Below are 1,153,433 nucleotides of genomic sequence, written 5' to 3' on the forward strand. Positions count from 1 at the left end.
ATTCACCACTGGAATGAGGACATCACAGGAGAAATTTAAAAGATTATATGTATAACACAGGCACACACACACACACAAATGATTTAATCCCAAGTATGTTGAATTAATTACATCTTGCAAGAAAATGGATGGTAGATGGGGCATGTGGCCTATCACTTATTGTATGAATAAAGGAATTGCTTATGGCTCTCTATAAACATTATGCAATGGTAACTCAGATTATAGCTGAGATGGATTGCTTTAGAAATCTAAGGAAAATATCAGAGTAACAGTCAATCCTGACAACCCCACAGCAGTACCTCTTTTCAATAGATATACAGTATCTCAAAACTTATAATATAGGTCAGATACACAAAATTAATTTTGAAGCTGTGGTGCCAAGTGACTAAAACTTGGAAACATGAGGTTTCGTCTGAATCTACATTTCACTCTGGCTTGAACAGGTACTTGGTGCTACTGAATATCAATCACATACCTCAAGTTGGACATGCAAAACAAGAGGTGAGCTGTGACAAATTTGGACTGAAATAATATTAAAAGACTTCCAGCAGCGTTGTCCTCAGTTTTCCTGCTTGTAGCAGACTGAATTCACAGAGGCAAGGATATACTTCTCCTCCTCCTCATAATCATAATATAAAGTAATGAAAGGGGAATAACTATCCATGTTATTAAATTGCTTAATTTCTTATCTGCCATAATTATGATTAGCAGCCTTCTGAAAAAAAGAGAAAATATCCTGTGTATCTATTTATTTCAGTTAAACATAAGCCCAGTTTATTTGTATTCTTCCCTATTAGTTGCAAGTCAATAAATAGAACCAAGTTTCATATGTTTTTAGTCTCACCTACTGAGAGTCTTTTTCACTGAGACTTTAAATGTGTCTGCCTGTAATCTTTGGAAATTTGCATGAATCACATTTACATGATAAGCTGTGTTCTACTGATAAGTCAACAGCCCTCCAGAATTTTCAAATCTTATCAAAGCTGCCTTAGAAGCTGAATCTCTTAACTATTAAAAAAACAAACCAAACCAAAACAAAAAAGACCCTGAAAATAAACAAAAGCCAAAACCCCAACCACAAGCAAAACACAAAGGGAAAAATATAAAAAACAACTGACTGCTAACTGAATGCTAACAAAAGCACCTTGTGCTATATATTATCCAAACTATGTCTAATGCATGCATTATATTTTAGAGTGGCTTTTCTTCCTCTTTCCTTCTTTAACATCATTATCCTGTTACGTCTCTTCATTTCACATGGTGAAAGTATCTTTACATGCTAACTACTCATTAATTACCAGGAGAAGTGTAAAAGATTGAAACTTTACAAACAGGTTTTATTTGGAGAAAGAACACTGACTCAGCACAAAATTTATTAGCATTCATTTGACAGCAGGCTACAATGTTACTTTTCAACAGGACCACAATATTACTGTTTTTCCTAGAAGCTGCTCAGCATTTACCATCAGGTAAAAATGCATTGAAGTTCAAAGCCACTACCTTGGGACATTAATCTTTGCCCTATTTCTTTTAAATGGACAGATATATGCAAATCTCTATCCATGCCTGTGCCATCAAGACACAGGAACAAATGCTGCACTCTATGAGGTGATGAAGTGGTAAAAATTGACATCCTTCCCATCCTCCGCTAAATCTGTCCTTCATTAACACTGGCTAGTGGTGCCTATAACAAATACTTGGTCAACTTGTGAGTTGCTGTCATACCAACTAATATGTGTGTTCTGTTCTCAGAAGGAGGTACATAAAAGGAGAACAGTCAAGGGAAGTGTTAGGTGGGTATGGTTTGTTCCTGCGATAGCTGTGGGTGGGCTTGCTGCCACCAAACATTAGCTGACTAAGCATTCACCATCAAGAAGCAACAAGAGTTCCCAGACAGGTAAGTGGTAAATCTCCAGATATGAAGGGGTAAAGATAGCTGTCAGAGAGATGTAAACAAATCTAATTCCAGAAATGCCTATTTATTTCCATTGGCCACTGCTGGGTATTAGATTATATACACACCTCTCAAACCACTCAAGAAAGGTGACGTGAATCCCAGCTGAGTGTGAAGGGTCATTGACACCGTTGAGTTGCCGACGTTTGAGAGACTGCTTCAGGGAAAATCATAAAGGGAAATAATAAGGGGAAAGCTGTGAAAGAACATCACTTGGTCCAATTTGAATTAAAAGAGCTATTTGTGTTGCTCGTGTTGCTCCGTAAATTAACCTTCCTTGCATAACCAGTTTCTCACTGCTGTCCTCTTTATTTTGAATGTAGGGTTTGAATTCTTAATATATATTTTAGTCTTTTTTGTGTCCTTTAAGCAACTTATTTCAGGAACTAAATGTTTGATTTGAATTTATGAGAGCAGTCTCATCTGAGAACTCATCTTATGGTAAGAATCTCTAAAATTCATAAGGCGTAAAGGATTCTGAATCAGCCTTCTGTATGGACAAGCCAGTGAAAAACAGTACCATGAAATAGATAGCCTGCCAACTTAGAGAAGTGAATTTGCTAGAAAAACTCCAAAATAAAAATTCATTGTGGTTGCTATTTTATCACTTGCAAAGTTAACCCAGTACTGTGTTGTTTAAGAATTGATCTAGCCCTCCTAAAATGTTAGATATGGCAATAATTGAACAAGAAGCCTAAATAAGAGGGACACTTTTCCCAAACAATTAACTCTCTGGGAGAAAGAACTGTCTTGGTAAAGGAAACATGCAAGAAGAAATCGGAATATTATGGGGTTTTTTTTGCTATATCCATGCAGTACGGAGTCATCGTATATGGCAGGGGTCCTCAAACTATGGCCCGCGGGCCAGATACGGCCCCCCAGGGTCCTCAATCCGGCCCCTGGTATTTACAGAACCCCCGACCCCCCACCCCCCGGGGGGGGTTGGGGGGGGGAAACCAAGCAGCTGCAGATGACTGCCTGCCACTTCATCTGCGTGCCGGCCCCCTGTTTAAAAAGTTTGAAGACCCCTGATATATGGTATAAACACTTCAGAACTTGGTTATTCTCTTCAGTGGACACAACATTCATTGGTCAGTGACGAGGTACCAGGAACTACATGACTGAAATGATCATGTTAAAAATAAGACTCCAGGAAACAGGAAGTGCAGTGATTAAGCCTTTTATTCACATTATATCAGTAATCTGATGCTCAGCAGTTATGGCAAACAGCATAATACAGGCAAGAATAAGAGTCAGAAGGAATGGAAACTCCTTTAAACTAATTTTGCTTCTAGGTAAAACCTGTTGTTGAATAACTATTTCAAGTAGGTTAATTGTATTACCCTCTGGAGGTGCTTGTCTTTCTCTGCTGAATATGGAAAAAGTTCAGACAACTAGCCTGAGTTAGCTAAATTTCAGGGAAATTAATTCCACTATGGCTGCACTGAATTTGGATCAAAATGTATTTGCTCTCAGCTATGTGTGTATTAGGAGGTAATAACTCCACTGATTTAGATGGAATCTTTGAAGAAATGCAATATAAGTAAGCCTATATTTTTTTTTTTCTAAGAAATGCTCACAGCAATGTTGTACACCTTATTAAGGGCTCATATGTAAAGGTAGAAAACTCTTACTCCCATTTTAGTACTCAACGAACTCTATGTAAGCCATATGATAAACTTCCTATACTCCTACATATTCACATACAGATAGATATAAAGATACATGTATATATAAAATGGAATGGTTTGGGGTTTGATTATTACCTAGAAAAGCCCAGAATAACTTAATAAGATGCATATACTTGTTCTTTGTGACAAATCAAATCTAATTTAGTATTTACTACATTCATTGAGCTTGGCTGATGCTTTAATTTATACCACTTCAAAATGAAATGTTTCAGTACATCCTCCACAGTTCTTTTGATTAGGTTGCAATGTTATGTTTCAGAGTATTAAATAACATTTTTATTTTCCTTTGCCAGTGCACAAATGCTTATGAACTTATTCAGTCCTGGTATCCACATTTATTCCCACAAATGACTCCAATAAATGAATAATGAAAATGTAGAAAAATAAAACCAACTGATTTTGACTTTTTTAAAGAATCATAGAAATTATTTAACTAGTTAGTTGTTTGCTATGTTATCAAATACTTTTAACTGTAGTAGTGATTTTTAAAATATGTTATCAAATATTTTTGATTGTAGAAGTGATTTTTTTTATTTTTTAATCTATCTGTGGTGTGCCTTCACCTTATGACAAATGAATTGCAGGGTATTTGAACTGTTATGTAAAAAAAAAAAAAAAAAGGAAAATAATACTAACCAAATTCAGGAGTATGCTTCATTTTGGTTTGGGCACTGACTGGAAACCAAGCCAGATGGAAGAGTAACATGTTTGCTATGTCTTGTACTTACATTCAAAAAAAGGTATTGCTAGTATCCATCATGACACTTACTAACAAGTATCTGCTAGCAAATGTAATATTAACCTTTCCCAAAGGAGTTTACTAACTTCAATTAACTTTTGTACACTTTTGTGGTCTAAGTAAGAAGTCTTTACTCTTCCTTTATTTTAATAAATATACGTATACACAAATACATATATAAATATATAAAAGTATATAGAATTAATATAGGTATAAAATATATAAATAAATAAATATATGTATTTATTCACCTAGTGAGAATTGTGATGGAGGTAAAGCAACTGATCTGTCACTGTCCCTACACCTACCTTTAAATAATCCCATAAATTACCATTTTTCCATAAAGAAAATTTTTTATAATTTTTTTATGAAGTATAAATTTTATTTTTAATCTTTTCAAATAAATCATGTCATAGTGGAAGCAACATAAGCATCTTTTAGGCTCATACTATTTTCCAGGTTAATACATTATTTAGTCATTAAAAATACGTGCAAAAAAACATCTTCATATATGAGAAATAATAATTAAAAAAAATAATTTAATGTCTCAAAACATGGTATATGCCACAGAACACTAAATCAAGATGATGTTTTCGGGAAAGGAACTCACAGATGCTACATCTATACTGCTCACTGAGTCACCTCCCAGCTCAGGGAGCAGAATAATTTATTCCACACTGTTCAGTAGTGTGTGGATCTCTAATTTACATCACCTCAATGCACTCACTTGGTTTTCTGTCTTCTTTGGGGTTAGTATGATGATTTTGTGACCCTGAGATTAAAAAAAACAACCAACAAACTAACCCCCCAAACCCACAAATATTTTATCTTGATTATTTATTGATTAAATACTAAGAATCTGAAGTAATGCAGTTCATCAGAAACATGTGTTTATATCACGAAACTGAGGATTTGTTTTGCACGCGCGTTTCAATGGCATGAGGGAACGTTGGAAGCTCAAAGCCTGCAGAAGTAGTGTTAAAAGACTATGCAGGTACAGGGAGACCAGAGTGAAAAAAATCTCTCCTGTACTATCTGTTGGGAGCAGCCACCGAATAAACAGGGCCTCAGAATAAAATCTCATGTTCCATTTGAAATCTGTTCCTTTAGAAAACAAAAGACCAAGAACAAACTGACTGCTGTGTGTGTACAGACAACCAGAAACTGAGAGACTGGGAGTAAATTAGAGAGCTAAATTGTTTGATATATGTCAACTTTTCATTGTTGTTTTTTTTTTCCTGCTTGTCCTTATCTTTTTTTACTATAGCTTTAGTACATATTATACACTAAATAAACTACTTCTAAGATTAAGGTATAAAATTCCCTAGAAGAGATTTCCAGAATTACTTGACTTTTCAATCAAATTCTACTAACCAAGCAACACCCCTGTGATATATAAAGACTAAAACATTCTCTATTCTTACACATTTTTTGTGTGCCATGACTACATCTCAATTAGCTATTGAAACTTTCATTTTTTCCTCCCAAAATGAAGGATGCAAAGGAAATAAAATGCTAGTCCACATGCAGATATCAAAATCCAGATTGATGAGGTGGAAAATAGTACTAAGAGTGAATTTGTGTGACTCTAAAATGTCAATGGCAAGTGATCAAGGTTGACAGATCTCTGTATATGTGTAAGGATTTTAAGTATTTCCAGTTATCAAAAAGTTGTATTTAGCGGTGCTTGTTATAAACAGGGGTGTTGCAGTGTGGCCATATGAACCAAAGTGACTGTGATGGGCGTCAAATTTCTTTTTGACTCGGTGTCAGTGTGTTATGTGTTTTGAATACTATTGGTCAAAGTTTTTTACAGGGAGTGGAATAAGACAGAAAGTTTCTGTATCTTAGCAGCCCAAAATATGCTTGCCTGAGTGAACCCAAGAGTCATGTGGATGTCAGGAATCTAACTAATCTTCTGGCAATACTTGACAATTACAAATACAACACATAATTAACAGAAAAAACCAAAAATACTAATGAAAATCTGTGGCAGTCTAGCCCTTGTCTAAAATGTAAGACTTGCATTATTTAATTTTTGATAGCTCTGAAACTGTTCATTTAGTGCTGAACTATCTTTCTATGCGTATGAAAAAAGAGGCTAGTAGGAGTGCTTGTGCACATGCCACAATTATGTATCATGTTATCTTTCATCATACTTTTCACATTAAAAAAAAAGTATTGAATTATCTGCATGTTTCATTTCCTTAATGGCTAACAAAAAATAATGCAATTTATTTTTATCAGTAACTTTTCACAGATAAATATATATGTCTTGTTGAGCTGATAGGGAAAAATCTTAAATCTGAAAATTCATATAAATGTATTTTGAAACTATTCAACTGACAAATTATTTTGTTGAAAAGAAGCAGTGTGAGAGAATATTGGACAAGGTGAGGAGGTATGAAATGATATAAAAGATCAAATACCACTTCTGAAGCATGGGTGGAGGAAGGAATACTCAACTGATCTGACTTTTTAGTTGTAGCCAGAGAACCTGAAGTTGTCTTTCAGCATTTATCTATCTGATGATATTCACTGTGTGAATGACTGTTGCTCTCCTTTATCACCTATTGACAGAGTTTCTTAACCTCCTGTATTTTCTGACAGCCTTTTCATGCTTCCATTTCTTGTTCTGCAGCTCAGGGAATAATTCATCCTCAGTCATCTACCTCGTCAGACTTTTTGAGGGCTTGTTTCTCTCCCATTTCCATCTCTTTGAGATGTCACTGATTAGGTTTGGGGAGATACTTCTAGAGGTAAATTCAGTTTTTTGGATACTAGTGAGGAAACAGCAGATAAGAAATTCACATTATAGCTTGCATCTGAAGTAGAACATGTATTGCAGTTTTGTAGGGCAGTTATGAAATGTGCAGATGAATGACATTTAAAAGAAAACATTGCTAAGGCCATTCTTATTATGTCATCCATAACATAGTATTTTTCCCTCTAAGAGCTAATCTTTTGGGGATTTTTATTGAAGTCACAAAAAAAACAACAAAAAAAAAACCCCAAAAAACAAAACCACCAAGCTGACAAGAACGAGATTAGAGATTTTCAAAATAAATATACTGCCTTTATTCCAACATATTAAGAAAAACAAAGGGAAATGCAAAGTCTGTAGGGTTTGGGGGTTTGTTTGGTTATTTTTTAAATATATTAAGACCTTAAAGGTTGTCTTTACAGTACAGCATAAAAAACGGGGGGGGGGGGGGGGGGGGGGAGCATTGGATCCTCCCTCTAGTTGAGCATACTGTTTATAATGGTAACCAACTATATCTGGATACATACATTGTTGAATGATGCCAGTGGCTGATAGTCTGAAATTCCTTCTTTCAATAGCAGAAGGATGCATATTGAAGTTATGCTTTACTATGTGAAGTGCTTGTAAATAGGAGATTAATCTGACAAGATTCACTCTAATAAAACAAGAAAATAGAGTGGGATGAAACATTGAATACAGTTTTATACAAGTCCTCAGGTATTAACTTATTATAAATGTTCTTTTCGTAAGGAGGAGTCTTTGATGAGTTTAGTATTACAAAAGGAGATCAAATTCCTCATTAGTCTATGCAATTTGGAAAAAAAAACCCAAAACAAAACAAAAAAACCCCACCAAAACCCCAAACCAAAACCCAAACAGGATAAATATTATGTCAACACCTATTCAAATTAATTAAAAGTTACCAAAGAAAATTAAACAGGAGAAAAAAAGCTAGGATAAGATACTGTACTTTGGAATAAGTTGCTAAAAATGTTAAAAGACAATGAGTTTCATTTTTCTGCAAGATGTTAAGAATAAATCTAGACAGCTGTTGTATGTATAAGCTTGCAAAAAAGATTTTAAAGCAATTGAGAAAGGTAAAGAGATAAACCTTCAGTGAAAACTGGAGACATGATGTGAGGTAGTACTAGCATGAAACAAAGATTGCCCACAACAACTACAATTACTAATCTGTATCTTCTGGATAGAAGATACAGTGCATTGTACTCTTAAGAGGCCAAGTTAAAACTTTCACTGCTGGCACTATAATGAATTCAATAAGATATTATAAAATTATATTCCATACAAGCACTCATTGTATGGAAGTTTTCATTTTGTTTTTAGTAAATACAAAAGCTAGGGCTAAAGAAACCAGTAACATATTCTCAGTATTATTCTTAAATGCATTTACTAAAATCCAAACTCAGTTTAAGATGTTGAAGTGATATGCACTTTCCTCTATTACTTTTAATAGCTGAACTTATTGAAATATGTGGTCTTAGGAAAATCTAAATTTTTGCATTTGATTTTTGTGAAAAATGTATACATTTAGAAACCTTTTCCTTTCTAATTGAAGCTATATTCACATTCACTTTTTGAATGAGTCTTCATTCACAGTTTCATCAGGTCTTTAACCTTATTTTCATTACATTGATAATAAAAACTCAGTCCATTGAAACTACTTTGTTATCAGCTTCTATTCATGGTATGACAAACAGATAATGAAATCAGTGAGATTCTCTTCTGATTTTTTGTATTATATAGAAAATGTGATAATTTTTGTTTAGTGACTATAGAACATATTACATTAAGCTTCATTGTGAATATGAATCTGTTTTGTATATTTAAAGTGATCTATTTGACTCTTCTTGCATCAAAGTTTAAAATGTAAAATTCAAGCATTGTTCAGCAATGGTACTATACTAAGACATCAATATGTAGTTATATTTCATCTGGAACTTAAAATGTAAATTGTAGGGGCTAGTACCTAATCAATAACTTAAAACATTTTAATTCAGTTTTAGTTTTGCATAATCATATGACTACGTGAAGAAAATAATGGGGAGACAGAACTGATAACTCTTAAAGAATTTCTGGTATTTTTCTTTCTTATTTGTCTGCAGGCAGGTAAATAATTGGAAATATTTAACTGGACTACTTAGTACTCTGTTGCATCTTTGGTTATACTGGTCAAACAGCAATTAGACTAACGAAAAGTTCTTGACTGAGCATTTGAGGTATATTCTCCATTGCCTATAACAGTGTTTTAAGTGCAGCAAAGTGTTTCCTAACTAATTCTTCATGGTTCAACACACTATAGACCTGTTGGACAGGGCCTTTCCAAGGACTTGGTGGAATGAAAGGTTAAGTTGAATCCAAAGTATCAACAATAATGTAGATGAGCCAGAGGAGAATTGTACAAGCTTCTACTGGGTCCTAAGTAGTTAGCAGATGTCCTCCCCAAAGGAGGCCCCTTGCAGTCTGCTTCCAGAGGATACACAACCAAAATCATATTAGATACATATGCCTTTCTTTCATCCTGTCTTCTCAGAGTGGCCTGAAATCTTACTAGCCATGCACAAAGGTAATGTGTAACAAAAGTACCTAGAGGGCCTTACATTCCCCAGCCTGCTCATGGGGGTCAGTATACTGTCAGATATGTTGAATCATGTGGCTGTCCTTGGAGCAGTTGTGGAGACAAATATCATGCACAAAGCAGAGAATTTTTGCAGTTGCTTCAGGAAACAATCATTCAGTGTGACTCAAAAACACAGCCATTGAGACTGGGAACAGGCTGCTACTGTGGAGGAATAAACCTCTGACAAAAGCCATCTTCCAGACAGAAAAAAAAAACCTGACTAAAATACCGATGTAAAATGTAACCCATTGCTGGGAATATGATATTTGCCTTAGAAATGGAACTGAATTGCAATTTTCTGAACATGGCCAAGTTGACCTTGACAAACAATGAGCTGTCTCATGGAGGAAGGATGCCACAGCTAGATTAAAACTGAGTAATAGGGTGTTTTTTCTCATCATCTAGTAACTTAGCAACAAACCTTCCAGGTAAAATCCCAGTTGTTTCAAGAAATAGCTTTGTATTCCTTCAAAGATTTTTTTCACCGATTACATTTCTCTGAATGATTATCTTTATAGTGTGTAATGTAGGTCAAACCTGTATCAGCAAAGCAAACCTTTGTCAGCAGATTTATAACATTTAACTGCTACTATAATGCACTGCAACGGTTATGATAGGTTTGGAGGGTATTATTTTGTGTCCTGGAGCATTAATCAAAATTACCAGTGGTATCCAAGTAACAAAGAAAATAGTAGATTGCAGTACTATTCCCAGACATGCTAAACTCCTGAAGGTGGGGTTTTGTTCCAGCCCTATCTCTTTTGTACTATAACCCCCCCAGTATTTTCTATTCTTGGATTCTGATTTTCACTTAAGCAATCACACACTGCACTTTTAATAATGAAAGTATACTTAAACTTGCAAAGTATCTGGCTTCAATGTCATATTTGTCTTCATGTAATAATTAGGTAATGAATCAACGTCCACTTTTCTCAGGTGAATCTAAAAATGTGGTGTTGTGAAGTTAAATTTTTACTTCAAACTTAGAAACTTGTTTTTATGCTCAAAATTACTCAATTTTCTATTTGAAATTATACTTTAAAATAAATTTCATTACATGTAATTCTCTAAACTATTATGTACTGAGGAAGTGTTGAAGAAATTTGTTCCACTGAAGTCCAGTTACGTCTTAAAAGTATTTGAGATAATTTTGTACTCTTTTTTTAAATTGGTTAGCAAATTAAAACCTGCTAGTTAATTTCTGATTTCATAATTTGAGAAAAGCTGTAAGAAATCCATATACTTAAAGGTACACTGATGACATTAATATATTTATCATAATTCTATGTTTTACTTTAGAAAACATTGATATTAAATGTTTTTTTTAATAAAAAAATTAAGTCAACCTAAAATGTTACTTTTCCATCTTTTCAGCAAAGCTGTAAGGAAAAGCTTTTTACTACATAAATCAGGATTTTAATTTGCTTTTTTTGGGGAGACAAAATTTTATTCATTAACTAAAAGTAGGGAACACTATTTCTTGCCCAGCAGATGGAAGAGGATCTGGAGGACTTAGTGTTCCTAATGAGGAAGCTGCTGTTAATGTACTATCTGTTATACAGAGTAGAACAGATAGTGAGATCTGTCTGTTGATAGAAGGATGTTAATGAAAAGCTAAATACTTTATTTCATTTCTTCAGTGGGTTTGTACAGTTCTAGATATACTATATGAAGTGATCTTTTAATGGAGCATTATACATAATATCTAAACCCCAAATTGTTTTACCTATGCAATTTACTTTAATACCTTCTGATCCAATTTTATCAATTATTCATCAATGGATCAAACATATTCAAGTATTTATCATTATCAATCAGTAACAGAATTCTATATTTTCTCCAGTAATTTGAATGATGTGTTGAGTGTTTTAGAAATCTTATTTCACAATTTTTTCCCTTAATGTTTTTTGGCATACCAGCAGGCTAAAAACTGAAGAACAATTCCTACAGCAGTATTGGAAGGAGTTGTATTTTTCAGACATAGTAGCTAGCTAAAAAAACAAGCAGATCCAAGAAACTAAAATATATCCACACGAAACAAGATTTTGGATGACTAAGTTTGAATTCAATATTCTGTAAAATATCAATCAGTGAATACTTTATCTGGAAGTTATCTGAATCAAAGCAGATTAGAAACTGTCCAATTGTCTAGTCTTTTGATCGGGACAATTAATTAGGTGAGGATGGTGCACAGCCTTTTACTGACAATATTTGAGATGTAACCAGTATGTTAAGAAAAATCCAAAGACTTAGCTATCCCACGTTCACCAGCATAGAGTAGCCTGTGGTGCCCATCTTTGTTTATTCAAGGATGAGAGTTTGTGAAGACTAGACGCTGGGAGAGTAACTTCTAAGTTGAGAGTATGTCTTTACCTTACTTTTGAAAAAAAAAGTGAGAGGATTAAAGAAACAACTATACTATCTCAACTATTTCTATACCATTCTCCATCAGGACTGGCATGTTAGTAGCACAGTTAGAATGCATAGAACCCCCAAAATAATCAGAAAATATATCAAACATAAGGCATGAGATACATTTTTTTTTCAAAGCAGGCTTGGAATCAGAGCCTGTAAAATGGGATGTAATTTTAATGTGGACTCCAATTTATAGCCGTTCTGTATTCATGTACAGACCCTTATATTCAAGTTCTTGATCATGAATCCACTTGTTACAATAGATTTAAAAATATTTTTGTTCATGACAAGATTTCATAAGTAAATACTAGAGTAACATTTTGAAGAGTTATTTAGGGGCTTTTATCCTAAGACCAAAGTGATTAAGGACAAAATCCACAAAGGGAGTTAGATAGAATTTGAGAGTGTTGGCTCCTTTAACAGCCATAAAATCCTAAATTTTTCAGCTGTTTAAGTTTTCACTTTAAATTTCTTAAATGGCCTGGGACAAAGCTAACTCCTGAATTCCTATGCTCCAAAAGACCTTATCTGAGGAATATATGCCATCTATGAACAACATTCTTTTGGTCATAAAAATACAGACAATTTTACTGGTTTTCTTAGTATCTTAAGGCGGTGGTGGTTGAATATTTGTGAATTAATATCTACCTAAATTAGTATTCTCATCAGAATAATAAATTCACAGAACTGCACTAATTCATCATTGGAGTGTATTTGCTTGTATTTGTTAGAGTCAAAATACTTTTTTGGAGCAAAGATTACATTATTGTTAATATAATTGAAATCTTAAAGATCTAACTGAATAATTATTAGCAGTACAAATCAAATTATTACAGAAAAAAGGAAATAAAATCAATTTATTCTTACAAAAATGTCTCATCATCTTTTTGCTTACCTCAGGGGCTACAAGGAAAGATGTAGAAGTCAGCAGTATGATGTTTACTGTCATTCATGGCTACCTTTCTCTAATGGCAGGCAGTATGGTGATGCTGCACATATGACTTACTATTAGTTCAAATACAGTTCACACAACGGAGACATATCTACTCTTTAATCTGTCATAGAATTTGCAGGTGTCTTTCAAAATTCTTCTAGTATGCATGAATTTCAATGGGCAAAAAAAACCCCAAACCAAATCACCCAAACAAAACTCAATCCCCAAAATTCTAAAGCATATATTATTTTGGTTTTAATTGATATTTAAGTGTCTGATAAGCCTTGAGAGAGTAAGTAAACATGCCTTTTAGGACATGATGGAAAAAGAAATAAAGCCAAAACAAAGTAAATATGACACTGTTATAGACCATCCATCATCACAATTTACTTAGTGATTTCTTAAAAACACAGAACTAAAAAGGACACAGTGAAGAGCTCTTGGGTACTCTAGAGCTTCACAGCTAAATACTGGACTTAAATGCTACTAGTTCTGAATTGTCCAGGTAAGCCACCCATATGAAAGACAACTCTATAAAAACCAGAAGCTTCAGTTAATGTAACATTATGACTTTTAAAGTGTAGCTTTATTCGGAATGAAAGTAACATACTTTAGAGGAAAATTAAAAAAAAACCAACAACTTAGTTTCAGGTGGATAGAAATCTTTTGCCTTAACAGGCATAGATTTCTCATTTTTAGTTAAACATTTTTCATTTTCTGAACATTTTATTTTCCAGAAAATCACTTTTTGTTTTAGGTCAATATCAGAGTAAATTGTTTTCAAAGTGAATAATCAAAATAACGTGTTTCAAAACTCTAAAACCAGTACACCTCAACCTCACGGGATCTTTCTGATGATTGCTTCCACTGAAATGCCACAGAAAGGGACCCAATTTTGTGAAGTATTTTTATCGTAGTGGAAGCCATATACACTCTGCCATGGACTAACTAAACTTTGAAAGATATGTTTTCTATTAATCTACCAGGTTGCTTTTCTATATATAATTAGATTTTATCTTTTCTCAGTTTTTCTAACTTTCAATGTTTTGTTTGTTGCTTCAGGGTTTTGGGCATCTTATGTATTCATTCTATAGCTCTCATGTTCAGAACTGAAAGAGATCATGACTCGTTTCCTAAGTGTTTCTTTTGACATCATATCTTCTACATTGTTTGGCTTTAAAGTGAGTAAGGCTGTCATATGGCTGCATGTGCAACAAAGTGTTCTTGAATAAAACCATTTATTACATCCATGAAAGAGTTGTCGGCTTTGCTATTATGCAGGATACAATTCCTGTAAGGTAGGATTAATTTTTGAAAAAGCTGTGCCTTGAATTTGCATTTTACCTCCTTGTCTTCTATAAGCAGTTGTTTGTCACTTAAACTTATCTTCCTAATATGAACAATTCAGTACTGAAGAACCTGTGGTTCTGCCGTGTTGATCATGAAAAGTATTTCTGTTTGACATATGATTCTCAAACATAGCTAGGGATAGCAGCAGTGAGAATGTAAAACTAATTTTTCAGGCATTAAGTTCAGATCTAAGAAGCAGAAAACAGAAACATTATTTTGTGAAATGAGCAAATTTGGTGTGCGAGCCATTTAGAATCAGCTGAAGTAGAACCTCAAAATATTGTTTGCAGAATCATTTAACCATTATCTTCAGATTCATACCATTTTAGATCAAGATAATAAAAATTTCCTAGCAGTACTTGCTTTATCACAAACCTTCATGCTTTCACAAGCCATTTCCTTATCTTTATGATACTTTTGATCTGGTGGTCTATAAAATTCCCAACATAAATCTGAATCTATTGCAACATCTATTTTCTGTGGAGTGATTCTGACTTACCTGCAGTTATGCATGCTTCTCCCACGTTACCTTTTTTCTGTCCTTCCACTATATATAGAGCAATGATTTCCTAGCTCTTCTGTTTCTCCATAAAAATTTAAATTAATTCTAGGATGTGTGTCATACCATTTATTAAATTACTTGATATTAGACAATGAAATTTGTCTTTTCCTTCCAAGCTTAGTGAAAATATTTCTATTTGCTTTAATTGGAAGTGGTTTGGGCTCTAAATTCTTACTAGGAAGGACTAAGTTTTCAATCAACCTAAAGATATTGACAAATCTCTCAAGAAGTTTCATTCTCACAGCAAAAATAGGCTAGATAATGTAATATCTCTTATCTAAACGTTGTTGTGAAATAAAATACATATTTAATTTAAAACCTTTTCTTTTCCTGTTGCAACTCAGTGGAGCTTATACTTTAAATTGTTTTAAGGTAGGCTTCCCAGCTTCCTATTATTTACTTCTAAGACAAACAAGAATATTTTTCTGATTTTCTGGAAATCACTGTAGAGAAAGTTGACAGATAATTTTGTCACTCTAAATGACATCAGCCTGTCAGCTGTCTCAGTGGCAAGCAAGGCTTGGCAAGCAATACATCTTGGGAGAGAAAAAAAAAAAAAAAGAGGGATAGAGAGTTTTGTTAGCAGAGCCATTTCTATCCTACTTAGTAACTTCTGCTTAAAAACCTTTCATTAACAGAAAGTACTGACTGTTTAAGCTATTGACTTTGTATGTCTGTGCCTCTGCAATCACATTACAAGATAACCAGAAAAAGTTAATACAATTTTTTTTCCGCAAATAGGACTGGATACCACTGGTAGTTGTGTTTCAGCCAAATAAAAAAAATAGATAACAATTTTAGTCTCTAATATAAATCCTATTAGCATTCAAATCAGAAAGCAAACCTACTCTCAATCCTAATATTTACAAACACCACCAACATAGTTGGCTTTTACAAATTAAAACACTGGCCACAATTAAACACATAAAAGAGATTAATCTAAGAGCAGTGTCTTATTTCAGTGAGATTTGACAAATATCCTCATTGAATTGTAAGTCGTGTTCAGAAAAAATAATGCAGATAACTTGAAAGCAAATTGGATAAAGTCTATATCATAGTAAAAATGTTGATCACTCTGTTTACAGGGTGAGAGATAATGCACTGGTGCTCTTGGAAGTATGCTATTGAAACATTCATTTATTTATGAAACTAAGCTTTGCAGACTGTTGGAAGGTTTTTATTTCTGCTTCAAGATTTTGTCCAGATGAAGAACGAACACTGAACATGTTCTCTGAGGAACTGAGTCTGAGTATTTTCACTATGAGATCTTCCTTCCTAACATAACTTACAAGACAACAAAATGGTGACAGATGCCCAAGTTATAATTTTTAAATTAAGGTACCTATATCCTACCTCATTCCTGGCTGCACTTTGTAATCCCAAAACATGCCTTAGATTCTTGTCTAACATGACAATAAAAAGTTCTCAAATTTACTCTTGGGCATAAACTTCAAAGGCCATTCAGAAAAGTGCCTAGTCAAAAGAATAAAACACTGCCAAAACAAAGGACTACTGAGTGTCCACAAGTTAAAAAGCTCTTAACATTCAATCCAAGACACTAGTTTTAGATCTTCAATATTCTAATGCCATCTTCAACCACTTCTCAGCTCATGGAAGTAATGCACATGCAGTGGAAGAGCAATCCATATTTTAAAATTTACAGGAAGTAGCTGGTAGAATGGTTGGAATTGCTTATGGTGTGAGCAAGTGAGAAACTTTAACACTAAACATTCCCATTAAAAAAAAATCTGGTTGTTAACACAACTAACAACTCTACTGCTGAGAACAGTTGATCATAGAACAGGCAAGGTGACTATTTATATTGAGAAGCTGGTTACAAGTACCTTCTAATGAATAAAATGTTAAAAATCGCAACTGGTATTTAGCTTCTGCTGGTGACTGAAGGTTGAGCTTAATCAGATGAGCGGCTCCTCCCATTGGAATAATTGTCTTCAAAGATGACTTAAACTGCTGGTTCATAAGAAGCTGTTTATCATTTTTAAAGAAAAACAGTTGTGATCAATAATTACTAAGTCAGCTGAAGCTTTTCAGGATGAGTATAACTTTTTCCCAGTTTTCCTGTATCTTCTCATTATAATAATCAGGTATAAAGAAAAGACTCTAAGAAAAACTGAAGCTGCAGATTTCTTCACAGATCTTCACATTGTGGATATATTGCAAAAAGTGGGAATTTGAGATGACGATACTAGCTACTTAGTAAGTCCTGAGAAGATGCTGTGAAGTGCAGTAGTCTTTTGTGGGTTTATTTCAACTTCTTTTACCTTATTCACTGACAACAGTATGAAAATATACATGTTGTGTGACAGGCTGACATATTTTTGACAGGATTTCTTTACCTGTGCTTTTGTGTTCCTGAGGAGCTTCATAATTGTAGGATTTGAATGTACTAGGTTACATGGCTCATGATATTTCATAGGCAGACTTTCTTCTAGGATTTTCATCCTGACTTTGCTGTGTCTATATCTGTAAGGATTCTTCTGATTTTTAACTAGCTTGATTATGAGTTGTGAAGAAAACACATAGTTCTCAAATCTTAGCCCAGCTCCTATCTTTTGCAGTGCCTTGAATTCCTTAGACAGAGGAGTCATATATAGCTGATTTCTAATCTGTCTTTCAGACTCAGATCTGAAATACCTTTCAAGGATATTGATCTCAAAGTTGATGATATTAGCTATTACTTACATTTAACAGGAAAAAAATTATCTACTTACCTAGCCTCACTGTGCTCTGAAAACAAGCAAGGAGACAGAGAAAAAAAAAAAAAAAAAAAGTACACTAATCTCCCCAAGCTCACAGTAGCCTGAAGGGGGAGCCTCTAAGAGCCTCTTCCATACAACTGGAAGAGCAAATGAATTCTCTTTAAATGCTGAAGGGGGGAGAAATAACAGCGTACCTTTTTCTGTTTGATCAGGTCATTGAACAATACTTTTGAAGGTTTAATCTTAAATCTGAATGTCATATAGTTTGATATGCAACTAAATAATTACAGGTCTGTCAGTTTCTTATTAATTGTTTTAATGTCTTCAAATATGTAAAGGTTGACAATGCAGGTCTGCTCACCAGATAACGTATCAAACAGGGAAGGAAAGGAATAAATGTGCACACACATACAGAGACTGACTTTTACATTGGCTGATTTTTACCTGGCCTAAAGATCTGTTACAATGGCTTCCCCCCCCCCCCCTCCTTTTTTAGTTTGTTTTCATTGTTTTTTATGGTATGTATCCTACCTATTATACAAGCTATTATACTGTTAGAATAAAACTCAGAGTAATATGTGATAGGTGCCAATATATACACAGGCACATATCCACAATAGTTGTTTCTGTATCTAATACTAACAGTTTCACATATCACCTGTTGTTTAAAGGATAGAGTTAGCAAAATACCTGTACAACTTAGGACTCTTTAATGGCCACCTCATACTTCTGTATCACATGTCTGTTTATTTACCTGTACCAAACTTTATAAGATTGTAGGTGTTGAAATTACTGTTTTGTGTTCTTTTTCATGCAGTATCTAAAACAAGTCTTAGACTATACTTAGTTCCTTTGATCCAAAATGCCAAATACTGATATCAAAACTGAAATAGTAAAACAAGAGTTAACTCTAATTAAGACCTGAGGGCCATAGTGCCTTATTTCTTTTTCATTACATCCTATGTTCTTTGTTAAATGCCAGAAACAAAAGTTTACCACAGGAGTAGGCTTATCACTCACTTCATCCTCAATGTAGTATTTTGCTCATACAGCACTGTTGTTCCTTTTCCCTGTTAAATCTTACTGCTTTTTAAAGCACAGAAAAAACCTCCAATGTCTCAACTTATAATTAGCAGCACACAACCGAATTAATAAGGAAAGAAAACAGTTTTCACTTAATTTTGTAGCTGATAAGAACTTTTCTTGCCCAGAACCTTGCCTTTTCATTTACAATTCTTTTATCTGTAAATTAACTCATTTAAACATTGATGGTACAAAAGCCCATCATTTACATAACAAGGAAAAGCAGGTAAATTTCAGCAGTGCCCCACCTACTGTAAGGTATTAATAATATGCTTCAGCAGTCTTAATTACTTTGGTGACCTTCTTAATTTAACAGATTTGACTTTCCCCATTTGTAATTTTGCAGTAATAATTGGATAACTAGGCAATGCATGTACCTAAACAAATTAGAGCTTTTTTAATAAAACTTGATTATTCACAGTTCATTAGACAAAAAGCTGCATATTAATACTAATTGCAATCACTACTGTAGAATGTCATTCAGAATTAAATATTATTCTCTATTTTTTATGCTCATAGAATCATTAGTTTGGGTTGGAATGAATCTTAGCTCATCTAGTTCCAACCCCCCTGCCATGGGCAGGGACACCTTCCACTAGACCAGGCTGCTCAAAGCTCCATCCAGCCTGTCCTTGAACACTTCCAGGAATGGGGCATCCACAGCTTCTCTGGGCAACCTGTTCTGGTGCTTTACCACTCTTACAGTGAAGAATTTCTTCCTTATATCTAATCTAAACCTCCCCTCTTTCAGTTTAAAGCCATTCCCCTTTATCCTATCATGACATGCCCTTGTAAAAAGTCCCTCTCCAGCTTTCTTGTAGGCCCCCTTTAGGTTAAATTTATTCAGAACAGTAAAGAGCTGTATTTAAAGTAATACCTCTGAAATATATTAAAACTGTAAAAAGAAATGTATTTATATTTATACTTTGACCTCAAATCTGCTTTCTGACCTTATTGAGAAATGCCTGTTCATTTCAGTGGTATGGATTAAGTTAAAGATTCATTTTCCTTCTAGTCATCCACACTCCTGCAGTAATTTTGACTTGAAACTGCATTACTGAAAATCATATCAAACAATATGATGTTCTTAGCTATGAATATCAAGGCCCCAAATTATATAATTAATGGATTAATGTGTCAAACACTTCTTATGAAGCTGGAATTTTTAAATGTATGCAAATAATGCAGTCCTATTCCCACTGATACCAGGTATCACTTACTTCACTGACAGGAATATAAAAATTCCTTTGGTTGGTATTGATTTTAAGAACATGTTTTCCATTAGGTATTTTGTTAAATTTACAGTTATCCTACAGGGCCAGTTTTAATGCTGATTACAGGCTTGTTGCCAAGATTTAAACTTGAGTAAGATGATACAGTTTATGCTGTGTCAAAAGTGTTAATGTTAAAATAAGAAAGGAAAAATGTAGAGAAACAGCCCTCTGACAGGAATACTCTTTTTCATCATAAATCTCAGTTTTATTCAATAAGAAGTTTTTGTGAAAGTTTTGCTCGTTGTCTGAAGATATTTTCATATTGGATATGAGCTGTGTTGTTTTATGGCTATTTTGAGCATTATTTAAACTCTTGATATCTCTAAACACAGTGTAAGTAAAAAAAATCCCAAGCATCATGCCTGGAGAATAAATAAATAAATAAGCAAGCATAGCTTACCAACTTACTCTTCAGAAATTGCTAGCATATTTTTTCCTAGCTTAACTTTTCTGTGAGTATCCATATTCATGAAGGCAAATGGTCAGTTAGCATATATGACAACCTCAGGATATTTTTATCCTAGATCCAGATCTAATTGAGGCAGCTGAAATGTGATCATATGTTGCTTATCCCTGACCTACAATTTCTGTCTGTTCTAAAAGCAAGAATTAGTTTGGTCACTCTGCTGTCAGCCCAGGGCATGTTCTGACAAGAGATTTCTAATACACTGAACAGCACTTTACATTAAGTGATACTAATTACTGGGGCTGGGTAATCAGTTTGGCCAGAAGTTGAAGCATAACTATTTGAGACTACAGACTATTTGAGAATTCCAGCTGGAACTGCTGGCATAGTTACTACTGTTTATTTTCTTATTTATTAATTCCATAAGAGTGGAAACTCTTAAAGCCCAAATCCTCTCCAATGCATGTCTATGTATTTAGTCATAAACTAAAATGCACTTTTTATTGTATTTCCAAAAAGAATGTCAGAATTTAAAAATATTTTAAGCCATAGGAAAAGGGGGGGAGGGGGGGGGAGAAGCCTCAGGAAGTTTCTGCTCCCCAAAACTTTGTCCTTACTGAAATACTGCATCACTGCATGGAAACAGAAGATATCCTTTCAGGAATGCCAAGAAGGCAAGTTCATATTTAATTTTTACCTCTATTCTAACTTAGGATTTGGCAGTTACATGTATTTGTATTGTGATTGCTTCTCCTTTGATATACCAGGAATAGTAGTACCCAGCTCCACAGGACATTATGTCAATAAATTTTTAAAGCATCCTGACTCTGAGGATAAAATAAATTATTCTTAACTAATGTTACTAGTATTGTGACATTAATATTGTTTGCCTTGGAGGAAAAAAAAAATGCTGGAAGAAAATCCAGTTTCTCTATGTTTGTTGTCCCTGAGTGACAGCAGTTTCTCCCAGAATATTTTCAGTTTTCTCCTGCTTCTATCTCATTCACATTCCACCTTCAAGTGCCAACGTATTACAAAATAAGTTTCTAAAGGATTCCCCTGAAAGAAGAGAGGATATTCATCTTTGGACGACCTATAGAAGGGGATTTTTTTAGAAATTTATGGATTTGAAGGCATTTAGAGTATGTATTATTGTCTGTACAGGGTTCAAATTCTTCTGGGGAACTTTTTACAGAAGTTGTGGGAAAAAACAGTTGGTGAAAGAGAGACCTTTGGAGCTGTTGTAACAAAAGCGTTATTTCAAAAGGCTTGTATGATATTCTGGTTTTCCTAACACAGTTGGATACTATACAGGTAAAGTAGCTGTCAGCATAGTGTAGTTTTCTCTGTGTTCAAAGTTAAGTGCTTTATGCATTTTATTTGTCTCCTTTCCCCCCTCTTCCACCGAACTTTTCTGTTGTGGTATTCTCCACCCTCCCCACCCCATGTTTCTGTTGCTCTGTGAAACTTAGATTGCTCAGTTTAATTATGCCACTGATTCCCCTTTAAGTAACCCATTACAATGCAAATTAACAGCAGACGAATTCAGAAAAATACTTTGTATGAGATTCATCTGATAAAAACAGATGATTTCAATGTCTCTGTCTGAGACTCCTTAAGCAGTCTTCACTGCTAATACACTGAAATAAGTACTTCTACAACATCATTAATTTTATCTCTAGATAACCATTTACAATTAATCAGGAGAATTTGACCCTAAAAGAAACAATTTTCAGCTCAGGAAACAGCAACAGTGAGGCCCTGAGATGCAGCTTAGCTATGTTAATACTGTAAAAGTGAAAAGCAAAAAGTCTGTGAAGGATACACTCGGCTTTTGACTGGGTAGGCAACCATCAAGCATTTCTATGTTACTAGCTATATTGTATATATTAATGTGAAATTTTGTTGAATACTTGAACATTTTTTTAAGAGAATAGCATTTTGTTATCCGAGTTCACTATGCTCACTTCTGAAAAAACTGTTCTCTTATTTTTATTTTCTTTCGTAAAAATTGCCCATTGTTCTGTAACGTAAGCAAAGACCATTCAGGATTTTTTACATATGCATTGCTCAAAAAATGTAGATTTCAGTTTCCTAAAAATTGTAATCTGATATTATTTGAGCCGGCCTACCTTAGTATAGTACTCAGCCTCCACCTGTTACTCTGGAAGGAAAATATTATTACTTTTCAATGTGTAAGTGGTTATTTTGAACAAAATTCAGCTTATCTAAAGGCAGATACCTATAACAACCTAGGTAATTCCATCTGTATTAAAGCTACCTAAAGACAGGTGACAGGACTACATCCTTCCTCAAGATGCAAAAAAAATGTCTAATATATCTATATTAGGTCATAAAGAAAAATGAAAAACCTAAATGTGAAAATATGAATTAAAAGATTCCTGATTTAATTGCTATTTCAGTGTAGAGTTTCCTGAACTTTTTAAATTACTCTAATTTCTGCTTTAAAGTTTTGCTAACATCTGAAGTTTGGTGCATAGAGAGGTCTCTTGGAAATTCTGATCAGATAAACTTATACCCACCCCGGTTCATAAAATAACTTATTTTTTCCCTTATGAGTTCAGTACAGAGATTTTTAAAACATTAATAAGTATTAAATTCACCACCAAAATACAGACACAAAATTTGAGATTTTTTTTAAATAGTGCCATATGTGAAATTGTGCCTACTTCAAATATTAATCCAATTATTATAGCATGTGTCTAGCACCACTCCTTCAAAACGAGATAAATTCAAAAGCTTACTGTTCCTTTCTGCAAGTGGAAGATAATCTAATGAACATTAGATTAAAAGCTCTTTTAGGAAGAAAGACTGTGAGCAAGGGGGGGGTGGCAGGGAGAGGATTGGTTTGTGTGCAAATACACAAAGTCATATACTTCAGTCAACACATGGTACTCTGATACTGTAATAATGCAAGACATGTACAGACCTGTATTTTCAAATCCATATCATACAGGTCCCAAACACAATGCCTACCTACCATCACATTGTATTATAATTTGAAGGCTAATCTATTAAATCACCTTTTTTTTCCCCCAGTAAAATATACGCTTCTAGATCTCCTTGACTTATTTTTTTCTGAACCATTTCTACACATCTTCAAAACTAATGATTTTGCAGCTTTCCTGACTAGCCTGATCTTCTCCTACTTTTGCAGCTAGAAAGCTCTAAGGTTTTTATTGTTTTGCTTTGTTTTACCCAGTCTGAAAGTTTTTTATACAGTGTAGCTTTTTTGTTCCTTTGGTGGTCATAAAAAAGTTTACCATTGTCTCTTCACAGTAAACTTCTACAAAGCAGACATTTTTTAACGACTTCTCTATTCTTCTCTTTCCTAGAATGGCGAAATCAAACAGAAACAGCTTGTCTATTTCAACTTTTCTATTAGCTAACTTTGTGTGGAATTTAATATCCTTAATACTTTTATTCAGAATGAGATATATTTATATGTTAATATTAAATTGAAACACAAGGGAAAAAAGATAAAAAAGGAAACACCACAACTATTAAAATACTATTTAGTTATGGTACATCTAAGTTTTTCCCGTACATGAAAAGAAATTTACAGCTGACCTAACTTCTGACAGATCTTTTACAAGTACCATGAAAACATATATTTCAGGAACTATAAAAATAATAACATTTTGTCCACAGTATAACACTTGAGATGAGTGGCAAATTGTATCACTGTAACTCAAGATGCTAAACAGACCTTTCTAACAATTACACGTCACCTTATTTCTGACAAAATCTAGTCAAGAAGTAGTAACTTATAGTTAGCTTACATAGAGAAGGCTAATTAAGGAGTTACAGCAGAACAATTTCAGTGTTATTAAACTCTGAGAAAGCATAAAGGATGGGCTGCATCTCTTCATTTAAATGCCAAGAAATAATTTTAAGTTAATTGCCTAGCTAAGAAGACAGAGTAGAAGTCAGTCTAAGAAGACAATTAAATTTTGTCTATTTTTCTAATAGATGGCAAAGGCTTTATTATTATACCTCCATTATCTCTCCATAGAGATCTCAGACTCAAATTCAATTGTTTGAATGCAGGGCATTTATGTCATTTGGGTAGTACTAGACTCCTACTTAGCTTCCAAAATATCTCTCCAAGAGGGATACCTGTCCCTTGTCAAGTAATTTACATACATCACTGTGCTTTGGGTTCTCTGCAGTATCTCAAATGCCTCTTTGGATGAGTGGATCTAATCTTTAGCTTGAAGCAGAATTGCATACTAATGACTGGACAGACTGGTGGTAAAATAGCTCTTTGTGATATGGGACACCACCTGATCTCCTTTCTTTCATTAGAATAAAGTATGAACAATCACAATCAACACATTTAAATTTATTTTCTCCCTTTTCTTTTTCAAAAGCCTAAAAAAGGTCTCTCTCTTACACATGAAAAATAAAGATGAATCATTAAATGATTTTTTTTTTAAACCAAAACATCCTTATTATTTAAAAGTCAGAATTACTCAATATAACTAAAAAAAGTCTTTTCACTTTGTGGTTCTTGCTTTTCTCTTTCTAGGAACAGAAAGAAAACCCAACACCACTGTATTTATCTTAAAATTTATTGGCAAATGTAGATTATGCATTTTATAATGTAAAAAAGAAGTCAATGATATGTTTCTGGGGGAAGTTTGACATTGAAAAGCAGAAGACTTCTGAGTGAGAAAGAAGGCTTTTGGCGTGTAACAAAGCAAAAACTTTCTTTGTACTTGACATTTCTAGGATTTTTAAGATTCATATATTTTGTATAATTAAATATATGTATTTGTATTCTAGTCAACTAATTAAAATCAAAGGCAGTTCAAAGTGAGAGTGACAAAGTAATGAATTAAATTTATCCAGTAGATTTTAGAAAATACTGTATTCCTTTGTAAGTTAAATATGATGATCACATTTTCATGTCAAAACCACATTTACATTGGACTAGTCATACAAGGAGAAAGGAATATGACCACAATAAATATGATGGCAGACCTGTCAGCATGCCTACATCTGGAAATTACAGTTCATTTCTAAGGAACAGAGTGTGTCAACAAATACACTGGCACTTGACAAATGTGCTGTGGCCTACGGATAATTAAAGGTGTTCTTACTTTCTCACCTGAAAACTTGTTTGTCTGTCTGTTTCAGGGTCCAACCAGGCAAGCTGGTAAGTGCTTTGTTCAAGGTCATGAATACCCTCAGCTTCAAAATATACTGTCAGAGAGTACTCAGTAGCTAAAGCTATACGGTTCAGATCTTACCTCCTTCATATTAAAGGTTTGGTAAAGCATTTCACTGAGGGGAGTGTTGTGGCAGATACATGGCTGTGGAACTGCTGTATACACAAATGTGTCCCTGCAAATCTTTCTTAAAGAACTGCTAAGTAAATGTCATACCTGTAGATGATGTCAGCAGCTCTGCTTATTAGAATTCCAGAAGCTTCTGTGTCCATTACAGTTAAAATAAAAAGAAAAGAAAAAAATGAAATATATATTTTATATTATATTAATATGTATTATATCAATGCCATCATTTATGGCATTGAAATGTGTGTTGTCAAGGATTTTTACTCTGACTGTTCAAGGCAGAATATACAAAATGTTCCTTGTTTAACCTCAAGTAGGAGATTAAGCTGATGTGCTTACATAACCACATTTAAAATATTTCATGCAATACTGAAAGAAGAAAAGTTATATAACTGATCTAACTTTCTTCCCATGGAAGCAGATGAGACTTTCTTTACTATTATTAAGAACAGGCTTAGACTTAAACACATATCACAGGTCAAAGATTCACCTATCCATTGAAAAAAATATAATCAAGCTACTAAAAGTATATTAACATGGGAAATAAGCATCTTAGAGGTATAGTTATCTCTGATAGGTTTATCAATGGAAAATGGAATTATTTATAAAATGTGGTTAACAGCTTATTGTTTTAACTCTGTTAACATAAGTTAATGTTTTGTTGAGCAGAGGTTACAATGTCAATTTTTACAGATTATAAGTTTGGGTTTTTTTTTAATTAGATAGTAATCAGAGAAGCTCATAATCAGTTTAGTTTCTTTGTACTTTGCTACAATGGGAGAAAAGTGAATGTAATGTAAACAAGTTCTTTACCAAAAACTCTACTTCAGCATCAACCTTAACTTGAGATCATTTACTTACATTCCTGTTTCCCAAAGGCTAAAGCTCTTAGGCTATTGATAAATTTGCCTGTGTCCTTGCCAATCTCACATTTGCATCACACTGATGCAAACCTGCCCCTTTTGCAGGCAAATCCCAGCAAAGGCACACTTTCAGCAAGGTTCTGACCTCCCTTATACTGAGGAATGTGGCTCACCAATAGCTGTTAGCAGTTGCAACTTGAGTTAAGATGGACAACAAACACTGCAATACACCCATATCGATTAGCTGTCAATGGCTCACCTCTCATGGCATCTGTTATGGGTGCAGGCTCTCCAGCTTGTCTCAGCTACAGTGGGCACCAGTTGTTGTAGTCAGAGTCCAGCTCAGTTTGTCTCACACAGGGTACCAATTGTTGCAGCACAAACAAACTAGTAGGCCACAACAAGGCTTTTACTGTCAGATTGTACTGTCTGTGCTGTTTCTCCTTCCTCCAGAGATCAGACCACACTGCTTCTATTCCATTCAACCCCTTTTCCCACAATCCTCAGTGCTATTTAACTAAGCTGGAACGAGACACAGCTGCACATCATCCATGTCAATCAACCCACTGCCTTCATTCCTAACTCTATAGTTACCATGCTAACAGGAGATCATGTAAAACAATGAAAAGAAGGAATTTTCTGAAAACAGTAAGTAATTTTGTTTATGAACATGACTAATGAGAAAAGTGACCTAGATAATCTGTCTTTATTGCCTCTCAGTGACTCAGTGTATGGACACAGGTGTCAAGGTTCTGGCAGTGGGGGTGCTGCAGGGGTGGCCTTTGTTAGAGAAGAGGACGGAGCAGCCCCATGCCGGACACAGTTCTAGCCAACATTGGCTTTACACTAGCTTCTGTGTTGTGCAGTGTAGATGAGGTTGAACATAGAAACAATCATAAAGGGCTGTAATCTGATAAAGCAGGTGACTAGTACCATTTGAAATGCTCTTTAGTATCCAAGACATCAGTGCACATCTGTCTGAAATGGTGTTAGGCTTCCAAGATTGCCAGGTGTTACTGGAGGGGCTGCTGGAAGCTGTGTGGGAAGCCACAGTGCTTAAAAAGTCCACAGGGATGCCAGTTTATGGTACTATTTATATTTCTGATTCCTTTTGCAGTATGTATATAGTCTTATAATATTTCCTTATAGATAACAAAAGTCCAGTGTTCTGAATCATAATTATTTTCAGATATATATTAATTGGCACAAACATATTAGTCTTTCTTAGAATATTCAGAACTGCTGGTTACGCCACCTACCACCAGACTACTGATTTGGTTTAAAATTTTTATTTTAACACACAAATAATATTTTCTTATGTCTTAGAATACATAGTAGGAAATAACTTGGCAGAATCTTAGATTTTGTGTGCATTTAAGCCTAGAAATTACTTAATTAGTAAAATCTTTTTTTTTTAAAAAAATATCTATTTCTCGAAGAATGACTTAGAGTTTATATTCTAAGCTAGTTATACATTATTCATCTGCACACCTTACAATATTTCTTAAGCTTCCTTTTGTTTCAGAGGTCACTTATGGGTGAATTAAATCCATTGGTTCTACAACTAATGTACATAACACATATTGCTTAATTTAAATGAGCTTTCACTTTCATAATACTAATTAGTAGAGAAGTAACTATAACTTTGAGCTATACCATAGTTACCTTAATTCTGCTGATAATTAAAAGAGCCATTAATTCAGGGATGTTACAAGTACTTTATAGCAAAAAATAAACTCCACCCATTTTTACATCCCAACACTAAACTTTGTATACTTCTTATGTGATGTTATTAAATATTATAACAATCTTTTCCGGTGGAAGTGTAACTGACTTGACCGTACACTTTGCTTAATTTAACCACCTGGAAAAGTTAGTAATACCAAATGATTTTCCTATTCACAGTGAAAACAGTGGGGCAATATGAGGTAGAGATTAGGGTCCTCAAAGAAGAATTTTAAGAACTTCATTCAAACAAGTTCCACACAGTAACAACCCCTCAGAATTGCTTACTATTAGAGAACTTCAGAACCTGAATAGTACGATTCTCATTATGTTTACTAAGTTAAAGAGAGAGATGAAAGAGCTTTAACAGGGAAACAAGCTGATGTTATTGCTTAAAACCACTTTACTAACAAACTATCACTGTTCATAACCAACTATTTTTAGCAGTCACATTTCACTGCATTACTTTCAAGATTTAACTTAAGTACTGGTTACCTAAACTATAATATATAATTATTAATATTCCTAAATACTGAGTGGAATCTATGGAGATGAGTAAAATTAGTTCTTGCCTCTACTCACTCTGAAGTCAGCCAGTGTAGAATAGAAAAGTTAACTAAAATTAGTCCAGGCCATAAATTAATGGAAACTAACCTGAATTATTTTTGCATCTGTTTTAAATGCACTTTCAGGTTATAAGTACTGAACAGTAAACATGTATATATGATAGAGTGTCCTCTAAATAAAATTCCCATCTACTCTAACTACGTTATTGAAAAAACCTTTCATCTGTTACAGTGGCTCTCACATTTTTTCTAGACTTGCTAATACACTGCAATGTAATATCATATCTCCTGCAATTTAACAGCATTGCTTCTTTAAATGCTGAGCACATAAAAGCAATGTGAGTTTTACAGTTCATAGTACACAATAATTTAAGTTTAGTGGAAAGCATAGGTAGATTTTATAAGTGCTTTTTTAACTGCAGAAAAAACCCACCATTTACAATGAAGCATTTTAAAATGGGTATTAGGCAGTGCCTAAAATCTGTCTAGCTTACAGAGCTGTAAACCGTGATCCACATGTGTCACAGAGAATTACATTTATTTCTGTATCAAGCAGTAGTTCAGCTAGTATAAGTAAGCATGTCTAAATCACAAACCTATTTTTACTGTTATCTGATCCAAAAAAAGGATATAACAATTGATAGAAGCAATGCACTGCTACATTGTAGGAAGCACATCTGAAGAAAAATGAAGTATAAAATCACTTTTTCCCTAAAATTAGGTTAAGTATGTGCTTATTAAATATGTATCAAATAATGCCTAGTGTGGCTCTTCTATGGCTCTTGTAAGTCTTTTGACAGTGCAAGAAAAAAAATAAATTATTCTATACAGATATTTTTTGGTAGGTACAGCTACCATTTTTTTTACCAGCAGAATATTTTGGAAGTCATGTAATCCTGGACTTCTCTTTAATTTTGTTTTGTTATTATTGAGACACGTGTTTTCTGTTATCCCTGCCTCAAATGATCAGGTTTTTTTATTGTTTCATATCAAAGAACTTTACAAATATCTGGTGTTTTTTGTTTGTTTTTTTTTTTTTTTTCATGTCATTACAAAAAGAACATATGGCTGGACAGAAATATTAATGGTCATCTTTGCAAGCACAGTTATTCATGCTATCTTTTTGTTGATTTCTTTTTTATTTCTTTTTAAATTTCAGATATATTACCACTGAAAATAGTGAGAAAATTAGGACCCTGTACTGCAAATAAGTCAATACCAATAACAAAAATAATATTTTGTCTTTTACATTCTAATACAAAACAGGATTCTGAAGAAAAGAGAAAGATCCATCATGCCAAAACTTCCAATAACCCAATGGTTAAGGATATACCATAGGATGAAGCATTTCCAAATTGAACTCTTAGTCAGGCAAAGCAGGGTTTTAAATTACCTGTTCAGTATTTAAAAATAATGGTATTACTAGTCTTTGAAATATTTGTTGATCTTTGTTCCTGCTTTACTTTTTTTTTTTTTTTTTTTTCCTCCTTTTTCAGCAGACCTGAAAAGAAATCCTTATGAAATGACAGATTTTCATCTTTCAGTCAGTGGTCAGGACTTTTGGCATTAATTCTTATTAAGACAAAAGTTCATACATTTTTGTCTGGCTTCTCTCTCTAATTTTAAAATGGAAATCTATAGTTTTTCTGTATGGGTATTACTTAATTTGTTGTTTTTCTCTTAATATCCAGCTGGTATTAATTCTGGACTCCAGTTTTTAACCATGGCTCTTGTTAAATTTTCACTTTTGCAGGGAGATTTGATTGCACTTCTTTGTAACTGTGTCTTTTAACTGCTTGCAATTCTTCATTTTCTATATGCAGAGCCTTCATCTTGATTTATCCTTTACTACCTGGTATCTCCCTTTGCCTTATTCTTGTTGCACATGCTTTCATGTATAAAGTTTGCACTTCATGAAAATTATATGCAAGACATCTCGCCTACCAAAGGCCTGCAGAATTTAAGTTATTTGCACACTCTCTGCATCTAATTAATGTGATTATTTCCTCTGCTGTTTAGGCCACAACCTGGGCTACCCCAACAGTCATCACTACCTTCTGTTTAACTGTATTTAAACCAAAATGGATTAGAAGAATAACTCAATCTTCTCTTCCAAACTCTCTTGTGTTCTGCTTTCCATTTAGTGAGCTATTTAGATTATGGTTATTAATTAAATGAGCAGAGTCAGAAAGCTGTATAAGGGTTTCTGGTTTTCTTCAGTCTGATTTAAAAATTATTTTGTTATTAATTCCAATATTTTGCCCCTTCATTTTTCTTTCCAAAAGACTGTATATGTTACACACAATTTCTCCCCTATGTACATATTTCTGTTCTACTTTTTCTTCTCTTGTCTCATTATCCAAAAACGTTTAGGCACAGGAAAACAAAAATACTTATTTCCCTATATTTTACAGAGCTGAAATCTTCAGAGGCCTTAAATCCCCAGATATCCTCAAATTCCTTATGGAAAAGACTTATACTGCTAGACATGTACTGCTAACAATGAATGATTTGTAAGTGAGGTTGGTTGTCCTCTCAGATGGTATAAGCTATGCCCTGGATCACAGGCCCAGTGTATGCAGGGCATGCACTAGTAGCTTTGTCTATCTCTTGTGACATACTGATACATATATGAGATCTTACATACAAATTCCTTACCTTCTTGTCTTCAGTTGGAAAAAGAAAAGCAATTTTACAGACTAAATACAGTGTTTTCCTTAGTGTCACACTGCTTATTCCAGCTTTTTTTATGTTAAAATTCTGCCTACAAAGATCTAAATCTTGCAGTTCCTGGGTTGAATTGAAAACATTCTATCAGCTATTTAAACTTACGATGAAAGAAACGTGTGAAACTAGCACCAGACTAGAAAACAGAGAAGCTGCCTGGGAGAAGAAAGATATCAAAATACAAATAAAGATTACTTTTAAGCAGATCGCCTTCTGATAGGCATTAGAAGAAATTACAAACAATGGGTTTATATGTGTATACCCAGTATGTTTTAAGTTCACAGCACTCCTTTGAAGTGTAGGAAGGAAATTAAATAGCTCTTATCAGTGAAATCTGAGCTACATTCAAGTATTGGCTACATGCTAAACTGTACAGAGAGGTTGGAAAATAACAAAGATTACAAAAGATAATTGTATGTATGAAATACTGTTATCTTTTGGGGTGGAGGGTGGGGTGGTGGAGACAGGAAAGACCCTGAATGGATAATGTGCACTGGCATACTGCAAATGAGAGGGCAGGAAGGCAGTTTATCAAGGGAGCATAAACCAAGGTGGAAAAAATAAAGGCTTTCAGTGGTAGAAGGTGGGTCATCCTGCCCCCTTAGAGCACATATGTGAATAAGTACCTATTAAATTAAAACATCTGAACCTACATGAGGATCAGGAGGTAAAAATTGGGCTTCTGAAAGAGCAACAGCATTCTGAGTGGCTTTATTTTCACACTACTGTCAATAAAAATTTAACGTTGCATGTAACATGAAAAAGAGCAAAGCTTAGATTTACAGATGGAGACCTCCTTGGATCCCATTAGGATATAAAGTCTGTTTACTAAAGAGACAGTTGTGATCATCATACAAAAGGAAGGTATAAAAGACTTAATTACAATCTTTCATCTATATGAAAGAAAAAAATCCTTGAAAGGGTAGACCTGGGTAACAAAGACAAAATGAGTAAGATCAGTATGTAACTGCTGTATGAATCTTTCTATCACCTTTTGCAAGCATAGAATAAGACACAAGGGTGATGTAAATACACATCCCACACAAAATATGAAAATCTCATTTTAACTTGTTGCTTAAGGAAGATCCACTAATGCTTTTTTATCTCATAACTCATATTGGAAAATGGAGAAATCACAACATCCTGAAGATTAGCAGTCTTCGTATGACTTTAAAAAGCTCTGAAAACCAGGCAATGGACAAAAAACAGATTTGAAATTCAGAAACACTGAAACAGCACCCACTGCCTTTTCAGAGAAACGTTTGAGGAAAATGAGAGGCTGGATCCAAATGACCTGTGAAGGCACTTTGGAAAGCATTTCAATACAGAAACCTTTGTAGAATCAAAGCTGAGAAATAGACTGGGTTATAAAAATTTTATAAAAAGATTCATTTCAAATACTGTAGGAGCAATTGCTAGCTCTAGGGAAGTAACTTTAAAAGAAAGTTAAAAGCATTAATCTATTTCTTTTTATTCTATATAAAAAACAATGCTGAAGTTATTCCATGTGGAATATGGAACGGTTTCTGTAATGGAAAAGTTTGACTAAGGTTTTATAATCCAACGAAGACTAAAAACTCCACCCACCTTCTACTGTATAGAAGTGGGAAAGAATAAATATCCATCTACTTTTTAAAAACATATAACTTAAGGAGTGACATTGACCCCACAACTTATTTAATGCCTTAATTAAGGGGGGAAATATCTTATTGAACTCCTGCTGGACACCTGGAATGTTGCTCAGCTGGGTAAATGTTCCACAGCTGCCAAAATATTTTTCTACTCTTTGGGCAATAGTCTATGAACCTTGCTTCTCTTCCTGTTTCACAAGTTTTCCGATCATACTTGAGATATTCCGCACATACAAAAGCTTGTCTGTGTGAATCTTTTTCTTTAGCTGATACTTGATAAATACTGGGGGGAAGAAAAAAGAAAAAAGGTTGTGTTACCACCCACCCCACCCTGCAAAAAGTGTCATTCTACCTGTCAGATTTACTGACAGCAGAATAAATATACATTGAAGTTTCCTGATCTTATAAGACAGTCTTTATTTAAACATAAAAATTGTGTGTGACAGTAGAGTGGAATTATAATTAAAACCCTAAAACACAGTGAAAGGTCTGCACAAGCTGTGAAAAAAAGCAAAATTCTTTCTTTGAATCCATTTGAGCTTACTACAAATCAATATAAGCCATCTTTCTCTGAACAACTTTTTTAGCACATTTGAATCAAGTTCCTCTGATTAGACAGAAATTTGCTTTCCTTAAGTCCCAGAGAAAAATTTCTATTTGTAAATCATGTCCTTTCTTAAGTTCTGGGTTTACACTTGAATGCTTATTTTAAGCTGAACTGGTCTAGGCAGTGTGACTGCCTTAGGGAAACTGGTCATGAATTCACTAACGGGCCTGAAACAGAAACTGGATAAAATGTGGTAAAGACCATGAGCCCGTGAAAGGTGTTCCTGGCTTTCAGGACAAATGGGTATTTCAGATAGATAATCATGACTGCACAATGTATGGGGAAATCAGACAGCAGACTATACCACAAGATGGACCATCAGTCAAGGCTACTAGCTCATCATCTCTACCACCAGCATGCAGGTAAATTTTTATAAACTGACCGGCAAACATCAAGTCATGCAAAGTAGCTAAGCTAGCACCTGGAAGAATACTGTGACTATGATCTTTAACCTGAATGGACTATGTCATTCAGTGTTATTGTATCTCATAAGTGATGTATATGCTATTAACTTTCTCTAGCTCAAAGTAGACAGCAAGTCCTGAGTACCACTCAGGGTAATTGTTCTATACAGTTCTGGATTCTAGACAGTTGGACTATCAACATCCAAATTTCTTCATTGTCAGAAACAGAAGGAGTACACACTGAATTACTACTGAATACTTTCAGTGGTCATGACCGAAGTAACTAGTCTGGGGCACTCATGATTTAATGTCTCCTTAAAAACATTTTTTCTAATTTAATATCCCACCATACTTTCCTTTCTGAACGAACAATGTGTACTACAGCTATTAAAAAATATTCAGTTTACTGGTTAGTTTGAGCAATAATAATAGCCTGTACTGGTCCATGGGGTTATTCCTCCCCAGGAGCAGGACCTGGCATTGCCTTTGTTGAACTTCATTAGGTTTCGATTCCTTTCAACTGAATCGATCAGCAGCTTATGTCAAAGCACACTGATTGCAGAGAGAAAAGGTACTGATAAACCACCTTGCTTAAATTAAATAGTGTTGGCATTTACAAGACAAAGCTATCAATTTAATGTATAACCAAATCAATTTACATGAGCCTTCACCACCATTTGGTCAAGCACGGGATTATAAAGCATTAGATGACAGCTATACAGGAAGTATTTCTGTCTTGTTGTTTGGCTTACTAAATGGGGAAAAAAATACAGGGGTCAGAATTCAGACATGACAGGACAGTTAATAAAACAAAAAGATACTGTTCATAAACTTAGAGGTGGAGTAATCATCCACTATGAAGATCTTTTTCTGGGGAGCCAGTGAATGCAAAAACTGGCATACATAAACTCCAGTGTACCTATTTCTAGGGGAATATATTTTCCCTTCTCATTCTTTCTTCAGTCACTGCGAGTAACTTCCAGAGGTTGCTTAACTACTGGTATAAAGCCTCAGAATGTTTGTCCTGCAGATGCATAAGCTGTGTGGAAACTTCCTTTGTATAAACGTTAGAAAATATGCAATCATAGAGATGCTCATACTGATACAACTCAGGACCTGTAAACAGCTAAGAGTAAATAGGTTCAGTCATGTTTTTCTACTTGTAAAACTGGATTCAGATCTGTCTAGGGTTACAAATCAATTTAACATAAATGAATTTCAGAGGGCATTCATTGAGAAAAACACCATGGAGAGGTGCCCAGGAGTATTTTGCATAGTTCAGCACAAAATAGATACTGATGAAGGACAAGAGACACCTGCTGGCTTTATAGATATATACATTAACCTTAATACTCTGCATAGCTGTCACAGAAATTCTAAGCTACAGAGAACACTGCCTTTCCAGACACAATTGTGACTGCCTATTTGAATAAGATATGCAAGAATTCATATCATTTATCACATAAAAATCAGAGACTATAAATTACTTTTTAATCAAATTTTTGTCTGTGAGTATTTCCTGAACAGAACAGCCAGTTACAGCTACCTTATCCAAAGCAAATGAAGGAGTTAGTTGTGTCAGTGCTTCACCCTGTGCCTCAATATGGAGTAAAGCAGAACATTTCCTTCACTAAAATCTTTTGAATGTAATTTGTAAAAAACACAATCTTCATATGTTTTGAGAAAAAACACATTTTAATTTTATATTGCATTCAGTTTAATAAGACTAATGGGGCAGTTACAGGATATCTACAGTCCCTTTTCTCAGCTTCAGAAAAAATAATACAAATGTTTCCTTCTGACCTCTAGCTGTTGGGTTGTCTCATGTTTTAAAGTATGCTGTCTCTTCTGTACCCCAGATCGCATGTAAGCAACAGCTGAGCAGATATTCATTGTAGTTTCTCAACAGTACCACTATTTAATTCATTGATTTTTATGTCTCCAGTCTCTTGAGCGCAAAAAAAGAATTACTGCTTATATAAGGATTTTTTTTTTTCTTTTTCTGTCAGGTAAAACTCAAGCAAGCATCATTTTTTCCCAGCTAGTTTCAAAATATAACATTTCTTTGCAAGCAATAATATGCCTGTTTCAGCATAGCAGCATATTTTCTACTGCAGGAAATATAAAATGCTTATAGATTGAAAATTTCTGATATTGGTGAAATCCAGCACGAATTGAATTCTTCTTTTTTCTTCGTCTTGTAAGACTTCAGCTCATTAATGAATAGGAACGAAGAACTGCAATTAAATGCAACAGCGGATCTGTGATCTCAAGTATTAATACTTGTCAGCGGTGACTACACAATGCTAAGTATTGTCATTACAACATGATTTTCTGTTGTTAGGTCACAGAATAGGCTGCAGAAAATCTTTTAAAAGTCAAATTAATAAGTCTATACAGGAGTCTAATTTCTTTATTTCTTTTTAGCTACCTAACAGCAAAATAATTTATACCATAAAATTTAAATGATGAATTTTAGAGAAAGATAAATGAAAGCACTAGACAATGGGAAGGAAATCACTGAAATAATCCCACAGTACTGCTGCAATAGCTATATAAGCTGTATTAACTCCCTTAAACAATAAGATGTAAATGACATTTGTGTTTTAATTTATCCAAATTATTAATTAAATGTTGTCTCCAGGGTCCCCAAATTCAACTCATTGTTTTAAAGTTTCCCTTGATCTATGTAAACCCCTGTTCGGACTTTCCTTAGTCCTCATCATGTTTCCCTCAAAATCTTAACCAGGTGCCCGATTTCTGAATGGAGACTCTCCAAATCAGTTATCTAGCCCATCATCAAACCCATTTACTTGCCCTACTAGACACATATTCAATGCTTCCAAATAATTTAAGTATACCCTTTCACAAGTGCCCCACTATCCCTCTCACAGGTCCTCTAGTTTATAAACCTACTTAAGGAACACAATAAAGTTCAAAGATTAAGACTTCATAGAAAAAAACATTATTTGTAATGGTCTAAAAGAAAGAAAAAACCCCCAAAACATATGTATTAATTAAAGAATATCCATATGTCATTCTCTTGCTAATCTTTTGTCAGTGTTCTTTCTGATTTTCACATGTCCTTTTCTTTTTTTGAACCCATCATAGCTTTCATCGTTATTGCAGAGTAAGGGCTACTCTAAGCAGTTCTGGTGCTTTTCCAGTATCCACTCTTTCTTATTTGACTTTTGTTGATCAGCCATAAATCCTGTCTCAAGTTTATCTTCTCCCTAGAAGGTTCTTTGACCTATCAAACCTGGTTCCCCCAGGTGGTAAAAACCTCTTTGTCTAGTTTTCACTTCTTTAATAGAAAGTCACTATTATGTAACAAACATCTACTGCAAAGGCAGGTCCCACCATCCTCTCCACTGGCCTTTTATTCTGTTCCCATGGTGTACTAGCTTGTACTAGCACAAGCAGTTATTTTTTCACCCAGCAAACTGAGTCAGCGAGCAGATCCAGCAGGTGAAAACCAAAATATACCTCTTCTTTGAAGCCAGGGCATGAACTACAGCCTTCAACAGACTCCACAAATGCTGTCAGCCTAAAACCCATAAGGGTTGAGTGAGAAAGTGTAAGAAAAATGATCCGGTTTTTTATTTGTGTGTTTGCTTGTTTCTGACTACGGGAGTTTAAATACTTGTCAAACTGTAGTTTACATATTCTGCATTATAGGTTACTGTGGAAGCTACTAAAGGAAAAAATAAATGGCATAAAGGACTGTAAAATCTAATGATCTTCAGAAACAAAAGAGGGGTTATGGAAATAAATTAGTATTCACATATAGATCTACTCTATCAGATTATTTTGTGTCTTTTTTGTGAGTGCAGAACTGTTATTTTAACAAAAAGAGAATTTCTATGGGAAAAAAAATCCCCAGTAATTTCAAAGTAATCAATTTATCTCATAAAAAAAAAATATTCTTTTTTAAATTACAGAGATTTGAGGACTTGATAAACAAATGTTTCAAGGATATTGAATTTGACTTGTGTCAACACCCTTTTTTCTTGTTTTCTGAAATAGAATAAAAAAGTGCATTAAGGTTCTAGTTAGTGTTGTGCTTCTCTGAGGTTCAGAAACACCAAAAGAAATAAGAAGACACACAGAAACACAGACTTTAAAAAAAAAAAAAAAGAAAAATCTGGAAAATCTTAGCATACTAAGAGAAGAATCATTTGGTATTTTGTTTAGCCTGCAAGACCACTGTCAGTGATCACAGAGCAGTTAATTGAATATTCACATGTATTCAGGTAGTTCATGGCAGAAGGATAAGAAAAGCAATAATTCCTCAAAATGGAAGGGACTCCCAGAGCATGTAATATACAATCAAAGTAGTGCAGATACTTATTTTACAGATATTGTTTTTGCTATTAAGCAAAGGGATAAAACAAGAAAACCACTAAAACGCGCGCACACACACACACACATATGTACGTTTGTACTACAGATTCATTCTGTTCTTCACTGAAGAAATGATAACGTTTTTTGAGGTAAAGAAATTCCAAGGTCAGGAAGAATACTTACAGAAATGACAAAACTGTGATATTTTGAAATCTCCACTTGTGGTAATACAGGTAATATAGCTATGGGTTGCTAGAAGAAAGGAATTTTTGCTCCAGGACAATACAAAATATCAGTCAACCCTTTCCTTAGTTACAGAAAATGAAACTCATTCCGATGGTCAAGTACTTCCAGCAGTGGTTCTGATAACTCTATGACTTACTAGTAAGGGCTAAACTTCTGATGTGCCTCTGGAAAAGTCTATTTCACACAGACAAATGTTAAGAATTCAGTGATTTGAAAGGAGAGGGTTTTTTTAAATGTATTTGCAAAATTCAAAGACTGGGTTGAAAATATATATGTGAATGTAAAATGTATAATTGCAACATTTTTTAATACGAGGGTAGGAGACATCTAACTTTATGAACTCAGCTAAATGCATGAGAAGATTTAGGAATCTAGAAGTTTGCATACTTTGGATTAAAATAATTTAGAAATAAATTACACTAAACAAAATAAGAACATTAAAAAGCACTCCTTATGCAAGTTATTAATTAAACAAAATAAATAAAAGTTGACAGCTATAAAGTAAATCCATATAATTCAAGAATTCCTTCAAAATGTTTTCCTAGGTAATTTTGTAAACTATTTCTAATGGCAAGGTCATTTCAGTTAGGAAAATGACTCTAAATAGTCAGAGTATAGCAATAGGTACCTGTATAAGTTAAACAATGATACTGAGAAATGACAATTAACATCCTCTACCCCATAGACAGCACTTAATTCATAATGAATACATTTTTAAATAGAAAGACAAATAATAAAATGTCAAGATGTTAGTTTATTTACTCCTTTCTACTCCTGCTGCAGTTTCTATTGTCCTTCTTCTTGACTCCACTTTCTGGCTTTGACCACTGAAGCTTACTCACTGTGCCAGTAGTACTAAATAACATCTATTAACATCAGGCAATTCAAGGACATAGACTGACTAAGGCTAACAGAAATTGACAAATGACACATCACTTTAGATAGCTTAGATAGCAGAAACTACTGCCACAAAAATAACCTTAAAGTAAAAAGCTTTTTTAATTCCTTATGCAGCAGATTTCTTTGAGATGGAGAATTAAACCATGATCAGTACATAACACTAGAGCAAGAATATTCTTACTTGAAGAGAATAATTGGCCCCTTATTCTGATTTTATGGCTCTGGTTACTGACAGGAGAGCAAGAGGTTTTTATCAAATACAAGTCCCTTAAGAGTGTGTTTCAGTTCTTCTACAATTGCTGTCATGAGTGCTAACTAATCTCAACTTGGGCTAGGCACAGCTGCAATCTGAATAGGAAAGCAAGGGCTGGGGAAAAGGTAGGTGTGCCAACACACAGCCTCAACTTTATCATAGGAAGGGAAAACACCATCTGGTTCTAGTGATGGAGCAAAAAAATGCATTTTGCTTCTTCAGCAAACCTCTCTCTGTTTCTCTTGATTTGTAATTGACCTCGGACAAGTTACTTGAATGTCTTTGCAACTCCATTTCCTTGTCAGTAGAAGAGAGATGCTAACACCTACAATATGTTCTTCTGATATTGTGAGGTTTACTTAAATACAAGTGAAGCACAAATGTATTTATCAGCAGTTATATGCCTCTCATCACCATCATGTGAGAGAGATCTGTTCAATATTGAAGTTAAATTTGAAACTTACATTACTCTGCACATGCTAAAAATACTGGCAGAGCTAAAGTGCAGGCAAGTGACAATGTATAATGTCCTTGCCACCTTGGAAGGCTGTTGTGATCGATACAGATTGAAGGTTGCATGTATTGCAAACTTGGCTGAGTTACAAGATTTATTCTACATTTACTTCTTGATAGGTGCCTGAGATGAAAAACACCACAGAAGTCCCAGGTATTGCATCAGCTACTGAGTATCTGAAACTTAGCATTTTGAAACTGAAAAATAGCTTCTGCAAAGATGTTGAGAAATTTTTTTTTTCTTTTCCATAAATTCCAAAGTCTGGCTCCTCACCTGATGTAAATGTGTTTTATTTTACTTAAACTCAATAAAGCATAAAATGTGTCAAAGTTGTCGGATGCGGACATGAGAATAAAAAAATTCCTGGTTTATTACCTTGAGATTCAAAATGCATGAATATCTGGAAAGATCTGGGTAAAGATGAAGCTTGAATGTATCTGTACTTTAAAGATCATAGGCAATTTTCAAAATCACTATTGTAAATCACTGTAAAAAGCTACAGAAAAGTTCTTTATTTTTCTGATGTTATAGTATAGTGATTTTGCAATAGTATTAGGGACAAATAAAATAATATTTCCTTTGTGAAAAGATAGAAAAGAACTGACATGTTCAGGATCAACTAACACTTGCCCACCTTTGCTTTTCGTAGATACTTTTCATAGAGATTATAAATCATAGCAGGATCCTACATTTGGCAACTAATACCTTTTGGATGCTGATCATATGTTGATTGTGCTGATCAGTGAGATAAAAATGACATACATCTGGCATCACCCCTAAATATCCTTTTGTAATCTTTAACCTTTCAGATGAAATTATACTGTTCTATTTTGGGATATACTGGGAAAAAAATGTTTAGCAAGTAATAAGGCTCAGTACAACAGGTTTTAATACTGTCTTTCAACATTGCTACTGCAACCAATGTACACAGTTGTAGAATAAGATTTTTCAGTGCTGAGGGCATGTCAGACTATCTTTGCTACTGTGGGAATGATGGTATGGGGCTTTAGTTAGCCTTCTGTTTTCTTTTTTGTCTCTTCCAGGTTTTAATCTTTGTTTAAAAACTTTCCTCAATCCTAGTATCTAAAACTAATTGGTATTGTTCTGCTACAGGGAGTACTTGCTGAAAGCTCATCAGCTTCTCTCTTCTCTGTGCAATGGGGCTAGGGGAAATTCGGCTTTTTTTACATACTTTTGTAAAAACATCAGAGCTGTTTTTACATCCTTTTACTGTTTTGTTGTTGTTGTTCTTGTAGGAACGAAGTCTCACTTTACATACAAACAAGTTTCTGTACAAAATCATCACCTTCACCTATTTCTCAATGCAGTGTCAATGCAAGATTTCCTACAGGTGGTATTGTAATTAGCAGTGAAAACTAGGGGAAAGTGCATAATGAGAACAGTCACTTAGAAAAGGAAGAAAAAAAACATGTATTCAGTACTAATAACTTGTTTCTACCCCTTCATATTTGTACATGTAATATATGCTTCTTTTATTCAACTGCCCTTTAGATCAACATGCTGCCTCTGTGAGCCAACAGTACAGACTGCATTGTGCCAGGCTTCATATTTTGCACATTGGACTTTTAAAGAAACTAAATTTTTAACTACTTTCAGTTGTTAATGCCCCTGAAAACATGGATACTTGAGACTCTATATATTTATGTCAAGATATATTGGCTGCATTCCCTTGTTTACCTTTATACCACAATAAATTAACATGCATGTGTATGAAGATCTAGCTGGTGACCTCTTCAAGTTAGTAAAGCTTGACATTTTAAGAGTGAAAAACAAATGTTTTATTTGTGCAGCGTGGAGTATTTTACCAATTATCAGATGTGAATTTGTTAAATGTTTGTTCTTTATATACTGGAGGTAGAACTCATGTTTGCTAGATGACCTATTATTCTGCTGATTCATTGGATGTGTGTTATAATTTAAAGGTCAGGGCTATCCATTAAACTTATCAACATGGTGCAAGATACTTTAAATCAAAAATATTCCTGCATGAGATTCATTAATTCTATGGCATGAATACTAAAACAGTAGTGAGAAAACTTAACCCTCCAAGCCGAAGGATTGCAGCCCATTACTCTTAGGACCACAGACCTTCAACAGAGTGGAAAGACAGGTAGTTCACAAAGAAGGTAGGTAGGTAAATTTTCAAAGAAAATTATATTTTATTTACCAGTAAACATTATTATTAGGAAAAATAATTTTAGGATTGTTCCAGGAATGTGGGGTATAATCCTTTTTTTTTATTTTTATTTTTTTTTTTATTGGGACACATAATGGATCAGAGTAACACAAATCAGACCTGATTCAGCTTTCAGTTTGATTTTGTGAGGTGATTTAACTAAGCATTTAGGCTGAACTAATGGAGCAATCATATACTGAATACCCAAAGCTAACACTAGTGAATTTATAGACAATGATGCATTGGTCGTGTTACTGTGAATATCTCAAGGATGTTATGTTTTTATTTCTTATAAACAATAAAGAACATCTAAATGATTAAACATTATGGCAAATAATATTCCAGGATATACAACAATATGAAGTAGTTATGTACTTCAACTGTACAGAAGAGTGGATATCAGTTTCATTTATACTGCTAAAATAACCTGTTGTATAATGTTGATCTTTATTATGATTTTCTTAAATATGTAAATTAATGTTAAAAGTGTGAAGGGGCTCCTATGACTTACTTTTTTTTTTCTTTCATGGAGATTTCAGAATACGTAGGCAGAGTTCCAAGCAGCATACAAGTAACAAAAACATATTGACAATCGTGAGGTTTTTGGCAACATTTATTTCTGTGTGGCCTTTAGAAAACATCTTCATCTTCCGCCTCCAGGCACACACATGTTATTTACACTAGCCCTCTTATATTTCCCTTATAGCTCCAGCGTGCGCTTATGCCAACATTACCTTCTGTCCTTGGACCTCATTCCTGTTTCATATATTTATTTTTTTTTACTTCTGATATCAACTGGTAATGGAACAGTATTTTCCTATAAAGATTACTAGGAGCATGCAGCTAATTTCAAAAGGCTTAAGACTGACTTTATGCATTACAGACTGAGAATTAGGAAGGCATCCCAAAATGGTTTTGCAAATGAGTTGCTTGGTAGTAAAGTGCAGAATATAAAGGGGCAAGAAAATCCTATCAGAAATAATTAAGTGACTAAAAAAATATTTAGGCAAGAATAGATCTTTTTTGTTATTGTTATATCTACTGTCTTATATTAATCTTATCAGCAATTACTTTTCTATAATAAGAAAATAACTTACTCAATGTAATAAATTAAACAAGAAAAATGAAAAAATCTTTCATTGACACAACTTTTGTTTTCATGGAGCATGTTTTTTTCCTATTTTGTTTGCTTATACAAAGTCTAAATTTATTTAGAGTTAATCAGAATTATTCACCCAGATAATACTGTTTAAAAATCCTACAAGAAACACAAACCTGTTCTCAAAAATAGTGTAGACAAAAAAATAATGATGAACATTTAATTACTAGTTAGTAAGATATTTTTGTAATATTTTCTTTTGAATAATTAATAAATAATGGGGTTTTTTTCAGAGGGAAAAAAAAGTATGAACTTGTAGTTCCTGTTGGATGCTGTATCAAACCTCTTAACCATGTAAATTCCCTGGTTATTCATATAGTTGATATTGTAAAATATATAAATAACTCATCTGTCATGGTGGGAAGAAATCCAAAATATGTGACTTCAGAAGGTTCTTAAGACATCTAAAAAAACTCTTATCATCCCAATTTCTAGATAACCAGCTGAAGAGTATCATGAGCAGTCTGCACTCCATGGACACATCACACTACAGCATAATATCCTTGAAAAGAAGAGATCTGGAGAAAAAAAGCCAGTAAGAATACATTTCAGAAAATAAATTTATTCAGATCTGAAATAAAAATCTTAGTTGAATTTTATTTCATGAGATTCTATACACATCTAAATCATATTATTAATTTACACGTTATTCCACTTTGACATGGTAAAACAATTTTAATATTAATATAGCTCTTATGATATTTTCAATTGCAAATCAGTAGGAGATTCAGCCTTGTAGACTTTGGACAGAAATTTTTCAAACCATAGATTTTAATTTCTCGAGGACAAGAGCTTTTCCAAATTCAGTGTGCTTTCCTTGGTTTTGGTATTTTGATCTTTGATTTACTCATTTAAGACATTCTGAGCTAGATCTGACAAAATCTAGAGGTGCCTAAGAGTGAGATTCTGAAGTTTAGGCATTGTCAGGCCCCAGTTACGAATACAGAAACTTGGTTAATGTATCTAAGCTCCCCAGACTGTGTAGTGGAAGTGCTGAGTACCTTGGAAGGGCATCTTAATATGTAGGCAGTAACTAAAGTCATGTTGATTGTGCAACAGCATAGTACTAGCCTTTAGGAAATGCTGAGGACAGGGTGCAAACTGAAATATTTTTGTCCTATTTTTGTAATGAGATTCCCATTTAGTCATAATACCTTAAAATCATGAAGATAGTTGCCTATATTTTTAAATATATAGAGAAAGAAAATTATTTTCAGATAGAGAGAAATGTATAAATGTGACTGCATAAAAGTCTAAAACACTACCCAAAATAAAAGTACAGTTTAATTTACTTCTTTAATAGGTCAGGATGCAATCCTGTGTCCCACCAGTTACAGAGGTCTGGCTATAGTGAAGCCTTGTTCCTAAAGCTTTCATATTTTCACTTACTATTTAATTTAATTTTAATAACCCAAATTTTCAGTAAATTGGTATTCAGTACAGTAAATTGCAGAATTTTTTTATTACTTTTTCTATTGAGAAATATGACAGCTTTGTGAAGGCTGTTGTGTGACAGCTTGAAAGTGATTAGACCTGAATCCCAGCACTAGCCACCCACTGATTTCTGTGAAACTAGTGGGAACTTACTCATCTTTGAGATTTCTACCTCTCTCTTAAATCTGCTTTAAATCACTCAGAGTTCAAATAATTCTTAGAAGGGAACTCAGAGGCAGAAATACATATGAAATAATCCCCTCTGACATTATTAAAAACCTAAGTGTTTAGCCTACCAGCAAGATTTGTATCCCAAATGGCACAGGAACACTACTGTGTTCAATGAAGCTTTTCCATAGTGGGCAAATTATAGCACCAAAGGGCTAGTCACACTTCCCTGTGTAAAATAGTCTTGGCTTATGTAGAGTTGAAGAATGCCCTGGAAATTGATATATGCCCTATCTCATTCTCATTTCTCTCCTAGTGAATAGTGAATGCTTGTGTTGTGGCAACGGCCTGCAACTGAGAGTTTATCTGTTTAAATCTGAGGGTTGAAATGTCAGGAATAAGACTTCCCTGAGACTGGGAGTCCAAGGTACCATCTGCCTAAGAACATGTAAGAAGGTTATGAAGGTAATGATGTTTCACCATATCTACAAGGATGTCAGTGTAGGTGCTTGGAAAGCTCTGTCTCCATGTTAGAAAGACTTGGAAAGTAGAATGTATGAGGTAGAGAAAGGAAAAGCTTACAAGAAATATGAGACATGTAACTGAGGTTTTAGTCTGGGGAGGCTGGAGAACCAAGAATCAAGGCAGAAAGCATGCCACTTGAAGGTAGGATGGTATAGGTCAGGACACATGAAAACAAAGGAATATAGATCCTCAGAAATTCAGCTACTTATGGTTTGAAAGTTCTTTCTCCTAAATTCATTCTCTAGCGCTTAATAAACTGAACTTGTGTGAGTGTTTTTTCCAGTTGCAAGGGCCTCCCTTTTTAACTTGTGGAGCTTTGTGAAGCTTGAAAGGACAAGCTTAGAACCTCACATCTCTGTCCAAATTGGTTGATATGAAATAACAGTTGTTTTTTGTTTTGGTTTTTTTTTAAATATGTTTATGATCACATAAACCATATTTCTCTGTCAAAATGGGTTGAACAAAACCCCAGAATATTTAGAGTTCCCTTCTTTGATGTTCCAGTTGTAAAGGTATTTAGCTCAACTCACTTATCAACATTCTTTCCAACCTCATAAATCTTGAATTCTTTCCTGCATAGTGACATAGCTTCAATAGGAGAAATGAAGAGTACTCCAAAAGACATGAATAACTTATAGCCTGATGCTTATGGCACTTAAAAGTAAATGATAGTCTGTAAAGAGTCAGTTCCTGTCAGTGTGTATTAGTTATGTTCTAAGAAAATCTCTCTGACTGAGTCTTTGCTATTGCCAAAGACTGCTGGGTTCAACGCCCTTTTCAGATGAAAGGAATTAAAATCTTTAACTTCTGCCATCCTAGGAATGCTTTTACCAGGAAACTACTACTCAGGCTGAATGTAAAGTAATAGATGTTTAGTTACTTATTTTTGTCAGACAAGAAATAATAAGACCAAAAAACACCCCACAGCCCAAACCCCCAAAACAACATCCTAAAACAGTGACACACACAGAGGGGACATAATGTTTCTAACCTGTTGGTTATGGAAGTCGGTGAAGAGGCATGGTCTTGAGCTAGGTTAGGCTAAGGGAAAAAAGGAGCCTAAATGTCACTCTTTCTAAATGCTCTAAGTACGATGTTTTACACAAAAGGTTGTTGAGATACCAGTCCTCAGTGAAGAAATCTGATCTCTGGATCAAGAACTGGGAAAAGGGCACGCTTGTGGCTGAGGAAGGCAATTGCAATCTCAAAGGGATAGCTTTTAGCTGCAGCTTTCTCCATTGACTAGCTTCTGACATGTTTTTCCTTAGGTTGTGGCTTTTTTAGGGAAACAAGGCTTAAAATGTCTGCCCTGTCACACTATCTTTTCTAATCTCCCCATCAGTAACTTTGAAACCCAGCAATTTCAATCAGAAGTTCCAGAGGATGAATGCCTCAAAATGAAAATGTTCCTTTTGATTTCAAGAAAAAATGACAGATTAATAAAAAATTAATTTCTTTATTAGGCTAACCAATCAGCACACAGTCAGGCTGTCAGTCACAGAAAGCAGAATTCTGAACTCACTGAGCATGTCACGTCTGTCACTAGGAAAAAGAAGGTCAGTAAGGCAGCATTTCTGTTTAAGGGCTGGAAAGAACAAGGGGAAAGGGTGGAAAAGGACAGTTCTGAAATCAAGCTGTCATGGGCAGTATATTATGTGGGAACATAAAATGCTTATGCATGAGTTAAACATTGTTGCTACAGTTATCATGGAAAAGGTTGTTTTGAAATGCCGTTTTAAGGGCAAACTTACACAGACAGAAACAGGTAAACTTTTTAAAGTTCACCCCCCAAGTTTCTCAGATGCAGCCCAGGCAGCTGTCTATCCAGACTACTAGTTCAGAATGTAAGCGGGATGTGGTGGGTTGGCCTTGACTAAAGGCCATACTCCCATGCAGCTTCTCAGTCACTCCCTTCCTCAACAGGTTAATAACTCACAATTCATAGAAACAAATAATTAGTGTTTTTACTTGAACATTCAGCAGTTTGCAAAAATATTTATAAGAATTATGTTTCATAGGTGTTCAGAGTGCAACATTGCCTTACAGAGCTGGCTTACATTTTTATTTTTTATTTTAAAAAGGATAATTGACAGAAGACACTAAAGATGATCACATTTTTGGGTGTTTAAAATGTATGGAGGTGATGCAAACCTTTGGTTAACCAGGGAAAAATTGCTGAAACCACATTTGTACTTTGGTGTGTTCATCTCTCAGAACTCATTTACTAGTTGAACAAATTAAAATGGTGCCCTCCCAAAAAAGTAGTCTTTAGAGGGACTTTTCCTCTTGATATGAATCTCTCTTTTAAAGAGCATTTTCTTCATTACTCAGAGTTTTAAATGTAGGTACCTGACTTAGTCAACAATAATGTAATTGCTTTGTCCTTATTTTTTTTGTCCATCTTTGAAAGTTTCTATTGAAGAGGCATTTTCACTTTATAGTTCAAAAGAAAACGCCACATTTTTAATTTATCTACCTTTGGAGCAATCATTTAAAAAGAAGCGATGAAATGGAGTTGTGGAACTTCTTTTAATTAAATTAAAAATCCATAGGAAATCTAGGAATACCTAAGTTGATTCTATTTCTTAATTCTGTTGCCATTTCTTTGTCTTGATGTATGGTTGCATAATTCTGGTAACAGTGATTCTTTGGTGCTTTTCCTCAGATATTCTTCTTCAGAGATAAAACAGTAGAGTAACCATAATCAATACTGTCTCTCTCTCTCTGTATTAATGCAAAATTCTTGTTAAGGTTCATTGTATGACAGTGCTTGCAACGTATCTTCCTCGGTTCACTGGGGATCTGTGAAGTGATCTGGGAGAAATAATGGTGCAGAGGTGGGTGAGAATTGGCAATTTTTCTTTTCAGGAGAATGTCATAGATTTAAAAAACTGTCTCTCAGGTCTGAAAAAGAATTCTAATGAGGAAAAAAAAGATCATCAGAACTCTGAGATGTTACGACCTACCTGCTTCAGAGCAGAAACATAAACCTTGCAGACATGCAAAGCTCAGTGATGCTTAGTGCTTCAGGCATCTTAACCATGTTTCAGAACTCTGTAATGTCTCTTTTGTTTTCTTGCAATAAGAAATGTAAACAAGTCCTAAAATATTCTGTGAGATTGATTTCAATTTTTCTACACAGCCACAGATATCAATCCCTAGCCTATGCCCTAAAACTTTAATGACTGGAATAACACTATTTGGCTTAAAATGCAGATCTTTTGGAGGCTGTTGAGTATCATTCAGATTGGTAGGAGTATTACTGCAATACTATACTAAAAGCCAAAAAACTATAGCTCTTTTGCTATTTGTTCTATGCGCATAAACCATTCCAAATTTCAGTTTAGGAACAGAAAGACAACATGAAAAAAACCTGTAGCTTTTCTGCTTTGGGATATTTTTTGAGGGACCTGACTTCTTCCCTCTTTCTCCCAGACCTCCCTGTTATATGTGCAATTAATTCAGCAACTGACATGTTAAACTGAAGTGGTTAAAAAACAAACAGGCAGTTATTAGAAAACCCTGTGCATTTAATTGTCATTTTAATATTAAATCCATTATATTAAATGATTCAGTATACATATGAAACATCTGGGTGAAAATGGAATCAGCTAAATCTATATTCATGTGTCAATACAAAGCACAGTCTGAACACTGATGCATGTGCTTCTGAATAAAGCTTACCTTGATCCTTCTTAACTTATCAAATGACTGTGTAAGGCATATAATTTTAAGTTCTGTAGTACTGAAAATTGGATTACATGGAATGAACATGAATTTACAGAAGTTAAGGATTAGCTCATGGAGATCTCCATGAATTTAAAACCATAGTGTGTTGATAATGCCTTTTGAGAAAGAAAAATGCTCTTCAGCAAGTGAGAAGGCTTTTGACACTTTTTTGCAAAGCGGGGAATAACATTTTAACTGTATTGAAAAGATTTGTGATCCTGTGGTAGGTTGACCTTGGCTGTCCACCAGAAGCCTGACGAGCCATTTTACTACTCCTCCTCAACAGAACAGAGGAAAAAATACAATGAAAAAGATTATAGGTTGAGATAAGGACAGGGAGATCACTTTGCAATTTTCATAATGGTCAAAGTAAATTTGACTCAGTTTAATTCAATTCCAGTCAATAAGAACAAATCTAAAAGCACCATGCCCCACAACTCTCTTTTTTCCAGGTTCAACTTTTCTCCTGACTCTTCAACTTTCCTCCCCTCAGTGGCTCAGGGGGATGGGGAATGGGGGTTGCTGTCAGTTTATAAGGCTTCATATCTGCTGCTTCTTCCTCCTCACGCTCTTCCCCTCTTCCACTGTGGGGTGCCTCCAATGGGATAAAGTCCTTCATGAACTGCTCCAATTTGGGTCCTTCCCACAGGGTGCAGAGCTTTAAGAACTGCACCAACATGGGTACTTTCCATGGGCTAGAGTCCTTCAGGAGTAGGCTGCTCCAGTGTGAGTTTCCTGTGGGTCACACATCCTTCCAGAAAACCTGCTTTATCATGGGCTCCTCTTGACAGGCCTCAGATCAGGCCAGGAACCTGCTCCAGATCAGACCTGAACCTCTCCATGGACTGCATCTTCCTTCAGGGCACACCCACCTGCTCCACTGCAGGGTCCTCCACAGGCTGCAGGGTGGATATCTGCTCCAAAGTGGTCCTCCACGGGCTGCAAGAGGACAATCTGTGTCACCATGGTCTTCTCCCTGAGCTGCAGAGGAATTTCTGCTCCAGTGCCTGGAGTACCTCCTCCCCCTTCTTCACTGATTTTGGTGCCTTCATAGTTTTTTTCTCTGGTATTTTCACAGTCTTCTCTCAAAGCTGCTGCATAGCATTTTTGAACCCCTCTTTTTTATATGTTATCACAGAAGTGCCACCAGCATCGCTGATAGGCTCAGATTTGGCCAGTGTTGGGCCTGTCTTGGAGCCAAGTGGAACTGGCTTTATCTGACATGGGAGCAGCTCTTAGTGTCTTCTCACAGAAGTCACCCCTGCAGCCTCCCTGATACCAGAACTTTGCCACATAAATCCAATACAGATTCTAAAGGCTTACATACTAAATAGCGTATTCTTGTGAAATACCTAAGGCCTTCAGTTATAGATGCTTAGAACAGAGTCAATCCATTGTCAAATCTGACTTATTTTCAGAGGTATGACCAACTATTTTATCTCTTATTCACATACCGGTCGAACATGATGACCTTCTGTTCTTTTGAACACTTCCATGACTTTTCAGCAATGTCTCATAAATCTAACAAATAACTTTTCTGCAAGGGGTATCATGGAAGAAATACTGTAATGGGTATGTTTTCTAAGAAAAAAGTACTGAAAACTATAGACAACATCACATATTACTTCTGACACATTACACTTTTCATTATATACTTGGTTGAACTTGGACTGTATTTGGTTTTCAAGGCCAATGTTCAGGAAAGGCAGCTGTATTTGAGGGGGAAATGATAGTATAAAAATAATTTGTTGCAAATTTTCCCTGGTTTTCAAATTCTCTTGCGGATCGCAGGAAGATGAGTATTCACTTTCAGGTCAAATAAACTATTCAGTTTGGCTCAGCTTTAGAAAAGAAATTAATTAAAGTGTTTCTCATGTAGCTGAGTGCAACAGACACAAAATGAACTTCAAGAGTCTTCTATTTCCCAGGTATCAAGGTAGGAGGATGCCAGAAGCATATAGGTTGTTTCATGTTGAAAGTGTGTCCTGGGTAATTTCTTCAGAACTCTGATGGTCCAGGGCTTTTGGGAATTCAAAAGTAAAAGCTGTACTTCCTGCTAAAAGTATTATATGCTAAAGCACTTAATTTAGAGATAAAATATTTAAAAGCTATGGAATGAAAGCAAGCAAACAAGCAAACAAAAAAAAACCCCAGGTGAACAAAGACACAGAGAGTCAAAAGCCTGAGATAACACTCTCATCTCTCCTTCTAGAAGAGGATATGTGAAAAGACAACAGTGATTCTTCATGTCGAAATTTATATTTTATTTAACTGGAACAAGATAATTAAAAAAAGTCTGAACTGCTGGATGAGAAAGATAAAAAAAGGCTGGAAAATAAATCTTTTCCCTTCCCATTGCATTTGTGTAGTTTGAAAGTATTACTTCCACCCCTTTGCATATAAATGACTTTTTTCTCTTCTGGTCTGTTTTTCTGCTACAGATTCCCTGATTACTGTCTTTCTTCACCCATCTGTCCCTACCCTCTGGTCCAAAAAGTCCTCATCAAATCATGTTCAATTGTTTCTATTGAAACAGCAGTCTCCTCATCCTTTCTTGTTTCCTGAGCATTTAACCTGCAAGTGTGCTGTAGCAAAGATTATACATAAGGACAGTTGTCCTCTCTGTTGCTCAGTAACATTCTGCATAACTGAGCACTATATACTTGGCCTATACAGCACCTATGAATAGAGTACATACTTCTACTGTTTGTCATAGATTGAGATTTATGTATTTTTATACGTCTATTTTTTTATTCATCCCTGATTATCAATTGAATTATCTAACAGCTTCAATACAAATGACAATTGTATTAAGGGATCCATTTTGTGACCTTGAAACAGAAACAATTTGAAGTTTTGCAGCATTATCAAAATAAAGTGTTCCACTTTTTACATTCTCCTTTGGGATCCTTTGTTTCATTAATATTCCCCAATAACTTATAGTGTTGTGAGTGATTTTTTTCTGGTTATCACTGATCACTGAGATGCTTTCTCTCCTGACCCCTATAATACTAGCTCTCAAATTGATTTATGAAGCTTTAGTGGATGTATACCTTGTTACCCTTTGGCCTCCTTGTGGAAACTGGTAGGAGTGCCAGGCTCTGTGTACAAATGCTGCAGTGACCTAGTTATATGGATCAGCGCAACTTTGGTAAGGCATACCTTAGGTTGTCGGGTTTTTTTAAAACTGCCTCTAACTTACAAGGTTGTACTAAAATGCAAATAAAGTGTTTATTTACAGCATCTGATAAAGACAGCATAGTTAGAGATGCTTAGAACAGACAAGTGAAGGAAAATCAATTCTTAATTTACACTAACATGAAATATAAAAGATCTGTTTGTCTGCTCAGTACCTCACATTTCAAGCTGCATTTGTCAAGGAGAATCATGTCTTTACAAATCCTCCTGGCTTTAACAGACAGTTTTGTTCTTGGAGTCCTCTCAGTATAATGTTCATTTTCAAATTTTTTTCCACCATCCTTCTATTTATCCACTGCTCCAGTCCAACCTGTAGTCTGTTCGTTATGCTATTTCCACACAACACGACAGCTGTGAAAAACAGATCCAGAAAGTCTGTATTTATTTTTTGGGAGAAAAAGAAGAAAAAAGAAAAGAAAAGAAAAAAAAAAGTAAAAGAAAAAGAGAGCTATACCATACCATTTCTGAGAGTGAGAATTCATTGGTTTTTTTCCAGAGGAAGAGAAGAAAGCATTTACCCCAAAAGGCAATCTCAAGTATAAGCCCTAGACTGGCACCAGGGCTCTGCCTCACTACCAATACTTATATGGCTTCTTGGCTGTCTATGGAAAATCCTCTTTTCACATGTTCTCTGATTTATGACTGCATGAAAGGTTCAGTAGTGAACTTAGGACCTTGGCTCACTGACATAGGCTTCTGTTTGGAAGTAAATGGATGTTGTCTATCTGAACCCCTTTGATACCGTCTCCCATAGCGTCCTCCTGGAGAAACTGGCTGCTCATGGCTTGGATGGGTGCATTGTTCGCTGGGTACAAAACCAGCTGGATGGCCGAGCCCAAAGAGTGGTGATCAATGGAGTTACACCCAGCTGGCAGCTGGTCACAAGTGCTGTTCCCCAGGGCTCAGCACTGGGGCCAGTCCTGTTTAATAACTTCATCAATGATCTGCATGAGGGGATTAAGTGCACCCTCAGTAAATCTGCAGATGACACCAAGTTGGGTGGGAGCGTTGATCTGCTTGAGGGTAGGAAGACTCCGCAGAGGGATTTGGACAGCCTGGACCAATGGGCCAAGGCCAGTTGTATGAGTTTCAATGAGGAGCAGTGCCGGGTCCTGCACTTGGGGCACAATAGCCCCACACAACACTACAGGCTCAGGGAAGAGTGGCTGGAAAGCTGTCTGGCAGAAAAGGCATTGGAAGTGTTGGCTGATGGCCAGCTGAACATGAGCCAGCAGTGTGCCCAGGTGGCCAGAATAATCAACAGCATCCTGGCTTGTATCCAAAAGAGTGTGGCCAGCAGGATTAGGGAAGTGAGACTGCACCTTGAATACTGTGTTCCATTTTGGGCCCCTCAGTTCAAGAGGGACATTGAGGTGCTGCAGCGTGTCCAGAGAAGGGCAACAAAGCTGGTGAAGAGTAGAGAAAGCAAATCTTATGAGGAGCAGCTGAGGGAACTGGGTTTGTTAACAGAGGAGACTCAGGGGGATCTTACCGCTCTCTACAAAAACCTGTTGTGGTGACCCCTTCTAGTCATAAATGTGGCAAAACTCTATTATCCTTTCCCTTTTCTGCAGAATATTTTTGTTGGGTTTTGGGTTGGTTTGGTTTGAGAGTTTTATGTTTGTTTTTGTTTGTTTGTTTGTTTTTTTAAAACAAGCTATCCAATAAACCTTTTGCCTTTTGTCTTACTGGAAAGACATAACCACTATTTTAAAAACAAAAACAAACAAGTAATAAAAAAACCAAGCACAAACAAACCACAAAAACCCAGAACTAAACCCCAAACAAGTTCATACAAAGACAAAACCAAATCATAAGCAACTAGCTGCCTGGACAAGGCAAGGCATTGCAGATTGTTTCCAATTTCTCACATTCATAGAGTAAGATCTTTGAGTAAAAGCCTTTTTCGTGTGTGTTTGCACAGTTCCTAGAACATGGGATACTGGTCTTGATAAGAATTACAAGCACTAAAAAAATAACATATTGAACTTAACAGCAGGGAAGAAGGGAAACTACAAAATACAGTTTGCATCTTTCCCTCCATACAGATTACTCAGTAATTGTTTATTTAGCAGCTGTAGTATAAATCTTAGAGGGTCAGAAGCTATTATCTTTCTGACCAGAATGAGATCAAGTCCCTTTCTAAAATACTAATAATTTAAAAAATAGGTGGATGATCAACACCTTTTAAAGCTGATACTTCTGAAAATCAGTCTATAGATTTAGATTCTGTAGGCTTTTGAAGATCTTAGTACATAAAAAATCTCATTGAACCACTAATATGAACATAGCAAATGACCACACTGACATTAGATGTTACAGGTTGTTGTAACACAGAAAATTGTCATCTCCCTAAGACGGATGGAACTGCACCAAATTTAAGCTAAAGAACTTATTCTAAATTATTTCTCAGAAGGACATAATAGGTTTATCTTTCTTTCTTTATTCTTTTATAATCAAGTGTAACAAGTCACCGACAAAGCTTGTAAACCTTGAATATCCTGAAAACCTTTGTTCATCAGTTTATATGGATCTTTTCCTGCAAAGGAGAAAAAACAAAAAAAGCTGATATGATATGGAATGTGAGGATAAAATATAAACTGGAAATCGTACTATTGAAAACAGTATTTCTAATGTATTTCCATTTCTACAAAGCTGGAGGAATACTTTTTTTTTTTTTTTTTCTTTTTTTTTAGTTATTGTCTTTCTGAAAGAAAAGAGTTATGCACAAAGAAATTCAGCAAAGGGCACTATGAGAAGTGAATGAGTATTTTGTGTTTTGGATTTTATTTCTGTAATGCAAACAAAGAGATAAGATGTTGTTACCATGCGACATGACAATTTGCTCATAGGAATAAAAACTAAGACTGGGGAGTACTATTTTGAAAGCCATCATTTTATTTAAGGACACATACTGATAAGAAATTTGGAGAAAGAAACCAAGAAAGTGTAATAAATTACTTTTTTTCTTAAAACTTGGTTATTAAAAAACAAGATGAAATTACAGTAATTGATAAAAACAATTAGATACAAATGCAACAAAAGACTTTAGAGGAAGTGTTTGATCTTTAACGTGAATCACTATGCCTAACAGTCCAATGGTGAGTTTTCCTTCTTACTTTCCTGTTTATCACTATCTTATTCCCTCCTGGTTTCAGATAGTTTACTAAATCTAAAATTTACCTAAAGAAATTCACAAGATCTTTTCTAGTGGGAAAATGTTTGAAAACATGTTAGATTGGTACCGAATATATATATATATATATATATATATATATATATTTAATATAACTAAATATAGGATTTGTAATTCCTTCATATTACTAGCTGAAACATCACTATCTTATAACTATACAGGAAATATTTTAGGTCAGGCTGACATCATTACCCATTACTGAAATTTCTAACATTTTGGTTGTTTGTACATTTGGCAGATATTAGCCATTCCAGCTGTCATTGCTCCTGCTTATTGGCTATCTTTCTGAAGGGAAATAAAATATTTGGAATAGATTTAGTTTGTGCACCAGGCTGTTGTGGAAATTTTTTTTTTGTATCATTCTGTTCATGTTTGTGTAATGCACTGTCAAAAAAAGAAATGTATCTATAATGCATCTCCTGGAAGTTCTTAATCTCTAATAATATCCTGGAAAATAAAATTATATGGGGAATATACTGGATCTGGCTGAGCCCCATAGCAGCCCTCGTAGTGCTGTGCTTTGACCTGTTAGCTAGAAAGGTGGTGATAACACACCAGTGTTTTGGCTACTGCTGAGCAGTGCTCACACCTCACACTGCATCAGGGCTGTCTCTCCAACCTTCCCTGCACCCACCACCAGTAGGGTGGGGGTGGGCAAAGTCTTGGGAGGCGACATAGCCAGGACAGCTCACCCAAAGTGACCAATGGGATATTCCATACCGTATGACATCTGCTCAGATATAAAAGCTAAGAGAAAGGAGGGGCGGGGGGGAGGCATATGTTATTTAGGACATTTGTCTTCTGGTACTGGTACAACTGGTACTGAAGCCCTGCTTCTCGGGAAGTGGCCAAACATTGCCTGCTGATGGGAAATAAATAATAACATCTTTTGTTTTCCTTCACTTTCACACACATGACTTTTGCTGTTGATTCATTAAACTCAGTTTACCTTGATCCATAAATTGGCACTCCCCCACTCCCCACCCCAGGCCCCAGTTCTGCTGAGTGACAGAGCAGCTTGGTGAACACCTGGCGTCCAGCCAAGGTTAACCCACTGCAGGTATGTATGTAGGAAATATTTGATTTAGATATATGAATGTGCCTATCTCATTTTATATACAGTGCTGGGAGAATATCCCCCACCCCCCCCACCCCCTGCCAGATGAACTGAATGTCCAGATGGTATCAGGTTTTCAGTCTCAAGGCAAAGCCTGTATAAGTAGTCTTCATGAGGAAAACTGCTGTCTATGTTGAATTCTGATGGAATTAACTTTTATGTAGTCAATACTTGTTTACTCTTATAGACAGTTAGTCCTTTGTGTAAAACCTAAGTGTAAAACCAAGGTCATGCATCAGAACTGATCTCAGTAGAAATACCCTGAGGATAAAAAAAGTAATTTCCCTTACAGTACATCTGTACTTCTTTGCCTTTTTTATCTGTGGAAGTTTCACCAGTTTTGACTGTTACTCAACAAAGTAACCCTTAAGTGAATGAATCATTTTCTTAACATTTCTTTTTCTTTCAATCACTAGTGGAATGCAAGTAGATATTTATAACAAAATTATGGTCGTCTTCTTTCTAAGTACATTAGTTCCTTTAGCACAAAAAATCATTCAAAATTGCTTTTAAATACTATAGTTATCTTGTATCACAGATTTTTGGGGTAGCTATTGATATGTTTTACCATTACACACAAAAAAAAATTGCAAGAATAGGCTATGATTCCAAAATAACATCAAGAGTAAATGACAGAATGATAAAAAGATTCTACTTTGTAATAATCAATTGAACTGATATTAAACTGTCCTGTAGGGAGTAGCAGAACATATCACATAAAACCCCTTCTTGGTTGAATTAGAAAAAAAGTTACATATCCATACTGCTAAATAAAACCAGGTCAAAAGCAAACTCCATCACTGGACTACTGATTGCCCATACAGCTTGTTAAAACATTCTCTGATACAGGTTTGACCCATAACTGTAAAACTGAAAAAAAACCCTGAATGTGGTTCAGAGGACAGCATGTACCATGGAAGGCTCTCAATAGACAGTGCAGACAAAATTGGTCTGGTTTGATTTTCCAGTCTTCCAAAATTATTTCATCACACTTTGTTTACTCAGTCATGTCTCCATGCTTTCACTCCATCCCAGACTGTATCTTTTGTGTCATGCTATGAAATAGCAGTCTACTAAGCTCCTGCACAGATCACAGGATCACAGAATGGCCAGGGCTGGAAAGGACCGAGATCATCTAGTCCAAGCCCCTGCTAAACCAGGGTCAACTACAGCAGGTAGCATAAAATTGCATCCAGGCAGGTTTTGGATGTCTCCAGAGGAGACTCCACAACCTCTCTGGGAAGCCTATTCCATGGCTTCTGTCACCCTCAAAGTAAAGAAGATTATCCTCGTATTCAGATGGAACCTCCTGTGTTTGTTTGTGCCCATCGCCCCCTGTCCTGTCAGTGGGCACTACTGAAAAGAGCCTGGCCCCACCCTCTGGACACTCACCCTTAAGATAATGTATGCATTGATAAGATCCCCTCTCAGTCTTCTCTTCTTCAGGCTAAAGAGGCCCAGCTCTCTCGGCCTTTCCTCATAAGGGAGATTCTCCAGTGACCCAAACACCTTTGTAGCCCTCTGCTGGGCCCCCTCCAGGACTTCCCTGTCTCTCTTGAACTGGGGAGCCCAGAACTGGACACAGCACTCCAGATGGGGCCTCGCCAGGGCAGAGTAGAGGGGGACAGTAACCTCCCTTAACATGCTGGCCACACTTCTCGTAATGCACCCCAAGATCCCACTGACCTTCTTGGTGACAAGGGCACACTACTGGCTCATGGTCAACTTGTTGTCCAGCTTGGCAGAGCTGCCTTCTGGCAGGTCAACTCCAGCCTGTACTGGTGCGTGGGTTTGTTTCTCCCTGGGTGCAGGACCTTACGTTTATTAGGTTACTCTCCCCCCAACTCTCTAGCTTTTCCAGGTCTTGCTGACTGGCAGCAAAGCCTTTGGGTGAATCAGCCACTCCTCCATTCTTTGAACTTAAAACTCAGACATTTTAAACTGGAAAATAATATGTGTACCTGTGCATGTACATATGTATATGTATATACAGGTAGGTTATATGTGATTCAGAAGAGACCCAGAACCAATGCTATGTCATGTGACTCTAGTCAAATGGCTTTTCTTGGCCTCAAAGCAAAAGACAAATACTGTCCCTGTTTTATTTAGCAGTATTGACAAAATTCATTGTACCTCAAGGACTATTTGCCTAAGGAGGCTCATTGAAGTCAGTGGAACTGTTTGTATACTAACTGCTTGTGTGAGCAGAGATACAGAAAATTCCCTGAACCATTTCTGGATGTAAAACTTGGGAAAGTCTATACCAGAAATAGACTAAGTTCCATTAATACATATCCCAGAATTGCCTTCTGAATCCTTTCATGTTTAAAGGATTCAAAATTATTTCACCACACTGATGAAACTTTCTATTAACAAGAGAAAAACATCATCTATTTAACCAAAGTAGACTCAGAGCTATGTTTTATTCTTTTGTTTTGAAAGAGAATTCATGTTATTCAGTTTACACACGTTTAAATGACATCAAAAGCAGGAGACAATGCCAAAACCAGTGAGCATAAGAGAGGAAGTCACTTTAAAAAAATGAAATAGCATTCCTGTTTTCAGAAGCCTGGAGGGAAACAACCTACTACAAAAATAAAGAAAAAGGCAGTGGAGGAAAGCCAGTGCCCGGGAGGAGTGTCTTGCTAATAAACATTTATTGGTTTTGTGACCAGACTGAATTCTGACTTTGAAAGGAGGGCAGCAGAGAGAGAGAGAAATTTGTTCTTGCAGAAAGGGGATTGTTTTCTTGAAATGTAATGATCTCTATTCTCATCCAGATGCTGAACTGAATTTACTGTAGACACAGCTATGTATCACATCTATCATGACCACATATATCAAAAATAAGGTGTCTGCTCCTATCTGTTTCAGACAGAAAAATAACACATATTAGATAATACATTAAACCTAACATGTACACATACATACCAGCTACCACAATATTTTATGCAGAAGTATGACAAATTAAACCAAAAACATTTTTAATGAGCAATATTCTGGTTTTTTTGATGAGCAATATTCTGGGAAATTACGCATGTCGGCCACCATAACAGGGTTTGACTCTAGGTTCCTGCTGAATCGATAAGCTGGAAGATGGATTCCACTAAAAGTAATTTTTATTGATAGCTCTACAGTTCAAGCTGGGTATCTCTGAAGAGGGACCCTGAACAAAAAAATCCCTGGGCAATTATACCATTACAATCTAAGTTCTCCACCTCTCCCATGAGGTTCAGACAAATAGTAATATTAGGGTCTGGGGTCTTCCCATTCTTCATCAGGCCCTTTCACTGTCTCTGGGTGTGCTGTTTCTTTTCTTATCCCTCAGGTTGCAGCTTCTGCTGATGCTTGTAGCTTATCTTCCAGCCTGAATTGGCTCTGGGACCTTTTACTTAACTAAGTAAAGGTTTAATATATCTAGGTGAAAGTTCACAGCTTGTGGCCTAAGGCTTCAGCAAATTGAGCTACTAATGCTATGCAAGTTATGTCAAACAAGTTCTGTATAGGTAGTATAGCAAATTGCACAACATGTCAAAAGGCTTTCTCTTTATTTATATATACAGTTTATCAATTGAAAGAAATATAAATAATACTTCATCTTACTCGGTACATGATTAACATTTTAACCAGCACCCGGCTGCAAATCATTGGACTGAGATCAGTCAGTTTGGTCATCTGAGAAAGAACTTCACTGCATTTCCAAACCATTCCTTAGCTGGATAAATGGATTTCTGCACAAAATATAAGATAGTTTGTGAATGTACAAGAAATCCTCAAAGCCCTTGAAATTATGCATGATTTATATTGCTTTTGATAATTTTTCTTCTGAAAATTTTCCACTCTGTAAAAAATACAACATTAAATGAGGCATTGCTTGATCTAAAATAATAATAAAAAATCATAGTTTACAAACCCAGCCATTTGTACTAATTAATCCACCAGGGAAAAGACCTCATCTCCTACACATAAATAACATATAATTTAATCAAAGTACAGGGCACTGGAGAGAAGGAATTGCTTGTTTCTTTGTGTTGAGCACTTAGATTATTTATTGAATCTTGATGTTTAGTTTTAAAATAGGTTATCTTATTCAAACAATTTTGTTTTGTTTTTTTTTTTCTTTTATCTGCAAAGAGATCAAAAAATATGGAATTTCAACCCACAGATAATTCCCATTAAAACCAAACAGAATCTGAAATGTAAGGGAAGCAAGAAAAATAAAAATGAATGTATAAAAGCATAATGTATGGTTAAAACAAAAAAGAGCTAGAAGATGTCAGATATTTTCCTGACACTTCGCCACTTCTTCTTGACATTAGTGGAGTACAGCAGAACATAATTTTGTTCTATGACTAGTTTAGACATGAGCATGAAGATATAGGACACATTTAAATCAATGTCATTTAAGAGAAATTATTATAATGATGTGAATTGATTAGGCAAGAACAGACAGATCAGGATCTTTCTGGCCTGCACTTTGTTTTTGATGACTTTAATAGATGTTGAATAAGAAAATTAGTGACTTTCACACAAATATTAGCTGCACACATTGCACAGCCAATTTTGGCTCCTGAGATGACCTTCTCTTATGCCACGGAGTGCTTTGAAGATTAAGTTAAGAACTTGCATTGGGTCTTAGATGTTAAAGATCATTAGACGGAAAAGAAAATTTGGATGATATGTAATGAGTTTTATTATTATATAAAAAATTGCAAAATATTCTATCAGTTGGGAACTTTTCAAAACCTAGTGTTTACCTATGTTACTAAATTTCCATCACCTTCCCTTCCCTTCCCTTCCCTTCCCTTCCCTTCCCTTCCCTTCCCTTCCCTTCCCTTCCTTTCACAGTATACATACTTTAAAGTGAAAATTCTCCTATTTCAGAAAAAGAAAAAGAAAAAAGAAAAAAGAAAAAAAAAAAAAAAAAGAGAAGCCATTGTCCAGGAGAAAGAAAAATCTCTTTTTCTATATCTCTTTCCATACAGCCCTCTAATGTTGCTTGAGGAATGTTTTTCAGCAGGAGCAGCTTCAGGACTTGTGCTTACAGTGAACTTTTTCAGTATTTGTCTAAGGTGTCTGGAGCACAGTACAGACACTTCTATATCATTTAGTTTCAAATTGTAGCACTCTAAAAAAATAAATAAGTAAAAAAATAAAGTGTAAAATATTCCACAGTTTTTGCTTGAAAGTCACTCATTGAAGCAGATAAAAAATACAGATTTTATTAAGCAATCAAAAAGTAAGTACACATTTTTACTGAGGGTATATTTATTGGATAGAGTCTGGAGGATATGTAGAATTTGTAAAAGCTATTTATACCACTGTCAATTTTTCTCAGCAATAGACCTAAGTGATTTATCACAGCTATGTCAGCATTCATCTACTTCCAGTTTTTCTAACACAGTCAGGAAAGACATAGAAGGCTGAGTGGATCTTTATAACGAAATTCAGAATACGTATATTTTGCAGCAGCAGTGATTAATGTCCTCAGATTCACATTCACAGCACCATTCTACATTTGGAAAAATTTGAAACATAGTAAAATAGGTAGGATATTTAGCAGACTTGCATTTATGAACTAATAATTTTCTAAAGACTCACAGGCCTGGCCTTTTAATCCTTTTCCTGCCTGGGAGTATGTGTCATCTTCATGTGCACTTTTCTGAATTACATTTTCCATTCTGTGAACAAAGTTAGAAGATGAAAAAAGAAAGAAAGAAAGAAAGAAAGAAAGAAAGAAAGAAAGAAAGAAAGAAAGAAAGAAAGAAAGAAAAAGATTAATTTTTTTCACACAGTACTGTCATTCTGTTATATCTGATGTTGTTTACGGGATCTCATTTGACAGCATTCAGGAATAGAACAGCCATGAAACAAAGAATCTGCCCTGAAAATAAGAAATTAAAATAATAAAACAATAATATTTATGAAGAAAAAATATCAATCTGTACCTGGAAATATTATAAGAAATTTTCAAGAACAACAAAATCTTATTAGTTGATAGTCTAGAACTTGTGACACTCTTGTAGGAAATACTATCCAGTCTCCATTCTGCCAGAATCACTTAGAGGATGCAGCTGATATCTGGCAGACCTGACTGAACCAATAGTCAGGATTAAATGTTATTTTCAAAGTGGAATACTTCCAACAAAACTCTCAGAAAAGGAGAAGTTTGGTAATGTCTTCTTCATCTTCACTGAGTTTCCTAAATATTAGGAGATTGGCTCCTCTTCAGTTGAATCTAAAGCTTGACATGTACTGGAAAAATCACCTTAATAAACATTTAAAGCAAGGGAAAATATTTAAACTTGTATAGGACCTAAACAAGCAGCCAGCCATTCATGTTTTCTGCGTTAAATGCTATACTATTATATTGGAAAAAGGAGGAGCTATAACTGCCAACAGAGCAGTTATTTATATTTAGTTTTTCTTTTCCTGATATCTTCAGTAAAAAAATGAGTAGCAAAAGAGCTATCAAAAAACAGAGAAAAAAGGAAAGAAGGGCAGATTTTTAACTGACCTTTTGGTATTTTCCAAACTGTGTTTGAAATTAATTATTTTTTGTTTAATGTTTTAATTTAAAATTTTACCTTTGTGTGTGTCTGTATGTTTAAATATGATTGAGATTCAAATCCTACAGAGTCGATACAGATGTGTTTTAAATTCATTTACTTGTCATGTTGTATTTTTAGTCCCTAAACGAATTCTGATTTTAAGGGCTGTTACTAAAAAATCAGCATTCCTGCTAGTAAGAGAACCATTCAGTTTAGATGAATATTTCTATTTCAGGTTTTCCTTATACTGTTCTAAACAGTGGCCTTGTATCTCAAGTTTGTGGCAATTATAACTCATAGGGTGCTTAAGTATTTTTTTCAGAACTGAAAATTTATTTCTTGAATTTACTTTATTCACAATGTCTTATGTAGTATAGAAATATATTATTTTTCACTTTATTGAGTAAAAGTTTACTAGCTTTACTCAATTCCATTCAAATTCAATTCCACATTTTTAATTTGTTTCCCTATACCTCAATTATATGGGAAAAAGGTTTCCATTATTCAAAATAGGAGCCTAAAACATAAAAGGAGCTTTCAATGAGTTTTAAGTGTGGTTGCAGTTAGTATCAGAAGTTCAGATGAAATCCAGCAAAATGTCTTTAAATATTGTATTGGGTTTGCCTGGCAAAGTTTTGGTAACAGGCGGGTGTTTCAGGGGCGGCTTTCTATGAGCAGCTGCTAGAAGCTCCCTCCATGTCCAACAAAGCCAGCTGCCAGCTGGTCAAGGCCGAGACCATCAGCAATGGTGGTAGTACCTCTGGGATAGGGTATTTAATAAGCGGGGTGGGTATGTGGGTGTGTAGGAACTGTGCAACAAATTGCAGTGGAAGGGAGGAGTGAGAATGTGAGAGAGCAGCAGCCCTGCAGCCCCCAGGCCAGTACAGGAGGGGCAGGGGGGCTCCAGGCCCGGAGCAGAGGTTCCCCCCAGCCCGCGGTGAAGCCCACACTGAGGCAGGCTGTGCCTCTCAGCCCGGGGAGGCCCACGGAGGAGCAGATCCCCACCAGCAGCCCCTGGAGGCCCCACGCCAGAGCAGGTGGGTGCCCGAGGGTGGCTGTGATCCCATGGGAAGCATACACTGAAGCAGGTTTGCTAGCAGAACTTGTGACCCCATGGAGGACCCAGGATGGAGCCTGCTGTTCCTGGAGGATGGCACCCCATAGAAGGGACCCACACTGGAGAAGTTCATGAAGCACTGCAGCCTGTGGGAAGGAATCACATTGGAAAAGTTCATGGAGGACTTTCACCTGTGGGAGGGACCCCACGCTGGAGCAGGGGCAGAGTGTGAGGAGCCCTTCTCCTGCAGAGGAAGGCTCAGCAGAGAAACTGCATGATGAACTGACCATAGCCCCCATTCCTCATCCACCTGTGCTGCTGGGGGGGAGGATGTAGAGAAACTGGGAGTCAAATTGAGCCCAAGAAGGGAGGGGTGGGGGGAAGGTGTTTTTAAGTTTGGCTTTTATTTCTCAATATGCTACTCTGATTTGATTGGTAATAATTTAAACTAATTTCAGCAAGGTGAGTCTATTTTGCTGAGAGATCTCCCTGGCCTTATCTTGACCCACAAGATTTTTGTTATATTTTCTCCCCCCTGTCCACTTAAAGGGGGGTGTGGGGGTGTGATAGAGCAGCTTTGGTGGGCACCTGGCATCCAGCCAAAGTTAAACCACCACAGTCCTGTGCACTGTTGTAGTAACGCTTCTGTCTTTGAAGTTAAAAGTGTACATGTGAATGGGCTCACAACTTTACGGGTATATTTTAAAATGTATCCTAAGCACATACAGACCTTTTCAAATGTGTTTTATCTGTAAGGATTTCTTCAGCTCCATAAATACCTTTAAAATCTGCCTTTAGTAGCTAAATCTTACTTGGTGTGTAGTATTTATTTACTTTTTTTATTGTAAAAAAGTACATTTAGACAGGTTTTTTTTATTTATTTTAAACTTGATGTTGTGTTTAAAAAAATATTTCATAGAAAAGAAATTTCACTTTGACACAGAATTTATTAATACACTATTTCCATTCTTTGACACTGGTTTAACTGGTGAGATTGCTTAGGTAATTGCGGTGCTTTTTTTCTCACTATTACTATTTATTTGTTTTATTTGTACAAATAAGACAGTGTTGGGTTTGTGTTTCTTTTTTTTTTTTTTTGACAGATAAAAATTGTTTTACATTTCCTATCAGAATACAGTCTGTAAGCATTATCACAAAGAACAATAATGATGCATTTCCCCATTATTTTTAATTAGAACCTATATAAGAAGAAAATATTTCCCAATTGTTCCATAATTGTAAGCTTCTTGTCAATAAATAGTCAGTTTAAGACAGGTTTTTGTCTCTTTAGTGATCACCTTGTAAGAATCTCACAGGAAACAAGACAGGACAGGGTTATAGTGGAGCTGGGTCAGTCTCTCTTACGGCTCAAGGACAGCCATACTGATGAGGAAAGAACAATCCAAGTTGGCATGAGGCCTGCATGGATAAACAAGGAGCTCCTGACAAAGCTCAGACTTAAAATGGAAGTGCACAGGAGGCAGAAGCAGCAACAGGTGACCTGGGAAAAACATAGAGACACTGCTGAAGCATGCAGGGATGCTGTTAGGAAAGTCAAAGACCACCTGGCATTCAGCTTAGCAAGGGATATGAAGAATAACAAGAAAGGTTTCTACAAGTACAGCAGCAACTGAAGAAAGATGAGAGAAAATAGGGGCCTACTACCAAACAAGGTAGGGGATGTGGTGACAAAGGACATGGAAATGGTTAAGTTACTCAATGCCTTCTTTGCATCAGTTTTTAATGGCAAAGGTATTCCAGGGCCCTGAGACCAGAGGGAAAATCACGAGTAAGAAAGACTTATGCCTGTTGGAGGAGGAGCAGGATAGAAGACATTTAAACAATCTGTATATATACAAATCCATGGACCCAGATGGGATATATCCAAAAGTGCTGAGGGAGATGGCTGATGCATTTGCAAGGCCATCCTTGATCAACTTTGAAAGATCATGGTGACTGGAGGAGGAAGGATGACTGGAAGAAAGCAAAAGTAACTTCTATCTTCAAGAAAGGCAGGAAAGATGATCCATAGAACCTTAGTCCCTGGGAAGGTCATGAAGACAATAAACCTAGAAAACATTGTGAAGCACAGAAAGGGAAAGAAGGTGATTGAAAGTAACATGTATTTGTAAAAAGGAAATTATGCTTAACCAACCTAAAAACCTACAATGAAATTATTGGTTTGGGGGATAAGGGGAAAGCAGTCAATGTTCTTTATTTCAACTTCAGTAACACTTTTGACACTGTCTGCCACAGCATAACTGCCATAACTGCCGTAACATAACTGACAAACTCATGAAGTAAGGACTAGGTATGTGACATGTGACAGAACTGGCTCAACTGCTGGACTCAGACAGTTGTGATCAGTGTCACAAAGTCTAGTTGGAGACCAGTGACCAGTAGCATACCCCAGGGATTGATAATGAGGGTAATGAGGTTTACCACCCTCATTCATAACCTGTATCATGACTCACAGTGGACCCTCAGTAACTTTGGAGATAATAGAAAACAGGGAGGAGTGGCTGATACACTTGATGGTTGTTCTGCCCTTCAGAGGGACTTTGACAGACTGGAGAAATGGGTTGAGAGGCTGAAGTTCAAATTACTTAGTTTTTGCTTGTGGTTCAGTCTTCATGTACTTTCACTGTCAAATGAAAACCTTCTCCCAAAGCAATGATCTCAAGTGATAGAAGCTTCAGACCAAGGTAAGCACACTCATAAGGAAGAGAGCATTTATGTAGTCACCCTGCCATAGCAGGAGCTGGCTTTGTGCATCATGGACAGAGAGTAGTTGAAAACACAATCACAGATCATTTGTCAACTTTTATTTAGTTTATGGGCATAGCCAGTAGAATGAAGTATATAAACACAGAGAGAATTAAGTCACTGATATGGCATGCTCTTTTAAGACTGGCTGATAGGTAGATTTGAGTCTCCTGGAACTCCTGTTTGCTGATATTATTCAATTACTAGATTTTTCGCTAGTAGAGTTTCTTACTGTTTTGCATGTTAAGGTTCAAGGCAAGGACAGGACTGAAAGCAGAGATAAACCGAAGACCCATATGAAAAGGCAGTAGGGTTAATAGATTGGATTTGCCTCTTTTCACTTCCATAATCCTCCATATCCATACACTCAAGGCATACAACACTTTTTCACACGCTAGCCAGTTCCAACACATACATGTATTTCACGCACACAGTGGCACAGTTTACAGTGGCACTATGTGGTACCCAGTAGCCATTCAGAGACAAGTGCTTTGCACTAGTATGGATATAATTACTCTTAAAGAGGGCTCGCCCTGAGCAATGTACACTGGGCAGTACCACAGGTATGGACTTCCCTCTTGGGCCAATGAGTTTATAAATCTTTGTGAAGGGGAAAAGCAATATTTTAGAACTCTGTTCTTTCTAACTCACTCAGCAAAACCATATTTATCATTAATTGGAGAAATTTCTTACATAGATTTGACAAGTGAAGCACTACTTGGGCTTCTAAAAGCTATACATTTTTCCCTATTGACATTTGGGTAGATTTAAACAAACTCAGAGGTGTATTCTTCCACACATTTAGTACAGAAGCAATATATCCTTGCACAAAGGATCAAATATGATCCACAGTTATTTAAAACTGCACTTCTCTTTCTGCACTAGTCCATTCTACATTTCTCATCTCATAGAATAAATCAAAATTTTCACTAACTACTAAATGAATCTTCACTATCTTTAAAGAGACTGACAATCAATTTGGAATTCAGAATGTGTGTTATAAGCATAGAGTGATATATATAGGTATGAAGGTGACATGTTGTGCCCTGAGGCACAAATGCCCAGTGAGTTCACTTAAAAAGGGACAGCCTATCTCTAACCTTATCTAACAGTGAACAGAGACCACTTTTCTCAGATATAATCTTTAATAATCTTCGACAATTTTTGAGAACCAGACAAGACAAGGCAACCATAACAAATATAAAAATTGTGAGAAGGTGACTTTGCAAAATGCATCAATCTTTCATGCACTAGAAACTGTAAGAAACTTGATTTTTTGTCATTCCATTTTCAGTGCTGTTTCTTTTCATACCTTTTCTTGAAAGCAAAGGACGGGATGAAGCTGAGCAGTACAACTTTTCCAAATTAAGCAAAAGAAAAAGCCCTTGTGTATTTGCAGTTGTTTTGTTATATACTTCATTTAAAATCTAAAAGTGCAAACCACTCAAATTTTGTACTTCACATCACTGTCACCTTGCATATAGATTTGTCTGTATTGATCGTCAGGGCAATCAGGATTCCTATTGAATATAATGTTCTGACTAGGTTAACAATTGACTTTGCTTTCAATAGCAGCAACATATTACCTGCATACAACATGATGTGTTACCATTTACTGCCACACCCTGTCTATTTTTGGAATTTCTTGACCATTTTTGTCAAGGGTGAAATTACTATATTAAATAAGATAGGTGAGAGTCAATCAGTCATTTACTGGTTTTTTATTCGGTGGAAGAAAATGGAGAAGGGGCTGAAGAAGTAGAAATTTTGGGATTAGCTTTGCACTAACACTGCATGTATGCTATGTACAAGCTCATCTTGTACCCCAGCAGCCCCACTTCCCCATGGATGTGTGGTATTTTAATAGAATTAATAACGTCCATTATGATATAAAAAAAATGTTTTTGGAATGTGTGAATTACAGCTAACACTACTGTGGTAGTTCCCATCAAATCATACTACGTGTATCCTAGTTTCTAGTAAGACAACCTGCTCCATTTCTTTCTACTACTGTAAGCACACTGAGTTAAATCCTTAGGTAACTAAGGATAAACTGCAGAAACACCAGAAGCAGAATCAGGAGAAAAGAAAAATGCACGTTTTTCCCTCCAGGGCTTAGTGCTTGAGGGAATATGTAGACATCTTTTGATGTGTAAAAGTTGAAGTGCTTTGTTTATCAAATATGCAAAATATACCTGTGAAACTTCCTGGCATGTGATTACTTATCTGAAGTTGTTTATCATATACATACAAAATTAAGGGCTATTAAAAATGTTTACTTAAAGATATTTAAATCTGATAGCTTCCAGTGACCTTGAGGTGCCAGGAAACATTCTCATATTGGGTAGTACAAGAGATAATATTTTAAAGAGACCAAAATTAATTTTTAAATAAAAATTAATAAAATATTGTTCAAAGATTTCTGTCATAAGTTAACCATTATGCATTGGTATATGCCTTCATTTATGACAAAATTTTACTTGGGAAGTATTTTTTTGAAAAAACACTCTTGCATAAAGAGCAGTATCAAGATACATTTGTTTATATTTTCAACTCTGCCATTATAGATACAGTGTTAATATACATTGAAAAATTTTAAATATATGTGTGAGAATATTTATATGCGTATGAATATGTGTATGTGCATGTGTATATTTGCATGTGCTTTTATGACATTTCAATATTTAAAAAATAATTATGCACATCATATATTATTATGATCATATTAGTTTCTTATGTAAATGAAAAAAAGGCAAAAATAAAAAGAAAAACAATTTTCTTGTTTCATTTTTCCTGCCTTTCTTTTATTCACTGCCACTAGTAAACATTAAAGAGGCTATGATGGGCTTGAGAGACAGAGGAAAAGAATATAAGAAAATCAAACTACAAATGCTGAACATGGGGGAAAAAAAATCTTTGCTCTTACAAAGATGTACACAAAACCAAAGGACAGGAAGTTGGGACAAAAATGAAATAGTAGTCAGGAGTGGAAGAGTAGATAAAAATTTCAGAGAAAACCTCAGGGCAGATGAGATAGGGAGTTTTGAAAGATAAAGAAAGAGCAGGGTTTGAATTTGTCTTTTGCTTAATGAATGGATTTATTCATCCATAGTCTGTTTTTGATTTTGGGGGGAGAGTATTACTTGATCGAAAACTGTATTTGAATGACATAATGTCATAACATAAATATTGGTTACCTCTGATCCTTGTAAGTAAATACAAATACCAGAAAATCCTATCATATTTCCTGTTCCTTAGCTAGAAGTTGGAAGGCATTATTGTAATACTTTTCAGATTCTCAGTAGGCCTTTTAGCTTTGGCATACGGATACATTTAAGATCATAAACAACAGCACTTCCCCACTCTGCTTAGTTCCTCTTTCTAGAAATACAAGAGACCAAATAGTGTCGTATTTGTGTGCTGTTGTGGGGTCAGATTTCTGTGACAGCTTTCTTTCAACAAGGTTTGTTACTTCATACACAATAGTTTGACTTCTGGCAGATAGTATGTTATTGCTTCTGTCTTCACTGTAGCTATATAAAATATATATCTGCATCCAAATTTAGTGTAAATTAGCACCCTCCTTGAATGGGGAATCATTTCTACTTATTGCATATCTGTCTCAAAGGAAATCACAAAATTCCTGATGAAATTCAGTGAGTTAAAATGTTACAAGGAAGGAAACCAATCTGAAAGCTACTGTTATCCTTATATTTTCCTTTCAACACAACAGAATTATTTACCAAATCATCTTCTCTTGAAGTACCAACTTATGAAAGTTATTAAGATACAAAGGCTATCCTATTTCTTTACATTCTTCAGTGAGTTCTTCTTAACATCGGTCATATGCAATTTTTGCTTGCAATTTTCTTGTCTCATAAGAAAGGCTTGATATGAAACTAAGCAACCCGAGGAAGACTATTAGCCCTTAATAATTAATCAGATTAATTTCCTAGCAAAGTTTTTGGGTTTGGTGGTTGTTTTTATCTTATTTAAACAGAAGATAAAATTAAAAGTATTTGGGGCTTTTCTTTTCTCTCTACCTTATTTAAGTCTGGTTAACAGTGATGTGATCAGTTCAGTAAATGTCTACTCTCAACTGGTTGTGAAGGTCACACAGATACTTTTGGCTGAACTCAGTTGCTCACAGCTGTAATTTTTTTTTTCAAATCTTCCATGATATCCTGGCTTAAAATCCAGGTGCCCCTCCAGAATGGTATTGATTTACAGTCCTTACGTGCTCCATCATAGCTGCTAGCCCCACAGAGTCGTCATGGCTGTCCCAGAACAAAGCCAGTGGCAGTAAGGGCATATTCATCAGCAGCAAACTCAGGCCTTTTCACTACTGTGATAACACATAGAATAGATAGTACCATTCTAATGAATTAACAACAAAAAAAGCAATGATCACCTGTGCACAGGCATTTCTTTGCCAATCCAGTAGAAACATATTGGGTCAAGGATGACAAAGGACAGTGAAATGCCTTATCCTCCATTTTGCACAATTTCCAATGCTAATGGAGAATCTGTCAGAGCCCTGAGTGTGCCAGCAGACTGATTGCCCTGACCAGGGCTTAAAGGTCTTTCTCTGTAATCCTGCTCTGCAAATGTCACCCCCTGCCAGAGTTTTGACTACCAGTGTTCAAGGTCAGCTCTGATGTAGTGCAGCTGTGTAAGCCTGGATCAGACTGGTGAGAGAATCACGACATTGTAAAAAAAGAGCAATGAGAAACAACATCTGGGATCCAGCCATGCACCCTCTGTCCATTGCCACTGGGGCTGAATTTAACTCCAAGTCCTTAGTCTTTGCCTGACCTTTGTCACCAGGAGGTTATGTCTGACTTTATGGCTTGCTGATCCTGAAGCTATATGACATTATTATGTGGTGCTCTGTCCTGGAGCAATGGTTGTTGCTGCAAGGCTTAAGGATGAAATTCTGTAATTTCCCAATGAAATTCTGTAATTTCCCAAAATGATTTTGATTTCTGGACAATGATTTCGATTGACAAAGAGTCATTATTCTAGATGTCTTTATAGGTTTTTATATTTCTTTTCTTTCTTTTATTTTTCTTTCCTTTTCTTTTTTCTCTGAAAGTTTATGCTTTTCTCCACTTGGCAAATATACACAAGCAGTGAATTTTGTACTGCTGAATAAAAAGTATGCTTTCTGGTTATAGGTCACCTTCTCACACAAAAATTAACTATTTCTGTTAATATATAATAGGAATGCAATGGTTAGTGCAGTGTCACTTTGGAAATATAAAACTATATAAAAACTAAAGTTAAACCAATCAATTATTTTCACTCTACTTATGGAGATAAATGCACTTTTCTCATCATACCATCCACTCAGCAAGAAAGTATAGATTTAGTTTATGTGTGTAAATTGTCCAAAAAATAAACCAAAAAAAATTATTCAAAATTTTATTTCTCTATCAAAGGGAACAATAATTTATACAGTGCATAATGGAATTTAAGAAGTAGTAGTAAAAGAAATTTTACAGAAAGTTCTGGCATTGAACTATTTAATCTGAGTCTTAGGGAGAGAAAAAAAGAAAAAAAAAAAAAAAAAGGGAAAAAATACCTAGATTCTGTGGTGGAATAAAAAAATTCTACTGTAACTTTCATCAGAAGCAGTCGTTGATATGCGGTGAATGTATTAATAAGCAATATAAATAAATATTTCCCAAAGTGAATAACCCAATTGTGAGGAATATCATGATTCTCCCTTTTCATTCCTTTCATGTATTATATGCTTAATAGAGGAAATAACAGTAACTTCCTATTTAAGGCTGTACTTCAACCTTCTCATAAAACAAGGTGACTCCCTACTCTACTCCCCCTTCATCAAGTTAATAGCTTGCAAACTCAATTTAGTTCAAAATTTTTATAAGCCACTGTTTTTCCGATTTTTCTATGAGTGACTATAAGAAGATGATTCTGCACCTACTAGAAATGAATACCTTGATTATAATGCTCTTAAAAAATTGTTTCTTTTTAGGAGGGGAAAAAAGGCACTTTATATCTAAGAAATATTGATTTAAAAATTCCAGATGTTTTTATGTCTTTAAATTCTGATATCGTGGAAAAGGTGTTACTACTGGAATACCTCCTAAACATAATCATTTATAAGTAGCATTATTTACAAGAAAGTGTCTGGATATTTATATGAACTAAGCCCTACATTACTGCATGCCCCACCTATAAATCTGTGAAACATCTGTGCCAAGGATTTTGCCATGCAAAAAAGACAAGAATAATAAACTTTCTGTGAAAAAAAAAAAAAAAAAAGTCTACATACAGGAGGTAAACTTCAAATATTCTGAATGGTAATTCTGGATATGTGTTTTAACCCTAATTTTTCCTAGATGGAGAAGACTAGTGATTTGCCTCATCTAAACAGAAAGCTGGAGACCCATTCCTTATTCTTAACCTTAGGGTTTTAGTGTCTGGTTTTAATTTCCAGTATCAGATTCATCTGCCCTCAAAACCTCTTAATGTTAAATATATCAAATTTTTCTTTTTTTTTTTTTTTTTTCCTTTTTTTCCTGTTTTTTCCTGTAGCCTACTTTGTTGCTTAGAAACTACTACAGTACTCTTCTGGCCACAAGAAATTCAAGTATAGAAGCTCAATTTGTCACAAAGAAGACAAGACAACTTAGCTATCAAAATCCTTGTGGTACCAGTAGGCTGAAGTCATGCAATATATTTATAAAACTCATGCCAAGAGTTAAAAAGAAAAAAAAAAAAAAACAAAAAACAACCACCAAACAAACTAAAAATCTTGCCCATGAAGCAGCATTCGGACTATAGGAAACAAAACAAACAGGAAAACAACAAAATTCAAACCACCTTTCTTTTTGTATACTCTTCCTCTCCATGTTAAATAGAAAGCCATGTTTAAGTCCTTAAGTACTGTGACATATTGACATGACATGCAAGTCTCTGTGTCAATACATTTTTCCTACAAATATTTCAATTAATACCATCTCCTTTCTTAATCATGTAATTCAGTTTCATATGACAAACATTTTGGGTAGTTCTCCACAGTATTTCATAGTAGGTGAATAATGCATTTATCACTTCAACTACATATCAGTTTTATTTTCATGATGGCTTCTACTTTACAGGGAGAAAAATAGAAATGTTAATGAATATAATGATTAAACATTTGTATGTTGTGATGTTTCTAAATTAATGAAAAAAAAAGTCAGAAAATCTTGAGGTTTATGTGTTTATTTATTGCAAAGTTAGAAAATTATGTCCCTTTACAAAGACTTTTTTCTGTTTGGTTTTTTTTTTCTTTAGTTTGACACAGGGTATGTAAATACAAAAAGAAACGTGTTCCACTAGTCACCCATGTTTTCAGTGTATTTATGAACAGAAGGACAAAGGCTAGTACTCATTCTGATAGTGAGCTTAGTGTTGAACTGTTTTTGTCAGACAGCAGAATTTTCTCAGGATAACTTGGCCTGATGAAAAACCAAAAAATTAAAACTACAACCCTGCTGTTGCATTACAATGAACATGCTCTTGAAAGAATCAGCTTTTTCAGTGAGTCTGAAAGTATAGTGTAGATACATATTCACGCATAATGTGTTACTCCTTTCATAGCAAGATTTTCGCTTGAAGTGTATTAACATAAATGTATTTACTCTTACAGAATTTTAGAGGTTTTCTTCAGTCCAGAATGTGTATCATATAAATTATAACATTACCAATTTGTTTGCATTAAAATGGAGAGTGGCTAGCCATACAACATGTTCATTCTGTTGGTTACACCGATACATTACTGCATATTACTTAATTGTTACAGTTTTTTAATATCAAGCTGTATAATATTCAGATTTCTTCATCTATAAGCAATGTGCAAGTACTTCTGGCATGCATTGTATGACCTTTAAAGACTGCAAGTGAAGAAAAAGGAACTAATATGCCCAGACCTGGATCTAAGCACTCCAGATGTGACCCCACCAGGTCAAAATAGAGGGAAAAGGGATCACCTTCCTCAAGTGCTGGCAATGGTCCTCCTCCTAATGCTGTTGGCATTCTTTGCCTCGAGGCTGTAATGCTGGCAAATAGTCAGCCTGTTGTGCACAAGGACCACCATGTCCTTCACTGCAGAGCTGCTTTCCAGCTAGTTAGCCCAAGTGTGTAGCAGTCCAGGGGTTGTTCCTCCCCAGATGCATGACTTTTTTTTTCCCCTTGTTGAACTTCATGAGGTTCCTGTCACATCATTTCTCTAAGCAATGTTGAGGTTCCTTTGAATGGCACCACAACAATCTGCTTTATCAGCCACTGCTCCCAGTAATATATCCACTGAAAATCTTTGAGGGTGTGGTGTGTCCCATTGTCAAGGTTATCAGTGAAAAGCATTGGCCCTAGAATGGACCCCTGGGGTACACCACTGATGACTTGCCTCCAGCTGGAGTCTGTGACACTGATCACAACCCTCTGGGCTCAGACACTCAGCCAGTTTTCAGTTCACTTCAATGTTCCATTGTCTAACCTATCCTTTGCCAGCTTGTCTTTGAGGGTGTTGTGGGAAAACAGTCAAAAGCCTTACTAAATCAAGGTAAACAAAACCTACTGCTCTCCTCTCATCCACCAAGGTAGTCACCTTATTGTAGAAGGTAATCAAGTTGGGAAAGCATGATTTCCTCTTCATAAATGCATGCTGACTACTTCTAATCACTTCACTGTTGTTCATGTATTTGGAAATGTTTTCCAGGTTTAGCTGCACCTTTGTTTGATTTCCTGCTTGTCACAATGGACCTCACTTAAACTTGGGAGATATCATCCTTGAACATCAATCAGCTCTCCTGGACCCCCATTTTCTCCACCACTGTATTTAATGGGATGCTTCTAGAAGACCTCTGAAGAGGTTAAAGTCTGCTTTCCTGAAATCCAGGGTTGTGGTCCTGCTTTTTGCACTGCTCCCTTCTCTCAGGATCATGAACTTCACCATCTCATGGTCACTGCAGCCAAGGCTACCCCTGGATCTCCATTCACAGGCTATTCTTCCTCATTTGTAAGTAAAAGGTCCAGCAGAGGATCTTTCCTTGTGGGCTTCTCAATCAATTTTTTTCAGGAAGTTGTCATTAATGCACTGCAGATGCAATGCATTCAGTGCAGTACATTTGTAGATTACTTATGCACTGGTACATAGTCCTTCCTGTAAATTTCAGGGGGGTGAAAATTCCCTGTGAGGTCCAGGACCTGTGAACTTGAGGCTTCTTTCTGTTGTTTAAAGAAGGGTTCATCTATGTCTTCTTCCTAATCAGGAGCTTTATTGCAGATACCTGTAGGGGAATGAAGACAGTGAGTTGATTGACAGTGATAATATGCAGTTCTGGCCTTGCTTTTACAATGTGCAGCTGTGATCCTGCAACAAAGTGGTTAAATAGCTCTGAGGAGTGTGGGAGAAAAACTCAGGTGAAGCAGAGATAAGGAGGAGTGTGGCCTGGCCTCTGGAGGATAGAGAAACAGCATGGACAGTAGAGGTTAACCAATGGTAAAGCTTTTTGCTGCTTGCTAGTTTATTCGTGTTATTTTCCTGACCACCGTAACTCAAATTGCAACAGATACCCACTAGAACAATGCCCATGTTGATTTGCCTACCAGTCTTGACCTATAAGCTCTCAGCTGACTATGAACCTGTCACAAGGCAGAGCTCCATGCCTTCCCACCGTTGTCTCACATACAGAGCAACTCCCTCACCCAACCTGACCTTCCTGAAGAGCCTGTATCCATACACTGTAATTCTCTAGTGGTCTGAAGCAGGGCCATATTTAGTTATTGTGCTTGTTCTAAATTAAAAACATTTTTTAATTTATATGACTTCAGCTTTATAACTTTTTTAAATTTATGACTGGAATCTGCTCTGGTCACAGACTGTATAAAATGCAAATTTTGTCAAAACTAACTGCAAATTGGGGGGTGGTGGTGAAGAGGGAGAGATGAGAGTAACTTAGAATACTATCACTTCTGAGGGGTATTTTTGGTTACTTGGAAATATTTCGCTGCAAAGAGTCCATTCAGTAATCTGGCTTGCCCTCAATGTCTACACAAAAGTGACAGACAAGAACTTGATACATTTGCACACCTCTTTAAAAAAAACCAGCAATATATATTCTTTGCTTCTGTTTTCTCAAAATACGTAAAAGGTGGATATTCACACTTTAGAAATGAAACACAAGAGAGGAGAAATCTTTAGTTAGGTGTCTTAGATTTCTAATTGAGTCTGTTGGAAGTATCTTTCTTTTCTGCTTGTGACTATGAACTACTTAGAACAGCAATGTAAGATCTTATTTCCTGGTGGTGGTGGTGATGATTATGATTATATAGCTTCTTATTCAACAATTAAGCATTCACAATTCTTTTGAAAGGAGGAACATTCATTCAAATTCATAGAAGTCCTGAAGAAAAGTAAAAATTTACAGAATCACCATTTAAACCCTGGGGGTGGGGGGTGGGGGTGGGGAACGGAATGGAACTAATCAGACCTACACTTTACCTAAACCAAAACCTCTATCTTTAATAATAATCATGACAATATTATTTATAATAGTCAAACAAATAATTAACTTGACTCATGGTAGTTGCATTAAATATACAGATAGATTTTTGTGCAGTCTGTTATGAATCAATACCATGCAAAATGACAAGCCTTATAAAAGTTTATATAAGCTTAGAGAAACAGTAAATATTGCAATTTTCTAATACCCTCCTGAAATTTCTACATGCTCTGAAGCTGTCAAAGAATTGAAATCTATTCTATATAAATAGCAAGTTAATAAAGCTACTGCTAAGAATATACTTTCTATAATAAAGTCTGGGTTTTTTAAACTGCTGAATTAATTTCAAATATGGCCAATTTTCTGAATGTACAGGGACACATATAATATTTGATAAGGAGAATCCAATTAAAATGAAATATCATTTTTATACTCTTTTAATCTTACCTATCTTGAACAGGTAAGTATTAACACATCCTTTCATTTATATTTCATACACTGATTTCATATGCAGTGTCTCACAATGAATAAGGGCATACTGACGGTAAGAGAGTACAGCTTTATGGCATTCTTCTCCATATTGGCAATGAACATAAAGCCTTAATTTTTTCATAGACCGAGAGAACAGATATTTGAAATATCTATTAGGGTATATTTCACAGCAGGTTCTTCTCAACAATTCAAAAGTCCATTTGCTTGTGCCTTTGTTATTAAAAATTAGTAATATTTTCCTATTACTCCCTCTAATGCAAATGTTTAGTGTAGATTAAGTAACCTCTCAGAATTTAAAGGAAATATGACTAGTGTTACTAGATTTATACTGGTAAAGGTTATTGCTTTTTGGTTTGGGTTTTTTTTTTTTTTTTGTTACAATTTTGATTGTTATTTTTCTTTTGGGCCAAGTACATCTAGAATAAATAGTTAGAATATTCATTAGTTGATTTCAGTGAGACTTTTTTTTATTTATTTAACTTTATTGTATTATTGTTTATCAGGGCAAAAAACACTGAAGTAAAAATAAGAGAACTGACATCCTTTGGGACTTACTTGTATTATTTTCTCTATCTCCAGTTTAGAAATAAGAAACTATCATAGAATTTTAGAAAGGCTGGAATCATAAATAATTAAGAAATAGAAGCCAAATTTCTTTTTCCTTTGTTCTTCACTGCTACAGTTTGCAACTCTGTGGTACAATTAGATAAAATAGAGGACCAGAGAAGTTAGAAAACTAAAAGCACAATTTTCTAATATTATACTCATAGGCACACTGTAGCAGCACTCTCCAAACTCTCAAGCTACAGCAAGGTCTTTTACCATCTCATACCAACACACTCTTCATGCCAGTCCCTCTGCTACCTTCTCCTCATCTTGCTTCTTCCTCAGCTACTCTCTCTTCATTGGCTCCCAACCACTTAACAGAACCAGCCACAGCTGCACCTTAGCTACATTGGCCAACCCACCACCCCTGAAGCCAACCCACAGCTGTATACTATCAATGCTAATTAACCCAGCTTCATTCCTCTACAGCACACCAGATAGGTTTGCTAATTACAAAATTTAATTATAGTATCAATCTTTCATTTTATTCCTTGAGATTTAAGTGACAGTATTACATAAGCTCGTCCATCATGTCATTCTGGCTCATACTCCTTGACTTTTGTATATGAGATGAAGCTTCAATTAAAAAATAAAATTAAAAAAATCTTTGACTAGATTTATTTTATTCACAACCGAAGAGTGTCCCCTATGGAGAGTCCGCTAAGTCACGACAATCACACCAATATGGCTACATGCCGTGCTCACTTTATTAAACAAACAGGTCATATTTATAACTTAAACCGACCGCTCACCTGACTTTACACACAGGTGATTGGATAAAAGTCTTTGGGCCACGTGGGGGTCCGTGTCGCTGACTGGTGGGCATGCTGCAGGCGCCTGACCAGAGTGTGCTGATGAGAGTGTGCTGATTTTGCGGTTCCCAGGGCTTGCTCTGCACCTGGCTTCTTGTTTGTGCATAGCTTGTTTTCCTTCTCCCACTGCTTGTTCCCAAGACTATTTAAAACTGATCTGCAGCTTCAACTAACAGGCCTGGGTTGTCCAACCCAGACAATGGTAACATATGTCCTCGGTCCTTTAAAAATCCCTCTATACACAACTAGAAAATCTGTGAGAAAACTACCTGCTGAGCAAATTCCAACTAGGACAGAGACAAACATCAAGGAGAAGTACAAGATAAGCAAGAAAACTCTAATGATGTGCATTATTGATATGGGGAATCACTTATACAAGACAAAATTTGCCCTGTAGCAATAATGACTGAAAAAGGTTATTTAAGTATCTGCAGAATCTCCAGAAAATACATTAATTACATTAATTCTTAAATATTTAGTTAACATCACCTTATCATTTAAAGCACCACTAGAAAACATTTGTTTTAATTTTTGGCCTGAAACATAATTTATAAGTACTCAAAGGAATAGCTGAAGAACACACAGTAGTTGCTACATAGAAGTCAAAACTGGGTAAGACTGTCCAGGCCCGGAATGGTCGGGTCTGGGGAGATTCTTTGTGATTCCCAGAGTAAGATTAAGACACAAACTAGGTCAGATGCCATAAAGAAAAGAAATTTAATGTACTCGCACAGAGGCAGGAAATGGAGAGAAAGAGAGGAAAAATCAAGAGAGGTGCAATAGCTACCACCGCACAGAGCTGGGGGTCCCATCAGCCCAGATTGACTTCACATTAGGTGGGGAATTCCACTCGGTGCTGTTCTTTTATAGATGTTCGAGAGTTGTTCACCCAAAAGTCTCTGCTCCTTCCAAGAACTGTTTTGCATAGCCTCACCCCTCACTTGGCAGTGGTGCAAGCACCCATACTGTCTTACAGAGAATTTTTCATCCTCTGGGGTCTGGGCATACTTGCTGGGGTGAGGGTACAAAACAGGAGATGTGTGGTTTTCATGGTCGAACAGATGCAACGGTGTTTGGGTAAATGTCCGTGGTCCGCCGAAGCCAGATATAGACAAGTTCTCTACAGGGCCTCTGTGTTGTTTTGCGGTCAGCCAGCAATATTGAGACAGATAGCACAGTTCTGATAATGTCCTTCACAAAGACAAATCCCAAAAGCCTTAGAGTATTTGCTATAAAATCATTATTGTCTAAACACTGAAACTTTAATTCTACTTTGACTCATTCCCAGGCCTATAGAATTTTGCTTTGATAGTGGTGAAAGTAAATAGTTTGAACTTTATCCTTCAGTCTAGTGAGTTAGTGAAGACAGGTTGTAGGAAAATCATTCCTGGAGATATTAAAAAAAAAAAAAAAAAAAAAAAAAAAAAAGACCCTAAGCATCTTGATCAAATCTAAACGTTGATAATGCTTTCAGTGGAGAGTTGGAGCAGATGACTTTCTGAGATTCCATCCAACATAAAATATTAGATGAGTCTATGATAACTGACCCAATTATTATATATAGGTATAATTTAATAAACATGTAAAGAATATGTTTAAAAGATTAAGAATCTTCAAATATGTTACATACTGTCATACGCTGTCATTATGCTTTAACTGATTTTAGGGCTCTATTCAGTATGTCATTTATGACAGTGGAAAGACTTTCAACATTTATTCACAGCTTTGAATACAGAAACGTATTTATACCGTAGACATAACGACAAACAGAATAGCACAGTACTGCACAAAGCAGCAATACTAGCTCAGGTCCTAGATACTAGCTTATGATGTAGTATGCTCAGAAAAACTGATCTGTACTACTTTGATGTATCTATCCTGAAAAACAGAGGTAATACAATGGGACTATATGAAATATGGAATGGTGTACTAAGAGAAGGTCAAGAAAACAGGATGCTCATATGGACTTCTGGCTTCAGACATTGATGTGAACAATAAATTCTCATTTACTAGTGTTTAATGTTCATAATGGTTTTTAAGACACAATGCCTGCTCAGATAAGCTTATTGGTTTCTTTTATATTTAATATGTCTTCTTAGAAATATTCCAGAAATTCAAATATAATATTTCTTCTAGATTTGTTTTATTTCTGAGAAAACCAGATTGGAAAACAATTACGAGAAATTATAAAGTACTTTTGGTCTTGTATTTACACCAAATGCCATTTTCATTACATTTTAAAATATATGTAGAAATATGGTTTTTACTTTGACTTGGAATCCCCATACTGACTTTAGTATCCATTTTATAATAGTAGTTATTTTATAATAGGGGTTTATCCTCTCAATTTACTCTTATGTTTGACCAGCTGTGACCAAAAAACCTGTGTTAATAAAAAAAATCTCACCTGAAAATAGCTAATGACTATCAAACTTTTAATTCACCACCTGTTGCACAAACCAAAATAAAATACTTAGACACTTAACAACACAACAACATTTTTGAGTGCTGTTCTGATATTTTCTAGGATGTCTCACTTCAGAGATTTCTTAATTTTCTTCTATTTAAAAAATTTTCCTGTTGGACTGTATGTGTAAAAATGCAGTGTAATAAATCAGAAACAAACAAAGAAATAAGCCAACATCACAACATAGGAGATACATTCCCCTATAAATTTTTCTAAAGTTATGAAATGGGAATATAAAACATCTCAGATAATTAAAATACATATCTCAGTAGGAACCCCCAGGAGCACTTCTATTTTCAAATACTTAGTTTTAAATGAAAATTTTATTTATATCATTTGGAACTGGCTCTAAAAGTTTATAATATATGCCTCTCAAAATTCTATGAAGCAACTGCTGGTGGTTCTGGTAACTGGTTAGAATGTCAATCTGGATACTTTTCAAAATGATGGGTAAGTACATGGTACCAGATAGGATGTTTAATACAATAAGTAAAAGATGATTCTAAAGAGTTTTTAGTGAAGTATGATGGTATCAATGACAGGTATGTATGCATTCCTAATTAAATAATGCGTTGTGTGATTTATTTCACTTATATGAAATATGGATCACCTTACATGGTCTTCAGTCTTCAGTTTCTGTTGATTTTATGTTTGTGCAATCTTTTTTGTTTTCCTCAAAATAGAAATAAAAAATGAGAATGTAAGTAAGCAATGAAATGGCAAAAAAAGTCACATTCTTTCCCAATCTACACTTGTGGATCTGAAGGCATTTTTGTGATTTCCATTTCCATTTGTCTCATTTTTTATTAATTCTGAAAACAATTGCTTTTGTATTTGTTGCACGCTGTCAGAATTGCAGTCTAATTTATTTAACACCATCCCCACTTATGGTTCACTTACGGAATTGAGGGACAGGGAAAACAAAACATATTAGTGCTGTCACATGGCAAAACACAAGAATAATGCAAAATATAAAGATAATGTCATTTAAATGCAATTTTTTTGAAAGGAAAGGAGGTGACTGATGGCAGTTTTAAACTCTAAAAGTCAGGTAAATAGTTGGGATTTTACTAGCAGTTCTAAAATTAATTAGCATACAAGTATCAGTATTTCCTTATGTGTAACGTGATATAGATAGATCCATACATTTTATAAGTTACAAGAAATAACTCAGTCTTCTTTACACTTGGTCCTAGGCTGTCTGAGCATTTAACATAATGCAACTTTCTGATTAAATACACTAACTAAAAATTATTAAATTATTAATAGTCAACATGTATTTGATAGAGATGTTTTCCATATGAGATGATTAGTGTCTTAATTTTTTAATATATTAAAATGGATTTAAGATGCTCAGCATCTAAAAAGAATAACTCCTTTGGAAGTGTGTATATATATTAATGAGTTTATGAATTACCGTCTATGTACATTAAAACTACTAAAAATAACAGATAATTTACAGAACAGAAATATTCTTTTGAACAGCTTTCCTTCTGTACAGCACTGCTGATTAATGCTGTCATTTGCGTCTGGATCTGAGCTTTCCATTATGGTATGCATTCTTGTTCTGAATCAGAGATTGTTTCTGGGTTGTTTTTTTTATTATCCTTTAGCGTTTAGTTTTCATTTTTCAGATTTAAAATAAAAACCAAAAAGAGGCCAAAAAACACCGAACCAAAAATGTTTTAAAGAAGTTTTAAGGTAGCATTACATATTAATTTGTTATAGTTTAACAATAGCTATAATATATGAGGTAAAGAACATTAGGATGTCCATATACTGGGTCAGACCAAAGATGGTTCTTCTTCAGTATCTTGCTTGCAAAGGCAGCTGTGTACAAAGGCATGGAGAACAGTAAGTAAAAAGCATTTCCACAAGATACATGTCCTTATATCCTTTCAGCCTTCAGCTATAAATGAAGACTTAGGGGAGATGAACCCAAGTGGATTTTCAGTATTCGTGATATTCTTTATCACAGCTTTACACAGGAAAAATACCTTCTGTGAACTACCACCTTCTGTTTTGAAGCTGACTCCTACTAGCTTTATTTGTCGCTTTTTAGTTCCAACATTGGAAGACAGAGTGAAAGGTCCATCCCTGCTATCTTCTACACAGCACTCATGAAAAAATATTCCATACTTGCCCAAGCCATCTCTTTTCAGGAATGAAGACCCCTTGCTTATGTAGTCATTCCTTTCACAGAAACAATTCAATACAGCAAGAGAGGTGATTCCTGACCACCACCACCACCTCTTGCTGTCACAACACTGAGGGACTGACAGCTGTGGGGGGTTGCAATGGACTCCTAGGACACGTATGAAGTGAGAGAGCTGCAAGCAAGTGGCCAGAGATAGTCATCAGTGAATGCCCTCAGGGTTCTGACACTTCCAAAATGTTTATTACACAATGGCCTTAGTAATAGAAATCTTTACAAATATGAAACATTTTTGGAGTCCACATGGAGACAGAGGAGTCAGAAAGAGAGAGAATGTCATGAAATGCATAATGTACAACAGCCTGAATCCCGTGACTTGGGACCCTTCTCATATAGTGAATGCCACTGAAATACTGATTAGCAATTAGCCAAGACTTTAAAGAGCATAGCCATTAAATTGTTAATTCCTGACATCATATATTCATGACTTTTTACTGCACATTTTTAGAGTTCGACAAAGTTATTGTTTAATAATGATAATTACACTGCCACTGACTGTAATGTAGCTAGAAGCTAAAATAAACAGTCTTTTCAGAGACTTAAAAAGATATAATGAGTGATTTTAATTAAATACTCCTACAGTTTTCTCAGTTCTACTGTAAATGCTTTCTGGGTTTGTTAGAACACCCATAACTTGTTTTTGGTTTTCTGGTTTGTTTTTTTTTGTTTCTATTTAACAAGTTTTCCTTTGTGCTATTCACCTTTCTCTAATTTGCTCAAGTTAAGGTCGACTATGTTGACCTGCATGTCTTTTATCTGAGACTTCTCAAAAAGGATGAAAGAATCATTTAATTTGTAACCTTCTGTTTTACAGTACAAATACCGTATTTTTTAACCAAATATAGCAAAACAAAACACTCTGAATTTCACAGCAATTCAAAAGACTTTAGGTTTACTTTGTTCTGACTGGTCTATTCTAGCTCAAAGATAAACTCTAGAGAAAAGGGGAATTTTTCTTCTTAAAGACAACTGATCATCTTCAGATTTCTGTATGTGCATGTGTGTGTTTGGGAAGAGATGTCTGAAGTGCCACAGAGAGAAAACTGGAAATGAGATTGCCATGCAGCTTTGAAGACCCTCAAAGGAGCAGGAGTCTGCAATTAGAGAGCAAACCAAAGACAAACCTCAAAGGTAACAAAAGAAACTTTCCTACAAACCCAGAAAGGGAATTCTGTGAAGTTTATTCAGCCCAACGAGCTACAAGTAATCGTTAGACTAGAAGCAACAGATGAAAAAAATTTCGAAGTCATTGCAGTGGCACAGTGGGAAAAGGGAAGTTTCATATCTAATGACTTCAGTCAAGGAGTTAGCTCTATTTTTCTCATTCTTATTTTATATCATCTCTGTTCTGATAAAATGTTAACTGTGGAGACTGAAAGTATTTAGAGCCTTTTGCTGTTCTCAGTTCAAGAAAACAGGGGGGAGGAGTGAGAGGGAGGGAGGGAAAGAGGTTATGGAAAGTATTTTACGAATATAAATAAGATAAAGCTAGCTTGAATTCTCCGCAGTGTGTTATTCTCGTTAGTGACATAGTCTATAGCTACTTTTGAAATCAATGTGGATGAAAAACAGTTGATGTACAGAGCAAAATAATTATTACAGAGGATGTAATCACCACACTGTATATATCCCGAGGTGTTTTATTTCAGATTAGCTTCAGTTTGGTCCTGTGGACTGAAAGCTCATTTGCAGCTGAAGTGCATTCAGTGCACTCCTGCAACACATCTTTCGCTTTGTTTTTTCCTGAAAGAGATCCAGTTCCTATGCAAAGCCAATGTTTCACAATGAACTGAAATAGTTTTATTAGGAACCAACAATAAGGAGATTGCTTCAAAAGCTTCCTCCTGAACTAGACTAGAATTTCAATTCAGAAATTCTCATAGTGGATGGTGCCTGTTCAGGATTTGAGCTTTAATTTGCTTTTTTTACTGAGATACAATTCAGAAGGCTCTGTGAGTAATGTCCCCATGAGCCAGTTTGATCATCAGCTGAGAATCCATTTTATTATTTGCATGCTATGTAAAGTGTTTTGGGACTGACACACGAAGAGCGTTATTAAGGTCTAAGAATTTTTGTGACAGCATATCTCTGCAAATGTATTATGCAGTATTTATATATTTCTGCTAATGCTGTTATTAGTCCTACAGATTTCCCATTGTTGGCTTAGAATTTTAATATTTATTCGTTATATAATATTTTCAGGTATATAATTACATCTGATAATCTGCATTCCTTTGGTCTGGCTGGGATGGAGTTAGTTTTCTTCACAGCAACCTGTTGTGTTGTATTTTAGATTTGTACACCAAAACAGTGTTGGTAATACAAGTGTTTTAGCTATTTCTGAGCAGTGCTTACATAGCACCAAGGTCATCTTTCTTTCTCACTCTGCCCCAGCACCAGCAAGTAGAATAGAGATGGACAAAAAGTTGGGAAGGGGCATGGCCAGGAAAGCTGACCTGAACTAATCAAAGGGATATTCCACAGCGTATGACATCATCCTCAGCAATAAAACTGGGGAAGATTTTTTCCAAAGGACTCATTGCACAAAGACTGCCTGGACATTGGTCTGTTCGTAGGAGGTGGTGAGTGATTACCTTTGCATCACTTGCTTTTCGTTTGTGTGGGGGTTTGGGGTGTTGTGTGTGGGTTATTTGTTTGGGGTTGTTTTTTTTTTTTTTTTCTTTTCTTATTTTTTTTTTTCTTCAATTATTAAACTGAGTTCATTCTGACTTACAGGTTTGTGTTACTTTGGCTCTTCTGATTCTCTCTTTTGTCCCACTGCAGGGAGTTGCCAGCTGGGGTCAGCCTACTGCACTTCAAACCCCCCAGTTTAAAAATAAGTCCTAGCACAGCAACACAGGAGAAAGCAAATTCATGAAATGTTATTGAGATAAAAGAAACAAAGCTATAGCTAACATTAGCAGCAGTTGGAAAAGAAGCAAGTGAAGACGAACTCTACTAGGGGAAGGAGTTCTTATGATCTTTTCATATTAACACCATAGGAATATACCTGGGATGCTGAGTCACAGGGGTTTTATTTTATTAATGTATGACTTGTCATTTATATGCCTGAAAAGACATCAAATGCAAAACTGACATTTATTTTGGAATTTAGGCCCTGGGTATTATCCATCTACAGCATAAAATGCAGAAACTATTAGAGGCTGATCCAAAAGTTTGCTGATGAGAAAGTTATTCAGGACTGAGAGAGCAGTGAGCTCACACTGGATTCTCCACCCTGGGCCCCTAAAGGAGGTAAGGCAACTAGGGGAATTTTTACCAAGAACCAAGATTAAACAATCATTGCAATTCACATAGAGATAGATGTTTTAGAACAAAGAAAATGGCATGAGCATATTTTCTAATCGTTGTGGTTTAACGCCAGCCAGCAACTAAGTGCAGCATAGCTGCTCACTCATGCTCCCCACCCTCCCTGCCTTGGGATGGAGAAGAAAAGGAGAATCAGAGAGAAGTAAAGCCCATAAGTTGAGACAAGAACAGTTTAATAATTGAAATTATAATACTACTAATAATAGCAAGAACAATAATAATGATAACAACAACAATAATAATGAAGTAATTAAAAGGGAGATGACAAAGACAGAGAGAAACAAAACCCTCTAAAAAGGACAAGTGATGCAGAATACAATTGGTCACCACCTGCTGACCAATGCCCAGCCAGTCCCTGAGCAGTGATTGGCCCCTCCTAGACCCCAGTTTATACACTGCGCCTCACGTTCTATGGTATGGAATACCCCTTTGGCAAGTTCATGACAGGTGTCCTGGCTCTGCTCCCTCCCGGCTTCTTGTGCACCTGCTCACTGGCAGAGCTAGGGGAACTTGAGAAGTCCTTGACTTAGAGTAAGCACCGCGCAGCAACAACTAAAACATCAGCGTGTTATCAACATTGTTCTTATATTAAACTCAAAAACACAGCACTCTACCAATTACTAGGAAGAAAATTAACTCTATCCCAGTTGAATCCATGACGCTAATGTAGACAATAAAAAATTATTAAGTTCCAGGTTTAGAAATTTCATTTCATTTAATCAATTTATTAATTGCTGCCTATAATACAGAAATAATTATGCTTTACTTCATTGTAAAGAAATTATCCTTGTCATTCTTGGAAATGGGAACAGACACTGTAGTTCTTTGCTACTGCAGACTTGCATATAATTCCCGCTCCCCCCCCCTGCCTCCCCCCCCCCCCCAATTAAAAGGGAACATTACAAATCTTTAAATCATCAATGATTATCAGATTTGCATAGTCTGCCAGGAGTCCTCTTGTCTGCAGAGCAGCCCATCTTGAGGGGTTGTCAGTGAATAGGCCCCAAAAGCCCAAAAAGCTCTAAGAAACTTGATTTCTATAGAAGCTGCTGTTAGGGTAGAAGAGAAATGATAGATAATCTTTCACTGATTTAGAATTTCAGTAAACACTAACGTCAGCATGATTTCCTATTTGTTGTGGTTGCTGAAATTCAATTCATGCTTACTACATCACCTTATCTGTAAGCGTTCAGCTTATTAGGAATGTAGATTTCAACACATTAAATTATGTGTCTAATTTTGAAAATGAATAGCAATGATCTGTAGACTAATGACATATGGTAATTTGGGGTTTATATAATTTAAGAAAGTTGTTCCGAAACCATGTTATAAGTAATTAAGAAAATTAGAATAACTATGTGGACATTGTTCAGCATTTCCTGGACTGGATTAGATTTCATCAAATGAAATGTTAATATTGAAAACAAAGGATAAGTAATGATTCATATGTTTATGTAAGGTTTAAACAGCAGATGGTATTTTCAGAGAAATACTGAAAATTGAACTGCCTGGTTTCTCACAGGATATAATGGTTTGATTTGCATAAGTTAAATGAAAAATTCTCATTAAAGAGAGAGTTTAAAACAGAATTAGAGATAGCATCAACTTCTGATTTCAGCATGAACAAACATTTAAAAAAACTCAACTATTTCAGAGATTTTCTTTTCTACTGCTTATAAAATAGACCTTATGTTGTCAAACGTCATATATTCTTCCAAAATAAACTGCTGTAGAGATAAACTACATTTTTTCAGGCAAACTGTTCATTGTTGTTTGTTTGTTTGTTTGTTTCCCCCCCCACAAATTAATACTCCAGAGTGAAAAAATGCAAAATTTGAATTATTTTTTTCTTCACCATGAAGGTAGAAGATTGACGTTTAACAATGACAAGTGCAAAGTTCTACACCTGGGACAAAGTAAGCCAAAGAACGCAAAGAACCAAATACTAGCTAGGTTCTGTGTGGCTGTGGAGTAGACTTGCTGAAAGGGACCTGGAGATCCTGGTGGGTAACATGTTAAACATAAGCTAGCAGTGTGCCACTGCAGCGACAAAGACAAATTGAATCCTGGGCTGTATCTGCAGGGACATTTCTAGCAGAGATAGAGTCATGATTATGCCGCTCTACTCAATGCCTGTCAGGCCACACGTGGAATACTATGTGCAGTTCTGGTCTCCACAATACAAAAAAGATGCAGACAGACTACAGAGGGTCCAAACAAAGGCCATGAAAATCATCAAAGAGCTGTAGAACCTACTGTGTGAGGAAGGACTGAAGGAGCTGGGTCTTTTCTCCCTGCAGAAGGTTCAGGGAGGGGCTCATCACAGTATTCCAGTACTTAAAGGGTGATTACAAAGGGGATGGAGGCTCTGTCTTCACAATTTGCTACATGGCTTAGTTGTTCTTCCTAGTGTATAGCTGGCAAAGTCTTATGTCCAAACTGATGTCTTCCTCCACAATCAGATTTATTTTTCTTTTTATATATAGCTACTTCAACTTAATCAAATTTCAAACATGCAATATCAGACATCATCTTCCTGTTCTTCCACTTTTCTGAACAAATTTCCCTTGTGCTTATCCTTGTTATTGAAATCTTATCTTAAATTCAGAATGATTTTTAGTCTTTGCAATGAAATATACATGTTGATAGTTTATATATAAAATGACCAAGTCTTGAACTCTATGACACTAGATAAGATGGAAATCAATCCGATGAAATAAAGCACTGATTTCTAAATGGAGTGTGTTGAACATAATTTTTTTTCTATGTTAAATTTTCTCAAATGTTTGTGAAATTTATATATTTTCTCTTAATTCAAATCTTCACAGACTTTTCAGTGTGATAAAAGTCTAGTCTCAGATGAACTTGTAAAGAACTTTAAATCTTTTTCTTATACCAAATAACAGTGAGGATTTGTGTGAGGGTCCTTCCACATCTTCAGGACTTTGTAGCATCCTAATCTATGGTGTTCGAGAACTTAAAACTACTTTTTCATTATAAACTTTCAAATTAATCTTGTGTCTTCAAAAATAAGCTAAATTAAGAAGGATTAGAAGGTACTACATTGAGAAAATCAGGCAAATCTGAGCTAAGAATGATACTTCAGAAAATCCTGTTAATGACTATTAACTGTGTTTTTAAACTTTCTGTAGGAATATATTTTCCAGCATACTTAATTAGCCTCAGCACTCTTACTTCATTATTTTTTGTAGTTTCCCTCCACTCAAAAATGAATCTGTATTCATACTATTCCTTCTTCTAAGCTTTTGTAAACCTCGACTTCATGCCCCCTGATCCTTTTTTACTCTGTGGAAATGAATTGCTTTCCCTTGGTATGCATATCAGCTCATCAATTGAAGTCTGATGTCACTTTTTCAATCTTTTATTTCTGGACTTTATACTTCAAAAACCCAAAATATTTCTAATAAACTGAAATGAGTAGTTCTGATGAGGAACCAGACTATCAACTAAAACACACATTCTGTTCTCAGGGAAATGAGCGTGAATTTTGTAATTGTTTTCAGTGGCAGCAGAATTCTACCCCTGTTTTCTTTAGAAAATTATATTCATACATACATAAAAAGTTGTTAAACATATATTTATTAAATTTTCTGTTGATTCATCGTAGCTGTTGTTTTTCAGCATGAGTATTCTATATGACTTATCATAGGGAATGGTGCAAAAATGGAGGCAACATTCACTAAACAGTAGATAGGCATCTTACATGCATATGAATAATGAAAGTAGATAGTTTTGTTGGTAAAAGCAACATCTTTTCATGAATGCCTCTTTCCATCCCAACCAGACTCTGTACATCCAGCTGGAACATCAACCTGCTAAAAGTAATTTTCTGCTGAACTGGGAATGTCTCTTGCTTTCTTTTCTTGAAGAGAGGTAATGGAAGTTTTAAACCTTTCCAGTCTTTAAATGTATGCCTTTAGGGGACTGTAATTAAAGGGACTTGAACATTGTAACTATATGGAAAGTAAACACACAGTGTAGCATAGTTAAGTAAAAAGTTTGAATAGACATCAACATTTTGCTCACTTTTCAGTGCAGGTTCTTTCCTCCAATCAGCTAACTTCCAGTGACTTCCTGGGTTGACAAATCCTTCCAAACTCTTCCTGGATCTCTGTAGGAATTGGCTGTGAGTCTGTTGCAACCTGGGCCTATATCCATTCATCTGCCACTCTGCTCCTGCTATGAGCATCTCCTTTCTATGTCACTGAGTACTTCTTCACTCTGCAATTCAAAAACTTCTTTATGCATACCATTGAAGGTATAATACTCTTTCCTCTGTGGAGGTATGCTTTTCATCTGATGTGTATTACCTAAGACAAGGTGACCCGCTACTGCCCAGGTTCACCCCTGGAATAAACAGGTTTTAATAGATTTACCATCCATCACACTGTATCAACTCTTGTTCTCAGAAGAGGGCATTAAGCTACACTGAGCTGTGGTGCAATTACAATCTAATGAAACGGCTAATTTGCTTTGCATTCTTGGAACAATTCATTTATAGCTAGTTCAGTCTGCAGTGTAGACATGTGCAAGGAACACAAACACTTCTAGGAAGTCCACTTGGAAGCTTTATAGGATCCAAAAGGATAACAATTTGTCCCACTTTTAAATTCAAGCTCCACAGAATAATAAAGAAGGAAAACTAAAATATGTTAGCAAAACTTCACTATGAACAGAGTTCTTCCTTTAGGCATGATAGAGCTTTTACATCCTGTCATGGTTTAACCCCAGCCAGGACCCAAGCACTACGCGGCTGCTCACTCGCTCCCCCCTCACCCAGAGGGATGGGAAAGGATTGTAAAACTCTAGGGTTGAGGTAAGAACAATTTAATAGGTAAAGAAAAAGCTGCACACGTAAGCAAAGCAAAACAAAGAAATAATTCACTACTGCCCACCAACAGCCAGGTACTCAGCCATCCCCAGGAAAGCAGGGCTCCATCAAACAACGGTTACTTGAGAAGAAAAATGTTATAATGCCAAATGTCCCCCACCTTCCTCCTTCTTCCCCCAGTTTATATACTCAGCATGACATCATATGGTATGGAATGTCCCTTTGGCTAGTTCAGGTCACCTGTCCTGGCTGTGTCCCCTCCCAATTTCCCATGCCCCCCCCCTCCCCCCCCCCCCCCCCCCCCCCCCCCCCCCCCCCAAGCCCTCTTGCGGCCAGGGCCTGAAAAACTGAAAAGTCCCTGACTTAGTATAAACATCACCCAGCAACAACTAAAACCATCAGTGTGCTGTCAGCATTGTCCTCACACCAGAGCCAAAACACAGCACTGTACTAACGACTAGGAAGAAAACTAACTCTATCCCAGCTGAAACCAGAAAAAATCCCCATGCCTCAGTATACAATGTACATCTTAAGGTCTATTCAATAGCCCTATGGAATAGTACTAATTTTGTCTGTCTTCTTTCACGTGATTCATCCGGTATTCTAAGAAAATGAGACTTAAACTATCACACTAAACTTCTCTTTCTGCCTTTGCTAATAAGCCTTGATTTATTTATTTAATTTTTTTTACAGATGAAATAATTATTTTACACTTCTTAGATATATACTATATTTTCTACAATTTTACTGAAAATCTGCTTCCAGGTAGGAGTGCAAGAGACAGTGTCCCTATCTGCCTTTGCATAAGGGAAGGTTCCACAGTAATACACTTTAAGCATCAGAAAATCTAATCATGAAATGCAACAGTCTTAATTTATTCAGAAAGAGTATTCACATTTCACTATTTTAGTGTATCACAGAACTACTTGCAAACCATGGAATGAAAATATTAAAAGTATAAGTAAACACAAATTAAATTATACTTGATTTTCATATGTGAACCACAGGTTGATATTTTCCTACATTGCAGAAACCCTAGTTACTCTGTATAAGGCCCAGGTTAGTAGTAATGGGGTTGCATCAAATGAGTACCACCTTACAGGGACAGATTTAAGTAGAACAGTTTACTTTGGATTGGTCTTTCTAAGTTATTACACTAGGTGAATGTCCCATTTAAGATATAAAAACACCTTTCAAAGGAAAAAGCAGTTTGACAGAATGACATACAGTTTAAAGTGAAGCAATTAAGAATTTTATTTCTGAAATTCTTCATTAGCATTTTTGTAGCACTTAAGTGGTAAAAATATTATTTTTTTTTCAAGAAATATTCTCATATACCCATCTGTTAAACTCACAGATATAGTACTGGTGAGCAGATAGCTGAGAGTAACCGAGTGTTCATTAGCTGTAGTAATACATTCAGATAGTTGCTCATGTTTCTCATTTATTCTTGTATATAATTGAAGTAAACATTTGTTAAAGAATTCCAAGAAAATGTCTGCAAGAGAATGGCACAAGTATTTGATCTGTATGTATGCCTATGAGAAAAAAAAAAATGCAGTCAGCTTAAAAGGTGGATATCTTGCTTCCATAATCTTGGAAACATATGCTGATAAAAACCACAGACCTAAAGAAAATATTGACCACGACCGTATCACCGTTAGCTCTTTCTCTTACTAAAGTCGATAACAAAATGTTTCTCACTTTACTGAAGAAGTGAAAGATACACATAGATCCTGTGTTGTGACTATCTTACTAAGAGGACTGTTGACATATTTAATAAACAGAGGTGAAACTTTATTAAGAAATCTCATTGTCTAAATTTCACATTAATGAAGATTTCTTTTCTAGTGGGAATATTGCTATGGCATTCACTCCAGGTATTCCATAATCACGGAAACAATTCAGACAGACTTGTAGATATTCCACGGGTCTTTTTTTGTCTTGGGCTAAGCTGCACTGGTTGGAAACTGGGCTGGAGACAGATACTCCCATATAGTCCTGCTTTCTGTTTTCCGTTTTATCACCTTTCTTGATCATCACTGTCAGCACATTATTGTCCTTCCAAAAAAATCTGTGAGGCCCCAATTTGCTTCTTCCCTTTAGCTCCAGTTCACTGTCTCACACCCCTATTTGTAGTTGTAGTATGGTTGTGTTTAAAACGCTTAGTAATCTTTTATTGGTGCTTCCCTCTTTACTAGACATATTGCCATTTGTACAGTTCCAGCCTCCTCCTACACTAACTTTTCTTGTGTCAACAGGTCATTGTCGGTTGCCTGCACAAATTCTCTTATCAGTATTTTGTCAATAAGAGATATAATTTAGCAGTATTTTAAACTGAATTTTTAATGATAAACCTGCAATAGAAGAAACTTCTGAAAATTATGGGGGCTTTCTTAAATAAATGTGTTTATTTTATTTACAGTCTAAGTCCAGACAAAGAAAAGTAAAAACCTAGATATAGGTTTTTAGAAACCGAGGGGCCGGATGGGAACCAACAACAAAACCCAAACCAAACTCTTAGAAACTGCTACCTCTGATCAAGTGTAAAATTCTGGTTTTCTTCTCTCATTCTATATTTTCATCAAATTCACTCATCTCTTTTTATACACAATGAAAAAATTAAAGCTTATAGCTATCAGTACCTAAAAGTAGGGTTTTTTTTCAAAGCATTTATTAAAAAAACTATGTCAAAATTATGTCAACCAACATATCCATTAAAAAGTAATAAGCTGATTAAGATCCACTGGAAATTACTTTTTGCTGACTTTGTTCCAAAATTATGCATTAACAACTGCAGGTGTTTTGCTTAAAATACTTGAACAGCAAAATTTCTTCAGTTAAAACAAAATTTTAAAATAAACTTAATACTACATTGTAATAAAGTTAGGAAACGTGGGAGGCTTAGCTTTGCATGGTCAAAATCTACCTCAAAATCTTTAAGCAAATGCCATACTTAAGCATGAAATCTCAACTATAGCACCCTATCTGACTGCAAGCATCCTATCACTCAGCACTTCACCTGATTCAAGCAGTTCTGAAATATATATGTTTTATTTCTAGTTTGCATGGAAATACTCAATATTTGGAATTTCAGAGCTGGTTAACTGCTTGCCAAGAATATGTCAACTCTAATACCTTGCAGATACTGTGGATGTTGTTATTGCCATGTTATTGCTCAGTCTATGGTATCAGGTCTTTTAAAATATGTCCTTAGCTTGACAAAAACCTTGCAGATGAGTATCTATCTTATAAACTTTTTCTGCAAGGATTAATTAAAAAACCATATTTTTTTTATTCCTCTAGGTAATATCACAGTTATTGTGGTTTAACCCCCAGCCAGCAACTAAGTACCATGCAGTTGTTCGCTCACTCACCACCCCCCCAACAGTGGGATGGGGAGGAGACTCAGGATAAAGGTAATACTCATGGACAGAGGTAAGAACAATTTAACAACTAAAAAATAAAAGAAATAGTAACAACAATAGCAACAGTTGTAATGAAAAGGAAAGAGGAGAAAGGAATAAAACCCAAAGGGAAAAAAATCCCAAGTGATGCACAATACGATTGCTCACCACCCACTGTTCAATGTCCAGCCAGCCTCTGAGCAACTATTGGCAGGCCCCAGCCAATTCTCCAGGGTTTATATACTGAGCATGACATCCTATAGTATGGAATATCCCTTTGGCTAGTTCAGGTCAGCCATCCTGACCCTACTCTCTTCCACCTTCTTTTGCTCCACCTTGTTGGCAGAACATGGGAAACTCGAAAAGTTCTTGATTTAGAGTAAGCACTACTTTGCAAAAACTAAACCATCAGTGTGTTATCAACATTATGCTCATACTAAGTCCAAACCACAGCATTGTACCAGCTACTAAGAAGGAAATTAACTTTATCCCAGCCAAAACCAGGACAACAGTCTCCTTGATAAGTCAATATGCATCTAGAAAGAAGTCTACTTGACAACAACCTCACTGTACGGTTTGTATGCTAAAGATGAAAATGCAGTGGTTGGGTTTGGGATTTTTGTAGTTACTTAATTCTTATTTGCTTTTTCATAATGTTCCAAAGCATAAACTGGAAAATTATCATCTTAGTAACAGTGGCATGTCTTGAGCTGACTTACAACCAGGAACACAAATCTCCAGAGAGAACAGGGATGATTTTGTAAGTCAGTTTTATATAGAATACATCTGCCATCTCTTTTCCCTAAAAACAAAGGGCTGGATTGTGGGAACACATGAATAAGGTGAAATACTGTCTGTTTTAGTCCTTCATTCATTCTCCAGAATTTACAGCTTAACTCAGCCTATCGGTTAACAGTTCAGGTTTCTTATCTGGATTAGTTTGTATTGTGAAAGGTGTCTGAGACTTCTGGATTGGACTGTATAGTCTCCAGAGGTTCCTTCCAACCTCAGTTATTCTGTGATTCTGTGCTGCATTACGAGCTTGTATATCAGAACACTGGTATATTTTGTTACAACAATGAGCATATTTTTCTATTTATATCTGATAGAAAGACTGTATTCCTTTAGAGACCATCTACAGAACCATAAGTTCAGGGATATATTTTCAGCCTAGAAGTTATAGAAAGAAAAAATCATACCTGATTGTAAGGTAATGGAACGTTTTTCTGTGATGCTTAGCTAGTATCAGCCATAACAGAACCAGTATACTAGACCAGCTGGGCCAATTCTGTAATCCAGTCTGCCAGTCCCCACACTACCAAGAGAACCATCTTCTGCAGTTTCAGCTCAGATTTAGTGTGAAGTTTCTATTATCTATTAATTATATTTATGAGGTTTGGTGTTGGTTCCCCCCCCCCTTTCTTAAAACCATATGTGCATTTTGAAATTTCTGTTTCTTTTTTTTCTTCCTTTTTTATTTTATTTTATTCAAGTTTTTGTGCTGTCTTTCAGTTACTGTGATTTTTGTCTGTAAATTCAGCCTATAGGCTGAAAAGTAGGAACTTATCATTATAAGTAAAACTTACATAACCTCAAGTATCACTCCCAGGGATTCTGCAGGATTTTCCCATGAAACAGCCCTACAGAAGGAGTTAAAGTACTGACCTGCCCTGTTCTTGTGTTAGAATTAATTTCTTTTTTTGAATAGTTTGAGTAACTAATGCTGATGACCTGCCTGAGTACTTGCACCCAACCAAATAAAGACATTAAGTTTTTACTTCATTTTAAAGTCCTTCTAGGAAAACAATCTCTTTTAAGGAACATTGCTCAAAATATCAAAAGTCTTAACAAATTAGATACAATTAAGACCAAGTATCAGTAATATAGAAAATAATACAAAAGCATTGAAGTAGCAAAACCAGTAACAGTGGCTGATATTTGGAAAGGTGGATGTCACAAAGCAGAACTGTGAAATTAGTTAATGTTATAGTCAGTACATTCCTGCTTCCCTTAAGTAATTCTGTCAAGTAGTTATAAAGTTGTAGTTGTAGATCTGTAGGGCAATCTTGCAGTAGTAACCATGGGCAATTTATTAGAAAATGATGCTTCTTGTAATTCCTTCTTTGCATACTACAGAGCTCAGTCACGGGGAGAGCATAAGCAGAATTATTCTGTGGCAGCTATTAAATGAACTTATCTATCCTGAAAAAAACCTCTTGAAGCATCACTGCTGTGGAAGAACCACCTGGCTCAACAAGAATAAAGATTAGCTTAAGTTTTGGTCAAATGTGTTGTGATAGATAGCAGGGGTAATGACACTGACAGTTACAAATGTCTGACATTTTGCATTACAATTTTATTATTTCCAGCAGACTCTTTTATTTTCTTTTTTTTTTTTTCTTTTTTTTTTTGTTCCCCTTTCTTCCTTGCCTGGTCTATGAGTGTTCCACTCTGGATATTTTCACAGGTCTGAGTTGTCTGGGAGACTTTCATCTGAAACCATTCTGTTGTTTCCCCAGTGGCATTAAAGGAATACTTATCATTCCTTTTCTTTTCTTTTCCTTTCTTTTTTTTTTTTTTTTTTTAATAGTTTTATTACATATTTTAAAGAGATTCTCTGCTCCAGGAGCACACAAATGACATTTGGCTGATAATCTGCTAATATATCAAGGAAACATTTTTGATATTTCATTAAAAAAAAAGAAATATATATATCCCTTATTCAGGTAAGCTTGAGCTTCTAATTCACACTTGTTCACTAGAGATTAATTACAGTTTGGCATCACATTATCTGAAAATTTATTCTTCACTGTTCATATTCAGCCAAGGCCATATGGGCTGAGTATAATTTTTTTCTTGTATTTGTTACTCCATGATGAAGATGTACAAGATTTCTAGACCATCCAAGCAACTGGGTATATCCTAACTTGTATTTTTGATTTATAGAACAAATTCTTTTAATGTAGCATGACTGTCCATTTTCTTTTTCTGTGGAGTTCTGTAATTTATGGTTCTAAAGCAAGCTGTCTGAAGGAAATCCCTGCAATACTGGTAACTGAAGTGAAAGTGCACCTACTTTGCATTTTCCTGATGTGAAATGCATCTGTACCATGTAGATGGCTGGGAAAAAGCATCTAAAACAATGAGATAGATGAGGTACAGTCAAGTTCTGTGTGTGAAGTACCATTTACACCATTTCATGACTACAAACTGTTTTCTAGTTTGGCAACGGTTGGGGTGAACAGAGATCTATGCTGCTATGTTATTAAATCACTTTTACAATTGTCCCCTCACATGTTATCAGTGTATCTTATTCAGGCCTGATTGAGTGTTAAGTTTCTTTACAGAAAAAATAGGAATGAAATGGAAAACACGGACAGATACACAAATTGCAATCAAATAGCAATACCGCTAACTAATGTGCCACTGTTACAGTATGATAATCCAGATGTTCATCCTCAAAAGCTAAAAATAACCTGGTTATTAATGTGTCATTGCTCTTTCCTTAACACAACACTATTTTTCCTTGTAATAAATTGATCTTAAAAAAATTACAATCATACTGCATCAAAAAAATTGCTTGCAAACCTCATCTATTACTTGTCAGTTAAGAGTATTAGAATAGATAATGTAATCTTTAATAATGTAATTTTAATTTTAGAAGTCTATTTGCAATATGTATATCATTATTACTTCACAATCTTAAAATTAAAATGTATTTTATGTTATCTTTAACTAATTTACATTTAAAATTAGATAACATGCTATGCATAGTTAATAGAGGAACAAAATTAAACTCTATATGCTCAATGTCTTCTTAATCATTCTAATCTAAACATATTCAAGAGATATAATTACATGCAATTATAAAATAATTAAATAGCTATTTTATTAGATATTGATTAAAAGAGAAGCCTATATATGGTTTATGCACAAACACAGAATATGTCTATTCCTAAGCGACAATTTTCAAGCTTACTGCTCTTTGAAATAAGTTATTAAGAGAGATTACCTTAGTAGAAAAATATCTGTTCAGCCTACTATTAAAAATAAATAATCTAGAAACAATGCAAAAGAATATTGGGGATTCTAAATTTAAATGTTCTTTTAAAAAATTGCTATTTTAAACAATGGAAAGATAGCTAGAGGAAGTATACACAAAATTATCATTTAAGATTGCTATAAAGAATAAAAATAAATAGGAGCATGTAGTTCTCCCATTCAAAAAACACTATTTATTTTTAACAAAAACATTTCACAGCTGTACTGTACTTTGATGTAGTAGAAGATGGGGGTGGGGGGTGGGGGGGTGAGGGGTATCTCTAGAATATTAATATGATTCATACAAATATAGTACATTCTAAGGATTAGACTCACATATAATCCTATTGAAATGAATGCCATTTCACTAGAAATTACTCTGACCATCCAGAATTTGCAGATATTTACAAGATATCTGGTGATTTTCTTTCATCAAATCTTAAACAATAAATTTGCAATGTTTACAGTATAAAGAGGATACACTTTATCAGCATTTGCTATTTGAAGGAAAAGACTCTATAGTCTCAATACATTTCTAAACAACCAACTCTGGTTGTTACAATGCCCATCTTAGGAATCTGAGCCCTTCCTGGTGGTCACTGCTAGTAGATTCTGCTCTTCAACAGAACCCATTTACCCTCACACTCATTTCAGACAATGCTGCAATCCAGTTCTTTCTCCTCTCATTTTCAGATCTTCCACTGGCATAGCTCAGAGGTCACCTAGGTCACAACAAGGAGCATTTTGTTCTGACAAAGGTACCAACAATGGCTTATATCTAAGACATAGATGTCTACAAAAGAGACTTTCCATTCCAGTTTTCAGTACCAGAAGTGTAACAGCAACATCCTGGTGCATAAATCATACGCTGCACACAGGCAGTGCCAACAGAACACCTCTCTGTCTAAGCAATATTCAGTTGTGCTTTATTAAGAAAGGGAAACTTTTTGCTTTCCTGTTGTTGGGGTTTTATGTGGGTTTGGGTTTTTTTGGTTTTTTGTGTGTGTGTGTGTATGTTTTTTTTTTTTCTACAGGAACAACAGAGTAATTGGAAAAAGGAAGGACAATCTATATGAGCTGGAGAATGAGATCTGAAGATTCAAGCTTATTGCTTGTTACACCTGCTGTCAGCAAGGAGGGAATAGGACTCTGCTGCCATTGAAAGAGGACCCTACCTCCTTTTTCACGGGTGGATACTTTTTTATACATTGTCACTTTTTGCCTGGTGGCAGCAGGAATTGATGAGGAAAACTTACAATGAAGTTAAGGTGCTCCTGCAATAGCAGTGAGGAAGCAGCAAACTTAATATGTAAGGATTGTCTAATAATTACATACAGACCCTCCTGAAGACTTGGGAGGGAAAATGTCATTTCAGTGGCATAATTAAGTTTTCTTATGAAACAAAAAGAGATGTAACACAGAGACTTCTGTAATGACAACTAAAAAGAGTGACATTTTCTATGTGTTTTTTTTTCCAACAGCTTCAGAAAAGATTATTTAAAGGATGAATAAAGAGATTTTGATTTTCCCAAGACTGGAAAAAGTGACTGTTAAATACTATGGCATGTGGAAATACTATGTCCTCGGACAAAAGCCAATCAAGAGCAATCAATCCTTTCAACTCTGTGTAATAAAGTGTTGAGAAGATGAAACTTTGCCACCGAAATGTGACATTGTTTTCCATTAAATAATGAAGTAGTTATTGCCACAGTAAACCAATGTCAAACACCAGTAAGGATAATCCTTCATCCATCATTATCTAACATTAGTGCATTTTACTGTAGTACTTGAAACACTGGACAACAGTATACATAAACCATATCAATTGGACTATTACAACAGATTTACATTGGCAATGAAAAAAAAATAATTACTTGGCTTACATACTTGCGTGCCTTTTATTCTTTCATTAGTAATTAAATTGTTACCAGAATACCTCCCTTTTATTGTTTTAAGTCTGCTCTGAAAAGCAGGTAGAAATTGTGGATTATATAGTTTCCTTTCCACACTGAGGTATATGAAGGAATTAAAAAAAAAAACAACAAACCCCCCCCCCCACAAAAAAAAACCCAAAAAACCAAAAAAACTTGAAAAGCTCTGAAAAAAGAGCTTTTACAGAAATTCCATCTTCCCCTTACAATCTCTACTGCTGCACAGCTGTTAATGAAGTCACCTCACAACACAGTGTTCATTGCCATTGGCTCTATTTGCATGCCTTTTTATTTATTTCTTTATACAGTGGCTCTGAAAACTTGAGTCAATGTGCAAGCTAAAATAAAGGATTTCTCTTGTCTACCTTAAAACAACCTAGAGGATAAATACATCCCAGCTAATTGCTCTGTACTCTTTATAGCCTGTAAAGAGAAATAGCTGCTTTCAAGGCTTGATTCACCTGACCTTTTTGTGTTTGCTTCAGAATGAGATGGATTGTCTCTGGCAGACACCTGTTCTCTTCGTTGGTTATGAAGGGTGTTAAAATTATCTCAGATGTAGGCATCAACAGTGTGAATGTCAAAATTTGGTCAGACTATGTACCTGTCACTGTGGCACAGGTATTCACTGCCATTGTCTCCATTTGCATGCTTTTTTGTTTATTTCTTTATATAGTGCCTTTGAAAACTTGAGTGAATGGGATAAGCTTACTTGTCTCTCTTACTCTCCCATGAGCCTCTTCCCCTAAAATATGGTGCCTATTGGTGTCTTAAATATTCACCACAGTTACAGAATTTGAATCAGAAGTCTCCTAAATCTCCAAGTAAAAATACGGCAATGGGAACCTGAGGCAGAGACTAAACCTAAATCGACACTCACTTTTTCCTTTTATAGTCAATTTTGATCAGAAATCAAATCTAAGAGATTTCATATGGAAAGAAAAGGTTTATAAAATTATGATTGTAAAATACAGATCCAGAGGAGAAAGTTATCTCAGCTAATATAATAAATTCCTGGTAGAGAGGAAGACATCTTATTTAGCATTTGTGATGTTTGTTATTATGGAGGAAATTGACAACCTAACATTTTCTGAAGAAGTTAATGCTTCTATCTTTTATTAATATATGCTGTAGTTTCTAGGACAATACTGGCTGAAAATGGGCCTATGGCTATGTAAAGACAGATTGTTAACAACACTATGAAATAATCTGAGAGAAAACCTAGCAACTAAAAATTCAATGCTAAGGACGTTTACTATTAAGAATTTGAGTGAGAGATTTTTGGCAGCATTTCATTAGTGAATGAAACATTTAATGAAAAGAAAATGCAAAAAATAAGAACTGTGCTTGTCCTTTAGTGATAGAAATCAGAGAATAACTTTAAGAGGCAATGGTCACTTAAGAAGGAAATGAAATGGAAAGCACTGTGACTATATATACATCTTTCTTGCTAAATCTCTCTTTTTAGATATCATTTTATGACCAAACCAAATGACATTTTAAGTACGTATCTCTAATATGATTCTCTGTGATAAACGGCTGAAAGTGACAAAGAACTATGGTTTATTCCACTTGTTACACACTACATAACAGGGGATGAAAATACACCGTGGCTGTCATTAAATGGTAACATAAGATCTCTTAAGAAACAGGATTTGGTTTAGATTTTATTTTTATATTTATTGGCTAAAGCGTTATTGGTAGCCTACTTAAAAAAAAAAGAAAAAAAAAAAGGCAAAATAAACAGGATGTCTATTTGTTACTGACAGGCTCTTGTTAATCCATTGCTCCCCCCAGCAGATAATTAAAGGATTTTAGATGTGTTGCTGGTGAATTCAATTTGACACATTAAAGTTTATAATCCCTGTGACCTCAATTATTGAGTATGAATGATGGCAAACACTACTAATCCAAATGCCTGATGTCTTAGTTTCTTTATAAAATCCAATACTTAGTTAACTAGCTGTGAATGAAGGTTATCTGAATCACAAAATACCCCAACCTTGATCTCTGAAAAAGGAAAAAAAATAAAAGGTAATTGTCATGCCAGTGAAGGTCACTGCTTTAACAATGAACATTGCCTATGCTCTGTGCTCTGAAATATACAAAAAAGAAGGTGCGAAAGGTTTTGTCCTTAATCTTTATGTAAAAAAAGTGGATATTGAGAAAATATTTTCATTTTAGAGAAATACTGATTCCTTATATTTTCTGTTCTGAAATCTTTAGGAAGCCTATGCCAAATATTTCCATGTTACAGTAAAAGAATCTTTGATAACTTTCAAGAAACCTGTAATGAAGCAGGACTTGCTGGTCAAAACTGAGGGTCATATTCTAAGGTAGTAAAAGTTCTATATTCCAGTAAAAATAAAGTTCCAATATATTTCAAAATACTTTCCTGAACTTGGTATTTTCGGAGTTGAGAGTTATTATTGAGAGTTATTCGGAGTTGGGAGTATATATACAGAAAAGGTCCAGGTTGCGTGAATACCTGCATTAATTTATGCTTTAAGTGAGAAGAATTAAATTTGCTAGGAAATCTTTGTTTCTTCTAGATCATGAAGGGAAACATACCCCACTGAGTTCAGTGAATACCACACGGTATATGGCATATATTATATTAATTAATTATTAATTGCATTACTTCTTCCAGAACACAAATTGTAATTACTGATGTTAAAGCCAGGGAGGGAATATGCTGCAACACTTTTTGTGGCTTGTTGTATTCCCAGCTTTTATGCATTTAATCAGGGGGAGCTGCTGAATCACTCTCAACCCTGCTGCCATTTGCCACGTCATTAGTGAGATTCAGGCATTTCTGAACATATTTGCATCTCTTATTGTACTGCATTGCAATAGCTATCCTATAATCTGCGCTCTTCATGTAGGCCTTCTTTGCACACACTGTGCTTCCAGCTTGTTTGCCTCAACCTACAGGTATACCAGCACATCTTTATAAAAGGCTATTCATCATGTGAATCCTTAACTATCATTTTGCCTCTCTGACATCATGATGCGAGTTAACACTGTGACTGAAGCCATCTATCTCCTTCTGCTGTGGCTCAGGTGACCCTTCCTCGTAATGAGGACCCAAAGAGATTTAAAGTAGGCTATGCATTCCAAGGATTAGTGTTCATCATCAATCACCTGCAAAATGGGCCTTAAAGGAAAGGGTGGGTGTCATAATTCCTGCTCTAGGGACAGTAAGATCACCAAGCCCCATGTGAGAATATGCCTGAGAAATTGATCGTCCACATGTTGAAGTAACGTATCTCAAAGGCAAGTGGAGATTTTCTGGGTTTGAATAGATGGGGAAGGGAGATATTTTTGTCTTTCTGAATCCAGCAGAAAGCCCTAGGACAAAGATGATAAATAATGTGGACCATGACAAAAAATCTTACAATCTTTGGCTGTCTCTGCCTCTGGAACAGAGGCCAGGATGTCTTAATAGATTGACTGTACAGCCGCTATCACAAATACAGCACAGCACAGGGCTAAAGGCTCTGTTGTGGTCTTTTGCAAAGGTCAGCAAGACATTGGCCTTATAAATAAAAGATTAGTAGAGTATACACATATATAGCATTGCATCAGTAGTACAACACGTATTACTGATTCCTTGAGCAGACATCTTTGCCATTTATTTTTTTTTATTTTAAGCAGTGTTACTCTTTCCCAAAATCAGCCTTGTTATAAAAGCAAAGACTCTGGGACATATCGTGGCAAATGAAGACTTGATCATCAAAAGCTTTCATGTCACCTTTCTCACCTCTGAGGAACTGCCTGTTAACATCCAGTTATAACAAGATGCTATAGTTTTTCATGTGACATGAGATTATAGTAAGTATTAATTGGGACAAAGCTGTCCCTCTGGAACATGAGCTTGACATGATATATGAGGGCAATTCTTGATGCATTGTAGGATACCTTCAAGTACTGCAATTGCAGAAAGTAATGTCGTTTTTATGCATATTATGCAAGCCCTGACACAGGCTACTTTTTGGTCTTTGTCAAGGAACCAGCCATCTACTGGTCTGCAGAATAATGCTATCTGCATACTTACTAATAAGTATTGAAGCCTGAATACAGGATGGAAGCAAAGAACATGGATGCAATGAATGAGTAACTTGGCAATCTCCAGACAAAAATATTTTTACCAGAATATGCCTATAAATTTATGTTAGTAAAACATTTTCCTCTCTTCTTAGGCAAAATGTTTTTCACTCATAGTACACTACATAAAGGAAAATATGCTTTCAGAAAGGCTCTTAATGGCTATTTATGTGAAACTGTTGTTGCTGTTTGAAATAAATTATGCAAAAAATGACATCCAAATGATCATCTCATCACACATTCTAAGTTGCTATGCTTTGAAGTAAGACAGGAGGTTTCTTTGTGTCTAATAGGTAACCACATTTATGCTTTTATATATGTTTCTATTGATGCTGATAACTGCACTGATACACAGAGACTGAAACCATGTTCTAACAAATTTGGTGAAGACAGCTATTTTCTTGACTTCTTTCATCATCATTCAGCTACTGCAGTCAACACAGGTAAACGATTATAAAACAACATGATAGAAATTAATGTCCACATGAACGTCATTGTGAGTAGAAATCCGTATTTCACCACACTGCTTGAGTATTGCTATGCAGCACTGAGAAGTATGGTTGTCTATTTAACTGAACTACTAAACTGCCAGCAAGGAAGAAGCAAGAACAGCTGAAACAGAATTCTAGTTAATTAAAAATCCCTTTAAATCAATGAGAAATTTTTGAAGTTAATTCAGTGATACCTGAAGGAGACCTAAATACCATGTCGGCTTCAACTTACTAAACAAGTAATAGTAATAACAATACTGTCACTTCAGCAAAGTACATCTGTGATTATACTTATTTTTTGTATTAAGTGAAATTCTAAGTTACATTATGAAACATTGTTTTCTATGTTGCTTGAAGCATACATTGAAAAAAATAAGAATTTTTGCTTAGATATTATTAGTCCTTGTTAAAGAATCATTGAAGATATAAATATTATTATTGTTGATGTTATTATTATACTTCCATGAATTCATGATGTATGCCACTTTTATTTTACATTTTATACATCCTACTTTTTAAATACTTTTAGAATCAGATTCCCTAAGCAGCCAAAAAATATTTTTTTATCTCCCTGCACCACTATGTAGCATGTTAATCAAATGACAGAAAAAGTCAACACCACAGGCACTTTGGACTGCAGTATATAGGGAAAAGATGATATTAAATTTTCTATGTAGGTAAGGGTTTTGTTAACAAGATGGCAAGGGTGTTTGTCAGCTGATATAGGTCACCCCTACACCGTAAAGCTGTCCATTGACCTTGAAAGGCTACTGAAGATGGCACTGAGCTGTAGGTCTGTGCTCCTTATACTTAATACATTACATGTAAATAACATGTTTGTCCAAGACAAATTTCAATAAAGCATTTATATTTGATAATATTTTTAGAATATTTGCATGGGGTTTTATACATGTTTTTAGGTAGTATGAAACTAAATACTTCAAAAAAAACAATATCAAATGAGATATTATTTACAACTGTTCACTAACATATGTATCATTACATAAAATGAAAATTAGAACAGAATTTGAACACAAAAATTGTATGTAATAGTACAACATGTCTAAATAGAAGTATTACATCTTTACATAAAGACATAACATGGAAAGAAATAAACCTTGCAAAATGTTAGGAGAAAAGTATTCAAATTATCCAGAAATATTACTTAAAGATAATTTTCAGGTAGACATGAAAAAACAGCTTGTAAGAAGTAAACTATGTTTCTGTACTTTTATTTCCTTTTGTTTGAGCAGCTGCACACCACAAACAAGAAAGGTATATGGATTTTTCTTTTTAATATAACTATGGCTTTTAAAACAATATTGAAGTTTGTAAATATGGTTTACTAATATTTGCATTCTATAATTGTCTCTACAAAGGACTGGAAAGGTGGAAATAAACTAATTAATTTTGCCTTATGCAAAGAGCAGCAGAATTTTAACTATCTTCTTTTCCCACTGTTCAGCATCTGATATGCAATCTTTGATCACACTTCCAATCCCCCCTCAAGAAAATCTCTCATGAGAAATGAAAAAAAAAACAAACCAAAACCCACCACTATATTTATACAGTAGGGATTTCTGAAAGTATTATGTGTAGTGCAAGATTCTGCACGCATACCATAATGGATTGTTAAGCAGGGTTTGATTTCATCATATGTCTATGTTGGGTTTAGAAGAGCAGTTATAAAGTTATTTTGGTGTTATTTAACACAAATTGCATTGATTTGGGGAAACTGAAAGTTAGGTCTTTCATTTGGTACTACACAGAATCTGCTTGTGTGCAAAATGCATATTTATGTGTTTAAATGGATGTATTGCAAATGACTAAAAAATTAGTTAATTATACAAAAAGTTGTGTGATTCATTTACCATTGACATCTCTCAAAATCATCATAAGTTCAAAATAGACTGCCTATAGTTGAGTAGGAAAAATCTGTGCAAAGATTGGTTTCACAGCAGAATCCATATTGATTTATGAAGACATTAATTTGACATTTAGGCCTGAAATTTGACTATTAATAATTCTTGACATTCAAAAGAATTCTTCTCTATTAAAGCAAACCTTATGACTTTTAAAAAAATATTCCTTCGTACATGTGTGCATTTCTCTATAAGAGTAATGCGGTTTTAACAGTTTTTTAAACAAAAGAGCTTGAAATTAGTTTGGAAAAGACTTTTCCTTCCTGGTTTTTGTTTGGGTTTTGGGGTTTTTTTTGTTTGTTTGTTTTGTTGTGTTTTTTTAATATATGGAATTTTATTAAAAAAAAATCCTAATGGCAAAGTCATCATTTCACTGAAACATTACATAAGTGATGTTTATTATATTGTCCAGTTATTATTACAATACCAGTTTAGTTTACAAAGTCATTGAAAAAGAGTTGCCATATATTTTGCCTACCATAACTGAGCAATTTATTTGAGTAAGAATCAAAATGTACTAATCTTCAAAACGACATTGCATATTGTCCATCTTTTAGTTGGTGTCATATGCAAAATTACATATTTTCTTGGAAACAGCTTTAAAAGTCTTTTAATTTATAGCAGGGGTCCTCAAACTTTTTAAACAGGGGGCCAGCACATGGATGAAGTGGCAGGCAGTCATCTGCGGCTGCTTGGTTTCCCCCCCAACCCCCAGGAGGGGGTGGGGGGGTTCTGTAACTGCCGGATTGAGGACCCTGTGGGGCCGTATCTGGCTGCGGGCCGTAGTTTGAGGACCCCTGATTTATAGGGTACTTAATTCTTCATTAAGGGCAAAGAAAAGTTCATTTCAGCTTAAAACTTGATCACAGAAAATAATAAGGAATCACATAATTGAGCAATAGGATGATAAAGGTAACTGGTCTATACAAAACACTTTGGGCTATTTTTATTAGCCAAGGAACAAATAGAATCACTTAGTAGTTTAACAGCACATATATTTTCTACAGGTGTCTTTGGGAAAAAAAAAAATGTTACATCCTCTTTAGTACTTTTATATAGCATGATTTTCTAAAAGCCCTAAAGGTGTTTCATTCTAACCTAATGTATCTTATAATATCCCACTGAGACAGGTAAAGAAGGAATAGATTCTATGGTTATGTCACAGACTGGAATAAAATAAAAAAAGACAGTAAAAACCAACAACAACAGATAAAGATCACACAGGAAAATGAACTGCTCTAACTTGAGAAAAAGAGTGAGAACACTACAGTAAGCAATGCTTGCTGGCAGCTGAGGCCCAAAATAACATTCAGAGCACCCATCAGAAAGAAGGTTGGAATAGTGAATGACAAGACAGGTAAGAGTTAAATGAAAAAGGGAAAAAAAGCATGAATAAGTGCAGGAATACTGGTATACAATGTTGGTGACAAAAATCGTATTAAATCTGAAGAGGATTTCTTTTCTGCTTTGAAGATTGGACATTGAACATTGGGATCTCAAGAAGATACTATGTAGTATGTATAAACTAAATAATTTTTAAAATATGGATTTTAAATGCTGGGTAAAAAATAGTGGATTATGAATAAAACTTTGTTTTAATACCAAAAAAGAAGATAGAAAATTCTCAGCATTTAGCAGTTCTCCCAGCATCTATAGAGAATTTTGAAAATTTGTGTTCTACTTATCTTTGAGAATTAGAGACATAGGCAAACAAATCTTAGCATAAGAAATACTGAAGGATCTCTGACAGTGTAATTTTTATTTATTGGAGATTCTGCTAGAGAACAAACTCTGAGAAAAAATAAGAAGACTGATTTTAGAATTGGTTTATATGCACACACAGAGAGTGCAGGAGCAGAAAAAGCCAATGACAGAAAATTAGCAAAAGAGCACAGAACTATACTGCTTAATGGTAAAATAACAGGGAAAACAAAACCTTATTTCTAATTGGGAAAGTTGTGAAGCCTCCAGCATTCTGTAATATTTCAGTTCCAGATTTGTCAGTTACAGAAGGGTTGGATGACATCTGTCATAAAAGCTGAATTTCTAATTTAGTTTAATAGAAAAATAAGTTGCAAGAGTGTCATCTTCTGCTCTTCAAGTACTGTGTCACGAGTAGAGTTGACATGAGTTTTTCAAATATAGGACTAACCAGACTTCTTGTGAGCATCTCTTTTGCGCAGCAGTAGAGGATGGGGTTTTGAATATATTTGAAACCTTATGCTAGAAATTTTTAATGACAATTCTGATTACTTAAACAGAAACAGCAATACTGGGGGGAAACAGCCCACATTATCTTTTCTTCCATTTTACCAGTCAGGGGGAAGGGTGCAGTCAGAAATAGATATATAATGCAAATCAACTTGTGGCTTTGTGGCTGGTGACATTGTGAGGGGCTTGGCTTTTATGACAATGGGACAGTCTTCAATGACTATAACCTGGTAAAGAGTGATGGGATCCACCTATCTAGGAAACGCAAGGGAATCTTTGGCAACAGGCTGGCCAACTTGGTGAGGCAGGCTTTAAACTGAAAGGCTTGGGAGGCAGGGTCCAATGTGGCAATACCATTGCAACCAACTTGTGAATAAGCCAGGCTAACCTGAGCAGTGACAAATGCTCCTTAGATGCCTTCCAAGATGACTCATACAATCCTTTAGGTTGGAAAAGACATTTAAGATCATTGAGTATAAACATAAACCAAGCACGGCCAAGTCCACCACTAAACCATGTCCCTAAGTCTCACATTTAAATGTCTTTTAAATACCTCCAAGCATGGGGATTCAATCACTTCCCTGGGCAGCCTGTCCCAATGCTTGACAACCCTGTCAGTGAAGAAGTTTTTTCCTAATGTGCAATCTAAACCTCCCCTGGCACAACTTGAAGCCATTTCCTCTTTTCATATCACTCGTTACTTGGAAGAAGAGACCTACCCCCACCTGCCTACAATCTCCTTTCAGGTGGTTATAGAAAGGAGTCTCCCCTGAGTCTCCTTTTCTCCAGGCTGAAAAAAACCCACTTGCCTCAGCTGCCCCTCATAAGTCTGTTTTCTAGACCCTTCAATGCTGAAAGTATTGCTACTTCATCTGTATGTACCATTTGAAATGCTTATGAACGTAAGACAGTATTTTGACCCCTTGGATTTTTCCCCCTGGCCTAACCAGACAGTGCAGAAGCATAAGAAAACACAGCAAAGAGAGGCAGTCAGCTGGTACAGTGGGTTTGACTTTGCTTGCTTGCTGTTTGATAATCTGATTCTGAATTTTTTCCACCCAAAATCTCATGGAAGCTACCTTACCCCCAAGGGAAATATTTGCTTTGCTGGATTTTTCACTTTCTCACTTCCTTTGCTTCCAACTATACCTGTATAACTAAGGGAATAATAGTTGGATATACCCCAGATCTGGAAAGAAAAGAATATCTGCCAACCCCCCAAAAAGCAATTTACTTCCTTTCTTTCCCTTCCCTTCTTTTCAGTACTGGAAATACTGGAAGTAGAGCCACTAGCTGTAGCCAAGGACTCATTCAAGGGAGTTTAATTGCAAGCCTCTGGTGTCATTTCCCCTAAAGATAAATAATAAAACATTTGGTTCAGTTGCTTATACTTTTATCTTTTCCTGTACTAGAAATAAGTGAGCTGTTTACAGAATAGTGAAGTAGCTTTATCATCTTTTTCCAATACACAGTGACTGTGGAATCCCTACCAAATGCCCCTGGGCCAAGATCAGAGGGATTGTCTCCAAGGGGTATCTTACAACCCGTATCTGCTTTCAACCTCCAAACCAAGATGATAAGGCCAATGAAGCAATACTTGGGTCACTTAAGCAAGCTTCAGGTCAACAGAACCTAGTTCTTATAGGTGACTTCAACTACATAGGTATTTGTTGAAAGAACAATACAGCAGCTCACGTCATCCATCAAGTTCCTGAAACACATAGAGAACTGCTTCCTCATACAAATGTTAGATGTGCCAGCCAGGAAGGAGGCACTGCTGGACTTGTCACTCACAAACCAAGAAAACCTGCTTTGTAACATCTCAATGATAGCCTTGGCTGCAGTGATCACAATATTGTGCAGTTTGGGATGCTGCTGAGCATGCTGAAGCTTAGTACTAAGACAAAGGTTTTAGATTTTAGAAGAGCAAACTTCAGCTTGCTCAGAGCTCAGTTGGGAGGGATTCTGTGGGAAGTTTCCATGGAGGAAAAAGAACTAGAGAGTGCTGGGAGTTTTTCAAGAACACTGTCCTGGAAGCACAAAAACAGTTCACCCCCTTATAAGGTAAGGGAAGTAGGAGGAGCAAGAGACTTGGCTTAACTGCAGGCTTCTGAAGCTGCTCAAAACTGAAAAAGAAGTGCACCAGAGATGGAAAAGCAGATGAATATCCATTGGGAACTACAAAGGCATTGCCAGGGCATGCAGAGATGTAGTTAGAAAAGCAAAAGCTCATCTCAAATTGAAATTGGCCAGACATATCAAAAAGTATAAGAAAGTGTTCTTCAGGTACATAAGCAAGCGGAATCAGAAAGAAAATATTGGCCCACTGTTAAACAGGAGAGGTGAATTAGTCAACAACAATGACAAAAAGGTCAAGGTTCTCAACACTTTCTACACCTCTGCCTTTACCAGCACTGTTGGGCCCCAGGCCTTGGGAACAAAAACCCAGGTTGATGCGAACACAGACACACTGTCAGTGAAGGAAGAGTTGGTAAGTGGACTATTACAGGAGTCTGACCCCTATAGAATGATAGGCCCTGACAATATCCACCCGAGAGGCTTAAGAGAGCTGGCTGATGTCATTGAAAAGCCAATCTCCATAATCTCTGAGAAATTGTGGAGATTAGGGACATCCTAGAAGACTGGATGGAGGCTAAAGTCACCCACATCTACAAGAAGGGCTTAAAGGAGGATCCAGAAAGTTATAGGACCATCTGTCTTATTTCAGTCCCTGGGACTAAAAAAAAATTATTGTTTTTATGCATCTAGCCTCTCTGATACAGTAAAAGCACATAGATATTCTGTAGATCATATTTATCATCCTGCATCATGTCTGCAAACATTGTGTGCACAAGTGTGTCACTAGAAGATAATAAATGGGCATCTGAATCAAATCTAGTCAATACAGTAAGTAAAGACCAAAAAGCTATTAATCTCCTTCTGAAGGGAACTCATGTTTAGTTACTGATTATATTTGCAATTCACTTCTATTGGTCAAATCAGGTACCCACACAAGTGTCATTTGAGATGTCTTAGCATACCAAAGTGACCCAAACAGGATTGGTGGAGTAAACACAGGACCTGTGGAGAATGTGTGGTTTCTAGAACCTGAGCAGGAGATCGCAGGACATCTGAAGTACCAGCAGACAAATTAATCTAGGTTGGACACCTGCATTAAGTCATACAAATCCATTAAGTGTAATTACCCACTAATTCAGATGGGAGCACTTATACTTTAGACATCTGAATATAGGCAAGATTAATCTTTACCAAGACGATCAGGCATTTTCTCAAAAGTTTCATGGTTGTGAACATCAACTAGAGCTTTATTTACAGATGTGTACACTGCTACATGGGATAATCAAAGAAATGCATATAGTACACAAATACTTTAATTATGCGTGAAGACCTAAGCCGAGACAAATCCTTACTTTTTTTTTTGTATATTATTAACTCTCACTTTTCTGAAGTCTTAACATAACCTGATGTAAGATCAACTAGGAACCTGATGATATAAACCAACAAAGAAAAGAAGATATCTGAACCTGGCAGATAAGGGCAAGTGCATGCCATGAACTGTTAAATGAAGCTTTTTCTTGGATTTGCTCAACTTACATCTACTAAATATTGGGACAGACCAGATGCAGTTGGTAAGTGAGAACTGAAGAAATCAGAGAGTCTCAGATATTTTTATTTTCTTCCCCTGGAACTGTGAAGATATTAGAGGGACAAGGTACGAACACACAAGCATCTTCCCTCTAATTCCTCTATCTCCTAAAAAATCAGCTAGATTTTTGATGTTACTATTATAAAAATGTCTTCCTAAGAGAGGAAAAAAAAGGTATATTTAGTTATGTTACACAACAAATAGAAACCATTATATATTGGTGAAAATAAAACAAGGCAAAGCAAAACAATATGATTGTTATTGATTGAACAATGCATACAATTTTTTTTAAGTAGGAAAACCCCATTTTTATTATATTTCATTGTTTACCTGAATGGAGTATACTCACCACAGCACAACAACAAGGATGTAGCTTTCAGAGAGCAGGATGGATCTCAATACATAGATAATTTGCTTTGAGGATTTTCCTTCAAATTTACCCTACTGTTTGTTAGCTTTCATGACTATTATGTGTGGAGTTGGAATAGACGATAATATGTCCCCTTCAGGAGAAGATGAAAATGAAGAATGTTTGATCAATGGCATACCTTTAAGCTTAAATATTTGCTCATTTCTTCACATCTGACTTTTAAGGCTTCTGGGAATCTCAGTATGGTTCTTCAGAAACAACATATAAATCCACAGAGAAAATTCAGAAACTTGCATTTCTAGGAAACATTTCTTCTTTAGAAAATGTTAATGTTTGCTTAACCTCTTCAAGTATAGAGATGTAAACCCTCTTTGGCCTAAGGTATAGACCTACTGATCTAATTGAGCTAATGATGTGGTTCAAACACCAGATTTTTGCATTTCAATTTATTTGAGTTCTCTAAGTTAATGGTTGACAATGATGTAGGTGGAATTATGTCATTTTTCTGGTAGTAATGTTGAGCCTCACAAGGGATAAAAGTTTTGCAAATGACAGAAGATTTATATCTTTCCTAACTTAAAAGATAAAAAAAAAACCAAAAAAACCCCCTACCAAACAAACAAACAAAAAAAACCCCAAAAAACAAACCACTGTGAGTGATACCTTGGCTCTGTAAGGCATTTGTGCGAGCTTTGTGGTAATTTTAAAGGACCCAGATTTTCACCCTAAATCTATACCCAAAGACAACTAGTGGTTCACTGCTGAGGAAGGCAGGAAAGTTTACTATCAAGCAAGTTGCTGTTTCAGATCTTTCCCTTTTTTAAATTTATGCAATCTTGTAAAAATTTGTTGGTATAAACTGTAGAAGATCTGCACTGCTGTTTGTACAAAAATAACCAGGAATCAACTTACATTTATCACCCTTACAAAAATATCACATATTATTATTATGGAAATGTTATTTCTTTTTTTTCCATAATAATTTGTTAACACTTAATTGGAAAGACTCCAGTTCATGTAAAATGTCCATGCCAGAAGCTATAAAAGATTTTTATGGTCACAAGATACATGTATTACTCATTATTATTTTCACTGTATTATTATAACAATACAACAATAATAATGAAGATTTGTAATCGTGTTTTTAAGTTTTCATGATGCCTGCCACCATCAAGTGAACTTCAAAATGTATGTACATATTTGTTTGTTTTCTTACAGATGGTTTGGAAGGGATAGAAACTAATACATTATCGGTCAAACAGCACTGCAGAGATCACAAGTTTGATCACTCTGTGCCTTCCTCCCAGATTATGGGTGAAGTCATGGAACAGGTTGTCTGGAACGCATAATGAAGACACCCTGCTCTGTGCTTTTCTCAAGACATATGTACAGTACTTTTACTCGGATGTGTCTTTGCACAAGAGTGATAAAGCATATGGATGAAATGCATTTGGCTCAAATTTAAGTGAGACAAATGAAATGGCAGTGGCAGCATTTGAAAAATATACTGATAAAATGGTGGGAACATTTAATTATTCTATTGACATTATGTATCTTAACATCCTCGCCTCAACATCTGTTAGAGCCATTGCTGGTTTTGGACTGTTCTTTAAGAAAGAAAAAACATGATGCCTTTTCTGTCCATTCCAACAGAAAGCCTGACTGTTCCAAACAGATGACAGCATAATCACTGAGCTTTCATCACCTTTTAGCTTGAACCTCCACCAAGGGATAAATATAAACTAAAATCTAAATATGTACTTAGTTTCTACAACAAAATAAACTGGTAAAAGAAGGACACTGCAACAATCTTTCTGCAGTTTGCTATACAAAGCCTTACCACTGACTCATGACAGCCTGTGGACTAGTATCTAATTGGCTTACTTGCTTCCCTCTTCATGACCCATAGAAGAAAATCAATCAATACCAGACTGAAAAGCTTATGGAGCCTAACCAGTAGAGATGAACAACCAATGTAACTGTTTGTATGGATTTGTTCTCTATAGTTACATAGAGAAAATAAATACATATCTTGTTCGAATACATTTAGAATTATCTGTAGCACTGACATATTTCACTTACCATGAAATTTTATGACATAAAGAAAGGTAAAACATGAGTACTTCATGAAACATAATTTATAATGGCTTTTCATGAAGCTTAAAATATTTCCTTCCACCTGCAAAATTATACACAAATGACATTTTACTGTCTCTAAATATGTAGCTTTCAAATATTTTAATTGAGTGCATCAGAAAACAAGCTTAGGGAAATTAGTTAAGCATTGGAGTGGGGATGTATGCTTATGAGATAACAGAATCTCAAGCTCTTTCACTGTTCTGAAAATTTGGAACAAAATACTGTGAACATAATTGTCAACGTTCTGTGAAATAATCACAGAATCATGTAGTTTGGAAGAGATATCTAGAGATCATTTTGTCCACCTTCCTTCAAACTCTTCCTTGTGGTTGGAGAGTTAGATTAAATTCCTTAGGACTTTTCTCTGCTCAAGTTTTGAAAGTTTCCTGGGATGGAGATTCCATAACCTTCATAGGAAAACAGTTGCAGTTTGTCTCATGCTACTTTTTTTTTTTTTTTTTTTTATAGATATGTTTGGAAGTTCCTATGCTGTAGCTTTTGTCCATTGCCTCTTGACTTTCTAATGTGAACCTCTGTAAAGCCTGGCTTCATCTTCTCTACAACCATCCCTAAGTGTCTGAAGAAAGCAATAAGATCTTCTCCCTAGCCTTTTCCTCTTCAGCATAAGCAATCACAGTTCTCTCAATCTCTTCTCTCCATTTCCTTAGTCGTCTTGGTCAGCCTCAGCTGAACTTGCTTCAGTTCATTAATGTCTGTCTTGTACTGAAGATTTCTACACTAGGCAAAATACTCTAGACATAGTTTTATGAGTGCCAAATAGAAGGGAAGAACCTTTTCCTTTTATCTGCTAGCTGTAATCTATCTAACACAGTCCGATAGACAGTTGGCCTTTTTTTGATGCAAGATCATCTTGCTGACTCAAGTTCAGCATGTTGTCTATTAAGTCCCCAGATCCTTTTCTGGAAAGCTGCTTTATATTTAGTTGTCTTCCAGCTTATAGTATTGCACGGGGTTACTGTGTTTCAGAGGTAGAACTTTGTATTTTCCTTTACTGAACTGCTTGACATCCTTGTTGGCCCATTCCTCCAGTACATAGAGGTTTTTCTGAACAGGAGACCTGTCTTTGAGTGTATCAGTGCTTCCTGTGGTGTTCTCTGCAAACTTGATGAAACTGTACTCTATCCCCACATGCAGGTTATTATTAAAAACATATAACAGTCTTCAGTATTGACCTTTGAGGGATGCCACTAGTAATGGGCTGCCAGCTGGACTTCTTAACCACTGATTACTTCCCTTTGAGCCTAACAGTCCAGCCAGCTTTCCATCCACATTACTGGCTACTTGAGTCCATATCTCTGATTTTGCTATGCTATGAGGGAACTGTGTTAAAAAACTGTAACTTCTAAAGTTAAGGTACAGAGCAGCCACTGTTCTTGCCCTGTCCACACGGGCAGTCATCGCATTGCAGAAGGCAATCAGCTTAACAGGGTATGATTTACCATTTGTAAACCCAAGCTGACTGTTTCAAATCACCTTTTGATCCTTCACACACTTGGAAATGGCTTCATGACCTTACATGACCTTATCAGGATATTAAGCTGACTGATCTGTAGTTCCCTAGACCCTCCTTCTTGTCCCACTTCAGGAATTCCTTAAATCACCATGACTTGTCAAAGATGACAGAAGGTGTCTTACACTGTCATCAGCCAGCTCCCTCAGCAGCTTTAGAAACACTCATTTGGTTCCACGGACACCTGTATGTCCAATTAGCTGAAGATGTTCCAAATTTAATCTTCCTGTGCTGTGGTAATGACTTGTTCCTATAAAATCTGCTTAAAGGCCTGGTGGCTTGGGATGCCTAAGGACAGATGTTATCCATGAAAACTGAGACAAGAAAGACATTGGAATATCTTAACTTTTCTCACATCCTTTTTTTCAATAGATACTCTAACCCACTGAGAAACAGATCACATTGTCTTCACTCTTCCTTGGCTGACAATGGATTTCCAGAACCTCTTTTTATTGCACTTATTCACAGTCCTTCCTACTTTCAGTTCTAGCTGAGCTTCACTTCCTGAACTCCAGCCTTGCCTGCTCTGGCACTGTGTATATCTTCCTCCCAAGCAGACCTTCCTTGTTTCCACCTTCATTATTGTTTATTTTTTCTTTTGATGTGTTCCTCTATTCTGGTATACCATGGGGCTTTGATGTGAATTCACAGCTCAGTTTGACTCCACATGCAGTCCAAAATAGTCATGTTCCTTTTTATCTCATTGCAAGATACCCCTTCCAGATAAAGATGCTAACAGTACTTTCACAAGAAAACCAGAGCTTGCAAGAGCTTGCGAACCACAGTCTTAATGCAGATAAACAAACACACTGTGATTAGTGTAAATCCAGTCTGGGCAGTGAGGTGGGGTTAACACAGTTGACACCTGTAGGAAGAGACCAGGGGTTGCCCTGTGCCACACAGCCGGTTCATCCAGCTTCCACAGACTTACTGCAGGATATAGTGGTGTTGGTGGCACCTCTGTGAAAACATATTTAAGGTGGTTAAATACCAAAAGAAAAAAGAACAACAAGGTCATAGCGGTAGGAAGTGCTGCATGGTGGAGATGGTAACACCCCTGAAGGTACCGCAGCCAGTGGATAACCCACATTGCCACATGCAAAGCCCTGAAGGTATTTTCCTTAAGTGTTTAAATATTTGTCTTTGTTTCTCAATATCCAAATCAGTAATTAAATGTTTATGATAACTGGCAATGAACTAAGTTAAATTTTCCAGGTCCAGTCAGTAACTGGTGAGTGACTTCCCTGACAAGGGAATTTTTATATTTTTGTTCTTATTTTCTCCCTTGTCTCACTGGCAGGGGGGCAGTGAGTGAGTGGTAATGTATGTGCTTGGCTGCTAGCTGTGGCAAACCCACATCACAGACAAAAAAGCAACTGCTGCTTAAGCTTTAGCATATATAGAAGTCCCTGGATATCCTCCTCTACACTATGAAAGTTTATAGAGTGTTTGTAGCCGAATTTCTTATTAGGTGTGAGTAAGAGAGAGAAAGAGGACTGTGGGGGTGTGGGGGTGCCTGTGTGTCTGTGTCTATGTGTCTGTGTGTCTGTGTGTGTGACACAACACAGCTTTCCAGACCTTAGGTAACACACACTGTAAATCTTTGAAAATACTCTTGTGGTTGTTTTCATTAATATATAGATAGATGGGAAGGCAGCTCTCACCTACCTAAAAATCAGAACATTTGGTGATTATATTAAAAAAAAAAAATGACACAAAGGTCCAATGTTCTTTTTTTTCATAAAAGGAGGTTCAAAGCTGTTCCTACTATTTCCAGGAAACTTCTCCTGCTTATCACCTCCTTTAGTAATAGTTGTCTCGGGCATCTAACTCTTCACATGGTGCCAGTTTTCAGATGTCTAAACTGCATCCTATGCATCTTGGTTTCTGTTCTGGGAGATAAGCTCCTTGAGATCAAATGTGCTTCACAAATGTCTGTCTTTTAGGACATGTAACCCAAAGCCTGCATCTATATAACAGTTTGAGCGTAGTTTCAAGCCAGTTATCCATTACAAACCTGATTCATGTTCATCTTATGAGGAAGTTCTCTTGTTGCTCAGTGCCTTAAATGCATTAACCTTTGTTTTAACAAGGGCCTTCCATTTTTAGTTCTGTAAAAATAAAAATTTATTCACTTAAGCCTGTCTTAGCATTCTCAGTGCAATAGGTTGCCTTAGGAATTGTTATTAGATAAACTCATGCTCTATTAGTGTGGACCCTGATTTGCACTTAATTGAACTGGTAGTCCAAATCCTATCTATTCATTAGGTAATATGAACATGTGGACCACAGGATTTTATCTTGAGGGGGCCCAGTATTGCTTACCTCGAGAATAAGAACTCCATGTTCTATAGACCTGCTACATGAGACTAAAAATATTTGTAGAATAATGTAAATTACATTTTAACTGATGCACTAAATGATTTAGTTAGTTATTTTGAATCTATACATTCAGGCCAGAATGTCAGAAAACCTATTTAACTTAGTCTTCTTTCCTTGGTACATCTTCTATTCAGTACAGATTCCAGGAACAAGCCAGTCATTTGCCATCAGAAAGCGAGAAAAAGCTGTGAGAGTGGATGTGACTGTGGAGTCAAACAGAGGCCTGTTGCTCTCTTAAAAATACAAGTGCACTCAGCTGGATTTAATTTATATTAGCTTGTTTTAACCTGAAACATTAAAACACTGATATAAATAGCTGGGAAATAACATGCTTCTGCACTCAGTGCCCCAGAGAAAATAGTATTGCCATCACTAGGAATAAGCTTTAAGCCCTTATGCTAATACTGCTATAGCCCATTCTGACCTCTTAGGCTTGTTAACAATTGTTATGAAACTTGCTGTGTGAAGCAGAGCTTAGCTGAGTGTACAGAAACCCAAACATTTTATAGAAGGAAATCCTGAATTGGGAGTGGAGGGGCTATGGGAAAAAGGCACCCTTTTTTATTCTCTCAGTCCTTATTGAAGAGCTCTTCAGTCTGTTTACCTGATTTTTGTATCTAAGATGATTAAGGACAATAGCCACCTATGCTAAATCACAGCATCAGCCATAATTAGATATGAATGCTTATACAGGTACATGTGAGTGTTACTTTCAACTCATTCGGAATCTGATTGCTGAAGACTAACTTCTTTCTATGTGCAGTGATAATGATCAATAAGCTTAAGAACTAATCATTAGTAAAGTATGTTGTTACTGACTGCCCTTGTTGAAAAGTTGAGCTTTAAGTTTAACTAGCCTGATTTGTCTTCTGAACACTCCCATTGTGATCATCTGACACCCTTACATACACACACACACTCAACACAATGATCTTCCTCAGCTGTTTTACTTCTTTTTTCCTCACTGTCTCATGTTTACTAGGAAAACCATGGCAGCTCAAAGCTGTATTTCTTTGAAACATTATTTTGAGTTCTGTGTTGTATCAGAAGAATTTAGTATTAAAAAATCCAATTTACATTGCTTTCTAAGTCAATATTTTCCTTGGCCTATTTATTGTTCTTTATATTGATGATGAATGGAATTCAGATAAAAAGAGTATTCCTTTGTTCCATAATCTGTATTACCTAGTAAAGAATAACTCTCAATATTTTTTTTCCCCAGAAAAAGATAATAAACTACTGCTTTGTTAAAGAAAAGGCTTCGGCCAGCAGAATTTCTCTGAAGGATCATCATACGTAAACAGGATAAACTGTTTGAAATATGCTTTACTTGCTATATTACTTTCATATGGTATCTGCATTAACCAAGGCAACTTGGAAAGCAAGAAAACAATTTGTTGTAGATAGCTCTCTCATGCTTGGAGATTTCCGTATTAAACCTAAATTATTCAGTATGCCTTTGTTCACCCCTCCTTGCCAGACTGTTTCTTTAATATACAAGTTTGGTGGTTTTACACAGAACGGTGAAACAAATTGCTGGTGCTTTTGGTTTTTTTGGGGGGTTGGTGGTTTTTTTTTTTATTTGTTTTCTGCTTTCTGCTTGTTGGTACACTTACAAATTAGCCTTTTTATTTTTTTTTTCTCCTTAAAATAAAATTAGCTTCTAATGTTATTTATCACTGTGGCACATAATTTTAATAATGTCTGTAATGATCCATAGGAGATATTTATTTACCTTGAAATTTCATTTTCATGAGAAGTATATTTACTATGCACAAACAAAATAAACTATTCCCTAACGCAATGAGTGACATCAAACTCCATATAAATCAAATCACTTCAAAAGTGAGATAATTGAAAAGTCTTAAATTAATATGAATAAGGAGCTGTAGGTCTGAAATTCAGAGGAAGAAAAAGCTTGACCAACACAGTTTTTGCATATGCAGACTCTAGATTAAATTCTATTTTCAGTTACATGCCATTGAGGGGAAATTTTTCATTTGGGGAAAAAAATATAAAAAATCTTAAAAACATCCTCAAAACCACGATAGAAATTATGTTTATATTCTTATGGGAAACCTTCATTTTCTGAATCAGTTGTTTTTCATAGCATAAGATGAAAGATGCATTTCCATGCTATAGCTTGTTTTCTGGAATAATTTATGGAACATACTATCAACGTCACCCTTTCATGTGTGCTAGACGTGAAATCTCCTTTATTACCTGGGACCTTATATTCTATCAGACTTCACATTGATCCCGATTTACTGCTTAATGAATGCAATTTTACAGAAAATACTGACTTAACTATAAGGAAGGAATGAAGAAAGTTACATTTTTCTAGAAATTAAACAGGAGACTGAAAAGTGATAGGTCATAAGGGTAATAGGAAAATAAATGTAATTTTAATTTTGTTTAAAGTATGTTTCCAAACATTATTTTGCTTAATACATAATGCATGACTTCTTGCAATTTGATTATGTTTTGGATTAATTAGCACAGTCAAAGATACTTAGTCCTGATGCCATGATCTAAATTGAAGGGGAAGTATAATGCCTAAACCACAGGCAGATGGGATTGTATAGAGTCCCAGCAATACAAGTAACGTAGTGTTACTTTACTCCTGATTTTAGATCCTCAAACCACTTTCTGACCTTGACAACAAGAAATCTGAAAAAATTCCAGACTTTCTTAAATGCCTACAGTTCTGTTCTTGGGTTTTTTAGTGCTACCCGAAGTAGTACAGCATCAAACCATAGAAATCTATTCTGTACCAAAGATCCAGTGGTATTTACAAAAATAGTCCTGTTTCACAGGGATGATGCATTCAACACATGTCGAGGTCAAAGAAAACATCTGAGAGAAACATCTTCATTTTCAGAAACTTTTACCAAGTCACAATGCAGGACACCTAGTTTAGTCCCAAATGTACTCCTGACATCACAGAAGATGAATTTACATTTTTAAGACTTTCACTTAATCCACACAGCTTCAGGAATTCTGTTGGGTTTGGGTTTGGGGGTTTTTTGGGTGTGGCGATGGGTTTCTTTTTAGTCAATGTAGAAGTACTGTTACCTCCATAAGAGGATTTTTATGAATGATCTCCACTGATTATGAATAAGATTTCTTTTCTTTTCAAGTACCACTGTTGCTGTGCTTACGGAATTCAGATCTTCCTTAGTGGAAAAGTGCTTTAGCTCACAATCTGTATTATAGCTAAGAGGTTTTTCAATCTCCAGTTCAGATGGCATTCAATTTTGCATAAAATAATAGTGTAAACATAACTGGGTCAAAAGGCAAAATATAATGAATGGATGAAAGTCCGTCAGGTGGTATGGTGACAGTGATTTCAGTTCTTTTATGATGTTTTTATTTTTATATTTTATTTTATATTCCATATATTAGAAATTGCCTTCAACCTCCTTGTTGATAGGATTGGTGTAGGTTTATAGCATTATTTAAGTTGGGGTTTTTTTAAATTGATAATTACATTTAAATTTTTGAACAAGAAGACAATATCTACATGATAAGGAAAGTAATCTTATTTCTGGAAGAGCCAAATGTGATATCACCATCTTTTTTTTGTATTCATTTCACATCATTGTAAAATGTGCAGAATTTGAAATTTAACAGTTAGTTTCCAGGAACGGACCACACTAGTAGTTTCTTCTTGTCTTACAGTAAGGGAGGGGGAGGGGGAAGAAAAGAAAGAAGTAAATTTTAAAAAGGCATTTTAATATTATTTAATTTGAATTTGAATAATCTGAAAATTTGAAATTTGAATTTAATATATTTGATATTAATACATTAATTAATACTAAATATTAATATTTAATTTTAATTAAGATGTTAAATAATATTTAATAAATTTGAATTTAATAAGCCCCAAAATTACTCCTGCTTGCAAAAATTAGATTTTAACACACTTGGTATCAGCTCAAAAATCCAAACTAATGTATCACTGACATTTTCTGGACAGCTCTGAAAATTACTGGAAAATAAAATAGTAAGAGACATGGGTTAGGAATCCTGATCCCTCTGTAAAACATTCCCATGCTCAAGCAGATCAACACTACCCCCTCTCCTTGGTGTCATCTGCAAACTTACTGAGGATGCACTCAATACCCTCATCAAGATTGTTGATAAAGGTATTAGCACCAATGCTGAAGCCTGGGGAACACCACTTGTGACAAGCAACTGGTTGGATTTAACTCCATTCACCACTACTCTTTGGGCTCAGCCATTCAGAGAGCTTTTTACCCAGTGTAATGTATACCTATCCAAGCTGAAAACAGCCAGTTTCTCCTTGAGGATGCTGCAAGAGACTGTATGAAAGGCTTTAGTAAGGTACAGGTAGAAAATATCCACAGCCTTTCCCTCATCCACTAGGTGGTTCATCTTGTCATAGAAGGAGATCAGGTTGGCCACGCATGACCTGCCTTTCAGAAACCCCTGCTGGCTGGGCCTGATCCCCAGGTTGTCCTGCACGTGCCATGTGATGGCACTCAGGATGATCTGCTCCATAGCCTTCCTCAGCACTCAGTAAGGTCAGGCTGACAGATCTGTAGTTTCCTGAATCCTCCTTCCAACCCTTCTTGTAGATGGGTGTCACACTGGACAACCTCCAGTCAACTGGGACTTCCCCAGTTAGGCAGCACTGTTGATAAATGATGAAGAGTGGCTTTGCAAGCTCCTACACCAACTCCCTCAGTACCCTCAAATGGATCCCATCCAGCCCCATAGACTTGTGCACATCTAAGTGGAGCAGCAGATCATTAACTCTTTCCTCCTGGACTGTGGGGACTCTATTCTGCTCTTCCTCATTCCTGTCTTCCAGCTCAGGGGGCTGAGCACCTGCTAAGGGAAGCTGGTCTTGCTATTGAAGACTGAGGCAAAGAAAACATTAAATATCTCAGCCTTTTGCTCATCCTTTGTGGCAACGTCCCCTGCTGCATGCAATAAAGGTTGAAGATTATCCTTGGCCCTCCTTTTGTTACTAAAGTATTTGTAAAAACTTTACTATGTTTTTATTTTTTTAATTTTTTTTTATCTTTTATGCCAGTGGCCAACCTGAGTTCTAGGTGGGTTTCAACCTTCTGATCTTCTTCCTGCATAACGTTGTGACATCATTGTAGTCCTTCTATGTTGCCTGCCCTTTCTTTAAAGTTGGTAAACTCTCCTTTTTTTCCCTGAGCTTCAGCCAAAGCTTTCTGTTCAGCCAGGCCAGTCTTCTTCCTCACTGTCTTGTCTGTCAGCACATGGGGTCAGCCTGCTCCTGCACCTTTAGGACTACCTTCTTAAAGAATATCCAGCCTTCCTGGACACCATGGCCCTTCAGGACTGCCTCCCAAGGGACTCTGTCGACTAGGCTCCTAAACTGGTTGAAGTCAGCTCTCTGGAGTATAGGGTAGCAGTTCTGCTGACCCCTTCCTTACTTCTCTGAGAACCAAAACTGAATTTAAGCAGAAAGAAGGAACTTCATGCAAGAAGAGCGAGTAAAAACCCCCAAGTTTTCAATAATATTTATTCCGATTAAGACTGAAGTTATTGTTTTTCCTTTGCAAGTCTCCTTATTAACAAGGTGCAACAGAAGGGCTTAAGTGAATATTTTCAGCAATATGACCACTGTTTTGGATATGTAAATCAAATTAAGCTCGATGACATACAACAGCAAAACTAAATGTCTTTGATGAAGAACCAAAAGTAAGATTAAAAAACAAAAACAAAGGCTTGAGAAACAGGAGCAAAGACATTTTGGACAAGGCTCTAGAAACAGTAAATGTTTTTAAGTGTTTCTGAAACCCTATGGATTTATTCGAAACTTTAAAATGACTTGTCAAATTTATTGTTAAATACTACCTCCCTAGTTAAACTGAATTAGTATCTTTCTTTGCTTCCCTGCTTTTTTTCTCCTACACTGACAGAAATCTAATGTAAAACTCTTACTGATTTTGGAGCTAACATAATTTAGTCAGTTTCTTATGATCCTGAGAATAGATCCCAGAAAACTGAACTATTCCTTCTCAAAAATCAGTTTGGAAAAATGTAGATTTCACCTCTGGACAGAGAAAGGTTAAGACTTAAAAGTTATAGTTTCTAATGTTCATTGTATGTGTATTTAATGGCACTATTGTTTGAATGGAAACAGATTTATTTTGGTAACAGTAATGATTAGGCTTCAGTCACAGTGCACGGGGAATTACTGTCATCTCTGGTTATGATGATCAGAATTTCACAGATGTTCTGAATATAACCCTGATTCATAGTCTGCACAATCATTTTTTAAGATCTCTCTAAAATTTAAATAATCTGGCCTTTATTCTTTTCCCCTCTTTTTGTTTCTCATCTAAAAATGAATGCCTGTTTACATACAAAGGTATCTCTTCTTTCTCTGTGTGCACATAACTCCTAGTGACATTAAGATGAGTTAAGCACAGATGTTGAAAAAATAACATATCTCTTAGAATTGTGAAGATTTGCATTGCTGCCTCCAAGTCTGCTTTTCCATTTCCTTTAATAACTCCCTATCAATTGCACTAACCAATAGAAGTCAAATCTTTATAGACCTTGTATTTTCAGTAGATATTCCTTACAGCATAACAGTCCTTTGTGTATAATAATGTAGAGATGTTCTCATTTTCTTTTTTAGGAAAGGCTTGTGTGTTTTTTACAACATAGCAATTTTATTTGATATAATACAGTTTAGTGCTCCTGCAACCTGATGAAGCCCAGTCTACTTTTCATATACATCATGAAAGTTTGATGGAATGTTTCTTTTCTTAACAGTTTGCACACTTTATTTTCTCACTAAGCCTTTTTACTAGTGGTAATTGCTCTGAATGTCTATATGTAGCCTTAGTCCTTCTTTCTTTATATTGCAGTACTCAAAAGAAAGCTGATGGTAAACTAATTAAGACATGTTCTCAAAGCATAAATCTGAGCCTCGCTCTTTGCTCTTGTGTGAAGGATGGGCTTTATTGCTTAAGTTATAAAATTAATGTGTTGGTCATTTGATAGGAGAATAAGACAAAAATTGTTATATTAATCTTATCACTCTTCAATGTCAAGAGAAGTAGATATGTCTTCTCTATGCTACCTTCCCCATGCTATCCATAAATGTCAGAAAAGGCAAGGCAGACTTGAAAATTCAAATTCAAGACTTTTCTTTTTAGTTTCTTCCCCCTCCACCAACCCCCACCCCTCCACTCCCACACCCCCCCCACCCCAAAGAGCACACAATCAATAAATACAAGGTAAAACCTTGGGGATAGAAAGAGTTACAACATCCAAGAATATCACTTGCTAATGAGCTTGTATATGTGGTCATTTAGAGAACTGAACTCCTTTATTTATGTCACGTGAGCTATTTCCCTCTGTGCTTCTCTGCATGAGTAAAGAACAGCTGTTGATGTCCTACTGTTCTACTGCATATGCAGACAGAAAATGGCAGGCAGATGAAGTGTTGTTGGGTGTTTTTTAATTTTCCCAATGTACTAGAATGGATTCATGCAGAACTCACTGTGAACAGTGTTAATTGGAAAGAGAAGTAATTTCTTCCTAGGTCGACAAGGAACTGAGAATGGAATTCCACTATAAGCAATATACTAACTCATATACTAAATTTGTATTTTGTTCCCAGAATATTCCAGTCCATGTAATTTAAACCTTTCATTGGTTTTGTTGTTTATGAAAAAACACCTGAGTGTGAAATGCAGCAATTTTTCAGGATGCTAAGGTATTCCATTTCTGTTTCTATTCATCTGCATGAGAAATGGTTGAGACAGAAGTGTCTGGGTTTCTTTTTGTCTTGCTTTGTTTTCTTTTCATTCTAAGATGATACACAGATTCATGTTGTTGAAAAGCGTATTTTTTCTGGGTATTCAACAGCTTAGTCCTGGAAGGTGAATGTTAGAGGCTCAGTCTTTCTGAAGCCAAATAGCTTTTGCAACATACACTTAAACTGTTACAAGACATTTATCACTTCCATGATATTCTGGTTATTTTCATGCATACAGCACATTTGTTGAGCTTCCTTTAGAGAACTTAAATGGAGCTCAAATGCCTGTCTACCTATTCCATGTTTGTAGACTATTTGGCAGGAAAGAGGCACTCTTCCCTTTGAGCAGATATTTTTGAGAATATATAGGCAGCGAAAGTCAAGAGCCAAGAAACTTTTAGAATAAACATGACCTTAAATAAGCTTAAACACTTCTGGAGAGACAGGCTGGATTTATTCCCTTACAATATATGAGACACAAGTGGTATTTTATGTGACTGGAACTGTGAAAAGAGATAAAGACCATCTAGTCAAAGAACAGGTGATATCCATAATTTATTCCAGTATTTTCTTTCTTTTCTTTGTTTGGATCTTAAGGAGAATCACATATACCTCAGCTATCTGAGGATGCACACAGGATGTATACCTGTATCTGGTAGAAGCTGAAACAAAGTCAATAAGTCTTTGAAATAAAGTAAAAAAAATAAAAAATCTTTCTTTGTTTTATCATAGATATTGTTTGTTTTAGTGGTGCTAGATCCTGAACAACTTAGCAGTAAATACAAGTTGTTTTCTGCTTTTCTGTTTTTCCTAAAATAAGGTGATAGACAAGGTCGAAGAAATAGGCAACTTCATGACCATTTGTTAGATGCTTAGAAAATTGCCTTCCCACTTCAGTTACTCCATATTGACATGGATGGCAGAAGTATTTTCATTATACTCCTGGTGTTCTAGTTGCTGACCACTATGCTGAATACCGTGAGTTTATCTCTGTCAATGAATATAGCTAAGGAGTACAAAATAAAATTGAGAAGCTCTGAATTGTATACAGAAATTGTGGCAAAACAGTTAAGCATGAATTTCTTTTAGTGTGACAAATAAGTCAATATGATGAAAAATGTCACTGATATATTTCCTTGTCTTTCATATATAGGCATAACAAGCAAAAACAGGGGAAAAAAACACCAAAAAAAACCCTTCATACCCAAAACAAAACAAAAACTTTCAAGCATTTCTATTTCTTCATCTTACTGAATCAAACACAAGGCTGTTAGTATTCCTTTACATGTTTAATTAATGAAGCAGTAAATCCTGCTGATGGGAGTATATGTTAATGAAGTATAATCCCAGTATATACATAATCTCTGGTACAGCTCACACAAACCAAATTGGACAATGTAGGCAGTTCCTGATGCAATGCAAGGCTTTCTAGAAACTGTGTAAGCTACATTTCTTCTACAGTTACAGTGACAATTGTCTTTAATGTCCTTTTTTGTCTGCTTCATTGACGGTAGTAGCTCATGAGAAATTCAACTAGAATCCAAAATAGAAAATAAAATTAAAATAAATAAATAAATAAACCCCACTGAAAGGCTTCAGTAAGAAGTTAGAATTTCACTAAAATATTTATATTGAGTGGTAACTCATGCTGCTTTGAATGGCATGACAAACCAAAGTTACTTATTTATGATGTGATAAAATAGAGGAGATATGTATTCCATTTTAGAGTGAAATATTAGTTATTATTTAAATGTATTTATTACTCATACTGTTATCTCCCAATGAAGTTTTTTTAATAATGGATATTTATAAATTTTTCACCTACTATATACTTTCTCAAAGATTACTTCAGAGATTACCAGGTAAACACCTCACCCAAGAACAACACAGGACATTTTACAGTGGATTTCTGTAATTAGTTTAAAACCAAATTTAAAGTTCTAGAGGGTGTTGTCTTCATCCTTCAGTGATTGAGACTTCAGTTAATTCTAGGTGTAAGTAACTCTAAGTACAATAAATGTCTTTCTCGATGATAATTGTGACCTGCGTGATATTCTTCTGTCCTCAACCCCTTAATAAAGTTTAATTCTAATTTGTGTCCGAATGGTGGTTTTGAGGGAATATTTTTTTTTAAAACAGAGATTAAAAACCATTCATTAAAAAAACTCAAACCCTTATTGGCCTCAATTCTTATGTTAATTTCTGTCCAAGTGCTACAGTATTTTGGAAATACAGGTCACTTCTCCAAAGCCCAGTCCCTATTATCACTTTTCATTCTGATCTTGTCAAACAGAAACATTATCTCGAAAGCATAGACACCTGCATGACTTATTAAGAAACCAAAACCAAGATCTGCATCCTTCATAATATCTCTGATTAACATCTAGAGTAGAAATTTAGGCTTCTACTAACAAAGAAAATTAAGTGTGGCAATGCTCAGGTCTGCTTTCAGAAATGCACTTGCATTCTTCATTAGCGTGACTGATGAAATAAATACACACTGCCTTCAGAACAGTGCCCCAAACCATGTTATATCTTACCTCAGAAAAGCTGTAATGTCAGGATAAAAATCGTTGTTTTTCTTGATGATATCCTTTGCCATCAAGAAGCTTTTAGGCTTTTTGGCATGTAGCCTGAAGCAGAAACTGAAACATTACTCCAAGTGCAGGCTCTTATTCTTTCTTCTGGAAAATGGAAGAAGTAAGTTTAAGCTCTACTAGGAGGAAGGAGGTACAGAAAATGGAAGTTAAATTCATCTACCTAACTTTAGACATCTGTGACACAGTCATCTACTATTAACCTACTCATGCTCCTCTTAACAATTGATGTGGTTTTATACATGTGGTCAAATAGTCCGATTTCAGATCTCACACTTCTAATTGCTAGGCTATCATCTAAAAGGTGATGATCTCTTCCTTTTTTTCTTTCAGTTCTGGTTTTGAAAGAAAACATCTGTGCAAGATTCAGTGTGTACTAGGACTTGCTTAAGGCCAACTACTAAACATGGCTATGTTTGCGTGTAATACTCTGAAGACAAAAAAAGGGAATTTTTGCCTCATTGTGGATTAGAGACGGATTCAGCTCAAGCCTCTACACACTTTAGTGTAGATACATGTGAGCTAGTTGTTTAAATTTCCATTAGATAAGTGGATATCTGATCAGCATATTGGTGGAGAGTAGACATCTTTTCAGCTGGTCAGTTTAATGAAGGTATCAACATCAGGGAAGATGAACAATGGTCTAGACTTTATTAGCTATTTTGACTAGATCTCAACTGTCTAGACTGGGAACTAATCTTGTCACTTGTAGACCCAGATAAGTAAATAACTAAATTTAAATGTCTACAATATGAAGCTGCACACCATCCTTGTCATCTAAAGTCCATGAGAGAAAAGTCTCAGAACAGTGTTCTGCATCATCTTAGATGTTGTAGCACACTTGAGACATCCACATGGCTGTGGCAGATACAGTACAGGGCCTGTGAGAAAAATACAGCTTTCTGGGCCAGAAATCTGGAGGGATACTCTAAAGAATTTCAAATTGCGCTAGATATCTGTGTTCAGATGGTTGTACTCTGGACATACATCTCTCTCTCACCGCAAGAGAGAAAGACTAGACTGAATGCCTGCTAAAATTATGTAATCTGAATAGAACATTTTAATTTTTTTTTTTCATGGTTGTGTCACATTAAGGAGCAAAAGAAACCTTTAACAATCTGGATGCAGATATATATGACAAAGTAGAGTTCACAGACTCTCACAATTTTGGGTGCTATGTTTCTTTCACTTTATTGCTTGTATTGGCCAACACATTAAAACTGATATGAAACAATTAATATGAATGACTGTCTGCATCCCTTTGAAGTAAACAAACACTATACAGATCAATGCATTGATCCTATTTCAGTTAACAGTACCCTGATGGCCCAACGGACAGAAAGATGCCAAAATCCTCAAATTCAAATACAGTATTCTTTTAGAGCTCCTGGAAGTGGATAGTTGGATGAACTCAAATAACAGCAAGCCAACAAAAACTGGAAAGGTCTATCATAGCTACTTTGAAAGGAAGAAAAGTATTCTAAGGATTGGTGTGTCCCCATTAATGTCTCTGCTTCGTGCAGGAAACAGCAAATATTGTTGAAAGTATGACAGCATGAAAACAATACACATTTTTAGCTGTCTTGGGTATTGAAATTGAAATAAAGGAGACTAAGTTCTTTACTTCAGCTACTTTACTTAGTAAGGTACAAACTTGTATTTCCTTGGGAAGTTAATTCTGAAATAATGTATACATTTGTCTGTTATATTTTTGTTTAAAATCAGTCCAATTGAGTTTTATGACATCATCTTTTGCTCAGCTTCTTGAGTATCACAAGCTGTAAGTACCAGTGAAAAGCAAAGTCATAGCAGAATTCTAGAAGATATATTTTAATCTAAACTTTTTATCAAAAAAGTATCTGACTACATACCAGTTTACTACAAGTTTGACCTCAAATAAAAAAATGTCATGTGAGACTATTTTATACAAGCTGTTCTTTTTCACTAATTTAAGCAGAAGAGAAAAACTGTTGTTTCGACCTTCTGCTCCATTATGCACACAACACACAATAACAGTGTAAATACTTTAAACAGCTGTACATGGATAATATATCAGCATTAAACTTCTTGGGCACTGTAATACTATACACACCTACATGCTGAGTCTTAATCTTTCTTGCTGACTTTTTCCTTTACTGTATCTTGCCAACATAAGTTTATCTATTAAGTTAAGGTTGTTTTCAGGCAAGTGGGAGATGTAAAACATTCAAAGGATTAAAAATATTAGCAGGCTAGAGAATTTTACCTAGGCCTTTCTCTGTGTAAAGAAAGTAGAAAATAAAATTGGATAACTCTAGCAGTACTACCAATTTATTATGAAGTATTCAAGTAGCTGTGTTTACATTACATGTAAACAAGAGCCATACATAAGAAAAAAGATTCTAAAGATTAAATCACGTATTCACCTGCTTGCAATAGTTTTTTTTTTTCCAAAGATGACAAGGTACCTTGCAATCATAAAGACAGAGAATAAAAGCATGAATCATCATCTCTTCTTTTAGATTACTGCATACTGACTACTACAACTGAAACTGGAAAATAGCAGTGTTACACTATGCTCTCGGAATGGCCCTTGATTAAAACTTTCATACGTAGTGTCCCTAACAGTTTATGCCTCAGATTGCCTACATCTCTACTGAGACAAGTATCAGGGTAGAGCTCACTTAAATGTTATGCATATACACACAAACACACACACATATATACACATACACATATATATATATACACATACATATATGTACATGTGTACATGCATATATATATAAAAATACACATAGATAGGTTGATTAGGTAGGTAGGTAGGTAGGTAGATAGGTAGGTAGATAGACAGACAGACAGACAGATATCCTGGGGAAAACAGAAGGATGCAGATCAGATATGACAATAGTGGTTCCCCTGCTATACAACTGTCCAGAGATTAAGCCTTTGTAAAAAAAAATATTAACAAAATAATAAAAAAAAATTGGAAATCTAGGTTTTAAGCCTGTTCCAGCCTAACAAGTTTGAATCCATGATTTCCACATGACAGGACATCATTAGGGGGCAAAGAATGCAAGAAGCATAAAGCCAAAAGAAGAACAAGTTAAAGGAAGCATGGCTTTGGTCTAGTAGTTGTGTCTGTTTCAGCAAGGTTTTTTAATTCTTAAAGAAGCACACATTGCCATACCGTTTCTAGTGAAATGGAACTGGGCACACCTTGGATGTATTTAGTTAGCCCTCTTTTAGTTTCAAAATTAAACATGGCTCTATGTGCATGCATGTGTGTGTGCTTGATGATCACGTAAGTATATATATAAATATTAGAATCCAAAACCTGAACTGTGTTCTGGGGCATATTTATTGATGTGGCTCTACTTCTATTGCCTATTATTGGAAACTATAAAGGTTGGTTGTATTTTTTACTGCCATTTGTCCTTGACATCTTTAACCCTGATGGGTAAGACTCATTTTACCTCTGACTCTTAAGGTATATTTACTGTTCTGCTCTTCCTGAAGTAGCGCTGGATGTCTTGTGTATGCTGGTTTTTTGCTTTCCACGTGCTTGATCTGATAGATCCTGAATTGTTAAGCAGAGAGGCAGAGAGAGAGAGGGAGAGAAAATGTTTTTCACAGGAACTCACATGCAAGGATGCAGTTTCTGAAGGTTGTTGTTGGTGGTAGTCAATTGCTTCTGGTTTTCTGTTAAGCAGCCTTTTAACAGTATGATAAGATGCTGTTCCAAATGTGACATGATGTATGTTATTTAAACTTTGATCACCAGTACCTTCTCCAAAAGGATACAAAAAGTACTTAAATATATTAAGAAATTCTCTGTGTTCTACAGTCAGAAAAATACTGATTCACCCAGGACTTTTACCCACCCTCATTTGGTGAAGTATCTCTGACTTCTTTTTATTGGTTGTTTTTCTGTTTGTTTGTGGGTTTTGTTTTTTTGTTCTTCTTTTTTTTTGTTTGTTTTTGTTTTCAATGAGGTCTATTTTACAAAACAGCATGAGACAAACCCATTCTCTGTTACACAGGAAATAACAGTCACAATCCTTCCCACTGCCAGGAAAGCACTGGCATTTTGGGATTAAAGAGACACACCTCTTGCTCACTGACTGATTTCATAAATCTGTATACTATTCCTTTGCAGTAGCCTAGATTTCTCAGAAGGTTTGAAAATAAACCTAATTTAGAAGGTGTGGGTTAAAGCAGACTTCTTACAAGTAGGATTTGTAATTTGTCAAACTGAAGAATTGTTTATATGTGTGCATTTCCTTTCTTAAGGAATTGTTCCATCCACTAAAAACATTATATAAAATCAGGAATAATTTCCTACTACATTAGTATGATCTGGCCAGGTTTAATGTGTAGGTTTATTCAGAGAAGAGCTTATAATGAAAGTCATAAAATCCTGAGAGGAAAAAAACTCTGTGCCAAAGCGTTTGCAGACAAATGGAAAAAAGAGGTGTCCCCCAAATGTTTTCTCATGAATGCCAGAATGCCTATATTGATTGAAATGACTAAAGAGATTGCTTCAATAAAGTTGAGCACCAAGAAAAAACTTCGAGAACTTTTTGACTTTTTTGTGAATGATGATGAAGTGATAGGACCATGGCTGCCTCCTCCAGCCTCCATGACCCAGGACTCCGCTGCCTGTCCACTGGAGCTCATCCTGGTGCCCATTATCCTGAGGTCTCTGCCCAGGTTGAGGGAAGTGGCTTCCCATTTGCAGGTTCAACAAGTAGCAAAGCTGAGCATGTATCCCAGAAACAGACACAGCCCCCCAGAGGACACTGACTCAGCCACAACTCTGGCTACACAGAGGGCCACAGACAAGATGCTGCTGCCTTCAACAGCATCCACATACAGGACTCACATTTAATAAGATTTAATATGAAGATAGGACTGACTGCAGTGATCAAGCATAGGGCTCAGCCAGACAAGTGTACTGACTGGTCCCATTTTATATGTGACCAGCCCCTTTTTTATGACTTTCTACCCCCTACCCCTTGTTCCTCTCTGCTTCCCCTCTCCCTGCATGTCCCTGCATGGGTCTGTACAGCTCTGTCAGTTACTGCCCCTCTCCTAGTCCATGTCTCCCCTAGTTTATAGTCTTAGCAGTTAAAAATTCCAGGTTAATCTTCCTGGAAGTGGTGCCTGTGCTTTCTGGATAACCCATTAATAAGTGTGACTGGCGAGGTTTGTGTCTTGATGTTGTCTCCATGAGTGTTTTGTCAGGTCTGTGCTTCTGTATATTTTTTTCTGCTTTCCCCCTTTTCCCTATTTTCCCAGTTGACAAGATCCTCAATTGGGTAACTTTGTTGGAATAAACATTTTCACGCTCCCGTGTGCCCTCATCAGTTACTGTGACTGACCAGGTTTGGTTCTCATCATCGCTGACCTTAGAATTTGTTGGTCAGATTTGTGTCCCTATATGTTCTTGTTCTGTTCATGGCTTCCTCCTTTTCTTATTAACCCCTGCTGCACTGAAAAAGGCTCTTGACCAGATACCCTGAAAGGAGCAGACACTCTCCTTCCTCATACCCTAACAAGTTCCATGAAATGTGGGGAGCTAGGACCCAACTTGGATTTAGGAATTTTTCTAGGTAACTTAAAGTAAGATGCAAAACACTCAACCAGATCCCACTTTGTGGTTATAGCTTGAATCTGATTGTATTTCAGTGTTTTAGAACTGACATATAGCTTTGTTCCTCTGAGACAATACTTTGCATTTATAGAATGCCTTTCATCCAAAGATCTCAAAGGATGTTACTAGCAACAGTAAAGCTTGAACTATTCAGTAACATCCTCTTTTCATTTTGGATGTTGTTTTCTCACTCTTATGTCTCACGCAGGCTATTAAATTTATGTATGTGGTCTTATTTTCCTTTATAAGCTGCATGGATCTCATCTACCTAACAGTTTATTTCTCTTCTCAGCATTAACTTTTCAGTACTAATTTTAATTACATGCACACAAATGTATATCTAAAATACAATCTAAAATACTACCTCGCTCTATTGGTCTCTTTCCATCTTAAATCCATAATCTCAACTGGATAATAATAATAATAAAGAAATGCACCACCACCACCCACCACCTCCCAGCCCCGGATACTATAGGAAATAAAAGAGTAAAGACTGCCAGTATGCTTATATTCTATTAAGACCGAGGAAAGGCAAAGGTAATCAGACTGCTAACTACAGTCTAGCCAGGGGTAATTATCCCCATTTCATCAGGTACATTTAAAAAAAAACAAAACACCTGTTTCATATTCCTCTGAAGCAGCTTTGCACATGTCACAGCACAAATTACTGAAGTCTAAATTTCAGCTTAAGGCTCCATGTGTCATTTGATAGAATACACTTGCTAACTCTAGCCAAAAGGCAGGCTTCCATCAGGGACCCTGGAACTCTGAATTTACATAAGAATGGGAAGTTAATTGCGCTACAGATATTCTGGCTTCCCCAAGGAATTCATTAAGCATCCTGAACTTGCTGACAATATAACTTAACTGTCATTTCTAGGAAATCAGTGAAATTCAACATCAGAAACAACACAAACAGAAGCAAAATACATTGTTTAATATTAATTTGATTCAAACCTTTCTGGACTGTGTCTGGAATACCTACTACATTCATTTCTGGAGTTATTTTCTAAATATAAGTAGTTACTTAGAGTAACTATTTCCTCCCTTTTCAGTTAAGGATCTCAAGCTGGTTCTGTTACTCGATAAGAGGATTTCCACTTACGTTTACCTCTGAGGGATTAATAAAAAGAAAGGTGGGGTGACATTTTGTTCTCATGTAAACATCTTTGTGAGTATGCAAGTACTCAGAGAATTTATTAAACAGTGAAAAAATATTTTAGTCTTAAAAAACTATATTATTTAATAAAAACATAACAGTAAAAATGCTTTTACAAATAACATGCAATCTCCAACAGCAGGTTGTAGCAGTTCTGTATCAAAGGTGTCTGAATGTGAAAACACTGCTTTCATAAACTAACCTTCAGGGCTGTGGTTAATTCAAATAACTAGAAGAGATTTCAGTGTAAGAACTTTTTTTTTTTTTTTTCTCACAAAGAACTTTTTTTTTCCCTTACAAAACCTACCTTTTTTCTTTGTCAATTTGTATCAGACAGAAGCAATTATTATTTTATTTTTTTTAATTGGGGTGAAGGAGTCTTCTTATAAGTTACAGGTATTTTAATTAATTCAAGAAACACTATATTTTCAGAGTTTTTAAGGTTTTGGTTTTTTTTCTGAATAATGGAGAAGTTTTGAAAGCATGTTATTAATGGTCTGTTCTGACAGAGATATATGAAGAAGAGAGTTGCTAAATTATCACATCATGTGAATTGTGGGATTGCAAGGATGGAAATCAAACCATTGTACATTGTTTGCCAGTGTAGATAAATCGAGCTATTCAGCTAGCTCAGTACTAGCACATGCAAAAAGAGCATATCGGAGAAACCTCCAGTTCTGGACTTGATTACATTTAAGCTGGGGATGTCATGGGGAGTTATTAAATTCTATACTTCTTATTTAAAAAAACAAACAAACAAAAAAAAACCCCAACCCCCCCCAAAACCAACAACCAAACCAAACAAAAAAACAAAAACAAAAACAAAAACAAAAACAAAAACAAAAACACAAACAAAACACACTCAGGTTCTTAAAAATAAGAACATTAAAAACCCTAAGCTCCTAGACTATAACATAATTTTCATCTCGTCCAAATAAGTTTTAATCAAATTTATAATAAAATTGACACAAAGGATAAATTTAATATTAGGAGAACAAAAAACAACCTTTCCAAGCTTTTCTCTAAATTTTGAACATGTAAACACATTTTGTTTAAGCCAATGGGCTTAACTACATCATTAATCCTTCAACATAGAGATCATAACTTACATTGTAATGTGAAATGCTAACTAAATGGCAGTAGAACTTTTGGAAGTTTGTTTCATTTGCTTTTGTGGAAACAGTTAATATTTATATCTAATCTCAGTTATTTCTATCATGTAATAGACTGAAGTACTTCCTATGCTTGTTTAGTCTGAAATGGGTTTAGCAGTACAAGCCAGACCCCAGTGGATCTATGTTAGCAGCCTGTGTGTCCAGTCAAGTACAATCCAATGCAAGTCCTTTCTTTTCTCAGAACAAGCAGTATATTCTTAGCAAATAAATGCCAGGATGATATGTCATGAATGCATTTGCATTATTTCCTAGTTAAATTCAAAGTAGATATACTTTGCAACATCACATTTATCACATCCTAGACCAGTTCACGTAAGTCATTAACAAACTTTTTTTCTCATTGTGCTTATTTATATACACACTATATCAAAAACATTTATATTTGCGTACATCTAAGAGTCTTTACATCTTGTCATTTAGCTTTATTTTATATGTGCTCATTCACTGATGAAAGTTTCTAATCAGCTAAAGTCTTTCCTATGCAAAACTATGAAGACAACAGTAGCAATTTCTTACTGTTTTTCCATACAGTAAGAATTGACTTTTTAAACAACAGATGAGACAACAGCTTAAAATTATGTATTTCTTATGCTCATTTTTTGCAGAGACTTTATGTCTTAATTTCGCTTTTATCAGCAGAATTACAGTATTGTAACTGTCATTATAAAGAAGGTTTAGACAGTCATGATGATAAACTGACTGAATATTAATGACCCTATAATTTTGCACAAAAAAATACTTTTTGATGCAAATCATTGGATTTATTGCCATTTTAACTGTAGACATATATGCACAAAGGTGTGTATGTGTGTACATAGTAAGGATGAAAATAATGTATTGATTTGCTTATTGCCCAGAGTTTCCAACTGTATTGTAAACTTATATATCTTATAAACCACTGCAGTTTCACACAGCAGTATGTAAACAAATAGTTCAATATAACAGTAATATTTATTGTAATACTACATTTCTGAACAAACAAGAGCTTTTTGGGGAAAATCGTAAGATACTGATAAATCAAGTGTACCATGTATATTTTAATTTTCCAAATACATTCACAGCTTATATCTATAAACCTAAACAGAGGCATCTGCAGTAGAAAAAGTGTTATCTTTAATTTAGGGAGCAAGGGATATGGATCGAAGGGTAGTAAAAGGACAATATTAAATACCAGTCTGGAAAGGTCAGCAAGGAAATAAACAGCACAGTAGTAATAAACAACACAGGCAGAATTAGACTGCCTGCAATGCCAATTGACTAGGACAAACAATATTAAGTGGCAGAACAGATGGAAGTCTTATGAGTCCTTTTCAGCAAAGTTTAAAGCCTAAAAAATCAGATGGGTTACCACAGTGTTTGACATCAGTGAACACCTCTGAGTTAACAGATATTTTATAAATCTGTTGAAAGGAAGATAATCAATGGGTTACAGTATTGCCAGGCTGTCAACTTTATACAAGTGATGCAATAGGCATTACAGGTTAGGGAGTGGTACTCTGTGTGAAGGATTATAAAAAGTGGAACAGCACAAAAATATTACACAAAAAGGGAAGCTCTTCAGAATCTTTGGAGATGACATTAATAAATAAAGTGCAGTATTAGGACTGAGCTATCAACACCCTAAGCGGGGAGATTATTATGCTCAGGAAATATTAAGTGATATCAAAGAAGCTGCAAAATTAGGATGGGCAAAAACAGTACTTCTAGCTAGCCACACGTAGGCTGGGTTAATGCTTTGCCAGCATGAGACACAGAAGGAAAACTTTTGGAGGAAACAAATGGCTGCTGTCTAGAACTAGTAGTATAAGGACTACTCCTTAGAACCATTCTGATCCAGTTTTGGATTACAACATTTAGCAAGATTCAGTCCAAAAGTAGAATATTACTTTTCAGTGGAATATTAGCGTAACAACAAACACAATAACATTAACTTTAAAATTGTGGTAGGAGAAAGTAGGCAAAATAAATTGAGAAAGTAGTTTATATTTAGTTTCAAAAAAGGGAACTACATGAAAATTAGGAAGAAAAAATAAACAACAAAGAAATCACAAAGAGCTCAAAGGACCAGTCTAAATAACAAGTAGTCTACAAGGAGCAAGCAGGCTGTTTTTGTGGAACGAGGTAAAAGTATGTACTGCAGCTCAAGAGGAAAGTGGAATCTCCCACTCCCCCCACCAAAGCAATCACCTAAATCAAAGCCCTCAAAGTAGCAGAGGAAGGTGTGCCCCAGCACTTCCTACACAGTGCATGTCCTGGCACTTTGACGAATTATCTGTGGGGAGATGTGGATTGATGTGAAAGGTGTGAAGCTGATGAGAGATGAAGAGCATTATCCTTCCTGTACCTGCTGGTATCTCAGAAATCGCATAGATACCCAGTGTAGCTGCAAAACAAAAAAAAAAAAATCAGGATTTTTTTCTGTAGCTAACCAAGCCTTTCAAGTGTCCAAAGGCTGTCAGGCTTTTGAGGAGTGGGCAAAGGCATTATCAAATGGACAAGTCTAGTGGGTGGTTAATGATGTGCAGAGTGCCATTGTCAGCTGGGAGTAGGACATAAATACTTCAGTCTAAAAACCATGAGTGCATCAAGGAGGCATCACTAGTTACTAATTTCCAGCTTACCCATGTGTCCCCTGTATTTTGGGGATGCTACCACAACCATCCCCCCACTCTTTCCAATGCCTCTAAAAAAGACTTGGAAAGGTGAGGTGGTAACCAGAAAGCAACAGATGCTACAACATCTGCATGAGAGAAAAAAAAAAAAAAAAGCTGCAGATAGAGGGGACAACACTGATATGAGCCTGCTGATTGAGGCTGCAATTTTGTGGATGCACATGTTGAGGCCCATGCTCTTAGAACAAAAGGGAAGCAAATGACTTGTCTAGGGCCTGGTACTAATGGCCAGGGTTTGGGTGTGGTTGGTTTTTTTTTTTTTTTTTTTTAAGATGACTTCTGCTCTTAGTGTTTCTGTGATGTGAGGAACTGGTGGTGAGTTGCCAGGTCATGACAGTGGAGTCTTCTCTTGTACCACTTACAATGAGGGAGAGACTAGCAGAGGCACAAGGGTCAAATACTTTCTTTCATTAGACTACTTCTCAATTCTACATGCATAAGGTTGTAGCAATAGGTTTCCATAAGCAGAAGGCACTTTTTTTGTCTTTTTTTTCCTCTCTTCCCCAGGCCCCCCTCCCCTCCCCATAATGCTGCAGACTCTAGGAAAGGTTCAACTCCTGGAGGGAGAAGCTGGCTAGGAACAAAGTGGGAGGGAAAGCATTCCTATGGTCTGAGTCATTCTGCTCTTGTATTCTTAGGTCATACTTGAAAGAAAAGGAGTAAAAAGAGCTGTCACTGAAAAATCAGAGAGAAGGACTTGGGGTGCTAGTTGAGAATGAAGTTATTGAAACCACCAAATAGAAAACAGTTGAGAGAGATTTTTTCTAAACCCAGAACTATGAGCATTAATTGAAGTGAGGCTATGTATACTGCAAGATACTGCTAGTATTCATTTATATAGAAGGAATTACTGGAAACATCTTGCTACTTGAAAAAAATAATAAGGCAGAAAATATAGTATGAGAACAAGGTAAGCTCAAAATAAAGAACTACTCCTTAAAGCAGTAGTGGAAGTTACTGAAAACTTCCTGAACTTCCTTTAAGAAGGTATGGAAAGCCACAAAACTGCCTATTTAATTCCTCTTTCTACTTCTATTTAGTGTATATATATGTATAACTTAGATACAGACATAGTCTATCCTTCCTTAGGTAGAAGTTAAACACTTTGTTGTCTTCCAACATCTTCAGACTGCTACACAGCAAAATCTAATCACTAGGCACTAATCCAGACACTTTAAAATAGAAACCTTAAAATATTGAAGCACTTTTCTGTTAGGGTCTGCAGTGGGTCTGCAGATGAGTTAATTGATTTCAAAGACTTAGTCATGTACCTTTAAGACAGCCACAAATTGTCAGGTATGTAAACAGGATGTGAAGAATCGGAACTTAGAACTGCAGCATACGGGCACCTACAGCAACAGCAAATAGCAAGCAAGAAGAAGGACACAAAAACCTATCAGGGTCTAACACCTGCACTGTCTAAGATATATGAATAGTTTGTATAAACAATAAAGGCCATTTTGTCCGAACCCAGCCATGCAGACATAGTGGTTTTCAGTCTGCCTCAACCTGTGTCACCACACTTTTCCATATCATGACATAAAATTAAGATATATTTCTGTGAGTATGAAATTATGAAGTTTAATCAGTTTCATGTTTTATGCATTATATACTTATTTATGAAAACTGTGCAAAGGAAGCAAGCAGAATTTCTTACAAATTAAGCAAAACCCCATATTTTGATTCAATTAATGTGTTTTTAAAATGTCCCCATTTTTTGAAATAACCATTCAATCAAATTTTAAAAAGCATCATTGACAACCCCGAAAACTGAACTTTTCTTTAGTCAAAAAATGACTAAAGAAAATGACTAATTATCATTGCTGTTCTACAAGTAGACATACTGTTTTGATGACAGATCATTCATATTTAATTGGAAAGAATAGTTCTAAGGAATTTTCAAAGACCCTACACTTATTTTTTTTATTTGCCTCATGAAATAGTTCTTTTTGTAAGAACATTGCTATAAACCTGTGAAAATTCCATGTATACAATTTGCAACCTTACTTTATAATTACGTATTCATTTACATTTGTACTGATGTTGCATTGAAAGTTCTCCATGCGTGTACACAACTACATAATTACACAGCTTTATCTGAAAGTAATAATAAAATTATATGCACCATGCATTTCTTTTGTGCACACAGGGTGACTTGCACTGAGCTATTGCTAAAATGGGTTTTAAAAAAAGTCACAAATTTATACTCTGCATCACCCCCCTGGTGCCACCTTTCCCAAAGGTGTTGAAAAATGGTGAAGAAGATAAAGAAGTATTAAACAGTAGTCATTGTAAGTGATTTTTGTATTTCTATGACTCTATCTTTCCTGGATTCATGTCTTCTACCATATCATACATCTGTTATTTTTTGTGGTTAGATTAATTCATTGATTTTTTTCATATTAGTTTTTGCATGTTGTGCAACAGTTTGATCTCTGAAGAGCTCTAATTTTTTCATTTGTATTCCTCATATGTTTCTAATGTCAAATCCATTTCACCTCTATAGTGATATCTTGAAGGAGTGATCACATTCTTGTAATGTCTCCTTCTTTACATCAGTCAGCATAAGTACAATCTGACAACTAATGTTTGGATTAAACTCTAAAATCTGAAATGAAATAAAATCCTTATTTTGTATTTGTAAATCTTGCTTAATAAAGTTCCTAATATTTTTTAGGAATAGAAAAAGTATTTCTCATTATACAAATAAGTAAGCATAAATATGTGAAAAGGCTCCCAATTTAGGTACACCTTAAAAGAGAGCTGTTGTAAATCTGTCCCCCAAATTTATTTTCTTGCATTTATTTTACACTAAAAAAGACATCAGTAGCTCTCAATCCCTAAACCTATGTTTGATTTATACACAAAAATAATATGGTAGAATATGGTAATTCTGTAAATAAGGAGCACTCAAATCTTCTGACAAAGAAATATTAAATTAATGGCCAAACATAAATCTCCTCCTTGCTTAATGTCCTTACAAAGTAGATCTTTCTGTCTTGTTCAACTTTCCTGACCAGAAACTTTCCTATTTCAAACAAAGTCTGCAAAATCCTGGGTGCATCTGTACTGATAAATAGAAAAAAATCAGAGAGCGAGTTTAGGCACTGAACATCTTACATTACATGCTACTGAATTGTTAAGTCGTGTCCTAGTTCTGATATGAATTGCTACAACTATTTTTTTGCCCAACAATTCTATAAAAAGTCTTTAAGGTTTAAAGGTCCTGATTTTATTTTTTTTTTTCTAGATACCAGAGAAAGGCCAAATGAGAAAGTTACTGGGAGAAATCTGATATTCAGTGATAGAGTGTGAATGAAATATGTTTTCAAACTATGCTACCCTTAATTAAAGACCAAAATAAATGTATTATAAATTATTTAAAAAAAAACACTGGAGAAAAAATAAAGTCAATTGACAAGTAGAAGAGAAATGTGATCTTCCAATCAACACTAATTTATAATTGAGAAGTAATTAATACACAGTACTATGAGCATCTGTGTAAACAATGTTGATTACTCATCCCGTTAAAATGAATACAAATTTGTTTTACATCATACTGTGTGGCTGTACTGGAAAAAAACTGAAGAAGGAGCCCAAAAAAATTTCATTAGAAAATTCTAGTCACTCTGCAATGAAGAATCTTTTAATAAGATGCCAAATATACAGGAAATCAGGTAACAGAAAAATTAAATGCCACTTCAAGTTTGAGATGCACTTTTAACTAAATGAACAAGTAATGATGAAGCATGTATAGAAATGCTGTGCTGAAACAGAGAACTTAATGTAAATTACAGAACTATTTTATTATGATGATTTTTTTCAAGTAGATAGGTGGGGCAAGGATTTAAATGATTACTCCTGAGATTAAACATAGGTCCTAGTTTGGAATAAAGACAGTCATGTTAGTGATAACACAACCATGGATGTTACAGAAAAAGTTGACATATTAAAGAAAAAAAAAGGAGCATGAAAGAGAACATTTCCTATTTTTTTTTAAATTGGATTTGAAATTACACTTTGTTACATAAGATTTTTTAACAAACTTGAAATGTCAAACTACACAGAGACAAAAAGGTGTGACAAAATAAAACTTTCTTGTTTTATTCCCTTAGCTATTTATTGGTCCTATTTTTGTCACGAAGTAACTGCAGTATTAGTTTTGCTTATATTGCAGAGAAAACAATGTCTTCTATTTTGACTTCAGCTAGTAAGCATACTGTGCATGTTATCAATCATTGAAAAAAGAGCTCTATTTTTAATTCTAACATAAATATATTAGTCTTTTCAGTTCATTATTATTTGACAGTGGGTGTATATGTTTGCCTGTATTTCTGTAATACACTCCTCTTTTAGGTTGTGTCTAAGAATCAGTAAAAACTAAAATTATGGACAGACCAAAAAGAGTTAGGAACCTAAGTGCTGATATTTACATTTTACATGCAAGTACTGAAGATAGTTTCTTCAACACTGGCTGGATCTGGAGGCACTTTTTGTATCTACTTATTAGCATGTAGGCCTTTAGTCTCTGTATACATTGCTGAAGGAAAACAAAGAAGAACTTTAGCAGTGGACCCAAATGATTGTTAGCTTGTGCCTCTGGTCTGCTCTGAGTCCTTTCAGATTGCTCCATCTCTCTCTCAAAAGTGAATTCCAGACCCAGTTCTTAAGATAGTTTATTACATTTGCAGTTCCAGAAAGTGGTAGACATAATACTGTGCTAACTACTTCTAGCAGCCTGTAAACTACTGAATCCATATCTTCCCTCTGAAACATCTCATCTGCCCCGAGACCATTCTCCAAGTTATTCTGCAAACATATTCAATGTCATACTGTAAAATATCACTCATACTGTCTCCCATGGCATCTTATAGGCAAACAAATTAAATATGAGCTAGATAAATGGACAGTGAGGTAGAACGAAACCTCTCTGAGCTGCCAGGCTCAGAATCTTATGTCCAGCAGCCCAAAATCCAGTTGAAATCCAGTCACTATTTGTGTGCCCCAGGACTCAGCATGGTGGCAATACTGTTTAATGTCTTGATTAAAAATCTGAATGATGGGACCAAGTGCACCCTCAGAAAATTTGGAGATGATTCAAAAGTGGAAAGAGTGGCTGTTGTACTGAGAGAATTGTGAATTTCTGAGCCTGGAGAAAAGAAGGCTCAGGGGGCATTTTGTCATTGTTTAGAAATATTAAATTGGAAACTGTGAAGAACAGGGATCTGGGCTTTTCTCAGTGGTGTCTTGTAAGAGGACAAGAGACAACTGAGAACATGCTAAAACACAGGAAGTTCTGATTGAACTTGAGAAAACACTTTTTCACTGTAAGGATGGTTGAATGCAAGTTGACCCAAGAGGTTGTGTAGGCTCTATCTTTGGAGAAACTGAACACCTCACTGGGTGTGGTCCTGAGTAACTTGCTGTAGCTGACCCTTCTTGATCAGGATCTCCAGAGATCACTTCCACCCTCCATTCTTCTATGATCTTGTCTGCAACTTCCAAAAAATGTGAATAACGTAGCCAGAGATTAAGCTAAGGGAAGACTCTTCTGCCCCTCCCTATGTTGTTGTTGCCTTTGGGCTACTCTAGTGAAAAACATGTAAGAATTTTACTTTTGGAGGGAAAAAGCAGCAAAAGGAACATGACTTTCTTTAGGAGTATAAACATGGTCCAATTCACAGCACTGCTTATGCATCATATTCAATGATTATAAATAGAAATTACCACTCTTTCCCTCTTTCATTCCTTGACTGCACAGTATAATTTCTTTTCATGTTCTGCTCTCCCATTTCAGCAGGTCTTGAATTATTTTCTATGCAATGACATGTTTCCAACAGTATGGAAAAGGAGCAATAGATCTCATACGTCACCTTCCTATGATGCTAATGAAAATGTATACAAAACTGCATTGACACCTCCTTCTCAAGAGATGCTATAATCTTAGTCTTCAACCTGGAACTGGGGACTTAAAGTCCTGACACCCTACTTTCCTATCTATTTTTTAGTCACAGTGTAATAAGTGAAATGGAACCAGACACTTATCTCCCAAATGTAGTTATGAAAGAAATTAACCATTATTTATGCTATATGTATATTTGACTGGTATGTTCTGTAAGATTCGACTCTCCATTTGACATTAATATATGAACATGTAGTTTATAAAACTATATGGTCTTAGTTGTGATATAAGGTACTTCGTCATTCAGGAGATATATTCACTAAAATACTTTAAATTTTTACTTCTTTAAAATTTTCTGTAAAACAAATGTTTAAGTAGATAATGAAATTTCTGAGTTCTTTAAAGATCAGTGAGCATTTTAATGAGTCAACATCACAGATTCATGTACATATTCTCTTTAAGCTACATTGATGAAAACATGTACTTTAAGAAAAGTGTGATTTCTCTTCCTTTGTATTTATTTTCTCCAGCATAAGACTAAATTCTCTTACTGTAGTCTGCATCATTTGAGGATTCATACGAATCTGATGGAAAAGTATGATCATTAAATGTTCTATAAACTGAAAGAAATAATGAGTAAAAGTAAATTAAAATAATGCAGCAGCTATATTGCAAAATTATACTTTTAATGTTTTGGGTGTTGGTGTTTGGGGTTTTTTTGCATTTTGAGATATATATTCCCATAGAAATATGGAAAAAATAACAGATACAAAATAGGGGAATGTCCATGGAAGACAGTTTACTAACAATGCAATGTAAATTATTTGGGTGAAAAAATGCTTCAATGTGAAAATAAACTTTAGGAGTTTTCTCCTGCACTGATTCATGCTGTGCCGCTCCATACAAAATAAATAATGTTAACTATGCCACTTAAATTTTTCAAATATCTGCTGGGAATTAGGAATGGTCAGTTTATCATACATATGAATGTTTTCATATTAGGTAATACTTGCTTTCATCAGACATTTATTTAAATAACTGTCTTTCTTTCCCTTTTTACAGTCAGTGGCTTCAGAAAGAACAAATACCGGATTTATTTGACCAGGCTAATAAGATAAATCGTTCTGAATGCACATATTTCAATAAATTAAAACCATTAAATTTATCAAAACCATCTAAGAGGCGAAATCACCTCAAAAGAAACTTTTATATATTTAATTCCTTTATTTTTACTTGGCAAAAAGTTTAGGGATCTTGTTTCCTGGGTATTTTCTGAGGAAAGAGGTTTAATTTTGATTGTACAATGATGGTTCAAACCAATAAAGAAAAATAGAAGAAAAGGCCTGAGTTAACTGAGCTACAGCATCTGCCTAGTTGCATATTTGTGACTTTCTGAAGGCCTGGGTTGCAAACAGACTTTAAGAAAAACCACTAAATAATGTAAAATACTGAGAAGATTGAGCTCCACCTTTGTCTTCACATAATTTATTCCTTCCACTATGTTTGAACCTTTTCAGGGCATCCGTGTTTTCTGTCTGCATTAATTCATCTTACAGGCTTCACAGAAGAGCCAAGGAGTTCAAACAAGGTGGTACTGAATCAAATCATGCTGGTTTTATCATTGCTTCCTCCCTTGGATTTTGGTTGGAAGAGTCCTACCAGATGTAGGCTTCTGTTTCTAGATGATTATTTCAGCCTAAATGCATTGCACATTTAATATATTTGAGACTGCTAATAAAAAATACCAGCACTACAGTCCTGTCTCAACCAGCTCATTTCACTTATGTTACTACACTCTATTGAATGAGGCACACACACACAGAGGAGAAAAAAAAAAAAAAAAAGATTCCAAAACACTGCCTTAGAATCAAGTTACACTCCTTTCCCTACTTGTATGTTCAAAATTTTGTTAAGGGCAAAAATACAACACAACTCATGGATCTAATAATTTATTGATAATCCATTTAAAGCAAAACCTACTGCTCATTCAGTTAAAATAAAAGTTATACATCACAAATACATAATACCCCATTTAAAATAAATATTAATAAAAAAGAAGGGGGAATTAATAATGCGATTGTAATATACAGGCTGTGCTATCTTAATGTTGCTTCGCTTTTCATTTTTTTTTAGTCCTCCCAGTTGCTGAATTTTCCCTGAGCATTCTTTCTTAGGCAAAGGAGAGGAGAAAAGCCTTCATGGCTGGATGTTAACATCCCCAAACTCCTGGCAAGGCAACATCAATGTGAATGGTATCAGTGCGTTCCTCTTCTGAATTTCTTCAGTTTTGAGTTCATGTAGGGTTATTATTTCTCCATTGCTTGTCACTTTGTCAGCTTCTTTCTTATTGCTCAGTGGTTTTATGTTACGTTACAGGGGGTTTTTTGCTTACTCATGCTCGTTTCCTGGACTTAATAAGCCTAAGATTTACTGCCTGTGGTATGGATAAGCATTAGATCACACAATTAAGAAAAGAAATACTCAGCAAGTTCAAAAAAAGTTCCAGTAAATTCAAAGCTTAACAGTAACAAACCAGGTTTGTGGTTAAGCTATAACCACTTAAAAAATTGGTTTTATTGTTAGACTTTTTACAACAAACTGCAAGCAAGACTATATTTATTGTACTACAAAACTACAAATGAATTGATGAAATTTTATTATATTAGAGAAATAGAGAAGCACAGGTGTAAAATAAATTCCTTCAGTGATGAGTTGGCTCAGAATGTGAGAGATTTATATCCATCAAGCTGAAAAATCGATGAAATTAAATACAGCTCATATTCACTTGTTTTTTTGGGTTTTGGTTTCGGTGAATGAATTTGGCTTTATGACGGTTGTGTTGGATTGTGCTGACACACACTGTAATTAATCAATGGCTCGTTGTCATACCATAATATTCCTTAGTGTTTCTGGTTCACATGAAGGAAATGGATAATGATGATCTACTTTATTAGAGCACCCAGTCTTTGCCAAATGAGTTTCCACACTTAAAAGCGTATTAGATAATGCTTTCTGTCATACCAGCACTCTGAGGAGTTTAAGAAGGGATTAAGGAGCGTGGAGGAAGGCAAATATGACTGTGACTTTGTCCTTAAAAAGCAACAATTTTCAGTGCTGTTCACTGCCTGACTTCAAGCAAGGTTTTTCCATAGCAGGTATAGTTTATGCATGAATTATATGTTGTTAGTATAATACTAATTTCATATTGTACATCTCTTCTATAACTTAGTTGAAGCTGAGTACATAAAGGCTAAAGGCTGCTGTGTTCTGTGGCTTTTAGAATGGCCAGACCACCACCATTCAGGAAATGAAACCTAAAAATATCTACAGTCATCAGATTATGGATTCGAAAATATGTATGGAATAAATATTTTTGCCTTACCTTTTGTCTATTTAGACTGGAATTCCAGCAAACCAATTTTGGTTTTTCCAGCTTGTTCCATTGTTCCTTATATCAAATCATGTTAGCAGACATGGTCATAAGTAATTAATCATTAGTCTTCATAATCCATATGTGAATCTCTGTCTTTAAAAAAAATCTTCCTTCCTCCCTCCCCCCGCCCCCCAAATCAGAGCCTTTGCATATGTATATAAAACTTTTCATATAGTGTGTTGAGTTATATTTATAGTTTATGGAGTAGTCTAATGTATAAGACTGTACACATTTATGAATCATCACAGGAATAAGATTCTGGAATAGTGGAAAATGAGAACTAGGTTTTAATACAGATTTGGATACCTCTATGGCATTGAACATATGATGCTAATTAGGCAGCATGCAATTGGTGCATCTGTCCCAAAGTGTGGAGTAAACTTATTTTCCTCTGGAAGGCAGGCAGTGAGTGTACTGCTTTGCATCTAAAATGGTCCTCATGTTTATGAACATAATTTATTCATTTTGTGTAAACAAGTTTTTCACTCAGTGTCTCAGCTCTGGACTCATAACTGAATTTCACTGTACCTAGAAAGACAGTCTGAGAATTATATAGTTTATTTTAAACATTATTTAGGGAAAATATAGCTACATTCATCTTAAACAAATGCAAAAGAAAGCAGCAGTAAATCACACAGGTCTTTATAATCGGTTTGATTGAAACACTATAAAGCATGTAATCATGGTATGTATTTCTAATGATCAAGCTTTTACATTATGCTTATCAAAAGGTTTTGATACCGTCATCCATTAAGAATTCATGAATAATTTATTTTCTAATAACATAGATACATTCCCAAAGTATTTCACAAACATGAATATAAAAGAGTTTTAAATATCACCTTCATCTCTGTATTCTGCAAATGAATAGCACTAGTTGAAACTGTCATGTCACAAGTCGGTTTTACTATTTTTCCCCAAATTCTTATGTGTGAATAATAATTTATGAACAAGCCAGTACAAAGGGAATGTATGTTTTACTATGTTTGAATCAAGTTATAAGGTAGTGCCAGCACTTTCCTGGCTTGCTGAACATCCTCTGAGACGTGAAGTTATGGGAATTATGTAAAGTATATGTACATATGGTTTTCAACTCCCACTATTTGTGAAGGATGACTATGTTTACTAGTGAGCACTGCAAACTCTTCACAACTGGAAATACCAGCACCGAATAACATTCCTTTACCATTAGTGTTAATTCAAACCTGAAGGATAAGGAGTAGAACTCAGTTTTTGATGGTTGCTGAGCTCTGGGGTAATTTATATGGACTCCCCTAGGAGGATGCTCTCCCTGGGGGTGGATGCAGAACAAGACAAGAGTTTATGGGTATAGATTAAGAGGCAGGATAACATGGATGATACTGTTGTGGATGTTTTGCTTTGCCTGTGTGTGCAGCTTTTACTTTTTTTTAACCTATTACACTGTTCTTATCTCAACCCAGCATTTTACATTCCTTTCCATTTCCTCTTATCACCTCTTTGAGTTACGGGGGAGTGAGGTTGTGGCTGTGCTGTACTTGGTTGCCAACCAGGGTTAAACCACAACAGATGCACCTGTGGAAAACTGCATTGATGAGACCCACCATGGCCACAGCAGGTGTGTTATCTCAGCATTGCTGTGGCAGGAAAATCATGCCATCACCACTGTGAATGACTATTGCCACAGAAGAGATTTAAGGCAGTAACACCACTGCCACTGCAGAGATTTATTTATACATTGTTAATGGAAGAAACTGACTGACGCCATGGAGCACCGGAGAAGGCTGATCCTGCAAAACTTAACCAAATCCCTGTGCATGTGCCAGAAATGGGGTCAGGGGGGTCAAGGTGCCTGAAGGGCCCTGAGAAATTTTGGGCACGTACACCATTGTCGGGTGGGGGGTGTGGTTAAGCAGAACAGCTTGTAACAACTCTATAAAAAACAGAACCAACTAACATGGGATGGAATGTTCCCCCACTGGACTTGGAAACGAATCGGACTGTTGGGAAGCCGCAGCTCTGGGGTGGTAGCTATTGCTCTGAACTCTTTCTTTCTCTACTTCTTTCTTTCCTTCCTTTCTCTCTTTATCTCTCGCTCTCTCTCCCTTTGCATTCACAAATTTATTGTTGGGTAAATAAGGTTCCTTGGCTCTTGACTCTGTTTTGAGTCTTAATTCTGTTCCCAAGAATACAAACAGAACCACGCTCCGGTCTCAGGCCAGCATGTGACAGCACCCCTGAGTGCTGAGGGAGCTGACAGTTGTTATTGCTAAGCCAATCTCCATCATCTTTGAAAGGTCATGGGTGAAAGGAGAGGTATTTGAGGACTGGAGAAAAGCCAATGTCCCTCCAGGCTTCAAAAAGGGCAGGAAGGTGGACCTAAGAAACTACAGGGCAGTCAGCCTCACCTCCATCCCTGGAAAGGTAATGGAACAGCTGATCCTGGAGGTCACGTCGGAGCTTGTGGAGGAAAAGAAGGTCATCACGAGCAGTCAGTATGGATTGACCAAGGGGAAATCACACCCTACCAACCTGACAGCCTTCTATGATGGATTGACTGGCTGAGTAGATGAGGGGAGAACAGTGGATGTTGTCTACCTTGACCTCAGCAAGGCTTTTGACACTGTCTCCCGTAACATGCTCATAAATTAGCTCAGGCAGTGTGGGTTAGATGAGTGGACAGTGAGGTGGATTGAGAACTGGCTGAATGGCAGAGCTCAGAGGGTTGTTGTCAATGGTGTAGAATCTAGCTGGAGGCCTGTAGCTAGCAGTGTTCCCGAGGGATCAGTACTGGGTCCCATCTTATTCAGCTTATTCATCAGTGACCTGCATGAAGGGACAGGCTAGGACTTGACCTGCTGGAAGGCGGTTCTGCAGAGAAGGATGTGGGAGTTCTGCTGGACAGCAAGTTCACCATGAGCCAGTAGTGTGCCCTTGTCACCAAGAAGTCCGGTGGGATCCTGGGGTAAATTGGAAGGAGTGTGGTCAGCAGGTCGAGGGAGGTTATCCTTCCCCTTTTACTCTGCCCTGGTGAGGCCCTATCTGGAGTGCTGTGTCCAGTTGTGGGCTCCCCAGTTCAAGAGAGACAGGGAACTACTGGACAGGGTCCTGCAGAGGGATACAAAGATGATTAGGGCACTGGAGCATCTCCCTTATGAGGAAAGGCCAAGACAGCTGGGCCTGCTTAGCCTGGAGAAGAGAAGACTGAGTGGATCTTATCAATATATGCAAGTATCTTCAGGGCGAGTGTCAAGAAGATGGGACCAGAGTGCTTTGAGTAGTGCCTAGCAATAGGACAAGGGGCAATGGGCACAAACTGAAACACAGGAGGTTCCATCTGAATATGAGGAGAAATTTTTTTACTTTGAGGGTGAGAGAGCACTGGAACAGGCTGCCCAGAGAGGTTTTGGCATATCCTTCTCTGGAGACATTCAAAGCCTGCTTGGACATGATTTTGTGCAACCTGGTTTAGCAGGGGCTTAGACTAGGTGATCTCCAGAGGTCCCTTCCATCCCTGACCATTCTGTGATTCTGTGATTCCGTGACTGTGCACCACAAAGGAATGCTCATCTTCAAGTAAAGGTCTATAATAACTCTTAGAGACTTCATACTCTTCATTTTCTAGGATTAGAAATGTTTTTTACTTACTGACTATTGATACTCATTTTTTTTTTCCAACTGGAGGTAAAAGGATATGTATACATAAATACACATGTGAACACACACACATCTAACTTCCTGCTGGAGAAAGCACTGTATCAATTTGTATAATTGAAAGAGGATTGACTGAGGATTTGACAGAGTAGAAGTCTTAAGTCAGACTGTGGGATCAACAGTTCCCTCTATCATTACATAAGGAGATACCACAAAGAAAAAAGGACAGAACCAATATCAAGAGGGGTATTCAGTGTATGACAAAGTAAGGGTGTGTGTGTGTGTGTATGTGGAGTATGGGAAGGAGAAGGGGGGGAGAGAGAGGGAGAGGGACAGAGAAGAAAAAGCTGGCCTTATGTCTTTTGGAGAGACTGTGATCAGAGAGGTACTTTTCAGACAAATGTCCAGATTTGTCTATGTTTGTCCTAATCAAATTGCTTTTAAGACCCTCCTATGATAAAATCATACAGCAAAATCTAGAAAGTCTTTGCAGATCTCAGAAGTGCTTTATTAATGTATACATAATGGGGTCTTAGCTACTGGGAACTGTTGATAACTTTATGTTAATTTGCAATATGTTCCTCAATTTTTTTTTTCATTGTTAGTGGCTGTTAAAATAAAAATTAACATATAGTTTTGAAAGTTAAGCATAAAACTATGTGTTTCCTAATAGTTTATATAAGCTGCTTTTTTTTGTTTTTTTTTTTAAAGAAAATATGACTACTAGCCATAATTTCTGTGTATAAGTTTTCTGCATATTTACTTTGTATTAGTTTCACTTTTTATTGGATAGGCTTGATTTTAAGCACTCAGTTCTTATTCTGCTTTTTCTCAGAATGAATGTACCATAATATTTTTAAGACAGCCACCTCATTTGCTTACCTATGCTGATTTTGAAAATTATCTATACTTAGAGTAGACTGCACTACATCAGAAGTTATGTCCTAAGGCTAATGTTATGACCATATATTTTTGCATTTGAGAGAACTGAACAACTCACACAATACCTGTCAAGAATGTAGAGTAAAACTAACGCTTCGTAGATCAGACACAACTAAATTCATGGGCTTCTTACTATAATTTAAAATTGTGTAATGGAAGCTAAATTCACTTCATTCTTCCTCAGTCCTACAAGCCACACATTTTTTCTGCAACAGACACCCTTACTGATTCAAACTCCTGAATTTATACACAGACTTCAGTATAGGCACGCATTAAAGCCAATGTGAAGAAACATGCAAGCAAGTTTTTTAAATTGCAGAAAAAGTCAAGATGGAATTTGGACAAAAAAACCCCCAGTGACTTTAAAGTAGTTATGAATAGGCATAAATTGTGATTGGTATTATTCAGTGGATTTTTTTTTTTTTTAGTGGAATATTGAGATTACTGGTGAAAATTCCAAAGTAGGAAAATGACATAATGGGAAAATATAGGTGGTTGTGGAAAAAACCTGGGTGGAGTTTTCTATGCATATCAAAATATAAAATTTTTAAACTAATTGTGTTCCTACAATGTAAATAGCTACATCTGAGATTTTTAGTTTCTATGCACATAATGTCTCTAAAGTTCCATTATTCTCAGTTCAGTCAATGAGTTCAGTATTTACAGGTATCTAATGCATTTAATATCCTATCACATTTGCTCCTACTGCTCTAGAGTGTTTTTCCTGGCCTGCTACTATGATTCCAAAGGGACAAAAGTATACAATCTGTGTCATAACTGCCAGTCTTGTAGCATTTTTCTCAGATAATTTAGTACACCAATATTTAACCAACTAATCTTGGTTTAAGGGTCTGAAAATTTTAAAAACAAATATCTAATAAGTTTAGATATTCCCATAGGACCCAAGCAACTATAGGCCTGTTGGCTTCACCTTGATCCCTGTAAAGGTGGTGGAGCAGCTAATCCTGGAAATTATTTCCCAGCACATGAATGACAAGAAAGTCATCAGAACCAGTCAGCATAACTTCACTGGGGGAAATCATGCTTGACTAACTGGATAAACTTCTGTGATGAAATGATGGGCCTGGTAGATGAGGAGAGAGCAGTGGATACTCTCTACATGGATTTCAGGAAGTGCTTTGGCACTGTCTTCAATTAGATTTTCATAGGCAGACCGCTGATGTATGGACTGGATAAGTAGGCAGTAAGGTGGATTAAAAACTGGCAGAATGACCAGGTGGTGACCAGCAGCATGAAGTCTAGTTGGAGGCCAGCACAGTACAACTAGTACTGTACCCCAGAGATCAGTACTGGGTCAGTCCTATTTAACATCTTCATTAAGGATCTGGATGATGGAACAGAGTGTACCATTAACAAGTCTGCTGATCACACAAAACCAGGATTGGCTGATAAGCCAGAGAGGATCATGCTGCCATGCAGAGGGGCCTCAACAGGTTAGAGTAGTACGCTGATGGGAATCACATGAAGTTCAACAAGGGGAAGCCAAAAGTCCTGCACATGGGAAGGAACAATTCCAGGGACCAGTATATGCTGGGGGCCAGCCAGCTGGAAAGCAGCTTGGTACAAAAGGACCTAGGGGTCTTGTTGGAAACAAAGTTGAATGTGAGCTAGCAAAATGCCTTTGCTGCAAAGAAAGCTAATGGTCTGCTGGGCTGCATTAGACAAAGTATTGCCAGCAGGCTGAGGGAAGTGATTTTTCCCCTCAGTCCTGGTGAGGCCACATCTGGAGTGCTGTGTCCAGTTCTTTAATCCCCAGTATAATAGAGACATGGACATACTGGATGAAGTCCAGCAAAGGGCCATGAAGATGATGAAGGGACTGGAGCATCTCTCTTAGGAGGAAAAGCTGGAAGCATTTGGCTGAGAGAAGAGAAAGCTCAGGGGGGAATCTTATTAATACGTATAAATACCTGCAGGGAGAGTGCAAAGAGGATGAAGCCAGGCTATTTTCAGTGATGTCTAGTGACAGGACAAGAGGCAATGAGCACAAACTGGAACAGAGGAGGTTCTCCATGAACATCAGGAAACAGTCTTTCACTGTCGCATTTTAACTCAAGCCAGTAACTAAGTACCATTCTGCCACTTGCTCATTCCCCTCCCCCTGTCAGCAGGGTAGGGAGGAAAATTGGGGAAAAATGCAAAACTCAAGGGCTGAGATAAGAGCAATTTAATAATTGAAATAAAATAAAATAATAATAATAGCAAAAATAACAACAATTGTAATGAAAAGGAGAGAAGAAAAAATCCAAAGGGAAGGGGAAAAAACCTCACCCAACCAATAAAAAAAAAAAACCAAAACCAAAACCAAAAAAAAACCAACCCAAAAAACAAACAAGTGGTGCACAACACAATTGCTCACTACCTGCTGATGGATGCCCAGCCAGTCCTTGTGATCTGTGCCTCCCGGCCAGCTTCCCCCAGTTTATATACTCAGTATGATAGTGTATGGTATGGAATTTCCCTTTAGCTAGTTGTGGTCCACTGTCATGGCTCTGCTCCTTCCCAGTTGCTTGTGGCCCTCCAGCCTTCTTTCTGGGAGGGCCTGAGAAAGTGAAAATTCCTTGACCTAGTATAAACATTACCCAGCAACAACTGAAAACATTAATATGTTGTCAACATTATTCCCACACCAAATCCAAAACACAGCACTGCAGCAACTACTAAGAAGAAAACTCAATCCCAGCTCAAACAAGGACACACTATGGCAGTGACTGAGTACTAGCACAGGTTACTCAGGGAAGTTGTGGATCTCCATCCCTTGAGATATTCAAAAGCTGTCTGGACACAGTCCTGGGCAACCAGCTCTAGGGGTTCTTGCTTGAGGAGGGGAATTGGACAAGATGGCCCTTCCAGCCTCAACAATTCTGTGATTCTATGAATAGATTACTGTAAGTAAATGACAGTTGGTCATTATTTGTATTTTCTAGTTACACTTTTTGACTTAGAACCTCATATCCTTAAATTCTTTCCTAGATATCTAAATCCTTTACTCAGTTTAACCAATCTCAGGTTACCATTTATTTTGACATAATTTTCTCAATTTTCTTTTTATTTTCCATGGCTGCAAGGGACCACAGAGACTAAGATACTCTGTAATCATAGATAACTATGTAACAAATGCTACTTTCCATTCTACAAGAATAGTGATTGTTGCCTCCTGGCCCCCTTTTTGCTTAGCAGAACACAAGTAAGAAAAAATAATGAGATGAGACCAAACAGTTCAAAATATTTTTTTAAAACAAAAACACCCTAAAAAATGTGATGTGCTGTTGTAATACTGCAAAAAGGATAAGGTTTTAGACAGTGGTCTTTAGCTCTGTATAATAGCTGGGAATTTTTATGGTGAACATGTTTGGATGGATTAGGAAGTGAGCTATGTGTTGTGGTATGGAGAAAGTGGGGGAGAAAAGTCCTACAAACTCATAACTGTCTTATCATACCATGGAAAGATGCATGTATATATAGAATTTTTTTTTTAAAATGTTAAAATATTTATTCTTTACAGGGTCACAATGGAGTTGCAAGTCTATGTGATCTTGAAGAGGCTGGCATTCCTGAGGGAGAAAATAACTTGGTTATATTTATTAAAATGAAGGAATTTAACTTAACTAAATGAAATTTAGGTCTTGCATCTTAGCATGTTATCCTGTTGTTATTCGCATCAACATTTGCTTTCTTTCATGAATACCAAAATGCCAGTTTGAGTAAAGGCATCCATCTTGGCATCTAGGGCCTCTTACTATTTTTCATAAAATTCTGCTTTATGTCTTGTCTGTTCTGTGAGGGTTCATTATCATTATTTGTTTTCACTTTTTTACATAGACATATTTTCTAAACCCTGCCCCCACCACCATCACCACCTTTTTTTGTTTGTTTGTTTGTTTGTTTTTTTCTTTTAGACCTATGCAATAAACATCTAATTCAGCCTTTACATTTCAGGACTGGCAACATCCTAGTTAATTTGACATGCTTAATGCCACAATATCCTTGCTTCTTTTCACAACATAAATTCTAATGTCCTGAGATTTCTAAAGGCTTTTTCAATATACTGTATCACATGCATATGTCAGGCTCCAGCAGCTGTTTTTACCCATAAAATATAATGAAGATGATAACAGGAGCAAATAAATTTAATTTCAACCTAGTTCATAGTGTCAGTAACAGCTTATTTTGATGGTTGGCCTGCTTTCTTTACAGTATCAGACATTTTACATTTTCCAAACAGAAGGATTTTTAGAAGAATAGTAATAAAAAAATGTTATTGAAGACAGAGATGGTTTGGAAATTGTTTTTTAAATCATAATTAATTTGTGGTTAATACTTCAGCAGTACAATGACTGAACAATGATTTATTGCACTCAGGTATACTTTTCAGTACTATTTTGGGGCAGGACCTAGTGGCATTCTTACCACTTATTTGACAGCTTTTCCAATGAAAAGCAGGAGAGTAGTTGCTTGGGTAACACTGCCTTTAGTCACCTTTAAATTGCTTTTAAATTTGTCCACAAAAATATGTTCAGAAATACTTGCGGTGTCTTGGTTTCAGCTGGGATAGAGTTAATTTTCTTCTAAGTAGCTGGTACAGTGCTGTGGTTTGCATTTAGTATGAGAATAATGTTAATACCACACTGGTGTTTCAGTTGTTGCTGAGCAGTGCTTACCATAAGTCAAGGAATTTTCAGGTTCCCATGCACTACCAGTGAGTGGGGGCACAATAAGCTGGGAGGGAGCAGGGCAAGGACAGCTGATTTGAGTTAGCTAAAGGGATATTCCACACCATTCAGCATCTTGCTAGATATATAATGCTGAATATATAAACTGGAGGCAGTTGGCTGGGAAGCGCTGATCATTTCTTGGGGTCTGGCTGGGCATCAGTCAGTGGTTGGTGAGCAATTGTATTGCAAATCACTTGTGGTTGTTTTTTTTTCCCCCTGGATTTTATTCCTCTCTCTCCTCCTCTTCATTACAATTATTATTGTCATTGTTGTTATAATTATTTTTATTTATTTATTTCAATTATTAAACTGTGTAACTCAACCCACAAATTTTACCTTTTTCTGATTGTCCTCCCCATCCCACTTTGGGGGTAGGGGAGGGGAAGTGAGCAAGCAGCTGTGTACTTAGCTGCTGGGTAGGGTTGAACAGTGACAGGTGTCTTTACCCTGGCTGGATGCCAGGTGCCCACAAAAGCTGCTCTATTACTCCCCCTCCTCAACTGGACCGAGGAGAGAAAATATAATGGAAAGCTGAGGGGTTCAGATAAGGACAGGGAGAGATCATTCAGCAGTTACCATCATGAGAAAAACAGACTCGAGTTGGGAAAATTAATTTATTACCAATAAAATCAGAGTGAGATAATAAATAAAACCTAAATCTTAAATCACCTTCCCCCAACCGCTCCCTTCTTCCCAGTCTTAACTTTACTCCCAACTTTCTCTACCTCCTCCCCTTCCAGCAGCACAGATGGACAGGGAATGGGGGCTGAGGTCAGTTCATCACACATTGTGTCTGCTGCTCCTTCCTCCTCAGGGAGAGGACTTCTCACACTCCTCCACTGCTCCAGCATGGGCTGCCTTCCATGGGACACAGTCCTCCATGAACTTTTCCAGTGTGACTCCTTCCCCATGGGCTGCAGCGTTTCATGCACCGGTTCAGCGTGAGTCCCTTGACAGGGTGCAGCCCTTCAGGCACAGACTGCTTTAGTGTGGGTGCCCTGTGAGGTCACCAGCCCCACTTACAACCCTGCTCCAGCCTGGGCTTCTCTCTTCATGGGGCCACAGGTCCTGCCAGGGGCCTGCTCCAGTGTGTGTTTCCCATGGGGTCACAGCCTCTTTTGAGCACATCCACACACTCTGGCATGGGGTACAGGTTGGGATCTGCTCCATCATGGACCTCCCCTCTCTCTCAGGCAATTGCTGCTGCACAGGTTTTTTGCCTCCTTCTTAAATATGTTATCTCAGAGGCAGTACCACCACTGCAGATGGACTCAGCCTTGGCCAGCCCCAGGTCTGTCCTGGAGCCGGCTGGCATTGGTTCTACCATGGGGCAGGCTTCTAGCAGCTTCTCACAGAAACCACTCTGTAGCCCCCCCTGCTATCAAAAATTTGCCACACAAACCCAATACAGTACTACACCCTATGTATATGGAGTGATTACAGTCTCTGTGAAGCTCTGGATATGGAGAAAACCCTTCAGACTTATACAAAGTTCTGATGCCTGACTGTCTTCCTTTAATTTTCCCTGTAATCAGCAGAATATTTCTCACTTCTAAGCTCAAGTATACTAGCACTAGAGTTCCTGTTTCTATGCTTCTATACAGTATATTTTATATGCTGTATAAAGAGAAACAAATTTATTCGGAAATGGAGAATCTTAAAGTGTGGGAAGTTCCATAATATTCATGTGAATGTAAGACCTCTTTTGCAAGATAAAAAAAAGAAATACAGTTTCTTACACTTCCCAAAGATACAATTAAATATAATTTAAGTAAATTAAGAACATGATGAATTAAGAACATAAATTAAGAACTATGAGTCTATGGAAATAGGTAGGAAAAAATGTTTATGACTTCAATAGAGCTGTGATGTGCCCTTTTTTATAGAAATTTCAGTGTCATATAGACAAGACTGTGCACACTATAAAGGTAGATAAAAATACTATAATTTTATACATTATATTTTCATCTGTAAAGTACTATTAAAGTAATATAGAAAGTGTGATTATATGCAAGAATCATTCCATGTTGTGCTGATAGAGTAAAAAACTATTTAGCTTGTGGAACCTTACCACCACCTATTAATTCACTGGAATTTATTCTAGTGTACATGTCACACACCTGTACAATTCTTGAGGAAAAAGATAGGAATAATTTTCACAGCCTCACATTTTCTTTAAAATAGTGGACTCCCATAAGCTTTAGCTGAGGTGATCTAAATCTGTCTTTAAGGTGGAAGAAAGAGATGACAAAGGAAATCTGATTTCTTAGGAACATTTGTGTTGAAAGCAGTCTTAACAAGTGCAGATCAAATACCCTAGTGCCAGGTCATCCCAGGCAAATTCCTGAATAAGGATCTTTGGTCATATAGGAGAGGAAAACCTCTCCCCATTCCTAGAAGGAGCTAGATTAGATAAACTGTCACACTGTTCTAATATTACAGTTTCTTCCACAAGGAAGACACAAAGTGGGAGGATACACAATCATGGATTCTCAAGAAATGGTTAAACAGGTTTTATTTACGCATGCAGCTTTATTATATTTGTTTGCTTATTTGTTCATTTTTGTCTAGCAAATACAAGTCTATTTATTACACAGTATGTAAGGCCAGGACTTTAGAATAGCAGTTTTAATTTATATTTTTGTTGTTTTTGTTGTGTAATAATTTGAAAGCATATTGGTTCTCATGATTCATTCAAAATGAAAAAAAATAATATTAAAAAAAAAAAAGTGTTTGTCTCAGGGACAGAAATAGGTCTCCTAAATATTAGATGAACTTCTATTACTATACTTCTGACCTTACTGAATAGCTTTTGCTTGATGGAAGTCAGCCTGCTGGGAGTCTATCCACCCATTGCATGCATTTGCTGATAAGCTTTTGAATTCTTACTAGGTATTTCCTTAGTCAGAAGGTTTACATTTCTCAATTCTTAACAATCTTAAACCTCAAGAGCAGTCTTATGTAGAGGAATGAAGCTGGGTTAATTAGCACTGATAACATACAGCTGTGGGTTAGCTTCAGGGGCAGTGTGTTGGCCGATGTAGATAAGGTGCAGCTGTGGCTGGTTCTGTTAAGTGGTTGAGAATCAATGAAGAGAGAGCAGCCAAGGAAGAAGCAGAGAGAAGAGGAAAAGAGAGCATGCCTTGGATGAGGTGAGAAGAGAAGGCAGCAGAGGGACTGTATGAAGAGTATGCTGGTATGAGGTGGTAAAAGACTTTTTTGCAGCATGATAATTTGGTGAGGTGCTGGGATAGTCTTATGGCTCTCCTGAGCCTTCTACTGCTCAGACATTTTCCTCAAAGATTCTGGTTCTAGTTAAAGCCTTTGTGTGCAGTTAATAGACAGTGATAGCAGGTTTGTAAAAGCATTTCTTAATCTCTGGTGCTTTCACCTTGTATGATGCTGGAGAGTTACAGGTCCAAGAAAAAAATTAAAATCATTAATGGAGCTGATACTGCTCTTCAGAATGTTGATCTGTTTTTCCTCCATGTCATAGCAATCCATCCCTTGTTTAGAAAGCAATATCCCTAAACGTTTTCACTGGGGAAATCAAAGTCTTCGTTCTAACCCTTGACTTTTATACAGAATATCATTCAAAGTCAACAGCCCAGTCAAAAACCCAGATTCAGGAGCATGAGTCATTCATCATTAATGACTCTTGATTGTTCCATCACCTTTTCTCAGTCCTTTTATTTGGTGCCAAATGTGTACTGCGAAATTGTTCTACCAAAGCCCAAAGGTAATTTTAGCATGAAGCTGAAATAGCAAATGAAGGTCGCAAGAGAACATACAGATTCTGAAATAATATAGAATTCACAATCTGACAAATAATATTCCCAAACTCTTAATCTTTTCATCTTTTTTAGCTATATTTTCCTTTAATTCCCTATTTAAGTTCAAATCCTTTTTTCATGTTTTCACTGAACAGAAATTGTATTTCATAGTACTAAAATCTGAATCGAACTTCTGAATGAGTAAATCTAGTATTTTGAAGGTATAAAAATTAACCTCTAATTGACCTGTATAACTTTAGTATTATGGGTAAACAAAGTAGGAAATTCAGGTAAGACAATTCAATGTTAACAGTGTGAACCACTTTTATTGAAATCTGATTTCAGAAGGAACAAGGTCTATTTCACTTAGTTTTAAATGGAGCAGTAAAATTATGTATAAATTTACAGAATTGATCCTCTTGCAGAGCTTTGTCGTGTAGGTGCATTTAAGCAGAGTCAAGATTTCTTCTAGGGTGGAAAACATTGTTGAGTAATTATTTTAACAGGCATAAATATAATAAAAACATAATACAGTTAGCCCTTCTCTACATAGATTTTTTTTTTTCCACCTTTTTTTTTAGTATCACAGTAACATGCTGTTACGGTCTACATGGAGAACTGTACCTCCGTTGCCTGAAAACTTGTCAACTAAAGCATATATTCATACTCCATACATCTATAAGTATCATATTTTAGCTAAAAGATTATCTGACATTGCAAATTAAAAAAAAATACATAGTCTGTATTTCCTTTTCCTAGACACCTTTGGTATTTTTCAACACCAATGTAAAATTGATGTCAAGATCTAAATAAACAGGATCATGGTTGCCTCTCACATCTACTTTCTACCAATGAACAGCATTGCATGGTATTTCTGACTATACATATCACTGTATGATGTATTAGATCCTTAAAAGTATTGTTGGCAGCATAAATTTGAATGGCTAGTTGGACTTTTTTTGTTTCTTGGGCTTTGCCAGCCAGAGGGCTGGAGGGCCATGGGAAATTGAGAGGGGACACAGCCAGGACAGCTGACCTGAACCAGCCAAAGAGGTATTCCATATGACGGGGAGTCATGCTTGGTATATAAACTTGGAGGACTTAGCTGGGGGAGGGGGATCATTGCTCGGGGACTGGCTGGGCATTGGTCAATGGGTGGTGAGCAGTTTTACTGTGCATCACTTTTTTCCTTTCTCCCTTTTCCTTTGCATTTTATCCTTTCCTCCACCCTTCCATTATAACTGTTGTTATTATTTATATTATTATTGTTATTGTTTTTATTGTTGTTCTTGCCTTTTTATTCTGTTTAAATTATTAAATTGTTCTTATCTCAAACTTTGAGGTTTATATTCTTTTTCAATTCTCCTCCCCACCCCTCCAGGTGATGGGAAACAGAGCAAGCGGATGCACGGTGCTTGGCTGCCAGCTGGAGTTAAACCACAATAGTCTTCTGTTTAAAAATAAATAAATAAAAAAAGCAACTGTACTGTACTTAATATTCAGCTTTCCAGCTGTAGTTTTTTTCAAAAAAACAAAGTTTTTGTATTTGGGGACAACATTATAATTAGTTCATTAACTGTATACGAGCAATATTACCTCATTAGCATAGTTTCAACATAGACCATTTTTAGGGGTGTATATAAATAAAAATTTCTGTGGATTTTTTAATAAAAGCTTTGCTAAACTGGCAGGAATCATTTGGAATAAATAAACTTAATGATAATTAATGGTTCTGGCTAACGTGAATTACAGTAGGGGGAAAATTGACACTGTCTTTTTCCTTCTGGATCTTAAATACCAGTTGTTTTCTCTTTATACCATAGTTACACATAAACTAATGACACTAGCCACTGCTTTCAAAACACTTAGGCTTTTTTTACTTTTTTCTTAGTTGACATATGGTGGCCGATTATTGCTTTTGAATAGATAATTCTCAAACAACTTGTATCACTTTTAATATCTATGCTTTACCAATCACCTGAAAGAGCTTTTCAAGCTCACTACAAATTCTGTTTCTTTGCCAGGACAGAAGAATCGTGTGGCATATAGAAGACTGAAAAGTTCTATAAGTGAATTAAACTCTTACCAATACAAATTTTGCTGGGCCGTGCTAACAAAATCTGTAAGTATGCCAATTACTTGATTAAATAACCAAGCCTGAAATAATTCAATTTAGATGCATGAAAAATTTTTAGTTATGTGAGGGTTTTGACACTCTTATGGGGAACACTTTGTAACTTATTATCACAACAGCCAAAGAGAATGACAAATTACATAAAGTTCCCAGAAAGGATTATAAATAAGAACAAATTTTCTACAAAGAAAATATCCTGGTTATCCTCTTCCTTCTGATATACATAATTATCATGCATGCTGTTCAGAGGGAGATGCTGGTCATAGCCCACTGCTGTCCAGGAGAGCTCAGGGTCTCACTTCGGGATCACTGTTTAAAAGGCTATGAAATTATTTCCTTTAGTCATCAGAACATTTCCATTTTAATTGCAACCTGGGTTAGTAATTTGGTCAAAAATTCTAGGAACAATATATCATTCCACTCAGTTACCACTTCGTTTATGATCCATCAGGAACATTCCAGAGTCATCAGGGAGTAATTGATTGTTTTCATTCTTCTTCCCTACTTTGACCAACCAATGGCAGTTCCAGTACAGGCAGTACCATTCTCTGCCTTGGCTGAGAAAGAGTTACCGGCACAATGAAGGGGTGCTTTACCACTCAGCTCATTACTCAAGGTGCCAAGGCCTAGCTGACAGTTCCCAGTGCTCCTATTTGTTCTCTGCCTTAGCCGAATAAGAGTTATTGGTACAGTCAAGGGGTGCTTAACAGTGCAACTCGCTACACAAGGCACCGAGGCCTTGCCGGCAGCTCCCAAGGTCATAGAACAACCCAGAGAAAGGGGAGAAGTGCACCATCACATCTCTGGATGGTATCACTTCCTTCCAGCATATCAACCACACCAAACAGCTTCATGTCATCAGCAAACTGGCTGAGGGTGCGCTCAGTCCCATTGTCTACATCACCAACAAAGACATTAAATAGTGCCAGACCCAGTACAGACCCTGTGAAGTACGTTATTGGGACTGCGCTATCTGTCTCAATAGTGCTGGCTGACCACAAAACACCAGAGACCCTGTGAAAAACTTGTCTACATCTTGCTTTGGCGGACCACGGATGTTTTCCCAGACATTGCTGCATCTGTTCGACCATGAAAACCACACATCTCCTGTTTTGTACCCTCACCCCAGCAAGTATGCCCAGACCCCAGAGGATGAAAAGTTCTCTGAAAAGACAGTATGGGTGCTTGCACCACTGCCGAGTGAGCGGTGAGACTATGCAAAACAGTTCTCGGAAGGAGCACAGACTTTTGGGTGAACTGCTCTCGAACATCTATAAAAGTACTGTGACAACCAGCACCGAGTGGAATTCCGCGCCTGATGTGAAGTCGATCCGGGCTGATGGGACCCCCAGCTCTGTGCGGTGGTAGCTATTGCACCTCTCTGTATTTTTCCTCTCTTTCTCTACATTTCCTGCCTCTATGCGAGTACCATTAAACTTCTTTTCTTTACGGCATCTGACCTCGTTTGTGTCTTAATCTCACTCTGGGAATCACAAAGAATCTCCCCAGACCCAACCATTCCAGGCCTGGATAGACCCTTAAAGAGTGCCACTCATCACTGGTCTCCACTTGGTCCTTGCGTTATTGACTTCAACTTTTGTAGTGCAATCTCCCAGGCAATTTCTTATCCACTCAGTGGTCCTTCCATCAAATCCATGTCTCTCTATAGATCAGTTTTCTAATCAACCATGTAGAATAAGCACATTAAGGATTGTAGATGGACTCATTGATCCTATGTGAATTTCTGTCTCTCCATAGACTACAAAAAATGCTCAGGGTAATTCTGGCAGCTAGACAGGATAAATCTAGATCCAAATGCTGGATTTCAAAATGCAAATAAGTGGACACTCTCTCCATGCAGAATAAATGGGAAATCAGTTTTCAAAATTCTGCTTTCAATTCTGAATGCTTAACACTTATTAGGAATCTGACTCTGTAGTCCTGCAATGAGGGTGTTCAGTGGGAAAATGTATTCACATGGATTCTTCTCCATTATTTCTGTTTATTTTCCAGGATTTGTCTGGAGCCCTGGAAACTTCCGTGTTTTGAACCTCCATTGACAAAAGAAATTCATTATGTCTTTAATAAAAACTGTAAAAAAGTTGGAAACAAACCCCATTTTCATTTTTCCTAATGCCTCCCAAGACCTCTCAGTAATCAGTGTATTGTGGCACATCCTAAGACAGAAGTTTCATGATTCTCTGTCCAATCAATCAGGAACTAGTGTCTGTGTTCCAATTTGCCTCAGTTCAAGGTTCTGAGTGAGGTAAAAGCCTACACTACTCCACAGAGAAGGCTTCCTGATAGAAGTGTATACATTTAGGGAAACCAGGTTTCACTTTGGAATACTTTAAAGGATTTCAATTATGGACACTAAAGGACTGGGACTGTTTCTGCCATAAGGCAGAAAGTGAAGTGTGTAAACAAGACAGAAGCTCATCTTCGGAGACTTAATGCTGTGGACTCCACACAGCTGTGAAATGAAATTACGGTAACATTGTAATACTTGAGACTGTTCTTTTAATATCTGCCTAAAGCCCAAATCCCACTGCGTTTTCATGAGAAGACTTAGAATCTTGAATACTTAAGATGGTTTTGCTTAATGCTTTATATAGAATAAAATCCAGAGAAGTATGTATATACAATTACCATTTGATACTTGAAAACCCACTGATATGCATGTCAAAGATAGATTCAAAAATTTTAATCTATGATATTAACGTATCCTAAGGAAAGTCATGATGTTCTGATTAGAGACTGAAATATTATCAACTCAGAAGCAAAGAAATGAGACTTACACTTTCATAGTGTGAAAAATGGACATAGATGTTGTCCACATTTTTATATTTACCAAATCATTGCTCATTTTATTACTTAGTAGCCTCAGACATTTTGGCAGCGACCATGCCTATACATACATAAATATTCATGAATTAATTGACATTCTAGACTGCAATGAAAAAGTTCACAAAGGAGTAGCCTTGTCATAGTATTTTATCGTCATTATCAAAATCACTAGCTATTGTGTTAAGAAAAAAAAAATCAAATGAGGAAGCTTCTTTTTGTGACGATGAAAAATCCCAATACCATCAAGCATTTTTGAACTCTTTTGAAATATGAAAATTATTGAAAAAATATTTTTATTATGAAGATACTTTTTCAAGAGAATTACTCTGAAGCTTTGACAGTTACTTCAAAACATTTTTTCAAAGACAGGAGTTAACTTTTAATCTTTGGTGAAAAACTAAGTTCTTTAAAGCTTCTTTTTAGTGGCAAAAAAGACATTTTTAGCAAACAAAAATAATCTCTCCATGTGTCCTGTCATATGAAGACATGAAGAAAAATTATATAGAATATAGGAAATCACCCATTTCTTCCTTTGCCTGTATTCTTAGTGCTTTGTCTTCTTGATTTTGGATATTCCTCTGTGACATTGTCTTAGAAATGTACACTGGCATTTATAATAGGTCTGAATTGGTGGCTTGACTTGTAACAGCATCATGACACACAAACCAAAAGAAAATCAGTAAGTGCGCCTATCTTAAATTTTAAATTATTTCCATGGAATGATCAAACAAAATGTGTGATCAAAAACTTGATGTGTGTCTGCAGAAATATATGTCATTAAAATCACAAAATTGCTTCATTACAGTCAGGATTTTTACATTACTGGTTGGAAATGATTTGATACAAAAATACATTTGAAACCACTTAACATTGATTATTAAATTAATAATTATTATAAGAGAAGGAAATTCAGATCAAGGCTTATGGGGAAAAATATATTTCTTTTTGTCTACCTCAGGTAAGTACTAGACATGAATTTCTCTGTTGCTGTAAGCAAAATGAGGTCTAATCAATATTGATTTTATCTATCAGTATCTACGTATTAATTTTATTTTACATGTTTGTGATTCATTATTACTAGACACAGTTTTTTCCAACAAATAAGGCAGTAGACTGTCAGGGATCCATCTCAAGTCAGATCTCTGCAGCGGCGATATCATCTCAACCAGGCATTTTATGTGCCTTTTTTTTTCATAAGAGAAAACACGCTATGGGTTCAATTCATCTGATGGGACATCTACTTTGTAATGAGTGTTCCTTTCTGCGAACAATAACAGGAGTCCAAAAGACGGCTCTGAATATGTAGATATTCTGTGGACATCCTCAATCCAGTGAGATCAAAATTTGGCTTCTGATCTGTTGTTTGACATCCCATAAAACATGCCTTCACTCTGTAATTCAATTCCCTCTCCTGCCCAGTTTTCCTGGCAATTTGCTTAGATTAAAAGCTAGTGGCCATGATTTTTTTTTTTTTTTACAGTATGTCTTTGAATACTGCTTAATGGAAATAGGCTTAATCTAGATTACTTTTTAAGGTGCCACTGAAATATATTTTTTTCTATCTCTGAATATGGATCCTAAAAACTATTTATTTTGGAACAACTCTGTTTTTTGTGTAATATTGTTTTGCTTCATGATATTGGAGGAGCTAATATTTCTTGCCTAACCTTTTTTAGAACAGTGTATACTGTAATTGTCAAGATTCCACTTCCTGTTTCCTACTGAGAGAAATTCACAATACAAATAAAATTGGGTGTTCGGGGTTTTTGGCTGGGTGGATGGGTTTTTGTTTTTCAGAAGTGCTAGCTGCAACACAGTGGTTCTCTGACCCATTCAAATTAGAGTTTCAATTTATGATGTAGCTGTAAGTCAATAACATTTTAACTTTGTGTTTGTAAGTAATGAAATAAGAGAGGGAAGAAGTGGTAAGATGACCTCTTTCTGAAATACTTTTCTAAATAAAGCAGCCATGCCATTCTGAAATCAATTACTGAATTGAAATAATATTCACATATATATCTAGTTTGCTTAAAATTACCAATATGTGTGTTCAGTCACCCACACATTTATGCATACGCATTTTTAATATGTGTTATTCTACCTAACAAGCATCACACATACTAGCAGATTCACTTATTTCGTTTATTTTACCTATTTATATTCTGATTTTTTTAAAAGAAAGTTCTAGCCTCCACATTTGCACACAATAACTATAATGAATAAAAATTATATTTCTCCTATCTTCTTTTCTTTCCAGGATACTAACTCATAACATACAAGGAGTTAAAGAGTAACAAAAAAGTATATTGATCAGAAATACTGTTATAGAGTATCTGCCTGTTTCCTCTAAACAGTCCTTCTTCTACCTGTCAGTTGCTTTTTACTTATGATTATTCAGGTTTAATTTATTTATTTTCCTTCTATCTAGTAGTATTCTATGTAAGATCAGGCAGGAAAGTTGCAGTTTAGAAACAAGCAAAGCGTACACAACAAATAAAAATAGCCTGTGTGAACCCTGTGTGCAGAAACATGAGCTGGCAGGGAAGAAGACCAGACTGGCTGAACAGAGACTTTTGGATGAAACTCAGGGAAAAAAAAGGAGAGTTTGTGACCTTTGCAAGAAGGAGCAGGCAAGCCAGGACTACAAGGCTGTCATGAGGTCATGCAGGGAGAAAATGAGAAGGACCAAAGCCCAACTAGAACTTAATCTGGCTACTGCCATAACAGACAAAAAATGTTTCTATAAATACTTTAGCAACAAAAAGAGGTCTAAGGAGAATCTCAGTCCTTTATTTGATACAGGGGGAAATATATTGACAAAGAATGAGGAAAAGGCTCAGGTACTTAATGCTTTCTTTGTCTCAGTCTTTAATAGTAAGACAAGCTTCCCTCCAGGTACTCAGCACCCAGAGCTGGAAGACAGATGGAGAACAGAATGAAGACACCATAAATCAAGGGGAAATGTTAAGTGACCTGCTACATCACTTATATGTGCACAAGTCTATGAGACCAGATGGGATCCACCCAGGGGTACTGAGGTAGCTGGTGGAACTGCTCACCAAGCCACTTTCCATCACTGATCAGCAATCCTGGCCAACCAGGGAGGTCCTTTTTGACTGGAAGTTAGTAAATGTGATGCCTATCTACAACAAGGGCAGGAAGGAGGACCTGGGGAACTCTAGGCCTGTCCAGCCTTACCTCAGTGCTGCAGAAGGCTATGGAAGAGATCATATTGAGTGCCATCACATGGCACGTGCAGCACAACCAGGTGGTCAGGCTCAGTCAGCACGGGTTTATGAAGGGCAGGTCCTGCTTGACAAACCTGATCTCCTTCAATGATAAGGTGACCTGCTTAGTGAATGAGGAAAGGCTGTGGAAGTTGTATACCTGGACTTTAGGAAAGCCTTTGACACTGCCTCCCATCACGTTCTCCTGGAGAAACTGGCTGCTTATGGCTTGCATGGGTATAACTTTACACTGGGTAAAAAATTGTCTGGATGGCTCATCCCAAAGAGTGGTGGTGAATGGCTGACAACCAGTCCCAAGTGGTGTTCATGTTCCCCAGGGCTCAGTATAGAGGCCAGTCCTGTTTAATATCTTTATGAGCAATCTCAATGAGGGAATCAAGTGCAGCCTCAGTATGTGTGCAGAGAATACCAAGTTGGGTGGGAGTGTTGATTTGTTTGAGGGTAGGAAGGCTCTGCAGAGGGACTTGGACAGGCTGGACTGATGGGCAGAGGCCAATTGTATGAGGTTCAACAAGGAGAAGTACTGGATCCTGTACGTGGGTCACAACAACCCCATATAACACTACAGGCTGCAGGAAGAATGGCAGCAAAGCTGCCTGGTGGAGAAGGACCTGGAGCTATCAGTCAATGGCCAGCTGAACATGAGCCTGCAGTGTGCCCAGGTGACCAAGGGCCAATAACATCTTGGGTTGTATTGGAAGTAGTGTTGCCAGCAGGACTAGAGAGATGATTGTTGCCATATACCTGGTACTGATGAGGCCACATCTTGAATACTGTGTTCAGTTTTGGGCCCCTCACTATAAGAAAGACATTGAGGTGCTGGAGTGTGTGCAAAGGAGCAACAAAGCTGGTGAAGGGTCTACAGCATAAGTCTTGTGAAGGGCGGCTGACGGAACTGGGGTTCTTTAGCATGGAGAGGAAGAGGCTCAAGGGTGACCTTTTTGCTCTCTACAACTACTTCAAAGGAGGTTGTACTGAGGTGGATATCAGTCTTTTTTCCCAGGTAACAAGCAATTGGACAAAAGGAAGTGGCCTCAAGTTGTGCCAGTGGAGGTGTGGCTTGGATATTAGGAAAGAAATTTTCACCGCAAGTGTTGTCAAGCATTGGAACAGGCTGCCCAGGGAACAGGTAAAGTTCCCATCCTTTGAGGTATTTAAGAGACATGGGGATGTGGTGCTTAGGGACATGGTTCAGTGGTGGACTTGGCAGTGTTAGATTTATGGTTGGACTCGATGAACTGAAAGGTCTTTTTCAACCTGAGTGATTCAATGATTCTAACCCTAGAGGAAGTGAAGGAACAGTTAAAAAAAAAATAAAAAAAGATCCACATGTTGGTTCGTTGTTTCATCACACTGATCTTCTCCCTGTTTTGTTTGGTTTTTTGTTGTTTGATTTTTGGGGTATTTTACCATGGTTTTATCAGAATAACAATGTAGGGCAATTTCAAAATATACCTAATTTTATGTATGCCAATGTATTACTTCCTTTTAATACCTTTGTTACATTGATGATGAATAAATGCATTTAAAAATATAGTTTTTACTGAAAAATTGATTTCATTTTTATTAAAAAATAACAACAGACCTTCAATGATTGGCTGTACATGTTCTTTGAAAATATCCATCACATCTTGAATACTCATCAGCATTTTATGAACAACTTGATCCAGATGACTTAAAATGAAAAAGATAGTCTCTATTTCTCCCTCTTTTTTACCTTTAAAAATTGTGATGGAGAATGATATACAAAAATATTAAATATTCAATGCTCATTATTCACAATACATTGAAAATTAGAATCCATAAATCTCTAGCACACAGCTGTTGTAAGTGTTTAAAAATACAAACCTGAAATGAAATGTGTGTCAGGTTAATGATCGGTCTGAAGCAGAATAATCTGAAAAATACTCTCTGTGATTTTCACCCTGACAGTTTACCATGATTTATACTAAATATGTTAGGTCTTATTTCCATGAATTTGAACAGAGATAAATAGTATGTCCTTGTGCTCTCCTTCAACACATGGAACATTGTTGGACCCAAAAAACTTGAAATCAATCATAAAATGAATCTCCATTAACAGACTTACCCTCAACATATTCAATTCTTGTTCCTCTCAGGTGCAGTTTACAGATTTCTTAATTCAGCCACTATTTTATTGAAAAAGGTCTTACTTCAGAACACCATCCCTATTCTGCAAAGAATCTAAATAGATTCTTAACATAAATCATGTGGCTAGTTGCCACTGACTTCTGTGGAACTTAAATATGTTTTTACATTGAAGCTGTTGGATAAGTGCTTCAGTGAATCAAGAATGATTGAATCATTTGTTGAAGTAAGATCCTTAAATAATATTTTGATAGCTTGCAAAACACTCTTGGTTTGTACTGTTCTTTATGTTTGTTCTACTGTTTATATTACTACTGCTATTGCCAAACACATCTATGAAAGAAGGAGTAGTTCAATAGCCAGCATTGTCACCTTTCTGTTCAAGATGCCCCTTAAGAACTTTACCAGGCTCACAGTTTAAATATTTAGAAGGATTTATTGATATATTTCCTGGCTGTAGAGCACTGAAGTTCAGGGTCCAGTCTTCCTCCTTACAATTCCAGACAACAAAAATATTTACCCATTGTGTATGTAACTGCAATCAGTGCTAGCACTGTTGAGGGATATAAAAAAGTGTTGGTTTGGGACTCATTTTTCCTTCAGTTAAATATAAAGTGTGGAGCACAGCTGGACAAAACAGCCTTTTAGTTTTTGGAAATTTCTGTGTTAGCACATATATTTGTTTTCAAATATGATACCTGCTTCCCCCTTCCCCTTCATACTTTTCCCGTTGTCGCAAGAGAGAGAAAAAAATCTAATTAGAGTCTACATGCTGAAATCTTCTCATCTTGAAATTGAGCATATTTGTGAATACAGCATTTGAGAAGCTATCTATTAGATCATAGTTAGATTGTTGTACTCTAACCTTTACACGTAGAGAAAAAAAACTTTTCATTATTGAATTTCTGAATCATTAACACTGCTTCCTAGTCCAAAAGAAATGGCAGAACAAATGTGCCAAGACTAAGACCTAGTTCACAACCCATTTCACACTAAAGCTACAGAGAACTGGTTCACACCTCCAGTATGCTTCACCCTGTAATGATTGTGCTTTTCCTGCGCATGTGATTTTTGGATGTTCCCCCTGCCACACACACCTCTCTTAGGCCAGGTGTCTGCATGTTATCCCGCCATAGTGATTTATGCCTTCATCATGTACAGGTCAAAGCACTATGTGTGAATGCTACACCTCATAGCATGCTTCAGCCTCCACAAATGCCAACATTTGCACTTGAGCAATCTTCCACAGAACCTCAAGATTCACTATTTATGGCATGAAATTAAAGTCCTCATCATTATCTACAAATTTATGAAAGGGTTTCCTTCTCCTACATCCTCGTTACATTCCCACCTACCAGCTTATTCAAAATGCAGTAAGAGAGTTATATTCTGAAAAAAAACCTTTAAAAATTAGATGCTTTTGATTAAAAGCAGAACTAAAAATTAAATATCACAAAATTACTAATTTTAATTTCAATTTTCCCCTTCCCTTCCTATTTTAATTAAAAAAACCCAATTTCATGTGTAATCTAATCTGAAATATTTTGTTTAATCTAAAATATATATATCTCTTAAATCTTTTTTTTAGCATTCAGGCATTTTAGTTGCTGAAGATGTGCCTCAAGAAGCTTCACAATACAAAACACATCAGAATAAATATCTTTTCAAAAATTACAAACTTTTCAACTTTCTAAACATTATTTTTGCTATTTGTTCTTTCTGCCAGTTCTACTTAAATGAATAAATATTTTTGTATATCTTTGAGGCTGTTTTGGCATGAGTTTCATCACAGACAAAACAATATCTCATGAAAAAATCTGTTTCATCATTCCTTTTGGTAACACATAAAAGATTAAAAATATAGGAGAGAAAACATTTATTTTAAGTATATACGTTTACATTAAAATCACACTGAAATAATTTCATTTCTTATGAGACACTTTATCAGTGTCTCATATACATCTTTTTCCTTCATATAGTACAAGCCCTGGAATTAAATTTCTCATCAGCTCAGTGCCACAATATTAACGTCTCCTTTATGTTCACCTTTCATCATGAATCTAGCTGGCACAGTAAGGCTGTGAATTTCAAGGAGATTACTTGTCTGTTTTTGCCAGCTGGGAGAGCACTTCGCTACAGTTCTGTGTATATTCAAATACTCTAATACATGCCATCTATTTTCTTGAGTATTATGGTGTGTCATTGATTCAAGCCAGCTCCATCAGCTACAATATCTTGGTATTTCAAAAGAACCCCCCAAGTCCCGTAATCCATCTGGCCAGTCCTGCACTGCTGTGCCAAAGGGAAAAAATCGTTCCTCAACAATGCAGAGACTAAGCTAAGCCCCAAAGCTTCAAACATGATTGCTTGTAATTTAGTATGTATGGCTATTGTTAGTCATAAAACTAGGTAGCTTGTTTTTCAGATTCTGTCACCATTTTTCAGTGTGTGCCTTAGTGAACTTACTACATGCTTGTGAATAAACATTTCCATTGCTACCTTCAAAATATACATATTATTGATTTATTTTGAGTGTTTTTGCTGCCTTTTTCCTTATATTTATTTTCCCCTTTGTGAGAAATTGCTTTTATGAACTACTGGCAAAGCATGTCTTCTGAAAATGTCTACATAAAACTGGAGTTTAATTAATTATGAACTGTTATGTTAGCATGACTTTTACACTATTGTATTTTTTCAGTATTTTAAAAAAAAAAAAAGGTCTTTTCACACAGTTGCTAACATGCTGTGTAGCTACTTTCCATCATGTGTCAGTATGCATTTCTACATTTGTGCAAGCCTGTGAGAACAGGCTGAAGTCTGTTTTTCATGTATATTACCTGAATTTATGGTAAGCAGTTATGAAAGCTCCTTATCAATAATAGCATTGCTGCCCTACAGTTTTAGCATTTAGCATCTTTAGAGAGCATATATGAATGGCAATAATGTATGCTATAGTAGTCTTTATCTGGTGGGGAAGTGGTCAAAGTGTATATACTTGGGCACATGATAACATACCAAGGAACATTTTTGCATCTACAAATGCATCATTTTTTTCCTACGTATATGTAAAAGAACATTCATTCAGGCAGAAATCAAATTCCTGCTTTTTTGCAGGTTATAATATAAAAATAAAAGCTAAAATGATCTCAAAAGGACAGTGTGCCTGGTAGGAGGAAGCACACTTTTAAATCCTTTGCTCCTAGGTACACATACTATAACTTCCCATCCAACAAAAAATATCTAATGGAAAGCAAACAGTGTAAGTGAATAGTGACTAACAGCATAAAAATTGTCTTTTCAGAATAGCAATATCCAACTTCTATTATCAGGAAAATCTCATAACTTTTGCAGTCTATAGAAAGCCTATAAAACATCACTGTGTATTCATGCAGCCAACACTGCAATCCATCAAACAATTAATGGCTTTGTTGGTGTGATTTGGTTCACTGAATATGCTGCAACTGCAACCCTTACATGAATGTGACTTGCCTGGAAAATCAACAACAACAACAACCAAACAAAAAAACCCCAAAACCACCAAACAACAACAAGAACAACAAGAACAACAAGAACAACCCCACTCCCCAAAAAAACCCCACAAAATACAAAACCCCACAAAACTGTGTCTGAGCAAACAGATTATTTTTAACCAAGGATTTTATTTTTAGTTTCAAAAGCTATAGTTTTGAAGAAGTCAAAAATTCGTATCTCCTCTTATCCTCTAAATAAACTGCAAGCATCTCAAGAAGAGATTAGTAAATATCACTAACTGGATAGAAATCACTGAAATGTAAATTCTGAGTCCATTCAAGCACCACAGATTGAAGAGGTAAATCTTGGTTTTGCTTCTGCAAGCACTGTTTACAGAGCATTTACTGATTTCCAGTGTTTAATGGCATTTGCTTTGATTGTGTGATTTATTACCATGATCAGTGAATAAGAATTTTAAAATTTCATGCAGTAAACATCTATTATAAAAAAAAAAATAATTACATTTAATCATGTTCTTGCTTGATGGGGCTAAGATGTTATAGTAAAGATTAAATGGAAATATTGAGCTGGAGACAAAAAATTCAGGAAGGAGTCTAAATAACATTTTTATTGTATAACCTTCTAATTATATAATTTGAAAATTCTGGATCTTCCTGTAATTTAGCCTTGGTGAATTCTTTAAATGTTGTTGTATATAAAAAGTAATTACTAGATTTATCAGAAGGGTATGTGGAATGGAGATCACAGACAACTCACTGAAATGCAGAAGTGTGTAATATTTAAAAACCAGTCTCAATGTCATTTAAGTACTCTCTTTGTAAAGAGAGAAAAAAAGGATCCTTTTTATTATTTTATGCGATTCATTTATAATAAGACAATGACAAGGTGAAAAGACATAATTTTAAAGATAATAAAGGTATCAACCTGTTCCTAGTTTAGAATGTAGACCATTACCTAAAGACACAAATAAACGTAGTACATGTATTTGTATGTGATAGTGTTATTCAATGCATTAAATTTTATTTAAGATACAGTTTGGCAGAAAACTATTTCTGCTCTGATAGTTTTTCATAATATCTTTCCTCTCTGTTGTCATTTTATAAGCTAAACATGCCAAGTTTACTGGAGCTTATTTAATTTTAAAATTCTTCCTGTTTCTGCAATATTAGATCTAAAGGATTTGCAAAAAAATTGAAATGGTTGAAGAGTTTCAATCAGTCTATTTTCTTCTTGTGGTCTCACAAATATTTCTTGCATGCACAGGACTGAATCCGTACAGATTTTTTTTATGGTTCACATCACTTCTGGACATTGCATTTCATTTAATTGTGTACTTCACCTATATACATGCCAGGCAGAACTGCATTCCTTTCACATACTTCCAGTGATAAATATGCTCTCATTTCACTTTCCAATAACAACTGTAGAAATGAAAGAGACAACATAGGTTCATGGTTCTACTTTACATTTCTGCACAAATTCTCCTGTCCTTTGAAGAACAAGAGAGTGAATATACAGGTTTTGTCACTCTTGTTTCAAGTACACTGATGCAAATATTCAAAGAGGATGTGACAGCATAGAAATGAATGTATTGTTTTTTATGAAGAGGTTGTTTTGGGACAGGGAGAGGATTTATATAATAGTTAAATTTTCAACTTCCTGAGGAGCATTGAAATTGGCCAAAGGACCATTAGAAAGACTGGAAGGGTGAGTATAGTACCATAGAAGATTATTAGATCCTATTAAGATTTTTTAACATAACAATTTCAACTGTATTATTCATGAGGATTTTATGTATTAATTAAATAAATTGGACTATTAGGCTATTAGAACATTAATTTGATTAAAAATAGATGTTTGCTTTCCTGTTTATGGTGCATTTCCTTTGGACAGTAACAAGGTTCTGAGTGCAAGCATTGTAATAGTACAGGGACTTGCCTGCTTAATAGTAATAAACCAATTTGAATTGCAAATAGAAAAGATACGCCCATGAACAGCACACAAACCTCTAAAATATAAACTTAATAAATTAATATTTTAAGTAATTATATATTCTAGATACAATTAATTACATCAGAACATGATAAAGGATTATAATTTAAAAAGTTAAGGTAGTTTTATTACTGTGGACTTCTGTATACTCTCCTTTGCATTGGTTTAAGTCAGGACTATTGGCAATGAAGTCAATGTAATGGGAGTGTAACTAGACCAGATTATACACATTATTTAATTATTACTTTAAAAATGGATTCATTATTTTTAATCCTTTTTCAGTACATCTTTTGAAAATTATGTAGCATATCATTCTTTTGAACATTAGCACATGTTTTAAAACTAGTTTGCTGTAGAGGGTATAAACACAGCTAAGCATCTGCCCCGCTTTAGAACGCCCTGCACATTAATCTTTCTTGTTTATAACTACCATTCCCTTGTTTAACAAAGGTTATACAGCTTCAGTAAAAGGTATGTAAATATTTTTTAAAACCTTGCCTTTAGCTTAAGTCATTAATGGTGTTTTAGAAGTCAGAAGATGTGAGCTTAAACTCCACACCAAAGTGGGTAGACGGACTAAAGGTCTCATCTCCTGGGAATGTTTCAGGTGTTAAAATACATAGAAATTTGTTAATTATTTCCACACTTATTGTTCATCTGTGTTTTAATAAGAAAAGATGAGCCTTAGTCTGTTCTTTTGAAAAACAATTGCAGACACCTACTAAGAAGAGGATTCAGATCCTAAGCACTTGGACAGCACTTGTCTTTAGCTGTAACTAAAATGACTAAGGACCATAGAGGTGTGTAACTTCTGACACATCTCTATTCTCAGTGTTTCCTGTAAGATAAATACAGACAGATCCTGCAGGAGGTTGTGCTGGATTTTTTTGGAGGACTGATGGATAATATTTTTTAAAGTACTCATCTTTCTCCAAATTATATATGGGGAAAACATTTCCAGGTTCAGGATGCTGCTCTGGGAGCAAGAAGCTAAAGATCACCTACAGTTGGACAAAAGTATTTCTCATGAGTTATTCTCGTTCGCTTTCCTGCATGTGCAAGATATTTTTTTTTTATTGGATCAGCAACCAAATGAGTGTTAATAGCATCATACCGTACAATTTCTAAATTTTGACACATTAATGAATTTGATATGACAGCAAACTATTGTCTTGAAAATGTGCTTTTACATTTAGTTTAGGGATGTTTGAATGTTAAATTACAGAAATTTATACTAATACTAAAGTAAATATTATTTTCTGTTCTTATTCTTCATACAATTATAGACAACAAAGAAACTCAGAATACTGCTTTTTGCACCTGCTTATGGATAAAAGCCATTAATTAAGATATATTATATATATGTATTTCTTCATTTCCTCCTTATGCAAATTCTGTAATTACTGCATTGCATTCTTGCTTTCGTTAGACTGAAATATTGCATCTTTCATTGATTATATGGCGTGCAATATTCAGAAATTAATAGTTTTACTTTTCTAAGGGAGAAGTCAAATTCTGTATACTGTTTCTACGTAGATGAATAGATTTTCTTTACGGACAGTAAAGCAATCCTTAAACAGCTTTATTTCTTATCAGAAATTGATTATCTAAAGATTAATCTTTTTTTTTTTTTATCCTGAGGTTCTGTGAGCACAGCAATTACATGGAGGACAATCTAGTGATTAAAAAATGAAGAAAAAACATATTAATAATATATTTTAGACTTCACACACTAAAAGGAAATCTGTTTAATTGCCAAAATTGAGCCAGTATGAATGCTTTAGTACTCCATATTGGTGAATGATAAAACTACCCTTTGGACTTAATAAAACCTATTTCGAGACAAATGTTAGCAATTGAAAGGTCAATCTACATGACTCACTGAAGTCACATACTTACGTAAATGGCTGGGATGTTGCAAAAAAGATAATGAAAATGTAAGAAAAGTACTGATAATTATTTTTATGTATTTTATTAATCTAAAATAGCTTTAATTTCATCATATTCTTATCTGTTCAATTTATATTTGTCTTCTTGAAGTCATTTTCGTTTGTTTTGTCCATAGTTTGGAAAGATGCATGTAAATTTCTCCATGTATATTTTAGCGTTCACATTTATTCTTGATCATTTATGGTAATGAACATTTATCTATAGCTCATTAACACATGAGAAATGTATTCACATAGAGTATTTGCATCCAGATTTCTCTGCCTGGGAAGTGAGGATGGAAAGAAGGACCTTTGATGGTGAGTAACCAAAAGCTGACATTAATAAAATAAAGTAATTTGTGGGTTTGTCCCTGGAACATAAAGGTTTAGAAATTGAGGTATAGACTTCTGTGGATTTTTTGAAAATCCTATATGTAGGATCAGGGGAAGCTGAAAAAGAAAAAAAAAAAAAGAAAGAAGAGGGGAAAAGTAGAACACAAGATTATTGAATCGACTAATAAAGTGTCCATCCCAGACATCGAATTAGGAAGGGCAAACTTTGGCTGATGATGAAGCTGATGAGACATGTCTGGTACAACAGGGTGTTTAAAAAAATTGTCAGTAACATAAAGTAGAGCAAGAGTAACATTGAAATGCTGCTGAATGACACTGATAAGCTAGTGACAAGAAAACCAGAAAATATAAGCTATGTAATATATTCTTCACATGAACTTTTGCTGACAAGGTCTACTCTAAAATTTCCTAGGTCTGGAAATTTGGAGGAGAGTCACAGCCGAGAGTAGAATATAATCAAATCAGTGAGTACTTAGGTACTACACAAGTCAATGCAACCAGACGAGTTCCTCCCAAATGTGCTGACTGAGCTGGCAGATATCACTGTAAGGACTTTTGTTTTGTTTGAAAAGTTGGTGGTTGGGGATGTCCTTAATGGCTGGAAAAGGACAAACACCACTCCCAATTTCAAGAGAAAGGATCCACAGAATTGTAGGTCAGAACCTACAGCTTCATTCCTTGTCTTTGGGAACATTAGAAAGTCATACACAAGAAGGGTCCAAAAGAGAACCCAAAAAACTACAGACACATTAGCCTTACTTCAATCACTAGTAAAGTAATGGAACTAAATCCTGTTAGAACTATTACAAGCCAAATGAAACCAGTGATTGGGAAAAGCCTGCACAGTTTTACCATAGGCAAATAATACCTGACTAACCTGATCACCTTCTACAACAAAGTAATGGGTTTTTTTGTCCGCGTGGGGAGAGCTGTGAATGTTGTTTACCTGGACTTCAGAAAAGCGTTCAACACCATTTTCCACAGCTTGCTTCCTTCTAGACAAACTCACAAGATGTAAATTGGATAGGTGATCTGTGAGAAGGGTGGAGAACTGGCTAGCAGGTCACACTCAGAGGGTGGTAATCAATGGGTTTTACTCAGACTGGCAGTCCGTGACAAGTGGGGTCCCCTGGGAATTGATACTGGGCCCCATGCTGTTCAACATCTTCATAAATGATCTGGGTGATGGTATTGAAGACACCCTTACCAAGTTTGCTGATGACAGAAGACTGGGTGGTGAAATGGTTGTGTCAGAAGGGACAGGTATCTTACAGAGAGTCCTGGCTAAGCTGGAAGAGTAAGCTAATAAGAACAGTATAGAATTTTAAAAAGTCAAGTGAAAGATCTGCCCCATGATGACATAACCTAAGAGCTCAATACAGGCTGGGATCTGTGTGGCTGGGGAGCGGCGCTGCTAAAAGGGACCTGGGATTCCTGGTAGACAAGCTGAAGATGAGTCAGCAGTGCACCGCCATAGCAAGAAATGCAAATCAGATCCTGGGCTGCATCCACAGGGGCATTAATAGCAGAGGGAGAGACAACACCCCAGTCTAGTCAGTGCTTGTCGGGCCACAGCTTGAGTACTGGGTGCAGTTCTTGTCCCCACAATTCAACAAAGATGTACATACTGCAGAGGGTCTAAGGGAGGGCCACAAAGATGATTAAAGGGCTGGAGAGCCTGCCCTGTGAGTAGACTGAAGGAGCTAGATCTTTTCTACCTGGAGAAAAGGCTTAGAAGCTTAGAAGGGATCTCCTCTGTATTCCAGTACTTAAAGGGTGTCCACAGAGGGGATGGAGGCTTTTTCTTTACAAGGAGCCACGTGGAGAAGACAAGGAGCAATGGATATGAGTTGTACCAGGGGAGATTACATATCAACATAAGAAATTTTTTTATAGTGACAATAATCAATCATTGGAACAACCTCCTCAGGGATGTGGTAGAGTCCCCATTGGTGTAGGTTTTCAAGATTTTCAAGATGTGATTGAGCAGAGTGCTAGGTAATCTCATGTAGGCCTCTTCCCTATGAAAGATTGCACCAGATGATCTTTTAAGGTCCTTTCCAGTCTGGGTCGTTCTATGATTACGGAGCAACACTTCATGGAAGCCATTACAAGGCACAGGAAAAAATTGAAAAGGTGATTGGCTATGGTCAGGAGCATTGCCAAGGGCAACTCATGGTGATGATATGCTGTGAGGAAATAACTGGCCTTCTGGGCAAGGAGACAAAATTGGAACTCATTTACTTCGACTTGGAACTCATTTACCTTGACCTTGGCAAGGCCTTTGTTACAGTCTGCCACCATTGTTCTTATAGCCAAAGTGGTGGAGTACGGACCTGAAAGCTAAAAATTGGAGTATGCTCTTCTTGATCTGAAAGGACAATATTTAATTATTCCAAGTATATTTGGCAGCTGATTATAAAGGATCATTACTGGAGTCAATATTATTTGACATCTTCATTAGAGACCTGGATGATGGGGTACAATGAGCCGAGGCTGAGAGAACTTGGACTCTGGTCATCTGGAGATGAGAAGGATCAGTGAGAATTTTATCAATGTGTTTAAGCATTTGATGAGAGGGAATAAAATATTTTTTAAAAAGAGCTGACTCTTCTCAGTAGTGCTGACTACTGGGGCAAGAGGAAACAGTCACATAACACATGAAATCCCATCTGAACATGAGAAAACACTTCTTTACTGTGAGGGTGGTCAAACAGTGAAATAGGTTGCACAGAGAGCTTGTAGAATCTGTATCTCTGGAGATATTCAAAACACAACTGAGCATAGTCCTGGGCAACCTGTTCTATCTGACCCTGCTTCAGCAGGGGTGTTAGACTGCATGATCTCCTTGCCAGTGTTTGCTGTTGCTGATAAGTGCTTGCACAGGATCAAGCTGTTCTCTTTTTCCCATTCTCTGCAGCACAGTGAGTAGGCTGGGGATAGGCAAAAAGGTGGGAAGGGTACTGCTGCGTCAGCTGGCCTAAATTTATCAAAGGAATATTCCATACCATATGATGTTGTGCTCAGCAATAGAAGTTCAAGGAAAGGAGAAGGAAACAGACATCGATGCTTATGGTCTTTGTCTTCCCAAGAAACTTACACATGTTGATGCTTTCCAAGAAATTGTTAAATATCTGCCTGTCAATGGGAAGCAGTGAATATTTTTTATTATTGTTATTTCTTTGTGCATACAGCATTTGCTTTACCTATTAAACTGCTGTTATAGTAACACAGAATCACAGAAATCTTTATGTTGGAAAAGGCCTTTAAGATGATCAAGTGCAACCATTAACCTAGCACTCCAGGTACACCACTAAACCATGCCCCTAATTGCCACATCTACACACCTTTTAAATACCTCCAGGGGTGGTGACTGCACCACTTCCCTGGGCAGCTTGTTCCAATGCTTGTCAACACCTTAGTTGATTTATAAGTCTTTTCATCTTCCTTCAGTTTTCTGCCTTTCCTACAGCAGAGAGGAATAAGCGAGCAGCTGTATGGCCATGGCTGTTGGCTAGGGTTAACCCAATGCCCAGTTTTTTGACCCAGTGTGGGACTTAATGGGCTCCAAATAATGATAGCCTTTTTTGAAGCATGCTAGACTGAATTTATAGTTACAGTTTCTCAGTTTTTAATTGGCAGTGTCCTGGGTTAGTCACAGGGCTTGCCTGCTTTGCTGTATATTGTAGTCCAGGGCGGTTTAGTGGCTGCTTTCCGTTGTACAAACATAAGTGTACTACTGCCATTTGAATTGTTCTATTATATTCTAGGTGGCCTCTAGCTGCCAGCTCAGGCAGATGAAGGTTTCCTCTAATTTCTATATCTAATTTGTCAGACTCCACATATGTTTCAGATATCATATGGTATCTCAAATGGCATAAGACAGCTTCATGTGGACAGATGAAGGCATAAAGCCTGAGTTGAATTTGTATTTATTACATATTTTATTAAAATTGCCAATATTATAATCTTTCTCATGAAACTAATATTAAAATATCACAAGTCATGGTTTTGTATTTCAGTTAAATATTATGTCCTGGATTCACTTCATCTAACTTCTGCTAGCTAAAAATTAAGTGTGCAGGGTAAACCAGTCATGTAAGCGTTCTTTATGATCCATGAAAAGAAACAGGTTTTTCCAGAGGCAGTTCATCTCCTTTAAGATTGATATCATACACATAAGTGAATTGCCTTGTGGAGGAGACTATTTCTGTCCATGAATGATAAAAGAAGTCTAGCAGACTACTTGCATTGGAGATCTTGTTTCTACATGCAAGAAGACAGGAAAGACGAATCACCACACATCTTGCACTTACCCACTTAACCTTTCTTTCCTTTAATTTGACATTGGTAACGTGGGCATGTTGTGATTGAGCTGTCTATCACAAATAGGTTATTTGAAACTTGCATCAAGTAAAACTATGAATTTCTCTAAAGTTAGGAAAACCTTCTTTAAAACATTTGAAGAATTAATTTAACTTTAAAAAGCAACCTAACAACAACAACCCACCTCCACCCCCACCCCCACTAGTATTGTCCAGAGGGGACAGTTTATTTTGTATCATTAAGTTTTGCAGTTACCAGTGGACCACAGAAAGAATACTCAGCTCTCAGCAATAATATTGTGCAGGATAAAATATGGAGCCATTGCCCCATCTACCACTGATATTTCTTAATCTCACAGTCATAATATCACTGCGAATTATTTGCATAAAAGTTACCAAACTTTAACAGACTGACAGCTACTTCAATAAAACATTCTTCCCCATTTTTTAAAATCTATGATAATTTATTATTTAAATGATCTGTTTTATAATTTATTTATGTACTTCATCAAAACTTTAGGTTTTGGATTTAATGTTGCTATTGCATACATACCAAAGAGGTATTTTTGCTGTTGTTTAATATTATAGGTCATTTTATGATTACAGTTACATACATACACACAACTCAAAAAAATACAATTGGGATTATTTCTAATACTGTGATTTAATTGGAAGAAGAATTTGACCTTTTATCTGTTTAATCCATTGTACCTCTTTGTAGGGAGAGGGAAGTTACACTGACTAGAATAGTTTGGACTTGCTGTGGTTAATAACACTTTCTGATTTGCTCAATTTCTTTTATTTTTAATTCTGTCAATAGTTTAACTGAAGCAATCCACTTTGCTGCAACTTTATTTCTTGCAGTTCTTTAAGAAGCCTGTTCTCTCTAGTGATTTCATATGCTTTCCAGCAGAATAAAATTGTTAACAGTTTAAAGTGATGCAAACTCCAGCAATCAGAAAAATAAGTTGGATGATATGGGTGCCATTATGTAGAGTTAGAAGGATGATGGTAATGAATCAATTTGATAAATTGTGATTAGCCTTTAAAAAGACAAGGTAAAAAATCCAAATTGGTTAGGGAACGTTCATAGTACCAAATAATATGACATTGAGGCTGGCCCAGTACACCATTCTATGGACCTGATCTTACAGACAGAGTATCATGAGGAAAAAAAACATAGTTAAAATCATAGATTAAAATGAAACCTCAAAACCAACCAACTAAACAAAAAAAAAAAAAAAAACAAAAAACCAACCCATAACTAAAAATAATGCACTGGTGAGAGTGGAGAACAGTAGCATACATCATCTTTTACCTTAAAGTGTTTCTGTATACCCAAGACACAAATCAGTCCAGGAAAATTCAAACTTGATTGAAGATGGCTAAGTCTGTGGCTAGGGCTTTAGCTTACAGTGGTAAGAAGGCTATAAAATCTGAGGGAGCCAGAATGTTGTAGTCAAGTAAATGTCACTGACTAGATGGAAAATGGAATATCCTCCAGTACACCTGAGTATGAGATATGAAGGGACAATTTTGTTAACCAAAGGGAAAACCATGAAACTCCTAAGGGTCCAGGACTTTACAGAAGTCAATTGACAATATTTCCTGGCTTAAAGAAGATGATCTATTTTTATCCTCTTTTCTGGTCTAGGCTTTTCATTCTTCTGACATCTCCCATTCCCTTCAAGTCTTCCTTGCCTCCATTTCACTTTGAAGGAAGTTAAAGAATAATTCTTCACTATCTTTTCTGCTTTTTTGTTGGTTTGTTTTGTTTTACATTAGAAGATGTTAATATAAAGCTAAAATCATTTATAACCACTAAAAACTGTAAGGTATAAGAAGCTTCTTTCTCAAGACTATCCATTGTGACTGCTACAGTTTTTGACAGCAATGGGGCTTGGAAAAAAATTCAAGAGCTCTTCCTTAAAAATACATAAGACAAGATTATTCTACATGTCTGTCCAGAAAACTGTGAAATTAGCTAAATTAAGCTACCCAAATACACAATTAATATAAGGAAATAAATATACAAGGAAAGAAAATCATGATAGGCTTGATTTAGCTATCTAAACATAAGAACATAAGAAATTAGTGCTATTTATATGTCACAGGTATTCTGTCCTGTTGAGGCGCAGGAGTGAGAGAGCAGCTGGGTGGGTGGCTGGAAGTCAGCCGGGGACACCTTATGACACAGGGATGTAACATATTCTACTCTACCAGTAACCTGGCAAAATAAATATAAATCTGCTGAGACCTTTTAAGATACGAGTATAGATATTTTACATTAAAGATTATTATAATATCAAGAATTTTCAAAGACAGAAGAGAAAACCTTTTACAATAACAGTGATGCATAGATCTATAAACAAGAATCACCACCTTTTGAATCTCAGATCTTGGTTTTAGCTGTTATATTATTGTTACAACTGTATTATGCATTGAGTTTTTCAACATTATTGTAATGATATTAAAGAAGTGACAAAGTTAGCATGATCTGACTTTGCTTTTCTGTTATGTCCCACAAAGATAAATCATTCTTTTTCTCCGTAAACATGTGGCACATTCACATCTTGATATAGAATTTACCGCAGAAATGGTCACTGATATCAGAACTTGCTGCCTGCAGCTTAACCAGTCAACAACCACATTTGTTTTATTTTATTATTTATTAATTAATGTAGTTTCCTAAATACTAAAAAAAGTATTCAAGTATTTTTTATTTACTGAAATATGTTTTCTGGAGTATTCAGAATCATATTGTGATTCTCATAGAATGGCTAAAATTAAATGAAACTTCAATTTTTGTAATGGAATGACCAAATATAGCATTTACCAACCATATAAGCCTCCAATATCTTGTTGCATCATTACTTCAGAATGTATTCATAGATGAAGAGACAAAGAGAGGAGCTTAAACTGATTCAAAACTGTATTGTTTTCCCCAAGTAATTTATATTCATCAGAGCCATTTATTTAAACAGTAAAGAAACTAATGAAGCACTGGTGACTGAACACCTATTGGTATGTTTCTTATTATTTTTCTCCTTAAATCTTAATGAGGTGTAATTACAGTTTCTTGTATTTTGTCTGGAACATGCATTATTCTAACAGAGTAGTGACAAGTAGCTGTGTCTGACTTCACGAGCAGCAAACTTACTGCAAGTATGTAAATGAGGAACAACAAAGAAGAGCCTGGAGATATTAACATCTGTGTGAACGAAACAACCATTTCACAACTCAGTGGACCTTAAACAAAGCAGACATAGAAATCTGTTCGGTACATGGGGTGGATTTTTAAATATGTTCAATTACTACTTGTCGCACAGCTGTCACTAGAGCACAGCTTCAGTCACACCAGGGATTCTGCTTTGACATTGCCAGCATATAAAAATGGTGTTCATGATAAATAGTTTTACAGCATAATAAAATAAGTATTTTTCAGCCGTATCTATGAGTTAGAGGCCCACTAATACTTCCATATCTCTGGCAATTTAGATGAGTAGAGATGGAAAGGTATCTGTTAGGAGCAAAATATCTATTTTACCAATCAACCTAGTAACTACCTGGCTAACTGTCTCATTTCTATGTAATATTTAAGAAAATATATTGCTTTTGAGGAGAATATAAATTTTGAGTGAAAGATAATTAATCTCTTGATGAGAGAAGGAGGGAGAAAGCACTCGACTCTCTGGAAAAGTAGATTTCTGTAGTCAAATTTTTCCAGAGTGAAGCAGAATAGTATAAAAACTGGTTTGTGTCTTAGAATATTTTCCTTTAAAGTAAGTAGAAACACATTATATGTTGGTTCAAGGAGGAGCTTGAAGATTAAGTTAAATAATTTTTTCAAATCTTTATAACCTTTACATAGTACACAGCTGAATGATTAATTTAACTACTATTATCTGAAATCCTTATTTTTACTGTTACTGGTAATAATACTGGTATCCATAACAGACAGTTACATAAATCTCAACTTTATTTATGATCACCATAAATAAAATTTGTGAATATAATTTTCTAGAACATTTCCAGTGTCATGTCACTTAATTAGAATAACTGAGAGGTAAACAGTATTTTTTGGTAATACTTTGATAAAGCCTTATGCTTACAAAATTATCTCAAGTACTGTTCTTATATATTGGGCAAGCAGTTTGGACATATATTAATAAGAACTCCTGATTTAGACTAGCTAATTCCAGGCATATATTATTTATATTTTTATCTGGTTGTTTTACTCACTCTTTCGCTGACTTACTTCTAAGGATCTATTATCTTTATTCACAAAGTAATTCATTTTCTCAGCATTGCAGTGCCTGTCACTTAAACATCCAATACTAAAATAACCTTGACTAAAATGTCTAAAACCTGAATAAAATACATGGAATGAATGGGGGACCTCACACAGAATCACAAAAGCTATTACACCAAGTGTGGAGCTGCTTAAGGAAACAAGGAAATGCACACAAAAAATTTGTGGAGATGAATCTCAATACATAGCTATGGTACTATTTCTTTTTTTTTTTCACTTTGACCCAATGAAGCAACAATACTCTGCTTGAGTACCTTTTCACCTTTGAAAGAATGTTCCTGTGTATCATAGAACCACATCAAAAGATTGTGATTCACCACTCAACCAGCCAAATTCATTATGTGATGTTTGTAATCAGTCAAATGAGTCAGATGGGATAATTTCTGTTCTATTTGTGTCTAAAGCAGGAGGAAAAGAGTTGGAAGCAGTAAATAATACTAAAACATAGTAGCACAATCTTGGTTTGTGAATTAGTATGTAATTTTCAAACCTATGCACATAAACTTTAATTATAATCAGAGTTCATAAATAAATGTTTGCAAATGCAGGACTGGAATCTGTAGTTTCCTGGGAGTCACATTTGCCTTTTCAAATTTTGATCACCACCATATACATTTTTGTTCTGGGAGATCTCTAGCGATATAAGCCTGGATTCAGTTTTTTCTGTACTGAACTCTGCTTGAATCCCGCACAAAGTGGAGGAGACATGTAATAAAAGATATTCCATAAAATGGATAGCCTGCTTCTTTTCTGTAGTTCAAGCTCTCCTTTGCTTAACTTCAACTTTGAATTGCTGTAGATTCTGTTGACAATAACTGAGAAAAGTGTATCTTTATTCATTGCAACCCCTTTGCTCAGTGACTGAAAATTAGACCAATACTAGACTATGATCGAGATCGAAAGCCCTCTCATCAAAAGGAAGGTCCATTTGGATTCAGATTCATGCAATCTACATTTTTCATAAATGTAATTTAGATAAAAAAGACCCACAAACAATCCCTCCCTTCTCCAATTTTTAATAATACATGAGGTGAAATAGAAAAAAAACAAGCAAACCATAAAATCCAAATTTTTGATATGGTGTATCTTATATTTCTTGAAAAAGTGTGACGATACTGCAGATCATACAGTAATTAAAAAAAACAACTTCTTGATGCTTTCCCTTATTCTGTGGCATTTCCTAGAGCTGAAGAAGCAGACTGACACTATTATCAAAAACTATATTCAGGGATTTGAAAATAAGGCGCTAAACAAGAAAAAAATATTCCTTTTTATAAAAAAATAATTTAAATTATTACTTGATATTGCAATGGGCTATCAAGTTAGATCACATCCCAAAGAAATTTTAGTAGACCGTGTTTAGTAGTTCTGTTGCTCCATTTAGACATGCACAAGTCTATGGGGTCGGATGGCACCTCCCCAAGGGTACTGGGGGATCTGGTGAAGTGCTCGCTGAGCCACTTATCATCATTTATCAGCAATCCTCACTAATGGGAGAGGTCCTAGTTGACTGGAAGCTGGCAAATGTGACACCCATCCACAAGAAGAGCCAGAAAGAGGGTTCAGGGACATACAAGCCTGTCAGTTTGACAGGTGGTGGGGAAGGTATGGAGCAAATAACCCTAAGTGCCATCACGTGGCATGTGCAGGACAACCAAGGGATAAGGACCAGTCAGCATGGATTTCTGAAAGGCAGGCGCTGCTTAACTAAACTGATCTTCTGTTGACAAGGTTACCTGCTTAGTGGATGAAGGAAAAGCTGTGGATATTGATGATCAACTTTAGGAAAGCCTTTGGCACCATTTCCTGCAGCATTCTGGAGAAACTGGCTGCTCATGGCTTGGACGGGTGTATTCTACATTGGGTTAAAAGCTGGCTGGCTGGCCAAGCCCAAAGACTAGTAGAAAATGGAGTTAGATCCAGCTGGCAACCAATCACAGGGTTAAGTATTGGGCCCAGTCCTGTTTAATGCCTTTATCAGCAATCTGGACAAGGGGATTGAGTGAACCCTCAGTAAGTTTGCAGATGACACCAAGTTGGGTGGGAATGTTGATAGGCTCGAGGGTAGGAAGGCTCTAGAGAGGGTTCTGGACAGGCTGGATTGATGGGTCAAGGCCAGTGGTTTGAGGTTCAACAAAGAGAAGTGCTGGATCCTGCGTGTGTGTCACAACACCACCACGAAATTCTACATGTTTGGGGAATAGTGGCTGGAAAAATGCCTGGTGGAAAAGGACCTGGAGCTGTTGGTTAACATCCAGGTGATCATAAGCCAGCAGTGTGCCCAGGTGGCCAAGAAGGCCAATAGCATTCTGGCTTGTATCAGAAATAGTCTGGCCAGCAGGACTAAGGAAATTATTGTCCCCCTATACTCAGTACTGGTGAGGCCACACCTCAAATACTGTGTTCAGTTTTTGGGCCACTCACTTCAAAAGGGATGTAGAGGTGCTATTGTGTGTCCAGAGTAGGGCAACAAAGCTGGTTAAGGCTCCAGAGAACACGTCTTATGATAAGCAGCTGAGGAAACTGGGGTTGTTTAGCCTGGAGAGGAGGAGGCTCAAGGGGAACTTATTGCTCTCTACAACTACCTGAAAGGAGGTTGTAGGCAGGTGGGGGTAGATCTCTTCTCACAGATAACAAGTGACAGGACAAGAGGAAACAGCCTCAAGTTTTGCCAGGGGAGGTCAAGATTGGATATTAGGAAAAAATTATTCACTGAAAGGTTGGTCAAGCACTTGAACAAGGTACCCAGAGAGGTGGTGGAATCACCATCCTTGGAAGTATTCAGAAAATGCATACATGCGGTGCTTAGGGACGTGGTTTAGTGATGATCTTGACAATGCTAGGTAAACAGTTGGACTCAATGCTCTTAAAGGTCTTTTCCAACCTAAATCCTTCTATTATTCTATTATTCTGTGTTTTACAAAGTCTTCGATACACTGGATTTTTAAATTGCCATATTATTTATTTTTATTATGGACTGTAACAGCTCTGGGAAAATTATATGTCTTTCAAAAATGTTCTTCACTTAACTCTGAAATCCATATTTAAATCTGGGACAAGAAATAACAGAAAACTGGAAAAAGTCTGAACATGACTCTTAAGCAGTACAAATCAAGCATTAAGTGCAATATTGAATGCAAATGTAGCTTCTTGTCTTCTATAACAGTCGCTTATAAAAAGGGTCCAATAAATTCTAGTGTTGATAACCTACTCAAATATAATAACCTAGTCTCTCTTGAAAGACCTTGAAAAAGTTATATACTTCTAGATAAGACATTTTTTTTCTTTCTTTTGTTTATGAAGCAGGGTTAGATGAGTAAGACATAGTGATGAAGGTGCTGGTAGTAGAAGAGATAACACTAATCAAAGCACCTGAAAATGTGCTCACAAAATAACTTCCAATTAAGTTTGGTTATTACAACTTTTTTGTTTTTCTCTGTAATGTATTGAAACCATTCATGACTGTATTGTTAAAAAGCAATCTCAAAGTTCTCAGAACTGTCTGCATAGATTTACAATGTTGACATATTTTCTTTCATATATATTAATTTGAATCCTTCACTGGATAACTGTCTCCTCTCCTCCCCACCCCTTTCCTGTCCTCCCGCCCCTTTCCTCTCCATTGCTACTCAGAGTAATGACAAATGGAATTTGGGTAACAAACACAGACTAAAATATTCACCACTTATGACAGATTTTTTGAATGGTTAATCTTTTTGTGGCCGAGTTTGTTAGAAGGCTTACTATTTTGAGCTTCAATTTTCATATGGAGACTTTGGGGCCTATAGTAACACAAGAATAAATAAATAAATGAAATGTAATAGCCAATTCTGAACGGGAGAGATTCTAAAATTCACATATACCATTTCTTAATTGACATCCTTTTGGCTTATAGTAGACAGATATTATGATTCCAGAGATGTGAAATATTGTTTTCAGACTTCTGTGGACTGTTAAATTAATGTTTTAGTGGTAAATTTTTTGAAGTTAATCAGTTGAGTAAAACTTTGAGGAAAATATATAAGCAGTGCTGGATTTGAAGGGGTTTCTATTAATCATAGTCTGAGAGCTGAAGCTACTGCCTATGTCTGCGGTATGATACAGCTGATGAACTGACGGTTGGTGAGAACCAGGCAAAGGTGTAGTATGGTAATACTATTCAGCTAACAATGAAAGTGGTACTAAAAGAAACATAAGACCCATTAGAATTAGTCCATGAAACCTTTGTGCCTGTTGTACAGTTTCAGAAGGAAGCAGTACTTTCTTATAGAAAAATTAAAAATTCTTATAATTTTTTAGTTTTTAAGGGGCCACTCAGTAGCCATGAAAATACTTAATGTTCTCAGTATATCATACAAAAGTTACTAGCAACCTGCAGCACTCAGTATTCAGATGCAAATACATACAAATTAATTATGTAATATATATATATTAAAATATATAAAATTATTCTTTGGAAACATATTCTAGACTAATTAATTTTAGTAGATTTATGTTGTGGTTTAACCCAGGAGGCAGTTAAATGCCACAAAGCTGTTCACTCTCTCTCCTGTCCCTCCGTGGGATGTGAGACAGAATTGGGAGGGAAAAAAAAGTAAAAGTTGTGGGTTGAGTTAAAGACAGTTTAATAGGAAAGAAAAGGAAGGGATAATAATGATAATAGTAATAGTAGTAGTAGTAGTAGTAATAATAATAATAATAATAATAATAGTAATAACAGTAATGTCAACAATTCAAGAATTAGAATATACAAAACAAGTGATGCACAGCAATTACTCACCACATATTGACTTATGCCCAGCCATTTCCTGAGCAGTGGCTGCAGCCAGGTTCTCCCCTAGTTTATTTAGAGAGCATGACATCATATAGTATGGAATATCCCCTTGGCTGGTTTGGATCAGTGTCCTGGCTGTGCCTCTTCCTAGCTTTGTGTGTACCCCAGCCTACTCATCAGTGGGGTGGTGTGAGAAGTTAAAAAGTCTTTGACTAGACAGTAAGAACCTCTTGAAAGAAACAATGCCATCAGTGTGGGTTGCTTTCAAGTTCTGATAGGGGAAAAAGGTTCTCAATTGTGTGAGCAAAGGGGAAAATCTTACATTTGGCCAGGTAAGAGAACAGATTAAAGTAACCTACTGAAATAGAGCTGAGCTTTTTTGATGATGACACATCTACTTATAATTTAACAAAATTAAGGGGAAAAGAGCTTCTTTGAAGATTTTTCCAGAAGCTTCTCATTTGAAAAACTACTCAGATTTAAGTACAGAAAGATTCAAGACAGGATTGTTACTGGAATAACGCAGATAAATTAATACGATTTTTTTAAAAAGCCTGTGAATCAGCAATGCTGAGCTGTGTGCCCATAACCATCAGCAAAATCACAGCAAAATGGACACAATTTCTGTCAATTTAATTCAGAACTTAAAATTCAAATCCTGAGTGTCTTCCTGTTGAGATGATAACTTCTCTTCTTGTGTAAGTTTCTCTGACTGTCCACTCACAAAAGCCACTAAAGGGAAGAAATTCCAACACCTGGCTCATAAATGGAGATCCAATATCAAAAACCGCAGTATTTTTCCACTCTGTTTGAAAATATATGTGGCTCAAACATGCAAAAACTTATTTCACAAACATACAACAAATAATTTAAAAGCAATTAGAATGCATGGAAAACCCAAGGACAAAATGCATAATAGTTCTGAAATCTTCGTGCAATTAAATCTTAATGGCTAATTTCAGCATTGTGGCAAATACCTGATGAAAAGTAGTTACACAAAGGTCATTATTGCAGTAAAGGAAGAACTGAGATTTTTGCTACGCAAAGGCAATCTTCACCTACCAAAAATTTACTTGGTTATAGAAATGTTCTGAATTGTATTTTATTATTCCTGTTGTCCTTTATCTGTGCCCTAATTAACACAATGCTATCACTATTTCCTGGAAAGATACTTATTAAAATAAGGACAGAAAATATGTGAGCATAATTCTAGATTAGTGATTCAGACATTATGTCGGGTGGCTTTACAACTAACTAATCCACTGATACTTTCAGCATGTGATTCCAAATGTACGTTTAATAAACTCTCAACTTCTCATTATATGGAAAAGCTTGTAGGTTGTTCCTCAGATTATTTACTGGTTATTCCTCAGATTATAGTGGCTGGTCTGCAGGCCCGTTCTTTCAATGAGACCTGCTTTGATGTTCAGGGCTGTCCAAGGATACTATTCAGTTCTTGGTTCTTCATTTGCACCCTGCTGTTTTGGTGCTGGTAGTATCCTCCTTTAAGGCCAAGAAGCCTCTCATCCTTGCCTGTTACCTTCCTTTCACCTATGGCAGGGTAAGACAGGCCTAAGAAACACAATATGAACATTGTTCTTTCCTCCTTGTTTTGAAGGTGTCAAAGGGTCAGTCTGGGATGGCACACTTTCTCTGTTTGACCATATTTTACTTCAATACAATTTTTTTAAGAAAACACCTCGAGAGTACAGCTATGGAAACACAAATGTGTAGCATCATGTCAAATGTCTTTCATCACAGATGTCTCCTTATTACTCTTTCCTGCAAGCTAAGGAATGGGTATTCTGTTAGGCAGCTCAGTGAAGAGCCAGTTAAAGAGACGGTTTTGAGCTTCCTACAAATCTCTAAAGCCAAGGAATACGCAAACTCATTCCAGGAAGTAATGGATATCTGGATGGAATTTCAGAAAAATAACATAAACATTTTGGAAGCTTGGGTGTACACAATACACTGCCATCATGCTCATCACACATTTCCCATCCTTATTTTTCCTTCCTCATCTGGAATGACTGAAAATGAATTGGCTCTAGAGTACATTTTACTTTGATTTGGGTGTCCTGAAGTACCATGGAATATACCATATATATATACACCATATATTGTAAATAGAAAATTCAGAAAAAATAAAATAAAATTTAAATCATGTAAAAAAATGCTTTTAGCATTTGTCTTTAAAGAAATCTACCACCACTAGCATATTTCCATATAAATTTTTGTTTTGTAAAGTCCATTTTGTGATGGAACTTTGCTGTACCTAAGAAAAGTGCACGTGCTCTACGTAACATATGTGATAGTCTTTGATCAGGAAAGGTTTGAGCTTGATTTTATGACTACTATACATTTCTCAATAACTGCTTTTGTTAGGTTGTTTCTTGATCAGTTTGCAAGTGTTAATGGTAAATTACTGATTAATGTTTTTATTTAGTTTTATTGAATAGATTATAGTCTTTAGGAAAGTACAGTAAACAGAAGAGACTAATTTATGAACTGTGTTCTTGGAAATTTCTTTTATTAGAAGCAGGAAATTACATAGTTCAAATACATACAGAGACGTGCAAAGAAAACTTCAGATAAAGTCTGATACAAAAATACTTGCTTCTTTATTTTACATAATAACAAAAATTGTATCTTCTGGTTCCCAAAGGTTATGGATAAAAGGTTATAACATTTATTTATTTATTAATTAAATTATGTGTTGGACAATCAGGAAAGAACGGAAGAATAAAGTTATTTTTTTCATCAAATTTTACAATTTGTCAAGATGAAATTGTTCTGTATTGCATTTGTAAATACTCTCAGTTTAGTGAATCAGCATGCAACCATCATGCACAAAAGAACTGAGGACTAAAATGATTTCTAGACCAATGTTTAACATTTAAAAATGCTCCCATTTTTCCTTCTAAGCAATGTGTATATACACTAGCAGTCAATCAGATTTGGTATGTTTTATGGATGTTATCTCAGTAAGCATTCTCCTCAAAGAACTGTTCATTCACACTGTAGTCCTTGAAGAGAATTATAATTTCATTTATAAGAGCATCAGAAAAATATTTTCAGCTTCTACCTAACAATAGCCATTAATGTTTACAACTTTTTAAGGAATTAGCATCCTTCATGGCTCATTTAATCCTGTAGATTTAATTGTGTTACTATATCCATCTAGGTGGCATAGCACAAGATTTTATTCTGTTTGAATGCAGCTGTTGCACTTGACGATGCTGCTTGGCTTTTATAGATAATTAAGATCAATATTTGAGTCTATGTCACCTTCTAAAATCATACAGGATGCTTGCAAGGGCATTGAAGCAAGACAGATTGATCTACATATGTAAACATGCACACACACACACACACAAACATTCTCACAAATACATAATTTCTCTCAAAATAGAAGCAAATAATTGGAGAAATATTTCAAAACCCTAGGTTGTATCATCTCATCAGCTATTAAGAAAATCTCCTTATTGAGAATTCTGATTAAAAATTGATAATATATATAGTAGCTCTCAAAGTTAATCACAAAGTTTTAAATGACTTGGCAAATAAGCACCAGTCTCAGGGACCTGAGGGACCTAATAAACCCTGACCAGCCTCTCCTGAGGCCTCCAACTGCACATATGGGCCTAGAGGCTCCGTTTCAGCTCTATTTGACAACATCAGCTCCTTCCTGAGCTACTCTGGGGGAGTGTCAGTCTCCAGCTCAGTCACAGACATGGCCCTGTCTGGCTGTGGACCCCAAATCCTGTTGTGCCCTGAGAGTGAGCTCAGGCCTTCTTGAGGCATGAATTGAGGTCCATAGAGTTGTAATCTCTGCCCATAAGACTACAAACCCTCCCCAGGGACCAGTCTTTCCCTGGACTCTGATCTCCCCACAGTGCTGACCTCCCACTGAACTTTAGGCTCTGAAGTCAATCCCCCTTTCACAGTCACGTATCTGGGGCTTGTCAGGAATGGCTTCAAGTCTCCTGTGCCATAGTCCTTTCTGTGATTGTTACCCTTGTTCTTACTTTGCTTTCTGAAACTGTCCCTTGAAATACTCACCTTTCCTACAGCCCAGGACCCCATTTCAGCCCCCAGGACCATCAGTGATGTCCCAGCAGGGCCAGTTTCTACTGCCCACAGCCATGACCTACCCAGTCAGGGGCCCCATCAAGCCAAGACCACATGTGGACTCACAGCCCATCCTGGGGAGGTGTCCCCACGAAACTGCCCACTGCCTGGAGCTGGGGCTGCCCCTGGTGCCTGCCCCAGAATTGCCCCTTGGGGAGCTCCCATAGGACACAGCCCCTGACCCACAGGGAGAAGCCAGCCTTGTAGTGCCCTGACAGCCAAAAGATACAGGATCCATACACAGAAAGTAAAGAAAGACAGAACATGTTAATAATGTATTAATAATTGCAACTCTTAAACCTGTACATAGGTTAATCACATCCTCATATGGGGGTTAACATAAAAGATTTTGACTGCTTGTGAATCTGGACAGCACATATAATGAAATAACGAGGTGAAACAATTCCTTCTGTATTTCTGCCAGAGCTGTATTGCTTGATCAAAATACACTCTATTGTTGTATTAAATATAGATGACATAAATCTGATAATCTAATTTGATGATTTATGCAATCTGATATTCTCCTACAGGCACTTTCTTTTTTGGGGTTTATTTTTTTTTGTTGGCTTGGTTTTGGGGTGTCTGCTTGCATGTTTTATTTAGTACCATTCTTAAGGTTAAAGATAAGTTTTTAGATACACACACATTTGGAGGAAGGCAGAGCCTCTATATTGAAGTTTTTACAATTTAACAAAACTGCTGAAAACAATAAAAGAAAAATCCCCACAGTATAAACCTGAAAATGTTTAGGATTCTGTTACTCTCTGGAATATTCATGTCTGCCAGGAATAAAAATAATAATTTCCTAATTGGCACCAGATTCCTAAATCATTATTTTATTTTATTTATGTAATTCTTAGTTGAACTAGATGACTAATATTAACGACTTCCCTGGATATCCTTTCAACTTCACAGTGAATTGTAGTACATTTGCCATCTGCTCCAGTCAGGATTAAAATAACTCTTCCAGAAGCTAAAATCAAGGAAAAATATATCCTCAGTAAACCTTATTTTAAATAAGAATATCTGCAGATTTGAGGTGAGTAGGGATAATTTTAGGACACACAAATACCATAGGAATGGTAACGCAGAACTAAATTATTGACAAAATTGCCACAAGTCTCCCCAGAGAAAGAGTCGTATGTCACACTCAGTATATTTAAAATATAGTAAAGTTTGATATTGTTTCTTCAGCATGAAGGATTCTTGTCCACCTGTGTTTATAGTGTGTGAAATTAAGAAATCACTGGCATGCGCATCAAGAGCCTTAAGTTAATCATTTACTTGATTATGTTGAATTTTACAACGTACAATTTTTTAAATGGCAGTTCCAAAATAAACTTTTATAATCTAAAAGTTATTTGGGTAGCTATGGCTCTTAGCTATTGCTAGTATCCTACCTTAGCAGTGTACTTTAAAGAAAAAAAAAACAACTCAGAATAAGAATTTTCCAACAGTATTACTGACAAGTCAGGCTGAAATAATCATTAAAAGCAGTGACAAATCCTCAATAAAACTTACCTAATTCTCAAGAACCTTCAGAACTCTTGAATGTGATAGTCATTTTTACTTCCTTTTTTGCCCTAAATACTTTCTAAATTAACTCATGTTAAAAGAAGTTTAGTGAAAGAAAGAAGTTGAGAAAGTCAGAGTAATGGAAATGTGATGTCACTAAATTAAAATTTAATATTGACCTTCCATAAAAAAATTCGAAGTCATAATTTCCCAAATATATTCCTTATCAAAACTGTCATTGAAAATAAGTAGCAAATACTTTAACTAGAGTTAATCACTGCAATAATCTTAGTTTCAAAGTCTGCAGCCTCTACATAACTGAAAAATTCCATTCTTCCACTTAAGCTTATTTAATAATTGTCTGTAGAAGAGACAATATCAAATATTCTACAGTAGAGGTTTTGAGTATGTATAACTATACATACAGTCTCAGTGGACGACAATATTTTATTTTAGTGTTGTGGCTTTCTTGGGGGTTTGTGGCTTTGGTTTTTTTTTTTTTTTGGTTTGGTTGGGGTTTTTTGTGTTTCTTTTTAAAATCATTTAATATAAATGATGATAGAACTTTGAAATTGTGACTGACTATTTGCAATCATTATTTTTGAGTCACAGGAAACCCCAAGTTAAACAAACCAATTCATTGGATTTTTTTCTGAACAAGTATCAAAAAGCAAGTATTTTTAATTAACTATGGAAATAATGTTGTTTCGAATTTTCAAAAATAAAAAATAATTAAAAAAATCCTTTCTGACCTTATGAACATATTTCCCTTAAGTATTCCCTGGCTTATTATTTTCTTCTAATTTCCCAAACAGAATATTTGGTACAAAACCATTTAAAAATAATTTTGTTAAGATTTTTATTGGGTTTTTTTAAACAACATACTTTAAAATAAATTAAACACTTTGGGTTACAATTTTAACATTTTGAAATATATGCAAGAAGTAAGCTTCAATTTTGCACATAAATCAGGTAAGTATCTTTCTATTCTCCAGAAATGAAGCAAAAAATACACAATATTAAGAATTTTAATTGAGGGAACTGGTATGTAGTTTAAGAATGTTATCTGTGTAGAAATATTAAGTATTTCATAATGATCAAGAATGAACTTTTATCCTATAGATGGTAGAAAACACAGATTTCAACTGTAAAACTTCAGAATTTCCAAGTACTTTGGTTCTGCTAAAACCATAAAAATTAAGTGTTCCTCTGCGGGTATCAGAGGAGTTTACAAAAAGGCAGACTTCATCATAAAATGGAAATAGTTGTCTTAGAGTCCTAAGTATAAGAAGATTCTCATAGGTAAAACAAAACCAAAAAAAAGACAGGAGATAATATGCCTGCTATGTTATGCCTCTAATTAGCTGATATTAAGACGCCAATATCTAGGACATGGTAATAAGATGTTAAAAACTGTGTCTGCTAGATACTGTGATATAGGAATGAATTAATACTAGAAAAAGAATTAGAAAATAACAGATTAGACTTATCAGTGTTGCCTACATTCAGTGCTGCATCTTGGTAAATTTAAATGTCTGAATAAGCCATGAAACCCAAAGATTAAGTTTTTAATTATTGTAAGAACAACTAACTGGAGTGAACATTACTCATGAAAATTAAATCACCCTGTAGTGTGAAAACAAGTATGCTGTTAGGCAGGGAAAGATTTACTGATGGGACACTCACCTATCTGTGTGTTACCCCTTCCAGCCACTTGTATTTTTCCCTCATTGCTTCAATCTAGATTAAGGAGGGTGGGAAATAATCTTGTGCCATGTACCTCACATCATTAAATTAATCTAATGCTTGTGTCTGCCCCTGTTCTGTAAACAAACACTACAGCTAGGCAGCATATTCCATTTCATAGAATTTGGTTGGCTTTTCAATTATCCCATAATGTCTATCATATGGGTTCCAAATAAGCAGTGGTTTAATCTTCATTTGTTTGTGTAAGACTCAGTAAAACATAATCCTGTTATCCTTTTATTCTAAAATATGTGTAAAAATAACTTCTATGTTAATGAAGTGTCTCAGAATTAAAAAAAAAAAATATATATATATATATGGAAGACTTAAGATGAGATTTAGATGAGGTGCTTTAGGCTTAATTTTTTGAGTTCTATTTAAAATATTATTTGCTTTTCACTTTTCAAACAAAAGGATTTTTTTAGAGGAGTAGTGACAGCTGCATACATATAATTTAAAAATCCACATCTATTGCATGTATGAATATTGATGCCAGTGTAGCATCACTGCAAAGAATTAAATGTTTTCTTATGCATTTTAAGTGGAAGAAATTTATTCCTACCTGGTCTTAGTTTTGCTTCATCCTTACATCAAAATATACAGGGCTAGCTCTTCCAGTCTTCAGAGCAGAGCTTGCTGTTTTGTTAAAAAGAAGCAGCTCTGATGCTTACAGAATTTTTTCTCTCTTTATACCTCCATTTTCTGGTGCAGCATGGACAGCAGGAACAGCAGGCAGGGTGGAATAAACAAAAATCTTATGAAGAGTTGTAGTAGGCAATATATTTTGTCTCTTGTTCTGACATTTTGGAAAGGTAGTATTCTTTAAAAAGGGTGAATAACTCTTTCTTGCACATTGTGTTAATGAGCCTCCACTTCAGCATTTAATCTCTGCTGCACCTAACAAGAACAACCTATTAGTTCATTCTGCAGTTTCTGCTGTGATCGAGTAACTGGTTATAGGCTTCTATACAGGTGTGGAGCCTTACAGCTAGAACATCTTTATTTGCTGTTGAACTGTAGGGATGACTGAATGTTATCACTGGACTTTGTGCTATAATGTAAAAGATAAGACACTTATTTTTTCCGTGCATCACTCAACAATGTTCCTGGCAGATGATACTGTTTAGCCTGTGGTTTGACATAGATTAAACTGGTAGCTACTTCTTGCCTAAAATTGGTGATGTAAGTTGTTTGCAGCACTGTCTTTCTATTACCAGAACCTTCTCGTAAAGTAGCAGAGAGTTTTCACAGATGAAAAATTGTTCTCATATTCCTCATAGTCTTTTAATTTGATTTTCTTTTATTTAAAAAAGCATACAACATTGTACGTTGCTAACACAAAATAATCTTGAGTATCTGTGGAGAGAGTGTGAGACAGCAAAAACAGAAATGCTACGTGGACAAAGTCTAATTTATATGCATCTTCAGTCACAGACACACTGCAAGCTGATTGCTATATCTGACAGTTAAATCACACGTAGCTCTTTATTATCCATTCATGCTCTGTGCAACTCCTGTTGCATCTCCCATGAATGTTAGCAGCTTACCTGAAAGGAGTTGCAAGCACAGCTGGCAGATCACCAGCCTGCACTCTATTCTCAGCTCCCATAGTAATCAAGAAAACCTCAGGTGGTACCACATATGCTCTTTTGTTAACAGAATGAGGAAAAGTAGGGAGAAAAGACAGATGTAAGAGGTGGATTGGAAAAAGAAAAAGTCTACACACATTCTCTTTTTCATATGTACACATACTTACATCAGAAAGTAAGACAGTAGGAGACATAATAGGAAGAGGAAAAAAGGGAGAACAAAACAAAAAACCAAGACACAACAAAGATGGGTATAGAAAATATGGATAAAAGTGAGACAGCTTGAATTCATTAAATGGACCTATCAAAAATTATGTGCTGGAATTATTTTATGAGATGTTTCAGGACCAGCATTTGTAATTACAGTCTTTGATATTGCTGGTTTATAACCTTCACCTTACAGGGTTAAAGTCAGGCCTTTTAGAGGTAGCTACCTTGACTTCTTCAGCTGGCTAGATTGCTGACAATGCAGAGTGCTTCTGGTGTTTTGCTGAGAGAGCATGATGTGAGGTCATTCATTCAGCAGCTCTGACATAGTCAGTTGGAGAGAAGATACATATTTCAGTTTGCTGCCATAGGTCTTCTACTCACTGGAAAGCTCACCAGAATCAGGCTTTTAGGTTTGCCCTACATCTTACTGAGAAAAGGACTCCTAAATGCATTAATAGACAATTTCTAGGTGATTGGTTGCAATACAAATACGCAGAATTCCATATTCTCAAACTGGGGTGTGTGGGTGGGGGGTGTGAAGGAAAGAGGAAATTTATTGTTAAATTATCATTAAATACTTTTGAAAAGCTACGTTAATGATGGCAAGTCCTGGCTTTTCATTACAGGTAAAAGCCTATATAGCTTTGATTATCTTAAGTTCTAAAGTTCATATTTTAGCACACTTTCTAATGTAAAGTTGTAGATCTCTGCTGAGATTATGAATACTTTTTTTTTTTTTAATTTTTATTACTCGTAGTTAATTGTGAAGTGAAATTATAAGGTGAAAGCATTCATAAGGTTACTATTTTCCAGAGAATATTTTTGTATTCATTAGAAATGAAGTACTTAACACCTTTGTAGTTTTCTGGACTAATTTAAAAACAAACATCCTTTAGTCATTGGTCAGCACTTTCTACCTGTCTGAAATAGTTCAGTGGATTGTTTTCTTCAAAATCACTGTTTTTGTTTGTATACTTTTTTGGAGCATATGTAATATTGCAAAGCCACATAAAATTCCTAGTTCAGCATTTCTAATTCACCATATCGGGGAATAAACCATTCTTTATATCACAAGTAGAAAATTTAGATGTCTAACCTGAACTAGATGTCAAGTTAAAGTCACATAAGATCTAGAAACATCTGGAAGATAACAAACAGTTGTTTATGTCATTTGAAGGTAAACATCTGAAAACAAAACCAAAGCAAAAAAAACCCCAAAACAACTCAAAAGCTTGTCACCTTGATTTTCCTTTCCTTCACTGTTTATAGACAGAACATAGGGTAAATCACTGCAAGTTAGAGTTTCATAACTTTAAGTTCCTATGGTAAAGTGAAAAAATCCCAATCTAAACTTCAGTTTCTTGCTTTCTGTATAGGGTATTCTGGGTTCTTATGAAGGAATCAAACAACTACCAAACAAAATGAACCCCTAGACTACTAGTGGAAAGGTGGGAAGAGTTTTACATTAGTCACTGACATCGCATCCTCAGTGCTGTACCTCATAAAGCTAATGGCTTTATTACATTGAAAATTGGGACCCAGTCAAAATGGAAAACTCAGTAATTAAAAGAAAACATAATTTCATAAGTGTTTCACAGTGGAAAGAACTCTAAATCATTTTTTTGCCTTGTAAGGGGGCTGAAAGCTGCCTTATTGATAATCTGTTTTATCCATACGATCTGTGGTATCAGTAGAGCAGCCTGAGGCTTTTGCATGTTTTCCAGCACTCTGGTGTAAAATAAGAAACAGAAGAGATAAAAATAGCTGGAATATTCTGAATTTGAGAATATATTTTGTTCATTTATGCCAACATTTGCGTTGTGACAGAATTATTTATGGATAAATAGTAATTACAGTACTGGGCAAGACATATAAACCACATAGTCAATATTTTATCTACAACAGCCAATAGCAAATGTTTTAGAAAAAATTAGAACACTGCAGTGGAAAGATATGGGACAATCTGAATCCCATATTAGTTTTCAACATGATTTCTAGTTGGAATAAAATATTTTAATCTCTGAAGTATGAAAATTAATAATCTTCCACATTTTAATTATTAATTAAAACTGTGAATATTCTTGCATATAAATTTTCTGTGATGTTGGTCAGAAGAAAATTATATCTTAAGCTCAAAATCATTCTCAAATATTCTCAGGTTCATTTAATTTCCTTGTTGATCTTTGCCAGAGTAAGGCATATCCAAATTACTTGTTTCTTAAACAACACAGAAGAAAATTTTAAGGTAAACCACATTAAAATATAAACATAAACCAAGCTCATCTCAGAAGCTTTTGAGGAGAATCTTAATTTTCACCCCTGTTTTCAAGTTTACTTTCTTTGAATTGACTTCCTGTGGCAATTAATTTTATACTTAAACACTGTATGAGATATAAACATTTTTATCTGTTTAACTTTTCAGATTTAAATTTTACTTTTTTTTAGTTCAGCTTTCAGGTAGGTAGAAAAAAATACTCTGATTTATCTTGTCCATTCAGCTTAATTATTATTTATTTTTCTAATCTTACCTCTGTCCTATTGTTCTAAGACATATTTTAAGGATAAAAAACCCAGTCCTTCAATGTTTCTTTGGAAAGATTCCTCCGCTCTTTGGTTATGTCATTATCCTATTTTTTGAATGTATTTTAATTCTGAATTGTCTAGTAAATCACGGCCTTTTTAAAACACATAGCCAAATTTAAATAAACTCACCATAATATTCTTCGCGTGATTCATTTCTCCATCCCCTATACATTCCAGTGTCCCATAAGAGATATTTCAGCATATTTATACAAAAAACAGTAATTTCTCCTGTGCTGTCAGCATTAACTCTGAGCTGATTTTCATGACTAGTGCTGTTAATTGAAATTCTTGTAGGCTATATCAGTAATTTCAACTCTCATCCAGTGTGCTTTTCCTCATTTTTATTGATGCTAAAATTCACTAGTCATCCTTTTATCCATTTAACTGTTGCCTTAAATATATCAACTTTTTAACAGCTCTAACTGGTCCTAAGTAACTAAATTTTGTGTCTTCTGTAAAGCCTGCTGAGTAGTCTTCTTTCAAACTCTTAAAAAATATATTATCAAAAAAGGCATAACATTGAATCTCCATATTACTTGCTTTTAACTTTTTATAGTGGTGGAAATGTATGGTTCACATTCCATCTCCATTTTTTAAAATTAGAGCATCTTACTCCATAACAGTCTTGCTGCTGCCTGTGGCTTTACTTTCACTGTAAATAGCAAGACTTCCAAACTGGTAAGAATAACTTAAGCTGTAGCATTTGTTATGCTTTGTTCATTTATATTATCTCATAATATGTTACAACATACTAGTAAATAAGTTTACTGAAACTCATTGAGTTTTACAAATGCAATATGTTAACAAAGTACAAGATTCACTATATGAACTAACCATGATTTTATGAAAAATATAGTGTGTAGAATATCAGTGTTCTACTACACTAGTGAAATTGTATGTTTTCTATTTCTGCATAAAAGCCATTAGGAACTTCAAAGTGGTAAATCAACCGAGAAAGAAACCATAAGAAAATAGAAAACTCCTATAAAACTCTAAGTAGATTACCTAGTTAACAAGCCTCTTCTGTACTGACATACTGTTAAGGGATTGTTATGGTTTTTTGGTTTTGGTTTTGGTTTGTTTGTTTGTTTGTTTGTTTTTTTAATAGGCTTACTGGTTATGACAAAAATGTTAAGAAATTTTAATACAGCTATTTGTTTTCACAGCATCTCCATACTTTGAGCACTCACCACATTGGCAGGAAATTACTGAAAAGTATATACTAGTTAATTGCAAGGCAATAGGAGTCTCACTGGATTAGCTAAGCAGGATGGATTTTAAAAGCTGTATCTTACAAATACAATGACTGGGGATATTTTAATACTAACATTTGCTGACTCTGATAATGTGATGTACTGTAAGTCAGTTGCATCATCAGTCTTTAGCAATGTGTTGTAATTACTAACTCTATTTTAAACCACATTCTGACCTGTCTAATGTGTGAGGACCTTCATTATGTGATGCCCTCAAGAACACCCATGGACTATTAGAAGATTATGGCTTGAGGGTAGATATTTTCTGTTCAAATGAAAATGTGTTGGGATATTTTGCACAGATGCAGTCTTGTACATGTGAAGATCACAAATTGTGTTGTGAATTTTCATTAGGTATGCACCTTAATATTTCTTCTAGGTGGAGAGAGCAATTAACTTTAAAAGATCGATATAGTACATTCATATTACACTGAGTATTACTCTAAATAATTTTTATTTTCTTTTGGTACTTCTCTAAGCACTTTAAGTTTTTTTAGGATTTTATTTGTATGTTAAAAAAAAAAGTGTGAATGCATTTAAAAACAAAAGTTAACCTAGAAGAAATGACAAAATGTAATACTGATTTTTTTAAAAAACCCCACAATATAATATACAAAAGGAAATACAGTATCTTTGCTGTTCTGCATCCAAGAGGTAAATACAGTAAAGTGTCAAAAGTTGGTCATATATTTTTCATAAACTGCACATAATGAGAAATTAAAACAATGTTAGAAACATGGAGTCTGCCGGTAAAGTTTCTATATAGATAGAAAAATCTGTCCAAAATTACATATACCTATTAGTACCTTATCAAAAACATTTTCGAAAACTAAAAACAGTTTGTTGAAAACTGAAAAACTTTCTTATGACTTACAAAAATCATAGGAATACCAGTAATTTTTTATTGTTATTGAATATTTATATAGAGTTGAAACTAACTGGATTGGAAAGGATGTTTTACTGTTTGTAGGCATTTAGGCACTGAAATAAAAATACTTTGTTTAGCAATATTTTTTTTCAAAGCAGTTCCAGTCCATCAGTTTTGTTAATATTTTTGCAGTCCACTTTTCCAGACAGAGCACTTGATTTCTGAGCTTCCTTCTGAAATCCTTGACAAGCAGCTGACCCTTTGGTAGTTGTACCATTGTGCTGTACTGAATTGCCTGATAAAGAGTGAAAGGGACTGAAGACTTGATTGTATGACAAATGACTATATAATGTTAAAGCTGTCAAGAAGCTGAAGATTAAGTCAATCTCTCTAGATATATATGCTATAATAGGTGAAGATGCAGGAAATATCTTCATATCTATATATATAGATACACTAGTGATAATACACACACACACACACTAGAAGCTTCACCATATACTTCTGATTCTTAAAGAAAAGTGAAAAAATTACGTAAAGCAAATACATAACCTATGGAACTGATAAATAAACATGAAATATGAACCAGATAAACAAACTACCCCAAGCTTTCTGTGAAAAGTTCACCTTGACAAAAACAGAATCCTCATCTCATTTTTGATGTCTTGGTATAGAATTTATAGGACTTACAAATAAATAGAATAAATCTCTATATAAGTAAAATTAATAACATCAATATTGATTCAGTTTTCACCATCTTTACTTTTGTAATATTTTGTCACTATGTATTTTTAATTTACATTTTTGCTCATTTTATTGTATAGCAGAATATGTTATAATACCAAGATCTTTTAGTGAAAATTAAACAATGAATGACAAAAATTAAAAACAAAGGAGATAAATTAAAATATTAAAAACCTCTGACCTTTGAATGGTGCAATATGATCATGATGAATGGTTGTCAATGCCATCCATGGGCCTATAATACATATCCATTACAATGTAAGAATATATTTGTAGGAGGTAGTATGTTTCTGAAGTGTTTGTTCTTTTATGAAGAAAAGGGATTTCTCTCCCCACCCCCAAATGGTATTCTATTGCACATTGTTGTAAAATAGAAACAATCCATTATTCTATCTATTTATAAGGAAATTGTTTTCTAAAAAACTTACATTCATTTCTTTTCACAATGTTCAAAAAGCTTGATGTTCATATTGCTAAGTAAGAGGATCATCCCTTGCACGATTCCTTGCACTTTGAGAAAGTATTGTTTTCTTTTCATGGTGCTTAAGATTTAGCACCTTTTAAAGCAGATTCTTTTGGGAGACAGAACTAGTTGAAACGTTCTCAAAAAGGGCCATCAAAAGATTTTAAGTGAAACAGAATACATCAACAAGCATACTCCCTGCCCCTTCTGTGTTTTAACCTGGTCGATATAGTCATGTTTAGTTATTTTTTTTTATTTTTGTTAGCATGCTGCTTTTACATTGGTAGGTTTACAAACTTCCTCCATAGCACACTGGTCACAAATTCCTGATTCATGTTACGCTTCAATGACTGAGTTCACAACCTGAGATGGGTGAGACATTAAAAGTGGCATTTGCATTAGTTTTAGAAGTTTGAAAGTTGTTTATTCAGTGCAAACTACTTGTTTTCAGGATGGTCAGGGTCATTCTTTTGAGCTGTATGTTATTACTGTCCCATCAGTTTTATAATCCTATATACCTCCACACTGATATACTTGTTATTCAGAAATTTGAATGCTAATCTCAGTTCATAACACACAACTTCATGCTTGACTAGCAGATACTGATAGGAGAGGTCGATAATGTATCTTCCTGATAACCCAGACAATGTATTAAGGCATGTATTGCCATAAAAGTTCCTTGGGAAAACCCCACATCTTCTGATTAAAACTGAATTTGAGTGGTTCCTCTTACACAGACGTCAAAAAAGTTACATATTAGGAAGTTTAATCATGACTTATGATATTTTTATAATATAATAATATAATTTTATCATAATTTAATTATGATATTTAATTAACCTGGATCATTAAATGTATGTTCCCATTCCATTCCTGCAATTAGGCAGTCATACTAACTTTTAATAAATAAGTTTCTTGAAGAAAATTGTAAAGATTTTGCCCTATAACAACCAATATTTTTATTACATTTTACTTAGTTAAAAACAAAACCAAAACCCAAACAAATAACACACCCCACCCCCCCCACACCCCCCCAAAACTTAAAGAATAAGGGAATGAGCAACCAGATCCCAAATGCTAGAATCTAATTGGTAAGTAACTTTTTGAACTCATGTTCTTCTTGCGAGATGCTAAGTATCTATAATTGTTTTCCTGAGTAGAAAGTTATCTGACTAAGATCTTGAGAGAAATAAACCATGGCTCAGTCAATAATGCAATTAATGACCTTTTTCATTTAGCCTTTCATATTTTAGTTTCTTCATAGGAGCTAAAAGGAATACTAATTTATCTTCTGAGTACACAATGAGTTTGTTTCTTCTACTCACTGTAAAGTTGGGAGATGTGATAGAGTTTTATATGGCTCTCAAATTTTTCGTTAGTACTAGTCTGTTGATTTGCATTTTGGTGAACTGTCTGTACTTCAGAAAGAACACTGATTTTAGTTATCAATAACTTATAAGTAGAACAAGGGTAACTGAAATGATACAATATCACTGGCGCAAAATTCCATCAAGCCTACCTGTAAACATTGTCAATGAATCGTCGTTCTATTTTGTGAATAGTGATTGACTGATCTTCTTTTTTTTTTTTTTTTTAAGGTTTTCATATCTTGCTCTCTAGCAGTAGGGGCAATTAAAATAGAAATTGGTTAGTAGAAAACAAAAATATTACAGTGTAAACAAATGTTTGTCAACAAAACATGTCAGTACTAAAACTCACTTGTAGTGGAACATCTTGAAAAATGCCTGTATAAACACATTTTGAAGCATGTCATGGAGTTACATACATCATTATATACAATATATAAAATAGGTTGTCAGCTGGATAACCTGGAGAATCCTCCAGTGGAGGAGTTCTCGTTGAAAATTTCCTGATTACAACTGCTAGGCTACAACAGGAGCAAAGAGCCTATGGTAGATGATGTTTGCATTGTATCTGGGGCTGATGGTCTTTGAAAGAAAAGTAGGATGTACTATAATTGAATAAATGCTGTGTGGACAGGTATTTTTTTCATTCACTAGAGAGTTGTGGCATTTTTCAGCTCGAGCATACTAGATCATAGGTCCAAGGAATAACAGGAGTAACAGAGCCAATGTCCATCTGAAGTTTTACCCTTTCCTTCTGCTTTACCAACAAGAACTGTAAGAGAACAGATATTGCTGCTATTCAGGAAATTTGCAAACCAGAGGATAGTAAGGACGATTTCTTAGAAACCTGTAGAGTGCGGATTTATATATATTCTGTTCCATACATGTAAGCAATAATATTTTAATCATGTACTCTGTATATTATTCCACTCAAGCAGCATTTATGTATATTAAGTATATGTCACAGCTGCAAAATCATAACTGTCATGCAATGTATTATGGCTGTGGATGTGTATGCCACTAATCAGTCATCATAAAGATGAAAAATATCAGTACTGAAGTCTCATTTCCACTACTTGAATAGTTCCATCTTGAACAGTTTGATGGTTGACACTCTGCAATGTCCTAGTATCTAGTGGTTCCTGTCAAGTAGCAGAATTTCAGTGTTCTAAAAGCAGAATATAAATGTAAGAAGATAAAGTTCATATTAAAGGAATAATAAAATTTCTGTTGAACTGAATCAAATTGATATTATGTAAATACATATTTATATGTATACTTGTGTATAGGTATACTTGTAGCACCTAAAGTAAATCAGTCGGTGAAAACTCATTATTTAATAGTTACTATTAACGTAATCTATATCTTTCTTAAAAATGAACTTTTTTGTTGTTATTTTGAGGGTTTTTTTATATGTGGTATAGAAAAAGATACATAAGGCAGAGCAGAGGTAACAAAAAGCAGTGTTCTCCCATACCTTCTACGCAGGTGTAAAAACTGCATTCTATTTGCAACATTATGCAATGACCACAATAATTATCTGCCTTTGTTTGATGTTTGTGCAAGCAATTCCATGATCATAGATGAAAATCAGAAATTGGACCAAAAAGAACAAGGAAGGTACAAAGACAAATTTTCACTGTCTTGTAAAATAGTTGAGTGATGGAGAATAAAATAGTGCTAAAGGAATATGAAAAATATGGTTTTTTGTTGTTTGGTTTTTGGTTTGTTTTTTTTTTAATGTAACATTGGTACAGCTTAAAAGGGTCCTGTGGTACTGATCGTCTCTTATTTAATAATCCAGTACAGGCATATATTTTTAAACTGTTTCCATATCATAACACAATAGTATCAGTATCAATTCCTTGTTAAAAAATCAGGATCCCAACATTAAATTAACTTTACTTCTTTAAGAAATGCATATAAAAGTACAGAAAAGATACAGACAACATTTAAAATTCCATTAGGACCATTTATCCTAATTTCCCCAAACACCTATTATAAAAGGTGGCAAAGTCTATAGCCTACATGCCACATGCAGTGTTTCTAATAGAAAGACTAGAAAACAACAAAATGAATGTGAAGTTTTGAAGGTTATCCCAGCCAGTTCCAAGTTTGGAAATTACAGTGGCAGATGCTTTGCCTATAATCTCTGGCACCACTGAAACAGTTTTACTACTCATTTTACTTCATTGAATAGCTCTTTCACCCAATATGATACATGACATTTTTCCTATTTAAATATAAATTTAAAATGTACAAGCTGGAAACCATATATTTTATTCAAGAATTATTTAAATATCAAGAAGTTATTTAGGCACCTGTGTTTTCTGTGTGTTTCCTCTGAATAGCTCCCTATTCCAGTAATTGCAAATAATTAGACTGATTCCTCTGAGAATACCCTCACTGTTGTGCTATGCCCTTTACTTTGGTTATGTCTATTTCTTAGGGGATATTCCATTTAGAAAGAAAAGAACCTTTAATTTGTATCATTTCCAGTGAGTAAGAAAACCTCTATAGGAATTTTATCTAGCACAGAGGAAGCAGAGATAATAAAAATAATTGATTAATTCCAGTGATACATTTCAAGGGAATATGGATGCTGCTTGCATTTAAATAATTATGTGGTCTACTAAGAACAGCTTCAAAAAATGAAACATTCAGAATATGTTTTAAACCGTGTTTTAAACATGGTGAAGTTACTAGAGATACAATAACATTTATATTATACATACGTGCAATATATCATTAAATACATTTATAAACAGCAGTGTACATTATTTACACATAACATGTGTATGCCTCTAAATGCATGTATACCATAAGAATAAATATACAATATATATTATATATCTGTATCATTATGTATAGCTACAAAATAGCATATTTGTGTTCTCATATGAGAATGTATATGTTTTTTAATGGTTAGTGCTATTAAATGGGAATTATCTGTCACTGTGTAGGAATATATTTTTATGTCATCCACGGGGATAACATGTGTTTTCTTTTTGCTTTTTATTAATAGCTATAAAATTTAATGTTGACAAATATAGCCCGAAAGTTTGCAAATATTCATAAACACAACAAATTCCAAGTTTGAAAATGGGAACTATAAAATAAAAAATTGCTCTCTCCTTGCGGATTTAGCCTGTAAACACTAATACAGCAGTTAAAAATCATCTATTAGAGGAAAAAAAAAATAAAGTAAACATTATTACTTGCTCCTACTAAGTAAGGAATGAAGTTTGCAGTTTGTAAGGCCTAGGTAATGATCATGATGATAGTTTTCACACAGTACATTATAAGACTTAAATAAGGGGAAAACATTTGCATTCCACAATAAGTAAATGAATAGAATTTTTCTTTTCTTTTCTTTTTTTTTTTGTATTTTAATTATACCTGTTAAAAACTGTACAGAAGAGAATAAACACAAATAATCATAGGTTTGGAAAATAAATTGTTTTCTTCACAACTGACCAGAGGGTTTAGCCTTTTAATCAGATTGGACCCAATTGCTGGTTTTGAAGATAAGTGCAAACATGCTGATCTATATCTAGATGTGCTCTGTCACTACTGTTACGTGCGCCATGCTCCCTTTAGCAATGATTCTTTTACTGCCACCAAAGTAAAACCAAATCTTTTATATTTACTTTTTTGTGGGGACTACTGTTTGGAGAAGAATTGAGTGGGACTGGATTCATAAAAGCAATATTCTTTTTTTCTTTTTTTTTTTTTTTCTTGTCCTTTCTTTGGCACATATCAGGATAGTCCTTTTTTTTTTTTTTTTTTTTTCATGGGGGAGTTATGATGTATCATGGGATTATTGAAATATCTTTTTTGTATACTAGTTATAATTTTGGATACTTTTGTACACTGAATTTGTTAGTTTAGTAATACAAGCTGTAAGGGTTTTGTAGAAATTAGCTGACAGATGATAGAACAGACAAATATGAAAAGGCATTAAGGTGTTCAAAGATTTAATGCTTCCAACTAAGACAGCCTGGAGGATTGCATCTTTCCCAGTATTTTAGCAATGCTGCTTGCTCCCAGGAAGGCTTATTTCAATTCAATTCAATTCAAAAAACAGCAGTTATCTCTTCATCTGTTCAAAGAGCTTCTTCCCAGAATGATGACTTTCTCAATGCGAAAATTCCTTTGAGGAATTTTGGGTGGATGCATTCTCTCTACAACTGAGTTTATTGTCTTTTATGTTCATAGTAGTGTGTAACATCATAGTAGAATAGGATGTGAATCCCTATTGTGCATAATTCCTACATTATAATTTCAGTAGACACATTATGTTTGGCATTTGAATGATGGTTATTGCTAGACTGTAGAAAAACTGAAATGGAAGAGTAATAGAAGCAGCCTTTTGGGAAACTATATTATTCAGTCGCATTTGACTTACAACTTTTTTGACATTCTCTAATTCTTCAGCCTACTCTAGTCTTTTCAGTTTGTATTTTGTTTCTTTGCCAGTGTTGTGGTTTAACCCCAGGCAGCAACCAAGCACCACACAGTTGCTCGCTCAGTTCCCTGACAGTGTGATGGGGGAGCGAATCAGAAGAGTAAAAGTGAGAAAACTCGTGGGTTGAGACAAAGAGTTTAATAGGCAAAGCAAAAGCCATGCACGCAAGCAAAGCAATACGAGAAATTCATTCACCACTGCCCATGGGCAGGCAGGTGTTCAGCCATTCCCAGGAAAGCCGGGCTCCAGTATGCATAACGGCTACTTGGGATGAAAAATATAACTCTGAATGACCCCTGTAGTCTTCTTCATCTTCTTCTTCTCCCAGGCACAGTAACAGTAAAAGATCATAAATCATAGGAAAAATATTTCACTGATGTCGCATGTTGGTCTGAGACTGGAGAGTGGTTCTGTTTGTATTCTTGGGAACAGAATTAAGACTCAAAACAGAGTCAAGAGCCAAGGAACTTTATTTGCCCAACAATAAATCTGTGAATGCAAAGGGAGAGAGAGCGCAAGAGATAAAGAGAGAAAGGAAGGAAAGAAAGAAGTAGAGAAAGAAAGAGTTCAGAGCAATAGCTACCACCCCAGAGCTGCAGCGTCCTGACAGTCCGATTCATTTCCAAGTCCGGTGGGGGAACGTTCCGTCCCATGTTAGTTGGTTCTGTTTTTTATAGAGTTGTTACAAGCTGTTCTGCTTAACCACACCCCCCACCCGACAATGGTGTACGTGCCCAACATTCCTCAGGGGCCTCCAGGCACCTTGACCCCCCTGACCCCATGTCTGGCACATGCACAGGGGTTTGGTTAAGTTTTACAGGGTCAGCCTCCCCTGTTGCTCCATGGCATCAGTCGGTTTCCTCCTTTTAGTAAGGTATATTCTCTGCGGTGGCAGTGGTGTTATCTTCCTGCCTTAATTCTCTTCTGTGGCAGTGGTGCTGTCCTCCTGCCTTAACAATGTACAGATAGGTCATTCACTGTGGTGATGACATGAGTTTCCTGCCATAGCAATGTTGAGACAACACACCTGCTGTGGCGATGGTGGGCCTCACCAGTGCAGTCTTTCACAGCATGACATCATACTGTATGGACACCACACTTGGTCAGGTGTGTCCCTTCCCACCTTCTTGTGCCCCCCCAGCCTCCTCGCTAGTGGGATGGTAGGAGGAGCAGTAAAGGCCTTTGCTCTGAGTAAGCCCTGCTTACACAAAACCATCTTTGTATTATCAACACTGTTTTCAGTACTAATCCAAAACATAGCCTCATACTAACTATTAAGAAGAAAATTAACTCTATCTTAGCCAAAACCAGCACACACAGAAAGAAAAGCAATCTCCAGCTTTTCTTTATTCAGGCTTATAAATACATGAGAATTTTTTTATTATTATTATTTTCTATATGAATGATTGTTTCTTCCTCTCTGTCAGAAAATTATCTTTTTCTTGAAGTTCTACTTCTAGGTCATTTTGTTAGAATATTTTTTCCTTCTTTTTCCTAATGAAAACCTTCTAATTGTCATTTTCATTGTTAAAATGTAAGAGAAATATTATAGTCTTGAAAACTTGAAAATCACAGTGTCAATAATAAACTCAGTGTCATAAAAACAGTATCATAAACATTTTACAGATTCTTTAGGCATGTTCATGTTCCATGCTGAAGCCAAGCAAGGCCAGTCTTCAGTTCTAGCCAGACATTGTAATGGAAACTTTACTCAAAGAGCTCAAGAGTCTGAGGAGTTAAAAAAAAAAATCTACAAAAGTGTCCAAAAGGTATTAGATCAGAAAAAATAGTTATGTATTTAGGGTTTTTTTGTTTACATACAAACTTTCATATGCATAAAAGTGGGGACTATAGGGAAAAGTGTGTATTCAGAATGGATATTGGGGTAATGGCTCAGCTCTTCCTGTCCTTTCGGGGGCTGCGGATTCAAACTTTTTGAAGCACACCTAAATCTCACTTCTCCATTTGACTATCTAAATTCTGGATCATCAGGAAACTGTAGAAAGTTCACAGTGCTACCTTATTGTCTACCTGTGGTTTTAAGAGGAAAATTATTTTAATATCTAAGGATTTAAATTAGTGTCAGTCTCTCAAATGCATTTCACAAAAATGTAATGTCCTATGCAAGAGGTTAATTTTAAATACACTTTTTTGAGGCTGAGCTGAGTGATAGTACCAGCTGGTTTAGCGTGCTGTCTGCTGCAGATCCCAACACAGGATCTTGCCTGGCATTGTAAATTCATTTCCTGCAACTTTGTGCACAATTAGAAAGACTGACACATTGCTTACAACTCTTGTTCCTCTATTTTATCTTAGAGGAGAGCTGGTCCTTTGAGCTGCTAATATTGATTTAATTGCAAATCTTATCTATTGCTAATACTGTTCTATCCACATTCTCTGACACTGACCAGTCATACACAACTAATGATGTGCTGATGGATGCTTGTTTAATGCTTCCTATGTCTAGTGTTGTCCCTTGCTTCTGTTCATCCTTAAGAAATAACCCTATTATTCCAAAGTGTTTACTTGCTTTCGTTTCAGTTTGTTGAGTGGTTGGGAAGAGAACATTCTCATTTTGGTCCCACTCCCTTAACCTTACCAATATTCTGGTGTCTCAGGGTTGTTATGTGCTATACACTGAAGACCATTGAATCTTCCTGAAACACATAGATTACTACGGTATGGTACGCAGTGCCTACATTTCCCCTCAGTTCATCCTGTTGTTGTCCAGACCTGTATGCCTTCTGCAAACAGGCGAGTAGAAAGTGGTGGAACTAGGTGAAAAAAATGAGCAGGAGGGTCCTTGGATTTTCATGTCAGCTTTGAGTCTACTTGTTACCACTCCTAAAATATAAAGCAGCTTAAAAGATAACATGGGCCAAATCCATACTGCTGTTCCTTTCAGTGGGGCATAAGCTTCCAAATACTTCTGTGGACCTGAGCTTTAGATCTGACATTTGTAGGAAATTATTTTATTACATTGTCCTTATTGTGGTTTTTAACAATAAGGGCCTGTTCATGGTGCAGTCTGTAGCACAAAACTGTGCCGTATTCTGACTTAGTAAAATCTCATTCATTCACAAACCAGGAATAGCTAGTAAACAGCTTTACTCCTCAAAAACAAATAACTAAGCCTTTGAAATGTGCTTTTATTTTGATGCTAATGCTTTTAGTGATGATAAAAAGTAAAAGACCATTTCCACAGGATATTAGGGTATTAGAACATTTGACTGATGTTACTTTTCACCTTAATTAGAATAAGGACTTGAAATTCATCCTCCTATGTCCTACGGGAAAAAACCCAACAAAATAACAAGAAAAAGGTAGTGATCGATTTCTTTTGATTTATTCATTGATTTGTTAATAAAGTGAAATAGTTCCAACAGGAGATACTAAGGAAGTACCACATTTTGGTTTTGAGTGAATAAACTTCTATAACAATTTTTTTCTGTCATTTCTCATTATAGGTCCATGAACTTTCACTGTAAGCTACCATGTGCTATGATAAAAAAATGGAATTATTGTTTCAAAACAAGAGAAAAACATTATACCAGTAGATTTTTTTAAAGTTACTGGATTGACATTTAATAAAAATTCATAGAAATTATTATGTGGTTCAACTATGTCGTTATGTAAATATTGGATTGCTTCACTTTCTAATTTGGAGTTTTTCTTAATCTGTATTAGAAGGTACATTCATTAACTACACAAAAATATTTACTTTTTGAGTAATATCAAGACAAACAAAATTTTGGTAATGTTATTTAGTGTAAATTTTTCCTTTTTACTACTTTTGGCTATGTGAAAAAACATGTTAAAATAGTTTACAGCTGGGAAGAGTAAAGTGTAAATTGTCATTTGCTATTTTATTAATAATGGATGGGCATTCTAAGTATTCCCCAAACCCATTAGACCTTTTGATCATCATCACCACTGTTTGCCATCTGCTTTGTCACATTTGTAGTCCAAACTTTTGGGCTTTGGGTGTATTATTATCAAACAGATGGGCATCAAATGGTGTCATTGTGTTCTGATTGGTTAGCAGTTTCAGAGGCTATGCTAATATCTTATGGCAGTGATAGTCTCAAATACTGAAAAGTCTCTGTAAAGGCACGTAGAATGTGAGAGCATCTGCTTCATTAAAGTTATCAGGTCAAAGACTATTTCAGTTCAAAGGCAATAAAAAGTGACAGGGAAAAAGATAAATAGAACACAGAGGCACAAACCTGATAAAGGAGACAATAACAGGGACTAAAACTTTTCAGCCACTAATTGATGGGCCATTAAGAAAACACATGCACAACTCTGGAGGGAGCCAAACTTGGTTTTATGCTAAGACTGGGGGAAAAAAAAGATGAATTTGAGCATTATGAATATTTGAGGGGAACCTGTGGGACTGTGCAGAATACACTAAAAAATGCATATGGGAAGGGTCAAAGGTGGGAAACAGTGGGGGTGGGAAGAGAAAAAGGAGATGGGAAATAGAGAGGAGGAAGGATAAAGAGGGGTCTGGCTTGTTGCATGTCACCAGTCTGCTGGTCAGTACACTTCCCTGACTGAACCCTGAACCTGATCACCACAGTCTGTCCTTACACTTTATTAATTCTTTTCCTAACTGTCTTTCTAATTTCACTTTCTCTGTCTAATTTCACCATGTGGAAGTGCTGAAAGATCTAGGTGTCAGCAACTGGAGAAACCAAGGTAAATGAAAAAAAAAAAGAGCCAGCAGCTGGAGTGAGACCTCTGGCCAGAGGGACTGTGAGTCTGTGCTGCCTGCTACTGGAGGGACTGGGGTGCAAGGCAGGTCTGAGTACGCACACCTGGAGAAGGGGCCATGTGTTACAGGGCTTATAGTGGTGTGTCAGCAGCTTTAAGGGCCAGTGATCAGAGGGACCTCAGTGTGCCTATATTTACTTCTACCATATTATTATTAAATCTCATAAAGATTTACTGCTGATCAGCATAATATCTGGAATCTAATTCTGAATTGTGCCAACTGGACTTCCAGCTTAGTTCAATGCACCAAATGAAATCAGTTTCTGTGATCTCTACATTTTAAGCCACAGTAGCTAAGTAATTTTAGTAAGATGTTTTGTTTGGGTTTGTTGTTTGTTTTTGTTTGTAGTTGGTTTTTTTTGTTACTTATAGGTAAATAAAACCTTAAATTCACATTTAAAACACAATTTAATTAAATTACCATTAAGAGCATCTATATAATATGATATTAAGATGTCAGAGAATTTTCAAAATATGACACATTTTAAATTAAATCTTGTTGTTTATTGTCTATATTATTCTCTCCTAAGGAATATCACTTCAGGGTTTATTTTGTATAAAATATGCAATTCAAACATGATATTGCTCACAGCTGTGACAGCCGTCCTCTATCATGACTATTTTGAAATGAGAGAAGTGGCAATCTTCCTGGAGAAGAAGATGTAGCAATTTCCCTTGAAGGGAAGAATTTCAGGAAAGTATAGTGTCTGAGAACCAATTTTTTTGCACAGTGGGGTTGCTATCAGCAGTCACAATCTTTTTATAAGAGTGCAGAAGACAGCAGAGGCAGCTAAGACACAATGTCTTTGTTGCAATAGTTAGCTCAACAGGAGTGGAGAGAGGTCCATAAAGTGTTCAAGATTGTGTGGAGCTGTGCAAAGTTCATGTCAAAGTGACTCAAAGCATAGTCTCCGCACAGAAACCTACCTTAATATATCAGAGGACTTGACCTTGATAGAGCTCTGGAGGAAGGATGTCATTGCAGATCTTGGGCTTCTGGAGTTGAGCAGCCTTACATGGGGGGAGGTGTGCACTGGTCAAGGTACTGAATTGCCATGTGAAGTAACTGGAAGAGAAGGTGAGCAGATCATCCACCAACAGGGAGGACAAACTAAAAATTGATAGGGTCTTCACAGAGAGTCTGCAGGGGCAGAAGCCTGAGTCCTGTGGTGTAAAGAAGGAGGGATGGACAAAGAATATGACCAAAGATAGCAGTGGATGCAGACTCCCAAAGTGGGGGTACCTGTAAAATTGTGACTTCTAGCAGCAGAATGAAGGATCCTTCTCCACTTGTAGCTCTATTGCTTTAAGACTGGTATAGTGGAGTGGAAATTGGTGATGGCAAACAGGACCTGTTATGGAAGACATCAGAGTCAGAAAAGACTCAACTAAGTGCATAAAGAGAAAAAGCCAAGTGAAAGTCACTGGAGGCTCCATCCTCAGGGAATGAAGCAAACCATCCACCAACCTGCCTTTATTTTCAGAGATCTAATGCTTGTGAGGAGCTCAGACCTAAGACATTGCAAAAAGACTCATGATCCATCTGGCTTTTGGAGCATTACCACTTGCTGCTTACCCATGATGTGCACCAATTACACTGTCAGGACAGACATGGAGTGTATCAAGAGTGACTTCAAAGCTTTTGGGATAAGAGTGAAGAGTGTGGGGGTTCTGGTGATACACCTCCTTAATCATGCTATGACAGGGGAAAGGAGGAGCTAACGTGTCCGGTGGATTAACGCTTGGTGCACAGGTCATGGCTTAAACTGGGCTTTGGTTGTTTTGATATGGGACTCTGAGGAACAAGAATTGCTGGGAAGTAAGTTGCACTTACTGGAGGAATGGCTTTCATAACCTAAGAGCAGTGAAGATGTGGTAGGCCATGAGGAAGTGCCAGGGAACACTGTGATGTGGAAGGTCCTCACATTGCCCTTGTGAAATCAGCACTATGGGCAGTCCAGTTCAAGTCTGTGTGTCTGCATGCAGCATAGGAAACAAACTGTGAATTAGAAATCCATGTACAGTTGCAGAACTCTGACCTCTGACACTAGAGAGACATGGTGGACTTCCTTGCATGTCTGTTGCATGGCAATGGGTTAATATAGTCTCATTAGGAAAGACCAGGTCGGGAAACTCAGCAGAAAGAGGTGCATTCAATGTAAAGCAGTGGTTGGAATGCAAACAGCTTTGCGCTGGTATAGGTGGCAAGACACTCAAGACCCTGGTTGTAAGGATCCTAGGATTAGACAAACAAAGGCGATTAAGCAGTGAACATCTATTAACAACTGCTTGATATAGGATGCAATTAACTATATGTGACTCTTGATTTATAGAAAGCAGATACCTCCTGAGCTAGTCAATATAGTTTACAGTTTTCAGATTTCCGTGTTTCTGTCTGTATTAATACCTGGTTAGACCTAAATCTAACAAGTCACACACTGCCTATTACAACGGTGACTTTTCTTTAATGTTGCTTATTTGAAAGCTGTCTGGCCAGGTTATTATTATGTTGACAGAGACATGATCAAGGCCTGATTCACCCCCTCAAAGGGCTTACTTGTAAATTAGGTTGGGTAGATGGGCTATGCTCCTCTCCATGTACAACCATAGTCTAAATTATTATTTAGCTATACACATGTGTATTGTAGATACTTCCACTATAATGAGATGCATCTCACCTACACTGTCCCCGTAAATTCATGAGCAGCAGGACACACACAAAATGTATGGATACAATAGTCAGTCCAGTGAAGTCTACTACAAGTAAAATATGAAAATAAAAGAAAAATAAAGCATTGTTCTTCTACAGAGTAAAAGAGCTTGAGGTTGCCAGACAAATAAAAAGGCATGTTACCAAGTTATGACCTGTTCAGCATCCAATTATTAAAATCTCCTTTGTATATAAAAATTATTAAGAGAAAACAATCCCATGTATGAATGGCACTTTGTTTTGTTTTCATTTTCTTGTGATAGGAGCACAAAAAGCAGAAGAAAAAACCTCAGACACTTGTATGTGAAAACAGTTCTGTTATACATACTACTCCGAAATATAACAGCACCATTATTTAGAATATGTATATATTTTCAAGGAAACAGATCTCATAAAAAACACCTGAAAATACAAGTATCAGTCCATGCAATGGAGAGGACTATCAGCAATTCAGTCTGAAACTTTGTCACTAACCCTGATTATCTGGGAGATAAAAAGCTAGGTGAGATATTTTTTTCTTTCTGAAAGGTCTTAATTTTCCGGGGTACTTAGCATTTATCTGAGCAGATAATGAGGTAGCAGCATAACCAAGAAAATGAAATGAAATGCTTATTGACAAGAAACAAAGAATAAATCTGGTTTTCAAATTAAGAGCTAATACCTCCTTTGCTTTTCCTCGCCAAGAAAAAATGTTAAAATCTAAGACTTAAACCATAATTTAAAAACTTAAGCTAAAATGTGTTTAAACTCCTCTACAATCACTTCTGTGATTTTAGTGAAAAAAAAAAAAAAAAAAAAAAAAAGGAATCAAATAAGCTTTATCTCAGGATTTAAATAAAACTTTAATATTTTTATGTTTTTAATCAGTTTTTCCTGACATTTCAGAAAAGTATTTGATAATCCTTAGTAACAGGTTGTATTACATATGAAAAATACTCTTTAAGATATCTAGTTAGCCATTGTTTTGAGAAAAAGGTAAATGTCCAAATTTGTTAGATTTTTTTTTTAAAATAGTTTTCTGCATTTAGTCATAATTCATCTGCCCCTGAAGAAAAACATTGATTCTGAACATTTAAACAGCAGAAGCCATTCAAAACAAGTAAGTTCTCATCACTAGTATCTTATTAGGACATTAAAGCAACAGCAGCAGGGAGAGATGCCCCTAGAGCACATACCAATTCAGTACACTCAAAGGTATCCACCCACCTCCATTTCACTTCTTCATTGTAGCTGTCACTATGTCACCGCCCTTTTTTGAAAACATCTCAAAGCTGTACTCTAGTTCAAAACTAGTTTGGGGGGTGGGGGGGTGGGGGGTGGGATGGGAATGAAGTACTCTGTAAAGACAGAAAAAAAGAAGTATCTTTCAAGCTGCACTGGAGGTAGAAGCAGAACTTCCTATGCCTCCAGGTCATTATCAGAACATCTGCCACCTCAGCCCTATAGAGCAGCGGGGAAGTACTTTGTATCTGAAACAGTGTGGCCAGCAGGGCCAGGGCAGTGATTGCCCCCCTGGACTCAGCACTGGTGAGGCCACATCTCGAATACTGTGTTCAGGTTTGGGCCACTCACTGCAAGAAAGACATTGAGGTGCTGGAGTGTGTCCAGAGAAGGGCAGCGAAGCTGGTGAAGGGTCTGGAGAGCAAGTCTTAGAAGGAGCAGCTGAGGGAACTGTTTTTTTTTAGCCTGGAGAGGAAAAAACCTCAGGAGGAATCTTATTATTCTCTACAGCTACCTGAAAGGAGGCTGTAGGTCTCTTCTCCCTATAATAAACAATGACAGGACAGGACAGGACAAGAGGAAACAACCTCAAGTTTTGCCAGGGGAGGTTAGATTAGATATTAGGAAAAATTTCTTCACTGAAAGGTTGGTCAAGCACTGGAACAAGGTGCCCAGGGAGGTGGTGGAATTGTCATCACTGGAAGTTTTTGAAAAACGCGTACATGCAGTTAGGGACATGGTTTAGTGATGGTCTTGGCAGTCCTGGGTTAAAGGTTGAAATTAATGATCTTAAGGTCTTTTCCAACCTAAATGATTCTATGATTTTATGATTCTATGATTTCATGATTCTATGATTCTATGAAGTATGGTCAGCTGTGGAGTCAGTACAACAGACAGAGTACTCCTGGCCTGCAGCAAGCTAGGAACATGGGAGAGGAGGCAAAAAGATGGAGATGGAAAGAAGTTGGGGTTACTGGATTTGAATGAATGTTCCAGTTAGTCCTAGCCATTGCAAGCCTTCTTTTTTTTTTTTCTTTTTTTTTTTTTTTCCTTCTTTGCAGTGGTACTTTTTATGCAAATTTTTATGGAGTTCTATGAATGTATTTTCTAGTTTTACTCAATTTTATGAGCATTTGGAAGCAATGAAGTCAAAAGTAATCCAATGAATTGAAACATACTGATCATTTTAGAGAATATTCATTGAGATATATGTATATATGATTATATGTAGCACTCATTTTTGTGCTGACACCTGTTTCAGTTAAATGAAACACTGTTAGCAATATCTGCTTGAAAATAGAGCAGGTATTCAGTCTTCTCTTCTTTAAAATAATAATCTGTAACAGAGAGCCTGCAATACATTTTTTTATTATTAGTTTTTCCTACTCATTTATCTTGAACAATAATGATACATTTGGTGCTTTCATGATCACTGGTATTACTTCTGCTCTGAACTCTTCAAAATACTTTGCATAAGAGCCAGCAATGATCGGGAAGCCATCTTTGACAAACAAATTTGGAGAAAGTGTTTACTATAGTCCTTGAAAGCAGGATGAATAATTAATATATTTCTGCTTTGGACTATTGTAAAAGATATCAGCATTTAAGACCTGTGTCTATTGTTTGGAGAGTAATCTTTTAGGAACTTTTATTTTTTTTGTTGTTGTTGTTTTGGTTTTTTGTTTTTTTTTTTTTTTAATGAATATTACTCCTCTGTACTCCTCTCCTTTGGGTTTCACTTTTTTTAGTTTTATTTTATTAATCTGATTTTGATTATGTATTTACATGCTTTTATAAAGTGCTTGCAATTATATACCTATATAAGCACTGTGTTAAGGAAAAGGACCGAGTTCTGCCCAAAGGAATGAGTCATTTTTCTCCCTTGAATTATGCAGGCCAGACTGTTTTATATTGCAGGAAATATTCAGAGACCCCCTTTGATTCTTTTCCTCTCTAACAGGGAAAACATGATCCTTATGATTAATTAGCCTATTGTGTCAGAATCTTTCTTTACAACAGTGAAACAGACTGAGTGTAGTTGAAATAGCACTGCCACAGTATTTTCTTACTGCCAAATCTCATAAAAAGCTGCTTTAGGACTGCCTGAATTTCTAGAGATATTTCAAATGGAACAATTCAAACTTGTATTTTTTTTGTTTGTTTTGTTGGTTGTTTTATTCTAAATCTGTTCCTACCCAACTAGGCATTTAATTAATTTTAAGAATTTTGCTGAAAAAATATATTTATTTCCATATTTTCCAAGGTTTCATGGAATAAAATAAAAATCTAGTTTGATTTTTCTATACCACTGTTCATAAAATTTCACCCAAAATAAGTATTTAGATGAGTCTTTCAGTTATGAGGGGAGTGAACTTTGTGCCACAGGGAGTATGTGAAACCAAAATACCTTTATCTTGGTTTCAGTATTGCATACTAATACAAAGACAAGAAATTCTGATTTTGTAAAACATACATGTATTATGAAACCAATTCCCATGTTACCCTGTCAGTTAAATGATACTTCCATATGGAAAAGGATAGACACTTTTCTCCAAGTCCCTTTTGAATTGTACCTGAAGAAAAAGTACTTTCCCAACCCAAAACATATGTATGAGCTGGCACTTGAGCTGGTGGGCAAGACAGAGTAGCCAGTTGTCAGAGAGGATTCTGTGTACTGCTAAGGAAAAAGATCTGCTCCTCTCATGTGTCACATTATATAACCTACGTTTGATGCTCATAGGAAGAGCTGAAAAAGGTGAAAACTTACTGTGTCAGTCTTTACCTCTGAAGGGAGAAGACAGGATGTGAGAAAATCATCCTGAAACATATAACTTGAAATTTGCTTGTGGTCATTCCCTCGCATAGGTCTCCAAATATTAAGGACATTAATTACTACTTTGATCTGTTCAAAGGTAAATAAGAAAGATGTGAACAACTGCCTTATACCATCACCAATTTGGATGGTAGAAAGTACCATCCTGAACACTCAACCCTGATGCTTCCATTTCAATTTCATACCATGCATAATGTTTGTCTCAAAGACTTGATTAAACCATTATACTTTTAAAGACAGCTAAACCAATTTTAAAGACTGCAAGCTTTTTTAGTCCATTCCCTCCTGTAGAAGGTTTTCAATGTATAATTACCATCACAGCTAAGAAAATGTAGTGTAATTCAAGACTGCCTTTTTCTGATTCCAGCTTCCAGTCATTGATTCGTCTACTTCTGCTTATATCAGCAATGCTCTACTATGCTGGTATCACATGACTTTTCTATATCTGTCTATGAAGAGTAAGCAATGCTTAATGTGCTCTTTGGTAAAATGAGTATTTTAACTATTTAGGCTCCAATTGTACAGAATATTTCCTGGCTTTGAATGATTTGTTTAACTAATGCCTTAGACCATAAAATGCTCTCTGCCATATCCATGCTGTTGTTGTTATTAGCCTTTACATGGGATATAAATATTAAAAAATTAAAGGGGCAGCATTGATCCATAGGGGAATTCTATGTGTGAAAGCATTTCATTGACAAGAGGCATTCATCCTGCCTATTTTGAACTGGCTAGTCAGAAGTAACCTGCATAGACCTAACAGGAATCTTCCTGTCCCTCCTAGGATATGCTGTAATGCTAACACAGAAACTTTTGATGTATGATAGAAATGTTTAGTTTCTAGTCAACAAGAGATAATTAGCTTTTACTATTACTAATCAATCCTTTATTTGATTAAGTAATTTTAATAACCTCTGTCTCATACTTGGTCATATAACATTAAATAAAGAAAAAAAAAGAAGAAAAAAAAAAGAAAATTGTATTTAATGTATTATTTAATACTTGTTTTCCCTCCTTTGCTGTTTAGTGACTTTTTAGTTCATTACATATATTCATTGATGCTTAGGAAATATTGAGACGTCTCAAAAGGAAATTGAGGAAATGGATATGTATTCTGAACTGCTGTCACTGATACTCAATGGCTTTCTTATCGCACTGACACCTTTATTCCCTGATGGAGTGATGTGTTCAGAGGGTGAGGTGAAATTTCTGCTATTACTGCATAATAAAAGTATGAGATACAGAAAGGGCTGGTTAAAAAGTGTTTGTTCTTTCCTGTCCAAGTTTTATTTCAAGTCATAAGCTTACAAGAGGTTACATATCTATCAAAAATTAGTTTCCTTAATTTCAATCTACAGTTAAAATAGGAGGGAAAGTTCAAGGTTTTGTCATTTCAAGAATAGAAAAAAAAATATAATCATATTTAGAACTATCAATGGTCAATCCAATTTTACACAATTGCAACTTCCTGTAGAAAGTTCAAAGGAGTCAGTCTTTTTCTTCTTTCTGAAGTCTGAAGACCTTTTTCCCAAGGCAATACTATTTTTCTCTCATGATTCACATAACAAAAAGCATTTTTTCTGTCCTTTTAGGTATTATGACACTTACAATTTATCTAAGACAGACTTTAAAGAGATTTATTTCTGAATTAAGAGTTCTACCTCTGAGTTATAATAAAAACTGCAAAGGTATGAAAATGAAAATTAATTTCACCTATAAACAGGACCATATTAAGGATAGCCTGAATAGTCTGGTTAGTAATACTTCAGCAGGGGTGTCAATCCACCCATACAGAAGACAGGATCACATACTGTGCTGTACATCCTAGCTCAAACACTGTAGTTTGACAAGATGTTACATATCTTCATTACATAATGACTTGAGAACATGAAGTATCTTCTGAAAGGGGTTCAAACATCCCATTGACTCTCACAGTAACCTGTCCAGGAAACACAAGGTTACTCATTTATTTCCAAAAGTATTGGAAGATTGTCTTGTTTCTGCCCCCAACACCCCACTCCCACCCCCAAATATGGAGTCTTACCTATTAAAGTCTACCTTTAGGTCACTAACCAAACCAGCACATGACACTGAAACCTTTTCAGAAGGGATTGTTGACAGAATATATTCTATTTACATTTGTCTTATTACTTACTTAGTGACTACAGGAGAACTTGATTAATATTAAAGAAGTTGGAAATTGGTCCTTCCCTTATGATCAACTGAATATTCTAAGAAATAAAGTTACCATGTAGTAAGAGGTATTAGGCAGAGAAAAGAGTCTTCTGTCTCTCTAATTAAGGCATATAGGTCAAGCAGAGATGCTTCTGAGAAGAGCAGAAAGCTGACAGTCAGGGCTTTGGGACACAGCAATCAAACTTCATAGGTAGCTTGAGGGAGGACCATGTACATAAGCAAGGGAAAAGTGGTTTGTAACTCTTGTTTCTGATACAATTTATTGTTAATTTTGAGGCTTCTCTTCACAAAGAATTAACTACTTGAGTTAATATGTCAGTAAAAGTCGGACTCCTATATATTTATCTATTTAACTTTTGTAATGCTTACTTCAAGGAAATATTTTGCACAGATTCAAAGAGTGGGATTATTTGGTGTTCTGTCATAGAAAGTGATAATAGTTCTTCTATTACAAGTAATAAGTTCCCTATTCCACACCAACAAAATGTAACTTTATTATCATTATTATTTGGTTTTGTTGTGTTACTCTAGGCCTTTTCATGGTCATACCTTTTTCAGTAAAATACTTTTTGTTTTCTTTTCTAATCCTTATTTTATATTTCTCAGATATATGGGGAATAATGTTGCCTGAAAGCACAGCCTATTTGCCTAATAAGAGTGATTTGTCCTAAGGACTATCGAACAGGGGTATTGTGCGAGACCTAGCACTCAGAATGGTAGAATAGTTGAGCTATTATTTGCTAGTCTTAGGATTAAAATAAATTCATAGGTAAATATAAGAACATTTAATCATTCAATTAAATTACCATTTCATGCCAACTTATTATTATACTTTGCTGGGAATTTAACTGCAAATAAGAATAAGATTCATCTTAGCTAAATGCATTAACAAGACATCTTAATGTATAAAATTACTGTTTCAACTGTCAAACAATCTGCTGTAGCATGTTTTTGAATACATGTTGCCTCTAAGTATGCATAGCCTTGTACTTTAAATGAAGCTGTTACAATATTGGAGCCTCTGGACAATCTCTTTTTCTCTTTCTTTTTTTAACTTTAAAAATGGGTTAATTTAGAACAAGAGACAGTTTTAATTTTTTTTTTTTTTCTATTCAAGGCCACATACAGTGGAACAGATCTTCTTTGGTATAAATTAGCACAGCTTCTTGAAAAGACATGCTTTTGATAATGTGTCGTAGGAAATAATTTCTATTATGCACATTACTTAAAAGAATTTTTCAGTGTAGAGTTTAAAGCATACTTCAAAAAGATGTATTTGTAAGATCTGCATAGGGATGCTTTTGAGGACATTGCTTATGCTCATTACAAATGTGTCTTTGTGATTAAATATCTTTGAGGTGTTTTATTGGCAATATAAAAATATATTGATCAAAAGATTTGAGCCATAGGTTAAGCTGGAGCTGGTTAGATGCATTTGCATGTATGGTTAGTGTCCGTGGACAATTTTAATGTTATTCCTAAAAAGATAAAACCACAACCAGTAAAATATTGAGCATATGCATAATGAAAGTTATGCATAATGAAAGGAAAAGCTGAATTATATAGTAAATATTGTCATTATTCCTCTGCATTGTGTATAGCTACTGATATGAAAAGAATAAATGAACTTGAATACTATATAAGCTGCAGTTTATAGGAACATGGAGGTAAAGTACATATGGTTTCAACCTTAACTTCAGTTTTACTACTTTAATGGATTTAAGCCTGACCATTAATGCACTTTTTGTAATTTAATTTCTTCCACAATCATACTTAATTGCTTACCATGTCATATTATGTTCAATAAAGCAAAGCAATGAAGCAAAAAAATAGCAGGGCCTCTTACAAAGGCTAAAATGAAACTCTTATTAAGACAAGAGTGAATGATGCCTTGGTGCTAATTACAATGGTATAGCCAGAGCCTATAAACAGTGAGAAACCTCATTAAGCTCTATTAAAATGTGCACTTAGAATTTATCTGGTCAGATAGATGAATAAAAATGTGTAGTTATATTAGCCTCTACTATCAACCTCTGCTTCTCAGCAGGGAGTATTCTCAAAGAATTTGGTTAGGGAATAATGCACAAGGAATGAAGGCTCCTTTTCAAGTACAAAGAGTAATAGACATTTTATATACAGAACACAAGAGAAATAAAATGTGTTTTGATGTTCATATAGCTTTACATAAAAAATGTTAGCAAAAATATTTGCAATTAAAATAAATAAATAAATAAAAAGGAAATATTTAGTGGCATTTTAATAGTATTCCAGAAGAAATCAGGGACTTTGTTTGTTCTTTAGTCAAGTTCTTTCTGTATCCTCACCTCTAAGAATAAATTTCTAGTACTCACATTGCTCTGTCAGTCACTGTAAACTATATCCATGGATGAAAATCATTACAACACTGTTAATTAATATCATTATTATTATTTTATTTAGTAACAGGGTGGCTCAGTTTCCCTGGGTAAATTAGACGTATGCTAGAACTATTGTGACTGCTTTTATTAACAATATATTACTGTGCATTAAACAGCTATTTCTTCATTTACTAAATGTGATGGGATACTGAGAAAACAGGCCAAGAGTCAGAGGAAATGGATCTGTCCTCTGATAAAAGTAAATGAGAACACTGATTGCAATAAAATAGGGGTAGTAAATCACGTACATATATTCTCATCCTGTCAAGTCATAAGCATATATTTAATTTTCAAATAATTCCACTGATTTTTAGCAAATTTAGATTACAACCTCTTTTGCACACCTTCTTCGCTCTCCTAAGAGTAGGCAAAGCAGCTGGCTTCACTTTGTGGAACTCACTCTGTTTTGTTGACAACAGCAGTTAACTTCCTTGTCTTCAAGACAACTCCCCCAAATCTTCTAACAATGTCGTAAAGAGCAGAAAAGGCCAGTCATGCTCTGAGCTCCAGTAGTCATTTTGCAGGGACTGGCTTCCCACTAGTCCCTAGAAGCTGAATGTTCTCATTTGTTCAAAGGTGCATTAAAGGTTTTGATATCTGGATCAGTCTGGATATACCTGTTGGGACATACCTTCATCTTCAGCTGATCTCTCTGCTTTACATTTATTTCTGTTTAAACTACAGTTGTGAACTTATGAGGGCTGGAGTGAACCTGGTTAGGGTGCAGATATGACATGAGCTTGAATATGGGAATTAGCCAAGTAGCCAAAAAATTTAATGGCAGTTCTTTTTGTGTCAATACTGTTAAATAATGCTGAGTTGTGTAAAAGGACATTGATGTATTTCATCTTTACATTCACTTCAACCTGATCTAAACAGTTTTTTAAGCATAAATAAAGCAATATGTATTTTTATATTATTTTATTTTTTTAAATCTTTGCCTCTGACTAAGCATCTTACTCTTCTGAGCAAGTAAGGAATGACTAGCACAAGAAACTTCAAGCTCAATGTTAATTCACAGGAGATCACAGTGTGAGTACAAGGTATAGCTTTGCTATATTAACATTAAACATCTCTTGAATCAAGAATGACATTCCTAGTATTTTACACCTTGGTTTATGCAGTCCTGTTGTACACTCTGGGAAATAAACATAATGTGTAAAGGATAAGATTTAACAGGTGGTTTTTTTCCTTTCTTTTTAATGGTTTTATGATAGATATCTAATTTTTTTTACCATCCCAAAGTATTCAGGGCCAATAATTTTAATAAGGACAAAATGGTTATATTTAGTACTCAGCTAGTCTGCCTGAAACCGAGTAACTTTCAGAAGTGTAAAAGTATGTAAATATATATCAATATTTATATACAAATATATTTAAAAATACATACATGCATATTTTAAAATTCTCATGTGCATATTTTTGAAGAACAAAAAAAATTAGGCTGTGGTTTACTCAGTTTCTGGATCACCACTAAACATGTCTAGGAACTCAGAAGGCAGTCTGAGGATGTATTACAAGAAAACTGCCTAAGGAACTTCCAGATCAAAAAAGGTGATGCACATCAATGATTACTTTTTTCCATAATGGTGCTGCCGCTGGATCACTGCCACATATACATTTCAAAGGAAGGACAAAACAAGGTGCAGGGAAGTACAAGATCAAGGGAAGGAAGATTGCAAGATCAAAGGCAATGATCAGGGCAATGGTGGACTTTGGTGTTGTGTTGAGGAAACTGGACTTTCTTTTTAGATCTGAATCTACCTAGTCTTCCTGTTATTTGGAAGAAAAAGAATCTCCGTGATTCCATCTGATTCATTACATTTTCTGCATCTCATGACACACTTACTACTTTTTGTTTTCTCAATACAACCTTACCAAGTATAACTAAACCCTCTTTATTTGTATGTGAGTATAACATTTGTTTGCCAACCTGTTTTCCCACAGTTATAATTTTTAACATGTATAAAGATATGTATTAAGAGCTGGATTTTTTATCCCATTCAGGGCATTGTTTCACAATAAAAATAGGTAGAATTTGATGTGTTTTTTCTTCATGCAAAGTCTGTGTTTGTTTAGAAGTAAGCAACAGTACTCCTGTAGTTTTATAGAAGCAGTTTTCTTTTTTATTTTGGTTTATTTTGGTTTATTCTGGCTTTTTTTTCCCCACAGAAACAGCCTTTAGACCACAGTTTGCAATCAGTGAATATTTATATTAGCAGCAATTATACCCAACTAATTATCACAGAGGAAAAGGTTAGAATCAAGTTTCTTCATTGGGCACCTGCTGTGTAGATAATTAAGTATCTCTATGGTTTCTTTCGTTACTGCATTCAATAATAGCTAAATACCAAGGAATCTAGCCATAATTAGATATGATTTGATAAGATACAGGGGGGAAGAAAAGATGGAGACAAACAAAAATTTCACAAGGGGGCACTAATGCCCAGATTTTCTGTCTCAAACTCCTATTGTCTAGGGGAGAACTGTAAAGAAAGCCAAATAGTAATAACTTCAGGTAGGAGCAGCTTAAAACAACACATTAAAAAGAGCATTCTGCAAAGGTACCTCATGTTACACTGGATTTCTTTTCTGTCATGTCTGACACTGACCCTGTGCCGTGTCTCTTCCTGACAATCAACCCTGTGGCAGCGTCTGTATCGTTGCCCACACTCTTGTGCTGTCCCCAAAACAACTTTTACTTTATGTCTGCATTTAGATTGTTTCTGATTCAGCTTCCCGCCTTCCCTGCAGAACTGAACTGAGATGACATTTGCCGTAAAAATGTCATTTACTGTGACTGTATATTATAGAATTTCCCCCATCCCACAGTCATCTACTATGAATTGATTTTAAGCTCTGTGGAAAGGCATCTATCTGCTATTTTGTACTTAAATGGAAAGATCCAGTCTACTTAATGTTGACACCAGATAGTGCCTGTAGCTCAATTCAGTCGTCCAAACATAGGCCAAATAGGTGATTTGAGATGTCCAATCGTGTACCCCACAATCCCCAGCTCCTGATCTCATAGGGCATGGATTTTGAATATCAGACTCATGCCAAATAACACTGTATACTTATGTACAAGCACATGAATTGAATTTCTAAGGTGATGGAGATATAAAGTTCTGCTTGAACCAAACATGCATAGATATATGCTGTAATTTGTCTTGCCCTAGGGTGTCTAAGGAGCATTGAAGGTCAGGTGAAGCATCCAGAGTTCTCTCAGATTGCACTACTTCCCTGCTTGCAGGAGATTAGTTTATGTTGTCAGTCAACACAGTCAGCAGAACATGAAGATCTGTTCTGATTACCCTAAATTAAACACCTATCCAGCTACTCAGAGGCAGGTCTTACTAAGTGTCATAGGCTTCCTGTGTGGTAAATCACAGAATCACAGAATGGTCAGTCTGGAAGGGACCTCTAGAGATCATCTGCTCAAACACCCTTGTAAAGCAGGGTCACCTAGAGTGGGTTGCACAGAGTCACATCCAGGAAGGTTTTGAATGTCTCCAGAGAAGGAGACTCCACAATTTCTCTGGGCAGCCTGTTCCAGGGCTCTCTCACCCTCAAAGAAGTTCTTTCTGATATTCAGAAGGAACTTCCTGTGTTTCAGTTTGTGCCCATTGCCCCTTGTCCTGTGGCTGGGCACTACTGAAAAGAGCCCAACCCCATCCTCTTGACACCCTTCCTTAAGGTATTTGTATACATTGATAAGACCCCTTCTCGGTCTTCTCTTCTCCAGGCTGGACAGGCCCAGCTCTCAGCTTTTCCTCATAAGGGAGATGCTCCAGTGCCCTAATCATCTTTGTAGCCGTCCGCTGCACTCTTTCCAGTAATTCCCTGTCTCTCTTGAACTGGGGAGCCCAGAACTGGACACAACATTCCAGATGCAGTCTTACTAAGGCAGCATAGAGCAGGAGGATCACCTCCCTCAACCTGCTGGCCACACTCCTCCTAATGCACCCCAGGATCCCACTGATCTTCTTGGTGACAAGGGCGCACTGCCAGCTCATGGTCAGCTTGCTGTTCAACAGAACTCCCAGGTCCTTCTCCACAGATCTGCCTTCGGACAGGTCAGCCCCAGCCTGTACTGGTGCGTGGGGTTGTTGCTCCCTAGGTGCAGGACCTTACACTTGCCTTTGTTGAACTTCATAAGGTTCCCTTCTGCCCACCTCTCTAGCCTGTCCAGGTCTCACTAAATGGCAGTGCAGCTTTCTGGGGTATCAGCAACTCTTCCCCTGTTTCTATCATTAGCAAACTTGCTGAGGGTGCACTCTGTCCCTTCATCCAGGTCACTGATGAATAAGCTGAATAAGATGGGACCCAGTACTGATCCCTGGGTAACACCACTAGCTACAGGCCTCCAGCTATACTCTGTGCCATTGATCACAACCCTCTAAGCTCCACCATTCAGACAGTTCTCAATCCACCTCCCTGTCCACTCATCTAACACACGTTTCCTGAGCTTAGTATGAGGGTGTTGCAGGACACAGTGTCAAAAGCCTTGCTGAGGTCAAAGTAGACAACATCCAATGCTCTCCTCTCATTTACCTAGCCAGTCATTCCATCACAGAAGGCTATTAGGTTGGTCAGGCATAATTTCCCCTTGGTGAATGCATGTTGACAAATCCTGATGACCTTCTTTTCCTCCACATGCTTTGACATGACCTTCTGGATGAGCTGTTCTATGACCTTTCTAGGGATGGAGGTGAGACTGACCAGCCTGTAGTTTCCTGGGTCCTCCTTGCCCTTTTTGAAGACTGGAGTGACGCTGGCTTTCCTCCTGTCTTTAGGCACCTCTCCTGTTCTGAATAACCTTTCAAAGATGATGGAGATTTGCTTGACAATAACATTCGCCAGTACTCAGGGTGCATTCCATTGGGGCCCACGGTTTTGTATCAGGTTTGCTTAAGTGATCTCTAACGTGGTCTTCCTTGACAAAGTGAAAGTCTTCCTTTCTGCACACTTCCACTCTTGCCTCCAGGCTCTGGGAAACCTGGGGGTTGGCCTTGGCAGTAAAGACTGAAGCAAAGAAGGCATTCAGTAACTCCACCTTCTCTGTGTCCTTCATCACCAGGCTACCCACCTCATTCAGCACTGTCATCCTTTTCCTGCTGATGTACTTGAAGAAGCCCTTCTTGTTGTTCTTGACATCCCTCACCAGATTTAATTTCAAATGGACCTTTGCTTTCCTCGTCACATCTCTCCATGTTTTGACAATGTTCCTATATTTGTTCCAAATCTCCTGTCCCTTTTTCCACATTCCGTAAACTTCCTTCTTCTGCTTGAAGATTGCCAGAAGCTCCTTGCTCATCCATAAAGGCCTCCTGCCCCCTTTACTTTGTTTCTTGCTCAAGGGGATGCACCTATCTTGAGCTTGGAGGAAGTGATGCTTGAATATTAGCCAGCTCTTTTGGACCCTACCACCTTCCTGAGCCCTCACCCATGAGTTTTCTCCAAGTAGCTCCTCAAAGAGGCCAGAGTCAGCTCTTCTTAAGTCCGTTTGCAATCCTACTTGTTGTCCTGCTTTCTCCATGTTGGATCCTGAATTCCACCATCTCATGGTCACTGCAGCCAAGGCTGCCCCCAGCCTTCACAACCCCAACCAGTCCTTCTTTGTTTGAGAATACAAGGTCCAGGAGTGCACCTCACTTTGTTGGCTCCTCCACCACCTGTGTCAAAAAGTTATCCTCAGTGATCTGTAGGAACCTCCTGGACTCTCTGTGTCTAGCTGTGTCGTCTTCCCAGCAGATATCAGGTTGGTTAAAGTCCCCCATGAGAACCAGGGACTGTGATTATAAGGCTATCTCCAGCTGTCTGTAGAAGGCCTCATTAACTTCCTCTTCCTGATAAGGTGACCTGCAGTAAACACCCACAACAGTGTCCTCCACTTTTTCCTCCCCCTTGATCTTTACCTATAAGCTCTTGTCTTGTTCTGCATCCACCCCCAGGGAGATCTCAATACATTCCAGTTGCTCCTTCACATAAAGAGCAACTCCATCACCTCTCATTGCTGTCTTGTCATTCCTAAGAAGTACATAGCCATCCATAATAGCATTCCAGTCATGCAAGATATTCCATATCTCTGTAATTGCAGTGGAGATAGGCAGTAGTTTTTTAGTATTTCTACAAAGTGAATCTTCATGCATAAACTCAGGCCTGAAAGCTAGAGACCTTTTTCTGATAGTTTCCAGAGACACCTACATATTTCCTTTTATGGTGCAATGAAAAGCGATGTTTAGGATGGCTTACTTGTACACACCTAAAAATTAGGTTCCGTATAAGTTTCTGAAGTATGTGCATTGGACCTTATATAGAGTAGCCAAAGCAATGTAAAATCATTGTAAGTTGGGCTTTTAGTATCCAGCATTAATATATATGATTAATAATAATGTCACCAAAATCACTACAAGAAATAGGAAGCTTTTGCAGGTAACTCATGTTACCCAGTAACTTCAGAGTGGATTCTGGTTATTTTACTTCTTTACATTACTATAACTATTCGCTTTAAAAATTCATAGAATCATAGGATTGTTTATGTTCGAAAAGACTGGTAAGACCATCAAGTCCAATCATAAACCTAGCACTGCCAAGTCCACCACTGAGCCATGTCCCTAAGCACCACATCTACATATCTTTTAAATACTTCCAGGGATGTTGACACTCTTTCAGTGAAGACATTTTTCCTAATATCCAATCTAAACTCCCTTGGCACTTGAGGCCATTTTCTCTTGTTCTACTGCTTGTTATTTGGGAGAAGAGACCAACACCCACCTGCCTACAACCTTCTTTCAGGTAGATGTAGACAGTGATAAGGTCTCCCCTGAGGCTTCTGTTCTCTAGACTAGACAACCCCAGTTCCCTTAGCTGCCCCTCATAAGACTTCTCTAGACCCTTCACCAGTTCTGTTGCTCTACGGACACACTCCATCACCTCTGTGCTTTCCTGTAGTGAGACAGTCAAAACTGAACACAGTATTCAAGGTGCAGCCTCACCAGTTCCAACTGAGTCCAAACTGAATGAAGATCTTAGGAAAAACCTCCAAGCTCCAAGAGATAAAATAATGTAGAATTAATTATTTGCACTCCTACAAATATGTAATATCATTCATACGTTCAGTTATGCAATTAAAAAGAACCTCTTGTCTGATATTTTTTGCTATCAGTCCATCTTAATGATTTAAAATTAATAAGGAGTGACCTTTGAAATTTCCCGCTCTTAGATGAAGATAGCTTTCCACAATGTTTAAAAAACCCACCAAAATACCAACCCAACATAATCTCATTAGATTTGCAGTCAAAAGCACTTCCTTAAAAAGATTAAATATAGCCAGAAGCTACTGTGTGATATAAATTCCATAGAAGACAGATAAAAATTAAGGTCAAAACTTTCAAACCTTAGTTTATAATACAGACTTCTTTAAAATCAGTACTTTTACATCCAAAAAGAAATCACCTGGTTTTCAGTCATGTTCCAATAAGTTTCAAAAATCAGTGTAAAATGCAGTTACCAACTATGTTTTTGGTTACTTATTTATTCAGACTGCACCTTTTTTATATATGTAATATGAACTGGGATCAAAATATGAGACACTAGTTTAATATTTTATCATCCGTATTTAATAGTCAGCACCTATATTACTTGTTATAACTGTACTTGTTTTAGTTTGGTAATCAATGTTGTATCTTAGGATCTCAAATATGTTCCCATTTTCATTCCTGCTATTCACAAAGTATTACATAAATTTTGCAGGTAAGAACTCCTTGTAATTGGCCAAATCTTCCCTCTCCCTAAAATGCTAGCTGGTCTGGAATCATGCAGAGACACCTGAATTTCTTCAGAATTAAATAAGTCTGTCCATGAAAGCTATATGGACATGTCATTATCATCTTGCATGCAGTGAAGTGGTCTAAAGTCAATTTCTCTGAAAAAGTTCCCTGATGAAGCAACTTTGCTATTTTCATGTCCTAGATTAATATCTCTTTGCATTTAACAGCTAGTTTGGAGTAAATTCAACTGCTTCTATAGAGTCCTTAGGCATCTAAATTGGAGCTTAGCAGGTGATAATGTACAAGATGTCATAATTCTCAATCTGACACTTCAGTTCTGCAAGTGACTTAAACTGTGACTAGTTTTTCACGGATTTTTTTTGTTCATTCTCAGAAACACCAGTTCTGAGAGCAACAAAGATATAGCTACTAGATCAAATTACATATGATTCAGAGGAGATGATATTCTGCTTTTTCCACAAGAGATACCCAGCCTGATTAATGCTCTAGATCACACATAATGACTGACATCCACTACTATTTTAAGCACTCTCATGTACAGCACTCCCAGGAGAGTCAGGCTTTGCCCAGGAAAAGGCAAGAATGAGAGGCACATTGTACAACTGAAAGACTTGAGTGATTACCACCATGAAATAAATCATAAAATGGTTAGACAGGTACAAATAATTATTATTTCAAGACGAATACAGCTATTCCATAAGAATTTTAGTTGTCATTATTATTTAGTTTTCTAAAACATATTGTCAGGAACATGGGATAAAAAGTTGCTACAAACTCAGTGGAGCTTTTACTTACTCTGTTCTTCAGGCATTTTAAGCTGAATCCTAATTTTGTCCTTACTTTTTCTTGTTCGAACAGACTATGTTCACACAAACCTTTTATTTCCCTATGAGTCTCTAATTTGTTCTGTATGTTGTGTTTTTTTCTTAGAAATCAGAGGATATAGATAACTTGGTAACATCTTTATTCTTTGAACAATATCTTCTGTGAGACATTGATGTATGAAACAGTGAAGGGAATTTTAAAGGACAAAGACATAGTTTTTCCCTGATAAATTCAGTTGACTGATGTTATCAACAGATGTGATATAGCTCCCATCAAAAGATCACCAAAAGTCTTTCAAATTGAAAAGGTATTATTCTACTACATGTTTGAAGTCATTATCAGTTCCTACAAGAACAAGATTGTTTCCACTTCAAAATAAAGCTAAAAGGATGAAAGTTCAAACCTCATGTTTCAATTAATAGAGACAAATATGTTTACTGGGGAAAAATATAACCAATCTGCTGCTGAGCAATGAAAACCAAGACAAAATAATGCAAATTTGCTGTAGAACAGCTGTTGTAGGACACCTATATCTGTAATACTTCTTGGTTACCTACATCAAGATCAGAAAGTGGTTTATTACTAAAACAAAGTAGCAAAATGTGTGGAATTACATCACTTTTCCCTGGAGTTCTGGAAATGTCTTTGTCAATATGCCAGTGAAATAGAAATGGGACTTTTAGCTTCTGTTTGTTTATTTTTATTATGCAAAACATATTTTATCATGTTACTAAACACATGTAAAATTTTCCATACAGTACACTTAAATCACTCCCCATATTATACTTTATTGTTCTATTAAATGTACTAACAAACTTTTAAAAAAACCACCTTTGACGGATTTTTGCAGACAGCCTTTGCCATACTAGTGGATAATTATGGGCCTTGTTTACCAGTAATTCTAGTTATTTTTTCTGATCCATAACTGAGTTTCTTTGTATTCCTACATAGGAGAAAGGATTTCAGCTCAGATATCCTTTTTCTTCCTTTTGAGGACTGAGTAGCTACAATGTCTTGAGAAGCAAAAATTTAACAGCGTAAAAGATTAAGGACGATATAATTTGATCAGCAAAGACTGGACAAGCTTAAATTCTATCCTGGAGCAACAAAAAATAGGGTCTTTCATAAATTTCAGATGAAGGAACCTCTTGATGGCTTCCTGACCTGCAGTAGTAATCCCTATAGTGGCTCTGGGAAAAGAATGTTCTGAATCTGCCAAGTCACTTGCAAAAAATAATATCTAAAAGTAGATTTGGAATTTTATTATTGCCAGGAAAACTTTGTACAAATAAGCAGAAGCACAAGCAAATGTGCTTTTGTTATTTGGTATATGTAGTCACATTATGGGTAAGTGATACATTGCATGAGATCAAGCAAATAAAAGGGATTTAGCACAGAGTACAGATAAAACTGCAGAATACTATAATCCTAGTGGGAGTGTTACCAAAGAAAAACATCTAGATTTCTTTGTTTGTTTTCAACTGAGAATATTTACAGTTTTGTGTTCCATACCAGATCAGTACATACAAATGTTACAATGAAGCCTAGAATCCCTGTGCCCTCAATCTGAATAAGACTAATACCAGCTCTAAATCAGCAGACACTTAACAGAATTGTGCCAAATACCACATGGCCTGACTTTCATTTTCTACCATTTAAAATATAATATAATTTTGAAATTAACTTTTTAAATCTTCATATGTTCACATTTTCTTTCCTGATTTTCACAGTATAAAATCTCTATGTGTGTGATCCATTCTGTTCAATATTTCAGAATTCCTTTAACATCAACATACTCCTTTTAAATTAATTCCTGTGCTTCTAAGTAACTTACTGAAAATATTTTTTCTAAACTTCCATATAAATAGTGGAGAGATGCAGCGCACCTAAAATCTGAAGTTCTCCCTAGACATTGCCAATATTTCTCTCTCAATAATATGATGAATCATGGGTAGTTATACTCTTAACTTAGGTGATTCATTAAAGTGCCTTAAAATGGGTGGGCTCAATGTGGATTTAACAGCGTTACTGAAAATAAGACTTTTATGTAATAATGAAACATTTGTTCCATATTTTCCATGGAGAAAGATGGAGCTCAAGATCATGAACCATCTGAGGGATGATATCTGCCCTTTTATCAAAGTCTTGAAATAAACAGAAATATATATAGGCAAAAATATGTTTGTGGCATAACCATAAAAAAGTCTGCTTTTTATAGCAGATTTAATAATATTTTAGTGAAACTTTGTTTTATAAAGTTATGGATTTAGCCTGTAATCCTGAAAGGATAAAAATTAAGGCATTTAGAATTACTTCTGGAACTACAGGCTATCTACACCACATGTGTAAAAACAGCTGTTCTTCAGAGCAGTACTGATAGAAACAGATAGCATTTAGAAACTACTGGGTTTTTGAGATCATAAATCATAGGAAAAATATTTCACTGATGTCGCATGTTGGTCTGAGACCGGAGCGTGGTTCTGTTTGTATTCTCGGGAACAGAATTAAGACTCAAAACGGAGTTAAGAGCCAAGGAACTTTATTTGCCCAACAATAAATCTGTGAATGCAAAGGGAGAGAGGGCGAGAGATAAAGAGAGAGAAAGGAAGGAAAGAAAGAAGGAAAGAAAGGAAAGAGTTCAGAGCAATAGCTACCACCCCGGAGCTGCGACAGTCTGATTTGTTTCCAAGTCCGGTGGGGGAACGTTCCGTCCCATGTTAGTTGGTTCTGTTTTTTATAGAGTTGTTACAAGCTGTTCTGATTAACCACACCCCCCACCTGACAATGGTGTACGTGCCCAACATTCCTCAGGGGCCTCCAGGCACCTTGACCCCCCTGACCCCATGTCTGGCACATGCACAGGGGTTTGGTTAAGTTTTGCAGGATCAGCCTCTCCCATTGCTCCATGGAGTCAGTCAGTTTCCTCTTTATACAATGTATAGATAAACCTATGCAGTGGCAGTGGTGTTATCTTCCTGCCTTACATCTCTTCTGTGGCAGTGGTGCTGTCCTCCTGCCTTAACAATGTACAGATCATTCACTGTGGTGATGGCATGAGTTTCCTGCCATAGCAATGTTGAGACAACACATCTGCTGTGGCTGTGGTGGGTCTCACCGGTGCAATCTCTTACAAATGAACAACAGAAAAAGCAGCAATTCTGAATTGACTTAAACATTTGGGCAAAAGAGAGTGTAAAGAAAGCAGAAGTAGACACCAAACTGATGATAGACTTGACATTTCTATAAGAATGCAACAAAGACCTTTCACTAATAGAAGAAAGGAAGCTAAAGGAAAGTAAAAATCAAGTATTCCTGCAAAAGGGAAAAAGAGGGAGCCTGCTACATGTGTACATTCCACAGTATTTAGGGTATTTGGAAAACAAACAATGCTTTACAGGCTATAGTTGTGTACCAGAAGACCAGGAATGGTAGGTCCCCCCAATATGAATCACTGAGAAACACGAGGTCCCAGAGACTAAAATGAAGATTTTGGATTTGCCAAAAAAGGCACCTTTACCACTTGCTACATATCATAATGATGAAGTTTTCTAAAACAGTTCTCACAACTTAAATCACTGAAAAAAAGACAGCATGTAAGGACTGATTATAGACAATGGGCCTTATTTGTTAAATGGGGCTTGAATTGTTAAATGTGCAGTTTCAGGCTCTCCTGAGACTTGAGACTGCTGCTGTATCTCCTGTCTAGTGGGGCTGACCAGCTACTCCACTGTGGCCTGTTCAGGCTGGTAAGTGATCCTCAGAATTTCCAAATAATATTTTGGGTATGCAATCACATTGCCTGACATTGTAAGTTGGCCAGCAGCCAAGCACTCATACAGGCACTTGCTCAGTCCTCAACCATGCAGGACAGGGGAGAGAATAGGAAGAGAGAAAGCAAGAAAACTCATGGGTCAATATAAATACAGTATAGTAAGAGAAGGAAAACAAAGAAAAACAATTGATACAATCACTCACCACTTCCCACAAGCAGATCAATGCCCAGCCTGTGTCAGAGAAATGGCCACCTTGAAAGCCAAATTACATCCACCACCTTCTTCCTCTAGCCCAGCTTTTATTGCTAACCCAGTTTTTATTGCATAATGTAATATGAGATGGAATATCCCCTTGGCCAATTGAGGTCATCTGTCTCAGTTGTGTCCTTTCTTAACTTCTTGCCCAGTTCCAGCCTACTGGCTTCTCACGGGAGTGGAGGCAGAGCCTTGATGTTGTGCAGACACTGTTCAGCAGTGGCCAAAACATTGTTGTGTTATCAACACTGTTTTAGTCACAAATTCAAAACAGCACCGTGTGGGCTGCTATGAAGGAAGTTAACTCCATCCCAGCAGAGCCCAGTACACTTGATCAACATTTGAAACAGAAGATTGGAAAGTAGTGCAATGCACTTACAAGTACCACAAATTACCACTGAAGAATCAGGGAGTAATTGGTTACCTATGGAGAACCACAGGAGATGTTCTGGTCATATCTTATTTTGGCATGCCTTTTGATGAATTTTGACATCTCCATCTCTTAATGACTTTAAAAAATCAGGCCTTAAGGTTACATATTTCAGTCATGTCAGATCTCGTTCACATAAATTACTGTAAAGCTAAGCAGGGTCAATCAGTATACCATTCAAGATCATATATGTGGAGGTTTGTTTCCTTGTTCTGTGAATATCTAAGCATATTGTATTTTAAATTGTAGAGTCAGTCAGTCTCACCTTGTGTCTCTTTATAAATGTTTATGAAGTTTAGAAAGTAAAAACAAACAGAAATAAAACTTTGGTACTGTGGGTCTTCTCCTATCCAAGTGCTCAAGGTAGACTCAGTTTCTGTCATGTCTCCCTTCTGTTCTTATATCTGCAGTGTTTCACCTGGGGGCACAGCCTAAAGGTGATGGGAGAGAAATCCTGATCAACTAACAAGAAACAACATTCCCCACATATCATAAAAGATTTTATTTCATACTTAGGACACCAAATTTGTTGTCCATTTTTGTCTATTTTTAATCACATTTTATGCACCTAACTCCCACACATATGGGATTTAAGTGTAATCAGAATCACAGTTTCTAACTGTGTCTGATTTCAGTTTATGAATTCAGGAGGGATTAGTTAAAGTAGAGCTGAAAAACTTATGCTGATAAAAATTTGCAGGTGAAACTTTTTATAAAATACTTATGGAAGCATATATGAGACCAGGCATGACATATAAACTCTACTACTGGAACTATGATCTTAGCGACACTGCTTTTATTCTTGCTGCCCCAAACAAAACAGTTTTAAACAAGAACGTCACTCTTCATCATTTCTTTCCTCACCAAAACACTGAATAAAAATAAATATATTTTATATCCTTTTTTTTTTCCAAATTTCTAAAACTATCCTTGCCAGGTGCCACCTTTTGGCTCTTAAATACTACATGTCTTATCTGACTGCTTTTTCATTTCACTTTGTCATTCTTTGCCATTTCAAACACTTTACTGTTCCTTTTATTCTGAAAATTTATTTATCTGACCTAGCCACCTTGAAGAGTAGAAAAGGCCTTAAAATATGCATTCTGAACATGTGTTTCATATGAATGGATTAAGGCAACTATGTTGGAGTGAGATGTTTTCTATTGATACCCCCACGTCCTACTACAGAAAGGTTTACTTTTCTCTATTACCAGAGAAAGAGGATAAAGTGACTGGCTCAGAGGCAGTCTAACACTCAGAGGCTTAGAAGCAGACATATGGTTAGCATAGTAATAGAATAGGCTCTTCAGTTCTTATCTAGTTAGACAGTTTGTGTATGTTTTCTTTTCTCACTGAAGCTTATTTCCCTAACCTGAAACGCAGGCCAATCACTCAAGTTGGCCCACAGTTCAACATGAAGTCAGGTCCAAAGGGTGGAGTTCTTTAAGCAAGTGTTGCACATCTATCTCTTCAGATAGACATGGGTACACTGTAATAAATTCTTAGTGTATTATCAGCGCATTTATTTGACATTAAACATTTAATATCTAGGTAAGGGCTAGCTAGCTCCAAACAGCTAATTTAAAGTTCTAAGAACTTTTGAAAATCTAGTTGCTTCTGTTAGGTCCTTAACATGGCAGTTGATGTTTTCTGCAAATTTGAATGCTGCAGCCTCAAAACACAATTTCTAAAAGATGTATCACTTTATGGTTTAAACAGCCTTCATAAAATACAGGACAGAATCAACTTCTATGTAACAATAAATAGAAAATTAAGAAAAATGATCCTTACTATTTTGGCTAGCTTTTATAGCCTGGTGTATTATGGAGTTATTTGCAAAGAAGGGTAAATAGTAACTGCAATATTATGTAATGCTTGTAAATTAACTGTTACAGTAATTGCTCTGATCTTCTGTTTTTAACTGCCTTTAAGTGCCATATAACTTTTTACAGTTCATGTGAAATATTAAATGTTTAAAATTTCCTGAGACATGAAATAATAAATAAGAATAAAACTAAAATAGAAACAAAATGTTTCTAAATATTGTTTAGAGATTTAGGAGCATGTCTATTATGCACTTTGTGTATAATTATTACCAGAGAAGAGAGAAGGAGGAAATACAGAAACGAGGGGAAGGAGGAAATAGAGAAAAATACAAGAAAAGACTATTATGTAATTAATTTGAGAATCTTAACTCAAAACTATACATAGTTCCCCTGCATATTTCTTTAGTCACATAGAAGAGATTGTTAAATGCCATTGCTACAGAAATTTAAACAGAAAGCTCAATGATACAAAGATTATCTTTGTGACTGGTAGACCTGGAAGAGTTGTGCTCTCCTGTCAGTATGTCACAGCAAACTGCTATGTATGCCCTCTGCCAGTGTAAAATGTGACATGCCACTACCTGACTTGCCCTGGGAAAAACAAGCAACTTTTATTATCTCACTAAAAAAATAATATTTGTATCTGTGCTCTTAGTAGTACCACTACAACTCTTCAGTGGATAAGCTTTCACAGAATCACAGAATCATCAGGGCTAGAAAGGACCTCTGGAGGTCATCTGTTCCAACCCCTTATAAAGCAGGTTCACCTAAAGCAGATTCCACAGAGCCCCATCCGGGCAGGTTTTGAATGTCTCCAGAGAAGCAGACTCCACAGCCTCTCTGGGCAGCCTATTCCAGAACTCTCTCACCCTCAAGGTAAAGAAGTTTTCCCTCAAACTCAGATGGAACTTCCTGTGCTTCAGTTTGTGTCCATTGCCCCTTTGTCCTGTAACTAGGCACTACTCAAAGATGCCTGGCCCCATCATTCTGACAGTTGCCTTTAAGATATTTGTGGACATTCATAAGACCCCCTCTCAGTATTCTCTTCTCCAGACTAAACAGGCCCAGCTCTCTTGGCCTTTCCTCATAAGGGAGATGCTCCAGTGTGCTCTACTTAAATGTAGAATGAGGCCCTGAATGATAACACAAACAATTCAACAGCCCTTATAAGCATTTTATGCTTTCAAATAATTCTTAAATACACATGATATATGCACAACTACCATAGAATCTTAAAAACTAAGACCCATAACTACCCATCGCTTTCTTTTTGGTTGAAGGGCGGCTCAAGTGCCATGTAATTTTCATTTGGCTGCTAAGAAAAGGTAATAAACCCTCTTCTTTCTTCCTCTATGACCTTTTTGCTTCTTTAACAGCAAAGCACAATAAAAGCCTGTTGATGTTTTTTCTTTCCCATTCTGTACCAAATGTACAGGAAGATGGGATTCTGGTTACTTTTAGCCTTTTTAATCAAAATAGAAGTTTCTTTATGATTATCCTTGATTTTCTGTGTAGCTGACACTGAACCACATTGCTTCTCCGTAAGACTTCTGGACAAATTATCCTAAATTTATTCCCATTAATCTGAACACCCAGTCTGTTTTTCTCCTCCTCCTCCCCCCACTTCTTTTCTTCTGCATGAACACAGATCTGAACACATAACACTATTGACAACCAATCAACAGATGGGAGCATCCCTCATTGTCTCCCAGACTTTTGTAATATACTGCCATGTGGTACAATGATTTATATCTGCAAACCCTTTCTGCAATTAAGGTTCTAAAATGACTAAACAAAATAGAAGTGCTTTATTTTATATAGTGGATCGTTAGCTACAACACTCATAAAAGAAGAATGCAAACCTATACCCTTCTAGAGAGTTCCCAAACCACTAGAATAGCAGTCAGGTGAAACAGGACAAACTCAAATTTTCTCTTAAATCTGACCAAATCTGTAGAGAGGAAAGAATAAAAGCCTCTCAGGTTAGAAAGGGAGGAAACAGGATAGAGTATGTCTCAGTTATGAACTCTCTGGAAGCAGAAAATAATCTTAAATCTTCTTCCCAGCTCCCTGTACTGTGTGATCAATGACTCTTCAGTGCCAAAATAGTTAAATTAGTCCTTAAAAGACTCCTTTAGAGAAGTCAGATTTTAAAATTATCTCTTGACATTTTCTATTAGCTAATTTCTGGTGGCTCTTTGCTCAGTGTGCTGATCCTGTTTCCTTATGCTGATTGTTCAGAATCCTGTTCTGGTACTTCTTATTGTCTTCATGCACTGTACATGAATATTAGTGTTTCACTTAAGGTTTTGGATTCTATTCTGGAAGGGTAGGATTTGTTTGATTAAAAATACATTTGCAGAAATCTGTGTTTGACCTTAGGGTCTCTGCAGAAAGACATATACTTCCAGAATTAGTTGCAGGGGTTGGCATGTACCTACATGAACTTCATGTTGTCACATTTGTCAGCCTGTCAAGGCCACTCTGCATGAAAGCCTTGGCCTCCAGCATACTGACCACTCCCCACACTTTGGTGTCATTCAGAAATTTGCTGAGAGTGCACTCTATCCTATCATCCAGGTAATTAATGAAGACTTTAAACACTATTGGGTCCACTGTTAATCCCTGAGGGATGCTGCTAGTTGTTTGCCAGCAAGACTTTGCACCGCTAATCATAAGACACAATACTGGGGATAATAGAGTGCTAAAGTCAGTATCAATTTAGTATCTTCATTAATGACTTTGACTGTAGGCTAATGAGAACTTTTGGGAAGTTTGCAGATGATACTAAACTGGGAGGTGTGTCTGATACATCAGATGTTTGTGCCACCACTAGGAAAGACCTGAACAGGCTGGAGAACTGGGCAGAGAGGAATCTCATTAAGTTTGACCAGATGAAATGCAAAATTCTGCATACAGGGAGGAACAATCCCAGGCACCAGCACACACTGGAGACCAATAATCTGGAGAGCAGTTTTGCAGAAAAGGCCCTGGGGATCCTAGTGGACAAGTTGAAGATGAATCAGCAATTCACAGGAAAGAAGGCTAGAGCTATCCTGGGCAACACTAGGAAAAGTGTTGCCACTGGCTTGAGAGAGGTGATTCTTCCCCTCCAATCAGCACTGATGAGGCCAAATCTCGAGTGCTGTGTCCAGTCCAGGGCTGCTCAGTAGAAGATATGTGCTTACTGGAGTAAGGCCAGAGCAGAGTTGAAGAGACTGAAATGTGAGGAAAGGCTTAGAGAGCTGGGATAGTTTAGCTTGGGAAAGAGAAGACTCAGGGGACTCTGATGGACATGCATAAATACCTGATGGGAGGGTGTAAAGCAGATAGAGCCAGAGCTTTCTCAGTAGCAACCAGTGATAGGACAAGAGCCAATGGACACAAACTGAAACACTGGAAATTTCATTTGAATGTAAAAAAATAATTTCTTTTTACTGTGGGGCTGGTAAATGCTGGCACAGTTTGCTTACAGAGGTTGTGGAGTCCCCATCTGTGGACTTAATAAAAACCTGGCTGGACATGGCCCTCGGCAACCTGCCCTAAGTGAGCCTGCTTGAGCAGGTGGGTTGAACAAGGTGATCTCAAGAGCCCTCTTCCAAAATACAAGATTCTGTGGTTCCTTGAGCCAAGCATCCCTGTCAATTTTACACATACCCTATCACTAAACCAGCCCACTTCTTACCAATATGATAATAATGCAAGTGAAAATTAACATGTTTAATAATTGTATGAAAATAGAGTGATAAGCTATGTACATTTTGTAGAAGACAAATAAATTTCATTTTGCATCAACAACATTTCACAGGCAAACACGTTTAAATTTTGTTAGACTTTGAAGTTGTGTCTTGTAGATAATGTCTAGACAAATCTCAGGCATCAAACTCAAACTATAATTATGTTATATGAGGGAAAAAGTAGCATATCAGTATTTTGGTTATGCTATTACTAGTGTTTCTAAGATCACAATGTTAACACAATACATGGACAAAGACAGAAGACAGCAAAAGTGTCCAAGAATAAACAAGCAATAGCCACTGATGTCTATGTTCACTAACTTTAACTCTGAAATATTTCTTAATATGTTAAACAAAGCATCCTTTAAAAACAAATTCCCAATTCTCCTTGCTACAGAAAGAATCATGCACTTAAGAAAACTTTTCTACACATATTTTGTATATTGACATACACAGAAGATGTAAACATAATTGGGAAAAAAAAAATTAGTATTCACTAACAGCTACCGGCTCTTCATAATCTAGCTAATGACTGACATTAGGAATGTGAGTTTGAAAACATTTTTATAAAACATATACCACAGTGCAACAACAATAAAATCTATAAATTCTTTAATTATTTCAAGTGCATTGAAATGATTGATCATAAACTTTCATTCTTTTGTTTAATTCAAACCTCATTAAAAGCATATACCTGTGAGTTTCAATATAATGTATCTTATCACCAAGTGTAGTCATGGAATTTTTATATATTTAATCCTACAACCATGTAGCAGAGAAGATGAGATTACTCGGATATATTCTTCCACTTCAGTAAAAATTACATGAATATTACATTTATACTTACAACCATCCTGTAGAAATAATGAGATTACAGCTACTGTACTTCCTCTAAGAATAATAAGGAAAAAAATGTAGTACTCTACATGATTATATTTCTTAAGTCACTATAAAAGACAAAGGAGATCATGCTTTTTTGTAAAAACAAAAGTGCAAAAGTGTCATTGAATTAGCTCTTACAAGGTATTATCAACACATATAAGTAGGACAGTGAAATTCCTTTTTATTTTTACTAGCCAAATTAGAAAATACATAATAGGGGAAAAAAAGACACTTTAATTATATCGAAAGAAAAAGAACATAAGGAGATAAATTGAGTGTGCTTTTATTTACTAAGATAGGTCTGATTTTCCTTTCTGGTTTTTTTGTTTGGTTGTTTTTTTATTCCAAAAATTAGCTAACCTGTTCCACTTAGAAGGAATTGGCTCTGGTACAGTTTTATTATATTTTTTTATGCAGTACTATCTATTATAAAGAATATTCAAAATCCCATTTACTTGAATGCAGCAGAAATATGCTTCAGAAAAATGCTTCAGAAAGGGAATTCCTTTCCTACAATGCTTTTTGCAGCAATTAGTCAGTCCAGAATCCAGCCTACCCAAACTACTCTCAGGACCGAGCAATACGTATGAATTCAGGTTGTTTGATGATTCTTGATGCCACCCTATGACAAGTTCTGCTTCTTTAAGCTGTGTTTCCCTTTAGATACAGAAACACAGAAATGTGTTTCAGGGTACGTTTCAGCTGTATTTTTTCCTGTTAGGAAGAGAACTATCAATTTTGTAAAATAACAATTCCTTTATCAAAACAAATAAGTAGCAACCAGCTGTATGGGCTGCATGGTTATATTGGACTTAAGCATCCTGAAATGTCCAACGAATACAAATATAAAATAACTTCTAAAAGTCAGTGTAGATTTCACGTTGGTAATGATTAACTGGAAGTCTTTAACACTATCTGAATTAAGTCTTTCATCATTCCTCTAAGTTATAATTACATCACATTAAGTTCATTTTAAAAACATACAAAGTCTTGGTGGAGACTGATCACAATATTTCAGGAAATTAAATTACTCAAGGAAAACAAATCATACATTTGTTCAATGAGATAGTTCTGCTATGCATACAGTTACCAGGTTTAAATCACAGATATGTTATTTCAAGATGGATATCAAGTTTCTATTTTAGAAGAAAAGGTAAGATTGCAATATAGATGTACTTTTTCAGGTTTATTCCATTAAATCATCCCTTTTCCTTGCTACCTACTTTCACTTTGAATTAGAAAGATAGGCAGACACTTAAACAACTAGCTCTTATAATACATCATCTATGTACTGACTAGGAAAAAAATCTTCAGTTCATGATGGATGCCAGTATAGTATAGGTGTACATTGACAATATATTACAAACTTGCTGTTGGGGGATGTTGTTTGTTTGGTTTTGTTTTTTTCCTAAAAAAGTGTGAATGCTTCCATTTCATGTCATCATTTTCTAAAAAAAAATAAAATAATAAAACCTTGAAGAAGCAGATTTGGAAAAAAGAAATCTATAACCACAATGGTTCCAACTACATTTTTTTTTCCTTATTTACTTTGGGGTTTAGTTATGGCAATGTATAATTTTTCTTTCCTGTTACTCTGTTGTTTCCCACATGAATAGCAACAATGTTTAGCACTACTGTAAATGTTTTAATACTTTTAGACATTTTAGGACCAGAAAGAATTGTTATAAAGTAACTACTAGTGCAACACTAATTGTATCATAAAATACAGTCTTGAGAAAGATAATGAAACCTTCATCTGAAAACTGCTGAGTAGAAAGTCTCTTGTTTATATGTAACATGCAAAAAAATAAACAAACAAAAAAAATAATTGAAAATGACAGAACAGCCTAATCTAAGGGAATTCCAAACTAAAGATTATATTCACATTAGCTTAAAATATCTGAAAATTAGATGTCTAAATCTGAGCTCCTCTGTTTGTTTCCCTTTTTAAATCGATGCAGAGAAATAGATGCTTTCATACCACAATACATGTAGTGTAAAGCAGACACTTGTTTTAAGATCATTATCAATTTCTCAACATGGATCCTTCTTTTTGTCCATTGACTATAAAACAAGGAGCAATATTTAGCATTGAGTTAGACGCCTTGGTTTTTAAAACCTAACCTAAGACAGTGGAATTATGTGACTCATACTCCTGTCCTACTTTGAACCCAAAGAATTAGTAATGTTTTTGTTTGAAGCAGAGCTCATTGGAATTTTGGGAAGCTGTAGGGTTTTTCAAAATTTTTTTGTTTGGCAAACCAACTCTGTTACTTCTATGAAATCATATTCACCCTGTTTTATTTATGTATGCATTTTGTATGTTAAACTAACTGAATGCAACCTTCATAACAAATGAAATCTAGAAGGTTTTATTTCAAAATGCCACTTCATAGATTGATTAGAGTTCCAGGGGATGTTCTTGACTCCTTTACAGTGTTTCAAAGATGTGAGTGTATGTGTGTAAGTGCATGCATGAAGTAATAAGTATGTGACTTCCCTGTGTAACTTCTGAGCACGCATTCAGTTATAGCACAATTTGACACAAGTGCAGATATATCAAGGACCTTAGATTTCTTCAACCCCATGAGATACACAGTATTTTAGTGAGCAACCTTCTATGAAAGCCTTTTGTGGATGGAAGAGGATGAGGCATAAAGCTAGTGAGTATTTTTATAGTCCTGGCAAGTAATAGGCAGAAACTGGGTTGAAACCGAATGTATTCTGAAATTTAATTAAAATATTTCTCATCATGTCTTAGATGATCAGACACCTCTGTCTCTGCTTTACTGTTATTTAAAAGGCAGACACACCTAGAGGAAAGCCAAAGAAGGAGACAAATAAAACTACTCTCCCCTCAAATCAGGCATGGTTGCTCTGCTCCCAGATTATTTGTCTCTACTCCTCCCTTTTACATTAATGTCAATCAGAAGAACACACACTGTGCTCCTAACACTGTCCTGTGTGTCTATCCCATCTTTCCCCACCCCTGCTTTAGAAGGAATGGCAAAGCTATGCACATATTGCATATGTGCAATAAATGTGTATACATTGCACATACATAGTCCCATAATAAATATATATAGCACACATACATTCAGTTTTCAGTTAGGAAATTAGAAATCACCGTGATGAAAATGATTGACAGACAAAGCCAGTTTTAAACTTCAGGATGCTGATTTATCGGGTTGCTATTCATTAGCAATAAATATTGCTGATCTTAGTTCTTACTTATTACCAATTGTCATTACTACATATATAAGAGAGTCCTTAACACTTAGAACTTAAATCAGCAACATGAAGCTGATATGGTCTAGTTAGATTTGACAGTTACAGACCTTAATTGTCTTAGTCCCTGAGGTCAGGTGGCCACACCTGACAACTCTTCAACAAGAGAAGCTGGAACCAAAGTGGTATCTTCATTCTTTCCATTCTTGCCCCTCCCTTCATTAATGTTTTGTGGTCTCCAGCTCTCTCCAACAGAAAAGGGGTGATTTTATCTGCTAAGGACAATGATGATCTTCTAGGACCTGGGCTTGATATTGTTTTGCTAAATACCGTTCCTCCTTACCCTACATTCTTTGCTCCTCTCTCACAGATTTTACTACTTGCATGTATTTTTCTGATTTTCCACTACCTGTGGACCTGTGCTGCAAGTCTCCTCTGCAGTAGTGTTTTCCAGATTGCTGATATTACATATCTTACAAAATGCTACAGATTGTGTAACAAAATGAGTAATGTATTGTTTTAGTTTACTTTTACTTCTACCTTACATATAAACAACAGGCCACAGTTTTGGCTACAACTTAGAATATGATCATCTGTTCTGTAACCTGTTCTACCTCTGGTGCACTGTTTCTGGCACTCCTAGCTGCACTGTGCCTGGTTTCAGTGGGAGATAGGAAGGACATATTTTTAATGTCTGGTGATTTGGTTACTGTGGTAATCTACTGGGGTGTGAAGAATGCAACTGCAGAAATTTAAATCCAGGTCTCCTGATCTCTTAGAAAATGTTCTGCTTGAAAATTTATTCAAAAGCCTTTGTTTTTAAGTGAAGTAACTGAAATAACACAGCACAGACTTAAAATATGATAAGTACAGCTTATTTCTAAGCACACTGAATACATTAGGTCTCTTGCATTGGGTTTGTATTTTATCTAGACATTTGCAACTGTAAATACATGCATGCTCATGATCTTCAGGTTTAGGGTCTAAAGTATTTTCAAGTGACTAAACAAGTTTGACAGCATTTTTGTATATCACTTTCCAGAAACTAAGCATAAATTCTATTTAAGTACTGCTTTCATCTATGATTTGTTTTGTTGTGTTTGGAAACAAGCTCTGATTTTGAAAGAATCCTTGCTGGTTTAAGCCTGACTGATTCTGAGCGTAACATTTTGTACATTGTTTCATATAGTACTGAATGGAGAAATATTGGATGCTGAAAAATAGCATGTATGCACACATACATACATATTTATCATCCTGCAGAATGTTGACATTAATATAGGATGGCTGACAATACCATCTTATACATTAATTATACATGGAGTACTTTCTCTTGGGATATCAAATCACATTCATTCATAAAAACGTTCAGGGAGATTATGTGATAGCAGCATTACACATGGCAGAACTGTATCTTCTAGCAAATGTATTTAACAACTCTCATCAGTCAGTTCTTTTCACTGTTGTCAATACAGTAGCGTGTAGCTTTAGATCAGAGTGTAAGTATTTGGGTTTAATGGTAGACTACAGGGATTAATTAAAGTAGAATTAAGAGAAAAATTATTAAAAAAAAAACCCAAAAAACTACACAACCAACATGCTTTGACAATCCTGTAAATAATATTAAATACTGGTCTGTAATTATTAAACAGAAAAAAATGACAGTTATATTTGTCAAAGATTAACCCATATTAAAGTGTTTATTTTCTCTGTGTGTTATATGTAAGTATGCTTGGCTCAGTCATGACTATCTTTTCTATTTTTCTTCATAAAGTAATAACACTGCTAACTCATTCCAAGAATTTCCTTCTTTTCTTCCTCAAAGTTTATTTATTTATGAGGAAATAACTGCACTACTACACCCAAGAAATTCCTCATTATCCAGTCCTAAGACTAATTTTGTTCATCCAATTAATGGAGCCAAAGAGGGTGTTTAGGCTAGTGGTATTCTGTGGATTTCTTAACTAAAGCATAGACTAGACAGTTTGCTTAAGACTAACTAAACTAAATCTTGTATTCAGAAAAAATAATCCAAATTAACATGTCTAAATTTAAAATTACTTAATTAGACTCTTTAAAAACATTACAGACTTTTTAAAAAATATACTAAATGCTAGAGACTGTACGTTGACTACAGGTGCATACCTAGATGACTAGTGTGAATTAGATGCCTGATTTTAAGAAAATTATTTTAAAGTTGATTAATGTTAGATGGACAACACACATGCCTTTATGGTATGTCTATTTAAGCAAGCTGGTCTTTAATAAATATATGTGTGCACTTCATGAAACGTCCCTGAAAACTGGTTTACTCACGTCCAGTAAAAATTAATAGCTAGCTTTGAAATAAAATGCCTATTAATATAACTCTCTAAATATAATATTTCTAAAGTTTCTCTAGTCATTTTCCATACAGTTATTTTCTGGTTAGCTCAATTCTTGCTGAAAAACTAGGTTTCTTTACATAGAGATTGACAATCAGATTCATTGATACATGTTAAAATAGGATATCAGAAGCCAGAGTTATTGCTGAGAACAATGAACTGAAACCAAGTCAAGAAGAAGCAATCAGTAAGCTTGAAAGAGATTTTTCTAATTACTTGGCACTGGAATTTAGTTCTTACATAAACATAGAAAATATTACATGAACTTTATGAGATACATTCATAAAAGAAGATTTGTACACCTTCTGCAGTTTTTTTTTAAAAAAGTAAAATAATTGAACCAAGCTATGGGCAATTCCTTATAAATGACTGTTGATATACAGGAAAGCCTCAGGTATGGGAAAGATAAGATATTTAAAGATAAGAAAGATAAGAAGACAGATATTTCCGCCCCCCCCCCCCCAAAAAAAAAAAAAAGAGATGTCTGAGAATTGCAAAATATATACAGCCTTTGCTTAGTGAGCTGCAAAGATCACTTGGCAATCATTTTCCAACTCATTTCATATGACACTGATAACATTTTCTATCAGTTATAAACAGTTATTTAACATGTTTTCAGTACGAGATATATTATGAAACTATGAAAATTATTCCACATTAGCATAAAAATTTTGCTTGTGTAAATACCATTTTTTTCATCACTTAAATAATGATGGAGTGTTGAGGATACTGGCAAATCTTTATTAATTATATTTTATTTGCAAACACTGTAAAACTATAATGAAAAATAAGTTTTTTGTTTTCATAGAAACATGAAATGATCCCTCAGACAAGGATTATTAAACTGTTTTCTTTCAAGTGTTTTTCATCTGACTGGTATAAACTGGTTGCTGAAGGAGTGCACAAAGGTGGGGTTTTTTGTGATTGGAAACCCTCATTACCACCAATAATAGCACTAATATAAGAAACACATTGCCACTTATATAAATGAAAAATAAGAAAGACTTTCTTTCTGGAAAAAGATAGAAGTTTGTAGCAGGCCTGATCCATGGGGATAAAGAAATCCAACTCCATTCCCAGCCTCTTGTGCATGAATGACTCAGGTTATTTTAATTATTATTTTCCCTAGAAACAGACTTCTGTCTCTTCCTAGTGGATGGAAAGGACTACTAGTGTTCCCAAGAGAAGGATGGGTGTATACGTTAATGCCAAAATATTATGAAAATCCAAGTCAGGATCAGGTTCAAATTGTTCATCATAGACCTCATGAAATGTCGGAGTGAAAGAAAAAGTCCTGTGAATCAACTGTGTTTACATTTCTTCTCTCTTCTAAAATTATGTCTGAACATAATCTAGTATATGGTGCCCTCGATAAAAAAAAAAAAAAAAAAAGTATATCAAAAGACACATGTTCAATGACTCATGTTGTTGTTCAGTTAGTAAATTCATTTCAGATTCCAAAATTTTTGCCACTTTTTCTGACATTTGAAGTAATTCCTAAGTTTTTAAGGTATAAATCCAAGAGAATATTTTAGATATTATTAAAAAAAACACCAGAATCTTCTAATCTTTCTCCTTGTTTGCAGTGAGTCACAGCATAATAGAGAATACAATTTTAAGATTAATTAAGCATCACTAGTTATGGAATAAGAGACATTGTAAGTAATTTTCATTTAAATAATGAAATATATTTTCAAATATAAAATGCAATGGCAGTTACAGTTTATTGCTCTTCCATGATTTGGCAGAGTTGAAACGTTCAAGAATTTTTAATTCCTAGAATTATTAAAATAACTGAAATTAGATGGGGAAAAATCATCAGTATGTTGAAAGCAGAAAATGGGACTGAATCATCAAGCCACGCTGGGCCACCATAGCAGCTTTCAAAAGGATTTGACCCTCAATTTTCTATCCAGCTCAGAATAAAGAAGTTAATTTAAAATGTCAAAAGAATGACATGTAGAAGCAGCTGTAGACAGCCATACTTAGTTAGTAATAAAGCAGAACGTTACAACTTGGCAGAGTGAAATTAAGACTTTAATTGAAGACTCTGAGTCAGGATAGATAGGATTTTATTCCAGGGATAAAGAAAATCACATAATCAAAGACTCTTGGGGACACATTTGGGGGACAGGGTCTTGGTGAGACACATGGGGAGTAGCTCTGAGTGATACTGTTGGAGATGCACAGATGGAGAGACTTTGAAGACAGGAGACTCCAGGGGTGGTGGGAGAGGATCAGAGGCAGAGCTGAAAGGGCTCAGAAGAGGGCTTCTAAGTGACATTCAGAGGAAGCACTGGCCCAGGACAAGGACAGTGCACCACACAACTGTGACCACTGAGCTGAGCTGCATGACCTTCCTCTTGGAGAGAGCCATCATCCCTCAAGGGACAAGAAATTTATGTAATCAGTAAAAATATGCATATGTCTGTGACTAGAGAATTTTCATATTTCAGTCCATTTAGTCTCTGCACTATCAGTTTCATCTTAACTGTGACACAGCAGTATCCAGATTTTTTCCTAACAATTTTGATGATTGCATAAGTAAACAATCCTCCCCCACTCCCTTCCTGTGAGCAGCTGAAAAATTTAGACTAAGCCACCAGTGTTTTCATAAGAAAAGAGAAGCAGCAGCATAGTCTTTATATAAACAGCTGAGATTATAGCAAACTAATTTGTGCCCAGGTGTCCAAGAAGGCCAAAAGCATCCTGGTTTGTATCCAAAATAGTGTGACCAGAAGGAGAAGGGAAATGGTTGTTCCCCTGTACTTGGCACTGATGAGGCCACACCTTGGATATTGTGTTCAGTTTTTGGCCATTCACTTCAAAAGGGATGTAGAAGTGCTGGAGCGTGTCCAGAGAAGGGCAACAAAGCTGTTGAAGGGTCTGGAGCACAAGTCTGATGACAAGCATCTGTGGAAAGTGGGGTTGTTTAGCCTGGAGAGGAGGATGCTCAGGGGGGCCTTATTGCGCTCTACAACTACCTGAAAGGAGGTTCTAGGCAGGTGGGGGTTGTTCTCTTCCCCCAGATGAACAGTTACAGGACAAGAGGAAACAGCCTCAAGTTTTGCCAGGAGCGGTCTAGATTGGATATTAGGAAAAATTTCTTCACTGAAAGGGTGGTCAAGTACTGGAACAAGGTACCCAGGGAGGTGGTGGAATCACCATCACTGGAAGTTTTCAAAAAACATGTAGATACGGTGCTTAGGGACATGGTTTAGTGATGGACTTGGCAGTCCTAGGTTAACAGTTGGAATTAATGACCTTAAAGTTCTTTTCTAACCTTAATGAACTATGAATCTATGAACCCAAAAATGAAGTAGTTGCTACATCTCAGGTGCAATCAGTCCTTCCCTGAGCGGCCTGCTTTTGCTTCCCAGTGATTTAAATCCCATTTCACTTCTAAATCAAGGACTTTTCAGTTTCTCAGGCCTTGCAAGTGAGAAGGCTGGAGGGGCACAGGAAATTGGGAGGGGATGATGTTAGGACAGCTGACTAAAACTGACCAGAGGGGTATTTCACACCATAGAACATAATGCTGAGTATATAAGCTTGGGAAAGAAGAAGGAAGGGGGAGATGCTTGGAGTTATGGCATTTGTCATCCCAAGTAACCATTGCATGTGACGGGACCCTGCTTTCCTGGAGATGGCTGAACACCTGCCTGTCAATGGAAATTGGTGAATAAATTTCTTCTTTTGCTTTGCTTGCATGCACAGCTTTTGCTTTACCTATTAAACTGTCTTTATCTCAACCTACAAGTTTTCTCACTTTTACTTTTCCAATTCTCTACCCTATCCCAATGCAGGGGGAGTGAGCGAGCAGCTGCGTGGTACTTAGTTGTTGGCTGGGGTTAAACCAAGGGATTACGTTCTCTTTTATTTTCGTTATTCATGCTAACAGTTGTTCAACAAAAATGTTAAGGTCCTTATCAAAATAATTCTTTGTTCATGAAATAGCATACTCATTTTCACTAAATTTAGATGAAACATTCAGTATCATTTAATATGCTGTTGGAAAATGTTAGGTTTTAATAATAATCCAAAAGAAATCAACAAAATTTCAGAGTAGAAGTTTCAAGATTATAAAAGGATGAAAGACTGAATATTGAATTCAATTGCTTAATCAAAACACGTTCAGATTATCCTTGAATTCAATAACCTCCAAAGTAAGTCTTTTTAGTATTATTATTACTGATATTGCATATAGACTTTCCAGGTTCCTAAAGTCCTTCTCCTCCTTTGTGTATTCATTTACAAACTATCTCAACAAGTCACAGTACCTTTCAATATTCTTGAAACCAGACTCTACCTAAAAATAGTTTCCTAACTTTCCCCTGACCCACCCCCTTTGGTTTAATGAAAGCAATAAGCTGACAATTGTTTTTCTACACGCCTTAAGTATTAGTGGAAGAAAACCACAACAGCTCTAAAGTACTGCCAAATATAGCCATAGGAATTTACACTATTTATTTCACTGATAATCTTATAAATTACTCTTAATGAGAAATTTCACTTTTGCAAACTAATGAAAAGAATACTGATTATGTATGCTTCCATATTTAGTGAAAATTAATAGTGGTATTTTGTTGTGATTATTTTTTCTTATATGTTATTGAAGGTACAATCAAATACTGAATGTATTAGTCACTTTCTTTTCAAGCACACATGAAAAAATGCACATGTACACACATGCACAGAGGAAAAATTATACTTTCATTCTTGAGAGATAACAATTATATCAGGTCGAATAAATGCATCTTCTGAAAGTAAATGCCTGCATTCTCTATGTAGTCAATGAAAATGAGTACTTCTGGAGATCTTCAGAGTTAAAACACTTAAAATTAATGTCTCATTTTAAGCATTATTAAAAAGTAAAAACAGTAGAGGTGAAAGCTGTATCAACAAACCTAAAGCATCTGAAAGACAGCTAGCTCTAAAACATAGATGTCTAAATCTGTGCTCTCAAATATCACCATGGAATTGTTTTATAGTCATCTCCAGAGGCTACTTCATCTGATCTATTTAGGGTACTCATTTGAACCGAGATGAATTGCCACCCTGAGACATTTTTTCTTTTTGTTGGCTGGGGAAGGTTCTAATGTGACATTCCAGAGATTAAATGAATCTCACCCAAGATGCCAACTATTTAAGAGGAAGTCAGATACTGAAGTTGGTCAGAATAGACCTCCTTTTTATGGATAGGTATTATAGCTATCATAAAGCTACATGGTATCGTTAAGTCCCTTTTGATCTACATAAGCCATAGCTGAGAGTGAGGAAGGTGCACCAACATTAAATTTGATGACTACAGAATAAGCAAGGCCCCAAGCAAGCAAACAAGGCTTTATAGAAATAATCTGAATTGTTTATTCAAAACTCAATTTGGTGTTTTGAGAGAGGGGGAGAGAAAGTAATTAAGCATTTTTAAGACCCTATTTAACTACTGCTAAATACATATAAAATGAACCAAACAAGCAATTGACCAAGTAAAAAATGTCCTGAGTACAAAGGCAGAAGAATATTCGTATAGAATTTAGGTTCATCTATATATCAACATAGCACAAATAGTAAAGATATTATTATAATGTACTAGATCATAAATAATTCTGCTTTTTCAAATCTCATACAATTGTAACACTCTTTTTCTTCAGTCTCGTTACCCTTTCTTCCATCTTTAAAATGGAATGAAGGCACTGACTTTCTCCCCAGAACTCTGAGTTATAAAAATTGAGAACCATCAAGAGTACATATTTTTAAAAGTTCGGGTTTATTTTTAATACTCTTGTTAGAATTTCATTAATTTGAAGACAATTAGGAAGTTAAGGCTTGTAATTTTCTCCTTTACTCAATCCATTTAGGCAATTACAGGCTTCCAGGATGTGTAACCAGTCTTTCCACAGATCATTGATTTATTTTCTTTTATTCCAACAAGTCATGTTTGAATCCTTTTAAGGCAAAAGATCAGTCCAGATGCCTTTGACTGTGCAAGAGTGCTATGAACAGTAGGAGTTGGGTCAGGAGTTTATAGATCATTGGGATAGCTGCTTTTCAGAGATGTGGGTGAATGAAAAAGACTAAATCAAGGATACTGCTCATGAGAGGAGATCAAACAGTATGCAGCGGTAGTCATAAGACTGTCACTGTCACAAGAGTAGCAACTGTCACACTGTTGCTATTCTCTTAATTTCTGTCCAGTTCAATGGCCTTTATATAATCCTGTGAAATATACACAGTACCACATAATATTCCAGAGACAGGTACTACATAATTGACCCTGAATCCTGGTCACTGGTTTTGGTCAACATACACAAGTAATACAAGTAATAGAGTATTAGCATAGGCATTTTTTTTCTTTTTCACATACTATGCATTTCTGAAAGCATGAACTATTTGCCCACAGTAATTTGATTTTTTCAATAAAAATGCACAGCCTGTACATGCTAATTATCTTCACTTATTTTACATCAACTTCTTGCTTCTTAAGAAACCATATTGAGTTTTTTAATAAGGCATTAACACTGGTGATCAGCAGAAGTCTTTTCTCCTGCTGGTAGAAATCTATGTACATTTACTTTATTCAGTAATATAAAGCAGCTGAGATTGGTACTATAATTATTCATGGTTGATGTTTCTGTTACTGGACTGAATGAGTCTAACTTTCAATACAAAGTAACAACAAACAATGGAAGCTGGATTTTTCACTTAAGAGAAAGAAGGGGGAGGAAGAAAAGATAGCCCCTTAGGAAACCTCCAACATATTTTATTAATTCAATGGATATCCAAGTGGTGCCTAAGATTCCGTGAATAATTAATAAGAGGAATCAGCAGTAACTGATTTAAGTATTCCAAACGACTATCAGAATATGATTTAATTTCAGTCTTTAAGGTTACATGACTGACAATAATCAATGTTATCTGCTCAGTGCCAGTGCTTAGTCTATGACAGATTAAAGGTTGATTTAGCACATTTTTTTCAAGAAACTTTTCAATAAACAGTAATTAAAAGGTGACAAATATTGGAGATTTATTGAATGTTTTATGCTAAAAAAAACCCACTAAGAATCTGATGTTTCATCCAATGAACAAATTAATAAAACTTTTATGGATTATAATATTCATTGCTATGCACTATGGGTATGACAAAGAAATATCTGAAGTCACTCTTTAGATGTATTAAAGCACAGCTGCTTGTCCATTAGAAGATACTGTTTGAAAATGTTTTGAGAACAACTCTAATATTATTGTATGCCACTCAACTTATGTGACTCATAAAGATACAGTAATTAGACACAGTTTACATGAATAAAACACAAGTTGAATGGTCTTTTACCTCACTTTTTACATGTAAGACATTAACAGGACTAAATCAACAAATACTGTCATGTTTTCTCTCTTCTCTCTTCTATATTTTGCTATCAGTTACAGTTATATTAACAATGGGTCATACAGAGATCATCATTGATAAGCCAATTGTTTATATATTGGAAATAACATAAAAATCTACCTTGATGGATTTAAGTGTACACTTAAACTAATGTTGCATGTTAAATTACCTCCTTAATGTCCACAGAAGCTTCACTAGAAGGCAAGACAAATAATTATGCAAGAAGGCAATATCTAAAATTGCAAACATTGTAAAATAAACTCCTCTTCCTCCATTTTTGTAGCTGAAAGCAGAACAACTCAGAAATAGATTTCATTGCTACTGAAGAGCTAGAAAATTGTAATACTATCTCTGTTTAGCTACCTGTGTTCGTTATTACCAGCATAGGTAAAACTCTGGAAAGCCTTGAAACATCCTTACAATTACAAAGATATTGCCTTAGATGGTAGGAAACCCAAATTCAGATCTTATTCTGAAGTGACTTGCTCTACATTTCTCACAGGACAAAACAGTTCTCTGCCTTGAACACTATTCTTCTTGCATAGTGTTGAAACGGATTCTTCTTGAACCTATTTCTTCTTCTGAAACTGTTCTGTGAATCAAAAACAAACAGCCTGGGTTTGGCAAGGACAAGAATCAAAGGAGACCATAACTCTCCAGAGCACAGTTTGAACATTTAGCAGGTCCTTGCTTCAAGAATTATATATATATATATATAAATTGTTCTTGCTAAATATTAGATGCCAGAAGCCAAAACATTGAGTATTGTTTCTTTCTATTATGTTGTGTGTTTATAGCCTTGAGTTTTCTCCCTTTTTGTGGTAATCCAAAACAGTTTGCCTCACAAGGGGCACCGACTGTTGCAACACAAGCAAGCTGTCAGGCTGAAACAAGGCTTTTACCATCAGTCAGTTTCTACTGTCTGTGCTGTTTCACCTTCCTCCAGAGGTCAGACCACCCTGCTCCTCCTCTACCCAACCTCTTCTCCTACACTCCTCAGGGCTATTTATCCACTTAGCAGAAACAAGCTACAGCTGCACATCATCCATGTCAATCAACCCACTGCCTTTGAGGCAAGGCCACAGCTGCATGTTATCAATGTTAATCAACCCACTGCCTTCATTCCTCTACACCCTTTAGAATAAAGCGTTAAAGTGTTGGTTTTGATGCAAGCAGTACTTCATCACTGGAAGACACCTGAAGTTTACCGTAATCCTGCAACAATTAGTTAATGACTCCAAATAGATTCAGAGTCCTTCCTCATAAAAACATCAGACAGGAGTCAGAAACCTTAGTATATGAGTTATATCTCAGAAAAAAAACTTTAAGAAAACCTTTTCTGTTCCACAAACTGCATGAAAATGGGGTCATAGTCACTGCTGCAAACTGAATCATCAATTTTGAAAACAAGATTAATAGAGAATAATTATGTTTTGTTATACAGAAACTTTGAAAAGAAGATAAATAAAATAGAATAGTTTTATATAAATGCAAATATGTATAATAAAATGGATTGATGGATGGGCGCATAGATAAGTAGATAGGGAGATATAAAAAAAAACGCACATCCCTTCTGTTTACCATTTCTACCACTCCTCTTTGGCAGAAATGTTTTGTCTGTAACATATTTGGCATTCACTAACTCAGCTTTTGGTTTTAATGACCAGTGAATAGTCATTGTCAAGGTATTTTCTGCAGTTGTATCTTTATCGATTGATGTCTCAGTCAGTTGTTTGACCAGGTATCGTAGCTGCAGTTTCTAAACACTGTCTTTGATGTTGAATACGAATTACTTGCATGGATGTGAACTTTACTAATAGCTACTTGGAAATCAGTTGGTAGTAAGCAGAAGAAAAGGAATGAGTGCAGAGCTGTTTTATGACAATACATTAATTATTTCATTTTCCTCCTTAGAATGGATTTCTTTTTGTTCTTGGTTTTTGTTTTTCTTTGTTTGTGGATTTCTAAATTATTTTTCTTTAGAATAATTTTGTGGCTTAATTGTGATTGCAATGAATCCTTTTGCTGCGGTTCCTTTAGCTGAAATTTATTCACATAAAGGGAATCATTTGGCTTAGTTATCTTGTGAGACTAGGAAAGTATATATAACTTAGTAATTACTCTCACAAGCATGCCTAGTATAAAGTGCTGAAGGGGAAGCACAAACAAAATAATTGGCAATTTGAACTACTTTGTGTTCTCGTTTGCACTACAGATTAAAAGAGTGAATGACAATGGCAAACTCAAATTAAGAGCTATAGCACTATGAATAACTAGATTGGTAGTTTCATTTATTCACATGACAGACCCAAGTGAGTGTGCAAAAGTAATTCTACTGGAGGATGCCTTTTCCTCCTATTTGCAATGAATGCAGTTTCTCTCACATTTAATACTACAGCAAGAGGAATCAATGATTATATGGATTACCAGTACCATAAAACACCAAATGTGGACTTCTCTGCAGGGGAGTAACAGATTTTTTAATCTGCCACAAATGTATCTGATAAAACTGAGTGATCATTAAGACAAACAATCACATTCATCTGCATGTGAAAAAAAACCACTGCCAAAACTATTTGCAATTTTACCAGAATATCTGGACTAAAATGTCTTTCTAGTTAGGGATATCCAGCAATTCAGGAACTATAAATATATATTTAAACAAATAAATATTTCAAGGCTATGATCAATTCTGCTCTGTGCATAATATTAAATTTTTAAGAAAGCTAAAAGGGTCTAAATTTCATTATTTCCAGGACAATTTGGAAAGTTCTGATTTTGTATTCACAAATTAAATATCTTTGTGATGTTACTTTTTTCTGGGAGGAAAATGCCATAAGCTGCTGACAAGCAAACCTGGCAACATTCATTTTACAGAGTTGTTCCTTTACTTGCAGATTGTAACTGTTTTGATCTATTTTGGGAACATCTCTTTCATTGGGGTACCTTTACAAAGTTAAAGGCTATTTAGAAAATTTTTTCCCTGTCTCTTGAAAAGCAGTGTAGTACTGAACACATGTATAGAACAATCCTAAGTGGGGAGGGGGAAAAAAACCCAGACCAATAAGTAAAAAATGACAGGCACAAAACCAAATCATATGCAATGAGATTAAAACTGGTGTTTGGGGGTTTTTTTGTTCTTGTTTTTGTTTTTTAAAATAGATCAGCTGATGACATTTTGTATATTCAAGTGTTTTCTTCTAAATGCTCTCTTCCTTTGAGAAAGTATTATTTGAATTTTGAAACATAGTGCTGATTGTAGTGTCCCTTTATATAAATACCTGCACTGTGTAGTAGTAATATGACACCTGCTAAAATAAGTCATGCTTCAGCCTATAGAGAATAATCTTTTACACTGTTGGTAAAAATCACTTTAACGATAATAATAATAATCCTTAAAAAGCTGATTATCTTTGATTGAGACTTATACAGTAGCAGTATCTTTATACTAGATACTTTATATTAGATAATGATACTATTAGGTAATGTTGACACTTTTCTAAATTAAATATCATTACCACATCAGTAGCTTCTTGAATTAGTGTAAAATTTACTTGCTTACCAAAAGAAAAAGATAATTTTTAGGAAAAATGCATGAAAAATTATAATAGAACAAAAAGGACAAGAATGGCTGTTGCTGTTTAATAGTCATAAGCGACTTAAAAATCACATGAAGATTTAATATCATACTACCAAATTGGTAAAGGATATAATGTAATTAGAAAGTATGAATTTATATGCATCCATTGAAAAAACTGAGGGGCTGTATACACTTATATCCTGGTTAGAAACCTAGTTTAGCAATGAAAACTAATTTGAATTTTTACTGATCCAAGTTGCTAATACAAGGTTTATTCTACTACAAAAAGTAGGTACATGTGTTTGAACAAGGTAGGCGGTGGAAATGGACTAGAGAGCTGCAGGAAGGAATAATCAGTTCTACCATGTCAATGTAAGTCTGAATGTAAACACATGCTCACATTCATACAAATCTATATGTATGTTCATGTACGGGCTACTGATTTTGTATATGTATGAAATCATGTTCAAACCTGGATGCATTAAAAATATCAGATCATTTCAGACACTGCCTGAACTTCAAGTTCAGTAAAACAGCAGAACAAAATAGAAAAAGAGCTTTTTTCATCTTTTTTTTTATTTAAACTTATCTCTCTGTGAAGAGATATAAGCAATAGTTAAGTGATTAGACCAAATAGATGATCCTTTCATTGAATCCAGATGATCACCTTCAGCCAATGTTATACACTGTTATCATATCTGCAAATTTCATGCACCTTTTGATGTGTTTTACCTCTCTGAGGAAACTAAATGTGACAAAAAGCTGAACAGGTTAGTCAAACAGTACCACTTGTTTATATCTGTGTAGCTATCCAAGATATAAAAGAGTAATTTAACCTTTTTGAGATCCCTCAAAAACCCCAACATTGACATAACTTTGGGACATTAATTGGAGTATTTGATTGTGAATTCTACTGTGGGATTTATTCTGCTTAACTTAGGTTTCTAGTTTGCACCTTGGTTTCAAATGTACAATGAACACTTACTAATAAATTAAATACCTAATTTTGTCATAGGTTTTTTAGAGATAGATGAATTAGAAGCCCCAACAGGGAGACACTATCCACCTGTGTTAGGGACCAAATACAGTATTTATGTGTCCATGACTGAATGTCAAATCACTGGATACTGAACTTTGACACCTAACAAGAAAGGCTGAGTCACAAAGAGTTTCCAATAAAAGCTTATTAAACACAGCTCCTTTTTTAAAACCAAATGTTTACTCAAGCTACTGGAGTTTCTTTGGTTTAGCCCCATAAGTAAACAGAATAATAACAAATGACGGCGATGAATTTAAGTCAAGTTCATACTAAATTATCTTCTAGTTCAAATTGGTTCACAGGTTCTTATTTAAAGAATATCTGTAACAGACTACTTATGGTTTGGTTCTAGAAAAATAAACTTTCTGGGAAGTAGGAGTTGTCATGAAACCGTAAGTCAAGGTGCCACTATGCAACAGTGCATGCAGTATGGAACCTGGTCATGGCCAAATGCAGCAAGAAGTGAACCATGGTGAGTTCTGCCCATCATTTTGTGTGACCACTTCCATTGGGAACAGCAGCAGCAGGATGGTGCATAGGTAAACCCAGCTGAACTCATGTACGGAAAAAGAGTCTTCCCCAAAAGCTTCTCATAATTCCAGACAGGAAATAGAGGGTATCCCGTGCAGTATTTCTCCACTGTGTTGTGAAAAGTTTATCCCACTCCTCCCAGCTTTCCTCTGATGTTCTTAGGCAGGTTTCTTTTGATATGTACATCTGCAGATCTCAAAACAGACTGAAAACAGTTCCCTATAGTTATCTCCAGGTAATACCCAGTTTTACTGGGAATCTTTACCTGAACTTGGAGACTATACAGGGTTGGGTTTGGTTTTGTATTTATTTTTGTTTCCTGACAGAGTTCAAACACTGTGACTTACAGCTTGATCCCATCCAAAAGCTGTGAACACAGAACTTCTGCCAAACTCAATGTGATCAAAAAGAGGGGACCCTCAACATCTGGCAGATCCATAGCTATCTGAAACCTACACTATATACAAGTTTAAAAATCAACACAGGTACACCAAGGAAAAAGTACAACAGGTCCTGACTTTTCCTGCCTGCAGTTATTGACTGGGGCACACAGCAAGCACTGGAAACCTGCCTGACAATAGGCACTGAAAGGAGTACACAGCAAGCTACACATTTTGCCACATACTACTGACCTGAGATAATTGTTATACTGGTTTGAGAATATGGGGTCTGAGGTTTCAAAAAATAAATCTAAAATTACCTGCAGTGCTGACCAACCTTTCTCTTCAGGAAAAGAAGTGTAAAGGCGAGAGAGAGAGAGAGAGAAAATAACAGAAGCAGAATGAGTTCAATAAAGAAGCCAGAGAGCAGGCAAAGTCAAACAGCTGGGCACAACAGGGAGAGCACTAGTTAATGAAAGAGTCTAATGTCTGTGGAATTAATGTGCTGTGTACAGAGATGTAAGCCATGAGAGTATTGTATTTGGGGGAGGAGTAATGCAAAAGCTTTCCTTTGAATAGATAGAAAGCGGCCATGCAGCTGATAGAAATATTTCTTTCTGATATATTATGCTCTTTCACAAAGAAAATTGCTTTTTTGAATAGAAGCCATGTGTTGTCCTTTTCCATCATGGTCCATGTAAAATATTAACTCCACAACAACAAATAATTTTTTTCTACTGTATTACTTTCACTGTATGTAAAAATAATTGTTTCGTATTACTTTCACTGTATGTAAAAATAATTGTTTCCCTTTTATGGTTAGAAGAATAAAGAGGCTTTCCAAGAATTAGAGAGCTATGATACCACTTGCAAAAGAAAAAGGCTTTTTTTTTTTTTTTTAAAATGAGAGCAAGTACAATTCATCATGACTTTAAAATACTATCAATAGCCAAATCCCTGAGAAGATACTTGTATGACATATAAATAAGTAAGTACACTTAGTATTACGTATTAAAAAAAACCCTGAAACAAACTTTCTGGGCTTCAATCTCAAAATGTAAGAATGTATAATCTGTGCCCAAGACAAAAAATAATCATATTTAAAAGTGGCATTTTTTTCCTAAAAATTAGCTGGAATTCTACTGAAGTTAGTGGAGCTATGTCTTTTCACATTTGGTCTGCTGAATATGTGTATTTTCCAGAATGCCCATTTATATCACACTATAAATATGTCTATAAAGTATTGTAATAAAATTGGATTAAATATTCTCCACTGTACATCTTCTCAAATGTATAAAAAATTCTTATGACCTAAGTATCATCTGTGGTTTTTTACTCATCTCCAAATATATTTAGCCTATTTCCTAAATCACTTAAGCCACTACTTTCATTCTCTAGGAATTTATTTATGTTCATTCAACTACCAGATTTGTTCCTTTACAAAATATTTAAGAACATTGATTGTGTTTTATTTAGAGATGTTATTATGAACTGTCATCTGCTTACTAATTGTGATGCTAACTTATCCTCTATATCATCCTTTGCTGGATTTATTGATTATTCTATCGATCTTTCTATTCATTGTGTGCTTGCTCTTTTGGACTTCTAACAGAATGTGCATTTTATTCTTTTTTTCCATAGGTTTGCTTTAGACACAAGCAGTAAAAGCTGGCAATGTGCTTATTGTAAAGTCACCTCTAAAGTCACAAAATTTTATTCTGTGAAAATTAATTGACCCCAATAAAGATTGTTTTATCTTTACAACCTAAAAGACAAAATTAAATCTGAAGGAGAGAAAGTGTGTCATTGTTACTGGCAGAGAAAGATATAAGCAGAATGATGCAAGAATTATACGGAAAATATTTAAAACAACAGCATCTAAGACTGAGTCTGGGGTCTCATCAGATAAAAGTTAAAACTATGAAAAATTAAGATCATCTGAGTTTAAAATGTCAGGTACAACATATGTTTTAATACAGTCTTCTGATTGTAGTCAAAACACAGTGACTGACTAGTGTAGTAGAACTGTACCAGGCACTAGAGATGTTAAATGTTATACTGTAAGATAAAATACATGGGAAAAGAACACAGAAATAAAGTATGTAGTCAATGACTCTGCAGAGTAACAACTACTGCATATTTTCAAAATCCCACTGACTTCACGTGTGCAGGAATATCAAGGACTGTGGACCTAAACAAATACTTTGTAAAACATTTCCCCTTCTCTTCTCAGATACGATCTTATGAATAATAATATTTGAAATTATTAATGTTTAAACCCCGATGTGATATGAAGAATAACTCCTTTAAAAATATATTAATTTTTGTTTTAAGTACACATAAAATGTTTTTAATTATATCTAAAGCTGATCAAAGCATGTGGTAAACTTTATGCAGCCTTCTATCCCCCTACTCCACTTCAAAGCTTCCAAACCAAACGTAAAATTTCTGCTGTCTTTTTTCTAAACACTTTACTATGCTTTGGGTGTCTATGTAAGCTCACTTATTTTCAGTTAAGAAAAGCATCAAACAGAACTGCCTAGCATATAACCTCATTAAGCCTGAATAATTTTTATATGAAGTCTTAAATCCCCTAAGTATTTCAGAAATCAGCCAGAATAAAAACAAGTGATATGACAAGAAGAGGAAAAGGATTTTCTAATAAGTGCACTTTGCATAACTTTGCATCTGGAGATATACTTAATACATGGTTATGAGAGCAAATATAAAGATGTAATTATTATATATGACTAATTTGATAGCTTTAGGAACTCAGACTTACCATTTGAACCAAAATATTAGTTTCCTCTCAAGGAACTTATTATTTCCAGAAGGATGAATTATTTTTAAGAAACAGTATATTTAAAACTCAAAATTCCTAGTAATTAAGTAATAAAAGCAAATTTTGGAATTTATATTTGAGTGTCCAAATCTTCTTGTGTTTTCATGAAAGAACAGCAAATTCCAGAGGCTCAGAAATTCATTGGGAGAATAAAATCCAATAGAATGTGCTTTCAATATTCAGCAATAATTTCCAATGGAATGTTCCAAACATTCAATTATCAGCAAAATATTACTGGAAAACAAAAATTGTATGCAACTGTAGTGCAGTTCCATTCATAAAAGAAATCTCTAAATAACTGCGTGTAATTCAAAAGGATTAATATTGATCAATTTCACATTCAAAAAGAAAAGAAAGGAGCATACTTTTAGTAGCTTTCCTCTTTTTACTATATCAGTTAGTCCTACTAATAACATGGAAGAGTTAATTTTTCCCTTGGAGAAAAAAACAATCGATTTCATATATGTATATAATGGTTCATAGAAAACTTAGTGTGATCTCCTAAATACTACATACTGCTAGCAGGTTGGTTTGTTTATTTCTTTATAAGACCAGAGATTTTATGTATCATCATCAATATACTGGTTGATATTGTTACTCTCAAAATCTGAAAATCTGGTTATAGGCAAAAGGAAACCTGTTATTCAAACATATAAAAGTATTTTTAATCCAATCACTATTTTAATGCTATAGAATTCTTAATTGTCTAATTAATACAGAAAAGCCCCTTTAAAAAAAAGGGTAACAATTACTGTCAGAATTTTCCCGGTATTCTCCCCTTTTTTCAGAAAATATCTTTATTTTTTCACAACCCCTCTGGGTTCTAAGGTCAGCAGTTTCAGTCTTCCTCAAGAGGTGAGGTGGAGGCAGGAAGTATTTAGAACAACTCACCAGCACCACTGTTTCTTTGCTGGGAGGGTTTTGATGCACATGATACTAGTGGCTTCTGCCCCAGTCTTAAAGCCTGCTTGCTTGTCTTTTTATACGATTCCTATTACAGTTATCTTCTTTCCTATGGGCTCCCATCTAAAGCTCCACAGTAGTCTTCTTCAGACTCAGCTTGGGCTATTTACACACTGTAATTAATAGGGATAGCATATGATATATCATATACACTATGACATGTATACTATCGTATCATATACAGTACATGGGAAATGTTTAAAGCTGGAAGAAGCTCAGCCAAGGACAAGCTCTGACCAATCCTGAGACCCTGCAGTGTCAGTCAGTATAATATCTATGGCCTCCTACTAGTAATAGTAAAGTTAATATTTACTGGGCTAGAGTGTGTTTCTCATATTTACCTTCTGTAAATACAGGCATAACTTAATATTTTATAGAAAGCTCATTGATGTGGAAAAAACAAGGACTCCTAGTAAAAGAGAAGATTTTGAGACAGAGCCCCCCACCCTGTTTTCTCATCTATATAACTCGGTAGTTTTGGGGTAGGTGTTTTTGTTTCTGTTTTTGTTAGTTCCCTACCAAAATTTGTCTTCTTACACTATTACTAATTTTTATAGAAGTCTTCCTTCCTGTTTCTTTTACACAACAAAATGCTGATTTGCATCTCTTCTGATCTTTAGTATTTGTTCTGATGATGTTTATGTGTTTTATTTGGAACTGATTTCTGCACTCCCCTACCTCCCAGATCAGCTCCAGTCTTACCGTAGACTCAAATTTCCATCAAAATACTCCATCCAGCCACTCTCCCATTTACCCTGCTCAACAGGATAGCAGCAGAAAATAAAGCGAAAATGCTCACAGGTGGAGGTGATAAAAAATGAGAGAACATTTACCTATTACTATCATAGGCAAAACAGAACTTTAATTTAATGTATTGCCAATTAGCATAAATACTTAGTGATTTGAGTATTGGAAAACAAAGAAGACAAACATTGAAACACCTTTCCCTCCACTCTCCTAGGCTTAGCTTCAATCCCATGCTCACCTTCACTACAAGCAGCTCTACTCCTCTTTGATACTGCCACAGGCTGCACTCAACCTCTTCAGTGAGGCAACCAGCAACACAATGCGTTGGGGTCAGGACATAGTGGTTTGTCTCCACTTCCTTTTCCTTCTCATACTTTTCCTATATCCCAGTTTAGGTCCCCCATGGGCTGCAGTAATTTTGGAGGTGTACCTTCTCAATCAGGTGCTTGTCCATAGGTCACAGTCTCTTTATGGGAGTGTTTGTTCTGCCATGGAATACCCCTTATTCCTCTGACCTTCTTCTATCCCCTATTTTTCCCTCCTCTCTCACTCTAGCATATTCTGCCCAAGGCACCACCACCTTGGCTGCGAGGCTCAGCTGTGACCTACGGTGGGTGGGCTGGAGCCGGCTGGAACCGGCTGTGCCTGGCCTGGGGCAGCCCTGACCACCTCACAGAGCCCCCACAGCCCCCACTGCAGGCACCCCAGCACCCGCACCCATACATTGACCTCTTCCAGTCATGCAGGACCTCCATCAGATTTCAAAGATGGTAGAAAATAATGTTCTATCTTTTTTTCCCTTTCTTTTGGATACTTTTTGTTTTCATTTTCTAAACATCAAAATAGTGTTGCTGCTTCATCTTCATTGTTAATGTCAAATAAATTTTCTTCAATTTGGAAGTAAAGACTGAAGTTAAATGACAAGACAAAGGAAACAGAAGCTCAAAAGAAAAAAATCTGCAAGAAAGCAGCATTTCAGAAAAATTCCAAATAGCCAAAGTATTCTAGAAGTGTTGATCAATTAACTTTTTGTTTCCTTTAGTTTTTACAGTTTTAACTTGCCACAAATTACATTGTAAGTATATTCCAGAGTATTTTGTCCCCTCAGATCTCTTTATATACACCAGAATAAGTTGTCTGCAGTGGCAAGAAATATGAGTGTGAGTTAATCCTGAATTCTCAAAATTTTCTTATATATTCAGAAAATAATTGGAGTTTACTTATTTGAATTGGTGTGAAACTAGATATTGTTTAGTAATTATTTCAGATTTCAAGGAACCAACATAAAACTTGCAAATTAAACATTTCCCCCCTTTGCCTATATGAAGAAATGATAAAAACATACAGCTGAAGTGCTTCAAGGGTCCAGTGATATACGTGTATTTAACCTCTATTAGTTTTCTGAAGTTGTTACATATGCATTAAAAGAAACTAATCAAGAAAAACTTTCATCACTTGCACTCCAGAGATTTCCCTTGGGCAGTATTAAAAGATGCATACATTAATGTATTTGATGGGAAAAAATGGGTTTACTGCTCCCATTTTTTATTTTAAATTTTTTTTTGTACTTTGCATGGCTTTCAAAATGTACACTGAAATATGTTTTTCTTGTTAGCTATACAGTGATTTGCAGCTGAAGTTATGATTTTAGTGGCAGAAATCAATATCACTCTTACCAATTGATACTAGAAATATTACATTAAATGATGAATATCTAAGGTTTTCATGGAAGTTCCTCTTTTTGCCCCTCCCAATTAAAGCATGTATCATTCATCTATACATTTTCACATACATTTCCGTAGCTGGCTTTGTGCTAAATGTTGCCTTAGCATCTTCTCTCATTCTTTATTGCTTTGGATTTACATAATAGTCTTATATTTCAAAGATATTTGAAGGAAAATTCTTCTGTGTCATGAAAAGAACTTTCCGTCAGGGATAAGAGGGTAGTTGAAATGAAAAAAAGTCAATCCAATGCATGTAATTGAATTCCTAATTGCATTCAGACCTGACTTGATTTACCCTAACACCAGGAATTTGTTTTCAGCTATTTTTGACTCTAAGTTTGTGTTATTCACAATAAATAAATAAATAAATACATAATTAAATATATGCATTATGGTGGGTTGACCCTGGCTGAATGACAGATGCCCACCAAAGCCATTCTATGACTCCCCTCCTCAACCATACAGGGGAGAGAAAATACAATCAAAGGCTTATGGCTCGAGATAAGGACAGGGAGACATCACTCAGTAATTACCATCACAGGCAAAACAGACAACTTGGGAAAATTAGTTTAATTTATTACCATTCAAATCAGAGTAGGATAATGATAAATAAATCCAAAACCTGAAAACACCTTTACCCCCACCTGTCACTTCTTCCTGGGCTTATCTTCACTTCTAATTTCTCTACTTGCTCCCCTGAGCAGCACAGAGGGATGGGGAATGGAGGCTTTGGTGAGTTCATCACATGGTTTCTCTGTTGCTCCTTCCTTCTCACACTTTAACCCTGCTCTAATGTGGGGTCCCACCCATGGGAGATAGTCCTCCATGAACTTCCCTAACATGAGTCCTTCCCATGGGTGCAATTCTTCACAAACTGCTCCAGTGTGGGTCCCTTCCATGGGGTGCAGCCATTCAGCAACAGACTGCTCCAGCCTGGGTCCCCTGTGGGGCCACAAGTCCTGCCAGCAAACCTGCTCCAGCTTGGGGTCTTCTCTCCATGAGTCCACAGGTCCTGCCATTAAACCTGCCCCAGCACAGGCTTCCCATGGGGTCACAGCCTCCTTTGGGCATCCGCCTGCTCTGGCGTGGGGCTCTCCACAGGCTGCAGGTCGGGATCTGCTCTACCATTAACCTCTTTGGGCTGCAGGGGGACAGCCTGCCTCACCCTGGGCTTCACCATGGGCTGCAGGGGAATCTCTGCTCATTGCCTGGAGTACCTCCTGCCCCTCCTCCTGCACTAACTTGGGTGTCTGCAGGCTGTTTGTCTCACATATTCTCACTCCTCTATTCTGCTGCAATTGTTGCACAGAATCTGCACCACCCGCCCCCCGTTCTTAAATACACTATCCCAAAGGTGCTACCACTGTCACTGATGAGCTCGGCCTTGGCCAGTGGTGGGTTTGTCTTGCAGCCACTTGGCATTGGCTCCATCAAACATAAGAAAAACTTCTAGCAGCTTCTCACAGAAGCCACCCCTGTAGCCTTTCTGCTACCAAAACCTTGCCATGCAAACCCACTATAACAAATATATAAAAATATAAATTACAGTATAAAGGAAACAATTGAACACTTGTTTACCCTTCACTAACTGCATTTAGAATTATTTGGACACCTTATTTTTGGAGGATGGATTCAAGCTTATACAACACTACAATAGTAATGTGTGCAAAAAGCTTTTACCTCATGATTTTTAAGTAACATAATTTTACTGACATGTAAGTCGATGCTGAGAATATGAGATTTGTTCAAGTAATTTATGTAACAAAAAGTGGGTTTAATAAGTAAATAACACTTTAAAAGCTTCACCAAAGTAAGAAAAATGTAGAATTCAGTTGTATGTAGATACTTGTATGTACTTTTAAAGTTCTTCTTTGCTACATTTATTTATACTATTTTGAATATTTAAGGTAAAACTTACCTTATTTGAAACTTGCATTTTATGTTATTTTTGATCAGCTGAAGATTTTTCTTTCCCACCCCCCAATAAAAATAAAATTAAAAAATATATAATTTCCTCATTACTTCTTCAAACTTTAATGTGTATGCTTGATTCTGGGTCATTTCTCTATAAATCATATGGAAAGCTAACTTTCTGTCTTGAGAAACCAGAAACATCAATGTAAATGTCATCGAACATTACCATGAATTGTTTAAATTAATATTGAGGAATAATAGATTGTAAAAAATATATAGCTAGGGCTAATATTCATATTAAGACATGTCAAAAGAATAGTTGAGAATAAGCTAGAAGTAAGCCATGTATATACACAAAGAAGTTTGCTGTAGTTTTTACCTATTCCTATTGTTACAAAAGGGAGAGTCCTAGAATGGTTACTGAACACACGATTATATAGAAGCGAGCAAATGTTATTAACACTGGTGTAATAAAAAAACGCAATAAATCTTGATGAAATTTATTTCTGGTTATTTGTTAGCTATCAACTTGATAAAACATTTCTGAAATTGGTTGGATCTAGGTCTGTTTTGAAACCCTTATTATTATCTATGTCTGTCATTTGAATTATGATAGTTCCTGAGATGTCTGAAACTCATTGAATAAGTAGTTCGCAAAAAAAAAAAAAGGTATTAATCCTTTTTCAAGTACGCTGATACAGTATTTTGTGCATATTTAGCAAAATAACAGTAAAAAACAGTACTCAATTTTACAAGATTTATTCAATAAAAATGTGTATGGTGATTTTAGACGTATTAGCATTCAGACATTAGCAATATTGCATTAAAACAAAGGATAACAATTAAAATAATAATTTATTTGGTTCCAATAATGTTTATATTACATGCAAAGTGATAAACAAGATGTAAATCAGATGTATGAGTTATTCCTGCCCCAGCAAGCATGTGCATATGCACAGATGCACATATGTACAGTTCCTGTGCACAAGTTTATAAACAATCTATCTTTACGTCTTTCATCAGAGAAATTCGTGCAACTTTTGTTCACTCATTACCATGTTCTATCTGCTTCATTCCTTCATCTTCTTAATATCTTACTACTGTTTATGTTTTTATTATTGTTTCTGTATGTCACATTGGATCTAATAATTTCTTTTCTCCTTTGTTTCTCCTTTAAACATTCCCCTAAGGAACTCAACCATGACAAATACTGTGATTCTCCAAAACTTAATATCACAGGCAATCAGTGTAACAGAATTTGTTAAACTAAATGTATCAAGACCATCTGGCAAATCTCAAAGTAACACCACTTCATATTTATTAAATAATATTATAACCTCTGATTTCATTTTTCACAGCGTCTGCTCAATACACTATCTCCAATTTTCCCTTGTTTCGTCAGGAAAAATAAAACAAAAGAAAAGAAAAACATATCAGAAAAACACATCTCTGACACCTTTTTTTTTAAAGAAAATGAATGATCTTTCTATTCTATCTGGTATTATGCTGTTTGAGAATTTCTGTCCTTCTTCACATGGATATATCAGCCATTACTATCACCACAACAAATTGTCTGTTTTTTCAGCCTAAAGATATGAACTGAAGTGATTAACTAAATATTCCTTAGAAAGAATGGGCTTCAGGTACTACTCTTACAATTTGTACTGTATACTAAATATGCATGGTTTTGCTTATTTTTATTCATGTTAATTCAAATCAGATTGCAGAAATATTGTCAGGCAAAGGTCTAAAGAAGGAAAAATAAATAAATAAATAGATAAATCTGAAGTTGGTTGTATGCCAGAAATCTTCACTGGCATTTCCTTTAAAGTTTTACAAGTGAGACATAGATTAATGTGGGGTGATACCCAGGCTGAGAACAGAGCAAATGTAGATAACTGGTATCTACCTCCAGGCAAGCAAGGCCTGACTCCACCTGCCTATGCAAAAGCAGGTCCACCTGGAGAACCCTAGGGCATCAAATACATGTGCAGGACTGGTGCAGAGACATGGGACATGCAATAGGATGGTACTCCTTGGAGCAGCAACCAGGAGGGTCTCAGGATTTTCAAAGACATTAGATGACTTTGTCTGGGTTTCCAGATAACATATATTAATGGGATCTATTCAGATGTCTCAAAAACAAACATGTGGTCAGCTCAAGATGTTCCTTTAGGATTCTCCTGTTTAATCAGAAAATAAAATGTGTAAAAGAGTTTAACAGTACAAGAGTAGACATCTTCTGAAATAAAATAAAAAATAAAACAAAATAAAGAAAAAATCTCAGATCTTAGAAGTGGCTCTAGGCCTCTTCAATTTAATTTATTGTTAAAGAATAAAACACTTTGGTGAAATAAATAATTTAATCAGAGGTTTCCCTTTGAATGACATAAATGTTCTCGAAGTGTCTGCTTTTCTTTGATTTCTATATCATAGAATCATAGAACAGCCTAGATTGGAAGAAACCTCAGAAGATCATCTGGTCCAACATTTTGTAGGAAATGGAGTCTACATGAAATTACCTTGCACCCTGACCAATCACATCTTGAAAACCTCCATTGAAGGGGACTCTACCACATCCCTGGGGAGGCTGTTCAAGTGAGGATTGTTTTCACTGTAAAAAAATTCTTTCTTACATCACTGTGAAACCTCTTCCAGTGCACCCATTGTCCCTTGTCTTCTCTATGTGGCTTTGTGAAGAGAGATCCTCCATCCTTTTTGTAGCCATCCTTTAAGAATTGGTGCACCCTGAGCTTTCTCTTCTACAGGGAGTAAAGCAGCAGCTCCTCAGTCTTCCCTCACAGCAGGTTCTCCGGCCCTTTGATCATTTCCATGGCCCTCCCTTAGACTCTCCGCAGTTTTTCTGCATCTTTCTTGAATTGTAGGGACCAGAACTGCACACAGTACTCAACGAGCGTCCTGACAAGCACTGACTAGAGTGGGGTGATCATATCTCAGTCTTTGCTAGTAATGGCCCAAGGGATGCAGCCCAGAATCCAATTTTCCTTCGTTGCTACAGCAGTGCACTGCTAATTCATGTTCAGCTTGTCCGCCAGGAACCCCTGGTCCCCCTCAGGAAGACTGCTCCACAGCTACACAGATTGCAGTCTGTACTGGGCTCTTTATTTATGTCATCCTAGGTGTAGAACTTTACACTTAGTCAGTCTCCTACCCATATTGCAGGTCACCCATCCAATTTGTATCTTTCCAGTTTTTCCAGAAGAAGGTTGTGGGAAGAACTGTTGAAGGTTTTGCTGAAGTCCAGGTAAACAACATCCACTGTTCTCCCCATGCGGACAGAAAGCATTACTTTGTTGTAGGAGGCAATCAGGTTAGTCAGGCATGATTTGCCTATGGTAAATCTGTGCTGACTTTTCCCAATCACCTGCTTCATATGATTTGTAGTAGTTTCTAGAAGGACTCATTCCATTACTTTCCCATGGAATGCAGTAAAACCAGTAGACCTGTGGTTTCCTGGGTCTTCCTTTGGGCCCTTTTTGTAGATGACATTTGCCCTCTTCCAGTCATTAGGGATGTCCCCTGACCTCCAGCACTTTTCAGATATTATAGGTACTGGCCTTGCAACAATGTCAATCTCTCCTCTTAAGAGAAGAATCCACCCTAGGGTGGATTCTGTAGGGACCCATAGATTTATGTGGGGCAAGGTCTTGCAAGAGAACACAGACCAGCCCTTCCCCTGCTACTGGTGTGTCAACATAGTCATTATAATAGCTATTTACTTTGTAAGTAAGTCATACTTACTTTGACTTCAGCAAAACATTCAACACTGCTTCCCACAACCTTCTTCTGGATAAACTAGAAAGGTACAGATTGGATGGGTGACCTGCAATATGGGTAGGAAATCCTGTGATCAAGTATTTCAATGTAGACAGTGTCTGGATGGTTAGTTCCAACATAGCCAACCACACTGTTGATGTCCTAAGTTATGTAATATGAGTTTACAATCAATAACTATTGTAATCACAGTGTCAGTGGTACATCGTCACTTTATATGTCACATGCATTTTGTTGTTTGATATGCTAGCCTGTTATGTCAAGATTTTGAAACCTGCCATGTTACTATTACTGCTAATAAAGTTGCCTGCATGTTAACAAGAGTGGGGCTCTCTCCTTTCTACCACTAAAATATTTTCAAGCTTTTATTTGCAGTGAAATTTTATACAATATTGTGCTAATACAATTAATAATTAATATAATATCTATATATCCTTTCATGAGTTTATGGCAATAAATCAGGAGGTAGAGCTGGATGGAAAGGCACTCCAATTGTGACTTTATTACATTCTCTTAATTCTATTAACAAATGGTTTATATCTGTATTTATACAATACAGTATCAGGTGGGAATAGATACAGAAACTAAGACAGGGCTTTAACTTTTTCTTTATTTTGTTACTCTTAACAACATTTTTTTAGTACCCATAAACAGGACAGAAATAACTAGAAATATGCTAGGTGTTTCCCTGGTTTTACTGGTCCGAGTGTAGGTGAAGGGAAGGAAGTAATTTAAGGAAGTGGCTAATCACTGTGTCAGCTGTATATTTTGATAAATAAAATGTAAAGGAAAAAGGAAAGGGGTTAAAATATTAAATTTAGAAATCTGAACATTTATAGAAGTTTTTGAGTCTCAAAGAACTGATTTGGGACACATCTAACTGCATGTCTGAACATGGAGCTCAGAAAAAAGAATGATTATGAAATTTGCCTTGTGCTTAGGATCTTTAATTGTTTAAGTATTCCAGAATTTTGAGTTTGAATAAGTTATGCTTTACTCTGAAATTACTCTGTTTATCTCTGACATGGCCCACAAAGATGTTTAATATGGAGCACAAAATGCAGCATTGTAAGGCATTCTGCAAATACACAAGCTACCTAAAAGTATAAAGCAAAGTCACAGTCTTTCAAAACCTCATCTGCAATAGTATAATTGCATGATTACACCTCTGAACTTCTCATTTCATCTTACTTTAACCTGTTAATAAAAAATGTTTTATAACAGAAATGAGTGATAATACCCCTGTATTTTGTAAGGTTATTTGAATTTCAATAATAGTCTATTTGTCAAGGTTCATAATGTATTTTCAATTTACTATAGTTTGACCTTGGCAATAAAAGTTTCATTCTGGCAGGTGAAATTGTAAGGAATGTAACTTGTTGCCTTACAGAACAAATCAGAAATATGAATTCTTTTTCCCTTTTGAATAAAAATGCCAAATGAAAGATAGAAATGTATTATAAGCTTATTTAAAATGTTTCTTAAAAATAAAATAACACCACCTTATAACAAGAACTGAAAATTTACTTAATCCCTTATCAAAATGATCATGGGTTTTCCTGACAAAATTGCATTTCTGATACCATTACAAGTCTCAGTTATACACTTGTAAACTGTAATTATGTAACTACAGCATAGTTATATTAACTAAATACTAGTTCTGGGGCTGTGCAGCATAAAATTGCCAAATCTGGGTGGTAAATTCAGTGGACATGGGGAGAGAAAACTTTGGAATATGTTTTACCTTTCAATTCAGACCAGGCCAGGCTGGGTTTCACCAACAAGTGAATAACATATGTAAGTATGTTACAAAGCTAAGGAAATAATCGTTCTAATGGGAGGCATAACTCCAACAGAGGGGGTGGGAGGTGGGGGTGGGGGGTGGGTAGCAGGTACTTAAAGTAGTAAGTGCAAGTTTATGACTCATGTCTTACATCATCTCCCAGTGTTTTGAAGCCAGTCACAACAGGGGAAAAATGCATGAAGTATTTTTGTGTATAAAAAGAAGTGTGAAAATACATTCTATATGCCTTTTTTGAAAAGACTGATATTATTCTGATATTAATTCTGCACAGAATTAAACTAAACAGAACTTGTTAGGTTGAAATTAACAAGAAATGAAACAATTACTAAGATAAGAAAGGATAACTCATTAAAAGTCTTTGATAGAACCATAGAAAACCTGTTAATTGGAATATACCCTGTCTGTTTTCATCTGAAAAACAGATTTATTTTTCTCAGGACTAAACCTAGTATCAAAGGCAACTGCAAAACATTTACATTTCTGAATTTAGAAAGGTGAAGTACAGAAACTTGTCAGAATAGTATATATATACATGTGAATTCATTAAACTGTGTGTGTGTGACAGAGAAAAAATGGAGTCAATGAGATGCTGTTAGAGCAAAAGAGTGTGGGTTTGTTGTTTTTTTTTACAGACAGAAATGTGATTAACTGAGATGAGAAAAAATGTAAAAAACAAGTATCCAGAGGCTATGTGCATGAGTGAATTTATTTTTTTTATCATGTCACTCAATATTTTTTTTTTTTCATTTCAGTTGTTGCTATTTATGTGGAAGTGAAGAAACTGTTCTTTTACTGTTTGGAGCCTTTTTGTCAGCCACTGGCACTGCACCCTTGAGTGAAAAGGCTTACATATGTTGAAGCCAGTTGGGCTTGTTATTATAACATAGGTGAATAGAGAATAAGAAGGGAATGAAGAATGATTTTATTTTATTTCAGGATGACTACATCATATGATTTTATACCAGAGAGGTGAAGTATTGTCTGATGAAGGAAGAATGTTTGAGATTAACTTATAGGAAACTTCTGAAAAGATGATGACAATCACCAATAGCAAAAGAGATTCAAAGCAAGCTACATCTAAAAAGCAAACATGCAATAAAAGAAATGTTTTAGCAAAGATGTGAGCTTCTTCTGCATAATAATATGTCAGTTTTGTTTAACAGACCACTCTCATTATCTTTTCTGGAAGAGAGGCTAATATTTAAAATATATTTATAGATAAATACAAATATGAGTTTCATCTTTAACTAATAGTTAAGAAAGAATTACCATATTTTTTAAAAGTGTTGGAAAAGGTCCTTCTTAGGCCTTCTGTTCCTTCTGGCTTTCATCCTGATGATGTATTGTACCAATGCATTACTAGGACAAAAGTGATCAGAGCTCTTACGGACTATACATTAATGGCAGACATCTTCATAGCACTTTTGCTGTAATCATGCACCATAATAGTATTTCAGTACATCAGATGGGGGGAAAAAACCCTAACAAACCAACACCCAACCCTCCCCTGCTAAAAAATACAACCAACCAACAAAAAAAACCCAGGGCCATACTGGAAAAAAAAATTATATACCTGACAGATCAGCAGAGGAATGAAGATTTTGTAATACACTTTGTAAAAACCGGAAGTATTAATTGTACAGGTGAACCTCAACTTTTAAATAGTCTACATATTCTGGGAGTTAAATTTAAAATAATCAAGCAGAAAACAAAGTTGTTTTGTTTGTCTAAGGTCAAAACCCTAAAGCTTCAAGTAGCAAGTATGTATTAAAACCCTCACAAAAATTTTTCAAAATCAGACTACTATCCCATTATTTCAGTAAATAAGATTGGACAGATCACAGTAAAGAATTCAACAGTGTTTTCAAGATCACATGCTCATTCATGCAGAAAAAGGTAAACTTGTTGATAACGAACAGTATTTCACTGAGACAGTAGGTCAACATACCTCATATTAGGAAAACACATTTCTTTTCTCAGTTCCAGTACAAATTTCTGGTGTGATACCAAACAAGCGTCTTTTAGCAGACTACATACACTGTGTTCTTATTTTCTGAGTTCTCACTTTAACCAAAACTCTGAATATGTAGTTAAAGAGCTATCTGTGCAATACTGAGTCTAAAAGAAAGGCTATAGCACTGAGAGTACAAGGGTCTACTGGATGTTTCCCTAAAAATTAACAAGATTGAAAGTGGCACTTTGGCTTTCTGTCTCAAGTATGTGTCTTCTGCACAGAGGAATAATTTGCAGATATTCAACTAATGTGGAGTAATAATTCACTAATTAGGAGTTATCTTCTCTTGTTCTTCACAAGCAATTCAAAGCTTGAGAAGCCAGAATTGTTTGTTTCAAGAGTCTTCCATGTTCCACTCCCTATCTAGGAAATTTCAGGTAATTTCCATGTATACTTTAGGTTTCTTTTAAGGTCAGAAAATATTAGCAAACCTGTGAAGAAAAGCTTCCATCGACACATTTGGCCTTTTTCCATTTTAAGTGTTTTCCAACGTATTAAAATAATGTCTGATACGACAAGATAAGCATTTAAAAAATGCAAAACAAAAAAAACAGTCTGGAAGTATATCATTACAGACTGCACAATTAAACAAATGTACTAAAAAGACTTTACTATGGTTATGTGTCTGATATAGTAAGCTGCTTTTGCTCACTTTTTGTTCAGTTTTGGTGGAGGAGTGGTTTGCAAGAAAGGTTGCGGCACTACAATACTGAAAAATATGATAGAATCCAAGTATTAAACCTATTCAGAGCACAGGGCTGCACCAAAATATTTCCTGATGTCACTTCTAGTCTAATTTTTCCTCCGATTCTATTTTTATGCAATATATCCAAAGACTGTTATGTTTGTTTTAAACCAGGTATTTTTATATTATTTTATATTATCTTCTGTATCTTATGGCTTACCTTAGAGTTACAAATTTAAAGTATGCTTTCCACTTCCCAGTTATTAAAGGACATGAGTTGCCCCCTAAGTAGGCATTTAGGGAAATTCAGCACATGGTCCTGAAAGCCACTTTGATAATATTATTTACAATTAACTGACAGAACTGACAGCTAGGACCATCTGTCCGCTGTGCTTTTTTATCTGTTAAGATCTGTAAACTAGTGACAGGCTTTGAGTATGTATGTTGCAAAACTGCATATTACATCATCAGTCTTGCAAGAAGGCCAACGTTCTTCCATAATAGAAGTAATGTTTAAAAGTCCATGAGATTCAGATGAGCATTGCACCTTATTCACAAGGTAGTCAATTTAATCAGAAGAAAAAAAGTCAGGCACCTAAAAGAATTTTCAGTGCAGTCACTCACAGGTAGGAAACTGAAGGTTATTCTTAGAATGAGGGGTTTTGTGATACAGAAATAAATCTTAATTAAAGAGAGTCCAGGACTTCATTCCTATTCCCATACCAAATGTTAAGCCAGTGGCTACCTTCAATCTGTGTGAAATAAGAGATTGCAGGTGAACACTGGTCACCATAGCATAGACACAAGATAACTTGTCAGTTAATTATTTACATTTAACAAAGCATTTCACTGGGGATTATTTTAATTAATATTTTAATATACCTGATTGCCAGTCCACCCTATCTTTTTATTAAACTCTATTCCTAACTCTTTTCTGTTTGACCTTAGTTTCTGTTCTGTTGGTGTGGTGGTACAGTAAGTGATTTACTATTAAACTTCAAGCACGACTAACAGGTGAGGAGATGGAGAACAGCATCTGGAAAAACATAGCCTCTAAGCTAGAGACCAGATGAAATGTCCAAGTTCTGGGCACGTATACTGCATGGTCTTAAAGTCAGTGTTTGAAGGACCAGAAAGTGTAGCTGGATATGTGACTTAGTAAGTGGTAGTATGCATAAGTTCCTATAAGCAACCTTTATTAGTGGCTAGTCCTGAGGAGGAATAGGATCAGTCCATTTCTGTTGCTTATGTTTATTTGAGTGTTGTTTGTGTAAATGTGGGTGCCTGTAAATGTGCTGTTTACTTGTGTTCAGCTGTTTGTGTCCCTCTGTCTTTGTATTGAGTGTGCGTGCTTGGGGGAGACTTTTGGGAGGGTATGCTCAGCCTTACTGCTGGCAGGACACATCTATGAGAACAGCAGCAGTCTCTCCTCCAGTCAGCTAGGAAGGGAGGTGTCTCCTGAGTCTTCAAGTCAAGACAAAGTTTTGCTTTCCTTTTATATATACTAAGTCTTTTACACAAAAAAAAAACCCAAACCCAAAGAAACCAACAGACAAACAAAACCAAACAAAAACCACCAAAACAAAACAAACAGAAAAAAACAAAAAACAACCCTACAAAAACAAACCAGAAAGAAAAGAAGAGTGGCTGTTTTGTGAAAGAAATTAGATTTCATAGCTGAAAAGAATGGTATAAGGTATCAATTACCAGCACTCAATAAAAAAAAAAACAACCCTACCCTGTCAGTATGTTGTTTTTTAAGGATCTGTTTGAGGTAATAGGCTCATATACTATGTGACTTTGGGCACAACCTCCTTAGGTTCAAAATCGTAAAACCTGACTTATGTGCAGAAATTACAGCAATGGAATTAATAATAAAGTAACTGAATCCACCCAGCAACTGAATTGACTTTTAGATGTCCCTATGCTTCTCTTTCAAGTATACAGCCAGGTTTCTGATATTGGTGTATCCTTTGGGTGTTAAGCCTTAAAGGACACAAATTTCACCCTGCAATCTGAAAAGACAAAGCCATAAAATGCAAGGTTGCATTAGCTGCCATTTTGGCGTGAAAGTTCATGTCTATATGACAAAAAATGGCAACAGGAAATTGAACGGTACATTTTTTAATATACCTTTGCTAACAGTTCTTTGATTTTATTTGTCCACCTGTTATGAACTGATAGCAATAATTATGACTTATCCTTATGTTTTACTATGCTTATGAAGACCTTCCACTGTATAAATCTATAGTTCTGTAATATAAATTTTTATATATCCAAATAGGAAGGAACAGTCTTCAAAAATCCAGACAGGCAAATAAAAAAAGATGCAATTGGGTAAAGAATAAAAGTATTCTTACCAAATCCTTCCATTTTGGTATATACAAACAAGAAAAACAGTCCACTACTGAATGTATAGCTTAAAGAACAAGAAACTTCAGGATCTGTGGCTTCAAAATGAATAGACCAGAGGAAAACATAGGTCAAGATTATAAATAAAATTTTAAAAAAGCAGTTGTGAAGGACACTCTTCTGTTCATCAAAAAATGCCTATCCTTAAACTGAAATAAAAATTATCTGCATACTTTCTCATTTTTTATGGGGGAAAAAATAATCAGGATTTTATAAAAAAATATTAATAATATACTTTGGGGAAGACCACATTTTCTTTGTATGTTTTAATTAAAAAAATACTATCAAACCAGAAAAGAAATATAAATCTCGATCCAGAAATATTTCAGATGTTTATAGTATGATAAATACTATATTTATATCAGGCCTTTTCCTGATATCCACATGAAGAAATATAGAAATTATAACTAATTACTTAATTAAAAGGATTTTTTTAACTTATATATGAACTATCACTAACTAAAATTAGGTTTCTAGTTAAAATAATCAGCAGAGCTTCCCCTATAACCACAGAGAGATGACCTGCTAGAGGGTTAGCCTGCATATGCATCTTAAATTCTTTAACTTAGGATGGCATTCATATTCCTCTGGAAATACCTAGAGGGAGTTTACATAATAGGTTTAGACATAAAGTATATTCTAACTCTGAACAAAAGCGGGTCAAGGAGTGCATAGTGACCATGTCTTTTTCGCATTGTTTCTCTTAGATTATTATCTCTTATTAGATATTATCTCTTATTATCTTAGATAAGATGATATTATCTTAGATATTATCTCTTAGATAATTTCCTGACTCTCTTTTTGATTACCTCATTTAGCTAACTTCGTGAAAATCTGACACAAAGAATACTGGCTTTGAGCATCATTAATATTGAACAACTGACATTCAGCTTTAGGTCTAGGGATTAGCTGGTCCTTTTTTTATTTGGTGGTATAGATATAGCCTTACAGGCCTAATTTTCTGGCAGCTAAAATTAAGTGGGGCAAATTAGAAGAGATATAAAACTATTATTTAATCATATCTAACTAACCTTTTTGAAATGTGGGCCATAAGGTTGGTGGCTAAAACTGTGTAAAGCTTTAAGACTCTTTCTTGTGTGGTCCCCTTGACCTACCTTATATTGTAGTCTTGGGAAGGAAAAATGTGAAGATGAAACAAGAACTTCTAAACAAAGAATATCTAGGTAGTCTTTTGAAAGATCATGGGGAGCCTATTAACTTCATAGTTTTCCTGTTTCTCTCATGCATTAATATGTGTTTTGTTCGAGTTTCTGAATTTTAAAAAACAAAACCAAACACACACACACACACATCCCCGAAACTACAGACCGTAAACAACTTTTATTCCTGATTTTGTATTAAACATACATTATCTGAGTGGGGAGGGAGGAAAGGAAAAGTAGTGACCTGCTAGAAAATATATTAAAAAAAAAGGGGGGGGGAAGGAAATGAAAGGAAAAGTTTCATCTTTCTTAGGCATACTCAGAGAATAGGTAAGACTTAGAAAGAAATATGTTTTTTATATGTGTGCATATGAATATGTATATGACTGTGAATGAGAGAGAAATTGTCTTTAGAAAAATAATGTTTGGACATGAATTTTGTATATTGAAATATTGTAAACACTGGTATTAATGAAGATCTGGAACTAATGTAGGAGAAAAGTGTGATTCTTCCTGAAGTCAAAGGACAGTTGAGATTAGAGGAAGTGATGTAAGGAAATCAACAGTAATCAGAATTGCAGGTAGGTAACAAGCTTACTCAAATTTATGAGTAACTTTAACCTAAATATTTCAAATATCAGACAAGTTGGTTACTCCAATATTGAAACAAGCAAAAATGTAGCTGTATCAATTCCTCATTGTAGAAATGAAGTATAGGTCGCATTCTCAGATTGCATGGCAGTGCACAGATCATTTGAATTCAGAGTATTACTCTGATTTACACCAATGGATATTTGGACCATACAGCATCCTTTTTTCTTCAAGATATATTTCATTGTCATTTAGCAGTAGCTAAAACATGTATACCTTAAAGGGCATTAAAAAATATGCATTACTATACATCTGGAATATTCTCACTGAAGGATGTGAACTGAAATGTCTGGATCATTGATTTAAAATTATATTTTGCTCTTTGAACAAATAAAATGTGAAGGACCTTGCATATTCTTTGGATCTGAAAGAAACATTAAGTTCAGTGACTCTTGCATGCAATTCAGGAAGTGTCTATTTCTAAATAATAGTTAAACAATACAAAGAACTTCAAAAATATAATGGGTAGATAAACCTATTCATATGTGAATAGCACATTATCATCAACTGAATAACAGAATGGAATATCATTTATCATTGTCAGTCACTGCAACTCATGCACAGTATAAAAGACTGTTGATTACTGAATAATGTTGAATACTTAAAAAAACCCCACAAAACAAAACACAAAAAAAACCCCTTTGCCAGCTTATTTTATTTTTCCCATTGAAGCAATAGTAATAATGTAATACCTCATTCCTTTGCATATATTTTGTATAATTTCTTCATTACTTTTAATTGCCAAAGCAAAAATAACAATTAAAAGTGTGCAGAAAATCAGTAGAAATTTCAGTCTAATTTTTGTTTATCATTAAATGTCTTTTGTGTGGAAAAAATAGGCCTTTGTCCTGGTTTTGGCTGGGATCAAGTTTATTAGTAGTTAGTGCAGTACTGTGTTTTGGCTCTGATGTGAGAACAATGTTGATAGGACACTGATGTTTTTAGTTGTTGCTGGGTGATGTTTATACTAAGTCAAGGACTTCTTTGGTTTCTTGGGCCCTGCCAGTAAGAGGGCTGGAGGGGCACAAGAAACTGGGAGGGGACACAGCCGGCGCAGCTGACCTGAACCAGCCAAAGAGGTATTCTATACCATGGGGCGTCATGCTTGGTATATAAACTTGAAGGACCTGGGCATTGTTGCTCGAGGACTAACTGGGCATCGGGCAGCGGGTGGTGAGCAGTTGTACTGTGCATCACTTGTTTCCTTTCTCCCCTTTCCTTTGGATTTTATCTTTTCCCCACTTTCTATTATAACTGTTGTTATTATTATTGTTATTGTTGTTGTTCTTACCTTTTTATTCTGTCTAAATTATTTATTTGTTCTTATCTCAACCCTCAAGTTTTACATTCCTTTCTGATTTACCTTCCCACCCCTCTGGGGTGGGTAGTGAGCAAGTGGCTACGTGGTGCTTGATTGCCAGACAGTGTCAAACCACGCCAGCCTTAACTTCCTAGGAAGCAAATTTATTTTCATGATAATACTTAAAGAACAGAAATATTAAAGAACTCTTTCTTTAGGTGTTCCTTAGACACAAAAAAACAACAAAAAAGTTATGTTCTTTTATGTTAGGAATAAAGTTTTGCTTAGCACGAGATGAATTTATGCGTGATTGTAGTAATAGGTTATGTTAGCTGGTTTGATGCTCATATTGTTATTATAAATTTAAATTTTTAAAGCTTACAGATCATCTACACTGCCTCCAATCTGAAATGCTTTGAAGATCTACCAGAAAGGGATTCTTCATTAGGTTATAGATATAACTCACTTCAGAATTTTTAAGCTGGAAAAGCAAGGGAGGCAAAGGTTGACATAGGAAGCTATAATCAATGAGAACCTTTGTGTCCAATTCCAGTACCTTATTTTGGTGTGCTTTCTCTATGTTTCTGGAGTTTCACTAAATTGCAGGAGAATATGGCAATTAAGTCCTAAAATATTTATTGAAATCCCCAGGAAAAATGAGCAAGGTAGGTACCTTTGAAATAACTGGGATCTACTCCATCCTAAGCAGGCTTTTAGAGTTATCTATTAACTGGAAAAATTCAGTGCCTGGGAAGAGGACACAGAAGCACTCTCTTAGTCTTGCTGAAGTAGAGCTGTCATGCCACCAGGAATGTGGTTCAACAGGAAAATACAAGAGAGACAGCTTGCCTCTGGGATTGTGCAAGCCTGGGTTTACAACACTTTTTCATGAGGGCATGTGAGACTTCCAGTGCAAACAGAAATAAACTGCCAAAGAGCAAGACTCTGAGTCCCCAAACACTTTCATCACCTGAGTAGCTTGAACGTTTGGTACAACTGGGCTTTCTCGTATCTGCTCCTTCTGTTTGAAAAATCCTGGCATTCTTGGCTGTGGGTTAGTCCAGTTTCAGAAGAAGGGATGAAGAGTACTATCTCAGTCACTCCATGGACTGGAATGTTAAGTACTACAGACTCAGATGCATCCAAGACCCAGAGTCTGCTCTTATAGGAGGTGTATACCAAAGCATTTAGGTGGGAAGGAGCAGTACAAACTACTGTAGCTGTAGACATGCAGTGACTAAGTCTTAAGACTTCTATTCTTGAGATGGGCAGCTGTAGCAGGTCTAGAAGAATGTATGGGTATCCCAACATAGTTGCACACTACAGCCCAGAGTTAGGCAGGATTTAATCAGATGAGTTAAATGAGCAAGACTGAAGGAGCAACTTCTTAGTAAATGGACAGGGAAGATATTGTAGCCCTTGCTTTCTCTCCAGGGAAAACTAACCATCCAGTTAAATGATCCTTAAGACCTCAGCAATGCAGAAAAAAATGGTCAAAAAGATTAAATGTAATTATGGGAGCAGAAGGACCAGGGAATAGCCAATTTCCTAGCTTTGTCAAGCCTGCTCTGTAACCCAAATGATAATCCACCTAGTCATTTTAATTCACATCCTGTATGAGGCTTTTAGACAGTAATCACCAGAGATGGTACTTCTGTGCTGTTTTCTGATTGCATGCAGTGCAATTGGTAATGAATTACCAGAGTAATTAAGGTTGCCAAAGAAAAAGGAGCATTTTTGTTGTACTGTCTAATTTTATTTGTTCAAATAGCTCTAAAGACTATGCAAAAAATGTGTTCGATGACTGCCCTTAATTCATCTGACAAACTGTCCAATAAGGCTTCAGCATGAAGCAAAAAGGGATAGCCACATTTTCTAGAAAACCAGAAATTCAATCTCGAGGTCTATGTCTGAGTTTAACAGTGTTAAATAGATATTGAGAGACAATTTGTGTATTGAATCAAAGATGTTTTTCACACATGACAAAGTTCAGTTCTGGGTGCATAAACTTTCTATGGATACTGTGAAGAAATAGTGAAATTAAAGATTTAACAAATGGTAATTGTGGACAGTGTCTTGCAATCTTCTTGGATTTTTATTTTAGTAATTTGCCATGTCTCTTTTGGTTTAATTGGGGTTAATGTCCCTAATCTTTTCAGATTTCTGCTGGGTGAAAGAAAAATTGCCAGAAAAATGGTATGAAAAACACAAAGGGCTGGAAATAGGCAGGACTCTTCCTGAATACACAAAAACAGTGACTGATGGGAAGGGGAGGGGAGGGGAGGGAAGGGGGAAGGGAGAAGGGGGAAGGGGGAAGGGGGAAGGGGGAAGGGGGAAGGGGGAAGGGGGAAGGGAAAATGGAAAAGCAGGGGATGAGCCTTGTAGGTAGCAGAGAAAACTTCCCCTGTTTGGGAAGGGATGCAAAAGCATAAAGACATCAGGTGAGGGCTAACAAGGAAAACTGAAAGAAAATTTGCACTTTTGTTACAACTTTCTTGTTGATGAGCTCCCAAGCCTGATCACCTTGACCATGAGGTTAAGAACCCAGAAGAAACGTAGCTGTCGGAGCTAACTGTACAGCTTCAGCTCTATGGCAAAGTATACTCAATTATACTCACATCATATAGAAAACAATTGTTAAAAAGTGAGAGTTTCATATATATATAACAATGATTACTGATAATTTGTAAGAACTGACCATTTGTAAGAATTTTTTGCTAATGAAAGTATTTAGTAAACTTTGGTTTTAAGGTGTAAAACTGAGCAAATTTGTCAGTCTTCTAAACACTCCATCAAGCAATCCCTAATTCCCTGGTATAAGTACACATGTATTCTTTTTTAACATAGGAGACAAAGATAAACATCTCAGGACTTCAGTCATTCACTTCTGTATAGAATCCTCTGTCCTCTGTTTCAGTGTCCTTAACTTTGTTCTTTAATATCTAGTCACAATTATTTTCTTGAAGTCCATGTCCAACTTTTAGACAAGTAAAACTGAGAGAAATCCCATCTAAAGTCAGATATCTGGAGAAAGACAAAGGTGGTGATCAGAAGAAAGAGATTTTGGAGAGAAATAAAGTTAGAAAAGAAATAAGGAATGCACATAAAAGAGTAAAAAAGGGATAGGTAAAAGAAGGGGCGGGGGAAGGAGAAAAAAGAGCTAAGAGACGATCTGTTATTGATCCAGCTGAAGTGGAACAAACTCAGGAATGAGAAAAAACATAATATAATGGTATTTATTATAGAAATGGTATGAACTACATTCATACGCCAGCCCACTAGATTGAAGGTCTATTAACAATATTATACAGCTAATTGTTCATAAATGGATGGTATATCTCTTCTACCTTCCATTAGATACTGCATTTTGTAGATCAAATGCCTCTAAGAATACTCTGTAAACGTACTTTTTTTCCCCAGAAAGTCAAGATTGGTAAGAACACAGTCTCAGAGAAACTGTATCTGGGCAAACAAAACAAATACTTTCCTCCTGAGTTACTGGGTTTAGTTCTGACAATAATAGAATAGAGGTTACATTTTTCAAGGCCTGATCACCCATATATGTCCCATGATAGTACAGGTATACTAAAAAATAACTGTTTTATTTTTAAATAAATAAAAAATTTAAAAAGAAAATTAACATAATTTTAATATACAATGATATCTTTATACATAATTAATAAAGATAAAGAATAAAGTCAATATGGTGTAGAAAAATTGCTAAAGTTATAACATTAAGGAAACTTTAGGGTAAAACTGCAACTGCTATTACCAGGCCGCAATGTGATTGATATGTATGGAATCTACTCCCTAGTAGTTCCCCAGGCAGCACAACCTACAACCTTAGGACATGCTAAAGGAACTGAACAGAGGGTGGAGCGGAGTGATGACCCCTCAGCCCGGCCCTGTTGTACTCCCTGCAGGAAGGGGAACTTGGTGGTACCATGCATTGATAAACTGCGTAGTAGCTGTCTGGCAAAGAAGATAAGTAAATGTCGGCTGTTGAGCCAGCAACTGTGGCAAAATTACTTTCCTCAGACAAACTTTGCTCATTATAATCTCATTGTAATAGCAAAGCACACCTCCGTCTCAAAGATACCTGCCTCCAAGGTACAACCACCCCTCACTGAGCATGCATTTTATGTTTTTATTGACTGTACCTTTAAAGGTGAAGTGAAAGAATTTTAGCACCTACCAGTAAAAAACTGTATGTATGACTAGTGTCACTCCAGCTCCATCTAGAAGTAAAGATACAATATAAAAGTAAGTTAGAAAGGGGAGAAGTAAAGATATAATATAAAAGTAAGTTAGAAAGGGGACAAGTTAGGAAAGACTCCATTGTAACTGTTGGGATTGTTTGATGGGCTGGACCTGTCTTCTCCCCCATAGGGATGCCTATTGGGTAAGAACTATTCCATATTCTATGCACGCTTAATGATTTAACTCCAGCTGGCTTTTGTTAGTGATTAGATTTTGTGTGTATACTATTTCATGCTTGTTTTGCAGTCAGCGTACTATCAATGGTAAAACTGAATCTTAATCTGTCACAAACTTGTATAATAAAAATATCTTAGTGGAGGTTTGTTGCGTGCGAGTTTCTGGAAACTTGAATAATTGATTTGAGTATCTGTCACCATGAATCCCTGAACAGGACAGGCAAATCACCCTCTGATGCAGTGTGCTGTCCAGTAGAGTATCTGCAGTGAGCTCTAACAAGCTGGTCGGGAGCAAGGGTCTCATCTTTCCTGGGACATTGACAGACTAGCTGAACATAAAGGGTTGGGGGAAAAACCTCCCCCTTAACGTGACAAATAGTTAAAAAAATGTGGCCTTTGTATTTGAACAAATGTATCTTTTTCCCTTTATATATTAATTACTATGTTAAATATATTTTTCTATTTAAAGTCATGAAACGGCTTCACAGATATGTTTCAAATAGAATACAGCAATTAGCCTATAGTTCAAAAAGAGAAAACAGACCAAAACTTGTCTGTTTCTTCCTATACTAGATTTATCCTTGACATGGATGAGAATATGAACAGATAGACCATGTGAAAGATGGCATACTCTGCTATTGTTTGAAAGGCAAAAAACACTTCTGTAGAAGGTTATTATCAGGGAATTAGTAGGATTTACAGAAAGGATCTTTTCTGATGTCTTGATGTTGTTTTTCAGTTGTGTGCATGTTTATTACTAGGGCTAACAGTATTAAAAGCTATAGAATTACAAGACTTTGAGTAGTCTTCTTTTTTCTCCTTCCTTTTATTTTAACATGGAATGTTCATAATATTTGTTTTCTTAGGACTTCTTTATTAACAATGAACAATGAACTAAAAGCTTACATCAGCTCATTACAAAGCTGTATACAGTATGTTAAATAAGGCTAAATAGCCTCTGTTATCCTGGATAGAAATGTATCAGCAGTCATACCATCATACTTGGAAGTACAGTTTAATTTACTTCCTAATAAAAAGCATTCTGCAAATAGCTTGGTATTATATGCACCACAATTGTGAAGATCAAATTGCTAATCCTAACATTTCTAAATGTCATCTGACTTATTTTCCAAGACTTTCAGACCTATTTTTGTATCACCATCTTTGCTCATGTCTTATTTAGAATGCATATCAATAACTATATATATAAGTTATTCTAATGGTACTGTGGTTTGGAGTGTTTTTGTTTTGTGTTTTTCTTGTATAAAATAATGGCTTATACTCAGGCTATAATCTCAGCTTTAATAGAAAGTTAAAGAAGTAGCCTCTCTGAATATTGTGAAAGCTCCTACTAAGAAAATCCAAACCTTAAATTACAGAAGAAAGAATCCATACTAATAACATGCATATATAGCATATTTTCATAAAGAAAATAAATAACACTGAATAGGAAATAGAAGTATGAGAAAGTAATTTCTGGTTTACAGTGGAGTTTATGATAATTGTCTTACATCATCAACTGCTAAAAGTCAATATATGTTTTACCATCTATTTTCAGATTATTTTATTTTCAAGCAGGTATTAGCCATCATATACAATAGATGGGCATAAGCTGTGTAGACATGACATTGCTATGTAAGAAATTTCATATGTGAAAACTGAAACATGATGAATTTTGTCAGTACCTTCTGCTGGAAAGAGGTAGCTCAGAACAGAAGATCTACAAAATTAAGTCAGTGGGGACTTTCCCATGAATTTCAGCTAGAGCTGAAAAGACAATTCAAAGTAGGCATATTCATTATCTGGACCACCACGTAACCACTAAGACAGCAACATCAGAACATTACAAATTATAAAAAGAAGGTACTATCTTACCAGAGTTGAGGATCAAGCATAAGTTGCCAAGTAAAATTCCTCTCAGGATCCACAGAAAATATTTTTTTTTCAGTACGTTCTAATGATTACCTGCTTTCTTGATGCTTCCCTGGGAAGCTTCCTTCTTAGTGTAAAAATCCCTGTTGTTTCTATTATTCTCTACCCATTCCATCCTGAAGTATTCTTCCAAAGGCAGGATCTCAGTTTTTCCCAAGGTCTCCCTCTTCCATGGTAGTTCAGACAAGCCCCCAGAGCAGTCTCCTCTGCTGCACAGACATACTCATTAAAATAAAGATAACACAGAGTAATAAGGGATCATGACAGATTTGTCAAACTAGTCAATTTTAATTCTAACTCAATTTTTCTATGTTATAGGTAGAATTAGATTATATCAGTTTATTAATATATATTCAGTCATTAGATTTTAAAACATATTTATAGATACCATCCATGACTTTCTACTGAAATAGAGATTTACACATTTATACAATTCTTTAAAGCTCATGAAGAGTCTGATAAAAGAAAATTTCTTAAATTTATTAACTACTCAATCTACATTGAAATACCTTTATGCCAAAAAACGTTCGATAAAATATTTGTTCTTACATTTCTAATCAACTTTATTCTTTCCCATACTAGTACTGCTTAAGTTTTGTAACTAGCATTATTGTAAAACAGAAGCTATATGTACTTTAATAGCAAATATGTTGCTTGTTACTTATTGTTAGAATGTATCATTCAGAAGGTATTTAAAGATGCAAATTATTGTAGCAAAACATCATGGGGCCATAAAGATTTATAAGGTGTTAAATGATCTTCAGGGCAGAAGCAAATAACATGTAACACCTGGCATAGACAGTATGTTTAACGATAATACAAATCCTTTATGGTACATTAACACCTTCAGAAATGAATAATGTCCTAAAATCAATTTCACAAAAAGTTACAGATGAGGGTCAACATGTAATGTAATTGTGCTGAACAAAATCAGCAAATAGAATTTATCTAAATCCTTTATGCAAGTTCTTTTACCATTAATATTTCCCAATAAACATAATTTAAGGTGTGTTTGTGATGGATGATATTTATTTCCTTGAGGATCTGAACTATTTTGCTATTTATCAGAATTAGAGTTATTATGCATCCTATTCCTCATTATGTGCCTAATTAATTTGCTGTATTTAAAATTAATCTTACTTTGTTCAGATTAGGCAAGCCAAAACCTTTTAATTTGATTGTGCTCAAAAGATTAATTTTCTTTGCTACTGTAAGGACTATTAATTTATTCATATTACCTGAATCAATCAGAAAATCACCTTTTTCCCACACTCATTTATTGCAAAGCTAGAGGGCTCCTCTAAGCATTTGTTTTCATGTAAATTTAAAGTATTTAATTGGCAGTAATGTTGCTAGATTGAACTAAACATAGTGAAATTTGCAACACATATAGGATTATATAGTTGCTTCCGAATGAAAATAAGGCAGCAAAAGGTCCTGCTGAAACTCATACCTTTAGTAAAACTCACTAAGAACATTTTTTTCAATTTTGAAAGAGACCTAAGGGCTTGTGAAAACCGATCATATCTTTTGCATTTAGAATAATTAATTCCATGACTTATTTTTCAGTCTGTATCAAGAAAAGAAACATTGAAATTTATATTACAGTAATGAACAAACAAATAAATACTTGGGTGGATGGTCTACCTATTCTCTGCATTCAAAAATCTAAATTATTTTGATAAGAGATGATCTTTGATAAAGACAAATATTCACTTCAGCTGTGTTATCTGAAAAAGTTACATTGTAGATTTAGCTGTACATATCTGAAATATATCTATATTATGAAATATAAAATTTTGTTTTCTACTGAAGATTTTTTTATTCATTAGAAAATACTGTGATTTTATAAATTTTCTTATGTTTGAACTTTTCATTTATCAGACTTTATTAAGATTTTTATCTCTGATTTCTTGGAATTATTAAAGCACATATATAAGTCATTGTGTTTAAGATTGCACACTGTTAAAACTCAAAGTTCTAATACGTAGTGAAAATACGTATCAATTGTATCAATTATTTACCCCTTTTTTCCCACACTGTAGGATGTAGTTTGTTTCACATGAAAAATGTATTTATGAACAAAACCAACGTAACTGTCTTCAGACTATGGACTTATATTAAATCAATGTTCACTATTTTCACTAAGAAATATGATGGCTAAGGTGTTGCATTTATCAAAGGCTCAGAATGAGATTTATCTTGGCAAACATTAACTGTCTTTAAATTTGGCATATAGTCTAAGACAAGCTATGGTGATTAATTTAATTTCAGAGGCAATGAAAAGAGACTGAAGATATATACCCATAAGATAGATGGAAAAATAGATATTTTCAGGTGTTCTCTTTCCATAGATCACAGGGCATAGATGACTTGATAAGAGCTTAACTTATAGGAAGATGAAGAGAAGCAAGATGAATTCTGTCTTTGACAAATGAATGGAAAAAGAAATAATTCACCTAAAAGTGTAACTGCACTACAATATAGGTCAAAAAAGGAAGGATCCACTTATGACACTAATGAGGTCTTATAAATTCTTGATGTTCTCAAGAAATGTCTGGTGAAAGATGAGGGAAGACAGCATGCAAGTCCAGGATCTTGCCATTGTCTTCACTTTTCTGCAAGCTAAAGTGCCACTTACAGATTTTTCTATGACCTTTTAATGTTAAGGAAAAAAACTATTTTATTTCCAATATGCATTAAAACTCACAAAAATATTATTTTTTTTGTGAAATAACCCTAATTTCCATAGTTGTAAACATAGATCCTAATCTGAATGAAACAAGATTTTTTTGTCAATTTCATCAACATGTTTGTATAATAAATTCAAAATATTACAAAAGGTTAAAGTGCTTCCCTCTGAATCTTTCAGTCTGGACTTACTTGTAATTTTTTAAATATTCTTCAGATTTATTATGCATTAAAGTCATTGAAAAATAAGAAATAAACATTTCATTTGATAACAAATTTTCACTCCATTTTCAAAGACCTGAAAACCCCTTATTTTTGTTGTTTACTTTATAGGGAAGTATATGTTCCATTAAAGTATTATGTTTTGTTTAAATCTTTTTACTAATATTTCACTTTTTATCTAAAAAGACAATCTTAATCACGTAAACTTATTTATAAAAGAAGTATCAAAAGCTGCACAATAAGGGTCTAATGCTGCAGAACTCTTATTATACAGGGGTCAAAACAACCTCAAACAAAGCCAACACCCTAAACCTGTGGAGAGGATGCGTGACCCTCCAGCAAAGTGGCTGAACCACTGATCCAAGAGAAGAGTCCCAGCCCCTAGCATAACACTTGTTAAAGTAAAGATGCTAAAGATCCCTAAAGTAAGAAAACTGAGATGGGTTAGATCAAGAAATAGAGATCTCCAAGATACTGGATAGCAGATAAAAAGGCACGGCAGCTCCTCCACCTCAAAGCTCACATCTTAAAAATAAGGTATTTTCTCTTAAGGCAGACAACTATCTTTTATAGGCAATGAGCTTCTGAAGAGCTGTATAAATTATTCTTTAAGGATATGAGATTCACAGGATTGCATGTCTCAGGTTACATCTATCCCAGTAAATTCAAAAGGCGATTCATGGGCTTGAATGCCGGTACACGCTTCCTTCTTCTGTTCTGCTTCCTGCATGCTCCTCAACCTGTTTTGTCCCATGCAGGCCAGCACACTCCCAGAGAGGTCCAGACATGGTTTGAGGGATAACAAACTTGCTGTAAACAACCTGTTCAAAGCCACCCTGCTCTGAGATGGAAGGAAAACTAGCCATATACATGTGAATCACCATTTCATATACCGGTGGGAATAGAAAATAAGTCCTGGCCTCTTACAGCACACAAACGCAGCCTAAAAGAAAAAGACCTAGTTCTTGGATCCTATGCTAGGGATAAACATAAATATTTGCTGTTGTGTAGAAACACATCTTTAAACATGTACAGAACTTTAAGGTCAAAAGCTGATTGATTGCACAGTCAAACATCCCCATGATTAAGCAGCACTGAACATGAGTTTTTAAGAATATAATTTTAAGTTCAGGTTTTGTAATTTCTTTGTGTAATTTTGCTTTAGGAAACTTTCTAGACCTTTTTTTTTTTTTTTTTTTTTTTTCCTGTATAATAACCAGCTTCAACTTATTTTGCCCTTGCACTGTCTAAAATTCTGGATATTATACTTCTCTGGGATTTATGTATCAGTTATTAGACATTTCCCCATCAACATAGCAGATGTTCAGAATGAGACATAACAACACTTGACTAAAAGCATCAGTCATCTGGCAGCATAGGGAAACCAGGCACAGTTAGGTAGCAGTGAAATTTATTTAACAAGTAGAGATAAGGAGCCCGTAAAACCTTCTCAGTCCTGTGTGCTGTTGCAGAATGTATGTTTACAGGAGCCAGTTCTGTTAAATATATGTCTGTGTTTACACATGTTTCTATAATGAAATTGGCATAAATGAATTCCTAGATTTGAAAAGTTTTTTTATACAGACACCTCTAGGAGATGCTGCTAAAGCATTCCTTGTAAAACACAAATTTGAAATCTGATGACAAAACCCAGCTTTCAAGGTCCTTATATAAATTGCCACACAGTATCAATTCTTTGTTCAATCAGGCACAATTTTTCAGTATGATACTCTGCAGTCTTTAATTCCTGACAAAAAACCCCAAACATATGCCTTCATAAATCATTGCTGATCTTTTTCTTTCTAAAGCTGCATATGCCTCCTGCAGCCCTCTGCTCCGCTACATAAACAATTCATAGAAACAGCATGAACTGGTTGCATATGTGATTTCTTAATGTACAAAACTATTTGTTTGGTTGGCTTAATGGCACTAATATGCTTAAAAGATTCCAATGGATTTTAATTATTTAGTCCTGGTGTTGCATATAGGAACACTATGATACAATGAAATAAAATTAAGAGGGTTTGGTGTTTTGGGTTTTTTTTGGGTTTTACTTTACTACAGCTATTAATTACTATATATGGAAAGTACAATCTATGGATATGTCTTTTGATGTAAGCTTCTTTTGATATGTTCAATTTCACCCCCACACAATGAGTTAATTAAATGTATTTTCTCAAGACATAGGCACATTCTGAAATGTTTTCTATTGTAACTGGAAATATATGCATGCAAGATTGGCTGTTAGTAACCTGATATCACAAAAAAAAAAAATATATAAAACAAGGCTATTAGTAAGCTCAGCTTGATATAAAACTGTAAAAAAAACAGAGGGTTTGGATGCAGCAGATTTTTGAGACCTGAATTTAGATTTTTGCTGAACATGGGTGCATATATTCAAAATTACAAACCTGATAGTCCTCTGTCAACTACTACCTGACAATGAAGCATAGAAAAAAAGTTCACTTGAGTGACACTTTGACTAGAAGTTTCCTTAGTTTCTTCAAGATGTGCTTCTGCATATAACAGAGCTTCTCTGAAGAGCACAGTAGTTCTGTGAATAAGCTGACATGTTGAAGTTTACAGAAGTTGTATGTGACATTTCATAAATGACTTTTAAATATATATGTGTGTGTATAAAGATTAGTTGTTCTATTCTAATTATTAAATAAATCACTAGTTAGAAGATTCAACAAAATGGTGGAAATAATGGTTTCTGTGTTTTCTTCTCTTTGAAGAGAGTCTGCAACTGCCATGAAAATACATGATAAAATAAGATATTTGAGGTAACTATTAGTTCTACTGCTACTGCACAAGGTCCAGCACAATAAAGAATTCATAAAGAAAGGAAAAAGCAAGAAGAAATATAGGGATTCTGGGTTCTGGGCTCCCCAGTTTGAGACAGGGGACTACTGGAGAGAATCCAGCAGAGGGCTACGAAGATGATTAGGGCACTGAAGCATCTCCCATATGAGGAAAAGCTGAGAGAGCTGGGTCTGCCCAACCTGGAGAAGAGAAGACTGAAAGGGGAACTTACCAGTGCATACAAATATCTTAAAGGTGACTCTCAGGAGGGTGGGGACAGGCTCTTTTCAGTAGAGCCCAGTGACAGGACAAGGGGCAACGGGCACAAACCAAAACACAAGAAGTTCCATGTGAATGTGAGGAAGAACTTATTTTTGAGGGTGGTAGAGCCCTGGCACAGGCTGCCTAGAGAAATTGAGGAGTCTCCTCTGGAGACATTCAAACCCCACCTGGATGTGACTGTGCAAACCTGCTCTAAGTGAATCTGCTTTAGCAGGGGGTTGGAGTAGATGATCTCCAGAGGACCTTTCCAACACTGACTATTCAGTGATTCTGTGAGTTGTTAACATGATGTGGAAGAAAGAACATGGGCTTTACAGGCAGATTCTGGTGGTAAAAACACAAAAGCTGTCCCATGAGTTGGCACTAGTTTTAGACTTCCCTGAGTTTGTAAAGTCTATTACTACTAAAGCTACAAACATGTGCTCCTTTTTATGTTTTCTTTGTATGACCCAATGATTCTTGAGTTATGTTCTGCAAAGTGGAACCATTTATTAAACTTAGTACCTTACACAATGGTTAGAGCACTTAAGTGGAAACTGAAAAGTTTTTTTAATCTACTCATGCACGGAAAGGAACTGGAAGTCTATCTCACTCTTCCTAATTCTTTAACATACTGGCAGTTGTTGAAAAAGCAGGCAGATTCACAACTGGTTTTGGAACAATGAACGTAGATACCTGACCTTACTTGGGAACTCTGGACTGTAAAAGGACCTTTTTGTATCTCCTAAGCAAGACATTGAAAAGGAAGACTTAAGCTTTGTATCTTCACCTAACATACTGTGAGGGTTAAATCTAAGCATATTCTTGCTCAGTGTACTCAACAATTTGGCCCACAGTCAGTACATTTACTTTACCTCTTTTGACCCACATTCACTGTTAATGAGTATTTGATATGACAGAGCTATATTTTAAGTTATAGTCCATATCAGACTGAGTGAAGTGGAATTATATCTGCTGCATGTCAAGAGGGCTCATCAGTATATACATTTATCAGGTATAGTGATAAAGATGCAACTTACAATTTTGCAGCAGCAGTAAAATCCCCTGGATAATGACAAATGTAATGACATGGATGCTGAGTTAGGTGGTTGCATCTGTGAAGAAAGTGATAGCTTTATGAAGAAAGTGATATAAAAATGTACACATCACAGTGATTGCATCTCCGTGAGCAATTTTTTGACACTGCCATCAGAATGTGGTATAGAAAAATATACCCTTGTATAAGATCATAAAATTAAAAGCTATTTATGCTGACCATTTATGATTGTATGTTACCTTACCTTCCATGGAAGATGCAGAACAAAATATGTTTGTTTGTTTTTTTAAATCTAATATACATAATCTAGAACTAAAGGTAAAACATTTAAAGTTTTTGAAAATGTAAGTACATTTTTACGTGGAGTCATGAGACATTTTGAAAAGTGAATTAATTTTAATAGACATAACCACTCCAAAGAACAAAAATAAAAAACACTCAGATATAAAAATTTTCAGCTTTGCATGTAAATCAAAACTTCAGTTTTTCACAAAACTTACATTAGCAATTTTCCGTATCTGAGGCAGTGTTTGGGACAAATTCTAGAAACATTTGCATAAGAAACTCAAAACTTACTTAAATCATATAAATTATGATGTATAATGTGTCATGATTATTGTATTCCTCTGAATAAACATGCCAAAGCTATCTTACATGACAAAAAGCGTAATTTGCACTATCTTCTAAAATGGCAATATTTTCCCGATTTGAGTCCAAAGAAATTTTATTTCGTTATGCTTCATATTTTGCATGAATACTGTATACTCATTTGAGAACTTTTAGATTACATTTACGAGGAAATTTAAGAGGAAGTTTCTTCTTGCAATGATTAGACTTCCCCCCCCCCCCCAAAAAAAAAAAAAAACAAAACCCAAACCCAAACCCAAAAGACAAACAAAAAAAATTATACAGACTGAAAGACTGCAGTGCTCAATTTTCCTGGTTGAAAGCCATTTAGGTATTTAGGTTTTAAGGATAATCCACAAAAGACAAACCATTTTAATGACAAAAAGCAGGATTAAAATTTCTATGATTTGGTTGAAATAACTTTCTAGCTGCAGTAATAAGACTCACAACATTTTTCCCTGTAAAATTTCACCTTTTATCATTTTTGTTAAGTTAGAAAACTGCTTTTTTAATGGCAATATGATATACTGCCCAAACTTGATATCTAGGGTTTTAGAAACCTTTTGCAAGTCCCAGGTGCAACTCCTACTGTGTGGTTAAAAATAGGGGTACCGTAGGGCACATAGTTTTGAGGAAGTATTTTCATGAGTACTTTTTATTGACCTAGGTTCCATCTTAACACCTGCTGATTTCTCTGAGGGACAGTTAAACTGGTAACTTAACTGCAAACACTTTTTGTTATTATTATTAGGACAGAAACTCTACATATTATTTTATGCAATATCTGCTTTAGAAAATCAGTCTGGATAATTTAAAGTGAAACAACTGTCTACTCAATAGCCATAGACTTAGGGGATGACAAGTTTTGCAATATTAAGATAAGATGTTTTAGCCAAAAGGATTTCAGGTTGTGCCTGTTCACCACAGTAAATGAATGGGTTGTTGGCAAATTGTCACTAAAGAGTTTGAGAAGCTAGCTGTCAGATAATTAGAACAGGATTATAGAAACCGAACCAGGTATATGAAATGTCCATGGTTGCATTCATGGACTTCTTGATTGCTTTGGTCTCTCCTATTTCTAATATATTTTTGTAAACAGTTTTTAGTGAACAAGTTTGATCTTTGGATTTATTTTTTTTTTTTTTAGGGGAGGGGCTCTTTTGCATGAGAAATGAGAATGTTCTCCTTTACTTTTTACTTTGTAAGCATATTGGAAACTGATCTATTTAGTTATGCTTACTGCCAGATCATTCACATGCCTTGAAACAACAGAGTATCATGCTAATAATGCATCATTTTGAAGACTCAGACTGAGAAGTTTGTTAATAACCTGGATGTGACCAGAGATAATTTCACATTACAGATTAACTTAGAATACTTCTGTTTCTGTTTCTGTTCAAAAGCATACTCCAAAGATTTATAGGATAAATTATTACAGGAAAACTGTTAAAATCTTCCACGCAGCTGAAAGATAATTTTAAGTGCTCATTTCTGGAGTAGAGGTTAAACAGCTCTGAGCATTTTAAATGGGAGTAGATGTCTTTCTATGAGCAACTGCATTGAGTACCAAATGCTTTGTAGTTGTTCTAGGTTTTTTCTGCTAATTTACTACCATGACAAGTGAAAGGAACTCTAAAAAGGTGTCTTAAGTTTACACTGGAAGCAGAAATGCAAAAGAGAAGGATGAATATGTTCATACTTTGGGTAAACAAAGCTGAAGAGTAAAAGCGTAGTACAATGAGGCAGATAGACTTAGAACCTTGTTCAGAAGTTTCTGTGATAAGTAATCACACGTAAAGGACAGAAAGCTAGTAGAAATAATGTCACAGGGAAAACGGAACAGGCAAACAATAAGAAGTCCTAATAAGTGTAAAATGGTGAAAAGTGTACTGTAGCAAGGACATGACTTCCTGATTTTTAAAATCTATTTTCTCAGGTGTAGTAATGACAAAAAATGTCACAGAAAATTTAAAGGATCCAATCAAATGCCAAGTGAAGAACTTATTGAACACATGAGGAAAAAAGATGAAGCAAACATGAAGTTGCAGTTGTTTCTGCTGTACAGTATAGAAAGGGCTCAAAAGATCTGTGGATTTGCTATGAAAAAACTTCCTGAAAGGAGGGAAGAGAAAAAAAGGATAAAAATGTGCAGGCATATTGCAGAGTATAAGAGATTGCCTTGTATGATGGACAGTTCTAAAACCTACTTTTGTGGCTACTGAGCAGGACTGAACACTGATGTGTGCTTAGAGGGAAGCTGAAAGGGAGAAAAAAAATCTTTTATTTTCTTCAGTGCTAAAAATACTCAAACCCTCCATATAGTAAAATTAAAGCAAAACATATGTAGCCTGGATTAGAAACCAGCAAACAAAAAAAGCAACCAAACCAAAAAATACCTAGAAAACAAAGTAAGACAAAGTGTGACCATAAAGCATACTATTTGCCACAATTAATTCCTTAAAAATCCTCTTTGGTAAGCAAATTCCCTGGAATCAGAGCTCATGGTTTCAAATAATTGTGTGTAAGTTATTATGGGGCATCTTATGTTTTCATTAGAAAATATCTCTACCTCTGGTGGATAAAAAAAATCTTTACTTACCAATCCTTATACCTCAGTACAAAATTTGTTACTTGTTTTGCCTAAATTTAATGATGCATTTGAATTTTCTGGCCAATTAATCATGCTCTGTGACAGAGACTGACAGAAAAAGAACTAGAAGCATATATTGATGACTATTGCATATTAAAAATATTAACCCTTATATATTCCATTGTTGAGTTCCTACAAGTCAGGTGAAACATTTTCTGAAGGATATTTTATGAATCACAGTGACATCTTAATACTCTGAAGAAATAAAAATGCAGAAAAAAAGTTTTCTGTTGAAGAGATTTTGTTTGTATTTTTAAAGTTTTCTTAGAAGTAAAAATATATTTTTTTCTTCCTCGTGAAATAAATATTTTCCAGTTCCTGTTCCAGAAAGAATAATCTTCTTTCTAATCTTCTTCAGAAACCTCAAGGACTTTTCAGGCACTTGGGAAACTAAATTTATACCTAATTAGGCTATTAAACAACCACATTAATCTTACTGCTGCTATAAAAAATGGTCAAGCTGCTAAAGGTATCAGATACTGCAATGATACCACACTTGCATATTAAACAAACACCTTCCTACACCACCACCCCCCCCAATAAAGTATTTAATTCTGTCTCAAAATACTCAATATAGTGTTGGATTCATAAAAAATACATTCTTTACTACTATCTTTTCAGCTTTTGAAAGTCGAAAAGATGATAGATACACTAGCATGGAAAAGAACAAAGACCTTGTGCAAAGTCATCTACAGAGTAGTAAGGCTATTAAAAGAAATGCAATAGCAAAAGACTGAATTTGGCATCTTTAAACTTGTTATTTGTATTACTTTTAAAGGAAAATTGTGACATTAAAAATACAACATGATTTCTGAACACTTGTGTTGGTGATATGATCATCTGGTCAGAGGAAAACAGTAACACAATGATATGCAAGTTTATATAGGAGGAGTATTTAGAATTTCTTCAAAATTAACCCATATACATTTTTTTTCCATAAATAAATGGGAGATGAGGGACAGTGAAACACAGTGTCCATTCAAGTATCAACCACAATGTTCAAGGCAATGGTGTTAACTTCCCACTCATCTTCCTACTTGGCACTGTAAAAGAAGTATTTCCCCACACATGTCTTCAGGGAGAAAGTTCCTGTGCTGTCACCCGGACAAGGAAGAGTATTGGCAGTGAATGTGATCCCAGTAGTGAGGCCCACCGTCACAGTTCCTACTGTGGAAGCAGACTTAGTGTGACACTTTGAATCACTTCAATGTGCTGATTCAGCATTTCTGAGATAAGTAATTTAAAAGAATAAATTTAGCATAGCATCCGGTTTAGGTCTAAAACAAGGGACATCCTTCACAAGGAAGCATATTTAAAAAGAAGGTTTTAAATAATCAAACTTATGTGCATGCCCACAAACCCTGGTGTAAAAATAAGAAATAATTAATTCACACTCGCCATGACTTCACTTTAAGTATTAGTAGATTAGAGAAAATTGCTGTGTGAATAAGCAGCTTCCATAGAGTATCTTCATAGCTGAATTTAAGTTATTTGCTGTACAATTCAGGGACATGATATGAAGCAGGGAGGAGAACAGGCCTAAACTGTTGGTTTGTCAAAATAACTTCCCTAAATGGAAAAAGAAAAAAAAAAAAAAAAAAGGCTCTTGTTAAACTGCAGGTATTATGTATATTTACATCAATATTTGGGTGAAGCCTTGCCCAAGATGTGGCTTGGTTTAGCCTCTCTCCAGAAGTCCACAGAAGATTTTGAATGAGTGATTTTACCCACTACACAGCATATCCAATTAGTATTAAATCCAAAAACTTACTCCAGCTGAACAGCAGAAGAATTTTCTCTTTTGAACATTCTGCCCATCTTACTAAACACTGAAGAACATCACAAGAAGGAAATGTGCACCAGAAGACAAAAACCCACTAGCTATTATCAATTTTAAAAAGCCCTAAAAATGTCCTGAAAAGCAAAGGCAAAGTTTACACACTCCTACTTCACCTCTTTTTCATCATATGCTGAAGGAAAAAAAGAAGAAAAAAGTCAGATTATGAATGCATATTGTTTACAACAAAGAGTCCAAAAAACAACTTTTTAAAGAAGCTTCGTCTTCCTTCTACCATGGCTTAATATTTTCCTTTTTACAGAAAATTAGGGACTTTGGATATTTTGAAAGTAAGAATTACAGATGTGAGAATCTAAGGCTATGCTACTAGTTTAAGTGTAGTCTGATTTCAAATATTCAGTTATACTATAACTCATTATGACCGATAAGTCAATGAACGCAGCTAATTGGGATGCAATTGATTGTTCTTTCCCAAAACATAGAAAACAAACAGTTTTCAGTCCAAGTTCAACCCATAGCTCTTAGAATTCCTCTTTTCTTGTGCTGATACCCACAGAAGCAGAAGCTAATATGTAGACATTTCTAATCTAACTTTTTCACAAGTATATTACATCTCACTGTGATATTCTTCAATGAAAACTATCCAGATGATGGACAGTTTCCATCTTTATACTTTACCAGTACACATGCAGCTATGCCATCTTCTCCAACAAAACTGCAAGCTTACCCTCAACCATACTGAAATAACACGATACAGAGTTGATGTAGTCACAGAAGTCTTGGCATAACATATTATTGGAGTCTTTTCTTGAAGCAGTAACCACTAATAAATGCAGTAGTGTGCTTCAATATATTCCTGATAAAAAAATGAGGCATAAGTTAACTATTTTTCCCCACTCTGATGCAGAATGCAGTTTTACTTGTGCCAGACAGGGAAAGTTAAGGCTTTACAATTTCCATTTCTGATTAAGACAAAGTGTGTAGACATGATATTTCAACACTATTTCCTCTTTTTCTCTAAGGTAATCATAATAAATTTGTAAAAGAATCGGTAGAAAAACATGTTGGACAACTGCATGTTTAATATCCAGCTTTGACCAAAAACCTTACACTTGCAAACCTTTGTACTTCACACTTACAAACAAGGAAGGACTGGCTCATCAGTGATGTGAATGTCAATGTTTTCCTTGGCTTCAGCAACCATGAGTTCTGGACCCTATGAGGCCAAAGCAGGGTAAACAGCATCATCATAGCCCTGAACTTCAGAAGAGCAGACTCCTTCTTCCGGGGTCTTCTTGAAAGACTCCCATGGGATAAGGCCCTGGAAAATAGAGGGGCCTAAGAAAGCCCATTGATATTCAAGGACCACATCCTCCAAGCTCAATAGTCCATCCCAATGGGCAGGAAATTGGACAAAAAGCCAGGAGTCCTGCATGATGAACAAGGAGATCCTGGAAAAAATCAAACATAAAAATTAATTGTGCAGAAGGTAGAAGCAGGGTCAAGTAACCTGGGAGGAATATAGAGGCACTGTCAGAGCATGCTTTTTTAACCAGAGACCTGGTTTAGAATGCCAAAGCCCACTTGCAATTGAATCTGGCCAGGGATGTCAAAAGCAACGAGAAGTGCTTCTGTGAGTACATAGGTGATACAAGAAAGACCCTAGGGGAATTGTGGGCCTGCTTCTAAATGAGGAATGTGGCACAGGGCATGGAAAAGGCTGAGGTACTGATTGCTGCCTTTGCCTCAGTATTTGCTAGCAAGACCAGTATTCAGGAATCCCAGGTACCTGACACCAAAGGGAAAAGCTGGAAGGCATACCTGTGGTGGAAAAGGATCAGGTTAGACAATATTTATGCAAAGTGGATATGCAGTTCATAGTCCCTAAGAAGATGCACCTACGAGCACAGATAGGCTGATGTCATTGTGAGGCTGCTCTTGATAACCTTTGAATGATTACGGCAATTAGGATAAATGCCTGAAGACAGAAGAAAAGCAAATGCCACTGTTACTCTCAAAAAGGACAAGGAGGACACAAGGAACTGCAGGCTCATCAGCCTCACCTCAATCTCTAGGAAGGTGATTGAACAACTAATCCTGGAAAACATTTCCATATAGAAGAAGGACAAGACAGGAATCAGGAGTAGTCAGCACGAATTCACCAAAGGGAAGTCACGCCTGAGCAACATGAGCAACTTCTGAGATGAAGACTGACTGGGTACCTGAGGGGAAAGCTGTGGATATTGTCTACTTTGGCATCACTAAAGCTTTTGACACTGTCACCTATAAGATTCTCATAGACAGGCTGTTGTTGTATGGGATGCATGAGTGATGAGCTGGATTGAAAACTGACTGAATGGCCAGGCCCAGAGGGTGGTGATCAGGGGCACAAAGTCTAGTTGGAGGCCAGACTAGCGGTGTACCTCAGGGGCTAATACTGGGTCCAATCCTGTTCAACACGTTTCTTAATGATCTGGATGATGGGGCAGAATTCATCCTTTGCAAGTTTGCTGATGAGAGAACTGGGAGGAGTGGCTGATATGCCAGAGGGTCATGCTGCTCTCCAGAGCAACCTCAGGAGGCTGGAGAAATGGCCGGACAGGAACCTTATGAAATTCAACAAGACAAAGTGTGAAGTCCTGTACCTGGGGAGGAACACCCACATACATGCACCAGTACATGCTTGGGGCCAACCAGCTGGAAAGCAGCTTGGCAGAAAAGGACCTGGATTTCCTCATGGACACCAAGTTGAGCGTGAGGCACCAACGCACGCTTGCCACAAAGAAGGCTAATGGTATCCTGGGCTGCACTAGACAAAGCAGGTCGCTGAAGGCACACCTGGAGTATTGTGAGTATTGTGTCCAGTTCTTGGCTCCCTAGTACAAGAGAGAGACAGCCATACTGGAGAGTCTGGCTAAAGGCCATGAAGCTGAGGAAAGGACTGGAGCATCTGTCCTATGAGGAAAGGCTGAGATAACAGGGACTGTTCAACCTAGAAAAGAGAAGATTCATTTAGGTGAATTTGTAAAACAAATTTAAATCAGATAACCAATGTACTTTAAAGTTTCTTTACCACTACTCACACAGCTACAGATATGGTCAGAAATTAATGCTAAGAGTTCTGCTGCAGTTTCAATTTTTTTCGCTCTTGCTCTCCCTGGTGGATCTGCATAACATAGCAACACTAATGCTTTCATAAATCTAGATTTTATTCTAAGGAAAGGTTAATTAGCACATTTTCTTCACCTCTAGTAAAAGCCTATATTTATGGCAGTGATTTTTTTAAGTTAAAAAAAAAAATCAGTTACTATGAATCTCCCTTGCTAAAAGAACTTAGACTTAAAACTTATAACTTGCAGCTTAACTGATACATATGAAGTAATAGTTACCTATATTTACTGAAGTAATTTGGTAAATTAAGCAGTCAGTCTGAAAACAATTGTTATAAAAGTAATTTTTTTTTCCTCCTTAACTAAGTACTGAAAAAAAGAAAAAAAATATCAGAGAAGAAATTAGATTTTTAAGTGTTTTTCTCTGAGTGACTAAAGCATTAGTTTTAGCACCAGGGAACCTATGAGCTTTTCTCCAATGCTCTGGGAAGAGAGGAAATGCCTTTTCTAGGGCTTGTCATCCAGGGCTTTGAATTTGTGTCTTTACCTAGAAAACAGCTGACACAAATTTTGATTCTGACTCTGAGGTCTCAGATATCTCAATAACTCTTTTTTTTTTTTTTTTTTTTTTACATATAGCTGGTACACAGGAGCAACAGATTTTAAACTGGGAGAACCCCTGGTAGAATACTTTTTTATCACTGTAGTATTTATGTTCCATTAGTTCATTTGTACGTTCATAAAACTCTTTCACCATGCCAAGCCTGGAACACAGATTCTGTTTTCCAATAACAGTATTTTTTTCCTGTTTTCCTAACAATGGCAATGCTGAATTCCTGTTTTACTATGAGGAAAGACACTATTGATTTCACAGAGAACTGGCCTATCATACCTTTACGCAGAGAAGCATGACCTTCTATTATTTACTAGTTTGCTTAGCTAATCTGCTTAGATAATCATGGAAGACATGCTTATCTGGAAAACAGGAATCCTGACAACAAATGGTTAGGTTGGGCAGCAAGCTCTTCCAGATGAAGGTGTAGGCTCCAATGAAAAAGCAGGCTCTGAAAAAGTACTTTACAAATTTGTATAGCTTGAGAGCAAGGGGGAAGCATCGCAGCAGATATAATTTGGTAAATCCCCTCTCACCTCTTTCTACGATATACCCATATGCAATACTTACTCAAACCATCCTGTGAGAAGAAAATTTACACTTTCTCTAGTTAGCTTGTATCAGTGAGAAAGAAAAAACAGACACACACACCCCTCTTTTTTGTATCTATAATCTATATTTAATCTATCCCTATCTCTACCTCTATCTCGATCTCTTTCTTGATCTCGATCTACATCTACATCTATATCCACATCTACATATATATATATATATCTCATCTATCTATATTTATATCATCTATATCTGTATCTATATCAAAATGTCTTTTTCAATTTGTCCACCACCAAAAGATCTTTGGCTGCTGTTTGACAAATTATACATACAAAGGCCAAAAGCTCTTGCTGGTTGTCTCCTACCTACATGAAACATTAGAGACAGAAAGATCAACTAAACTGCACGCTATCTGGTCTCTTCCCCATTCTGTATTTTTATTAGTTGGCCTTCATATAGGGCAGAACATGGATGTAACAATATGAGGTGAACATCTTTTCACCAATCATTGAAGATCTGTTCTGAAACAATACCTCAGCAAATTTTCCAGTTTTCTACTAATCCAGTCTTCTATTCCTTAACTGACATAGTATAAGAAAACAATCCCATTATGTGATTATTCCCTTTGTTCTTTTCCTACAAAGCATTTTCACTTGTAGCATCCTTGTTTAGTATGCAGGACAGACTCTTTAGAGAATCATCCAATCATGTTGACCTTCATGGTCAACAGTAGGGGATAAACTGCTCTGTCACCTATTTTCTTTTCAAGTGCTGGAGACACTTCTAAAGGAATGTCATAGTAGAAATATATAATGAACACAAAATCAAATTCAACTTGTGAGGGTTTTAAAGAAAGATTGACTGGAAAGTGGAAACTACAATGAAAACCTTTGTTAGGTAGGATAGAAGTCTTTTAAATGTATTTTTTCCATTAAGAAATTTGCATAAGACTGGTTTGGGGGTTTTAATGTAATATAGGTAAACTAGCAGATACTGGAAAAAATGCATTTCTCCATCACTGGGAATGAGAAGATTACATTTTAAATTTATTTTTCTAATATAAAGTTGAAAATGCATTGTTTCTCCTGCTCCTTTTGCTGTTACCAACAAACTAGATTAAGTAAACTGATTGTTCTAAGGAGAAGTAAAATGTTTCCAAAATTGAGTCCAAACAGTTTGTAATGACAGATTAGTTGCTTCTTGTAATTTCTCTACATCAACTTGACCTTTCAGGGTCCATCTTTCCACCATTTTCAGGGATAAAATATTTCTTACATCCTCTTCAACAATTTCTTTTTATTTTTTTTTTTCTGTTTTATGATTTCCTCCTTATATATTTGAATTTATCACTCCTTTCTCATAGTGAATATAGCTTCAATGAGGATTTTAGAAAGTCCATTGCTTGCATCTTGTACTGAAGAAATAAAATATTATTCTTAACTATACTGACTCCTTAAAGGCATAGGAAATAGATATGAAAGAAGATAGACTCTTTCTTTATTCTCTGATTATTTTATAATATATATATAAATTTGACCTATTGCATTGGCATTATTAATTCAGTTCCCTTCAGAGAAAATGTATTTCTGGCTTTAAAGTTTTCATACATATTACATTTTAAATGCAATCTAGTAGCAATTCATAATTTCTTGTTAAAAAAAGCAACTCAACCTTGTATTGGGCAACACATTAATACTTTGAAGGAACTTCTTAAGAAAATCCTTAGAATAATTAAATTGTCAACAGCTAATAGCATCAAAACCAGTTTTTGCTGTACACTATAATTGCCTCAGCAGGAAAAAAAGTATCAATATTGCTTTCTGAAGTTCAATGCAGTTTCCATTCAGTGCACTCTTACTTTGATTTCCTAATATATTACTTTGAAACCTATGAGCTGAGACACTCATTACTTTTGACTACAAATGGCTGGAAAATTGATGGGAAAGCTGACTTAGACAGCACACTCAATAAAAAGCCCCCTTTTAGATGTTTTGATGACAGAACCTTAGTGACAAAGAATCCATGTGTCTTTCTCATATAATATAAAAAACAGAATTCTGTTTTGCAGTTTTTACTTCCCAAGGAGATAGAGGTAGATCTAAAGATTATAGTCATACCTCCAACATAACCATATTCACTTTAAAAACATCTGTAGTATACATAGAAGTATATATCAGACTATTTAAAAACTTAACACAAAGGTGCTTTTTTATGTTGGAAATAGTGTTAAAAACCCCAGAAGTATTAGATATGAGAAACTAAGGAGATAAAAATTCAGAGGCACTTTCTAAATCTAAACCATGAGTACACCAAAGAACAGCAAGAGAATCAATGTAATAAACAAATATTATATATATATTCCATTTATTTATCTTCAATCAGCTAAAGCAATTAAGATGTTAATAGGGAAAGGGATGTCTGAATTTACTGTAGAAGCCGATTTGCAAAACTAATTAAAAAATGCTTTTATCTAGCTTGTTTGTAGAGAATCTCTTTCTCTGAAGAAATATTGATTCTATCTCTGAGTTCATCCTGTGAATAATCACACTTTTCTCCATTCAGAAAATTGTGAAATTCTTAAACCCTCAGCAAGTTTGGCAATGACACCAAGCTCTGTGGTGCAGTTGACATGCTGGACGGAAGGAATGCCATCCAGAGGGACCTTGACAGGTTTGAGAGGTGGGCCCATGTGAACCTCATGAAGTTCAACAAGGCCAAGTGCAAGGTCCTGCAGCTGGGTTGGGGCCATCCTAAGCACAAATGCAGGCTGAGCGAAGAACAGATTGAAAGCGCCCCTGAGGAGAACTTGCTGGTGTTGGTTGACAAGAAGCACAACATGTCCCAGCAATGTGTACTTGCAGCCTAGAAAGCCAACTGAATCTTGGGCTGCATCAAAAGAAGTTTGACCAGCAGGTCAAGGGAGGTGATTCTGCCTCTCTGCTCTTGTGAGACCCCACCTGGAACACTGTGTTCTGGGCCCCTAAACATAGGACATGAACCTGTTGGAACAAATCCAGAGGAGGTCCACAAAGATGATCAGAGGGCTGGAGCACCTGTCCTGTGAAGGCAGGCTGAGAAAGATGGGGCCTTTGGATCTGAAGAAGAGAAGGCTCTGAGCAGCCTTCCAGTAGCTCAAGAGGGCCTACAAGAAAGTTGGAGAGGGACTTTTTACAAGGCCGTGTAGTAATAGGACAAAAGCTAATGACTAAACTGAAAGAGGGTAGATTTAGATTAGATATTAGGAAGAAATTCATCACTGTGAGGGTGCTGACCCACTAGCACAGGTTTCCTACATAAGCTGTGGATGCCCCATCCCTAGAAGTGCTCAAGGCCAAGTTGGATGGGACTTTGAGGAGCCTGGTCTAGTGGAAGGTGTCCCTGCCTATGGCGGGGGGGGTGGAACTAGATTAATCCCTTCCAAGCCAAACTGTTCTATGATTCTGTGATTTTTAAGTACAGAACTGAATGAGCATATTCATAAACAATATTTCAGAAAAGAAAGGCCTTATTGCCTAGAGTATTTCCATTGTGCATCACAACTAGAATACTGTGCATATAGAAGAGAAATAGCATATTCAGTTCATAGATGAAGAACATAATCTTTACTCTTTCCATGCATTGGAAGAGTAGACTAAAAGGTTTACTACCTCTATGAGGAAAAGGAAATTGCAGGAGTATTCATGAATTTTCATCATTCAAAACATCCTCTGAAAAATGAGGTATTTCATCCTTATTGTTCACTTCTTGACAGATTCCTACTGAAGGTAGAATACTGATGCAGGAAGATAAAATTTGTATTTATATGGTCCAATAAAAAATTACAGAATCTTTGTTTAGGAAGAATTGTACATTGTGTTACTCTGATTTTCACTTTATTATAACCTATTAGGATAATTCTCTGGTAGTATATCTTATGTTCCATACCTTGCAGTGAGGAGGAAGAGTTTATTTAAAAAAAAAAAAAAAAAAAAAGAAAATAAGAAAACAAAAAGAAAATGAAAAGATAAAAAGATAAAAGCATTATGTGAAAGCTGAATACTGATTAGCAAATATTTAAAGTTTGGTTTACTTCTCAAATGACAGGCACTGGAAGGCACATTCAGATGCTTTCCTAGAACCTGTTCTTGCAAAAATTATTTTTTCCTGCTGAAGGAATCAAGACCCTGTGTCATATTTATATTGTTGAGTATGACTTTCTTCGTGTATAATCTTGCTGGTTTAGAGTACTTTGTCCTATCTGTACTACTTATGATTATAGTGTCATAATGCATATGATAGAAAAACATATCCTGATAAAAAATTAATATATACATTACTTCATAATTTTGAGTAACCCTAGTCTTTATACTTCACCTGTATATGGATACAAAGTTGGTAGACACCTAGGGTTAGGTTTTGGAATCTGAGGCTAAATTCCATTTTCAGTTAAATATAAAGTCTCAACTTCATTAGTGAAGAATGTCTAAGTAACTAGATTTTGCTCTAAATATTAGTGAGTTTCTCTCTGGAAGACTCTGAGAGCTACTCGCCTCTTTCTATTGGCTACACCATGGATTTACCAAATCTAAACCTTTTTTAAGGGATGATAAAGCTACAGTTCTGAATTTTTCATTCAGTCAATCAGACTTGTTAATCCAATTTACTCTTTCATTCCAACAAATAAACAATCAGCTGTACAAAAATATGAGTTATAGTGATACACAATTGTGATTTATAGACAAAGGCATTACTTGTAAATACCAGGTATAACTGAGTTCAAAGGCTTTTGTCATATATTAGCAAAACAAAGAATATCTACTAGGATTGAGTTCTGTAATTTTATTTTTTTTTGGGGGGGGGGATAACAATGTTTTAGTTTTATTTTTTAAGAGTAATATTAACTTTACATCAGTTTTCTGGGTTTTCAGGTTTTCTGAAACCTTATGATGTGCATCACCAACCCACAAAACATAGCCTCTGGACTACTGAAATATATTGGTTTATTATATATGAAACCAGTAAAATCACTTTTTAATTGCTGCATCTATTGCAAAAAAAAAATGTATCGTAGAAATATTTTATTATTTCTCTTCCATCTTCTGTCCATTAAGTGATTATTTTTTTTAATATGTTATAAACAATCACACTTCAGTATTGTGAAGGATCATTACAAATATATGCATGGTGGTGCAGTTGTATCCAAATATTAATCTGTTAACAAAAGATAATACAGTTCTTCAAATCCAGCCAACTGTGTTGTGCTTCAACCCCAGCTGGAAATTAAGCACCACACAGCTGCTCGTTCACTCCTGCCTCACCCAGAGGGATGGGGAAGAGAATCAGAAAGGAATGTAAAACTCAAGGGTTGAGATAAGAACAATTTAATAATTAAAAATAAAATAAAAATAAAAGAACAATAATAACAATAACAACAATGACAGTTATAATGAGAAGGAGGGAGAGAGGGAGAAGAATGAAATCCAAAGGGAAGGAGGGAAAGAAAACAAGTGATGCACAGTACAACTGCTCACCACCCACTGACCGATGCCCAGCCAGTCCCTGAACAGTGATCAGCAGTCCTGGCCAACCCCTCCCAGTTTATATACTCAGCATGACGCCCCATGGTATGGAATACCTCTTTGCCTAGTTCAGGTCACCTGTCCTGGCTGTGTCCCCTCCCAATTTCCCGTTGCCCTCCAGCCCTCTCGCTGGCAAGACCTGAGAAAGTGAAAAGTCCTTGACTTAGCATAAACATGACCCAGCAATAGCTAAAAATATCGGTGTGTTACCAACATTATACTCACACCAAAGCCCAAACACAGCACTGCACCAGCTACTTAAAAGAAAATTGAGTCTATCCCAGTTGAAACAGACACTGTCCTATGATCCAATTTATCTTTCAGTCCCAGGGCTAAAAATTGCTGTAAACTACCTAGCCTTCCTTTAATTTTGCTGTTCATATTCTACTTTATTTCTCGTATTCCTCTTTTCTAAGCTTTTTTTCCTCACGAACAGTAGCCATTTTGACAAAAATCGACAAAAAAGAACAGAAAGGCAACTGTTCTGTTATATAGAAACAGATCGTAAGAAAAATATTTCTGGATACATACATAAAATACAGATAAGAGGGAAAAATATTTTCAGTATGACATAGCCATAACTCAGAAAAGGATGACCAGAGACATTGTGGAGTTCATCTTTGGTGATACTTGAAACCAAATCAGACACAGCCCTGAGCAATATGGTTTAGCTGACCCTGATATGAGCAGGGGTTGGACAAGCCCTGGGTCCAGATGTCCCTCCCAAACAAAATTATCCTATGACTATATCCCTGGAAGTCTTTGCTTCAGTGTCAAGGCTGCTTTGCAACCCTGTGGTAACTCAAAATATCTTAATGGGGAATGTAGCTTTACAGTGAATCTGTAGAGATATTGGAAAATGGTAGTGAAAACAGTGTTCAGATTAGCACTAATTTGAAGCCATAGTAAACAATAGTAGCCATTCAACTAGGTTTAAAAGTTTTTAGACTCTTTAAGTAACTAAGACCATAAAGTAAAGGCAGTTCAGTGTAAAAATACATATATAATTAGTTTGGCCAGTTACTAATACTGGGCAATTTTTGTTCAATGAAACAGTCATTGAATACAGTGATCTGAAAAAAGGTTTTATGATGGTATTCTGAAAAGAAAAACTAACAAACAAACAAACATTCTGCAAGTGACAGTGTTGGAAATATACTGTGTTTACAATCGCCCTTTTTTATTAAAAGAGGAATACTGACTTTACCCTGTAAACTTTCAGCAATGCAGACTTGGTGTCTTAATGTCAATATGCCAAATTAAAAATTAATATTAATGCCATTACTTGTATGCAGTATCTCATTATCTCATAATCACTCATTGGCTTTTCTTTACCACACCATGATTAGATAGAAAAGTGTTATGAACAGAAATTACAGTAAACAAGATACCTGGTATAGATATTGATTGTTTTCCCCAGAGACTCTAAGCCAGAAACCCAGTCTTCTTACAGAGCTGTACAAATTAGTTCATACTCTCTACACTCCATATTGCACACCAAATTGTGTGCACGCATACGTATGTGTTTTTATATATACAGATACACATGCAATTTTTCTTTGTCATTGATTACCATGCCCTAGAAAAGTCATTTTCTAGGACTGTTGTTCATTGCAAAAGAACAGGAGGCCTCAGCATCAATGTTAGAATCCAGTACTCTCTAATCAGGTTCTTTTAGATGATTCACACACAGAGGGCGTGCTGCTTAATATCATTTTTATTTATTTTAAAGATAGTCGATGTTACATTGGATTTCTGATTTAGGAGAGTGATACAAAGTATACTGCATGCCACAATCAAATATATGGTACACTTAGCAAAAACACAGCAACTGCAGTACACAGTTCAATGAGATTCCCATTACTGGTCTCCATGATAGGCTCACTGTCATGATGCTGGGCATCCTCAGTTACTGGGAAGCAATACATGGGTTGAAACCAGCTAAAGCCCATTGCTTTTCTTGAAATTTTTTTGCTAGTTGTGCAGGTTTTATACTGTATGTTGGGCTGAGCCATGTATATACACTTGCCCTATGTTGGGCTGGCTAACTCAGGGAGACATTCACACTCTTTTAATGAACTCAGGGAGAAATATCTACACCAGCAGTTGATACACTCCACTGTTGATAGCTTCTTATCGAAAACAAAGGCCACCCTCAGCCTGTTGTCATGCTGACACACACTGTAGCTGTTGAACATAGAATGGTGTCACTGATTTCAACAACAATATATCTGCCTTTCTGAGATTAAAGCTACCTAAAACTTCATAAGCTAATGTAGGCAATTAATGTATCATACAAGAGGTTTTCCAAGAAGAAGGCTGGGCTGACAACTTGAAAAATTTTCAAGAGGAAGGAACTATTATCCTCTAATTGAAAACAGAGTGTAGCTTTATTCTACCTTGATGTCTTCAGAATCCACAGGCACATATTGTCAGAAAACTTCTTGTTTCTATGGACAGCTTAGCTACTGAAAAAAAAAAGGGGGGGAAAAAAAAAAAAAGATGACAGTTGCAAACGAACAGAAAAATGACCAAGCTATGCAGCATGTCAGCCCAGAGGCCCATCAGTCCAGCACTCTGTCTTCAACAGTAGCTAAATGGAGATTACTGTGAAGCAGCATAGTAATAGCTCCCACATGCAGTGATATTTTCTCAGACTATTTTGCCAGCCTCCAGCAATCTGCAGATTCCTGAGCCTGAAGTTATATTTTTATTTTTTAATAGCCATCAAGGGAATTATTTCCCCCATAAATTTTTAACAACCACAGTGCCTTGTGACAAGGAGATCCGCACCTTAATTATACACAGTGAGAAGCCACTCAGGGGCAGTTGGACTGATTTTTGCTATTTAATTGTCAATAGTCTGTGCTAGTATGTATTACTTTTCCTAATCTGGACTTCTATTCTGCAGATTCTTAATTCATTTTTTCAGTATCATTATTTTTAGCTGTCTTTCATTCTTCTTGTAAGAAAAAGGTTTGGATAATGACTAACTACTTTTGTGCAGATGGTATAACTGATATAAGGTGATGGATTTTCAGAAGAGCTGGTTTAATTTAGTTAGCTTAACCACAAGGAAGTGATTCTTAAATCCAAATGAATATTTTTGGTCAAACTACATGAGATGGAAGCTTATTTTAAACTATTCAATGAAAAATGAAAATAAAATAAAAAATGCTTTCTACAACACACTTCTTATTTTCTGTATAGCTCATGCTGTCAGCAATGTTCAAATAAGAATAAAAGATTCTCTTCAGCTTGTAATGGAGCTGTTTGTCATTTCTTTTTTCTGCACTATTTTCAACATAACTTTCAAGTGTACAAGTAGCTACCACAAGGTTAATCATTATATTGGGCTCAGGCAGCTTGTTTGATGTTACACTTTTTCATAAGCTACCTATATGATTTAGAAGTTTAATTCCCACTTACATCAAATGAAACAGTCCTGTGAAAGGAGACGACAAGATGGTTGTCATGCCCACAAAAAAGAGTCATTATTCAGAATTCTACCTTTCACAGTTACAATTCTTTTTCTGGGTATATGAAGCATTTTTTCTTACAGGCAATTACTATTTAATTATTTATATAAAATAGAAAATCTCTAGAAGGAGAAATTAAGATAGATGTAGCCCATAGCCCATAGCTGTAACCTGGTGAGCTTGGCAATACCTGAGTTACATGAAGGTTAAATTCTACTTTGATTACTGAGACAAAGTTTGAACCTGAGGCTATCGCTATGACCTGCTATGCCATATTTTATACTGCTAAATAAAACAAAGGCAGGGTGTAGTCTTTGGCTCCAGACTTAAGTGGCATTGCTAAATTCAAGCTGAGGCTAGGTAGAACTCATTCCTGTTATAGCCAGTTGGATACATCTATAATATATTGGTGTTAGTCCAAGTATCATCTCAGTTCATACAATATACACACCCTGCCTCCTAATGCTCTACCCCTTGACCGACATCGCTGTCACAGACAGATTGCCAGCACCCTGCCTTCTGACACTCTGACCCTTACTGGTATCAGCAGCATGGGCAGGATGCCATCCACAGTATCCATGTACAAAAAGGTGTGTTTCTTTCAAATCACACTGATAAAGTCAAGGGGGAATGTGACGCTTACCTGAATTCAAAAGGCATTTGCATATTTGGCTGTTGCTGCCAGATTACCAGGATGCCAAGTGTCCCCGGCACTCTGCCAGAGCCATAGCATCACTTATGAATCTGTATTTACTACTGGTGATGGGTAAGTTGTATGGGCATGTTGTTGCTCATCCTTCTTATTGACTCAATAAAGCTTTGTTTTATAACATGTTGTCAGACTCCATTACTCTTCAGACCACAGGTACCCAGTCATAACAGTTATTTTTAAAGTTTTGAGGTCAAAATGTTCAATATTAAGATTCAGTTGTGTGCGTTCAGCAGTGCTTCTAAAGAAGTGTTTATATGTTGTGTACCTTAAGGTATGACTTCAGAGCATGTGAGAGTACTTCAGAGCATGTGCAAGTATGTGGAAGTGCAAAACATTCTGGCAATAATGTTAGAGGACCATTTGGAGATGAAGGGGACAGTCCTGTTGCAGTGGCATCCTGTTGCCTTTTGGGAACTGTAACTGAAGGATACTGTGCTCCAAGCTATGCACAGTCATTATCTTGGAAAGACTTGACTGAAATTACCTGAAACATTTGTGTGGAAGGTCTGCATCCAGTGCCTGACTTCATTCACTGGTGCTCTTTATCCTAAGAGTATATTTCGATGGTACCACCAAGACCACCGAATGGTTTAGTATTATCAAAAGAAGCAGTCTTTTCTCAGCGCCTGTCTTCATTACTCACCTACTGTCAGTGCAGGCTCTTTTTCTAGCCCACCCGTATACCTTACAAATCTGTACCTAAACCAGCTTAATTTGCATCCACTTCAGACCTTAGGCTAGCTTCTTTAGCTGTTTTACTTAGCTGCCAAAGGAACACCCAACAGTTTTGGTTCGGTACAGTAGCTTTTCTTTGCTTTCTGTCTTCCCACCACCACCACCCCTATCCCCCACCACCCCACACCCCCTCTTCCAGATTGGTCATGTTGATTAAGCAGAGAGACAGCATTACAAAAAGGGTTTCTTTGGAAGAAAACAAGTAGCTTGCTAAGGTGCCCAGAAAAGTTAAAATTACTCTGCATATTGCTTGTCCTCTGAATTTTAAGAATAGAATATAACTGTGGAAAAGATAAATAACTTGACTTACATCCCAGCTTCAGTTCATTGATTTCCTTTTTAATCTAAAAATTAACCTCCAAAGATACAGCACTGTGCTATGGCTTAGGAGAAAGTAACCTATTGTAGGGATGTGGATGTCAACACAGGGAAAGCAGCAAAAATGGTTTAAGTCATTAGGAGTAAATACTGGAAGTATGCATATGAGTGAGAAATGAAAGGCATTTACTATTAACAAAAAAAAATTAAAAACTAACAAATATTTATGAATTTATTAAGAGTTTATGTAAGTCCTGTCTAGCTCAGAATGAAATAACAGTTAACACATGGTTAACATTCTTTGACTATAGAGAGAATTTCATTATAACTTTAGGACTGTAAGCAAAAATACAGGATAAGAAATTCTATAGTAGATAAAATAAAATGAAACAAGATTACATTTCTGCAATTTTTCAATAATTTAAATGACATATATTGTTATTTTATACCTATAGTAATATATTTCCATAAAATATATTGTAGTTTTAAAAATTTCTTTAATGTCTCCTTAAGATTAATTTAATTTTACTTCTCAGAAATTTTACATGAGAAGAGAACACAATACTAATATTTTTAGCAAAGCATTAAGCATTTCACCAACTGAGGAGTAAAGATTATGAAGTATTTGTTATAATTGAGTAGTTATTAAGCATTCCAAACACCATTAATATTTCTAACACATAAACCAAACTCTACTGATGTTAATTACTTGAATCATCTCATTCTCTTCTGTGGGACTGGCATAAATGAGTTAGACAATTAAGGTGGTTCCTCTTTTCACAGATAAGTCTGTATCAACATACTGATTAGTAGTGATGGGTGGATTGAAATGAAATCTCATTACTTTTCCAAATTGCATCACTTTATTTTCCTGAAGACAGAGGTCAAATATATTATTTTCACAGTATACCAAATATAATTTTCTGTTTGTATCAACTTTTAGAAATTCTGGTTTGCTGGGAGGGGTCTTTTTCTCGATTTCTTTTTTCTTTCCTCAAAAAAGCAAAAAAAAAAAAAAAAAAAAAAAAGCAAAAAGCTCAAAAGCTCTGTAATGAACTTTTCTAGGTGGACTTCAGAATCCTTAATTTATTGTGCAATACCCTGAACAACTTATAACAGATTAAAAGAAAAGTATTGCCCTACACGGCCACAGTCGGGGGTGGGGGTGGGCGGTGGGGAAACAAACATAAAAGGTAGAGCTATTGGTGAAATGACTGAAGATTATTCAACCCATCAAAGTCCTTTTTAGCATTGCATGTCTCCAGGATGCCATCTAATTGTTGCAACTGTTCCAATGCTTTTGACCTAATGATTATACTTCATAGGCTATTCCATATGTTTACGAGTCTCTGCACAATCCATTTTTTCTTGACATCTGTTCTTTTTTTTATTCCTTCCCCCCCTCCCCCAGATCTGACCCATTATTTTTTTCACTATGCAGCACTGAATACATAACTTGTCTTTAAAGTCCAAGTAGCTTTTTAAATAAATTTACATTTGAAATACATTATCATTCCACCTTTACTGAGTTATAAAACTTGTTAGGTTTTCTTTTTCTTTCTTTTCTTTTCTTTTCTTTTCTTTTCTTTTCTTTTCTTTTCTTTTCTTTTCTTTTCTTTTCTTTTCTTTTCTTTTCTTTTCTTTTCTTTTCTTTTCTTTTCTTTTCTTTTCTTTTCTTTTCTTTTCTTTTCTTTTTCTTTTCTTTTTCCTTTATCTTCCTTGCTATCTATATTTTAAACCTTTCATTTCTTGGTCATTGTTCACAGTTGTACCTCCAGGGTATTTTCACATATAAGGTAAACAAGCTCAGTGCTTTAATGCCTTCTCTTCTACTTTAATGTTCTTATTGCTCAGTATTATACTCTTTATCCAATCTTTAATCTTTATCAAAATCATACTGGCTTAGTCACATTTATTTCATTCAGATTTCATTGATTCTTTTGTCTTATTTCAGGTAATTCCAGAAAACATAGGACATGCTTCTTTTTCTTTTGAAATTTAAAAGGCTGTGGAAAACTTCTGTTGCTGAAATTATCACTTCATTTCAGAAGAAACAACAGCTACTCATTTAACAGTGTGGATATTTAAGTTCTCTTGCTTCTTGCAGCTAATATCGCAACATAAATGCAACCTTTGAATTATAGTATATTTTTAATGTGTTTGAGAAAAGTCCCTTTGAGGTCTGATGAAAAGAGTACAGGGAGAACTTTGTATAATATTTCTTATACAGATTTCTCTTTTAATAATTGGTTCTTGTTCATAAAATGGATTCTCCTTGTTGCCATAGTTAATGCAGGTTTTGCTGTTAATCGGGTATCAGCCTTGCTGGAATTTGAAATAAGTTTTTACAGGCATTGCTTTCTGCAATGTTATTGTATTGTAATTTAACAAAGAATTGCTGTCCAGAATGTGGATCTGTCTCCGTCTTGGTACTATCCTGAAAATAAGAAACAAAATATAAGAAAGTGACAATTCTTAATTCTCTTATTTTTTGCAACTTAAATGTATCTATACATAAATCTGTTATGTGTTTCATCTGTTATTCTTATTAAATTAGTCACTACTAATGAGTATTTGAGCATCCAAACTGAAATATTTCTACTTGCTAAATATCTCATGAACTTAAGTGAGACTAAGGGGACTTGCTGTTAGGAAAAAAAAAATTGAAAGCATGATGACAAAGAACAGTGGAATGAAGATTAAACAAATGCAATAGATTGAACATAAAAGTGTCTTTTATTCAATAAATTTTGAAGCTCTTAGTACACAGACCTAGTATAGTCATATAAAGAGTATAAAGTAACTGATAACACATTTTGTCTCCTTCCCAAAATGTGTATCTTTTATGAATTAGTTTTGACCTACATTCTGTAATACCATCATCTTCTGGCATTTGGAGAACAATTTTGCCTTTTGTCAAATAACTGAAGTATACAGCAAAGAGTTTACTGAATAAGAGTGTTTACTGAAGATATTTGGGTTTAAACTATTACCCTTTAAGTATGAAAACACTAAAGAGCCAGTTCTGATGTTTGTAGTTGAATTTCAGAAGCAAATCCTTTGGCATTTACATGTGAAGAATTAGCTATTACTCTTCCCAGAGTCTGGCCCAAAGTGCTGCAGCACAGCAGAGGGGTTCTAACACAAACCTCAACGGCAGATACTTCAGTAGCTCTTTCTGGTTCTTCCACGCTAAGATATTTGGGGATCTTTCCTAAGACATTATAACTTGATAAAACAAAGCTGCTCAAATGAAATTTTCCTTTGAAATGTCCCAAAAGCACATCAGTGAGAAATGCGTCTTTGGTTCAAATTAAATGGGAAAAAAAATATAATAAATATGTATTATATTCATTTCAGCATACCACTGTTTTCATAGAATCACAGAATCCATTTTGAAATTTTGTTTTCTTTATGATCTAAAATCCCAGACTAGAAGATAAAAAGGAATATGGTGTTAACATTTTGTAGAACTCTCAAGCACTGAATATTCTATATGTGCACGGTGCTTCAGTGATCCTTTCAAGCATCTGGAAACCATTGAAGTGTACTAAGAATCCACTTGTTTATTGATGTTCTTGCTAACACATATCCACTTCACGTTGTTCATTTCACTCAATGTGAATGTAATTGTTTCATGGGTAAGAACTAAAATAATGTACATCAGTTATGCAACCTGTTAATGTAGTGGTAATTTTGTATTTTATATACCCTTAGTAAAGTACATTGACAGACAAGGTGTTCATCATTTCATAAACTAACCAGGTGTCACAGAGTGTTCCCAGGCTCTGTTACTGACTGTTTAGCTAACTTGGGGGAACAATCCCAGGCACAGCCTGGCTTGGACCGGCTGGCACTGTGCTCATCGACACAGGCGAGAGTCCAGTGCCCATGGGGTGGTTGTTGGTATACTTGTTTGGAGAGCAACAGAGTTCAGTAGTATGGGCACAATCCTTTTTGTGGCAGCTGGTTTTGCTGTCAGAAAATGATCCTCAATGTGTTTCATTTATTAGCCCTGACAAGCATGATTAAGAGCCAAACAGTAGATACTTTTTATTCCTTGAAATGGGCTTTATAGTTGAATTTTGTGGAAAAGAACCTTTTAAAATTACTGGCAGGCAATAAGGCACACCGCAATTTCATCTAAATTTAGATATCTACTAGCTGACATCTAAGTTATCCTAAGCTCTTATTACAGCCAAAGGAGAGGAATAAATATCTCCACATCTAATTTACGGTAGATGTCTGTCTTTTAACAAATTGAATTTTTTTCTAGAGATGTTTATTTCCTTTTCATTGACTAAAAAGTGATCCTTGCTCAGATTCTGAAGGCTAACTTTTAGATATCTAAATATAGGTCCTGAATTAATTCTGACCTGAATTAGCTGTTAGTTTTTTGATGGTAAATTACTAGGAAGTGATTTCTCAAATGTGTCACAACAGCATATAATTTCTGCTATGATTTCTGTAGCAGAAAGTTTGAAATTGAGTTGACATAGCAAAAATTTTAAAAAAGTGCTCAACCCAGCAGTATACTTCTATCAAGGTTTGTACTGTACCTTTTGTTCTGCTTTGGTTAGCATAACTCCTTGAATCAGGGACTTTAAATAACTCAATGGACATATATATTAAATATTTATTATAAATTTTATCATAAGAAATAATATTCTTATTTTGTTTTTTTATATATAAAATAAAAATATTGATAGAATGACGAAAGCAGATATTTGTGGTAAAACTTTAAATGTTTTTGTATATCAAATGATGATTTTGTGCTTTTGTACTTATCCAAACTTATCCAAAAAGTAGGACTAAAATACCACTATCATTATGGTTTGCATTATTTCTCTGTAAGTACTAGGTTCAGCTCTTTCTGTTGTCAAAAACTTCATCTTCTTATGCCTGTGAAAATCTCAAAGCAACTTCATCATATCAACCTTTTGACTGAAAAAGCCATCTTTAAATTAATCTAATGATCAAGTAAAAAGGTGTACTGCTGGCTTTTACTGTGATTTTTAAAGGAAAATAAGCAGCAGTGGAAAAATAAAAGAAACTGGACAAGACAAACCATATGTTTTCACTTTAACAGATAACCACAGTGACCAAAGTTAGCCTAAGCTATATTGGCCTTTTCAGTATTTAATTAAGGAGAAGATGTTCTTACATTTGAGCTGAACCTCCATTTTCAGACATTTAAATAATAAAGAAGTATTTCTTATAACTTCTGTTGTAAGCTCATGTTTTCATAGGGTCACATCTTCTTGTTTTCTCACTTGAACACTCATGGTCTAAATGAAATATTTTTGTAAATGTATGTTTAAATTTATTTTTCTACTTTTAATTGTTTTGGGACTAATTACATTAGCCCACTTTGGAGTTACTGAATAGTGGAAAATAACATACTTCACCATTTTAGAAGTTTTAACAGTTGTAAACTGTTAAAGCTGTTGTCCTGGTTTCAGCTGGGATAGAGTTAATTTTCATCTCAGTAGCTGGTACAGTGCTGTTGTTTGGATTTGGTGTGCAAACAGTGTTGACAGCACACTGATGGATTTGGTTGCTGCTGGGTCATGTTTATACTAAGTCAAGGACTTTTCAGTTTCTCAGGCCCTGACAGCAAGAGGGCTGGAGGGGCACAGGAAATTGGGAGGGGACACAGCCAGGACAGGTGACTTAAACTGGTCAAAGGGATATTACATATATACATATGACATCATTCTGAGTATATAAAGTGGGGGAAGAAGAAGGAAGGGGGGGACATCTGGCATTATGGCATTTGTCCTCCTGAGTAGCCATTACGCATGGTGGAGCCCTGCTTTCCCAGGGATGGCCGAACACCTGCCTGCCCATGGGAAGTGGTGAATGATATTCCTTGTTTTGCCTTGCCTGTGTGTGCAGCTTTTGCTTTACCTATTAAATTGTTCTTATCTCAGCCCTCGAGTTTTACATTCCTTTCCAATTCTCCTCCCCATCCCTCTGGGTGAAGAGGGAGTGAGTGAGTGGCTATGTGGTGCTTGGTTGCCATCCAGGGTTAAATCATGACAGCTGTAAAACCTAGAAACCGAAGTAAGTTGCAAAAAAAGGTATCCAAAATCAAAAATGTTGTAAACAGCCCTAAAAGTTCTAAACTACATGTCAGACTAATACCATCAAATTTATATCAATAAATAAATTTTCTGAGTAATTGCTTGCTACATTGTGGGACAAAAACATTTCCAAGTTTAAGAAGTCTTCAAAACTGTCTGAAATTAAGCCATAAAGTCTTAATGGTCACGTTTTTCATTATAGAACGATAGACTGAGACCCTTTTCTTCTGTGCCGAAAGATACATGTCCCTGCTTTGTTAATCAGGGAGAGACAGATGCAAGAATTTAACTTGGAAAACTAAAATCAGGAAACAGTAATTGTCCAAATCTTCAAATTAAAACCTTTTTTTAGAATTCAGAATTTGACTTTTATTCATGGCCAAGATGAGCTGTCTTGATGGTGCTCACCATGCTAGCAGAAATATTTCTGAGAGTGGTCTGAGCTGCGGAGAAGATACCCAGTTTTTTAATGGAGAATTCAGGAAGGCCCAGAAAAAAACACACTTTACACTCCACCCAAGGACTCTATAGGCCCTGGACCCATGTTCAGAGGTATAAGGCTATTCTTTACCTCTCTTAATTTGAGATTATCTTTTTAAATTCTTTATTTTTTTAAAAAAAAATTCTATTTTCTGCACAGGATTGACTCTAATATAATCCCAGTTATTGGATCTCTTTCTGTTAAAACTGCTTGCTTGCCTACCTTGCTTGCCTTGCCTGCCTTGCAAATACATAAAGGTAGATAGGAGTAAATTAAACCTTAACATAGAACTGAATCAGAAAGTTTATGCTCTACGTACATTTGATACAGCTGACAGAATTGCTGTCTGTGTTAGCAGCTTGATGCTTGCAGAACTGACTCACCTGGAAATTGTTAATGCCACTAGAAGTATTATCAGTCCCTAACCTTATATGCTACATATTAAAAAAAATACCATTTCACTCTTCCTCGGTTTTCTGAATAATAATAATGAAAAAATTTATATTAATATTATTAATAGTAATATCAATAATGCAAAATTGCGGAAACTTTTATGAAGGAGGATGCTCTGTAGGCATTCTATTCAGGCTCCAAACTGATGAGAGTTCTCAATTACTTTTCATAATCAGGCAGATGCACAGACACATGGACATATATCCACAGACAAATTCTGGGGCTTTACATTACATATAGAAATGTATATTAGAGTTTGCTAAAGATTTAAAAGAAACAGAAAACCTTACAGTGCTTGCTAAAGCACTTCTTTCTAATAGGATTAATGAGTACTGGACTTCATCAATTTTATGTATTTCTTTTGAATTAAGTGCTCTCCTTATGTGATTTGCAATGTGAAGCTAATATGGGGTCAGGCTCACTGTAATCCTTAAGCTAGAACATCTTCTCTTTGTATTTCTGAGATTTTAGATCCATGTGAATCGTACCTACCTTTCTTTCACTCTCTTTTTTTTTTTTTTTCCCCCTTTTTTCTTTTCTTTTTTTGGAGAGAGATAAAGAAATGTTTAATGCTATCATCAACATTCATAATTATAATTAAACACAGTGTTGTATGAGCTACTGTAAAGACACTGCCAAGCATTAACTAGACTGGCAAAGGTCAATAATATTTCAGATGTACCAACATAAAATTAAAGAATTATACTTCAGGATCCAAACTGACAAATTCTATTACAAGTTTAAAACTCAGTTTTGAGCCAGCTGATAACATTTTAACTAAGTGCATCTGGCTTTGGGTTTTCATCAGCATAAGTGAGAATGAATTCCAACCAGTACCTTTGCTGATTATGGTTTATTGTAAATTAGTTCTGTTGGAAATATGATAACATTCTGGATGAATCTGAAGGTTGTTATGCTCTTGCTGATGATAGTGTGAGCAGAGGTACTTTTGATTACTGATGGATGACAAGGAGTTAAAAAAGACTGAAACAAATGTCTTCCCAAAAGAAGAGCTGTGGATAAAGCTCCTTCCCCATGTGTAGTGCAGAAGTCATGTAGCTATACACACACAGAGTATTTTGCCTGCTATTGATGAGACAAGAGCACAAAAAGCATGACAAATCTTCGAAGTTGTTACAATTTTCATAAATGAAAAGCAACATGGTGAAATATGCTAATCTTAGAGAAGCTGAATTATTTTTGTTCCTATAAACCACATCTATTATTGTGGGCAGGATATTGTATGGAAATTATCGCATAACTGTTCACTGTAACAGCAGTAGTTTGCATTTACATTATTATAAGTATGAACCGGCAAGCATCTAAAACGACAAATCTTCACTCTTTAAGAAGGGTAAGAAGAAAATCTTGGGGAACTAGAGGCCCATCAGTCTGCCGAATCCCTCTATAAGCCAGTAAGAAAGGTGATTAGGAACACCTGATAAAAAAGTAACAAGGCCAAATCACGCCTGGATGATTTGATAGCCTTCTAGGAAGAGAAAATCAGCTCTGTTGACTATTTAATATCATTAAACACCTAGAAGATGGGACAAAGAATCTTAACAAATCCACAGACAATAACCAACTGTAGGCAGAAACTGATATGATGGGGAGAGCTGCTACTCAGAGGAACCTTAACAGGCTGGAGGAATTTCATTAAATCCAACAAAGACAAATTTGAAGTTTTGCACTTAGGCAGAATAACTCCAGTGCAACCATGCAGACTAGGCTTCTGCTGATTAGAAAGCAGGCTGCCGGAAAAGGCATAGGGATGTGCAGGACAAGAAGCTAAACATGAGTCATCAATTAGTCCTTGCAGCAAAGCAAGCAAGCCAGTCACCTGCTGGACTGTATAAGCAAGACAAACCAACTGCCACTGGTTGGCACCTAAAGTACTGACCCCTGAGCTCTTGAGTATGCAGTACAAGGAAGACTGAGTCAAGTAGAGGGCTAGCAAGGATGGTTGGGGTGTTGGATCACTTGATGAGTCACTGAGGGGAAAAGCAATACTGGTGAGTTCAATTTATCAAGCAGGGAAAGCAAAGAACAGGCTGTCAGGGAAAAGCTTCTGTAACTCACGCACACACATTAATGGAGACCCGCTATAGTTACTGATCCAGTTACATAGCACTATGTGGTTTAGACATCTGCCTGAGTATTCCTCCAGCCTCTACTGCTGTAGTTCTTTACAGGTAGATACTGTAACAGTATGTGAAGGCAGACTGTCTGCTTCTCTAAGGTTATCTGGTCAAGGGCCTTTTCAATTAAAATAAATAAATAACTAAATAACTAAATAAATAAACAAATAAATAAATAGATAAATGGGTAAATAAATAAATAAATAAATAAACAAACAAATAAATAAATAAAAGAGGAGTCCATAAACAAAGCAAGAGCGTACAGGGACACAAACCTGAGGGGAAAATGATCAGTGAGGCAGAGGAAAAGGGAGCACGGAGGAACAATGTGAGGAAATGGACAGAAAAGATATAAAAGGGGCCAGTCAAGTGTAATATGGGGCTGGTCAGTACACTTGTCTGACTGAGCCCTGCACCTGACCATCTTGGGTCTGGGCAGGGATATCAGACAGACAGAGGGGTCTGTGCTAGCATTCAGGGGGACCCACAAGTATGGGATGACTGTGGGATGAGTATGTGAGTGCTGAATGTGCGCATCAAGAACTCAGCTACACAAGATGGTGAGCTTAGGTTCCGTGGGGTGGATAAGGGGCGCTGGGATACAGGCAAGGGGCAGGGTAGGCAGAAGGGCTGTGCCAGTGTTTGGGGGATCTGCAAGTGTGTGTGGGCTTGTGAACTTGGAGAGTGTGATGTCTGTACTGCACTGGTGACCTTCTGCCTCTGCCAGCCCCAGAGAAGGGGGGGGAGGGGAGGGGTGTGTGTGTGTGTCTTTCTGTGTGCATGCGTGCATGTGTGTCCCTCGGACACTGGAATGGGCTCCAGCAGCTGAGCAGCATGGTTTTGAGCAGGGTCAGTTGGAGGAGGGGGCCATCTGTAAATTTCCTTGAGTTGCCTGTGCCGGCCACTAATCGGATCAGTCCATGGTGATATCACAGTCCACCCTTCCCACAGTTTCAGGTATTGTTCTCCTGTCACTTATTGATCCACAGTCTGTACCAAGGCTCATAACATCTTTCCTTTGTTTCCATTGTCCTGTTTCCTACAGCTCACTACACCATGTGAAAAGAAGATGAGAAAACTGGATTTAGGCTTAGTAGGACCTAACTAAAGAGAGATTTCACTGCTATCTTCAAGTACCTAACAGTAAGTTATACAGAAGATGGAGCCAGACTCTTCTCAGAGGTGTATAGGGGTAGAATGAGAGGAAATGGACACAGGTTGCAACAAGGAAAAATCAGATTAACTACAGAGATTTTTATTTCTTTTTTCGCCATTGTAGCACTGGGACTGGTTGCCCAGAAATGCTATGATTCTTCACCCTTGAGGACAGTAAAAATTCAACTAAAATATACATTTCAAATATAAGAAATGAGGGAAAAAAATATTTTTTTTAAAAAAATCATAAAGTACTTAATCAGAGGGAAAAATTCTACTGTGAGATAGATCCCTGAAGGGTCTACAGTAGCAATTACATACAAATATCTATCTACAAATACAGAAAACAGATACATAAAAATTGTTTTTTCAGTCCACTTACAAGTTTTAGGAAAGGAACGTAAATGTTCTTCAGTTGCACAATCATAATATACAGTCACTGAAATATTAAATAAAAATATTCAGTGCTGATTTAAAAAATTGCTGCAAAGTCTGACTTAATTTCTGCTAGCCCTCATCATATAATTACACTCAACAAAGACCCAATGAGCTTTTATAAGAAACAAGACAATGTGAAAGAGTATCTGGGTCACACAAAAAAGCAGGTGGAAAGACTGAAAATTATTTCCCTGTCTGCTTATGCGCTTAATACTTTCTAGTGACTAAGCAAACAACATAGGGGAGTTAGGGCAATCACATGACTCTCAATTTCTGAGTTGTTTTTAAAACTCCTTTAAATCTAAGCCTTCTGATTGCCTTTTACCTTGACCATTTAGACAGGAATGCCTAGAGTCACAACGTAAAGATTTTTTTTCCCCCAGGTAATGTTAGCTAGTCCTTGTTTCATCTTATCTTAGATCAATTACTGTGCAGTGTAACAATGGGATGTGATGACTTTGTATTTTAAGAAGCTGCACAAAAAAAAAAAAAAAAAAATCCTTTATCTCTCTAATACCTTCTTCTACAAAGCAAGAACATAAACCAACTTGTTAGAATAGGGGTATCTTGTGTAATGTTAACTCCTCAGAGAGTTTCACTGTTGGATGCCTGGCATACACATTTGTTCTTTAATGTTCTCTCTTTCCTCTCACTGACAGTCAATTTTATAATTTCTTGGAACATAGGGGCATCTGATCTAGACACCTGTATTAAATACAAAAGAGAAATCAAATGCAAACTCTGAGATATATAATAGACATTGTATCAATAATAACAATTTAAAAAGTAAATCCTTTAATAATCTGACATGCAATCACATAAAATACCTGTAAATAATAAAAAAATAAAACAAATATAGAAATTATCGTAAGAATTACTTGTACTATAATCACAGATGCAAAACTAAAAGGCTTTAAAACGGTTTATGTAACCTATCTTCCTGCCCCAAAACTAGCTCAGCTACATCTGTTTCATTTTTGCAAAAGCTTTTTAGGTTATTCTTAAGGACCTCCTGCAACAGAGATGTCAGGGTTGAACTGCTGTCTAAGGAGACGTAAATTAGGGGTGGCAGCAAGGCAGGCAGGGCAATGATTCCCTGTAACAAAAGTGCAGACTCCTCCAAAAAAAAGCAGTGTAGGCCCAATGATAATAACCAGGTTTAGCCAACAGACTGCCATGCAATCTGTTATGAAAAAGCAGATTGGAGCTTGAACCAGGAAAACAAGACAAGTTCAAGGTCAGAAAGGTACAAGAGTAGGCATAGCTTACCTAGTATGCAGCTTAGGTAAGGAGCAGCCCAGGCAGGTTACATTAATGTTCATAACACTATGAACCTTTCTCTCATATCTGTCCTGAGCTTTGCTTGCTTGCAATTTAGGCCTATTTATTTCCTGTTTTATTGTAAATATAGGAAGTCAATTATTGCCTTCTATTTTTAAAAACAGGTGTTTTTTACATATTTGAATATAAGCATATCACATTAGTATAAACTGCCTTGAAGCTGATATCATATTGACCTGATCTCTAATAATTCTGGTTTTTCCCATATGGACTTTCCTGAATTAGCCCCTATCTTCCCAGACATACAGTGACCAAATCTAGTTCATCTGGTGTCTAATGAATGCAGAGAAGAGCAGAAAAAATTATTTTGCCCATCTTACGGACTACACTTTTTTCAGACAGAAAAAAATATTTTTTCTTTTTTCCACAACAGTATGATATTGACTTGTGCTAATATTTGTAAAAAACTTTTAGATCCATTTCAGAAAAACTAAGGCCTAGACACATGAAACTACTACTTAGCAGGAAATATCAAACAAAACAGAAAGGAAAAACACAAGGAAAAGCCCAACAAAACAATAAACCAAAGAAAATTCTTCTGGATCTATTTATGTCACATTTTTTAATTATGTAAGTATCTTCAAGGCAACCATTTTAGCTTGTTTCATTGTAAAGAAATCTAGTTTTGTTTTCTTGAGGCTGCCTGTACTCCAATATCCTTAACTCTGCCGAAGAAGCCTCTCTTTATGGCCAATTTTGGTTCTGAAATATTTTAAATAAAACTTAGGACAGGTTGTTTCTGAAAAAAAAAAAAAAAAAACACAACCAAAAACCACAAAAGTTTTCTCTTTGCTTTTAAACCCTTGAAGGTAAACACTAAGAACAATCCCCCTAAACTAACTCATAATGCCAACTACAGCAGTGGGAACTAATTTTTCTAATCAACTTTCCTATGTTAAGATGTATAGAAATACCACCACCTAGCTACAGACCACAAGCCTTACTGCTTCAGCTGTATCACTTTGTAACTCATAAATTAGGTATCAAGGTACAGCACATACCAGACTTTGGACTTTGAAGGACAGGGACAATAGCAGGAATAACCAGAGCAAGGAGAAGGGCAAACCCTTTCAAATCTCAGGCAAACATTGTTGGTAAAAAGACATCAATCTGTTGTTCTGTTGATTTGCTTTAAGCCTCAGTTTGACATTTGTGCCTCTTAGATAACTAGTTTTTGAGATCCTTCTGCCTAGAACACTCTCTTCTGGAGAGCAGTCCTGAGGGAAAATTGCACACACCCTTAGCAGACTATCACCTTCTAAGGACCTTCCTCACCTCAACAGATCAAGCAACTTAACAGCCTGAGATCCAAGTTCCACCTATGGCAGTACTGAGTGTTTAAGGGATGAGAGTAAGGAACAGGGTGAAGTAAGTATACAGTAAATATGATTTTTGCCATCAATAATAAAGGACCACAAATTTTGTACTTACAAGGCAGTGCTGGGCCTAAGGGCTTGTCAGGGTTTGCCTTGGCCTGACCTGGTTTTAGTCATTCCCTTGTGGTCAAGTGACTATTGCCCCTACCATGTTATAGCTGAAGCTCTGTGACTAATGCATACAGTAAGGGCATAAGAAACCCAGTGATAGTGTCACTGCATAAAAACGGCTGGTGGAGGCTACAGTGCAGCTTTCAGACTTTAAGTGAACACCAAATTCCCCCTGAACACCAAACTCCTCCTGCAGAGAACTTGGGATGTTGACAGCTCACTGTGACACCCTACCATATCCCTACTTTAGAAAGACATGATCAACCTTTGGCCCTAAAGGAACACGACCAAGTGAGAATAACATCAAAAAAAGGGTGTAGATATTAGCCACTTTTCAAGCATAACAATTTTTTGGAATTATTAATAAGCATTTCCTTTATTAATTTTTACTTAAAGAGCTAGTATTACCACAGTGGGACTGAAAAATAAAAGCAGAATTCTAATTAGATTATTAAGAATTAGACTAACAACAAATTCCTACCTAAATTCCAGTGTTTGACCACCATGACAGAAAGTATTTTCTTATATCGAAAGAAAATTTCCCATATTTCAGTCTGCACCCATTGTCTCTTGTCCTGTTACCACTAAGAGCCTGGTTCTGTTTTTACACCTTCCCTTCAGGTATTTATATTTCTTTTCCTCAGACTCAATGGTCCCACCTCTCTCAGCCTCTCCTTCTATGAAAGATGTTTCACATCCTAAATCATCTTCAGGGCCTTTTTGTGGACTTGGTCCAGTATCTGCACATCTCCTTTGTACTGAGGAGCTCAGTCTTAGACCCAGCACTCAAGATGAGTCTCACCAGTGCCAACCACCTTCTTGCCCTTAACATCTGTGGAAATGGTTTCCAGAACTATTTGCTCCATTACCTTCCCAGGGACTGAAGTGAGGCTGATCATCATGTGGTTCTAGTAGTTAGTTTTTGCTGGTTTTCTCTTATGTGTCCTCTGTGACTCCAAAAGAAGCTCTAAACAATTTGACATACATACCTTTTTTTACATTTAAAAAGTACATAAGTACAGCTTAATATGTAGAAAACATGTTCTTTACTAAAGTTCTATTTGTTAGAGTTACAGTCTGCACCTTGTATCATGCCTGGAATCCTTTAAAAATGCTAACAAACTTACTGTTTTCTTCTACTTAGACAACTGAAGTGACAATTTTCATATTAATTAGTACATCAACAGTTTCAAATGTAAAATCTTTAACTTGCAATGGGACCCCCATTTTTTTAATTCTTTTTGCACCTTGGTCATTGTGCTGGTTTTGGCTGAGATAGAGTTAATTTTCTTCAGAGTAGCTACTATGGGGCTATGCTTTGGATTTGTGATAAAAGGTGTTGATAACACAGGGATGTTTTCATTATTGTTGACCAGTGCTCACACAGAGCCAAGGCCTTTTCTGCTCCTCACCCCACCCCACCAGCAAGTAGGCTGGGGGTGCACAAGAAGTTGGGAGGGGACACAGCTGGGACAGCTGACCAAAGGGATATCCCACACCATATGATGTCATGCTCAGCATATAAAACTAGGGGAAGAAGAAGGCAGGGACACACACGTTTGGAGTGATGGCATTTATCTTCCCAAGTGACCATTATGTGTGATGGAGCCCTGCTTTCCTGGAGATGGATGAACACCTGTCTGCTGATGGGAAGTTGTGAGAAACTGTGCCAGTCAGACCCACCATCACCACAGCAGGTGTGCTGTTCTCAACATTGCTATGGCAGGAAACTCATACATTATTAAGGCAAGAAGGTATCACCACTGCCACTGCAGAGATTTATCTATACCTTGTTTAAGGAGGAAACCGACTGATGCCATGGAGCAACAGGGGAGGCTGATCCTGCAAAACTTTACCAAACCCCTGTGCATGTGCCCAGACTTGGGGTCAGGGGGGTCAAGGTGCCTGGAGGCCCCTGAGGAATGTTGGGCACGTACACCATTGTCGGGTGGGGGGTGTGGTTAAGCAGAACAGCTTGTAACAACTGTAAAAACAGAACCCACTAACATGGGATGGAACGTTCCCCCACCAGACTTGGAAATGAATTGGACTGTCAGGACGCTGCAGCTCCGGGGTGGTAGCTATTGCTCTGAACTCTTTCCTTTCTTTCCTTCTTCCTTTCCTTCCTTTCTCTCTTTATCTCTTGCGCTCTCTCTCCCTTTGCATTCGCAGATTTATTGTTGGGCAAATAAAGTTCCTTGGCTCTTGACTCCGTTTTGAGTCTTAATTCTGTTCCTGAGAATACAAACAGAACCACGCTCCGGTCTCAGACCAACATGCGACATCAGTGGTGAATGAATTCCTTGTTTTGCTTTGCCACATGTGTGGCTTTTGCTTTACCTGTCAAACTGTCTTTATCTCAACCCAGAAGATTTCTCATTTTTATTCTTCTGATTCTTTCCCCCGTCCCACTGGCTAGGAGCGAGTGAGCGGCTTCATGGTGCTTAATTTCTGGCTGGGTTTAAAACGCAACAGTTCTTTGTGGTACCCAGTGTGGGGCCTGAAGGTTTTAAGATAATGACAGATGTGACTGGCACGTGCTAGATTGAATTTATAGTTGTTACTGCTGTTTAGCTATTAACTGACAGGCTCTTGTGCTTGCCATGGGGCTTTTTTGCCTTACTGTATATTAGTCTAATACTTGTTAGCAGCTGCTTTTTGCTTTCACTGCTTGCTGTAGTGTTGCACTGCTTAGCATCTTACTCTGGGGTGCTTGGGAACATTTTGATAATAGCAATAGTGATGTGCCTGGGCTGGCAGATGGCCAGCACATCGCTGCTGTTTCTGTGCCGCTGCACCAGACAGGCTGGAACTCCAGTGTGAATTGAAGTCAAAGGGACTGTGACATATGGATGAGTCCATGTGGGAGCAGGACCCACCAAAGCGTCTGTGGCTGTGAATAAGGCCATGTCAGAACATGTACAACTTTAAGAGTCTGTGGCTATGGTTATGTCTGTGCCACAGCAGGTGTGCATCTGAAGGGGTTGTGGCCCAAGGTTAAGTCCATACTGGAGAAGGTACACCTTAAAGTATCTGTGTCTGTGCGTAAGTCCATGTTGCAGCAGGTACACCTTGAAGCATCAGTGGCTGTGCATGAGGTCATGTTGAAGCACCTCAAATCATCTAGCCATGGATAAGCCCATGACAGAGCAAGTTCACCCCTGAAGGGACTGTGGCCCATGGATAAGGCCATGCTGGAACAGGTGCACCTCATAGCGACTGTGGGTGTCAATAAGTCTATGCTGCAGCAGGTATACCACTGAAGAGACTGTGGTTCTGAGATAAGGCTCCACTTGGAGCAGGTACACCCCTAAGGGACTGCAGTCTCTGGATAAGTCCAAGCCAGAACAGGGGCAACAGGAGGAGTGCATCGCAATGTTAAACCCCATGGTCTGGTCTAAAGGGACCAGGGGTGGAGACTGTAATGGATATACCTTTAAATTGTTGTAGCCCATTATTTGAGTTGCACGTGATAGGAATTGCTACAGCAGGAATCACCTGAACTAATGGAGGTGAAGCCTTACAAGAACCAGTGCAAATGCAGCAGTGGCCCAACCTGAGCTGGCTTTGGTGCCCAGTAACTCCACACAAGACACCATCTCTCCTATCCTGAGTGACCACCATAACAGATGGAAGACAAAGTCATGGACTAAATGATCTCAGTGGACATTTTGTGAACACTATATAGGGGAGGCCCATAGACTAGGGGAATTATATCTGTGTGTCATATCAAAGAATTGGGGTGGGGGTTGTGCGGGGTGTAATGGCAATGTATTGGATACTGTGGGACCTAAGCATGATGTAAATAGTATGGAATAAGGTGTGGAGAATGATGACAGTCATTTTTACACAGTATGGAACCTTCAAGACTTTTCTTCCTTCTCATACAAATCATCAGTAGTTTTGAAAAGATACTTTTCAAAATCTTTTAACACCTGCTTTACTGAGGTACATATATGAAGTGTAAAAGAGATAACAGTGCATACACTGCTGAAGATACACTTTTACAGTGCTAGAGTTCATGGTCTCTTCATTTGAATGTACCTTTTGCTTTTTGAAACATCTTTTTTTAGATAGCCATTTTTCTATGATAATTAATCTTTGATACTTTTTCTTGATCTGCTTTATTGTGTTTTTTTTTTTATCTACTTCAGGTTCTTTTTTGATTGACATAAACCCCCATATTATTCTGAATAAATATTTTTCAAAAGATTTTTTTTCCTAAGGAATCTATTTTAAAAAATAGCCTTGAAAAGCCTTCAGCCACATGCAAAAATTTTACCCTTTTACCCACTTTTTCTCATTTACTTTTAAAATAACTGCACCATTTTTCTGTAGCTTTCTCTATTGACCTTATATTCCAGTGCTGAGGGTGTCACATGTACCCTTTTTCTCCTCTGAGAATTTTACTTCTGAGTAAACCACAGTATTTCTGTGATTAGGTATTTTGTTGTTTTGGTTTTGGTTTGGGATTGGGGGTTTTTTGTGTTTTGTTTTGTGTGGGGTTTTTTTGTTTGTTTGTTTGTTTGGGGTTTTTTTTTATGGTACTGTATCTTATTCCTGTGCACAGCTATAAAATAAAAAAAATTCTACTCTTGTGATACTCTGATTAATTTTTCCAAGAAGCAGTTATTGATGACATCTAATTTATTGTTTGCATCTTGCATTAACATTTACCCACATTACATGAAGTAATTGAAATGTCCTTTATAACTTCTCATCTCCATTAGACACAGATGGATAATGCCATTTCAGATGCCCTAAGGCAATGGAAGCTTTCACACAGAGCTGAGAGGTGTGACACAGGACTTAAGGGTGATCTCAGCTTCTACACAGCAACTTGCTATCACACAAAGCACCCTAAGGAAATGGCACTAGACACCTTTATGTTAACAACTGCACCATGCCCTCTGTTTCTTTATATATAACACTATTCTCCTGAAGCTAGGTAAGTCTGTTAGAAAACATACTTTGAGTTCCTGCATTAGAACAGCGAGACATACATGTCTTGTACACTCCCAAAGTGAGAATCTGCTCGTAAAAGGCCACTCAAAATCTGCTCTCACTGGAAAGGCATCACATATGAGATCCAATCATTATTTTTTACTTTAAGAACTTAATGCTTTAAGCAAATCCAAAAATATCTTAGAATTCACAGTTCTATTAAAATCTATATGAAGTCCATGGCAGTGTTGACCCACATTTGCAGCAATTAAGAAAATAATACAATTAACATCAATTTCAATTAATTTTACCCTGGTTTCCTACACATAACACAAGTCCAATTATTTTAGGATTCTTTGAAGTAGGAGGAAGCACATAATCCAAGAGGGAAAAATACACAATACAGTTGCCACATGCAGAAACAGTCAATTTGCATGGTTATACAGCAAAGCTTATGGCAAAAGCTAAGATATTAAACCCACTTTCATTAGATTTCTAAATTAACTTTTATCTTTAAAGGTCTGCTTTCATCCTTTGGGATACCTGGGGGAAAAAAAGGCAGCTACCGTACATCAAAATTATGTTTATTTGTAAACTACCTTGTAATTATATCTGGGAAAACTAAAAACAAACAAATATTCTCCATGTCTTTAAAAAAATCTTGAAATTGTATTCTGTAAGGTAAATTCACGTTAGGATGTAATTAAGTCAAAGAGGTAGCAACAGTAATGGAAAATGCACTCCAGATATGATATAGCAGCAATGTAACTATGGAAGTATATAACAACTGTGTTAACAAGCTTCAGCATGTAGGCTGCAAAGTGTACCAAAATGTGCTTTTAAATACGCTCAAGGCAGGAATGCAAGACAGTTTTTGAGGCCAGAGGGAATTACATACATGAAAAGATAAGAGTTGATCATCCTGCACTGTTAAACATAAATAAAATTGCTCACTGATTATTGAGGGAGAGGAGAGGAGAAGAGAGGAGAGGAGAGGAGAGGACAGGACAGGACAGGACAGGACAGGACAGGACAGGACAGAAGGATGCAAGTACATCTGTCCTGATGCAAGTAAAATATCCGCCTAGAATCTCCAAGATGAGGCAGCCCAGGAATAATGACTGTCCCTGCCTAGTTCTTGTTACATTGTGAGTGGATTTTGCCCACTAAAAGAAAGGGGCTCCTGTGCCAGGCTCTTTTTCCCTTCTTGAGACAGGAAGTCAGGAAGATCATCACCACCGTTACCATTTCAGCACCACAGTCCCAATATCATCCTTGCTGTTGCTGAACCTGTCACTGCTGCTGAACCTGCTACTGCTGCTGGCACAGAAACTACTGAGCTCTTGCTCTCACTCCTGGTAAAGCTACTGATACTCCAGCACCCAGACTACTACACACCAAGCAACATAAGTCCAGTTTTTGGTACCATAGCCAGAAACCTTGTTTCAATGTGATTTAAACTTGGTGCTGAAGACAGATCTCTTGTAATCCCTGCATTTTCTACCCACACATAAAGATATATTTTGAGGAGTGGGGCAGAGCAAACTTGCCCATGTTCCCATTGCCTTGTGAAACCATAGTTTTCCTCCTCCTCTTTCCTGCCCTTCCAACCTTCTGCTTATTAGATAAGGACAGATTAATAATGTGTGTTCCCTCCTCACAGCTATTGGTTTTTCTTTTTCTTACTTCTGCCTCTTTATTTGTCTTTTGGGGCGTAAAGGTTAGAGGAAAAGAGTGCATGAAACCTCCAGCTCATGGCAGCATCTGCAGCTATCGCCTTCTTTCATCTGTGAACCCTTCTCTCCTGCCTCTGGTTCTTGGGTATGAATCTTTTCAGCTCTTTGCATGCTCCAGTGGCTGCAGACCCTCCTGCCAAAACCACCATGTCTTCACTCATAACATCTCTGTGTGAAGACACCTTGAATAATGTCAATAGCAGAACTGACTGGCATATATGTTTTAATTTAAGTTGAAAGTGGTTATGAACCTTAGTATTAATTTACTGCACCTTCAGCTTTTTCTAATAAATGTCTTTGCTGCTTAGCTATTTACACTCAATTTTAACCTTTTCTAAGGCTTTCCTAACATATGGTATGTACCAGCACATCACTTCCACTATGGTGTCTTTCAGTAGTGTCCATGGCATTTGTAAGGATCAATCAACAACAAAATTGTTCCTTTGTGCTTTTTAGTGCCTTTAAAGTTCCTTCGTTTTTAGATAAAGAAGTTTTTGAAAGTTAACAAAAATGGGCTGAATATTTCAGCTTTTTTTACTGCTGTGAGAATGCTAAATGATTTTGTACATTTTGATCAGTGCTACAAAATGGTGGTTCCATTTAATGACTTTAAACTATGCCTCCTGACTACTACTGAATATCAAATCAGACATTACATTTACTTTGAAAGGCTTATTCACTGGCTGCTTCATAAATGAATCACTGACACCATGTAAGATTTTGTCTTTTGTTCACATCCTGGTGTGACATTCACACCATCAACATGGGAGTAATAGACATGGATTTTATGCACTCTCCTTCCTTTGATTTTGTTTATAGAGTATTACATTAATTGCTGTTATACTGGTGAGGTAGTCTGGGATATAAATCAAATTATGTATTCTTCTTGTCCATGCCTGGGCTCTCAATCCTAAAACATTTTTTCTACTCATCAAAGTACTTTAAAGTAGAAAAGGGTGAGAAATTTTCGTGACTTAACATATATAATTGGTATATATGTGCACAACGCAAACAAAAATGGTAGTAAATAAAAGAAATAGTAAACATACTCTAACTTACTAATGTCTTTCATCTAACCATCAGACTTCCAATGTTTTTCTGGATTCTCAGAAAATCAAAATCTGTTTTTTTCTTCCTTATCTAAAACTTAAAAATACTGCAGAAATTAAAAAAATCCCCATACTTTATCCCCAATAAGATAATTTCATAACTGATTAAATAAATGAAAAATAAACTTATTTGTATAAAATTTAAAAACATTATTATGTTTATAAAATATTAATATTTTAGAATATATTTAGATTATAATTAAAAACTAAATCATTTTTTGCCCCTTCTGTTTCAAATTAAAGTTTTTCTAAAGTTAGTACATTATTTATTTTTGTTGGTGTAGCAAAAGAGAGACTTTAAGTGTATAAAAGAGAAAGCAAAATGGAAAGGAGGTATCTTAATACCTTCCTATTATAAGCTAAAAAACCTCCACATGTCATTTAAAAGGGAGAAACTCACATTGTAGAAGTTTCATATACAAAACTGTTTCCTTAAGTAGTTACATCTTTAATTTCAAAATGTTCTGAAGTAATGTAAAACTTCTTTGGTTTCTCTTTAAAACTTGGAACAGAAAGAAACTCAGAATCTTGAAATACAAATCTCTCTGCAGTTCAGTAGTTAGGAAATCTTTAGTCAAAAACCAGAATTTAAAAGAGGTAAAGCGAAAGTACATCCATTCTTCAGAAACCTGCAGGAAAAAGATATGTGAAAGTTCCAAGTATTTACTTCTATTATTTTTAATTTCTGGAGGATTTTTTTTTTCTTTTTAATTTTTTTTATTATTATTATTTTTCCCCCTTTTTCCTTGTTTGTTTTTTTTTTTTTCTTTTCCTAAATCACTGATCCTCGAAGTGAAAAGAACTATCAGTTTTTTCCAAAAATACCTTTGGTTTCAGAAAGTTTGATCTGCATACTGTTTTACACACCATCTCACTTAGGTAAAAATTTAGCATTGTTTGACATCTCCTGTTGCTTATTATTTCTACTGGAGAAATACAAAGTTTCTCAGTCATTCAACACAAAATTGGTAGCAGTGGCCCCACAGTCCTATAAACTGCATGCCAGTCAGCAAAACGTAGGAAGATGAAACACATATGGAGAGGAGGGTAAAAGAAAATGAAATTACCATGGTGCTAGCAGTCACAAATTCTAAATTTGGCAGGACCATATGGGAGCTGAATCTCCAGCATGCATCCATCACTGGTCTCTGTGTTCCTGGAAATCTTTCAGACTTAGACATTCAATTGAAGCTTCCTGCTTCCATGAGTTTGGAGGCAAAAGAAACTGCATGGAACAATATTTCAAACCTTTGAGATCTGGCTAGAGTATACATACATACATACATACATACATACATACATATATATATATATATAAAAAAAAACAGTTGCTTTGAATAAAAGAAGAGAAGGTACCATGAAAAAGCTTGTCATAGGCATGTAACAGTGGGGTGTCCACAAGAAGAAAAACACTTTATTTAATGACATATACTGTAAAATCCGTGTACTAAGCAGAATGGGTCTAGCAGGTGGATAGCAGTTTCTAGTCTAAGGTCTCCTCTACAACAGACACGCTTCTGACTGGCACCAGTCTTGCCCCTCTGGTCTACTTGGATCATGATTCCAGAGGAATGCAACATGTGCTCTGACTGCAGCCTGTCTGGGCTCCCAGCTCCCATGTGTCGCAGCTCCAGCCCTTGCTCAGCCCTCTACAGTGTCACACATACAGAAGCATGGGTACTCACCCTAAGGAATAGCACCTAATGGGCTATCACTTTCACTATTTATTACTTTCTAGATTTTTTAGCATAAACTGCTAAATTAGGAATGTTGTCTCAGGCCTGGTTTCTTTGACTTTCTCTGCATCTAAGACCAATAAGCATTTGTCACCAGGGTTTTTGTCACCTTCTGCTCTCCAGCCTCAAAATCGTTACAAAATTGTGCAGCTAGCAATAACTAGATAACAAGGTTCATATTTATTTTTTGTTCCTCTACCTCATTGGATTAGTTTGGCTTGTTATAGCTGGACAGATTTAGTCAAGATCTCACTTGCCTTATCTTTCAGGTTGGCTTTAGGCTGAGAAAAAATTTAATAAATTACTGAAATTCTATGGAACTGAAAAGTAAAAGTTACCAATTTCTGTTGTCCGTTTCTGGCATATGAGTATTCCCCTGTGGTCCCATCTTGTATTGACAATTTACTGATCACGACCAGAGGCAATGTCTGTGTCAGCAGTTAAACATAGGTTTCTGACTTAAAACAAACAAGCATCTTAGAAAAATGTGTTTCTGTTTTAAGATTTTATCCACATATCATCAGTGTGTACAATGCAGAATTATTAGAACAAAGCAATCATCCTTAGAAAGCACATAGTACTCACAGAGAAAAGCAATCAAAATCCCAAATATACAATAAATACTTTCTGCCTGTCCAGAAAAGAAGTCTAAGTGTCAATGCAAGCAACTCAAGTGTTTGCTAAAATAAAATCTGGGTACTAGATCTTCAAGAACATACATATACCTTCCTTCCATCATGGAAGCTACAGCTTTGATAATAAGGGGCCATACTAGTCTTTTTTAATGGAATTGTATTTTAAAACTGGTAGCTGTTCTTACACCATGATTCATTAGCTAAACAGTAAAATTTAAAAGTACTAGAAAACCAGTATTCAAAACCATCAGACTTTCACAGTACCCTCCTACAACGCATTGACCCATGTCTTTGGAATTTGGCAAAAGTTTTAATGCATGTTACTGTTATCTGTAATGCTCCAGGAACTGCCTGGAAATGAGAGGCAACATCTTGGGGACAGCAATAATAAATAAACTCATTATGTCGATTCCAGTGTGATGACATTTTCAACAAAAAACAGGGTTTTATTTTCTTGTTTGTTTGTTTTACTGAGATAAACTTGTTTACCCATAGCCTTTTAAAATACCAAACATTCATTACATAGCCTTTTAAAATACCAAACATTCATTCATAAAATACAATCAGTCATTAAATAACTAACATTAAAATGATTGAGATTATTTATAAAACAATATTGTTAGTTTCCTATATATAATATTTTCTTTTGAGTTGCAGCATATCTTTAGTACAAAAAGTGTTTAACATATTGTTCCACTTAAAAATTAACAAAAACCATGAGAACACTATATGTTGCCTTCACCAGTATTAAACTTATTCTCTGAATTTTACATATTCTTTATAGTCAGTTTATACTGAAGCTGAGACCGTCAAATAAACCTCTGAAAAATGCAGACTGGCAAAACCAGAACATTTTTGACAGTTTCTTCTTCCTTATCTGCTGCCCTGTAAACAACTCTTTAAATATTGGTGAAACATTGGTGAATTAAAATACATTTCTGCCTAGTTCTTAATTTTTCCTATTCTGTTTCTTATCTCTTCTTATTCATCCTGTCAGTCTTTTTTCACACTACAAGTATATCGCTAAAAGCGTAATCCTCTTTATAAAATCACCCCTCTTAACAATTTATTTTCATACTGAAAATATCTTTTATCGGCAAAATATACATTCAGACATATATTTTATATACTTTTTCCAAAAAGACATAGTTTTCCAGGAGGAATAAATGACTTAAGGCTATCAACTATAAGGGGGGAAAATTCAAGACTGCAATCATGCAAACAGGTAAAGTGATTTTTCTTCAGTTCATCAGTAGATGGGAAATAGTAGTAAAATTAGGAACATCCTAGACTTGCTCAAGTGAAAACTTTTTTTCTTACCAAATTTGGTAGGGTCTGAATTCCAACTTTGGAACTACAACCCAGGAAATAATCTTCACAATACTCTGCTTGTATTATTGCATGTACTTCTGTACAGGACTGTCTAATATATCTTGATGAAAAAACTCCTTGTATAATCACATTTAGGCAAGTAAGCATACTTAATATTTTTGAATGCTTTCTAACTTAAAATTGTTTCCAGAACTTTATTCCTTTATAAGTGCTTGAGAAGTGAAATCCAAAACACACTCGCTTGTTTTCAAATAACACAGAATGAGAATTCCTTTGACCACATACAGATGTCTACATTTTAGCTAGTCTCCATTTTTATATTGTTCTTTTTATAAGCAATGAAGAGAAATATGGTCTACTACATCGAGGTTAGTCTGACCAGATAGAGGCATCTACCTCAGATGAGATGACCCATGGTCTAGACATGCCAGTTTATGACCATTACCTAAAAAGAGAAGTAGGGTAACTAGCACAGATACAAGTGTTCATGTTAAAGGATTTTCATAGAGTACATCTTCAGTGTGAAGGAAATGTAGGAAATTTTAGGGGTAGTTTTATGTATCTGAAAATAGACTATAGCAACCAGGAAAAAAATAAAGAACTGTTACTCAAACTTAATAGTCAAAATCACTGTTTAAGGAAAAACTAAGGACAGATTCAGAGAAGATGCATCAGCTTTTATTAAAATATTTTTTTAAGAGGACAATAGCAAAAGCTAACAACTTAAACTTTTCCCTATTCTTCTTTTCTGAAGCTTCTATTAGAGAGCTTCTGTGACATCTGGGAAGGAAGCAGAGAGACATTATTTTCCATTATAAAAAGCCCGCAACACAAATCAATACCATGTTAATGGTGGGGGATAAAGACTGCAGATATCTCACACATTTCTTCTACAGTCTCAATTCACAGTTCTAGGGGGAAAGGGAAAACTTCTCTGTAAGGAAGCTTCTGGACATCTCACAGATTAAAGCAAAGTAAAATAATTCACTTAGGGATATACTTTCATATAATAACCTGTGATGCTATGTAAGTTAGGAAAAACACTCTTCTGTCTCAAAAATCTGTTCTTCAGGTATGATTTCATTAGTAAATAGTATTGTTAGAAAGCTTTAAGTGCTGTAAGTACTGTTGGAAAAAGTCTGGTTGGAAAATCTATCTACATAAAAAAAAAAAGTTTCAGTAACATCGGAACTAACAGGAAAATGTTGGTTTCAGTCCTGGTTTTTTCCTTACTTTTTTTTTTTTTTTCTAATCTCTGAACTCCATAAAAATATGAAAACTGAGTTTTATAATTGTCAGAAAAGAAAATTTATTTTTTCTTAAACAAATAGTCATGGGATACTTTTCACAAATAGTTTTAAAATTCATTTTCCAAGACGGAAAAAAATTAAAATAAATCTTCATCAATATAAAATAATAACCCCCCAAAAAAAATTAAAAAATATTTATTTGGTTCGTTTTTTATCTTTATGATATCATCATATTTTGAACATTTTTATGATTCCTTTTTTCACTCTGATTCAGGATCACTAAATAAAACATTTAGAATTCTCAGAAAATGTGTGAGAAAAAATTATTTTACATCAATCACTGAAAATTACTTGTTTTGGCTTACTATCTAAATTGAAATATACATTCAAAAGTGGGACATATTTAAAGCAGTTAATAATTAAAAAACAAAACAAAACAAAACAAAACAAAATAAAAACCCCACAAAACAACAAAGTAGATTTTTAAGCTTTTAAAATTTTTTGAAGTCCAAACAGTAGTTTATTCTGACATAAAATCCTTATTATACATGGTAATAAAACATGTTTAAAATACCTTTTCCCTGAAAGAAAAAAAATAAATAAAAGTATAAAATATTGTTTACCAATTCCATCAAATAATCCTTCTTTATTTCCTTCCATTTGTGGGAGAAAAAAAAAAAAAAAAAGTGAAAAGATGGGGGGTGGGGGTAGGGGGTGGGTGGGAAGAAACAGAAAAATTCCTCAAACCAAACAGGCCTTCTGAATTATTTTACTTTTTAAAATGAAACCATAAAACTAAACCCAAGAAATTTTATGCGTGTGAAAATTCCATGTGAAAATATCACAGGATAAATATAGATGATCTAAATTCAGTTTAAGCATACTTTAGGCATGTATGTTGTCAAAACCAAGATGAACATTTACATGCCATCTAATCCTCCTGGTACATCCAACATAGACATGTAAATATATGTAGCATGTATCCAATTTAAATATTCTGCATAATTCTAATAATCTAGTGGTTAGGGTTCATATCTAGTAGATGATATACCTGAGTCCTAGCCTGACAAAATGTGGACTTTGGAAGCCAGGAGAATTAATTCAGCACAGGCTGATATAACAGGTTAAGAACTAGCTGTGAGTGAATGCAGTGGAAGGATATTTATCTTTTTTTTTTGAAAGCAAGTCACTGTTCAAGCACAAATGTGAGGCCCCAGTTGTGAAAAGGAGTGGGACGACAGCAAGAAGGTTAATAGTCTTTTAAGACAACAGCAATAAGGTTAATAGTCTTTTGAAAGCATGTATTTCTCACAGTTGATTGTGAAAGCCTAGACTGCTATCTTAGGTTAGACAATTAATTATGTTCGGAGAACTTCGTGTGATGCTATGTTTCATTTGTATTCTTCGTAAGAAGGATTTCACTTATAACTACTGTAATAAATGTCTGTGTCAGGAGACCATCTACCACTGACTGCTTCCTGTCTCATCTGCTTTCCATAATAGATGGTTTTGGTAGTGTATTTGTTTTGGCTGGGAGTTAATTATCTTCACAGCAGCCCATAAGACGCTCTGTTTTGGATTTGTGACTGCAACAGTCTTCTTAACACAGCAATGTTTTAGTTGTTGTTGAGCAGTGCTTAACAAGTGCATTCATGAGATGCTACTCAAATTTCTAAAAAAGGAATTGTTTACAGTTCTAAACAGCTGGCAAAAATTAGAAAGATTACCAGATCTTTTAATTAAAAGAGTATCCAGATAGATTATCCTACATTACAAGGTTCTTATTAAATAACTAACCATAGTTAATTTGGTGAGCCAGATCTCTCAGGTCTTAAATGGAATTCAGAGTGTTTTTTATGTAAGCACAATGCTTGATGTGGTTTAGCAGTCTGATGTATCATTTAACTTTTTAAATAAGGGCATCTACATGTCTGTGTGATGAGACACTACATGCAAACTCCCATTAATTCACTTACATTTTTCTAACTTAAGTCTCCTTCCTTCTGTCTTGAGTTTGGCCTTTAAAGACATTGTTCTCTCCTAACTATGTCACTGTATGTTCACTAAAAGTCTTAAGTTTCTACATAGTTATAAAAGTTGATATTGTAAGATAGCATTCCATGTACTAAGATAAATAAATAAATAAATAAGCCCACTAAAAATGCCCAACCAAAACAAATGCAAAACAAAAAAAAGCAAACCCTCATAAAAATTCTTATTAAAATTCAGCAGCAAAAAAATTTAAGGTCTTCAGCAGGTACCGTTAAAGTTAATGCCATTTAACATACTCTCAATAACCAACTTTCCCATCATGGATGCAGTTGCAAATATAACATACACTAAATAAAAGTTTTTACAGTTTAATTCATTACTTCTGTGCAAACAATGTATATCTAAAAGACAAAGTCCTCCTTTGAAATGCACTCTTTTCGAAGAAAAAAACTAAAATTTAATATCTTATGAAGAAATACATCTTTAAATTACTTCTGTTCTTTCTCTTGAACTATAATTACTAAAGGATTGCCATGAAAAGAGCTAAAGGCTATAATTAATATTATTCTCTTTTTCTTGGATGAAACATTTAAATACAGTGCATTATTTCATTGATCTCCCTGCAGACAGTCATGCCAATCCTTTTTTTAGAAACATGTTTCCTACCCAATTTCTCCTCCTTATAACTTTGAACAGCATGTTCTTTTGCAGTTCCCAAATGTTCAGAAATACTTTCAGAATAACAATGAAATGGAAGACATGAAGATTGCAATCATTTTAACATTTTTGTCTGCATTTTTCACAGTTAATGATTAATAATTATTTTCTGATTCTTCTTGCACTGATTTAATGCATCAAAATTGGCCTGCAGAGGGTTCCAGTGATTTTGTCTACAACAGCTTCAGTTCTCTAAGGATGTGGAGCCAAATTAACTAGTCAACCCGCATCTCAAAGTACCTTTTTTTTTTTCTCTTTTGCAAAGTTAAACTGAAGAAAGAAGTAAAACATTCTTAAAGAATAATAAAGAGTTAGAATGTTTTCAAATCAGTTTTGCTTAACCATACAGCCTTCCTCTTTGTTGTAGGGTCACGATTAAAGAGCTGTTCAGTATGGTGAAGTGTTTGTTTTCTAACTTTAAAGGAATTATTGGGTCATCTTTCTGAATAAATTTGCTGTTTAAGACTTTGTCTTAAACAGAATGATAAAACTCATGAAATGTAAGTAGTATCTGAGAGTCACCACTGAAGACTGAACCAGTTTCTATAGCAGCAACCTTTCCTTTTTCTTGTGACAGCCCTCCAATATAGTGGTTGTGAGAATACCTGCTTACTTAATTGGAAATAATTTTAATAAATTAATATTTTCTCTTGTTCATCTATTTCAAAATAAACATTTCTTTCTCTATAGTTTATTCACTGATCTGCAATATCTATAATAGCTTAATATATTGTATAGGGTTTTTTTGTGTGTGTATATACATGTATCATAGATATTCCTGAGCTTATCCAAAACTCTGAAAAATGAGAACAAAACTATTGCTAAGTATAAAAGGAATAGGTATGCCAAGGTGACATCAATAACTAAATCACTTATTTATCTTCATCTAAATTTTGTGAAAGCACAACAGAAATTAGTACTTCAGAATTGTTTAATGTGTAATAGTTTAATGGATGATCCACCTGGAAAGAGAGTATGTATGTGTGCATGTGTTTACATATATAAATATATGTATGCATACATATAAGTATTTATATTTCAAAGCAACTCTGTCATCTATTACTTAAACAGAAGGGCCCAGTATTCTTTTCTGGAAGTTTAAAAACTACTGCTTCTTTTAATCTTGTCTTTACAGAAGCATCAGGGCCCAAAATTTGTTAATCCATTAAATTTCAGTTATGAGTATAGAGAGTTTAAATGGTCTAGTACAATGCATTTCACAAAATTGATTTTTTCTTGAGAGTTACTTTGGACATGATTTCACTTTTTTTTTTTTTCTTGCTACTGCAATGTACAGAATGCACAGAAACAAAGTGGAAGAGCACTGCATTAAAAAAACAAACAAACAAACAAACAAAAACAAACAAAAAAACCCCAAATAACAAAGTAAGGAAAAAGAAAGAGAAGACCAAAAAAAAAAACCAAACAAACCAAAACCAAGAGAAAACAAACCGAACATCAGAACAAGAATGTGCCCTATGGGCTTTACCCTGATCTCAGATAGACAAGCATGCATTGCTGAGCATTTTGTTAAAACATCTACTACAGTCATACACACTGAAAATCTAACATTGAAAGTAAGCGCTAGATATGCTGTCCTAGTTTTCAGATTTTCTTAATGGTATAAATTGCATTTTCGATATCTTATATACCTGAATAAAATACCATATATTGCAAATACAGTTAATAATAGCCTGGAAAACAACAAGGCCGTTTTAGGAAGCCGAGAGTTCTTTTGACATTAATTGCTATGTTCTTGAAAGGTCTCTCCCACTATCTTCTGTTATGAACTCCTAAAAATGAAAATGTTAAAGTCTTGTACAACCTTAACAAGACTGTATAAAAACACAGTCATCTTAGAATTAGTAGTGCATGACTGTCATGACATTACATTATTTTGTTCTACTTTTCCATTCAAGAAGACTTTACACTACAATTTTTCCTTTAATGCTTTATTAACATCCCTGTAAAATTAAACAAACTAAAAATAAAATTGTCATTAAAACCTAGGACAAATTTGATATTTTCAGGCAACAGGCCCTTGTGCAAGAACAACTGTCAACCTCTATGATTAGTTTAGTGTAAATATTTTCTTAGACAATCAAAATAGACAACTTCATTAAAGTTCAATTTCTTCTTCAGTTTGCTATTATACATTTCTAGATTAATATTCTTAAAGCGTTGGTTGAAATTCCTCATTGATATGCCTAGACACTCTGACCTTGGGATGTTAATCTGAACACAAACATTTATCTCTGCCTTGTCACTGTTTTAGCTTGTGTCTTATCATTAAATCCCTTAGATGGGTGGGTATCTATCACTTTGCTGCCATTGGACTGAGTTGATTTATAGATGACATCTAGAAGCAATAGTTATTTTGAACAGTTTAATGCTTCATAAAGTAGAGCAAGAAATTTCATAGTACTCCTGTGCTCTGGTAACTACAACTATTCACTATTTCTCTGTATAGTTTATCATACTGTGGAATAATACTCACACTGTCTTCTTTTTCCATTGCTTAAGGCTTGTATTAGCCACTAAGATGCCATGTGATAGTTATATACCTGAAAGAGAAAAGAATCTAAGTAAAATGCAAGGGTTCCTTGACAATGTTGCAAGTAAATTTTATTCATGTTGCTATACTTTGGGATCTGTGAATTTTTAGCACTGTTTTGTAACATCCTACCCAGCAAAGTGGAGAGATGTAAGCCTTTTCAATTTTCACAAAAATAGTAACTAATATCATAACAGAATAGATATAAAATTGTATTTGAATATGAAGGACAGTGAATTTATTTCTATACATATATGATTAATTAGAGAGATTCAAAGGCAAGTCATATTAATTAATAATGTACTGTAAAAAAGACTTCTTTATCTTCTAAAGAAAAAAGAAAGGAAAAGAGACATTTTCTTGAAGGAAACAACATTGTTAAAGCTGCCTTTTCCATTAGTTAAATAGTTCAAGAGAAACAGTGAACAGTTCTGACTTTTTTGGTTTTATTTAGGTATATGATTTACTCACCAGTTATGATTAATCTTTTCTATATTTAATTTCAGTGTTTGAAAGTCCAGCCTGTGAAGTGAAAAGAACGAAGGTCTGATACATTATATAATAAAGGTGCTGTTGCGATAAAGAAAATAATAAACTACATTGTTTGCTTATGGTGTGTGTGTGTTTATTATTATTTAATTTTATAATGGAGATTTCTAATATAAAGAGGGTTTTGTTGGTGCTGGATTTCTTTCTCCAGAGGATTTAAAAAGTGCTAGAATTTGTAAATTTCGATAGAATGGGAATTGGAGAAGAAATTTGTGTTAAATTCTAAAGAACATAAATACTACTGTCTGCATAAGGTACAAGGTTAGCAGGATAATTCAGGTTGGAATGGACTTCAGGGTTTCTTTAGTCCAACCTCCTGGACAAAGTAGAGTCAGCTGTGAGGTCAAACCAGGTTGCTTAAGATTATAAATAGTATGCTCTTGAAAAGCTCCCAGACTGAAGACTGCATAACCTATCTAGGCCATTTTTTGTTTGCATTTAATTCTACATACTTTGGTTGGTCACAGTTATTAAATGTGCACTATGAACTAAGCTACTTAAAGTTGATGAGAAGCAAGAAGAGAATTTTACAGTGGTATTATTTCCACTAAACTTTATGGGTATATTTTGATCTTTTCGTTATCATTACAACTGGTATGTCGAAATATCAAGATCCGATAGAGAGTTTCTGGGAGCTTCTAATGCTCATGAAAGAGTCATTTAAAGGAAATAAGGAAAGATGATGCATATTAATTTCCTTGTTTTATGGTTTGTTTACTTTTCTGTAGAGTAAAGCTGACATAGGCAAATGTCTCCCTTACATTCTGTTCCAGATTTCCCAAAGGCCTGGTATTTCTAAGGATTAACAATTTCAATATTTTTTCCCAAAAGACAATTAAAAAAACCCCTTTTCTGAAGAAAACCATTGTTTTGAAGAAGAAAAAAAAAAAAGTAGAGGAAACTTACTCTTGGAATATAATAGTAACTTCGCAATATTTTTTTCTTATTCATATTCTTATAGACAGCTATAATTTTTTCGTAGTACTTCTGTTTGTTCTTTCTTTTTTTTTTTTTTTTTTTTTTTTGTATTTTTATGTAGAGGAGTTTTTTTCCCCCAGTACTTAAATAGTGTATATTATGAAAAATCTAAGAGAGTAAGTAATCTCTTTTTCTTTTAAATCTGTGTTTCTCTTTAAACTTTACTCATAGAAATATACAAATTGGAAGGGACCTTTGCAAGTCACCAGGCCCAACTTTCTGCTCAAAGTGCATTCACTAAGAATAGGCTGCTCAGCCCCTAGTCTGCTTGAGTTTTGAAAATCTCCAAAAATGGAGAGTCCGTAGTGTCTCTAAGCAACCTGTTTTAGTGTTTGCTCTCCCTCGTGGTCAACTTTTTTTTCATGTTGAGTCAGAATTTCCACTGTTCCAAGCTAGATCTGTTTTTTCTTGTTCTTTCCCTGTGCACCAGTAGGAAGCATCTGGTTCCATCATCATCATACTTTCCAGATAGTAGCAAGATCCTTCTTTGTGCTCATGAATAAATTCAGTTTTCTCAGCTTTTCCTCACATGCCTTGTGCTACAGCCTTGTTTTTCTAGTACTGAGGACCACAGAACTGGACATGATGCTCATATGTGATCTCAAAATTGCCTAATAGCAGAGAAAAATCACTTCCCTCAGCCTGTTAGCTATAGCTAAGACTTTGGACGACCTTCACTGCAAACTGCTGACTCTTGTTCACAAAAGGGCTTTCTGGTTAGTCAGCTTGAATCCTAACTGCTGTCTGGGTTTTTTTCATTCCAGCTGCAAGACTTTACATTTGCCTTTCTTAAACTTCATGACATTCCAGTCAGCCTTTTCCTCCATCTTCTCAGGGTCCCTCTAAAAAGCAACCTTGTCCAGCATATTGACCATTTCCTCCTATTTGGTATTGACTGCAAAACTGCTGAGAGGACACTCTATGCCATCACCCAGGTTGCTAATAAAGAAATTAGGTGGTGTTGGCTGAGTATTGATCTCTGAGACATGCCGCCAATAATAAGGAACCAGCTGGATTTTCTACACTTGATGACAATTTTTTAACTTGGATAGACCATTCAATTTTCACCAACCTTATTGTCTATTTCTCCACCCTATCATCATTTTGACTCCAGGGGTACTATGGAAGAGTATGTAAAAGGTCTTGCTAAAGTCAAGATAAATAACTTCTACATTGTCCTTTTGTCTGAGCTAGTTATTTCATTGAAGAAGGCTATCTGGTTTGTTAAGGATGATTTCCCCTGGGAAATCCACTCTGACCAATCATGTTCTTTTCTTCTCAAGAAATTAATTCCAGGATTTGGTCCACAATCTTCTTGGGATCTGAGATTAAAATGGTCACCACAGTTTTCCAGAACCTCTTTTTTTTCCAGTCTTGAAGATTAATGTGATTTTTCCTGTGACTTTTTAAATATCAAAGTAAAAAGCCTTGTAATGCATTGGCCATATCTCCCAGCACCCTTGGGTACATCCTGCCTCTCTCCAGGGACCTGTATTTGTCCTACTGCTTTGAACATTACTTAGCTGTATTTTTCTTGATTGTAGGTAATGCTTTATTCCATTTATTTGGAAGGAAATAGCTCTGGAAATAAGAAGACAGAGGCAAGAATTGACCAGTGGAAATAAGGAGAGGGGGTAACCAATAAAAACAAGAAAACACCACTAAGTATGTTTGCCTTTTCTATGTCCTTTGTCATGAGGCACCCTGTTCTACTGATTAGTGGGCCCAAAGTTTTCTTTGATTTTTTTTCTGGAGGGTTTTGGTTTTTTTTTCATCTGACAAAGTTATAGAAGCCCCTTCCTTGTTTCCTTATGTATTTATTTCTAGCTTCAAGTCCAAGTGAGATTTGACTTCCTAATTCCATCCTTGCATTCCCAAGTATTATCTCTGTAGTCCTCCTGGGTAGCTCATTCTCACTTTGATTCCCTGTATACTTCCTTTTTCTGTGTACTTATCTGTTTCTCCATACCAGTCTTCTGCTGCTCTGGCTAGCCTGAACATTACAAAGAAATGCTTGTGCTTTGAAGAAATTGTTTTTTCAAGATGAACCAGTTCTGCTTGGACCTTTTGCCTTTCAGGGAAGACTTCCAAGGGATTCTGCCAAGGAGATTCTTGAAGTAGGCCAAATTTTCCTTCCTTAAACTCCAGAGTTCATGATTCTGCTGTTTGCCTTGATAATTTTTCGAAAGATTTTAAAATTCACTATATCAAGCTTGCTTCACATCCTCAATGAAGTTTTCCTTGTTTGCAATAGTCATGACAAGCAGAACATCTCCCTTGTCTGCTCATTTATGTCATTAAGCTATGCCAGGACAGCCCCATCTCCTCATCTTCCCAAGCCGTCTTTCTAAGAAGCATGTAACCATCCATTACAGCATCTAGTCCCACCACATATCTACAGTCCTAATGAGATCGTAGCTCTTCAGCTGTCTATGGACTTCTAATTCCTCCTTTGCTGCTTCTGCTGTTTGAATACAAGCAGAATGTATGGATCCAATTACTATATAACAGAAGGAAATGCTCTAAGTTATGAAGCACATTATGCCCTTATTCCCACAAAGATAAACTCTTTGAAATGTTATGCTTTCCCCATGGTCAGGCATCAGCTATTGCATCAGAAATTACTTTCAGCTAAATGTAACAGATATTTTGTGCCTGCACATAAACTTTTATTTTTACCTATTCCTCTGCCTTTGTATATTTGGTTCAGAAAAATATTAGATTAGGCACTACAACTTTAGGTCTGCAGAACCTGAAGCCCAAGTTGTACATTGATGTTAAATTTGACAAATGCAGATTATTCTCAGGAGAAAGACACCCATGCTGAGCTTATAATATTTTTAAATTATTGTTTCTAAAGCATGTTATTGTAACATTTTGTGGAAAAAGGTACCTATGATGTTCATTTTTCAGTTAATAGGTGCTGGAATAAGGAATTTAAATGCATAGTATAGTGACTGGTGCCTCACTGAATAATTTTCCTAACTTTTATAATATCATGTATTATAACCTTGGTCATGTCAGAGATTTCATTTCTCATTAACATTTTGATTTTAAATTTTAGTACTATTTTGGTAAATGTTTTTATTAACACTATGGAAAGTTTGTGCTTTTTTCCTCAAAAAACATTGATATTTAGAATTTTCTTTTCTGGTTGACAGTAAAAGTGTAAAATAATAATAAAAAACACTCTGAACTTTTCAATACTTTCAGCTAAGCTATAAGAACACTAAATTGTGCTTGGTCTTTGGGGCATGTGATGAGAACAACTGATGACCTTGATTTATATGTTCCTGAAACAGCCCTTTTCGCTTTAATATTTCCATCCATCTTAAGGATGACAAGTTTGTCCATGAACAAGGTCAGTGACATTTGAATAGGCAAAATAGGTTAAGGAATTGCTGTCGAGGCAACATTACTGATAAAACATGTCAGTATGCTCCAAGCTGATGCCGAATATCTGGGGAGACAATTGTAAACTCTCTCAGTGAGGTATGGCTCTAGCAGATCAGGGTGTTCTATCCTTATACTGTGTCATTTTTTGTTCTACTATGGAATTGCTTATACTGTCTAAAACTTTCGTCAAAAGCTATACAAAGCTTGCAGGGTTGGGATTGTGGTGGTTTTTTTGTTTGTTTGTTTGTTTCTTTTTTATTATTATTATTACTATTATTATCCATTTGTATATTTTCTAGATAACAGGTTGGCAGCAAAGTTAACAAGCTTCCTCTTTACTTCCTTCTCTTTTATCACTTTCTCTTTCTTCACTGAGTGAAACTGGATAAAGCAAACAATTTTTTTTCCTTTGACAAAAGTACACTCAAATCTGGACAAAAAGATTACCAAAAAAGTGGATATATTTTTTCCAGTTGTAGCCAATACTGGGGTGGAGCTCAGCAACGTTATTTCTGTAGTAAGTGAAGCTGGGCAGAATGGTTTTCTTTAATGCATACAGATTAATGGAATACAAGGGAAGTGGTTGTATAAGGCTTTTCCATTGCTAACTTGTCAGGAACTATACAAAGGTAACTTTATTGGCAGTGTGTTTTATTGCTTCTTCCTTGTGTGAGAATGAGCACAGTCTGACTTCACAGCAAAATGTGGAGTGATGGAGACGTCAGGCCATTGCTAGGATCTTACTGCCAGCAAGGCTGGAAACACTAAGACAGCTTTTGAGGCAGCTGTAGTAAAACTGCATCCTGGCCGAAAGCTGTATCAGCAACAAATGACTACATTTTTGCTGTCTGGAGGGATTTCCATAGCCCTGTATACTTTGAGATCAGTTCACAAAAGACTGTAATTCACCTAGTCTTAAAGGAATCAAATTCTTATGGCCCGGGCAAGTACACTATTCATTTTAATGCAGTGCAGGCTGGAAGACACCTGCCTCCTTTCTGGCACTGTGTAGTAACAAATACAGTTTCATACAACCAGAAGAAGACAGATCATGAAGACAAGGAACAATTTTGTATCAAACATATTAGAGCACTGAGCTGTGAGGGATGGATTTGACTTCTAGTCCAAATAATAATATAGTTTCTATAATTTACAATAAACCAGTCAGGATAGGAATGCATCCAAGTACCAAGTGTCCCAGCTAATCATCCTAACCACTACACTGTATGATCTTTCAAAAGAGAGAGAAGGAGCATTTCATTTGTTGTTTTTCTCCTCACACATTGTTCCCATTTATCGTTCAGAGACCACATCGCCTAAGTGATTCTACCTCAAGAACCACATGTCTGAAGGTTGCAGCTTTCTACTGAACACATTCTGAGCGTTTACTGAGCTTCCAGATGTTGTGTCATGCAGGATTTGGCTCTCAATGTCTAAATGGAACCCATCTGGTTTTACCAGACCATATTTGAAGCCGGCCTGAGGGCCGCTTCACCATTAGCCTTGGAGCACCCAATAGCCTCTGGCAGAACCTTCCCCTGAGTGACTCCTGACCCCTCAGGCACAGGGGTAGGTGGGTACAGCATACCTGCTTCTGATTGGCTCAGAGTCGCTTGTTGTTGCTGTTGACATGGTAACCACACTGCCCATGAAAGGCAACTGTAGGGCAGCCATCTGCAGGGAAGCAATATCTGGTCAGGCCCAACCCTCTGCCAAGTTGCCACTCCATTTCCATATAGTTATTGATACTGTTAAATCAACACCATTTTCATTGGGGGGTGGGGGGGTGGGGGGGGTGGGGGGTGGGGTGGGAGGTTGTTGTTTTGGAAGTATTTGACTGCCCTTATTGCAAAGCACTATTCTATAAAAATAAATACCAACTGATCCTTTGTCTGCATCACCATGGACTCTTCCTGCTAACTGGTATAATATTACACTTACTTATTTCTTGTAATTGTTGACCTGCCGCAGAATGTCCACCACCGCTCATATCAGTGTCTGACTGCAGGCATTACCAGGAATCCCAACTGAGAGCTTCTTCCAGACAAAAATTTATATGTAAATGCTGTCTTTAATATGTCTATGCTTCCTGCAGCCCAAGACAGATACACTAGAGGCAGACTTCATCTAGTCACCCAAAAGTAAAGGCATGCATTCAGAAACATGTAATACAGATTAGTTGGAGACAAAAAAGATGGACAGCTTCAGAGCTCCTTCTTTATCTTGATAAGGGATGACAGACTCTGTGACTGCATTTATCCTTCTTTATCCATTACAGAGACAGTTCAGATAATTAAATTATCCTAAAGCTAGCCATAAGAGAGAGTAAAGTCAGATGAAATTAATCCCAGTATCATTTTCTGAAAGACTAGGTAAGAATCAAGGAAAAGAACAGGTGACTGCAGAGAAAAATCCCACTTTATACAAACACCACATCTCTATTAACTTGTCTAGCAGGCAGACGAAGCTGTTAAAGTAAACTGCTAATTTTTTTTTTCTTTTTCTTGAAGAGGCATTAAGATATTAAAGAAGTAAAAAAGGTAGCTGCTGATTTATGGCAACACAAGAATTAATAAATGCATTTTTGCTTATAATCACAGAATAAACATGAGAAAACCCAGAAAGCCTGGAGGGATAAAATTTCAAAGAAGGCTCATAAGAAATGTAAGTACTTAAATCATGGTGAAAAAAATCAGTTAGAGATGGCCACCTGACTCATTTTAATTTCTTCAGTGGTATGACAACAATGGATTTTACTTTCACAAACTACCATATGGAGCAAAACACATCCTTTTTTGGGCATGGAAGAACTCATCCCTCTTCAATGCAAAATGTAGTAAAATCTTTAATCTTTTTTTTGAGTTCCCAAACTGCTAGTAACTAATATAGCTGACACCTATGCACATATTTTCATTGTCTTCTGAGATTCCTTAAATGTGAAACAGCTTGCAGAAGTAGGCCTTTTGTTTTTAATTTAGTTCTGTCAGCATTTCAAGTTTTTAAATATCGTGATACAGAATATTGCCTGAAATGATTAATCTGGGCACAATGTTATTCTGCATCAGCATTTAACCTTTGTTCTGCTAAAAATCCCCACTCTAGTACTTAAGAGATGATAACAATCAAATATTGAGATAGATAGATAGATAGATAGATAGATAGATAGATAGATAGATAGATAGATAGATAGATAGATAAAGGAAATGTTAGAGATTATAATTAACAAGTGCTGTGGAACAACTAGATGAATGGGTGAATATGCCTGAAAATATACTTTCTAAAAGAAAAAAGTGCTGAAAATAAACATAATATTTTCTTCATTTAAATTCTTTCTTAGCATAAAAATGTCACTTGTAATTTTAACATGTCTCTGGCCTGTTATGTATATCTGACTTGATGAAAATATTAGTCTTTCCTGGCCCTAGTGATTTACTGGAAGATTAAGTTCTCCCCAGAACTATTCCAATCTTTTGGAAGAAAGTGATGAGAAGGCAAGACTTCAGGAAACAAAGGAGCAATTTGTTTCACTTTAGACTGGCTCTAGTCTCTTCCTATAAACTAAACACCTATTAGCAATTAAAGTGTATTAGGTACACTCTTGAAGAACATTTCCAGCCATGGTTCTTCCAAAAATAATTACATTATTATTCTCAAAATTGAAATAGAGCATGATAATTTTATAATCTAATACTTTCTGACCAAGTTCTTCTAGAATTCCACATGTGAAGGATGTGATGCTTAATATCAAATTTACTTATTTGAAGATATTGGATGTTACGTGGGATTTTTGATTTGGCAGAGTGACACAAAATGTACCGACAGCACAATACAGATGTAAGTTAGACTTAGCAAAATATAGCAATTGCAATACACAGTTCAGTCACATTACCAATGTGATTAAGCCATCTATGTTTATTCACATCCTACATTATTCCCCAAGCTTCATGGGCAAATCACCCTTGCCCATCTCCACTGAGCTTTCATCCATAGTTGGGGTTTATTGGTCAGTCACAGATAACAACTGATCATCTGGGAGACTAACTTTTGAAACTCTCATCTGATCAGAAGAGAAACTTAGATATAGTTGTACTCAAAACTTAAATGCTCAGTCTTTAAAGAGCTAAAAATTAGTTTCATATCCATGTAATAAATGGACAAAACAATACATTCAGAAAGAAACATGCTCATTTCTCAATGTAACCTAAAGATGCTAAAATCTAATACGCACATATTCATTTCACACAACGATTTTAGAGGACCCCAACTGTGTGAATCGGTGCTGAGTCTACCTAGTTTTCAGATTTTACTCTTAAATTCAGTACTTCTGGTCTGATTAAATTCTATCCTTTTGCTCCAGCAAATTTCTGATCTGTATTTTAACTGCATTTCATGAGTTGTGAGTACAAATTATTTCTTTACTATTTTTCAAAAGCTCCTTGCTTGTCCATAAAACAAACGGACTCATAATTAATACCTGCTGTTTGTGGAAATATCAACTTCCTATCACTACGTAGACACATTTCTAATTTGTGTATATTTTATATACTCTTGCTTTACCAGAGAGATATTTCCTTTTAGTTGTTTATATGTCACTGCTTATTTGAAAGCGCAAACAGATTTGTAAACAGGTTTGTTAGCACTGACTCACAGAGCTTTGCAGATGCATTTGTCACAACTGTGGGACAGATAAACCAGGGTCATTACCCAAGCAAATGGAACATGACAGGACTTACACAGAATTCTTTTTATGTACACACAAAGCAACTGGATATGTGTTTTACACACAGGAAATACTTGTTCACATGTCTAGTCTATTGGTTTCATTTGAGATAAAGAAAAAAATTCTTTTGATATCTCATAAACTGATTTTCCCCTCTGAAACAGGTGCTGTGAACTACCTTTTGAGAAATTAGTGTGTAAAGTTGAAAGAAAGCTCAACTGAAGTAGTTTAGAGACAGTAATTACCTCCAGATTATTGTAATTGTAGTTCTTACTACACACCACGAAGCAGAAAATAAGAGTCTTTGACTTATAGAATACTTGGAAGATATTGTAAAGATTCCCCACAGTGAGCCTGTGTGTGTCACCTCATTGAAAAAAAAATCAGTAAACAGATAATAGCAATCATCTAAGCTTGCTTTAGGAAGTAATGGTAATTTCAAAAGGTTATTTTTATGGATAAATGCACATATAGGCATACCTATAATTGGTATTTTATCTATATTCTATTTAACTATATTATCTATATAGTTAAAACTCTTTATAGGTTCACAATGCCTACATATTCTTAGATGAAAAAATCTACCTAAGGAGTTGAACCACTTTAGTACCTTGTACATCCCATATTTCAATGGCAATTTGCAGTCAGAGTACAAGTTCAGCATAGTCAGAAAGAATGGGAGTTAAACACACCAAGTGAATCAAGATAAGAATATGAACAACCTTAACTAATTTTGTCTAGGTTTGCAGATAAAACTCAGATCAGATCAATGTAAAAGTCCAAGAATATTTTAGTGAAGTCCTTCTTTTCCTCCAATCAGCAGTAATTTTCCTCTATTCTAGTTGTCCTTTCCTTCTCCTGTCCCCACTATCACTCATTACAAGAATTTGACCCTAAAGTACAACACTCCTCGCAAACAGTGAAGTAAGAAATAATGTACAATAAGCTTGGCCTATTATATTATATTTAGGGGTTATATTTGTAAATTAAAATATATTTCCTACTCAAAATGTTGTGAAGGTTTTATTTCAGTTACTGTAATGAGAAAGCTAATGCAAGGCAAGAGTATATGCAGTGTAGCAGCAGCTGCTGTTTACTGCTCATCATGAAGACCTTCTTCTGTTCTTGATTCTTCCACCTTGTTAAATTTAATTGCTTTGCTAATTTTTTAGGTAAAGGAAGGATGCTATTCATAGTAACTCTTCAAAGCAACCAATTTCAGTAAATTAACTATCTAATAATCACTGAACAGCAGATACTTAGAGAAACAAGTTCTGCACAATTTATATAAACATGAAAATAAGCTACATTTATTATACATTAATTATCAAACCAAGTACAACACTGTGCAGATCACACTTTGCAGATGTATAAATTCAGAAATTTGATAACAGAACAGTACATTTCTGTACTTTTTCACACAGAAAGCTTCAGTATTTGTTTTCATTGGATGAAAAGTCAAAATATCAACTTTCAGGTTTTGGCTTTTTTTTTCAAGAGGATCTGACAATAACATCATTTTGAAAACAGTCAGTTGTACAGCATTAGCCACCTTCTTTCTGAACAGCTGTGATTATAATGCATCATGCTTACCTAACTTGAAAGATGCATATAAGAAATTTATAATGGAACATGTATCCTGGCTAGTAAGACTATCTAGGAGAATAGGTACAATAAATACCCAAATGTATGTCTTCCAGCTGACATTGTATTGGTATCGGTATTAAACTGACACAAAATTCAAAATCTGCATTTATTGTGACTACCCAATGTCCTGTTTGGAAAAAAAAAAAATAATACAACATGAAGACAAATACAAGAAGGGCAGGAAGGAGGATGTGGGAAACTACAGGCCAGTCAACCTGACTTCAGGGCTGAGAAAGTTTATGGAACAGATCATCCTGAGTGCAGTCACTGAGCATGTCCAGGACAACTGGGGAATGAGGCCCAGCAAGCAGGGGTTTATGAAAGGCAGGTCCTGCTTAATTAACCTGATGTCCTTCCATGACGAGGTGACCTGTGTAGCAGTTGAGGGAAAGGCTGTAGATGTTGTCTACCTGGGCCTTAATAAAGCCTTTGACACTGTCTCCCACAGCATCCTCATGGAGAAACTGGCTGCTCATGGCTTGGATGGGTGTACTTTATGCTGAGTTAAAAGGTGGCTGGATGGCTCAGCCCAAAGAGTGGTGGTGAACAGTTACATCCAATCAGTGGCCCATTAACAAGTGGTGTTCCCCAGGGCCCAGTACTGAGGCCAGTTCTCTTTAATATCTTTATCAGCGACCTGGACAAGGGGATTGAGTACACCCTCAATAAGCCTGCAGGCGACACCAAGGTGAGGGGGATTGTTGATCTGCTTGATGGTAGGAAGGCTCTGCAGAGGGACCTGGACAGGCTGGACTGATGGGCCAAGGCCAATTGTATGAGGTTCAACAAGGAGAAATGCTGGGTCCTGCACCCGGGTCACAGCAACCCCACACAACTCTACAGGCTTGGGTAAGAGTGACTGAAAAGCTGCCTGGCAGAGAAGGACCTGGGGGTGCTGGCTGATGGCCAGCTGAACATGAGCTAAACATGTGCCCAGGTGGCCAAAAAGGCCAATAGCTTCCTGTCTTGTATGTGAAATAGTGTGGCCAGCAGGACAAGGGAAGTAATCGCCCCCCTGCACTGAGCACTGCTGAGGCCACACCTTGAATACTGTGTTTAGGTTTGGGCCCTCGTTACAAGAAAGGGATTGAAAAGCTGGAGTATGTCCAAAGAAGTGCAAAAAAGAAGGTGAATGGTCTAGAGAACAAGTCCTTGGAGGAATGGCTGAAAGAACTGGGTTTGTTTAACCTAAACAAAAATAGGCTTAGGAAGGACCTTATTGTTCTCCACAACTACCTGAAAAGAGGTGGTACACAGGTAGGAGTGGCTCTTTTCTCTCAGTTAACAAGTAGGAAATAGCTTCAAGTTATGCCAGGGGAGGTTCAGATCCGGTATTAGAAAAAAATTTGTCACTGAAAGGGTGGTCAAGCATTGGAACAGGCTGCCCAAGGAGGTACTAGAATTGCCATACCTGGAGGTGTTTAAAAAATATGTAGATGTGGTGCTTAGAGGCATGGTTTAGTGATGGACTTGGCACTTTTGGATTGACGTTTGGACTTGATGGACTTAAAAGTTCTTTTCCAACCTAAATGATTCTATGATTCTACAATTTTGTTAACAAGCTGTCAGTTTCACCTCACTACAAAAGATTTATTATTTGGAGCTGTATTTTCTGTTTAGAAAAAAAAAAATTGCCATCAGATACTTCTTAATCAGTTCTGATCATGAGCAAATGTATTGGGTTTGCATGGCAAGGTTTTGGTAGCAGAGGAGCTACAGGGGTGGCTTCTCTGAGAAGCTGCTAAAAACTTCCACTATGTCCAATATAGCTGATGCCAGCCGGCTGGGAGGCAGACCCACTGCTGGCCAAGGCTGAGCTAATCAGCAATGCTGACAGCACCTCTGTAATAACATATTTAAGAAGGGGGGGGGGAAACTGCTGCACAACAACAAACAAGAGTGATAATATGTAAGAGAAACATCCCTGTGGACACCCAATTCAGTGCAGAAAGAGGGGCAGGAGGTGCTACAGGTGCTGGAGCAGAGATTTCCTGGCAGCCCAGAGTGAAGACCATGCAGCCTATGGAGGTCTAGAGTGGAGCTGATATCCATCCTGCAGCCCATGAAGAACCTCACACCAGAGCAGGTGGGTGCTCCCAGAGGAGTCTGTGGCACCTTGGAGAGAATGCCATGTTGGACCAGGCTCCTGGCAGGACCTGTGACCCCATGGAGAGGAGCCTATGTTGGAACAGTCTTCTGGCAGGACTCTGACCCCATGGGGAACCCACGCTGGAGCATTATGTTCCTGAAAAACTGCACCCCATGGAATGGGGTTTATGGAATATTCCAAAAATGGAATATTGGAGAAGTTTGTGGAGGTCTGTCTCCCATTAGAGGGACCCTATACTGGAGCATGGGGAGAGCCTGAGGAGGAAGGAGTGGAAGAGACAGAGTGTGATAAGCTGACTGCAACTTGCATTTCCTATCCGCCTGTGCCATTTGTGTGGAGGAGGCAGAGAAACTGGGGGTCAAGTTGACTCCAGGAAGAAGGGAGGGGTAAGGGGAAGGTGTTTTAAGATTTATTTCTTCTTATCCTACTTTGATTTGATTGTTAATAAATTAAATTAATTTCCCCAAAGTCAAGTCTGTTTTGCCCATGATGGCAACTGCTGAGCGATCTCCCTCTGCCCTTGTCTCAACCCATGAGCGTTTTGTTAGATTTTCTCTCCCCTGCCCAGTTGAAGAGGGGGAGCAATAGAGCATCTTGGTGGGCACCTGGTAGTCTGCCAAGGGTAATGCACTAAAGCAAATTATTTTCTTAATCAGTTTAAGCAGTATCTGAGAAAGATTTTACACTGAGTTTATTAAAAGCAGCAAGATTTTAAGTGTATGATTGTCAAGCTCTTGACACTGTCCTAAATTGTTCTGATGGCCAGTGACTGTTTTTATAGATTTCAAATAAATAAGTCTAAGGTTTCTACTGGGCATCTTTCAAATAGGATAAACCAATCTATAATAGGCAGATAAAACCAGATAAGTGATTTAGGAGGAATCACCATACAACATCATCATCTCTCTCCCTCCTCCCCTGCCCCCCTGCCCCCATCTGCTATCCTATAGAGATTATAAAATATGTCAATATACAATATACATACTTATAAAACCCACCAAAAATATTTAATAGTTATAAAATAGTTGTGGCTACAGAAAAAGCAAGTTCAGCAGAAATAAATTAAATTTAAAAGTAATCATAAATTGTCTAGCATATGTAGTAAAATTTGAAGCTATTTGCTGGCTGCACACCTCATATCCTAAATGTTCTTGACCTGTGAGAGAACTTACATAAAGGGTTGTTCCTAAGATGTCCAGACTTCAGCTTAGTGTATTCTCTTTAGTGTCTTTGTTTCCAAAACCAGCACCCACAACTGACTTTTTTCCTTTGTTTGTTAAAATGAAAGGCCGTGTATTTATCTTAATAGAAGTTTTTGCTTGGGGTTATGAAAGTGATCATGTTCAATTTAAGATGTTTCTCTGTACTTAGAAGCACTGCCTTTACAATAATTTTTAAATTATCCATGGGAATAGAGATAGAAATACAGCAGATCTTTTCTGACATAATGAAAACATTACTGAGGTTTCAGCCTAACTTTCCTGATTCATTCAAAGTTCAGTCTACATGTGTATATTTAACTCTGCAGCTACAAAAGCTTAACAATGCAGCTGCAGCTGGTTCAGAGGAAAATTTATTAACATTTTAAATGTTATATTTTCAAATTAAAAAAATGGAAATTTAGATTTTTATTGTTATTCTTACTATATAAAAACATTATATAATAATCAATCCTTGCTTTATCTGTGCTGCAGGAATCTGTCATACTCGCACAGAAATCAATTCCAAAATACTGGTGACTTTGAGGGGATAATACTGTGTCCCAGCTAAGTAAGCAAGCTCAAATGACTCCTTGGGTAGGTCAAGGAAAATGAAACAAAACAAAACAAAACAAAGCTGTTCTCTAAATCCTTCTGCAAAATTATGTGCTGATTTAAACAAATGACCACACCATTATCAGTTTTGTAGCTGTTATTCATTATGTTAAGATGATGTAATATGTAACATACTGAGATGCTAATAAGGTGCACATTGAGTGGAAATTGTATTAATAGGTTTAGATTCTGTATGTATAAGAAAATACTTAAGTGATATAAGGATCAAATTCTAGTTATTTCAGAACAGAAATCTTAGAAATTTTCAGAAGTGCTACCACTGCAATTACTTCCCCTCCACATCTTTCTCCATAAGAGGACAAAACAACCAAGCAGTCTCCTCTATTGAATATAACCAGTCATACCTTTATTGAATTAATTAGATGTTTATGAACAGCAGTTCTTTAGGGAAGAGTATGTTAATTTTGAGATGACAGTTATTTACCTTTGTTCAGTGTTTATGTACTTGGCGGGTGATAACAAATACTCCATTCAGCATTATCTCGTCAGCTCAGCTTGCTGGAGAGTGTTTTTATAAGGTAAACTAACAATGAAACAGAGCTTAAACTAAGAATTCTAGCTGAAATGAAATGAAACTCAATATTCACAGCTTCTATTCCACAGTTGAGATTTTGCACTCGTAATACAATTAAACCGAGGTAGGGAAAGTATATGCTGTAGAATACTAAATTTTCTCACTGAGTTGTGTTTAAAACTGAGAAAGCAAACCAACAGTGAAACTGAGCTGACACTAAATATTATCTGTATTTTAAATATAAATGTTTTCAAAGATCTTGCTTCTGGCACTGCAGATAATATTGAACTTGCATACCACAAGCTTTCTTAACATGCTAATAAGAAAGAAAAATGTAAAACATGGTTGTGCTATGAATCTCCTTTTATCTTGACTTCAAAACCATACATTCCCATAGGAGGGAGGCCTTTGATGCAGACTAGTACTTACTAGTTTGTACATAGTATCTGACAATTAACTTTGAGTATGATGGAATTATTTGGCCAATATTATACATTATATGGCAAATTTTCCATATGAAAATTTTTCAAATTCCAGGATAGGATTTAAGAGAATTATTTATGTTTTGCACTGAGACAAATGATGTGTGATAATCTGAGCTGCTGCCTTCAAGCCCAGAACAAATGAAACAGGCACAGAAGTCTATGGCTCAATTTATGCGTTGGCCTTTAGGGACAAGAATTGCATAACTAAAATATATTTTTGAATGTGTTTAGACATTAATGTTTACATGTATACCTAAAAGGGTATCACCACTTCAGGGTGATCTAAAGTCTCAGTATTTATCTGATGTTTATACTTATGCAATGGCCAACTCCATACTTAATCCACTGAAAAGTCTTGACAGGCAAACTCACATTTAATACATTCAGTGAGTGTTGAATTTAACACAAAACATAACACAACGGGAAGTAATGTGATTATTCTAAAATATGTTTTGAGATTTAAAGGCTGAAAATGTTGACAGAAGAAACAAAAATATTGATACAGTGGCATACATGTCCAGTACATGCACACAAAGCCACTTTTTACTACTTTTGCCTTACTACAGATTTATGTTCAGAGAATTACTATGGAGCTTATCACTGATATGATGTAGTTCCTTTATTTTATTTTTCCTTACGATCTTGATGAACAGCAGGTCTACCTCTAAAAATGCAAATAGGAAGATTTATGAAGTCAGTACGTTTTTTGTATACATATAATACTGCACATCTCCTGTTTGGTGCATCACATTCATAAATTAGGATATAAAGGACTGAAAGGTGAACTCCTTCTACATCTTGTTTTGCTAACATGTAATTGAAGATTTCACATAGAAGCTACTGAAGGCAACTTTTCTCACACTAATTTTGTTACTTTGTAGACTAAATATTTGTAACAGAATATGAAGATTAGGTCTCACAAATTGTATTAAATCTAGAAAAATATGTGTGCCCCAGTCCCTAAGCACCATTCTGATCTTTGTCTTTGTAGATGGAGATACTGCAGCATATACTGCAGCACATTTTCTTCAGACATAGAGAGAACAGACCAAACTATGTCTTTTTTCCAAACTTTGGAAATTAAAACAGAAAAACAGAAATCAGGAAGATTAGGATCAGTCATTAAATTATAGATACTGCAGATTAGTTTGTACAACCAGTATTAGTGTGTGCGTGAGGATATATTTAAGAAACAAGAAAAATATTTTCTTCTTCTGTAAAAATCTCCTTTTACTGGACACTTTTAAAAAACTTTTTATACTTTTAACTCTATTTGTGTTTTCCAGTGTTATGAGTAGAGGAATGTAGTGCTGAACTCCAAATAGTACTGATCTGCAAATAAATTCATGTTTTATAGAACACAATTGCTTATACAAAAAAATACTGGGTCAGTCCCACATGTCATAGCTTCATTTTCACTCCAGTGAAATTTAATTCACAAAGTTATCAAAAATCTTCACGCGTTTTTCCTCTCTTCTCTAGCCAAACCCATGCCAGTCCAGACTCTGACTACTATACCTACTACTTGCAAGAGTTTTCCAATGGTAGATTTTTCTTTCAAATGGCATCAATAAGACTCTTACATTCTTACTTAGAGTGTTTTGACAGTACTATAAAAAACATTCAATCATCAAATGTCAGTCAAAATTCCAAGTAGTTTTCTTTACCTTTGATGCCAAGCATCCATGAATTTTGTTGTCTTCTAATTAAGGCTCCCTCTTGTGTGCATCCATTTAAGACTTTATGGGGCATCAGAGAGGTCAAACAAACAAACAAACAAGAAGCAGAAATGCTAACATTCTAAGACAACCTAATAAAAGTATTGGAGGGTTTGAGTCTCATCTGCCCTGTAGGAGAAGAGAAAAGCCAGCCTTGAACAGTCTCAAAGTCTAATGTACATGAGCTGTCAGTTTCTGTTTCAGAAATACACTTCATGCTCAACAGAAACCCTGCTTTAAAAACTAAAGCTTCTGTTCCACAAAGCAAGGACAACTGTATTAAGGAAACTCATATCAAGAGTTGAGCTTGGTGTGAAACATCAGTGGACCAGAGATGCAGAATTGATGATTACGGAGCAAGACTCAGTTCAGCCTGACCAGTAACAGTGTTAAAGGAAGCTTTACAGATAAATTCAGCTGATTGATTAATGAATATTTTGAACATATTGCAAAGAAAGTCTTAGTCACCTGAAACAGTAGACTTCTTTTTGAGAACATGACTGAAAATGTAGTTTTCTTTGGTGGAAGGATGGTAAAAATACATAATTATATGCATTTATCCTACTACTGTCTTCACACTGGGGAACATGGGAGAACATAGGCAGAAGATTGTGTTAAGGAGACTAATCTAACTTGTAATATTTTCCATATCATGATTCCAAATTTATTTTGTTCATATTTCTATTGCATAAACACAAAGAAGTATGAGGAAAAGATTTAGAATCATATATGCAGATGAGGTAGATGTTCCTTCTCTCCTGCCCAATAAAACAGGTTTTGACTATATATTGTAAACACTTGCCAAATGTTGAAGATATAGAACTAAACAAAACAAAAACTTTGAAAAGGTACATATAATTTTTAATTTAATTTCTTACATGGAGGATTAGAATTAAATATGAGAAATAATTCTAATTATTTTCAAAGATATTTTGAAAAATTAATTGGAATCCTTTTGCTGCTATTGACTTACCATTTGTATTTGAAAAAGAAAGGGGAAAAAATGAGCTATATTTCTCCAAAGGATTATGATGAAATCCCTTTTACCATAAATGTAGTAGAAGGTTGCTGCTAGTTGGAAGGAAACTCAATGACACAAGAATTTGTTTTCAAACATATGGATAGACAAAATGTCTTCCTTAGGATAAACTTTGCTATGTTTCTTTGCTGTATTATTGAACTGAAACAAGTAACATAATTAGCTAGTTTATTCACCTCTGAGACTGCTAACTAGTAATCATTTTAAAAAAACTTGCATTTCTGTCTGTGCTGCAGCTTGAATCACAAATTAACAAATCTTCCTCCAGATCTCCCACAAAGCTTTCAAAAGTAATTGATGTATTACTGAAAAGAATAGTGCAACCTTGGACTCTCCGAACAGCTGTCTGCAATATGCATCTTTGTATAGGAAGTGGAGTTAATGGCCAGGATAGAGAAGCAGTCTTTATCATTATTCATGATGGAAATTTAAATAGAAAATCCTTGACACTTTACTTCAGGTCACAGTACTGTCTCAATATCTAGCCGAAGGTAAGGAGGGACATCAGCAGATTTGCATAGAAATGTGATTGTGGTAAAGCAGCTGAAAAACTATCAACATTGCAGAAGTTCATTGTACTAGTGTCAGAATCTCATGTCTCTCCAGGACAGGAAGGAACAGAAATATATCAGAGCTGTTCTATTTATCAGATAAACAAATATAATTTTTTTAATAAAAGATGTGAAGAAAATAACTTTTGGTAAAAGACAGCACTCTTGCATTTTTAAAAGATCAAATAATTTCATTATTTTAGTTTTCAAGTCACTGGATAAAGCACCAGAAAAACATTAATACAGAAAATAAACAAACAAACAAAAAAAAATTCCAGCATTTCAGACCACAAGACTTCAGGAACATAATCCAAGAACAAAATATGTATGATATTAACTTTTTATTTTATACTCAATTGCAAACCAAAAAGTTGCATTCAGATCAGAATCTAAACACAAGACCATTTTATCTCTTTACAGTATATACGTATTTATTAAAAATTAATTTGTATCCATTCATAAGAATATCAACATATATTACCAACTATTGGTATGTGGAAAAGGGCTTCATATTATTCATAAAGTGTGTGTATAGATCAGGGATCCACAAACTATGGCCCGTGGGCTGGATATGGCCCCCCAGGGTCCTCAATCCGGCCCCTGGTATTTACAGAACACCCCCACTCCTCGCCGGGGGTTGGGGGGGGAAACCAAGCAGCCGCAGATGACTGCCTGCCACTTCATCCGTGCGCTGGCCCCCTGTTTAAAAAGTTTGAGGACCCCTGCTATAGATAGATAATAGATAGATAGACAGATAGATAGATAGATATCTTTATTAGAAGCAAGTAGGGGAGAATTTAATCTTAAAACTTTCCATAACACGGATAAATTGCCTACTACCCTCTTTAACAAAGGTGACAGAAGAGCTTATGCTAAGCAACTGATTGCTGACAGTGTCATCCCCTCATTAGCACTAACAAGTAGAAATAATTGATAAAAAAATACCTGAGATCCATATCTATGACTGAGTGAACAGCAGATCTACCAGCAGACCTGTAGAACTAATTTTTTCAGTGTTGTAATAAGTGATGCATGCAATACTAAATTATTCAACATATTCATAATCTGTTAACATAAGAAACACTAGATATGCCTTAGGTTTCCTTTAATTTTGTTAACAGATGCTAAAATCAGCAATAAATTCTAGTTTTTTATTATATTTTAATTAAGCTTATTTTGTCAGTATACTAATTTCAAATTTGACCTTTGGTATCCATCCACTTTGGAATGTGTCTGTGGCATTTTCTTTCATGAGATTTCAAAACCACAATTTTAAATTGTCTTCTATACAATATTTAAAAAGTTGAGTTCTAATTATAGCTAAGTAAATTCAAATGAGTGAAGTTTTGTTTAAAATTGTGTCTTTTTTAATGATAAACTCTTGTAGAACACAATGACAGTATTTTAAGAAACTGTTCATATTTTCATTGCATGCTTTATATGTGTGTATTTAGGGAAAAATCTTGACTAGATTAATTTCATTTTTCATTAAGCATATTTAGGTTTTTTACTTGTTCTGCAAAATACTCATTATTCAGCTTCCACTAAAGAAAAATCTAAACAATTCTCCAACATGCAAAGACTTCAGGAACTTTATAAAAAATGAATAAAATAGTAGAAATATTGAGTGATTTCAACTGGAACAAAAGTTTCAATCAATGCATGAAAAGGAAAGGGGAGGAGAGGAAAATAATAAGAATGGAAGAATGGGAATAGGTTATTTTTTCCTTCAAAAGATTTTAATCTTATTCTGTGAAAGCTATTCCTAAAGGAATCTTCCTGTAGACTTCAATAAAAATTGCACTGAGCAGTCAATCAGTGAGAGCTGAATATCAGAAGTATTTTTATTAAAAAAAAAATATTTTTTTTTTAGTCCTTTGCTTCTTTTTAAAGTCAGCTAAATAATTCTAAGGAGTAATTCAGTACAGTGATTTAAGATACAAGGCTTAGTGTGGGATTCCCTTCATGAATCTCCCATTGCACTTGTTTATTGCCTTATTACTTAGCTGAAATACATTAAAAAAGTGTCTCATAATCTCTCATGAACTGAAAGCATCTTTCATTATTCATGTAAGCCAGGAACTAAACATATTTGGTACCTGTTGGTACCTCTGTGTTCCATCTTGTTTCACATATACTCTGACAGAAAATAGCTAGCCATCTTTTAAATCAGGTCTTTTTTCCTTCCCTAATGTGAGACTAAATACACAGAGGTCCTGTAAATATAAATTATTGAGCTACATGTTACAAATAAATAAAAGATTAATTTCCATATCTTTAGGTTCTTACATAGTGAACAGCACTGTTCATAAGAATAGAGTAATATCAATAGATTTCACGGTGGAGGAGCATTTAAAAGAAAGACCTGAATCATGAGGAAATAGAAGTACACTTTGATGGAGAAAGTGAAATACTGGAAAAACCTGGAAGGCTGTAAAGAATGTAAATTACATAAAATGTGAAAGAACACAAAGAAAGTGGTTATGCACACAATGAACACAGAAAATCTAAATAAAACATCACTATAAACATCTTGGATTTCATATTCAACTAAAAAGGGTATAAATGAGCTAGAAGAAATGCATTGCAGATGCAATTTCTAGCCTCTGTTTCTACAAATAATTTTCTGCATTCCTGAGACAAACTACTGTTGTGTTACTAAGCTCCATCAACAAGTGTCTTAAGATTCAAACAGATGTTCCTGTTTTTCAGGCCCATTGGTGCCAATACTCAGTATAAGTTTGCCCAGAGGAGTAAGGGAGTAATAGCGTATATCTGTAACAGTAACTTGCTGAGAAATGGTCCATCTATGCCAGAGATTTGCTTCAGAGAACACAGACTTTTATTCAGATCTTTTTTTCCCCACAGTGCTCATCACAGATAACCCAAATACTTATGAATCACTCAAGGGTATAAATGGGATAAAATGAGCAATAGACTGGTTTGCATTGTATCTAATTTCCCAGAGACATAAAGCAAATCTAAAAAAGTTTATATGCATACATTTTTTATTACAAACTTTTACAGCTTAAACTTATTGCACTGCAAGCAAATCGAGGATCACTTACTTCCCTGAGCCACCATAATCAAGGAATAAAAACCTATTTATTGCTTTTGCCACACACATTAAAACAATACAAAAAAAGGATATTTATTCCAGAGATAAAAAGTATTTTTAATGGCTCTACTTTGTTAAAACTACTCAGTTCAGAAAAAAAATGTTAACTTGATTTTCGAAAGTAAATAGATGGAGAAGAGACTCAACACATCAGTTACTCACTTGCAAAGTTCAAAGACATATGCAAGCTTAGGAAGAATGACTGTGAAAAAATAAACAAGATCTATGCTAGAATTCATAAGAATAAAATATTTGTGTTTGCAACCCATGGAATCTGGAGGACACGGATTTTCTTCTGAATGTTCTTTTACTTATGAACTATGATTTAGTTTTGACCTGTAACAGCATTAAGTCTACATAGTTTTGGAGGCTTTTTTGGGTGGGAGGGAGGAAATTTGATTTTGTAAATTTCACTAGCAAAAACCTGGGCCATTTCAATGTTTTAAACAAAATAACACACATCTCCTCCATGTCCTTTAGAATTACTATGTAAGCCGTGTTCATGGATAATACACTTCTGCCGTTTCTGAGATAAAATACTTCATATAACTCATGGATAGCAAACTCATTGCGTTCCAGATGTTGTACATCTCCTGTACATATGCTACTTACAACACTTGTGCATAAACAGTAAACATAATGCATCAACATTTGCATCTTATTTACTGGAAATATATAGGGCATCTTCACAGCAAGTACCTCTGCATGAGACTCTTTCCATACGCTCAGTGGAGTTGACCTTTCTATGTCCAGGATTTCTGGATGTTTAGAAACTCTAAATATCCTCTGAACAGACTGGCAGATGTTCAAAAATTCAAGGTTACAGGATACCTTGAATTCAACCTACATGCAAATTCCAAGTGGCTGGTGAGAGCTTTAGAGAAATCTGAATGTACTCATGACATTGAATTTATGAAAATGCTTGATTTCTGAAACTTTTTATTAGCTCAAGTTTTAAGGATTTATTTTTTTAAAAAGAATAACTACCCTGTATGCAAAAAGGTGAGATGGAATTTTGATTGATAATTATATACAGGGTCATGACCAGACACTTTATTTTCTAAGAAGCATCCTACCTATTCACTTCTTAAAAAATGCTTACTCTTTAATAATACATCTCTGGAAATTTTTTATATGGTAGGCAAATCTCTAGTTCAGAGTTCAAATAAGATTGCATGTGTGGCCAAAAATATGGAACACCTTCCCGAATTTGTTAGAAAGGTCATCAATTTTATTTTCCTGTCCAAATGGCCACTGCTACTTAAAAGCAACCCTTGGTTTCTTTCAAGGGCAACTAGTATGATGGACATCTGTTATAATCTGAATAATTTCTCAGAAAATCAAAATAGGTAGAAATTTACTTTTGTTTTTGTAAAACATTAAAATATTCTAGGGGTTTTGTCCTTTTCTTCACAAATTAAAAAACAAAAAAGGAACAGAGCCTCTAGAAATTAAGGGACTGAGAAGGTCCCTTTTTGTATGTTATTTTTTCAGAAAACTCAAATACTGCAAGTTTGGTTTGATGTAAATAAGTATCTGGTAAAATTCCCAAATAATCAAGGTTCTAGGTCGTATATTTTAAGATTTTAAGCTGTTCCTCAATATTTTCTAACACCGATTATGAAACTAGCTCAGACAGCAGGCATTAAGGGGCAGGAAGAGTCACTTTTCTTCACTATTACTTCTGCATTTAACTATAAACGTGTCTTCCTGGCAATCTTTTGAAAGTGGAAGAAACCATATGCAGACAGACCCTTAAAAGGATTATCCACAATTTAAAGAACAAATTCAGCTGATATGTAGTATCTATTCACAAGTCATTTAAGTTTTCATTGGTCCTAGACTTCAGAGTGGAGAGGATTGGACAACAGAGTTATGAGCTAGCTTTGTAACTAGTTGTGCTACCTAACTGACACAAATGACACACGATGAGTATGTTCCTTAATTATTTCTTCACATCCATACAGTCCCAGATAAACTGCAGGTCTCTGATCTTCAGTGGTAGCCCTATATTTTTAGAAGGCTGAAGCTCATACAGAAGATGTATATTTTCTTTGACCTGGAGACCATTACACAAAGGTGCAAGCAACCTTAAAGGCACTTTTTGGAGTCTAAGTGCCAAATAGTACTAAGCAATAGATGAATTAAACTTTAATTCTTAAGGAGAGGCCTAATACCTGAAAAAAGTACAAGGTTACTAAGAAGAAAGTGGTGTAACTACTGTATGAGCAATTAACACTAACATTTACATTGAAGAATATATCACATTAATATTAAATGTGGAAAAGAAAAGTTACTTCATACAGTTCCCTTAGGACAATGTAGATGATCCATTTAATATAGATGTTGTGGAACCTCTAACAATTGCATGCTGTTTGCAGTAGCAAATCAATGTATCAGGTAGGTACGTGGAAATGCTACTTTATGTGACTCACAGAAGGTATAATATAAGATGATTCCATTAAGGAAGGTAGAAAAAAAGTTACACTTTGAAAGGTAAGAGAAGTTATAGAAAGATGCATTTTCATCACTATAGTTTCACTTTAAGTTGAAGTGTTGTACAAAGTTAATTCAGAGGGTTTCTTTGTTCCTTGATTAGCTTTTTGCTTTGCATAAATCAAAAAAATAAATTAATTAGTCCAAAACCTATTTTTACTTAAACTAACATTTTCCTTTTATAGGTCTTTCTCACAGAAGATTAGATAGCACTAGCTCCTGAATAGTCTATAGTGGCTTCACTCCTTACCAGGTAGGAGGTTCCTGCACTGAACTTTTTTCATCTTGAATGATTCCATGTTCTCTGTTCCCCAGAACAGTGCACTAACTCTTGAGCTTATTCTAAGGTAGACATGATTCTTTGTTTCTACTGAAGCTTGGGTACAAAGATTGCAACGAGAAATCTTGATTTTACAAGACAGGATAAAGTACAGGTAGAAAAAAAGACAGTGCTAAATTATTAGTTAAAGCAATTAATTGGTTTGGAGAAATGTTAAAGTATATCTTTGTTCTCCAGAACATGTGAGAAGTTTATATTAGATTGTCATAGGATTTGAAAGAAAACAAACACATAATGCTTGAGAGTCAACGTTACAAATAATAAACATAAAATGTCTTTTTTTTTTTTTGGTTTCCTTCCTTACGCATTTCCTATTTACCAAGCTTAGAAGTATTTTCATTACTTGTGCTGGTTGCTGTGAATACAATTTTTAGCTGTCTAATACTACTCTTTCAATGAAAAAGAATTTAACTTACTGACTTAACATTATGAAAGTAATTTCTGGAGCTGCCATCTTTCATTTAGCCATGATGTAACTGAACCTTATTAAAAATTGCAACTCTTTTTTAATATAGTCTCCATTCTTCTTGATTTTTTGGGAAGATAAAGTTATGTAAAGCACAATTCTTTCCAATGCTGTCTAGTCATTACTGATTATACTACTAGCAGATAGTAATAAGAGATTACTGCTGATTAATGTTAATTAATATTTCCAGGTTTTGGCATTTTCTATTAAATTTTACTGTACAGAGTGTACAGAAATGTGAAGAAACCTGATAAAAAGATACAGAAGAAAATACCAACTAGAAGAGGAAGTTATTTGTCTTCATCTGTAAGTATTTTCTACGAGAGACAATAAATGCAAATTGTTAAACATCCTCTCAAGATATTACATTCTGTTTAAAACAACAGTGCATTTGGAAATTAGGTTTTGTGAGATGTACACACTTCTACACTAAAATTAAAGAGATGAAGGATGGCTCCAACTTTGTTCCTTCTAAAAGGAACTTCGGACATCTCTGACTGTTGCTTAGCACTCTGCTTTGATGACAAATACAAAAAAGGCCATTTAAACATAACTAAGAATATTTTCCTTGTAGGGGTGGGCAAAGACTGGAACAGGTTGACCAGAGTAGTTATGGGATCTTCATCTTTGATGCTATCAAGAACCTGACTTAACATGGCCCTGAGCAACCTACTGTAGTTGACCCAACTTTGGGTTAACGGAGGATGGACTAGATGATCTCCAAAGGTGCCTTTCAATGTCAGCCATGCTGTGGTTCTAAACACCACCTTCCCTGGGATACATATATTATAAAATTATCTACCATATGACTCATGGGGAAAAAAAAAAAAATCCTTAGAAAATTTTTCCTGGTCTAACAAAAGAAGTAATTAACAATATTTAAAAATACAATTGTTTAATAAAGAAAAAAAAAAAAAACCCAAGTCCTAAACTATGTACTTTTTCAGTCTCTTTTTTTGCACCATCATATTTAAGTTCTTTAATATGACATATGTCCTAGCTGAACTCATGGCTATCTGATGGCCCTCCAAAGCACCAAGTCCTCCCACACCCATTCATACTGTGCAGACTGTGAAGAGTGAATCTTATTTCATTTTTATTAATTGAACCATATTATATGAACCAAGAATACAAAAGACCTTTATTATCCTAACAATGGTCTTTGTGCTGGTTGTAAAACTTATCTCATAGGTACCCTTAGCATGTTATAGATTTAATCACAGATGGATACGCTGTGAAAAGTATAGATAGGCATTTGGTAGCAAGGCAGCAGAGTATTTGCAGTATCAGATATAAATTTAACCTACCAAATTACAATACTTCCTGTCCAGGTCACATTTGTTCTGGCATCTTCTACCATGCACAGAGACTCTGCAGGCAGAATATGTTTAGTTTAAGATTAAGCAGTTACTTTTAATTTAAGTAGACTAATAAATATGTAATAGAAAACTATGACTGGTATGCTGCTAGGCTAAGCATGTTCACTGTTCCCCATAAGATGCCTGACAAGTCTTTTCTGGACAGGTAGTTAATAGGCAAGGAGCAGCCTGCCTTCTGTTTTTTGGAACTGATTGGTACTTGGTGGTGCTGAGCTGTTGCCTTCCAGTTCCCTGCTTTATTCCTAGGGCTTCATAACTTTTCAATTCCGTTTTCTATCCATTTCTAAATAACAAATTATCTCACTGTTTCTGGGTAACAAATCATGAAGATTTCTATGGTATGGCCCATACAAGCATATCTTTAAGGAAATGGGCCAACCTTCCTGTAGCCCAAGATAAATTTTCCCCATCTGTTTGAAAATGTCAAAAATTTTCTAGCTGAAATGTGTGGCACTAACGCTTCCCTCTCTGACGTTCCTTTTGTTGAGTATCATGCTTCCTTTTGATGGTCCTGAATTTTCTAAATATGACTGTATTGAGGCATGTTTATACTACACAAAGAAAATGAATGTTGAAAGGGGGCTAATGTAAGATATTTATATAAGTAACTATTTTTCTTATTCTCATAATTTTCTTACGTTTTTGTACTTCATAGCTAATGAGCACTATACCCCACCCCCACCCCCTTCCTTTTTTTTTCTTAATGAAAACAATCTGTTTGCCTTATTGTGCTACAAATTAACTTGTAAGTCTGAAGTGAGGCTCCATGCTACTCAGGGAAGTTGCCCTGGCTTGACATAAGCAAGAAAGAAGAGTAGAATCTGATCCCCCACATGCAAATGTTTCAGAACATGTAATTATACTCCAGTTTGGAAGGTGGTGAGACAGACAGACAAAACCTAGAATTTTTACTTCTCAGCTAGCTGAACGTTTCAAACATTTCAATTTTAAAAAACACTAGTGTTGGCATATCAAATACTAGTATTGACCAACTGATATTAATCAAAACTGCTATTGGCCTAGATCTGCAAACTCATTGAAGATGTGGAACAGAGAAATTCCAAAAACTGAAGATACTGAATCAACCGCCACAGCAGACCACTGCCTTCCACCAGACACGGTATCTCTGGATCTTGCTGACAGACCAGGAAAAATCTGAATAGATCCCCACTTAATAGTTTTGAGGGTAATTTCCTTTATAAAATCACAGTATTGCCATGTACTGGGCATTTGAATTCACCAAGCATCAGTACCACTGATTTACAATTATATAAATACATAAAGACAATAATAAGAAAAGTGCTGATCAGGCAAAAAGCTGTTAAAATAACAGAGAAATGTTTCAGTAAGTAGGTGTTGCTGTATATAGTATTTATACCAGTGAAAATACTGAAAATACTGTATATGCCCTGTCCACTCTTCAGCTTCGTCTTCCTCTTTTCTATATATATATTTTTTTTAATCTCCTCCTGTAGGAAATATATTAACAAATCCCCCACTGGACCCAAAACTGAGGAGGAAAAAACTCCCACCAAAATCTCACATTCTTCCTATCAAAGAAGCCACAGTGCTCTGTGACCCTTCTCCCATTCTTCCTCAAAGAGACTAGAGTGGTACACCAGTACTGGCTATTAACATGTAAGTCTAAAGGAAATACAATACTAAAAGAAGTGGAAGGGCATGAATGCCATATTAAAACATGTCCTACTACTGTCAGTATGAACCATTTCTTTGAGTAAGCAATCCCTATGTTTTAATCTAAGCTTTCTGTATCACTTGGTGTGGCAAGTTGCTTGTTAGCCTACCCACCATCTGTGATTAAATTACTTGCAGAGAATCTTTTGTCTTTGTGTAAGGCAGGTTGGAGCAGTATCTACAGTCTTGGAAACTCCAAGGACAGCAAGAAACAAAGCAGGTTTTTTAACACAGATGAGATCCATCAGACAGGAACATTAGGGATTCTGCATAAAATCTATTTTAAACGGTAAGTGTGTGACCTGGCTGATGTGAAGAAAGCATTGGAGTGCCTAACAACAAGAAAGAAATATTATTGTTCTTTGCCTGCATCTTTATTCTCTGAAGCCTATCCTGGCTGTTACAAGTTGGGCCTATGCTGGGAGAGAAAAGTAATCACTCCACGTCCAATGCAATGAGTAAATTCTCAGGGGAGCTAAGGAACATATGTGAAAGCAATTGCTGTGACTCCTTTTGAAAGGTTACAGAATGCACTCCCCTAACACCCTGTCACTGTCAGTTCTGCTGACTAACAGAAACAAGTGTGGGACTCAGCTGCTCCCTTTCATACCCACCCCTCACTCTTCACCTTATGCTTTCCACCATTTCTAAGCACACCAAAGATTTGAAGTTTGTGACAGTACTTCGCTTGAGGCAATTGCTCCTAGTAGGCTCTCTTCTGTACTTACCACTTGGTAGGACTAAATATGTAATATCTTTACCCCATGCAAAAAATATTTCCTAGACATAATCTGACCAAAACAAAAATTTCTCAATTAGGTGCACATGTAAAAATATTAGTTATGTTGAAAGAAGCATCAGTTTAACAACACAAAAGACATTTTTTTGCTCTGTGACTGGAACTGTTGAGCAAGGAGCCAGTTGTTTGTCTTCATCTGCTTTCTCAAAATACAGTTAGAAGACAAAATTCCATGATGTTTGTTATTCTAGAAAAAAACCAAACAAACTTCAAACCATTAAATTAATGACTGATTTTTTGTGCTATTTTGACTCAATAGTCTGAAAACCTGTGAAAAATCACTTGTATTAGTGCAATTAGACACATGGCAAAACCTGAGGAATGTCTAATGTTTTAAACAAATCCAGAGAAATGCTAATTGGTCAGCTTTTTTTACTTAATTCTTGAAAAACTGAACTTTATGCTGGTTAACAACAGCAGAAGATGTGTTTTTGACAAGAACTATATTCTCCTAGAAGATTGACTGAGAATAGAATTTAAAAAGGGGACTGAAAAAGTAATTTTGGAGGTAAAAAAAAAATCTTAAAATTATTCAGTTTAAAAGTTCTGGTCATTTCTGAATTTAATACTTATTTTCTTCCTAAGTCTGATTAAAAAGAAACTCTGTTTTCCTAGTTTTCTGTGTGACCTACTTTATAGCATAGGGACTTACAAGCTGCAATAGCAGGGACGATGTGGACTACAAGGGGAAAAATATTTGACCTGTTACTAATTTAAATATTTCAATGTTTTAATTCTGAAATAGAATATGAAAATAAAGATATGTTTGGGTTTAATAATAATAATAATAATAATAATGTCTCTGAATAACCCAATTACAACATAGGAAGTCTGTGTCATGGTTTAACCCCAGCTGGTAATTAAGTACCACACAGCCGCTCGCTTACTTTGCCTCCCCCAGAGGGATGGGGACAATCAGAAAGGAATGTAAAACTCAAGGGCTGAGATAAGAACAATTTAATAATTGAAAATAAAATAAAAATGAAAGAACAGTAACAGTTATAATAAAAAAAGAGGGAGAGGGGGGAGGAATAAGATCCAAAGGGGAGGGGGAAAAGAAAACAAGTGATACACAGTACAGCTGCTCACCCCCCACTGACCAATGCCCAGCCAGTCCCGGAGGTGGCAGCTCCAGCCAACCCTCCTTCTCCAGTTTGTATACTAAGCATAATATCCCATGGTATGGAATTAATCTCTGGCTAGTTCAGGCCAGCTGACCTGGCTGTGTCCCCTCCCAATTTCTTGTGGCCCTCCAGCTTTCTTGCTGGCAGGGCCTGAGAAAATGAGAAGTCCTTGACTTAATATAAACATGACCCACCAACAACTAAAACCATCCATGTGCTGTCAACATTGTTCTCACACCAAATCCAAAACACAGCACTGCACCAGCTACTAAGAAGAAAATTAACTCTATTCCAGCTGAAAGCAGGACAGCTTGTTAAATTAAAATAGAAAGAGAGTGTTATGCAAGGCATTTTGAGCAGTCCCAGATTTCAAAGCAGTATTCACTATTAAATCAGTGAATAATACTCTGAATCTGGCCATCATTCTGGCATCTCAGCTTGGATCACCAAAACCAGAGCTTCAGAAGTCACAATTCATGGCTGAAAAGAAATATAAGGCAGATGGATAAGGAAAATATAAAGATAATTCTAGTGTCCTCACTCACTGTTTTAAACAAGGCTTATTTAGGATCGGTTTATCGGTTTTTTTATTTACACTACTTAACCTTGTATTCTTCTTTCATATTCATCAAACATATAATTTTAGGCACATCATTGTGGTATGATGTTCTTTTCACAAATATCATGACATTTGTCCTCCAGGCTGATTTCTACTCTCTTCCCTCATTAGTATTCCTGCTTGGTGACTGTCCATGCTTTCTCCTTACTCCTATGCCAATTCACGACACCTGGCCACAGTAACCTTTCAAGCAGTTTAGGACATAGATTTCCCTAGGTTTAGGATCATTTCAATATGCAGTTAAAGCTATGTATGTTTGGACAGATGCCCAGATTTCATGAGGCTCCGTTCTCATTTATAATTTTAAAAATATGAACTTATTTCATCAAATAAGACAATATTTAGTCAGATTTGACTCTTCAAGAGATGTTCGCACAATTATGCAGGCAGAGACACACAGCCAGAGATACAAGAGATGCCGGGGCAGGAGGGTCACCAGAGAAGAAGAAACACTGAAGAAAATCAGTGGCCCAGAGCAGGGTAGGAACAAAAGCAGCCACCCCAAGCAGGGACAGGGAGGAGGCTGAGGAGGTGCTATGACTGCAAAGGGTCTGCAGCTGATGGAGGAAACAACACCAGAGCAACAGAATAGATCCCACAGTGCACTGACGTCTAACTCCTGCACTGCCTGTCGCACTACCAAAGGGACTAGGTAAAACGTGTGGCTGGGGAACTGGAAACCAGGAAGTGTGGAGTAAAGATGTTTTTTCTAGGTGTTTGTTCATTTGTTTCTTTGTTATTTTACAATACCAGAATCAGTAACCAAAAGTTTGCTAATTGGCAATTAATTAAATTGATTGAAGTTCCCTGACTTGAAATGGTTTTTTTTTGCTCAGGACAGGCCTCCAGACTGTGTAAAACTTTAGAAACTGATGTAATGCTTTCCTTTCTGAAATTTTTTTTTAGGAATTATTATTATATCTTCTTTATTACTAACTATACAAATAATATATTGATGAATTCTGAAGAAATGGTTAAAATTCATTAAAGTAAGATCACTAGATCATTATTTAGAACATTTATGTAATTGATATAAATGGAACCACCAATAAAAATCCGTAATTAAACATTATTTTCATTTTTTATCAAATTACATTTTAAATGTATAACACCCTCTCTGTCTTTGTCTCATCTCCTGGGTAACATTTATTTCTGCATGTTATAAATCTCCTCTTTTGATGTGGAAATATTTTTTAGTATGTAAAAATAAATCAGTTGATGAAATAACAATACTTTAAAAGATAGACATTTTCAAAGATATTAAAATGTTCTATTGGTTGGTTTTTCCACAAATATACTTTGTATTAACACAATAGACTCCCTAAACTTTTTGGCCAGTGACTTCAAAAGTAAGTAGGCTTCTTTTTACTCTAACTTGTATTTATCCTGTGTTTACTCTAATCCCCTGTATTTATCCTGTAAACACATGCCTTCAGACAACTCTTCTGCAATGAGGTTTTTTTAAAATGTGTTTGACCTGTTTATTCCTGTATCTGGTTACCTTTGGACTTCTTCTTATAATATGACCTTATGTCTGTATTTTCTGGGTATGTAAGTCTCTTTCTGTACCACTATTTTAGTCTCCACTGGCTAATCCAAAATTCTAACCCTAAGAAGTATTTTTATATGTGTTTTCTGAGACAAAAGCAAAAACTAGAAACAGATTATAAAAATAATTTCTGCTCTGAAAGACATTGATAAATAACCAATGCTTCATGTGAATAAGCCCTATGAGAAATGTTTTCAGGAGGGGTCAAAGAAACTCTTGACTAAAGTCAAAAAGCAGAATGATGTCTGGGAAATGCCCTTTAAGGTCAGTGGAACTACAGCCTAGATAGCCAAGAGCATATTTCAACCTCAGATTTACTATGTTTTGCTGTAGTTCTCCCTGCAGTTAGCTTTCTATTAGGTGTCTGGAGTTGATTTATATACAGACTGTTGTTGTAGAGTTTTCCAACAAAATATTGTATATTTCTGTTCTTAAGAGTGAATAGAGGTGAACATCTGTGCCCTACACAAATTATAACATTATGAAAGTAACTTTCAAAGGTGCCAAACCAGACATGGTAGCTGCAACATCTTGCTTACCTGTAATAATGGAAGCCACAAGGACTGAAAACTGGTGATCAATGTGATCATTTAAGTGCAGAAATTTACAAACAACAAACAAACATTTTTTTTTAAAGGAAATATGGCAAACCCTGAACCACAGGGCATTTTCAGATAGTGCTGCAGGTGTTCAGGTGTGAGGGAGAATCAAAACTATATAATTCAGTCACAAAACTTCTACCCCTGTCTCCAAATACCATATCACAGATGTTTCCAGTATGTCCTATGCCTCAAAATCAAACCCTCTTTAGTATCTCCAAAGCTATTGGTCCTTTATTCCTTCACTAATTGTTGTTGTTATTAATTTTATCTATAGTCATTATTGTTATAATTATTTTCTATGATTATTCTACAAAAATATTAATTGGATTTCATCTGAATTTACTAATAACTTTGGCTATTACAAAACAGTGTTTTGTGAAATAAGCCTTTCTCTTTTTTATTCAGGAAAAAAGCAAAACTAAAATTGGACCATTCTTCAGTATGATACAGAATATAACCTCTCCCTTGCATGCTCAGTCAGCCCATGAATAATCACCTATTTGAGGGTGTTACTTCTTAATTATTAGGTTGTGTGTGTATGTGTGTGTGCACACCCGCTTCTTTGATTATCCAATATGAAAAACCTTCTCCAGAAGAAAAAAAAACAATAGTACATTTTGTCTTGTTCATTGATTTGGGGTTTTCTTCTGGCATATCAGTTATTTAATACCAGTGCTTCACAAATTCAAATACTGTCTGTTTCACAGAAAAAAAACAACCCTGAAACAGATACAGATCTCCTATGCGAGTCCACATTTATTTAAGACAAGGGTATGGGTTACCTATCTTTTACCAAGGCTAACTAATGATTCTCTGTAAAACAGCAGGGTTTAATTCTTAGTCAGTGAACAGGTCGTGTAATATTTGCATCTACAAGACATGTCTTAAAATATATCTTTCAGAACAGTATTTTATATAGTACTGTTCAGAGGGTGAGACAGTGGAAAAAAAATCAAGCCCAACATTTTAGCCTGGAAAACTCTTGAAATATTGCTTCATAAAATTGCAGGCTTCTTTAACTGTTACTCCACTGAGAAATTCATAAAGTTAGAAGGATATATTCCAAAGTCTTTGATAGAACTGCACTGTCTTGATGGTTATTGGAGTTTTTCCAAATCCATCTGTAACCTAGGGTAGCAAGATTCAAACCTGTAGCAAAATAAGTTAGTTTGTTGAAACCTCTCAGTAAAACATCTCATTGTAGCCGGATATGAGGTCTTTTCTTACATTTACCATATTAAGGTTTGTTGTTTTTTCACACTCTGCTGTGCTTTACTTGGAAAGTTTCTTACTACTGAAGATAGAAAAGAAAATGCCAGCTACATAAGTATTAACTATATTTGCTGTATCCTCAAAGAAAAAAAATGACACAAAATATATTCCAAATGGAGCTACAATATGTGCGTGTTGCAGGGGGTGGCGGTGGGGAGTGAGGTGGAATATTTAGACAAGAATAAGCAGAAGCTGAGAAAGAAGGAGTTAAACTTCTGTGAATATAAGGCCATCACTGTGATGTAAGCAAATGCAAAACCTTTCTTTTTGCTACATATCAAAGACTAAACACTGTAGCATGGAAATGATTGAGCAAACAATGCCATTTCTCTCAAAGCTCTTAAATAAAATATTGTTACATAAGTAGCAAAGAAAATGAATCTTGAATTTTCCTAGAAATTAATGTTACATTATCCGTGGGACACAGTAGAGCTCTCTTTATGGCACAGCGTGATCCAACAGCAAATTGTTCTTCCTGTGCCTGGGTTCTGAAATTGTCTTCAAAGGAAAACTGAGATCCAAGTAAGGAAATTTCTACCAGCTGTCCTAAAATTTAATTCTGCAGACTGTATAAGCACTTGGAATAGAGATGCACAGTTTGGTCCCAAAGCTAAGAGAAGATCAAATGAGTGGTGTGTGGGGCTAGGCTGTATGTGCTGCAAAGAACAGAGGAGACTTACAAGCCTGACACAGGCTCTATGAGGAAGGGCAGAACAGGAAGATGAATAGGGGAAGTTGCCCTTTATGTGAGACAGCAGATGGAGTAGATGGAGCTGAGTGCATGGAGTTCTGCTTGGGGATGGATGAAGAGCTATATGAAAGTTTATGGATTAGAATTAAAGAGCAAAGCAAATGTGACATTACAGTAGGTGTCTGCTATAAGTCACCTGACCAGGAAGAATAAGATCAGTCCCTCTACAGACAGATAGGGGCAACCTCACGTTCACTGGTCCTGATCTTCATCAGAGACTTCAAACACCTTGACGTCTGCAAGAGGGACAATGCATCAGGACATAAGCAATCCAGGAGGTTCCTGGAGTACATTGATGATAACTTCCTCCTCCAAGTGACAGAGAAGCCAATGATGTTACACTGAACCTCATACTCACCAAGGAGAAGCTCACTGGGAATATGAAGATCAAAGGTGGCCTTGGTTGCAGTGATTATGAAATGGTGGAGTCCAGGATCTTGAGGGCAGGGAGAATAGTGGAGAACAATCTCACAACCCTGGACTTCATCAGAGCAGACTTTGTCCTCTTCAAAAATCTTCTTGGAAAAGCCCCATGGAATAAGGCTCTGAAGGAAAGAGAGGCCCAAGAAATCTGATTGATATTCAAGGATCACCTCCTTCAGGCAAAAGGGAGTTCCAATTTAATGAATATGGTTAGGCAAAAATACCAGGAACCCTGTGTGGATGAACAAAGAGCTCCTAACCAAACTCAAACAAAAAAAGGAAGCATGGAGGGTGGAAGCAAGGATGGATAACCTAAGAGGAATACAGAAACATTGACTGAACATCCAGGGATGAAGTTAGGAAAGTTACACCCAAATGGAAATTATTCTGACCAGGGATGTCAAAGACACCAAGAGGAGCCTAGGTGACAAAAGGAAGACTATGGGAAATGTGACCCCATTGCTTACTGCGATGGGGAACCTGGTTACAGAGGACATGGAAAAGACTGAATACTGAATGCTGCCTTTGCCTCAGTCTTTATTAGCAAGACCAGCCTTCAAGAAGACTAGGTCCTGGAAACCAAGGGGAAAGGCTGGAGCAAGGAAAATGTACCCTTGGTGGAAGAGGACCGAGTCAGGGAATACATAAGCTAACTGGGCATCCGTAAATCTATGGGCTCTGATGGGATGAACTCAAGAGTGCTGAGGGAGCTGGCATATGTCATTGCAAGGCCACTCTCAATAATCTTTGATCTATCAGGGCAACTAGGAGAAGTTTCTGAAGACTGGAGGAAAGCAAATGTCACCTCTAACTTGAAGAAGGGCAAAAAGGAGGTTGGAGGGAACTACAGACTGGTCAGCCTCACCTCGAACCCCAAGAAAGTGATGTAGCAGCTAATCCTGACAAGTATTTCCAGGCACATTAAGAAGAAGAAAATAATCAGGAGAGATATCATGGCTTCAGCAAGGAGAAGTCATGATTGACCAACTAGATAACTTTGTTATTAAATGACTGGCTTGGTTTGTAAATGAAGGAAGAGTAGTGAACATTGTCTGTCTGGACTTCAGTAAGGTCTTTGAAACTGTTTCTCATAAGATACTTATGCAGAAGTGTTGATGTACGACCTGGATGAGCAGACAGCGAGGTAGGTTGAAAAGTGGCTGAATGACCAGGCTGAGAGAAAAGTGATCAGCAGCATGAGGTCTAGCTGGAGGCCAGTACCTAAGAGTGTACCCCAGGTTTTCCCCAAAATCCTGTGCCTTGAGGGAAACAACTCCAGGCACCAATATATGACGGGGGGCCATCCAACTGGAAACCAGCTTGGCAGAAAAGGACCTGGGTGTCCTGGTGGACAGGAATTTGAGCATGCGCCAGTCATGTGCCCTTGCTGTAAAAAAGGCTAAAGGTGTCCTGGTCTTCATTAGACAGACCAGCAGGTTGAGGGAGATGTTCCTCCTCCTTTTTTCAGTGCTGACCAGGCCACACCTGGAGTAGTGAGTCCAGTTCTGGGTTTCACAGTCCAGGAGAGACATGGTTATACTGGAGAAAGTCCAGCAAAGGGCCACAAAGATGAGGAAGGGACTAGACCATCTCTCCTATGAGGAAAGTCTGGGAGAGCTGGGACCATTCAGCCTGGAGAAAAGAAGGCTCAAGGGGTATCTTACAAGTGTATGTGAATATTTGAAGTGAGGGTGCAAAGAAGATGGAGCCAGACTTTTTTCAGCGGTTTGCAGTGACAGGACAAGAGACAATGGACACAAACTGATAGGAGGCTCCATCTGAACATCAAGAAACACCTTTTTACTGTGAAGGTGACTGAACACTGGCACAGGTTGCCCAGGGAGGTTGTGGATTCTCCATCCTTGAGAGATATTCAAAAGCCATCTGGACATGGTCCTGGGCAACCAGTCATAGATGGTCTTGCCTGAGCAAGGGAGTTGGACAACATGACTTCCAAAGCTCCCTTACAACCTCATCCATTCTGTCATTCTCTGATATGATGGATGTTTAGGATAGGCAGTGAAAGGAAAAGAAGTAATGTGGAAGCTGAAAGACAGTAGAACATTGCTAAAGCTTTGCTGCATCACACTCCAGTTTCCTAAAATCCAGCACGTCACATGCTTAATGGTTGTTTAAAACAGTGTAAACACCAGTAAATCATAAGTAAGCTCCTCTTTTTTTGGGGGTGGTGTGTTTTAACGTTAGACTTCCCCTTCTATTTTCCTCACTTCTCATTTGCATTTCCATTTTAATAAAGCATGTGAAATTTTTTCCAAAACTTCCCATAGTATTAAAACTAGATAATGGTCGGACTAGAATTACAAAGTTATGGAAGAAAAAAACAAACTCAAAATAAAACTGCTTTTCTGAATATCGAGTGAAATGTTAGAAACATTTGAAGTTTGCTATCTTCTGCTGAGCATCCCAAGGCCACGTGCTAACACCATGATTTTACAGACTTTGCTGCATCCCTAGAACTATCTGAAGGCAAGTCTTCTGGGCAAATAAGATACACTAAATTGTGGGCTAAACAGACATGAGTGAATTAAACAAATGCAGAGTACGTGACAGCGTACCAGCTCACCTTTAGACATCAAACAATTGCCCAAATTGTTTATTCCTAAAACCAGCTCTACCTTCATGCCTCACACCAACTGTAGAAAGAATTGGGAATATGTCTTTTATCTTCATCAGTCACCATTACCTAAATCATATAAATAAGATATTATACACTGTTTTAAAATTATTGAGACTTATTCTTATCTCATACCTGTCAGCTATTAAAGAAGAAAGTTAACTCTATCCTGGCTGAAACCAGGACAATATCATTATTGGATTCAGTGCTGAACTCAACACTTTGCAAAGATTGACCAGTAAAGTTTGACCTGGATTGCAAATATACTTTTTTTTTTTTTTTTCTTGTAGGGCCGGTTAGCTTTTCTTCTATCATCTCTGACAACTGATCATTTTTTTTTCCATAAATGTGAAAGCCTTTTGTAGCTCTTGAGACAGTTTTACTGTCTCAGTGGACCCTGCCGTTGCAGTCTTTCCTCAGAGTTTTCCAAACTTTCTCTTTTTTTTTTTTTTTCTTTTTTTGGCTACTGAATATTCTGCAATTTTACTGTCTTTTTAGCAGTTTAAAATGTGATGTGCAAAATGAAAACTATTTCACTGATACATTTATTTATACATGCATAAACATATAAACATTAAATAATAATCACTTAATCTATGATTTAGACTTAAACCAACATTAAATTTCAGTAAGAAACAACTTTAAATGAGTCAGTATTATTAGCTCCATTGAATTCCACATAGTGCTAGAAATGATAGAAATTTCAGATTTGTTCTTTAGATACAGATACTAATATAAACTCACCTGTTGTATGTGTGTTTCTACTGGTGATGATTTGAGAGTGTGAACAGATTTAACATATGGCTATGCTTAAAATCATCAGTCTTCTGCTTCATATTTCCTGTGGATCATTTCTCTGCTGTTAAAATTTTTTAGTGCTTCTGACATCTAATGACTACATTGCTTGAGTGGATGGAAAGTGATATAACATCAAAATGTATATCCATAGACAAAACTTTGCAATTCTAGCAGGAGTATTTCCACACAAATAAAATTCTAGTAAATATACCTACAGTATTTATACATTAAAAAATTCTGCTGAAGATAAACAGTTCACATGGGTATCTATAGATTGGATAAATGGCATCATCTTTGTATAAAATTAATTTTTAAATAAGATATTCAATTCAGCTGTTCTATGACTGTCCTACTGCTGTTGTGAGTGAGCATCAAGTGGCTCAGCATCTCCATGTCATGATCCTGTGCTAAGGCAAAATGGCTAGTCTAGAAAGAGGCTGTGATTTTAGTTTTCTGGTCAAATTCACAATTAATAACTTCTGTTTACAATTTGAGAATCACGTAAAACACAGGATTATTTCAAATAACACTATATAAAATGGTAGTGATGATGGGGAAAAAAGCTACACTTGAAGGGATTGCTAATCACTGAAATAATGCTATGGAGCATAGCAAAGGATATCTGCACACACATCGATAACATAGTTAAAAGTCTTCTGTCTTTTACTGTTTTGCTTAACATGACACATCACATATGTAAGTTAATTGAAAACTCATTATACTTTTTTTTTGTGTATTGTCAAATATTTGCCTCTGTGGATAATAACAATAGCATCTCTCCAGGTGATCTGATAGCTGTCTTCATTAAGATAGCACTAACTGGTAATCAAAGCTTTAGCTTCATGAAGATTTCTGACCTCATTCTTCAAGAGAAACTTTTGATTAGCTTCCAAGATTCCTTGGACTTTCCCTGGGAATTATGTCAGAGTTTTTATTGTAATCATGAATAACGTATCTAATATCTTCCACAACAAATAACCAATAGCGGTTTTACATAGGAATACAGGTATCTAAATGGATTGATGAGGTCTTGTATTGATCCCAAAAGATTTTGTTTCTTCAGCAAAATTGTCTTACTGATTTTATGCACTACGCTGTGCATGACCAGTAATTACCTGCAGTCACTAATTTTAGCACTTTGAGTTAGAAAATGTGTTTTTTTAAAAAAAAATATATTTCTACACTGCATTATGCTATGGAACTGTATTATGCTGTATTTTACCAAGGCCATGAGATACTATTGTGAAACTGATGTATGCATAAGGACTCAGAAATGTCCTCTCAGGTGGTGGCAGATAATACTATGACCTGAGAGAAGCATGTACAGAATTATATGAAAGATAGGGTCATAACTTTATTTATTTACACCTGAAGGTAGCATATACCCAGGCAGAAACTCAGTTAAGATAAAGCAAAGCAACAGAGCTCTGGAAAAATACTCTGAAATGAAAATTCTATATCATAGAGGTTTTTTTCTTTCTGTCAGCTACTGATCTTGGTTTACTGAAGTGCTATTTTAATTAAATTGAGTAAGCAGTCATCTCAAAGAAATTGAGAATGAGTCATCTCACTAAATGAGACAATTGTACCTGAGCTATTCAGTATAGGCTTCTTCTTTAATCAGTGATAAGGTAAAAACTGAAATAAAACCAAAAAATATACCAAAATGCCCAAATTTTCCAAAACAACCTGCCTTTATTTTGGTCTATTTTACTCATTTATATTAATGAGGTATTCCCTTTTTTTCTCTCTGTTATATCCATTGCAGAAACAGGGTGCAGTCAGAACAAAAGCAACACTAAGATATACCTCAAGGCTGAACTCAGGAATAGTTTTAATCTGATAAATACAGTCAATCCCAAATATTCTTTTTAGCATACAGTGTGATCAATTAAAATTTTCAGTAACTTTCAATAATTTTAGGGAGAAAGTATCTTACAAACATTTTGCTTTTAACTTGCATGAATATTTGTGCCATCATATTTCATGTAAGTAGATATGTGTATATTTTTAATATATACACACATAAATTTAGTTTCTAAGGAAGAAATAATAAAATATATTACAAGTCAATACAGCTGCTCATATTTCCAAATACTCTGAATTACACATTTAATAGTATGTATTAATTTTTACAGGGCAAGAATATTCTAGCAGACATTTATTTTTATGTTACTGTTAATATTCTACTTTGCAAGTATGAAGTAACATATATTTGCATCATATAAATATAATAAAAACAGTTTCCTAAACTTAAAATATTAATAAATACTTAAAATACATATTTCAATGTAATTACAATATAATAATTGGATTAAAATGCAAGATACATTTTTTTGTCTGCCACCTCACAGCCACAGGTAGAATATGTTTCACTTTTCCTACATTTTGTTAATTGTTCATTTGCTATCCCTCAAAGTTAAATTAACGTCAGTTTATGCAAAATGCAAATGTATTTTAGAAAATGTGATCTTCATCTCAATATCTTGATATTTGCCACAGTCAGTATCAGTTTTAAAAGTATAAATTTTGAACAGAAATTATGTCGTAACTTCTGCAGTAAGTTAACTTCTGCAGAGCTTCAGTATATATCATCTCTTAGACATGTTACCAAATAGGAAACTATATGTCCTAAGAAAAAATCAAACCTGTTAACTACCCATAAGCAACACACTACAAAGCCTTTACATTAGAGAACATAATTCAATTTTTGTGGAATTATATTTAAAGTAGTTTCTATTTGCATATGTTAAATCCTTGCCCAATCTACTGTAATTGTCAAATAAGATGAGAAGACCCACAATAATGAGTAGTCTTAATTAACTAGTAAAGAGGCACGCCTCACTTCACTTTCCTTACACCATTATCGATGTCACTATCAGCTCTCTACACATTGGGACTATTATTGCAGCTGTCATAGAATTAAATGAAATCTATCCAGCAACATCTGCCTCCTCAGAAGAAAATATGAATAATTTTACCAGCTTTCCCCATCTCTGCCTGCTGTATTCTAATTATGATGTAATGGAGGACATCAGCATGCTGTGGACTTGGTGATTAACCCAGGGCAGCTGAGAAATAGGCCTAGTGAGATGAGCAAGGCACATAGATCAGCTCAATCAATTATCTTTTTTCTCAAGGCTCTCAAATACAGCTGTGACCTTCTGATGGGAAACAGTAAGTTACACTTGAACTCATTTAGGAGGTCAGATATTTCATAATATATTACTGGAATTAATCCTTGTTTTTCAGTTCAGTTCTATTAAAAAGGAGTATTCTATATGTATATACAAGAGTGTGTATATATACACACACAGAGACATATGCACATTTTGCAAGCCTTTGTTTTTCTAATACAGGTTTAAGTCCTGACTTAGTTTGTTCACTTTTTAATTTAATCAATTATCATATACAGCCTTTCCTCTCTTGTTTTGTTTCTACTCTGATTAAGCACCTGCCTGCAGGCATTGAAGTAAGATGGAAAATATGTCAGTATAGTGACAACTTTCAAGCATTATTTTCAGTCTGAACACATAAGTTGGGCACATCAACAAAATCTTAGTTTTAAAGTATACTTACTTGTACCATCTTGTGTTCTGGTGACTGTGGAGTTCATGTAACTCAGATTGCAGACACATCCAGTTCCTTGCCCAAAATGTTAATTCAAGCAGTTATTACTATAGACCAATTGGACTAGTAATCCTAGATTTATTCTGGTAGCCTACACTAAATGAAAGCAATGCAGTGAGTCGGACTCTCATCCACATTGTCCTCTTTGGCATCATTTGCAGACACTTTGTGCTATCAAAAACAGTTGTAACAAGATGGGGAATCTACATACTAACATAGTTTCCTATACTGCTTATTTTAAAGACAAAGAACCATTGATCACAATAAAGACAAAGAAAAAAGAAGGAGACTGAATCAAAGACATTTAAATTAATCATTTTAAAGGAAGGTGGATTATTTTCACAAGGGAAGTAAAAAAAAGGTGATCTTCAGTGATTCATTGGTGGGAAAAAAATACTCAAATGTTCCTGTTATAAGCAGGGGTCTTTCCAAGATACAATTGAACCTTTAACTCTAATTATTAGAGGGGAATAAATGTCATAGGATTTAGCAATTTTCTAGTGCCAGATGCTGCCACAACCAGTTTTGTCCATTTAAATATTAAATTACAACTTCAAGTCTTTGTAAATGCAATGATTGAATTTGCTTTTATTTATTTATTTATTTAAATAGATGATTTAAAAGAGGTTTTTTGTCACTCATACAGAAAGGTACCCTTTACTGGAACCAATTTTTTTTCCACGGTGTTTAGTGGGCACAATAAATATGTTCAGCATTAAAGCAACACTTTTTTATTTGCTCCCGTTTGTCATGAAGTATATACTGCTATGTCTGTTACATACAGCCTAGATTCAGAATTCAGAGTTAAAAAATATAATTCGGTAAACCCACCAAGTACTGTTATAGAGTTACCCAACAACAACATGCTAAGGACAAGTACATATTCTTAAATTCTGTCTTCCTCAAGAATGTAGAGGATACTTAAGTTCAGGCTGCATTTCCATCCCAGCCTTTTTCCCTGTGTGCTTCCTTAGCTACGAGTACAAGTGAAAAACTAAGAAAAATAGACTCAGACTTAAAAATTGATCACTATTATTCACAAAGGATTTTAACAATAAGAGCCCTTTCAAATCTCAATGGATTTGGTGAAAAATTCATTTTCACTTTCAAGTAATCAAGCTACCTCAGAAATCTAGGCAGACCATAGATAACGTCCTTTTACCCTGCCACCTCTTGACTACAATGAAGTTTGATAATTCTAAAGGTCTGAGAGAGAGCAGTTATTTAATAACTCAGATAAATTACTATTGTGTTACAATACTGGCTACAAATATCCATTTGCATCTAATTCACTTAGGCTGAAGTCAGAATAAGAGTAACCTAAGAAAAGCTATTGGATCTATTGTTATAGACAAAGAATAAGACCTGAATTTTTCCCTGCTGACACTACTTAAAACATTGGGAAATGGAATTTCTGAAGGCATATATAAAGTTTTATTATACAGATCCACAGGTGGATCCACACGTGGTTTTTTTTTTTAGTGTTGGTTTGTTTTTTTTTTTTTCCCCTTGAAAACAAGTTAGTATCTGAAATCAGGAATATTAATCTCCTTTGGACTCCATTTTATGACATTTTCACCAAATTGAGTCACAAATCTGAAGTACAGTTATGTTTCACCTGAGAAACTTTGCTAATGTATTCCTATTTTCTTACTTATTAAAAGAGGATACCAACACACCTTATTGTTCTTATTGCTAAGTCAACATTTGTTGAATAAAAAGGACCTAATAACTGTCTGAAAGAATGAATGCAGATGTATGTGTGAAATTCTTTTCTAGAAAATTTTAGCTTCTGGAACATTCCACTTATGATAATATAAGTCTGGAGTGGGAGGGTAACACTCCTTTAATGGATTGACTCAGAAGATAGTTTGAAAATTAAATCTAAAAGTAATTAATAGGCAAAAATATAATTTGACTATACCCAGAAATTGCATCTGAAAAAAATCTGATTTGTTAATATAGGAATTATGAGCATACACTCCAAATAGCACTATATTTTAATTTCAAATTTTCAAAGAGGAGTTGAATTTTTTGTGGCTTACATGTTCTGCTCTGTTAATTTAATTAATATAATAGAGGATGAATCAACTAATAATAATCTGGTGTTTCAGTTAAAGTGAAAAACATGGCATGAGTTTTGCCACAAAGAGACCCTCTGGGAAAAGAAAAACTTTTTTTTTTTTTTTTTTCTCAGTTCTTCCTAGCTATGCAAGGAAAATATAGTCTCACAAAAATCAATATGAAATCTTAGGTGGGAAAGGCACAGCTCTTGTATTTATATCTGATCAAGAATATAGTTTTCTGTCTTGTGATCACAAGTTTTTTCTGTCTCATTTCTTAGTGAAAAGCTCTGCTGTTTACTTCCCACATATACCAAGTGTTATGTCCCCCTAGGCTATAATATTAAACATCCTGACACACACTTGTTTCAGTTCCCTTGATGGTGCTTTAACTGAAATGGGTTTATTTGGTTTCCTCCAAGCTTCAGTAACAATGTCTTTGAGCTTTTTTCACATGTGGTATAATTAACATCTAAATTTTTTTTTACAGAACAAGTAGGAGGCCAAAAGTGGATGTTTTTTATCAAAAATAATAAAACATTGATTAAGATTTAATGAAACAGTAACACCAGGGTCAATACATCCCTTATTAAATGAACTTTGCTATTTATTCTGCTGAAAAAACTGCTATTTTAATAAAGCAGTGATCTTTTCAGGAATGACACAAATCCTTTAAAAAACTAACACAGTGTATTTGTTTTATTTTATATATATATATTCTGTAGCTTATCACCTTATTCAATAAAATAAATGTGAGTTGAATCCACCAAGAACAAAAGTTTGGGGCCGGGGGGGAGGGGCGGCGCGGGGAGGGGGGGAAGAAGCTTTTAGTTGAAAGGTACAGAAAAATATGTAATGGAAAGTTGTAGTTCTATTAACGTAAGAAAAGGATGATACATCTCTCCTATTCCGCCAACTGCTTCTTATAACATACAACATCATAAGAGACAAAAGGAGAAGATATATCCCACAAGGAGTGATGTGAGGCTGATGTTACTTAGCCAGCCTAGGTGGTATTTTCTAACTCTGGTCATCAGTGTCCCTGGCTGCCAAGAGAGATCACCTGGAGTCAGGCGAATTGTCCATATTTGCATAATATTGCAGCTATCATCCAGCACTCATAGAGGTTGGTTAAAACTATTTTGCCAACTGAAGCTGGTCCTTTGGCTGAGATCTGGACACATATTCCTACTGCAGTCTTCTCCCATTCTCAGTGTCTATTTCCTCAGCCTCCCATAAATTCAGTTACACAGTATCTTTGCAGCAGCTTTACAGTCCTCAGGAGTAAGTTACAGAAAAGATGTATATTATCAATAAATATGTAAAACTCTTCATAGTTTCCAGAGATCTCAATGTTGGAATCTTTCTGGGTTAAGTTTGATACAAACAGTGGTAAATAATTTCTCATTAAGTTTAAACAGTTGACCGCTTTTGTATTATAACAGGTTTATCTAAGACCAGATTTGCAAATTATGGAGTTGCAAACATTTCCACTGCTTCTACAGCAGCAACCATAACAGATGGTTCCTACTTATTTGAAGTTTATGCACTGCATGTTATGTCCCTTTAAAAAGGTACTGACTGCAGGAGAAAGTCAGGTTTCTTTTTAATCTGTGTGATCTGCTGCAGTAGTAGTAGTAGCATTTTCTGGAAGGAGGCAGTGGTTGAGAAAAATAGTATGCTGAAAGAGAGATAATGCTGGAGGACAGGGTAGTGGAAACCAGAAAAGAGAAAGGAAGAAAGGAATTTTAGCATGTATTGAAAGTGATGGACTTCTAAGAAAAGCAGAAACACAGACAGATCTCCAGTGTAACTTGAAGACTTAGATTTGTTATAAGCTCTTTTATGTCTGTTCTGTTCTTATGCTGAATTCTCTCTGTTATCTTGGTTTGTGTTTTAAATAAAGAAATAGCTGTAGATTTGGTTGGTTGGTTGGTTGGTTGATGGGGTGATTTTTTGTGTGTATGTGAGGTAAAGTCTATAAGGAAAAGGCACAGGAAGGTCCACTTAACAATCTGGACAACTCAGAGTTAATCTAATAATGAAACTATTATCATTTACTCCCTCATAATTCATTGGTATACATGATACTTCCAGACTACAGAAATTTTTGAGGCAGTTGTAACCTTGCAAAAAAGATGCTGAACAAATATGCAAGAAGAAATGAACATATGAGGAAAAGATGTGTTGTCATACCATTTCCAGCAGTAAGCAGTCAGGTGTTGGTAAAACTCAGCTGTTAACGTATAGCTGTAAAAATCTTTGGAACAGATGAGTTAGAATAGTCCTCATTCAGCTGTCACTATTTGCTAAAACACTCCTTCTCTACATCCGATCTACTTCAGTACAGGAATGTACTGCACTATTTACAAACCAAGATCTTTGGTGATTTCCTCAACTCACTTTAGGGAGTTGAGTCCTCTAAAATATAGCTGCAAGTAACTGGTGTTATTATTCTGCTGTGTGCATAGATATGCACTTGGGCATTATCATTCCAGGTTACCATCCCAGAGCACTCTTGTAGATAGACATCACTTCCTCACAATTCTATCTTTTTGTTCCATTAAAAGAGGCCTGCTATGTTATATATCTATATCTATATCTATATATACATATATACATATATATATATCTTGGTGCCTGTGCCTTGGCCTGCTGAAATAGAAGGATAAACAATAAAGGTTTTCACTGGGCATTACAGCAAAACAGCAGTCTTTCAAAAAGGAGTCTTAACTCCAGTGTTAGTCCCATTATTTTAGGGTTTTAATAACTTACTTTGTCTAATTTTCCAGAGAAATAAATGTTACTTCTCAAAAAGAAAAAAAAAACAACCTGATTTCCCCCATGCTTTTTTCTAAGTCATCTACACATTCACTGCTTATTTTCCTCATATTCTGCTGCTTCTGTCACTCATTTATCACTTCTCTGCTACCTCTTTAAAAATCATTGTCTGCTGCTCTTGGTTTACATCTTTAATACAGATTTGTGGGTTTTTAATGCAACTGCTTTCTTCAAGGATATGAATATTCATATACAGCTCTTAAATCTCAAGGAGATAAATGCAGCTTAGTAAAAATCAAATTTTGACCTTGCTCTAACCTCATCTATATGTTGGAGATATCTCTGAATAATTTAACCTGACATCCCTGGATTAGTTGGGGAATTCTGTTATGATATAAAAGCTCCAGCTGAGATCACTATGTGATGCTATCATACAATTTGTGGTCTGCTTCTGATTTGTGTATGTTTTATTACTAAGAAACGCTATTGTTTAGTACTGAAAAATCAGGACTGAAAAAGGATAAACTGGACTAGTGTTTGGTCAACTAGTAATGCAGTTGCTACAAATGTCACAGACAAAATGTTTGATTTGTATTTCACTGTTAAGAACATTTGGAACTAATAATTGTAATATCTAATTATCTTACTTGAGTATTGAGTTATTGAGTGTTGTAAAATCATCACAGAACTAAAACACGACCAAGCTGCATGGGAAGATGTGTAACAGAAGATAGCAACTGCTTGCAGTTTAAGTCCTTAAGCTTCCCAATATATAATGAATGTGTTCTTAGTAAAAATTAGTACCTGAAGTACCTGTAGTTGGTTCTTTAAACAGAAGTAAAACACTGTAATTGAGCATGGAAGGCCACAGCAAGATTATAGACCAATGTAAAACGAAGATAACAGTGATAAAATGAATCAGATATTACGATAATTTAAGAAGGATGTGAAGGTCCTTGGATGTGTCCAGAGGAGGGAAACAAAGCCGATGAAAGGTCTGGAAGGCATGTCCTGTGAGGAGCGGCTAAGGACTTTTGGCTTGTGTGGTTTGGAGAACAGGAGGCTGAGGGGCAACCTCATTGCTCTCTACAGCTTCCTGAGGAGGCGAAGTATGGAGGGAGGTGTTGACCTCTTCTCCCTGGGATCCAGTGATAGGATGAGTGGGAATGGTTCCAAGCTGCACCAAGGGAAGTTTAAACTGGACATTAGGAAACATTCCTTTACCAAGAGGGTAGTCAAACTGTGGAACAGGCTTCCTGGAGAGGTGGTCGATGCCCCAAGCCTGTCAGTGCTTAACAGGCATTTAAAAATGCTCTTAACAAGGTACTGGTCAGCCCTGAATAGGTCAGGTGGTTGCACTGGATGTTCATTCTAGGTCCCTTCCAACAGAAACTTTATATTCCGATCTATTACTCTGGTCTGTTCTGTTGTTCTGTTCTATGAAAAAGCTTGTGCCATAGTTCTGGTTTGCTGGTTTGTTGGGGTTTTTTTGAGTTTCTTTTTGTGTTCAGTATGTTTGGGGTTTTTTGTTTGGTTTGGTCTTGGGTTTTTGGGGGCTTGGTGTTTCTTGGTTTTGGGGTTGGTTTTTGGTTTTTTTTTTTCGTTTTTTTTTTTTTAGAGAGGGGAGACCGCTTGGGGACCCGCCAGGGGCTGCTCGGGGGACGCATCGGGGTGCTTGGGGACCCGTTGGGGGGCTTGCGGACACGTTGGGGGGCTTGGGGACACGTCAGGGGGCTTGAGGACATGTCGGGGTAAGAGGGTAATGCAGGATGCAGGTTTTAGAACCTGTTAAATAAAACTTAGAATCATAGAATCGTTCAGGTTGGAAAAGACCTTTAAGATCACTAATTCCAACCGTTAACCCAAGACTGCCAAGACTATCACTAAACCATGTCCCTAAGTGCCACATCTACATACTTTTTAACACCTGCAGGGATGGTTACTCCATCACCTACCTGGGAAGCCTGTTCCAGTGCTTGACTACCCTTTCACTGAGGAAATTTTTCTTCATATCCAATCTAAACCTCCCCTAATGTAACTTGAGGCAGTTTCCTGTTGTCCTGTCACTAGTTATCTGGGAGAAGAGACCTACCCCCACCTGCCTACAACCTCCTTTCAGGTCGTTGTAAAGAGCAATAAGCCCTCCCCTGAGTTTCATCATCTCCAGACTAAACAACCCCAGTTCCATCAGCTGCTCCTCATAAGACCTGTTCAAAACTTGTTCTCTGGACCCTTCACCAGCTTCATTGCCCTTCACTGGACAATGCTCCAGTACCTATACATCCCTTTCGAAGTGAGGTGCCCAAAACTGAACACAGTACTCAAGGTGCAGCCTTAACAGTGCTGGCCACACTGTTTCAGATACAAGCCAGGAGATGCTGTTGGCCTTCTTGGCCACCTGGGCACACTGCTGGCTCATGTTCAGCTGGCCATCAACCAACACCCCTGACACCTTTTCTGCCAGGCAGATTTCCAGCCACTCTTCCCCAAGCCTGTAGCGTTGCATGAGGTTGTTGTGACCCAAGTGCAGCACGCAGCACTTCTTGTTGAACCTCATAAAATTGGCCCTGGCCCATCAGTCCTTGTTAAGGAAAAAGGGGAATGAATTTTAAATAGTCATAATTAGTGAACTTTAGTTCACAAATAGCAAGAAATGGGGCTGTGAAAGTTTATGAAAAAATACATGACACATGAAATATCTTTTGTGTTTTGGGAGTTGTGGTTTAATACTAGCCAGCAACTAAGCATCACACAGCTGCTTTCTTACTTCCACCCGGAGTGGTGGTGAGCAGTGGGGTGAGAATGGAGGAGATAATCAGAAAAGTAAAAGTGAGAAAACTCATGGGTTGAGTTTAAGTTTAATAGGTAAAGCAAAAGCTGTGCATGTAAGCGAAGCAAAATAAGGAATTAATTCACCACTTTCCATCAGCTGGCAGGTGTTCAGTCATCTCCAGGAAAGCAGGGCTCCATCACATGTAATGGCTACCTGGGAAGACAAATGCCATCACTCCAAATGTCGTCCCCCCCCTCCTTCTTCCCTTAGCTGAGCATGATATCATATGGTATGGAATATCCCTTTGGTCATCTGGGGGCAACTGTCATGGCTGTGTCTCATCCTAACTTATTGTGCACCCCTGGCCTGCTCACTGGTGGGGTGGGGTGAGGAGTAGAAAAGTCCTTGACTTAGTGTAACTTAGTGTGTGCTTAGCAACAAATAAAACATCAGTGTGTTGTCAGCATTATTCTCATCCTAGATCCAAACCACAGCACTATACCAGCTACTAATAAGAAAATTAAATCCCAGGTGAAACCAGGACATGGAAAAAAATTATAAGCAGAGCTGTCTTCAGTGTTATATTCTGAAAAGTGGATATTCAGAAGAATGTTTATATACATTACAAAGGACCATGCTGAAATAATATAGACTCAAATGGGAAAGAAAATTTCACTGTAAGAAAATAATTACATCTTGGAAATGTTAAGAAATGGGAAAAAAGCAAAATTTGAATGATTTTTTTTTTCTTTTGAGGCATATTTTCTTTTTCCTTTCATTCTTCCAAGATAATCTGGATGTGGAAGTAATTTGTTTTGCTTTGTAAAGGTATAAGGATATCTGATCTCTTAAACAAACTAGATTTTAAATCAAGGCAGATTTTCAGTAAAATATCTTCATCATTTTTTTTATGTCCAATTTGTGTTAGGTGAATTTTTATTCTGAGAGAAAGTTGCTCCAATAAATTAAGACAGATGGAGACAATAAACCTAACATGCATTCATAGAAGAAAAAGTATGTTGTTTTCATTCATGATATTTTGTATTGTAAAAAGTTTTATTCAATTCCCTTATCTGAAGCCTATGTCAGTAATTACAATATCTTCAATATGACATAACAGTTTTAGGACATTTTAGAATTAACTTTTTGATTATATTTACGGACTTTAAGATGTTCTCTAAACTTGATTCTCCTAAATAGAGTCTTCATATAAATTCACAGTTTCCAGTTCAAGACATTGAAAAGCTTGAGCTGAAATAGAATATATGTTTAAACATCAATGGGAAAAAATAGTTATATTATAAGCAATAATTAAATTTACAGGGAAGAGAAATATTCAGTTTCTTAATTTTCTTCTTAGTTTGTTTTTTAGGCTACTAATATTTCTAAGCTTTTCAACAAAAGCTTTTACAACCAAAACTAAAAGTTGACATTTCATTTACATTTCTTAGCAACAAGCTGCAGTTCTATTTGTTTTTAAAACAGGTGAAAACAATTCTTAAGTATAAAATTTTTCCTGACATATTGATTACACCAACCCAAAAGCTAGGTCCAGTCCCCAAAATAAATAGGCTAATATTAAGTCACTTACAATTCCGCACAATTTTAACTGTAATCAGGTTTGGTTTACCACCTGAAACAATCAATAAATGCAAAGAATTTTATAAAGTATTTCTTGAAAATAGACTGAAAAATAGATTATTACATTTCTGAATTTTTGGGGGGATATGTTTGTACATAGCAAGTTTGAGACATCTGGAGAATGTTTCTATTTATTTGTCAACAAAATCACTAAGTTTAGGGCTACATGTACCATTTTTCAGGCTGAATTTTACTTTCTAGAGGGAATTTTCTTCATGTTAATTTTCATTCAGACACCATTTCCAAAATAATGTTGGAAAGACTGAAAATATATTTTAGTACCAAATGAAAAGGAAACAATTTTTTAAAGTCAGCTGCAAACTGCTCAGTAACAGAATTTCTGGTTTACATTACAGTCCTTGCCGACCTGAAGTTCAGTATTCTGAAACATGCCAGGTCCCTAGTAATTAAGGCAACTCACAGTAAACCAAAACTTAACACAGGTAAGTGCTTGCCACTGGAAATCAGCTGACAGCAAGTCAGAATTTTTTTCTGTGCAAAGTGACTAAGTTCAGCCAACAGCTGCTTGGCTCTACTAAATACAAAGAACTACAAAGAAAAAGATGGCAAAAAAAGGGGAGGGGGAAGCCTTGTGAAGGAAACCTTGATGTGGGTTAAATTAGTAATTACCAATATGTGTATTTGGAGAAAGGCTTGTTTAAGGATTTTGCTTGACTGATGTTCTTAACTAAATCTCTAATCTGTGCTCTCTCTTTTTAATTATTTTTTATGTAGGTATGTAAGCATGCTTTATGTTGGTTAAATGATACAATGATATTACAGTTTGATGCATTCCAACCAAACATTAAAGTGCGTCATGCTTCATAAACACAAGACTGTATTGTAAATGATAGAGGCAAGTAACTGCAGTGGAATCTACTAGACTTGTATAATTAATTGCTATATCAATCATCAGAAATCAGAGTTACTTTATTAATTTGTCTCAAAGTGAGACAAGGTTTTCAACTATGCCACCTTCCACAGTTCCTACAAACTGGTAGCTGAATACTGAGTTTATTTATAAGTCTGGAAAGCCAGGACCCTGGAGTGCATTGTGTGGTGCAGGTAAATTTTAAAGCAGACTTTGAGAATTACAACTCTACTGAAAGTCTTTGTATTTTTCGTTTATTTATGTACTTGATCTTTTAACAACATTTTTTTAAATTGTATCTCTATGGCTTTACAATACTTTGAACTAGTAAGTGTAATACATACACATAATAGTAGTTTCTGTATTTGTGTAAATGCACTGATTTCTTTCATAATTATACATTACCTTGAACTGTGTAACACCTCTGTCTACTTGATCCTTCACTGATTCATGCAAGAATCTGTAAAGTGCAGAATCTGTTCTGAAATAGTGAGCTAATCTGTAGCCCTGGAGATCTGGTTTATTTGTTTCACTGTCTTATGGGGAGGACATAGCATGATTCAAAAATCTTGCTGTTAATAAAATATGAAATGGCATTTTGACTTAATATATTAATATATATTCTTACTTTACTTGAATTATTTCAATGGATAATGGGGTTTTGCTTATTTTTCATACAACATCATTCACATCTTCTAACTCAATTTACTTTCTCTGCTTTGAATTTCCATGTGATGGAGCTTTTAATGCTCTTCAGTAGACTTGACTATTTTTCCAACCTCCTTGAATAAGACATTTTTAAAACATGTTCCCAGATGCACATAGGTGAAGTTGATGAATGGTAGTACTCCATTCCACGATACAAAAATAGAGGCACCACAAAAAGTTCAGTAATTGCCAATCTTTCCTAGCAGTGGAATGCCACATACAATCATCTCATTCTGAAACTATTTTTCTCCATAGAAAATGCAACATGCTTTCTGGACTATAAAAAAATCAATAAAATAAACTTAATAAAATGTTGGTTTCCCTATGCAAAGCACTCTGCTTTATTTCCATGCCAATGACTGAGCATTGTTAAATGAAACTGTAAACAAAGTGTGTCAGGGGAAGTTCTCAGGGACATTGCTGCTCATTTACAGCCAAGCTCAAACAGCAAGTATTCAGCACCTTTCTCATTCCAATGAGAATTAACTCTAAAGCACATTTTTTCATGGTACTACGTTGCTGAAATATTTGTGACATAAAACTTCTACCAGCTAACCTGCCTGAGTCTTTTCAGTCACACAAATAACAGGCACGAGGCAATACTTATCGTTAAATGAAATTGCAAGTCTGTTATTGAACTGGCTTTCCAAAGATTCCTCTTTTAAGTTGTCCAGCATAAAGAGCAAACTAACCAAAGCAAATAACTTCTCTTATCAATCAGTTAATGATGACATATGAAGTGTATCTTAATTGAAAAACTCTAGATTGACAAAACATTATTAAAATTAAGCTATCTGTGAACATTGCATATTCAGTAATTTCTAAATTATAGTGTCTTAAAAAAAAGTTTTTATCTAGTATGCTATTGATTTACGGCATGTGAAACTCATAAGCAAGTTTCTTTACAAAAGCCTTTGACACCATTTCCCACAACATTGTCCTGTAGAAACTGGTTGTTCATGGCTTCTATGGGTGTACTCTGCTCTGGTTAAAAAAACTGGCAGGATGTCCAAGCCCAAGGAGTGGTGGTGAATGGAGTTAAATCCAGTTGGTGGCCAGTCACAAGTGGTGTTCTCCAGGGCTCAGTACTGGGGCCAGTTCTGTTTAATATCTTTACCAAAGATCTGGATGGGAGAATTGAGTGCATCTTCAGTAAGTTTGCAGATGATGTTAAGGTGGGGCAGGAGTGTTGATCTGCTTGAGGGTACGAAAGCTCTGCAGAGGCATCTGGATAGGCTGGATAGATGGGTCAAGGCCAGTTGTATGAGGTTCAACAAAGTCCTTGTTGGTCCTACACTTGCCTCACAAGAACCCCACACAACACTACAGTCTTGGGGAAGAGTGGCTGGAAAGCTGCCTGGCAGAAAAGGACCTGGGAGTGCTGGTTCACAGCCAGCTGAACATGAGCCAGCAGTGTGCCCAGGTGGCCAAAAAGGTCAACAGCATCCTGGCTTGTATCAGAAATAGTGTGGCCAGCAGACTAGGGAAATGGTTGTCCCCCTGGACTGAGCATTAGTGAGGTCACATCTCAAATACTGTGTTTAGTTTTGGGCCCTTACATCAACACACATATATGTATACATCCATTGCAATTGCACTACTTAGCTATGTCTGTCCAGATGAAATTTATTTCCCATATATCATACTACAGTGTTTTAGTGCTAATTTCTTCTTCCATAACCACTTTTACTAATTCTAAATAACAGTCCTTCACTGGAGGTGTAGATCTGAGCCATAATATCGTAGGTGTCTATTCTTAATTTTCCCAGTTCTTTTTTTTAAAAAACTTAATCACAACAGAATTGCAACTTAACTTTAATATTTTTAACAATTTCTTATATAAGATCACTGCTGTGTATCTTTAAAATCTATATCACACATAAAAGCCAATTCATTAATTAATTATTATCAATTAAAATTTATGTAATTCATTACTTTATCTAAAAATATTGTATAAACAAGGTTACAATTCAATTTTTAATCAGAAACCTTATTTAAAAATCCTTTTAGTTCTAGTGTCTTTACTTTATAATAATACGCAAATGCTCAAGCATCAATTTGTTTCTCAGATTTTGTATGACCCCAGAATGCCTCCTCTGTGAGGGAGTACAAATGCATTGTCAATGCCACATACACTGCAATTTGTCATAGAATTCATCTTACTCCTGTATATTTCAGGGATAATGAAAAGCACAAAAGTTATTAATGAAAAAACATGCACATTGTGTTCTTTAGGTGATATTTCATATCATAAGCATTTCAATAATTTCCAACATTTTTTTTATAAAGGCCCAATACTTCTTTTGCTGTGATCAATGAAAAAGTAACTATTCATTTCAATAAAAGCATAATTAACCTAATATTTGTATGACCAGAAGAGAAAATGTTTCTGTATCAGCAGTTAGGACATTATATTGTCCAATATTTCTAAAGTCAGCAATATTTTTGCAAAACAATTTAGAATTGTCCTGTACTATTCTCAATCTCATATTATACAGCATGTGAGATTGTCATCATCTTCAAATACTGTTCAAATTTGAGAAAAAGATAAAATAAAGCTTCAGGTTTCGTTAAAAAAAAAGTAAAATTAGACATTTATCAAAAACTGAAACTCATTCATAGAACATTGCATAAAATTGACCTGATTCATAAATGACTAAATACTGGAAGTGTGAATACAAACAGTCTGATTTTCATTACTACAAAAATAGTTACTAATTTTACATGTAAGCATTTTGCTTTGTTGAATGCTTTGCCATATGTGTCACAGGTAACCAATTTCTTTATATGTTAATAATTTCAAGAACTATGAAGGCATTATAGGTCCCAGTGATTGACATATTACATTAATGTTGTTTTCTCACTAAAAAATACGAGATAATAGAAACAATATGATTGAAAACATTTTTTTGAAGTCTCACATTATTTTATATTTCATGAAGGAATATGCTTATATATACTTGGAAAAACAGACTTCTACAAATAAAACATGATTCAGGCTTTAAAAGTGTTGGAAGGTAACATCACAATTACTCTGTAATTCTTGGCATTAAATTCTTCAAACCCATGGGGATCATTATGGTTACAATAACTCTAGGATGTGCTTTGTTAAGTAGGAAGCTTAATTAGCTCTGAGCAAGGAAGAACCTGGAGGGATATGGAGATGAAAACATATGAGGGATACTTCTTGAAAATACTTTCTTACAGCTCTCCTTCAGACATAGAAGGAAATGATTCCTTATTCATGCTCTTGTCTCAATAAAATATGTGACTCTAAAGCCACTGTTTCCTTCTTTATACTCTATTTCTGATGATAGTGTAAATGCATAGGGGTTTTTTTTTTGAGGATATTTGTAACTCAGAGATCATATCTCAAGTTGGAAGCCACCCATAAGGATTGAGTCCAACTCCCTGCTCCTTGCAGGACTGTCTTACGCTAAACCATATGACTGAGGTATCATCCAGATGCTCCTTGAACTCTGACAGGCCTAGTGCTGCGACCACTTCCCTATGGAGCCTGTTTCAGTAACTTTAGTTGATTAATAAACCACATATGTCCTGACAGAACAGTTTTAAGTCCAGATAACTTATCTCCTGCTTCCTTAAATGTAAGCTCTCCTTCCAGGAACTGCATTTTTCTTGTTATACTTTTGTCTTTCAAACCTAATAAACAAATGAACAAACCTCTTGGCTATGTCTACAGTTACAATGAAGTCACATCTTAATGTTCCCTTAAGTTATCTCCACATATAAAGCTGTCTAGGTGCTCCATTGTAAAGACTATATTCAAGGATTTTAATTGTTCTTGCATTTTCTTTCTGAACTTTTCTGTTTTCCAGTGTCCGAAAGCACTTTTGAGGAAAAAAGTCTCATTCCTGAATTATGACCTGTATTTTGACTCTCATACATTGAAAGTGTTATTGTATATTTGGTGCTGTGTAATCAGAAACAGTGAGGATGATAAGCCCAAACCAATGAATAGTTTGAGAAAAGTTTTTAACATTTCTTAACAACTTCCAGTAGCCTTAATTCAGAATAAAAGGGGATTCAGGGTGTTGAACATTTTAAAAAATCTAGCTCCTTTCCTGTTAAATATTAAGTGCTTACAGGATATCAATAGTCTTACAGCTACATCAAATGTAAAAGCTACTGTAAGAACTGTTTCTTCATGTACTCTTACAAATCTTTCAGGAATTTAAGAGATTTCCCTGACTTATGCTGCTTTAAGTCTCTGGATAAAGTATCAAATAAAATAGGAAGATACAGTTTATGAAAGATTGAGGAGGGTTATAAAGTTTGATTTACTGTAAATAATTCATGATGCCCCTTTGCAGCACTGTGAAATCCTTTTTCACAGTTCAGTTTTTTGTTAAAAATACGCATGCTATGAATACAGAACAGGATTATTTTACACAGACAGCAATTTTGCTCACTAATTGTACATGTGTACCAGAATTATGTGTATATTAGAGATGTAGCAAACATTCTACTAGAATGTGTTGAAATGAAATAACAACAAAGTTGGGATGAAACTGAAAATAATGTCATATTAAATTCTGTGAAAGCCTGTAACCATTAATCAGTTGCAGAGTTTCTTAGTTCTGTAAAATTCTCAACTATTTTTTTACATTATATGCATTTGCAAGACTTCTAACTTTGTAAACTTGATTTTGGACTATCTAAGATACTACAATCTTTGCATATTTTTTTCCAAAAAAGGACTATAAAAATAAATTTAAATAAAAGTCTAAAGTATGTACTTGGTGTTCTAGACACTGTTTAACTACTGAAATCAGAAAAGTATTGTAAAAATTCAGAAATAATGTCCCGCTTTTGGAGATACCTACCATATTTTTCCACTTTGTGCCACATTTTACAAGTTAACACTTACGGACTCTTATTTGTGACCCACTTGCAGTATTTCCAAAAGAAAAAAAAAGAGAAAAGGTTATCTTTCTTCCCTTCATTTATCCACTAAAATTAGATAAAACCAGGAATTAAAAGTCAAAGCATATGAACAACAATGTTAAAAAACCCCAGCAACATAAAGACACATTAGAATACTAGAAATTGGAAATTCTGGACGAACCACAAAAAAAATGACTGCCAGCTCCACTGCCTTCTGTGGCCTTCATGTCTGATGCTATTTATGCCTCACAGGAGTGTAATGAATGTGCAAGAATCACACAGGGGAACATATGAACCATAAAAATGGAGTAGAGGAGATTAGTGAATGTGAGATAAGATTAAAGCAGTAGGGAAAGAAAAGCACTAGACGTGAAAAAGAGGTTTTAAATCCCTTAGGGGAAGTATATGAAAATGCAGATGTGAAAAATCTACTGCAGCATCAAAATATATACTCTATACATATAAAAATATGTACATATATGCACAATATGTATAGTAACAGTATGGACTGTAGTATCAAAAAAAGAAAATCCGTACTAAAATTCTGTTGTCGGTGCTTGACGTAAGCTCTGTGTGAATCTCATTTTCCCCTTTCCTTAATCTTCTGGAAGCTGATGGAAGTGAAGAGTGATTTTTTGTTCTTAGAACACAGATACTCTTGGGAAATTTCTTAGTAATACAAAATATTGCCATGCTCCAAGCAGAAATTTTCAATATAGTATTTAAAATGCTTATTCAAACAATACTGATGTTCACTAAAGCTGCCAGCTGAACCAGCACTGGAAGAAGTATCTAAAACAGTATTAGTACTGATGGAGAAATATTACCATGCATACACCGTAGACCCTTAATGACATATATGCTTGCCAGAAATTTAGATTTTTCAGACAGAACAGAGCTTCACATATAAAAATCTATCAGGAGTGTAATATAGATTTTCAGTTCTTGTACAAGGATTTGTAGCTGGAAAACAATGAATAGTCTCATTTAGATTCAAAAGTATATATACTTTTTCCACTTAGACATATTTTGCCTCAGTAATGCCTGCATTATTTGAAAGGAAGCACTATATATCACAAGGAATCACACTTCAAATTTGCAAGGAAAAAAATATCTCTAAACAAGGATAAATTTTGAAGCTGAAACAATTTCCAGATGAATTCACACCATCTTTCAAAATTCCATTCAATTCTTGAGATAATCAAAGAAGATATTGCTTTACTTAACTGTTATAAATTAATATAACAGAAGAAAAAACTGTTTACCCAGATTTCCAGTACTGTGAAGTGACTAGGGGTTACTGTATGTGTCCTTCAGCTAGTCTCTATCTGTTGATACTGCATCTTCACAATAAGTAACTGCCAAATCTGTCAAAGAACATATGTCTAACTTGATATTCACTGAACTAATATACAAGACTATCAGACAGGGAAATGAAAATAGTTGAAAGAAATTCACCTGTTTACTTCACAGAGGCTTATAAGATAATATTTGAGTGAACCTAGAGAGGAGTATACTGTGGTTGGTAGATGGGTTTGTGGGTTTTTTTGTTTGTTTGTTTGTTTGTTTTTTTAAAGATAATGTGAATAGAAGCACAGAAAGCATGAGAATGTCTTTCAAATAACATTGAAACAGAAGATTACACAATAATCTTCTATATATATTTCTAAATAATAATGTATCTGAGGTTTCATGAATCAGTAGACTTTTTAAAATTTTTAAATTCGCTTTTCCTGTTCATTATTTTCTGATGTATGGATGTGGTTATTGTGAAGGAAAGCAATGACAAAGTTACTAACACATTATCACATTCATTTATCATTTTTAATGTTAAAGAATTGTCAACTGACACATGAAAGAAAATAGAGAAGAGTTAATACATTTATCTTCTATCTAAATATATCTTCAAGTGCATGAATACACCACATGCATCTACATGTAGATTTACCTCTAGAACCTACATAACTCCTGGTGACGTCTACAAAATCCTCTTCCCTTTTGGTCCTCTTCCTTCCCTCATCAGAACCAAGAAAGCTAAGAACTCTTACATCAGTTGCTAAATCTCAGACTAAGTTAAGGTAATAAAAGACAAAAATACATGGTCAAATTTGAATATGACTATGATCACAAGCAGGTGAAAAATGGTATGCAGCTCAAGTCTTTGCTGCTTTATAATAATTAGAAATGCCATTCAATGCATGAAAAATATTAGAAAGCTGCATTTATATTTAATGTTTGCTAATTTAGGCAGATGTTCTGAATCATCCTCTAGAGGATCATATCATACTGGTATCTAAGTTGGGTGCCTGCTGTTCAGTTATGATTTTTTTTTAAAGTCTCAGATATGTGCCAACAGTAGGAAAGCAGTTGATAGGAATGAAAAATTAGGACACTGACCTGCTAAATTTTTACAGTGCTTCCTTCACTTTAGAAGTCCCTAGACTCAGCTGTGCTGGAGGCAATCTTTCTCAGAGCAGTGGTACACAATCTGGTAAAGGTATTGTGATAAAATCCAGCATACACCTGCAGCACTGAAGCCATAATGTGGAGGCTATCACCACTTGCCATTTGCTCAAGAAAAAGGGAAACCTGACTATCTCAGTCAGAATAAGTCTTTCCACGAGGGAATACCATAGCATCTGCTTTACATAAATACAAACTTGCATGCATAGGTATATATGCTAAGGAAGATGTTTTCTGTTTCCTGACCATGACAGTAACCCTTTCTTTCTGCAAGACCTGCTGTAAACCCACTGTCCCTGAGGCTCAGTGGCCTGAGCACTGACGGTCCAAGGACCACTTTATCTGTAGTTCAGCAGCATAACATTTGATCCAACATCTGAGAAAATTGTAAAGCTCTGGGGGAAAACTGTGAGAAAGAGAGCAGAAGGATAGGAAAGGTCACATTATGGATATGGGTAGGAATGTTGAGAGAGGGACTGTCATTAGCTCAGGGGTTCAGGACAGAGAAGCACCCATGTGGAAAAACACATAATCCTAAAGGAAAAATGAAAGAGAACAGGGGTTCTAGTTGGGGTCTAGCTGGGTGTTTGCTGGGTTTCCAGGCCTGAGTCTTCAGTGTCACCACTCATACCTCTGCAGGAGAGGATGGCACCTCAACAGCAGTGAGGATCATTTCAGAGAGCTGTTGCAGCTTCCCTCCCAGTTGATGCTTGCCTGGCCAATAAATGGTCTTTGGGTACCTTATCAGGGGAGGCAAATACATGAATGTTCAGCCTAACAGTCTATTAAATCCTACCTATCTTTTGTGTGTGATAGACAGCTAATAACTGGTTTATATTCTTAAGCTCTGTATGTTCTGCTAGCAGGATCTCTTTGCACCTGGCTAATTATGCCCTGACAAACTGAGCCAGAAGAGGGGAGGTAACATTTCAATGTAGCAAAAATGTAAGATTTAGGGGACTGAAGAAGAATATGAAAAAGACTGTAGTTTCTGGTGACATGGGGTTTTTTTACCTTTGTTTTAGCCATTCTTCTTTAATGTCAGAAGAAAGGGGGAAAAAAACCTAAAGAAACAAACAGAGAAGATGTTGGAATATAGAGTTGTACATAGTATTCTTTCCAGGGCAGTGGTCTAAGCCAGCACCTTCTTTTCCCTTTCCCCCATTTATTTTAGAGTTCTTTTCTCACTAGAAACGTTTGTACATTCTAAAACCCCAAAATATGGAAGTCTAGCACAGAAGCCCTATATAATGCACAAAAAAGTTTCTGCTGCAAGAACAGAATAATCTGAGCTTTACATATCTGATCATAATTCCATACTCTTCAAGTGCTGTACATTGAAGTACAGGTACAATGGATACCTATTTCTAGACCTCACAGAGAATTCAGGTTTATGTAAGCATTAATCTTTTTCTTTTCTTTTATAAAAAAGAAGGCTGTATGAAGGTCAAATTATTCCCCCCGCAGTATTTCTGACTTGCTTTCAAAGATCATGCATTTTTGGTGCAAAAATGTCACATACAGTACAGTAAAAAAATATTATGAAATTACGCTATTTCAGCTTCAACTAGACAGCTGAATGCAGAGTATTATTCAAAAGTGCCATACAAAATGCATTTGAAATAAAATGCACTTTCTGGAAGGAAAATATGTTTTTATTGTCAAATTCAATCCTTGTCCTTGAAACTTATTAAGTTTTGTTGTTTCTGAGTGTAAAGCTTCAGATACTAGGTACAACTAACCCTCAGTCACTTAGTTTGAAAAGCCTAGTTTTATATTTGTCATCAGAAAGCCAAGCTAAAAATAAAAAATGTAAAAGTTTTGTGAAGTCTCACCAAGCCTGAAAACTGATGAAAACATCCCAGAGCCATCAAAATCATAACATAGCTAATTAAAGAATCATTAAACCTTGACTCCTTCACATAAAATTGGAAATAAAAAGAAATAAAAATTCCAATTTAAGCTTCTGTAAAATCACAATGATTTTTTTTTTTAAATTACAATAATGGTGATTTAAAGTTTATTTTGTTTCTATTTTTATTTGCTAAATTGAAGAATTTTTTTTAAAGATAATAAACTGGCTGTTAATGTAACAAAATTAGATCAGATGTGAGTCGTTACATTTTTATGGTGTCTCTGATTCATAGAAAAACTGATATTTATCTTTCTGTAAAAACATTTCTCTCTCATTCATATTTCATTCTGATTCTTTAATAAGGCAGCATTTAATTTTTCTTATTTTATATAATTTTTAGTAATAAGCAATCAATTACGATTTAGGGATTTTAAGTTTAAATACTCAGGATCAAGTTTGTATTTTTCTTCACCTTCCAAGCAAAATTAGGCAGTTTTGATTAATTTGATTAAACATTCATTAAAAGCCAGGTATACGGGACGAAATAACATCATGCACCAGTACAAGCTGGAGGAAAAAATAACTGGGAAGGAGCTCTGAAGAGAAGTACCAGGGAGTCCTAGAGGAACACAAGCTGACCACATACCAGAAATATGCCCCTGTAGCACAGAGGTCCACCTGCCTACTGGGCTTCATCAGGAGGGGTGTTTCAGAGGTGATCTTTCACTTGTGCTTAGCACTGGTGAGGTCACACCTGGAGAACTGTGCCCAGAGCTGGGCTTCTCAGTCCAAGAGAGGCATGCACGTACCAGAGACGGTCCCAAGTAGGGCTGCAGGGACAATTCAGGCACTGGAGCATCTGACACACAGAAAGAGGCTCAGAGAGCGGGGACTCTCAGCTGGAGAGTCAGCTCCAGGAGTTCATCCCAGGAGAGAGAAGGCTCAGGGGGATCTTATGAATGTGTGTAAAAGCCTGATGGGAGGGAATGAAGAAGATGGAGCCAGACACTTCTCAGTGGTGCCCGCTGACAGGACATGAGGCAGTGGGCACAGATTAAACCACACAAAATTCCACTTAAACACAAGAAAACATTTTCTTTTCTTCCATTTTTACTTTTACTGTGAAGGTGATCAAACACTGGCACAGGCTGCACAGAGAGGCTGTGGAGTCTCCAGCCTTGGACATATGGCAAACCTGACTGGACATGGTTGTGGGAAACCTCCTTTAGCTGACCCTGCTTTGTACAGGAGCAGGTTGGACTAGGCAAATGCCAGAGGTCCCTTCCACCCTCAGTGATTTTGCACTGGTCTGTGATTTTGTCCCATTTGAATGAATGCTGATATTGAGAGAAATCAGATACCAAAAAACCCACAAAACTTGTTACGTAAGGAACAATCAGTCATATAAAGTTGAATACATTTTTTCCTACTGATTTTTTTAAAGTCTGTGATTTTATATAGCTTTTCCTCCCACTTTCATAATCCTTACTATAGACTATTGTGTACTGTGTTTTCCCTTTAAACGCTGTAAGTAATGGTGTTGTTTCTTACTGCATTACAGGAAGAATGAAATGTGTGCTGGTACATACCACACATTTGACTATAAATGCCTACCTTCCTTATATGAATGTGAAAATCTTGACTTGCAAGATCAAAGTATCCTTGTAAAATGTCACTGGATAATTTTCTAGAATATCAATGCATCCATGGTATATTCTTCTATCAGTCCATTCGTCTAATCATTAAAGAAAGAGATGCTGAATTCTCATTTTGCCTAGAAGAAAAGAAGACAATTCTCCACCCAGAAGAAATACGGTATCCATCAATCTTGTAGAAATTTTCACAGACCCATTAAATATAACATATGGAAGACAAACTCTCAAAGCACGTGTTCTCAGATTGTGAGTCTTGCCGTGGTTATAGTTTGGATTTTGAAGACTAAGCAAGTGAAAAAATGATTCTTCAAATAAGCTTGTTCTTCAATCAGTTTTTCAGTATTCAAGGCCCTGCAGCTCATTTGCACTGCAAATTCATATTTACATATGCACAGTATATATGATTCACTGAATGTTTAGGTATAAACTACAGCATAGGCATATCACTATATCAATGTGAGAGCTGATATCTCCCTCTGAACTGCAATTCAGAACTTGCTGATGAGCTAGTAACATAATACCAAAGCAGTAGATTCAAGTAAGAAATACGTTGAAGACCACTCTAAGACAGATGGATGACCTTTTGCTTAAAGCAACACCCATTTTTTCCTGTTTCAAAAGTCTGAACAACTATGTCTTTGCTTCTTTACATCAGCTAAATAGCTGTTTGTGCTCAAATATTGTAGCAATCTATGAGTAAGACTTATTTCCCCCAAAGACTACACAAGGTAATATTGCTTATATTTTTCTCTAAGGTGATATAAAGAGCATAGTTTTTGCTACCCAATCTATTCAGTAAGGCAAGATGAAATCTCAAATATGCCTATGTTGAATTATGCAGCATATATTCTCCCTACTCTCCCATTCCCCTTTAATTCCAGTAGAATCATTTATTCATCATGTTATCTTTAGGTCCAACACACTTTCCCATTTGGAGCACAAAGCACTCTTTGGAGTAAAGAAACAGTATCATATTAAATCTCCCCCCAACAGGGCATATTCATTCATTCTGTTCATGTAGTTGCTTTCTCATCCATTAACAGGAGATACGGTACCTGTCTCTAAGACTATAGGATGACCACAGTCTATTGCATCCAGAGATGAATGATGAAAGAAACACACACAACACTTTTCATCAGTGATAAGGGGTTTGGGATTAAAGGGGATTTTTAGTTACTTGTAGATTAAGACACCAATGACGTAATTCTGGGAGAAGAAAAAAAAAAAAAAAAAGCCAAGCCAACAACCAAACCAAACTGAAAGAACAAAATTCAAGTTGAAAAAACAAGCTTAAAATGAAAGTTATAATAAATAGGGTGAAATGGAAGAAGTTACCAACATTAGTTAACACCTGCAATGTAGCTTCCTTCATTCTAGAAAGATTGTATTATGTAGTGAGGGTGAACCACCGAAAGCAGGGCAATCTGTCTACCAGAATTTATCTCAGAAGGGAATTACAGAAATAGCTGACTGCTCTGGAAAAACGAACAAACAAAGCCCCTCTCTTATGTGTTTTAAAAAATACTTAGTCTACTAAGATATTTAGGAGCAGATAAAATAAAGGTTACAAGAGGTAATGCAAATAAACAATGAATTTTTGTGAAAAATTATAATAGAATATTTACATAGGAAAACCCTGAAAGTTTCTTTGGAAGAATCAGTGATATATTCTGTTACCTAGAAATCATTGAAGACCTGAGTCTTTAAATAAAGGGGGGAAAATGCATATCTACCTATATCTCTCTCTGTGTGTTCCAATATATATGTGTGTTTAGGTACTTCAAATCATATTTCTATGACAGTACCATCACCTTCTCCACTTGTTAGAATGTTGATCTTTCTAGGATGTTCAAATGTGGTAGCACTGAACAAAAGTCAAGGAGTGATGCAGGAATGTCATGGATTATGTTCTTTCCCAGCATTAGAAGAGAAGTGGTAAATAGACTGAAAGTTCCATGAGACTGTTAATTGTGTTTTTCAGCAACTAAGACCTCAGTGACTTTCAGGCTTCCTTTAAAAACAATGGAAAGGTGAGAAATATGCCTCACAGCCTGATGTCAACTTGAACACAGAATAAATGAACTATTTCCTTTTTCCTCTCCCTTTGATTCTCACCTCTAGGCTAGATCAGCTGCAGATAAGTGCTTCAGTGCAGGTAATCTCTTAATTGCTGTAATTAAGCTAAGTCAAAAATGTTAACAGCCTAATAAATTCTTGTTAGTTTTAAATATAGAAAGGACAGGTCCTCAATGCCTGTTAGTTCTTGAACAAATACAAAGTTCTACTTTGGTGATCAAGGTTTATTTCTAAAGCAGAAATATCTATTGTCTATACCTGATTTAAAATGCGCAGAAACAGAATCATGGAAACATTGGAGCCTTTGGCATTTGCCTAGTCCAACCTGCTCCTGCACAAAGCAGGGTCAGCTAAAGGAGGTTTCCCACAACCATGTCCAGTCAGGTTTGCAATATGTCCAAGGTTGGAGACTCCACAGCCTCTCTGTGCAGCCTGTGCCAGTGTTTGATCACCTTCACAGTAAAAGTAAAAATGGAAGAAAAGAAAATGTTTTCTTGTGTTTAAGTGGAATTTTGTGTGGTTTAATCTGTGCCCACTGCCTCATGTCCTGTCAGCGGGCACCACTGAGAAGTGTCTGGCTCCATCTTCTTCATTCCCTCCCATCAGGCTTTTACACACATTCATAAGATCCCCCTGAGCCTTCTCTCTCCTGGGATGAACTCCTGGAGCTGACTCTCCAGCTGAGAGTCCCCGCTCTCTGAGCCTCTTTCTGTGTGTCAGATGCTCCAGTGCCTGAATTGTCCCTGCAGCCCTACTTGGGACCGTCTCTGGTACGTGCATGCCTCTCTTGGACTGAGAAGCCCAGCTCTGGGCACAGTTCTCCAGGTGTGACCTCACCAGTGCTAAGCACAAGTGAAAGATCACCTCTGAAACACCCCTCCTGATGAAGCCCAGTAGGCAGGTGGACTTCTGTGCCACACAGCCTAAAAAAACATAATAATGAAGCTCAGGAAATTAGCATGTAACTTCATATTTCAATATATGTGACATATAGGGTCATCGGTATGTTTCATTTCTCTCTTCATATCTTTCCTAGTATTACCTAACCAATTACATATTTGAATTCATTAAGATCTCAGGGGAGATATGTCTTTCATTGTAACTGATTTTGTCAGGTTGGTGGGTTATGGTGTTTTTTGGTGTGGTTTGTTTTTTTTTTTTCCTTCTTTAATATTTGATTTCTAGGTAAAAGGATTTAAGTTCCATTTAGAGACATTAGGTTGGTGATTATAGAATTAACATAAAATGTCATGGAAAAGTGTGGTTTCCATCCAAACAGACACTTTATAGATACAGGAGAGTCAAAACCAATGAATTATTCATTTAAGGTTGTTAGAAAGTTGCTCTTTATCTACAGAGCATTTGTGTGTTTGCTTATAACTATTTAAATTAATTTCTAAATATTTTCTCGGGCTTAAATCAATGCCAAATTTGGAATTGCTATTGACTTCAAAAGTACCAAATTCAGATCCAAACTGTGTAAGAATAAGTGGTACATTTCAGACTAGAAGTTCTTCTGAAAATTGACAATATTAAGAAAACCTATCGACAGATAACTTGTAAGTCATTGAAGTAGTTCAAAGCGTAAACCAAAAATTTTACTTCCAGCTTCTGTATTATTCTCAGCTGTAGGTATCCTTCACAGAGTTAGGTCTGCCATCACCCTTTTTGCACTATGAGTGCAAAGAATAAATCAAGAGTTGCAGAGAGAAATCAGGGAAAAGCTTTCTGTTGATGTTTCATATATAAGTATAAGAGCTCTTGTGAAGCCAGGCAACACAGTGTGCATCTAACAAAAAGTTAAGGACCACAGGCTGGTCATTCTTTACTTCTAGTACATCATCTCTAAACTATATGCATTAGGCAAAATTACAGTATATAAATAAAACTGTCCATGACAACACAGCAGTGCATTAATCTTATAGTAAACATTTGTTGATATAAACTAATATGCCAACTTGCAAAAACTGACATCACCATAGTCATCCCATTAGAGTATTTTCACTGGCCAAGTTTAAGTTACTTAAGCATAGAGTACATGCTTGCCAAAAAGGTCTTTAAGTAGTACTTTTCAAGTACTACATCAACTAGCAGAATGGCAGCCACCATATAAAAGCTAGAATGGAGAAAGCGGGGGGAAAAAAAAAAAAGTAAAAAAGGCATTGGATTTCTGAGGTATGGGTTAGAATATTTCCTAAATCAGATTCTGACAATAATCTAGTACAACATGTAAGCTACTGAAAAAAACAGTGATGGATTAGTAAAGAGCAATATTAATGTGTATTCCGAACTGGATATTTCTTCAGTTTTCCGTTCCTGTCCATTTGCTTGTTCTCACAGTATGAACTCCAACATTGGTAAAGTGGTAATATTGAAAATAATGTATGATCACATGGAACATTAAAGCTTTTCACTTGGGAAACATGCTTAAAACATCACAATATGAATAGAAGTCTTGGCAAGAAAGAAAATGTACTTTGGTTTTTGTCCTATCCTTAGCTGGTAAAAAATAACTATCCCTGTTTAAGTCTATGAAGATACCTGTTTTACACCAAGTTAACTCCCTGTATGTATCTAGAGTGTTTGAAATACCTTACAGACTAGTACAATTATACTAGCAAATTTTATAATTTAATACTGATGTATGTCTCCTTTCCTGAGAAGTTTGAAAGTCAGTAACAATAAAAACATAATGCTATCGTACCATATGAAGTGAGAAGATGGAATCATACAAAGCACAAGAACCTCTGGGGCACAATGAGGATGTGTCTTAAGGTACTAAAATTGGATCTGTTTTAAGGTACTAAGATCTTAAATGCTACAAAAAATCACTGCAATGCTTAATAGATACACTCCCGAAATGGAGCACTCATTTTGGCAGAAAAAGCGTGTAGTTCTAATGTATCTTACACATTGACAAGATTCTAGAACAATTCACATATTCACTTTTGGCATGGGTTCTTATTTTACACTGCTGTTTTATAGTAGTAAAGGCTCTTTAAGGAGCTCATACTAAAGAAAAATGAAGGAAGGTCTCATAACTGTAATACATGAGCCCTTTTGCCTCTTCCTGACTCCATGGGGCACTCATGAACTAAATAAAGAAACCACATCTTATTCAGTTTTTTTCTGCATCCTTTCTAAAACCTCGAGAAGTTGCTTTCTCTTCTTAATCTTTTTCAGGGTTTTCACAGAACATGCAAACTGTCTTCAGCTCTTTTACAAGCTTTAGCAGACTGTCATCTGGTGCTGCAGAAGGCTGGCAATACACAGAGTGCTTTATAAAAAATAAAAGAAACAAGGAATCTGCCCTGTGCAGTTAATAGCTTAAAGGTGCATTCAAAAAAACCTTGTTGTAAAGGTGTTAGGGAACAAACATAAACTATTACCTACCCTTTAAATATTATTCTTTCTCCTCAGAACTCCAGAGTAAACAAGGAATATTTTATCCATCTTTCCTTTAGCATGCATCATTGTTTACTAAGATACAAACAAGGTTGAACAGAATCCTTTATTTTATTGCTAGGTAGGAAATGATCATATGCCAGAGTTTTGTGTTTGCAATACTTAATTATCACAGTATTTTGCCCTTCTGTAAAGACACTGACAACACCAGGAAAGTGATATATTTATAGGAGACAGGAGATCTAGGTGGAAGTTGCAGAAAGGGAAGAATTTCAGAGAGAATTAAAGGCCCTGTAATGCCAGAGAAAGATGAAGGAAAAGGTCAAGGAACTGAATAAGAAAATCTAATAACAATAGAGATAAAGGGGGGAAAAAACCTCCCATAACTGCTAACCATTTTCAGTGAAATAAATGTGAGAAGGATCAAGAAGCTTAGTTACGTGTAATTCACTGACACTCTTGGCTGGGTTTTCTTCTATTATACAGGTAGGCCAAACTGGAAACATGCATGTACAGTCTGTAATCCCATTTACTATTTAATATTCTAATTTCTAAATCTCTAATATGACATTACTAAAAAATATATATATATATATATTTTTTTTTTTAAAAAAAAGCACCAAACGATTTAAGGAGAAAGGTTGACAGGTCAGCCACTAGTCAGGAGAGAAAGAAGTGTTCCTATTTTGAAGTGATACTTCAATTCAGTCTAAAAAGGGGGTAATCTGGTTAGGTTAAAGCAATCCAAATGAACAGAGGGATGCAGAACAAATTATGCTGGTGAAATGGTTTTAAAATAATGGTTTTTGCTGGGCAAGGAGAATCCTTTAACACCTGATTCAAATGCAGATGAACTGAATACAGGAACTGCTACAGCAGTCTGTTGATATCATCCTGCTACAGAAATAAACTTTCAGGAAAAGAGTAAATGCATTCTTAAAACCAAAAGGAACAAATACATTACATTATATATTTTTAACTTGAATACATCATGAAGCTAATAGTTTTGCATGCTTATGTCTTTTCAGAAGTAAATGTTTCTTTCTGTAGGATATGTAAAGAAATAAAACCACCACATCAACAGCAATTTTTAACATGCTTTTCTACACTTAAATGTTATATATATTGGACGTGAACGTACTTCTACCCTGTTTTGTCTCCAAAGTATCTCCTGAAAAATCAATCAATATTGACTTTTATTTTGAGTTATTACAGTTTGGAAATCTGTAATGTTTGGGCTTTTTCTGTTTGTTCATTTGTTTTGCTTGGTTTTAGTTTCACTTTCATTGCTATGAAGGTACAACATTTATAATATGTTTTAAATATCTTCTTTTCTGTCATTTAGAATTGCAAGCAACAAAGGTAGTGCTACACCAAGTACCAATTACTGTGCTTCAGATACCCTTCCCTAACTTGGTAAGTGCCAGTTCTGGACTGTTTCCAAACTTTTATCCTGAAGAAATTGATATATTTCTGTGTAACAGAAAAAAGAGAAATGACAAGGTTTTTCAGTTCCATCTAGTGGTAAGAAGAGGCATATGTTTCAAGGCACCAAACAGACAAAAATGGTGACAATAGAAAGGTTAACAAAAGTAGTATTAACCAAAGGCTGTAAAACTTAAAAGTTAGAAATAAAAAGTTAAATTAATAAATAAGTCCACTCCTTCTTTTCTTTCTATTAATTTACATATGAGAGGAAATAGGTTCTGAAGTCTAAGACTATCTTACAGGTATGAAATAGCAGACCTTTTTAAAAGCTTGGGAAGCAGCTGTATTGTCTGTTACAGTCATGCAGTATGTTTGTTCAAAATTTGTTTTCTGATAGTAAGCAAACAAATTAAAAAAATGAATCTTTTCTGTCTTCACTGGCCTTCAATCATAGTGATGCTTTTATTAGTTTATTTTGTAATTCCATGCAATTTCACTGCAGAACATACAAACTGCTCATAATTACAAAAGCATATTAAGCTGCACAGTTTCACATTGTACTTTATAAACAATTGTCTAGCATTTTCAGTGAAAATTTTTTTCTGTTTTCTGCAACATATAAGTGGGAAGAAGTTTTTATTTTAACTATAAACACATCATATTTTTATTAGTATTCATTTGGTTTACCCTCTGAAATTAAAAGAAAACAGATAAAGAAAAATGTTGCCCATTATGTTTGCTTCACGGCTAAGGACAATGAAGGGAGCATGTGACAGCCTAAATCATGAGAACAAGCACAGAGATAAAGTGATCATATACTGCCAGAGTAAATTTAAAGCTGAGACTGCCGGGGACAAAACCACAATATCCTTCAAGAACAATGAACAACAAACTATCCCTTGCCTGGGTGATCTGAAACATCCACAGATTCATCGGTTTTCTGTCTTCCTTCTCAACTAACTTCCCAAATTCGAAAAAAAAAATACCATTAACAAAATCATGATATTAAGTAGCTTTACAGATATGAGTTTTACAAATAAAGTGTGTACATATGCTTTGTTTCTGCAGTGGTACAGACTGGGGGAAGGAGGATGATGATAACAACAAAACCCACCAAAAAAGTCAGGAAATATAATACAGAATAAAATAGATTAGTTGTAGTCTTTTACTACGAGTTGAGACCCTGTTTTCAAAAGCTGTCTTCACTTAAAAATTCCCTTTTTTTTACTAAGTATCACTGTAGACATGAGCTCTTTCAAAGACATAGAGTCACTTGTAGAAGCAGACCATTTCTGAAAAAAAAAAAAAGACAAAAAAAAAAAAAAAAAAAAAAAAAGACATGTACATACTGGAAAGAGCCCAGCAAAGGGCCACAAAGATGATTAATGGTCTGGAGCATCTCTTCTATGAGGAAAGACTGAGGGAGTTGGGGCTGTTCAGCCTAGAAGACAGAAGGCTTAGGGGGATTTTTTTAATATGTTTAAATTCCTGAGGGGAAAGTGTGAAAAGGACAAAGCCAGGCTCTCCTCAGTGGTGCCCTGTGACAAGACAAAAGATACAGAAGGCTCCATCTGAACAACAGGAAACAGATTTTTTACTGTGAGGGTAACTAAACACTGGCTCAGGCTGACCAGGGAGGTTGTGGATTCTCCATCCTTGGAAATATTCAAAAGCCACTTGGACATGATACTGGGTAACAAGCTATATGTGGCCCTGCTTGAGCAAGAAGGTTGGATCAGGTGATGACTTCCAATCATCCTGTGATTCTGTGAAAATGGGCATCCAATCTTTGTCTTATTTAAAAACTTCACCTGCAAAAAATATTTGAGGTAGAAAAGTGGTTGAGAATAAAACTGTTATTAACATCATTGCTTCATTTCTATTTCCCATTTTCTAGACTCATGTTCTCTGAAACATGAATTCCAGAATACAGCACCTAGAAACAATGATATACAGTCATAATGTCAGAAGAGTTTTTATTCAGGAACTTTCAACAATATCTGTGCAGAATTATTATTTTTTGAGAAATCATGAAGAATGTTCAGAAGCAGTGCATAAATAACAGTAAATAAAATGGTGAGGAATAGTGTATCTGCATTTTACATGTCACTTCATGTGAGATTCCGGAAGCAGAAGACTATGAAATATGTGCAGTAGTAAAAAAGAAACCAGTGTAATGCATGCAATATTTCACTCCACTTAAGAAATGAAAAGCAGAATTCTGCACCAGCTGTCATTTTTAAGTTAATTTTGAGTGCATCTCAAATATTTTATGCTGTAGTTGTAATATTCTATGCTGGTTACTACTGCAGTATATAAGTATACCATTGGAAAAATGAATCAAAACAGTATACTATAATTATTTCAGCTGAATGTGTTTCTGTATTTTGCAAGACTGCTGAACCTCCATATTCCCATTCTCAGAAGCTTTTTACTTTCCCTTGATGTTTATTTAGCATTTGCTAATTGTACTCTAAAATACTTTTTTTCTTTTTTTTTCTTTTGTTTTCTTTTTCTTTTCATTTAAGACAATTAAACAGATCACCTTATTTTCTTTTAGAATTTTCAGAACCTGGAGTGTCTTGGCATGTTCAAAATTATCTGTAATCAGTTTGACTTTTACGGAAAAAAGGTAAAACTCTAGAAAAATATCAGAAAGGTCCTTCAAGTTCTTGCAATATATGAATAGTCACACACTAATAGTTAATCTCATAACCAAATGCTAAAGTGGCAATTATTGAAGTACCTGAAATTTGTACAGTCATCCAGTCCATCTCCCTGTTACTAAATCAGTAATATGATTGAATATGGCAGAACTGAACCTCAGATTAGTTTAATATATCCCATTCAGTATTCAGTTTCTTTGTCTACCTGGTATTAGCAAGTAATGGATGTTTATTTGAAAACATCCCACTGGGTAATAGACCTTATTGCAACAGATTTCCTTAAAATTGTTCTATTCCCCCCTCCCCCCTTTTCTTAATTCCACTCTATTTCTTTAATATGTACTCTTTTCTGCTATGGAATATTGTGCTTAATTATTCTGTGTTAATGGTATAAAAATATCTAAATATTGTAATTATGTTTTAGGAAGCAATTGTATACATATTTAGTTTTGTTCTGGTTATTTAATCTTTCAGGAATCAATCCATCTATCCTTCTGAAAACTTCTTCATTATTCTATGAATCCTTTCCAATTTGCCTTAATCTTCTTCTGACAGTAAGAGATTCAGAAATTCATAGAATAACCCTAAATTATTTGCTGAGTGGCAGTTTGATTTACTACCTCATGGTTTCCAGTAGTTGAGGACATGGCACATTTTGTCTCAGGTCTGTAGATACAAGCCCTCCAGAGCTACCTGACTGTATCTAGATAAATGGGCTCAAACAGTTATGCATTTGTTCTATGTTTTAATCTGACTTGGTTATAGCAAACACCAGAAAGGACACGATGCTGCCATGTTAGGGCTGTCCATGCCTGTGCTAATAAATCCTCTGAAATTGTTTCCTAGACACTGGAACAATTGTGTTATGATCTTTCAGCAATTTTGGAGAAACATTAAGATTCATAATTGCAAATGTTTGAAAGTCAACATCAAACTCAACATCTGAGTGATCCGTTCTGTTACCCTTTCTCAAGTTGCAAAAGTATTTGTGAAATACTGGTGTTCTGTCAGTAAGTTGAGTAAAAGATGCACTGAAAATGTTTGTGTATGTGTATGTGTATGTGTATGTGTATGTGTTTAGGTACGTGTATACATACTTGCATGGTTTTTATGTGTACTTAAGGATTCCAAGTAGCGTTAAGGGAATGAATGAAAGGATAGATCTGGCACAGTTCAGAAACTATGTTCCTGAATACATCCATTGAACAGACCTGGACATACAATGCTGCTGTTGGCTCTATAGTATCAGAGTTAACCTGTGCTGTTAAGGCTTTCTCAAGCTGCTTAGATATTTCCATCTTTCTTTACAACTTCTGACTTTAGCTTCTAAGATATTGGTGGCATTCAAAAATGTTATGATAGCTGTCAGCATACCTTTGGACATCCCTGTTTTAAAAACTTAATTTTCTTCAAAACTTTCTGGCCACATATGAAAGAGAGAATCAAGGATTCTTACTGTAGCATTTAAACAAATGCTTTGTTAAATTTTAAATAGATTTTTTTTTTGTTCTCTCTTAATCATCTGGTTTAAAAGTTGAAATGCTTGAAAAGGGTATTAATTCACAATTCATAAACTTCAAAGTATCCTCCAAAAGCCAGATTTTCAAACATAGTTAAGTCCCATTTTTTTCACCTACATCAAGTGTTGTTCAGCTTTTCAGAGTTCGGTGATCTGAAGCAGTTGATTTCATTGTGGCACAGGCATGCTAAACACTGAGATACTTGGTTATTCATATAACTGCTTTGATAGGGTCATAGTCTGTTAAATGTCCAGACACTGTAAATAGTGAGCTCCTTCAGAATTCTGGTCCATTATTCTTTTCAGATAGATTGATTTTTATATGCTAATCTTTCCCAAGTGCTGCCTATGCTCATATCTCCAGTCTTCATTGTAATAAATCTTCATGGTATTCCTAACCATATCAACATTTCTCTTCTAGTTTTCCTGCTGAAGACAGATTATTTAAAGGAAAGAAGAAAGGATCAGCATCCAGGCCATTTTTTATTCAGCATTAATTTCAGCTCCTTTATTTATTAACTGACCTATTTTCTTTCTGTTACTTCTTTTCTCTCTGAGATATGTCTTTGTTCTTGTTGTCATATTATCTAACATGCGTTTATGCTTTCTTTTCTTTGAATTAAAAAGGACAAAAATTCTTCTTGAAAGTCATTGTTTTCCTCTATATTGCTGCATGTATTTTACTTCAAGTGTTAGACACTATTTTTTATGACATCCTGCTTATTTTTCTAGGGAGTTAGTATATATAAGAATTCCCTAGTTCTGCATCGTTTATTACTTACTTCTAATTAGAGTTTAATGGCTCCATGAAGGCTTCTTTGTTACTTGAAGCATAACGATAACTTGTAGATTTGGTGTTTTTGGGGCTGGGTGTAGGGTGTGTGTGGATATCTGAGAAAAATGCAGATTATTCTAATACTCTGTTTAGTAGTTAAAATGCCTGAAACACCCTAAAACTTGTCTATTGGTCTCTGCAGACTGAATGAAGCAGACTCAACAATTCACTACACATAAGAAAAAAAAATCAAGACTCTAATCTTTTTCAGTGGTAAGTAATGTAATCACAAAATAGATTTATTTTTTACTTTCCCTATCACTAGACCACTTCCCAAATCAGAATACAGAGCATCTAACAAAGAACTGTATAGGAGAGAACTGGTGACCTTGAATCTAATGTACTCCAGCCACTAAGGACAAACAAATCTTTCTGAATGGGAATTCTTGATTATTCCAATGGCAGATCTGACAGAAGGTTATAAAATTTCTATAGGTATTCAAGAAAGCAGACATCCAGTGCATAATAGCTGAGATTCTCAGAATCACTTTGTCCTGGAACAGTGTATTTTATATTTAGTTTATATGGAAGGCAATTTCAAAAGGCTCAGACACAAAATTCTATGACTTTTTCTTATTTTGAGCTGAGAAACTGCATGGTTAAAGTTGAGCAGAGTAAGGACAAGAAAATACTCTCACCGAGTCTCATGAATACCCCATACACCAGTAGATAAGAGATGTGGGAAAGCTTAATAGCAGATGACCAATGCAATGACAGTGTGAGCAGAAGAGCTTTGGAATTGCTATTACTTCAGTGTGCTCAGATAAGGCTTCTAAAGAAACCAATGAGGCAGACAACAAATGCTGAATGCCTGATCAGTCCCTTCCTCCTCTGTTAGTCTCCTGTATCACCCAGATGTGAGAATTAGACCCTGTTTACTCCCCAGTATGAAACCAGTCTGCACACAGGTAGCCTCAGGCTTTTTCTGACTATTTAGAGACCAAGGAAAGAGTGTGCTTTGTGAAAACAAGGACCACAGGCAAGATCTGCAAGGAATAACATCATATCTTTTTCAAAACTAAATTTCTGTTCATGCAGAGACAATCACTTACTAATATCTTCTGTAGTTAACCACTTCTAAAGGGATGCAACAGAGCCACAAAATAGTGGCCGTGGGGAAATTATATACAGCACCTTCTCCCATATCTGCCATAGCTATAGTTTTCTTCCAGTACTCTCTGGCAAACCTTATTCTTGCAGTACAGCACACTGATGATTTTACAACCCCTTCCTTGCAAGAGTGGCTTTAATTGTAAGCAAATGCATATGCCTGCATTTAAAATGATACTTGTGTATATGAAGTTTGCTATGAAGTTTGTACTAGCAGGTTTACTTTTGTTTTAATTCAGCAGTTCTTATTGTAAGCTTATTAAAAATGCTTGATGAAATAGACTATTATTATCTAGTAAGTTGTGGGGGTTTTAAAAAAAGTAACAGATTTTGTTATAGGTAGGCTATTAGCATGGAAACATAATGACTTCAATACACAAAATGAACAACATACAGCAGCAAAAACCTAATTTATATGAATTATTGAATACCATCTTACAACATTCTTTGAAAAAAATTCGTGAAGAAACAGAAGGAAAGTAAACTACAAAAGTGACAGATCAATGAAAATGGAGCCAAAATATGAGATTTTCCTCCCTTTGGAACACCGTCCCTTGGAAAATGCATACCTGGTGTTTTTACCTATTTGCATTATCTGCTGTTGTTTCAGAGTATTTATTTTCAGAATATTCAGGTTTCTCTTATACTTGGTTTGTTTTATTTTCCAGCATATTTCATAAAGGTAGACTACAAGAAAACTGGAAAGGGACTTTTTACAAGGGCATGCACTGGCAGGACAAGAGGTAATGGCTTCACACTGAAAGAGGCTAGATTTAGATTAGATACAAGGAAAAAATTCTTTACTGGAACAGGCTGACCAGAAAAGTTGTGGATGCCCCATCCCTGTAAGGGTTCAAGGAAAGGTTGGATGGGGTTTTGCGCAGCCTGGTGTAGTGGAAGGGGTCCCTGCCCATGGTAGGGGAGGCTGGAACTACATGACCTTTGAAGTCCCTTCCAACCCAAACCATGCTATGATTCTATAACAGTTTTGAAACTTTGCCTTTTTCTGATTACTTTGGAATATGTTTTCCACAAAATAAAAGCAAAAGGAAAAGAAAGCAATAAAACTGTATTCAGAGATACTTTTGTATTGCTTTAATTTAAGGACCAGTGCATTACTTCAAATATCAATGTCTTTCTAATACCATATAAGCACTGGAATTTTGTTATTTAGATGTATATCTTCCTAGTAAAATACTAGTATATGATATCTAAAACCCCACTAAAATCTGTAAAAAATGCATCCACAGATGAATGAAGCCACAGTCCACTGATGTCAGGGCTGCACAGCCACCAGACCTCCACTGCTTCTTTGATGTAGGCATGCATTATTCACTACAGTGTATTAATAAGGTTGGTTTAAACTTCTACTGCACAGTTTTCTACCCTTCCTTCATTTCTGTCTCTAAATATTTCTGTATTTTAATACTGACTACAGACACCAGTTTCAGAATATTATAAGATTGATTTCCTCGTAAGTTGATCACATAGAGGAACTATAGAACATTTATGAAGAATTATATAGCGTACCAAAGATATTTAATTCAAAATAAGTACTGTTGCACTATACTTTTAGTAGCCTTCTTTCCATTAAGATAAGTAATCAATAGAGAGGATACCCATTTTTGCAGAATAATAAAAATCAATTAATTCACTTGCAATTTTATTGTTACAGTATGCTTGGAGTTAATTTAAGAATCACTACTTTATTTACCTAAGACTCTTAGAGTTTAATCTTACTAAGATACTTGAAAAATAATAAAAATATTTATGTATATGTTAACAAATAATGGCTGTTTGTAGTGATTTGACCAAATGCTTTACATTTCCTTTCCATGCCCTTCTATATGTCCAAGATGGAGGGGGTTATCTCTCAAAGCTTTAGGATCTACAACATGCTCCATTGCAGTACTTGAAGAGAAGTAAACGTTACCTGGGAGCAGTCGACTTGGATGGCTACTTCTGGGTGTAATAAATCACATATTAAAAGTATCCATTTCTCTCCAGCAATTTTCCATATAGATACACAGAGTTAATAAAAATAAATTCCATTGAAGAGGCTGTTTAATTGTTTGCTTTTGTCAGAAAGCCTACAGATCACTGAAATCCTTATGACGAGGAATATGTTCATAGTCTTATAAATGTTATGTCCATCCTAAATCAAATGCTAATAACAAGAGCTTTTTTTCCAGATTAATTCTTGCAGTTTGTAGTTACAGCTTTTCACAGCATGTGGTCAACTCTTACCAAGTTTGTGGCAGTTTGAGTTACAGACTGTGCCCAAATTCTGCAGGGCTCTGTGCATGCACAGAGTGATGCCAACATAATACTTTTTGTCTAAAGAATCAGTGTTTGGACTAATGCTGCAGTGTCCCATATTGTTTGGTATAGAAAAGAGAATTGTGTAGACATTAATGAACAGAATGACAGAAAACAGTAGAAGAAATGGAAAGAATTTTTAAAACTAATGCCTTTTACTTTTAGAATGTCAATTATTTCAGTGGAATTCGTTATTAACAGCTCAAACATCTTTCTTTGTCCCTTTCTCTTCAACAGTAGATTTTGAATTTTACCAAAGCTTGTTTTAACAAGACATTAAACACTCCTTCTCTTCCTTTAATGTCTGTCTTTAATGGGAATTTTTAAAAGCACTGTGCATTTTAGGAGCAGTCATCTTCCATGACTTCTACGCTGTAGTAACATGGATAATTTTCTCTGGTATTTATATGCTTCCAAATCACACAGCTGCCTTCAAAAATCCTTTGCCAGTTAAATCACAGCACACCATTTCAATCAGTTTCCTAAAGCACAGATGTGAAAAGTCTAGTGCAAGAAGGGATTAGTACCATATGGTTACAGACACATGTAAACATATTTTTTCATTTAAGATCTCCACAGAATTTTTCCTATCCTAATGGCTGAAAAATTGAGGTAGACTCTTTTATTAGTGCTAAAATAAAGACAGTTGGGAGAGATCCTAGTTCTGCAACTGTCAGGAACTCCTGGCTTGTGGTGAATACAGAATTTGTGAGGTCTGGGAACCCTTGCTGATAATTCATTGATGAAGCCGATCCCTCTGCTTGTGAAGCTTTTTCTATGTCTAATTTGATTAGGGAGTGAGAACCCAAGAACTGAAAATCACTGATTGGTGCAGTTTCTGTCAGGTTTTACAAGGATGTGAAGGACGGAGGGAAGCAGTGTACATAAGTGCAATCTCTTGGCCTTCAGACGTAACCTAAGCAAATAAGAAGTCCCAACTTTTGGGAACCCTTCTCAAGACTGGAACTGAGGATTTAACCTGAGTCCTGTCAGGCTCTTCTTCTTTCATTATGAGTTTTTATCCTTACTTTCTGAACTAGAAAAGAAAATCATTGTTCTATGTATTGCTTGAGTAGATGATGGTAGACTATTAAATTGTAATAATATGAAGAAGAGTAGTAGGGAAAGTGAATGAAGAACAGTATTTCTTTTTTTCTTTTATTTTCTCATGCAGTGGCAATAACAGCAGCTTGACTCCCCTCAACTCCCCCCCTCCCGGAGATATGCTTGTGACTACTAAATTGAGATTAATAAAGGGACAGCAGGAATAAAATAAAAAGAGTTTGATCAAGGACAGGAAAAAGTAGAAAGGATTCACAAAGAGATGACAGCTTAAATTAAGAACAACCTTGGAGAAGCAGTATTCAAGGACTATGAAGCTATTTTGAAGACAGGGTTAACAAAGTTAGCTTTGGCTGTGAAACAGATGTTTATCAAAATATTCTGCTTCCTTGATATGAAAGGAAATTATGGAGTGGTGGGGTTTTCTCCTCCTTTTATTTTTTGCAAGCGGACCTTTTGATTGCTCTTAAGACCTAAGATTCCATTTCAAGTTTCTGCTTCATTCCAGGAAAAAACTGTTCATTGTTCATGCCCACAGAAATTACTTCCTGGTGCTAGTTCAATATATAGGTTTTTATATAAGTTTTTCACTCAATAAGTGCAGGAGCAATATATAGCAACATAGCAAAACCACGAACCATGAAACCTTAGTATGTTTGAAGTATTGTGACTGCCTGGAAAAGATAGCAAGACCATGATGCCTCTTGTATCTGGCTTCGAGACAGTTAAATCACCAGGTAATATCAAACTGATCTGAGCATTAGTAGACATATTGTGGACATAAAGCAAGAATGGGAGACATGAGGAAAAAATGAGAAATGAGAAAGTTCTTCAGCAAACAGAATCCTTTCATGGTCAAATAACACAGGTCAAAAATAAAACAGTACTTCCTTGAAGAAGAGAGGGATACAAGGGCATTGTAAAAATGGTTGTTGGTGTTTTGGGTTTTTTTGGTTGGTTGGGGTTTTTTTTGTGTGTGTTTTTGGTTGGTTTTTTTTTTTTTTTTTTTTTTATGTAAGGGATATAATTTAATTTATAATTTCCAAAAAGCTAGTTTGTTAGTTGTCCTACACTTGTTCTATCCCTACAGTTATCTATGGATTGCATGGTTTCTGTCTTCCCTTACCCCAGATTCTTGTCCAACATGCAATGTGTCAAAACCTACCTCAATATCTTTTCAAATTCTAATGGCCTATATTCATTATGGGGCCCTTAAGTGTGCTAGTATTTCTATTTTTTTATTGTTTCAGAGTTAGCTTCACTAAGGTAATAGGTATAATTAGTTTTACTGGAGAAGTAAAGGCATATAATTACTTTGGTGGAGATATTGAAGCTGCTGCAGAAAATAAATGGTCAGTTATTAGTCTTAAAATCAGAAAAGGAGCCTATGCTGACAACATTCCCACGAGTATAAAGCTCATTCGGATCAAGATAAAGAATACCATTCTGCTTTGCTGCTGTAAGGAAGAAACTTCAAGGTATAAGGCTACACACAGTGAAAAGGCCTTTTCCTGATACCTGTAGAATTCTCCAAAATATGAAAAGTAAATTGGAATATTAATGTAATCTCTCCAAATTTGTTACCATTACTTCACATAAACTGAGTTCCTCCTTGTTAGATTCAATAGTGTACACTGGATAACTATAGAGCTTTTTTTTGATCATAATATCTCTTCCCCATGGTTCCATTTTTTTTCTATTTTACTTTTCGATGTATTTTTTCCTCTTCACATCAAGATATGCAAGCATTTGATTGTATATTAACCTGTCTTTTATTCCTCTTTGAGTGACGCTTTCCTGAAATGTGACAACTTACATTTATATGAAATAAAAACTAAATGTCCACATGCAAGATAGAATGGAGTTAGTGAACCTAATTTGAGTAAAATATGAACAACTGCTCCAGTTAGACATGTTCCTCCTTTCTTCCCTTCAGCAGCATCTATTTTTACCTTAATTCCAGTAATTTAGTAACACTATTTTCCTTCTGCTTTCTTCCAGCTTTAAGGAGGGTGGTGGACAGATAAAAAGTTTCAGAAGAAAAGGAGCACAAAACATTCTTCTCAGACATTTTCCACATGTAGCTGAACCAGCACTGGGAATTAATTTCTGTGGGCATGAACAGTTTTTTTCCTGGAATGAAGCAGAAACTTGAAATGGAATCTTAGGTCTTAAGAGCAATCAAAAGGTCTGGTGGCAATTTCAGTGTATTCTAGAAATAAGTTCTGACAGTGGGCTCAGACAAAATTCTGTCCTTCCTGGTAGAGCAGGCTGAGTAAGCCCATTTGCTGGGTAATCTGCAAAACAAATATCATCTTTCTGGTTTGGCTGGTCTCTCTTAAATCCTATCAATTTATGTATGTGGCTATTTGGATGGTATGTACCACTACTGTCTGTCTCTTGCTTTGAATTATAGCACAGTAAAAGTCATGTATGTTAAGGCATTCCCTCAATGGTCCTTCTCGTTGGCAGATCAATTGGATATGCATATTAGTTGCATTTTATATATGACATTTCAGACTGAAATTAGAAGCTTTAAAACTGGAGATTCAGTCCTGGAAATTAAAAAGAAATTAATCTTACAATCTAGAAAGAATAACAATAAAGTTTGTGAGGTTATTTTGGTTGAGGTTTGTGGGGGGGTGTTTGGTGATATGGTCTATTTTATTACCAGCAAAATGAACAAAATGAATGTCCAGAGCTTCCTGCAAAGAAAAAATATAGCAAAGTCAGTTGATTTCAATAGTATTATGCCAGAGATTAAGTTAACTCTCAGACAAAGTAATTTTTTTCCCTGTGCTGACCACAATAACAATGTTAGCACAAAATAAAATAAAATTGATGAAAAAGATAGCATGTACTTGATGTTGATGGAATGCATGTTTGTGCCTAATACACTAGAGAAACTCTCCAATAACGGTTCACCCAAGTGAAAATATTGCCCCATTTTGCTCTCAAGGTCAATGTCAATTGAGGTTATTGACTATATAAATGCTAAATACAAAAGTTTGAGTCATCCAAGGCTACTCTAACTTGTACACTATACTTTTCAAGGTTCCTGGGTTACATTTACAGTTTGCATTACTGCCTCACTTGTGCTATTTCTTTTTGTCCTTCTCCACCTGCCCCAGTCTTTCCAGCATATAATTCCCAAATGTTAAAGAATGGGTGCCACAATTACATAAGGATGAACATCACATTCAAAAACCAGTTTTTAGGTTGTCTGCTAAAAAGCTTGTCCACACACACAAGGGAGCCTAGAAGAACAGAGGCAGGAGGGACAGCTGCTGGGCTACACCTGGACCCACCAAGGGAGTCATCAGCCCCTCATAAGCCATCTACACAAGTTCACAGGAGCACAATGGCAAGTGTGAACTCAAGTTAAAGATTCAGAGGAAGGGACACTCTGTCCAGGCCACTCCCAGGGCCATCCCAGAAGAAACTCAGGTTCATGGTCCAGACATGACACCTATCCCATGAGTCAAAGGAATGTCTTTTGATTATTTTACAGAATGGGGTGAGTCACTACCTTGGGAATTTGCAACACGTTATGGGATGCAAGGGAAGAGCATTTGGGGTTACAGACGACAATTACAGAATGTTTAGAGGAGGAACCAAAGGCAGAGAAAGGGTAGAAGGATAGATCTATGTGATTTGGAGAGGAACAAGCATGAGAAAATAGAAGGGTAGCAGGGTAAAAAAGGACATTTGCATGTAAGTTGTTTGCTGGTCTGTACAGTTTTCAGCCATGTCCTGAACCTGATCAACACAGTCTCTCTTATTTTCTTGTTAAACTCCCTTCTAACTCTTTCCTTGGTAAGAAGATCTCTTTTCTGTGTGCACATGTGTATATGGGGCAACTGGAGCCAGACCCGGGGTCAGAGGGTCATGTGTCTATGGCACCAACAACTGGGGTAAGTGTGGGTGTGCATGTGTGACTGTTAGTGAAAATCAAGACAGATGAGCCACCAGAGTAGGTGAAGTGACCTGGGAGCCGGAGAAAATGTGTGTCTCTAAGGGTGAGACAGCAGAAGCTGGCAATCAGAGGGACCAGAGGAATCTCAGAGAGCTGTTGAAGGCATCATGGGGTCTGGGATTTGATTAGGATATCTGCTTGTGTGCGCGCGTGTGTGTGTGTGCGTGCACGCACATATGCACACAATGGTCTGTACCAGCAACTAGAGTGGGACTGCAGCCTTAGGGGCTTACATGTCCAGGTGCTAGAGCTGGAGAGACTGGGATCAAAGGGCAGACTGGGTGAGCTCAGCTGCTGGAGGGTTCTGCCAAGTACATATGGATGTGTATACATAGATACATACATATAGATGTGTATACATGCACACAGACATATAGCCAGAGATGGGAACAGGATGATGGTTTTGGTGCAATTTATTTCTAAGTGATGAATGTTTCCATCTCTGTTGATAGGTGTGGCCAGCTGTGTGTATAATGTGGTGTACATCTGCGCTCTGTATGCATGTCCCTACTGGGAATACATGCCCAGCCTCACTACTGGGTGGACTTGGAGGCATGGGGCTGCTCCAGTAGCCCTGCCTCTATCAGGCTACCAGATTAAAAAACTCCCTGACATAAATTATTCTCTGCATTCATGTAACCTGTAGGATGATATAATTTACAATTATCTTATGTCCAAGGCTAATATTAGCTCAATTGGATGGATATAGCCAATTTTGAAGCCACCCAGGAAAAAAAAAACAAAACAAAACAAAACCAAAAAAACCCAATAAACACCACATTCTTTCAACTGTCATTGTGGTCTGTATACAGAACCTTTTTGGTGATTGAAGGGAATTGAGTGAGTTACATTTCATACTGAAAGGAATCAATTTTTCAGTGGCTTCAGCCCCCAGCTATTTGTGAAAATTCAGCATAATTCCCAATTTTCTGAAATATATGGGATTATTCACTGAATAAAGAACAGATTACTGTGATTAAAGTTGACAGAATTAGGCCCTAATTGATTTGGCTGAGATCATAGGAGGAGTCAATCAGTATCAGAACAAAAAGAAGACTGTGATTCTCACTATGATTTTTATTGTAATATTTAATTGTGCCAAACTAGTTGCCTCTTATTTCAATTAAAATTAGTCACCTCTCCTTCTTATTTCTTGGTCTGTTGGATTCAAAGCTCTTGTACAGACTACATAGTACAATGAACCAAAATCCACAAATGCAGCCAAAAGGTGTACTGTGTGATTCAAAATATAAACCTGTAATTCTGAAACAGAGTAGCTACTGTTACTTCCCAGTAAAGGTCCCAGTTCTAGCAAAAGATGTCCATACTGGCTGTGTTGGTACAAACACCTCTTGCACAGTTATCTCAGGTCTGTGGCCATTAATTGCATTAGAAGACTGTTTGTAGTCACCATTAAGACTAACTCAGAACACAACATTCTGTAGCAGGAGTGTGAAATTGCATTTCAATGAAGAATGGCAAACAGTTTATTGGTTTTAAATGAGAAAACAAGAAGATTCTTTATAAAGGTGAATTCCCCCAAATTACTGAAGTAAATATATTTAATTACTGTATTATTATAATATTCTCTATCAAAAGTACTTTTTTAAAAATATATTTGAATGTAATCAGCCTGAACGTCTTTCATCCGTTCAAACCCAGTGACTAATCAAGTATGCCTTGCTTACATTTTGCAGTCACAACAGTGTGGTAGCAGTAAGATGTTACACAAAGTAACATAGAGTTTAGCTTGGATTAATCATCTAAGTGTCTACCCTGATTCTTGGGGAGATTTTGCAGCCTAAAGCAAATGTTGTGGCTGTGGGTGTCATATCAGTTAATTTACAAAGCATTATTCTGCAGAATTAATGTTGTGCTTTCAATGTCTATGATGTAGACATACATTGAGATTATTAGTAAAACAAAGCAAATGACTGCAATATAAATTAAACATGGAGGTAAGCAATGTCTGAAAAACTATGGTAAAAGGAAACGAAAAGAAAAAAATGAACATTCTGTGTTTCCTACAAATGTTTTTCCAAATGTGTATTGCTATTGCAATTTCACCAAACAGAATAAGCAGGGAACACTCTTTTCCCCCTTCCCCGAGGCTCCTATACTGATCTTTGGCCATGTGTAATAGCAGTGGCTATTATGGCAACACTGTTTCATGTACCTGGCCTCTTCCAGCAATGTTGCTGTTGGATCTCACAGAGACTGAAACCTTCAGATCTCCTATATGGGAAGTGATGGTAGATTCACCAGTGCAGGTATGGCCCTTAGGACCAGCTAGACAATATTTCACTTTCTAGCCACACTAGTTTGGTGTCTTGTGTCAGTTATAGATAATAGCGGAATTTTTTTGTCATTTGTGTGATAGATAATCAAAATAGAAAGGAACTTCCTGCAAAAACACCTCTTGAAATATTTTACAATCTATGTCTGCTTTTGTTTTAATTTGTGAATCTGTCTATAGTCTGAGAAAATGAATTATCTTAGTATATCTCTACACAGCTATTTGTTGCATCATTTAATTACTGAATCTATGCAACTCTTCTGTTGTAGAAATCCTTAGACTTCCTCAGACAAAGGTTGTCACTCAGAGATAGTTGTACCATCCTAAATAAGAGAGGGTTTTTGTTTCATTTGCACAGACACTGTATGTGGAAGCTTGCACAAAATGTTGCCTTCTTAAAGCACCTATTTATATAATTTAGTCTAGTTTATTAAAATGAATAATTCTCCAAGGACCTATAGTTATGCTGGAAAATTTGATTTGCAAAGTTTAATCAGACTTCCTGGCTCTGTTCTTAACATATAAATCTGTAGCATGTAGTTGTCAGTCTTAGTGACTGGAAAAAAACCCACCAGCATTCAGATATTCAAGAAATAGCATTTCATTTTCAGTTACTTTCTGCTTAAAAAAAATCAGGGAAAAAAAGGACTTTTAAAATCAAACTGTGTATAAAGCACATATGTAATAGCCTCTAAGCATAACAACAGTGTAATTCAGGGTCTGATCCAGTGAGCCCTACTCAGCCATATATAAACAATAAGAGTTTCAGTTCAAGGGCAGCACGAAGCAGTTCTTAAAATACTTTACTAATTTCACTTATTTCCTACAATTCTGTAAAAACTGGCTATTTGGAAAAAGTTAACTGACTCTGTCTGGCTTTAATGAGATTTACTAAAAAGGTGAAAGAATGAAATACAGCACTCACATATGTGAAAATATATTTTTTCATTGCTCCTGAAATTGCTCCTACTGCACTAAGCTCATTAAAGTCACTTGCTTGAATGCTGGCTATTAGAATTATCAGACCAGAGAATTAATAGGTCTAACACATCTGTTTGGTGAGGTTCACACATCTCCCTTCCTGAAGGTTATCGAGCAGGCACAGTGTATTTCTTTTTGGATAGCTGTGGTGCTAGCATGTACACTATTGCGGAAGTGCAAAGAAAGTGCTGTGTTAGTGCAGTCTGCTTAGTGCAAAGAAAGTAATTAAGGACAACCTGTATAGAGGTAACCCTTGGTAAAATTCTTGTGGAGACGCATACCATGGTCCCCAATAGAAAAAAACACTTCTAGATCAGGGTCTTAAGTAAAATTCAGTAAGTGATGAAATGGATTTAATGGTTTAGATCACAGACAGACACATCACATAGACAAGTGTGTGCTACATCCTCCTTCAAAAGTTAAGCTGATTATTTCATTTTAGACCTCGATAAGGAGATTGAATGAGCAGGTGAACTTCACGTGGCATTAAGATGATAAAAAAATCGAATGTCTATTCTATAGCTTCAGTGCTGTGAGTCTCTCCTTCACCCTGGTAGATAATATTAATTTCTGTTTCTCTACCTACAAAGCATATGAGCCTTGACATGCAGTTTTAGAGTGAATTTAGTTATCCAGCAGCCTTAGAAATTCAGAAAACACTTATGCAACCAGAGAAGTATAGCAATGTTATATCTTAGTATGATCTGAAAAGGTAGTTTCCACAGACTCATATTTTTTATTGAGTTTCAGCCTTCTGGGTGCCAAACAGGCAGAGCCAGCACTGGGTGTCAGTGGTATGTTCAAGCTTATAGGCATTTCAGGTGCACTGTATTTGTCTGATATCACCCTGACAGGCTTACCGCATCTGCAAGAGGCTGATCTTTTCTGGAGCATTCACAGCTACTTTTAACATATCAAATATTTAAAATGCTAAAGAAAATTATTAATAATTTTACTACTAAAAAAGATGTAGCACTCAATCTATTTGTAGCATGAAAGAACAAAATAAGGATAAAAAGGAAAAAGTGGAAAATAATGCAAGGTGAAAATATTAAATTTCTGTTTCATTTTTCTAATGCCCTCAGCTCAGACATCTTTATCTCCTGTGGAAGCATGATCAAGGTAAGAGGAAGTGTGGTAGGGGAAAAGGGAGTTAGCAGCAAACTACTAAAGGTGGCATGATCAGGGTCCCTAGTCTGTATTTATTTATTTAATCTTCCTCTTCCAGACACTCTGCCCCAGAAACCTCAGAAGGATAAATTTTCTTATTGCCTGAGAAGGAAAATACAGCCAAAAACCAAAAAGCCACCAGATATTCCATTTGTGTTGATCTTTTTAAGGAACAATTCCTACTTACTGTGTTTTAAGCACCAACTCTGAAGCTCTGGGACTAATTAGACAGTCCATATGCTCTGATTATAATAAACATGCACAACTTCTGTAAAGAGCAAGGTCACAGTGATTACCTATGTGAAGTCTCATCCAGGAAGCCCATTGTCTAGAGAAATTCTCTGCTGCAAATGAATGATTTTCTCCTTTCCTCCCCCCCCCTAAAAATTCAACTTGAAGAGCAATTTAAATATTCCATGGAATGGTACTTATTAAGTCATAAATTTTCAATCATCATTCAAGAACTTTTTAAAAAGAGAAATTCGTTCCGCATTGTCAGAGAATAACTACTTTTAAAAATAAACCCAAAGAATACTGTATAAATGAATATTTTTAATTTTTATATATATATATATATATATATTTTGTCTTCAGATGTATTCCAAAGGTTAAAAAGTAATTAAAATTGTAAAATAAGCAGACTGGCTGCTCATTTCATTTATTTTATCTTTCCCTTTCTTTCTTTAAGTATTTTCTCTAAATTGTATTTTCCAGATGTTGCTGTATTTAATTTTTACTTTTTCTTTCTCTAATATTTTCATTGTAAATACCCCTTAAAGTACTTCTCAAATACCTGCCAAATGTCACTATTTCTCTACATTGACAGAATGATGTTAATTAGCTTTCTTCTTTAAATGGTTTCAAAATCCAGCTTCCTTAATTAAGAATGTGTTTTAAAGAAAGCAGAGATTACAGAGAGGATGTTCCCATTTTCTGCATGTGTTTTTATAGACCATGGTGCTAATGTTTCTTAAAAGAAATGTATATTACTGCAAATAGAAGATTTTTCTGATACTTACATATGGTATTAAAAGGTGTTGGTCCTCATTAAATAGTGTGGGACTATTTCTTCAGTAGTAATAGGTGAATCTTTTCTTTCTTAAAAATATGACATTAGGTGACATAGCATCAATTTACAGATACATTTACACAAATGAGAGGTGGACATCAATGTGTAGAAAGGGGGACATACAAAAGTATAGCAAAGATTATAAGTTCTTCTAAATTTGTAAATGAAAGACATGAGACAGGTAAAACAGAGAATTCAGATAAGCTAAAAAAAGTGTCATTGTTTAAAAAACAAGTGATGAGCTACAGAGGTAAGCATTCTGCTGCAGTGCTGAACATAACCAGAATCTTGAGTTTGAATTGTGCCTGATTGTTGTCTTGCATCCAATTTTCCTGCAATAACACCAAAGATAATGCAAAGCTGTCCCTAACTGTTGTGTATGTTGGAAACAGAAAGTGTGAAGTTGTCATATATTGAAAAGAATTCAAAATGTTTGAAACTGGAAGAGAGGATAACTGTAGTAAGTGATCAGCCACTCAGGTGTGAGAACAACTGTAGTTTCAGTCTGTGTTTTCTCGTTTATTTCAGTATGGTTGTGTTGATGACTAATCTAAATAAATAAATAAAATGAAATGTGATCAAGGACCCAAATCATGGATCACTTCTTTTCTTTTCAAAGCCTTAACTAAATGCCACAACATTTGCATGAAATTATGTGCTGAGCCTTTTAATTTTCCTTCTCAATTCTTTGATCTTCTTTTAGGGTGCTTTCAGCCATTTCCAAAGAGCTGTAGTTTGCTCACTACATTACTTCCCCCCCCCCCCCCCTCCAAATTCCTCTAACTTTGCAGTACTCCATTGATATTTTTTTTCCTTATAATTGTTCTATATATTAACAAGATTTAACAACATGAAAAATATATCTTCATAGAATAAAGACATATCTTTGGTAGTTATCGTACTGTAGGAGTGAAAAAAAGAAGTTACTCAGATAATGTCAATTAAGTACTCATAATGTGATGATACAGGTGACTGTGATTTTGCCTAGACAGAAGATCTCTGCTGAAGCCAGCCTTCAAACAATTATATTGGTAAAAGAAATAGGTAAAAACTGATGAAGTCATTAAATTTTCAAAAGTTACAAATTATCCTGTAAAGCTTCAGTGACTGCAAATTAGCCTTTGCTATAGCCCTCTGCTAACAATCTATAGATCATTTTATTATTCATGAATTTTAGTAATTTCAGGACACCACAGGTCATCTTATGCTCATTTATTTGCTAAACACCTTGTGCTGGTATGCCTGTGCTGAAAAATTGCTACTATTTACTTCCCACGAAACACACAAGCAACAAAGTAGTGGATTTGGCCCCAGACATCCACTATGCCAGGCAGCATATATATCTTGCTGTCAGGGAAATAAATGAGCCCTTAAATTGGCTGCAAAGCTTTAAGAACTGAAATTTATATGTCTAGTTATCAAACAGAAAGTTCAGAACACCTGCCAATATGAAGCATAATTGTGACAAACTGTTACATTTTACCTTTAACTTTTAAGCGTTAACACCACAACTTCATTACAAGAATCCCATCCTTCCTACCCCTCCTTTTTCCCTTCCTCCAGATCAGCTCCTCTCCAGAAAAACAGTCAGTACATCTATTTGCAAAAACTTAGCAACCATTGTTACACTGGGTCATCTGTCAGCAAATTAAAAAAAATACCAAAGATTTTAAAACTGCTAGAATTCCTTATGAGAATAACCACAAATTTTTAGATTAACACAAAAGGCTAGTTTTTAGACATTTGGTGTTTATAACCTGCTTGGAAGGCTTTCCACAGAATACCTACAACCATGAAAAAAAGCCCCAAACTTCTGGGTTCTTTGTTTTGTTTTGCTGTACCTTCAAAAAATCTAATTACCTCTATCTCCTTTCATTGACCAATTTCACCATCCTTCCTTCCGGGTCCCAGAGCACTTCTAACTGCAATGCAACTTTTGCTGCCACAAATGCAGCAATTACTAAATTCTTTATCCTTTATGTAAATGTTCCATAAAGAGGAAAACAAAACAAAAAATCCACTCTTCTCTGAACCCCCTTTTAACTGTATACTATGTGAACTCTAACTATTTTCCCTTTTGTGTGTGTGTATATCTCTGTGTTACCAACCACTAACTTTTTCACTGCATGTGAAAAAAACCCCAATATTTAAAGAGAAGATTTTCTTTTTTTCCTTCTGAGCTATCAAGGAAGAGAATATCTAGGCTGAATTTCCATTCTACATTTAAAAAAAAAGAATCAATAGAGAGAGCTTAAAAATTATTAAAGCCCTTGATGAGCTGCAACTTTCTGGTCCATAAAGTGAATATGACCAATCTGAGAAATAAATTAAATGTGTGACACTGAACTCCCTTTATTATTTTGACCATACTATTTATCTTTTTCCAGCTCACGGACACTATCTATTCAGGAAATTTGGTTGTGGATAAAGTAGTCCATTACAGTATTTTGTCACATTAACCAGGGTTTAAGTCAATGCCTTGGTCAAAACATACCTGTTTTTCTGACCTCTCGGGACCTGAATGTGTCGCAAGCATGCGCGTGTGTCTGTGTCTGTGTCTCTGTGTCTGTGTCTGTGTCTGTGTCTGCATGCCTCTGTGTGTGTCTGAGATGCATGCCCAGCTTCACTGCTGGTTGAACCTACAAAGGGAGCAGCAGCTGTCATGTCCCTCAGCCTGGGCAGAGACCCCAGGTCCACAAGCACCCAGGCCTGGAGCTGCTGGAGGTGGTGGCGGCTTGCTTTTGTATTACTGTGTTATCTCATTACTTCCCAAAACTAACAAATCTTTTTTCTCCTTCTGTTTTTCAAAGTTACAGAGTTACTATGCTTATGGAGACATGGACCACAGTGATTAAGAGCACTGTTTTCAGTGACTAGTCCTTGTAGGTTTCTCCACTTAAAGGGGGGAGAAAAAAAAAAAAAAAAAAAAAAAAAAGAAAAACGTCAAGTCCAAGTTAAATCAATTTCAGTGGCTTTGAATCTTGTCATGATGTTATAGATCCTGAAGCTAAAGCCCCTCTAGGACTGATAAGGCCCTTAATGCTCTGTAAATAAGGAATTAAAAAAAAAACAACACCCTTTGACATTTTTTAAAATTTAGCTTGTGACATGTTTAATATCACACGGCAGATGTAACATGCCACAGAGGCCACAGCTCACCAGCTAAGGTGAGCTAACTAAGCAGAACCACAAGGGGAGATTATACTCATAGCAAGGTTTCTTGTAAACGAGCTGAAGGGCATTAGCTGTGGATGACCTAAACAAACGTATGCCATAGTTTAACCACCACTTTAAACTGGAAAAAAAAAAAAGAAAAAAAAAAAAAGGATTTGACCACTCCTAATATGTCTTAACAAACCAGTCCTTGGATGTGGGAAAAATCATTCACTTTGTGTTTTGTTTTCACTGACTACAAGTACCTTGTGTATTAAGTTAACTCCCAGGAGAGAACATTCACCCAGTTGTCTCCGTTTTGTCACCCAGGGTTTGGCTACATGTTACAGGGTATCAGGACAACATTACGCTATGGTAGTTTCATTGGCTGTGAATACCTGGGTGTGGTGGTTCCCATTTCCAGGCTGCTTTTGTCACAGGATGGGCACAGGAATGTCCATTGCAGACCTTTTGCATGTGTGTACATTTTCATTGTTTGTCCTGCCTAATTTGTAGACATTATAGGGAGGATATAGCTAATGATACATACCCAGATACCCCATTTGGCTCAGTTTTTCTCAATCCAAAGCTGACATTTAGTCTTTGCAGTTTATAAAGAGAATAAAAGATGATTAGTTTAGGAGTAGATATTCACTTTGGAGGTATCTAAGAATAGGTGAGATAAGTTGAAACAAATAAGTTACATTTTTTATTTACCAGTAACATCAGGGCAAAATATGTCCACAATTTTCTGAGAGAATTTAAATTTATTTCTTTAGCTTTACAATTGTTTTCACATAAGAAAACAAACAAGCAGAAGAGCATATCTGTGTCAGCATTTGTTAAAAAAAACCCCAATAATATCAGGATATCTTAGATGTATGTAGTGAATAGGTCCTTCAAAGCTATTTTGTATTTTAATTAACTGAATATTTATGTAACATTTAAAAAAGCCCTTTTTTGATACAACAATAAACTAAGTACTTTTTATAGGTAGAATTCTTAAAAACAATTTTTACATTAGCAGCCTCAACACTACTTTCACTTGGCAAATTTACTTATTGATCTTTTCACATTTGTATATAATATAGAACACTCTGCTTTTCAGTGTCTTAAGACAGCAAATGCTTAAGTGGCAAAGACGTAATGTGGGAATAAATAGAGATTTAGCCTAACAGGCAGTGTTATGCATTATTCTGCTTGTAATGTGTTTTCCCCAGATGTCTGTAGCAGGGTTGGTTTTTTGGGGGGGAGTCAGGGGGTTAGGGGGAAGCTGGGTAGAGGGTCAATATATAACATGGATAGCTATGTATATAAAAGCTACACCAAACCCAAATTCTGCCTGTTTCAGGTTGGCGATTATTTTACGTAGAAATAGTCACATAGAAAGCCATATCTTCACTGTGACCAGATATTTGGTTTATGACAGCATAACTTAAAGTAGGCCTTGAGAAGTAGCAACAGTATATAGATCCACATGTATTCTTATATTTTAAATAAAATTGCTTTTGGAATTTCACAGTCCTATACAATTCAAAAGTGGTAAATAAAGAGAATTATAGTGTGATATTTTTAGCTTATGAACTTTTTCAGGCATTCTAGTACTGTGCTCAATAATTCACCTGACTAAGTTTGAGTTCTGGAAAGTTTTTGGACCAGTCTCATTTGACCTAATATCTACTAGAAAATTTGCTAGGCAATGTTAGTGGTTATATGCAAGGAACTCATCAAGTCATAATATGAAAAAAATAGAGAGGACCAGCTAGGTCTTCAGGTCAAATTTCAAACGGTAGTCCATATGTGAAAAACATGATGTAATGAAATGCCAAAAGCCAAGCACAGGAAGAGCCGCAGCTGTAGTATAATAGATCAAGAGCACTGAAAGGATCAAGTACCAGAGAGTTTATTTGTTAATCAAATTAACTAAAACTCCTAAAGGATCCTGAGAAGAATGGGAAGTTCATGGAGCCTGGTAACCTGACTTATAATCAGTCTTAGTTGTTGTCTCAAAAGCTTTCTGCCACGTTAGGAGTGGAATGGTTAATAGTGCACAGCAGACAAAGAAACGATTATTTGTAACCAGGAGAATCAATGCACATTGTTATGGTTATCCTGGTTCATCATGGTAGAGGTATGATAGAATATATCTTGGGGGAGATACTCCTACCTATAGATGTGACTAATCTTTAATGCTTTTGAGGAAAATACACCACCACCATTTACATTCAGAAATTCAATTCTGCATTAAAGGGGAAAACCCCCACAATCTTCCCTGCAGCACAGAATTAATATAGTTTAGTGTCAACAGTCTCTCCCAGAATGTTCTTGTATGCACCAGAGAACCTGTCTTGTTCTGCTTAGCCAAAATAAAAGGGAGACTCAATGAACTCCCTGTAAATTCTCAGGTAAATATACAAGAGGGAAAAAATCTAAGTTAAATGAATATCTGCACGAGCTCACATAGGTATATATTGGCCAAGAATAAATTTAGATACAAAATCAGAACCATGTTCTTAAGGATATTTAGAGCAAACACTTTGAAGAATCTTCCAAATGATGTAGTACAAAAAAGGGAAACCAAATGATTTAAGCATTTCAGTGGGAACGTGTGAGTAAATAAGAGAGTATCTAGAAATGGAAAATTGAAAAAAAATAAGAGATTTATTCCTATCCTTATCTTTTCTATCCCTGTGAATTATTATTTTTGTTTTCAAATGGCTGTTGGCTTTTCCAATATGCAAATAAGAACACACTTGAGCAAACAAATATCAAACTGTATCTAGTCATGGGCAATTTCTTTCTGAAGCTAGCACCTTAGCCAGGAGATTTGGTTTCTTCTGATTTTTCTGGCTCTAATACTGTGATCGTTAATGAGCAACTTAGGTAGTTCCATAACTTGGTATAACTGTTTCCTGCAAATGTACTCTGGCTTTTTGATAAGTGTTTCACCTGATAATGTGATAAAATGGCAGGAAAATAGTATTCCATATATATTTTTTTTCCTCAGTGCCTATGCTGTTTGCCTTCATCTTTATAATACAACTGTCTCCACTCCCTGTCTTCAACTGGACCATCTGTTTGATTTGTCTCTTTGGGATTTTTTGTTTGTTTTCTTTTTGTGGGTTTGGGGGGGGGTGTTGTTTTTTGTTTTTGGGGGGGGGTGTTGGTTTTTGTTTTTGTTTTTGTTTTTGTTTTTGTTTTTGTTTGTTTTTGTTTTTATTTAACTGCTGCACTACAGCTTTTAGCTATTGCACTTTTACAGATGAACATGTTTAGAGTTTTTTCCTAAGGGATGAAATTACCCCTAAATAACATTTGATCTTGACCTATGCTATTTTCTTAACCAAGAGATGTTGCTAAGGCACTTTGTACAAGTATGAAAAAATTACACTGAAATATTACTTCATCAGGGAAAACATAATTAAAATGTGTATCCAATATAATTAAAATGGGAATTTAACAATGTTTCATTAGTGATGGTCTCCATGACTCACAGGTAGCCCACATTTTAAAGAATTCAATCTCATTTATCTCTGTTTAATTACATGCTATAAAATACATCAAAATGTTATTAATTCCACACACATTATTCATGTTTACTCCATATTCACAACTCTTTACATCAGCAGAGGTTGTTTATTACAATGTTTGCTGACACTGTGAAGCAAACTCCTTCTGAATGTGGTTGATGAATACCTTCATCAGTAATAGTTTTGACCTAGTATATACCTATATATGTAAAACTATATATCTTCCATCACTTTCCCTGGACTTATTTTTTGGTTTGCTTCTTAGAAAGCACAGTTAACATGACAAAGAAGAATCTTAATAAGAAAACTCTTATGACTTCCTCATAAAAGAGGTAACTGAGTGATATTAATGTTATACATTAATTAATCTTTTAGTAAGTCCTTCCACCCTATATTCCTGCTTCTCTTTCCTCTTTGAGTTCAAACTTTATTTTCACAGATTGTAATGTCACTTTTTTATTCAGGAAAATTACTTCTATGGCTAAATTATGAACAGTTTATTATCTATCTCTTTACACCAATTTTTCCCATTTGTAGATGACTAAACGGACACCCTTTCTTCTTGTCTTGTAACTGTGTGAAGAACTCTATGTCTTTTTGTTTTAAGTTTAAATGCAACTAACTTGTGAGTTGAAACATACATGTTCTAGGTCACGTTTTTTAGTAGAAAGAATGGGAAATCATTTAAATCCTTCCTAAAGTTCATTGTTATTCAGGCATTACTGGAGAATTTCCAATACACTCTGTTCTCAGAAGCATCTGGAAAGTTAGATGTCATGAAATTTTGCCTAACACCTTAAAGGTTCATTCTATAGTGAATTTAGCGAGAAATTGTTTTATAATAAACTGACAAGTTTCAAAAGGAATTGAACATCTGAGTCCTAGACTTTTCCCAGGTTTCCAAGGATAATCACCATAACCTCTAAATTCTAAGAGTACCCGAAGCACCAGGGTGAAAACAGTTTTCACACTTCCAAACTGTACCACTTAAAGCCAAGACTGTAATAGAAGGTAAGATAGATCAAACATTCATCTGGAAAGGGGTGTTCCTGAGAATTTCTGACCTAATTTCTATATTTTATCTGATGCAATGTAAAATAAAATGGCATGACTTACTTAAAGCAAATTTAGTCTTGAGTTTCACAGCTGATTACCACAAACTACTTATTACCATCCATGAAGTTATTTATAAGATATGTAGATGTGGCACTTAGGGATGTGGTTAAGTGTTGGACTTGGAAGTGCTAGGTTAACAGTTGGACTTGATGATCTTAAAGGTCTTTTCCAACCTAAATGATTCTAAAATTCTATTATTAGGTATTTCAGTTCTGAGATTAGGTGGTTAATTTGGTCAAAGGTGGTTTTAGTCTAACATCTAAAGAGATTCCAACTAGATAATCTTTAAGGTCCTCTTCAACCCAAACTGTTCTATGATTCCATGTCTAGTTTTTCTCAGCTATCACAATGTCTGAAAAACTGGTCTGAAATGATCTAAGTGGTCTCCAAAGTTAAAAATAAAAATAATAATAATTAAAAAAAAAATAATTTGAAATAATGCTGTCTGGAACCAACAGAGACAAAGCCCAAACTATCAGATCATCATATCACAGTGAGTGTCTCAAACTTGTCTAATGCAAAACAAAGAAATTAGAAACCTCTTCAACACATACCACAGAGAGCAAAACTATGATCAAATAAACATTTTACCAATAAATACTTCCTAAGGTTATATTTTGCTTCTTAAATTTATCAGATTAACACATGACTAAAAATTTCTTAGAGCAATGCTAGGATGGTTAGATGATCACTTTGGTGAAAATATTTGGCACACAAATATCCTCTTATCTCAATTATTCACTCTGATTAGAAGAAGTTTTTCAGTGGGGCAAAAAGGACAGGAAAATTTGTGTCTAATAAATTGGGATGAATTAAGGTTTTTTGGATCACTAAGTGACCATGATTTTTAGTGTGAATTAATAAATACATGTATAATCAAATGCATGCCTATCTGTTAGATTGAATGGTAGAAGGGTATTTGTATGTGTCTTCATATGTTGCATTTAATTTATTCTTGTCATGTTGTCTGACTATATTAGTAAACAATTCTTATTTAGTACAAATTTTTGTAAACATTTTTTAAATATAGTTTTTTTAAAAAAATTGTTCCCTGGTTACATAATATTCAAGTAGAGAAAGATAAGAATGGTTCTTACAAAAGTATAATCTTTTTGTCCTAGTGAGACTGATGTAGATGAAATCTGCTATGTCAGCACATCTAGTTAGTATATGAATAATTATTTTTTGTTGGTGTTGTTTATTTCATGCTCTGTTAACAAAAAGCAGAAGCATAAGAAATGAACATTCCTGCTGTGTCAGAGAAGCAAATTTTAATTGTGAATGCATTAAGGGCTTCAAACTTTAAGTGAAACAAGAGTTATGCCACTTAATTCCAAAAGAAGCATTTCATCATTTTGGCTTTGGTTGTACATGGTACTGATGATGGCTAGTTCTGAAAAAAAAAAAACCAAAAACAAACAACCACACTTTCACTAAATATTATACACAAATGCTTTCTAATATATATGCCTTGGTAATGTACACATTAGTAATAACCATACATACATAGGTTCACATAAAACATAAAGTATATGCTCCAAGTACAATAATTTGTCAGTAAAATAAAATGGATTAATATCATGAAGTTTTTGAACAATAGAAGATGATTATCTATGGTATGTATTATTCATTCCATGACATAAGTTCAGAAATAATGTGAAGATTTTTATCGTTTTCCCTGCATAAATAGCTGTAATATGAGAGTGGATAATCTGGTATACACAAAGCCTAACTGGAGACCTGACATGGGCCCAGAGGGTGGTGATCAGTGGCACAAAGTCTAGTTGGAGGCCACGCTAACAGTGTATCTCAGGGGTTAATAATGGGTCCAATCCTGTTCAACATTTGTTAATGATCTGGATGATGGTGCAGAGTTCACCCCCTGCAAGTTTGCAGATGACACAGAATTGTGAGGGGTGGCTTATATGCCAGAGAGTCATGCCACCACTCAGAGCAACCTCAGGAGGCTGGAGAAATTGGCTGACAGGAACCTCATGAAGTTCAACAAAGGGAAGTGCTAAGTCCTGCACAGGGGGAGGAACAACCCCATGAATCAGTATAAACTGAGGCCACCCAGCTGGAAAACAGCTTGGCAGAAAGGGACCTGGATTTCCTGCTGGACCAACTTAAACATGAGTTAGCAATGTGCCCTTGCTGCAAAGAAAGCTAACAGTGCTGCATTATAAGTATCGCTGCCAGCAGATAAAGGGAAGTGATCCTTCCCTTCTACCCAGCACCAGTGAGACCACATCTGGAGTGCTGTGTCCAACTCTGTGCTCCTCACCACAAGAGAGACATGGTCATATAGGAACAGAGTCCAACAAAGGGCCATCAAGATAATTAAGAGACTAGAGAATGTCTGCTATGAAGAAAGGTTGAGAGAGCTGGGACTGTTCAGCCTGGAGAAGAGAAAGGTCACAATGTGTCTTCTCAATGTACATAAATACTTGAAGGGAAAGTGCTAAGAGGACAGAACCAGGCTCTTACCAGTGGTGCCCAGTAAGAGCACCAGACGTAATTAAGTACTCTCATAGTCTCTGTAAAACTTCTGTCTGCTCTCCCACTGTCTACTGATCCCTTTATACTCGGACATTCAGAGAATCATACCAGATGATAAATGAAAGTAAACATTAATACTGGAGGTCATCATTGCTCTCATTCACAAGTGCTATCTTATTGATCTCAAAGTGATCGACATAGATCATTTGGAACTAAGGAATCTGACTAAACTTCAGAAGTAATTATTTGATCAAAAGTATTTGAAAGTAAGACTATTAATGTAAAATCTATTTTAAAAAATCATTTTTATATCAGCAAGGTGCAAATTCATAGCAAGCAAAAGAGCAATGGAGGCAATTTTAAAGACATTTCCATTGTAGAACTGAAATTACTGGATTGAACCCGCTAAAATTAGTGCAAATTTACAATAGTGTTGCATGAGAAATTTATCCCAGGCAGCTTGCAAAGTGAAAGCTTGCAAACCAAAGGTAAAAAGTTTTACTAAAACCTCCCAGATTAATAAGTGCATGGCGGGGGGGAATGTAACGCTTGCCAAATTTAATAACAGGAAATGAACAGCTATAGCTTTTGATCTTCTAGCAGAAAAGGCAGCCCTTAAAAGCACTTGCATGCCTTCTTTTGTAATTTTCTTTCAGTCTCTATCTATAAGCTACTGCAGGGAGGAAAACCACTTAAAATTCCTTTTTAAAGAATCAGTAACTTGTCCACTTCTTTCCTTTTTCAGGTTGTTCTAACATTTGAGGAAAAATAATTTTTGAGGAGCAACTGGAAAGATGCCTCTGTCTTTCTGATGTGCAAGCCACAGCTCATACAGTAGGGAAACACCGTGTCAAAATGAACCTTGTCCAAATAGTAGCTCATCTTGATCTTACATGAGAAACAGTTTAAAAACATTTTCCTAGAGCTCTGGAAGTTATACTTCCTCAATAGTATAGAAATCCATGCATTGACTACAACTTGCAGTCATAAAGTAAGGGACTGGCAGGCTCCAAAGGATAGTGAAGCCTTGTGTGTAGAAGCAGACTGCACACTGCACTTCTGGCCTTTTATTTTTTTTTTATTTTTCTATTTTATTTTTTTTTTTAAGGTGACAAGTTCACAGAACTGTGACACTTCACAGTGGGGCTGCTACAAAACTTCTATTGAGTTACCCTTTTGTCACTGAAAGAAGTGTTCCTATCCATTCTCCATGGATTCCAGAATTAAGTTCTACTGAATTTACAATTGTTTTCCTCTGTTTGTTTTGTTTCATCTTGATCTGGTTCAAGCAATGCTTCTTTAAGGGAATGTCACCGGGGAAGAACAACTCTTTTCTTAAGCCACAGCAGTTGTGGTGCAAATTTAGTATCTAAGTTGTATAGTAATGACAACTGATCTCACTGTAGCATGAAAATGCAGTAGTAGTATGTATGTTTGCAGGTCAAATGTAAAAGTTAAAAGATAATCCAGATATCTGCATATTGTCAAATTATCAATGACAATAATTCAGTTTCCAGACTGAATGTATTTCTGAATCCTCTTCAGCCAAAAGATGGACTTTTTCTTATTATTTTTTTTTAAACAAAATTCCTGTTGGATCAAAGGGAAGTTAGGCAAGCTGTTTATCAAAAGAGAATGAAATCCTTATAGAAAAAGTAAAACAAACCATCCTATGAGTAGACAAACTGCTGGAGTTGAATTTTCTGTGAATCTTTTCTTTGTGTCCCAGTTTTTAAACAGCTACGCTGAGGCAGCATGACATCTGGTTGACTTTTTGGTTGCATATAGCTGGAGGATATCAATGGTTCTGTGGAAAATAGTAGGGGTTGGTTGGTTGGTTAGTGGTTTGGTGGGTTTTGTGAGGTTTTTAAATTTTTTATTATGGTTTTTTATTATGTTTTATTATGTTTGTTTAATTTTAGTGTAATTTCTACATGTGTTCATGTATCTAATTTTTTTTTTACTTCATTCAGATAATTTTACATCCTCATTAGACTTCACAGATTTTCATGAGAGATCTGAAATAGCAGAAGAAGCATTTGGATGATGTAAAGGAGCATGAACTCTAACACATTCCTAATACTCTAAAAATGATGTTTAAAGCAGGGATCATATTCTTCATAAAGAAAATATACATTTTCCTTCTTGTATTCTCAAGTAGTGAAAATTTTCCATCTGTTACTTTATGGTATATTTGCTATCATATTAATGTATAATATTACTAAAGTTGAAATAAATAGCAGTTATGCTCAAAATCGTATTGACGAGAAAAGACAAAACATATTTTATATACAAAGCCAAGAATTTACTGTTGTTATAATTGGAACCTTAAACAAGATGTAATGGGATTCAAAACCAAGAACTGTTTCAATTATTGCACAAAAAGAAAGAATACTTCTATATTAAATATGTATAACTAATACTTAATAATACAGTTAAAATTGTTATACACACAGTTTCTACATTTTTAACCTGATGGTATACACATCCTTCCACTGGTCCTTGGAACTCTAACTTCTGTGGTTTTATTCTCGTGATGGTGGGCTGAGGGTGTATTGTGAGCTGTTAGGATGTGGAGTTTTTTGCCAGGGAGAAATATGATGGTCATGTTGATGGTTTCTTCTTCCTCAGTCTAGGCTTCACCTGGGGTTGGCTTTTTTTGTGTACTTTCTAACATGCTTCAACACCTTGCTATTTTTTTCATTGGTCTGTAATTTCATGTTAAATTTGTATTTCCTATGTATGGTATCCCTTAATGCATGTTATATACTACTTTGCTGTCCTTATTTCCCTTAAGACTAATTTTATTCAGCTCCAGGTCCGCATTTTCTTAATAGAGCACTGGTGAGTTGTTATCTCATGTCTCCACGCCTGTACTCCTCTGGGCCTCATCCTGTGTCTCCACTCCTCAAAGTCTCTGCTCTCACACCACTACTCTACATCACTGTTACAGTCATAAACATTTCCCTCTGCACAAAATAACTGTTTCTTGCTGCTATCCATGTAAAACTATGGCTTCACCATCAAACAGAAGTAAAGCAAATGAGCCAGTGCTGGTTTTCAGAAAGCCAGGCAGTGCAGGCCTGACAGGCCTCCGTCCCGGGGCCTTGCAAACCCCATACAGAGCCTATGGCTAGTGGGGTGGGTTGACCTCAGCCTGCAGCCAAGTACCTGCTCAGCTACTCAGTCACATATTCCCCCAGGAGAACAGTGGAGAGAATCAGAAGGGCATAAGAGAGAAAACTCATGGGCTGAAATAAAGGAAATTTAATAAGTGTGCAGGCAATAAAGCAAAACAAGGAGTTCATTCACTGCTTGCCGTTGGCCAGCAGGTGTTCAGCCATCTCCAGGAAAGCTGGGCTCCGTCACACATATCAGTTACCTAGGAAAACGAGTGTCCTAACTCTGAATGTCCCCCCTTCCTCCTCCTTTCCCTGAGGTTTTCTTGCTGACCATGAGATTGTATGGTATGGGATATCCCTTTGGTCAGTTGGGGTCAGCTGTCCCAGCTGTGCCCCCTCCCAACACCTTGTGCCCCCCCCCCCCCGGCTGCTCACTGGCATGGCGGGGAGAGAAGCAGAAAAGGCCTTGGCTTTGTGTCAGCCCTGCCCAGCAACAGTTAAAACATTGCTGTGTTACCAACACTGTTTCCATCAGAAATCCCAAACAGAGCACCAACCTAAATACTATGAAGAAAATTAACTCTGTCCCAGACAGACCCAGTATGGCTAGGGACTACTAATGGCAATACTGCAATACAGGGTTACAATAGCAATTAAAGTACTTTTGCTATTTGATACAAATCTCCCATGATATCAAAGATAAAACCTTTTCATCAGATTTAGATATTTTAACTGTTGATGTTTGCATATGAATGAGTCACCCTATATAAATACATACTATGCAAAAAATGACTAAATAAAAGTTGGAACTGTGAAGGCAAAATTCAACTTATCTTGAAGGAGATGTTTAATATAGATTAGATGAATCCTGTCCTAAACCAGGCTATTTCTTCCCATTGATTATGGAAAGATGATGGCTTGTTCACCTGTAGTAGACAGATGATAGGTGAGACAAATCATAAAGCAGCCGCCTTTCTGTGTGTTTGTGCACTTAACCTAAACAGTTTAGGAATGTTAATTAGTTCCCAAGTCTAGCATACACCAGTTCCACCGCTGTAGTGTAGCTTTTGAGAGACAAAACCTGGTTCACCACCTAACAGGTAACCAAAGGACATCTCACCTGGATCAAGTTAATCTTTGCCTTTTCTCCTTTCCTCTCCATACACAACAAATTGATGTACAGCCTGAATAAATCAATCAATAAATAAAACAACTTAGCAAACCTGAGTTTAGACACATGTAACACCAATAGGTGCATGCAACAGAGATGAGTGAATATTCACATATGCCACATAATAAAATGCAAAATCCCCCATTGTTCTTGATGCAGTTCTTCACATCTTTGAAAGACTGAAATTAATAACCCCATCTTTGTTTTCATACTCGTGTCATAATTAACACTTTCTAGAATTAAAAAGATTTTTTAATTACAGGTTTTTTTATTATGTAAGTACTTAGATTCAACTGCAACTATTCTTTAAAGTTTAAATTAGTTTTTATTGCTATTTCTATATAACTGATCATGACTAATGAAGTCTGATTCATAAAAGCTATATGACATTGTATTTAACTCACTTCTTATCCTTCCCTGTGTTTACTAGTATTAAAAAAAAAAAAAAAATACAGAAAATCATTAAGCAGGGACGGGGTGAGTAATTTTATTTTATTGCAGAACTTCACTTGGCAAAAACAAAATAATGAGCTTATTTTGATTTGCTTTTTTATTTTTCTAAGAATAAGTAGTATTCAGGGAGAAATTAATAGCTGGTATTATATTTTAAATAACATTTAAATGAATAGTACATTCAAGATGAAATAACAGATACCCTGATTTTTCTTGTGCAAAAGAACAAGAAGAGAAAAAGCTGCTTTCTGGTATATATCATCAGACATTGCTGTAGATTTTGGTTCTTGGAGGCACGTGTACTCCCTTTCATGGCACAAGTACATTGAAATCTGAATTTGGCAACTTAAGTTAATGACAAACTTGCTTCTATGACTTTTAAAATGCTGACTGAAAAAAATTAGCTCAAAGAGGGTTATTTATTAACCTTTTTACCATTATTAGGACTGTAAAGTCTGAAAAATAAATAATTTTTAACAGTTTTCTAACATGGAGATAAACCAAACAAAATGTCAAAGATTTGTAAAGATATTTTTATGATGTCAGCCCTCAGTATTATGTTTGCTTAGGTGATTTGATGTCAATCTGGGATTCTGGCTCAAGATAGAATACAGTTTTTTATGAAAAGTGCAGATATTTCCTACATCCCTTGAATAATTTTGTCATAGGATGTGAGACTCTGAAATGTCTACAAAGATGGTCTAATTACGTCAGAATTCTGACTTAATATTGCAAATATTTTTTCCAAAAGTTTCGGGCAATGTTTTCACGTTCTACATGTTTAATCCTGAAATTGACTTTTCTTTCCCACTTTCTTAATTCACAGTGACAAAGATAAGTCAGCTTTCCCCAATACTGCCTAATTATTAAAGTTTCAATTATTACTAGTCATCATAAACTACTGTGGTCTTGTTAAGATAAACCCCCTCTCTTATATAGTTTATTTATTTCCCTCTTTATAATATGCTGTGTAATATCTTTTTATTTTGTCCTTTTTTTTTTTTATGTGCGCTTGAAACTTTTTACTTTGTCCAGAAATAAAAATTCTGAGGTGGTTAGAAACCACAGGCTTCAGAAAATATGACAATTATTTTGTAATGTATTCAACAAGTTATCAGTCCCAATTGCCCTCTGTAAGGTTTGGACTGTACCTCACGGCAAATACTATTGGCTATTTATTTCTAGTAAAGCCCATGCTACTCAGAAATTGTGTTTGCCTTTGTAAAATACTCCCAGAGAGTTTCTTTCTCACAGATTATTAGGTTACATATTAAATAAATAAACAATAATAAAGGAGACAGAAAACCCTGACTTGTATTGTTCATTGTAGCTGATGTAATACACATGACTGTAAGATTAGAGGCTTTTCTACATAGATCTGAAGAAGTGTCATCAATCCATTAAGTCAGGCAGTCTCAGAGTTGCACAAATGGCAGGAAAAAGAATGAGGTGCCTGTGGTATGCATTAGTAATCTTCAGTGTTTCTTTACTTCTTTTTTTTCCTTAAAAATTCCTAAACTTACAAAAAATTACTTTCACAACAAAACATTAAAGTGACAGTGTTTCCTTCTGTTAAATATATGTTACTGTCTATTTTTGTCTGAGAATTAAAATACCAGTATTGCAAGCAATAAGGTTCTGGTTAAAAAAAATAAATAACTGCTAGACTACTACAGCCACTGCTCATCAGTTGCAAAACTGAGTGGCAATAAATAGAAATACAAGGAATATTTTATTACTTTTCTAACAACATTATACTCTTTTCTGAGATTGTTATGGGTTTTCTGTAGGAAATGTTACTCACACATAGGAGCATATCATTGAGTTAATTTACTGAAGACAAAGCCTAAGAATAAAGAGAAAGAAAAGTATATTTGACAACCTTAGCACTGTTGACAAATCATACATTAATTCCATAGTTTTCTTTCTTAACTCTAAATGATTCTTTACTAAGCTGAAAGAAAGGGTAAAGATGAAGCTAACAACCTCATTTTGTAAACAGCATTCCCAGCTTTTACTCTGCCAATCTTCTGACTCACAGCAATGCCAGCTGAAGCAGAAAGCAGATGTGAAGCTGCAAGGGTTAAATAGTAAGAGTAGCTCTTGGGCAGCAGCTGTTAGCAATAAAAGAGGAGTAGATGGGCTTGATTGGTGGTTAGTCTCAAATGCTTCTGTGTTAACTGGATGTTCTCTCTGTTAGCTCAGGAATGATGATAGGTATCTATGCTGAACCTGGGATAGGAATCATGATACTTTAGCTTCTTTTGTGCGTAATTGCTAGTACTGAGAAGGGGATGAGAAGAGCTGGTGGCTCATGATGATCCAGCTCTGGAAAGAATTTCCTAGGTAAGGGCTGTCTAGAACCTTCTTTTGGATCTTAGAAGCAGCTATGTGCTATTCCCCATACTCAGCTCAGGTTTAACAGAAAACTTCTATTTTTTGCTGATATTGCTGGAAACTGAGCTTTTTAAGAGCCCCTTTTTGCTAACATATCTGAAAAGACTTTATAAAAGTGACTGTATGATTTTTTTCATATAAATATGGAGTTTGCACATAGGAAAAAGGAGGGGGTGAGAGAGAGGAAAAGAAGAAGATGGAAACCAAACAGGTCCAAGTCCAGCACCAGGGACCTTGACTCCACTTACCACAGAACTTAAGGGTAGGTGTTATCCTTACTTATACGAAAAAGAGACTGCCCATTATCCCTCTTTCTCTCTCACACACTCTTTCTTTCCTCTCTCTGAACACTCTAAAAGGTTTCTGTCTTTAGTCAGTTATTTCTGGTGTAAGTTTCTTTAATTTGTAATTGCATGATCTCCCAGTTTTGGGGGACCTGTTTGTCAGAAGAATCCCTGGGAATGTCACTCCTATCTGACAAAGCTGAGAGTTGCTGCACTAACAAAGGACTGACTAAAAGTGTGATTCTTTTTTCATAGCACAAATCTTCTTTTACCAGCAAGTATTTTCAAGCAACCCTGTAACAAAAATATGTATGCTTGTAGAGTCGTGTTAATGTATTTTATTTTCTGACAAATTAGACTCTGAATTTATGAATATCATGATGCCTCTGTGTGATTTTGGATCTTAGCCTGCACACTTGCCACCCTAAACCTTAGAGATCTCAAATGCGCAAGCACCCTTTGAACCAATTTCCACAAACTGGTTTCATTTCTACACTCTCCCTTTGTGTACATATGGCTCCAAGCCACATACAAAAGACATGCATAATTTTAACATTTAATAGCATGCATAAAATTAACTATCCTATATTTTTAACAGAAAAGCTCAACAAAATCTCGGACAAAAATAAACCTCTGCCTCTGTTTTCATGAGACTCCTTCAAAAGCATCCTTCTTTTAATTGGTAGTATGAATGATAGGTGCTGACTAAAGAATATGTGAAGTGTAGGAAGAAATACACTATGACAAGCATTCTTTGCACCCTTCATTGCTGCATTCTCATTATGAGCTTTAGTTAAATCCATGTACCAGCTAAAGGCAGCTAGTCAAGAGACTTGTGAAAGGCCCTTAATTCTGGAACTCAGCAAGAACAGTGTGTGTGTATGTTATTAGGACAAGGGAGTTTTATCAGTAATTGCTCTTCTTTGTGAAGTACTGAGTAATTGCTGCAGAAACAATCTCAGAGGCCAGCCCTGGCTCACGCAGTCACCTTTTAGAGGAATTCTGTTATTATTTTTACATGTTCATATTGCCAATTCTAAAGGAGCTTGATATTTTTTTTTAAGGAGAATTATTTTAAAAAGAAATGTTTCTGCATAGTAAAGCTCAGTGTAAGAGTGTTCAGGCAATTGTTACAAAGACCTTCAACAGCAAAAATATTTGTATGCTAATGGTCTTGTGTATTTGAAAGAGTGTATCCAGCTAGCACTGGCAGTTACCTAAGCCTACTGAAAGTGAATTATTTCCACCTGTCACTGAACTTCTGTGTGCCCAGCTGCTCTGGGCAGCTCAGCCCCACCCTGTCTTTGGCTTACTGGGACTTCCAAAAAAAGAATGTAGTTAGACTAAAACAGTTCTCATAATGATATAATGATTGTGCATAAAGCTTTGTTCACCTTAATTGCATCCTGATCAAAAATCTTAAAGGAAAGAAGGATCATTAGATCATTTTGACAATTACTTTAAGATGTATGCTACATAAAGTTTATGTCCTGTCTCCAGTACTGCAGTGGAATATATCTTTTTTTAAAAAAAATTCATCAGTACCATAATGCACACATGATAGAGGCACAATTTTACAATAAAATGATCACTGAAAAAAAAACCAAACAAACAACAACAACAAAAAAAAACTTTACAATTGAGTAAAACCTTACAACTGGGTATCTTCAGGTACTTTCCTAATACAGTTTTCTATACTATACTGCTGAAGTACAAAGTATGAGTAGAATTAGGGAACAGAAAATTCAGAAAAATCCAAACTGAGATAATTTCATTTGCAAATCTCTTTCCACTACAGCCTTTCCAAATTCCTCTTGTTTTATTTTTCTTTGTTCATTATAATAATGAATATAAAAAGTAGTAGAGGTTGAGGTTGTTTGCAACAGAAAGGAAAAGCACAAAACACTGAAAACAGAGCAAAGCAATTCAGGACAAAAGTTTAGTGTTACTGGCTGCATCATTAGAATTGCAAAGTAATTTTGTACAATCTGCTGAGCATGCCCTGTTTTGTAAGGCATCAAATATTACCTTGGATATAAAGTCCATCCCCTTTGGCAATTTCCAGCTGCTTCCATTTTTAATTGTTATAGTCAGCTGTACAGAGGTGTTGTGACATTTAACAAAACCTGTTTGTTTGCCTTCTGCAATGTGTGGCTGTAATGAAGTAAGATAATACACCAACAGGTCCTGATTGCCCTGACCGTGCTTACCTGGCACCCTCACCAGTGGGTCCAGGAGTGACATTCAAGCTCCTCAGACCATGGTCCTAGCTAGGCCTCAGTCATGTTGTAGATGAGCCTGTATCCAACCCCGCTAAGTAGATAAAAATTTTCTTAAGTTGTCCTGTGTATGCATGTGTGGACAGCTAGTTAGGAAGTAAAAATTGTCTCTTTTTAGCAATGTTTGCTTTATGCAGTTTGTTTTTAATTTAAGATGCTTCCTTTCGTAAAACAAAAAAAATAAACCAGCAATGATAAAATGCATGCAAATATTAACTCCAGTATTCTTCAAATTTGTTGTCGTTTTACTTCATGTGCATAAAAATGTTTTTGTTGTACTATAAGTTTAATTCCTCTTCAAACCAATAAATTAGTATAGGTCTTAAACAACCACAGACTGAATTTCCATTTTTTTTTTTTTTTTTGGTAAACTGCTGTGGTTCTTTTTTTTAGCAGAAAATCCAGGTATTGAATTAATAGCTCCTCACATAGGTAAAACTATTACAAATCCTTAGGACTACAGTAGAACAAAGTTTTTAGATTCCATAGCTTGAAAACTGGGAAAGATTCAAGCAATATGAGAGCCAAAAGACAAATAAATCTGTTTCTCTAGGCTGGTACATGAGATATTTAACAGGTGTGTGGGATGTAACTCTTTAAGAAAGCATATCATCAAAAATTAAATTATTAAGGGCTTATGTGTGAGAAAAAGTGCACGGGCAGTTGTTGCTAACAGGTTTCATTAGCTATGAATAGTAAGCAGACACAGATACATAGATATTTGTACCATTTTCAGTATCAGTGCTCAGTGGTTTTAGATAACATCTTAAGTATTAAATGTGTTGGTTTTTCCTTTTATTCAAGTAACAGCAATGTTTTCCCGGTGCCTGTAGAATCATAGAATCACAGAATGCTTTGGGTTGAAAGGGACCTTTAAAGATCACCTACTCCAGCCCCCTTGATGTGGGCAGAAAATCTTGCACGTAATCAGGTTGCCCAAAGCCCCATCCAACCTGGCCTTGAACACTTCCAGAGATGGGACATCCACAGCTTCTCTGGGAAACCTGTTTCAGCATCTTATGACTCTTATTATATTTTTTTGTCCTTATTTCCAGTCTAAATCTACCTTCTTTCAATATTTTAAAACTGTTGTCCTTTGTCCTGTCACTACAGGCCCTGGCAAAACGTATCCCTCTCCATCTTTCTTGTAAGTCCCCTTTAAGTATTGAAAGGCTGCAGTAAGGTCTCCCTGGAGCCTTCTCTTCTCCAGGCTGAACAACCCCAGCTTTCTCAGCCTTTATTCATGTGAGAGGTGTTCCAGGCCTCTGACCATTTTTGTGGCCCTGCTCTGGACTTGCTTCAACAGGTCCATGTCTTCCTTGTGCTGGGGACCTCAGAACTGGACATAGTACTCCAGGCAGCGTCTCACAAGAGCAGAAGGGAAGAATCACCTCCTTTGAGTTGAATCACTTCTTATGACTGACCTGCTGGCCGCAAGTTCATTTCATGCAACCCAGGATATGATTGGCTTTCTGGGCTGTGAGAACACATTGCTGGTTCATATACAGTTTTTAGTCTACCGGTATCTCCAAGTCCTTCTGCACAGAGCTGCTCTCAGTTCGTTCATCCCCCAGTCTGTGCTGATACTGGGGGTTGCCCTGACCCAGGTGCAGATTCTTGCATTTGGCCTTCTTGAACTTTATGAAATTCACAAGGGCCCACTCCTAAAGCCTACAAAGGTCGCTCTGCATTGTATCTTTTCCCCCAAGCATATCAACTGCCCTGCTCAGCTTGATGTCATCTGATTAGAACAAATCACGTTTAACTATACAATATACAAAAAAATTATACTGGCAGTTTCTCTTGCTTGTACATAACTAACCTTTATTTGAAATAGCCTGCCTTGAAACAACTTTCTCTTTCTTCTTTATATGGGCTACAAATAGCTTGTACAAATGACCAGTAACTTCCCTCTACATTTTAGATACTAGAATTGAAGATTTTTCAGGCATAGGAAGAATATGAAATACTGGCTCTGAACTGTCACAGCATGACAGAAATGAAGATATTTAATTCAAATTTGTGTTAACTTACTCGGCACTTAACTATCATATGTAATTTGTTGTCTCACAGAATTTTTATGTATATGCTTAAGATTGGAATTTTACCTCAGAATCAAATAAATGTAGAAAACAGGTTCTATAAACTCCCATCATAATTCCTTAAGCCTTAATTTTAAGTATCCTTTTTTGACAAATAAAGCTTCATAGACAAGTGATGCAAACTTAAAATTCTTAAATATTCTTGGCTGAGTTACCTTTTAAGTCAGATGCTTCCTATGTATTGAAAAAAGGATAACAAAAACCTGTGGCTTTAATATAGAATTTAAGTGATCAATTTCTAATCTAAGTGATTGTGTAATAAATTTCAATAAATAATCAAATTAATCTTTATTTTCAGTAATTAATAACAAATTCTCAAACTTTTTGCATAATCTGAAGACTGTTCTCTTAAATATGAGCCTTAAAGGAAAAAGAAATATATCTAAATAAGCTTCACAGGACAGAGCCTAGTCAGTGTCATGGAAAACAAAAAATAAAATTGTAAATGAATGTGTAACAGCAAAATATAATTCCTTATATAGAGATTAGTCTGTAAATCAACTGGAATTTTTTACTAGTGAGGACTGTTTTGTTGTGTTTTTTTTTAATTATTATTTTTATACAAACAAGACTATAATATCAGAAACAGTCACAAAGATCCAATGTCTTGCCTAGACTCTTTACAAACAGTCAGTATGAATACTAGTTAAATCAACCAAGGCCTGTGCTCATATATATATATAAATCATCTACACCATCCTTGAGTTCAGTAATAATCATAACAAGGAAATATTGATAATTTGTTGATTTATTTTTGGGAACCAAGCCTACATTAAATTTTAGGGCTTTATTTGATTATTTTTCTTGGTACTTATACAAAATACATTAACAATATATTTGGGGGGGGAGGTGTTGAGTGTTTTGGTGTTGGGGAGTAGCGTTTATATTTTTCTTGATGATATAGTGTAATGTACTATGATATCAGCACAATGGCAAACACCCAGAACATTGTGACTTTGAATTAAAATAAAACTAAATTTTATCCTTTTAATTTTTAAATTTTAATGGCACCAACATTTACACTCAGAATTTCCTGAACTTATTTTTATAGCTGGCTCTCCTTATTTCCAGCATGTGAAACTAACATTTCATAGGTATGTTCCAAAGCTCAGTTTAAAACAAAACTAAAAACTAATACAGCACTTTAGATTTGGAATATTTGGCCAAATAGCCAAAGTAATGTATTGCAAAAATGCATGGTGTCTGAAAGATAAGCTAATTAATGCTTTCATTTCTATTTAAGCTAACAGAAGCAACTGATCTTGGTAGAGATGAATGATTTTTACAAGTTTAAGAATACTCTTGTTACCTCCCTTACTTGCATAATGTTTCACCTAATTTTAAGACAGATGTATAAAATCTTCTAAAATTACTTTGGTTATATGCCTTTTTTTGTTGTTGTTGACACAAAGTGAGTTGGTTGAACGATGCATTTGATATAACTGAAGTCAATGATGTAAAAAGGAAACAGGTAAACCTCAATAATCTTTCAAAAGACTAAGACTTATTAACAACAAAACAAATAAAAAACCCCCCACATAAAATAGTGAAACATATGACCACAAAGTGGACTGAAACCTCTGCATGATACATTGCAAGGGCTAAATTAACTGTATTCCAAAGGGATACAGGCTTAGAAAACCATATTAGAAACTAATACAAATTAAGGATATTCTGATACATCCATCAGGAAGTTAAACAAAAGGAACTGAAATACTGAAAAACAATCCTTTCTACTGACACACACACAAAATAGTAACAAAATAATATTACAAATAAAATGTGTTTGTAATATTTTTAAAAGTATTTTTTTTAATGGATGTAAATATTGACTACATATGTCACAAAGTTACTTGTTACTATTTCTTGCCACTGACAGTGGGTAGAGAGCTCAATTGTATGGAAACAGTACCAGTAGTACTGAAGAACTTTTAATAGACAAGGTAATATTTACAATACAAAGGCCTTGCTTCTCTCAGGAAAAATTTCCTTGAAAAGTCAAGTCAGTGTTAAAAGGAATTGGAGCTAATGATACAGATCACAGCAGGCAGACCTTTTTCAATAAGTAGTTAAATTGCAATATTTCATGGATTAGAATAATGTCGAACCTGAATTAATAGAAAGCAAGTTAATTTCTCCTGACTTCTGATAGAGGTTCCTGGAAGCTCCTGCAAGCCACAGTTCTAAAACCCCATACCAGAAAGGGCGGACAACAGCATTTAACTTAGAGACTCATTTAATGGTCAATATAAATATGTTTAGTCTACTGTAACTAGAACAATTCTGAGTTCAAGCATGCTGTTTGGGGACCTAGCTGGGTACAAGACCTTATCTTCTGCTTCTCTTGTTTGTGAGAAAAAGGGAATTCAGATGGTTGTTTTTTAAAGTTTGATGTGGATTTCTGCACAGCCAAGCAATCTCAGCAGTTAGCCCTGCAGGATCCCATGTAACTAAGAAACATCCCAGAAGGTAAACAAAGAAGCAGCCTATAAAAAGACTTCAATAGTAAAAAGTCAACATGGGAATATCTTAATTAATGTGTTATTTGCTTCTTATTTACTATGGAAGAAATTGGAATTTCAGGTTGCTACAAAATAAGTTCTTATTGAAAACAATGCAGAATGCATCAATTTTAGCTTTGTTCCAGTATATAGAATAACCTTTTAATATTTATTCAGTAAGGTTCCATTGCTTCAGGTGATACTGTAAAAGAGAAATCAATAGGTCTTCACACAGATTTAGCTGTTTATTTACCTACCTAATTTAAATCTAACCAATTGCCTTCCCCCAAAGAATGTAGCATAAATAAGACTTCAGCATGACCTTTCCATATGACCATCAGAGAAATTTTTACTTATGAAAAAATTAGGAGATAAAAATGAAAACTTCTACTATTAAGTTATATTTTTTTAAGTATTTGTTAGATATGATTTTTTTTCAGTGTTATTTTATATTAAACACTCAATAAAAGTAGGGTAGATGTATTTGTTTAAACAATTATATTTTATAGTTACAAATTTAATTAGGCAGGACTATTTGCACAGCAGTTCATTTACATAATGTAATTTATTTTATACCAGTTCACATTCCCTTGGTATAAAACAGAACAGAAAATTCTTATTTTTATTAGGGTATTTTTGATCAGTTAATCAAGACAATGTTCCAGTTACAAGAAAACAAATAAATGCCCATGCAGAACTAATTTTCCAGTGTAATGTATATTATTTTTAAAGTTGAATATATTCAATGGGATTATCTTTGTCTCCAACAACAGCAGTAATAATCATAACATTTATGCCACTATGCCTGCATGTTCTGTTTACAGTCACAACCTTCATTGAAAGTCTTCTATGTAATGTATGTCCATCATTAATAGCAGCAGTGACTTCTTTCAACATCATTCCTTTTGCAAAACACATGAATTAGATACCACACCTCTGCTATATAGATATAGTTCAATAACTCTAAGAATCACAGAATGGTTGAGGTTGGAAAGGACTTCTAGAAGTCATCTTGTACAATACCTTAGCTCAAATAGGGTCACCTAGAGCTGGTTTCCCAGGATCTTGTCCAGACAGCTTTTTAATATCTCCAAGGATGAAGAATTCACAATCTGGCAACCTGTACCAGTGTTCAGTCACCCTTAGAGTAAAAAAGTGTTTCCTGATTTTTCAGGCAGAGCCTCCTGTGTATCATTTTGTGCCTGTTGCCTCTTGTCCTGTCCCAGAGCACCACTGAAAAAGAGTCTGACTCTATTTACAACCTCCCATCAGATATTTATATATTTGGATGACATCCCCTTAAGCATTCTCTTCTCCAGGTTGAACAGCCCCAACTGTCTCAGCCTTTCCTCAGATGTGAGATGCTCTAGTTCCTTCACCATCTTAGCGGCCCTTTGCTGCACTCTGTGCAGTAGCTTTATCTTTCTCTTGTACTGGGAAAGTCAGTGAAAGAAACAAATTTGAGATTTGTCCTAACACTTATCTAGAATAAGTGAAAGAATTTGTTAAAGGAAGAAACAATCTCATTGGCTTAAGTAAAGTCTAAACAAGATGGCAGATAAAAGCTGAATTTTGGTGTACTTCAGGGATAGAGATTAATCTCCTAAATCTACAAGCAATGTCTGAGGAAGCCTTGCCAGTAGTCAGACACTTCTGCAGCACAGTAATGAAGCAAGACCATGACGTAACACTTCATGCTCTGTTGGGATTTCTATCTTGATGGAAGTCCACGGACCATGTTTCCATCATTGTTACTACTTTATGGTGTGATGCAGGTAGTTAGTGAGGTATACTTCCATAGAAATGTTAGTGGGGTTATTCTGTCTTCAGCAACTTTCTTACTTAACCTAAGTATACCATAATTATTTGTTAGGAATTTTAAAAGCTATGTTTCTGACTGGGTGGGGAGGGGATCACACGACTTGCCCAAGAGTGATTTACTTTGAGAGGACATTTAAATAACTGGCATTTCATATATCAAATGCCTTAATTTTGTAAATTGTAGTAACCAGAAAAAAAATAACCTTTATTTTAAATCTCTGATCTTACTGTTCTTTATTATGTGATAGAAGCCTTCTCTTTGATTAGAACACCAAAGGGATGGGTTTATCAGCAGTACAGTTCATTTTTGTTATGTATACCTGATAGCAAATTTCCAGACTCCCAAAATAGATATAATTATTTTTCTGTTGTTTTTTGTTAGATCATTTTTTTTTGTTTTCCCAGACTGCTCCAACCATGGTAAGCTCTAGCTACTGGTTGAAGTCCTTAAGGAAATTTAACATCTTATGAATGCAAGAAACACAAATACAGTGGTGGAATTATGTAGCTGTATTTCTTAACTTTTAAACTGTGAATATTCAAGAATTTTATATGGACATTAAGATAGGAAGTAGAATGTTTTTACATTTCTTCCTCTTGATCTCATAAGATTGCTTTTATCAAGATTGCATTTTATCAAGTTTAGGCAAGCTAATGTTCTCTGCTACTTTGCAGGAAGAAGCTCCATGCTTCTGTTTCTTCTTACCCTTCTGCATTTATGGGTATCTTGTTTCCCTCCTCCTTTGCTAGAGCTGACATTTTCTTGACCACATAGTGAGTTGATTCAGCTCACTAGGTTATCAGAAAATTATTTTCTCTTTCACTTGTTGAATTAGCTTTCTGACAAATCAGTAAACTAGTGTGTGGTCAGGCACAAAGAAGGACAGAGGAGACCCAAGTACCAGCGCTGGGGAAAGAGCATGGTATCCCTTTTTTTGGAGCACTAAGTCATTCTCTCAACTCAGCCTGTCTCATGTAAGTCCATTCTGGGTCCCACCATCTGGTCTTCCCCTTAACAAAAAAGACCATCTCTAAAATCTGTCTCATTAGTGTGGTCTGGGGACCTGCTTCTTTAACTTCTCTTTGGAAAGAGTAATTCATTGTTCTTATTTTGAATTTGCTGTTTTGTTGATGAATATTTTCAGTGAGCTCTGAGTGGTCTGTCATTACTAGCACTTCTCTCAGATGCCACATACACTGGCATAAACTCATCCTGTTGAAAGCAAACTACTGAATTAGGATTCGACCACTTTTTTCCAGGATAATTTGTTAGTCTTTAGCCAACAGGAAGCTCAGCATAAAAGGTGAAGCTCACCAAGACAGTTATAATAAGAAGTATTTATGAAATATGAAGAACTCAGTTTGGACTAAATTTCTACCTAACTTTATATAAAGCTTCAATCAGCTACCCTTTATGAGAAGGAATAGAGACATTTTCTTCTAATACTATTAGAACTCCTCTTCTGGCTATATGCTAATGTCATCCCATTTATTCCTTACATTTATCTTCGGGTCTTAGCCCTTTCAACCTTCCATCTATATCAGATGAATGCAATAAATAATGACAAATGTCTGAACCACTGCTTAACATTACATCCCTGCACTTATTTGGCCTCCAGAATGGTGTACATAAGGTAAAGATGATTTCATTTACTATGTTTATTACATTGAAAAGAGTCTTTCTGAAACACATAAGCATCCTGAAAATAACAAACAGCAATATTGCAATTATCGAGGAGAGATGACTGACGGACACTTGTAAAAGCTTTAAAAACAATTAGGGATGGAGAGGGCATGACTGTCAGGCTCAAATACCAATCTTGTGCACCGCGAAGCCACATAATCATCCCTTATCCTACTCTAGGTGAGTACATCAGAAAGCAGAAGGATAAATTCAGGCATAACTGGTTATAATGTCTTTTCCCTCCCTCATTCAGTGTCTTAGATGTTATTCAGTTGCTCCCTTCTCTCAACATTTTAGTGTTCCTTTAATACTGGCGGCTAAAACAGGAGTGAAAAATATTCATGTTGACATTTGTATAATGAACAATTATGAAGAAAGTGATAGACAAGCTATCATCTTACTTGCTTAGATTCCTGGGTTTTAACACTTAACGTATTGCTATTTAGTATTTGCCCACATTAATTTTTTGCTGGGATATTAATTTTTCTCTTTGCACTAGGAAGACTTTTACATCTATTTATTGCAGAATAATTGTTTTCAGAATTACTATGGATTAAGAGTGCCCACTAGTGTCAGTTTCCGTATCTTAAATGAGTATGAAAAAATATTGGATTGGTATGGAAAACATTAAAAAGAACAACAGCAGGAAGATTATTAAAGTTTGAGCAAAATACGGTTTTAAATTAAAGCCACTGGTCTTCCCTTACAGAGCAAATGTTAATCTATGGAAGAAAAGTATGTGCTCTGAATAATGAGTAAGTCTGTAAAAAAATGTTCTTTGCTTAATAATTGCTTTCACACCTTTTGGGATCTGAAGATAAATTAAGTTGTGATTTAAGGCTGATACTTTGCCCCTTCTGGCATCCAAAACATCAGATCTAGTTTAGATGCATAACAAAAAATCTCAGAATAACTTCAATGGAATATTTTCATATGTACATTAGTTGGCATAATGAGTTTTGGAATGCAAAGAAATCAGTCATGCAATTCTCTTTATCCTCATTTCCATTTTGTTAACAATAAATAAAGGACATTGGTGGATACAATGTACTACTCTAATTTGAAAAGCATCATTTAGTACTTGTGCTACAAAAAGGTAACATTTATATAATTTGTGATGTATGAAGTTAGCCTCTAAAGGAGTGAGGAACAATGAACTACTAGGGAATGAAGTTAAATAATCATTCCACAGCAACAAATAAAAATTACTTTTTTTTTTTTTAGAAACGACAAATATTTTCTGTTGAATGTGCTTGTCTGAACATATCACTAGACATTAAAGTTTTTGCTCTCCCAACTGCAGATTTAAAAAGTAAGGAAATTTCTGCCGTGCTGGATGACATGTGTATGCTACTCTCAAGTATATCAACTGGAGTGATACTGGAATATTTAAGTTAGGAATTGGCCCTACACTGTAGAATTTACCTGACCTGGTTATGCACATTAGGAAAAAGTACATGTTTAAAAGAAATTCACTTTGATGGGCATAGGACTAGGCATGACTAACTTAACCATTTAGAAATGGAGCACTATATCATATTGTTCTGGACAAGTATTGTAGAATTCTTACAACAACAAAAAAAAGGACCCAATATTTCTGACATTGATGAGATGTAACAAGGCAGCCAATAGGAACTCCACTGCTGTTACAAAATGAATGTTATCATTCTCCAGAAAAGGAGGAAAACAGCAACTATGACTGGCAGATAGCAAATATTTCATAATAATTTAACAAATGCCTGGTAAGGATCAGGCAATGGTCCCCTTTAGATTTTTTTTTTATTATTATTTTTAATTTTTAAAAATCTCATCCCTAGAATGAACCAGATTATTTGTATATGGATAGGAATAACTGACTCGAAACTGTGTATTTTCTATTTGAAAGTACCTTTTTTCTTCTTTTTGTCATTGACTTAGATCTGATGAACCCAGCTTATTCTTAAATGCATTTCATTTGTCTTGGAATTTGTCCTCAGATGCTTGTTCATTTGGTCTTCATTCTAGATATTGTCAACAAGACATCATGAAGAGATACACCCTTTGCACCATGTACTTTTAAAAGCAGCAAGAATCTCTAGTAAGATGAGTGAAGCTCACAAAAGAAGGAAATGCATGTGCATCTTGCATAGTAAACATAAATCAGACCATTTACCAGTAGTGATGCAATAGTCATGGTATGAGTACTGTGTTCACAGAATACTTTGTTTTCCTATTATCATCCTTTTAAAAGATAAATCAGTTTTGGTAGCTAGATTTAAAGACAGTGACTTTTACAACTAATACGTTAGACAAAGTAAAACCTTTCCAAGATTTAAGTGAAGATTTTGTTCTGTTGATGTGTGTGTGGTATTACTTAATAGAAATCATATATTGCATACAGCAAGTTTATTTTCTTCAAGATGTGGTTGAAAGAAAAATAGTTCAATAGGAATGGAAGGAAACTAGTTAAGGACTTATTTTAGGATTCAACCCAGCTCTATAATCTCTGCCTGGACAATTGTACTTCTAGAAACTTCTCAAAGTCCACTTTACAGATCTCTGAACAAGAAATAGAGGGCAAAGGGGAATAGTGCATTACAGCTACTATGGATGGCAGAGCATTATAAATGGTAGAAGAAGGTCAAGCTATATTAGCCTGTAGAGAGGCACAACAGGAGTGGGTCTATAGAGTGAAAATGGTGATGTTTTGGGCCTGCAACCTATGTAATTATTTTTTAGGGATTTACTTTGGACAAGTTCTATTCTGAACTCATTAATTCAGCATCACCTATTTTGCTGAAAAAAAAAAAAAAACAACCCCCATCACCTGAGAATCTTATAAAGGTAAGTAGCAAGTTGCGGGAAACATATTGTTGTGACCTTACTTTAAAACATATCAGATCACCTTAAACTGTCCCAGAGCATGAGTAATTTACAGAGATTACAGAGGTATGCCTCAGTTTGTTTAACTGGCCAGGTGAAGTAATTGGACAAAAGCAGATACTGCAAAATTATGAAATTACCATTTAACTGTATACTTCCTGTACATATCTCAGCCCTAAATGAACATGTGATGTTTGTCATCTGTTTTCTTCCTGAGATTACAATTATTTCCTTCAATTATTTTTTTTAAGATAAGAATATGCATACAGTCAAAATATTTATAAAAGCAGACAAGTAAATGCAAACAGCATGACGAGTGAATATAAAATCTAGGATAAACTCCACACATTTTGAACTGTACTTCAACTAGTTGTGCCTTTTTTTTTTCTTTCCCTAATCCTTCTCTGAAATATTTCAAGTGAATCCTCCTGCTTTCTTTCAAATCTGGCATCCTTCTTATCGTCTCCAAATAACTGATCCATTCCACAAGTGTTTGATGGTATGTCTGTGCACAAATACTTCACTCCTCCCCTACCACAGGCACAGGTCCTCCACAACCTGCACATATTCCATGCACCATGCTTTCTTATTTTCTTGTAGTAAGCTGCTCAGAAACTGTCTTCAATAGCTGAACTTAGCACAGCAGATGTCATCGGTCTGCATCCGAGTTTTCTCAGTTCAGTGATAGAATTACAGCCCAAATGCCAGGTATGGCAGCTGTTGATCCTTTGATAAATTGCAGGTCTGATGGGACCACAGCCCATTGCAGGGTTAATAAAAAAAAAAAAAAAAACAACCTTTTGCACTTAGAGAAGAATTAAGAAGTAAAGCACTTCTACCTGTGGCAACTTGTGGTTCCCAGATGTAAGAGCTCAAGGCTAAAAACAGTCAGAAGGAACTGCTCCATCCAATGCATCACATCTGTACCAGGTATCTTTCTGGTCCACCTCTTTGCAGGACACACTTTCCCAATCTAATGACCTCCAAATATTTTTTGGCAGAAAGGTTCACTAGAAAGTGTCAGAATATTCATCACATCCACAGAAATAATATAACCCATAGTTAGTTCCACCTAGCTAAGAACTGGATTATAGAATCATAGTAAAAGACAGGTGATCCTTTAGGTCCTGTTTCACACTTACTTGGAAGGATGAGAAATGTACCTCTTCCTTCATCAGCACATGCTGTCCTAATTCCCTTACACCAATTCTCTCTTCATTCAGGCTGGACTCCACATTCTGTCATTCAGCTTTAGTATGAGACATGTTTGTATACAGTGCTCAAAATTTGATATTTCACTTCAGATTCCTATAAGAAGTCAAAATACAATTATATGAATGGCTTACATTGTATGAATATGGTATTTTGACTCTTAAATAGCATGCCAAACTAGTCTAGATAATATCTGTTGACAGAAAAAAAATAAATTTTCTTTCCTTATATAACCTAAAAAATATTTTGCCTTCATGTTATTATTGATGCCATCCTTTTAAAAAATTCAGTATTCTGTGCTGATTCAAGGTAACTGAAACATTTGGTAATTGTTTATGTCCTATATGGATGGATGTGGTGAATGCAGCCAACACAATCTAAAGGAGGAGATGTCTGAAGCCTATGGAAGCACGGTAGACAGGTGTCTTTATTTTACTATATCAGAACAACAGGACAACACCCTACTTTCAGACAGTCTTAAGTTCATTTAGATATCAGATAGCCCAGACAGAAAGTTTTATTTCAGGAGGAAAACAAAAAACCAAAACCTACTGCATTTTAAGCACTTAAAATCTTGAAATTTTTCATTTTCAGTGAATACAATGTAGACTTGGACAAAATCCAGAGTATCAAGAAATCTGGGGGTTTGTGCTTCAAAATGCTGACTTTTACCATGCTTTCCAGTACAAGGTCTGTATGTATAAATGGTATTTGTTTCCACAGATAAACTGTTTCTTGTGTAGCTGGTGATATAATTTGTAACCAAACAAAAATATACGTATATTTTAACATACATCTGGGAAAGACTGCTGAGTTGATGCCTGTACTTTAATATTAGTTTTGTTATTAAAAACATATCTGGAAAAAAAATAGTTTTATAAATTTTTACTCAGGATAAATTACAATCATCTTTTGAGAAGAATTTGGCTCTAATCTATTCCTTTCTGGTTTATAGCAAATCTGTTATTCTGAATAGAATTTATGCTATCATCTTAAATAATAATTAATCTATTTACTATTTGAATGGTCAAATTATTGCAGAAGTGCTTGATGCAGTGAATATAAATATTTTAAAAAGACCCAGGCTCATTTTCCCTCCAGGGATAATGGAGTACTGCTGAAGATCATACTGTATACAAATATTTATAATGATTCTGCATCAAGTTGGAGGAATTTATTCCTTAATGATACCTTTTTTTAGTAGGTATGACAGCTTGATATCAGAATAACATGCAAGATTTAATTTTGAAATTTTATCATTCTGAACTGTGAAATAAAAATCTTAATTAGTGCATTAAATAAAGGCAGTGTCAGCTGGTCACAGGCCTTGGCAAATGTGGAGAACTGTGGGACTCGTTAAAAACAATATTCAGTTTGAGGAGACAGCTTCTTAAGAATAACCTGCATGAAATGTGTAGCATTGAATTGGCACAGACTGTTGTTTGAGGTTCTTTGTCACATGACCACCTTTAAAAAAGAAATATTTCTCTCATGGAGCTCTTTAGTTACTGAAAAGTCACTGAAAAAAATTTGGACATTAAGCTGGGATATATCTGACTAAATGTAAGTATGCACACTTCCAAAGCTAGTTTCCTTGATTCCTTCTTTATATTTTTAGGAAATAAATGCATATTTAGAACATATTTCATCTAGTTTATGCTGGAAACTTACTTCACAATAATAGGAATTTCACTGTGAAAGTACTTCTAAAGGAAGAAAAGGGTAACTAGTTCTACTATGACTAGAAAATAAACAACTTCATCTGGCCAGATAAACCCTATCCAAACACAGTCAGTCAGGGTATATTTTTAAAGGGGTTAAGCAACTGAGTTGCAAATGAGCTCTTCAGAAATTCCCACTATTTTTTTATATTACTTGAACCTCATGCTAGCAAATTTTAGATACTCAAAGAAGCAACTACATTACTCACCTTGTAACTTTTAGGTGTTTTCTGTGTTCAGTGGAGAGGTCTTAAGAGGTTTCTATTTATTTCAATTTTCTAATGTAGAGAGAACACAAAATGAAAAGATGCCTAATTTTTGTATCACATTTAAATGCCTACAGTTAATTGCATTGAACAAAGGCTCAAATTTATTCAGGTTTAGGTTAAAATGCAGGAGATAAGACTGATTTTAGCTAGGAAACAGATGATAGATAGATGGACATGTACCCCTGGAGTTCAGGTAAATTTATATATTCTTTTTGTAACTATCAGAGAGAAATAGTCATCAACAGAGTACAATTCCAGTCTGCTTTAGGCAGAAATGAATGACGTCTGAAATGTATCTATTTTTGTCCATGATCACATCTTAACACATCAACACTCCAAACTATGGATAACAATAATACTCTTATCTATCTTATGCAACAAGATGATACTTTACTAATCAAAGGGGAAAAAAATCTACTAGGATATCATATATGCATTCAAACAAAACCAAATACAGTAAAAATTTTCTATATGTGGACTTCAGAAAGTTTTCAATAAGCCTATTGGTAAGATGTATGTGGCTTCTTGCTTTGGAGAAGCTACTAGTGTTGACATGCCATTCTCTCCAAGAACATTCTATAGGACTGCTTAATTTTTTAATATGGATGTAGATCCTGCTTCCCAGGCATTCCCTCCAGCACTGACAGGAATTGCCTAATGTAAGGTTGTCTTTAAGGTACAGCTATACTGTTCTTATTCACTCATGGGTCCTGTCTTTTGGTTGCATAAGTATTAGTTGGCTCTGGACTGTGTTTGGGAGTTACTCAACTGTTCCCTGCATGTGTTTTGGGTAATAGTTGTCACTCCAGTGACAGCACCTATTAAGCAGTATGAAAAACACTGCAATTAGTCTGGCATTCCAGATTACTCGGTGCTCAAGCAATATTGAAACATTCTTGGTATGTTCAGATATGTTTTATGACACAATGTATTTTCCTGTTTCTTGTTTTCCTACAAGCACCATGAAGCTTGCAATGACTTTCCCTCATTCTGAACACTTGGAAGAAAACCATACCACATAAGTAAGAATTGTTTTAATTTAAGCATGGAAAATATATGGGGTATCTCAAGTAGTAGCATGCAGTCGGTCTGACCTAGAGAGGCTGTGAGCAGTGTAGACTTACACCATTTGGGTACAATGCAAATGTACAGCATGCAGTCAGTCTGACCTAGAGGGGCTGTGTGAGCAGGATAGACTTACACCATTTGGGTACAATGCAAATGTACCCTCAGAAATGCAGCCATAGATCCTTACTCTTAAAATATTAATAGCTTAAAAATTAATAATAGTTTTTATAGTAGCACAGCTCATAACCTAAGTAGGGTTCTTAAAGACTGTTTATGAAACTCCAGATCTTAACATATTTTTCCTATTTGTAAATGCAAAAGTTTTGAGCTTGAAACATAAGTCCATGTTTGTTTTGTTTTGTTTTCTACTATAGCAGATTGTGCTACCCTTAGGAATTGTCTTTCACCTTTCCAAAGATTTTATTATATTTAGTACAGCTCTATGATGTATCTTCCTTATTATATTAATTCCTACAAGGAGTACTTTTGTACCCTGCAGTTTTGTTTAGTTGATCTGTATCAGACTCGTTTCAGTAGATCAAAAGATTATAAACTGCTAACTCCTGAGCTGATTGAAACAGAGCAGCATCATAAATCCTTGTGATAGGATTTCTTGTATCAAAATTAGGTCGGCTTTATTACTTAAAGGATGTTTCTTTTTCAATGAAATTGTTTCAACAAAAAAGCAAGCTAGTTTACACAGTCTAGTGTAATCCTTATTTCCTTCATCAAGCCTTGGTACTGGATATGTTCATGGTATTTTATCAGAATGTATTAGGTGTATGTGACATACTTTTTCAGAAACTATCCTCTAGGCAAATGCATTAATACTAATTTAAATCATAACACAGAGATTATACATGTAACATTAAACAGAGGCTTACAGGTATTTCTTTCAGAAAAAAGGCCGGGCTAAAGTTCTGGAAGTTATTTTTCTGGCAGGAAAAAAAAAAAAAAAAAAAAACAAACTACCAAAACCAAAACCCGAACAAGAAAATAATAAATATTAGTTAAATGTCTCTGTGTCAAAAATTATAGAACTGAACTTATAAGCATTTCCAGATAGGGTTTCTTTGTGCCTCAATATTTACATTCATTTTAATACTATTTATAAACTACTCAATCTCACAACAGAGAATTTGGTATAAGTAGGTTCTACCAATCTTTTGTCTCCAGCTTGGGACCACTTGTCCCTCACCCCTGCAGTGCTCGTGCAAATGTATGTGTATCCATATCTACAAGTGATTAGGAAAATCTTTCCCATTATATGTAGTCTGAAAACCCACAACTATTTATAACGCGTCCTTCAGTGTATTTATCTATTTTTTTTTGTATCATTAAATTTCATTCTATTTACAAATCCCAACTGAGACTTTCTATAAATCATTATCTAACAAGACTAAGTTCTAGTTATTTCACCATTATCTAGATTTCCCTCTTTTTTTATATATAGCAGAACATTTGATAATCAAAAATATATATGTCTCACTATACTTCCAAAGACTGTTTATTCTTTCTCCTGCAAGCAAGGTGTTTCTTCTTTAATCTCCGTGAGAACTTTTTCTAGGAACTACCTACATATGAGCCAGTGTTAGCTAATGCTTTTAATAGAGAAATGAGCACATCTGACACTACCTACTTCTAATCATATGGTAGATTTTTCCTCAGTATGAAGTTAGGGGAGACAAGTTTGACCTCAGGTACATCAGCATTTCCTGTTTCTGAATTGTTCTGAAATGTATACATAGTTTAAAAGACTGTACCTCAAACCGTCTTTTAAAATTTGGTACACTAAACAATTCCTCCTTCAAACAAAACTTTTCAGAATTCCTTTGTTATAACAGAAAAAGTTCTATTAACGGGAGTACTAGCAGCACCATTAAATAGGCTTTGCTTCTTTACGGGGACTCTAAGTTAATTGCCACAAAGTGCAGCACAACCCAACTTTTAAAACAGTTGAAATTGAGTTTACGGTTAAAACTTTACTGTTACATTTTAACTACAGTACTGGTACCCTCAGCACGAGATGATCATCACAGCATTACGATGTTTTTAATCTAAAAATCTTCAGGAGTGAAGCACTTTCCACACGTGAAAATATATTTTTTTCCATCTTATATTTCTTCAATTTATAATTATTCATAGTCCAAATACCTTTCAAGAGTCTGGTTCTAATAACCAGATCCAACTAAATGAAATAAAACAGCAATGGTCATCACAGATGAAAAAATACAGAATCACAAAATGTTTTGGGTTGGGAAGGGACCTTAAAGTTCATCTAGTTCCAACCCCCCTGCCGTGGGCAGGGACACCTTCCACTAGAACAGGCTGCTCAAGCCCCATCCAGCCTGGCCTTGAAACGCTTCCAGGGATGCGGCATCCACAGCTCCTCTGGGCAACCTGTGCCAGTACCTCACCCACCCTCATAGTGAAGAATTTTTCCTTATATCTAATCTATATCTATCCTCTTTCAGTTTAAAGCCAGTACCCCCTTGCCCTGTCACTAGGCTCCCTGATGAGGACTGCCTCCCCACCTTTCCTGTGGACCCCCCTGAGGTACTGGCAGGCTGCTACAAAGGTCTCCCCAGAGCCTTTCTTTTTCTCCAGGCTGAACAACCTCAACTCTCTCAGGCTGTCTTCATAGGAGAGATGCTCCAGCCCTCTGATCATCTTTGTGGCCCTCCTCAAAATAATTATAACTAATTATTAGCTGTGATTCTTTTCAGTAGTCAATTTGAATTGTAGCAGTCACAGACATACAAAACTGTTGAGTTTGGAAGGGATTTCTGGGCACCATTTTATTCAACACCACCGCTCAAGCAGGGCCACCTACAGCCAGTTTCCCAGGACCACATCCAGACAACTTTTAAATATCCCCACAGAACAGAACTCCACAACTCTTCTGGGCAACTTGTGCTAGTGCTCAGTCACCCTCACAGTGAAGAAATGTTTCCTAATGTTCATGTGTGTGGTCGTGTAACCTAGGAGGCAGCTAAACACCACACAGCTGTTCGCTTGCTCCCCCCCCAAGTGGGATGGGGGAAAGAATCGGAAAAAACTCATCCGTTGAGATATAGACAGTTTAACAGGACAGAAAAGGAAGGAAAAATAATAATAATGATAAAAGAATATACTAAATGACTACATTGCACAATACAAGTGCTCACCACCCACTGATATGCCCAGGTAGTCCCCGAGCAGAGGGGCCACCACTCCCTGGCCATCTCCCCCTAGTTTTATTGTTCAGCATGACATCATATGGTATGGAATATTCCTTTGGCCAGTTTGTGTGAGCTGTCCTGGCTGTGTGCTTTCCCAGCTTCTTGTGCACACACCCAGCCTCCTTACTAACAGGGCAATATGAGATGCTGGGATGTCCTTGATTTAGTGTAAGCACTGGCCAGCAACAGTTAAAAAAGTCAGTGTCTTATCAACGTTATTCTTATCCTAAATCCAAAACACAGCACCATGCCACCTACCAGGAAGAGTATTAACCCTACCCCCAGCCAAAACCAGCACAATGTAGAAACCTCCTGTGTTTCAGTTTGTGCCCAATGCCTCTGGTCCTGTCACTGAGCACCACTGAAAAGAGCCCTGGTTCTATCCTCTTTACACCCTCCCCTCAGGTGTTCATAGACATTACCATAGAATCATAAAATTATTTTGCTTTGAAAATATTCTGAATATCATTGAGTCCTATGTTGATTTTGTCTCGGAGTTAATTGTCTTTATAGTAGTGTAGTATGGGGCTATGTTTTGGATTTCGTCTGGAAATAGTGTTGATAACACAGACATTTTCATTATGGCTGAGCAGAGCTGACACAGAACCAAGGCCTTTTCTGCTCCTCACCCCACCCCACCACTGAGCAAGCTGGGGGTGCAAAAAGCGCTGGGAGGGGGACACAGCCAGGACAGCTGACCCCCAACTGACCAAAGGGATATTCCATACCATATTACCATATGACATCATGCTCTGCCTATAAAGCTGGGGGAAGAAGAAGGAGGTGAGGGGACATTCAGAGTGATGGCAGATGGAGCCCTGCTTTCCTGGGGTTGGCTGAACAACTGCCTGCTTTTTTTTTTTTTTTTTTTTTTTTTTTTTTTGCTTTCTTTTGCTTGTGCATGCAGCTTTTGCTTTACCTGTGAAACTCTTTATCTCAACCCAGAAGATTTCTCACTTTTACTCTTCTGATTCTCTCCTCCATCCAACAGAAGGGGGAGTGCACAAGTGGCTGTGTGACGCTTAGTTGCCAGCTGGTGTTAAACCATGACAATTCCAAACATAAACCTACACCCGCCAAGTTCACTGTTAAACCATGCCCCTAAGTGCCACATCTACACATATTTTCAATATCTCCAGGGATAGTGATTCTACCATCTCCCTGGGCAGCCTGTTCCAATGATTGACAACCCTTTTGGTTGAAGAAATGTTTTCTAATATCCAATCTAAACCTCCCCCTGATGAAACCTGAGACCGTTTCCTCTTGTCCTGTCACTTGTCACTTGGGAGAAAACAGCAACATCTGCATCACTACAACCTCCTTCCATATAGTTGTAGAGAGTGATAAGGTCTCCCTTGAGCCTCCTTTTCTCCAGGATAAATGAGGCCCTGTTTCCATCAGCTGCTGCTCATAGGACTTGCTCTCTAGAGCCTTCACCAGCTGCTTTGCTCTTCTTTGGACACATTCCAGCACCTTAACGTCTTTCTTGTAGTGAGGTGTCCAAAACTGAACACAGCTTTCAAGGTGTGGCCTCACCAGTGTAAAGGGATAATCACTTCCCTAGTCTACTTGCCATACTACTTCTGATGTAAGCCAGGATACTATTGGCCTTCCGGCCGTTTTCCAAGCTAAACAGTCCCAACTCTCTCAACCTTTCCTCATAGGAGAGAAGTCCCTTCATCATCTTTGGTAGCTGCTTGCTGGACTCTGCAATATGACTATGCCTCTTGTACTGAGGAGCCAGAAACTGACAATGAGTACAGACACATAGTTCAAATCAGCCATTCTACTTAACTGCTAGTTCATCCCATGGGCCTGTTTCAGAGGACTCCAGCTAGATCTCTTGAAAGCAATGCAGCATAGAAGGAGCTAGCTCCAAGCATCCAGAGCCACTGTGAACTGAGGCCAGATATCATTCCTTGCTTTTTTTCTGTTTAACATATTGATATAACCATAAAGATTAGTTCATGAGATCACAGTGGCTGTAATTATTTACAGAATGATCCTGGTATCCAGATTCAAGTCTTTGATGTTTGGTTAAGCATACTGAAGCATTTTTAAAGGCAGATTTTAATATATAGATGATCTGGATACAGAGAGTAAGTGCACCCTCAGTAAGTTTGCAGAAAACACCAAGTTGGGGCAGGAGTATTGATCTGCTTGAGGGTAGGAAGGCTCTACAGAGAAATCTGGACAGCTAGATTGATGGACCAAGGGCCAGTTGTATGAGGTTCAACAAGGAGAAATGCCAGGTCCTGCACTTGGCTCACAAGAACCCCCACACAACGCTACAGGATTGGGGAAGAGTGGCTGGAAAGCTGCCTGGCAGAAAATGGACCTGGGGGTGTTGGCTGATGACCGGTTGGACATAAGCCAGCAGTGTGCCCAGGTGGCCAAGGTCAATAGCGTTCTGTCTTTTATCAGAAACAGTGTGGCCAGCAGACAAAGGAAGTGATTGTCCTGCTGTACTCAGCAGTGGTGAGGCTGCACCTTGAATACTGTGTTTAGCTTTGGGCCCCTCACTATGAGAAGGATGCAGATGTCCAGAGAAGGTGCTACAAAGCTGGTGAAGGGTCTGGAGAACAAGTCTTATGAGGAGCAGCTGAGGGAACTGGGGTTGTTTAGCCTGGAGAAAAGGAGACTCAGTGGGGACTTCGCTGCTCTCTACAACTACCTCAAAGGAGATTGTAGGCAGTGGGGGTAAGTCTCTTCTCCCAGATAACAAAGAAGAGAACAAGAGGAAACAGCCTCAAGTTATGCCAGGGGAGGTTCAGATTGTATATTAGGAAAAATTTCTTCACTGAAAGCATGGTCAAGCATTGGAACAGGCTGCCTGGAAAAGGTGGTGTTTAGGGACATGGTTTAGTGGTGGACTTGGCAGTCCTGGGTTAATGGTTGGAGTTGATAATCTGAAAGGTCTTTTCCAACATAAATGATTCTATGATTCTATGTTAAGACTGTAGTTACTTACCCATTCTATTGCCAGAGAGTGTAACATCATAAAATGCATAATCAAGGTTTTACCACTTTAGGAAGAATTATAGCACCTAGCTAAAGATGTGTTTGGAGGAGGATTGCAGCCAAAGACATAGGGTTTTGAACTGAAACAGGTGACATTTTGGCAGAAATTCTCTTCTCCTTTCTCTTTGATCCTGATTTTCTGAATAAGAGGGCAGGCATGAAATGGAAACATAGCTTGGATAACTTTGTGAGGTGGATCTATTTGTACCTTCCCCCCCCCCCCCCCATTAAACACTTTTTTTGTAATGAATAATTTTAGTTGGATACCACAGACTACCTAGCCATTAGCAATACAGCCCATTAAGAGCACTCCAAAAAGTACCTTCTGTTTAGGTTTGATCCAAAATAAATCCTCTTTATGTTCTGTAAGATTGATTTATGATGTTGACCAGATACAGCAACTTGAAATATGGGAAGATTTGCTTCAAAGGGCAGCCTATGATCTGAATTAAAAAGTGAATAAACACGCACTACAAAAGCATAAGACAGGCATTTGACCTCCTAATGCCAGGTTTTACCTGAGCACAAACTAGTACAATGACAAAAATCAGACCCATGTAATAAGGCAATATAAGGATATAAAGAGTTTATTAATAAATCTCTGCTCTGCCTACTGTGTCCTGCCATGTTGAATGTTTTCTTCCGGTCTTGCTCTAAAACAGCTTTTATTTGCTTTCTGGTTTTTGAATATACTTTGCACTACAACCAAGGTTATTTTCAGGGACTTTCTGTATTTTCTGTATTTGTATGTCCTTGGTAGTTAAACTGTTATGAATTCCTGCCGTGTCTTTCTTTACCATCCTGAAAATACTTCTTTACTTCCAGTGAAGGCATAATATTCTGTTCTTTGCAGGCACTTCTACCTGACCTGGAAAGCAATAGGAAAAGACAAATGGGACACCTTTCTCTCTGCTGTCCATCTATATCCTTTAAAAAGAACAGAACACATTTATTGTGAACAAATAATTAAAACAAATGTCATGTATTATAGCATTCAAAGAAAAAAAATATCACAAACTCCTAGAACAAGATAAATCTGTTCATCCTGTTCAAAACATTGATGGCTTCCATTACAAGCATTTATTGATAGAACAACTTTTAAAACACAGCTACTGACAGATATACTTGCATTTGCATTGAAGCCTCTGTAAAAAAATAATGTTTTGGCTTTTGTTTGTTTGTTTGTTCTTTTTCATGGTTCATCTATTTTCCTTTTTTTAATTCCCCTTTTTTGTCACATGATGTTCTTAATAGGTTCTCTAGGCTCCTGTTACTGTCAGGATATCTGTCACCTGCTACAGTGAGGATCAGGCTCTGTGCAGAGATTCATTTTCAGTGGATACAGGGACAGGTTTCTTGGCAGTAATGGTAGGAGGCATCTAAAATAAGAAGTGTCATCATGCTATAAAAAATACGCTCCAGGTAAGACATCATTTATTCTGTCTTAGGCTTCAGTCTGAGAAAGCCAGACTTCTGTATTCACCCTTCCATTCTTTTGTTGTCTGTCTCTTTCTGTCTCTTTTTTCTTTCTTTCCTTTTCTCTCTCTTTTTCTCTCTCTCCCCCCTTCTTCCCTTCCTTCCTCCCTCCCCTCTCTTCCTCTCTCTTCCTTTCTTTCTTCCTCTTCCTCCCTCTTCCTCTCTTCTCCTTCCATTCTCTCTCTCATATCTATCAGTTTCATTCTTTTACGAAACAGGTTTGTTCTTTTTCCACACACTGTATAATTCTGGAATAGTTTTAGAAACTGGCTTTCCCCGGAATAAAAAGTAAATGATACAAGGAGACATTGTTGCCCCAGCAGACCAGAAATTAACACAAATGGATACAAATTGGTATCACAACAATTCCCCGAATGTTCATCTTTCCCTATTCTTTTCTGCTATCCCCAAAACTCAGCTTTCTGTTAACACAGAGTGCAAATCAATAGTTAGTTTAAAGAAGACTCAAAAAGCATATCCAAAAATGTCTAAAATAACTGTCAGTACATATAAATTACAAAAGATCTATAGACTTCACAGTTCTTTGAAAAACAGTTTAGTATAATGATAAATACCTCTGTCTAGCCTCCATCACCAATGGATATTCCATTTTCACCTTATGCCAGGAATCTAAGCTTCAAGCAGACATTCTAATGAGAAAGCATGCTGTGACAATCTGCTGGGTAAGCTACTATACACAAAGCAATTTCATTATTTTTAATATATGTGGTCTGCCTATGAATACTTGATGTTCCCTTTTACTCCTATCTCATCAAATTCATGTAAAGATCCGTGAATAGGCAACTATGAAAAAAACACCAGAGTGACATAAACTCCTTCTTAGCTTTGCATTTATAAGCCATTTTTGTTAGTGTAATTGAATTTGCTGATAAGCACCTGGGACTTGTTTTGTGTTGTTGTCCTTAGATTAGTAATGCTTTCTCCTAACCTAACGTGCAACAGCAATTTTCATCTGTTCACTATTCCTTAGGTAACAAAATTATTTTCTACATAAGATACCTTTCCTGTGGAGTTCATGTAGTCATGATGTTTCAAAACATCAAGGATCAAGATCTGAAAGGAGAAATAAAATTACTTTTCCTAGCCACTCTTCCATTCTGCATGATATACTTCAATACCAGTAGTTTGTCATGAACAAGAATGTATTATAATTCAGTAGCAGTATAACATCATAACTTTAAGGTAATAAATTATTATTTGAATGCCTGCTTTAATCTAACAAATTAATTTTTATATGGCTGCCTTGGCATATCTAGAACAAATAGGGCAGAAAAGATATTGAAGGGAGGATATCCTACAGCATCAGAATTGAAGCTTGTTACTCGCAGCCATGCAGAGTAGATCATCTTTTGTACTTTCATGCAGATTATTCCAGACAACTATATTCTACAGTCAGCACAAGTCAAAATGGACCCTACCCTCTTTCCCACTGAGACTATAATAACTACCATTAGTAACTCTATCGTGACAAATATTTTTGCTGCAAATATTATTCTGATCACAAGAGCAATTTCAAACACCTCAAGAACAGAAATGTGTGCTTGCTAAACATTGCAATAATTCACCTAAAGGACTATTTGACCAAAAGTGTGTTACCATCAAGCTGCCTTTGTACATCTCCATAACTCAAAATATTTACCTAATTGAATTTATGTCTGACTGGAAGACAACAAGTATCACAATAATTATAAATATTACCTTTAATTTTAAAAGACTGTATAGTGCTATTCGGAAACAGCTATCAGAATATGCACTTAAAATCACTTGAAAACATGTCTGGATTTCTAAGTTTTGTTGCAGAACAGTTTACCTAAACCTTTGATTAAAACCAAAATCAAGAGAAGTCTTCACTTATTTCTTAACCGCTATTTTTTTTTTCAAATCTGTAGCACTGTTTCAAGATAATTGTATACAGTTCTTTGTTCCAAATTAATTATTACTATTAACGAAAAGCACTAGAAAAGCAAATCTCATAATGGCCATGCATGCTGTTTGCCTTATTAAAAATATGTCTGAAAGGAATATATCAAATATAGTTGATTCAGGGGCCATAATCTTGTTTCCGCTGCAATTTTCCCCAGATAAATTTCCTGACTTAGAATATTTAATTCCTCTTCAATACCAGTTCCTCCTGTTTCTTTTTCTCCCTCTTTTCTTAAGATAAATTTGTTCTGAATGCTAACATCAGGTGAAGGTTATTACAGCAGAATGGCACTCCCAAGAAATTAAGTAAGTTTTTGGAGGAAACTGGCAACTGCAAGATTCAGAATAAACAAAAGGTGATATTTGTTTGTACAATACAAAGTATTACTTTATTAATATCCTAGCCATAGGGTATTGTGAAGACTAAAATTCCACATGGACTTTTAAAAGGGTCTGGGAAATTAGTAGAAATTCACTGGGACTATTAAATATTAAGGTTCTTTTAATTTAGGAAGTCCGTAAATTGAAAATTGTTGAGAGTGGGGAAAAAATCTAGGGGTGCATTGTTCTGTGTTTTCTATGTCATTATACTCCTCTTTAGTCAACCGATGATCTAGAGGGACCTTTGGGCTGGAAATAGCAGATTGTTATTAATTTCTGTGTAATAGGAGATTATTTCCAGAACTTTCAATTTCCTTACTGAAACTATGATTTTTAATGTTCAAGTTTTTCATTTTGATTTTTATTCTTATAAGATAAACAATTTTTCTCTATCTGTGATCTAAGTTTTTGCAATAAAAAGCCTTCCAAGTGGAAGCAAAATGGCAGACAAGCAGAACAGAGTGCTTATCATAGGTATGATGTATTTTATGTCAGGAAACCCTGGTTAATTAAGACGCAAAGTGACCTGTGATCCAGAGAAAAAGGTTTTGAGACTTTCATATGTCTTCACTAGCCTATTAATTTACCAATAAAGCCCTACCACTACCCAGTGTCATCATAGCTTTCATCTGAACCACAAACTTGGATTTCTCCAAGGAAAGCAGGGACGTTGGTAATGGAGGATTCTTCTGTGTGCCTAGAACTGACTGAAGTACACAGCTGCTACTCACCAGGCTATGTATCTAGTCCCGGGTATTCACAAGTGCACTGTGTCACCATAAATTCTAAACATAAATTTACCTCCTGATAATTTCTGTACAAGCATGAGTAATTGAGCATACAAAGCATTCCCTGTGCAATGGATGCAGGTAAAACAGAGGAAATCCAAGATAAATCCAGAGTTCTATGATTTAATTTGCATATAATAAAACCTGGTAACATCTGCACCACAACTGGATTTTACTGCATTGTCTATAATTACAGCACCGCAATTGCAGGGAAAGTCAATATAAAAATATATCGCACCTCATTATGATCTTCAAACCAAATTGTGTGGTGTGTATTTATGTGAATACATACATGCACATTTGCATTTATATTTATATATAAACACACACACAATATTTAAATGGAAGCATTCAGCATTTTTTAAACAAGTATATAAACTATTTCTTTGTAATTTACATTGGAAATAAGGGTAACCATAATTAACAAATAACAGTAAGCACACTTACCCATTCTTCTGCTATTAGAACCACAGAAAATATCATCTAAAATACTGACTGCATTTAATAAATAGAAGTTGCAAGGACAGATAAAAAAATGGGGGGGGGGGGGGGGGGGTGTTGGTTATGTTTTTGTGTTGTTTGTTTTTTTTTCCCCAAGACAATTATGATTTTGAATCCAGAGACAAAACAGAAGTATTTAGATTCATTATGTACGTATTTTGTATTTGTAGAAGCTCATTGCCTACCATAACCATTCTCAGCTACCTGTTTCTGTGGTTAAAATGCCACAACAGAAGGAAGCTCACACATTTAAAAAAGAAGAAAAAGAAGTTTATTGCTGTGCATTTATGCATCTATGTATTTTTCCATTTAATTTCTCCTGATGAAATAATTTACTTTGCCAAAAGGTTAAAAGTAAAACTAATGTTATTTACATGAAATGGTGAACTCAGAGTAGGAGTGGAAGTAAAATACTCATGATCCTAAGTGAAGTGGGCTACCACATGACTCTGTACTTGTACTTCGTCTGTTTAACAGTATTATCAAAGACCTGCAGGAGGCAAGACACTGACATCAAATTTGCAGGTGACACCAAGCTGCAGCTTATAAGTCAATACACTTGCTACACAGAAGATTCTAAAAAGGCTGGAAAAGTTAATCAACAAGAATCTTGTTAAAAAAAAAGAAAAAAATATAAAGTCCAGCACCTGGGAAGTGTGCTATGATAGAATGAAAAAAGTTTATTTCAATATTTTGAAGATTTAATGAATTTCCTGCCCGACAAGGCTAAAGATTTATAATTCAACAAACTCATAAATACTGATGTCTGTGTGATTGTGGGTAAGTGTTTTAATGAGGGAAAAAGATGTTAGCAGTAAACTAATTAATTTACAAATATGTTGATCTAAATATAGTCCACTAGCTACCAGAAGTAGCTATTATTTTTTGTGAGAGAAAATGACAGTATTTCCTCTACATCAATATTACAGAACACCTTAATGATTTATTGAATTATGTGTATTTTCCTTCAGATGGGAAAAAAAAAAAATGTATATGGAATAAAACCAAATCCTGATTTTTATTTTTTTTAATTTTTTAATCTGATTCAGAAGCATTCATTTTTTTAATGTGATATAATCTTTAATCACAAGAAATCCATAATAAAGCAGACTTTAAAATTATGTTTCTGAGGTCTAAGAAGAGTATTCTAATTACTGTTCCACCCCATCTTTATAAGTCTTCATTTACTCTCCCAAAGTTTGTCAGGATAAAACAGAACTTTGTATTCCAGACAGCTACCTACCAAAATGGGTGATAAGCTACAATTTAAGTGTCCTCTAGGAAATGTATGTTTCTTTTCCTAGCTGAAACAGGTAATAGACTGTGGTTCCTGAAATCAACTTGAACAGGTCAGCATACTCTATGACAATATTGTAACTCTGCAATACCACAAAACTTTTCCATTTTTTTGAGAAGATAATTCTAATATTGAGAACAAGGTCACTGATAAAATATCCATTAGTATATAGACTTCATAAGTTAGACTTCAAAATACTATAAAATCACCTGCCTTCAAAACCCTCATATTACTAAACATTGCAGAATCACGATGCTGTCTCAACATGTATATAAATTTAATGCCTTAAATATTTAGTCTTAACTTAATTAAGTTTATCTGTAAAATGGTACCTTTATCAGGAATCCTACCTTTAAATAGCTGAACTGTATCCTAAAAAGTTAGCAATGACAATCCACTACCACTGTGCTTTCTATTATCTTTGGTGAATTAATCTTTACCAAATGAGTGATAGTGGTTGTTTTATGTCTAAATCTTTGTTAATATGTGTGAACATTAAGATGGATTAGAAGAATGCAGTAATTATTTGGTTTGCCTACACCAAGTTTTATGTTAATTCCAAACATGATCCTGTCACATAATGCCAGAATTTAATTTCAAGAAAGGATTATGCATAGATAGCTGTAATGTTAAACAAAAAAAAAACAAAACAAAAACAACAACAACAAACAAACAAAAAAACCCCCAGACACACATGCCCAAATTTTTCTATGAGAGAAATATTACATTGTGAAATAATTTCTACTAACACTGCACAGGGTGTCCTCTAAGATATAAGATTTAGATACACTGTATTTAAATACAATTCAAACACGTCTATAAGTAACTGAAGTAATTTCTATTTTATGAATTACAACAAACTAATAATCTTAGAGCTGGGGTGTAAATTATGAGAATAATGTGAGGAGAAAACATGAGGAGTATAATAAGGAACACGTTGACGTGGCAAGTATGCTATTTGCTTAGTGAGATATGAGTCCTGTTTTACCTAAAATATACTTTTGTAGCATGGGTCAAAATGACTTTCATCACCAAGCGTATAGCAAGAAATAGCAGGTAATGCAACAAACTCTGAGGTAGGATTTTAAAGGGGTTGCTGTGTAGTTTTTGCGTATCTCTTCTTATCAGTTTCCAACTGCACACATGTACCACTCCATATATGAACCCTGTTAAAAGTTTCATTTTCACATCTCACTTCTTTAACGTTACCTTTCACCTTTAAGTCCGCAGGAACAGACCTTTCTGCTTTGGTGTTGCAAAAACAATGCTAGAAAGCAAATTATTCTTCAAGCTCACTGACCTCTCCCAAATCTCACTAAATTTCTTCTGAAAACATTTGTGAGCCTCAACCCTTTGGGGGCAAATGACTAAAACTATATGGGTTGTCCTTTTAATTACTTTGTTTCATTTTTTGGCTTTTATTTGAGAGAAGTAGATTCTCTCTAAGCAATCCTGAAAACTGTAATCCTTAAATTTATCTTTAGTTCTCAAATGTAGGGTTTTTTAACACAGATTGTTTTCAGTGCTTCAACTCTAGTAATATTTGAATTGTTTTAACACTGATTTATTTGCTAAAAATCTCTGACTACAAAATAATTTTTACGTCTTTTTCCTTGCCTTCTCTATTTTATTCTATTTTGAATATTTATATTTTTTTTATGTCAAGTACTCAGAAAATCATAGATGAAAGGGGACTTAACTATTAAGATTGGTAATGGAGGTTTTGACAGTATTTATGATTAAAGTATACAAAGGAATGTTCTAACATAAATATTTAAAGATGGTCAGCAAATCATAGAATCATCATAGAATCATAGAACAGTTTGGGTTGGAAGTGACCTTTAAAGGTCATCTGGTCCAACCCCCCAGCAATGAGCAGGGACATCTTCAACTACATCAGGTTGGCAGAGCCTAGGCACTGTCCAACCTGATCTTGAACATTTCCAGGGATGGGGCACCTACCACCTCTTTGGGCAACCTGTTTCCAGTGTTTCACTACCCTCACTGTTATAAATTAGTTCTTTATATCTAGTCTGAAACTACCCTCTTTTAGTTTCAAACCATTACCCCCTTGTCCTATCACAGCAAGACCTGCTAAAAAGTCTGTCCCCATCTTTCTTATTTTTTTCAATAAATTTAAGTATTGAAAAGGCCTTACTTAATAAGGTGTCCCCAGAGCCTTCTCTTCCCCAGTCTGCACAACCCCAACTCTAAGGTGTTCCATCCCCTCTGATCACCTTTAGAAACCGAATAAAAATGTAATTCTGGAAACATTTTTAAGCATAAAATCACCATGTTTTCTCACTTATTTCTCATTTCTCTTTTAACACAAGAAACAGAGGCAAGGTCCAATGCCCAACATTATAATTCAAATAGAAAATGTGTAGACAGTGGAAAATTCAGTCAGAAGTCAGTTGAACTCCAGGAGTCAGGGGAAAATGAGTGCATCTTTTCACTTGTTGATTTTATGTGTAGAAATTTTTAATATGAAATCTCAGTTGTATCTTTATCAAAGAAAGGTACATGGTGGACAGGACTTTCAGCTTTGACCTTTTTTATTACAGGTTGGGTGGAAGCTTTACCACACACTCACACAGGTAGAAGATGAGACTACAAGCAAGACAATTACTGGAGGAACTGTAACATCAGTTGTACAGGTGGGGTTTTGTTTGTTTATTTTTTTTTCCTGCCCCACCCCCACCCCCCCTATCCTGCTTCTTGATAGTTTTCAGAATTATTTTTCTGTCATTTACAGCCATGAGACTGAAAGAGGGGAGTGTTGGAAAATAATATTTGCAGTGTAATCACTCCCCCTAAACTTTTCATTTTCAAGTGCTTTTCATTTTTTTTTTTTTAATTAAATACTGTGTGGAAGATCAGCTTTGAAGCTGGACGTCTTTAATGCTCTGGAAGCTCAGATTTCATAAATTGAGCATAAAACTTTCCCCAGTCTTGAAAGATGATGTGACACAGACATTAACTGAGGTGAGCAACCCAAACATGGTAAAATGTGCCACTTTGCAGACTCCAAAGTACATCAGATTTGGATAGCAGGAAATCCTAGCTAGGTTTCAAGTGCAGAGTGTCTCTACTTGTACCTTTCCTTCCAAATGAAATTTGGGCAGGCTGGATATATTCAGGTTCCAAAAAGATCCAGTGATATCTAATGCCGTTGCTTCTCTGGTTTAGGTTTCTGCAATAGTTCTCAATATAAATGTGCGTGTGTATGGATAGATTGCCTGCAAGGACTCCTGCTGCAGGAATATCTGTCTTCCAGGCTGATAGAAAATGGTGATATTCACTGATGGTAGTCACATTAAGCATCACTAAATAATTAAACACTAATTGAATGTCCTTGTGCGTGTGACTACGATTAGGACTTTGTGTGCTGCTTTTCTCCTTGACAAATAATATAATCAATTAAAAGTGTAGTTTTGAAGCGAACTATTCAAAAACTACTAAACTGCAATTATTCATGTGGTTAAATAGAACTGAGAAAACAACTTCTGTGCTTGTGTTTTTCAAAAAATGGATCATTAAATATATTTCAGATATAATCCTTTGGATATATTACAGAGATATAGTGTATTAAAAGCAACTACTGATTAGTATTTCAAATTTTAATTCATAAACCAAGGGTTACAGTATTTTGGTGATGAGGTGGGCCCAGTTTCCACCCTGTGGTCAAAACCAGAAGACTGGAGATTTATAAGGAGACTTTTTTATTTGACATTACAGCAGAGTGCTGTAATCGTTACACGTAGGATAATGCTTTCTTAATAATTTTACTCCTAAACATGGGTATTAATGTACATAAAATGGAAAAAAATATTACTGTGATTCATATCTAATATTTTATGATGTTCTTTTTCCTCACAGTTTAAAGAAGAGGACAAAAGCAGCAATAATTTTGGAGAACATAAAACTTTTTTTTTTTTCCCCCATTTCAGCTGGCTAAATCAAACATTACTATTTTTTTTCGCTAGCTTTAATTTATGGGAAGGCATTGGAAGCATTTGTGTGTGGGCAAAAAGATTGCCAACACTTTGCTTAAGAGTAACATACATTTTAGACTGACTTTCTTAAATATTCTGCTGAAGTAAATGTCAATGCAGTATGCATATGAAAGAAAGAATATTCATGCTCACTGATATATTCACTGTGTTATTTGCCTAAGGTACTTAAGTGATTCTTAGCCTCACTATCTAATATGCAAGTGAATAATTCTCTAGTATTTCAATTTTATGAGCTCAGCTAGTCAACAAAAGTGAAAATAAAGAAAAAATAATAAAGGAAAAATGGCATTTGGGATATTTTATTTTTAAATTCTTGTCCTATAACAACTGGCACTGTGACCTCATACCTGTCATGTTTGTGTTGCCTCTGGCCTCAAAGACTTCTCTGAATCTGACAGACTTGCAGACATTATTTATGTTTTCCCCTCAGTGTAATTGTGCTCAACAATATATCTTCATGTTCAAACCTAGTTTGCTGTGTATTGGTTCCTCAGGAAAAAAAATATCTTCTCCTTAGAGAGGTTCTTGTTTGTTATGCAGACTTTTATCGACCATATATGAAAGATCATGTTTCTAATGTTTGATGCTCAGATTCCGTGGTATTGAAAAACTATTTTCTTTTCTTTAGCTAGCATTATTTGTTAATTGCATTTAGGGGGTTGAGGATATTCTAAAATATTTATTATCTCTTCTTAAGTGACTTTAAAAACGTAATAGCCATTTAGCCATTAGTTTCTTTTATGAGGTTTACTGAAAAACAGTTTCAGGTTTAACTAATCTCCAGTTTGCGAAAAATAAGTCTTCTCACAAGCTTAGTAAGCTTAGGAATTTTGTACATGTAAAATTTATGTTTCTGCCAAACTGGCATATGTATTTTACTGTTTTTCATTGCATTTCTCTGTCTCATGTATGCCATTACTGAAAAGTAGTGTTTAAGATATACTGTCACTTCACCGAGTTATAACTCATCCTAGTGACTTACAATATGTCAAGATAAGAATAAAGCTTTAGTAGAGAGGGAAGAGGCTGGGAATAGGCAAACCAAGTGCAGAATAGTTCAGTGTAATTTATGTAAATACACAACATATAAAATAAACAGGAAATTGCTGATTCTTCAAATGTAATTGTAATAATTTTATTGTTGTTTCTAATTGTCAATTATGTCTAAATATTTTCATTAACATTCCCTTTTGAATTTACATTAGTATATATGTTATGGCACCCTGCTGACTAAATGACTGCATTTTACATAGCTGCATTTTACACTGTTACAAAAAGAGAAATTTATTATTAGAAATTATCTCTGTCTATTAGAGAGAATTAAGACCAGATGTCTTGTATTAGTAACTTCTGTTGGCTGCCTTGAACAATGCTACTACCTCAGCTATTCAGAAATAATAATTCACTGTTTTACTGTTTTTGGCTGAGACAGAAATTTTTTTTTTCTTCATAGTAGCTAGTCTGATGCTATGTACGGTCGAATGAAACCCTGACCACCCTTACCTTCTGCATGCTTGCTCAGTCTGCAGAATGTGTTTGGAGTGTTTGATTGTTTGTAGGAAATCCAAACAGTCTAGGTATGAAGAGAAGGTACAGCAGCTGCTGTTGGTGGCATCAGGACTTGACCTTGTAAACTCCAAAACACATTGCCATGGAGACTTTTAGTGCTTGAAAGCCAATAAAATCTTATCAGAAATAAAATTCAGGGTTTTTCGAAAGTATCAATGCCAGGATGTCTGCTGCTTGATCTGCTGAACTGTGTTCAGTGCTCCAAATAGCTTGCTGTTATATAGATACTTTTTGTTGATATTTAGGATTCACAGATATGAAGAACTCCTTTTCTTTTGGTAAAAATAGTCACTGGAAAAGCAGAACTAATAATCAAATAATCTCTACATTTTGACTACTGGGGCTGCTATATTTGTTGGGGACATGTGTTCTTTACAGTATATTTGGTACATATCTATTATATGTTTAAACAATATTTGATGTTAGAAGGAATTTCTCTAGCATTGTTGTATTCTCCAGATTGTGCAAACTGCATGTAGCTGTACCAGTGTTCAGAGTAGCAGGCCTTTTAGACAGTTTACCTGAACGTCTTGGAGGAAGAACTGTGCATTAAAACAAAACCAGTCAAAAACTATAAGAACTACTGGGCTTTGAGAAGATGGGAGATAGTCAGTAAACTTCCTGTTTAACTATAAAATTCTGTCATTTCTTGGCAGTTTTCTGGCTTTAATGGGAACTCATTTCATTCCTCCTACAGGGCACACCTGAGAACGTTTTAATATACTTCAAGTAGTTCAACAGCATGAAGTTTGGGATTTTGTTTTTGCCCACTATTTCTCAAAGTTAAAGCACTTTTTGCTCAACACCACAATGGTCGATCTCCACCAACTTCTATATTTACTGTATCTCCATTTTTTTTTTTTTTTTTTTTTTTTTTTTTTTCAGTTCAGAAGAAACTCTTCCAGGTCTGCATGACAAAACTCTCTGATCTGAACAGAAATTACTGGTGTCCATGGAGGATAGCCACTGCAGGTATGTCCTTCTGTCTGAATGTACATCAAAAATAGTACCTTTCTTCTCTGCCCCCCCCTCCTATTTCTACCTAAATTACAATTTTCAAAGTAACTTAATGTATTTCCAAAAAAAGTGAGGGTTTTTTTTCCCCGCTGATGTTCATCACATTAATATTTCAGACTGTCAGTCTGACAAATTCAGAAATAACTGGAATGCTAAAGGAACAAGGGGAATTATTCTGTATGCTTTCAAAATGCAAGAGCACTGTGAAGTCCTTTATATGAAAAAGGCAGATCAATCTTACTTTATCTTATCTAACAGCAGCAACAGTAAATTACAAAGCATGTGGCAATGACATAAATTAACAATTTGCAAAAATTTAGCACTACAACAACTGTGTCAATCACATTAAAATCTTTAAAGTAATAAGAACAATTTTAGGAAGACTTCTTCCGTAATTATGATTTACAACTTAAATTTGTTCTTCCAGTCAAAAGATGTATTTATTTGGCTTCAGTTTAAGTCTTATGCTACATGAATATTAATGATATTGATGTATAAAAATAAAGGAAAGCTTAATAAATCAGATCATTAGGTCATGCAGTCATTTATCTTGCTTATGACAACAACAAATACTTGATTTCTTTTTAAAAGACAAAATGTATAACTATAAGAAAAAAGTATACTAGTCTCAGCAGGTGATCAAAACCACAATTTTTGAAATTAAAAGCAAGAAAAGATATAGAAACATAGAATCATTTGGGTTGGAAAGGATGTTTAAAAATCACCTAGGCCCTGTCCCCTGCCATGTTTGAGGACGCCTTTCACTAGATCAGATTACTCAAAGTCCCATCCAACCTAGCCTTGAACACTTCCAATGAGGCACCCACAACTCCTCTGGGAAACCTGTTCCAGTGCCTCACTACCCTCACAGTAAAGATCTGTCCTCTCTGAATGGTGTAAAATCAGTGTCCCTGGTCCTACCACTATAAACCCTGGTAAATGTCTCTCTTTGTCTTTCTTATAAGCCTCCTTTTATCTTTGTCTTTCTTACAAGCCTCCTTAATGTCATGGTTTAACCTTGGTTGGCAACCAAGTACCACACAGCCACTCACTCACTTCCCCTCACCCAGAAGGATGGGGAGGAGAATCAGAAAGGAATGTAAAACTCAAAGGTTGAGATAAGAACAATTTAATAGGTAAAGCAAAAGCCGTGCATGCAAGCAAAGCAAAGCAAGGAATTCATTCACCACTTCCCATGGGCAGGCAGGTGTTCAGCCATCCCCAGGAAAGCAGGGCTTCATCACGCATAACAGTTTCTCAGGAAGACAAACGCCTTAATGCCAAATGTCCCCCAGCTTCCCTCTTCTTCCCCCAGTTCATATACTCAGCATGACACCATATGGTATGGAATATCCCTTTGGCTAGTTGGGGTGAACTGTCCTGGCTGTGTCCCCTCCCAATTTCCAGTGCCCCTCCAGCCGTCTTGCTGGCAGGGCCCAAGAAACCAAAAAGTCTTTGATTTACTATACACATGACCCAGCAACAGCCAAAACCATCAGTGTGCTGTCAACATTGTTCTCACACCAAATCCAAAACACAGCACTGTACCAGGTACTAAGAAGAAAATTAACTCTGTCCCAGCTGAAAGCAGGACAATTGGTTATTTTGACATTCCCTCAATATCTTATCACAGAACTCCTGGAAGAGTTTACCATGGACCAGCATAATTTCTTAGCATCACCCTTAATGCTGAATCTGTATTATTAAAAGCATAACAGCACAGTAAGGGATGGCTTCTACTAAATTTAAATATAGCCACAAATTTGTAGTTTACAGCCATAATCCTTCCCTCATAAGCACTTTTCAGAGTAACATAAGTAACCACTTTTCAAAGTTCAGTGGTCAGAATGGTTACATTAGGATCCAGAGAAAGGGACTTAAAATGTGCCCTGCAGAGAATGAACTCCGGTTTGATCTCCTGTTTCTCAAGAATTATCATCTCCATGCACAGTTGATGAGAAAGAGAACAACGAAGTTTGTGTGTCATTTTGTCCTAAGGAAAGTATGCAATATGAATACAACAAAGTAGTGAATTGCATTCATCACATGGGATATGCTAAACTGAAATTATTCTCAAATCTCTGGTGCTTCTGATATGACCAGAAACAATTGGGTTCAGGAAGTAAATTTTATAAGTTCATATTTTAAAAATTAATTTCTCATAACATATGTATTTTAGAGTGAAAGTATATTCTTACACAGATGATGTGAAATGTTCACAACAAATACAGGAGAGTCTGAAAAATACATTTTTATACTTAAAGCTTTACTTTGGATACTTTGGTTAGACTGATGCCCTAAAATACTTAGCCAACTTTGGGATTACTTTGCATTGCCAGGTAGAGTTGACTGAGAAGGAAGATGTAATATGCTCTCCTGAGTAGAGGAGTGTTATACAAACACACACATGCACAAAAACACACACAAAGTTTGGAACCTGCCCCTCAAATCCTTAACAGCTTTTGTGATTTTACTATCATTAATTTTTATTCACTGATAATAGCCATAAATTTAATGTAGATAGATGTCTATATTTAGATGCATGCAATCCAACTCTTGAAATGGGATTTTCCTCACTTAACCTGTAATGTGTGCATCAAAATGAAATTAATTATGCCACCGGCAATCTAGACAGTTTAGATTGCTATCCTGCTGCCTATGTTATAACTATACCACTTATAAGCTTATTGAATCAGAGTAACTCTTTTCTTTTATATTTGTACAACAGTAAGCACATACAAGTCCTGAGGGTACAGACATAATCATAGCATAAATGACACAAAGAATGCTTTTTCCAGAAATTATTTTTAATATATAATTTTGAAGCAATTCCTTTTTTATAAGCATCTGTGTAGGTGTGGGGGAAAAGTGTGGCAGAGAAGGAGGCTGGAGGAACTTTTTGCCAGTCATGTTAACTCCCAGTTCAAAAATAAATAATTCCAAGTTAGTTGCTGTCAAACATTTTATTAAAAGATAAGAACATAAATATTTCTATTATATGTAAAAGGGTTTGTACATAGTTGTGGTTTTTTTATTAAAAAAAACCCTGTTCTATCAATAATTATATTAATGGAAATATTTGGAAGTTAACTGAAATTATATTCATGAAGGTCCAAGTAGTAATAAATTATTTCAATTCATCACTTCAAATAAAATGTTAGTTTGAAGCTGGCATGTCATGCATTCTTTCAAGCCTGCTATTGACAATTCTAAACATAAAATCACATATGCACAGCTTAGAAGGAAACTATAATATTTTTCAAAATCATGTGACAACCTAGGAAAAATACAGTTGACATTAATCATTAATAAAGGTGTTTAGTAATGTGATCTTTAGTTATATTTTCAACTCACAAGATACATAGTTTCATATTTAGTGAAAAAACATTGCATAGTGTCCATCAGTATGTTAGCCATCTAATATTTAGGTACTCAGTTTTATCTAGACCATTAAGACCTTTTTTATAGTGAATTGAGAGCTATAGGCACCTCTAGAAGGTGTTTCATTTTACTGATTTTATGAAGTATAGGATTGTCCTCTTTCATAGGTGAAAAAAACTGGCTTGAGTTGTGAATGCTAACAGGCTACAAATAATTGGGAGGGATAGATGGTTGAATGTCCAGAATTGAGTTTCTGAAATCTCAAGCAGAAGACTCCTACTTGCTAGCCACAGTGGGTAAAGCTTGGTTGTAAATTTTGCAACAATTGGATTAAGCAATACTGGCACATCCCGAATAAAGAAGGAGACACAGGTCAGAAGCAGCAAATGATAGGTTGATTATGTATTGTGCTTCTGCACATGCATTGTTTAGATTGGGGAAGCCAGGGGTCACAACCCACAAGGAAGAGCTGATGCCAAAAGGTAGGGTTTCTGTAGAGAAGAAATTGTATTAGAGAAAAGAAAGGAGCCTGGAAAGTAAACAATTCTGGCTGAAGGAAAGGTCTGGGAAGTGGGGGAAAATTCCAGAGATCAGAGAACTAAGTGGAGGCAAACCCCTGGGAAATGCCCAAAGAGGGATCTTTGCTGGTGATGCCCAAGAGTGGTAACTATGAGCAGCAGCACAGCATGAACTGATACAGCTTTCTGCCCAGGCTTACCCCACCAGTACAGATCTTTGTGCTGGGAAACATAGTGCTGTGGGTTAGTAAGTGAGCAAGTGTATGAGCAAGCTCATGAGCTAATCAAGCAGTCCAAATATTCCAGTCTCATTGGCTGTAATCCAGATCCACTGTCTGGATCCAACATCCAGATACCCGTTATCAAGATCCACTAGGGTTTGTAATTTACTCAGTTTTGGCTATTAATGGTGCTTGTAGGGTGCTCACCTGTGTCACACACTCCTGTGATTAGCATCTCCAGCAACACAACATGCAAGAGGTATGACCTCTACAGGAGCTTTGACTTCCACCCCTGCAGCTTTTCTGTTACAAGCACAGCAAGGACCCTGCTGGTTATACAGACTCCATCCACACAGCACCACGGGCTGTCATTTATTGTGCCTTGCTTGTGACGCCCTCTTGAAGTAAATGCCTTCTTAATTTGTTTCACAAAGCTATCCACAACAGGTAAAAATCTGAGTAATAAGGGTTAATTTAGAGTATGCCATTGGTCAGATTATTTTTCTCCTTGTATTTATTACACTGCATTTATTAACATTGATTAACATTCAGTTTTATCTGTGATTTGATTACCTTCTTTTGTGTAGTAGTTAAACAACTCTTTACAGTTTGTTTTACCTTTCATTGCTGGAATAGTCATGCCTCATTAACAGACTTTGTTCACCATGTTTTCCAGATCATTGGTTAGCATAGGTCACAACATTGAACCCTCAAGGAATCTCCTATTATTTTTCCTTCACTGTGAAAACTGATAATCTGTTCCTATCCATCTTGTATATTTAATACAAGTGGTTATCATTAAGTATGAAGAAATCTTTGCTCTTACAACAGCTTGGTTTGGGTAAGGGACTCTAAGAAGGTCTGTCAAAAACTTTTTTGAAATATAAGCACATTTACATAGTGAACTACTCTTGTTTATATGCTTATAAATTCCTTCAAAGAACTCTAATATCTAAGACATTTCTTTCTGCAAGCCTTGTTGACTCTTCACATTATATCTACCACCATCTCCACTAATTCTGTTCTCTACTATAACATTTTCAAAGTAGAGAAACAAAAATTGCTTGCTCACAATTCTCCATATTTTCCTAGATTCCTTTTTAGGTTATCATTTTAGTTGACTTTTAAGAAGTTGGCTGTTGCCTTTTGTAACTTCCCCATTCCTACTGAAGAGTTTCCTAGTTAAGTTGCTTCGGAATTCATAGGTGTTTAATACCTGTTTCTCCCAAACTGCTAACAAATGTTAATAAACTTGCTAAACAAGAGAGCATGAGTACTATTCATCCAGTTATCTATTTGAAATACCTTCTGCTAGTATTCTTCTGTAAATCAGTTCTTCTAATTCTTCTCTCTGATGTGTGAATTTTCTTTTTCATTATTCCAAAGTGACAGTGATACAAACAATTTTTATTTTAATGAAATGTTACTGAATCATCTAATTGTCTTTCAGCCTTACTATGAGATTCTTGCTTCTGTTGTGATTGAAACAATTTTATTTAGCAATATTTTATTCTCATATAAGTTCCCTCTCAAAATCTTTTTCTGGCATGTCTCATATCAGGGAATTGTTTTAATTTATTCAGTCCTGGGCTCCTTTTGTAAGATTCAAAGGACAGAAAATGACCCTATAAAGTAATTTCAAAATTATCAGAAATAAGACAGCAACCAGTCAATCGTTAACACACTTCCAGGGACTCTAAATTTCTTCTTTGATACTTTCTATGTAATCACTGTTAAGACTCAGTTTTACTTAGTTTAACATTTGATGCTATTAAAGAGGCATAGGGAAATGCATTAGCAAAGTGAATTTTTGATACGTACGGGAAGAGAACATAATAGAAATACTTGAAGGAAAAATAACCATTTCTAAAGAGAAGGAGACCTGGTTATTTTATGATTAAATTTTATGCTTTGACACTTTTCAATTCTTTGAAAGCTAGTGATAATAAGGAAAATTACTTCTTAGTCTGAGCAGCAGCTTAAATGAAACCAATAAAACCTAAACACTGCAACTTTTGTACGTTAGTTAAATGTATTTTATCTCTTAGAGCTAAAGTGGATAATGAAATTTGTTACTTAAGGGATGATCAGTGAAAGTGGAAATTTTGATAATTTTATGTTGCATATCTAGGGTGTCAGAATTACATATGATTAAAATGTTGCTGCCATGGCTAAGAGGGAGTCCTGTGGGTTATGAATTAATACTGTCTAAGGGAACAAAAATGGAGTTAATAACTATTCCTTTTTCTCTTCAGTTAGAGATAAAAGTGAATTTCTTTTTCTGTCCCTAAGTGTCTCAAGACACATTTTAAGTTATCTAAGAAATATAGATAATTCCTTAACTTTGTAGTCTGTTTAGATAAGCAACAATAGTTGCTGTTAGACAATAAAGAAAGATGCTGATGGAGGCCTTAGGGTTAGACACTGATGACTGCAGAGGCCTTATTTTTCAAGGGGTGTAAGGTTCAAAGGATGTTTTAAGCAGATATATACAAAAACTTGACTAACAGGAATAGAATAACTTTTGGTATCATTTGGCTGAAGAAAGGTGGTAGATCTTAAAGTCAGAAGAAAACTATAAAGGAACACCAGGCACCAAATACAGTGTGAACTGAATTAAGAGAAGTTGAACATTTGTCTACAATGTAGAACATGGACTTTAGACTGTGCCTGCAGTTTTCTAAATCTACATAAAAATGTGTCTTTCCTAAAGGGCTCTGAACTTAATGGACTGAGTAAAAAAAGTGCAGGTAATATAAAAAGTGAAAAGTAACTTCTGCTCTCTTAAACATGGAATATAGAGACAGAATGAAGAACAGAAAAAAGTGGTCCTCAGGCTTGGTTCAGCAAGATGATTAGTGAAATGCACTGCCTTTAAAACTATTGGTCCTGAAATTAGAGTCCTAAATCTTTATTTGCCTACCTAGGTAAGAGTATCTGGAGCCTTTAAATAGATCAACTTTAGTTAATATTCTAGAATGGCTTTGGATACTGAATATTAGATATTTCAATGTATTTTAGAAACTTTTTATTTCTAGATTAAGTCTGTGTCTTGGTAGATTGCAGTGTCTCCAGTACCCAGATAAGTATTTATTATAGTGATGTTTTTGACAACTCCAATTTAGGCACTGGAAAGTAATCTGAAAATATTAATTTTAATTAATTAAAAGAGAAGCAAAAAATGGAAAAACCTCAGATGATCTGTCATTTGGATGGCACCCAGAGTAAAAATCCTAGAAATATATATTTCTCAGGAATTTTTGAATCTGAGGGGGAAACAACCAACAAACGGAAAAAAAAATAAATTCTGCTATTGAAACCAAGAGAAAACTTAAGGAATACACTTTCAATGTTGTCTTTAATTATTAAAAATGGTACATAATGAAAGAAATATAATGTTATTTGTAATACTGATATGCAGAATTGGTTAGAAACTGAAATTTCAGACTTGAAATTATTAGTCATTTACCATGAATTGCTAAAAGCACCAATGATAGCTTGCCACTTTATACTGATTTTCAGTTCATTTTTCCCAAGTTCTTTGTTATGGAGCATAATATCAGTTTGATGCAGGTTTCAGTGTCTGGCATATGCTAAATGTGACATGGCAGCTTAAACTCATTTTAAAAAAAGATTGGTAATGAACACTACAATCAACATGGTACCGCATATTTACACTGATGGTAAATGCAATATTAATTTGAGCTCTGTGTACTATTCCATTCTCTAAAATCAACCACATAACTTTATGTTGACTGCTATTTTGAACAGTGTTGCAAAAGGTGCCTGCAGGGATGGGTGAACTGGTGATTGTAACAGGCATATAGTTTTTCTTTTTGTGCTACACATACAAGAGATAACTGAAGATTCAATCTTCTCTTTCCCATCTCATTATGAGGAGGGGAAAAGGTGATGTGTGTGTTTCTGGCCTTTGGACTCTTTTTCTCTGCCTCAAACACTTGAGACCAGATATCTGCCTACAGCCATAAAAGCTATTAAAAAATTACAAAAGCTCACATCAGCAAGAGCGTTTTGCAGTTCATCCAGGGTTTGCAGCTTGAGAATTGGAAATATCTTGGGTCTGCTGGTGAGAAGTGCCTTTGGGAAGACATTCTAAAAATTGTACAAGGAGTGTAGCCTGACATGCAGGCAAGGAAATAAAAGCTTACGATAAGAATTCTTAGGTATATTTTAGTATTTTTGAGAAGTGACCTAAGCATTTAGATGCGTGAACTCTAAGTGCCGAAACCACTTTTCAAAGCACACAAACTCCTAACCCACTTAGAATGCCTCTGCGTCAGCATTTTAGTTCAAATCAGAAGTGCACTTTGAAGTAAATCTCCCAGTTGCCAACACCTTCCCACCTCCTCCTGCCCCTTACTACCCTCCATGTTGCAGAGCACAAACTCACCCACTCAGGACCCTAAGGACCTACCCAGGCTTGCCTTGGCCTGAGCTGGATGTATATTTTTTCAGCAGTCCTAGAGCTCAAGTGACTGGTGCCTGCCCTGCCATAGCTGAAGCCCTGGGAATACCACACATGGCAAAGCTCTTATACTCCTCAGCTGTCACTGAGTAACAATCACCCTTCACATTAGGCTTTGTGCAATTTTCCAGCTTAAGCTGGGACCCAGTGAGAAGAAAGCAGACAGTGATGAAAAAAACACATAAAAATAGCCTGAAGTGGCCCCAGGTCTATGAGGTAGGGAACTCCACTCCTAGCCATGGTGTCATGATGCAATTCATTCACTGTAAACCTTCCCTCTCATTATTGAAGAAAACTGCATCCATCAAGCTTAGGACCCAGGGGAATACTGAAAGCATGAGCATTGCACCACAGCAAAGAGGTAAGTAACAGGAAGGGTGGTTATGCATAACAATTTGAACTGTATTGTTATTACTGGGTTGTGGGTTTTTTTTTTAATTATCTAGATCATGTGGACTACTAGGCAGTTAAAACATTAACTAGACAAGCAACGCATTTCTGTTGTTATATACAGAGTGTAGCCCCTTTTGACCATAGCAAGATTTTTAGTGAAACAGTGCCTGTGGAGAAACAGATTTCAGGGTCTCAACACTAATGTTTTGCCCATAAAGTCCTTGTTCCTTGTTATCATAAATTTGCCGTTCAAATCTGATCCTTAATATCTCTTTGGCACCAGAATAAGTCCAAAGACAGCTTTGACTTTCTTTATAAAAAAAAGTAATATCAAAAATATCTTCAATCAACTGTTATGAGGCTGCATGGTAGCAAGTTCATCCTATACTTCTTAAAGAGGATTTATCTGAAAGGGAAAATTCCTATTAAAATAAGCTTATTGGCAGATCATTGCCTAGCAAAATTCTTCAAATCACCTATTCCACAAAAGGTCATGTTTTAGTTTCTAATCTATCTAGAATACCTGTCCTTAAAATTTTCCCCACAGTCTATTCTGCAAGGCCATTCCAGTGGCCTCTTCTCAGACTCCTGTCAACACTGACTATCTGGTATTTAGTACAAGAGGTCTGTGTATTTTTTTAAAAAAAAACCTGCTATGTTAACCAGCTCTAAGCAAGAGCTCTAAGTTGGCAGTTTTTCAAGGCCTGGGTGATTTTTTGTCTACCTTTTGGCAGAAGTTCACTTCCCAAATACTGTGGGTTTAGGTGTTTAACAGGTTTGCCAGTAACCAAGCAGAAGTTTGCTTAAGTTGTATTTAGATATGAATGGCTTTTGTTTGTGGGGATTTTTTCTGTTTGGTTGGTTGGTTTTTAGTCCCTTATGCAACAAAATATTTAAATAAAAACTTAGAAAGTAAAGAAGTAATTAGAAGTGTCGTATTTCATGGCATCAAGCAAAATATGTCATTTTTTGCTTAGTCAAATTTCTCTAAAAATTCTTTAAGGGTTATTAATTCCTGTTGCCTGAGTGAATGGCAAGAGGAGCTGCAAGTTTATTTGAATGCCCATCACAGTTCCAATGAGTGACACATTCTGTAAGCCCCTATTTAACTAAGGTTAACTTAGTTCAAGGGTTTTTGTTTGGGTTTTTTTGGCTGGTATTTGGGTTTTGGTGGGGGTTTTTTAGGGTCTATTGATACACCGGGTTAATTCCAGCAAGCTGGTTTAGGTAAGGTTTTATTTACACAGGTTGAAACCTATTTCACAGTCTAAAACATATACACACGCAAAGCTACCACAGGGACATATTGTGCATTTACAAATAGAAAAGGAATTGTCAGATTCACAGCATTTCAACACTAACTTGGCAGATTTTCTGCTTATTCCTGGCAGTGCTGAATGTATTCCAGTTCATATTTTTTTCCTGTGTGTCCTGGGCCCAAAGCCAATACATACACTCACATATGGGGAATTCTTGGTACAACCAGGTGTTTAGGGATGAATCCTTCTAGTGTTGGCATCTGGGCCTGGGTCTGCTCCCTTGGCACATTCTTCTCTCTGGCTCCTGGATTGGTTCTGCTCCTGACTGCTGCAACATCTGTTCAGCTGTCTGCAGCTTGGTAAAGTGTTGTGTTTCTTTATATTTCTGCGTGTCAGATTTCTTTGATACTCTCAGAAGCATGTACAAGTTAAATTTTATTCCATTGTGCTAGTTAATAGGGCAAAATATGGATTTTTTGATGGATATATGGATATATGATTTTACATGATCCATAAGGAAGACACAAAGCCCTCATATACAGAGGGATCTTCGTGTCTCTGTTCATTGTGAAACTGTAGAAATTTGTTTATGCATTTATATTTTCTTACATATTTTACATGGGGTTTGGGGATTTTGGGTTTTATTGGTTTTGGGGTTTTGTGTGTGTGTGTTTGTTTTGTTTTTTTTTAAATAATAAGTAATCATATCACATTCGCTTTAAAGGAAAGCACTCACTACTTAGGCTGCCTCTATAAAATCGATTCCTTTAAAAGAGGACTCCCTGTGATCAGCAGTTCATTATTTACATAATTTTTCTATAAACAAAATTGAATTATACTTAATGTTGTATTATTTGCTGAAGCACATTAATAGTGGAATAGTTCTAACAGTTAAAAAAAAAAAAGTAAAAAAGACTTGGGGTGACAGAAGGATGTGATGATGCATTCAACAGTTTCAAGTATTCTGCTGCTAAACCTAGCTGTGATTAATAGCATGTGATCCCTTCCTGTGGCCATCAAAAGGCTTAGAATATGTGTGAGATTTTATAGGCTTGAAGTACATGAACAAGTTCATATATATTGTTGCATATGAAGTAATATTAAAGGTTGTCAGTGAGAAAATGAGCTGGATCCTGACTTCTTTTGGCCACTTCTTTCAAATGTCTTGTATTTGTATTTTTCTGACTGAAATCCCTTCCATTGCAGCATCTCTTGCTCCCCACCTCACTCCACATAAAAGCCACAAGACTTCTCTTGCAGAGCATCTTCGCTTTGGAATCTGTGATCACTTGAAAGATTCAGTGACTCAGACCAGCTTCTTCAAAGCAAATATTGCTTAACTACACACAAGAACAGAACAATCAGGAAGAGAAAGGTTAAAACAATTCTTAGTAGAGCTCAGTAATTCCTTTAAGAGTTAGGTAGGTTTAATTTATGTCAAGTGTTTGAACTCCTCTGAGAAAGTTAGTGCTTTCTTCTCATTGCTTACTCAGTTACTGAAATAACATGCTTTGTTTCATTTTGTTTGATAAAGGAGCTTCTTTTGTGTTTATTTACTGTTTATTACTGTTTATTTATGGTTACATTTTTTCCTTTTATTAGAAAATATTTCTTTCAAAATCAGTTTTGAATGTATTGCCTCTCTACTTTACTGCTTACATGATATTTTGAGACAGTTAGAAGCCAGACTGGTTACCCTTAAAACAAAGAACCATTTCCCAAGAAGTCCTTTCAGATTTGAGCATAAATTGGTTGAGTAGAAATACTGGCCGTGTTTAACCTAAGCTGAGTAACCTGGGCAATGACATGGGAAAAAAAATAAAAAACAATCACCCTGAACTATTGAAGTATACATTTTAAGAACAAGACAATCTTACAGTTTAAGAATGAGGTAAACTGGCAACTGGACTGAAGAACAGGCTCCCCTTTTAGAAAGAGAAAAATGAAGATAAAAGTGGAAGCATAACTTGGAATAGACTAGCAAAAGAAATCTTCAGAGGTTAACACTGTAGGCAGTCTGCCATAGACTCTTAAGATTATATTCATATATAGTTGCTGATCTCTTCCCAGAGTAATAAATATACAATGACTAATAATTCTGGGAATCTTTAGCAGAAGGAAGATATTGTTAGTAATGCTTTAGACTAGATATCCCTGGATATAACAGCTGCCAGATTTACCTACCTGATAGTAAAAAAGCCAATGGAAAAAAACTGCATTATACATGGCATTGATAAGCAATGAAGATCTTATGGTGAACTAGTCACAAAAAATAACTGTCAAATTGATGCTGATATGATCCTCTTGAACTAAATGTAAGGATTCTGATTTCCAAAGGAACACTTTTGAACTATTATGCTTTATTTGAACACTGCCATGTAGTCAACTTCTTTATGCAGTCTAACATGGTAATGGATTCAAAGCATAGTAAAAATCAAACTTAAATTCTCACAATAGCCATTTAAAAAATACTTTGATTGAAAAATTAATCACCTATGTTATCACCCATATGTCCATGTATAACCCCAACCTTAGTGTTATATATAGATAGTAATAGCTATTTCATCTATGTGAGCATGCAGCACAATTTGTCTGAACAACTCTGATTCCTAGCTGAATCCCACCCCAGAACAGAAAGCTAATAAAAGGTTTAGCTCATCCTAAGTAAGCCATATTATGAAGGTTTAACTGATAATTGTTACAAAGAAGACCTGTACATCCCAGTTGCATTTCACATTCAACATGCAGAGAATGTGGTAGCCAAGCTATTTATTTTTATTCTACTTACTCTATCATTATTTTACATTACATTAGCTGCACACCATCCACTCTGCACACGTAATAAGGTATGGGTCCTCCAGACCCCTGCATCATTAACTACATACCAAAAAGTCATTATTATCTGCTTGCTGTTCAGCAGACTTTGTGAAATGAATTGGTGGTCTCAGGCAAATATCCACAGCTCAACGAGTTCGTGATGCAGTTAGTATTACTGTACTCCATTACTGAAAGAGTAAGCAAATAGTGCATAGAGTGGCACATCGCCCACTGAATTATACTGTGTCTATTAAAGGTGGCCACTGCAGCTAAACTTTAAAATAAACCACGAAAACTTAAAAAAGCCAAATGAGGCAATATGGTTTGTTTGCAGGAATCTGTATTTAAAAACTGGGATTTTCTGTGCCCATAACTATCAATCAGTTACCATAGGCTATAGACACATGTACATTAGAGAAGAATTACACTAGGTGATTACATAGGTAAGATGTATGTTTTAATTCTAAGAGTTGTAACAGTGAAGAATGCCAAAACTCAAAAATAGTCCTGGAACATTATTAGTAATAATTCACTCACAGATCCATTTTCCATGGTCCTTTTTCCAATTTCTATAAAAAACGTAAATGTATATAATGTATAAGTGAACCTGTAGGCATTACTGGGAATACATATGTATTTGCTGGAGAGCTACATGATCTTTTATCTGGGACAGAAAGAAAAGATTTTGTTCCTACAAAAAATATAGACTGTGATCCTAACGGTAAAGAAATATGAAGTACACTTAAGTGTATATTCCAGTGAAGGAAATCTCTGTGTTAAATTTGAGTTAGATTAGGAAGTCTTTGCACATGTTGGTGAACTCTGTTTCAGAGTAATATTTTGAGTATTAGTAGGACTGTTCACATTGAAAAAATCATTACTCATAAAAATCTGGGTAAAAAGTAAAATAAGTCATACATTTAAGAACAGAATTAAAATAAAACCCTATAGATTGGTCTCTATATTTTATGCTTATTTTTGCAATTGATAGAAATTCAACATGAAACACAAAAGTAAAAAAAACATTCAAACAAAAGTATACAGAAAATATTCAAAAAGAGTGTCAAAATTCCAAAGAACAGTTAGCATTTAATAAGTTATGCTGTTACTTAAGTGTTATGTGGCCATTCATGTGACAGTATCATCAGAGATTATGCCATAACATTATATAGATGTCACATTGGCACATGATCATAGTCTAATGTGACATGATGCTAGCAGTAAAGAATTAGACAGCTTTTAAAAAGTAATATATTCCCGGTCTCCTGTGCCTACAAATTTCATCTAACTTTACAATTGGCAATGTCGGATATACTAGGAAAGCTGTGAAGGTATCAGACATGAGTAAGCTAATTCTTTATTTCTTTATTTATTTCCTGATTCTTGATGCTATTACTGAAACAGGAAATAAGGTATCTCTAGGCAGAGCAGTGTGACAAGCTTATCTGCTTGGCAGATAAGTGTGTCCTAGAGGGTGCAGTAAACAAAGGTCACTTATTTAAGAAACGTATCTTTTCTCATGTAAATAATATTAGCAATGGTTGGTTTTGCTGCTGAATATTTGGTACAAGTTCTTTAAAGATCATAGGATTCCAGTACATTCCCCAGATTCCCAATTGTTCTTTTACAGACCATGACATTGGCATCCATAAGGCTCTGGACGAGAAAAGGACTGAAATACCATGATTTATACTGTAGAGAAAATGCACCTTTTGCTCTTTCTATTATGCTTCTGTAAAGTACCAAGCTTTACTTTTCACTGCATCATTGCAGCTAATTGTAGCTTCAACTTCCAGTTCACATTATTTTGAAGTGGGTTCAAGGAAGCACCTCTTGTAGACCTGCAGACTGTGATAGAAATGTGAGCTTTTTTCTTAGGTAACGGTAAGATGAGAATCTCGGCATGTGAAGGAAAGGAAAAAAAAAAATTTGCACTACTTGTATATTTGTTTCTTGAGTGCAGATAACTCATGATACAAAAAGAAATAAAATACAAAGAACTACAAAGAAGACATTAAATGCAACATCAGAGAATGAAATTGTTTCTACTTGAAAAGAAGTACCTATGATGAATGTGGCAATTACTGTGAACAGACAAGGCAACAAATGAAGGACTTAGAGAATGGTGCAGATAGACATTCATGACAGATGTTATGAGGATGCCAATGGACAAATTGCCAGACAAGTAAGTCAGAGAAGACACTGACAAATATACTGCAAGGGATAACTTTTCAAAGAAGGTCAGGAAAGGAAAAAAAAAAAAAAAAAAAAGCTTATATAATGTAAATCTGTAACAAATTTATGCTTTGTGTCTTAAAAAATTACAAGACAGTATACAGAATGATAAAGTTACCACATCAAATAAAAAATTTATACCCTGAAGGTGTTTCTTTGTCCCAGATAATTGCCACCTTTGGTAAACTGTACTATACAAAATGACTTCAGCTTTACAGATGTGCTAGAGGAATCAAGACCTCACGTATACATGACAGGACATGGGGAGAGGTATGTTTCTCAGAATGGGACTCAAAGTATCAGGTTTGAAGCAACCTAAAACAACCACCAAATATTGGACAGATGGTTTGGCATAAAGAACAGCATAGGAAAATATGTTTGTCCATTTCATGTAAATCAAAAAAATGCAAGGATCTGTGCTAAGGTTTTCAGAATTAAAATTTCTTGGAGAAATGAATGCAAGTTATATCTCTCCATTCTCCAGTCTCCCTCTCGTGCTCTGCAAACGTGCTTATCAGCTGTCATATGTCAAGTATGTCATATGTCACACATATGCATATATAGAAATACACGGAGTCGCACCTACATATAGAAATCTATGCCAGTCACCTGGGTGAAAAGGAGTCCTGTGTTCAGGACTTCAGTTTAACTTGGTTTAGATGAGGTATCTGAACCACCATCATGTTCCAAGGAGAAGTTCTAAGCTGAGGGACATTGGATCATACGGGGGAAGATTAAGTCCCTTTAAAGAAAAAAGTCTCCTTCCTAGATATGACAAAGAAGTAATGATCAATGTGTGAACAGGAGACTGCCATGTTATGTTGTACCATACCATAATAACCTAGGTAGTTTTCATTTATTCCTTTGTAGATATATATTAAAAATAAAATAAAATCAGCATATTGAAAAATCTTTTTTACATCCTCTAATAATGCACTTATAAGAGGTGATTTCAGTAAAGAAGACAAGGACAAATATTTAATATTAATAAGCACAAAATATTTTTAGTATGAGTATATGTAGTAACTGATTAATTTTATATAAATATTCTACATTTTTTGCTTCTTGCATTGGCAAGCAAGTTGATTGTAATGCATGCCCAATAATTTAGTTACTTTTTGTTTTGGTTTGGTTTTACTTCCTGTGAGTTAAGCTATAGTGACCAAAATAAGAGACAAGTTGTTGCATTATATAGATGACTTCTAAGATTTGATTAGGTGTTTCTGTCGTACCTGGAAAAAATATGAATTTCAGGAAAGTAAATCAATAAAATTAGTTGTAGATGTTTAATTATTCACTAGCATGTTAGCAATTAAAGAGTTTGGGTTTAATTTTAGAAAGAAATACACGTTTCATGATATTGATCTTCCACCACTAAATAGAATCAGATTATATCACCTATGTTCCCTTCCGCAGAATTTAAGACAAAAAATGCGTTGCTAGTAATACATATGAGGTTTATTAACACTCAGATTATAACATGCCCACCTGGGAAAGAAAGAGTAAGTTTTAAAATTTGGTGTTTAAATCATACCTTCTCAAGGCCCTTGGTACAGCCTTGCACTCTCCAGTGGTTTTGGCTGCCTGCATCAGACTACTGTAAGAAAGACCTCTGAGAAGTGGGGTCCTCCACCTCACCTTCACTTGGAAACTGTATTTACATTCCAGCCCTGGCCCTTGGTCTCTGCCTGTGTGCCTGTGCAATCCTGGCCAGGCATTTCACTTATTCAGATCCTGACTCTGACCCACCCTTATGCAGGTGTCCATTGTTGCAGCTCTGTGACACTCTTTAGTGAAGTCCCTTTTACTTCCTACAGCTAAACAGATGGAAAAAAAGGAAAACTGTGTAATGAAATGAACATGCTCAGACCACGTAGTCCAAAGTCTAGTGGTTGGTTGTCTGTCATGTGAACAAAACTTAACTTGGCCTTTCTAAGGATGAGGGATGAGAGAGTGAGAGAGATGAGACAAGATTTTTTCCCACCCTTATGCATTTCTCCTATATGAATATATACATATATTAATTTCCTACATGAGAACTCTGGTTAACAAAAGCCCCTCACCTCATGAAAATAATTTCATTAATATTTCTTATGCATTTGCACACTATAGAATTAAAGACTGAAATGTATTGAGAAAGAAATTGTAATACTGATACTTACTAGCTTGTCATTGCTTTACCGTGCAATATTCACACTTTGCCATTTTAGTTTTCAGTTCAGTTCTCATTCTGTATGAGTTGTGTGTCTTAATATCTTTATATATCTACATCTGCATTGATGTTCTGTAAGTCTACAGCATGAGAAGAATCCCACAAAATCACAAAGAAGTAAACAGAATACAGAAAGGGGCAGGGGGGCAAGAGGTAAAGCTAGAATCTTAGTGTTTTTTCTTCAGTGCCTATTGACAGGCTTCAGCCATTCCCACAAAAGCAGACTAAAGAATTCTCTCTCTTTCTCTCAATATACAGTCTCCAAAAAAAAGGGGAACATGTATTTTTGCATATAAGCAGTAAACCAGAATAAATAATGCTTTACATGAGAAGTAATCTGCTGCTCCTGTGTAGCACACGACTCCTTTTGATTCTTAAAGGTATTACATGAAAAGGACTGTTCCTACAAATCTTTTACTAGGTCAGAAATAGTAAACCCTTGTCTTTTTATTATTATAGAATCACAGACTCATAGATTCATAGAATATCTCAATTTGGAAGGGACCCATAAGGATCATTGAGTCCAAATCCCTAGTCCTCACGGGACTACCTAAAATTAAATCATATGACCAAGAGTGGTGTCTTCAGTATTTTTGTATCAAGTCAATCTGTCCAAGGATAATACTTTTTCTCTATATCATTTTATGTTTGTCAAAGCATAATCTGTGCTAAAATAAAACTGAGAAATCTGAATGAGTAGTTTGTATTTCTGTACCATTAGCTAGTTCGGCAGATCAGTTCTGAATTAATAAGTGGACCAGCAGCAGCATTGACTAGCTGCTGGTTAATATAAAGAGCAAATACGACAAAATGACTTCCAAAATACACGCAAAAACAGATTATTATTAAGCAACTGCATTCAGGTAAAGAATTTTCATGATGCAGCTACCACAAGAACAGACCTGGCAGTGAAAATCATCAAAGGTGGGGGGTTTTTTAAGGTGCAGAGAAAGTCAGCAAAAGGCTCTCAGATAATATTGCTATATAACAGAGGGCAAAACAAAGTTCTTTTTTGAGCAAAGTGATCATGCAGGCATTAAAAACAAATATTTAGTTAGTAGATAAAATGTCAGTCTGAACAGAGAAGACAGGGAAAATACATTTCCCAGCTAAAACAAGCATAAAAGAAACAATTAGAAAATGTCATCATCGTCCTGTGCCTAGACAAAGTAAACGTGGAAAGATTTTTAATTATAGTCTTGATAAGTCAGTGAAATGAATGTGATTATAATGAAACTATACCTGTCAGTATAATATTTAGCAATTTTCAGTGAGACTTTCAGAGTAAATATCAAAGCAGGACAAGAAATCAAGGAACAGTGTCTTAATTCCTGAAAAAGAAATGTTAACGTACCAGTATTTCTTTGAATGCTATCAATCTTGTTTAACACAGCTGCATTTTTTTTAACAGAACTACAACCCAACAGTCTGATTTTTATATCTTTGAATTTGGAATATTTGCCAGCAGCAGTCATTCAGGAGCCAGATGATTCTTTTAAATCTGGGCTGCCTCTTTTCTCCTCCTATATCTTGATCACAACATCCCTAAATTTATGGAAAGTTCATATATTTCTAAAGGTATGACATAATATTTAACTGTAGTCACTTTGACCATTGGTAGGTATTAAAATCAAAGAATTCATGTGTTTGTTCAAAACAGAAAATTGTTCTCTTCTGACTAATCAACACTGTTCATTCTTTTAATTATTCTTCACAAGCTATTTTTAGAAATGAAAGCTAGTGATACACTTCAGAGAAATTTAAAATAATACATTTCAATATATCTTTCAAGAATGACTCCTACTGATACAATGATATCACAGGATTTTTTAAGATTGGAAGACCTTTGCTATTAACCTATTAATTATGGTAATGATGGTAAAGATCAGGTCTTTAGACAGGTTATGGTAATATTTCTCTAAATCACTGTTTATTTCTTGTTTGATTGGTTGGGGGTTCTTTTGAACTATAAAGTTAAAGCTTTTGAAAGCTTAACTTTAAAATGCTGGTTTGCGTATGCTGACAGTGCTGATTCTGTTAAAAATCGTCTCTTCATCTGGCCCTTGGAAATGTTACTGATTTTTTTCTTAATTTCAAGTCATTAAATTGCCCAAAGCTGTTCTTTTCATTTTTATTTTTTTCCATCCTGCTGGGTCTCATTACAGCCTGCAACTAGCAAGTACTCTTGATACTCACAATGACCCACAAACCTAACAACCTTTAATTAAGTGATTATATCTATATAGTACCTGTTACAGTTTCTAGGTATCTAAACAGATTAGTGCCCTCTAAGAAGTAGTTTGTAAAGAAAGTTTGAGAAATATTTGTATAATCGGAATTTACAGGTGGTGATGTCAAACTGTTAGAGCAGCTGATCCAAAGCTCAATTAATAGTTTACAAGAAGCATCCTGCTCCCTTATTTTTAATCTCTGCTACAACAATACACAGGCATCTTCCCACATGACTCTGACTGCAGAGATAAAAGATTATTTTGGGTACATTTGAGACAATTCAAGAGCACCAGTTCAGAACATGTTTTAGGCATATACTTTATTGAGTAGTAAAGTAGTATTTAATTTAAAATTGATTTGATATTCTGGTCTGGATCTATCTCCCCTAGCTCTAGGCACCAGTAGCTGCCACCTCCTTGTACAGCTAGTAAAATTGAGAGAGGTAGGGCTATGGGATAAGTCCTGTCCTCTGTAAGTGCAGTCTGAAATTAGTAACAGTCTCTGGTCCCAGGGGACCAGGGCAATGTTAGCAGGTGGGGTGGCAGAATAGCAATGGATCTGCTGAGTAAAACAGTTCACTCTGAGTACCAGATGCCCACAGGACATATATTTCAGTCATCTGACCAGAGAACTGCCTGAGCTGAGGCCAGTGGACTGTATGCCCATCAGCAGATGGAGCACCATAGTTGTGTCTTGACAGAGCAGCCTCCCCTTTAATTTTAGACATCAGGAATTTCAGCTACTGTGAAACCACTCAGTAAAGTCACTGAGAGCTCAGTGTGTGGAGGTGACTGGGAGACTTGCTTCAGAAGTGCATCCTGATCCAAACTAGAACACTAATATGTTGTTAGGATCCTTGAAGTGACAACAGGTACCTAATAAATTCAGCTGCAAATCATTTTCTTTTTCTAGTTTTGCTTTGCAGAGGTGGAAAGAAAGAAAGGAAGACAAAGCTTTAAAAGTATCTCACGTGAAGGGGAAGCTCTTACAGTTGTGGAGTGCTACCAATATCCACTAACTTCCAGAATAGATATTAGATTAAAACTGCAGTTAAATTTCCCTGAGCAAGCAATAGTAAAAAGTTTTCATCTTTCAGTTTTATCTCCAGATTTATGAATCACAAACGTTAATTAAAAAGAACTGAGATCTTTTCACTTTACCCTGCTATGATTTGTTTTAGTTACAAAGTGATCAAGATTCCAGTAGATAGAAGAACACATTCTTTTATGCTTCAAAGATGACAATTTTGGCAGACGCAATGAAGGAGATTTGACTTTCATAATGGGTGTACAAAAATTATTTAGACTGACAAGAGCAGAATGATAAAGCCTTTACAGTATAAATTAGCTGTATTTTGTTTTGAAATGTCTAAGCATTTATATGCAGTCTAAATTAAATACTAGTTTGTATTTAATGCAGTAAAATACTACTTTATTAAAACCTGCAAGCATAAAAAGCAAAATCTTCTAAAGAATTAGGTTTTACTACATAGCTCTGAAAAGTAAAACAGTTTCTTTTGCAACTAAAAGAGAAGACAGTCTGAAGGGTACTCCCTTCGCACTGGTACTGGCATAACAAGGCCTCTGAGGGTGCAGCTCTTTGCAATCACTATTTTATTAAACGTCAGAAAGTGTAATGTTGAAAGTGCACATTGAAGACTCATGTAATATAGCTTACCTTACACACATAACCTTCACAAAAACATCTCCCAAATCTGCTTGCTGAAAGATTTATGGCATCATGCAAGTTTTACACCAGTGAGTGTACTAATGGCTTTGCCTGATGGATCCCACAGGAGTCGTGCTGTCTGGAAAATGCTGAAGTATAGAGCAGCACTTAAGCATCACAACTATAGGCTAGTTGGTAGAAAAAGTTCTAGGGCATAGAAGATAAAATATTAAAATATATGGAAGTCTTAAGTCTAAAAGTTTCAAAACCTTTTACATTTTGTGGTATTTAACAAGCATTAAATGTTGCATATTAGGGGTCTTAGGGGTGATACACATTTTACTTGTAATTCAGTTACATACATTGCCAGTTACAAAATTATATATGCTTCTTGGCAAAGTAAATCATACATCTAAGAGAATAAAACTTAATTACTAGAAAGCAATTTGGAATGAAATTATTTCTGAAGAACCTAAAAGAATCAGGGACTCAAATCTTCACTGATGTTCAACAGCAGTAGGGTGTCTTCTTTTAGAGGCTTATAAAATTCCCAGCTATAATTATCAGTTTCATTGCTAAGAGATATCAAAAAGATGTTGTTTTAATTTAATTTGGGTAAAATGAAAGTAAAAAAAAAAAGAGGAGAAGCAAATAAAACACAATGATGTTGAGGCTTGCTGGAGATGTAGAAGTTCTTATAACTATAAAAAGGAAATTCTTTTGTGATCCTGAATCAGGAATAGCTAAATACCATTATGTCAAACAAAGAATATAAAAAATATAAATCTAAACACATGTTATTACCATAAAGATAAATAACATCCACAATACTATCTGAAAGAAAACAACAAAAAAAATATTATTTAAAAATTCTTTGACTTAAAATTAAGAAAATAGTCTTTGGTTTAAACTTGGTATTGCAAGTTGGACAAAGGCCTTAACATTAACACCTTTCACTTTAAAATACAGTTGCATTGGTGGTTTCTCAAATTCTAGACTTTTTAGTTGTTTAAAATATTAACTCTTAAAAGACTCTCGATTTTCCTTTATTTTGGCGGGCGAGGTGTGGGGGGTAGGGATAAATCCAAAATAATAAATGCATAGTCTATGTAACTAATTACCAAGATACAAACTGAGGTCTGTGCTAGAAAAATTAAAGTGAGATACAAGATCTACAAAAGACTTTTAGGGACCTAAACTGTATGTTTTGTTGAAAAATGCAGTAACACCTGCTCCTGTGACCCAAACATAAATATAGCCTAGAATTTATTTGTAGGTGCCTAACCCTAGACTTCTGCACATGCATATTTATATAATTCAATTGCTGTCAGGAAGCTTCTGTCTGGCTGCTCACCATAGGAGAAGGGTGGGACCATGAGCATATCCTGGTGCCTATCCTATGCTCCAGGTGAGTGGCCTGACTAGCTGATAGCAAATTTATTGAGACCTTTTTCATCTGTTGTATGGTACCTAGAGTAGTGAATGTTGACCTGCATGTTGAACCTCTTTTAAGAGTGAAAACATTCTAGAACAGACTTTCAAGAGTGTTTCAAAATTGTTTCAAAAACATAGTAAGGAACAAAACAAGCAAGAGTAATAAGGGACAGCATAATTCCACAAGACAGCTTAATAACATAGAAAATTGCTTTGAGTTTCATTATTGTAGACCCAAGTTAATTTTCTTTAAATAAAATATAGTTTGGTTTACAGTTTAAAAAAACCAAGTCTTTCTTGGACTGAGCTTAAATTTAGAGGTCTTAAAACACAAAGATACCAAGCCTAGAAGGTTAACTGTCTGGACAAATTACTTTGCATCTCAAAGTAACTACAGTGTTTTTCAACCTGGCAGCACTTTAAATGGTTAGTTCCTATGCCGATAGACTAAAACCATGATTTAGTATACTTCAAATTACTGTGGTATATTGATAAGGTTACTATGATAATACAAGTCAGTCTTGAAAAATCCCACTAGCCCAATTCAGGTTTAGTAGAAGGCTTTATGGGTTTTATACTTACATGGCTATGCAAATACTCATGGCTATGTCATGCAAGAATACCTTCTGGTACTACCTTTGGGTGAATCTGAAGGGAGAGTGCCATTATTCCGAATCTGCTGCATACATTTTATGTGTTAGAAGAACAGCAATCACTAGCTCCTACCAGTTGCTCATCCTCCCTGCTGCTGCAACTCTCTTGCCTGCTTCCAGGACCAAAATACTTCTCTCGAACTATTACAACATTATTTTTTTCCTTGTTTCATGTATTTCTTTTTTAAAGATAGATAAAAGAAATGCTAGGGTAGGGGAATAGTGGAAGAGTTTAATTTCCAATCTGTCTAAATTTAAGAAACAAATATCTTTTTTAGCAAGTCTGTTACCTTGGGATTTCAGCACTGTTTCCATGTTCAAGAGCTTTGGGTAATAATCAGTTAAGGATGCAAAATTATGAGTCCAGCAATAGCTTTGATGTTCACCTTGGAATAATCTTGATGTGAGTGTATTACAGTGCTCTGGCAATTAAATGCATGAGGCATTTCTGAGTACTGCTAGCTTGAAGGATTTTAGCCTTTTTCCATTAGAAGAATGAACTAGAGCTCCTATCACACTGTATATAGCTGTGAATATTGAAAATATATTTGAAAATATATTTAATAAAAATCTAATATTTCCAGTCTCTGAGCTAAACTTCATGTTGTCACTCTGATAATGAGATTGCAGACAAAGTGAAAAACCTCCTCTTCCCCAGCAGTGGAAGTAGGGAAATATTATCTCTTTAATGTTAACGATTAAATGTTAAATGTTTTAAATTTAACTTGCAAAAATATTTTTAAAGTATGAAGATAATGTAACTATTTGTGGGTTAGGTCCTGAATTTTTTGATAAAATATTTTTTATATTCATAGAAACACACACGATATATATGTGTGTGTGCGCATACATGTAGGATGAATCCAAAAGCTGTGATCATACACAATAATAAAAAATGAATTGGCAGTATATATAAAAGAATGTAAATTTAAAAAAAATAGGCCTAAACTTAGATCTGTTTTGTATATTTTTTTTCTCAGCCACTAATTCTCATGATAAAAATGTAGTAGAGAAGTATGATATTTTATTTAGATTATAGACTTTCTTCAGTTTCTTTTGAACCTATATAGATTTTCGTGTCCAGACCCACCACTCACTTGATCAGATCATACTGCACCTAATTCATACAGACCATGGACAAAGAACAGATTATCATAGCCTTCCCTAAGACTAAGTGCCCCAAAAACAGTAAGACTAAATCTTGTTTAGTTGGTTGAATAGGGCCTAATTTTGTAGCTTTTCAATGTAGCAACCAAGATTGGAAACACTAGTATGAGGGAAGAGGAATGGTCTGTGAGAGAAATGGTCAAGCTGGAACAGCAGGGGAATAATTTAGAAGTGGAGGTGCACCAGCAATATCCAGTTCCTCTTGCTCCATGCCACTGTGAATTTCAAGGTAATACTATGGCCAGCTTGAATATTTGTGTGTACTGGGTGTAGGTGTCCAGGTGTTGGCAGCGTAAGGCTGCAGTGGTGGCCTCTGTGAGCTTGGCTGGGGGTGTGTAGAAGAGTCGGGAATGAAAAGGTGAATTTGAATCTCAGAAAGGAGGGAGGAAAAACATTGTTTTAATATTTCTATCCTGGGCTACATAAAAAAAAAAAAAAGCATAACCAGCAGGTTGAGCAAGGTTATTCTCCCTCTCTACTCCACTCTCTTGAGACCCCACCTGGGGTATGGCATTCAGATTTGGGGCCCCCAACATATGAAGGACATGGACCTGTTAGAGTGAGTCCAGAGGAGGGCCATGAAGACAATCAGAGGGCTGGAGTGTCTCTTCTATGAAGACAGGCTGAGAGAGTTGAGTTTGTTCAGCCTGGAGAAGAGAAGGCTCTGGGGAGACCTTGTAAAAGCCTGCCAGTACCTCAGAGGGGCCCACAGGAAAGATGGGAAGGGACTTTTTAGCAGAACATGTAGTGATAGGACAAGGAGTTATGGCTTTAAACTGAAAGAGGGCAGATTTAGATTAGATATAAGGGAAAAAATCTTCACTGTGAGGGTGATGAGGCACTGGAACAGTTTGCCTACAGAAGCTGGGATTAACCTGTTCCTGGCAGCGTTCAAGGCCAGGCTGGATGGGGCTTTGAGCAGCCTGGGCTAGTGGAAGGTGTCCCTGCCCATGACAGATGGTTTGGAACTAGATGAACTTTAAGGTCGCTTCCAACTCAGACCATTCTATGATTCTATGATTGTCTTTTCATTTTTTTACTATCCAAATCTACTCAATCACCAGTAAATGGAATTAGCTTTTCCCAAAGTCAAGTCTGTTTTATTCACAGCAGTGATTGGTGAGTTATCTGTCTTTATCTTGATCCATAATCTTTCTAAGCCTATTTTCTCCCCTTGTCTGCTGAGGAGTGATCACTTGGGTAGATGTTTGGCTGTTAGCCAAGGCTAACTAAGAACACTGAAAAAATGGTGAGTTTCTGCTAAATGGTCAGAAAAAGGAAAGTGGAAAAGCTTTGTCTGAGCAGAGCTGGGAGTGTGGAAAATGGAATGACAATGCCATATATGTAGCACTGGCTGATGAAGCATGTTATGTTTAGTGAGTATCATCTTGTGTTTGAATGTACTGGGCTATTAGCACTTTTTGGTCATCTGCAAGTTGTTAAGCAATATCAGCAACAGGCAAGATTTAATAGGCAATAGAATTCCCTTATCAATAGCAAGTCATGAAAGTCATAAATGTAAGTATTGATACAAGCATCATTATCTATGCAGATGTATCATTTATCTCCACTAATCAGTTTGGGAGAGAAGCAAGGTATTGCCTTGTGTGCAGCCATATGCACTGTAAGGAACTGGGGAAGGATCTGACTAGTTCACAGTATCATTAGGGTTATGTACTTCACCTTTCTGCGGTCTACCATTGAATGAAAGAGATTAGTAGCACGGTTTTTGAGAACAAGTATTCTGCTAGAAGAGGTGCAGCTGAACATACTCAGCTATGCTGTTCTGGTGATTATATTTTGCAGTATTGAGACTTGAGATTGTCTAATCAGAGAAAGGGAAGTATCAAACAACTTAGAAGATCCACATCCCGGGGTGCATGAAACACAGTATAACCAGACAGGCACAAGAGGAGATTATCCCTCTGTATTTAGCGTTAGTGCCACCTCACCTTGAGTACTATGTGCAGTTCTGGGTCTAGCAATTTAAGAAGGACGTGATTGAAGGTACTTGAATGCATCCAGAAGAGGGCAACAAAACTGGTGAAAGGGATGGAAGAAATGTCCTGTGAGGAGTATCTGGGGACTTTGGGTTTGTCTAGTTTGGAGAAAAGGAGGCTGACCTCATTGCTTTCTACAGCTTCCTGAGGAGGTGAAATGGAGAGGGAGGTGCTGAGCCCTCCTCCCTGATTTCCAGTGACAAGATGTGTAGGGATGGTTCAAAGCTGCATCAGGGGAGATTCAGACTAGATATTAGGAAGGTTTTCTCTATCAAGAGGGTGGTCAAACACTTGAGCAGGCCTCCTAAAGAGGTGGTCAATGCCCCAGGCCTGTGTCAGTATTCAAGAGGCATTTGGACGATGCCCGTAATAACATGCTTTAAGTCTTGGTCAGCCCTGAATTGGTCAGGCAGTTGTACTAGATGATCACTCTAGGTCCCTTCCAATTGGGATTATTCTATTCTTTTCTGTTCTATTCCATTCCACTCTATAGTATTCAGGAGACATCCTGCTCACTGCTGCTTAGCTCTAGCAAAATAGATCATAGTATCATGTTCCAGATTTTTATATGAACTGAGGATTAAAAATTATCGATGTATATATAGCTATATAACTATACATCTATATATCAATGTGCAAACAGATAGACAGATATACAGATGAACATTTATCCAATGTATTCAGTAAGTATGTGACTTGGTTTAGTTTATAATGAAACTGTACAAAAATAGAAGTTCTCATCTTTGTTTTAGTCCTGACATTCCGTTTCACATTATTGAACATGTCTATGGTTATTTACTTTATCATCCTCCACAAATGTCATATCAAAGGCAATTACTGTTCTTCTTAAAGCAATTGCACAATGTTCATTGGGAAAAAGATTTTCATTGAATCAGTCCTTTATATTTGTGTTACTGTTATAACACAAGTTCATGGCCTCATTGGCCACTTTCTGATAATCAATTTTCTCTGTTACTTCTACTTTCTCTTTGTCTTTAGTATGATTTTCTTTCTCTCCCTAAAATTAAATAAACAAGATAATGTTTGTTTGCTTTTCATCTCCAGAACCAGACAAGGTGCATCTAGGCTTTTTTAAGCCTTTAAAATAAGAAAGGTAAATGCATTGATGTGATTTTCTTATTTAGGTAGTTCTATCCCAAAGAACATCTCAGAACAGATATTCTATGACCATTTTTTGTCCTCCTGCTGTTCTCAGTGCTGTTGGTTGTGATTGTAACATTTTGCCAACAAAACCGGTTGAAGAAAGAATTTGGGATTAAGCCTCTGATGGCTGTTAGAAGGTTATTTGTAACTTTAGAAAATGTCATGACACTCTGATTATATACATTTGGTTCTCTAATAGACCAAATTAGCATTGTAATTTTAGTCTTCCACATATACTACTGTCTGAACTGAGGGTGTATTTTGTTTGTTTTGAAAGAGAGGAACAACGTTTATTTTAACATGACAGTTGTCTTTTTCTGTCAAGCTTTCGTTCTTGTGTCAGAGACTAACATGCTTATTTCAGTTATATACTGGAAAATGCCTAGCGTCATTTGTGAAGGCTCTGGAAGATCCACATAAATGCAAATATATGCAGACACATATACATATGCATCTATGCATATATATATACATGTATGAATACATATGCTCATATATACATTTGCATATACATATATACACATGCATACATATGTTGCCTATGAGCAACCCATGACTATCTGCAAAGGGATGTGAAGCCAAATAGGTTTTCCTTAAGAAACATCTAATGCCACTCAGCTTCACTGTGTATACAATGAATGGAGACTTTGGATACACTATTCATTTGGGGTAATATTAATCTATCATGCTTTGGCCATATGTAGACTACATACATACATCACTGTGGGATGCCTCTAGGCAATACAGACGCTCCAGCACAGTTCTCATTGAGGCCATCTTTCAATAATTCTCATTACTGTGGCTAAATAAATGTATCTGAATGTTTTGTATGTGATGTCTCCTTCTTTTCGTATTCCCATTATGAAAGACAATTCATATAAGCTGAACACAAGCACTGGCTAGAGATTTAGTAAGAGAAAGACATGGGTAATATCCCTAAATATTTATCCTGGTATATGAGCACTTTGATGCTCTGAAGTCCTTTTCTGAAAACTTATAGACAGCAGAGCAGAAGCATTTCAGATTGCTCGAACTCATACTGTTTTTCTGTTTATTCATTTTAATTTATAGATTTCAGTTTTTCTGTCCCTGTACTAACACACTGATGATATTGTGTTCACAACAGATGCAGATTTCAGCACGAAAACTCACATGATGTGGATATACAGAAAAATATACATGATTCCTGATAAATACTGCAGTGATAGTGGTTACATTTATGGAGTTTTGATTACATCTGCAACATCTAATCGTAATTTAGATTAGGACATGCCAAATTTTTATGGTTTCAAACAATATTATTGTTTAAAGTCAACAGGTTTAAAGAATTAAATTTATGTATTACAGAGATACTTAATGAGCAATATTTCAAAACAATGGTGGATCAAGCAAACTCTAAAAGGCAGTTTCTCTCCTCACATGTACTCTCAGGGAAAGCTACATTTTCTAAATACTGCTAGAAGTACCAACATCAATGAAGCAACAGAAGACCTCTGGAAAGATGAAGAAACTTAAGTCCCAGGAATCATTATAACCATATGGGCAGGGAGTGCTCCTTTTTAAAAAATTAAGCATACCCCAACAAACATGAAGTTATTTCAAATTGTGACGTAGTATGATACAGTTATTTGTTTGTAGAATAACAAAGCTTGTATTGGCAGAGACAAAAGAATAGGGCTCAAGTACAAAGTCATATTGAGGATGGTTGTTGAACTGTTTGCAATTTAACGTGTTGTAATTACACGTGATTTTTCTTGTTTATTGCTATTCTTTTTGGTTCATTAAAAAAGGAAAACTAATGTTTATTTGAGTCAGATATGAATCCCACAGGAGGAATCCACATTTATCCTCCAATAACATCATTCAGTACGCATGAGAATGTAAAAAGAGAAGCACTTCATAAAAAATAAAATAAAATATAATAAAATAGAAGAAAATAAAATAATATAAAATAAAATTTAAAAAACTGAGTAGTCAGAAGAGCTGTAGCACCTTGGGGAGGCAAACTGCCTGTTCACCCCAAAATGACATCATTAAAAGTACAAAAGGCTGATACAGAATCCATAGTGTGGAAATATTAAAAGTATCTCTGAAGTTTCACAAATAGTTGAAAAAGTGACATATTTAAAGTTAGATTATAGATATAGAAAAAAACAGCTCTAGGAAATGCTATTGCATTTATGAATTCAACAGACCAATTATCAAAACAACAGTATACACCAATTAAAAACGATTTCTGGTTATATTATACATACATGATGTTCTTCATTGATTGGAGACATAAATACAGCTTTTACCTTTGGGCTTCCACACCAGCAAAATAAAAGCCCTTGTCTCCCACTCACAAATCTTCAAACACAAATACCTTTGATAAATATCTCAATAGACTTATGAGTGTTGAAAACAGCACTGCAGCTGTCCAGAGTTTCTAAATGTGAGCATTAACCATATAGTACCTAGATTAAATTTACAACCATTTGAGTCCACTGATCAAGTCCAGTTAAAAATCTTTTCATTTTTTAAGTTATTCAGTGAGCTTTCTGGTCCTAGATATTTCAGATACTTACATGAAAAATTCATGTGCTTCTGTGTATGTACGAGGTGGAGAGCCAAAACTTGATGTGCTCAATATATTGTGTGGTGTACACAGTTATACAGGAAAATAGTTTTATTTGCTGATTCAGAAAAAGCTCAGGCAACATATTATTCCTGCTTCACTCATGTAGAAGCAGTGAAGGAGATGGTTAATCCTGGTTTGGATGTGGTTTTCATGTTGTTAATAATAGAGACATTACATAAACTTGCTGCTTTCACTATTTCTTGCATTCAGATCCAAAAAACACAATGGGCATTTAAGTGCTTATGTTCCTTATATAGCCACGAAAGACAGGTAAAATCCTTAAGGTTTTCAAGAGGAGATTCTATTTTCCTAATTGAGTGAGACTCTTTGGGGGACTTCAGAATCCCTTACTGATCCCCACTGACCATATAATGAATAAGCACTTTACCTGAGGCGCCTCATATAAAATCTAGGCACAGGTTCTTGCCTGAACAGACATTTCAGTAAGTACTTCCATCAGTGTAGGGTACCAAAATATGAAATTCCCATCTAAAGCAAGTGACTTGAGTTGCCGATAGTGCATGCATGTTATTAAATGGTCTATTGTTCAGAGGGCTTGCACAGGAAGTGGGAGATCAAGATTTTAGACCTTTTTCAGGATAGGGGTGAGACAGCAGAGTTCACACACCCTGAGAAAATGACTCTCAGTTTTGGATTCCTTTCTGGGATTAGATTGCTTCATACGTAATATCTTGAGCTGCTGTCCAGGTCATGAGAACACAATGGCATATTAAACTGACTTAAATATAAACTTCTACACTTTGTGTCCCAGTTTATTACATCTAATATTTCCTCTCATTTCCTCAGTCTATTACATGCTCAGTCCAATAACTCTTCCTGTTCAGGTACATATACATTCCAAGGGCTTAAGCCGCTCCTAACCCTCACAAAAAATATGTACCATTTACTTTCTAGAAACCAGGAAAGTGTAACAAGGAAAGAAGCACTTAGTTATTTTCATTTTCCCTGTGCTCTTTCCCTAAGTGAATGCTAACAGTCACTCTCAGGGATAAGAAACAAAGTTAGGAGGAAATCTGGTCTCAACTACTGTGGTTTTTCCTATGTTTTCAAGGAAAGGATAATTTTTCAGGAAGCATATTAAGTCCTGAGAGACCAGAACATGCAAGGTGGCAAATAACAAAAGAATCAAAGCATTTATATTGTAATTTCTTTCTAGTAACCTTTAAGTACTGCAAAGATTCAGGCTATCCTTCTTTTCCATTTATTTCCACCGAGGCATTATTGCTTCTGCTTTCATCTTTTTCATGCACAAACACTTCATGTTCAATTTAAATCTGTAGTTAATGTGTTCATACTCTTTATTCTACTGAAACCTGTTTTCTTAAACCTGCCAACAGAAGCATAATTCTCTTGAGAATTTTCTTCTCCTTTTTCATAAAAGAACAGAATAGAATGCATCTGGATATCACTGCTTTCAAGAGATCTTGTATAAATCCACTACCAAAAATGTGAAGTAAATCTACATTTTCAACTTTCTGAAGTGCACATATGCAGTGGTAACCATTTAAAAAGAAGGATTTTGAAAATATATACAAAGTGTTTCTTTCCAGGGTCTGTGAATTGCTGGAAAATACTGTTATTCTAGTATAGGTATTTTGATGGGAACACATGCAAATTCTAATTACTATAGTAAAGTTATTCCATAGTACTTGCCTTATTATACCACCTCATTTCAAAAACTACGTGAAGTAATTCCCTTCTCTCACAGGTTTCCCTGTATGAGTTGGTAGAGGGCATCTCCTTGTATTAATTATACCAATTTTTTTCCCATCCCTTTTGCTTTACCAGGATGAGGAGGTAATGACAGCATGTTTAGGCCCTGACTTTTAAGCTGAAGAGATCTTGACAAAAACCTGTGTGAGTTAGTTTAGTGTTGGTTATCATTCTACAATAGTAAGACAACACTGAACTAGGGGACAGAAGCATACTTATGGATCATTTACTGCAAAACAACTTCATATCTTATGGTAGACATAATTGTGTGGTTATGTTTTATTACCGTATAAGGAGTAGTACTGAAGAATCCTCACAAAATTTTCAGCAGAATGTGAAGAAGTAGAGATGAAAAGATAGTCCAGATAAGTGGACTGAAATTTTCACTTGCACTTTCACTGGAATGGAGATTTTGAAATGACATGATCAATTAACTTAATGAAGACAAAACAAACACATAAACAAAAATCCCTTAAAGAAAACCTATTAGCCCCCATCCCTACCTGTCCCCACCATGTATAATTCAGACTGCTTATTTTTGACATCCAAGTTTTACCAACCATTTGCTTTTTGCATATTATTTCTCTGTTGTACCTATAAAAGACTAAAAGGATGGAACTGTTCACAGTATTAATTTAGATGTCATTTTCTGACCACCAGTGACCTGTCCACAAAGTGAAATTGGAACAATTAGCATGTATTCATAGTACAGAAAAGATTAGTCAAATTCAATAAATTAAGTTCTCTCTCTCTTTCTCTTTACAGTTGAACTAGTATGTCTTAACTAGGTATTAGTGACCAGTGGAGTTTTAAGCAGTTCCAAAATAAAAACCCAGAGTTTTACAAGTTTTTTTCCAAAACTATATGATTTATGATAATATAATAAAAAGCACATTGTAAGTTCTGTATATCTAGTCTACTTGCCTCCATTGAGCAAGCTTTAAACTGGTCTTGAAACAGGGCTTTAAACTGAAAGACTTGAGCGAAGAGGTCCAGTGTGGCAATGCTCACGCCATCACATCCAACTGGGGAACAAGCCAGCCCAACCACAGAAGAGATATATTTTCCTTGTCTGACTCCCAAGATGAATACCAGAAGGCCAGCCACCTCAAGGATGTGTGTGGCTATGGTGGATCCTCTTGCACTCCTGGGAAACCTGCAGGCTTGATTACCTTTCTGAAATGCCTGTACACCAACATCTGCAGAATGGAGCATAAACAGGAAGAATTAGAAGTTTGTGTACAGTCACAGGTCCATGACTTCACTGCAATTACAGAGACATGGTGGGATAGCTCGCATGACTGGAATGCTGTCATGGGTGGCTATATACTTTTAGGAAAGACAGGCCAACAAGGTGATGAGGTAGAGTTGCTCTTTATGTAAGGAAGCAACAGGAATGTATCGAGCTCTCCCTTAGCGTGGATGCAGAATGAGTCAAGAGCTTATGGATAAAGATCAAGGGGCAGGTCAACATCAGGGACACTGCTGTGGGTGTTTATTACATGCCACTTGATCAGGAAGAGGAAGTCAATGAGGCCTTCTCCAGACAACTGGAGATAACCTCACAATCATAGGCCCTGGATCTCATAGGGGGCTTCAGCCACCCTCATATCTGCTGGGAAGACAACACAGCTAGGCTCATGCCATCCAAGAGTTTCCTGCAGGGCAGTGATGATAATTTTTTGACACAGGTGGAAGAGGAGCTGAGGCAAGGTTTGCTCTTAGACCTTATATTCACAAAGAAGGACTGATTAGGAACATGAAAGATGGGGGCAGCCTTGGCTGCAGTGACCATGAGATGGTGGAGTTCAGGATCCTGCATGGAGGAAGCAAGGCATTAAGTAGGTTTGCAACCCTGGACTTCAGAAGAGCCAACGCTGGCCTCTTCAAGGACCTATGTGGAGGAATCCCATGGGTCAGGTCTCTAGAAGGTAGGGGAGTCAAGAGAGCTGGCTAATATTCAAGCATCATTTCCTCCAAGCTCAATAGGTTCTTCCCCATGAGTAAAAAATCAAACAAATGGGGTAGCAGACCTGCATGGATGGCCAAGAAGCTTCTGGTAAAACTTCAACAAAAGAAGGAAGTTTACAGTATGTAGGCAAAGGGACAGCACAATTGGGCGAAATACAGGGATGTTGTTAGAACATGAAAGGATGTGATGAAGAAGGCAAAGGTCTGTGTGGAATTAAATCTGGTGAGGGATGTCAAGGACAACAAGAAGAGCTTCTTCAAGTACATCAGTAACAAGGGATGACTAGGGAAAACATGCATCCGTTGCTGGATGAGGTGGGTGCCCTGGTGATGAAGGACACAGAGAAGGTGGAGTTACTGAATGCCTTCTTTGCTACAGCCTTTACTGCCAAGGCCAGCCACCAGGTTTCCCAGAGCCTGGAGGCAAGAGAGGAAGTGTGCAGAAAGAAAGACTTTCACTTAGTCAAGGAAGACCACGTTAGAGATCACTTAAGCAAACCTGATACAAAACCGTGGGCCCCAATGGAATGCACCCTGAGTACTGGCGAATGTTATTGTCAAGCAAATCTCCATCATCTTTGAAAGGTTATTCAGAACAGGAGAGGTGCCTAAGGACAGGAGGAAAGCCAGCGTCACTCCAGTCTTCAAAAAGGGCAAGGAGGACCCAGGAAACTACAGGCTGGTCAGTCTCACCTCCATCCCTAGAAAGGTCATAGAACAGCTCATCTAGAAGGTCATCTTGAAGCATATGGAGGAAAAGAAGGTCATCAAGATTTGTAAACATGCATTCACCAAGAGGAAATCACACTCTACCAACCTGATAGCCTTCTATGATGGAATGACTGGCTGAGTAGATGAGGGGAGAACAGTGGATGTTTTCTACTTTGACCTCAGCAAGACTTTTGACACTGTCTCCCATAACAGCCTCATAAATTAGCTCAGGAAGTGTGTGTTAGATGAGTGGACAGTGAGGTGGACTGTGAACTGGCTGCACTGTGGAGCTCAGGGTTGTGACAAATGGCACAGAATATAGCTGGAGGTCTGTAGCTAGTGGTGTTACCCAGGGATCAGTACTGGGTCCCATCTTATTCATCTTATTCATCAGTGACCTGGATGAAGGGACAGAGTGCACCCTCGTCAAGTTTGCTGATGATAGTAACTGGGGAGAGTGGCTGATTCATCAGAAGGCTGTGCTGGTGTTCAGTGAGACCTGGACAGGCTAGAGAGGTCGGCAGAGGGGGACCTGATGAAGTTCAACAAAGGCAAGTGTAAGGTCCTGCACCTGGGGTGGAACAACCTGATGCACCAGTACAGGCTGGGGCTGATTTACTGAAAGGCAGGTCTGTGGAGAAGGACATGGGAATTCTGTTGGACAGCAAGTTGACCATGAGCCAGCAGTGTGTCCTTGTGGCCAAGGACAATGGAATCCTAAGGTGCATTAGGAGAAGTGTGGCCAGCAGGTGGAGGGATGTTATCTTTCCCTTCTACTGCTCTGGTCAGGCCTCATCTGAAGTACTGTGCTTAGTTCTGGTCTCCCCAGTTCAAGAGAGACAAGGAACTACTGAAGTGAGCACAGCCAAGGGCTACAAAGATGATTAGTGAATGGGAGCATCTCCCTTATGAGGTAAGGCCGAGAAAGCTGGGCCTGTTTAGCCTGGAGAAGACTGATTGGGGATCTTATCAATGTATACAGATATCTTAAGGGCGAGTGTCAAGAGGATGGGGCCAGGCTCTTTTCAGTAGTGCCCAGTGACAAGACAAGTGGCAAGGACTACAAACTGAAACACAAGAAGTTCCATGTGAATATGAGGAAGAACTTTACTTTGAGGGTGACAGAGCACTGGAACAGGCTGCCCAGAGAGGTTGTGAGTCTCCTCTGGAGACATTTAAAACATGAACACAATTCTGTGCAATCTGCTCCAGGTCAACCTGCTTTGGCAGGGGGCTGGACTAGATGATTTCCAGAGGTCCCTTCCAACTCTAACCATTCTGTGATTCTGTGATTGCAGGGTAGATAAAGTTTTCTGCAGAATTTGAAAACTCATTCTGCCATAAGTTTTAATCAAAATTTATTATGTTCTTTGTTGTTGTTCTTATTCTCAGGTAGTCTATACAATAGAGAGAAACAGCTAATTCTTACTTTTCTCAAACTTAGACTTAAAGCAAAACCTCTTCTGTTATCTGGAGTCACCTGATTCTCTAGAGTCAGCTGATACATAAGTTTGACTGTTCTGAATTGCATGTATTCAAGTGCATATATTAGCTACAGTTTACAGTTAAGAACACTGCACGGGAGGGCAGAGCAGGGCAGACAAGGGTAGCGAAGAGAAGGAAGAGGGAAATTTTGTGGGGTGGGAGGAGAGGAAGGAGACCTTCTTGAAGTATGTGTTCAACTTGAACAACATAGTCAATGTTCATGAACAACAAAATGGTAATAAATTATTATGTCAGAAAAGGAACATGAAGGGATTTAATTTAAGAATATGTTTACCACAAATTTAAATATTGGATACTTGTAAAATATTTCTCAATAACATGCAGAATTTTATATCATCTTTATTAACAGATATATGACAACATGTTATTGTAATAATGATGCCTCTTCATTTTTATTTTTTTCCTCCTTCCTTCCATTGTGGTGTTGGACTCATTTGAGAAAGTGATGGAGCTAAAACCTTTATGTGATGACAGAATCAATAAATACTCTGTTTTTCAGCATTCATTCTTTCATCAAACTTGACAAAAAAAATGCTGCGTAAATTATCTCTTGCTTTTCTTATGAGAGGAATCTTAAGGATAAAAATTCTAATAATTATATAGAATGAATATAATGACTTTAAATTCAGTTGACTGAAAAACACCCATATGACAACTAGAAGGGAGTACTGTCCTTTTCCAATACTACTTATTCACATTATGCATTCAAATATACTAAGCAGCCATGTGTTTTGAGGGAAAGAAATCTTTTTTTTTTTCATATAAAAGTCCTTCAGCATAATGTCAGAAGTACACAAGTGAGATAACATAAATATTTAAGGTCCATTGTATCAGTGAGTTGTGCCCTCTGGATATGCACATTCAGTTATAGCCTCAGGTCACACAGACAATTAATTTGGTGGTTTCATCTTGACTGAGAGTGAATACTGGATTTAACTAAAGAAAAAACACACAGTTTGCCAGAAATAGAGATTATCAAGTGAGATTAAGGTAGGGGTTTTATTCTGTAAAATACACTTCACAGTGTCACTTCAGGCACCTCATACTAGAACTTCACTTTTTTTCAGGAGCTCCTATATCCAAAGGGAAAAAAAGAAAGTGATAATGTGTATATAAAAATACTTCTTAGAGATTCAAAAAGTTTAAGACCTGCAAGGATCATTATTATTATTATTACTAACCACTGTAATAACTCTGAATAGTAAACCCTTTCTGATTAATTATTCTAAAGTAATTGCACAATTTTGAGAAATATTTTCATATAATTTAGTTATATCTAAAAAAGCAGATGGAGACCATCATTTAAAAGTAAAATGGATTTTCATAGGCAAGTAATGAGAAAAAAATGTGTTATTTAGTGGGTTTTTAAAAAATCCATTGTCTTACAATTACTGATAACGGAAATATAAATTGCATATGAAAGATATCAGGAAGAAGAAAATACTGATTGTAGATGTATTGGTATATAATAATAGTATCTTTCACCAACTGTATTATTTAATTTAGAAATAGTAAAATTTCTGCAAAAAGCAAGCTTTTCTTAATATTTTATTGCTAAGTATTTTCTCTCTTTAACTGTCTTTAACTATATATAATTACTGGCTCTCCTGATCTTTAATTTAAGGTACTTTTTTTTTTTTTTTCTTTTTTTCTGCTATGACACTTTGTTCTGTTTCATATATTTCACACATTTATGAAACACTACATTCTGATCAGGTAATCAAGAACCAATTACTGAAAGTTTGTGTGTTGATACTGTTTCTTTTGGTTTCTCTGTGTTTATCCTTATGTTAGTGCAAAATAGCTGGGATATGAGAGTGGTGTTAGGCAATAAGTCTGTGTCTGACTTCTTTCAGTGCCATATGACAAAAGCTGTAATATTTTCATTTTCACTGCTGGTCTTATGCAGTTGCAAGGATTTCAAATATGGACAACAAACCTGTAGGCTATGGCTTGCACTGAAAACGTCATGCAGAGGTTGCTATAGAAGCACCTAAAATTCAGTGTAAAACTAGATATAAATTAATCTTGCATAAGATAAAAACAACAACAATATTCTCTATTTCCCCCCCCCCCCCCTACAATATTGGTTTAAGAAATCACTCTGTCTCATGTCAATATGAAAGGCGTTTATTTTTTTGGTGGCTTTTTTTTGTGCGTTGTTAGTTTTCCTTGTTTGCTACTTTTCTTGCTGTTGCCTTTGCATCTAGCTACATCATTATTTGGATTTATAAAAGAAGTATTTTACTAGCATGAAAAATACCAGTCACAGGAACTTACAGGCTTTAACACCAGATGATCCTATATTCAGTGTCATCATAAATATCTTTCAACAAAGCTGGGACAAAATTGACTATAAGAATAAAGGTAGGAAAGAATTGTGAAAGCAAGTTGTCTTTGCAGCTTAATCTCTACAATCAGGTTTAACATCTTAAAAATTACCCTGTCTACTCATCACAGTCTATCTTAATCTGTCACTTGATCAGTAACATGAAGACACTAACTACTATGGTACAGTACCATGCAGACTGAGACACAGACAGCAACCGCAAAAATTTAATAATTACAATTTAATTGCCTTTATTTGAACATCTGCTTTACAAAGAAAAGGTGAACTTGGAGATCTTGTTTTATAAAATATCTGAACAAGAAATTACTGACTTAATTACAAATATATTTCAAAAATTGTATTAATATAGTCCTACAAAATGACATATGGATGAACAATGCCCTGTCAATGGTGGACTTTTTAAACAGTTTATTTCTTTTCCAACTCTGCTCCCTCTTAGACTAAAATGGCATTAATGAAATTTGTTAATTCTTTAATTTCAGATGCAGAACAACCATCTATTTTCCAATCATTGTTTGAAGGTAAATATTTTTGTGCTTCCTTTGCTGGAAAGTAATAACGCTATTGTATCTAGTTAGTTAATTGAACTATGAAGAACTAAAAAATCAATTTCAATTAATCATTTACATTAGGAGTGATGCTTACTTCATTTTTGTTAAATATAAGTGTTGCTGTACTATTTCATCTTCACTATGTAAGGACAGAGCTGTAAAGTTTTCTGGGTACATCCTGACAACTATTGAAGCCTTATTTTTTTCTTTTACTTATCTATCTTTGCCTAACCCCTCCCCCCCCCCCCCGCAAGTTGTTCTTCTTTTTCTAGAAGTAGAAATGTTCCACAACTCCCTCTATAAAAAATGTTTCCAGGATTTGACAGTCACTTGAATTAATGGAGATTACAGTTTATAGAAGTGAGAGATTTACTTATGAAAGCCACCAGTGAAGTTTAAACTTAGAAATTAAATATTTCTTAGTGTCATAATTAAAGGAAGTATAATACTGGCTTAATAAATATATAGAAATATATGCTTATGTGTAAACATTCCATACCTAAAAAAATCACAAACCAACCCCAAAACATTGTTGGGATTGCAAACTCCGGGAGTCAAAACTGAGCAGGTCTATGCAGGCAATTTTCTTGTTGATGAGCTTTGTGGTAAACTAGTTCAGATCCCTCCATAAGCATTTTACACACCAGTATTTTTTCTTACAAAGGCAATATAATAGGCCTGTTTAAAGCATCTCAGCCCAAGCAAACACAAGATAATCTTTGCCATTATTTTTTTATGAATCCAAGATATTATACTACGCATGGAACTACACAAATGAAGTCAATAAGCACAACTTGATCAGTAACATGATCTTCCCTATTTAAAAACTAGCCAATGCCTTATATAAACTGGTGCAAAAACATTCTGAGATAATAAATGTTCTGTAATAAAGAACACTTAGAAATGTGTAATGTCTGGGATTGTCAATAAAGAAAGTATTGTATTATAATAAAACAAACCTAAGTGTTCTGCCTGTGGAAATTAATCCTATGGAAGGAGGATTTGGGGTTGGGTTTTTTAACAGATTAGAAACAACTGGTTCTTCTTTCTAAGCCAATCTATCACATTTAGAAATTCTGAATCCCTTGTTAGTTTTCAACCACTGGTCATTCTAGCACATAATTTAGGGAAACCTTGGGATTAAAAAAGAATTAGAATTAAATAAGGCAATTTATTTCTTTCTGTAAGTCTTGGGCTGCTGTCTTAGCTATTGCAATACTTCCAATGGAAGCCCTCTTTCTGACTTGTGCAGCTTAAGTTTAAATAATAGAGTATAACTACTTCTGAACGGTTTGCAAAAGCTATGAAGAAGTTTTAAATAATTTAGAAGTTTGTGAATGACGGAAATAAGAATGAGAATTTCCTATTATTGAGCACTCAAGGGGCAAGAATTGCAATAGGATAAGTGTATATTTCTCTGCTAGCTTTCATAAACATATGGTTATTTTTGGATGATCTGATCCAAATGACTTACCTACTGTCCTGCTTTTGGCTGGGATGGAGTTAACTTTCTTCTTAGTAACTAGTACAGTGTTGTGCTTTGGCTTTGATGTGAGAACAAAGTTGATAACACATTGATGTTTTTAGTTGTTGCTGGGTAATCTTTATACTAAGTCAAGGACTTTTCAGTTTCTTGGGCCCTGCCAATGAGAGGGATATAGGGGCACAAGAGACTGGGAGGGGACACAGCCAGGTCAGCTGACCTGAACCAAAAAAAAGAGGTATTCCATACTATGGGATATCATGCTTGGCATACAAACTTGTGCGGTTAGCTGGGGTGGGGGGGATCATTGCTCGGGGACCGGCTGGGCATCAGTCAGTGGGTGATGAGCAGTTGTACTGTGCATCACTTGTTTTCCTTTCTCCCTTTTCCTTCGGATTTTCTCCTTTTCCTCACCTTTCCATAATAAGTTATTATTATTATTGTTATTGTTGTTGTTCTTACCTTTCTATTCGGTTTAAATTATTAAATTGTTCTTATCTCAATCCTTGAGTTTTACATTCCTTTCTGATTCTCCTCTCCACCCCTCTGGGGAGGGAAGGGGGGGGAGGGGGTTGGGAGCGTGTGGGAAGTAAGCAAGCAGCTGCATGGTGCTTGGTTTCTGGCCAGGGTTAAACCACGACACCTACATGTACTGATAGACTAGCAAAGTACTACCTAGAAATATGTAGAATTGTTGTAAAGCCTGTTCAGTGATCACTTTATATCTAAATTTTCCAAATGTAATAATGAATTCTTGTACTGATGAATTCATATTAAAATAATAGCATCATAAAAATAACAATTATTCCATTTCATCCAGAATTGCTATCTGGGTATAAAATTTCTACTAAAGCTTAGTTTTTTTTTCATGCATCTTTCCTAAAAAACTTAAGAAGAAAATATTGGGAGTTGGGTCCATGCTTAATGTTAAGCACTAGCAGAGAACATCTGGGGAGAAAAAAAATAATCTTAACATACCAAAAGAAACATCAGAGGGAACAATTCCTTCTATCTTCCAGCTATTTCATGTTTAAAAAAATAGATAAGCATAAGCTGTTCAAGAGAGTTATTTACTGTACTGACTCTTGGGTGGAAGGATGTGTGAAAAACAGCATTATACTCTGAGAGCCGATACCTTTAACTCTTCAAAAATTTTGCCTGAAAATGATTGAGTCTTGCCCTAGCTCACCTGTAGATTAGTCGTACCTCAAGGCTGTTATACAAGGCAAATGAATTGGCTACTTCTTACATGCTATGCCGTCTCAGTGACCTCTTTTCCTCCCGTACTTGAACCATTTTTATTTCTTCTCAGCCTGTGTGAAAGTTCTTATAATTTTGTCACATATTCTTATTTTTTTGTTTTATCTTACTTCATCTCACCATATTTTTTATGCTATTCTTCTTCATGATTCTATGATATTTTTTGCACTTTGCTCTACAGTCATTGCAACTCTCCCTTTTTCTTGACATTTAATGCATTGCAATTGTCTCTTTCTCTTTACTACTTCTGGCATTTCCTTCCGTATTCACACAGTATGCTGTTTGTTAGTTTGCTCATTTTTTTCTTGCTCACAACATATTTATAGAAAAAGGACACATATAACCCTCACCATAATACTAATTTTCTTTTGAACACTTTACATTTCCCCTGTGTCCTCTCTCTCTCTCTTTTCTCTCTTTAATTTGGTTCAATCCCAATCAATACTGTTCTCTGCTTCTTTTTTCTCCAAAATATTTTCTGCTACCTTATTAGACTTTTCTTACTGATATTTTCTGACAGAGTTTTCATAATCAGACCACAAAATATGCCTGGAAAGGGATGTGAATGGATACAGATAACTGTGCACATAAAATAAATGGTTATTTACATAGCTAGGTAATTTTAAGTAAATAATCACCAGTCTGTACATAGAAGTGCCTAATAAGTTGTGAAAGCTGCACTTTATGTATCATCATTATTTTTCCTGTGTCTACAAACACATTTTTTGTGGCCAATTTAAATCACACAATTCTGAAAATAAAATACCACATGCCTAACATATTCTAAGAAAGTCTAGTTGATATTTCATATAGAAGTAAACCAGTAACAACTAAAATGATTTGTTGCCTTTATTTTTCATCAGAGGAGCTGCAATTTTTCTTTTCTTTATCTAAGAATTATCCTCTCTCTCATGCTGATGGGTTTTGTTACTGTATAATTATACAGACTTGAATACTTTCTCAGTTCCAGGTCTCGGCTTTCAGACAATTCATGGAGTTCAACAACAGAGGCCCAAGCAGAGGCTAACGGACTTCATGCCTTCTGCCCATAGACACTCACTGCATTTATTTCTACTAACCTGGAGTACACTGCCACAATTCATTCACTGAAACTCTTTTTTCATCACTCCCCCCCTCTGCCATGCAGTGTTTTGACCTTTCTTAAACTTTTTTTCCCCGAGGCAGAACCCTGGTGGCTGGGGGTCCCAGCCCTGCCCTGTGGGGGTCTGTTGGAGCCAGCTGGAACCAGCTGTGCCCGGCCCGGGGCAGACCCGGCCACCTCACAGAGGTTCCACAGCCCCTGCTGTCGGTGCTCTGGCACCTACATGCCCACACAGCTGTTTTTTGTCTTCTCACCTGTGAAAAAAAACTTGGGTACTTGGGTACATACAGATCTGTAACAGGCCAGATTAATTCTTCCTGGAGTTTTTAATAAAAAATCTTCAGGGATCAAAAGACAAAAGGTAATACTTGCCATATGAAGTACCAAGGCACCTGAGATTACGTATTTTCTAGAAGGGAAACTTGCCAGTATTTTCATATTCCATATTAATAGTGAATAAACCAGGAAAAAATGGTTTAAATTACAGTTTAAAATAATTGTGTGGGATATTAGAAAAACTACAGCAAAATCACAAAGAAATCCCCACAACTTTTAGTAACAAAAGAATATTGGAAAGAATAGATTGCCTGGAGAACCTGTGGGATTTCTGTCACTCAAGGTCCTCAAGAACCGATTTGACACATATCTGTCAAGCAAGACATAAGCATAAATTATCCTGCCTTAAGGCAGAGGGATGGACTAGATGACCTCTTGAGATCCCTTATAGCGTTCTCATTCTGTAACTAAATTCCCAGAGGTGTGCCCACACTGTCCTAACACACTTGGATTTTACTGAGTCCAGTTAAAAACAGTAATGTAGGTGGAAATTTTTGCATAACCATAGACTAATGCTAAGAATGCTAATTAAATAAATTTGATAGGGCACAGGCTCTAAGTTAAACTGTACAAGTGTATATCACATAGTTTTGCTGAAGCTTAGGTATCTTATAAACAAACACATACATGAATTTGACCAAAATGAGAACAGACATGAAAGCATTTATTTCATCTAATGATTATGGCATTCAGGTGGGACTGAAAAATACTGAAGCTGTGCTTCCTGATTTCTTTTGAAGCCCCCTCCATTGTTCCCGGTGACTTCCAAATGCAAATATATGGAGGTCATATCTACAATAGTGAGGGGTGTGAAGGAGCATTCCAAGTATCTGCTTGTCTGTGCAGTCAAATTATTTAGGATGGCCCTAGGACAGTACCTGACTGAGCAAAATAGCATCCTCCCAAACAAATCCTCAGTAAGGTTGTAGCTTGGGACCAGTCCCAAAACTGAATCTGAACATTATCCAGTCTATAAGATCCAATCATTGATCCATTGTTTCAGCACTAAAACCTCTTGTTTCTCCCATCAATTATATAGCGCTAATTTTATAATGAAATTAAAGCTCAATCCAAAGTAGGACTTGGACAGAAATAGCAGCACAAAAAAGCTCACACAGTATTACCTTCAGAGATGCCTAATGATAGACAATTCCTCCGTTATTAAAATATAAAGCTCTTTACTGTTTGTGTTTATGTTCTGCTTTTGCTAAAACTGTCCTATATAAACAGTAGAGTGCCCAAGTCCTATTTAATCCACAATAGGATCTGGAAACCGGGGAAAAAAAGTGCCTGTGTCCACAGAGGAGCTAGTGTAGGTATGTTCTGAAGTTGCTCTCTGAATCTTGTTATGGGCAAAAGTGAACCTATCAGATACATGGAAACAAGAACTCCTTGTTCATCCAATTAATATTTTAACAGTGCAATAGTGTAACATTATCTAATTGATATGGAAAAGCTCCACTAATAATATGATTACAGCTACTATGTAAAACATCTAGTATCACCCCCTTTGCTATGGTGTTACTCTCACATTCCTCTGAATCCCAAACTTAACACAACTGGTTTTCCTTGAGCATTACTGGGGGTGTAAGACTGCAACAAGTCAGCAGCATTCAGTGCTTTTTGCTAGGAGTATAATGCTCATAGTGGAGGCTTCTGCTGGTTATGCCAGCTTTTATGACACACTGTTAAATTTTCCAACACACATCTTTACATTTTCTTTTACCAGTCTGCTTCCTTCTTTCTGGTTCCCTGCTAAAGTCCAAAAGCTGCGCAGCAACCTCCCCAGTCCTAGCTGACAGAAAGGGCTACTGTTTGTTATGAAGGGACTGCCTAGGGGTGTCAGACATTTGCCATGTGTAGTTTTCCCAGGGCTTCATTTACAACAGTCAAGCAATAGACAATTGCTCACTAGGGACTTTTTACAAGCTCAAACCAGCTCAGTCCAAGGAAAAACCAAAAAAGTAAAGTGAGACCCAGCACTGTCAAGTCAGTAAAGCGTCTAGGGTATTATACTAACAGTGTCTTTATATGCCGTTTCAGGCTCACATTAAAGTTTCAGCTACTATTATCTTAAGATGCAGTATTAATAATTTTTGAGGTAATCCTTTTTGTTAGAGAACTGAGAGATCAATGACATTTTTAACAGCAAAGGAAAATAGTTTTCAAGGGTCATTATCATCAGGCTTCTCCGATTAAAAGTGTACGTCTGAGGTGCCTTCACCCTTCCTGATAAGTCTATTGCAGTGTACTGGACAGAAAAATATGCAAGATTCATGGGACCTTGAGCTGAAAAAAGAAACAAACATAGACCAAGCTTCTTAGTATTTACTGAACTTGGGTAGGAATGGGGAGGTCTGGTTTCTGTCCTTCAGTCTCAGAAATCGATTTTTTTATTCATTCATTGATTATTTAATGGAAAATGCAGAAATAGTCCAGAACACAGACCCTGCTGTATAGAAGATGAGGGCTTTACTGAACATTAGAAAATACACAAGAAATTTCTATTTCTTAAATCCCTTCATCCTGATCTCCTGTGTCAGGTATGCTCTGTATGCGTATCACATAAAAGTTAAGACTGTGTTGCTACATAAAAGGAAGTCACACAACAGTCCTTGTCCCTGAGACCAAGTTGCATAAATTGTCTTCTGTCTACACTGCTTGTGACACAGTCAAGCTCATGACTTGCCCCATCTCACCTAGAGATTAGTTGTACCTCAAGAATGTTAGACAAGGCAGATCTGTTTCAAAAAAAGCTATTGGATATAATCCAGACCAGAGATATGGAGTAAGGTAACATCTAAGCAGTGAGGCTGCTGAAGACTTCAGTGCTTGAAGAAATTTCCTGGAACTTTTTCTTTTTGTAGAACATGCATATCTTCCAGTGACAGCTTAGTTTACTAGATTTGGAATCTAGTAACTTATGCTATGGCAAAAGAAAATTTGCAGACACACAGGAAATATTTAGAAGCTATTTGACCATATTTTGTAAATATAAAGTTATACATTATTTTTTTTTTATTTAGTAGCTATTTCTAAAAATATCATATAGTCTTAAACCCTGTATTTATTAATAGAACCTTTCCACTGTGACTGCTGTAATTTTTCATGTTTCATGTACATATGTTGTACAACTGGCCTAATTATCATAAAGATGGTATTTATCATATCTCCTAACAGGTTTTGACCCAAGAGGAAAGTTTAAAGAGGAAGTCTGTTCTCTAAAAGAGTCATATGCGTATTTCTAATGTGAGAAATATGTTAAATAAATAAAACTAAATAAATAGTTTAATATGAGGCAGAATCAAACTTTTAATTCATCATCTAAAGAATGATCTTTACAACTTAAGGGTTTTTTTTTGGTGGGACCTTTTTTATGTATATAGTCACACTGGGATTGGCATAAGTATTACAGAAAGTTTAAGTTCCAATGCAAGACTTAAAAAAAGAGAATAATTTGACAAAGTTAACTATTACTATTAAAGGTATTTAAACAAAGTCCAGGCTGTAGATAATCAACATTTAATTCAAAATTATACTAAATTTATTGCAGTTTTTAATATCAGAAAGTGTTATCTCATATAGGCAAGGGATATGGTCAGTACTATATTGTCACAGATCAGATGGGATTTATTCAATAATTTTCTGAGGGCCAATATTACTTGATCTGAGTGATGATGTATAATATTGTATTACTACAAAATCTGCATTTCTTTACTTCACATAAAAATTGAGATACTGCTTTATTTCTAGTGTCAATGATTTTTTTTTTTTATTGAGATTAATCAAACATGGAACAAAATACTGCAACTGAATATCAGTTCTTGCTAAAACAATTTCAGAAAAAAAATTGGACAGGGTTTGGTTGTCTAAATAGAGGCATACAATGTCAGCTAAAGTGCCTTAGGTTATCTTCACAGGGCTTACAAACAAGGCATCACATCCACAGAAATCTTCATGTTCCTGGAAAAACAATAGGAAGTCAGGTGCGATATCCTGAGGCATCTCAGGCGGCACCACAAACCCATGTTTAGTACTTCAGCTGAGCCTGTCAGAGAGGTCTAGGGGATGGCTAATCTTATCCAGCAGCAGACATCTACATTCTGTCAGCTGAAAAGCTTCATTGATAACAGTTTAATAACCTGCTCTCTGTTTACATACATATACTTTAGATCCCTACATCTAATTATCTGCATCTAAAATGCAATCTCATTTCCATTTACCCAACCAAAGAATGACTATAAGAAAAAGGACAACAAAGCTAAAATAGCAACACTGATCAGTTGGGTACTATCCACTTTTTAAAGAACATACACACACTAACATCTCTTCTTAACCTAATTCTAGTTCCATTTCTCAGCTTGCGTGTATCTGAGCTAATATAGTTGATAGAGATAATTTTCATAGATTGTGGTATTTGATAATTGTGTTCTGGGCATCCCACTTAAATACTGACAGAAACTCAAATATTTCAGACTAGAAGTGTACATTTGTCCATTTCCTTCAATAACTGAGAGCTGCTGCAGAAGAATAAATGTTAAATCATCACAGGATGTAGGGCAGTAAAAACGACCTTTCTTATTTTTTCTTAGGAAATTTTCTGTTGGCATAAAATACATTCCTGATGATGAAACATGGTGAACTGCAGTGTAGTCAAAAGCTGGAAGAGCTGAGCTCAGTCTTTGCTTCGGTGAATGTCTATTCAAGCAGAGGGGATCTTCATCAAAAACAAAGAGCTGGGAAATATCTTCTGCTAGAAAATGCCCATGAAATTAAAGGTGTGGTGACAAATATCTTCAGATAATAAAACAAGCTGACTCCAGGAATTTCATCTCATGGTCAGTGTGCATTTCTTTTCCAAGGGTAGTTAAAAAAAAATAATCTAATAATGTTACCTCAGCCTCCACATTTTTCTCTCCTTGACTTTGCACCTCTGCCATTTCGCTCCCTTTTCCTCTTTCCCTAATAAGTCCCACCCCAGAATCAAACTATGAACAAAAAAATACTTGAAAATATTTACTAGAATTAGATAATTTCACTAAAATTAATAAAACCCACATTTCTTCTTCTTCAATTTAAGTATTTATTAAATACTAATAATATTAAATACGTACCTAATGTTTTTATGCTTACATCATAAAATATTTCAGCTGACTCTGTTATATACTTTAGCTCTTACATATTAACAAATATTTTCCAACACAGCAATCCAAATGTTCTCTGAAAATCCAAAGAGGAATTATGAATAAATATTAATAGACTCACACTTGGCTAATAGCTGAAAATACTGTTTGGAAAATACCACCTTAGGAAACAAATCATTACTGATCTTCTCTATCTTCATTTCTCTGTTACTTAACTATTGCAGTGCTTCCTTGAATTCTACCTGTTTGCATCTCTGAAAGTACTCTGTGGTTTTTTATTTGTTTTAACTTTACATTATAGAGTTTCACAAAAAAATAAAATTATTGTTTTCTTACGGTATATTACAATAAGCAGGCTTGAATTGTGTAATTTTTCAGTGACAGAAAGAACTTCCGTACAAATAATGCTGTAAATAAAAAAGCATATCAACTAAAAGCAGGAGAATGATGCCATCATTCTCCTTAAACATGTTTTTATTTAATTTATAAAGTTAGCAAGACATTCATAAAAACATTTTATTCAGGTCTGATGGGTATATCAAAAACTGCTTAAAAACTGGAAACGATATATGAGTTATAATAATCCTATGAAGTCTTAAAATTTACATTAATTATCAAAACTTACATGGCAATATGGTGGCTATTCATTTACAATCAAGACTACATGTTTATAAAAAGATTCTAGATGAAGTAGAATTATTTTTTTTTCAGAGATTCTATTTACTGGTTCACCTGTGTTATGAAAAGAATGAGAACAGCAGATTCTAACAGTCCCATCTGGCTGTAAACCTATGAACTAAACAGCAGACCACTTTTAAATTTCCTTCAAATATTATATGTATTAGTCAACTAGCAGTTACCTGCTACATACAGTATCTTACAGCATTCAAGGATATTTCATTAACTAAAGCCATAAGAATCATTCACTTGTCACTGAGCTTTACAGTACTTCCAAACTCAATGCTCAGATTCATTCTAGCTCCAGACCCTTAACTCTGACTGCAGGTTTGATAAATACTTTAAGCTGATTCACCTGCAACACGGCATCAGAAGGATCCTGTTCCTGTCTTGTGAACTCAGATCAACTCAATAACTGTCTAGAGATGCCCCACTCTCCACTCTTAGTAGCGAAAACACAGTAATTACAATCCTACTCCACACACAAGAAATATAGGAAAACATGAGAAAACTGTACACTTAAGAAATACTATTACAAATTATTTTCTACAATAGTGTGATTTAACAAACAGAAACAGTATAAAATATATAATTCATTTTATATTCTAATAAAACAATATCTCACTTCAGCCACAGTGTTGAAATAAGAGCTACTTGGATGAGGCTGCTCAGACCCATGAGGGCTGAAGATCCCACAACCTCTCTGGGCAACCTCCTCCAGTATTTGATCACTCTTACTCTAAAGAAATGTTTCTTTGTATCTAAACAGAATTTCCCATGTTTCAACTTGGTCCTATCATTGTATGCCTCCTAGAAGAGGTTGGATCCATCTTCTCTGTATTGTTTATCATGTAACTGTCAACAGCATTGAGGTCTTCCCCGAGCTTCTAATCTTCAGGCTGAACAAACCCAGACCTTTCAGCCTTTCCTCATATGCCATGTGATGCAGTCACTGTCTCCAGTCCAGCTTGGTGGCCTGTGCTGGACTACTGTGTTTCAATATCCTTCTTCTGCTGGGGAGCCCAGAACTAGACACAATACTGCACATGTGATCTCATCAGTGCTAAATAAAGGGGAAGGTTCATTATCTGCTGGCTATATTCTTCCCAATACAGCCCAGGATGCAGTTGGTCTTCTTCAGTGCTAGGGCACAATGCGGACCTGCTCAACTTATTGTCCAATGGGACCAGGTCTGTTTATACAAAGCTGCTTCTTAGACCATCAGCCCCGAGCCTGTACTGGTGCTTGTGTTTATCCCTCCCCTGCAGCAGGACTTTTCATTTGCTGTTGCTGACCTTTTTAGAGGTACTGTTAGCACATTTCTCTGGGCTGCTGAGGTTCCCCTGAAGAGTAGGCCTGCGTTCCATCATATTGACTCTTCCTTTACAAGTAGTGACATTTGTAAAATTGCTGAAAGTGCACTTCTTATCATCATCATTAAAGACACCACAAAATGTTGGTCCTAGCATTGATCCCTTATGAATGTCACTTGCTTCTGGCCACCAGCTGGACTTCCCCTCAAAGTTTGCAACTCTGAATCAGGCAGTTCAGTCAATTTTCTGCCTATTTTATTGTCCACATATCTATCCTGTATCTCACCAATTTGATGAAAAGAAGACTGCAGGAGAGTACGTCCAAGATCACTGTAAAACCAAGGCACACAACACTCACTGTCTTCTCCTTATCCACAGCACTATGGTAAATGGATGAACGGAACAGGTGGGTTGAAAATACGGAGGAACTACAGGTGGATGGCAGGGCATTTTGGTGTGGACTATTCAGGAATGGGGGGTGGGGAAAAACCAACAAAAAAACACAAACACCAAACCCAAGAAGTGATCATTTGTTCCCCAGTGACTGATTTTTTCCTTCTAGAATTAAAAAATAAGACAAAAGTGAAAGAGAAAAATGAAATAAAGAACAGATCTCAGTAATGGTTACCTTCCAACCTTAAGGCAAGCCTAATATTTTTACATAGAAATCAAAGTAATGTCAGTTTTCCCACTGTTTTCTCTATTTTGCTATAAAGACTGACACAGGAAAAAAGTTTATAAATAAGGCTTAATCATTTGCAAAGACAAATTAAGAAAAAAACATAATTAATTTTGAATTGTTGTGTGCTAGGTCAAGATTAAGTGTCAGTATATGATGTGCTTTGTGGAGTCCTTCATCAGGAAGTTATTTGATCTTAAGGAGTAACGAAAAGCCAGGCTATGCGAACAGAAAACTTACATTATTTTTTTCATATCTAAGTCAGAGCTGTTTACAGTTTATCCATTGCCAAAGTTAAAAAAAGAGGTGTTCTTTTATTAAGAACTAGATGCTTTTACAAACACTTTGTTTAAGAGTTTGAAGAGCCTTACTAAACTGAATGTTATTTTAAAAAAATCAAATTAAAAAAAAAACAACACCTTAGTTATGGAAAAAAAAAGGTGGGGTACAATTCATTTAAAGGTATATTCAGAACATAAACTCCTTTAGAGAACATTATGGCTAATACAAAATAAATAGCTGTAGAAGAAGTTGAGATTAATATATTTATCAGCAAAAGTTTAGGACATGTATAGCTATTGTAAATCATCAGATGCAAGTTTAAGAACTGAGGTAAATAGGGTTCTGATGGGGAAAAGGAGCAGATCTTTCCCATAAACATTAGAAAAAGACATTGAAAGTGCCACAGAGTCAGCATCAGAGAGCAGCTGGCAACAGCTTCATGTGTATCAGTGGTAAAGACATTAAATGTCAATAAACCCTTTCTCTCGGTCTTGCTTTACAGTCCAGGAGACTTAAAATGTCTTCCTGGGCCAAAACAGACTCTCTGTGGATCCCTTTGCTGACATTTCAGCAGCTCAGCTTTGAGTCAGCTCTCTGTTTCAGGTGAATGCTCTTTTCCTCTCAGGAGCCTCCCACTGTTTGTTTCTATTGCTCGCTCTCTGCTTGGTTGTATTCTCATTCCCTTCCTGCCCTCAGCTGTTACTCCACATTTTTTTCCCACATGGCCATGTTCAGCTGTGTTTACTAAAGGAACCAGTTTTCCTTTCTCCAGAAGGTCCCAGCAGACTGCAGCAGCTGGGGCAAGGCAGATAGGCATTCCCTGTTCTCTGCTTCCTTATCACAGTCCTTTTCAAGAAAGCCTGTAGTGAACAAATCAAGTCCTTGTACAATAAACTGAAAATTAGTCTGCCTTGTATCTGTAGTTTAATTCCCTTTAGGCAGTGAATATAAGTAGCAGAAGGACTCCTATATTATAGCTGAGTGTTCTAATCATTGTGTTATTTGATAAAGGGAGTAGACTATGATTTCATTAACAATGACTTCTTTCTGTCCCTTCTGTTGTAAAGTTCAGTATTTCAAAGGGTGGCAACTCCTTGCAACTGAAATGCCTCATTTTCAGAGTGAAGGTGGTTTCAAGCTTCTCTGTTTACTGTTTGACTAGCTGATGCAGTAAGTTTAAGACCATAAAAAAAAAAAAAAAAAAAACACCCCAAAAAAACCCAACACAACAACAACAAAAAAATCAAAAAAAACCCCAAAAAATTTAGAAATTGGAAATTCATCACATCCAGCTAATTTTAACTCCATCATAGTACCTACTGTGTAAGTTCATCTCAGTCAGAAGATTACAATAAGCCACATACACTTGACTGAAATGAATGACATGTATGTTACTGTAGAAATTTATGTAGAATAGTTCAAAAGATGAATCATATAATAGAAATAGGCAAGGTAGGCTGAGCTTATACAACAAATATCTTGTGTAGTTATTTTAGCTTTTAAGATGCAATACTGGACATAAGAGTTCATATCTTTAGTGGCGTAGTACAGATGAGCTATAAACAATGCTATATAGTGTATTACAACACAAATTTTAAATAAAACAGTTTTTATTGTTCTTTTGCATTCAAATCTCAACTGTTCATGAGTTTAACTGGTTTAATTTGACCAGTATATGCGTTAAATAGATGGTTGGGTGTGGGGTACTATGTGGGTAAGTTAAGTACTATGTGTTGTTTTAAAAAGAAAAGATTAGCTGGAGAGGAGAAAGTGTATATAAAGCCATGAGCTTAATGTGATAGTGAGTCCAGTCCAATAGGTAATACCAGGACTCAAAGTATGATGTAATTGTTAATGCGTCATGGTTTAACTCCAGATGGCACCCTCTGGACAGTCTTCCTGGACATTCAAGCACCATGCAGCTGCTTGCTCACTGCCCTGCAGAGAGATGGAGGAGAGAATTGAAAGACTAAAAGTGAGAAAGCTTATGTGTTCAGATGAAGACAGTTTAACAAGTAAAGCAAAACTGCACATGCAAGCACAACAAAACAAGGAATTCTTTCATGACTTCCCATCGGCAGGCAGGTGTTCAGCCATCTTCAGCAAAGCAGGGCTCCATCACGTGTAACGGCTACTCAGGAAGACAAATGCCATAATGCCAGATGTCCCCCCCTTCCTTCTTCCCTCAGCTTATACACTCAGCATGTTGTCATATAGTATGGAATACCCCTTTGGCTAGTTTGGGTCAGATGACCTGCTGTGTCCTCTCCCATTTTCTTGTGCCCCTCCAGCCTTCTTGCTGGCAGGGCCTGAGAAAATGAAAAGTCCTTGACTTAATATAAACATCACCCATCAACAAGTAAAACCATCAGTGTGCTATCAACATTGTTATCTCACCAAATCCAGAACACAGCACTGCACCAGCTACTGAGAAGAAAATTAACTCTAACCCAGCTGAAACTAGGACATTATGTCTATACAGTATTGAAGTATTAGTCATACTGAGTACAAAGCAAACCAGGAGGGGTGGGAAAAACATAAATCGGGGGGGGGGGGGGGGGGGGGGAAGAAAAAAACCCCTACTAACAAACTTTTATCAATCACCCTGGAAGATTTCACAGGAAAGACTGCATGAAGTTATAATACTTCAGGTCATATCCTTTCAGAGGTGACTTACCAAGGAAATATAGTAAATCAGATGAATTAAGTACAGATTAAAAGAAAGCATTGTTATTTAATCTTAGCACAGGAAAGTTATGGAGAATTTTGTGTCCTTCCTTCAGCTATTTCTTTTAGAATTGTGTGCAGTGGTGTTGTCTACTTCAGGTGATGTGAATAAATTGCTTTTATCTCTATTCTCTTGACATGACTGGAGATCAGATGGCTTTAAATATTATCTGTAAATCAAACAGTAGTTGCCTAGGCATATATGACTATAAACTGCAGGCCTGAAAAACCTGCCTTAGCTCCCATCCTGTTCTACAAGCTTTTGGTATGGTAAACATGGAAATTACATATAAAGCTCCATGAACCTGATGAAGAGGTGAACTGTATGTTACAGACATCAAGAGAATTAGGAGGATCTCCTAGTGAACTTTGTTAATGAGGACAGTTGTTTGACATACAGAAGACACTGAGGAGCTTGCATAAACCCTAAGGCAGTGTCTTCTATTAGCTTAAGCTGCAGGTTCTACAAACACATAGTCTGAGAATGTGGTCACAAGGAGCAGGCCCATCACTATCCAGCCATCAACACCCTGTAACATCCCTCTTGTATGTACATGATGAGCTGTGAAGGTACATGGAAGCCCAAGACTGGCAAATGTTAAAGCTCCTCACTCACAGAGAAAATGAAGCTGCCCTAGTCTTACTCCTGGAGAAGTAGGTTAAATCATCGCTTGTCACTTGGATCACATTGCTGATAGCACTAAGGAAGAAGCTAAACCATGGCAGACCAAGTTTTTGGATGTTTTGGGAAGCCAAGGAAGTGCATACTTTTTAGCCTCCTGGACCTGCTGATTTTGAGGCTTCTTAGGACTGTTACCTTGTGAATAAGAAGCTAGGCTGGGACTTACAAACTCTGTTCTTTGAAGCTGTATTTATACCGAAGAATTCATTTAAAATAAGAATGCAGGTACAAACAGATATGATAGGGTGAAGCCACAAGAGCCTTGCAAATATGAAAACAGGTAAATTCCAATTATTCTAATTTTAATGGTTTTGTATATTATATACAGAGGGATTTTTTCCCTTTGTTTTCGATACAGCACAATCAGAATTCTGTTGCATAAAATAATGTTTTCTAAACTAAATGCTCTATTAACTCTCCTTTAGAAAAAAATCAGTGTTGATTCCAAACACCACCTGCAGGAAGAAGATTTAATATCCATTCTAATAACACAAAAACATATATACATTCCCACTGACTTTCTGATGGTGATAGATTCATAAACACAGGGGGAACACATATGTGGATGTTCTCTCTTAATGTAATCTCAATTTGTTGGTGATGGAGAGGATGATTTGGGGATGAGCAATTGGCTTCTTCCCTTCTCCTGAGAGTAGAATGTCTGAGCTCTCCAAATATAAAAATATCTCTTTATCTGTACAGGAAATGAAAGGAAAAAATTACCATTTCTCATCCCATTAATGTTCTTTCTCTTACTCACATTCCATACTGCTGCTGGATGGCAACAGTTCAGTGACTTTCACAGAATTTTTTTCTGATATATGCCCATGTACATACATGGAAAACAGCACCAATTATATAAATACTATATATCATAGATGTAATTTCCTGAAAGACCTACATTTTATTGTGTTCTAGGTAGACTGTAAAGTAACTCAGACTGGATTTTGTATTGATAAGCCTTGCTTCTTCTTAGCTAACTTTAAATATGACTTGGAGCCCACAACAAGGTCCAATACTGCTTTAGACATTTTCTAAAAACCTAATAAGAAAAAGGATATAAACAGAAAAAAAATATTCTAAATCAATGAAGGCCAGGGTAGTAATGAAATGTGGAAGTTAATTGTTTTTTTCTGAGTTTGGGGCAGACTGGTTCAAACATGATATTTTCATTCAGCCCTACTTGGAAATACTATTTAAAAAGCGGGGTGGGGGGTGGGGCAGAGCAATATGTTTTAAATCATTTCTAGAAACCTATAAAATATTTATTTCCCAAAATTTTGCAAAACATTAGATCTCGTTTACAGCCTAGAAGGCCTTTGTTCTTTTCACAGTCTCTTCCCCTGCCCCACCCCCACTCCCATCCCCCATTTGGGTTTTTGGTTTATTTTGGAATAAATATAAATAATAATGTTTATTCTTTTCTTCAGGATGAGACCAGCAAGAATGGGCACCTCTTTTTCTTAAAAAATTCGCATTGACAAACTATTTTCAGCACTTACCCTTCTGGATATGTCTGCCACTTGGCTGTTTTTCCAAAGTACTTGGAGTAGATGTTCTTGTTTGAAGACATTGCTACATGTATTCATGTACTTGGAAAAGTTTGTAACTTCAATTGATTGGTGTCTGTCCTATAAGACTGAAAGTCATTAGACAAGGTACAGGAGAGTCTGCATGCTGAACAGGTGGTATTACCTGTGTTAAGGACAAGGCATCTTCATGTGGTCCTTGAATTTCTCTGCAATAGATGTTTGGACCCACAGTGCCATAACTTGATCTGAAGGGGGAAGAAAACAAAAGAGCTGCAAAACCCTATTATTAAACATTTTTAAAGGATGTTTCATCTGTCATGAATTAGGTAACATTCTAGCTGGCTTGGTTATTCATTAGGTGATCTGCCATACTCTGATCTGTGATATCCTTCTGAGTAATCATTACAACATTTGTGCTGTACTAGTTTTGAGTAGTAATGTTAGTAATCCGCTAGAAGTAGATTGGGTCCTATTCAGTGGATGAAATTGTGAGTCTAAAAATACAATTTTATTTATTAAATGACAAGAAAATCAGGACTTATTTTCCTATGTAATCATATAGCTTTTAAATTCAGTTTCAACACTTAAATTTTAACATCTGTGCCAATAATACTAATTTTAAACAGATGACTAATGCATCTAGTTTTATGAAGATCTGATAATTACATATTAAGACTTACTGAAAAACGAAGCTAATTTTTTATAATTATAACTCAGAAGACTGGTTGTGGGGCCTCCCTCTTGGATTCTTCACAATAGCTTAATTCCCTGGTTTCCATTTGGAAATACATACATCAATAGCTTTTTCTCTGAACTCCCTAACTCAAAATTGTATTTGCTTGGAGAATGTAAAAAACCCCCTTCTTTTCTATTAATAGGACAGTAATATAAATGACTTTTTATCCATCTTATCTAGTTAATAAATCTATCTTTTTTTAGGGGTTTTTTTGGTTGTTGGAGGTTTTTTGATCCTTTTCTCTAATTGTTTCAGAATTTTATGTAGGTTTGCCTTAGCTCATCTGTTACTGTTTCCCAGATGAAATGCTAATTAACCTTCCCCTAACAATCCCTTTAGAAAATTCCCATTGTGGGTGCTCATGGATGGTAAAGTCTGGTTTATCATTCAACTCAATATAACTTTTTAATTTCATCCTTAATTTCATCCACCACCAAGGGAGACTTCAAATTAAAATTATTAAACTGTCTGTCAATTAACAGGAATGTTTGAATAATTTGTCTTGCACCCAAACTGATAGGTACATGCTCTAGATGATTGTTCTTCATGCTAGACCAATATACTATGTCGAAACAGCTCATTTGTATGTCAACACACTTTGAAATTTTGTCCATGATGGGTACATGCCCCAATAAGCACAATGGTATCCAGCTTCCAGTTTAGCTTCAGGGACACAGACTTCCATGCTACTTGCATTAAACGATCATATCCATATAGGAAACTGGCAATTACAACTGATATAAAGTATAACTGCTAAGAAATTGTTTGTCTCAGTTGATAAATACAACTTGTCTTAGGCCTGTCCCCACTCACTGTTTGTTGAAAACATTTGGGTGACAAATTTATGGTAAGTGCTTACTGATAATACAGGGTTTGGAAGGGAATATCAAAGAGTCTGTGCTTTTTCTGTATAAAATATATAAACAAATGCCAATAGGCTTGATAATGATTTTAAAAAATCAAAACAAATAGAAGGTCAGTCACAGACATTCCACACAGGAACATTTTTCCTTTTCTACCAACCATGTGGGACAGGGACAGGTTTCTACATCATAATCTGTTTTTACTGTTACTCTTCGAAAGTTGATAATGTGGTTTCACTGTAGTGTTCCAATGTGTTTAACCTACTGTGTAAGGAAAAGTCTTTTAACTGAGTAAAACTGCAGAAATTGCAATACATCCATTGTGTAAGAGGATTTTTTAAAAAATACTGTTCAGCTGGAGGTTACTGCCTCTTAGCTGGAAGTTAATGCTTAGCAAATAATATCTGGTTGCAATTGAATTAAAAAACAATCACTCTGCATAAACTACTATGCAATCAGGCTTTAACTTGAACTTTTTTCCTTTTTTTTTTTTTTTTTTTCCCACCCACTGATGACATATTCAAAGATAAAAGTGTACCCTGTACTTTAGAAGTTGATTTGTACAACACATCCATAGACTTTGATTATACAGGTAGGTAAGCTTCTCAGTCCTCCAGAGTCTGACAGTAGAAAAATAACCAAAAAGCAATCAAACTGCTCTCTTTATGTGTGTCAGCATTCAGATTCAAATATTAAAGACAGGAAAGAGTGCACATACTCTGCATTGGTCTTGTCACAGAGAGAGACAAAGTGAAATGCCAACTTCCTGTGATACATGTGAAAAAAGGTTGGGAATTTGTTGAAAAAAGTTGCCTAAAAATATTTTTAGCAGCATAGCTGGCCTTACTAACAACCTTTGAGCAGATAAACTTTTCCTTGCTCATATGACGATGTAGTTTCCTCCATGTCACAGAGGAATTTAGGGTGAGGTAACCACAAGAACAGAACCCATGACATTAAATTTAAAATGCCATTCTCAGTCATGATGGGTGTAAGCAATTTCTCTGAAGCTTCTGTTTTAGGGCATACTTGCACATTTTGTACCTGATACTGTCATACCAATGGAGGTCTCTGCCAATGTCCTATCTGCCTAGTTCCCCTATCACAGATTGGATACCAGTTCTAACCCCTCAGTGTGCCTGAGTCCTGGCAGACACCCTGGACCCACAGGCAATGGTTCCACTTCAGGGTTGTCTTTTGCACCATATCAGGCCTCTGTGTAGAGCTATTCCTCCAAAAGGGCTTGCTGTTTTCACTATTTATTGATTTCTGACTTAGATGATTCCCCTAAGCCAGCAATGACCTTGTTCACATTACACAGGCGGGTTGCTTTGGCTCACATGCACACAGCAGCAGGTCTTGTCCCTTGAGACTCCTAGATTTCATAACCTCTCCAGCAGCTGGCCAGGACTCCCTGGTCCCTCTGATAACCAGTCCCCACCGTGGCCTCACCCTTAGAGATCCCCATCCCCAGTTCTCAGGTCACTTTACCTACTCGCTGGCTAGTCTGGCTTGCCCTTTGCTACCATTCTCATCCTCACTTGTGCACCCACTATTGCTCCAGTTGCTGACAGCATTGACACATAGCTCTGACCCCTGCTGTGACTCCAGTAGCTGGCACTTCAACCCCCATACATATACATGCACACCAGAGAGTCCCTTACCCCGGAAGTTAGAAATGGAGTTTAGTAAAAAGATAGGGACGGCCTGAGCCAATCCAGCACAGGGCATATCCAGACCAGTGTACCCACCAGCCACCTGTTTACAGGCAACTGGCCCATTTATACCCTTATTCCTCAATTTCCGCATCCTTGTTCATCTCCAAATCACCTAGATACAACCCCTTCCCTTTGATTCCTTCCCTACACATCCCCAAAAAAGCCTTGTGCAATCCCACAATGTGTCTTGTGCCCCTAGGTAGCAACACACACCCCAGGCCAAAAGTCACTGTAGTGTTTACTCATCTTGGTGGGTGTCACAACTAGCTCAACTACGGGTATGAGGATCTCCTGGGACAGCACTGGGAGCGGCCTAGACTGGGTGCCTCTTCTTCTGAGTCCATAATTTTTGTTCTCACCTGCCTTTGCGCCCCTGTGCTTCTCTGGGCTTGAGTAGGTGGGCCTTTGATAGGCTGATGGTACCTCTGATGGGGCTGGGAGTAGCTAGACAGAGTATTATTTGGGTTCCATCTCCTGCTGTTGCTTCTCTGTACTCCTCTGCGAAGTGTGGGTGTGCAGAGGAGCTTGCATCATATAACCTAACATATCTGCCCACCCAAACTGAATGTAAAGTTAACATAATTAAATGATATGTGGAATACAAGTTTATTTTATAAACATTTTGTTAATAAACAGAAAGGTAGATATCAGACAGCTGTTAGCAATATGAAGTCTGACTGACTATTCCTGTTGGTTTTGTTTTATAAGGCACTGTTTCAAAAAAATCACTAATATATATATATATATTTACAAATTATGCACATATTTATACCTCAGAAATCCCCAATTATGTTGTAACTAACTGCCTTCTAAACTCTAGGGTATGTCTCTTACTACGCAGTGTTTAAAATACAGTGGTTAGATAACTTCTCCAGGATCTGGAGGAACACAAAAAAGTAATTTAGAATGACCATATAAGCACTTAGCATGCACCTAAATTGCAGGTATTGAGAGAGACAGGCATCCCAATACAAGTGACAAAATATTCTGCTTGGACAACAGCAATAGGTGTGTTTCTGAAGTGGGTGGAGAGAGGCGGATCCCATCTACTAAATATATTAACATGAACACACACACACACTAAAGGTATTTACATGTAAACCTACACAGAGATCATTTTGTTCCAGTCCATCCATAGAATAACATTTGAGAGTGGCTAAGTAGGTCCTGCTTGTCCATCCTGTTGTGAAACAGAGACAGTCTGTTTTCCAAGGTCTCTTCTCCCTCAGATGCTCAAAGCCAAAGCTTTCACTGTGATTCCTTATGTTCTTCCGTTTTCTTTGTGAAGGAATTAATGGAGCAGAAGGCACTATCAAAGAATATTACACCTCCTTCTTAAGGCATCCTTCACAAGAAACGTAAGGTACGTCTGATATGCTCCACCAGTTCAGAGCTAAGGAACAATAAAAAAATAGAATTAAAGAAGCAGTACCTGATGCATCCATTCATTCACTTTAAAGACCATCAGCTACAAGTGTGTTGCTGACCATCTTTTCAAAAATAATCCTTTCCTTGACTGGCTTTGCCTTGGAGTTGATAGTTTCCTCAGGAAGAACCAGAGGAACTAATGAAGAATTATGATGAACTGGCAATATTCCAAGTATCTCACAAAGATTGATACAATTTTCATTGTAGGATTTTTTATCCTTTTCAGTCTTGAATACACCTAGGAGTCTTTTGGTGTGCTTTGTGTAGGACTTTTTCTTTCTCGTTGACTCCCAGTTAAAGTTTGAAAATTGTACAATTTGCCAGCCTGACTTGAAAAAAAAAAAGGGGGGGGGGGGGGGGGGTATTGTTTGATAGGGGCATTATCTGAGGGCAGTCAAAGGGTGTCAAAACTTTACTTCATACGATATTGTCAAGGTTTTGGGCACAACAGACTGGCAATAGTCACTTGATCTGAAAACAGCTTAGGCCAAAGCAAGAACAGACAAGTGCCAGACACCCTGCTGTAACAGATCAACAAAGACTGGAATCCTTTAACAGTAATGTAAAAAAAAATCAGATACACTCAAATGCACCTTTATTTTAAACTTGAATTGCCTAACTGTTCTGTAATAGCCTGAAAGGTGTTCCAGAAGGTGCTCTGTGTTGTTTTGTGTTTGTTTTTTTCCCCTCAGAGCTAAGCTATGTGCTTTTCTGATACCAGAGTGCCCCCTCTGGCCATTATCATCTGCTGTCAGGTGTTTTGATACAGAGATGCAAAGAATTGTTTCATTAATAAACTTGATAGAGTACTGAATTTGAGTATATAGGGAGAGTTTTACTGAGAAATCCTTGGAGAAACACAGCTGAGTGAACTTTTGGCAAGCCTGACTCGGTTGTTTTCTATTGCTCACCTCCAAACCAATTTTCCCAGTTGGCGAAACTGTCCATGTGTGCCAAGATCAGTCAGAAAGAAAACCAGTACATGGGCAATATGGATAATTGAGGGCCAGACATTATTATGTGCCTAAACTGGAGTAAAGCCCTGGCCTGGTGGACTCTGGAACTCAGTTTTTTTCTGTGCAAGTCCCTTAGTTACTGAGCTAGTTACTGAGGTATCAGATCCTTTGGGACATAAAAGGTTTGTAGGGTGAACATTTTTTTTGGTGGAGATTTGGAATATTTCATGGTTCTGTTTGCTTGCAAGTATTCTAGATAATGTGTGACCACATTATTAAGGACACGATAAACTTTTCAGCTGAATTTGATTGCTGATTTTCCCCACACAGGTCTTTTAGCCTAGCTTTCAGCAGCAGGGTGAACTTCAGGCAATATGCCCAATATACAGGACATTAATTATATGAACTGAAAAAGACCAAGGCATTTGCAGACCAAAAATACATTCAGAAGGAGTTATAGCTGTGAGTAATACCAATAAATTAAAGGTTTAAAATATTCTGGAACTGCTGCAGTGGTTTGCAAAACAGGATACCTAAAAGACAGGAAATTCAGAGTAAAAGCAACAGAGAAAGCAATAGCAATCAGGAAGGGGAACACAAATGGAGAATTAATACAGTGTAACATAAAATACTTTTCCACAGTAACAGCTGGTGACCAAATGAAGATGGCTGGGACTGGGAATTGTCTAACTCTGCCAAAAATAGTTATTCCTGATTTTCCCTTTCCTTCTACCCAGTACACACAGAGAATCAAATCTCCCAGATGAAATCAGTCAACCAGCTAAACAAGCCTGATCTCTTTCTCAGTACAGATCCTGCAAATGAGCAGGCAGCCTCTAACCTTCTGCTCTTCAATTACTGACCTCTTCCCCGTTTTCCCTTTTCACCCCTTTTAACAATATCCCAAGCCTCACATATAGCTTAGTTCTTGCTGTTGCTTTTGAAAACTGCTAGAAAACTCCTTTGCGTTTTTCCTCTGGGGCCTCTGGATTTACTCCTGGAGTGCAAAGAAAACATTGTTATATTGCATTCAGCAAACCAGGAGGTAAACCTGCTTTTAGCTGCAAAGAACACTAAAAAGGTTACTTGCTAAAATGTTCAGAATATTCCTTTTTTGAGTGGAAGATTCAGAGGTTAGAGTCTACCAACCTTTCTATTCCTTCTCTGAGTTCTGATACTGAAGGAAAGGACATTTTTATTTTTTTCTCAGGTGTTTTTTTATTCTAGAGTTTTCTAATTAAAAAAAATGCCAATAACAGCTCTGGTGGTAACCTTACCAGTTTTACAAATTTTTTTTGGCAGAGGAATTGGAAAAAACTCTCAAAGCTCTGCTTTTAAAACAGAGGGATTAATTGTAGTGCAGATAGAACACAGTGTAGCTTAACCTCCTTTTAGCTGTTCTAAAGAGAGTGAAAGTCCCTGTCATATGCAGAAAGAAAAGAACAACTGTATTCTTCCTCTTGATTTTTTTTCATAGAAGTAGCTGATTAGGCCCATATCCATCACTATTTTCTTTCTGTTGTGGGATTGGCATTAAGGAAAAGCAGCATCTCTTTACATTTCTACTCATTCTCCTGGACAACAAAAATGCAGAGGTGATTCCAGAGGAACTCAAGAGAAGAAGCCTTCTGCAAGCATCAGGTAGAGAAAAGGGCAGTTACATTAAATGGACCAAAAAGCACATTTATTTTATACATTTTCATTTTGTGTTTTCGAAAAAAAGTGACAAATGTGAAATAGAAAAAAAGTCCTAATTGTAATGAAGTACAAAAATCTGAACTAATAAACAGTGCCTAAACATGAGTGTGTGATTAACCTTAATGAAGGCAACAGTCTTGGAAAAGGCAAAAGTTGCTATTTAAAACAAAGAATAAGGATGAGGAGGAAGACAAAGACTGTTTTGTTCATAAACTGTGAGATAAAAGAGTTCGTACTGAAGTTTGACATTAGGTGTGGCACTGCTCCAGGTCTCCTCTGTGCTGAATGTGTGCTAATGCTAATACATTGATGAAGATCTAGGTTAGCAGAAACTTTTGGCTAAGTAGCAGTGTTTTGGTAAGAGTATATAGCAAAGTGAGGAATGGCCTGCAGGCACAGCAAGCAGGCCCACTGAGCGGTATGAAGTATGGATTGCAGGATGAAGGAGAGCAGTGTCTACCTGAGTCACATGCCACAAGATTAACTGTATTCCCAATTAGGCCTGGTTACCCAGAAAGGTTTGATATTCCTAAACTATCAGCTAGATGCTACCACCTGAGGAGGAAAACAATCTACTGACCAGGTAGTTGCATTATTAAAGGGGAATACACTGAAAATTTGTAAATTTGTAATTATTCTTCAGAAATAAAATATTGTATGTTGGTAGTAGTCCGCTTATAACTTTAGCATTATCTCATATTTTTTGTAGGGTTTTTTCTTTTGTTGTTGTTTTTTTGTGTTGTTGGGGTTTCTTTATTAATTTAATATAGTACAGTGGGAAAAGTAAAAGTAGTGTTTCCCTCACACTAGTCACTGCCTTCAGGGTTTCTATTTCTCCTGATGTCTGCAAATGCTTTTTAATTTTGTTCAATATTTAAGTCACATTGTCTTGCCTAACAGTCTAAGTAAATAGGCAATGGTTTCTATTTTCAAAATTTGATTGGATAGTATGTTCATGTGGATGGGTGTTTGCTCAAATTAAGTCTCCTGTAAATTAAATTCTGCACTCTACATTAAAAGCAGATATCCTTAAAGCAGATGTCCTCTTCTCAGAGGCAGTTATACATTAAGTGAGCAAGATGACATCCATGATCTTCTGTACATTAACCCAAGAATCCAAATTTTACTTCAATTTCCCATTGCAAAAAGAGATGTTCATTAGATTAGTTATATATTTTTGCACTCTAGTCTACTGCTCATCTTTAATTTGCAAAGCTAAGAAATCATTATGGTTAGCTTTCCTGCATGGACTATCTGTGTTCTAAGTATATGTACAATATAAATATTCAGCAGAAATTCCAAAAATCTCTTATGGCATCTCTGTAAATGCCACAACTACCAGTCAGCCTAGTGTGAAATATTTCTAAGTTTTAAATGCCATAGAGCTCTAAAGGTGATAACTTATTAATCATCACAGCACTCTGTGAAATAAAGAAACAAACTATTAAGATTCACTTTTAAATACTGAAAATGAGATGAAAGGCAGATTAAATATATGAATTAATTAATAAATTAAAAATAATAATAATAATGCCAAACAGGCAGAATTAGAACTCATTTCTGTAGCCTGCCTCCTTCAGGTTCTCTAATTTATCTAAGCTATATGTCATTTTCAGACTCCCTTATTCTCAGACATGTTTACTGATTCTATTCTCCAATTGTTTTGAATTTGCAGTCATGACAATTGTTTCTCTGTTTGCAAGTTCATAGTCTCCTGAGCGTGACCAAAACATGCAAATACACATTTTAAAATGAATGTATTAGTCTTACATTTTCTCATGTATGAACTTTCTCAATGGTTAGATTTCTCCACAATTTAAATGCATGGTTCATTGCCTTCCTCAGTTTTTAGTAATTATAAATTCTGCTGAGTATAAACTGTTGCTAAGATATGCTCACATAGCAAAAGCAGCCAAGCCTAAACATAAAAAGGTAGAAAGATGATGGATATTGTTCAGATCCTCACCAATAGCTCATCCAAAGATAACCATGTTTTTCTCTGTATTGCTAAATAACATTATTGTCATCTTTGGTTAGGTAAATTTTACAGTATAAGTGCATATATTCCAGAGAATTTATTCAAAAGAGTAAGTCTAAATGAAGGCATTGCTGTATATAAAATATACATGCTTCTTCATTGTTTAATAAATGTTCAACTTGTTATTATCACTTCAGTGGGCAGCTAAGCCTAGCCTTAAATGTCTAGGTAAATTTTGTCAGATACCACCTGTCTATTAGTTCAGCAGCTTCCTGGTTCATAGCTTGCATATTTTGCTTAGGTCTTTTTCACTAGGCTGACCTTTCCACAAGGCAGACTGGTCCACCATGTATCTTGTATCTATGAATTTGCTGGATTTGAATGTCACAGAAATGCCATATTATTTCAATAGGATTGAGTTGTCTTAATTTCACTATACTAAACAGACAGGCTCATGTCATTGTTACTGAAATAATACATATATTTATTTTGCCAGTGGATATATGGTATATACACCATAAGTTTTTCAGACATTGTTGTGGTTTTAATATTGTAATTCGTAATTTGTCTGCCAATGGGAATAACACAAATGAAAGTATTACCATGTACAAAGTGCTACAGGACTGGATTTGAAAGTAACAATGAATTTAGGTGAGAGGTTTTGTTTGTTTGCTTTTTGTTTTCACTGTCAGATGATGCAGTTAATCAGATTTTATTTTCTGTGAAAAACATTATGTCCGTAATCACCCAGTATTCTAACATTCTGCCATATGTCATGCAACAGTTATATTAATAAATTAGCATAATAATTGTATAAATTAATTTTAAGCTTCCACAAAGTTAAATAATATTTGTGTAACAGGAGAGTCTGTTCCAAGAAAGGCTCATTGCCAGAATTATAATGGGATTTAAAAGCCTAATCATGCACTGAAAACTGCTTAGTTTCTGTTAAAACGTGGCTTTTCAGTTCAAGGCAGCTGCCCACAGAAGGTTTCTGAATGTTCAAGATCAGCCTGCTACTATAGGTCCACTGATGAACACCAAGTAAAAGATTAGCTGGGATAATAAGGTAGGTGTTACTACTAGAAGGAAGAAAGGTGAATGACGTAATTTTTTAGTATGTCAGCTGACATCAAGACAAATGGGGAGGATGCATTATATGTATGTATGTCACTGAAAAAACAATCATTGGAATTCTGTGCTTTAAAGATAAAACTAGGAAGGCACTTAGAAAACAGGAAGTTTGCTTGTGTAATTTGCTTATACTGAAAACAAAAGGTAATTAGCCCATTTTTTCATTAATCCAGATGATGCCTTTTTACCTCAGTCTATTCATTAAATCCTTCAAATGTGACTTTTAATATTCCTAATTCTCATTAGAAGATCTAAAGATTGCTTAGTTGAAGATTAAAACACAATAATTTAAATAAGAGTAACAGTTTGAATAGAAATTAAGATTAGATGGAGCAAGACTTAGACCAAGATGATCAAATTGGTTTCTTCCGATTGTGTCTAAGGAGGAGATTCTGTTGTGTCTAAGGTTAAGATATGTTGAGTATTACACTCACATATTGTCATTACTATCAATGAGTGGGACTGTGTCTGTTTACACAAGTGGAATCCAAGCAACTCAGTCAGAATTCTTCTTGGATTTAAAAATGAAACCTGTGATCTGGTAATTTCTGTTTCTATTACTGCACAAAATTTCTACTATGACAGAACAATATCATGCTCAATTTACATGATTAAAGTCAATAATATGCTAGGCTAAACTGGTCTTTTCAATATTCATCTGTTTTAATGGCTAAAGCACACATGCTATGCAAGGAAATGAGAGACTACAACAACAAGTTGGGGATTAGGAGACCTGAAATAAAAGCATGCGTTTTGCTGAATACTGTGTTATTAAGCCTTAAACATTTCCCAGAGGTAATATATTGTTTTAAAAGAGCTATTAAAAGCATTTTTAAAATTCCCAGTGATAGAAATTAACTATAAAACTGTTTGCATGCACCCACTTGAACAGAAAATTGTACTGAGTTCAAAATTATTTGTCAATTTTAAAATCTGTGTACGTATCAATGATAGATAACCTATCTTATATACACGGATAAATTAAATTTATTCTGTATATCTGGAGTATGTACATAGTCTATGTATTTAATCACATTCACTTTCCCAGTTATATGCAATAAATTGCACATTTACTGTAAATACGTGATGAAATGATGATTGGCTTCTGTGCCAGTTATAATTTCCAGTTTCCAATTCCAAGCTGTTAGAGTTGTGCATTGGTGGAAAGGAGCGCTTGTGATTTTATAACACAGTTTATAAAATATGAAATTATTTTGGGCAAAACTGTTGTGTTTGGAAATGGTATTATCTTTGCCCACCTTGTAGCCTGATTTTTCTGTCTATGCGATTAGATTGTAGGTGGCCTATCACTATAGATACCATGTTTACAACCCACATGTCACTAACAGCCAGAACTAGTTCCATGACCTTTCTGACCTTCATAACAGCTGACTTCTCCTGAGACAATTGAATGTGTTTGAAATAATTTAATACAAAATCCAGTATTTCTTCCTGTCCAGAGTGGATTTTATATGTGTATGTGCAATTCTTAGCTCCTGGAGAAAAGATTCAAATACCAAGAGTTCCTACAAACTGTTGATGTGCCCAAGATTTTATTAAACTAATTACATATCTGTAAAGTTGTCACTGATATCCTTAAAATATTACGATTGCACTACTGACACTAGCTTTTGTTTTGGTAGTTAACTTCCACTAAGTACTCAGATAATTTTATAGATCTGGACTCCTGTTTCTACTCAGGTTTATTTATCCTTAGAAATAAAAAACATCAGAGGTTAATAGAAAGTTAAAAAAACCAAGGCGAATGAGCAGGGCAAGTGCTGAATTAGGCAAGTGGAAGGTAATAAGTATTTTGTGATAAAAAGCCGTTTTTGAACTGCAGTACAATAGTCTGAAAAGAAAAAATCTCAGGTAAATGTTACATAGGATCAATTTTGAGAAAGTTAGAGAAAATTGACTTTAACATTTCACATTTAACATGGTCTCATTTCACATACCAATGCAAAGTTATTTGCAAACCATGTAATTACTGCACTTGGGACCAGGATTTAAAGTATGCAGGAGCACAGCTCAAATTGATCTCACTATTGTCGTCAAACCCACAATTTCAGAAGAAAGTGATAGAAATATGAATTAGTTTTTGCAAGTCTACTTTAGGGGGAAAAAACCCCACTTGTTGAATTTCTTTAATTTTATCCGTTTACCTATGTATGGAAATACCTTTTATGCTGAACAGAGCTCATCCTCTATAAGTTTTAGCAAAGAACCATAGAACGGAATTATAGAATCATTTAGGGTGGAAAAGACCTTTGAGATCATCAAGTCCAACCATTAATCCAGGACTACCAAATTCACTACTAAATCACGTCCCTAAGCACCACGTCTACATGTATTTTAAACACTTCCAGGGATGATGATCCGACTACCTCCTGGAGCAACCTGTTCCAATGCTTGACCACCCTTTCAGTGAAGAAACTTTTCCTCATATCCAATCTAAACCTCCCCTGACATAACTTGAGGCTGTTTCCAATTGTCCTGTCACTAGTTATCTGGGAGAAGAGACCTACCCCCATCTGCCTACAACCTCCTTTCAGGTAGTTGCAGAGAGCAATATGGTCCCCTGAGCCTCCTCCTCTCCAGGCTAAACAGCTGCAGTTGCCTTAGCTGCTCCTCGTAAGACTTGTGCTTTAGGCCCTTCACCAGCTTTGTTACCCTTCTCTGGACATACTCCAGCACCTGTACATCCCTGTTGAAGTAAGGGATACATAAAGACTTCAAAAATACCTTTACTTCAAAAGACTTTGCAGATGAATGTTGAAAAAGGTTATTATCTTTCCAATAGTTATTTATCTCTGAGAGCACTAACCATGATGAGTTGTTGGGGTTGATTTCTTTCCCTTGCAGGGGTGGGAGGGGGGCTGTCGGGGTTTTGTGTGTGGTTTTGGAGGAGCAGGGAGGCAATGTGTGTTGACTGTTACCTACTTTATAGTCTTCTTTAAGCCTAGGAAGACTGCTAAATCTGTATCACTTGCAAGGTGAGCTTTCATTTTGTCTTTCTCCTTTGCCGCTTTTCAGGTATATGCTCTGGTAACTTTTTAATATTCCATTTGACTTTTCTTGGCAAGGACAAAGTTACAACTGTGTCGCAGGAAACCCTTTGGGGAAAACAAAACCAACAAATCTGATGTAATCATTTAAGTGTTCTGCCGTGCAACAAACAGCAAAGTAACCAAGGTCCTGTTTCTCATTCATATTAACACCACCTGTTATCTTACAAAATACAAATACATAATTTACTACCTAAAGCCATTTTTACTGCCAGTATGGGCAAGAACGGAATACAATGATCTCAGTGTACTCAAGTATTAAAGCTCACATTTCCTAGCTGCTAGTGAACAGTAAGAGCTCTATAAACATTAATGATGTCCAAATAGGTATAAATTACTCTGAAGCTGGTGACTGCTGCTTCAAGAAAAAAACAAATCAATCACCTATATTATGTAGGAATTTAGTAATTCAAACAATTTATATGACTCTGGAAATATCTTATTTTTCTGTCCTTCCTATAAGACAAAAGCAAGCCAAGTGGTTTCACCTTCTGCGTAGACAAGAGTGAAAATTTCTGATCTGACCTTTCCTTTTGTGAGCTGAACAAATTCTGCCTCTGTTATTTGGAATGAAATGGCATATAGTTGTCTTCTGCAGCTGATTTATGATTTTAAAGTTTGCCCACTCTACTATAAAGTGACCTATATCTATGATTGATTACTTTTGAACCAAAAGATCAACATCTTGATCACTTTCCTATGAGAAGAAGAAAAAAAAATAATAAAAAACCCCACAAAGAAACAAAACCAACCAAAAACATAGAAAAAACAAAACCAACAACTGAAAATATTTTTAAAGGTCTTCAGTGAAATCTTCCCTCTACATTAGTCACCCACTAGTTTTTAGTGTATTTATTTCTGTGACTTAAATGTAAGATTCTGAACATTTCTGAAAACTTTTCAAAGTTATGGGAACATTCTAGTCACCTAGGAAGTAGTTTGAGTATGCCTAAGAGCTAAGAATGCTGATTTAAAATAAATAAATGAATACATGAGTGACTGAATAAAGCAAAATTCCTGTAACAAATTTTCAGGACACTTACTTAAAGCTTGCTCAAGTCAATATAAAGAAGTTAGACATGCAGAAAGATAGGCCAAAATTTGCTGACTCTTAATGTTCCATTTCCAATTATATGAAAATATTACATTTTTTTTCTAAGCAAGGACAAGTACATTACCATATTAGTGATTTTCATGCAAAGAATTTAATATGCTTATTAGCCTATGATAACCGTAAAAGAGGATGGAAAAGCTTGAAAAATGTAATATTATTTGAAAATATATTTTTATAAGGAAAAGAAGATGTAATTATACAGCATTTTCTGTTTACTTTGGGAAGTGAATGGATGCAGATTAAAATACACTGTTATAATCATGCCTGTTACTTTGTCTTAATCAATAGATTCAGTATTTGTTTTAGTCTTAGTGGCATTTGAGTCCTCATACATATTCAGAGTGTTCAAATGTAGTTATAAATGACAGTTTTGTTGATTCTTTAAGCCTAAACTGTTAGATTAATAATGAGTAGCTGTTTCAGGAGCATTTGTAATTTTTTTATCACACTTCTAGTCTTGTCACAGGCAAGAACCAAGCCACTATTACATGTGCTGATTGTGAGTAAAACCATTCATAGTGAGAAAGAATGACAGCAAAAGATGTAGCCACAAAATACAGTAACAGTTCATCCAAGTGACTTTGCTTCTTCTGCTTGATGTTGAACTAGTACAAGGAGATGGAGAAAAAAAGATCATCCTGCAAACCTAAGCTGATCATAAAGAAAATGTTCATCTCTTCTGTAAGAAAGAATTCTCTGAGAGCAGAAAAGGTCTAGATTAGTATATTGAAACAAGATGGTCTGGTATTGAGCCAAATTGATCTTCCAGGTGGAGCGATGTTATTTGAAGTCTGATTCTTCATGATATTTCTTAATTAATAATGTTAATTTAATTAATCTCATTAATTACAATTAAGGCATTTTGTTGTCTTGTTTATATCTTTGAAGTCTACAAATGGCATAACAGCTGCTGTATGTTTGTTCTATAAATATCTTTATATATGCGCATCATGTATCCATATAGATATATGTAAAAATGAATTATGCATACATGTCTGCTAATATATATATATCTATTTTATCTGTATCTGCCTATCTACCTATCTCTGTGACATGGAATTATTGCACAGTAATTACACCAATGAATTTCCTTCTGTAATGTGAACCTTTAACAATGGGAGAATTTCTTCAAGGAATAAACAAAATCTTTTGGAATTTTTTAAGCTTTGTTGTAAATGACCTTTCCCAAAACAAGGTTTGGAGGGTTTTTTTCACCACAAATCAGCATTTTTTCTCACTTAAATTTCAGGCATTGAAACAAAACAAAACTAAACATATGCAAGCAAAAGCAAAAAACAAAATAAACAAACAAAAAAATCAAAGCAAAACAAAAACCCACACCCCACCTCACGCTCACCAGATTTGGAGGTATCATGCTATTTGTATTTTTTAATTATTATTTTAAAGTATTTAGTATTTCTAAACACAAGTCTTATATTATAAGACCAATTCTAATAGCACTGACATTATAACTGTAACTAATTTAATCAGTCTTTCAGCTCTCCAAGATACTGCTTCCTGGATAAATTCAAGATATAAAAATGTATTAACAGAGTTCAGAAAACATTAGTTGGTCTAATATAGCACTGCACATCCCTGTAATGAATCTAATGTTTTCAGGAAAAAAAACCAGAAATCTTGACGCTTTATCAGTAAAGACATACCTTTTTTGACAGCACATTCAATATGCTACTGGAGAAAAAAAAAAGAAAAAAGAAAAAAGAAAAAAGAAAGCATAACACCCTTATTTGTATGTATGAGTAGAATTTTATATTACAATGCTCAGAATTTATCATTGACTACTGAAGTTATAGTCTACTTTTTGTGTCAATCTATGACTGGATTTTATCATTCCAGACAACAGCTTCAAATATGTGATAAAAAATTTACAGCATTCTTCCCATCCCTAGTATGCTTTAAAGGCAGTCTGTGTTTCCTAAAATAACCTGTGAATAACAGTAGTGACAATTACTATTCTGTACATCCAGTCTCTGAACCAGGTTTAAAAGGGAAAAAAAAAAAAGTTTTATTCATTCTTTTTAAAAAAAATATTCAATATTTGCTTTGTTTCCGTTTATTAATTTTGAGTTGATGCAGAGATGGCTATACTGACAATTTAATTTTGATTCTTATTACATGGTTTAACAAACTTGATTATGTTTATTCAAGTTCCACCTATTTCAGGAAAGCTGTGCAAATTTCTACAACCAATTCTAGAACTCTTTGAAGAACTCTTTACTGACAAAGACAAGGATTTAAAAGATTCATGAACTATGATCATTAACTGGGATTATTGACATTTCAGGAGAGAGCTGGACAAACCAGAAGAAGGCTGCAAATGTTAAATTTCCAATGGTTTCTTTTTATTATTCTTATTCTAGCGACAGTAACTAGCTGAAAGCTATATACAGTCTGATTCTAGTCTGCACATGATTCTTAAAATTTATCTTCCCTGGGACTTCAGTAGGTGCCCTAGTAACAGCAATAGAATGTAAATTAAATTGTGCTTTTTCCTCAGTCTTTGGCTTTTTTCCATAGTTATTACTTCAGTGATATGGCTCCTAGCTTGCAATTCCTTCTACTTCAGAGAACAGCCCATTGGTTCCTGGAAATAAGTATATCTACTCACTTAAATAGTTATCTTTTTAAAAAACCCAACACAACTTTTCTGACCATGTAATCTGATACTGATTCAAGAAGTCATCATGTATACAGAAGATAAGACAAATTGGTAGGTTGACACTCTCATTTTTCCCACTTAGCTGTAGAGATTTTCCTGTAATGGTCTGTGAGGCTCTGCAATGCTTTGGCATTTTGAGTTCTTCTTTATAATTTTTATTTTTAACTGGAATATATATTTATATTTCCTGTGTATCTTTGATGCCAAATATACCAGAATTTACTCCAAATTACTCTGGAGGGAAAAAATCAACCAACCAACCAACCAACCCACATTAAAAAAAAAGAAAAAAAAGTGACTGCTGTTATCCTTTATTTTTGGCACTGTGGTAGGCTCCTGCTCACCTAGCTTTTGGAGTAAGATGCAGTTACTGAAATATAGGCCTCATTCATATTTGAGATTCCCTAGGCACTACTAATCTGAAATATCTGTGAGGGACTAACATGTATGACCTAGAATTGATGGGTAACTATGACTCTGGGAAGTCAGGTAGAGGCCACCTGAAATGCGCTAGATCATCTGATATAACACTAGATATCCATGTGTAAGCATTTCAATACCAAAATAGATGGCTATAAGGTAGCTGTTTACATCAGAATCCATCCATGCTTCTTTTATAAACAATGGGGGAAATGAAGCTTTTACATCAGAATGTTCCCACTTCGGATATCTAAACCTAATTCAAAATGTAATCAAAAAATCCATAGTCAAGGGTTGCTTATTTTTTGAGGCATCTAAAACTTGCTAGTTCATTTCCTCCTTAGTTTTCTGTGCAACATAGACAGAGAACTTTCCTCATGTAATAAGCTGGAGCCCAGTTCAGATGTTCACAACAGAACTTTAGAAATGATCAAGAATACCTCAGAGGTGACATATATAACTGAGGATCTGTGGAAGCCTTGTGTGGTTCTGAAGTAGCAGCTGGAGGCCAGCTAGAGTACCTCATGGCATCCCAAATTGCATTAGACATCTGTATGTGGGTGTCTGAACTGAGGTTTGAGTTGTGCAAGCTAGTCGTCTCGGGCCAGCTGTACAGTCAGTGAAAGAAATACACAGCTCTTCAGCAAAATTCATGTGATCTATTTTAGATGTCTTTAAAGTAAGATAAGTTCCACCCCTGACTAAGAGATGCTTAGTGGCATCAAAATCTTGTTGATGAAGTGCCAAGCATTAGACCAGAATAACATGTAGACAAGTGTTTTATTTTTAAGCTCATAACGATTTCAATTAAAGTTAAACAATTGCTCGAGGACATTTACTGGATCATGAATAGACCAAATGGCTTACAGTATTAAGCCTTCAACAGAAACTAAAAACAGGAGTTCATCAAAGACAGGAGAGGGGGTGGAAAAAGGAAAACAGGAAAGGACAGAAGGGCACTATTTCATTTCTTTGTCAAACCCCCCAAAAGATGTGTTCCATTTAGTGCTTTGTTAAGATTGACTTTTGGTTTCATCTAACTTAAAATTCAGACCAACCCTTTTGAGTTACTAATGCTTATAGAATCTGATCTAAACATTGAGTAAGGTGACTATACAGCTGTCAGCTAGGAGAATGTCATTTTAGGGTAGAAACACATTTCTTTTCATGCTGAGAATTTTGGAAAGGTAAAAGGTCAAGGGAATGCAATATGGTGTCATTTTGTGAGTCAGAAAATGTTATAGTCATATGAGATATTTTTTTGTTGTTGTTGTTCTACTGGAAATTTATAGAACTTAATGAAAAATATGTGTTCAGATAGAACAACGTTAAAATAACAGGAGCAATACTTTGTCTCTTCAGTTACACAGCTGAATTTACTGGGAGGTTTTTTCAGTAGGTTAATTGGTAAAACTGAGAGACATGTTCCCTAATACATAGCACAGAAGCTATTAAAGAGTAATTTATACAGTAATTATATCTCCAGCTGTGACACAAGCCTACCCTCTCCTACTTATCATACTTACTGGTATGATTGGCTAACCAAAGTAGTGTCATATACATTCCTATTACAGCTTTCTAATTTAGAGCTTCTATGTTGGCATCAGCCCATAAGAAGGAGAAATAGAAACAGCAACAGAAGCAGCCTGCAACTGTCCAAATTCCCTCTCACATCTGCTTTGGTAGTATTTTGAAACTCTGTCAAAATTAAAATGATTAAGTACCATTATAAATCTCTGTCTCTTGAGATATATGTATATACTCTTCCACTTTAGCACAATTTTGTCTGTTATAAAATACTTCTGTCATTCTTTATCATCACTATGAGAAAAATAATGATGCCATACGCACAAACTTTATAATCTTCTTTAGGGATTCTATCAAAAAGAAGTTGCTAAACTATACCTGTAATTACCTTTTACTGAAAGACTGCAAAAGATTCTTACATCTATTTATTTATTTAGACCTCATAAGTGATCCTGAAGCACTTACAACATCCTGGAAATCAAAAAAAATATCTGTAACACTTTCAAATAAAGATACTCAGTAATGGAAGGATAATAGTTTTTCTATAACTCATTTTCTTATGCTATGCAATCATAGAATGTAGGTGGAATTATTTATTACCCTTTATAGTAATGAAAACACAAAGAAAAGCAGAAAACTAAAAAAAAAACCACAACTGTTCAGAGATTATGTTCCTATAGATCTGTGGCATTTCAAAGGGGAAAAAGGCTTCTTTTTATTAAAAAGTATGCCTGTATGTTCTTAGGAGGTATTTTTTTTTTTCAGTAAAATACAACTTTTAAAAAAAGATGCTTATTTTCTCCTATTACTTCTTCCTATTCTTTGCTCTTCTTTCAAGATTTTAATGGATCCCTAAATGTCCAAACAAAGAAAAAACACTGAATAAAATTTAAAGAACAGAACATGGAGTTTTATTTAGAAAAATCCATGGAAAACTAATGAGTAAGCCATAAGGCTTGATATACAGAAAGTAGGTGCTTCAAGGATGTCATTCTGTGGCATTTATGTACCTGTGGTACAAAAATCCTGTACCTCCCACATTTAACTACAGGAATGCATACAAGTTACAAGACTCAGAAAGCTTAATGAATCAAAACACCAATGCTAAATATTTGTTCTTGTCATCAGCAATAATCTTTTGATTAAATTGATCTTTCTTTTTCACCTTTATTTCAGCTCATAGATAACCTTAGATTTTGTTTATGTTTGTTGCAAAGAATATTTGTTTGCTTTCTTTTTTCAAGGTGATTCTCCTTTTTTCTTCAAGTACATTTCAGAATAGAGGAGAAACATGGCAGTACATTTCAAATGGGGAGTGGGCTTAATTCTGATACATTCTTTCCACAGAAAAGTATTCAGCTTTCAAATCTGGCTGGTATGCCTTAGCACTGAGATTGAGAGCCCTTTCCTCAGATCTGCTTATTTAGATAATATAGGTTATGGGGAACCAAATCTGCTCTGAGAGTTTAGTTACACTTGACTTCTCTATGTATATATGTGAGGAGAGAGCAATTACCTTAAAAGCATTCTCTTTGGACTTTATTATTACACATCCTCTGCAATCTGTCTTTGAAGGAGTTACTAGTCTGATTACAGCCTTATCTTTATTAGGCATTTCTTTACAGTGCTCATTTTAGAACTATTTTGTAAAAAAAGTAATAAATAGCCTTTGTCCCCACCCCCACCCCCCCCCTTTTTTTTTTTTTTTTTTTTTTTTTTAATGTAGCGAAAATTAGTTTGGGCTAACAGCTTTCTTTTTTTCTGTAACTTGTTTGATATATTTGCTGATTCCATTGCTTATCATGTTTTAATATCCCACTGGTTTTGTTGTAGAGGGTTTATGTACAGTGTTTGAGGTACTGCTGTGATTTCTGAGTCCCTTTAAGGCTTGTAAGGAAAGGTGAACTCACCTGGCAATCGGAAACAAGCCTGGCGGCTTTGATGGACTTACTGGTCTGAATTAGGAAAACTTCCCTGCTAGGTTACTTCCGAGTGAAATTTTATTTTTCTTTTCAGGTGATGCATTTTTATGCTTAGTAATAGACACGACAACAGAACAGAAAATCCGGACCAAAGCGGCCAGCGGCTGCGGGGTTCCAGCGCCGTGCGCGCCGTGCGCGCTGTGCAGCCGCGGAGCGGGCCCGTGGCAGCCCCGGCGCGGTCCCACAGCGCCCCCTGCCGGCCGCGCCAGCGCCCCCGCCCTAGCGGCCCGCAAACAGCCGCGCCAGCGCCGCTTCCAGTTTGGGAAAAGCTCGGTGTTTGGTTTTGGAGTTTACACAGAAAGGCAGGCTAGATACTTGACCCGACATTGATGCATTTGGTAACAAATAGGAGAGGTAAACCAATTTACTAAGTAGATTAATCACGAAGGCAATGCATGCAACTCTATTCAACAAAACTTACAAAGTATGTTATGACTTTGGAAAATGACTATTCCAAATGCTTTGGGACATCAATTTTTGGTGTTCTAAACTGAGTGGTGCAGAATTATATAGCTCTCTCCAAAATACAGAAGCAAAGAAATTCTGTTCTTCTTATACCATTCTCCTTCTTATGTCTGCTTTCCAGCTCATCATCTGTTAACAAAACTAATTACTTCAATTCTAACCAGAATTTTATAAGTCAAAAGGTTTCCTTGTTCATCAACAACTATGAACATTCCCCTGAATCTATTTCTGCCTGCTACTCCAGATTTAATGTTCAGTGAAACCAAAAAGCAAGAGACAGGTGGGTTTTAATTAAATGGTTCTGGATATCTGATTTAAGGCTGTGAGGAATCTCAAGTCACTTTCTTCATGTTAAAGGAAAATCTGAGCAAAGCCCACTGCTGACCTTGAAAAAAGAAATTAAGGAGAAAATGACATCTCCACTGGCTTTTGTTAACTTCCTAGAAATTTTGAAAATTCACCCCATTTGAAGAGTTATGTACCTTTCAGGAATAAATGTTCTGTGGGAGAAAAGAGGTTGAAATGGATTAATGAATCTTAAGCTATTACTGAAAGGGCAACAAGGTGTATGGGGAAAAAAAAAAAAAGATTAAAGATATCAAATAAGGAAATTGGGAAACATTAGAATATGCTTTATGATGTGTCATGATTCTTAAGGAAATTTTATTTTAATTTTGTGGGGGTTTTCCAATTTTGCAATCTTCCTTAAAAGGACTTTTTTTCTTCCTCTCCTATCCCCTCCCCTCTCGTCCCCTCCTTGTTTTTAAATTTTCATGGACTTTTTAAAGAATTGAAATCTAAACCTATATAACTATCAAACATAAAAAGAAGGCCAAATGGAAGTGGATATAGATTCATTTTTCCTCTAGTGCAAGTCATGGAATAAATTCTCTGTATGTGTGCATTTAAGTGAAATCAAGTCTTTCATGAGTGGCTTGCCATTGCCCTTATATCTACAGAATAGCTTCAACTTATCTGCCAGTACAATGGTTATCATTTGTTGGTAAACAGAACACAGCTGACTGTGGAGGGATAAGACAGCACCTGAATGAAGATACATAACTGGAATTCAGAAATACCAGCTGAACATAACTTGAAGCCTTTCAAAAAAGGTAGGAAACAATGCATCAGGACAATTTTCTGAAAGCAGGAAAAGGTTGATACATGGTTTGCAATAAAACTGAGACTCAAGATTTTGCTCATTCCTTTTGATGCCTGTTTTTCAGAAAACATTGAGACTGATTATAAAGTGTTTTGTTTGTTTTAATACAAATTACAAGTTTTGAAAAACAAAGAACATTTTGAAAGAACTCTTCTGAGTTAGGTAATTCACGGTCATGATTTTGTTGACCTGTTACTAGAACCTCCAGGTATTTGAATTATTATTCTTTGTTTTACTTAACAGCAGAGAAAAACAAACAAAAAAAAATAGCCTTATACATTTTTTTATATTTATTTTTCTATATGAAAACCAGCTTTAGTAGCACTTGTTCATGTTTGAGATTCAGGTAGCAATTTAAAATATCCTCTTTTAAGGATTTCTATGAAGGCAACAAGCCCAGCTGTACAGACAAGGCAACTTTGGCCCCAATCTAATCACCACCTGAATAACTACCATTGCCTGGAGTAAGAAAAGCATAACTAGGATTTCTTGGTTGTAATCAACTAGCTATGTTTTTTTACCAAAGGTACAAGATACATCCTAAATAGTATAATCAAGAGCAATTAGTTAATGAGAAAGGACTTGTATCACAAGCAGTTTCATGATACTTTAAAAAAAATCCAATCACATTTCTTTGATGGCAATTAATAGTTTCCTTTTTCCTGTGAAGAAATAATAAAGTCAATTCCTAGTCTCCTTAGAGAAGATATATTAATCACTGTAATTTTCAAATATTAAGCTAAATTTTATGACTGATTTTTAGTCCCTTACAGCAGAGTATTGTCCTAGAATTCCGTGTCTAGAAAGCAATAAACATCATATGTAGGCTCACAGCTTAAGCAATGAATAATACTTGGCCTATAATCTCAGGAAGACTTTGCTTCTCATAGTTTTGTGAAGATTCAAGCATGTTTTCTGCTATCTTGCTATCTTTCACAAAATCATTAAGGACCAATTCTAAAACTTTTTCTTAAGATGAGTATACACAGTTGGATTTTGGTCAGAGAATAGATAGGGAGCCTATGCAAGGGATACAGTTTTATTGTATTTGGTGTATTACAGCTCTGCTGAGAGTTTTTTTGGCATGAGAGACATTCAGGGTGAAGGAAGGACAATCTGACTGGCAGAAACAAAGTCAATGGCCCCAAGACAAGTTTATTATCATCATGTAGAGTGTAACAGTTTCAGAGCAATAACCCACCAGGACTTCCCAGACTCTTCAGTGAACAGATCACGTAATCAGTCTGTGCCTGGGGAATAACTGATGTTCTTCCATGAGCATGTACAGACAAAAGAATGGTAATGCAAGAATGTCTCTTGGGCATCTAAAATATGTGTCTGACTTTTTGACACAATCCCTTAGTGAGCTGCAGAGGAGAAAGAATACTAACAGTTATTGGCTCTTGGCTGAGCTTTGCAAGCAGCTGCTTTGTTCTGTTCAACTGTAGCTGACTGTTTGCCAATACATGTGAAAGTATTTGTCAGCAAGAATTAAGCACAACAGTTTTCACATTCACCTTGTGATAGGGTAAACAGAGGATTTTGAGATTTTATTGACGCTGCATACAAGCTACTTCAGACTTGCAGCCACACAGCTGGTACTAACTAGGTGGCTGCTGTGTAAAAGTTTCAGTTCCTTTTTCAGATCTTAAATTGTCTGTTCTCAAGTTCTGGTTAAGGTGGTCCAATAACATCTAAAATATTTTAATTGGCCTACAGTGCCTCAAGGTTAATAACAGTATTAGCCTATTATGATGCTTTGCTTAGTACTGGCACAATATGTACAAAATTTGTACCAATAAATAGTTGGAGAAGAGGAAAAAAGGTTAGTTGCAACAAAGCTGAAAGCATATGAAAACACAATTCATGCATTAATGCCAGGTCAATCAATATGGAAGAAACTTGGATCTATACAGTTCCATTAAATCACACGAAAACTGGAGAAAAACTATTTTCCAGTAGTTAGAGAATACATCTAAGGAGTGGGACTACCAGCATGTAATCTTACTTTATGCATGTGTTTGTTTCATTTTGTACTCAATTTACTTGATTTTCTTTCTGAAAATGATTGCAACAGTTGGTAGAAAATACCTTATTGCCAGACTTTGGAAAGATGGAGAGATTGCCTGCCATCCACATATGATTCCAACTATAGATGGACTGTTTCAGTCAGAATTTATCCCTTTATTTTCTGTTATTCCAGGCCTTTGCTTGCCTAGAATAGTTACATCTCCCACACCACTGAGCCTCAGCTCCTTCCTGTAGCACAATGAAAAGGATCATCTATAGCCACTTCCACTTGTGTGAGGTACTATTGAAAATTTACCACAGGGCAAGCTCCAACACACTCATTCTATACTCACACATTGCTCAAACCCATTATCTGGAAACCCATAATGGAAATCTCAGAGAATGGAAATTTCATTTGTCTTTAAATTTTAGGGCACCTACATAAGTATCAGAAACACAGTAACTAACATTGATGTAATTTATCTAACCTTGGAACAATTACAAACTGCACAGGTGAGGTTATGTCTATCAGGAAATAATTCAGCCAAACTAAGATCGTTAAGGTGAAAGAGCTAGTGCTGAGAACTTGACTTGTACAGTGTATGTGTTTCAAGGGAGTTAATTCTAACTGGCTCCAGAATGATCTCCTGAGCTAAGCGCTAATTAGTAGCTGGCACAACTTTTTACTTTGGGAAGGAATCCAGTTCAAACACTGAAGATCACCCCACAAGGTGTACAAATGCATGGTTAGTGGGAATACTGCAAGATTTGCCTCAGAAGTACACTCCTGAGCTAAACCAAAATACTACTAAAGACTCATGCCCTATTTATCAGTTCCTACATTGTAAAGGTCAATGAGTTGTTAACTGCTGGAACTTGGTGGAAATTCTTGGACGACCTGGTTTAATTCTGACTAACATGACACTTTATTCAGTGTGACTACACAAGATGTCTAAACCAGGCACAAATCTGAATCACCTAGCCATTAAGATGAACAACTGTAGCCTCTATGTAAGCAAGGAAAATAAACATGTTTCTGAAGGTCTTTGTGGAGTTATCATGTCAACCTAGCTAGGTTCTTGACTGTTCAAGTAACTCTTGTCTCTAATTATGCTTATTTGTTCCCCAAGTCAGTCAATAGTTTTGTACTCGAGACTGTACTATGTGACAATTGTAGTATACTATATAGCAAATACATATTTTGCATAATTTAATCTTTCAGTTAAGACTGTTGCCTGCATGATCTAATTGAGAAAGCCTTTAATGTGAACTGTGAATATTTAACTCTAATACATAGTTAAATTTCTTGAATTTTGATTGGCTATATAAATAATGTGAATATGCAAGAGTGGATAACAATATATAGCATATATCAATAGGTTATGAGAAACAAGTATTGCTAAACAAGATTTCTAACATCTCAAATTTGTATATTCAACACTGACTCATCTTTAAACAAAAAAGGACAAAAGAGTCAAATTAAGATCAAAAAATGGACACTTCTCACTATTTAGTCTTTTAATACCAGTAGCTTTGTATTGTTCTACTAAAGCACATATAAGAAAAAAGCATAAAATTATATATATATATGTATGTGTGTGTATATATATATCTCATATATATCAAAATATATTAATCGCTGCTGCTTGTAAAATAAAATTCATCACACTTTTGGTAACCTGTTAGCATCGTGACCATTTCTATGTGAAGCCCTTTGTGATGACTTTAACACTACTGTACAGCTTTATGTGGGTCAGGAAATTAGTTCAGTGTGTTTATAATAAACACAGTGCTAAGTTGACAAGAATCTGAAAATATATTATTTAATTATGATAAAATCTAATTATATGCAATAAACTTATTTAAAACTAATTAATTCACATTTATTTATTACTGGATTAAGACACGGGCATTTTGAATAACTGGATTAAGTTCTAAGAAATTAATTTTCTCCTAAACTTTTGCAATTTCCTTAGAGAGATGTTTGTTGAGCTTTCTCTTTTCTTGAATACAGAAAAGTTAAGTACCTTTAAAATGACAAGAATCTTAAAAACCCTATTTTATGAATGTAGTCATAGTTTATATCATTATGAAAATGTGTATTCCACAAATATCTGATGTCTTGAAAAGAGAAATGCAACAGCATAACTAATAAAAAGAAAACATATTTGCAATTATATTTTTTTATAGTTCATTCATACTTAAAATCAATCACTAATGTATAATTTCCCTCATTTCATCATGGAAGTTCATGCAACCAATTTTGCCTCCAGAAAGAGGTGCTGAATTTGGAGGATTTTTTTGGGGGGGGTGGTTGGTTGGTTTGTTTTGTTTTTTTTGTTTAGGTTGTGTGTTTGGGGGTTTTTTTTTGCTAGATATGGCTACCACATGTATGTATTTGAGAATGCAGAAAAATACATGCCTTCAGCTGGATAATTTGTTAATTGACTGGGCACAGGTTGGACCCAGGATCAAAAAAATCTAGCAGAAATTGGCATTTATTTCATTCAAAATGGAAGTTTGTTTTACCTGTTACACTACCTTTTACTTGAAGCACATTTTCTGTTATCTCACCTGTTGTCTCTCATTTTTCTTTATATCCTTCCATTTTTAAAAAGAAAAAAATGTTATCATCTATGTGGGGGAGGACCATCCTTCCAATCCACTCTGTTTTATGCTTTGCTTTTCTGATCATTATGCATGTCAGACATTGATTTGAACATTTGGTACTTATGAAAGTACCATGTATTTCTTCTTTGCATAGTTCAGTCAGATGACCTTATCTGTAGTTTCTGCAGGCTGTTATTGCCTTATGGGTCTTTGAAAGAATTTGTATAGGGCCACATTGATGGTGGTCAGCACAGAAAAAAAATACTTTCTAAGTCACTGCAAAAACTTTATTTTTATCTAAAGTCAAAATTGGCAGAGATTCTTCCTAAATTCAGCAGCTAAAAGTCATGTAACTGCTGAGGATGAATGGCTTTTTCTTTTTTTTTTTTTTTTTTTTTTTTCCCTGTAGTCTAATTCATCCATTGCTGAGAATACAGCTGCATCAAAATGCCATTACCAAACACATACACAGTGAGTGTTCTATTTTTAGCTTCTTTCTGTCTCTCCCTTACCAAGAAGTAGATTTCTGTCTTCCAGCCTCATACTACCACTTCTTTTTCTTAAGTTGCTCTTCTAGCTCCCTATACTACTTACCTCAGCTCTTGCCTGTACAGATTATTTCTGCTATGGTTGAACATTACATTTGCACTGCCTTGATGTCATACTGAAAATGTCCTATACTAAAAGATTCTTCTGTAGCACTATTATTCGATCACTATCCCCTCTGACTGGCCTCTTTATGAAAAATTATATTCCAATATCTTTCTTTAACACTTATTTGATCTTATGTTTACACAATCTTATTTATAATATGACACCAAATTAAGGCACAGGCCTTAATATGTGCATGTACTGCACATTTTTTACACTTTTTTTTTTTTTTTTTTTTTTTTTTTTTTGTGGACAAAGGGAAAACATACCTTATATATAAAGCTAAGAATGTAGTGTTAGAACATTTGGAACCATAACAGCTGGCTTCACCAAGGGAAAATCATGCTTCACTAATCTTGTGACCTTCTATCATGGAGTGACTGCACCAGTGGACAAGCAAAGACCTATGGATGTCATCTACTTGGACTTCTGTAAGGTCTTTGACACAGTCCCACATAACATTCCAGCTGCTAAACTAGAAATATTCGAGTTTGATAGGTAGACTGTTAGATGGACAAGGAACTGGATGATATTCACTCTCAAAGAGTTGCAGTCAATGGCTCAGTATCCACGTGGAAACCAGTAATGAGTGGTGTCCCTCAGGAGTCCATGCAGGGACCAATACTATTTAATATCTTCATCAATGACAATAGAAAGTGGGATTGAGCGCACCCTCAGCAAGTCTGCAGATGATACAACAGTGAGTGAAGCAGGTGATACACTGGAGGGAAAGGATGCCATCCAGAGGGCCCTTGACAGGCTTCACGAGTGGGCCCAAGTGAAACTCATGAAGTTCAACAAGGGCAAGTGTACAATCCTACACCTGGGTCAAGGAAATTCCTAGTCTCAGTATGGACTGATGGACAAATGGATTGCAAGCAGCCCTGTGGAAAAGGACGTGGGAATATGGATAAAAAATTGCTCACAAGTCAGCAAGGTATGCTTGCAGCCCAGAAAGCCCATCATATCCTTGTCTGCATGGAAAAAAAAAAAAAAAAAAAAAAAAAAAAAAAAAGGCCATAAGTTGAGTGAGGTAATTCTCCCTTTACTCTGCTCTTGTGAGACCTCACCTAGAGCACTGCATTCAGCTCTGGGGTCCCTGGTATGACAAAGATATGGACCTCTTAGAGCATGGCCAGAGTGTCCAGAGGAGGGCCACAAAAATGATCAGAGGGATGGAATACCTCTCCTATGATGAAAGGCTGAGAGAGCTGTGGTTGCTCAGCCTGCAGACGAGAAGGTTCTAGGGAGAAGTTACTGCAGCCTTTCAATACTTAAAGGGGTCTTATAAGGCAGATGGAGAAAGACTTTTACCAGGCGTGTAGTGAGAGGACAAGCGGCAATGGTTTTAAACTGAAAGATGGTAAGTTTAGACTGGTTGTAAGGAAAAATTATTCACTTTGAGGGTGAAGCACTGGAATATGTTTCCCAGAGAAGTTGTGGATGCCCCATCATTTGAAGTGTCGTGTTGGACAAGGTCCAGTTGGACAAGACTTTCAGCAACCTGATTTAGTAGAAGATGTCCCTGCCCATAGGAGGGGGGCTGGAGTAGGTGATCTTCAAAGGTTCTCTCCAACCCAAACCATTCTATGAATCTATGAAAGAGGAAAAGAAGCAAGTGATGCAAAGACAGGCAGTCAGTCACCACCTTCCACAATCAGATCAATGCCCAGCCACTCTTGCCAATCGTTACCCTGGAAGAGAAGACACTGTGATCAGGAAGAACATTTGTTTTCCACCCCTTTTCCTGATGTTATACTCTCCCTTTATCTGCTTCAGGGGTCCTGAGATTGGTAGTTTCATTCTGGTGGTAATAGTTGAGTGTTATAGTGAGTCATTAACACTGAAGTCCTTCATTGAGTAGAGTTGCAAAATATGTTGCTACATAACAGAAGTAAAACAAGGTAACCATAGCTATCTGGCTAATTAGAAAACCCACAGTTACAGGTAAGCCAAGTAGAACTCACCTGCAGGCAGGTCAAAAATAGCCCAAACAGAGCAGGCCTGACAAGCCTCAATCAAACTTGCAAACTCAATATAAAACCTGTGGCCTGCTACTAGCGAAGACAATACTGTATTGAAAGGCAACATGGCTACACTTTATCCAGAAATATCTAAAAAAACCCAGTCCACTGATCCAAGACAATGAAAGAAAAGCGTATCTTGTGAACCCTTACAAGTGTTTACTTAAGTTTGACACCCAGCAGCGTAGCAGCTTTAGATGTGGTGTAGCTGCATGAAATAAAAGACTATAAATGTACTTCATTTCATAAAGGTGATCCACCTTCTGGAAGACATGTCCTATCAGGAGCAGTTAAGGACTTTGAGCTTGTGTAGTTTGGAGAAAAGGAAGCTGAGGGACAACCTCATTGCTCTCTACAGCTTCCTGAGGAGGCAAAGTAGGGAGGGAGGTGCTGAGCTCTCAGTAATGAGTGGGAATGGTTCAAAGCTGTGCCAGGGGAGGTTTAGACTGGACGTTAGGAAGGATTTCTTTACCAAGAGGGTGGTCAAACACTCGAACAGGCTTCCTAGAAAGGTGGTCAATGTCCCAAGCCTGTGTCAGTGTTTAAGAGGTATTTGGACACTGCCCTAATAACATGCAAATAAGTAACTTTTGGTCAACCCGGAATACGTCAGGCAGTTGAACTGGATAATCATTGTAGGTCCCTTCCAACTGAAATTATTCTATTCTATTCTATTCTATTCTATTCTATTCTGTTCTGTTCTGTTCTATTCTATTCTATTCTATTCTATTCTATTCTATTCTATTCTATTCTATTCTATTCTATTCCATGCCATGCCATGCCATGCCATGCCATGCCATGCCATGCCATGCCATGCCATGCCATTCTATGCCATTCCATTCCATGCCATTCTATGCCATACCATACTATTCTATTCTATTCCATTCACCTATTTTGATGTTTCCAAGATTCAGTAACAACTAAGCATTTGATTTCAGACTTTTAATTGTGGTTTAGATAAAATTTACACACTCAATACCCTTATTAATGTCCAAGCTTCTTCTTGGCACTAAGATTTGGTGACTTAAATTCTTTATTTGCAAAATGCGGAAAAAAGCACTCCCTTGTTTTATTAAAATAACATGAGGAAAAAGGGATCATACTGATATCTGAAAAATTATTTTAGGTAGTATTATAAAATAGTAAAAAAAAAAAAAAATCTAGCTGAATGCAAGAGACTGCTCCAGTGAGGCTCATTATTGCCACAGCAGATGTGTTGTCTCAACATTGCTATGGCAGGAAACTCATGCCATCACCACAGTGAATTATCTGTACATTGTTAAGGCAGGAGGACAGCACCACTGCCACAGAAGAGATTTAAGGCAGGAAGATAACACCACTGCCACTGCAGAGATTTATCTATACATTGTTAATGGAAGAAACCGACTCATGCCATGGAGCAACGGGGGAGGCTGATCCTGCAAAACTTAACTAAACCCCTGTGCATGTGCCCAGACTTGGGGTCAGGGGGGTCAAGGTGCCTGGAGGCCCCTGAGGAATGTTGGGCACGTACACCATTGTCAGGTGGAAGGTGTGGTTAAGCAGAACAGCTTGTAACAACTCTATAAAAAATGGAACCAAATAACATGGGACGGAACGTTCCCCCACCGGACTTGGAAATGAATCGGACTGTCAGGACGCTGCAGCTCTGGGGTGGTAGCTATTGCTCTGAACTCTTTCTTTCTTTCTCTACTTCTTTCTTTCCTTCCTTTCTCTCTTTATCTCTTGCGCTCTCTCTCCCTTTGCATTCACAGATTTATTGTTGGGCAAATAAAGTTCCTTGGCTCTTGACTCTGTTTTGAGTCTTAATTCTGTTCCCGAGAATATAAACAGAACCACGCTCCAGTCTCAGACCAGCATGCAAAAATGAATACAGAAAATTTTTAGGACTGCTTATCTTCTATCAAGTCTTCTCATCAAGTACTTCTTACTGTCTTAAGTTATTTCTAATGCCTAGAGGCCAACTGCTTAGCTTTCATAACAGCTAACAGAAATTATGTCATGCATTTTTGCAGACCAGTTTTGTAAATACACTGAATAGGATTCAAAGGCATTTAAACACAGGAGGTCCAGAGCGTTTATGAAAAAAAAAAACCAACCAAAACCCCAAAACCCCACATAAATTTAAAAAGTCACCAAATAATTTTAATAACAAATAAGTTTGCATAAGTGTTCAGAAAAATGGGACAAGACTAATGAAGAAAATGTTTCTTGTCAATTCAATAGATCAACCAGTTTTATCACTGGAATTATTGTAGATGTTACTTGGTATCTACAAACTGTTGTAGGAAGGGCTTTGATTATAAGGCAAAGGCTTTCTATTCAAGTCTATTTTGTCTTTGAATTTAACTTCTCAGCAATTGAAGCAGTGGATTTAGAATCAATATGGAGTTTTTTGGTATTATAGAATGTGGGAAAAATGAACTGCTAACTAAATGATTTTTGAAGAATATTCTTGTATTTATCTACAGACTCCTTTTCTGTCAACAAAAGCCTTGGGGAAAAAGGAGGGATCAGTCTAGAACAGTTGGTAAAGATTTTCCATAGCTTTTTTTAACATGTAAGACCCCTTCTTTAAATTTCAGCCTCATCATTCAAATTATGTGGGCACTCTCAGGCACTGCTGTGCATCTGAAAGAATATTTTTCTTGCTGAATGACATCTGGTCTCTTCAAAAGAGCAAAGTCTCAGCTGAGAGGCAATGGGTTTTGAGAGTTGTTATGAGACCAATCTACATGATAACTGTTGAGAATTCTAGGAATATCAGTTTATTTCAGATAGTAGTTCTGAAATTTCTTGGGAGGAAAACCACTACTTTATAGCACTGAAAGGAATTAACTTTACAAACAGAGTTATTGTGTTTCTTCATGTATATATTTTTTTCTGGATATTAACAAGTTCATAGTTTACTTGTGGTCCTTTTTTCAGGTTGTATGAAGAGAATCTTTTACATTCACATTAAAATGACTTCCATTCTGTCAGCTTGCAAGACATCTGGTAATTTATACCTTTGCTCTTCAAGGAACCAGCATCCAATTATTATAAATAGGAAGACTCAGCTGGGGAAAAGTAAGCACCAAGTTGTTAGATCTGAAACTGATACCCTTATTCTGCAATGGTAATTGCAGATGTCTGCTTTCATTCATTTTAATTAGAGTTCCCACAAGCAAAAAAATTCTTCCAGCTTTCTCTTATTATGGTAATGCAGTAAAGCTTTCAAGCATACATTCCAGAATTAATTTTGTCCTGTGAAAATGCAACAGGACATATGTAATTCTTCATAAACTACAGAATGATGATACATTATACATCCACTGTTTAAACATATATTCAATAAATGGAGGTAATACTGACCAAACCAACAGTAACTTATCTGTGGTTACATGCAAATGTCTGTGCGTGGCTCCATAGTGTCATCTGACATATCAAAGGTTTAGATGTGACACTGAATCTATTAGAGAGCCATGGCTTTTTGCTTTTTTTTTGTGGGAACTGAAGCCCAGGTGGGAACTTCTGCAATTTGAAATAGCACTAGGTACCAGTAATAAGTCATATTTATCAATCCCAAGGCAATGTTTCAGAAACTTTAAATTGCTCCAAATGCTACTGGAGACTTCTGTGTTAGTAACTGAATTGAGCTTGAGGTATCTAAATATGGTTATAATCAATGGAGGCTTAAGACTCAATTATGTGCTCAAAAATTATGACAATTGAAGCAATTAAGTTTTCCTGAAATGGATATGTTTGTCATATTCAGAGACTAAATTCAGTATTCAGAGTGTAAGAAAAAGGGGGAGGGCGGGGAAGTTTGTCTGCAAATATCATTGATATCCTATCTGCTCCTTCACTACAACAGATTTCACTGTTTCTGGACATTTGAAGTGTATGTGTTTGAAGCCTACTTAAAATATATGTGCACAAATAGTGTATTTAAAAGTCTAATTTCAGGCTTTCAGCATGTAGATTTAAGAATCTAAGTCGGGTGTTTGCACTGATACTTTAAGTAAAACCCATAACTTATACATATATATAGATTTTATATATATACTTTCTAATTCAAAGCAAATAGAAAGTTATCAAAATACGTATTTTACACTGCATTTCACATCTTCAACATCCATGTTTTACTTACTCATTTATTTCTTACAGACTTCTTCCAACATCTAATAGCTTTTAAAATCTTCACCTTGATAATTTTTGTTTTAAATATCTTGTAAGATACGCAATCCTTCACTTGACATTTTTACTACACACAAAAGAAAACAAACTCAGGGAGTGTGATATAAACTTCTGTAATAGTGGGCTTAGTATCTGGTATCTTCATGCTAAGCAAAATATTTCTATGTGTTCCATAGGGAATGATGGCACTTGTTTCACAGCCCAAATTATAAGCATGGAATCACATAATTGCTGAGATTAGAAGAGACCTCTGGAGGTCATCTGGTCCAACCCCCTGGCTCAAGCACAGTCACCAAGAGCTGGTTGCCTCAGACCATCTCCAGACATCTTTAGAGTATCTCCAAGGATGGAGACTCCACAACTTCTTTGGTCATTCTCACAATGATAAAACTGTTTCCTTATGTTCAGTTGGAGCCTCCTGTGTTTTGGTTTGTGCCCGTTAGTTCCCGCCCTGTCACTGGGCACCACTGACAAGATCCTCTCTCTGTCTTCTTTGCACTTTCAGGTATCGATGAGATCCTGCTGAGCCTTCTTCTCTCCTGGCTAAACATTCCCAGGTCTCTCCATCTTTCCTCATACGTGTGATGCAGGACATTGCATTTCCTTTTGCTGAACTACATGATGTTCCTGCCAGCCCATTTCTCCAGCCTGTTGAGGTCCCAGTGATGTTAGAGAAAGCAGTTTACAATCACAGTACTTTTAGTATGAAAAACCTATTCCAGGTCACATTCAGACTATAATAGTTATGCATTAAGGTGTTATAAAGATACATAAAAATGTGATTTTTTTTTTTTTGTTACAAACTTCTCTAAAACACTGCATTTGGCTTCTATATTGGTGGTTTGTTTTTTTTTTTAAAGAGGGACTTACTCTTTTCCCCTTGTAAATTATCTGATAAGTAAGGGAAAAAAATATTAAGAATTGATACAAGTTTTTTGACATCTTTTTTGCTAACATAAAAAAAAAAATGATTGTAATTTCACCACCTGTCAGTACTGTAGCTATAAACACATGTCAATAAAATCTTCATACCATGCTAAAACATTCTATATATTGTCTAGTAAATGAACTGACGCATATATACTAAATAAATAGCAAATAATACATTAAATACACGTGTAATTTTATAAATGAAAACTAGAAGTTTGGAGACCAATAAGATAAAGTTTTAGGCTCAATTAAAATGTTGAGGGAACCATTCAAAAGAATGAAGCATAAGGAGAATGCTTAATGCACAACACAAAAGACATTAACCGATGGCATCTATTATTGGCCATGTATTTACTATCTTGGATTACTTCAGGGTCAGCAAGGCACAAGTGATAAGTTGTCTGGGGCAGCTCAAAGAAAATAAATCACTAAGGCTGGGTAGGACTACTCAACAGTACAAAATGAGTCTGAGGAAAAACTTCAGAATGGAAAACAACGTTCTTGGAAAAATCATGAAGTTGTGACAGAAATTCTAAAGACTGGAATGAAAAAAAAAAAGGCTACTGTTGAATGTCTAATTGATAGATGTTTGAATTAAAATTGACATGTTTTTTTTTGTAAAAATAAATAAAATGTTTTGGAATCAAGTGAGAATAATAGAAACTGTACACAGATACAAAGCTTTCAGTGTTCATTCCTCACAATATTATCAAGCTTCTAGATGTGGGAACTGGAAGGACTTTTCTCTTGTATCAGGCTAAAGAGAACTGTTGGTATTTTCAGCTTTCCACTGGAACATGCTATGGTGCATTAACCTTGGCTAGCTGCCAGGTGCTCACCAAGTTGCTCTCTCATTCTCCTTCCTCCGCAGGCCAGGGGGAGCAAATACGATGAAGCTTTTGTGTTGAGGTAAAGACAGGGAGTTCCTTTACCAACTGGTGTCACAGGCAAAACAGACTTGACCTGGGAAAGATTAATTTCATTTACTGCCAATTAAAAATAGAACAAGACAGTGAGAAACAAAACCAGCTCACCAACTCTCCTTCTTCCCAGGCTCAGCTTCATTCCTGACTATTCTGCCTCCTCCCCCCTGCAGGAGGGTGGAGAATGGGGGTTGTGGTCAGTTCATAATGTTCTGTATCTGCTGCTGCTTCTTCATTATGATCTACTCATGCTTCAGCATGGAGTCCCTCCCATGGGATACAGTCCTTCACCAACTCCTCCAAGTCCTTCAAGAACTGCTCTAGCATGGCTCCTTTCCATAGAGTGCAGTTCTTCAGGAACAGAATGCACCAGTGTGAGTCCTCCACAGTGTCACAGACCCTGCCAGGAACCTGCTTCAGTGTGGGCTTCTCTATCCACAGGCCACAGCTCCTGCGAGGAGCCTGCTCCAGCATGGGATGTCCATGGGCTGCAGCTTCCTTCAGGGTACATCCACCTGCTCCAGCATGTGGTCCTCCACAGGCTGCAGGTTGGAGATCTGCTCTACCATGGACCTCCATAGGATGCAGGGGAACAACAAGCTTCAGTACAGTCTTCTCCATCGGCTGTAGGGGAGTCTTTGCTCCAGTGCCTGGAGCACCTCCTTCCCCTCCCTCTTCTCTGACCACAGTTATTTCTCACATATTCTGACTCCTCTTTCCTGTTGTGCAGCAGCTTTTTACACTTTCTTTAATATGTTATCACAGAGGCGCCCCCAGCGTTGCTGATGGGTTCAGCTTTGGCCAGCAGCAGGTCCATCTTGGAGCTGGCTGGAACTGGCTCTGTCCAATCTGGGGTCAACTTTTTGTGTCTTCTCACAAAAGCCACCCCTGCAGCCATGCTGCTACCAAAACCTTGCCATATAAACTGAATACAGGTATAATTATTATAAAAGTAGCACATGTATATATACACACAAACCCTTTTCTCATGTACCACAGGCTATTTTTTGTCTCTATAATTCAGATGTCAATGTGTCTTACTCCATTGATTGTCCCAGTATTTCAATGGAGTAATTCACAGTGACGATTTATCCTAAATGGTAAGTTTGTCGATCCTTAAGACAAGAGCGACATCTTCATTCTGAATTTTCCCAATAAGAGATGATGAAGGAAGATCCTTACAAACACTTTGGATCCTTACATTTAATCCTTACAAATAATGGACCCTAACAAATACATCTACAAAAATTACACACATCCACAGTTATACATATGGGTGAAGTGGTAAAACCTGGCCCTTAGTATGTAAAAAAGCCTTTTTATTTATATGATAATTTCGATGTCCTAAAAGGGAAAACTAAAAATTAGCTATCTTCAAGCACAGAACTCAGTTGATATACTTAGGTATATTGTAAGGTAACCTTATCTGGATTCAAAATGTTTACAAAGCTTCTATAAAATGTAGAGATGTAATAATGAGATTAGTAGAAACATAAGAAAAAGAAATTGAAAATCAAATAGCTTCAAAAAAAATGATGCTTATGTAATTCCACAGGAATTTTTTAACTGGAAATATTGAACAGATGTTGAACAAAAATGTACAAAAATAGAAAGTCTTAAACAGTGTCCTTGAACAAGTTTCTGTAAATATTTTGCTTAATACTTACCAGAAAAGTTGTTGGTTTGTTGGTTGTGTGGGGTTTTTTTGTTGTTGTTGTTGTTTTTTAAAAAATGTGACAAATAAATGGTACCATCAAAATATCCTACCTAGAAAGTGTAACTTAAGAAAATAGGAAGAAATGGAACACTTCTTCACTCCAGCAGTACAAATAAAACCTCTATAATTTCACTTAATTTTAGGAATTATTCTGAAGCAACTTGATCAATCATTCAAGTGCACTTCCGAGGATTTTGCTTTAGGTGTTTTGCTTTTCCTAAGAGCTTTCTGTTTTCCGAGTCCCTTTAAAAGAACTTAAATTAGATACTCCAGCTCATACTCCTTTCTGAGTTATTCATTGGCTATCACAGAATTAATGCCTGACTGCTATGCATCAAGGACAATAAGGAAATTGATTGGAAACCTAGAATTTATTTTGCTTTTAATTCACTGAATATTTCCTAAAAAGAATGAATATAGTTAACATGTTACAGAAGACCCAGTGATTCAATGTATACAATAAAAATAATAAAAGTTTTAAGAAAGACCTTGATAGTCTTTACTTGTTACTACTGGTAATTCACCACTGTTATCTCTTCGGTTCCGAATATTCAATTTTGCCTGTCAGACTTTTAGGTATTTTTGTTTGAATTATAAATGTATCATCACAATTATGTGACAAAGCAACATTTAAAATTAGTAGTACAAAGATGTTTTTATTTTCTTTATATTTTCTTTTATAACTTGACCTGGACTGTAATCATATTGCAGACATGAGGAAATCCTTTTTCCTCTCTAAATCTTCTCTAGATAAAACAAATAATTAAATATTTATGATTGAGTGGTGGAATAACTATGGCTCTTTTTACAGAGACAGCATTTCCATTGTGTTTGAGAAGCTTTGCTGTTTGGATGAAAACCTATTAATATCACTTACATTTTATTTTGAAAAGCAGACAAGTCCTTCAGTTCCATTATTTATATCATAGGAGAAAAGTAGAACTGCATGGGAAATTATTTTACTGTCCCTCAAAACTTCTTGAGATTTCAATGATGTAGGTCAACTATGCAATTATTTCCTCCTTCAAGATTTTAAACAAAGAAAAAGAATAAAGACTGAGAGGGAAGACAAAGAGGGATTCTTGAAATACCTACTCTCAAGGAAGGTGAAAAGTCTAAATTCAAATCGCTGTTTTGACCTGATTGATTTGAATCTGATCACAGCTAATATGACTACTTGTGACCTGTTTTGACAGTTTTCATTCAGCTTCTCCTCTTGAAGCTATAACAGATGTTCATTGGTTCAAGACATACTGGGTCTACAATCCGCTTACCAGGACTGTGTACATATGTATAGTACACACCTGCATATGTATACATGTAAAATATATATATGCACATATTCTTCCTCAGCATGAGAAAACCTACATTCAAATCCTTACTCCAAACCCTGCAGAAAAAGAAGCTAAATTTGCATCTCCCTCTTTCCTGCTCAACTGTGCTATTGCACAATTTACATACATTTTTGTTGCTTAAAAAGTAAAACTAGAAGAAATACAAAGAAAAGTAGGAGTTTAACACCACTACGTGAGTATAAGGGGATAAGACTTCTGTACATTTTGTCTAGGCTTCTCTCTAGATTTACAGTCAGGCTTCTCAATGAGAGGTAGCTAGAAATCTCTAAATAAGCCCACATACAATTTAACACTTTGCCAATTTATGGTGTTATTTGAACTTAAAAATTATTTGTAAGTTGCATGGATTCTTAGGTAAATATAAAGATATCTTCTCTCTTTATAGAACTCATTTACATCTAACTGGTATCTGTGTATGTATCCTCATTCAGGCTGCAAATACACGTAACTTTTTTCTGATAGTCATGGTCCTCTTTTATATCCATAGGTAACAAAGTAATCAATTAAAAAAATATTTAATTGTGAAGAGAAAAAATGCAAGTCATAAAACAAACTTTGAAAATTTATTTTGAACAGTAACTTTTCTAATCAAGATCTAATCAAGAGAGTTACCATTTGTCTGCACAGAATTTGTCACACATTAAATAAGCAGAACTGAGTCTCACCACCATTCTCATCAACCATATTGCAAACAAAGGAATAAGCTTTCTGAAGTTCTTCCGTTTAGATAAAGCATATAAATATTGAATTTGGGGTTTGTAATGAATTTGAATTTGTTTCTCAGTAATGAAATGTTACCATTTAAGCATCTAAATCAAAAACCTCTTTTTCTTAACAATCTTGAAAATTAGACTGCTCTTATGTTCAGACTTATCTAATTAGAACAGAGATTTATTCAAGATACTTGGGTGGGAATTCTCTCCCTGTTGAGGTCAGTGAAAAAATAAAACTGAACTTTACCCCACAATTTTTTTTTGTGTCTTATCGCGTGCAGTAGAAGAAGATTTTAACTTTTGTACACATTGTGCTGTTTAGTACATAAGTGAATCATTGCAGACAAGATATCTGGAGAGGAACCTATCCGACATTTTCTCTGTGGTTTTCTTTCCATTAATAGCATAAATAAAGCTCATGTGTACCAACCCTTCCTTTCATCATGTCAGAATAAATTGTTTCATCTGCACCTTATTTTCTGTGTAATGACTGATCAACTTCTGATATATTTCATTCATTCATCTCAGTCTGTGTTTAGAACTTGTCCATCAAGAGATCGTGATTTTCCCCATTGCATTCTACTCAGAATTATTCATAGGGGCAAAAAGTTGGGTGATTATTTTTGTTCTTTTGGATGGCTGTGGGCATGTTGTTGTGAAGATTTTATATTTTGCCTGGCCTCTAAGGTCATGGTTATTATTAAGCTTCAATATAAATTCTCTTATTTCTTCTGAGACTTTAAAATTCCCTCGCAAAATAGTGCTAATAATTTCTTAACACCCACTATTCTGAAAGAGTGCTGACACTCTTCATGCCATTGTTGTTCCTGGTATTATTGTTATTATTATTATTAAATCAATTCATTTATTTCTTATTTCTATTTTGAGATGACAAATAAAACCCCCACAAAGTATACATTTATCCAAGACATTTTGGATCAAAGAAATCAGTGGGTTTAGGCTTTTCTTTTTTGTGTTTAGAGCAACCTCTGAAAAAAGCCTTATATTTTGATCCATGTGCTTTGTTTAACTCTTCCAAGAGTACCACAAAGCAGCGTTTATTCCAAGTAGTAGGGCATGATATCACACAGGGGTCTCTGCAAATTTTAATTTCTGTGATTATGGTCTTATATATCTCTGCAATATTCTGGGGGCTCTACAGCCTTCCTGCTTTTTCATCCATAGTCAAGCATCAGCTACAAAGGCAGTGGTTTAGAGGGAGAAAAACAAATGGTGAAAGTTTACCTTGTATCACACTTCTTAGGAGGCTGTGTGCAGTATTAGTCAAAACTGGCTTTTGTTCAAATTGCATGTTAGGGTTTAATGAGACAGCAGTTCATTTACCTCTAATTTTAGACCTAAGAAGGGCTGAAATTTAGATTAGAACTTAAATTGAACAAGCACAGACTTCAAATGCAAAGTTCTTGCCTGGGAGGGATGTGTAATGTTAAAATACCTATAATCAGATTTGAGAACTAAAACTTAGCAAGAAGTGAGTTTTCTCACAGATGACTGCAAAGTAATCATACTTCAAAAGAGAAAATGTCAATCTGCTTGTTGCTTTTATGTATGTTTTTAATTATTAAACATTGTTTCTAAGCATTATTCAGAATCTTTAACAAAATGTAGAAGGAATAATAATGTTGAAATTTTAAGTGTGTTTAGCATAGTTAAGAACATATTGACAGCAGTTGTGCTGTATTTCTGAATATTTAAAATAAGATAGTTTCTGCATTTTATCAGTTGCAGGGTTGGTGTTTTTTTTTTTTAAAAAAATAAATTGTCTAATATTCTTGTTTACTATTTCAGGCGTCCTTTTTCACAGTTGCTTCATTTTGTAGATCCATGAATTTACAGTTAAACAGCCTTATATTTGTAAAAGCAGCACTGGTTTGGAAGAGGAAAAAAGCTCATAATGTGTGGAATGAACTTTATCTTGGAGGCTTTCTCATTTAATTGATGCGATCTGACCTTGCCATTAGTCTTGCTAGAGGCAAGCTATTTCTGTCTGCATTACTTATTATTACTTTCATGTAGAAACTCAGTACCTGCTGTTCCATATAAATGCGTGACAGAGCTAAAGAATACATCCTGGAAAGTCATTCAACTCTATCTACTCTTATAATTTCAAAGTTAATTCACGCAAGTGTATACCATAGTGCCATATATCAAAGTCGTTCTATCAACAGAAATTTGCAATACCAAACTTTTGATAGTGCTTTGAGATATTGCAGGAAATTTATATTCCCTGTTTAGTTATCAGGAGTCCAGGCATCATCACCGTAGATATAAATCAATCTTATCCTGTAGCAGTTACTTTGAGGCTATGCCTATGCTTATTATCAATTTACTGTGTTGGTTTGGTTTTTTTTTTGGTACAGAGTGAAGAAGATAATCAAATGATATATCACATAAACAATTAAAAAATATTCTTGTGTCTTTAAGCTATTGAAATGATAAAGAACCTATGCAGAATGTAACTGTCCTTGAATTATTTTATTGTTTAACATTAGACAATATGACAAATGTCAGTCTGAATTATTTAGAATAGTATCTGCAGAGCTCTGTCAGATGATTATTTATCTTTATTATTGTCTGCTAACTTGGGTAGACACAGGGCTCATAACAAATACAATGATGGTACATAGATTAAATTAACAATGTTTATATGCCTCATTGTTTTTCCCCAAAGATAAATGTAAGAGACTCAAAAAGTCCATTAATACAACTTTGTTGACTATTAAGGCAAATATCTGCCTATCCTTCTAATTTCAACCATTGATTAAAAATTTATTTTGACAAATATTATCAACTGCTGTTTTGCAGATTATTTTGAATCTCTGATGAAAATAATTTAAATGTTAAAATCTGTCAGCTTAATACAAATCATTGTTGAGTAACCTTTTTCATGTCTATAAGCATGTCACATCATGCCTATAAGCTTGATATTCATATAGATACAGAATCATTCAGTTGTTCCAGAAAGAAATCAATCTTCTTATGATTTTGCCTACTGCTTTTTCTATCAGTATCAAAGAGGGTTTAGTTTGGGTTGATTTTTGTTTGTTTTGTTTGTTGGGGTGTTTTGGTTTTGTTTTTTTTTTTTTTTTTTTTAAAGGCTTATTCGCAAAGAAATCATACCAGGAACTACTCTGGTTTACTTCAGGTGAGGAACTGTTTCAAAGAATTTAAAATTCAAATAACACATTTGGAAATTAATTCTATATTTTACTGACATATTAACTTTAAACTTTTATCACTTGACAGAAACTATCATTAAGTAAGTTAAAATACGTTTGATAAAACCACTTAAAACCCAGAAGTTATCCTGAAGTGATGTATTTAAAGAAAAGGTGGATTAGAATACCTTTCTTTTTCTTTTTCTTTTTCTTTTTCCTTTTTCTTTTTTCTTTTTTCTTTTTCTTTTTTTTCTTTTTCTTTTTCTTTTTCTTTTTTTTTCTTTTTTCTTTTTCTTTTTCTTTTTTCTTTTTTCTTTTTTCTTTTTCTTTTTCTTTTTTCTTTTTCTTTTTTCTTTTTTCTTTTTCTTTTTCTTTTTCTTTTTCTTTTTTCTTTTTTTTTCTTTTTCTTTTTTCTTTTTCTTTTTTCTTTTTCTTTTTTCTTTTTCTTTTTTCTTTTTCTTTTTCTTTTTCTTTTTCTTTTTCTTTTTCTTTTTCTTTTTCTTTTTCTTTTTCTTTTTCTTTTTCTTTTTCTTTTTCTTTTCCTTTTAATTTTATTTAATTTTATTTTTATTCTTCTTTACATTTTTATTTTTATTTCTCCTTTTATTTCTATTTTTATTTTTATTTTACTTTTATTTTTTAAATGGAACTATGAAAAGTAGGAAAATGAACTTTCATTGTGTTTGAGGGAGAACAGTGTTTTCCTAATTTCAGTAGTAAAGCAGTAAGAAATGAAAACACTGGAAGACCAAGTAATGCTTCAAGGATAACTTATTTATGCAAGTGTTTTTTCTTTATTTGTCCAATATCCATTTTGGCTCTGTGAGTGTTGACATTTGCAATCAAGACAATTTGAGAAAAGAAAGTAACATGCTTAAAGGGGTCTGTACCAAAATTTGCTTATTATTTCCCTTTTTCCCCATCCAAGTTAATTTTAAACTTAGTACCAGTTATATTGATAGTTTTCTGAGTTTACATATAGAATGAATCTTGATATTTCAATAATCTAATCAAGTCATTGAAGAAGTAATGCGGTATTATGGGACAAGTTGAAAATATCTATTGCATTCTTCAGGGTACAATTTAGGAACCAAATGAACACTTAGCTACCCTTTACTACTTGCTGTATGCAAAGTTTGGGTCAATTTCAGATCAAAGTTTCTCAAATTGTGGTCTCTGCAAAACACTTCAATAAATTTGCATTATACAGTGATATCACTCTGGGGCAAAGGAGACCCCCACAAGGTACTATGGTATGACACGGTGTTTACATCTTCTTGCGTAGGGAAAGTACAAGCTAAACTACTTTAGTAGCATGTGGTTGTGAATTCCTCCAAAGTTTTATTGCAATTAATACATCCCTGCATACCACAGAAAGGAAGTTGAAGTCACAGCACTTTTGCCCTGCAGGTAGATTTGCATGATCTGTAGGGTTTCAGCATACTAGTCAGAGCAAGGTCTTAAAAATATTAGTCAGGATGAGTTTGGTACAATGCTCCGGGTGATGCTCTGTGTTGAGAAAGGAATGTACTCTGAATAATTAGAAAAGGTTCCACTGACAATGTTAAAGGAATGTATTCTGAATAATAAGAAAAGTACTCTGAATAAGAAAAGGTTCCATTGAGGATATTAAAGTAAAGGAATGTGCCACTGACAATGTTAAAGGAATGTACTCTGAATAATTAGAAAAGATAAGGTGGGCACCTCAAGGACATAAGGAGACCATAAGTCAGGAAATTGTTGAACAAAGAAAATGGAAAGGTTTATTCCACCTAGATACCACCTATTATGAATGGAATGATTGGGTGTCAAAATCAAATGAATATGTATGTAAAGATGTTGTGTAACCTCTCACAAAAACTGTATAAAACACCTAACTTTTCACTGAAAACTTTGGAGCTAGTTTGTCTGGTGCGAATCAGCTAGCTCCCCAACGTTGCGTGAAATAAATACCTTTGCTGCTTAAAGACAAAATTAATCTCTGAGCAGTTACTCAGTGCCGTTTTGGCATCAATACATTCATCGGGATAGGAATGTGAATCATCATGTCTGTTCTTTCTAAAAAAAACCCTGATCACTAACTTGAGGAATAATTTTCACCTGCTGTCTCTCTGGCTTAATAAATACATTATGAAAAGAAAACTAGCTTACAAGAAAGACAGAGAATTTCTACCCCTCCGCCCCCCCCCAAAAAAAAATAAAATAAAAATCTCTACTTGAGGCAAATTCTTAATTATTAGCTTGTTAAATAAAAGTAGGGGAAAGTAATGAAAAAGAGCTTGACGGAAGTATTATCAACATCTCGACTATGTTTGCAGGGAATTTGGTGTTTTCTCTTAGCAGCTGGGACTAGAAATGCTCAGATTTTAAATCCTGCTAGGTTTTAACTCTGAATTAATCACTTTAGATCATGCATTACAGAAAGCAGATTGTTCTATGTCTCCTAAACTGCAGATATTTGGAGCCTCCTGTAAAGAACTTCATATAGCTTCTTCACATGTACGTACAGTATGAAGAAAGCTCTCATGAGAAGACCTTAACATTGGCATTTGGTTCCTGTCCTCCTTTGCAGATCTGGGTACCTAGATAATCTGCAACTTAAAGGTATAATTTGAAATTAATGAAAAAGGGGATGAAGATGAGAGTAAACATGAACTTTTTCATTTCCCATTATTTAAAGTATGCCTGTTCATGGTATTATACTTAGTTTTCATGTATGGAAATATGTGAAATCATCAGCTCTTATTTACATGATCTATGTTAAATACTTCACTACCAGTTTTCATAACTCTTGCATTTTTCTTAACCATAGATTTTGAAGAAATCAACATAAAACTGTATATTAAGCAATGTCTAATTCAGTACAATTGTTTTAGAAAACTCCATGTGTAAGAATGCAGGAACAAAAATTAAAAAAAGAAATGCCTTCAAAACCAACAACAATCCTTGAACAAAATAATTTCTGGGTTCCTTTAATAGCAAATTACAATTAATAGCAAATAGTAAAAATTTAATAGCAAATGACATCTAGCCCTGTTAGTTATACATGGTAGCCATCAAATCACATCAACAGTAGTCTTGTGTTCTCTGTGTCCAGTCAAATCGAATGTTGGAAGCATGAAGAAAATAAATAGAAGCCTGGTTCTTTATATATTTTTCTGGATTTGTGAAGCCTGCTATGTTAAGTATCTTTCAAGATTACTGCTTTTATGATGACTTATATGCAAGTATACTGCTCTGAATTTTAACAGTATGAGATTTATCTGGTGTGGTCATTTCTTTGCTGTGTTTAGAGTTCACTATGGAGAAACCCTTTTTTAAGGATCTGATTGTATTTACCTGGTGTGAATGATATTTTCTATGAACAATACTTCTCACTTGTTCAACAACCTAGCTTGAAACCAGGAATAATTTGTCTGCTTAGACATTCACTTAATTTAATTATAAATATACCTGATTTTCTCCCGCTGATTTCCTATCTGTATCTATACATGCGCAAGAAACAGTACTATAACGCATTGTAAGCAACTGAACATGTTTTTAAAACAGCAATGACTGCCATTAAATATTTGTATTTATAGACATTTCTTGTACAGCTGTAGTTCAAGTGATAGCTGGAATCTCTTAACTCTAGTAGAAAATAATTCTCATAGTATAATAATTTATTGTTTAAATAATCATATTTAATATCATCCATAGACATCCTTATTTGGATTCCAAACATCTCAGAGCAGTTCAAAACACTACTGAGCAGCCAGAGCCAAATGACATAGAAATCTTTGGGAGTGAGTCTAAATTTTACTTGTGCAAGACTTCTTTTATAACTGGCTTTTACAAGTTTCAGCTTCAAAATTAATCAGAAAGAGGAGGTTGAGACTTCTCTTATAACTGGCTTTTAAAGGTTTGGGCTTCAAAATTAATCAGAAAGAGGAGGTTGTTTAGCCTGGAGAGAAGGAGGCTCAGTGGGGATCTTATTGCTCTCTACAGCTACCTGAAAGGAGATTGTAGGCATGTGGGGGTCAGTCTCCCAGATAACAAGTGACAGAACAATAGGAAACAGCCTCAAGTTATGCCAGAGGAGGTTCAGATTGAATATTAGGAAAAAATTCTTCACTGAAAGGGTGGTCAAGCATTAAAACAGGATGCACAGGGAGGTGGTGGAATCACTATCCCTGGAGGTGTTAAACAAATGTGTAGATCCAGTGCTTAGGGACATGGTTTAGTGCTGGACTTGGCAGTCCTGGGTTAACAGCTGGACTTGATCTTAAAGGTCTTTTTCAACCTAAATGATTCTGATTCTGTGAAAATATACAGATTGACCTCTCGAGAAACTACTATAGGAAGTCCTGAAATTAGTCTGGGATTATTATTTTTTTTTAATTCTTAAAGATTAATAATGTATATTTTCAAATCATAAAACTGTATCAGAACATACTAATATGCAGTTATGATTAAATATATTATTGCATTCACTTCTAAAGCCTTGACATCCTATTAGACACATAAAAACTGGACCTTTATGAACAGCTTTTAGTAGAGATAAAACAACCCTTTCCCAAGTTAAAAGTTAATTAAATATATATATATTGGTTTAGATTTTTATTTTTTACTATAACTGTAGATACATAGATTTTGCACTTTTTCACTTAAGGACTTTGGCTGTGGCAGAAACAAATATAGGACTACTCCAAGAGTATGATGCTCATTTTCTAAAGAAGCTGACATGCTATACAAAAAAGCCTGTTACTATAAAATACTACTTTAGTTACTATGTTCAGCAACAAAGTTATATAAGAAAAAGTTTGGATAGTTATTTAAATTTTACCTGTTTATTCAGGCTATAAGAAATGAAATATAGTCAAAGCAACCAATTAACGAGCACTATAATGACAAATGTATTTTGTTTGGTATAATAAAGAAATTATAATTTCTTCAACCTAACAGTTATAAGTTTTGTCATAATGATAATGACTGTTTCATGAATAAATGTCTATGCAGCCTGTTGAACTTTTTGAATTATCCCATTGTGTGTTTTTAATAAAACTTTCTCACTGTTCCTAAGCATGTAGTGCTACATTATACTGTAAATAATTTAGTTGAAATTGCAATTGCGATACACTGAAGATGAGAAAATTCCTACTTCACATAAAATTTTTCATACTTGAACAAGAAAGGACAACTACCTGGTATGTGTCAAAAATGGCTCCAGTCTTTGTACAATGCTCCACAACCTAAAGCTTAAGAAGCTTTCAAAAATTCCATTGGTTTGGTGGCTTTACTTTTAACTTTTACAATGAAACTGATTTTATTTCTATTAGTGAGCCCTAACTTTTGAACATCCTTGTCCATCTCGAAATTGTGAGCCAATGTAAATGAGTTTCTCCACCAAATGTTAACTATTAACAGCATTCTTTACAGTTTTATGTCAATGCAGCTATTGAATCCAGTGCAGTAGCTACCACCACCAAGGAACCTGGCTTACATTTAAGAACCAAAGGTTCTGCATTTTGCACAGTGTGGTTATTTTGATTTATTTGGCTTTTACAAATAAACTTTGACATTAGAAGTATGATATTTTACTTCATTTATATAAACAGTCCAATAACCATAGCATCTCACATTTATTTAGATGAAATTATGTATATACATTATAATTATGATTGTTATTTCTAGTTGTAATATTTTAAACAACTAAGTTGAGGTTCATTTACTGTACAACACTGCTCAAGTATAAACATTTTTTCATCAATGTGCTTTAAACTTTATGACATTACTTTTTATTTAGCATCAGGCTTCAACCCTTTTTATCTGAAGTTCACTTCTCTTAAGGAAAAAGACCAATTTCTGTTTGCTTAGGGAATTGCTTACAGTTAAAAATTTTTGCTACACTAACAGCAAGGAAGTATTATTTTCCCTTTGATTTTAGTATAGTCTTCATATAGATTTGAGATGTGATGTTACAGAGCAGCAGAAAATGCTGAGAAGGGCTGAGGGAATGAAGCTTTCAGTAAGATCTGCTAATCTGTGAACTGACTCATTTTTGTTCATGGCAGATGCAGTGTAGTAGTAATTAGAATTGTATAAGGTCCATTCTACACCAACAAATACCACAGGAAAAGTTCTGAATCCTAGAATTGTTTGTTAAGCAGAAATATATTTGTGGTTTGGTATCCTAGACTACTGCCCTGATTGCCTTATGATAATTAGTATTGTACCTATTAACCATATTCTAAAAACAAATAAGGAAAAAATCAATATGATTAAAAGGCAAGTAAAATATATGGAAGTAATTATTGCATCTGTTGTAAATAACTTTCATGTGCTAAACAAATTATTTATTCTTATTTTTTGGTATGGTAAAGTATTTTGTTTTCTGAGGAGCAGGAAGATTATATGCTGATTATACACTACATTTAAGGGTCAATTACCTTTAAATCATTTCAGTTACACACTGTACCACAGATCTTCACTGGCTGAAAAACATAGTCCTTTGCCTTAACATAATCTCATTCTTAGATAAAGTAAATTTAAATGACATAGGGGAAAAATTAGGAACAGTTCAAGACTCTTGAATAACTCATATTTCTCTAACTGGAACATAATTTATATGATCCTGGGCTTATTTACCACAGCCCAGACACAGAAAGAAAAAGAAATCCTAGTGAAGCCTACAGAACAGCAAATGGCAATGGTCTGATCTTGGCATTATTTGCATATCTACGTCTAAATTTTATAGGCTTCAAACATCCCTAATCTGTATCAAGTTTTTGACACTTGAATAACCTTTTACTGGATTTAACCATTGTTGGGTTATTTCTAATTCATATTCACTTAAGACAGTGCTCATAATCTACTCATTAAACAATCTGTTCACCTGTTTGATTGATAAACAGGATTATTGCGTAATTATTCTAATTTGGAGAAGACGAGTGTAATCCTTTACTGAGGCTTTGTGTGTCCACCAAAACTTACACTGGAGGGAATTCCTTGAGAGACGGTTCTGGGACTGCAGAAATATTTTTTTGTTATGTGGGTTGCCATTTGCTGCCTACAACCATTTTGGTGTTCCTCACCTGATCAGTTTTCTGCCACTGCAGAACATCATGTTGGGCATCATGATATACCGGTGTCTTCTCACCTGAGGCACAGAGAACTGTCTCTTGGCTATCAATATATTTTAGACCAGTGAAATGTCTGTTATGAAGCCTAATTGACTGGGATACATATGAAATAAAATTTAACACTTTTTTAATTTGCTCTGGCCTTGAATTCCTTGGACTTTTCAATATTAGACGATTTGACTAATAGAATAAGTTAGAAAGTTATCAAACAAAGCTATGATCAGTTACAACTGTGTCCTCCAGTTCTTCTTTTAGGGGAGTGCAGAGATACCACAATATGCATATGTTTTATTTATGAGTTCTTTTAATCTAAAATGCACATGATTTGAACTTCATTTATGCCTGGTGCAGTTGGCATATATCTGGAAATATTCACACATAAGAATGGGTAATTCCACAATCAGTTAGGGAGATCAGAAAGCATAAAACATTGTGGCTTTACCAAATGTTGAAGCTTTGGATTCTCATTTACATTTCACATAAAAAACAGATTAGCACATGATAGACAGACACAGATATCATGAAAATAAACACTTAGAAAATTAGCTCTAAAAAATATATTTAATGTCATCACTTCACTGTGTAGAGTCATTGTGAGAGGATTTAGAATCTTTAATCTACTTTTCACTAAGGGAATTAGCTTAGAAAAGTAGCTCAAAGGCTTGGTGGACTGAGATTCAGACATCTGTTGAATGATCTGCATCACTGTAGCTTAGAATACATACTGTATATGCTTCATCCTACAATAAAAATAACCTCTAGCTTCAATGACTCCTTTCCTTTTTTCTTTTTAGTTTTTTTCTTTTTTTTCTTTCATGTCCAATAATGCAGAGTCAGCAGTTCAACTTTATGCAGAGCTTCATGTTTTAATGAAAGTTGCATTTGCATAAAAGAGATTTGCTTCTATATGTTAGTTCAAATTCTGGTATGAACTTTAAAGGGCTTTGATTATTTCTTTGCAATTAAAGACATTCCAGGAATCACTTTTTCACTTGGTATAAATACCATGCTGGCTTTCTTAGCTCATCATTTTGAGTCACAGCAAATGCTAGTGGTGAATGTGTTATTATAAAGGGATAATAGAAATAAAAGGCTTCAGAAGGAGGAAATTTTGTCTATGTATGTGTGTAATATTTTTATAAGAGATTAATGAAACCTGTGGCATTAGGTGATGAAAACATGGTACAATGAAAAAAGATTGAAACCCAGGTAATTCTTAGCTGTCTTGATACTCCTCCAAGTCAGGCCTGAGCTATGGCCAAAACTCCCTTTACCAGGGATTATGGAAATTGAACCTGTTTAACAGTTGGGCACATATCTATCATTACCAAGCCTTCAGAATTCTTCCCGTGAAAAGTTTTTACTGAGCAAGAGCAAGTGTATGTCAGGGAAATCTGGCTTAAGAGTTACTTCACAGCCACCTTGCAGCAATGACCCTACGCAAACTAACCAAAGCCAGAAAGAAGAATGTTCTTTATAATGCTGAGTCCAGCCAACTTTCTATTGAACAGCAGTTTAAAAAAAATATTAAATTAATGCAAATATTTACTGCTATTAAGAGAAAGTAAAAATGCAAGAATCTTTTCTTCACTAGAACTTTGAAGCTCTATGTAGTTTTAGCAATCACATTCTGATACTTGAGCATAACACTGTGTTCATTACCTTATTAGTTGTTTGGTTATTTTCCCCTAGAAACTGTTCTTCCCTCTTTATTTTCTAGACAGATTTTCTTTGACTTTGCAAATACATACCTGTATTTCTTCTGTATTTCTTTTAATAAATTTCTCTGAATGGGATATGAGACAAGTTTCAATGAAAACATAAAATCAGCAATAAAATTTAAGTACTTGTTTACCAGTGAAGAAGAAAGGTCAAACCCAAATAAGAATATAGGTTCCTAAAATGGGACCTGGGTGTAAAATTCAAAGATTTCCCAAATAAATTAAATATTCACTAATCCAAAGACATAGTAAAAGAGAGATGTCTGTAACTTATTAGCTAGAGAACAACTGAAGCTTGTTATATTATGTAAATATCATATTGTTTTTAACTGGAAGCCAGGTACTCCCCCATCTACAGTAGTATTTGAACTATGAGTACAGAAAGAACAATATCTTAGTAGGAAGACATTGTGTCTTCTTAAGAAATACCGAGCACACTTCAGATGGGAGAACCAGTGTGGTGGTACTTCAGGGGAAAATGAAATGAAAAGGAAAAGAGACTGTCAAATTTCCTATGTTTGTTTCAGAATTGTTGACTGATGAACAAAAGAGCAGGAGTAAAACATTATAATGTTTCTGTTCCTTTTGGAAAACTTCCACCTCTAACTGTGCTACTGTTTCATAATCTTGAAGCAGTGCAAAGATTTTGATTCATCTGATTCCCAAATAGCGGAATATTTCTATGGTGTGTCTCCAGATTTTTCTTCATGTACAGAAAAGACAGATCTTGTTTCAACATGTTTTATCAATAATAAAGTAGGGAATGCATGGAGTATGTATGACCTAGACGCAAAAGAGGGAAGAAAAAGCAAAAATACTACACCAGTAATAAAATGTGTTATAATGCATAAGTACTGCACATCTTTATGTAGACAAATAACAGAAGAGACTGAGGGTTTACAGAACTGGAATTTAGGTATTTGAAAAACTAAGTAAATACGTTATTTACTTCTCGTGGTCAGCTGAAAAATTAATTCTCTTTGGAACAGAAGGTGCATATAATTTTAATGAGAAGTGCTTTATAAGGGGTATTACTGTACACAAATTTGGTTTCCACATGATAAACACCCTAGTGAGATTAGCTACAAGCTGAGCAAATGAGAATTAATATTGGACACTGCTGCTGGTAACAGATTTCTACTTCTTTTCATGGATGTAATGAATTTACAAGCTTCACATTTATGTGACAAACATGCAAACACTCTCCTCTTCCCAGAAAAATCATAATCAGTACTCAAGATAAAACATTTTATGATGCTCTGATCTTGTCTGTCTTTGAAACTCTAATATTTATACAAATTGATAAACACGTAAAGTTTTCTTACAGTGCTAAACATTTTAACACAGAAAATCAAACAAATTCAAATCAATTCCAACAGTGAAAAAAACCCTACGTGGAGGGAACTCTCAAAAGAAATGCTAAAGGGTCATTTTAATAACAAGTGCAAAGCAGTAAGCAATCAGTGTGGTAATTAAAATCAATGAGTGTCCATAACCGTGCCTGAAAATGTGAAGATGGTTAAAACTAATTAAAAATGTCACAAAAGGTCTTTCTTTAGCAATTGGAGAGATGCCTTGGTGGATAGCACTTTGCAACCTACTATCAAGGGAAAAGAAGTTCAAAGGAATAAATGTCTGTTATAAAAACTGTAATTTTTATGCCCAGAGAGAATGGAAACATTAGACTGTTCAAATACAGCCTTCAGTACCTGGCATTCAAACATCATCAGTTCTTTAAGCTTCTAAACCTATTTCTGCTAAAATGAATGAGAATGTTTCTATTTGACATAGAAGGCTAGGATCAGGCTCTACTTTTCCCATTGCAGCAGCTGGTGCAATTATAAAAGCTAATTTAGATATTAGTTTGCTGGATTGAAAAGAATTGTGTTCTGGAAGGACAGAACTATTTGAGAGGCCCTTATCTGCAACCCAGACAGGTTTGCCTGAGAGATTAAAGGCTTTTGGCCTTCTGTGTTTACGCTTTCTGACATACAGCAAGGAAGAATATTATGTACTGCATGCCATGTTCATCATCACTGTAGAGAATACCTGGACATGATTACACTTAGTAAATAGTCAGAAATTTTAAGATATTTCACAGAGACCTTCTATTGCTAGATTCAATGTGAGGATAGCAGTTGGGGGGAGGGTGGGGAGGGGGAGGGGGGGGGGGAGCAGAACAACCCCAACCCCCCCAAAAAACCCTTAAGTTATGGATAACAGTAAGAAGTTACATCTGGTCAATTGAAGATTTTAACACTATTTTTAATCCCATTGATTAAGGACTAAAACTTTACTCCTGACTATACCCATTAAAGACAGGAACTATCTTGAAATTTTAGACTAATGCTTAATAGCTTTCTTTTTACTATATCTGAACTACCCACACCGAGGAAAACCAAATATGCATCTGCATTTATATTTGAACTACAAAGCACTACGAGGATGGTAAATTCAACTTCCGTTTTCTGAGAAAGTTTAAATCACATTCCTTTTGGTTTTTACCCATTCCAACAGTGTAACAAAAAAACCACATTTGTGTTCCAAGCAATCAAAATACAGAACTGCCCCTGACAAAAAATTACATCTACCTACCCCAGTCATAAGAGTAAGTTTTGTTGCTTTTTATTCTGGTTGACCTTACAGTTAACACAGCTAAAAGAGATTCACATGTTGATCCAATTCCACCTTATTCATTGTCTGAGCTTTTTACTATATTTGAGGCAATTACAGCTGTGCAAACCCAGTGATGGTATTAGGGGGCACAGGTGCAAACAAGGGACTAATTTGGCCTGCAAAACCTGTTTTATTGGTGATAATAGATGAGATAGAAAGGAGCCAACTTAATTCTCAAATCACAGGCTAAGTATGCAGGGCTGAGAAGAATATCCAAATGTTTACATAAATGGGAGAACATAGGGGGAAAACACCCTTCACAATGAACATGTATTTCCCACTAATTTCTTCCCGTTTCTCCCTTTCACAGAGTCACTTTTTAAAATAGCAATGTAATTGAAATCAAATGAAAATGTTAACATATTAACTCCACATTGGGGGAATACCAATATTATATTTGGTTCTACTGCAGAAGTAAGAAAGTAAAAGGGAGACACAATTTTGTAGAAATGCTACTGGTTATGCAATGTTTCTTATGTAATAAGAAAATAGAAGGGTAGTGAAGTGTGGTTTTATATAGTATGTCAATTCAATCATTTAAAAATAGTATTTATTGTGTAACAAGATAAAGGTAATTTAAAAAATATTAAGGAAGGACAGGCAAACAACAGCTGAAGAAGTCAGGTGAAAGAAGTAACACTGGTGATATGTGATAATTTCTTGATTATGCTGATTACTGTAATCTGTAAAGATTAGACTGGCTCTATACGTAAGACAACATTGCCTTAATGATCTCTCCAGTGTTTCCAGAGAGTTTGGCTTTTATGAATTAAAAGCTTTTTTTTTTTTTTTTTTCCTTTTTGTTCTTCTGTAAAACAGAATGTTCTTTATGTTCTGTTTTAGTACAGATATCGAAGAAACACTTGTGCTCCTTTTCTTTGTACTGCTTCTACTTACCCATATATGAGTTTAGCATGACAAATATGTCAAGACATATACTCTTTGCTGTTACAAGAGGGTCCAACTGCTCTTACTCTTTCTCTTCCAAGTAACTAACAGTAACTTCTGCATTGAATGAATGAGATAAACACTTTTGAGAATTTTTTTCCTTTTAATTATTCTTCCTTGTAGATTTAACAGATAAACAGAAAGCATCTCAGATCCTGACTTTGCTCCATTAATTACATTGATCAAATATTGTTTTAAGCAAAGTTTCCAAATCATGGTGCTGGTTGAAATAATATACTACAAGGTAGTAATTATATTTGAATTAACTGAAATTCAGTTAAAATGTTGCAAATGGGATTTGCATAGGCTAAATTCATTTGGAATCCAACATTTATCTTATCTTGGGTCATTTAATTGAGATTGCCATAAATTAAAATAATATTATAAAGAGTAAATGTTAGCAGTAACCAATTATCAGCTGTAGCCTCAAAGGAAAATACAGCACTTAATTCACCAATGTAGTTCACCAAATGTGTTTCTGGAAAGAATTACTTGTTTATTTGTCACATGCTTTCTGGCACAACTCCTATATCACATAATTTGTTTTCAAGTCACGTAAGTGTTATTAACAGGTGTGTCATAATTAAGCTAATTAAGCAATTTCTAATGTATCAGAGTAATGAAAAATGATGAAGCAATCCTTCCTTATAGTGCAGTAATATGCCTGAATAATTTTGTAAGCTGAAGTTGTATATGCTGTTCTCATATTAAAAGTATAATTTGCAGTATGTAATCATCTATATTCCACTTACTAATTCTATTAGTCTTTCTGTTTGAAGGCAGAACTGAGAAATGAAGTTCCTTATGAGCCTTTGTCTGCCAGCTTATTCTTTGGAGCTCTCAAGCTGAAGCAGACACTTAAGAAAAGACAAAGAAGAGACACAGAGCCAGCCCTTGCTTTGGAGCTCCTGTCTTGATTTATGAAATCATTACCAGGTAGTTAAAGTAATAATTAAAGTAATAAAATGGGCGGAAGTAGTTGGACATTCAGTGGGTGCGTTTTGGATGATTCATGTCCTGTTGAATCTGAGGTTACCTTGTGCTGAGGTTAAGTTGAAACTAAGGTCTAAAAAAGTAATTTTGGATATATTACCCTGATTAAACATCCGTTATACCATTAGACACAGACAGAGTGGTTTAAATTCCTGACCCAGGATATAGTGAGGTCAGTTAAATGATCATCATTCAGTTCAATGTCTACTGGTTCAGACTGTATATTGCTACATATATCTGAAATTTGAATTCTTCCTGAAAAAAATTATCTATTAGAGAAACTTGAGAATGGACTAATATAATAGTCAATTTGACAACTTGGTATGTTCCTTTACTCTTACCCCCCTTATGAGCTACTAAAGATAATTTTATTAATTTCTAGACTGTATGAATAAATACAGAATCTGCTAGGATCATAGTCTGAGATTATTTGAAAGTTTGAAGAATATAGGAATATTGTTTCTGAATTAATGTATATCTCTCTCCATATCAGTCACCAATTTTTCTAAAGAAAAACTCCAAAATAAGGGGGTGTGTGCCCTTTTATTAATTAAAAAGAGAATTTTACCAATTGCCTTACTGAAGCTGACAAAAGTTCTAATGTACTTAATCTTCTTATAAGTGTAATGATCACATTTGATCCATGGTCAGTAATAATTAACAATGCTGGTAGATTAGTCAGACAAAAGAGAATATAAAGTAAAGAACAGTCTTCCCAGCAGAATTACTCAGAGGTAGTTTGACTTATCATCTTCTTCTTGTGACTTGGAGATTTTATTTTTTCATGATCTTAGGAAATTTCTAAACACAAAGTTAATTCTAGAATTCTATTTTTAACATGTTTGAAGCTAATTGTATTGGTAGCCAAAAAAAAATTGTCCCTTTGATCCCTTATTTTCAAATATTATGTTTTTCACAAACCAAGTTACTCTGCTGTTTAAGTAGATGGAATGAACTACCATGGTAGAACTTGAAAAAAAGGTTTTTCCGTACAGCCACAGAAAATGGTTTCTGGAAAGATAAACATGATAATAAATCAAAAGTTAAACAGATGATAATGACAACAACAAATTTGAGATATAGCTTACCCTCACTCAAAATTCTAAATAAGTTTAGTAAGTTTCTATATGTATAAAATAAGAAATTAGGGAGAAAATTTTCACCTTCTATTTCAAAGAGGGGGAAAGAACATTAATACAAAAGGAGATGACTGTTGCCACTTATTTGATTCAGTTGCAAAAAGGGCATATCACATATGTAATCCAGGACAGTACACTCATTTGTTTTATCAAAAACAATGAAGAAGTGTTTTCTTCAGAATAGGCTGTGTAATTTGTATGACATGACTAAATCCTTAGTGGTGATTCCAATTTTAGCAATACATGACACTTCTGAAAGAAAACTATCACTTCCAATTTCAAAGCAGTAAAAGTTTTTGCTCTATTTTTATACTTTAACCTTTTATACTGTAATTTTTCTACTTCAAGAATATACTGTTACCTCAATTCTCAGCTGTTTAGCTTAGGAAGGGATAAGTGTGAACTACATTATAGTTAGGGGTTGTTACTAATCAAACATTTACCCCTCCTCAGGCCATCGTTTTAAACAATAAATGAAAGAGAAAAAAAAAGCAAGAAATATTTGTGAAAAGGACTTTTCCCAGTGTTTATTGGAAGAATAAAGAAGACTTGTAAAAAGGAACCAAAAAAGTAAAAGGTAAGAAAAGTTCTATAAATACATCTTGTACACAAAGCTAGCTTCATGTGGTTATTTACAATGTAAGGCAGAGACATAGAAGACTTGTCAAGAGTGTCAGATCTAGATAAATAATAAACCAAATTACATAAAGCTAACTAAAAGCTTATGAAGTTTCAGTAAGGAAAAAGATAAGATAGCTTCAAGATACTCACATGATGGCATGACAGTAGCCAGTACCTGAATTATCCTATACAGTAACAGAAATCTTTAGCTAGATTTCAGCTGCACTAAATGCAAATAATTATTTTTGTTAATTTCTTTGCTTCAAGTGTCACAGAATGGAGGATATATATCCTTTCTTTAACCTAGCAATGTTGTCAACATTATTTTTATGTAACATCTCAGATTGATGGATAAAACATTTGGGTTTCAGGTGAGCCAGGTCACAAATGATTATTTATTTTATACTTATTACTAATACATAAATATATAAATAAATTATTCCATATAGAAAACCATTGATAGAGTTGCTGGAGGTCATCTGTCTCTATGAGATGCTTTATTGCATAAGGAATATCCAAACACACCTTTTCCTTGTATTTTTTTAAGTGAAGACTCACAGAGCAGAAAACACCTGAAATTTACATCTGTCATATAGGACCTATGACTGGGTGAATCAATCATCATTGAATAACTGAATGTATCAAGCAATTCCACTGAATGTAGGATGAAGAATCCCCACTGATGTCTAAAACAACAATATGCACAAGAAAGTATTTTTTACCCATTCTTTCATTTGATTTTAATAGGTACTTTCAACTGTTATTATACATATTTTAAAAGAAAGATTAAATGCAAACACAAATATTAACATAAAAGCTGTTTGACTTTAGGATTTGTGAGTCTGTTATCACCTTATGAGAAATTGTCCATCAAAACTTACACTAAAATTCTTTATGTGCCTAGACTGAGACTTTGAAATAGAAGGTTTATAGCATATTCTTACCTGTATGTGAAACTGAGCTGTGTGAAACTGCTTTTTTGTAAAATAATTTAAAGTATATTATCATAACAAACAAAATAACTAGTATCTTCCATCAGCAAGAAGACTTTTGGAGATTTTTCTGTTGTTGTTGTTGGTAGAAGGTAATAGTCTACATTACCCTGTTCCTTCTAATGATTATAGGGTCATCCATAAACAGAAATATGTCCCTTCAAGTGACAGCTGAAGTGGAAACATTTGAATCTTATACTAGAAAGGAATACAAATGCTGAATCAAATTAACAGTTCTGTGTGCTCAATGACTGTGCCTAATCTTTTATGACAGCTGGTACCTAACAGTGAGTTATTTAACCTAGTCTCTGCTTCACTAGCTGTTCAATAAGCCTTTTCATGGAACTGAGATTTGCTGAGTAATACAGTTCTTCTGTCCTGGGTTCTTATTCTACAGTAGAATTGAGTTGAAACCATTTCCATTTCTATCAGTGCAATACAGATTTGTAAAGAAATAATTGTATTGTCGCTGAAATACTTCTAGAAGGTCACCTGTAGGTTAAAAATAAGTTTAGGCAGGCAAACCTCCTACAATGCAATCATACACATCACAAGCAAGGGGGAAAGTGAGAAAAAAAAAAAAAAAAAAAAAAAAAGGACAGAAACGGAAAAAGAAAAAACCAGCCAGCTTCATTTCTCTAAGCCACAGTGATGGGAATTGCAAAAGAGTTAGTCCTGTAGATACAAGTGCAAAGACAGACTATCCTGAGGGTTTAGAAAGGAAATGCCTAAATATGTGCTCTGGTTTCCAAAAGATTCAGCTCCTACTGAGGTTAGTAAAAGCTATGATTTTTTTCAACATTTTAAAAAACAGCCTGTTGTTTTTCCTGTTCATTTTTACTACCATGGCATCTTGTCTATTGCATTTATACCCTGTAGTATAGACAGATGAGAAAGGATAGAAATGTTTTCCCTATGTTCACATGGTAGAAGTAGTGGTAGCAACAGGAGGAGAGTTTACAGCAGCATCAAACCTACAACAGTGCTCATGAGTATATTTTAAAATGTTTTACAAAGGGACAGAATCCTCTGAGTGTCTAAATACTTTGGAAACCACAGCTTGGTTTCGTTCTGTTGGAGCAGCTGTCTGCATCTGTGATGTGCTTTGCTCTTGTTTTTTAAAACACTTAACAGTGGTGACAAGTGGCTTTCCTTCTCCCTGTTGTCTCTGCTAGAGCACAACATATTAGTAAATTTTTCTGCAGTCTTTACTTAATCACTCAAGAGAAGAATGAGAAGAAAATATTGCTCATGAATAAATGAGTGGGCTCTCTATGTCACTTTCTTTTGCCAGCTTCCTAGGGGTAAAGCTATGATACCAAGTACATTAAAATGTTAGAATACTCATTAACAGTACATATTGAAAATGTAAACCTGAAAAAACAGTAATTAATTCTAAACTAGGTAAATTGTAAGACTATGTTGGGAAAGCTGAGTTTAAAATCAGTGATGCAGATAAAAGTATGCTAGCAGCCATGGTACGTTCCAAGAAATGCAAAGAAGTCTAATCTCTTTGCAGAAGAAAGTCATTGATAGAAAAGCTAGATCCCAGAGATCTTTTACATATTGCATGAATACATTAAGGGAAGAAAGGCCTTTTTAAGGTCATGTTTATTTAGCAAATAAATAAATAAATAGATAGATAGATAGATAGATAGATAAATAAATAAATACGCTGGGAATGAAAAAGCAAGAAGACTGACTTGAAATAGAAAGAATGCACACAGCTGCCAAAACTGTTCCTTAAATTCTTGAGTGACTGCAGATATTAATCTTGAAATACAATGTTCCACTAGAGTATACTTGTTTGGGTTTTTGATCAAAGTTCATCTGTACCTGGCTGCTTAGGCTATGCTGTATTGAAAATAGCAGTGCCACAGAAAGGGCATCAGAGTATGATCCTCTATGTCTCAAATGATCACAACCAGTGTCTTGGCAGTTAGGAACTTCCAGAAGCCGGTGTTAATAAGCTCTTTGCATGTGGGTACCCCGATTTTGAGTCTAAGAAAGTATCCTATTACAGAATGCTGATATAGTTTGAAAATAACATTAGCACTGGAAAGTCTAATTTCAGGTCCGTGTTCAATATTGTACACACACCCAATCTTGTAGATGCATTCAATCACAATACTAAGGCTTATTATGATATTTATTAAGAAATTATAATAGTTTCTTAACCACTTGTGATCTGCTTCACATGTAGATTATGTTGAGTATTACCAGCCAAAAACTACTTGTATCTGATCCATGACACCTTGACCTATACTGGAAAAAGGTTAAATTATGTGCAGGTCCTCACAGGTACAGGTTCCTATAGATTAGGTGGGTTTGCAGCCACAGAAGCTGCAAATGAGACACACTAATCATAAAGATATTGGAAACTGGCCACACGTACCTTACATCCAGATTTATAGTAAGAAGTTTCAGCTGGAGAAAATTCCGATTTTTAAAGAGATCTTCAGAGCCAACTGCCATTGGCTAACCAGCCTCAGAGACCTAACAGTGAGACTGTCCTACGATGCAGTTGTTCTAAATGTTATTGGGAAAGTGTTACAAATAATTGTTAGATAATTTTTGACATTTTCAGTAAATGTTTCCATTGCTTTACTTTGGAGATCATTCCTTTACTAATTTCTACTTTTACAACAGTATTAAGGGAGTGTAAATGTAAGTTTTGCAAGCTTCATTTACACAATTATAATGTTTATAACTTCAGGTTTGCATTCTTAATAATTTTAATGTTATGTGCATAATCACAAACCTATAAAAATGGTACTTGGCAGCAACAGAAATGAGTAAAGAAATTGCATTGTTTTATATTTACTATAGTATGTAAATCAAGATCAAAGCATCTGTTTGTGGTAGGTTTAGAAATATAGATGGTTACCCTTGCTATGAACTGTCTCAGTCTGAACCATTGACAGTCTGTTAGCTTTGATGAGAATTTATTAAGAGTTTATCTGTATTGCTGTTCTGTACCAGGAGGTGCTGTTTTGCTGTGATCCTGGTAAGAAAGGCATTCAGACTCTGTAAAGTACCATGTAAAATGCTATATATTAAAGCTATCACTATAAAGAAGAAGAGGATAGCATAGATAATCTTATAACCCTTAAGACGATGGGAAAGCTGAGCTGTGCAGCGTCAGATGGGCTTCCGATGAGGGCACAGCATGCCATGCCATGTTCATGGAAAGGTTTGCCCATTTTGGTCATTTGAGTCATTATACAATTTTCTTGAAACAAAACAACTGTATTCATTATTTATTCTGTCAAACAAAAAGGATCTTTACATGTGAACTTTTAGATAAAATCAAGGTCGTGCAAATGGTGTAATTGCCAGTAGCTGGAAGCTGCCAAGTGGGAGCTGTCTCCAGGTACCTTCGTTGCTCTGAATTGGCTAAATTTCTCCTGTGGTCAAAGGATTTTTGCAAGACAACGCAGGCCTGAGGGCCAGGCTGTATGTGCAGTCTGGCACAGCATGGAATTGGCTCTGCTCAGGTCAACTGTTATATGAATCACTGACTCCTCAATGGTCTTCCAGTCTTCTGATCAGGAACAGTAGGAATGCATGTAACATTTTCAGAAGAATTGTATTGGGGTTTTATGATGAAATAAAAGATGGATTTTATTTTTTTTACTGAATGACCTTCCATTTTATGCAAAGTAAAAAGCAGTTTACACTTTAACAGTTACACTTAGTCACACTTTAACAGTAGAACTGTTACTCTAAAAATAAGCACAGGTTAAAGAAAAAAATAATAAAATCCCTCAATATCAGAAGAGAACTTATAGAATGGAAAACTACAAAGCTAGACATCAATGAAGCCAGAGACATTTCTTCAGTTTTCAGAAAAATAATAAAGAAACTATTAGTCTAACTGAAACTGCTGTTCAGGAGATCAGAGATTTCTGTGTTGGTCTCCTTTACAAAGATGAATGAAGTTAATCTGGACGTTCACCTGAAATATACTGGACATTGCAGATTACAATGCCAAGTCAGATTCCTACCAACATTTTTGTACAGGGCATTACTTCTTTTCTGTCTTCTCTCATTTTAGTTTCTACTTTTCAAGCTGAGTTTTTGAACCACTAGATGTAATTAGGAGTCTTGCTGTGACAAATGTGTGCCTCTTTCTGATTAGAAAAGCATTACTGATAAAATGAGGTTAAAATCTCTGAGGCTGTAAATATTTCATATTGTATGAGATGCGTTCTTCATTCCACCCTGACTTTTGCCTTGATGTGAAACCATGTCAAACTCCTCTACAACTTTGAGCAAAGCACTTCTGTGGTTAAATTTATGTCTGAAAGAAAACAGCAGTACATTTTAGTGTTTAAAGGTTTGAATTACCTACTAAGCAATAGAACCTATGAGCTATAAGCACTTTACCTTGGTAAGTCCATGATGATAGAGCTACTAAGTGAATCAGTCCTTAGCGAAATTCTACTACACCTCTGATTTCATAAATTACTGAATTACTAAAAAAAACTTTTTCAGGAAATTTTAATTGATGAATTATGACTTTTTCATTTGACTTTAGCTTTTATAGTCTTCTGTCTGCAATTATGGATGATTATACTCTAGCTGATTTTTTTCTATTGTTTTCTTAATTATTATATTATGTGTATACGTGTTGGATATGTAAGGGGCTACAGGTGACAGTACAGATCTTTGAAATAGATCTGGTTTTTGCATATATCACTGAAAACACAGTAGTGAATATCCATCTTGCATGTAAAACAAATAGGCCAGATAGCAACTAAGTTTCATATTTGGGCTTTTACATTTAGGATCCTTAAATTTAGGGCTCTTTCACTGAGTGCTTAAAAATTATAGACACTTTGTTACTTTGAGTATCTCTGGAAAATAGAGCCATAGCTCTCTTAAGTTTCACCTGCATTTGATTTGACCTCCTATGGATATATTAATGAAAGAAAATGTTCTAATCATAAATGCCAGTATAGTTTGACCATGAATCTGTACCGATGCAAACCTGAAAACTCAAAGTCAATGATCAGAAATAACAACAACAACAACAAAATAAAAAACAGGAATAGAACTGCTGTACAAAAAGGCGTTATTCAATACATGTATGAATAGTAAATTACAACAATCCAGTCTGAAGGCAATAACAATTTGGTTTCTTTTGCTCCTAAAATAACAAAAAAAGATGTGTTGTTAATAGATGGAGAAGATAAGATGGTGTTCTTTGGTTTGTGCTGTTTGTTTCTGAGAATCCTCAATCACCTAGACTCAGATTCCCCAGTTTCAAGCCAAAGACCCAAAGCAACAGAGAAATAATTTTCTCATTAGAACTGACATTTTTAGATAAAGAAATGCACATTCAGAAGATTTAAAAATTTCACTACAGGCTACCACTAAGATTTCTCATAAGGTATTTTAATATAAATCCATAATTAGGAGTTTATGGGACAGAGACTAAATCAGACCAACTTCTAGCCTCAAAGTTTTCTGCTAAAATAAAAACAAACAAAACCCCTGATAAAAATATTTTTGATTAAAAAAATGTTAAGCAGTGTCTTCATCTAGAAATCCATCTCAGTCTTACCTGCAATGAAGCTATTGCTGCAAAACAATTATTAATCTGGTAAACGTTCCAATAATAGATCTGTGTCATTATTTCAGTCAGTTTACTTTTAAAGAATATGCTTCTATATCTTTACCTTCATAATAATTTTCATCTGGATGTATTATAATTGAATTTTTATTCTTCAACTCAAATTTCTTTTTTATGGCATTGTAGTCATGAACACTGAAACATAAGCATCTATAAAACACCAAAATTCATACAAAGGGCTTCAATTGCAGCATTTCAAATGATACAAAAGTGCTTTTAAAAAGAAAAGCTAAAATCCTAAGAATGTAGAAAATTTGTAGAAAAAAAATGATTTTTTTTCAAATATTTTTATTCTTAAAAAATATAATTTTTTAAGCATTATTTTTTTAAGCATTCAGAAGTTGAAAATGTTAAAGATTGTTGTGGTTCAACCCCAGCTGGCAACTAAATTCAATGCAGATGCTCACTCATTCCCTGCTCCCCTGCTGCAGTAGGATGGGGAGGAGGCTTGAGAAAAACATAAAATGCATGGTTTGTGATATGAAAAATGTAATAATTGAAATAAAATTATTGATAATACTACTATAATAACAACAATTGTAATGGAAAGGAGAGAAAGGGAGACAGGAATAAAACCCAAAAGAAAACAAAAAAAATACCAAGTGATGCACAATGACATTGCTCACCACACACTGATGGATGCCCAGCCAGTCCCTGAACATCAGACAGCAGGCCCTGGCTACCCTCAGCCCCCAGTTTATACACCAAGCATGATATTATATGGTATGGAATATCCCTTTGGCTAGTTCGGGTCAGCTGTCCCGGCTCTGCTTCATCCCACCTTCTTGTGTACCTGCTCGTTGACAGAGCATGGGAAATTTGAAAAGGTTTTGATTTAGAGTAAGCACCACTTAGAAACGACTGAAACAACAGTGTGTTATCGACATTATACTCATACTAAATCTAAAACCCAGCACTGTACCAACTACTAGGAAGAAAATTAACTCTATCCCAGCTGAAATGAGGAGAAAGATTTATTTAAATAGTTCTGAATTGTTTTTTTTTCAGCTTCAGTAGTAAGCATATCACCACTAATAATATCTATATTACATATATAGATATAAAAAGATTTGCTTGTATTTATGAAATACGTCTTTCTGGGAATAATGAAAGAAAAGTAATTGTAAAATTGGGAAACTCCAGCAAACTGATACAATTATGTTCACTAAAATATTTTAAAAATATATTTTTTTACCATAGTCTATATTCAAATATTCATATTAAAATGATTTGTGGAACTATACTGATATCTAGCTTATTCTTTGCTTTTCTTGTTCTGAGTCACTAGGACTGTTTTGTCTGCAGTGAATCACAGAAAAAATATCTTTACTTCAAATTTTAGTTAAGTACATATTTAAGCCTAAGCGTGTTCCACTTGCATGTTTTCAAGATCACTATTTAAATACTTTTTTGAATTTTTTTGAACACTTGAAACTGAATTCAGATCATAGATCATATAATAACAATACATCCTGCAGTGAATTTGAAGGAGAAAATCACTTGGGTATGATTTTGTGACTATTTGTATATAAAACTTCAGGCCCATGAAAATTACTTCTGTCCATTTGGTGAATTTAGCATCTTGTCTATAGAAATAATAAAAACTAGTAAGTAGCTCATTGAGCATTTGATTATATACAAACATCAGCAAACACCTCCAGGAAGAAAAAATATTATGATACTGCCCAAGCAAGAAAGTTTGACGATATAAATAAATATTGGATAGAAAGTTCACCTTTTTTTCCTTCCTAATGTTAGAAATAATATATCAGTAGATTATGAACATACTTTCCAAAGCTTTAGATTCACTGAATGAAACTATGTAAATGTAAGAGGCATTATACTGCAAGGTAGCCCACATTTACTCAGTCAGATCATCTACTGAGTAAATGATAATAAGGAATAGAAAGGTTTTATGACACTGTTTCCATGCCTCTTAATCCAAGATAGATATACAAAAGAAGGTGTATGCATATGTGGATTTAAGGAAAATTAGACACCTTTAAGTTAGATCTTATTTAGAATGAAAGGAACTTTTTAAACTTCAACAGGGACAAATGCAAAGTCCTGCCTCAAGAAGGAAGACCTTCTTGCAGCAAAACAGTCTGGGGATGGCCTGGCTAAGGAGTAGCCCTGTGGAAAAGGGCCTGGGGCAGTGTGCCCTGGCCACAGAAAAGGTCATTAGCCTCCCAGGCTGTGTGAACAGAAGCATGGCCAGTAGATCAAGGGAATTGATCACCCACCTTTCTACACAGCACTCGCCAGACCCATTCTAGCTGCTGTACCCCATTTTGGGCTGCCCAATACAAGATGGACAGCTACAAATGAGCGAATTCAGCTGAAGCCACCAAGAAGGTCAGAGCTGGAGCATTTGCTCAGTGAGCAGAGGCTATGGGGTGTGTGTGTGTGTGTGTGTGTGTCATCCAGCCTGGAGAAAACATGCCTGAAGGAGGCCCTGCAGCATCATCCACTGCTCATGGGGATGTTTCAAGAAGACAAGAGACAGGCTTCTCACAGTAGTGCTTGGCAAGAGGATGAGCGATGACAGGTGTAAACTGAAATGCAAGCTAAACATAAAAATAAAATTTTAACTGTGAGGACAGTCAAGGAGTGGAGCCCAGAGAAGTTTTACAGTATCAGTCCTCAAAGTTTGCAAGACCTGAATGGATACAGCCCTGAGCAGCCTGGTCTGCTCTCATAACTGGTCCTGCTTTGAGCAGAATGTTGCACTAAAGAGGTCCTTCCAAAAGTTTAATTATACTATTCCAGGATGTCACGCCAAAGAACTAACCTCATTTATGTCCAGGACTAGAAAATGATAGTATATAATGTAAATAAATAATCTGTATAATTTGTTCAGTAACTAAAGAAATATATCAATTATTCATGTACAAATCAATTTTTACAGCTCTGTGCAATCTGAAGAGGTTCAGTGAATCTGTTTGCTTTGAACAAACATTGCAAAAACAGATATTTGTTCAAATTTTTGAGTACCTTCCCTTTTTTGCCTTCATAGTAAGAGGGCTTCCCACTGCTTCTTTGGCAACACTTGACAGTATGGTAGAGTGTGAAATAGACTTTCTGTTTCATGTAAAATACCCAACCAACCAAACAAACAAAAAAACCCAAACCACTGAGTTTACTCAGAGCAAAACTCTACAGAAGCCTAGCTACTGCTTTCAGAGGTGATGTAGAGCTCTTCACTAAGAAAAGTTTTTAACTAGCATAGTGATGTCAGAAAGTGAACAGTATGTATTATAGGGAATATTAATAAGAGTTAAATTCATGTCATCAAAAAAAGAATTACACCCAAAACTTTGCTTCAGGACTGTTCTGTTTGGTGCTTTGATTCAATATTGAAAGAATATGACAGAAGTTCTCCTTCTACCCTGTTGTAGGCAAAGAAGTACCTTAAATTGTGAATACTAACAGGTAGCAGATGATTACATATCTGTGGGTGACTGAACGTCCAAAACTGAATTTCTGAATTCTCAAGCAGAAACCTTGTACTTGCCAGCTGAAATGGATACAGGCTGGCTGTAATGTTGGTACCACTTGGATTAAACTGTTAACAGCATGTCCTGGAGCACCGATTAGGAATGTGATCACACATTATGCTTCTGTACCTTGGCTATTTAGACTAGAAAAACTGGGGTTTGGGGCCAAAAAAGAAAGATTCCAAAAAACCCCAAGAAATGGGCTCAGAGGGAAGATCTCAGAAATCAGAGCACTATATGGTGATGAACATCAGGGTGTGCTCAGGGACCTTGGCTAATGTGACCAGTAGCACTGAATATACCTACACAATAGCAACCTTCCTGCAGGGAAGGGAAGCTGAGACCTAGCAAACACAATGCTGTGGGCTATTGAGTGAGTATGCAAGACAAATAAGTGGGGACAAAACTCTAATCTTATTGGTTCTTAAATACACACCATTACCCAAATCTACTACGAGTCGTTAATTATTCTGTCTTGCCTGTGACACCGGCATCATGTTTTTTCGATTTGGAAGTAACTATGGGCTAAATATTTATTAAAGAAAAGTTATGGAAATATTGTTTGAAACTTCTCATGATGCTGAGTGAAAGTTATAAATTATATTAATGCACTACTTCAAAATATAGTCGTTTTAGAATCAAGAGTTTTGATTTCTGGTTGCACTCTGTGTTATTTAGAGTTAGTAGCCCTTCAAAAATTCAGGGATAAAAAATTTATTTCCACTTTTTCATTTAGTTTGCTCTGTAAATTTGATAGCTGTTTCTATGTAGAAAGTGTCACTATTTAATCTGCTTAGTCAACCTGTCAGTTTTGCTAAATGTTTCTGTAGATTTTTATATAAAAGAATGGCGGTATCTATCTATTTATCTGAAAAGCAGAAAAATGTGATTGACAGGAAGAATTCAGGACAGTTGTAATACAAGAAATATTTCATATAATTTCAAAGTAACGTTTAAACCATATTAGAAATTATCATTATTTTCTCTAAAGAGATTACTAATCTGAACTTCTTTATGCCTACATATAAATCCTAATCAAAGAAAACTGTTCTTTGTAAAATCACATTTAAACATTTTTTTAAATTATTTTGTTCTTAACAAATAATATTTTAAAAGTTTGACAGGGACTGAAGATTTAAGTTATGGAACTGTTGGCAAAATTAATTTCATGTTCCAAATAGTGGTATTAGACTACTAATGAAGTACAATTCTCTTTGCGTGATTGTCACCATTAATTTTCCTAAATATTTTAGAACTATCCTAATGGATTTAGAACTCAAACCTGAAAAGCCTTTTCAGTTTGAAACTTGGCCAACAAATTTTGTTAAGACATTGTTGTTTGTTTTTTCTTTTTTATATATATTGATTTAAATGCAATAACTTCATGCACATGTTTAATGCTGCAAGATGCTTTGGCTTTCTTGATTTTCAGTTTAAAGGGATAAATAGATAAGGTGATAGGGAATACCTATTGACTAAACTTGGGCTAGCCACCCAAATGTCAAACAGAAAATATTGTGAGTACAAATTCTGAACATCTGAGAGAAAAATATTTTCTCTAAATTATTTGGAAGGCATGCATACTTTAACTAGAAACACAAAGCTGAATCAGGACATAACTTCATTCAAAGGAATGATAGTGGGAGTTCCTTGCATTCTATTTCTTTCTTTTAGAAGACAGTTTCCAAACCATTTTGTTTAGAGGACTGTTTCAAGAAAATATCACTGAGTTTTCATGAACATGAACTACCTGTTCACACATAATTGTATCAACCTAGGTGCTCAGGAGTGTGTATGAAGGTAAACTTTCTGTAGTCAGTAAAGAACTAGAAAGATGTAAAGACCAAAAATACAATTCTATGGAGCTTCCTGAGGCCATGGTGTGATGGTAGTTGTTATTTTTCTTTCTGGAAAGCAACTGTGTTCAACACATCCAAGGATACGTTGTTTGTACAGAACTTCATAAGCATCATGATCATTACAATTCAGCTTCAAACAAACGTAGTCAATATATCAGTCATAAAGGTTTGCCTTACATCAGTAGCAAATGATATTGATGTAATTGATGAGTTCTGTGGAGACTTGAAAAGACACTCATTAAAAGAACAAGTATCATTTTTGTTAATTGTGAAAATTAAAAAAAAAACCAAACAAAACTCAAACCACTAAAAACCAATGCAAAGCAACTATGTAGCTTTGCAAAGTAACAAAGAAAACATTTACTTTAATTGTATTGCTCTAGTAATTATCATTGCCAACATAATTTTACCAAAAATCCTTGGGTTATATATATCTATATATAGATACATATACACACACATATGCTGGTTAACTTTAGGTAACAACAAAACATGATACTAGGGTAACATTGAGCATCAAATGTCCCAAAGCTTTTCTTAGTGCAGACTTTGTGGGTAAAGGTGTTCATTCTTAGTTTCTAACACAAAGTTAAATTCTAAGCAAGGATGTTGCCTCCTGGGACGTCAAGCAAGCAAACAAACAAACAAACAAACAAACAACAACAAAAAAAAAACCAAAACACAAAACACTCATGACTTTTATTCAGCAGGAAGCATTGTCTTAGGTGAAAGAGAACAATCTGAATACTTTTGGGAATGTAGTGACAGTATTAGGCTTTATTAGGCTTCAAGGTAAAACATTCACTTTGTGACTTCACCATGTTTAGCTAAGAGGTTTAAATGTCTGATGGGGGCTGGAGACCTGTATAAAAACTAGGTTAAGGTGGCAATGTGGCACATACTACTTAGTAGTTGTAGAAAGTCCCCTTGGAATGCAAAATGCCAGTGCAGAGGGAAGGACAAAGGCCTCCCTTTTCCACAGTAAGTATTTGTCTCCCTGGTCTTTACAGAAGATTCATCTTCCTTTAAGCTTTTGCAGTCTTGTACTGCTCCCACAGCAGGACTAGTCAGCTTTCACTTCCACCTCTGCTTCCCTCAACTATGTTTGAAATCCTTTCCATTGAAATAACCTTTCAACTAAGTCTACTGTCTTCTGGACAGTTGCTGAAGCAAGTTTTATATTTTAGTGAGCAGTATCACCTGCTCCTCTGCAGCTGAATTTTATGCAGAAAATGTCTTTGGCTGTTATATCTTACCCTTGATTGGTTCCTTTCTGTGATTTAGGTGTACCCTGTTGGCTGAACACATATACTGGATTATGGTCTCAATGGAATATGAACGTACTGATACTTTTTTAAATCCTAACTGATTTCAGGATAACATAGGCATCAACATGTTCAGCCCTGCTGAAATGGCAACACCTCTAAGGTAGCATTGTAAAAAAGATATAGCAACATCATACCCTGAAGCATTTAGGCCTTTGGGTGGCAGCCACTATGATTTTTGTTGTTGTTGTTGTTGTTGTTTTCCTTTGTTCACATCTTTTCTTAGTTTTGTGAACTATTTTGTTTTCTCTGTGCTCATAAATGTAAAATAAATGATACTTGTATATTTTTGAGGGATTTTTAGACCTCTCCCTAAATGACTTTTCTCTCTAGAAGATAAACGATGCAACACACAACTTTATTCCTGTGAAACAGATCTCTGGATTGCACTGCTAGGGTTATAAACTTGCAGCTACATGCTATGTTGCTCAGCTCCCAGGCTTCCTTTACAATATGTAGTGAGAAACATCCAGTTCATTGTCTTCTTTAGCCAGCATAGGTTCCAGCTCTCATTTTCCATGATGGAGGAAGAACAGGAAGACAGTATTTTCCTTTTCTGTAAAATATATTCTCAGTATAAAAATTAGGAAAAAAATCAATACTTACTAGAACTGAGATAATGTGATTTAGTAGCTAAAGTGATTCAAGCATGCACCGGGAAGAAGAGATATTAGGTTTTGATGACTATATTCAGGCTTTTGATATTAAGTAGTCATTGAATAAGATAAATATGCAATTTTTAGTGTCAAAGAAGAGAGTCTGAGGTTATCATTAAAAAGAAAAACTGTTAAGTTCTAATCCTATTCAATTTTTCTTGCTCTGTGGATTGAAGACCTTGAATTATTTTCAGTAAGTCTATAATCTGATGGATAGGGCATGCCTTTGCTTTTTTGGAGAGGGGAGGGAAGGGAAAGGAAAGGAAGATATGTATGTCCATTCCCTCAGGCAGAAGAGAGATGTCATTATGGATAAAAACGGCTTAAAATAGGTTTCTTCTGCAATCATATTTCAATAGAAGTTAATAGTATCACTGCATTGTTCCAGCATATTTTTTTTTTTGTCGGTTGGTTTGGTTTTTGGTTTTTTTTTGTCCTATTGGAGTGTTAGAATTCAAGAGTTCAATGGGATTGGTATTTCAGCAAGTCCAGGTTTGGTTTTGGGGTTTTTTTTTTTGTTTTTTTGTCTAGTGATCATCCTTCAATATGAGAAAAAAAATCGAAGACTGCCAATAAACTATGAATAATTATCTCTAGAACTTATATATAAAAAAAATCCCTTATAATTTCTGTACTGGGATTTTTCTAAAGCTAGACACAATTAACGGATTTCAAAACTGCACTTCTGGACACAAATGTCTATATTCTACCTAGGTCACTCTTTACATATTTAAATACTTTAGCTGGATCAGACCGTAAGTGGTTTGCCCAAGGATAACAGCAAGTTAGTGGCAGAGTTTGGATTACAGTTTAGAAACTGCTGATCACCTGCCTCATAATCAATCCATCAAATGAGGCTGAATAGAAAAATGCATCTCCAGCTGTTAGAGAACACATGCTGTTGTAAGAATTAAAAGGAACCAGCTGTCTATAGCCCCTGAGAAATTTGAATAGACCCACATTTTTCCACACAATCATGCTGTAATTACATGTCACCCCAGGTGTTCTCAATATGATTACTCCCTATAAAACTATAAGTGAGGCATGAGACAGCCCATACAGCTGCAGGAAAATAATGAAGCAGCAGGGTTTCTCTTTTTCTGCATGTGTTGGTTTGGTGCTGTTTATATAGCCAATCTGTTCCCTGGGACTGCTAAGAGAGCCCTTATGGTCCCAGGCATCCAGGGACCATAGTTGCTGACCTATAGTAACTAGAACATGGAATCAAGCTGCTTTTTTTGACAAAGATATCTATCATATATTTAGTCTGAATTCCATTTTGAAAGGCACAAACCCTTTAACAGAAAAATGTACCAAGATGAGGCAACTGGAAGACACAGGGTGTAACATTTTAATTCTTCCCAGTGATTTTGAAGACATAACTTTTTTCTTTACACAAAGAAGCACATACATTTTAGAAATATTATAGCCTATATTATGCCTCTACATTCACACCATTCAAACTTATTTTCAGGAGGTTTTGAGCTGTCATATTCTGCTCCCCAAACGATATCCTAAGGCCCAAATTGCCAGATATTTTGCAGTTTCCCTTTATTTTGTTTGGTGGTTGTTTTTTGAATATTTTTTGGTGGTTTTCTTTTGTTTTGGCTTGGTTTGTTTTGCTTTGTTGTTTGTTGGGTATTTTTTTTTTGTTTGGTTTGGTGTTTTTTTGGTGAGCATTCCATCCAGAAAGCAAGGATTTCATTTGAAAAAATTGAGAGGTAGGGAATAAATTAATTTGCATATTTCTAAGGAAAGACTTGTTTTCCAAATCATGCTAAATCCCATTAGGCAAGAAACAGCCATTTCCATGGTAGAAACACTGAGACAGAGGTCTTAGATACACTTCAACATAGTATCTAATTCCTCTTACTAAATTTTAATAGACATACTGAAGCACTGTTGACCTTTAGTTGAAGATGATGGTATCTGTGTTCTGCTTGTGAAATTAACCCATGATGATTGAAGACTCAGTTGGCAGTGTGCTAAAATTGGTCAGGAGTTAAAAGTCATGAAAGGTTATCATATGAGGTAACCATGCAATGCATAGTGCCTTTTGGTAGAGAAAAAAGCATGATTCATTCCCTTTCTAAAACTTTTTAAGGACACAGATGCAGACATTGTCAGATAATGCAGCATAAGCAGTTTACATGAGATGAAGGCAACAAAGTCAGCGTTTAATGATTTTCTGCAAATTTTTAACTAGTCAGCCAGTTTACTGAAGAAACTTTCAGTGTAAACTGAGGAGATGCCTTCACAACTTTCAAACTAAACATAAACAGTTCCATGCAGTCATGAGGATGCAGGATACACATAGATTTGCAAACATGTAGGTGCTTTAGTGATTGATAACTGGATTTCAAATTCTATGAAAAATTTCCACAACATACCTGATGCACCAGAAGGGTTCTAGGTCCAGTCCTACTTCCTAACCCAAATTGCTACCTCGACACACTCCCAGACCTCTTGTTTTTGTTACTGAAGATGCTAAGGCTTGTATTTATCTAAGGGTACAGTGAAGGCCAGGGACCTAAGGGGGAATCCCATGGGGTCTGGCAGGGCAGGTTCCGTCAGCCAGGGCCGATCTCACCACCCCAGCCAGCAGCAGGGCAGCCAGAGGGCATTAGGCATCTCACTAATGATGGGGACAGGCCAAGGCCAGCTGGGATGTGGGCCCATGGGGCGGCAAAGCTTGGTGAGGCCCATGGCCAGGCAGGGCAGGGCTGTGGGGAGCTGGAGATTGGCCCTGCTTCCCTGTCACGGGGGCAGGGGCTGACAGCCCCAGGAGGGCTGGCAGGGGTTCCTGGGCCATGGGCAGGGTGGGGGGAGCCCTGCAGAGGTTGAGCAGGGACAGGCAGGGCTGTTGGTGTCCTCACAGCCTTGACAATTATTGCAGACCACAGCAGCCACATTCCTTTTTGTGACTTTAATAAGTTTTGCTATAGTGATAGACAACTCTAAAATTGATGCAAGTAATAAAAATTACTATTCCTTTTAAATATAGGTTATTAAACTTCTGAAACCCTTTCCTTTGCAAATATTTTTGTTACTTTTTACATTAACATAAACTAGGTAGTGGCATCTCAGTATGAAATATTTTAAAGGCTGCTTAATTTAGCACACTGATTAAGAAGGAAGCTGAATCACTACAATAAAGAGCTTCTACTGGAAGAAATACTGTATTCCTAATTAGTTTCTGACCATATATTTGATACATCTGCTTACAAAATGAGTTACTACTTTTTATTGTGTAGACTATAAATGGTATGAATTGTATTTGATTTTGTAGTGAAAATTCTCCATAAAAAGTCTTTTGTCATTTGAAAATATCCATAACCATGGAAATCATGTTTGCTTTATGAAGTTTTATCATGGTGCTTTATCAGACACCATTCAATCTTTACTCAAATTAACATCTATGGGCCTCCCACCAATGAACATGTCCTTTATTATTTTTTTTTCTAGATTTATTCAGTACAAGACGATTTGTTTATTTCAAAGTTACTGTTTATCCAATTCTTTTTAAAGGTGAAAAATAAAAAAGATTTTTTGCAATACTTATTTTAAACCTTAGAATGATTTTTGCTAAACTAAAAGACACTGTTTATGTAAAAATGAATATATTTAGATTTCTTTGCTAAGCTTTTCATTAATACAACTTCATTTTAAAGCTTAAGTATTGTGCACTAAGTTTTACTCTTACTGTCAGTGTTAAGTATATAACTTTTTGAAACAAAAGTAGAAAACTTTCCAATTTGCTAAGTGGTTCTATTCCTGCCTGTTAAAAAATACTCTGAAAATTGGTGAACATCCTTTATGATTTAGAGCTTTTCTTGGCTGACTACCTACTGCTTAGATTTAAAAAAGGATAATGAAGGAATCTCTCATTAATATACAGAGTATGATGCTGCTAATATAGCAATCTCAGTTCATCTGTTTATATGCAAGCCTCCTGCTATGTGATGAACAATACTATTTTAGTATAACACTTCATCAAGAAATCCAGAATATCATTACCATATGCAAACAGAGAGTATATTTTACTAATATCACCTATATTAGTTTTGTACCCTTTAGCAGCAGAATGTCTGATTTCACAATTAACATTTTTACTTTACCATGCTTTCACTTCTAAATGTGTGAAATATGCATTTAATTAGACTTTAAAACATCTTAGTTTTCAATTAAATTATGGAAGTTTTTCTACTTAGTCACTTAAATCTATTTTTCATGTATTAAATAGCAATCTTTTGAATTTTATTTCATATCACTTTACTCACTCTTTCATAACTTCATGGCTGTCCAGCTATTGTGGTCCAAAAAATCTTTCTTTTTACTCTTTTTTGTTCTAAAATTATCATATTTCAGTCTCACACAGATACAAATTCATTTCATTGAAATCTAAAAAGCCAAGCATTGAATGTCTTATCTATCTGTAGGAACATACTGCAGATCTGAAAAAGAAAAAAATAAACACACTAGTATACTGACCAAGCATAAGAAGATTGTCCTTATTGAATTTTTGCTGGTTCTGTAACAGAAGTTGTTAAACTCATGTAATGAAAAACTCTGCCTTACCTGACTTGCAACTGAAGCTACATACAATATTTTATATGCAAAATTGCCAACTTATTTTTTGTGAAGGGGGATGAAACTAAGTTGACTGGACAGTGATATTTTCTCCAAGGTTTTTTAGTACTAAAAGTAATTTTGAATATAAAACAGTAAGGCTGGAATGAATTTTTCTGTTTAAAGGTTCTTTGATTCAAAGGCTGAATGTGCAATGTTATGTGAGCAAAACTCACTTAGTCTACAAAGCAACCCTTTGAGCCTTCAGTGTGATGTGTCACTCATTATTAGTTACAGAACAAAGCCAGTTGGTCTTTTGAAATATTGTTTTCTTTCCTTTCTTTCCCCAAGGTAATGGCAGGCAAAGTGTCATGTAGTTGGGGAAAGCCTGACTGCAGTAGGTATAAGAATTCAGGATGTTCATGATTGTTTGGCCTTTTTAAACCAAGGAAAGATGTATAAAGCCTTTTCTTCCAGCCTTAATCTTCACATTTTACTGGATTTACAACTGTATAGCAGCAGAAGCTGGCAAGATAACGGCCTGCAGAGCTGCTACTTATCACACATTATAGGTTCATGGGATCAAAATAAATGTAGAGAAAGACAAGAAGACATAAAATGGGGACTCATCAGTTGAGACAAGAACAGAAGAAATGGCTTATGCGTATCAATACATATGTTAATGAATATTTTTGAGCCACAAATAAGCAGCTATTTAAATAAATAATATATTTATTTTGTTTAAAAGAAATTGTGCTCCTATATTAGCATATTCCTCATACAGATAAAGAAATATTAATGCCATTGTGTAAAGAACTAATTTGAAATTTGCATATAAAAAGAAAACATCATATAGATACAAGAGACTAAGAGGGTAACAGGTGTAGAGAAAGGTTTTGAGAATAGTGGAGGGAAGGAATATTTTAAAAAATCGTATGAAGAATACATTAAAAAAACCTGTACTGACAAAACAAAACAAAACAAACAATAAGGAAATATGGGAATATTAATTTTCTCCATATATTTGGAGGGTGGGGGGTGGGGGATGTGGGGTGCAAAGCAGGTTGGGGATAAAGACTTACTTAAAGCTAATATTAATCCAGAAGGGAAAGGCATAAATTAGTTATGAAGAAGTCTGGGCCTTTAGTTTGACTGGTTTCTGACCTATATCAGCGTGGGTCCTGAAAGACCTTCCAATAGATTCCTTGTTATCATTAGTTTTAACTGATATTAACCTTAAGCTTAGTAAAATAATTATTAAAGAGTTCAGTACTAGTTACTCAACTATCAAGGCTTTCCCTCCAAATCCCAAATTTCCAAACTATTTTTAAGATGAACTGAAATACCTACTGTGAATTTTTAAATTGCAAATACAATTGCTAAGATAAATTATATACTTGTACAACAAGGAGATACTTCATTCTGCAAGTACTGTAATTCTGATTGGACCATATAGTGTTTGGTTGCAGGAATGTGCTGTGGACACCAATGCTATGGAAATGTAGATGGAAAGAAAGGACAAGACCTAATGTTATATGTTCATAAAGTAGGAGCTGCTTGAGGCAACAGCAGGTCCTGTTAAGTTTGCTGCAAAAAACGTGAGAGATTCTTGGAAACCTAAATTGGTTGCTTCTGCTATTGTCATCAAAGCAGATGTTTGGATTAAGATTACTGTAAGGGTGCAAATGGTGTTATCTCATCACTCTAATTTAGTTTCCCAGCAACAGTCAGTATAACAAGACAAACTCTCCAGAAATTTCCCTAAACTTTCCCTCAAAAGCTGTTTCCTCCTACTTCTCCCCTACTTCTTGTGTCATCAACAGCTTCCTTCCAACCTTTATTTTTCTATGACTGTCATTCAATCTAATGTTTCTATTTCTTTGGTTCAAAGACAAAGTTCTCATCAAGTAGGCCTTTAGAAATGAATCAGATTTTGCCTGAAAAACACAGGGTTACTAGTAAGATGAATGAAAAGAAACCAGAAAAAAAAGTGCCAGAACTAAACATAAATGTCCAGATGGGCTACTGTAAATGAGATGATGTAAGAACTGTGCTTTCAAAATTACAGCATACAAACTCCTTCCAGTTACCTTCTAGCAAACTCATTGTTTTGTCATGAACTCAAACATAATCATGTGGTATGATCTAAATACAATGCTCAAGAGAAATAATTAAGAGTTCAAGCAAAAATAAAGAATTTTCAAGAGATTATTTAGCTAGGATTACTAAAAAATAATGAATGCAAAATCCAAAAATGTGTATAATAACTGCAACAGTAATAGCAAGAGACCATTTTCTTGTAAAAATACTTTAATTCCTTTAATTCACAATTACAGCTTGCTTTCTTGATGACACCTCTCTTACAGTGACCTTCTTTGGGCTCCCTGTCAGCAATCGACTTTTTCTGACACATCTCTTGCCTACTGATTGTGTGAACCTTCCACTCAATTCTAAACTACATGTCCTCATAGAATGAACCAGAACCAGATTATGTAGTCTGAAAGAGATGAGTATGCAGAAGACTATGGCAGAGCTTACTTCTTGTCCAGCTCTAGTTTTCATCTGAAAAAAACAAGAAGAAAAGCCCCCAAAAGTCCATGGACTCCCAATTGGGAGCCAGAGCATGCTCCAATAAATGTCCAGTAAAGATAAAAGAGTTAGAATAAGCATCAACTGGCACTAGATCAGTCTGGGCAGTGTAAGGGAATGTGGAATGGGAAAGCATCTGGTTCATTAAGTTATCTGGTTAAAGGACTATTCAGTATAAAAGAAATAGCTAATAACGAAGTGATAAATTAAACACACAGATGCACAGATCTGAGGAGCAGGTGGTAACAGAGACTGTAACAAAGACCAGAACTGTTCACTGGCTGATTGACGAACCATTAAGAAAACACTCAGGCATAGCCTTGAAGGGAGTTGACCTGAACTTTGTAACTGATAAGAATGGGGAAAGAAGACTAGTATGAATATTATGGGACACTGGAGGGATCCCTGTGGGACTTTGCAACACTCATCATGGGCTGCCAGAAGAGGCTTGTGGAACTGTGCAAAACTGGGCTATTTAAGGGACAGCCAGAGGTATGGAAAGAGGGAATCAAGGGAGATCGGGGTGGAACAACTGTGGAAACATAGGGATGAGGAGGAATATAAGCAGCTGGTTGCATGTAAGCAGGCACCAGTCAGTGTGCTTGTATGACTGAGCTCTGCAACTGATCACTATGATCTATTCTATCTTCTCATTAAACCCTTTTTAAAATATATTTGTGTAATTTATCCCAGCTGTGAGTGCTGCAAAGTCCATGCCAGCACCCTGAGGAAACAGAGTGTATATTTTGCCCTAGCAATTTTAACCTATTGTTATGCATCATTCAGTGGCAAACTTCAAGTTGTACTAACAGACAAGTAGCAAGAAAGCCTGTTTCTAGGAAGAGTCAAGGTCTGAGTAGGTAAGGGTGCCCAGGAACCAGGCATACATATTAAGTAGGCTGAAAGCCATATGATGTCACTTGAAAGATGTGCAATTATTGGGGTGCTTGCAAGTCAGATGTGTGGGTATGTGCATATGCTTGCCAATGAACATCATGTTGAACCAGTGATTAGGAGGACAACTGTATACTGGGTTTGAGGGCTCAGGATCTGGACGAGGCTATTAGACAGGCTGTGAGCCTGTGCGGATATTTGAGGGATCCACAAGTACTGGTGTACTTGTGAATCTAGAGGGTGCAGGTGTGTGCTTTCAGTAGCAAACCTCAATCCTGATCAGGCAGAGAGGAGGATCAGGAATTTGCCATCCCTACTTAAGTTTTGCATGAGTTTTGTTAGTATTTTTGTGGGTGTTGTTAAAGGTAGCACTCTGTGGCAGTAGGTCTGGCCTGCTGTGTTAGTGTCCTCTGCTCTGTGAGAGTGTGTGTGTATGCGTGCACGCACACACACCCCCTTCTGCAATACATCCCCAGCCTCCCTAACAGACAGACCTTAAAATGGGAAAACAACAGCCATGTCCATTTGCCTGGGACAGAGACCACAAGTGTCAGGGTGCATCAGGGTGGCACATGGTGGCTTTATAACTTCCTGTCGTAGACAGAGCCTCTCAGAATCTTAAAGCTTTCACAGAGATTTTATCACTCTGCAGCCCTGCTGAATTCAACACGTTAATTTCTTCCTAAGTGTCACTAAACTCTACAGCAACTGGAAGCTGTCTTAGGAAATAACATGGAATTCTGTCTTACTTTACATGGCTATGTTAGAATAAAATAAATCATACTCTACAAGTATAAATCATACCCTACAAGTGCTTTTTTCCCACTATTAACTATGAAGGGAATCTGAAATGATTATTTCAGATGTAAACATTTCTACTTTAAATGTCTGTTTTTGATTAGATGAATCCCACTGTCACCAAATAGATTCTGCCCTTGTAGCTCTCCCAGGGTTGAATGAGGGAAGGAAAACACTCCGAAGGAAAACACTCCAAATGATGTGTTCAAAAGCCCAGTGTTACACTGCTAAACAGTGAAAACTGCTAAGCAAGCAACCATCTGAGAACTACAGGTATATTTTAAGAATTCATAGGTAATAAAGATTTTTATTTTCTAGAATAAAGCTGCATATTACATATTAACCATGGTTTTATGTGGTGTAATATTTTAATAATAGGGCTTTCCTAGTGCTTGAAATTTTCTTTCATTGGATCTGTAAGTGATATGCAAATATGCCTGTTCTCATTTTATGCACTAGCTAGAACAATACTCTTCTATTTGCTGATGTAATTCCCTGTCTCATGTATTCACATCTAGGATACTTGTCATGATGTCCAATCTAGTTGTATTTTTGACCTTTACCTGAGTCAAGACCTGCAGGACAGCAGAATCGCATGTTATCTTTGACCTACTCCTTTTACGGAACTTTATGAGATTAACGAATAGGTTTAAGTAGATATAAGGCCCCCAAGATTTCTCAGACCTGTAATGAACTGGTTAATACAGTGATCTGAAACAGCCTTTGCCAATTAAAATACTTTTTGAATTTTAAATGGGAAGAATAACTAAAAGCTAGGTTCCAGTATAAGAAAACATTTATTGCATCTCTGTCTTACCTTAACACTTACACAGGCCAAACTTACCTTAGGTTGTCATGTGTGAAGTTTGTTTTCAGCTGAGGTTTGAGTCCGTCTTTAGGAAACGTGTCCCTTTATGCTGTCAATAAAAATCTTTCTGTTTGCAACTGTGACTAGAGCTTGATCAAACCAGTTTGACAGCTCAGCAGGAGGGCAGGGATAGACTTCAAAGCATTTAGTTTTCTGCATTGTCTCAGGCATTTGCTGGAACATCTGCTGTCAACTCATTGTTTCCCTTCTGATTTTGCTGTCAGCTTCTGCTTGAGTTAGACCCTTACATTCATCAATTAAACAATACCAATAGCAAATGGATGGAACATAGAATATGTAGGAATTATAATACAGTCCCACTTACTTTAGTCTTTCTCTACTGAACTACACAGCATAAAGTTTTCATAATACATAATCTTCTAATGTTCTAGGAGTTTATCATCTGTTTTTGGTTGATGACTGCATTTTTATTATTATGTTGCATTCAAGCAAGGAAGAAAAAAGAAATAGAAGCTAAACAAAAATCGATAGTGTATAAATGAAACTGAATTCTTTATTATCGTTTCAAAACTTGTTTTGTCTTATGCTGTGATAGTAGGATCATACAAGTTCAAAAGGGTCAGGTCACGTCAATACTGGAATGAAAATCCTCCAACCTGAGGTGAAAACTGTATGAAATACATGTGAAAAGTGAATTACGAAATGAGTACCTGTGCTGAAGGGCACGTCAGCAGAATAGTGAAATAAATTAAAGGGAATACCTCCTCCTCATTGTGCACATATTTATTTTTTTTTTTAATCCAGCAGCTTACTCTATTACTTTATGAAATGTTTAATTGATGTAAAAAAAGTCCTGTAACATTTTTTTTCATTGCTGAAATGAAGTCCTGCTGTGGTGGCTTGAGGTTGTGCTTTGCTAGAGATGTTTGAAAGAAATTTCGAAGAACAACTAAATGCAATGATTCTAACCAGAGGTGATATATTGCTGAACTACACTCTCTTGAAAGTTTTTATCTGCATGGTCAAACCCACTGTAGAGTAATTTCCTCAAAGCCTCAATCTCCTTGCAAGATCATTTCAGCAGAGGAAGGAGGGGACTGAAGGAGGAAGTGCTTGCATCATTGCTAGAGCCTTCTTAAAAGATAAACATTTTGTGTAAAGGCTTTTAGTATTCTCTTTGACCATACTTGGTGGAGTCAAAAGTCTTTTATTTGGTTTTACATAATATAAGTAATATAGTTGTATTAGTAAAGGGCTTGTAAGATTTAAATATGAGGGCTTTCAGGATGATATTTTTTTTTTTATTTCCCGAATTCCCAATGTTTATGATTTTCATTAATTCACTTCTAGGTTATCATGCCATAAGCACAAAAATAAGTCTTTTTAAAAAATGAAAAAATAGAAATAGTCGGAAATAGTCTGAAAATTACATTTCAGTGGAAAAAACAGAATAATTTCTAGTAACCTTCTCTTGCATCCACAAACCTTTACCAAATGCAATCTCATTTTAGTTTTCCAAATACAGGAGCAAAATTCAGTAAATATTAAATCATGTTATATGCCTGTCATTTTCAGTTGTCTAACTTGTACCACTCTTTCAAAATTCCCCAGTAAAAAAAAAAAGATAACAGAGATTTAAATAGAATTACTTTTGACAGGCAAACTTAAACTCTTGCAAATTAATTCATTTTGCAACTTTGTGAAAAGTGTACCTTAAAGCCTAAGTAGAATTCATTCTGTAGGCAAATTATATATCCAACTAATGTAATTTTTGTTGTGCTGTTTGTATAAACTTGAGGCACAAAACCTTCATTTTATTCATAGTGTTTTAACTTCCTTTTTTTTTTTTTTCAATTCAGTTCTGTCACGGATTCAGAGACACACAAAAAAAGATCTAGGAAGATTTATTTTTACATATAAAATAATCATGGAAAGAATGGAATAGATTAGACCTATTTAAGTTAGACGACAGGAAAATTGTTCTAAACCCTATTTTAAATATTATAAATATTCATGATTAAATGATATTTTTAACTAATTCCTGTGACTGTTGTGATTTGTAATTTTTCTACTTAGAAAGAGATTTGGGAATTTTATAATACTGATGTGCTAGTTTTCTGATGTAGTTCTAAGCACTACCCTCCCTTACATGGAGGTAATCAAGACAAGTGACTGACCAAATGCTTCATCCACAGACTAGACTATGTTCTCCATTTTGGCAGTACCAATCCAATTTGTTTATAAAACTCTTTTCCACTCCTGCAGTCAAGCTACACCTAAAGAGCAGTTCAAAATCAAGTGGAAGCACTCTAGAGTATACCACTATAACTATGGCTGTAGTGTGATCCATTTTTTACCTTAGTTTCAGTGACTACTGTTCAGAGCACAATATATTTCAGTATGATGTATCTTTCAAATAGGAATGCCAGACAATTTCACCATTTTAGGTTGTAAAGTTTTATTCTGTTGTTTGGTTTATTCCCTGAAGTATACAAATAATGAAACTGGAAAACAGCTATTTATTATATGCAGAATGTGTCATTGGCCATGACCTGTGAGCAGAATTCTTGGTTGTGTCTGCTTTGCCTCTGATGTTTCTTTTCTTTAATACTGGCACTTCCAATGCTGTTCAGGTTGTTGCTTTTGATTTGAAATTGTGTGTTGTACAGCTCTGGGCATTAGTTATCTCAAACATTCTGTTTCTTCCCTCATAACAAACTTCATGAGCAAACTATTATGAACAGTTTGTACATTGAGATGTGTAAGAAAAGAACATATCAACTAATTTCATACAGTTAAACTTTATCTAATTTCAGATTGCACAAGCCAGTAGACCTGAATTAGTCATCTACTCGACATGCTACATAGGTAAGCACTTTCCAAACATCTAACTTACAAGTAGACATTTCTCTATTGATATTACTAGTTCTGTGTATATGTTTAAGCTAAAACTTTTTCTCAGTCATTTATTTATCAAAGATAGAGGATAGATTTTACTGCAACTAATATAATACAGCCTGGTTTAGTGGACTATAATTATCCCTCTTTCTTTTAAAGAAAAAAAGAAAATAAGGTCTTATGGGTATTTTTTCAATTCATACTCTAAGTTATCAAGTAATTCTATACTGATAAAAGAGTGGTATCACTTCCACATAATCCATAATCTTGGAAGGAAGAAGATATTATTTTTTTTTTAATTATTATTCACAAAATCTCAGGAAAACCTACAAAGATTCCTGAAAATTCAGTGTAATACAGTTTAAACAAAACCAAAACAATCTACTTTTATTGTTAAGTAAAAACAACAGAGCAAACTGTAAACTTGTTTGTCATCATCAAATACTTTAAAAAATAGTTTAATGGATTAAATCTAGTTATCATTTCTGATAAAACTACTCGAATAGAGACAAATATGTGAGAGAAGCACATCCTGTCATATTAGAAATGTGAATTAGAAGAATTCCTTCATTCCACTTCTGAAATTCAGGAGTTGTTAGGTACCAAGAGATAATGGCAAGACATACAAGCTTAAATTGTCTAAACTCTTGTCACAGGAAACCACTATCACGTCTGTGATCCAAACCATTTAGCAATTTCAAACAAGTCTGAATGTGTCTATCAGATATATGATCTGATTCATTGTATTATATCCCTGCTGCCAATGATTATGGCACTTTTTTATTCACATTTAGAAATACTAAAAGTTCCTGTCTTTTCAATAAATTAGATGAGTCAGTCAAAACATTGTTTTGATGTAGTGACAGTCACTACAAATTCACCATATTCCTCGTAAAATACAGGAGCATTCTAGCATTCTGAGACTGGTGTGCAAAGCAATACATTAAGGAGAAAATTCAGACCCATAGACTCCCAGAAGGTTAGAATAAATGTGTGAAGTTCTTTAGTAAAGACAGAAGTTTATGGGAAGTTTGCAGAGGAAACATTTATTTCCTGAATACTCCCGATCACTTAAGGTGGTTTAACATGGGAGATAGGTGAAGCACCAACAGTAAATCCAAATATGAATATTTCACTTGTGTATATTACTGGCCTTCAGCAGAAACAGAATTTTACATGAGCTATAAGTTTGCAGATGACACTGATTTTGGTTGTCATTAAATGGTCTAAGATCTTTAAATCAAGGGGGTTTTATTACATGCCTTAATTTAATCCTGTTGTTAATGATTTGTTGATTTGTAGCTCATTATCGAAATTGTTCAAATACTTAATACAAAATAAATAACCCTGACTCATCAATACTTAATTATTTAATTAATGAGGAAGCTGTTTCTTATTTTTAAGGCTCTTTACCATCTAAACATATTTTTTCTACAATTTGCATGAGTATTGTACTGAAAAGAATAAACAATTAATAAAATGGACTCAAAATTTTACTTACAGTTTTGTGATATTCATATTTTAATCCCCTGAACATTATAAAAATACTTTATAGAAAATGAATGATTTGGAAATCAAGGAATATACAGTGCATCAGTTCATGAACTTTAGTCATCCATGCAAAAAACCACACAAACTGGGATTGAAAGCCTGAGGGTACAAACTCTGAAGTGGATACAATGAGCTCAAATGCAGCACAACTGATTTATTGCATGCCTGAAGATGATATGTGATAATAATAAAGCTAAGCAAGCTTGATATGACAAAGTAGGAGTCTTGTATTTATTTGTACTAATCTCTCTGATGGGACATAAGAGCTGGGATTTTAAATTGACTAAGGTATATGCATAGAAACTGGATATCTATTCAGTATGTTCAGCAGCAGACAGTAGAAAGTCATGGATTAAAGCTGACAGTGTTTGAATGACATTTTTTTTTTCTCCCATACAGACAACAGTAGATGCTTATATTATGCCTTATGACAAAGACTATCGTAGAGATCTGTTTTTGAAAAAATCATGCACTAACAAAATGATCATGCGTATTAGTCAGCATGAGTGGGCAGTTTTGTCTTAATGCATGGACCAAGAGCCCCAGCTCTTGGTATTGAATGGATGTCTATCATCAGCAGGCAATAGACACTAACCAGGTTTCATCTTTGTGTACATGATGTGGAAATATTCTGTACGCATTCAGCACCACAAAAGTCTACAGACTGAGTGAACATATAAGCTCTTTGGGCTATGTCTCTACTAATGAATCAAACAGACCTGGGGAAGTTTGCCAGCATCAAAAATCAGAAAGCTCTAAGGTCATGCATTTCAGGGCACAGCATAATCTAAATACAGCAGTTATCACTGTGCTTTCAAAAATCACAGTATGGTTAAGGGTGGAAGGTTTCTCATGCATCTTGTATTACTAGATATCCCTTTAATTTTATAAGTGTTCATTGAATTTAATCACTTGTCAATAAAGTTAATCAGCTTTTAGCCTCCATTGGTTGTACTTTTGCTTTAAGTCAGTTACCTTTACACTGATGTTTAGTGCCATCTGAAATGACCCAGGGTGACTAAGACAAATGACAAAGGACTGAGAGGTATGACACGAGTCCTATAGGGGACATGTCTTCTGCCTTGCCCAATTTCTTTTGAAAATTCTTTAATGAATTTGTCTTGAAGTAAATAAGTTTAGTGGTTTAGGTGTTCATCCTAGAGCTGAACAAAGAGACTCTGGAATTATTCTTAAAGACTTGATGCTTTTGTAAGAACTTCATATGTAAAAAACCCAGAAAGTTGTCCACCTGGCAGGGTTCCTATGTCAGCTATATTTGTTCAGCTTCTTCTGTAAAATGTCACCTACCATTTTAGAGAAGGATCACTGAAAAGTTTGAATGATAGTAGTCATAAAAATCAGTTAATTTAGCCAAACTGAATAACAATTTCTCTTCAGAACAGTGAAGCTGATGAAAGGTACTTGATGATACTGCAGACAAGGGTAGTATTGGAATGTAACACATGTTAATCTTCATTTTCCCTGTTTCTATTGGTCTTGATTGGCTGGGGAAAAAAATAAAAACCATCGCTTCCCATCCACCATGGGAAGTTTTCAGTTGTGTCAGTAAGTGGAGATGACAGGAAGTGACAGAGTAGGCTTAGATCAGCTGAAGGCAACCACAGTGTAACAACCTACATGGAGGAGGTCTCTTGTAATTTGACAAAGAAATTGGAATCCTCACAGTTGGGGTATGTTTCTTTTAGAAATTAATGAATACTTAATAGGGTTCTGCCATTTATCTCAACGCACTGACCTAACTCCCTTTGCAGGATGAGCCTTTATTTTGGCAAGGAAAAGGCGGTAGGGAGCAAAGTCATGAATTCAATGTAACTCCATTTTATTCATGTTTTCTTAAGTAATTGCATTGGTTATTGCTTACACCTAAAAAAATCGATAAATGTTCACAGCTAAAACATACATTTTAAGAAATTTTATTTCCTGTGATGATAAGAGATTAAAAGCTTCTATGTATCCCCTTTACTTGTATTCTCATTTTTATTTTATGAAAAGAATAAAGATAAATTAACTGCAACAATATGTTAGAATTAAAACCATGATTCAATAAGTGGTATGTTAACAATATTCTATGTCATGATTATTTGCTTCCATCAATGTTACTACTGAAGCAATTTGTTTGTAAATGATTTTCATTTATACAAGAAAAATGTATAACATTCAACTATTTTGGAGCAATGGAAAAGAACATGCTATTATGTATTTTTTTTTTTCTATAGCAGATTATGTAAATGTTAGAAGTTGTTGAAACAACTGAAAAAATCTAGAAAACATGATGGTGTATCCAAATACTTTAAGAGGCATTATCTTTTGTGGGTCAGGTTATTCCCAACTGTACAAGCTGGAAAAAAATTGCCTATAAGATGTTGTGTATCCTTTGCTGAAATGAGCTGTCAAGCACACATCAGGGGACAGCAGATGTTAGACCGCTGTGCTTCTAATGTCAAAGAAATTCAACCTTTGCTACAGTTTGAAACCATCTGTTGACATCCAAGTAGGATACTGCATGTCAAGTGAGTTGGATTTCTGCTTTGTAGATGAAGACTTTGGCTTCTGTTCTGTCCTCACTTACTTCTTATAAATCTTGGGTTTAAGTTTAATTTTAGTAAGATCTACTACAAGTTGCCCTTTGCCATCTTAAAGTCAAGTACATCTTGTGGAGATTTCTTCAGGTGAAAGAAGGAAAATAAAACAAAACCAATCCACACACAAATGTTTAAACTGCACATATTACCTCTACTTGAAAAGAAAACCTTAAGAAATGTATAACATTGTAAAGTAAAGTCAACTATGGAAGATCCTAACTGACAAATGTTGAAACAAATTTTATTGGGGGGGAAAAATCTAAAATATGTTAGACAAATATCTATGATTTTCATTATTAACCATAATAAAAATATTTGTCATTTATATGCATAAAAGTAAAAAAAATGGAGATGGTTACATAGATTTCAGTGCTAAATTCATGTAAGTACTGCTAGGTATTAAAATACATGGAAAACATAGCAAAGTTTATAGACATAGATGTCAAGGTCATGCTGCAGCAAATATAAAATCTGATTGCTAAATTATGCATCTGGTGCCCAGAGAGTTGCATTGAAGTCTGGATTTGTCTGTAGGAGTTTCAGAAATAGCCACTGAGCTCACGTATGTTTGTATAATATTGTGCTGAGAATCCCAAAGCAGTTAAAACAGAGAGAAAAAAAAAAAAATAACATCACAACAAATCAAAATAAACAAAATTAAAAAAACCAACCAACCCAAGCCTCTCAGTAGTCCTATATTTAAAAATAATTTTAAAATACCTAAATAATACTTTAAATTGGAAAAATGTTTTAAATGCAAAAGTTTTGAACCATATATATCCGTTATAAATTCTTATTTGAAGGACAGATTTCCACAGCATTTCATTTTAAATAGTGGATCAGATGAGGTTATGGATCTATATCACAATTATTAACAAATTAAAACCAAACCAAACCAAAAAACTCTTAAGTTGTATTCCTTACCATGAAATTGCGTGATACTTGAAATATACAACGAAGAGTCCTAGTGAATATGACACAACAACCCAACCAGTAGTAACATGACTGTGTAAAATACTTTGTGTTATTAGAAATACATGAAAGCAAAGTCTGTATGGGACATTAGATGGTTCAAGAGGCAGAATGGGTGCTACTGGAGTCTGCAAAGCTGATAATAAAATTTTAAACTGAAGCCTGTTTAAGCATTTGGAAGAAACTTTGTACATCAAGGCTAGTATCTTTTTGTAGGCCTTAGGAAGGTAATTTATTTACATAGTCCTGAAGAAGATCTTGCCTTCCTGAAGTCTTAGCTAATTCTTTCTAGTCATGTTATTAGGCTATATATAAGATATTACTCTTCTGCAGACAATGTTTTACCAGTATCCTCAGATCTTGCAGCTACAAGTACTGTATATAAAAGAATGATAATTATTAAGCATGGTAAATTTATCTAGATAAATCCATTTAAGCTTCTATCAAAATTTTTTAAATGCAGTTCAGCTATTTTCAGTGAAACACCTTGCCATCTTCCAGTCCTTTATAAAGAAAAGAGAAGTGGCTCCAGTCTAGGGCAAGAAGTGCTTGATTTCTATCCTGACTCGTTAAAACTTGAAAAACATGTTTAGTTTCTGTGGCTCTTAATAATGTAGTACCAGCCAAACAAAACAGTATCTATATTAATGTGATTTTAAAGTTTAAAAGTTTTAAGTTAACAAGAGGAAAATCTTCATAGGATTCCTTATTATTATTATCTGTGCTGCAATAAAACAAATAGTTCAATATACTAATTAGTCAAATAGCATGGGATTACTACAGCTCAATAGGTACAAAGCAGTGTCACCACTGAAGTAAGATGCAGTTTTAACCTCTTAATTGGTTCTAGAAAGTGTACCAGTTTTCTGGAACACTTTGTAATGCCAAATAAGGGTACTAAATTTTCTTGTACTATGTAGATCAGGGTTTGCTTTAGTCATGGGGAAACTGAAATGTGTACTTTGCACAGAACATCAGGCAGACAGGCACACTCATTTGCCTGACAATGCCTCACAGCCCAAAGACTAAAATAGTTGTTATTGATGATGATGTCCAGGCCTAAACACTGAGAAAAGAAAGTCACAGAAATAACTCAGACATTCTATTCTTGACCCAAGAAACCTTAAAAATATACATTAAACCTGTACATTTATTTTTTAATTTCCAGTATTTTCTCCAAATGTTCAAATTACTATTGTTGCCAACCACAACTAATAATTGCATATTCATTTTTAATATCCAAAATTTGAAAAGTGAGCAAAAGGGTGTAAAACTGGATCATATTTATCCACAAGATTTGTGATGCTAACATTTGCTTTGCTGTGACTCATTATGAACTCTTTCTGCAATGAGTACTACAAAAGTCAGCAGTAGACAGGGACTTAGAGCAGAGTTTTCACATTAGAATACATACTACATAATAGCTAGTCCTCCTCTGTAATGAAATATTATCTGGCATCAAGGCATCTACAACTGAAGAAGTCATGGCTCTGTTTAGAACTGCAGTGAGGGTATTGGTGCTTTTATGGATTTCCCTTACCCTACTAACATTTGGGAAAGGCAGCCTTGAAAAATATCTGCATGATAGGCTTTGTTTCTTGAGGACATTTGAGAAGCTGCATAAACTCATTTTTGTCGATCAGACACTCATTTCATCATTGCATAGGATCAATTTTCAGGTTAGACATAGAGACTGTGCTAGTCTACTTAGGGATTTGAGAAGATTGATTCACTTCTCAAAGTGCTTTAGGCATAGTGATTTCTTTCACCCTCCCTACTCATGCTGAGTAGGTCAGGGGTTTCTAAGTTGACACAAATTAAATATATTGCACAGATTACTCTTCTGTTGGCTCTAATGTATAAGCATATATGTATGAAACAAAAGCATTTTAGAAATTACTTTCAGTTTTTAAAAATTGTGAATTGAATGCATACTACTACATATTCCTGATAGAATAATACCATAGAAATAATACCAAAAAAAAAGCATTTAAATGAAATACATATGAATGTCAAGGCAACTAAATATAATCAAATTACATAACAAAATCTTCAGAATAAAGTAACAAAAGTTAGAAATTAACTAAGATTCTACTCTTTTTTTGATGTTACCTATTTTGATGACAATATTAGTATTAACTTTCATGCTGTTTTTATTACCATATCATCTCTCGCTTCATCCAAATAAACATGCTTATTTTCACTTAAAAAATCCCAAATCGACCAACAAACCAACAAAAACCACTGCACCACCATACTGCCCTGTTTCACACTGAGTCATTCCAGAGAGATGAACAAAAGTTACCAGCCTTTTGTAAGGAACAGGAAACCTTATCAGGCAACCAGACAAGGAAACTGAGAACAAATTGCAAATAGCTTGAATACAAAGATCTGCATTCTCAGAATTGGAGTATATGAGTTCCACACTCCTGATATTCCAAGGATATCTGGTCAATGGAATGGTAGTAGCTTGCCAGTGGGTATTCCATATTACTGCTTAATTTTACATGGTTCTGTGTGTTTTTAAACATTTGTGCATATAAATTTATATATAATAATATCTATAATAGAAAATTTAATTTGTCCACCAGTGGATTGGGCTGCCTAGATTTATCATTTTAGCAGCCTTGTGAATTGCTTTGCAAGATAAACAAAATGACTCAGATATAATAAAAATCTCATAATTCAAAGTTCCACTGGAGAATAAAATGTGGTAGGACATTGATTCTAGAGATTATTAAGCCTATATATCAAAAAATGGAGGATAAAGGCACAAAAGCTATCCGTCCCTTTATTTGATAGTTTAAAGGGAGAATGGATAGATATGAGTCTTAGGCCAGAGACCAGCAGCAGAGAAAAGGGAACTGATGTCAGCACTTTCCCAGGTGGAATAGTTCTGGGCAAAATAATGAACTGGGGTTTAAAAGATAATTTTAGATCTTGTCTAAATAAGTTAAATTGATAAACCTGTAGCTTGATTCAACTAAGCTTTTACATGTGACCATCTTCCTCCTTGATCAGGATATTATTCAAGTGCCGACTTAAAAAAAAACAACACAAAATAAACTTTTATATTCTGAAGATCTCATTTTTTCTTCTTCAAGATGGTCTTATCTAGCTCTTTCAAAACAGCTACCAGGTTACCAAAAAATAAAAGTATGTTTAGGTCTGTTCATTCCTGATTCAAATTCCTGTACACTGATATTCACTTAAAAGACCAGATGAGGTGAGTATGTGCCTTTATGTAGAATAGTTCATGCATGGCCTCTTCAGAAGCGAATACACTGAGGAGATAGGGAGGTATATAGCTTCACACACTTACCATACTGTCCAATAATGTAGAGCTCCCAAAGCAAACACTAACAGTCAAGAAGACGAATTGAATTTTGAAGAAGATACTCTCTGGTGCATTTTTTAACAAAACAAAAAAACTCCAACAAACCACCACACCACCCCCACCCCCCAAAAAAAACCCCAAAAACAAAAACAAAAAAACAAAAAAGGAAAAGAAAACTTATGCATTTGCTTCCAGAGCAATTTAAATTATTCTGCTTTCAACCCACCATCAGTCTAATAAAATCTAGCAAGAAAAAAAAAAAGTAGAATATGCTTTCATTGCTGCTTGCTTTTTCAAAATTTCTCCTCTAAAAGGAGTTTTAAAATGTTTTTTCTTTCAAAAAATCTTTTCTGGTTTTTGTCTACTGGCGGCTCAGTGGTTTGTACCTACAAGTCATGTAATGATGAATACTGTCATTTATCCAGGTTTGTTAGATCAGTCACACAGATGTTTATGTGATATTAAATGAGTCCTTCCCATTTACCTGCATACATTTAGGACAACGCATATTGCTGAATGAATAAAACAGAAGGTGGAAAATCACTTTACATATTCTAAACAACTGAATGAGAAGAAACAACAAAAAAAAAGCATTTAACTGCATTGTGCTTCTAGTCATAGCTCCAGTAAGAATTTCTAAGTGTCAACAATATGTGAAAAAAGTTTCTAGCAGACAATAATAGGTAAACACTGAAAAAACATAATCTTTGTGAGACTACACTGGGCTGTTAAGCTACTTGGAACAACTAACTTGGTTTCAAAGTTAAACATATACTATTTTACCACAAAAAATGTACATGGTTTCTGGAGTTTGCACCACCTTAATCTAGAATATAATAAATAAATGCATAAATAAATGTGATTCTTTTTATTAATAAAGCAATTTTAAGGAGGTTGTTTTGCTGTAAACTTTATTCAAAAAAGTTGAACATTTTCTGAGTGATCGTTCAAGTAAATTACATTAGTATAAAACAGAAAGAAAAAAAAATCAAAATATCCATGCTTTCTTGCTGTGTTTTATCAGGATTTGAAAAAAAGTGAATTAACTGTCAAAAAGTATTATTTAAGTTGACAGCAATTTATTAGCTTTTCTGCACAAGGCAGCATACAATATTTTATCAGCTATGTTAGCTCCAGACTTATTTTTCTGTACTCCAAATTTTATTTCAATTCAGTTATTGGTTTTCTTAAATAACAGATTTCAAAGATGACAATATTATCAATAAACATACAATGCAGAAGATTTGCAATAATTTTCCCAAAAATAAATAAGAAGTTGGATGGGAAACACTTTGCTTTTATATCATGGAAGTAATTCATCCTTTGACTTTTGTTGTTGCACAGTTACTAAAAATATTTATAATTTTAGGACTGTATTATTTTGAAGAAATGGACTGAAAAACAGTTAAAGAGAAGCATCTTGTCCATGTAGTTAGTTTTCTGAAAAAAAATACAGTGCACTAATTCCTAATATTAAAGGAATAAAAAATGTTCCCTATTAAATATTAGGTTTTGTAAATAAACACCTTGGTTTCAAAATGCAGTACAAGTTTATGTGTGTGTTTGGGGATTTATAAGCACAATTTATTACAGTTTAATGCATTTTTAATATATATTTTAGTACACCATGTGGATTATATAAAATGTAAATTATCTATAAATTTTATAATTAGAAAAGTAGCTATAATCTGTTTGCAGAACAGTTCTGATTTTGATTACCTAGAATAGCTAAGTAAATATTGCACTTCTTGTCTGTTTTATTGGTTCACTAGTTTTCTTCAATGTGATGATATAGATTGAAATTAATTTCTTGAAAAATGTTTTCTTAAGAGGATTCAGCCTAGATCTTACTTGTCAATCTCAATCTTAAATGACAATACAGTTTCAGTGTGATTTTTTCTTTTTTATTAACATCTACCTGTATTACTTTATTTTTTAATACATCAGTTATCCATCTATACATTTTATTTTTTTCTTTCTTTCTATTCATTCAAGAGCAACTTTTTTTTGGAGGGGGGCACAATCTTATTCTTTTCCTTTTTGTTAAATAGAATTTTGGTAATGTTCGCCTATAAAAATGCTGGATCTTTAAGAATGTTTATAATACAACTGTTTTAAAGGGTGTAGTGTTGCATAAACAGATGTTTTATTAACATTTCATATTATATAATCAAATTTTCCTTACCTTAACACTTCTTTTTAGGCCAATAATAATTGCAACTTTAATTTTTCATTGCACTGATGTATCTTAAACTGTCTTGAAAAAAAGAATAGTTCAGAGATCTCTGAAAATAAATTAAATAAATATTTTTTTGTCCAAGATGAACTACCTTGCTAACAGTTGAAAATATGTAATATTCTCAGACAGGTTAAGGTTTGTAATTGAACATAATAAAAATCCTCAGTCAGAGCTCATCTAGAGCATTTCATTATATGTTTTCTTAATACTCTGTCTGCAACAGACAACCTCCAGTGTAGGACTACTTCAGCTAGGCTGCTTTTTACATGCTACTGTTATTTTTCTGGTCAATCTCATCCATGCCTGAATCAAAGAAACCATCCATCCCACCTTTCTGTTTCTGATGGTTGGAGTAGGTGACACTGCTTAGGCAGAGCACTTGAATTTAGCCACTTTCTTCTGTTATTCCTCTTGCTCTTCCCTTTTGCATTCACAACTGCTCTAGTATGGGTATTAGAGGGCAGATGTCTGCCTTCTGTCTGTGTAGGGACCTGTTGTCCATGAGTTTGATTAATCCCTTCCTGCACCTGATGATGTTATCTAGCACCAAAAATTCCTGTGTCAAAGAAAGTTCCGGGAGTTCACTACTACCTGCTGTATAAAAGAAGACATTTCTTCCATGTGTTACAGATTTATTTTGTCCTCCTTTCACCAAATGTCCTCAGAGGTCTAGCACTGCAAGATTTGGTGAATCATCTTTATATTCACCTTAACCTCTTCCTTCATGATTCTGTAAACTTCAGTCTTGCCTCCTCTCACTCACCTCCTTTCCAAACTGATGAATACTAGACATTTTAGTATCATTTCAGGAGTCAGAATCTCCATCTAATCTCCATCTCCACCTGATCTTTTCAGGTGGTTTGGGTTTTTGGGGTTTTTGGGGGTTTTTTTCCCCCTACTGTCTCTAGCTCTACTACATCCTGGTTGAAACCTGCAGAACTGCATATGGTGCTCAAGATGTATTCATTTGGAACATAAATTTTGATTTTTGTGTTGAAAAAGCAGAACGTTTTACCTGAGATTCAGTAAGTTCTATAAGATTTAAGACAAAACCTATCCATCATGCACACTTATTATACAATTAATACAGTAAGGGTTTAGGTTTAGTGCATAAGGATTTTTTCATGTTTCAGTTTTACTCTTTTAAAACATTGCTATAATGTATACATGTCACAGGTGATGCTCTACATTGCATTCTGATTTGAACAGATGGCTGAGATTTAAATAATAAAATACTGTATGCAATAAAAGTATTTCTGTAACAAATACCATGTCATTTCAAACACAGCACAATATATTTTCTCCCAAACTTAGAGCAAATAATCAAATATTGAATACTAATTTCAGGTGTAGTGTTTCTCGGTATTACGGACTGTGTGAGGGAAAATAACCTGTTTAGAGTGTAATTTGAACTTATCCCCTTAAAACTCTAAAGTAGTGGCTGGTTTTCTGTTAAGGAAGGAAACCTTAAATTGTGGATTCTGGGAGGCAGAAAAAAGAAGGGAAACGTTCTCATTTTTAAGGCCTTATATAAGAAATAATTGATGGAGAGGTAAGCAATACCATAGAGAATTACTAAATCCTTTTTTTCTTGTGTGGGTATTATCTCAGCTAAGTCCCTAGAAAATGTTCTTAAATGTGTTTCCTTCTGCAAAGAAATATCTCTTTTTTGTGAGTATTCAATACTTTTATTAGTAGCTCACTCAATGTTCTGAGTAACATTAATCTGCTATTGATTCATGTCCTCCCCTAGGGAAATTCATGGTGGTAAGTGGATTTGATTGAAAATATTATTTGCTGGAGGGGATTGAGAAGTATGGATAGAGAGTAGGGGAAAAAGAAGCAGAAGAAACAGTGAGATGAGAAACTGACAGAAGTCAAATGGAGAAGAGGAGAAAGGAGAGCATTTTGGGGGAATGGCAAGGAGAAAATATTGCTTATATTTATTTCTTAACTAGTAGTGTTCATCAGAAAGAATTATTTCTGTTACTGTTTTTTATAAAAATTGCATACACTTCTAGTGTACATAAGCAACTGTAATTCCATTTGGGGCTATTTGTGACATTAACAAATCATTTGAGTTGACTTCTTGAGGTTTATTATCATGTCACCAGTCTCCTCAGGGAAATTACTTATACTGTATATGCAGTTTTGCGTACATAATTCTTTATATTTATCAAATTATATAGCACTCGGTAGTACACTTCATAACTTGAAGTCATACATCAAGTACAGCAGGCACCTATACTGTTTTAAGAAAATGTGCATGGTTGCTTTATCACAGTGTTTCATATTATCATCCATTAAAGGATCTTAATATATTTGTAAGTCATTTTATGACAAAATAATGTAGGAATATTATTACATCTATGTCCTTGTTTCAGATGGGATAGAGTTAATTTTCTTCATAGTAGCTGGTACAGTGCTGTGTTTTGGATTTGGTGTGAGAACAATGATTAACATTGATAAACACGCTGATGTTTTCAGTTATTGCTGGATCGTGTTTATACTAAGCCAAGGATTTTTCAGTTTCTCAGGTCCTGCCAGTGAGAAGGAAATTGGGAGGAGACACAGCCAGAACAGGTGACCCAAGCTAGCCAAAGGGATATTCCATACCAGATGATGTCATGCTGAGTATATAAACTGGGGGAAGAAGAAGGTAGGGGAGAACATTTGGCATTATGGCATTTGTCCTCCCAAGTAACTCTTAAACGTGATGGATCCCTGCTTTGCTGGAGATTGCAGAACACCTGCCTGCTGATGTGAAGCAGTGAAAGAATTCCTTGTTTTGCTTTTCTTGTGTGTTTGGCTTTTGCTTTACCTCTTAAACCATCTTTATCTGAACCCACAACTTTTCTCACCGTTACTCTTCTGATCCTCTCCCCCACCCCACTGTGTGGGTAGTGAGTGAGCAGTTGCCTAGTGCTTGGTTGCTGGCTGGGGTTAAACCATAACAATCTAGTAATTATTTTTGTAATAGGTATTTATGGTAAAACTGTGAATGAACTTTTGTTTATATTATCATAGTGACTTTAAAAATTTGTTGATGTTTCTGAGCACCAGCTGATATCCTAGTTGGAACCATCAACAGTCTTTAATTTTTTGTATGCCATTTTAAAACTGCAGGGGAGACATAAGAAAGTTCACAGCTTTTTTTTTTTTTTTTTTTTTTTTTTTTTTTTTTTTTTTTTTTTTTTTTTTTTTTTTTTTTAATTCTTCTTCCACTCTGCCTTCCTCTCTGTTTTTTTTTTCTTTTCCCTATAAACTGGAGATCTCATAGTCTCAGTCCCGTCTGCAAAAATGCAGTCCTGGTTGGAAGCAGACTCCTGCATATCTAAAATATACTTTATTAGCAGGTTCAGACATGCTGAGTAAGGTTTTCTCACCCTAAAATAAATGTATTTACTCATGGATAGGTAATTCAACCTTTCCTTATAATCAATTGAGCGAAACAGAAAATTACTAGGTACAAGTCCTTTCATGGTGAAACAAATGTCTAAAATAGACCCTGCGACCTCAGGTATAGATCTTACACTGCTCATGATGAAAATTATGTAATGTGATAACATACATTATCCAATAAAATATAATACACAAGTGGATGCTAAATCTATATTATATAATACTATATTCTATTTGAGTAATCATTAAAAATGAATGCAAAATAGGTTCACTCATGGGAATGAGCTGACAATCTCTCCCTAGTTCTGTTGAAACATGTTTTTAACTGTCACTTAGCATCATACTAACTGACATATTTTCACGATCTTACAGAACCTACTTTTTTCTTTTTCATGGAATATTTCTTATATTTCAAAAACACTTTTTTGATGTGTAAATTGAGCAATGCTTGAGAAAGCAAGTGCATTCTTTCTGGTTTAAAATGTATGAATTTCACACTGTCATTTGTGTTACTTTCACCAAGTTACTTCTTTTTTATGTGTGAAGGACTGCAGCAACTGATCTTAACCAAAAATAATTTGGAAGAAAGGATCTGATAAACAGCACACACGAGCTTACTACACATACAAGCACCTCTGTTTAATTCAGAGAGTCCTGTTGGTGGATAGTTAGGTGTTACCCTCCCACAGCGATAAGACTAGCTTGTCAGTCTTCTTACAGGGGTGTTATCAGTGATGAGTTGCAGCAAGCACCTCCACCTCACTTCTAAAGAGTTTGAACAAGTTCAATTTAGTTATTACTGCAAAATGCAGTCAGGCAGGTCAAAAACCTACTTCTTCTATATGAGTTTTGGCAGAAGTCAAACCAAGAGTTAAATATGGAGTCACCTTGGCTTATTATAGTACACCATTAAGTGTTTTTGAACTTCATAGTTGTTAACATAATGGGAAAAGGACTATATGTCAACTCCCAGAGACATATATTTTGCAGCTACTGAAAACATGTTTCTTGGGATGTGGATGATAGCACATGCTCTTAGACAGAGAAAGATTTGAGGTCCAAGTCTTCCTGAGGTCGTATAGAGAATCACATAGATTCATCACAGAGAACAAGAGAACTGGTACAGCCTCTTCCTTATTGCTGAAAAGAAGGGATATCTGGGGCAAGCAACCTTTAGAATGTCACCTGGGTTTTGTCTGAAAGCAAACTGGATGGTTTATTCCAGAATAATTCTTGGAAATGAGCTAAACATGAAAGCTGGGGAGCAGAACTTGTGAACTGACAGGGAACCCAGTTATCTGATTGTGTAGGATCCAAGTGGGTCTCTCTTCAAAGCCTGTGTGTCCCTGCCATCTCTCTAGTGCTTTTACTCTCTCTTACCTGCCATGGAGCTATTTTCCATTGCTGCATTATCTATCCAACAAACATAGTTTTGCAGGAGTGAACAGAGGCTGAATATAAATGAAAACATTGCAAAAGAATTTGGTGTTTGTTTGTGGTTTGGTGTTTTTTTTTTTTTTTTCCAAATTACTGCCAGTGTTCATATCCATATATAATCCTTTGCTTCCATACTTACCCAGTCCTCTCGTCATCCCTTTACATGTTAATTAATGCAGTGAGTGGAATGATTCTGCTTCCTGACAACTGGTTAGAGATTTGGAAATAGAAGATACAGAAATTGGCTCACATGACTCTTCTCATGGAAAGACTGGACACAGTGGTGAATCAAAACCAGACAATGGTTGCTATGTGACTTGTAGAAACTGGACAATGCCTATTTTTTTATGTATGTATTTTAAATTAGAACTCCATACTGTCATTCCTTATTATGTATCTTAGTTCTTAATGACATAATTAAAATTACATTTGTGTAACAATTATGCCATGGCATAAAATTTAAGTAATATATGACTGTGTTCCATCCGTGTACTAATTATAGCTCAGTAATGCATTTAAACAATAATGATTCATAGAATCTTTTTAATTTTCAATACTACTAATTTATTTTAAAATTTCATTAAGTGTAGCTGTCATTGCATAGACTAAACTTATATTCTTGCAATTCATCACTCAAATGTGATACAAAAAAATCTAAAGTCAGAATTTCTTCACTAATCATTGCTACTGAAAGAAATTAAGTAACAAGTAAATTAACGAAACACAAGCCTTTTGTGAATGCTTGAGTTAAAACTATTAAAAAAAAAAAAGTTAAAGTTGAAGATAGTAAAATTAGCATTATTCTGTACTGCCAGCTACTACATTGATATTTGCAATTAATATTTGCAATTATTTTGTGTCTTCTAGCCAATTTATCAGTTGCTGAAGAATACAAGCTCTGAAATTCTTTCACATTATCCTGTTTTTTCTTCTTTCTTCTGCTTTATAAAAACGCTTCTTTTCTTTAATATTTGCATGATATTACTGAGATAATGTAATATTTCTAAGATAAATTGTAGTTGTGTATACTGTCAGAATGCAACAAGATTTTTATTATCTAATTTAGGATGTAAAAGCCTGTTTCTGTGAATAAATATATATCCCCCTCTGTGCTAGGGAGCAAGGTCACATCTACTGACAGAATAATTAACTATCACAGTAAAATCCAACAAAAAGTAAAATACCTGAACTGGAAACATAATTAACTTAAACATAATAAACTTTATCTGCAAATGTAGGCATACATTAACATTTTGAAAATTACAGAGATGATAAAAATACAGCAAATATAATTCCCAAATGCAACAAAAATCCCAGCCTTATTTGATAATTATATTTTAACTACTGGGAATAAAATCATATTCTTAGAGGAAAACTGATTTTCAGCATGTTCTAATGCATTTTAATTTTTATATTTTTTTCATTTCCAATATGGGATAGCAACAATATTTCTATACTCACTAAAATGAAATAAAGCTACAGAGCTCAGACCTTTTTAGTAGGTCGGTATCTTTCCCTTTTCTAAGGCTGTAAAGGAAGAATTAAATTATATTCTCAACATGAAATGCCACTGAGAGTAGGAGAACCAGATCTGAATTTGTTACCTATTATAAATTAAGATATATGACACCTCCAGTGACTATGCCAAACCTGAGGCTGTGTCCAAACCAAATTCCAGGGAAATAAAAAAAATAGTAATTTTTTCTTCTATGCAGTGATAATTTTACAGGAATTAAATTGAGAGTATTCAGGATAGTCTTTGCCTATGTAGGTAATTTATTACTGCTGTCAGATCATCTCATACATAGAAGGTTGAGTTTTCAGATGGGAAGGCATGGATCTCAAAAGAAGACTCAGAAAGTTGAAGATAAATCAACCAGACCACTCATCTGCATACTATTGCATACATATAATTTCCAAATTAATATTTTAAAACTACTTCCTGTTTTGAGTTTTCTATCTACCTGAAAATATATAAGTCGAAAATCTAATTTGCCAAGAATTACAATTTAATTGAAATGGCCTTCTGTGACCTTTTCTCTATTTCATAAGAATACTCATTTTTTCATGCAGATGGCAGCAATTGTTAATTATATACAGTTGTATAAAAGCAAGAATTATTTTTTTTTTTTCTTTTTTATGATTTGTTTTAGCAAAATATGAGCTTTATTTTACTAAAGAAAACATCCTTCCTAGGATCCTTCATAGATTTAACAGTGGAGGGAAGGCCTAAGAGATCAATTGTCCCTCCTCCTACCGCCCCCCCCCCCCCCCCCACAAAAAAAAAAAAAGTAGATTTCCTTTTTAAAGTGGCACTCATGGTCTTAGGTCACACTACAGTTATGCACTTGTCATTCAAAATAAAATAGTGTCCATGCCTATGACACTTTGTTAAGGAACAAAATACAAACTCTTGCCATCCCTGGACTGTTTTCATAATCATCTGATCTGGGAATCATTGCGAGAAAATGCAAACAGATTTCTTCTTTTGTCAGTTGTACTTCATGACAGCTGACTCTTGCCATACTGAACAACAGCTTCATGACCTTGGAGAGCATCCACTAGAAGTCTGAAGGTGAGAGGAACACTGTTTTCAGATGATTGTATCTCAGTTCTCATATAAGAGATGGAGATTTGTTCATTGATGGTCATCTCTGTATGTGGATCTATGTGAAGATTTCTGCATCGATAGCTTTAATGTGGTAACTATGATTCCATTTTACCTCTTTATTTTTTTGGTTTCAAGGAAAACTATGTTGAAAAGAAATGTTGCATTAATATAGAAGGATCACTTAAAAGAAAATGTAGTAATTTTACTGCATTTGCTACAGGTTTAAAATAATCCAACCTACTTTTTCCTTTTTTCCTGCAATGATGCCATTCATTATAAAAAAAAAGTAAACTATTGCTTAATCTTGCATGTGTGAGCTGCTGAAAAAGAACTGCTTCGTTGGTTTTTCTCACCTCTATTTTATGGCAGTGTGGAGTGAAAAGGTTTAGGCTACAGAATTCTTAGGAAATATTGAGTAGGCATTAGGGACCCACAATGCCAAAAGTATGCTAGCAGCCTGAACCTTCAGTCAGCTTTCTTTCAGAGGCAGGGGGACATAGCAGTCTCACAGGTAATAGGGTATTTGAGTGATGTTTGAGCATGAATGAAGAATGGGTGGATTAGAGTCTGAAAAGAATAAAAGTGCTCTGAAGAGATAAATGCTGGGTGGGAGAAACTAACAAGCCAAAAGCCTTAATCACAATGTCCTGGGCAATTCAAACAGCAGTAACTGGTGCAAGTTCCTTGCACCTTACAGAAAGGAATGTCTGTTGCAGTAGCAAAGAATTTGTAAAGGCAACAACTCATAATTTTGTTAATGCTGGGTCTGAGACAATTTTCTTTCATCTTAAGAAAAGAATGTTGTTTTTTTTAAAGACATTGGGACTTTTCCATGTTTATTACCAAACACAAAAGACACTAAGGAATGAAGGTGGGATTGTAACTTCGACTCAAAAAGATCCTGTCTGTAATTTGTCTGTCTCTAATAACTTCTAAATTTCCATGATCTTCATTTCAATGTTTTGTTTCCTGATCTGAAGTATTAAAACATATCTTACCTAACATAATTTATCACCTGACCTAACACTGTTATTATACTTGCGCATATAAACTGGGACTGCAGAGCCTCAATGAATGTTTGTGTGCTGTTATGTTCAATGAACTGACTACTTTACCATCTTGTTCTTCCTTTCCAAATATGTGTTTGCAGTTTTAGACTGAAGAAACTCCACTAGTATTATCTCCCTTTATCTTTCTTTCCCCAAATATCATAACGAGTTAGTAATCCTCTATGATATAACAGTATTTCTATCATCACACAACTGTCTTGCTTGTCTGTAACAAATGAATTTATAGTCATCATTTAATAGTCATAGCTTTCTCTGACCTTTTTTTGAGTCTCTGGGCACTGAAATTTTTTGTCTAATCAGTTGTGGTTGTAAAAAATGCTAGTGCTTACAGCGTGAACTAAGTACCTCTTTTGATACTAGAAGGTCTTTCTCACAAGGAGAGGCCTTATTGTGTCTAGTACTGAACAGTGATAGCATAAATTCTCAATATTATTGAAAGCTGCTGATAACAGAAATGTAAGTTCCTCTAAGAAACTGATTTTCTAACGCAACAAACAATGAAATCTATGCATAATACTTCATCTCTAGACCACATTGGAATAAGCTGATCAAAAGTATAAGCACTGATATTGTTCTACTTTCTGGAAAACCTCAGTAGATGAGAAGTGATCTAATACCTATACCATTAGTCTGAGCATATTTTCAAGAAAATATCAATGGTTGTTATAGATGACAATGAAATAAATAAAACCTACATTTATGCTTGTAAGTGTTTCATTTAACCTGCTACAACTGAAAGTAATATAGTAAATTATGAGAAGGATGAGACCTTATGAAAATCAGTCGAAGACAGAACTGGAAGAAACCACTGACTTTAGAGGTATTTGTGGAGGGTACTATGACAATACACAAGGTATATAGGATAATAGTTTCTGAGCTTGAGTAGTCTGAGAAATTTTCCTAAGACACTCCACTTTTAAATCCCTTGCAGTATGGTAGTACAGGATGGTATTTGTCCCTGCACGGGTTTTGTAAGAGACTGTCGGTGAGAACCACCATCGCCACAGCATATGTCTCAACATTGCTATGGCAGGAAACTCACGCCATCACCACAGCAAATGTTTATCTCTGGCAGGAAGCCAACAACCATCACCACATCACAGGTTTTGTCTCACCATTGTTAAGGCAGGAAACCCACCTACTGACACCAATGGAGCAACAGGGAGAGCTAATACTGAGAAACTTAACCAAAACCCCTGTGCAGGCACCCAGACCTGGGGTCAGGGGGATCCAGGGACCTGAAGATCTCTGAGGACCATCTGACGGTATTGGGCACACAGAACACCGCCAGGTGGAAGGTGTGCTTAAGCAGGCGGTGACAACCCTATAAAAGAATGGAACCAATCAAGGTCAGACAGAACATTCCCCCACCAGACTTGGAAACAAATTGGACTGTCGTCGGGACACCACAGCTCCAGGTTGGTAGCCATTGCTCTGAACTCCTTTCTTTCTTTCTCTCTTTCCTTCTTTCTTTCTTTCCTTTCTTTCTTTCTTTCTTTCTTTCTTTCTTTTCTTTTTCTTCTTTCTTTCTTCTTCTTTCTTTCTTTCTTTCTTCTTCTTTCTTCTCTTTCTTTTTCTTTTTTCTTTCTTCTTTCTTTCCTTCTTTCTTTCTTTCTTCTTTCTTCCTTTCTTTCTTTCTTTCCTTTCTTTCTTTCTTTCTTTCTTTCTTTCTTTCTCTTTCTTTTCTTCCTTTCTTCCTTTCTTCCTTCCTTTCTTCCTTTCTTCCTTCCTTTCTTCCTTTCTTTCTCCTTCCTTTCTTCCTTCCTTTCTTCCTTTCTTCCTTTCTTTTCTTCTTCCTTTCTTTCTTCCTTCCTTTCTTCCTTCCTTTCTTCCTTCCTTTCTTCCTTTCTTTTTCTTTCTTCCTTTCTTTCTTCCTTTCTTTCTTCCTTTCTTTCTTCCTTTCTCCTTCTTTCTTTCTTTCTTCCTTTCTTCCTTCCTTCCTTTCTTCCTTCCTTCCTTCCTTTCTTTCTTTCTTCCTTTCTTCCTTCCTTCCTTTCTTTCTTTCTTCCTTCCTTTCTTCCTTTCTTCCTTTCTTCCTTTCTTTCTCTCCTTTCTTTCTTTCTTCCTTTCTTTCTTCCTTTCTTCCTTACTTTCTTCCCTTACTTTCTCTTCTTTATCTCTCGCTCTCTCTCCTTTGCATTTGCAAATCTGTTGTCAGGCAAATAAAGTTATTTGGCTCTTGACTTTGTTTTGAGGGCTTAATTCTGTTCCCGAGAATACAGGCAGAACCCTGCTCTGGTCTTGGACCAGCATGCAACAAGGTTTTTTTCAGGTGTACGGTGAGGATTATTTCTATTTTTATTGTGTTCTACTTATATAGTTCTGGTTCTTTGTGGTTTGGGGTTGTTGTTGTTGGTTTGGTTTGGATTGGTTTTTTTGTGTTTCTTTGTAGAGAAACATTTTGTCTGTGAAATAAAAAGAGCTTGATAGTAGCATTGATGGGGAAAAGAAAGTATGGCAAATACATTTTTGTTTTATTATGATTTGGGTTTTTTAATACCTATTAGAACTGTTACAGTTTCAAATTCTAAAATATAACGCCCCACAAGTGGAAAAATAGCTTTATTAGTTTATTCTTTTTTATGAATCTAAAATATTGCAACTAGATCCTACAATTTCAGTCATTCACAATTAATAATGATGTTAAGGACACAAGTAGCAGAGTAACACATATTTATCAAAGCAATTAGCCAAGGATCTGGAATGTAAGATTTCCCTTGTTATTTACATTTAGTTATCCATGCACTAGAAACATTCTTATTTTTATAATTATTCTGCTATGTTCACTAACAAATGCCTGAGCCAGAACAATGGTATGAAAGTGGTAAACCCAGAAAAATGAAATAAACCTAAGAACAGAAATCAACTATACTCAGAAGAGAATATGGAATGTCAAATTTTAGTATGTAAAAATATATATAGAAATGGGACAGAGATACATTAAAGTACAATTTCAGGCATGTGATTAAGAAAATGAAAATTATGTTTTTCTGTTCTTGAAGACTTTAAAACAAAACTTTCTTGATTTACAATTAATTTGCATTAATGGGAGTATTGGTGGGTGAAAAACTGGACATGAGCCAGCAACATGCATTTCCAGCCCAGAAAGCCAACCATATTCTGTCTGCATCAAAAGAAGCATGGTCAGCAGTTTGAGGGAGGTGATTCTGGCCCTCTACCTGCTCTGGTGAGACATGACCTGGAGTACTGTCTCCAAGTCTGGAGTCCTCAGTGTAGCAAAGACATGGACCTCTTTGAGTGGGTTCTGAGAAGGTCCATGAAAATGATGGCTGAAGCACCTTTCCTGTGAAGATTGGCTGGGAAAATGGGTTGTTCATCCTGAAGAGAAGGTCCTGGGAAGACCTTTATAGCAGCCTTCTAGTACCTCAAGGGGGCCTACAAGAAAGCTGGAGAGGGACTTTTTACAAGAGCATATAGTCATAGGACAAGGAGTACTGGTTTTAAAGTAAAAGAGGGGAGGTTCAGACTAGATATAAGGAAGAAATCTTTTACAATGAGGGGTGCTTGGAACAGGTTGCCCAGAGAGGTGGTAGGTGCCCCATCCTTGGAAATAGTCAAGGTCAGGTTAGATGTGGCTCTGAGCAACCTAAACTTGTTGAAGATGTCCCTGCTTATTGCAGGTAGGTGGGACTAGATGACTTTTAAAAATCCCTTCCAACTCATAACATTCTATGATTCTATACATCCTCTGCATACCATCCTGATATATTAAACTAATTGTCAGCTATGTAAGACTATCAGGGTGTACAGATCATTATTTTTATGAAACCTTGGATGAGTAGTGCACTGTCAGACAGTAATAATCTCCAACATCCCCCAAATGTCCCACTGACCCTTGGAGTCTGCAATATCTGCATTTATTTTCCTTAGGACAAGGACTGAAGCTATCTCTGGGCTGAATGAAGCCTGTATGCTCATATGAGAAAAGTTACTTTCAGCATTCAGTTAAACACATAATTTTTTCCACTAATAAAGGAGGCAAGGATAATCCAGCACTTTGCATTTATTGCTGACCCTCTTTCAAATCTTTGCAGGGATCTGCTTCATAAAAGATTTCTGCTTTGTTACGGAAGATTGTTCTGGTATTAGTGTTTTAAAAGCTTTAGAGTTGCTTATTTTTGTAATATGAAACATCCTTGGCTTTTTTTCAGTAGTTGATTAAGTAGCTCAATTGACTCAGTTTCTTCTTTAAAGAATGGTTTCTCACAAAAACTCTTTTGGCGGATCTTGAACATTCCGATGTGAATTACTTTTGGTCATTGCATGTGGAATACTCATCAGCAAGTTCCCAGTTGAGTGAGAATACTATGAATGAAACACAATTTCTTTTAAATATATTTTCAAATAATAAGTCTTGCTATAAGCCTAAATCTTGCCTTATAGGCATCAAAAGATAAGGACCAACTTCTGATATCCTTTTTTTCTGTTGTGACCCATTGATTTAAGTATGATAATCAGTAGCCAACAAAGGTATAACTAGAGGATTTAGCCTGATACTACTGCAGTAACTTCTTGGAGTGAGTAATGTCCTGGTGTTAAACTGTAATGATGATCAGTGAAAATAATTGCAAGTGCTTTTAGTCTAATAAAACACATAGTCCAAAACATTAGAAAATAAAAATAACATAAACCCATTAAGCTGTTTGCATTTTAAAAGTTGTATGTTACTATCTTATGAAAATTTTGCAAATTCCTAGAAAGTCAGGTGTAACAATTACTTATTTCATCATACAGATGGTTTAGTACAGTGGGTTGACCTTGGCTGGCTGCCCAATGCCCACCCAGCTGCTCTCTCACTCCCCATCCTTAAAAGGACAGGGGGAGAAAATAGGATGAAAACATTTATAGGTAAAGAAAGAGACAGAGAGATTACTTATTAATCACTTAAAAATTAGTGTCACAAGTAAAACAGAATTGACTGAAAGAAAATTAATTTAATTTACTGCCAATTAATATAGATTGGGATACTGAGAAATCAAACCAAACCTTGACAATTCTCCTCCCCACCCCCTTTTCCCAGGATTAACTTCCCTCCTTCATTCCCAACTCTTCCACCTCCCCTATCCCCTGAGCATCAGAGTGGGGTGGGGAATGGGGGTTTGTGGTCAGTCCATAACAGCCCTTCTCTGCCTCTCCTTCCTCCTCACACTTTGTCCTCTCTAGCATGTCCTTCCCATGGGCTACAGCCATTCAAGATAAAACTTTTCCAGTGTGGGTCCTCTACGGGCTGCAGCTTCCTTCAGGGTATATCCACCTGCTCCGGTGTAGAGGTCCTACACCAGCTGCAGTGAAGTTATGTGCTCCACCATGGTCCTCCATGGGCTGCAGGGGGAAAACCTGCTTCACCATGGTGTTCTCCATGGATTTTGGGGAAATCCCTGCTTCAGCACCTGAAGCACCTCCTTCACCTCATTCTTCTTTCACCTTAGGATCTGCATGGTTGTTTCTCACACTTTTTCCCCCCTCATGCCTCATTTTTTGTGTAGCATTTTGCTCTGTCTTAAATATGCTTTCTCCAAGGCACCACCATCTTGGCTGAGGGTCCCAGCTGTGCCCTACAGTTGGTTCTTTGGAGCTAGCTGGAACCAGCTGTGTCTGGCATGGGACAGTCCCAGCAACTCCTCACAGAGGCCAGTCCTTCAGCCCCCCATTGCCAACACCTTGCCATGGACACTCAATACATATGGGCAACATAATTTTAACTATTTTTAATTAATATATATAAATATACCTTTGTAGAAAAACATATCCATTGATGGCAGTCAATGGAAGGAACAAAAGGATGCTTTTGAATTTCAAGAGATGCAAATAATGCCTAATTATGAGTAAATAAACACAAGTTATTCTGAATCCTATCACACATACAAAACTTGCTTTTGTTTTTAAAGAATAATATTTAATTTTTTCTTCATATAAAATTTCACAGCACAGTCCTGAGATTCCACAGGCAAGCCTATATCAGCATGTCAGAAACTTTGTTCAACCAACAGGAGGCCGCTTTTGCAGCTGATTTCAGCCTTACTTTTTTCTTCTGTCTTGGGTCAGGAGCCCAAGTCTGAATTGCTTTATTTTGATGGTATGTTGGATTGTCATTCTCAGAGAAAGGAAGACTACAGTTGAGATAACTCAACTCTAATGTGTAGCCATACCACCATGGCTACACAGTTTTCATATCTGGCTTGTGACTGATCAGTTTGGGATCAATCAAAAAATAAGAGGAAACATAAAAATCCTGCCTGCCAAGCCATTGCACACAATCATTGGCATATAAATACCATGAGTGTCATTACTATTACTTTAAGTGCTACCTCAATTTGTTTGTATCTTGAATGTATATAAATATGAAAATGAGCATTTTCCCTTCATACTCCCCATTTTCTTTCACCAGTATACAGTAATCACTGTATTCAATCGCAAATCACTAAATTATCTTTTGCAGTTATAGTAAATCAGGAGCACATTTATCTGAACAAATACTATTTGATCATCAGACACCTACATCCAAGCAACTCTTGGTAGGCTCCCTTTCTAGTCAATGGAGAGACTGGCATTTTAAGGAAAAGTGAATTATGCCCTAAATTTACACATCTATCAAAGGAAAAATTAATCTACATTAAAAAGGTGCCTGTTTATTTCCACTGAGTTTGAAGAGAACCTAGAGGGGATAAATCCCATGTAGGTATATAAACTGTATGATGGAAGGGAATGTTTGACAAAAAATTAGTTTTTTGGTTTAGGATGTGCAATACGTCCTTATGCACCAGCAATAACTAGAACTTAGTTCAGATTTCCAGTAATAAGTACTTGGGGTTATTTCGCATCACTGGATATCACAGAATCACAGAACGATTGAGGTGAAATGGACCTCTTGAAGCCATTTGGTCCAAAACCCCTGATCAGCCAGGGTCACCTAGAGCTGGTTGCCCAGGACCACATCCAGACAGTTTTTGAACACCTCCAAGGAGGGAGATCCCACAGGCTTCCTGAGCAACTTGTGCCAGTGCTGTCACCCTCACAGTAAAAAATGTTTCCTGATGTTCAGTTTGTGTTTCAGTTTGTGCCCATTACCTCTTGTTCTATCACTGAGCACCACTGAAAAGAGCCTGACTTCATCCTCTTTGCACCCTCCCTGCAGGTATTTATATGCATTGAGAAGATCACCCTCAAATATTCTCTTCTTCAGGCTGAAGTCCCAGCTCTCTCATCCTTTCCTCATAGGAGAGACGCTCCAGTCCCTTAGTCATCTTAGTGGCTCTTTCCTGGACTCTTTCCACTATGTCCATGTCTGTCTTGTGCTAAGGAGGCCAGAACTGGACACTGTGGCGAATGAAGAGATGAGATGCAGCTTGATGCAAGCAAATGTCAATTTATTGTACAGAAGCACGAGTTTATATACACTTTCAGAAGCTGCGCTTTTTAAACAGATTGGTTCTTGAAGCTAAGCATTGCATACTAGGCAATCCCTGATTGGTGGTTAACTACCATCAATTAACAGCAAGGTGTTACCTTTCCTTGGCGCCATCCTTGGCGCCATCCGTCTCCCGCTCCCCTGTGCTCTGTAAACATGCCTCATCATGTTAATTGTTGTCTAGACAAGCTCGAGCACATTCCCCTCAGCTAACTGATTGCCATGCATGGTCCTAGTTTCCAGACCGCTCCTGCAGGACACAGCACTCCAGGTGTGCCCTCATCAGTGCTGAGCAGAAAAGAAATATTAACGTGTTATCAATGCTCTGCCTCATGCAGCCCAGGATACCCTTAGACTTCTTTGCCACAAAGACACATCACTGACTCAGGTACATCTGGTATTTACAAGGACCCCCAGATCCTTTCCTGCCAAGCTGCTTTCTGTCTGGTTGTCTCCCAGGATATAGTGGTTCCTGGCATTATTCTTTCACAAGTGCTGGACTTTGCACTTCCCTTTGTTGAACTGACATTGCCTATATCAGCAAGATCTGCATTGAATTGGCAGATATGACAAGGGACTTATGAGAAAACTATGCCTCTGCAGAATGGCTGCTGGGTGGCAAGATGGATACTATAGGACATCTGGAATAGTAGTTGGGAACCATATGGAATGTACATACAATGGGTGCAATGGAATCAAGTCCCACATTAGTACTGGCTGCACTGGTTTTTTTTTAAGACTCCTCTCTTTCACAGACACATGTATTTGCAGGTGTTCATATTAAATACTTTAGTATCTGGACTTGAATCCCACCCCTAAAGGTAAGTAAAATGCATCCAACCATCACAGATGAGTAAGAAATCAAAATATGAAGAACTACTAATTTGTAATAAATTATGATTGGTTTAGTGAGTCAATTCATTTCTATTTCATAACATTTGTAGGCACTGCAGTAAAGTATACACACTGTATTCCTCTCTCATATAGAGTGAATACGTCATGAGGAGAAATGTAAGATTAAAGTAAGTGTTATAACTGCATTCTATGCACACAACAAAGTGTTACTTGGTGGTAGCTCAATTTAATTCAGAGAAAGAGGAAACTGGCCATTTTCTGCTAAATGCTAGTCAGAAGGGAATGTACGTGGGATTCTGTCAGAAACAAGAAAGTAATTTTTGTAATTATTCCTGGGAAATAGAAAGTAAATCCAGTGCTACAAAGGTGCTGCCCTACCTGTAACAGTTCTCCTTTCACTTGATCTCCTCCTGAGGCCAGTTACTTGGCACAATTTAAAAAAACAAAATCAAACACAGCATGTGTAAATCTGTGTATAACAGTCCAAGGGTATTTCATTCTCAAAGTTAACAAAAAAAAAGAAAACAACCCCCCCCCCCCAAAAAAAAAACAAAACCAACAAACAAACAAACAAACAAAAACCAACTAAGAGAAATCATATTATGTGTAAAGAAACAACGAGAAGAACATAATTCTTTATTCATGACTCAAAGGAATGAATGAAATAGAAAGCAAACTTAGACAAGTAAAGTCTGGACAGATAGGAAACCTTACTAAAACTATGGCTCCTGGAGTGCCAGGTTATGTGCTGGAATTGTTTGACCACACATCTTGGAGACATCTATGGGTATTGGAGAATAGGAACAATGAGATGTGAACATCATTGTGGATGAATATTTTCTCTTGTTTCCTAAAACAAATTTTATTTCTTTTTTACTAAGAGCTTGATCTGTTCAAATCAGTTCCACTTGCAACAAAAGGTATTTGAAATTCAAAGGAGTGGAACTTGGCTAGGAACATCAACAAGAGCATCTTTTCTTTTGTTTTACTCTGCTAAATCAGTTTCTATGCTCAGAAATGCTATTTGAAAGAGATGAATATACATACTAACTGGACATGAAAGACAGGTCAACACTAAAATTCTCAGCCAGAAACCACAGGACTAAATAATATCCACAGGAATAAATATTTTTCCTCAAAAAACGTGATAAAACGTGGCAAAAGTCTACAAAACATATTTAATTTCATGCATAAATGGTTGCAAAGAACTTTAGTACAGCTGAAAAAGCAAATTTATGCCATACATAAATCAACACTTACAGAACTGAGACCTAAGTGAATTTAATATATGAACAAGTAGTGTAACGATCAATAAGTGAAAACAACTGAAAAAATATTGAGTTGTCTTCTTACCCTACTTACCATCAGGAATAAGCAGTAACTTGCCACTTCAGAAATAATTTAATAGATGAATGCGACTCATGTCCAAGCTAATCAGTATCTTTAGGATAAGATACTACCACATGAGGGCATGGTTTCACATGACCATCCTCCCTCTTTACTCTTGGTTGTACAAGTAGGGAGGATGTGATTGCTGAGCCACTTCTTTTCAAAAGATTGCAGTGGGCTGCTAGTGCAGTTACGATCCAGAAATATTCAGTATAGGGCCTCAGGCAACAAGATGATGTCATGCCAGAAGGGGGACCTGCAGGGAACCATGAGCTTATAAATACCCTTCTTTGGGTGAGTGATGCTAAACAGTTGACTGACCATCACCGTCTCCAGATGGTCTGCTGCTGAGTGAGACTGTGTCTTACAGTTTATCTTTAGTGTTTTGTCTGGTCTCATCTATAACACATCATAATATTGATCCTGTCAAAACGATGATGGCAAATAACATTCACCAGGGAACATTGCATGTGATTTTGCAAAAAATTACATGCTACTCTAACTTCAAGGGAAACAATAGCAACTGCCAAAACTGAGCAGGGGAGTAAATCGCTGCTGGTGAAACCGGCAGTAAAGCTGATTTTCTCGTTTCTTAGAAACAGTGAAGCAGTTGTGTTTGCCTTTGAAATATTGATAAAAGCACTTAAAGGGCCTTTTTTTTTTCTCTCCCCTCCTCCCTAAACTGTTAAAGTTGTTCTACTAGTGGGAAAAAACAAAACAAAACAAAACAAAAACAACCCTGCAAAAAACTTGCAAGTCTCAAAAAAGAATCATTGGAGGGTAGCAGTTATCACTAAAAAGATCTTTTGCAGAAGTGCTAAAACTACATAGTACAAAAATGGAATTAAGCCTCTCTTTGTGTCTTATCAACTACTGTGCATCACCCCCGTCTGCTGTACCCTACTTTTCAGTTCTATTCTGTAGCACACATTTAGGCTGGGTTTTTTTTTTTCCATTTTCCAAGCAGAAGAGTAGACTTTGTGATATTCCCTGAGTTACTCCTCTGCACATGAGAAATTCTCAAGTTATGTTTGTTTATTGCATTTGAGATATTAAGTATGGCCCTAAAGAATTCCTGTCCCACACATCAACCTTTCCTCTCCCACACTCCAAAGATGAAAGCACTGTGTTTCCCACCTAGTCTTTTTCTACAGTCCAATGAAATTATTTGATCACTCTTTCAGTGAAGAAAATCAGCGTCTATACACATTTATAAATTCTTTCCTTTTCTGGACCATAGATTATGAGAAAACTTGAGAGTTCTATTACAGTCTAAAATACTTCTAATCTTTTGGGAAAACTATTGTGTCCTGCCTTGTAAAAGAGCTGAACCATAGGAATAACTAACACGCAGCAGAAAATGTGTTGCCACAGGGAAAAAAAATAATCAAAAGAATAAAAAAGGGGGGGAAAAAGAACAATGCTTGCCTAGGGAAACAAGAAATAGTCTCAGCTCTACGGATGATTTGACAAGAGAACAAAATGAACCCAAACTTTAGAAACTTCTCATATCACTTCACAGTCATCTGATACTTACAGAACAAGATATTTTGTACCCTTGTGTCTACTCTCCTCTTTTTTCTTTGGACTTTCTATCCTTTTTATCCTAAAAAATAACTAAATCTAATATGGTAGTATTACACTGCATGGTTTATATACAATAAGAACAGAGTCTGAAAGGCACAGACTGCCTTGTGACAGAATTCTTAGGACTTCCTACTCCCGCAGCAGATTTATCTGGTAGAAAGTTCACTGGAGTGTTCAAACAATTAAGGAATAAGGAGTTAGGTATTTAAAAGTGTTCTCCACATAAGTGGGTACTGGTTTTCCATCCTTACCTTTTGCATTTGATTATCTGATGCCAATTAAATCTGGTATAATCAAACATAACAATTACAAATAATTTTTAATTATTTTAGTTTTGGTCCCCCACAGTTTAGAAAAGGAATTAAAATAAACAAATGATGATTACAGAAAAGATTAAAAATCAGGAAAAGGGAAATTTTGCAATATATAACCTTCCAGTATAACTTACATGTGTATACCTATGCCAACCACAAACACTCATTCTTCCCAATATTTCACTGTATTCTGCACCTGTTCAATGCACTATCATGAACTGCAGAATTCACAGTTTCACACATGCAATAGTTACTGTAACATTCGCTCCATTAGTGTCTGCCAGATTTATTTTGGATTTGAAGCCTCCTATCTAAATTGATACCAACTACCCAATTGCAGTACCCTTTGCATTCCTGATGTGTCACACTGCATTACATTTTCTGTGTCACCACCCATCATGTTATATTGTGTCATGCAGAAAAGCCAATGTGAGTTGACATTACACAAGATGATGTGATCTAAAAGATTTAAAGCTATGCAACGCACTGAAGCAGAAAGGTGACACACTGCAACCAAGGTGTAAATACCCACTTTCTCCACAGCACCAGCTATCTCCTAAAAACACATATGTCTGATAATTTCTAGAGCTTCAGAGAATGAGATCTGAGCACTTTTAGTGTAATACATGAAACGCTAAACTCCAGGAATATTGCAGGTTTGACTTAGACATAAAATAGCAAGGAAAATTAAAGTTAATACTTTTAATTTAATAGGCATGGTTTCCAGTAATATAATTTGTTGTAATAGCAATTTGAGTGCTATAGAAGAATTAATTATACCTCACAACATCCAAGGAATAGAGGAATATCACTTTCTTAGTTCAATGAAAGAAAAAAAAAAAAATTGGGAGCTGAAGTGGCACTAACTAATTTTATTAATGAAATATATATGAAAACAATAGAACAGGTCCAAGAATTCCGTTTCTCAGTGGCAGGGCATATACAATCCCTGTTATTTTAAATGTCTTCTCTTGTTGTCAGAGGCAATAGATCTGACTTTAATTTTACATTAATCATCTTGCCATATGAGTTATAAGCTAACGTTCATCAAGTACAATTTTAGGTGATGAATGGAGGTGTCTGATTTCAGAGTAGTTCAAGGGTCCTGTTTTGTATAATTAGAAAGAAAAGCGTTAGGGATTTACAAAATCCAGAAGCACAATGGAGCTGAGGTTGCTGTAGCACCATGTTTCCAGGTCCAACCAGCAGTGAGGCCAAGCAAATGTTCCCAGTAGGCACAGACACACATCTGTATTTATATGTACATAAACATGGCCAGCCACACAGATCAGCACATACAGACACACTCAGCACTTGCACAAGTGTAAATAGCACCAGTGGCCTCATCCTGGTCCTCTCTGGCTGAGCAGCATGAAGATGCATTACTGGGAAACATACATATATACACACACACTTATACACATACATATACACTTACGCATGTTCACAAGTAAGGTGTGGATCTCTCCAGCAGCTGAGCTCAGTTCCTCAGTATGCTCAGTAGCTGCCTCTGGAACCCAGTCTCCCCACTTCCTGGCACCCAGACATAGAAGCCCCCGAGGCTGCAAACCCACTCCATGTGCTGGTCCAGAACCTCCCCTACACACAGTTATCTCATCCTTAGAGACTCCCAGATCCCATAGTTTCTCCAGAACCTGGCTGAGACTCCCCTCCCATAACTAGTTCCTGCCATGGCCTCACTCTTAGAAAGAGAACCACCCCACTGGCTCCCAGATCAATCTTCTTGCCAGCTATTTCAGCTTGCCCTGCAGCAGCACTCACACACTCACTAGCAGACCTATGCTCACTCCAGATTCTGATACCACCAACATACAGAACTCTGGTCTGACTCCATCCAGTGGCGCTTTGACCCCCTTACACACATAGAAGAGATAGTCCCTCACACAGGAAAATAGTTAGAAATTGAGTTTAATCAGAGTTCAGACAGAGTTGATCAGGCACAGGTCATGGCCAGACAAATGTACTGACTAGCCAATGTTGTAAGAAACAGGCTTTGTTGTCCTCTCACCCTTTTGTTTTCCCCACACTTATTCCTCCACAAATCACCAAGATCAGAGAATCACAGAATGGTTTGGGTTGAAACAGAAATTCAAAGACCATCTAGTCCAACACCCCTGCAATAGGTAGGAATATCCTCCACTAAATCAGGTTGCTCAAAGTCCTGTTCAACTTGACCTTCAAAACTTCCAGGAATGGAGCATCCATGAAATCTCTTGGAAACCTGTTCCAGTGTCTCACCACCTTCTTTCAGTTCTCTTGTCACTACAGGACCTGATAAAAGGTCTGGGGTCTCACAAGAGCAAAGAAGAGAGGGAGAATCGCCTCTCTTGACCTACTAGTCATGCTTCTTTTTATGCAGCCCAGGATATGATTTGCTTTCTGGGCTGCAAGCGCATCTTGCTGGCTCATGCCCAGATTTTCATTCACTAGTTTCCCCAGGTCCCCAGGGCTATTCTCAGGCCATTTATCCCCTAGTCCAGGGGTCCTCAAACTACGGCCTGCGGGCCAGATATGGACTTACAGGGTCCTCAATCTGGCCCCCGGTATTTACAGACACCCACCCCACCCCACCCCGCCAGAGGTTGAGGGGGTGGGGGGGGAAGCCAAGCAGCCGCAGATGACTTGCTGCCACTTCATCCGCACGCCGGCCCCCTGTTTAAAAAGTTTAAGGACCTCTGCCCTAGTCTGTACTGTTACTGACAATTATCCCAATAGAGGTGCTGAACCTTGCATTTAACCTTGCTGAGCTTCATGAGTTTCACATGGGTTCATTCCTCAAGCCTGTCAAGGTTTCTCTGGATGGCATCACTTCCCTCTAGTCTGTCACCTGTACTGCTCAGCTTGGTGTCATCCCCATAACTGCTGCAAGTGCATTCAGTCTCACCTTCTATGCTATTAGTGAAGATATTAAACAGTCTCAGTCCCTGCACAGACACCTGAGGGGCACCACTCATTATCAGTTTCCACTTGGACATTGAATCATTAACTGCAACTCTCCGGACATGGCCATCTAACCAATTCTTTATCCCTCTAAAAGTCCATCATTAAAACCTAATCTGGTGGCAAGAATTTTGTGTGGGACTGTGTCAAAGACGTTACCGAAGTCCAGGTAGATAACAACTTTATCTCTCTTCCTTTGTCCACTAATGTATTACCTCATTGTAGAAGGCCACTTGATCCAAATCTTTCCCCTGCCTTTGGTTCCTTCCCTAACATCCCATAATAGATCTTCTACAATGCCCAGATATTTTTCCCCTGCATCCTGTAAGAAGTTCCGTATCTCTAAACAGCAACCTCCTCAGTCCAAAAGGTGCTCTGGAGAGCTGCTCACAGCCACTCATGAGGTGAGTATCATACCTAGTCCGTAAGACTGAGATTCTTTGTGGACAGCCCTAGGATGGCTGGGCACAGGCTTCTTTCTAAATGGGGATACTGAGGTTAGTCCACTTACCACTCTGCCTCTGTACTCCTTTCATAGGAGGGGAGATGTGCATTTTATGGGTAGATCATGTACCTGGGCTCAGCTACACCTGTGGTGTTCCTGGTAGTGCAGTAGCCAGGTGAGGGTATTGTTGTGATCCCACCTGTCCCTGTTCCTCTGTGCTCCATTTTGTGTGATTTTTATCACATAACCTAACCAAAGGCATGATTCACATTACAAGAGTAACTAAGCTAATTGCTTAAAATAAAATACAATGAAATAAGATCTTTGAGTTTACCGTAGATTGTGCACATATCACATGGAAATTCTCATCCTCTCAACCTATTACTCTTCCAGAATGCCTTTTATGGTCAGAGTATGCCCCTTCTTCTAGTTCAGGTGATATTACTTTTGCCTTTCTGGTGGACCCATTGAAATCCAGAGCAAATATAATCTAGTGAATTCTGTCTAGCCACAGACATCTTTTCTTCAAAACCTCACTTAACGTAATGTTTCACATAACTGTTAATTTTTCATTAAGGTGCTCTTAGGCCCTTCTTCAAAATTCACCCATTCTTAATGTATTAAAATCTATTGGCTGGTGGAGGCAGTTAACTATACCATCATTGTTGGTTACTATCTAGAATTATTCACTTAAATCTTCGTCATAGTAATTTAAGCATTTGATGAGTGAGGTTGTTTGCAAATTGATAGCAATTTAAACACTTCAGCACTTTGGTATTTTATGTCTTTCTGAATTTTTATACCTCAGACACAAAGCTGGCTGTATTCTATTACTTCATAATGAATGCATCGTGATATGAATTGACTGAATGCAGGAGAATGCATTATGTAAAGGTATCCTTGGAAAGATATATCACAACTCTGTTCTGTGCTACATTTACATGAATCACACCTAGAATGAAGTTAACTAATTGCTAGTTATACTAACATACACAGGCTATGTGGTGGAACTGGAGGCAGAGAAGGAAAAATGCCAACCTCACACCAGAAATTGAGCTCTCAATGTTTAGGGCTTGATGGAGCAAATACCTCTTCAATCTGAACATCCCTTGTTATCCAGCATTGCTGCCAGACCAAGTTAAGAAATGAAATAAAGAGTGATGTAGTTTGGGCATAATCTTTATATGGCTACCAGATTGTTTGAATTTCAATATTTACACTCTTTTTTTAAAGGTACTATTGACTATAGACCAAACCTAAGGCACATAGGCTTCTGACTTGGGTTGTTCAAGAAGATGCCTGAAGTTAGGCTTGAAATACTTCTCTCATACAATTCGGTGCATGCTTGAAAAGAGCTAGAAGGCTTATAAGAGAAATCATCTATTTAACATCTTTGGCATCATTCTCTTTCTGTTCATCAGTTAGTCTTAACAGCCTGTAAGATACTGCAGTCTCTTCCTCTATCATTCCTTTGCATGTATTGTTTGGAAATATGTGTTCCTGTCTTGTCACTTTCTTGCAGTCTAGCCTGGAGGCAAAATGGAAAGGCCCAGAAAACATGATATGACCAAAAGAGCTGCATTACATCCCTATGTGAGATACTATAATATATGGCATAACAGAGCAAGGATTTACTCATAGTAGTACCCAAACACAGATTATAAGAAAATAATTCTGTAGACCAGGGATTATAGAACATACATATATATACATAATTAAATACTATTTTAAATACTGATTTTTTTTTAAAAGGCATGGCAGATAAGGATGAAGAAAGCTAAATTTTTTTAGCATAAAATGCATTTACAAGGGCAGGTAGTGACAAGACAAGGGATGTTGGTTTCAAGCTGCAATAGAGTAGATTTAGTTTAGATATTAGGAGGAATTTTTTTACTGTGAGGGTGGTGAGGCACTGGAACAGATTGACATCCAGAGAAGTTCTGGATGACCCATCGTGGGAAGTGTTCAAGAAGGGGTTGGATGGGGCTTTGAACAAGATGCTCTAGTGGAAGGTGTCCTTGCCTGTAACAGGGAGTTGGAAATAGATGGTCTTTAAGGTCCCTTCCAACCCAAACTATTCTATGATTCTATTAATTCTATGATTATACTTGTAATAATGAAGAAGCAATTAAAATACATCAGTTAGCAAACTACATTATAATTTGAGATAAGCAACTGCTTATAGAGTGGCCAATAGCACTATCAGTAATATAAAAAGATTGAAGTTAAATTAAAATAAGTATCTTTTAGCTGCTACATTTCACCTCCCAACACCATGTTCCACTTAAAGACTCCTAAGAGGAAAATGACAACAGGCTTTTGTCATTTTATGAGGGATTTAAACTGTATATTCTTAATATTATTTAAACTGATAATTAGCCATAAGCTTCAGTACCTGAAGATAGTATTCCAGTGAATAGTGTCTAGCAAATATTGACCTGCTATAATATATCATTATCAAGTGAAGACATCAGATACATTGTTGATAACAGCAGCTCTTTATGTTGACATCCAGGGGAAGAGGGGCGGGAGGGTGGGGGGTGGGGGATAGGGCGGGGGGAAGTTAATACAAACATTTGTCAGTCCACTAAGGGTTTCCCCGGGCCAAAAATGTAAATGGCAATAACTTTAGGACCAACATCATTATTCTAATGCTTGTTCTGGTACAGTAACTTTAAGAAATTGATGGATGCTTGCTTCAGTACATATTTTGTGAGGCACTTGTTATTCTGTGTATACAGATGAGAACATTGCTGATACAGTTCTCAGATATACTATGAGCTAAGCCTGAAAAGTATGTATTTGGATTTACACGATTAACCCATGAGATTGATGGTATTTTGGCTTGTTTGTTCTGGATTTACTATTTTTTGCAAAAAGGTATGGATGGCCAGCAAAGCAGAAAGCAGTTACTTGATGTTTCTTAGCTGGTCAGATGAAACTCTCTGAAAGGAAAGTGATCATGCTTTCTCTGAAACCAGCTGAGCATGCACTGCTGTAACAAGATTCTGGATTTCAGTATAAGAGGAGACAAGCAAAAGACAGAGAAGTAGACAATAGTGCCTCCGCAAAGAGTAGTCAGATAAGGAAATAAGGAACAAGGAGCAAATATGTAGCTAACACTAAATTAATGCACAGAAAGAGTTGTGAGGTTTGGTTTTGAGTTGTTTGGTTTGGTGTTTTTTTTTTTAATATATATACAACTTAAGAGAAAGGCACATATTTTGCTGCAGTCTTGCAGGCTGCTGAATTGGAAATTGATGGTAACTGTAGAAGAAGAGATCCGCCTTATTGAGACTACAGAAAATCTGTATTATTTGTGTTACATTTTTTTTTAATTGACTTTATTTCTAAATATTATTTTTCTAGCTTAGAACTTTTAAGAAAACACATTTTTGGGAGACAGTGAGTGCTAGGTTTGTTAAGTTTAGAGATGTAGGAGATTGAGGAATTACCTCATTACTGTCTACAACTTCCTCATGACAGGGAATGGAGAGAAGGTGCTGATCTCTTCTCTCTGGTGTCCAGTGACAGGGTAAGAGGAACTGTCTTAAAGCTGCATCAGGAGAAGTTCAGATTGGATATTAGGAAAAAGTTCTTTACTGAGAGGCTGGTCAAACACTGGAACAAGCTTGGAAGGGAAGTGGTTATGGTCCCAAGCTAAGCTTGCCAGTGTCCAAGTGTTTGGACAATGTTCTTAGATATATGGTTTAACTTTTAGGTTGCCCTGTGTTAAGTCAAGAGTTAGATTCATTGAACCTCATGGATCCCTTCCAACTCAGGATATTTTGCGATGTTATAATTTTTACTTTTATGAAAAGTGACAGCAGCTATACTACAATAATTTGGCCAACCTGAGGTCCTCTCACAGCTTTTTCTTAACATATATATATTTAATAATGATTTACCATCTTCATGCAGCAAGAAATGTGGCTAATTAAATATTTGTGTGGATGGTAGTTGTTAACCTGTTATTGTTATATGTCCATATCCAGGATGGTGTTAAGGGTCCAGAAAAGACAGAAATAAATCATTCTGATCATCAAATGCCAAACGAATTCACTCACTTTTTAGAGTACTTCTGATTCTCTCTCTGAATCTCAACAGGGTAGAGTATCTTTCCTGCAGCAACTCCAGGAATTAATTCTTCAAGGAATGCTACAGAAAAATGCAGATGACCACTGTAATTAATGTTCATTTCTAAATATACTGATGAAGAATTTATTGTCTGAAGCAATATTTTGTTCCTTTAACACTTTCCCCCTTATCTGTTAGTGAAACCTGTGTAAAAAGACTTCAAAAGCATAATAAATACCTTCCAATCCCTGACATACAAACCACACAGATCTGATCAAAATGTAGGTGGTTTCCATTTGCTGGCAAATAAAGACATTACACAACATATGTATATTTGACAATGGAAAACCAGTTTCTGTAGAATTCTATTATATTTTTTTTATTTTTATTTAGTTTATATTTTTAATTTAACTTAATTTAAATTAAATACTTTAATATTTTTTTTAAAAAAGTTTTATCTCATTATTTTACATTAGTAATAGAAATGCATAAGCAGATATCATTGCCAAAACTTATTTTATCTTTCACTTTTCCAATATGTATCACTGCATAAAACATTCATCATGCCATGGTAGTTAAAACTGTTTTAGTATTGCTAAATTCATCAAAAGCAAGTATTGTTTAATACTGAAATAATATGAATAAATTATTCAGTGGATTTTTCTAGTTAAGTTATAATGCATCTCAAAACCCCCAGATCCGAGTGAGTGTTGATCAAGATGATACAGGATGCTGTATAGGTGACTAGTTTCCATTCCAAAGGCTGAAGCCCAGGAAACACTGGCCTTTACACAGGGCCAACAGTCTGTCATTTATGTAGTTAAAATTTCTTGCCATCCAGTTTACTTCCACGTAAATGCTCAGTGCTTGTACTGTGGGGAATACATAAAATAAGTTGAATTTTAATAATTTACAGGGGTTCATATATATAATTCACTTCAGTATACAAGAAGTTTTGAACTGTTAGAAAAGTAGATATCAGAAGCTTGGGATTCCCTGTTCCAAATTAAATTGCACAACCAGTAAACTAGATCTAGGTTTCTACTCACCCATTGTTCACCCAAGCCTAAAATCCTCATTTCCCAATCAAGTGTACTTGTACATAGCATTTTACATTAAATTAACCTGAACCCTAGTCTTAGGAATCTAGTAAGGCAGAGATATCAAAATCATGAAAGTCTCCCTTTATCTGTATTGAAAAGGGAGAAAGAGACTTCCAGAGGATTATTTATCCCACCTTCAATATCAATCTCCACATGATGGCATTTTGGCAATGATTCTTCCCTTGTGGCAATAATGCTTCTTTCCCTGAGCTCCTAACTATTGTACCTTGATGAGAAATTAATCTGGAACCACGTGCCTTTGCTATTTTGGATGTCATCCTGGAAGCTATGGAGGGCCTGAAAGGTTTGGTGTCACTGTGTCTGAGTGCTGAGCTGAATATCTATATTCTTCAGTGTGAAAAGATACAATTTGAATATTCTTCTTAGCCTGGAATCTCCCCCACCCCCCCCCACCCCGCCCCAATACATGAAACAAACACTCTCCATGTTCAACATCTTACCATAGTGCTGTAAAAGCCTAAGATGGAGGGTTATAAAATAATTTTCTTTCTGAAATAGACTCCAGAAACAAGCAATTAATATGTTACTGTTGCAAACAGGGCTTCACATCAGGATATAATTACTAGCCTTAGGAAATGAGAAATTGTGGGCTATGACAGGCCAAGGTTTCCTTCCTGGATCAGTATGACGACGACACTTAATTTTTTAAAATGTGATCTGCACCAAGAAATTGGTAAAATCTTTCAGGTTTGTTCTTTATTACCTGTTCTGGGTCTTCCCACCCACCCCTACACAACCCACCCCAATAAAAAATTGTGAAACAACACATTTTTTTTCTAAAGAAAATGGAAAGTTATCTTTACATGGTGCAAAACTTATGCCATATTCCTTTCCAAGTAGCTTTTGAAATTTGCTTTTAGTAAAGGAAAAAAAGTGTTGTGCGCCTTTTAAAGGGACATTTTTTCTACTGAAGATTGTTTGACAAAAAAAATTCTTACCACTTTTCATTCTTATGCTGTTGATTTAATATAGATATTGTGCCTCCATTTATTTAGCAGAAAGTCAAAGAAAGGAAGTGCTACTGGAAAGTAAGTTTTTTAAAGCGAGTCAGTCCTGAGCAGTAAACAAAAAAACTAGCAAAGACTCCAAGATGTTAAACAACAGAAAAACTAAAGGGAACATGAAAGAATAAAGAACTATTGCAAGGACAATTTTTTCTCTGTATCTTGTCTTCATGATCTCATAAGGACTATTTTTGAAATATTGCATGTCATGCATCATTTAAGTAAAAGTTTGCTTAAATAGACAAGAGCTAACTCACACAGGGGGTTGATAGTAAATTTTTTTCTAAATTATTCATGTGGGAAATTTTTTAATGTGTGTCACTAATGTGAGCTGTAAGCATGTAATTGATGAAACCCTGCTTAAAGACCCTCAGGAAGGTGATTTAAAATGGCAATTTGTTAAAATAATGTCTATTAGCTCTGATTTTCCCATGCTCCTACCACTTAACGCGGCATGTTCATTTATCATTGAACTCAGATTAACTCACTCAAACTATGACCTAACCTTATCAAAGTTACTTCAAATTACCACCTGTTAAACTGACTGAGTGCTGCAGTAGAAACATCTTATTAAGTATGGGTCATTGTGATTACATTTCAAGTGTGAAATGAAGCTAGAGATGAGTTTTATAATTTCAAAATATATTTCAAGAATAGTTTTCAAGGTTTATGTATTTTCTGTGTAAAATTTGATAAAATATATATGCTATTGAAAATAATGTTTTATGTTTATATAAAAGGTTTTTTTGTCTCTTGCAAATAAGCATAGGATTTGAAGCAGACCTACTGTCTCTTCAGATATTGTCATGTAAACATCCATTGAGAGATTTTTTGCTAATTAAAAAGAAAAAAAGTGTTCAAAAAAATCTCCTAAATCATACTTTACTAGCCATTACAAAAAGTGTGCACTAATGGACCCGCAAAGAAAGGACTTTTAACCGGTATGGTTTTCTATCATATGGGAGAATTGTTTCCCATCAGAGGCTGAAATATTACCCGAAATACTGATTTATTATGGAGCTAGGGTTGATCCAAAAACTTCTTATGTAAATACAGACACCTCACACCTGGGCAGATGACTTAGATACCCCATGGCATTTGAAATGCTACTAAACATTTTGTTCAGGCAACAAAATAATTCCCTAGATTTTTTCTCCCTACAAGTCACCAGAGCATGCAAGCAAGACTAATTTAACTAGTATTGCCACCCCTGCCTTGTATCTGTCTTGGAAATGGCCACAATTCTAATTAAACCTTTTTTTTTTCTTTTTCTTTTTTTTTTTTTTTTTTTTTTTTTGTTTCTCTTACGGGCAATCATTGCAACAGAACTGTATTTTACTGCATAATCTGGATCCACCACATTATTTCTGTAATAAACATGTTCTGCCTTTTTAGGTTACCTCACATCTTGCCTAATATCAAACACAGAGAAGAAAGTAGATTATTTCCTGCTTAAGGTATAATGAAGTTTGAAAAACATAATACTCCAGCGAAAGGAAGGTAGGGAAAGTCAATCACGACTTTGTCATATAATGTTATTTAAGTGACCAGCTCATACCGTAAATGATGAAGACAAGGCTTCCATTCATGGAAGACCCACTAATAGACATCTAAAGATTCTTAACATGAAAAAGTAAAACTTAGTTGTGCCTGTAGTAGCTGCTACCAGTCATGCAGGAAAAATGTGATCAAGATCTAACAATTAAAATTCTTTATCTCAAACCCAATATAGTATCAGAAACACTGAACTAAAAAATTCATCCAGAATTTTTTTGAGTGCAAGGATAGACCCCTATAAAGAGAACAATGTCACTTTCCTGTTCTCCTAAACTTTTATTGGTTTTTTCTCTCTCTATTTCATTTTAGAAAAACATGATCAATAGAGAAAAAGAATACACAGATCATTACTTTTTTCAGTTTTAGAGGCAAATTATCAGCAGTAAAGGGAAGCTAGAACTCTTTCATTCCACTAGCTTCTGGAGCTGTAAGCCAGTATATCAGTTCAAGATAAACATAGTTTTTTTAATAACTAAGAGGTTAGGCAAAATCTGTGGAGACAGCATCCCAAGAAGTAAGGAAAGCTGCATAAGCCAAATTCTATTACTCTTACTAATAGATAGCAAGGGGAGGCAATAGCTCAGAATTCAGAAAATTAGCTTTTAAGCATATGCTTATGTCAATACAACTTATAACTGTGACGTGGGATTCTAGACAAAGAATGTGGTTTGAAAGAAAGGATGATTTGGAAAAGATTCAATTTTATCTGTAAAGTTTCCATCAAGGATTCCAGTTTCTTCATGAATATAATCATAAAGATTCACTGTCTATTTGCACACCCTGAAAGAAAGATCTTCCTGAAATTTGTCCAACATTGGACAAAACCAGAAAACATTCCCCAATTGTTCACGGCTATTTGATGCTACATTTAAATTTTGTCACATTCTTTTCCTATACTTTTTTGCTTCTGTTCTTAATACCGGGTGACAAAAACACAGATGTACCTGTCATTCTCCCTACTGTAAATTATTTGTGTTGGATTATGTATAACCCTTATGTATTTCTATAAGTTTAAAAATTCCAAATTCTATTCCTCATGCAGAGTATCTCATGCATGTGTCCTGGTTTTTGGCTGGGATAGGGTTAATTTTCTTCTTAGTAGCTCATACAATGCTGTGGTTTGGATTTAGTATAAGAATAAGGGCTAAACCACAGCAGGATGGAAAGTATTTAGAGATATTTTTTGGTCTACTCTATGTGCATATTAATGGAATATAAATGTAGTATTGTACAGGATTCTAATGTTGAAGATGGTTCTTGTGGAATATTCAGTGTAATTTAAAATTAGGAGCCTGCCTCTATTTTACTATGAAACATATTTGCCACTTACAGTCTGACATTATCTGTTCAATGCATTGATTCATCTTGACTGTGAAATACATAATTATGTAGGAGTATATAAAAATTTAAATAATGCAAAGAAACATTCTATCATGAGTAGAAGGTTCCCATCAATCCCATTACCACTCTTAGTTCCATGAAACCACTGGAGCCTTGAGAATGTAATGATTCTGACACAGCCTCATCAAGCATTGCTAGTACTAATAGGATAATAGATTCTGATGAAATTGCAGTTTTTCAGGGTCCAACACCAGTGCCATCCGGGAAAACATATTGCTGGAAGTTGCAAAGAAACAAACTAAACATTTTCAATGTAGCTTGAGCCCTGTTTGCTACTTGAAAGTATTGAACAGCATGGACAGCAAAATTAAGGGATGTTATCTTTTTTGGGTTTTTATGAGAACAAGATGTAATAGGTTTGGCTTTTTTTTTTTTCTTTCAATTTCCTCAGTTCCAGGCTAAAAGAAAGAAGGTTCTACTAAAACAGAGAAGTTGATGGATTACTCTAATAAAGTCCCACTGTCATCCCATCTTAACTGGCTGTTACACCAATTGATGACAGGTACATGTGCAAGTAGGGGTGATATCAGTGTCCTTGATACACCTCTACCTAATGTATGAGGGGAGTCTATGCAACTGCTAAATAGCTTTACTCCACCCAGCATTTAAACTACATCAGTCAGTTACAGCCGTTCAGGTCATTCTGGATTTCTTATATAACTCAGGTTAAAATGGGCTTTTCAACCTAATTATTTTAGAAATATGGTAAAATAGATGAACAAAAGCCCTTTTGTTTACTACCTTGGGGATCTGGAACATAATCTCAGCAAAACCAGACAAAGTTCTCCTTTACTGTGTTCCAAAGGTAATGAATGAACACTTTTGTTCACAGAAATTGCCCACCACACTGCAATGTTATATCAATTACATGCAGCAAATGTGTTTACTGCAATGAAGAAAAAAAGCCTTGTTGGCACTGTACAAGAAACAGCAAGCAATAATGTGGTTATAATAATATTGAACTAAAAAAATCATTGGGAAATTAATGTACTGGATTACAAAAAAACCCAAGATATCTCCAAGAAAATGACAAAGGAAATTATATATTGCTAAACATTTTGTATGCCTCCATTCTTAATGCAAAGCTTCTGTTAGCTCAATATACTCGGTGGACAAAGACTTTTAACACTGTTTTAAAACTGAAGGTGAGTCAGATACAGGAAACCTTTTTCTCAGACAAGCCTATGTTAGACCACTACTGTTAATGTGAACCTTGCTGGATTGTTTTAAATTATTGTTGATATTATATGGTATATATATGCAAAAACTCAGAGATACAATATTAAAGAAATTGCTGATTGTTTAACATAACTGGATTTAGCTACATGGTTATGATAGCAGTGTTATTTTGTTGATTACTCCTTTGTCCAAGTGTAACATAAACCTACTGTAACAGGAAACATTTTTTTTTGCTTTCAGAAGAGCTAGAGTACATTTTATTAAAGAGTAAAAAAGAACTATAATTTTCTTAATCTGTCACTTGACTGTTTATGTAATACCTACCATCCTGTTAGAGTTGGACTGTGATTCTCCAGCATCTGTTTTGGAAGAATTTCCTGATTTGAATATTCTGTAGTACTAATATATGTTTAATATAAAGTGTCTAATATAAAATCTGTGAAAAGCACTAGTTTAGGAGAAATGAATGATACATTTTTACCCTAAAATGCCTTTAACTATGGGATATTAATTCAGGAAGGCTGGTGCTCACAAACTTGAGTAGAAAATTGGAAAGAATTGGCTATGTTGACTAGTTGGATTTTTCCATCCGTTGCACCTCTAATTCTTTATTTTCAGATTTTAAAAAGTGGTTTTTTTGACTCTTTGAAATTCCATTTTTAAGAAATGTATAGGTCATCCATGAGTGCAAAATACTGAAATCTCAAGAAAGTCTTTTATAGCATGTACCTTATTTAGCATTTTCTTCTGTTTAAATTATCTCCTTATGATTTTATGACTTCTTGAAATGCTTATACAAATTAATATAAGCTTGAAATCCTGACTTGGTCGCCAGGTGTTTTCTGGATGTTTCTGAGTATTCAATTTTATATTGTTTTCTGAAGTTGATGTATAGCAACACTTTTTATCATTGCTGAAAGACACGAAAGATTTTATTTTTTTTAGTAAATTAGAAGTTGCCTCTGAGTCAACTTCTGAGTTTTACTTCCAGCTATCTGTAATTATTTCTTATCCTGCATAAGCTACTTTGTATTTTTGTACCTCTGATTGCTGACTGTTCAAAAGGAGCTGGAATACTTCATTTTTCCCATGCTTCCATGATTAATTTTCATTTGGGTTACATCTTCCTGTTAAAACCTGCCTTCTATTACATACCTTTTGTTTCATAATTAATAAAATAAGAATAATGTTAAAAATAACTATTATTAATACTATACAAAATGTGAATCTCTCTGTATATTAAATATATTGCATTCCACACAACAAAAGATAACATTTTCGATACAGCATGAACATAAAGTATGAGATTCCTCTCCAGACTGTAAAAGCTTAAATTTGAAAGTGTCTAATGTAGGTGTTGCCTTATGAAGGAGGGGTTCAATTCAGTTGCCTTAAACTGTGCTGCATACCTGAAACAGATGTATTGCTTCAAATGATTAAAGGATTTCGCTGACAATCAGCTGTGTCTCCATAAAGGCTTTTTGTAGCTCCTGTGTTGTGTCAGTTAGGCTTGTGTGTCTGACACTAATGCCACTATACAGTTAAAGCAATTGAGTCAAACCCTAACCTGGAACCTCTACGGGCTGAACTGCTAAACAGACTACACCACAATCACAAGAAGAAAGTATACTGTGGTTTCACAGTGAAGGTGAGTCTAGTAGTATCTTTTATCAAGGTTTCCCAATAATTCATGTTATTAAAACCTGCTGGTATTTTATACTTTGCTAAATTTTAATTGCTTTAGCAAACTGGAACAGCTTCAAAGGGCACCTACCCCAAGGCACTGATTTACAGTATGGAAAGAATGGATTTAAGTCCCTGAGATAATCAACCAGAAAAACAAATTCCTTCCAAGCACCAAAGATATCAAGGGAGCTTTCTAACAGCTGGATTATGAATAATTACAGATGCTGTCATAAGTTTCAGAATGGACTCAAATAAGTAATCCTTTTTGGGGTTTCAGTTGTTTGTTTTGATGGTCTTGGTTGGGTTCCCCCCTCCTCCTCCTCAAAAAAAAATATTCCTTATAGTTTATAAACATATTTTATATAATATTGGTAAACTAACATTTTTGTGCAGTTTCATGTACTTTAATTACACTGATAGCTACGGAGAGCAGAAGCTTGATAATATAGTGAAGTACCAAAAATCAGTCTGATTCTAAAATGAATTCTAGATTTAAGAACTAAGAAAGTGAAGCTTAAATAAATAAAAAATGGACATAGGTAATAAATACATTGTAAGAGCAGATGTAGAGTTACTGGTTTGCAGCTTTAGAAAGCTTCAAGAAAAATTAAAAAGATTACTGAGGTGAATTGTATAGCAGGAATACAGTCAAAACTTTAATAATGTGATGGGATTCTAGATGAGCTCCCTAGTTTAAGAGACTAGATCTTTAGGGGTATTGTTCCTGTTTCTTGGAGGTTGAATGTTGTCATTAACCTGATGGAAATCATGTTCAAAGAAGGGTTGTAGAGCTGGGCTACTAGACGTGTTGTTCCTTGTCCAAAGACCATACAAAACAGTCAGGTTTCCCCTGAAGGATGATCGGTTTGCACAAGGTATGAAGAGGTTATCAGGAATTATTTTTACATGATTTAATAATTGTTTTAAATTCTATGAATTTTGAGGAAGATGTGACTGGTAGAAAGCAAGGAAATAAAATGTTTCCAGTGTCTAGTTAGCCCTTTCCCAGTACTGACAAAGCCTTTTAAGGTTATTTAGAACTTCTATCTGAAGATAAACGCGAACGGACAGTAGAATTGGCACTACCAAGTTTGGTTTCTGCAGCTACATTTTCTTTGTATTTTCTTCTTGCTGTGATAAAAATAAATGAATTCCAAACCACCAAAAGACCAAACGAAAGCAAAAATCAGTAGAAGCAGACAGTCTGAGGTACAGATCCTTAGGCCAGAGCTATAATGACTGTCATTATCCCAATTGCTTTTCTTCTGTTAGAGTCACCTTCTGCCCTTTTATTCTGCAATGGATTTTTCTATTTTAGAGATAAAACAGAAAAGGAGAGGTACAGTCTGTGACATCAATGCACTTTACAGGAAGATATGTTCCTTATGGCTGCCTCTCTTAGATGTCCTTTCTTGCCAAACTGAAACAACTTTGCATATTTGTGAAACTTGCTAATTGTCACAGTTATTTAGCATAACAAATGGTCATTATAGATGACTGGTGTGAGTTATGTCCAAGCATCTGATACATGAATTTATAATCTCTGGAGTACTAGTTTTTGTATATCCTTGAGCAGCACCCTCAGGCTTACATTTGAAAAGATTTTTCTTTAACTACACTGGGGTTTCAAAAATGTTCAGTACACCAAACTCTGGGCATCCTATATGAAAAGGGATTGATGGAAGATGTGCAACTCATATTTTGGTCATCAGAAGTAAACGTTTAAGACAGAGGCAAAAACATGGGGGTTTTTAACACCTAGATGTTATTTTTTTAATATGTCTTACTGTTTCCTGAGTGACATATTGACACAGTGACATCAAGCACATCTAATGATATCAGCCATGAGATAGAGCAGGATTGAATGGGGTCGCTTGGTGGGAGATGCATACAACAAAACCATGAAGTGGGGAGTTCTGTTGTCTTCTCTGAGCACGGCACCCTGACCAGAGTAGAATGCCACAGCTCCTCTATTTCTTCCTTTGCTGTTTTTGTCTATTTCTTCTTTCTCTGACAGGCTCTCTGGTACAAAAATTTACAGAGCAGAAAAGATCCCTCTGCTAGTCTGCATGAGCTGTATATATGGGGAAGCGAAAGGCAGAAACCCGCTGTATGAGTCTAGCATTCAGTGCTTTGGTCTGGAAGCTCTGTTCAGTGTCTGTTTGAGTACAGGGATATTATAGCTTACTCTTTTAGCAGGCATGTGTTAAGTTTATTCATACACTGATTTGAAAATACAGAGTAAAAATCTTAGCTGGTGTAATTCATAATAACCTCAGATGACTGGTTTACAGCTGCTGAATGTAAATTTTATAGGATGCTTTCATAAGCACTGGCTTTAGAATATTTCAAAGGTAAAACAATTTCAGAATTTTAAACACCCAGGATTTAAATTCTTTATTCAGACCATTTCTCATTTTTCTGGGTAGGAAGTGGTATGACTAAGTTGTTGGGTTTTGTGGTTTGTTTTTGGGTTTGTTTTTTTTTTTTAAGTGTTTAATTGTGCAATAATACAGATTTTAAGTGCCTGAGGAAAGAAGTAAATCTTATTTCTGATCTCTTTCACATAATTAACAGTAACTAGCACACTACGTAGGTGATATCTACACTAATGACTGCTAAGAACAACTGAACATTCTCAAGACTGAATAGCATTGTGGGATTAACATTCACAGCTGCAGACATCTGATTTGGGATCATCCTGAACCAATGGTCTTCAAAATCTCAGAGGATTGTCGTTACTGTTTCTCATAATACAATGAAGTAAAAGAAAATGCATTTAAAGATTTGTAGTCTTTCTAGATAACAAAAGGCATTATGGCTCAGCAAAGGTATTAGTTAAGGAATGTCAAATCTGCAAGACTTGAAAAACTATGAGTCAAGTATTCTATCTAAAATGTCATAATATTGTGCATACTGAATAGCTAAGTGTCACTATACTTGCCTTCTAAAGACACAGCTCAAGCTGTGCTCTTCTAAACATGTGAATATTATTTCCATGGTGTATGCTCATATGGACATCAAAAAATAACACCCATAATACACTACAAGTTATTTGATATCTTACTGATTTTTCAAATACAAAAGAAAAAAATATTAAAGTATACAAGAAGAATTTGTGCATGAGAAAAAAAAATCAAATAAATGTACAGCAAGTGTATTGTCTCTTTTTAAATAATTTACCTGGGAAAGATATACATTTATATATATATATATATATATATATATATATATATATAAAAAATATTTTTTCAGAAGCAGGACTGACAGTTTTCGTAGAAGTTCTAAGAATGATAATGTATTTATAAATGCATTTAATTGCTATAGGTAACAAAGGTTGAACTCAATACTGTTACACCAATGCAGTAATCAGTTAGTGTTCTGTATTTTAGGATAAGTTGTCTTAGCCTGCTTTAGATAATGAACCTATTTATAAGTAGAAGAGAAGTCATATAGTCATAGAAATTTTGCCTGGAGATCATCCCGAGAATTTTACTATTTGTTTATAAAACACCATATCAATTACTGTTTCCTCTTGATCAGGTGAAGTGAACAAAATTCATTACATCACCAGTGTTACTCCCATCTCTCACCTTGACAGGAGGCTTTCAACAAGCATACCTCCCATTCATAGTCTCAGGGCTATGGAGCTCAGAAGCTAAACTTGTTCAAAGACTACATTTTTTCCATTTTTGCCTGACTTTGCAAAGTAATTTATGTCTATCCATGACCATTCTGTAGTCTTGCTATCCTACCAAGACTCTGTGCTTCTGATCATGCCAGTCTAGCAACAATGTACAAAATCTTGTTTGCTGTCCATGCTGTAAAAATTAGCATAGAGACACTGAAAGCCTCTGAACATCCTTTTTTTTTGGAGAAGAAATGTAAAAATATCCTCAGGTCTAAGGACAAATGTAAAAGTCTTCACTGACGCTGCCTTCTTCATGAACCTCCTCCCATAAGTACAGTTCTTCCTCTTTTACTTTAGGTCTTCAGTTTATGTCTCCTGATAAGCAGAGTTTATACCTCTTCCTGGTTTAGCAAGCCTTTTTGGAAAAGTTCTTTACTCTTTTGATGAGATGAACTTCACCTTTTCCAAGCAGCTCTTTTTCCTCAAAAGAGACATCATGTTTGAGGAAGCTGATTTTTTGCTGGTGACAACCACTGTACATACAAATGTTGAACTGCTGATTGTGTCTGCTCCTATCTGCGCCTTTCCCCTTGACTGAAAGGACTGATGAGGTGATTATTTTGGACCCTGACTCCCTCCTTTTTGTCCACAAAGTCATATAGTGAGCTTTGATTTTTTCAAGCAGATCCTGTCATAACTTGTGCCTACACAAATGAGCAACAAGAATAGTATTCAGAAAACTGAGCAAGCCTATCTGTAACATTACAGAACCATCAAAGAAAAGTAGCAAACACCACCAGATAATAGGTGTTTTTCAGATTTCCAGCACTGCAGAGAATACCCAGTGGCTGACAGTAATTTTTTCCTCTCTGTAGTGCTTTCTTTGAAGACATGAGATACCCATTGCAGCCTCTTCTAGCAGAAGCTGTAGATTTAGTGCTCAAGTTTTTTTCCTGATGAACAAGAGTTATTAACCTGAGGCTCATACATAGAATGATGTATGACCAATAACATTTACATGTTTTAATTTGAAATCTACATAACTACATTAGGGGATGAGAGAAGTGCCCAAAGTATTTATCATGTTATATCCCTATGTGTTGGAAATGCAGCTCTCCAGCCTTTAAGTTCATAAAGTAATTGATAGCAGTAATAGTCATGCACTTCATGGTGGTTATGGGTTCAAAATTAGTTGATTACAGAAGACAGAGGTGTCCCATGTATTTATATTTTCCTTCTTTTGCTTTCTTACAAATTCCTCCTTTTTTGATGTTACAGTGATAGCAGCAGGGGAGAGCAATAAGGCAGGCATGGTTCCAGAGAAGGCATCTGTTTTGCTAGAAGTACCCAATGATAAAAAATATGGTCATTCTATTTCTAACACAAAGAAGAATTTGAATTCATATTTCAGTTCCTCACTACATCACTGCTTTTGTTTGATTGCATACTTGTGTGGGAAAGTGCCATTTGGTCTTTCATGAGTCATTTTAGCCCTTCAAATGCAAATGCAGAACAAGAACCGATACACATTTAAGGAGGAACACAAAGATAGGAGGTCAATAATTTTTTATTTACAAATTAACAATGTTAATTTGTGATTAGTTTCCCAAAATATGATTATCTGTACTGTGCATTCAAATTTTACTGCATATATTTCATATGACACTAAGAGTAAAAACATCTGTCCTTAAAAACATATATGTTTGGGAGAACAGAGGGTATAGGTATACATGTGTTGTGTATGCACACCCGTACGTGCATGCAGATATGTCCACACAACAAACATGGAAAAGGGAGAGTACTACAGTCAAAAAAAAATGCAAACTAGGAGTAAACTATTGCCTAGTAATTATTATCCTTTAGTTGATAGGAGGGACTTGTCCATAGTTAATGATCACTTTATGTTCTTTATTCCCTAGAGTGACCATAATCACAAACAGAGAAAAGTTTTGTTTTGATTAAAAAATAAAACAAGATGTTAAAATGGCAGCCCTGAGTAGAAAGTCATGACCACTGGCAGTACTCTGTCACTCACCTTCCTTTAGTGAATTAATTTGGCATAAATATTAGGAATATCACCCTTCATGTCAGAACCAAACCTATTAGACTTCTATTCAGAGGACAAAAGGGAATTTCAGAGGTATCTAGAAGCTTTTATACTTTTGTAACCTTATTATTCAGCAACTGAATACTTTGGATTCTAACTCAGTGTTTAAACTGATGGACATCTGTCTAATAAATATAGATCCCAAATACAGTGTTTCAGAACAACAGATGAATCAAATAAAAAGGGAAGAAACAGGATTCTGTGATAAAGATAGTATTTCATTATGGAGAGCTGGACAACTATATAGACATAGGGTTTACATGAAGAAAGAGAGAAAACGCTGCCTTCAGATAAAAAAAAGGATTTTGTTCTTACTGTTTTTTGGTTTGTCTGTTTTATTTTCATGTTCTAGTGAGATCCACTCTTTATATTTGAACAAAACTTATGCATTCTGGAGAAAAAAAAAATAAAAGGAAGTTCAAGAGGTGAATAAATGTGAACAAAATTGCCTAACAAAAATTTATACTGGATTTTGAAACTCATGTATGGACCTCTTTCATATTTGATATTGTCCTGAATCTATTTTTAACAAAAGATAAAGTGCTTCCACTAAAATTTGAACTACAGTTCAGTTTTAATTATATTCCCAGTTTTTTCTGTTTCAATATTAAGATTTTGGATACTGAGCTGGACAAATGCTCCATTAAAAAAAAACAACTAAAATATTATCTTAGTTTAAAATGGCCTGGGATTCTTCCAGTAATTAATAGTGTAATACAATGAAATATATTTAAAACAAAACCCACGAAAACTGACCTGAGGGACATTTCACTAGCTTTCTTTCCTAAGAGAAAAATGAGGAAAAATAGTTTAAGAGCCTCCTTTAAACACACAAAAACATGGTGTTTAATCAAGATGAGAATACCATCTGGTAATCCTATTGCTGCACTGTACAATATAAAAGATCATAAATTTTAACAAACCTGGCTAGGCAGGAGAGGAAAAAAACATAGAATTTATCAGATAACTTTATCTGAAAACTTATTTATATACATTACATCTCAGTTTCTAGGCATCTGAAGATTTCTCTTGTAACCTTGTTTACTTTAAGCAGTCTACCATAGATCTGGGTGAATATTTTTTTTTCCATTTTGAGAAATAATTAAAAATCTTTTTTGACCCATTGAACCTTTAAGCTTTTGGGGTTTATTTCTGTAAAAAGAGTAGAATAGCATTGAAAACTCACAGAAACTGAATTTTAAAATATAGCTTACACTTCTTTAAACCAGTTTTATTCTTGATTTAGGCCAGTGTTCTGCACTTTTCACTTTTACTCCTACAGATTAACAGGGTACAGAGTATCCTTCATTAAACTGGATGCACAGCAAAATTTAAAATAAAACCTGTTGGCCCTGGAAGAGATGCTTATAGTCTTATGCAGTGACACTAGTCACTCTAGTTCCAGAAAAGGTTAATTTAGCACTTGATATGAAATTCAACTCCAGATTTAGGTATCAAAGTTTTCTGTCTGCAGTTGAGTTTACTATGTGTGTGCTACTTGTCTACATTTTCATTGCACTCAATGAAAAACTACATTTGCGGTCGATAGAGTTTATCTTGTTTGAAAGCAGACATACTTGATCAGAACCAAGTGTGTTAAAAAAACAAACAAACAAAAACCCCCAAAAAACCCCACAAACAAAAAAACCCCACCAACCCGTAACCCTACAACTAAGCTCTGTGATAGAATATTCTGCAGTCTTTTTCTCTCCTTTTCTTCAGAAAATGCCCAGTTTAAATTCTGAACTGTAAGCAGAATCACAGAATAGCCGAGGTTGGACAGTATCTCTGGAAATAGTGCAGTCCTGCTGAAAGTAGGTCAGCTAGCGCAGCTTGCTCAGAACATTGTTCAGTTTGGTTTTGAGTATCCCCAAGGATGAAAATTCTACAATCTCTTTGGACAATCTGTTCCAGTGTCTGACCACTCTCATTAAAAAATGTTTCTTATGATACAGTGTGGTGCGATATGACAGTACACCTTTTGGTGGGAATTAAGGCAATTATGTTCATGTAAAATGATGGATTGAATTATATTTTATATCAAATAAAAAATACAATACTATGAGAGAAAGAAAGAAGAAAAGAATGTGATAAAAGCACATGTCTAAACATAAACTCACAGATTTGAGTACAATTCATTCTGAATTTCTGTTACGTCAAATGGTATTTGCAGTCTTGGCAGTCCGATATAACATCCTGCTTAGTAGTTTCTAGTCCCTTGAACAAACTGAAGCACAATGAAGCATTAGTAGGAGCTGCATGCACACACAGGAGGCTGTGTGGTGACTAAAGAAGCACTCATCAGACAGTACATATCAGCAATGAACTCAAAACCTACAGTATGTAGTTAAATCTCCCTGGATGGTGTATGGAAGGAGCTAGGCATTTCAGAGGGGTGAGGTGATTTTATGACAGCTTTCTAGAAATAACCAACAGAAATACTGAGCACAGTGGGAAATAAAAATTCCTTCCATTCTCTGAGAACTACAACCCAAAACTGAGGCTTCAAGAAAAATTCCATTTTTTCAGAATTCACTGTGCAGAACAGAATTCACTGTGCAGAACAGAATTCTGCCAAATTGTCTGCAAGACCTGTTTGACTCACTATTGCCAAAATTATTCCAAGAAAGGAAAGGATGGCATTTTTAATACAGAACACTATGCCAGAACCGAGAATTGTAAACTAGATTTATTTAAAACTCGGGTATTTTACAAGTGCTCTGTGACCACCAGTTTATTGAGCATTCTGGGAAATCACTTATCTCCTTTCCATTTTGTTGGTGTTTCTTTCAAATAAGAAAAGATTTTGCAGGGATAAGCATGACAACAAAACTAAGTGTTCAGACTATTATTAAGTGCATTGCCGTTCCTCCAGCTATGATGGCCTATTATGAAGCAACCCTATTGTACACAGAACAATCTCAGCATCAGATCAGGCATTTAAGATCTTTGCAATTGTTATGTGTTTACTATCAATGACTACATCTGTCTTAATGATTGAATTGGATCAGGGTTCATTCTCTAGTCTTGGGGGTTGGAAATGCTTTTCCTACATAACAAACTCTCTTGCATCTCAGAGTGAAATGGTTGCATTCAAGCTGTGCTGCTGTCAACAAAGCTGCATCTTTTTGTGAGAGTATAAACTGGCCTTGGCAAAAAAGTGCCAAGCACTGAACAGCATTTTTAGCGTTAGGGAGAACTACATGCCAGGGCTGAATGCTGTACCTTTGTCTTATTTAGTTTACTATTGTAAATGTATACAGCAGGGCTTAGACAGAAGCTAGAACTCCTACTTCCCAAGCAGGATAGTTACAGGAATTTAGAGATCTTATATGAGAATATAGATTTTATAGGATGAAAAAAAGGTACTGCTTAGGGAGTAATACTAAGGTTTTTTCCAGATTTTAAATTTGAACTTTGTCCTTCAATTACATCTATCCTTTTGGAATGTCGCTTTTTTTACTCTTTGAATAGTTTTACATTTTCTTTACGTTTTCAACAGAATATAAGTCCAGGGTGCTTCAGACTTTAGAAGACCTTGACTATAATCCCTACTGGATGCAGGATTCATTGCCTTGCTCAAGGCTCTCACAGGGCTGTCGGAGATCAAATTGTTTTCTACTAATCTCTTAGGGGTGCTCAAAGGATTAATTAGTTAATGTGTTGTGAAGCACTTTGAAGATGAAAAGTGCTATATAAGTGCTAAGCATTATGCAGGAAAAGTTGGGGAAGGGAACTAGGGTTTGATAGGTAGCTGAAATACAGCTTAAAAATCCCATTTGTTATTAAGAAAAGAGCATTAGTTCTATCTGAACTATCTATGATCTCATTTTCAGAACAGTAAGAAAATCTTTAAAACATCAACCTACTCCATTTGAACTTGACAAAGGTTACATATGTTTTCCTTCTGTTCTTTCCCTTTAATTAATTGTGATGAATACTATGGAACTTGTTGTTCAAAGTGTATCAGCTGCCTAACTGTTTCCTTGTAGTAAATATTAAAAAACACACCACTGTACACTTGTATGACTTTCTGATAGCCTATTAAAATGAGAAAAGAATTGGCAATGTGCCCCTGCAATGAATGGAAAAAGCTTTGAAAGCACCACCATTGCATCTGGAGCCATTTCAGTGGTGTTTCATTTTATGCCTGAACTTTGTTGAATCAAAAGAACTTAAATCTCACTGTTGCCCCTCTACGGATTTCTACTTTTTTCAGTGGGTGGTGCCATAGTACAGAACAAGTTAGGTTTGCAGTTTAGCAGCTGGACTGTGGGTAATATTGCTTAAGAGTACAAGGAGAAGGGAGTTTAAAATTGTTCCCATTTTGTTCAAATGCTCAAGTTATCACCACATGCTCCTGTCTTGTACATGGCTGCTCTGGATCAAACCGAAGATATCCTTAGCCCCGAATTTTGACCATGATTGATAAAAGAAGTTTGGGGAAAATGTGTTGTCAACAGAATGACTAGGCCGAGTTTTCTGAATGTACTGAAGTGAGCCTAAGTTGTTTTCCTCTTCTGCTTATAATGTGATGTCACCATGGAATATGCCTTCCACTTCTACTGAGAGTAAACTGTATCCATTATTTCAGAGACATGCTGCCTCAGATTTTTCTGGAGACTAACAGGTGTAAAGTCAACCCATGTATCACAAATTATGACATAAATGCAAAAGAATCTCACCTAATGGAAGTTCCATTTACCTGGCCCCTAGGGACCACTAATTTATAAATGTTATAGTAGTGAAAACACAGAGAGCATCTGGAGATTGTAATTAAAAAAAAGGAAAAAGAAAAAAAAAAAAGAAAAAATTAAGTGTGATACATCTTTTATCCTGGTAATAGAGTAGTTCTGCAAGACAACATAATTCTATTTTTTCTATTGTCAGAAATGAATTTCAAAATAGGCATTCTTCCTTTTCTGCCTTTATTATTTCTGCAAAAGAGTGGTTTAGGTTGCTTAATAAATCAAAATCAAAGGTATTAGAAAAAATAGTTTTAATATGAATCTGTAGAAGTACAACTTAACAAAGTTTGATGTCAAGGCTCTATCACTTATTACATGGATGAAGCAGACAAAAATTGGGTTAGAGTCAAGCTAGAATGATTTACACAGAGCCCAGAGACACAAAGGGTAAGACACACCCTCCCACTGAGTCAAGAGGTTCAGAGTAGACCCCCTTGCTCCCTAATCTCCTGAAAGAGCTTGCGTGCAGCTAGGCCCAATCTTAGCCTCAGACTTTGTCAATGGTTTATATCTATTGGAAGAAATATAAAGAGTAAGGTGTTCTGGTTTCAGCTGGGATAGTTCATTTTCTTCCTAGTAGTTAGTACAGTGCTGTGTTTTGGCTATGATGGGAGAACAATGTTGATAGGACACTGATTTTTTTAATTGTTTCTGGGTCATGTTTATACTAAATCAAGGACTGTTCAGTTCCTTGGGCCCTGCCAGCCAGAGGGCTAGGGGGGGCATGGGAAACTGGAAGGGGACACAGTCAGGACAGGTGACCCAAGCTAGCCAAAGGGATATTCCATACCATATAGTGTCATGCTGAGTATATAAACTGGGGGAAGAAGAAGGAAGGGGTGGGGGTGGGGGGGGCATGGACATTTGGCATTAGGGTGTTTATCTTCCCGAGTAGCCATTACGCATGGTGGAGCCCTGCTGTCCTGGGGAAGGCCAAACACCTGCCTGCCCATGGGAAGCAGTGAATGAATTCCTTGCTTTGCTTTGCTTTGCTTGCATGTGTGGCTTTTGCTTTACCTATTAAATAGCTCTTATCCCAAACCTTGAGTTTTACATTTCTTTCTGATTCTCCTCCCTATCCTTCTGGGTGAGGGGGAGTGAGCAAGCAGCTGCGTGGTGCTGGGTTGCCAGCCAGGCTTAAACCACGACATAAGGAAATCCTCCCATTGAGTCACAAGTTTCAGAGTAGATCCCCTTGCCTTACAAGCTCCTGATAGAGCTTAGGTGTAGTTAGACCTAATCTTAGTCTCAGACTTGGACAACAGTTTATGTCTAAGTTGGATCACAAGATTTCAGCAGCACTTAATCACTGACTAATTTAACATGTACAGAGTCAATAGGATTTATTACAATCACAACAGTGACTTAATTACATATTGGAGTTTATACAATTCATACTATACTTGCTGCAAGGTATCTAAATCAATTCACACACATAAACACAGACACACAAGGATAGGTATAGCTGTTAAAAGTTCCCCTTGAGTTCAATGAAATCACTTACTTCAAATGTCTCAAAATTTCAGTGGGTAAGGGTTGAGCCTTGAGGACAGAAGGATTTTTGCTCAGGCCTCATCATCAGCTTTTGGCAACAGTCCTCTGAACTTCACAGACTTGAAAGCTCATGATCTCTGAGCAGCATCCCACATAGAGGGATATGCTGGTCACAGCATGCTGTCATCCAGGGGAGTTCAAAGAGCCTCACTTAGGACTACTGTTTGTAGGGTCTCAAGATGACTGGCTTTAGTTACTAGTAAATTTCCACCCTAGCCACATTCAAGGTTAATAATTTTTCAAAATTCCAGTAACAATGATACCATTCCACTCAGGCTATGATTCGTGTAAGGAATGTTCTGAGGCTGTCTGGGAATGACTGATTATTCCTGTTGTCATTCCCCATCTTGGCCAGGCAACCAGAGTTCCTGGTATGGTAAGTGCCGTTCCCCACTTTAGCCATACAAGAGTTCTTGGTACAGTCAAGAGATGTTTAACAGCCCAACTCATCACAAAGGCCAAGGCCTAATGGGAATTCCCGAGGTTGTAGAGCAGCCCAGAGAAAGGAAGCAAATTCATCACCACAACTGTGTCCTTTCGTACAGTTTCACTCCTTTCATTCCTTTTAAATTTAACAGACAAACCAAACCAAAATGAAAAGGCAGGAACTTTCAACATTCCTACACAACATAGACATGCACATTTATGTAGTGTGGGCTTTTTGTTGGTGGTTTTAATATGGCTAGAAGCAGGCAAAAAATCACTACACTGTCAGTATTAATAAAAATGTTTTGAATTATCACTTCCAATTTGTTCAGAAAAGACAAGAAGAATATGATCACACTACAGTCTGTCTAGGTGATAAATGCATTAAGTTTTTAATTGGGTTACTTGTAACACCACGACTAAAATCACGTTAATAAAATAATGATGCATTTGAGCTAGTGAGATGATTCTTGATGAAAAAAGAGCTGCCCCAAAAAATGTTGATCAGATGACTGTTAGCTTTACAAATACATCCTATCATATATGGTGACCACAATCTCAATTTTAGAGTAGCTTTAGATCCTCAGTAGCCTATTAAACTCTCACTACAGAGGAAAAAAAAAAAAAAAAAAGGATTATAAAAAAATAACCAAACCAGCAGTTCCTATATTATGGCATGTCCTCCTATGCATTTTTTTGTTTGGCAGTCTGGAAAGTGCTTTTGTCCTGTCAAACTGATTGATGTTTTGGAATACTTAAGTAATTATTGTCCACAGTAATTTTTTTTTGCATTTTAGCTTTGCAAAGTTTGTCACATTTTATTTCATCATTTATAATTAAGTTAATCAAAAGTGTGCCTTTGTTCTAAGCTCTGAACACAAATTCAAGGATGATCACACAAAACAAGGCAGTCACGGTGTTAAGTTTTCAACCAGCAGAATATTGTAGGATTGGAAGTAAGTTAACTTACACGATTTGTGAAAATTTGGTATGCATAGTTTTAAAAATCAAAAGATGATTATTAATGCTAGAATGGCAATGTGAGGTCAACCAAACACTTGTTTGGCCAGGTGACTTTTCTTCAGCATTGGTGAGTAGCATAGAGTATTAGAATAGGCAAGTATATATAGTGATAGTTCCCAGCAGTTTGTAGTTTAGGCACTTTTGGTACAATAGATAGCATAACCTTTTAAACATATTTTTTCCTTCCATGAATTTGCTTAGTTCATTTTTGAGCCTCCAACAGCTTTGCTATCAATAGTATCTTCTTGACACGATGTTGTGTGAAGCAGTACATCCTTCTAGCAGCTTTCCATCTCTCAGCTGTTACAATTCTACACAGCCCAAGCTTTAATAAAGAAATCTAAATAGGTAAAATGTAGAGAGGTTACCAAAAGATTACTTAACTGTGGCCTGATCTGAGCAGAATGATTCAAATGGTGTACACTAAGTTTTAGATATCACACATTTACCCTATTTGAAAACAAACAACACCACCTGACCCCCAAAAAACCAACCCACACAGTGTCAAGTCATGAGCTCAAGCACTGGCCCATAAACTGTTGTACCAGTTAACTGTTAGCCTGATCCCACATATGGTTTCTGCTCAGACTAACTGGCACTATCTATCTCTGATAATGGGGGGGAGGGGGAGGGACACGACGACGATGACGGGACATGACACAGTATATGCTGAGGACCATTCCCAAGAGTTTGGTGTGACCTGCGTGCTTCAGAGGTGAACAGAGTACATGCATCTAAATGTAAGCTAGACTGTAAAGTTTGGTGTCAGGGTCTAAGGATGTCCACAGCCAAATACAGGCACAGCCGATGAGGCCAGTCTAAGTGTGCTTCTAGGAAAAAATCCCAGACATCTAGATTATTTTTTTTAAATTAAATAGAACTGAACCAAAGAATATGGAAGGGACAGTTTGTATTTAAAATACACCTTTCTCATTATAAATTACCGAGATGCCCAGATGTTAAATGCATTTTACTTCTAAGTAAAAGCAACTATAAAACACATTTCTTCCCTTCCTTATTTTCTTGGTGTGTACGGTCAGTACAGATATTAACAGTAAGCTAAGCCTTACAGCTCACTTAGCAGTATGTCCTATTCCTATTGAACATTTTACCTTGATGTCATGACCCCTACCTACCTACCTGGCTTCCCAAATATTTCCCTGCCCAATTATGTGCCAAGATGAAGTATTTCTCAAAAAATAAGTACCATTAGCACAGTCAGATTCATTTCCTATATGGTATCATAGATATTTTGGTAAATGCTATAACATAAGATAATGTTACAGATATAATCCAAACCAATTTTATGAAAATTCCCAGGCTAAAATGTCAAGACCAAACTACATTAATTGCATAGACCTGTATGAGTACTTGTGCAGGTATGATTTGTAAGTTCTACATTCCTGCATCGTTCCACAACCGCCTATGTCATTTGAAAACAGGAATGATCTATCTGAGCAAATACTATAGATACAGTTTAGCTGAATCTTTGACCAGATGACTATTAGCTTTATAAATACATCCTATCCTATATTGGGACCACAGTCTCCATTTTAGAGTAGCTTTAGATCCTCAGTAACCTATTAAAATCCCATTACAAGGGAAAAAAAAAAAAAAAAGCTACTGAAGTTCCAAGCCCTATATTAATTATTAATTATTAAAAAAAAAACAAACCAACAACCAGAAAAACAACAAAACAAACCTGCTAAAATTTTAACCAATATTTTAGGTCATCACCTTCATAAATCTAATACAAAGTTATTTCATCTCAATCAAACAGTTTAGCTCAGGTAAAAACCTTTTTTCCCCATTTTTAAGATTAGGATTTTACTAACACATTTTAGTCTTTTAATATTGTTACAGATTCTGAAAAGATATTTGACAGAAATGATTGAACATTTCTGAGTTTATTGCAATTATTTTAGGACTCTAACTTTGAGAATGCAGTTTGCTACTGAGTTGACAGGTTTATTCCAACCCTAAGGCATTCATGATAATTAATAACTGTGTCAGATCAGTTTATCCTGAGCAGATGTGCTATGTGGGTTTTTCCTTATCTCCCCTGTTTTCTACCATGGTAAGTGACCTTTATTAAATTATGTTTCAAACCAGAAATTCATGACATTCAGATTCCATAGGGCAACACAAGAATGCCGTTATATCAGCTCACAGGAAGCTGTATTATCCTGACTGTATCTAACTAACAAGCTTGTTGGTTTGTATTTTAATGAAGATTTCAATGGAACTAGCATTAAGACAAAATCAGGAGATTTTATTTGTGTATGATTCAAGTTTATTTCTCATTTATTTCATTTTTCCTTTTAATGTGGTCAATATGTTTTTATCTGCTTGTTACATGCTCATTTCCTTCAACCTTTATAATAAAGATTTTTCAACTTTTTTTCATTTATCCTCATTTGTTGTCTGATTTAGAAAATGTTTCTTTAAGAAATACATATTTGAGATGTTATGCCTGTGGGGTTTTGTGCACAAATATAGCATTTCTTTCTCCCATCTGAAAAGTAGGAGGCATAGGCGCTGAATGTCAGCAACCTACTTATCATTCATATACGCTTCCTGAAGGTTTTTTTCTGTGGGCTTAAGATTAAATAAGGGATAATTCTTGACTGGACACACAATGGTATAAAGTTATATCTTACTATAAAAGAGTAAACTAACCCACCAAGAGTACCAAGACTATCTAATTGTAGTATCTTTACCTTGGCTAAGGGCCAAATGTATACCCAACCGCACTCTCATTCCCTCTTCTTACAAAATGGGGGGAAAAAAATAAGATGCAAAACCTTGTGGGTCAACATAAAGATACTTACCAGTTACTATCACAGGCACAACAGACTTGACTTGGGAAAATATAATTTAATTTACTTCCAAATAATTTGGACAGTGAGAAACAAACACACAAAAAAAACCCCACTAGTCTCACACTTTTTCATTTTCACTCCTGACTCTTCTACCTCTTCCCCCCTGAGCAGTACAGGAGGCTGGGGAATGGGGACTGTGGTCAGTCCATAACAGTTCCTCTCTGTCATTCCTTCCTCTTCACACTTTTCACAGCTCCTGTCTTGCCCCTCCTCCCCCAAATCATACAGTCAAATAATCAGAGAACAGTTTTGGTTGGAAGGGACCTTAAAAGATCATTAAGTACAATCCCACTACCACAGAAGGAACATCTTCCACTAGAAGAGGTTGCTTAAACCTGGGAACCCAGAAACTGGATGTAGAGAGGTCAGTTAAGATCTTATAAGAACAGAGGAGAGGAAGAGAATCACCTCCCTAGGCCTGCTGACCACAGTTCTTTTTACGCAGACTAAGATACAGTTGGTTTTCTGGGCTGTAGGCACACATTGCTGACTCATGTCCAATTCTTTATTCCCCTGTATTGCCCAAGTCCTCCCCAGGGTTGCTCTCAGTGCATTCATCCCCCAGTCTGTGCTGATACGGTGGATTTCCCTGACCCAGGTGCAGGACCTTGCACTTGGCCTTCTTCAACTTCATAAGGTTCACATAGGTCCACTCCTTAAGCCCGCCAAGGTCCCTCTGGACAGCATTCCTTCCCTCTAGGCGGTCAACTGCACCACCCAGCTTCATGTCATCTGCAGACCTGCTGAGACTACACTCAATTCCACCTTCTACTGTCATTGATGAAGATATTATATAGTATTGGATCCTGTAAGAACCCTTGAGGTGACACCACTTGTTACTGTTTTTCACTTGGACATTGAACAATTGACTACAACTCTTTGGATGTGGCCACTCAGCCAATTCCTTACCCATCTAACAGTCCATCCTTCAAAACCATATCTTTCCAATTAAGTGGCAAGAATGTTGTGTGGAACCGTGTCAAAGGCCTTACAGAAGTACAGGTAGATGACATCCATAACACTTCCTTTGCCCACTGATGCAGTTACTTCATCATAGAAAGTCAATAGATTAGTAAAGTACAATTTGCCCTTGGTGAAGTCATGCTGGTTGCCTCTGATGCCCTTTCTGTCATCCATATACTTTGACATGTCTGTTCCATGATCTTACTGGGCATGAAGGTGAGACTGACTGGTCAATAGTTCCCATGACAGATGGCATGAGAACTTTATACATTGGATGTAACTGAATCAAACTCAGTCTGGATGATTATTTAATTAGTCTTAATTAATTTCCAAGTAATGTCCAAAATTATTTCACTGTTTTACCAAATACTTGGCTTACCATTGAAACAACAAGAAAAAAAGGTAATGGACTCTTAATTGATTTTTCATCTTAAATGTTATAAAGTAAGTAAGCTGAAAAAAAGAAAAAAAAAAGTTTTTGGTGGAACTTATAAATTAAGCAACGAAAGAACTTAAATGGATTTTTTAACAATGTATTCTTACAATGTAATGATTTACTAAAGTTTTGGTTTTTCCCTCTTTTCCCCTTTCCGCATCTCCTTTTAGAGTCTTTCTAGTGTGCAGCTTTATCTATTCTTCTTCATTTAATAACTACTAAGAAAAGTAGTAATGAGAATTTTTTTTTTTTCCCAAAAGAATTAGAACTATAAGTATTAAATAATGAAGAGGAATCAAATGTCTGGAAACTCCTCTAACAAGCTTCAGCTTCCTTTTTAGTAAAAGAAATATTATTTATTTATTTATCTATTTGTTCAGCTGTCTCATTGGAGACACCACAGGGCCACATTCAACCATTCATGGTCTATTTCATTACAGTTTTTATTCCACAGTTTTCAAGGAGCTTTGATTACTTTAATTTTTTATTAACCCAAAAGTATTACAGACCAGTAGCATAAGATAAATTGCTGTATATTAGCTTTCTATCACTGTTTATCTTCACATTGCTCTAACCTTGAGATTTAAAAGCCAAAGAGATGAACTAAGCATGACTTGGGGCAGTGGGAAAAAAAAAAAAATGGACAGATTGTCAGAAAATAGATAACTTGCTAAGCTATCCATTTCACTTCATCTTCCAAATGTGTTCAATGTCACATTGCTTGAGCTCTTAAAAATCAGAAAGATAATAACCACACATACTTTACAAAGAGGAACCAAGAATGCTTTACTAATTTTGGAAGAATCCATAAGTAAACAAAAATAAAATTTGGAAAATAATTATAACTTCAAAAATCCAACATCATACAAGATAAAGAGATAACAAATGATCTCTATTTAGAAGTTTAAAAAGTTACATTGGATGGGGCTTTGATCAACCTAATCGAGTGGAAGATGTTCCTATTGATGGCAATGGGGTTGGATTAGTGGATCTTTAAAGATCTTTTGCAACTCAAAGCATTCTGTGGTTCTGTGAAATGTCTCAGTATTTATTCATTCTGATTAGCTTCCAGTGTCTGGTCCAAAGGATCTGTAGATCAGCTATGGGTTTAGTATTGTATTTGCCAGGACAGGATACATACTTTGTACATTTTACAGTATCACGGACAGGACTGCATATAAAGTCTCTGTTTATGTAACGGAATTTAGTCCTGTCTGCATACTACTTATCTACACTGAAATCTTTTAAAAAGTTACATTGTTTGTGACCTGAAGGATCTGAGCGATTTTTTCTTGAAGTTTTCAAAACTAATGGTACAGGTAGAAATACAAGAAAGCATTTTAGTGCTTTACATAGATTGGGCTGTTGCCTACAATAGGGTATTATTCTTTTCCCTTCCTTCCCAGAAGAACTGGTGTATCTTGCAGTTTCTGCATTCAATTCAGACAACAATAAAAAATTCACATTTCTTTTGAGACTTGGAAGAGATGAAATATGACTTATACTGCTCCCTGCATATCCCCCCCAGCCCGAGAGTACTGATAATGTCAGGGTCATTGGGTAATACATGGTACCAACAATATGCACTGCAGATTTAATGGTGGAGTGGAACTTTCAGTTTGGAATATATTTTAAATGCACATGATAACGAAAGTATGAACCTAAAAAAAAAATTCTCTGTACTTCATAAGATTAATCATTTTTACTACTGGGAGGGGATGACTGAGGTCATACTCGGTAGTAGCAAATTTTTTATTCACTTCCCAATGGGAAACTGGCATCTTAGTCCAATCACTTTAGGTGTATCCATGTCAACCCTATAGTTGACAACTTAACCCTGGGGAAAGTAAACCCATCACCAGCTTCTGTGTCCTGCTGTGAAAACATTGATGACTATATAATTGAGGTGACATTGTCAAAAAGCCTATGCAATTTTTTCTTAGCTAAAACTAAGACTCTGATCCATGTGGGTTTGTTTTGAGACTCTATGATAGGAGAAAAAGAAAGCTGGGGGTTTGTTCTTTCCCTGCCCTCCCCCTTCCCCCCCCTCCCCAATTTTTGTTGGGTTTTTTTTTTTTTTTTGAGACTAGAACACTATAATAGAGTAGTAAGGAATACTGAATGGACCTAATCTATAAGCAAATATTCAACTATTAAAATATAATTAATTCAAATCCCTAAATTCTTGTTTTATTAAACTTGCCTACAGCATAGAAGTAACACAAAAGCTGAAATGGATGACAGGGAGCCAGGAACTGTTACTGCAATGCTTCAGGTAGATGTTAAACGTATTGAAAGAGAAATAGCTTCTTGTGATTAGGTCAGCTGTTAAAGCCATGGGTGTTTGCTTGTTGCTGTGACTGGGGTTTATTGTTTTGTTTATTTCATGTTGAAACTCATGCATGTTTGATGACTCATTGGAGTACTGATAAATCAAATTGTGGACGTGTCCCTTGTTTTTCCTTTAAGCTGAGTAGATATGCCATATATACCTCTGTTACACTAATAATAACTTTCTAACCTCCACAGTTTCATAGTTTTGCTGTTTAGGGGGTTTTTTTTCTGTTTTCATTGTTTGAGTCAACAATAGTTGGGTGTTGGTTGGTTGTGGGGGTTTTGTGTTTGTTTGTTTTTTTAATCTGATTTTTACAGTCAGAGTTGATAATCTTTCAGTTCCTTTCTTTATATATCTCATAAATTTTTGAGAAAATCATCACAAATACAACACATATCTATCATCACTGTCCTTTCATATGGTGGGTACTAATGGCATATTTTCTCAGCTGTTTTAACTGATGGAAAGATTTTACATCTTGATCTATGGAGCCAATCTTTCCTCTCATATTTCTCATGTATTACATTAACTGACAGTTCAGAAAAGTAGAATTGACCTTGTAGATCTAAAAATAATTTCCCCTGAACAGAAAAAGAAAAAGAAGAAATCCTTTCTGAAGTCAGACTATTGGAGAAGATTTGTCCTGAGATCCAGGAAGACTGTAAGAATGAGAAAAGGACAGACTGTCTCTGGAGACAATAGTAGTATTGTATGTGCTGGCAGATTACATTCTAAGTAAAATCACAGCGATAGGGAACAATAGAAATATAGAATGAAGTATAGACCAAACATACAACAAAAGTAAGCAATTTAAAGTGCATGTTATAGCTGTTAAGTTCAATAAATTGCTAGATTTAGTAAAGAAAATAGACACCTAAGAGTTACCTGATCCTAATCAAGGTGTTCCTCATAGAGCAAAGAGAGGAGAGGATGTATAATAATGGCAAAATCTGCAGGCATACAGAAGAAAGACACCTAAAGTCAATATGTTCTTTATGTAATTTCTAAGAGCTCACAGAAAGAGCTTGAAATAGTGGTGTTTGAAAGTCACCCATTCTAAAATCATTGGTGTCTTACTTCAGAAGATTACCTTGTCTGAAAGATAGCTCAGAATTCACTGACGAGGAGAGGTGATGATGGTGAGAACATGCTCTCATGCTCTGAGGCAATGTCACTTTGAAGTAATGCTCACTGAACAGTAGTAACTCTTCTTGAACACCTTCCCTGCTCACAGCTGTTATTTTATTCATTCTCATTAGCCCAAAGACCAGAAATGTCCTTACTGAAAGGGTGTCTCAATTTATTAGCAGACAAAATCTGGAAAGGTTTCCTGACAGCAACCTCTGGTTTGTATATCCCATTAGTGTCCAGTTAGAAAAAAAAAAAAAAAAAAAAAAAAAAACAAACAAAAAACCAAACAACCAAACCTGAAATACGTAAACCATGTAAGTGGTGAAGATCTTTGAAACAAATATAGAAATGTAGTCTAGGCAGTCAGTAAATGTTAAAGTTAAAAACACTCACAACTGCATTGTTTTGGGGGTTAAAGACTGGGACAACTGGAGGAACATCTAAGAAGGTGCCAATTTAAGTGCAAAATCCCTGCTCTGGATGCATCAGAACTATTTATCAGAACCATTAGCGTTGCAGTGTTTCGTTTTCAAATTGCATTATCTTTCACCTTGTTTCAGTGTGAAAAGAGATGACTGCTGATGACAGAGGTTAGAAGATCCTATGAACTATGCACAGAGTTTTTCACACAAGCTATTTTATTCACAGTTTTAAAAAAATTACTTGTTAAGATTTACAAGTAGTGGAAATTAATACAATGCACTGTAATAATCAACAGAGTTTTACTGCTTAACATTGCAACTGACAAATAGTTTTTGATAACCACCTAAAGAAACAGTGTTGCAGTAACGATTTGGCTGTTCCTACATTTCATGTTAGCTATGGCTGTGAGTCTTCCTTTGCTGTCTCTTTAACCTCCTTATTTTCCTTTGTCAAGGAAAAAAAAAAAAACAAAATCATATTTTTTCAGTCATTATTATACATACTAAGTAAAACTATTATTCTAAAATTTATTTTATTCAGAATGTACCTTTTTATCATACATGTTTACATTACAGAAAAAGAAGTTACAGCTTATGTTCAGACTTCTCAGAAATAAAAATAAAAAGACCTCAATTAAAGAAAGAACTGCACTGTAATAATTAATTCCAAAGATTAATTTTAATAATATGTTAATTTCCATCTTTGAGCACTACTACATATGTCTTTCATAGCATATTTTCAGCTATTTTGCTGTTGACCCATGAATTTCCAATAATGTCAATAAAAAAAATAACTCTCAAGTCTTTGTAATTCAAAAAATGGATTCAAATATAACAAGTATCTAATTATCTATAGGAAACTACTTTAGCAAGGAAACAATAATAGAATTAATAGGGTTTTAGTGTATATTAGTTATTCCTAGAAATTCAGCAATTCAATATAAAGTTAAACTAATGGGGAAATTAGGGATTTTTGTATTTTTAAGGGTACAAAATGATGCATAGACATAAGTATAATAGACCAATACAATGGGTATAACTGGTGTAAAATAGTTAAAATCGGATACTGCTAAAAGGTTGCAAAGTCTGGAGGTAACAAAAGCAAAGCAGGATCTTCATTAAAGTTCTTTATGATCAATTACATTATTTTACTAACATACTTCTACTCTGTGTGTATCAGAATATATACACACAGAAGGGAGAGTGGAACTTATTTACAGAAGTATATGGTTAAATAACCACTTCCCATTTTATAGAAGAACATGAAGGTCAAAATTTCTAAAGAAACTCTATGTGAAGTATGAAATAGAACTGAAAAGTATCACTGCACAAAAATTAATCTATATCAAAACCACACTGCAAAATCCCAAGTGGTTTAAAACTGGTGAGAAAAGCATGCTGATATGTCAAAACGCAGGGCTTTGTAATTACTACAAACTTTTTCAAATACATTAACTCAATACTGGAAACAATTCAGTATTCAACTTCTTAGAATTAAGTAGAACCTAATTTTAAAAGAGTACAAAGGTTCTAATTCCATTCAGAACTATCTGATGATATATCACATCACATAGACATCTAAATATATGTAATGACCGGCCAGATCTGCAAAGAGGAACTTTTACACAGATTCTCTAGTTCCAGGCCACAGGCAATGGACTGATGTAAACCTCATGTGGGCCCATGTGAACCTCATTAAGTTCAACAAGCGAAGTGCAAGGTCCTGCACATGAGCTGGGGCAAGCCCTGCTATCAATACAGTCTGGGGAATGAATGGATTGAGAGCTTCCTTTTCAAGAAGGACTTGGAGGTATTGGTGAATGAAAAGCTGGGCACGAGCTGACAATGTATGGTTGCCTACAACCATTTCCTGGGCTGTATCAAAACAAGAGTGGCCAGCAGGTCAAGGGGAAGTGATTCTGCCCTTCTGCTCCCTGGACCTCACCTGGAGCACTGCATCCAGCTCTGGGGTCCCCAGTGCAGGAAAGACATGGACCTGTTGGAGTGGGTCCAGAGTGCCACAAAGATGATCAGAGGGCTGGAACACCTCTCCTATGAGGAAAGGCTGAGAGAACTGGGATTGTTCAGCTTAGAGAAGAAAAGGCTCTGGAGACAGCTGATTGTGGCCTTTCAATACTTGAAGCTGGCTTATAAGAAATATGGAGAAAGACTTTTACCAAAGCCTGTGGTGACAGAGCAAGAGCAATGGTTTTAAACTGGAAGAGAGTAGGTTTACACAAGGAAGAAATTTTTTATTACGAGGATGATGAGACATTAGAACTTATTATACAGACTCAATGTGAATGCCCCATCATTAGAAGTGGTCAAAGACAGTTTGGATGTGGCTTTGAGCAACCTGCCCTAGTGGAAGATGTATCTGTATATGGCAGGGGAATTGGAACTAGATGATCTTTAAAGGTCCCTTCCAATGCAAACCGTTCTATGATTATATTCTATTATTACATAATTCCATAACCTTCCCTTCTATATATATTACATTCAATATACATATATATATATATTTAGATGCTGGATTTATTGTGTATTGGATTTTAAAACTTGCCTCAGAGGCAGGGAAGGGAAGGGAAGGGGAAGAAATTGAGAGTTTATTCTAAGAAAGAAATTCTCACACTAGTAAAATGCTTAGACTGATCCGTGAAAAATGACAGTATTTTTTTACAGATTAACTAGAAATTAATTAAGAAGAGAATGCAAACAGGAACAGAAATATATCTGAGATAGTCTTACAGGGCAGATTTAAAACCAAAGTGCAGACAGCAAAATATGGGCGTCCAAACGCTGGTGTTCTCATAAAAACTAAGTGCTTGAGCTCTGAAAATATTTCTTGAAACTACTCAGTTCAGCTGCCTAACCATAGCTGTTTGCTACTATTTGAGATATTCTAGGGTATTTGAGACATCCATGTGTGCATTTCAGGGCAGGATTTGGCATATGTGATAAGAGCAATCTGCTCAGCATGCTGATAACACTAAAGATCCACAAGAGAACGTGTGAAACTTAGAAGTCTCTCACAGAGCAAGGAAGACCTTTTTTTGATCACTTTCCATTTTTCTAAATGTTTTCTGTTTGACATTTAGTTAACATTAGTCTTCATTATATCTCCAAGTGTTGACATGAAATCAAAGCTGCTGCAGTTGATGTGTCCCTTAAGAAAAAATATGACTCCATTAAATTGTTCTATTGTTCCTGAAGGTGAACATAATTTCATAAAAGCAGGGAATGAAACAACTGTTAGTTCAATTTGAGATAAGTTTGTACTTGTATCTTTTTCATGCTTATGTCATTTCACTTTAATAATGGAAATAAAACATAAACATAACGCTTGTGTTAGATATTGTCAGTTTGAAGTGCTGACATCCCATCAGAATCATTACAAAGAAAAACTTGTTTTACTTTAGGCTAATATTTGAAAGTGATCTAAGGCAAATGAGAATAGGAAGAGCATGGGACAGCATATTTTACTCCTAGTCATGGAATTTCATTGTCAGAATTAGAGTCCATCTTTTGGTTAATTCAGTATGATTTTACCACATGGGAAATGTGCTGACTTTTTCACTATATTACATAATCCTTTTCAAGTTTTTTTTTTTTTCATCTTCTATAAAGCACATATTTATTAATATTCAGACTTTTTAGTTACTCTGTAAATTTATTCTCTGTTACTGTATTTTTTAAGGTCTTAAAGAAAAGTGTCCTGAAAACATAAAGAGTCTGTGGTTAGAGAAAGGGGAAAAAAAAAAACCCAAAACAAACACAAACCCAAAAACTTTCTTCTTATCTTATGGTGTACAGCAAGTTTAAATGGCACAGAAAGAGGCTGATCTATTGATTTTTAAGAACTCACTACTCAGTGCTAACACTAACCACATTAATTAGAGTAGGAAATTATTTTTAACCAGACATTGTTTCAGGAACTCCCTCTCTTCTGACTTTGGGGAAATGAAAATGCAGAGAGACACTTTTTCACTTTTGGCTGCTCTCCCAATAAATGATTCAATAGTATCTTTGAGTCTTATATGAGCACTGAAATTCAGAAAATGTGGATTATCATTCAACTATAGATCTGAATTTTCATTTGATATCTATTAAAGCATACACAAACGTGAAAACAATGAAAATAATAAGTAACATATTTTTTAATTGCTGTTTTTCAAACTCTGCTTTAAATTTAGAAATCCTGTTGACCTATATTTGTCTTATTCCAAGAACCTTTATACTCTAATGTCACAATGTTTCTTCCAGGAACTGCATGTACAGATGCTAACAGCAATGTTCTTTAGCCACTGCTTGCAATATTGTCTGAGTGAATATTACCTGCTAAGAGCAGATAAAAATAAAATTATCAGAGTAGTGTTTTGTATTAGAACACAAGAAATTATAGACTTGTTCAGTAAGTACTTGATACATTACCCAAATTCCAGTTACTTTCTGAGTTATGTTTTCACTGCTTTTTAAAATGAGGCAGCTGATGTGATGCTGGGGATATGGAGGAGATTCAGACCCAAAAAAGAGATACCAAACAACATACATGAAAACTGTCTCAAAATACTTGCCAAGCACAGTTGTTCTTTACAATCCTGATCACAAAATACCCAGTCACTCTCCAGCTGTGGGTGACAAGATTAAACCCAGCATAAGGTAGCTTTTCTTACTTCTTATTATACATTATATTACATAGTATACTTCTGTCTTTACACTCAGATAAAAATACTAGGTCTTCAAATAGGACTGTACCTTGCTGGTTAGGCAGATAATTTTTGTGATCACTAAAGATCTTCACGCACATCAGCACTTCCAAATGGATTGGGATACATTATAATATTTCTTCTCAATGTAAAATTGGTGGGGTTGTTTTTTTCCCTACTCTTTGGACAAGGCAATGAGGCAGTTAGTGTTAAAAAATATTGTATGTGTTTAAGTGGCCTTGAAGTCATTAGTTTCTCTACATTTCACAAATGTAATTGACAGTTGTAAGGGTTCTTTTATTGTGAATTAAGAGGAACTTATTCTTATAAAACTAATATTAGACTTTGTTAAAATTATCTGTGTTTTCAAATACAGATTTAGTAAAAACTACTTCAACTTTAAATTCAGAGTATAAGCCTTGATAAATTCCATTGTTCTGACTGAAACTGAATTATTTTCATTGCCCATTTTCATATATATGTTTAATAGGGAGAAAAAAAAAAAAACCAACAAAAACTTGTTGCTTACATCCTCACATTTAAAAAATAACAATGCTATGAATTTCCACTGTTATAAAAATAGAAATGAAAGTGGGGAGTGGAGAGAAAGGAAATGACAAGTGCGATTAAGGTAATTAAAAAAAAAAAAAAGGTTTTGACTACTTGCAAATTTAGCAATTTAGTAGTCACTCAAGAATTATTTCTAGCTGTTACCTGGATAGTTACTGACATGTAATACTACACCACTAGAAAGCTTTTTGAAAATATAAATTTTTAAAGGTAGATAGAAAAAATGAAACTAATGAAAATAAAATAAAAATTGCTTTCATAAAAATATGCTTACAATTTGAAATTCAGTGGGAAGATGGACAAAGACATAGCAAAAGTTAATAAAAGTGAATTCTTTTTCTCTGGAACATTATTTGGGCTTACTTATAAAGAGATTTTAAAACTTGAAATATATTTCTCCTCTGCTCCTTCTTTTCTTAAAAAAATACCTCATGTTTTTTTCCCTCAGAAATACAGATAATTTCTACATAGGACATTTCCCTCGACTTCAGAGAAATCTGAAGATGGGACCACCTGATATCTTTTCCTCTCAGAGCTGAACATGGACTAAAACATTTATTCCTCTCCATAAAATAAATTAAATAAATAAATAAATGAATGAATGAACAAACAAATAAATAAATAAATGAACGAATTAAATAATAATAATAATAGTAATAATAATAATAATAATAGTAATAATAATAGTAATAATAATAATAATATAAAGCAAAAACCAACAAACAACCCACAGCCCCCAAAAAACTTTTGAAATGTTCTGGAGGTAGCTCTTTAAAGTCAAGAGAGCTTTTTTTTTTTTTTTTTTTTTGAGGAGTGAGGTCAAATGCAGAGATCCAAAAAGAATACTTGGGCATTCTAATGTTCAGAATTGCAAAACTTAAGAGGCACCTGGCTGCGGGCACACAATTCACCAAAACCAAGTTAGGCATGCAAGTTGTCTGGAGACAGTTAAATTCTCAGACCAGGATAGAGAACAGCTAGACTGCTAAACTATGGCTCAAATAATAATACTGTTGTTTCTTGCATAAAATCAGATCAGATATCTCTTTGGAATCATGATTAAGAGGCTGGAACTGTTTCCTGTATTTCCAAGACAGCTTCTCCCCATATTTTCTGTTTCTTAGGATACACAAGTGGGTAAGAAGAGAGGCACAAGCCAAAGCTCATTCTGCTGTCTGAGTGTTCCTGTGGTTACAGCAAAGTGTCCTGGTAGATGAGCCATTCTCCTGGCAGGTGAGATGAGATGAGCGTAAAGCCTTTCTACCTAAGATCTGTATACTACCACTGCGTAATCAGCTTAACATAAGTGGATACAGTTGGAAGATTTATTTTGATACTTGATGAGCAAACCTGCACAGAGTGTTGTTTTCTAAAATCTGACCACATAATGTGTTAGACATACAAATGTTTACCATCTGCTAAGAGGTTTCTGCCTTTTATCATATTATTTCTTTTTCCACTAATAAGAAACTGGATGACCAACTAGGAAAGTAAATACATTGCATAAACCTTCACAGTAGTCTTATGATTGTTTTTTGTAATATAACATTACTTAGATTGGAGCTCCCTTACAATATGTAAGTAGAAAAGGACAAAGTAAGGACAAGCTATGAAGCAAAAAAATAAAAAGCCATGATATGATTAAAAGTTTGATCCAAAGCACAAGAAAAAATTAGCAGTAATTTTACAGACTCTGGATCTGGCAAATTTATGTCTGAATACTTTAAGAATCAAAGTGTCCTTTGCTCAAGGACACATTTTATCTGTGACCAAGAATCAAAACACAAGTTTTCAGTGTTAGACCATAACATTAACCAAACAGTCATACATACTGTTTTCTTTACCATTTTTTTACTGGAATTCAAGGGGCTTTTAATTTTCATGAGAACCCAGCATACCTACTTTTCAATGCAGCCCTAATTCAGAAAGGTGTTATGCTACTTTATTCTTATGTCCTAACTCTGATACAGTAGTTCTATGTTCCTTATCACAAAAGTTCAGTATGTTTTTTCCTTAACATTTTTTAAGTCAAATGACATCAGCTATATTTGTAGAGGGAGGAGGATGTGAGGGAGGATTCAGACTAAAACACATTTTATTCTCCAGAAAATATATAGCAGATGTCTGACTGTGACACAGGAAAACATATAAAAGAGCACCCGTGAGCATCTCTGTTAGCATATCTGCACAGTCTGGGATTTCTTAGTATCAGATACTTGAAACGGTATTACAGAAAATAGTGAACTGGATCATAAGTAAATATACTCCGTTTTAAATATAGTTTTGTGACTTCACTGCCCTCACAGGAAAGTTCAAATCCTGGTAGATTTGCTTATAGAGAAGGATACAGAGGAAGCTCATGCCTACAGTGATGTGTGTAAAGCAAATGTCAAACCTTCCTTCACTATTTGCAAAGCAATTTGAGCAATTTCTTATGAAATAAAGCTTCCATTACTGATATAGTTGATGTCTTTTGTGCTAGTCCACAATTACTTTTGGTTTCTCATCATTATGTCATAGCTGTAGATTCTTTCAGGTTAAGACCTTGTTTTTCTCTGTGTGCTAATATTGCAAAGTGGTTTTGATATCTTTACATATTTTAATACCTGTAAGTAGGTTTCAATGAACAAATGCCCATACAATCATCAGGTTTTGAGCCTTCTATTGTGTTTACTCCATAGTTTTAAAATATTTTCAATAGTTCAACAGTGTTTTGACATGATCATGTTAACAAAAATTACATTTATTATTATTATTGTAAATAAGTATCAGAACCAAAACCAGTATGATAAATATTTCTTAGAAAAAAATATTTAATGTTTAAGACTCCTGGAAATTTCTGTATCAGGAAGTTCAGTATGATTATTTTATTGTACAATATTGCTATTAATATAAGTAATGTGATTCAAGTAATTCTATACATAAACCAGAAATGTAATCTAAAAAAGAACAAAAATAGATTACTTTCACTGAAATTCAGCTGTCTTTATTCCTCGTTTTCACACAAAATCTTGAAAAGAAATAGAAACGCTCTGTTTTCCTTTGTGGAAGGGAGAAGTGACAAGGTAAGCAGAAAATTATAATTGTGTATTAATATTAAATATCTATAATTCTGTTATTTACAGAATAATTGATTTAACGCTACATGTATCCTACTACTGTCCATTTCCTCGTCTGACAAAGAGTAATGGTTACAGAAAAGTTGTCCTTTTTCTGCAGGAAATGTTTCACACCTTCACTCCTGGTTGGTTTTGGTGGTTGTTTTTTTTCCGATTAAAATCAGTTTTGATTAACTTAGGTTATCAAAGAAGAAACTGTTAATTTTCCAGTATAACAACATGCCATATATAGGTTTCGGCATACATATATAAATAGAAAGTCTGTATTTTATTAGTAAATGTCAATACCAATAGTGAATATTTAAAGTAGCATTCCAAACATCTAAATAAGAAAGTAAAATAGACTTTTCCTTTGTTTATAAATATTTTAATTAAAACATGGAAGGAAGGAAATGTGATGATTAAGAACACAAACCAGAATTTATACATCGATGTGCTTAAAATTCCCTTACAATGCTTCTCTAGATATCGTACGTTCTCAGCAGCACTTGGTAAAGAAAAATAAAACAAAAGTATCATTTCTTTTATGTGTAACTTCATTAAAGGGTTTATCACCTCTTCTTCATTACTCTCAAGCAATTTTGGTAATGATACATGTAGTACATTCAGAATATCTATGAAAAGAAGTAACCACTATTCATTATAGGTTTATATGTTTATGAACTAAAGAATACCTGTTAGGAAGATAATTTTGTTAGAGGGGGGGAAAAATCCAAACTGAATTAATTTTATTTTCTTTTTAAATCAATTCCTTAGAATAGTAAAAAATGTTTTCATAGAATTATGTATATAGGAAGAGGACCTATGGAGGCTCCCTAGTGCAACATCTTCTCATACCAGGTCCACTTAAAGCAGTTTGCTTAGAGTTATGTCTAGCTGAGTTTTTAATATCTCCAGGGATGGAAGCTTCACAAGCTCTTTAGGCAGCCTGTTCCAGTGTTTGACCACCGTGGCCTTTTCCATACCTTTTGTCACTGTGTCCCAAGTCCTCCTGGACCAAGCTTACCTTTTCTTAACTTTCCTTTTGCAGCTGAGGCACTTACAGAAACCTATCCTGTTGACCTTCACATCCTTTCCAGTTTTCAACCCAGCAGAGCTTTGGCATTCCTGACTCTGTTCAGTAGCCAGGCCATTCTTGTCAATAAGTCCTTTTACAATTTGAACTCAGTTAAGAATTCCCTGTTCATCCAAGTTGGCCTGCCTTACTTTCTGTGCATTGTTCTTGTGCTCTGAGGAGGTCACCCATGAAGATGACCTCCTGGGCCTCTGGGACCTCCAGGACAGGCTGCCATTATATCCTTTCAAGCAGGTCCTTCAACAAAACAGAATCTGTTTTTCCAAGTACCATGGTTGTGACTCTAACGTGTCTTGCTCACTTCTGTCCACAGCCTTTGTTGACAAAGGCTGCTGTAAGACTACATATTCAGCTAGTCTGAGCATCAACAGGCCCAGCAGAAAATGCCCTCTAGTCAGCTTATGAAACAGCTGCATCAAGAAATTGACATTAATACACCCTAGAAATTTCCTGGATTGATTGCCCAGTCATGTTACTCATTCTGCAGCTGTCCAGGTGGCTGGAGTCCCCCATGAGTATCGAGTCCTGCAATTGTGAGGTTTCTTACTGTTGTATAAAGAAGCTTTCTTTTACTTCCTCTTCTTGATTAGGCATAGCAGGTACCCATCCTGGCATCACTTCTGTTTGTCTGTCTTCTGACCCTTACTTAAAAACTCTTGACTGTCTTATGTCCTGTCCCAAGAGAAAACTCCTTGCATTCTAGCCCCATTTTACATCACACACTGCCACATGCTCTTTTACCTTCGTAGCTTGTCTTTTCTAAAGACCCTCAATCCACCCATCCCAACATTCCAGCCATGCAAGCTATCCCAACATAGCTCTGCAAACGCACACTGATTTCCAGTTCCTTCTGTTTGTTTCTGATGCAATGAGTTACAGTATTGTAAATATATGCATTACTTGGCCATCACTAGGTCTGCTTCATCAGCTTGACCAGGGAAACACATATTTTCTACTCATGCCGTCTACTTTTAAATGTGAGCTTGATTTATGTTTTCCACAGAAGCCTACTTTGTCTCATTCCTCCACTTGCATACATTTTTCTTCTCCCACCATTGAACATAAAATCATATAGTGGAGTAAAATGTATCTCCATGATCATGACTACTGCATCTGCTCATTTTTTGCTCCTGGAAAATAAAGTATATTTTATCTAGGTAAAGTGGGCAAACTTCAGCTCTTACATTTTTTGGACCTAGTTCTATTACCATCTATTTATAATTAATGTCACTGATGTATGTGTTTGGTTTTAATTATATATCAATTTTATGTAGGTTTACAATGTTTGGTATTTCCATTTTAATGTATATTTGCCTTTTTCCAGCAACCTAGTTTTACAGGAAAAGGATATTATATATACTTCAACAAAAGGAAATCCAGCTTCTTAAATTAATAATAATAATAAAAAAAAAGACAAATTATAGCTATATAAAGAAACAGAACTAAAGGAACAACGGAAGACATGACACTGCAATAGACACATAATTCCACGTCTCTGACAGAAACAGTCTAAGATAAAGAAGCTTTAAGAATATCCTCAAATGAAAAAACCCCAGAGTATTTCATAACAGATTAAACAATTATTTGTCTTGGAGCTCAATCGTAAAATACTAATTGAAGAACTTAATTACAAAACTGTTTATATTACTAAGCACAAGCAACTTGAATAGGCACAATTCAGTTCTCAGCTTGCTATAAAAACCTATCAGTTAGAAAGTTCTTACCGCCTCCTGTGGTCTTCAAGCATGGGATGAAGGAGAATGAATTATTCAATGAAAACTTCAAAAGCATGTTTAACAAAACTCTCCATTGACTTTGACTTAAATTTATTATGAACTTCGTTGTATGAAGTTATTTTGTACAAATGCATTTAAAATTGTGAAAAATATAAGAACTAGCATGGCTTTTATAAAAAATAATCCTTTTTTACTAACACTCCTGTAACTGTAAGAGTAAATATAGTATTTAGCTTTTCTAACTGAAAGAAGTGGCCTTCATGCAATCCGTGAATAATTAAGGACAGAAATAATCTCCCTCACTATTTCTTTTTATTGTTGTACCTCACAGCTCTTCAGTAGTATTCACATCTTTGTTCAGCATTCTTTCAATGCCCAGAAAATGTCTATTCAAATTGAAAATGCTGTCCATTATTGTCTGTGGTTAATGTATTGAAATCGCTAGTAGTAGCTGTGGGAAATGCTTTTGTGTGCTGCTGTCAACTGTTTCTACTTTCTGTTGACAATGGTGTATGTTTTAGTTAGACATGAGGAAAAAGTTTCTGGATTTTGTCTAGAAGTAGCAGAACTCGCATTTTCCACCCTCTCTGCCAGCTCTGCTAGTCTTTAACAGTTTCACACTTACTCATTTGGGCTTTCATCTTCCACAGGCCTCTATTGCTTTTAGTGGTAATGAAAACTGTGTAATGGAAACAGAGAGAAGACTTTGAAGGTCGTTCATTCCCTTGCTGTAGCTCAGTTTAGCTAAAAAAATATATATTCTTCATCAGGGAAAATAAATTTTTGGGTTTACATTAAGAAAAGCAAAGACAAGGACAAAGTGAATGTGTACAGGCATTTTATGTGCCATAAGCAACACAGTAATATTTCAAATCCATTAGATCATGCTACTTTCTCTTAAAAGATTTTTAAAAATGTAAACATTCTGATTATCTTTTTCTAACAAGTCCTTATTCTCAGACTGTCAATTGAAGAGGTGGCCCACAGGTAGTGCTTAAGACAGCACAGTTCTGCATAAAGTGTTGGTATGTCACACGGCATGACTCCAGCATGGTGAAGACCTTGAACCAGACGGAACTCTTAAGGAAGGACACAACCATGCATGTCTCAGGCTGCAAGAAATGCTTGGTGCCTTTCCCTTAGGCTGAAGACACTGGTCGCCTGACCTATGGGAGGTACCCTGAGGTGGTGGTACTGAGCCACCAAAAGAGAGTCCAGTGGGAGGAGGGTCAGGCAACAGAGCATCAGGGAAGATGAACAGGAGATTCCCCAGTTCCTTGCAAAGACCCTGCACAAACAAGTGTGCAAACCCAGAACAGCAGGTAAGCTGTGCTTGCACAAGTGGAGACTATGAAAGTGAGGTGGCTGGAAATTTTTGTCTTTTGGAAAAAAGGGAAAACATTAATTATAAAAAGATAAAATATACTTTTAATCCAATTGCTGTTTTATCATTGTAATTGTAAAGTTGCAGTATTATCAACACTATCAATCCAGAGTAATACAAAAAAACTGTATTAATGATAGTGTTAAAATTGTTATGCAGGGGAAAGAAATAATAATAATAAAAACCCCCAAAACAAAACAAACCAAAACCCACAAACTGAAATCCCAAAGAAAAAACAACCTTCTTAGTATCTACCTTCTTTCTCCAGTGTTACATTTTACCCACCACTCTGAGTCCTAAGATTGACAGGTTCAGACTTCCTCAAGGAAGGAGGTAAGGGAGTATTGCAGCTACTCAGCAGCATCCTGAGATATTCACTAGAAGTAATCGTTCTAGAGTATGAGCTGCTTCTTCCATCCCCTCCACCTGGGGAATCTGCTGAGGTTTTCTTATTGCAGCCAAGGTCTAGGTCTGCTTGGGTTTTCTTATTACAGACTGCTTCAGTCTCAATAGTCTCCAAACAGTGTTTAGAAATCCCATAACAGCCTTCCCTCATCTCAGTGAACATTAAGAAACACTGTCTTGTATGGCAGGATCACTTTGTGGTGTCACCTTCAGCTGATACAGTATTTACAGGGTTTAACGTGCAAGAGGTCGGGCAGTGGCCATTTTAGCATTAGGGAAATCAAAACCAGCTCAGGCCAACAAAAGCCCAGACAGATCCTGAGATCCTTCACTACCAGGTGGTCAATATGAAGCCTGTGGATTGGCAATGCAAAATACCTACAGAATGTGACTTCCATCAACAGAAATAAGTCTTTTTGTCCATACGATGATATCCACTTACTAAATTGGTATAGTGGCACATAAACAGGTGAAGACAAACAAGTTATCTCAAGGATGTCACCAGAATCAAGCATCTCTGACCCACAAATCAGGACCCAGAAGAAGTGGCTACTGATCAACTTTGAAAGGTTACAGCAACTGAGGGATGTTCTTCATCACTGAAAAAAGACAAATACAACACATGTCTTTGAAAAGGAAAGAAGAATCTGGGGAACATCAAAATTTGGTGAGGTGTACCTAATTCCCCAGGAAGATCCTGGAATCCATTTTAAAGCATGTGAAAGATGAGATGTGTTTGGGAAAGCCAGCATAGATTTCTCAAGCAACAATCATGCTGACCAAGCTCTTGCTTTCTATAATGAGAAAAGTACACCAATGAATGATAGAGGAGGAGTGGATGTTATTTATCTTGACTTTAGCAAAGCCTTTTCCACTCATTCCAACAGTGTCCTTATTGCTGTGTTGGTGAAATGCAGCTTTAGCAAGGTCATACTTCTTAGCTCAAAAGATTTTGATCAGAAGTGAAAATTCAAATAGTTCAAAGATCTTCAGGATCTGATACAGAGGTGATGCTGTTTAACATCTTCTCTAATGACCTAGCTGAAAGGACATAATCCATCCTTCGAAATTTCACAGATGACACCAAAGTATATGAAGTGACAGCATCAGTGGACAAGGGAAGAACTATCCGCATTTCTGTAAGGCCATTGACGTGGTCCCACACAGTGTTTTCCGTGCTAAACTGGAGAAAGAAGGATTTAATGGATGGACTGTATAAATGGATAAGGAATTGGCTGAAAGGCTGCATCCAAAGAATTCCACTCAGTGGCTCAGTGTCCAATTGGAAACCTGTAATCAGTGGTGCCCCTCAAGGGTCCATATGAGGATGAATATGATTTAATACTTTCAGCCATATAGATAGTGGGATTGAGTGCACCTTCAGCAGGTTTACAGCTGACACCATGGTGAATGGTGCAGTTGATAGACTAGAAGGAAGGGATGACATCCAGAGGGACCTTGGCAGGCTTGAGGAGTAGGCCCATGTGAACCTCATGAAGTTCAACAAGGCCATATGATGCTATGATTCTATGAAAACAGGGAACTAGTCAGTGTTCTGGAAGACTCGGCTGCTGTTTAGAGGAACATCGACAGGCTGCAAGAGTGTGCTAGTCCTTTCTTGAGCGAATGTTGAGTTTCCACAAAGCTAAAATTAAAACAAAATAGGAAGTTGAAAGTTTTGTGTCTGTACCAGAAAAACTTCCCATGGCAGTATAGGCCAAAGACCAGCATGCGTGGAAGGAACTTTGCATAAAAAAGGCCTGATGATCCTGGCAGAAAAAAAATTGGACACAATTCAAAATTAAGCTTTTGAGGCGACGAAGACCAACCACATAGAAGGCTGTATTAGTGACAGCATAGCCATCAAGTTCAGGAATTTTTTCTTACACTCTGTCAATTGTAGTACTGCATCTGGAGTACCATATCTGGTTTAGGCTCCCCAACATAATAAAGACAAAAAGATATTGGATATTCAGTAAGAGCCACCAGAATGATTAGGGGGCTGGAGAACATGACATTCAAGAAGGAACTATGGGAGCAGGATTTCTTCAGCCTGAAGAAAAGACTAAAGACAAGCCTAATTACAGTCTTCATCCACCAAATGGGAGGTTATATACCAAACAGAGCCAGACTATTTTCACAAGTGTAAACTGAGTGGATGAGAGGAATCCAGCTGCAATTAGAGAAATTCCAATTAGATATTAAGTTTTGAGGCTTTTTTCCCCCCACTCTGAGAGGCCAAATATTGTAATTTCCATCCTTGGAGGTATTTGAAATTCAACTGGACACAACCCTGAGGTACCAATTAGATATTGAACTTTGAGGGTAGATCGGACTTCAAATCTGGTCTTTTTCTTTTTAATATATTTTTCTGTTATCATGAGTTCAAAGACAAATCCTCAGTGTAATTACATTACTTTTGCACTGGCCATGAGGACTTATCTTTTCTCTGTTATTTAAAGCAGGGGTCCTCAAACTTTTTAAACAGGGGGCCGGCGCTCGGATGAAGTGGCAGAAAGTCATCTGTGGCTGCTTGGTTTCCCCCCCACAACCCCCGGCAGGGGTGGGAAGGGGGGGCAGGGGGATTCTGTAAATACCGAGGGCCGGATTGAGGACCTTGGGGGGCTGTATCCGGCCCGCGGGCCGTAGTTTGGGGATCCCTGATTTAAAGCATCCAGTTAGGCAATCTACTACTCAAATGCTATGATTTCCTTTGTGCTTAAAAATACAGAATGTCTTACAACAGAAATATGACCATTAAAACATCACAATTGGTACATTTAAAAAACATACTTTCAGTTAGACAAATGTTTTTTAACGGTTGCTTAACATGAGTCTACATCTTTTTCAGCTGTGTTCTTTGAACACCAATTCACATGAAGTCTAATTACTTCACATGAAGTCTGTTTAAGGAAGGGCCAAACCGTGTGCAGTTCTTAAATTAGGGTTTTTTTACTCTTCACATTTCGGACAGAATGTTAATGTGTGGGGTTTTTTTTTTATTTATTTCAACAGTCACTACATTACGGCTACAGAAACTTCATCAGGGAGTATCATCAAATCAGTGGAATTCATTAGAGATTGGTCTTTTAGACATCAAGAACCTTTAACACTCATGAACCACAGTGATTACATCACAATATCATTTATAGTCAATCCCTTAGGCATTCAACTTTTCTTTATTCAATTTTGGAAGGCAGTCACCAGCAGCGAGCTAAAGTTTTATTGCCTGTATAATCAAATCAGCCTAAAACTACATACCTCTAAAAAGTATCTCTCTTGCATTCATTTTCAGCATCTCAGTTGCCCTGTTACTGTAAACACAATAAACCAATTTATATGTATATGTGTATATGAATAGGAACATTATGGTTACATTTGAATTATGTCTGCTTTAAATGCATATAACACTAAAAATGACCTAAAATTATCAAGTGTAAGTTATGAGAACTTGGGAGATGTTCATATTTAAGTAAGAAATATTAGTATGTAAGTAAGCTCCATCTGCAATTTTTCAGATAGTAATTTATCTGTGAACAAAATAAAAATGTTCAATGTTCTTCACTAGTTTTATATTTGATATCAAATCAATAGCTGAGCAAATGGATTAAATTTCAACAGGAGCCCCAAAGTAATGTTCATCCTTTAGAACGTGCTTAGTCATTAGGGTTTTATTCCACGTGTCAAAAGCTTGTCGGCTGCACAGAAATGATGCGGTCTCAAGATGCAGGCAGGTGAGATACTATAGTAGATTTCTTTTGTAGTTTCTTGGCATTACTAACATATGTGTGTAAAGAATTTGCTTTTGTCTGTGGGATTAACCAGTCAAGCAAACTTTATATTATTTAGGTTGGTTGTGTGTGTATACACAGACACAGAGACACACACATATATCTATTAAAATTAATACATGATAGGGAATGGGTATCTTCTGACAAAAAATTCAGGAGGCAGGGTAAAATGAAGTGGAAGTATAAATGAGGAATGTTGTGAATATATGCACACTGAAATGCAAAACATTCTGGAAATTTGACATTTAGGCAGAAATACTTCAATGAAGAGAAGAGAACAAATAATTTTAAAAAATAATGCATTTTTATTTTGCTTTAATAGGAGCCATGAATAAGTTGGGAAGAAAATCCATTGCTTTCTGCATCTTGATCAGAGCATTATGAGAATGGTGGAATTATGATTAGTAAACTTTGGTAGCTCATCTTGTACTCTGCAAAATTGCACTGACTGGACAGCTGATAAAACACAGTTATGGGGTCATGTCTCCTGAGTTTCATTTCTGCTTTGCCCAACAGTTCACCATGCAACACTGGAAGCAAGAAAGATACACAAGTGCATTAGACATGATGACATTCTGATGAAAAATTTCTGAGAATATTGTCCTTATACACTTAAAAAAAAATGAAGCATTGTCATAGTTACAAAAAACCTGACCTCAGTGGTCCAATCCTACTAGCAAATGGACTGATAAAGCCCACTCTTACTAGTAGAAAAACATTAAACATTCAAAATTTAAATACTTGAGTAGTCCCAGTGATTGCCTTGACACAGATGTCAGAACAAATTATTGTGAAAGTCATGATACTGGTTTCTTAAGGCTACAAATATGTTTTGTCTCTTTGTCTAAAGTTTTGGTGCTTACACCTTTACTAACTTTACTTTTGACACTGTTCTTTTCCAACAGCAGATTCATGTTTTCAGAAAACATAAAATTGTATAGCTCATTTAATGTGTGCAGGTTAGCTTTCACATTCTTCTAAGCCACTAGTTAATATGTATTCTTTTTCTCTAATCATTGCTGATATTTCTAATATCCAAAAGAAAAGATCTAAACCCCCTAAAAATGCCATTTGTACCATGAATTATTAGTGTAAATGAGTTTCTTAAATTCTTAAACTTTTAATTGTTAATTGGCTATGAAATTATACATAGCAGAGCAATCAGTACTTGTATATTTAAGTATTGGAGTCTCTAAGAAGAATTAAGGCAAAGGACAAATGTGTTGAACAGGCAAGGACAGGACTGGTTTTACTCTTCTGTGATGCATGACATAGTCTACTGACTCAGTGTTAATTTACCTTTTATAAGCATGATCTGTTTCCTACTCTTAATCTGAATTAGATAGAAATTTCTTTTTTCATAGTGAGAGAGGCCAACTGTTGGAACAGATTGATTTGAAAGGTAATGGAATTGTTATCCTTCAAGATATTTAAAACTCATGGCTATGACCCTGAGAACTTCATCAAACTGAAGCTCGTTCCAACTTTGATTTTGGCTCTGTTTTAAGCATGTATGAACTGTACCATTTCTAAAGGTCCTTTCCAACCAAAATTATTCTAAGAATCTTTGAATCAGGTAGTCTTAAGATTCTCACAACAGAACACCCTTTGTGTGAATAGGTATGACAGATATTGGCAGTTGTATTAGTTACCTTTCCACACTTTCCTATCTTGCCAGAATCTGTTTTAAAGAAACTCCATAGGAAAACATGGTTGTAGAAGACCAGAAGCTACTCTTGAAAAACAGCAAAATAAAAACAAGGATATATTTCTGAAATGCAAAGCAAGAAATTGCAGCTGGTCAAAAATGGCATTAGACTAACATTTCTGAAATAAGTGGATTATTCACTTTATGAGAATAATGCAACAGGGCTACATAATTTCTACTAAAAATCAGTAGCAAAGAATACATCATTTGTCTATAGGTAAAAGTAAAATATTTTATTAACACAGGTAGGCGATCTGAAAAATATGTTAGTTTCCCAGATGCTTTAGAAAAATTAATACTTTTAGGGGATGATGAAAGGAAAAGGAAAAAAAGAAAAGAAAGTGTTTGTGGCAAACTTAAACTTCTAATATATGAAATGTCATGATCACAATCAAAGGATTTATGAAAGAATATCTGAATTTCTGTTAATATAAAACATTAATAAAATTGTGAAGACCAAGAGGAATAAGGTAGTTTGAGTCCAAATAGATTATTTCTTAGAAATTATAATTTAAAAAAAAAAAAAGAAGAAAAGAAGAAATAATTCTTATATAAATGAAGGCTGAATCATCTGTCTACTCTCTGAAATACAACCTTGGAAGTAAAAATATTAAATCTGACACGATTTAGGAAAAGGAATAATTTTTTTGAGTGGAAAATCAGAATTAAGTTAGCTTTTTTTTTTTTTTTAATGGAGTATTTTTTCCTACCTGCAGACTTATTTCAAACTTGAGAAGATTAATGAATTAGTAACTATCTTCCTATGACAGATTAGTGATGTTGTAACACTTAACAAATCATGGCTACATTGGTTTTATATCAAAAGTACATTTGAGCTGTTAATTGTAATTTTCTTTCTTTTCAAAAATGAAGACTAAAATGAAAGAATAAAATGAAAACCAATTTACCAAATAATTTTGAAGATATATACAATAACTATTCTTGCAATTTCAGCTATGTGTTTCAAACTGGGAAACTGTGTGCATTTCAGTCATACTGCATGGAAATACACTCTTCAATGGAAGAGATGTTGCACTGCAGAATAACATCTCTTCCTCCTCCTGCTCTTTCTTCATTATGTGAGATCTCTTCTATCAGCAAATGAGAGCGCTCATCTTGCTGAATCCCAGTGGAAATATTATTTCTAACAAACACATTGAAGTGCTACTCCTAATCAAGGGTCTGACCTTTTAGGTTAACCACTGCTTTCCTCCATTACCATTTGAAACAACTTCATTGTGGGTCTGGGTTTGGTTTTGCATTGTTGTTGATTTTTTGTTGGGTTGTGGGTTTTTTTTTCAATGTGAAGTACACAAACTTCAGATGGGCTGATTCTTCCTGTTCTTTGTATCTCATACAATGCCCCTTTTGTTGACAGCTTCATTTATGAATCTGCCAGAAAGTGATGAGAATAATTGAATATATGTTAAATTCTAGCAGATCATAAAGTTTGACATTATTCTTTGACTTTGTACTTCTACCTCTGTCAAAATCCATTTTGATTTATAATTAGTTTCTGAGACTGTAGAACACGTGCTTGGGCTTAAAGCACATACCTAAACAACAGTCAAGTTTTTTTCTGTGCTTCATGATTCATACATGGAAAAAAGAAATAAGCATAATTAAGAAGTGTTTATGCTAGGCATGATCAGTGTCACTGTTAGCAACTAACACATGTCCCTTTATTTCATTTAAATGAATTATAAAACAACTACTTGTGAGAGAAAATACAAAACTGAAACCATAAGGCTGTTTTTCTTTATGTGATAATTTCCTTGACACCAAGTATACTGAGGTCAAGTAAAAGAAACTCCCTTGCAGCTAATGAGGCATTACTATGGACAAATTATTCTAAGTGAAGAAGCCTCAGCCTCAGTGTGGCCATTTGAGTATAGTCTCCATAATTTTTTAAAAATTATTATTTTTTTCATTATACTATCATTTTGCCATCAAGTCCAAAGTAAGTGATGCAGCAAATTACTGGTGAATAGGTGAAGAAATAACAATTCCTCCTCTTTCTCTGCAGTGAAATGATGTATTTAGTAAATAAAATAATTGATTGCTTGTGATTAATGGGAAATAAATCTTTGCACGTAATGCATTTTGATTATTTGGAGGCTATGCTACTTGAAGCAGCAGTTAGGTTGCTTCCTGAGAGCAGTTAGGCTCTGAGGAAGTGACTGTGTGTTCACATTGTGGAGAAGATGCATTCTCAGGTGGGCTTTGCACCCCTGGTTCCTAGGCAGACTTGACTACGAGACCAGATGGAGTTCACCACAACACATCTTTCTGTCATACAGTGAGAATTGCAAGTTTCATCCTCAACATGAGGTGCCTCAGGTCTCACTCGACAAATTTTCAGTCCAGCCCATACTAAGCATTCAAAATCAGAGAGTTTGTGACTGCTTTGCAAAGTAAAGAAAAACATGGAAATGCAGGAAAGGCCCTAGTTTCTCCGATACAGAGAGTCATTCCATGTTTTCAAAAATTAATTTAAAATTTCAGACGTTTATAGCACATTTAAAATAGAACAAAAGTTTGTTACAATTCATAGGTGATAGTGTTTATTTCGTAGTAACTAAAGACACATATTTCAAATAGTTCTGGCTATCTGGAGGTGATGGTTAGTTCTGATATTCTTCTATATGCCAAATCCTGGGACACAAGAAAATATCTTCTCTTTTCTGTTGTTACTAGGAACAAGAACCAAAGGATTTTTTTTCTAATTGTCATGAAAAGGCTTGCCCTGCTACACTTACAGTGCAGTTAGAGTTGGTTTGCTCATATTCCTAGTACTACTAGACCTTTTCTTACAGATCAAGGAATGTAAGCAGCAGCATAAGGTTCTGCATGGAATACATGCAAAATTCCTTTTTTCTATCAGCTGCCCATGACTGTGAGGCAGTGTGCTATGCACTGCTATACAATAATGCATTTCCCGCTGTATCAGTCATTATTGTCAGTGGGAAATTAATTTCACAGCTGTTATTTGGAAAGTTATCAAATTAGCTAATCCACGTAACAGGACATTATAAAAATACCGCCTGTTGTACATTATAAAATTGATAAAACATAGTACTTGGAAGAGAAGAAATTGTTTCTTTTCAGTATGTAAATATATGTAGAGTGTTAATTAATATTTGAGTTGTCAAGAGCTGCTACTCAGGAGTATGAAGCAAAGTTTGTGAAGCATTTTAAGACCAATAACACTTATTCTCAACACTGAAAGAAAAGATTGTGAATTGCTTTTTGAGATAATCTTAAGCAATATTTTTCATCTGTTCTCCAGAATTTATAAACATTTTTTTCTCTATTTGTATATAAGCAGTATTAATACACACTTTACTGTGTATGAAGTTCTTATTGATGGAGACTAAATCATCCCAGGAATAGCTGTCACATTTTTATTAATATTAAAATATAGTTCTCTGTCTTTTTCTAGGGTGTTTACGTAATCCCACTGTGTGAAATAGTAGAATTAAGTGTCATCTAAAAATGTTTAGAGCTAAGATATCCAAAGTGTACAATTTGCTCTGTTGATGAAGGTTTTGATTGTTGACCATATGAGAGCATTAAGACTTAATGAGCATTAAATTTTAAAATATGATGTGTGTCATGTGATAATAATGGTATTGTCTTATTGTAATAAGTCATGTATTACTAGTAAGAAACTCCTCTCACAACTGGTCATTTAAGGAGCTGTTTGGTTAATGGACTTTCTAGGAATGAACAGTGTGTAAAAACATGAAAACTGCAAAATCCATGACTTACTGTTCTCTTGGTCCTGAGACTTTTTTAATGACTAACCATATCTATATTCATTTTCTTAAAATACTTTGGTTAGAGATGGATTTATCTATTTTAGATCTATTAGATCCATTTCTGGAGAAAAACAAATAAAAGCCTCAACACTCAAACAGATCAATTTCTTTAACCGTAACTTTATTGTCCAAAACCAGTACTAAGTGTTACTAAAGTTGTTCACTTTGGCCGGTTACAACACTATATGTTCATCTTGCATTTGTTCTTCTGAGCCTTCCATACAGATTGTTAGATTTCAAATAGATCAGTTTTCCTCTGTTCATTGACCATCCTATATCTCAAAATGCTAAATTTTTACAGGATTTGTTAGTGCAATGATGCAGGAAAAAATGTTTTGTTTTGTTTTATTTTATTTTATTTTACTTTTATTTATTCATATGATAATTTGGGAGCTGATTACCAAAGAAGGGAAATTAAAACAAACACTCATAATTATGAAGATGAGAATACAATCTCAGCTGCAGTTCTGCAATGAGCATTTACGGTGTTCTTTTTGTACAGCCCAACTCCACCTCATAGCCAAAATCAAATTATTTCTGTATCAGTCTGTCAGAGTACAGTTCTCTTCTGCATGATAGAAAGGGGTAATATGGCACCTTGGGAAAAGGAAATATAATTTGATTAATTATTTTCCACATTTTAGGATTGCTTTAGCTGCAATGCTGAAAGTAAGTTTACAGTAAATCATTGTTCCACTTGTTCATACTTACAAGCAGACATCATCGTAGATCGAAAAAGTCCTCACAAGAAGGTGAATGCTAATAAAAGAAGAAAATGAAATATATATATATATGGGGTTTTGTATTTGCAGCAAAATCACTTAAACCAATTTGATTATTGATATCACCTTACAACACTAGAACCCTTGTTCCTATCAGAATATATGTGGTGTGTTGTTTACTACTTTAACTGATTGCCATCCTGCAGTCTTCTAGGAGACTACAAGGGAAATTTCAAAATGGTAGTAGGAAGCAGATCTGCAAAGATCATTAATTTAATATCTAACTGGTTTTATTCCCAGTGATGAGGTACTATTATAGTTAGTCATGCCTTTATAAAAATGGAGGACTAAATTGTTCTTCCTGTTGCACTAATGTGCATTTCCAAAAAGTCATATTGACTGCATACTAATATTATTAAAAGTAAAAAAAAAATGTATCCAGGTTTGTTCTGTGTTGAGAAAAAATTCCCTTTGGCTAAGAGGTTTTTGTTCAGCTTTAGATATAACTCTTTTATTTAAAATGAAAGGTGGTAAGTATGCATTCAATCTTTTTTTGCTTCAAAGAAAAGATAGTATGTATTGCCCTGGCCCACTAGGACAGTGTACAACCTCTGTAGTTATATCAAATTTATTCTGAGAATTCTGCTGTCATCCAACATATGTTAAATTTGATTCTCTTCAGTCTAATGGATAGCTAAGCAAACTAATTTTGTTATCTTTGACATAAAAAGAATTCAGTACATACATTAAAAAAATTCAAACTTTATTACAACATGTTGCCATTTGTTCTGTAAATACATGAGCTGTAGACAGTTGAGCACAGAAACTGAACCCTAGTTCTAGCCCACTAAATTTGTTTGAAAAAAAAAGATTATAAAATATTTCCCATGCAATAGGTGTGGGTTTTTTTCTTTCTCTATGTTTTTAATAAAGGTAAGTAGCAAACACGTGGCTTACACAAAGAATTACTAATGATGATTCGAGTTTTTGACTTGAATATTAGAAACCTAATGACATTATTGGGATTGACATAACAATGTTTTAAAAAGAAAAAAATAATCTGGTTTTGTTTTCTCTCACAGCTTTAAAGGTTACAGAGTAAGGCATCAGTGGTTACAGTAACATTATAAATATATGTGTATATGAATACACACACAGACGAGGTGAGGATGATAAACAAGTGTAATCACTGTTGATTTTGCCTGAAAATTCCTTGACATTAAAACTGCAAGTAGATATCTGTACTGCAGTTTTGTCCACCTTTCCTGCACCCTTCCAACTATGCTATGGTCTATTAATTTCTTTTGAATTTACTTTAGTTTTTATTTTAAATGTCATGACTTCTTTCCCATCTCTTCAAAAAATAGCTTGAGAGATGAGAGTCACACTGGAAGAAACTGATAAGGTCATAATTATTTTCTTTGCTTTTTCAGTGACATATATTCTAATGCTTTGTATCTGGGGAAAGTGTGAGTGTATCCTAATGAGACTCATTATTAGTAGAAATGTCTGGTTTTGATACAAATCGAAGTTTTTGCCATCTTTGGTTTGTTATTATTGTATGTTAGGCATTTAATCATTTAGAAAAGAAAAGATGGGGAAAGTATAAGCAACAAAAAAAAGTGTGATATCGGAACACTAGGGCAACGTTAAGGCAATACTGTATCAGAAGATAGGAACTGCTGTCATAGATTATATTCCTTGTCTGTCATCAATACTGACAATTTTCCTGCTTCTTAAAAAGAAATAGATAACATCATTATCATGTCAGAGCATTATGTACAGTGTAAAGCTGTGTTTTTCTAGAATTGCAATGTAGTTTTGTTTAACATAGTTCTATGAAGACAAGGTTTTAAAATATGTGTTAGGTTTTGTACTTCTTTTAGAGCATAGACAATAGATATTTTGACTTTGGCAAGTATTGGCTGGTCTTTTTCCAAGTAATATTCAACTAATTGTTCCCATATATTTTCATTTCCACATACAACTTCCCTCTGAACAGTGCTCATGTGCACTGAATGTTCTCTAATGAGAGACTAGAGATGGTCAAACACTGACACTAGTTCCTGATCATCCTGTTAACATTCAGAAAATAACAAAGAATAATCTGGACTTGCTGAATAAATTTTCATTTTGAGCTGTGTTTCAAACTAGGGATCTAGTGATCACCTAGAAAGTGAGCCTTTCCTAAACTTAGGGGATCATTCAGTACTGTTCTCCAGCACCAAATGTTAGAAAAAATATTCTTTGCAACCCTTCAGAAATGTAGCTGTCACAGAGAATGTTAGCAAATAGATTTTACCTCTGATCAAGAAAAATAACTCCAAGTCACATGTGAATACTCTTTAAAATAACACATTAATAAGAGAATTCTACTGAATGTCATGATAAAGAACAAATGAAGCAGATGAAGATCTATTGCAGTGATTCACACACAGGTGATTAGAAAGATGACAGTGAAAATACAATGAATTAAGGAATGCAAACAATTTAGAGTGAGAGAAGATGAGTGAATGGACAAAGATCAATAATGTCAAATGCATCTGAGCTGTCAGGCACCAGCAAAGGACTGATTGATCCAGAGCCTGAACTAATTAAAGTGCCATTGGTCACCTATAGCCTTCCAGTTCAAATATTGTGTAGATTTCTAAAACAAGCCTTGATCTTTGGAAGCAATAAATAGATGGTAGCGTGATTCAATTAAATTAGTACTCATCTGTCTGAAAGACTTTATTTTTCTTGTGAAGGTAGGCTAACGGCAAGGTTTCAGCTTTATTGCTAATTATCATTCATAGCTTTCTATTCTTTTCACGCCACTGAAAATCTATTAGCAATGTAAAAATACTAAAATAACCTATCCTAACACTTAAGGATTTATAATTCTTGGCATTTTTCTTAGTCTATGCTTTTACAATATACATTTCAGGCACATCTGTATATATTTATTCTATATAATTTGATCTTGTATTGCTCAAATTACATTTAAATTAGTTACTTGTTATTTTACTGTTTTCTTCAAAGATTACTTTCATTTCTTTTCATAACTATGTTGTTTTTCTTAATTGACAATTTCCCTTCCTGATGGCCAAAGGTTTTCTTGTTTATCTTCCTGATTTGAGCCAAATCTAATATAATATTCATTAAATTCATGTCTCACTACATTCTCACTGACATGAGTTAGAGGTGACATTCACCTGTTTACATACTTTCTCTTCCCCCCCCCTTCTTTTTTTTTTTTTTTTTTTTTTTATTTATTTCTGAATCCCTTCTTGCTTATCAGCATGTTGAGCTACCCTTTCTCTTTCAGGTCATTCCTAGAAGTGATGTCAAGTTCATACTTTGCTTGAAAATTCATTTCAAATGAAATGGTAAAGGTTTGCAAAGCTGCACAAGGGATTTAGGTTCCTTTATTTTATTTAAACTTCTGTTATTGGTCAGAGGTCCTAAAAGACTTATTAACCTCAAACCCTCTAATCTTAAGGATGGAAATACTTGCTTTAAGATAAATAAATATGACAATGCATAAAGAAAAAATCATAATTTTATATTTTTCCTTATTTTAACATTTTAGATAATCAGTGGTAAAGCTGTCCAAAGTGAGTCTTTTGATTGGCTGTGATTGGACCTTTACAGGGATTGAGAACTCAAGTGATTTTCAGCACAAGTGGCTGAACATATAGGCTGCTTTTACAGAATCATCAGTAGATTAACTGTTTCTTTATGTATTTAAATTATTTATTTCATCTTCCCTTGTCTTTTGTATTCCTGTTGCTATATTCATGACTTCTTATTTCAGATAGAACATACTTTGCTATAAGAGGTTTGCTCACATAATCCATCAACCATCATAAATACATTGTCTCTGATGTACACCTCATTTTAATGCAAAAGCTGACTTTTACTACACATTGAAGCAAAACACCTGACTATCACTAACAAATTAATAAAAACTTTAAACTTAACTCTAAAAAAAAAAAAATCAATGTTAAACTATTAGTATATATGAAATTGACCATGTTGATAGGTGTTATTTCACTGTTTTTTCATATTCACTTATACCCATCTCGTGCCTCTTAATTTATAATTAAATTGTAATCTGTTAGAAGAATCACCTGTTTAAACTTTCAAAATTATAGTACACAATTATTGTTCCCAGTCACAATAGACTATTTCCTCCCTAAAGTTAACAGGAAAGATATACATGGTTGCCTACTTTAAGCACCTACCTTTGCCTAATAATAACAACAAATACCTGTTTAATTATGGTAGAACCCTTGAAAGTTTTTAGTTATTTTCTTTTCCATTATTTTTTTAAGATAAGCTAGAAATCACTGTAGTACACTTACAAAGGAGCCACCTTATGTTAGTCAGGAGAAAATACTTAAGAAAATGGATATTTCTGACTAGGGTCTTGAGCATTCAGTAGTACACATCAGTCTTCTCTATATACTCACTGTTTAGAACACAAGGACCTACTCTAAGACTGTCCCGTCTATGAAGGTGCTGAATAAAAAGAAATCTGGAGTTGTTCTTTGACTGGTATTGTATGTAGACTCCACTTGCCAAACACAAGAATGATTCTTGCTCAAGTTTTCAGAGAATGGTGAGCAAATGCTTAGTTTATTCAATTCACTATTAATTTTAGTTATAAGTGAATTACAGAGCACTTTCAAGGGATGGCACTTCAGCGTTCAAACATATGTACTAATGATAATAAGAATATGAAGAAACTCAGTATATGTTTTGCGAGGTCAAGGTTCCAGTATCTATGTTTAAGTGTAACAAGACATTTGGTTTGAATTGGATTTCAACTCATATCCTTTGAACACGTCCAAATTCAGGTGAATTTGGAAGCATCTGCCTAAATTCAGATTTTGCAGTATACATCATTATCAGAGCTAGTCAGTCTAAATTTTATATATATATAGTCACTGGAGGGAAACAGGCACATTTACAGTGTAATCCATCCTATTCTTAAATGAGTATTTAAAACAGGCAGGGTAAATCACATTATAAGATTGTTTATTTTTCTGCATTCATGAGGAAGGGAGCCTAGATGTGAATATCTGTATTGAGCATGCTAACAGTTAAATGAGAAAAATCCCATCCCAAACAATAGTCAATGAGCAACAATATCACTCTTTTGTTTTCTCTTTCAGTGTTCTTTCTTACTTTTCTCAGGCTTATTAATTTAATTTTGTGTCTAGAAGACTTTACTTGTTTTGCTTAACTGAATTTCTTATATATTTGAGTCTGTCATATAATTACTGTTATGTGTAATTATATAGGTTTTACTTTCTAAACAGTTCTTCTACCTACAGTATAAAATATTGAGGCACTATTGTACCCCATACAAATGAAATTAATAAAGTTTATTTTTTCCAAATATTTTATTCTAAAATATTTAGTTGCATGCATTCTGTGAAGGTTCGTCCTGAAAACCCACACAATTTTTATTAACAAAACATTTATTTCCAAGATAAAAATACGTTACATTTGAACTCAGTAAAGATTTTTATCCTGATCTTTAAAATCCTTTTAAATAGGATGTCTATAATGGAAAGCATGATAAGAAATAAACTGAATCATCAGTTCAGAGATATATTGAAAAATGTGCTGTTTAAAAATGTTTCTGGAAGCAGAGCTATAAATATGGTTTGCTATATTTTCTTTCAGAAGGAAGATTTAAATGTGACATCTAGAATTTTAAATGAAAATGGTTTACATATTCTGAATATTTATAACAACTAAGACAGCTAGCATGTGTTTACTTTGACATTACAGTGGCAAAAAATATTTTGATACATATCTCCAACAGACACCTTAATTGCTACAGGAAGAAGTATCTGCTCTAAAACTGATACACAATTTGTGACCTCTCAAACCAATGTCCATGATATTATATATCATTTTTATCTTTTTCTGCTGTTCTTTACATTCTTAATGAATATGACCCACGTTTCCTCAGCATTAACAAAACTAAGTAAGTTTTCTGAAAAATATCCTTACTAAAACTGATGCAAAACACCTCAAAAACTAGGTTCACATCACTGAGATATGATTATTGGATTGCCTTCATTAAAAATCAAGCCATGTTGTTTTATCAGTGCACATTTTCCTTTAATATTTGGTTCCTTTTAAAGCAAGTTTTAGGGCTGGGGTTTTTTTTGTTTGGTTGGTTGGTTAGTTTGGTTTGTTTCAGAAAAGAAAAAGCTGCAGTTTGATACACTTTACGTTACTGGAAGAGGTTAAAAGGCTTTCTAATGATATGAAACCGGTAGATATCAGAAACAGGTTTTCCTGTCTATGAGACTGTGTATTTTCAATCCTTAATGCTCTTTTATCTAATGAGTAGTATTTCAAGAAAAAGATGGAATTTAATTACATTTTTTTAACAGGATCTAACGTAAGATATGTTCAAAAATGTACCTCTGAGGATCTATAATATTAACATCTTTTAATGAGACTTCTTGATGACCAGCCAAGCTAAGGTGGATCTGTTGTCCTAGACCAGGGGTCCTCAAACTACAGCCCACAGGCTGGATACGGCCCCCCAGGGTCCTGAATCCAGCCCCCGGTATTTACAGACACACACCCCCCCTCGCCGGGGATTAGGGGGGGAAACCAAGCAGCCGCAGATGGCTGCCTGCCACTTCATCCGTGCACCAGCCCCCTGTTTAAAAAGTTTGAGGACCCCTGTCCTAGACATTTAACAAGTGGTATACCAGGGTCAACAAATATAAACAAAATGACAGAAACAATTTGGATTTAGTTTTCTATCTTGCTTATCTTTTTTTATTATAAGATTTATTATAAGTTTGGGTAAGTTTAATTAAAAAGTTAATCATGTTCCCAAGACTTGTGAGTCTTTCTTAACAATTGGCAGTTCCCACTGTCATGTCCTTCACCTTGGTTTTTAGTGTTCTGCATGAATTAAAGAATTAAGATTTATTTTTATATTTGTTTCTTGCGTACACTGGAAGTCAAACATGTGAGTTTAACAGTCCTTGAAAGATCTGCAGTCTTTTATTCACTCCTGAAAGAAGGTAATTGCTTTAATTAAGGCCACTGAGAATCCCACCTCCCAGCATGCAAATGTGTGAAGCTGAAAATGAGGGTTTGATTTGTTTGTGTAAACTTAGTTTTCTAATGCTACATAAGATGCCTTAGGATTTCTCACGTGCTTTACAACCTGTGCTCCCGAAAAGCACAGATCTTATTCAGGTCACATGTCATATCTGTAAATTACAGATGCCTTGGGTATCATAAGTACCTCAGCTGCTAATAGATACTTTTGGATAGCAAATTGCATTAAGACAGGAAGTATCCAGAGTAAAAAACAAACAAACAGAAAATACCGAATTCCTGTTATTCTAGTGCAAAGTCTAAAATACCACAACACGTCTTCATTGTGTTCCCCTGTATTTACATGAAAGTAAGAGTTACAAGAAAGTAGTCTACCCATGCTTAAGAACCTCTATTATACCAATTAAAAGTTGCCAATTGTATATGAAACCCAATAAAACAGGAATGTTAAAATGTGTGTGCAGTTCCTCTGAAAGTATCTGAAGATTTTCATTGCTATATGTTCCCCTTATGAAAGAAATTATTTGTTACTTAGCTGAAAATATCACAGTAGACTAAAAGTGTGATGTGCATTCTGTTCATTGATCTGCTGTTAAAAGGACATGGCCACTTGCAGAAAATGAGCCTCTGCCTATCACCTAGTATAAAAGGCATGTTTCAAACTTGTCCAAGATATAAAAAGAAACTAGTTTCCTTGAATTTTCTTGATCTCTCTTTTTCTTTCCTCCTTTTTATTGTCCTGCCTATGTCAGATGTTCTGTGCTGAAAAGTGACAATGGCACGTCTGAAGCCAAATTGCAAGCCTGACAGGGAGAAAATGGACACAGAGGAAAAATCATTTTTGTAAATATACTTGAACTTTTCAGCGTAAAAGATTCTGCCTGTTGTTTGACAAATTTCATTTTTTCCCCTTTATGTCCTTCTGTGTTCAACTTTGTCCTTGTTATGTAAACACTGGAAATTCTTAAAATGCATTAAAATAGAAAAGTAAATTGGAAGCACTTAGTCATTTTTATTTTATAACTCTTCTGAACTCTCAGCAAAAACTGATGTTCAAAGGATAATAATGGGATTTAAGTTAGTTTGAAACTAATGAACAATATTTTCATCTGAAAAAAAATTTTAAGGGAGTGTGTGGAAATAAGTAAAGGATTAATTAACTCCTTATGAGAACCAGAAAGAAAAAGGAATTTAGACATTTAAATGTTGATCCTGGAAACCCTATTCAGCTGCTGTTTCAACAGATGGCAGAGTGTTTGAGGTTTTTGTTGTTTTGGGGTTTTTTAAAAAAATCTTATTGTTCTTAGGCAAGTGGAAGTTTTAATCTGGTTCATACGTAGAAATTTTTTGTTTAATTAGAAGCAGCAAATAAGTGTTTTTTCTTGACTATTCCTCACTGAACCATGACAGACTGAAGGAGAGATGAATCTCATTTAACATTGGTCATCCAAAAGATAGTATCTAATATAAGCTTGCTGTCAATAGTGATTTGCCCTGCCTAAGTAAGTTGTCAGACATAATCAGGATGAACCTTCTTTGCAGGTTCTGACTTTTCTTCACAAACCATAGAAAGAAAATTAACTTAGTAGACTGTGTACTAAAGATAAATGATAAAACTTGGATCAAAATGGACTCCACTCCAGCTGAAAAGCTTCTTACATACTTTGAGGCATTCCATCACATGTTTAGAGTGTGTACATAATTGTGTTACACCCCATTAAAGTAACGCGTTCCCTACAAAGATGCCTTTTTTTTTCTTTCTTCCATTTTTGATTTCTCCCCACCACCTCCACCCACCCCCCACCTCTCCTTCTTAAGACATAAGTGTTGCTGTCTATCTTTAATAAACATTATCTATGACTCCAGGATGTGCAGTATGAAAGATCATCACCTTTTTCTGCATGCGATTAAAACCAGAACCAAAACCAGAAAGAAAACCCCACCAACCAATTAAATTAACAAACAAACCCCCCTTCTGCCTTTAGGGAGGTTAGCTTACCATCATCCTACAAGCTACTTAGTATACAGGAGGTACATTATTGCTGAAAAAAAAATGTAAAATGAAATCCCTCTTGGAACGGGCAAGTACAAGAGTAGATGTATAAAAATTGACTAAAAAAGGAAAACTGTATACAGACACTTTTTTAGAAGATGTGACTTTTGATCTCCATGCTATTACTACTTGTGTTTTTTTAATTGTCTAATGACTTTTTATTATACCTAAAACCTAGTTTTGCACATAACTGAGCCCACAGCAACATGAATACTCTTTGTCTTCTTTTCTACTATACCATATTTGATTTGAGAAGATATTAAAATGTGGTTAATACCCCAAGCAGTGAAAGAAATTTCACATTTTTTGTTGTAGTTAGAAATAAATGTCCTAAATTATCCATCCTTTTCCTTATCAGTATCTTTTTGTGTATTACTGCACATTAAAATGCTGCATGTTACTTTCTATTAAGACACTACAATATGGACTTAAGTCTATTTTCTATTTAATTCTAGGCACTTAAAGTGCAATCTGCATGGGAAGTTTATTAACCCTAGTCTCTTTGAATAGTCACTAAGAGAAGCAGAGATTTCGTATTCTAGTCTCTTTGAATAGTCACTAAGAGAAACAGAGATTTTGTATTCATGTCCCAAATGCCTAAAATGCTCATGGAGATCTGTTAACTACATATAGAGGTGACTAGGCTCCATCTAGGTGTATAAGTTGTGTGATGAATCCTGGCCTCACAAATATTGTATGATGTCAGCTACCTGGTATATGCAATTCTAACAAACACAGAGCTTCCACTGTCTGGAAGATTGTGAGTGTACACACACACAAAAGCAGGTCACAAATTTAAAGGATACCTCAGTGTGGTATAACTGTAATTCTAATAATACCCATTTTCTGAGACAGATAAATTTGTATTATGCTGATATAGAGCCTAGAGAACTTAAAAAGAGTCATTGGAGTACCTGAGTTTGCTCAGTCTGAAAAACAGGAGGCTAAGGGGAGATATAATAGCTGCCTGCAGTGTTTGAAGGGCAGTTATAAAAATGATAAAGCCAAATTCTTCCCAGTAAACAATATAACAAGAGCCAACAAACAGTACAGATTTTCAAGACATAGCTACAAAAATCAACAGATGTACTGGACAGATTCCTGTTTTGGGGCTAGGACACCGGGCAAGTCTTGCCTGATCAACCTAGTGGCCTTCTGTGGCGGGGTGACTAATGACTACATCAGTGGACACAGGAAGAGCTACAGATGTCATCTATCTGGACTTCTGTAAGGCCTTTGACACGATCCCCTCCACAACATGCTTTTCTCTAAACTGGGGAGATAAGGATTTGATGGAAAGACTGTTTGGTGGTGTGGTGGTTGTTGACTTGGCTGGATGGCACGTGCCCACCAAACCATTCTATCATTCCCCTCCTTAGCAGGACAGAAGCTGGAGAAAATAAGGGATAAGACATGGGTCAAGATAAAGACAGTTTAATAAAGCAAAGGCAAATGTCATGTGTGCAAGTGAAGGAAAACAGAAGACTTTATTCTCTACTTCCCATCAGCTGGTGATGTCTAGCCACTTCCCGGGAAGCAGGGCTTCAGTATGTGTAGCGGTTGCTCTGGAAGACAAACATCATAATTAACAAATGCCCCCCCCTTTCCTCTTTCCTCCTCCTTTCTCTTAACTTTAATTGCTGAGCAGGTGTCATATAGTACGGAATATCCCTTTGGTCAGTTTGGGTCAGCTGCCCTGGCTATGTCCCCTCCAAAGATCTTTCCAAAGCCCAGCCTACTGGTGGGGGTGGAATGCTGGAAAGACAGCCCTGATGTGGTGTGAGCACTGCTCAGCAGTATCTAAAACACTGGTGTGTTATCAACAGCTTTCTATCTACAAATACAAGGCACATCACTATGGGGGCTGCTATGGGGAAAATTAAGCCCATCTAAACCAGACCCAGTACAGGTGGATAAGGAATTGGTTGGAGGGTTGCATTCAGAGAATAGATGTCAACAGCTCAAAGCCTGGATGGAGATCAGTGGCAAGCAGTATCCCTCAGGGGTCTGTGTTTGGACCAGTACTGTTTAATATCTTCATTATCAACACAGTGAGGTTGAATGCACCTTCAACAAATTTGCAGATGACACCAAGATGAGTAGTGCAGCTGACACACCTGAGGAACTGGATGGCATTCAGAGGGGCCTACACAAGCTCAAGAATTAGGCCCATGTGAACCTCATGAGGTTCAACAAGGCCAAGTGCAAGGTCCTTCATATGAGTTGGGACAACCCCTGGTATCAGTCCAGTCAGTGGGATGAAGGGATTGAGAGCTGCCCTGCCAAGAAGGACTTGGGGTATTGGTGGATGAAAAGCTGGACATGAGCTGACAATGTACACTTGCAGCCCAGAAAGCTAACCGTATCCTGGGCTGCATCAAAACAGGCATGGCCAGCAGGTCAAGGGGAGGTGATTCTGCCCCTCTACTCTGCTCCTGTGAGACCGCACCTGGAGTAGTGTCTCTGTTTCTGGAGTCGTCAGTACAAGAAAGACATGTTCCTGTTGGAAGGGGTCCAGAGGGCCACAAAAAATATCAGAGGGCTGCAACCTGTTAGGAAAGGTTGAGGGAGTTGAGGTTGTTTAATCTGGAGAAGAGATGCCTCCTTATTGTGGACTTTTAATACTTAAATAGGCCTTTCAAGAAAGATGGGGACAGACTTTTTAGTAAGTGCCTGTTCTGACAGAACAAGAGGTAATGAAAAAAGATAGATTCAGATTAGATATAAAGAAGAATTTTTTACTATGAGGGTTGTGAAATACAGGAACAGGTTGCCCAGAGAGGCTGTAGATGCCCCATTTTTAACACTCAAGGTGAGGCTGGATGGGAATTTGAGCAACCTAATCTAGTTGAAGACGTCCCTGCTCATTGCAAGTGGGTTGGAGTAGATGACCTTTAAAGGTGCCTTCCAATCCAAACCATTCTACGAGTCTGTGATTCTGTGATACAGATTTCCAGATTTCACCCTCAGCCATTCTATGACTGTTTGACTGTATGATACAGGACTGTACAGTGTCAAAGAAAGCAAATAAATTTTCCAGTTTTCTAGTGTTTGTGCCATGGGTTTTTTGTCTTCACTAAAGTATTTGTATGTGAGGAAGATAAGTATCAGCAACCTCCCACTTTAGCTAGAATTCGTCCTTCAAATGAGTCTAAGAGCTCAAGATGATACGTCAAAGTAGTTCTGAATCTTTTTGGAAGACTGTATATTACTTCATGTAATTAATCATTGTGCAATCTCATAACCATGGCCTCTATTTGTGCCTCAGTTATTGCTTATGTTAACATCTGTTGATGTTACTTTGGCAGTAAGATGTCTAGAAAATAGGAAGACTCGGTTTCCTCTATATGTAATTTTTCCAACATTTTTAACTGAAAAAAATGTGATTAAAAGTATACGTCTTTGTCTAATTTGCACTATTTGTGTAGGAGAGCTATTTTTACAAGCATAAATCATATATTTTTGTCTCAAGGTCAATAATGGATCAGTTATTAGCTCTATATATGTGAATAATGTTGGATAAAAGGAAATATGAGTTGCAATTTCAAAATATGTCTTTTTATATCCTTGGTATTTTAATACTCAGATTATCTGTAAATGGAATTTATTGATCTTGGGATAAATAGTGACAAGTGCAAAACAAAGCAGGAGAGGACTAATTCAGCTCTAATGAGAGTGAACATCAAGCTATTCAAGAATAGAAATACATAGATAAATGATCAGCAGAGCTGTCAGGAATAGAGAAACGATCTTGTAATATTCAGCATTTTTTTCCTTTCCACAGTTTGGATTAGATTTATTTCTCACATTTTCTGTACTAATTTACTGCAACATTGCTTTTAATTTTCATACAAAGTCCTTGTTTTCAGTTAAAAAAAATGACATTCTTATTACTGAACTTTTGATAAAGATGTCAGAATAAATGTGATACACATATACAGTTTTAGCAAAATGTATGGAAATTGAATAATAATCTATAAATATCTATTTTTAATGGAATTAATTTTCAAAAATAAAAAACATATTCAAACTGCTTATTTGTACACCTTGGACATATTTTTGCCTACTTCCTTTACATGCGTGAATAAAAGATTATAAAGCATACTGAAGTCCTTGAAGGAATTTTTGAAGTCTCTGCAAAACTTGTAAATTCATCTGTACTAGCAGGGAGCCTGTGGGGCGATTCTCCTGTAAGAATCAATATACCATGCAAGGACTTGAGAATTTGAATGTTGAAGAATGTTTTCATGTCATTATATATAATACTGAAATTGCCCTGTTTCTATCAAACCTCTTTAACTGATCCTTTTATTTTTATTTCCACCAACTCTAGATCTGATTATTGCAATGAACTATAAAGTTCATTATGTTTCTCTATGACAGTAAGGTTCATTATGTTTCTGTATTAAATTGTTAAGATGTTGGAAATATGTGCTGTTAAATTCAGTTACATTTGTTCAGTGCACACTAGAAAAGTTAATATATTTATGAGATCTTTTCCTTAAAATAAGCAGTAAAATCACTGCAAATCTGCTGCAACATATATTGATCCTGTCAAATTAGCATGCAGTGCTGGATGCAGAAAGTTAATGATTGTCATATTTGAACTCCTTCAAAAAGATAATGTTGTTTACAATTTCAGCTACAGAAGAAAACCTGTAGGGTCTTGCCTATCTGACCCACGGTGCTCTAAGTTCTGATTGAAATATATACACTGCTAAAATCAGGGGCATGTCTATGAGGAATTTTGTTTTCAATCCTTTGACGTTTCTGCTGTCTTCAGAATTCAGGGTAATTTCACTACATCTTTCCATTACTTCCCAGAAAATAAACATCTTGCGTGTTTTCAGAATTCTTCGGAACTTCATTATGTATAGTGTAGTGTAGTGTAGTGTAGCGTATGGTAGTGCAGTGTAGCATATATACAACATAAAACCGTAAAATGGTTTGCTAATAGAAATCATGCTTTAGCTTGCTTATTAGGAACAAATTACGTATACATTCAAAATCCAGGTACTTCGATATTAAGATACTACGGACATAATAATTCAGCTTACTCTGTTGAGCTTACTGGGAGTTTCCTGGACAGATTCTGCCTCATTAGTTATAAGGTATATATAAATACTAACAATAGTTATAAACAGTTAAAATTTGTTCTCAGAATTTCACGTTTTAGCTTTATTACTTTGCAGAAAAGATTATTTGGCTTACCTTTGTGTGTAGTGAGTAGCGAGGATGTGATCAGTCTTCTAAAGCTATTGCTGCATCAATAATACAATAGCTATCAATACAGTACATAAATCAAATAGTCACAGAAGGTCTCTGAGGGCATTTGTACATGTGAAAATTAAATCACTTCATCTCTCATTAATGTTTTCACTCTTTTTCTTCTACATATATTATCACACTTCTTTTTTTCTTCTGAGTGGACTCCTCCTTTTCTACCTTAATTCATTTTTTTTCTTCATAATTTAAGGACCATTGCAAGTCACATAACCAGAAACCAGTGAGCCTAAGCTGTGCTATGAATTTGAAGATGTATCCAATAGAATGTTATTAAACTATATTACATACTCAAATAAAAGAACTAGGATCCTAATCTACTTTTTCTCGATATCATTTTATACCACAGGGTTTGTAACTTATTTTCCCACTTAACATAAAACTACCTTGTAGTCTATTGATAATTGGAAGGAGACAAAAGAAAGGAAGTAAAACATATTGAAAGGAAAAAACCCAGAAGTTTGTTGAAGTACAAGCCACTTTTATTTTATTCAGTGTCTATTAGTCACATTGTAATGGAAGGTGATGCTTCAGTTTTACTGTTTGTGCCTTTCATTTCAGTGATCCTTTTTAATCAATTCGTCTGTTTCACAAAGATTTTTAAAGAGATCAATATTTAAAATTTATCGTTGTATTTTATTCAATGATTCAGTGTACAAATCCTTACCATTCTAAGGAACAGACATACCCCTCAGTACCTTTTCTGGATATAGCAGTGATTTACCTTATCTCTTTTTTTTTTTTTTTTTCTTTAAATCTCTCATACTCTGCATTGAAATAAAAAGACACAGCAAAACATATCACTGCATTTTTATTGCTAACCTTTTTTTAGGTTGAAGTCCAAGAAACTTAGAGCTAATGTAGTCAACATCTAGACATAATTTCTTAGTTTCTGTTTTAATGCAAAAGAAGAGTTAACTCCCTCCCCCCCCCCCCCCCCAAGAAAAAAAAATTCAGATTGTAATTAAAATCAGTCTTTAAAATGTATAAAAAAGCTATTGGTAAGGGTTGACTTTCAAACCAGGAAACAAATGTTGCTATACATAAAACTTTGATCCTGTGACTGTAAAAAGAAAATTATATAACAAACCTTATTTTCACTCAATTTTACTACTGAAATTTATTTTAAAGAAAGCACCTTTGTAACATAATTATGCTGGGGGACACATACAAAATGAGAGGTATTAGTGATTCCTCTGTGTATGCATAACAAAAACCTAAACAAGATTTAAATCCCCAGCTTTGGTGATAATTAGGTTGGATCCTTATGTTGTGTTCCATTCTGAGGTGCCCAACTATCAGGAAGAACTTTTAGAAATACCTTATATAATAATTTTAAAAGGGCAGCACATCCAAATGACGTGTCTCAACATCTGTATTATAGTCATTATTTGTACCTTCCTCACATATTTTGTCTTTGGATTCTTTTAATGTATTTTTTTTTTCCCAGCAAGTCAGTAAGATAGATAACCTACTTCAAAAAGCTAATATAACCCTTCTTGCAAGCAAGGCCATTCCTGAGGATAAAATATCACACAGAGCAATTTTCTTTAACTGTATCAAATGTTAAATCACAATTTATAATGTTGGCAAGGTTTCTTCAGAAAAGTGAATGTGTGCACAGATGTTTACATACTACACATGCATGATGGTACTTTATTCATGCTATTGTACATTAAAAATGGTAGCCACACAACTGAAAAATAGAAACAACAGTTCACATCTGGCTAAATCTCCAAGGTATTGCACCAAATGGGATTAAATATTTTTTTCCTCTTATTTTCTGTACAATAAGTGTAATATTTAAAGTAACTTATCTCAGCCTACTAAAAGTTTCTGAACAAGCAAGATTAAATATGATCAGTAGCCTCACCTTGCAGTATTGAGTTACTATTTGTGTTTCTTACTATTTGTTGTCAGGATATTCTCATAAAAGTCAGTCTTAAGATTCAGCATAAGTTTTGTTGGGTTTTATTTATTTATTTGGTTTTCTTTTTTAGTTTGTTTTGTTTTGTTATTGATGTGGAATGTTTCTGAGTGCTTAAGCTTATGACACTTGCTTTCAAAATGATGTTGACATTTTGCTTCTGCTTTGATCAGAATAAAACTAAATCATGCTGGTTGTTTGATGTTTCTTGTCTGTATGCTTTTTCCAGAAGAATTCATTAAAAATGGGAAAGTCAAGCTGGACGGTGTGTACTAATGATTTGAAAAGCTAGGTATTTCAGATCTAGGAAATTTATTCTATGGAAAATTGGCACATATAGCTTAAATATTGTATATTTTAACTGTCTGGGACTAAGAAGATTATCTTATGTTCCTACTGTCATGCCTTTTTTTTATATATTTCCCAAAGTTTAACATTTGGAGAAAAAATAGGGGGTTGTTAGTCATTATAATATTTCAAATCACAGAATGTGTAAGGACAGAACGTACTCCTGATGTGTAAATGGTGTGAATAATTCTGGTGTTAATTAGAACCCATTGCACTTGAGTTTCCTTTTCCTATTTTCCCCTCTACACAAACATGCATGAATACACACTCTGAAATATCTAAAGGTACATGATTGGGTCAGTATTCTAGTTATGACAGAAGGTTAGATATGTCTTGAAACAGAGGACAAAACTGAATTTATTACCTAATTTTAGTCATTGTTCACTAAACTACCAAACAAAACTGAAGTTCCTTCTTTTTAAGTATTTTAAAACACAAAGGTCTCAGGGGACCATAATAAAATCTTAAATAAATGCCACTAGCTGCACGGTTTTTTTTAACTGATAAATATATATTAAATATTAAAGTTACTATTACTATTGCATAAATAATAAGTAATAAAAATAAATGTCTCAGTGTGTAAAAGAACCACAAAGTTGTAACATGTCTGCAGAAACTTTTCCCACCAAGACTTACTTCAAAATTGTTTGGAGAAAAATTCTGGGACTTTGTCACAGGGTAAAGCCTAGATGGACATGTTCAGATAACTGAGACCTTGCCTGTATATGTCTAGCTCAAATTTTCTACATCTATCTCATAATTTATGGAAAAACAAAGAAGCAAGAAATTACTTTTGTTATTCAGATGTTGCTAAATGCACACTTTTAACCTGAGACTAGCAGATAACAGAAACCTTGTGATAGTCACTAATTGCCATTATACATGAAAAAAATCAAATATGTTGACGTGGGGCTATGTGAATAGAGAGGCCATTGATAACTTTTGTTGACAATTTCACATATGAAAGTAAGTAGTTAAAACAACAGCACCTTGGGAGTGAAGGGGACCACATCCACAACTGGTCAATGCCATGCACAGGGGTAAGTCCAAGGCAGAACCACTCTGATGGGTAAGTCCATTACCAGGTGCTGACACTTTGTCCAGTCAATGAGCAATCTGCTTGCCTGGATCCATGCTGCTAGTCCAGACTGGATTTGGAGGGACTGTGACCCTGACTGGTATGTGTGAAGTGTCCATGTGTTGCATCTGGGAGTTACAATCACTGTCCTCTCACTGTACACATCCTGCTTATTAAATGAATTTTAGACTGTATGTCACGGATTGGTGTGGTTCTGTTCTGGCATCCACCCCACCTAAATCATAGAATAGAATCATAGAATCATTTAGATTGCAACAGACCTTCAAGTCCAATTGTTAACACTACCGAGTCCACTACAAAACTATGTCCCTAAGCACCACATCTGCATGTCTTTTAAATACCTTCAGGGCTGGTGACTACACCACCACCCTGGACAGACTGTTCCAGTGCTTTATAACCTTTTCCATAAAGAAATTTTCCCTATTATCCAATCTAAGTCTCCCCCAATGCAACTTGAGGGCATTTCATATTATCCTAGTGCTTGCCACTTGGGAGGAGACTGACACCCCACTCACTACAACTTTTTGGGTAGCTGTAGAGAGTAATAAGGTCTCCCCTGAGCCTCCTTTTCTCCAGACTAAACAACCCCAGTTCCCTCAGCTGCTCCTCACCAGACATGCTCCAGACCCTTCACCAGCTTTGTTGCCCTTATCTGGACAGGCTCCAATGTCTTGCTTGCAGTGAGGGGCCCAAAACTGAGCACAGTATTTGAGGTGCAGCCTCACCAGTGCTGAGTGCAGGGGGATGATCACTTCCCCAGTCCTGCTGGCCACACTGTTTTTGATATAAGCATTCCCTTGTATCAACGATCCTAATTCTTCAGAAACAACTACTGTCTAGTTCTGAACTAGATGTAGAGCATTAACAGACCTGGATTTCTATTACAGTTTATATGCAATTTATGTTTTCCTTTATTTCTTAGCTATTATTTAATGTTTTGTTCAGCTATCATGTTATTATTTTCTTTTGCAGCAGTGCAGTCAGTTAGTAAGTGAATAGTAAAGACAAAAATAGAAATAAATTTTTAAATCAGAAACAGCAGTTTTTAAAATGTACAGTCTAAAAGCGTAATAAAAGTAGTATATCTGGTGTTTGTTGTTGTTTTTTAAAAAAAGCTCTAAATCTAGTATTGCTCTTTCAGAACCTGCAACAGTTCATTGCTGTGGAAGAATAACCATTTTAAGACATTACTCAGATATTAGTTATTTTATGTAACCTTTTCTTGTCTTTCACAATATACACAATGACAGCTCTGTAAGAAAGATTATGATAAAGATGCATCCCCTTGATTGTGCCAAGTCAGAAATACTATTTTCCATACCTCTGGAATTTCCTTTGGCAAATATGTTGTCATTAACAGTTTGTGGATCATTGCATTGCCTGAGGAACAACTTATTTTTCCAATTGAATTATATACTATAATGACTGCCATATTACTATTATGGCCTCACTATAGATTCCATAGGATTCTTAAGATTAGACAAAAATTAGAATTTCAAATCAAACCTTTTCAGACACTACACTTGAATAAACCTGATTTTGATTCCAGAAATAAACTGATAATGAATGTGATGAAATACATCTCACTGCAATTTACTGGTGTTAGAGAGAAATGAACTTGAACACATGTGAAGAATTTGAGGTGACATTTTCATTATCTTGTAGTTAATGTGTTTCCTCCAATTGAAACTAAAACAAAGGTATAGAAATGTTTGATTTGCATTCACTGGCAACAAGCAGACAAATGTGGTGTATTCATGGAATTAAATGTTCAGCATTTATACAGATCTCAACCCGACAATTCAACTTTCTTTCAGAAAGGTTGCTTTTGCCATTTAGATTGTGAATCTAAGTACTTGCTTTTTAACTGATTATTTTTCAGTATTAAGAAAAATACTTTGTGATTCAATAAACTTAATCATTACTAATAGGTCTGATGTGTCAGTCGTCCAGAGGGAAACTTGCCTAGTTTCTAAAAGGCAATATATGTTACACTGCTATCTCTATCACTTTTGCTTTATCTACATGTCCACCTCAATACTGATCAGATATATGTTGATTTTTTTTACCTACTAGATTGAGCCAATTCCTTTAGACTATTTCATACGCCTCCATATGTGTTCTTTTTTAAAAAAAATAAATGCAGTTTCAAATTTTTTTCTATAAAATACAGTGAGGACTGGACATTTTAGTTAACTATACTCAAATGACTGGTTAAGTTTGCTTAAGCCTATCACAGTATGAGCCCAAAGACAGTAATGTCTGAGTATAAGTGCAAGCATATCCAAACTAACAGTCTCACCTGTGTGTTGCCTGGGAAAGAATTTGTTGACCACACCAAAACATGTCAAAGTGTGTGCAGGAGTTTAACAGTGTAGACAATTGCATCAGTGCTTAAGTGTCTAAATCTATGTCTTTTTCCTTTTAAAGCACTAGTACAAGTATAGTGTATATTTGTTTGCTAGCATAATATAGCCTAAGTATTCTGAAAAAAAAAAAAAAAAAAAAGATCATTCTTATTTATTTGGTATCATAGCATTTAAATAAAGGAAAAATTTGTTGGGTTTAAAGCAAGATGAATCTAATTAGGGAGAGTTTTCCTGATAGAGTCATTTAAAGGAGAAAATAAAGTAAGCAGTATTTTTGTTGCATCATAGGTACGCTCCATAAGCTAAAAATATTTTTTTTTACAAAGTTATATTGTAAAATAAAATTAAATAAACCTGCAAATTACAGAGAGAAAAAAAAAAAAAAAGGTAAAAAACTGTTCTTTTCCTTCCATTCTTGACTGTTGAATAATCGTCAATCCACATCTCCTTTGGGATTGCCAGGTTGCATGCAATCTTACAATCCTTAAGCATGTGTCAGTCTTCATGTAAGAGTTTGCAGGAGGTCTAAATTCCAGCAGTTAATATCTTTCTGTACACATCCTTTTCACAACGAATCACCACCACCTTGATCATATCACGTAAGGTTTTATTCTGAATTTAAACAACATCTGGAATGCTTGGAAAGTTACAACTCGTTAGAATTGAGATGCCTGTTAAGACTTTCACATCTTGCAAGTAATGTTTAATGGCTGAAATTAATCTTAACACACGATCTCCGCTCCAGTGGCTGGAGGTTAAAGACCCCCACGTGCTCCAATAGCTGATGCTGAGACCCCACTGGCTCCAGTAGCTGACACCACAGGATGGCACCTGACATCATATTTCAGGGACAGACGCAGAGGTCACACCAGTAGCTGGCACTGAGTCCTTGCAGTACACATGCACATGTCACTGAGGGTGAGACGGTTAAGAGAAGATTTAAGAAGATTTAAGAGAAGGTATCAGAAGATAGGATAGGCTTTGGTGATTAGGTTCAGGGCTCAGCCAGGCATGTATATTGATCAGCCTCATTTTACATGCCACAGGCCCCTTTTATACCATATTGTGTCTAACCTCCTTTCTTACTCTCTGCTTCCCTTTTCCCTGCATGTCACCCATGGGTCTGTACAGGTCTATCAATTCCTGCACCCTTCATAGTCCAGGATCCCCCTGTTTTAAAGTCTTATCAATTTCGAAGACCAGGCTGATCTTCCTGGAAGGGACATAAGTAGTTTCTTGATAGCCCATCAATTAGTGTGTGTGCTGAGGTTTATTTCCTGCCATTGTCTCCACGTACAATTTGTCAAGTCTGTGTCTCTGTATATTTTGTTTCTGGCTTCCTCTTTTTCCCTTAGTTTCCCAGTTGACAAGATTCCTGATCATATATACTCACTGGAATAAAAATTCTCACACTCACACATGCCCCCATCAATTACTGTGACTCCTTCCCTATTACTTGTTGGCCATGTTTGTGCCCCTGTATGATCTTTGTTTATGGCTTCCTCTTTTCCTTTTTTTCTTTTTTTCTTTTCTTTTTTTTTCCCATTGAAAATGTCCTTGACCAGGTACTTTTAAAGAAGCAGACACTCTCACATACCCTTACACTCTTCTTCCTTCTAATATGCATGAAAAAGCAAAAAGACATTTGCCAAAGGTGGATGATCTTGGTCAAAATCTATCAGCTTCTGACATCATACGGAAGGGATTTTTCAGGCCTACAGCAGTGGAAAACGCTGGAAGAAGGAAACAGAGAAGTGTTGTCAGAAAGAAAGCAGAAAAATCCTTGGGTAGTGCTTGAGTGGTGATCCAGCTGTTAACGTCTGTCTCTGGCTCTCATTGTGAGCAGCCTTCACAGTTGTGGTTTAGGGTGTTTTTTTCAGCAAAAGATAGAAAATAAAGTCCATTCATGTGCCATCCTAGACCTGAACATCATCATTCTACTGTTCTGTTTAAAAGATAAATCGGGTATTAAAGTGAGAATTGGGGGGAGGGGCGGGGGAGGGTGGGTATTAATGTGATTTCAGGTTAATTGCAGTGCAGTGTAAAAGCACCTCTCAAAGAGTCATTCTTCTCCTACTCAGGTATTCTGAAAGGCCAGTGCCACAGCAAGCTGCTAGGGATTAAACAATGAGAGAGACAAACTGTCACTAGGGCATTAGCTCAATAGCCTGGCCTGATTCTTCTTGAACATGCTGATGCAGTAAAGGGAGAAAACCAAGCAGGCAAATTTTACAGTTTTTACTTTTCCCAGTTCTCTACCTACACTCCATCTTTATTTTGAGATTAGAGACAATGGCAGAAGGAACAGAAGTAAAAATATGATAAAAGATTAATAGTTTTTTTCTAAAATCCCAACAGGCTGAAGGCTCCCCTGCTTCATAACCTGTCTCATTCCATTGTAACATGACATTGGCTTGACTCCTCTATACATTGAGAAAAGGTGTAAGAAAAGGTACTTCAGATCCTTGACTTGTGATGAACATGAAAACTTAAATCATGAGCAGCCATGTCTTCTGCAGGGATGCCCAAACTTTTTTTTTTTTTTTTTATTATTATTTATAGAGGTTGGATGATATTAGTCTCTGACAGTATTGACAGCTGTACTTTTTGTCTACTTCTATGCTCCTGTTTTCCACCTCCAAAGTTAATACCAAGGACAGATTACACAGAATACCACTTTGCCTTCACAAATGTCCTGGTTTCAGCTGGGACAGAGTTAATTTTTGTCTTAGTATCTGGTGCAGTGCTCTGTTTTGGATTTGGTATGAGAACAATGTTGACAGCACACTGATGTTTTTAGTTGTTTCTGGGTCATGTTTACACTAAATCAAGGACTTTTCAGTTTCCCGGGCCCTGCCAGTGAGAGGGCTGGAGGGGCATGGGAAATTGAGAGGGGACACAGCCAGGACAGCTGACCTGAACTCGCCAAAGGGATATTCCATACCATATGACATTATGCTGAGTATATAAAATGGGGGAAGAAGAAAGAAGGCGGGGACACCCAGCATTACAGCATTTGTCTTCCCGAGTAACCATTGCTCGTGATGAAGCCCGGTTTTCCTGGGGATGGCTGAACACCTGCCTGCTAATAGGAAGTAGTGGATGAATTCCTTGCTTTGCTTTGCTTGCATGTGCGGCTTTTGCTTTACCTATTAAATTGTTCTTATCTCAACCTGTGGTGACACAGGTCGAGGTGGACTGAGAAAACACCATGTCTAGAGTGGCTGGGTTCAGAGAAAATGGCCTATATTGTTTATATAAATTATTTATATATCTTAGACAGTACATGTGTCAGACCCTGATAGGTTTTTGTGTTCTTCTTGCTTGCTATTTGCTGTTGCTGTAGGTGCCCATATGCTGCAGTTCTAAGTTCCGATTCTTCACATTCGGTTTATATACCTGACAATTTGTGGCCATCTTAAAGGTACACGGCTAAGGCTTTGAAGTCAACTAACTTGTCTGCAGACCCGTTGCAGACCCCAACACAACCCATGAGTTTTACATTCTTTTCTGATTCTCCTCCCCATCCTTCTGGGTGAGGGGGAGTGAGCAACTGGCTGCATGGTGCTTGGGTGCCAGCCGGAGTTAAACCTTAACCAAGAAGTGACTTCGTTTTAAAAGCCCATTAATTTGCATCAACAGCTAAACTGCTCATACTAGCAAAATATTTCTGATCTTTATTTCCTTGTTCCATAGAAAACCATTGGCAAAAGTTGAATCAAGGCCACCAAAAACTATCTCATTTCTGACCTTGATACCCTGCAGGCTATTGTGATTTTCAACCACCTATAGAATTTCTAGGGTTACATTGTACATACATGATTACGTTAAAAACTGGAGAAATGAAGAATGGTTTGCCTCAAATGGCATAGCTGTTGCAATTACAAAACAAAGTACATTATATCAGATAGGAAAAATCATACCTCCACTTTTAGTATCTTACACAGACTTGCAATACTGTTAAAATTATCTATCTTAAATGCTAGAATCCTTGGCCTTTTTGAAGCATGACTTTTACTGTTCAACTAAAGCAACTACATTGCAACATTTAACAGTATATTCCTAACTGAAAGCGTTTAACATCATGCATAGTACTGCTTGATAACAGAGGTATTTAATTTAATGCACGTCCATATTTCTTTAATTTTCAGACAATAAAGACTGTGCACTCATAAGAGATCTGTGAGCTAGTATAGAACTTAATTTGATGTTTTAACATGCTATAAAAACACAGTCTTTAGGGATTCTGACATAATTGAAGTTAATTTTCAATGTTAGTGAATTCAATTTGTGTGCAGTTTTGTTTTGTTTTTATGAGAAACAATTGCAAGACAATTATAAGATGCATAAAAAGAAAAAGGAGAAAAATAAACCTTTATATTAATTATCTCTTTTATATACTTAAACAGCAATATTGAATAACATCTATGAAATAAAAATACTTTTTTCTACAACTTATACTCAATCTTAGATGTCTTGAGATAACAATGAATTTATCTTAAAATGTGGTTTAATAAGGAAAAACATCTAGATCCATTAAAATACATCCAGAACATTATCCTTTTAATATAGTTGAAAAAAACACTTGACATTGAGCACATATGCTTCTGATGTATGGCTTAATTTTAATAATTGCTTACAGTGAAATGAAACTGTGATGGATGTTATGTGACTTGAATATGTTCTGTAAAAGTTTTTTTCTGTTCAATGTTTGTGCCAGAGTAATAGAAGCTTCAGATAAAATACTTAATAAAAAAAAAATAAAAAATGGGAAATAAATCACTGTATTTTCAGGTATACAGCCTAGCACTTATGTACACTTCCAATGACACACACATCTTTTTTCAGATAGACTATACCCTTAATAAGCTTTTCCAAAAGAAAAGAAAACAAGAGAACCAGAATTAACAGAGCTACTAAGAAAGGAATCACCCTACAGCAAAATAGTTACAAAAAGAATACTAAAGAGAAAAGCTTGGTAAAAATTACACTTGGTTGCCATAAATAAATTCAATCTACACTGCTTTTCAGTCATAAACATCTTTCAGATAATCTGGGAGCTACCTGCAGGAAATTTGATAACATATTGTTTCTAAAGGAAATGTAAGTATATATATTATACATTGTAATATCACTACTGTGGATATTCTCAATATAGACTTTCCATATATGCCATATGGTTTTCTATTTATTTTTTTTTTGAGAAAAAAAAGATAGAAGAAGAAACATTCATTCGCCTAACTTCTTCCAGAGAAGTCTGATTTTGACCTTTGGATAAATACACTTTAGTTATATAAAGTGTATGGATTTGGGGATAAAGTTTGTTTAACAATCTTCTACATCTTCATCTGCATATCATCTGGAAAGGCCTACAGGTAATCTTTCCAGGGACAAAGTTCCAAAATTTCATGCATTAATGAAAAATAGTAATTTTTGTGAAACTGCAAGGTGAAGTTTGACAGAAGAATCAGACCTAAGTCTTTAAGCATGGGATAAACTCACTGACTTCAGTTACTGTAGAATGTATTCTCACAGGTCTGCTTCTTAAGGACTAAGCAGAAGATGCCCATATTTTGATGAGTTTACCTAAAATTGCACCTCTTGCTTTCAATTCTTTCCTGAAGTGGGCAGGGTCATCAAAGTACTTTATGTGGAGGCGATACCATTCAATGTTTACTTCGTGTGCTTCTATGGTGAGGCAAAAGCCTATTCCAAAATGAGGGAAGTTGTGGAATTAGAGGCTGTTATGCTCAGGGTCTCCTTTGAGATAACTGGCCAAATTACAATGTTTTATCCTCATTTTTTTGTGTATGCTTGAACTTACGTATGATAAAAATATTCACTTATAGTTGGAAGCAATGCAGATGTCTATACCTCAACTAATCCCTTATAATCATTAGAGAGAACTCAGCACTTCTAAGGTGAATTTAATTTGATTTCTTGTAGACCATAAGGTTAAATAAACAAACTTTTACTTAGGAATAGGAAAAGTTAAATAAATAACTCTGGGATTACTGAAGAACTAGGAGTGGTTTTAAACTCCAGTTTTGAGTTAGTAGAGATGCATGACTACATTCCTGAAATTCATATCCAAGCACAAATTAAAGACAAATTACAAAGACTGATTTCTTAGTACTTCACATTTCTGGCTGTATCTGAGCACCATTAGGTCTCTGAGTTCTTTGAGCATCTACTTAGTCTATTATTTTTACTCAGAGGTTTTGTTGTTTGACAGATAATTCATTCTACTGCCCTAGCAGCTACAAACAGCTACTCCACAGAGGCAGAAGGACTGCTTAAACTAGCATTATTGCTGAAGAAACACACATCAAACTCCAGGATAAGTCACTGTCTCAAAAGAAGCCAAACTGCTGCATGGATACAAAATGTGGGGCAACTTCACTTGCAAATTGAACAACCAACCATGTTAGTTCTTGATTTTTCATTTCATAGATCTGGCTCAGGCTGAGCAAACTTTCTAGGGATTTAGATGGGATCCACTTTTTAATTCTAGATATTTAGAATGCACACGTACATCTGAGTTAAGCACTGCAGGCTATCGTTATAGCCAGCTAACCATTACTGTTAAAGGATAGATATGGATACATTCAGGGGGTGATTCGTTTCGTTCTAAAGTATCTGCCTGAAATGGGGTACATTAATTGCTCCCCAGAAGTATTTTTTCTTTCTATTGATTATAAGGGGAGACTAGGATGACTAGTTCAGTATACAGAAGAACAAAGTTAGGGGAGAAAAGATGACATATTTGCATGCCTGGTGCTTTAGGAACTTAGACTGCTGACTAAGCAGGGCAGAAAAAATGTAGTTGACATCAGGGGATGGGTAACTAGAAAACTCTGTTAAAGTCCCCAGAGGGAAGGAATGGAAATTTAAGGATTAATCTGAATAACTTTTTTAAATGATTGAAGGCAACTTTGTGCTTAGTTTTGCCAGCATTCTCTTTTTCAACTAATCAATACGGTGTTAATTCTCACTGTGTTTTGTATAATCACAGTGAGGCTCAGCTTCGGCTACTTGCTAACAATAAATTATTTTAACTTTGCAGTGTTTTTGGGGGGGGTGTCATTATTTTTTTCTTCTCTGAAGAAGAATACCCTTGATAACTTTTTCTGGAGATATGTAGAATCATTATTTTTTCCTCTGGGTAGATGGGGTGACATCAAGAATTCAAAGAAAATTCAAGAGACAGGTAACTGTATTTGGAACAGACAATCCTCAAGCCAGTCTAAGTAAATGCATTTACACTGTAGATCAACACAGAGATCCTTCTTCATACTGAATGGTGAAGGGTAGGTGGGTTTCCAGGCCTAGGACAGGGATACCAAATTTGAGATTTCAGGATTTGAACAAGAGGCAACTTAGTGTCAGGGTATCATGCAAACTGGCACATCTTTAAAGAACAGAGAACAGCCATCCAGGACCTCTGCCAATGCCAGAGCCAGGAGCAGGACAGCCAGGAGCCATCAAGGCAGCCCCAAGCACCTCAGTGGACAGGAACGGGCTGAGGCTAGGCTGGAGCATAGGCCCACAGCTAGATGCTGGGCAGCAGGGCCATGCCTGGGCAGGGCAGGGATGGAGATGAGCCCTGCTGTGGCTTCACTGGGGAAGGGACTGATGGCCCCAGGGTGGGTGAGATGGAGCTTCTCATGGGTCCTCTGGGTTGGGGCCAATGAGGCCTGTTAATGCTCTTAGTTCCTTGACAGTGAAGGTTTAAACCTTCTGTTTTGTACGGTGTGTTTCACAGATGTACACAAAGAAAATGGAAATGGGAAGTGAGCACTGAGAACAGAGATATATTCATATTATGAAGTCACTATTGACTAAACTGAAGAAGTTATTAAATCAACAGTGAGGCTATTTGATAAACTATGAAGAAGAGAAAGATGTAACTATTACGGTTACGTTCCTTTGAACAGCCTGTAAAAACCCAGTAGTTCATAGTAAATTAAGAAAGCCACAATGAACAGGAAAATAGGATGAATATTAAGCTGAAAAACTTTTATAAAGACCATCTGCAGTAGTGTCACAAAACCATTTGAAAACATGTAAAGCAAACAGTGTTCATGCAGTGACAGAAACTGCTGGTGCAATGCTAACGTGAAAGAAGTAGTGAAACAGAATAACAATGTGATAATAAGAAGGAAAAATAAAGCTGTATATGAAAATTCCAGTAACTTACAAATAAGGGACAGCCATGCAACTTAAAAGCACGTTTCAGAAAGGGAGGAAAACTCATCAATAGAAAAAAGAAGGTATTACCAGAAATACACTAAAACTCACTATCATAAGATAAACTACTGAAATTACCTGAATAAGTAAAAGTTGTTGTAAAATCATTTAGAATACTTGTGTTTTGCAGAAATTAAAATAACCTTGTATGAAGGGTGATCAAGATTTACATTTTTTAAGTGACTAGTGTCTTTTGTATACCTACCCCTGTTTTTAGTACATAGGTCTTCTTCAGTATTCCAGCTACAATATGTTGGCATATACTAGCTGTTGGGAGAAAGGTTTGTACTAAGCCCTGAGTTTAAAGCCTGAGTAAAGTTCAAAACTCAAAATGGGACTAAGCCACCTAAAGTGAATTTAAACAAAAAATCAGGAATTTAAGTGCAAAACAAAACATTTAAAGACCTGTATTAATAGTGAAAATACATACATTTTGTAGCCATCTTAAGAACTGCTTTGTTTTAAATTACTCAGATATTGAAAAATGGTTCTGTACATGGATGGAATCATCTTTTGTTTGATGGAGGTGAGTAGCTGGTGATCTTACTCAACTTTCTTAGGTGGGGAACAAAAATCACGTATTCATTTGCCTTTCTCACCGCAAATGATGGGTCATTCTCACAGTATATCTATCCAATGACTGTTTTGACAAAAATATAATGAAATAAGTTACTTCTCTTAAATAATTAGGGCAATGGGTTTTCCTACCTGACAGGTTTTCAACTAGAGCAAAGGTTCTTCTACCATCACTAAAGACTATCTGTGTGTATTCTCCTTTTGCTCTGTGCTATAAAAAGCTAACATATTTTTTAGAAAAAGTACCAGACAAGAAAGATAACTGCCCATGGATGGGCTGGGCAGGGCTGTGGAGAACTGAAGAATGTCACTGCTGCAGCACCACTGGGGCAGGGAATGATGGCTCTAGGGGGGGTACAATGGGGTCCTTGGCCATGGGCAGGGTGGAGGGAGTCACAGATGGGGTTCATCACAGATGAACTAAAGCCTCTTACTGCCCTCCAGGTATTCTTTCCCAGTGCAGTATATACTCACAACTTACAGGGATCTGGTGTGAAGGCATATAATTGCTGTGGGCTGTCAGTGGACCTTCTCAGGCCATATAGAGGCACATCAAGTACAGCTGACTGAAAGGGGCATGGCAAGGAAGACTTGGGCATATGGGAGTATGGTAACCCCCTGTTTTGGGGGTTGAAGGGTCCTGGCAACTTCTGATGGGATCCAGAGACTGGGCAGCAGTGGAGAGGTGAAGGTGTCTAGGTTTGGGTAGATGTTGGTACTGCAGGGATATTAGAACCAAGGGAGGAGTGGAGATTATGAAATAGTAATTTCATTGATTTTATAACGGGTTCCTTGTGTGGTTATCAACTGGTCAATGCATCCAATGTATGAGTAAGAACAAGCACAGAAATCTTTGTATGTTCAGCTGAAATGTATCATGACCTTAACAAGTATACTTGTTGACATGACCTCTGTTTCTATGATCAGTGACAACTTATAACAGTAATTAAATTATATTCTGGTTACACTTGTCAAAACCAACTACAGCAATAAGAAAAAAACCCAACAAACAAACAAACAAACAAACAAAAACCCAAATAAAAATGCCAAAACCAAACACAAAAGAACCAAAACAACCAAGCAACCCAGTACCTGTGAGTGAGATGATGATTTGTCAACGTATTTTCTTAAATCTCATGGAATTTTTATGAAGTGGTTTCCAATAGCACTCCATCATATACAGTGTAAATTTGTGAGGACTGGAAGAGTTATTCATGATAGAAGACATGGAGAAAGTTTCAGAAAGTAAAACTTAATTAATCAGGAATGAAAAGAAAGTCAGGAGCTTTTTGGTTTGTGGTTTACTTTTTTTTTCTTTTTTCTTTTTTCCTTTTTTTTTTTTTTTTAATGTAACAACAGAACATATTTACCTCAAGCAGAAGTCATCACCTCATCAGAATGAAGAGTTACTAATACCCACTCAAAAGGGTGCTGTAAGAATAAATTATTACAAGTTTGGGAAACACCATGATAGAAGCTATAAATACCTGAATAAGTAGAACCCTGGACAGTTTTATAATTAACAGAATAGGATATGTTCCTCTGGAGATACAAGAAAAGGTTAAATGAAGTCAATATTATAACTTAAATAAAAAATCCAAAAAGTACAGTCCATAAAAGCTAATATTATATATAACATAGTGATTTTAGCATCCTTCCCAGACACTTGTAAGGATGCCTTTTTATCATCATGTTTATTAATATTTTTTTTAGAAAAAAAAATATTTTTTCCTAACATTTCACAAGATATTCTACAGGACCTTTGATTTGTCGAACTATTTTATCTTTACTTTTTACAATTAATCAAGGCAAAGCAGGCAAAGCTGACTTTTTAACATATGTTGGGACTTAATTGAAGTTACGCAATAATTATAGTGATATGGATCCAGAGTGATCTCTAGACACATGTATATATTAATTAACGCTAAGTCTCATCAAATTCAGATAATTTTTTTTATTGGTTTCAATATATTAATATGATTGTTTCTACTCCAAATATAATTGGTGGATAAACTGATACTCACAGATATCTAAGTATCTAGGTATTATAAGGAAATTTTGCCAGATTACAAAATATTAATAAATGATTCTACGTTATCACAAATCTTGAAGGTCTTATGTGTGACAAGTGCCTTGCCAGGACTATGGAATATATGACTACATGGCTACAGGTAAATTATTTCCAAAGAACTTCTCTGGGGCCTGGGCCTTAATTCTTCTACACTGCCAGAAAGATCCATTTAAGTTTTAGGGTCTGTGCCAGCTAGTATTCTCTCAGTGTGTGGGCACACTTTTGAATTAGCATGGGAGGACTGGAGAATTTAATAATACAGACATGGATTAGCTGTTCTTAATCACTGGAAAAGATCCCAAGATCATTTAGTTTGCAAGTGTAAAGGTAGTTTCAGAGTTCTGCTGCACCTGAGGAGTCAGGAAAAAGAAGTAGTATTTGCCTATAAGGCTAGACCTCTGCTTTCCTATCTGCTGAGCCAATGAGGAAAATAAGAAATTGATAGTTTAGCAATACAAAGTAAGACACATGGTGACATTACTGTCAGTGCAGTTTTGCAGGCATATAACTTGAGTTGATTGGATTTGTACCAGACCAGTGTCCACCAAAGTGCAGGAAAGTATTTCTTAAGAGTATTTCCTAAGGATACAGTGACCTAATACCCAATGCATTCAAAAATGTGGATTCAGTCTTCACCTATTCACTAACTGTAAGGTTATTCTGAGGACATCAGCATCTGACCTTCCTTGTGTTAAGTTATGCGGGCCTTAATTAATAATTCTATAACCCTTGCAACAGTGATTGCATTGTACATTACAGTTAAATGAGCTTTAGACTTTAGTTCTGGTATTGTTAACAATCTAGTAAAGGAACCACAAAGGTAAGAGGATTGTCGGCCACTTTGCTTCTGTGACTCCAAGATCAATAAGGACTAAATGCCTGCTTCTAGCAATACCTAGGATTAAACAGTCAAATTGACACACAAAGATGCTTCACACACTCTCCAGAAAACACAATTTTGGATTTCTTGTGGCACCAAAACTGGAAGGAGGACTTAGCATTCCTAAATCAAGAAGTCAAAGCAAGAAAAGACGATGGTGTCTCAGAGTTTTACTCAGAAATTCAGAGACTTAGGCTCACTTTCCTTTTTGCTATGGGGTTTCAGTTCTGTCAGTCTGCTCTTCCAGATAAATACACTAGTCATGGCTATCACGTATAGCAATGGGATTCTTCAGCTCCTTCCTTCAAATTATTAGTATTTAGCATTAAATAATTAAATATACATTGTCCCAGAGAAAGATGGAGTAAGAGACATAATGAAATTCTAACCAAATGGTCAGGGCTGTTATTTGTCATGGGGGAAACCTACCTTCCAAGGGCTGTTCTAGTGAGTATTTAAATCATAATATTTACCTTTTCATTAAAATGTAAAATGAAAAATGGATCTCGCCTTTTTAAAATCAAGGATGTAGAGATCAAAACTCTTCTTTTTTATGTCCCAATGAATACCTAATTAATACTAAAGTGGAACAGCTTTTCCTGAAAAGGATTGAGAGTTTGACCTATAACTTACATCTTAACAGGAGTAGGGGATGCACATGTTAATTCTTTCAGGTAAAAAGGAAATTGAGTGGACAACTTATGGATCTTTAAGAAAATGTATCAAATTCTTTTTTCAATGAAAGATCATAACACCAGACATGTCATTGATTCCAATACACAGTCCTTCAAGCTGTGCAAACCTAAGTTATGCACTAGTTTTCTATATCTATATGACCTATGCCCCTTAAAAAGCACAAAAAAGTGTCAGATTAAAAGTGAATAACCCTCAAAGTAAAGTCCAAAGTAAAAAGCTCTAAGTTTTAGAACTCTTTGGAACTAGAATGTTTTAGTTCATAATTGGTCCTAGCTCCCTGGCTGTCCCCTCAGTTCTTTCCTTTGGAAGCTACAGTGAGCATACCTGTAGTATAAATCCCAGACAGCAGCTGACTCCACGTTCTGCTGTCTGTGGAATGACATCTGAAAATTATTTCATGCTAATATATGAGCATCTTAAGAAAGGGAGAAATAAGCAAATTAAATACATTTTCTTCTTTGTGATGTTAAGAAGACAAGACGATAAAAAACAGCACACAATGGAAAAAGAGCTGGGGGGGACGGGGATGGGTGTGGAACACCAATTAATTTGTATTGACACAATTGTGAAGGTTACAATGAGCTCCTTTAAATCTAAAGTCATGTCTTGCTGTACTTTGGACATAGTCATTTGGAAAATGGCTTTGTTTTGTTTAGTGTCACCTGAAATGTAAAGCATATTTATCCAGACATTGCCTTTCCACATGCCATGTAATTGAACACATTTTAAATGCCAAATATTAGATCTTGACAGACTTTTTTTGTCCTTTGTTCTTGGAGCGAGCTTATTCTCCTTTCTGGTCTTCCAATTCTGTTAAAATTATTTTGCAGTTCTTCATATGTAAGAAAGTAAACGAATTTAAAACAAACTTCTGTTTTCTGCCTGCCTCCTAAACATCACATGTCTGTTTAACTAGGACAACAGGGTGGACATTTCCAGAACAAATACAGGTGTTCACACAAGGATATCTATATTCTCAGGAAGAGAGCTCCTCTTTGGAGATTTGTGCGAATTAAAAATGTCTGTACAAATATTTTTTTTCTAGTTAAAACAGATTAAATTCTGCATAGTAAAATCAGGATTGGCATTTTGCAAAAATATAGCGAGTCTTTCTTATTTCTTTGAGCTTATTTTATTTCTGTTTGCTTCTACATAAAAGCAAGTAACTGCAGTGAACAAGCACCAAGGTAGTGTTGGCAAGGGCAGAATGGTAACTTCTATTTGCATATATAGGCAGGCTTCCACATCATGATGTGTGCCCATCAAATCAGCATATTTGAAAAGTGAGCAATGTTTCATAAAGTTGAACTGTAGGGTTTTGAATAAATGTTTCAGAAGCCAGTCACATTGTTTATCTCATTTCCTAGCTGATCCTATGTGAGTCAAAATAATCCGTACAGGCTTAGAGGTCATAAGAGAATAGGAAAGGGAAGAGCGTGCTGTTTTTGTCTGGGATAGCATTAATTGTCTTCATAGTAGCTAATGTGGGGATATGTTTTTGATTTGTACTGAAAACAGTGTTGATTAACATGGGGATGTTTTCATTATTGCTGAGCAGGGCTCACACAGAGCCAAGGCCTTTTCTGCTCCTCACCCCACCCTGCCAGCGAGCAAGCTGGGGGGGCACAAGGAGTCATCAGGGCACTCACAGTTGGGACAGCTGACCGCAACTGACCAAAGGAGCATTCTATACCATATGATGTCATGCTCAGCAGTAAAACTAGGGAGAATGCTGGCAGCGAAGCCACTTCTCAGTGACTGACTGGGCATGAGTCAGTTGGTGCTGAGCAACTGCTTTCATTTGCATCACTCAACTCTCTTGGATTTTATTTCTTTTTCCTTTTCTTGGGTTTGGGTGTGGGGTTTTTTTCCTCTTCATAATATGTTATTATTATTGTTATTATTAATTATTATTCTTATTAATTATCATTATTATTATTATTTTGTTAAAACTTTTTTATCTCAGTCCATGAGTTTTCTCACTCTTCTGATTCTCTCCCCCATCCCACTGGGAGGGAGGGAGTGAGTGGCTGTGTGGTGTTTGGTTGCTGGCTGGGGTTAAATCATGACAAAGAGGATGGGAAAGAAAGGAAAGAATTAACTCAAGTAACATTTCAAAAATATTAAAGCCATACATAATCCATCAGTGAAATAAAATGATCTTTACAGCAACAAAGATTTCAATATATTTAATTATTTTAGGCAAGGATATAAACTGCTTTGAGTTCTGGAAAACATCTGGAAAGGACACTTAATGAGTTTTGCTTATGCATTAGTACTTCCATATGTTTTCTCAAGTGTATGAACATAAAGCCTAAAATGATGTACAAGAGACATTTTAAAAACTGCAAAAAGATGGGGCAGGCAATTCTTTTTCACTGAGTCACCAGAAGATAGACAAGTAGTTCTCTAATCACAGTAAAAAAGTGGATTTTATAAGATATGAGCAAAATCTAATCTATGTTCTTTGATATCTAGTGACAGCTGTGTAAAATTCATGTACACATTATAACCAATAAAATCTTAGTGTAAAATGCATCGGTGTTCTTACCACAGAGTCTCAGTCAAGCCCTTTATGCATCTTCTCCTCCTACATCTGTAACTGGTTTTCCAACTTTCTGTTTTCCATAGGATAGGAGACAATTTTTATCTCCAGTTGCAACACACCCTCACTTTTACCTGTCCTACAGCCTGCTGGGTGGAACACTGTGTTGCAGGTGGGAAGTCTGAGTTTTACTCTCTACATCAGCAGACCAATAACATATGTACTACCTTTTGCATATTATAGCATTCTGAACAGTAGGCTAGTCTGTAAAATGTAGGTAGAAGCTACACTGGTCATTCATCAGCAGCCTCCTTTCTTTAACAGTGTCTACTCAGTGATGTCACTCTTTTTTTTCAAGCCTGAGCACTCACCTGCAATCAGCTCAGTTGATTGCTCTAGTTAAGACTCTCCAAAGCAAATCTGCTGTTTAAAACAGTTAGTCCTAAGCAGCATGGACCATTCCAAAGACTGGTTTGGATTCAAAGGGACCTGTAAAGATTATCTAATCCCCTCCCTCTGTCATAAGCTGAGACATATTTCACTAGGTCAGGTTGCTCACAGTCCCATACATCTTGACCTTGAATGTTTCCAGGGATGAGGCACACACAACTTGTCCGGACAACCTGCTCTAGTGTCTCATCATCCTCATTGCAAAAAATGTCTTCCTTATGCAAATCTACCCACTTCCAGTTTGAAACTGTTGCCCCTTTTCCTGTCCAAGCAGGCCCTGACAAAAAGTCTTTATCTTTCTTACATGCCCCCTTTAAGTATTGACATGCAGATCTCCCTGGAGCCTTCTCCATGCTGGAAAACCACAGCTCTCTTGGCTTTTCTGCATAGTAGAGGTGTTCCATTGCTCTGATAATTTTTGTGGCCATTGTCTGGATTCTAGCTCTCTCTGATATAGTAGTATTGGGCATACCCTTAGATCCTCATCCCTAGCATGAACTCTGAGATTTGCTGGCACGGGAATTCAAAAATTAAGGTTGGAAGAAGTCCCTGAATACCATGTAATGTCCTACTCAAAACACGGTTAGTGGTGGGGGCTCACCTGGTCATTCAGGATTTTGCCTAGTCACATCTTTATCTTGCGAAAGATGGAGATTCCACTGCTTTTCTGGGCAGGCCATTCCAGTGTGTGCTGACAGTACTTTGAAGACCTTTTTCTTTATGTCTAACGGATATTTCCTTGCTGCAATTTGAGCCTCTGTCTTTTGTCTTTTCATTGTGTCCTTTTCACTTCTTACTTTTATTATGCTGTCCAGCTGATACTAAAGTCAGTCAGGAGTTCTTGATTCAGAGACAGATATATTCTGTGCTTTTTGTGTCAGCTTTGAATGGCTGTAAGTCTTCAGTAATTTTGTAGGGAACGTAGTTTGGATCATTTGCTGATTCACAATTCTGGATCCTGCTTATGACTTTCAGCCTGAAAGAAATCTGGTTAATTAGTGGGTTTGGGGGGTTGTTTTTGTTTTTGTTTTTAAATTGATCTAAAATTGTAAAACCAGAATTAAATTATTTGTATTTGAAAAGGTAAGAATTATTATATCAGAAAGAACATGTTGGAAAAGAAAAACAGTTCTGTGCAAAAATTAGGACCTGATGCAACTTCAGCCACATAATTGCAAGAACATTTTACAACATCAGAGTTCACTTTGGTAAGTGGATGCTAAAAGATCCAAGGGCATACAGTGGCTCAAATTTCACCTTAAGAGCATTTGTAAAGTTACTGCTTTATGTATGATTCTGGATACTACTAATACACACGCAGAACTCCAAACTAATCTCTGTTGCTACACTTTTCTTCAATTAACAGGTTTTAGGGAAAACTCACTCTAAATACAGAATGCTAGAGGGAGAGAGGGAGGGAAGAAGGAAACAAGCAAATGAAGGAAGGAAGAGAGGAAGGGAAGAAGGGAGGGAGAAGAATAAGAAAAGAAAGCAAGGAAAGAAAAGAAAAAAAGAAAGCAAGCAAGCAAGGAAGAAAACTAATAATATCTGCTACTGTAAATCCAACTTTCATCAAGAATTTAATGAAACAACTTTGTGAAAAATATGCCAAAAAGTGTTCATAACACCCAACTAATTTCAGCATTTTTTTAGTCAAACATCTGCAGAAACCAAAAATGATATATTTTTCAAAATATTTTTTGGAATAATAGATTACTTTTCCATGAGCTGTAATAACTATTTCCTTGTCCACCATCTTTTGTAATAGAAAAAAAACCCACATTTATTTTATTTATTTGTCTCTGGAAATCAGTGGTTCCATATCTAAATAGCCAATTTTCAAAGGCACTAATTTTAATAATAATTTTTAATATGTTTACCCTTGGTTATAGTTGCAGCAAAACAAAGAAATAATAAGTAAGAGCTCATAGGAACACCTGACAGTACATACTAACATATAAATTCTTAGTTTGCTGCAACAAGAATGAAGTTTGACTGATATAATTTTTTGTTTGCCCATACATTTTGGTTGTGGAGGTTTTACTGTGCACTGATACAGACTTTTTCTGTAATGTAATATGTGAAGAAGTTGCAGCAATGCTTGGGTGACTTGTTAGATTTTGAATAAATTTGTGAAAACAAGAAAAAAGACATGAAAGTAATTTTTAGCAACTATACACTGGAAAGTAAATCTAATATTCCTATTTTCCAGATAAAAAGATAACCCAAATGACTATGCCAATTGTATCTTATTTGATGCAGAATAGCAAACGATAGGAAACACATTTTAGGCAAATATAGTAATTTTATAAGTAAAAAGGAAAAAAGAACATAACTGAAAACTTTTTTTAAATCTTTACTGATTTTAATAAGTTGTGTCTAAAATCAATGGGTAAAGACCAACAATTTCTTTGTCTTATCAGTAAAAAAATATACATAATGCTGCTAATAAGTCAGGCTCTTTTTCAGTAAATTTATAATGAAAACTCTTCTAGTCAATGAGTGCAAGTATTTTCAAAGTATGTTTTCACGTTTTGGTTGTTCATATTCTAAAATACAGGACTCAAGGAACACATTAAGCATATGACAATGGATATCATCAGATATGGTTGAGCTGGTAACTGGTAATCAATTGCTAATTATGATTTCCTGTTTTATGAGTTACATGATACTGATTAATCCTTCTTTTTAAATTACTTTTGAAACTAATTTGTTTTTTCTTGCTATCTAATAACAGAAATCCAGGAAACAGAACCCTGAATGATTGACTTATTTTTTCAAAAGAAAAAGGCTGGAAGAAGGATTTTTTTTAAGCACCTCATTTAGTGATGCCAGTCTAAAGTTAGAACAAATTATAGTTATTAAAATGCTTGTGATTTGAAAAGGAGATCCTCAACACCAACTATTTTATTCTACAGAACCTGTCCTACTGCAAAGCATCACTTGCTAGCACAGGCAAAGCATGCAGTCCTATATTGTAACCTTGTTGTCATTCATATGATGTAAATGGATCCCATTGGTAGTGTGGGATTAATCAAACTATTATCTAAAGGACACATAACCCTTTAAAACTGAGCATTTTTTATGAAAACGAGAAAGCAGATTGTTACACAGGATCCTAATATGTAAATTAGTAACAAGTCTTGTATGATTACAAAAACACAGTCTATTCAAGAGCAATGAGTTAATATCATCTACTTTTCCACTTTATTATTACCCTGAAAACTCTACAATATAGAATTTCAGTCTAAGCTAATATAGTTATCCTATTTTAAAGTGACTACGTTAAATAGGTCTTTAGAGAGACCTATTCATGTTGACTAGAGAAGGAGTTAAAAAAAAAAAAATCCATAAAGCAGCTCTTAGTGTATATATCCAATTTTTAAGGAGTTAAAGTCTACTGAAATTGATCCTATGTTCAGTACCTAAATAATAATAAATAGCTTTATTCAGACAAGTGTACTGTGCAAGAGTAGGCAGACATTTAATCATCTTACCTCAAGCATATGCTTACCCTTGAAACTGTGTAATGTATTGTTAAGTTTTCAGGTACATAGTAAAATCATTGCAAAATTTCTGAACTGAAAACATTCTTGTTTCATAAACCATTGTCCTGGTATTTTACACAGTTCATGATAAGGAAGTATTTAAGTGACTGTGTTAGAAGTGTATATGTAACAATATAAATGTTTGTATCAGTGCCACCATGAATGTGGTTCAGTACTTTCCTCCCACCCCCAAAAGGCAGAGCTGTAAAATATTAATAGATTTTGTAAAAGAGATATCATATAAACAGATTTTGTATTCATAATTGAGAGCAAAAAGATAAGAAACTAGGGGGGAAATTATCCAGCTATGATAAAGTAGCTATACAGAAAAGAGTTCATAAGTGCAGTTGTTCGTGTGATTAGAGCTTAATGAAGTCAATAGTAATAGTATAAAACGGTGTTATAGTTTAGAATAAGTCTGCAACTAGTCATTATGCTCTGATTCTAAGTGGAATATTGAAGCAACCGCAAGATTTAATAGATTGATTTTGTTGATTTGAACTTTTATCTTTGTGAATTTACAAGTCTGTGCACTCTAAGTGAGGAAGCATACCCACAAAGGAGTCCAGAAAGACAATGAGGGGGGGGGCGGGAAGGAGGTTGAGGGGCTACCTCATGGCTCTCTACAGCTTCCTGAGGAGGCAAAGTCCTGAGCTCTTCTCCCTGGGATCGTAACAGGACGTGTGTGGGAACAGTTTAAAGTTGTGTCATGGGAAGTTTAGGCTGGACATTAGGAAGCGTTTCTTTATTGAGAAGGTGGTCAAACTCTGGAACAGGCTTGCTAAGAGAGTTGGTTGATGCCCCGAGCCTGTCAATGTTTAAGAGGCATTTGGACAACGTCCTTAACAAGTTGTTTTATCTTTTAATCAGCCCTGAACTGGGCAGGCAGTTGGACTGGATGATTGTTTTAGGTCCCTTCCAACTGAAATATTCCATTCCATTCCATTCCATTCCATTCCAAGTAATGCCCTCACCAGACTCCTTGCGGGCCCATCATCACAGAAGCGTGGTTGCCCTATCAAAGATCTGGCTCCACAATACCCAGAGGGGTGCACAAAGGCAGGCATATTAAGGACTCCAGAGGAACAAACATCTTGTCTAGTCTCCCTTCCAAGGCTAGCCTAGTAGAGACATCAGCCCTATTGTCTAGGTGTGAGAACCATCAAGATGAGTCATTGGAAGCATCTCTCCAACCCAACTTTCAGATTAAAAGAGTTGCTGAATGAGGGAAGAGCAGCTCAGGATTGCACAGGATTTATTATGGGAAGTTTAAGGAGGAACTAAAAATGGGAAGAGAGTGGGGCATTATGTGATTTGAGGAGGAATTAGTGTGGGAAAATGGATGGTAAGGGGACTAAAGAGTTGATTGCATGTAGACAGTTGCTTGGTTAGTATACTTGTCTGGCCATGCCCTATGCGTGACCAGCAGAGTCTGTCGTATCTTCCTCCTTTTTCCTGAGTGAGGGACTTTCTCTTCTGTGTGCATCTGTGCATAAGTAGGGAGTGCAGCAACTGAGTCAGACTATGGGCTGGGAGGCCCATGTGTCCACGGTGCCAACCACAGTGAGTGGTGGCATGCAAGGGAGAGTGTGGTTACTAACAGAGATGAAGCTGGATATGATGGTGAATAGGTAAAATGGTGTGGGAGCCAGGGGATGACTGAGTGTCTGAGGGCCAGCGCTGGGTGTGAGAGTGCCTGTATGTCTCTAAGGGGGCGAGTATAGAGGATAGCTATGGGAGCAGGCCAGAGCAGTCCTGGCCAACTTGAGAGTGTGGAGGTGGGTGGGCTGTGATCCAGTGGCCAGCTATGGCGTGGACTGATTGTCTGGGCCCAGCTACTGGAGGGATCCACCTTGTACATATGTATATATATTCTGTATTCTTACTACTGGATCTCTACCCTGATCAGCCAGTGAGAGAAGCAGAATGAGGCTGTTGGTGCTTTCTGTTTTTCTGAGGGTGCTCTGAATGTCTGTGATCTGTGTGGCTGAGCCTGTACATATGTGCTGTATATTTTTCTCTATGTGCATACACCTACTGAGAATACATCTCCAGCCTTGCTGTTGGTTGGACCTGTGGGCATGGAGTGGCAAGTTCTCACAGGCTGTTGGATTGAGCATGCTCTGAGAAAGAGCAACATTTGAACTTAGCCTCTTGAGCCTGCAGCAAGATCTCTCAAATGATCTACCATTGCATACCCCTGCAGTTGAGCACAAAATTTATTTTGGCATTAGATATTACACACAAGCCTGACAGATGCTTAAGAATCAGCAAACAGTTCCACACAGAAATACACATTTTATTGTACCCAGCCTGGTGGGAAAAAGGCTACACTAAGAACATTGGCAGCAGGTTGAGGGAGGTAATCCTTCCTCTCTGCTCAGCACTGGTGAGACTGCATCTGTAGTGCTGAGTAACGTATTGACTTACTGGAGTGAGACAGCAAAGGGACACAAAAATGATTAAAGGACCGGAGCTTCTTTCAGATGAGGAGACACAGAGAGGAAGGACTGTTTAGCGTGGAGAAGAGAAGGCTCAGGGGGAGCTTGTCTATGTGTGTAGGCACCTGATGGGATCGAATGAAGAAGTCGGATTCTTCTCAGTGGTGCTTGCTGACAAGACAAGAGGCAACGGGCACAAATTAAAACACAGGATACACAAGAAGATATTTTGTTAATGTGTGGGTAAACAAACACTGGAACGAGCTTGTGATATGGTCCTGGGTAATCTGTTCTAATTGTTCCTGCTTGAGCAGTGGGATTGGACTAGACTCTCAGGAAGCACTTTCCAGCCTAGATGACTATGTCTTTCTATGACTGTATGTTACATTGATGATACAACATATAATTTAAAAAAAAAAAAAAAAACAACCAAAAAAACCAACCCAAAAAACCCCCAAAAAATCCCAAAGCCAAAAAACAAACTAGAAGCAAAAGTGTAAATCTCACTTGTGCGGTTACTCCTAGGCACTTGATACTGGACATTTGAAGACAAAATTCAAGACCTTGCTCTGAAATTTCACCTTGCACTCTGTTTAGAAAGGTACTGTGGCAATATCAACATTCCATGGTTTCTTTTCTGACAGTATTAAGTCTTTGTAACATGCATGTTAGACATCTGGATTGAATGACACAGCTACTTAGACTGCATATCGGGTTATCAAGAGATGACATGTTAACTGAAATTTTTCACCAGCTTACTTATAACTGGTAACCAGTGTTTTGGGAAAATTCAGGGACACCTACTCCATACCCATCAGTTTCAAACAAAATAAATAAAATAGAATAAAATAGAATAAAATAAAATAAAATATAATACAATACAATACAATACAATAAAATATAATACAATACAATACAATAAATATTTTTAAATTGCTCTTTTAACAGGCATTCTTGAAGTACTTTTTGGCATTTTAACTCCTGATGGGAAAAACTTCTGCAGTTTGTTCTATAAGCCCTAACTTTTATCACAATGCAAGGCACCGAAGACAAAATTATTGTGAAAAGGCAATTCCTTTTCATCTTAATACTTTCAGTAATTATGTCATTTGATTCATACTCAAATGTTATGCACACCAGTTCTGGAAGGAGAGAAGAGTTACATAAAACAGTGACTGTAGATTTTATTATTAATTACTATGTGGAAATATTTATAAGACGTTTATTTCTGCTGAAGACTTCATAGTGTAACATAGGTTAAAATGTGCTGTATGCTGCAATTACAGGGAGAACCACAGAATCACAGAATGGTCAGGGTTGGAAGGGACCTCTGCAGATCAGGTAATCCAACCGTTTGCTAAAGCAGGTTCCCCTAGTGCAGGTTGCACAGAATTTCATCCAGGCAAGTCTTGAATGTCTCCAGAGGAGAAGACTTCACAACCACTCTGGGCAGCCTGTTCCAGGGCTCTGTCACCATCAAAGAGAAGTTTTTTCTCATATTCAGATGTAATTGCCTGTGTTTCAGATTGTGCCCATTGCCCCTTGTCCTGTCACTGGGCACTACTGAAAAGAGTCTTGTCCCCTGCAAACCATGTACAATAACAAAGTACATTTATAATGTCCCTATAGCCTATTACAGAGAAAAAAAAAAAAAAAACACCAACCAAACAAACAACCAGAACAAAACTATCAGTTCACTGAAATATTTGAGCTGAATTTCAATACAAAGAAAAAGAAAACCCTGACTTCACCTCTTCCCAAGGATCCCCTCACTTACAAAACAAAGCTTATTTATGTGACATAGCTCTTTACAAGATGATCTTTCCTGAGCTTTTTATAAACTTTCATTCAACAGTGAAATAGTTCACATTATTGAATTTCAACATAACATACTTTCATCATAATCTTGGAAGTTGATTTGAGATGTCATGGGGCAGTTTATTTCTCAATGAATTTCATTGTGAAATAATCACTTTAACCACTGCAGGTAATACATGCTCTTTACAGTATTGAAAATCAAATTAGATTGGTATTTTCTGAACACTACTCTCATTCAGCAGATTAACTTGTCCTCAGGCCTTATCCACAACTAACAAAACCCAAAAGGAAATTAATCTTTTTTTTGTCAACATCATATATCTTGCTACTCCTAAATATCACACATGCCTTTATAGTTATTTCTTTTAAAACAGTTAATCAAGTTGCAAACCAAGTAAGCTATTAAGTAGAATTTTATTCCACATGCAAGACTGCAAGTGCTTAAAATCAGAATACCGATCCTTACTTCAGGAGGGATTAAAGTGCCTAAGAATCAAGATATGTTCCATATTACAAAATGAATACATTATATGTTTGCAATTATGTATTTTAATTTAAAAATCTATGAATTTGTGACCTATTAATGAGTAGAAAGGAACTGTGACCGTTTTATATCATAATATATCTTTTCTCAAATCTGAATAACAGATCATAAGAACATACTGTAAAACCTTAACAGATTAGATTTCTTGTTATTTGCTTGGGTTTTTTTCTTTGATGTTTGATTCTGTATCCAGGTTTTTATTTCCAAATAAATCAATATATTTGAAATGTGTGGGTGACCATCAGAGGTGAAACATTTTCAATTTGTTTTTAATTTTTATTCCATTATTTTTTCAGTATTCTTCTCATTTATAAAATTATGTTCATCAGGAAACAATTAAACCCTCAAAAATATTTGAAAATAGGACATTGAGGCAAGTGTATAAAGTTATAGAAAGCTTTTACTGATGATTGTTGGGTTAGCAGCTGCTGGAATGGCTATACTTGCCAAATTCTCCTGGAAGCAATGGAGAAATTCTTTAGCAGACAGCAACTTCAGACAGAGAGAACAATATTATAAGAATAAAATGAATAATTAAAAAAAAAATCAAACAAGTTTCTCATAGGTGATGAAGATCTTTGTAGGTTTTTTTTCTTATTTGTGTTTTCGGATGGGTTATTTGTTGTTGGTTTTTAGAATAGCATAGAATAGCATAGAATAGCATAGAATAGCATTAGAATAGAATAGAATAGAATAGAATAGAATAGAATAGAATAGAATAGAATAGAATAGAATAGAATAGAATAGAATAGAATAGAATAGAATAATTTCAGTTGGAAGGGACCTGCAATGATTATCCAGTCCAACTGCCTGACCAATTCAGGGCTCATTAAAAGCTATAGCAACTTGTTAAGAGCATTGTCCAAATGCCTCTTAAACGCTGACAGGCTTGGGGCATTGATCACTTCTCTAGCAAGCCTGTTGCAGTGTTTGACCACCTTCTCAATAAAAAAATGCTTCCTAATGTCCAGCCTAAACTTCCCATGGCACAGCTTTAAACTTTTCCTACACACGTCCTGTCACTGGATCTCAGGCAGAAAAGCTCAGCACCTCCCTCCCCACTTTGCCTCCTCAGGAAGCTGTAGAAAGCAATGAGGTTGCCCCTCAACCTTTTTTTCTCCAAAATACACAGGTTCAAAGTCCTTAGACCCTCCTAACAGGACATTCCTTCCAGACCTTTCACCGGCTTTGTTGCTCTCCTTTGGATGCATTTGAGTACCTTCATATCCTTCTTAAATTGTGGAGCCCAGAACTGCACACAGTGCTCAAGGTGAGGACTCACCAAGGCTGAATACGGCAGGATAATCACCTCTTTTGGCTGGCTGGTTGTGCTGTGTTTGATGCACCCCAGGATGCAGTTTTCTCTCTCAGCTACCAGGGAACAGTGCTGACCCACACTGAGCCTGCGGTCAGCCAGTACCCCCAGATCCCTTTCTGCTGGGCTGCTCTCCAGCCACTCCTCTCCCAGTTTCTACTCGACCCCAGCATTACTCTGCCTAGGTGCTGAAACTGGCATTTGGATTTGATAAATTTCATTTCGTTAGTCACAGCCCAATGCTGCAATCGATGCAGATCCCGCTGCAAGGCCCCTTGTCCCTCAAGAGCGTCAACAGCGCTAGCAGTAGTTTGGTATCATCAGCAAAGTTGCTAATGGTGCATTCAACTCCTGCATCCAGATCATTGATAAAAATATTAATATTGAACAAAACTGGCCCTAGAATTGAACTTTGAGGAACACTACTGATGACCAGTTGCCAGCCACAGGCAGCCACATTCACTACAACTCTTTGAGCTCGGCCCTTCAGCCAGTACTTTACCCAGTGCACTCCTCATTCTACAGCTGGACAACTTACCCAGAAGGATACTGTGAGGAACAGTATCAAAAGCCTTAGTAAAATACATCCATGTCCTTCCTTTCATCCACTAGGTGGGTGACCTTATCACACCTTATCAAATTGGTTAAATAAGACATTCCTTTTGTGAACCCATGTTGACTGTGTCTGATGATTATATTATTCTTTAAATGCCTTTCAGTAGTGCCCAGTATAATTTTTGTCAAACTTTTTCCAGAAACTGAGGTTAGACTAACAGGTCTGTAGTTCTTGGGGTCTTCCCTCATGCCCTTTTTGTAAACTGGATTAATACTGGCTAGCTTCCAGTCACCAGTAACTTCCCTAGACTCCCAAGATCTTTCACAGATACTAAGAGGGGTCCTGCCATGATACCTGCTAGCTCCTTCAGTACTCTGGGATGAATACCATCAGGCCACAATGAGTTACGAAGATTTAGCTGATATGACTGCTCCTTTACAATTTCAGTGTCCACAAATGGTAAGTTACTGTTCACTGTTCCCACACTTGTGGTCCTCTGACTCAGGACACCAGGAAGCCCAATGTATATCAGAATTATTAAAGACTGAGGCAAAAATAACCACTGAATGCCTCCACTTTCTCTTCATTCCTATTAGTCAGAGGACCATCTTCAACCAGTATCAGTCCAATGTTTTCTTTAAACTTCATTTTGCTTTTAACATATTTCAAAAAGCCCTTGTTATCAGACACAATACTGGCCACTTTCAACTCTGCTTGAGCTTTGGCCTTTCATGTCTTTTCCCTTCACACATGAACAAGTCTGTAATCGACCAATTTCTTTTTCCTCTTGCACTCCATGAGGTGTTCCCTGTTCAGCCAAGCTGGTCTTCTGCCCCACTTGCTTGACTTACAACACATTAGAATTGCCTGCTTCTGTGCATCTGAAAAGTGTTTCTTAAAGACTGACCAGCACTCATAGACTCCTAAGCTCCCAAAAGCAGATTCCCAGGATTCTTTACTAAATATTTCCCTGAATAGATTCAGGTTTGCTCTTCTGAAGTCCAGGGCAACAACTCTGCTGTCCTTTTTTCTCATTACACTGAAAACTTTAAACTCAACCATTTTATGATCACTGCGGCTAGGACAGCCACCCACCATCACATCTCCCATGAATCCTTCTCTGTTCACAAATAGCAAGTCTAGGAGGGCATCTTTCCTAGATGGCTCACTGAGTACCTGTAACAGGAGGTTGTCTCCTACAGATGTCAAGAATTTCCAAGACCTGTTTGTCACAACAGTATGATATACCCAGCTGGTGTCCGGAAAGTTGAAATTTCCCATAAGGACAAGGACTACAGATCCAGAAATTTCTAATTATCTATAGAATAACCCATCAGTGCTCACATCATGGCTCAGCATTTGGTAATGGACACCCACTACATCATCTCCTTTGTTTTCCATCTCTCTAATCCTCACTCAGGCTCTCAACCACATCATCAGTAACTGTAAGGGCTGTCTGTGCAATCAAACTTCTCCCTTATGTATAGTACAATATCTTCACCTCACCTGCCCTGCCTATCCCTTCTGATCAGTCTGTAGCTCTCCTTCCCAGCACTCCAGCTGCGGGACTCATTCCACCAAGTCTAATACTAATGATATCACAGTTTGGGGAACCAACCAAAGCTTCCAGTTCATCCTGTTTGTTCCTCATACTGCATGCATTGGTGTATAAGTATTTCAGATACTCTCCTGAGCCCTCCCTCCAAGCTCCAAGAACAGTGTAAATGTTCCCACCAGCACTGCCACCCTCAGGGAATGCCATACCAGCCCTTGGCTTACCTACTGCAAATCTGTTGTTATACCCTTCCACCAATTATTTTGATTGTTTGAGGGGTGTGTATGGGGGGTGTGGGTGTGAGTGTGTTTAACAGCCTAAATACAGAAAGGGTTTAACTGAGAACCAAAGAAAGATTTAGGTATCAGGAGCCATGACTCAGTGTTTCTGTGCCCAGTGATCTGAATGTCTTCCATATTCTACTGCTCAACACTGAGGATGCTGCTATGGTAGATAAAACCAGTTAGTTGACTGAAAGAATGCTCCAAATATTCTGAGTAAAGCTCAGGTTAAAAAGCTTGAAAACCCCAAAATGATAATTACAGGGACTAAGTTAGCTCTTGTTCTTTCTTGGAATTTCTGCTTACAAGTCCGGATTGCAAAGGACTTGCCTCCCTCTTTCAGAGTCCAGAATATGGAACGTTGAAAGTTACCACGTGGAAATACAATGTGGAAAGTTGAAAGTAAATATATTAATCACCATTCATATTATACAATGCTTCTCAAAGCATTTGCACATGGAACAAGAAATAATCATCAAAATACTGCACATTCAATATTAAAATACACCTTTCTGCAATAACCATACAAGCAGAAACAGATACCATATAAAAAGTTCTGCTTTGGACTTTCTTTTTTTCTGACAGAAGTTTTTACTTAAAGGATTTTTCACTATGCTTTTAAATTTTGATTGCACTAAATAATATTTCCACTGAATTTTTAAAAGCCAGAGGAAAAATTTATGAGATATGATATTGTAATGACAAAGATAAATGTGAATTTCTGAAAGAGCATGTACCAATTTTTATATTCATCATGCATTTGTGTACTGGCAAAAGGCATGAGAAAAGGAAAAAATACATCCATACTAACAGTTCTAAACTTTCCATATACAAGTAATGTAGTTTGCTAGGGATTACACTGGAGACTTACTCATTCAAAAGTACAATTTCACATAGTTTACTTGTTACTGCATTTGAGCAATAACTGGTTGTCTAAGTACATTGTCACAGTCTGGAATCTTTTAACAGGTAAATACAGAAACTAAGTAACTACAAAACCATTTATTTATCAGATTTTTATTTTTCAGCTTTATCCTGCAGCCTTTGCTATTCTATCTGCACTCCAGTGACTCATACACAGACAAGTCATATTCCTAAGTGGTACACAGGAATTCTTTTATCTATAATAAATTATGCAATGTGCATTTTGAAAGGTTAGTCCAATAACATAGTTTGGGTTTGATATGGAAAACCTTTTCTTTTGGTTCTCCCAAGCTTAACATTTGGGAAAGAGGCCCAACCATAATCCATGAACCCTCCCCAAATTAAACTTTTTCCTTCTTTAGAAGTCTAGCCATTAAGCATCAAAAGTATCTCATCATGAATGCATAGACCAATTCGATTATTTTCTGTAATGACAATAGATAGACTGTGGGGTTCCTCCCCTGTCCCCTGCAATGTAAGTAGTAGTAGAAGAGTTTTTTTCTCGAAACAAACAAACAAAAAACCCAAACCAAACCAAATCCAAAACAAACAAACAAAAAAAACCAACAAAGCCAAGCAAACCAAAAACAAAGAAAAAACATCCCCAACCTGTGAAGAGAGCATAAGAGGTAAATAAGCTAGGACTCAAAAATACATACTTATGTTAATGATATAAATATCAAAGTAATTTATTTCAAGTTCTATTAAAAGTATAGTTTTAACTAATCTACTTTTCAACAATGTTATTGAACATTATGGAAAATGATACCATAATATGACGAATGCTCCTACAAATTCCAGTTTATACAGTCTTATTCCATTAACATCAGAAAGGATGCTTGTTAATGGTGGTATATATCTGATGATACTTGATACAAAACCAGAATATCAATTACAAATTTAAGAAGTAAGAATCCAAATCCATATGGTGAGCAGTTTCATTAAAGTTTGACTATAACCAATATAAAATTAAGGTAATATGCTTTCCCTGAAGCACAGAGGAAAGCAACATACTTTATAAAGGTTTACATAATGAAATACTAAGCCTATATTAAAATCTAAAGAGTTTAACTTACCCTGAAAAAAGTAAGTAATTTCCAACCGAAAATGTCTTTCCATCCTTAGGTTAGCCTGATGTTGTTTTCATGCAAAGTTTCATAATAGTGGATGAAATAAAATATTCTATAGTGCTTTATATCCAACCCTATGAAGATATTTTTAGGACTGGGTATAAGGCTGTAGTCAGAAGACAAACAAAGCTACAGCGATTATGTCCTTTTCAGTTCAGAAATACATTCATCAGAAAAGTCATCAGGAAATCAAGCTGAACTTGATTTCAGCTAAGGAATTAACTCATCTCCTGTAGCAGAGTGTAAGCCATTTTCAAGTACCATTCAGCCTAGGTATACTCTCCCCTTTCACCAATACCTAGGCTTTTTCCTCTTTTTCTCCAAAGTGTAAACAGGATTTTCATTATGACCTTGGAGAATGGTTTTGGAGAGAACAAGCAGATAAAAGTCCCTGCTATGGATGATTTCATGGCAAATTAAATCAAGATTTCTGTCTCAAGGAGTGACCAACAACCTGGTATATGGCAAATGCAGTGTAGAAATCCCACTTTCAGAATCAGGGCGTCAGGACATGCTCAACACTTGCAAGAGGTGCAATATACACTCTCTTCACCCACCTCTTACACAACAGGTACTTATATTTCAATGTAAAAGAAAGTTGTCCTATGTAACCATTAATTTGGAGTTTATAGATAAAAGCCTTTGATTTATTTTCATATTGCATTCAATTCTGAATCCTTTTGCCTTTCTACCTCAAAGGCAACTAAAGATACTGGATGTTGACTAAGATTTTATATATCTTTCTGTCAAGAAACTGCCAGCACAGTCGACTAAACCACAGGGAAAAAACTGAGAGCTTTAGACTGTAAAGAGCAGGATACAGACCTGCAGACCTTACTTCCATGTCAGGTAGAAAAACTAAATTGGGGAAAGTTTAATTCTGCTGTGATGCCAAGAGTTGATGTCCTCTGCAATGTTTAGTACAAATCACTGTACTTTAGATATGCCACTCTAACTCATTTAAGTAAGGGGTGACGGCATTGCAAACTGTACACTGGGTATGTAGGATTGCATTTGTAAAGTTAATGGATATGCAGTATATTAAATTTATAACAGGAGCTGATGCTCCTTCACTGGCATTTTAGTCCAAGTAGGCATAGGCTATAGTCCAAGGAGAGTTGTTTTATGAACAAGGCAGCATGGAAAAGCATTAAGACTGCAGCATCGCAACTGTTGTTTAGAGTTTTGAGAAGCATTACGTGTGGATCTCAGGGACTTCAGTAAGAGTCCCTTCTGCCTTTGTACGTTTAACAGAGCTAATCCTCAGACCTGCCTCATCACCATGATATTGATCCAGATGGTTGAACCTGTCTACTATTTCCAGGTCTCTTCTACTTACCTTGTTGAGCAGTTTGGGCTAGGCCTTGGCCAAAAATGGCCTGAAATTTCCTCCTTGGCCATGGCTCAGCTTCCCTGAGGGAGCAGAACTCTGACATATTAGGTGAGGTGGTTTTGCACATTGCTATGTGACAATTTGCTTGAGACTTTTCCAAAGTCCAGTTCTGTTCACTATATAATTCTGTTTCATAGCATTATTTTTTTTTTACAAATGCACAGTGTAAGATTATGAGTAAATAGAACATCTGAGAGCATTGTGGATAATTACTACAACCAAATTGCCAAAAATTTTTATTCAACATCCCCTGATTTCCTCCACTTTAAAATAATATTTCATAAAACTGATTTTTGGAACTGAAATGCTCAGTTCTGCCTAAAAATCTCAATTTACAAGACAAACAAACAAACATAAAAAGGTTAAGCACAATAACGTGCAGAACCAGGAGAAAAAAACCCCACGCCTTTTGTATTACAAAAATGCTCAAAACATGTCTGTTATTGTGAAATCCACCCTTCTCACCTTCTTTTTCCCCAGAAGGAAATTAGGTGTGTATAATATTGAATTTCTGGGGTACCATCAAAAAGAAACTGTTTAAGATCACACAAAAGAACCTGAGCAACAGTGTCCTGGTTTCAGCTGGAATAGAGTTAATTTTCTTATTAGTAGCTGGTGCAGTGCTGTGTTTTGGATTCGGTGTGAGAATAATGATAGCACACCGGTGTTTTTGGTTGTTGCTGGGTGATGTTTATACTAAGTCAAGGAATTTTCAGTTCTAGGGCCCTACTAGTGAGATGGCTGGAGAGGCATTGGAAATTGGGAGGGGACACAGCCAGGACAGCTTACCTGAACTAGCCAAAGGGATATTCCATACCATACGGTGTCATGCTGAGTATGTAAGCTGGGGGAAGAAGAAGGAAGGGGAGGTCATTTGGAGTGATGGTGTTTGTCTTCTCAAGTAACCATTATACATGAGGAAGCCCTGCTTTCCTGGAGATGGCTGAACACCTGCCTGGCAATGTAAAGCAATGAATGAATTCCTTGCTTTGCTTTGCTTGCATGCACGGCTTTTGCTTCACCGATTAAACTGTCTTTATCTCATCCCACGAGTTTTCTCACTTTTACTCTTCTGATCCTCTCCCCCACCCCACTGTGAGGGGAGTGGGCAAGCAGCTGTGTGGGCCTTTGCTGCCAGCCAGGGTTAAAACACAACAAACAGGTACTTCTATTACACACATGATTTTCTTAATGCTGTTCTTCATTATTTCACAGTATTTGGGCAGAAGATCATAACCTTATCACTTGCCCCTTAAACACAAAACATTATGCAATAAATTTTATGGAATTATAACTAGAAAGAAAAAAAAATAATGTTTCCAGAACATTGATGAATTAAGTATGTGCTGTCCCAACAAATATTGTGGATGTCAGCAACGTTTGGCCAAAAGTAGAAATATTTTCTTTCACTTACAGTGAAATATGTAGTGGTTTTGTTAGATATTGATATTATTTCAATCTTGGGTAGTAAAGATGAGATTTCACTCTGATCAAGTAGTTGTTAAATGTAAGAACAATGGAACTGCCTTTTGTAACCTTCCAGGTAATCAAAGTTAAATAACCTTTCACTGGTCTAATCACCTGCTACTAAAAGACAGTCTTTGTATAGAAAAAGCTGAAGTTTCTCCCCAGTGTCAGCCCTATCCAAAAAGTTGAAGTAATTACAAATTTAATTTATTAAAATGTCACACCAAATTGGGAGAAGTTCTGTAGTTTAATTATGTTCCTGTTGTCTTACAGTGAGGATTTTTTATCCATTAATTTATGAGTCAGCGGTAACTTTACTGCAATGAATGTAACTATTTAATTCTGTAAAATGGCATTGAAGTCAGTATGCACAATATGCAGCCTATTTAAAACACAAAGTTAATAAAATCTCCCCAGACTGAAAATTCTGAACTTTATAGTGCTGTTAATTAAGGGGGAAATAATCATTTGTGGAGCATTATTCATTATGATATAGAAATATGTAAATGTAGTGACATATAGGTCATATTTCTTAAAGGTAAGTTTCAAATTTGTTTGCTTGGAAGCCATGAAATTACTTAACAGTTTGGAATGAAAACTACTGCATCTGAGCTGAAGAATTAACGAGTGTGTTACAGTTTTGTAGCCATTCAACCAGTCACGGTTACTGCTAACAACGTATTAATGTCGCATACATTTCCTGCCAACTGAAAATACCAAAATTAACATCACCTTTCGATGTAGCCCCTGCACCAACATGAGTGCAATTCTTAGCTAAGACACTCTGGAAGGAGAATGAGAAATTTCTTTGTAAAAATTTAGTCACTGGACACTGCCCATTTACCAGTTAGAGATAACCATCATCAATCTCAGTCAATCATATAAATAGTATATAAGATGGCATATACTGTGTCCCACAAAATAACAGACCCCTGTTATGTGATTTATTTATTTATTTTTACATCGTTACATAACTTTTGACATTGAAGAGTAGAATTCAAAATGGGTTGCAGTGGCAACAGGAAAAAAAAATAGAAACAATCATCAAAACCACACCTACAAACCAAAACCAACCAACCAAAACAAAATGTGAGACTCCTCAGACAGCAGATAAAAATATGAAACTCCAAGAGAAGATCTTTTTAAAAATTCTGTCTCTATCTAGCTTTATTTTTGGATTTAGTACATTTACTGATTCATCAAAGCTTGTAGGGTTTCTTTCTGTTCTTAAAGATGTGTAGCTTTTTATCATGAGAGTCTGCTTGGTTTAGAACCCTAAATAATAGAAAGTTGAATACAGTTATAAAAAGTCCTTCCTGCACCTGAGTGTTCAGTGAGTGAAATGCCAGCAAAGGACTACAGGCCAATGAATATTATACTCACAAGAGAAGGTGGAGACAAATAGCCCAACCCCAGATGTGCATTGTTAATGCAGGTGTACAATGAAGTCAATATTCTTTATGGTCTAAGTCAGTGGCCTGTCTTGGAGGATGATGCCAAAACAGCACAGAGTAACTGCTCAGAGACAAATTTTATCTTTAAGCAGCAAAGATATTTATATTGTGCAACACTGCGGAGCTAGACGATTTGCACTGATCAAACTAGCTCCGAAGTTTTCAGTGAAAAGTCAGGTGATTTATACAGTTTTCATGAGAGGTTACAACATCTTTACATACATATTCATTTGATTTTGATGCCTAATCATTCTATTCAAAATAGGTGGGATCTAGGTGGAGTAAAACTTTCAACTTTCGTTGTTCAATGATTTCCTGACTCATGGTCTCCTTACCTCCTTCAGGTGCCCACCTTATCTTTTCTAATTATTTAGAGTACATTCCTTTAACGTAGTCAGTGGAACCTTTTCTAATCATTCAGAGTACATTCCTTTCTCAACACAAACAGAGCATCCTACCAAACTCATCCTGACTAATCTTTTTAAGACCTTGGTCTGTTTCAAGGATTCTTTCTCCTTCAGATAATATTCTTTGTCAAGTTCTCAGGCACTCTGTAGAAAACCAGGTGCTAGCTCTGACCTAAACAGTTTCAAGATCTGTTGGGAATCCAGACACCCAGGGTTTTTGCATTTCCTACTCTATCTTGCATTTTTAGTCACTCAGAAACAAAAATCTAAACTTCTTCAGTAGAGGCAGGTCACAAATTTGACAAAGGATCCTGAAATTAATTTGATAGGATCTGCTTAATCCTGAAGTCAATAGTTAATTTTCCCCTCAAAGCAGGATTATTCTCTAGGGAAGAATGATATCTGCTTTAGGCTTAAATGGTCAAAAAGACACAAACTTACTTTCTTCTAGGAAGCTATCTTACAGTCTAACTGTCTTCTTTATCAGGAATCATATCTTAAGCTGAATTTGCTCCCTCTGCTAAGTCTGTTCCTCATAACCATAAAAGTGTCCTGTTTACCTCTCATAAGTTTCAAATAACAGACACGCCTGAGATAATATTCCCTACCTTCCACCGCCAGTCACCTTTCCCCTGGCAAAAGTACAAAGCTCCTTTCTTTCTTATGAAATAACAGAGTTTCAGGAGATGTAAACATATACATATATATTCAATACATGCGTGCTTTTGAAAGCTCTGAGTAGTGACTTATTGGATAAGATGCTGTCTTCAAATACCAGAGTCCGAAACCATCAGACCTACTGAGGCGCCTCAGTGGCCTTTTCTTAAACTTTAGAGTGCTCATCAGTTTGTGGTGATTGAAAAGAGAATCTGAAATAAAAAGACAAACGTTAAGTTATTTTGTCTAACAGTTCTCATATTTCATTTTCTACAGCAGAGATTAACTTTGAGGTTAATTTCAAGAACTGGTTTTGTTTTAATTGTAAGTTATTTCCTTTCCCCCTTTTCCTTTTATATTTTTTGTGCTGCTGGTCTTTCTACTCATGTTGCAATGTCAGTCATGACACAGTGACATGACATGTTACATGAATTAAGAGCTGGTTAAAGAACAAATCTCAGAAAATGAGCAACTGACATATGGGAAGGATATACCATGATCAGCACTAGACTTGGTGTTACTCAGTATTTCTAACAGAAGTTTGGAGAGTGGATCTGATAAAATCTGAGAATGACACAAACTTGCCAGAATGGTAAATACATTTGTGTTTGGCTGGCACTTTCTATCAGAGCTGGTAATAACAATTATTTTATTTTGAAACCGGTCAAATGGAAACAAGTAAGGGCTTGGGGTTTTTTTCGACAGTTTTTTTCTTTTTATGGATTAAACTCCTTCATTAAACATGACATATTTACTACAGATTATGTCCTTTTATTTAATATCAAAATCTTTTACATCACAAGAATAATACTTTTCAATTATTTTCAGTTTCAGTTTGGTGAACTACAAAAGTAGACTTGGAAAAACAAGATGTCTGGATTTTATAGGTGGACTGAAGGACTGTGTTCTGGAAAGTACTCATTTGGAAAAGAATATAGGGTTCAACATGGGCAAGACTTCAATATCAATGGACTGTAGAGCAGGTAAACAAAGCATTAATGTATTTTAAGTTATATAGAGACAGGTAACAAGTAAGATTGAGATAATTTGCATAATTTATATTATGAGCAGTATTTTGCTGTGTACACACTGTTGCCCAACAAAAAAGATGGTTTCATTACTAGTGAAAGACTCCAGGTTTTGTATTGATTTAGAAATGTAGGGGCCCAGGACTGTCTGGACCTGGCTTGGCCTGAGCTGATTTTAGCTTGTTTCAGTCATTACAGAAACAGAAAAATGGTCGGGTGACTATTGCCTAACTTGTTTCAGCTTAGTTCTGTAAATACTATGTATGGACATGTCTAAGAAATATATATGGCTTTTATGTAATAAATATTGATCCTGTGTGTTAAATGTGCCTGAGTTTACCCTACTAAGTGACTAGCTAAGGTATAGTGATACTTAAACTTTAATTAGCAATAAGTGAAGAAAGGGTGCGTAAGCAGACAGTGTCAGAAAACAGATAAAGATAACCCCCAATAAGATCAAAGATAGATGAGGATGAAACTCCCTCCATCAAGACCATACTCATCACAATAGTGAACTTGGTACACTGACTAGGCACTGGAAACTCCCAGCTCCTGTTCTTCTTGAGGAAAAGCAGCTCTGTCAGTCTAAGAACTCAGAGTGCATTGGAAGTGTGAGCATAATAGCAAAGAAAAGGTGTAGATATCAGAATATGTCTGTAGAATACTTTTGATGTATTTTTAACAAAGTTTTTCTATGAAAATTAGATCATCTGGGCTATGATGTTAGTATCATCGCACCTAGACTAAATAATTTTTGATGTATTTTGATTAGATTGTTGAAAAATAGATAACTGGACTAATAATAAATTCTTGTATGCACTTCTGAGATCCCTTTTTCCCACAAGGGAGCTCACATAAAAATAAATTTTGGAATTCCAAATTATTAAGAAAATTTTAATCTGAAAGTGTATTGCTCAAAAAAATATTGCTTTACCTTAGAATATAATAAGTATGGCTTATGGTCAGTCAAATCAGCCTACATTTCAAAATGAGATTCTTACAAAAGATGAGTTCATTTTTTTAAGACATTAAAAGGATTTGTATATATCACCGAGAGATCATTTCAAATAACAAATACATTGGAGAAATTTCTTGTCAAAGAAGATCTGGAAAGAAGGTGACATTCATCAGGTAAGATAAAACCAATTATTCATCTGGCTTTTATTTAAATATGGAAAATTTAACATCAGAAGAGAATTTTACAATTGAAAAATACATTAAGGCAGAAAATAAAAGTTCTTAGGTAGTTAATTTATAATTAAATATGAAATCTTTTTCTCTTCATACACAGCTACTTTGTAAATAAATCTTGAAGAGATGTCAATATCAACATCATGTTATTATATTACTATGTATACTCTGTCTTATATGTTTGTCACTTTGACTTCAACCTATACTTACCTTTGGAAATCACTCCAGTCATACTAGCTGTCAGGAGTAATAATCTAGCATTAATTCAACAATTGTGAAAAAAACCCCCAACAAACCACCACCCCACCACCCCCCAAGTAGCAAATAAAATGGCCATTGTAAATCTGAAGCTGTCCTTTTTACTACAGCACGTGCATTACTCTGTAATAAAAATTCCAAAGTGCACTGGTGCTGGACTTTCAGTTTGTTTTCACCTTCTCTTCAGTTAGTAATCCATAAACTCCATCCATTACATAGCTGTGTTCTCAGGCCACTTCAGTGAGTATTAAAGATAATTTTTTTCCAGGTTCTTGTATAACCATAATATCCTAATAAACTACACAACCAACAGACCTAAAGTTGAAGTTAGATGTTGTACTCCTGCTTCATTCAGTGCTACATCTGTTTCAGGATCTATGTAACTGAGGTTTTTCATTAAAAGAAAGTAAGGTTACCATCTACTTTTTAAGCTTTTCTTGCCTAAAAATAATTCAGTATCTTTGCAGTCATGTCTACAATCTTATATGGGATCTCTATTTGTGCTATAAAAAATCCTACTTCATCCTCAGGCTACTGAAATGAAAGTGCACCTGGAATTAGTGCACCCTCCACCTGCAGGTAGCCTGCAGTGATTTGGATTTGTGAGTCCATATTTGTCAAATATTGATTATTTTTGCAGATGAGAGCATGCTGACTCTCAGTAAGTCCTACAGAAAGGTCTTCAGTTCAAATATTTCCATTAAAACAAACAAAAAAAGGTGTTAGTGAATGAAAGGCAATTTTATAGCTTACTTGTGGAGACACAGAGTGTTATGGTGGACTGCAATGTATACAGAGCTAGGTAATGGGTTATGACTCTGAGTTTTAAGAAGATAAGAATTATACGCAAATAAAATTGATGTAAATTCAGATTTACACACCTGTGATACCACTATTCTCTTACGTTTTGTCACAAATCCTGATTTAGTATCCTGCTGACTACACCAATTTGTCGCAGATGAGTGATTTAGATTGCTTAAAGAGTCACCATCAAAGTATTAGCAAAAGGGGTTTTAATATGATCTTTTCAAAGTGTGACTTAACAAAGTTCGATGGCAAGGTTCACTCTTACTTATTACATGGAAGAAACATACAAAGGAAAAACAGGTTAGGATGGAGCTAGAAAGATTTACACAGAGACCAGAGATGAAAAAGGGTCAAGAGGATCCTTAGATTGAGTCACAAGGTTCAGAGTGGACTCCCTTGCTTTCTGAACTCCTGATGGAACTTAGGTGCAGCTGGGATCCATTCTTAGTCTCAGACTTGGACAATGACTTATGCCTAATAGAATTATCTATACAAAGTTTATAATAATTAATATTGAGTATTAGTTTCACTAGTATTAATTCAGCATGGTAACAGTCACTTACCAAGGATCTATTGCAAACAAGGGATCTCTCTGCTTTGGGTAAGGAAGGATCTCTTAGTCTCAGGTAAGGAACCTCAAACCTTGAGAGGCATCCCTGCTCAAGGGGAGAGTTACCTGGCATGCAATCTGGCTGCAGTTCAGGGAGAGCTCAAACTGGATGCATCCAAATATCTGCCATTGGTAAAAAGTCTCTCTGCCTCGAGGACCAACCTTAAGAGGCATCCCATCTCAAGAGGAGGTCATTGCCATGCAGCCATGCTGTCTAGCAGGGAATGCTCAAAGACAGCTCACTTTGGCTGTCATATTTATGGAATATAGTGGTTGGCTCACAGTCAAATTGCATACAATGGGACAGGTATGCATGAGACTCCTTGTACCCACAACTGTCTTCGTTCCTTCATAAATGGGTCTTGGAAAATTCACCTGCTATTCATGTGTTAATCACATGATCAGTGTTCCAAGCTCATATGCATCGATGCTCAGTGTCATTCTGCTTCTTTGTGAGTTTCCTGGAGGAGGTCTTGGCCTGGCCACAGCTCAGGCCTTTACCTCCATTGGAGCCTGTACCAAACTACTTCTAGTTTGGTCAAGAGGTTGATTGCATCCATCACAGTTATGTGCAAGACAATTGGCAGAGCATTGAAGACGTCTCTGGGAATGAAAAGGAAACCTAGGGTAATTGTCCCACTGGTGGCCAGCCCATGTTCAAGGGACAACATAATCCTCTCAAGAAATTTTGATGAGACAAAAATTGCTATGTGTAGTGAGTATGATCCATCACATGGGTGTGATCCTAACACAAACCATTATCTTATTGGAACACTGAATAGTGATTGACTGGTCAGAATCTGGAGGTGACATGGTTTAAAATGGCATGACATTGAATATATTAGGTGGCCAACAGCTCAACATTGTCATGCCATTGTTATAAACTCAAATATATCTGCCTCCTTGCCTTAATCTCTCTTAAGACTATTGCTTTATTTCTCATCATTCTCCTCCTTCACAAATACTACTTCTGAGATACTAGCAATGGACTTATACAGGGCAGCTTTGTGGGTTACAACATGAACATGAGGAAGACCAGGCTCATATAGTACAAGTCGAGTAGTAACTTGTTGGCTGACAAACAGCAAGGTCTTTTGAGCTGTCAACCACAGTGGCTCATTCTTGGTGCCATTGTGCAAAACACCAGCATCCTGGAGGTATCATGGTTTCACAGTGGGAAGCAGACGGGATACTTCACAGTGGTGCAATCTGTAAAGCAGCATTCAGGAATACATTGAGAAAGGAGTCTAAACATGGTCAATGCAACAAGATTTTATTCAAAAGATGAAAAGAACCTTTGTAACAGATAAAGTCCAGTTACCGAATTAATCAAGGTTGTAATGCAGTGATCTTTTGGCAAAAATGTGTTGTTCCTAGGATTTCTTTGAATTCCTTGTGCATAATAATTATTTTAATATATATATAAAGAAATATATTTATGTATAAATAAATATATTATATAATCATTTATAAATTGATATTTTTATATACATACATACATACATACATATATATATATAATACTACATTAGTAATTACAAGTCTTGTACCTTGGTCATCATGATAAAAGAAAAATCTTGTGTTTGGGAGGCACTAAACCAAAAATGGAACAAAATAAATACAAAAAAAAACCCCAAAACAAAACAACAAGTTTAAATAAATACTTTTTTTCTCTGAAGTCTAATAAATATTTTAAGGTGTGTTCTGTATTCTAAGACATATATGTCAAATTGTAACAATGTTCCTAAAGGTTGTTAGCTGAGTGTTTTAATTTATCATCATGAATCTGGATACTTAAAATGCATTAAAATAGGAATAATGTAGGCACAGGAATATAACTACAGCTAACAAGGTTAATGATAGAGTCAGTTAGCAGACTGGTATTTAAAAGCAGAGCATATTGTGGGATATGACTTACATAGCTGACTTTGAAATCTCTTCTGGTCCACAGGTATTTTGTTTGCTGTTTGATACAGCTGTGTTTTCCACGCTTACTGCCGCAGGCAAAAAAACTTGAAAAATAAAATAAAAAGCTTCCTCTCAAAGCTGTAAATATAAAACCTGTAAAATGTCATAAAATTAAGTTGACTACTTCTTTAAGCCAGACCCCTTGAGTTCTGAAGCGCATGGTAGTGCAGGCACATTCTCAACAGCTCTAGTGTTGCTCTTTCCAGAGTTACGGGGGCACTGTTATTGACAAGGTTACCTGCAAAAAACCCCCAAAAACAACCCACCTTCAGAGCTGGCAGCAAAACTCAGAAAGAAAAATCACACAGCTAAGCACAGCTAAAGACTGACTCTCAGTTCTCTTTCTTCATCTCTAGTGCACTGTAAACAAACGACTGCCAAGATAATAAGCAAGAGATGTTTCCTGCAAAGGCATCAGGAGTTTTTGCATCTAGCACATGTAATTCCTGTCAATACAAATCTGTAAGCACATAAGATTAGAGAAACTAGTTACAGTTCAAAATAAGAAACTGAAAGAAAATGTGTGGAGCTGCTAACTTACAGGAACAGTAGCATTTTTGCCACATGCCTGTGGCAGTGTCACCATATATTTAAACGATTCCTTACCATTTCAATCCTGGGAAGCAATTCATCATAGCTCATAATGGCACTTCAAGCATTTAGATATTCTCAAAGAAAGAACTAGACACTTTTAGTGTGGTTTCAGCTTTTGATTTTATACACTGAGAAAGATTAGTCTCTATAGATATACAGGATTTTTAAACGCCTTTTTTCCATTAAATAAAACCAATCGTAGCACATTATGTATACACAGACCTAAGTGTATATGTGTATTTGCATACACACATATGTGTGTGTGTGTGTGTGTGTATATATGTACACCACTGGTTAATATGAAAACTAGAATTAAGGTGTCAGATTGTGAAGAAAAAATTCAAGCTAGGCTGATAAAAACTAGTTGTCTGGTACAAACGGGAAGCATGAGAACTTAAAAATTAATTGATTAAACTGATCATTGGAAGCTTCTCCATCAGAGACTTGTTCTTGGTCCTGCAGAAAGCATCCTGCTGCAGGAGGAGACACTACGGTTCCTACAAGGCAGTTCCCCACTCCCAGTATTTTTGTTGGTTTTGGTTTTGGTTTTGAATGACTTTTTTTCAGATTCCCCCTACTGACTTGCTAACATAGTACAGCTCAGAGGTGAACCAAGGGGCAGGATAAAGCAGTTGAGAAAAGCAGAAATAATCTTGCTGAGCAGCCTCTAAAGATGTCTTGGAAGCAATTCCCATGCTAGGAATTGCTAGTTTCCATTTATAATCACAACTACTATTAAAAAAGGAGAAAAAACCCTGCTGCTATTTTTCACTTAGATGCCAAAATTAACCAGTCCGTATGTTCCCTCTTTTCCAGAGAGCTGAGTCTCAAGAAAGAACAGAACTGCTCTGTAGGAAGAGCACTACAGAAAATACAGAGATTAAGAAAGTATATTCAGAGGAGTGTTTAAATGTTTGGTAGTAAAACAATTGAGAAAGCTATACAGAAGCTGTAGAGGAGGATTCAAAGTATCACTTATATACATTCAGTGAGTACCGTCTCTCCTGAACAACTACAGAACTGGGTTCCTAGGGGGAAGAAAGGTACATATAATGAAAATATGCATCATAATGCTAACATTAGCACAGAAGCTAGGAGGTTAATAGATAAGCAGCCACTTAGGCACTCTGTATAGGTTTTTAAAGCCTGAATTTGTAACACTAGTACTCCTACTCTACCTTGTTCTCCCCTTTGTTTTCAAGATAACTTGTACTGAAATAATTAATTCACCCACACTTTCAAATATCTATAAAGCTTCTGTAATGCAAACATATAGAAATGTTGCCTATGATAGAAGTTCTCAGGCTTCTTAATATTTTTACTTCATGGAAAAGTGTAACTGATAAATCAAAAACACCTCTGTGATGTCTTGGAGGGGTGTGTGTGTTTGTATATATATACACATATATATATATATGGAAAAAGTATATAAGTATACCAATATGATATTGCTGTTCTAACAGTCCAGAAGTTGATTTTTGCATCGAAAAGACTGTAAAAGTAATCAAAATTAAAACTACTTTTTAAAAATTAGGTTTAAAGATAAAAAAGTCTGCTCAAAGGTAATAGAATAACAGATCCTACTGTGAGGACATGGACAAGTATTGTGACTTTGGTCCTGACACTATTGGCAAAGAAATAGTTTTGGAAGTTATGTCAACATATCCTCAAGAATATGGTGAAAGTTATTTGATAGGATTTCATAAACAGATCTGTGAAGATCAGGGAAGATATGTCTGGGAATGCTCAGGAATAGTTATCATGTTGGTCATGTTAGAAAGAGGCTGAATTACAGAAATGCAGTATGGCTTATGGTAAAGATTCACTCAATCCATTTTGATGATGCTTACTATTTCTTTTATATAGATATTACACCTAAGTTTTGTATTGCTTTCCTAAAAAAGTGCAATAGATAATTTAGAAAAGATTGCAGCAAAAGTAAAGAAATTCTTAACCTCGGCAGTAATGAAGAAAAGACTTCTTGATCTTAAAATTTGAAGAGTGGATGGAAAACACCAGTGAAAAGCTGAAAGACTAAAGGAGGTGACTTGGAGGTTTCCTGCTTAGTATTATTCCTAAAAGAGAAATTAATCTCTGAAAAGTGATTTTGTAAAATGATACGTTCACTGTTCTGATTCTCTGTGAGTATATTCAGTTTTATCTGCTCATTTAATAACTTAAGATTTTGAAAGCACAAAAAGCAGTCAGGTATGCAGCCTTAAATGACATTTAAAAAATATCTTTGAAAATCTCTTCCTGGAATAAGTTTGTACATTATTCTGAAGAACCTTGGTGCTGGGAATGCTCTGCTTTGGCTCACACCTCAGCATCAGAATCTCCAATTAACTACTACAGGCAAAAGTCGTGTTTGCCCTTTTGCTGCCCATGGTCCCATTCTTTATCAACATTTCTTTTCCTCACACTTCATTCTTCTGAAGTTTTTTTCAGCTATTTTATCAAATAAAGGGTATTTCCACCATAGAGTGGGGTTTTTTAAGACATCCAGATGTAATTCTATGAGAAATGACAACACAGCTGTTGGTGGAGGCTGCATTAGCTTTTCATAATCTCTATGACTGATATTAGTAAAATGTAAAAATGGAAAGGGGGAGAAATTGAGTAGTAGTAGACAATACCTAACAAAACACATTGCTTTAGTGGATGTCCCTGCCGTTATTCAGCTGCATTTGGTTGGTCTGGATTTTTTTTTTAACTCTTTCTACAGGTATTCCTGATTATTCTCTTCATGCCTTCAACTGGAAATATGTTTATGTGTAGTGAATGCACCTATAACCTGCAGAACACTCAAATGTTGCCTTGATTGTCTAGAACTGAGCACCTCTGTTTGTATGAGATATCAAACATGTCAAACAGTTATGTAATTGCTTTAGAGATTTCTGGAGAGAGCTGATTAACTTACTACTTATCCTTCTGTTGAATAAATAGTACAGCTGAGTCAGGAATTCAGTATGGGAGGGAAAATTTCAGAAGAGCTGCAATTATGAGTAACTGATTGTATTCCCACAGCAGAGGGTGAGCGAATTAGTCCCTGGATCTCTTAAGACATCTTTGAGTAAACTTGCAATGCAGAAAATGTATTCCTCAGCTATTGATTTTGTTCTAGCAGTTCACAAGGGCCTCACTCCAGGATAACTGCTGGTGTGATCACTGATAACTGAGGAATGGCTCACATGAACAAGTCTTTCCAGTGGCCTGACTGTATTTAAGGCTCTCCAACAACAACCATTAAGACTCCATGAAACAATTTCAAACAAAAATTAAATATTTATTTTACTTAAGGCTGTATTTTTTTTTCATAGAGTCGTAGTTTTGAAAAATAGTTTAGGTTAGAAGGGATATTTGGAGGATGTGCAATCCCAAATTCTCCATAGTATTTTTGGCCAAAAGACTTTGGAAATCAAGTCTCTTTAATTTTCCCTGTACAGACACACACATTCACTGAGCACTTCGTAAATGATTTGCTAATCCCATTACATGCACTGAAAATTTATGTCTCTCAAATTCAACAGTTTATGTTAATTTAAGTAAAACTTCTACATAACATATTTATATATATATTAAATGTGTTTTTTATTTCTCTGTTCTGCACCAGAAACACAACACTTCCATGTACATATAGATATTATTGTTCATAATTATTTTTGAGTTTTGAAAGGTTTTCTGGGGGCAGTGGTTACACATATGTTTTTTTGTACATTAGAGAATAGGTTTTATAAGTAAGTTGGTTTTAAGTTATTAAATAAGTTTTTATTAAAGTGGAAATTAAACCTTTGTTGCTACTTTGTGAAAATACATCTGGAAAAAGATTCCCAAGAACTGATTTAAACCCGATGGTATACTGAAAATACAAGCACATTGTTGGTCTAAAATGCAAGCCATCATTTGAGTAGATGGCTTGTGATTTTATTGACTTCCTCAGCCCCGCAGGTCATCCAGTTTATACTGGCACATTCTGGTAAAGGCATAAAAGCTTTAAGCACAAATGCCAGACTAACTATTCAGTATAGTGCAGCAGTGAGGTTCTGGTCTTATTGGTATCTATGGAAGTTGTGAAATTCACATCAGGAAACCGAACATTTAATTTTTTGTGATTTGAGTTGATCTCATATAGAAGGCATAGCCTTAACTTTGTAACGTTTCTTTTTATGTGTATTACCTCTTCTGGGAATCTCCATTTTCCATTTAAGCACCATGTTTCTCTCCTGTTTAAGACTTTTAATTATGTATTTGACACCTGATATTTTGTGACATATAACACAGTAATGAAAAAAACCCCCAAAAGATCCTAAATTATCATTCAGACAAATACTTTTTTTAAACTACTGAACTATTTATCTATCCAAAGTTCATGAGCAGTAACCTAAGCTGCCCAGAATTTTTTTTCACTCCCTTTGTCATTCTCAAGGTACTTTTTAAACTTGGCTATATTTACTATTTACACAAGATATGTTCAATCATTCCAGATAACTTTGAATTTCAAAATAAGTTCAAAATAAGCAATCAGTACTAAATGAAATTTTTTCAATAACATCTTCTACCCTTCTAGAAATATTGTCCTGTTCAGAGAAGACAGACTATGAGAAAAAAAATATTTTACATATATATATATATCCACCACCACCACACCTTGAAATAAAGGGACTTCTAGTAAGGAACTTTAATCAGCTCATAGCTGAAACTTCCAAGTGAATTCCTTCCTTTTTGTTTTTGGGTTTTTTTTTAACAAATATTTGAAATTCCATCCTGAATATATGAAAATTTGGAATCATAATCATAATACCAAGAAAAAAATAAAGCTTTCAATTCATGCAGATATACTACTTATGTAGCTATTACACATCTTAGCCTAAATATTTCTTTAAAAACATAGTCAAATTAAATAACTGCTGACATATTCTCTGTACCAGCTGGTTTCTTTGCAGACTGCTGTTAAAGCTTAGACTAAGGTTCCTCTCTACCCTCTTTCCCTACTTAGGAATAGATAAAATAAGGCAAAAAAAAATAATCAAAATTATAACACTTCCTATGTTTCTCAGATTTTTATGTTTCTTTTCACCATTTTTATGCACTGTCAAAAGACGTAAAATTATTGCTGCAGTAAGGTTCATAGATGAACAGTGTACATATATTATTAAGATAAAGGTAGAACAAAAGGTGCTATGTGCTTTTCAGTTCTTGCTGTTGCTACACTATCTAGCTGTCAAATTCTGAATAATACTTTAGCATTTTAGAAGCATTACAAATATGTTATGAGTGCTTTAATATCTCACAGGATAGCTATATATCCTAATAAAAGGAGCATTTACATTTTGTTGTTTGTATTTTTATGCTACTTAAGTGCCCAGAGAGTGAATATAGCGTGCTATGTATTTATTGCGATGAGGTCAAGAGAGAGGTAATCTCTCTGCAAAGTTGCTGTACCTTTGCATATCATGGTTTTCACGGTGTCCTTAGTCTAACCTTGAGATAGACAGCTATTCCCTATGCAAAGTAATTCAACTGGGATGTCCCTCAGCAAACTGTCAATTATGTTAAACTGTGTCAACCTGTATGTATTGTGTAATTTTCCACACTGAATTATTGTCTACTAAATAGAGTCAGCTGCAAATATTGAACTCTTACCATACACTCTAGGGGAAGCAATGTAGAAAATTTATGTATTCTTTTAACACCAGCTAACTGGCCTCTTGCAGAGATGTGAAGGATCATAAAAGTTATCCAAAAGTATTGCACATAGCATAAAGCTTTATGAAAGCAACAAATACACTGTTTTTCATTTGCTATATTAACAACCCACTTAATACACAGTTGCCATTGAGAACAAGTCATTTAAATGCTTAACAGAAGTATCTCCGTATTTTCATTATACTGCAAACCAGATCACATGTTTCTGTCTCAGGGAAATTAACCAACAGGGGTCTGATGCCCAGTTCAAGTAAATTACCATCAGGCTATCAAGTGGTGAAGTTCAGCTTACAGCAGCTGAGGATCTGCAGTGGAATATTCCGTCTGCTTTAGGACGATAAATTCTGTTGCTGAAGTTTACATAGCTATTGCATTTAGGTGTTACAGTTATAGTATTCTATCTGTGGAAAATTTTTAGGCTTACTTTTATTTCTCAAAAAATTAATATAGCAGTTACACAATTCTACTGACTTTAAAGGTTTCATTAGTTGTAAGAAGGAAAAATCATAAAAATATCCAGCCAAGAAAACAGTAAAAAAGAGACAGCTGTAAATATGGGCTTTAAAATAGTAGAGGATATAATTTTATATTCTATAACTGGAGTATGTATTAATGGTCTTATTGTTTTGTTTAGGTTTTTTTCCTAGCTATTTTTTCCACATTTCTTTTTCTAATTAATTACTTTGTTCTGTTCTTTGCAAAATACCAAGTGGAAATGTCTTACTATCCCTATAGATACCTTCTTACAGAATGGTTAGGCAAGGTGTGCCTTGAAGTGATTGGCTTGTTCTTTCCTCAATGAAACAAATATTTAGAACTAATTTTATGACATACTTCACTAATGTGTAAGAACTAATTCATTAACTATGTTATTAGCATCCAGAACACATTTTCTTAATGTTCATATTAAGAAGAATATAATTAATATGCTTGTCCATAAGCTACTTGAAAGGAAACTATTAAAACCACCAAGTATAACTATAATCCTTTGTGGTGTAAACAAAGACAATTCAATAAGTGTAACTTGTTAGCAACTAATTTAACCTGAAGATTACTTACACTACCTTCAAAGCAATATGTGGTTTATAAACACATTCAGCCATGCAGAACAGGAAATGTCAAAAGAAAAGGCTAATGGTTTCATAGGAAACCTTAACAAGAACACTACATAATAAGCACCATGAGGCTTGACAGCTCTAATCTATTGTAGGCAACCTTGAAACTTGCAAGGACAGGCTGGTATATTAGAATGTTTTATTTGAGTAGCCATAAAATAAACTGTTCAGACTTTATGGATGTATTTGCTTAAAATACATTTATCAAACCAAGTCTCAAAAAGGTAACTTAAAGTAGTATTTTTGTGCAGTCAGCCAGAGCAAAATCTGGTTTGCTTTAGCCTTATTTTAACCTTTTCTATTTCCTTCTTGTCTGTGTGATGCAGATCTTAATAGACATTACAGTAAGACCTGTTAATGAAATTTTTACTTGTGCTTTGAGGCATGACCCTTTGATATATAGAGTTGTTTTTTATGAAAGCCACAAATAAAATATGGTTGAAAAACCTCCTACCCTTTTCTTAATTGCACTTTGGACTTTTTTGGAAAAAAATAAATTAACCTTCCACCCTCCTTTGTTAGCTCGTTAAACTGCAAGGTGTTTCTCCTCATAGACATAACATCAAAGCAGTTTCAAATTACTTAGGTTAATTCCACAAAAGTTTTTAGACCTGGCGGTGCATAATTCTTGGGCATATTTTCACTTTCTGAAATCTGCTGCCCAAGTTGCATGGTATTCAAGTAGTAAGCTGCCAAGGATCAACGCTTAATTATACAGGCAGAAATTTAGCTCCTGACAGTTCCTGTGTACTCATAAGTGGGTGTGATAGAAAAAACCAAACAAATTCTGTGTCTCTTCAGGACTTAATGCAGCACTCTGTTGAGGTACTTCTCAATACGTCTGCACAGTACCAACACATACCCTAGAAAACTGTTCTGTCTGTTTCACAGGAATGATTGAGTTAGGCAATGGGAAGTTGGAGGTAAGAAATTGCCAGGGAGAAGTGAAGGACTTAGTCTGTATCTCCCTACAGCAGTAGGTTCCTAAGAGTGGGCAGGAGCAGGGATTAATCTGTCTGTATTCTTGGGTCAGATTCCTTTCCTAGACTCCTGAAAAAAACAAGGCTGAGGGCTTCCTTAAACATAATAACCTGTTGGTTAGAGCAATCAATAGTCATATGGAATAGCAGAAATAGGAGCATATACTCCTATTGCCATCTTTGGGACAGACATCTCAACCAAATATTTTTTAAACGACCGCTTTTGTTGAAGTTGTTTCACTGGAATATATGCACAATAGCAAAAACAGTAAGTGGGTCCAGATCTTCATCTGGTTGTTATCTAAACTATCAGACTGTAGGATCATTCATATTTTCCCAAGTAAGACCACTCCAACTTTACCCAGTTAATTTACCTTTCTTTAAAGAAAAGTTCCATATCCTCATTAGAAAACATTTACCTCACAGTAACTTAAGAGACTGCTGCTCAGTAGATTACCGGTACCATGGGATAGATGTTCTCTCTCAGATGTTCCAAATAAGGCAGAGAAGAAAAAAACCCTGCAAGTGAAACACATTGGCCCTTCTTATGCACTTGGATTTCTAAACACAAGCTAGACCCCTACACCTGTCTTTAGAAATAGTAGCGAAAAAAGCCTTATTTCCGAAGGAGAAATTTGCGTTGACTCAGAGGTGATCATCTAGACTGAATCAGATTCACTGCTTTCTAAATATGACAAGAAGTCTACTGGTTATAAAAGGAGCTTATCTCTCAGTGACTAGCTCCTAGTAAGTACTGGATGCATACAGGCAGAGCAGGTGAATCCTAATTTGTTTTTTCTATATTTGATCTCAACCTCTGCTTACTAGACTATTGAGTGCTACCTCATCTTTGTCCTTTATGTGACTTGGGCATTGAAAAGTTACATTAGGCAGGCATTAAAGACAGTCAGAATAAGAATAGTGAGTTTCTAAGCCCTGCTGCATTTTGGAAGCTGATCAGTGGTTTTGTTCAGGAGCAGAAATATGGATGACTAGGGAAAAAAACACACAAGGGAAACAGAAGCTCTCATGATTTTAGGTTGCAAATCTAGCTGAGTTTGTAGGATCTGAGCAATTCTATGTCTTAGAATTAGCCCCAGATAGAAGTACTGCCTATGTCCCCTTCTGAATTTAGCCATTGCTTCATAGCAGAATTTTGCAAGAAAAATGCTTGGCTTAAAAGCCCACAGTAACTGGATGTTTTAGCTAAATATCACTCAAATGTGCAGATGAGAACTGACTGCCTCCAGATTCACATCAAAGAATAGCAATATCCAATTTTGAATGTCTGTAACAAGTGCATTAATTGAGGAGCCTTTTGTGTTAGAAAGAGATAAAGTGGACTTGACATGTTGGCATTACTCAGTAAGCTGTATACTTGATTGCTTCTGGGTACACATGTCATTACTGGTTTTGTTCTGTTGTCCTTATCCAGACAAAAGTTGCATTTGAGTGCAGTAGAAGATTTCAAAGATTATAAGACTAAAAAAAAAGATTTGGAAGGACAGAGCTAGAGATATGAAGTATATTTTGGTTAGGAGAGAAGAGAGAAGCCACATGGATATCATATTAGCCTGATACTCTGCAAAGAAATACAGAAGGAAGAAAAAATTAAAAAAAGGGGGGAAAAATAGGGGTGAGGTGGAAGGCTGTGTGGTATATATTGTTTCTTTGTGTGGACTCTGCAACTTTATTTTTATAATAGCAATAAAAATATATATTTTTTAATATTTATGTTATTAGAACAATGACTGCCTTGAATGAGAACTTCTGAAGTCCTTACATCTAAATTCTTATCTTATGCCATATATGTTGACTAGTATCAGGAATATAAAAACGATTTAATAATCAGTCACAAAATATTTTGTGCATCTTTTTGAATTCTACATGTGGCATTTTCTTTGCAGAGTTCTATAGGGCAATAGAGAAACAAGAAAGGAATTATATGAGTGTAATTGGAACATTAGTTTCACATAAAGAAAAATGCATTCTCTTCCCTAGTGTTCAACCTTGTTTAGCAGTTAGTCCTGTTTGGTTTTGACTGCAGGATGTCATATCATAGAGTGAAAATCTGATTTTAGGTAATTAGTGTATTGTTTTTACTGAAAATGTGTTTACTTTACTAGCCTTGAGATTGTACTTAATTCCTTTTGCTTAGAAATTTAGAAAAGACTGAACTACAAGTGTGTTGAAACTCATTGGAGCAATATCGTTAAAAGAGAGCAACCATTTCAGCACAGCATAAGGGTGAGAGGAATGCATTTAGCCTGATGTTCACCTCTTATTTGATTTTGGGTCATATGGTTAGAAATCAACAAAGGCAATGAAACGTTTAACGGAGTAAGTGCTGCAAAATGAGGCTCATAATATACCACAGCAGAACTGTTGAAGTGGTGTGAGCTCGGAAGGGTACTACCAGAACTACTTTTACAATCACTGCAGGGTGTGGGAACTGTATTTACTGGAAAACTGTTATATTTTATGGCACAGTGAGGAATGGAATAAGGGAGGAAAATTATCTATTTGCATAGGAAGCTAGAAGAAGTAAAAGTGACACCAGAACCACCCTGTGACAGATGCTCACAGTAGTGTTCATAGGAACTGGTACACCCTATTTTGTTATATAACTAGGCTATTCAATGAGAACATACAAAATATATTAATTATTCCCCTCTCAAGAGTGTTAATCCTCTACAAAATACATTACATCAGCTTTACAGCTTTTACAGTATAAATGTATTATGTGGAAATGGGAAAGAAAGAATTGTATCAGTTTATTAGCCTATTTCAAAAGAAGTTAGGCTTCTAATTACTATTTAGAGTTGGTCTATCATATTCTATACACACATAAATATATACACACACACACCCCTACCTTAGAATCATAGAATGGTTTGAATTGGAAGGACCTTAAAGCTCATCTAATTTCAACCATACTGCCATGGGCAGGGACACATTTCACTAGACTAACCAGGTGGTTCAAAGCTCCATCCAACTTGTCCTTAAACACTTCCAGGGATGGTTCGTCCACAACTTCTCTAGGAAACCTGTTCCAGTGTCTCACCACCCTCACAGTAAAGAATTTCTTCATAACATCTAATACAAACCTATTCTTTTTCAGCTTAAAAATATTACCCCTTGTCCTATTACTACACGCCCTTGTAAAATGTCCCTCATCTGCTTTCTTGTAGGCCCTCTTAAGGTACTGGAAGACTGGTAGAAGATCTGCTCGAAGCTTTCCCTTGTTCAGGCTGAACAAACCCAACTCTCTCAGCCTGTCTTCATGAGAAAGGTGCTTCAGCCCTCTGATTGTCTTCAAGGCCCTTCTCTGGACTCACTCCAACAGGTCCATGTCCTTGTTATGTTGGGGGACCTTAGAGATGAATGCAGTACTCCGGGTGGGATCTCACAAGAGCAGAGTAGAGGGTCAGAATCACCTCCCTTGACCCTTGACCTGCTGGCCGTGCTTCTTTTGATGTAGCCAAGAATACAGTTGGCTTTCTGGGCTGCTGGCTTACATTGCCAGGCCATGTTGAACTTCTCATCCACCAACACCTTCAGGTCTTTCTGCTCAGGGCTGCTCTCAATCCATTCTCCACCCTGCCTGTATTTGTGCTTGGGATTGCTGTGACCCACATGCAGGACCTTGCACTTGGCCTTGTTGAACTTCAGGACATTTGCACAGCCCCACCTCTCAAACCTGTCAAGGTCTCTCTGGATGACAGCCCTTCCCTCCAGTGTGTCAGCCACACCACAAAGCATATATATGATATATATGAGGGTGTGTGTGTATACATATCTATCTATCTATATGTTATACTGAAGAATAAAAACCAAGCTGGCTTTGCCTATGCTTCAAATTGACCAAATGTGCACACGAAAAGAAGACTATCACACTGCCAAATTAACTAATTTGATAATGAGATCAACCTGATTTAAGGTACAACAAGCCTTAAACCATGGCAATTACTGAAAAGCGATGTATTCACCATTTGCTCACAAATGGGCTTGAAGCACTTATCAAGCATGTCTTTCCTTTCTAATGTTCTCATGATGGCACTTGGAAATAATGTATCTTAGCATTTGTGCTTATTTTTATTCATTCATTCAGAAAAAAATATAAAGTAGCTTTGTTTGTCATCTAGGCCTGGGGACTAACTGATGCAAAGTTCACCAGCTATTAAGAAGAGCTATATAGCTGATCGAACATCAAATAGTGATGTTTAGCTTTAGACGAGTATAAATGTAATAGAATTGCCAATGAGCAAATGTGAAATTATGAGATTGCTCAAGACAGAGCAGACTTGTATCTGTTCTACTTGGTTTACTATTTTGTTGAATTCTCACACACCTATTAGTTGGTTGCCAGCAGAAGTAGACACCCTTTGTAGGAAACAGATTGTGGCCTAACTGGGTAAGTCATTCTCTGGGTTTCTTAGTCAGATATGTGTGTATTCTCAGCATAATTTCTTAAACAATAGGTTAAAAGCTTGGTCATGAACATTTGTCATGTAATATGGGTAAGATACAGTTGTGTAATGCTCTCACTTGAGATGTTTTAGGAAACATTTTTTAGCCTCCAAAGGGATATATATCTTGTGTAAGACTTTTGTCATTTTCCCCAGCTCTAGGTGGATTTCTCAGCAAAACCTGGGTGCTCTTCTCTTCCCTCAGGCATCCTGAATGGCACAGGGTTCCTGCAGTTGACCATTTGAATCCCAAATAATGTAGGCATTCTGTGTATAGTCTCTTTACACAAAAAAATATATTTATCCCCAACATAGTTCCATGTTACTGTCATTTTCATGTGAAGAGACACAAAGTACTGATTTTGCTTCGCTTTTTGAGCTAATCACAAAAAAAAAAAAAAAAAAACAACCAAAAAAACACACAACACCAAAAAAACCCAAAAAACCTTAGTGAAAAATATTAGAGGTTATCAGTAATGGAAAGTTTAAGAAAACAATATTTTTAGATATTATAAATATTTTCAGATTTTATATTGGACTTGCAAAGGTTTGGAAAAGAGTCATAAAACCACAAAGTAACTGAATTTGGAACAGACCTGTGAAGATCAACTGATACAACTTTCTTCCCACTCATATCAGGGCTGACTTAGATCCGTTTTTTCAGAACTTAGCAAATCTGAGTGATCAAAATATAATTTGGACAACAAATCCTAGTATTCTAATATTTCATTGTGTAACACAGTTAAGACCTTGTATATCTTCATATATCAGAATATGGAAAGCACTTACCAGAGTCACTAGAAAGTGGTGAGGATGACTTCTTCAAGCCTTCACAGACATAATTTATACTCTGCTCCATCACAGCTTTCCTCTGTGATTTAGTCATCCACTAATTGCTTTTACAACTTGTAAGCCCAATGCCACTAATTTTCTCTTTCAAATAGTTGTGCAGTGCCACAGGTTTAGCTAAACATGTTGTTGCTGTATCCCAAGTGTTTTATAGTAGTAATACAGACAAGACTGTTTATAAAAGTTGGCAGTTTTTATTGGAAAAATGGCTTGCACTGACTTTCGTTCAGTTTTATCCAAAATGTCCTCTTTAGAGGTTACAGCCAACCTGAAAGACTCTCCCTAGTGAACAGAAAACTTCTGAACAATATATCATGCAGGACTGACAAGTAAACAGCTGACCTTTGCAGGGGGTGAGAAGGGAAAAAAACAAACAAAACATTCCCCATGTTCTTCTTAAAAAATATGCATCATTAGTTAAAGAAAAAAGTCACAATGTATGTCTCTTACAACATTCAAAAAGTGTTCCATGAAAATAGGAATATGTCTTCATGTTCTTGATAGATATAGAGAATCTGACAAATAAAAACTTGAACATGACAGAGGTTACAGAGAGAGAAAAACTAAGACATACAGAGAGGTAGCTGGAATAAATTAGAAGACATAATAAAGAGTGCAGAGTTCAGAATAAACAAACAAACACATGAACCATAAAATCAATTAAAATTTCTCAAAGCATTATAAAGAATCTATGAAGGCAGAAATCTAAGTAAAAAGAACTTGACACTTAGGAAAAATGTTTCATTTCAGAGTATTATTTCCAACATCCTGTTATTTCTGCCAAACACAAACTATTTAAACCTAAAAAATTTCCAGTATATGTTCTTGTTATATTTATGCTCAGGACACCGTAAAATAATCCAGCATGCTAAAGGTTCTGAGATTTTGTGATGCAAAATGATGAAATTAATTATATGAGATATTTTTTCCTTCAGCTGAAAGGTTGACATCCTGTTATTAGTGCCTCATATAATGAAAATGTATAATGGAGCAGGGGCTTTAGCCAAAGGTGTAAATTTTGTTAGATATGTATTAACAAAAAGAGTATTTGTTTTAAGTGAGAAATAACAGATGTGTGGCAAACTTGATTTTCCACTGTGGAGTTATGGATGTTAAAAGAAACCTTTACAGTATGTTAGTTCAATTTGTTGTTTATGGTGTTGTTCCTGGAGCCCAAAGGACAAAGAAGTAAAATTATTCCTTTTTTCTGTTTATTAATAGAGATCTGTCACCATATTATATGTAGCACATAAAGATTTGTAATTGCTTTGGAGAGATACTCTACCAAAGCTGCTCAGTGGGATTTTTGTAGCAAGTAAAATATAGCCATCAGAGAATAGATATTTCTCTTATGTTTGAAGTTCAATCTCTGAGTGTTTGCTCATGCATATTGACTTGAAATTGGTATTAACCAAAAAATTGGAAACACCTGTAGTAGCTTATGACGTGTCCAAACCTCAGCGCAGCACCTGAGGGACCACCAGCTCTCAGACTCTCATGGAGAGGAAGGCAAAATGGCAGTTCATTGAAAGACACAGGCACTTCTATACTAGTGGCAGAGCCAGCCCCTTCATGGGCGGTTTTCTACTTAGTTCCTATGTTTCCATCATAACACATGATCTTCAGCATCGCCACATCCCTATGCTACTACAATTCCCCCCTTCCATGCTAACAAAGATACAGCATTAAGTGCATTGGTGACGACGGCCAGTCATGTGAGCCAACAAAACATACTGTGCCTCTACTGTGTCTAAGCAAGACTTAATAAATGCTACTAGTCTATTAAAAATGCAAGGTCCAAAAGTTAAAAGCAACATCAGAATAAGAAGAGGACCAGCAAGACTAGATAATAAAGTGGTTAGCCAGGGTGATTGGTTAAACCAGGATTCATACCATGCTTGCTGTGCCTCACGTTCTCATTTACACTGTAAAAAAACCCTCACACAATTTCGCTAGTGAATCTCTAACTATGCCCGTGTGGTCTGCATAAAAACAGCATTCTTCCTGCAGGGCTGCACAGAGGCCTCCTTGTTGTAAGAAAAGAAGGTCTAGGCCCTGCCTATTCTGTAGGACCACCTCTGATAACAAGGACAGGGATTTCTCTAGGGCCAAGATAGATCGTTCAAGTCTTTCTAAATCCTCATCAACTGCTGCGCGTAAGGAGGTCCAGCTGTTCCGTTGTTGAACTAGGGAGGTGACACCAGTCGCCGTTCCAGTGATTCCAAGTGCCATGAGGGTTGCAACTGTTATGGTCGTTATCAGCTCCCTCTTGACCTGGACAGGTGATGGTTGTTTTTCCCAGTGTGCATATATGTCCTCCGAGGGATGATACAGAATCCTTGGCATAACTAAGACTTGGATACAAAAATCAGTGATGTTTTTAAAAGGTTCAAGTGATACACACAGTACGAGGCCCTTCCTGGAACAAATCCACCACCCTCCTTCTCCGGGAATAAGCCTTTTGATGTTTCCACTAAAGGACTGTTGAGAGATGTTATAAGCACACAACGAGACCCAGCTCCTTTTCACCTGGCCCAGACAGGTTTCCTCTCCCCTGATAGCAGACACCGTGAGGCCGATACTTCTCACATGAGAAGTGAGACTTCTCCCACTTACATGAACCGGGGTTATCCGCCATAGAGAAATTATAGGTGCCATTCCATGCAACCTTCATAAAATGGGGGTTTGATGTCATAGCAGAGCCAACAGGGGTTAGTGAGGTTTGGATTAGATTCATTCAAGGTGAAATACATTGTCTGCATCACGGACCAAAGGGGATAAGGGTCAGGGCTTTCGGTATGAGTCCTTTGAGGGACATGAATTGTACCTTTAGTCGCTTCAGGAGTTGTGTCAGGGGCGTGGGTCTGTGGGGGTAGAAGCCCTGAGATTACTACGTTGGGGCCTAGGGGTTGAGATTGAGGGGTGTACCGTGGGGTTTTTTTATGATTTTAAAAAGGGTGCCCCTATCAGTACCTGATGTCCAAAGCATTACTCCCCAAGTTTTGCCAATAAACCAAGATGGATTGGATGGGTTAGTGACATTTATCCAGAGGTATTTACAAGTCTCACGGTGCCATACCATCCCACCATCAGTTTTAGAAGGGGTCTTACAGCCAAAGGGACCCCACATTACCGTAAGAAATCTATCAGGTTGACTCAGGGTCCACACTGTGGCAATAGTTTTGCAGCCCCAGTAGGCACAATAAAAATAACCAGGGGAATTACAATAACTTCTACCGGGATTTGAACTTGGGCACCAATATGTATTCCTACCCCCAGTGTCCCATCTGCTACTGTTACTAGCACAATTCGGGCTTGCCAACCATCCAGTAGATCTGGGCCCTCAACTGACAGACTGTGACATTGAAGGAGGGAGCACCCAGTCACTATAGATTGTAGTATTCGCAATACTTGAAGTTGTATCAGTGTCCAGTTGTACAGGCGATCACTGTTGACCAGGGGCACCAAACCAGTAGCAGTGCTAAAAACTTTGGATCCCTCCTTTTCCCAGTAAAAGAATCTAAAGTCACGCCTTATTATCGCAGTTAAGGTCAGGTTTGATACATTTCGTAGGGACCCACCTAACCTCTCGTTCATCAGGATGAGATACAGCTGCGTATCCCCCACCAAAAACTACAAGTGACCACCCAGGCTACCATGTATCTGTTCCCGGAAAACATACTAACATTTTTGCTTTTACATCAGTCATGGGAAGATTATAGTGTTTTCTCATGGGTGTACAATCTGTGCCATGACTATCAAATTGATTCCAGAGATACATTGCTTTCATTAAGACGATATCTTGTTGATCTAAAGGGACACATGTTTTCTTTTCTATATTGTGATTTAAAGATTCTTTCAATGTACGGTGAGCACGCTCTACAATCGCCTGACCTGTTGTGTTATAGGGGATACCATGTGTGATAGTGATATTCCAATGATTTGCCCATTCTTTTACAGACTGGGCCACAAAATTTGGTCTGTTGTCAGTTTTGATGTTATCTGGTTTTCCTAGCCACATCATAGCTGTCTGCCAACGTGTTATTGTTTCTTTCGCATGGGCTCTCCTTTTAGCTGTAACAACTAAGACACCACTATAGGTATCAATGGTTACAAACAGATTAGAATTAGGTTTAAAAGGTTCATAGACTGCAACATCTGTTTGCCAAACCGCTGATGGAGCCAATCCCTGTGGGTTGACAACCATTTGCCAGAGCCGTGATGTTTGACAGTGTGGACACTTTGCCACAATTTCTCGAGCTTTTGAAAATGATATCCCTGTAGTTTTTGCTAAGCTCTTTGAAGTCAACTAACTTGTCTGCAGACCCGCTGCAGACCCCAACAATTCTCCCTTTTTGTTTTTTGAACAGCTAGTACCAGGTTTGTCATGTTCTGCAGGGCCCTTCCAAACATGACAGCAACCAAGCAATAGCAAACAAACAATATTGCCAATTGAGTGAATGGATGCCAAAAAGGCTGACATTTTCTCAGATTTTGGTAACATGTTGCTGCAATGGGGCGCCTAAAATCCTTGCAGCCCATACCATCAAAATCCTCACAGCCATGTTCTTGAGCCAACAACAAAAAACAACAGTTGCTCTGTTTTGTATGTAATAGTGGCAAATTTGACTCACATTCTTAACTGACTAACAAACAAGGTATCGACATTCAAAGTGCAAACAATATTGACTTCTTTTGGGTTAACATTATACAGAGGTAATCAATTACCGAAAATATCAAGACGCTCAGTAAGATTCTTCATTCCCCGCATACATTCACTTTTTTTGCAACAATGTTTGCAAGTCAGTTTCAAGGAAGGGCACACCAAACAAGGACTGGTTCAGTAAGGAGGCCACACATTAGTTGTTGGGTTGACTGGCGGCAGCAGTGCTCCCATGATCTGGCACGCTAAGCGCAGGCCATACACAGCGAGCAGGTATCCATCGCGGACATTCATCTGTAGAAACACAAGCATAACCTCTCCCCCAGGTTAAAAATTCATGCTGTCCCGACCAATGCCCGGTACGAGGGTCTTTCATGCGTACTAAGACACCTTCATGCTTTTGCTGCTTGTCACCAATTGACACAAAATGTCGCACAATGGGAGGCACTGCATAGTCGGCAGAGATTTTCAGAAAGTTCAAAACATAACATGCTTTCTCTAATCGTGCCTCTGGGGTCATTCCCTCAATTCCCTTTTTTTTTTTTTTTTTTTTTTTTTTTTTGAGTTAGTGCCACTTTATTAATAGACTCACATCAGTTTATAACTCCAGCTAAAAATACACACACTACACAGGCTTTGTTATTTAAAAGGTGATAGGTTAAAACTACTCGTTCACGTGCTTCCATCTCCCCTATGATTGGTCCCGGTGTGGTGCCCACACGCTGCTCCCTCCTTGTGCAGGCATCCTGTTTTTTCTCATCTTTCTGTCCAACTCTCTTGTCTCTCTGTGAATACAGTTTCTTTGTCTCCCTTGGCCTTGCATATGACCTTAACAACACTTGCAGCTTGTTACAGTTTCGGCCTGCTCGGCCTGCTATTACAACAAAGTTACTTGGTCTGGATTGCTCATAATATGTCCGTTGTCTTCCAGCCATTCCACAATTTCCCCTTTTTGTTTTTGAGTGATCCAGACCCCTTTTATTATTCTGTTCGTAATTCTCATAAAGCAATTCCACACACAGATCAATATAATTAAAAAGATTACAGTGGCAATTAATACCGTTGTCCTGTACAGAAACAAATCTTTTAACCATCCAGTAATTCCTAAACTCTGTAGCCAGTCCATTAACCCGTTCTCAGTCTTTATAGCCTGTACATTTTTTCTTAACTCAGCAAGCTGCTTATGAATAGAGTTTGAGTGATCAGTCAAATTCATATGCTTTCCTTAGCGCTGTTCACTATAGGCTACTCTCTACTGTTCATGCTGTTTCCTTATCTCCTAGGGGTCATATCACATTCCTCCTTTGTTTCTGTCTCATTCTATTTTCTTCTCATACCCCCCGAAAGTTATTTAACAATTTGCTTCAGGATCTCAGATGCACATCGTCAAAGCAAGGCCAAAGCTGCACATTACCAATGTCAAACCAACCCACTGTTTCTGTTCCGTTATTCCGTAGAATTCTACAATTCCCTAATTCTACAATTCCCTTATTTTTATTATTTTTTTAACAGCAAAATACATTTCAACCACTGTAATACAGTAGAGTATAGACAGCTTTTGTGCGTGATAGAACACAGTCACCCCATACTGCAAAACAGTTTTTTGCAAGTCCTGTACTACTTTCCAAGCAAATGGTATATGAACGTGAGGTTTACCAGCAGCCGCATCTCCCAATACAATAGGATATGCATGCGGTGCATCAGTGGAAGGCGTAGGAAGATAAGGAGCGGTCCGCCTATCAGTTCTACTAAATCCCAGTTTCCGTCTTTTACTGCCCCATCTCTTACAGCCTGCCAAAATCGGCGAGGGTCGCTCATCATTACTGTACCACTGGAAACTGGATTTTTACCACCTCCAATTTCTTCATTGCCTGTGACTAATAACGTTATTGTAGCTGGACCCGAATCCGGGTTTTTGGCATTTCCATCCTGCACAGGCAGGGCTGGAGCCGAGGGCGCAGGCTGAGGGGGGGAGGGGCAGAGCCGAAGAGGAAAAGCATACGGGCTAGGGGAATGGGGGAAGTCAGGGGGGCTGGAATCGGTCCACCGACACTTCTGCTTGTCGTCCTCATCCTCAGAATTGGTATCAAGTATAAGTCGATGCAGTTGGAGAAGTTTAGGGGATTCGGGGCATTGGGGAGTGGCGCCTGGTAAGGGACACTTACCAGGTAAGACACTGTGGTAAGACACAGACTCTCCCCCTCCCCCACCCCCTCATCCTCTTGTCTGTATTCTGGAGGGTGATACAGGGGAGGTTTGAACGATGTACCCTTATTCGCATTTTGCTGACTTTTTAAGCTCCCACTTGCGTCTTGCGGACTTTGCAAGCCCCCACTCGTGTCTTGTGGACTCTGCAAGTCTCCACTAGCATTTTGCTGATTTGGCAAGCCCCCAATCGCAGTTTGCTGATTTTGCAAGCCCTCATTTGCATTTTTTGTTCATAGCATGACATATCTTACCCCAGGTTGAACCCCAAGCCGTCATGCCCATTTTCTCAGATTCCCAAATTTCTTGTTCAAATTTTTCCCACAGTTCACAATGCATAATATCTTGCAGGTTAACAATCAACCCTCTGCCCTTCATCCATAGGATGATTTCTGTTATATCTTTCCGCGGGCATTTTTCCCCCTCCTCCTTCACCCATTTTTTCAATACCTGTACCACGGAACCAACATCAACATCTTTTTCCAGCTTCATTGCCCCTCCAGAGGTCCAGCATCATCCAGCGCGCTGCCTCCCAGGATCATGTTGGGTCACCACTTGTAGTAGCTTATGACGTGTCCAAACCTCAGCGCAGCACCTGAGGGACCACCAGCTCTCAGACTGTCATGGAGAGGAAGGCAAAATGGCAGTTCATTGAAAGACACAGGCACTTCTATACTAGTAGCAGAGCCAGCTCCTTCGTGGGTGGTTTTCTACTTAGTTCCTATGTTTCCGTCACAACACATGGTCTTCCGCATTGCCACATCCCTATGCTACTACAAACACCTTTAAAGATTGGAATATAAAGTAGGAATGAAAGGAAAACAATGGGAAACTAAGTATTATTATTAAAAAGTGAATTTCAACTTAATTTGACTGTATAAAATTTTTTATTATTTTTTTTGGGGGGGTCAGGAAATCTCTGAACCAGTTGGACTAACAAAGGGAAAGGGAGGAAATGACAGAGAAGCATCTTGCAGAGATGTTAAATGATTAATTTGTATCAACTTCCAGCATTAGGAAGTTGAAAAGATATGTGCTTTGGAACTACTTTCTTCAGGTAATGAAGATGAGCTGTTGACAGATCATGAGAAGTCAGATGGAACCCAAAGTGATATGTTAAAGAGCAAACATTCCTAGAAGCAGATGGTTCTCACCCAAGAGTTCTTCAGGAGAACTTAAAATGAAATAGCTTAATTACTAACCAAGATGTGCAATCAGTCACACAGCTATGACAGCACAGAAATAAACTGTAGGTTTAAACAATGTAGCCATTTTAACACCAAGGTATTTGGGATGATTCAGGGAATTACAAGACAATGAGCCCTGACTCAGTATTTGGGAAGCTGGTTGAAACAATAATAAAAGATACAAGTACAACAGCAGAATAAGCACAGAAAGGCAGAAAAAGGCAAACTACTTATCCGGTCCACTTCAAGTCTGTGAATACAGCAACATAATCTTGGATTAGGAGAAAAACAGCAAACATATTATATTTAGACCTTCAAGAAGTCCTTAGCAAGTGCTTTCACTAAAGACTATGAATTATTATATCGTGGTAGGTAATACTGGTGGTTGAGTTAAAAAAAAAAAAAAAAAAAAAAAAAAAAAGCAGCTGAGATAAGAGAATGATTGCAGGGGATATGGTTCTTTTTCAACATGGCAAAAGGTGAAGCAGCTGAGAAAATAGCCTGGTAGGTTGATGCTCTCTCTGACAGTAATTGCTGGTAATGGGGTAGTAGGCAATGTTGAATATTACTGTAATGTGGTATAAGATGTCTTTTTTCCGTTCCTGAACATGTAAAATTAAATGTGAGGTTTTTTTAAGAAATGTTTTGGAGATTAAAAAATGCATGAACATCTAGTATACTCCATGCCTTACATTAAGAAAAACTTTACAAGCTTGCAGAAGTCTACTGAAGTGGAAACAGTTATACACAACAAAATAAAAGCAGATAGAAATGTCATAAGAGGTGTAAATAATGAAGCAGTTCTTCTCAGGGTATTGACTGAAACAGAATTCTTTATATGCAGAAGTGTTTGCAGATTCAGACCCTTAATATAGGCAATTAGATTGCTAATTATGGTGAAAATATGAGTCTAGTTATGGACTGAATAAACTCAAATCTAGGCCTTCCAATGTACCTGCTTCTCAGTCAGATATAGTTTACCCCTAATTTACATCTGTTAGGTAAGTGAAGTTATTACAAGTAAAATTACTGTCCTTAACATGAGTAGAAAATGCATAGTTTTAATTTCTTTTCTTTGCAGACTTTTTGTTTGTTTTAGCATGTTAACTATATGCAGAAACTTAATTATAAGTGTTAATGTGAGGTTTCTATTTGGAGGTGGATTCTTCCTTTTCACCTGTGCATTACTTCTACAAACTGGCTTTTGGAAGAATTCCCCTGTGACTAGGTTTTGGATTCTTACACTGTACTTAGCGGATGGCAGTGCGTGCAGTATAGTCTGAGCTCCTGGTCCCATTTACATCTACAAAAAGTACATGTTGGAATACTGCATGCACGTGACAACCTGGAACACACCTGCCTAAGTTTTATTTCCATGCAAATCAGGGAACAGGGAGTGTCTGTTGAACTCAAGTCTGGTTCTAACATAGAACCAATGGCCAAGACTTATACCTGTACCCCAGAGGTCCAAAGCTATTGCAGTTTTGATAAGCAAAGATTATGTGTTAGGCATAGAAGTAGGCAGGAATGGAAGTGAGCATCTTATCTAAAAACAATTGTGACATTTACCCAGTACACACAACTCTCTGCTGCAATTGAAATAAGCAAACATGCATTGTTTTCAAGGCTATATTATAAATACAAGGAATTGCACAAGTAATTAAAAATAGTGTTTTAAAATGTTAAAAAAATAATAATTTTTAAAAATATAAAGAAAATGTCCATAAAAATACATTTATAAAGTAAAAGAAAAGATAATATTAGTAAAGATTGTTTTTATTCCAAAATGTGTTCTAGAGCACTGTATAATAGAAGTTTTTCTTGGTCTTAAAATAGAAATAGCTGACAAACAGCTGCCTCAGTTATTTTTTCACTTCCTGACATGATAGTGTTGAAGCCTTAGGAAGAAAACAAGTCAGTGTTTGGGTTGTCTTTCTTTTTTGTACAGTAGTCATCACAATCAAAAGAAAAAACAAAAGAGAGAGAGAGAGAAACAGAAATGTTAAAACTACGATGGCTAGGATAATGAAGACACTTTATATCTTAGAAAAAATAAATTAAATATGGTGCACTTTCGAAATATTAAACAAAAAATAATAATTTCAAGTATGCACAAATGAAGTCCTACAAAATTATCTATGAATCTTGATATAGTGAAAATCAGTATTTTTATTGTGCTGTATAACTGAAGATGCAGATTCCAAATCATCAGAAAAATTGTACTGAATCAATTTCTGCACATTTTGAACATTACAGCTATCTCAGACTTACATGCTAAAGCCAAAATTTACTAAAGTTTAGTCTAACAGAGAAAGCAGCTAAAGAAATCTTAATTAGAGAAAAAAACCAAAAAAAAACAAACACACAACCCCACTCAAACCCCCAAAACCTATGGGAAGAAGATATCCACTGTGGATGTGGGCTTTTTGCGCTACTGAATGGTTTTGCATTCCTTCTGCAAAAATGTTTTGCTAAGCTTTCTGATGTCTTAAAGGTGTTGGTACCAGACCAGAAAGGACCAAATAGCTCTGAAGCAAGACCATAGAAAAACATTAGTTAAGTTATTAAATAGGGTCATCTTCTTCTTTTAAAGATATAGTCTTGTGACTGCAACTTGGATAATGTAAAATGTCTTCAAGAAACATAAAACTCAATCTTTATTGCCAACACTTATAATTTTTCCTTTTTTTCCTAATTCATGTAACATAAAAGAACATGGTTCTTTTTAATTTACTTCATGGACTCAGAAGCAACAGAAGGTTTGGTGTAATAGCCTTATGGTTTCTAGTTTCTCTGATAGCATAATGCCAATTTATAGAATTACACTGGCTGTAATTTTTATTATTGTTGCATTTATTATTTGAGATGTGAGTCAAAGTACAGAGAACTGGTAGCAGATAGTTTTATGTTTTAAAGTCCTGCAGAATTTAGAATTCAAAGGATAAACCTCCAACTTCTTTTCCTAAAGTATGTAGCTTTAAAGGTTTACAGTTTATTGCTTTCCCTCACAGATTATAGCTGATTATACTCTCACTGTCATGATTGTGATATCAGTTCACAGTCATTTTTAATTGAGTAGCCTTTGAATTTAGCTGCAGAAAAGGCTTCTGGAAGGACTGAAGGAGTAAATAGCACTCCTTTTTTATTGCAGTTGTATTAAACTGATGGATTAAAATTACAACTTTATACATTTGCAGTGTTTTATTATTGGTAATGATATGTCAAAAATACTAACTTTCCCAACTATGGTAGTTCCTTAAAGAGAATGCTTAACTATATTTTCTAAGAAAATATACATGTTTCCTCATAAGTAACCAAAAGCAGACAAATTTCCAGACTGAAAGCATACACTGACAACCAGCATGAGTGGTCATGGGGGAAAAAAACCCCAAAACATCACAGCCATAAATGACAACAAAACCATACGTGCTTTCCAATTCTCTCCTATGGCTAGAAAAGCATAGGAAAAAATAAATTAATGTTAAAATAAAAGTATCTAAAAAAAAGGAGAATTCCACAAAATTTATGAGTCCAATGCTACAGAAATTAAAAACAAAGCAAGACATGGATAACATAATTTTTGTTGCAAATTTTCTAATTCTTAGGCGTTCTAAATTTAATTTTCTAATTGTATTATATCACAGAAAATGCAAATATTTAACCATCTTGGAGTGCCTCACTGTAACTTTGTGGAATGGTTCCTGTATGATTGATAACCTCTCAGCAGAACCATTAAAGTGTGCTTCAGGGACTATGCAGAATACAGCAGATTCTTTAATCCAGTGGTTTGGGGAGTTTGTAAGGCTTAAAGGCCATTATCACCAGCTTCTCTGGGTTATAAATTCTTAAGCAGCAATAAATGACAAAATTTTCCAGAAGCTATACTGCTGAATTAGTATTCAACAAACATAAGCTACCCTCTTACCTTTCATTATATTAATATCACTGTATTTAGAAAGGTGTAAGGAAAATGGATTTTCACTTGTAAAAAGATGGTTTAATAATTTGAGTATTTAGTGTAAATACAAAAATTACTAAGAAATAAAACTTGCTTTCTGATTCCATTAATAGAGTTTGTTGATATGTGACCACATTTTCTTTCAGTAAATAGTAGGGCCATTGCGTGCATTTGAACTACTTCTTGCAAAGCGTGTGTTCCCATAATTATAATTACTACACAATGAAGAGAGAGAACAACAACAAAAAACCAAAATGGTGATAACCATCCTTAGCACTTACAGATGGAAAGTCTTAGATGAGGAGTGGATCAGACAGTGATTATCAACTTTATAACAGTGGTAGTGGAATTTGGAGTATTTTAGATGGCATTCAGGTGCCCAGAACTTGTGATGGGGAGTTTGTATTCCCCAGATTCCCACATTCCCACTAAGGCACATCTAAATGTTTCGTCTAAACTTTTGCTTATACACGGTCTTACCCTATGTTCCGTACTTTTGCAACCTTGCATGCTGCTGCACTTATACTTAACAACTAACATAGTTATCGAGACTTTCGAGCAACCATAAGCTGTTGGTGTCTCTGTCAGGTGAGTCCTCTGCAGAAGCAGAGGCAAAACTTCCCAGTTTTCAGGAAATTGCACAGAATTCATGCCTCCATCCCATTCTACACCCAAAATGAGAAGTGGTATGTTGTGAACACAATAGCTGTTCCTATGCCAGGCAGCAGAGCCAGCAGTTTCACTTGCTGAAACACATGCATACTTGGCTGTTGGAAAGGAATTCCTGTGCTGTGAGGAAACCAGGAAGAGATAAAAGGGCACCCAGAAAGGATCCCATAGTATTGCAGGGAAAGAGAAATAGGTGTATGCATTAGTATTCTTCTACTGCATCACTGATTCCACTTGCTTACAGTGAGCAAAGAGAATTGAAAGAAAACAGAGGGGAAGGCAGCAGAATGCACTGTGTACCAGGATAATCGAGTTAGACAATATGCCAAACACCTTTACAATGTGTATATCAACATGGAATAGCAGAAGATCAAAGCCAGTTTTGGCACATTTCTGTGTTAGCACATGACCTTCAGATGACAAAATGAATTCTTGCATTGCCTCTTCCCTTCCAGCATGCATTTCCCACATACTCTCAGGTTGCAATAGTCACATACAAGGACTGGACTCTTCCCATTTCATTTGACTGGTTAAAAAGCAAAGCTGTGGGGCAGCTGTAACAACAAAGAATAATTCTACCTTTTCCGTGCCACCACTTAGACTTCACATGAAATAGCTACAAAGTAAGATTTAACCACACCAAAAGACTGTTTTCCAGAAAACATTATGCCTTCATAATATAAGAGGGAAAGGATAAGGAAAAGGAGAGGAAGTGGGAAAAAAGTGAAAGGAGCTATAATCCTCATAATTTGCAGACCTGCAATTACATGCACACACTTGCACACACACAGAGTCCATGGGGACCGTGGGTTCTTTCAAGTGCGAGTGAAGACAGGAGCCACCGTTGTGCCCTCACTGCTGCCCCAAAAACCCCCCAAACTGCAGTCCTACCTTTCTTCCAGTCCATGCCTTGTCATCCATAGTGCTATCCAAGTGATCCTGACCTGTGATACTGGCAGTATCCTCAATATTGCACAGGGTCACATCTGCTCAGAGAATGGACTATTAAGATGATAAAAGATGATGTTTTTCTCTTCTACCTGAATAGCTGATTTCAAATACAATGGTCACATTTATTTTTGTGACATTTGAGAGAATCAGGAACTGATTGCAACCACTTGCCACCTGCTCGTTAACCCCACATAACTATTAAATCTCTTCCAGGGTCCATTTTGGACGTCTAAAACTACATATTCCTAAAAATATATCTGCTATATATAGAAAAAAAATACCCTAGACAGCATCTGTGCCGTTAAGTTGGTATCACCTAGCATCAGACATGGAGATTTATTCATTTATTTATTGATTTTTGCATAGGCAATGTGTAATAATTAGACATTTAGGGAAGGTCTGCTCATTAATAAAGAACTTTCACATCCCTCAGACAGTATTTGAGAGACATAATGATGGAAGGATTAAAAATTGAAAGAGGGAAGCAAGAAACCAGCATTGAGATATGTCCAGAGTGTCAAACCATATTAAAAGGACAGCTTAGGTAGATGAATAGATTCCTTGACCTCAATGTGTTTGATGGCTGCTCTGATTTTTAGAGAGTTTGACAAATGCTTTCAAATGGACACATTTGAAATATGAATAAATCATAGAGAGTAAAATGACTTTCAACTGGTTTTACATACATTGTATATATACCTTTTCCCTACAAGCTAAATGGTGTGGGTGCCTGTTTGTGTTATGTGTAACGATACTAAGAAACTCCACTACATATCTTAGTTTTATGGTATGAATAACATTATTTTTCACCTTTCTAACACCCCCATACACCACAGAAAGACCAGTTCTGTCCAGAAGTATCTTTGATTCTGGATACACACTGAAAGACGATTAGACAAACAGACTTCTGAGCTGTCAGTGAAATCATCAGCCATCTGCAAAACAAACTAAAGGTGAAGCAAGGGTTAAAGGTTCATACAGCAGAGGTGTTCAGAGCTATTTTAATGGTAAATAACCTCTCCCTGGAAAAAAAAAAAAAAAAAAAGGCAGTCTCAGCCTCCAGATCTCTGTCAAAGGTATTGCAAACTCCTCACAGGTAAAAGCATCAGTTCTGCAAAAGGTCATCAAATATTTATTTCCATTTATCTTCCATAACTCCACAAGAAAAACAGGCTGTCATATGTCAGTTACAGGAAAGAACACTGCTGGTGCATCACTTTGCCCAGTGAAATTATTCTTCTAGGAAACACGAAATCCCCCATTGCCTCTCACAAACTTTTTGTGACCCCCAATGGACCACTAGGCCAAATGGAGTCTCTTGTACAAAACTATGCTCTGAGTCCTACAAAACTATTTGGTTTTGGTTTTGTTTTTTTTTTTGTTTGGGTTTTTATTTGTTTGGTTTTATTTAATATTGCGGGGGTTTTATTTTTGTTTTTAGATCTCTGTTGTGCAAGTTAAAATTGCCTGGGGCTACCAGCTTATGGGACCAAGCTTCCAAGATTACCAAATGTTCAGCTGGGCTCGTGAAAGGACTTCATGTTCTGCTTATACTGGTGGTTTCATGGCGTCACAGCCTTCAGGGCATAAGCCTGCAGCAGAAGTTGTTATGTGAATGAACTCCTAGGTAAACAGGGATGACATTTGAAATCCTTGCATCTAGAACATGTTAGGGTTTACTAAAAGTCCCACAGCACAAGTCCCACAGCTGCTGTGAAACAATGGTGATCACAGTGAAGATTGCTGCTGCAGCTGGGAGCAGCTTAGAGAACTTCTGCATTGGACAAGGCTGGGGAGCGCCTGGCCACAAGCACCAGATGCTTAATCAAGCCACTGTGCCTGGCTCGTTGGCAAAATGATCCAGCCAATAACTAATTTAGCAGTTACCTCCCAGTAACTGCTGCCAATATGAGAAACAAAGAGGGAACTCTCATATCTATAAAGTAGCATTTGGAACACCCAATATACTTTAAAACCTGATTTTTTTTTCTTTTATATTCCATCTCTGCATTACATTTTAATTTATTAAGTGTAAAACAGAAAGCTATTTTGTTTTTGTTTGGGGTTGATTTTTTTTTCATCTTCAGCTACCTTTCTTGGTTCATTTTCTCTATAACAGTCCTTTCTGCTAGGATGTGCCATAGGGAATAATTTGTTGACAATGTTGACATTTCATGCCTCAAAATCTTGAGAAACAAAGCTAAAATTCTGGTATTTGCAAGAAGTCATGAGGGGAGAGGCACCAGGACTGTCTGCTGAGCCTCTGTTCATCCCACTAAATACCACTGGGTGTCCTGACTATCAGTCAACACTTCTGCATTATGAAATGTGTATTATAATTACTGGGAGAAATCCTAATGCATTTGAAAGATGTGAAAGACTTGCTTTATTCAGAGTGATCCCACTGTTAAAGTGGAGTTGATGGCCACTTTAGGAGTCTGCAAGGTCAGGAAGGTTAGGAAGGTTAGGCATGCTCCTTTGAAGAGAGAGAAAAAAAGGAACTTAAATTTATTGTTCAGGTTGGCAAAGCTACAATTACCTTTGACATATCATCTTTCAGACCTGCGTCTGCTGCTATGTTGAAATTAAATAGGAGTGAGGTTGCTTAGATATGTCGGAGGATAAGCCTGGAAAAGAAACTGGAAGACTACGGGTATTTGCTAATGTGAGGTGACTGATGATGAGTCTTTGTTGCTGTCTGGGTGCTTGATTGCTACATTTACTTGTCTGAGAGAAGTTTCTTTCTAAGACCAGCCAGAAATGGTAGCTCATACCTCATGGATGTAAATGTCTTGCAGGTATTAGGAAAGTAGTGGGAGAAGTGGTAGTAATGCATCACTAATAACATTCAGAAATCTTCAACAATTACTGATGGCTAATACTGGTCAGACAAAGATAGTCACAACTTATTAAAGAAGCATTTTTATATGTTGTCCTATAATGTGATCTTATTAAAAGTGAAGGGGGTTTAAAATTTATTTTTATTTTTTAAAAGCATTGCCACTTTTAGACTTCATTTCAACCAATCTTGTTCCGTTTTTTAAGTTCTGCATTCCTAGGTTTGTAGCTCGTTTTCTTTGTGTTACAGAGCAGTAAGACTGTGAGCAATTGCTATATAAAGGGTTGTTAAAAGTAACACAAACTGATAATGCTGGAATAGGCTTTCTACTTGAAATGAAAGGCAGAGATTTTCTTTTTGTTTCTTTGTTCATTTCTTTTTTATATGGGAATTTGTTCCTTTCCCCTCCCATTATTTAAAAACATTTCCTGAAAAGCTTGTGATTGCCCCAAATATCTGTTTTTAAAGTAGAATTCTTTGATTTTTTGTGGGGTTTTCCTTCTTTTCTTTTACTCCCTTCCTCATCCTTTTCTTGGGGCAGAGAGCTGTTTGTTTTTTGCAATTGCCTACATGTTGGAAAAGCACACAGATTCTGTCCTTTCTGCATGCCTGCCTGCCATCCTTCCTTCCACCATTCTGTAATTTAGATGTGTTGTCTAATAACTTTCCTAAAAGTAACTGACTGACATAAAGACAACTAACACTCTGGTTCTGCCACTGTAAGTCTTTCCAAAAGTTTGGAAATTATTGAAAAAAATGTAGTGTGACAAAGCAAAACATGAAACCAGCAGAAAATAAACAGCAAATAAAATAAATTGGATGGGGGATTTTAACATTAATATTATACATGTTCTGCCATTCTAACACAGAAAGGAAGAAGTGAGAAAAAGAAAGAAAAAAAACCCCAAAGCATGATATGTTGTAACTACAGTCACCTCTGATGTTTAAAAATTTTTTAAAAAATATCTCAACAGAAAGGATGTAATTTATTGGGCAGGAAGGGAGTTCTAACTCATTTTCTGTGTTTGTTTAACCACTGCAAAGCGAAAAAATAGATATAGATTAGTGACACTTGTTTTTCAGAAAGAACAGGAAGCATTACATGTGATATACTCTCAGGACCTCAAGCAACACTGCAACAGAGGTCTGAAAGAAAATAATGCAAGTAAACTCTGTTAGTAGCAGTTTTGAATTGTTATTTGGTGTGATGCTAAACCTGATATCACATTAAAATAGAAAAAGTTAGACAAGGTACATCTTGGGGGGAAGGTAGTTCTTTTTCTTACTCCCCAATCATCTGAAAGTCTTTCTCAGCAATCCTCTCTCTAATAACTCATTCAAAGTCCACCTGTGTATGTTAGTGAAGGGAAAAAAAAAAAGTGAGAGAAGCCAAAAAAGTACCATAAAAGGGCATCATCACAGCCTTCAGCAGAGCAAACTTGACTGGCTGCTTCAAGGTGAGTGACAGTACTTCAGCTGGTGGTCATAAAAGTGATATACCCAGAGAATCAACCATCTGCAAAGGTTTAAAATAGGAAGAGCTCATCCCCTGAATATTTTTTTTCTTTGTACATAGTTTTTAGCAAGCCTTTGTAGAAGCTATATTTATGGCTGCAGCTTACCCTGATGCCCAAGGTCCTCACACAAGGGATTTTATTTATTTATTTGTTTGATTGATTGTTTATTTATTTAATCTCAAATGTCTTTCTGGGTCCTCCTCTGTCAGTTAGCAGACTGCAATGTGCAATTACCACGGTCTGCCAATTCCCACGGTCTGCCTCTGGCAGCAGTTGGAGACTAGGTTCCCAAAGCGATACACAAATGTGTACTGGCTGCAATGGTGAAATACAGACTGGCAAAGAAAAGCCTTTTCTCATCTTTTACATTCCTTTTTTGTGTTATTAAAAAGTTATGGGTTCTGTCTAATAATAAAGCTACTGGCTGAAAATCTACAGTGTGCCTAACTTCTCAAAAGAATCATCCTAAAATATGCACCTTGCCTTCTATTCTGTCATCTTCCCTCATTACTTAAAATAGATTAGTTGCTGGACTCCATCATTTATAGCTGATTGCTGCCTGATCTTCTGTTCCTAACAATTGTGCTGCACCTTTTGAAATTGTTTCTGTCTTGAAATTGAGAGCAATCATAATCCGTTTGCTATGTCAGCCCTACATGTGCATGAAGGGTAATGAATGTTTCACCTTTGCCTCCTACTCCAGTTTTCCTGTATAGCTGATGATCTTATTTAGCTCTTACATAATTACCTTTTGGGTTGATGAGATTCTTTTGTAAAATTGCCTTTACTGTTCCAAGTTAAATTTGATAAAATAATGAAATTAAAATGCTCTTTTTATTTTTGAACTTGCTTTTAGATATTTGTTAAAAATACTGGTTAAATACAATATAAAAAATAAAGTAATATTTGTGGATTTACTGTTTTAAAATACTTTCAAACAAGCTTTTAGCCTTTCTGAAATGTAAATTTTAGTTGCCTGTTTTCATCTCCATTCTATTCCTTGTGTTGTTGGCTATTTCATCTTGTCATTAGAACAATTTGTTGTCTTGATTGCACATCACATTGATGAAGACAAGTATTTACTGCATATATAGTGATATATATTACATAGCTGCATGTCTTTTAATGATATTTATAGCTAAAATACTAATTTTTATTAAATGAATATCTAGAAAATTCCATTTAGAATAGGGACTCATTGCGATGGATGCACTTCTGCCATCCAAGTGTGGGAAAGAACTAAAATGTGGAAAAATGTTTTGATACGTTCAAGAATATCAATGCCAGAGCATGAGCATTGATGTGCTTCATCTGTTTGGGTATATTTAAATATTTGGTAACCTGCCATTCCAGAACTGGTATAAAGGAACTTTGTGGAAAAAGTAACTAGTTCAAATTATACCACCTTTATCTTCTTGTTAGTTACTTCCATCTGAATACAGCAGGGTAAGAGAAAAAGGAATGTCACCTCAGTTTTTATTGGTAGTCTTCCCCCAGCACAGTGAGCTTATGTCCAAGACTGCATGTTTAACAGATTGCTTAAGACTCTAAGTCATTAATCACTTCCCAGGAAACCAGTATGCTACATAGAATTTAACAGTTTAATAGTGTGATTTACATTCCATTGCTTTAATATAAAATGACAGAATCATCAACACCCTCTTCAAGTTACTGTCATCCCTACAGACTCCTTGATAAGATTAAATTTTAAAGTGATGTTTAATTTCTGGAGGCAACATGCAATAGACTCATTGAAAAGGTGTTCTTTCATTTCAGTTAGAACTAGGCAAGGCCTTGATCTTGGCATCCAATCCTAAATCTGCCCACAAAGAATCCTGTGTTTTCTGGCCATTCTATGTTACTGCTGATAAGACTACTTACATATTGGCAGATAATGAGGACAGTAAACGGCAGATTTTCTAATTCTTTATTTTATTTGTGAGGTTTTTTTTGACACAGCAGGTAAAAGCTTACTTTTCCATTACCAGTGCATAAAAAAAAAAATTCTCTGATAGCTGCTGATGCTTCATCAGGGAAAACTTCCATGAATGTCCCTGAAAACTCATGTCAGCCTGGACTGTTTAGGAAAATCTTTAGTTATCTGTACACTCAATAGATTTTAGAAAGAATCAAGGTCAAACAGGCAGGGAGCAATAACTTCTAGCAACTTTTAAAACCTATCTTTTAAACATACTGTTATCATGTTTAAAGTAAATTAATTATTTTTGACTTGTCTAAAAGCCAGTCTGAAGATTTATGTTTTAATCTCACAGCTAAAGGAAATTGCATAGTAGAAGGAAGTATTTTTTAAATTTTTTTTTCCCCCCACGGAGGCAAATAATTATAGCAGGGGACAAATATTCTGGATAGCTGTGAGCTCCCCGTGTGCCAAAGTGAAGGCGGAAAAAATGCAAACCCACCAGAATCAACAAAACCTACAGTTTTTAAAAGGCTGGAGGAATTTACTTTATGAAGGTGGCTGTCAATGTACCTGGACCAGAAGGAACAAAAGTTGGTGTGGTCTGTTTGAAAGGGAAATGGTACAGGTAAAAGTGGAAGAAGAGAGGGGGAGAAAGAGGTAAAGAGGAAGAGAAAGCAAGAGAGGACAAGAGAGAAAGGAAGAAGGAAGAGACAAAGAGGGTGAAAGGAAGAATGAAAGGAAGAATGGAAAGAGAGGAAGAGGGGGAGAGAGGGAGGGAGAGGGAGGAAGGAAAAGGGGAAGGGAGAGGAATGCAGAGAAAGAGAGAAAGGAAAGACAAAGAAAAAAGCATGAATAACCTTCAAGAAATTTTGCTACCAGTGCTATTGGGTCAGCTCAAACCCACCGCCAAAGCAAGACAGTTCCCAATACTTTTAAAGGCATTGATCACCCTGCAGTCATTGAGAGGTAACTCCAGTGATCAGAAGGCCCTCGCTAAGACTTTTTTCCCATAGTCTCTAATTCTGTTCTTCCTATTATGCTTTTGAAAATATGATAGAATCATAGAATCATAGAATGGTTTGGGTTGGAAGGGGCTTCTAAAGGTCATCTAGTTCAACCTCCCTGCAATGAGCAGGGACATCTTCAACAATATCAGGTTGCTCAGATCCCCATCCAACCTGATCTTGAATGTTTTCAGGAACGGGGCATCTACTACCTCGCGGGGCAACTTATTCTCATAATTTCACCACCTCATTGTAAAAAGTTTCTTATATTCAGTCTGAATCTACCCTCCTTTAGCTTAAAACCATTATCTCCTGCCCTGTTGCAACAGGCTTTGCTAAAAAGTCTGTTCCTATCTTTCTTATGAGCCCCCTTTATAGTACTGGAAGGATGCAATAAGGTCTCCCTGGAGCCTTCTTTCTCCAGGCTGAACAACCTCTACACTCTCAGCTGCTCTTCATAGGAGAGGTATTCCATCCCTCTGATCATTTTTGTGGCCCTTTCCTGGACCCCTTCCAACAGATCCATGTCTTTCTTGTACTGATGACTCCAGAAACAGAGACACTAGTCCAGGTGGGGTTTCACAGGAGCAGAGTAGAGGGGCAGAATCACCTTCCCTTGACCTGCTGGCCAGGCTTCTTTTGATACAGCCCAGGATATGGTTGCCTTTCTAGGCTGCAAGTACACATTGCCAGCTCATGATCAGCTTTTCATCCACCAGTACCCTCAAGTCCTTCTCAGCAGGGCAGCTCTCAATCCCTTCATCCCACTGAATGGACTGGTACCAGGGGTTGCCCCTACTCCTGTGCAGGACCTTGCACTTGGCCATGTTGAACCTCAGGTAGTTCACATGGGCCTACTTCTTGAGCTTGTCCAGGTCCCTTTGGAAGGCATCCAGTCCCTCAGGCATGTCAGCTGCACCACTCATCTTGGTATCATCTCCAGATTTGTTGAAGGTGCACTCAATCTCACTGTCTGTGTGTTGGTGAAGATATTAAACAGTACTGGTCCCAACATGGACTCCTGAGGGACAGCATTCGTCACTGCTATCCATCCATACATTAAGCCATTAATCACTACTCTGGATGTGACTATCCAGCCAATTCCTTATCCACCTAATAGTCCATCCATCAAATCCATATCACTGATTTAGAGAGAAGGATGTCATGGGGACTGTGTCAAAGGTCTTACAGAAGTCCAGATAGACAACATCTGTAGCTCTTCCCTTTGCCACTGATGTAGTCATTCCATCATAGAAGGCTACTAGGTTGGTCAGGCAAGACTTCTCCTTCATAAAGCCATGTTGGCTGGCTCAAATCACACCCCTGTTCTCCATGGGCCTTAGCACAGCTTCTGGGAGGATCTGTTCCACAATCTTTGCAGGCACAGAAGTGAGGTTGACAGGTTGGTAGTTCCCAGGGTCCTCCTTTCTACCCTTTTTAAAAATGGGTGCCATGTTTCCCTTTTTCCAGTCACTGGTGACTTCATCTGACTGCCATGACTTTTCAAATATGATGGAGAGTGGCTTGACAACTACATCAGCCAGTCCTCTGAGGACTCTCGGATGCATCTCCTCAGGTTCCATAAACTTAAATAAGTTCATGTTCCTCAGGTGGTCATGAACACGATCTTCTCTTACAGTGGGAAGGACTTTGCTCCCCCATGCAGTCTGTCCACTGAATGGGGTGTGGGAAGAGAGGTTGACAGCAAAAACAGAGGCGATAATGTTGTTGAGTACCTCGATCCTCTCCTTGTCTATTGTTACCTGTTTGCTAGTTGTGTTACTCAGTCGGGGTGCACTTTCTTTGACCTTCCTCTTCTGGCTGACATACCTATAGAAGGCTTTCTTACTTTTCTTTGTGTCCTCTGCTAATTTCAGTTCCAGACACGCTTTGGCCTTCCTGACCCTATTCCTATGCAACCAGGCAGCATCTCTATACTTTTCTCAGGATACCTGTCCCTGCTTCCACTTCCTGTGCATTTCCTTCTTGCCTTTTAGTTTGATCATCAGGTATCAACTCAGCCACATCAGTCTCTTGCCTTCCTTTCCTATTTTCTTACACCTGGGGATTGAGAGCTTTAGTGTTCAATGGAAAACATCTTTAAAAGATCTGTTTCCCAGGGGGTCCTATTGACTAACTCTTTGAAGAGCTGGAATTTTGCTTTCCAAAAATTCAGGGTCCTCACTTTACTCTTCCTCTGACCCATATCCCTCAGGACTGTGAACTCCACCAGTGCATGATCACTGTAGCCCAGGCTGCCTCCAATCTTCATGTCTCTGATTAGCTCACTTGTGTGAGTTCTACATTGCATCCCCCTTGTAGGGCTGTCTCTCTTGACAATTTTTTTTCACTTGAATGTTGTCCAGTAAACTACCTCCATCTGACTAGTATCCAGAAATAGCAAGTTATTTGCTAATTTACTATCTTCAGAACATTTTACAATCCCCTCACTTTTTCACTCACTCACACCATTAAACCTTAGAAAATATTAATTTTCCATGAACATTAAACATGTTCATTTTTCATTTTTTTTCATTTCCGTAATTCCTCTTCTGCTGCAGTACTACTGAAAGGATCTGAGTCCCTCAGGACAAATATGTCTTTCTTTTGGTCACACAAACGGACTCCTTCATACATGATCTTGCTGAACTGTTCAGTGGGTCCTTCTGTCATTCAGTCCACATAATAGTTGCAGCTGGAAAGCTTGCAGTCAGCTTCCACCAATAGCTAATGCCAACTGTGTGAGACATAATTATGGTAATTACGGTTTTACTAATTTGCATGGAACAATTATTTATCCTTGATTTGTAGAAGAGACATTTTGAACTATAGTGGTTAAATTACTTTTCTGACAGTGATTTCCTAATGAAAAATAGCCAGACATTTATTAAACACGGAAATTGAATGGTTTCCATCTCAAGTACATGTGATGACCCCTATATATTCTCATTCCCAGATCCACACACTGTTTAATTACCACTCTGGTACAATAGATTGAGAGCATTCTGTTGTTCCCAGTGCTGGCTAGATCTTCCACCTTGAAGATGCAGATTTATTTCTCCTTTCATCCAGAGGGCTCTTCTCAGTTTTGGGTTGAATGCCTGAATCTTTCATTTGTTGAATTCAAGAATGTTTCACTGTTCTTCTGCAGAGAACACCAGGTCCAGAGAGCACCAGGCCTCTACACATCAAGAGAGAGAGTGCTCCTCAACATGAGGCTTCCAAATGTTTGACACTGTCAAACCTTGGCCAATCAGGATTTGAGAGAATAGAATTCCTCCAGTTTTATTACAGCCATATAGAGACACCAACCCCTTTTCTAATCTAGTGCCAGCAACTCTGTTGTTATTTCTCTTCTTTATATGCTCCCTGTTAAAAAAAACAACCAAACAACCAAATAAAAAAAAAAAAAAACCCACAACAAAAAAACATAACAAAAACCAAACCCAAAGTCTAAGGAAGATAACTCATATATCAGCAAAATATTAAAAAAGCTGAAGGCTCGATCCTTATTTTACTACTAAATTTCCAAAATTACAAATACTAACAAATGAATTAATGTGCAGTCACCTGCAAAGTTCATTTCCAAACTAGCAGAATGTTTGGGTTTTTTAAACAAGCCCTGCACGAGTCCTTTACTGACTTCATACAAATTGCCCAATATATCCATCTTGAATTTTTTTGATATTCAGTGGAGTTATATTAAGATGTATTTGATCCTTGACTATAACAGCTGTTGCTACATGGCTTTTTTTCAATTCATCATCTACTTAAATAATGTCCTAATCCAAAATAAATCCCATTAAACAAATGTGACACGAACAAATGAAACAGAATACACGTTTCAAGCAACAACTATCTTCAAAATACTGAGCAGGTTTCTACTATAAAATTAATCAGAAGGCCATAAATGTAAAGACCACTGGGAAGCACTCAGAACTTAGTACATGGGTAGAGGAAGGCTATTCTCCAAAGAAATATTCAGGGATGATGTAGCACCAGTTGGTTTCCTTTTGTTAGTCTGAATTTGTTTAAAGAATTCACCAAGCATCATCTGCATGTTCATGCATATGTATGTTTCAACCTTCACTATTCTTATTCAGTTTCATCCAGTCTGTGCAGGGGTGTACAGCATTGTTTGCCCCCCTGCCCCCAGCCCCCCACCATCTACTCCTTCTCCTATAATCCTGTGAACTCTCCACAAAATATTCTCTCACTGGGACTGCTTAAATACACTCCATTGCTTTTTACAGGAATGAAACTCCACAATGAACCTTATATATCTCCCTAGTTCTTTTCCCCCAAAGTTAGCTGGAACTTCGCCCCTTCTCTTGGCGAGACACTGTTAAATAAGGCCAAGTCATGTGCACAGCAATTTACTGACACAAACCCTAAATGAACGGATATTCATTATATAAGTTAGGTGTTAGGTGTACATGTTCCTAGACATCCTTTTGACAAGCATATTAAATATACTTGGAAAAACAATGATACATGGAAATATTACAGAACATTAATGGTAGAGTGAATTTTGTGGGGTTTTTTTCAGATATTACCACAGAAAGAGAAACAGATAGTAAGCTGAACATGATATAGAAAGCAGACTAAACAGCAGCCTAAACAGGGAAAGAGACAGTTGTTTACTGATCTTTGAAAGTGATCTGATATGTGTCAGTGTGGTACGGACCACACCACACCAAAAGTAAGATGGAGATTTCTCGAAAACATTGCATTTCCATTCTGTTAGGTACTATGGGAATATGTGGTGGGATTGAGCTCAGCTATCTTTAGAGCTCCTTGGGATTTTCCCAGTTGAGAGTTATGCTACAGAAAAGACCTTTGGACATCCCGTACTCTGAACGGTGTAAATTATTCTGAAATGTGTAAAGCAGTCCTCTCAAGAGTTTCTCTATCTCATCTGAAGAGTTTAAAATTCCTATTCCAAGGCTGACCTTCAAAATAAATCAATGTGGAGGGAACTGGGTGAGGGAGGCAAGGGGCAGAATATAATTTTCCATATAAAAATGTAAATCTAAAATATAAATATCAATACTCCTGGATATCAGAAGCATAGGTTTCACTTGAGATTCCAAGTCCATCTGAGAAAGCAACTACTATCTATAGCTAAATAATTTGGGACACCTAGAAGCCAAATATGAAAACACTTGTACATTACTGACTGAATTTTAATTTCGTCTGGACATGGAACAATAGGCCAGTCATCCCAGAAGTGGGGGAAAATAACCCTGACTAAGAAAACTTACTGGTGTACTTTCCACAGTTGATATTTGTTGTTGTATCTGTTGTATCTGTATCTTGTATTTGTTGATAGTATGGCATTTCAGAACAGGTAATTAAAGTTTGAAATCCAGTCCTGTCACAGGAGACTGTATCTTAGAAGCGTTTCAACAACACCAGTGCCTATATTCCTGCTAATTTGTTAAAAGTAAATAAATAAATCTTACAAGATAAATCCTGGCAAGTTTAACTGCCTTTTCAGTAGCTACTGTTCCCAGTGAAATAAATGAAAGTGTAAGCACAAGTTAAAAGTTCAGTAACTGTTAAGATTTATCAATACATTTGGGATTCTGTACATTTATATCGATGCTAGTTTTAATTGGATTGGTAATGGATGGTTGTAGATTTAACTGATTTTTCTGCTCTCCTAACTGCAAACTAATATTTTTTACAATATTTTCAAAACACAAAGTTCATGTAAAGAAAAATAAAACCAATCTGTCTTTAGTTTTTTAATGTTATACTTCTTTGCCTTGATTGATAAAGTGAAAATCTACCAGACTTAGTCATTAAGAAGCAGGATACAGTGCCATATAATCAATATAAGCTGATTAAATCTTTACCAGTTCTAAAAGACTTTGAAAAATAGAAGTTTTGTTTCACTTGGCTTATCTCAGTCAGAATGTACACACTGCGCACTGCTTAATGCCTAGCTTAAGACTTTGTAGTGCATAAAGAATTGCACAAAAATGGGTGGGCATCACCAGCCAATCATCCCCATCATATGAACACAAAGCATACCTGGTGCTCAAATTTGAGCACAAGAGAAAACTCGGTTTAAATACTGTAGCAGGTAATGAGCATTATGTAGGATATTGCTTAGCATTTTGTTTTGTTCAGATGTGATCTATGCATTCCTGGTAATCTGCGGTTCTTTGTGTCTTTAGAAATAGGACATCAGCTTTTTAAGTTCCACTCAAGTCTGACAAAATAGAATGAAGAAAAAAATTCACTATTTACCTGAATGTTTACAGCACTATTTTGAACAGGTTCTAAAAAAGGATGTTTAGTAAAAGATAGATGTAAAGGCAAACAACTAAAGAAAATGTGACTAATCATAGACAATTTTTATCATTAGCCAAATTTTTCAGGTTAAGGTTTTGTATGTATAAAAAATATCTCAAGGACAGAGGGCTTAGAGGCCTGTAAATATGAAAACTTTATTCATATTCTCATAATTACTCAACTAAAACCCCCATGTTATAGAATAATAAATATGTACGTACATTATAGATACTGCATATAAATATATATAATGCAATTAAAAGATTTATATCTTGAAAAACTCTCCAGCTTGTGTATACGAGTTACATCTTTGTTTATATTTTAGTCTCATCTTAAACTCACTGTTTTGCCCAAATTTAATAAAATTGACCCCTAGTAATTATTTCTTTTGTTAAAATGTATGTGATGAATGCTACAGTACATCTACAGTAGTTTCCCCAATTCAACAAGTTTACATCTGGAAGTAACTGGATTATTGATTAAAAAAATATTTATATTTTGTCTTAAGGCAAGAAACAAGTATGTTTAGTATTTCAGTAACGTGCATGGGGTTTGAAAGATTTTTTATTGTTTCTTCTTTTAACAAAAGGCCATTAATTTCTCAGCTGAATGTGATGCCTCTGTACACTTAGGCTTAAATACTTGTTTTCTGTATGCCTCTTTCTTCAAAAGTCTTTATTGCATCTTTCTTTGATTCTCACAAACTGGACTTTTTGTATCCATAGTATGGTGGACAAACACACAAAGTATTCATACATGAATTACGTAAATATATCTTCCTTTGATGATTTCTGCTTTTCTATAAGATTTGATGCCAGAGCTCTGCTTTTTCAGAATATATTCTTATTATTTTGCCAAACTTTTCTGTTTTTTTTTTTTCTACATGCTATCTTTTGGCTTATATTCCTCTATAGAAGTATTTGGTGAGCTACACTGTGTTTTACAGGTCATTAACTTTCTTTGAAATAGTGTCTGCATAATTTGTGTCTTCATTGTTGTTTCTAGTCTGCAATGTCTTACAGATTTCCTCATCCTTTCCTAGCTTTATTCCTTTTTTCTTTTACTTTTCTTTCTTTCTTTTTTTTTATTAATTATTACATTTCTCTCTCTTTTTCTTGTTTTTGTACTAGCTATATTTTAACAGCAAAAACTAGTGATGTCAATTCACATAAGTCAAATGATCTGAATATGAAGCAAGCAGGAAAAATTAACCTCTGCCACAAAGAAATGACACTTTTTATTGGAAAATGAAGCAAGAATGAGGGGAAAGAGAGAGAACACAGAATTGGAGAGCATGGAACAAGGGGAAACAAGGGTGGTTTATAAGTCTCATGAAGTCTGCGACAGAAATTTTATGTGGACATATCCTGAAACTTTCATTTCTGTAACGTCCAATAAAATTGGCACTGATCTTCACCTGAAAAAAGAATATTTTTTTCTATAGTTTGGATTGCAAATTTTTGGCTACTTTTGGTCTATCATATTCAGCTCATCAGAGATTCAAATGAAAGCTATAGTGTTAAATATTATTACATCAATTTAGCACATTGCTTGGAAGATTTGAAGCCTTTAAAGTGATAAATTCATACAATGAACAATAAATACATTATTATCATCTGTTACAGATACAATCTTGTTCCATCTTATTTCAGGATATCTCTCTCTCTCTTCACGCTCCCCAACCCCCCTCCTTCCTCCTTTCCTCCCTTCCTCCTTTTTTTTTTTTTTTTTTTTTTTCCCCCCCTAAGGAAACCACAAACCCAAAACAACAACAACAAAAAAAGATACTCCATTTTGGAACACAAAAAAAGCACCTCTGTGAACTATTAAAATATGCACAGATGTGCTTGAAAGCCTGAATACATTTTGAAAAGTTATTTGAAAGCATAAAGTATATCTTCATTATTGGTGATGGACTCTTCTCACTCTCATCTACAGATGAGACTTCTTTTTACCTAGTTCTTCTACAGGATTTTATAAACTAATGATTGCAATATTAGCTAAGGTATATATCTTTCTAAAACACAGATTATAGCATGTGATTTATAAAAGAGCCAGAATTGAGAGATAACTCTTTTTGTTGGTTCATTTGTGTGGTTTTCCCCAAAACAATTTTATACGCTAGAGTCAAATAGAGTCAAATTTGCTTTCAGAGGTCAAGTCAGCTGCAACCTAACTTAGGAAGCATTTAATTGTTCCCAAACTTAAATGCCCCTTAGTTCTTCTGAAAGTCATAAACTGAAACTCTCTTATTCTTACCTCCAAGGTTTTATCTGATCTGTTGTATTAATGTATGGCTTTTAAATCAGGTCTTGAAGCACAGAAAAAAATTGGCTTTGATAATTTTGGGGGTTTTATTCTTCATAATTTCCTATTATTTTTAATATGTTGTCAGAAAAATCACTGGGTACACTGAAACCCTATTTTCTATTTCTTCCCTAGCCAACTTGTGACAGGCTTTTAAGCCAAGACCACATGCACACTCAAAGATTGTAATATCCATCAGACTACATGGTGGTGGTGATTCTTTGCCATTCTCTCTTCTTGAATCTGTTGCATTTTGTGTAAAGTATCTAATTGCAAAAGAAAACAGAATTTGGTTCTTTTAGATGAGTGAACTAATGATCAGGATACAGTGTAATTCTTTCTTTCTGTCCCAGTAAATATTTATTTTACATATCACAACCAAAACCTGATGGTAAAGAACAGAATGTGTCTTTTACATCAACATTCTGTATCCTCCACTTTAGAAAGTGCTGCAATGTGTAACACTTCCTTTCCCAATATTTGGTACAGATGATTAATCGTTGTCAGTTGAATTATATGTTTAAGATAAATTTGTTGGTTAAAGCTTTGATTTCTTTTTATTTACATTGCAGCTTTGAGAAGTTTGTATCAACACACAAACTTCTGTCTTGCAGTCAAAAATGTATAATGTTTCTTAAATTTTGACTTAGATTTGCTTTTTAGAATCATTTAGGTTGGAAAAGACCCTTAAGATCATTGAATCCAACCATTAACCTAACACCAAGTCACCACTAAACTGTGTCCTTAAGCAGCACATCTACATGTCTTTTAAATGCCTCCAGGGATGGTGACTCAACCACTTTCCTGGGCAGCCTGTTCTAGTGCTTGATCTAAGACACATCATGCAAAACCATGGAAGAGAAGGTATACAAGAAATTGTTGTCAGTCAATTCTCCTTTTACTTCTTCAAAATTATTAGAATGTAGCAGAACAAAATAATTATGAGTTACTTTTTTCCATAGTAAGTTTGAAAGTATAGTGACTTCAATTCCTTTATTATCCATAATTGCTAAATATATGTATATATATATATTAAAAAAAATCCTAACTTAGTGATTAACTATGTATGCATACTGATAACTGTTGTTTTCTGTGTCTTTTAGACTCATTCATTCACCAGTGACTCTACCAGTAAAATAGAGTCTGGATTTGGCCAGAAGTCAAGCTAATAGTGGTTATTTAGTTATTATTATTGTTGGTTTTTTGGGGGGTTGTGTAAAATAGTGCTTCTGGTACCTTGAGCATGCCTGGTGACTATCTGTGATCTATCAGTTTGTAGGATTTGATGGAAAATCATATGGTGAAACACCACTAGAATACAAGATATTTTCAGAAAGAAAAGAAACATCAAAAGCAAAGGATCTGGTTCTGACTTGTGTAATAAGTATATCCATTTTACTGGCCCATATGAACTGTTATATAACTTTGCAAAGAAATGTCCTTATTTCCTACTAGTTAGATTTCTAAGCAAATATATTAAAAGGAAATATTATGATTTATGAATCCTTGTTTCTATTTAGATTGTATTTTTAAATTTATTATTTTTTTTAGTAATCTTTTAAGCTTTTCAGCTAAATGAGGCTTATTTCTCTTTGTTCTCCACAAATGGAGATGTGTAGAAGAGCTGTGGTACAGGACCCACAGATCACTCTGTGACCATGGAAAGGCTTTTGGTGCCGATCTCTAACAGGCAACTGGGATTTGTACAACAGTCAAACCATGTAATGTATACACCAACAAGACCCAAGAACTTAGGTTATGCAGGGAGCATCAAACCAAGCTCTGCAACTGAAATAAGATTCACACTCAAGGTCATACCTTTTTAAGAAAGGCATTTTATAAGATTTTTTTTTTTTTAATATTCAGCATGTATTTAAGCATTTTGATAAATGGAGCTGGACAGATCATAAGCCTTTTCTTTTCATTTGCTTCATTTACCTGTGTTCCAGGAATAATGACACCTTTTTATTCCCCTATTTATGTATTTATTTATTTAGAAAGCTCTGTGGTTGGAAGTTCATCTCCACACATATGCCCACATAGCAAAGCATCTTTGACAATAGGACTTTAGGTTGTACTGTAGCACAATAGTAAGTCATTAGCCTTATTATTGCTATATTATACAATTTTTTATGCAGTCTTCGGGACTATAAACTGCTTGAAATATAAAATTGTTTAAAAGATCTTCAAACTTTTAATTATATAAATAATGGCATTCCCAGAAATCTCTCTTCTAAAGTTGCTTATAGTGGCTACCCTCTGATACCTGAATGCAAAAATAGATGAGGCTATATTAGCAGAACAAAACATTTTTCTAGTACCAGAAAATAAATTTCTTACATATGGAAAAATAAATAAGAACAAAGGAAAGAAAATGAAACCTCTCCCAGCTCCTCTCCCCATTACTTGTAAAACAGCGTCTTGTAGAAATTATTCAAAATCAATTCATTCTCATGTAAAGACGACTGTTCCTGAAATCGCCAAGGTCATGAACCTGTTGATTTATCTGATGTGTACATGCCAGTCACATAATTTCAACAGCTCTTACAGCTTATGAGGTACCTTAGGAGTCCAGTTTTAAAGTAAAGCAACTAGAGGTGAAAAATATATTCAGTACCATAATAAGCGAGGATGCCATACAAACACACTAGCTAGGCATAAGGAATCACAGGTAATATGGCATAATGTAGGAGGGTTATGCTCTGATATTGAATCTGTGGTTGCTGTGGAAACTTGTATCCCACCAACATACTGTGCATAGAAAGCTCCCATAGGAACAGTTTAGCCATTTATTTTCTATAGCCTGTTTTAACCTTTGACTTAGTGTCTGAAGAATCCTCACTAGATTTACAACTTTGTCCTCTATAGCAAGTGACCTACACAATAACAGAAGAACTGTTAATAACATCAATTCAGCAGTGCGAATATCATTGAAACCTTCTTTCTACTGTAGCTTCCAGGCACATGGAGCAATGCTTAATAAAATAAGAAAAGAAAAAAAAAGAAAGAAAAAAAAAAGGAAAAGAAAAACCCTCAGTACTTTGGTTTGCAGCCTTGAAAGATAACTTTACCTGGTGCAGAATTATAATTCTGACTTCAGTTTTGCAGATGTAGAAGACCTGGCTTTTAAAGGACTAAAGTCTTTAAAACACAATTTTAAGGATCACGTGCAGTGTTCAGATGGGCAACCTTATTAAGAAACAAAATGAACGTGGAATATATTAATTGCTTTGTTCCAGGAACCATGTTGATGTTACTTTTTAATGAATACCATAAGAAAAATGTATAAAATTAGTAGCTAGTTTTGAAAATATTAATTCTTGAATATGTTTAACATAGACATATCATTAAAATCTTTAGGATATTTAGTCAGTGAAAGTTAAGCATATGCATAACAGTTTATGGAACTGATGTTTCAGTGTGTAGTTTCATGAGCATGTATCATAGTTTTTCTTTTCTTCATCAAATGGAAGGTAAATATAATGTGAAGCTAATCAACATTAGAAATAAAAACTCACATGAGGGATTGTCCAAGCATGTCTTGAATGGCATTTTGTAAAATCAGCAGGAAGAAAATCAGTGTACATTATTTTTGTCACCACTTTCTGTGTTACATGCCGTGATTATTATTCATTATCTATTTAATATCGCAGCAGTGAAAAATCAGTCTCTCTTGTGATACTACTTTAAAGAAAAAAATAACGTGAATTTTATGTGATAGTCTGTCAATTGTCTTTTGTGCTAACAAACTAACTCATACCAGTTAATACAGGATATGTAGATTTTCATGTTTAAGCAATCAGTTTGATAGGGTAGGATTGAAAAAATATTTCTAATGTCATGCACAATGATTAAAAAGTCTTTAGAATCAATCCCTCTTGGCTTTACTAAAAAAGCTATGAAAGTGACACTGTCTGTGGATATGGAGTAAGATTTTTTAGAGTTGAAATGTCTGTTTTATTTAATTAGCTTAGTCTGCAGAGAGAAGCTGGTGGCAGTGAAATCTCTTTCTCTGACACTAGACCCTGAACAACCATATTCTAGAACAGTGAAGTAAACAGGAAGCAAGAAAATCATTAAGAAATGGTTCTCTACAAAAATCTAAATTAGACCCAAAACCCAAAATAACCATACGGATATGTAGAATTTTGGGCCTTATCCTATTGGCATGTCCTATTACTCACTGACCAGAAAAAGTGGAATTGAATAATGTATCTGATCTAAAAACATCTTTTCAAACAAATTTAATAGCTTGCTTTCATAGTTTCCAATTGCCCATCTCTTGAAGGAAATTTTAAGTGAGATAAAAATATAAATAAAAAAAAAATCATTCTTGTCTTTGTGCATGGAAAAGTAATAAAATACAACAGCCTAGGTTTAAATTCTTTATGTACTTCTTTTAATATTATGCTTAGTACATTGTTTTTATACTCTCTTTTCACATATCTATTTCCCCTTTGCTAAAGTTATGATCCCCTATTTCAGCATCAGGTGTCATTTGCTATGATATATTGAGGCAATTTTACATACAATATAGAAAAGGAAAGTCAGCGAAGCCAAGAGAATATGTAGTTTTTTCTTGGCTTTCGCGAAAGTAAATACAGTTCTTTGCAGCTCACCGAGGTCATGGATCTTGGAATCTCCTTGTCCAATGAAATACTTGTCCTTGGCCCATAAAGCAATCTGCCTGTTTAAAGATTATTAATTTTTTATTTTTTTTATTTTTAATGTATTTTCTGGAATGTATGTCATATATCCCTTCTGCATTTGAAATAATAAAAATTATACAAATAAATAAGGCATTACTGGCATGCTATCGCCAACACTTCACACCAAGTTCAATTAATGTTGCCAGTTACTGGCTTTTATCTTAAAGGCCTCAAAATTATGTTTGTCGTCTGTGACCATTATACTTTTTCAATAGTGCTGTGGAAGTGGTCAGATCATAGTACCATTCCTGTACTGCTGTCTGACAGAGGCACTGCACTGCATTTGAGGAAAGGGCTGGTACTGAACATATATGCATTTGAAAAGATTTAGGTACTCTGCTTTTACAACTGAATGACTTTACCTGTATAGGTCCTGCTTTTGCCCCCTTCTGTGTATGTATGTCTGGCTTCACAGATGTCTTCCCAAGCATCAGCAAAGCCCAGGATGGCAGGGCCTTTTAAATTGGAGGGGAAAGTGTCACTATTCAGCTTGCATTGGGAGCGATGAAAAAACAATTGCAAATAAATAAACAAGAAAATAAATAAATCCCGCAACTAATACTAAAATAACTGAATACACCAAACCCCAAAGTTACAACTTCTTCTCTTAAAAAATCAGGTACCTAAGTCAGAGCTATGGCTAAATAGGACACACAAACAGAAATTAGGGTTCCTTTTTCCAGCTGATCACACTAAATGTTAGGCTACAGAAATTTAGGTTTTCTCTTGGTTCAGCAGTTCTCTGGCTAAACTGGCAATGGTGAGTCCGGAAGAGCTTCTCAGCCCCAGTAGTCAGATCCATGTCTAGGTTGCATCTTGACCCAACCATGAGGATATGCTAAACATATCGTCACCTGTCCTTGTCTGGGCTTCAAAGGGAGGAAAGCCTGAGCATGCAAGCACATTTAAACAAAGCCTTTGACATTTTATTTTTAACAGTATAACTCTGGTACCAATTCTCTGTGTGAAGGTGTGTCTTAACACAAAGGAAATACTAACTGAATGGGAATAAAGATTACAAAATATGTCTTTAAAGTAATTATGTGCTCAAATAATACAGTTACCTGTAGGTTCAGAATATATACATATATATGTGTGTATATATATATATAAATATACAAAGATTAGATACAACTCTATCTAGCAAAATACCCCTTTTTTAAGGTGTATTTGGTGTCTGTGCAAGGAAGCACTGTAAAGAAGTACCAAAAAGTTTCAAGGAAACCAGCACAAGAAATGGAAGTAGCTACTTCACCAATGCTGCAGAATTCCTAGTTATCTTTGCCTTTGAATGTCATTTCATTACTACTCTATGTGGATATACCGGCTTCTTTAGAAATACTTTATGCAGTTCAAACATACCGCTAAGTTACATTGGGGAAACAAGTCCTTGAGTTTACATTCATTTCTGAAGTAATATTCTGAGGCAAAACCATATATTTTAAAATGCAATAAATAAGAACTAGCACATTGATTTTAATAACTTATGTGTATTTCTTTTTGTGTTCTCAGGACTGCAGCTTTAAATTTAAATCAAAGAAAATATTTTCTGTACTTTTACATATAAATTTTGTTTAAAATGAACGATGCCAATGAAGAAAATCAATAGACCTTTGAACAGACAATAGTTTCTTCCTAGGTATGTGCATCCTCTAGGGTTGAGGCTCTGGTTTGAATTTTATATAGGTATTTTATAACTAAAGATCAGGTCATCAAAGAATCTCATACTAAGTTCTGGTGTCTGGAATCTTTACACAGAGTGAAATCTTGGTTCTGTTACAGTCAGTAGAAAAGCTCTCTTTGACTTAAATAGAAGTTTTATCCACTGTTACCTTGCTGTTCAGTTTATTTGTTATTCACTTATAATTGGCCAAACTGACTTTTTAGAGATTGTAAATGGTACAGCCCCTGAGTCGCAAAATGCATTTAGAATGAAAGTGATTTAATGGTTCCATTTTATTTTCAGACTTTCACAGAAGTGGTTGATAACCCTGTTTAACAGAGGACAGATGGCACAGCCTCCCACCATAATGCTGAAATGAGTACTTCAATATGAAATTTCTGATTGAAATGTTTCAAAGCAGTACTATGATTTTTTTAGATTTTTTTTTTTTTTTTTACTAAAATGTTTGAATACCAATTTTATGTCTTTTAAAAAGATCAGTAAAAAATTTAATTGGGCTACCAGGTTGGACAATTTTTCTTTTAGCATATGTGTAATGTAAAATATTAGTACAAAGTGAAGGATAGGACAAAAGCACAGGAACACTGTACCAGTAAAGGTCTTACTTTACTAATACCTCAAGCTCTTGCAGTATTAGGATTAAAAGCTACAGTTGTAAGGTAGGCATATCCTTTTCTTACTTGAACATGGTAACTAGCCTTGGAATTAACTTCAGTGAACACGTGGCTTGCAGAAGTATGAATAATTGTCCCTAAATAAGTCTGTTTATCTTAAATCAGGAAATATAAATTCCCATTGTAATCAAAAGACAGATGCGACATGCAGGTAGCTTATCTCCTATGCAAAGTGTTTAAGACAACTCAAATAATTGCTTTCAAAAAGGTTCCATCCTCTGTATGTTCAGTGCTAATTGCATTATCTATTTAGAAAAAAAACCCCGAAAAAAAACCCCAAACAAACAAACTCAAAACAAAACATCTGAACAAAACTTGCTATGTATAAATGTATTACAACCACATTTCTGACAGAGTAGGTCAGACCTAAGAGTGATCTGAGTGGCTGCAGTTGTTTGATACCTCTAAGTACACCTTTGCAAACCCTAACATACAAACCCTTCTTGCAATAGCAGCCTTGTTTTATTATTAACTGGGTGTGTGCCACTTGGTTTAGAAGAGTTAAAAAAAAAAAAAAAAAAAAAGTGCTTTGGTTTTCTTTACTTACTATTTACAAATAGATGAGTTTCACCGAACTTCATTTTACCAAAAACTGCCTAGGAATGTGAGGGTATATATTCACTGGTGTTTTGGATGAAGCCAGAGAGGTTCATACTGTGTGATACTTTCCGAATGTATTTTTTCTGAGTTCTAATGGAAGGTTCTGTACCTGCCCTAGATGTATTTTTATTTTACTGCCTTGAGTATTGAACCAAACATGAAAGTATAAACAAATGTAGCGACATTCCTTCTAGTGTCGGAGCTTCGTGAATATCAGATATCTGCAATACTCACTTTTCTGCTTAGATTACTGGTTAGAAAATCCAAGCAGTAGCTCCTTTCTTTATATGATTTAATGAATGCCTTCTTTGACTGTGTAAATCAAGTACCAACCTATACGTTTATTAATTATTAAAAGTTCTCCTTTGTCAAATCTAGATTTGTACATTTTGTTTTGTGGAAAGAGCTCTTAGAGTACTTCTTTTTGTTACTTCATCTTGTTTTAATCTTTTTTATTTAAATTACTATTTGATCCCTCTTTCCTTTTGTGGTTTTAATTATTACCTCTTGAATAGCTGATATGTTGTTACTGACACAATATATTGCAACTTTTTAGTCTGATTCACTAAGTTTAGCATCCCCAGCTGATTGTGCCAGATGGGTTTTGTTTGAGCTGTTACCCAAATATTATATGCCACAGAAATCAATACAGATTTATGAATTTGAAATAAAATGGTGATGCACAGTAACAGCAGCTGATTTCCTTGAGGAATAATTCCATCAAATGGTTTGCAATCTAGAAATCATAGCTTATGTGCTGCTTTTTGTAAAATGTTATTGAAAACAATTGATCTTGATCCGACATGACAGAAAGCTTGAGATATGCAAAACATCAAAGAGGTATTAAAGGGCTAGGCTTCAGGTATTCCTGGGTTTTGTGAATGGAAGGTGTCCTGCAGAGAACTGTAGTGTCACTCTGTACAGCAATATTGGCTCCATTGGAACGCAGGTCATTTGACTGATGTTAAGCAGGTAGAAGACAATGTGATGTCTTTTTTTTTTTTTTTCCCCCTTAATGCATTACTAAGTAATCAACAGAGCTCCAATCCAAGTGTTTATTTGTTTTCTTTTATAAACTTCCTTTCAAACATTGTATGCAGATGCAGAGCTAGTTTCTATGTATCAGGCTTGTACTTTGATGGCCAGAAGTTACAGTGTTGCATTTGCTTCCTCATTTCACACTCATTTCACATTTTCAGCCTATACAGATTTTGGACTTAGCTCCATTGTGACTGACATCAGTTCTGCTGTCCTTTAAACAACTCGGCTTGAATTCTGCCTGATACTAGAGATTTGCTGCTTTTGAATCTCGCCAATTAATTCAATCCTTTTGCCACACAGACCCTGCAGTCATCTAGGATAAAGTATGCTTACTGTCAGTGCCAAATAGTAAGCTATTAGTGTCCTCTCTTCTAAATCTACTCAAAAGCTTGATTAAATACACTGATTCTAACTTTCTGTTCTTTTTGACATAATCCTTCTGTTTGATATTGCTTGAAACTTTCTTTACTTAGGTATTTTTTGTTGAAGAGGTAATGGTAGCATAGATAGTAGACCATATTAATGTGTTTGGGATTCATATACGATGTCTTATAAAGAGTATCTGCCATGTTCTCTTTCCTGTCTTTCAGCTTCCTCCTAAGGCTTTCCTCTCCATTTCAAGCTTTTCTTCACCTGCTTTTCTTCTTACCTGCATGACCTAACTACATGAGTAAATAGACAGCACAATACATTTATATATATATATACTTCTTCCATACAGCCAAGCTATACAACAAACTACGTAGAAGGGAGACCTTAGCTAACAGTGTGTAGGCAATGAACAGTCAAACTGAAATTTGGATTTTGCTTGTTCAGAATGTGCTGCAAGGTAAAGTAAAAGTGAACAAGTAAAAACATACGGCAGTAAAAATGAGGGAAGAGAAAGTCATATAAAGCTCCATAAAATGAATTTTCTTTCAATCTGGGAGCCAATGAAGGTCTGATAGAATGAAATGAAATGTGGTATTTTTGTTGTTGTTTAGGAACCCTGCAATAGTATGTTGAATAAGATGCAGCTGATAAATAGATTTTCTGCTGACAATCCATGGGAGCTGAATTACAATAGCGTGGGAGTAGTAGAGCAAATGAACAAATTAAGACTACTTCACTGTCAAGGTGTGAATGTTTTAGAAATAAATAACAAAAAGAAGTAGGTTGTTATTGAATATTAATCTAAGAAACTTAAAAACAACATTTCCCTGAGTAGTTACTAAGATCAAATGTCTGGAATAAACATAAGAGAATAATTCACTGCTAAATAAAATATACAGATATAAATACAATAAGTCATGAAATGAGAGAGCCTTCTGCAGAAGAAATTGCCTATTTAGATAAGAGCATCACTTGCTTTTGAAACCATATGGCCCGACTCTCTTTTACAAGTGGCAAAAAAAATACTCAACCAAATAAAAAAATGTGTCAGGCCAAATGCCTAGAGATATCAAAAAATTAATACTCAACTATAATATTATTTTGTGTATTTTCTGAAGTGTCTGGTTTGGACTAAAATGTGGATTTAGCCCATATATTTCATTTTGCATAGTGGAAAAGCAGATGGTGGAGAGGATAATGACTCATCTGCAAAACACATAGGTGAAAGGACCAAACAGGTAATTGGCAATGGTTTAGCCTTTAGGTTCAGTGCTAACAAGAAATGCACCGTGCATGAAAGCAGAATTCTTAGCCTTTAGATGTCAAACTAGTATTTGCTGCTCATCTTATCGTCCTGGGAAGTTCACCACCACAGCAGTCTTTGAGGTACATAGTCGTTTAGAATAGAAATTAATAATAAATTATGAAAGTGCACAAGTAATACAAGGCAGCTACAATTATACTGCACCACGTTTCAATCTTTGTGTTGGAGGACATTATATATAGATCATTAACTATGAAGTACTGAACAATACATATGGTTATTATTATAACAAAATACTAAAAGCTTTTTGACACACTATAGATCGTTACCCAGAAGAATGAAAAATTGCTGGGATTTATAGCTTTTAGGTATTTAATAAAAACATAGTCAGGAGAATATGTCATTCTGCTATCAGGAAATAATTGAATTGCCCTGCCCTGATTGCCAGGAATTTGACACTGGTGGTAATTTTGATTTAAAAGCTAGTGGAAGGTACTTTTCACATTGAGAATCTAAACTGCAGATGGCATGTAGGCAACATGTAACTTTTGCTGGGAATGCAGTCTCAAAAGCTCATAAGCAGGTAGCTTCATAAATAGGAATAAGGAAATAAATTGGTCTGACAAAATTGGAAAGTGGTCTGACAAGAACAAGGTAATTAGAAGTGTGAACTGCAGTTTTAAGTACTGTCATTGATTTTACATTGAGGCCAATATACTGACAGAAAAAGAAAAGTATTATTTAAAAAAGTGTCTGATGGAAAAATTCTTTATGCAAAAACCATGAAGAATGCAGTGTAATCTAATATATGATGGGAATTCTACAGTGATGAATTGCTCAAAAGGAAAGACTATAATTTTAAATCTTGGAGCATAAACTTTAGTCTTTTACCATAGGTGAACAAATGACGCTTGCTTCTTTAAAATTATATCCATTAACAAAGAATGAAAGACATAAAGAAAGGCAAACCTTTAAAATATAAATGTCAGAATGCTGGATATAGTTTGGAAAGGTGAATTTTGAAAAACTGAATAATACCTTTCCATTGATTAAAGTAAGTTTTGGTTCTATAGCAATGAGCAGAAAATCTACTAATATATGGTTCTACGAAAAGATGAGTGATATCTTCTGATGTCCCTCTTTTGTCTGGTCTCTTCTGCCAAGGATGTGAACTGATTTCTGTTTCATACCCCCTTCTCCCAGGACGTTAGGACAGGCAGAGAACAGTCAGTTACTGCCTTCTTTCACAGAAATCTGTAATCTATGCATTATTAATTCCAGAATGGAATCATTCCTATGTTCTCTGCCTGTGAGCTTCATAATTTACCTTTTTCCTTAGAAACTCTCACCCTGTTTGTGAAAATCATGTACTCTACACATCTCCTCCACCAGGAAAAAAAACAGATCCAACTCCTTACTTCCTCTATGCATGCATAGAATATAACTAAAAAAAAAAATACATAAAAAAGTCTTTGAGTGTCACATTAAAATCAGTCTTAAAATTAATATGGTAATGTTCCTTCCTGAAGTATCAGAGCTCACCCCCCACAAAAAAAAGGTCTCAACCCCCACAAATACCCAAACACATTTCAGTATTCCATTTCATTAAAGATCAAAAAATCTTGCACTGTTACAGGATCTCAGACTTACGGAGTGGTTGAGGTTGAAAGGGACCTCTGGAGGTCATCTAGTCTAAGTTCCCTCCTCAAGTAAGGCCACCTAAAGTGTCCAGACAGGTTCTGAATATCTCCAATGAGAGAGACTCCACAGGCCTGCTGGGCAACCTATAACAGTGCTCATCCACCATCACAGCAGAAAAAGAGTTTCTTATTAAGATGGACTGTTCACTGAACACCACTGAAAAGATCCTATTTCCATCCTCGTTTCACCTTCCCTTCAGGAATTCATACACATTAATAAGGTCCTTGCTGAGCCCTCTCCTCTCTAGGCTGAACAGTCCTGGCTGCCTCAGCCTTTCCTTATAGGAGAGATGCTTCAGTCTCTTAGTCACCTTAGTGGCTTTTTCTTGGACTTTCCCCGGTTTGATGATTTCTCTCTTGTACTGAGGAGCCCAGAGCTGGACATAGCACTCCAGGTGTGGCCTCACCAGTGCTGAGTAGAGGGGAAGGATCACCTGCCTCCACCTGCTGGCAATGCTTCTAATGCAGGCCAGGATACCATTAGCATTCGTTGCTGCAAGGCCCTTTTGCCAGCTCATGTTCAAGCTGGTGTCCACCAGGACCCTCAGGTCCTTTTCTGCCAAGCTGCTTTCCCGTTGGCTGGCCCCCAGCATACATTGGTGAAAGAAATATCTGAATAAATTCCTGAATGTGATCTAAATGGATACGTTGTGGTTTATTAACAATGGAAGTAAATTAATTAGCAAAGACCAAGTCTATTTCCCCAGAAACTGTTTCTGTTTCTCAAGCAGCAATCATGTCACGCATAAAGCCATAGCTACAATTCAGAAATCATATGTTCATTTTGAAGTGCTGAAAGAGATCTCCTTTGGAAGCTGGACAAGCAGCCTGGTACAGATTGGAACAGAGCTAAGAATAAATTCCAAAATTCTTTTCTGATACCTCAAAAGTTCCAGTAAGCACACCTTAAAAATATGCTTGGGAAAAACATTCTGGGTCATTCCTGCCTCAGGTAAAAGCAAACCCATTTGTGGTACTGCTTTTGCTCATGGACCTGGGAGAACATGGTGGGTAATACAGGAGGATGGGGAAGTTCTATGTGTGCCTCAAAGGGCTTTGATTTTGGGTGAAAATAGCCAAAGAATTGAGCTGTATAATGTTAATTGTTACATAATACTGTGTATTGTCACTTCTATATGCCTATTGGTACTGGGCATTTTGTGGTGCCCATCTCTACCACTTTGGATTTGTAGATCTGAACCTGGCTCCTTTTCAACTGCCACACCAACGAAGAATGACTGGTGAGACCAGATCAGCACAACCATAATAGAATCAGAACTGGCTTCAAGGTGGCATAATTCAACACCTTGTACCATCTTTCCTGCCTAAAAAGACTCTTATAACAGATGGAGCTCAATGTCATGGACTAAATGAACTCAACTGACTTTAGAGGGATGGTCCATAGAAAAAGGGAATGATATCTGTGTATTATTCATGTTAAAAGAAAGGAGAGGTGACTACATATTGGAAAATGTACCATGACATAAACGGTATGGAATAAGAGGTGAACACTGTCCTGGTTTTGGCTGGGATAGAATTAATTTTCTTCTTGGTGGCTAGTGCTGTGCTGGGCTTTGGCTTTGCTGTGGGAACAGTGTGGTCAGAGACTTTTTGGTTTCTCAGGCCCTACCAGCAAGAGGGCTGGAGAGGCCCAGGAAACTGCGAGGGGGACACAGCCAGGACAGGTGACCTGAACTAGCCAAAGGGGTATTACATACCATGGGGTGTCATGCTTAGTATATAAATGGGGAGTGGGGGTTGGGGAGTGTGTCTTGGTCAGGGCTTGCCAATCACTGCTTGTGGACTGGCTGGGCATCGGTCAGCAGGAGGTGAGCAGTTGTATTCTTCATAACTGGTTTCCTTTTCTCCCTTCCCTTTGGATTTCTTTCCTCCCCTCTTCCCCTTCTTTTTCATTCTAAGTGTTATTGTTATTAATATTGTTCTTTTGTGTTTACTGTATTTCAATTATGAAATTGTTCTTATCTCAACCCCCAAGTTTTACATTCTTTTCTGTGGTGACGCAAGTCGAGGCGGACTTAAAAGAAACACTATGTCTGCGTGGCTGGGTTCGGACAAAATGGCCTTTATTGTTTATACAAACTATTTATATATCTTAGACAGTGCAGGTGTCAGACCCTGATAGGTTTTTGTGTCCTCCTTCTTGCTTGCTATTTGCTGTTGCTGTAGGTGCCCGTATGCTGCGGTTCTAAGTTCCAGTTCTTCACATCCTGTTTACATACCTGACAATTTGTGGCCATCTTAAAGGTACACGGCTAAGGCTTTGAAGTCAACTAACATATCTGCAGACCCGCTGCAGACCCCAACACTTTTCCAACTCTCCTCTCCATCCTTCTGGGGGAGGGGGGAGTGAGCAAGTGGCTGCTTGGTGCTTAACTGCTGGCTGGGGTTAAACCATGACACTGGCCAAGGCTAAGCCCATCAGCCATTGGTGGTAGTACCTCTGACGTAATATATTTAAGAAGGGGGGGGGGGGGAAGCTATGCAGCAGCAGTTGCAGAAGAGTGAGAGGAGTGAGAATATGTGAGAGACACAGCCCTGCAGACACTCAGGTCAGTGAAGGAGGAGATGGAGTAGGGGCTCCAGGCCTGGAGCACAGGTTCCCCTGCAGCCCACGGTGAAGCCCATGGTGAGGCAGGCTATCCCTGTCACATGAAGGTTAAAGGAGAAGCAGTTGTCCACCTGCAGCTCATGGAGGACCCCACACCAGAGCCTCAAAGGAGGCTGTGACCCTGTGGAAAGAGTCCAGGCTGGAGCAGGTTCCTGGCAGAATCTGTGACCCCGTGGGGGATGCACACTGGAGCAGTCCATTCCTCAAGGACTGCACCCCATGGAAAGCATCCACACTGGTGCAGTTCATGAAGAACTGTAGCCCATGGGAAGGACCCACATTAAATAAGGTCATGGGGGACTGTCTCCTGTGGGAGGGACCCCATGACAGAGCAGGGGAAGAGTGTGAGATGGAAAGAGTGGCAGAGATAACGTGTGATGAACTGACTGCAACCCCCATTACCCAGCCCCCTGTGCCACCTGAGGGGACGAGGCAGAGAATTCAGAAGTAAAACTGAGCCCAGGAAGAAGGGAGAGGTGGGGGGAATGTGTTTCAATATTTGGGTTTGTTTCCTATTGTCCTATTCTGATTTGATTGGCAAATTACATTAATTTCCCCAAGTTAAATGTGTTTTGCCTAGGACAGCAATTGGTGAGTGATCTCTCCCTGTCTTTGCTCAACCCAAGAGTCTCTCCTGTTTTCTCTCCCCTGTCCAGCTGAGGAGGGGAATGATAGAGCAGCTTTGCTGGGCACCTGGTGTCCAGCCAGGGTCAACCCACCATACTCACTCCAGGAGGCATTTTCAAGCATGTCTTCTAGATTGGGCCTTGCACAAAATAAAAGTAGAAGAGATGAAAACAGTCATAATCCTGCAGTCAGGAGAGTACATGTTCACTCAGATTCAGTCTTCAAAATTTATTTTCTATGGTATAGATTGTTTTTCTTGCCACTACGAATTTGGATAAATTGATACTAAAATCACAATGAAGCTCCATAGGAAATCCACCCAGAGTAGACTGAATGCTTAGATCACTAGTTTTATGGCTCAGAATCCTTGGAGATTGTTGCAAACTATGTTAGGTAAGGTTAAAGTATTTATTCTCTTAGGAACAAAAGGCAAATCTTTTACAGTGTTCAAGCAGCCTCATACTTCATACCCAGTTTATAAGTGGTCAATTGACAGTCATTCTTTCTATATTGCATAAAAGCTTATAAAAGTGCAATTTGGGCTCTTAAGTTGCATATAAAAGGTCAGAACCACAATGGGAGTGTATGTACATGTTACTAATGGGTGTTGCATGTATGCTGTCTCATAAGTCTCTCCCAGAACACCAATCACAATATAAAATTGCTCCACCACTGACTGCTAGATTTATATTTCTTCAGATGTCTTTTTTAGTGGTCCCATGAGTCTGAAATGTTTTATTAAACACCAGGTCAATGCTTACTGGTTAATAGTCTTCTATAGAAAATAAAATAGGCAACATCATTTGTACAAAATAATTTTAAAAAGTAACTCTATTAGCATTTGCATGAGACTTGTTAGGTTTTTCAGAGGGAGACAGCTGTTCCGTCTGTCCACAAGGCAGTTGATTCAGAAAGGATGCTGCACTTTAAGTGTATATATATCTCTATCAAATGCAAAAGTCAATTTCATGTGTTATAAACTATACAGAAGTTTTATACTTTTAATAATAATTTTTAAGTTATGTGCCTCAGTTCTGTGTAAATCTTACTCAGGTTTTACTCTGCAAGTATTTTTTTGGGAATTTCTCATGCACATCTTTTCCACAGCAAGCATGAAGAGATATTCATGTAAATAGTTTCTAAACAGGATGATGTCTTTTATGTATTCAACAACATTTTTAACAACTATAAAGAGCTCAAGGATCATCTTTTTCAAATTCATGATGGGTCTCAGTGTAACCTAAAGGAAGAAGTTTCTTTGAAGGAAGTTTATTATTTTAGAGCTTGAAGGACACAAGTGAAAGGGAAGAAATTATCTGAAACTTTGCCTTTATTCTGTATGGTTTCTTACCATCCTCTACATAAAAAATCTTAAAGACATTAAAACTTTTGTGATAGTAATCCAAGCTATTCTCAAATTAAACATGTGATAAGGATTAAAATCTTTTGTGTTATATTTTAAATCAATGTAATTTCAAACAGTTGTTACGTTAAAACTTGAAAATTGCATTTTTAGTAGGAACACCAATTGAATTTCAAATCTGGTGCAGTCTGTGCACTGAATGCAAGGCAAAAAGCCAGAAATTTCTAAATTCTAAACCTGGCTCTTAAAATGACTTTCTGTATGGCTTTTGGCAAGTCACTTAATGTCTCTGTCTGAGTACATCTATATTTCCCTACTGCCTTACAAGTTTCTTCTGAGTATTAATCAACATCTACAGTCAACATCTACAGAATGTCTTAAGACTATAGAATATGCTGTATTTTTGTTACCTGGTAAAGCCATCATTTAATTACCTAGTATGATATGCAGCTGTTTAACTTACATTTCTAAATGTGAAATGGGGATGTACCATTTCCACTAAAGAGGGAAATCAGCAATATAACTAAGCAATTCAACTCTCCAAAGGATATTAAAAACCCGCAAACTCACTACAGAAAATCTCCTTTATCAAACTCAAAGGTTTTTTTTGCTCTTGAAACAGACGTTTGCTACTTCGATATGTCACAGCTACATGTGACATTGAGGAGATCATACTGTCATTTAATTACTCTAGACTTGTCACAGAACCTTCTCCAGACTTTGTATTCTAAATATGTCAGATGCTGTGTAATTAAGCATATAACTTCTCTGCTGCTCTGTGACACTATCTCGCTATTGGCATTGTAGTGCTCTATGCAAGTTTTTGCCCACTTCAAATGAGAAAAGCATACATATTTTCTTTCCTTTTCTCCTTGATTTAAAATATGCAAATTCCTTTTCTTGAAAATAGCACTGGCATCTAGAGTTATGTTATGTTTAGGAAATCCAGTATCATTTATTGCTAAAAAGAAACAGAGACTGAATAATGTAAAGAGTAAAATGTTGTACTAGGAAGTTGAACCATTCTTCCTCTGTTATTGTGCTTTTTAATGAATTCCTCCAAGAGCTTGATCCTAAACCCTTGAAGTTAACAGGAATGTTACCATTAATGTCTATAGTAGAAATGGATAAGTCTGAGGGAGCTGTTCTTTGAAACACATTGGTGAGTGAAGTTGATTCTAGAATTGGTTTCTTTTGGCCAACAACGTTTATTATGCTCTTCAATTATGACAGTTTCCTGTACAGCTATGTGGAAAGCTAAAATTACCATCAGGAACAGCTAAGTTGGGTTCACAGATGTCATAGTTTAACCCTGGCTGGTAATTAAGTACCACATAGCCACTTGCTCGCTCTCTCCTCACTCAGAGGGATGAGGAGGAAAGTTGGAAAGGAATGTAAAACTCGAGGGTTGAGATAAGAACAATTTAATAATTAAAATAGAATAAAAATGAAAAAAAAAAGTAACAAAGATGACAATAACAGTTAGAATGAAAAAGGGAGGGGAAAGAATAAAATCCAGAAGGAAAGGGAGAAAGAAACACATGGCTCACCACCTGCTGACCAACACCCAGCCAGTGCCCCAGCAATGATCCACCCACCCTAGCCACCCCCCAAAACCCCCACCCCTCAAGTTTATATACCGAGCATGACATCCTATGGTACAGAATATCTCTTTGGCTAGTTCAGGTCAGCTGACCTGGCTGTGTCTCCTCACAGGTCCTTGTGCCTCTCCAGCCTTTTGGCTAATAAGGCCTGAGAAACTGAAAAGTCTCACATCAAAGCCAAAACACAGCACCGCACTAGCTCTTAAGAAGATAATTAACTCCATCCCAGGTAAACAAGGACAGTCTGTTGATCTGGGGTCCCTGTTGGCAGCAATGTTTTTCTGAATTTTTTCTAAGCCAAACCCTGTGCACCAAACAAGAACAAACAAATTCACATCCACTGCTCCCCATGACAGACCATCACTCTAGCAACATAGTGACTCCAGGGTGGTACTTCAGGTGAGGCGGTCAAGACAGGAGTGTGCTGACAACACACTGAAAATCCTTCCTAACTAAAAGCTCAGGAAGCACCAGCTTGTTTCTACCAGCATTCTGATTTCTAGTTTTCTCATAAGCACAAAATGCTAAATTTCTCAGAATCACAAAAATGTTAGATTGCAAATGACATGTGAAGGTCCTCTTTTACTTGAAAGAGACCTATTGCCAATGATAGACTAGGTCAGCTACAACTTTGTCTAGATGAGTCTTGAAAAAATCCAGGGGCTGATTACCCTTGTCTGTCTCAATGACAGTTTCTAGTTCATACCCTCCTGGTGATAACCTTTTCCCTAACATCCAAAAGCAAGAACTTTTGGTTACTATCCCTTGCTTGCTACTATTGAGACAAGTTTTGCTCTGTTATTACTGTAACTCTTCAAATAACTGTAAGCAACTATTAGATCACCCTGTAGCCTCCTTCCTCTCAGACTAAACAAGACCATTCCTCCCATTCTGTCTCCATCAGACATGTAGTCTAGGCTCTTGGACATCTTGGTATCATTCCAGGGGATCCTTTCCAGTTTCTGTTTCTCTTCAACTGGGGGCCTACAACTGAGTACACTATTCCTACTGCAGCCTCAGTAACACTGACTAAAGGAGGACAATAACTTCTCTAGGTCCGCTGGACACAACCCTCCTAAAGTACTGCAGTCTGTGCTTTGTGCAATTAGAGTGCACTGTTGATTCATTTTCAGCCTGGTATGCACCAAAACCACCCGTGAGTACTACCACCAGTAGTAGCGATCAGCTGATTGGTTCATAGCCTATTCTGAAGCATGGTGCAAAACTTCCCCCACTTTAAACCTTTTCAAACTGTATGGGGTTTCTGTTGTCCCAGTCCTTAAATTTATAAAGATCACTGTTTTTCCTGAGGAATAACTGCATTGCCTCTTTCAAATTACAACCAGTTTAAGGACCTTAAAGTAACCAGAGGACAGTGAAGAAGTTTTGCAGTTTAACATTGTCTAGCTGAAACATCCTTAGAGATTGTACTAAAGGCTCATTTTCAAAAGACAAATATCACTTATATTCTGCTGTTAAAATTTCCCCGGGTTTTCAGCTTTCTTTACTAACTACCTAAAGCCTTTGAAAAGTACTCAGCACGAGACCTTTGGAAAGTCCTATTAGCAACTTCTGGAATTTTGAACTCCCATTTTTTCCTTTCAAGACTGACTGCAAAAGTGCTTACACTCAGAGTCCAGTTAGGAGGTGTGAATGTGAGTAACTCAAACTGTTGCAGAGGGCATATGAGATGAAGTGGTTGTAAAATCAGTGAAAATAAAGAACAGTCCATTTGTAAAGAATATAACTGGAGCAACTGACAATACAAGAAAGTATGGGAGAGTATTCTATTACAAAATAAAAAATGAAAGCCATTGGATCTAGGCTTTGTAATTCAGACTATTAAATGTTCAAAGGAAACAGTGTTTAAATGGAAATGAGGTGACTCAGAGTCTTTGACTTGATTTAAACTTGGACTACTAAAGCTAGAGAGAAAAATAAGACCACATTTCAGTAAAAGGGAATATGCCAATTTGAAGCCAAGAACATTTAATAAAACTTCCTGAAAGAAAAATCTATCAGACTGCAGAAAAAACCTCCCAGAGGTAATAAATGCCAGAAACCCCAGTGCATGAAACATTTCAACTGATCCTAAACTGATCAAAACATTTGTGAATGAACAATAAGGATCAGTCCTGAATGGAAAGAGAGGCAGACTAGATAACCTAATAGGTCTCTTTCTTTAACTTCTGTGAATTTATGGCAAATTAAATAAGCATTGGTATATAGAGTCAACACAGAAAATAGCATGCGAGGGGATCAAGCTACTAACCTTGACAAGAGAGAAAATAGAGAAAAGAATGTCCTAGCAAGTTTATAAATATGAAGTTTTCACAACTAACGTGTGCCAATCTCATTACAGGGGAAAATAACATTGAATATTCATTCCAGGCATGAGCAGAGATGGGATAAATCTTCTCAAAAGCATTATGCACTTTCACTAGAGAACTGGGGTATCACTAGGGAATTTGTATGGAATGAGGGAGTGATTCAGACTAGATAACAGATTACTTTATGGGAAGTAGAGCTTAAAAGAAGTTTTGCAAACAGCGATTTTTTTTAATGTGCAAATGAAATCTATAATGTACTGATACTTGAATTCATATAGCATTCCTTTGAGGTATCCTGACATAACTATGGAAAAGGTTTTATGAGATCATTGCCATCAGGTAAAAAGAAAACTTTGTACCATTTTATTAAAGATAGATTAAAGTCCAAAGCTCTGGGAAATATTTAAGAAACAGTAGGAGGCAAAGGAAGTAAAAAGGAAAGATTAAGCTTTACAAAATCATTTTCTCTCCTCTGGGCAGTGTGTCTGGGGGGAGGACTGCAATTTCAAAATAACTAACTTCAGAATCTTCTGAATACAGGAATCTTTCTATCAATTCAGACCAATAGTTTTTTAGTTTTGAAATCTTCCTTGTGCTAGTAGCATATATCTGGTGTTTCATTAAAAAAAGAAAAAAGAAAAAGCCAGTTGTGAGGTTTAGAATATACAGGAGATTCTCCACAGGGATCCGAGGATGTATCAAATCAATTATTTTCCATTAATTAATTAGATCATAAAGTTAGGCAATTTTTTTCTTAACTGATTGTGGTGTTTTCTTTTTCATTTTCCTGGCTATATTTTGCCAAGGATAAGCAGTACTGCAAAATAGCTATTGACATAGGGCTGTCACTGTTTCCCATACGCACTGTCCAGCAGGTTATTTTAGCTTTAAAACTCACATTCTGTTTCAGAAGTTCTATATAATTCAGGATATTAAAAAAAAATATATCTTAGCAAATATTGGCACTGCTGTTGTCTGCTGTTTTGGGCAACAAGACTTATGAATTCTAGAGAACACATATAATTTTTTTAAATAATCCAAAGTATTCATAAAAGTACTGCACTGGCTACAAAGAAGTATTACTGTCAAGTCTATTCAGGATTCAATACCTGTACCCAGCTCATAACCAACAAATAATGCATTTAAAATTTCAGCTACATGTTTTGATGTTATCTCGTGATTTGCTGCACATTTGATAGGATGAACCACAGTCACGCTATTAAATGTCATATGTCACAAATGTGAAGGCATCAGAAAAACAAGTTCTGTACCTGTTTTCTGCAAAATACACAAATCATTCAAGAAAATATTTGAAATCATCCATAAACAGTTCATATTTGTGAGAAACAGCAGTGGTTTTGAGCCTGTGTGGACAGGCACTGCAGAAAGCCTGAGACACTTGGAAAGATTTACGCATAAATGTAAGTTGTGTATAACAGAACATTCACACTTAGACTGCTGAAGCAGTCTATTCTTACATATAGTTCTGAAACTGGATTTCTAATTCCTCAGTGCCAGTCCTGTCCTGTTCTGTTTCTTATTTGCAAGACAATCTAACATTCAGTCTTTTAGGACAAAATAAGGTCATCTTAACACTAAGGAGGTACAGCATTAAGTGGAAAAGCAGGAATTTCCTTTTTGGACTTGTGTCTTAAATGAGACTCACAGTGGACATCAATACATCATGGCAGTACAGGGTGACACACTCACTGAGCTACACAATCAGTAGACTATAGCACATCAACAGATGGTTAATTAAAAAGTGGTTTGTATGTTCATATTATTTGATTACAAAAATTAGAGATTACAAATCTACATCTACACTGAAGAAACATTAAGAAAATCTGCTCATTTATGGACTTTGAGTTTAGAGCAACATTCTAGCAATACATGCTGTGTTCCAGCAGCAGCCTCTGTACTATGTAGTTTTTTTGCTTGCTTTCCTGGGTAATGACATCATATGTTCTTAAATTGCAGTATCTGCTTCTCAAATGAGAGCTCTACTTCTTCCCCACACAACTGAGCAATACAGCACTTAGCTTTGTTCATGTCCAAAGTCACAGCAGATGTGCTGTTGTTTTAACTGAAGTGACAAAAATAAAACGATCTAAACTGCTCTAATTTCTTCACTCTCTCCCTTTTGTCACTACACTTCAGAAGTGAATTTACAAAGTACTGCACTGTATTTTTAATGCGCACTTCAAATTCTATAAAGTTGTTCAGCTAAAGCCTTTCCTGATTCTTTTAAGAGCGACTGTCATGTCGTGGATGTCTAATCTTTTCTCCCAATGCCATCTCCTAGAAATTGTTATATGGGGATAACCAGACCAGTATGCTTCAGTTTACATCCTGTAATTAAAACACGTGCTCTAAATTTTCACCTATGAGCCAACAAGGGTGTTGATTTAAATGCCTAAAGCCTCTCAAAATGTACCTGAAACATGATTCACTTCATTAGCCTGACTTATTTTGGTGCTATAACCATGTACAAAACCGAGTAAAGACAAGTTAAAAGACAAATTGTACGTAATCACCCTTTTGCTAGTACTTGCATAGACCAGCAAGTAGGTATCATTACCCGGCAACAAGCAGAGCCTGGACAATCTGGTGAGTTTCTTCATTATATTTTTACAGTAATTTCTATCAACAAGGTTCTATGAGACCCCACCTGCCCCCAACAAAACAACAACAAAAAAACCCCACAAACACACACACACACCAACTCTGTACCAGTGACATTTCCAGGACAGCAGCTCTGCCTCTCTTCTTGGAAAGAATTCCTGCTGAGAAGGGAGGAAACTAGCTGAAAACAGTCAGAGCTGCAAGTAAGTACAGTTCTCTGAAAACGCAGGACACCTGTATGCAGTCCATTTGTATACTCAGGAATGGACCTAATGCAGGGGGTTTCAACAGTACTAGTCTACATCTTCAGCATCTACACATCCATGAGCATGACTGGATTATCAGAAAAGTTATCTTCAACTGATAAGTTAATTCAGGTAATTTTTCTTCTCTGTAGACTTGCCATTTTCTCCTTTTTTACCTAAAAAGTAAAACTTAGCAAGTTCTGTATTATATGCCAAAAGCTGTAAGAATAATGCAGCTTTCAGACTTTCAGTGGCTCATATCCATTCAAAATTTACTCTGGAAATCACTCTTCTGCAAAGTTATTTCTTAAAATTCAATTATTATCACTCCCAAATTTACTACTGCTAAATTATATTCATGTAGTGAGCTGTCTAACTAAAATTCTGTTTATTCTTGGTTTTAGTCTTAAGTCTGATTAGTGGTATTGTTTAAAGATCTCCATTGTGTATGATCCACCTCCCTCTCAATACCAGTGTAGGTATAATACGATTTTTCAAAACCTAAACCACAAAAATGTTTTTGAGGCATGAAATTGTCTCTCTGTTCTGGAAAGCAGTGGGAGTTGCTCCAGGATAAAATATAGAATAAGAAAAAATCCTGAATCATAAGATAACAGCACTTCTCAGAGTAGTTCCAAATCAGGAACTTATTCCTTCTGCCAGACAAGGAAATGTATGATTTCCCTTTCAACAGCTGCTACAAGAAAAAACACATAATATTTAAATTTGGGGGTATTATAAAAAAAAATAATTACTAACTTTGAAGATTTTAGTATAATTTGGAAGAGGTGCTTTCAGCATGAGAGATGTTTTATGGCACATCTTTTCTCTTTATATGCAGTCACTTACAAATGTAAAAAAGACCAATTGCAGTTCTGAATTGTTAGCAGTTTGTTACACTGTGTAGTGTAAAGTAGTGAACCAAGCTGCAAAAATAGTGAACAGTTGAATCCAGTCAGAATTTTTAAGATTAAGTAAAACACATTATTGTTAAAAGTGGAATATAACAGTTTTTAAACTTTTTCATGCAATCCAACATCTCCCTCAGCATAGACCTGTAAGAGTTGAGTAATCAAGATAAGACCTAGCCAAACTACTACCGGGCTAGAGGAAACTATGTTTGCAGCTGTACTCACTCAGCAGGCATACAGTGCCATAAAAGCTCTATATGCCTTTAAATTTGAGCCTCATGCATTTACCTGATTTATCCGTTCATCAGTTTGCTATGTCACCCTGTCCTTCATTAGCTCATGTCATCAATAGATTAAATACAGTTATTTGACTATGAATAAATTGGGTGTTAACCTCCTCCCACAGTGAAATACTTTGGAAAAGTTGTCACAGAAAGTAATCCCTAATGTGACCTTAAGCTCTTCCTTCTTGTTAATTTTAATTAACTAACATGCCAATCAGATTTTCAGTGCATGATTTTTTTTTTTTCTAGCCGTTATCACTGTTTTTGTAGATCTTTATTTTAATCTATGTATTAGTACCTTTGCCCAGCTGCCTGTGTGTGTGTGTGTGTATGTGTATGTGCATTTTCATATCAGGTTACTCAGGCAATCTGCACAATTTTGAAAGATCAACAATGCCATCTGCAGGTATAAAATAATTCCTGATCTGGAAACACACTTGCTTTAGCTTTTTCATTTCCCTTTCTTTGAAATTTCTGTTTCTTCTAGACCGAAGTCAAATGATACTCATACCTCAACAAGCTTTGGTCAGACCAAAATTGTGTAGGTCTGTCTTGCCAGACAGGAGCTATATATAAAGATTTTGGCTTAGATCCATTTATTAACCTATGCAAATGACTGGATATTTCTTTAAGCCTTATTCAAGATACTCAGAATTATCCAACATGCAAAATGGAACTGGGAGGCCTGTTAAAATACATCTTTCCAGTCCCCTAGTATTTTCGGTTTTCCAGCAAGTTTGTGAATAAAGCCAGGACTGCTTTTCTCATGTTATGTCATTTTCTCTTATTTTCAAGTGGAGCTAGTAGTAAACCTTAGAAGGATGCATATGCTATAGTTACTCTCTGTTTCTTGCATTTTCTCTTTTTCCTGATATCTGTGAAGAATTTCAGGCATGGGGAAGTGAGGTATAAATCTCACCTAGAACAGTAAGTAATGTGGCAGACCGAGTAGACTCCTGGTAATGTACAATTCAGAGTGTTTCATCTTTCTTTGTTCCAGTGTGCTCAGTTAGTAAAAGTCAACCTTTTCCTTTCTATTGAAGACAAAGACGACTCACAGTAAAGTGAAATTTAAAACTGTGAGGAAATGTGTACACTAGTCATATAAGTGATAAGCTTTGTATGAATATCCTATTAAACAAAAATAATTCTTACCATCAGGAAAGTAAAAGAAAATCACCAGTTTTATTAAAAAAAATACTTTTTTTTTTTCATCTAGATCAGCATTATATTAGAATGAAAAAAACCTTATAGACAGAAACCAGAAACTTCTGAATATTCTTCAGATTATTTGACTGAATCAGTGGCCCTGTGCAAAAGCAAAGGTTTTTGTGTTCACCCCCCGGCATCTGTAAAATTAGAATACTAATGCTTACATCTCTTCAGGGAATCATGAGCTTTTAATTAGATAATGCTAGTAAGCTGTTGTGAGTCTGCAAGTAGCAAAAAATCATTCTTAAAAGAGTACTCAGTAATAAATATACTTCTTAAAGAATGTAAAATGAAGAGTCCTTTAAAAAGTTTGTAAGATCAAGTACTTTTGTGAGTGAAACTAAATCTCCTACTGTAAGCCAAATCAACTGAAAGGTTTGACTCAGAAACGGGAAAACTTCCCTCAGCTCAATCCATTGAGGAATCTGTTCAAAATCTAGCAATTTGATCCTCTTGAAAGAACTGACTTTTTTTCCTACAGTTTTTTAATATTAAACTGAAATTACATTATGAATGGTTTTATTTCAGGTTCCCCTCCAAAATTAATTTTACATAATTTCCAAAAATTAATAGCTTTGGAATTCTTAAGAATGGACGTTTTGGATAACAATGATTTTAAAAAGAAGAGAGTCTGAAGGTGTTTAACAACTGTATTTCAATGTGTTTTATGATACAAGAAAACATTTCAGGGATGTCAGATAAACATAGATAAGCATACAGAAACTCATAGGCTGCTTTTTCTGACTTCAAGAAACTGATCAGATTTCAAAATATTTGCAACATATTTCTTAACTAGTAATTACTTTATGTAACTGTACCCTTATTCTTAATTTGGTCTGCATTTTTAGAGGCCATCACCCACAGCTGATGGCCAGATGCCCTTGTAAGCAGCTTTGTCCCACAGCATGACAAAGCAATATTTCTTTTAACACCATCTTTCTTATCTCTTCATGCCCCACTCCCTCCAGTCTTCTGTATTTAGTGAAATTAACTTGAATTTTATTCTGAAGATAGGTTTTACAAGTGTTTAATGAACTGGCTTAATGATAACAATTCTGTTGACCTTGTAGGTATAAATGTGAGATACAGTGCTGCACCTCTAACAGGCATGAGTGAACTAGCAGATGCAGCAGAAGAGTGAAGGGGCTGATTAACTCAAAGGTACCTTTGAGACCACCAAAAACAAACTGCTGTGAAGGACAATTAGCATTACAATGCCTTTCCTGAATTACTCTATGGGTCGTGAGGCTGTACTGAATCTCAATAGGCTTCACATCCCAAGACATATTATGCCTCTGAGGAAGTGCTTTGTATATGTCTCCCACAGCCCACCTACTAAGAGAATCCTTCATCACTGAGCCAAGTCTTAAACAGTCTTTTTCCACCCTCTCCAGATTACGGTATCACAAAATGTACTGTCCATGTTCAGAAAAAAGGAGAAATCATAGTTTATCTTTCCTTCCCCTGGTTCTGATTAAAAGTAAATTGTATAGAAAACTGTGGCGTAAGTTTTTCCTGTGACCCTGTGGGTTAATATAGCACAGAAGTAAACAGAGAGAAGTTTCTTGATATTTCTGTACTTTGGTAATACCTACAGTTAAGATAGTTTAAAATTGTGGTTGTGACCTTCACATTGGCTCAGGAGAGCTAAAAAGTGATAGCATTTCCAAATGATTTCTTTGAAGTGCTACCATTTAGATAAAATACAAGTGAGACAGGTAGACTTTTAGGTGCTTATCAACATTTCTTTGAGTTGATTTTCATTTTACCAGTGTTAATATCAGGCATCCTGCCTCAAGGTTTAAACCAACTGTCCGAAGAGAATTTAAACTAATTTTTCCCTTTACTTCTAATATATTAATCCCCCCCTCTCTGACCAATACCATTTATTGGGTATAGCATGGAATATTACCCTCCTCTGGTGCATCAATATGCCTCATCCAGCTTCGTGAGAGATCAGTGTCACAGTTGGGTGCCTTCCATATTCCTAAGGATGAAAATATATGTAAAAAATCCTGAAATCCAGTATTTGGGAAAAGTGATTTTGGCTATCCCATTAGATGTAACATACTCTGAAGTCTACCTTTGAAGGAGTTCCTTATATAAAGGAAGTTAGCAATATTTAGGCATCCTATTTATTTCCTGTTTCCTTGAACTCAGCATATTCCAGTTGGACAATAACTCAGCTTTGGCCCATTATAGTGAAATATTGACTCAGTTTTCTACCATTCAGTAATATTTTTCATATAAACTGGGAACTCTCATAGCAGCTATTGTTACAGGAAAAACTATTATTCTACAGTTAGGTCTGAGAAATCAAGGTTTTATTCATTTGTAATCTGACTTCAAAATTATCTTTAAATCTTAACACTACAGTTCTCCTCGATATATAATTCTCTTAGATGGAAATCATGAAAGATCAAACAAGGCTTGGCTCAACACCTGTCTTAACCTACTTAGCTGGCAATTACAAAGAAAAGCTTCGCGGCAGATATTTTTTTTCCCTTTAAGAAATGTATGGGTTATTATTACTGTCATTATTATGAACTGTAGCAGTTAGATACTACCATTATTTTACTATCTTGTAATCTTTGTGGATTTATACCTATTAAGCTTCATTGACTTCTCCTCCTTCCTCCCTCAGCTGCAGCACTCTAAAGGCAAAAGTGAGCTCACCTACAATTCTGGGTTAATAAGCAAGGATTTTATCACTTAAAATAGCATTGCAGAAAGCCTCATTATCTTCTACATGCTAATCCATCATACTGCCAATCTTCCCAAGTCAATTTGAAAAAGCATAAATCCTAGTAGAGTTTTTTCAAAGCAGATTTCAGGTTGTTAAAGGTATAGTTTCTCACATAAATTATACTTCTTCATTCATTGTATGCTCAACTTACGTTTGTCTACAAAGGACCTAGATCTGCTAAACCAAGTTGGACAGAGTAGATTGGTGCTAATAGGGTATTACTTGTTATAGAAAACATTTTACCTGTATGCAAGCAGCAGAATACAGAAAGTCAGAAGACTTCTAACCTTGTTTTATATTTGTGAATAGTCATCACTATTAAGAAATGGTCTTAATGTTTTCTTATTCTCCATAATTTGTTCCAGCTTGGTGAATTTCTACCCATTACAAACTCTACTTTTATGCAGATCCTAAAAAAAACCACCCCAAACCAACTCTACATAAACAATCATACCTTGTCTTATTTGATATGATATTGTTAACCTAACTTAATATGTAGAAAAAACAGATTATCTGAATTTTCTGGTTTTGATTTAACTGTTATGTCAGACAGAAGACTGTTTCCTACCAAGTGCCTTGAGTACATTTATGAACCAGCATAGCAATGCAATTCACATGGCATCATCCATGGAGCAGCGTTAGGGCTGCAGAGAACTTTTGTTACCTAAAGGAAAGCTGGGAAGTTTCTAAGTGTTTCTTTTCTTCTATTTTGTTTTGTTTCTCTGCTGTCACGAAATAGCTGGGAAAAGGGAGGGATCCTTTTCATCAATGCTTCCCCACTTGTTTTTCAGCTAGTGAAAAACAGTAATTTTCTTTTTCAGTGAAACTGTATTGCACTTTACAGAAACAAAATGTGTGAATCACAGCACATGAAGGAGATGCTGATTAAAGCATAAATTTTGCTGGCTGCAACAATTTTTTTTTCATTGCAGACTGGTTCTTATCTCTGTCATCAGATTCTGACTCATACTGGGAAAAGATTGGAAGAAAAGTGTATGCATGTGGGTGTCAACATCTGGAGTAAAGCACATAGTAAAACATAATTTCAAAAGGCAGACAAGACATTGACTTTTGTCCATGAGGGACCAAATTACACAGAATTTCTTGAAACTTAAACTGACCATATTGTATCTTTGCAAAAGCTGTAGAAGCCTTATACTTCAGAGGGACTTACTGTGCATGGACAATTCATCTGTGCAAATACAATTATTCTAGCATGTTCCAGATGCATTGATTTCACTGTGAATACACAGAATGATTACGATGTCTGTATGGTATGGCTCAGATGCATCAGCATTTATAAATATGATAAAGGATTGCTCTGTACACGTGCTATACCTAACTGTGTAGGATTTCTGGGGGGCACTGACCTTTCAGATATCTGGAAATCTCATAGCACTGTCCAAAGTGGTATTACTTGCCCGTGTGTAACATACTTCAGCAACATTCATGTAATAAGCTTCTTCCTTGAGGGAAAAAAAGAAGAGAGGGAGGAAAGGGAAACAAGAATTTCCTTAGATAAGTATATGTATTTCTTTACCTAACATATGTGCTGTTAAGAATTCATAGATCGTACATAGCTTTTGACATCTGAGCGAATACCCCAGACTACTTTTACAGCTATTGGGGGAAAATAGGCACCTCTAGAGCAAAAAAAGTATCATTTTAAAGCAGACATCTCAAATATGTTGGTTGAATTGACCTCAAAAATAAAGAAGGCAAAATTACTTCTGACTGTAAAAAAGAAAAAGAAAAAAAGAAAAGTGTATACATCAGGCAGAGGTGCCCAGATTGCAATGTCTCCAGTCAGAAAAGAAGAATCCCACCCAAACTAAGTATGCACTGATTGTTCTTACTCTTCACAGCCTTAGTGCCTTACAGGTTTTGTACACTCATGCACTGTCTGTTGTCTAAAATGATTAATGTTCGTGTTTATACTCCTTATAATTAGCAAACATGCTGGGTAATTTTCCAAAGTCAAAGCCTGTTACACATTTAATCATCAAACTAAGGTAACATGGAACACAGGTACCAAATATTAGGAGCATATTTAACCTTTTTTTTTTTTTTTTTTAAGAATAACAATAAATAAGAGAGCAAGCTTCAAAATAAATTTTAATGCTTCGGTATTTTGTATTCTGTTGTGCCCTATACTGTTTGAAATATCTTCATCACTTTCATCACATAATGAATAATTTCCAGTTCTGGTGAAGCAGGTATTTTGTATATTAATACAACACTTTGGTTTGCTTTAATATAAATCACATTTATTTGATAACTATTTATGAATTAATTTTATTCTCTGCTTATAAAATATCTGGTATTTTTGTACTCTACTACATTAGACAAAAAGCTGGTTTTGATTTTTCTGAAGCAGTCAATTTGCCTGTTGTTAAAGCTAACAAGATAATCAATCTGTCAGTCTCACAGGAGCATTTTGGAACTGAGCACCAGGCTTGTCACTTTAAAACTAGAGGTCAAGTTTTATCCTGAACTACAGGCAACCACATTTTCATCATTGAGCTTACACTCATACACTCAGCAGCAGCAACTGTAAGAACACTTGATTTTCTAAAGGTCATGGTCTAAATCCAACAAATGAATTTCAGATTTTGTGACACTTGATACTGCAGTGCCAAAAAGTTAAGCACCAAGATTCATCACCCTGACTTTCTAATTCCTTCTGCTGAAAGTGTATATAGAGGTTCAAGGTGGGTGTGATGCTGCTAATTTAGTGTTTTAGGGAAGTGGTCCCTGTTTTTGACACACCTACTCATCCTTCTCCTGACTCAAAGAGCAAAGCTAGCAAAAGAGAAAGAGTACGAGCAAACTTCATGTTGCCCTGAAAAATGCATGGAGTACAACTAGCTCTACTAAACAGATAATTGTTTAGCGGAATTTATGTTCAAGCAGTAACACACATGAGACAGGCAGTGGGGATTGCACAAGGAAAAGCTTGGAGTGAATGGTATATAATATATGGGATTACAATTCCCTGTAGGTATGAACTGTTTCGGCAATGACAAAAGACATATTTTGATCCAAATAATTTCATCCTAAAACACAGAAATGTGAGTTTTGTTTCTTCAATAACATGTAATAACTGTGAAAAAGGACAACTGGGATATAATTAAGTTCTCCATGAGGCACCATTTTGCTGTCTTCATCTAACATGGAAAAACAGTAAGACGCTTCCTGAGACATGCATGCTTTAAAGGAGGCATCAGTTTTATAAAAATACTTCAGCCAAAGCAGATGCATTACACCATTATTCTATTCTATTAACTTTTTTTTTTTTTCCATTTTGGCAATAATACTGTGTTTTGAAAGGTGGAGCAAAGGCAGGGAATTTAGAAAGTTTAAATAAATTTGCCAAAGTTACCAATTTCAATCAATTTTCTGAATTCAAGGGGATAAATTCCATTTTACAGGCCTGATTCAACGGGAGCTGAAAACTTGCGTGCGTGACCTGTAAATGTTATTGCAAACAGTAACAGTATTTGACAAATGGTCTAATCACTACAGTATAGATCAACACCTTTTTATTTGCTGTAATAGTGTCTCTTCTTTGAAAGCATATGGATTTATATTTTCCCAAACTTATATAAAATCTCAGATACATGCTAACCTTGTTTTAGTCTAAAAAAGCTGAAATGTTTCACAAGACAAATATCCGTACTTTTTTTAACAATATGTCTGCACAGGTCACACATTATTTTCAAGGGGTTTGGCATTTACAATTTCTTGTCTCTCTGGGGACTGCTTTCTTGTTTAAAAACAAGTCTAGCCTGCCTTCCATCAAAAAGGATACACAAGACAATCAATATAAAAAACCAGCCTGTTACAAAAAGGCTTATGTAAAAGCTAATAACAGCCATTCTCAGGTGGCAATTGGTATAGCAAATGTATACACATCTCAGAAAGCACCCATGCCAAATTGCCAGCATTCCCACTGCACCGTAGTGTATGTAAAGTAGAAAAAGAAAATACACTTTCTCGAATAGGCAATTTCCTATTAGCAACAGCTAGTGAAATTACTAATACACCGCTACTGGACCTGAGCACTGGTGCAGACTTATGTGTGAAGTTGAGGGGAGACAGTTTATGTGGTAGCTTTTCAGTCTATCAATATTTTAAAAATCTGAAATATTTTTTGTTTCAGATGAAGCTAAGGTGAACTAAAAAAACAAGTTCTGCCAGTTATCCTTCTGAGTGTATAAGTAGATTTTTCAAAAATTAAAGTATTTCATTGTTAATTTATTTTCAACAATATAAATTTATGTTATAAAGCATTTTTATTAACAGTCCATAACAGTAGAATTATATATATATATATGTATTATGTTTCTATGATAAAAAAAATTCTAATTAAACTGACCACAAAATTCTTGTCTTATTTTGATAATGAAATGTTAAAAATTATTTGGTAAAATTTTATGGACTGAAATTCTTCAGCTCCGTCCATTACTACTGCCTCTTTTGTTTCTTCTTCTGTTTTGGACTCAAAGTCTAGTATAGCTATACTTCAAAGCATATTGCAAATGCTTTATTATCAAAATATGCAATGTTAACAGCTCTCAAACTGCCTTTCTTCAGTATTAAATTTTCTTTCTATTGTGTGGTCCCATTGGGTGTTAGCACAGGCTGTAGCTGCATGTCTCCAATAATACAATGTAAGTGACGTCTGCTTTGCATTTCAAGCAATTGCCTCATATTTCAAACTTCTCTATGCGTATCTATTTGTCCTTATTCATTAATAAAGTAGAATTTCACTTATAACCCAGTGTGACCTGTGCAAATACCACCTGAATCAGTTTCACATCGTTTCATCATTCTGTGAAAGGTATCTTTTTCACTGGAAAATAACAGTAATAGTAACAAATAATAATAAATATAATAACTATCCCCAAATTTACTTTAGAAAATGCTACAATGTAATTGTTTTATAAATAGCTATAGCTTGTATTATATGAGGACTGATGTTTTCTTACCAAAAAGCAAAATATCTAATCTTTTAGTAATATGCACACATATGTACACATGCACATGCACAGAGGACAGGAATGTATATAAAAAGAGTATGAACAGTGTATTTTTTTTCTCTTAAGTACGGTGATGGAAAGAGGAATATATAAAAATAGTATAAAATGATTTTACATAACTGCTTCTTGAATGAAGTTAAATGATTTTTTCATAGTCTTCAAGATTGTAAAGAAACTGAAAGTCAAATAAAGCTAATAAAGATTATGGTAGGGAATATTTCATGTAGCATTTAGCAGAAACTAAAAATATAACTGGATAAAAGAAGAAATCACAGAATTATACATATCTCACTAAACCATCCATAGACATTGCAATATTTTTAGGGAATGTCTAGAACTTAAAAATGACTATCACTTGATTTGGGGTTTTAAATTCACATGATGGCAAGACATTTTCCTTGGTAGAATTACATTATGAACTGTATCTGGATTATATTCACTTTCTTTACTCTTCATTATTCTTTTGCACAGAACCTCTATCTTCCATTATGTGCATTCAGGATAAATCTGTCATCAAATTTACATTACAGAAGCTTCACTGAAAAACTACATAGCTATATAATATTTCACCAACTATCTTGAATCTTTTTGAAATCTATGAAGAATGGTGAAGTATAGCAAAAAGATAAGATGTATCTCAGGCATTTGTTTTCAAATTTTGATTTCAATAAAAACTCAAAAGAACAATATCCACATGGAAAACAGAATATCTGAAAAAAAAAATTATCACTTAATCTTGCAAAGATTTTAAGCAGCATAATGTGTGGCTTGCAAAATATTTTTAAAATTGAGAGAATCCAAGTATTTGTGTTTATAACAGTAGTTTAATAAGGAAGATTATCTTTAGGGCTTCAGACTTCCAAATCTCTTTGTTGCTATCAGATGGCTCAAGACTGCCTACAAAATTCATTAATCCAGTAATCACATTGTGAATTATTAACAGATGCAGATATTCATAGATGCTCTCATGTTTAAAAATTAGAAGCTTCACACACATGCCTCAGGAATTCATATATTGTGGTTTTGAATGCCTACACACCACTTAGAAGAAGCTTAGTATCTAAGCAAATAATTTACAACAAATCATTTACTGGGTAAATGTTTTATTTCCATTCCTTCACTATCAGAGCAGTTACTAGTTTTCCTCCGCTTAGATCTTAGTTCAGTATAGTATTTTGAAACAATCATATGAGAAATAAACAGAGAGCCAATTTGACAACCTCCACTGCATAAAGGTAGGTGAATGCTTACTAAACTTACAAAACTGACAAAGATTTTGCCATAAAACATCAAAGGAAAGGTTCAAAGTGTTTGACTTTCAGAATTAATTTTCATTCCTTAGATGTTAAATCAGGCTCATCACATTCAACTTACAGCTTTTATATAAAATATTATTATTAATTTCTATCTATTTTTCCTTCATTCTAAAACCTGTCATCTGTTAAAGATTAAACGTGAAAAGAACAATAGTATTCCATCTCTTTTTGCTACAAAGTGAAAAACTAATGCTTCCGACAATGGTCCTAAATATTAACTTGCAAAACACTAGCAGTGATTTCCAGCAATGCTTGACTGAGTGATGGTTTTATGATTCATTATTAACCAACCTTCTGCATACTGTAAATGAGTTTGCATTATCAAAGTAATTTTTATTTGTGTTAGCAGCAGTCAGAAATCCAAGGTTGCATCTCCACCAGGCTGTAGCGTGACCTCTTGCAAACCACGTTACTTTTCCATGATACATCTAATCTCTAAAAAAAGGAAAATAATAATTCCCTTTCTTTAAGAACTGTTGCATTTTGCATTGGATTCTTGTTTGGTTTCTTCACTGCTGCAAATTCAGCCACAAGTTTCTATAAGTGAAATTCTAGTGTTTTAAAAAATAGTAATTTTGAGCAGTTATTTTAACTTATTGGTTTAACATTTAAACAGCACCGTGAATCAAAATTCAAACTTTGTTTTGACATCAAATACATTTGCTTGAATTCTGTCCACAGAAATTACAGAGACAAATCAGTTTCCATGAAAAATCATTTGTGTTTGCTTTTTTTCCTTAACCAATACATAGACATGTCTAAAGGAGTGTTTTTGAGGATTACAATAGCAGTTAGGAGGAACAGAAGTATAAAAAAAATAAAAAATAGTAAGAATAGACCTATTCATGTATTTATTTACACAAGTATGTTACAAAATAAAGGCCACCTCAAGTAGATTGTACCTACCTCTTAGTTTTTATTTCCATGTAATTATTTTTCTATTTAATTTATATCTATAACTTTGATTATTTTCTTTCTCTTGTGGAAGTAAACAGTAACATATTCTGATATTTCAAAGTGTAAAAAAGTAGGTGACCTTGTAGCTCTTTAATAGTTTAGAAATGTGGCAGCTGTAACTGCAGGACATGATGGGCCCTATGGGTGGTACCTGAATGGTGGCAGTCCTTGATATTGGAAAGGAGGTCACAGGAGGGATATGAGAAGCTCAGAAATCTGAGTAAAACATAGAAGTAGGAATCTCCTGAGTTGTCTAGTCAAACGACTTGCCAATGCAGGTGATTACATAGCTTTCCTAACTTTAATACTTCCATCTTAAAAAAAATATTTATTTGGTTTGCTCCTAATACTCTTACTGGAATATATTCTACTATTTCAGTGTTTCAATGGTTAGAAATCTGCTGATTTTCAATTTAAATTAAATTGTGTCCATTTTAAACTCCATTTTTCTTTTGCTTAAGTTTGCCCTTAGGTTTGTATTTTGGTGTCTCATCATTTTTCTAACTTTTATCTGATATTGACTTCTGTGATATATTTTCAGAGGGCAGTCACACATTCTCTCAGACTATGGTTTGCCAAGTCCTCTTGTTTTATTCAGTAAGTTAGTCTTCCCTTTTTTGTTCACTGTAATAGCCTTTCTGTAGATGTACTTTGGACTGACTTCATGATGTTAATCTTTGAACAAATGTTCACAAATTATTACAGATAAAAAACACACTAGGCTTTGCAAAATGGCATTAATACTAGTTGAAAATACCTTGCCTGGTGCACTCTAGAATCACTATTGTCTATTTCATGTCCACAACTGGTGGTTCAAACTGGCAATATAACTCGCAAATATACCCATCTTCAACTCCTCTGCTTAGTCGGTTCATGATCCTGGGTGTGGAAAAAATTGTAGTTGGTTCTTGCACTTCTTTATACTTCTTTTCATCCACTTCAGTGATAGCCAAGTAATACAATAGTAAGTATACAGACACACTCACACAAAAAAGTTCTGGATTCTAGGCAGGGAAAAGATAAGCTAATAAACTCCACATTATCCAAATAATAGATAGACAAGATATAACTAAACATCTTTCATGGACATTTTTCCTTACTATACCACTCATTCCAATCTCCCTCTGTTGTAATAGTGCCTTTGTGTCATCAGGGCGTTTCATTAACAAACCGTTCCTTTTTTTCCCCCAATTAATAAAAAAAAGTCAGTAAAAGTGCAACATCAAGATCATGCTTATGTAACTTCACCTTTCCTCTTCCTCCAGCTCAAGAATTCTTATTTCTTTAGTGTTGAGTCTCCTTTTGGCCAAGTTCTTAATCTTATGACTTATCCTGAGCAGCATCATCTTCAGGGTCATTTATAAAGTCCAAAATTTTACCAAAAACATTTTTGCTAAAGATGTTTTTTCTAGAAAATAAACATTATATCAAGAAAATTTATTATTTTAGATTTACTTGATCTATTTATAAATATATGATGTTCATGATGCATACTAATCGATTATGCAGTTAGCTGCTTGGATAATTCTTTTTCTTCAGCATTTTTCCAAACTTTTGCATGTTATTCAGTCAGTCTCATTAAATTATGTGTGCTTGTTTTATTTTCTGTTTCCAAAGTTGGGAGACTAAGCACATGTTTAGAATCTCAGTTACATGGCATCACAATCCAGTTCTGTTGATTCTTCAGAAATGCTTGTTATAAAGATTGTAATTTATTGTGCATTACCTACATAATTCTGGTATGGAGATTAAAAAATAATAATCCTATGTTCTTCCAAGAAGGAAATAAAAACCTCTACCAAGCATCTTAGCTGGTCACATGGACATGAACCATTCTCTTCTAAAAACTGAGTATATATTTCTCAACATTTCTGTAGCCACATCTCAGCATCCCAAGGTTGTGATAATAAAAAAGGGGAAACAAAGATCCCCAAACCACACCTATGAATAATTCCCAGAGTGAACACAGCTGCACAGACAATATGTTTAAGATTACTGCTTTATTTTGGGTCAGTTGTGGATTGTGATGCCACACAGTGACACTCAGGCTGTTTTTTAGGTTATTACTTGGCATTAAAGCAAATATGAGGACAACTGGACCAGTAACCTTTGCAACAGTCTGCATATTACAAGTTGCAGGTAAAATTTATTCCAAATAATCCAAATGGGCTACAGTTAGACTGTACTTGATGACAGTAAGCATGCTTACAACTATGTGTACTTAAATATTATCTAACATGTTTTATTGGATATGCTGTATTCTTGTGCTGTATGGGTATAATTGACAATTTTTATAAAGTTAAATACATCAGTGCACTTTCAAGTGAACAATTAATTTTGCATCACTTATATCTATACTGTCTCTAAAGATGCACAACAGATAATTCCCAGGAAAAGGGTAACACTGACTAGGTGTAGCTGTAGCGCAACAGGCTCTGCCTCTTGCTTTCCTTCCCCTGTATTGCTGGCTGCTCAAATATAAGCAATGGCATGCAGAACAAATCTCCATGTTTTATAGAGTCAAAGACACACGATGCAGTGCAATTCAGAGCAGCTGCAAATGGTACGAGGGCTAGAGCTGACTCTCATCTCAGAAAACCTGTATCTTCCACAGCTTTCTTGTGTCTGCCTGAAGAGTGGTGCAAGAGGAAAGCCTTATGATTTCTTGAATGTCACCTCTTCTTTTGTAAACTGGCTAAATTCAAACTGCAGAAAACCATACACTTATTCTTCCTCAGAAAAAAAATGTTGCTCCATCCCACGGTATGCTTTCCTTCATTTAATATTTGCCAGCTTTCTGTTGTACTAACTTGTGGCTCTAGAACATCATTCAAATATTATCAGAACCAGAAAATGCAATTATGTATTCTGTTTGACTTGTGAATTCTCCCGTATATGACAGATCTACAGGATCCTTGCTTGCTTTACGGAAACATCTTCTGAGTACACAGCTTTTGATATAGCAAGACCACAGCTTGCTCATGCTATGCAGATGGAAGGGTTTGGGGACGGCTTCCCCTCTCCTACCTTTAGAAACTGCCCACTGAACAATGTCTTCCAATGATGCCACAGGCACTGACACCATGCTGAGAGACACAAAGGCTGAAGATAGCAAGGGTGCTCTCAAGTATCTATTACAGGAGTTCTGTTTCTTTTCTTAATCACTTCAGCGTGCCTGTAAGTTTCTAAAATACAATCTATCCCTCAGTCATTTTGCAAATTTGGACCTCTATTGACATGTTTATTAATGATGGACATTTTCCATGCAGCTCCAGGCATAAGAGCTTCCTAGTTTGTGTCTTCTTTTAATATATGCACTTAAATTAGAAGTTAAAAAATACTTTTTTTCTCTCCGATTGTTATCGAAAATAAACTTACATCTCAGATTATACATAAATCTATATTCTTGTCTCAGCCCTGAAGCAAATCTGCTTGATTGTCATAAGACAAGAAAATTATGGCTATTATAATGCAACTACTAACACTTTGCACTGTTTTCGACTGGGATAGAGTTAAATTTCTTCATAGTAGCTTCTGTAGTGCTGTGTTTTGCATTTGTGATGAAAACAGTGTTGATTTAGTTACTGCTGAGCAATGCCCGCGCAGCATCAATGCCTTTTCTTTCCCATTCACCCTTCCAGCAAGGAGGCTGGGGGTGCACAAGAAGCTGGGAAGGGGGACAGCTGAGATAGCTGACTCCAACTGACCAAAGCGGTATCCCACACCATTTAATGTCATGCTTGGAAATAAAACTTGGGGGTGGGAAGGGAGAGAGGTTGGCAGTGTTGCTATTTCTCAGGGACTGGCTAGGCATCATTTGGTTATGGTGAACAGTTGGAGGGGGGGGTTGCACACTTCTTTTCCTTTTTCCTTTTCCTTTTCCTTTTTCCTTTTTTCTTTCCCTTTCCCTTCCCTTCCCCTTCTCCTTCTCCTTCCCCTTCCCCTCCCCCTCTTCCTTTTCCCTTCTCTTATGAAAGCTTTGTGGCTCAGGGTCCTGCTTTTCATTGTTCAGAAAATAACCTATTTCAGAAAACTAAAACATATAAGCCACACAAAGATGCATGGGACCTTTTTTTTTTCTTACAATAACTAAAATGATGAACTAATTATTCCCCCAAAATTAAGTCATCTTCACTTTACAAGAATATGAAATACAAGAACGTCACCAGCATTGACTGATCTGCATTATTCACTCAAAGTTTCCCTCATATAGTCCTTGGATGTATATAGTAAGGCTTTATTGAGGGGAAAAAAAAAAAAAAAAAAAGGTTACTAAAGAAAATGCCCTGACACGGGGAATCTTTCTCAAGTGAAAGACTGGAAATGCTTTTTTGCTAAGAGATAGATAAGAGAAATGATGTTTTATATAGTTGGCTTGTGAGAGAAGGAAAAATGGCTTAAAGTGATGGAATAGGATGGGGAAAGACAGCAGTACTGATTGATTACAATAAAGTGCAGTGAAATATGCAACAATGCAAGAGGAAGCCATGAAGAGCAGAAAATGACTGCATGATAAAAAAATTTACAGTGATAGAGCCAGTACAATGTCAAGAACACACTTTAATTGCAGAATTATTGAAGGAAAGGCAGTGAAAATGATATGCTGTATGAAAGGGTTCAGAAAGTAGAAGTAAAGCAATTGTAACATATATTAGAATATGTCTAGAAAGGAAGCTGTGCTTTTTCAAGCATTCAGAAATCATAACTGAGATCAAAAGATAACCATGGTATCACTTAAAGTAAGACAAAAAAAAAAGTCTGTATAGCATTTCTCATTCTGTTTCTGAACATCTGTTTCCTTTTTTCAGGCTTTCCTTTTTCAGCAAATAACTTCACACAACAAGCAGACTGCAAGTGAAAGATCAGATGATACAGCTTTAAAGAGCTAAATGTTATGAGGCCTGGAAAAAGTGAAAGCCAGAAAGAACCACAGAGAAGCAGGGTGTTATCATCTTATTTTTCTGAGTGAGAAATAGTTTAGCAAAACTGGTCCTTCTGCTTTATTAACACACTAAAGAAACTAACAGGATCTGTGGCCCACCCCGCCACATACCTATTTCCATGAGCAAGAGAGTCTCAGTACTGCTCTCCCATTCTACAAGACTAGGTATTCAGTATCTGCATTCTATATCTGACTTTTATACACCTATCAGTTTTCCCTGCTCCTTGCCTGAATTGGATAAAGTTCCTGAACCATAATAACAAGAACTGTAGAAGTTCATTAAAAAGCATGTGACTGCTATTGGGGATGCAATATCCTCTTGTCACCCTGTGAGCAAATATGTATCAGCTATAATGTCGAATACAGAGACACAAAAATATAAGCTGGGAGACAGGCATACAATACCACCAACAGAATGAAACAAATTATCCTGGGAGCTGTATACAGCACCTGCACCTAGGCAATAGGTCAAATACTCCTGTGTTAGAGATTAAGAATAATTATGGAAAAAAAGGCTTGCATTTTTTTTTTTTTGCATTATTTAACAAATAAGTTATTTTAAATTCAGGAAAAGCAACAAGTATCTTCACCCACAATATAAAGTATTTCTGGGAAACTAAAATGAAAAAAAAAAAAAAAAAGAAAGAAAACAGAGTACAATAAACCACACAGCTCAATGAAGGAAAGGTTTTCAAAACTACCCACTGCAGAAACATAATTTCATGTGGTTAACTGAAAGTCATTGTGTACACACAGATGACAATGGGATGCAAAATTTTACCAAGGAAGTTTCAGTGGTAATACAAGGAATGTTTCACTGGACACAAAAAGGTTATTCTTTTATTGGTAAATTACACAGATATTATTTTTTTCCTGAAGCTATAGTGACAAATTGCTTCTGTGTTGATGTACAAATGTGGGGTTTTTTTCAAACAATGTAGGAGGTTGAAATAGGTTCACAGAATTAGAAAAGGGCATCTGTACATCATTCAGCTGTTTATGGTTTTGTGCTGTGCTTGCTGCTTTGTTAATGGAGGCTGTGCAGATAACTTAAATAACATGCATTTCTCAATCCATTTCCATGAGAATCTCATTGCTTTTGCTATGGAACATTTCTGATTGCTATGCATTGTTATTATTAGATTAAATTCACTTCATTGCATTTTATTTACAGGCTCTCTACTTGTATGAGAAACTGAAGCACAGACAAGTTTACCTCAGGACATAACCCAAATGTGTGCTGACTCTCTTCTGTTCCCACTGTGTTTAGGTAAGAGTTAAAAATCACTTGGCACTTCACAGAATGCATCCCTTTAAGTTCCTTATTACAGTATTAAATGTTACAGCCTTTACAGTCAGGCAATCAGCCTCACTGCCCCAGGAACGCTGGAAGTCTTGGAGTCTGTTCTAGAGCTTTAAATGGAGAGAAAGAGCATCATCTTCTAGGACTTCAGTATGTATTTCCAGCAGAATGAGGACCAGAGAACATTTGTCTGCTTAGTCCCACAGAATGAAACACAAATCAAGAAAAAAGGAAATAGTTAATATGCACTAGAAATCAGAATCCCTTAGATTTCTGTGAAGGACCATGTGCTTGAGAAGCAGTAGGAGGAAATAATTTTTAATGTTTCTTCTTGTTTCACACCCATGGTCTGGGCCTGTATATTAAGAACATGGATGTAATAGGTTTTCTGTATAACAGAAATATGCATACTAGACAGTTCTCATAAAATAAAAATTCCTCTAATTAACCTTCATTAAAAGAAAAAGATGAACAAATGGTTCCTGTCTTTATTATGTCTCTAAGAGAATCTGAAAAAAGAATAGTACATAAACTTTTCAGACAAATACTTTTTGCCTTACTGTAGATTCTGATAAATATTGCATTAAAATACTACATAAGGCCTAAAATTAGTATCTTAGCCATGGACCCTTAATGGTCTTAGCTTGTGCTATGTTAGACCTCCCTACTGTGCTGTACAAGTCTTAGGTTGAAATAATAAGCAGCTCCATTAAAAAAACCCGAATACTGCTAAATAAGTCCCAGTTTCAATTATGTTGATGTAGATGTAGAGGGAGATTGTGGCAGCTCGAAGTCTCAAAAAAAAAATAATGAATGAATATATTTTGTGTGAATCTCTTGACTTCACTTTATTGATTTATAACGTAGTATTAAATCAACCCCTTTACCTGATTAGTCCCTTTCCTCTCAAAGGAATCCACCCCTTGTTGGAATATGTTCTAAAATCTCTTCAATGACAAGGCATATGCCTTTCATTTAACAAAAAAAATAATAATAAAAAAATATTCTGTCATAACTACCATGCTTGTTATCACTTGCACACCTATTGGTCTGCCACTGAAACTCTAAAATGTGGAACACATTATAACACCGTACATAAAATGTACTTCATTGCAAAAAGTTCAAACCAAAATGTTCCCTACAGGCAACAGGTGTTTAGTGAAGTATTTGGCCTTTAATATTGACACATTTTCTGAACCAAGCTTTAGTGACCATCCAGCAAATCAATCTAGCTGGTCTATATAAAATTTCCTTTCTACAGACAGATATCTGGATATTTCAAAGTGTCCTTCCTTCCCTTCCTCCAAAACCTCTTAGGTCCTGTTCTTAGCAATTCTTCTCTATTTACATGGATCATCTTGTCAAGTGGCAGGAATGGTGTCTCTATTGCAGCAGCATTGGGTAAACATAAGAGCCTTTTTGTAACTCACCTTTAAAAGGGTACAGCAAAATGTGACTTAAATGTGATTAAAAAAGAAACTTGTTATATGACTGTAAACTGCAGTTAAGCCCACATAAACTCTAACAAGACTTTCCAAAAAGACTGTGATAGCCAATGCCTCCGCAAGTGCAGAAGCCCCTCTCAGACTGGAACTCTTAAGCGCATGAGTGTTACTCCATGACTGGTTATCAGTGACTCACTGATAGCTCTCTGGGCTAATACAGTCTTTTTCCGATGGAGGGCTGCAGTCATTATTACATTTGTAATTGAGTAACTTCCCTTATCCCTCACCCCAGGATTAAGGCCTGAATATCTTGGGATTTCACAGAAGTTGAACTGCAGTTTCAAAGTACTGTATTTTCTCCTTTACTGTCATGCAACTGAGATTTCATCGAGATTTCAAGATCTTAAAAGTATGGCTCCTAAAACTATATACAAAATTTGCTACTATATACAGAAGGGGCAGTAGATGATGTTGAAGAAGAATAGACCCTAAACCATTCAGAAACGCTAAGCTCTCCCAATTTCAAATGAGAACAGTAGAGTTGTGGCTACTGTGCACTATAGACTCTACTGACTTAGTGCAAGCCTCCAGAAAACACATCATCTCATCCTTGCCAAACTTTTTAACATCTAGGAGTGCATATGGCAATGTTAAGAGATTTACACAAGAACAGTCTTGGAGTTCTCTGGTTTTAACTCTGTATGCAGGTCTTCCCTGAATGACAAGGGCAATCTGTTAATGAGGAGGAAATGAAAATGAACAAACCAAGGAAGTGAAATGCTTGGTTTCCTTCCCTAATAGGATTGGCTATTAATAAGACAATTAGTAAATCAATGCTTACTACCTCCTTCCACATTCAGCAGCAAACATAAAAAGGAGAGAGACACTGAAGCTAATAATAGCACTTGAATGCATAAATAACTGTATCATTCTAGATTAAATCACAGAAGCAAGCATTTGCCTTGTACTCACGAAAGAGAGAACTTGTTCCAAGGCAGATCTATGCAATGAGATTATTAAGTGCAAAGAAAGACCAGAAGTTTCCTTTAGGAGTTTCCTTTAGTGGACTGTGTATCGAGTGTAGCTGTATACACTGTGGGCTTCTGTATCTGAACTAGTCATCCTAAACTTCAAGTTAACAGAGAAAAAACATGCATTCCTGAGCATAATTCATTTCATCTTAAAATAGGCATCTAAAGCAGATAAAATGTATCCATTTTATCCACTCCATCTCTATTGAGGAACAACATAAAGGTAGCATACAGTGACTAGTTCAGATAGAAATGTTTACAGTGTAAATGTTTAAAAGTAGGTAGTATGAATTCCTTCTCTAGGGTCTGGGTAAGCAATAGCCACATTTCAAAAGAAATGAGAAATCTACTGATTTGCTGTTGTAGATATTATATAAATCTTTGTAGCTATGAAGTGCACATTAAAAATAAGTGCAGACTTCCCCAGAAACAATGCTACCACACTACAGATGGCACAAAACCAGTTGTTGAGATGACAAGAAATGACAGCTTTGAAGTTGCTCGTGTAACTTTATTTTGGAAGTCTTTTGTGTGCATAGGTATTCATTATTTGTTTATAACTCGCTTTTTCTACAGACTTCCTGCTGCACACAGAGAACATAACATACATCGCACCAAGTATCAGGATTATTTACTGCAGAGAAAAATACAGAAACTTAGCCTCAACACAAATATTATCCACATTTTAGCCAAATGTTGTAACACAAGACATGGAAAAACCCAGTGATTTCCAGAAATGTTTATAAACTTGTTTTGAATGCAAATGAAATCATGTATTTTTCCACAAGTAAAAAACATTCAGCCTGAGGCACATAAATTACTTGCAATATTTTCTTCCAAATGCTTTTTTTTTTTTTTTCACAAAATCATAATGTATGAAAAACTGTACATGAAATCAGAGTAATAGACTCCATTTAACTACACTGTTTTCTTCCTCTAGCAAGCCAAACTGGCACTCAAAGTATAGAGAACAGGTAGCAAGAAGGAATAGTATGGGACAAGCAGCAGCGGCGGCAGCAGCAAGTCACTATGCCCAAAACTACAGTTCTCACTACAGCTGCAATATCTCCCCAAATAGTTCTCTTAATAAGTTTACTCCTCCTAGGACCACCAGAATTTTCCTGTTATTTATTATACAGTACATCAGATCCTATGAAGCATTACTTTAATATCAAGTATTAGGGTTTCTTACAGAGAGTTGTGCAGTGAAAAACAACCAAATACACTCTCTCTAGGAATCTCTAGGCTCACTTGTAAGATCAGTGTAATTAGCTTCTACTGCTGAAAAATGGATCCTAGATGATCTGTCAGGTTCTGCCTCATACATCTTAGTGATATTCATTTGACCAGAAAAAATTCAGCTATGATGATAGCGTATTTTTCCTCTAGTCCTCAAGGAAGCTTTAAGCTTCAAAGAGATGTCGTGACAAAATCCCAGTCATCGTCATGGCTGCAACAGCAAATGAAGACTATGCACCTCCAAATAGCAGAGGTATTCTGCAAATCAACACACTGATGTAGGTATAATATACGTCATGAAAGGAAATTGCCAAAGAGAGAGAGAAGACCCAAACAGGACAGAATTACTTCTAAATTAAATCCATGAAGAACTACAAAACACAAAATACAAATGACCCCCTGTGCTGAAACTGTTCTGCCCACATGTGTGTAGTTTTTCAAAGAAAATAACTATCTAGCATTCTGTGGACTCTCAATGAGTCAGAAAATGACAGAATGCTTGAGAGGAACAGGAAAAAACACAACACTGCCCACAAACTGAAATCAGGGAATAAAATAATACCAACAAGTTTGCCTAAAATCACCACAACTATGTCTTCTATGAGAAACAGCTTATATTTTTCCAAAATAAATAAATTTCAAAAGTCTCAACAGGGCCCAGGAAGGAAAACAGCCCTGAAAATAAACAACGCAGTTGGAGGGCCATGGCCCCAGGCATGATTTCTCTGGTTGTAAATTAATATTAATTCTTCATGACTTATTACAGTCTTCTTTTTCTCTGAAACAATATTGATTGAATTGTTTTTACTTTAGACAGCATTTTCCTCTGCACTGTTTTATACACTTTTACAGATGTGCCTTCATGACAGCCTTAGGCTGGGGTCACACATGAGAATCAAACTGGAGACCTCCTGTGTTAAAACCTTGAACTAAAAATCCATGACTTAGCAGCTGAGGACTCAACTACCCATTCTTTGTTGATCAGTAGAGAGGGGAACCTGTAACACCTACTTTCTACTGGGTTATTATTAACTCAAAAGTCTTTTCTGTACAGTTTCTAGAAGATGCATTTTCTTGAAGAGCTTATGAATGATGGTAGAAATTGATAAGGTCGTGTCAGTCTAACAAAATCTCCCAATAGGCTATTACTCTTTCTTTCCCTGACAGAAATGTGTTGGTCTCAAACTAAATCTAAATTGGTCATTTAAAAATGCATTAGAACAATGTTAAATTTGCCATATGACAGAAATGGTAGTATACATTCCAGTTTAAAGCCACTTTTCTAGCCTGTGAAATTTATTTTGTCTACAGTAATTGCTTTTACACTCATTGAATATATATTAAAGGTTAAACAAAGCTTTGCTGCACTATACCTAATTTGTCATTTTAACATGATATGTATTTGTCTGTCCTGCTAAAAAAATAAGAGCCAGGGACCACTATCTGGCCAGGCAGCAGAAAAAGATGATGACCACACCAAAGCATTTGGACCATGATTAGATGTAGGTTAAAAATACAATTTCTGTATTTCATACATCTTGTTTTTCTATTCTAATTGCAGACTCAATATGAGGACTGTGTTTGTATAACATGAAATCACAGCTATGCGTGCTTTTCTTTGGGACAAGGACAGATGCCTGAGGACATAAAGCCTTTTTTGTTGGACGACTCTTTAAGGCCTGGCACAATCTTACCCATATTACCTGTAGGTAAAGATGTCTCCTGAACCAGCTCAGCAAATTATCTCTGAGTAGTGACAAACAGGGGCTATCTCTGGGTGGTGATAGCGGCCAATGCCATGCTATCAAGAGTAATGCCATCAGTTAAGCAATGTAAATGATCATGAATTCAGTGCTGAACTTGCCCACTTTTTCTGTTTTATTTTAAACACATAACCACAGTCCAACACTGCTGGGACAGCAATATGTAGATAAACTCATCTGATCCCAGAGGCTGCACGGTGGCATCCACACCTCACTGGGTTCAGACTGCACGGGCTGCCTTTCAGCCTGGTGGATTAGCCTGGGCATGCAGCAAAAACTCTACTGTGTCAGAGCTCTCTTTTTGTGTCCTGGATAGAGGATATCCACACAGTACTCACAAGCATTATGCAGCCACACTCTTAGATTTTCTACTCTGGAAAAGGACCAGCTCTGTAGATACTGACGTGTACATGTCTAGAATGGTTTTTGTTACTATATTTTCTTTGCATTGCTTTCTCATTTGATAAAAAGTGCTTTCATAGAAGTTATTCTCATCTGTAATGGAGGAAAAAGAAAAATTCATCATTGCATCTTATTTCAATTTTATATAGGAGTATGACCTTATGTGTGTTTATCTCATACCACAGTATGCATACTTTATATTATTCTTCTTATGAGGTATATAAAGAGATTAATTTTCAAAATGGGTTGTATAAACTGTCAGTTGTTTATGTAATTAACTGATCATTTATGCCTCTTGTGTCCTGCTGGGCTGTTTTAGCAGTGTTTTCCAGAAAAACCCCTCCACTATGTTGATATACCATACTTCAACACACATGGATAAATAATACACAATATGAATTCCACTGAAACAGAAAGCTTCCAGTGCTGCTGGAGGAAAGAGAAGTGAAATGAAAATGAAAATGAAAAAAACAAACCCAACCCACCACAAAATGAAGAATCAAAAAGACAACTCTCTTATGCAAGGTATAAAGGAAAAAGAAACAAGACTTAACAATTCATCACTAACAGCACTGTAAAGCATATTGATGTTGAAGGTTACTATACTGAGACACAGGAGATCAGATAGGTAGAAAGATGGATATGTTGGCAGATAATGTGCAAACACAAGGTACTAGAATTAAGCCTACCTTTATTAGCCATTGGTAGTTTCTAGCTGACAGATTTTGACAATGCATAAACATACACATGCATGTTCACACACATATTCAGAATCCTTTCATCAGATCTGACAGAAAGCAACAAAATCCAAACTAAATACCAGTTACAGTTGCTCTGAGAATAATGTAATTATGATAATCAATCAAACCACTTGAAAGAAGAGTTAGCACCTGTGGAGTAGAGAGGTGACAGCAGCCAGAGATGACCAGCAGCTAACCTTTGCGAAACAGAGAGAAGAGTGTCCTTAACAATTCCCATTATACTTACCACTAGTGTAATGGGAAAGGATATCTAAGACTTTTCAGGGATGCTGAGTAAAAAAAATCCTCTCTTCCTTTCCTGCTACCTCAGTGATCTCATAAAGAACTTTACTGTTGCTTACAATCCTTGCTGCTCTCATATCATTAGGTCATAGCAGCTGAAACGTTACTACTTTAATCTGTATCTTTATCAACACATCATCAAATTAAAATTCTTGTTCTGTAAAGAAAATGATCAATGTATTTAAAAGCTGCACCCTCAGCACTACAGGAAAGGTAACAGAAAAAGGCAATGGTACTTGAAGCCAAACAAGTCAAAAAGTAAGCCATAGTAAAATACTTGCCTTTTCCTTCACTTGTTATTTTAATTGGTTACAAGCTAGGCATTTGAAAAGAAACTCCTTCCTTCAAAACTGGAATTGTTTGTTAGATTATCCTGTAAGTAAATAATTTACCTATTCCTCACAAAAGAAGTAATATCTGTTAAACCAAAAAAGATTTCTAAGAAGTGGGAGCTGAATTAATGTCTGTCCCATTAATGACTGTCACACACGTTCACTAGACTGAAAAACAGGCTAGGCCTATATCATCTGTGGCTTAGGCAGTTAAATGTAACTGTAAAGCAGTTCAACACTGCTTAAAAAGTCACACACAGTGGTAGCAACAACCACACCCTTCCTGGTTGCTTGAAAAAAAAAACAATTAAATTCTATGACTTGTTTCTGTTTACTACTAATTTTATTTACAGTTAAATGTATTATGCCTAGTTTAATGTACAATACCATGAAGTATGAGAAAGGTAGAAAGATTTAGCCTATTGACCAGTTTAGTCCACTGTAACGGAACACTGAATTGTTCACAGTCAGTGGAGAACTATGCAACAGGACAAAATCTAACTCTAATGGGTAGAAATATTTTCAGTATGACATGTATGGCAGACTGCAGCCTCTTTAAAATAAATTAGTCTGGCTTTCATAATACAATATGCATATTATTTCTTTAACAGATGCATTTGTTGCATATTCACAGATTGAGTACATGAAACAAAAAGACCCTGGTACATATATAACTGATGTTATACTTTAAGGTTTTTCTTAAACACATAGGCAATAATTTTTAATTGGTTCTTAATATTAGGCTTCTAGGCCTCTATTAAGGCATTTATTTAGGGCAGCTAATTGACCTTCCAAAGACCCAGACAGCTACAATCCCACTGAATGAGAAACTCTAGGTTGTCAATCCTTTCAAAAATATGTACAAATCTATTTTGTTGTTTTCAAAATGAGCACATATATTCGACTGAAGGACTTAATGTACCTTGCCAGAATAATTTATAGTTTAATATAAATGTGTACACTAATATGTATGTGGGGAGGAAAAAACCACCACATATATGAAGAAAAATATATCTGATTATAGGAATCATAATTACTTAGGGAAAGCATTATTAGAATGTAACACAGAATTCCAAATGATACACTGAAAGAGTGAGTGGAAAGTGCATGTATTACACAGCTTATTCTGAGTAAATACCAAGAAAATCTGTACAATACTGTATCATCCACCATCTGTTCTGCACAGGGACATTTCCCATGAAAAAACCCAGCATAAATACACCGTATAGCATTTTTTAGAAGAATTTTTGGGGACTAATTCATTGTAATCCTTCACCTGTGAACTAAATACATTGATTGCCAGCTGTTTTCTGGGGGGAACTATTGCAACTTACAGTAGCAGTCCTGAGGCTGTCAGGACTTTAAGACTGTTATGTCAGAAACTTTCAAGGTTAGAAATAAGTGTATCTTTCACAATTATTAAATATTGTGCTATATTAGACTGCAGTTACTTTTATGGTTGTTGTATTACCATACTTTCATATTTCATTTTGTGAGGTGTAAGAGTAAAAAGTCTTTAAACTGGAAAATATTCGTTTAGGGGACAAGGACTTGAAACTCCCTGGGCAGAATTTAGTATAGCTGTCACACCTGAATCAAAAAGTTTTCCTTTACAGTCAATAGAATTTTTCAAGGTACCCACGAGCTCGCTTGTTTCAGTAACATTCTTCAGGATTATATGTATCTTTGCAGGGATGCTGAAAACAGAAAAAATGGCAGAAATGGCAGCAAAACTATGGGGAGAAAGAGTAACTTGACTACAACTACATAAACAACTCAGCAAAATAAATATAAACCTTAAATGTATCATTTGATTCCCCTTTAACATCCATAGGCCTCACTGCTGCATCAGAAACCCAAGAAGTTTCAGCCCTCCCTTTGTCCATGCCACTTAAAATACAGAACATTAAACAAGGTATTGAAGGAAATCCTGGTCTACATGCATACTGAATTATACTACAGTATTTAAGAATCTCCATCATTGGCACATTTTTAAAAAAGATTACATCGTATCTTTGTAACTAAAAAAAATGTAAAAATTTGCATCTGCCCAACTGAGATAATTCCTTCTTTCCATTTAATGAAAGGTAATAATGCAACTATCAAAAGCTCAATCTTACTATAACGTGCTTTAATTTCTTGTAAAGAATTTAACATTTTATGTCAATTCATTGAATTTTTGCTGTTTCCTGGTTTGGTCTATGAAAAAACAAAACAAAAAAAAATCCATGAAATTCAAGTTTCTCAGTGTTTCCTCAGTGCAGTGTTACCTTAGTTTGTAGGAAGGGCAGGTATTTTGGGAGAATCATACTTCTTCCTGTCACCACAGCTAATGAGGCACAGGAAACCATTGACTGTAGCTTGATCATGCATACAGAATAAGCAACTGTTAGGAGGCACATTCTTCTTCTGAGATGAAGCCATCTGCAGCCAATCCCAGCAGGCTCTCCTTCAGGGCTGTAAGTGTACAATAAGAATATAGATTGTTTCTACTTTCTATTATCATTTTAGCAGAGCCTAAGCCAGTACAAGTAGGAAAATCTAAATAAACACATACAGATGTCTAATTTTCCTAGGAAGTTTTCCATGTATTGTGCATACAATCTCTTGAACACCCAAGTTATTGTAAAAAAAAAAAACCCAAAAACCAAAAAAAACCACACCAAAACAAACAAAACCCAGAAATTAAACTGAAAGACTATAAAAACTTGTACATCAGGAGAAAGAAAACATGAGAGGCAAGATCCACATCTGCCAACACTTGATTTTAATTATTTATTTGATAGGCATTTCTGGACAAACAGACTCAGTCACTACCAGATGTAGCATGTCTATGTTAATAATCTGAAATAATTGACTCTCCCTTTTGCCAATTACTATACATCCAAACTGAGTCTCTTTCCTTCTCTCTCTCTTTTTAAATTCACTAGAAGGTTAGCGAATTATAAACCAAAAGATTAGAAAGGCTAAGGAATGTCATTAAAATGTGATTGCAATCAAGATTAGGTGCCAGTGATTACCTTCTGTGAGCAAGCAGAAACAGTCTGACAACTTTCCTGTCTTCACACAATAGTGCTGAGTGTTCTTCTAAAATCTCTCTCCTTTTTATATGTCAAAAACACCACAAGATTTGTAAAAAGAAAACAAACCCAAAACACAGAACTTGGTTGAATGTAGGAATTATATGATGTGATTGAATAGCATATAAGTATCTTCTCAAAAATCAACACAAGGGGAAGAACAGAACAATTTGTTTATGTATTCCGTGCATGTTTAATGTTTAGTTTATTCAGGACACTATTTTAGCTATTATTTTCTGATATTGGTAATTAGAACGTAATACTGATTTATAAATCTGGCTGTAATTATACCATTCTAGCTAAAGACATTGAATTTGCAAAGGCTAACTAGCACAAAGCCTCAATTATCAGTTGATTATAATCATTCGGCAGTGTGACAAGTGAGTTGTCATCATCCCAGTAGTTTTGAAGAAAAATGCAACAAAAAAACACCAAGCAGAGATTATTTCAGTCAGTGCAGAAAAAAAGAAATCTTTGTTTGGTAAGTTCAATAAAGTAAAACCAATTGCTTTAAGATGGACAGAATGTATAAGCCAGGATATTTTTATAAAGAAAGCATGCTTTTCAAGGTCTCTGGCTATTTCTGTCCCCTAATTTGACTGGAAGATAAGCAATTTTATTTACTAAATGAATATGAAAACCTTTCACTTCCATTACAACCCAGGTACACTTGGAATATTTCTTACTATCATTTACTGCTATGTAAATATTGCTACCTGAGGAGACATGTCCTCTTTTAGAAAGGTGGTGTGACTACAGCGGTGGACTGGGACAGAGATACTTGTGACTCCCCAATCAGATTTTGGACTAGATTTCAGCCATCTAATGTTAAGTGTTTGATTGAAATGCCTCGGTTAGGTACATAATCTCTTTAGGACTCTTCTAATAGCCAGTGGAGGATGATTTCAGACCTTTGCAAGGTGAGTTTATTAGGTCAAATTGCGCGCTAGAGGTGCATATCTCCGTCTTCACCGATTAGGGAGGTACTCTGTAAGACGGCTCGTGTAACTGCCTAACTCAAGCATTTCTGTGTGCATATGGCCAAGTCACTTGGGTCTCCTACAAACAGGATACAGGTTAAATGCTCTATACTGTATTTCAGAGGCTGACCGTCCCCTGTACAATCTGTGGAAAAGGTTAGTCAGGTGATGGGGTGCTAATATTAAGTGTGCAGGTGTGAGACTGTACTGGGGCCTCACCAGCAAGCAAGGCCCCAGGCTTCAACTAAAACGATAGAGAGCAGGACCAAGCAATGATGGGGAAGCTACATTTCACTCCTTACACCTGTGTCCATGCCTATCACGTTAAACTATTGAGAGTAAACTTGACTATCGTTAAACCTGTGAACAACATCTCAGAACTAGGTAATTGTCTAAGGAAGAAATAATGTGAACTCAGCTGGGACCACAGACCACCCATAGCATAAGTTTAGGAGCTTCCTTCAAAGTGAAATTCATAACTGTGAACTTTCTGTTGGACTGAGGTCTGCATGTGCTTACTTAGGTGTCCAGAGGGAAACTGGGTCTTCCTCCTCCTGAGGAAACATTAATCATGACAACTGTGTTATGTAATAACTGAACTATGAACCTATGTATCATCCAAAATTTAGAGGACTCATGTATTTTGGTAGGAGTCAGAAATATGATTTCATTTTCTGCTGGCATTTCTTTGTGTGTGCATTTTCCATATTAAAATACACGTACATCCAACAGGGAAGTTTGGTATTTATTAATGCAAAATTCCTGTTGATCTTCTGCCTAGGGTATTTTTGGAGTTGTAGATTTTGAGCGGACCTCCCACAGTTGATGCGAGTACTCTATGCAGCTCTTCATGCATAATTTGATGTGGTCTGACCATATTTACTAAGTTAGCTGAGTTACACTTATAACTTGGCTTTGGTGCTGAGCAGTTCAGCGTTGTCAGTGTTTATGTATTCATGCCTAGAAGCAGAAACAAAATATAATATACCTTATTACTATGTGGGTGTTCTAACTTGCCAACTTATAACACTATTTGTACTCATAGCTATTAGAACGCCCTTACTAGTACACACCCCTGAATGATAGAGATTTTTTTAAAGGTGCATGTTTTGGAGCTCAACAGTCTTTTGTAGATAAGCTTGTCTCTTTGCTTGTCAGGTCTTTACTAGAAAGCCTTATGGCTAATAAGCTCCATACAGTTAATTTGCATCCACCTATTACAACTTACATAGTTGGTACTTTTAATATAAAAGTTGCATGAAACCTCAGTGTATTTTTCCTTGCAATATTTTGATGAAGAACTAATTAGCATTATTTATTCTATTTATAGAAAATTAAGGCGATAATGAGGCTTCTTGTCTGAAAGGTGAGAAAATGTAGCAGTTTCCCAAAATGCTGCACCTTGATTTGCCCAGGCCATATGCAGACTGGGGCACTCCAACCCCAGGCCCTTTCAGGGGCTTTGCAGTCGACAGAGCAGCTTACTGGGGCCTGGGATACAGCTGGATTTACAGCTACTGAGACTAAAATTTGGCCAGGTTTTGTGGCAGAAGTAGGGAATTACAACTGTTTCTCTTCAGTCCTGGCTAATCCTGTTTAGTGATCTTTCCTCTACCACATTTTATGAGGTGTAATTGTTGACAGAAATTAAAATTGTTCTGGTACAGAGTGTATGTTCCCAAATGGATGACAAGCAAAATATTTGTCAGAGGCTTTTATAATGCTCTCATTAAAATCAGTCGACAAATATCCCACAAATTCCAATAGTTGTTTGATCAAGCTCATTTTTATCAATGTTGTCAACACTTTAGATTTCTTTAACTCTGTCTTAACTGCCTGAACAAATCGACTGGCCCATCCTGGAGCAAGAACTTGTTACCTACCATAGCTTTTTGTGAATAATATGCTCTTTTTGTGAATAATATGCTCTTAAAGCTGCCAAGTATAATGTAGAATACCAAGATAAAACATGAAAAAACTAATCATCGTTCCCGTGGCGAATAGAGCCTTTATTCTTATAATTTATTCTTTGCCTTTATTCTTCCTCTTTTTCTTTCTTGCTCATACCTAGGGATATGTTAATTCTGTAAAAGTTATGCCTTGTTTTTGAAAGAACGTCAAATCTTTATATCTAAATGAAATTTTCAAGTATTTAGCAGCTCACTAGTACTGAGTTCCAAAAACAGTTTACATTTTCAGTTGTAGGAAATCCTAGTTGGCAAGTACTTCAGTACTAGTAGATTTTCAGTTTGAAAAACCAAATTGTTATTTCTGTTTAATTTAAAAAAACAAATCAGTTATTCTATCAATTGTAAATGTAATAGTAATGCTTCTGGCTCCAATTTCAAGAGGATATTTGAAAACAGATCCTTAAAAAGCAGAAAGTTTTAATGGAATTAAAATACTTCAGAAATATTTGTGTCCTCCACAAAAGTATAGATATCGCTTATGTTAAAGTAGATTCTTCTAATCTACAAGATGTAAAAAAAGCAAGCATATATATACATCTTTTCTCAATGTCATTAATTTTGAGGCCTATGAGTTTGGGGGAGATAGTGTCAGTGAGGTTTTCAACCTCACAACTGAAATATTTGTTTCATGATAACATAATCTTATCTCAGAAAGGCATGAATTTCACAAGTAGCACTGCAAGGAGTTGTATTCTACTATTAGCAAGATAAAAACTTATAGGAAGTAGCAATTTTTTTGCTGTTGTTTCAGGATATAGAATAATTTTACAGCAATTATTTTGTTATAGAAAAGGAGGAGGATTTCTACTTCATAGTGAACCTTCTACCTTGCAGCATTTTTAAGAAAGGAAGGCAGGCCATTTTCCTTCATGCTAATTAACAAGAGGTTCTTTGGCCTTTAGAACAGAAGCACAAGTGTAAGAGCTGCTATGAGAGCCCATGAGGAATAATCACTTATTCCTGCTAGAATTCCACTGAACAGTGACAAAACTTTTTAGAAAGGGAGGTACTCTTCAGAAGAAATGGTTCTGTATTCTGCCTTTTGATCCTATGCTAATTCAAGTATTATTAGTTTATTCCCAATACAGACAATAATTCCTGGGTTTTAGCACCTTTTTATTGTTTTGTGTTTTGTTGTGGACTTGTTTTGCTTTGTTTCTTTTTTTTTTTCTCCTCAGAATATTGCAACTGAGAATTCCTGTGGACCATACTTTCTTCTTAAAATAATCTAAGATATTCAAATGATAATCAGGATACAAAAGAGTAAAAGATTTAAAAAAAAATCAGAAAAAAGACTGATTCTGTAAAATTAGACAGGAAGTAATATATGAGTAAAAAAGACTTCAAATTATTCTTCAAGATTCCTTCTTCCTTTCAAATGCTAGATATCCCTTCACACACATGTGCATGCACACACACACACACACAGCAAATAAACCTTAATTTTCGTAAAATGCAGTATTTCTTTTGTTTTAAGAATAGAACTTCTATATGAAAAATTTGTGGTTCATGATGAATCAGTCTATTCAACGTAAAAGATTTCCTACATCAAGCAGTACAAGTTAGTCTCCAGTTCTGAAATTACCTACTCTGTTATTTTTCAATGTTTCATGTAAAGAGTATGCTAGTCTTTTACTGTATCTATATATTTGTTAAAGTTGTGAATAATCATATACAATATACCAAATATGACAACAGATTTTACTTTAAACATATTCTGTCTAAATGACAATAAACTGAACCCCTGGAAAACCAGGAAACCCACACATTGAAGGTTCTGCAGAGACACAAATCATATATGCTGTGATCAAGTTTATTGGGTACTAAGATCCAGCAAATCTTCAATAGGATTGCACAGCAAAGATATCTCTGAATGATAAGCTTATTGTCTCTTCCTGGGCTACAGCATGCTCTGTGCTTCTCAGCCCTAATGGTGTCAACAGAAGATGTTAAATACCATCCTATTTTGTTAAAATAAACTAAAAAACCTCACAAAGTTGTAATAATTTTTTTAATTGTAAATTTTGTTTACCAAGTATGTTTTGGTCATTTAATTTACTACAGTCTAACATGGCACCGAAGCATATCCTCTCTACTCCATATTTAATTTACTCAAAACGGCACCAGCAAACTGCATTAGTCTTAACACAAAGCTTTCTTAATTCCCTTCATCAGAAATTGCTTCCAGCTGCTAGATGTGGCAAAATAGCCTCCATGGATTCTCCTGTAATAAAACTTGAATGAACTGCTGGAATAATTGGTATAACATTAGTAGTAAAAATCATTTTGCATAAATCAGATCAGCTATTTCACTACTAAACAAGCAAAGAAAGAAGATAAATTATTAATTGCCAGAAATCTTCAGACAGGATTGTACCTCTTGCTTAATCTGGATTTGTTTCTCCCAGCTTTTAACTATTGGATTGTCTTAAAACTTTGTCCTTCAAATTTAGGAGTCCATTATCAGAGCTAGCTCTATCTTTACTGTTTTACTGACTCTGATGAACACATCTTCTCTGAGGAAGGAAATGGACTGAGCTCCAAGTTATTCACATTACAGATCAGCAGATTTAGTAGCCCTTCTTGATTTCCAGTTAGATTTTTTTTTTTGTACCTTAGCCCAACAACATCCAATTTATAAGGCAGTATCTTCACAAGCCGATAGAGATGGTATTTGATTTAGTGCTTATCTTTCATTTTGAATAGCAGTGAGCAAATCTATGTCACTGATGAAAAGGAAAGCTTTCAGGTCAAATTCATCTCAGGTGTAATTCTACCCTATATAGTAGCAACACTGAATTAAAATTGCCCACTATTGCTTCAGACAGGCTATTATGTAGCACATATTGCTAACTGGAGATCTTGTGGCAACATAGTACCAACTGGGGGTATGAGTAAAAGTTTAATGTGGTATATACATGTAAGAGATGAGAATCTCTACTTTCTGGGCAAGAAAATCAAGATACTGCAGGACAGCTTCAAGGCGGCCTGGTAGTTTGTGGGACGCCATGCTGTGAGCTGACGATCTCAAAGCCTGCTCACATCCCTGCCGCACTCAGTGCCCGGCTCCCGGGTGGGAACTTGGCGGCTGCAGACCAGACAAGGAGCAAACAGCTGCCCGGAGGCAGGCATCAGCAGGGGTCAAGGAATGGCTACATCGTTTTGACAGAGATGTTCAGACATGACCAGCCACCTCAACCTGCCGAAGCACGCTCAGTCTGTGACAAAGGACCACGTGGCTGCCACGTGGGCCCCTCGGAACCAGCCTGCCAGACGGGAAGAGTGCGTGGACATGTGGTACGAGCCCTTGTCAGGAAAATGGCTCCCCAACACCCTACAGAAGGCCACACCATCGCACCAGAGGGGCGTGACACGGAGCCCCCAGCACCGACGGACAAGGAAACTACAGGCCCGCGGGCTGCCGTTGCGTCCGGGGTGGCGGCTGGCGCTCGCCCCCGCGCCCCGGCCGCCTGCTGTCCTTCCCCCCGCGCTGGGCTCCCGCCGCGCTGCCCGCCCCGGCCCCTCCTACCGCTGTTCCCTTGCGGACTCTCCGCTCCCAGAAACTTACCCGATCGGCGCCGTCTGACCGAGTGTGCGTCTCCCCCCGCTCCGGGTGTCACACCGGCCCCCGGCGGGGCCGTCCCGGGCCGGGACAGACATCGGCGGCCCGGCCCTGCGGGGGTTGGCGCCAACGGCCGAGCAGCCGCCCCGCGGGGCGCGCGGGCCTTTTCCCGCTCTGGCGGACGCGCGCGCCCCTCGGGGCCGGGTGCGGTGGCGCCGCCGCTCTGAGGCGACCGCCCCGCCGCGGTGCGAGGGACCGAGCGGCCGCCCCGGGGCAGCGGGTGCGGTGCGGCCTCTCGGAGCGGCACCGGGCCCCGCCGTGCCGGGCGCGGGCGGTCCGCGGGGAACCGGCTGCGACGGGCGCAGCGTGCCCGGCCGAGCCGGGGCGGGACAGGCGGGTGCGGGGCTGCGGCCTCGGCCAGGACAGGCAGCGCCGCGCGCGCTGCGGTGGCAGCCAGGGGACAGCAGTGCGCGGCAAGGTGCCAGGTCGTAGAATCCTCACAGGATCTGGTTCGGTCCTTGCAAGGGCAAGTAGAGAACTGAAAGGGACAACTAGAAGTGGAAAGAACCCGGGCAAATTATTTACAATGTGCTTTGAAAGAGCAACTCCTCACAGGTGAGGACAGTGCTTTGCTCTCTGAAAAAAATACTGAATGTCCCAGTAATGAATCAGGAAGCAAAAACAAAACTGGACAAACTGGACATCCCCACCTGTTCTCTGCAACCCTTGGTCAAGACTGAGTTTAAATATGAGGATGAGGAGGAATGAATTCCTTGAATCACTACTAAAGAAGTTCCAGATTCTGCTATTGAGCTGGCTAAATTGAAGAGTTTGGCCTTGCTCCTGAGGAGTCAGAGACGGAACGTGTTTGGAGAGTGTCACTGGGGGGGATCAGATACTGTTAAGCAGAAAGGAAGCCGAGGGCTGGGGGTGGTGGTGGAGTGTTCCCAACCACTGGCAGCTGCCGTGTACCCTGGTCCCTGACCCAGAGAGCAGCCTGTCAGGCTGGGGGTCTTAACCCTTTGGAAAGGGGAGATCCCTTTGCTATTGTGCGGACAGTCAACCAACTAGTAGAAAATGTACAGAAGGCAGCATGTCTGCAAATGATGTATGACCAGGAGCTTAGACCTAAACAAGACTTCCCAGTGATGGTAGTAGTTGACCCAGAAAGAATGACTCGTCTCATAAGGGGCCTCCCCAACTCCTAAAAAGCAATTGGTATTCAGTTACAGGGGAAAGTACATGCAATGTCTGAGGGATAAAGGGCTATCGCTGCGTTAGAAGGGATAGTGACCCTTAATCGCAAACCCCAGGAAAAGAAAATGTGGACTTGGGGGGAAGTTGCTCAAGAATTAATAAATTATGGATGAAAATACATTCCTGTCACCATTCCATCCACCAAAACTGACCCAAAAGTTTTAAGGCATGCAGAATTGAAACCTTCCCCACACCTAACTAGCAAAAAAAGGATGTCTCCTGTAGCATCACCACATGAGAGAGAGAGAGAACACAGACATAAGGGTCTGTTTGCCATGGAGTGGCAGAAAGGTGTTCCCTGAGATCTTATGAACGGATTGCTGACTGACAAATTGGAGAAGCTGGTGTCAAGATGGCCTGAAAGTCCACCAGTTAAGAATGAGAGCCCAGCTCCTAGCGCCCCCTTACCAAAGCCAACTACATACCCTAGGGTGACAGAAGACTAATGCCTTCACCCGCTTGTAGTGAGCAGGGGAGCGAAGGGTGGGTACATATGAGGCAGCTCACTGAAAATCACCAAGGTGATCTATTATTAACCTGTTTTGTGGAACCTAAGTTGGTAACAATAATATTCCTGGTAGATGCTGGAGCTCAAATCTCAGCTATTAAAACTGAAGATGCAACACAAAGCGGCATAACTTTGGCTAAGCAATGTATGTTTGTTGCAGATGCTTTTGGTAATGTTCAAGTGCAAACATTGGCTACGGTTAGTTTGCAATTACCCAGGGAGGATACAGCCACTCCGATAAGATGGTTGTGGGGCCATTCCTGCTTAACCTTTTAGGACTTGATGTTCTGAAATGTAAGGTGTGGATTGATGATAAGGGGAGGAATTGGACATTTGGCGCCCTGTCTATAGATATGCCGCACCTTTGCTCCCTCCCTCACGATTGACTAATGTCAAACCCTGTCCATTACCCTTAGGGGCATGGGAAGGAATAGCCCCAGTATTGAAGGAGTTAAATGAACAGGGATCTGTAGTGCCAGCCCACTCTCCTTTTAACTTCCTGGTATGGCCTGTTCATGAACCAAATGGAAAATGGAGATTAATTGTAGACTATTGAAGGTTTAATGCTAACTCAGGCCTTTTAACAGCTGCTGTGCTAAACATTGCTGAGCTTAGAGCATCTATCCAGGAACAATCTCATCCCATTATGACAACTATCAGTGTCAAAGATACTGGTTTTATGGTCCACTTACAACCCGAGGACCAAGAATGCTTCGTGTTTACTTTGAAAGGACACACCTGACCTATTGGGTTCTACTCCTGCAGCTTTAAGGATGCTTAGAAAGGGTACTCCACCTGGGAAAAGGGTTTGTTTGTTGTCAGCTTAGGCCTACGAGAGGCTGAATGCACCATACATAAACAACCAATGGTGCTTAGAGGTCCTTATAAGATGATAAAACCTGGGCTGGGTCACCACCCCCTGACAGAGTGGCACAACAAGCCTTGGTGCAGAAATGGTATGCTCAGATCAAACATTACTGTAACATCTTCAAGGTTTCAGAGGGTGCTGCCAAGACCTTGCCTATTCAGGAAAAAGCTGCCTTGAAAACTGAAAATGGTCCAATTTACCCTTGTGTTGCAAGTTATACACACCATTTTCAGCACTCTTACAGAATGTTTGGTTTACAGATGCTTCTGCTAAACAAGAGGGTAAGATACAGAAATATCAAGCCACTGCCTTGCAAATAAAAACTGAACTGAAAATAATCACTGAAGGGGAAGGTAGCGCTCAAGTGGGAGAATTGGTAGTGGTATGGTTGGGACAGGACCTGTGAATGGGCATTATCACCCAGTTATGATTGTAAACCACAGAATGTAAACTTCATAATTGTTCAAGGTAGAAAGCAAGTGGAATCAGACTCACATTCAGTTATTCCAATGACACTTGGATATAATATTCATATAATAATTACAAATGTATCAGTATTGTGGCAAAGGATAAATGGTTTAATGTGGCTATTTTTACGTGTCAGCACAGTAATACTATTGCAGAGAAGTATGTAGCACAAGTAGTATGGACCAACCACTTGAAACCCTAATGAACTGGTTAGCGGTCCTTGAGAACCTACCTATAATTTAAATCACATCATACAGTTACAAGCAGTCCTAGAAATTATCACCAATGAGACTGCCAGTGCCCTTGATCTATTGGCAGATCAGACTATGCAGATGTGAACAGCAGTGTTCCAACGCCGAATGGTTCTTGATTATCTGCTAGCTGAAGAAGGGTGTGTCTGTGGTAAACTAAAGATTCTAATTGTTGTTTAAAAATTGATTATAATGGTCAAGTTGTGAAACATATCACTTCAGGAATATGTAAACTAGTCCATGTCCCTGTACAGATCTGGGAGAGTTGGGAATTTGATCCCTTCTTTTGGCTTCCAGGTATCTCATGGGTCAAACACATCCTTTTCTATATGGTATGTGGTGTTGCATTGTTATTGTTCCTCCCATGTTTAGTTCCATGTTTTGTACAGTTGATCCAATGTACTGTTTCAAGTATGCAGTTCATAGCTGCCTCATTTTGCGATGTCAAAAATATCCGTGCGGTGTTTCAGTCTAAGCCTGAAACCCCAGTTGTAAACATTGTATAAGCTATGCTGGTTTCCACACTTTACTATTTTCTCTACCTTTCCACCACCATGGATGAAGAAGCGACAATCTTTGAGACGTGGGGTCGTGTAGGAGACCATATTGTCAGCTGATAGTCTCAAAGCTTGTTTGCATATCTGCTGAGCTTGGTGCAAACCTACCTGGCAGGACCACAGCAGCTGTGGACCAGACAAGGAGCAAACAGCCACCCAAGCCCAGACATCGGCTGGGGTCCAGAAACGGCCACATTGTTTTGGGGGACATGTCCAGACATGACTGACCACCTCAACCTGCTGAGGCATGTGCAGTCTGTGACAAAGGGCCACGTGGCCACTGTGTTTGCTCCTCGGAACCAGCATGCCAAGATGGAAAGCATGCACAGAAGTGCAGTATGAGCCATTGTCAGGGAAACAGCTTCCCAAATACCCTATAAAAGACTGCACCATTGAACAGTAAGTGTGTGTGATCCAGAGACCCACACCACCAATGGACAAGGGAATTACAGACCAGCAGGATGCCGCTGGATCCATGGTGGTGACTTTCTCTTCCAACTCTGTCCTGGCTTCTTGCTGAGTTTCCTTCTTTTCTATCCTTTCTTCCTTTTCCTATTGCTTTTTTCTTGTCAACACTCTGTTTCAATAAATTTTCCTGATTGGTGGCACTTGACCTCATTTGCGTCTTCATCTCACTCTGGGTGTAACATTGAATCCCCCTGGTTCAGGCTGTCCCAAGCCGGAGCACAGTTTACTACCAAAACCAATTAAAATACATAAAAGGGTATAAAAGGCAGTGGGGTAGCAAGTAAAAAACTTGGCCCATACTTTGGCATTATGAATTGTATATTATTCTGGTGTATTAACTTGATTATTGCATCTATCAATATGTAAAATTAAGAATAATCACTGGAAGTGTTGATTGTACATGCTAATACTAAGTGAAAATTAAGAGCATTATGATTGAAACTCCTGTGGGGGAAAAAAAAACCAAACCACCACAACTGCAAAGACTTGAGCTTTCTTTTTGGATGCAGACAAGACTGCACTGATGACAGAACTTGCCAAGTATAGCAGTGTGTATACTGTATCAAGTCTGTAAGTGCATATACCAAGTGCACACATTTGAATGTTGACTTTGCTGTAACAAAGACGTTTTTCAAATACTGCATGAAGATTTCGGTATTTGTGGGACTGATAGGAAGAAATATGCTATAGCTTCTATGAGAAATTGAGATTGGTTAAGTTCTCAGTTGTAGCATCTCTAATTCCATGTACTTTCTCATGAAAAGAACAATAGAAAAGAATGAGGTCTGAGATGTCAGAATGAAATCTGAGACATGAAATATCACTTGATACAAGTTGCGTGCTCTAGATTAAACACAAGAGAAAGTCTTGGATCTTCTTCTCATTCAGATAGCCTAAAATTTCACATTTTTTCTTGATATTGGACAAGCAAAATGTTGTGCTAGTTAAGATCCAAGTTGTTTTGGTTTTTTCTCTAGTGAAGAGGATTTTTTAGATTAAATCTATTTTTGTTTCATACTACTTTGATTATTTACTGTAAGTAATGTGGAAGTACTATTGGGAGATCAGAGGTACAGAAAGGGGAATTTCTGTAATGATCACTCAATGGAAAGTAAGACATAGAATTTGAGGTAAATGAAGAGGTTTAACCAAACCTCATAGTTCAGTAATTACAGTGATTGAGAATACAGGTTTGCCCTTCCTATCACTTTGTTCTTTTCCCTTAAGTAGCTCTACCTGTTTTGGGGGTTTGGGGTTTTATTTGTTGGTTTGGCTTCCCCACCCCACCCCCCACCCCCCCACCCCCAGATTTGCTCTAATCCAATAATATTTTTAAGGTTGTATTCTGTACAAAATTTCTGTACTTAGATTGTGCTTTAAGATTCAGCATTGAGTTCTGATCTACTAAATTGATAATATGACAGCCTTGATTCCTTGTTTCCTATACCTCACCATTTCTGTCGATCCAAGTTCAAACCATAATCAAACCAAATTGCCATGCCGAATGAAGAACAGAGATACACAGCACTTCAAATATCAAGGCATACTGATATTTCTTACCACATCCTAGGGCACTGAATTTGCAAAGAGGACTTTGCCTAGATTCCACAGAGCAATTGATCTAAATTCTGCCACAACACAGTGCAGCAAGAAACAGCCATCAAAACTAGACATCCTTATTTACAAGCTCTTTTTTAGTACCTTGTGTTGTAAGCAGTGGCTATACACATGACAATGAGCAACAAATAAGGACCAAACTAATCATTGTCATAATTTGACTAAAATTAATGTTTAAGATAAGGAAGGAAATCTATAGAGGATTCTGTAATGGAACCTAGTCCACAGCCAGTGATTTTATAATTAAGGCATACTTTCTGCTTAGGATAAGGAATGGGAACAAAACGTTGAGGCTGGATAAGCAATATAAGGTGTTTATTCAATAAATCCTTTAACAAGTTATTTATATTGTCCAATATATATTTCCATGGCAACTTCATGAATAAGTGAAAGTAAGATTTGCCCTCTTCAAGTAGAAGGGTAAGGAACAGAAGCTGACTATTCAGGACTATTTTGTTTTGCTGAGGCAAATTAGTTTGTATTCTCCTGTTACCACCCTCTTTATATCTTGGCAGCAAAAAGTAATGTTTCAGATGTGATACATCAGCAAAGAACAGAATGTGGACATGTTGCTCAAATGCAGAATGTTTCTTCAGAGCATCACTCATGAACAATTTCATGCAAAAAAAGAAAGTATAAATTAATTCTGCAAACCACAAAGGCTTGAAATCACTAAGACAAAGCCACATTGTGGAGGAGTATCTGTTTAGGATTCTTACGTTACAGCCCTGTATAGTACCTTTAAATAGCTTTTCAAAGACAGAAGGAAAAGCCCATTAATAAAAAAGGACATAACACATACAGTGAACTCACAAGACTGATTAGAGGGTCTTGTGTTGTTTTTGGTTTTTGCTTTTTGTTTTTTTTCTTTAACTAAATTGCACAACTATGCTTATTCTATCATGCTGTTAAATGCATGCAGCATATCAGCCATGGCATAACTACTTATCAAACAATATGTGAACATGTTGTGTAGTTGCCTACTGTGTAAGCTAAGAAAATACTTTCTTGCAATTCTACTTTCTTGATATTGCTGTCAGAAGCCCTTCGAGATTTTTTTTTTGGTTGGTTGATTTGTTATTGTTAGGTTTTTTTCTTTCTGTGTGTGTTGTTTTTTAATGGTGCACAAATAGTAAGTTTGTGTCTCTCTTTCACAGATTGAAACCGAGTGCTCCACAGTAATTCAAATAAAATTTGCTTAATGTTTAGGGCTTTTATATTCCTAAGTGCAAGGCTTTTTGCCACCATAATTTTAGAAATACACATTAAGGAAAAGTTCCCCATTACTCATAAGTATGATGTCCAATTCTGAAATTGTCTACACTCATTCAGCCTAGTGAAGCATGACAGTATCCCATCACTTGCAGAGGCACTTATTTTCTACTAGATACCAGCAATATTTTAGAGATAATTACTTGTGTTATTGTCATTGTGACAGTGAAATTAGTTTCCATGAACATACAAAACGTAGAACCATTGAAAGATTTAAATCAGATTTACAGAAATGTCATACTTTGTACAATTGCCATCTCACGATGTGGAAAATAAAATGAAAAAAAAACCCACACAAAATCCATCTCCTTCTCACATTACTAATATTTTATATTTCTTTCTGTGTGCATACGTATTTATATATGTAAATATATAGGCATATATTTTCACGAATGGTACAAGACTGCCATCTGCAGGCTATACAAGAAAAATATTTTAGACGGCTAGAAATGGGATAATATCTAATAATTTTTTTTAAAGCAAAGAAACTATTCTGACTTTTTTTTCCCTAATGTTTTTCTAACCTTTCCTGCGACCTCAGAAATAATTTTATAGTTGATATTTCTACTGGAATCGTTTGTTTAGGGTTTTATAACACATAAATCCAAGTCAGTATGCCCTAAATTTACCTCTCTTACAAATTCATTTTGTGCTTTCCTGTGTATAAAATGCTTCTTCCCAAAACGCATTGAAATTCTATTTCTATGCCATAGGAAAATTTCAGATAAAAGTTACTGATTACTACAATATATCAAAACTAAAAGTAAATTTTTAAATCATAGAGATATACAATCCAATAGTGTGGTGTTTCTTTCAGACATATATGTCTAATCAAATATTACAGGTCTCCATACAATAAGACTTCTACTTATAAAATAAGCATTTATGCACATTATCTGTATCTATACAATTGACAATGAATTTTCTTTCCGTTTGACCATCATGAATCCAAACAGTCATTGCTGGTTTCTATTTGAAAAAAAGAAAAAAAAAATTAAAAATCACCACCACATAAAGCCTTCAGCCTGTAGTTATTTCATTATATATGCTTTGAATTTTATTCATTCCAAAAAGGAATAAGCCAGGAAGTGCTTAATCTGAATAAACTTGACCATTTCAATTGACCTTTGATCATATTCATTTGCAGAACTCCTGCTGAATTTAGAGAGAGCTTTGCATAAAAAACGATGACAAGATTGTGCACAGTAATCAGCTGCAAACTTCTAATAGGAGTCATTATGCTGCCCTAATAATAACTACACTTAAGCTGAGTAATAATAAACTAACCAACAATGTGTTGTTTTGCATTGGTCTTGTTTTTCATTATCAGACCAAGAAAAAACTATGAGATATTTATTATTATTTTTGGAGTACAGTATTATATATGTTATGCAATACACAAGGAAGGTTGGGAGACCTAAATTTGTTCATCCTTAAGAAAAGAAGGCAAAGACAGACTGTAATTACTCTCTTCAATTAGCTATGGTGCATTTTTAGAAGAAATGGAGCTAGAGTCTTGGTTGTATTATGCAAAAAGAAAAGACATTGGGCACAACTTTGCAGGATGCTCCAATCAGATTAAAAAAAAAGCAGGGGGTGGGGGGGTGGGCAGGGGGAGTCAGCGAGCATGGGGAAGTACTGGAAAAGGTGTGCCAGAGGTGATGCAGAGATACAAAAATATGACTGGACCCCTGGCAATTGGATCTGACTTCAAAGTTAGCCCTGATTTGAGAGAGGCGTTGGGTCAGACTTCCAGAAGTCCTATCTAGCCTAAATTTTTCTAAGATTTTAGAATTTTTGTGAAGATTTTCCCATCAGTTTTCCCCAGTAAATTTGTGTTGATTTCAGTGGGGCTTGGATCAGGCAGTAACAGAGCAGATGCTAATGTAGTGAGAACCTTGCACCTGTGACTGTCAAGAAAAAAGCGCAAACTCAGAACTAAACAGAAATCCATTTCTGCCTTGTGGAGTTAATTAGCAATTGACTTAAACTAGCTGTAAACACATATTTGCTGTTAATGATTCTGAACAGTGTACTTTAGGGATCAAGTATGAAAATATAACTTTTAAAAAACCCTCAAAACAAAGAAAGAAAAGAGCCAACTCCATTGTTTTAAACTCTTCTTAACTCATATTTTAAAACTTTTAAGGATACGTATTAGCCATACAAGAAAACAAGTAAACAAAAATAGGAACTAATGTTATCTAAGTTCACTAAATGGCGTGTGACAACAATTTATAGTGCAATTTATCATAAGATACAGATAAGAAACAGGAGTGTGTACACTGACAAGTTTAACTGATTACTCCAAGTAAAAATACAAGAAATGTATTTGCTGCTAAGGCATGCTGGAGAAGGAATGTGCATGTCTTCAAAATGGAATTACAAGAAAGCAGTTATAGCAGAACTAGGACTACCAATTTTTTTTAAGTTCTATTATGCATAAAGTACGAGGTGAAGAAAGAAAAAACCCAAACAAACAAACAAACAAAAAAACCCCATAAAAAACCACCAAAACAGGGAGAAGACAAAAAGAACAAAAGCTGATACAATGTTTTCACATTTGCTTTCTGAATAACCTTCAGAAAAGGCAGAAGCTACTGTCTAATGATAAAGGTAGCAAAAGTACTTGAAGAACCTTTTGCATTTTGTTTAAATGACACTTTACAGAAAAGGAGATTACCCTGTGAATCTCTTTTACTGCACAATAAGTTTATTTTGTAAAAACATCAATGCTTTAGTAAGGCTTGACTGAGATGCTGTGTGCACGGAAGTGGTAGGTATATTTAGTCAGGCTTTCTGCATTTAGGTATATTTTACCCTTTGAGAGAAATATTTGTGTAACATAGTGGAAATCTAATTTGCAATAGAAATATTCCATTTAAATAATTTTCCCATATTTAAGTAAATTTTGCATCAGAGTAAATGAATTACACAGCACAATAAGATCTGAAGTAATAAATGGAGGAACTCTTGATTCTGCCTAAAGAGTCTCAATTTCTATATAAGTATGGTTCTTTCCACAAAACAAGAGTAAGCAAGTTGTGTGTCTTGTTCTCCTATTGCTAATCTCTTCCTACTGCTTTAATAAACTGCAGTGGAACTAATCTGAAGTATACTTACTACAGTAAAAGAGAATAAAACATCTGCTATAAAAATATCCATCACTAGCCTCATGTTCTCAAAGCCTTCTGCAAGCTGGTAATAAGGAGATATAAATGACTTGGCTCTGCCAATTTCTTGTTGTGCAGTTGGTGTGAAAGACAGAGATTATAAAATGTTCCTCTGTCACATATTTTGGCAGTGATTGGACTATCTAGTGAAATATGGGAATTTATTCTTAGTACTTTAAGATAATAACAATAACTGTAAAACCAATATTGTTCTTTCCTATAATTGCTACTATTCATCATATGGCATGAGAAATTCAGGAACAAATACACACCACTGTTTCATTGTGGGCTCTTGGATAAAACTATCATATTATTACAAAGTCTTTCTTACTTAAAGCATTATTCAAGGAAATTATATAATAATGACTGCATACATTTGAAGGCAAGCTTATGGAAATAAGATCATATTAATGGTTTTATGCCTTGCAGCAGTCTTTATACCCACCCTTTGAACACCAAGACTCTGTACTGAGACTACCAGTTTTATCATGACACATACCCTGCGGTTGATACATTGATGTAATGTATTGACGCCTTGCCTAGATCACTTCCATTCCACAATAGCTCTTGAAAAGTCAAGAAAAAGATACAGTCAAATTTCAAAATGGAAGAAATTTTAGCAGGTGGTGCTTTATAGTGAATTTGGAAGCTATGGCTTCATTATGCTCAACTTTTTCCTGCATTTGCCTTTTTAATGAAATTTGTCAGGCCTTTTATTTACGTGAATTTGCAATTGTTTGAAGAGCATTAGCCAAATAATTGCTCTCCTTTTTAATAGAAGGATGATATTTTTTTTTCCTGTTTCACTCCCCAGTAAATAAAATCTTATTAATGGAATTTAAGTGTGATATTTCTTCTCATCTTCATTAAGGATTCAAAGCACCCAGTTAAGGGTTAGTGAATGTTTGAGTTTGTTGTGTGGGGAAAGGTTAATTGTATATTTTCAAGCAAATCAAAGGACAGAAAACTTCAGAGCAGATTTATTTCAATCTAATTGTATCTCTTGTGAAATTAATTAGATGACAGTGTACATGTTGGATTCTTAAATTTTAAAAAACACAACCATTTAAGTTGTGCATATATGTATATGCTATAACACCATTTTTAAGACTGAGGCAAAATGTACAAGCTCCAGTGAAACATTCAAAAAAATGGAGGCATATAAAGACTTTGTAACATCACAGATGGAACCCGTCTAATCTAATGTATATCTCTTCAGCTAAGCTAATCACTCTTGGTTTCCAGTGTATTGCATGGAAAGAAATAAGCCTTTGAAGGGCAGGATTTAACCTACAATTGACATCTAGAATCATAGCATCATGGAATGGTTTGATTTGGAAGGGACATATAAAGATCACCTAGTCCAATCCTCCTACCACAGGCAGGAACATCCTCCTCTAGGTTAATTTGTTCAAAGCTCCATTCACCCTTGAAGACTTCCAGTGACAGGGCATCCACTACTTCTCTGGGCAATCTATTACATTGCCTCACCACCCTTATCATTAAAAATCTCTTTCTTATGATGTCTAATCTAAACCTACCCTCTTTCAGTTTAGAACTGTTGTGCACATTGCTGGCTTATGTCCAGTTTTTCATCTACCAGTATCCCCAAGTCCTTCCCCACAGGGCTACTCTCAGTCCATTCATCTCCCAGTCCATACTGATACTGGGGGTTTCCCTGACCCAGGTACAGGACCCTGCACTTTGGTGCATTGAAATTCCTGAGGTTCACATGGCCTTCAGCCAGTCAAGGTCGCTCCAGATGGCATCCTTTCCCTCTAGTCTATCAACTGCACCACTCACCTTGGTGTCACCTGCAAACTTGTTGAGTCAGCCCCACTATGTATGTCATGGATTAAGATATTAAATAGTACTGGTCCAAGCATGAACCCTTGAGGGACACCACTCATTACTGGTATCCAAATGCACATTGAGCCGTTGACCATCCAGCCCATTCCTTGTCCATCCAACAGTCCATTCATCAATCACATCTCTCCAATTTCATGGTAAGAATGTCAGGAGGGATTGGGGAGGCAGGAGGGGTGAGGGTTGGGTGGAAGAGGGGCATATCAAAGGCCTTACAGAAATCCAGGTAGATGAAATCTGTAGTTCCTCCCTTGTCCACCGATGCAGTCACTCTATTGCAGAAGGCCATTAGGTCAGATAAGGTCAGATAATATTGGTCAAATAAGTCATAACTTAATATTATGGTGGATCAAGATGCTAAGATTGAAGAGACGCAGGTGGATCTGGATTATTAACATGAGGGTGAGTCATTTATAGCACAGTGGGCCCATGACAATCTCACACCATCAGCAATAAGATGCAACATACAAATGGGCTTATGAATGAGGGTTGGGCTTGACCATGGACACTACTGCACAGGTAATCCACGAATATGAAACATGCTGCAATTAAGCAAGTCTAGTGGTTAAAGCCTCTTTGGTATGGAGGACAATGGCTGAAATATAAATCTGGGGAAGCCTGGCAGATTGGCTATATCACACTCCCACAGACCTGCCAAGGCAAGCGCTCCATTCTTACAATGGTGAAAGCAGACGCTGGATGGCTGGACACATATCCCATGCCCCATGCTACCGCCTGGAACACAATTCTGGGGCTTGAAAAGCAAGACTAATGGCAATGTGGTACCCCAGAAAGAATTGAGACAGACAATGGGACTCATTTCTGAATCTCATAGACTCTTGAGCCAAAGAACATGGCTTTGAATGGGTATATGAGATCCCCTATCATGCACCAGTCTCCGGAAGAATCAAATGATACAATGGACTGTTAAAGATTACACTGAGAGCAATGGGTGCTGGGACCTTCAAAATTTAGGATACACATTTAGCAAAAGGCACCTGGTTATGCAACACTAGAGGATCTGCCAATTGAGCTGGCCCTGCCCAATCAAAGCTTTTACATACTGTAGAAGGGGATAAAGCCCTGTAGTGCACACAAAAAATGTGTCAAGGAAAACAGGCTGGGACATTCCTCCCTCAGGCAAAGGCAAATCCATCATGGGATTATTTTTGTTCAAGGACCTGGGTGCACTTGGTGGGTAACGTGGAAGGATGGGGAAGCCCGCTATATACCTCAGGGGGATCTCATGGGTGAGCATAGCCTATGATATTAATTGCTATGTAACACTGTATATCATCACTCCTGTGGAAGCTGTATGCCCTATCAGGGGTATTACAGTAAAAAAACATCCAGATTAATGAACAATGAACCTTAATGAAAATGAAAAGTGCAGTGGTGATGGAATCACAACTGGCTTCAGCATGCAACAATCTAACACCACACACCATCTTTTCTGCCCTGAAAGACTATTACAGAATCACAGAATGGTCAGGGTTGGAAGGGACCTCTGGAGGTCATTTAGTCCAATCCACATGCTTCACCTAGAGCAGGTTGCACAGAGCCACATCCAGCTGGGTTTAGAAAGTTTCCAGAGGAGACTCCACAACCTCTCTGGGCAGCCTGTTCCAGGGCTCTGTCACCCTCAAAGTAAAGAAGTTCTCCTCATATTCACATGGAGCTTCTTGTGTTGCAGTTTGTGCCTGTTGCCCCTTGTCCTGTCACTTAGCACTACTGAAAAGAGCCTGGCCCCATCCTGTTGATGCTCATTGACACACCCTTAAGACCCTTAAGATATCTGTATACGTTGACAAGATTTTAGAGGTTATCTGTCTTTTTCTTTTTATGACAGGTGGAGCCCAAAGTCATGGACTAAATGTACTCATATTTATAGGAATGGCCTGTAGACTAAGGGAATGATATCTGTGTGCATATAATAAAAACACAGGAAAAATTATGGTAATTGACTGGGATGTATTGAAAAGTGTGGGACCTGAGCATTGAATAAATTGTATAGAATAAGAGATGTGTAGTGTCCTGGTTTCAGCTGAGACAGAGTTAATTTTCTACCTAGTAGCTAGTACAGTGCTATATTTTGGATTTAGTATGAGAATAATGTTGATAACACTGATGTTTCGGTTGTTGCTAAGTAGTGCTTACACAAAGTCAAGGAATTTTCAGTTTCTCATGCTCTACCAGTAAGGAGATGCACAAGAAATGGAGGGAGCAAAGCCAGAACAGCTGACCTGAACTAGCCAAAGGGATATTCCATACCACAGAACATCATGCTCAGTATATAAACTGGGGGAAGTTGGCTAGGAGGGGCTGATCACTGCTCAGGGACTGGCTTGGAATCGGTCAGCAGGTGGTGAGCAATTGTATTGTGCATCACCTGTTTTTCTTGAGTTTTATTCTTCTCTCTTTTTCTGTTACCTCTATTATTATTATTATCATTACTGTTATTGTCATCGTTATTATTATTATCATTATTATTATTATTATTATTATTTACTTTATTTAATTTATTAAACTGTTCTTACTTCAACCCTTTCACTTTTTCCAATTCTCTTTCCCATCTCGCTGGGAGTGTGATGAGTGAGCTAGTGGCTGCATGGTACTTACTTGCCTGCTGAGGTCAAATTACAACACCTAAAAATGTTCATTTCTTTAATTGACTACAAATGGAGGTTAAGAAGGTTCCTGAAGTTAGGTGAGATGAAACTATATAGCTGAAATACCTAAGCTATGGTAATTCTCGTGTCTCTCTAAAGTCAGCAGATCCTGCTTCTCTACTACAGGACAGTGATGCATAGTGGCATGGCGCTAAGGAACATGGTTTAGTGGTGGACTTGGTAGTGTTAGATTAATGGTTGGGCTCAATGATCTTAAGGGTCTTTTCCAACCTAAAATGATTCTATGATTCTATGACATTACACATCACTCCGTGGATTGCACGAAGCACAAAACTGGTCTGTATGTCAAAGCATTGGTATTGTACTTCCATGTTAGGGAGTGCTGAAGCACATCATAATCTCTTCAGGGAGGTGGTGTGACCATTTCAGTATTGCAAATTGCAGGGGGGGAAAACATCACTAGCTATGGATTATCCACTAGGAGGTTTTGTACAGTGTCTGATCAGCAAATGTCTACAATGGAAGAAGGCTCAAAGGAGATGGACAAAAGTGATGTATTCATGAAGCTGAGGAAGGAATGTAGCAAATGACTGATTGTTGCAAAAAAAGTTGAATTTATCTTAATACAACAGGGATCAGAAGGTGGCCTTCATTTTAGATTATCAGCTGTGTCCACTTGAGTAGATTATTTGGCTATGCCAGTTGAGTGGATCTGCCAGTTGTGTAAACAATTTTACCTGAATTAATAAAAAAAATATTAATATGTCCCTGAGCTGGCTATACCAGCATGAGGGGAGTGTATATGTGACTCAGCACAACACAGAATATAAAATCTGAACATCAGAATGGTATTCTAAGAGAGCAATAGGCTTGAGCTAGCTTCAACACATGTATTCTTTCCTGATGATTGGGGATACCCAACATTGTGAGAGTGAGCCTACAGAGATCAGTAATGGGAATCACATCTGCATTGTGATCCAGCTGTGTATGACAATTGCTACATTGTCCTGTGTTGTGATTTCAGTATATTGCCCAAGTTGCCTTCAAATAAGTGAATCCGGTATTAAACGTTAAACCTATATTGCAGGCAATATCTAAAAGAACTTGACAAAAGGGTATTGGACTCCAACAAGGATAAAGTCTTAGAAGTTAACACATATCAAAATGGTACGTTAATATGTAAAACAGTGAAGACAATGATTTGAAGGGCTTACTTTTGAAAAATATGGTCTTCTCAAAAGACTAAATAAATGCTCCGGTTTATGGTTTAAGAAAAAAATGGATGTGTTTTCCCAAAATCATAAAATTAAGGACATTTTTAAAGAAAACTTAAACATATAAATGTACATATATTAAGTGGTTTGGTTTTTTTATATATATATATTTATCAGCACAGATTTAATTTAAGATTCTTGAAGTATATTGGTGAAGGTCTACAAACCTACAAATCAATATTCTGGAATATAATTTATTATGTTATTATCATCTTTATTTTATCTAGTATCTATCTTATTATTATCTTTACTCTTTTGAGTGAGAAAAGTAAAGAGAAAAAAACTCAAGAAGATAAGTTTCATACAGTCTGGTCCTGAGAACTTCTTTGCTATAAATCTGTGCTTGAACATATATGTGCATATTCTACTGTATACAGATAAAAACACCTTTACTTGTGTTCTCTTATGAGCTCTTGACAATGTGTTAAAAGATGCCTCAGGTAATACTAAATTGTTAACCATTCATGTTTTTTCTGCAATCTACATAAATTCTTTTTGGCTTGAAATGTGCTTAGTTGGCTGTTAACTCATCCTTGCCTCACTGTTACTTTTTATCCTTTGAGAATCTCAGTTTTGCAAATAGACTGGGAAAAAAAGAAAAAAAATATATAAATATTTTATTTTTAAAGTGGTCTGAATAATATTCAGTTATTAAAGGTTTTCTTTATTCTCCAAAAGGCACTTGAACTTTCTCTTTCTGAGGAGAAAAGGAAGATGTTCTGTCAAATATCTTCACAGTTATCTGAATTACCACTTTAGTTCAAATGTTAATGAAGAAATTTCATTTCAAATCCAACCTTGGATACAAACAATAGGAGGATATTTTCTATTGCAATATGTTTATATCTTCTCTATAGCATGAGATTCCATGCTAGATTTTCACATTGATAATGGTTAATGCACCAAATTCTGTTAATATATTTGAAGGGCACCAGAAGAGGAACATAAAAATGAAATTGAAATGGCTGTAGGAAAACTGACATTACAGGTATGGGGTTTTTTCATTCATGGAGGTGCTATGGCAAGAATAAGGGAGATAAAGGTATTGGGGTGGAGAAGTGTCTGGACTCTGATTCTGAGACCCATATTTTCTTCTAAAATTCTACTGTGACCAATGAACATAGAATAGAATGAGGTAACAGTATAGTTCCCTTTAGCATGCTTAACTATTTTTTGCTTATGCGTTTTCCAGTCACTATATTAAACCTTGGCTAAAGCTTCTACTGTATTTCATAGTACTTGTGTTTCTAATATGTGTAATGGTGAAAATCAAGAAAATGGTCGTACTAAAAGGATTATTCACAGTCCGCAGATTGAAGCTGAATGGTATGACCTCCAGTAGATACCAGCGAAATGTAAACCTTATATACTGTTTTAGGTCAATTCTCAGGATTGAAATGAACAAGGAATAAGGAATAACAAGAAAACAAGAAACAAGGAATTGCTTTGCAGAAGGAATCTCACTTTGCAAAACAAGTCTGTCTGGAATTATTCAGAAAATATGTCAGGTCTCTTTTTATGCAGAGGTGTGCTTATGGTGAGAAGTGGAAGATGGGATGATACTGTACAGCCCTGCCAGGAGCCGGCAGCTCTCACGAGCAAGGCTGATGTGGCTAGGGCATTGCCAGAAGCAACCACAGCAGATTTAAACAACCCTAGGGAGCACCAGAATGGTGGGCACTCACCTCAGAATTAAAACCAGTGTTTATACAGAGAAAGCCCCTGAGATATCTGACACTTCCACCCAGACAGAACTGGTGAGGAAGGAGACTTCAGTACAGAAAGTAGATTGCAACGGGTGCCCCGACCCTTCTCCTGGAGAAAAGGTCAGTATCTGCCTAAGGTGTGTGTAGGTTCATGATTGCAGGAAACAATTAAAAGGCTGTGCAGTATTAGAAGGGCCAAGATGAAGGTAAATCTGTGCTTTCAGAACCATGCTCCTGTAGCAGACACCACAGAGACTGAGGTGCATTGGAGCCTAGGGACCCACAGAAACAAGACTCTGCTTCAGTCGCCACTTTTCAGCATCACAGCCAGAAACTGATACGAAGCTTTAGCAGCTATAGGCACCCACGAGCAAGCTCTGCATGGAGAAACTGCACTGGCAGCACACCATGGATACCACAACTGGAAACGCCGAGTGCTTGTAGTGGGCAACTCTCTGTTAAGGAGCACTGAGGTGCCCATCTGCTGGCCTGACAGGGAGTCACATGAGGGGTGCTGCCTCCTGGGCGCTGAGGTGTGACATGTTGCCAAGAAGGTGCCACAACTTGTCAAGAGCATAGACTACTCTCCACTACTACTCTTTCATGTGGGCACAAATGACACCACAGGCCAGAACCTGGGCAGAATCAAGGAAGACTATAAATACCTGGGAGCACAAGTAAAAAAATCCGGTACCCAATATTTTTTTCTCTGTTTTATCAGTAACAGAAAAGAGTGCAGCCAGTAATAAAAATATAATGCAAATAAAATTTTGGGTTTGTGGCTAGTGCTGTCATGAGGGCTTTGGTTTCTATGACAATGGGGAATTATTTGGCTGTAGCCTCTTAGGAAGTGATAGGATCTATCTATCTAGAAGAGGCAAGGGAATCTGTTGCAGCAGTCTGGCCAGCTTGGTGAGACAGGCTTTAAAATGAAGGGCACAGGGCAGGGAGGGGTCCAAAGTGGCAGTGCTCACACCATTGCTTCCAACTGACAAATAGCCTGGCCAACCAGAGCACTGACACATTTTCTTTATGTGCCTCCCAAGATGAATACCAGAAGACCAACCACCTCAAGGGTGTGTGTGGTTATGGTGGATCCTCTTGCACCTCTCCCAGGAAACCTGCAGGCTCAATTGCCTCTCTGAAATGCCTGTACACCCACACCTGCAGGGTGGAGAATAAACAGGAAGAATCAGAGGTTTGTGTGCAGCCTCAGGGCCATGGTCTCATTGCAGTTACAGAGACATGGTGGGATAGCTCACATGACTGGAACGCTGTCATGGATGGCTATGTACTTTTTAGGAAAGACAGGCCAACAAGGCGGGGTGTTAGAGTGGCTCTTTATGTGAGGGAGCAACTGGAATGTATCAAGCTCTCCCTTGGGGTGGGTGCAGAAGGAATTGATCTTATGGATAAAGATTAAGGGGCAGGCCAACATCAGGGACACTGCTGTGGGTGTTCACTATGAGTCACCTGATCAGGAAGAGGAAATTGATGAGGCCATCTCCAGACAACTGGAGATAACCTCACAATCATAAGCCCTGGATCTTATGGGGGCCTTCAACCATGCTGATATCTGCTAGAATGACAGCACAGCTAGGCTCACACAGTCCTGGAGGTTCCTGCAGTGCACTGATTACAACTTTTTAATACAGGTGGTGGAGGACCTAGCAAGGCAAGGTATGCTCCTGGACCTTGTACTCTACGAAGAAGGACTGGTTGGGGTTTTGAAGGCTGGGGACAGCCTTGGCTGCAGTGACCATGGAATGGCGGAGTTCAGGATCCTGCATGTAGGAAGCTGGGCATTAAGTAGGATAGCAACCCTGGACTTCAGCAGAGCTAACTTTCACCTCTTCAAGGACCTATTTGGATGAATACTGTGGGTTAGGGCTTTAGAAGTGTTGTGGTTGAACCCTAGTTACAACCAAGCACCATGCAGCCACTCGCTCACTCCCCCCACAAAGGGGTGGGGGAGATGATCAAAATAGTAAAAGTGAGAAAACTCATGGGTTGAGATAGACAGTGTAATAGGCAAAGTATCTTTAAGTATCTGAGTGCTGTGTCCAGTTCTGTGGTCCCCAGTTCAAGAGAGACAGAGAACTACTGGAAAGCATCCAGTGGATGACTATGAAGAAGGTTAGGGGACTGGAGCATCTCCTTTATGAGGAAAGGCTGAGAGAGCTGGGCCTGTTTAGCCTGGCAGGAGAGAAGACTGAGATGGGATCTTATCAGCATATACAAATATCTTAAGAGGATGGGGCCAGGCTCTTTTCAGTAGTGCTAAGTGACAGGACAAGGGGCAACAGGCACAAACTGCAACACAAGAAGTTCCATGTGAATATGAGGAAGAACTTCTTTACTTTGAGGGTGACAGAGCCCTGGAACAGGCTGCCCAGAGAGGTTGTGGAGTCTCCTTCTCTGGAAACTTTCTAAACCCAGCTGGATGTGGCTCTGTGCAACCTGCTCTAGGTGAAGCATGTGGATTGGACTAAATGACCTCCAGAGGTCCCTTCCAATCCTGACCATTCTGTGATTTCACTTATGCCTAATTTCATTCATTAAAATATCACTGAGAATTTAGTTAGGCAGGTTGTTCCTTCAGAACATTACAAATTCACAAAGTGCACATAGAAGTACAGTAGCCATGTTACTATTCTGGGAGTTTCCTTCATTTTTGTCTAACACCACTAGAGAAATTACCAAGTAAAAGACTGCCAAATTTTTCAGTCCAATCTCCTCAGTTCCATTCAGCAAGTGCTGAAAAACAAAAAACAGAGGACTATTATATAAATTGTTCATCCTGATCATGCTAGTTTTCATACAAAAGTGCCTTCATATAAGATCATTTTGTATGCATAGAAAAAAACAGAACTACCACTGTTATGAAAGTCTATCGATTTTTTACAGATAATTAAAAAGGAACGCAAACGTAATTTCACCAGTGGCACTTCTGCTGGTCTTCTTGTGTCAGTAAACAAAACTGCATAAGAGGTGTCATTCCCATTTCGTCTTTGCAATCCTACATTTTTTTCTCTCTTTCTATGTGTGTGGGGAGGAAACCATTACTCCCCATAACTGGCTGAGAACCAAAAGGGTCAATGAATGAGTTGCTGGGCGGGGTGGGTGTGGGTGCGTGTGGTGGTGGGAGTGGGGGTGCAGAGTTTAAAAATACCAGTGGTCAGATTACCCAAATTACTTTTAAAGAACTTGACTGAAAATATGAATCAGAAAATACAGCAGATACTGATATCAGATGGAAAAGGCAAAATGTATTTGTTAATGTTAAATAGGTGGCCAGCATCAGAACTTAAATTCATCCTAGCTTCAGACATTGTGAAGAAGTGATAGCCTTTTTATACTTGCAAATAAGAATCTCAGCATGAACAGTAATCCAGAAGAATGCCAGAAGAACACCACTCCAGGGAAAAGCACTTCTTTTGCTATCTCTAAAATAAAGCTGCATTACTACAAGTAAGTTGGTTTAATTAATTTGTTGCCATCTTTTAAGCAGATTAGAACTAACCTTAGCCTAATATTTTATCCTGTGGTTGACTAAACCAGTTTCATATCATTCTGTAGTCAGTTCTAGATATGAAAGTGAGTTTTTCACTTCTACAGCTACACCTTTTCTTTTCATTCTCTTTTCCTTTTAATCTTCTACATCCATTACTTACCACAATTACATTCTCTCTAGTACTATCCATACACTCTTTCTGCATATTCTGTAATGCTTTTCCCATGTGACCAAATATATATATATTTCTGCTAAAATATTGTAAATACAACTCTTACCTGTCTTACACTTTTGACAAAGTAAAATAACACAAATTTAGCAATTGAATTTTCAAGTTAACAGAGCTGCTTTTCAGTTTTATTGATCTACAGTCTAGAGCTGAGTCAAAGAAAAAAAAAATTGTGCGTATGCATTTCATATGTCTTCTGGATTAAACTGTATCAAGTTACCTAAATATAGGTAATTTTGAAACAATTTTAGAATAGTTAAAACTGTATTGAATGTTTCTGTTATCATCTTCAGCATGGAGATAATTTAGTACAAGCTGAACATAGAAAAAAGGAAAGTAGTACATAACCTTTGATTTATCAATGAAAACTCAAACCTCACTTCAATGCCTGATGCTTCTGTGCAATTCATTTTAGTGCATTCTTAAATTTATACTTTGGTTTACCTAATACTTGTAAGAAATGATTTGCCACATTTCATGTTTTAGATTCTATCCTTTCACTTTGCATTGTGTCTGTGATCTCTGTCATTCAAAGCCATTGGGAATCAAATTGAACCAGAAAATCTCTAGAACAGAATGTATAATTTGTTTGCTTTCAATAACAAAGGATTGTATTCAAATATTTATGAGCTCATTTCCAGGTCTCTGGTTTTACGTTCTTTATCAAATGTTCTGTATCAGACATAACAATACGAAGCAATGGCACTAGCATTCTCAGCTTTGATTCTTCTCCCCAAATACTCATCTTAAATTTGGAAGAAACCAGAGAGAAGACTCAAGTTTAAGTTAATATTTATGAAACTGGTCATAGCTAGTCTTCTAGAGTCCCTCTAAGGATATTAAAGAAAGCAACATCTTTAGCAGAATATCTTATTTAACCAGGGCCTTGCTTGGTTAAATCAAGGTGCACCGAACTAAGCTAAATCTGTGATAACTCCCAGTTCCGAAGCTGTGATCTCAGCTTTTTCTTCAGACTTTTGCTCTTCGATATTTAATTTCGACAATGAATTGTAAAGAAGCTCAGCATGTCTATGTCCAAATATTATTAGAGCAATAACATTGTGAATTCAAGTACAATTTTATATTGTTCAATACAGAAATAAAAACATGGGAAGACATGAATTCGTCAACTTCCTTCTAACTCCACTTAGGTAAGTGGAGCTAAAGGTGTGTTACAGAATTATGATCAAATCTTTTAGGTAGTGAGATCAGGATTAGACACAATATATTACAGCAGGAAAGAAATGGGATGATGGAAGCAATTATACTCTTGGTTTGGGTGGGTTTTTTTGTTGTTGGGTTTGTTTGGGTTTTTTTGTTTTGGTTTGTTGTGGGTTTTTTTAATATGGTACAATTGGGTATTTATGAGAGCATAAGAATGTACACAAACTCATAAAAATTACATGGATCTAAACTTTACCTCAGGAGAACGAAATTCATTAACATTTAATGAATACTGCATATTTCTGAAAGTGTACTAGCATGATGCAAATTATTAAGCCTATTTACCTGTATACTTTTCCATGCCCTTAAATAAGAGCTATGAGCTGGAAGCGTGTGAGACATTTGCACTAGCTATCAATATCTATAATAAAGATCATCTTTATGAACAAGACAATTGACATTTTGATGGTTTAAAAAGTACCTAATTTCTTTAAATGCACTGGTGTTATAAGACAAAATGCGTATGTTTGTATATTTGTATGTCTTTATATTTTTCCATGTTCTATGTCCTCTCAAAAGTTATTTTTTCCCCTGGTTAGATTAGAAGTGCATTATCTTCTAAGAGAATGTTTTAAACTCTTTGGGTCACTAGAAAGTATTCTGGTTCAGAGACTCATTTAGTCATTTTTCTGTTCAAACTGTTAAAATTTGCTCTTCTCTGCCCATGGCAGTAGAAATGAAGGAATGATTTTGTACTGAGAAACAAAAATGAGCAAACCAAAAAACCTTGCTGATACAGAGCAAGATGGAGCAAAATTTAACTTGGTAATTTGTAAAATGAGAAAAATCATAGTGTCATTGCCTCTGTACCAGATCCAATACCCTGATGATCTTCACAAGATATGCAAAAAAGCAGTGTTGTAAGAAATCCTGCCTCCCTTACAAAACTCTGTCACCTAAAACCTGAAAAAAGTTTTTAGGCAGACTGAATTATTCTTTAACAACAATTGTTGGAGTAAAAAAAATGTATTTGTGTCAGGGAGTAGTTTGGGCTGGCTGCTTGCTAAAGGAAGGCGAGATGTAGCTTTGTACCTGATGTGAACTGTGCTTCTGGGCCCATGGGCATGGTGTGGGTGGGGATCCCATTTGAGGACCCTCAAGGCCCTGTAAATGCCCTCAGTACCCTTTAAATGTGTAAATTTTGCAAATAACCTAAAATGGTGCCTTGTTGCACAAAGATATTTATCAGAGATGATTATTTACTGAAGTTGCCTCACTGGATCGTATGGAGGTCATGTTTCAAAATTGTGGTATAACAGACACAGCAGACTGAAATGATTTGACTACATAACAGAAACTACTAATTTACTCCCTAAGAAGTTTTACATCTGTGTTTAAAAATAATAATAACAATAATTGATTCATTTTGGACAGCTTGTGTTTAGGCCAGGCTGGTTCCAGTGTCATTTTTTTGCCTTGCCACAGTAAACATAACAGTGCATAGACCTCATATCTGCAAGGGATAGTATGCAGTGCTGATTGAACAAAAAGATCATTATGTTCTGATATCAGGTGAAGACGAACTATGTATTTGTGGTTGATCTGGCAGCACCCAGGTTCAGTATGAAAGACAGTGGAAACAAAGCCCTACATATGTGGAGATCTCCCTACTTAAAATAAATAACTCTCATATGAATGTAAATCTGGTTTGTTAGAAAATATTCACTTTAAATAACTGCTATTCATAATCTAAACAGGCATACTGCTCAAATAATATTTCAACGAAAAGCTGAAGACATTTTAGTGTAGTTTCTCTTTACTTTCAGATCTGTAAAGATCAAGTATCTCAGCATGATTTTTTATATTGGATATATTGGAAGTTTCAGCATTCACCATACTGTATATTTCTGTGTAATAGATAATAGATAACAAATTCTGCAATAAGATCATTTTTCAGAATGACTAAATAACTCAGCGACTTGTGGATGTCTGAAATTTTCCTTTTTTTTTTTTTTTTTCTTTTTCCTTCCTTTCTCTTCCTCCTTTTCTATTTTTAAGTTAAATTAGAAAAAGCATTTGGTCAGTAACTTTTTAATGCCAAGTGACTGAAATAATCCAGCAGTACTTATGTTTGTGAGGGTTTGGACTTGGGTTTGGTGTTTGTGTTGTTTTGGGGTTTTTTGTTGGTTTTTTTAATTGTGTTTAATGAGACTTAATTGTAATAATGCTGTGTTGGTTAATAATTTCCAACATCTGGGCCTGAGTCTTCTTGTGGCTAGAATAAAACAGTGTTTTATTACTCTATTACATCTGCATGCTATCCTTTTCAGGGTTGCCATAATAATGTATGATTTTTTTCCCCTTATTAAAATATCATCACACATTTTAACAGATTCTCACCTTACATCTTCAGGAAAAAATTAAGTCCATTCCTCCTCTTTATCCCATTATATGAGTAGGAAATTGAGATACAAATCCAATAGTAATCCAAGGTTACATGGGAAGTCTGCAATGGGACATTTTGCTTTTCTACTTTCTCCCTAATAAAACATTTATTTCTTAAAGACTTGAGCAAATGAGGGGGAAAAAAAAAATCACATGGCAATAAAATGACAAATTGCTTCAACACAGAAGAAAAAATGTGAAGCTATTAATTCAGTGACATTTCAGAATCAGTTAAGCATAAGCAAATTACTCCATAGTTTTAAATTTTTCAGCTGCTCTTTTAATTGTAATGAGTGCTTTAAACACAGTATCTGAATTTGTGTTGAGCCCTGAATTTCATTCTAGTTATTTGTTTTCCAAGATGGTCTCAATGTAAAGCTATAACAAGTTATCAGATTTTGTACCATTTTCTGTACCTTTCTCTTCACTTAGCTGGCAGGTGACCTTCTATGAAGAAATATATATATTATATATATATAAATTATCTTGTATATGATCCTTAAACTCAGACATTACTTGTTCACCTCTTTATACAATAGTGACATTTTACTGGTTTATATTCCCAATATTCATTGAATCAGGGATCAGAATCAAGCACATCATTCTTTACTGAAACCTATGACTCATTTGTTCTAGAGAAGTGCATATTGAGTTACCCTATGTAAAATACCAAACTCCATCCTGCCCTCCAGTTACACAGAGAACTAACATGGAGTGAGTGAGCTGCTGAGCTGTGGATAAAGGGTGCAACACCTGCCAACCACATTTTGTGCAGAGATTAATCTGATAAGCTTGTCATTACTGTGACTATAGGATGGGGTCTTGCAAGTAAGACAGCTGTACATTAAAAGCAAACTGCAGGTGCTGAACTGATCAACATTGCCAAACAGGTATGCCCCTGGCCATGCACAGAAGTGTAGGATGGACTTCCAGTGAAATTTCATCAGGGAAACCCAACCAACCAACTCAAACTCAAGCTAAGGCTAAATGGTGACTGTGTTGTGGCTTTTAGAATCTGAATTAAGTGGCTGTATGGCAACCATTTAAATCCTTTTTTATGCCTCTATGAATTCAGTTAATGATTACTAAGCCAGGTAAAAGATAACACTTTAGATTCATGATGAGGCACAAATGTATAGTAAGTATTATAGGTTGGGAGAGTATGTGTGTTAGGAGAAAGCAGATAATTAGTTTCCCTTAGGTCTTGTAAAAGTCATGTCGGGTGGCTAGTTATCAGGGAAATATAGTTTGGAAAAACAGAACATCATTCTCCTTTGTCCTCACTTCTCACCTGAATCAGGACTATCAGAGCAAAGACTTATCTAATGAGCTTTCTAATGACACCATAGCTGTTAGAAGAGCAGTGCAGCTGGGGAAGGCAGAACTGGTTTGCATACAATTCATAGGAAGGCATTTTGTCTCATTTTGGATATAGTCCTTTAAATATTCAAGGCTCTGCCAGTTTAAAACGTCTCATAAGTTTCCCTCATTTGCTGTGTTCATTAAAGGAAGTACAGTTTTGGAAAATGTCCATGGAACTGCATCTTGCTTACTGGCAGATTTTCTTTCAAAACTGGGCATGAAAGATAACTGAAAATCTGACAGAAGGGACACACAGAAAGAGAAGGGATTTCTCCACTGGTTCGTTTACAAGATGATATTTTCAGAAGCAGCAAGTAAGAAAAAACTCTTTCCTTTTTTAATTTTTTTAAGTATTCTATTAGTCACAATAGCATATGTAAAATGCAGGTATGTAAATACCTAGATAGAGTTGCAAACCTATTTAAGCAAGAGAATGTGAGTGTGGTAATGTCTGAAAATAATCATAAAATATCCTGAACAAGTCTGCTTGATTGTTAGCAATTCAGATAACAACTATTCCCTTTATTCTGAAGGTGTTGCTTAGTGACACCCAAAGAGAGAAGAAATATATTCTTCACTACTCTCAAATGGTTTTAAAATGTTAACTATGTTTTTATCACCCACCTTTTCTGCAGAATCCAAACTCTGCAATTCTGAGAAGGTAAAATGTCATGTATTATATAATATTGTATAATTGATGGAATAATTTTAAATCCTTTACTTATTTTTTTTTCTTCAGGTGAAACTTGAAGCAAAGATGAGAAAAGCTGCAAAATAGAAGCACCATTCTCTAAGCCTCCATAAAAATCCTAGTTTGTTTCTTAATGAGGTTTTTGCTTGACTAAAAAATCTTTTCTCTTAAAACACAGTTTTAAGAAGTGTTCTATGCCTTTTCACAAGAATAAATTTGCTTTTTCATCAGCTTCGCTCTTTCTGCAATCTACAGCTCCCAAGGAATAGTGCTGTTCCACAGCAGCCTCCTGATAACTACAATTACTGATATTTCAGCATAAAGCAATTCAGCAGTAATATGCATGGGCAACTCCCTCTGTGTCCCCACCATTTCATGAACACAGCTGGGGTTGTTTTCAAAATTAGAGAAGAGGTATAAACACTTAACAGAAGCAAAAGGCTCACTTACACATGTGAAAGAATGCTTGGAGAAGCAAAGGTCCATCACTGGGATGACTACTTAGCCTATCCATGTTAATGTGCCTGCTTCAGAGAGCAAATATCAGACACTTATTTTCTTATTTGAAGTATACAGCCATTTTGACTAAGAGTTCTTGATTTTCTGAAGGCAATCAAGGAAGCATGGGGATTTTGTACTTTGAAATTTAGGCAGGCTAGAAAATGTAATAGAGATTATTTATCGTGGACGAAATATCTTAACAGCACTCTAGGGACTGATAGACTACACAAAAAATAATATTCCTTCAAAAGTTTTTCTCAGTTAGAATGTACTCAACATGCCATTTCTGTGCATCTTAGAAAGCAGGAAATAATGGTGAACGGAGTTTCTTGAAACTGATTTAGAAATAGAATATTATATTATGCATGGGTTTATGAAATTATGATCTGGCTATAAAAGATTCAAGAACAAGTCATAAAAAAGTAACTGCAGATCTCTGACATGAGGCGAACAGTTTCATAAAGGTGGTCATTATGTAAACATTTTGGTACTGAATATTAAAGACCTAGTTCTGCTTGTACTGAAATAAAGATCATCACTGACTATATTCAGTAGGTGATGTTATGTTTCCAGATGCCTTTATTTTTCACCTTTTTACAGCAAAAATGAAAGCCTTTATAGTAAGTCAGTTTGTAAAATTTCATATTCTGTATGCACATTCTATAATTTTTTCTATGACATAAGGACTGGGAACATACATTATGACATTTATTCACAGTTGAAAACAAGAACTTGTTTCTCAGGTGTGAAGGGAACCTTGTAACAAAATTAGTTCAGATGGACAAGTTACCAGTTATCTGGAGCAAGAAGCAATTCTTCCTGTCCTTCTTACTGTCAATATATCTTGCAAAGATAAGCTTTGTATGAAACCAGTCCTGTTGAGAGGGCTTCCTCTCCTTGCACTTAAGACAAGAAACCTAAACATCTCTGCCTGGAAAAGATGCAGTTGAGCAATAAATGTTAAAGGATCAAAGACTATTAATTGTCTTAAGGGCACTGTCTTTCTCAATCTTTAAAAGATAAAAATACCAGCAAATGAAAAAATATGGGACTAGAAGACCAAATACACACTTATGTTGTAGAAACAAAAAGCAACAATGAAAGTGTTTTCTTCCAAGTAATGATGGTAACGAAAGAGAAAAATACTTCTGAGGCTGAACTTAAAAAACAAACAAACAAACAAACAAACACCAAACCTGTGATCCAAATACTTTTTTATTTCTAAATGTCAATCTACTGTATCTAGGCCATTGTGAGAATGGTTTTGAGTGTATTTGAGAACAAATAAGTCATGACATTTAAGGAAAAAACCAAAAGAGTTATTTACCCACAAATGAAATTCAGGACTGGCATGTCCTGCCTTCAGCTGCATAGCCCATAAGTATGTTAATTGAGAGAATCCATGAAGAGACTTTGAGTTTGAAAAGTACTTGGAATTTTTGGAGTCAGATAAGAAATCAGTATCTCAGATAAAGTACACTGGAAAAGAGTGTTGACTCCTTTTGTAGGGAAAGTTGTTAGAACCAGTCTTGAGTACAAGTATTTCCATGAAAAAAGAGTAATGGAACTGAAAAGAAAACTTTTGTTCTTTCATATAATACTTAAATGTAGCACAGCTGGGAAAAACTTTCATACCAGGAAGCTTTTTTTTTTAAAAAAAATAATCACATGATGGAATTTGCACTGATTTTTTTAAATTCAGTAAAACATTAAACAATTAAAAGGCAACAAAATATGACTCACTTTCTCTTCTAACAAGGTATTGGATACTGTCAATGTCTACAAATTGTCAAAGAAAAATTAAAAGTAACAAAAAATTAAAACAGTAGACAAAAGCAAAGATATTTCTTTTCCATTTAAGCCAATAAAAGTAATTTAGAATGAGCACTCAGGAAAGCTTTCACTACAACCTCACTTTGAAAATAGCAATTTAGATGCATGCATTTGTCAATTTACTGTCAAATCATCTTACAAAATGACTAATGCATTTTTTCTATAAATAGCGAATCTTTTGTGAAAAAAAGCACTAATGTAAAAACTTTTGCCTGATGAAGTAGCATTTTAAATCATAAGTTGAAAATAGGTCTCATTTTGTTTTTAATTCTCACTCTTGGAGCAGACTTCTTCAGGACTCTTCTCCTTGGTGCAGTTAACAGAAAGGTCTGTGCTAGAATATAGTTTCTAGTCTGTTCTCTGTGTTAAGTAGACCAACATAGCTCTTGCATTTATGATTAAGAATCCTGTTTTTTTTCTCTATTTGCACCTATGGGCCCTATATTGACAACCCCAGCTAGTACTGAAACACTGTCATAACAGCAATACTGTACATTGGTCTGCACTAGGATGTATGAGTATATACAGCAAATGATAATCACATCTAATCATATCACAGCAGCTGTCATGGATGTTGTCAAAGGCCAAAGAAACTGAGCTTATATGATCATATTTCTGACCATTGAAAATATTCTGCTTTTTAATTGAGATACTTTGTTTTGAAGAAATGAAACTATGGCTATCATTTCTAAAGAAATCTTCTCTGAGCAGAGTAATTCAACAGCATAATCTAAAGACCATGTCTTGGCTTATGATGTAGTTCATTTAGGCCAAATTTTCTTTTGCTTAGCATTCAGTTTTAATGAATGTCATGATTTTCAGTTTTGCAAATGAGCCTACTTTAAATTTGAGCCGAGTATCTACAATGGCTATCTAAAATCAATAGTCCATTGAACTGACCAAAATACGCAAGGCTTATTAAACTCTATGCATGACTCACTATGGCAGTGCTACATCGAAAGGAAGATGAACAGATAATCACGTTCCTCTTTGAACAGTATCAATATGAAAAAAAAAACAGTTATTGAAATAGACATTAGTAGAAAGTTTAACATAAATATGATTGATACTATTAATAATAACCCAGTTACTATGGGCTTGCTTTAAAATGGTTTTACTAATATATATGTATTCATAAACACTGCTTCAGTTGCCTCTGAGTTTTGCATTAAGAGTTTTCTGATAGCTTGCACCTTTCTAACCTTCGGTTTTACATGCATTTTCTAAGCTATCGAAATAGCAGAGATCTTGGTTTTATTTGGAAAAGCGTGTACTTTTAAAAAGAAAATATAAGAGAGCAGTTTCATTTCCTGCTGTTCACTTTTTACTGTAAACTGCCTGTTTGTCTTTTTCCATAAGATCTGCACAACAAAAACTGTACACTATAGTAATGACTGCTGTCAAGTGAAGAAATAGAGCTGCATGCATACATCCATATGTGTGTAAATATATGCACCAGCTTTGAAAATGCATACACCTCAAACAGCTGTTAACACATGCACTAACTTTCTTGTATATTCAAATAGTATACAAACCATTGAAAACTACATGACTTGATCTGAAGGGAATAAGCTGGCAGATCATGCTGTAAATTCTTAAGCAATCAGTAAAAACAAATGGCTTAAATTTAATATATCATGGAAATCCTCTCCAATGGCCAATTTGTAAGGAAAAAGGGTTGAAAAAGGATCAGTTCATGGTTTAAGAGTTAGTGTTGCAGAGTTCTAAAACATCACTACTGCACCAGCTAATTATAGGCTGATAACCGATAAAAACGCTCTGAATTAACTGCAAAGTTAATTTCTTAATTTCTTACTTCAGACCACTCAGTCTTTATTGATGTTGCTGTATTGCCAAAACCTCAGAATTCCCCAAGCAAAAATTTTTTCCCTCTAGGCTCCAGCCAGAAGAGAACAACAGTGGCTCGGTCACTTTTCTTGTCTGCTTGGATCTTTGCCATAACTTCCCTGGCTGAATCAATGTGCTTTAAAATAGCAGAATTGATTCTCTGATTTCAATGCCACTGTTTTATCTTTCCAACACACAAGGTTATTCGACTTTGTTTCTTTGCTTCTATTTTTTTCTTCTCTCTTCTTTTGCGTTTTCAGAATTTTTGTTTAAACCTACAAACAATTTCTGCTTAATTGATGAAATACACACTGTGGGTGGCTCTTTCAATGTACTTTGACCACATAAGCATATAAAACATCTTGCAGAGGAAGCTTCTGTCACTTGGCATTATGAATGCTAACTGGTTTCTTCATCCATGCATATATGGAATTTGAGTAGTTTAGCAGTAGCTGTTGCCACCCACTTGCTGATACAGATGTGTGCTGGATCAGTGCTCTCTTAACCATGATAAGGGTAATCCTTTCCCTGAATACATGCAAAACCTGCAAGGGAGATTTCTCAGTGCATGTCCCATAGGATTACACATTGTCACTCCTTCTGTTTGATATTTATACTGTTATTAAGGGATGAATGTTCAGTATTTTAATGCCAGAGTGCTGGTGAAATTCATTACTCATTCTGAGTTTTCTACATTAAGTCCACACCAAATTTAACTTGTTGGGGTACTGCCATTGCTGGTCAGAGTAACTAAATCCAAACATCTGTCAGGCCATCTGCAAGGGCAGAAGGAGTTATCTTCCACTAAGGTTGAAGTGGCAGTGGCAGATCCCAATGCTAAGCCAGACAACACAGAATCAAGAGAAAATACAAGTTTTTTCAAACAGCTGAAACGGCTTATAAAATGTAATGAGAACCTTTCTTCCTTTGACATTAAATACAGCAGAGGAATTGAGAGCTTATAACTTATGTACTCAAATATCAAGAGCCTGACTTTCTCAGAGAAAGTAAAATACTAAGAATATAAGGACAAGTGGGGAAATTAAAACAAAATGAAACAAACATACATTTAAACTCTGATGTTTGCTTGTCTTAAAAGAAGATTCTCATGGATGCAATGACTTTAGCTAATCCTTTTTTAAGAAGTGACTATAGGGTAGGAGATCTATCATTGTCACTTGAACTGGACAGAGCCCAGATCAGCTGAAAGGAATTAAATGGAATGAAGAACATCTTGCTTGTTTAAAGTTCTGGGTGTTCAGCAACATTTTTTGCTCTCATCAACATGAGGAGATTTGAAACACCCAAAATTTTAAATACTCTGAATGCTGGTGCAAATCCTAGCTCTATGCTATGCCGCCAGAAATTATTAAGGTAAAGAGAACTCTTTTTCTGTCTTCCTGTTTGATTTCAGAGATTACATTTGTGCTTTTTCACATCTTTTCAGCAGTGATAGTACATTTCTTCTCAGTTTTTCATTATTAACATATAGAATACACACAGCTATTTTCAGGCATCTTTGAGATGTAGATTTTTATCTTTCCTTTAGTGATTATCTGTGCACAGTATTTTTGAAACACAAAAAAGGGGAACTCTGCATGGCTCCATATACTTGCCATGGCAAACATTAAATGTTTGGGGGTTTGGTTATCAAAGTAATCACATTTATCCTCATGCAATGCTGTCACTTTTTAAACTAGAGAAGTCAAATGCTGTACTCTCCAGAATATATGGCAGATTTGTATTTCCCTTGCATTCAAGACACATTCTTCATTTTCCCAGTCTCAGCAGGAATTTGTTAAACTTCAGACCTGCTCAAATCCTAACATTTACCTGAGTCCTTAACTATTATGTGACCTGAGGATCAACTAACACATAGAACTAGATATGAAGCATTATTACACTTTTACCCTGGCAAACAAGTAAACTCTGTACTTGTGAGGGGCATTTGTTTTCTTTCTTATTCTTAGTAATTTATATTTTTTTGTAAAGCTGCTGGAAAGCCAATATGTGCATTGATATAACTCATCATAAACCCATCTCAGCTGTTTTGTTTGTAGTAGTTACATGAGACTAATTTTGTCAATCATATACAACAGTAATAAGTAACCTTTCTCAAAGGTAATACAAAGGCAAAATAACTCCCCAAAATTTGCAGTTTAAGTAGATACATATCATATATGTATTACCATCAATGGCAGAATAAAAAAATCTAAGATTAAAAAGTCCTGCTGAAATTAATGCCCCTTAAGTTCAGTTATGCAAACTGACTTTTCCCACTCCTTTCTCTGCTGATGTGTTGCTTTATTATAAACTATAGCATATATTTCAGTATACTTCAGTATGTTACCTCCCAATGTACTACTCCTCAGTCAAGTGAGTGATTGACTTTGATAAGCATTTTAAATAGTTTTGTTGCCTATTTATAATGTGTAAATTTACAACTACGAGAACTGCTGCAAGTAAAGCATGTGTTGATTCTCCTTCCTTTTTATTAGATGTTGCAGAAAAGAAACCCTCCAAAAGCACCATAACCATCAGTAGAACTAGATTGTAATCATTTAAAAGTTCTAAAGGAATTCAGATACAAAATAGCCAAACTCGACTCTGCTGCCTGCAGCCTCTCATTCAGAACTGTCTTTATGCACAACAAAGGAAGGGGTCAAACAGGACACCTGGTTTTAGAAGTGGTTCTGGTGGGCATCCAGAGAAGCACAGATGAGTGTAAAATTTGCCTAAATTTGTAGAAATCATATTAAAGGACAAAATTAGAATGCACATAAATGTAACAATAAAGGCAATACTTTTTTTTTTTATATATAGCTTTTATAAATGCTTCATAAAAAGAATCAGTGATTTTGTTGGAGTTAGCATGTTGTTGATGAAGATGAAGTTGAGAGAGTTCACCATGATTTCTAAAAGGCACTCAGAAAGGTCTTTCACTAATGGTTGTTAGAATTTAGGGTGTCATGAAATAGCAGGTGGTAATGGTAAAAGAAAAAGAAGGATAGGATAGTGTAATAGAGAAAGAAAAATTTAACTTTCTCACTTGAGAGAAGTTACTGTGATTACTGCTAAGGAATTGTTGTTAACACATCCTTAAATCATTTGGAAAAAAAGAGCAGGTATGGAAAATAAGGTTTTCCTTAGCAGAAAACAAAACAACACACTTAGATCACTTAGATGAATCATTTGTTAGTGTCATGTGGAGTCTAATAGAAAAAATATCCAAAATGTTTTATGTGTATGTTCATTGTCATGCTGTAAGAGTATGTACGTTGTCACCATAAAGTAGTCAGAGGAATAATAAACAAAAATTAAGTGAGACAACTGCAGAACTGGTAGGGATTTGGAAGATGGAGACTGCGATTAGTTTGAAAGAAGAAGGGCGATGTCCCCCTGCAGAGAGCTTAGATAATGATATATTAGAAATACAAATTTTTATTCAAAAGTAATACTAAGGAAAAGGTTTTGTTCCTTTGTCATAAAGTTCATCACTATTAGAAGACAATATACAAGCAGTCTCCTAACATTAGATAATCTTTCAAATAATTTTGTACCACAGTTCCAATAAAGAGATGTTACCTCATGATTTTTTTTCCACAAAACCAAAATTGCAATTCTTGTCAAAGTTCTTTGTAGGGTTAGAGTTATGCCATTGATTGAAGATTTCAAGGAGATTGACGACAAAAAAAACCCATCAAATTCTTTTCAGAATTTGACCTGTAATGCTTTGGAGACCTTCAGGTAGTCTTTTCACATTGACACTTATTTTAGAAGAAGTAATTTAGGCCACACTCACATTCATCAGAGCTCAGGTCCTAGAATATGGGTGTTCTGGCATCTAAATCACATAACTAAATCAATCATACTAGATCTTCCACAAAGAAAATAGATGTTATACACCTGAACTTATGTAAAACAAAAACCCAGCAGCTTAGTCAATGGACATGGATATCATTGTACCATGAGCTTGCAATATGGTGCATTATAGTCATGACAACAGCAAGATGTAGTCAAAAACATTTTTATGTTTCTGCTTAAATTTACCTTCTGATTTCAAATGTATATGGTCACACATTAGAGATTGCAAAAGTAAAAGAAACAAGATAATACAGAAGAAACATGCAGGGAAGTTAGAAACATCTGAGAAATTAAATGTGATTCAGAATAGAAGATGCAAGACAATACATCTTGGAGAAAATGTTCTCAAATGCAATTCAAAGGGAGGGAGAGCCTTGGAAAGCTGTAATGCTAAAAAAGATCTAGGGATGATGGATAGTAGACAGTAAATTAGATATTGAGCTTGCAATGTAATAGGAAGGCACAAAAAGACCGCCCAAGCTTAGGCTGCACACACAGAAAAAGCATGTCATAATCTGTATGAGCACTGTTGAAACCGCTGCAAGCACAGTAGGTGTATTTCTGACTTTTGGCTACTGAAATGCCACAGGAGTTGAAATAAAGATGAGGAAAACCACACATACAATCAACTGAGAAGCTGGTAGGATTACTTTTACATGCTAGGTGAGTAACACCTAAACAGAATACACCTCTGCAAATGCTTTCTTAAAATAAATACCAAGTGATGAAATATTTTGGGATTGTCATGAAAACTTAGTCAAAATAAGGACACAGAGATCTGAAATAGTTATGAAGGGACAGAAAGTAAGGAAATGATCAGGAGCTGTTGAAAGCTACTGTTGGGAAAAAATTTGGCTTACAAGTTCCTGTTCACATATCATATATGCAGAATGCAGTCTTCTGGAATTTATTATCCCTTCCCTAAGTACCTCAAAGATAAATGTTTCTATGTGAGCTAAATAGCCAAGACTCCCCTTGGAGAAAGAAGTAGGCATCCCCAAAGGATGATTCTTTTCATGCTTAATTAGATATCCATGATAGGTCTGATTAATCACTTTCAGGAAGTGACTGTGTTGGAGGTCCCTACAATAAGTAGCTCAGTCAGATACCTCAGTTATTATGTTTAAAGATAAGTGAGATGAATCCCATGCAAGGTGGCCAAATTATGCTTTGTACAAATAATTTATGTAAATATATTAATTTAAACCTTATTAAAACTTAAACGGAAAACTTAACAATAAAATGTTTTACTGGTAGTTTTGCTGCATTTTAGTTTCATTTAAATGCTCTTCTTTTATCCTAATCCTTCCCTGTCATCATTTGTTCTCTTCTATATCTACTTAGTATTTAGAAATAAGGATCTCCTGGATAGGGATCATATTTAATGTATTATGTGCTAGCCTCATTGTTGGTATTGTAAAAATACATAATAATATATCCTAAAGAATTTATAGTAGTGCATGAAAAAAATAAGCTAGATAATAAGATAAAATATCTCTTGATGAAGCTCACTTGAAATCTTAGCTCCAAGAGAAGCGGCAGAAGATTTACCTGCAAAAGTACTCTGCAGTACATGATAGAGGTTACTGTGAATTCTGTATCAAGGTCTTCAAAGATGAAAGCTTGTATCTTGCTTTGAATATACATTATTACTGAGACACTATGACTTATTTTACACCTCAGATATTTGTGTTATTACCTTGAAATCTGGATGTCTACAAGCAAAAAGGACATTTGAGTTTCACTATTTTTTCCCATTATAGATAGCTGTCACCTGTATTAATATGTAGTGTAACACATATTGATAGTGATCCATCACATAATCTTACATGGCCTACTGTTCTTGGCCAGGACTAAAAAAATTACTTCTCTGAATATGTATAAAATATCTTAAACAATGTGGAAGCAATGGTAGCACTGGAATTCTTTTTTTTTCCCCCCAGATTATAATTCTGTCACCTCTGGAAGTAGCTGTAAATGTTTCTCTAACACATTCCAAATATATAGTGTGAGGTGTGACATTCCTTGTGCTGACTTAGCATGTTTGGAGAGGTAACTTCTTAATCTTGGCAAATAGTATAATTGGATTCCTCTATTTCTGAATGCTTTCATCAGCTGTGAGGAACAGGGGTAAATATAAAAGAGATAATTTTATGTGAAATCTTTTTTTTTTTTCTTTTGCTAGATTTCTGCTGCTATGAAATACTCAGTTTTGATTTATGTTCCAAAGATTAAGTCGAGTGTCAATCTTTGGAACCTCTACCAATTGCTCAATATTCAAATTTGTGATGGCTATATACCTGTACATATTAAATACATTGCAATTAATATTGATATAAAGAAAACGGCTTGAATCAATCTCCTTTCAATCCCAAAATTCATTAGCATTATTTACAACTTACCACTGCATAAAATAAATCAAAGCTCAACCCTTCATTAAGAATTTTCAAACTAGACCTCTTTTATGTGACAGTTTTTGTGTATACAAATATCAACATAGCACATTACAGGAAGTTGGAAAACCTTGAGTTGTAAATATGTAGAGCTTAAAAAAAGAGTGGTTATTAAATCACTGTACTCTGACCTCTATCGGAGAACATGACATTTTTTTTCCAGGAATTAGTACAGAATACCCAAATCTCCCTATTACTTTTTGTCTTTCCCTTGGAGAGGCCACAGTCCCATGTGCTGTAGATCAAAAGGACACATATGGATTGTTAAATCAAAGCTCTAACTATGAAGTCTCTAAGATTTCATCGTTTTCACCACAAGCTAAACTTTGGGTTTAATAACACTTTATAAACCTATTGCTTCCTCCAAAGGGGCTGATACTGTGCATTAACCAAGATATTCTATATAGCAATTAATGTTGGTGCTAGATAATTTTTAATACCAGCATCACTCATTGATCAGCACTGTTGGTAAATCTCTAGTATACATACAAAAAAAAAAGGGGAAGGTTAGTTACAAACACGGTGATTTTCAACGCGCTATTTCTTTGGAATAACCTACCTCAAATGCCTGAATACGTTGACTTTTATTCCTGCCTTAAAAGAGTTCAAGGTAACATGAAGCACAGCACATTCAATAAATCTTAGTAAAACATAGAATGGCTGAGGGTGGAAGGGATGTCTGAAAGTTTTCTGGGCCAGCCCCCCGCTTGGCCAGGGACACCTAAAGCAAGCTGCCCAGGAACACATCCAGACAACTTTTGAGTATTTCCATCAAGGGAGACTCCACAGCCTCCCTGGACAACCTGTTACAGTCCTCAGTCACCCTTACCATGAAAAAGTGTTTCCTGATGTTCAGAGAGAACCTCCTGTGTTTCAGTTTGTGCCCATTGCTCTGGTCCTGTCACTGGGCATCACTGAAAAGACCCTGGCCGCACCTGTTTCCCGCCCCCCCCCCCCAAAAAAAAAGTATTTGTATATATTGAGAAGTTCCCCTTGAACTTTCTCTCCTCTAGGCTGAACAGTCCCAGATCTCTCTGCCTTTCCTCATAGAACACATGCTTTCTCCCCTTAGTTATCTTTGTGGCCCTTCATTGGACTCTCTCCAGTATGTGCATGTCTCTCTTATACTGCAGAGCCCAGAACTGGACAGATCACTCCAGATGTCGTCTTACCAGTGCTGAGTAGAGGGGAAGGATCACCTCCCTCCACCTGCTGGAAATACTTTGTCTAATGCAGCCCAGGCTACCTTTAGCCTTCTTTTCCACAAAGGCACATTGCTTGCTCTTATTCAACTTTGTGTCCACCGGGTACCCCAAATTCTTTTCTGCAAAGCTGTTTTCCAGATGACCAGCATATCTTGCTGCATGGGGTTGCTCTTCCCCATCTGCAGGACTTTGCATTTCTCCTTATTGAACTTCATGAAGTTCCCATCAGCCCATTTCTCCAGCCTGTCAAGGTCCCTCTGGATGCCAGCATGGCCATCTGATGTATCAACACCTCCTCTCAGTTTGGTGTCATCAGCAAACTTGCTGAGGGTACACTGCCCCATCATCCAAATCATTAAGGAAGATGCTGAGCAGGTTTGGACCCAGTATTGACCACTGTGGTACACTGCTAGCTGCTGACCTTGAAATAGATGTCATACCACTGATTACAACCCTATGGATCCAGCTGCTCAGCCAGTTTTCAGTCCAACTCCCTGCTCATCCAACTCATACATCAACAGCTTGCCTATGAGGATGTAAAAGCAGACAATGCCAAAGGCCTTAATGAAGTCCGGCTTGCCAATATCTGCTGCTCTTCCCTTATCTGTCAGGCCAGTCCCATCATCATAGAAGTTTATCAGGTTGATCAAGAATGACTTTCCTTTGGTGAAGTCATGTTGACTACTTCTCATCATCTTCTTGTCATTCATGTGCTTGAAAATGGTTTCCAGGATCAGTTGTTCCACACCTTTGCAGGGTTCAAGGTGAAGCTGACTGGACTGTGGTTCCCTGGGTCCTCCTTTTTACCCTTTTTGAAGACAGAAGTGGCATTTGCCTTCCTGCAGTTCTCAAGTGCCTCATCCAGTCACTATGACTGTTCAAAGATTAACAGGAGTAGCTTCGCAGTGACATCAACCAGCATCCTCAGCACGAGTGGATGCATCACATCAGGGCCCATGGACTTGTATATGTCCAGTCTGCTTAAGTATACCTTGACCTGATCCTCCTCCACCAAGCGTACATCTTACAATCGTAGAATAGTTTGGGTTGGAAGGGACCTTTAAAGGTGATCTAGTCCAACCTCACTGCAATGGCAGGGACATCAACTAAATCAGGTTGCTCAGAGCCCTGTCAAACTTGACCTTGAATGTTTTCAGGGATGGGGCATCTACAACCTCTCTGGGCAACTCTTTCGCCACACTCATAAAAATTCTTTCTTATATCTATTCTGAATGTATCCCCTTTTATTTTTAAAACCATTACCCCTTTTCCTATTGCTCCAGATTTCCCCCTGGTCTCTTGTGGGTGACATCTTGTTAGCAAAGACTGTCAGATGCTATGAAATGACCAATCTAAAACTTGCTGTTACTAAATGAAGTCAGTACTTCCCTATTTTGATTTTAGCCTTTTTCTGTTCATGAAGGGGATTCACCTTAATGATGGTCATATCCAAGGTAGACATCCTGGGAGAAGTTCATAGTCATTGGAGAGAAATAGCCATTCTTAGGGAAGAGTTCAGTTAAATCCCACAGCTGAAGTGCAGGTTTATGACTCAAGAACAAGTATATTAGCATAGAATAAGCTATGCCTACTGGTGATAAGGAGAGCTTGTGTGGCAAGAGTGATGGAAATCTAATGTATGAAGCTCTGGTTTATCCCATGGTGCACCTGAGCCTGCCTGTGTGCACACCCAGTGCGTTTAGTCATTAATTTCCTGTGTGGGCAAAACTCCCTACATAATTATATGCGTAGATGACATAATGGATCAGTTTGCAACAGCAGAGGGCCTGAGGCATGCTGATTGATTGTATTCCTAACCATTTTCACAATTAAGTATTTGTCTAGTTGTTACAGGAGCTTTCCAGGTGGGAATTTCAGATTGTTTAGGATATTGCCCTGAGTAGCTCCTGCTGTACATAGCCTAATCTGTATGATTAAATGTGTTAATTTGGCCATTGCAGAGACTCCCCAGGCTTGCAGAATTGACCTCCATACAAAGATAAGACTTTTTTTCAGGGACAAGAGGATAAGATATTAGGGATAAGACTCTACGGGGACAGTGTCCCTAAATGTGCAGGTATGATTCTATCAGACAGTCTTGTACGTAGTCAAAATAGTAAGAAATTTTGTATGTAATTTAATATAATAGATAGCAATAGATCATACAAGTGCTGAACTGGTCTCAGGACCATAGGCCAGCTATGTATCATAATTCAGCAAAACAATGGTTTTAGGAGTCTCACCTGAGCCAGATGAAGATGCCATTGCAAAGAATTTTGTCTTGTCTGATATCCAGGTAGTGACCAACTGTCTAGCTCAAAAGGGTTGATTCTTTACACAAGCAATATCCTACGCTAAGGATGCAAGGTTCAAGCATTGGTTAGATTAATCTGATGGCCATAGCAGATGCTGAAGTCAGAGCCTGTCCAGATCAGTACTTGGGTTCAGGATTTATGGCAGCAACAAAGTATTCATTACACTGCCTAAAACACAGGAAACTGTATTGCCAGAAATTCTCTGAAAAATGTCTTCTCAAATACATAGCTATCAGTCTTGGGTATGACTGTTTGATACGTACCAATCTGTAAAGTCTAACTATTATTATAAAAATGACTGCAATACTGCTTTTGCTTGAGGGAGGTTAAGTAGCATGCTTATGAAAACTGAACTCTGATTAACTGCAATCAGCTACCATACCATGTTCTTCAAGCCAAATGTGTTCATTAGAAGATCACTGGTAGAATCCAAGGACTGAAAGCAATTTATTCAGACCACTATATCATAAGGACTTTTACCTCAGTGATTTCAAATCTGGATCGCCAACTTTTTCCTGCAGCTAAATCAAGTGATGAAAGTTTTAGAAGAATCTGAGTAAACATGCAAATTTAAGAGCACTCAGAATGGTTGACCTTTACACAGAAAGGAGTTCTCAATCATAACAAAAGGAGAGCTAATGCCCTATATAATTCTGAATGATCATTAACCGTTAGAAAGACACTTGCACGTATGTCAAGAAGAGGGCAGCTCAATAAAGAAAAATGCTACTAAAAATTTTTATCTTACATGTCTTGGTAGCTCTTGGAGACTTACCTTCCACATTATTTGACTCACAATGTGTCTCTTATTTTAAAGTAAACAGCAATAAGAACTACTTCAGAGGATGACTTCTGTTTGGTATTTTTGTGTATTATGATCTGCACATGTCTTCAGAAGCTATGAGGCACTCCAAATGGCGTAAGGGTTTTCTTGAAATTTTCGTTAATAGCTTGTTTCTCCCAGCAGCAGATGGTTTCATGTAGAGATTGTACCAGAGAAATTCAACAGGATGAAGTTCAAAGTTTACCTTGATCTTAAAGGCATACTGATAGAGTAAAATCCATTAATATGCAAATGTGTCTGATTATTTGCTAAAGTGAATAAAAAGACCTCTGGCATTAAATAAGCATCATATTGAGACAGCAGTTTATACCTGTGTTTTGAGACACCATTAATAATATATTTAACAGCACTTCCAATAGAGAATGTAAGCCTTGGACATGCATCTAAGGTTTTCTGTTTGTGCCTAGATCAACTATCATACATATAAGGGACCTTTAAGTGATTCCCTTTCATTTTATCTTCTCAAATTTCTGATGAAAGCAAGGTATGTATGAGAAGAAACAAAAGCGTAAGATATATTGTGTTTTACCCCAGTTATAACTTGGACAGAGAGCACAACCAGTTACAGTAATTCACAAAGGCTGAGTTTGCTGCATCAATGACGGATGCACCACAAAAAATTAGCACTAATTAAATCTGACCTTAGTTAAACACCTGGTGTTCCTGTTCAATTAAGACACTGTTGTCACAGAACAGGATTGAAAAAAATCTAGACTGCTAAGCAGGGAGCTACTTAAAGCACTCTCAGCACAGAGCTGCCTGGACCCAGACAACAGAGAAAAGTTGGGAAAAAGAGTGGGAAAAATTTAAATTTACTTTCAAAACCCTCCAAGGGTAATGAAAAATGGTACGTGTTGACCAAAACTTTGTTATAAATATAGTAACTAATGAACGTCTGGGAAAATATAGAGAAAATGACCATGTTTTCTTTGAAAACATGACAGCTAGAAACAGCAAGTGAGCTGCCTTTTGTATTTTTAGGAAAAATTAGGAAGTGAGAGAATGTAATCATCCTTCTCACCCTGTCTGTGTTAAAACTAAACATCCTACAGCTTGAGGTGGTCTCCTCAGAGCTATACTACAGATTATGTTTGAGGGTGTTACGTGCCTTTATTAATACATTTGTTCTAATGTGCTGTAAAGAATTGTGCCTTTTTTTCTGATCACTTTATTGTAACTGTGTGACATTCAGTGAGAACCGGTAAATCCTTGAACTTCAGTCCTCCTTCCAGGGCTTTTTAAACATAGTTTATATAATTATTTCCCAGGAGACAAAAAAATGCCTGCCTTCAGATCACATGGAAGAGGCTGTCCTTTACTGCTTCAAGTGTTAGACATCAGTATGTTTAAAAGCCATGTTTCATTCTTGTAATAATTTTTTTTTTTTATTACTCTGATTTTGTAATTCCTCTTTGCATATGAACATTAAGTTCTGGGATCTTTGTATGTAAGCATGTGCTCAGTTGATTTTTCAGGTACACAAGTCAGTAGCAGCTGAATGGTTTTCACTGCCGGAGTTGGATACTTTCATTGAGGGTCTTACATGAAAGACACCTTTCAGAAGATTGGATACCTTAAAAACTTGAAGGATTTAGGTGCCTCTCTTACATTGATCCTAAAAAGTTACAGGTTTAACTCATACCAGGAATCTGAGCCTAAGCCCTTAAAACTGTCAGTGCTTAACCTGTATCCCCCACCTTGAGCTTTTTTTGTTGCCTAGTTTAAGCACTGACTATTGAATATGGCAAGTTTTGTGCATACAGTATAAAGTTCCTGTTTTACTACTTAGGAGCCTACACATTTTATCCGGAAAACCAACAGCTGACAAAATACATAGAAGTTGAACTTTGCAACATACGTTAATTAGCTCTTTAGATATTGTGTAAGAGCACTAGACTAGTTCTGCATATGAAAGAAAGGCTTCGTACGCATAGGCTGTACATATAAATAACTTTGGAAAAAAAAGAACTACTTGTGTTTCTTAGGAAAGTCAATGGAAATTCCCAACAATAAGATCAAAGGATACAGAACCAGTCATTTTAAAGATGTAGGTACTTATTTAGAAATCTGAAATAAAATCATTAATTTTGAAACTCTTTAATATCTATTTTAAACAGTAAAAACCCAAAACTCACAATAAAAGAAAAATCTCAAAGCCACCAATGAACAAAATATCTGGGGAAAGTAATTTTTTTTCTCCTTCCTCTTCTTCCCTCCCCCCCCCCCCCCCCCCCAATTCATTCTAAATTGCCAAGCAGGTTAAATTGGAACTGTATTTTTAAATTGCTTATAATGTGTTATGTGACCATACCACAGTCTTCTTTATATTATGAAGGCATTTAGCTTAATCCTCAGACTTCCACTGTATAGTTTTTATAGTTCAGTATTCATAAACTAGGTTAAGTGTGAGTTACTAAAAATAAATAAATAAGTTTATCTCTTACTTGTATGGTGTTGTACAGCTGATCTTGCTGTATCATTTCTTCTTAGTGAAACTTTTCTTTTTCCTCCTTCAGCTACTGAGATAATTTTAAATATCATTACCCTTTTAAAGATTCTGTGAACTAAATTTTCACTGTATCTGCAAAACTCCCAGAGTAAATTAAATGTGAATGCTCAGTCTTAGGCATATCTCTCAATTACATGCACCTGTGCTGGATCAATTAACTTGCCTAATTCTTAGCAACAATAAAGGACCCACAAGTGTTCTCCATTAATTAAAACACTATCAGCCTTTTTCTAAGTGCACTTCTAATGTACTCTGTCTGCAGCAGCTTTGAGGGCAGCTATCCTTGGATGGACCTCTGGGCATTAATTTGCCTTTTAAGCTTGCTGTCCCTCCCTGCAAACTACTGCTGGATTAATTTTTTTTTTCTTTTTTTTTTCTTTTTTTCTTTTTTTTTTTTTCTTATGAAGCACAGCTTTTGTTTTATTAGCTACTGTGAGCACCGTATGCAGTCAAACACAATCAAACCTTGTACTGTAGCATTTCTTATTTTAAATGAAAGGTTAGTGCTGCTGTTGCTGTTTAATTTTGGTTGTAAAGCCAGATTGGTCCTTTCTTTAATGGCTTTATTTGACGTCAACCTACCCAGAAAATAATTTCCTTGCATAGATGTAATGCATAGGATACTGTAGAACAGTAATTCTTTTAGGTGTTAGAATAGCATGTTTAAATCATACTTATGTGCTCATGACCTTTCTAATACAATGATTTAAGAGAGTTTTGCAGATTAACTACTTTATTCTACTCTCCCTGGAAACTCTCTGCTTAAAAATCACCCTGGCCACTCTCAATGATTTTGTTTAATGATGCAATTCAACTTTTTTGGAAGGACCATTTTTAAAAAGTCATACTGCTAAGTATGGCTTTATAAATTATTTATAGAGAATTGCTGGGACAATATCTTGCTTGGTGAGCTGCTGGTGTCAGTACCACTGAATTATCCATGGAAATTAAGACAACAGAGGTTATTCTTTTCTTTTTTTGTCTTCCAGCATCAAACTTCAGTATAAATTCATGCCAGAAGCCGTTTTAGAATTTTATGCAGAAATATTTTTCATTGTCTCGCTGAGTATTTGAAAGAGGCAGAAAAATCTTTCATTACTACCCCACTTCCATTGCTAATTAGCAATTTTAAAGCAGTCAGTTGTGCAATATGTACAAGTATTTAGTAGATATTTTTATAATAAACAATCATCCTACAGTTATGAAAAATTGAGCAGAATTATAGAAATAATTACATGATAAATACATTAATAAAGGCAACCTACATGTAAATAACTATTAACAGGAATACTAAAATGGAAACAAAGACCTTTTAATTATGTTTTAAATATGTCTTTGTCATTTTATTGACCTGTTTCATGATCTTTCCCAGAGATTTCAATCCAATGTGTTATTGACATCAAGGGGAAATTCAGTGGGAGCATCTTGCATAGTTTTCTGAAATCCCTCCCTATCTGTTTCCATGACAACATAACCATTCTTCCTGGAGAGGTTGTTTTCTCTATTTTTCTATTCCCAGAAAAATAATTTTGCAGCTTTATTGTTGCAAATATTGCGGGAGGTGGGGATGGGGTGTGTGTGACACAACACAATGAAACCAAAGTCAGAAAACAACTCAAAAAACAATGCATTTGAAGTGGACTTTCTGGGTCACGAATGAACAAAGGAAGTAAGACCTAGGATTTGAATTTCATAGTGACTTTCTTTAACAGTTTTTAGTTTCTGCATTTGTATGGGAAGTTCTAACGACGTGTACAAAAGATACAAAAGGTGGCACTTACTTTTTTGTGACATCTGAAAGAAAGTATTTTTCATGCAGTTTTTTATGAATCATAGTTCTTGGTGTGTATTTCTGTGTAAAAGACATGTCCTGAGAATGCTACCTGAGCCAAGTGTCTTAGGCTACTTAGTATATGCAAAGCCTCCCTGGACCCAGTTGCTGGCTCCCTAACTTCAGTTTAAGTTCTCCTGAGAACTCAAATGATGTGGAGTAGTATTTCTTTGCCTGGTCAAGGCATAGCTAGAACACACCAATAGAATTATATTTCTTTTAACATACATTTAGATTAGAAAAGTGGTAAGATATTTTTTTTTTAAACTCTCCATTCTTCTAGCACAAAAAGTGAACAGACTACGAGAGCACAGAATACTTTTCAAGAACAGGAGCTGAGGTCCTACTCCTTATTTTTTTCATGCTGAGGCATTTTAGGGTAACTAGACCTTTACCTGAAAATAGAAATAACTCAACATAAAGGGAATGAGATTTGGAAATCTTTACTAGTAACACCAAGGTAGTATTATATGGAGGCAATCTAATTTTTTTAAGTGGTCTAATATTCCTTTCAAATATATCAAATGTAAATTTACTATCAGTTTTGCATCCTACACTGACAACCATTTATATTTTTCTTCACTAACCCTCTTACTTTAATTTTATAGCAGAATTAAAAATAAAGAAGGAATGTATCATGCCTATTTCCGAGTAGTTAAATCTCTAAAATCAGCAGTTTCCTTGTAGGTGATTAAGTCTCATAGGAAGAATACTAGTAATACATTATAAGAAAGTTTCAGGAAGAATATGAAAGGTGTGATAGTATTCTTGAAATAGTAAAAAGAAGCATTATCATTTGCCTAATGTAAAACAGAGAAAAGATAAGCAGTAATAAAAATTCAGACTCTGAAGAGGAGTCTATTGAATTATACAAATTAGTATTTTCATTTATATCTACTGCAACAAAATCTATCTTCTCGCATCAAAATCTACTTCAGTTTCTATCCCTATGCACCCATGTAAATTCGATTCATTTTAGAATATGCATCCTAACAAACACAATTCTTTTCTTAAATACTTAAGCTATAAACCCATTTACTTACTGCATTTCTTGATAGTAAATTTGTAAAATACATTCCCAGTTCACAGAATGAACACTATCTACAGATGGCCAGGAAAACATATTTGACACAGCAACATTTAAAAGGAAAATAACATCAAAATATCTATTCCATAAATGCTTAGCAGACTATGGAATTGTATGTGGCCCTGTGACTTGATCTTGAGGGTTTTAGGTATTCTGAAATTTTAAATGGACTGGGAGTGAACATCAAAGCTTGTACACATAATTTACCTGCAGATGGTAGGAGATTGCTGAAGAAATAAAGACAACAAAAAAAGGAATTTCTCTGAATCTTATTTTAATGGTATTCTGCCACCTCTTTTATCACTTGGGAACTATCAAGTACTAACACAAAACATGTTTAATTAAACTATCTAGAACAGCTTACATTATATCTTATTCTAGTTCTGTTCTAACTGATCTCAAAGAAAAGCTAGAGTGTAATAGCAGATCATAAGGTAAGGGGCTATTTTATAAATGACAGAATACATTTATATATAATATAGCCATCATGTTTGTCTTTAAACATTCTTCTTAAATTTCTGAGTGTGGAATCCGTTAGCTTGTTTAGAGTACAACTTAGCACTGATGACGGCATAATAGGAAAGAAAATGAGAAATCCTATTAGATTGTGTAGTCAACCAGACTGCCATAGTATTTTTCAAGTAAACCTGCAAGTGTTTTACCCAATTCTGTTCTCAGCACTTCAAAAGATATAGTTCTATCCACTTTCCTTAGAACATAATTGTTCTATAATTCCTTAGCATTTATTGGGATAGAACGGGAAAGTGCTAAACATGACTCTGCTTATGTATTTGTGCCCTCTTCCTCCACAAAAATAGGGTCATTATATTCCGTTTATCTCTGGTTTTTTTCACACTGACAACTTCTTTGACAGGAGGAGGTATTTTGGAAGTCTGCTATAAATTTTTAAAAATCTATAGGTTTTAATTTAAAAAAAAATAAATCATATACGATTTTTGCCAATTATTATTTAATTTCTTGGCTTCCTGTTTATTGCTCTGAAACCAGATTCACCAACAACTACACTCAGAAGATTTGTGATGTGTCAGCCACTTCAAAGTCATGCACAATTCAGTTCAAATCACAAATCATCTTTGCATATATACTGTCTCCAGAGCCACAATCCACTGCCACTAACAATGATACCCACCACCTCTGCTTTCTCCTCAGTTAGTACTTTCTGGTCTTTGTATCATACAGAAATGGGTCATTGTGCATATGTGACCAGGTTGTCATTAATATTGCCCATATTGCTCATTAATTAAAAAACAAACCAAAACTAAAAACCAAAACAAAAACCCTAAACGTAACATGAAAGCAGAGATTTTGAATGTAGCATTTTAGTCCAAAAATAGTAAAATTCACAATTAATTTCTTGCCTTGATTTTGTCAATTTAAAAGCATTTTTTGGTGAAAAAGGACATCTTTCAAACTTTCTACAAGTAGCCACATCATACACTTTAATTCTTACAAGTGAAAACAAGTTTTTCTTTTCTAAGAAGTTTTTCTACTGAAACATTGTAGAATTCTCCACAAGTACATATGCATCTTTCCAGAATGCGGTAAAGCGGCTAGAAAAACTCTGTGATGAACATAGGTGTTGATGTTAACTGAAATTTGATTTGCACCCAACAGAACAAATAGATATCAAAGAAAAAAGAAAAAAAAGTAGACTGGCTGGCAGTATTTAGGTAGCTAAAGGGAAGCCAAAGATTTCACTTGAGCAGCTTCAGCATGCTTAATGGTTTGGGCTGACAGAAGCTAAAAAGTGGTAAATAAAAGCTGTTCCTGTCAGTCTTTAATGTTTTGAACCCCAGCATAAAGTTATCTAAACTGAGAGAAAGGCTCCTTTACAGCCTATGACCTTCCTATGGAAGACGGAATATTAGGAGAATATTATTTTCCAGTTCATCACCATGATGTGGGATCTACTTATGAACCTGAGTTTCTGAAAACACGTCTCTCTAGTTCAAGTGTACCAACAGTAACAGCTCATTAAAGCTCTGCTCTTATTATTTACCCAGTCTCTTTTCCTGGAGGGGAAATTTTAGATGCTGGTTTATATACTTGCCTGAGTGAGTAACAAGACAATTCTTTTTCCAATGCTCCAATTTAGAATTACCTCTACTCAAGTAGGTCATCTGCTTTTCTAAAATAACTTACTTGCTACACCAAAGTAAATTATTTCCTTTTGCAATTAATTACTTCCAAATTACAGGATCTTATGACTTACTGGGTTTATATTGGTTTGTTTTTTAATCTAAAAATCATCCTGAATTGACACTTACATTCTGCATCAGTATTATGAAAATGTGGTTAGCCACTGGTCTACTAAGATTATGTTGACTTTCTACATTGTAATTTCCTTTCCATGAGGTAACTCAGCTTTTAAGATCTATAAGCTGGTTCATTATTTTTCTGCTTTTCAAGATGCCTGTGGAGAACTTACATAAGCACATTTTCATATTAATAGTTTCAGCATGAGTGTAGCTGTTATCACCTGAGGACTAAAAGAGAAGAGCAGCCAACTACAGAAGTATGAAAGCCCCAGAGGGAGTAGTCTTCCAAAGGTCAAGTGGAGAAGTGGAGTTGAGTGGTGGGCTGGACTGAAAGAGATTTAAACCATATATTATATATAATCATACTTGGGGACTATTTCTGTTAAAAACTAGTTGCAGCATAAAGCTGAGGTCCATATTTTTAAATTAAGTTAAAAAGTACGGCAAATAAGTTATGATAAAAAAATATCTAAGATAAATTGTCCGTTCTAATGATATAGGTGTTAGTAGGCTGGACATCAGGAAGCCAAATTGCAAAGGCAAGAAGACTTCTTAGAAACATCCTTGACATCACAGGCTTCGTACACGTGTGGTTCTTGATAGTGTGGTACTGCTAAACAGTGAGAGATGGCTGGCTTCCTAGGAGAGAGCAGCAACTAGGAACGTGTCCAACAATGAGTAGTAGGCAAGATACCTAGCAGAGAGGTGTACCTTACAGTCTTGCTAAAAGGAAGAAACAGACATTTCAGGGTGCCTGTAGCTTTAGTAGTATTTGCAATTGGTGCTGAGCAATCTTTACTGGGGTAGGTGATAGAAAACATAAATGAGATGATGAAAAATGGGTAACAGACTGTGTTTTACCATTTCTTTCACTAAGAAAAGCAAAGGGAGGACTCAAATATATTATTGCTGTGCTTTGGAGAACACAATGAATTTTTGTATGTTTATCTTACTTCCTTTCTGTTTCTGATACTTTACTAAGGTACTTTTTAGTTAAAAATTCTCATTCAAGCTTATGAATTGTGAAATGTTTCTCACAAACTTGTTATGTATTGACAACCCATTGAAACTGAACCTGATTCTCATTGTTGTCAGGCAAAGCATGGCAGAAAAGCTGTACAAGTAAAAATAAAATTCCTGAGGTTAATAGATCTGACAGTCACTATGAAGATTATAGAAAAAGGTGTATACTAGGCAGGTATCCATGGACATATTCATCTTATTGACACTGGAATTTTTATATGCTTTAACTTCATCTCCTATGCTCTCATCACTCTCTTATTTAATTATGTTGATTACACAACATCAGCTACACTATAAAATATTTTTTGTGTAATTTTATAACTTGAGAAGGCAGCAGTCTTGCTTAACTCTCAAAATATTAGGCATTACCAGTTTCAGTACCAGTATTCAGACAAACATTTACTAGAGATAGCTAAGTCATTCCTAGACTGAAGCTACAACGTCAGGTTGGTTTAAGATAGCCTGCTCATGTTATACATCTGATCACAGAGTCACATGAAACACTACGGTAAAATTCCAGAAGATAGATCTTGTTTCATTCCAAATGCAGATGACAATAAATTAGGTGCAGACAGTATTTTTTATTTAAGTATGCAATTGAGACATAAAGCTGAGATATCTACTAGACAGGAAATTTTGGCATGTTTGAATATTAGTACTGTTCTGTACTCACATTCTTGTTTTCTTGCTAACAAATTCCTATAAACTCACAAAGTCTTACTGTGGTCTTGTGGCAGAGTTAGAATTGATTCAGGAGCAATGTTCATATAAATGGGGAAAATATAAACTGCAAATACTATATAGTGATACATAGTTGCAAATCTTGTGTGTCTGATTAGTTCCAGGGAACTAGTACGGCATTAAGAAAATAAATAAAAATAAAAGTTGTTTTCTTGTCTCAGATGATTAATATTGTAGGCTGAAGGTTGCTTGCTAATAGATGTTGCATCTGAGCTACCAGACTACTTCAGCAGCCTATTGGGAGAACAAAAAAACCTCTAGCCTTTTTTTCAGATGTGCTGATACCACATGGTGAGAGGCCAAGAGATACAGGAACTGTTCTTTTTCATCAGAAGAGTTTGTAACATTGCCAAATCTTATTTAAAATGTTTCTGGCTGGTCATAATGAAGTCATTTGCCTTCTGAGGATATACTGGCATCAGCCAGTGGCATTTGAGTAGCTTCTTTTGACAAAAATAAATATATTACAACCTCTCAGTTCTGAGCTCAAAACTGCCTCAGGGAAAAAAAGATATTAAAGGATTAGCTAAATATATCTTAAGGTCCAAACACTTTTAGAAAAGGAAGAAAGCAATATTGTTCTTGATTAAGAGAAAATGAAGAAATGGGATTAAAACATGAAATAACAGGAAGATACAATTCATATATTCATAGAGCAAGTCTGAATATTATTCTATATAGCAGTGATGACTTTTTTTTTATCTGTAGTTTTATTTTCAATAGCACCTTAAAGACAAAATATGAATGAAACTGCTTCACATGTAAAATTGTAAAAATACAGTTTGTTCCTTGTCTTGACGTGCCTTGAAACCTAGAATTTGAATTGGAGTTGTATTTGATGGACAAAGTAAAATGAATTAACTGCACAATTTTGAGCAAGATTTAATGTTCTCTTCATTTTTCCTGGACAGGCAGATGCTATAACAACATAATTTGTTATGATTTGTTGTAGCAAAACTAGAGGCTTAACTGTTGGGAAATTAAAGCAAAGATGACCATTATCTTTTAGGAAAGGAAATAGAAACCATTTAATAAATGAGCCGACAATCCTCACAGTCATTAAGGACACTGATAGGGACATTTTTACCATGGTATATAGATACTAACTGTCATAAATTAATATTACCTAATGTCAAATTCCCACTCCCCATACTAAAAATATAGCCTCTGTAGAGACTGTATACACCCTTCACACAAACACAGGATTCTATTCTTATGTTTCATTTAAAGGGATAAATGTCTGTTTATACTCTGATATCCCTCTTTCCAAGGCAGGAATTATAAACAGTATTTATAAGACTCAGCTCACCACAGCCACATAGACCTACAAGCTCTCAGGGCTGTACCTGGGAGAGCACTGTAATCTTCTGCTCTGGGAATGCAGCCTCCCAGGTCAGGAAACAAATCTGTGGGAAATGCTAGGCAAGGAGAGGGGATGGTGTGGTCCTCTCTGGTTAAACCTTTATGTGGGGCAATGCTAGGTTATGTGATAAAACCACATAAATTCATCTGCACACCCACAAAGGAGTTCAGAGAGACAATGGCAGGCAGAGGAGCCCAATTAATGCCCTCACCTGACTCCTCACAAGCTCCCTATCACACGAGAGCCATTGGCCCATGAAAGGCCCATCTCCACAAGCCCAGACCAGCACACAGGGATGCACAACAGCAGACAGGATCCCATATTAAGGATCTATTAATGATGAACAAACATCTCGTTCAGACCTTTCCCAGACCTCTCCCATGGGAGGCATCCGCTGCCCCTGTCCATTGTCCAGGTGTGAAACACATCAAGATGAGTCATCAGAAGCAACTCTCTGGATCACCTTTCAGACTAAAGGGTCTAGGTTGTCTAGGGATATAGGACATGTTATGGGATGCAGAGGAAGAGCGGTTCATGATTGCACAGAACTTATTGTGGGATGTTTAGTGGAGGAACCAAAAAGAGAAAAAGGGAGTGGTTTAGGTGATTTGGGGAAGAACAAGTAAGGGAAAATGAAAAGAGCCAAGGGGGGAAAAAGGAGAGCTTAATGTAAATATTTTTCTGGTCAATACACTTGTCTGGCTGTTGGGACCTGGGGATGTAGCAAGTGGGGAGTCTGAGACCCAAGGACAGGACAGCTACTTGGCAGGCTGAGGGTCTGAACTCCATGACTGGAGGGATCAACCTTCTACATATATATGAGTGTGTGTACATGTATATATATGTATATATTTTTTCACTATTGGATTTCTATCCTGCTCAGACAGAGAGGGAGCAGGATGAGGTTGTTGGTGCTGTCAGCAATTGTGTGAGTGATGTGTGTGTCTGTGTATGACCTGTGCCACCACCTTGTGTATATCTGTAAATATGTGGTGTATATGTGCCCTTTGTACATGTACCTGCAGGAAATACATCTTCAGCCTCACTAGTGGTTGAACGTGGAGACGTGGAGTGCCAACAGACTCACCTTTGTCAAGGTGTTGGATCTGTCTTGATATATATTTTCCTCTAACATAACAAACATATTTAAAGTATATTTTAAAGGTTTATGGATCTGCATATCCTGAAAATATTTAACTATGTATTGTTGTTAAACATAAAAGATGTTTACCAAAACATTCAGTATTTAAACATCTATAGCAACTTCTCAGAATCATGAAAAGAGCTCATGATCTGAACATGCTTTTTTTCCTCTCCTTTTCCTAATTGTATTGACTGCTGCAGGTTCCCTCTGAGTTTAGTTTCATTCCAAATGAAAGTCCACCAACAGGTATTTTTGAGCCTTCCTCGTATGTATCTTTTTGTTGTGAAGATTATTCTTGGGAACAGAGGCATAAAGAGGAGGAGCATTACACGGGAACAGGTTTTGCGGTTGTGAACAATCTCATTTCTTGTTCATAAACTTTTACAAGGTTTTAATATGCTCCTGACTTTATATCTGCATCTTAGCTTAAGAGAGCTTTTAGGGTCCTACAAATACTTTTCATGGCTTTTTTTTTTTTTTTTTTTTAACATCTATCTGAGCAACTAATACCAATTTAAAATGTTCTGAGCAGGTCTGAATATATATATTTCGGTTTATTTCTTATAGGAAAAAGGACAGAAAGGGACACCCAGTATCTTTGCTATACTAGGTAAAGACATGATTTATAGAAAATAATCATTTCAATATTAATTAATAACAAGACAGTTTCACTTACAGATTGCTCTCTAAGAAAGAGAAATTCCTAAACATGTAACAATGTCCTAACCTCAAAATATGTTATTAAAAGAGAAAAATGAGGTGAAATAAGAAAATAAATACAGACAAAATGTTAATAGTAAGTGGAATACTGGACTTGTATCTTAATTTAATTCTTTTTTTTGTTGTTGTTGAAACCTTTTTTTTTTTTTTTAATATTTGGAAACTCTTTTATCATGTAACAGATGACAGAACAGAATAAGAAAACTGTAACAGGAAACCTTCCAGCTTCTACATCAGGGATAGAAAATGCAGTATCAGCAGTTTCCCTTAAGTTTTTTCCCAGGTGCAGATCTCAATTTCCAAAGACATTGTGAGAATAATTAATGAAGCTGATCTGCTGCAGATTCTGCCACACACCTCCTCATTTGCTAATTTGAATCACCATTGCTCATTCTATCATATGCATTACGACATCAACAATCCCTAAAGCACAGCAGTTGGAGGCTATTCTAATCTATGCCATAGAAAGCAGACAGTATATGTCATCAGCTAATTCTAGTATGGGTCCGGGTTGGCCCAGGGGCAAGTTCATATTACTGGTTGGATATTAACAGGGAAAGCAGAATAGATTATTTCTATTTTCACATCATTGTCTTAGCAAAGTGCTAGCTTGGTCTGCCTTTTACCCAGAGTGCAGTTTCACAAATTTTATAAAATATTCATTCTCTCTCACACTTCCTTATCAAATTAGGTTAAAATTGGCTAGTGTTCAAATGCCTTTGGAGATAGGAGAAAGATAGATGCACAGAATGTAACTGAGAAAGTCTTGCTTCCTTAAGAAACCAAGCTAAAATTGTCTATTCATTACAGTAGCTAACATTATTCATCGTGTGCTTTCAAGAGTCAAAGTTAAATTCACAAAGGACATAAGTTCAAGAAATTTCACTATATCTGCAATTAGTTTTGGGTCATAACTACCCCATTAGTCTGAGTCATAAAAGGACATTGTCCCAAGCCTCCCATATAGTTAATGGTAGGATTTGGTCACTAGAATAGGATTTAAAACAATGAGTATACTGATCCCTTAACTGCCCAAACTTATTCCTATGAAATGACTCAGAACAAGTATTTGTTTTGAATCATTGTTCATATAAAATCTCTCTCTATTATTTTTGTAGACAAGTAGGTATTTCTTTAAATATAAGCAACACAAAACTAGAATATTTTCTCTGGAAATGTGTTTTAACCCTGCTCCTTTCAAAAGCCAGGCAGAAGGCTGAATATTACTTCATCGGCTCCCTAATTGAAAAAAAAAAAAAAAAAAAAGAAAAAAAAAAAGAAAAAAAAAGGCGTTTTGCGTTTTGGTTTGTTTGCTTGTTTTCTTTTCTTTCTGTGCCTGGTGGCTAAAGAACTCATTCCAGATGTAGAAGACACAGAATAATTTCTTTTCTTCACCCAAAAGAATGTGCAGTGGGTTAACCCTGGCTGGATGACAGGTGCCCACCAAAGCTGCTCTATCACTCCTCTCCTCAGCTGGGCAGGGGAGAGAAAATATAACAAAAGGCTCATGGGTCGAGCTAAGGGCAGGGAGAGATCGCTCAGCAGTGACCATCACGGGCAAGAGATACTTGACTTGGGCAAATTAGTTTAATTTGTTACCTATGAAGTCAAAGTAGGATAATGAGAAATGATAATTAAAAAATTCAAAACCACCTTCCTCCCACCCCTCCCTTCTTCCTGGGCTCAGCTTTACTCCTGATTTTCTTTATCTCTTCCTCCCACAGCAGCACAGGGAGACAGAGAATGGGGGCTGTGGTCAGTTCATCACGTGTTATCTCTGCTGGACCTTCCTCCTCAGGGGGAGGGTCCTCACATTCTTCCCATGTCCCAGTGTGGGGTCCCCCTTACAGGAGGCAGTCCTCCATGATCTTCTCCAGCGTGAGCCCTTCCCACAGGCTGAAGTTCTTCATGAACTGCCCCAGTGTGGGTCCTCCGCACAGGGTGCCGTCCTTCAGGCACAGATGGCTCCCTCCAGCCTGGGCTCCTCTCTCCATGGGACCACAGGTCCTGCCAGGACCCTGCTCCAGCATGGGATTCCCATGAGGCCACAGTCTCCTTCAGGCATCTACCTGCTCCAGCATGGGGTCCTAAACACACTGCAGGTGGGGATCTACTCCACCACTAACCACCATGGGCTGCAGGGTGACAGCTTGCCTCACCATTCACCAGGGGAATCTGCTTTGGTACCTGGAGTCTCTCCTGCCCTTCCTTCTTCACTGGTCTGGGTGACTGCAGGGTTGTTTCTCTCACATATTCTCACTCCTCTCTGTGGCTGCAGGTGTTTCCCCCCCTTCTTAAATATGTTATCCCACAAGTGCTACCACTGTGTCTGGTGGGCTCAGCCTTGGCCAGCGGCAGGTGCAACTTACAGCCGGCTGGCACTAGCTCCATCAGACACAAGGGAATCTTCTAGCAGCTTCTCACAGAAGCCCCCCTGCCCTGTAGCCCTCCTGCTACCAAAACCTTATTGTGCAAACCCAATACTCATTGTCACTATTCATTCCTGTGAAAGTTCTGAAAACAGCAGCTATGGAGAAAGACATTTATGATTTTATTAAAAAGATTGATCACCCAGTGGCCCTTTCTGATTTTTAGAGTCAACTCTGCATTATTTTATTAATGTACCCATAGGTATGCTACAAGTTCTCTCTAAGGACAGTTATAGCTTCAGATTTTACATGCAAGATTATACACCAAACCTGTATCCTTTTGCAAAGTATTTTTATACCAAATTCCAGAGGAAGCTTGTGAAAACATCATCTAAAAATTCTGACACTATTGGCAAATTTCAAGAAAACCTGGCAGAAGTTCAGACATTTCAAAAAAGGACTGGATTCTCACAAGCTTTGTGAAAACAGGGGATGGAGTAGGGGACAAAATCTACATTTGTGCCCTGAAAGCAAGCCTGCACTCCAGCTTCAGTCACTTATCTGCATATTAGAGGATCCTCAGAACAGAGATCTGTAAAATGTCTGTCTTTCTGCATTTCTGTATTGGGTGTAGGTGTCCAGATTTTGGCAGCAGTGGGGCTGAAGGGGTTGCTTTTGTGAGAAGAGATCAGGGCTGCCCTATGCTGGACACAGCTGGTTCCACTGGACCCACACAGGACACAGCTGGAACCCCTTAGCTAACGTAGTAGCACCTCTGGGAAAAGATACTTAAGAAAGAAAAAAATGCTGAACAGAGAGAGGGGAAATGAACTATAAAAGAGTAAGAAACATCAGTGTGAACATCAAGGTGAGAGAAGAAGGATGGGGGAAGAGATGCTGTGGATGCTGGAGCAGAAATTCCTCTGCACCCCATGGAGAAATCACAGTGGAGCAGGTAGATATTCCCTGAGGTAACCTCAGCCTGTGGAGGACTCTGCGCTGGAGCAGATTTTCCTGATAGGAACTGCACCTCATGGAGAGGACCAACAGTGGAGCAGGGGAGAAGTGTGAGGGTGAAGAAGCAGCAGAGAGGAGCCATAATGAACCAACTCAAACTTCCCATTCCCTAATCATCTTGTGAGACTTTGAGAGGAGTGGAGAACAAAGGGTAAAGTTGAGCTTGGGTAAAAAAGAGGTGGGTTGGGGAGAAGGTGTTTTAGGTTTTGCCTTTGATTCTCATCATCCTACTCATTTTTAATTGGCAATAAATTAAATTAATTTTCCTCAAATTAAGTTTCTTTTGACCATGGCGGCAGTTGGTAAGTAATCTCCCTGTCTTTATCCTGACCAACAAGCTATTCTTGAGAATCGAGAGTGATAGAGCAGCTAGGTGGCTGTCTGGCAGCAGGCCAAGGTCAACATGTGATGGCAGTTGGTAAGTGATCTCGCTGTCCTTTATCTTGACTGACAATTTTTCTTTTTCCCATTTGTCTTATTTTCTCCCTTCATCTGACTGAGGGAAAGGAGCAAGCAACCAGAGCAATTGTGTAGGCAACTGGCTGTTAGCTGAGGTGAACCCACCACAATTGTACTGTTGTTGGAGGGATTTGTTGCATACTTCAGTTTGAGGCATCCTATAGCAGAATTTGGACACAAATACATTTTGTTCTTCCTTCAAGAAAGGGTAATCTTTTAAAATTACATCATGCTCCTAAAAAGCAGCCATTGCCTCAATTACAACTTTCCATACACAAATTCGAGTCAAAGAGTTAGTGAATTGTCATAGATCTTATATGTAATGTATACATTCTACTACATATATGCATATAAACTATATGCACCTGTATATATACACTTGCACATGGTCTTGCTTGAATCAAGATCACTCCTGATTTTTTTGCAGTGGGTGAGGAATTAATCTTTGCAGGCTGCACAGCACTACTGGTGCATGCATATATATTTCCATGTGTGCCAGTAACATTATATTTGATTAACAGACTCACACATGTGTACAAATGTACCTGCATGTATAATTCAGTGTACTTGCATATATATTTATGCATTAATCTTTATTATTATGTATAGTTCAATATTCTCATAACTTAATACTCTAATCCTGTCTGAGCTATATAATTGCCTGTGTTAGTCCTTTTTCCTTTCCTTTTTTTTTTTAATTTAGTTTTACTAAGACTATTTTTAGTACGTCCTTTTATGAAAAAATTCAGAGGGTAAAATATATCATGCACAGCATCTGTGCTGAGATGAAACAGTCTTGCCGTTCAGACTAAAGGCACAGCAGTTCAGCATTTGTAAATATGTCTCACTGAACAGTTACTCCTAAAATTAAATGAGCCTGTGATTCCCACAAAACTACAGCAGACAGGGAAATCCACTTTTAATGGTAATATCTTACAAGGTTCAACTAAAAATAATGATGAATTTCAGCTAGTCCACAGAGGTAAATATTTTTTTTGTACAAAAGCACTTTGCTTATGAGGATCACCTGTTTCTATATTACAAGTTTCTAACTGGAAGCAGTTAAAAGCTAAGAAATATCAGTGTTGTGAATATACTTCCCCATTTTAAAACTTAAGTACTGAAACAGAATTAAAACATGTATGTGTTCCTGTTTTCTTGTTAATTGAAAATTCAATAAAGATTTGAAACTATGACTTAAGTCAGACTAAGACAAAAAATTTGGCAGTGGTTTTACAGATCCTACAGTTTCCATCCAAAAATTTCCCAGAACAAAAAGAAAGATGTGTTTCAGGCTATACAGAGGTAGACAAAGAACTGTAAGACTGTAAGCAGAGGACTGTAAGCAAGACTGGATGCACTGATACATAATTATATGTATTATAAGAGATATATATTATATGTAATAACTGATACATTGTTGAGCGATCTCTTGCTTATTTCAGCAGCAAAGTTGGTGGGGGTTTTTTGGTAGAGAAAGGTTAGGAGAACTTATCTGTCTATCCTAGATTGTTTACTAAAGTCCAAGGTAAAATAATAGTAAAATTAAAATAATAAAATAGCTAATAACATCATAAAATAATAAAATAATAGTACAATGTGTAACAAAAGAGAGGTGACTAGTTAAACCCAGTTGAGATCCAAAATATCAGATTTTTTCACTTTGGGAATAGAAGAGGCAAAATGGAGAGTGTCATGTTTTCTTTGCAATGCTTTATACAAAAATTACACTCAGTAAACAGTAAAACTGATGACTTTTTCAGAACTCCATCCATTGCACTATAATCCATTTGGATGGGAGAAAGAAAAAATCCACATGGGCATGTATTCCAATCCTTTTTCAGGCTTAGAAAGTAACCATCATTCAAAGGACTTTACAGAAAAGTATCTGATTCCATATTATTCAGAGATACATCCTGTAAACAACTCTGTTCTTACTACAACAATATAATATTCTTAGTAGTTTCCCAGGTTACCTGACTTTCTAGCCAGTCAACTGTATGAAAGTCAATTCTTTGCCAAACTCATCTTGAAAGTACACATAATCAGACAGCAGTAACATCGAAAAACTGTGATGAAATATGGTTGTACTTCTCAATTATATTGACTAGATTAATTCCTTGTTATCATACAAGAATACTCTTTTCCATGTTAATGATAGTCATTTTCCATCTAACAGGTGAGGGGTACTTATTTGTGCATAGACATGAACAGAGGAAACCACAAGTTCTTAGTCACAGAGCAATGAATGGCTGTGCAAACATTCCCACACTGGTTTCCACAAAAATGAATCTTGGCCATACAGGAGTCATGCTAGGAGCAAAACAAAGACGTATCCTTAGCAAAAGTTGGTTTGCCCCAGAAGATAAGTCTAGATGTAGACTTACTGACCAATTTTATTTCTATGTTTCAGTTTAAAAAGTCAATAAAAATGACTGCTGGCTATTAATTCTTTATTTTTTCTTAATTTCTTTCTTTTTTTTTTTTTAATTTATTCTTGTGCTACTCATATCATTCCATTGTCATCTTTTTTGATGAAATTAAATAAATAAATTTAAAAAATGACATAACTTCCTCCTAGTCCAGAGGAAGAAACTTTTTAGATATTTCCAATATGCTTAATCTGTATAATACTAGTCTGTAATATATTCTTTGGTTATGCCAGACATTGTCTCAAAATGCAATATTTATTTACAGAGTAAAAATAACTTCTATCTTCATTTGAATAGTATTTTGTTTTTGACTATGATCAGAATAGCATCTCAGGAAAAAAAATCCGCATTTAATATTTCCTTTTGTGTGTTCTCCAAGGACAAGGAGAATACATCTGCATTGGCATGTTTTATTGATGGCTTGTAGTAAATATCGTAACAGTTATCCCCTAAAATCAGCAAGTTGCTGAATTCTTTTCTGCTGGCTGGAAAAGAATGTTTCTCTTTGGCCCCAGTACTTTTACCAGTCAGTTCAGATCTTGTGGATGAATTATATTTCCCTTAAGATTTTTCAATCGTACCAGAGTAATAACTTTTTCTATTAAGGACCGTTTCTTTTGCATCTCTTACAAATCTCTGGAAGAAAATACATTCAGCTTTTCATTCCCATTCTTATGTTTGACATGAAATAATAACCACAGCTCCTACAGAAAGGCTCTTGATTATGGATAACTTCAAATTAAAATGTAGCAGTAGCCTGGAACTCCTCAATTACCTTATTTTTCTTGTCCATCCTATTTCTCTTCATGATTTGGGTTTTTTGTTGTTTGGGTTCCACCCCCACCCCCAGAAAAGCATAGCATAACTTCCTTTGTTTTTTATAGTTATTCCTTCAAGTTTTTCCTCCCTGATTTTGTTAAGCCAACATCAGATGGGACCATTTACTTCTCAAGTCCCTGATCCATTCCTCTCTTATATGAAGCAGTTCATTGAGCAGGGTAATTTTGCACACATACATAGATCCTTCCATTCATTTAGTGACAGAATAATTTTTGACCATGGCTTTCAAGACACTTCATATTAAGGGAGAAATCTAGCTGGTAATCTTCAATCTTTCTGCCAGGATCACAAACAAATTTTGTGGTTTAAAAGCTGGACATCGACCCACTTCCATAACAGACTTGGACTTCATAGAATTTGCAGATCTTTACATCTCTATCAGTTATAGAAGTATGTCCCATGGATTAAATGAGGTCCTCACATTTATGATTAGACTGCTTGTTTTTACTCTTATGTTAATGTAGTAAGACAAACATAATGAATTTAAAAATAAAAATTAACTTTTTTTTTTATCATTCCTTTCATAACTACTTCAAAGGTAGGTAGGTGGCACAGAGCACGCACATGCAGACATACATAGATGCACACATACATACATATGCTCTTACAGTAAATAAACTAATTGTATACAAGTTCACACAAGTATTTCTCCACAGGTAGAGAAGATGGTGAAAGAGGTTAAGTAGACTTAGAAGGTCAACAGAGAAGGCTCAAATGGATGGAAAGATGGGCAGTCATCTGACCAAAACTGCAGTTACACAGTTACTATCTTAAATCAAGGAAATTATTAAAATTCAGTTTGTCAGAAATGCTTTGTCCAGACCAAAAAGATGGTATAATTGGTCTGTGCAACAGAACTAGGTGCAATGTAGAATCTAAGTGCATTTTTGCTCCCAAACATATGACAACTGACACTACCTCATTAGATAAGCCCTTTGGCAGGTATGTATACATATAAAGATTTCAGGATCATCTATACACAGTACTTCAGTTTTTAAAAAGGCAATGACATCCATTAGCATGAGAGAAACTCATATAGAGAGTTTAGGTCCTAGTTTGCAACTCATTACTAACAATACCAAAGCTCTGGAACTTACCATGTCTCTGGCCACATGGACTGGTACAGATGAAACTCTGTGGCACTGCAGAGCTGAAGCCCCCAAGCAGTATGATCTGTAGGGGTCAAGAGAACTGTTCAGCTGACAATTTTAAGTCTCTGCATTTGGCCAACATGAATAGCTTGCTTGTCTACATCAAAAGTATTGACTAAAATTGCATTTAACTGCTGAGGGAGTCTGGATGCTGTGCACACATAGACATTTGTTCTGTAGTGCCTGGAGAGCATTATCTGAATTGATAACATGATCCACTTAGAAAGAAGGATCTGTCTTTTCCCTGAAAATAGATTTCTGGTGCTGCTTAACATGTCCTACAGTGGTCTGAGGCAATCATTTGTGTCTGAGAGATATGCTAGAAAGTCTATAGCAGACCTGTGCTCTTGTGGAATACCCTCTGTCAAGACAGAGTACTGTAGGAAATCTCAACTAGCTCTCAAATCTCATGTTTAGGCAACTGAATCCCACTCCAAGAGTTCCATTTCTGGACAAAGTGCAGACTACTAGATTGTTGCACATGTGCTTATTTTAATTGAATTTAATGCTTCCAAAGCAATCTGTGCTTTAAGCATTTGACTAGCAATTTGGGCTACCAGACAATTGTGGAACAAGCTTTGGAACCTTATTCTTGAATCTCAAAGAGCCCCAAAAGGTCAGCAGAACCTAGTCAAGTAGTCTAGTTGACTAGTTACAGTTTCTAACTAGAAAAATGCATAGAGATAACACTGGGAAAAGGGAACCAAGGAGAAAACCGGTTCTATCAAGACAAAAGAAAAAGAACAGAATGAATCAGTAGTTTCCGTATCACTTAGACACACTGAAAAAACCCCAAAATTTACTTTTATACAGAAAACAAGAGAAAAGCAACAGAAAAAAATGAAAAATCCTCTGTAAAGAATAGAGCAAGGTAGAATGGACAAGGTTGCAATAACAGGGGCAAGACATGACTGAAACAATACAAAAAAGATATAAATCAGAGAAGGCAGAAAAATAAAAGCTAAAGACAAAGTAGATAAGTAAAACCAGGCAGAAAATGGAGGAAGGTCAAAAGACAAAAACAAGAATGAGGAACAACACCTCCTGGGCAGCCTGTTCCAGGGCTCTGTCACCCTCAATGTAAAAATTTCTTCCTCATATTCACATGGAACATCTTGTGTTGCAGTTTCTTCCTATTGCCCCTTGTCCTGTCACTCCACCATCCTGACACTTACCCTTAAGATATTTGTAGACATTGATAAGATCCCCTCTCAGTCTTCTCTCTTTCCAAGCTAAACAAGGCCCAGATCTCTCAGCCTTTCCTCATAAGGCAGATGCTCCAGTGCCCTAATTATCTTCATAGTCATCTGCTGGGTGCTCTCCGGCAGTTCCCTGTCTTTCTTGAACTGGGGAGCCCAGAACTAGACACAGAATTCTAGATGCAGTCTCACCAGGGCAGAATAGAGGGGAAGGATAACATCCCTTGACCTGCTGGCCACTCTCCTCCTAATGCACTCCAGGATCCCACTGGCCTTCTAGGCCACCAGGGCACACTGCGGGCTCATGGGCAACTTGCTGTCCACCAGAACTGCCAGGTCCTTCTCCACAGAGCTGCCTTCCAGCGAGGCAGCCCCAGCCTGTACTGGTGCATGAGGTTATTCCTCCCTGCCTACAGGACCTCACACTTGCCTTTGTTGAACTTCATCAGGTTCCTGTCTGCTCAACTCTCCAGCCTGTCTGGGTCTCTCTGAATGGCAGCGCAGCCTTCTGGTGTGTCAGCCACTCCTCCCAGTTTTGTATCATCAGCAAACTTGCTGAGGGTATGCTCCATCCCTTCATCCAGGTCACTGATGAGTAAGTGAACAGGACTGGACCCAGCACTGACCCCTGGGGAACACCGCTGGCTACAGGCCTCCAGCTGGACTCTGCACCATTGATTACAACCCTCTGAGCTCCACGATTCAGCCAGTTCTCCATTCACCTCACTGTCCACTCATCTGACCTACACTGCCTGAGCTTACCTGTGAGGGTGTTACAGGAGACAGTGTCAAAGGCCTTGCTGAGGTCAAGGTAGACAACATCCACTGCTCTCCCCTCATCTACCCAGCCGGTCATGCCATCACAGAAAGCTATCAGGTTGGTCAGGCATGATGTCCTAAGGATATACAGAACACCTACAACTTTGCAAAAGGAACGGTGAGGATTACACCTGTGTGCTGATTACTTTGTAAAAAGGAAACCTCATTCGATTTAGCAGTTGAAGAGCTAAATGATTACACTGGTTGCATGAAGAAAAAGAAAAATATATGGGAAAAGTCTGTAACAAGTATTTCCATAAAATACACAGAACATTATATTACCTGAAATAGTGTAGCAAAAATGTATAACAAAGTATCAGTCTATTACCAGAAATATTTAGCTGATAAAAGAGAAAACCAGAAGGACTTTTTATACTGATAGTACCCTAAGCAGCCACTGCACAATTTGATTTGAAGGACTAGAACAGTAACAACATCTAAAGGAAGATAAAGGTACCGTGTTATCTTCTACTGTTTTGGGGTTGGTTTGTTTTGGTTTTTTTTTATCGTTACTTTGACCATGAAATTCACGCTGAATGTATAGCAGACCATTCTATAAACCATATTTACAGTTTCAAAATACAAGATGTAAAAGGTGTAATTATCAAGAGTTCATGTGCATATAAGCACTGAAAAAGAAGTTTTTTAAATGTTTTATATACTGTGATCCTTGATATAAAACTGGGGACTTGGTTTCCTATCAGAGTATGGGGACACTGATTATAATTATTTAGAATTCTTACACATTTTTAAAAGATTTTGGAAATTTCAGATTACCATATTTTCAATACATGTGTGCAGAAAATCCATAAATGCTCATTAGTTACCAGAATATCATGAAATATTTAACTTCATAAGGGAAAAATCCATACTACTTTGAAAAAGAACAAATACGGTTGCCTGATTATGTTCATATATGCTTTTGTGTATGCCTGTCTGAGAGCAGGAGAGTGAGAAAGATCAGAAATACTAGACAGGCTTTCTAAGCTGTGTTCCTGCTGGGACCGAGGAAATGTTTCTTGGCATATCTCAACATTCAAGCAGACATGGATTTACTCATGTGAACAGTCAGTGAACTGACTTCTAATTACACAACCTAAGAGCTGAATACTTTCTCATCTTGATATTCTCTGTAAGTTTTAATATACTTCAGTACTTGTATGCTTATTCCAAAGACAAAAAAAACCCTTTAAATAATGGTAAATTTCTGTACCTTTCTGATACTAAATGGACACTCATATTGTTAGAGTTTTTGGAGCTGTAAAGGTAAGCTGTGTGTTCAGGGTCTGAGTGTTTCTTTACGAAACACAATGTTGGCAAGAAGGATAAATGTATGACTGCTTTGTACCAGTAAGAATCCAGTCTTCTTCATCAGTATCTCCGTTACTCAGTTCTGCTAATGAATTATAGAAAAATTATTTTTTTAAATATAAGATCACTCAAGCTATTAGGACATCTGAGAAATATATGATAAGTCTTTTTTTTAATAGGTGAAAAGCCATTCCAGTTGCAATTAGCATAATTGCAATTAGCATAATAACCCCAGAAACAAAGCTATGACAATGAGAAAAAGAAAAAATACTGAAGAATTAGCAGGAGACAAGCATGAGAGATGAAGAAGGAGCTATAGAAGCCAACTCTTGCATTTGAAATGTACTTCCTCCCCTGAGAAAATGCGGAGCTAGAAGTCAAACAGAGGAGAAAAGTTGTTGAAATAGGCATTTAGCAGGGTGCCATATTGTGGAGTATTCAAAAGTAACGTAGTGGAATCAGAGGGATTTGATAGGTGTCCTTCTGTCTCTCTGTGCCCAGAAATGACTAGGCCTTCAGCCTAGCATGCCCAACCAGTAAAATGAATTCCACATTTCATCTAGCTTCCAGAATTCTGTTGGATTAATACAATAAAATTTAATTCTAAAATATCTGTTGTTCATTTACCTTTAAGTTTTCAGAAGCTGAAAATAGCTTTAAGGTTTAATGTAAAAAACACATCAAGACCAATACTGCTAACATGGAAAAAGGGAATATTAGAGTAAGAAAGCAGATTAAATAGTCTGGTTTTTTTTTTTTCTTTTTCAGAAATACCGTAGAGTATTATCTTAGTTCTAAAGTATAGTTACGGTTTATCTTTTAACATATTACTCAAATGCTCCTATTGATCCTGGTGCTGTTTCTATTGAATTTAATGACAAAATGCTCATAGATTTCAAAGTAGGCAGAACTGGGCCTATTATACATTATTTATGTGTAAAATTAGGGTAGAATGATCAGTGAAGCATTTTTTAATGCATTTTTGCATATTTTCAGATAAGTATATTAATTATCTTTATTATTTCCACAGAGAATAATTATACACATCTCTGAAGCTCTTATCAGTGTAAATATTAGAAAGAGGGAATGTATAAACAGATTACACTAACAAAATATCTTTCGGTAATTTGAATGATTATCATACATACTGCTGGAGAAGTGCCTCTCCTAGAGTTCTACACCTGCTACTTTAAACTCACTTTTGGCTCTGAACTTCCTAGAAAATATTACTTTATTACGTACAAGGAGGATGAAGGGTTTAATTTGCAATGCAGGATTTAAAGTGTTTTCCCAGGAAAATAATCAACTTCTTCAAATGTATCACACAAATATTAGTTATTAGGATGTCTCTATAAATTAACAGAATAGCATATCAACTACATTTCCAAATGGAAGAGAATAACCTGTGTTAACTTTGTTGAATCTAATCTTAATTCTGATTTCAGCCTGACTCTTTATTGTGCCAGAGAAGACAAATCTGTACCTATTAAAGATGTCCATATTATTTTTATATCTCATGAAAATTACATAAGAGCTGAATTTCAGTTTTAGACTGAAGGTGTAATCCAGTTCAATTAAAAGTGCACAGGACTTCACAGGCCATAAGATATATCTGTCAACCCATATGGATTTTGTGCATGTCCTATCTCTTCAGGTGATAGCCAACACCTATTTTAGGTATTTTTTTAATCTAGCCCCAAGGCACTTAAATTCATGTATCTAGATGTAGATATCCCTATTTAAGTCTTACTTACATGTAGTGATGGTCTCTAAACAATGCAGGCAATGGAGCATGGCCAGTCATTCAGCTGATAATTTACAAAGGGTTTAAACGAATTTGCTTAAACTTAGGTACCCAGTAACATTCAGGGTGCCTTGTGGTGTCCTAAATTCTGGAATGAGACTGGCAGATATGATACAAGTTGCACAGGAGATGTACGCTCTTTTGAGTTGGTTAATGGGAATATCACTGGTCAACTCAAAAGGTACAAGCAGGCTGTCTATGATCAAGCTGTACTGAGCTATAGCATTGCCTTGACCTGAACTGATCCTTCAGGGTGAACTGAATGTTCCACTGACTATGTTGATCTGACTTCTACATATGTGTCTGTCCAGGTGAGCTGATCTGGGATTGGATCCCACCTGAGGACTTTTCCAAGAAAGAGGAATGCTTAGTGATGTTGCAACATAATATAAATTGATACAGACATGCACCAGTCTCAGGTTAGAGATCTACTACTGAGCTAGTCACCTGAAAATCCTAGAAAGAGAGATCAGTCACTTTTAAGATAGGTGTCTAAAAGAGGTAAGAACAATCACCTAATGCCAGGAACCATCTTCTTGGCACTAGTCACAAGTGTAGTCTAAGGAGATCTGTTAAGATTTCATTCCTATAACTTTTGGATTTCTATTTCACATCTTATTCTTTATTGCAGAGCTATTCTTGGACTTGTTTGTCCATCTTTTAATCTAGTACAGATCACATGGGAAGTCTGACTTAGTAGCAAATTGCACTACTATATTCAGCACATATGTCTGATTTTATGAACTGTTAATTTGTTTGCATTACAGTAACAATAAAAAACAATATTTCATTTCAAAGATAATTTATATATAAAAATATATAGGTTTATGTATTTGTGTATTTATATATGTGTGCAATAATATATATATGTGCATACATGCATGAATACTTATATATTAGGAAAATACACACATGGGAAATATTTCCCTGAAAATATTTTATATTTTTGGTAAATAAAGGTGTATTAGTGCTGGATGAGTGGATGCAGTGATCATGTGGGACTGTTCAAGCTAATTCTTAGCTTCAGGCATGCATATGTACAGCTAGCCAAAAAAAGGGATATTAAGTTTAGGGAACAAAGTATTTATTTGGGGGTTGATGGTTATGTCATCATTTTTAAAATAAATGTCAATTATATAAATTCATTCCTTCATTTCCACCATTACTGTATGATATTGTAAATAATATCTGTATTTATTTTACTTAATACATCTAAATATACTCTATATCTAAGTTTATTTTACTTGATATAATTATTCAGCTTCTCCTGTTTATTGGATCCATTTCAAGGGCCCATGAACCTCACTGGAAACTGAGCTGGTCCCTCAGGTTCCACCTCACACATATTAGCCTGACTTAGGGCTCAGAAGTTTTTGCGGGTCATCATGTTACTGTGTGTCAACAGAGCCAAAATAATAGGAAGACATTCATACACTTAGACCATATAATTGAGGTAAAATGTCCTAGTTTAAACCTCTGTCATTGCAATATATATAAATTTGTTTCACCTTGATTGTTGCAGACTAAGACCTCTTGAATGAACAGTTTCTGTAGGTCAGATGATGTACATTAGCTGGTTGAAGTAATAATTTATGAAAGTTCCTGAATTAAGTGTTGTGAATCCTTAAATGGTCAATAGGCCTTACATGCTAACGAATATTATTTACCACCTTTAGCTTATTCCTTTATAGACTTAGAATTCAACATTGCATATGATGGCACTAATGGAGAGCCATCCTTATACAGCTTAGAGTATTAATTTTCACATGGAGGAAAATATTAAAGTATTTTCCTGTTCATGAAAGAATATCTGAAACCAAAATAATTTTGGAAATAAAAATTGGAAATTTCAAAACATTATTTAGCACCGAGATAATTTTTAGAAACAGAGGGTGCTGCTAGAAACATCTAAGTCTAAAGCTTCCAATCTCTTGTTGGCTACACACTGGGGTAATGCCCAATGGCTTCAGTGGTCCACTCCACAGTTGTTTCTGCAAAAAGTTTATTTTGGGGAAGCTAGAAAGTTGGTTAGATGATTAGTACCTAATTTTTAAAAACATTTGATTTAGGACAAAAAAAGAAGGCATTAACATTATTAAGGAGTGAAAAGACCAGGATAAAGGCAAAGACATGAAAGAGCTGGGCTATTCCAGGGACTGTGCTTTGAGGAAAGCTTATCAAAGTCTTTAGTTTGGTGGGTTTGTTATATGATTATTTTTTTTTTTAATGACTCAGAAATGTTGTACAGACATCCCTTGATGATATTTCTACTGTTACGCTTGTCTTTGGGGATAGACAGAAACTCAAGGAAGCCATGTGAAAAGGGGAGAGGGAGAGAGAGAGGTTTCTCTCATACTTCTCCATCTTCTTAAGCCTCAAAATATCTTTTAATCTGAAACATAGCATGGATATGGAATACTGAATCATATAATGAAGCAGACTATTCTTGAAAGGGATAAACATGCATAAAAGACGGTTCTAGTGAGAACAGGTTAAATTGCATCTTTGGGGAAACTACAGAGCTTTAGGTTGCATGAGCAAATTCTGTGGTTTGAAAATGTTTTCAATTACTCTTTTGTATTTCCTAAATCTTTGTATGCATGAAAAATATGAAGTAAATTAAAAGTTCCAGATATAGCAATATTAGTGAGTTACATTTTCCTATTTTGATAAGTACCAACATTATATACTAAAACTAACTGCTTATTAGCCCATTCTCCATATTTCAGTAATTTTAGTCTCTTTTCATTCCCACATCAGCAGTGACAGTGAATATCAAAGGAATGAATATGAGCCCTTTCTGGGTTTGAGCTTCTACACTAATTGTCTCTGTCAGAAAACACTATCTAGAAGTTTCCATTGGCTTGGTTTGACCTCAGGTCACTGACTTAGAAGTGAAATGTTCATACCCCTTTATTAATTCTTCCAAAATAGTTTGCATTTGCTATTCACTTTAAGGCTAGAATATCTGTAATAGGCTAATGGAGGGTTATGTCATGTTCACTGTATAAAATATGAAATAAATTAGATTGTGTCATCTTCTAAAACTAAATTGGAAAGAAGCAATGGTTAAAAAATGGCAATAGCTAGTAAATGGGAAAGAAGTGAATACTTCTATGTTCATTGTCACCTCATGATAGCTATTGTAGTACCTGCTAGTTCACTGCCTTCCAAAGCTGGAGACTTGGTTAACCCAGCATCACCTGTGAAAAGAAAACTCCTCCCATTGCTGGCTATAAAAGCAATAGAAGATGGAAGCAGCACTTAGTCACAACCTACGTGCAGCACACCTATGGACAAACCATCATGCATCTAGTATGCAAATTTAAAATTAATTCTGTCACTTAAGTTTCAATTCCAGTTCTTTCTAGGTGATCCACAAGATGATACTAATCCTTCTGTTTATCAGCTGATGTAGACTGCAACATGATTTGAATCTTTGTAAACCATCTTTTTTATTGCTTCTTTCTGTTACCACATCTACTCTGTGTTTCTAGTGTATTTAAACTGCTGAGACTTAAGCTATATTTACCTTTATGGTAGTATAGTGGGTGATTTAGGATAATCTTGGTGAAAGCTCTAGAAAGACCTGTAAAACAAATATGAGGTAATAAAATAGCCCTTTTGAATGTGTAATGAAGAAGAAATAGAATATAGTAGCTAGCTTAAATAACTATACAATTACAAATCCTTTTGTCCACTTTTGGTCCAGGTCCTTCTGTCTGTTAGCCATTCTACACACGCATCTAAGGTTTGTATTAATTTTTACATGCTTTAGCACAAATGATTAGTGGTGTTATTCCCAAAAGTATAAACTGTTGTTCCTACCAGATAGGTCTCAGAGTCTCCTCACTTTTCTTCGTAAAAGAAGTATTTACTTCTAAATAATTCATATATCACATTAGGATCCAAGTTGAAAAAAATGTCTATAAGCTCATACTCAAAGGCATACAAAGACTATGTTAACCAAAGACAGACAAAAAAGATTAGCACAGTTCCTGCATAGCCTAAAGGAATTAAGCTCTTATTTTCCCCTGCTGCTCCCCACAGAAATTTTTAACATAATTTTTTTTCCAAGATGGAGCTTAAAAACAGAAATTGTACATGAAACTACCAGGACACTGAATTAAAGTGTATGGTTCTATAGGCATAAATATAATAGAACAAGGTTAACAAAGAAAACAAGAACAAGTGTTTTTAATTCATCTAACACTATTAAAGAGGCCAGTGATTTCTGCCCAAAGAGTCACAGCTAACTTATCTCTTCCAACTCAAAGGAAGCTGTGTTAATTGTGAAGTGAATGGTACATGATGTTTTACTGTTCGCTCAGAACTCTCTGACCTGAATTTCACCTCTTTCTTAGATTACTGCAGGTTGAGCTAAAATGACTGAAATTAACTGAGCCACAGAGAATTACAATAATACACTTTTAGCAGTTAACCTTATAATAAATGTATTTCAGTATCAGCCCACACATGTGCATTTAATTTTAAAAAATGTGTATGGGTCACGGCTTAGAAATCACATCAGTATTTATACAACCCCTTCACTAGGACAAGCTGTTGCATTAAGGTTATGTACAACTGCCATTAAATCAGTAGATGACCACATAGCTGTGATGTAGAAGCAGTAACTGCCAGACACTTGTACCCCTCTCTAGTCCATCCTTCCATTGATTAAATGGAGCCTGGGGTGACTAGACTCATTTTGCATCTCTGAAGTAGAATACATAGAACTGCAGGCAGCATGAATAACAAAACATGTAAACCTGGGTCTCCTGTATTTGTTTGGATGTCAGTGCATGAATGAAGAAAGGAATACTGCATGGTGTAAATTGTCTCTAGACTAAGAATATATAATACACGAAAAAATTACAAAATTGTAAGTTCATGATAGGCCTACATTGAACGAATATCACCCCACCCTCCACATCTAAGAATTATTCCTACTTAGAGAGTGCAATAATGAATTATATGCTTAGAAATGAACTTTTCAAATAGCCCAAGTGAAGATCCTAATTTTGGCGGTCTCCACCTTCTGAAAAAGGCCTAGAGACACTGATAACTGTAGAAGGATCTCACTTTGGTCCTGTTTGATAGCTTCTGGCAAATGCAAGTTCTTGTGATACAAAGGAGCACATGAAAGATGATACTAAGCAAAATGTAAAGAATGTTCCTTATATCACTGTATATTAGAGCAGAGATGATCAGGGTATGATGTGAGATGCTATGTCATAAGCAGTTTGTTAAAATAAATCCAGTAATTAGACAAGGAGTGACAGGCTGAGAGATGAGGAACATGAAAATGTTTATTATTTAGTCACCATTCCTACCAAAACTGTTGACCTATATTTTCATGCTAGATGTGCTTCGTCTGGTGAAGCAAAAATGCAAATTCCTACAGTAGTCACAGTGTGATTTCACCACAACAGACACCAGTTACAAGAAGACAAATCATGATCACATGACCACATGTTGAAAACATGTGCAGATGTTGAACTCTGGCAGTAATTCAGTTAGTAAGATCAGCCTGAAGAAGTGAGTCAAAGAAGGTTGTTAACATGAAGAATTCAGCCAGTAATGGAACTAAATGATCTGTAACATGGAAAATCAGTTTTAAGTGTGTTGTCACTGAGAATGTATTTCACTGATTTCTAGACAAGTACATAATCATAAGCACTTAGCATAACCTTCCACCTCTGTATGGATCGGGATATGAATAAATGATTGGATTTTTTTCAGGCATTTTGAAAAAAACAAAAATAAATTAAAATATTTTAAATATAGAAAGCAATGGTATTTTATGCACATCTTTGTTCAAATATGGTTAAAATGTAAGACTAGAAAATCATTGTCATGTCAAGTTTTACCATGCATAGATGAGAATGGCATCAATGTTATATTAATACGGCACAATTATCAGCTTTGATTTCCATAGATTATAACTGATAATCATGGGAACTTTAATCAGTAATACTTTGACATTCTTGAAGGACCCTACATGTTATCAATTCCATTCCTTTGGATGTTGTCAAAAGGAAGCAAGAGGATTTTTAGTGACAGAAAGCTGTAGTGAAAATTAATGTTTTAAAATAAAAAAAAACATTCGTAACTGGGGTATCATCAAAGTACAGTACAGCAGCTGGAATTTCTCTGCTGTGATACCTGATTTTCCAAATTGTCTCAAAGCACTTAAATAAAATAAAATAAAATGAAAAATTCATTCATAACAAGGATATCATCAAAGTGCAGTACAACAGTGGAATTTTGGAAATGCAAACTTCTTGAAGCACTTGGTAATTCCATTTGAAGCAGAAAATCCAAAGTGGAGGCTTTTCACTAGATTTCTTTCTCTATGAACATGGAAGCCTTCCATAATTGTAGACTCTTCCTTAATAATTAACTCCAAATACGAATACATAAAACTGCAAAGTATTTTCCCCCATAACAGTGGGAAACTACTGGTTGATTTCAGGCATAGTATAACCCTGCTGCCCAAGTACTTATAATGCACTTCTGGGCTTTATGAATTCTAATATTGCTATTCAGGCAATTAGCAGGCTATTAATAGCAAAATTATTTTATATCATTTTGTTTAAGATACTTCCCTGAGACCACATCTTCAACAAGATAGAATCATAATATCATAGAATCATTCAGGTTGCAAAAGACCTTTGAGATCATTGAGTCCAACTGTTAACCCAGGACAACCAAGTCCACCACTAAACTATGTCCCTAAGTGCCATGTATACACATCTTTTAAATGCCTCCAGGGATGGGGACTATACCACTTCCTTCAGAAGCCTGTTCCAATGTTTGACAACTTTTTCAGTGAAGAAATTTTTCCTAACATCCAATCCAAACCTCCTCTGGCACAATTTGAGGCTGTTTCCTCTCATCCTATCACTTCCTACTTGGAAGAAGAGACTGACACCCACCTTGCTGCAGCCTCCTTTCAGGTAGTTGGAGAGAGTGATAAAGTCCCCCCTGAGCTTTTTTTCTACAGGCTAAACAACTCCAGTTCCCTCAGCTGTTCCTTCTAAGACTTGCTCTCCAGACCCTTCACCAGCTTCGCTGCCCTTCTCCAGACACGCTTCAGCACCTCAATGTCTTTCTTGTAGTGAGGGGCCCAAAACTGAACACGGTATTCGAGGTGCAGCCTCACCAGTGCCGAGTCCAGGGGGACAATCACTGCCCTGGTCCTGCTGGCCACACTGTTTCTGATACAAAATATTCAGGGTCTTCTTCAATCAACTGCAGTGTAGAGGGTATGTTTCTGGCTTTCATGGGGACATGTACAACTCTCAGATCCAGCTGTATTAGCATCTGCAGTCCATTATCTGTGCTCACTTCTTCAGACAGACAGTTCAAGGAAATCATAAACATCCTCAGTTGTTTTTCAGTGATTCTCCACAGTGTGAATACATCTTCCTCTCCCAGATATTATTGCATTTTGTAGGAAAAATTTAAAGAGAGAGAGAGAGAGCTAATTCCTTGGGGAAAGCTGCATCTGATGGTGACCTTGAGACTTCCAAAGTATTACGTATTCTGCGAGACTTCACAATGGACTGGCAATGAAAGGAACAAGTAGAAAGAAATGATGGAATGTATTTTTATGGTGGTCATTTCAGAAGAAATTTTTAATTGTACTTTTTATTCACACTTTTGGCTTTTAAAGAACAGAATACTGCAAAAATACTGCTCTTCACTTCTGAATTTTAGAGTACTGATGCTATCTTTCAGATCCTAAACAGTAATTTGTGTGTTTAATCTTGCCTGATGATGCTTGTGGGGTGAATTCTCAGTTTTCTTATGAGTTTATGAACTGTGATAGTTGTTCTAAATATGTCACAAAGTTCACATGAGTTATCACAATATAGTTCCCATTGTATATAGTTATACTAATTCAGCAGCTAAACAAAAAATCAAATATGATGCTGAATATTTTTTTAATCTTGAAGTCCAAAGGAGACAGTCTTGTAATTTTGTCTGTCAGGAAGTCACATAAGTTGCACAGCTGAATGATACAGCTCAGCAGTAGGGTACCAACTTCATCATCAGTTTACAATTCTTACCTGTGAACTGAAATATCTAAAAAGTACAGTTGAAAAAATATTACTTTAGCAGGACCATGGTTTCACAGTAACATCTGCTGTTGTCTGTCCTATGTGCTTCATAGTAATCTGAATACCCTTCTGAATAACGAACAACTCAACTTTTGTTCAGCTCCTTGATTTATATTAGCATTGCTGTCCGAAGTTACAGATGATCACATTTATTCAGGTTTTGTTGTGTGCTTCCTGTCCATGCTCACGTTCAGTCTTCTCCAGTAAGTACATGCACAATTCCTCTCTCTGTTTTCAATCTTCAAAAGGATATCGTCTCTTCAGCAGGAATATGACATTGTATTTGTGGAATAAATGCACAAAATAAAAGCATCTGGCAAGAAATTAATAAAGCATCTTTGCTACTGGTACCTTACAGAGTAGCATAAACAAGGTAGGCTCTTCTGAATCTCTGTGGTTTCTATAAGACATGATTGGAATTCTTTCTGCACCAACAAAGAGCAACAACCTGAACATAGCAACGTCTTAGATCAGCATTCTTAGAACATCTTAGAACAAAGCAGTGGCCCATCCTTGTTCAGAACAGATCCAAAAATATGTATTTCATTACATATCTAGTGGTAGATGATATTCAACCACATCTCTGTCCTACCTATGAAACCACATAAATCAAAATTATTAAATCTATAATTAATGTTTATGTTTATAAATATATAATATTTTGAATATTGTCTCATGACAATACAAAAATATTTGGTAGCTAATGTTATATCCCTCTGTTCAACCTCATTAATGATAAACCCCATATTTTTTATATTACATCAGAAAGCAGGTTAATTAACCCTGATTTATTTGTCCTTATACATCTTTGGTACAGTTGCAAAATCAATAAATGGAATTGCTCATTATTTTCTGACATTACAAAAAGAGACTAAATCAAAATAGCACACTACTACTATATGCTAGGTAAGAATGTAAAGATAAATGGACATTTGACTTGACTAAAGTAATTTATTAGACTCCTACCATATTTTGAAAAGCTGTCCATGGGGACATGATACATTATCAGTTGTTCTCCATTTAATTTTTTGTGTCACCATAAATTAAGTATGCTAATTACTGCTGCATAATGAAAGATTATATTAAAAGCTCCAGTCCTGACCTAATATACAATTATTTGCATGAATTTAATATTTAATTCCCTACTCTATAAAGACTCATGCACATGTTTAACTTTCTGCACTGCAATAATCTTTACTACAGCACAAAGGTAAACATATAAGTAAATAATTAAGAATGGGATCCTACAAAAATATTAAACAGATATCTTTTATGTAGAGTAAGTGCTGTTCTGTATTTCCTTGGTTATTACATAGAATCTATTGAGCATAGCTGGAATTAAAAAACAGTAAACTTACTAAAATAACTTGAGAAGTTTTAACTTAACGTCAGTAAGTTTTAAATCAGACTGTTTACACATTCATAAATCATTTTCCCTGTCATCCAATAACATATTGAACAATTTTAACATTTATCTCAGTAGTAGGAGGAACATCCCTTCAGATTTTAAATCTCTCGCACTCAGCTGAGAAAGTCCCTAAATTAAGGACAAGTAGGTCACTGGTGGCTTTTAAGTGCTGAAAGGAACTTTTTGAAACCCTTAGCATAAATGGAAATTATACACTGGAAAAAGTATACTTTTTTATCTCTCTGACATTGGCATGATCAAAACCAGTACAAGTTACACGTTCTTTTGCCTTTCTCTAATGGAAAGTCATCTGTACGTCATTCAGAGAGACTGAACCTTAGAAGTACTTGGTGCCAGACTTAAAAAAAAAAAAAAAAAAACAAGCCAAAGTTGGTATTTGTTTAGTATCTCTGGTCTAGTCTCATGTAAGGTTTCTCAGACTCCAATTTACCTCAGTGTTTGGTCTCCAGCATTTACTTCAGCCCAAACAACTACTGCATTGGGTTTCATCAGGAATCCCATTGGCAGAACTATTAGATTTTTTGGTACTGTGATCTCTGAGTGTTATATTATGCACCACTTGGGTTAATGATCAGACTGAGATTTTAAAATCTTTGTGTAGTCTCTTATCTGTGAATCTCATTTTGCAATTTGAAAACCAAATTGTCAAGAGTTTCTTTAGCTGAAAGCCAGACCCTTATTCCACTTCTGCTTTAAATCTGATGTAACACATGGTTTACTTGATTTTCTTTGTATGTTTGGGGCTGCATAGAGCTCCTGCTGAGATTCTGATATGAGTGTAAAACAAAGTCGGCTCCTAAAAGAAATTAACAGCCCTCTTATTGCTAATTAAAAGCTCTTTGCTTTCTCTCCACATGGCCAGTGCAGCTGCTTCACATCCTCTCAATGTTTCAAAAACACATAAATTCAAAGACAATATTGTGAACAGCACCTGGCACTTGCTGCACCTGCCGTGATGAGACTATATTTCATTCTGTCAGTAAATTAAAATTCTCCAGGGCTGAAAAGGATGCTTTTTTTCTCATTCAACCTCTTCCATTGTCCCCAGTGGTAAAGAGACAGTAGTTTTGCTTCCATTTTCGATACTAAATATATCATATTGTTGTTTGCTTCAGTGGTGCAGACACCTGCCTCCTGCTGTAAATGTTGTGTTCCACTTTTGAAAGATTTCCCCAGGGCTCCACATTCAAGTATTGGCTTGTAACTATGGCTTAATATCATGTCAAAATCTCTTAAGGAAGATACAGCTTGTCAAGTCATGTCAGGATTGAACCTTCATCTAGTGAAATTCTGAAAATGTCCTTTGAGTGTTTGAAGCATAAGAAGACAAATAAAAGGCTAGCAAGTCATTTGTAAAGATAATAGCTAACAGCATCCATTTTCCCTTTCCCTCCCTCCTTTTCCATTAAATGTTGATAAAGAGAGAAGAGCAGACTGCAGGTCAGTGATCTTTGTTATTTATATTCAGGTCAAAGAAAGTTACAAACTTTTGTGTTTTGGACATGGCAGCAAAAAGCAAGCAAAGAGAAAGAAAACCTCAATCAAACTGTGATAGATTCAGACACTGACAGCTTGATCTCAGAGCCTATTTTCAGAAAAAAGGGCAAATCACAGGCAGGAAGTGTTTTAATATAAAGACTTAACAGACAACAAAAGAATTTGGCTGGATCCTTGTGATGTTTGGCACTGTTGTGTTTGCTGTAACGCAGGAGTAATTTTTAGGAACAAATCTATAATGATTGTATTAAAGTGGAATTATAATATAAATTATTGTACTGGATTTTTGTATGTGATAGGAGAGTTTCCCAACAACTTTTGTTAGAGGAGTACATGGAAAGGTGAAAGTGTTCACAAATAGTATGTGTCTTCCCCAGCCCCTTCACCACCACCCCGCACCCCCTTCCTCCCGCCTTCACCACCACCCCACTTTCCTGCCCTCCCCAGGTATAGGAAGCAGTTCTTTAAAAAAAATCAAGCCTATTCACAGATTTCTACACCCTTCACAAATTTATACTAATACCCTACAACAAAGAGAAGAAAAAAAACCCCACCAAAACCCAATACCACCTTTAACTGAAACTTGATAGAGACAAATTAAAAAGGTCAAGGCTCTATATTTTAGTGTTCTTTTTCACTCTAATAGTATCTCTTGAATAAAATAAGGAAAAAACCCATACTATTCAATAGTAGCAAAATCACTTCAAGATGTTACTGTTCCTTTCCTTTCCCTGGCTCCTCATTTTCAGTCCTCACCTCAAGTCCCCCAGCAGAAACAAATTTGTAAGTACGCAGGCTCAAAGGAGTGCGGACATGCTTGGCATGAATGCAAAATCTGATAGTTTAACACATGTCATGGCAAACTCTTTATGAAAGTGGCCAAGGAGAACTCGTCTGACTGAAGAGTTGTTGCAGATAGGAGAAGGGTAATAACATTTGGTCTGTTGCAGTCCTTAAAAAAAAAAAAAAAAGGAAAAGTCTTTGAAATAATTCCTATTTTAACTTGCATAAGTGCATCACTAATTCCAAATTGTACTTAGGAAATCCTATCAGCAGTTTTCAACTGGTCTAAGTGAATTTTAGCTGGAGGTTGATCAAATCTATGTGATTTTATAGTACCACCACTCAGAGGACAGACATACAATCCGAACTTTTGGTTGAAGTTACTTTGTGGACTTCAGTACCTTGAGACATACAACTTATGAAAGCCCTAGGAAAGAAAGTGAAAGGTGTGTATGTTACTTCTACCAAGCAAAACCTTTACAATTTCATAACTGTGAGTAAAGTAGAAAAAAAGTTCAAACTCTATTGTTACAATGTTGAGTTTATTTTAAAACTTACAGCAATTGATAAAACACATTAAAGAAAAGCCATCCAGAGGAACTTCTAAAACAACATATCATTAATACATCGTTACACTGTTATCTCTCTCTTTATATATATATATCTATTATAATGCCATTATGCTGACTTAAAATATGATATTTCAAAAGTTTATTTAAAACATTAGATAATGAAATCTTTTCAATAGAAGAACGTTAAGGCATTTCTAATGTTCCTGTTTTATTTTAAAAAATTGTTCTTCAAAAAAGTGACAAACACTTCAAGTGCTTGCATTACTGATACTCTCTAGTTAAATAATTTTAGGCAGTATTAGTGCATCTGAGTCACCTTGACACATGTTGACATTTAAAAGAAATCACATTTCCTTCTGTTTCCCTATTTCCCCTAATTTCACTTGAAAAGCTTAAAACTTTTTGTAGGATAATTCAATGACTTATTTTATCATTATTTCATTGTTTAAAACTATTGTTAAAGGTGTATTCTTTTTAAAAAATTACCTATTGAATCTGTTTGTTTTTCTCATACGTCTTGGAACAATCTTTAGGATATCCTTGATATTGATTTACTTCTCTCTACCAGTCTGTTTTTCTAGCTCTCTTGATAATATAAACCATATATTTTTCCATACATCTTCTACCACTTTTTTTAAAAAAAAAACAAAACTACTGGGGCAGTGTATTTGCTTTATTTCTGCTTCATGGAAGTTCCTTAATGACACCACAAAAATTTACTTTGAAGTAATTGGGAGATGGTGGGGGTGTTACGAAAGATTTTCTAAGATTCATTATCCTTCTTGGTGCATCAAGACACCTTCTGCATGAAAAATGCAGATCTAGCAACACAAATAAATACTTCATATATTTACTTCAGGTTTGGTTTTGTGGTTTTTTTTAATTGTTTCCAATAATGCTGGAATGTCTTTAACTTGAAAAAAAAATCTTTTTTCCTCCTAATTCCAACTATTTCCTGTTGTCACTTAGAAATTATTTACTCACAAATATTTTACTTAAATATTGGTTTTGGTTTTATATTTAGTAACAACTGAAAGTGTTCAAAATTCAGACAAACACATCCACTTAAATGTAAAATGTATTAATTTTAAAACCACTTTCTTTAGTCAAGTCTTTGACAGTTTTTGATTCTCTATCAAACTTTGGGAAAGCTAATAGTCTTTCTTCAGACAGAAGAAGTCAACTTGTCAACACTATTCACAGAAAATAACACATTAACTAAGGATTTCTACTTTCCTCCCCATTCTCTCCTCCATCCTGTGATAGTTCATTGTTCATAGCATGCCAACATTTTTAATTTTCCTTCCTCCTTTCTTTTTCCTACTGTCCATTTGGCATGATTTACAACTAATTAACAGTGAACATCAGTCCTAAAAAATATTCTTCTAAACACTACTGGGTTTCATACCATAACAGCTTCAATTTACTGCTCTAGGGTACAATGTGAATACTGTTATTATGTCAGTGAACTATATGATAAAACAGAAAAATTGCTTGTATATTAAATATAAACATCATTGCACAAAATCAAATTTTCAAGCTCAGAAGACCTTGTCAGTATGTATAATGTCTTATTTACAAATAAGGAGTGTCTGAATGATGTCTGTCAGCCACATAAAGAATCACCAGCCATAGGAGGAATAGCACCTGGGATTCCTAGGTCCCATTGCTGTACTCCAAGTTTCTCTTGTAGTTTCCCTTTTTGTTTTCTTTTGCTAGACCATTAAAACTTATATATAAGTGATATGAGAGGTGCTGGGTTGAAAGGTGCTGACTAGAAATTGTTTATATTAAAGAATGGAATGACTGAAATCGGACTTAGTAAAGAATTAAATGAAGCAAATTATCGCTGAACAATCAATGTGAGTTTATTAAATAATTTCTGTTTACTTTGATGTTTAGAGTTAATATAGATAACATAATTCATGTATTACACCTACTTTTTTATAAGGCATTTAACTTGAAAACAAACATCAATTTAATGAACAAATTTGAATGATAAAACATCATATAAATTAAACAGATTAAAGAACAGATATAAGACAAGTCTCAGAAGGTCAATCCAAATAGGATATAATTATTAAAAATATTTAAAACATCTACTGGTGTAATGTCATAAACAATTCTTGCCTTACTCTATGTCATCAGTTATTTGTGAGAAAATAAGGAATAACAAATGACAACGACAAAGGTGACAGTAACTAAAAAGCCACTTGCAGGGAAATACTTAGATTGCATAGTATACTGGGAAAAAGCAACAACAGCCATTTTACAGTGATGAAATGTAAATGACAAAGAATTAAACCACACTTTCTGGGTGAGATCTCTAGCTATGTGGAACCAGATTATGAGAAGGCTATGTTGTTCACAGCAATAACCATTCAAACATGAACTTCCACTGTGGTCCAAAGACCAAAAGAACATACACAAAATGTGATATATCAAGAGAGGAAAGTAGTACAATACATTCTTGGATACTGAATTTAGCTCAACACAGTCAGTGTTCACCATTCAAGATGAAGGATCTGAAAAGAACCTCAAGTTTGCAGAAAGAAGTTGCAAATAAGATGATTATAATGTTTAAGTTCACTGCCAGAAGAGAAACAGAGATGAACTGTGGGATCATCCATCTGACAGATGAAGATTTGATAAAATCCAAGTTCTAGCAGATAAAAATGAATAAACTAAAGTTAGACATAAATCCCTTGTTTTTAAGAATTAAGATGTTTAGTCACGAAAAATTAAAAAAAATTTTTGACAGGTAAAACAACAAACACATATAAAATACAAAAATACTACACAAAGTCCTACACAAAGAAGATTTAATTTCAGACCAGAAGCAGGTCAAAAGAGTACTGTGGTTTCAATTATAGAGGCATAATTAAAATACCACAGTAATTTATTCAAGGAATTAATATTTAAAATTCTGTACATATCAGAGAGAAATAGAATCTCAGAAGTCACTAGTGATGTTGAGTTTGTGAGCATTTGGCAATCAGGCCACCACATTTTAACATGACTTAAAGTCTAGCAAGTGCAACGCTGACACCCATCAAGAATGCCATCCAGAATGAACCGAGTTTCTTTGAGCTATTTCATTTTATAGGTTCATAACCACAAATTACTTTTGAAAATCTTGTTCTACTAAGAAGTCATGTGAAGGAAAACACTAGCTTCCATGCTCCATGAATGCTGTAATAAGACAGACTAATTAGCACATTTGCACTGAATTTGGTGAAACTGCAGAGTAAATAATTTGTTATTTTATATGGTTTACTTTTGATTCGGGGGGGGGGGGGGGCGGTGTCTGACACAAGACAAAATTTTTGTTCAGTAACAAAGAAAATTTAAATCCTGTTAACTTAATAGACTTATTTTTCCTCTAGGTGTTGGGCCAGGTTTTAGAAATAGTCTTATAGGCAGATGGGACTATTATCTTCTTTTCCCCTTTTAGTAGTCTAATTTTCTTTAAAACTCAATGCTATGCAGAAGCTTTCTGTCATGACCCTGTCACTGACAATGACACAATACTATTTCATGCTTCAGTTGTTACTGCATGTATTGTTGTTGCACAAATGCCTTTGAAAAATTAATTTCTTTCATTGCCACAGAAACACAAAAACCCAATTGCATATAGTAGCTAAGGGGTTGATGGGATTTTTCTAATTATGGTTTTCCAGGCCCCTATCCAAGGCCTACCAAAGACAACAGAAGTTTTAGACCTGTTTTTAATGTGTACTGGAAGAGACAGGAAACTGTCATAAATTGTGCAGGAAAAGACATGTTTAGAATCTTGACAACACGAAGTTGAGCCATACAGACACCATGAACCAAAATGAACCATGGTCATCAGAGGTCAATGGCAGGTACTAAATTTCACTTTATTCCTTTAGAGATAGAAGACAAAGTGTATTCAGACTGTCTCCTTTGGTAACATAGTTCAGAAATTGTATTGACTGAAAAGCCAGCACTCAATTCATTAAATACTAAGTACTCTGACTTGCAGGGAATAAGCAAAATAAATAACATTTTCTCTAATTATATCAGAATAGGCAATTCTTTAGGGATGATGAGTACTTTAGTGGGTCAAGAAGGGAACTATTAGAAGCTAAGCAAGGTCTCCTCAAGACTGAACCTTTGTTCATTTGGGATTCCAAATACCTCATCATCCTTGATAGGTGTGTACAATTACTGCTATGGTGTTAGAAAAGGGAGGCCACAAAAATGATTAGAGGGCTTGAGAACTTGCCCTGTGAGGAAAGGCTGAAAGAGTTAGGTCTTTTCTCCCTGGAGAAGAGAAAGCTCAGGGAGGACCTCATCACAGTATTTCAGTACTTGAGGGGCAGCTACAAAGAGGATGGAGACTCTCTTCATAAGGAGCCACATGGAGAAGACAAAGGTCAGCAGGTACAACTTCCACTGGGAGAGGTTTAATTCTGATATAAGAAAGATATTTTCTACAGTAAGAACAATCAGTCACTGGAACAACCTCCCCAGGGACACAGTACAGTTCTCATTGTTTGAAGGTTTCAGGATGCAATTGGACAGGGTGCTAGATAATCTTATCTAGGCTCCATGAAAGTTAGAACTAGATGAGCTTTCAAGGTCCCTTCCAAGCTGGGCTACTCATTGATTCTATGAAAACTGGCTACAATATCCAACCATCAACAATCAAATCACAGAAGTATGTGTGTTGAAAGGGATCTCCAGAGGACGCCTAGTCCAGCCTCCTGAAAAGAAGGTCTAAGGTCTAACTAGATCAAGTTGATCAGGAACCCTTTCAATCCAGTTTTGAACATCTCCAAGAATGAACACTCTATAAGCTCTTTGCATTACCTTTTCCAGTGTTCAACCACCTTTTTTCACTTCCTTATAGTAATTCAGGATTTCCCACTTTCCAGCTTGTGTCCATCACCTTCGTTGTCCATCTCCAGGCAGTCTGGTTCCATCTTTGTATCATCTAATCAGACGAAGACAAAAGGGTAGTTGCTCCTGAGCTTTTTCATTTCAAAGCTGGAAAACTGAATTTTCTCACTCTCTCTTCACACTTTTTTGTGCTGTATTCCCCTCCCAATGTCTTTTTTTTTTTCCCCACTGGAAAGCCCAAAATGGGGCACAGCACTGTAGATACAGCCTTGAAGAATCATTTCCTTGGTCCCGATGGCTGCATTCTTCCTAATACAGCCCAGTGAGTTTTTGGCTTTCGTTGCTGCAAGACTACTCTACTGACGCATGTTCAACATGCTGTCCACCAGGACTGACCCCAAGTCCTTTTTCTGCAAAGCTGCATTTTGCCCCAGTGAGCCTCCAACATGGTCAGGTAGGTCAGGTCATCCTTAGTGTCTGGAGCAGTAGAAAGGAATTCTGTCCTTTGCTCCATTTTGGAGAACGCTTAATATAGACAGAATTTTTGAGACTTTAGCAGGCAGATTTCTACTGATTGTGTCCATACTGAAGTTTGGTTGTTGTGGGGGTTTTTTTGGTTGGTTGGTTGTTGGTTTTGGGTTTGTTGGTTGGGGTTTTTTTTTGTTTGTTTGTTTGTTTGTTTTCCAGAAATGTATCTCTTGTCCATGTTTAAGCAGATTTACAGAGGGTTAGCAACAATTTCTGTCCTGACGCAAAACTGGAAATGCTTTCAGGTTTTATGTTGAGAAAAAGAAAGCCAGTTTTTCAACTTCTGTCTCAGACAGGCCTCAGTTGCTCAAACTGAAGCTGGAAACAGTAAGCTCAATATGAAAATTCAGATTTGTGTTCTGCTTGATGTTGTTAAGTGTCTACATGTGACTTAGTCAGATCAGTTCACTCACATAGAGGTCCAAGGTCATTTGAAATGGCTTAGCTAGCCAAAATGACTGCGTGGACTTAGTACATACAATGCAGGACCTACAAGAGACCCAGGCCCTTTGGGTGTTGTCGGATAACTTACAGCACCTAAAGACAGCATTACATATTTATGTTTAGGCAACCAAGCAAAAACCTTTATTGACATTGCTGACCAGGGGAGCTGAGGTATTTGGCTTACCCATAGACACCAACACTTAGATATCTTTAAATTTTATTATTTTGACTTTGAGTCCCACTACTGGGAAAAAGCTGTGAAAACCATTCTTCAAAGAAACTATAAGTAAGTGAAGAATAACACTTTAAAGAGAACAGTGCTAAGTATACCTTACAAAGTGTTACTAACTCTTTCTATACCACTTAGTTTAAAAGGGAAGGTCTTGATTAGATGTTCCTTTTTTGGAGGCTCAAATATGGCTTTAGTTCAAACCATTATCATATGTTTCTTCTAATCATAATTGTATTACTTCTTTTATAAAACTCTCCTTCCTTTGCCAGAAAAAAAAAAAAAGTGGAGTATCAAAAGTTTAGCTTTTTCCCTTTTGGTTATTCTAGTAGTAATGAAACCTAAGTATGAGTGCTATATCTGCAGTCAGTTAGTACTTAACACTGAAGCTCAAGTCATGGATTTCTGCTCAAAAACTTCAGGACGGGACCCAAAATTAACCAACAATTTTGCAGGAATTAAAAAGTTAGCTCTCTTTTTCTCAATGTGTATTGTCATAAGTATGGAGTCCAAGCTATTAATGTTACAAGAAGGGTCACTGACATTTGAAAATGAGATGTGTCAAAAAAATTAATGAAAATGCCTGGAAGAAAGAAGTATATCTGATTGTTACAACTATTTTTAATGTTATTTAATTGCTGCACCAAAAAAAATGAGTTCTAAGAAATGTCATGACATACATTTTCATCTCTTTGACAAACAGGTTGCATTTTTGCATCTTTCAGAAATGTATCATGACACACCATAAAGATCACTTCCCAAAATAAAAAGTGCTGCATGAATAGGGATCTTTACATGCATTGCATATTGAGAGAACTTCTAAAGAACAGATGACCTGAAAAGATATGAACTACATCAGGCTCTGCATCTGTTTGCTTTCTGAGGCATACAGGTAAGTTGAGTATCATTGCTATTGTACCCCTAGATTCTAAAAAATCGTTATGCAAGCTGTTACTGTCAAAAATCCTACACCACCTTCACAAGAGCATAAAGACACACTTTTCAACCAGAACAAAACTCATACTACCAGCTCACATTTATTGATAGTAAGCTACCTGAAACCTGGTTTCCAGCCCTTTTGGGAGATTATCACAGTTAAAGAAGCAAGGAAGATGGTTTTTTTCCTGTTCTGCAGCTATTCAGGCATACTTTTGCATACTGATCCCTATTGTTCTTGTCTTCTAAGGAGGACAGGTCAGGTTCCTATGCTGCAGAGAGAAGCAGGATTCTAAAAAGAGATAAAGAAAAAATGGAATTGTATGCAAACATCTGTGCTGCACTTAAAATGAGTACATGCTCCCAGGTTTCCCCTCAATGTCAATATTAAGGCCTGTGCAAAATTCAAATACAATCTGTTTCTTCAGATGGAATACCACCTATGATCTTTGATTCTCCCCTTATCCTAATTGTACCTTTAAAGGTGTTCCTTAGGTTGTTTTGAGGAGGGCTGTTGGAGGCAGCTGGTTATGGATACTGACATTTTCTGTCATGCCAGGTGAGTGTTAACATTGTGTCACCATTTATATCAGTATAAAATTCTTGCTTTACATCTCCTAGTTTTCCGTTATGATCATCTTGTATGGCCTGATAATTCTACCTATGTCAGGAGTACAGTCTACAATTTTACCTGCTGGGAAGTTTCTTTTCACATTTTAAATCATCTGATCTAATTCAGACAAAACAGCTTTGTCCCAGTCATGGGTAAAATTACCAGGTAGGTCCTTATGGAAGATATGAAGGACAAGCTAAATGGGAATAGACAGCAATGGCAATTCCTGCTAGATAATCCTGATTTCTTTTTATGATAAAATGACTGGAAAGAGGAAGTAGTGTATATCATTTACCTCAACTTCAGTAAGGCTTTTGACACAGTAACCTAGCAAAACAGAAGAAATATGAATTGGAGGGATGGACTACAAGGTGAATCAGAAACTCACAGGACTACTCTTTGACCACTGAATTCAAATGGCAGAGATCAAGGCTCTGAAGTCTAAGTGGTAGAAAGCTATGAGTGTCATGCTTGAGTCAGTAGGAACTGAGACTGTTTAATGTCTTCATTGGCAGTTTGGAATATGGGCTAAAAATGCATCATCATTACATCTGTGAACAAAACCAAGCTGGGGGGAATGGCTGCTGTGTTGGATAGCAGGTCTGTCATTCAGAAGTACCTCAGAAAGCTGCAGGAACGGCTCAATGGAAACTGTGAATTTCAGCAAAGAAAAATGTCAAATCTTGTTCCTCAGATAGGGTATCCCCTGGCATCAGTGCAAGCTGGTAACAGACTGGCCACAGATAGTTTTGCAGAAAAGGACCTGAGGGTCCTGGTGATTGACAATTTAAAGTTTAGTCAGAAGAGTGGTCTTGCGGCAGTAAAGGATAACTGCATGCTGGGCTGAACTAGTAAGAATATACAAAAGGTTGAGAGAACTGATCAGTCATTACTTGGCACTGGTGAAGTTGCATCTGTAATGCTGCCTCCAGATTTCATCTTCCCCATGCAATGAAGAGACTGACAAACCTGAGAAAGTCCGAAAGAAACCCCGTAATGCAATTAGGGCTCTGGGCCAAATGATAAACACAGAAAGGCTGAAGATATGATGTTTGTTTAACAGAGAAGGGAAAGCTCAGAAAAAAATGTAATTAAAGTCTTCCACTACCTAATACAATGGTTATAGAGAGGATAGAAACACACTTTGTTCAGGGTTGCATAGTGGAAGGACAAGAGGCAAAGATAAAAGGCTCCAATAAAGGAAATTCCTTTGAACATTGGGGAAAAATTCATAGCGAGAGGAACGATGACATGGTGTCCAGATAAGCTGGTCATTGTTGGAGATTTTAAAAGTTCATTTTCAGAAGTTCACAAGTACCGTGATCTAACTTGGAATCTGGTTTTGCTTTGAAAACAGAATTGAACTAAATCAGCTCCTGCCTTCTAATCTGCATTTTTCTATAATTCTGTCATTCCAGCATCACAGGACTGACTTATAAGAATAGAATACACAATGCAAAAACTGCCTGCAAAACAGGCAATTTATGTCAGAGTGAAAACAGAATGTATTAGTTGGTTTTTTGGTTGGTTTTTTTAGGTGTTGTTTTTTTTTTCTTTTTTTCCAAATCTCCCTGCTATATGACTCTTTTTGTTTTGTTATTGCTATAGAATGTCTAAAATTCAGGAAGGTAAGATACTTGCACTGCCTTTAAGTTCCCAGCCTAATTTGGCTTTCCCATAAACAGAAACACTACATCATCTCTGAGTTGCACTTTCCTTACTTATTTCTCCATCAGTTAGGGCCAGTCATGTTAAAATCTGCTAGTTTTTGGACTTAGTTTCCTTCCTATAAGTTAAATAGGGTTGCTATTACTCATTAATTTACTTTTCCTTTCTTCTTAACAGTTGAGTGTGTCTTATCTTTCTGCACTCACTTGTTGAGGAGTTTCCCTGTAAGGCCTTTAAAGATTTCAGGTCTCTTAAATAGTTTTTAAAGACAGATATAATTTGGCCTTTGAGGTCTAGTTTGACCTCTCAAATCCTCCTATCTTTCACAAGTGCTATATATCATTAATTAGAATAAAAGAATCTGTACATTTCCATGAAATCATAACTGTTTCCTAATGGCACTTCAAATTTTTCCTGCTATGCCATGGGTTTTCCCTTTGAAGTTGAATGCCAATTGTCTTATGAGCCACTGTACAATGAACTGTCAGTAAGATACTGGTTCTCAGCCTTAAATTTGTCACTGCCTCATCCTTTCTGTTCAACTTAAAGAGATACATGCTGTATAGTTGAAGTTTTTAAATTATAAGTTTTAAAACTGTGGCATACAAAGAAAGCACAAAATTTAGAAGCAAGTGAAATTTTTGTGAGTACTATGCACTATCACACATGTGAACTGATTTTTGAGGTTTCTTCCCTATATTTGTGCTCCTTCAAAAGTCACCTGGTACATAATTTTACCCATAATGATTATCATGCCTGTTATCTCAACCAACCAATTATTGACTCCATTGTCATAGAAAATAAAGTGCAACATTCCTCAAAAACAAAGCAGATCAACCTAGAGCATTTTGAGTGTGATTTCCAGTCAACTGCATTTTTCAGTTGGCACAGGTTGAACTCAGTCCTAAACTCCATAATGTCAAATTACCATCAGGCCAACAGATGTTTCTAAATGAAGTTCAGTAACATTCTGAGTAACTGTATGGTAATCCCAGTAAAGATTATAAAAGCAATTAGAATGATAATTACTCAAGAAAGTAATGTGTCACAGAGAAATAATCAATAAATTGATAAATTATTAGTGGTACTAAGGATAGTTAAGGATAACGACAGTTTATATTCTAGCACAATGTATTACCTAATAAGGGCCAAGTCCTATAAACTTCCCTATGCATAAGAAATCATTGCTCATGTAGAGAAGAAATTAACCTCTCTTCACATACTTGTGTATGTATATGATGTTATTGCATTCAGATAAAGATCTTAAGGAAGAAATATATTGTACAAAAGCTTCTTTTTAAGGACTTTACCTGGATTAGAATTTTACCCTAAATAGCTAAAACTCATTTGAACGAGACAATAGATGAGATTAAGGACTTCTACAAGAGTTTTTAGCCCTGGGAATTCATGGATTACATTACTATTTCATATAATTTCTACCTATTACTGAAAAAAAAAGCATTGGAAGTGTAGAAATATATAGAAAAGTATATGTGGAAAAATAAAGAAATCCCCTACGTTTTTGTAAGTTAATGAGACAGTCCCTGAAGTCCCAAGAAACTGTGCTAAACCATAGCATGGACCATAAATTTCTTAAAGTAGAAGATCGCTACAAATCACCCAAGAAATATTATAAGACATCTTTTGGGTTTCTTTGTTCGTTTGCTTGCATGTTTTCATTTTTATTTTGGTTTTGGTTGGAGAGAGAAAAAGGCTATAAACACAAATAATAAAAGAAAGAATATTTTATTTTCCTAGTGTCTTAAGAGCTGACATGAAGCACCCATAAAAATCCTCAGCAAATGCAGATGCTCTGAAAACACTTAAGAAGACAGTACTTTCTTTGTTACAGAAGTTTCTTCAGAGAAAAAGCAATATAAATTATTCAGAAAGCTCCTAAGGTTCCGAACAAGTTGTTTATGAACCATTCATGACCATGAGATAAAGAATGTGTATCTAACAGTTCTCAAACACAATTTGTGCTACAGTAAGTTAAAGGTCTAACTTGAATGGTGGTTGACTGAATAGAGAAATGGTTAAGACCAATTATCAAGGTAAAAAATGTGGAAAGCCATGGCTTTTTCATAGTTAAGGAGAAATCACTTCAGTTGAAAGAGAAAGTATTGTGCTATACATTATTTGAATTAATAGTATTTTCCATTATAAAACTTTAATGTAAATTCTAATACCATTTTCTACAATAATTAACAGAAAGCTGTTTCTGAAAAAGCATAAAAATTAAAATAATTCAGTAAATTTAACATATTGAGTTGTGCTTATGAACATTAATCTTATACTTTAGCCAAGTAACAAATGCGAGCTTTTATGTAAGACCCTTGAATATTGTACTTATTATCAAAGATGCTGAATCTGTGATATATTTGTTAATACTATTATATCTTCCTTCACATTGCATCCTAAATGTTTATTTGTTTTATCACAATGTATATTGAACTCTTCTGGGTACAGAAGGAGCATGCAGAGCTCCTCTAACTGTCTGCATGAGGGCTGCCTTGATTCTGATAATTATTTTAAGCACTCTCTAATTTTTATTCATTTAACATGAAATTTTGAGGTCTCATTTGTCTGGGTACGTAAGGTGTGTAAAGAATGGAGTCCTTTGTATTTTTCTTGGGTACAGACTGGGTTTAGTCTTTTTTATATAGCATGTGCTATATACTTTTTATATTTATTGATGTAAAATGAATGAGCAACATATGAGTGTTTAGTGTAAACAGTGGTACAGTTATAATAAATGTTGGTTGAAAATAGCAATCAATAATATAAAGCAACTATTTATTAAAAGAAGCTAATGTTTGCATTGAACAGTACCAGGTTTGCGGAGCCAAAAACCAATAACTTGTCATTTCCAGAAAGGGTTGTAATATGATAATTTGTCAAGAAAAAAAACGCCTTGATCATCACTGTTGTCTACCAAGGACATAGTTTATCAATGTCACTACTATAATCACAGAGTGACTAAAGAAGTTACATTCACACTTGTTCCTAGGAAACTTGTATATGATGGCAAATAACTGAGGCTCCTCTTGAGAGTCTTTAACAGATTACCCAGAAAATATTCTAAAACATTTTAAATTAAAGATCTCATATTAGAATCATGCCTCCCATTTGTCCTTGTTTACCTTTCTCTCTTTGATAAAATTATTCTAAACCCCGAAGTTTTTCTTTTGGCTTAGAATATAATTCTGAGTACATATATATTCTACCCCTTCTGTCTTCCCCAGCTTCTTACCTGTTTTGTGATATATGCCTCCAAGGAAACCAGGTAACTAAGAAGGGATAACTGTAGACCAAGTTAAACCTAAGAAAGTATCAAAAAAGTCAGGAAAAAAAGTCACTTTTTCTATTTTGGGCTACACAAAAAATTAAAACGAAGATAATTTTCTGATTTGTTCAGTTTTGAAGTATTATTTTTTAAATGCTCTTTTGTGTTCCATTCACATTAAGATAAAACTATAAAATATTTTATTTTATGTAATACAGTAGTACACAAACTAAGTTTAAAACTTATGTATATGGTCCATGAAAGACAGCTCTTACAATGACCCTTATCTTTAAAACATTACACACCTGACTCAAAGAGAGGAATCTGTCACTCACACTGCATTGAAAAAGTAAAGAATGGACTCACTTCAACATACTTAAGGAAAAAGAGAAAGGAAAAAAAAAAAAGTTGGATGCTGACAAATATCTAAAATTTACTATAGATCATATCCAAAAAAGAAGCAACACAACAGGAAACATCTCACATCAGTAGAACACATCTCACAGCAGTTTAGATTTCCATCCTAAAGCTGATAAGGTGTGGCATGTGTTGCTCAAGGAGAATACACATTTAATGATCTAAAGCAGATCATATCTGTGTTTCTTTTATTTTTAAGTTTTCTGTATGAGAAATAGTTCTCCAGTCATCAGTTCATATGGAAAAACATATGAGACAACAGGTAGGCAAAAAAAATAGATGACAGAAGGAGACATGCTGCTCATCAAGACGATTTTTCCCTGTCTGTTTTGTTGCTTCTCTCTCTGTATTTAATCTAGTGTGACACCACATGACACTAGACCTTCTAGCCTACTTAGACTACTAGTCAAATTCCTCTAAGAAATACCACCATGAAATTTTAAATTCCATTGTAACTGTTTGGTATCCACAGTGATTTTGACAACTTAGTTTTTTGAGTAACCTTTATATAAATTATTTGTTTTCAGATAAAAAATGACTGCTAGATTGCTTAGAGGGAAAAGTAATACCTTTATTTCTTTTCTCTCAGTAAAATGTCTGGCAGAAGGGCTGTGATGCTTGGCATTTTTGTGCTTGGGTCAGCATAACAGCAGTAAGTGCCGTAACACTTTAGAAGTGTCACTACTGCAACATCAATTATTACGGAAAATTTTGTCAATGGAAAATAAGATATGGGAAATTTAATGCATTTGTCTATAGGAAGGTATCTAATGTTATTTGAGACTCCTTAGAGTCCCTCTCGTTTTCCTTTTACCCCATTGGAAAGACAAGTTTCTCCACCAATTCCTTTGTCACATCTTTGTTTGAATGTCTCAGCCTATAATGTCACTCTTGTTCAGATAACAGAATAAAACAGCTTACTCAGCTGAATCTGGTCTTAAAAAGTTCATAAAACATCACCACTCTCACTAGGTGTTTGCTATTGTTACTTGTCATAAGCTTTACTTACCGAAATTGATGGGTTACTCGTTAATAGTATGGTAGTTGTAAGGTCATCTTGAAACTAATTTATATTTTAATATGCATGGTGGAAACTATGGTAACTTTCTGAGTATGAAGGACATAATGTTATATGATATGTAAAATACTTTGTTGAGTTATAATAGCTGCTGATTGCTATGAGCAATAACTAAAAGATCCCAAGAAACATCCAGAAAAAATATTCACAAGTCACCAGGGTGGAAACAGTACGGCACTGATTTTCAGCAAGTGACCTAATGATCATGGCTGTCAGTCTAGCTAAATCACAAAAGTGGTTGCAAAACACTTTAATTACATGATAGATATGGTCTTCAAAAGAAGTCTCAGAATTTACAATGACTTCAGGGTCATAAACATTATACAAGAGGTAAAGAGAACCAAATAAAACCTCTGCAGATTACACCTGAGGCCTTTTGCATTAGTAAGCTAATCAATAGCAGCTTGCAAAATCAGCACAGAAGCCAAAACATAGAAAAACTTCACTTGCTCTATGGAGGAGGATCCTGCAAAAGTCAGAGCTTGGGAAATAAAATGATAACATTGTAACTGGAAAAAATGCCCCACATCAAAGTACTCTCTTCTAAAATCTGATTTCATTTTGTTCTGTCCATTGCTCTTCGTATTGCTTTCCAATTCTACCTTGCCCCAGCACTAAAGAGAAAATTTCCCCTCTGGAAGGTTTTTATCTGTTATGAACAGCTTCAGAACTCCTTTTGGTATTTTTCCTCTGAGGGTAAGAATTACATAAAATAAAGATCGTTTTGTTTTCCACTCTGACTGTATTACTGCACATGAAGGGAAATTTGTCTTTATAAAGGTTTTATGACATTTCAGTGCAATGCAGTATGGTAACACTTGATACCTTTCATTTGGTTTTATTGCTCTTCCTTTTGCATTGGATTGTGTGTTCTTCATGAAGTTGTGAAAGGACAGGAAAACATAATTGCTGTCTCTGTATTTTCTTTTCCAGAATATAATTGAAAAATGTGAAATTTCAAAAATTTGTGATTTTTTTCACACCTACCTGTTTTTTTCTTTCAGCCCAGGTCTTCTCCATTAAATGCCATTCTTTTCTGAGACCTGTAATTGCAATAAGAGCTTTCTAAATTGCAAGTTAAGGTGTATGCAAAGAGTAAAGAAACTATTGTAGGCAAGAAAGATACTATTCAAACATAATAGTGAACCGTAGTTTTATTTTAGGAGACCAAAGAAGTTTTACAACGTTCTGTCCCCAAAGATACTAACTATAGCTTACGTAGATGGAAAATCATTTGAAAGACTTTAAAGTAATAATAATAAAAAAGTCAAAAAGTCTTCTTTTTTTTTTAAAGAAACTACTAAACTATTATTTTTTTATGACTATTACTGAATCATTAATGTGATATCTGTCGTTATATATGTCGGTAAACTGCAAGCAGCTTTTAAACTTAAAACTTTCCTTAACTATTTCTCAGAATACACTATTTTTATTACTGGAATATTATACACATATTTGCACTCAAAAGGCCTACAGTAGTACTTACAAAAATCCCCAAAAGGCAGATTAAAACTCTTAGCACGATTCCCTAAAATCTTAGGAAGTCTCTGGATAAAAATCACCATTGGTTTACTTCAAAATTCTATTGTAACATATCTGAATGAGTGACTGTGTCAAACATTACTCTTACCTAATTGTAGTGAGCACGTATCTAGCTCTTCCCTACTGAACTTAGAAATCTTTTTGTTGTTGCATCCTTAGTTTTGTATGGAGATTTTTTTTTTAGATTTTTATGGTCTCTCTCAATTTTCAGGTTTATTATCCTATATCACTGCTGTCATTTCTTCCCAGGCAGAAGTGATAAAAAGCTTCAAAAGATATTTTTCAGTAAATTTCATTATGATAACCACATTCATCTGTATGACTAGAAAATACTAGAGTGCATAATATCAAGCAACCTCTTAAGGTACAATTCACCCATCTGGAAACCATGGATTGAGTCAAACTCATAACTGAGCTTGAAGACCTGCAGGCAATTTTGGCTGCTATCTCTAGACAGTAATCGAGACACAACAGCGATGGTGCTCAGACTAGAACAGAAAGTGAAGTTTTGGGTTGTCCCTTTCATTTCTAATCATTGCTTCAATTAAATACTTTGTTTTGAATGAAGTATCCTCTTTTCTTACAAAATAAAACAAAATAAACCAAACAAGCCGGAAGGAACAATACACAGATTTAGAAGTTATGTTAGCAAACAGAAACAGTAATTTGAATCAGAGATGGCCTTTCTTCTCAGTTACCCAATTCTGAAATCAAGATTTACTGATATAAGGAGTACAAGTGGTTCTGGGAAAAGCTCCTTTGAGGTCTTCCATGTCTTTTTTGGTTTTTTCCTTGCTGTAAGTTACTTTTTTTTTTTTTTTCCCCCGACATCTTCTGGGCAGTCTGACATTTACATCATAATTTACACAACACGTCGCTATGCAGTATAGATTGTATAATCACTTAACAGAAATTTCCCATAGCTTTAAAAAGAACAAAGACTATTTTAGTGACTAGACTTTATTCAGTTTTCTGTTGTTTAGTTAGAGCACAGCTAATATTGATCTTCTATTGTTTAAATATCTTGTTGAATAGAGTTTCCTGTTTCTTAGTTTTAGAGCATAGAAACATTATTTAAGGGAACTTTTGTAGGTTCAGGTTTTTGCACTCATCCTGATCACCTTGAAAACAGTTTCAGACCTACCTACCAAGTACTAGTTGAAATACATGTCCTATAAAGAGATAACTAAGTATGATTTTTAAGGGAGGAGCTTTATTAGTCTGATGGAAAGTGCCTATCAGAGGAAGTCAGCCAAAGAAAGTTATGTGGTGCCTTTAGTAATTCCAAAAATGGTTGAGAAAATTATTTTTTCCCTCCCAACGCAATCTGTAATAACTGAAGGAATTAGTCAGTGCATAAGACATTTCAGAAATGGAAATTCTAGTGATTTAAAAGAAAGAAAAATTAGAAGAATATTCAGTTCTATTGCCAACAGAACTATTTTTACGTCCAAGTTCTGCTTGCTCATGTCTCCCATTGACTTAATATGAATACACTGTTGGCTCTTAAGCTGATTTTAATGCAGATGCAAAACTGCCAGGATTTTTCTTTTCCTAGAATTTTCCCATTAGAATTTCTTTTCTGAAGTTTTCAGCTATTTAAAAAAAAAAAAAAGAAAGAAAAAAAGTGCATGGTGGATACCATCTGCCACTCAGAATACTCAGTCATCAACAGTGCCAGGAATGTATGGTAAACTATTATGAATGCCTTTGAGAAGTGCAATTAGAAGGATGTACATGAGCTTCTTTACCAGTGGAGATCCCATCCCAGGAAACGCTGCTTTTGAAATAATTTGTAATAAAATTAAATGCACAGGAATAAACATTTTAATCACAGTTTACATAAATTCTTTGTTTAGGTTCTTTTCACTTTCCTTAATAAATAGCACTGTCAGCAAAATGACAAGAGAGAGAGTCCTTATGCATGAATTCTGCTACTTTCTCTAACACTGACAATCCAAAATACAGGCAGTTTTAATTTTGTGAGCCAGCGTGAAGGATGTTTTCAATTCAGAAAATATCTTTCACTCTATCTGTGGAAATAGATAGCCATGAAGGTTAAAATCTGTGAGGATTACATGTAAGAATATTAAACTGCTCCTTCAAATACGCCTGTGATCCTTTATGGACATAAATAAACAAAAAATAAAAACAGTAAAATGAAAACCCATTTATTCCAAATGACAACATTATAAAAGTTGTTTGGGATTTTTTAGTTTATCTGAATAATCCCTAATTTAAACACTTCTAGAATGGCTTTATATACATAATTTTTAATAGTCTAATGGAGAGAAAAGCTGCAGAAGGTGCAGATAAGGCATTATTCAAATCAAATAAAAATGCCATCTAGAAGTGGTAAAGGACCTTCTCATAAAATAATCAGACTTTTATTGTTGCATGAAGTTGTGAAAGGACAGGAAAACATAATTGCTGTCTCTGTATTTTCTTTTCCAGAATATAATTGAAAAATGTGAAATTTCAAAAATTTGTGATTTTTTTAATAAGAATTTTTTAATAAGAATAAGATCAAAGAAGAAAGGACAAGTTTTTATATTCACAACATTGACAAACATACACTGATAATAAATTTTCCCTGGCAAAGGATTAATTGTGTTTTTTTCAGGAAAAACAAACATCTAAAATCAAACAATATATTCTTAGCCTTTCTAATGCTTTTGCTAGTTTTAATAGTGTTCCTTTCTGAATGATAAATGCTTGTATAAAACACCGCACACCCAGGTCCAAACCTGTTGCTACTGACGTAAACAGCAAGTAACTCACTGACCAGAAGGAAGTTAGGATTTATATCCTTATGTTAGTTACGGATGTGTTCATATCAATGAATACATGCTAAATAATGAAAGAGGCTTGTTTTGGTTTTTTTTTAAAAAAAGGGCACACCACATATTCTCCTTGGAAGGTATAAACCATATGCCAAGCTGTGGAAAATGTTCTTTGAGCGCTAGCATCTAGCTATTTTGCATGTTCCAGGGGGAGCAGCGCTGGCAGACTCCAAATTGCCCCTAGGACTGTCGTATGTTAAACAAGCTTACAGGCTGGTTTATGCTTTCAGATGCTATAGGCATTATTCTGATCCTATTTGTACTGGGTTTTCCTGATACAGCTCCACTGTCCACAGTGGAATTACTACTAATTTTCTACTGTGTATGAGAAAGGAGATTCAGGCCTTACATTTAATTTGACTTTTTTTACCTGGGGAGGCATGCATGTTTCCATGTATTTGAAATCTAACTTAACAGCTTATTTGAATTTTACACATCTTATGTTGACTCTTTAACATTTTCTCTCATTCCTATCAGTTAATAGAGAATCCTGACGTGTTCTTTTTCTTATTCACATCTACTTTTCAACCATTTATTTTGGAAAGGATGTTAGTAAAAAATAGAAACTTCTTGTTTCAAGGAATGTTGTCTTTTTTTCACAGCAGATGATTGCACATTACTTCATTTTCTGAGATGGTAGATTATGTCTATTCATCAGTGTCAGTACATACGATTCTTCTGATTCTTTTTGTAATTTGTAATAACATATCCATCTAGTTAGATTCATGGTTCCCTTATACTGAGATGCAGGGTGAATATATAAAGACAGTATCCTGATGAAGAACTCATTTAGTAATTTTGATATTATGAATTTGCATTTTTCTTTTTCATCATCAGACTAACATTCTGGTTAAGAAAAAATATGCACACTCACACTCATATCCACATGATATGTGGATCTGAGTTCAGAGCCAGTGAATTGTTAAGCAAACCTGCTTCAATACAAGCCTACCATACATCACATTTAGCCAGGAGGCACTTTCATGAAACTCAAATTAATAGTATTTACATACAATGCAAGGTCTCTGTTATTAACTGCAAACCTATCTGGTATGTCATCATGGTTTTAGTTTGATATTCATATCAGTGGTGTACAGAGAAGCAGGTATTTCCTACCAAAGGTGCTTGGTAATTGAGGAATTTTTTGGACTAATTCTAACTGCAGCTTTTCTATCTTTGTGATTGCCCATTTACAGTACGATTATCATTCTCCATTCAAGAGATTACGTGTCATCATTAGGGTGTGTAGGCCACCTGCTTGCATTAACACATCCATTCCCTTTGCTTCAGGGTTACACAAGGGAAAAAAATTATCTTGTGTCATTCAGATATCCGACTGCAAAAGCAGAATATGTTTGAAAAGTCGCAAAATACCAGTGTATGCCTGTACCATAGTCTACCATAGTTTGGTTTTCTTTTTAGCCATGATTATAGTGTCAGTGAACTATATTTTCAGCACTTTGTTAACATTTACATGATAAGCTATTTCCTTATACCTGCAAATCCGATTATGGTCTGCTTTGACTGATTATGCCAAAGCTATTACAACCATGTCAACACTTCCTGTGATAAATAGAAAGGGGACAAATCAGATCAACGTCTTTCTGTTTTGTTTCAGTGTAAGGACACTGCACTTGAATTTCTGTTTTCAAGTTCTCCTGACCTTTGCGATGCCCATATGGCCCATAATCCTCCATACACATTTTAAAAAGGCAGTAACAACATAAACATTATTTATCTTAGTGGACTAATTTTATGTACTGGGAAAACTCTGCTAGTCTATGTTATTCTTGCAGAGGTGAGTACCTGAAGCTCCAGAGACCTTTAATTATGTCTTTTTTTAGTTTGTTTTATGAAGCCGTATGTCCTCCCGTCTGTTTCTCTGTAAAACAGGTTTACCACTTCGTGCTTGCATGCCTCACCAATACTAATTCCTCCACTAACTATCTTCTTATTTCTCAATATTTTAATACTGAGTTTTTGTAGAAATAAACAGCCTTTGAATCATAATAGCAACCAATGTAGTTTCATAATACTGTTTTTTACATGTAAATTAACAAGTTGGTTTGCTATTTGCTCTTGGGGAATTAATCAGCTGTGAAACAAGTACTGATGCTGAACTGGTCATGTTGTTGTCTTGACTTCAGTTTTAACCAGAGGAATTTCTTCTGCTGTTTCTACTCCCCATCCAGGAGAATTCAATTAGGCTCAGGTAGTACATCTGGGTTCTGAAGCCCAAACTCCAATTTAAGAACTGCTGCCAAATAACCATAATAATCAAAGCCACTTAAAACAGCAATCTGCAAGCCAGCATGGTGGCTCTGAAGATTATTACTCCAGTCTGTTAGACAATCTGTTCATGAGGACTTTGGTTTAAGCCCTGGCATCACTCATTTGTCTGCACTTTGCTTTTGATTCTGAGACACAAGTTCCTGACTGCTACTCCAGAGGGGAATACGGAGGACATGAAAAAGGAGTTTTATAAATGTTTTAATTAACCTAAAGAAAAAAAAATAGACACTTTTCCTGGATATAAGATACCCAGTGGGAAAAAGAAAAAAACTAAACCAAACATCATTTAATAGTTGATAGGAAATCTGACTTTACTGAAGAACATTGCTGTTCTTTAATTATTTCTTTCCCAAGTGGGTAATAGAGCTTGTTTAACTTACAATCGGGATACTCACATCAATCATAGAAGCTTTGTTTCAAATAATGTTTTGTTAAAAGTTGTAGACAGAAAAAAATCCGTGGAATGGTAACCAAACATTTTATTATTCAAATCTTTAGGTCGCAATACCCCTTTCATATTGTTACCAAGTAAAATTAATATCTCTATCAAAAATGATGCAACAGTACACTAATATTTGCAGTACCCCATAGAACAGAAGCTGTTTAGCAAGCTGTAAGGGTTTGCTGAGAAAGTTATTTACTCTCTATGTGGCCAGTGTGTATTTACCAGTCTGTCTACAACTTATACACTATACATATACACATATACATATATATGCATTTGTATATGTACAGATATATACACATATACATAGAAATCTATATATATGTATATACATATATACACACATATAGAAATACTCAGCCTTATCACAGAAGTAGCTCTGTAGACCATGTGGCCATGAATGCTGAGATCTGGCACAGCCTCTTAACTCTCAGAGTTTGGAGAGCAAATTAAGTTTTCTCTCACTCTTTTCTCTTCCAGCATTTAGCACTCTTCACCAGCAGAACTAGAGGAAATGTCATCCTTGCACCTGTCTGCCATTATCTGTTTCCTTTGTTTTTTAAACACCCTGCATCAGATGAAGCTCAGAAAAAAACATTGTGCATCTTGTAAAAAACAGGTATTGATGAGGTAAACCAAGTCAAGCCCTATCAAGAGTAAATTAGTACAGTACAATCTCTGTTCATTTATGGAAAATTGGTTTTCTTGTCTTAGCCACCCATTTGAACTGAAATCGATACCATATTTCAACCACTTTCAAGATTACAACTTAAGAGTCGTTTGTTCTTAGAAAGAGTATTCTTATGTGACAGTCAAAGAGTCAGAAATTAACTATTGTGAATTTCAAGGATTTCCACAAATTTTTGTCTAAGTGCAGGGCACTTGTAGTAGGCAAAATCAGTGTGACCCTAGGAAAGATCCCAGCCCATTTTGCCTGTGTCTGATGGACTGGACGGATGGAGGTTTCTTAGAGTTCCAGGACCCATTTATATAGTAGGTAAATGTATCAGTGTTTTAAATCACTAAATACAGGATACCCGAAGGTTTTCCATTTAATCTTCATCTCTTTACTATTGACTCTCAAAGCTTTCTGGAAGAAAGGCAATGTAAAGAAGTGATGAATTTGATTTCTAGTACTGTGCTGCACCTGCACATCACTGAAGATGCAGCAGCTGGCTCCTCAAAATCTTATTAGCATATTCCTGGTCAAAGTGGGGCTATGACGTCCCATCATATAGGCTTGCTTTCTTTGATAAACACAGTGTTAGCTTCATCTCTCAGTTTAGACATCCTATCGCTACAGTACCACAAACCTAACTTTGTATTTGCTGAATTCTTAGCTTTTTCCTTCCTTATGAATACTTTGTAACCTGATGGCTACCAGAATGATTTTCACAGCACCAGTGGCTATGTTGATACCACAAAATTCCAGTTTATTTTTCTGGAAGTGAGGCCACTTCGTACAGAATCGCCCCTGTCAGTATCTTTAAGTTTCCTTATTTTGCAAAACAGGGTAGACAAAGATCTGGTCTCTGCTAACTCCCAGATCTTGCTAAAGAATTGCCTGGGAGACTGAATGGTGGCCTGGGCCATGAACATTTTGAAGAACCATTGTTACAGTTAAGCAGTATAGCAAACATTCTATACCCAGGAGCATTCTCTGTCACTATTAAATATAACTATTTTTTAATAATTTATCAAAATACTGTAAAAAATCAGTTTCCATGATATCAATTAGTTACATTGTTTGGCTCAAAAATTACTAAAGTTAGCCTTGTTTCATTAGAAACCAGTTTCTAAAACAGTGGCCTTTCCACCATTTTAAACTTTTAAGAGATGTGCAAACCATCTTTAAGCTTTCATCCTGTGTTTCCTACGATCTGTGACAGCATTTATAAGTTGAAAGTCTGCCTGCAGTTTCTAGCTGTAGCAATGTTTCTCTTGAGTTATGTCTAAAATTAAGATGTGAAAACACTTCCTTACTGTCAGGTCTCAGTGTTTACCCCCGGTATAGCTTCATGCTATCATAAGAACTAGACCTGAGAACATTTCTTTACTTTTCTTCCCCATCTAGAAAATGAAAGCACTTATCAAATAAGGATTGTGATGCCCTCAAGTCTAGATCCCAGTTTCAACCTATAAGCGTGGACAATTGGGATGTAGCTTTAAGAACGTGGCAAATCAAAGCCATTCTCCTTGGTCAGTTGTAAGGCAGTACTTATCCTTTTAAAAATCTTTTTCTTAACAGGCATCTTGGCATCTTCTGCAAACAAGTTTGTCATGAACTGAAAGACTTAAAAGCCTCCTTAGCCACTGTGGAGTTTGACTTTAAAAAATAATTTTGAAAAAAATAATATATAAATATTGTAGATATTTAACAGCCAGGTGCTGTTAAGAAAGCAGAAGAAAATGAAATATTGAGAGGCTAAATATATGGAGGAACAAAACCAAAGCAAAAACATAGCTCCTGTCTCTGAAAAAGTTCTGTTTCATGTGCTTTAAAATACAACTCATTTGGAATTTGGACTAAACAACTGAAAGCTGAAAAACTCCAAGTTCAAGAACAGCTCTGAAAAAAGTCAAGATATTAGGAAGCAGATGTAAGCTAAAAATAAAACCAGTTAGAGAGAAGACAGATCCATGTTTGTGGCACTGCAGAAAAAAGGCAATTGTTGCATTTGCCCTACAGCAACCTCCTTGTAATGATGCTGGATACCTGCCAGTCTCTAATTATCCTTACACCAATAACTTTAAATTGCTGCTTCCTTCAACCTAATGTCTTATTTTTAGCTCAAAGGCTACTTCAAGTGGACCATTTTTTCAGAGTGACATAAATCTGATAATACAGTGTGCACCAACATTGCAATGGCCTAAAGGGCTCCTGGGGCGTTAGGAAGAGCCTTTGTTTTGTAAGGTGTAAATAATCCATTTCGCTATGACTTTACATGCTTCATTACATTGAAATAGGTGTTCTGGCATAGTTTGGTTTTTATGTTTCTGTTACATTCTCAAGCAAAGGAAATGAGAAGATTGCTAAAGTAAACTAAACACAAAGGAAGAGAACATAATTTGCATGTATGTATGTTTATGTATGAATATGCCAAGAGATAAAAGAAGGGATGTAGTCATTTAACAGTACATGTGCACATTCATTATATATTACATATGTTTCACATATATGTATTTGTTTCAGGTGTTAAAACCAAATGACTCTGTGTTGGTCATCTGTTCATATAATAATATATAAATACATTATAGGTACATATAATAAGGAATATTCTCAACCTTGAAGAGTTATAACTTAAATAGTCATAGCAAGAGAAATATCTTATTCTGAAAACATATATAATCCACAATGTTCAATTGTGAATTCAAAGTTGTGCAAGTATTTTTCAAAGTGAAAGGCTGAGAAAACATGACCACTTCATGGTTATGAAAAAACACTGAAATCACACAAACTCTTTCAGAATTAAACTAATATATAGTTCAGCAGAACAGTTGTTGTGCTGGTTTCATTAACTGTAGTGGTATTAGTAATATTGCTCTGCACCATTCTTTTTTAAGCTGTACAACATCTGAGGTGGTATCCAGAAACCTGATTTCAAAGATAAGATGAATCTCCCCAGAAATCTGCATCACAAACCAAGAAGCTTTAGTACTTGTGGTAAAGGGGTTTTTTCCTACTTTTATATAAACTATGAAGTACATACATATAGGACTAACTGTTTTGAGTAAATATTATCAACATTTTCTGTGTTTCCATAAGATAGTGGATATTGGCTACAAGTGTGAAGATAAATTCTTATTGCAAAGAACATTTTGTTCAACATTTTAATTTGTAAATATATTGCTTTGAGAGGTACAAATCTAACAGGGCAAGATTGCCTAGCAGCTGATACCTAAATGACTGATACAAGTAGGTACACAGACAGGCTGAAGAATTTAGTCCTGGTTTGTCCTTTGGTGAAGATATTATATAAGAAACATTTTAAAACTATTTTTGGGTTAGCCCAGCATGGTTTTGAAGATGTTTTCTTCCTAAAAATATAGAAGCAGCACACTTGAAAATACTTTTGTGTAAGAGTATCTGCTGTGATAAGTAAGCTTCTAGCACACAAAATCCTAAAATAATACTGTTTGTTAAAAATGTCTATAATTGAATATAAACTAGACAGGATTTTTGAGCCATAAACTCTTCAGCTGGACCACTGGCTGCACTGTAAACATATTGCCTAATTGTTAAATTTAAAATAGTTACTTATCACAAAAAAAAAAAAAAAGAAAAGAAAAAAAAAAGAAAAAAGAAAAAAAAAGAACAATAGCATGATAGTGTAGCATCTGCATTTTTTTCTTGGATGTTCTCTGGTAAGAAGCTATTTCCTTCTTGATAATAACAATAAAGCTGCAGAACCTTGATGCTAATACTCAGCTCCCATTGTGAAAGAGGATCACACACAGTAGGAGACTGCATTGATGTGTTTGGCAACCAAAAGTTTCCCAAAGTTCAGTAATTTTTCACCAATAAGAACATACTTGCAACTCACAGAAAAGGAAAGGAAACAAGAAATTTTACATTGGTATGTCTTTAACAAATTAAGAAATTTCTTCATTACCTTAGTTACTTTCTTTAAATAGTACAACTATTAGTATCTCTAGTTAATCGCAGAAGATCTTGCAGAATCTCAATGTCATGTTGCAGAATGCATTTACAGGATGCTCTCCTTGCAGCAATCCATAAAGAGCAATATAGCTCCACTGAAGTAATTTATGCTTCCCCTTAGGATCATTTCATACAGAGCAACTATTTTACACAGAGATAATTACTATAGAGCTAGTTGGACCTTACTACCTCATCTCTAAACAGTTGAGCTACATCTCTCCCATCAGAAGTTTCTGCGCACAAAGGAAAAAGATTATGTCTGGTGATGCTTCCTTTTGCAGACCTATAAATGCAGTGAAAGAAAAGTCAAAGGAGTGAGACATAGGTTTGTATCTTCGTTTTTTTTCTCCTAGTTCTTTGAATTGAGAGCCTTGCCATAGCTCAAATGCATGACTTTTATACAGGAACAATGTCCTGTGAACAGTATACAAATTCACTTTCTGTATTTCTGCAACTGTTTCTTGACTGTCAGTCAATATTATTTTATGTTCACTTACATCCTAGGCCTACAAAAAAACCTAAGCAACAGCCAAAAAATAACTTTTCTCGTGAGAATAATTTACAATAAACGAATAGTTTAAGCTGACTGCATCTCATGAACCATATGAGGTACCAAGTTTAGATGTCAAGGGTTAAAAGTTAGATGTATAACTGACTGGTGTGATATGACTTTGCTGACTACATTGCAAACCATCATGTGGGCATGATGTTTAAATACCCTGACACAGATTTCTACTAGAGCTTTTAATCACTTTCTAAGGTGACTTACTTGGCCTTAACAACTTTCTTTTAAGCAAAGAGAAGCAACCTCCGTTATTTTTAAAACAAACAAACAATCAAAAGCTGGTATTGTTCCAAGCAAAAAGTGAATGAACAGTGACATCCAGTGGCCAGGTAAACAGACTATAAACCACAGTAATCCCTGTGGAAGGCGCTGAGACTTGCTGGTTAAAGCATGAGGTTCTCAATGTATTCAGTCATCATTATGTCAAGGCCAGTCTGTTCCTAATTTTGGCAACATTAATTAGACCTAAGATCATCGTGTGGTGTCCTCAGTGCTTGTTTCTTGCTATTGTTTACTTTTGCTGCCATCCCAGACGATAGTAGTTGAATCGATAGACTATAGCAGTCTACATTAGAAATTACATAACAGAGTCCAAAATACAATAAAAATCACTTACATGTCAGTTCTCAGAGCATAAACCAAATCCAGTAGAATAAAAGGAGTTGGGGAAAACCTCAATTTCTGTCTTCTTTTCTTTAACATTTGTTTCACTAGACCTGTCCAAATCAAATGGTTTCAAGTATGTGGAAAATTAAAGTTTGGTCTTGAATCTGATAAAAACCAACAATGTGTTGACATTATTTTCCATGCAATGAAATTCAGAAGAAATCCCTACAAATGGTTTTTCTAAGGTAATTTTTGTTCTGACATGTGTACAAAGATGTGCACTGATTTCACAATTCAGCTGAAGAACCCAGAGGCTCCTACTGCTGTTAGAAGTAAAGCTTCCAAGCACTGCTGTTGCAGCTCCAACTGCAGCAAGTGACTCTTCCCTGCCCTGGCATACTGTATAAATTGGGACCCTGGAAGACTAAATGCTAACTTTGGTAAAAGCTGTAATTTTAATCTATTTTAATGTGAAGATGTCAGAGGTACTGACGTTTTAGGCAGACCAACCGAAGTCCAAAAAAGATGTTATGAAGCTTATTCCCTAAAGTCAGGAAAATTCATCAAATCTAGCATGTTTCAGACAAAAGCATTTGGAATTCCATTAGTTATCACTTTTGTGAGCATGTACATGTGAAGTAAATTCATGTCTTTTCAAAGGGCTAATCTGTGATAGGAAGATAAGGGCTGTGTCTGTAAATGAAGTACAGGGTGTCTATTGTCTTATCATTATGTATTGTATTTGGTTTATGTGGCCAGGTTTTGGTCGTGGTGGGGCTGCAGGGGTGACTTTTGTAAGAAGACACCAGAAGCTATCCCCATGTCAGATAAGACCCATCTTCATCCAGCTCCAGTACAGACCTGCCACTGGCCAAAGCTGAGCCCACCAGTGACACATGTAGCACTTCCGTCAGGTTAAAAAAAATAAAATAGAATTAAGGGTAAAAACATGCTGCACAGCAACTGTGAGAGAAGAGTGAGAATATGTGAGAGAAATATCCCTGGTCAATGCAGAAGGAGGGAGAGGAGATGCTCCAGGCACTGAAGCAGAGATTGCCCTGCAGCCCATGATGAAGATCATGGTAGTGCAAGTTGTCCCCGTGCAGCCCATGGAGGACCACACACTGGAGCAGATGCAAGTGCACAGAAGGAGGCTGCAGCCCATGAAGAACCCACGAAGGAGAGGACTCCTGGCAGGCATTGCAGCCCATGAAGAGGAGCCCACACAGGAGCAGGTTTTCTGGCAGGACTTGTGGCCTATGGGGGACCCACACTGAAGCAGTCCGTTCCTGAACAACTGCACCCCATGGCAAGGGCCCAGGCTGGAGCAGATCTTGAAGAACTGCAGCCCATGGAAAGGACCTACACTGGAGCAGTCAGTGGAGGACTGTCTCATGTGGGTGGAACCCGTACTGAAGTAGGGGAAGAGCATGAAGAGGAAGGAGCGTCAAAGATGAAGCACTATGAACTGACTGCAACACCCATTCCCCAGACACCGCTTTGCTCAGGAAAAGGAGGCAGAGGAATTGGGAGCAAAGTTTGGCTTAGGAAGAAGGGAGGGTGGAGGGAAGGTGTCTCTAGCTTTGTTTTTATTTATTATCCTACTCTGCCATTAATTGGCAATAAATTAAATTAATTTTCCCCAAGTTGACTCACTTTTCCTGTGAGAGTAACTGGTCGGTGCTCTCCCTATCTTGATCCATAAGCTTTTCATCGTTATTCTGTTCACTTGTCTTGGTGAGGAGAGGGAGTGAGAGAGCAACTTGGTGGACATCTGGTGGTCAGCCAAGGTCAACCCACCACAAGTATTCATGGAAATCTACGCCCTCAGCACTTCTAAGTATCACAGAAGAGAGCATGTTAATACAGGACCCATGCTCCAATGGGGTTTAACACAGCATTTAACTTGCTTGAAAGACAGCTCAAGAACATAGTAGCAATAACTGAAATAGAGTAGTCCTAAAAGCATTGAAAGTGATTTTTGAGAGGCTGCCATTGTAATTTTCAGTCATATGCAGGTGAAGTGTATCTCATTCTCAGAAATTCTCAGAAATAAAGTGGGTGTTTCACTCAGAGACATTGTCCTAACTGTGTGTGTGGTGAAGAAATGATTAAAGGAGATTTTGTATCCTCTTATTAGTATTAGAACTGTTATAATACCATACACACAAAAAGTAGCTTTCACAGGAACTATCCTCCTGTGCAATTTCACAGAACTGAAACTACAATTTTGCTGAAGATCTGTTGTTTATTATGCAATACTATGAGGCTAAGCCTCCAGTAGATCAGAGTTTTCCATGAGGTGATTGATTTTTAAAGTAGAATAACTGAATGAATATTCAAAAGGTAGCTTAAATGAAGAGGGCGAAAGAGATACATATTAAATAACTAAATTAAATAAAAGATTCTTTGTCCAGGAGCCAAAGAACATGGTATAAGACAGAAAAGCTTTGAAAAGAAAAATGTGTGTGAGATTCCTGTAGCTATTCCTCAGCAAATTAATTATCTTTCTTTCTTTCAGTTTTTCCTCACTTTCATACTTTACCAACTTGGTTGGACACACAAAAAAAAAAAGGGCTCTGCTTACAATTTTAATTATGTCTGTTATATACAGTTCATGCAGTCTTCTTTCTGAAAGGACTGAATGGCTTGATGCATTCCACTGGTCTTCTCCAATGTTTAATGAGAAACAAATCAGTTGTGCTTAATTTATTAGGAATGTAGCTTCTGAATCTATACTTTTAATAATTTTTTTTAGAATTACCTAAGTCTTCAAAGAGAATGTTCCTAACTCTGCTGCATATAGGCCCATATAAAAGATCCTGTGTTGCATATCCAAAGATACTTGAGACCTCTCCTCATTTAGGAAAGTCCTGATTTCCCTTCCTGTTGTGACACACCAAAGGCCTTCATGCGGATGGTTTACCAAAAGAAGAGGACAAATAACACGGGGAGAGTGCAATCACTTATAGAAAGCTGCAGACAGCAGTCAAGCAAAGGAGTTCAGAAACACTTTTCCAGTTTGGTGCCAACAAAGATCCAGGTAATGAATTTGCCTTTGAAGAGATGGCACTGCCCTACTTCTTTTCCTGCCAATGAATCTATGAAATTTGAAGGTGAAGGAATCACAGAGTACATTTATTGAAAGGGTAGAAAAAGTGCCTTTTCAGTGTGAGCTCTCCCAGGAGCCACAAAAAGAGCTGTGACTGCACCAGTCACACTAGTACTATTGTTATTTTTCCAGTAGCATGAGCAATTTCTTGAGGCTACAATTAGATCTTCCTAAAGAGAATCTGCAAAGCAGAACTTCCAGCACTGGTGTGTGTGTTTGTGTGTGTGTTTTCAATACCTGTGCCAACATATCAACATGACTGAACATGGGGATGCTAACTAGTGAAACTGCTTGTGAGTTTCTTGATGATTAAGACTCTCGTAATTCTTCATATACGTCAGTTCTTGATAAGAACTGAGTGAGAAATGTTTAACTTAAAACACTTATTTCTCAAAGCAACATATAATTAAAAGGCACTAACTGATATAGAGACAGATACATTCCTAAAACTGTAAGGAAACACATCTTGTAACTGTAATGCCTTTTTGTTCAACTTATGTAATAACAATACTGTTTGTTCTGTTTGCATTTAATTCAGTGTCTGTGCAATGTCCTAAGCTGAAATCAAGTGATTAGACTCTTGACCATGCCTTTGAAAAGTGAAAGAATTTAATACGAGTTGTAAGGCAATGAAAGAAAATGAAGGAATCTTTGATAATTCATATGATAAAGTTCATAGCAGTTTAACCCAACATCTGAAATCTTTAATACTGGGAAATGACAAATTATACTTTTGAAGAACAGTAAAAGATTGCAGGGCTAATTATTCACTTAATGACACAAAAGTTTAGTCAATAAGGCAGAAAAGGCAAAGTGTATTTTCCCTTACCTAAAAGTCTAAATTTCTACTGTTTGAACTAGAAAAGTGTATTTGTTCTGTTTTGGTTTTTAATCTTTTTCTTCAAAGTAATATATATTCTGGAATTTCATGTCAGGCTGTTTGTGATTTGCTGTTGGAATAAAGGTATGTGCAATGTAATAGCTGGTGGATTCTTAGACAGCAGTTAATGCAGTTACCTGGATTTTTGTCATGAGCGTTTTGTCTCTACTTTTCCTACTGTCTACAAGCATCCAGCTCTGCAGTTCATAGTAATGCAAAACTCTTCACCTCCACTTGATGGAAATCTCTCCTGGAAGCAAACCTGAAAGAGAAAAAAGGGACTAATGAAACATACAATAAAAATAATAAATGGAATTAAGGTTGTTTGGGTTTTGGTGTTGGGGGTTTTTTTTGGGTGTTTCCCCTTGTATTTTATAAGGCCTGAATTCTGGTACAGGCTGCTGAAACAAGTAGCTTATCTGAATCCAAAGAGTAGCTAAAAACAGCTCTTCTGCATAAGAGTTGATGGTTTGGGATCTTAATCTAGGCACTACTACACCTTTAAGCATATTAAATGACTGAAGTTTATTTTACTCAAAAAGAACTTATATTTAAAATAAATAATTTAATCTCCAGCAGCAGAATAAACTGAAAGTATTACAGACTATTAAGGTGATTCATTTGCAAGGCCACAATTACATAGCCATTTAATTTTGCACTTGCCTGTTACCACTAAAGTCACTGAAAAGCATGTTCATTTTCATTTGAATAAAGCACACAGAAGGGATTACAAAACATATTTATTCACTGTAAACCACCTTCAACTTTCAGACAGCCTGGCACTGAGGTAGTGGACCAAAACAGACCCTTGCAATTGTTGTACAGTTTGTAAAGTATAATGTTAGTGTTCATTATTGATTCAATTTTTAATTGCTTTTGCATATGAACAGCTTTTATTTTTTATCTCATGGTTATGCTCTAGAAGATGGAAATGTAAAATAATAAAAAAAACACATCTAAGAAATAGAAAAAAAAAATATTTGTGATTCAAAAGTAGACCTTAGTGTAATGTGTTCTTTTTTAAGGAAAATATTTAAAAAGTAAATATTTCATAAGCAATTGGAAATTTTAGACAATGTGAAGAAAATGCATTGAGAAGCTAGACCAAGAACATTAATTCAGTCAAGTGACCTCTTTCCTATAGTGTTCTGACTGAACCACATGTCTGAGTTGAATGGAAGAAGCCTCTTGGAAACTCAATCCCAAGGACTAAACATTGCCCTTAAACCAATTTGGGACATCTAGCTAGCACTAGATAGCTGCTAGCTTATCTTGATTTTTATTTTTTTTACTTAATAGCTTTCCTGGATCTACTCCAATGCCAAAGAAATTAACTGAAGTAATTCCTTAAGTAAGACAATTTCTAAAGTAGAGACAAAAAGAAGTATTTATTTTATAATAGTAGAGCAACGACAGCATCTGGAAGAGTGAAGGAGCAATGAGGATATAACAGTAAGTTCTTATTATACTGGCTAATGAAGCCACCAAATTACAGGTTACAGACCTTTGCAAAATAGAATTAGTTAGGGGAGATATTTATTTATTAGCACTATATACAGAAGGACCATCTGATTGGCTGAAAGGAAGCTATTTGATGAAAGTTTTGGGAGTCTTCACATAATAGTCTAAAACTTTCTTAAATAAAGACATTGTATTGGAGCCTACAGTAAGGAATAATGGATATCTCTCAGAAGTCTTTACTTTGTCTAGCAGCAAAAGGCAATGGTGCCCCTTTTTGCCCTCCCTTTTTACCATAACTCTGGAACAAATCAGTAAAAGAATCCAACACAATAACAGAGTTGAAGACACAAAAATATTGGACATGTTAGATAGAATTTCACTATACACAGTTGATGTCATTCTTTTCTTATCCAATCCGTATGAATCCCTTGGGGGCAGCAGCCAATGAATTAAAAAGTTTGAGGAAGTCTCACTACAGAATCATAATCAAAGGAAGTCCAAGATTTAATGCATCAAACTTTCAACAACAATATATGAAGCCATACTAAATATGGATTCATTTGGACTAAACATTCAATTGGGTACCTTTGAGTGTAGTTACCATATAGTACTGATAGTCATATCTCATTTTTGCTCAGCTATATAGGTCTATTGACCTTGAATAGTGTAACTGTATAATGGATATAATGATATAACTACTAAGCTTTTAGGGAGAACTTTTCACCCAAGGATCGCAAAGCATTTTAGAAAGGAGGTCAGGATCATTATCTGCATTGGCTGGGGGAACAGGAGCCAAAGAAGAAAACTGACTTGACCAAAGTTGTCTAGCAGACCTGTGGCATAGCCAGAAAGAGAGACTCTTTTGTGTTACAGTGCCAGCATAAGGAAACAAATTAAAGCATAGTAAGATTAACATTTTCTCCAGTCTTGCTTTATTGCCCCGCTTATTGTGGTATTTGAAAGTGTTTCAAATGTGTATGTGTTTATTTGGCAAGACAATGAAATCATCTCAATTTCTTAGCTTTCAAAGCTTTCTACATCAACAGCAGCTTAATTTCAATAATCTAATAACACTACATTCAAAATCCTGTATATCAGCAGAAAAAGTTCCCCACAGTTGCAACTATCAGCAAAACCCAAGAGTTTAAGGGTTTACACTGTGGATGAATGAGTTAGGAGAAAAAATGCGTCAGTCAGCATTAAGGTGTAGGTGTGGGTTAGCCTAAGTAGTTCTATGGCAGGGCCTTGGCAGTGGGACGGTGGGGTTCATCAGTTTGCACATGAAGTATTAGACTTGAAATGAAAACTGAGACATTTTGTCTGAGTCCAGCATCTTTATATTGAAATATCTTACAGGAGCATGGTTCTCCAATTAGAATCTTAACTGTGCAACTCCCAACCATGAGAAAATGGTATTTGGTTTTAAAAAAAACAACAAACAAAACATATTTTTTTTAACTTAAAATTAGGAGATATTAATACTTACAACATACTGAGGAAATCAGGCTACTTGCCTTCCAATGTCTCCTCTGCAAAATCAACAAGAAAATGTGCATTTTAGTAGGGACAAATCATCGAATCAATTGCTTATATGTTTCAAGTTTACATCTAAATTGCTCCTGAAAATTACTCTTCTGTGTGTTAGCTTGTGTTAGTTAGTCCAAATATCAGTATTATGCAGTTGATATTACTTACTTTTTTGTTAGTTTTTTAGGCTTGCTAAGCTAACAAAAAATATGATCTGAAGAAATAAATGTATTATTCTGCTGTGATTTTAGCTCTCAATGAAAGTCTTATAGGACTCTTCCCGCAAATATTGTGACAACTTTTACTGCTGCAATAGGTTTCTTATCTCAGAACAGAAATTTGATTAATTACAGCCTACTTATCTGGAAAGCTGCTGAAAAAGTAAGTTTGATTTACTGGGTATCCATAGATTCAAAGCTCCACATATTGCTGAACACTGACAGCTGCTGTCAATCAGCAGCTATGTTTATGTATATGCTGTTTATACCTCCTGAAGGGTTAAACTGTAAACCAGCACTTTTTCTCCCCTAACACTGCTATAAACTGCTCTGCTGAAGAAATTGTGGAAGATTTGGAAGAAAATACTATTATACCCTGAGGACATCTTGGCTGATCACATGCTCTTCTCTCAGAGAGAGGCATCAAGAAAAGGTTCAGTTGGAGGAAACCCAAGCAGGGCACACTCTGAGATGGTTCTGCCTTCTAGTGTTTTTCTCAGTGAAGAACAAGAGGGCTAAAAGTCAGGAAGTCAAGTTTTATTAGATTATAAACTAGGATATTCAGCTTTTTAGATAAGGAAGATAAGAGTAGAAGGTAAGGTAGAAACAATAGTTCATGTAACTCTAGTCATGCCCACTGTGTCCTTGCAACATGATTTCTCTTTTCCAGACAATTCCAAACAGAGGAATTTGGAGTAGTTGCAAGCTCTGCAGACCTCCCTGTTCCCTAGAAAGCTTTTTTTTATGCCATCTGTGAAACTTGACTTTCTGCTCCTTCTTACTTATTGAAGATTCTTAGTCTCTACATATCCAGTAGGCTCCCAGGCTCAGTACTGTGACTCACTGTTTCCTATCTTTTTGCTTGCCTCTCTCATTTTTTTTCCTCCTGGAAGAGGTACAATTGCTTCCCATGTTAAGGTGAGGTATACCCCTCCTTACAGAGGGTTTTGGCCTGGTCGCTCCTCTTCAAGGAACTTTCTACACAAATGAAAAACAATCAAATCAAAAGCTACTGTCTGGTGAGATCTGCCTCCCCAGAGTTCACCTAAAATCTCCCAAACAAAAATGATCAGTCTCCCAGTATTTAAAATAACTACTTCAACAATCAAGTTTATTGCTACTCGTAAAGGAAACATTCAGAGTATGTTGTATAATTGCCAGTACAGCTGTATATACTTATGAGTAAAAGTAGCACTTGATGTTTCTATCTTAATATTTTATCTTTTAATTAAAAAGCTTATGATTAGTTTGCCTTATCACTTTCATTTAAGAAACTGTCAATTTTTAATACAGTGAAGATGTGGAAGAGTTAACTTGACTGACATCCAGTCATTGATCCCTAATACAAGTAACTTCCATAATGAAGAATAAATATTGACTAAGGATTTATTCAGTATTCGCATAGAAGAAATAAATGTCAAGACACTGAAGTATTTTTCAGTGAAAGATATGTATATATGTGTTTTTTCTTGTCTCCTTGTCATGCAGTACCTGGTGTGATATTTTCAAAACAATTTAGATAGCTCAGTATGTTAAACCCAACTTTTGGAAATGTGTTACAGACACAATTCCCAAAGGCAACACAAGAAAGTTAGATGTTTCAGCTACAGTTGCTTTAATAACAAAATGAAAAACTGCAATCCACTTTTATTAAAAAGTCTTAAAATGCCTCAGGGAAAAGTGAGATCATAGTTTTACATTTCTTTAGGCAACAAAAAAAATCAGTATCTTTTACTCAAGACTGCATCGTGTTATGTTCTGTAAAATACAATGAAGGCACATCTACAGCAACTTACTTCCAAAACTATAATATAAAAGAAGGCAGATATGATGACATTTTCCACTCACAATATTTCAAACTTGAGGTAATTAGAAATTTGGGGATGAAATCTTAAACGAAATGTATACTTCTCAGTTTTAGGGGAGGAAAAAAAAAAAAAAGAACCAAACACAAACCCAGCTAGTAGCTTTATCACACCTTTGGTGAGTATTCTGACATCCAGGCTATGCTACACAGTCTTCCTTTCATTTCACTCCAGAGAACATTCAAAGGCTCTAATTTCAAAGTGTTTGTGTCTGTGCATGTTTCCAGAAGTGTCTGGGTTTTTGTGTCTTTGTATGTGAAATGGAAATTGTGATGTCCAGTTGGTTCTTATTGGAGAATAAATTTGGAGGCAAAATTTACATCACACCAAAAAACAAAATAAAAATGCCTAAGTTTTATTAGACATCTAAGACATGTATATAGCTGATTCACATTGTAAAACACATTTGTACTATATAAAATGCAGTCTTTCTCTGTGTATTTTTAAGGATACGTCATTAGCAAAAAACTTCTCAAACTTCATTAAAAAAAAAAAAAGTGCCCATTACCAAATGTATTTTAACTGCCTATTTATGCAAGCAAGAATAACAATCATGACCACTGTCATTTCTGCTGCTTACAGGTTGCCTTAAATATACCTCGGTATTGTCTGTCTAATAACCTTAATAACTTTTTTGGATGATTTTGTCATTACCATAACTAAACTAGTGTGGGCCAGACAGTGCAACAGTAGAGATATCCCCACAACAGCAATAATAAGCACTTAACTCAAAGTGCATTTAACTAAGTTGTGCTGTAGGAGAAATAGGCCATCTACTATTCTGACACACAGGAAGCCACATACTGTCGCAGCACTCTCCAAACTAGCTGGCTGCGACAAGGTCTATTACCATCTGATACTCTCTCCCTCCCTCTCTCTCTCTCTTTTTGCGATGTAAAAGCAAAACTATTGTTATTGACTCAGAATCCGTTATCTGGCAATTCTTGGAACAATCTTTCTTTTTCAATCAAAATCAGAAGGATTCTAAGAACAATATTTTCAGTACAAGAACTATGCTTTTTTTAAAAAAAGGTTTAACATTTCTGTTTAAGAATTATTTGTGTTAAATGATTCTTTGGAAATCTGGAAGATTTATTTAAATAGTAAATCTGATTACATTTACTGAAACAAAATTTGTCATTGATTTTTAATTGTATAAGGGATATTTCTGAAAGGCAAATGGAATTAAAAATATATATGCAAATCTGTAAGACATATAGGCGTATTGTTGCAAGGAAAAAGGGATACAAACCACATAAAAATATTTTAGAAGTCTACATGAGTAGAAAAGAAGCACATTGTTAGGATTGCCTTACAAGTTATCAAACCATTAAATAATGGAGAAAGCTAATTTTGACTCTACTAAATGATGGAAGAGATTAACATACTCCCTTCAGAGATATAATATAAACAGTAGGTTATGAAGTTCAAGTTAAGCAAGCAATTCTTCTGGCACCTAGACACTGATATCTAGTGCTATATTTTGTGTCAGTTTTCTGAGGCATTTTCATGAGGCTCAATAATATGATTTAAGACTATGGGAAATATGCTCCTTTTTAGAACAACAGTTGGAGGCCAGGCTGTCTAATCAAAGATATCAAAAACAACACTACATATGTATGTTTAAGAAACTGATCTTTCCCCTAACAGTACTGAAAGGGCACGAACATCCAATTTGAGTGATACCACCAGCATTTTCTCCTGTTAAACTCCAAATCATTTAGAGATCTTTTTTCCTTAAAGTCATGACTTCACATCTGAAAAATAGGTAGAGGAAAAGGGTTCTTAATTCACATGAAAGATTGTTGATATTAATTAATTTTCTCAACTTAGTAATTTAGAAGTAGCTCACTTTAAAGATATTTCCTTTGGCTTCATGGGATGTAACTGAGATTATTCACATATTTTACAGTTATTGATAGTGTATATTATCCCTGATTAAATGAACAGCATACACCAAACCTTCAGTGAGCTTTATGTTAAAATAAGAAAGGATTTACTACTCATTCAGAAGATAAGTTATTTCAATTTGTTTAAGGTAGACTTCTACTTGTATCTATATTGCTAACCCAACTGAAACGCATCTACACCAATGCACACCACAGAGGCAACAAACAAAAGGAGCTGGAAGCCATTGCACAGCTGGCAAACTATGACGTAATTGCAATCACAGAAACATGGTGGGATGACTCACGCAAGTGGAGTACTGCAATGGATAAGCAGTATCTTCAGAAAGGATAGGCAAGGAAGGAGACGATCTGTAGCTCTGTATATTAGAGACTGTTTTGACTGTCTAGAGCTTGGTGATGGTGATGAAAGGGTCAAGTACTTATGGGTAAGAATCAAGGAAAGTCCAACCAGGCAGATGTCATGGTGGGACTCTATTATAGACCACCTGTCCTGGTTTCAGCTGGGATGGAGTTAACTTTCTTAGTAGATAGTACAGTGCTGTGGTTTGGCTCTGATGTGAGATCAATGCTGACAGCACACTGATGGTTTTAGTTGTTGCTGGGTGATGTTTATACTAAGTCAAGGACTTTTCAGTTTCTAGGGCCTTGCCAGCAGGAGGGCTGGAGGGGCACGGAAAATTGGGAGGGGACACAGCTGACCTGAACCAGTCAAAAGAAGTATTCCATACCATGGGACGTCACACTTGGTATGTAAACTTAGGGGGGGGGGGGGGGAGGGGGCAGGGTAGCTTAGCTGGAGATCATTGTGCAGGGACTGGCTGGGCATCGGTGAGTGGGGGGTGAGCAGCTGTACTCTGCGTGACTTGTTTTTCTTTCTCCCTTTTCCTTTGGATTTTATTCTTTACCCCACCTTTCCATTATAACTATTATTATTGTTGTTGTTATTGTTATTTTTCTTACCTTTTTTATTCTGTTTTAATTTGTTCTTATAAATTGTTCTTATCTCAACTCTCGAGTTTCATCTGATTCTCCTCCCCACTCCTCCTGGTGGCAGGAGAGTGATCGAGCAGCTGCGTGGTACTTGGTTGCTGACTGGGGTTAAATCACGACACCGCCCAACCAAAACGAAAAGACAGATGAAATATTCTACAAGTAGCTGGAAGAAGTTGCATGATTGCTGCCCTTTTTCTCATGGGGGACTTTAACTGATCTCTGCTGGAAATAAAATGCAGTGGAGAGGAAACTGTGTAGGAGGTTCCTGGAGCATATGGAAGATAGGCTCCTGACGCAGCTGATGAGTGAGCCAGCTAGGGAGGGTGCCCTGCTGGACCTGTCTGTAAACAGAGAAGGACTTGTGGGAGATGTGATAATCAGATGTGTCTTGGGTGCGAAAAACTTCTTCACTGAAAGGGTACTCAAGCATTGGAACAAGCTACCCAGGGAAGTGGTGCAGTCCCTGTCCCTGGAGGTATTTAAAAGATGTGTAGATGTGTCACTGACGGTCATGGTTTAGTCATGGACTTAGCAGTGTTAGCTTAACATCTGGACTCAATGATCTTAAAGGTCTTTCCAAACCTAAATGATTCTATGATTTATGTTCCTGTGTCCATGAAAAATATTGGCTTAATGTCATACTTTTAAGTTTGTCCTTTTCTGTAGCTAGCAAATACTCCTTTTTGATGATTTCAAGCTGCTATTTATTGGAAATGAAAGGTGATTGGATAAGCAGAACAAGGGAAAGAAGAGTTCCTTAAGTAAAAATATTTGGTTGGGTCGAATTTTGTAATTCCTTTTCACACATAGTTGTAGTTGTGATCTATAAGGGAAGCATATATGTATATATACACACATATACATATACATATACATATACATATACATATACATATACATATACATATACATATACATATACATATACATATACATATACATATACATATACATATACATATACATATACATATACACATCTACATCTACATCTACATCTACATCTACATCTACATCTACATATACATATACATATACATATATAAAAGGTATTTCTGGATCTGATTTCCAGTGAGCTGCAATGCAGAGGCAAATTTTCTTTGAACCTGTCTGGCAGCCTTATAAGAAAAACAAAAATTAAAATGAGTTTGGGTCAGTTATGAGACATTTACCCTTCACTGCTGAAAAGCAACCTTAATTGCAAGTAGCTGCTTCAGAGTGGAGACATTACATTCACCCTCAGTGAAGCTGTAACTTACGCAGTTCTTGGACTTTCTAGCTCATCCATTCTTCAGAAACATACTCCTGGAAGGTAGCAAGATTTCTTCAGTTACCAAGTAGGAATATTAAACATAGTGCAAGGAAAGTTTGTGTGGTTAGCTCCCTAGAGAAGCTGTCCAACATCAACTAAGGTTTCCTGCAGACAGTTTTCCTGATATTAGAGCTTTTACTGAATGTTGATTGCATTGAGTTAAAAACAACTTTGGCTGTCAAAGATTAAAATAAGAATATATCATGTACACCATCTACCAATGTGGTTTTAAGTAATACAACTGAATCATTACTATTATAATGGATAGCATTTCTTCCATCTGCCATCTACCTCTGGAGGCAGAAGCATTTTTTAACTTAAAAATATATACCCATTATATATTACATATAACAAATATATATAATTTTATTCTATATGCATCTACACATAATATATATTTTTTGTGTTATTTTACATAACCAAGAACATTTAGTTCTGCTTTCCATTTCATGTGTAATTATATGCACAAGTAAGAATCAAAAAGGTAAAAAACCACCATACTTCAAGGCCTGTGAAAATGTTCATTTTTTCAGAATAGCATTCTTTGCAATTGAAAAGCATATGGGTGAATATTAGCTAATTGCTGGCAAGTGTTGAAGAGAAGTGGAGAGGAAAGTAAGTTCTTTTCATAGTGAAACGTTTTCTACCACAGTGACAGTAACATCTGATTAATGAATTACTGGTTATGACTATAAATAAAATTTGAGTATGTTGGATAAAGAATGTAAATTCTGAAAGTTCCAAATGGTGATAGATAACTACCTCTCTAGTTTTTCTCTAATGCAGGACATCTCTGTCAAATATCATACAAAGGGGGTGGGGTTGGGGGGTGGAGGGCTGAGAGAAGACAGACACAAAAAGAAAAAAATGCTAAGAAATAGAAAAGCACTTTATCATGGCAGGGTTTTTATCCTAAAAATAATGCTCTTTCTTGTGATCATCATAAAGACTGTAACTAACAAGAGGAAAAGAGCAATAACAATAAGGACTACATAAGGGAAAAAAAATCATAGATCATGTTGCTGAAAATGTAGTATGTGCTCTTAGAAATAGAAATAAAATATGTATAAATATACAAAAATGTCAGTAAGTACCTTGAAGATGTAAATATTAAAGACCTAATAGTTTTGCAAAAACTTTATCATTGTCTAATTTTGAAGCTCTGGAAGATCTGGGATCTGTGGGTAAATGAACTGTGCTATAAATCAAGAACTACAGAGTTCCACAATACAAGAGTGGATTTATATTAGTCTGGAGGTCCAATAGTCAACTGAATGGTACACTTTCTGCATGAGATAAAGAAGAGGAAACTGAAATATATATTATTAGTAATGGAGCTGTTCAGAAAATCTGAATCACATAGAGATGTTAATGAAAAGTTGAAACACAAGCTGTTGATACAGTCTAGAGAACTTGAAACATGAACAAAGAAACAATATTAGTATCAAAACATGTTTGAAAATGACCAGAGGTATTTCTTCTGGCAGTCAGACCACAGGGATAAAAATAATACAATGATAAATACACAAACTGTGACGGATTTTTTTTAAAAAGATCTATAGGTAAAGAAAACATCATATAATCCTTTGCCAAAGTAAGCTGAAAATGAACTAGTGAATGGTATGACATTGTTGATCAAAGTGATTACAATTTAAAAAGCAGGCTAAAAACTTTAGCTAATTTATAAACATCAGAAAGGAATAGAATCTGTCATTATTGGTTGGAGAGTGGGGCAAATTTATATTTTCAGTTTAAAATATATTTCCTCCTAAAAAAAGGTGGGAGGAGGAAGCAGTTGAAACATAAAAGGCAAGTCTTTCTTCTTCAGGAAAAAGAAGCATGACTTCCTATATGTAGCCCTCTAGATCTGAAATTAAGTCATCTGAATATATTGAAACAAATTATGTACATTCTCAAGACATGGAAGGATTTTACAGTGATGGGAGAAGGTCTATCTGATGGCTGATACCTGCACTAAAAGTAAAAGTTTCAGTATGTAAACCGCCTAGGTTATTTAAAAAATAAAATAAAATAAAATAATTATGTTCCTGGATTATAAGTGCACTTGAATTGATAAAATGCCATGCACTATTGGTAGAACTTCTACAGAGTAGCAAAGGAAAGTGCACATTATGCTTAAACCGCCAGATTAAAACTGTACCAAATAAAATTAAAAAAAAAAAAAAAGAAAAAAAGACTTGATGGGATTTTTGGAGGAGATTCTATGTTGTCTTTGTTCTTTGTTTTATCATTGTCTGCAATGCTGAATTATTCAAAGTATATAACCTAAAATAATTGTTATGTAACTGGTTTTAACCAAATCAGTTTCATATCCATGATCTGAAATTATTATTTGTTCAAATGTGTGGTTTTTCAGAAATACATGGCAATGGAACTCAGGTAAAAGTTGATGGGATTTTGTTTATGGTTATGTGGGGATTTTTCTGGGGTTTTGGGGGTTTGGCTTTTTTGGTTGTTTTAAGGTATCAGAAATAATGGGAAAATGGATCTTATTACACACAGTCATGTCTTATAATTATGTAGTATTTTGTTGGAGGAAGAAATTAGGGCAATAGTAATAAAAGACAGTTCTGACACATCAACAAAATGCTAAAAACAAGACCATAATGAAAACCTGAAATATCTACTTGCAAATACATTTGTATGATGTTCTACTGTCATGATGTATTGGACAAACTGATCTAAGAGAAATAGGTAAAAAATCTGTGAGAAACTGAATTCTGTATAAAGAAGCAGAATGTCATGGACAAGCTTTTCTTCCCAGATAAGATGCAGATATAAACATTAAAAGAAGTCAAAGACAGATTAAAAGCTTGTACTGTTAGCAACTTCTGTGAAAGAGAAGGGTGCAATTCACCTAACCTATAGGTCAATGTTACTCTGTGCACTGTTAGTCAATAGAGAAAAATATGCATTTTGGAGGGAGCAGCTCATTTCATTCTGAAGAAATACATGTGTGTTCAGATTCATTCCCTAAAAATACATTTTTTTTCCCAATGACACTTGCAGGGGGCTGAGACAACTAGTTCATCTGTAGAGATTTCTGAAGTTTGTTAGGCTTCTATACAGACTGATTAGATGTTGGAGTGAAACTAAATGAAAAATACAGTATTATTGAAAGTAAGCCATCATACAAAGAGGAGAAAGTATTATACAGGGATTTAAAGATGAAAAAGTATATGTGGGTTTTTCTTTTTTTTTTTTTAAAAGAAAAAATCATTTAGGAAGGTGACAAATTATAAATGGCTTTCAAAAGGGTGAAAAAAAGAAAAAGAAGTGGAGCATTTTATTGGTGAAACCTATATTGTACTAGATATATCAAAGAAAAGTGATAGAAAAGATACAAGCCTTGAATGAAGGATATCTAGCCAGGTCCTGAAGAAGTTTAGATATGAGGATGTACCAAATTGGCCCAAGATAAGTTTCTACTCAATACTCTATATATTATATCATGACAGATTTGGCACATGTATTTAGCTCTTGCTATATGAGAAATATAGACTACAAGTCAAAGGAAAACATCACCATCACAGGCAAAGTTATAGAAAAGAAGAAGGAAAAATACAAAGATACTATAGGTTTTTTTTAAATTATTGTAAGAAGTATGAACTTGGAGTCTGATACCTTCAAGACAGAGGGAAGATGGGTCTTTCACTGCAGGATTTTCCTGAGATTATGATCTCAGGAAAATTGAAATAAAAGAAAATTCATTATACATAATTCGTTATAACAAAAACTGTAAAAATGCTAAAGTATGAAATAACAATGATACTAATAACAACAACAACAATAATAATGGTAATAATAACAGCTGATTACTGCAGTGAAAAGAATCTTATAATCTTATCGGGGAATAACAAAAAGAGCATTATATGCATTAGAATCCATTTGATAAAGGCAGTAAGACAATAAAACCCGTAGTAAGAATCATTGGTAAGCACCCTCAAAATAACAAGATAGAAAAATTCCAGCATTACTAATACTTTTATCTAAACTACATTGGCATTGGTGATTGAATCCCTTATCCCTCTCTCTCTTTTTCTAAGTGTTTAAATACTGCCAAGGGGGAAGTGTAATAATTGTAATTTTATTAGCAATAGTTATGATAGGAATCATGGTTGTTACTGTTATTATAAGCAAACAAAGAACAGATTTTTAGTAAGTGTTGGATTGCTGACCAGTCGTGCATAACACTGCTGAAACACCAACAGAAGCTGCATCAACCTGCAAAGTATTACTTTCAAGTTCTGTGTTCATATATGAAAATATTTTTGAAGTTGTTGAGATAATTATCAGCTTATCAGCTTTCTGCAAGAAATGTATCTTATAGCTGTCATTAATGTCTGCCTTGTAATGAATGACCTCTAATGCTTGAATAATTAAATTGGGGGGGGTTGTAAGCAGAACTAACATGTAAAAATAACATCAGCAGTAAACCTTCAGTAAATGCCTACTATTCCCCACAAGTGCCTTCATAACTATAGTTTTCTTGATAATGAAGTTGTAATGACAGCTGTCATCAATGGACTACCATGAAAGATACCCTGGCCTTTAGATGCCATATGTTACAATTACTGTTCTAAAGTCTTTGGGGCCTTGAACTGGGATTTCACACTACAGTGTAGCTGCAGATTGTTAACCCTTCTTGAAGCCATCAAGAAGATGTAAAAGATTTTCTTTTATATTATTTTTTTTCTTTACTTTTTTAAACATGGGAACTCACACACAAAGATGACAATTTTCTGATGAAATGCAAATATTGGCTGAGACAACTGTTTCATGAACAAGCTCTGAAAACAAGACATTTAACTGTAGAAGACACATTTAAAAAATATATACTCTCTGCTTGCCTATGCAAGAAAATGAGTTAAATATGAATGCAACAGACTGTTCTTAAAAAAACCTCTTTGAAATCACAGCCATACAATTCCGTCTGTTATGTTACAGAAAGGCATGAGTGTTAAGGACATTTAAAAATAGCAAGAACTTCATTAAGATAAAACAGATGACAACAGAAAACCCATATTAAAATCTGGATCCCTGATGTACTATTCTGCCAAACGAATCAAAGTTAACTTACAAACCTACCTTCTGAAAAGGATAGTCCAGGCTTAATTTTTCTGTGATATTCATGCCATTAACTTAGATAAATAAAATAAAATTAACATTACACACTATTTAGACACATTTTTGTCTCTTAAGTCAACTTAGAAGCATCATATATTCTGTTTGAGGAGTTCTGCTAGGAGCTCTGTGAAAGCCGAAGTTGGGTACTTGGTAAGATCTATGCTGAATGAAAACAAAGATGTGTGTTGCATCATATCCAAAACATAACAAAAGCAGAGAGAATTATATGTAGATGAACAAGCAATCTACTGTTCATATTTAACACCATTTTGCAGTGTTTTGCAAATTGTTTCATCTACCAAAAAAAAGAAACAACATTCTGTACTTTTAAACTATTCAGTGGTAAGTATAGTTCTCTGTGATCAGTCTACTGTAGATTTTAATGTTTTCTTAGCATAAAATTAAGGGTTTTTTTTCTTTTTTTCCTTAGTAGAGTATAACTTGTTACAAACACAATCATGAGGTGGTTTGGGTTTTGGTTATTTGTTTGGGGTTTTTTTCTTTCTAAGAGTTTCCATTTAAAAGGCATTTATTTTATCATAAGTCCTTGCTGACTGTATATAGCAGATTTTTTCCGCACATACCTATCCACACAAGAGAGCCATGTTAAAGCCAAAATCTATGAAGATTTTCATGAAAGTGACATTCTATTTAATAATTCCCAGATAATCTGGCAAGTGCTTAAGAAACAGTTTCAGAAGTTGTAGCCTTACTCCTGATCATCCACCCATTCTATGGGACTAGTATCAAGCAGGTAAGTAAATGTTTAACCACGTTTTTTTTAAAAAGAGCTTACAAATGGTAGTCAAAAGTGTCAAGAAAAATCAGTAAAAATTTGGAGTGTGGCTGTTTATATTAGTAAAATCAAGAAGTGTATGACACCTACAATAGTTCACAGCTTTTCAATCTTTTAGGAAGTTTTTAAAGAAAAAAAAATATGTTTTATCATGTAACTAATAGACATATTCTTGGGTGTTTTCTGGGGATCTTTTCAGATTAACATATATTCAGAAATAACCGCCTTTTTTGGCTTGCTGATCTTAAACCATCCCTGAGCTCAATTTCCAGAAAAAGGCTGCTATTTTATGAGGGGGGAAACAACTAACCAGCCAACCAACCAACCAACCAGACAAACAGAACCCAACCAACCCAGACCCTTATATGTGATGGATTGTTCTGAGAAGAAAGACTTGAATTTCTCTCTTCTTTGGTTCCTTTGGATTAATATGGAAGGAATAACATTTAGTAGATATTATAGGTGAATATGAGATATTATTGTTTCATAATTATTTTATTCTGTATGCAAGTGATTCTGAGAATCAGCTTTCAAAGAAAATTGCTTTTTGAAAGCTAATGAATATTGTTGACTCTAAGCAATTGACCTGCTATATCCCAAATTAACAGGAAATATAGAGAACACAGTGACTGTTACTTACCATAAAGCAAGAAAAGGATAACCTCCAGAATGACCTCAGACATGTATATTTGTTGAGATGAAGCAAAATTTGCCTTCCAGGACAAGACATAAGATCATTCTGTTAACAAAAGCTGCTTGACATTAATTCTATTTTGACTTAAGGTGAGATTCAGGCTACCACAATGTCATCTGAAATAGGAATCAAGTGTAATGTAGGCATCCTAAGTGTAAAAATACAGTTTAAATAACCTTCAGTACCAGTAATTTCTGATTCACATATGCATTTAGACTACCAAACTAAACTGGATCAGGACCCTGTACCCAAGATCAGGTAGCACTGACTGTCTTTTGTACATACCAGTTTGGATTGGTTTCCTCTATAAAAGTTCTGCGTGAAAGAGAGATGGCTATAATAATGCATAACAGTGGTAGCATTTAGTGATTTTAAACTTGTTAAAATCTCAACAGTAAGAACATTATTGAGGGATGTGCACTTGCACATCAGGTAACAGAGGCTTAACAGAATGATGTACAAAAGAAGAACAGCACAAGCTGAAGTAGCAGTTAAGGAGACTACAGTGAGAAGTGAGCTCGAATCTTTGAGAGTTAAAAAAGGCAAGCACTGTTTCCCTATTTGCCCTGTAGCATTTAAAGTAAAAGCATTGCCCACTAAGATTGTGGCAATGCTCATGAAATATTGTTTTTTAATGGCAAAAGCAGAAGCATAGCTTTTTTTAAATTTTTTTTTAACTGAGATGCCATTCAGCTGTGTTAAGCAAGCTCAACATACACCTGAAGAATGGTACATGGATGTAGGTACAAAAAATGCAGGTGAAAACCAGAGAAACACCAGACACTGATCTTTTTATCTAAATTACGATGACACTGTAATAAGACCTGAGTAGTCTGGGTCTTCTCAGTGGGCTGCAAGTATAGACGCTTACAGTCAGCTATGAAATGCTGAGGCCTGATCTGAAGGTTCCTCTCAGCATTGTGATGAAAACACCACAATGTTTCTGCATTCTGAATCTAAGTTTCAAGTACACCTTCATTAGAAAACCAAAGACCTTCTCCAGACATCATCAAGGAACATTTTGAAGTCTTCCAGATTAAGCAGATAAAAATGGAGTCAACACAAACACTAGTCATTTTTTTAAATTTACCTAATATAGGTAGTCAAGAAGTACATCTTCATTATGATGACACATTATTTGGGTCTCATAGGTTGTCATTAATCGAGTACAGCTTTTCTGTCTCACTACCTGACTTGTCCACTAAAAAAGGGAGCTGCCAGGTTTCTATTCAAGATAATTAATGGTCATCTGAATTTTTTATTCAGCCTGATGAGCCTAGAGAGGCTCATTCAAAAAATGATGCAGCTGTTAAGTGTAAGAGAATATTATAAATTGGAATCATTTGGATGTGCCTGATTTGAAAACATTTATGTAATATTCAAAAGTAGTCCCTACAGAATTTTGCATACCAAATGTTATACAGCTATAATTTTGCATTCACTCCCCACTAACAAATTTAATCTGTGGTAATTAATTATCTAACTGTGAAAAATGGCATCTGAATATTTACTTGAAAGTTTCGAAACTAAAATAGCCATGATTTCCTTTGTAAAAAGAATACAGAAAATATTTTCTCTCTCTTTACACTGCAGGTTGCTACATAGAATGATCTCAACGATGAAACAAACAAAAGAAAAACCTCTTAGAGTAAAAATATAGTTAAAATTTGTCTTCCCAGACATATTTAACAGTTTTACCACAACAGCAGTGGTTAACATATCAGTGTAGCAATAATATTTTGTAAAGAAATCCTGGAGGTTCAAGGACATGCATCAAGAGTATATGTAACTATATAAAATGTTTCAGAAATTTTCAGAATGTATTATCAACTCGCATAACTTCTAATAAAAGTTTTAAAATACACATTAAAAATTAAGAAGAACAGAAATAAAACCTGATATATTTATGTATGTTATTTGTTTAGTCAAAAATGTGCATAATACAGGCAATGCTCAAAGCAATTCTATTATGGTTTTAGTGGCAAATCAGAATTTCTGGGTTTGGTCCCTATTTTGAATTTTCTTTTATTGGAGAAGGACGCTGAGGAAAGAACCTCAGGCTCCTTGATGATCAAAGTAAAACATTATCCTAAATATTACGCATGCTGCAATTAGTCGATTCATTCAGATCTGCAGCACAGGCTACAGTTTTGCTCAAATTTCACTTCAGCAGTTTAAGAGCTTTTAATACAAAATTACAATGCTTGATAGAAAAAATGTCATTCTCTTTCCTGCTTTCATCCATCTCTCCTCTCCAATTTAAGACAGAACCACACTTACCCAGTTAGGATCTATCTATTTTGTTTTCATTGAACATTCTGCGCTTAGAACTTGTACAAATTTGAATGTATATATAATAAACAGCCAAGGGTTTCTTCCAACAGTTTCAGCGCCTTTTTATTTATTAACTTGTAGATTTTTGGCAATATTGATGAAGCCAATGATACTGTATGAACTTAATACTGTAAGTGTTTGGCAGTAATGACAATACGTAGCAGGCAGAAAAGAGTGATGGATGGTAAAAGGAGATTAGTTCAATGGCTTTCCTCTGCCATACCATATCTATAAAATCGTTAAACTTAAGATGAAAAAAAAAAAAAAAAGTATTAACCTTGCTTCCTTTAGAAAGTAAGCTTTGCCTTAATAAACAGATGCTTGACAGAGAGAATTAACTTGGTCATTTCACAAATCACTGGGGTATTCAGACAATGCTGCCAAATCTTTAGCCATGGGGGCCTCCAGGCTAATTCGAACCATACCTAGCATGAGTGAACCTTGCTACTTCCACTTCATTGCTTTATTATGTCAGAGTATGAAAAACTCTGTACCCCTTGAGAACAAGGATATCTCAGCTTGTTATAATATCAGCAAGTATATCATAATCTTCCCATTTTGTTCCATTTCATGATGGTATTTCAACAGTTTCAGCATATTAAGCTTTGGATTTGGGTTTGTTTGTTGTTTTGGTTTGGGTTTGGTTTTTTATTTTATTTTGGACTCGATATATAAAATAAATGATTCAAGTTTGCAAAGGAAGTGAAAAATATGACACCTTCTTATTAAGGCCACACTTATGTGCATGTTGTCCCCTCAGAGCAGCTGTACTTGCACAGTCAGTAGACACACCACTAGCAGAAGGTGACACACACAGCAACTGAGGTTTCCAAACAATGTTTCTTGCACCCCAAATTCAACCCTGATTATTTTTCCAAAAGAAACACATTATGTTTCAATCTCTGTCAGGGGTGGGAGGAAGTAAAAGGATTTTTGCACAAGAAAAATCCTTTTCCACAACCTCTCAAAAAGGGATATGCAACCATTTTTCCAAAGGTATACATGTGCAAAGGCTTCAGTGAATAATTGGTCATGTGTGTATTTTAAAATCTTTTCCCTCTTCTTTTTGACTAGAAAAATATTTACTTCATTTCTCAAATCAACATTTTCCTCTTTGAATGTTTTAAGTCCATCTAAAAAGAAAACTCTCAGCTGCCTAGAAGATTTTCCTTTTGACAATGAAGGACCATCAGAAAATAACTTTATGATTTCAACGACAGGAATTGATGTTATATGCTGATTATTTGGAGATACTATAGAAAGGCAACGATTGCTTCATTTTAGTAATTTCTTTCTTTTAAAGTGTAACAAGTTAATAGTGATTGTTCCTCTGTTGCTGCAAAATGGAGAAACCTGACTTCATATATACTAAGGGATTTCTGAAATTGCTTTGATTGCCATTAACAGAGAAGCAAATGCCTTTAATACCAGTGTTTATACATTTGTCTTCCACAAATTATTTTCATTGAATGCAATGAAATAGATTTCATTTTTCTAATTAGCAAATTATGTTTATAAACATTGCTATAAAGATATTCACCATCCATTTCTACTAAAAAAAAAATAAAGTATATTATTGAAAGAGGGAAATAAAGGTCTTGAATACTATATCACCTTTTTTTCAGCTCAGATTACTGCCTCAGCAAACTCAGTCTCTGCTCGCTCTCAGATAATCCTTTTTCTGTTCTTAAATATTTTAAAACCTTACATACTTTTTATGTAAATACAAAGTGCATTTTTCTGTCAGTCCTTTAACATTACGCTTAGCAAAAATATCCGTCCGCCCCCCCCTTCTCCTCACATGAGGATAAATCTCTTGAACTGTGATTCATTAAGACCCTGCAGGAATAAAACACATATCAATGTTACATACGGCTCAGCTCATGTAGGCAACCAACCACTCTTAATCCCATAAGGCATTACAAACTTGTATTAGAATATCAAAAGTGAAAGCAGTTGTATCATGGTTTTGTATCACAGCCTACAAAATGAGCCAAAATTACATGCCTAATTTAAGATAGTCCTGGGAGTCCCTTCACTTGTAGGCACTTCAAGAAAATTATTCATTACATCACAAAATGCTGGAGCATACCTGCCCAGGCGTCTTAGGACAGAATGAGTTCCCATTTGAAAGTGGTTCTTCTCTTACTGTAGAAACACTCCACATGATTAGACATTAACTTATTAGCTATGCAGCTTTACAACACATTGCATATGAAGAGGATTCATTTCACTGGACCTAAACCTTCACAGTCATTTTAGGTACTATAGAATTTCTGACAAGCCTTTAGATGACATTTAGTAAGGGTGAAGTTTTTCCTTTACTCCTTTGAGTTGCAGACACACAAAGGTGTTTCATATGGGCCTCGGTTTAAGCAAGTAAGTTGCTCCTCTCTAGTCTAACAGGTTCCTAGGCTTTGTCATGGGATCTCCTAGGAAGGCATGAATTGCCTTAGAGGTCGTCACTTTTTATAGATCTTTGAGGCCACACAAATGGCCAGTTACGTTTAGACACCTAATATTTATATAATTAAATTTAAGAATCACATTCTAGTTTCTGTATTTCAGCTACAGAAAGTTACGTGAGGTAAATCTCAATCCTACAAAAAATAAGTATTCAATTCTGGTATCATTTTTTACAAATGGCACTGAGTTAGTTGTCCCAGATTTTCAGATTTGCCATGGCTTATTGTTTTACTGTGCAGATAGCAAATAGAAGATATCACCACTGAGGTATTTGTCTTCTAAAAGTTTTCTCAGCAATGTCATAACAGATCTTTCCTTCTTCTAACTTAATCTCTCCAGTTCCTAACATATTTACCAATGAATTTCTTTCGGCTTTCCAAGCACATGCATATATTACAACTATTACCAGTTTGTTTGTTTATTTTTTTAATACACAACTCTTATTTTTTTCCCCATGTTTTCTGTATTCTGGGTCAGACATCAAATTGAAAAAATAATCCCTACTGTATGAGTAGTTAGGATCAATTCTGTGTCAGAGCTTGAACTAAAATACAATCTCTCATCTACTATTTTTCACTTGTTTCACAAAAGCCAAATAAAAAGCATTAACTCAAATAGGATTTGAAGATTTAAAGGATCCATGTGGATGAGGATTGGGGTTTTTTCTCTATGTAAATTCTGTTAGGTTATGACTACTTTTGTGGGCTGTTAAAAATGTGCTTGAAAATGGCCTGTAATTTTATGAATAGGTTTTTCAGAAAAAAAAAAAAAAAATTGAAAGCTCTAACACTCCAGAAAAAATAATCAAATCCCCCAACAAAATAAAAGAACCCCAAACACTAGGGAAATAAAAAGCCTGTACAAATAAATGGACATGGTTCTACAAACAGTTATTTCCATGTGATTTTATTGCAGATGAATAAATAACTAGTTTTTGTGTTACTGATTGAAGTGCTAGAAATTTGTTTTCATCCTGTCACTTTAAGACTACTGCTAAAATGACACGAAATATTATCTAAGCAACCACACAAGTCAGCAAAGTGGAACTATAAACTCCTTTATGGTACTTGTGAGTGCCTTGCTTTAGTCTGATCTGAAGGATGATGTCCTTGCAAAGTGTTTGCTGCTAGTCACTTTGGAGAAGCAAAGACAGAACAGCCAAGTACAATTGAGGACTGACAAACAGTGGAACAAAGGGATTTGCTTCAGGTAAACCTAATGCAACCCAAGTAAACATCAATTTAGCTAGCAGAGGAATTGGAGCTTGAGAGGAAGGATAAAAGAAGAATAACCTTTTTTTTATGGCTTGTTTGCTGTAAGTGTAGTTTGATCTCTAGTGGCTTGCCAAGTAGGTCAACAAAAGTATTTGCAGTAATTGGCAGTGAGTTTCTGGAATTTACTGTCAGAAAATACAGTGTAGTAACTCCTGAAGAGTACTTGCTCCTAAGGGAAAATAACTTCACAGAATAGATTAGAATAATTTCAAACTACTCAGTGAACTATTTGGTTGAATTGGTAGTTTCTTTTACTATGGCTGTGTTGCTTACTGAGTACTTCCATACATTTCACTGAGAAGCCAGAGAGTACAAATTACATTTGCATATTATAATAAACTGCTACAAAGGGCAAAAAATGGGCACATTTTTTACACTGTATGCAGAAACCATAATCTGTTATGATGTTACTGTATGTTTGCTCTTGGTAGAAGGGAATTGCCATTATCTTTTACAAAGCTATAGCCAGAGCTGTGCGAAAGCAGAGCTCATCCTGGGCAACCTTCCTCTTTGTAGCTGTAAAATGAGGGGGAAAATACTTTGAGCCCTGGAGGGTTCTAGTGTGGTTGTTGCCATATAAAGTAGGTCAAGGAGAAACAGGCTGAAGAAAGACAAGAAGAAGGGGGAAAAGTAAATTTAGAGTAATGTACAGTGCTAAAGTGTTGCACTATGACTACAGTAGGAAGACTAGAAATTTTCAGTTTAAAGAATTCTGATATTACCTGAGCCTTTGCATGCTAGCTTTATTCCAATTAATTAACTCCACTGCCATCCCTGGTTATGCTCTTCACTACTCTGCGTTTGAATCAGGATTGATTTAAGAAACTTAAAATTTAGTGTCTTAATTCATTCTTGGGTCTTGGTCCCCTGAACTTCCACTCCAAATAAATATTTGTGTATTAACAGAACCAAAAACCTGTATGACAACTTCTGGGCAAATTTTACTCCAGCAACCATTCTCAAAGGGCAGAATAAGAGAGCCCCTCCACTGTCTTCAGTCATTTAGAGTCTTCCAAAGCCATACCAGTAGGCTTTGCCCTCTTAAAGCTCCCACATGCCCTTCCTGATATGCTCCAGGACTTCCAACACTTGATATCAGACCCCTCTTATGACAAAAGTAGTCTGGTGGGCTGCAGATTGGCATACTCTCCCTCAATGTGATACCATTCACATCTGCTATCATACATGGGTTTGTTGTGCATGTTGTCATCTGGGTTATTCATGGAGGTTTTGAACAGTATCCCAGGCCTTCATTTTGGGCTACTGTGCTTGTTACCAGTCACCAAATGGATGCCAAACCACTGATTATTACTCCTTGAGCCTTACAGTCCAGACAATTTTAATTCCATCTAACAGTACACTGCACCAACTCATAAACCCTTGGTTTTTGAGAGAATGCTGTGGTAAAGATTGTAAAAATATTGCTGAGCTTAAGGTATATTATTACATCCACTGCCCTCTCATTATCCATGTGGCCTGATAGTTCGTTGTAAAAGGCAAGAAGGCATGATGTCACCTCACTAATATGCATTGAATGTTTCTGACTATCTTCTTGTCTTTCAGAATCCTGAGGAACCATCCCATAGTTTGCATTCTCTGTTCCAAGCTCCTTGGTCCCAGGTTTTCTGTCTGAGCTCTCAGCAGTGTCATCACCTACAAGTAGCAAGTGTAGGGCTGCAGGCATGTGGCAGAGAGCTGGCAATGCTGAACTGCAGTGTGTTCCAGCATTAGACTTCTAGTGACTTCTATTGCAAATCCATTCACTGAGATTTTAGAAAATCTTATAATTTGATCAATTTAAGAGACTTTTTTTGGCAGTTTGCAGAATGTGACATTTGCCACAGCAGTAACATAGAATCAGTGTCATTGTCAAATCCTATACATCACTGCACAGAGATAAAGAGTGACATTGTTCCAGGGGGAAAACTGCTCAGTTCCTACAGTTTAAATCAAATAATAATTGAAGTGATTTACTGATTTATTAGCAGCATGATATTGACTAATATCCACCAATGCACATGCTGTTGGGCGATCATCCTTGAGGATGCATGCCCTCCTGAGGTGTAGGTACTCCATGTTGCACAGCCCTCATTGTCACTCCCTTGCCCAAGTGCAGCAGCACGCAGCACCTGGCAGGAGTCTGCTCCTTCTACATGGGCAGGGGTCAGGGTGCTGCAAGGACACTTCTGGCAGCCTGAAACCAGTGCTGCCACTTCTGTTTTTTTAATGAGTCCCAGGCCAAATTTTTTTTTATTTAAGTTTTTACCTGTATGATCTCATGTATCTGGCATATTAATTAATTTTGGATTCATATTAATCTTTGGTCTTTTCATTTATTTTGTATTAGCTAATCCACAGACAAGTTTATTTGCTCATGACCGCTTTCTGCAGATTCAGAAACTGGATGACACTGCATATAACACTGCACTGAAACTCAACTGATATTACAATGAATATGTCATGGGTTTGTTCTAACTGGTAGCTGCCATTATGGAAATATTAGACTGCAATGTCAAGCAACATACAGGAGAATTTTCTTTTTATTCAAAATCCTGTGGCTCTGACAACCATTAAATGTTACTCATTTGGTATTTCCTTTACATAACCTACACAAATTAAAATTGTGTTTGGGATAAAAATAAATCACATGACACTACTAGGAGGTAGTCCATGTGCTGCTGGTATCTCAATTTTTTGCCGCTAATACCAATGAAATTAATTATCTTCTGAATGCCAAACATTCAAGCTTTTGTTGTTAAAAGCTGCACTTCCAGTTGTAGAACTTAGATTTCTTTGTTTCTGCCATCTGACCTGTTCTCATGATGTACATTCATAGCATGATTTAAACTGTTGATTATATAGACAACCAAATATATAGCCTGTCTACATCTAGAAGAGGAGGAAATAATTCAAACTGATAGAGGGAAAAACTAGATGGAAGGAAGGAAAATGGTTGCTTCTGCTCAAAAAATTATGGCAAACAGCCTTAATCAGGGAATCAAATAAATTACAAGGGTCAAGACAGTCATGAATATGAATTCTTACCTTCCTATTGAGCATACACATTATAGCTTTGATGTTTGTGTGTCTGTGTGCCTAGATGCAAAACATGCTTTAATGTGTTTTTTTGTTGTGTGCAGATCTGTTAGAATACATAGCATGTACATTTCTATGAAAGAAAGGCAGAGAGAAAGAGTATATACTGGTGAAGTTATTTCCCTCAACCTTCCTTAAGTCAATAACAAGATCATATTGAATTCCGCAGAACTAGGATTTCCTCCTACATGTATTCCCAGAACAAAAACCATTGCTAGCTTCAAGGTAAGAGAGTGTGTATTGACCAAATTATTTAATGAAAAAAATTGCCTGCAGTTTGCACAGATCCATACATGTTAGGTGATAAATTCAAAGCTGAAAAATATAAATATGACTTAACCAGACTTACTTGTGATTTCCTAAATAATCAAATTACATCAAATAATTGCAGGTAAAATTAAAACCGCATACTTTATCTATACTAGGGTTTAGCTGTATAAAATCCACATGGCCATATTACAAGACTGCCTATCCTAATAGAAGTTTTAAACTCATTCATTTCTTTCCCTGTAGCCTGAAAATCCCCTGCCCAGAAGTCTTATAAATGTGTGCAAAAACCTACACAGAGACAACTACTTGACAGTTAGATTTGCTTCCAGAACTTTCTGTTCAGGTTCTGACTGGTGTTCTAGAGGACACAGGGTTCTCTAAGTCCTTTGTTAAATCTGCCAGTCAAATGCAGATGTCCTTAGCTATGTTGCAGCATCTAAGGGATTAGTAGTTATCAGTACATAAGTATTTCTGGTTTATTTTTCATATTTATTTTGTTGTGCTCAGAAGAGCTGTCTTCTCTCCATTTACTATATAAGGGTTTTAGGAAACTGTGCCATGTTAACTATTTTTTCCCCAAAGCCCGGCATTTATACAAATCCTGGTGAAATGATGCCTAAGATGATGATTCAGAAAATAGGTTACATGCAATGTTTTCTTCCCTTCCTATTTCCTTACCTGTAACACAAAATGGAATAAGGTATTGGAATATTGTATATGCAAATCATTCAGTACATATATTGTAATTTATAGCACAAAACATCATAAACGTCGAGGGATCTGCTCTGTGTGCTCAGGTATACTCCAATTATGAATATATACTCAGTTTTCTTTGTGATAATAACAATACAATCCCTCGTATTTTGTGTCTATATTGACAAAAATGGTGTAAGGACTAATACAGAAAAAAAAACCCCAAAACCACAAAACAAGAAGAACCCTTTTCCCTAATTAACATGAAATCAGTTTTATCCACTATGAAACAAAACAGGTATAGTTGTGTGACAGCTTCAATTAAATTAGAAACCATTACACTGGGCCTTATGCACCCTGAAAATATTTTGTTTTAATAGGAACCTGAGACTTAAAATAGGGAAGAGGAGTTCGATGTATATAAGTACTCTCAATTAGTTTTCAATAAATGAGTGGAGAAATGAGGGAACAAGGATTATTAGATTTTAGGATTTTAAAATGGCCAATTTAAGCCTCAGATACTGAGGCAAAGCCTGAAGGACAAACCCTTAATGTCTATTCTCACTATCCTGTCCATCAAGGGGAGGAATGACAATTTGTACCAGCTGCTGAACTACCCTGTGAGTCCAGCTGGGGCACAGGAAAAAAAAAGACACTGTAAAAACAGAGTGCTGCCACAGCACCGCAATGCAGAACATTTTTAGAGAAAATCAATCATAAGCCAACTTGATAGATGGCTTAGATTTGAAAGAGAGGCAGAGCTACACCGCATGCCCCACTTTTGCTGACTTAGTCACAATATATGTACTGAACATCCGCATGATTTTATTAATTTTTAAGAGCCAGACAGTATTATTAAAACAGCCATAAAAAGACATGCTTTGTAAGTTGCATCAGACTCTGAGTGGGCACAGGAATCGTTATGACTCAGAGACCAAGGCTTTAAAGTTGAAAATGGATTTCACATACAAATAAGCACTGTGTCCACGTAGATCTAGTTTAAGTTTGAGATGAAGGAATTGAGTGTCATAAAACAGAACACAGAATAAGGAAATAGGTGTTGGACTAGCAAATATTATTGCACTGAACATTTTATGAGCCAAAAATTACTTGGTTGCTTTTTACAACTCAGAGCAAAACAAACACACACAAATCTGCAGCTTAATATAAAAAAAAATTGTTCATTTTTGGTTAATGTTTCATTTACATTGACCTTTTTAAAATGTTTCTTATGCTATGGTAGGGATTTCTACATTACACAAAAATTTATGAAAATATATTTCTATATCAATGAAAAGTCAAAGTAAGAAAGAATAAGCAAATACAACTAAGCACTTTCTAAAACTGAGCAAGTGAGGGGATGGAAGGAGGGCAGGCAGAGATGAAGGAAAGAAGGAGGGAAGGAGGGAAAGGGGAGAGGGAGGGAAGGAAGGAAGGAAGGAAGGAAGGAAGGAAGGAAGGAAGGAAGGATTCCAAATAAATCAACATAAATACTCAATCAAACAGAAAGTATCTGGTTTAAAGTGGTAGCATTTGCTGATGAAAAATATTTTTTCCATAATATTTGACTAGCTGCAGATGTAATTAAGTATATTAAATAAACAATTATATAGTTGTGTGTATGATGATACATATAATTTATGTGATATGGTGAGGATAAACACAACTTAGATGGGATTCATTTTACCTAACTTTAAACTCTACACCATAGATATCTACATCTGTTTTTACAAACTGTCATTTTACAAGCCATAAAGAGAGCATGATTCATCTGCTCTGTCAGATGAGTATACTAGAAGATGACTGCCCCATAACAGGGTCTGTTCTGTCCTTTGCCTAAGAAAGGATACTGGGGGGACTAGACAAGGTTATGTTGAAGCTATATATGTAGGGATAAAGAAATCCTCTTTGCCATAGTTCTGTCTTTTCTTTCTCTTCTAATTGTAAAAAGAGAAATCAAATACTTAATATCACCTTCTGGTCTGCAAAACTTTCATTACTGATTAATTATGTTTCACTTATAAGTGGATCTTATAAATAAAGAAAAATAAGTACATTTGTAGGTAGCGTAGCAACGATGTCAAAAGTGGTAAATAATTAACCTGAAGTTAGAGTAAGGCTTTCCTAAAAGTTAATGAGGTGGTTGTTAGATTAATTAGGGCTCAAGCAGGAACTTGTAGCTTAGATTATATAAAAATAATACATGACAAATGGCACAGCACATGGTCTTTTAATGCACTATTAAATTGCAACTGTCCCTGGTAAAAGAAATATATAAAAAGACTCTCAGGAAAACTTAATGTAATATATCATTTTCTTACTCATAATAGTTACCTGTCAGCATAGAATTATATTTTGAGAAATACTTCAAATTACATAGAAGTTTTTCAGCTGTCACAGCTACTATACAAGTCCTATGAATTTTCTAGAAGGATTACATTTAATTACATTTCATGAAATAAACATACACAGTGATTAAATTCACAAAATACTTGCATGCCTGGTGAATATTTTACATCAATTTAAACTTAGAAGATGAAACTTTTAAAAATGTCATATATAGTGAATGTTCACTGTAGAAAATTAAAACTATAAAAATTATTGTGATTGTCTCCCTATACTTGGCACTGGTGAGGCCGCGTCTCAAATATTGTTTTCTGTTTTGGGCCACTCACTACAAGAGAGATATTGAGGTGCTGAGGCGTGTCCAGAGACGGGCAACAAAGCTGGTAAAGGGTCTAGAGAGCAATTCTTATGAGGAGTGGCTGAGGCAACTGGGGCTGTTTAGTCTGGAGAGGAGGGGGCTCAGGGGAGACCTTATTGCTCTCTACAACTACCTGAAAGGAGGTTGTAGTGAGGTGCGTGTCGGTCTCTTCTCAGAAGCAACAAGTGATAGGACAAGAGGAAATGGTCTTAAGTTGTGCCAGGGGAGGTTTAGACAGGATATTAGCAAAAATGTCAGTGAAAGGGTGATCAAGCATTGGAACAGACTGCCCAGGGAAGCAGTGGACCCCTATCCCTGGAAGTATTTAAAAGATATGTACGTGCCACTTAGGGACATGGTTTAGTGGTGGGCTTAGCAGTGTCAGGCTAATGTTTGGAGTCAATGATCTTAAAGGTCTTTTCCCACCTAAATGATTCCATGATTCTCCTAATTTATCATAGCGTGATATCAGTTGATCACCTCCTAGATTCCATGGTGAATTTGTATTGTAATGTATTACTTATCAGTGAATAAGTATACTTGAATAACCTAGTCATTAAAACTCCCAGTGCTTGTTTCCCATTAACAAACATGTTCTACCAACATGCTTATGCATCCTTCAAGCTATCTAAGAAATATGGGACAATCACTGTATCTTCACTTTATCTAATAAAGGAGGAGGACTGCTAGGACTTTTTGAAGAATAAAGGACACAAAATGAACGTAGCTTGTTTTGTCTGGAAAAGCTAAGGATGACAAGGAATATAATCATTGCCTGTAAATAAATCAGTGGTAAACCTAAGGGAGGAAAGAGTTATTTAGCTAACAGACAATGTTGGCACAAGAATAGATGAGTATAGAATAGCCATGAGTAATCAGTGTAGACTTGACAGAGAAAGTGTATTTGTGAGCTGAGGAATGAATCTTGGAGAAACTGTTTAACAGGAGTAGCAGAGACAAAAACAAACTGAGAAACACACTCTCAAAAAAAAAAAAAAAAACACCCCAAAACCCCCACCCCACCCCAAAAAACAAAAAAGGGAAAAAAGGGAAAACCCTAGCTGCTGTTTAGAAAGAAAGAGATTAATTCATGAAGTGCATTATATGAAGTGATTAATTGTGATGAGAGGAAGAAAGAATCCATGACCTAGAAGGACCACTGAAGTGTAAGATTCCATTATATAATTTTTATTTGTTTTCTGAAAACAAAGCTGGGCAAAGTAGAGTGGAGTTGAGTAATAGCTAGACAATATTCATGGTTTTGAAAGTACATTGAAGAGTACAACCACAGTAAAACAAAGTTGAAGAGATTTTTTTAAATGTGTTGAATGACAGAAAACACAGCACATGGTAAAAACTGGGCCACAGATGATAACCATGTTTTGCATTGATAATATTCTGGGCTGTTTACAAGATGATCAAGACAGGTGATTTTTTTGAAGACCAGGGGATTAAAAATTAGAAATCACTTTGAAATTGAACACAATGTATTAATAGTCATGAAAAGCCATGAGAAGGTTTACCAGTAGGCTGAATATAGCTTTGGGTTCTTCCGGATTGCATTCTGAGGGTGTTTGATATAAGACAATTCTAGCCTAAAAGTCACAACCCTATCAGTGGGGTATTATGTTGGAACCTGGATAGCTTCCCCTTTACGGACCTTATAAGTTCATCAGACGGAGAACACACTGTTGTATCTATATCGGTTTATATACAACAAAGAGTAAATCAGATTTCCCTGCCTTTGCTCATGTAGATATATCTAAAATACAATCCAGGATTTGAAACAATGGAGGAAGGAGTAAAATAGGTAATAATATTAAATAATATTAAATAATATAAATATATGTTTTTTATTCATGTATTGATTTGTTTTATCCTATAAATTTTTACGTTATTATTTATGAGTTCATATTTTAAGTTTACACTAATATACAATATGTTGCATATCAAGTTTCACTGGTAATGACCTTACTTGTTAATTGCACTGTCACAACAAATCTATTGGGCAGGATAAGGAAATTTTGTGTTATAGAGTATGGCTTTGAATTCTCTATTTAGAAATTAAATTAAACATTTGTTTAAAGTTGAGATTTGTCTGTCTTTTTAAAAATCAATGTTGCTTGTGCAGCTGCTGGTGGCAGTTTCTTTTACACCCTTGTGTTGATTGGTATCTATTACGTATGGGAGGTATTTATGGTTAAATCATTTATTAAGAAACTGTCTCATAATGAATGCACTTTGTTTTGTTATGGTTTTCTCTTCATCAGTTTCTTACTTTTTTTGGCTGCTAATAATTTTTAGCCATCTAACCCTCTGATGCACACATCTTCATCAGAGTATTTCAGTTTTAGGTCACTGGTTCAGTTCCAGCACACACTCAAGATGAAAAAGTGCTATAGGCATTAATTCAGGTCCAAGCAGGTTTCCCCATTGCTATCGTTCTACCAAGTACCCAGTGACACCCTCCTTACCAATCTCACTGGACAGACCAGGCACTGCATAGGATATCATGAGATTCAAGAATCAGGGCTTATGATCGTGAGGTTATCTCCAGTTGTCTGGAGAAGACTTCATCGACTTCTTCTTCCTGATCAGGTGAGTTATGGTAAACACCTACAGCCGTGTCCCTCATGTCAGCCTGCCCCTTAATCTTTACTCATAAGCTCTTGACTCCTTCTGCACCCACCCCAAGGGAGAGCTTGATACATTCCAGTTGCTCCCTCACATAAAGAGCCACTCTAACACCCCGCCTTGTTGGCCTGTCTTTCCTAAAAAGTACATAGCCATCCATGACAGCGTTCCAGTCATGTGAGCTATCCCACCATGTCTCTGTAACTGCAATGAGACCATGGCCCTGAGGCTGCACACAAACTTCTAATTCTTCCTGTTTATTCTCCACCCCGCAGGTGTTGGTGTACAGGCATTTCAGAGAGGCAATTGAGCCTGCAGGTTTCCTGGGAGAGGTGCAAGAGGATCCACCATAACCACACACACCCTTGAGGTGGTTGGTCTTCTGGTATTCATCTTGGAAGGCAGCTAAGGAACATATATTGCTGCTCTGGTTCACCTGGCTAATTCTGCCATTGGATGTGATGGTGTGAGCGTTACCACTTTGGATCTCCTTTTCTGTCAGTGCCCTAAGTCCTTCAGATTAAAGCAGCTGGCAAGCCTGCTGCCAAAGATTCCCTTTCCTCTTCAAGAGAGGTAGATTCCATCCCTCCCTAAGATGCTATAGCCAAAGAACATCATACGGAATCAGAATCATAGAATCATTTAGGTTGGAAAAGACCTTTAAGACCATCAAGTCTAACCATTAACCAAGGACTGTCAAGTCCATCACTAAACCATATCCCTAAGCATCGCATCTACATATTTTTTAAATACCTCCAGGGATGGTGATTCTACCACCTCCCCGGTCAGCCTATTCCAATACTTGACCACCTTTTCAGTTAAGAAGTTTTTCCTAATATCCAATCTAAACCTGCACTGGCATAACTTAAAGCTGTTTCCTGTTGCTTGTTATCTGGGAGACCTCAGCACCCAGGAGGCAGCACCCCTCATGTGACTCCCTGTCAGGCCAGCAGATGGGCACCTCAGTGCTCCTTAACAGAGAGTTGCCCACTACAAGCACTCGGCGTTTCCAGTTGTGGTATCCATGGTGTGCTGCCAGTGCAGTTTCTCCATGCAGAGCTTGTTCGTGGGTGCCTATAGCTGCTAAAGCTTCATATCTGTGTCTGATTGTGATGCTGCAGGGTGGTGACTGAAGAGTCTTGTTTCTGTGGGTCACTAGGGTCTGAGATGCTTCATTCTCTGTGGTGTCTGCTACAGGAGCATGGTTCTGAAAGCACATCTCTATCTTCATCTTGGCCCTTCTAGTACTGTACAGCCTTTTAGTTGTTTCCTGCAACTCAGCAACCTGACACAACAAATCATGAACCTGTGCACACCTTAGGCAGGTACTGACCTACCTTTCCAGGAGAAGGGTAGGGCCACTGGTCAAAATCTACTTTCTTAGTACTTCTTTGCCAGTTCTGTCTGGGTGGAAGTGTCAGACATCTCAGGGGCTTTCTCTGTAGAAACACTGGTCTTAATTCTGAGGTGAGTGCCCACATCCTTGTGGAGACCTATAGCACTTCCCTGGGCTGTGGGCCTGCAAGCAGGGTTAACAGCTCTCCCTGCATGGCCTCCCATGCAAACTGCTGCACGAACTGCTGCTCGCTGGCTGATGCACTATGACCTGGTTGTAGCACTCCACAGGGCCGTTCAAATCGCCCACGGTTGCTTCTGGCAACACCCAAACTGTGTCAGTGTCTCTCACAGAGTGAAAAGTGAAATAGATAACTGCATATAAGAAAGTGTACATAGAAGTAGACAATCTTACTACTCTCCTTGGGGCTAGTCATAACATTCGAGCAGTACTTTCCTGTGTAAGTAGGTCTACAAGTAAATAATACTGCAGTTAGGTCAGTTGGTTGTAGCTCTTTGCACAGCAATTTAGACTTTTTGGACAAAGAATTCTCTAATAAGACAAATTATTACTGTTCCAAGTCAGTTTCAATCCTGTGATTTTTGTGGCCATGGTGATGTAGTTATATAAAATCTTAGCCCAGCAGAAATTATTGAATTTCACTGGACTTCAGTATAACAGTGAATTGAATAAGGAGTTACCAATAGGGAAAAATTACTTTTGTCCTAAATAAAATACTTATATTTGTGAAGACTACATTCCAAAAATCTGTTCTCTGAAATATTGTTTTAGTAGAAGATACTTCACTACAGGTACTACTTCAGCAAGCCAGCAAGTATACAATCAAAAAATTCTGCCTAGATAAATCACTAACATAGAGATACAAGGTTTTCTTTCTATGATCAAAAACAATCTGTCACTTGTGGAGGATCATTCCATAAGCCCAGAAGTACCATTTTTTGTTCACATCTTTTATGTGACCCATCTCTAGATTCTTTGCAAAGTTGTATAAAATACTGTTAACAGGAGTTCAAGTTTTTTAACTGATTCTCACAAGTCTGGAAGAATTAAAGAATATTACAATATTATACTATACTTAATAGTCCAAAATAATTTAATATGTAACATATAATGCTTTGATTTCTTTCCTCTTATATGGCTTGAAATGTTTTAGAATTTTTTTACCATTTCAAAATGCATATTGCTGTTTAGAGGCACTAATGTGATTTATATTATGCTGTATCAACTTTTCCCATCTTTTATTCATTGATTTACTAATGTACAAATCACTCAGAAGTTTTGAGATTTCTTCAACCCAAAATCTGTATGGTAGAGTCATTTTATTTGTGCTAGTTCTAGTTTCTTGGTGTTTTCATTCCTGGCTACAGAATGGCACATTTTAAACAGAAAGAGAAGAGAATCAGCTTTCTGGGTTATTCCATAAGTAATTAAGAGTCACATTTCATGTTCAAGATATAAGAATTATAGGTGTAATGCTCTGAGGTAAGGGCAGAACCCAAGTCTTCCATTTCCTGAGTGAATGTCCCCATTGATGAAAAAATACTTTCTTCAGCTTTTGCAGTTTACAGATTCTTAAACCATTCTCATGGAAGTGCAGACTCTTGCACTATGAATTTTAGCTACTGACAGTAATATTGCTTTTCCTAATAATTTCTTTATGGACTGTTTAGGAGTCATTGCATGCCTGCAGGAGTTTCTTGACCATAAATTATAGTCACTGGACTAAGTTATTGCACACTGTCACTCAAGAGCTTCTTTACAGCAGTGATTTTCTGTCTCGAGAAAGCCCATCTGAGGGACTGCAAACACTAGATCCAATGAGGATAGATAAACATTAAATCCAGGAGCTTCAATAAGTATTCCCATACTTTTAAGTATGTCTCCTGTAGGGTAGAAGATCGTTTACATTCTGAAAGCTTCCTGGGCTCTTTCTCAGAGGCACCCAACTCTTGGAGACTGTATGGGAGACCCAGGGGCCTTGCTTTGGCGATCTGATTTCCCTACTGCCACAGATGTTTCAGTACCTAGTGGGGATGCATGTCATAGATAACAGTTGTTCAAAGCATGACACAGTCTCACACTAAAAGGCTTGCATTTTATATTAACAGAACAGACAGAAATAGACCAATAAAATGCCTACCAAGGAGACAAACTTTTGTAGCTATGTGGGGGGAGGGAGGGGGAGAAGTTGTTTTGTGGTGGTTGTTTTTTTTTTTAAAAAAAAATATTAGTATTTTTGAGTCCAAATTACTCCCTACAGGTGCAGCAGCAAACACAGACTACTAACTCTGGCCCAAAGATCAGTTTACACACTGTAATAAAATTTGTCCTGTGGCAACTGCTATGAAACATAATTTATGAGTAATCACTGTGAAACAGGTCTCTCCTACAGTTACAACTGTGGTGTAATCAGAGCTGTGCCTGTGAGCATACCCAGTGCGCTTAGTCTCTAATTCCTTGTGGTGGTCCAGCAACTCTGTTAGCCAGTGCATAAATGAGACAGTGGATAGATTTGAGACAAAGGACTGACATGGAAGGGGATGATGGAGAGGAGTCCTAGTCACCCTCACAACACAGTATTTGACTAATCAGTGCTGGAGCTCTCAGGTGGGAACTTTGAACTGCCCTGATGACTTCCACCAGGCAGCTGATGCTGTGCATAGACCAATTTGTTTTCTTCAATGTGTTGATTAATCATGGGTGGAGATTCTGGCCATTCTCTCCAGACACTCTCCCAACTGTTTCCTGCTGAAAAGTTTATCAAATTTTACATAGACAAAATACAAATTTTACATAACTGAAACTCTTCCTGCAGATACAGAGATAACCAGGTGAGACAGTGCGTAGTTAAGACGGTTAGGAGATGTTTTATATAAGTTTTAAGATAAGTAACAGCAAAGGATCCTGCATGCCCTAGAGAGGTCAGGTGGGATCACAGAATATAAGAATTCAGCAGCAGATTGGTTCTGAGAATCTAACACAATCCAGCTGAAATTTCCATTGCAAAGACCATTAGAACAGAGATTCTTATTTCCATCTGAATGGTAACCAACCATCCACTTAAAGAGATCTGGTACCCCATGTGGGCATTGCTTTACACCAGAACCCAATAACAAACCAGATAGAATGAGTTTTACATAATGATAGCAAATGCAGTTTTCTGCACATTCAAAGTTCTTAGTGAAAGACAACTGCTTAAGTAAACATGCTAAGAGATGTAGATGGGCATGCCTGGGAAATCAGATAACAACAGGAGGGGCTGGAAGCCATCTTGCAGCAGGAAGACTATGACATCCTCACCACCACCACAAACATGGTGAGATAACTCACATGGCTGGACTGCTGCAATGGACAATTTATAAACTCTTCAGAAGGAGTAGGCAAGGGAAGAGGCAGTTGGGTAGCTCAGTGTGTCAGGGAGTGTTTTGAGTGCCTCGAGCTTAATGATGGTAACATAAAGGTCGAATGTTTATGGACGAGGATCAGGGAGAAACATAACAAGGTGGATATCCTGGTGGGAGTGTATTATAAACCACCCAACCAGGACAAAGAGTCAGATGAAACATTCTACAAGCAACTGGGAGAAGTCTCACAATTGCTAGCCCTTGTTCTCATGGGGGATATCAACTTACCAATGTTCACTGGAAATACAACACAGTGAAGAACCAATCTATGAGGTTCCTTGGAGTGTGTGAAAGATAACTCCCTGACACAGCTGGTGAGTGAGCCAACCAGGGGAGGTGCCCCACTGGACCTGCTGTTTACAAACAGGGAAGGACTGGTGGGTGATGTAGTGGCTGGAGGCCACCTTGGGCATAGTGATCACAACTTGATATAGATTTCAATTCTTAAACAAGTAAGGACAGGGGTCAGCAGAACCATGACCTTGGAATTCCAGAGGGCAGACTTTGGCCTGTTGAGAGCCTGGTTGACAGGGTCTCTTGGGAGATAGTACTGAAGTGCCAAAGGGTCCAGGAAGGCTGGACATTCTTCAAGAAGGTAGTCATAAAGGCACAGAAGCAGGCCATCCCCATGTGCCAAAATACGAGCCAGCAGGGAAGAAGACCACCGTGGCTGAACAGAGAGCTTTAGTTCGAACTCAAGGAAAAAGAAGAGTTTACCACCTTTGGAAGAAGGGGTAGGCAAATTAGGAGGACTATAAAGATGTCACAGGGTTATACAGGGAGAAGAACAGAAAGGCAAAAGCCCAGCTAGAACTCAGGCTGGTCATTGCCATAGAAGAAAACAAAAAATATTTTTACAAATACACTAGAAACAAAAGGAGGGCCAAGGAGAATCGGCATCCTTTATTGGATGCGGTGGGGATCACTGCCACAAAGGATGAGAAGGCTGGAGGTACTTAATGTTTTCTTTGCTTCAGTCTTTAATAGCAAGACCAGTTACTCTCAGGGTATCCAGTCCCCTGAGCTGGAAGACAGCGATGAGGAGCAGAACGAAGGCCACACGCTCCAGGAAGAAAAGGTTAGTGACTTGCTGCTCCACTTAGACATGCACAAGGCTATGGGGCCAGATGGGATGCACCTGAGGGTACTGAGGGAGCTGGTGGTGGAGCTCACCAAGCCACTTTCCATCATTTATCAACAGTCCTGGCCAACTGGGGAGGTCCCAGACGACTGCAGGTTAGCCAGCGTGATGCCCACCTACAAGAAGGGCAGGAAGGAGGATCCAGGAAACTACAGACCTGTTAGCCTGACCTTGGTGAGTGCTGGGGAAGGTTGTGGAGCAGGTCATCCTGAGCCCCATCATGCGGCACATGAAGGAGAACCAGGGGACCAGGCCCAGCCAGCACGGGTTTAGCAAGGGCAGGTTCTGCTTGATGAACCTGATCTCCATACACTACAAGATGATCCACCTAGTGGATGAAGGAAAGGCTCTGGATGTTCTCTGTCTGGACCATAGTAAAGCTTTTGACACAATCTCCCACAATATTATCCTGGAGAAACTGGCTGCTCATGGCTTACTGGGTTAAAAGCTGGCTGGATGGATGGCTGAGCCCAAAGATGAGTAGTAAATAGAGTTACATTCAGCTGGCAACTAGTCACAAATGGTGTTCCCCAGTGATATAGTGAAAAACCTAGAACTCTGCTGCAGACAGAAACTATATAGATAACAGAAACATTAACACCTGAGAAAGAGTGAAGGGTGAAGGGCGGGAGCTTAGCACTTAGCACTTCGAGAAGGGACAATTAGTACCAATGTAGATGAGCTCAACAAGAATGTAAATAAGGAGCCCTCTGTTGAGGACATGCTAACTGCTAAAAGAAAATAAACCAAGGTAAAATAATAGTGGTAGTCGATCAGCGATCTCCTACTCAAATGGCCCCCACCCCAAAGAAGGTGGATCCCCCTGCCCAGGGAACATACTGATATAAATTAAAACCAGCCCAGTGGGCACGTATTAGTTTGACATGTTTAGGGTGGACTAATCTTTAGCTGGCAGATGTATTAAGATAACAGAAACTAAATAACAAAGACTGCTAATGTGTGCAAAGATAAACAAGAACTACAGGTAACTGCCCAAGGAGATGAAAAGTACACCGTGAAGAGGTGCCAGAGGGAAGAGATGCTGAATGTTAGGAAACCTTATGTATATGCATGACTTTGTATAATCAGTATCGGACTGCTTGCTGAAAGGGTGTGCAAGTTAGGAGGAGTGATCCCCCTTGCACAAATGCCGTAATAAACATACCTGCTTTATAACTCTCCTCAAGTTGTAGAGTTCGATTCCGCACGTCGCCAGGGCTCAGTATTGGGACCTGTCTTGTTTAATATCTTTATCGATGTTCTGGACAAGAGGATTGAGTGTACCCTCAGTAAGTTTGCAGATGACACCAAGGTGGAAGGTAGTGTTGATCTGCTTGAGGATAGGAAGGCTCTGCAGAGGGACCTGGGCAGGCTGGACCAATGGGCCCAGGCTCATTGTATGAGACTCAACAAGGAGAAGTGCTGGGTCCTGCACTTGGGTCACAACAACCCTATGCAAATCTACAGGCTTGGGGAACAGTGGCTGGAAAGCTGCCTGGCAGAAAAGGACTTGGGAGTGTTGGTTGACAGCCGGCTGAACATGAGCTAGCAATGTATCCAGGTGGCCAAGAAGGTCAATAGCATCCAGGCTTGTTTCAGAAATAGTTTCTCTAGCAGGAGAAGGAAATTGGTCATCCCCTCATAGTGAGGTTGCACCTCAAATGCTCTGTTCAGTTTTGGGCCTCTCAGTTCAAGGGGGACACAGAGGTGCTGGAGCATGTCCAGAGTTGGGCAACAAAGCTGGTGAAGTCTTACAAGGAGTGGTTGAGGGAGTTGGGGTTGCAAAGGAGACTCCAAGCTCTCTACAGCGACCTGAAAGCAGGTTATAGGCAGGTGGGAGTAGGTCTCTTCTCCAGTTAACAAGTGACAGGACAAGAGGAAATGGCCTCACATTGCACCAAGGGAGGTTTAGGTTGGATATTAGGAAAAATTTCTTCACTGAAAGAGTGATCAAGCATTAGAATAAGCTGCCTGGGGAGGTGGTAGAATCACCATCCCTGGAGGTATCTAAAAAATGCGTAGATGCAGTGCTTAGGGACATGGTTTAGTGATGGACTTTACAGTCCTGGGGTAACAGTTGGACTTGATGATCTTAAAGGTCTTTTCCAACCTAAGTGATTCTATGATTCTATAATATGTGTTCGGGCCACAAGAGGTGGGATGAAGTAAAGTATATAATTAGAGGATTTCCTTTTCTTTTTTTTAATCATAAATAATTTGTGCTTTATTAACACATACCTAGAAAACATAAAAGCACTTAATTATTTCAGAAAATCCTCTTTATCAGGAAGAGAAAATGAAAACCTTGACCAACTGTACTTTCAGCCTGTCTTTCTAATGGAAACATCACTAATAACGTCATAGGCAGCAGAAAATTCTTGACTTAGACTGGCACTAATTTATTAATTGAGTCAGGACTAGAGATCATTAGTATCTCAGTAATCTTTATTTGGTTCAGGCTGTGAATGACGAGACATTTCTCTTGACAGAAAGGAAATAAAAATATTTTTTTTTTGCAATGGGCACCATATCAAATTGATTTGGATGAACTGTGATATTTTTGTGATGTAGCTTACTATTTGTGCTTTCTCAAAATTACAGGCAGAAAAGCAGTTCTGTAAAGTGTTGAATTCAGTCTCGTAATTATTGGCTTCACATAGATGTTTTCTGTGACCTTGGTCAAAGCCCTTCATGCTTAATTCTCTTTATCTGCATCATTGTTTCACAGAGATATTCAAACAATTATTTTCATTAATGTTTGTAAGGTACTTAGTGGGAGTCTGGTGTGGGATTTTTTTTCTCAACCTCTCTTTTCTTTCACATCCCTTTCATTTGGTTTTAGGATTTTATATTGACTTACTGAAAAATTATTATAATATTTAATGAACTGGTTAATTAACTTTACTAGTATAATATTAATAATAGTTGGAAGCCTACAAAGCACCTTCAGAATTCATGCTATTATAATTGTAAAATGTTTGGACTATCTAGCTCTCATGCCTGACATTTCAAGTGTTTAAGTGATTTAGTACCTCTTTTGCAGCTTTTACATCTTTGTTTTAATGTGGAAAAATCGGCAGTTCAACAATAATCTGAAGTTCAGAAATTCTATAGTATCACACAAGCTTTCATTCACAAATTACAGGAAATATTAGACAGAACCCATAGATCTCTGAAATTATTGAGAAATATTGCTTTGCTTTTTTTGGGTAGGATGGGTGGGTGGTATACATGGCTGCCCAAAGGATGATTATTGGAGTGTCTTCTATTCTAATAGTTCTAATGAACCTCTCGGTAGTGTGTCCTAAAAGCAGTGACTTGCCAGCACCTTGGAATCTAAAGCAGAGTGAAAATTATTGCTACACTTCTAAGGTGACAGTGAAATTGTTCAGCACCAAATGGAAGTTGTAGAGCATAGGACATGGGATACTAAATCATCTAACAGCAGAGAGAAATTCAGGCACATGACTGATGCCAGATTTCTGCTGAGGGATCAAAATCCATCAGCTGAAGTAGCTATTGCCATTAATCATGTCTCTGAATCATTTCGGATTTCCGTGACTTATCAACATGTAGCAGCCCCTCTGGTGGCGGGAAGTGGAAAGGGAGCAAGAGGCTCCTGTGTCCCTAAATGATGAGGCAGCAATAAGTGCAGGCATTAAAAAAAAAAAAAAAAGACGATCAATTAAATACACTCATGCAATGAAAACCCTACAGGCAAGATCTTATCTAAACTCACAAAGCAAGGCTGGGTGCAATGACCCAGGCTGGCTTTCTATACTTGCACAGAGGCTACATACAGCATGATTCTAATCATAAACCAGCACAATAGTGTATACAGGATTATGAAAAGTTAGGATACTATCCTACCCTGTTCATGAGTAAGGGGAGGGCAATACATGCTGCTGGACTCCCGGTGCGTTGTTTACGAAAGGGCAAAACTGTGATTGTCCTGACTCTCTTCTTGACATTTTCTAGTGTTTTCTGAGGTTAGACTATAGATTGATTGATATACTCAGGACATGAACCATCACTGAGAAACCTATGATTTTAACACTTTGGGGTACTGCAATTCTGTTTTTTAAAAAAATTGTCACTTTCTCAATTTTCCCGTATTTCAGATTTTAGCTTCTCCACTGTCAGTATGATCCTGATAAGTATTACTCAATTACAGAGTAACCAGCAAGTGGCCACTAATCATTTTGGTCCTTCTACATAATTTCATCATTTCCTTACCTTTCTGTAAACAATTCCTTTTCCTTTTACCCTCACAGCTGGGGGAGAGAGGTGAAAAATAGGAATGGTTTAGAGAACTGAGGATGCATTCAAATATAATAATGTTACAGGGCGAAAGAGACGAAATGGAAATGGAGAACATCTATGACTCCACTTTGTTGTCCACCATATTTGTTTATAAATATATTAAATCATTTTTAATAGTTCAGAATTTACTCAGCTGCAGACTGAGTCTGTAGTCATCTGCTCTAAGTGTTCCTATGACTTCCTATTACACCACCTGCTCTCAACAACAGGCTGCAAAGGAAGACCGTGGTTCCTGTCAGACTCTTTATTCCAGGTGACTGACTCCAGGCAAATTAGGAAGTTTGGAGCCTTCCAACAGCAACTACAATGTCACTAGTTACAATGTTAGCCCAGGACTTGTATGCAGAAAATGGAGTACAGCAGTGTACAAGTATGATATTAATCTGAACAGAAATACAAACCCACAGTATGAATACGCATACTTGTGAAGTTTGTAAATGACACTGAGCTAGCAAGCACAATCAGTGCGCTCAGGGTGTCAGGGCTGTCATTTAGAAACATCTGGACAGGCAGCAGGAATGGGCTGGCAGGAACTTTATGAAATTCAGCAAGGAAAAATGCAAAGCCCTCCTAGAAGGGAGGAACACCTTGAAGCAACAGGCTGGAGATTGAGTGGCTGGGGAGAAGCTCTACAGAAAGGAAACAGCCAGCTGACTGTAACCTATCAGTGCATCCTGGCTGTGAGGAAGGCCAATAGCCTCCTGAGGTGTATGAATGGGAACATAACCAGCTGACAGAAATACTTTATTCTTCTCCTTTACTCAGCGCTTTTAGGAGAGCATGTAGAATACTGCGTCTAGTTTTGGATCCTCAAAACAAGGAAGATGTGTTAAGCTGAGTGTGTTCAGTGGAGGGTCACCACAATCGTCGGTGCCTGGAGCACTTGGCCTGTGAGGAATGGCTGAGGGAATGAGGCGTATGCAGCCTGAAAAGCAGATGACTGATGGGAACCCAACAGCCATCCCTGGGTACCTGTGGGGAGGTTATTAAGAAAGCACAGCCAGGCTCATCACAGAGGTGCATGGCAGAAGGACAAGAGATAATGGATATGACTGGAAATGAGAGAAGCCCGGACTGGATATAAGTAGAAACTTTTTAATCATGAGGGTAGTCTTAGAAATTGAGCTGGCTGCCCAAAGAAGTGGTGTCCACCCTCCTCCCTTGGCATTTTCAAGACTTAACTGGATACAGCCCTGAGCAGCCAGGTCTGATTGCAAAGCTTACAAGCGGAGCCTCTTCAAAAGGCAGAACATCAGTAATGCACATAAAGCTCATTTCCCAACAGCTGCCAAGTGTATGGCTGAAGCTTTGTTATTGCTACTAACGGTTACTTTAGGTCAACAGCAACAACAATCTGTTCTGAACAGCAATGCTAATTTGATATGGACAAGCCTTGAAATCTTGAGCTTGCAATAAAAAGGGTATTAATCATGGTGCAACGTGCATTTCAGTTCTTTCTGAGCAGCAATTAAAACTCATCTTATCCTATAGCTGCTTTCTAAAAATGGGTTTAAGCTTTTCTCAGATTCTGAGGTGCCCAAAAATATTTCAGGAGAGTGAAGGAGCTCTTTGTAGAGAATTCAAACCTAATGACAAAAGGCACAATTTTCTTAATTAACATCTGCAAACCCATTAGACAAAGGCTGTAATTCCCCTACACAAACATGCACACAATTGACCGATAACCATGGGTTAAAATAATCTACTTAATAATTTTTATAGACCAGCAGCTGCTGCCATAAACTAGCTAAAAGAAGACAACATAATTCAGCAGAAATCAGATCCTTAGCAACATCCATAAGAGCATGTGATAGAGCATTCCTATGAATATCACATTTTCCTTTTAAAACACAATTTTAAGGAAGCTGTATCTTGTGAACCACTTTTGATTAAAGTGACAGAATTTGGGTCATAACTGGTGTATGCACATCCATGATAGCTTGTAGAAAGCAGAAATACTCACAAGCCTATGAACTTTAAAGCCTGTAGAAAAGACCTATTTTTAAAATGCTTGTCCTCACTTCAGACATAAGCAATGTAGATTTCTACTTTTGGACTATTTTCCTAGATTACTGAACAGTCGTTAGAGAACACTGGTTATAATACATTACAGTTAATCTCATTTCTTCGAGAGGCAAGTGCCTGAAAAGGTCAGTTGATTTGTATGCTATGTCTTGTTTTCTTCCATTGACTATCAAGGCAGTCCAGGCAAACAGCTCAAATGTAGATTCTTAAAGCTGGCTGAAATTAATCCCATCCTGACTCAGAGTCAATTATACCTAGATTATCTTTCTGATACACTGTGTTAAGCCTAGTGTTTTTCATAGGTAACATCTCCATTGTTAAATGCACCCACACAAGGAGTTAACCATGCCATCCCTTCCTTTGCCAGATCATGTAAAGTAGCTCAAAATAACATTTCTAAACGCTCAAATAAAGTGGATTTCACACATGCCATGTAGCAGATGGCCCAAAGACTCATTGTGGGGCGCCTCTGATGACTGAACGTAAAATTGGAAGGGCCTGTAATACAGTGAGAGCTATGATGTAGCCCACTGAAACAAAATTTTTGCAGTATAAGAACAAGATATATCTTGCATATCTTAGACACATGGATGTACTTGAGAGTAAAGAACCTGCAGGGAGGGTGTTGGGGGAATGTACAAAATGGAGAGAGTCAAAGCCCATCCATATTCTCTTTTGATGCAGATCTGAGTGAATGTCATTAACCAGATGCAGACCCTTTATCAGGTTTTGATTTCAGGAAACATATTAGTTCACTTGACCTTGGAGTCCAAGACCGAGTCAAAATTGATGCATCAGACTAGGATTTCAGTCTTCTGAAAAGCTACATTGTTTTATACTGCAGACATATCCATAATGATTGGAAAGAGGTAGAACAGAAACAAAGCCCGTGCATCTGTTTGTTTCTGTAATTTTATTAATTATGTCACCCAATCATTTTTAAATTGTGGTCCAAAGGAAGAAATGAGAATTTTACTGTTCATTTCAGTGATGTTAGGTTTTAAAAATGCCAATGTGCAGTAGGAAATATTTTTTTAAAAAATACTCATATTTCAACCTTTTCATTTTGGAGAGACTTTAATAGCAACTAGAGGCTGAGGTGATGCTTTATAATGACAGATTGGGTGGGATTTCTGTTCGCTTCTTCAGACATCTGTGGTGCAGTCATTTGCATCTGAACTAATCAGCCATGGCTCTGTTTGCAATGAGCAGAGAGACACACAATTCTATACCACTGTTTGTTTGGTCCTTTGTACTGGTTTTGGCTGGGATAGAGTCAATACTCTTCATAGTAGCTAGTATGGGGCTATGTTTTGGATTTGTGATGAAAGCAGTGTTGATGATACAGGGGTGGTTTTGTTATTGCTGAGCAGGGCTCACACAGAGCCAAGGCCTTTGCTGCTCCTCACCCCACCAGCAAGCAGCCGCCAGGGGTGGCACAAGGAGTTGGGAAGGGACACAGCTGGGACAGCTGACCCCAACTGACCAAAGGGATATCCCATACCGTATGATGTCATGCTGAGTTAGGGGAAGAAAAAGGAAGTGGGGGGACATTCGGAATTACGGCATTTTCTCCTCCCAACTAACTGTTCCACATGCTGGAGCCCTGCTTTCCTGGGGATGCCTGAACACCTGCCTGCCGATGGGAAGTGGTGAATGAATTCCTTGTTTTGCTTTGTTCATGCATGCAGCTTTTGCTTTACTTATTAAACGGTCTCAACCCACAAGTTTTTGCATTTTTACTTTTCCGATTCTTTCCTCATCCACTGGCAGGGGGGAGGGGCTAGGGAATGAGCAAGTGGCTGTGTAGTGCTTAGCTTAAGGTAAGAATCCTGCCTGACATGCCTGCTTCTCTTTATTGATGATAAAAGGAGGCTGAAGGTGGTACCAGACAAATCCTAACCACTAAGTTGAAACTAAAATTAAAAAAAAAATAATTTACTTTTCTGGCATCGGATTCCACATATTCTGACTCAGAGAATAAGACCTGTTTATGTAGATAAACAAAGAAAATTGCTAGTATACTTTACCCCAACAACAAGAAACATCTGAATCCTCCTTCTGTCTCCAGCACTGCAAAAATCTAAAAGTTGGTTCACCCAGATCAGCAAATTATCTCACCCCATCTCTCAGATCTTTACTAATTTTGAAGTATACACAAGTAAAACATTTTATCTTCACAGTGGATCTCTGAATTTTTCTTTTGTTTTTAATCCAATGGCAAACAAATAAATAAATAGTTATATTTGCCCTAGGATACATTGTCATTTAATTAAAATACTTCCTAATAAAAACACTAGAACACAGGAAAAATCCGTACAGAAATAGAACAATGTTCTTTTCTCTTTTGGATACTATTTTAAAATCAATTATATGTGAGCAAGGGAGGCCTGAAGGTAGCAAGCCAGTCAGTGCTGTTTTATTAGTACTGGACTGTCTTTACAACTGAAACACATTTTAGCCATACGTCAATCATAATCTAACATCAGTCTTTTATTAGTTTTTCTCAAATTATTATTTTCTTCTCAGTTTAAAGGAAATGGAAAATTTAAATACTTTTACATTTTTATGTTCTCCATGAAAAAATTTAGAAGTAATCTAAAATAAAGCAACCAGCAACTTATCTGCTTTGTCTGTCAGTATTGACACAGTGTTCAATTCCATCTGTATGTTAATATCAAGATTCAGTTCTGCAAATGTATTCTTCAAATTAAACACAAGCCAAAAATGTAGTACTGATGTAATTCCAGTGGATAAATATGTATCATTCACAGCTTCATGAAGAGTCTTCATATTTCAGTAATATTTTGAGTTAAATAAACCCAAAAGCTACAAAAATCTCTGCAAAAACTGAAGGCTGCATTTATATAGAATTTTATTCCAAGTTCAGATTTAATAATAAAGACATAGCTGCTGCATTCAATATCTGGCTGAGCTTCAGCAGGATACTGAACAGCCATATCCTTATTTTAAAAATTAATTTATAATAAATATCCGTGTCTAGAACATAAAGCTCTGGGGATTTCCTTTAAAAGCAGATTGAAAGAAAAAATAAATATCTAATGTGGAAGTAGTTGCTATTACTTTTTTCATGTTAACTGGGAAGCAGCACACAAAAGAAGATTACCAAGTCTTCACTTGCACCAACATCAGTTTCCTTACTGGAAGGTAAATCTCCTGCAGTGAGCATAGAGGAGAGAAACACATTAAGTAAGCACTATCAGTTTGCTTAGATATAGATCTTAGGGTTTTGTACCAGCACGTATCGAGCCACACTCCACACAAAATAGATTGATCAAAGTGAAATTCTTAATGGACTTCATGGAATGCCTGGCTTTTCTGGCTTTCCAGATTTATAGGAGTCTCTACTGGAGGGTGGCTTATATCCTGGGGAGGCCAGAGAGGAACAGCTGATGGCATGAATGCTGTTCTTGTAAGGGTGCTCTCCAGGAAAAACACTCACATATTTTTCTCTCGTCTATTTACGGCACCTCTCGGTACGGTATGTCTTTTATTTTTACAACAAAAACAACAACAAAAAAGTAGAACAGTTTTGTTTTTATAACCCATATGGTATTACAATAAATTGTCACAAAAGAATTGTTTAAATTCTCCTGGACGTTGGGCTTTTGACAGAAATATTACTGTGAGCAGGCCTGAAAAATCAATCAGCATTGCTTCTGCTGCTTTGTTAGTTAGCAATTCATACAAAAATTGAACAAGCAAAGAAAAATCATATTACCTCTATTCCTAAACCCAATGTTTAAAACATCTATTCTCTTTATTTTTTTTTATTTATTTTCCATTAAAAAAAAATAAAAATTAAAAGGTCTAATTAAGAACTGTGTGTGTGTGGTAGGTACGTTGACGTCTGTGTGTGCACGTGTGCGTTTGTGTGTCTTTTCAGGTAGGGATGTTTACTTTTCTTAATAAAGATGCTTCTAGAAGGGGATGGAAGGTGAGGTTATAGTAGACTATAGTACTGTTAAATGCATAGTCAGAATGCACAGAGTGGCACCTTGAACACCAAAGGGAAGATATTTTATACCTCAGTGGTTCTGAAAAGGTTTACACAGGCTTGAGGTGATTATAGAGGCATTAAATGAGCAGGAAACTGATGAACATGATCCAGATCATCAATAAGCAATCCAGATGTGCAGCACAAGTGAATGCAGAGATTGATGAATCCTTTGAACTGGGTAAGGGAATCAGTAGGAGTTTGACAGGTTATTTACTGACTGCCATAACCTTTAATGCTGCTCCATGAATCAGCCAGCACAAAGTTACAGCAATGGCAGGCTCCATTTTAGGGCGGAGGCACTACTGCTCCTGCAATGCCCTCCTCAGCTCATCTCTAGATCTGCACTGGACTCAGTTTTAAATGCAACTGTTTGTTGACCTCCTTATAACAGACCTTCTAGCTTAACAGCAAAAGAAGAAAAGGCCAAAAGGGTGCATTCAAGACGGTATTGAAAAAAACAGGAAACACAGGGACTTAACCCTTCGCTCCCTGCTTAAAACAGAGTCTATACATGAAGTCGAATTTCAGCTACTTATTAAGTCATTTACCATGAAGATGCTGAGAAGTCTCAGAGCCTTTTGGTGCTAAACACTATCATTATTCAAGACAGCTTATAATTTATGGCTACTGTTAGTCTTTCTCTTCTGAATTTAACTGATGAGGTTAAAGAAATTACCTTCTACAGTTATTCAGTGCCACATCTCTCCTGGAGGTTATAGCCCTCCCAGGAGACCAAACTAAGTGAGCACACACCTTGCGTGCTCCAGTATGAACTTAGCTAGGAACAGCAGTAATATATGTTCTGCTGGCTGTGCTGCAGGATTATAAAGGTCCAGCACAGAACTGGTTACTGCTTCACTGCCTGAAATGAATACTGTTCCATAGTTACCAGAGAAAACGATGAAACCTTTTCTAGAAGGGGGAAACTACCCCTGCTCAGGGAGCAACTCAGCCTGTATGGAAATGAGAAAGTGGCGTAATTCAGGATGAGACTGCAAAATGCTCTGAAGCAGCGAGAGTCTACAAGCAATGTGGTGCAGCAGGCAACAGAAGGCTACTGAGACCAGCAGGGCACAGGCATCAGAGCTATGCCTTGCAAACAATTGAAAGAGTTACCTTTCTTCTAGTCCCAGAAGGACTTTTTAGAGACTGATGCAACAAAAATCCTTGAAATAATGTCAGTCTGAAAACTAACTGGGAGGGAAAGACCTACATGCCAGAACAGGGTGGTCAGGGACACATTTATTTATACCCTTTTTCCCTATTGATTCCAAACTTCCCTTAAAAAAAAAAAAAAGTTATCAAATTATTAATTTGGGTTTTGAATTAGATTTTTTTTTTAGCTGCTTATTTAAAAGACACAATAAACCCACTTTACATTGCTGACCAGTTTGGGGCCTTTCATGTGTTCATTGGAAATATTTGGCTTACATTTCTGTCACAGACTATCATCCCAGCAAGATACTGCAAGTGAGCCTGGGACTTTGTGCTTTTACCACAGCTGATCCTAATGTCTCAGGGTAGGTGACCAAACTGTTTTGAGGTATCTGTGTAATATTGTCTAGAGGAAAGTCATATACCATTTGTCAAACAAGTTAGAGCAGCTTGTGTCTAATTGGTAGTAGTTTCTGTAGTGATGATACTGCAGTTCATAGCTTATCTTTTTACTCTAAAAGAGAGAGAATGTATAATACAAAGGACTAAACTCATGCTCTTTTAAAGATTTTCAAGTAGAATTCCCTCTTGTACTCTAGAGGTCATTCAGAACTCTTCTGAACAGCAGGATACACAGCACATTCAGATGGTTTGCAGCTCACAAAGAGTTACTTGCAATACAGTTTATTCAGATTCGTTTCTTAGGCTCTTACTACTGTGTAAACTGTTGTACTGGGTCTAGCTGACATAGAGTTAGCTTTGCTCATACCAGCCCATATAATCCTACATTTTAGATCCGTGGCCAAAAGAGTGCTGGTAACACACCAGTGTTTTGGTTATTCCACAATGCTTGTACAGCATCCAGGCTTCCTCTTTTTCCCACTCTTCCCCCCAAAGTGAGTAGGCTGAGTGTGAGGAAGAAGGTGGGACAGACACAGCTTGGACAGCTGATCCAAATTGGACAAAGGAATATTCCACATTGGCTTTTGGCTGGGGTCAACTTATAACTACGTTGAAGAAGCACAGCAATAGCTTTGCCTGTTAATACTGTTAAAAATCATCACCAATTATTCAGAATGAGATACAACTCAGTTTTACAAGTTAAAGTTAGTAGAAAAAATTTATTCAAGCATAAACAAACTGGTTTGCTTTGCTCATCTGACTTCTGCAGACAAAGTAATTCTAAAACTGATAATGTATAGACTTGGTGACAAATAAAAGAGGTTTAATGGAAAATGAACAATAGCAGAAACTTCACATTTAAAAGGTGGTTGACAGGAGATTTCTATGCAATTACATAGCAAGCTACTCTGAAACACTCTGTTTCCAGCAAACAAAAGATAAAAAGATTTCATAACAGAGTTGATAGAACACGGTGTTAAAATAAAGAGGTTAATAGTGTAGGTATCTGTAGGAGGAAAAGCCTCTCGTTTGATCTGCTAACACTGAAGTAAAAAAAATAGAATGGAAGATGAGATGCTAAGACTCAAGGACGAGAGTTTTCATAATCACTGCTAAAAATTATTAAGTCAAGTAAATAAAAGTACAAAATGAATCGAGTACCAAGGGAAAGTACAGTTGAAACCCCCCCCCCCCATATCAGAGATGAAATCCAGAACACTTAAATCCTGTTTTTTCATCTGTGTAGAAACGATTGCTCTTTTATAAATGTATCTTGCACGATACTTAATGTCTGTAAGACACGCCAGTGGGAATTCAGAGTGCTTCACACTGCATGATACAGCCCTTCAGAAGGGCTAGAAATAAGTAAGGGAGCCTACAAGACAGTGTTCTTCTATTCATATAAACCAAAATGCAGTACAATTGTTAATGAATGCATGCAAATAAGGAAGAAAAGATTAAAGTCTGGAATGATGCAAAGGGCTTTAACAATTGGATCTCTTCCTTGATCCATGTAACCATGAGCTGTAATTCTTGACAAAATAAATCACTTGTTTACAACCTATTGAGTTATTCTGTGAAGGGGAGAAATTAGTTCATGAACAAACAGACTGTTTTGGACTAAAATATATTGGAGGGTTGTTGGGGTTTTTTTGATCTTTTTTTTGGTGGCGGTGCGTGGAACAGAGGGAAGAATGTTGAATGCATATATTTATATTTGTGGCTGTTAATCAGTATCATAGCTGAATAGGTGAATCCAGCCTTTCTGGTAAGAAGACCCAGAATAAGATGCCTTAGATTTCCTTCATGTTATTTCCTGTAGAAAACAGATGCAAGGGGAAATGGTAAAAATGGAGAGAGAATTATTGCCCTGAAAGAACAGTGACTCCAAGGACGATACAGTCCCTCTCCGTGTCCTCAGGGTCTTGCAGGAAAGTGTTGAAGGAAAGCACAGCAGCAAGGACTAGTGTCCACTTCATGTTCAACATTTGGAGAGGTATAAGCTTGTTGTGGGAAAGGTCACTTTCTTACTATCACCATATACTTATTATATGTATCCATCAAGGAAAGCTGAATCCAGCAGACTTTAATACCCAGAGGATTTCTCCTCTGCAGTGTTTGTTGCTGTTCCTTTCTGTAGGTCCAGACAGTAGCAAGGCTGAGCCCACATTCTACAGCTGCAGATACAAACACACATGCAGATACACACACATGCACACTATATACTGAGAAGCAAAAAAAAATAATCAACAGTAAACATTATCTGTACTGGTACCCACACAAACACCAACAGAAATCACAGAAACCTGAGCAACACTGCACAAACAAAGTCTGTCCTCTCCAGCTGTTACAGACTGAAGTGCACTAGAAAGCAAAAGCTTGGTTTTGTTTCTAGCTTAATCTATTCACAAACTATATGTCCATGCATTCAAAGCATCTACATATCCTTTACCTTCCATGTATAGTTACAGATTATTCCACGACATCTAGCCATTCAGGGCTCTTAGAGCTGCATTTTTAACAAACAGCTCAGAACACAAAGCAACTGCAGCAATTCACTTACATTATAATTTTTTGTTATAAAATACTGACAGTGCTTAAAACTGGATGTGAGTTTAGTTACACAAGTAGATATCAGCATTCTTTCATTATAAGGACTATAACTCCAAAAACTTCCTATAACTGTTGTCTTCAAGGCAGAACATTCACAGACTATGATAATTTGTCAGGAAAGTAAGAGTTGAAAGACTCACGTTTAAAGTATTAATCACAATTATTAGGCTGCAAAATAGCTATCTGCTCCCGCAGTTGATCAGATAACTACATGCATAGTTTTATATACACAGGCAAATCACTATTATTCATGGATTCAGCTAAGGACATCTGACATTGTTTCTTCACTTTGGTAACTGGAGGCTGTGGAAGACTTATTAACGGTAGATTTTTCTGGGTAAGTTCTCTTACATGCAGCTTTTCATATTCAGTCTTCTGAATATGGTAAAAATGATTGCTCTTGAGAAATCCAGTTATGATGCTTCCTTTTGGTTTGCTTTTTATGTGTAATTTTGTAGTGAGAAAATAATGCCTGGAGGAAAGGCAGGTATGAAATTTAGGAAAGTTTTCCTATCTATCTAGGTACCTCATTAAAATTATTTCTTGTGTTCAGACTGCTTCTTGGAAAATAGACATGTGAGCTGGGCTGAAAACTATGAAAGCCTGACTGCTGTTTACCCACCTACATGACAGCTGTGTATGCACAAGTTAATTTATACTTACACCTTGATTCCTTGTCACAGATTAACCTCCAACTGCATCTTCCTGACTTGCTCAAGTTAGTTACAGTATTACTTGCAGCTTCTACTAGTGTGATTGGGCTCCTAAAGTAGAAACTCAAATCCAAAGCTGGCTTTAGAGTTGTCTGTCTTTAGGCTTATTATAGGCAGTAAATTCATCAACAAGACTACTGACTTGTGAATCTAGATTTATTTACAAAAGCTAGATGGAATTAATCTGCATATCATCAGTAGCTTTGCTCAGGTAGAACTTAATTCTGCAGAGGCCTTGGAAACCCTTCACTGCTTATGAACAGCTTGGCAGTAGTATCAAAAACATGTTAGTAAGGAAAAATTTCGCAAGTGACATGAATAAAACCTATAGAATTGTGAAGCCACTGTGTGTTCACTGTTTAAATATGAAATAACATACAACAGTACAAAGGAACTGAAATATATATCAGATTCCTCTTTATGTAAATTTCATCCTGTGACAGAGAATAGAAATTAAACATTTTTAAAAAAACAACAGTTATATACACTACATTTTAAAGTTCCTTTATGTGCCCTCATGTACCCTGTAGTATACATTCTAAAAATACATTAAAAATAGATTTAAAAAGAACAATAATATTTTTTAAAATGGACAAAAAAGCGCCTATGTCAGGGTCCAAGGTTTGTCATGAATCTTCTCTCAGAACTCAAAGTGAGTAGCAGAAGCACGTGTTACTTTTGTTAAAATCTTTTTTGAACTGTGCTTCACACAGTGAGTCTTTGGTCCATAGCTGCACTTCCTTGTCTATCACTGTATGGTGGTGTGGTTGAGTAAGTGGTGCACAAATAACCACCACATTTCTGGATGACCAACCCAGGGCAGAACCCTCAGATGTTTTACTTCCTGATAACAGAATCCGACCATTGCATCTGTCAGAAATCAACTTTCCTAATCAATCATTTAAACTCTTTCAAAGTGCATGCACAAGCAGAAACCAACATTCCTTCCCTTTTCAGTGCAATAAATCAGGCCCACAGAGAAGTGCACGTATGCTCAGCATCTGAGTTGTGAAAGCACTGGTCAGAAACCAGAGCAGAAAAGGTCTGTATATAGTGTGCCTAAATGTTATATAAAATATGAAGTAGTCTGTAATTGCATGCTTATTTAATGCATAGGACAAAATGCTGTACGTGGTTACACAGATTTCAGTGGAGTACTCACAGTACCTTAGAGAGAGTAAAACGCAAGTATGGGCTCTGAGTAGCAGCTGGTTTTGAATGAACAACCTTAACCACAGAGTAATGGTGATTTTCTGAATTTGTTATGCTTAGCATTTAACTACAAGTTTACAACTTTACCTTTGCTGTAGCTTGGGATTTTTTGGAGGATGGAGGCTATTCTTGGAGCATGATGTTCACTGTCATGTTTGAAGCAGAGCTATCAAAACAAATGAATCAGGTCATGCAGCAAGTGGTTTATCTCTGCGGAAAACATTAGAATAGAGAGGACTGTGGTCTCAGAGATAGACTAGTAATTAGGTATTGATTGCTTTCACTAACACATTGTGTACAGTTCTAAACAAATGCAAGATCATTACTGACTCCTTTCTTTTAAACACAGATATTTGTCAGTGCATTTATTAGAAAGATCACAAAATATGAAGCGTTTTTTACAGTTGAATCACTTGGGCTTCAATCGATCAGGTTCCTATAAGAATCCTCCATTTGAAAGGAATGTCAAAAGAATCAGCAGTTATCAGCTCCTGTCCACAACCAGGACTTTTACTTTAGACTACAGAAAAAGACAATTGGCTTGCAAAGGAGGAGGGAAACTGTCCTCAAAGCTGCAACAAAAGTTGGAGAGCCAAGAGGGTTTTGTCCTGACTTTAGCTTCTTGCAATGCATAGATCTAAAGAACCCTCATCCCTATGTCCCTTTTCTGCCTATATAACTTGATTAAGGGAGATAGTCAAAGGGTGTGTTGCAATGTTAGCACTTACTGTATGCTCCGAACACACAGACTGCCTTGTAAATGACATCTATGAGTACAACTGTTCCCTTTGCTGTGGTGAGATGATACCCTACATCTTCTGAGCTGGGTCAGGTCACAGACAACATATTTGATACATCAGATGGGAAAGCACAATACTCTGCAGCTCAAGTTCGAGTTCAGTGAAAACAACTGCTCCAACAATTCCTTTAGTAACCTCCACTCACACATATAAGAGGGTGCCTCAATAAATAATGATCCTTACAGTCAAAATGCCAGTTTTTTTCTTTTTAGAAAGAGGTAAATTTAATAGTGTTTCATAACTGTGCACCATGGTAAACAAGTCCTCTGAAACTCCTATTCCATCTGCTTTCTTAACTGATGGGATGTCTCCCAAGTATCAAAATAAACCTATTATTTCAGCTTTGATGTGTAAGACTGCATAGAGTGGTAAAGACTGCATTATTTGCCACCTGCAATCCTACCTACATAAAGATAGTAAAAGAATCAAGGTTTCACTAGGGGCCACAGTTAAGGGAGCTGCTGGGAGCTGCTACTATAACATGTACTCCATCAGAGAAAAGAGATTTATCAAGGTGAAAGTTATGTGAACAAGTGGAAAGCAAGGTTATAGGAAAAGGAAGACAAAGTGTATATCATATTTTCCTGCAGTCTCTACCTGTAAGAGTTTCCAAATGTTTTTCAGATGTTGTTGTGGTTTAAGCCCAGCAACTAAGCACTACACAGCTGCTCAATGACTCCCACTCTGGTGGGGCAGGGTGAGCGTATCAGAAGAGTAAAAGTGAAAAAAACTCATGGGCTGAGATAAAGACAATTTGATAAGTAAAGCAAAAGCTGCGCATGTGTCCTGGTTTCAGCTGGAATAGAGTTAATTTTCTTCTTAGTAGCTAGTACAGTGCTGTGTTTTGACTCTGATATGAGAACAATGTTGATTAGCACGCTGATGTTTTTAGTTGTTGCTGGGTCATGTTTATACTGAATCAAGGGCTTTTCAGTTCCTTGGGCCCTGCCAGTAAGAGGGCTGGAGGGGCATGGGAATTTGGGAGGGGACACAGCCAGGACAGGTGACCTGAACTAGCCAGAGAGCTATTCCATACCATATGGTGTCATGCTGAGTATATAAACTGGGAGAAGAAGAAGGAAGGGAGGGACATCTGGCATTATGGCGTTTGTCTAACCGAGTAACCGGTACACATGACGGAGCCCTGCACTCCTGGGGATGGCCGAACACCTGCCTGCCCATGGGAAGTGGTGAATGAATTCCTTGCTTTGCTTTGCTTCCATGTGCGGCTTTTGCTTTACCCTTTTCCCCTACTTTTCAATTTCGTTATTATTATTATTGTTAGTATTATTGTTATTATTGTTGTTCTTACCTCTTTATTCTGTTTAAATTATTAAATTGTTCTTATCTCAACCCTTGACTTCTACATTCTTTTTCTGATTCTCCTCTCCATCCCTCTGAGTGGGCAGGAGTGAGCAACTGGCTGCATGGTGCCTGGTTGCCAGCCGGGGTTAAACCACGACAGCATGCAATCAAAGCAAAACAAGGAATTCATTCACCACTTCCCATCGGCAGGCAGGTGTTCAGGCATCCCCAGGAAAGCAGGGCTCCAGCATGTGGAACAGTTAGTTGGGAGGAGAAAATGCCGTAATTCCGAACGTCCCCCCACTTCCTTCTTCTTCCCCTGACTCAGCATGACATCATACGGTATGGGATATCCCTTTGGTCAGTTGTCCCGATTGTGTCCCCTCCCAGCTTCTTATGCACCCCCCCCAGCCTGCTCACTGGTGGGATGGGGTGAGGAGCAGCAAAGGCCTTGGCTCTGTGTGAGCCCTGCTCAGCAATAACAAAACCACCCCTGTATCATCAACACTGCTTTCATCACAAATCCAAAACATAGCCCCATACTAGCTACTATGAAGAAAATCAATTCTGTTCCAGCCAAACCCAGCACAGTTATGTTTTCCTTCATTGCTAAGTTCTCTTACAGAGACAAATGGAGACTGAAGATTTTGGCTATCTTACTACTTTTTGAATGCATTGTGGAGTATAAATGAGGTTGCTACTCCAAAACAAAACCTTGCTTGGTGATTTTTCAAGAAAAGTTGAATATAAAGCAGATGAAGAATAGTTGTGATTTTGTTTGCAACATATGGTTACATTATGATACCTTAAAATACAAAGGACCTAGTTCTGCTCCCAATTAACTCAATAGCAAAACTCTCATTGACTTAAGGGTCAGCAAGATCAGGCCTTAATTTACCATTACTTGTAATTCCCTGATTAAATTTTCAAAGGCTAGATTCCAAACTGATTTGCAACCCTTTGATAGCCTGCTCAAGTCAGTGTACACATGGACAAACTATTTTTTTGGCTCTTCATTAGGATCATGAAAATTTTTTGAACTAATCATATCAGTCTTTGCCTTGTCATGCAGCAGAGAATTCCAGTCTGTGACTCCAAGTTTGTCATGTAGTGTCTTTTCCTCTCACTTCCATCTCTTTTCCATGCAGATCAAAGTAATCTTTGAATATTGGAAAGTTGTCATTAGAGCATTTCAAATATATATTCCAAGGTGTAAAACAGTGGATTGTGCCACAAAGGAATGCAGAAAATGAATTAACTGCATGAAGTAGCCATTAAAGACAAACTGAAATCTTGGAACCTTGTGATTATCTGCAATAAAAAATATTGCTGTGCAATATGAGAAAATACAGTCATATTATTTACAACTACATACATTAATAATCGTATTGTAATAATAGTGTTGCTGCCTGCTTATAACAGTTTTCTTACCTACTTCCACATACACTTTCCTATCAGAGCAAGTAATTAAGTGCAAATTTGCAAGACCTTATTGCAAATGTTTAAGAAAACTGAGTCATCAATGTCAGAAATTATTTTTTCTACAAGCTGTTAGTAAGTGAGGAGGAATTTTTTGATGTTCTGATTGAAGCTAACAAAACTTTTGTGTGCATAAAGCCATTATTCTTATAAAGATTCACATATACATACATACATACATATACTTTTTTTTTTTTTTTTTTTTTTTTTTAATCTGGGCTGTGTCTGGAATAGAAAGTAACTCCATGGCACACAGATAGTATATGGAGTGGTTGTCATGATATCCCCTACTAGTCCTAACTATCTCATTTTGAATCTCAAAGAGCCAATCTGGCCTGCATGCAAAGAATTTCTTGCCATAGGAAACAAGAAAAGAGGCTTATTGACAAAAAAAAAACCAAAAAAAACAACAAACCAGGATGCAACAGTGGTTTTGTTGTACAGACACTAATAGAAAACATATTTGTTAAAACCATACAGGAATCTTTGCACAGGGTAACACCTATGTGAGGAATAAAATCTCTTGTTAACAGTCCATATGATGACAGGAGTAACTGATGCAAAGGTCTTTGAAATGGTATCTTCAACCAAAATGGGTGATGTTCCACAACTACTATCCAGATGATTTCTGATGCCCGTCTGCCCTGTGGTCACCTGTGAGTACTCCAGAGCAAGTATGATCCATCACTGTTAAGCACCTTAAATTATTTATAAAACACTTCCTAACTTTCTGTGTACAAAATGCTATCCTATGCTACCATTTCTACATCTCCAGCAAAGTTTCTGCTGAGTACTTACAAGTGCCCTGTCTAAGCTTACTCAGTTATACAGCAGAAACTGTTTGGGCAAATCTCTGTGATGGTCAGATTCTCCACCCAGCTCACTGGAGCTTAGAAATGGTGCCTATTAATTGCTCTGGTCACAGCAGGAGCTACCTGGAATCTCCAGGACAGCCCAAAATACTTGAAGAACTCCTATAGCCACTAGTCAAATGCTTTGTTGAGACAGTGGCTATGAATTCAGTCTCAAACTTGTCATCCACACATGGACTAGCAGGTACTTCCTGGACCACCCAGAGAACTGGGACATTTCTGATATAGGAATACAGAAATTAATCCCTAATATCAAGATGACATTAGTTGAAAGTTAAATTTAGATGACAATCAGTCCTGAATTTCCCCAAAATTTCCTTCTACATCTGCCACGGACAGAAACTGTCTACTGCTAAAACCCCAAAAGAAAGCAGTAAATTATTCTATCCATTCTAAATACTGGAAGGGCTGAATTCCAAGTCTTTCTCTGAGGTTGCTTTGTTGTTGTTGCTTTGGCCTGGGGTGTACATAGGTCCTATAAATAAGGATTCCTCTATGTGCATACATGATTGCAGTCGGGTAGAGTGGTTAGGTTTTGGTTGGTTTGGCAAGACATCTGTGGTTATATGGTCTCTGTATCAGCTTTCTATGATGTAGAATAGATGTGAATTTGGGGGTAAAAAAGATACGTGGCAATGGAACCTGAAGTGGCAAGAACTCAGGCAGTAAAATTTACTGCAGATGTCCTGACAGAAACCTGTCACTGATTTTAGAAGATAGAAGATTACGTGCAGGCTTGTCCTCTGTCCTATTCTTTTCTGATTAGTAAAATGTGTAAAAAAAAAAGATAAATAAAAATTGTTTTCCTTTATACACCTAGTCACTAGAGACAATAAAATAAATAGGGACTCTCTTTGGGGTGATAATAATTAAGCAATAATAAAACTGTTCCATGTCTCTCTAATTAACCTGTTTTCTGACACAAAATCAGAAAATTTCATTTATCCCATGAAATTAAAATATTTTGCTGCAACATATAGATTTTATCATAATTGGCAGGAGGATAGTATCAAAGTTTCATTTCAACTTTGTTTCTCCAACATGTATGAAATGTAGTATAACTGAGTGATGAAGACAACACAAAAATTTAAGACTTAATCCAAAGAAAATCCCTCAGCAAGATAAACCAAGTATTTGCTTCATAAGAATAAATTAAAATATTTCTAACTTTCCATCACAGTGTAAAATGAAAGTGCATCTTAATAGCTCACACTACAGTGCTGAATGTAAATTTTGTATTCCAGTCAGCTCAAACACTGCATTGCTTTTAAAGGCCTATAGATTGTCTAACTAGCACTGCTCTATCAGGAATCTAAGCTTTTATATTTGGAAAAAAGGAGAATAAATCAAACTGAGATAGTACCTGACAGCGTTTTTTATCTCCTCGCAAGTTACAAGTGATAGCATTGCTTCTCATTTATAGACAGAATAGCTGGAATAAACCAGCTTTAGTTTTGGGTATCATGAGTTGTACATTCTAAATAACTCCTTTTCAGTGACTTTTCTGCAAGTTAAAGGTAATCCATAGACTAGTAGCTGTATAATTATGGATTCACTAAAAAGTCCTTAACTTTTCCAAATCAGAGCCTTGAAATCGATGGCAGTTGGATCAGTGCCTAAATCCAACTGAAAACATACAAATGTTTCGGAAGATGTAGTTTCACATTTTGTAAAACAAGTAGAAACTGCAACTTCAAGCCCGTAGTTTGGGAGTTGAAAGTGAGAGAAAATGAAATGGGGGAACTTCCAAGTAAGTTGTTGTGTTTTGTTTTTTTTTTTTTTTTACCAGGGTGTTTCAGCAGTTAACATCACTGTTTAAGTGCTTTATGGAATACTTTGGACTTAGTAATATCCTTTTATATTATGTGATTAAAAGGCAGTCTTTAATTTGTGGCATCTCAGGAGTACTGTATTTACCTGTTTAAGGTCGGACAGATAATTCTGTGTATGAGTCAGGGTGCAAAGAAAAGGATTTGTAGGGTTTTTTTATTCTCTTTTCTATAATCTTCCTACTGCAGGAACTCTTTTTGATTCAATAATGACATTTGGTAGTAATCCCAGAGGAGTAATAATTTTGCCTGAAGACTAAACTGAGTGAATGGTGATCTTCCTTGCTGTCAATGACCTATAGATGACATTTTGTACCTAATTAATTAGATGTCTTTCTTTTGAAAGAAATGGTGAATCATGCATAATTAGAAGAGGCATCAAAGTTGGAGCCTTTGGCTCATTAATCTAATGGAGCTAGCCTATGGCACTTAAAGATCATTTGTATTGCTCATGATGTTTGTGTTATTTTATGAGCAATTAGTATTCTATATTAGACTAATTCTCTTGGCAGTTTTCATTTTCCTAACTCTCACAGAAAAGATTTACATTAGAATACAGTAGAATGTATAACCTCTAAACTCCATAATCATTCAGATATTAGTGATTTAAAATATGGGCAAAAATTATCTGGAATACAACACTGATTTTTCTCTTCTTTAGGCTGAACAAAAAATGGAAGAAATCTCATATAACTGTAGAATTCATGGACAATGAAATTAAACAAATGACACACTGAAGGAAGTGGCAAGTTCTGTGATGTATTTTTTGGTGATTTTTTCAGAAACAAGGAGTGATGGCCTCACTATGGGGCACACAGTCTTTCTGTGTAAAAATAAAAAGAGGGTTTTGTTTATTTATCTTTCTTCCAAGTTGCCTACTATTAATGATTTTTTTAAAATTTTAATAATATATTTGATATATATATAAAGATATACTGGACATACTGGATTTTTATAAACCAGATTCATTGGTAGGCTTCCTGAAGCCAGTCCATTCTCAGCACAAGGGTTCCACAAGTTTAAATTTCACTTTCCACCCACAGCTTGCAAGACTGGTATATAATCCGTGATAATTATTTCTCTAAAGAGTCTAACTACTTCAGCTTTGCTAGGATTTGTTCCTACAGAATAGCTGGTTGTCTCTTGCTATAACCATGTCTCAAAGGAATTAATCCAAGAAAGCTAAATTGTACCATGCAGCATGCTGAAAAACACATCCAGCAACAGCTTTGGAAAATTAGACACCACTGATAGTTTCATTCCTTAATTTACACTAAACCATTAGCCACATGCCTGGGTTGTTCAACATACATATATAGATATGGGTATGAATACATTTGTGTGTGGACATCTTAAATATGCTATAACTGAACAAGTAACTGTGTATTTTCAAGAAAATAGCTAGCCAAATATACATCTTAACTAAAACCTACAATTTCTATTTTGTCCTTGCATTCATCTTTTTATACAATTCTACTCTGCCATGAGTGTAAAGTCTACTAGAAGGCTTTACATACAAGTTTTTGCTGGATCAGTGAACATCATTTGGAAATTTTGTGTTTTATAAATTTTGTGCTTAAATCTTAATGGCAACACCTAAAATTCCCCCAGGTAAAAACTATGTAACAACCATATAACTATTTAGTGTTATAGTTCTGCAGTTTTTAGCCAGTAAACTTATTCTTACTGTTTTCCTCCATATTTAATTATTTTGCAAACTGTCTGTGTCTGTACTGGCAAAGCAAACAGTGCTGGGGAATCCATTTGTCAGTACCGCAAAGCAGCTAAAACAGTTCTTGGTAAAGTTTTGATCTGGGTCAAGTATCAGTCTCCCAAAGAATTTTAAGCCAGCACACAGTATTCACAACAGCTCTCAAGTGCACTCTTTTGGAAGCTTAGAGATTTTAATAGCGTGAATACAGCCAAACTGTCTCAATTAACTGCAGAACTAGGGAATGGGTTCCTGGCACTCTTTTGTTTACTGGTATAGTTGTAGCTCTTTATTTTTGTGTGATAATACTTCATGCTGGGTTATTCATGGTAGTCACAAAAAGCAGAGACTTCGCTGTTAATCTTTGTTCTTCACCAAGACTGGAGCTTATAAATCAATAACCCAGAGTCAGCCCACTTGAGCTAACAGAGAATCTGAGATCAATAGAGTAGATTTTCCTCTACATGATCTTAGCCATCCCATGATGGCTCATTTATGTTCATTTACTGACGTGCAGAATCAGACTCCACAATCTTATCAGATTGTAAAGTAGGTGTGTTTATTCAGCGCTGGGCAGCACAGGGGGTAGTCCCACCAAACCCTTGTGCGCCAGGGGCAACAATTTGCCTCAACTTATATAATCAAATGTTGCATATACATAAGATTTCTAAATATGCCTATACATATTCATAACCTAGCCCCGCTTCATATTAAAATTAATTCCAAGAAGTCATTTCCGTAAGTCCCACCCAACTGCATTTGCGTAGTGCCTCTTGGTGGTGGTCATGGGGGTCGTGGGGATGAAAGCTTGGTAGTCTCCCTCGCTCTGAACTTTTTACCTTCTCTCTTTGCACAGACTCAGTTGTTCCTTGGTCTCTTGGTCTTTGTCCAAACTATAGAGTTGGTTTTAGCTAGTTCTCATCATGAACTGTCCTTTAGGAGGAACTGTAGACTCCTTGCTTCAGTTAATTTACACAACAGTAAAGCAAAGCATTATTTATCAACAATCTAGGTAATCGTTAAGCAATTAGATCTACTAAAATTTCTTTAACCCCTTCCCTCACTACTAACTTTCAATTCTCCTTTTGCCTTCTGAGAACCCCAGTCCTCTTCTGTGTCTGTATTCATGGACAGGCAAAATCTCGGCTGCCGTTTTGTAGGCCTAAGGTCATTGTTCTCTGGAGAACCTCCACAGACAACCTTAATTCTGTTTTTCCCTTTTCTCTGCTTCTTGCATTCCCTAGTTGCTGTCTTTGCTTCTCAATAACACTTCACCTTTGTCTCTTCATACAGTTTCTCACTAGTGCTTTTAATCTACTAAATCATGAAGTTTCTCTCTAATGCTTGCTTAAAGTAAAGGTTTCTTGAGAGCACTAAGGAAGCTACAAGAGAAAAAAAATCATGAGCATCTTTGTCCTCTTGCATTTCAGTATTTCATAACCCCTGTCTCCTCTTTCTTTTTTTCCCTTTTTTCCTCATTCTCTCTTTCCCTCCTGTTTTTCCTTTTTTCCCTTTGACATCTCCTTCCCCTTCCCATTCTCTTGTTCCTTGCCTGCCTTGTGTTCAGAAGCACAAAGATCTGTTTTCTGTCTGAAAGTGGTTGCCCAGTCTGATTTGAATGCCTGGTAACATGAAACACTTTTTAAATTGTTGGATAGTAACATATCTATTAACAACATATTAACAATATAACAACTATCATTGTTAGATACTTAAAGGCTACTTGTTTTAATGCAATAGCAGCATAAATTGGTGTGTAAATTGTGTGTGTAGCAAACTGCCACCAGTATCTGTTTCCTTTAGGCTGCAATAACTCCTGTATGGATTGCCTTTTCCCCAAATCGTTCTTCAGGCTGTGGACTCCTTTGGAGTATCACTCTCCTGTGGATGTAAATAAATGATGAGTCATTAATGGGCTGGTGCAAACAAGTGTATTTTACAGAGGAACAGAACTGAAAACTGTGCTTCTTGCTCCTGACACGTACATATGGCAGTAATCTTACTGAAATAGGCCAAGATATTTTTGGAGTGAACAGAGCTTTATGTCACAGTTCGTGCTGGCTGTGTTCTTCCTGCAGACTTCTGAAATGTGCATTTACCAGTGTCTTGAGTGACATCTCCTGGAGAAAGTAAATGTGGTCACTCACAGTAATTTGCTAGTGAACTGTGACAAGATATTTGCAGATTGCGTTCCTGCAATTCTGTTTTTGGCAATGGAAGATTCATGCAGCAATTTTATTTCCTTTTCAAGTAAAGCTGGATTAAGATACAGAGGTTTTCTTCCTCTCACAATAGTGCTAGCTGAGTTGATTCAAAGTCCTTGTCTGGTGACATAGTAACAGCCATAAAACAATGCACCAATTTGTCTTTATTATTACCTCTTTTGATTAGGTGTCCCATGAAAGCTATGTAACCTTATCCTTCTTTCATTGACATTGGGGTAAATCAAAAGAGACTACAGAAACCTATGAAACAGAGCCTGATAAAACTTGCTTAAAGAAAAATCAGGCCAAGGCACTGTGAAGAATGAGCAGGCAAAATTAATGTAACCTGGAAGGAAGAGATGACTTCTCCCTATGCTGTGGTCTCCTGCCCTCTTTGGGTCATGTAATGTCTTTCTGCATTATACAGTGCACAGTAAAACTAGTCCAGCATAGTTTACAGCTAGGAACTGGATTAAAAAAAACGTGCTGCCAGGAATAATGTGTTTTCCAGTAACCAGGTTAGCTAAATTAGAACAAACTCTGACATTTCACTACTGCTGTGCACCAAAGAGATATGTTTAAGATCAGAAGTGGTAAGAGAAGGGGCAACTATTCCATATCATGTGCTCACAGAAGGTAAATGCAGGTTGGAAAGAGAACATACCATTAATCTTTCAACTCATCCCTTAGTCATTTATGTTTCAATTTTATTTTATTGATTACAAATCTGAAGATAAATTCTTTCAACAAAAATATATTTTATTATTTTGTTTAACTGTTTCGATTATTTTCATAGAGCCGTTGCATACTGCTACAGGATGAAAAAACATGCAAACCTGAGCTATGAAGAAAGTAGGTATAGTAATACCAGCTCTTAGGTGGAAGTGAAGAAGGAAGAATATTTTAGTGTAATAACCCTTAAATTATCAAGAGAATTCTTTAACAACATACCTTTTCTCCCCCCCAAAAATGAGACCACAATGATTACGAATGGTCACTACGCTAGCACAGAGGGTAACTTTGGTTCTAGTCTTTGCTTTGAGTCCCTGCTTTACCTTATTCACAATAAAGGTTCTCATACAATATACTGACTGAAGAGGAGTTGGAAACTAAATCTTTGTCCATTACTAGCCTCCAGAACATGCGCAGATAGAAAATTCAAACTAATCACATATATTTAGGTAACTCCATATAATTGAAAATATTCCTATTAGATCTAAAAATTGTATTAAGTTCTAAGCCAAATAATTGTTCCTTCTGCAATTATCCAGACAACATTATGTATATTGAAATATACAGGCATTACAGAATTTTACATGCAGTGGAAAAATGACCTTTGTGTTTCAACTGATGCAACTGAAAAAGCCAAATTTCCTTTGATCTTGTGTCTGTTCCATTTGTGTTACTGTGCAGCAACGAGATCAAGCCTGGGCATGGCTTTTGCGTGTAGAAATGGATCCTCTTTCATTTAAAAGTTGCTCATTTCTTGTGCAGTTTTTCAGATTGTTGCATAGGAGGTGGACTCGGCAGATTTACTATTTAAAGTGACTCCATTAGCTGTGTGGTGTTTTAAAATAAGTCTGAGTCACCATTGCCTTCTGCCATTATTTGCTGCTGTAATGCCATCCTGAGAACACAATGTAGACACTTTTAATGGTTCCAGAAGCAGACAACAACTGCTCTGAGAAATTTCCTCTGAGAAATCTTTGCAGGACAAGAAATGTCAAAGAATACTACAGTATAGTCCATTGCAGTACAGTATTTCTTTATCAAGATATATCAGAAGAAAATATAAGACAGAAGTCCCAAACTGTGATTCATGCGGAGAGGAAAAATGAATTCACAGTAACTTAAGAGGTATTTAAAGTTGCAATTTGCAATTTTAATGATTAAGCACTGTATACAACTTTAGGCTTTTAAGTCAGATGCTCTTGATAACTGCCTGGACTATCTGCATTTCTCCATTTTCTACATTGAGAACAGAAAAAAACTATGTCCCCCAGTTTTAGTTTCTCTGAATCAATCCTAAGTGGTTCACCTCTGGCTACAGTAAAAAAATAGTAGATTGCATACAGAAGGTTCCTTCTCTGTTTCCCCCTGTCCCTAGTCAGCTAGTCTTTGGAAGTATGATTTGAAGGTTCCTTAAGCATCTCCAAGATTTTACTTAAATAATAATGTGTTTAAGCCATAGTAAGTTGACTGAAAATTAAAAAACAAACAAACAAACAAACAACAAATCAACCTGAGAAGGTCAGGTACACAGATGTAAACAGGAAATAAAGGAACTGGAGCCTAAATCCTGTGACTGAGTTAGAAATTTTCAGTCACAGTATTGGCAAATCCACTTGATAAAAACCATGAAGAAATATGCCAGTGTACTGATTTTCCTAGGACAGGGTTAGTTTTCTTTATAGCACCTCATATGGTTCTGTTTTGGATTTGTGACCAAACAGTACTGATAATAGACCAATAGTCTAGCTTTTGCTGAACAGGGTTTGCAATGTGTCAAGATCTTTTGTGCTTCTCACTGCCCTGCCAGCCAACAGATTGGAGGGTGCACAACAGGGTACACTCCTGTTGGAAGGAAACACAACCAAGCAGACACCTGAATTAACCAAAGAGATATTCCCTACCATATAATGTCATGATCAGCAACAAAAGGGAAAAGAGAGGGCTTTGAGGGAGCTAATCATCTTTTGCTTGGGAACTGGCTGGGTATCACTTTACCTGTGGGAGATTGTGATTGTTTTCACATTACGTTTTATTTCTCTTTTCTTCCACTCACCCTTCAGTTATTAAACTTCCTTTTTTTAAAAAAAATCCATTTTATTATTTTTTTTAATATTTACTTCCAAGTTTTATTGCTTTTATTCTTCCTTTCCTATTCCACTGTTCCACTGGGGTGTGGTGGGGAAGTGACCAAGACACTGTGTGGTGCTTAACTGCCCACCAGAGTTAACCCACAACAGTGAGTAAGTTTGAAGAATTACATTGACTTACAAATCAGAGCTATACAAAAAATGATGATTTTCTGTAATTTTTTTCTCCTGATTCCAGAATTGATAAACAGGTTTTGTTGTTTTTGGTTTTGCTTGTTTTTATTTCGGTTTATGTTGTTTTGCTTCCTGCTGCTTTAGAAAATACAATCAGATTCATAGAAGGAACAATAATAGCTTTTCAGTTCATGAAAACAGAGGGCATCAGATAGTAATGTGAATCTTTATGAAATATACCATGCATCAAGAGATATGGAACACAACTACAAGATCTGCAATGTTGCAGCCCCAAGCCCTGTCAGAACTATCAGTGAGAATACCAGTTCCCTTTTTATCTGAACAAAGAGATGGTGAGGGGTTTGGGGAAAAATACACTTCTAAATCATGCTGCCAAATACGCCTACCCACTGTGTTGCAGGATCCTCTTGAAAGTCTTGTGCCACAGAAATTGCTACTGAACTGCAGTGCATGAGGTTTCTTCCACCTAACTAGTGCAAAGTATCCAAACTACTTGTTGTTTTCAAAGGGCATTGCAAGCACACAGCAAATTATCACCCCTTCCATGTAGAGTCTACTCTTTCTTACTAGCACTCAAACAACACAATGAATGTTGCAAGATAATGACTCAAGTGGAAGGCTAAGAAGTAGGTGCTACCCTCATACTGCTTCTTGCCACCTGTTGTGGTTTAACCCTGCCTGGCAACTAAGCACCACACAGATGCTTGATCACTCCCCTCACAGTGGGATGGGGAGAGAACTGGAAGAGTAAAAGTGAAAAAACTTCATGGGTTGAGATAAAGACATTTTTATAGGTGAAGCAAAAGCCACACACACAAGCAAAGCAAAACAAGGAATTCATTCACTACTCCCCATGGGCAGGCAGGTATGCAGCCATCTCCAGGAAAGCAGGGCTCCATCACACATAAGTTACATGAGAAGACAAATGCCATCACTCTGAAGATCCCCCCCCACCTCCTTCTTCCTCCAGATTTATAAGCTTAACATGATGTCATATGGTATCGAATATGCCTTTGGTCAGTTGGGGTCAGCTGTCCCAGCTGTGTCCCCTCCCAGCTCATTGTGCCCCCCCAGCCTCCTTACTGGTGGGGTGGGGTGAGGAGCAGAAAAGCCCTTGGCTCTGTGTCAGCCCTGATCAGCAATAACACAAACATCCCTGTATCATCAATGCTGCTTTCATCACAAATCCAAAACACAGCCCCATACTAGCTACTATGAAGAAAATTAACTCTATCCCAGCCAAAACCAGCTCATTCCTCCATGCCTCTTCATTACAGCCCATCCTAAAAGCCTTTATGCATGTTGTAAAGGTATCCATATGCCCTGGAGTTTTCAACACTGTCTATCTCAAATGGCACAATGTTGTTTGTTAAGGTGCAGATCTTAGTTAAGGGTATGTATTTAAATCTGAAGATGCTCCAAAACTTGTAAACAGATTAAATACTGAGGTTCTCTGAGCACAAATGAAAATTATCCTCTCCTACTTCCTACCTGACTGACAAGCCTCTAGCTAAATACTGGGGTGAATATTGACATGAATACAGAGTGAGAAGATTGTTAATTGTAACAGCCAGTGGAACTGAAGGGAAAACACTAACTCAAATTCACCTGTTCCTGTAGCTAACTCTTCACCATGCAACCTTCCTTACTCTGTCCTCATCACCTCTGCCACCTGTGAGAGCCTTTGTGGACTGGCTCTTCACAGTGGAGGGGTAAGGATAATTCTAGTTAGCAGCAATTTCTGCATCTCTCTGTCTCCCAAAGAAACAGTGACGTCTTCTACTACTTCTAGAATACTTCAAAAAATCCCACTGTTACTTGAAGCATTCATTATCTAAACTTGGACGATGCCACACACTGGATTGTGGGGTAAAGAGAATAGTGAATGCTCTAATAATGACATTCTTTGGGCCTCACCCAGATTAAGGCCAGGATCCTACAACTTCTTACATGATGGCTATAGGATCAAGCAAGTGTGGGCCTACATACATTTTTCAGATTTTTTGATAGAAGCAAAACATACAATTTTGTTATCTCTTTTTTAATCTCAAAGTTCAGTATTTTCTTCAACATGCTGGAAACAGTAGCTCCTTTTGGTTCTAATAATAGAGGAGACTCTTATGCCCTACGATCAAGTATTCCTACAGACTTTGTGAGAGAATGGAGGAGCTCAATTCACCATTTGAGGTGAAGTATCTCAGCCAGCCTTAAGGTGCCAGCGAAGGGCAGTGTGAGTCTCTCAACGGTTTGGTACGGTATTTACCTCTCTCAGGTTGGTGGTCCTGGATGCGAGATATCTCAGAGAAGGTGAAATACCTCTTAAGCATTTAAGATAATGTTTAGCCATCTCACCTGCTCCAAAACCATACATGTATGCTCCACATCATTAGAGCAGACAGAAACAAAATAAAAATATTTTTTTTTTTTTTAGAAAACATTTTTAAACAAAGATTTTCTTTTCATAATTACCAGTCACTGTCTAATGATACTGAAAATATTTCAGATCTGGAAAAATCAGTAACTGTAGGTAGAGCTGGTCATATATCTAATAGCCATGTTTTACAGCTGTGTAATTCTAAGAGCTTTCTTGCTTTTTATTCCTGTATTCTTTTAGCAGACATGATTAGTGTTAAACATTGCAATAACTATAAATAGTGCTTGAACCTTACATTTAAAAAATACTCAAGATACTAGCTACTAAGTATTTTTTCTTTTTCTGTCAGATTTTTATATAGATGCCATTGTAGAAAGCACTGCACTATCTTCATCTAGTTAATAATAATAATAATAAACACAACATGTTTATGAGGTAACAAAAGAACCACTTTACTGATGGGGAAATCAGGATATGGAAAGAAAATTCCCATCTAGATTAATTAATACTACTAATAAAATCATAAAATCCTGAGAATCATTACGTTCAGGTTTCCTTCATGATGAGGATGAAAAATTGGATTCCTTAGCCAAGAATCTTCAAAAATCAGCTATGTATACAGCCACCAAGTCTTGAAATAAAATGTAAGAGAAATGGGAAAAGTTCTGCTCAGGAACCTGAGTTGCAAAACCTACTTGCAACAAAGCTGCGTTCCACCTTTTCCTTCAGATTTACTGAGGAGAAAGAATTCACAGTGTAAACTTCCCATTACAAGATTCAGGACACCCATGAAATTAGGTTAGTACAGGGAATCTTCAGTTGATTCATTACAGTGACTTCCAACATTCTTTTCATTTCTGAACAACAGAACAAGAAAAACAGATAACTTTGGAAAAACTAATCAAAGAAGTATCTCAATATTTTCAGGAAAGAAAAATGCATCACTTGATCAATTGTAAGACAATAATCTCTCTAAAATACAAATTTAGAATCACAGGGTAAAATCACCACAGGCAGATGAAGTGCTAAAACTGTAATGCTTTTACAGCAGTTATCCAAAACATCATGATTTATTTAAGGCTTCTTTCTCTTCCTTTCACATGCCCTGGAAAGTAATAATTGGGCAAGTCATTGGAATCTCATATGAAGATTTGGGCCTATGCTTTCAAGTACTTGTACAAGCTTATATTTGGTATTGAAATGTTTATCACATTTTCATTCTTGTGTATGTCAGACATTGTTTCAAAGGCAATTTTTGCAATGAATTATATATTCTTGAGAGTCAAGATTTGACTAAGAAATATGACATCTATTGATTTGGAGGACTCTGAAAGACTGTTTTTTATTTACAGGATAATATTTTATTTGAAGTCACTGCAATTTGCCTACTGAGTCATCAATTCATTCCTATATTCACTGAAATTATTTTTGTTTTCTTTATTGAATGATTTTCAGATCTCCAGCTTTGTTGATAGTGAGTGCAAAAGATACTTATTTGAAAAAGTATGGAAATATCAATAGGAATATAAACAAGGCAGTTCTTTAATAACTTCTATATAGTTGCTCATTTCAGCCCATCAAAATAAAGATGTGACTACAGAGGGAGTCTTTCCAGCTTGTATTTATCAGGTCTCACTAAACATAAGGAGAACAGCAACAGATTTGTACAATTAACTGCACAGCCAAAAATAAAATAAAAAAAAAGCTAACAGACAGAAGCACATTTCTTCTCTAAATAAATACCTACTGCTGTCAAGCTACGAACATAAAAGTGTTTGTAAAACCATACATTCCATCTGTATGGAGTAGAGAAATGGTGACTTCTTTTTTCTATTCGTAGATCATAGAGAAAAATACAAAATATATGAACAACCACAACAAAACAACCCCGCTCCAAGCCCATGAATCCTTACCTCAGTTTGAATAAGTTTTACACATTTAGGCTTAAATAAAAATATAAAACTACAAGAAGACATCTAAATGTCAACATTTAAATTTTAGTTTCTTAAATTAGATTTGAATCCTATGCTTGAGATTGAACAAAATGAATCCCATCTATAAGCAATTCCTCTGTTGTCCACAACTCCAAACTTTCCTTGTACAAACTATACACACAGTCCTAGCTGAATTCCTGAATATTTTCAGAACTCCAATCTCCATTTTCTCATATGGATGATTCATAATTATCTATTTAATATCTTACAACCACTTGGGTGAAAACAACTGGAACATGGCTTGGAAATGGTAGACAATCTGTACTTCTTCAATGCAGTTCATCCAAGCAGAACTTCTAGTTTGGCTCATGGGTATGTCCTTTGGAGAGCCTGGTAGGATTTTTGTTCTCCCTAGCCTGGGGAAAGATGTTCCGGTAAACTGGTTACTTTATGAACGTTTTTACTACGATGAGAGCATTGACAGTCAGAGAACATGGTGAGTAGGAAGAAAAAGGAGAGGGGAAAGGACATGCTAGTGTACTTTTCTGTCCTAAGCAAAGCTGTTGCACTTACCAGTTCTCAAATAAATCTGTATATTGCAGCTTTGTTGGTATTTTCTGATGCTTATCCAAAGGCACAAGCTGGGACCCAAAGCTGATGAGGGCACACTCCCATAGAAGACAGAGCCAGGGTCTGGTAATGGAGTCCACCAACAGTGCCCAGCACAGCACGTGATGCATCAGGGCCAAGGGAGTGAGAAAGAAGCAGGTGGTAGGTTACACTGACCACATAACTCAGGCAGGGGACTGGGTGCCTGACCCAGGGCTGTCATGAGCTCCTGGGACCATTGGACGAGATGACCTGGGTGAAGCTTGTCAGGGACATTAAGGCCTACTGATGTCCTCAGGATCCTGATGTCCCTACATAAAACTGAAGGCATTTTCTATCTGGAAACAAGAAGTAACTTGCCACTGATCCCCAAAGGGGAGGTGGACATTTTATGCTTCTCCAGTACATACTAAAGATTGATGTGTCTTCATTTTTTCAACAGCATTAGTTCCTTAGACCTAAGCTTGTTGGATCAATTGTTTTCTGGATGACTGGAATGGAAGAATTGTAAGTCATAGCTTTTATTTATGACCTTCTGTATGGGTTTGTCTCGTATCTAACTGACATAGACTCTGCTTAGCTTGCAGGTTTCTGAAAATCCGTTCCTTAGGCATTTGGCTCTTCTTGATATCATACTGGGAGCCAAAACATTTATTGGCTGCTGAATTTTCCAGGAAGTAAGCTGGCAACAGATGAGATGTTGCTTCTCTGGTTTAGTGAAACTATACCTAAGCACTTTTAAAGAAACTGGCTTTCTATATAATGCTCTTCATCCATAAAACAGAAAAAAGAAAGAATTCCTAAGTTCATATGCTATAAGAATAAGTATGTATAAGATTGCAAGGTCCTCAGATATTATGGTATACAGGCCACATAGAGATGTTTGATAAGGAGGAACTATAGAAGTATTAGAGAGTAGAAACAGCTTTTTAATTGCCAGCCAAGCTGAATACTGAACATACAGGTACTTTGAACTGTTCCCAGTTACTTGTTCAATCAATCAAGTGAAAAACTGTTGAGCAAATCTGAATTCTGAATTAATGTGAGGAAATAATGATTTGCCTATAGACATTTTGCAAATGGAAAAGATTAATTAAGGCATTTATTTCAAATCATTTCCTCAGCTGTTGTTGCTCAGAATTCAGTGGGTTTTGCATATGTAACTCAGATACTTCAATAGAGGTCAGGGAAATGTATGTTTTAAATTATTATTTTTCTTTAAGCAGGTGTAAATTAAAAAAAAAAATAATCCTTGCACAATGTGTAAAATAGTCTAGATTACTTGCTGTATAACAGGAAAAGGTACAAGATTGCATTTTAAATAAGCAAATACAAAAAAATGATCAGAAGAAAATGAATAAATCTATATAGCTAATATACATTTTTGTGTATGAAAAGTTCTGGTTTACATGTGTGAGGTTCAGGCTGACGTTTGGAAAAAACAACAAAGAAGTGTGCTGAAGAAGGGAAACTGCCATTGAAGCTGTAAGAGAGGAGCAGGACTAGGCACAGGCTGGGTAGTTTCTTCTTTCTGAGGCCCTTGATACCTGCTGTGCATATGTGATAGCAATGCCTTGCTCTCACCCTTCATCTCAAAGAAAAAAGCCCAAAACATAAAAACTATCTATCAGCTAAGGGAGAGCACACATCCTGTATTGCAACGCCTTCCTGTTGTAGCTAATCTAATAAAAAAGACTTGCTTATTGAAGTTATCCATACGAAAAACCTACGTGACTGCAAGGGTATAAAATCTTGACTCAGCACTCGATAGAGCTCCCTCTGAGCTGGCCTAAGATCCCCTGTCACCATCAAGCCATGCTTCCCTCTGAGCAGGTCATATGTCTATTTACTTTCTTTCACTTGTAGCTTACTATAATGTTTTAATCAACTCCGTAGTTTGTTGTTTGTTTTTTTTACCTTTCTGTGTCTTGTTTATTATAATACTATAAAGGGTGATCAACATATGATCACTGCCTCCATTATATTAATGGGGATAGTGGTTTGCTTGTGGGCATTGATTTGCGGTGTTTATTAAAGCAATCATATTAATCACACAGTGAGCCCTAGTGTTTGGTTGCACCGCCCGGGCCCATAACCTGTGAAGCGGATTCCCCACTCTAAGTAGCAGGCAGGGAGTCTGTCAGTACGACAACACGTGTTAAGATATTTTCTAAAAGTAAGTTTCAAGAAAACTACACTTTGAAATCCAGTGAGTTCCAAAAACGTTCCCTGTGACTATGACAGAGCACAGCCATGCAGAAGGACACCTCTGAGGCACAGCAAAGGAATTATGAAACAGACTCACCAGCATTGTGAACCTTGACAGGGGAACAAGTCCTCTGTTCAGCAGAAAGTCTTGGAGCACAAGGCAGACTTATGCTGGGTTTCCTACTTGACCGACAGGAAGCTCTAGTTACCAATGCCACAACAAGAAGGACACAAGAACAGGAAGAAGGCATTATCATGGGAGCTGGCAATCCAGGGCACGCAAAAAGGGCTTGAAGATGGTGGAGTCAGCATAGCGATGGTGGTGATGCACTACAGAAAATGGCACCTTGCCCTAGCTGATTCAGTTACCTCTAGGGATAGTGGTGTTCTCAGTCTAAATGGACTTTGTGGGACTTCCTCAGCTTTCCCAACCTGAGGCTGAAGGGAGTGTCAGGAAAAAAAAAAAAAGTTCTGTACAGGTTTATGGGAATGTCTTCTATAAGAGGCTTATAGGCGTGGAGGGAGAAGTAGCTATTAAAAGAACCAAAAAACCAACAAACAAAAAAATCAAACAACTAAAGAAAGTGATGTGAATAAGCTGTAAATAATATGGTCAAGTTTGTATTCATAAACCAATATTCATTTTAATGCATAAATAAGCTTGTAATTTTATAGCGACAAAGGGGTTAAAATGTCTGAAAGATCATATAGACTGTTCTGGCAAGAAAGTTGCAAATCTCTGCAAGGGGAGCTGTCCTCCTTATCTGCAGAGCAAGCTGCCCTACCAAGGAGATAAGGGGACAGCAGGATGGCCTTGAGTAAAATTACAAGGGGTATTGTAAAAACCCTGGGAAAGATTTCTACAAGTCTGCCAACTCATCATTTTTGAGACCTAAGGTGAAAAGTACACCATGAGGAAGACCTACGGCCTTCCTCCCATAGACCACTGCCCACATTCTAAAGACCCCGGCCCACAATTTTTGGAAGAATCTGCACAAGCCTGAAAGACTGATAAGCTAATTAGCATACGAAGCGAGGGTAGGCGGGTTCAGGTAATGAATATGTATAGGCGTTAATGGAATATTCATTGTTTCATTATATAAATATAAGATAATCTGCCCCTCTGGGTGTGTACGATTGGTGGAAGGATCCCCCGTACACCTGGCGCCGACAATAAAGAATACTTAATCACTAAGAAATTCTGAAGACGTTCTTTGAAACAAAAGGCAATGTATATGTTGAAGGGTAAATGTCCCAAATTCTAGCCCTGCTAAAGCTGCAAGAACAGATGCATGCAGAACACTGAAAGCTGGCTGAACCTTCCAAGGCCGCCAGCACACACTGACATCAAGAGTGGAGGGTATACCTTGGGGCATCTCCAAGGCAGCAGTGGCTTTGCTAGGCAGGAAAAGATTATAGGATTACATGTACACATTTGCTAATCAGAAGACACCTTGAGGGACTTTCCAAAGACCTGCCAAGAAGCCATTTGTGCCTCAGTATGACCCTCTGTTCCTGAGTAAACAGCTGGGGTTTGTGTCCCAGCTGTGCCCAGCGAGGCTGTGGAAGGCCCTGGGCAAAATGGTCTAACTCAGAAACAAGATTTGAGCAGAGGCTGGACTAGCTGAGATCTAGTGATTGGTTCCAACCACTACTCTTCAGCTATGCTATTAATATTCTGAATCGAGCTTTTACTGACAGATTAGAACTTTCCTAGTTTATAGTAGAAAATTATTTGATTCTAGCATTTACATGCTGCTTACAAACATCTAAGTGTAGGGGCCCCAGTGATCTCTGGCGTGCATATGTGTAAAGCTATTCTTAAAATAATGACTGATTATTTTGGCTCTTTGAAGGTGAAACATGGATGAAGAAGCAAAACCCGTTACTGCCAGTTTGAAAGAATAGAGACTCTTTTTCACACATATATCCTGTTACTCATATTCCAGCATTCATGTGTAGGCTACGCTGTCCAGTTCCTTTATCTCTAAAGTCAGGATGCAGATATTAGGTGTTATGAAGAGCTTTTATATTGGGCTTTTGCACAAAGGATATATTTAATTTTCATAACAAAGTATGCATGAGAGCTGTAAAATATTGGTAGCTTTATTCCCTGGTTAGAGGGAAATTGTACCAATCCATTCACTGATGCAGCCAGCTGGAGACCTTTGGTAGCTGTTGAAATGCCACTGATGACACTGTAATAAAAGATGTACTTCTGTTTTATGCTGCTTGATTTTTTTTTCACCTAAAACCGTTAGTGGAAACAGAAGATGCCATGCCATAGCCCAAGGGATTTTTTTGTAACTAAATAAAGATAACAAATCAAGTGAACTGTAAAAGACTTAAGACAAGCAGTATAGTAAAAGACTATTCCATGCTAATCAATAAAGTAATTTAATTAAACCATAAACTTTCTAATAATAGACAAAAGGGATTAGAAAGTAGCTCAAAAAGTAAAAGCTTCATCAGTGAATAGAACACCTGATATAGAGCTAGGAGAAAAAGTATATTAAAGTGCCTAGTTAGGGTTTGAAAAATATGGCAAAATTCCATGTCTACTGTATGTGTCCTAATCACAACTTCTTAATTTCTGGGAAAATCACTTTTAATGTGACTTTATATTCATCCATTTCATCACAAATAGTGAACTTCCAAATTGAAAGAGTTTATTGACTTAGTATCAGTAACAGGATTCATATTAAATACTTTAATTCCTTTTTCAGTATTAGTTAAATATTTTCTGTTTGTAACCAGTTTATGTATCAGGAAGCCACTTTTGTTAAAATCAGTTTTATGATTACATATTTGGTAAAATTCTGAGACTTTAAAGAATACTAATATTTTCATCTATTAAAGTAACCAAGAAAATGAAAACTAACATCAATAGATTTGTTTAAGGAAAATTTCCCATGTTTGCCTGATTTACTCACAATATATAATTTATTCACACACATAATGATCAGTTATGTTTCATTTTAGGAGCTCAGCCTGAAGGATGTAGGATAAATCTAGTTTGCAACCTGTTACTGTAACGTCCTAGGCATAATTCAGAAAAAAACAGTATTTTTAGTGGTATGTAGTATTTTAGGAAACAACAAACCATCTTTTTATGGTGACACTTTACAAAGCATGGAATTTTATTCTCTGGAATTTGCAAGTCTGATAAAAGCTTAACAAGAATAATGATATATTTCTATCTGGGTATCAAGTTCTACGCACATTTGATTTGCACTGTGTGTCTCCATCTTATTCTGAGATGTATACATTCAAAGGCAACTAATATGATTAGAGACAATCAGAATTGTTTATCTCTGAACTGACCAAGAGCCCTGAAATCTTGCAAATCAGTAGATAATACTAGCATATAAATACATTCTATATTCCCTCTCCTCATTCCTTGCATTCTGTGCATCTAGAGGAGTTGAGAAGGCAAAGAAGAGAGACTGAAGAAGGGGGAATGTTGCGAAGGGTGGCCAGGGTGAGATTCCTCTGGAAAATTTTAAGTGTTGTGTAAACACATATGGTTTTAAGGAACACAAGAGTAGTTGCTGTTTTAAACTGATTAGAATAACTAAGCAGATTTTTTTATTATTATTATTAAAACAAGTTGTAATTAAAGCATACAAAGTTCTGATATACCAGCTTAGGATGAAATTAACTGGCACTATCACTAAAGAAGTATTCCTCATTCTCAGTTGCTTGCCTCTGGCTTCTGTTACCATCTAACTGCCAACACAGAGGTTTATAATAGCTGCATGATGAACCGGTCTGGTTAAGAATTCTTTTGTCCAGGTTCCTGAACAGTTCCCCAGGGATCACTTCTCTCAGCAGCAGCTTAAATTCAGGAAATGAAAGGTATATACCCATAATAATTGCAAGAAATCTAAATTGAGACTGCTGTGATCTCCGTTGCCTTTTCCATCCCCAGCTGTGCACTCAACTGCATTACACTGGCACTATGTCTTCTGTAATCATGTATTGAAACGTTATGTGAAGCTGAATGAATGAAAATTCATCTGGCAAAAGAAGAAATTAAAAGAAAAACCAAAAAAGAAAAAAATGAAAAAAAAAAAGTTTTAGTCCTTGGATCAACTGGATCAAATCCCTGAAACGGTTTATGGTGTGGCTACTCAAGCCCTCCGATATTACAAGTTAGGAAGAAGGGATAAGCAGTGGAAAAAAATTAAGACTGCAACAGGCTTGAGAGGATTACATTGCTGAAGCAGCATGTGGAGATACTATTCTTCTTCTTTGACATCTCTGCCTAAAACTGGAAAATGTAGGTGAGATACCGGGCATCAGCTGATACACAGACATCGACTGATATATTAATCAGTCTGAATGGGTGGCATAAGGCTCTGGGTTGAATCAGAGCACCATGATGCCCCCTTGGCTTACACCAGCAGCAAAATTCCCCACCAGCAAGGAGTTAGATTATCAATTCAGTTTCAATGTTGTTACTTTTTAGCTGGGGTCCTTATATAAACCAAAAACATCTTAAGTCTTCATTTCATTGAACTACAGAAAGGAAGTGTATCTGAACTCTTTTCCCTTGCAAGGTAAAAAACTGGCAAAACAACACACTGGCCATTTATGTTTTCTTAGAGCAATGCCAGTTTTTCCCAGCTTCAGGCATGAGAAGAGAGAGAAAAATCCCTAATCGTTTTTAGGTTTGGATCACCTCTGCACCATAATGAACTCGCCAGACTGCTTACAGCAGCTTTGGGGCTAGTTTGCACTGGCTGTGGGAACAGCATCACTAAAACCTGGCCTTCTATCTTCCAATAAAACTAAAGCTCCGTGATAATTTTTTTGTTGCAGTGGCTGCATCAAGTCACAGAGCAAAAAGAAAATGTAGTGTGGAAAAAGCACAGACACAGAAATACTGCCTGTATTCTTCAGTGAATTTCTACTACCCGTTATTTGCTTAATTATCAGTTACTTTCTGCTCACTCCAGTGACTGTATCAGCTGCCCAGAGTGGTAGGAAAAGTGAGCATCCCAAAATGATGTTAAATAGGCAAGCTAAACTGTGATACTGCATTAAATATTTCCTATTTAGACAAGAATATGGCTGCATTTGATCTCACTGAAATCCCAAAACTCTCACTTCACGCAGGCTTACCCAGTCTCTAAATCAACCAGGCTGAGGACATGTTACTTTCTAACAATCTGTTCCTTCAAGTTAAAAACAGCTGAACATGATCTTGCAAGCTCCCAGTGTGGTGCTGTGGCTGAAAGGGCTAATGTGATTCTTGGCTGCATAATCAGGGGAATACTCAGCTGGAGTAGGGAGGTTATATTACTGACATAACGGCATAAACGTTTATGTTTACTCTGGGGCTTGAGGTACAAACTGTAGTATACACATCCCCTAGAGAGGCAGCTATTCTCCATGACTGCAACGTTTAAAGGAACAGTAAGAAAAGGAGAATGTTTACCGCAGTAGGAAGAAAACAACTCACATGAATTTAGGTGGCAAACAATAAGATGCTAGGATCTGAAAATACTACTGCAACATTTTTGTTAGTCTCATGTCACACATGCAAGCTTTTCCTACAGCAGTCTGAATAATGGATGAGGAACAAAAAGTACATGTGCAGTAGGAAATGTATATTTCTGTATTGTATCTGGACTTACTGCTCTCTTTAGCTTTCTTAAAAAAGGGTTTACATGCAACAGTTAGTTTAGAAATGCTTAGCAAGTATCAAATTACACAGAAAGGAGAAATACGCTGAACACTGATATATTTATATACAAGTGTGTCTAAAGAAACAGAGAAAGTGGATTTCACATGTCTACTTCAAGGCTCTCTTCATGTCCACTTCCCTTTACTCCATTGGGAAGAAGCATTACCTTCTTCTGATGGTGATAATAATGCCAAACTTGTCCATCAGCTTCTCATCATCAGACTGTATTTACAATTTACAGATGGAAAAAACCCACACAAACAACAAAAAAAAGAAAACAGCCACAGCAAGGAAACTGCTTGCTGCAGGCCGCTCTGCAGGGCAATGAATGATGATGTAAACACCCTGAAATCCCAATCTTGTTTTCCCAGGCTAATACTCACCCAGCAGACCGTGCTGTTTCTGTGAGATCACAAGTGCATTTTGTCTTTGAAGCATGTTATCCATTACCTTTGAAGGGGCTTCTTTTAATAACATACAAATCAAACACCTCTAAAATAAATCAAACACAGCAAGGCTTTGAACCAGATCCCAAGAGGCCCTGATAACATACTCTGCATTTAAAAATGCACCGATAAGATACATTACATTTACAAATGCAACTGATCTCAATGGGAGTTAAGGATGCTCAGGATCTCACTTAGGATTTGCATCCAGAGAAAAATAAAAATGAAAAAAATTACACATAGGGCATCAAGGTGAAAGGTGGTAATACGCTGTGAGCTTATTCTGCCCCTTATATTGAAAACAGCAGTTGGCCACAGGCACAGTCTGAGTGCCTCATCTTTCAACTGTAAAGAGGTAAAATTTAGGCCCTCAGGCTTCCTATTCTTCTAAGTCAAAGATGCTAATGATGTGTCTGCCTACCAATGTGACAAAGAGTGCCACTGCTGAGACCCTTTCTTTGAAGCCAAGTACAATTCTAAAACTTTCATTTTGTCATTGAAAATCCCTGCTAAAGCTCTGACATCTTTTCTGACCTCACATAAAGTGTTATAATGCAATCCTAGTGGGAGCACCAGAAGTTCAAAATCCACTAAAATTGATGAAAGGGTTAACCACAATAATAACTTTAGTAATTAAAAAGAACTTCAGTACAATACCTCAAAACCCAAATATGCCATTTACTACCACCCCCACCCATCCCTTATAAATAAGCCACTGCATAATTAGTCTGTTGAGTAATTTTTAAAATTGACATCTGAGCACTCTTCAGTAGCTACCGAAAGATCTCAAGGTGCTTGGCTGAAATTTTAAATGCCTTTAGCTTGAACTACAATAAACAGAGATTACTGCCAAACTGAACACTTTGTTTATAGCTACTGTACTGAACACCTTTTAGAAAAAGGACATTTCTGGAGGATTGTAAATTAGATGATAGTAGGGTACTGAACATGCAGTTCAACGTCAAGATGTTACATCAGTCAAAGCAATTTGAACAGGTACTCATTTTTTTTCAAACGTGCCATTTATATCTGGGAAACAAGGTTATTGACTTAATGAAATACTCATTGCAATAGAAAATATGGGATTGAATCATCTGATGATTTTGGCATTCACCTTATATTATAAAAGGTTTTAAAAGATGAAGAATAAAATTTGCACTGAAAGATGATAGTAAGAGATGTGAAACCACCAATTTTCTAGCTCACATTTGGACGATTTAAAAATGAAAATAATAGCCTCATTAACTGTCAGTCTCCAAGGCATGAAATTCTTGTTAAAGATCTGTATCCCCTGTGTGAGTTATCAAGAATACAAGCCACCAGGAATTATGATTCTGCCTAATTTAAAATCCTTGTGTCAAAAGAAGAAACAAAAGATTGGATATGACAGAAGTGAATGAAGCTGTCGTTCCTTTAATTTTATTTAACTCGCCGTAGCAATCTTTCTCACCCTGTGGTTATGCCTCTAAATTTTTCTTATCCAACAGCACCACCATGTGCCACTAAAGATTTCAATGTTGGGTGGTTTTTTCACCCCCTCACCCAAGTTTGTTTTTCTTTTTTTTTTTTTTTTTTAATAATTAAGATAGAAGTAAAATGCTGAAATTTATATTAAGGATGAAAATAAAGCTAAAACCAGTGGATCTGGTTTCTAGAGCTTCAGTCAACAGTTTTTGGAAGAATTTTCTGATATTAAGATAAAAAGATGTCTTTTTTTTTTAATATGAATATACAAGAAATAACTACCTACACTAAAATAGTACATTTATATATTTGTATTTACATATTTAAACTGGTATTTAGTGTCACAGCAATAAGGGCATGTTCCACCTCATCCTGTCTCCCATCCAGTTATCTGCTTTATGACTAGTCTGTAGTGCAGGCTGTTTCTGGGAGCATGACCAAAGGCATACTAAGCCATTTAGTGTACTTGGTTTCATGGACTTCAAGCATGTTCCAGAGGACTCTTTCCAACTGTCTTCATGCTAGTGTTGGCCAGCTCATTTCAGTGTGTGGACACGTCACAGCCATAGGTTAACACACAATGGACATTGCAGACACTGACAAAGGCATTGGGACTTTTTAGCTGCTACTAGTTGTGTGGCTTAGCCTGTTTCCAAAGTGTGATCTTCCACTGCTATCACTCACACAAATTCTGCTGTAAAAAAAAAGGTATCATCTCTAATTGATGCTTTGAAAAAGTGTTTGTAAATGCTTTGGAGATGGCTTCTAAGATTAGGGATGAGGCACATGTGCCCTGTGGAAGGTAAGATCTCTGTAGCATTTCTCATTAGCAAGCTATTAGAGGCATCTCACTGGAATGCAGCATTGTGGACCTCCAATCTGAAGTACCTTGTTCTATCCATCCCCTGTGCAGGGAGCCTAAGCTTTGAGTTTTTCAGTCTATTAGCCAAGAGCCAAACCCCTTTACAGGCTTCTACATGCTCTTTCTCCAGACTAATTAATATCTACATAGACTATACACAGTGGAACAGATTTAGCAGGGCAGACAGAAATTACCCCATTGCAGAATATGGCCTTAGTGCATTTGCATGGAAAGTGCAGGTCAGAAACCCCAGAGGCATAGAAAGGAATTGAGTCTTGGTTTCCCATATCCTGAACAGAATATTTAATCACTGGGTAATCAAAGGGGAGCAGGGCTGAGGTCTGTGCTAGCTTAAATCCAGCAGATATGTTGTGAAAATATCTACCAAATGAGGCTTGGAAACAGAGGTGATTTGTGGATATGTCAGGTACAAAAAAAGAACAGGGTCACTGAGTACTTCAAGACAGAGGCATTTCTGTGCACACCTGTTAGAAACTTACTCAGAAAATACTTATAAACAAAGGGTGATAGGAGCAAAATAGCAGTTGGCACTGAATTTTGGACTTAGACATCTAGAATGTCAGCCAATGAAGAATAAGGCAACCAAATAATTTTATGAGTCTTGAATTTTTTTATACACACCAGGAGTACTGGATCAGAATTAACATTTGGGGATGCTTTTGATGCTATAATAGTGAATTGGGTTTCTTCTAGTTCTGGGAATGTCAGAAATCTCTCGCTTCCCTTCTTTTATTCTATCAACTGAAAAGATAGATCAGTCAAAGTTGATTTGATTTTATCCTTTCAAACTTCTAAGTGAAGGTATGTAATGGAATTTTATTAAAAGAAATGGTAAGTATCAGAAATAGAAAATAAAATGTTTCTTGTTTAGTTAGATCTTACAAACTGTGTGGCTCAAGTTAATATGCTTTGGGGTCAGGAACACTGGGGAACTTGCCAACTGTGTCACAGCCGCTCTTATTTAACAACTTCTTCAGAGCACTTCAGGAGGGAACAACCATTATGTTAATACTATTTGCAGATTGCACTTATGCAGGGGACTTTTTGAATTCTAACAAGGACATAAGTATCACAAAAGTCAATCTAGAAAAGTGGAATAAATGGATATTCAAACCAAAATGAGACTTTGAAAGAGGAAAAGAAAAAAAAAAAAAAAAAAGCAAGCTACCATATCCAAGAAATAAAAATGAAGATCTGAAACTCCAACTTTGCACTCAACGGGAGGGATAAAACATGAAAGTTAAACAAATCAGGGTACGATGTTAGACTAAAAGTTGAATGTTAATTCATAACACAACATGACAAAAAGCAAGTACAGTGTAATTTATAATAGTATATAAAAGAAGCATTGAGTCACAGAACATAGAAATTACACTGCCTCTCTGTTATTTCATTTGGGAGACAATTTCTGAGTCTGCAGTAAACAAATATTATAGAAACAACACTAGAATAAAAAGTTGAATAACCACTAAATGTGTGACTCATTTTTGATGAGACTACAGTGCAGAGAAATCTGCATTGTATTAATAAACAACCATTCTTCTACATAGTTGCATTGACTCTTAAGAGCCGAGAGGCAGTGTCCGCTCACATCCACTCTGCTTGGAATTAGCTATGGTCTCCCAGACAGTGCTTGACACAGTTCATGGAAGAGCAGTAGCTGCTTCTAGTAGTTACTGCGGATGTGATATCCTGCTTCGTGGTATGGACACATTGTCTGCTGTGCCACTTGCTTGCAGAGAATGAGAACAGGCCCTAACATCTTGTAAAATGGACATGGCAGTACACAACCAAAGTCTTTTGCCTTTTATTTACCATTAAAGTCATACCCTTAACTAAATGTACCTTGCCAAGTGCATTGGACCCAGGGAGTGATGCCTAGCATTAGGAGAAGTGATGAGAAGTAGCTTGCAATGACACTGTTCAAGGCTTTCTGTAGAGGGGAAAGGGATTTTCCCTTCCACAGAAAATTAGATACCATCTACTACGAATGAACTCCATAGCACTGGGTCTTCTGGACTCATTCACCGCTTCTGTGACACCAGGACATTATAATTATTTGCTGTGGGGTTTTTTCCTTTTTTTTTCACCCACAGTTTAATGTGTCGAAAACATTGCAATAGCAGTGCTCCATTCCACCAAAATATTGTTTTTATACCATGGATTTCTTGTCTGTGTTACACACCATGTGGTGTGTGACCTGGAAGAGTGCCAAATACGCTGGGACAGTTTTGTAGCACTGTATAAGGTGGTGTCAAACCAAATGTTTCCATTAGCATTTACATTGGGTTTTGTAACTAGTCCCTAGAGCCAGAGCTGGACCTACGTTGTATATCAGAATACTCTAATTTCATGAAACCAGGAGAGACCCCAGAAGTGAAATAAAATGTTCATTGCTTAGTCAATCACAGGAGAAGGTCCTTGTCCAATACAGGAGAGCTAAATGATTTAGCAACAGAGCAACACCTACTTTGAAAATACCATCAGCAATAAACCAAACCCAAACCTCGTGTTAGAAAGCTATAAAGAAGAGTTTCTGAAGCAGTAAATAGTTCCTATACCTTGAAAAACACGAGACCATAACTCTGAGCATCTCTGTAAATAAAGTCAGGTGACACAAAAGTTTTACCGACAAATTCTGGGCTACACAGCCTGTGGTCTGTCTCTACTAAAATCACGGGAGAGATTCTCCTCAGTAAACTGTCAAAAGAAGATGATCTCTTACATATACTTCAAAGAGTTAAGGTGCAAAACCAGGTGAATTATCTGGAATGGTAAAAGAAGGTGTGACTCAGCGATAGTGTCATATTTTGAAAGAGAAAATACAGATCAAATGTTTCTGTTCTGTGAATGAAATAAATGGAAAAGCCCCTTGCTGAAGAATTTCAACAGTAAATTGTATATGCAACTGGAAAAGAAAGTTGAAATATTCTAATTGTTTTTTGAGCCCCTTAATATTAGCACTGCAAGTGATAGTCTTCCCACTTCAGTGAAAAATTGCTGCAGTTCATTCTACTGAAGTCAGCAGTCTGTTTTGGAAAAAACTTTGCTTTTCGGTAAAAAGGGCTTAATCATTACAATGTAAAAATATATTTGAAATTAAGCCTACTATGCTAATGAAAATGATACTTGAAAGTCAGTATAATTCTATTATCTACATGTTGTTGTCTCTTTCAGAATACACTCACACACATATACATCACTGAACAGAGAGCTTTGGTGAGTTTACCACCTTTGGAAGAAGGGGTAGGCAAATTAGGAGGACGATAAAGATGTCACAAGGTTATACAGGGAGAAGAACAAAAAAGGCAAAAGCCCAGATAGAACTCAGGCTGGTCATTGCCATAGAAGAAAACAAAAAATATTTTTACAAATACACTAGAAACAAAAGGAGGGCCAAGGAGAATCGGCATCCTTTATTGGATGCGGTGGGGATCACTGCCACAAAGGATGAGAAGGCTGGAGGTACTTAATGTTTTCTTTGCTTCAGTCTTTAATAGCAAGACCAGTTACTCTCAGGGTATCCAGTCCCCTGAGCTGGAAGACAGCGATGAGGAGCAGAACGAAGGCCACACGCTCCAGGAAGAAAAGGTTAGTGACTTGCTGCTCCACTTAGACATGCACAAGGCTATGGGGCCAGATGGGATGCACCTGAGGGTACTGAGGGAGCTGGTGGTGGAGCTCACCAAGCCACTTTCCATCATTTATCAACAGTCCTGGCCAACTGGGGAGGTCCCAGACGACTGCAGGTTAGCCAGCGTGATGCCCACCTACAAGAAGGGCAGGAAGGAGGATCCAGGAAACTACAGACCTGTTAGCCTGACCTTGGTGAGTGCTGGGGAAGGTTGTGGAGCAGGTCATCCTGAGCCCCATCATGCGGCACATGAAGGAGAACCAGGGGACCAGGCCCAGCCAGCACGGGTTTAGCAAGGGCAGGTTCTGCTTGATGAACCTGATCTCCATACACTACAAGATGATCCGCCTAGTGGATGAAGGAAAGGCTCTGGATGTTCTCTGTCTGGACCATAGTAAAGCTTTTGACACAATCTCCCACAATATTATCCTGGAGAAACTGGCTGCTCATGGCTTGGATGGTTATACCCCACATAGGGTTAAAAGCTGGCTGGATGGCCAAGCCCAAAGACTGGCAGCAAATGGAGTTACATCCAGGTGGTGACCTGGCACAAGTGATGTTCCCCAGGGCTCAGTACTGGGGGCAGTCCTGTTTAATGTCTTTATTGACAATCTGGACAAGAAAATTGAGTGCACCCTCAGTAAGTCTGCAGATGACACCAAGGTGGAAGGTAGTGTTGATCTGCTTGATGGTAGGAAGGCTCTGCAGAGGGACCTGGGCAGGCTGGATTGATGGGCCCAGGCTCATTGTATGAGATTCAACAAGGAGAAGTGCTGGGTCCTGCACTTGGGTCACAACAACCCTATGCAAAACTACAGGCTTGGGGAAGAGCGGCTGGAAAGCTGCCTGGCAAAAAAAGACTTGGGGGTGCTGGTCGACAGCCAGCTGAACATGAGCCAGCAGTGTGCCCAGGTGGCCAAGAAGGCCAATAGCTTCCTGGCTTTTATCAGAGATTGTGTGGCCAGCAGGACTAGGGTAGTGATTGTCCTCCTGGACTTGGCATTTGTGAGGGCATATATTGAATACTGTGTTCAGTTTTGGGCATCTCACTTCAGAAGGGACATAGAGGTGCTGGAGCACGTCCAGAGAAGGGCAACAAAGCTGGTGAAAGGTCTAAAAAACAAGTCTTATGAGGAGCAGCTGAGGGAACTGGGGTTGTTTATTCTGGAGAAGGTGAGGCTCAGGTGGGACCGTATTTCTCTCTATAAAAACCTGAAAGGAGGCTGTAGGTATGTGCTGGTAGGTCTCTTCTCCCAGACAGCTAGCAACAGCTGAAGAGGAAATAGACTGATATTGTGACAGGGAAGGTGTAGATTGGGTATTAGGAAAAATTTATTCACTAAAAGGGTGGTGAAGCATTGGAACACGCTGCCTGAAGAGGTGGTGGAATCACCATCCCTGGAGGTATTTAAAAAATGCATAGATGCAGTGCTTAGGGACATGGTTTAGTGCTGGACTTCACAATCCTCGGTAAACAGTTGGACTTGATGATCTTAAAGGTCTTTTGCAACCTAAAAAATTCTATAGTTCTATAATGCTATGATTCTATATATAGGCTATTCCACAAAATGAGAACTGTTAAGACTACTAATGCAAAAAAAGTTACTAAAGCGTATGTTTTTAAAATAGTCCACAAAAAATAACTAGAATTTTCAATCATTTCAGCTAAGCAAAAAGCTATTTAACGAACTGTGTTAAGAAACAAACAAATAAAACCCCAATCAAACAAATTGTGAGTGATTTTTTTATTTAAAGCAGTTTAGGAAAGAATCCTACAGTAATATGACTTGGTATGTAGATTGTTGACAGATCTTTAAGAACAGCATGAAGTGAATGAATCAAACCCAAACTTCACTTATGCAGTCTGTCATTGTTAGATTCAGAGCTAGACCATTATTGTATACACATATTAAAATTAAACAATGTTGTATTGGAAATTTCACACTTGTGAAGGTTGCTTTTTACTAACAGCCAAATAAAAAAGAGTGGAATAAAAACTGTAACTTTTGGTTATAGCAATTTCTGTGTTCGAATTTTTGAAAACTATTTTAAAAGTCCTATTTCTACAGAGACCAGTATTTTCCTTTTTCTCTATTACAACTGAAATGAACTGAAATGAAATAATGAACTAATTAACAGGATTTTTTTGTGTTATCATGCAATAATGTCAGTTCACTTGCCTTATATTGATATTTAACATGAAGCTCCATTCCTGAATTACAGTCTTTTCTACCTTAAAATATAAATACGTACATGCACTATTTTCTTTCAAGCTTTGCACTCTACAGATACTGTAATTACACATCATAAAGAAAAAAGTTATAAAGTTTATCATGAAAGACCGTAAGTATTTTGGTTTGAAAGATGCTCAAAAGAATCGCAAAGTGTGGAATCAAACAGATAATAAGGCTCTGCTACATCCCTTTTTGCAAAGTCACTCTTAAATTACTTTTCATTATTTGTAACACCTGGAAAATATTTCCTTTACCATTTTTTACTTTTCATTTGTCCCTTTTTTTAATTTCCATTTCCTTTTCCTGCATACTGCTCTTCTGAATAGAACTGAAAATAAAAAGGTGGGTTTTTTATTTCATGGTAACAAATTCCATGTATACAATACTTTGTCCTACCAAATGAGACTGAAGACAACTACCTCAAGAATTGTTTCATACTTGAAAGTGGTGTCTCAAAGCCAGTCTCTTTATTATTTTCTTTGTGATGGTAGGTGTGAAATAAAGGCAGTCATTATTTAGATAAGTTTACAGAGTGTAACTGTTTCAAGGTATGGCAAGGTATGTCATAATGCCAACCTAGAAGCTGTGACCTTTTATAATCACATCTGGCTAAAAATTATCTTACATGTGCATATGTAGCAGGAGGAGAAAAAAACACAGCAATGTTGCTTGACATTAAAGAGAAACAATCCAGAAGAGAAACAAATCCATAAACTTAAATTCAAATTACAGAATCCAAGACCATGACAATTGCCTATCTAGTGGGTCATCCATGTAACAGGATATCCATCTCTTTTCATAGTTAATTAATAATTAAAAGTTAATATATGGCATATTCCATAGTTAGAGTATCTCCTGGGTGTAGATACCTAATGGCTATACATAAAGTAGAGCTACCTCTTTTTGTAATTGGTGATGTGTCATCGGTGTTTGAATGTCTAGCTAGGGGTGGGATGGATCATGTTCTGAGGATGTTGTTTGCTTTGTTAAGTATACAGAGCAACCAGGTAAGATGATCCAGAATTCAGCTTTTGTCACACACATTTTTCTCTTGGCCAAAAGCCTTTACCATCCTTTACCCTCTAATCTCAGCCTTTACATTCCTATGATCTGCACTGTGTGGCTAGCTGCGCTCTAGAAATGAACTAAAGCAGATCCTGCAGTTTTTAAAATACAGACTCCAAAACTGAGGCTGTGTATTTTAAATGCTAAAAAAGCATTCAGCTGAGCTCTTATGTGCCAGGATGTTTTCCATGGTAACGGGAAATTGTAGTCCAATTAAAGGATATCTTAACAGTGTAGCAGTAACAATGTAATGCCTTAATAGTGTAGTATGGTGGGAGTTATCAATACAAAACTGAATAAAGTGCTTTTTGTCTTAGTTTGAACCATCTCTGGACAACCACTGAATGTTAAGTGGATTGCAACAACAGACATGAAGCAGCCCACTTTTATTTTAGAATGAGTCAGGCTCACCCAGATTTTCTCAATTTTTCAGTCAGGCTTCAGAAAGTGCTCTGATTTTGGCATCAAGTTTGCCATTAAACCCAAACCATAATGCTTGGTAGGCATTTGGAATGCAAGCTAGAAAGCACCAGGCTTTTATGAATTGCATGAACCATCTCAGTGGGAAACTGTTCTGATTCCAGAATCACTGAGTTCTTACAGGGTCTATTTTGAAGTTTAACTCATCTATTAACAAAGTCACTCCTCAATTAACATTGTCTCTATTAAATAACAAAAGCACTGACAGACTAGTAATATGACACGCACCCTTACAACAAGCAGGCGAGAGCTGTTATAAAAAACTGTGGGCTGCTGCCAGCACGAAGAGGAGCCATGGGAATGCAGCTGCAAATCCTCACAGAACAGCTATGAAGGCAATGAAAAATCACTGCTGAGGCAAGCAATAAAAGAGAGAGGTTTGTAACTCTGCCATAAAAGAGATAGAAAAAGGTACAGAGATAAGAGAAAGAAATCAAAAGACAGAAGGGAATATTAAGAGAAGGTAAATGGAAGGAAGGCAGTAAATCAACACAGCTTTAGGACAACTGTATTACTTTTAATTGATTCAAATTATTTCATTTAATATGTTTAAGTTGGAAGAAGATGGAAAAGGTGGGGAAGAGTGCCAGGCTGATAGTAGAAGGGAGAAACAATAAAACATTGTCATGATAAGAACAGAAGAAAAAAAAAAATTCTTCATAATTTTAACTGTTGGCATTCATGGGGGGAAAGAATGGTCATGGCTTTGGACTGTGATACCAGCATTGCTTATTGCCATGGAAATGGGTAAGACAATATAATTTCAAAATAACTACTGGGCTGCAGGATCAAACATATGAAACATGATTATTGACTGTGAAGGGAAGAATCTCTTGTTTAAATTCAAATACCTTTGCCTTTGCTTTTTACTTCAAAAATGAATAACCAGAAAGATTTTTAAAAGGTACAGTGTTTAAAGAATGACCAACTACAACTGAAAAAGAAATTCTCCTTCCTGTTTTATTTTAGCAAAATTTCAAGGAAATCTAAAAATTACAGTATTCTACTAAGAAATAAAATTCTAATGGCAGGTCCAACTGTTTACATCTTCTTTTCTTTTATTTGCCAAAGTGATGTGAAAGCTAGTTTTTCATCCAAAAGCAGAAAATTACTGGAGAAGGAAGCACTAGGATTAGATCCAAAATGAGATTCAGTCACCTGACTTCCATGTCAGAAAAAAACTCCTCTGAATTACATATCCAACATCCCTATGTAAAGCACAAGGAAGGATACAGGTCTCAGCTTTGGATCTTAAAACTGGTATGCTGCTTGTTGACTTCTATAGGCTACCCATTAAGAAATGCTGTGTATATGCTGCTTTCCAAGTTTCTCCTTACTTCAGTCCTCAAGGTCCCTCCACATCTTGCAATTTATACTTTTGGGGCATTATTTGTAGTCATTTCAATGTCAGAGGAGAGCTGACAATTTATTTCTCTCTAAATTCAGGGACAATGGCAGTCAAGCTTGTTCCTTTTCCTCCTTCCTTTTTACGATAGTCTAGGTTAGTCATTTCAGCACCCATATAGAGAAAAACAGACATAGCATCAATTTCTTTACATCAACAGATCCAGTGAGATATAAGAGCTCAGAAGATTGCCCTGCTATGCAGAGGAGATAAAAACTAATATTCTCATTCACTTCTCTAGAAGTCCTTTGCATCCATAATTAAAATGAATTAGCCCAGAGAGATAAGACCGACACTGACTTCTTCCTAATTTTAAGTGTTTATTTATAAGATAGGAGTTACTTGAGATTATGCACCTAGTGTGTCACTTGAGATGCCTCATGTAACTCATCAAGACTGCAGCTGCCTCTTCAAAAAGAAGTGGGTCTCTTGTAGGTCCCGTGTCGTATTTCCAACTGTGTATGGATGACTCAAATGCGCATTTCAAACAACATCTGACAACAGCAATGCAGAGTATTTCTATGTTCTACAGGGAGTCATTTCTAGCTGCAGCTAGACCATTGTACCGAGTAGAAGCATATCTCAAACACCTATTCATCTACCTGAGATCCAGAGCCGGTAATCATGTCCTGAGAAAGAGAGTGGAATTCATCATACCCAAACGCAGATCTCTAAAAATTAAGCCTAATCTAAGACAGCCCCCTGGGCTCCCTCTACATTCAGTTGTACTCGATGGTAGGTAGAAACTGCTGCCTTCTGGAGTGGCTTGTCTCCATAAACTATAAAAGGGAGTTTAAACCAAAATAGATTAAGTTATAATAATTGAATGTCTCCTTGAATTTCAATCACTACTTTAAAGAGCTAGAAATAATTTGGGTTTTTACCATTTAAAACAGAACCAGGAGTTGCAACTCTGTACCCTGCACCAGAAAAGTTTAATCCTCATGTGTAATATCCATAGTCAGATATGGAGAAAATCCAAAAGGGGATCTGCAGCTCCTGCAGACAAACCTTTGTGCAGGAAATAATGCAAAATTCACAGGACTAAAAAGACAACCATCAACAAAACCATAAAAAGAACATGATTTTAGTAAAGTTCCTGTGAGGGAAAGATGAGTTCACTATAAAACAGCAAACTGTTCTGTAGAATCAGAGCCTCTGGAATTTACTTTCTTCAATATTTCTTTGCCCCAATTATTCTCTACAATTGATGTGACACGGAATAGTATTGCAAGCTAAATCTTGTTTTATGTAAAGAACACCCAAAATGGGTATTGTAAGTTGAAAATGATTATTCTATTCCAGAGTAAGTCAGATTCTATCCAGTTGCCTACAGCAATTGTTATAACAGGTTCTTTTTTTTTTTTTAAAAAAAAAAAAAACCAAACAAAACCACTTTTGTATGTTTCTGTTTTCCTAGGATTATAACTTCCTTCCAAAGTTAAACTGTATTCTCCAATAATAACAAAAAGATTTTGACAGGAACAGCTGGAAAATTTATTTTGGGAATATCAGTGGATAGTTTTTGATATATATTTCTGCCACTTTAACCTTTCACAAAACAAGTTTGCATTTGCAGTGCACACCAAGGCTGTCCTTGGAGTACGCAGATGGTTCTGTAAACCATAAGGCACCAAAACCTCTTCACTGTACATAGCTGACATGGAAACTGCTAGTCATCATTGAAAAAATGAAAAGTATTGTGGGTAAAATGTCTGCTTTTAATGTTCCATTGAGAACATTTTATTTACATTTGAGGACCACGTTTAACAAAAATTAGATAACATTTTATAGTATCCCATTAGACCTGCTTGTCCGCAGGGTTAAAACCAAATTAAAGTACTTCAGCGAGTGTTGCATTGCACTGAACAGGAGAAACTGACCTGGCATTCACAACGGAAAAAAGTGTTCAGCATCTGGGAAGCAATCATTTTTCTCATGCACTCAGCCTGACTTTCACTACACACCATGATTATGATGTTCCAGGGATTTGAGTTCAAATTTCTAATCTGAGGTCCAACTCTCAAATTCAAACTTAAAAGCTTTAATGAAATATCAAAATCTGCTTTGGTTTCCTTAAAGAGGAACAGAAAACAGTTTATGTATATGCATGCTAACAATTTTCAACAATGAGGGTGTGTATTAAGATGCTAAATTAATCAGAATATAAACCCCATGCCAAATGGTGGACATAGGAGCTTATTATTAAAAAAGCCCTCTGCAAAACATTGCTCCTAAATTCTGACTTCAGTGCATGAAAAATGAACTTCAAGAGGAATGAACATCTGAAATAGTGTAGTTTACTGATGTGCAGCATTGTGGATTTCAGGCTTTAAGTTTGCATATCCATTGCTCTTAGATATGTTATATAAATCAGAATTCTTCAAGCTCAGAATAATTATTGTTTTGATAATCAGTTTAGATAATAATTCTGTGCTTCTTTGACTAGTAGTAGTCATGCTATGTGTACCTGCTACAAGAGTCAGTGCTTAAATTATACCCAAGATCAACCATAAGGTAAATGATTATTTTAGAAAGGGAAAAGCAAAAATAATTTATTACATATGCACAGTATATATATTTCAGGATTACCAGTATTTATTTATTCTTTATAATCCTTTTCTACTCCCTATAACTTTTCCGAAATTTGTGTATTTGGAGTTAAAGTGTAATGGGGTAGAATGAGAAAGCTCTTGGTATACCTCAATACTGGTGGAAACTAAATAGTTTTGCCCACACACCACATTAAAAATAATAAAAATCTAGCAGCTTGCACTTGAGAAATCTATTTGCCCTAAGGTGACGAAGAACAGCTTTAAAATATGGTATGGTCCTTTAATTGTCCTAGATATGTATCAATATAGTCATCTATATACCACAAAACCATTAAGCTTTAAAAGAAGCAGGGTTCACACATAATTAGGATCTTGCTAGAATTATCATCTAAGCGTCCTGGTAGGCTTCATCTGTGCTAGAATGGCTCTATCACAGGGCAGCAGAAGGTCCATGAAGCTTTCCCTGCAATTATTCTTATCTGTAGTAATTCCTGGAATCGTAAAAAGAGAATTTGCATCTGGGGCACATACCCCCTCCTTTTTAGTATCTTCTTCTTCCTTTCTTGCTTTCTCCTATGACTGCTCACCTCTCCAAGTTAACATTTCTGCCAGAGCTCCCACAAACCTTTTTGCCTGCAGAAATAACATACACTACATCTCAACCATATTTGCCCTTATGCAGTGCCCCTCATCTGCGTTATGCCCTTGGTATTTCCCCACCAGTATCTGCAGGGCAGACTGAGGAAGGAAGCATGAGCCAAGAAAAGAAGACCAAAAAGCTGGACCTGAGGATAAGGGGTAAGAGTCAATGGAGCAAGGCAGAGCCAGTACAGGTGAGAAGCATGGGATGGAGCAGAGGCCGGAGGGCCACTGCAAGTCATCAGAAGCTAGTGGGAATGCGAGCCAGAGTGGAGTGAGACCACAGGCTCTGGGGCAGAAGAGCTTTAATTCATGTAACCAATGAACACAGTGGACTACATCAATGAATCATTACAACAGTGAACAGACTGCTCAAACCCTAGTATTTGGGAAACAAGTTTTAAGGGCGAAAAATATTATTTCAATAAATCATGAAACATCCCATTCACTGGAAGCATTAAGAGAAAAAAATAAAAAAGATAATACTCATGCCTGTCAGAACAATTTATATATGCATGCCCCCCTGAAGGAGTTAATTTCTTGGAGTCCTTTCCATGCCTGTATTTCCAAGATTCTAGACTGCTATGAAAATCTTGTTTGACTGTATTAAAGTGAATGAAAGTGTCTTCAGTCTGTGTGTGTGGCCACACAATGTCTTAAACCAATGGTTCTAACCATTAGCATTTCCCTTTTTAAAATTGAAATGCACTGAAATTACCAGTACTGCTGAACAAGTCATCATCAAACAATATTTTGTTAATTTTCTCCATATTATTATACTCGGAAGTTCAGGTTAAACTGACTTCACTAAAAAGATAAATCCTCCCTACATACGCACTATCAGAACAGTGTGTATTCTTAGTGTGTTTTAAATATTTTAAGTTTCTGACAATTAAAATTTTCCTCTCCTGTAACAAAGGGGGAAAAAAAAGTAATTTGTAAGTATTAATGACTGCTGTAATTCACTCACAGATTAAGGTACAATGGACATGGCCAACTACTCTACATTCAGGCATAAAGTTTAGCAGCCAAATTCGTAATTTTCCGTCAGTCCTCATATGAAGGCTACAGAGTGTTCTGCGGCTTCATTTCTCTTCTCAGCTGGTGTGAATCAGTCACACAGTACATCATGAAGTAACAGTCTGTCATAATCCAGCCGCAAAGTCTGCACAAAAAAACACTTCCACACTGCCATTTTCAGTGGAATATATGGCAGGAATTTGCCTATACACTCAAAAGATGCCAGAAGCAGCTGCGGAACCCCAGGCCGCGAGCCGGCCGCCCCAGCGCTCACCACCACCCCGCACGCCGCGCCCGGTGCCCGGCCCGGGCCGGTGCCGCGGAGCCAACCGCCGCCCGGAGCCCGACGCCGGCCGGTGCGACCCCCGGCACCGCGTGCCCAGGCGGGGCGCGTGCGCGCGATACGAGCCGCCGTCCGGGAAGCGGCTCCCGCGCGCCCCGTCAGAGACCGCGCGGTCGCCCGGCGAGGGGCGCGACGCGGAGCCCCCGGCACCGGCGGGCGGGGAGCTGCGGGCCCGCGGGGCGCCGCTGGGCCCGGGGTGGCGGCTGGCGCTCGCCCCCGCGCCCCGGCCGCCGGCTGGGCTCCCCCCGCGCTGGGCTCCCGCCGCGCTGCCCGCCCCGCCCCCTCCTACCGCTGTTCCCTTGCGGACGCTCCGCTCCCAGAAACTTCCCCGATCGGCGCCGTCTGACCGCGTGTGCGTCTCCCCCCGCTCCGGGTGTCACACCGGCCCCCGGCGGGGCCGTCCCGGGCCGGAACGGAAGTTAAAATTCTGTTTATCATAGAAAGCTTGAGGTTGTGGTTTAAAATATATTCTCATTATTGGACTTCTCTCTAGAAAAGCACAGTTCCATTTGATGCTGCCTTAGCCCTCACACATTGACCAAAAGCTCCATGTGCCATACTGAATCTATTCATAATAGAAGATTTAATTATTAAGCAGTGAGACAACCAAAAAGTATAAATTGACTCTACCTGCAAACTTTTATTGGACAGCAATGGTATGAAAACTACTGGAAAGGAGCTTAAGTGTTATTTTTGTTGGCTTTATTAATTTGGGGTTTTTTCCACACACACCACCCCCACCCCCCCCCACCCCCCCCACCCAGTAGGTATAAATCTTGCTGGGTGAGACTGCAATGACAGGTATAAAACAGGCAGAAAGAATTACTTACAAAAGTGATAGCCCAGGGCACCTGTTGTGTGCAGTATGGAATACACCTCTTAGAACATTAATTTGGCTCAAATAAATTAAATGGGATATAGCAAACAAGAAAAGGTAATGGCAAATGGCAAATGGACTTTCTCTGAAGGTTAAATTAATGCCGCAGAGCATCACTTCTTCATACTAACGTAAGACAAACTCCATAGCTTTCACAGATGCAGAAACCTGCCACATTATCCCCTCTGATGTCGTCATTCCTCGATAGGAGCTGGCAGTAACCTGAATGCAGTAGATCTTCCACTCATACAAGCTAAGTGATTCCTGTGGTTTAGAACATCATGCTTAGAGTTAAGTGAATGCCCAAGCTGCTTTCTCAGGCCAGGGCATAGTGGTCAACAGCTTAACGAGTGGGCCCCAGGAATGGAAGGGACACTGCCTACTTTTGACAGCAGTCTTCCTATGAAATTTTATTACCCCACTGCCCCACCCTTATTAACAGTAAGCTACTTGTAAAAGAAACCAGCTGTAAATCTTTTAAAATCTTCTAAAATCATAGTATTTCTTCTGGTGACTATGCTCCATCCATCTTTATGGAAGAGGCTAAGGGGTCTGCAATGATTCTCAACTTGACAAAATACTAGGTATTAACAGAATCTTACCATTTCCCACATGCAGAATCAATTACTTTTATGTTTCTGTGGGTCTGTTTTGAACCCATTACTCAGGACACCTATAACATCTCAGACTCATTAATCTCATTAATCTCATCTGGGAGGTTAATTTCAGTCTTCTGGTGCAGTCTCACTTGAGCCTTTCAAAAGCACTGTTTAATGTTGGGATCTATCAAAATGATCCAAGAAGGATATTTTTCACACATCTTTCTTAATTTCTAAAAGCTTAAACAATTTTACTGTAATAATAGAAACAAAACAAATAGACTACAAGCCAAACAGTAGAATAAACTTAATAGTCTTGCCTGTTTTCATTTTGAGCGATAGATTGACCAAAATTTTATGGACCAGATATTACATAAATTTTTAACATCAGAATGTTTATGTTGTACAACCAGAAAGAAAGATGTTTTTTTAGTCTGAAAAGTTTACAAACATGCTTTTAATATTTTCTCTTCAAAACATTTGTCATTATACCAATTAATTGTAATACTCACTTCAAGTAAGTCGTGATGAATCCTGTCTGCTGAAAATAGATTTACTTCATCTTACAAGCCAGGTGGTTTAGTTCAAAATATAAATTATTTATCTCATGTAGCAGGTAAAACATTGAAATGTATTTACCTCTTTAAAACTCTTTCCTTAGAGAAAGCTCCCATTTTAATATCTGCCAGCTTTATGGTAGAATTAACCAAGTAGAATTAAAAGGCTGTGAAAATTAATATTTTTTACATGATATCACATATATTTTACATGGAGTGCTGGTGACAGTACAGGGAGATTCTGAATTCTCCCAAAATATCAATTAATTTATTCCATAGATCTCTATGCTCATATTGACTAGCTTTCAGTCTCTCACATTAATTAATTCTTTACACCTCAGTCTCATATCAATTAATCTTGTGCTCCTGTACCTTTGGAACATTTGTTCCAAATACTAATAGCAGGGAGTAAAAGTTCTATAGCCTATAGAGAAATCCTCAATAGCCAGCTTTGCATTTTAACAATGACTGATTGTGAGTGCTGAGCTGATTTTTTTCATGATGGATTTTCCACATTGGTATTCTTATCCCTAACATCCTACTTGAGCTCTTAGGCAACCCTCTGCCATCAATCTCATCTAACAAAATTTATTTTATTTAGGAGGTCATATTTATAGGCATACAACGAAGGCCAAGTGCATATGATTGATTATGATACTACTACCAAAATAAAATAAAAACCCATCTTTTTATTAAGCATGCCTGTTTCAAAAAAGTAGAAAACATTGCACCTGCAAGAAATAAATTCAATATTTCTGATATCTTATTTTCTACAGAATGCATTATTCTGAAGATTATTGCATTATATATGAAGATTAGTATAAAAACAGAATTACATTGACCATCTTTAAAATAGCTTGATTTCCATCTCATTATTTGTGAAAATGTCAGCTAGGAGAGATCACATTGTAATTTCCTCCAAAACAGAGAGTTTTCAAAGAAAAAAAAAAGAAAGAAAAAAAAAGGGGGGGGGGGGGGGAAGGGAAAATTCCAAGAATTTAAGAAAAAAACATATATGCTATGGATATTGAACAGTTAAAGGTACAATGGAGGCAAATGTTCTGTAAAATAGGTCCACATCAAATGTCTGGTGGTTTTTTCCCCCTAAAGAACAACAGTAAAAGCAATGTTTGATCTCAGATATCAGAAGTCAAGAAAACAACACTTCTAACATTTGATAGCTTAAGCAGCTTTGAAAGTTTGGCTATTTAGAAACTTACAAGAAGGAGATACAAGAATAAAATCTAATTACTGTTTTTCTTAATTTTCTTCTAAACATACGAAAGGTCAAAGACCCACAGCAGAAGGGAATTATGCTCACAGGTACAAGGTCTCTGTAGAATGGAAAATGTCAGTTCTATTAAATAAACCCATGGTTTTGTTCATGTAACAGATGAGAATGTAGACTCGATGAACTTAGGATAGAAATCATCACTTGCAAAAAAAAAATTGTACAAAAAAATTCATCAAAATGGACAATTTTGACAGCACCAAATTGACTTAAATTTTACAAAACCTCTCTGGGAGAGAAATAGATTAATTAGAGATAGTTGAAGTGTCTTTCTACCATTGTAAAATTGGAAAATGTTTTTTTAGTCATAACCATTTTGCAGATACAAATCAATATGATTTCAGACTATTTTAGTTTCAGGTAAATATATGTACTCAACACAAATTTACCTGTGTTTTCAGGTTTACAAGTCACCAAAAAAAGTTTAAAATATTTTGATTTTTACAATGATTGTCCAAATAAAGATTCTTTTTTCACCAGCCTGAAATGAGGAAGTGATGGGAACTTTCAGGACATTGCAAACAGTCATAACCACATTAACTACATCAAAATTTGCAAGTCTTACAATTCTGCGATATTAATGGTTACTCCAGAAAAAATATTTATCCTTACAGTTCTTGCAGTAACTTTTTTTTCTTGCAAATATGAAACTATGAAACTTTCTTCTGGTTTACAAAAAAAAGAGCTTCCTAGTACATTTTAAATCAGTTAGGGATTATCATACTAAATATGACAGCATCTTAGCTTCTGTGAAATATATCTTCTTTCCATACTGTAGAGGAAAAAATAATATTACAATTTGACAAAACACTTGGAGACATGTTTAACTTATTTTTGCACTATTTTAAAAATATACTTCTTGGTTTTGCAGTAAACAAAAAAAAAAAAAAACCCAACCAAAAAACCAAAAAAACCCCCCCAAACCCCAAAAAACTCATGAAAGCCAAATAAAGTTGGTTTAATTCATCCTATGGTTCTTTAGTTTAAAATTCTGATTATTTGTCCCATATTACAGGCCAAAATGCTGATAGGAAAGTAAGTTATTTTAATGTAAATGTTATAGTGGTACACTTAAGTTACATGGTTAAGTAAACTCATGAAAATTCACTTTTAAATACAAGTGTGCTTTCTACATATATATTTCAAGGTGTGAATTGAATATTTTGATTGACACACACACACACACACACACACACACATATATATATGTATGTATGTATGTATGTATATATATATGAAAACCAGAAAGCAATGAGTTAAATTAGAAACTGATTTAATCAGAGAGAAGTAGAATAATATGTATCCATAACTGAAACTGCCTGGTTTAAAATCACCTACACAGAATCTCATTTTAGGTTCATTAGGACAGTCCGGTGTTAAATTTTCTGAATAAACATGCAAGAATGTATGCATGATCTGGTTGTATTGAGTCAGTCAAAGTAAACAGAAGAAATATAGAAGGAAAAATCTGGAAATTCATTCAAGATTAAATTTGTTAACAAGAGGCTAGTATTGGATTGGACTTACGTTCTGTCCTCCGCAAAAAAGGGTTCAGTGCACGCTAGATTATCTCACATCTTTTCTCTACAAGTTTAATAAATCCTAACAGTGGATTATGGAAAATAAATAAGAAAAAATATTATTTTGCTTATCTTGTAATTTTTCTTTGAGCTTTCTAAGAATTTCCTAGTAACCATGATCATATACTTTTCTTGCCCCAACTTTATTTTCAGTTTTTACATACAAATGTCAACAGATTCCACATTTCCAGCACAAGTTAGTAAAAGCACTCTTTATTTGACATCTAACATTTCCAATGAGCTACAGTTCAATAGTCTAGCATGAAGTGAAAGCATATCTTTTGATTTTATAAATATTTTATAAATATCGTATGATTTTATAAATGCTTTCCTGGACCTCTGCAGTGGTAGACAGCATGATTTTCACTATGCTTCATCATTTACTTGAAGCAAAAATTAACAACAAAAAACCTCCTAATCTCATGTAGAAGTCCTTCTAGAGACACTTTCATGGGTTGCAGGTGGAATCACCGTGAATATATGTGGTTTGTTTTTCAGTATCTCTGTCAGGATTCAATAACTGCAAGGACAATAAAGATGCTCAGGTGCTTGAGCTCTTATCATGAGGATAGGCTGAGGAAATCAGCCTAGTTCAGCCTGGAGAGGAGGCAGCTGCTGTGAGACCTATCAGCAGCCCCTGGTATTTATGAGAAGACAGAGCCAGATTCCTCACAGCAGTACACACTTGGGAGGTTAGCAGGCAATGGACATGAACAGAAAGGTCAGATGTGATATGAGGAAAAGTTTTTTCACAGTAACAGCCCAGAGAGGTTGTGCAGTCTGCATCCTTGGAGGCTTTCAAGATCCTACTGGACACCATCCCAAGCAACGTAGTCAAACCTCATAGCTGACCTTCCCTGGAACAGGAGATTGAACCAAAACCCTCCTGAGGTACCTCCCAGTCTGAATTACTCATGACCCTATGACTGATTTGTACTGTGCTAGTACAAACTATGGTTAATAAACTCAAAATTTCAGCTATCTTAGTAACACTTTATTCCAAAATGTAAGGAATTTTTTTATTTAATACCAATGGCATGGTAACATGTGTTGGATAATCATTGACAGTCAAAGTGAATCTGGGAACTAAAGAATCCCATTCCCACTAGATCCTGTTTTCGAAATGGTGGGAAAAGCTTGTGGAAGGATGCATAGTCATAAATATTAAGTCAATATGTTATAGCTATTAACTTCTTCCAGCTTCTCCACAAAATGATTAATTTTGTCTTTTATACTTTTGACCAGACCTACTGTGTCTTATGCACTGATATGAGAATCAGTGATTCCTACCAAACACAAACTCTGTTTGGCTGTATTTCCTAATTTTATTTTATTTTATTTCTTGGTTGGTTGGTTTGTTTGTTTTGTTAGATACCACAGTGCATACAAACGTACCTGAGTAGTAGCACCATGGTCAGTGATCAGTGAAGGGCCCTGCTTAGTACAACTGGTTAACAGAGGAGGGAGAACATCTCTGTTTCATTGTAGCCCCGCACTTTGGCTCATAATTCTATTATATCACTCATCACAGCATTATGTTGTTTCATTTAGCGAAGGAAAAGCTATAATAAGAATCTGCAACAACAGTCAGACTAAAGTTTTTGGAGAAAAAAGAGAAGGGTTCTGATTTAAGTCAATTTACCCAGTGGGGTCAGTATGTAAATTAATTTTTGTGTCCAACAACACTTTCACCCTACAGCAAGCAAGCTATCTTAGGTTATAATAGTATAAACTGTGAGTACTTGTATCAGTATCTGATCCTATCAGAATCCCATCCTAACATTGAAGTGTTATTGTAAGTAATTACTAAATTAAAAATAACTTCCAAGGATAATTTTTCAGCCAGTACACAAAGAGGTCTTTGCATATTAACAGTCAGTGTAAGAGCAATGGACCTTTGCAACATTGCTTCACTTGCGTAACAGTACTTAGTTGTTTTGTGTGCTCAATCAACCATGCTGACCAATAACAGATACCACTAATCAAAGAGTCATTAAAAATGTGAAGTTAATCTACTTTTCTATAGGCATTCTTGCTTGAAAAGGGGATAATTACTAGATTATTCTGAGCTACAGATTAATTTTAAATACTGCAACATCTATGACCGAAATGCCTCCCTTCTTACATTTGAATCACCAAAGAAAGCAGTTTTGTACTTGAAAAAGGTGTTACTATAATTTCACCAATTTACTCCTCTAAAGCTAATTGTCTCATTTTTATTGGATGCTCTGAACAGACGCTAAAAAAGAAAAGTACCACCTAATCTTAAAAAAAAAATATCTTGGAAAACATAATTTTCACTGTAATTCTAACAGTAAAATCTGTGCAAGCAGTTCAATAAATATATATTATAATTCTACCACACTTTATGAATGGTAATATTGCCTTTCCAACAGAATCAATCAGCAATATATTTATGTATGCAGGTAACTTTACATAATTGATGAATCAAAATGAAATATGAAAGGGTATGTGGAAGGAGATAGCATCTGCTCCTTAAGGGGTATCTAGCAGCGGAGAAGGATATAATAAGAAAAAGAGAAAGTCATGAACACAAACCTACATAGATGCAAACTTGATGCACAAGCGATAAGGGAGGCAGTAAAGAGAAACAGACCAGGTCAGTCACACTGATAAGGGTATGTGGAATGTGGGAATGTTCATTCCATTAAGATTATATGATCAAGGACCTTGACAAATGTATACTAGTGAAAAGAGGGATCTGGTGCCAGCATTTGGAATCAGACAGGGAGTGTAGGTGCTGCTGGCTTGTGGTCTCACCTCCTGCAGCTGGTGCAGTCTTTTAATATCCGGCCACTGGGGTGGGAATGATGTGTGTCTTGAAAACCAGCTACAGGGGGGACAGGCATGAGTGAGTTGAGTGAGGGGCTCCGAGCTGGAGCAGGACTGCGAGTCACAGCCAATGTGCCAGGTGCCATCTGCTGGGGGCGATTATCTGTACCTTCCCAAACTGGGTGTGCATGTGAATTTGCTGGCAAACTCCAAGCTGGACCAGCTAGCGAGCAGGGTGCCTTGGGTGTGGGCAGGGGTATCAGGGAGGCGAAGGGTCCGTGCTGGTATGCCCAGGGGAACCAGCAGCAGCCACATCCCTCAGCCTGGGCAGAGACCATGGATCCCCAGAGCACTGGGCTGGGCTCCAGCAGCCGGGAAGGAGGAGGGTCCTGGGCTGGGACAACTGGAGGAGGTGGCAGCTTCTCACAGCCCTTACAAAATTTTAAAAGACTATACAAGATATTAAAATTTCTTTCATATTGCTGTGCTCCAAGCATGGGCTTGGATACACTACACTTGGATCTAACTACAACAGATTCTTATAGCTCTAGAAAGTTGGTTACCTAGTCATCTGGTTTTTAAACCTACAGTTTTTATCTAAATATGGTTTAGTTAAATGCCTACATGAACTCCATCTGGTAATGTGCTAGTTGTAAAGAGCAGGAAGGAAGTCTGAGTTCATCTCCTTTATATAAAATTCAGGTCTACAGTACCTAGTTGCTGAATCCACGTGTACCTCTGTCTGTGCATCTGTTTTGGCAGATCCTGAATTAAGCCCACAGACTGGAGAGTTTACTGAATTACATTATTGAAAGCAGGATTTTTAGCTGGTCAAAGGCCTTTAAGCAAGAACATAAAAATACTCCAACATATGTACCTAAAGCATTGATAAGAGCAACACTAGGCCTGAACATAGTCTCTTAGCTTGTACTAAAGGGTGTAGAGAGAAAAGTTGACCAAATCTATGGAAACATATAACAAATATAACATGGCAAAAAGCTTGACCCATTTCTAGCCCAGTAGCTAATTCTGCTTGGTTTTTGTTGTTTTGTTTGGGGGTTTTTTGGGTTTTTTTGGTTTAATAATGTTTGAACAGGGCCAAGATTAGACTAAGGCCCTGTAGAGCAGAATACTGTTCTCCCCTCCACCTGCAACTATTAGCAAACCAACTACTATTTTTACATAGCATTTATAGTCTGATTGCTTACACTTAAACCAGCAATTTCCTCTAGGAGAAGGGAGAAAATTAATCAGTCTGTTCCAGTTTCTTTCACAATACTGGGGGAGGGAAAAAAAGAAGAAAAAGTCATTGTCAGTTGCTGTTTACAAGAAGAAAAAATAATAAATTTTTCTGCCAAGCCTCCTGTTTTAATACAGTGAATAACACTTCCCTTAAAAATTACTGTTGGGTGCCAGTGGGATTCCTAGCTCTCAAAAGATTTACATAGAATCTCATTAGCTTGGTTTAATGATAAATGCAATACAGATGGTATTCTTCACTTCTATAATGGGCTGTATCTATATAAAGTGCTCTTTCTTTAAATAAAGATAAACCAAGCAAGGAACTTGAGCCATACAGTACTTAGCTATTGCTTCAGTATCTCTGATGCTTTTGAATCACTCCAAGTTCTTCACAAGAAGATTCTGACATGGAAGGAGCTAGTTTAAAGCAATGCTTGTGTGAGCTGGTGCATGTTGCTTGGTCATGAGCTTGTTCTGTTGTTTTGTCGAATAGCATAGCTATGAAAACAATATCTATGCCAATAAAACAAATGGCTCAGTTTCTGTTTTCTGGCTCTGAGGGCAAGTTATCTGGCATAATAATGTCTCTCCCCGCTATGTCATTAAACTCTTATCACCTCCTTAAAACAGGGTAACATCACGCATACTGCCAGCTGGGAGTATCTTCTGTCATGCCCTATACCCATGCTTAGCATTGGCTGACATTTTGCCATGTATGGAGCAAAATCATTCCAGAAGGTGGTTCCAGAAAATAAACAGTGTTGCAAGCCAGTTTTTAAGCCCGATTAATTTATATAGTTCATTTATAAATGGCCTACTATGGCCATTATAGTTTGTGGTCTGGAGAGTTAAATATTCCCCGCACAGTGGGTGACCAGAAAGTATGGATGCAATGCAGACATACAAGTGTTGAAAGATTGGTGTGGTCTTCTGTCCCATCAGTTAGTAGTACTCATTTCTGCTTTTCCTGATCTTTGCAGCCTGAATGTACAGAAAATTTTATTGCAGGGGACAGTACAGGAGATCAGAGACTCACTAAGAAACTAAAGCATTTATATCCAAAGGGTTTCATTTCAATACCATTTCGAGTTGACCCAATCGTTCGGGTCAAGGATTCAAGGTAGTAGGACAGGGAACTAGTCAAAATCTATATGTTATTGGATATATATTAGTCCACACCTCTATGTTTAGGTGACATTCTGAACTTCCTCTTTTATTTCATGTGCATCTGAATAGTAATTTTAAAATGACATGTATTGTAATGGAAAATGAAATGCTCAAGGTTTGATACTAAGTTCTGCTTTGTGCTGTCCTTCATCTGACTTAACTTTAAAATAACTTCCCATTTTAAGTCTATCTGAAGTTTAGAGCAGATGTCAAAATTGCCCATCTTGCTAGTAAGATGTAATCTGTTACAAGATAAAAGGGGACAGAATGCAGAAGATTTAGAAAAATAAGTCAATTTCATCATTCAGGAATGTAAATCATAGAGCTGTAATATTCTTTCTGAAACTTCTTAATGATCAGTTACTAAAATAGCCAAACTAAGAATGTCAGCCTTACAGCTGCAGCTTCTTAAAACTGATCAAAGCTAAACCCTGTGCCCTACAAACTTTTAATCTAATACTGCGTATTCTGCCTGTAACCTCTTTCTCCTTCCACAGCAAAATTTAATCACTGATAAAGAAAATTCTGAATACACACCAGTAGTTAACCCTTCTGCCCAGTACTTTCAATTAGCTACAAAAGCCAGATCAGGTTCCTAAAAATTCATACCTAGAACAAAATGGCAACATTCAAAGAACTTCTGATCACACTAGGTCAAGTTTCCACATGAAAATATGGCAAGCTTATTCATACCATTTGGTCATCCAATAATGAGTTAAATATAATTCCACACTGACAAATAGTGAATTCCCACAATGGTACTTATATAAAAAGGAAATTTTAACCTCAAGTTACTCTAGAGCAAGCTAGCCCCCACCATCTCCTTCACAAGTCATTGTAAGAGTCAGAAAATTTTTCTTCCTGAGAAGTCTTGCCTTCAAAGTAAGGAATATTGTGCTTTATTATCTATCTCAGGTGAAGTGATCACAACTCAGTAGCTGGAAGGAAGGTTCTCAACAGCCTTCCAGTATTTCTTTCAGTATTTGCTTCATTTCACAGGTGACTTTTCACCTATTGTCACTACCAGTCTTCTGGTCTTCTGCTTCACAGATCCTCCTCTGGCATACCATCTTGTGCAACAGCAATTAACACACTCCTTTGGAAAAGCAATTGTATTATGGAAGACTTTGCAACTCTGCCACTGAGAGTAATAAAACTCCTTTTAAGAATGTCCTTAAGTAAGGCTCCTTTACCCTATTTTGAGGGCTGTCTACATGAAGCTCATTCATTGACCACATGATTTAGCTCTCTTCTTACTACAGTTCCAAATATGAATGTGTAGCCTCTGCAGTGTTAAGATTTACCAACTTTTAGTTTATTTAAAGAATGTTTTGTAACTGACATGCAAGCAACATTTAGTTAATTTAGTTGACTTTCCCTGCAAACACCCTGAGAGGAGGCCTCTTTGTTAGGGAGTCCTTAGGAAAAGGACATGCTTCATTAGCAGGTGCCAGGAATGAACTTCCTCCTCAGTGGCAAGGGAAGCAATGTGCTTTGCATCCAAGAAAATTCCCCCTTGGTTCACCTAATAAATATGACCAGTAAGTGGTAATGGAATTACAAATACTTATTTGCTTACAGTTTAGGTGTACTGATAAGTACAGATGCTCTGTTTCAAAAATTACTATTCTAATATATTCATATGCATGCCTAATTTAATGCTAAAGTGTTTTGTAAATTTTTTTTCAATTACAGACCTTGAAACTACTCACTCAAAGGCAAATCTTTGTAGTTCTTTTTGTTCATAAAAGTTACTTAAAGAGGGAACTTGAAAACATCATTAACTGCAATTCATTCTTGATCCTTTCATTCCTTTGGTGCTTATTTAAACTTCAAAGTCTTGACCCATTCAGAAAGTTTAAACAAGTGCTCTGAAGTTTCACAAGATACATAAAACCCAATAAAACTTCTCATAATATGATCTTTCTTCATTGTGAAATTTCCTAGGTAGGAATGATGGAGAAACCCCATGGTATCTGAAAGAAGAGAGTCATATTAAGAATAATTTTATGAAAAAGCAAGATCAACTTTAAAGAAGGAAATACTCCAATCACATTTTTATTTCATCCTTATAAGCAGATACTTATCATGTTGACTATATTTTGCATATTGCAATTTTTTTTCAGCACAGTCATACATGAGCAGAATCCCCAATGGCCAAATTCATAAAATCAAATGAAACACACCAAAACAGTGATGGGGTTTATCACACCTGGGTTGATTCTTTTTGGGTTAATCCTAAAATAACAAATAATATAAAGACGTAACTGCATAGCCTCACTCTCCTACATATCTTATTTGTCACACCATTTAAAGTTTTTTACTTACTTTATCTTTCCATGCTTATCCTTTTTTTCAGTCACTTCTCCTTATAACAAGCAAAAAAGGAAAGTGTCATGACAGTATTAAAAAAGAACTGCCTAAATTTTTATGATTAATTCATAGTTTCTGGAATTACATAAAGATGAGAAGGTAATTTTCATTGCCTTTTAAATGATTTGTAACCGTTCTTCAAAACCAAGAAAAGCTTGAAACCTTAACAACTAAATTAACTCTAGTCTAAAAAGGAGGGAAAAAATGCCACCAATTAGAAGGCCCTTTGCTGGGACTGGTACTGCAATAGCAGTGAGCTATTGTAAAAAAAATTGTAATTTCATTTATTAAAATGTGTGTAGTATTGTATTATATGAGGTGTTTCATACGAGTGAATCCAAAGAGTTCTTTTACTGAGTTGAGAGGAAACAGGATCAGGCTAACAACAGGGGAGGAGAGAGAAATCAAATGTTCTGCATTTCTATACTCCTTTGCAAGCTGTGCTATGTCTCTGAGATCAATAAAAGACCTCATCAGTGGTGTATAACTGTGTGCAAAAAGTTTCTCATGCTCTGGCTCTGAACTTGTCAGGTTACTCCCTCAGCCCAGTGGAACTGGAAGCCCATCTTTGCAGAGGATTTCCTTGTTTCCCTGTTTCATAGTACTTGGATCCGAGGCCTTTATCTCAGCAAACTATCTTTCAGTATCTTTTAACTAACTTACTAGTTGAAAGCATGGGAATACAGGCCTTCTTTACAATAATGAAAAAAGAGTAGGAAGTAATACTTGTAGAGTGTTTTCTTTGTACAAATCACTATGTAAACCAGCCATTTCTACTACTGAAATTTCTCAATACCATAGACAGCATCCTCATTTTTATTTTCTAATACTCTGCTGACACCTTCTGGAATGCAACACTATTTTGTAACTTTATAGCTGACTTGTGTAGTGATAATGATGAAGTAAAAAAAAAAAACAACACCTCATGCTGCCACATGTACCAAAACACAAATATTGGTTTAGCTTTTATATTCTTAGTGCCAGTTTTCACTGGTTTTAAAGTGTCAAAAGTATAGAACAACTAGGAAAACATAAGAAACTTATCTAGATTGAGAGGATCAATTTTCAAGAAAACAACTATATTGGTGCTACTGCTTATGTCTATGATATCCGATGCTGTTCATAAAAACTTAGCTATTGGAGTCAAAAGGTTAAGGCAAAATCTCTGATTTCTTTTTAAAAATGAGTAGAAGTTAAAGTAAGGGACAGGACACCCTTTCAAACCCCTTTCGTCATTCTATTCCTTTATATTCTTTAGTCCCAATCTAGGTATCTGAACGTGGAAGTCTTGAAGCACTGTCTTGAATTTTCACCACTTCAGTGTGAGCATGACCCAGTTATTCATAACCTCTACATGAAGTCTGCAGGTACAACACTAGATTTATGGGAGACTTTCATCCTTCCTCAGCTGCAGCTGCAGGGCAGACATCCAATGCCTAAACAAACAACAAATACTTATATTTAGACTATTGAATCCCCTTGTTGTTGTATTCAAAGACAACTCATGGACACCTAGTTGACTTTCATACTTAATGACTGAAAAAAAATTATAAAGCTATTGTTTCTTCTTTTAAAAAAAGTTTAATAGTAAAAAGAACATTTGATTCATAAAGGTAGTGTCTCAGGTTCCTGTCTGACACAGTCACAATAACAATGCAGTGCAACAATTATGAGAAATCTTTTTTTTTTTTTTTTTGATAAAGAGTTATTAGATTCGTACAATTTTATTCTATGGGGATTCTTTTAACATCAGTGTCTTTACGTGCACTATTTAAAAATCCTGACAAAACATATTTCCACTGAAAAACAACAATTCAATTAAATAATAATGATTTATAAAAAATGGTTGTGAGTTAATTCACATGAATACACAGGAAATCATATAATTATTTGCTTTGACTTTGTGCAATAAAAATGCATTCTTCGTTATCATCATCCTTCGTTATTGCATTGGATCCAGTTACCTATTGAACAAAAAACACACCTACATAATCAAACTGGACTGCATAGATCTAGGGGCTGAAATAAAGGGGACAGACTGTTAGGTTATTTTCTACTTGGTGATGCCAGTCAGAAGGAAGGGCAGGCAGAAGCAGGCATATCACACATATCAGTGTCTAGCTTCATAGCTGGTGTTGTCAGCAGGGTTTTGGCCTCTGTGACCATGGAGATACTCTTCAAAGACTATGGATTACTGCAAAGAGATGGAATCCACTTATCAGATAGGAGCAATGCTATCTTTGTTAATAGGCTAACTTATTGAAGTGGCTTTCAGATAGATTATTTTGGGAGTGGGGTCCAAAGCATGGAAAGATGCAGTAACCCAGCAGACAATCTGAAAAAGCCATGGAAGTGGCTCCCACACTCCCCTCAAAGAAAAGGGACAGATGTCGTATCATCTCCAGTGCCCATATGCCAACATGCCTATTCTGGGAAACAAACAACAAGAAATGTGCAGTGTGCATGTATTGTCTCAGAATTATGGTATCTTTGAAAATACAGAAATTTGGTGAGCTAGCTCACCTGACTTGAGTACTGCAATGGACAGTTACAGGTTATTTAAGAAAGACAGAAAAAGTATAAAAGGAGGGGTTGTGCTCCACATAAAAGGTCAGCTTGACCATCTGGAGATTAGCTGATGATTCTAAGGACGAATCTGTAGGTTTGATGGTTGATTTCAGAGGACTGGATAAGTTGATATAGTAGTAAGAGTTGAACCTACTCCAGAGGCCCTCTCCACCCTAGATTTCGGTATGACCTCATCATGACATGCTATTATTAGTGGAAAATGAGCAGTCCTTGAAAGGAAAATTTCACAGTGGGACAGACTGGGAATGTCCGTCACTGGGAAATGATGTCATGAATGATGCAGGAATGTTCATGGGAGTAACTCCATCAAATGGATTCATGAATCTGGCTTTTACTGATATAAATAAGATGCAATGATGTAAGGCAGCCTTTTTTCCTTCAATAGTTAAAGGAAATCCAAGTTACTTCAGAGGAAACGAAGGACTCAGTTTATATTGGTTTATAATCTGTGTGAAAAGAACTGGTGATATAAGGGGCCAAGAAATATTGTGCATGTTTATTGTTTTATAAACAGTGTACAACTAATATCCATGAAGTTCACTTTGTTATTAGCAGTTTAACAAGATAATTTCACAGGATCTAGGAAATTATATGCTTAAATCCTTAAAACTGCCACTAGAAACTGAGTGTATGGACTCCAAAATTGCTCCATCCATTTAAGATTATTTCTACTTTTCAGAGTTGTTATTAAAACTATGAGATAACCTAGAGTGGATTTCTTTTTTGCTGTTGCAGTGATCATGTATTTTGAAGAATGCTTTATCACTTTTATGTTTGAGTGAAGTTTTGTTAGTTACTAAAGAACATTCCTTAGAGAATTTAGTGGAAAAAAAATCACATGAAACAAATTGTAGTCTATAGTTTCTAAAAATATATAAAATCATTATATCGAAAATGAAATTCACATATATAACCAGTTCTTATCAATTGCAACAGGAACTCTCCAATATTGATAAAGTCTGCCAACTAGCCAACCAGGCATATGAGACATAGGTAGTTTCACATATAAAACAGTGGTAAAATTTGAATCAAAATTGCTAGCAACGACAGAGAGCACAAAAATTTATCTGAGTTGTTTTATCGTAGAATGAACAGAGATTCATAGAATGGGTTGGTTTAGAGGACCTTTTAAAGATCACCTAGTCCAACCCCTCTGCAATGAGCAGGGACGTATCTTCAACTAGGCCAGGTTGCTCAGAACCCCGTTCAACCTGACCTTGAATGTTGCCAGGGGTGGGGCATCTACCTCTCTGGACAACCTGTTCCAATGTTTCAACACCATTATCATAAAGGAATTCTTCCTTATTTCAGAGGGAAATTTTTCTGGCTTATTACTGATGATATCCTCAGAGCAGCTTTATGGATGCACTCTCGCAAACATTAGACTAAACCTGGCCAGATTAGATTGCTCCTGCATGTCCTACTGAGAGTACAACAAGTTGCAACCAGCACTGTTCTTTCTGGATACAGGACAACAGAGCAAAGATTCCCTCCCACACCGATGGGAGATGTAAAGGTGCTGCATAAAGGGTAGAGAAGAAGCAAACACAAGGATCAGTATTTATACCTATTGCAGTAAATAAAACAAGAGTAGGACAAGGACCCTTTCACCCATCCCCAGTCCTGATATTAGTTCATTGTTAAAACACTCCCTGGCATGGTTTTGGCCCCTTCCAAATCTCAGACTCCCAGAAAACACCAAAGCAGTGCCTGAGGACTTGTGTGTGCCTGTTTGTCATAGTAAGACTGGGAAAAGTAAAAAAAAACAAACCACCTTTTTTCTTTAAGAGGAAAGAGGAGGAAAGATTTTTACATCAAGCCTGTTTACTACTGCAGGTGTAGCCAGTGTTACATCGGATAAGGACATCTACAAAATTCCTGGTCTACAGTCTTCCACATAATGTCAAGAAAAAGAAAAATCAGAAAAAACCCCAAAGTTAAAAGTCACTTTTACCACTAATCTGAGTGTGGTTCAATATGGACAGAAATTGGTGATAAAGTGTGAAACTGCAGATGACTGTAAATGAAAATAATGCAAAATGGATCATTTGTGATTGTCCTTATCAGCTATGGGTCATAAATACCCAAAATATTTTTTTTTTCATGTTTAACTAGATACTCCATTTATGTTTCATCATGTTTTGTTTTATTTTGGTTTGGTTTGATGGTTGGGTTTTTTTTCCTCAAAGAAGGTAGGATGTATACTAGGTATAGCAGACAAGTTATACCCCAAGTAGAACTTGCTCGTTAGAGATAGTTCATACCCCTCAGCTTATTTGCCTGCAGAATTCTAATGCCCTGGAGCTTTGTAACCTGAAGTCTGTAACTTCTAGTTTTCCATGAGTTATATTTGACTATATCTCCCCATCAGATGCAGAACAATATTTTCTTGGAACGGCAAGTGGTCAATTAATAAAGTATTACGAAAACACTGTGCAAGCTAAACAGCTAACCACATAATATAGCCACTATATTCACTTATATACAGTTTTTATAGCTGCAGAAGAAAAAAGGAAAAAAGCCTTTAAGGTCTTTTCCTAACCCACGTAAAGGCATTTCCCCCCCTATAATACCTCAAATTTCCCTGTTTCCTCACTTTTCAGCCAAAAGAGATCTTTTGGAGTTAAACTGTTGCATAAGGCAGTAGATCATCCAATATCCAATGCTAACATAAAGCTGAACTGTTTCGCTAGGTCTCAGGAAAAAATAATAAAAGGGAGGGGTAATGAACATCTATCCCTTATCTAACCTCTGATCTTTTTCTCTGGGATATCCGAGATCCTCTCACACTAAATCATTTGGGTTCACACCATGAATGTTGACGGTTTTAATGGTAATGAATCTTTTATCTGTGAACAACTGTCTTGTGAAATCTGTTGGCAGTGTTCATGGTTCACAAGACGAGCTAAATACAGCTCTAAGTCGAAACTGAGGAGCCTAGTTTTTCTTGAGTGGTACCAAAAATACGCAATGACGCAGTTGTACCACTTGATGGAGCCATTATCAAGTTGCCAGCTAAAATGCTCATTCTGAAAATTAATGAGTGCAGCTGTAGCTGTTAAGAGAAGATTGAACCTACTCAATTTTCTAGACTTTCAATAACTAGTGAGCATGGCCTACTTAACAGCGGGTTACATCAACCTGACAACCTTGGAATAAATCTTTATACTATTATGATAAACTACAATTCAGTTTGTGATGTGAAAATGGTCTGTAAGCAGCCCCTCACCATCAATGTTTTTGTGGTGTTTAATTTTGCTCCTTCCTGGTCAACAGCCACATTTTGCCTATAATTAGTAGTGGTTTATTTTAAAATATTTAACAGAACTGGAGGGTTTTCAGCTGCTTATGTTCTTTACTAGTATTTTGCTACTTTTTTGGTGTTTCCAGGGAGGAAAACAAACCTCTTCATCCTAAAATGAAAACAGCTGTTTAAAGATCTCTAGCAACAGTCTAGAGAAATACTATTATCTCTGAATGCCCTTGTCAAAATTCTTATCTTGTTTTTGCAAGCCAATTCTCTCCCTTAGGACTTATGAATATCTCACATTTAAAGTTGGAATGTAAGTAGATATGCATGGGGTTCTACTCCTTTCTGAAAGAGACACACTTAAACCACCAGAACACGTTGCAGACATTTGATTAATATTGCCTACAGGCCAATAAATTACTGGTAGACGTTTTCAGGTTTCATGGAAGGTGACCTAATGAATATAAAGAGAATATGAGTAATTAAAAAATAATGGGAAAATTTTCCATCAGCTGCAGGCTTTTCACATACTAAATTAACAGGGAAAATATAGGACTCATTTCAATTTGTTGTATGCTTATAAAACCAATTTTCCACCTTCTCTGCTCTAAGGAAATTGCTGATTGGAAGCGCTTCCTATTTTCAGTTGAAAGTTAGTGCAAACCTCCATCCAACACCAATGTTAGCTGACACTTTAGACCATGCATGTTATTTCATAACAGAACCACTGTGTATTCACATTTGTTTCCTCATTCAGGGGGAATAAATGGGGTAGGGACATGCTTTCCACTTCCAGAAAGGAAGTGCTTTGGGAGGATGGTGATGAAAGGAAGGAATTCACAACGGTAGAATAATTGCCTTTCACATACATAGCATAATTTCTCTGCTCAAAGGAAAACACAAGCATGAGCAGAGAGACTTTATATTTAAAGCTCCACATAGATTAAATAAAAATCACTGATTCCAAGGCTGGACTGCTTCCTCATGTGGTATAAAACTGTAGGTTGGGTTGAGCTGCATGTGTATTTACACCAACATAATATGACAGCACTGGAGGTGACAGATTGATGGATGAACTGTACCTAGAATTATATAAAAAGCTTTCTAAGTTTTAATAATGTCTTTTTCCATTTACTCATGTTTTTGTAGCACCTTCTGAGAAACCTTTTTTAACAATTCAGGGTTTTAAAAGATTATGGGCAGCTATCTGAACTCCCATTCATGTTAATAGGAATCATGAACATTCAATACTCAGATTACATGACAGTTTACAGGGTTTATAAGACAAACTCATTCTGTCATACAATGCAAGAAATACACATATCCAGGCACAATAATATGACACACATCTTTCCTGCCTTCGTTTTCTCTCCAGTCTTGAATATTTCTTCTTCCTCCCTTCATCTGTCTTCTGTCCTGGAACATGAACCTTCTCCTTCTCTTCTTAAAAATTTTTCATAAGGGAGTTTTCATCCTACTCTGTTTTTAGACCACTTTGTTAGCTAATAGTCCTGCTCAGCCTTAGCAGATGACCAACATCCTCAATGATGTAGTTCACTGACAGCCTGTCTGGATGGGCACTTGTACTTGGTTTGATCATGTGCTTTACCCAAAACATTTCTTTTCTAACAGAAGGTTGCCAAAGTTCACATGCCTTATAGGTCATGTATGTCTCTGTTCCCTGGAAATGGACCTGATATTGAAAGTAAAAAAAAAAAAAAAAAAAAGTGTGGAGGAAGTAATAAAGCCTCAGGTTCATAACGGATTTTTTAGTTTTACATAATCCCCAGTATCAAACAGAATATTTATAGGTTCACAGATTCTGTATGCCATCACAGAATATAGCTGAAACATGTTTGGGAAAAAACTTCCTCTGAATCAGAAGGTGGGTAACAGCGAAAGGGAGATAAAGGCCTTGACTGTGTGAGATTATTCTCTCTCATTAAAATTAATAGCTGGCAGCACATGGTCCATCACAAAGGCAGATAAGATGACAAGATAGCCCAAGAGGCATCAGTGCAGTGTAGAAATGGTCATTCTTTGATTCACTCCTTCCAAATTGAAGACAGGCTTTCAGTACAGGATTAGCTTGGAATATACATGGCAAAATGTAATCCAGTGTTATTTGTATCCAATACAAATTGACTCTTACCTGATGACTCTGACCTGATTGACTTACACATGGTGACAAGTGAGGAAATGAAGTTCTTGTTTCTTCATGACATGAATGATTTGTATGGTGCCCTTGCCAGAACTATCAGGATGTTAATTGCACAGAATATATCAGAAAAGAGCTGCCTTCCATCTCAGCAGCATGTTCTTCATTAATCGCAGAGGATCTGGGGAGAAACCCATTTCCTTGTAAGCGTGTAATACAATAACAGGATTTTTAATAGTCTCGTGGCATGGTTTTGGTAACACTAAGTAGATGACTGTCAAGCATGGCTACCAGAGAATGCAGAGACTAACTGCAGTCCCTGATCCATCAGCTACTGAGCTTGTATTTCCAATAGAAAGAATGGAATCACTGGCATGAAAAACACCACATACAGAAAACACTACTACATAAACTGTAATAGTTCTGTTAAGTTTTTTGATGTGGTTTGGTTTTCTAATGCCAAAACCAAGCTGTTCCTTCCTTTCTGTGGTAGCTGTTCCTTGCTTTCTGTGGTATCATACTGTTCATGATTACCTTGGCAGTCAAACACAGGTTAATTTTGGCCACAGATGCTTTGTTTGTACTCCCAGCTCACTTGACATCACACCGGTGCATTTTGTCAGGGTACCTTCTCTTAGGCTCATCTCTGCTCTACCCAAAGCTATAGAGCTTCCACTTGAGTTTGGGGACAGATCAGATGAGTCTGCAAGAGGCCAAGCACACCATTCCCGAGTAGTTCACAGTTTGAATTTACTAGTAATAGGGCCAGATTAACTGAATTATTTCATACACAGAGGATGCAGGAGGAGCTACTGTTTGTTACAACAAAAAGTGACAGCAGAGGGACAGGGAAAGCTGGGCTGTGTGCCATGTTTTTGTGCCCCTGTAAAAGCACCATGGATCAGCGAAACCCTGCAGGTGTTTCTGTCTGCACTATTTCGTCACTCATGCTGTATGATGCCTCTTTTCTAGCTTTGTCATACTCACTGGCTATCCTACATTGCACTACCTAAACTTTTTTTCGAGCATCTTCAGTTGCAGCAAAGGAAGGGTCAGTCTCTGCAACCCACCTGTCCCAGAGATCAAAATCCCAAGCAAAAGCAAGTGGGAATCTTTGTAAGAAAACATACTGCACAGTACCCAGGCTACACTGCAAATGCATAAATTAAATGCTTGTATCTTCCAGCATAGCCTCCAATGGCATACTTTATACTAAAAACAACTAGGATATGCCAAATCTCCCCTCTTATAATGGGACCCAGACAGTCACCAACCTACATGGGCTGGAAAGATAGCTGCAACACCCTAAAAATATTCTGGATCTGCAAAAGAACAAAGAGATCACAGTACTGAAGGGAAGTAATCCTGGGTGGCCCTAGAGATCTGCATAGCGAAGTCTCAAACTCATGTTCTGAAGTGCTTAGAAATTATTCTTGCCAACATTTTCTAACCAGGACCAGGTTTCATTAGATAGCTTTTGCCCCTGGTTCTGGCTGGACAGCTGAGTCAACGTGTGCAGCATCCAATTTTGAGCATACAAGTTTACTGGAATAGTGTCTCCTGTATGAAGAAGAGTTAATTTTGCTCTAGGACGCACAACTAAGGATAATTTTCTTACTGCAGATACCGTCTGGTTTGCTATTTAATTACTCTCCATAATATATTTTTTCCTGTTATAAACAGGTGGAAGAACATTAACTTCTACAGGTCCAAGAAAAAGATTCAAATTATTTGGCACCCCCTATTACCCAGTAGACCATTGTGACAATTCTCATGAAGGAATTTGATTGCAACAAGATATTATTTGACTGATTATGGAGTAAGGGGCAAAACAGGTGAAGATTTTGATGTCAGCTAAACAGCAAGACAATTTAGACAGTTTTTTGTTAACTTTGGCATAAGTTTCTAGAGTTGATTCCAGTTTTGTAATCACATAAACCTGCAGAACTCCCAAATACCTTTCATGATTATGCAGATCTCAGAGCAGAGAACCTTCTAAGAATTCTGTTTATAAATTTATCAAATCAAGCACAGGTATAACTACCATAAGAAAATTCTGAACTTATATTGTTAACCAGTCAAAAAAACCCCCTTTGATACACTGAAGCATGTTTGCACACAAAGCATTAATTCTACCCTTTGTGTATAACTGATTACAATACCGTGCCTGGTTTCTCATTCCTTATAACAGCATACTATGGGGTTTGGAGGGTTTTTTTTAGAATTTGTGATGTTTTCAAGTACTTAAATATTTTTTGTTTCAAACAAATGCAACTGGTTTTTAAAAATTTATTATATTAGTTTTGGTAAAATTCCTGTACATGAATGTGCTTCTGTATGCAGTATTTCACAAGGTGAAATCTTGGGTGGATAAAATTTGGTTACATTTTTTGGCCAAAAGGATTTTCATTATGAAAATAAAAATAATCTTTTAAAAAACTTTAAAATTTTTTGCAAAATTACCTATATTGGCTTAGTACTGTCCTTTTGTCTTATTTACCCTTTACCTTGTAATAAATCAGTTTGTAGAGGATAAATTCAAGAGCTCTTGACAGCGATACTACGTTCATCCTTTGAAATTAGACCACCCATTTCTGAAAGTAATTCAACAGCAATTAGTTACCCAAATCCCTCTGTTTTTTAAAATCTTTCCATATATGAATAGGTTCAGTTTACAAGCCAGCCACAGGATGACTGGGTCTGCCTTTATCTTCCCCTCCTTGCTTGTTATCTTTTGCCAGGCAACACCCTTTTTACCACCTCTGAGAGACAGCCAGCATGGCCAGGCTTAACGAAGGATAAAAAGTAAATGATGCATTCTTACTCCCCACTTAACTTGAGTGATTGGCTGCCACTGCTTATTTTGCAGATTTCTTAGTGAAACCTTAGTCTCAAAAACATTAAATGAGCTTGAACAGAAGATGGCTAAGCTTTTCTTGCCATTGACTGGCAAGTAACCTACATGATATTAACCTCTGAATCTAACTATTGACTCAAAATAGAATCAGAGATGAGACGTAATTATAACCAGACTTACAGATCTGCAGCATTACTGAACAAAAACACCTTCATAAAAGACTAAAACATTTACTCTGTTTTAATAAGGAATGTTGTCTCTTTTCACATAAATTCTTTGATTAACAGCAGGTAGCATAAGCTTTATGTATTTTCCCAGTACATAAAGCAGTAATGAAATCACACTAAAAACATTTTGAAGAGGACCTGTGAGACCCCAACTTTCATATTTTATCTAGGAAAACAAACAAACAAACAAAAAAAATGTCTCTATAGTGTTAATAGAGGTATTCATTTAAAGGTAATTAATACACAAATATTCAAAATCTTAGGATACTCATTAACAAATGTTAGGGGTAGATCCACAAAGAAAGCTTGGAATTACAATCTTGAAATTTTACACACTCAGAGACACACAGACAAACAGAGTGTTTACCTCCTTAAATGAAATTTACAGTGCTTTTGGGCGCCAGAGATACCTGCGTACAGGGAAGGAGAAGGAAAAAACGGGTGAGATTCATATCCATCACCACAGCGAGCAGTAGGACATCAAGAGACTACTGAAAAAAATGGATATGAGGGTGCATCTGAACGTTTTCTTTTTTTCTGGCCTTTCCACTTTTTAGTTGCAGTCAGGTAGTTGGTTTTAGACCATGATCAGACTGAAGGTTTACAAAAGTCACTTTAGTGCCAGCAGTTCACAAAGAAAGGGAGCCATTCCTACACAGAGTTGTGATTGCTCCCCTTTTCTCTCCAAGGACCTGTGCCCTGGATGGTTCTGGGCTGTCATGGTTTAAACCCAGCTGGCAACTAAGCACAACAGCTGCTTGATCACTCCCACTGCAGGTAGGATGGGGAAGAGAATCAGAAGAGTAAAAGTGAAAAAGCCCATGGGTTGAGGTAAAGACAGATTTATAGGTGAAGCGAAAGCCACGCACGCAAACAAATCAAAACAAGGAATTCGTTCACCACTTGCCATTGGCAGGCAGGTGTTCAGCCATTGCCAGGAAAGCAGGGCTCCAGCACACATAGCAGTTACTCAGGAAGATAAATGCTATCACTCTGAATGTCCTTTCTTCTTTCCCTAGCTTAATATGCTGAGCATGACATCATTTGGTATGGGATATCCCTTTCGTCAATTGAGATCAGCTGTCCCAGCTGTGTCCCCTCCCAGCTTATTATGCACCCCCCCCAGCCTCCTCACTGGTGGGGTGGGGTGAGGAGCAGAAAAGGTCTTGGCTCTGTGTGAGCCCTGCTCAGCAGTAATGAAAACATCCCTGTGTTATCAACACTGTTTTCAGCACAAATCCAAAACATACCCCCATACTAGCTACTATGAAGAAAATTAACTCTGTCCCAGCCAAACCCAGCACAAAGGAAAATGTAAGTTGTTGCGGTACTTTCTAGCAGTTGACAGCACTGTACTGTCATTTGTTTAGATAGCTCAGTATTTTCAATATTAAGTGTTCTTCTCTGGCTTTACAATTGTAGTGGTAATAAGGCAATCAACCAATTAATCAGCTGGGACAGATGAACATAGTGATCAACTGTACTGTCCCAGACAACTGTATCAGTCTAACCTGGTCTCATGACTTTACAGTGGCAAGTACATGATGCCTGCCTAGATCATGCCAATATCACACATGTAATTACAATCAATAATCTCTTAGACTTTGGAGATAAGAGAGTCTGGCTCACTTTAATAATAGTTGGTGAATTTTTCTCCAGTAACTTGTTCAGTCGCTAACTGAACACATCTAAGTTTTAACAACCACAGCTTCTTTTGCGGCCTGAGTATGCATTATGCAAAGAAAGACCTCTTTTTTTTCTTTTTTCTTTCTTTTTTTAATCTTATTTCAGTGGGAAACTAGTTTCATTTAGTGCTCCAGCTATTAAGAAATCCCCTTCTCCATTTTCATCTTTCCCATTCCATTCACGTATTTGTAAATCTCTGTCATACTATACCCCTTCATTTCACTTTTTCCAGATTTTTGAAAAGCCTCCTCATATTATAGACATGTCACAGTTTGATCACCTTTGTTATCATTCTCCATACTTCTCCAGTTCCGTTACATCTTTCTTAGTGTAGGAATGCTTCCTGTTCACCTATTGCTTTTTTTGACTGCTATCAAGAATTTATGTTTTCATTGAACTACCTATTATAAAGCTAAGATCTCATTGCTTTCTTCTAATGGTTATCTCAGAGCACATCATTATGTGTGCAAATTATGGACAGTTCATGTTCAAGTGCAAGATATCACTTTTATCTAAGCTGAACTTAATAGGCCGTTTTCTTGAAGAATGTTGAAAGGTCCTTTTGCAGTTTTTCAGAGAACACTTGCTTTTATTGCCTTAAATAAGCTAATAGTCGAGGAATTTTGTTGTCCTGGTCACTCTCCTTACAGTAGTATCACACAGCTTAAGGGGGACAAGCCAGAACACAGTTCCTGGCCACAGTCCTCTGTGGCTGTGACTTCCCTCCCTGTGAAAAATGAACATTTATTTCTACTCCCTATTTATTCTCTTCTCAACAGTTTTCCCTTACTTTCCTTGTATCCCATGACTGATCAGTGTTTTTACGAGTCTTTGGTGAAGAACCTTGAAATATTTTCACCTTTAAAACATTTTTGAAGTACAAATTAGAACAGGCAGGATAAACAACAAAATGGAGAAGTGTGAAGCAGTGGTGTACTCCAGGAGACTTCTGCTGAGGAGAACATGTCTGTAGCACGTCATGACATTCTTTGGCTGCTTATGACTGGCTTTTCTTCCTGCAGACCGTAATGTGTAAATCACTCTGGTGAACATCCAGGTCTTCTCAGTGGTAGGATATAGTTGGAGCTAATCAGGACTTCACAATTCAACAACTTGGAAGGTGCCTAAGAAGACAGAGATCTGCCTACAGGACTAGAAATCAAACTTTAGATGGCTGCACTTGTTCTAATCACTGAAGCCTCTGAAAGTGCCTGGGCTGAAAAGAAGGATTTGAGAGGAGAGGTCCACACAATGTTGAAATTTGTGAAAGTGAGATTTAAGGACTTATATTTCAGCTATTTCATCCAGGGATTCTGGTTTCCATTATTTAGAGTTACAGTGCCCTAGATTCTTTTGTGTGTGTGTACACTAAAAATGATCACCAGTGATGATCTTGAAGGATATATGTGCAATTATAGTATTCGTGCACTTGGCAATCATTTCCTAGAGATCTGCTTTTATTTCACAATAGAATAATGTGAATATTACATTGTTAATTAATTGACACTAATTTTGCTATACCTTATTAGAAGAGATGTATAAGCAAGCCCTAACGATTTTCTTGGGGTTTACCAAACAAATATATATAAGGCAATTGATGCTCTTTGATCATCACTCAGCTTTATCCTTAACTGATTACAATTGAGACTAATTTGTTTTCCTAACTGAACAACCTTCACTCCCAATAAAACTGTTTCAGTGAATTACACTGAGCACTTGAAATCTTGCCGTTGAATGTTGCAAACAACCTAACTCAGATTAGATGGACTTCAGGTCTGAATTGATTTGCTTCATATGCCACTCAGGATAAATATCCTTCTGCAAACTTAAGTTTCCAAGTTGAAAGTTACTGCTTTGTTTCTTCCTTTTTTTTCCTCTTCCTCTTTTATTTTGCTTCTTTGTCTGTTTTATGAAGCTGTTGCAGAAATGAAGTTGCTATTGTTTCTACATCAACATCTCTCTCTCTCTCTCTCTCTCTCTCTCTCTCATTTTACTATTTTACTTTTAGGGTCCCTTGCCTCCTATTGATGTCAGGTTTTTGAAATCCAGCTGCTGTTGTGGCAACCTATTTGATTCATTTATGCATATGATAACTACTTAGAAAACCCAGCAGTTTAAATGAGAACTATATGAACTCACATAGTTGTTCCAAGCAATAAATACATACAAAATTTCCCCAGTTTGAAAAGCTCCACAAAAACATTCTATGTTTATTAACCCATAGTTTTTATTCTATTTTTTTATTAAAGTAGAAGAGTAATATATAGTATTATAATAGCTACAGTTTAAATACTGCTACTTACTATAGGACTACTTTATATCAGTAAGATTTTATAAGCAAATATGCAGATATAGCCATAAGTAGGATGAGTAATCATTTAGCTGAAAGTGTAAAGGCTCAGGTTTGTACACCTGAGTGAGTTTGAAAAATGTAGCTATAAATAGTGTTATTGCAATGATAGGGAAGACACAGAAATGTTCACATTTTAGTCCCTGACCAAATAAAACATTTAAGTATGTGTGAATCTGTGATCTGATTTGGATGGGACTACTCATGCTTCAGGGTTAAATGCAGTACAGAACTGGGGCCTGATAGGGGAAGTCACCAACTTTGAGTCAGCATCTCATTACAGCAGCAAAGTTTAGAGGCAAATTACTAAATGCGTTCAGGTGCCTAAAGAGTAGATATGTGGGATTTTCCAAAGGTACCACAGGATATAGCTGAAAGAGGATACAGGGACTGCCTAAGTGAAATATTAATCTTGATTTATGAACGTAAATCCAAAAGTTCAAACCCAGAGTCTTACTTTCAGGGTAGGAGAGGACATAAGGACTGGTTCCAGTGTAATTCTGATGGGCTTTGTCTTGAATGTAAGGAACTATTGAAATGTAATCCTTACAGGTTCCTATAAAAATTGACACCTAAAAGTCCATCAAGAATTCAGCAATTTAATGAAGATTAATCTGAGCAAAACCAGGCATTGATTTTCAGCTAGTCACCCTAGGTAACCTGAATAGTAAGTAGAAAGAAATGGGCACTTCTTGGGTGGTTATCTCTCTGCAAGCAATACAGGGTGCCTATTCTGACCAAAATACTAAATAAAATGGGCAAAGAGATGTCATTCAATAATGTAAAAACATCTCAATATACATGAGTTGAATCCCATAATTTATGTCAAACTTTCCAGGGAAGCCATGGAATGTTCTTCACATTGGGAAGTTCACAGCTTTTCTTCTGCTTACTGTTGTTTCCTGGGATGCTGTTCAGAAACAGACAAACTTTAGAGATGTTCAGCAATTCAGCCACGTAGATGGAAGTATATCAACAAATAAGAATCAGTGAAGAGAAAGAAAAATGATGTAACAAGCTAGGATGTACAAATGAGATTTAGAGCTGAAAAAGTGTTTTACTGCTATTAAACTATAGAAGAATAACAGCATATCAAAACTATACTTCCTTTAAGAAACAAAACCATAATAAGAATTCTAAGCCTAGACATTGTTTAGGACAATGAAGTGAATATGGAAGAACCAAGAATAGTTCCCTTAGCTATTTTAGGAAACACAGAGCAAATAAGTGCTGGTATGGATCCTAAACAAGAAGTAGAGGACAGGATTCCATTAAAGCTGCTACAGGATCAAGCAGTAAGAGGAGAGTCCAGCAATGGGAATAGGAATTTGTAGCTTTCCCTCAAAATTCTTGTTCTGTAAGTCTCAATAGTTCCTTACATTCAAGACAAAGCCCATCAGAATTACACTGGAACCAGTCCTTATATCCTCTCCTACCCTGACCTTGTACTAACTTCGCTCTTCATTGTAGCTCAGTTTCATTCAGCAATGAAAATATGGCAGTTGAATAGTAAGAAGAAAAACCTAACAACTTTTTCCTTTCCGGGGGGAAATTAATCAAGAATATATTAAGTTTATAACTGAGTTCCTTAGAGGGTATGCCCTACATTAATGCCTGAGAGCTCTGACATTTATTAGAACTCATGGATTAAAAGAATGCAAGTATCAACAACCATTTGTCTTAAAAAAGCTAGGGTACATTGATTGAAAGCAAATCAAACAAGGCTGTATTCGGTACTTTTAAAAGTTCCAAACATCCCCTTTACATAATCATTAAAGACTAGAAAGGTGCAACGAAACTTTGTACTTTTGTATAAAGAGCTTTATTTCAATTCTTAGTAGACTTCAGGTAAGCAGATAGAATTTTATTTACTTTTCTGTGAGAGCAAATGAGATGTTTATACACAATTTAAAACTTGTACTTTGGAATCTACATACTTTTCTGTTTTCTCAGAACTTTACTTGGAGATGAAATATGTTTAAATAAAATAATGAAAACAATTACAATAAAAATAGCCTGACTTGGACCATGAATAATAATAAGACTATAAAAGAGCTAACTTCTAAGGTATATCTGTCCAATTGAAACAGTCAAGATGGCTTCAGTTTTATCAACATAGGAAAAATTGAATAGTCATTTATTATAGCACTTGTTCCCATTTGAACCTGCCATTGTGTAACTAAATCTGTGCCTCTAAAAGTTATGACTGGATTTTTTATTCCAGATAGCAAAAGGAGTATCCTTAGGTTTTCAAAGTGGATGATATACTTGTGAAAAGAAACCACTGGGAGATCTATGGATATTTGCTATGTGCTTTTGCAACTACAAAACAGAAGACAGAATATAATGGACTACCTAGATACAAAGCTTCTTCTAATTTCAGAAGTGAAAACTCAAAACAGAAACAGCTAAGGTGACTAGCACATGGGTTCTGTCTTCAGCAATTTATCAACATGTTATAGATATTTATAGAAATCATGGAACCAAATTTCATGTCTCATTTTTTTAGGAAGAAAGGCTAATATATACTCTTGGTAGCACCTCTTGTTCAAGAAAAAATTCCCACAGAAGTATAAGAGAGAAAGAAGACAAAGAGTAAAAAAGGAAAAAAAAAGTTTAATAATGTCTTAGAACCAACAGAAGGGAAAAAAAATGAGTAAATGGAAAAAGCTGACGAGATACAGGAAGAAATGAAATTAATAGATAAAACTGGGAAAAACTAGATTATTTTGTTTATTGAGAATATTCCATTTCCTCCTAAAGTGTAATCTAAAATATCCCTTTCCTTTCCTGTAAGTTAATTCTTTGGAAACTGTTACTTACAATATAGTTCATTAAATGCGGAGAACTGAGATACTCCTGGTGCCTGAGGTGGCTACTAGCTGTATTGAGGCACCTACTTTATATGGAGAGGCTTCAAAAATCAGCCTCCTGGCAAGTTCATGAGATGTTTCCAAAAGCCCAAACTCTTGGCTGGTATCTCTGGTGTTCACTGAAGCTGCTTGGATGATCTGATGTGCAACAAGATAAGGCACATCATGAAATAGCAAAGCATAGCATTCACTCCCAACTGGGTAAAAAAATATCCACAAACAACTCGTTACCAGTGTGAGTACGTAAAAGGGGGAAGCACTGACCAATTTTAGATAACCCTATGAAATATTGATAGGGCGGGGGCGGGGGGAGGGGGTAATCCAATTCATTACACACACTACCTGCTGCTCTAGCAGTTGCAAGTAGTTTTACTGCACATTGTTGTCAGCATAACTTTGACGGGGAGCAGAAAAGCATAAAGATGCAGCATACAGGAACCAAAATTCCACGTGTAACTTCATCTGAAAGGCCTCTGCCTAACTTTAGGCCAGACACTTCTTCATAAGATTACAGAGGCCTTTTGTGGAGAAAAACTGTTAGTATAGTAGAACCTAAAATAGAGAAATTTTTTTTCATAAAAGTGATTTCAGAGTCAACCTAGCTGAATCTGAAAGAGTGGTCACCAAATCTGTTTCTTCTTGCAAAGTTTAGGCACAAGCTACAGTGTGCAAACGGAGTGCGTTGCCATTTGCTGCACACTACTTTTCCGAGCTTCCTAGTCAAATTCTGATACAGCTGCAGGATTAATTAATATAAATTGAAGAATTATTCTGGTAAATAATGGCTTTACAAGTATACACAGAAAACATTTCTGAGTAAATTGTCGTGTGTCTCTCCATTTGAAATGCTAATGGATTTTGAATTCTATATTTATTGAAAAAAAAAAAAAGTAAAAAACTAGATTTTTGAGCTTCCTCACTCCTTAGTCGACAGTAAAGTCAAATCCAACATCACAGATGGCAATGTTAAAACTTCCTTCTAAGTTTAAGCAGTAAATTTCATTCCATATATTTCGTCCTCTTTTTTACAACAAACCAGATACTTTGGAAAGCATAATGGACACAAGGTGGAGCCAAAGACCCTCGAAAAATACTATTTATTAATTTCTTTTTTTTTCAACTGAGAGCTCTTTCGAAAGAGCGAAGTGACAATAAGCTCCAAATCCAGCATTTGAAGCAAGCTGTTGAAATAACTGGTAGTGGAACCTTGTTTATAATTTAATCATAAGGAACATAATACATTTTAAAAACAGAAGAATTAAATATATTTTTCAGTCCATATTTTGTTTTTAAAGCACACATCCAAATTTAGCAAGACTATTTTTCTTTAAAACTCATAGTGAGAGAAAAAATGTAAATTCCCAATGAGTTATGGATGTTTTTCCAGGGCAGGGTGGGGCAGGGGGGGGAAGAAAAGCAGCTTGTCCTTTATTCTTATCTCACTAGGGTTTTTTATGGAATATTTTACTGTTTGGATTTTGTTTCCTTTTATGTCAACTTTCATTAACATGTGTTGAAGAAAATAGAATTATAGTCTAGATTACGTATGTTATTTGTTTTTGCTGACACAAAGACACTTTGGAAAGCCAAGAATAAAGTGAGAGGGAAATTAAAGCTTCTCTCATTCTAATGTGAAATGATTAATCTTTAATCCTCTGAACTGGGTTGATAAGGATTGTCATTACCACATGGAGTGAGCATATTTTATATCAACTCCTCTATGGTTTCAACGGTATGGCTCACATCAAACTCTATTTCATGTCCCCTGAAACTTGAGAATATTTATTTTCTCTTCTTTTCCTGACAATACACTTGAAGGATCAGATGACTGATAATATTTCACAGCTGTCATCATCATTTAGTTCCACCCACATACACACACCTTCATAAAACAAATGGAAGAGACTTTGGAAATTAGGCTCACACTCCTACTCATGTTAATAGCTTCAGAATCTAGTTGATAAAAAGGACTGAGGCTTCAAAATTAGCCATGATATAACTGAAGCTGATGAATTACATATCTGAATTGTCTGTATTTTCCTTTTAGTTTTATAACAAAAATGTTTAGATGTTTATGTGAAAAGAACTTTCCAAAAGCTGAGGTCTTCCTTGAGCTACAGACTCAATTACCACTTTTGCTATTGGAGGCTTACCATGCTGCTGCTAAAAACAGAGGTAGGAAGATCTTGAAGCACACAAAACTAGACTCAATTAATGGAAAAAACATTCTCAGAATTATTAGTAACTGTGTTTACCTAATATATAAATAACCCATAGTAAAAATGCTGACTTGAAAATTACATGCCTGTCTAAGTATACAGAAATACTGACATTCACATAGATCTACTGTAAAACCTGTGAATGAAATATTTACTGTTCTTTGCTCTGTGTAAAAAAAAAATTAAAAAAAAAAAATGGAAAGAAAAAAGGAGACAAAACCCCAGAAAACCCAACAACAAAAAATGATCCCAAGGGTTAACTGTGTGATAGAACAGAATAAGGAATACTTTCTTCCCCATAACTGCTATCACATACTTGCATAGTGATGAATGAAGGTGTCTATCTTATCTCCTAGCTGCTTAAGAAAAAACATGCATAATCAACAAGCATCTTCAAAATCATTACAAAAACATGTTTGTTGCATGCTACTGCTGCTCTACTTTACCATTAACAGTTCAATTCCCCTATAATCAACTTTCATAATTTAAATAAATAAATAAATAAATCTTTAGGGTGTTTGGGGTTTTTTTTTTGTTTGATTGGTTGGTTGTTTTTTTTTTTTTTAATCTTTAAGTTCACTATATTCAAATCAGAATATGTATAGTACAGAAATGTGAAACTAACAGTAAATGTGATAGAGGAAACTGGGAATTTAAATTTCTTCCTGACTGTTTCTGGACTGTTTGTTTTTAATTTTTATCTCCTGAAAATAGAACTCACTGACTGCTACAGCTTATATTTAGAACTGGGCAGTAGCTCTAAGCATAAAATATTCTGAAACAGAACCAGCTTAAATATCTTGAACTGGATCATTGAGTTTCAGGGCTGCAAACTGCCGGTTGTTTTCAAAGCTATTGCTTTAAGGGGGATGGGGAGAAAACGTGAAAACTGTGTACTTGGAGGAATAAAAACATACACAAAATGCTGTGGCAGATTGTTGCAGTGAAAATAAATCTGACTTCTCAGCCACATTCAAAGTCAAGCTGCCACAAAAATCTGAAAGGAATAATAAAAGCCAAGAGCTGTATTAAGCACAGGAGCATAAAGTAGTTCAAGTATTACAATCAAGTGAAAACATTACATTCAGTCTCTATTTCAGCCCTGTAAGTAAAGGACAATATATTACTACAAGTTGAGTTAATCTGACTATGTTTTACAATGTAAAAAGACAATAAACAAATAATAAAGCATTTACTGTCAAATTTATAGATAAAACTACTAAACATGGAATAAGCATCTGAAAACCAGCTTTTACAGAAGTTTCAAAGGAAAGGGAAGATAGAAATATATAGATGAAATCCAAATTGCTATTTTCCATATGCTTAGGCCAACTGGAAACTACCAACCTGTCAGCCTCACATCTGTGCCTGCAAAATCGTGGAACAGATCCTCCCAGAAACTGTGCTAAGGCACATGGAAGGAGGTGATTCGAGATAGCCAGCATGGCTTCACAAAGGGCAAGTCTTGCCTGACAAACATAGCAGCCTTCTGTGATGGAATGGCTACCTCAGTGGACAAGGGAAGAGCTACAAATGTTGTCTATCTGGACTTCTGTAAGGCCTTTGACATGGTTACCCACAACATCCTTTTCTCTAAATTGGAGAGATATGGATTTGATGGATGGACTGTTCGGTGGATAAATAATTGGCTGGGTGGTCACACCCAGAGAGTAGTGGTCAATGTCCAGAGATCAGTGGTGAGTGGTATCCTTTAGGGGTCTGTGTTGGGACCAGTACTGTTTAATATCTTCATCAATGACATAGGCAGTGGGATTGAGTGAACCTTCAGCAAATTTGCAGATGACATTAGGCTGAGTGGTACAGTTGACATGCCTGAGGGATGGGATACTTTTCAGAGGGATTTGGACAAGCTGGAGAAGTGGGCCCATGTGAACCTCATGAGTCTCAACAAGGCCAAGTACAAGGTCCTGCACCTAGGTCAAGGCAACCCTCAGTGTCAGTACAGGATGGGGGATGAGGGGATAGAGAACAGCTCTGCAGAGAAGGGCTTGAGAGTACTGGTGGATGAGAAGCTGGACATGAGCTGGCGATGTGCACTTGCAGCCCAGAAAGCCAACCTTATCCTGGGTTGCGTCAAAAGAAGTGGCCAGCAGGCTGGGGGAGGTCTCTACACCACGCTGATGAGGCCCCACCTGGGGTACTTCCTCCAGCCCTGGGGTCTTCAATACAAGAAAGACATGGTCCTGTTGGAGTGGGTCTAGAGGAGGGCCACAAAAATGATCAGAGGGATTGAACAGTTCTCCTGTGAAGAACAGCTGAGAAAGCTGGGGCTGTTCAGCCTGGAGAAAAGGGGGCTCCAAGAAGATGTTACTACAGGCCTTCAGTACTTACAGGTGGCTTAAAAGAGAGATGGGTACAGACTTTTTTACAAGAGCAGGTAGCGATAGGACAAGGAGTAATGGTTTTAAACTAAAAGAGGGTAGATGCAGACATTTTTATGATGAGGTTGGTGAAACACTGGAACAGGTTGCTCAAAGAGTTGGTATATGCCCCATCACTGGAAACATTCAATATCAGGTTGGATGGGACTCTGAGCAACCTGATCTACTTGAAGATGTCCCCGCTTTTTGCAAGGGGGTTCAACTAGGTGACCTTTAAAGGTTCCTTCCAACCTGATCTGTTCTATAATTCTATGATTCTATGAACTGTTTTCATATAAATGTGGAATAAATCTCATGATGTCTTTACTTTTGATTATGAATGGTCTTGTGTGCTCCCAAATTTGAGGTGTCTATCAAAATAGCTTTAGCTACATTATATGATGGTATGGTTGAACTCCCCTTTGTTCTGGATGCTTGACAAGCTGCTGTGTTCACCCCACCCATTGTTCACTCTCTTCTGATTCATGCACCATCTACAGACACCAGTAGGAAAGCCCACATTTTCTTAAGGAAGTTTTTCTCAGGAAACTGATGGTCCTCAGGATGCTGTGTAACTAAGTAGGGTTTTGGATTTGCCTATAGTTTTGAAATTCTGAAGGAAAAGTAGTTCCATTCATGGTGAAGGTAATTTATTTATACTAGAATGCACTGGAAAGAAAAAAATGTACTTTAATCTTTGATCTTTTTTAGTATTATTTTCTTAAGTAGCTTATTAAAATTTAAAATAAAAATATCTATTTTAATGGAAACAAAATATTTCCAGATGAAAATTAAATAAACGGTGATATATTTCAGCTAAAAATGAAAACATCCATCTGGGAAATCCAAAAAAGGTATTTTCTGTTTTGAAACAATTTAATGGATTTTTTAACTGTATCAATTGATCCAAACTTATGTTATTTTCATAAATATTGTAATAAGATATTTCAGAGATATTTGTTCACAAATTTTGACCAGTTCTAATTTGAATTGCTGAGTATTTTCTTTTTTTTTCTTTTTTTTTTTTTTTTTTCTACCTTCAATAAAATACAGAAGAAAGCTTTTCTTGAAAGGAAATACTGATTTCAATTTGCTCCATCAATAATTTTGCTTGAATAAGAATAAAGAAAAATGGGGTAAGAATACAAAATTCTCTTCACTGTCTGCAATGTAAGATACATCTTCTTATCAGCTGTAAAGATAACTTTTTTTTTAACTTTCTTAAAAACATTGGTTGCAAAATAGATAAAAAGCTGTGAGGCTTTTAGGTCCATAAGCAAAATCATAGCTGACTATGGATATAAAGTCTAATTCCACAGAGATCAGAAATGGTTGAAACATCTTACACAGTAAAGATTTTTAGCTTAAGAATGTTGTCTTGACGTGGTACTGGTAACCTTGACAGTTATGGAGCTAGGAAGTAGATAATGAAAATTCTTGCTTTGGAGATAAATCAGTTCCAGTTTCTCAGAGTAGTGATTTAATATTCAAGTTTTGTAACTTTAACGGTTTCAAAGATGCTCCCTACATGTTCTCATCAGTGCTTCCACTCCTTCTTGCCCCTGCAGGTATTCAGCTGTGCTATGCCCTACTGAATTGTCTGGTTCCTTTTTCTGACACTGAGCAAAAGATGAAAAATTAAAACAAAACAAAACAACAAAACAAAAACAAAAACCTAAAAGGTTGAAGCAAAAAAGAAAAAAAGGTTGACATAAGGACAAATAAGACTTCTGTCTGAGCCCTAAAATTCCTCCTTTCTTTCAAAACATTTCCTAACGCAAAAGACAAATTACGGGGAATAAACTTCAGCTTTTATAACACAAAATGTTCCCTCTCTGTGGAAAAGGTTAGACTATGAAGACTGAGATCTGTACGCACAAATGCATCTGTATTCATAGCTGCAAAAATAGGTGTAGAAACCTCACTAACTTGAATCTTGAGCAAATAACTTTAGGAATTAAACTTACAAAACACCTTCCTTTGAAATTATACTCATGTCAGTAGAACCTGTGGCTTGGAGGACCCCAACATTTTATTTGTCTTGAATGATCTGGGGAAATCAGACAGTCTTTCTCAATTGAAATCTATGTAGAAACAATGCCTGACTGATCCCATTTTAGTTGGGTAAAAGAGGTTACTAAGAATATTCTAAGTTCTTGATTGCCTTATGCCTTAAAGCAAGGAACTGTAAATTGTTTTAAGGTATTCTATAAAAATATGTTTCTTTTTTATGCATTTTAAAAATAGCTATTTTCACTTTCAGTTAAAATTCTGGGTTTATATTTGAAGACAATAAATATAAGTAATTTCCTGTGCTCATTCACTGTCTCTATCCAATCCCTCAATATCCATTTCTTTGGTGAATAAAAAATGTATAAAAGCTTCTTATACTTAAGCTTTTTTATTTGTCCAAAAGTTACAGATTTCCAGAATAAACTTATTGCTGAATCACACAGAATACTGGTAAGAATTGGTGTTTTAAAACACCTAGTTCTGCAAACAATGTGTGGAATTCGTCTGCCCTTACTGTAGATGTTTGAAAGTAAGAACTTTTCATCCTGGCTTCCCTTTCAGTTAATGGATTGAAATCCCCTCCAGAGCATGGACTAACTAACTCTGAAGAGGGTGGGGATTCAAGTTATATGAATACTTGTTTGGAAATATCTATACCTTGCCATATGAGAATAGAGGGAAACTTAGGTGACTATCTGTGCTGGTTTTGGCTGGGACAGAGTTAATTTGCTTCAAAGCAGCTGATACAGGGCTATGTTCTGGATTTGTGATGAAAACAATGTTGATAATACAGGGATGTTTTTGTTATTACTGAGAAGTGTTTACACAAAGCCAAGGCCTTTTCTGCTTCTCACCCCACCCGACCACCCACCAGCTAGCAGGCTGGAGAGGCACGTAAGTTGGGAGTGGGCACAGCCAGCACAGCTGACCCCAACTGACCAGAGGGATATTCCATATCATATAAAGCTGGGGGTAAAAAGGAAGGGGGTTTGAAATGATGTTGCTTTGTCTTCCCAATTAAACATGAGGCATGAGGGAGCCCGGCTTTCCTGGGGATGGCTGAACACCTGCCTGCCCATGGGACGTGGCGAATTAATTCCTTGTTTTGCTTTGCTTGCATGCACAGCTTTTGCTTTTCTTATTAAAATGTCTTTATTTCAGCCCATGAGGTTTTTTCACTCTTACTCTTCCGATACTCTTCCCACCTGGGGTGAGAGGGAGTGAGTGGCTGTGTCATGCTTGGTTGCCAGCTGGGTTTAAACAGCAGTACCATCTCACTTCAGATATATGTTTTATACATATGCATATAAAACTAGGGAATCCCATGTAGAATTGCACAGCCAACATTCAGTATATTCAAGAAAATACTGAGAAAACTACATCCTTTGACAAAATAATATAAATTTTAAGTATTTCAGAATGTATGTATGATATAACGTTATTATATAAAAAGATTCTTTTTCTCATGAAATGGTGTGTTGAATACTTGCCCAGATTCATTAACAGTAGCAAATTGATCATATTTGTAACAACTGCTAAACACTTATTCATGTGATGCATTTTACTCCATACATTTACTACTGTCATTGATAACTATCTACTCTGTGAGGCAGCAGTTCACAATGCAGCCTGACAAAAACAGTCATTACAGCATTCACTTGTAAAATGTTCTTCCGCATAACGCAGCCTTCACAACCTGATTTTAAGGATCCTTCTGACAGCGGTTGCAGAGCAGGCTTGGAACAGAAAATTACTGTGTAAACAGCAAATCCTATTAATCTCCTGTCAATGAACTACATAGACTATCCAGGTGAAAAAGAATAATTGACTAGATGCTTGTGAGATTTTTGATTAAGCTCATCCTCCAGCCCCCTGGCACATGCTGTCTTGTCAGGCTGCTCTTAAGTTATGACAAATTAGAAACACTGTCTTCAAAAAGCTGATTGCATGGGATAGGATTAGCCATAAACAGTAAAAGCGCATATCCCCATCTCAGGTACACCATCCTATATCAATGTAACAATAACTTCCAACTCCGTATTCTAAATTGAGTCACATGCATTAAGTTTTACCTTTCCAGAGTAAAAGACGAGGAGTGCTGCCTTTAGAAACAGAATTGAATTTTATGCATTTGTTACAGAAAAACTTTGGGAGTTAAGTGAACCAGTGAATTGCTGAAAACTTTATTGCTTATCTTCTTTGTTGAAGAAAATCAAAATAATTATAAACCACTAACAAATACCTTTATGCCAAGAGACATCACAATTATTTTATGTTTTGCCAACATGATAATGCTAGATGGGATTTTATTCAAAGGAACTTAAGGAAGTTAGACATCACCATTAAAATTCAGTAATAAATTCTCATTTGCTTCTTTGAAAGTCACTGCTATGTGTCTGTGTGTAAATATCTATAAAAATATTGATACAGATACTATACCTGTGTGTACCTTTAGTATCTACATGTTTGTAATATAATGGGAAATGGGATGAGTAATAGGGCACATGTTATCAGATGTTTCATGAACATCCTCAGCTGAAAATAATTCCTATGACATCTCTGCTTTGCTGAGGGACATCTTCAGTGGAATATTCAAGCATTGTTCTACAACTTCCATGCTTTGTTAGTATTTCTCATTATTACTGAGAAGAGGATGGGTACTTCCCTCTGTTGTACTCACTATTACCCTGCCATATTTGTCAACAGCTCTATTTTTTTTTTTCATTTTAACCTTTTCTACTCATATTCAGTTTTCCCCAAAATAATTATTTATATTCTTGTTCTCTGATTTGCCATTCTCCCAGTCCTAGAAAGGACTTCATGTTGTTTGCTTGATAGTCTAAATGAACCTTCACTGAGGGCAACAGAAGAGAAGTAATTTATAGCTGCTTTCATATATATGTGTGAGCAAACCAAATGATTGTTTGATTTATAGCTGGATGCTGTTGGTACTGGAGTTTTGGAAGCCTTCAGGGAACCAAAGGACTATATAAGAGTCAGGTTGCAATAAACACAGATCCTATAGCTTTTACCATCAGAGTTCTATTGTCTTCTTTGAACACTGACGGAATGAATTTGCCTCACTGTTGGTGTATAGTTCATCCTAGAATGTGAATGTAAATCTGTGTAAGTGTCCAGTGCAGCAATCCCCAGGAAGAAACGCTGCAACTCATCTAGGAACATATTGGTAGTACAATGAGAAATCAAGCCAAAGAATTGTAATTTTCCATAAAGGACACATAATGGTGACTGAATGATGAGGCAATACTCAACATCTATTAGTTTCCTGGACGGTTTCTTACATCTTGATACACCATTGTCTTTTGTACTTGGTTGTGAATGCTGCCAGAGTAGACAGACCATTATGCATAGGTAGGAAAAACAGACCATACCTGTTTTTTTATTTAGGGTTATCAAAATCAGCCAGGGCTGCATAAGTTGAAAGTGCCACTGGTGATCCCATCTAGCAATAGTAATAAATAGTCTAATTATTTTAGTGGACTGTATAAAGTCCTAATAATCAAAACGTGAAGGAAATTTCATAGGATGTGATGAGCTAGATCCTGTAGCCCTTATAGTAATATAGTTTCCCATTGGAATGCTTGCAGACACAGCCAGTGTGAACACACTTTGTGAGAATGCATAAAAAGAAATTCTGCATCCCTGAACTACCTTCATATGCCAAGAATTACATCAATATTTACACTCCTTTCTGAGTTGCCATTTACACTCCTGACTTCCTCAGATCGTTCTTTTCACAAAATGCAACACAGTAAAAGAATGAAAGGATTAAAGTTCCTCTTAGAGAAGTCATACAACCTTGGGGCAGAACGCTCTTCAAATCCACACTCTGCACCCAAGTAAGCAACAGTCAGAATCAAACACTGTCAGTACTGGCAGTGTTGTTCTCCCTCGCTAAAATAACAATAAGAAATAATGTCACTGGCTTCAGTATGCTCCCTCCAGATTTACGCTGGTGTCACTGGGAGGAGAAAGGAGACAAAATTTAGTTTTTGAAAGAGGACATTTTTTCTGGTTTTAAACCCTTATTTATTGAACTGTCTCTCAATAGGTCTGGTCTATCCTAGAATCTGATTCCTGTGAACCCATTTCTAACAAATGCATAATTTTAACCATTTTTAACAGTAAAAAGGGTTTTTTTTTTTAATGTTTAGATGGATTTTCCCACATTTAAGTTGTGTCTATCGCCTCATGTCCTTTTGCTGAGAACTAGTGAGAAGAGTACATGTCTTTCTTTTTTATTATTTTTTTTCCCTACCATTAAGTGTTTATACTTAATATATAGTCACCCTGAGCCTGCTCTTCTCCAGGTTGAACAGTCCAATCTCTCACTGCTTCTCACCTTATGACAGATGCTCCAGTTCTTTGATAATCTTTGCTGCCTTTCACTGGACTCACTCTAGTAACTTCTTATCTTTTTCATAATGGGGAGCCCAGAACTGGACACAGCACTCTAGATGTGGTCTCATCAGTGCTGAGTAGAGAGGAAGGATTATGCCACTTGACCTGCTGGCAGGAAATACTCTTTCCAATGCATTCCCAGTATGCCATTGAACTTTCTTGCTGCAAGGGTGCATTGCTGTCTCATGATCAGATAGTTGCTCACCAAGCCACCAAATTCCTTCTCAGGAAAACTACTTTCCATCTGGTCAGCCGACATAGGGTTATTCTTTCCCAGGTGTAAAACTTGAAATCTTGGTCTCCTCCAAGCAGTGATCAGTTCTCAAACAGGGTCTGGTTTCCCTGATGAAAAATATCAAGGAGAAGGCTACCTAGTCCCTTATTTCCTCAATCAGCTTGTCTAAAGCCATGTAGTCATGCTTGATAACATCCAGGTCTCTCCAGGTAGTACCACTGGTGCCCACACAAAAGAGCAGCAGGGGATAATAGTCCAAGTGCCACACAAACCTTGGCAGCATATCTACAACTTTATGAAGGTGAGCTATGAGCAGCAGTGAACCTGCCTAGATGACAGATCAAGTCAGCAGATGGGGACCTCTGTTGTTCTTCCCAGGTTCTCCCACTGCTGTCACTCACTATTTTCTCTTGGTTCTGCTGTGTGGCTCAGGACCAGCTAGCTTGAATGCTTTATTGGTCAACAGTCCCAGCTCCTCATCAGTTCTAAGGGCAGTCAATCTATTGTATAATTGCCAGTTTTAGGCCTAACGGGAGCCTTCCTTCTGGTGTCTGAAGTCACCAGCTTCCAGCTTTTGCCATCAAAGGAATTTCCACTTCCCAACTTGATAGGCACAGACTCTTCTGCAACATTTTGCAATTTGGGTTCTTGAGGCAGCAGGTTCTCAGAGAAAAAACTGGTTGATTTCTTTCTTATCTTCTCTGCTGATAGACAATCTGCCGACCTCCACCTGCAGCTCCTTTGCTTAGCAGCACACCTTAAGAGCTGCAGACCTCCTGCAGGCTGGGAGGTGAATCTTCCTTGGCCCCAGAGAGAGATCCTGCACCTTCCTGAAGCCTGAGACTTGCAGGGTTGCATAGGCTTTCTGAAGCTCCAGCTGGGTCAAGGCCTCCAATATTGCAGGAACAATGGCTGGGGATCATGTCTTATGGATCTCACCACCATATCTGAGGATGCGTACGCTGCTGTGAGATGGGTTGCTGGCCCCATCTTTGTACCCTTCTGCATGAACTGCTGCACAAATAGCTTCGTCTGTTGGCTGCCTCTGTTAACTGCAGGCAGCTCATTCATGCCTGCAGAAGTGATACCAACAAGCTGTATGGTGCTTTGTCTAAAAGTTCTAAAATTTGAAATTATGAAGTTTAGATATTTTCAATTAAGTGCCTGGAAAGAAATTTGTCTGTTGAATGGGTTTAATAGTACAAAATATTGTTGATTTTCCTACAGCGAGCCTCACAGTCTTCTCTTCAAAAGAGTGATTATACCACTTGTACATGATCTAACCATGGGTGAAAGTGAATGAGTCTTCAACTGCTAAATTAAACAAATGCTTTGTATACTACTATGTTTTGGGGTTTGGTGGGTTTTTTTGCATGTTTTCAGTGCCTGGACATTAATTTAAGCTGAATTGCATCACCTGTCCAGGAACAAATGGTAGCACTGTCTCTTCCATGATTATTTGTTTTCCAGAGTGAATGGTGGCACATTCTTTCTACCAGTCTTTTTCTACAAGAAGCTTCAACTATTTTTATAGACTATAACTCATGTTTGCTGAGCTACATTTAAAGATAGTCAGGCAGCTGACAAAGAATGTGATGGGTTTTTTCTGTCAATCTTTTCACAGCCTGTGAAGCATATAGTTTTATCTGTAAGCAGTATAATTTAATGTGAAGAAAAGACCGGTTTTGGAATTTCTGTGAATGTGATGTGATTTAAATTAGATCAATTAATAATGTTTACAAAGGCAGTAGGTATCCTAAAACTATCCCTGATGTTCTCCCATCTGCTGCATTAAAGCAGGCTTTCATCCTCCCCAAAGCTGAATATTAAAGTAGAAATATTCCGTATCATGATGAAGAAATGAAAAGATGTGTGTGACTAATTCATGTATTTTTAATACCTTCCTTTTGAATCTCCAATGTCCAGAACAAAGTTACATGTTGCTGCAGACGATCTTTTTGAGATCTTTGCCTTGTATAATCCCAGGAGTATCTATATTGAAAGGCAGAAGTAGCATGTCTCTAATGCTGTGGGAAGTACAGTCAAAGGTCTGAGGAACCTTGTACCAGACAGAATCTTACAAAAAAACCCCAAAAAACAACTGATAAATTCTACACAGAGCTCTGTAGGGAGATTGCGTGGGTCTGTGGGTACAGAATTTAGTTACAGAATTTGTTTTTAAATTTAACTCTTGTCACAGAGCTGTACTCCAAGATGCTCACATTAAAAGGATAGTTTAAGGTACATTGAGATAAATCTGAAATCCTGATGCAAACAAGAAAGATAGTGGGCAGAGTGTGTACATATCTGCCAGAGCATGCTGTTACCATGAAAATATTCGTGAAAGAAATGTGATCAATGTAATTAGGTTAGTGTATTACTGAATGTGAAAACCCACTGTGAGAAATGAAGCTATGGAAAGATCACAAAATTGAATAAATCTGATATTCAACAAATGAATTAATCAAGCCACAGTGCTGACTTTTTCTCATCTAATTCAATAAAATCTTGTAATTCCAAGATGTATCTGAAAATACTGCACAATTCAAGTAGTTTTTGGAAGTAGGTAGCACAATTTAAAAAGTCACTTTGTCAGGTAAGTCTAGCACACTTCAGCTTCAAAAGGCAGCATCCCAAATAATAAGTGAAAGGACAAGAGGAAACATCATCAAGTTGTGTTGGGGGAGTTTTAGATTGGATTTTAGGAAAAATTTCTTCACCAAAAGGGAGATCAAGCATTGGAACAGACTGCCTAGGGAAGCAGTTGAGTCCCCATCCCCGGAGGTATTTAAAAAACATGTGGATGTGGCACTTAAGGATATAATTTAGTGGTGGACTTAGCAGTGTTAGGTTTACAGTTGGACTCGGTGACCTTAAAGGTGTTTTCCAACCTAAATGATTCTACAGTTCTAGGATTCTATTTTTTAAATTGGCAATGAATTAATCTCTAGATTACTTCAGACAAGTTTGACAAGTCTGTTTTGTCTGTGACAGTAACTGAGGAGTGATCTCCCTGTCCTTATCTTGATCCACTAATTTTTTCATCTTGCTTTCTCGCCCTGTCATGCTGAGGAAGGAGCGTGAGAGAGTGGCATATGGGTGTCAGGCAGCCAGCCAATGTTAGTCCACCACAGGATAACATGAGTGTGACTCACATTATGGTGTATTTTAAATCAAACACTCATAATACTGAAATAACCCTAGTTAAGCTATAGCCCTCAACATCATTAGTAGAAAACTCTATGCTTGGAGGTACAATGATTGCCTCTAATTCACACAGGCAGGTCCATAAATCTACAGAGAATACAAATTATGTGTAACAAGTTGCCATGTATATAATGTTACTTAAATGTTTTTATAATTGATGGTTCTTAGGAAAACACGTGGGGAAAAAATACCAAGAGCAATTATATTTGTTCTTATCTCACAGTACTATTAATAGGTTAACATTTTTTTTTATTCAGTTGAGTAATTAAGCTTTTCATTGGATAGATTTGTTTAAACTTATTGCTTTTATTTATATTAATACTCTTGGTCCCTAGTACATGTAATTGCAATCATAAATGAGAATTGCCAAAGAGATCATATAAGGTTTGTTATCTCTGATGTGGAACAAGCAGGCTCAGGATGGTATTAGCAATCACCGCAGTCTGATTAGTTTGTGGTGTTCCAGCCCCACTACTGCCAGCCCCATTACTGAGATAATATTTTACTATAAGGATGAATTATGTTCACAGTGATAATATGCAGAGGACCATGTCTACTCATACTCATCTAGCATCACAGCTTTGCTGATGCTTGTATCCTTGCCAGTTTATCCATTACAGTAAGGAATATAAAACCAGGACATTATAAAAATCTTGGAGGCTTTTCCAAGACTGTCAGAAAACACTGTTCATAAACAACAAATATGAGCTGAAAAATGCCTAATTTGCAGAACAACCATAGTGTTTTATTCAGTGTAGCACACTGCAGTACTATACTGAACAATTTAGCAGTGGTTTTGTGCTGAATTCTAATCGGTTGCTGTGCCTCACAACCTTTATTAAGGTTGCACCCTTTATTAATCCAGATTTATGGGAAAATGCAGTCACTTAAGCTGAACTGACGCTTCTTGCAATTGCAGGTATTTCTGACTCTGTTCTCAGAGTACAGTAGATTGTCTCTACATTACTGCCTTGTTCACTTCCAGTGTCCATGCCAACTTGCAATGGAAATAAATAGCTATGTCATTCATAGGTCAGTAGGTAGTTAATTAGAAACTTGAAGAAGGTTGTATTTCATCTAATTTTAAACACTGTAATTTAGAAGCATCAGTTCTGGTTATACTATATCTTCCTGCAATTCAGTAAATGTTTCAAAAATTTCACTTTTGTTTTCGTTAGTATAGCTGTTTGGGCTTCTGACTCAAACTTCACTTCAATATTTAATTGCTCATATTCCTCAAAAAGCTAGTCGGGGAAAGAAGATGAGAATTAGAGAAAAGAAAGAAAAGGCAAAATATGTAACAATTCTGAACTAAACCAATGTCCATTTATGTCTTTAAAACATAAATTCACAGTAGCAATAGAAGTTTTTTC

Source organism: Falco peregrinus, chromosome 4 (assembly GCF_023634155.1).
Source record: "Falco peregrinus isolate bFalPer1 chromosome 4, bFalPer1.pri, whole genome shotgun sequence".
NCBI lineage: Eukaryota > Metazoa > Chordata > Aves > Falconiformes > Falconidae > Falco > Falco peregrinus.